This window comes from Dermacentor andersoni, chromosome 2 (genome assembly GCF_023375885.2).
Source record: "Dermacentor andersoni chromosome 2, qqDerAnde1_hic_scaffold, whole genome shotgun sequence".
Classification (NCBI taxonomy): Eukaryota; Metazoa; Arthropoda; class Arachnida; order Ixodida; family Ixodidae; genus Dermacentor; species Dermacentor andersoni.
In genome coordinates, this window is record NC_092815.1 from 242,222,029 (window position 1) to 243,375,461 (window position 1,153,433).

Below are 1,153,433 nucleotides of genomic sequence, written 5' to 3' on the forward strand. Positions count from 1 at the left end.
TTTTTTTTACAAGAAGGTTGACACAGGAGTGCCTAGAAAACTTACTTATCTTCAGTCGCAGGAATGGTTTCATCTGTGCCAATTGCGTACGACTTGAAAAATACTCTAAAAATAGTGTCGGTCTGCCAGTTCCTGAAGATTTCACATAATTCAAGCTATGAAATTGATGATAGCAGCTACTTGGTAGACTTCTTTGCTAAAGAAATCAAGGAGGTACAAAGCGAAATAGCAGACTCAGTAGCGAGCCATGACATTGGTGAAATGGAACCATTGAGTGCAGCTGAAAGCGACATCGTGACCCACTTGGCATGCTTTTTGGTTCATCATTTTGTAAAGACATCAAAGGCTTGCCGTTCGTGTGTGCAAATCCTCACAACTGATGACATTTCCGAGGAGCATGCTCTTGTTAGCATGAAAGAAAACGTGAAAGATAGCAAGAACCTTGTATACGTAAGCCATGTTGTGTTAAACTTTGTGTCTTCATGTTAAGCTGTGTTCAAAAAATTTTCTGAAGAAAAAAAACATTTGCCGTCGAACACAACCAATCAAGACACTAAGAAGCCTGCTTGAGCAAAATGTTTCATCAACATCGGTTGTATGCGCTGAACATCAATATGTCATGAAAAAGCTCCTGGAGAGTTTTGTGACGTTGCGGCTCCGCATTTATTTGCACTGGCTGAGCCAACCAAATAGCAATGAGGAGGATGGGTATGGCAGCAAGACAGTTGCAGGTGTAAACTTGAACTGAAATTATTTCATCTCTTAAGAAGCACATAAACTTACTCCTGTTGAGTCTATGCACCCAACGTTTGTATGCATGTGGCTGATGAGGCTTCAGGCAGATGAAAGCTTTGGTGAGCTGTATATAGGATGTCATTTTATATATTCTCTGGCTGTATTCCTGTGGTATTGTGCATTTATGCATTGGTAATAAACTTTTCCTTTCTTTTTGAAATATATGTCAGTGTTGCTCTTGTTCATTTTGGAGTGTCATAACAGAATTTAAGTGTGCTTTCGAGCAAAATATTCTGCACTGCTTAGCGTTCGTGCAGGAAGTAATCACAAGCCGAGCGCCTGAGTCTGTTTAAGAGACCGAAGCATTATCCTAGATGGCTGCATTGATATTAATTTGTCAGTGTGTAAGAAACTACACGACACCTTGCATTTATAGCGCGCATGCTCTTTTGCGTTGGTATATTTCGCACGCGCGATGTCTCCCTCCACAAAAAAAAAGGAGAAAAGAAATCAGTTAAGCTAACACTGCCGTGTCCTTTTTCGCCTTGTTTGCTGACTTTGCAATTCACGACTTATCTGATCTACAACGTAGTTGAAGACGTCTTGCGGTGATTACGTCCTTCTGCGCCTGTATTTTGAATGGTAGCTCCATAAACGTTTGGTTTGGGCCACAAGCGCGAACTTCATTTCGAAACATTTCGTAAAATAAGCGAAGACGCACCGAAAACAATTCGCGGTCTTCGAGGCTCGAAGCTTACTCTAGCACTTGCTTTATTACAAACGTTCAATTCACCTCTGCTTTTGAGGTGAGATGTAAATATAATGATACACACACGCGTAAAACCGCAAAAGAAACTAACTTTATTAGAATCAGCAAACCCAGATCCTAAATTTGCGGTGTCTGCCATAGCGCGCCGCTACGTGTTCTGACACAATATGGCGGTGCTGGCGGACGTGTCACCACCCTGTACGGAGTAGCGCGGATCGAGGCACCCTACGCGGCACCTACTTTGAGGCCGCCACGCGGAAAAAGCAGGCGCGCATGGGTCAATGCCCCTTGTCAAGTCCGAATCACGCGGAAAAGGACAAAGGGAAGCAGGGAGATAGGAGAGAGTGAAATGGTGATTATTTCCGGCGTCTCAAAGCTGGATAGGTGCTCAGAAGCAATTGTGGAGAGGGTGAAAGGCGATATAATAGTAGCGGTAGGGACATTTCCGGGGCGGATGCTGGGTTCTGTCATGGAGCCAACAAAAGCAAAGCTCACGACATATACCCACGTGCGCAGACTTGTCATAAGCCGCGTTTACATGAATGCGACAGTGTCACATCGCATCGCACTTATTGCGCATCGCATTCATGTAAACAGCAGTAATGCGCTAGGATGGCGCATCGCATTCATGCGCCAGACGAGGGTAGATTTAGAGGCGCGAGTCGACTCTCGCGGAGCATGTAAACGCAGGATCGTCGCATTAGGAATTATGGGAAGTAATTAGCTGCGGGAAAGCAGCGCTGGTGAAGCTGCGAGACAGCAACGCCCGGCCCGAAGCAAAAGCAAAATGTCGTCCACCGCGGCAACTTCGCTCGCCACATGTGCTCTACGCGAAACTATTTCTCGGCACTCAGCCACCAACGTGCACTCGGCCCACTACCGGAAACCAGTTACATCGGAAGTCGGCCGCACTTCCCTTATACGACACCATGTGGCGCTACATTCTCTCGAGAGTTAATGCGCTACATGTAAACGGCGTCGAACAGCCTTACCCAAATGCGCTTGGAAATGCGATGCGCCGCTGTCGCATTCATGTAAACGGGGCTATAGTAGCAGGTGGGCTAAATGACGTCCTAAACAGGAGGGGCACAGGACTAGCCCAGCGCTTGGCGAAGGGGGTGGACGACTGGCGCGAGCTGTCCCCACAGGTGCAGATCGTGGTGTGCACGGTGCCTGGACGTGACAGTCACATACAAAGAGCCGTAGTGGCTGCTAATGAGGCGATATGGAAAATGAGCCGGGAAAAAGGCTTTGAGGTTGTTGAAGTAAACAGCGAAGTGAGAAGCTGGTGGTGTTCAACGAGACGGGATCCACTTCAATTGCAGGCTTGCACGAAAAGTGGGCTGCCGACTTGCCGTTCGCGCTGTTGCTTTTTTAGGGGGCCCACGGGCGCTCAGGAGGCCAGAGTAGGCAGTAATGAACAAGGTTCCTTAAGGGAACCTCACTATAGCATCGCCGTCAATAACAGAAAAAGGAGGAAAGCAAGAGAGAGAGCTCGTCATGCAATAGGCTACATAAACATGCAGGGCGGCAGAAGAAAGGAAAAGTGGGCAGAGATTGAGGAGCATTTAAATAGAGAACAAATAGGGGTGTATGCGGTTACAGAAATGCACCTTAGAAACTCGGAAAAGCCGCCGTGATTGAGAATTATGCTTGGGAAGGGTGCAACAGAACTAAGTCGGAAGGAAAGGGAGGGGGTGTCTGAATGCCCATCCATGAGGGAGCCAAATGTAAAAGAGTAAATTCAATATGTCAGGACCATCTTTGGTTATCAGGTATAATGAGTGGGAGAAAAACTTGGCTGGGCATAACGTATTTGTGGACCAGAAATAATTGCACAGAGAAGAATAAAGAGTTAGTGGAATGTATAGGCGTTGATATTAAGGGCTTCGGGAATGGTGCTGAAATTATCCTATTAGGCGACATGAATGCCCACATGCAGGATTTAGATGGCTATACCGACAGCAACGGGAAGTCAATGCTAGACCTTTGTGAGCAACATAACCTCGTTAACGTGAGTACAATGCCTAAGTGTGAAGGGCAGATCACGTGGGAAGTGGGAAACCGGCAATCAACAATTGATTTCTGTCTGATGACAGAAGGAATCCTTGATAAGTTGAGAGAAATGGTAATTGAGGAGGAACGGTATAGCAGCATTGGGAGTGACCATAAACGCATCGTTTTGAAAATGGGACATGTAGTTGGGAAAGAGGGCAAGGAGTGCAAAATGGCTTGTAAAAATTTGAAATTTCAACAAATAGCAAATATGTTCACTAGAGTCGAGGATGTAGATAGCAAATGGCCAAATAAAGAGTAAGAATATAGTCAGCTTCTAAGTGTTATAACGAAAGAAATACGGAAACAGAAACAACATGTTCGTTGGGAAGGAAGAAAGAAATCGCTAAGTTGGTGGAAAAGGGAGATACGAGAAGCGATCGCCGAACGACAGAAAGCATCCCGAGAGCACAGGCAGGAAAAGAAGGCGCAGTTGCCGCAGGATGAAGCAGCTAGTAAATGGGTAATATACCCGGATAAAAAGTCTATGGTTCAAATACTGGTGCAAACAAAATAAAAGGTGAATGTGAACGTTGGTTGTCAGAAATACGTGAGAAAAAGAAGGCCGCACCTAGAATATTTTGGAACCACATAAAATAGTTAGGCAGGAAGTCAACAACAATACAACAACATATCCTAGACGAAGATGGAAACAGACAGGAAGGAGAAACGGCAATAAATTACATCAGAAAAATAACAGCCGAATCTTTCCAAGGCAATGAGGAGGTTTTATTTGAAGAAATAAAGAGCATGAAAGAGATCCAGGTGGAAAAGGCGCTGGTGCTGACAAATTTCAACAGGAAGAAAGCCGAAGAGAAAATTCCTCAGCGCACAGCCACAGGGCTAGATGAGGTACCCGTTAGGTTGATAAATGAACTATGACATAAAGTAAGGAAGCTCTGGTGAAAGCAGTAGAAAAAGGTTTAAAAGATAGACGAATACCAGACATTTGGCGAAAAAGTAGAATGAATTCAATTTATAAAGGCAAGGGGGAGAAAGATAAAATTCACTCGTATAGATCCTTGATAGACCCTCGGTAATATAGAGGCTAGCAATGCAGGCAATCAAATTAAAGCTTGAAGCATGGGCAGAGAATAATGGCATATTGGGAGAGCTTCAGAATGGCTTCAGAACAGGTAATGAGCAAAACGTGAACAAGGTGAATGCAGGAGCCAACGTTTCGACAAGTGGACTTGTCTTCTTCAAGGCGACGTATGCTTTCCTCGCCCCAGTATATATAGGTGGGGTTCTTCTAAAGGGGAGAGGGTGTGAGGCGGGAGGATGCGTTCAAGGCGACGTATGCTTTCCTCGCCACAGTATATATAAGTGGGGTTCTTCTAAAGGGGAGAGGGTGTGAGGCGGGAGGACAGGTAGGCATTTGGATGATAACTTGTTTGTTCTTACTCAATGCATGGAAATATCAAAAGCAGAAAGCAGACCGTTGTATGTGCCCTTTTTAGACATTACAGGAGCCTACGATAACGTAGACCGCAACATTTTGTGGAATATTCTCGAAGGGTAAGGCTTAGGTAACGATTGTCTACAGCTTTTGAGAGAGATTTACCTAGAAAATACCGTTTGCGTTGAATGGGAAGGAATGAGGAGCGAGGAGAAAGTTCATATCAACAAGGGACTGAGGCAGGGGTGCCCTTTATCCCCATTGCTGTTTTTGATGTTCGTGGTGAGGATGGAGAGGGCGCTAGAAGGAAGTAATATCGGGTTTAATATCTCATACAAACAGGCGGGAACAGTAGTAGAGTAGCAACTCCCAGATTTATTTTATGCGGACGACATTGAGTTGCTAGCTAACAAGCAAAGTGATTTACAACGTCTGGCCAATATCTCTGGACAAGAAGGCACCAATTTTGGTTTGACATTTAGTATTAGAAAATCAGGTGTTATGGTATTCCATGAAAACAGTGAACAGACAGTGGAGATACAGGGCCAGGAAATAGCTCGGGTAACAGAATATAAATACCTTGTTATATGGATAAACGAGCGCAATAGATATATTGAAACACAGGAAAAAACAATAACAGTGAAGGGGAAGGGAAATGCAGCCATAATGAAGCATAGAGCGCTATGGGGATACAATAGGTACGAGGTGCTCCGAGGTATTTTGAAAGGTGTAATGGTTCCAGGACTTACTTTTGGAAATGCTGTTGTTTAGTTTAAATCGGGGGTACAATCAGGACTCGATGGGAAGCAAAGGTCAGTGGAACGCCTCGCATGAGGCGCTCACGGGAAGACTACAATTGAAGCTGTGCAGGGTGATATGGGCTGGATTAGTTTTGAAGTGAGGGAAGTTCGCAGTAAAATTGAGTATGAAGAACGACTGAGGAATACGGAAGAAAGTAAATGGGCTGGGAGAGCGTTGAAGTATCTGTACAGGAAAAACATTGATTCACAGTGGAGGCAAAGAACTGGAAGCTTACCAGCAAGTACGCGGCCTGTAGGATGGGTAACACAGCAACAAAGAACGTCAAGCGGCAAGTTAGAGATGCTGAAATAATCTCATGGGTGGCGACAATGGAAAAGAAACGTACCATGAGTAACTACTTAAGATGAAAAAACGAAATCAGGAAAGAAACATTTTATGATAACTCAAAGGGAAGCTCATTACTTTTTAAAGCGAGATCGGGAAGCCTTAGAACACGCACTTATACACCGTTTTTTCGTAAGTGCCGCCATATTGTGAACGCAGTGGCGCCGCCTATGAGCAGTGCCATACTGGATTGGGTGAAAGAGGTGTTATGCATGGCAGGTATACGCTCGGCGGTAGGTTCTGGCGTTTGTTTTCGCGGTCATGCGGTCTATTTAGTATGACGTCCGTCTCCTACGTGGTAAACGGTTCTGTGAGACATACTGAAGTGGTTTAAGGCGTCATGGCCGGAGTTTCTGCTGGCGTTGAGGTGGACGGAACACGTAGCGTGATGGGTGTGCGCCCATATTAGCGCCTACAATCAGCCTCGGAGATCAGTTGTGCATTTCTGAATGTTCCATTCACTAATGTGACCTTATTGCAGTATTATCCTCTATTTCTAAGGTTTGGTTTAGAAGCCATGAAACATACGCGACGATAGTAACAGCGTGGGTACCGTTCTGCTATGAAAGGAGCGATGCTGTTATACTTTGACAAGCGTTCAAACTGTTCGCGACAGGTTACATTGCGTGACTACTTGGTTCGATGGATGAGGTTTCGGCCCCTGAATAAAATAGTTTTGGCAAGGAATAGCAGCATACCTTTCAGTCTGAATTAAGCCTGTCTAGCAAAGGGACTGTTTACGAACTGCGCGGGCGTCCGAAGCAGTGGTAGGTGCTGGATTACAGATATTTTTGTTCTATATACCGCATGCTCCAAACATACGGCATCAGCGGTTATATATCTAAACACGTTTTGCGGCATCACTATGCGAGGTCGTATTGCGGCGTTAGCCCGTTTTCTCTTGCTTTTTCGAGAAAGAGGATGACAACCGAATTTTTTTTTTCGGTTGTGTTCGTTCCGTTCTCTACGACGCACTCACACGTATTACGGATATTTTGTCCTCAAAATTACCCATCGCATTCTTTTTATGCGATCCCTCTCATATATTATGGCTGTATGCAGGCCACAAAGGCAATACCGAAGCGCACCGCTTACATATGTATCGTGCTGGTTCACCAACCGCAGTGATCGCTGTGTTGAGCAGCGCCATCGGCCTCATCAAGGAAGGTAGAGTAGGCATAGTAATTTCAAGCCCACTAGACTTGAAATGCGCGATAACGATGCCACTTCATCACAAATATTTGATAGTGCCTGGCGCTTAGATGTTTCGTGGTTGCCTTAGGTTGGCCGTGCACGAGCATGCGCTCTTATGGTTTGCTCCCTACGCCAAGCGATCAGACAGTGAGCTGACTTATCATTTAATGCTGGTAATACAGAGAGACCGGTTTTCTTTGTTGAATTAAAACCTATATAAGCAAAATAGTTCACAACACATACACACACCGTGACAGATAATGTGCGTACACCGCGGCTGATAAAGAGCGTCAAATTTTTACGCCCCCAAGACACATTTCCGCCTACTGTAGTCACTGATGCACCGAAAGGCTTCTCTGACGACCTTATATGAACGGACATGGCGTAAATTTCACAAAGTACGATCTGAAGCGTCTCGAAATCGTTCCGCAGCACGCGACAACAATACTTTCAAGCATCGCCGCGCCGGATCGCCCAAGCCAGTGAGGAGGAAAGGCTAGCCGCGCGCCCTTTCCTCCTCGCCCGATGAAACGGTCTGTAAAGCGAGATATAAGGAAGAAGAAGCATGTGCTTGCTGCGGTAAAGCTAGGGAAAATATGGAGCATCTTTTATTAGAATGCGAACACGTCTGCCCAGCGGTCGATTTAGGCACCACTGGCCTCCTTGAAGCCCTTGGGTTCAGCGAGAGCAGTGGAAAAGTAAACATGTCCGCAGTAGCGATTAGCAAGAGACGATTGGTAGATTGGTGGAAGAAAATTAGGGAAACGATAAAAAACGGAGACGTACAAAAGCACAGTTAGCGGATAAGAAAACTTGGTTGTGGGAGTTCACAGTGTTTTTTTTTCTTTTTTATTGTTTAATCTAGGTAGGACATTAGGCAGTATAATAACAAGAGCTTGGTGGCGCCACCCACCACCCCGTTCCAAAGGGGACGCCTATAACATCCATCCATCCATCCATCAATGGAAGTGCGAGAGAGGAGCACGGTTGCCGCATGACGGGTTTTTCAGCTTTCCCAGCACTGGCACGCAATATGTGCAGGCTTCAGGCGGTGGCGCCAGATGGATCCGAGTATTCTTAGGGAAATGCAAAAGAAGGGTTCTGCTGCAGTACGCGCTTCATACATAACTCGTTTCGACGGTGGCAATACGTTGTGTAGCTGTAGTGATTCAATGCTACCGCATTACCGTCGACAGTCACCGTGACATGGACCTGCTACAATTTGTGGTAGATTGGCGTCTCCTAGTACGTTCAGAAAGGCCACAGCGGCCGCCGCCATGGCTCAGACAGCCTATGTTTCTGTAACCACGGTGAGCAGTGAGTGCATATTTAACACAAGACTTTGGGCAAAGCTACAAAGGCGGTGTAAGTATACCTTTATTTTTTTTTTCTCCACGGCAATCTTAACAGTGCAGAAGCTTACCGGCGCAAGGCGACGAATGTAGCAGCCTGATGCTTGCTTTTACCTTTTATATTATAGTTTTTACAGCAGTAGATATTTTTGGAGGTTACGATCGCGCTCCTGCTGTCAATACCTGCATGTGCAACAGTTTGCTTTGGGAACAGAGATGTGGGCGCGTAAAGAAAATGCGGTTGCAACTTGCTCGGACCCCGTTGGTTGGTTCTGGCCGCGTCACACTTGTCGACAGCGATGATCAGATAACTTGAGAATGATACTGTGAATACTTACAGCGCAGATTAAAAGTACGCAGGGACAAAAAATGTTGCAAGAAGCTCAGAGATCGCTCGCCTGCTGTTTGGCGCAGAGAAAATTTACGGCCGGTGCCCGCCTAATATTTGCAGTTTGACATCACTCCAATGGAAAATTGCTCCAGTATGGAGGATGGAGCCGTGAATTTTGTGCTTAACGAAGTTCGACATTCCGTGATCTTTTATGCCAGTGGTGGCGGTATTGTTGCTGCATGGCGGTGTTAGCCTGGGAGCCATTACCGGCAATCGGATGCCGATTGTTGCTGGGAATTCGCTGTCCAGCGCTGGCGGTTCAGGTTGTGCTTGCACCCGTCACAAACCTTTGTGGCGCTGGCTAACACTCCTACTGTGGGTGTGGATTTGAAAACGGCACCGCGGTAGCTCATTTGGTAAGAGCATCGCACGCGTAATTCAAAGACGCGGTTTCGTGTTCCACCGGCGGTCAGTTGCTTTTCAGCCAGTTTTATTTCTTTTAATTTATCATTTATTTAACTCAGTGAGAAAGCGCAATTAAATTCCCCTATGTTGGCATTGGTGCCCTTGTTTGTCGGCTTCGTATGGAATGATAAAAAATATCGGGCCCCTCCAGCCCGATGTTTATTAATGTTTATGGATTTTTGGTCATTTTCATTGACACACACGCACACGCACACACACACACACACACACACACACACACACACACACACACACACACACGCACTCCCGCGCACACACACACATATATATACACGGGCTAAGTTTCAGAATTGGTTTAAATATATCCCGGAGCATCTTGGAGGATGCGACCGAATGCATGTTGTTGGCGGTTTTGAGCAGCAAGTATAAAAGATCAAATAATTCTATTTCCTTGTTTTACTACCCACAACTACGATCTGATCTTGAGGCACTCCTTTCCAATCAGGGTACGCGAACGCATTTTGCATTTCACCTTCTTCTAAATGTAGCCACTGCAGCAGGGATTGAGTCCGCGACCTCGAACTCAGAACTGTAACGCCACAGTCACTGTGCTGGCGCTGCGGTTCGCAAGTCGTACTATACTGGTAATCTGCTTAATTACATATATTTATGGAAGAATACTTACCCAATTTCGCAAGTATTAGCTTGACAGGGCAAGTCCTTCAACGAGAGAACTGTAGAGAGTTGTAGCAAACGTCTAATGGAGTACCTTCTAACTACCTGTTACCTAATATTTTACCGCCCTAATTAAAGAAGGGGAAATATGAAAAAAGAAGTGACTTGCCCGCTTGCGTGCCATCATTTCCTTGATTTCTAACTTTCTAATGTTTCGCGCATTAACCAACACCGCTTTAACCTCGTTTGTTTATCGCTATCATGAACCGTTCCGAAGGAAGCACACCACTGGCATAAACTGCGCAGCCAACGCTGGCGTCGCTGCCTTGATATTAGACCACGTTGGTTTAACGTTAGCGTAAAAGGAAAAATTGAAGGGAAATTAAGGGACAAATCATGGAATGTGTAAGCGTGACTCAACGAGGACGTTGAAAGAAACAGACACACAGAGACAGCGCAGCCATTGCTTGTCTGCTTCTTTCTGCGCCCTTGTCCTGTCGCGCTTACACATTATATCGTGGATTCAAACCAACTATAGCCCGTCAACGTGTTTCAACTAAATTAACCACGGTGTCACGCGCGCAGAGGTAATCATGAACACATCTCGCTCGATGACAGCGGGAACTCTCTGTGCAAACGTTGGAGTTAGGAATCGTGGCAGCAGCCGCGAGCCAATTGACCACCGTGCATCTGTCGTTAAAACTTCTTTCTGGGCGAGTTGGTGCCTACTTCACATAAAAATTGTTACAGCGCAATCACATGCAACCACAAGTATGAAGGACGGGACACAAGCGCTTGTGTCCCGTCCTTCATACTTGTGGTTGCATGTGATTGCGCTGTAACAATTTTATGTCAAGTGCATCTGTCGCTTCAACGCAAACGAAACGTCGATAGCACAGCGCATACGAAGCTACCGGCATTACGCCCATTCTGCAAACATCGTAGATCGCTTTGAAGAAGAGGCCCGCGCGGGCACGCACTTCGGCTACGTCGGAGATCGCTGTCAATGAAGGGGCTTTAGCTGTCAAGACACACAAGCGCCACCAACGCGTCCCTCCGGCGTCTGCCCAAGGCGTCCACCACGGCGTCCGTGATTCGCGTGGTCAACGCTGTAGTAGACGCCGCGGTTGTCTCACTCTGTACGGAGCGGCGGGCGAGGAGGACATCGAGGCACCCTAGCAGCCATAGAGTTTCATACAATGAATTATTGTACGAAACTTTATGCTAGCAGCCGCCGGAGAAGAACGGCTTCTTCCCTTGCCCATTGTCTCGCGCGTCACAGGAGAGGGCACGCAACTGGGCGGCGTTGCTCGCTCACGCACGCGAGATTGAATCGCGTTCGCCGGCTCACCCTCGCATGCTTTCACTAACACAGAACCTCACGGCGACGGCAGAAATGCACCTGGAGTGCCCACATAAGTGCAGTCACAACAATAACGTTACTGTTACACAAACGAAATCTGCAGAAAGCGAGCTGTAGAATAGAATAATGGCGTTTGTTTAGGTGCAGAACGCTATTCTGTAGCGTTCGTATACATAGTGCAGCTGAGTGATTGCAAGTCTATTCGCCAAGCTTTGTATGCCCGTCCGGAAAGCGCGAGAGGCAGCGCAGTGGAAGCCTGAAGCACGTTGCATTTTTGCTTTCCATGTTCGACCGATCTGCGGCGAAATCAGTACACGCAATAAAAGTGATCTACCATAGCTTTCGATTTCTTCCGATCTCAAAGGCCATATGCCACCGGCGCGCCCATCTTCAGACTTTATTGATAGGTGGCACTGGCGTCTCAAATGTTTCTGGCACCGTCCCGCGCATCGCGGGACGGTGCCAGAAAGTTCCTAGATTTTCTGCTCTTCTAAAAAGCGAACAATATTCAGGCGCTTTGCCCGACATGACTCTACAAAGAACAGACTCCTGCACCGAACGAAAATGACGGAACTTTAATAAAAGAAACTAAACAAAATCAAAACATATGAAATCTTACTAGACAATGCGTCGAAGTTACAATAATACAAAAGAAAGTTGTCTTATGCGTTAATTAATGTACAGCGTTCAATTCAAGATATCATCGCAAAATGTTTTCAACTATACTGGCATGCGTTCGGTATAATAGTTACCATTCAATATTACACGACAACAAAATATTGTATTATCTTTCTCTTGGGCGCCGCGTCCCCTGCGCGGCATCCTAGAGCCCGCGGGAATGCGGTGTTGCTGCACGTACAGGCACGCTGGTCCCCCGATTCGTCTCTGGGCGCCGTCACATGCCGAGCGTGCGTACAGCAGACGACAGCAAGCTCTGCAAGACGTACAGGACATTCACTGAACGCCGCAATATGTACTTATATCAAGTGTGACGGATCCATGAAATTGCGGTTTCCGCACTGTCACTCGAATGCTTCCCCAACGGGTCGGGTCCATATGAGTTATTTGCTAGCTGTCTACCTGAGGAACGTCTGTCACCGCGAATCGTTTGCTAGGTTGAAGCACCCAGTGAACCAGTCTTGACAACGCGTTTGCTGCAGCGCCGTGCGTCTTATTGCCACCATAGCAGCGCAAACATTCCTGACTCGGATTGCGGAGAAACCGGTGCGACTGCCCCCGTTACGCACGTACAACTGTAAACAGCAGCTTTATTTTCCTACGTCTCCAGGATTAGCCGCATCTTCGTGCGTATCGTCGAGTAAAATGAGCAGCTCCTTGATAGAGTAATTGTTAATGCTAGATTCACACGAAGAACTGATTGCCGCGGACGAGCATTACCTTGCTCAGTGTAAGCACCACGCCGCATACAAGGACGAAGAGGAAGCTTTAGCTCGAGTGCTCCTACCTAAATACATTAAAAGGACAATTCGTTTTTCTCGGCAACCACTGCAACAAATTTGACAAGGTTTGTTGCATTTAAAAGAAAAACTTAAAATCTAGTGACTGTTGGTTCCGAATTTTTTAGTTAGGTTGTGAATTTTTTATTAAAAATCGGCAAAAAGCCAAAATATTCAAAAAACGGAACTATCAAGTATGCAACTCTGTAACTCAACAACAAAAAAGGATAATACAATTTTGTCAATTGCATCTCATAGTAAATCTAAAGCGGACAAAGTTTATATGTTACACATGAGTATAAAAAAAATTAGTAATATGGAAATACAGCTTTTGCAGAACCCTTGTAACCAACGTAACAATTTCACGTAAGATGTACAATGACATATCAAATTTGTCTGCTTTGAATGGTCTAATGGATGCCGTTAACAGAACCGCGATGTCGGTTCTTGATGCAGAGCTATGAGTATGTAAACTTCGTGCTTCTATTTTTTTCAAACGGTCGAATATTTGAAAATTTGTTAAACAAAATTCAGGCCCTAAACCGAAATTCCGCTTCCAACAGTCACTAGAACTTAACTTTCTCTCTCAAATTAAAAAAAAATTCATTAAAATTGGTCCAGGGGTTATCTCAGAAAAAGGTTTTTCCGTTTTACATGTATTTTAATAGGCCGCGTCGGAGTTGGGCCGGAGCTTAAGCTTCCTCTTAAGCTACTGGCGGTTCAATTGGTTGTGGTTAAAGGGACACTAAAGGTTAATATTAAGTCAACGTGGGCTATTGAAATACTATAACATAAACCTCGAAACGCTTGTTTCATACGAAGAAGAGACTTATTTTAAGAGAAAATGCTTTCTGAAGCGTCCACGTACCTCTAGCGCAGTTCAAATCGCCCGCCCTCCGATTGAGCAGTGGTGACGTCATGGTCTCATAGTGACATTGCGCCGTCGGTGAGTACAACGGCGCCCGCAGACGCCGCTACAGTTTTTCTGCGCGAAACGCAAATGCGCGGCCAGAAACAGAGCCAAGACAGAGCCGACAGCAGCGCGAAATCGGAACTATGGTGGGTAGCGGAAGCGAAAGCGCGCGACGATCAGCTGGTTCTTTATTTTATGACGCCAACTTTTACGCTCGTTGCAATGGACGACCCTGACAACAACACATTGGCTCGCGATGCTGGGCTCGACTTCAGCGATTTAAGCACTGATGAACGTGACCTGCTGCTGAGGGCTAGCGCTGCCGGCGTCGTTGCGTACTACTACGACAGCAACTATATGTCATGACTGTACATATTTGCACATTTGTAGCTTTTACTTCGTGAAAACCAAATGCCGCACTCCCCGCTCCATCTTCCACCTGCAGTTGTTCTTGCGCTTCGGAGAATGCAGGCAAGACCGAAGTAACAGCACTACGGGAAAGCATTGCTTTGAAAGGCACTCCACACGACTTCAGTAAGTCGGTGTTGAACTCGTAATCCTCTGGACGAAAGTGCAGCGAGCACACTATGCGATTGTTAGGCTCTTTGCCAACGCGCTGTGGCAGAGGTACGGCACTTAACCACTTCGAACGGAGAGGTTCACTCGTTGGCACACAGTGATAAGTAACGTTGGATTCGCCGCTGCAACTGCCCTTGGCCAAGTTCCGCGGACCGTTCGCACATCCCACGACATCACATGGACGTGGCATTCTCGCTGCTTGTTCCGAATGCAAGTTTCGCGAGCCAGCAGGACCAGCGCAGCACTACGCGATAACGAAACAACTGAAACTCCAAAGCGCGCGCAGCGCAGAGTCGAGCGCGCACAGTCGAGCGAAAAGGAGACCTTTCGACCACCCATACTACTCAAGGGTAACATCAAGATGTTATTTTTTATTCTTAGAATCGAATAGAAGTGGTCAAGTAGCATTTTCTTCCGTCTTATAATCTAATGAAATCATCTTTTTAATACGAGTAGTTGAGTACCAGTGACATAAATTATGATGAGGAGTGCCGTCGTCATCGGGCTAGTACCGGAATGTCGCTGGGGGGTCTCAAATCGTGTCATGCATTTACCTCAATTTCTGGGTTACTAAACCTCTGTTCGCGATTATATTGACGCCTTAGACGTTCTAGAGCATTGCTTTACCAATTTAACTTGACTTCATAGTAACCTTTAGTGTCCCCTTAAGCCACACCATGATGGTCCGTGGATTCTGAACCGACATGGGAATCCAGCCTAAACGGGGCCGATCATGGAGGTCTTTTAAAAAAAGTTGACTCGGAGGTGGGCCTTGCTTGGCGGGCTTGGATAGGCAAAAACGAAAGCAAACCCATGCTTTGCCAATGGCTGATTATCAATTAAGGCAACAGATTACGTGGTCAGGCGAAAGATATACCTGGAAGGTGTGAGTGGGACGGGGGGGGGGGGGGATTAGCTACACATTTCGAACATGTTTTCCAGTGATGCACATTATTCAGTCTTTCATATGAAATGAGTGAAAAAGCAACTGGAAATACGCTCCAGATTAGCCGTTATCATGCCAAGCTTAAAGCCGCATTAAATGTTTGTAATAAGTCTGCCCCAGGCACTTATCGAACTTAATATATATATATATATATATATATATATATATATATATATATATATATATATATATATCCAATACTTCCACCATATATACTTCCAATACTTCCACCATGAAACACAAATGTTCCTTTAATTTATAAGAAAATAAAATAGTGCCATTGTGATGCCTCTTGTCAAGGAAGCAATGAATCCATTTTTGGAACCTAGTCACAGGCCTCTATAGTGCTTACTATAGCTGTCTATGCAAAGTCTTAAAGAAAACGATAAACGATCATGTTCTACACTTTCTAGAATCCTGCCTCATCCCTATCAATGCGACTTTATGGAGGGCACGTTGACGATCAACCATAATTGCTATACATCGAGTCCATCAGATTATTTCTTTCTCTATTGATAAATATCAAAAAAGCAGGTGTTTTGACACAACATGGCGCTATGGAATCTTGTGATACTGACCAGAAATGTGCATCCGTGGCACTCTATGCGTAACAGAAAACTATGTAAGCCCCTCTCACTCCGCAATTAGATTTTCCTTCAAGTACAAGGTAGGAACTCCCAACACATTACCACTTTAATTGCAAGCTTAACACATTGCTATCGAGTCCATCAGTACAACAACCAACATCACAATATTGCAAAAAACTGTGGATCACTTACGATCAAAGTCTTTATCACTTACTGCAGTCAAGCAGCTGAAACAAATTACAAGAATGGTACAAATTTGTAAATAAATCGACCGACTCTACAAGTCATCACATCTCAGTATTGAGGTAAACTGAGTACAAGGGAAGAGATACAATTGCTTCAACCACTTGGACAGACCAATTGGCTCAATCACCTGCTTCATCTCTGACATCTAGCTGTATTCCTTCCATCTCATCCCCATTTTATCCACCGCACACTGAAATCTAACCTCTGATGGTGCACATATAATGTGCCTTAATTCCTCTGTAGGTCTGCTTCCTAACCCGCGACCTTACCTCGGCACAGGAAGTATCTCATCGGAGATTTTCGGCTAGAGTGGCGCTTACACCATCCATCACTAGGATTCAGGGATCGCCTAAAGTTGACTAAGAGATGGGCCCCCAGATCTCGGTTCCTGTGGCAACGTCAGTGGCGTAGCCAGGGGGGGGGAGGCACGCCGAACACGTAGCCCTTCCCCAAAATGTCTGTGCCAGTATGCGGCTGGTCAGGCCCCCCTTTCCCTCCGTTCCTCAGCCCCTCCATATCCCGCCAAGTACGCCACTTAGTAGCTTTACGCTCTTTCCTAAGGTTTACTCCAATTCTGAACACAGCTGCCACACTGTAGTAGATGACGTATCAAATACTCTGATAGAATTACACGACCAACATGCACACTGCCATTCACAATGCATGTTAGGATCACTGCCGCGAGATCTTCAACATATGAATCCTTGAAAATCCTTTAATGCCCCCTTGAGAGTGGCAGTGCATAAAGGGCGACACCTAATATTCTTAAAATTCCAAGCATCTTCTTGGTGTGGATATATAGAACTGCACTATTTAGAACTGAAATATAATTATGCGAGCTCGGAGTACTTCACTGATGCCTGAAAATCAAAGCCAAGGGTATTGTTTGCAGCGCAGCCTCCTTTAGTGCATGTGAGGCTGTTAATATGCAAACAAGCATTCTTACAACCAATGCACTAACAATTAGTTTCGTCATCTGATATAGGCAGAATAAATCATAAATTTGTATTACTACACATTCATTGCCTTAGCATCGTGAAAGTAATGGAAACACATAAAACTAATAGGAAACGTGGTACTAAGCTAGTTACGCAAGTATCTGTGCATGGATTAATAGTGTTGGGTGCCTGCTCACCGAGGCTTGGAAGGAAATGAGCTTGCTGCACTGACGGCCTCAGAGGAGAGCCCTATGGGTCCGGGTCTCCCCTGTGAATGCCAGCATTTTAGCGCTAGTACTAAACATGCATGTTAAGCAAGATTCTCTTAGCTGCAGCTTGTAGCCTTTTTGGATGATCCTGTCGTCACGCCAACGCCGCATTTTCCGCCTCATGAGCCATGTAGTACTTTCGCATCAACATACAGACCTGTTGCAACCAACAAAGGAACTTGTGGAATCCGTTCGCACATATGTAGGCTCAGTATAGTCATACGTCAATTTCTATATGATTCATACGCAGCCTTAACAGCTGCACAAAGCTTTATATCCGTTCAGTAGAAACTGCTATTGATACAGTACAAAACTTAGTTGTTAGCTTACTCATATGGTTTCCTTACAAAGATACACTAGCCTCATAAGTTACAAGCACCCAAAAAACATTATTTATGTCCGATATAAAAGTGTATTGGTTCTTTGATAGCGTGGCGATGCCAGATTTCCAGTATGGTTTCGAGAATCCGGGGTGTCACGCACCCAATAAACCACGGATATTATGTCAACAACCACGCTCAGCCGAGTGCTCAGAGAGATCTTTGGAAGAAAGAAGACGCTTGGTATCATCGACATCCAGGTAAACGTCAACGCTGCAGGTGAAACCATGATCATTCGTAAAGTACCAGATTGTAAACCGAGAATTCCAGCCAATGAGTGTTTGGCAATCAGCCAGTCCGTGAATAACATGGGTGGCGATGACACCCACGAGATATGCGTTTTCAAATGCGTCGACCGCCTTGCCAGTTCACCAAAGTATCATCCTGCATGCCTACAACATGCAGCTGTAAGTTAATCGCATCTTTTTGCAAGTCGTCAACCTTGACCTCGTTCGAGTACACGATGCTGGAGGCTTTTTGATATTCCTAGTACGGATGAACATGATAAGAATGCAACAGGTGTGGTCATTAGGACAGCAACTTTTGTGAAAGCTAAGTCCTCAAGAGTAAAACGTAGAATAATTTCCTAATGAAACTCACCATGTTTGCGAAAGGTGGACTAACAAGCGAAAAATTGCAAATGGAGCTCTGATAGTGAATTTCTTTAAATTATGGGGTTTGATGAGCGACAACAACGATGTCATTATGAAGCACGCCGCACTGGGGGACACCGTAAATTTGGACCACCTGGGGTCCTTTAACGTGTCCCTGAATATAAGCTTACGGTTATTTTCTCATTGCGCCTCCATCGAAAGGTGGCCGCCATGGCCAGGATCCGATCCCGCTACTTCGTGCTCAGCAGCCCAACGCCATTGCCACTAAGCTAACCACGGCGGGTCATAATAACTTTCTCGCTGCAAGCACAAATTAATTTCGCCCTCTGTTTAGTGTCCCAATTTGTGTTGCGCCACATGAGCTAAGAAAAGACCCAGCATGCCCAATCTCGTTACGAGAAAGAAATGAGTGTACATTCATATTTGTTTTTATAATCGTACTCGTAAAGAAAGTAGATTCTAAATCTATCGGAGATTAAAACAAAGGATGCTTTGCCTTAAATTTTATCGCATCTTTAGATGGTTGATTTGACCCTGCAAATCTGGGAGATCCGATTCTGGTGGCATTCTGTGTCTCAGCAGGTGTTTTACGCCAACCACACATGCTTTCGAAGCAGAGACAGGGAACCAAGCAAAATTTGAAGGGGTCTTCAGGCAACGCCACCCGTGGCGGCGAGGGAGGTGAACGTAGATTACAATTATTCTCGCCGTGAACGAAACGAGAGCGCAACCAATTGCCAGGGCAAGCACTGAAACGGGTGGCATCACGTGAGCTGAATTTGCTCAGATTTCTCAGCTGCCCACACGGCGATACTGGGCGCGCGTCTCGTCGCTGTGTTCTGGAACAAGGTGATCGGAGAGGACCACCCGAAAAGTCGTCGAAACGCCCATTTTGGACCATCCGAACAACATCGGCTTTCGGGGAGCGCATTAGAGCAGTCGAAAAGGCTCATCCGAAAATTCCACTGATCACATGTATATCGATAATCCGCAACGTGAAATAAATAAAATGAAGGAATGAAAACCTAATAGAAAAAGGAATATGGTAACTATGGTAGCAGTTGCTTTTAGATATAGAGGCAGAATAGGGCTCAAAGGCAGCTAATATGAAAGTCCTGCCTTCTACCTTTTGTGGCATTTACGCAGGTAAGCGGCTTGTCCGAATTGTCTTGTCGAGATTTATCGTGACCGTTGAATGACTGTAGGGGCGCTGTAACGTAAAACTATTGCGAACTTTTCTATTACAATTCTGCAATCAGCCCACCGCGATTGGTCAAAAACATTTTTGGACCACCCCACTTCGCCTGTCTGTCACGCGACGTCACGAAAACCGCTATAGCTCCCCATCTGATATGAAGTGTACACACTAATTATGCATAATATGACCGAACAAAACAAAAATAGTTATTTCTGATTCGACGCCTTTTCGTCATTAGCCCTCGGTTATTGGTGAAAAGCTGTCGGGTTGCACCCACTTCACCTGCCTCCCGCGCGACGTCTCAAAACCGCAAAAACTTACCGCGTCGAAGTGACGCGTACGCGTTAAAGATGCATTAATATGCTGAACAAAACTGCATTTTCTTCTGAATAGGCGCAGGCTGCCCCGTTCCGAAAGGAATAAAAGATGGCTGCCGCCTATCGCTCCCGCACTGGCTACTCGCCCCTGCCGGAGAGAATGGGTTTATTTGCGTGTAATAAAACTTTTTGCGTGGCCGTGGAACGTTTTCGAGAACTTTCGGCACGTTTACGGCCTCGTTCTGCCAACTCTTCTTTGCTGAGGATCCGTTTTAGCGTCATTGTTAAGCTTCGGTTGCATGCCGCCACAATTGTCGACGAGCCACCGCAAGCGAAGTAAGAGAAAGCGGACCGATCGCAGACGCCGACACCACCCTCTTCACCCGGTTATCGATATTCAGTGCAGTGGCCCGGCCCCATCAAATCCATCTGCACTTGAGCGTGCTCCTCGCCTCTTGTGAGCCATTTAGATAAGACAAGCCGCTCAGCGCAGGCAATGTTATTCGTTTTTCAAGGAAACAAAAGTGACCTCCTATGTACGATGAGAGGATTTGATTGGTGTGTGCAGACAACCCTGCGGGTGACCGCCCGATGCTTGAGTCAGCGGTTGCGCAAATTTGAGGTCAGGAGATTGGAATAAAAACATATTGGAATAGTTTTACGTTATACGGCCCTAGGTATCGTCACATATGGCTCTAATATTTTTTTCGTAATCGCTATCGCTTTAGTCCTTCATAAAGAAAGCAACAAAATCCCAATAAAGAAAGGTGTCATGCAGGGAGATACGATCTTTCCATGCTATTCAGAGCGTGTTTACAGGACGTATTACGAGACCTGGATTGGGAAGAATTGGGGATAAGAGTTAGTGGAGAATACCTTAGTAACTTGAGATTCGCTGATGATATTGCCTTGCTTAGTAACTCAGGGATCCAATTGGAAGGCATGCTCACTGACCTGGAGAGGCAAAGCAGAAGGGTGGGTCTAAAAATTAATCTGCAGAAAGCTAAAGTAATGTTTAACAGTCTCGGAAGAGAACAGCAGCTTACGATAGGTAGCGAGGCACTAGAAGTGGTAAGGGAATGCATCTACTTAGGTCATGTAGTGACCGCGGATCCGGATCATGAGACTGAAATAATCAGAAGAACAAGAATGGGCTGGGGTGCGTTTGGCAGGCATTCTCAGATCACGAACAGCAGGTTGCCATTATCCCCCAAGAGAAAAGTGTATAACAGCTGTGTCTTACCAGTACTCACGTACGGGGCAGAAACCTGGAGGCTTAAGAAAAGGGTTCTACATAAATTGAGGACGAAGCAACGAGCTATGGAAAGAAGAATGATGGGTGTAACGTTGAGGGTAAAGAAAAGAGCAGATTGGGTGAGGGAAGAAACGCGAGGTAATCACATCTTAGTTGAAATCAAGAGAAAGAAATGGGGCATGGACAGGACATGTAATGCGGGGGAAAGATAACGGATGGTTATTAAGGGTTACGGCCTGGATTCCAAGGGAACGGAAGCGTAGCAGGAGGCGGCAGAAAGTTAGGTGGGCGGATGAGACTAAGAAGCTTGCAGGAACGACATGGCCACAATTTTTACATGACCGGGGTATTTGGAGAAGTATGGGAGAAGCCTTTGCCCTGCAGTGCGCTTAACCGGGCTGGTGATGATGATGACGACGATCGCCAAATAATGGAGGGTAAACATTTAGCTCGACGCATGACGCGCTTGCGGTACCAGATAATTTGTGAACGCTGTAACCAATTATAGTACCAATGATACATATATAAGCTAGTCTAGGACAAATATTGGCGTGGAAGGTATGGTGACGCATGCATAGGTAATGACAAGAAAAGCCGAACACTGAAAAGTGAGACTTGTTGAAGCTCATTGACAAAGCGCGGAGTGTCAATGTGGTGAAAGTGTGGCGAAGACAATTCGCTTACCTTTCCCTCTTAGCACCAGTCGTGTCTATCCATCAGGTTCTAAAGCAAAGAGCATACAAATGGCTTGGCAATGCGAAGATGCAAGGACGCGCAACTAAACGCTCTAGGATCATCGACTGCAACCCAAAGATTTGTTTTGCCGTCCCTGTCAACAGTACCTTCTCCTAAAGTTGCCTTGCGAACCAGATCTCGTATAAAGAATAATACTTGAAAACGCGCTACCTTAAAGGTATCCGTGATTGTTAGTCGATAATGTATGCTCCTGTGGGTCGCTGGTTAAACTATCGACCTCTCTGGGAGCCGCATACTTCTTAACACGTCACCAGGACATCTAACTCTTGCAAACTGCGCAGATGGTGCCAAAACCTGTGTTACTCAGTTTCGTTTTTTTTTCTTTTGTTGTGATATTTTTGTGCGTGTGGTGTCTGGGGTGCGCAAGTGAAAGTGCTCCGTGGTTCTGAAAAACAAGTAAAATGGAATCATATTAGCTTATTGATTGAGATGCGAAACAGCGTTATTCTTTCCGTGCAATTTTTTGCTGCGAAAAATGCGGGGCAATTATTTTTTATGTCAAGCCAAGCTGAATGTGATGCTGCGCATTATTATAGAGACAAGTCACTTTTACAGCGGGATGGTGAATATTGTATTTCAAAACGTTCGCACGGCTGTACTTGTTTCTTTGTTAGAGGTAACAAATATACACGAATGACTGTAACAAAAATATTTCTACCCTCTGTGAATGCGGCGCAATGTCAGGCGCTTAGCATTAGCGCAAATGGCGGCATGCTTCACTCAAATAAACACAATCACGTTGAATTCTCCTAATTAATGCAGCTTTTGAGCTAACATTTCTAATATTTACTAACCGACCAATGAGAGTGTAACACTTGTCGCTTTTCTGCTAAGGAAGTAAAAAATTTTCGTTTTCGTCACAATAAGTACCACTGACCGCGATAGGCAGCGCAATAGGGCGTGCGCTAAGGTTCATACTATTTCTTAAAGACACTCGTAGCTGATTCAGGGAACGCGACAAAACAACGACCAGAAAGAATGATGCCAACAGGACATGTGCTGATTTCATCAATGAATTTACTGATCAAGCCAGGTGCTTATGCAACGACCGCTTGAAAATGAAATACTATCAAAAGAAGGGAGGTCGATAAAAGAAAGAAACTTGCACCAGAAAAGCGAATGCTCCATAGAGCCATATTAGACAAATGCTGACATATGGTATCGATCTAACGCATGGGGGAACTGGTAACTGTTTACCTGGATGACAAATATGGGCTCGAATCTAAACGAGCACCTAATCTCGAGCCCACCAGTCGTAAGGACTGCTTGGCCTTTTTGGCAAAAAGTGGACAATGTATGAATACTTCAGCCGAGGTGGCTGATTGCGCGAACGCAGGATCACTACGTATGGTTCAGCTCACCGTGCACGCGGAGGCCACATACGACGTAATGAACATGGTGGAGGAACGGCTGCCTGCTTCATTAAAATATATATCCAGTTTGACTTTGAGTTCAAAATTTTCTAATACGAGAAGGCAGCGGTGCTCCAGGCATAAGTCATGTCGTCGAAAACCCACCGGATGTCACTGGATTTAGAGTAATGCGCACGCCGAGGCTTGATTTACTGGGGCGGCTGGCGTGACTACCTCTCCACGCTTCGATGTATCTTGCCCCCATGCCAAGCCTCAGTTGCCTTGGTTAGGTTTGTTTTACTAATGCTGCGATTTGGACCTTACTGCATTGAACATTGCACTTCGGAATAGTATCTAGCCGGGCTTGTGGGTACGAACACATGCATAAAGAGCGCAAAACAGAAAAAAAAAGACTGGACACAGAAAAAGGCGCTGACTTCCAACGAGAATGTTTATTGGGCGAGTGCCGAATACGTAGGCGATGTCGCTGCGTGACGTACAAGCAAGAGCCATAGAAGCAGGCGACATGACCACCGTTCTACTAGCACGCAGAAAACTCAAACTGGAAAATTCACTTTGATTCAGCCTCATGCTTCTGAGTTAAGGATTATCAACGCAGAAAAAAATGCACGTATGCCGAGGTACTTAGTGCGCACATCGGAAACTAAGCGCAATTTCCTTCTTTGTAAATATCTACGTAGTTTCTCGAAAAAAAAAATATCTTCTTGTGCGTCTGTCTTCTTCTAACACTACGCTGGTGGATAGAGAATGAAAAACGGGATTAGTTTTTATTCAGAGACTTGTCACACCACGATCAATACATCGCTCACTTGCAGACAACTGGCGCCACGCAATAGCAAGTTACGTGGCAAGATTTCGAACACCAAGAAGAAAAAAAAAAAGGCGTTGCTGGCGTCCTCTATCCAAAGAGAGCAGGGGAAGTGACAGTCCATTTTCATCGCGAGCTTCCGCTCGCCGTTTGGTTCAAGTTTCTCCCATCGGTCTTGATTTTGCTCACAGAGACGCCAATCCACAAAGAAAACTTCAGTACTAGGCGTTTCCATTGTGAAACCGGGAAACCGAGAATTATGGACTTGTTTCGGGGGAATGTCTTGACATCTATAATCTGTCTTGACCTGTTTTCTTTTTCTGTCAATGAACGTGAACCAGGAGAGAGTGGGCTTTGCGAGAAGGCGACTAGACCTTAGATAATTGTAATAATGTCCATTGGCAGCAGGTATCGACGGTGTCAGTGACCGTGGCATGATAGGCAGAGGTAACTGCGTCACCTGAACTGTCTACTGCATACATAGCTATTTCCTCTCAAGGCATTCAGAATTCACTCTGTCCGCTTGCTTTTCAATATCCCATTCATTGGCCGTTTCATGTCGACACTTCAGTGGTCAGACTCGCCGATGACGCTGCCGTACTTGCCGAGGCTGGAGCATCGATACTCCTTATACGTTTATCGATAGTAGAGGCTGCAAGACAGCTTTGCAATCACGCTCGCACCGTAAAGTCGAGTTACTGGCATACACCGCAGAATTCTAACTATCGATTATACAGCCTCGGCATATCACTGAAACTGAAATTACCAGCAAACCTTTCGCGACGTGACGCAACACTGCTATGTCTGCTATGGGTAGGAGTCATCATCATCATCATCACTGTCATCAGCCTGGCTACGCCCACTGCAGGGCAAAGGCCTCTCCCATACTTGTCCAACTACTCCGGTCCTGAGCTAATTGTGGTCATGTTCTCCCTGCAAACTTCTTAATCTCATCCGCCCACCTAACTTTCTGCCGCCCCTTGCTATGCTTCCCTGCTCAAGGAATCCAGTCCGTAACCCTTAATGACCATCGTTTATCTTCCTCCTCATTACATCCCTTGCCCATGCCCATTTATTTTTCTTGATTTCGACTAAAATGTCATTAGCACGCGTTTGTTCCTTCACCCAATCTGCTCTCTTCTTATCCCTTGACGTTATTCCTGATCCCTAAACGTTGGGTAGGAGTAGCATTCACTAACTCCTACAACTATCGTATTGGAATGGCGGACTTACCGATGTGGGCTAAGTGCAAGTGTGAAAAGACCATCAGCCATCTTCTGTGCCATTGTTCTCGCTTCCATAACCAACGTCAGACTCTCCAGCGTGCCTTGAACAGACTGGACGATAAGCCATGCACGGAAACCTGATCTCACAGTTCCTCAGCCTAGAAAGTCATTCGAGCGCTTCTTCAGTACCTGTAGGCAACATACTTGAGTGCCCGACTGTAGACATGATGCACCTAGCTTAGTGCACGTGAAAGCGCGATATAGGCTCATGTCATCCCTCTCTTTCACTTCCTCATCCGCCTCCCCGCCTGTAGGGTAGCAAACTGGACTCCATCTGATTAACCTCCCTGCCATTCCTCCCTCCCTTCTCTCTCGCTCTTCCTGGAATTACTTGATGGCAATACTGCGGAATATATTGCTTTGAGTACACTTTTACTTTTCTTGCTTCAGTTTTGTGCATTGTTGTATGTATACCCTGTTAGGAGAATTTGTCAATCACGTGGCACACACCTTATTGATAACCTATTTTCGCCACTGTTTGTTTCTTTCGGATAGGAATGCGTAAAGAAATATTACCGTTCACTACAATCGCTTCGCTAATATTTTTATGCCTATATGAAGTATGTGGTCAGCAATAAGATTCAAGAGATCATTGTCGATTTCGTTACCTTAACTGAGAATCCGTCATTACAAAGGGAATGAGCAACATTGGATCATATAAATAAAGTGGAAACATTAAAATGTGAATAAGCTGCTTGGCACCAATGTAACATCTATGGAAAGGCAACTTCTTCAGTATCAACAAAGATAACATTTACACCCAAGGTTTCGATGCAGACGGTATATATTTTTTAAATTGCTTAGATAATATTTGATCCTGCTGACAGCTGCACTTAGAATTTTTTCAACTCCAGGTATAATAGAAAAAGCTCGCAATATTCACACCACGATTTCATGCGTTCAAATACAGAGACAAAATCAAACAAGAAGCATGGAGGGTATGATTCAAATCAATTGCGAAAAAGTCCCATTATTCACAAATGCTGTTCGTGAATTTGCATGTCATGACAATTATGACCGTTTATTTTCCAATTCATATGCCGGTAACACTGTAACGAGGTCGTCACGCAGCTTATATTTTTGCCTTGCTTTTAAAATCTGGATTGCGCTGCGCAGTTATATCCTCTGCTCTTAAGACGAAGCCTTAGCTCAGGGGCTCCGATCTAGATGCACGTGAAAGGAGAAATCGTGCTTTCTCGGCAATCACTGCATAAAATTTCATAACGTTGTTGCATTGAAAAAAAAACATCAAATTTAGTGACTGTTGGTTCCGAAATTTCGAGGTAGGCTATCAATGTTATAAGAATATCTGTTGAAAATTCCTATTTTGCAGAAAAAGAAACTATCAGGTTTACAACTCTGTAACTCAGCAATGAAAAAAGAAAGAGGATTTCATAATTCTGCAAGTTCTATTTAATAATACGCAAAAGGTGGACAAAATGTATGTATTATACCTGGCTATCAAATATGCCACCAATATGTAAGTAGGGCCTTTGCAAAACGCTTGTAAACAATGCATCAAAATCACGTCATATGTAAATTAATGTATCAAATTTGAGCGCTTACGGTTATCTCTGGCGGATGCAATTTACAGAACTGCTATATCTGTTCTTTGTGCAGCGCTCCGAATTTGTAAACATATTGCTGCAATTCGTTCTTGAAATACCCGCCGCGGTTGCTCAGTGGCTATGGTGTTGAGCTGCGGAGCACGAGGTCGCGGGATCGAATCCCGGCCACGGCGGCCGCACTTCGATGGGGGCGAAATACGAAAACACCCGTGTGCTTAGAGTTAGGTGTACGTTAAAGAACCCCAGGTGGCCCAACTTTGTGGAGTCCTCCACTACGGCGTGCCTCATAATCAGAAAGTGGTTTTGGCACGCAAAACGTCATTTTTATTTTTTTTTCTTTCTTGAAATTACCAATTTTTTAAATTCTTTAAGTACATCTAAGCCTTAAATCAAAATGCCATTCCCAACAGTCACAAGAATTCATCTTTCTTTTTGAAATGCATCAAATCTCATTAAAATCGGCCGAGTCGCTATATCAGGAAAGCGTTTCTGCGTTTTACATGTATTTGAATAGGTGGCATCGGAGTTTGCCCCAGCTAAAGCTTCCCCTCAAGTTATTTACTCCTCCTGTCAGGAGAACTCAAAGCGAGTTTATCTGGAAGACGGCGTTCGAATGTTTCCACATAACCATAACGACTTAAGCATGCGTGAGACCTGTGTTTGCATAACGTAGCAGTTTATTAAAATGCAAATCTTTGTGCGTGACTGTGGAAAACTGATTCAGCCGGCGATGGAGTGCTGATCATCACCTCGCTATTACCTACTGACGGTATATATATATATATATATATATATATATATATATATATATATATATATATATATATATATATGGGGGGAGAGCAGCTCTCGAGATACACAAGGACCAGAGGTGGCTGAGGTTTAGCCGGCTGCAGAAACCAGCCGAGCTCTGACACCTGTTGAAATATGCACATACATATAATTTCGTCTGGCGTGCACTCCCTTCTTATGTTCATAGTTCCCATATAAATGTACATTTATATGTAAATATGTGATTAAAGGAAGGCGTACTTATCAATAAATTACGTATATAGTGCTTTTGTCAAAACTCACATACATGAAAAATTATTTGTCATTCAGTGGTCTGCCAGAGTCGGCATGGTGACTGCCAGTCGTTTGATAGGGGCTATGTGAGCATATTCATTACGCGGCTGATCGCTTGTATCTCACTTGACTCTAAGGAAGCCGTGCTACCACTGAAGCAATATAAAATTGTCTATTTCTGAGAAAATATTCAGTCAACGTTGTAAACTCTGGCGCTGATCCAATTTCTATTGTCACCGAAGCGCCACTCGCGTCAGTACTGTGGATCAAACGCATTGCCATTAGCGTCGGAGTCATGCGAGTGCTGCAGGGCAGCGGTGTCGGCCCTCACACGGAGCATCTAATAAGAACACACCCCTTCATACGGGGCACCGAAGTCAGAAGCGAGACTCAGAAAATAACGAAGCATTTCATACTGTTTCTTGTAGTTCCCTAACGCCTATAGGACAAGGTGCCCTCTCATGAAAGGTAAGACAAACATCAAGAAAAGCTTTCCGCATACTGTTGAATCCAAATTTCATAATACGACCAGTGTGATTTCAAAATATCTAAGCGTGACTTTCTTGATATGCCTGGCTTTTATTCGCCCTTAAGAGATTGACATTGAATATTATCCAGGCCTTTGTCTGCTGACTGTTCAAAAGAGCTGGATAACAGTTTTCATTCGCTCGATCTTAAGAAATTTTCTCGCCACGACATTGCGCGCCGATGAGCGGGGTTAAAGAATCACGATTCGCGTTATTTTCCGCGCAGAATATTACCTCGTCTGGTTTCGAAATGTCCGCCAAGCTTGCGCAAGACCTGAGAAAATAGCTTTCGCGCGCAGCCGGCTGTTACTGCAACAGCTGCACCCGATAGTCCATCGCCGCTGAGCTCACGAAAGACGCAATGCGCCAAACACTCAGCGACGTCGCCTGAATGGTGCTGTTCTATATCCTTATTCTATTGAGCACTCTCGCGCGATGCTCTCAGACTCGCAGTATTGGCAGGTCTATTGCAAACCCTCGACAGAGAGTTCATCGCACTCATATGGCGACCTTTTCCGCTTCATTTTTCTTAGCAGGGCAGTATCTCCCTACTGGATGGCTCTTCGCAGCGCTTGACCGTTGCTTATGAGCACCTATTAGGAACAACGGCGGTGTCATTAGCAGCAATTTCTTTTCTACGGAAACGGCATGGGAGAGCCATAAAAATACTGAATACTATTGTCCTACAGATATTAGCCGGCTGCTCCTCAATTTTACGGCAGTTACGAATGTGCTCCACCATCTCCCATCCTAATAAAAACGTAGCATTTAGTACCTTTTACCTTGGCCGTTCTTCTCTAGAGCTTTGCTGTATTTTCTTCCGTTTACTGAGTTTTACAATTACCAGTGTTTCTGTGAATAAAACACCTAGGAACTGATATTTTTCTACTGGTCGTATACACAGCACGTTGTAGCAGCTGAAAGTGAGGAAAAGTATTAAAGTAATTCACTCAAGATGTTACGCTTATGCATGATGTTTCAAACGCAAGCATAGAAATCTCAGGATCTCACGCGATATGGAAATCGGCTTAAGCGAAGCTTTTCTTGGTGTTTTTCAAGAACGCTTTTCTTTCCTTTAAGAAACCACTGTTTTATGTGTTGAAGCACAGAAGTAACTGGAACACCAATGCATTTCGGCGGACACTGAAAATTAATATATTGGAACTGGTGCTGTACAGATAATTCGTTCCAAGTGAATATGCCGTGAGAACTCAGCGGCTCTAATTCGCATATTGTAATATTTGGCGAAAAGCAAGAAACTAAAAAGTTAATTACCGTAATTAAGTTAATTAATCAATTGTACATATTGCTTTCTCGTATAAGAAATGGCCGCCTCATCGAGTAATTTATACTAAAGGTTAGAATTGTGCTGTCTGCTATAGGCAACCTTTACAAAATCTGGGGCAGGTAAACAACACCCAGTATATGGACCAGTAAGAAAACTTGTGGTAAAGACTATTGCATCACTCGTTGTCGCTTATTGTCGACTGTCAGAATGGCCTTGTGGTCGCTGTGATATACACTTATGGGCATACACTGATATACACTGATGGGCATACTCCTAAGTACAAACACATTCTTTGACAATGTAAAATTGATGCAGGTAGGCCACTGGGTGGTCGGTTGCGCCTGATCGGGATGGCATCGCAAGTGATAGGTATCGAACACGGAACGCATAAACCATCCCTTGTCAGTCTCGACACGCTGAAATCACCGACAGCAATCGCAGGAGTAGTGTGATTACAACTAGCCCACGTAAAGTGAATATCCTTAAACTTTACGGGGCTATGAGCCATTGCATTCTTTGCTTGCTTACGAGGGTATGAGAAATTGCTTAGGGCGGTATCAGCCATTGATGACGTCAGTTTTCGACACACTGTTTTGTGTGTTGCATGTGTCAGAAAGAGTATAAGCACAGTTCCCAACACTTGGCTGAGTGCTTGTAGCCTCCGCCTTATGGTGATATGAGCCATTGCATTTTTTGCTTGCTAACGGGTGCATGAATGCTTACGGTGTTATGAGCATTGATGACGATAGCTTTTGTTTACGAAGAACAAAAGGTCATGGAACCCTAGCTATATACACCTTGGCTGTAATAGAATACAAATCAAACTTCCAATAAAGAAAGCACACGGGTGACGAGAAGAAAGAAGAGAGCTGCGGCGAGAGTTGGTACTGGTGATGCGTGGCTTGGTGAGCAAAGGTGCACACCCGCACACAATTAGCATTTTAACACCCTTATGGGTGTTAAAAGGGGTGCTTTCTGCATCAGCACCCATGCATATGCATACAGCCTTTCAGCACCCCTTTCGGCCAAAACACCCTATCCTAATGGTATATAACACACATAAGGTGGGACTTTGCTCGAAGAAGGGTGCTAAATCGAAGTCTGAAGGGTGTTGGACGCATTGATGCATAAATCTGGGTAATGTCTAGATGTCTGCGCATTGAGCAATGTGTTTATGCATTGCATTTTATATGCGAAAGCATTTTATGTCCATTCAGGTAGAAAAGCTGGCGTTCTCCGCAACAACAATGCATATGGGACCCTGCTTATGCCAATGTTGCCATTTCCCTTGAAAGCATTCAGAACCGCGCCGCCTCTTTTATTCTCTCATATTATTCACGTCATTCTAGCGTCTCGTCCATGAAAAGAACACTAGGTCTACCTGACCTTTGGTTGCGTCGCAAGTACTTTAGTCTTTGTCTTTTTTAATAGAATATGGTACTTTAACACTTCTCAAAGAAAATCTATTCACCACACGAAATTATCGTCTCGCATCGACCATCAGCACAAAATTGATGTGACATTCTTCCTTTTTACCAAGAACAGCTCCTGAATGGAACCGCCTTCCCGCCTCCCCCGTCTCAATTTGTGACACCACTAATTCAAGATCGCCGCTCAAAGTGTCTTACAGTTTGATTTTCTATTCTTGCTGTGCACTGCAACTATAGTATATTTTACCACTTCTTTCTGTTGGGCCTACTCGGTCTTGAACTTATGGATAATATATAAATAAATAAATAAATAAATAAATAAATAAATAAAATGTGACCTCATCACCGTCTTGTATGACGTCAGTAGTGATACAGAAGGTAGCATATAGAACAACGTTCTATATACAACAGCTACCTTGAACAACAGCTGCCTTGAAGTATAGAGGTCTAGGACGCTCAGAGCACAGCCACAGAATTTTCAAAGCATCACTTGCGCTTTCCGCCACATTTAGTGCCGACGCCAGCGCTTTTCCTTTAAACGGCGTGCAGAACGCCCGGTTTTCTTCAACTTTTTGGAGAACTCCTTTTCGGAACACAAGTTAAGCGGGTCGAAAAACTCGCAATAATAGCCGCTTCAATGTGAAATCATTACATGCCCCGTTTACGTGAAAATTGGCAGTGGCATAGCTCGGCTATGCCTGGATATACATAGCGAAAGCTAAGGCATAGCATGGTTAGCCTTCGTTAATCTTGATTGCAAGTCCAGGCTAGTCTGGTTGTGTAGCCATGTTGCGGCGTTTAGCCAGTCGTTTGGCGCGCTGTTCGTCTGTTTCCTGGGCGATTGGTTTCCTGTTCATTTCGTTCCGATGTCGATTCCAGGCCTCCTCCTGCTTATCAGAATTGTCGCCGTCCATACTGCCGCCTCAACTGTGGTTGAGACGCGCGCGAACTCTCCTTTTCAACCCTTCGACACGTTATCAGGCATGCGACGCAGCTGGCGAAGCGAGCGGAGGCGAGCGCAACGACGAGGAACGCGCTGTGACGTCATGCCAAACGGCGGCTGCGGAAAGGCGCGGCGCTGCGCAGCGGCGGAACACTTGTGGCTCGGTGCTACTAGTGCCGCATGCGCAGTAGTTACTAGGGAGCGAGAGAGAGAAAAATAACCGCGGCAGGGCGCGCGTTGTGACGTCATGTGCCTCCTGGGTGCACCGCCACCGCGAAATCCTAAGTTTGTGGCCAGTAAAGCTTTCGCTTTAATATCTGCGGCGAGGCGCACGTTGTGACACCTTGTGCCACCTCGGAGCACCGCCACGGCGAAATCGCAAGTTCGCGGCCAAAAAAATTCTTCGTAGTCGGCACCGGGACTGAATGGTGCAGAAAATGGCCGACAGCGCAACGAGTAAGAACACGATAAGAAAATTTCTGGGATTAACGTCACATTTCTTGTGGAGGTTCCTGTATACACAGTACACACCATTGCTTCGGAAATAAAATTAGGTACATTTCGGCCTTTGCAGAAATCAAACTCGGGCCTCTGGGGTACAAGACGAACACGTTTCGCCGACGCCACGGTGGCTCTGTAAGTTCTGGTTGACTAAAGGTGTGGCCTAGTGCGTGTGTCATCGGGCACGTGACGGAGCAGCTAATCTGGAGGAGGTGCAGCACACGTCATGGGTGTATAAAGCATTTTCTGGCCTTGCCCCCATTGATCTTTTGAGGATCCTCCACCGGATCACAAATATTCAATGTGATCATAGGCAACAAGCTACTTGGAAACATAATCCTTAAACCGTTCCGGAGGTTGTCTATGGCGTGTAGACCTACGGAGGACTGGTTCAAGTTGTAGAGGAGGACCAGCAGAAGTGTTACTGTCGACCCCACAAGTAAACATGCCAGTGTTCACACGCAAACAGACATGCCAATGCTTCCCGTTCGCCTACTGAGTACCGTCGTTCTGCGGAAGATAACGTACTAGAAGCAAAATCTACTGTAAAGAGCTCATTTCCGCATTTTTGCTGTAGGACAGCTCCTATGCCAACGTCAGAAGCATCAACCGTCACAACAATAGGCAGATGCGGTTGAAACATGCGTACCACTGGGCGTGATGCAAGTACGTCTTTAATAGCCTGAAAGCTGCATTCAGTATCCCGATCCCAGACAAAGGCTTGTCCTTGCCTTAGGAGTTTCCTTAGCGGTTCCACTACGTCGGCATACTGCGGGATAAATCTAGCATAATATTCCGTGAGGCCCAGAAATGAATGTAGAGCCTTTTTGTCCTTAGGCTGTGGTGCCTCCACGATTGCCTGAATTTTACTATCCATCGGCAAAATGCCGTTTGCGGAAATTTTATGTCCTAGGAAAGTTAATTCTGGGACACTGAATACGCACTTGTGGTTAAGCTGCATGCCTGCATTACTTATCCTAGACAGGACTGTTTGCAAATTTTTGTCGTGGTCACGTTGAGTGTGACCCCATACAAGCACATCATCAAGGTAGCACAAGGTGCCTGGACATTCTTTCAGAACAGATGACATCATCTGCTGGAAAGCAGGTGGCGCAGATGCCAAACCGAAACACACACGCTTGAAGCGGAAAAGACCGTCATGAGTTATAAAAGTAGTAAGCTCACGGCTTTTCTCGGATAATAAAACCTGATGATAAGCGGACTGCAAGTCCAACTTACTAAAGATAGTAGCACCAGTGAGTCGATGCAACAGTTCGTCATTTCTAGGTAGTGGAAAGGCGTCGATGGTGATAGCCTTGTTGGGGTCTCGAAGATCGATGCAAAGTCGAATGGAATTGTCCTTCTTTCGAACGACGACGAGCGGAGAAATCCACTCGGACGCAGTGACTCGTTCGATGACATCAGGTGATTCCATGCGTTGCAGCTCGGCGGAGACTTGCCTCCCGAAAAGCAGAGGTAGAGGACGCAGTGTCGCTGAGACTGCATGGTTGCACTGAAGGTCTGAGACGAAGGTCGTGGACGAAGCCCTTTACAAGTCCCAAATGCCCTGAGAACAGATGGGCGAACTCTGTTGGAGCGTTGTGCAGAAGAGACGGAGGCTGAACGCTTGGGTCAGCTGGAAGTCCTGATACTTGACATGTGAGCGCAGACCCTTGAATGTCAATGCCCAAAGCTTGAATGGCATCTAAGCCCAGAAGAGAAGTGCCTTGGTTCGTGACGTGAAATGTCACTACTGTAGCGTCGTTGCGATACTTGACGAGCACGGAGAAACGTCCTGAATGCAGAGTTTCTTGCTGCGAATAATTCTTGAGTCGAAGACTCGAAGGAGATAATGGAAAAACCTTGAAATGTTCTTCGTATAGGGAGCTGTTCATCAGCGACACTGTAGCTCCTGTGTCCACGAGCAACTTGAGTGTAGTATTCGCAATGAGGGCTTCGGCGCGAATTGTTGCCGGACGGAAATTCGGTGCTTGAATTGTAAGCACAAACGGGACTGTAGAGGCTGATTCTGTATCAGCGGTAACGGAAACAAGCTGCGTTCGAGCAGGAGGCTGTCGCTGCGTTCGGTTCCTCGAGCGGCAAACCGAAGCGTAATGTCCCACTTTTCCGCACGCACGGCAGGTAACGTGCTTTGCCGGACAGGCTGGATCGGATGCGATGTGGTAAGGTTGATGAACTACATCGGTAGCAATGTGGTGCGAATTCTCGACTGGCTTCGCAGAGTTCAGGCCCGGCGTCACGTTGGCCGGCCGCTCGAGGATGCGACTGTCCGCCACGCCGTTGATCGCGATCTTGAAGGCGCCGGGTCGAGGGAGAAGGGGGGCGGGTACCGCCATCTTGCGCGTCCGGGCGAGGAAGGAGATGGCTGGCGCCGCCATCTTGGCGTTGCGTCGAGACGCGCTGAATAGACGAGCTGCTGAAGACTTAAAGTTCCTTGTCAACTTGCTCTACGCTTCGTCCGATTTCCTCGGCTTTCTTGAGCGTGAGGGACGATCCTTCGTATAGTAGCCGTTCTCGTACTCTTTTTGATGCGACGCCTTGGAGGATTTGGTCGCGAAGAGACTCGTCGTGCCAAGCGCCGAACGCACAAGCAGGCGCTAGCCTTTGTAGCGCGGTGACGAAGTCCTGAAGGCTGGAAGGTTTCCCCAGGTAGTTGGTTCCTGTCCCGGGAAGATAATGCGGTGCACCAGGCGATTGGAGCTTTCTTAGTAGTGCTGGTCGAAGATGCGAAGAATGTCTTCGAACGTAGCGGCGGTCTGGTCCGTTTGCGACGCGAGGTCATAGTAGAGACGCTGCCCCTCAAAGCCTAAATTACTCAGTAAAATGGCTTTCTTCCTCTCGTCTTGTAATGCTTCGCATGCGGTCGCCCGAAGAAACATGCAAAAAGAACGTTTCCATGTGAGCCACGGTACCGGAGGAGTACCGGGTTATGCAAGGAAAGGCGGCATGGGTGGTGCGAACGCCATGCTGGGCACGGAGAACAAAGACGGGGGAGTTGCGGTGGACGACGTCGAAGTGGACGTAGCGTCTTGCATGCCGGAAGCAGGGGAGCAACAGAAGTAGAAAGGCAAGGGGACGTAAAAAGTAAAGTGAGCGGTTTACCTCATCGCCAGTTTGTTGTAGCTTCGACGGGGTGGCCGGACGAAAGGGTTACGGCATGAGGCCTAAACGGCCGGGGCGCGCAGCGCCGCAAGAAAGAGCCGGACTGCTTCAGTCGGGGACCACACAAAGAATGAATGTTTATTTCTGAGGAGGCAACTTACAGGAGGCAACTTACAGCGTTTGGCGCTGAGTGGCACCCTGATGTATACACACATCAGGGCGCCACTATGATTCAATGGACAAACATGCATGATGCAAGTGAGTTAATATATGTAATAATTTTCAAACAAATGAAAGGAGTTATTTCAATGACGGAACATCCTTTGACGATGGTTTTCCACCTTTTCTTCCAGTTCCTACTGGTACTCAGTTTCCTGCTGCGACCCCTTCTTTGCAACCACCTTTCTCACCACCACCACCTCCGGGTTCACCCCGTGCAGAACAGTCTCGTGAACGTCCGTGCGACACTCCTCCCCAAGACACTGCACCTGAAGGCACTCAGGTCTCTGACACACCTTCTAGCCCCAGTACGAGTAACACTTCTGCTGTTCCTCCTCTACAACTTGAACCAGTCCTCCGTAGGTCTACACGCCATAGACAACCTCCGAAACGGTTTAAGGATTATGTTTCCAAGTAGCTTGTTGCCTTAGGTTACTGTCTACAGAGGTTTCAACCCTCCCATGCGAATTCGGCTCTTAACGCCAAAAGTATTTCCTTTCATGTTTCTTAGCTGAATAAGACATAAGCAGTATCCTTCAAATGGGGGGATTTCTGGCAGCATACACGGTACTATACGCACGCTGTACTTACTGCTATACTGCAGATTTATCAGTGGATCCTACTTGTAGGAATACTTATCTTCATTTCTTAGCATCCCCGCAGAAGGGATACCATACATTTCTTGCAGCATAAACATGTATGCATTTTCACTACGGTAGTAGCCGCCATACTAATTTGTCTTTCATGCCAAAAAGTTTTACATTAAAAGTCGTTAGCATTCTTAACGGGGGGGGGGGGGGGGGGGACTATGGAGTGCAAAGAGCTTTTACGCACAATGCCCAAACCACGACAGCCACAAAGACTGTCTCGAGTCAGGCTCAGGGCGAATGAGCCACCCATCTGTGCTGTCCCAGGGGGAACACAGATGTTTGTTACTGTATACTTCTGTACTTTGTGAATTTTCTATGTGTTATCTGTGTGTGCAAGGCTGCATCTCATCGTCCTCCCAAGACGGGTACTGGAACTGCAGAACTGGAGTGCAATAACTCATATTCAGTGTTCATGTGCGTTTTTTTTTAATGGGGAAGCCAGAGATATCATTTTCTATTGTGTAAAGATGTATCACTAATCATGTGTGTTACAATGCTAACATGTGTTCTTTGACTCGTGACTTACTTTTGTTGCAAGGAGAGCGAGTAGAGCATTTTTTCCTTTCAAGGGAGAGGTGATGTGGTATCCGTAACTTCTGGTTTCGGTTTTGGGTCTTTACATCAGGGCGCCACTCAGCGCCAAACGCTGTAAATTGCCACCTGTAAGTTGCCTTCTCAAAAATAAACATTTATTCTTTGTCTGGTCCCCGACTGAAGCAGTCCGGCTCTTTCTTGCGGCGCTGCTCGCCCCGGCCGTTTAGGCCTCATGCCGTAACCCTTTCGTCCGGCCGCCCCGTCGAAGCTACAACAGATTCCAAAAGCATTCTCGACACACCTTCTGCATGATTCACAAAAAGAATGTTCGCGGTAAATAACGAGCCTTCAATTCTTACAAAGCAGCGTGGTAAGCATTTCAGCTCACCTTGCTCTGCTGAGGCGGTAGTTGAATACTCTTTCGCTGGCCAACAATCCTCGACCTGGGTATGGCCTTAAAGAATCAGTTCTCAGGCCTCAATCCCGATAAAGACACAAGGAGCTGGCAGGGCTGTGTTCGGTAGTGGCTGGTCCCGGGAAAGCTGCAGCTTTCCTTTGTCCAGTAACTGCCCGAATATGGACTGCTCGAGCACTCACCCAATCGCTTGCCGTATGCACCCACATCAACAACAACAAACTCGTAGTTGCTGTCAACCACAGCAAGAAGCACAATGGAATGAGTGCCCTGCAATAAACCAGTAATCACAATAGTGTACCAGAATGTTGTGGAGAGCTTGCACAAGAATATATTTACAAAGCAAGTAGCAGCATAACACACCAACATGTGTACAACCAGCTCATGCATAGTCAGAAACTGCTCCCTGTATTGTCACCATCCAAGCACTGAGCTAAGCACCAACACATTACAAATCAGAGCCACTGTCGGCAGAAGCCCAGACAGCACGAGAAAAAAAACGAGGAATGAAGCATGCCAAATCAAATAGCTGTGTGTCGTCTGTAACTGTTCGTTTGCGTAGTGAGGAGTTACGGGTCTCTGGTATTGTGCGTGTGGAATGTGCTAAAGGATGTAGAAACTTCCACAAGAAAAATATTAGCACGGAGATTAGTGGAAGTCTATCTGCGAGCAGCGAAAAACCTGAGGCATGACCAACTAGATTACTTTTCCGTCAAAGATGATGAACAACCATATGTATTCCTTCGCTTCAAAATGTAAATCAGCGTTTAGGACTTAAGGAGGTTCCTAAAGTCGCATCGTGTTTTTGGCACCAGAACTCCCTGAACTTTTCCAGAAATGTAAATTGGCCCGGCCTTCAGAGAGCTGACAAATAAAGCAGCAGACATCACTTGTGACGAACTTGAGAACTACTAGTACTTATGCCCTTTGTGGAAGAAAGGTTTGAGTTTTTTCCGACACTTCTTTCCGATTTCTACATTCACACCTTATCAAAGCTTTATTTAAAGCATTCCTTACACATTGTAAGCTGGTTCCTTCCCTGTTGTGTTCCTGGTGTTGTTATTCTAGGCAGAAGATAAGCAGTTGCAGACTAGTTAATCCCACGAGCTTTTTTTTTCGTCGCATACCAACTGGCATGATCCATTGCTTCAGGTTACCTGTTGTATATTACAAAATTGTTCTCATTTTGTAGTTGAAGTACATGCTTCCTGATTTGGCAGGGCACTTGATGTGCACATGATTGCCGTCGACAGCTCCAAGGCAGTTTGGAAACTGTCAGGTGTGCTCAAATCGTCCCGCAACCTGCAGCCAGGTGGCAGTCTCGGGTTTCTGTATGCGGCAAAAAAAAAAAAAAAATGGAACACGAAGCAGTTTTCACAGTGAAGGGTAGTACTTTGTCAGTGTACTGCAAGCTGAGAAATGCCATTTTCAGATTCACCAGGCATGTCAGGTGACCCATAACACAATACCGAATGTTCCTATGGGCATGTTGCAAAAGCTAACAATGCAATACCTTAAAGCTACAGCTGCTGGTGAGCATACTATGTGGCCAAATTTACAGCACTCTTAACAATCAGCATCACGATTGCTTCACCTAAAACAGTGACTGCAGGGAACGAAGCTATGTTTTTAGTGCCTAATACTTGTGTGACAGAGGCTCCCTTAAGGTAATAGAGCGTGAGACTTCCCAAGAAAGTTGTGTCCCAAGTCAATAACGAGTTAACCGTTTCTTTACCACGCCTACAGAAATTGATCGATTTGATCAGCAGTTTTCTACGCATTGTTAAACATTTCCACTGAAATTCTTCTACTAGAGACATCATGCACCGTCTGAAATGACGACCTAACTTTTACTATTCCTCCCATTTGATAATCTTTCTGACAGATTAGGGAGTGTAGAAAAAAATACTTCGATTATGCCTCGGACAGCGCTTTTTGCAGTGCCTGGGGATAACCAGCTCCGGGCAGACGTTGCAGTTGTGATCGAAAGCCTGTCATAACAGTGTGTGAGCAACTTCTACCTAATGAGCTTTGAAAATAATTTAACAATTCCTCTCTTGAATAGCTTTGAATGATTAGAGTGAAAAGGCAAAAACGCATTTGGGAAACATGAGGAACGTAGTCAGAAAATCATCGGCGTACCTAAATATTCTAAGCATGTGCAATTTTTGTTTAAGCTTGCTGCCAAAGATTGCTGCAAGGATATTACAAAGCGGTGGTGATATACATGACCCAATGGAAACTCCTTTTTTGTTGACATAAAACTTATTATCAATGATTGCTCAAGACAAATACTTGCCTAGCGACTTTAATAGGCTCCTACACTTACGCTACAGGCCGTCCGGAAGGGCAGTTCACCAGATTACTCAATAAGTCTCTAACTGCGACATGTCATTTTCAGAATTGAGTGTAACCAAGTCCTGTATGTTAACGGAATAGGCTACCGTGATTCTGACAATTCTTGCCACAGTTTGTCTACCAGGGTGACGAAATTGCTGATGTTAAAAGGGTCATCCGGAAAAAAAGTGTTCACCTTGCACTGTAGGTGTCTTCAAACAGTTCTTTGCCACGTCCCCTCTTCAGCCTTTTCAATGACTCACGTTGCAACCGTACAGTCCGGTTTGTGTTTCCAGAAATAAATGCCTAAAGTTTGTCTCCGTCGCATTTCTTTACTGCCTTCCTCAGCTTGTCTAGGTTTGTTACGACCACAAGGTCGAATTGCCTTTTTCGTGAATGCAACTAGGGCTTGAACATTGCAAGTGATGGCCTGCAACAGATTTAACAGAGAATACCAACCGGCGTGTAGAGCGGCTGAAGTCTGCTCCAAAGTGCCCGGCATTTGACCCGGACAGCCATGCATGCCGTTGATATCTCAAGTCAGAACGAAAGGGCGATATGTTGCATGACATCACCACACGATAGGTACAGGCGCCGACAAAAGTGGTATACTCCACGCAGCGGGAGCCGGAGCAACGGCAAACTGCATCGCAACGCCATCTACAGGCAGCATCTGGGATCGAGACAGCCAATGGGTGCCCTTTATTATCTGCAGGCAGGTTGCTTGACTCGTGTCAATGTAGATGGTGTCGCGATGCAGTGTGCCACTGCTCCGGCTTCCGCTGCGTGGAGTATACCACTTTTGTCGGCGCCTGTACCTGCAACACGAGTGAGAATGACAACTTTAAACGCTTGTAGCAGACAATTTCAAAATTGTTATTGCTTAAGAACAAGATTTAAAAGAAGCCTCTTAAATATGTTTCTGACAATTCTCAGGCAGTGGTGTCTTGGCTCCTTTTAAATATCACGGCCTCTTTGAAAACAGCTTGACAGGTGCACATATTGCCGTCTTTTCCTAATTACAAGCCAGTTTCTGTTGGTAGAGGCCACTCGTGCACTCAGTTATACATACAGTTGCCACTCTGGCCCATGGACGCCTCGTCATATGTAAAGTGAATTTTATAAAGTGTACCGACAGTACATTTTACAAACTTGGAATGTTTCTTTTCGGAAACTGATTTCTTAACTCTTTGTGAAACATAGCTGCACAAACTTGATACCTAACGTCTAGGATCAGCTCTAATGACACCATGCGCACATTGTGCAAATGATGGCTTTAATTGTGTCTGTTTGTGTCTCCATTTGTCCCCGTTAGTGTGGGCTGCTCATAGCGCAATAACAATGAACGTGCACCAACCAGCCCAATTCATCGCTGTGTTGCTTCATACAATTGTGTCACACAACCAAAGGGATGACATGGATGTGTGCCTGTCCTTGTTGCTTCTGTCACGCTCCACACTACACAGTTTTTTTGAATAATTTCTATGATTTCATCTCTTAACCTGCCCATCATGATGGTTCCTCTGTGCTTGCTCCTTAGGTTTCTTTTATAAACAAGGGCCTGACATAATAAGTTAGTTGACGGTAGTTCCTTGCCCTGTATCCTGTCATTGTTGCCCTGCTTGCACTAAAATTTAATACTCATAACCGCCATCCAGCCTGTCAATGCATAATTTTTATTTTTGTTTCCTTTTATTACTTTCAAATAGACGTTCCGATAATTTAACTGAATCAAGATTGCAGTGGCACAGTGACATAAAACTTTTACTGCAAATGCAACACCTTACACAAGTCTGGTATACATTACCTTAGTGTCATGGCCACTCGTTCGGCAGGGAGTATTGGCTCTCTGACGACGTGCTTTCTCTGGAGGTCTTCTCTCAAGAGGCTCAGCAGAAAATCGAACTGATATGGCATCATTCGGTAATACTTCTTGAAGTATTCAATGTCGCCATTACGCGTCCTTTGTATCTGAGGAAGAGATGCGCATTCCGTGTCTCTTTAGTGATCACAGCAAGTTGTGCTAACGAAACAGTATTTCAAGATATACCTTTAGCTCAGGGGCAATTGTAGTAACATGAAAATGGAGAAAACGTTTTTTTAGACATAGAGTGCACAGAACCTTGAGGTCTGTTGTATTGAAATGAGAAATTCACTAATTTACTAAGTTTTTTTTACTTCGGTCAACAATCTCTTCACAAATTGTCTTTAAAATTCCCAAATTGGACAAACAGACTACCGTCCTAAGTTTTAATTTGTAATTTAGTAGAATATAAAGCTATGACAATGTATTAAATACATGTGAACATATAAAATGGACAAAAGGAACGTATTATATATGCACCGCCATCAAATAATACTACTAATTTGTAAGGCTTCGCGAAACACCCGTAAGCATCGTAAGAATTTTGCGTAAGCTGTACCGATACAGGTTAGAGCGTTCTGACATCTGTTTTCGCTGCAGCGCTGCCGATTTGTAAACATTGTGTCTAAATCTGTTATACGTGCCAATTTTTCCAAGTATGATGTCCTACATCAAAATTGTGCTTCCTCTGTCGTCTAGTATTTCACGTTGCCTTTCCAACGGAACTTTAGTCGAATCGGTCCAGCGGTTGTTTCCCGAGAGCATTTCTGCATTTACAGGTATCCTGCTAGGGAAATCCCAATTGGTCCAGTGCTAAAGCTTCCTTAATGTCAAGGTCACATCCTCAATAATCAAGTAACATTTCCAAGGCACTCAGCAGTGGCGGCATTCAGCTATTCCATCACCATCGCGTTGTACAACTTATTCATTAAAAGTGTAATGCCGAAAATAGTTTTCCTTCAGAACGCTACTTATCATCATAAAATATAGGCTTTCCGTGTGCTATTCTCTCCATGACGGCCGCACCCACCACTTTTATTTCTCTTTCCGGTTGTTCTGATTCAGAAGAACCTTCTTTTTAAAAAAAGCAGACTTTTGCGGCGGTCGAGATGTAGCATTGCGAGAATAGCACTTTCAACACGAAACCAACACATTGACACTACTCGCCAAACATCGGGCTCACACGTGCTGCGACTAGACCGCATTTGCCAGCACCTTTATGTGAATTCGTCCAACTTTAGAGCATAGTTATGTTGCATTCAGAAACTATTATTTATTCTGGCGCACTATGACATAGTAGACTATAATTCACAAGAAGAATCCACCCGTTGTGCGTTCAGCATAAAAATACACGAGTTTATTAGTGTTGTTTCTGACGTCAACACGGCGAACACCGAAACGAGCTTGCGGCCAGTAGATGAAGGTAGCCTCAGGAACAGATCCTAGTGTCGATGAATATTACCTGCAGAACGCGAGATGCGCTGCTGGGTCATCATCCGGGATAATACCTGGAAAAGCGTACCATTTCTTGGTGCAGGTGAGACATTCCAGAGTTGCATAAACGTTTAGTGCCGTCTGAGAAGGAGGCAGGCACAGCATGAGGAAGGATGACAGGAAAACCTGCGAAGCGCAAACGGGCTAAGCGGGAGCGATGCTGCCTACGTTGCTCTCTTGTCCGGTGAAGTGACGAGCTTGTGGCCAGTAGATGAAGGTAGCCTCAGGAACTGATGCTAATGTCGACGAATATTGACTACAGACAGCGAGCTGCGGTGCTGGATCATCATCCGGGATAATACCTGGAAAAGCCTACCGTTTTTTGGTGCAGTCGAAGCATTCCAGAGTTGTATAAACGTTTAGTGCCGTCTGAGCAGCAGGCATAGAAAGCATCAGGAAGGATGACAGAAAAACCTGCGAAGCGCGAACGGGCCAAGCGGGAGCCATGCACGAAAACGGCGTACGAAAACGTGTGTTGAAGTGGCCAGGTTGGGGGTGCACAAAGATTGTATTGTGGCCAGAAGGACGGGGAGGAATGGGTCGGAGGTCTTAACACATTCCAGGAGGCATCGTGGAAATACTTCTGGCTGCGCTGGTAGCTGAATTGATGTAAAAAAGTCACCGGGCAGACACAGAGAACTACAATAACCAGGTCTGCTTCCGAGCACTGTAGGACGGATCACTGTTTGCCCGGAGAACGGTCTGTCAACCAGGTGGCGCAATTGAAGCGGGCAGCCAGGGCGGCCTTCAGTTGTGGGTGAAGGCGTTCCACTATATGCCGTTTGCACACGCGCGACATGCAGCGATACGACAATGTCCCGCGCCGAGAATGCTATAAAGGCAAGGAAACTGGGAGGACTCAAATTGGCGTCCCCGGTCTGTTGTCACGGGGCAAGGACAACCAAAGCAAGATACCCACGCAGAAATGAAAGCGTGGGAAACAGACTCAGCGGTGCTGTCATGCATGGGAACAGCCTCCGGATTGCGTGTGAAAGAGTCGACCGTGGTGGGTATATAACGATAACCTTCAGACACGGGTAGAGGGCCCACAATGTGGAGATGAACATGGTCGAAACGACGCTTGGGTGGAAGGAAGGCTCAGGGAGGCCTCTTGGTTGACGGGAGAGCTTTGTCGTCTGGCAGGGCAGACATGTGCGTGCCCAAGCGCGCACATCGCCGTTCAATATTCAATCATGCGATACACTCTAGCTTATACCCCGATACTTTAAAAGTTGCAAAAGTTGTTCCGATATTTAAAACTGGTGACCCTAACAACCCGCCTAGTTACAGGCCAATGTCTGTACTGAGTGTCGTCAATACCATTTTTGAAAAATTAATTGCTTTCCAACTGAAAACCTTTCTTGATGTTAATCATATTATTTGTCCTCAGCAACACGGATTTGTTTCTAGCAGGTCCACGTCCACGGCTGTAGTTACTCTATCACAGCTTATCCTATCTGCTCTTCATAACCATAATGTTGCTGTAAGCGTATTTATAGACATCAAAAAAGCTTTCGACACAGTTTCACACTCCATTCTTTTAATGAAACTGGAAGCATATGGTGTGCGTAGCGGGGCCCTTGAATTCTTTAAAAGTTATCTTTCTTCACGACAGCAGCAAGTTGTCCTCAAACAGTTCAAGTCTGCATACCAAACTGTTACGTGTGGTGTACCCCAGGGGTCAGTTCTGGGACCGCTTTTATTTTCGCTCTTTATTAATGACCTCCCCAATGCAATACAGTGTTCTCAAATTTTGATGTATGCGGATGACACTGCACTTATCTTTACTGGCAACTCACTTGAGTCAATAGAAAATCCTATTAACAATGAACTCCAACGTATCTCGACCTGGTTTCGTAATAATCATCTAACTTTAAACACTGAAAAAACTAAATATGTTATTTTTCGTTCAAAACAAAAGTGTATTGAATTAAGTGATTTTTCTATATGTGTTGACAACAATGTTATTGATAGTGTGTCTTCTTTTAAATATTTAGGGGTCATGTTCGACTGCCACTTGTCTTGGAAGGAACAGGTGCACAGTGTGTGTAAAAAGGTTGCGTACGGTTGTTTTACCTTGTCTAAGGCACGGCGGCACTTTCCACCTGCTATTCTTAGATCACTGTATTTTTCATTATGTCACAGTCATCTCAGTTATTGCAGTGAATCATGGGGAATCACATACAAAACGTATTTAACACCATTGCTAAGACTACAAAAACGTGCCTTGAAAACCATGGGATTACCTTCTTCGAATAGTTCTAACAATAACATTTTTGACGCAATGCAAATCATGTCATTCACAACCTTACGCGATTACAAAATAGCTCTTATGGTTAATAATATTATAAATACCAACTACCCCTTACCTCTTGGTGCATTCAGTATTCCCGTCCGCAACACTAGACAAGCCAGCAATGGCAATTTTAACCTTCCTATTTGCCATAATGCGTACGGAGAAAGACGAATAGAATTTACAGGAGCGAAAATTTGGAACTCGTTGCCAATTGAAGTAAAGCAAGCTAGGAATTTCAAACTGACATGCAAGAAACATTTTTTGGGAATGGAAGCAAGGCTACAAAGTTAGTTTTTCTTCAATGTGTTTGTGATTGCTGTCCTATATGTTATTTTGTATTGGACCGCTTACTAGCCTCATTGGCTATCGGTCCAAATATCTGTGTATACATTTTGTTTGTGTTACTCAATAAAGACTTCTTGATTCTTCTTGATTCTTAATTCCGGGCCAAACATAGTGCTGGGTGAGAAGGCGCTGAGTAGCCCTGGGTGACATACCTGGGTGACATGCGTCGTGTAGAGAGTGGAAAATGGTGCGACGTAGTGCAGCCGGAACAAAAGGGTGGGGAAGGTCTGCTGAGACATTGCATCTCAAGGGTCAGGCGAGCATGATTGGCGCAAAAGCCGTATTCTAGAGCAAGGGGGTTCTCCCGATAAGCGGCGACCTCTCTGTCCCTCTGCTGTGCGGAAGAGAATGCGGCCCAGTCGACGGTTGGAAGTGGAGATTCAACCGCAACTATACGAGAAAGCACATCAACGGCGGTGTTGTCGGCACCTTTCACGTGGCGGATGTCGGCTGTAAATTCCAAAATATAAGCGAGATGGAGGAGTTCGCGCAACATGTATATTGATGTGTTAGTGCGGAAAACGTACGCCAGTGGCTTTTGATTGGTCAGCACGTAAAACTAGCATCCTTCCAGAAAACGCCGAAACTGCTATATCGCAGTGTAGATGGCTAGTAGCTCTCGGCTGAAGACACTGTAGCGGGATGTCAGCAGGAAGTAGCTTCCGAGGGTGAAATGACAAAGGCCTCCATTCGAAGTTAATGCACAGCTGTAAGACGGAACCGACGTAACGCTGGAGGCATCCACCATCAACCGATTCGGGGCGTTGCTACCCGGATGGATAAGATGCACGGCGTTCGCGGCTGCTTGCTTGACAGCAGTAAAGGCGGCTTGGGCTTCTTATGACCAGAAAGTCGCAGAAGACGGGCCAGCGGTTGATCGAAGGAGATCGGTGAGCGGGCAAAGCAGTGCGGTAAAAAGCGCCTGGAAAAATTCACAAGCCCCAGGAATTGGCGTAACTGGCACAGTGTTGCAGGTTAGGGATAATCCTGGATGGTCCTGAAGTGGGAGCGTATACCCTCGGATAAGATGTGATGGCCCAAAAACTCGAGCCCAGATGCGCCAAAAACACACTTGGAGGCGTCCACAACCATGCCGTACTGTTGTAGACGTTGGTACAAAGCACGTAGATCATCGTCTCCAGGCGTAGGACTGGCGATGAGGACATCAAGGTACGCGAACACAGTAGGAAGGACCCGCGTGACCTTGGTGATGAACCACTGGAAGGTTTTAGCCGATATGAGGAGTACAAGAGACGCCCGCATGTAATCAAGCTAACCAATGGACTTCGTGATGGTGGTCTTAGGTGTGAATGCGGTCGCTGGGAATTTGATACCTCAGGAGCTAAGGACAAAGGCAGCTGACCCGAATCCACACCGGAAAAGAACCACAAGCCGTGGCTTCGCGTGCCACGACCAGGCGCCGTCTTAATTTTCTTCTCATGCGGGCGTGCGCTACTCTAAAAACAGAGAGTTCCGGGCACTCTCTTTGAGGGAGTATCTGCTTGTCCCATATTTCACTCTTTTCGAGCGCAGAACGACCCTCTTTGAGAGAGAGTAGGTCAACTCCTCCTGACAGAGTTTTGTTATTCACCGCAAGGGAGTGCTCCACACTGGGGTAATACTACTCCCCCACACCGAGTGCTTCTACTCCTCCAAACCGAATAGTTCTACTCCTCCAAGCCGTGTTTCTACTCCCCCAGACAGAGTGCTTGTACTCCTTCAGAACAGACTGCTAGTACTCATCCCAATAGTGTGAAGGCACGATGTAGATCCGTGGTCACGTTAGAAGGGATTCGCAATACTTACATGTGGGGAATATTTGATTCCTTGGTGAGCAGCTCCTGCACTTATGCTTGGTGAATGGGATGTAATCTGTAGCCGCCGAGTTACTCAAGTGAAACATTTTCTCTCTTAAAAGGTAAAAATTTTTATTGATTACTGACAAGACAATCTGAATAATAATTTGAGAAACATACTGACAAGCACATAAAATCAGATTACAATGAAGCCCATGAACTTCAGAACACATCTAGTAATAAAACATAAGTATATTCTCTAATGTTTTATCAGTATTACAGTGTAGAAATATCATTTAATTTCAATTGGCTCCTTCTTCTCAAAAATAAAGTATAGAAGGGAAATTAAACATAGAACAAATTTGTGCAAACTCACAAAGTATTGACACTAAGATTGAAGAGAAATATGTGCCACATTACTGGCCAACTAACGCATTTCTGGCGCAGAACGCGTGCACTTATCTGGCAGAGGTTACCAGATGAGCTGTTAAGCATAGGGTGGTAATGTAGATAAATTGTGCAAGAAACTTCTTTTGCGTGCCACATTCTAAGACAGTAGCTCATTTGATAACGTCCTGTACAGCGTATGGATGTTCCTGACTGAGAGTACAGTGCATTTAGAAATGTGTTGTATATTCTCATTTAAGGCTGTAGCACTAGGTAGCTTTGCTTATATTTCACATAAAGTTATTGATGTATGGGCTGCACCCCATTGTTTCTAAGTGTGTCTTGTCGTGGTTCTGCAGCAATGTCCTGCCCGGTCTCAAACCGGTACAGATGCGTAATATATTTCCTATTTGGTTGGCGTCCTCACGAAAGTTGCATCCTGGTGCTGTAGGTATTCATCCGTTACACTCTTACAAAAAATTAAATTGAATTTACAATATTATCTAGTGTGTAGCAAATGAGTATAAAACTGCAAGGAGCACTGGCATTAAAATCTTGTGCATCAAATTTCTTTTCATATATGGTAGCATTTCATGGCCATTACCGTAAGAATGCTCTGCTTCTGAGCAGCTTGCATAATTACATGATCAACTATTGTGACTCGTTGAATATGGAATCTAACTAAAGTATAGCGTAGCTTGAGATGTCAACGAAAAATCAGATGTACTGAATATTATGCATCAAAGGCGACCTAAGCATAAGTACAGGCAGGGAAGTGCACGAAAAGGACAACGAAGCAAACATAAATGAGAATGGCACCATCCTGTTTCACATATCCCTTCCATGCACGTCGATATTGCATGCAACTATGCATATACTTGCACAATGAACCAACTACCTGAAACCAAAGCTTTTTCCTACTGAAGTGGTTAAGGTGCGCTAAAGAAAACTTATCGCATTTCACAGAATCTTCGTATAAAAACAAGCACACGTGTCTAGGAAGATTAATACATCACCTGACTGTGCACTCTATCTTAAGTCCAGAAGAATTATGTCTACAGTAGCCATGAAACTAAGGGGCTATAGCTTAACACTGTGCGTTCGCATCCGCCAATTGATGAACAAGCGTTCTACTCAGATGCTCTAAGTTCTTTGCATTGAACACATCTCTACCTCCACTAGCATACTTCTTTAGCAAGTAGATTGGAGAAGCCGCAATTTACCATTCTTAAAATAATTTTCAATTCCATGTGACTCTCCGGCTTCTAAGACGTAAGGTGTGCACCGCGGTGTACACAGTTAAACGCCTTAATTGCTCCTTGGTTTTGCTTCGGGAGGCACGAGCAGATCTAATGAACTGGTTTCGTGAGCGTGCACGTAAACGATGTCTTCTTAAGCATGGGATTCTCTTTCCCCAATTCTTCCCCTTTTTGGAACCTAAAAGGAAGCCATAATTATAAAATTAAGTGTTAAATAGAGATAAAAAGGAAGACATGAAAATCTGCCTGCTTCATGTCAGCATTTAAAATACCGAAGCACAGTGGTTTCTATTTTCACCCTTGCATTCACGTGCTGTTAAATGTAAGCTCCTAAAGCTGTTAAATGTAAGCACCTTAACAAGCATGAGTTGCTCTCTATAGTGAACAGAGGCACAGTAGGTGTCATGTCACTAAGCAAATATGCAATTTCATTGTACCACTATTTTTTATAGCGTGGATATATCTGTTGAGAGACAACACAAAAAGCAGTCACTTCTCACAACTAAGGAGCTTTTTTAAAACATATTTCTAAGTTTTCAATGACACTTGCTCCTATGTGTTTGTCTCCAGAGACCATACTTGATTTTGACTTTCCCATCAGAGACATTACATAAATATACCGTGTTAGGATGACTGCCTAGAGATATTGACAATTTTCATCTTGGTGTGATATACTGTATTTTGATTTTGTTGACATTTAGTCAAATGGTACACCCAATATACCCGCGTTCTAGTTTTTGCGTCCAAATTGCATGGCAATGTATTTTGATTCTTTGGCGTGCGCTCCTCTGCATTACGTGAAGTCGCACTGGGCTGGCTCTTTGACATCCTTGTGTTCTTGCAGCTGCCTTCTTGCGTTATGTAAAGCGGGTGCCTGAAAATATCGGGTGCGAAATTCAACACGAGGACATGGTGCAAACATCATCATGTCAGTCAAGAAGTAAGGTCATGGCACTAAAAGAAAGTCTTAGCTCTTACTTCTGAATGAAATGCATGCGAAACATCTAAATGACTGCAACAGTACACTGCTAAACTAACTTCAATTTTTAGATTTAAACGAAAAAGAAATAACCGACAGTTCATCCTCATTCGGCGCCCATGTTAAAATACTTCTGCTAATAAATAGAATGTTGGTCATTGTCAGATGTCATAGGTCTGTCATTAGTCTGGTGTGTAGCAAACACCACTGGTGACACATCCTAAGCACGTGCCCAGTGTGCCCCCCGCACCATCTCTGGTTGTGCCACTGCTCAAGCCATAATTTGAGGATCAGATCTTCAAACATGGTGCTCAGTAGGGATGAAAATACGGTCCTCCAGTTCAATGAATATGTCTGGATGTGCCTATAAGAAAGAGCAACAAGGCTTGTTATGGTAAGCTTACCCACATTTCAATATTAACAAGAAAGTTCACTGCGGCCTGCATCTAAGCTTAGTAAAAGGCATGAACCTATTTTCATTTATGAGGTGCGCAGTGGAGTTCATTTTTGACAGACTCGACTACTGCTGCAGTTTGAAATCTAGCATTTTACCTTCTTGAAGGACAGTAAAAGTTGCACTTAGACCGCACTTATTAGTTGATTTGACCAACTCTTCTTTTTGTGTACGACAGACGACAGGTAACGCGGAATAAAAGCAAGGTTTTACTTTTATACTTTATTTCTCTACTAAAAATATTAAAGCGATAAACACATTTTGATCTGCCATGCAGTATCAAGATGCACGCATTACGCTTGTAACCCCCACAGGAAGGGTGATTTAGATGTTCATATGGCATAACTCTGAAACGCCAACTTATATTAGCAAATGCACAGGCATTTCCAAAACAATAAGCGTATGCAAAGCGCCCCTACAATTGTAATTCCACACAGCAGCCGTTATATTCGATGCCGATGCATAACTCGCTGCTTGACAATTCACCGAGTTCGTAGACATAAGCACCCTTTCAGATTCGCACCACCGTGCTCGAAAACCACAAAAGGAGACATAAAATCAGACATACAATCACACCATTTGAATACATGAGCAAAAACAGTTTAGTCTTAGGGCTAAATACCATGAGAGCGATTCAATGCGAGACGGCGACGAGCGATAGTTTCGAGCGACAAAACTGGCCCTCGCTTGAACAGTTCGCTCGGTTCTGGAAATCTAGAAATCGTCGCTCGTCTTCTGGAAGTGCTATGAACGACTAATCAATAGCGCGAAGCCGGAACTGGATGTACATCGCTCAAATACTACCGATTGTCGCGAGGAGCGAGCAAACGATCGAATTTTTATACGTGCAAGCAAGGATAAGAACCTATTAAAAGACCTTTGGAAATATTTTATGCTACATTTTACAGTAAAACACATCAAATTAAATTGCTCAAGCACGCGTCACGCTAGTTTCGACGCGTGTTTGCAGCCCTCATACCGGCAACACCGGGAGGCGTCGCTCAAAATTGTCGCTCGCACGGAGTACGACTTGTAGGCGACGAGCGAACGCGACAGCCATCTCCATCGCATCGCTTGTAGCTGCCGCGCGCAAGATCGCTTATATGGGGTTTATACTTTATTCAGTATAAAACATGGATTACTCATGCGTTTTCAGTCAGATCAAGATAACGCGCCCAATTGACCTCTTGCAGCATGCAGCTGAATGCCTGCGGCGAAGTTTCTAACTAGCACTGGTGCTGCACGTAACTTCAGTGGTCGCAGATTACCGATGGGCGAGACACCGTCAAGCGCGCGGCTTATTTAAAACGAAAACATGCCGCCAGCGAAATGACGGCTTCTGTTATGTGACTCCTTATTTCAACCGCGTTCCGTACACAGTAGACTGCCAAACTGAATAAATTCAAGCCCACAAAACGCGCGCTAAGCATGCTCCGCATAGGCTCGGAATCAAGGTCTTGTGAACAAACCATTTTAAGCGTCCTCTCGCCCCACGTCTTATTCAACATACCATGATTCTGGCAGCATTTGCGATTTTCAAAGCTCTTAGGGATAGCGGCAAATGATAAAATCACATGCATTTATCGCGACTACTGACTTTTTCGATTGACGTCCGAGAGACACAGCGCGCTTGCTTAGTCTATTGTCAATTGCGTCGGCTAAGCGCCGCGACGACTTCCTGGCGATAGCATGTCATACGCAGAATGTGCACCTAAGTTAGAATTCACTTACCGTGGAGGATTTCTTGTCATATCCAACGAATGACGAACGACTGTCGTGTTTTCACGGTGACGCGAGATGGCTGACACATGATCTCCCTTGGATGGCCTTCGTTGCTGCTCGCTGGACCATAGAGTAACATAGTAAACGTAAAGAGTGGACACTCCCAAGTAAAATCCCTAAATCATTTAAAAGTACCGACAGGCTTTCATCCAGCCGACAACGCCTGCGATAGGCTGATCGGTGACATGTGACCTTGCTCCGCCCCTTTGCCGCCATGAAAGTTCCTGCGCGCCGGGCGAAGTGCGCGCGTTTCGCCTGTTGTGCCATGCACATCGCTGCGATAATTTCGTTCCGGGAGGGCCGAAATGCCTTGTTGCTGTGCGGTTGGGTGCCGAAACCGGACGAAGGATGGCAAGAAGTTATTTTGCATCGCGCGCGGCAACCAGAACCTAACGAGACGAAAAGTACGGTTACACAGAATTGGACGGACGGACTTTGAACCGTCGGTAACAGCACGATTATGCGAGGCAAGTAACATACAACGATACAAAGGTGCGATAGAAATTATTCACGTGCGTGTGTCGAGCGGTGATAGTATTTCACTCGCGTGCATGAATGCTGAGGGCCGAAGTTTGTGAAGATTATTTATTTTAGTTCGCTGTGAGCCCGCTGAATAGATCGGTATGACCTAGGATGCGAAGGACCGAAATGCCTTGTTGCTGTGCGGATGGGTGCCGAGATCAGATGGAGGACGACAAGAAGTTATTTTACATCCCGCGCAGCAAACAAAACCTAACCAGAAGGTAATTGTGGTTGCATAGAAATGGACGGAAAGACTGAACCGTCGGTAACTGCACGACTATGCGAGGAAAGTAACGTAGAGCGATACGAAGGTGCGAGAGAAAGTATACACTTGTGTGTGCAGAGCTGCCGTATTATTTCATTCGCGCGCATGAATGTTGACGGCCGAAGTTTGTGGAGATTACTGATTTTAGTGCATTACGAGCCCCTTGACTTAGCAAGTGCAGTATGACCTAGCATGCAAGTAAATAGTGGGGCAGAAACGCATTAACGCGCTGACAAGTATCCGCATTGCGTTACGTGCGATAAAAAATAAAATTCAGCAGCGAATTCTACTTTCACAATTTCCTGTGTTTGTGCGCGCGTCGTTAACTGCGCTTTACAACATGTCCAAAAATAATTTACAATATCCTAATCATATTTTGTGCATTGCATATGTGAATAAATATATTGCTAAGTGCCTGCATTACTCTGCTTTTAAAAACGAATACTGCATAGCCACAGCTACTGGCCGTCAAATAATAAAGCGTTATACAGTATATGAAAGTACATTACATACAGCTGCGAGCTCGTTCCTTCCAAGTTTCCCTTACACCCGAAGATGTTTCAGTAATCGGCAATGTCATTTTAGTGATGAAAAATACACAACTGCAAATGAACATAAGAAAAACGCCACAAGCGATACACGGATTGCCAGCAAAACACAGTGCACTAATAGCTGGGCCAATCCGCGTGCGTTTCGTATAAGGGCCCTCTAATTCTTACGGGGCTTTAGTGGTGCACGGAGGCGAAAAGGGATAAACAAAACAATGCGCGTCATGATCCGAGCTTACGCGGCGATGTCGCACGTTTCACGAGAACAGTCAACCGCATTCACACACGCACACACACTACGCTTGATATTGGTGTACCGCGAGATCAGATCGCGCTGGCAGCCCGAACACGATCGAGCACACACGCTGACACCATCCATACCGCTTCTTCATCATGTCACGACAGTTGCACTGGCTTGTAGCATTGAGCCACAAGACACAGCAGTCGTCGCGTAATCGCTACACGACAGACACACTCAGCGGCAAGAGGATTGTTGGCGTACTCGTTTCCATACACACACAGGATGTTTCCATACACACACTCGTTTCCATACACACACAAGGGTCGCGCGCTTTGAGAGTTGCACGTTTGAGCGACGTTATGTCGAAAGTTTTTCGGTCCAAGCGACTGTCAGCCTTCATTTTTACACGGCTTCTTCGTTCAATGCAACCGCTATGTGTACGCAACACACTTACATGCAAAAGATTTCACAGAGCATACGGGATTAAGCGCAAGCAATCACCAAGGCTCGCGCGGTGATTGAGCGCAAACGAACGAAATGTAAACATGCGGAATCGAGGCGAGCAAGCCCTCATTACGCTCTCTTGAGCTATTTTCTTGGAGCGCTCATTTGAAATTAAAGGACTAAATTTAGTAGTTCGGGTCCATCTTTCGTTTTTCGTCAAAGTCAGGCACCAGAAGGTTTTATTTCCGCGCGTATGCAGATATTTTTTCACCTCACGAATGCCGCGACGCCGCGGTTTAGCGTGGGCGCCGTCTGCTACAGGAACTTCCTAGGTGGCGCGCGCGGCAGATCTCGCTACCTTGGAAATTATAGAGGGACCTTACTCCCAAGGCGCCTGCAGAGCCCCTAGCGGAATCGGCGAAACGCACCAGCCTCCTAGATGGTCGCGCACGCCGCCAAATCTCAGAGGCCCTAATTTCAGTTTCGTTTCTTGGATTTTTTTTTTGTGACCCATACCGTTGCTTAAATCTAGTGATTTTATGCAGGCGCTTGTGCCGCTGTTTATATGTTGTGACGACAAGCGCGCAAAGGTGTTTTACTCATGTTAGTTTCATTTAAATTCATATTTGCTGTTTCAAACTGTAGCTTAGCTAAACAATAATGCCAACTGTTGAGGAAGTAGAACTTTATCGCTTATGATCTTGTACGTCTAGTAACTCACGATAAAAGGTGTGTCGTAAATAAATGTGCCGTGTTCCTTAAATATAAATCAGCTTGCTGCACAGTCAACAACACGAAAATAGCAGACAACAATTTATCGCAACAACATTGTAAGAGGCAGACAGGTGAAAACGGGTAGAAACAGCGAAATGCAAATAATACGGGTGTCACACGGCGCACATTTAAACGCGATCAAGCCCAATCCAATTTGAATTTCTTGGTCGCAATTGGTTCCCTCGCGCAAGCTGCGCGATGGAGCGAAAGCAGTCGAGAATTTCAATCCGGATCGGACTTGATCGCGATCGAAAGTGGTCGTGTGACACCGGTATAATGGAGAATAGTCGGATATTAATGGCCTGATGGCAATAACTTTGCACAAGCAAGACACATAGAAGACCTGTTGCAACTATCCAGATAACGAAAAAAATAAACTGCACATACACGACAGCAATTAATTTGCTCAAAATGGGATTGTTTTAGAAGCAAAAAAAAATATATTACGATTTTTCTTGTACTTCTGCGAAGAAGGGTGAATCAGGGAAGCAAAATTCTGTGAATGGTAGCGTGCCGAAATAAAATGGCTGCAAAAATAATTGAGCACGCACCATCATCCTCATCTGGAATGTGTAAGCCAGTGTGTCCGTCATGAAACAGCTGCAATTAAGCACTTTGTGTTGGGTGTCTTCACCTGCTCTCTTCGAAGCCTTGCAGTCGTCACTTCATACTTGGAATTTTGCCCTTGAGTATGCATGATGTCCTTTGGCTGTACAGTGCATTTTGAGGAAATGGTGGAGATTCCTGCAATACGTGGAATAACAGTTAGAAGGTAAGCAATACTGGAGGCTTCAAGGCTAGTGTATGTAGACGCTACGTTCCTTCAAATAAGCAACACAGGAGCCTGCAAAGCTTTATAATGGAGATGCTGCCTTCTTTCATGTAATGCGTATTTTTGGTTACGGAAGCACTGTTATAAATGCTAAGAAACAAGGGACTTACTACCGCAACGACTCCATACACAATTAAAACATGAAAACACATATCTTCAGTCCAATGCAGAACAGCTAACAACGCTCGAGCGCACATAGCCTGCTAACAGATTGAAAGAGAGCGCATTATTGCAATACTGCAAATATTGCACGTATACCGCTTTAGAAAGAGCTTCACTTCTTTTCCAAAAGTGGAGCACTATACGTTTTCAGCAGTCACTGCGTGTAACAAAGCTCTCTGCCCCGAACGGCATGTGTTCATTGACCGCATTTCTTAAGAACCATTTTATTTTCTAACTTCGTCATTGTATCGAACGTGCCTCGCAACTCGGACGCTGCCGCATCGCTGTTATCCCTAGCATCACCGCTCATTGCTGTGCATAAAAAAAAGAATACGAAATGAAAGTCAGCGTAGCAAATGGGCAGCAGCTGTTCATGGCTGCAAGGCCACCGTCACTCGTTCATGCGGCTAACAGTGACATAACGAAATGCGAAGAGAATAAGTGGTTAACAACGCGCAAAAGAAGTTGCTGTGGCCTTACCATGAAAAGGCGAGGAAACAGACGCTGGCAGAAGAACCCAACAACGATGCTCAGGTGCATTTTACAGAAAGAGCCTGACCGCATGTTAGGTCGTGCCCAGTGGTCGTGCCACTTGTCAAGCTGGTAGCCGCAGCCGCATTTCTCTTGACGTGCTCTGCCACTTAGCGGAATCGGCGAAGCTCCATAGCTCGGCCACGAAACGGCTCGAGTGCCCGCTCTTGTCGTTTACTATGTTACTCTGTGGCTGGAAGGATGGAATGCCCGCTCGAGTGCCCGCTCTTGTCGTTTACTATGTTACTCTGTGGCTGGAAGGATGGAATGGAATGGAAAACTTTATTGACTCTTTTATGGTTTTAGCGGGTCGAGGCCGAAGTCTTCATTCTTGAAGCTTGGGTCCTCTTCAGCCATGGATGGGCCCTTAGTCCAGGGCTCCACTGAGCCGGGCCGCCTCGCACGCTGGACGGATAACCTTTCTCTGTTGTTGTGCTGTTACGCGATGTTGAGCGCGCGCACGGTGGAGCAACTCCGAGCGAACAAGTAGAACGCTCGCTACCCGTTCCTTTGAACTGTGGCTGCCTGTTGTCTTAGAAGCAAAACGGCGTGTTCTTTGCTCAGCGTGCGTGAGTGATACATCGCCATGTTCGGGGCGGGCCTCCTACAGTTGCAGCAGAAGATTACGCTAAGTGTGGTTCTCTATTGTGGCAAGAGTAGAACGGGCATTCTACTCTCTCTCTGAAGGGCAGAGTGAAAAAGCGCATTTCACTCTCTCCTTGATGGAGTGAACAATGCATTTCATTCCACTCAACATTTTGCGAGAGTAAAACAACGCCTTAAAGAGTAAATCGGCCGCTTCACTCATGCGATACCCTCCCTAGTTTTTAGAGTGTAATTGAATTCTAGGCGCCGCCCAAGGTAGGGCGACGCCTCTTGCTTGTCCTGGCCACTGACCAGTCAACGCTCCTTGCGCACAAGTGTTCCTAGGAGGCTGACCTTCCCTACAGGCCTGGCTGCGTGAATTTCTTGGCATTCTGACGCACGGCTTTAGGATGCCATAACGTTGTGAACTCGTATAGGGGAGTGTTGGGAGGTTTTGGACAGCTGGAAGAACGGGGCAGCTCGTGTATCTCTCCTGCAGTTAGTTCAGACACGTTCACCGACTACTTACGAGACGGCGCTTGCATACCGAGGGCCTGGCTGTAATGGCGGAAGTCTACCACGGAAGGAGCTTTCTGTGACTAGAAATCGCTTCTTTCCCGTGTCAAAAGTATCTGCTGTCTCAATTACACCTCTCTAAGATTTAAACCCCATCGCGGAGGCTCTTACCAATTTGTCTCTGAAAACACACATTAGCGTCGTACTTCAAGCAATTACAAGTTTAGTTTTTGAATAACCGACGTAGCTTGGCTAATAATGTTCGCTGAAGACGTTGGGACCAATGCGTTAGAGATGTCCCATTCCTCCCAAGTTATGTCCCACTCCATTGTAAGGGAGGGGTGGAATGGGACACATTTTACCTCTTAGAACTATATTTGTAGAACTGTGTCAGGAGTGGTAGCAACCAGTGCTCCTCAGAATTCGTGCAGCGTGTTACAACGTGAACTATAATCCATCAAACACTTTTTGCGTTCAAAACAAACAAAACCAAAAATACATTTTTGAAAAGTGTCCCATTCCTTCCGGCTGTCCCCGAGAGGCACCTTCTCCTCTTTTCATCATGATTCATCAGCCCTTTTCCTCCCCGTCAATTTCCCCCGGTGTAGAGTAGCAAGCCAGAGCGAGCTATAGCTCAGGCCGGTCTCCCTGCCTTTCTTTAAATAAATTTGCCTCTCTCTCTTTCTCTCTCTCTCTCTCTCTCTCTCCCGATACAATTTTCTGGGTCGTCTCCAGGCATGTGCTGTAGCAGATATATGCGTCACCCTGTTACACGCTATGATGCGAGTGTCCCGCCACCATTGACGCAAACGGCACTGCGTCTCTTCTTGAAGATGGTATCACGGTCAAATTGCATGGGCCGTTGCACGCAGTTCCAGCCGCACAGTCGGCTTTGACATGTCCTGCTATGCAGAATTTTACGTAATGAATTACGCGTGTTAATATTAAAATAAATTAAATTATGGGGTTTTACGTCCCAAAACCACTTTCTGATTATGAGGCACGCCGTAGAGGAGGACTCCGGAAATTTCGACCGCCTGGGGTTCTTTAACGTGCACCTAAATACAAGTACACGGGTGTTTTCGCATTTCGCCCCCATCGAAATGCCACCATAGCCACTGAGCAACCACGGCGGGTGCGTGTTAATATTGCCGCCACGAACTTGGTGACATTCAAGTTGCGCGCCCTTTGTATACGACACTGTGCACGCCGTACCGTGAGGTTGTTCAGCAACAACATCTTCATGGCACGGGCAGCCAGTTGGACCCGGCTCGCATGCGCTACGTGCCCGAGGTGTCACGCGCGGAGAAAGAGGAAGATGGTTCGAGGCCAGTTTTGAGAACGCGACTGCCGGGGATTTCTTCACGACCGCAGTGACTTTTACTTATGGACACAAGTTCGCCCTTAAAAAATATCGTTGTTTTATTAATAATACATCGTTACATTTCTGGTGGAGGTGCGGGGTATGAGTCGAAGCACCACGAATGAAAGTCAGCGTAGCCCCGACAACCAGCGAGTCCATCTCGGGGAACTGACACCTGCACACCAGCGGACCAGCCGCCGTCTTCGAGGTGACTCGCCCGAATTTGGCCCTCTTCTCTTCATACCAAGAGAAACTCGGAGAACGGACGCCGCCACAATGACTACCCAGGTAACACCGGCACAGCTTGTCGTAAGCCAACCTCGCAAGCCGCCAACATTCCATAGTGACTCGTTCGAAGATGTGGAAGATTGGTTGGAACTGTTCGAGAGAGTGGCGAGCTTTAATGAATGGAATGAGAGACAGAAGCTCCGTAACGTATATCTCGCTTTGGAGGACTTCGCAAAAACGTGGTATGAAAACCACGAACCCTCTTTGTCCTCTTGGGAGGAATTTCGACGACAACTGCTAGCAACGTACGCCAGCGCGGATCGTAAAGAAAAGGCGGAAATTGCACTTCAAGCCAGAAACCAGCTCACAAACGAGCACGTGGCGGTGTACATCGAGGACATGTGCCGCCTGTTCAAGCGTGCTGATTCAACCATGAGTGATGATAAAAAAGCTGCGTCATCTCATGCGTGGAGTAAAGCAGGAACTCTTCGCAGTTCTCGTCTGCAACCCACCGCGCGCGGTCGCCGACTTCAGATGTGAAGCAACGACCATCGAAAAGACGCTGGAACAGCGGGCTTGGCAATACAACCGTGAGGCAAGCTGCGCACCTGCCCATGTCTTCCCTGGAGGCCTGCCAAACGACCTGGAAGCCCTGCGGGAGCTCGTCCGGTCAGTGATCAGGAAAGAGCTCCACAAGTTGCAGGCACCTGAGGCTCCAACTGCACTATATATCGTCGACGTTGTCCGGGATGAACTGAGGAACGTCATACGGGATCCAGAGCGTGAGCCACAGCCGACGCGGCGCACCCCAACGTACGCCGACGTACTCAGGCAACCCGAGGTAAACAGTAGTGGAGCAGTGTCGACGACCGTTCCCTACCCGCCGACAGTACGCAGTGCTCCTCGTATACTAGAACCACCAGCTGCCTATCAGCCTTCAGCACGTAGCGTACCTCGTTTTTTGGAACAAAGGCCCCGGAAAAGTGACGTCTGGCGTGACCACGAGTGCAGCTAGGCCTCTGTGTTTTCATGCCGGAGAAGCGGGTCACCTGTATAGGTTCTGCCCGTACCATCAAGCTCGATTAACGAGTTTTCCCTTAAGTGCACCATGCCCCCGAAACGGTGAACGGCCAGCAGAGAACGAAGAATACTTGTCCACGCGCCAAAGCCCCACTGCTCCTCGCCAACACCAACCACGGTCACCGTCGCCCATGCGCTACCGATCGCCTAGCCCACGCGCGTCTTCACGATTGCCTAGGAGTCGTTGACCAAGCCCACACCACGAAAACTGAAGCAAGCGAGCTTTGAAGGTGAGGCCGCTGGTAACCAGAGTTACGAAGATCCTCCAACGCGGTTCCAGTGCGATGACGAGATAATTCCAGTAAGCAGGTGCAGGAACGAAACGATTACATCAGACTTGCGGTTGATAATAGGTGGATGCGAGCTGAATGCCTTAGTCGACACCGGCACTGATTATTCGGTAATAAGCTTCAAAATGGTGAAACACCTGAAAAAAGTTGTGACACAGTGGACTGGAGCGCAGATACGCACGGCAGGCGGTCATCTTATTACGCCCCTTGGCCGATGCACCGCAAGACTTGTGATAAAAGGCTTCACTTACGTTTATGACTTTATTCTACTGCCAGAATGTTCACGGGAACTTATATTGCGAATTGATTTTCCACAAGCCAACGGCGCCATAATTAACCTACGTAGGTCCAGTGTGTCTTTCTCGACAGAACAAGCTATACCTGTAGAAGCATCGGGGGAGCGACGTCTTGCTGCGCTGCGCGTCGTTGATGATGATGTAACTCTGCCGCCACGCTGCAGTGTAATGGCTCTTGTTTAGAATGAAACATTTTACGACCGTGAAGGCATAGCGGATGGAAACATAGAGCTCCTCTTCAACAAAGGTATTCGCGTGGCTCGGGGGCTTGTTCACTTAAGCGATGGCAGTGCAAATGTCGCACTTACGATTTTCGGAAGTGAATTCGAACACATCGCAAAAGGAACAGCTATTGCCTATTTACACGTGTTCTGTGTAGCAAGCGAATTATTCAACCTAACGACAACGTCAACTGCCCTGCCAGGGCCCTGCAGTGTCGACAGATCACTTACCGTCAACCCGAGACTCGCGGAAGCCTAAAAGAAACAGATATATGCCCATATGCCCTGATCAAGGATTTTTCCGACTGCTTCTCCACTTCCTCGAACGTATGGCGCACGTCTGTTGCAAAGGACAGAATTATAACAGAGGACACCACCAGACCGGTATGCCAGCACCCGTATCGAGTTTCACCAAAAGAAAGGGAGATCATCAAGAAGCAAGTAGCGGAGATGCTTTCTGATGACGTTATTCAGCCTTCCAGCAGTCCATGGGCGTCTCTCATAGTGCTCGTTAAGAAAAAAAGATAACACACTTCAATTCTGCGTCGACTACCGTTAACTGAACAGTGTAACTAAGCGGGATGTGTACCCCCTTCCGCGTATCGAAGATACGTTAGATCGGCTCCGATGTGCAAGATTGTTCTCCTCCCGGGATCTCAAGAGTGGATATTGGAAAATAGAGGTGGATGAACGGGAGCGTGAAAACACAGCATTCGTAACCCCTGATGGCCTCTACGAATTTAAAGCACTTCCATTCGGCCTCTGTTCCGCACCCGCAACGTTCCAGCAAATGATGGACTCTGTGCTCGCAGGATTCAAATGGCAGTCATGCTTAGTGTATTTGGATCATGTGGTCGTATTTTCCACCACATTTGTCCAACATCTAGAGTGCCTGCATCATCATCATCATCATCAGCCTGATTACGCCCACTGCAGGGCAAAGGCCTCTCCCATACTTCTCCAACTACCCCGGTCATGTACTAATTGTGGCCATGTTGACCCTCCAAACTTCCTAATCTCATCTGCCCACCTAACTTTCTGTCGCCCCCTGCTACGCTTCCCTTCCCTCGGAATCCAGTCCGTAACCCTTAATGACCATCGGTTATCTTCCCTCCTCATTACATGTCCTGCCCATGCCCATTTCTTTTTCTTGATTTCAACTAAGATGTCATTAACGCGCGTTTGTTTCCTCACCCAATCTGCTCTTTTCTTATCCCTTAACGTTACACCTATCATTCTTCTTTCCATAGCTCGTTGCGTCGTCCTCAATTTAAGTAGAACCCTTTTCGTAAGCCTCCAGGTTTCTGCCCCGTACGTGAGTACTGGTAAGACACAGCTGTTATACACTTTTCTCTTGAGGGATAATGGCAACCTGCTGTTCATGATCTGCGAATGCCTGCCAAACGCACCCCAGCCCATTCTTATTCTTCTGATTATTTCACTCTCATGATCTGGATCAGCAGTCACTACCTGTCCTAAGTAGATGTATTCTCTTACCACTTCCAGTGCCTCGCTACCTATCGTAAACTGCTGTTCCCTTCCGAGACTGTTAAACATTACTTTAGTTTTCTGCAGATTCATTTTTAGTCCCACCCTTCTGCTCTGCCTCTCCAGATCAGTGAGCATGCATTGCAGTTGGTCCCCTGAGTTACTAAGCAAGGCAATATCATCAGCGAAGCGCAAGTTACTAAGGTATTCTCCATTTACTCTTATCCCCAATTCTTCCCAATCCAGGTCTCTGAATACCTCCTGTAAACACGCTGTGAATAGGATTGGAGAGATCGTATCTCCCTGCCTGACGCCTTTCTTTATTGGGATTTTGTTGCTTTCTTTATGGAGGAGTACAGTGGCTGTGGAGCCGCTATAGATATCTTTCAGTATTTTTACATACGGCTCGTCTACACCCTGATTCCGCAATGCCTCCATGACTGCTGAGGTTTCGACTGAATCAAACGCTTTCTCGTAATCAATGAAAGCTATATATAATGGTTGGTTATATTCCCCACATTTCTCTATCACCTGATTGATAGTGTGAATATGATCTATTGTTGAGTAGCCTTTACGGAATCCTGCCTGGTCCTTTGGTTGACGGAAGTCTAAGGTGTTCCGGATTCTATTTGCAATTACCTTAGTAAATACTTTGTAGGCAACGGACAGTAAGCTGATTGGTCTATAATTTTTCAAGTCTTTGGCGTCGCCTTTCTTATGGATTAGGATTATGTTAGCGTTCTTCCAAGATTCCGGTACGCTCGAGGTCTTGAGGCATTGTGTATACAGGGTGGCCAGTTTTTCTAGAACAATCTGCCCACCATCCTTCAGCAAATCTGCTGTTACCTGATCCTCCCCAGCTGCCTTCCCCCTTTGCATAGCTCCCAAGGCTTTCTTTACTTCTTCCGGCGTTACTTCTGGGATATCGAATTCCTCTAGATTATTCTCTCTTCCATTATCATCGTGGGTACCACTCGTACTGTATAAATCTCTATAGAACTCCTCAGCGACTTGAACTATCTCATCCATATTAGTAATGATATTGCCGGCTTTGTCTCTTAACGCATACATCTGATTCTTGCCAATTCCTAGTTTCTTCTTCACTGCTTTTAGGCTTCCTCCGTTCCTGAGAGCTTGTTCAATTCTATCCATGTTATACTTCCTTATGTCCGCTGTCTTACGCTTGTTGATTAACTTCGAAAGTTCTGCCAGTTCTATTCTAGCTGTAGGGTTAGAGGCTTTCATACATTGGCGTTTCTTGATCAGATCTTTCGTCTCCTGCGATAGCTTACTGGTATCCTGTCTAACGGAGTTACCACCGACTTCTATTGCACACTCCTTAATGATGCCCACAAGATTGTCGTTCATTGCTTCAACACTAAGGTCCTCTTCGTGACTTAAAGCCGAATACCTGTTCTGTAGCTTGATCTGGAATTCCTCTATTTTCCCTCTTAGCGCTAACTCATTGATCGGCTTCTTATGTACCAGTTTCCTCCGTTCCCTCCTCAGGTCTAGGCTAATTCGAGTTCTTACCATCCTGTGGTCACTGCAGCGCACCTTACCAAGCACGTCCACATCTTGTATGATGCCAGGGTTAGCGCAGAGTATGAAATCTATTTCATTTCTAGTATCGCCGTTCGGGCTCCTCCATGTCCACTTTCGGTTATTCCGCTTGCGGAAGAAGGTATTCATTATCCTCATATTATTCTGTTCTGCAAACTCTACTAATAACTCCCCCCTGCTATTCCTAGTGCCTATGCCATATTCCCCCACTGCCTTGTCTCCAGCATGCTTCTTGCCTACCTTGGCATTGAAATCGCCCATCAGTATAGTGTATTTTGTTTTCACTCTACCCATCGCCGATTCCATGTCTTCATAGAAGCTTTCGACTTCCTGGTCATCATGACTGGATGTAGGGGCGTAGACCTGTAGAACCTTCATTTTGTACCTCTTATTAGGTTTCACAACAAGACATGCCACCCTCTCGTTAATGCTATAGAGTTCCTGTATGTTACCAGCTATATTCTTATTAATCAGGAATCCGACTCCTAGTTCTCGTCTTTCCGCTAAGCCCCGGTAGCACAGGACGTGCCCGCTCCTTAACACTGTATATGCTTCTTTTGGCCTCCTAACTTCACTGAGCCCTATTATATCCCATTTACTGCCCTCTAATTCTTCCAATAGCACTGCTAGACTCGCCTCACTAGATAATGTTCTTGCGTTAAACGTTGCCAGGTTCATATTCCAATGGCGGCCTGTCCGGAGCCAGGGATTCTTAGCACCCTCTGCAGCGTCGCAGGTCTGACCGCCGCCGTGGTCAGTTGCTTCGCAGCTGCTGGGGACTGAGGGCCGGGGTTTGATTGTTGTGTTCATATAGGAGGTTGTGGCCAAGTACTGCACCAGGGTGGCCAATCCTGCTCTGGTGAGGGAGTGCGTTACCGGTTCTGGTCACCGGCATCAGGCCACACTCCAGGCCTGTTTATGCAATTTTATGAACACGCGGATTTTTTTTTTTTTTAATCCGGTGGAAAATTGCGCGGCACCGGGATTCGAACCACGGACCTCTTGCACGCGAGGCGGGTGTTCTACCTCTACGCCACCGCTGCACCTGCGAGTGCCTGCGACTAGTAATAAAAGCTATTCGAGCAGCAGACTGGACAATTAAGCCAGAAAAATGTCAATTCGGCTTCGATGAACTTCGGTTTCTCGGAAACTTCATCAGTGCTGAAGGCGTGCTGCCAGATCCCGAAAAGACAGCAGCTGTTGCGAGGTTCCCGACACCCACAGACAAAAAGTCAGTGCGATGTTTCTTGGGTTTATGCGCATACTACAGAAGATTTGTGGAAAACTTTTCAAAGATTGCTGAGCCCCTTACAATACTGACAAGAGAAGATCAACCTTTCATGTGGAAAAGCGAGCAACAAGACGCCTTTGACGAGTTAAGGGAACGCCTGCAAGGTTCTCCAATCCTTGCCCATTTTGATGAGACAGCCGACACTGAAGTTCATACCGATGCGAGTAACGTCGGCTTCGGTGCGATACTAGTGCAGTGGAATAACGGCCAGGAGAAAGTAATTGCTTATGGCAGTCGTAAGCTCTCGAAAGCAGAGGCAAACTACTCCGCAACCGAGAAAGAGTGTTTTGCAGTCATTTGGGCAATATGTAAATTTCGGCCCTACCTATATGGTAGACCATTCAGAGCTGTCAGTGATCACCATTCGCTTTGCTGGCTGGCGAATCTCAAGGATCCATCCGGCCGACAAGCAAGATGGAGCCTTAGACTTCAAGAGTGTGATATTACTGTCGTATACCCATCCGGGAGGAAACACAGCTATGCCGACTGCTTGTCACGCGCACCAGTCGAGACAACTGTCAGAAGAAGAGGATTTCCCGTTCCTCGGTATTGTTGTCGCGTCACAAGTTGCTCAACAACAGCGAGATGACTCGGAATTGCTTCCACTTATACAGCGCCTGGAGGGACTCGACGTTGAACTCTCGCGTAATTTCTCTAGAGGGCTATTCTCGTTCTGTCTGCGAGGAAGTGTCCTCTACAAGAGAAACTTCGAGAACAGCGAGACAAAGTTTTTACTTGTCGTACCCACATCTATGCGAGAAGAAATTTTGCATGCATGTCACGATGAACCGACGTCTGGACACATGGGCGTGAGCCGTACAGTCGCCAGGATTCGTCTGAAATACTACTGGCCCAAGTTATTAGCATCAGTGCAGCACTATGTCAAGTCTTGTCGCGAGTGTCAAAGGCGCAAGACTCTATCCGTAAAACCGGCAGGCCTTGTCCAGCCAATAGAGCCACCAAAAGCCCCATTCCAACAAGTCGGTATGGACCTCCTTGGACCCTTCCCAACATCATCTTTCGGCAAAAAGAGGATAGCTGTGGCCACGGACTAACTGAGCCGTTACGCAGAAATTGGTTCCCTGTACAGTGCAACGGCTGTCGAAGTTGCAAAATTCTTTGTCCACAATATCGAGCTCAGGCATGGCGCTCCCGGAGTTGTTATTACCGATCGTGGAATGGCGTTTACTGCGGACCTAATGAAAGGCTTAATGCAAATGACACATACCGATCATAGGGGAACTACGGCGTACCGCGCTCATACAGATGGTTTAACTGAACGCCTCAACAGAACACTGAATGACATGCTTTCGATGTATGTCGACGTTGAACATAGGTTGCGAGACAAAATTTTGCCGTACACCACCTTCGCATATAATACGGCCGTTCAAGAAAAAACACGAGTCGCCCCGTTTGAACTTGTATTCGGCCGAGCTTTGGATGCTATGTTGCCGTTAGATGAAGAAAACAATAACTCATCTGACCTAGACGATTTCTTGCAACGAGCCGAGAGGGCACGACAGATGGCAAGGTACCGGATACGCCGCCAACAACGCATCGACTCCAGCCGGTACAACCAGCGCCGTAGTGAAGCTCAATATCAGCCCGATGACAAGGTGTGGGTATGGACCTCAGTGCGACGCCGTGGACTGTCTGAAAAGCTTCTGTGCTGATACTTCGGCCCTTACGAAATACTTCTTCGTATAAGCGACGTCACTTACGAAGTGAAATCCGCTGGACACGAGAGCCCAAGACGGCGCAACTCCACGGAAGTTGTGCATGCTGTCCGCATGAAACCCTACCAGGATAGGTCACGAACACAAAAAAAAAAGTGAGAGCCCACAGGAACCCATACTTCCTCTCACGCATCGGACCGATGCGGTAAGGAGGGGGATATTGCCTCGACAAACTTAGTGACATTCAAGTTGCTCGCCCTTTGTATTGGACACTGTGCCCGCCGTACCGTGGTGTTGCTCAGCAACAAGAGGCAGCGATCTTCGTGGCACGGGCAGCAAGTTGGACCCGGCTCGCATGGAGAAAGAGAAAGACGGTTCGAGGCCAGTTTTGAGAACGCGACTGCCGGGGATTTCTTCACGACCGCAGTGACTTTTAATTGTGGGCACAAGTTCGCCCTTAATAAATATCGTTGTTTTATTAACATCGTTACAATATTTATTTATGTAATTATATTAACAACTTGTGATCATTTAGTAATGCAATGAAGGTGGCTACGTACGTCCACGTCGTGTCCTTCACTTAATATCATCAGTGTAAAACTAAGCGCAATATAACCATGCACTTCTGATGAGTTACATTTCAGGTAATAATGTACTCGATCGATTACCTTTTACGCAGTAAGGTCCTGTGTAGTTCAATTACTTCTCTAAAAAATTAATTGCATACAGTCAGCTACATTATTCACGACAGAAGCTCTAACAGGCGTCGCAGCTTTTTTTTACTTGAATTTGGCGGCAACTACATTAGAATTCCCGCAGTGAAGCCGTGTTTCGATATTAGCGGTTTCCGTGTTCACAGAGGCTAACCCGGCGTGCTGTTGCCTCTTCTTAATGCGGGTGTAGCTCCTTGTTTTGCTGGAAGTACAATCCACGTCTCAAGATGGTTTCACCTTTGTGTTCAGCACGAGCGCCACACCGTCAAAACGCTCGTGTTCAGCGGGTTTACATTCTGCGTCCTTCATTTTCATTCCATAGTTGTTAAGTTCTGTTTGCAGGTTTCCCCTTCGGGTGGTAGCACATTGCGACAACGGCCTTCCTTCTAGTATCCACGCTGAGCGAGCTGTCACAGGGGCTGACTCCCGCCTCAACTGCCCCCCCCCCCCGCCCCACACACAGTCTTCACACGAAACAGCGAGCAGATGACTGTTGAAAATTTCGAAAGGTAATTGTTAAAGAGGATAAACGACGTGTGCAGGGCTGCAAGAGGCGCAGTAAGATAGCCGGGCCAGCTCGTTTTATTTAACGTTTATCTGTAATGGTAATCACAGTTGGCACGAATGAAATGTAAAAGTAGACGAATAGATTTTTCTAATTGCTCGACTACTATCGTGGGATAGGTTTTATCTTTGTAATCAGTTATACTTTTAATTAAGTTATTGTATATATGAACAGTTCCTCTTATTCTGTAGCGTGTAGAAGTTTGCTGCTATGTCACAGTAGGCGGTCAACCAATGAAAATTCTAGCTTAACCTGTTGTCCAGTGTGGATAATCAGTCAGTGTCACTGACTTGGTAGTCTTCCATACATGGGCACGTCAGGCTTTGTAGAGCCGCCGGAGAATCGCTGTATAGCATCCATCGCAGTTTGGCCGACACAAGATATAAGAGGAGGCTCCTCACAATGAAGCTAGCACAAGCTGTGGTAGGGGCACCATGACTGAGCTTTGCTTTGATTGTGGTCATCATTACCGGGATACGATACAGGCATGACCGATTTATCAGCGTAATTGCAACAGCGAGCGCGGTATACGCTATAGACTAACCGTGGTGCAAAGTATGTGGAAGCTGGCCCAAACATGTCAGCATTGGACATGCCCACTGCTGACAAACATGTCAGCAGTGGGCATGTCAGCGGGCCACCGGTCAACACCATGTCAAACCCGTTCCTGCTTTTTGCGCAGATTGTACTCAGCTTGACTGGTCCGGCACGCATACCCGATGGATCAACACGTGTCACCACTGCCAGACTTTACGGAGTCTGCGCGCAAGACTGCTGCATTACGTCGACGCTTGGATGGCACCGCCCCCAAGTTCCACGGCCACCATCTATATAAGAAGCTCGTTGTACGCTGATCACTTCAGTGGGCATGTCAGCGGGCCACCGGTCAACACCATGTCAAACCCGTTCCTGCTTTTTGCGCAGATTGTACTCAGCTTGACTGGTCCGGCACGCATACCCGATGGATCAACACGTGTCACCACTGCCAGACTTTACGGAGTCTGCGCGCAAGACTGCTGCATTACGTCGACGCTTGGATGGCACCGCCCCCAAGTTCCACGGCCACCATCTATATAAGAAGCTCGTTGTACGCTGATCACTTCAGTGGGCATGTCAGCGGGCCACCGGTCAACACCATGTCAAACCCGTTCCTGCTTTTTGCGCAGATTGTACTCAGCTTGACTGGTCCGGCACGCATACCCGATGGATCAACACGTGTCACCACTGCCAGACTTTACGGAGTCTGCGCGCCAAGACTGCTGCATTACGTCGACGCTTGGACAGCACCGCCCCCAAGTTCCACGGCCACCACCTATATAAGAAGCTCGTCGTACGCTGATCACTTCAGTGGGCATGCCAGCGGGCCACCGGTCAACACCATGTCAAACCCGTTCCTGCTTTTTGCGCAGGTCAGTAATAATTCTTCCACAGTAAAAACTAGCAACCGTTGCCTGGTCCTGCTGGCGTGCCCCAAAAGTGCCTGTGCGGTGTACCTGTATGTACAGGATATTTTGGTTTCATTACTGATGCTATGTGGTGATGTTGAGGTTAATCCCGGGCCGAACACTGAGGAGCTGCTACTGCAACTTCTGGGTGGTCAGAAGAGTATGCAGGAAAGACTGGACGCAATCGAGGCAAAGCTTAAGCAGGTGGAGGAATCAGCAGCAATAGTAAAGGAGGTAGGCACGAGGATCACTGATATGGAAAGAAGAATTAAAACTCTGGGAAGAAAATTAGTCGACATTGACGACAGGAGTAGGAGAAACAACCTAATTGTGTTTGGCATTCCTGAGCGCCGCGACGAAACGTCTGCGTCACTTATGGAAGATGTGGTTGATGGCTTGTTTAAAACTACACTAGGCGTACAGGTACCTTCCGTAGAAAGGATACATAGAATTGGCAGGAAGAAAGCAGATAAACCAAGACCAGTCATTCTTAAGCTTATTGATCACCGTGAAAAAGTGAACGTTCTTCAAAACTGTTTCAAGCTAAAAAAAGAAAAGAACATATCTGTTGGTGAAGATTTCTCGGCAGCCACGAGGCAAGTAAGAAAATACTTCTGGGACAATATGGCTGATATTAGAAGGCAGGGAGGAAAGGTCAAGTTGATATACGACAAAGTTCGTATTGATAATGAAATGTTTCAATGGGACAGTACCCAAATGAAAATAGTGCCCATCGCTGCACGTTCACTCGCGCCTCAGATGACATGACCCGACTCTCCTGTTAAAAGCACATTTTGTTGTCTCAACGTGAACGCGCGTAGTGTAATTAACAAAACAGCAGATCTGGAAAGTACTGTTATGGTCCATAGCCCACAGATCATAATTGTTACTGAAACTTGGTTACATCGAGGTATCGACGATGTCGAAATCACTCCAGCAGGGTATGGAATTTACCGTAACGACAGAGATTCCCGAGGTGGTGGCGTAGCCGTACTTTTTAAGGAGTGCTTGAATGTGTCCAGACTACCTGACCCTTTTGGAATGGAAAGCATTGTTGTAAAGGTTGTTCTTGAAGATTTCCATCTTCTAATTGCGGGATTTTATCGCCCTCCAAATTGCAGCCCAGCATTTTTTGAAAACCTGAATGAATTTCTATGTGAATATAGGAACCAATCTTGTAGCATTTTGTTGGCAGGTGATTTTAACGTTTCAGATGTCGATTGGGACAATGAGTTCCCAAATGCGCGTTCTCCTACTGCGGAGCCCTTTGTTGACATAGTTCTGCTACACAATTTAACGCAGTTAGTGAAACTGCCTACTCGTGTTCACGGTGGAAGTGCGTCAACGTTAGATTTATTCCTCGTAAATGACAAAATTATTCGCATGAATCCGAGTGTGCACATTTTTGAAGGGATTTCAGACCACAAAATAGTGTTCTTTGTCATGGAATTGAAGAAAGTTTCAAAACTGCAACAGACGGAGACCTTTGTACTCGATTTTTCTCGCGCCAGTGATGTGGATGTACTCGATGCATTGGACAATTCATTCTCTTCCTTTGTTTCGCAATATGAATGCAATGGCATATCCGTTGATATGTTATGGCTACAATTCAAAGATTTAGTGATGCACTGCACAAAATGTTTCATTCCACACAAAAAGGTTGTAAAACGTACTTGCAAGCCATGGATGACTAAAGAAATAGCCAGTGCAGGCCGTAAAGTAAAAAAAAGCAAGGAAACGGCTTCTACAACGACCTTCACCTGAGGGCGCACACCAGTTATCTGAACTGCAACTGCTTCTCAAGAATGCTATGAAAAAAAGTAAAGACCATTATCGGAGTGTACGTTTAAAAGAGTTTCTTGCTGCGTGGCCGGCAAAATTTTGGCGTCACTTGTCGCCAAAGAAGCAATCAGTTTCAAACCTTTTCATAAATGGCACTGCTGTAACGGATCGAAGGGACGTAGCGAATGCACTAAACGTTTACTTCTGTTCCGTGTTCACCAGGGATGATGACGTAATTCCACAATTCAATGCTTTTGACGGAATTCCAGCAATAAATAATCTATCTATTAGTGAAGAGGGTGTACTGACACTTCTGCTCAATCTAGATATCAGAAAGTCGCCGGGAATTGACGGCATTCCTGCTACTTTTCTCGTCCGTTACGCTGAATGGTGCGCAAAGTACTTATCCTTGATATTTGATAAATCATTGTCCTGTGCTGAACTTCCGAACGATTGGAAACATGCTAAAATCACACCGATACACAAAACCAGCGACCTATCTCTTGTCTCTTCCTACAGGCCTATTTCCTAATTATGTACATGTGCGAAGGTACTCGAGCACATTATCTTCGCGCATATTTCCACTTTTGCTGAGGAAAACTGCATTATTGATAGCCGATAGCATGGTTTCCGTCGCAAACATTCCACGGTAACGCAGTTACTAGAGATTGTCCATGACCTCGCAGCAGCGTTAGATAGGGGCAGTCAAATAGACATGATATTTCTGGATTTTGAGAAAGCTTTTGATAGAGTGTGCCACCAAAAACTGCTTTTGAAACTTAAACCTATTATGAAAAATGATACATTGCTCGCATGGATAGCGGCATACTTATCATTCAGGTATCAAACAGTATATATTGATGGAATCGGTTCGGACCCTGCCCCTGTAGAGTCCGGTGTTCCTCAGGGCTCCATCCTGGGACCATTACTTTTCTTGGTATTTATAAATGATATTGCAGCCAATATATCAATTAAAATACGTCTGTTTGCCGATGATTGTATACTTTACCATGAGATTTTGTGCAACGACGATCAGGAATTATTAAATATGTCTCTACGTAAAATTCAAGCCTGGTGCTCAACTTGGCAAATGTGCATTAATTATAAAAGAACAGTACCTATGACTGTGACACGTAAAGTTAATCCTTTGAAGTTCCGCTACACAATCAATAACAACGCCTTGTCTCAGGTTACAAAATACGAATACTTAGGAGTCATAATTACATCACGTTTGAAATGGAATGACCACATAACGTACACCGTAAATAAGGCAATGAAACAACTTGGATATTTAAGAAGAACCCTTAGTAAATCCTCCACAGAAATTAGACTGCTCGCGTACAAAACTTTCATTAGATCAATTCTGGAATATGCAGCAATTGTTTGGGATCCACACACAAAGTGCAATATTACCAAACTTGAAAATGTCCAACGCAAATGCGTCAGGTTCATATATAATTGTTATAGTTGGAAAAAATCTCCATCAGCCCTTTTGCAAAGAGCCAAATTAGAGACCCTACAGGTAAGACGACACCAGGAAAAACTAAAAATGTTCTACTTAATTTACCATAACCAACTTGGAATAAATAAAAATGCATATTTTCATTCAATTACCCAGCGACACACCCGTTCTTTCCATTCAAAGAAGGTGAGCGAGTTCTTGTGCAGAACAAATATGTTCAATGCCTCATTTTTCCCGAGCGCAATTCGCACATGGAATAACCTACCTGCCAATGTGGTTGAGTGTTCGACGGTGTCTTCTTTCTTAAGTGCATTCCACAATAGCTAACGATAGTTCACATTGTCGTGGCATATTGTTTGTACTCCGCTTTGTATAGCTTATGTGGTTTCTTCTCATGCCGTACTTGCTCGACCAAATGTACATTGTATTCCTACATGCTGTATTGTTATGTACCCCACTCCTGCTTAAAGCCTGACATCCAGGCTGGCAGTATGAAATAAATAAAATAAATTTCTCTTGATCCAGGTATAGTGGTGGAAATGTACCACGGAGACAATTTTGAGGGCGAAACGGGAGCGGCACAATTTCACTGATTTTGCAGAGAAAACAAACTCTGCCACTCTGAAGCCCAAAAAGCAGAAGGTGGATAGTCACGTTGTCTTGCTAGTACAAAATAGGATGTGCGAAATATGACTATAGTACAGGCCTTTCTATTTGTCCACGTAAATTGTCCTTTGGATAACGCCCGGCTTTCTAAATACAAAAAAGCTTTTCAGCAGGTGCCCGCATACCTAATCAGAGAACTTCGCATTTAATTCCTTCTCCGAAACGCACTATGAGAATATAGGTCTCCTTATTGTACTTCTCTTATGGCGAACACACCTTGATGTCGCACCGCGTGTAATAGCCATGCTTTTCAGTCCCTCTTTCCTTAGGCAGCGCAGCGTGGTGTGCGATTTTCGTCCTGCAATTATTGAGATGTAAACACCTTATATTCTTTCTTGTAGTCCGCACCATCTTAGCTTTGACTGGCGTGGGCTGATCGCCTTTGCCGGCGCTGTAGGGCACTCACTGCAAAAGAAGACGTCAAAGAAGGGAGAGTACTGATTTTCTGTCTTATCTATCTATCCGTCGTTATATTTTCGTCCTCACTTCATAATTTTCATGCCATTCTATTTATGACCTTGTCGTCATACCACCTTCATCATCCTAGAGACGTCAATCCTTATGCGCCATTCCATTGTTGTCACTGCGTCATTGTTATACAGTCGTCGTCATGCCTTCACACTCATACCTGACCTTGGCAAGCGAGTGACATAACAAAGTAAACCGATGCCAGAGAACGTGTATGGCGGATATAGACGAAGCAGTGTTTAGCGGAGAATTATCACTCCATATTCATATTCTAAGTGAAGCTGTCGTCAGCAATACGCTGTGCCCTACATCGTCTGAATGCTAGTCCCATTAGCGTTGAGTGTCATCAAGAGATAGGTTCTGTCGGAATTTTTCGCTGCCGTTCGGTCTCGCGTTTGTGCGGTATGCTAAATGCTGTAGGCTACGTTCAACTCCACTTAAATTCTTATATCAGCATAAGATTGATTTCCACTTAAGTTCTTATCTCAGCATAAGAACTTTCGGGGTTAAATCACTAGTACAAATAGTTAATCGTAGCGATTATGGAACCTGATTTGTATCAATAAATATTATTTTTCAGTGTCATTGTTAGATTTGTGTTTTCAAAATAGAAGTGACATTAATGGCGTTACATACCGTACTTGTTTATTCATTACAGATGAATAGAAACAGAGCATACAGTGATTGTGTACACTTCCTTTTATGATTTGTGATGGGATCAACAGTATAAATGCTCAAATAAATAAATAAATAAATAAATAAATAAGTAAGTAAAAGCACCAAAGAACGTTTTTTTTTTTTTTTACAAAGCGAATTCTGCCTACCATGTTTCGCCGAAAGTGAAATACTGATATTCAATATATAGATAAGTAAAAGCTTTCCCGATATTCCTTTATTTGTTTAATACATTCGTTCTTACACTTCGCGGTCATAGTGACGACCTAACTCTTGATTTCCACAGCAGAAAGCACTCTAGCTGCTGCAAACATAAAACGAACGCGTACAGAAGAAAAATTCCGCAAGAAAGCAGTTGCCCAGCGACACTAAAATACACAAAGCAGCGCCATGGGCGGCGTCTCCGCGTTTTCAGAATTATTTCTTGCTTACGACACATCAGTTTAAGAAGAGGCACGTCTCTCGTTTCGTTCGGTTCCTTGGCTTTGTAGCTCGCAGTGACCACGCCAGTACTCTGTCGTTCCTAAGAAAGCTGTCAGACAAGCCGCACCGATCCCGTGTTTAAGTGTCTTTTTTTCTCTTCATCTTCTATATACGGTGTGTCTGTGCCGCTACGACCATTGAATTTGCTCTTGCGCTTGCTTCTTGTTGTTTACGATTTGGATTGGGCGTCAGAACCAGGCACGGATCTATGCAATCGGGGTGCCGCCACTTTCCAGTTTACACAGGGTGCTTTCGCAAAGATGGGCTTTGCTGGAATTGTACCATTGTGATTTCACTTTCCTTGGAACGGTTGCGTCAAGCTGCACATCACAGAATACGAGTTTTCGTTTTTGATAGCTCTCGTTTTCCTTCGGAGACGCTCGTGTGTCTCGATGGCGCTGTGTCTCCACTCAAGGGCTTGCTGTTGGACTAGCGTTCCTTACGTTTAAAGCCAACAAGAGTGCAAAGAAACTAGAAAACAGGAGAAAAAGAGATGAAGCGCATTGTTTGATAGTGCGAAACCATATACCGATCAAGTTTGGTTTACCTAGCTGTCGGACAGAAGGCTTATTGGACGAAAGGACATTTCGGCGTGATATGTTTTCTTTCCAGCTACCAACAACAGATGTTTTTCTTTCATTGTCTGCTCTCGTCTGCTTGTAAAGCGAGGGCACTTTCTGACGCCTACCTCTACAATTGTTTGCGGTTCAATCTATGGAAGCAGGCCGTTTACTCCACGAAGCCAGTATAACGTATGATTTTCACGGAGACTGTCATCGGAACTTCCAAGAACGTGGTCGGAATTCCAAGAACACAATCTTTCCTTATCGCTAGGAAAAATAACGTTTCCTTTAACATTACTTCTAGACGAACATTTCATTTGAATGCAAACATCAAACGATCGACAAATTTTTCACAACAACGTAGCTTACACAGCAAAACCAAATCAATGCGCGTATTCTGCGAGGGATTGTAATTCACCGGCACCCTACCTGGTAGTAAGCACGCAAAAATCTTGTAGAAGGAGACAAAATCCTTACATGAGAGTTACGCGAATTCCACGCACGTGCTTGATACTATGTGAAGTGAGCCTTAGTCAAGAGGATGTATAGATGCTCTACGACTAACATATGTGCACCTCATTGTGTATACATTCATTCTATGCAGCGTGTAACCTTGTGCAGCATTGGTGCTTATCTGCAACCGAGGTAAAAAGCTTAATAATCAATTCTGAAATTATGCATTGCAGCAATCGCAACGTATGCCGAAGTGCATGTAGCAAATCGCACGGATGCACTCTTTTCGACGAATACACAGCAGCGATTTCAGGAGGAGAAAGGCGCGAGTTCGTCGTAAGCAGAATGGTAAAGACAGGCATGTGAACATATAAGTATGAAGTATACCTATCCACACTAAGGGATTCTGCACCTCTTGTGTAAGAGGGGCATACACCTATTGTGAAGTAATGATACAGTAATCGATGCAAACGAAGTACATCGATGGAACCCCAGAATAAAATTAGATGTTTCATAAAGAGGTTGGTGTGCTTTGTGCCTACCTATCAGCTGGCATTAAAGAAAGCTACAGCAGAACTCATCGCACGGGGGCTGTTGATGGTGTTGCCATTAGTGTTCGAGCAATCTATCAATAAGGATATAGCTGATAACACACAGGAATTCTATAGCATTAACGAGAGGGTGGCAGGCCTTGTTGTGAAACTTAATAAGAGGTACAAATTGAAGGTCGTACAGGTCTACGCCCCTACATCCAGTCATGATGACCAGGAAGTCGAAAGCTTCTATGAAGATGTGGAATCGGCGATGGCTAAAGTCAAAACAAAACGCACTATACTGATGAGCGACTTCAATGCCAGGGTAGGCAAGAAGCAGGCTGGAGACAAGTCAGTGGGGAAATATGGCATAGGCTCTAGGAATAACAGGGGACAGTTATTAGTAGAGTTTGAACAACAGAATAATATGCGCATAATGAATACCTACTTCCGTAAGCACGATAGCCGAAAGTGGACGTGCAGGAGCCCGAATGGCGAGACTAGAAATGAAATAGACTTTATACTCTGCGCTAACCCTGGCATCATACAAGATGTGGACGTGCTCGGCAAGGTGCGCTGCTGTGACCATAGGATGGTAAGAACTCGAATTAGCCTAGGCTTGCGGAGGAAACGGCAGAAACTAGTACATACGAAGCCGATCAATGAGTTAGCGGTAAGAGGAAAAATAGAGGAATTCCGGATCAAGCTACAGAACAGGTATTCGGCCTTAACTCAGGAACATGACCTTAGTGATAAAGCAATGAACAACAATCTTATGGGCAACATTAAGGAGTGTGCGATAGAAGTCGGTGGTTACTCCGTTAGAGACGATACCAGTAAGCTATCGCAGGAGACGAAGGATCTGATCAAGAAACGCCAATATATGACAGCCTCTAACCCTACAGCTAGAATAGAACTGGCCGAACTTTCCAAGTTAATCAACAAGTGTAAGACAGCTGACATAAGGAAGTATAATATGGATAGGATTGAATATGCTCTCAGGAACCGAGGAAGCCTAAAAGCAGTGAAGAAGTAGGTATAGGCAAGAATCAGATGTACGCGCTAAGACACAAAGCCAGCAATATCGTTACTAATATGGATGAGATAGTTGAAGTGGCTGAGGAGATCTATAGAGATTTTTACAGTACAAGTGGCACCCACGGCGATAATGGAAAAAAGAATAGTCTAGAGGAATTTGGCATCCCACAAGTAACGCCGGAAGATGTAAAGAAAGCCTTGGGAGTTATGAAAAGGGGGAAGGTAGCTGGGGAGGATCAGGTGACAGTAGATTTGTTGAAGCATGGTGGGCAGTTCGTTAAAACAGACGTTTGGGCGAGCTGGTAAGACATATTTGAAACAGGACAGCGCGGTGTTCACGGGGACAAGCAACGACACGGACAGCGCTCGTCCGTGTCGTTTCTCCCTCCTTGTCCCCGTGAACACCGCGCTGTTCTGTTTCAAAAAAATAGTGGGCAGATTGTTCTAGAAAAACTGGCCACCCTGTATACGCAATGCCTCAAGACCTCGAGCGTACCGGAATCTTGAAAGAACGCTAGCATAATCCTGATCCATAAGAAAGGGGACGCCAAAGACTTGAACAATTATAGACCGATAAGCGTACTGTCTGTTGCCGACAAAGTATTTACTAAGATAGTTGCAAATTGAATTAGCAACACGTTAGACTTCTGTCAACCAAAACACCAGGCAGGATTCCGTAAAGGCTACTCAACAATAGACCATATTCACACTATCAATCACGTGATAGAGAAATGTGCGGAATATAACCAACCTGTATATATAGCGTTCATTGATTACGAGAAAGCGTTTGATTCAGTCGAAACCTCGGCAGTCATGGAGGCATTACGGAATCAGAGTGTAGACGAGCCGTATGTAAAAATACTGAAAGATATCTATACCGGCTCCACTGCCACTGTAGTGCTCCATAAAGAAAGCAACAAAATCCCTATAAAGAAAGGCGTCAGGCAGGGAGATACGATCTCTGCAATGCTATTCACAGCGTGTTTACAGGAGGTATTCAGAGACCTGGATTGGGAAGAATTGGGGATGAGAGTTAAGGCGAGTACCTTAGTAACTTGTGATTCGCTGATATTGCCTTGCTTAATAACTCAAGGGACCAATTGCAATGTATGCTTACTGGCCTGGAGAGGCAAAATAGAAGGGTGGGTCTAAAAATTAGTCTGCGTAAAACTAAAGTAATGTTTAACAGTCTAGGAAGAGAACAGTAGGTTACGATAGGTAGCGAGGCACTGGAAGTGGTAAGGGAATACATCTACTTAGGGCAGGTAGTGACCGCGGATTCGGATCGTCAGACTGAAACAACCAGAAGAATAAGAATGGGCTGGGGTGCGTTTGGCAGGAATTCTCAAATCATGAACAGCAGGTTGCCATCATCGCTCAAGAAAAAAGTGTATAACAGCTGTGTCTTACCGGTACTCACGTCAGGTGCAGAAACCTGAAGGCTTACGAAAAGGGTTCTACTTAAATTGAGGACGACGCAACGGGCTATGGAAAGAAGAATGATGGGTGTAACGTTAAGAGATAATAAAAGAGCAGATTCGGTGAGGGAACAAACGCGAGGCAATGACATCTTATTTGAAGTCAAGAAAAAGAAATGGGCATGGGCCGGACATATAATGAGGAGGGAAGGTAACCGATGGCCATTAAAGGTTACGGACTGGATTCCAAGGGAAGGGAAGCGTAGCAGGGGGCTGCAGAAAGTTAGGTGGGCAGATGAGTTTAAAAAGTTTACAGGGACGACATGGCCACAATCAGTACATGACCGGGGTAGTTGGAGAAGTATGGGAGAGGCCTTTGCCCTGCAGAGGGCTTAACGAGGCTGATGATGATGACGAATCTGTCGACGCGCTGTATTTCCAAAGTGAAGTTGATTTAATAGCTGTAGTTGTCATTATGTGAGTTCTGTTGCTTCGGCTGTATGTGGCATACGCCTGTGCCCCTTCCCTTGTTATCATTGCATTAGCTTGCGCACGTCACCCGTGGGCTTGGTTGCATGATGACGCCTGTGTGACGCCGTCGAAGTGACTATGATGAAATGACGAAAAGGAATTGAGAAGGCCACGAGTGTATGAAAACAATGTCATGACGACTGTGTCACAGACTTGCATGACAAGGATGGCGTGCCCACGACGGCATGACGAGAGCCGAATAATGAAGCTGGAGATACGACGATTGCACGAACGCGACGGCACGATGAAGGCAGTATGAGAGCGAAGACATTATAGCGAGTGCCTGAAGGCGATGGAATGACAACGACGGCATAACCGCGGCTGCAAGATTGAATGACACCAGCATAAATAAGACAGAATGATAAAGGATTGACGTGGACGAAAGACAAGCCGTATGACGACGACGGCATGACGGGAATAGGATGACGAAGTTGGAATGTCAATAATAGAACGAACGCGACGGCATCGCCATGACGCTTCGACATAGAATGGATAACGACGACCGTACGACTATGGCATGACGACGATATGATGACAATCGGATGAAGATGAATAAAAAAATGACGACAATGGTGTTGCGAATGATTCACCAAGCCTGTATGACGGCGATGGCGTCACGACGATGAGGTGACGATGACGGCATGATGAGTGGTCACCGACGAAGCTGCAATTGTGAGGATCCATGGATCACAGCGGCATCACGATCACGCACCTAGGGGCCTGAGCTATTAGACGAGTTGATCGACTGGTCGTGTCGGCCTAGAAGGCATGACGACGATGGCATAACGAGAGTGACATGAGAAAGTAGGAATGATGAAGATGACACTACCATGACGCATCAGGACCAGGAGCACATACTTAGTTGCGCAAGTGGTAGACAACTTGGGTCACTTCGTGGGCGTAAGAGGACAGACAGACAGACAGACAGACAGACAGACAGACAGACAGACAGACAGACAGACAGACAGACAGACAGACGGACAGACGGACAGACGGACAGACGGACAGACGGACAGACAGACAGACAGGTAGACAGACAGACAGACAGGTAGACAGACGAATAGATAGATAGATAGATAGATAGATAGATAGATAGATAGATAGATAGATAGATAGATAGATAGATAGATAGATAGATAGATAGATAGATAGATAGATAGATAGATAGATAGATAGATAGATATGCTCGAAATTCCTAATGCAGGCAAATGGTGCTAACCGCAATAGTATAAAGTTTCAGCAGGAGCACCGCATGTTCTATAGTTTATTCAAAATCATTCACCATTCAGACCACTTCATCCTCCACCTCTGCATCCTTATGTACGTCAGCTGCGTCACTGGAATCACGGCATTATATTTTGAGAAGGATTCCATATCATGTGTGGTGCACATTTCTTAATCTGCTTCACTGACCAGGCGGTGACATGATACTGGGTCAGGTATGGCAGGATTCAAGAATGCCACGGGTACCGTAGTGGACTTCACTAGGCTGTTATGTACCTGAACGTTTCATAAAAAAATAGAAAAACGTGCTCAGCTTGCACTAGTGGCCCAAGGCTGGAGTCAACAGCGGAGCTTTTGGTCACCTAGCTTTTACGTGGCTTGCGTAAGTTGTTTGAGGGTTTTGCGAGGTTATGCTAGGTTTTTATTAGCTGTTGGCGGGCTCGGCTAAGTCTTTTCTAGGTTTGGCGCGGTTATGGTAGGCTTGGCTAAGTTGTTTCTAGGTTTTGCGAGGTTATGCTAGGTTTTGCTAAGTTGTTGTCTCGGCGGGCTTGACGCCTGGAGTTTTCGAGCAGTCGCAGGCAGCGATCGCTTTCCCGGTGACGTCCAGCATACAGGCGCCGACTATCGTGTTCTCTGGACTGAAATTCGGGATCCTCAGCTTCGGAGTCACTTCTTCTCAGCCACAGCTTCGGCATGGTGTTCTGGATCAGCTCGGCGCCTACGCATCGCTTCTCGCTTAGCATTACGGCGCTCTTTCTGGTAAGCCGCTTATTCTTCGGGCGTCTGGACTTCCTTCGGCCTTCCCATGGCAGCAGCACGTGTGCACGGAGTAGAGGAGGCGAGAGATGCGGCACCGCGCCGACGGTTGCCGAGCTTTTACTCGCCTCTGACGTCACGACTCCGCCCTGCGCACGTGAGGTGCGAGGAGGTGACGTGGTTCGGTGCTCTCTCAAGTGGTTGCTAGGCAGCGCGAGGCGGAGCAAAGCTGGCCTGAGTTTTCTGGTAACAATCCATGGCGAAACTAAAAGGTTAAACAGCCCCGCAGTTAAAAAAAGAATTTCATAATGCTATACAGCGCACATAATAGTGTCCACAAAAGTGTCCACTTTAAAGCATTTCGTGGAGCGCAGTAATATTATAAAGCATTCATCTTTTTCATTTGGTTGTGGGAGAATACGAGAAGGAGGAGGTGTTTTGATTGCTCCGATGGCACTTCAGTACTTTTGAAGCCGAATTTCAACCACGAAGGAATCTATTTTGCGTCATATTTTGCGACCCGTTAAAGGGCCCATCACTAGCTATGGCCATTTTGAGTTGACAAGCGCAGTGCACACAATGCGCGCTAACAATCACGCCTGCTAAGAATTACATCGCTACGCACCCCTGAAAGATGAATTTTCAAAACAAACGCCATTTGCCCTTCTTGCGGCCGCCACGCTTCAAGCCGGAGAAGTGACGCATATGCGCAAGTGCGCACGCAAACGTGTATATGCTGGGACGTTGCCTATGGTGATACGTGATTTCGAGAAATATCGAAGGCGACATCGGTTATTTGTGTAACCTATTGGTTCAATAAAGGAACTGAACTTTGGAGAAATCATAAATAATAAAAATTTGTACCGTAGCAAGAGAAATGTACTTCCATTTCATCTGCTTGTTCCGAGATCGTGCAGTCGCGTGCGCAGAGAACGAAACGAATGATTGTTATTTTCTACCGTACTCCGGCGCGCGATCATGCTCTGTGATCCGCTTGTCTGCCTCAGTGTTCGTGTAGCACTGGCTTATACCGCTAGTCCGGTGTTCTCAAGCACCGGACTAGCGGTATTAGCGCAGCTAACTTCTCAAGTTAGCTGCGCGAAACCATACTAACGCAACAGCTCGCGCGCGACACCGACAGCGGAAGTGTGCCACGCAGCAGCAAAAAAAAAAAAAAAAAATAGAGAAAGAAGGAAGTAAAAAAAAGAAAGAAGGACCCTGTGACGTATGCGTCACGCGATTCTTGAGCGCCGGTATGGGAGAACGCAGTGAAGGATTTTCGCTTCTGAAGTAATAGGTTCGCGGCACTGAAATATTTCTACCTCGGCTAATAATGAACTAAAAAAAATCTCACGGTATAACGCTCTCTAGAGGGCACAGCAAGCAACAACTTCCAGCGTATAAACGAAATTTTTATGTGGCCTGGTGAGAGGCCCTTTAAAACAAGTTTGTGAACTTGGAGTAAAAGCTCACAATGCACTTTTCTTCACTATAAGTACAATGCACTTATAAAATTGCGGTAGAGAACTCACTTCAGGGACATAGATGCCTTAGTTCAAACTCATGTGAATGTGTGGACTTCTGCATTTCTGTGGTTTGCGAAGCTACAAGAGTGATTTTACAACGAGCCATGATGTTATAATACGGCCGTCGTTTTATAAGGAGCAGTGATGTTAAATGAATAAAGCGAGACCTAGCGATAAGTGCTTAAAGCAGTACAAACACCCTACATGGTAGTCGACATGAGGACGCCGATAGGGAAGCTGGGAAAAATCAGGAAGATGACAGAGATACAGCACTACTGTATGGCAGAAGTGACTCTTTAAAAGGCGGTGGTCACGCATCGGCATATCCCCCCGATGAGCTGACACATCTGTGAAAAGAATAAAGAAGGCACTGCAGTGCCTAAGCACCCATATTGCCATATAAGTACGCCAAAAATTTCAAAATAGGTCACAGTTGGCGGTAAGCTTGTGGTTTCCCTCAATTACTAATAAGCTAATTATGGAGCACTTTCGCAATTTACCGCCGCAATGTTCAAATGACTTGGTGTGGCGCACAAGTTTGCCCTAAGTCCTAAGCTGTGCAAGTTTACCTATTGCCCTATTGCGAAGTTATGGCAAATGACGATATTTATTAATTTTTTAAAAAATTTATTTGGTTATTTATTCAAATACCCTAAAGGCCCGGCGGGCATCACATAGGGGGGGAACAACAGTAAGTACAAAGCAACGTAGTACTACCATGTGTACAGAAGTCGCTGACCGTTAACAGCATGTTGAAAAGAAAAACCTAAAATATAAAGACACATAGCAACAATCATCAACAAACATTCAATTGTTACAGAAAGTAGCGTTATATATACACACATGTATGAAATGGGGAGAGGGGAAGGATGAAGGTTACAGCTCGAGGTGACGTTTCAGGCTGGTTACACACGCTTCGTAATCAATGACAGATGCAATGGTGCCAGACAGAAGATTCCATTGACGGATGGCTAAGACGAGCGGCGAATGAAAGAAGAGGTTAGTGCTAGCAAAACGCATTGTCCTGTCGTCTTTCTTGTGTCTGTTGTTTTGCGCTAAACAAAGTATTGATGGGTTCGACTTTGAGTTGGTATTGAATACGTGGGAATATGCGATGCGCTGGCGCGAGACGAGACATAGCAAAAGAAGAGTGGCTGTGATATATTTGTGGAAAATAGACAGAATGGAAAGCGTTCTACGTTTTTCAAGAAGAGGTAAGTATTGTTTCTCGGATATCGTTTCTTTGGTGACTACAACAACGTTGGAACTGCATAGCATTCTCAAGTGCACTGGCTTTGCAAGAAGAAGGGTCCGCTAATTGACCCGCCAATACCGGTTAAACTTCATAAAAGCAGCGACATTGAGCCACGTGACCCAAGGGTTGCGCAAAAGTGACCTTATGAATGGCGCATATAAACAAATTACACACGGTGTATGTAAAAAAAAAAGGCCCATGGACAATCATTAACCAGCGCAACAGTGTGATACGTTAGGAGCAAGCGATATTATATATGCTTGTGAAATGAAAGTACACATGTTATGAAAATGCGCGTCAAATATCATATCTTCAGGCCATGCGTGTCAAGCTGTGATCAGCTTGGAGCACTGCCCAATAAATTTGTCGCACGGCCTCGCAGAGCAATCGTCAAAATGAAGTCGGTGTGCGCTGTATTATGGAATCGGAACAACATACAGTGACTACTCACTGCCTCCATCGCCTTCACAATTTCCCCATCTCCAATCAGTACCGCGGTGTTCGCTCTTGCCGATGCTACTCAAGCATGAAGTGTCGTTTAGAAGTATTACATGAAAGCTGCTGGTCCTATAATATTGCTTTACTCAAGTGGTCATTCAGGTATGAACGTAAACATTAGTACGTGTCTCGCAAATCACAGCCACTGGAAGACGAAACCACGTTGTTTTTTCGTTTTTTGGGGGAGTGGGTGGGGGCGAGGGGGGTCCATTGAACAGCTTCACATTCAAAGAGCCATCACGCACATTTTGTACACCATGGATCCCATCCTCATATGCGGTGGCCTTCATTCACCGCCCAAGTGCTCCGTACAGATGGTTAACCAACGAAGCTGAAACGTGCGGTCCCGGTGTTTATCATTCGTTGAATCCCGACGGTTGATTAAACGATGGCTCGGTAGGCTGCCGTACCCTCGGTCCGCCTTTGCTGCTTGCGCTCGGCTGCACGAGCCTGTTGTGCCCGGGATGCAGCTTCGGCACAGCGTATAGGAGCTCATTCCCAGTTCTGCTCGCGGCGTTGCTGAACGGAAGTTGCCTGCTCCTCAGGGGTGCGCATGACGCGTAGCCTACCCATTTCGGAGCCGGAGAGAAACTGCTACGCGCGCGCTCGGCTGCGACGGCGAGCAACGCCGTCCCTACTGGCACTGCCAATCGCGCGCCTCCCTCCCACCCCCTCTCTCTCTCCCTCTTTCCTTTTTTTTTTCTGGTATGCGCATGGGGTTTCTGGCGTCCAGGTGACAGTTGGACGGACGGACGAATCGGCTAAGCGTATACAGCTTCGCTGTAAAAACACGCAAATGTGTCCAGCAAACAAGTGATGCAAGGCGGGCAGTCGCAAAGCCGCTACACTACGCAAGCGACTGTACAGCAAATTAACACTTCGGTGCCCAGCTTGACAGTTCAGTGGCTATTGCGCTGCTCGAGATCACGGGTTTTATTCCTACTGCGGATCGTATACGAGCGCTAACGCTCATGTACTTTGATTTAGGTGTACGTTAAGGAAACCGAGATGGTCAAAATTAATCCGGACTCGCCCAGTACGGCGCACCTCAATATCATATCGTGGTTTTGGTGCGCAAAGCTCGTCATTTTATACTTATGACCTGATGCAATGCATTGTATGACGCAAATACGAGTAAAGAACTAACCTGCGTGCAGGCTATCAACAACGGCAAGGTTTACCATCTCCTAACCACTCTCGTAATGCAACAAGCGCCCAATAGCTTCAACTTTACTCATTAGTTTGTCCGCCAATTACCGTCAGGTATTAACGGGAGAAAAAGTTTATTTGCGGTTCCTTATGCAAAGTCACCGCGACCGGGAACGTCGAAATCTAACCCACCGCGGCACGGACAGTGACAGCCCAACACTCCGCAACCCCCGGGGAAGGGGGAAAGACTGCGGCGGAGGCGATGGAGAACACGGAGGAGGCGACGACGACGAAGAAGTGATAAAAGACGGCAGGGACAGACTAGTCACGTACCACTACATACTGACACACCACACTAAACAAAGAGAAGTATACCCACAACCCCACAAACAACTCGACAGGTGTCAAGAAACACATTGGAGAAGGTTGCAAACCAGAACGTTCCGAAACCCAGTACACTTAAACAGAGTAAATTCATTTTTTTAAACGATTTGTACACAAACAAACAGGGACGAAGAAGAGGAGCAAAACAAGGACGAGCGCTCTAGCAACTCTTTTTGTGGGCAAACAAACAAGGACGAAGGAGAGGAGCAACGCAAGGACGAGTGCTCTAACAACATTAAAAAAAGAATGAATCTGTTCCAACAAGGCCGACTCGCCGTTATGCTTCAGAGTAAATTCAACACAATACGCAGACGCGAGCTACAAGCCCTGCAAGCACGAACACGCAGACATCGCACACATCTTATGGAAATGCACAGAGATCAGATGAATATATGTAGAGGACAACATAGAACCGGACCTTCTCGAGGAGTGATGGCTAAGCGCTCTGACTAGCTCGGAACTACACGACCAACTATGGGCTATCCAGCGGGCCCGGGCAGCGGTGGAAAGGCTATGCCTCACCGCACATAATGTCCGGGTGGCCTGAGCCCGGCCTGGTAACCTCACAGGTCCTTTTCCCATGAAAGTTTTTTTCCGTCCGTTCGTCGAGGCAGCCCGAAGCACCGTCCAAAAAGACGCCAGCAATCAGCAGCGCGAGCCAAGCCGAGCCGCGCATTGGCAATGCGGCTGTACCGCGAGACGCGCTTCTTCTTCACAGTCTCCCCTCGGACAAAAAGAGCCATCCAGGCGACTTAAGAATTGGGAGGCAGAAGGTCGTGGTAGGGCTTTAGACGCGAAATGCGAACAATGTCACATCCACTCCAGCGCAAGTGGTGACAGTGGTGACAACGCGCATGTGGTGACAGTGGCTCAATGAGAAAATTCACCGGGGATGTTCGCTCCAAGACTCGGTAAGGCCCTTCGAATATCGGGACGAGTTTCGAGGAAAGCCTCGGCGTTTGAAGAGGGACCGACAGCCACACAAGAGAGTCTGTACCGTAGGTGTTGTTTCGAAGCGGGTCGGTGCGGTTTTCTTTCTGGCGCTGCTGTTGGCGGTGCCGTAAAGGTGCGCGCGAGCTGGAGGTATTCTTCTGCTTGTCGGGCGACGTCGGACAGAGGGAGACATGCGGAGGCTATAGTGGCCTGAATCGCGGTGTTGTACGTGAACATTATCAACGGAAAGATGCGGTCCCATTTACCATGATCATATGCCGCGTGCATCGAGAGCATATCACGAATTGTGTGGTTAAATCAATCTGTGAGCCCGTTAGTCTGGGGATGGTATGCAGTGCTTGTCCGATGAATAATGTGGCATCCGAAAGCAAACCTTCGACGACTTTGGAGAGGAAGGTGCGATATCTATCGCTGAGGAGTTCTCGACAGGCTACATCCCGCCCTGTAGAACTTCGAAAATAGCAGTTTCGGCGCAGCGTATCAAATGACCAACAGCAACTACGATCGACCGATTGCCGTCTGGTGTCATAGGAAACGGGACGTATAACTCGATGCCGAGGCGATTGAAGGGTTCGGCAGGGCACGGGAGCGGCTGCAAGGTACTAGATGGGCGTAAGGGGGGGGGGGGGGGGGGGAATGTTTGGCGTTGACAGTCAAGACAGCACCGCACAAATTTTGTTTACAAAATTGTACATGCCGCGCCAGTAGTAGCGGCGGTGAATTCATTCGTACGTTTTGAAAACTCCGACGAGGCCACACTGCGGATCGTTGTGGAAAGAGGCACAGATTTGTGACCTTAAGCTGCGAGAAATCACCACAAGCCACCCACGGCCTCCAGGAGCGTAATTGCGTCGGTGGAGCAACTGGTCCCGAACTGCTTGGCGTCGGAGGGTTCGGGATACAGGGATAGTCGATGATCCAGATAGATAATCGAAAACAGAAGCGATCCACCGGTCACGACGTTGCGCTGTGGCAAAGGAGTCCATGTCGCGAGATGACACGGAGTGTGCGGAAGTTGTTCCGCAGGCCAAGTCTGGAGCTAAAGGTGAACGGGACAGGTTGTCTGCGTCTGGGTGTGTGCACCCGCTGCGGTATACGAGGCGAAGATTGTACTCCTGGATCCGTAGCGCCCAGTGGGCTAGGCGGCCAGTGGGATCTTTCAAGTTGGCGAGCCCACAAAGCGCGTGGTGATCTGTGAATAAGTCGAATGGGCGCCCATACAGGTATTTATTTATTTGTTTATTCCTCAAATGCCCCTGGAGAGGGGTTTTACATGAGGGGTGGGCTGCTTCAAAGGAAAATGAGTTCGATGGCAGTCCTGAATGCAGTCACACTGGAGTGGTCCGCTGCTTCTTCAGGCAGATCATTCCAGTCTCTCGCTGTACGTGGAAAAAACGAATGAAGATGGGATGATGTGCGCGCATGCGGGGGGTACACTGACTTTGAATGATTAGTCCGGGATGAATGGCGGTGAGCTGGCGATATGACGCTGTTACCAATCGGGGCATGATAAAACTTGTGATATAGAATGAGTCTGGACACTTGACGTCTCGCTATGGTCGGAACTTGCAAAGTGTCCATACTAAAGCCAAGTACTCGTTTTCATTGACGCTGTAATTAGTGTGAGGCTTCGTCAGCGTGCGACTCGCATAGGCGACTACGTATTCGGTGTAGCGGGGCTTTCCTTGGGCGAGGATGGCGCCGAGACCGATCATTCTGGTGCCTGTATGTATCACAGTTGCAGCTGACGGGTCGAATTGGCGAAGTGTAGGTGGGGAGGTGAGAAGACGATGCAGCGTAGCAAACGCGGAGTCACCGCGTAGAAGCTGAGTCAATGGCGCCATGATCGGTGCGAAATTCCGAACAAAGCGCCGGAAATATGAGCATAGCCCCACAAAGCTTCGAAATTCCGTGATGATCTTAGGCTTCGGAAACTCAGCGACTGCTCAAAATTTTGCAGGATCGAGTAGAAGGCCATGCTTGGACAAAACGTGGCCTAAGATGGTGAGCTATCGCGCGGCGAAGCGGCACTTTGTGAGGGTGAGTTGAAAGCCAACGTTCGTTATACAGGTCAAAACATGTCTCAGGCGGAGCAGGTGAGTCGAAAAATCAGGGTAGAAAAGCGCACGCCATCGCCGAGCTAACACAGACACTTAGACCGCATGAGGCCATGCAGCGTGTTGTCCATGCTTCGTTCAAACGTGGCAGGGGCATTACAAATTCCGAAAGGCATCAAGTTAAATTCATGTAAGCCGTCAGGCGTAATGTATGCGGTTTTCTGGCGAATGGCCGTAGCCACCGGGATCTGCTAATACCTTGAACGCAACTCGAGGGATGAGAAGAAATCTGCTCCCTGAAGAGTGTCGAGGGCATCGTCGATGTGCGGCAAAGGTTAGACGTCTTTGTGCGTTACCCTAATTAATCAACGGCAGTCGACGCAAAACGAATAGACCCGTCCGTCTTGCGAACGAGAACGACAGGAGATGCCCAGGGGCTGTGCGAAGGTTGAATTACGTCACGGCGCAGCATGTCTTTGACTTCGGCGGTAAGAACACGTGGCTCTTCGGCAGAGACGCGGTATAGTCGTTGACGTAACGGCTGATGGTAAACCATTGTCAATTTAGGGCTGCACTTCCGACGTGAGGCCCAGTTAAGGTTGTGAAGCGTCGAATGAACTTCTAAAGTGGTGCAGGAGATCAAGAAGGTCGGCGCGTTCGGCAGGTGGGAGGGTATCGGCGATGCCACTCGAGAACGTATCCCTGGACGTCTCCTCAAGCGCGGAAATCGCAGATGGTTCGCCGGAGTCAACATCAAAAGAGTCTCCGGGGGCGTCAACCAAAGACCAATAGTCGAGGTGTTCCACGAAGCGAAGGAATTCACCAACGAGCCACGTAATAGGCGCACAAAGGGGATTGTAGAAGTATATGCTGCTGCTGCTGTCGGCGATGTCTAGCGTTGCGAAGGGTAGTGGGAGAGCCTTACGGCTCATAAAGACGTCGGATAGTGTGAAGAGGACCGTTTCATCATTGACGACATCGCAGGATACGGGTACGAGAGCGAAGAAGCCAGGAATACTTGTGTCCTCGCGCACAGTTTAGAAGGGTGATCATGATTTTCGTGCAATGGTGCATCACACAGAGGGAAAACTCAACTTTCGCACGTGCGCAGTCGATTACGGCTTTATGACGGGATAAGAAGCCCCATCCGAGGATGACATCATACGAGCAGGCAGGAAGAACAATACATTCGACAATATAAACAAAGCCGTGAATAAGTACACGTACAGTACAGGCTGCGTGCGGATTGACGTGCTGCGCGCTTGCCATACGAAGCGACAGTCCAGAAAGCGTCGACGCCACCTTGCGCAGTGAACGACACACTTGGGTGGCTATCACAGAAACGGCTGCGCCGGTATCGACAAGAGTGAATGCAGGAACACCTTCTACAGAAATTTCGACCACGTTAGCAGAACAGGCGCGAAGAATTAGACAGTTCGAACGGGGCGCAGTTCCTGCCTCTTGAACTGCGACGTTGAGTTTTTCTGGTCGAATCGTACTGGTCGCCGGTGCATTGGAGCGAGCGAGCGTCGGCGAGAGGATGGCGAGCGATGCGAGGGAAATTTTGGGAGGTCAGCACGAGGATACGGTTGGGGGGAACGAGCGGCGTGTTGGTGGAAGGGCTGGCTGCCATACTGGAACGGCCGAGAGGTGTAGCCGAACGCTTGAGGGCGACGGCGGCAACATGGGCCACCATGTCCGGGAGTGCAGCAGGAATAACAGATGGGACCATTGTCAGGGGTCCCCAAAGGATTAGCTTGCGGTGCCGTCCATGATGCAGCATGGGCTTCCGGTGGCACCGGTTGGGACTGGGTCGAGGAAGGCGCTGGCTTAGGCCTGCGTATTGCCTGCGCATACGTAAGACGCGTGGCCAGAGGCAGGACTGGCTGCTCAAAAGTGAGGGACCTGGTGACAGGCTGCACTGCCAGCGCAGAGCTGAGATTCGCGGCGGCACGTGGCTGGTGGGGCGCAGAAGGGGCAACTTGAGCCACCTCTTCGGAAATGGGGGTGCGGAGTGTGTTTGGAAGACGGGAGGTGGGCTGCTGAGTGAAGGGGACTAAAGAAAGTTGGCGGGCGACTTCCTCACGCACGAAGTACTTCACGGGCTGAAAGAATAAGGATTGGTCGTACATGCTGTCAAGGCTCGCCAACGAGTCGTCGCTTCGTGGAGGACGCCGAGTCGGTGGTGGTGGTGAAAAGCATTTATTGGGCTATATATATACAGAGAGATGCTCCGGGAGAGACCTCTAGTTGGTCGCACCCCTTGCAATACTGGATGGAGTCTCCCATTCCGGGACCCCGTTGGTCTTGACCGCTACGCAGGTCCGCCGAACTAGGGCTTGTTGGGCTGATAGTTCCTGGCAGCCGATAGGGCCGCCTCCCAATCCTCTCGGGAATGGGTGATGGGGGGGAGAGAAGGATTTTGCCTGCATGCCCAAAGCATGTGGAAGGTGTCGGCCACCTCTCCACAGAAAGAGCAGCGGCCGTCAAAAGAAGGTCAAAGTGCTTGAGAACCGCCGGACACAGCAGGGTGTTTGTAAAGAGCCTAAGGAGAGTTCGTTCGCCAGCTTTACCCAGTCCCTTCATAGGAACCGGGTAACGGCGGTGTTCGGCACGATAGTGCTCAGTAATGTCTTTAAAAGAAAGAAGAGGGCTGTGATCTGGGTCAAGGTCCTCCCAAGTGATGCCTGGTGCCCGGTAAGTGAGTGCGTGAGCTGCCTCATGGGCGGCTTCGTTACCTGGCATGCCTTGGTGGCCGGGGACCCATATTATTGATCGATGAGTTGGATCGGAGTCGCGAATACAGCGGCGAAGAATTTTGTCGGCGAGAGGAGTGATCCATCCCAATCGAAAGTTGCGACAGGCTACACGGGAATCTGTGAGGATGAATTCAGAGTCGGGATGGGAGGTTGCGAGGGCGATCGCCACCTCCTCCGCATGCGTTGAGCTGGGTGCTTTGAACGAGAGGCCGTCCACTTGTCTTTCCTCGTGTATGATTGCAGCCGTGTACCATCCCCCCCGGGAGTGGTTGGGGCCTGCAATATCGACGTAGAAGACGTGTTTCTTAGCGCCATAGTGGCGGTGCAGGGCTTCCGCCCGCGCCTGGCGCCGGCCATTATGGTCCTCCTTGTTCATCTTAGTTGGAAGGGGTCAAACGTAGAGGGCGCTTCTCCACAGTTCGGGCACTCGAACCCTTTGCATCATATGATGGTCATGTTTAAAATGTAACCGGTCTCAGAGGCGGCGACCGGACACGGTCTGGGCGAGACGCGTGTATTGGTTAACGAGATGCGCCTCGCGAAGTTCCCAATAGGTGTTTACCATCCCCAACGCGAGGAGACGCGCGTTCGAAGTGGAGATCGGGAGGTCGAGGGCTCTCTTGAACATTTTGCGGAGTACTACCTCCAAGCAATCTTCGTCATGTTTCCGTAAGCGTAGGTATGGGGTCGAGTACAGTACTCTACTAGTTACGAAGGTATGTGCGAGCCGCAACGCATCCTTACTTCGCAACCCTCCTCGCTTGTTGGAAACGCGGTGAACCATCCGGCCCACCTGGTCGCCGACCTTGCGGAGTTTGGCAAGAGTTGTGCCAGCCTTGCGGTGTTGAGTAATGAAGAGACCGAGTATTCGAATCTCCTCCACTTCTCGGATGGGGACACTGGCGAGAGAAAGCTGAACTGAGATTTCGCATTTCGGGGAAGTTCGACTATGTACAAATTGAGACTTGGACGGGGAGCATTGGAGGCCGCAGTACGTGGCATAGTGGTCTACTATGCTCGCCGCTGCTTGCAGGCATTCCTCCATCTCTCCTATGTTTCCCCTAGTTGCCCAGATGGTGATGTCGTCGGCGTACAGTGCATGCTGAACACCATCGACATCCGCCAGCTGTGCCGGGCGGTGTGCCATGGCAATGTTAAGAAGAAGCGGGGACAACACAGCGCCTTGTGGTGTGCCCCGTGTTCCCATCACAAATGGGCCGTACTCGGTCTCTTGTAGGCGTATATAGGCCAAGCGGTCCGTTAAGAAATGTTTGATATAATTGAATGTACTGCAACGGAGGTGTTCACCTAGCAAAAGGGTCACTAGTTATAGGTTGTAGCGCTAGGCTTAAAACAGGTCGGCGCTATATCGTAACAGGGAAGCAAGCACTTCTCGTCGTCTTCTTCTTTTGCACAAGCACACCAGCACCATGCCCACTGTCCAGTGCCTTCAGTACAATCACTCCCCACCGAAAGAGTAGCCATCCTGGCGACCTAAGGACAGGGGAACACAGGGGGGTCATGGCACTGCTTGAGCCGGGAGACGTGGACAATTTCCTGGCCCCGACGACGCTGGTCGGAAGGCGTATCAATTGGCTCGATGAGGTAGTTGACCGCGGATGTTTGTTTCAGTACCCGATAAGGACCGTGGTACTTGGAGAGCAGCTTGGAGGAAAGGCCTGGAGGAGTAGAGGGCACCCACAACCAGACCAGCGAGCCAGGCGCAAAGCACGTAGCCGTAGTGGATGAATCGTGGCGAAGCTTTTGGCGCCACTGGTCCTGGGATGTGAACGAACGAGCGAGCTGGCGACATTCTTCGGCGTAAGCAGCCGCTCTAGAAACAGTCGTCCACTCCGAGGCATCTGGCCGATAAGGTAGAATCGTGTCCATAGTGCATGAAGGTTCGTGTCCGTAAAGGAGAAAGAAAGGGGAGAACCCAGTGGTGCTTTGCGTGGCGGTATTGTAAGCGTAGGTGACGACAGGTAGAATGCGGTCCCAATTCGAGTGGTCAGATGAAGCATACATGGCCATCATGTCACCAAGGGTGCGGTTGAAACGTTCTGTCATCCCATTAGTTTGAGGATGATATGCCGTGGTAGTGCGGTGAATGATGCGACACTCCTTGAGCAATGCTGCAATGACGTCTGAGAGGAAAACGCGACCGCGGTCGCTCAGTAATTCGCGAGGTGCTCCATGGCGTAAAATCAGGTTTTGCAGGATAAAACTGGCGACGTCTTTTGCTGTGGCAGATGCTAGGGCTGAAGTTTCAGCGTACCGCGTGAGGTGGTCGATAGCAACAATAACCCAGCGGTTGCCGCTTGGAGTGTTGGGAAGCGGACCGTATAAGTCAATGCCGACGCGGTCGAACGCGCGCGCGAGGCATGGTAAAGGTTGCAAGGGGCCGGTGGCATGTTGAGGTGGCGTCTTGCGTCGTTGGCATAGGTGGCATGACCGGACATACTGGCGAACGAAACGGTACATACCGCGCCAGTAGTACCGAAGCTGGAGGCGAGAGTATGTCTTTAATACACCAGCGTGGCCACATTGTGGGTCGTCGTGGAACGTGGCGCAGATGTCGGAGCGTAGGTGTCGCGGTATAACAAGCAACCACTTACGGCCGCTGGAATTGTAGTTGCGGCGGTACAGCAGGTTATCTCGAATGATGAAGTGCGTGGCTTGGCGACGAAGCGTCCGAGAGGTCGGTGCTGGCGACTGGCTGGACAGGAAGTCAATAAGCGAAGAGATCCATGGGTCTTTGCGCTGCTCTGACGGCATGTCGGAAATGTTGAGGGCGAAGGCACCGCAGGTAGAGATAGACGAGTGGACAGCACCAGAGGGCAGGGGTGACCGGGATAGAGCGTCTGCGTCTGAATGCTTGCGGCCTGAGCGATAAACAACGCGGATGTCGTACTCTTGTAGGCGCAATGCCCAACGGGCAAGCCGACCAGTTGGATCTTTGAGTGAAGATAACCAGCATAGGGCATGATGGTCGGTCACGATGTCAAATGGACGCCCGTACACATAAGGACAGAATTTGCCGATAGCCCAAATGATGGCCAGACATTCCTTCTCAGTAACCGAGTAGTTCGCCTCGGCTTTGGTAAGGGTGCGGCTGGCATACGCGACGACGTACTCTTCGAAGCCATCCTTGCGTTGTGCAAGAACAGCGCCGAGCCCGACACCACTAGCGTCCGTATGGATCTCAGTTGGAGCAGAGGGATCGAAGTGTCGCAGCACTGGAGGCGAGGTGAGAACGCGTCGCAGTTCTTGGAATGCGTCGTCGCACGCCGAGGACCAGGCTGATAGGTCAGAACTGCCGGTGAGAAGCTGCGTCAAGGGGGCAACGATAGAGGCAAAGTTACGGATGAAGCGTCGGAAATATGAGCACAGGCCGATGAAGCTGCGAAGCTCTTTCATGGTGGTTGGTTTAGGGAACGCGGATACGGCGCTAAGTTTTGTGCGGTCCGGAAGGATACCGTCTTTTGACACTACATGGCCGAGAATAGTAAGCGTACGAGCACCGAAGGGGCATTTCTTCAAATTTAGTTGCAGTCCTGCAGTGGTGAGGCACGCAAGTACTTGCTCGAGGCGGTTGAGGTGCGACGCAAAGTCGGTGGAAAAAACCACAATGTCATCCAAATAGCAGAGGCACGTTTTCCACTTCAGCCCTCGAAGAATGGCGTCCATCATTCGCTCGAAAGTGGCAGGCGCGTTGCAGAGGCCGAACGGCATGACAGTAAATTCATATAGCCCATCAGGCGTTACGAAGGCTGTCTTTTGACGATCGGCCTCTGCCATTGGCACTTGCCAGTAGCCGGAGCGTAAATCCAGCGAGGAAAAGAATTCCGCTCCCTGCAGACAGTCCAAGGCATCATCGATGCGCGGCAGAGGATAGACATCCTTGCGCGTTATTCGGTTAAGGCGGCGATAGTCGACGCAGAACCGAATGGAGCCATCTTTTTTTTTAACGAGGACAACCGGAGATGCCCAGGGACTGTTAGAGGGCTGGATGATGCCACGCTCCAGCATGTCGTCAACGTGCTGGTCGATGATACGGCGTTCAGCAGCCGACACACGATACGGACGCTGGCGCAATGGTGTTTGTGGACCGGTGTCGATACGGTGAACGACTGCGGACGCTCGGCCCAAGGATGGTTGGTCAATGTCAAATGAGGAACGAAAGCGTTGGAGGAGCTTGATAATTTCTCTGTGCTGTGCAGGTGTGAGTTCTGCGTCGACGGCACGAGCGAAGACGTCTACAGGGGCATCAGTCGCGGCGGGAGGAGTGACGGAACAAATCGGAAGTGATGCCGTATCACCAAACGTGGTGGCCGGGAGAACGCTATCGAAAGCTTCAGCGGTACCCAGGCACTCGCCGCGGAGTAGGGATGATGGGCAGGCGGACGGATTGCACACGTAAAGGGCAGCAGAACCGTCGCAAAAAGTGACGACAGCAAACGGAAGCAGAAAGTTCCGGCGGCGCGCACAAGTGGCCGACGGTGTAAACAGAACAGATGAGTTTGCAGCAGAGTTACATGACACAGGAACCAGAGCGGCAGAGAAAGGTGCGATATCGATGTCAGAGGCGGCAACAACTTTAGGAGAAGAATGGTCGTCAGGGTCGAAGCACGGCACTGATAATGTAAGTTCGGCACGAGCGCAGTCGATAAGTGCTTGGTTGACAGATAGGAAATTCCATCCAAGAATAACGTCGTGTGACGAACGAGATAGGACGACAAATTCTATAACATACATAACGTTTTGAATGACAATCCGGGCTGTGCACGACGCTGAAGGCTGAATGCGATGCGAGGTTGCCGTACGCAGAGAAAGAGAGGTAAGGGGAATGGTCACTTTGTTCAAATTGCGACAAAGCTTCTCACTAATAATAGAAACGGCGGCTCCGGTGTCGATAAGTGCGTGTACGGTGACGCCATCTACGGAGAGTTCAATTTCGTTCGCCGGGCTAGAATGAGGCCTTGAAATGTTCGACGTAAACGCAGTTCTTGCCTCTGGAACTGCGACTGTTAGTTTTCCTCTCGGGCTGGGCTGGGTCGGCGAACCATCGGGGAAATGGATCGGCGACGTGGGGAAGGTGACCGACGGGCATCGAAAGGGAGGCGACTGTAAGATGAGTCCGGAGGAAGGCTAGATGGGTCCTGACGCGGAAGTCGAGCAGGCCTGTAGCTTGAGGCGCCCCCACTGTCAGGTAAACGGGGGCTGCGACGGCGGCAGAATCGTGCTACGTGGCCCGGAAGATGGCAGAAATAGCATATTGGCCGGTTGTCAGATGTACGCCACGGGTTGACGACAGGGGCTCCAGCGGCCGAGTAAGGGACGACCATCGGGCGTGAAGGTGGCGGCGGCACATGGAAGGTGCCAGTGGCCCGGTAGGCATCAGCAGCCGGAGGAGCGTAAGGCCGGGCGACAACGTCAGCGTACGTTAGCGGTCCAGCTGCAGGCTGCGGAGGAGGGGCAGATGGCAGCGCCGCGGCAACTTGGGTCTGAATGACGTGGCGAAGCGAAGGAGCCAAGGTTGTCGACGGCTCGGGTGTGCTGTTCGCCAGAGAGAGTTGGCGGGCAACTTCCTGACGGATAAACTGCTGTATCTCCGGCATTAAAGCAGAGATGTCGGCAGCGTCGCGGCCGAAATCCAACGGAGATAGATCCGTGGTGTCCTGCTGAGCAGCGCGTGTTGATGCACGCTGCTTGCGCAGCTCGTCGTACTGCTGACATAGCTGTATGACTTCGGCAATCGTCCGCGGACTCTTCGCGACGAGCATCTGGAAGGCATGGTCATCGATGCCTTTCATGACGTGCTTGATCTTGTCAGCTTCGTCCATAGATGAGTTCACGCGCTTGCATAGCGAGAGGACGTCTTCAATATAACTGGTGAAGGTCTCGTCCTGGCGTTGAGCTCGACCACGCAAGCGTTGCTCAGTGCGAAGCCGGCGAACGGCGGGACGGCCGAAGACCTCTGCCAAAGTCGCCGTGAAAGCCGACCAGGTGGTAAAATCGGCTTCATGATTGCGGAACCATAGGTTTGCCACGTCAGTAGAGTAAAAGATGACATTTGTGAGCTTGGCGCGGTCGTCCCACTTATTATAGGCGCTTACACGGTCATATTCGGTGAGCCAGTCTTCCACGTCGTGGTCGTCTGTGCCGCTAAATATAGCCGGATCGCGCTGGCGGATCACGCCAGAACAGACGATGGTGGGGGGCACGGGAGCAGCAGCCTGGGACGGTCCTGGTTCATCCATTGGAACAGCTGGTGGTAGCGTTCGGCTGCGGAGTTCCAGGATGTAGAAGAGAAACCCAGCAGCTCCACCAAATGCAACGGAGGTGTTCACCTAGCAAAAGGGTCACTAGTTATAGGTTGTAGCGCTAGGCTTAAAACAGGTCGGCGCTATATCGTAACAGGGAAGCAAGCACTTCTCGTCGTCTTCTTCTTTTGCACAAGCACACCAGCACCATGCCCACTGTCCAGCGCCTTCAGTACAGTACGAGCACCGCAGTTGGTCTCGCTAAGGTGCTTTAGTATGACGGCGTGCTTAACATTATCAAAGGCACCCTTGAGATCGAGTGCCAGGACTATCTTGTCGTTATGTGAGTGTTCTGTGGGTTCGAGGATCTCGTGATGAAGCTGTAAAAGGATGTCTTGTGCCGACTTATGAGGTCGGAAGCCGAACATGGTGTCGGCAAAGGTGTCTTTGCTCTCGAGATATTCCGAGAGGCGGTCACGGACCATCGTTTCCACGAGTTTCCCTACACATGAAGTGAGGGAGATGGGCCGGAGGCTGTCTATGTTTACCGATTTCCCCGCCTTCGGGATAAAGGTTACCAACGATGTCTTCCAATCGGCTGGCAACGGCTGGCAGTGTCCCCCGTCCAAATGGCGTTGATGTATTCTAGTAGGGTTTTGTACGCCCGATCTGGAAGGTTTGCCAATAGTTTGACTGTTACCTTATACCTCCCGGACGCCGTCCCCCTGCGCATTCGTGCAAGAGCCGCGCGAAGGTCGTGAAGCTGGAAAGGCTGATCCATTTCCTGATTATCGCAGCCTGCATACGAACAATCCATCCCTCGTGGGTCTCGATCCTGATTGAGGTATTGTGAGCGCAAAGCGTTCGCTAGCTGCTCCGTGTTTCCTTGAAAGTTGTGTAGTGCGCGAGTGAGGTGTTTCTTGGTTTCCGATCGTGTTTGTGTAGGGTCTATGAGACTTCTGAAGAGCCGCGAAGTGTTGCGGCTCGACATCTGTTTTGCTGCGCTGTTACATCTATCTACCCAGTTAGTGTCGGCGAGCTGGTCAGTGTACTCGGCTGCTTGCTGAGTAAGGTCAGAGATACGAGCGCGGAGTTTACGATTGTGTTTCTGCCGCCGCCATCGTTTGGTTAAGCTGCGGCGAGCTTCCCAGAGGTGCATCAGGTGGTTAACCACGTCCGGTGCACGTTCCGTAAGCTGTATCTGCTTTTCGTGTGAACGGAGTGTTTGCATGAGTCCGTGCGCCCAAGTGGAGTGGCCTTGTTCCAAGAGAGAAGTTACTGGCAGGGCCTGGCGGAAAGCATTCCAGGCGGGGAGTTTGGCTTGTGCAAGGGGGCGATGTAAGGGTCGAGTGTAAACCATAGTGTTTAGTATGCAGTGGTCGCTACCGAGGGTCTCCTCGGTGTTGATCCAGTCTGCGTGTCGGATGTGTTTCGTGAGGGTAAGGTCGTGGCAGGTGTCCCGAGTGACAGAATTCCCTACACGTGTTGAGTGGACCGGGTCGGTTAGAAGAGCGATGTCCAGCGTAGATATAAGTCCCGCCAACTTACGACCACGCGGCTCTTCCTTGCGATAGCCCCACATGGGACAGGGGGCGTTAAAATCGCCCACTATCATCAGGGGATCGCGACCCGCGATGCTTAGCGCTGCGCTAGAGATGTTAGAAAAGTAACGTTTTTTTAGTTTCGGGGGCAGTATATATTAAGTATGTGTACGGGGCTATCTGTTCGCCGCAGGGGGAGGACAGAAACCATCACGTACGAATATTCCAGATTTAGGTCGAGATCAACCTCCTGCGCTGTGTAGCCTTTATGGACTAGGAGACAGGTGGACGGGTATGGCTGAAAAGCGTTATAGCCCGAGAGCTTAACTGCAGCCGCGGTTTTTTGCAGTGCAAGTACTGCGGCGGGGTATTCGAGATTTTCAATGTACGCCCTTAAGTGGGCGCGTTTCGCCGAGTCGAAGCGCCTTGCTTCCTTAACTCATCATAAATTTGACATAGGCTGACGACTTCGGAACCGGTGCGTTGATTCCTGGCGAGGAGACTCTGGAATGCGCCGTCATCAATGCTTTTCAGTATGCGGTGAATTCACTCAGCTACGGGCATGGCGGCGTTGACTCGCTCATAAAGGTCCACGGCGTCTTCAATGTAGCAGGCGAACGTTTCTGCCGTCTGCTGTGTTCGTGTGGGCAAGCGTTGTTCAACGCGCAGCTTGCGAACAGCGGATTGGCCGAACCCTTCCGTAAAGGTCGTCTTGAAGACGGACCAGGTGGGTAGGTCACTTTTGTGGTTGTGAAACCAGAGTTGGGCAACGCCAGCCTGATAAAAGATGACGTGGGTTAACTTGGCTGGGTTATCCCACTTGTGCGCGCTGTTGCGACACGGGGTTCGAAGATCTGGGTCGACATTTCTCGTGGAGGAGTTATATGAACGTGACGCTGGGTCCGATATTCAGGACGTTTGACAAACGCGTATTTATTTACATAAGTGCTGAGAAATGCAAGGAAATAGAAAAAGTTGATGATAAAGTTGTAGTCGCCGATCACTCCCGTCGTCCGTAGCTCCTTTTGTGCCGTGTGTGATTTTTGTTTAGTCACTTCCTGCAATCCGGTGCCAGGGGGTTGATGACATCAGGTCCCACCAATCAGGAGGTAGGTCGACCTTTTCGCCGACGCTGACGGTTCAATGAGAGGGTCATACTTAGCGGGTTATGCCAAGTGGGTTATAACAAGGAGGTTATACTAAGCGCACCTATGGCTTGGACACGCCAGCTTGTGCTGCTGACAGGTGACAGCCGTGTCATTGCTAATCGCTGAAACCTTCCATGAACGAGGAACTCCCGCGCTGGCCATAACTCATCCGTGTCGAAAACCATGCCGACGAGGCCGTCGGTCCTTTCACCAAAATCGTGCCGAGGAGTGTCGTCGGTCCTTTCACCATAATAACCGAGGGGTGTCGCGGGGTGAACGGCCGATCACAACAGCGCACACCCGTTTGTATGACGTTCACGAGTCTTCCACGTCTTCGTCGTCTGCACCACTGAAGATCTTGGGGCCGCGTTGTCGTGGAACGCCGGTGCAGGCGACGGACTGTGGCGTCGCCGCCGTTTGTGATGAGCTGTCGGTCATAGCAGGCAGCAGCGTTCTATATCTCAGCTCCAGGGTTTCAAGCGACGGGGTTTGAAGCCCAGCTCCTCCATCAATTGAGAAGAGTTTTATGTGCGGCTCCTTAAGCAAAGGCACAACGACCGGGAACGGCGAGGCCGCCCGAATCACCGCCAAAAAATACGCCAACAATCAGCAGCGCGAGCCGAGCCGTGCATTGGCGATGCAGCTGTACCGCGAGAAGCGTCTTCTTCACAAACGCGATAGCGTTACGGTCCCCATGTCACAGAAAATCCGTCGTTGGCGTCCCGCGTCGGTGTCCGGCGTCGCACGTCGCTGTGGCAAAAAGAATTTTGAACCCCTTATACCCAGACCCCCATGCTGCCCGAGGAAGTTACTAAACTGTATTTGTCAAGCTAAGGTACGTAGAAAAGTCGTAAAGGATGACATACACACAACCTACAGACATGATAGCGTCGGTCTGTGATTTGATTATACAAGAAAACATAATTCTGTCAAGCAAAAGCTCAAACAAACCCATTTTCTAGCGTTTCTACCATGCATAGACCTGCCGCGATGTCCGCCATTTGCACGCGCCGACGCAGGCATATCTTCTAAGCCACGGAGCGGCGCGCCTGGTTCCCTGCAACACCTCGAGATGGCGCTCACCTGTGCCGCATCGCGGCCCACGTAAGAAGCCGCGTTTATACCAGAAAGCCCACCTTCGTGCTGTGCGTCCGCCGCTAGCGTTTCCCGGTAAGCATTGGCGTTACATACGCTGCAGTTACCTGGAAGCATGAGAAGCAGTGAGGGATCTTTGAGTGCTGTCTCGTTCCACTCTTAAAGAAGAAGTTTTGGCGTCGTCCAAATTTTCTAAACAGTAAACAAAGCTTCGCTCCCACCTATTACCAAAGTACGTGAGATCTCAATATTTTTTTTTTTCTGAAAGACACCCTAAGTCATCGCTGACAGAGTTCACTTGCGCCCTTAGTTGTGCGTCTGGCTCCGCATGTATGGATTTGTGACATGTCTCATGTGGACCACCGGCGGTAGCCACAGTGTAGAGCGCAGCTCTCGCTCTAGTGTGGGCCATCTATCTCAGGAGTAGAGAAGAGAAGCAGACATTTTTTTGGACGAGTTAAAAAGTGAGGAAAACAGAATTTCATCCATCCTAGTAAATAAAGATGGCGTTGGAGTAACTGCTATGTACTATGCATGCCGGTGTGCGCAGTCTGCTCTCAGTGCTGTGATGTAAGTCTTCATTCGGTCGGGCCTGACGGTTTAGCATAGCGTCCACTCCTGCATTTGTGGTGATAAGAAGATCCTGTCGTTCTGGGTTCAAGGCCTACTACGGAGTTGTTTTTGATGTTTGGCACTGACGCCGCTAGGTAAATATGCATCTGGCCATTTTATTAGGCAGAAGACGTCGACACAGAACGCAAGGCCCGCATAGCAGACAACAATCTTGTAGAGACGTCATCAGTCTGACGTCATACACATCCGTATGATTGTGCTCGGTAATTGTGACCCCGTATTCTAGGATTCCATGCGTTTGTGCAAAATAGGTATATGAAATCTCGCTTCTGCACTAACTTTCCGTCGGCCCTATGCCTCTGAAAACATCTTTACGAGTTTGTTGAGCTCATTTAACGACTAACGCTAACACGTGGCCGTCTACAGCACCTCAGTATCTTACAACTGCGTATGAAAGTCATTCGAGCTGCACTGCTAGGTGTCTGCCAGTGACGGCAGGCAAAAAACATTCAGCACTTTTTCGCTCGCCGTCCCTGACGCCACAATCAATTCGCGCGAGAAGACGTTCTCACAGGAACATTTTCCAGCTATCACAGCCCATTTGTAACTCCTGCAATCGCGCTAGGAAAACAGGATTCATCGTGCAAAGTGCCTCTATCTTTTTCATAGCTTCGACTATGGATTCGGAAACACAAAGGTGCCCTCATGCCAGCCTTCATTTAGGACAGGCCCTATTTTGTGTTCTCTGTCTGCGTGAGAGGAAAATAAAGATAATTCACTAATATAATATTGTGTCTCTGCTTCAGCAACCATAAGTTTTTTATAGCATTGAAAAATACCACAGTATACCTTAGCAAGAAACCTTTCATTCGTCGGAATGTGTTACTGCTCTTGGTATGTATTTCAATATTTTTAGCGCATTTTAATGTAGTAATAGACAGATACAGACGTTTAGCCTGGGTTGACCCATTTAGTCTAGCCAATGTTGACTCCATTGTATCATGAAGGGATGAATGTTTCATATCCCCTAACGCGGCTCTGTGCACATTCGTGTCGATTACCCCCAATCAGACTGTCACTGTTCGCAGTTACATAACTCTGTTCAGTATTGTACATTTTCCTCTAAAACAGGAACATGAGCTTCTTCCTCATCATCATCATCATCATCATCAGCCTGGTTACGCCCACTGCAGGGCAAAAGCCTCTCCCATACTTCTCCAACTGCCCCGGTCATGTACGAATTGTGGCCATGTTGACCCTCCAAACTTGCTAATCTCATCTGCCCACCTAACTTTCTGTCGCCCCCTGCTATACTTCCCTTCCCTCGCAATCCAGTCCGTAACCCTTAATGACCATCGGTTATCTTCCCTCCTCATTACATGTCCTGCCCATGCCCATTTTTCTTTCTTGATTTCAACTAAGATGTCATTAACGCGCGTTTGTTCCCTCACCCAATTTGCTCTTTTCTTATCCCTTAATCTTACACCTATCATTCTTCTTTCCATAGCTCGTTGCGTCTTCCTCGTTCTTTCCCAATCTTGAAACGACTTCCCCTTACAAGTTCCATTAATACGAAAGGAAAGCGTTTAAGTTACACTTCGAACATTGGAACGTGTCGTAACATAAAAGTTACATTCATTTTTTTAAATGAAAAGACTGGTTTCGATATTCACGAGGCGAAATAAAATAACCAACTTAAAGATCTTATCGAACAACGTATATTATAGGAATCTAAACATCGCTGGCAGCAGATTATCTGGAGATAGAAGAATCCAAAGAAACATTCCTAGACGATTATTTTTTCAAAGAGCACCTGACATACCCTAGACATGTTTCATTGCAACTTTGGTGCTTGTCTATTACAAGTGCAACACATATGACACTTTCCACCTCGGTCTTCAAACGCGCTGTCGGGATACTGCGTTTCATATGTGCAAATAGAAAGTGACTCACATGCATCAAGATAATTAAATTTCTTGCACATGAAACAACATCGAAGGGAACAATACATAGGCGCTCAATAAATGCTGATTCAATATTGCAATATGGGTAGGAAAAAAATGTCCAGAATACGTATTCTCAACTTGGTAAAGTTCTTTGTTTGAACTCAGCAAAATTTGCCTCTCGATGCTGGTGTCCGCCCTGCATTATGTACTGCGTACGTGGGCGCGTCTGTTCAGTGCCGTGGAATGTTTATAGAAAGAATGCTGTTCCCTCTGTCGCTCCTTCGTAAACCTAACGTGGTACCGTCACAGTCCCGCAGACCCTTAACGGAACGGTCACGTTTCTCCCTTCCTCTCAAAGGGAACTATTTCCAGGAATGCCGTTCCGCCCAACACTGCCGTGTTCCTATCAATCACGACATATCGTAGAAATGCCTGAGAGTCCCCGTAAGAATGTCGCTATTATGGCCAACAAACATTTAAACTGCATTCTCGTGTGGTTCACGCACTTTAAAATTGCCTCTCCTGAAGTAAAAGAGCTTGCATAGTTAGCATTCGTAAGTCGATACCTAGAACACGTATATTCTGCCCTGTGCCCCTTGCCGATACTACTTCGCCTTTGGCATAGAAATAATAATAGTAAACTGCGCTGCCTAGTTTGTAACCTCTTAATATTTTAGGGAGATCACTTTAACCATGACAAAAGCGCCTCTTAATTTCAGAAGCAATGTTCCTCCTCACGTCTCTTTGTCTCACACACACGAGCCCCTATTATAACCACCACACAGAATACTTCTCACATTGCAAGTGTTATTATCGGACATGCCCAATTAATAAACCAATCATCACGAATGCCGTAATTTGTTGTAATCGCCTTCCAGAAATCATTCTCTTGCCATGACCACAAAATATTCTGCAGCGCATCGTATTGCCCAAACTTCCTTAAATGCCCTTCCCTTGTCCCTACGCTGTGGTATAAAGTTTGTAAACAGGGATAAAGTGCCTCAGAAAGGCTGGCCAACGTTTCGATAGGAGGACCTATCTTCGTCCAAGGTGGCCTCGTCATCCTCGGCATGTTAGTTTTAAAGGGTTAGTGCAGTGACGTCACGCGCAGGTGTTGTCGCTGGCGGCTGGTTTTAAAGAGAGAGGCTATCAGAGGAAACAAGCGCTGTCGTCCGACGTCTGTGAGCTTCATTCCCAAGACGAGGGGACAAGAGCGTGACAGTGGGCACACGGAGAGAAAAGAAAAGAAACTAAAGCAGAAAAAAAGGGAGAAAGAAAAAGAAAAAGAGAAAAAAGGGGGGTGGGGGAAGCCAGGGCGGCACCAAGACAGAAAAAAAAGTGGGGGAGAGTGAAAGAAAAAGAAAGAGAAAAACTAATTTTTTTAAGAAAGACCCCCCTTGGGACCGTGTTGGGGATGCGAGAGGTTAGAAGCATTCAGGGGGAGTCGTTGGCGGCATGTTTTTGTGGTATTAGAAGGGCTGGTCAGGCGGTCAGTGCGCGAGTAACACAAAAGACAAAAAAAAGGAAACACGCACACACACAAAAAAAAAGGAACATGAGTTGAGAGTGACTTGAGTAGCACAGCAGCAATACGTCGAGTAATTTTGAAATAGTTAAGATGGCGACGAGGATTCTGCGGTGCAATGTATGGGTTGACTGAAAGGCAGCGGCATGGTCTTTCAAGGGGCATTGCCCCAGGCATTCAACGTAGGTGTCGTTACGGCGGCATTCAGAAATGGCGATATTGTGGGTTGAGGCACTGAAAAAGGCATATTGACTTCGGAATGTGTTGATCAGGAGGTTTCAAAAAAATATAGATTAAAAAAAGAAAGGAAGGGAAAAGAGAGGGGGAGGGGGACCGAAACCGGAATAACAAACAGGAGGGTGACGTGCGCAGAAGGGGGCGAGGGCAAGTGTACATGGAAGAAAGGGGTCGTACAGTTAGTATAGACGTAAAAATCTGAAAGAGTACATTAAATTGAATAGTAGGCAGGAAAAAAGTTTTTGAAATGGAAGAGTAGGTGAGGTTAAGAATTAAGGTTAGCTGGTGGCCTAATGTGTTTTGTGTCTTGGTTGATGATATGAGAATTTCAGATTTAAGTTACCGCTTTTAAACATTCTATGTTGCCGCGGGCCAAATTAATTCCTGTCGGGTGCAGGCAATTAAACTTGTGTATGAGGTATGATTCCGTACACTTCCTTTCGCGAGGGGAACGGAGATTTGTTTGTAGTATATAGAGCCTTGCTTTGTCAAATATATGACCATGTTCATTAAAGTCGCTGGCTACTGCTTTGGGTAAATTGTGTTTTGTGTCCGCGCGGTGAACGTTGAATCTTGTATTAATTTGTTGTTCAGTCTCACCTATGTATTGTTTGCTGCAAGCGGCGCATTCTAGACAGTAGACTACGTTGCTTGATGGGCAGGTGAAAGCCGAAATTAGCTTGTGTGCGTAATTCGACGCTGTACTTTTTACTGTAGTAGTAGATTGAATGTGTTTGCATGTACAGCACCTGGGGCGGCCACAGGGATTGGTTCCCAACTTCCTCTTTGTCTTTAGTTTGGCGTGCACAAGAACATCTTTAAAATTAGTGTTGCGTCTGTAGGATACTCTGGGAGGTCGGGAAAAATCTTATGTTTCTGGTTGCTGGTGAGAATTGGGTAGTATTTACTAAGGATGTTATTCACATTTGGGAGTGCGTTGGAGAATTTAGTAGTAAGAAGAGGCGTTGTTGTTCTTGTGATCCTCGGGCGGGGCTTGATGACCTCGGCTCGATTAAGTTTGGTTGCAGTGATGTAGGCTGTTTGAAGGTCACTGTTTCCGTGGTTCCTGTTTGATAGGGTTTGTTTAAGGTTAAGCGCTTGTTTCCTCTGATAGCCTCTCTCTTTAAAACCAGCCGCCAGCGACAACACCTGCACGTGACGTCACTGGACTAACCCTTTAATACTAACACGCCGAGGATGACGAGGCCGCCTTGGACGAAGATAGGTCCTCCTATCGAAACGTTGGCCAGCCTTTCTGAGGCACTTAATCCCTGTTTACAAACTTTATACAACAGTGTGCTATTCCATCTGTCAGCCCCTTCTTGTTTTTGGACTTGTCCCTACGCGTTATTTATTTTATTTTGCTTCCGATGCGCTCGCCGAGACGCCGCCTTGCAATTATTTTCGCTTGGTCTTCAATCAACACGCATGGTAACTATTAATATTTCGTTCGGTTCCTTGTATTTCTGTGTTCTATTTTGCTTTTTATGTGGTCATACGTAATCACCTCGCATGTAATGGTGCCTTCGAGCTTAAAGCAGATAATAAATAAATAAAGTAAAACAAAGCTGTGTCGCTTTACTCGAACTCTACGGAGGGCGACTGACAGCCACGCGCGGGTGTACAAATTTCTATGTAGTCTTGTCCAGTGAATGCTGTCAAAAGTATTTTATTATGACTAGAATTTGTCACTTCTATCTGCGGCCCCCATCAATAATGGGCGTTGGTAAGTATTCAGCCCCATAAATTCAAGGATAACTACGCTGCACGGCGTCTAGCTATAATTTTCTCTCTTAGGGTTGACATACGTGTCCCTAACGCTTCTATTTGGTGATTGCATTCCAGACTGGCCGAGCCAGCGCTATGCAGAACGGTTGGCTGAAAGCCCTCGAATTCGCATGTTTATATGGCTTATTCCATATGGTAAAGAACGCTCTGGTACGATGTAATTTTCACATTTCGAAGCGCCAGAATATGGAAGCCATTCTAGGTTCTAGGCATTCATATAAAAGGAGTCGATTTAAGAATTGAACTAGTATACTCGTATCTGCGAGAAATCTTTCTGGCCACACCATATTTCTCGAAGGGACGTCTGGTATTATGGTGTATCTCTGTATCTCACCGTTTTCGTCGGTCAGCGAGTAGACAAGAACCGCAACCTGCAGTGAAAAAGCTTCAAAAATTATGAGAAGTGTCTTCTATTGGGTGCCATTCCTTGGCTCAGCTGTTACTCAGCTTTTGCTTATCTTCCTCAAATTTCACTTGGCCCACCAAAAAATTTCGAGTTGGCGCAACCCGAAATTTCAAGTTAGCCCACCCCAAATTGAGGCTGGCCCACTCCCATAGCACGCCCAAATTCAGGATGGCCTACCCTCATATCACCACCAAATATAGGCTGACCCACACCTTATCACCAGGTTCGCCCATTCCCAAATTATAGCTGGCCCACCACAACCCTATGTATTTTCTATGGAGCACTATGTATTCCTATGGGGAAGGTGTCACGCTTTTTTGGATTACAGACACGATTTTGCTACCGAAATTGCTGGAGTACTCGCCGAAGAATGTTATGCATTGAAATGGAAAGTAACGAAGGTTGCAGTTGGTGGCCACGTACGAGGGAAATAACGGAGGAGAAATGGCGAAGCGCACTGAGTGAGCAAAATACTGCAAAAAAGAAAGGAAGAAACAATGATGCAAAGTAAGACAAAGCAGCTACTAAACTCTGTCATTGACTTTCTGCTGCAAGTTCAAGGCCAATGAATGATATGTCAACCCACACATGGTTTGTTTAGAAAAATAAACTTCAAAAAGAAGTACAATATACATGAATAAGAATACAGAAAAGTAATGGCAAAATAAAGGGCACTTGTGAATTAGAAGCTTGAGACCTCAAAATGTTCGAGGCAGAGGTGAAACACTGTCTGGGATATATCCTCTGAAAATCTTCCGCAACACGTGAAAATACCGCCAATGAGCACGTTGAATTCTCGCGCGGTCTTCCTTCGGCCGCCACAGTGTATGCCGGAACACTGGAGATCTCGGTGAACTGCGCCGTCCAAACGCAGCCGGTCGCGCGCTTCCCATTACAGTTTATTTTTGGGGGAGCGTGCCGAATGGGACTACTACCTCCATACTACTACCGCCGTAGCGTGCAGCTAATGGAGGGGTTTTAGCCAAAGCGAAACCTGCGAGCGCTCGCAATCTCGGAGGCCATGGTTGCTCACTGACGCTTCCCCTGGTGGCCGGTAGGAGACGGTGCAGGCGGACCAATCAAGCCCTCACAGCCCTCACCGCGAAGGTAGGGGGATTGCGCAAAATGGACGGAACACAGGACGAAGAAGGGACGAACACGTCGTCTTGTATTCCGTCAGTTTTCCGCTGTACCCCTACTTTCGCACCATGAACCAACTAGCCCATGCCACAACCCTAGCAACCTCATCGCGCACGTGCGATACGACGACTCTTCCCTCGTCCGTCTGCCCAGCGCGCGCGTCCACGGCCGCTTGAGCTCCACCAGTTCGACGCGTGTCGGTGACGCGTCGGCGTCTCGTGCTGAAAAGTTCAGTCATTCCTTCGGAATACGTACATATCAACTAAAGTTGAGTATGCCAATTTTCTAACTGATAGAGAAGGACGATTGATGTTAATGCAGCGCTTGGAGCTGGTCATCCGAAGAGTTTATAAGCTTTTCCAGACATGCAAAAATTTGACTCTGCTAATTTCTTCACTGTAATGAATTGCGGCCAATTTCACTCATAATATCAAAACAAACCGCCGAACAGCGCCACTCTCACGTCCTTAGCAACGACTCATGAGTAGTTTGACTGCTCACGCCTCAACGTCAGGCGAGCAGCGACCTCGATCGCTTCATGCCCACCCGAACCTGAGGCTCACAAAGCCAGGTTTCTTCTGGGCGCCTACTCACAGAGGAGCAGTGGCCGCTCTTCGACCTTTCTTTTTCTGTTCTCTGCGTGTGGTTGACGGAAATTTATGACAGAGGAGAAATTTGAAGAGCAACATTTTGGCATGTCTGGCAAACGTTACGAATTCATCGGACCTCCAAGAGTATCAGCCCTGCAGCAGTATCAACCATCGGGCTCTATTGGTTGAAAAGTTAATAAGTTTAATTTGCATATTCACTTGCCTAATTATCAAGGCGAAAGATTTAAGTCGCCTATGGGTCGAAAAATCTGTTGTCCGGCGTTATCAAAAAATGGACCGTCCGGCGTTATGCCATGATAATTTAATGGCACCAAAATTTATGATAACACCATTGGTGGGAGTCGAACCCACGACCTTTGGTAATAATTGTAAAGAAGTTAATTATGATATAGTTACTTAAAGCACTCGAACCCACAACCATTGGTGGGAGCCGAACCCATGGCCTTTGGTGGTTATTAGGCCGAAGTTAATTTTGACACCGTTAATTAAGGCATAGTTAATTATGGTATTCGAACCCACGACCTTCGGTAGCAGAAAACAATAGGAAGTAACAACGCATTACAATGAGAATGTCAATTAATTTAATTAATGTGTCGTGAGAGCGCAGGCTTTCGCCTTCACCCGCTTTAGCGAATGCTGATGTGACTGTAAACTTTTTACCTAGATTTCTTTCTTCTAATATGTGCGCCTGTTGCAAACGAACAATCCTGAGCTAACGTGTATTATCGCGTTTCGTTTATTTCAAAGCAATTTTGAACGAGTTTTCTGAAACACCCAGTATCCAGTCAGCGTTGTGGAGCACATCTATCGAACAAATTAACAAGTTTATATAGTTTTCCTTCTTGAAAGATGCTTTTTAAGGAGGAAATGGATTCCACACTGCAGTAATTCCGTACATGCACAATACCTCACACCACATAACAAATTTAGGAAATCGTATCAATGTCAGAGTAGGGCTTTCCGCCCCTGAGAAGCAAGGAAACATTTGCCAAATGACTAATCCTTTCCAGGAGAAGAAAGAGCCGTGCATTGTCAAACATCGCGATCTTTTCGTAACATATGTGTCTGGCGTGGTATATGAAGTTTCCTTATCGTGTGGTTCCAGCTATATTGGTCAGACTGGAAGTTGTCTGAATGAAAGACTTCTAGAACACAGGAGCAAGGTGGGGAATTACCGCAACGGGAATCTTTTTGTGCATTTTCATGAGTGTGGAGTAAAGAACAAGGAACCGTGCAAACCCTTGTTCAACATGTGTAAGATAGTAGCCAAAAATAGGAACCCAGATGTTAGGGAGATGATTGAAGCAGGTTGCATAATAAAGGTGGACGTGTCGTGTGTCAGCGCGCCTTCTGTTTTTCTGTCGTCCAAAGAAACTAAGTTTCTGAGCATGGCCGCGTGATGTCGGCATTTTGGTCTTGTGACGTAATTAAGTAAAGTGTTCATATGATGCAATTTTTTAAAGAAACGATCAGTTGGAAGTAAGCGCTTGTGTTGTCTACTCCTTAATCTGTCCTTGTTTGTGCGCGCTTGGCCGTGATCTACTAAGTTTATGTGGTCAGCTTAAGGGACACCCCTGTTAGGAGGTTGCTTTCTAGGCTTCGCAGTGGAATTAGGTGCTAGCAGTGTGTCAGAACGAAACGAAAACAAGAAAGAAAAAAGAAATTGACCATATTTTTGACCGGAACCTAGAACGTAACAGGAAGGTTATGTATTATTTTGCTTCGGTTTACAACAGAAATATATTCTATCGGTTTTAGATCCAAAGTGAAAGCTGGCAATCCGAACGAAACAAGCGACGTACAGGGTCCGCATAGGCGCGCATCTCAGACAAGGATAGTGCGAGCGATAGCCGGTCGAGCGCTCTGCTATTCAAGGCCTGGCGTTCCTTTCACTAGCAGATCTGCATCGTAGCGAAACCCAGAGCTCGCGCGCTGAAGAAATTTTCGTTCCGTTTTCTACCGGTACTACGCTTTGTTACCGAAGTTTTATCATTCATTTTAAGTTAGATTTATCTGCACAGCGGCTTGGCACTTCGCCGAATACACTTGATGACGTGCTGCTTCTGAAACCATGCTCGGCGCCTTGATTCAACGCACTAAGCATGACCTCAGAGTTCATAATTCACTTATTGAGAAAAATAGATAGTATGTTTTTATCGTTACATTGCTTCCAAAATGTTTGCCTGAGAAGCAAAACCGTTATGAATCGTAGCGGATAATTTTTTTTCATTACTGAGCAGAACGGGAACGGAACGTTATCAGTGAAATGAAACTAAAACCAGGAGAAAAAACATTTCGTTCTGTCACCCTGGGTGCTAGTGCCAAAGAGCCTTAGTGATAAATCAACGAGGAGGAGGAAAGAAAGACACAAGGCACGGATGTTAACCACAAATGCGTCTGGTTGGATGCCCTATACTGAGGGACAGAAAAGGGGGAATAGAAAGACGAGCTTGTGGGCAAGGGGGTGGTGAAGAAATACGCAGTGAGTGCACGCACACGGCGCAGGGTCCCACCAAGTCAAAGGCGTCCCGGTCGACTTCAACGAAGACAAAAGTGCCTCCACCGCTGAGTGGGCTGACGAGCAATGAGAACGGTCTTCAAGTAGCGCCTGCACGGACTACGTCAAATCGTCTAGTCGTCTCAATGCAATAGATATTGTTTGTCTTTCCGACTGATATTGACGACAGTGGCATAATAAATGTTCGATGTGCTCTTCGCTGCGCAGATGTTTCACGCAGCAGTGCCGGTCATTCCAATCAATGTATTCTAAGCCTTCGTGAATGCCACTGCCAACCACAGCTGGTGTAGGAATGGTGCCTCACTTCAGTGAAGCAAGGGGAGAGATCAGAGTTGGAGCAAAATGTTCAGTTAGTGTAACCTGGTGCGCCGTATATTTCGGTTGTTCCACTCTGTTAAAGAAAGTTTGCGTGCTAGGTGACGAAGCTGCCTTGCAGCGTCTGTCCTGTAAAGAGGAAGGGGAACTCCCTGTTGTTCTTGATGTGACTCTCGGGCAGCGTTGTCTGCATGATTATTTCTACTGATCCCACAATGGCTAGGTAGCTAGTGTAAAATAATTTCGTGGCCTTTAAGTTTGACGTCGGGTGAATTTTTCTAATTTCGTACGTTAGCTGTTAATGAGCTCCGCGTCGGAGAACTGACCACATACAGTGTAAAGCCGGTGTCGAGTTTGAAAACACGGCCCAGGTACCAGGAAGCACTGCGTTAGTAAATTGAAGTGCACTGCGCAGAGCCGTGAGATCTGCAGCCGTAGACATCGTCACATGTGATATCTTGAATAGCAGTGCTCCTCCACTTGTCGGTATAAACACAGCGCCATCAGAACGCGTCGATGTAATCAATCAGTCAGTATAGATGTGTAAAATTCGTACAAGAGTAAGCTCAGTTGTTTTAGTGCAGACGGTGGAAGATATAACTTTTTCGAAAGTCCTGGAATTCTGAGGTTTACGTCAGGACGGCACAAGTACCATGGAAGTGACACTGGCCTGGCCACAGGTGTGTACCCCGAAGTAAGCGAGGCCCGATATGCACTGAGAGTTATGCTATATCACATTCGAGGTATTTTTACGGTGAGTCTGGCAAGGTGGTGGGAAGGAGTCCGAGCAATGTGCCTGACATGTGTACGCATTTTCTCGACTACGATGTGCGTTGTGGTTGAATAACCTTTAGCAATGGTAATAGTGTCAGCCGCTGACGTACTGCGTGGTATTCCAAGGCGTATCCCAAGGACTTCAGCCTCAATGCTCTGAATTGCACTCAATTTACTTTTGCGGGTGTTGGATTTAACAGGTAGGCTGTACCGGAGGAATCCAACAAACAACACTCTGTAACGCTGCAACATGTATTATGTGGACACCTCTCAGTTCTAACTTTCAAGGAACTTCAACAGCTGACAAACAGCAATCAGTCGCTTTTTCAGGTGGTTCATGCGAAGAGTACCAGGACAAGCCTCTTTCAATCGCAACCCCCAAGAACCTGTTACTTCTGCTGGACGATATCACTTGTTTATTGATTGATATGCCGTATGCACACATTGGCTTCTGGGTAAATGCCACGACTGCGCACTTTCCCTCATTACCTCGATACCATGTTTACGAAGATACCGTGATGTGGATGAGGCCCCCTTTTGAAGTCCACTGCGAAGCTGAAGCTGTGTCACCCCCGATATCCAGATACAGATGGTGTCGACGTAGATAGAGAATCAAACGGTGCCTGACAGGTCCTCGAGTAGTTCAATAAAGTGTAGATTAAAAACCGTTGGACTTGGTGCTCCACCCTGAGGGACTCCACGGCTACTGCAATACTGGACTGTAGGGCCATACCCAGTGAGCCCGTAGAAAGATCGCATCGTTAGGCAGCTACGAACCTGGATATATATCTTGCCACCAAGTCTAGAAACAAGGCAGCAGACAAGCATTTACAGGCCTTTTAGAATTCAATGTGCGTTACCAAATTGAAGAAAGTAGTCTATAGATGAACGTGTGCACTTCCATCCTGTCATCGTGTCTGGGTAAATTTCATAGTGCTCTAGGTACCACTATAGGCGCGTTAGAGCAACGCATTTCATTACTTTTCCTACACAACTAGGAAGCTCGATCTGACGCTATGAGACAATATCCAAAGATACCTTGCCAGGTTTCAGAAGCGGAATCAGGCGATTTGACTTGCATTCTGGGGGAACCGTGCCAGTTTGCCACGAGTCGCTGTACAGATGCGGGAGTGCCTTTCGAGCTCGTTCACCAAGGTTACACAGAGCGCGATATGTAATGACATCTGGTCGTAGCGCTGAGGAACGCCTGTATAAAGCAAACGCAGGTTGTTGTTCTTCGAGAGAAAAAGGAAACTCTATACGAAGATCGCGTGAGAACGGTGACTGGTCGGCAGTCCCCATTCCAGTGGAACTTGCTTTACCGACACTCCTCCTGCAGAAGGACTTTGCAACTGTACTCCGTTTGTATTCTAGATAGAGAGCGAGGGAATTAAAAGGTTTGTGCTGTCCAGGGGTAGCACGGAGGCCACGAACAGTTCTCCATGTAAGAGACATAGGCTTTCTGGATCCACAGACTTGCCGAAAGACACCCATCGTTCTGAAGCTAGCTTATTTCTACGAAGCCATATTTTCTGCTATGTGTGACTGGATCATGTGAAATCATGAATCCACTTTGCGCGTCTTTATCTCTTTCCGCATGGCGCAGTTTCTCTTGCTCGGTGTCGAAGTCGCTGCATGCGGAGTTCTTGTGAATAGAATGTTTGGCAACCTGTAACGCACCTTTTATTGCGTGCCCTAGGCTGGATGGTAAGTCGCTTCGACAGCAGCCTTCCAGGATTGACTTGTATTTAAACCAGGAGATACAATAGACGGCTTCGAAGAACTTGGAACTAGTCAGCACCTCAATCGTCAGATAAGTTGTGATGTGGTCACTTTCCCGCGTTTCCGAGTCCGAGTACCATTGAACGCTTCTGTTAAACGAGCGCGAAATAAAGGCAACGCCGAGGCAGCTACTGTACGTTGTTCCTCGCAGATAGATCGAGCTTCCATCATTTAACAAATTTCTCGATCAGAGGCAATGACTACCAGTCTTTTGCCCCTCGAGTTAATCTTGGAGCTTCCCCAGGCATAATGGTGGGCATTGCAGTGATAACCGACGGATATAGAGTCGTTAGAATTTCCCATTAGCACTCTCAAATTAGACCACTTGTTGATAAGTAGGCTCCCAGAATTGTGAAAATGACCTTGCGCTTCTTCACGGTTAAACACGTGTATTGTTTTCCTTGTCAGGTGACACTGGGTGATGAACACATGTCCATTGACGGCATTTGAAAACAACAATCTTGTTGCATTGAACGTGAGTAGAGGACCTAATGCGTTCATACCCAGACAGTTTGATGGGGGATGACAGGTTTGGCTCACAAATGATAATAATGAGAAACTGATTCACGAACACAAACTGTCGAATGGCGGACACGCGTGACTTAAGTCATCTGGCATTCCATTTAAGGAAAGATGAATTTAACCACAGATGCAGATCTGCCCCTGGGCCCGACGGGGTCACCAACAAAATGCTGAAGCATCTCGATGACGACTCAATGGAGTTTCTTATAGACAAGGTGAACGAAATCCGGTGCAGCGGCTTCATTCCCAAAACCTAGAAAGCAGCTCTCGAAACGATGACATCTGGCGGGCCATTGCTTTACCCTAGAGGCGCAAGCGCTAGACTCAGGCTGTCCAGCAACTTCAGTGCACTCTGCGCCGACGGGGTTTTCATGTTACTGGGAAGAAACCGCATAGCATCCATCAGCGACCCCAACATGATTATGACCTGGCAATCATCAGTCAGTGCATCAGCGGTTGGTGAGGTAGTCGATGGCGGTAGTATTCGAGGTCTCTACCTGGTAGGATGTGCGCTCGGTAGTGTGGGCCACTCTGCAGGATCATCGAGGCTTGAAACTTTTTGGCTAAATCTAGAGATAAATGTAGGCTTTCTACTGCGCAGCCAACCTAGATGCAGCTAAATCAGGGATGAGAAAAATGGCAAGAGTAAAGTAAAACAGTGCCTCCTAGGACTGGGCGTGTAAATAGTGGAGAGTTTGGAGTCAGTGCAGTGCATGACAAGATGAAAGGAGGAGCAGGGAAAGAAAAAAAATATAGGCCATAACGGCCAGGACATACCACTGCTAACTCCCGAAGTACCGTATAGGCACGTGGAAGGGCCGCACTTTTTTTCGCAGTTTTGACGAAGTGCGGCGCTTAAATGGTACTGAACCGTTTGGATCGCTCCCGTCTAAGGGTCGCTACTAGAAGCCGATGCTTGGTGGCTCTCGCCATGTAGCAGTGGCACGGGGAAGTACGCAGCATGTGAAAATTTACCCATGTGAGTGCGCGGCATCAGGGCACTGAACGCGATTGCTTCTTGGCTGAAAATTTTTTCCTAAAATTTTGGGCTGCCAGCTTGGAAGTGCAGCCGTCACACGAGTTCACAGGTTGCGTGCTAGGGTGCTTAGACGGTGGTCGTTGGGATGTCTCCACACCGGCGTGCGCGTACTCCACGGGCGAGCCTGTATGTTCTCAATTATATAAAGGATATTTGTATACCTTGCACCTCTTACAAATTTACTAGTTCGTGCACACTGTGACGCGATCACGTATGCTCATAACCTCTGGAGTTTTCTGTTCGTAATGCTGAAAATGAAATAACTGCGCCTACAATGATATAAAGAAAGGCGGCAGTGGTCACACGGTCGAAGCTCGGTCTTAAAGCGCAGCAGAACAGTGCTTTGACAAATACTCCCCCATCGCACGCACGATGCTCTGTTTCCAAATTAGCAGATGGTGAGTGCGCAACGTGCCAGTTTCTCGCATTCTTTCCTCGTGGCTGCTTTGAGGCGCTGTAGGAGTGCACTGCCTTCGGGATTGTCCACTATTTCGTGTCAAAGGAACGAGAATACCTGCAAGGTTCGTGAACACGATCTATCATGTTATCACAAGAAAATGACCGGATATTCCTCTCATATACAGACAAAGGTTGCTTTAGTCAAACAGCGCATTTACTTTCTACCCAGAATCAAGCTCTTCATATAAACGCTTAGCTGCTACAAGTGTTTCTGTCTGTTTGTTCGACAGCTGCTTTATAGGAGCTGCTGCAGAACATATTCACAGGTCGATAGCTTCCGTAGAGAAGAGCATTTTGAGTCGATGAGTTGCTGAGATGTCTTTTTTTATGTCTAGTCAGTTTTACGAAAGCCCACCAGCTCCTCTCTGTCCCTCTCCACCCCCACACGTGGGATAATATAAACTACAATAAAAGATTTCGACTCTGCATCGTGCGAGAAATGCAGCAATGTCTCGGCCAAGTCACTTTCCGTCATTATAAGAGTATAGTCTTTAGGTATATCCAGCTTCATTCCAGCCTTTCTCTAAATTCTAAATATAATTGTCCACGTTCTTTGGTAAAGAGGTGCTCACTTAGTGTTCCTACTTTGGAAGTTCGACACCTGGGGCGCGATAACGTAACTCTATTCCAAACAAAAAGTGTTCCAAACTCCGGACGTCAAACTGACGCGACAGTTTCTGCGTATGGGGGCCGGAACCAGCGATGTTTTTCAATCTGCCCAATCAGCAGCCTCCATCGTTGCCGGAAGCATGTTTTGCTTGTTTTTTATTTGCAAAGGGACCGTATAGCAAGTGACATTTAGATATAAACGTATGATAAAAGAACAATTGTATGTCACTGAGAGTAAAAGTGTTTTGTAATCTTTTAACTCAAGAGAAGTTGAAGTGCGCTTGAATGTAAACACAAATATTTTAATTTTTCGAGTCATAGCCACACACGTGCCAATTCCGCATCCAATCCATTTTGCTACGCCCACTTAAGATGGCGGCTGCGTGAAAACAGCTGATCGGTTCTGTGGGCCGCTCTTGGTGTATTTTTGTCCGTAACGTGATTAGATGAAATCTCGCCGTACGAGGTACTTTCGCCCGAGAAGAATTCTGGAAGCTGTGAACATCATGAAGACTGTGAAAGCGTAGTGCTCGGTGAGTAAACACATCATTCTTTCTTGTGCTTAGTGACTGAGCAGTAGCATCTGAACCTGGGTGATCGCATGGTGTTCACTTTTGCTTTTATTCGCATAGGATACGGAAGAATCGATGAAGGTTGGAAGGCATCTCAACAGATAGCTGGTAAGAAAAAGTTTTCTATAAACGATCGCAGCTATCTCCGAATGTAGGTCATGATTTAAATCGAGGGTGGTCTGTAACAGAGGCTCATTTTTTTTTCTTTGCCACACACTGCTGCGCAGTGATCCATTCCCCCGTGCGGGCGGTACAGATACTTCTGCTGGATATAACTTGCACGTGAAAAGTTTTTTTGTTGTTGTTATTCACTTGTGTTGAATCTAACGTGACATTTATGGCGTGATAAAATAACAACACATTAAATGAATGTAACCGTTATGTTTTAACGACGTAGTGATATCTGAAACGGTACGATTTGTTGGTATTAATTCGCTGCGGTCCGGCGAAAATTGAGCGCGAAAAAGAAATGGCGGATGCAAGAAAAAGCGCGCGCGTTTCGGCCGCGCAGGCCGCTATGTTAGTTCAGTTTATGGAGCAGCATCCATACTTGGCGAGAGGCTCCACAAGCCTCTCGCCAAGTATGAGTGCTGCTCAAAAAAGAAAATTGTGGGAGGAAATTGCCGCCGCCCTAAACGCCGTCGGACCGGCAGCAAAGGCAGCCGGGCGCTGGCGCCTCTATTGGGCCCGGCTTTGTTATGACTGTAAAAAGGTCGCGGCGCAGGTCGGCGCCGAGAAGAGGTGAGCCCGCGACTAGCAACATCTTCGGAACGTATAAGCTGACGGTGTTCATGCATTTGCAGGAAGACGGGAGGCGGAAAGTTGGGCGGCCTGGAGGGTCGCGTGCTCGCCGTGCTCGGCCTTACCGGCCCAGCTTCCGCCCTTGTGGATTTTTTCCCTGGCGATTCCGAGGTGAGTAGCAATGTTCGTTGCTATGTGTACCGATGTCGGGCAGTTACACCGTGGTGAATATTTTGCCGTTGTGTGCTTGTGTGTGTTTTCATACAATTCAACACACATGCCAGCACATGATATCCGTACTTTGGAAGAACGGAAATGCTGCCCCACTGCGTTTAAGAAACACCTTGTGGTGGATTTCATGGCTCGTTAATCCGAAAAGCATTAGCAACGAGTTGTCAAAGCTCCAAGTCACTAGTATGTCGCATGCTGGATTAAGAATTTTCTGATTTAAAAACTATAAGTGAAATAGACATTGCAACCAGTTGATGGAACTTAATCACATTATGTCCTGTACTTTATTGTTCCAGGAGGACCCCTCCAGTGAGGAGGAGCCGCATGCTGATGTGCCCCCTGCCCCACCAGCAGCTGCCCGCGTTTCTGTAGGCACGGAGCCGGGGACTAGTGGCACTGCACGTAAGGCACTTCAGCAGCTGTTGCAATACGAACACATCATTCCAAGCAGTATCTATTAAGACCTTTGAAACAGAAATTGTGTATTTATATTATTTACATGGCAAAGAAAAAGTGCCTGCCTAAAGGTCGCTGCAAAATGGAACAATAATCTGACTGTTAACACCATTTGTAATGCAGCTTGTGCAGCGTACAAGCTGAAAGTACTATCAGTGTAGTATTTTATGATGGTGTAGTGCCTTTTTGTTTATGCAAATTTACTGTTCATTTTGTGAACGGTGTGTTGCTGGAATTATTTTTCTGGGCTTCCACCTGATAATGAACCAGTAAAATGTCTACGCAGGATGGAGCGAAATTAGTTCTTTTTAACCTGTTTACTGATTTTATTTTTACGGACCATCAGCTCGGCAGCAGCCCCGCAGGCCGCCACCCCGCCAACAGGTCCTCGAGGACGCGGTGTGCAGGACGGCCGCCGACTATGCCCGGCAAAGCCAGCAAGCTGAGGCGGCAAAATGCGGAGGCCGCAAGCTTCCACCAGCTGTTGCTGCAGCAATATAGGCAGGTGCGTACAACTTGGCCGGGTCATTTTTTGAAGAGGTGATTAGTGCACATGGTAATAATGTACATTACAACCATGTTACACATGAGAGGCATCTGTAGTCATTTGGCTCATTGGCTCATGCATGTTTATACATCTCCTTTGTTCTTTAACACATAGCAACTTACAAAACATTTCCATGGTTGCATGTATCGCCACAGCATGATCATCATTTGTTTAACAATTCAACTAGTCACCAATACTGCCTTCTGACAGGCAGAGGCAGCTTGGTAGGATTTGCTACGTTTCACACGTTTTTAACATAACAGACCATGTACGTTTGCACGGCCAATTGTCATGTCATATGTAAATGATCTCGCTGCCCTCAAGAGTAACCTTGCTGAAACTGCAACACTGGCAAACAGTGCAAATCGAGCATTTACATTGCATAACCTGTAGCTAACTAAGTGAATTTGTTTCGCAGCTGGTGGAAGAACAGAGGGCAACGCGGCAGGTCCTGCAGCAGCTGGTAGCCGAGATGCGTGGTTCGCGAGAGGCGACTACTCTCATCGCAACCACGCTGCGCCAGCTGCTGGCTGCCCTCGCTCACCTGCGCGAGCCGCCTCAGCCATAAGGGACAGCTTTTTTTTTTTCCCATATCGTCCTTTAGTGCTGTGTAGGTACAAGTGTTGCCTATCTTTCCGTTCAAATGTGTGAAGTGATTTTTTAAAGAGAAATGGAAGAGATAAGTGCAGTGCCGTAACTGTCTCTCACAGGAGGACACCTCAACAGCACTGCACGGGGAAGGGGTATGGGGAGAAAACCGTTCAAATCACCGCTGCAGCATTTGGTGGTGGTGCCCATACATCCTCACAAGCCGTTGTGCTGCCAAGTTGTAGCCAGTCTTGTGAACTGATGTGCAGGTCATGCGTGACCATGGCAGCGAAGACTGACAGTGCTGTGATGTCACTTGAAACACGAATGCATGGGTTTTTTTTGTATGTAGCACTAAAGGATGATATGGCTGTTTTTCGTACATTTCTGTCCCTAATCATATTTTTTTTTGCAAGGTAATTTATGTTTATTTTCATTTGTAGTGCAAGTTTGCCCAAGTGAGGCATTATATAACTTATATGTAGAACTTTTGCGTTTCTGTTCCTAACCGTATTTTTTCCCCAAGTTCATTCCTTTTCGTGTGTATTATTATTTGTCCAAGTGAGACGGTATAACTTATATGTACAATTTTTGCCATATTTCTGCGTTTCTGTTCCTAACTATTTTTTTCCGCAAGTTCATTCCTTTTCGTGTGTATTATTATTTGTCCAAGTGAGACGGTATAACTTATATGTACAATTTTTGCCATATTTTTGCGTTTCTGTTCCTAACTATTTTTTCCCCAAGTTCATTTCTTTTCGTGTGTATTTTTATTTGACCAAGTGAGACGGTATAACTTATGTGTACACTTTTTGCCATATGTTCATTAGGTGTTGTTCACTTTTGTTTTGCTGTTACTGATATGTTTCAATATGCACCGTTCTTCCACGGAACATACACTATGCAATCACTTTTACGGCAACTACGACATTGTCTCGCACACCATACAGGTGCACTTAATAACTACAATGCTGTGATAACTGGAAATCAATTTTCATGCCATATGTATGTCATGTTTGCAATGTCAAACCATTCGTGCCTACGCAAAGTGGCCGAATTGGTATTTTTGTTAACACCAAGCACCTGGTACTTGTGATGGTTATTGTAATATTTCAGGTGTCCTTACCTATGATAGCAATACAATCTAGTCCCCATTGTAGTATAGCACAGTTTGCGACATACGTAACGGAGCCATCGATGTGGCCGCTATTTTGACATTCACTGCCAGGCTGCTCTTGCAGCCGTTATATGAAATACCGTTGAACTGCCAAGCATTTTCTCACTTGTTCCTTAAAAGCATGTCATGGCTGCTTTATACTCTGATCTTATTACGGCACTAGTCATTGAAAAGAAACTGTTTTGTACTACAAACATGCCAACTACATAATAGACAAGACATCTTTCTTGCTGTTAAGTTGCTGGATGAAGATAAATGGTTGTCTGCGAGTTCAAAAAAATATCATTATGCTCGTGTCATATTTATGCAATTGAACATCTGCCACTGGTAGTGTACTGGGTCCCATGTAGTGAACATCACACGGCTACTTTGGCGCCATGAAGCCATGCTCTGTGTACTTGTCTGTCATTTGCTTTGATGAAAGATGGCATTGAAGATGGATCACATGGTTTTATTTACAATGCAGATATAAATAAACGATTTTAAACAATACAAGTGGCACTTGAAATGACTATTTACAGTTTGTGTTCCTTCAATCTCAGAACTCTATTTACATATGTACACTCTCCCAAGGGAGGAACGCGCTCGACATGCCAGGCGATTGTTTTCGGCATAACTTGGCCTTCTGTCAAGGAACTGTGCGGTGGCTGTGTGGCAAAACAGCGCAGGGCCTACAAGGTGCGTGAGAACAGTACACATGGTGGAGCGAGAAATTTTTTGCTTGGCAGTAGCCCAAATAGGAAGCGAAAAGACGAAGACCATCCTCCCATGCACAGTGCAGATGGCGGTGACAGTGTCGGTGATGACAGAAGCAACAGCAGCAGCAGCAAATCATTTGGCAAACCCTAGCTGCCCAGAGAAGTGGCTACAACATTCTGCTGATGAACACAAAGTGTTCTATCCACAGGTACTAAATGAAAGGCTCTCATGTAGTGTCACAGTGGAATGATGCAATCATCTCCGGTAGTGACAGCTCACTGGCAGAGGACACGTGAAAACGCTGGTTATGATTGAGCGGATTCTATAAAAAAAACAGCACGCTATCCACTAATTGCACACATTTCTTCACATTGGTTATTAGGTGTGTAGACAGCAGTAATAAACATCTGCCCGCAGTGTCGGGCACGTGTTTATTGCTGCTGTCGGTGCTGCTGTCGACGCAGCCGCCTTCGCACCCTAAGCAGGTAGTGCTGGTGCTGCTGCCGTGTCGTGCCAAATGAGCGAATAACATTGTCCCGGGTAGCACAGCCTCTCAGGTACATCATGCGTGCTGCCCTCACTCGGGGAACTCTCTGTGGGGAGGGGTTGCCACTTTCATCATCACTGCTGCTGTTGCTGCTGTCATCACTAACATCATCTAAGAACACGTCACCTTCGTCGAGACACAAGTTGTGCAACACTGCACATGCTGCAACGATGTTGGCAGCGCGTTCTGGCTCGTAGTGGAGGGCGCGGTACCGCTCAAGGCAGCGAAAGCAGCTCTTCAGGAGCCCAATGCACCGCTCCACTACGGACCGCATGGCAGCATGTGCAGTGTTGTACCTGCCTTCTGCAGTGTGTATGGGAGGGTGGCCTGTGACTGGGGTCAGGAGCCATGGTTCCAGGGGGTAGCCGCTGTCACCTGCAGGATCATAAAACATGGTATGAACTCTGCACAAAGTTTAGTAGGCGAAGCATGGGTCATGTAAAATGCACCTATTACAGAAAGGCTGCAATAAAGAAATATACAGGCTGAGCACCTGACGCAGCTGTGATCACAGATAACAATAGCTGGGACATAGCATCCCTATTTGCAGCAAGGGAGCTCTTTGTGTAGTCTCCATTCACAAATGACTGTCAGTGTAAAAAAGAATGTGACAACGCGTGCACTGTACACTCACATTAAGAATTAGTTTAAAGTGCAACGCAGGTGTGTTGTCACTTTGTTTCGTGCAGATATCATTGGAAAATTTCTACATCTCGCCTATACCTAATAACGTGACTATGACATTAGGGGTTCGGGCTACAATATTCTCCTACGGCGCGAGCACGCTTTGCTGCATGCTGCCAGAATTGCAACTGTACAAAATTTTCCCGCAGCTCACCGAGGAGGTGTTCGCCGGCCTTGGCAATATGCCCCTCCAGGAACCGACGACGCAACCACGTAGTTCTCCAGACGTGGGCGTCGTGGTCTGACCCCGGTCGCAGAGGGTCGACGGCGAGGATCCGCATGCCTGCGTCGCAGATCTGACGAGAGCGCGCACAGCAGCATAAGCCACGCGTTGCTATGACGGGCAAATTAGACAAAAATTAAGATACTTACGAACATTGTGTTGAGGGCGTAGTAGCCTTTGCGGCACATGAATGCCGCCTTCTGCTCGCCCTTCAGTGCGATGATGGCTATAAGGCTGCCGTCCACGCATCCGATGACGCCGGGAATGGGGCCGCGTCGAAGGAACCCTTCCTTCACGGCCGCCTTCTCCTCCGACGTCCTCGGGAAATGGACCCACTTGTTGCGGGCCCCGGCGTGGACGATTGCCTCCGCCACGCGTCGCACACACTTGCTGACCGCAGGCTGGGTCGCGCCGATCGTCTCCTCGCTCCCTACCGAGGCTTGAAAGCTGCCCGTTGCGAAGAATCGCAACGCGCACAACACTTGCCGCTCCACCGACAGCGCTGAAGTTCTCACGCCTCCGAGTTCCTCCGCCACTTCGTCGCACAGCCACCGCACAGTTTCTTTCTTCAGGCGAAAGTGCCGCCGAAACTGATCGTCTGGCATGTCAAACGCATCCTCGGGCTCCCTCCTCCCGCGCCCGGACTGACGAGCCGCCGCCGCCACCACCAAGGCAATCACGAAGGCCGCCATTTTTTTCTATTCCAAACGGAACGGGGCACTCACCGGTTATTCCACGAATTTGCCGGGTTTGTTCGGCATAATTTAGCATAATGAGTGCGTAAACGTCACTTTAACGTGGCAGTTTTTGTGCATTCCTGACGTCGCTTGACAGGCAGGAAAAATGGGCGCGGCCTCAGAAAATTCGACCAATGAGCGAGCGGTGTCGGCCATGTTGGAATAGAAACAGAACGGAATAGTTTTACGTTATACCGACCCTGCTTTGGCTGTGCCCAAGGATGCGAACGATCATACAAGACTTTAAGACAGATATCACAAATTTTAGTAACAAAGATGGAATATTCTAAGCAGTGGTGAGGGTAAATAGTGGGGATGATAAAATAAATAAACAAAGAACTATAATAACCTGAACATGATCTTAATCTTCCGTTAAAGCCGGCCTCGCGGATGAACTGCCAAAGAAAGTTTACAGTTCATAAGACATCGGTCGGAGGTGGCGGCATGGCCCTTGCCTCCAGGTATTGGAGGTAACTCAACGTTTATTGTGCTCCCTTGTTAATGTCGCGAGACCGGCACAGTCCCACAATAGGTACCTGACTATCGAACGAGCATCGGCGTTCTGACTTATGGCGTGCGATGACGTCGCGGTCGGTTCTGTCTCTTTCTCGATGATGATGCGATGCCTATGACGGTGGCTCCGCGCCTTTCTTGAACCCAAATATGCGCGTCACCTAGCCATTACGTGGCCAGGCCTGCGCCTGCCTTTGCCTTGCGCAGCAAGACTTACTCCCCTAGAGGAAAGCCCTAGAGCCACTGGTGGGCGCTTTGCGGCACGTTCGCCTTCACTTCTCGTTACACTTGCAATTTGAGTCGCTAGCGCCCCTGATCCGTGTTCAGGCGCGTAGGACCAAGTGGGTCCGGGGCGTGGGGGCTGAATGGGAAAATAAGGTCGCGCTCGCTGTGCTATTGGCTGCTATGTTACCGCTCCTGCCCGAATTCGGTGAGACCTGGCCCACTAGCCCTACCATGCCGCAATTCTGACAAAGGCATGCGAACGTGAGTTCAATATCATACGCCCACCTTTCAACTTTTGGCGCCTCTGTTCAACAAACTTGGGCCACCTAAAGATTCCGTTAATGTTGAAAATTGCGTACGTCTTTTACCTCCCGTGCTTTTTTTTTCGCCTCTTCGGTCAGCTTCTCTATGGGAAAGAGGATGGTGCGTAGTTCAAGCGCCTTCATAGTCAGTTCTCGCTGCTGCAGGAAAAGCCAGACATATCGCTGCTCCCAATTAACGACTTCCAGTACCGCTAGGAACGTTTCTGGATCCCAGGCTGCGCCTGTGAATATGGCATTTGCCTGGAAGTCAGCCCGTATTGGAGATTGACTCTGCAGGCATCACAGCCACACTTCTTCAATCGGTGCATGGCAGTGGCCAGACCTGCACGTCGTGTCAAGGAGCGACAAGAAGGGCTGGACTCTGGTTCGCAAAACCAGCTGAGAAGATAGCGGTTGTTTCAATAAGGGCCCATGCTGTACGTTACGTCTCGCAAAAGGGATATTATTCCAAGCAGTCGTTGACCAATAATACTCCTGTGGGGCGTTCAACCGACCCTTTAGCCAACATGGTATTCACATCTTCTATGCGTGAGTGGTAGCTCCGCTTTGTGACCACCATTTGGTTAAAATAAGAGTGAGAAACAGGTAAAAAGAGTCTAAGTATCATGACTCCCTTTGAAACCGTTTTTAGTTGAGGTGAGAAAATACTCGCAGCTACTGCATTCGAGGTTGAACGATTTATTTTATCAAGGATGATGCGCCGGTCAGCTTAAAACAATAGACAGAAGAGCGGTATGAAAGATTTTACATTGAAGATAAGTTCTATTGTGCGCAAGAAGTGATTGTTATGAAGCCTCATTATCGCATTTCAGTACCTTTTAAAGCTGAAAAACAGGTCATTTCTTGTTGTTCGAGTTTTTTTATAGCTCAATGATGGGAAGATAGTGTATATGCTAAGGCTTCGCAAGCTCACAAGAACATGTGAACCTCTAGAGTAAATGTCATATTAGAATCGCTCAATGACGCTGCCAAAACTTTTTTGAGACACTATGAGAGACTTTGTAGAGCTATGGCTTAGGTTGGGTGAGGGCACAGATAAGACATGAATGCTTAAAACGCATCTTGTTCATATCTTTGCAAACTCTCTACTTGATCCAAGCTAAACATGGCTGCACAGACCCGGAGAAGGGCTACGGAAGTGACGGTTCAGGTGCCGGACAGGTTATTTCCTTAGCTCTTGTCCGTGCTCGTGTTGTGTTGCTTACCCAAGAGCTGCCTTAACCAACTCACCCAAATATAGCTCAGCTGAGCTCTTTGCTGGCTTTGACATTAACTGTGTATACTGCGCCCAATGTAACATCGCATTTCTCGTTAGGACTATCTGGGCACAAGAAGGGTTTCGTAGAACCAAAATCGTGATTTTTTTCTTCTTGGTGCGCATACTAATGCAATAAGCCATTATTAGGAACAGCAGTCAAGCAATTCGATATGCGCCTTGTGCGATGGGCCACATTTTTTTATCAAAATTAACTTTAAGTCTATGAAGGCTGTGAATATAATTTACTGGGCGTTAGTTTTATCTTCACTCCATCATTGCTGATTCCTGATTCTGAATTACTGCGCACGAAGTCTCAACTGCCAACACAGTGCTACAGCATCGTTTCGTCACCGCACCTGAAATATGTGATTTTATTTTCAAGCTTAGTCCTTGCGATAGTTTCGCGAACGGTAAATCTCTGGGACAAGCGCAAACATGGGAAAGAACAAGATCGAGTCCTTTTAATATCTCCGGTAACTTTATTAAAAGGTGAGTGGTGGCGAGAAGCAATGATTTGAGAACGCTAAGATAAGAATAAGCGAATCTTTCGCAAGTGCTCACATCATACGTTAAACTTACCCGCCAAGAAAGCTCCAACCAGGAGTAAAAAAAATGCTTACATAGGGTGCAAGAAGGAATGCTTTCAAGAAGACAGGAAGGCTAAAAAACTGAAATTTAATATCGGCTCATATGATTGCGCTGGTTCAGCTCGTTTTGCAGAAGCCAAGCCCACCTCCCCTTCCACCCCGAGCATTTCTTGGTGGCAGTGTTCTTTAGTTTTTTGCCTTACGAGGGCCACCTCTCCGCTCGAATCAAAACTCGCGTGACACTTCGTGACACGCTCGCCTAAGCAGGTTTGCGTGTGACCCAGGCTGTTGCTCTGAAGGGGATTGGGTAGAGAAACCACAGCGCAAAAGGTTGATGCCGCTACGAAAGCAGATCAGCGATGACGGAGTGAAATGGGAAATAGCTCGAAAAAATGCAAGAGACAAATCTATGTACACGCCCGCGCCAAACTTCAGCGCCGCGGGCATTCGCGACACCTTCCACCGCTATGATATATCGTTTTTCATGGTAGGTGCAATTTGTGTGGCAAGAATTTCGCGCCAGGCATATACAAACAAACAAAAAAACTGTAAAATAAACTTGCCCTTCTAACTGCTTCATAGTAAAAAAAGAACGCTTGCTCCGTTGCAGAATGCATGCCTCACCAAATCATACTGCGGAAAAGCGAAGCAACGTTGTGTGCGGTGCAGAAATTTAGAGCAAGTTCTACGCTTTGAGAGTGGGTCGGCAGAATACTTGGGCACCTTAAAGACTGGCCATGGTGACAGAAGTCATTGAAGACAGTGTCAATAATAAAGTGCATATTATGCGACATAACACAGGCTGCTATACTTCTTGTCCCACGTAACCGGTGCCAAAACCTAAAATTATGCAAATGCCACGTAGGTGGACCGAACCAAGGTAATGTTGTTTACCGTCGCTTGCAGATATGCATATTTTTTGCATGCCACCTAATTACACAATTGATCCTAATTAGTTATGAACTTCTCAAACATTATAGTTAGATGAAAAGTGCGAATGAGAAAATTGCAGAGCTTCATAAAAAACTCCCGATACAGTTTTGTGTTGCTTAGTACGTGCTACAAAAAAAAAAGATTAATTATGGGGCTTTACGTGCCCAAACCACTTTTTAATTATGAGGCACGCCGTTGTGGGGGACTCCGGACATTTCGATCACCAGGGGTTCTTCAACGTGCACCTAAATCTAAGTGCACGGGTGTTTAATCGATCCCACGACCTCGTGCTAGCAGCTCAACACCATATCCATTAAGCAACCACGGTGGGTTACGTGCAACATAAAAATGTTTTTTCAAAACGTGAAACAATCCCGCGAATATACGCGAAATTGCCGTTTGACTGGCCGCTTGAGGCATTTTGGGTGTATTGGCAGGCTTCTCTGGTCTTCGGAAAAACACTTTTATGTAACCTCACATCGTCAACGCACCCTCCCTCGCCCTCACCTCAAATGTGTGCCCTGCTTCACCTCACACTCACAAAACTCCCTTCATCTCACTCTCGTCAGGGTGCCCATGTCTGGTGAGGGTTATTGATGTTAAGACGAATGATCACACTCAACCGGGTTTCAATCTAACGAAGCATGCGGTGGCCTATCTGTCGCTTATCCAATTCAAATTTTCTGCGGATAGTCACTGTCGAGGAGCCTGCGGTTCTTCGAGAATGGTCAGGCAACATCCAAGCATCATCCTCGTCAGGTATCATACCTGCTGACCCGGTCCCGCGCACAAATCGACACTCATGTGATAAAGAGCAAGAAATTGTCGAAGTTACATACATCAGCAGGAACATATACGTTTTAATGACGTATTATTATAATAAAATGAAAAAGAAGTTTCCTCGTGTATTCTAATACACAGGCAAAGGTTGTTGTAACAAGTGTAAAAATAATAACTAAGAGCCATATTTATATACACCAGCGGCGACGTACATAGCATTGACGTACCTATAGAAGGGAACGACATGTTGTTTGCTAAGAGACACGAAAATACAGGAGAAAATATACATAAATGGGAGCCTAAGTGTAAGTATGGAACACCAAAGGAAAAAAAACATCCCTAAGCCCCTTGCACACATAACCGTAAGTAACTTTTAATTATTTTGAAAAGACCTGAGCAGTCACAACGTTATGGGCTATAGGCGAAAAATAAATGGTACCTTGTTCAGAAACAATGGCATGCCTTGTCTGCTGTTAACCATGCTGCGATCTTGTACGAGAGGTAGCGAAATCACTAGTTCTGAAGTTGTAATCGTCTTGAGTTACAAAAAGAGAGCTAAATGCTACTGCGTGCGAGCAAAATCGTTTATTGAAACCTTCAAAGTTGTTTATTTCTAATCTCCTTTAATGATATTGCTGGCTTTATTACTCCGCACCTTTTCTTTATGCAGATGACACGACAATAATAGCATAGATTCATCAATTCCTTCCCTGACTACATAGCTTAGTAATGACCTCAAGAACTTGACATAATTGTGCGAACTCAACCCTCTCCAAATTAATCTATATCAAGCTACATTTATGATTTCCAGCTCTACCTCTAAAACTTCACCTTACTCTCCAGCAATTATGTTTCAATCACTTAAACTATATGCTGTTAAGAAATTTTCCTTGCAAGGCATTATTTTGGTCTCAAATTTAAAATATTCTCGAGATATTTTGCACTTAGAACAAAAAATGGACTATGGGATAAGAATCCTAATAAATGCGCGACGATACCTCAGTGGTTCTGCTTTACTATCTCTACACTAAGCCTTCACTCGCAGCCATATTACTTACTGTACATCATCCTGGGTTAATACCTATACCATTACAGCATTTACAGCACCATTTATTTATTACAGCATTTATTCCATTACAGCATTTACAGAACCAAGCCATCCGGTTAATCACCTTCAGTACTTTCCGCACCAACGCCCTTGCACTCCTACGGGAATATGAAATCCTTCCGTTGCCACCTATGGTTAAAGAAACCTAAGCATCACACTGTTCAAGACGATAAACAACCTGACTCCAACTAATGTATTTGACAAAATGTGCCTTTACAATTCGAATAACGCCAGGTTTGCTTTGAATAAGGACTTTCTGCTGTCAAAAGTACGCAGTAACTATACAAAGCACACGGCCCAATTTGCAGCTGTAGCATTGTGGAATAACCTGCCTAATGATTTAAAACAATGCGTATCATTTGTTATCTTTAACAAGAAAAAAACTAATGATATTTCTAATAGAAGGTTGAGTTCACGATTATCATGTTTGTTCCATGTGAATTATGTTTATTAGTTGTGCGTAGTAGCCGTTGCTAAGGTATAATCAATGTTGCTTACTCACTTCTCTTCATGCAGCTCAAACAGGAGGTCCCATGCGGCCTGGAGCTATGGGACCTCCTTTTGTATATTCAACCCAACGTATACCACCTCTGTAAATAATAAAAGTTATTTTATTTATTTATTTATTTATTTATTTATTTATTTATTGAAAAGGCAATGTGTGTTTAAATTGTGCAAGCTCACTTAAGGCTCATTCACGCTAGGCCAACACGACATCGATTTCGGGCTGCCGACTGTCGGCGACATCCTTTTTCCCTTTGTGTCGGCGCCTCTGCCGCACTGTACCGACGCCGAGCTCCCCGCCGACCGTCGACAGGTTGTCGGCGTCGGTACAGTGTGACGGAGGCGCCGACACGACGAAAAAAAAACGCTGTCGCCGATAGTCGGGAGACCGAAATCGGTGTCGTGTTGGCCTAGCGTGAATGAGCCTTTAGGCGTAGTACATAAATGAAGGAAGATCAAGCGTAGCCCATTCTTTGTAGCCCCAAGTGCTTCGAATTCCACGTTGCTGCAGCCTAAGTAATACGTGAAGGCCATGCCATGAAGTAGAATACCAACACCGGAGACGGTAGCGCGTCAATTCCACCCATCGCCGTGTACGGCGCTCTGTCAAGCTGATGCTGGGAGCCTCCGGCCGCTCACGTGGCCCCACTCCGCGAGGGTTCTCTCGTAACACTGCCGAGAGCACTGCGATACAAAAGCGCAACAGCGCCGTCGCGTGTTTGTTCCTCCTTTCTTTTTTTTATTGAAGTGAATATTAGGAGAGGTTGGCGCCTTTATGGTGGCACCGGCTACTCCTTGTCACTTGGCAAAGGAAACAAATTTGCGTAAAAAGGGAGAATAGCGACACGAAATATGGCGCTCAGTAGAACACTGGATGAATAAAAAAATATGCAGTCCAACAGTACATCAGTCGCAAAGTTCTGTGCATTAGTTCAGTCCACGTACGCTTATATAAATTCAGATATATTGTACAGCCAAAGCACGCAACACATGTAATGCACTGCAAGTACAGAACAGAATTATACATATTGCGTAAAAGTTGCGATCACCACATAAACCAGTTATGAACCACGCGGACAACGCTTGTGTTACTCATTTAGCGTATTCGAATCATCTGATACCTAATATTTTCCCAAAATGCTGGTGTCCTCTAAAAACTTTTTCAGAGCAAGAAACGCTCTTTTTTGAAGGCTCGCAGTCGGCCATGGGCAAAGTATCTTTCTTAAGGTTAATGGTTTTCTGCCTCCGTTCTTCATTTTTTTTTCATATTTAGCGGGCTTTCCTTAAATGCCGCAAAAAGACACCACGCACGCCGTATGTTATCACATGAAACTGGATGGTTAATTTCTCAACCCACTCTACAACGTAACGAAGCGCACGCGGCCATAAAACGAACATAACATGTTTTCATAATTCATCTAAGCAATTAACTAACTTGGCACAACAATAAAAATACATGCTCCGAGCAGCGCCTCATGCGGGCAAACAATATGTGGTTGGTTCCACCTGGCTGCAGTAAACCGTCTCTTCTTTTCGACTAGAGTTACCTAAGACTCCCAGTAGATTCACAAATATATCCACCGAAATGCCGATCGACGTAGCCGTAGCAGCGAGGCCAAACCTAAGAGGGTAGACAAAAGCACCTTCGCTTTTGTCTACAGTATATACCGGCTGTTTCAGCTAACATTTCCAATTTTTTTAAATTCCCTATGGCTGATAGCAGAATTCTAGTCGATGAGCTTGACTGCATAAAGAGGCGGACATTACTTGGACGAAAAATTGAAATGCTTAATTGACTGATTGATAAAAAATTACTAAACTAATTTACCTTATGGCAGATATTGCGATTTACAAATTCTAGCCGAGGAGTTTACAAGGTGTAACCACATGGAACGAATTCTCACGATGACACCGGTTTCGGGATAATATTTCTCGAAGTTTGCGAAAAAATTCACAGGCGTTCCAGTCAATTTGATGCTTCAATGCAGAAAAGAGCATTTTGTTATGAAAGTAAGCGGAACGACAGTGCCTTTTTACCGCAAGCACGGCGGTGGACACCTCGTAAATGGTGTCATCCGCACAATTCTTTTCAAGTGGTTATGCCTCCTAGTCTGGACCACTAGAATGTGCAAATTGTAGTGTCTGCCAGAACAAACCCAATTAGTGAATTTCGGTTAATTAGTCGATTATGCATTTCAAATATTTGTGCATGTAATCTCCGCCTCTTCGACTAGACACAAGCTCATGAACTACACTTGCGCTGTCTGCCACAGGAAACTGAAAAATCAATTTTGAAAGTGCTCGCTCTCACACCTTGTACAGTGCTAAATGTTCGCAGCGTCTTTGCATTCCTCGATAGAGCCGGAAGGAGGAAGAGAAAGAAGTGCCCAGAGCTCCCTAGTGCTCTGGGCCTCTCGCTGTTATGCATTTTTTTACGTTCTTGCCTTTTTCATGAGAGTCATTTCATCAAGGATGAGCACGAAGATGTTCCCACGACCTCCTGAACAAGGTCAGTCGTCTACTTCATCGCTCATGTTCGGACGACGTGCCTTTGGAAGCTCGCACCAGCTCGATTCCTGGGAGAGCTCAACGCCAGAAGCCATGAACTCTGACAGTGAGTACACCGTAGTCATGGGCCGCCGTATGAAGAAGATGCGCCGTATGTCGACTGAGGCGACTTCATCGAAACAGAGTGAGCAGGAACCCTTCATGGTTTCTTACGTGCCGCTCTCGATGTGACACAGCATGAACTTCCTCAGCAGGCAGTTTCTAACCGAATATTTTGAAAGTGTGGCCCCTGGGCAAATCGACGAGATCAGGATCAACGCTCGCAAGAACATCCTGACAATAGATGTGAAAAATTCCGCAATAATTGAGAAGTTAAAGACCATTCCACAGTTAAGCGCAATCCCCGTCCGCTCCTTTATTACTTACGGGAAGGAGACAACAAGTGGTGTAATTTCCGACGTGGAGCTCGAAATCAAGCATACGGACTTCAAGAGTCTTTTGAGGTCATCGGGGCTCATTCTTGAGATTCACCGCTTGGGGCACTCCCGATCTATCAAGGTAATATTTGCTTCTTCGACATTACCAGCGTCTGTCAAAGTGGGCTACGTGATACACCGCGTACGACAATTCGTTCCGAGGCCTATTCAGTGACGGAAATGTCACCAGATAGGACACGTGAGCACTGTTTGTAGAAGCAAAGCCACCTGCTCGCGTTGCGGCGGAGAGCATGATACCCCCGACTGTGAGGCGTCCTCATTTAAGTGCCCCAACAAAAACAAGAGAAACAAGAAACAACATGAAACAAGAGGTTCGTATTCTTCGAAAAAAGGCAAGAGACCAATCTTCACGTAAAGAGGCTGCTCAATCTGTTCGCCAGAGTGACCAACGCTCGCGACAGAAGCATCACAAAACCATTTCAGAAAAACTACCTAGCGTGGTACAGGTACCACGACCACCTCTGCCTGTGTGTCCATCGAGGACGGTAACGGCGTCTACTGATAATTCAACGTCGACGAGAGCACGCGGCAAACATTCACCTCCACCGGCTGACACAGACACGGAACGGCCCTTGCTGCCCTCTAGGCCCACGGCCATGACAGCGGGAACTAGTGGTCATCTGCACCATGAAGCCAAGAATTATAGGGCCAATGAACCCGTTGACACTACGGGCAAGCAAGGAGATGAACACAATTAGAAGGAGAGTGTACAAAGAATGATGAAGCACCTAGCAGAGTCAATACGCGTGATTCTCGGTGGTCTTGAGACTCCGGCCGCTAAACGTGCCCTACAAGTGCTCGCCGTGCTATAGCCGCTTATCAGAGGTCTTTATATGCTATAAAGACTTTGTTTGGCGCTTGTGCTGTTCACGCAGCGGAGGCCCACACACCAGCTTCGTCCTAGCGCCTCTGTTTTTAAGTTCACTTGAATTGGTTACTACAGACTTGATACGAAACCTGACAGTGGCTTCTAGGTTGACATTTGTGAATGTTTATCATCAGAGTGTTGAACTTGCTTTCACCTTTGCGCATCCCTCTTGCTATGTCATTATCATCCCTCATCACACCTTTATGTCCCCGTTCCCCCTCCCCCTGTGCAGAGCAGCAGGCTAGAGCGTCTTAGCTCAGGCCGACCTCTCTGCCTTCTTTCAATTATATTATCTCTCTCGACGGAGCAGCCCGCCTAAGCCGCTACATTGAGCGGGCCCACTTCTCGGCAGCAGAGTTCTCGACATGCGCTCTATTGTTAAGTTCGACTGGCGGCTTTTGAGCGCTCTAGAGGGCTCTCGAGTTGACTTTTACAATCAGGGGGTCGAAATCGAGCCCTCGGAACAAATGATGGGAGGTTATGCTCCAGCACCGCCATTTGCTCGGTGAGAATGTAAGTTGAGTGGGCGACGTGGCTAGGTCCCCCTCTGCCCCACGGTGTCCGAAACCGAGGGCTTTCTTATGCGTCGGGGAGGATTTCGGGTGTTACGGTAGAGTTGCTGTGCCTTGCGTGAGGCGGAAGAAACATATTTTGCATTCCTCATTATGATAATTTACTGATTTGGAAATGACAGCTTAAGGGTGGCCAGAGGCAAAGCGCATGCTAGTGCCTATTTATTCTGAAATGCTTCTGTTTGCACACATACTCCAAGTACAATCACGTGTGCATGTAGAAACGGATAATAGGTGAAAATCTTCGTAATGTACCACAAACGCACTCTACTTCAAATTTTGCAGCTTGTATGTCTTTCATTTTGTGACCTGATTGCAAATGGTCGAACGAGTCGATTGCCAGCAACTTTGCGCATTATGTGCAGTTCGCCATCATCATAGTGCGTCAATTAATCAAGATGGAGCACACTCCCCGCTATTATTATTATTCACACAACGCAATCATTATTCCTGCAACATACATATCGTCAATAAAAAAAACAATTTGAATGAAAACTGAAACAGAAAGAAGTAAACTCGGGAGGATACAAAAATTGTGGCATCCCATGGTGAACAAACGGGAAAACAGTTTTGTCGCTGCAGCGCAGACCAATAAAATAGTTTTAAAAAGAGGCAGGCAGCAACTAAGCTCTACCGCCTACGATAAGCTACAAGTTCACCAAGAATGACTGGTGTGCGAGGCCGCACATGATTTGTTTATGAAAAATATGGTAAGCATAATATACATACTATATATAATTAAAGATGTCTAGGTGAGGACTTCTGCTAGGCTACATGTCAATCCAGAAAAAAAGACTTGAATATGGCAATGCTAGCGGCCTCATACTATTCCCTTTGTGCTAACAGGTTCGTAATTACTAAAAGAATGTATGCGCTACAGACCGCCTTTGCGAATTTCACTTGCTCCGAAATGCACGACCACCGGAGACGACCCATGCCGATGCAACTGCGCATGATAGCAGCCCATAGCTCTCGTCCACAGTCTTCGTAGCTATCTCTCGATCAACCGAATGGAAATGACGCGTCCATTTTCTTCACAAATGCGGGTAGTATGTTCAACAAACGTGTGACACTATCGTCCTTGATTGATTCTTGCTCAACCGACGTTGTTATCTTTACTGAAACTTAGCTTTCGGTGACGCTAAGACCCGGAAAAATTCGATTGCGAAATGGCTTACAACACCTACAGGTATAATAATGATATTCACTTAGTTATGGGAGTTTTGATCGCTATTAATAATTCACTTGTTTCTCATGCCTTTCCAGTTTATTCACCCTTGCGGATTGTTTGTGTCCGGGTAACTATTTCCAGTCGTGAAATGCTGTTGTGCACTTTTTATAGAGCCCTGTGTGTTTCTTCTTTTTGTGGTGAATTTCATGATGTAATTAGCTGGACACGTATGAGGTACCTAACCTGCCGTTAATTGTTCTAGGTGATTTTTGGCAATTATATGTGGGCCAGTGGTTCAATAAATGTTGAGCGCAACTCAGCAGAGCTTACTGAATTTTTTTTTATATTTGTCGCGATTTTAACTTCACTCATCTTCTTCATATGACCTACAAGTGTTACCCCTAGATTTGCAAAATTGTCTACCTCGTTCTTACGACTGCGTCTGACCTGGCCTCCCCACTGACACCTTTGCAAGGCGTAAACAATCACGCGATACTTCATCTCACTCTGCGCGGGCTTGTTTCAGTTAGGAAAGGTAACTGCCCCAAAGCTGACTTTACCTCCATCACAAATTACCTCGACGCATTTTTGCCTAACACATCACAAACTTTTCTGAAAGACCTGTTAATGCTAACTAGAATAGCTTTGAGCATTACATAGTATAGTTAATCGATGTTTAAGCACCAAAAAAAAAAACGATTCCTCCAAATAGTCGCTGACTTGAATTGGTTCAGTACGTCTCTAAAGCGCATGCGCAACCACAGGAAGTGGCTGTTTCGACGCGAAAAGCTGGCAAATCATGCGCTTCGGTGGTCTCAATATCGCCTAAGTAATATAGACGTCTTTTCATGTTGACCACAGACAAAAAGTACCTATTCCATCTCGTGGTATGAAGCGCGTATACGCACTATTTTGTTACAAGAACCTGCATCGACTGGAACCACGTTCCCAGCACCTTTGCTGCGATTCAAGGCGCTCCCAACTTCAAGGCACCTTTAGAGAATTTTGATTTGTTTGTGAATATTGGGAGCGTGCTGTGATTATTCCGTGTTTTTCTTTCGTGCACACCAGTGTACCATGGCACACGAATGTAATCATTTCTAGTGCTAATAAAATGTATAATGTTGCAACCTTTTCTAGAAAATTGTGTTTGATGTTTCCTGTACTTCGAAAAAAAGACCTAGCAGCCCTGTCTGTAATTCTCGCATGGGCCCTGAAGCTATCTAAGAATAAATACATAATGAAAAATCAATGGGCAAGAATATAGAAAGGTACATAATAAAATCAATTTACAAAGGGCTGGACGGTTGAGGTAGAGCACGACGCAGAGCTGTAGAATTGCCTGTGATATACACTGTGCAATTTCTCCGCAAAACTTGGAAAGAGACACTATGCGAATCTTGAGACTTGGCGATACCTGTCTTCTACAGTCGCCTCCACGGCTGCCAGATGGATGTATGGATGGATGCTATGAGCGTCGCTTTTTTGAAACAGGGCGCTGGGTTACGCCACCGGGCCCTGGTTGGTATTTTCACCAGTGTCCTAGCTATGTGTAAAAAAAATGAAAAGCAGAATCCGCAACATCCAGCTTTCTTAACCACTATACGGGACTTTATTTTTGTCCGCCTCTGTTGTCTGTGACCTTCCCTACTTTTCTGCCGCCAAACATTCAATCGCTGCTTACTAATTTCTACAGCGGACTTGTTTTCTTTCCCTCTGCTATCGCTGAACCCGACGCCTTCCAGGAGGCCAGATCGGCCTAAACCAACCGCTGGGTAGACATCCTCAGATTATCACAACACATGTTCCATCGTTTTCGTAGCTTGATGATGATGATGATGAACCTCTGTCATGGCTCGCACCCACCAAGGAGGATAGGCGAAGAATCGGGCAGTAGGAGGTAGCTAACGAAAATTCCTATTTGAACACGAAAAACGCAAAGTAAAAGCAATACAATAAAAGAAAATGGTGCAATAACTAGACTAGTATACGAGCAAGCAGTCAACTAACCTAAAGGAAAATGTTAAAAGAGGGTACAATAAAGGAGAAATTAATTTTATTAGATCATTTGGAGAAACCCATTTAGGTGATATGAATGCAGATTTAATATGCAGAATGAACATGCAATAATTAGCAGGGCAGTGGTTTTGTTTCAGTTAAATAATCAAACACTGCGGAACGAACGTTTCTGTGACTATATCCTAGTGTCGAGGCCCCAAATGATAATAACGCTGGTGGACTTAACCCTAATCCAATCTTGCAGGGTGGAGCTTTGAGTTATGTCTTTCTCTGGTGTGAATATCGTGTACATGATAAAAAGTAGTGGTCTATTTATTCAATTTCCTTACATTTGTGGCATAGAGGAGACAACATCAGACCAGCTTTATGTAAATAAAAATTCCATTGCGGGATGCGGCAGCGTAGTATCGTGTATCTAACTTCCAATTGCCGAAAAGGACACCACTGTTTGTTCAAGTAAAATCGATATGCTGAAAGTCTGGAGATCGTATGAGCGATAATTTAGTTATATCATTTTGCAAACAAAATTTTCTGTATTTCGATGCACTGATGTAAGCTGTATCCAATAAAACACGAATCAAATGTCCATTTAAAGACGCTCTGGCTAATACATCTGCCTTTTCATTTAAGTATAAACCGCGGTGTCCAGGAAACCACAGCAAATTTATTTTTTGTAACATTGTAGGCACTAAATTTTGAAACATACTTAAGATAGCTGTATTCTTTGCTCTGGAAAGCGACACACATACCGATAGGGAATGTGTTCCCGCGATTGATTAGCGGGAACTTTGCGCAGCGCTAGAACAATAGCCAATAATTCTGCTATCAAAATAGGCGTGTAATCTGGAAGGCGCATAGAAAAGACCAACAGAGAAAAGGAGAGAAAATGCCTTCGACAGCTTTCTCTTCAGAGAGTGAAGCATCAATGGCTATTATATTGCTTGTTTCCAGGCGGGAAAAGTAATCTAGTAATTGGTCACTTAAGTATTGGTATGACATTAGTTTAGCCATTTGAGAGGAAAATATCGTCAAATTCTATCTGAAGACTTATCTTGGATTGACCTGTTGGTTCAATGCGTTGAATTTGTACACTGAATAGTTTTAGCTGTGCCTGTAGAAATACTATCTGAGGTGTACGTAGTCGCCGCCAATGATCATAAAAAATGAACCTAGTTCATTAATGAACACATACATTGATTTTCTTTGAGGAGAATCATAAATTTCTGAGTACGTTTGGACTGTGAGTATCCTGAGCTTACTTTTTAGACACGTTATTCGCGCTTCCATATACCGAACGGTGTTCGCAACAAACCTAGAGAGTCCAAGGCAAAATCGCAGAGCTTCCCTTTCTAACAAAACCAGAGACTGAAATTTATAAGCTGGGCTGCCTGAAAACAAAACACACCCAAATTGCATGATGGGTCGGACATACATTTTACATATCAAAATTAATGTATGTCTTCGCTACCAATATCATTGGTTACCGTTCTTACGCAACCATCACATTGCACGAGCTGCCTTAGACGCGACTTTTTCAATTTGGCTTTTACAGTTTAGTGTCCCATCATACGTGATTCCCAGCTATTTAAGAGAATGCACCTCGGGAATTAACTCTTCACGATACATGAGTGACATGTGAACGGGAACATCCAAAGGAGAGAGAAGAAGTGCACTTTTATTGACGTTCAGAGACATATGTATGCTCTCTATCCAAGTTTCAAGAGTGCATAAATAAGTGATTTCGTAACGATTCATAAAGTAAATGTAAATCATCATTCGATGGAGAAAAGCGATGTCATCGGAAAAAACTTATATTTGAATGTCGTGGAGCAAACGGATGAAGTTTAAAGAAATATCGAATAAAACAGGAGATAACACTGACCTTTGTCTCAGGGCTGTCCAGAGGGCCCGTGTGATGGCAGAGGGGCTCGGCCTCTCTGTACCGACGTGGGAGCGGCCCGCATCAGTCCCAGACTGATCCCTCAGGACCTAAATAAAGTTCTTCATACCATTCCATACCATACTGACCTTTGTGGTAACCCGCGTTTCTGCTTATACCTAGACGATGAACATCCGCATTGAAAACAGTAGAATTATATTGCCCTTATAAATTCTGGAACGCATGCCGTCATGGCTTTCAGAGACCTGTAACTCTCTAACTGCTTTATCAGTATGCCATGCTCCACACAACCATAAGCTTTAGCTAGATGTAGGGTCAGTAATGCTAAATATCCTTTTCGGCGACGATCAAGCTGCATGCGACTCTCTAAGTCTACGTGCGAGCACCATATTGAGCACCCAGACCTAAAGCATACTTGACTGGGGCTAAGTATTGAGTTTTCAGTAATGTAGGTTGTAATTCGGACATTCAAAATTCTTCCTATTAGTTTAAACAAATTGGATGTGAGAGAAAATGATCTAATATTATTGAAATTATATTCACCTCCTTGTTTTCTAAGTATGGGAATTAGCTTAGCGATTTTCCATTCTGAAGGCATCTAGGCATTTTTCTGAGAGTAATTTACCACCTTCAAATTTTCTTGCGGGGATAATTCATGCATAGTTTTATCATGGCTGTGGTAACTCCATGTGAACCTGGCGCTGAAGAAAGCAGAGAGCGAAGAACATCCGCAAGTTCTTGTAATGTGACGTCCATAAATTCCTGTAGCGGTAATGGTTTCAACAACCACGGTGGAACTATTGAAGTGACTCTATTTTCTAATCCCTTTCCAATATTTTCCAGCAATTCGGACAATTCACGTGGCGAAAAGACAAAAAGTTAATATTTGCTGGAATAGGAATCATCTTTCGAGAGCATAAATTCCGAAGTGGGCGTTTTTGCTTTTAGATTAGACAGATAAGTGAATTTATTCATATCATATTCATCTTTGCCTTTAGCTATTGTACACTTCAAAGATGCAGCAATAAATTGGTAATCTCTCCAAATGTTTGGACGTTGATTACAAAGAAGTTCCTTCCAGGCAGATTTTCGTTTTCGGTGAGCGCGCGTGCATTCTGAACTCCAACATGGACTGAAAGATTCACCTGTGTCGGAGGTTAAACTAAAAGCTGCATTACTCAAGGAACGTTTTGAAACTTCACAGAGGTTCATAGCCCTAATATTCTCTCGCATATCTGTACGGGAAAGCGTCGTACACTTCAAGTCCTTTTGTAATTTGTAATAGTTTGCAAATGTGGTATGTTTCCTCCTGAAAGAAATCACAGGGAAATCAATCTCAGAAATAATAGGGCGGTGATCGGTCTTTGTAGCGCAGTCCATAGTATTCCACGAAGATACAGTTAGAGACGTGCTGCAAAAAGTAAGATCTTTGGCCGATTGAGACTGGCCTCGAACAAACGTAGCAACCTTTGAGTTTCAACAGGATATATTATAATCAAGAGTATAGTCTCACAGCCGTTTTCCACTTAAATGACTTTGACTTTATTGAATTTTAGACAATATACAGTTGTCCAGGAGAAGAGGGCTAAAGGTGACACACGTGGTGCGAACTAAAGTCACCAGCGAGTACTCTGGCTTTTCTGCAGGAAGCTAATGCGCTGTCTAGAGATCGGGTATCATGTACTCCTGCTGGGAAATATAAATTAACTAAGGTAAAAGGGTAGCAGGCTGGTAGTGTTATGTCTAATGATAAAATTTCACATTCAGCAAACATACACTGATACGAAATTGTGGCCCTGTGATTATGTTTAGTTGAATGTCAAGCAAGCTACGCCACCTCCTCTGGAAGGTTGATTCAAACGAAATAATCGGTAATGTTTTAGGAAAAGCTTCTGACCACTACACAGCAAGGTTTCTTGTAAGACTATTATGTTTGGAGAAAATTGAGAAGAAATATATGATAAATCTGTAGTAGCTGAAACAATCGAACGGCAATTACACTGTAATATCTTTAGAGAGTCTATGTTGAAGATAGAACGTCAGCAGAAGGTGCCTGATCCAAAATACTCTTTTTCAAAAAGTACTTCTTGGAGAGGATCTGTTTTGGACATTTGTTAGCTTTTAACTTAGGGAAAATTTTGAAGGAATGAGATCTGGTGCGTTTCAGACTATTAATTTCCATTTGTACATCCTGGAACTGTTCATAATCGTCCGTTAGTGGTTCTGGTTCCGTCTGATCTACATGAGTAGAAGGTCCTGCACAAGGAGAATCACCTAACGGATTCGGCGACGATGGTTGCTTTTTTGCTAGATTTAGAACATCACAAACTTGGGAAACATGACCCTGGTTAGAGGTAGCACCAATGAACTGTACCAGCTGACTAGACAGCATTTGTGCAAAAGACTAAAAAATTTTTGTAGCAAAACGTTTGATAGTCTTTTCCGTAGCTTTCTCTACTGCGTTTTATAAGGCCTCGCATACAAAAACATCTACGCCAGCACTGTGACGAGCTGTCACGCATGCCTAGCCCTGGGCTCTTCTTTGAGCCTGTCACTCCTTCCCTGCGTGAGCATCGCCTGCGTTCCACTACTTCCCGTATTCTTAATTTTCGTTCCTTTGCAGAACAAATCGAATAGTCTGCATCGTGAGCTTCACTAAACAGACAACATATCTCTTCCTGAGATTTACAGTCTGCGCTGTCATGATTTTTACCGCAAAGTTGGCATTGACTAACTGATCTGGAGCCTTTGATGCTGTGCCCGTAACGCCAACATTTAACGCACTGTAGTGGTCATGGAGAAGGTGGCTATACTCTATATGTCAAGGGTCATGCCTTAATTTCTTATGGACGGACTGTTCCCGCGAATGTAACAATCACCAGTCCCGCAGGTGACTTCTTGTTCTCAATAATTCGGCTACATCGGTATACAGAAATGGCACCCGCGACTGAAAAAAAAGTCTAATACTTCAGAGGGCTCCAGGTTCACGTCTACCCCGCGAACTAAGCCTTTCGAGCATGCAAGGTGTGCTGGAATAAACGGGCTCACCCGATTCGATGCAAACTCGGAACATTTGAGGAGGTCTCGAACGCAATCCTGGTCTGACGAACAGCACATCATACCACCGCGACAACCACAGAAAGCTCATGCTTCTTCGTCCTTGTTGTATCTCGCTTTATAAGTACGCGTTCTAAGGCATCCTGATCTCTCTTCGAAAAGTAGAGAGCTTCCTTTTGAGTTGTCATAAATTGTTTCTTTCCTGATTTCGTATTTTCCTCTTAGCTAGTTACTCAAAGCAGGTTTCTCTTTTTGATTGCCGCCATCCATGAGGTTCTTGTAGCGTCTCTAACATTGCATTTGACATTCTTTGTTGCCATGTTACTTAATATACCGGTCGAAGATTTTCTGGTAAGCTTGCCAGTTATTTTTCTCCAGTGTAAATCAATGTTTTTCTTGTACAAATATCTGAACACTCTAGTATTCCATTTATTATCTTCCATATTCCTACGTCAATGTTCAGAATGACTTTTACCCTGAGCTTCGATCACTTCAAAACTTGTCCCGCCCGTATCGCTCTGCGCAGTGTCATTTTTAGTGCTCACGCGAGCTTCCAATTGAGAGGCGTCCCACTGACCTTTGGTTGCCATCAAGTCCTTATTGAACCCGTGACGTCAAGCAAACAATCGCATTTCGGAATGTATATCCTGGCACCATTATACCTTTCCATATACTCCGGAGCCCCTCGTACTTATTGTATCCCCATAACGTTCTGTGTTCCATTATGGCCACCCCCCCCCCCCATTTCTATTTCCTTTCGCTATTGTTTTTCCGATGTTTCTGGATATCTATCGCCTTTGGTTGTTCGTACACAAGGTATTTACAAGTATATCCGAGATACTTCCAGGCCTGGCGTTAAAACTGTCTGTTCACAGTTTCCATTACATAGCATAAAAGCTTAATTTTAACGCTCAATCTCAATCCTAAATTATCGCCTTCTTCTCTAGACCCTCCGGCAAACAGCGCCACCTCGTGGCAGCCAGGTGCGTGCAACGTATTGCATTTTTTTCTCGGAGGCGCCCCGAATGGGACGGCCGGAGCAAAACCTGTCAGCGCGCTCAATTTCGGAGTCCATGAACAAATTCGCCTATTTCATTCAAATTGCTGTTCCCCACCTAACAGCGCTCGGACGCGCTCTCATCCTCTACCTAGGACCACGGACAAATTCTGTCAGAATCTCGATCGCGAGGTTCGCCCGATGGCTTTGACAGCAGCTGCATGTTCGGCGTTGGCGAGCTTTCTCTGGTTTTAATGTCGAGAGGACTCCGCATTCGGTTCTAGCTTATTTGAAGCGCGGTAGGCAGCAGTCGAAGGTGCCGTATTTTTGAGAGAGGCTCGCTTCGCTGCTAGGAATTGAGGGAAACGCACAGTTTGGCAGATGATTAGCTGCTTCACTCCTAAACTGCAGTGCCAAAGTTTTTGCTATATATCTGATACGATTGAATATGCCACGTCCCTTTAATTCCAGAGGTACATGAGCCATTCACTTGCAGCGATATCGTTTATCAGCTGTGATTCTCACTGTCTTGAGATCCTACTGAAATATGGTGCCTTAATGTTATTCTTGTACGCAAACTATCGCCGCCACCGGAAGTACACATTAAGAAGCATCTCCTAAAGTTCTCGCAAGGGCATCGACTGCACCTTGGTACGTACAAGCTTGTCAGAAATAGTAGTTTTTCATTTTTGTGTAGACATGCTCGGCAGTTTCAACGCCCCCAAGTTTTAAGGGTGGCTTAATTGTCCATCAAACATTCCGAGGCTTTCCCTTTTCGCAATGCATAGTAGCTCTGGTCTGTGTATTTTCAACCCTCCTACCTTTCCTGTCGCCTCTCTCTGACAAAAAATGTCTCGTAAAGTAGGAGTTCAAAACACTTAGAAGATAAGACCAGAAGTCGTGCCAAAGAACTGCCAGTATTCATTGGCGGATCAAATAATGCTAACATCTTCATTTACTCAGCAGCTATAGCGTTTAGGACCTGCACTGCGAGCCAGCTTTAACCAGAACCAAAGCCTTCTTTTGCCCCTCTAAACAGCAATGTTTGCTGAAGTAGACACGCTGTCTTTGGATTTGCAGCTTCAGTACAGCACTTGACAATATTTTAGCGATGAAAAGAAGAGCTATTGCGGGCTATACTCTCCGACGCTTTCTAGTGGATCAGTCTCTCCAGCGCTTTTGCTCCGGGAACATGGCTCTCGCTGAGAGTCCATGCGCTGCGCTGACGTTCGGCCCAAACACTGGTGACTAATATTAAACACCTTTACAATATTCCCTTCAGACACAGCGTCAACATTTGTGGACGTGAACTATTTTTGCCCTTCATGCGCAGTGATAGGGAGAAATAGAACACAAACATTAAGCTTAGGGTAACTTGAACATTCTGCTAACCTAAATTACTTCCATTTTACTGCTGAGTGATATGTATTGTTACAGAGTCCCGCTTTGGTGAAGACACTACCGTGTTTTACGTGACGTTTGACACGAGGTATGTCAGTAGCAACCTCGAAATATATTTTTTTCTTTCTTGAAATGCTTGCGGCCAATAAATAACTTGTTCATAAAGTTCGAGCGGGTGATTCAATCACTTTTTCCAGAGAAACATAGCAACAGTGATCTTGCAATATTCGAATATTTAGTTACTCGATAATAATGATGACTTAGCATAAAATACACAAAGAGTCATTCTGCCACATTGATTTGTTTTCAGTGCAGACTCCAGCCCACTGGCATAAAGTTATCTATGCTTCACGTATGTATAGACAGTCGATCATAATTCGTCACTGAAGGGGATACAAAGCTTGTGCTTTCTTTTTAAGAATTTCAGTAAGAAGACAAGACAATATGGAAACCGTATACTGGCTTAGGCTCAATTGATTTCCCCTCACATCCTGTTAACAATACAGTGGACGAGAATGTTCAACTGTGCGCGCATGATATTACCTTTTACATTATTTTCCCCGCCGAGTGCTTAATGTATTTGTACATGCATTGCTAATTTTCATTATCTTTTACACTGTTTCACGGCTGTCTGTAAAGTGTGATGGCCAGTAAACGTTTTAAAGCGCTTTTCAAGTATTTTCTTTGCTGCCCACAACATCATTGTCTTTCAATGCTGATGTCAAACATAAAATTGAATTCAAATGAGATTGACGCAGCCTTAGGTCAAACCTCGAAGGGCTCTGTGAGCAGTTTAGCAGTTGGTAGGAAGTATTTACAGCATATACAACACCTCTACTGGAGAACCTGGAGTAACCCCTAGCAGTTACCGTTGCTCCGCTTCCCTCATGAACTCAATTAAAGCCTAAGGCATGCTCAAAGCTTCTTGGGCTTGTCTACACTGCACAGCTGAAATGCGTCGATATATTGTCGCAGTTTCGCAGGATTGTAGCTGGTTTGCAGAGCAGAGATAGACACCGATGGCGAGCCGCAATTAGTTTATAATATCAGTGCAAGGCGCCTTCGATTTTATGTGTGCTGAGGGCCTCGAGCTTTATAGGCTGGTTGTAGGACGTTCTCTTGACGTCCCTGTCATAATACATAACCTGTTTATATCGACTGCGTTCAGAAGACTTCTCCAGTCAGACTCCTATTACATGTGTTTTGCTTTGGCCAACTCCAACATATGCTTGCAAATTTTCTGGTGATATCACGCCCCTTAGTTGTCTTTCGCCATCGGTTGTGCTGACGTTCTCCTAATCCTGATTTGCCCAATCTAATAAAGCCGTTTATACCTGCTATGCGTAATGCATGACCTATCCAAATTCATTTCCTTCTTTTAAACTTGACTGCAATATCAGCTATGCAAGTTTGCATTCATATCCATGGCGGTATCTGGCCTATCTTCTAGCACAACACCTACAATTGTCTGTTTGAGCTATCGCTTGCTGGTCCATTGCAAACTCTCGAGTGATCTGTCTAAGGCCGGCACTTTGTGTGGGATTATTTAGCTCAATCTTGTTCTATGAGATATACGCCGAGAACTTATGATGCCGTAAAATAAAAGGATTTTGAATAAAATAGTGAGTTATCCTGCCTATCTTACAAAGTTTCAGCGCCAAGCGTTTGCACTGTCATAGCGCAACGATTGTGTACTTGGATTTAATGTATCAGGACAGGCTGCTGGTTATGACTTGGGAGATGTTGTGAAATACGCACAAGTTAACTTTTGTTCATCTGTAATTAACCTTCTGATGGCTCGCATCCCATTTCACTAAGTGTAAGTAAACGTGTACCCCATGTGCTTCAAGGCGGTGACTACCAATCAGGAAGGATAATGCTCCTTCGTCAATCCGTCGAGCCTTACTTTATTTGAGTGAATGGTAATTTCTACTTGCCCTTAGGTTTTGCTAGTTCTTGTGTTCCACGTTTTGATATGTAATTTCCAGCGTTGGTATGGAGTGCTTCCGGATATTGCAAATAGCTTGTTTCTGAGAGCTCTATGCTATCACTCCCATGATTTCTGCGGTATTGCGCTCTCAACGCAGGTCAGAAATATTTTATTCATTATTATTCAGTAATTTATTTATTTAGTATTACTTATTTCGTGATTTGTGTGATTTTCTGCTGGGCACCACCACATAATATGGAAAAAAGCGCATCTGCTTCATATTATGCGGTCGTGCCCAGCAGAAAATCACACAAATCACGAAATAAGTAATACTGAGCAGTGGCAGGCCGTGTTGATCAGCTCCGACCCTGACCCCCTGACCTGCAGGGCAAGGTCATCAAGAGAGCTGAAGAAGCCACCCGGGCCAAGGGGCTCGTGGCTGCCTAACAACTAGGTCATCCGTGAATACCTTGTTTTCAAATAGAGTCCTCACTCACTCACTCGCTCGCTCGCTCGCTCACTCACTCACTCACTCACTCACTCACTCACTCACTCACTCACTCACTCACTCACTCACTCACTCACTCACTCACTCACTCACTCACTCACTCACTCGCTCACTCGCTCACTCGCTCACTCACTCACTCACTCACTCACTCACTCACTCACTCACTCACTCACTCACTCATTTATGTAATTAAAAATAAGCACTGGTGCAGAGGTGCAGCGGTGGCGTGAAGTGGAAGAAGAAGAAGCCGTGTGGAACGGCTGTGCTCCAAAATGCTCTCTGCTGGAAACAGCGTATCGGCCCCAGGCCGAGGATCGTCGACCCCGTTTTTGAACGAAGATGCAAGCTACAAAGTTGTCCTCCCACGTCTACCAACCGGTAACGATGTTTTGAATTCTATTTTCCTTCATGCGGACTTGAGTGGCAGACCATACCGTGCTCCCGACTTCCGAGACGCTCTGCTTGAGGTAGTGAATACTTCAGATATTGTAGCTGTCGGACAGTATCAAATGAGCCATGTATGGATGGTTACTTGCGCTAGTAGTGCGGCAAAACAGACTCTCGTTGCCTGTGTTGAGCTCCGTGTCAAAGGGCTGAAGCGCATGGTGATAGATCCGGAGACTAAAAACATCAAGCTTAAATTACTATGGCTTCCACCTCACCTTGAACCACGACGCGTTGAAGAGGCGTTGCAGGCCTATGGTCAGGTGAAGTCGGTGGAGAGAGAAGTATGGAGATGCACTGGCATGGAACAGTGGGTGACAACAAACCGGGAGGTTTCCTTGGTGCTCAAGGACACTATCACCGTAACCTCAATAACGCACATTATGTCCATTTATGGACACCAGTGCCTTGTACTTATCCCCGGTAGGCCTCCGCTGTGCCTTCGTTGTAAGCGCGTGGGACACGTTCGACGACAATGCAGAACACCGAGATGCTTACAGTGCCACCGATTTGGTCACTCAGCGGACGCCTGCGTGTCCACCTACGCCACTAAGCTTCGTTCTGGGCAATATAGCGCAGACGAGTCACAACTGGACCATCTCATGGATTCTACAGAGGTAGTAGATGCCACCGGAGAGACTACAGGTGACATTAAGGACGAGGAACAGGAGTCCTTGAAGCCAATGCCAGCCAGTCACAACAGCTCAAGCAATACTAGCGAAGCTACCGGCGAGGATGACTCAGTTTGCCCACCTGGCCTAGCAAGCTTTAAAGAAAAGCCCCCTGATGACAAGGAAGAAGAGGAAGAGGCGATGGACATAAGTCAGGCAAGGAAACGTCCGGCACCATGCAACGACGAAGCAACAGAAAGTGCACTAGAGGCGCGCGAGAAAGTGTCTCCTAGTGCTCAGCGAACTCCCTCTCCTGGTGATAATGTGCCGCGCCGGTTTTATCAGCGTAGTCAGGAGAGTGCCAAAAAGAAGTCCAAAGGGAGCAAGACCACAGATTTACCTGTGGCCAAGGGCGATGAAACACAAAAGCTTTAGGTGAGCAAAATGGCTACCGCCTTCACCCTCCCCTTATGTGTAGCGACACTCAACGTACGTGGGCTGAGGAATATAAGGCGTCAGCAGCAGTTACTACACGTGCTTAGGCAGCATGAAGTTGATGTTGGTGCAGTGCAAGAGACAAAGATATCGTCTGCTGGTGATGTCAACCTTGCGCTGCAAACTTTTCAACCTGATTACGAGGTGTATATTAGCCAAGCATGTGGTGCTTCCGCTGGATGCTTTTTGTTAGTCAGAAAGCAGTTAAATCATTCTTCATTGTCGCTGCGTGCTGATGGGGAAGGTCGCCTTATATGCTGTGACCTCTCTTTTCATTCCCGTAATTGGCGATTTATTTGCGTTTATGCTCCCTGAAAAGGCAGTGACAGGAAGGCTTTCTTCCGCTCACTTGCCCCGCTCCTAGATACTGACAGAGATTTGGTACTGTTGGGAGACTTCAACTGTGTTTTTCATTCCAGAGACCACTCATACCTAACTAATCGTTATGATGCAAGTGCTACTTTCCTGCATCAGTTAACCGAAGATCACAATCTAATAGACGTGGGCGCCTACACACCATCTTCGGTGCGGTTCACGCACTTTCAAGGCGTCTCCCATTGATCGTGTGTATGTTTCGACGAATCTCTGGTCTAACATTCACAACTACGCCGTGAAGCCTGTATTTTTCACAGACCACTGTTTAGTAGCTGTTTCATAGGGTCCCCGAAAATTTCGCAGGTTTGCTCCAAGCTGGGAACTGTGGAAACTTAATACACAACTTTTGCGAGAGGAAAGTTTTGTAAACAAAGTGAAAGAATTATGGCTAGAAATAACACAATGTCAACAGCTTCCTTTGTTTGCTCAATGGGAAATGTTCAAAAACAGAGTAAAAAATGAGGCGATTGCCATTTCATGTGAGCTGCCTCAAAGAAAAAAAGCTGAAAAGAATTACCTTCATGATCTACTTCACAAGCTGCACGCTTTCGAAAGCCAGGAACCAGGGTTGTAGAGCGATGAAATAAACACAGTTCGCGCACAAATACAGAAATATGAGACGGAAGTGTACAAAGGAGCAATGGTGCGTTCACGCACAACTCGCTTCACAAAGGAACAGCCCCCAAAAAGGGCTCTCGGTGATGAGAAGCGATACGCGCTTTCCAAGCAAATATTAGAAATCGAGTCTGGTGGGTCTATATACACAGACACGTCCTAAATAATAAGCCTATTTGAAGCTCACTATAAAGATCTTTTCGCTGCAGTTGAGCCTCTCAATGGATACGAAGAAAACACTGATCAGTTTATTTCGCTTATGCCACACTTAGAATAAGATGATCGACTCAGCGTTGATGGGCCAATAACTCGAGAAGAAATTAATTTTGCCGTTGAAACGCTGCAGAAGAACAAGACGCCTGGACCTGATGGCCTTAGTGCTGAATTTTATATAAAATTTCAGGAATTCCTGTGTCCTTTTCTGGAGCAGCTTTTCGAGGAAGCCTATCAATATGGTGAGCTTCCTCCATCTTTCTATCATGGCCACACAACCTTAATACCAAAAAGCACTGATAATGAAACAATAAAGAGAGTAAACGGATATTGGCCGATATCGTTATGTAACGTGGATTACAAGATATTTGCAAAAATACTGACGAATAGATTGCAGACAGTCATTACTAAATTGGTAGGTGATCATCAAACATGCGGGATTCGAGGCCGCTCTATACAGACAAATGTTCATATCGCACGTTCAGTCCTTGAGTGCATAGAGGGTAGTACGGACCAAGTAGCTCTACTCCAGATTGACCTCGCCAAAGCCTTTGATAAGGTTCAACACGAATTTCGGTTCCAACTACTGCGACATCTTCAGTTAGGGGACGTATTATACAATGGTATAACACTTTGTTTTAAACATTGCACAACAAAGTTAATTGTGAACCGTACACTCTCAGATATAATACAAGTACAGTCATCCGTTCGTCAAGGTTGTCCGCTCTCGCCTTTACTCTTCGCCACATACTTAGAACCGCTTAGCTTAAGCGTGCTTTGCGACTCGAACATTGAAGGATACATGTATGCCGATGAGGAAATTAAAGTGCTAGCTTATGCAGATGACATTGCCTTCTTTTGCGTCGATAAGCCAAGCATTACGAAGGCAATAAGCGCTACCCTGAGTTTCTGTGAGACTGCAGGAGCTACTGTAAATTTTGACAGAAGTAGAGGCTTTTGGCTAGGCATGTGGGCGCTCACTCCCTCTGTATTCGCGAATATTCATTGGGATCAGTCTCCGTTGCGATATCTTGGAGTACCTCTCGATAACTTCCGTAATAGTGGACCTCATTGGACGTCCACGATAACCACTATCCGTAGAAAGGTGACAACCTGGCAAGGACGTGATCTCTCCATTTTTGCGAGAGCTAAGGCATGCAATACATTTCTCACTTCTAAGCTTCTTTATGTTCTGCAGGTCTTGCACTGCTCATGTCTCCATGTCCAGGCATTTCATAGAATATTTGCATGTTTTATTTGGCATTCATCATGGGAAGCCATGAGAAGGGACAACCTTTTTCTCCCGCTTGAAAAAGGAGGCCTGGGTCTTGTGCATTTGTGTGTGCGACAATTGGTCATGCGCTTATTTTACCTTAAAGATGTCCGTCATCCATTCCTTCTCGCAGTTAATCGAGCACGTCTTGCGTCACACCTCCCTTTTCCTTTTGTCACGACAAACTTTGCTCAGGAACTACCGTTATGGGGCTTCTTAAAGGAACTTGTAGACACTATTTCATTCTTAAAAGCCAGATTCAACCTTGAGTATTTGTTTACCGTTAATCGCACGTCACTAAATGTAGCACTTATAGATAACCTTTTCCCTGAACCTCCGTACCGAAATCCGCATCTGTCTCTATTTGGTCAAGATGTTCTTTGCCGTGTCCGTAGAATGTGCATAGCGCCAGCAGCGAAAACGTTTTTCTTTAAGCTGCACACCTCCACACTGCCATTTAAAACGTGGCTTCCGGAAAAAGAACTGTATGTACCTTGGAATACAAATTCTAGGCTTTGCAATCAACCCGAGACAAAAGAACATTGCTTTATACTTTGCCGTGACGCATTTCTTTTTTGGGACATTTTACAAAGAACTATCAAAAAAGACTTTCCTCTCACATGTCATGGTATCCGGTTCCTTCCGTTCAAAAAGACAGCCAGTAATACACCATATGAGTTGTTTATGTTATTAGGACTTTATTCATTATGGAGAAGTCGAATGATCGACAGACATGCCGAGCCAGCTCGCTCGACAAGGTCTATCTTCCGAGAAGAGACTGCTCAAGTCCGTAGTGTGGTGGCTACATATGATCCCGTCCCCGAATGGATTTCGCGTCTGGACGCTTGTGTTTGTTTGCCAGAATTTTGAACTGTCATTGGACTGTATACTATCTGTGAATTTGTTTCTCTTGTATGTTCATATGTAATGTAACTGCATTGGTTTGACAGTACCAATAATTCCATGCAATAAAGAAAAAAGCAGTGGTGGCGTAGCGGTAGAACACCCGCCTTGCGTGCAAGAGGTCCATGGTTCGAATCCCGGTGCCGTCCAATTTCCCACCGGATTAAAAAAAATCCACGTGTTGATAAAATTGCATAAACAGGCCTGGAGTGTAGCCTGATCCCGGTGACCAGAACCGGTAACGCACTCCCTCACCAGAGCAGGATTGGCCACCCTGGTGCAGTACTTGGCCACAACTTCCTATATGAACACAACAATCAAATCCCGGCCCTCAGTCTCCAGCAGCTGCGAAGCAACTGACCACGGCGGTGGTCAGACCAGCGACGCAGCAGAAGGTGCTAAGAATCCCTGGCTCCGGACAGGCCGCCATTGGAATATGAACCTGGCAACGTTTAACGCTAAAACTTTATCTAGTGAGGTGAGTCTAGCAGTGCTGTTGAAGGAATTAGAGGGCAGTAAATGGGATATAATAGGGCTCATTGAAGTTGGGAGGTCAAAATAAGCATATAAAGTGCTAAAGTTCGGGCACGTCCTGTGCTACCGCGGCTTACGAGAACTAGGAGTCGGATTCCTGATTAATAAAAATATAGCTGGTAAAATACAGGAATTCTATAGCATTAACGAGAGGGTGGCAGGTCTTGCTGTGAAACTTAATAACAGGTACAAAATGAAGGCTGTACAGGTCTACGCCCCTGCATCCAGTCATGATGACCAGGAAGTCGAAAGCTTCTATGAAGACGTGGAATCGGCGATGGGTAGAGTGAAAAGAAAATACACTATACTGATGGGCGACTTAAATGCCAAGGTAGGCAAGAAGCAGGCTGGAGACAAGGCAGTGGGGGAAAATGGCATAGGCACTAGCTGGCAATAACTAGCAGGCAATAAGCTGCAAGTACAGTGCAAATCAATCGGCCGCATTCACAGGCTAGGCCGACAAGGCAGCAAACGACCGGTCATCATCTATCTGCAGGATTTTAACGAAAAGAAACTTATATTTGAAAACTGCAGCAAGCTCAAGAATTCAGGCATGTCTGTACAAAATGATTACTCACAAGCAACGCTAAAAAAGCGGAAGCTTCTGTGGGAAAGCGCGAAAGATGAAAAACTGCAGGGTAAAAAAGTACGCCCACTTCATGATAAACTTAGGGTCAATAAAGATTTGTTCTTTTGGGATGAGGCAAAAAACATGCGCGTCAAGATAAACAATCAACGCTCTCAGCAGCCCGAGCATTGACGCCTTTCCAAAGAATGTGACAAGCACTTGCGCATAATCACCCTAAATGCTCGTAGTGTAGTAAACAAAACAGAACCCCTTGAGGTTTCTTTACTAGAACATGACCCACATATTGCCGTCATAACCGAGACGTGGCTGCGGACTGAAATAGCCGACGAGGATGTCTTCCCTAATTGTTACCAAGTTTTTCGTAGGGATCGGCCTTTCAGGGGAGGTGGCGTTGCAGTTCTAATTAAAGACCACATACAGTCTATTCTCTTGGAGGAAATTCCCGACCTTGAATGTTTGTGCATAAAGATCTCATGCTGGGGCCATACCTTGATTCTGTTTGCCATTTACAGACCTCCTGATGCATCAGCTGATTATCTGTTAAAACTTGAAGAGCACATGTCTCGGTTCCAGAGAAACAAATTGGTACTTATTGGTGACCTAAACCTGGCAGGCGTTAATTGGGATCGTTTTGAATCCCTTCCTCAAAACAGCAAAAATTTAAACAGTGTGCTTAACATAATGTTAACACATGACCTCATTCAAATAGTTCAGGAACCGACACGTGTACAAGGAACTAGCAAATCTGTACTGGATTTGGTATTTTTGCCGAGAGGATTACCTGATTACACTGTTGAAATTGTGGAAGGCATCTCTGACCACCTGCTTGTCAGTGTTCACTTACTCATTGTCGCTTGTACTCTACCTAATAACACTGTGAAACGTTGTTCCTTCAAAGATTATTCACGTGCAGATGATGCATCCACTATAGAACATTTGGAAACATGCCTTATCGATTTTAATGATACTGATTTGAACACACTTTGGCGCCGTTTTAAAGATATGTGCCACTTCTGTATCGATAAATTTGTGCCGAGCAAACGTAAATTTGTTCGTAGACAAACGCCGTGGATGACGCGTGAAATAATCCACTTAAAGCGAAAAATAAAAAGGTTAAAGAAACAGCGCTCGCATTTAGGTCATTTAAAGTATTTAAAAGAAGGTCTTGCACGTGCAGTACACTCTTCGAAGGAACATTATTTTAATACAGTGCTGCCAACTTTCATTGTAGAGGAACCAAAAAAATTTTGGAATTATATAAGTGAAAAAAAGAAACCAGTGTCGCAAATTTTGGTTGATGGTTCTGTGGTTACCGATCACGGGGATATTGCTCACCAATTCAATGGTTACTTTCACAGTGTGTTTTCTAAATCCGGTGCTTGTCCATCCAATGACGCAGTGTTTCACCCCTGTGATGTAAATTTTATTTCATACCCTGGCGTAGTTTCTATGTTACTAAATTTAAAAACTAAATCATCATGTGGTCCCGACAACCTTCCTAACGTGTTTCTGAAGAGATATGCGGAATCTATTGCAAAGTTTCTAGTTATTTTATTTCGTATTTCATTACTTCATGGGAAATTACCGAGCGACTGGAAGATAGCCAGGGTTGTGCCAATACACAAGAAAGGTGACCGCACATTATTACAAAATTATCGTCCAATATCACTTACATCATCATGTTGTAAACTAATCGAACATATTATTGCCAACCAGATTAATGAATTTTTAGATGCACACGCAGTCCTCTCTAATTTCCAGCACGGGTTTAGAAAAGGATACTCAACAATTACACAATTAGTTACAGTAATACATTCGCTCGCTTCATGTCTCGATAGGAACGAGCAGATTGATGCAATATTTCTTGACTTCAGTAAAGCTTTCGATAGAGTTCCTCATGACAAACTAATTTTAAAACTCAGACGCATTGGACTCCCAGAAATTTTAATCATATGGATATCAAACTATTTAACCAATCGCTACCAATTTGTAACAGTTAATGAGCAGCAATCAGGTTGCCTTCCGGTCGGCTCTGGCGTACCCCAAGGAAGTGTGCTGGGGCCATTATTGTTCTTATTATATATTAATGACATTGCTGCTGAACTTGATCCGAATGTCCAAATCAGGTTGTTTGCGGATGATTGCGTGCTTTTTCAAGAAATAACTTCAATTAACGACCAAATCCATCTTAACTCCTCTCTTGCTAAGATTTTTGAATGGTGTGAAACGTGGGACATGAAACTTAACACAGATAAGACCGTCTTTCTTCGCTTCTCTCGCAAAAAAGCTCCGCTTTCTTTTAACTACAGGCTTGGTTCGTCACCTTTGCTGGAAGAGACTAAATATAAGTATTTGGGTGTCACACTAACTAATACTTTATCATGGAATTTACATATAGATAACATCTGTTCTTCCGCATTCCGTAAACTGTACTTTTTAAGACATAAGCTAAGAAGTTCTCCCCCTAGCGTAAAATTACTTGCTTACAATTCACTAATTAGACCTAAACTTGAATATGCATGCGTTGTCTGGGACCCATTTAATAAACACAATATCACCCGCCTAGAAAAGGTACAGAGAGAAGCTGTAAGGTTTATTTACTCTAAATTTTCCCCGTATGACTCACCCTCTGAATTAATGCACATTAACGGTATACAATGTCTTGAACAACGAAGAAAAAATTTACGTTTGCAATTTCTCTTCTTGCTTTGGAATCAAGATCTAGCTATTAACCCTTCTCCATACCTGTCGCTTTCAACGTCAAGGCATACACGCCACCATCATCCTAATTCCCTGACACCATATTTTGCGCGAACAGATTTATTCAAGTTTTCATTTTTCCCTCGCACGATAACCGACTGGAATGATTCCTTATTGCCTTTCGCCACACTTTGATGTTTTTTTTTTTTTTAGCTTTGTTATTATTGTTTATTGTTTTGTTGTCATTTGACCCACCCTGCTTGGACCTGTACAAGGTTTGCAGTATTGAATAAAGAAAAGAATAAAGAAGAATAGCAGGAGAGAGTTATTAGTAGAGTTTGCGGAGCAAAATAATATGCGGATAACAAATACTTTCTTCCGCAAGCGGGATAGCCGAAAGTGGACGTGGAGGAGCCCGAATGGCGAGACTAGAAATGAAATAGACCTCATACTCTGCGCTAACCCTGGCATCATACAAGATGTGGACATGCTCAGTAAGGTGCGCTGCAGTGACCATAGGACGGTAAGAACTCGAATTGGCTTAGACCTGAGGAGGGAACGGAATAAACTGGTACATAAGAAGCCGATCAATGAGTTAGCGGTAAGAGGGAAAATAGAGGAATTCCAGATCAAGCTACAGAAGAGGTATTCGGCTTTAACTGAGGAAGAGGACCTTAGTGTTGAAGCAATGAACGACAATCTTTTTGGCATCATTGCGGAGTGTGCAATAGAAGTCGGTGGTAACTCTGTTAGACAGGATACCAGTAAGCTATCGCAGGAGACGAAAGATCTGATCAAGAAACGCCAATATATGAAAGCCTCTAACCCTACAGCTAGAATAGAACTGGCAGAACTTTCGAAGTTAATCAACAAGCGTTAGACAGCTGGCATAAGGAAGTATAATATGGATAGAATTGAACATGCTCCCAGGAACGGAGGAAACATAAAAGCAGTGAAGAAGAAACTAGGAATTGGCAAGAATCATATGTATGCGTTAAGAGACAAAGACGGCAATATCATTACTAATATGGATGAGATAGTTCAAGGGGCTGAGGAGTTCTATAGAGATTTATTCAGTACCAGTGGCACCCACGACGATAATGGAAGAGGGAATAGTCTAGAGGAATTCGAAATCCCACAGGTAACGCCGGAAGAAGTAAAGGAAGCCGTGGGAGCTATGCAAAGGGGGAAGGCAGCTGGGAAGGATCAAGTAACAGCAGATTTGTTGAAGGATGGTGGGCAGATTGTTCTAGAGAAACTGGCCACCCTGTATACGCAATGCCTCATGACCTCGAGAGTACCGGAATTTTGGAAGAACGCTAACGTAATCCTAATCCATAAGAAAGGGGACGGCAAAGACTTGAAAAATTATGGACCGATCAGCTTACTGTCAGTTGCCTACAAACTATTTACTAAGGTAATCGCAAATAGAATCAGGAACACCTTAGACTTCTGTAAAGCAAAGGACCAGGCAGGATTCCGTAAAGGCTACTCAACAATAGACCATATTCACACTATCAATCAGGCGATAGAGAAATGCGCGGAATATAACCAAGCCTTATATATATAGCTATCATTGATTCTGTTGATTCTGTATGAAGCGTTTGATTCTGTCGAAACCTCAGTAGTCATGGAGTCATTACGGAATCAGGGGGTAGACGAGCAGTATGTAAATATACTGAAAGATATCTATTGCGGCTCCACAGCCACCGTAGTCCTCCATAAAGAAAGCAACAAAATCCTAATAAAGAAAGGCGTCAGGCAGGGAGATACGATCTCTCCAATGCTATTCACAGCGTGTTTACAGGAGGTATTCAGAGACCTGGATTGGGAAGAATTGGGGATAAAAGTTAGTGGAGAATACCTCAGTAACTTGCGATTTGCTGATGATATTGCCTTGCTTAGTAACTCAGGGGACCAATTCCAATGCATGCTCACTGACTTGGAGAGGCAAAGCAGAAGAGTGGGGTCTAAAAATTAATCTGCAGAAAAATAAAGTAATGTTTAACAGCCTCGGAAGAGAACAGCAATTTACAATAGGTACCGAGGCACTGGAAGTGGTAAAGGAATACATCTACTTAGGGCAGGCAGTGACGGGGGATCCGGATCATGAGATGGAAATAATCAGAAGAATAAGAATGGGCTGGGGTGCGTTTGGCAGGCATTCTCAGATCATGAACAGCAGGTTGCCATTATCCCTCAAGAGCAAAGTGTATGACAGCTGTGTCTTACCAGTACTCGCCTACGGGGCAGAAACCTGGAGGCTTACGAAAAGGGTTCTACTTAAATTCAGGACGACGCAACGAGCTATGGAAAGAAGAATGATGAGTGTAATGTTAAGGGATAAGAAAAGAGCAGATTGGGTGAGGGAACAAACGCGAGTTAACGACATCTTAGTTGAAATCAAGAGCAAGAAGTGGGCATGGACAGGACATGTAATCAGGAGGGAAGGTAACCGATGGTCATTAAGGATTACGGACTGGTTTCCAAGGGAAGGGAAGCGTAGCAGGGGGCGGCAGAAAGTTAGGTGGGCGGATGAGATTAAGAAATTTGCAGGGACGACATGGGCACAATTAGTACATGACCGGGGTTTTGGAGTAGTATGGGAGAGGCATTTGCCCTGCAGAGGGCGTAATCAGGCTGATGATGATGATGATGAAATAAGCACTACTGATCTCATGCGAGACCATAGACGGAATGACATGCACTCTAGTAAAGAATATACAAAGTCATCAACTACTAGCTCAGTTTACACAAGCAATTCATGAGCTGTAACACTAACAATAAAGTGACTGTTGATACTAAACACGCCATCGACGTCCTTTAATTCAAAGCTGTCTTTCTTAGTACATCCAATATTATATGTGTTACACTGGTATAAATAAGTTCTGCTCTTTAGCCGCACAATATTTTAGATTGCCTGTTGCAGATAGTATAATTGTAACGCTCGAGCTAAAATATTCGATGTAGTGGCTATTACTTGTACGACAAATCAAAATCCCGAACAGAACTGTTAAGCTAATTGCACTAATTAACGCTATTGTTAATTTCCTTACGGCACATATATAAACCTGAAGATTATCTGCAAATAGCTAATCAGCTGGCAAGGCATATCGACTTTGAACCAATTCTAAGGATGGCACCGCTTTGAAGATATGAGCAGTCAAACCTGCAGTAATGAGAAAAACGACGTACAGCTCGAAGAACAAGGACTGCGAGAGACGACATACACTGCGCTCTAAGTCGTTGATGATTCACGAATTTTCATGAACTACCGTCTAGCGCAAGTAACCACTCTAGTTCACTGCGGTAATGATTCATTGTAGTTCCACTTGCTTTTTAAAAAGGACGCTGTCTGATGCAGTGGAGTACAAAAATAATTAGAACGCTGATACATTTCGTACGACACCATGAAAGTCGATATCTCGAAACTGGCGTACTTCTGAGAATTCGTTTTAAGTGGGTACGACTTGCGAGATCACCTGCTCTAGTTCGTAGACTAACATATGCGCTGTAATGCACTCAATTAAAAGTCATTTACCGTTATTAACTTAAATACTCAATGGTGCATTCTGATTTCTGGCGGAATAATGAGTCGCCTCAATGGGTAATTAAGCTCAAGGGTTGGAGCTGTGCTATCTACCATAGGCAACTTTAAAATTTGGTGCAGCTAAGAAAACATATAGTAGAAAACAATCTGAATAATGGATAACCTGCAACTTTTATATGCATGTCGGGTGTGAAAGACAAACTGCTACAGCTGTGACTCGTAAAAGGCAATGTGCCGCAGGTGTGGTGCGTGAAGCACAGCGACTTGAAAGACGTCGAATTCGCTGAGGAGTTGCATGCTAATTGGGCCGCGTGCTTGTTTGACGTGGACCAGTGAGCGGATGTCAAGTGGTGCTCAGAACCGCTGATTTGCCTTGATAGACATGCGTTTTTATACTTGTAAATACATTTATGTGCTCTGTCATGACGCTTGTGTGTCTTCTGTCCATTCTTCAACTCACCGCACGTGCACAAGCATGGTGAGCGTCCCCTAAACAACAATACGACAATGTTTAAGAGTTTAATTCAGTAGAAATGTAATTCATGAATGATATTCCTGAATAGATGTTCGGAAAATATTGTTGCTCCATTTAGCGAAGGTAAACTACATAGCTACTGGAAGGCAACATATCACCTCTAAAGCTCGGGCAAAGAAAAAAGAACCTAAATGCATGTTGTCACCTATATGAAATTCGCAGTGTCACCCAAAAGATTAACCATCGATTGCGTGGACAGCTACCTACACGAAATAAAAATATCAACTTTATTGGCCGTATAAATTTGTAAACATAGGTACACTAATCAAATTAGCAAGCATAATACCACGTTTGAGCACGCCAGCATGAACATATCTCACCCGATGACTGCGGAAACTCGCGGTCAAAACGCTGCTGTGGGGAAACGCGGCAGCAGCAGCGAGCGAGTCGACCTTCGTGCAGCCGCGCGCATCAACGGTAACTAAGCCGCGAAAACACAGCGCAGCGCGGACTCTGAAGCTGTCGCAGATCGCTTTCAAGACAGAGCTGCGTGGCAGCCCGGGCAGCCCATAGTAGAACGCTTCCACCCCCTTCCTTACCTCCCCCGAAGCCTTGCGGCGACAGAAGGCGGCGTGCTTCCTCCCCGCTTACTTCTGTTGCGTGTGCGAGATTGAACGGCGATCGCCTGCTCCCCCTCGCACGCTTCGACTCGCTCATACAGTATACGGCACGCTGCGACGATTTTATCACCCCTGTACTTTTTACATAACCTTACGGCGACGGCGATGGCGACGGTGACGCTGGCGGCAGAAATGTGCCTGGAGTGTCCATAAAGCTGCTCTCGCAATAAAAATACGGGATAACAGAGTACTTATAACGGCCGTGCATACAACTCCTTTTCTTAGACAAAGCGTACTGGTGATGGCTTAGACAAAACGTACTAGTGATTGCATTGCCTAATTGGTTGTATTCTCTAATGAAAATAAAAAAAATGATGTCTGGGGTAGGTAGGACTGAAAAAGAGCTTTAGTATTGCATTTTTTATGCCAGCCTTGTGCCGATGATCAATGCGATGGGAGATGTATTACCGGTGGTGAAATAAAATCTTCGTGTAGCGTGACGTGATGATATACCTTGTGGAATAGAGTGAGGCGACTGATTTTCCGGCGAGTTTTTAAAGGTCGGAGAGAAAGATTAGTTTTCATGGCTGTGATACTTGCGGTACGATTGTAATTAGAAAAGACGAAGCGAACGGAGTTATTTTGTATACGTTCGAGAGAAGATACAAGATTTTCATGCCCAGGGTCCCATATAGATGACGCGTATTCAAGTTTAGGTCGTATTAGTGATTTGTAAAGTAGGAGTTTTAAGGACAATGGAGCATCAGAGAAGTTGCGGCGTAAATACCCTACAGGCGATTAGCGTTATTTGTAACGTATTCAGTATAGGCATTCCATGTTAAGTTTCGTGATATATGTACGCCTAGATATCTATGTGACGCGACAGAACCAAGAGGAATGCCATTAAGACAATAAGAAGGGGAAGTCTTAAAGCAACGAGAAACGCGCATGAACTTACATTTGTTAATATTTATTTCCATTTTCCAGGTCGTGCACCAGTTAGAGACCAAATTAACATCGGTCTCGAGAGTATTAATGTCGTTACGCTTACGTATTTCTCGGAAAATTACACAGTCGTCAGCAGAAAGGTGGATGATAGAGGATAGGGTGGACGGAAGGTCGTTAATATAAATTAAAAATAGAAGTGGACCGATGACAGATCCTTGTGGTACACCAGATAGCACGTTAGTAAGCGGTGAGGCTGTGTCATTAGTTAAAACAAATTGCCAGCGGTTGAGAAGGAAAGATTGAATCCATCTAAAGACATGTGTATCAAGATTAGGAGGACTTAATTTTTAAAGCAACAATTGATGACACACTTCATGAAAAGATTTCGAGAAGTCTAAAAAAGGTGGAATCGGAGTACGATGACTGGTCAAGAATGCAATGTAATTTATCAAAGAATGACAGTAACTGCGTTTCGCAGGAATATGTTTGACGGAAACCATGTTGCGCAGAAGAAAAAAAAAAGAGTTATCATCCAGAAAGGTGGCGATGTTTTTAAAATTTATAAGTTCTAGTAATTTGCAGCATGTGCTAGTGAGTGAAATGGGACGATAATTTTGAGACAAGTGCTTATTACCGGATTTGTGAAGTGGGACCACCTTCCCGATTTTCCAGTCGTTAGGGAGGCTTGGTGAATCGAGCGACTGCTGGAACAGTTTTGTTAGTATAATTGAACTATAAGCGCAAGTACTTTTTAGGAGTTTAGAACTAATTTCATCACACCACGGGTATTAATCGTGTTTTAGAGACTCGATTAATTAAGCAACGCCAGGAGCATCAATAGTTATTGGTAACATAATGGAAAATAAAAATTCGTGGTGCGGCCTACATGGAAGATCAACTGTCGCGCTCGTGGAAAAGCTTTCTATAAATGTTCTATTCAGTGCGGTAGCACAAAGATTATTTGGGATTATGTTGACGGAGGTATCTTGCAATGTAATTAAAGGGTCGTGCGCAGGGAGTATGATGCGCCACAACTTTTTAACATTTGTTTTCAATATAGATGGTAAAGTAGAAGACAAAAAGTTGTTTGCGAATTTCGGAGTTTTCACGTATGTATCGGAAGCAGTCCTGTATGTCGACCATCGCTGAATAGAAGGTGAAAGTTTGGCAATACGGAACAAACGTTTCTTTTTGTTAGATAGTCGCCTGATGTATGAATTGTACCAGAGAGTTTGAGGGGTGGAGTTGACGACGCGCTTAGGAATATATTTGTCTGGTAGTTGGTGCACCTTCGTTTTGAACAGTAGCCAATTTTCTTCGACAGAGCGATATCGAAATTAACAAGAAAATGGCCAATAAATGCAGGTACTTCATTATTAATAGCGGCAAAGTTAGCCCGTTTGTAATCTAGGACGTTTTCTTATTTTGTTCATTTTAGGACGTGGCGTATTAATGACGCACTTGAGCAGTAGATAATCACTGATACCTGGCAGATATCTTAGATCTGTAGCTGGCTTTCGATTTGTGGTTAGTATTAAATCTAGAGTATTTGCAGCACTTGTTACAGACCTAGTGGCTTGCGTTACTAACTGAGTTAGCGAAAGTAATGTACATAGATCTGAGAAATCTTTAGTTTGGGACAAAGACGGCGATAAATAAGGTGGTTGAGCAGTCCTCAAGATGTTTGGAAAGTGAAAGTCTCAGAGTAAAAAGGCGGTGATGTAGGATAGCGTGTGCGAACCAAGTTTATAGCATCATAGAGTTCGTTAGTAAATGCCAACGAATAGGATGGAGGGCGGTAGCATACACCAATAATTAAATTCAGATGATCGATCACTACCAAAGCGAAAACTAGCTTCAACTTGCTGCAGTTCTGGATGCATGTAGAAGGAATATCTTTTGAAATGGCAAGCAGAACGCCACCGCCACGTCTTGCCGTCCTATCGCAACGCTACATCGAGTAACGATGAGTGTCGTGATTTCAAAATCAGACACGTGCGTTGGGAGCCAGGTTTCTGTTAGTGCAACAATGTGAGGTGTACGTGTATCAGTGACGGAATTTAAGTTAGTATGTTTATTAAGAACGCTTCTGACGTTGGAATAAATGACAAACAAAGGATGTAACTTCCCACTGCCCCTCGCGATTCCCTACGATACAACTTCCTATGCAGAATCGGTATCTAATCCACTGGCTTCGCCATGTGTGATAATCCCATTGGCAGTGTGAGTGGTCACTCTCCCCTGCCTACCATGTTTGCCACGTGTCACGACCTCGTTGTCAGTGCCGGTGATTGCGTTGTACATAAAGCATCGTTTATTGAAGCATAGATAGTTGTATCGTAGTTTAAAAGGGCGAGGGCCAGCGTGGGTGCTACCTAATTCAAACAGTTCTTTTTCGAGCCAAGCGTTTTCCAGGCGAGAAATCTTCACCCATAGTGATGCATTTCGACTTGAATTCGTTACGCAAGGAGAGTATCTTTTCATTCATTTTTTAAGTCGGTAAATTTGACGATGACAGGACGACACTTATAACGTGAAAAAATGCCCAGGCGGTGTGCACGCTGTATTAAGCACCAGAGCATGAGTCGACGACCTCAGGCAATGCTTCCAATAGTTTAGATTCCCTATCTGCCCAAGATTCTTTAGCATCTGATATGGCCCGAAATATTAAGTTCTTCCGCTGTGATCTATCTTCAGCTTCTTCAAGACGAGACTGCAGAGAATCCATCGATTTCTTTACGTATGAATGAAAGTTCTTGACTAATGTTGTCAAATTTCTTGGTCTTTTCCTCGAGTTCATCAAACCTCTTGTGCATGCGAGGTAACTTGGATTCAATGGTCTTTTGACTATTTTTAATGGCTTTGATGTCCCCAGTTATTTAAGGCTGAGCTTTGGAGCTTTGCAGCGTACGAGAGTGTACTTCTTTCAGGAGCTGAAACATAACCTTCATTTGATCAGATGGATGGTCTGGTAGGCTATAAACATCTAGGAGGACCTTGGAGCGAGTTGTGGGACTCGGGTTCGATTGAATGTCACCTGAGCGCAATAGCAAGAGAACAAGCGACAAACAATCACAGGCAATATCTCAGCAAACCCGTGGGCACAGGAACAGTAACAAACAGCGATCGTCGCTCCTTTTTGCGTGCAAAGAATACTGCGTACACACCTGCATGGTGAAAAAACGAAGCATTGGAGCCAGGCTGTTGTCACTGCTCCCATGCCCACTGAAGGAAAAGCAGGTGCGTCGGCTTCTTAAATCCGGTGCGAGTGGTAATGGCATTGTCGATGACGCTGGACGGCCGTGGGCGAGACACTCCGTGAGCGGAAAACCACGGCCTGACGTGAAGAAGCTGTCGGTGTAGGAAATTCCTGGAAGTTCAGCCGCCGGGTCAAGATCAATCGGCGAGCCACAGGATGCAGCCGAGGATGTCGTCATGATGAGCGACAGCACAGTCTGCACGATGAAAAAAACGAAGCATTCGAGCCCTGCCGTTGTCACTGCTCCCCATGTCCACATAACTGAACAGAACCATAGTAATGTTGTGTGCCGTCGCTTGGAAATAATCTGATTATTCTTTTACATTGCGTCAAATTACATAATTAGTCCTCATTTATAACCAATATCTAAAATATTATCTTTACATGCAAAGGGTGAATGAGAAAATTGTGGAGCGTCATGGAATACTCCGATAAGGTATTGCGTTGCTGAGTCGCACTACATAAAACTCTTTTTTCCAAGCGTGAAAAAAGCCCGCCAATGCTTGCAAAATGGCTGCACGCGACAATTTTGCGTGTAAAGCAAATGCTAGTTTTGTGCGTATCTCATCAGTATGAGGAATCCAATTTAAAGGTGTGGCTAGTTTCTTGCCGAGATATTTGTATGCCTTCACCTGCTCGATAGCTTTCCCGCCATATGCAGTTTAAATTATTTAACTTCTTGTTTTCTCTTAGAAGTGAACACGATAAAGTTGTCCAAGTTGAAGTACTGACCAAGTCAAATAACTTTGCAGCTGCCTATTGGCCCCTGCTTCTGCTTCTCCAAGGGTTTACCGAGTAATCAAAACGTCTCAGATTCGCCCGAAAGGCGTAGCATCGATTGCGATAGCGAATTAGTAGAGAGTTATAGGAATTGAGGATATTGGTGTTTTCAGCCGTATAGCATTGTTAATGTTCGCTTACTAACTAAATAAACAAGCATGCTGGCACACGCGCACATGCAAACTTGAACACATCTCACGCGATGACTGCGAAAACTCGCCGCCCGAACGCCGGAGCGTGGAAGCGTGGCAGCAGCAGCAAGCGAATTGACTTTCGTGTTGCCTCTCGCTTCAACGCGGACTAAGCGTCAAAAACAGAGCGCACATGAAGGTATGAGCCCTCGGCGCAGCTAGATTTTGCGCTCGCCCGAGATTGCTTTCAAGACAGGGATCACGCGGCCGCACCGTACGCAGTAGCTGCCGGAGTAGAGCACGCCGCTCTCCTCCACCCGATGCCCTATGCGTGCGCACCGCTGCGCACGCGAGATTGAGCCTCCATTATCGGCCTTCGGAGCTTCAAACGATGAGACATTCAAACGAGAGCTTTAGCCTCGCTCATAATTTCGCTATATTTTCAATTGTAGATTGCCGCCTAAGCCACGGGTCTAATTATTTTTAATCGTGCTCGAGAATAGTTGACTGCGAGTAGTATATCTTGTTATTTATTGCAGTTAATTACATCTACCGCAGTCAATTTCTCTGTTTGACACACTCCTATCCCACTATTTTCCAAATCTGTGGTGGTGAAACCTCCGGGCCACTCTGAATTGCAGATGTTGCTAAGTTTTACTAACCTAACCTAACCTAACCTAACCTAACCTAACCTAACCTAACCTAACCTAACCTAACCTAACCTAACCTAACCTAGCCTAGCCTAACCTAACCTAAATTTCAAAGTACATGTTTAAAGAAACCAAACTTTGAAGAACCTGTAGGGTATAATCAGAATCCTGAGGTAATTTGGGTGCAAATATAGTTTTTTTTTGTGCGCAATTGAGACAGTATCAAGAAAAGAAAAGAACTATCAGGCAATCAATCTTGCTCATATAGCACGTACACAAAATATTTTTGCATAACATGCGAACAACACATCGATCATTAAGTTGTTTTTAGAGAATCACACACGCATAGACTATTCTGCCAGATAATTGCAAATGGTGTATATGTATATACATAAGAGTCACTGTGGCAATCGCAACATTATGTAATGTGAACTATGCTGCACCCTAAATAACACTTGTCCGCTTATGCAAGGACCAACGTTATAACGAGCTGAGCAAATGATAGAAAGAGCGTTAGTTGTTCGCCCTAAAGGCCTCCTAACGACACGTTATATTGTCACCGAGCTATTACAAGTAAAACAGTTTACCACCGACAGATTGGCAAAAAAACGTCTGCCTTTAGCGATGGCTGGACCTCGGAGAGCGCGCGTGCACCCACGAACTTTATCGTTCTTGCCTTAAGGGTCCCGTGTCAACACGTGCAAACTTATTTTGCCTAATTGCTCCCCTCTCAAAAACGACCGGTCCGGTCGCTTCAAGGGCAGCGGGCGCGCACTATAGGAAAGAGTGCCAACATGAAAAGACAAAAAAAAACATACAGGAATGTATACAATGCTGAAGCGGTTTGTGAGGGTTGCTTATCCCTCGCGTGCGTAGTACGGCTTCATCCGTACTACGTGGACGACTTCAGCACGGGGACGGCGTCGGTTCGAAGCAGGATCAGAGCTTTGAGGCACCACCTCGTAGTTCACATCACTGAGGCGGCGTACAACTTCATAGGGACCGAAATAGCGGCGCAACAATTTCTCTGAGAGCCCACGGTGTCGGATAGGTGTCCACACCCACACGCGGTCGCCTGGTAAGTACTGGACATTCCGTCGGGTCCGGTTGTAATGGTACGCGTCGGTATTCTGCTGGGTGCGGATGCGATTTCGAGCAAGCTGGCGAGCTTCCCCGGCTTTCTCGACGAAATCTTCAGTGGTGTCATTCCTTGTGGCTCCGTGGTCTAAGGGGGTTGTAACGCGGCGTCCGTAAACAAGCTCGAATGGTGTAAATTCGGTGGTCTCCTGCACAGCGATGTTGTAAGCAAACGTGACGTATGGGAAAATTTCATCCCATGTTTTGTGTTCCACATCAACGTACATGGAGAGCATGTCGGCTAATGTTCTGTTTAGGCGCTCTGTTAAGCCGTTAGTTTGGGGATGATAGGTTGTCGTCTTTCGGTGGTCAGTGTGCGTCAGTGTGACGACTTGTTGCAATAACTCCGCTGTAAACGCCGCACCGCGGTCAGTAATGAGTACAGCGGGTGCACCGTGACGAAGCACGATGTTGTGGACGAAGAAGCTGGCGACTTCAGCAGCAGTTCCCCGTGGCACAGCTTTCGTCTCCGCATAGCGAGTTAAATAGTCAGTTGCCACGATTATCCATTTATTTTGCAAGGATGACGTGGGGAACGGCCCAAGAAGGTCCATTCCCACTTGCTGGAACGGCGCCGGAGGGGGATCCAAAGGCTGAAGGAGGCCGGCAGGCTTGACGGGTGGAACATTACGCCCCTGACAGTCACGGCACGTTCGCACAGTGCTGCACTGACGAAAATAGGTGTGGCCAATAGTATTTTTGCCGTATGCGCGCTAACGTCCTCGCGAAGCCTAAGTGGCCGGCACAGGGATCGTCGTGACACGCCTGTAAAACTTCCGCGCGCAGTGCCGTCGGGACGACGAGAAGGAACGTTTCCTGGCTGTTCTCGAATTTTTTCTTGTGCAGGACATCGTTTCGCAGGCAGTACGACGTCAATCCTCGTGAAAGTGGGCGTGGGACAACAACGTCAGCTCCCTCGAGATATCGGATTACTGGAAGCATCTCAGAGTCTGCACGTTGATAGTCAGCCATGCGCACCACGTCGACGACGCCAAGAAACGGCAAATCTAGCTCCATGTCGGAGGATGTGAAGGGAATAAGAGAACGTGACAAGCAGTCAGCGTCCCTATCCTTATGGCGGGACCTTTATACAACAGTTATGTCGTATTCCTGGAGGCGGAGGCTCCAACGAGCGAGGCGACCTGACGGGTCTCATAGATTGGCAAGCCAGCAGAGCGAGTGGTGATCACTGATCACTCGAAATGGACGGCCGTATAAGTAGGGTCGGAACTTGCTGAAGGCCCACGCGACTGCTAAGCATTCTTTTTCGGTCGTTGAATAATTTGCTTCGCCTTTTGTCAGACTAGGACTCGCATACGCAATTACACGTTCTGCTCCATCTTGCCATTGAACCAGAATGGCCCCGAGTCCTACGTTGCTGGCGCCGGTGTGTATTTCATTTGCCGCGGTGTCATCAAAATGCGCCAGCACTGGAGCGGATTGAAGCCGTTTACGCAATTCGGTGAAGGCCTGCTCTTGGTCTTCCGTCCACGCAAAGGGCACATCTTGTCGCGTCAGTCTCGTGAGCGGTTCAGCAATCCTTGAGAAGCCTTCAACGAAACGACGGTAGTAAGCGCAGAGGCCCAGGAACCGCTGAACAGCCTTTTTGTTTTTAGGACGAGGAAACTCGGCAACGGCAGCGAGTTTTTCTGGGTCTGGTCGTACTCCTTGGGAGCTGACCACGTGGCCTAGAAACTTGAGTTCCTGGAAGCCAAAGTAACATTTTTTCAGGCTTGATGGTCAGGTTGGCCTTGCGTATTGCGGTAAGGACACTTCGTAGCCGGGCGAGATGTTCATCGAACGTGCTGGAAAACACAACAACGTCACGTCAAGACATGTCTGCCACTTTAGTCCAACGAGTACAGTCTCCATCATTCGTTGAAACGTAGCAGGAGCGGAACAGAGACCGAAAGGCAGCACTTTAAGTTCGTACAGGCCATTGGGAGCCACGAAGGCGGTTTTTTCACGGTCACGCTCGTCCACTTCGATTTGCCTGTAACCTGACTTTAGGTCTAACGAAGTAAAGAACTGAACATGACGCAGACGGCCCAAAGCGTCATCGATACGTGGCAGGGGATAAACGTCGCGTTTGGTGTCTCGGTTAAGCCGTCTGTAGTCAACGCAGAGGCGGAGTGTGTTGTCTTTCTTTTTTGCTAGTACGACAGGCGATGCCCACGGAGTTGTCGACGGCTGGATGACGTCATCATTTAGCCTTTCTTGAACTTGACGCTTAATCGCCTCCCGCTCCATAGGTGACACGCGATACGGATGCTGACGAACAGGCCGCGCCGACTCCTCTGTAACGATCCGGTGTTGCGTAACGGAAGTGCGCTGAAGTTTGGATTCCGTGGAAAAACAGCCGGAGAATTCTGTCAGTAGGCCCAGCAGCTGATCCTTCTGTACATCTGCTAAGTCAGCATTAATGTGGACGCGGGTATTATGGCTGGCGTGAGTTGTTGCATCCAGTGAAGTCACTTGTATTGTGCCGATGTCTGAGAAGTCAGCAAGGCCGAATGCTGAAAGGAACTAATTATAGTGTAGGTGAAGATTTCTCTCGCCAAACTCAGAAAGCACGGAAGGCCCTTTTGCATTTCGCCAAATCTAAATCACTTGCATACTCTCTACGCTATAAAACTTTGTACATTGGTCCTAAACGATATGTTTTTGATGAATCATCTAACTCTGTAAAAGAAATTGTGTAGCAATCATCTCGTCCTCTAAAAAAAAGAATCAACCAGAACTTGCACCTAGAAAAGATCTTTCGTTTTCCGCAGTCTTTACTAACGCACGTAGTTATCTTCCAAAGCGCGAGCTTATATCTAACATCATATCATCAACCGGCAGCAACTTGCTCATTCTAACAGATACCTGGCTACACAATGACATCACTGATACCGAAGTTTTGGCCGAGCTACCCGACTTCCATGTTTATCGAACTGACCGCGTAGGCACAAGGGGCAGTGACGTTCTTGTAGCAGTTCACTGGCAACTTTCGTGTTCATTTATTAACATCGCATCAAAACTCGAAATACTATGGCTACTATATCGCACATCACCACTTACAGTGCTGCTGGGGGTTTGCTACAGGCCTCCACATGCCACTCCTGAATTCTGTGGGGAGCTCAATAACAATTTAATACAACTAACGACCATCTACCCTAATACCTCCATCTTACTTTTCGGGGACTTTAATTTCCCAAACATAGACTGGAGCAACTTAACATATTCTTCAATAGTAGGTCCCCCAGAGATAAGGAATTTCATTGACATTTGTTTGAACTTTAATCTAACACAATTAGTTTCGGAGCCAACGCGTGTCACACCAGAATCCGCAACCATTCTGGACCTCATCCTGACTAATGATCCCAGCACCCTCTCATCAATTACACACCTTCGAGGAATTAGTGACGATAAAGTCATTCATGCTACTTTCTCTTTTCCTGTAACACCAAATAATACACATAAGAAAACTATAAGGCTTTACGAAAAGGGTGACTATGACGCAATTAACCGCGAACTTGAGACCTTCTTCCCCACGTTTGAAGCCGCGTATCGCAATCGGTCAATATTGAATAACTGGTCGATGTTTAAGGATAAGTTAACAGATTTGGCAAACAAATATATTCCTAAAGTTCACATTCGCCCCAATAATCAAAAACCTTGGTTTACTAACGCCTTAAAAAAGCTAGAAAATAAAAAGAAACGTCTTTACCGAGTGGCTACAAATAACGGGAACTCGCATCGATGGGCAATCTATTACAAAGCTGATAACGAATATCTGATTGCAATCCGCAGTGCAAAGCATTCCTTTTATGGCACTACACTCCCAAATTTGCTGTGCACTAACCCAAGATAATTTTGGCAAGTAATAAATCCTCATCGTGTTCACACTATTACGCTCACCAATGACTCACACGAGACAATTACCGATACTGAATGCGCTGACACTTTTAATTCCGCATTTGCAACAGTATTTACGAAAGAAATCGAAACAAACATTTCTTTACCTTTGTACAACATTGAAGGTCACATGCCATGCATCACATCTTGTGCTGACGGAATTTCATCCATAATCCAGAAGACTAAGCTATCATCGTCATTTAGCATTGATGAAATTAACTCTAAACTTCTAAGAAACACAAGACACATGGCTGCATCATACTTGTCCTTACTGTTCTCACAGTCACTCTCTTCAAGAAACATGCCGAGTGATTGGAAAGTGGGAAGGGTCATTCGCGTCTACAAAACCGGTAACAGGAATTCTCCATTAAATTATCGACCCATCTCACTAACAAGCGTGCCGTGCAAAATCATGGAACATGTCATCTACTCTCACATCATTGCCTTCTTGGACAGTAATAACTTTTTTCACCCTTCACAACATGGTTTTCGCAAAGGTTTTTCTTGCGAAACTCAATTAGCTATTTTCGTTCATGAGTTGCATACTAACCTTGACATCAATGTACAAACTGACGCAATCTTTTTAGATTTTGCAAAGGCATTTGATAAAGTATCCCACCAACGTTTGCTTCTAAAACTTCAACTGTTGAACTTGGACCCTAACGTGCTAATCTGGATAAATGAATTTTTGTCTAATCGCACACAAATGGTTTTTTTAACGGTAACCTATCAAGTCCCCTCCCAGTAACCTCTGGCGTGCCCCAAGAATCTGTTCTTGGTCCCTTGCTATTTTTAATATATATTAATGATTTACCTCAGTGCGGCTCCTGTAATATACGCATGTTTGCAGACGACTGCGTCATCTACCGCTCTATCAATAACTCGTCTGACCATACTGCACTCCAAAATGATCTTAACAGTGTTTAGAATGGTGCAGCAATTCGCTGATGACCCTTAACGCCAAGAAATGTAAATTCGTGTCCTTCTCCCGCCATCGCAACCCTTCCTTCTTCCCATATGAAATTAATACCACACCATTAGAATCACTACAATCCTATAAATATCTAGGTGTAACCCTGTCTCACGATTTGTCTTGGCGCGCACATGTCACTAGCATTATCTCTGCAGCTAACAAAACCTTAGGTTTTCTAAAACGGAACCTACGGCAGGTCCCATCAGATTTAAAATTACTAGCATATAAGTCACTTGTCAGGCCGAAACTGGAATACGCGTCAGCTATCTGGAACCCGCATCAAGCATATCTCACCGACGCATTAGAATCAGTTCAAAATCGTGCTGTTAGATTCATTCATACCTCATATTCATACGACGTCAGCGTTTCATCACTGAAATCAGGATCCGGCTTGTCAATACTTTCATGTCGACGTCGCATTTCCAGTCTTTCCCTGTGTCACAAGTTCTTCTTTTCCTCCCTTAATGAAGAGCCTTACATCACAGCAGCAGCACGCATATCTCATCGCACCAGCCATCCACTTCAAGTGGCACGCCCACGTGCACGGACAACCACCTTCACAGCCTCCTTTTTCTTCCGTACCGCCACAGACTGGAATGGCCTTCCCGCCAAAATCGCTAATACAACTTGTCCATCTTCGTTCACCGAACTTGTAACCGACCATTTTTTTTAAATAATTATTTCTGATGATGTTTTGCTATCTTATAAAACCCACCCCTTATGTAATGCCCCTACGGGGGACCTTTAAGGTAATAAACTGAAACTGAAACTGAAACAATGTCGTTCAGCAATGCCACAGCTGTACCTTGAGGGACGTGCTGATACTCATGGCTGAAGTTTTTCAACAAAACTTGCGAGCACTTATGCTGTATTCGAACAAGGCCCCGGGCGATGCAGATGTGTCTTTCGAGCAGCAGCGGGATATTTGCCTCGGCAATACCCTCATAGCCGTCGAATGCGTCGCAGGTGACGAGGGTCAATACGCTGCTCCTTGGCGGCACCGTGATGTTCTCGTCAACAATCCTCAAGGCGTTAACATACGTGTCGTCACTGCTGCTCCCTGCTAAGGCCTGCGCCGTCGAAAACGTTACCCGCGACTTTTGTAAGTTAATCACAGCTCTATTAGCCTGCAGGAAGTCCATTCCCAGAATGAGGTCCCTCGAACAGCTTGGGAGGATAACGAAATCTCCGAGGTACGTAAACCCACGAATGCTCACTCGCGCTGCGCATCTTCCTACCGGGGTTAGCAGATGGCCTCCTGCAGTGCGAATTTGCGACCCAGTCCACTCGGTAGAAACTTTCTTCAGCTTGCAGGCAAGGTCCATGTTCATAACAGAGGTGTCCGCTCCAGTGTCGATTAACGCCGTTATTTCTTCGTCGTCTATGGTGACGGGAATGTTCGACGTCACTACCTCTCGTAAGGTGTTTGACTTCGTCTTTACGTCTGCGTCGTTCTGTTTTCATCGTTGTCGTTGTAGTGGAGGATCTTGCGTACGGTCGTCGTCAGCGGTTTCACCTCCGGTGGTCGCTGAACTCAGTTTTTTCGACCCGCCGGGCTAGGCGAGCGGCGTCTCAGAGCGCAGTGAGTAAAGGCTTGGCTTGGTGATGGTGACCTGTAACGAGCAGGAGACGACGAACGGGGCTCCTGCCATCGCTGATCAACATTGCGACGATTCGCGACGAAAGTCTCAATTTCCGGTGGCCGCTCAGCAGGTCGTGGACGAGGAGCATTCGGCGAGAATCCACGGAGCCCCACGTGACGCTAAGGACACATTCTGTAGATGTGTCCGGCTTCGCCACAATCAAAACAAAGGGGCTTGTTGTCTGTGGTGCGCCAGACGTCGCTCTTCCTAGTCCTTGCTTCGGCGATGTGCGGTGGGCTGCGAGGCCGCCTGAAGCTTACGTCCATTTGTTGAGTGGGGTGTACCACGCTGCACGCACTTGAGGGTGGCGGACGGCGTACTGCTTCAGCGTAACTCATTTCGGCGTGCGGTCCTTGCTGTGGTGCCTCGTACTGTCCAGGAATATGGACGGCCTGTCGGACCTCGGCGCGCACCATTTCCGCAATGGAAAGTTGTCCCACAGGGGCAGTGGTCGTCTGCATCTTCTGCAGTTCCTCCTTGACGACAGCCCTGATGAGTTCTCGCAAGGCGCCAACGTCGTTACCGAGGGTAACGGCAGAGAGCTCCCTTGAAATCATGGCGTCGCGGTTATTTTGCCTGGCCCGCTGTTGAAGGGCCTTTCCATAGTAGTGGCTTCGTCATGGAACTCTGCAAGTGTCGTCGGCGGGTTTCGAATGAGGCCAGCAAAGATTTCCTCTTTGACGCCGCGCATGAGATGACGCACCTTCTTTGTTTCAGTCATGTCTTCTACGCACGCCGTCACTCGCTCATTCGGGCCTTGAATTCTTGCCTCCGACACTAACTCCGCCCTCTGCTTCCTGTCCGCCTTGGCGAAGGCATTGAGGAACTGCCTACGAAATTCTTCACATGACGTCAGTGTCGCCTCGTGATTCTCAAACCATGTTTTCGCGGAATCCTCAAGAGCGAAGTACACGTAGCGTAGCTTACGCTCGTGGTTCCAGTCGTTGAGGTTGGCAACCCGATCAAAATGGTCAAGCCAGTCGTCGGCGTCCTCTGAAGCACTTCCGTGGACCAGATTCGGCATCCGGATGTGATTGACGACAACGTGCGATGCTGCAGGAGTGGCAGGAGGTGGTTGGTTCGTCATTCTAGTTCGTTCGGGTAGCAGACCGTGCTGTGGCTGGAGTCCCTGGAGACGCCGGCTGGCACGTACGTGCACAGGGGTAAACTCGGCTGAACTACTCGCCGGGCTTAGGTCTGGGGTATGCTCCGGAGATCTTAACATCGACCGTACCTCGCGCCTCCACCAGAAATGTCACCCAGCTATTACAACTAAAACAGTTTACCACCGACAGATTGGCAAAAAAACGTCTGCCTTTAGCGATGGCTGGTCCTCGGAGAGCGCGCGCGCAACCACGAAATTCGTCGTTCTCGCCTTAACGGTCCCGTGTCAACACGTGCAAACTCATTTTGCGTAAATATTATCGAGAAAATCCAAGGCTTCTTAAATTTTCAACGTGTTCTCAAGCCAAACTATTATTTAGGCTTGGTACTGCCACACAGAAGTATTACCGTAGCATCATATTACTAAAAGAAATTTGCGTACCCTTTAGGCCGTCAGCACATCGTACATGAAGATGAAACGGGAGTCAGGAAACTTGTACCCGGCTGCTCGTAGTAAATATTTTCTTTGTATGAGTGCAATAAAATATTGACATCTGAACATCTTTATAGGACATTACCAAAGCGGTTTACAAAACAATGCAATTCGCAGCCTTTATTATATAGATCACCAGAAAGTCACTGATAAATATTGGGGCTTTAGAAAGGGCGCGAAATAGACACGAAAAATAAAGCGGCAAAGTAGCCCGTGAAACTAGAAGATGATTACACGAAGCCATTAACCTTCTAAACGAGAAAGCATAAAGTACTGCTTTAGTTTATCAATACAGTAAACTGATTGCTGATGCTATGTTAACATACGAAAAAGAAATATTCATCAGTTTCGCAGATTGCTCTCTCTGTTATAGCGTGTACAATAGGACATTTTAATTGGCAACTTCACTAGACAACATGCAGAGAGGCAGGCATTGCAAGTACAAAAACGGGTTATTTACTTGCGCCTTAGGTAATATCTCTTGGTCAATATTCATTAGAATTCGTTCCACCAGAAGGCCTGTAATAGTTGAAACTTAGCTTGGATTCCTAAGCTTGCTTGAATCTTCACTTTCCTGAACATTGTGTAATTTTGACATGTAATTCTGGGTTTGAAATGGCTTCACGTATAGAATACTGCACCAGCTTTTCGCACATACCGTGGAGCTGAAGAGTGTGTTCACACCATGTTATGTTACAGGTACTTGGCTCTATAGAACAACAAACTTTGCTAATGGTCCGCATTTCATTTTGATTGATTGAACCAACCAAGAGAAATGTCCCTCCGCTGAAAAGTCATTAACAACCTGAATTTCACGCACTGCGCACAGTTTGCACAATTCCGCGTTTGCGGCTATTAGTTTCCGTAAGTTTGACGTAAGACATACTACGCTTTTATCTTATCTTAAATCTATCCAGTTTTACCTTTGAGCATAGCGAATTTTTTGTGTGCTTCTTTCCTTGTCATAAACGTTTTCTTCCTTTCTCGTTTTCCATTAGCATAAGTGCATCTGTCAGAATAATGTGAACTAAGAACTACGTGTAGATACCGTACGCCTTTTAATTCACTCATTAGCAATGCGAAGAAAGCACAGAGTTGGCTTTGTCGTTATCATGTTAGGAACCCGCATCATGCACTAAATTATAATGAAAGAGTGGGTACTCAGGGCAGATTACCCAGCCTAATAAGTTTGCAAAAACAGAGTAACCGCAAGCAGCAATGTATAGACTCGCATGCAGCCTGGTTCTGCGATTGTCGTTGATTCAACATTCCTGTTTTTGCTTTCCTGTAAGAAACAAGGAAAGCTTACCTAGTGTGTATGATTATTTTTAGCTGGCGTGTATTTTGTTAAATCTAGGGCTAATCTATGTGATGATGGGTTATGTGGTGGAGCGATAGTCAGTGTGTCAGTTAATTACGGTCATTTTAAAGAAATTGCGTATTTCGAGCGTCGAAAGCCCTATATAGTGCCGTCATACGCGATCCAGTATCCTGTGAGAACTGAATGTCCGACCGAGTTTATACTTGAATTGAATAGGATGCATGTATCGGACGATATGTGGGCCACTGTTTAATGTATTTTATTGTTAATAAAGGGCTTTGTGTGCAAAGGGTTTTGTGTGGTTGCAAATACAAAGTAATAGTTGATAACATTTTTAGAAACGTTGTACGAAGATCATAGAATTCGTGTCTGGAATGTTCGCAGAAATGGGCCGCATGGTGCGGGAAATCACCGTGCCAATTATAAAGCGTGCGCGGTAGTTAAGGCCCTTGCAGAAAAATTACATTTGGATTCGCCACAAAGTGGCATGCGCTTGGTGTACAATATTAGCGCAGGTTCTCGCGCAGTCTCGAAAGAAATGAATGTTGTACCGACCTATAGTTTGGCAGAAAGCGCTCGTGCGTGTGCAAAGTTTAGTGAGTGCGGCTTTGTTAGGGCCTTTTCAGAATACTAATTATGGCAGCGCTCTAAACCGACGTTAGTCATTATGTACAATTTTTGTAGTTGTCCTGGGGAAACTAATTGGCTGTGTAGGAAGTTTTTCCTCCAGCAACGTGGAGGAAATGCGGACCGCGCTATCAGCCACGTGCAACAAAACTTGAAAGGTCACTTTAAAAAGGTCTTCAAATCCGTCCGCTCAAAGCAACACATTCGTTAGCGTTGGGCTGCGATTCCGCAAACCAAGCAAGCCTACTGTGCAGTTTATCGCGGAACTATAAACCTATACGTATACTAGTCATGTAGGAATGAAAAGCTTAGCTCCGCTCTTCGCTGCTCCTTTGAAGTTGCTGTATATTAATTTGTCTCGTTTCATCCCCAAGGGCCATCCCGCATTTGCGGACGAAAATTCCTGAAGCGCATTCATGTAATGAAAAGGGGTAAGGACAATAACAGCACGCCAGGCGGGCCAGACGCCTGTCGAGAAGGAGCGCAGAACGCCGTCGCGAGAGCAACAGAAACGTTAGAAGGAAAAAAAGAAGAGAGAACAGATTCCCGGGAACTGAAGGGCGCGCTTTTTTTTACACCGATCCCTTGGCGATGACGTCACTGGTCCACGCATGCGCTCTAGGATCGAAGAAGGAGAGAAAAGGGGAGGAGTGTGCCGCGAAGGTGCGCGCCAGCGAAGTCGTCCGCGGTGGAAGCGCTCCGGCACCGCAGGAGCTCGGGTCTCGGTCGGCCACCGAGGTTCAGAGCCTGCGCCGAGCGTGCGTGCGCGACACTCGGGTTGAGGCCCGACGCCGCATGGGGAGCGACTCTTCCCGCTGCTCCCGCGGGCCGCTGACGACGCTGTCCAGGCGCTTCTCTTGTGGTGCGCTTTTCGCGAGCGACATTTGTGCTCCGCTGTTTTCACCGGCTGCGAGCGACAAAGCGCTGATACTTTTTTGTGCGACGCCGCCGCCGCTCAGTTGTGCTGCAGTGTGCTGAGGGAGAAATCCCTTTTGGCGGGCTCTCTGCCGAATTTGAATTTGCGCTTCGACTTGGATACCGGAAGACTGGTGTTACGGACGAATTTTCCCGCCAAAACGCGGATACCTCCTTTGAGTGGCCGGTTATCGCCGTTCGCACCTCTGCTTCGTGGTTCGTGAAAAGGAAAACACATGTGATTGCGAAGCTGCGCAACATACGCGTATTAATACCTTTAAACATCGTTACTGAGGACGTCTGGTTTTGATGAATATATTTTGCGTGGTGAGGTGAACCTTGCGAAGCCGAAGCCGGAAGGTCGACCCCGTTTCTGCAAGCGCCTGCAAGAGTAGAAGAGGTACTGTCAGTGCTGAGGCAAACGGTGAAAAGCAGTTTGGGGCCACGTGGTGTTGACGTAGGAATGCTCTAGGATAAGCTACGGTGGATACACCGGGTGAGTTGACTTATCATGCAACAGAAAACTCTCACCTGTCTCCCTCCTCGCAACTCTGCAATGAGTAAAGTCCCTGCATGCGCATGCATAAGGAATTCAGTGCTTTTGCATGACTGATTGTAAAAGACGATATGCCCGTGAGCGAAGAACCAACGCCTACTTGACCAATAAAAAAAAGGGGGGGGGGGGGCGGGGTATATGTATTGAATAATGGTCGTGGTTAAGCATTCGCACTAGTAATTTGACTCATGTGTGTAACAAACGAACTCCTAATTATCCAGACAATGCGCACCAAGTGCATAATAAGAATATCATATTGTCACCTGGCGAAAAGAAAACTACCGTTTAACGATTGCTCACGCGGAAATAAACAAATAAGTTTTTGTGTGCATTGCCACGTAAGCACGAGAAGAAGTTTCTATAACGGCATTGTACATTATTGTGACATTGATCAGTGTCATATCTCGTAATCGCGCTTGCCAACATAATACAAAAATGAAATTGGTCACGACAGTACGTACGAAATGTGTTCCGTAGTGCGCTTGCCGAAAATCAAAGCAGCATATTACTGCAGATTTTGAAGCATTTTTATAGTGTAGGGTACATTATACGGGATCGCGCTTCTGCCATTATGTCCTATTTGTAAATTTAGACTACTGTAAACAATCCCGTTTCGACGCACTCATGGCATGTGTTGAATAGACAGTATCAGAATCAGTTTATTCCTGTCAGTAGTGAAGTTGAAGTGTACGTGTATTCTACTACTCACGCTGGAAACCCCACTACTTGTGAACCACAGTGCCGCGATTGGATTGCCTGATGTAAACGTTCACGATTGACTGCGAGTGATGCACGCTGAGGAAGATTTCTATAGTAGCGCTTGCAGCGACACATTTTTGAATGACTAGGCTATAAAAAAGTATAATGGCAGCGTCTTGATAATCCATCGCCTTAAAAGAGTGAATGTGGCAAGCAGATACAAGGCCTGCGCTAACCTGTATGAAAATTCCCTTTTTTTTTGTAAAAAGTATAGCCGAGTTGTGTCGACTGTCTGTTGTGCAAGTGTGCAACATATATGAGGGTGATTTTTTTTAAGCATTTAGCTCCCCTGCTGCAACGTGTTCTGGCAAAGCGGTGAAATTACCGAATTAAGAATGGAATTGTGGAGCTTGATGATTTGACGTCGTCATTATAGTCCGTCACTTGTCAGCTGCGGCGACATGACGCCCCGTTGCCGGTCTGCCGAGGTGCGCACATTAACATTTGGTAACAAAAGCGCCTATTATCCGAACGATGGACGGCAAAGAATGAAGAGGGCGGTTGTTTTGCATTATATTCATCGGCTGCCACATAATCTGAAAAGGGTCGGCCGACGAGCTGGGATATAAGTGATGTTTTCGGCTCCCATGAAACTTTCACGCTTGTGCAAGATGACAGATTCCTGCGAAGAGAAGTTCTCGGGATGTATTGGACACTGGCTTTAATCTAACAGATTCCACTTTCCTTTGCGAAACGTTAGGTTGGTCAAACGGGGCGGTACCTTAAAGAACGTTTGAAAAAGCCCAACAATAATGTTCAGAGAAAAAAACGACAATCATCTTGTAATTCACGGCAGGGATTGCCTGTACAAACCGAATCTATACGCAAGTCCGGAAGTACGCCAGAGCGAGGACAAATGCATTACGGAAATCACCGAAGCCATGGTGATTAGGCAGTTGAGTGACAATTGTGTAAGCGCGCCTTTCCTCTCGCTTTGGAACATGAAAATTGCTTGCTTGCCCATGGTTTGTTTCAAAATAAACGAGTTGCAATTAGCGCTTCATGTGTCCTGTGCCCCCCCCCCTTCTAATTACGCGTCTTCTAGCGCAAGAACCATTTTCGCATAGGAATTTTAAGAGTGTTAATGTTTTTATGCTGCTATATAAATGGCTGAGTATTGTTTGCCTCACCACTAAACTTGTAACGTGTAAGAGTTGCGGAAAAGGGCTCTATGCTAGTGTAAATATTGTAGAGAAGCAAACAGCGCAGATAGACACTAGAAGCAAAATAAAATGTGCGTTGCGTGCTTTGTTTTCTTCTTCTTTTTTTACCTGTGTCTCATCCTGTTTAACGCATTAGCATGTCCTGACCAGCAACGCAGACAGCTTCAATTTATTTCGTCTAGTTATGCTTACCCTCAGTTTACTGCCACACGACGTCGTGGTCGCCGGTAGGAGTCGCGTGGCACTTTGCCGCAAGAAGCGCAGAGACAAATATAGGAAAAGATGTTCTCATCTAGTTACTGAGAAATATATTCGGGACTCAATAACCCAAGGGTGGTCTGAAGTTATACGCAAGAGTTGTTATCTTATCTCCTGAAAGGAAAAAAAAGATATAAGTGTTTTTCTCTCAAAGAAACGAAGCGTTTCTCTCGCTTCTGCCTAAAATAATGCAATCGTGACAGGGGAATCTGTTTTAAAGATTGAACAAAGGGAAGCGTAGAATAAAGAGTTGATTAGGAAAACACTTGATAGGAAATGGTTACGGCAAAATTATAATAGGCTCTGACGAATCAGTTCTTAGTTTTTTCTTTTTTTTCACGAGATGAAATAAAGTGCGTTTCATCTGCCGAGTGTCGCAATTAGTCTAACGTTATTTTTAGTGGTAGTTACTCGCGGCTTTAAATAAGAAGAGGTTAAGTTTGGCCTTTCTGGCTGGGACACATTGCATAAACTACAGAATATGCAGTAACCGTGCACTTTAAAAATGAAAGCTCTAAAGAGTGCATCATTGACCAGGTAACTTGTAAGAAGAACAAATTCATTCCAGAATTATCTTTGGCTGCAATTTGCCTAAAATATTGTACGGATATGAAGCTTCCATATTCATACTTGAACGAGGCAATTTGTCCCATTGGTTCACGAAACCATAGTTACAAATCGTAACAAACATCTGTCACTGGCGAAAGTCAATGTACTCAGCCAGGTTTTACTTCGCTTCCAAGTAACTTGCCCTCTTTTATTGTGAGTAGCTGAAAGAAATGATGGCCTCTGCCGTAGTCCACCGTTGACAAAAGTTGGTTGGGAAATGACAGAATAAGCGACTGCGACATTAAGCTCAGATGACTGCGGGGTTTCCTTCAACTAGGTTCCAGCCTCGAGTGGAAGCGGATAAATTTGTTCCTCGAGTACTTTTGGGACCGACGCTACATAACCAGGAATAATGCAATTAGTTAAGCCCAAAATAACGAATATAAATTCTGCCCATGTATACGTAACTTTTCCACAATGCGGCATTAGGAACCTATAATGCTGTTGAGTTTGAGTGAAGTTAATCGAGAGGTAACGCGGAAACATTTAATTAGAAAAAGATAGGTACAGCTTCCTGTATTGCGGTTTGTTTATCCTCCACCTTGGACACTTTGTAACACAGTTACTGCACCCCTCTAGCAAAACTCAGTGCAGGTCATAAATTATTAGGTGAGCTTTTGCATTTGCTAGTTGTACAAAATATGGTAAAAGTATGGCAAAACCTTAGATATTTGTAGCGATGAAAAGACGGGGCTATTAAGTTCGCCATAAACAAAAGTGCCCCTAAAGTGACAGCTGTGCACTACCGAATTTTTTATGGAGACAATGAATGACGAATGTGACACATTTGCAGCAAATATTGTCTTGCGAGGCTTGGCTTGAAAATCAGTTCTTAATAACACAACAGATTTCACTCTATTAGGTACTCACCGCTGCATCAACAAATTCAGTAAAATTCGCTGAAGCACAATTATGAAAACAAGAAAAATACCCCATAATACAGGGCCTTCTTTTAGGCGACGTGAAAACAAATCCCACAAAGAAAACACGATATGGCCAAGCACCTCTACCGATTTTAAATAAAAGGAAGACATTATTAAAGGGAATATCTTTCGTCCGTGTTCTATCCATAGACAGCCTAAGCTTTTCGCATCGCTTGGAGAACGATGCATTTTGCTTTTTAACACAAAAGTGTTTGATGCCGGGGTCCCCCATCAACCTCCCGTAACGGATGTGACGTCAGCGCGAACGGGTAAATTATCTCCTTCTTGAGAGGGGCGGCGCCACCATCCGGTGAAGCGACACCAACGAGCGCCGACAGTGAGCGCTTGGGTCGCCTCAGCGCAGCGGAAGCTCCAACGCGGAGTAGCTTGTTGTAGGCCACAGAGATGCATGCCTACGCAAAGAACGGCCACTCGAGCCGTTTCGCAGCCGAGCAAACAAAGATGTGACCACCCGACAGGCGGCATGACGACGTCCGCTTCCACTTCACCGCAAATGTAGACAGCTTATTATGCATACACTGGGTTGTGTCCACGCGTCCCGTTTCCATAGGGACGACCACGCTGCGTTGGTCGTGGGCTGCTGGTTAAGCCGACCCCACCACGCTTTTCAACGCGTGGCCTCGCTTTTGTTGTAAGGTGCCTCCTTTTGTACGCAGGAATAATTTTATTGTTTCTTGCATGAATAACATTGTTAGCAAGACGCTTTTTATGCTGGGTGAGCGCATTTTGCAAGTGTACCATAGGATATGAGCCGTGGCGCCCGTTATCCATGCAGCTACCCGTTTGTTTATGCAGCCGACTATTCAGGAAGACCATGCGCAATGCTTACAACGCGTAAATTTCCAGACGTCCCTCGGAGCACCTTCGGTTTAAAGCGCAGTCTTTGTTATCTGTGGTTCACCCGTATCATCACACAAATGTTTTATTTGGCGTGGCTCGAACAATGTAATGCGCATTTGGGACGGTTTTGTGAAGGTTGTTTGCCTCACTATATATCAACGATGCATGCACCTGGGCAGGTTCGCAATTACCTCCTTTACTTGACGCGTTGTTTGTCATGGCCAAAACATTCTTGTTGTGGTAGGTGTCCTTCGTCTCTATTTGTGTCTATATGAAGTGCGTGATCGAGTATTTTTTCTTGGCGATTCCCCATGTACATACAAAAAAAAAAAACATATTTTCTTGTGTTGTACCAGTGCTTCCTATTCTGTGCAGCTAATAAAAGCGGCTCAAAAAAGTCAATAAATTGCAATGAAAACAGCTCGGATCGCATTATATTTCCAATATGCATGAGATAATTCAGCCTTGCTTGGTTTCTTCTAGAAGCTTGATGGTTATTCCCCTCAAAAGTTTGCGATCTGCGAGTTTTTTTACGTCTGTATGTAGTGCGTGCTTAAATATGAATGAAATATCTTAAGCTCCACTACAGGTGACATAGTTCAGCATTTTAACAGCCAAAGGTAAACCAGGATCGAGAGCATCGCTATCGAAACCCAAACAAAATTAAACCACGGGTCCGAAATCACGGAAGCCAAACTTAGCGGTCTGACCAGCCGCTCGGTGCGCTGGAGGCAGTGGAGTAGCTCGGCCGCAGGGCCCAACTGTAGTGTTCGCTCTTTACCTCTATGGTGCAAGCGGTGTAGGCGTTCTACTGAGGTGACGATGCAGTTTCCGCACATGGTTTGTCTTTCGCGTCCGATTAGCCTGTGACGCCTCGTCGCCTACGTTGTGCAGCTTCAACATGTATCAGCAGTGCTTACACGCCGCTGACTGCTTTGCTTGCAATGACACCAACTAAGAAAACTGATCCGCTAGGTGGCGCATAAAGGCAACGACGTCGATGGGTGAATCGCGCTTTCTTCCGGTAAGAGACACGCTAGCGTGAAGGAGAACGCCTTCGCACGTTCGCTTCGCACAGGAGCCCGACCAAAATGGTCTTGCCTTCGTCGAGGCGACTCGGCGGCAGGACTCCGCTTTCCAAGAGCACGCCGCGCGCCAAGCGAACCTGCAAGGCGGTCTCCGACCCGCAAATCATGCGCCTTTCGCTGCAGCGGACTGTAAGTTCAGAAGCGATTTACTAATAACCCGGCCGGTATCGCTTCTACGGTTTGCGAACACCCGTGGTTTATGGCACATTCGCGCAGTGCTCCAGCGCGTGCAATGAACAGCTTCTTTCGTGTTCTACCGCTTCCTTTGAAAGATGAATCAACAATAATTTTTGTACAAAAAATCACCGGCCAACCACTCCGTACAGATGGTTAACAGCGAATTTCAAACGTACGGCCTCGTGTTTGTCACTGGGCTAATCCAGACGGTTCATTAAACAACGGCTTGCTAGGCAGCCGGATCCTCGGTACGCAGCTGCTGCTTGCGCTCGGATGCACGAGCCTGTTCTTGTGCCCGCGCTGCAACATCGGTACGGCGTAGACGAGCTCGTTCGCGGTTCTGCTCGCGGCGTTGCTGATTGAAAGCTGCCTGCTCCTAAGGTGTACGCAAGACGCGTGGCCTACCCGTTTCGCCGCCGTAAAGAAACTGCTGCGCGTGCGCTCGGCTGCATCGGAGAGCAACGACGTCACTACTGGTGCAGCTAATACAACACCACCTAGATAGTACAATGCCTTTTCACTTCGATCCATGGCGTCATGTTACCTGGCCCGGCAGCCATAGAATCTAATGGGGATATTCTCTAGTAGGAAACAATGATTTTGACGTCACCGCTTTATCACGCCAGCCTTGTCAACGGAAACTTCGAGCCAGGTAGCGCGACCTCATGTATTGGAGTAAACAGGCCTTGTGCTATCTAGGTTGTGTTGGCTAATCACGCGCCACCCCTTCTCTGCTTTTCTTTTTCGCGCATGCGCGTGGGGTTACGCCGGAAAAGTTTTCAGCGTACAGGCGAGCGACAGACGGATAGATGGACGGACAAATCGGCTAGCCATATACAGCTTCGCTGTAAAAAACTTGTAATAGTTCCAGCGCTGTTTGCTTCCCGCTTTTGCCCAGAAATTTGGCACACGAACAGCAAGGCACACAAGTGCTGGTTTTGCGAAATACCCGCCGCAATATGCCCATCATTACATTAGCTCTAATTGTTCGAGTGTTCCATCAAGTAGCCGTCCATATGTATTGCGCATCCGCGAAAATCATTCAGTCTCACGTCTTCCTTTGAATAAACAGTTGGTGGTGGCACTTGCGTGTGTCGTGTTCCTTCGCTGGTGTCTGTTTCTTTTACCGTTAAAAAGAATGTATACTAAACCATACCGACGTATCGAGAAACTATTTGTTTTTACAACCATAATACGGGTAGCCTGATGTTGTGACAACATGATCTCTTTCATGCTGCACTAGCTGGACTAGCGAATATCTTTCATACGCATCTAGAGGTCTGATACAATGCAAGGGAGACGCAATGTTTGAACCTCCAATGTCCATATTACATTGTCGTACTGGGAGTCGTTAAGACTTCAAGCAGTCTTCTTGAGGGACTTTTTTTCTATCGATTTATTTCGCTGTTGTCATTTTTGTTGTGCCGTTTTGCAATGAAACTGCAGCCACGTGAGGCTGATACTGCCACAAGCACTCGCAATACACGAGATATTCATGACGTGCGAGACGTCAACAGTACGTGACAGGGTTTTTGCGCGTCCTCCACTCAAGTGGCCGTGGGGAGGATCGGCTGTGTTTCTAGCAGAGATACTGAGGAAGTACCACTTAATTAAACAGACGGCCATAGGAACGACAGCATGCGCACTGTCATGAAGTGTGTTTCTTCAGTGGGAAAAATGATGCGTGCTTTTGTGTCTTTAGGCATTTGCCTGCTCCCAGAGACAGACGCAAACCCAATCAAAGTAGGAATCGCCGCGCCACCAATAGTAACGTGGTTCCCTATTGAGCCTGAAACGATGACACTAAACGCGAAAGACTGATGCAGGAACAGAACACAACAAAAACAAAATGGAAGTAAGAATAAAGGCCCGTTTTGTGCGTGGGCGTGCGCCTGCTTGTTCGCCCTAAAACACGGAATAATTTCGACGACCAGGGGTTCTTTGACGTGCAGTTAAATCTAAGTACTCGCGTTATTTCGCATTTCGCACCCATGGTAATGCGGCCGCCGTGGCCGGGATTCGATCTCGCGATCTCGTGCATATATGCCGGTTTTATTGCGATAGCAAGTTATACAGACACTGAATGCGCGTTGGCACATTCGGCGCCGCAACCGTCATGCTAATGACAGGGGATACGCGACCCGTCCATGGGGTTACAAGACCTCCACATACGTGGGCAAAAGTGGGCGTGCCATCATGGTCCGTTGAATAGGCTCTGGCGGAGCTTGGGCGGCGTTCTGGCTTCTGTTGCCGGCAGGCGCGTTGCCCGGATACACTGCGCTCCTGGTGAGGAGCAGTGTGTATGCCACACCACGGTGCATACATTAATTGTATGATGTATCATCGGAATTCGTAACAAGCTGTCAAGCGAAATCTCTCGAATTAAAAGCATCCTGGGATTTGACGTGCCTAGACTGATTGCGAGGCACGATCGGGGTGGGGGACTACGGTATAATTTTTGACCACCTGGGGTACTTATAATGAGCACCATAGGCACGGTACGCAGGCGTTCATGCATTTCGCCCCCATGGTAATACGGCCGCCGCGGCCGGGATTTGATCACGCGAATTCGTGCTTACCAGCATGACGCCAAAGCCACTAAGTAACCCCGGAGTTTCAATCTATTGGATCCTTGCGATTGGCGCTGTCAAACGCGGATGATTTTCCCTCGGTCTCATTTCGTGCACGATCGAAACGCGACGCCTGTAACACCGCTGTTCCTCATCGCACACGCTTTGTGACACACCTGCTGTACAGCAGCAGCTCCCTCGCGTGCGGCGTCGCGCGGTGTCACCTCCGTGTGTTGTTACGAACGCCGTTCGATAAGCTCTCATCGCTTTCGATGCCTGGCCTGTGAGTGGAACTGCCAACTAATGCGATAGCATTACAGGCAGCCTTCATCCGCTTTAGAGGTATCCCCGTCTGGCTTGTAAATATTGGCCGATCCCGGAGGCACTGCAATCTGAAAATGACGGCCGACCCCGGAGGTAGTACAGTATAGAGCACTGCATGAGCCAGGGCTGGAGCAAAAGTGCCGAACCAGCCAGGCTGTGCGGTGTAAAACAATTTTTGAGGGGCCCAGGCCTTACGCCTTCAGGCCTGGGCTGGGCTCGGGCTTGGAGTTGCGGGACCGGGCGAGGGTCGGGCCCGTTCAGTAATGAGCCTATGTCGGGCTTTCGAGCACACGCTGGCGCTCTTCGCTAGTCTGAGGCATTCTGCGCAAAGCACACGTGAAGAGTTGCAAAATCTGGCTCTTAATTACTTCGACAAACAGAATAAAAAAGTTACAATGTCATTGCTGGATTTTTTTTGCAAATATTGTTCCAATTGTTTTATTGTCACAAAAACAAGGTTTGCTGTCGCGAATAAAAATATGCTATAAGATGCTTTTTACACAGTCATATGGTTACCGCTTTTTGTGATTGCAGTATTTTGCCCTTCACGATAGCATTATTTTATGGCAATTGTCTCGCATTACCGCTTTTCTTTTGGTTGCACTCCATTGACGATTGCTTTGTGGTCGATGTAGTGCACTTGCATGGCTTCCGCCTTTTTGGCGAGAAAACTTTTTCATGGGAATTTACTCGTCCTGCGCTCAGAAGGGTTGATATGGTAGTGCACTTACAATCTGCAAATTCTTTCGGGCAGCAAGCAGAATATGCGATTTTGAACTTTCAGCTGCCTTTACACCTATATATATTTTAAAGTATTTCTTGCTATAGGTGAAATTTTAAGGCCATATCGATTGGGACAGTGAAGGGACGCTGGCGCCGCCATGGCTGTGCTGCGACAGTATGGACTCGCATGCATCACCCAGGCGTGGAGGGTTCCATCTTTCTCCATTACGTGGAACAAGATGGAACATGCCTTCCGCTTCTAGAGGGAGCGTTGTGCGCGTATAGACCTTAGCGTTGTTGCTGATTAACTGTGGTCGTCCTACACCACGGTGCACACATACGTGTTGGCAGAAAGGGCAATACGCTTCAACGTAAATCTAGTGCTGCCTAACGCCAGAATGTTTTTATTCCTTCGTCTGTCCTGTCGCGTGCACCTTGCAGGTGCGACGCTAGTTATGCCGCTGCCTAAACCGCACCTGTTTACCAAGGCCCTTCTCTATTGCTGCGCAACCGTAGTATCGTGTGCTGCGTCCCGCCATGTCACCTCGGAGTATTTTTAGAGCACAGTACGAGGAACTAGACTCCAACGCTAAGCCTCCTTATTGCGGCCAATGCTTCGCTTGAGGGCGTAACTGTTGCTAATTTTACAAGTGTGCATAATTATTCCAGTATAAAACATTAAAGTATACTCAGCAGTGTTTAAAGAATGCCTTGCCAGAAATGCTTAAACCAGGCTTTACTTCTGTCAATATTTTCACGTTAGTTCTACGAGTATTGCTCTGGAGAAAATCTTCCGCAATGCTTTATTGTCACTGCATGCTGTTTTTTTTTTGTAATGTTTTGGAATAGATAAATTAAGCGATGACAGTTTTAAGGCAGCCATAGACTAAGTTTCTGCGGCGAGCCCGTTCTGGGCCCATTCTGGTTGCGGGCCTGGGCCGGGTGGTAAAATTCGGAACGCCCAGTTCTCTAGGGTGGTACAACACGACGTCTTTAATTGCTAGCCGTAAGGAAGGAAGAATGCTAGAATCTGGCATGAGGCGCACGCGCCAGACAATTTGAATATGAGAGAGGAATGCGGTTTAATCTTGGCCTAGCAGAGTTGGGCCGCTCTGCAGGAAGACAGGCTCAGTCCAACCTTGGGTCGCGCATTTCTTGATAGCATCATAGGCGTACTTTACCCAGTTTGGAGGTATTTAACAGATCACCTAACGATGTGCACAAAATCGCAAGTTCGTAAGAGAAGCCATATATAGAAACGTCACTTTGATGGAGAGTTTGCAACAGGCCGTGACACATGCAGCGGCAGAGGCGTCACAATGCAACTATGTTATCACATGCTTAGAGAAATTTATTAGTTACGTGCCTGCTATGAAATCACGTGTTACGTTACGGCATCGGGCAAAAAGAAAGTTCTACATCCGCCTAACATGCCTCTGAGTGGCGATGGCGAACGCTCCTTGGGGTAGATGTAGTAAGGACAAATACCCAAGTTAGTGGGTGGTTTAGTTGGTAGCCGTCACCGTAGCAGTAGTGGTAGTGCAACGGACGCATAATGGGGAGGTTGTGGGTTCGGCTCCGACTGGTGACACGTTATCTTTTCATCCGCTGTCGTTTCGCTTTCTTTATTATTTTTTACAATTTACTTTCAAGCACAGCTAATTTCCCAGATGCTTTCCATGGTTTCATTGTCTGTTCGCTTTATACAGGGATGGATATGGTCACTTTCATTTGTGATTATTTTCTTCTCGAGTGGCTAATACTGTGCCTCATGGGCTTTTGCGGTCTGTAAAGGAAAATTTATCCTTTTTTGGCTTTGCATTCTGTATTGAAACCTAACATGAAATTGAGCTAAGCTTTGCTCATTACTTATTGCTTATGCTAATTATTACTTAATTAGTTATTACTTATTGCTTATTGCTAATGCTGATTATTGTGCTTGTTACGTATATACGGCGGGTTGATTGTGTGGCCATTCCAGCATATGAATGAATTGGAACGGTATTACAGTGACAGCGGACTGGTTTTTCGCCAACTGCACAGTACTTAAGCCGAAGCCTTGCCGGCTGAGCGCCGGCCACCCCTTGTCATTTGAAGTATGGACCCTCCTGCAGTGTGATCGGCGAGTTTACACGGCTGACGACGTGCATCTCGCTCTATTAGATGGGAAATCATCCGGATTTGAGGGAGAATGGCTAATGGCGTTTTGCGCAGGGCATTTGTGCATGTTTGGCGCTTCCAGTTCTGCGATGTGACGTCATTTCTCCTCTTTGCCCGCACTGCTGACTGACGTTCAGGTATCACCGCGCGCTAGACTTCAAGTGGATGACTGCGTCGCTTTGGCACAGAAAGCCCGACCATAGAATTACGCCTCGTGAGCATTGTTGAGAGGATAATGAAGGAAGTAGGGTAAGTCCAGTCACGAACTGTCAGTCTGGCCTTGCAGATTCCACTCGGCGTTATTAGGTGACCTCTAGCTGTACGGATTTAGGGGCCGTCCTACGCAGTCCCGATTTTCTTCAACTTGGAGGTGAAGGATCCACGGATCACGAAGTAGTCGGCTCCTGTGCCCACTAGAGCGGCGACATTATGCACGCCGAAAAGCACGTGGAGGTCGGTAGTTTTATGTTTTGCATTGCAGTTAGGTAGTGGCATAGGGTCACGGCTGCATAGAAGAGTTGACTGTTGGGCTAGTTGGTCGTCCATATTTGATGTAGTAACTTAGTGCGATAAACACACGTAAACAAGAAAGGCGGACAAGGACAAGCGCTTGTCCTTGTCCGCCTTTCTTGTTTCCGTGTTTTTATCGCGTTAAGTTGCTACTTTAAACACGGCTGCAGAGCGTGGTCCCGCTGCTGTTTCGTGGCGTCGTCATACCTTTTTCAGGCGTTGTCTGGATGGCATTGTTTCGTTGCGAAATTCTGGAGGTATATCTTGAGACGTCGTTAGCGGTGGAGGACCTTCGGTATTTCGACGAATAGCAACCGCACCTCCATCAGTTGCTGCTGGCAGTTTTCCGGATAATAGCTAAGATACGGACCTAAGAATGAGCCAGTGTACGGTCGGTGCTGTGGCACGATATAGCGGCCTGGGGACGGCGCACGCGAAGATTGTCGAGTCTTTATTAAGTGGTGGCGATGCAGTCGGCGATCTCACGAGGTCGTTTGCCGAACTGCGGACATGGCAAACCCTCGTAGTGCGTTCTCGCTGTGTGGTACCACGAGGGTTTAATGAAATATATTTGGCAGTTTGTGCCGTGTGTGTTTTAGTCAAAATCGTCATTTTTATGCCGTTTATTCTACTTGTTAGGTGCTTGTACATGTTAACATAGAATCAAGTATCAAGGTCCGTATTCCTCAAAGTATTGTAGGCTAAACAGTTCTTAGACCCATTTCTGCACGCTGATATTCTTGTATGTGCTTCTACCAGCATCAGTCCATGTCAGTGCGGGAGTTGCATGCATTTTCTACATTAAATGAGAAGAAATGGGGTAGCACTATGAAAGTTTAAATGTATTTAAATGTATTTCATTGGTTGCTTTTAAGCAATCTCAAAGCAATCTTAACCAAGACACAATCTACTTTCAGTGATGTGTAAATGGCAACTGTTGTAAATGGTGACTTCACTTGTCAAAATAAGTGCCTGCTCACTTCCCGAAAGTGTTAGTCAAAAGGCTGAGCCTAATACCATCGTTGAAGTACCTCAATTCAGTTCATAATACATTATTCAATATTTAGTAGACTTAGTTTTCGAGATCACACACGGTGTTTGGTTAACTCTATCAAACGCATTCACCAAGTCTAAAATTATCGAATGAGTCCATAAGTCACAATATTGTCCTGAGGATCAGTAGTAAAGCTAGAAAGGTCGGCGTAACAAAAACGTTATGACAAAATAGAGGTTGAGATGGCCCGAAAATTTGACACTCTGCGAACTTTCTATATTTAAAGGTTAATAATTATTGCCGCTTCTGCGCTAAATATTTGTTTTCCGCCTGACGCGGAAATGTGTAAACATAGAATCTTCTCTAGCGGCCGAGACATGTCTTTTTATTGGCATTGATCTCTACCATATGAGAAGTTCTGGAAGTGGAACATGTAGATGCATGATCAACGTATGCCGTGTTTCAGTTAATGTAAGTTTAAACCGGATTTAACGAAGTGATACCACGCTCGAATTATATCGTTAAACCTGGAAGTTTGTAAAATCGAGCCAGGAATTTTTGGTCCATTCAAATCTAAAATTGTAACGTTGCGGCGCGAAAAAGCTACTGCGGCATCCTATTTGCCGCTAATCCAGCCATGTGTTGCATGAATCATGAAATAACGAAAGCAACCACCGGCGCCCCACCGAGGCGGTGTTTACCCCGCAGGTCCATGCATGGGTGCGGCGTGCAGCCTCGTCAAAATAAAGTTGTAGCCGCGACTAGGGCACCTAGATGTTTTAACGCGTTAGCTTTAGAGTGCACGCTCGAAAAAAAATCCGTCTGTGTCAAAATTTGAAATCACCGCTCTTACTCGTTTATTTCAGGAAAAAATATTCGTTAAATCGACTTCGGCCAAGTTAGTTTCGTTAATTCTGGTTGATGCCAACATTAAAGCCTATGGGTACCTGCCGGGCAATGGGAATTTATTTGTCAGATCGGGAACTTCGTATAATCGGGTTTCGTTAGATCGAGTTTTAACTGTGACAAGCGATGCTTATTATCATACGCTAATATGAGGAAAACGCACGTTTTCGCACTGCTATCTCATTTATTAACTTTAACCGGGTTATTCACCCTTGCTTGAGCAAGAATTGCTTCCTTTCCTCCTCGCCTTCGTCGCCTCTATTTATTCCGGTGTATCTTATTGATTCTCTGCGCAGAAGAATTATGCAGTTGTCAGAACAAAGACGTTGCCATGTTGACTTATGTCGCCCTTTTCACCGTCATTTTGAATGCGCAAGCGCATAAAATATAAAAAAAAGTCAAATTCAAGGCTGGATATGCTGTCATAGTGGTTGGAAACAATACGCTATAGTAAGGCTAAAGAAAGCGCGAAAATTTTTGCAAAAGAGGCAGTACGACACAGCGCTCTCGCACGGGCCGCATTTCGGCATCCAACGGAAGAGGACCAAGAAGCTCTAGAAAATGAAGATATGGGCCAAAAACAGCCTATCACAGCCCCCGTAAGCAGCGAGGCACCCGGGCGCTCGAATAGCGTACCGGAAGTCCGTGTGCACGCCAGAACACTAGAACCGGAAATTTCGTGAAGGGAATGGTCCGAGCGGCGGGATTTTGTTCCGGATATTTCTGCCCCGCGGCTCACCGGGGTGCGCGTTAAAACGGCGCCCGTTGTCACGCATCGGCGGAGAAACTGCATTGTAGGAAATGAATGGACGGGGGAGGAGGGGGACGAGAAGCGAGGGGCGCTTCGACATTTGCTTTGCTTTAACTGACGACACTCGTTAAGGGGTTCAAAGCAAATGAAAACGTCTGAAACCAACGGTGGGCGTTCCGCTTTTTCCTAGCGGAAGAGATCATTTTGCGCTCATCGGCACTCTTTTAATGCACCCAGACACGGTCTTAAAGTGAACGGCAGCGAAAGCACACGACTTGTGTCGTATCTTAGGGACAATCCACTTCTTGTTAGGAAAATGCGGCGTGGGGTCCTGCAATAAACAAGTCGTTAGGTTATTCTTTTTTAACTGTGTTGACACTGCGCTTGCGTGAAGATCTGCCGAGGAATGTGGCACAATGAGGTGTAACAGTATCAGTCTTGTAGCAGTGTGAAATCTACACAAACATGACAATTATACGATGTGGGTATCTGTTCTGGTGTAGAGGGGTTCTTGCAAGATCGAGGCAATCGCTTAGAATTCGTCGATAAATATTGTATGAAGCTCTTTATATTGCCACACATTTTGTGCCTAAGTCCAGTAACATCTCAGTAGATTGCTACGTAGATACTCCCTGTCTCACCACCCTTCCGACCTCGTAATAAACATTGTGCAGAGCCCATGCACGTCTCATCAATCTCATGTGACGCACGTAGCATACACCTGGCTGGTTAGCATTGTTTATTGTTACGTAAAGCATGTCAACTAACGTTTCCTTTTGTGTAAAATGTGTAGTTGTACGTGTGGGTCGTAAGCGTACGTGTCTGTAACAACAGCAGCACGACGACGACTCCGCTGAAGACGATCCTATGAGACTGTGACGAGTGGGGTGTTTGGCGGAACGAGAGGACGAGGAAGAAAAGGAACAGTGCGCACTGGTGCGCGGCGGCCGGCACGCGAGAAGAGCGCGAGCTGTGGTTTGGAATTGGCCGGCTCGGCAAAAGGATCACGGGACGGCGACGACCTGGTGGGACCTGCTCCAGAAGCGATTGAGTCGGACAGCTGGAGCAGCCCAAGCGGGAGCGGCTAACGGTTCGCTCGGGTAACCGTCCGAGGCTCCTGGGGACCGGGGAATGACTCCGGCGGGTCACGGTCCGCACTGGTGGCCGTGCCTGGGAACCACCGCCGAAACCGAGCGGTGCTGCAGTTCGCGTGGCCGCCAGCAGTGCTTGCGGTCCTGTCACGCTAGCAGGAAGCAGTAGAGCTCGCCGCCAACGGGCCTGTCACGCTCCTCGACCTTAGACCTCTTTCCCTGTGCCGTGGTTCAGCGCGTGAGTTAGTCGCGCGTCGGCTGAGCGCGGACACTTCACGACAGCGAACTTTGCCGCGTAGGCACGTATGACTAGAATAGAACCCCGAAGCGTGCTCTAGACTTCTTTAGGTGCTGTAAGTATTCTTGTGTTTTGTGTGCATGTAAATGCTCTGCGCAACCTTGCAAAAGCGGATATAATAATTATCATCATCACCATCATCATGCTCATCATTCGTATCAGCCTGGTTACACCCACTGCAGGGTGAAGGCCTCTCCTATACTTCTCCAACTACCCCGGTCACGTACTAATTGTGGCCATGTTGTTCCTGCAAACTTCTTAATAGCATCCGCCCACCTAACTTTCTGCCGCCCCCATGCTACGCTTCCCTTCCCTTGGAATCCAGTCCGTAATCCTTAATGACCATCCGTTATCTTCCCTCCTGATTACATGTCCTGCCCATGCCCATTTCTTGCTCTTGATTTCAATTAAGATATCATTAACTCGTGTTCGTTCCCTCACCCAATCTGCTCTTTTCTTATCCCTTAACGTTACACTCATCATTCTTCGTTCCATAGCTCGTTACGTCGTCGTCAATTTAAGTAGAACCCCTTTCGTAAGCCTCCAGGTTTCTGCCCCGTAGGTGAGTACTGGTAAGACACAGCTCTTATACACTTTTCTTTTGAGGGATAATGGCAACCTGGTGTTCATGATCTCAGAATGCCTGCCAACCGCACTCCATCCTATTCTTATTCTGATTATTTCAATCTCATGATCCGGAGCCGCGATCACTATCTGCCCTAGGTGAATGTATTCTCTTACCACTTCCAGTGCCTGGCTACCTATCGTAAACTGCTGTTTTCTTCCGAGACTGTTAAACATTACTGTAGTTTTCTGCAGAATAATTTTTAGACCCAGCCTTCTGCATTGTCTCTCCAGGTCAGTGAGCGTACATTGCAATTGGTCCCCTGCGTTACTAAGCAAGGCAATATCATCAGCGAATCACAAGTTACTACGGTATTCTCCATTAACTCTTATCCCCAATTCTTCCCAATCCAGGTCTCTGAATACCTCCTGTACACACGCTGTGAATAGCATTGGAGAGATCGTGACTCTCGGCCGGACGCCTTTCTTTATTGGGATTTTGTTGCTTTCTTTAAGGAGGACTACGGTGGCTGTGGAGCCGCTATAGATATCTTTCAGTATTTTTTACACACGCCTCGTCTACGCCCTGATTCCCTAATGCCTCCATGACTGCTGAGGTTTCGACTGAATCAAACGCTTTCTCGTAATCAATGAAAGGTATATATAACGGCTGGTTATATGTCGCACATTTCTCTATCACCTTATTGAGAGTGTGAATATGGTCTATTGTTGAGTAGCGTTTACGAAATCCTGCCTGGTCCTTTGATTGACGTAAGTCTAAGGTGTTCCTGATTCTATTTGCGATTACCTTACTTATACATTACATTACTTTGTAGGCAACGGACAGTAAGCTGATCGATCTGTAATATTCCTAGTCTTTGGCGTCCCCTTTCTTATGGATTAGGATTATGTTAGCGTTCTTCCAAGATTCCGGTACGCTCGAGGCCATGAGGCATTGCTTATACAGGGTGGCCAGTTTTTCTAGAACAATCTGCCCACCATCCTTCAACAAATCTGCAGTTACCCGATCCTCCCCAGCTGCCTTCCCCCTTTACATTGCTCCCAAGGTTTCCTTTACTTCTTCGGGCGTTACTGGTGGGATTTCTAATTCCTCTAGACTACTCTCTCTGCCATTATTGTTGTGGGTGCCATTGGTACTGTATAAATCTCTATAGAACTCCTCAGCCACTTCAACTATCTCATCCATATTAGTAATGATATTGCCGGATTTGTCTGTTAACGCATACATCTGATTCTTGCCTATTCCTAGTTTCTTCTTTATTTTTGATTTCTTCCTTTAGGCTTCATCCGTTCCGGAGCGCATGTTCAATTCTATACATAATATACCTCCTTATGTCAGCTGTCTAGCGCTTGCTCATTAACTTACAAAATTATGCCAGTTCTATTCTAGCTGTACGGTTAGAGGCTTTCATACATTGGCGTTTCTTGATCAGATGTTCGTTTCTTGCGATCGCTTACTGGTATCCTATCTAACGGAGTTACCACCGACTTCTATTGCGCACTCCTTAATGATGCCCATAAGATTGTCGTTCATTGCTTCAACACTAAGGTCTTCTTCCCGAGTTAAAGCCGAATACTGGTTCTGTAGCTTGATCTGGAATTCCTCTATTTTCCATTTTACTGCTAACTGATTGATCGGATTCTTAGGCACCAGTTTCTTCCGTTCCCTCCTCAGGTCTAGGCTAATTCGAGTTCTTACCATCCTATGGTCACTGCAGCGCACCTTGCCGAGCACGCCCACATATTGTATGATGCCAGAGTCAGCGCAGAGTATAAGGTCTATTTCATTTCTAATCTCGCCCTTCGGGCTCCACCACGCCCGCTTTAGGCTATCCGGCTTGCGGAAGAAGGTATTCATTATCCACATATTATTCTGTTCTGCAAGCTCTACTAATAACTCTCCCCTGCTATCCCTAGAGCCTATGCCATATTCCCCCACTGACTTGTCTCCAGCCTGCTTCTTGCCTACCCTGGCATTGAAGTCGCCCATCAGTATAGTGTATTTTGTTTTGACTTTACCCCTCGCAGATCCCATGTGTTCATATGAGCTTTCGACTTCCTGGTTATTATGATTGGATGTACGGGCGTAGATATGTACGACCTTCAATTTGTACGTCTTATTAAGTTTCATAGCAAGAACTGCCACTCTATCATTAATGCTATAGAATTCCTGTATGTTACCAGCTATATCCTATTAATGAGGAATCCGACTCCTAGTTCTCGTCTCTCCGCTAAGCCCCGGTAGCACAGGACGTACCCGCCTGTTTAGCACTGTATATGCTTCATTCGTCTTTGTAACCTCACTGAGCTCTATTATATCCAATTTAATGCCCGTTAATTCCTCCAATAGCACTGCTAGATTCGCCTCACTAGGTAACGTTCTAACGTTAAGCGTTACAAGGTTCAGATTACAATGCTGGCCGGTCCGGACCCAGGAATTGTTAGCACCCTGTGCTGCAGCACAGGTCTGACCGCCGCCGTGGTCAGTAGCTTCGCAGCCACTGGGGACTGAGGGCCGGGGTTTGATTGTTGTATTCATATAGGAGGTTGTGGCCACGTACCGCACCAGGGTGGCCAATCCTGCTCTGGTGAGAGAGTGCGTAACCGGTTCTTGTCACCGGGACCAGGCCACACTCCAAGCCTGTTTATGCAATTTTATCAACCACGCGGACTTTTTTTTCTTTTTTTAATCCGGTGGAAAATTGGCCGGCACCGGGATTCAAACCATGGTCCTCGTGCATGCGAGGCGGATGCTCTACCTCTACGCCACCGCTGCACCTCAAAAGGGGATATAGACAATGTCAGTTCTCCATGCCTTTCTCTCTGTGTGTTGAGCCCTAGGCCCACGAACCCCCTTGTGTACCACAGGCACCAACATTATAATTTCTACGCAGGTGCTTGTACGCGAGCTTACAATATACGTTGTTTGTTTCTACATAGGTAGTGGATGAGCCTATGTGCCAGAAACGCGGATTGTCACGTCATCAGCGAATACGTCATATGCAAGCTTACGTAGTTGTGGATATGTCAAGTGGTGTATGCTAAGAAGTTGATCGTATTTGTACTTAGCGGAGAAATAATAAAGCATGATTAATCGGGGCGACATCATGTCGGTACTTAAGGAGGGTATATAATTGAGCTTATTGCTAAAACAGGCTTATCGTTTTCATAATCTGCACAACACAGCGAGCAGCAGAAGGAACATTGCGCTCGCTTCTCCGTTCTGTCCTCTCTGTCGTCGTTGCGCTGGTTATCGAAACTGTCAGTAGGTCGTTGTAAGTAAGAAAGCCCTAATGTAGACACAAGAAACGAAATGGACTTTTGCTCTCTGCCGATCCGAGCCTATGTAGGACGTAGAACCGCAAGGTAGGGCAAAATGCAATTGCTATAGGTTGGTGGGGTCAACGATTTCTCTCAGTTTCTAAAGAGAAAGAGTAAAGTTAATCAATAAGAAAGTGGAAAATGTACACGCAGTAACAGTAAAACAAGAAGAATTCAGGCTGGTGCTCGCAATCAAATATTCAGCTTTAGAACAGGGAGATGAACATAACATAGAAATAATGAATGAAACCTTAACCAGGCTGACTTCGGAAGTAGTCAATAAAGTTGTAGGTAAAGCACCAAGACAACCACTTGACATGAAAGAGAGGAAAAAGGGAAACAAATACAGGAAGGTTGGTCAGTGTAAGTACGGACTGGCTACCCTGTGCCGGGGAAAACGTCAAGCGGAACAAAAGGCGACAGAATAACTAAATAAAAATAATATGAGAAAATTTTACACGATCATGCAATGCTGCTCTCTAAAACTTTCAAAGTCGGTCGCGGAATTCACAAGCCCTTAAGGGCTTGAGCAGAGCACCTAATGTTTTGGGTGCCGAAATCCGTCTGGACCAATGTGCTTAAACTTCTTACTCTGCCAAGGGCGATCGTCGTTTTTCTAGCGTGGCCACGAGCATTTTTTTTTGCCACGTTGTGACCAGGACAGCCCCAGAGGAGACGCTTGATTGTCTCCTCGCAGCCACAGTTTTCGCAAGCAGGGCTGTAGGCTATTGCAATGGGGTCTGAATAGGCGGTCGTGACTGCCACGCGAAGCCACGGACGGCACAGAAGTTTTGTTTGCGCTCGTGCTATACCTGGTGGAAGACGAAGTTGATGACGTGAATACAATCTGTGGAGCCGTGCGTTGGTGTATTCACTAGTGTTCCACAGAGTCTGTGTAAGCTCTCGCGCGAGGGATTGGAGCCCTGTGGCTGCATGTGTTTTCGACAGGGATATTGGTACAATATGGGCACCATCGTGGGCGTACCGATTTTTCCAGAAATTCCAGTCACCCGCTATACACTGGTAGATGATGACGTTCTCGTTGTCTATTGCGTGATGGTGAAGCAGTCTGATGTCTGTGGCACATTACACGTTAAATCGGCGTTGAAAGGGGACAGCAGACACTGGAGAGCTGCCTTCGAATCCCAAAAGATGGAGGATGATTGTGATGATTCGTGATCAAGAAAGCCCAGAGCAGCACGGATCGCTGCGAGTTCTGCATCCATCGATAATCCAATGTGAGACGTCTTGATTTGGATGATGATAGATTTCGTAGGAATTACGAGTGCTACAGCTGACCTTATAGAGGAGTCAGAACCGTCCGTGTAAACGTGGATGCTTTCTCTGTGCTTCTCATGCAGGAACGAAAGTACGGTTTGTTTGATGGCCAAAATGACATCTTGGTTTCCTTTCTGATGGTGGTAATAACAACAAGTGCTAGGAGTGGGTCAGGCACCATTGCGGTATAGATGGCCGTGCAGCAAGCGGGAAGTTCGGCGGTAAAGTTCCACGGTTGGCGGCGATAATCCTGCTAAACGCTGAACGAGGTCGAGTGGCAGGAATGGAGGCGAAATGATGCAGTGGAAATTAGGCGAAGTGCTAGATGTGTATTTTTAAATCGTCGATTTGAATATACGTATTGATGGGGTTGTCATGCGAGGTGGCTTAAGGCGTTTAGGATATCTCGATGAGTTACGTTGTCAAAAGTGACTTTAACGTCCAGGAAAATCACCGGTCACAGTCTCCTTGTACTTTTTTCGAGCTGAACAGACCGCATAGGATCTATGACGTTGTCTATAGAAGAGCGTCCGCATCGGATGTCCTCCATAGCGGCAGGGTATATCTCGTGTAATATTGTATATATCACTTTAGACGTGTTAGCGCCATCGTCTCCATCACATTTGCTCATGATCACCTGGCCAAAGCAACGGGACGATAAGACGCCACGCCTATGGGTTATTGTCCTGGTCTGAGCAAAAGTCACAAGATGGCGGGATTTGAATGCAGCAGGAACCATTCGTTCGCATCGTAAGTTGTTGTACACATATAGCAGACCATGCCGTGCGGTTCGACTGAGGTGGACAACAGCTTCGTATGTCATGCCGTCAGGCCCATTCGATGAGGAACGTCCACACGTTGTGAGCGCTGCTTGCAGCACTACGGTCGACAACAAATTGTCCATACAACTATTCCGCGAGGGTGTTGGGCTGCTGAGCACGAGGTCGTGGGATCGAATCCCGGCCACGGCAGCCGCATTTCGATGGGGGCGAAATGCGAAAACACCCGTGTACTTAGATTTAGGTGCGTGTTAAAGAACCCCAGTTGGTCAAAATTTCCGGAGTCCTCCACTACGGCTTGCCTCATAATCAGAAAGTGGTTTTAGCACGTAAAACCTCATAATTTCAATTTCATCCCGCGAGCTTGGCACTCCACGGGGATCATGTGCGGTGAACGAGGACTGTTGACCAGCAACCTTCGAACAGAAGTCTTACGCTACTTCGATCTCTCGGCAACTTTAGCAGATATTTAGGTATCTGATGGGATTGCGCTGTTGCAGGGATGTACGAAGCCCGCGACACCGGGCACGACATCGCACCTAAGATGCCGAACTCACGCTGACTGTTAGTACAGGCTACGATAACGCTGATGATATCGTCCGTGCGTCTTCGCCCGGATCGACAAACGCCTCCCGAAGTGCTGCTGCCACCTGCCAACCAGCATCAACGATTGCATACTCCAGCTCATCACCTGCCCGTTCCAGATGAACACAACAGGTCCACCTGGTAACCTGGAATTGCATGACGAGCGTTCACGGTGGCCGATACAGGTTATAAAGGACACCTGGCTGGCTCCGACATCGGGCGCGACATCGCACATAAGATGTAGAGCCAACGCTGGCTGTTATTACAGCTTAGTTACCTGAAAGGTGCGCAAGGTCTTGGTAGTAGTAATTACTCGTTATTGTCGGTGTCGTGTCCACCACAGTATATTGAAAAGTTGAAGTTTTTGAGGACTGTGCTCACTTGAAAATCTCGCACCTGATCTGCTTTTTTACTATTGCTTTCGGGACATATAGTATTCAATCCTGGCCCCATCACAAAAAGTGAACCATATTCATTTGCCCAAGAAGTTCAAACTTCCCTGATAGCTGATTTGAGCTCTGCCAGGCAGAAACAAGTGGAAGCTGTGAACAAAATTAGATTTATTAATGACAATATTGTAGTTGTGGAAAAGACAATGGGGTTAAATCGCACATGTAAGTACGGGACAGATTCTGACGCCGTATGCGTTTTGTCTGAGCAGGTGGTTGTTGTTATGCAACGCTGTAACGACTCTGAGAATAGGCTGCGGCTTTCCAATCTGCTTTTTTTCGGTTTAGAAGATAACGCTAGAGAATACTGGGCAAAGTAGGAGGAGAAAATTGTCGGCTTCCGTGCAGATGAGATTGTCATCAAAGTAAATGAGCAGCAATTTCAGCAGGTGCATCGGTTGGGAAAATATAGGGAACAAAAGCGGAGACCAATTATAGCCGATTTCTCAGACCTTAAGGACCAACGTTCGTACTCTCTTCCACACACAAACTAAAGATAACGTCATATTCCCTTAGCGAAGATATTTCACATCAAACTCGACGTGCTAGACAAAAGCTAAATGAATTTGCGAAAACCCAGAATAAAGCTTTTAAGCTCTCAGTGGACAAGCTTCGTATTAATCATCTACGGTGGTTCAGTAAGTGCAGTTGTCCCACTGAATAGATAGCTACGGTTGGGAGCATGCGCACGGAGTCATGAATGCAGCTTCTTGCGCACAGGACGATGACGAAGAAGAGGCTGAGACACACGAGCGCAGACACACGGTCGGCACTCGTGTGTCTCCGCCTCTTCGTCCTACTTCGTTCTTCCTCTTCGCCAACATATGAAGCATATTATGAAAGCGCGATCTCATCTCTTCCTTCATGGAAGACTGTAAATCCGAAATTATCACTTTCACGGAGACTTGGCTGCATTCTGCAATAAAGAATGATGAAATCTTTTCGTCTTCGAACATCTATGACATATATAGGTGTGACCACTCTCTTAAAAGATGGCGCGGTGTCTTGATTGGTGTAAAAAAAGCCCATATGTCATCTTTGGTCAACGTTAATTCTTATATCGAGATTATTTGGGTGGCTTGCATGATCTCATCTTCTAGGATACTAATAGTATCGGGAGAAACCAACAAACAAGGACACCAAGGACAACATAGGGGAAAATGCTTGTACTTACTGATCGAATATTTAAAAAATGATAAATTAATGGCAATGAAAGTGGATGAAAAAACAACTTGCTGCAGGTGGGGAACGATCCCACGTCATCGCATTACGCTTGCGATGGTCTAACCAATTGAGCTACCGTGGTGCCATTTCCCCATCCACTTTCTTGGGTATTTATGTGTTACTACTAGGAATAACCTTGGGAGTGTTAGCCAGCGCCATCACTCACATACCTTGGCGGCGGATGTGGAACATCCTTTCTGCCGCAGGCGTCACGAGTACGTAATCTTTCTGGGTGAAGGCAACTGGTCAATAAACCCGCACGGGCTAGCTGAAGGCATCAATGTTGTCGGATTCGAGACCCTCGTTATGTAAGAACGAGAAGAAAGGGGGTTAACCGAGGGGCTCGATTTTTATTAATAGCGATATGATGCGATTAATGATTCTCATGATACGATAAATAAACATCGGGCCTCTCGGTTAACCCCCTTTCTGCAGAATACTTATATGTAATTGCTGCCGTGCACCGGACCCCTAACAGTTCTTTCAGCAATGCTCTGCGCGACACAATCAACAGGGCCGTGTGACTCTTCCCGGCCGATGTAGTCCACCTGTAGCCGTCCAGAGCAGGCTTCATCACTAACCTCTTCAAGGCCTTCTAAAAAGGCATTGCGCCACCGGTATACTTGCCGTTCAGACAAGGAATCACAACAAAAGGCCGGCTTTATCAAAGGGAAAGTTTCCACTGCGGACTCGCCAAGTTTCACACGAAAATTCCTTTGTTCCTACGAGCGCTGCATTACGGTTCGCGTGTGAAATAGATAAGAGTTTCGCTGAAAAGCGTGTCCTTATTCTCCAGATGCTCGCAGACGACTGAGAGACCACACGTCCGTAAGCTAAGTGGCCCCTCCACCAATCCCAACCAGTCGTAGCGCGCTGCGACGTATAGTCGCTTCACAATATAAAACATTAGTTTTCGGACAAACTCTGTAGTTGTTGAAGGTCCGGAAAATGCATATGATACCCAAGAATTAAGAGCAGAAATAAATGACTGGGCATGACAAGTACAGTAGTTTCTACAACTGGCGCTGACTCAGAAGCGAGCAGTGCTCCTACGCACGCGCTTAACAAGTTGCATCACTCGTTATACACGAACACGACCGCGAACCTCGCGGAGGACGACACGTGGTACTGCATCATCGGAAAGCATGCAGGTGCTTCTGAAAGATCGTATTGTGCCTTTCATTTAATTTGAGAAAAAGCATCATCCTTGCAACGGCGTTAGCGGAACACACATAAGGACTCGTTTTGTTTATGTTGTTGTCCAGGTCTTGTGTTAACAATGATGTCTAATAGGCTGGGAACAATCCGCAACATTAATCAGGTGATGCTTTCAGAAAACATCATGACTGCGTTGTCGAATTGAGTGGCGTATAATGCATAGGGGTGGTAAAAAGCCATAGGTGGTGTTACAAGACCTCTAACCAGTGCGGCGATTGCTGTGAAATGCTTCTGCAACGTCCGTTTTGTTGACAAAATAGTACTGAACAAATTGCAAAATATACCTCAAAACACAAGTGGGGAGTGAATCTGGACCCTGTATTAAGAATAAAGTCTTCCTTCAAAGCAAAATTTAAAGAAGTTTCATGCTGGACCTATCATTAGCGGAGCAGGCCACAAAATGACAACGACCACTTACGACTAAAAAAAATTTCTGAATTAGGCTCCAGGAAACCAACAACCGAGGAAACATCGTGTGACCTCGTGCTTAGCAGCCCAACACCGTAGCCACTAAGCAACCAAGGCGGGTGGCAAATAAATGTACGAAGGAGAATTTTGTGCGCATGTTTGAAAGGATGATAATACTGGTTAATAATAAAGAAAGCTAAGCAGTGATGTAACGCATGGCGCGGCATTTCATTGCGGTACCTTTTTAGTGAATGTGTAACATGCCAAGTTTCTCTTTGACGTGTAATGCGACTTGTTCCATTTATTGTTAGTTTTGAGAGGTACTCTAGAAAGCTAACGTTGTTTGTTCTTCCCATTTAAAAAAAAGTATTAGTAAGATTGTATTATAGAACGATTTTTTCGGCATTATATTGTATCTGCAAAAAAAATATTAGTGGGCGCGTATAATGAAGAGTTACAAATAGCGCAATCGGTTTCTTTTGCACACAAAAAAAGAAAGGCGACGTTATAGCTGATGGTATTGTCACGTACGAGATGACATTAATTTATATGAGATTACACAAATAGAAACAGGGGTTTCAGCGAACTAAAACAGCCATATAAATGGGCGAACTTCTAGAATTAAACAGTTTCCACCCATGGTTGTTTCACCGATATGTTAAAATGAAATTTCATTTTTAGTGGAATAACTTTTACTCTATGACGCCTTAGTTTTTCGGTTGTCCGCTGAAGTAATACCGAAATCTTTTCCGGGATGTTTATGAAATCACGAAGCGAAGAAAAAAGAAAGGCGCATCGCTTCGCTGGGACTTGAACTGTTGACACATGGACTGTCAATCGGAACTGTTACCTTTCGGCCACTCCGCTTTTCTCTTTTTTTCTTTTTGCCAATCGTTCCACCGATGCTCCTACAGCGAATCATGCAGCGCCTAAGGATAGCGCTGGTTCCTTTAGCTGCTATTATAGGCCGAGACCACCGCTCTCAGTTTATCTCTAAACCAGCGCCAAGATGAAACTGTTTACGCAAAGCCAGTGGTCAATTCGCAAAGGGAGAAAGCGGAAGAAAATACTCGCGTCTCCCGCTGTACAGCACGAGCGCGCCGCAGCAAATGCTGCCTCTTCTCGTCGGTCGCAGAGTTCTCCGCCATGTGCCGGCCACAGTTCATTCCAACCGGTACAGCTTGGAGCAGCCTAAAGCTGGAACCGCGTGGCGCGATTCTTCGCTCTCGAACGGCCGCGCCAGCCGGCCCACGAGCACGGCGGGTGCGCGCCGTGTTTCCCCCCTTGCTCCATCCGCTGAGCTGCTCCGCCAAGCGTGGATGTATGGGTGTTATGGAACATCACCCCCTTGGAACGGGCCGGGGGGTTGCGCCACCAAGCTCTTGGTATTGCATTGCCCAATGTCCTGCGTATGTTGAAAAACACAGACAAAAAGAAAAGGGTCATTCCACGCGAAACCTCCTAGACCCGAACAGCGACCATCGCTGATTTTCCCGAAAGGAGATTGGCCGAGATGGCTTTTGTGTGAATGTTCCCCCAAATTATTTTCGTAAAATAAAAGAAAATAATCACGGGAGCGCTCTATGAATTTTACGGGAAGAAGCAAAAGTTGGTTAGAGAAAAACTTTTCTTTTTCGAGTCCGAAAGTAGGTGCAATAACAAATTTTATTTTACAGCATTATAATGGCATTATTATTTCGTGTTACGTTATAATTCGGTGCATTTTAGAATTTGCCGCATATATAAGGCTCAGTAAAAAAGCAAAGAAAAAAGTTACGTTTTCTGAACTTTCTTGCATAAACTGCGCTAACTTTTCCGCTGCAATAATTTTTCTACCTTTTTGCTTGTTCCTATAGCGTATACAAAAAACAATTCCAGATAATTAAGAAATATATTTTTGAGAAAACGTTTTTGTCGCTTCAAACAAAAGTTACTCGAATAAAAATGTCTATATAACAGTTAGCAAAAGGGTAGCTCCGTATATTGAGTTATCTGATATATATTTATCTGGAGGGCCCTAATGCCTATATCTGGCCGAAATCTCGCAAAGGAGTCATTTTTTGCCAATTTTGCAGATATTTTTCTCCAAAAAACGTATTTCTTAATATTTTGTAATTATTTTTAGCATACACTGTAGCAACAGGCAAAAAGGCACAAAAATTTTGCAGGTGAAAAGTTACCACAGTTTATGCAAAAAATTTCTTAACATGCAACTTTTTTTATACTTTTTTACTGAGCCAAATAAATGTGGAAAATTCTAAAATTTATTTAATTGTAACCTCCAACCTCCAACCAACTTTTGCTTCCTCCCGGAAATTTCAGAGAGTGGTCACGTGATTAAATTTTTTTTCTACGCAGACCACTTTGTCGAAACCTTATTCCCACAAAAGCAATGTAGCCCAAATTTTCTCAGGAAAGTCAACGGCGGTCGCTTTTGGGGCCCGGCACGTCTCGCGTGCAATAAATCAATAGGACTAAAAAACCACGATGAATTCCTATAATCAACGTTACTGAACCCCTGTTGTGAACTTTTTTGATGTACGCCTCAGTTGTTTGCCGTGTCCCTACTTCCACCAATCTATCTTCCAATCGCCTCTTAGTAATCTCTAGTGCGGATATGTTTACATTGCCCCTGTTCTCACTGAACCGAAGGGCTTCACGGAGGCCAGTGATTCCTAAATCAACCGCTGGGCAGATAGATATCTTCACATTCTAATAAAACATGCTCCATCGTTTCCCTAGCTTTAACGCAGTCAGCACATGCTTCTTCTTCGCTCTTATATCTCGCTTTATAGGTGCGTGTTCTAAAGGATCTTGATCTCTCTTCGAAAAGGAATGAGCTTCCCTTTGAGTTATCACAAATTATCTCTTTCCTGATTTCGTTTTTTTCCTCTCAGCTCTTTCCGTACCGCGCCCATTGGGCATCGTTAGCCCGCTAACGATGGTTTGAAACGCCGGTTTGGAGACTTTCCGCACCAGCCACACAGACAGCGCGCTATACTATATGAAGGAGGAGAACTATTCTTTCGTTTTCAAAGCAGTTCCCTTTCTGCCCCCAGGCGGTGATTTATGAACGCACTCCGAAGTTTCCAACATCGTCCAAGTAGAAAGCGAAAATGGCCGCCTCGCGGAGTGGCGCGCGCGCTTCGAATGATCGCAGATCTCGTGATTTCGCTGCGTTTGCGGCTCATTTTATGGATCGAGCAGCAGTGAGTCTGCTACCTTTATGTCGGACATTTACTCTGAGAGTGACGACGACGCAAGCCAGCGCGGAATATCGACGGCCGCAGCCTGGCACGCCAAACTGTAGTGCTTGCACTTAAATTTTTCTAGTGGAAAACATGTTGAATGAAAAATGTAGATTTCTTGGCATATAGCGCCTATTAGACGGCAATACATCTTTTATATCTCATAATTTTGTTACATTTATTCTTAGTAGATACAGGCATGTCTTTATAAACTTTGTTCTATTTCATCTGACAATCTTTATTTTGGCAATTTATATTTTTTATGACATATGACATATATCTGGTTAATAAAGCTTTTAGGCGTGAAAAGTGCATTCAGTCAGATATTTGTGTATTTATTACATAAAATATTGAGTGCGGTAGCCACTTGAGAAAAAAAGTACCTGGCGCAACCTGCAGAAAACCTAATTTCCGCATGGTACAGAAAGAGGTAAGTAGTTACTCATGGCAGGTTTATTTTCCATTGCCGCCACTCATGCGATCATCTCAACCTCTCTGACTTTCCGCTTGACGTTCTTTCTTACTGTGTTACGTACCATATAGGCCGCATACTTGCTGGTAAACTTCCTAGTTCTTTTCCTCCACTGTGGGTCAATGTTATTCCTGTACAAATACCAGGATGCACGGAGGGCACCACCATCTAGTGGTGTTAAGGGAACTAAAACATGACGGATGGCGTGACGTAGACAGGCGCTGCACAGTCATTAGACAGTTTTAATACTGCGCGATAACGATACGTACGCAGCACGCAAGCGCTTTGCGGAACATAGGAGCGCGCGTCACGTCAGGGCTTTTAGTACTGCGAAATGCCTACGTACGTAAGCGAGCGAGCGGTGTTACGCCGGGCGCGTTCGACCGCGTTGGTCGCGTCCGCCAGTGCATGGAACCATCGGTCGAACTATAGACGCTTGTTGATCTTGCCAACGTGATGTAACGTGTGGACGCGTTCCTGCTCCGTCGAACGATGTTTAGGCCTTTAGACCGTGAGACACTACTTTTAATACGGATGCAATACACGAATCATATCGAGGAAAATAAAAACCGCGTACTCGCTTACTGATGCTGGTACCATCATTTGCGACGAACTGCGCCAACAGGAGGTCGAGCCTTTCGCGCAAACAGTGCACACTGAACACTGTCTAAAAAAAAAAAAAAAAACGGCCGTGGCTTAGCTTGGTTAAGCCTGGTGATTGCGAAGCAATAATGTCCGTAGCGCCCCTGGTGAGAGGAGCGGGAGTTAGGCCGCCGTTGGTGGCTACCGCCTCGCCTCGCGACGGCGTGAGATGGGGCCCCGTTTTTACACAGCTTGTGTGACGTCACTCTAGGTCACGTGGTGTGACGTCACGCAGCGAGGTCACGCTAAAGGTCAATGGTGCCTACCACCGCCTCGCCACGGAACGGGCTGAAGTGCGACCTAAAGTAGTATTGCTTCGCAATAAAAAAAAAAAAAACATTTTTGCTATGCTTTCCCACCGTGCAGGATCCGGGAATGGCTTCTGCGCGTTCACTTCACGCAGCAAAGCCAAATCGTAGGCCATTGAAAAGTACAGCCTTCCGCTGGTCGCCTTTGAGGCCACCATTTTGCGAAACTCCTTTGTCTCGCGCTCTCCCGAACAAACGAGAACCACGAGAGCAGCACGCACGACTCCCTACGTACGCACGCAAGAATCGGATGCGTGCGTACGCAGCGGCCGCGTACGCATCCCGTGCCGTTCGTGTTGCGTTGTGCACATGCGCACTTTGCATAACGTAGCGATCTTACGTACGCAACGGCGAGACGCGTTCTTTTACGCTCCGAACAGCATCACGCTGCTACGCAATTTTTCTTGCCGCGTTCGCCTAAACGACGCCCGGGCTCCTCCGTCGCGCGTCGATCGCGCCAGAAAGCACGCCATGCGGTTTGAGCTTTACACTTACTGCCGATAATATTGCAACGGCGACGATGAATTACAAAAAAAGAAAAAAAAACATGTCCCTGACGATCTACGATTGCGTGGAGCGCTATGATTCGCTTTCGCTTGCCAACTGATCTATAAACGAGCACCAAGCTTAATCAACTTAAACGAAGCGAGTGGTAGATATCGAAAGGCAGGTTAGGAAATAAAAGAAATAGCTTCGCTGCTTTATTTAACCACCGGGTAGTGCATAGGGAATGCATAAAGTAGCAGGACGACATCTGTATCTTACTGTGCGAATTTTGTGTGCTCTAAAAACCACTATGGTTGCTTAATACGTTGAACTGTCCGAGTACCCTTAAATTGCGTAAGGTGCGTGTTTCGCAGAAAACACCCTTCCAGCAGCCTGAAACTATTGAATTGATATTGTAAGGGGGGCCGTGGCCATCACATCCATATTTAAAGTTTTCAATAAAAGTAAGGGTGGCAACAGAGACTTTAGACACCAATCCACCCTTGAGGGTGGTAGTTTCTTCAATGAGTGGAAGATTTGGCCAGTTGCATGCTCCTTAGTTCACGAAGTGCACGACGCCTGCTGTTTAAAGCATGCTCTAAATAGTCGCCACAGCCATGCGTGGCGCTGGTTAATACTCCAGAGGCTTGATTTACTGCACATACACGGATACCCAGTTCGATAAAAGGCGATAGTTGCTTTCCCTACGCTTTTATTGGCTTCATTGCCTGCTGGCCCCGCGTGAATGGTGCACAGGCCAGCCTGGCGTAAACGTGGGCCAGGATTCACAAAGAGTTGCTACGCTAAAAGCGTTCGCGCCGACCAATAGTGATCTAGGACATATTATTAGCGAAGGCGATCAGCCAATGAAAAACAACACTTAAGAACGAAGAGCTTTGCGAATTCGGCGCCTGATGTCCTCCCCGAAGGCGGCTGTGCGTGCGCAGCATGACCCAACCAGCAACTACCGATTACTCTTAGGTAACATCACGGATTGAACGCGTGGGGCACTTCTGCGCTCCCGAATGCCTATAGCCGGCTGTAGGATAGCACGACGTAGACGTCAGCTGTCGCGATGGTGGCGCCATCTTGTTGCTTTTAGTTTGATTAGACTACGCAGAACGATAAATACACCGGCCATATATGATCTACTTTCTTCAATGCGCAAAGCATTCGCTGAAGCAGCAAACATTGAGTGGCTTCTTTTATTAACTTTAATGACAGTAATAATTGTTAAATGTTTCTACAGGCTCGATGATTCTTACATTACACACTTCATGCGTTCGATTGTTTAGCAAAGACTAACGTGGCCAACCGCCTTGTTGGTGTAGTGGCTTTGATTTCGCACCCGTCTGTCTGTTTTTGTCTATACATTCGCGCTGCTTTGACTTCATTTGGCGCTGCGGTAAACAAAGACCGAGGGCGTGGGATCAATTGTCGGTCGCTGCGGCCGCATTTTTTTAACGACGAAATGCAAAAAAAAGCGCCCGTGTGCCGTACATCGGCCACACAGTGAACAAACCGACGCGGTCAGAAATAATCAGCACTCCCCTCGTACGGCGTGGCTCAATATGATGTCGTGAATTTGGCACGTAGAATACCCAAATTCAATCTGCCTAATTATTCACGGGCATATCGGCACAAAAGTCAAATGTTCAATGCAGTGTCTTCCGTGAAACACCGAGCTTCCGCTTAGCTAATTCAAGCAGACAGAACGATAGGCGCTCCAGAACGGCTTCACACTCGTATGCTCGCATCTGTGCTTTAGTAGCTTGCAGTTTTGCAGTGCGGCAACTGCGGGCGCGTCAGCTTCGAAACGGAGCTGTAGAACAGCCGATGCCTGGCTACCTTACGTTCATGTGATAAACATAATGCAAATGCCACCACCTTCTCAACCTTCTTTAATGTCACGCTGGACAAACGACACTCGAAAGGAAAAGCCTGAATTATACCATAAAAGAGCTTTCTTAGTAGTTTTTTTAGTTTTCTCCTGTTTAGTTAACCGCATTTATGTTTTTGGATTCTTGCAATATGCTATATGGCTAGGCACCAGATTACCAGGATTTCATGCAAAAACAGAAGACATGTAACTTTTTAGGTCGATATCCCTTCAGTGCTAGCGTGCGCTCCGTGGAACTTGTTACGGAAGGATGAAAGAAGAGAGAGAGGAAGGAGAAGATCGCGAGACGCTGGCTGCTGCGTGTTATTACTAGTCAGGCATTTTAACCCCATTGACCTTGCTTGTATATACATTATAAATGCAGTTTGATACTCCCAACATCACCGCAAGATATTGGTTGGAGGCGCGGGGTACCACGGCTGGAAACGGAGCTCCGCAGTAGACGTCGCATCACCGTCCTCACCACGAATGACGGTGGACACTCGGGATCAACGTCGTGGCCGCCTCCAACGTCAGCATCGCCCGCTACGTCGCTGTCCCCTTCAGTTGAGGTTGTGCAACCCAAGAATCCCGGAACTTTCTGCGGGACTGATACCGCCGACGTTAAAGAGTGGGTGGCTATGTACGAACGCGTGAGTGGAATCAGCAAATCGGACCATACGCGTATGCTAGCAACCCTTTTGTTCTACCTAAGAGGCACGGCAAAGGTGTGCTTCCAAAACCATGAAGAGGAGCTGACCAGCTGGGACCAATGCAAAGAGAAGTTAACAGAGTTGTTTGGCCAACCAGCCGGCCGTAAAATTGCCGCAAAGCAGAAACTGGCCTCTCGTGCCCAATCCCCCACAGAGTCCTATGTTTCGTATATCCAGGACGTGCTGGCGCTTTGTCGTAAAGCCGATCACGACATGACACAAGCTGAGAAGGTAGGGCATGTGCTCAAGGCAATTGCTGGCGACGAATTTAATCTGCTTATGTGCAAAAGCTGCTCTACAGTTGATGCTATCATCAAAGAGTGCCGACAATTCCAGCAGGCGAAAAGCCGACGCGTCCTGCACCCATTCACCAGACTTCCCAATACTGCCGCAGCGTCCACGTGGGAAGATCAGCCCGCACAGCGCATGCGTCCCCATCAGAAGACGTGGTGCGAATCGTTCGACCTGAACTGGACGCAATGGCGCCAGCAGCTTTCGGTTCGTGAAGCCCTGATGCTACCCCTTTTTCAGTTCCCCTCGTGCAAGCCATCGTTCGATAGGAACATGAAAACTTTGGCCTACATTATGTCTGTGCTATCACCAATCCCAGAGCTAACGAACGCCCTTCTACTATTTTCGCCGCAGCCCGACGCTTCTCTACGCGTTATCTCAACCCGACTGAGTGGAGAACTGCGCAGGACCAGCCGATATGTTTCACCTGTCGCCGTATTGGTCCTGTCGCCAGATACTGTCGCAACTCGTGGCCCTCAACACCTCGCATGCCGACCAACCTGAGCCGTTTTAATGGAAATGCCCGCAATGTTTCGCCCACCGCCGAGCCTAAAAGCGCCGACAACTCTGCTAGGAACACGTGGTCAGCCGCTCACTATCGCCGCGCGGACACCCGTCTCGTTCACCGCAAACACGTCACCTATCTTCCAGTTCGCCGCAGCCACGTCGCCTTTCGTTCACTGTGGCTTTTGGCCGCGCCCTTTCGGAAAACAAAGAAATGCAGCCCTGGGAGGCGGTGATGCATTGCCCACTACTGCAGCAAATCCTCTGTCCGTGCCTACAAACAGAACTGTAATAGACGTTAAAATAGACGGCTTACCTTTCCAAGCACACGTTGACACTGGAACCCAAGTATCTGTGATGAGTGCTAGCCTTCAAAGAAGGTTCTCACCCCAGCATCTACCCGAGTACGTCGCGTGGGCGACGTGCTCGTTGTACTTGGAATGTCTATTGCGTGTATAAGTTTAGCCGACCGCCCTACTTCTGGTCTCTTTGCTGTGATCGGCAACTGCCCTCACTACATTATCCTTGGATTGGACTTTTTATCCCATCATTCCGCTCTCATCGACTGCGCAACCAGCGTTCTTCAGTTGAAACTGCCTCAAGTCTCCCATGCTCCGAGCACCGCTCCACCGCACTTGTGTTCGCTTCAAAATGTGCGTCTGTCACCTGAGGCAGTCACTTACATCGCTTTGACCGCACAACCACAGATTCCCGACGGTGAATATGTGCTTCGCCCCATCATTGACGTGCTTTTGAACCGGAACGCTGCTCTTCCGCATACGCTGGTGACGATTACTAATAACAACGTCGTTCTTCCGCTTGTGAATTTCAGCCTGTGCCCTCAAGTGCTTCCAGCCGGCATGTTCTTGGCCAGCGTTTATAATACTTCCGAATTTGACATTGAACGTCTGAATGCCCAGAGCGGTTTCTTAGCACCAATTGCAGCTCACAGCTTGGTTGCTTAACGGATGACTTGGTGGAAATGATTGCACCTGACCTAACCTCTGCACAGGCCACGATCAAATGTCTCCTCCTCGAGTCGTACCTTGACATCTTTAATTTCGGCGACAAGCCTTTAAGACAAACATCTGTTGTTCACCACTGTATCAACACTGGAGACACGAATCCTATTCGTCGGCGTCTCTATCGTGTATTGCGTGCTGAACGTCGAGTCATTCAATCAGAAGTGGACAAAATGCTTCGCAAAGGGGTCATCGAACCATCATCCAGCCCTTGGGCTTCGCCTGTCGTCCTTGTGAAAAAAAAAGTGTTGGTACCTGGCGTTTTTGCGTCGACTATCGCCATTTAAACAAGATCACCCGGAAAGACGTCTACTCAATACCACGCATCGATGACGCCTTGGACTGCTTGCAAGGAGCTAAATACTATTCGTCCATCGATTTTCGATCCGGCTACTGGAAGATTTCAGTTGATGAAATAGATCGCGAGAAGACGGCCTTCATCACTGCGGATTGCTTATAGCAGTTCAAAGTCATGCCATTTCGCCTATGCAATGCTCCTGCGACATTTGAACGTATGGTGGATTCTCTTCTGCGACGCTACAAATGGACCACATGTGTCTGTTACCTTGACAATGTTATTGTTTTTTCTCCCACTTCCGGCAGCCACTTTATTCGTCTCGCTGCCATTCTTGCGGTCTTCCGAAAAGCCGGCCTCCAACTGAGCTCCACGAAGTGTCGATTCGGACGCCGTCAGATTACAGTAATGGGACACCTCGTTGACGCATCCGGTGTCCAACCAGAACCGGAAAAAGTTCGCGCCGTACGCAGATTCCCTTCGCCGCGTTCTGCTTGTGACGTGCGCTGCATCGTCGGCCTGTCTTCTTACGCCGTTTCGTCAAAACCCTTCGGCGACGTTGCTCGGCCTTTGACAGATCATCTAAAGAAGAACACGTCATTCACATGGGGCCCGGAGCAGGCTCACGCGTTCGCCGCTCTCACCTTGTTTCTGACAACCCCTCCCATGCTTGGCCACTTTGATCCATCTGCACGGACCGAAATCCACACTGATGGAAGCGGCCATGGCATCGGCGCTGTTCTCGCCCAACACCAGAATGGCACGGAGTGGGTGATAGCTTATGCCAGCCGCCTGCTGTCACCTGCTGAGAGAAATTACTCCATCACCAAGCGGGAGTGCTTGGCTTTGGTTTGGGCTGTCGTGAAGTTCCGGCCATATTTGTACGGGCGCACGTTTTCGGTCGTTACAGACCACCACGCCCTCTGCTGGCTGTCTTCCCTCTCGCACCCCACAGGACGGCTTGGTCGCTGTGCTTTGCGGCTTCAGGAATTTTCATTTGTGGTCAATTATAAGTATGGACGTCTGCACGAGGACACTGACTGCCTCTGGCGTCACCCCGTGGATCCTCCCGATCCTGTTTCGCATGATCCGTGACCTTCGTGATGGCTTTGACCACGGAGGAAGACATTTAGGAGGTGAAACTGCCGTCAGCGCGAGCGGGCGCTGGCGACCAGATAAGGCCACAATTGTATGCGCCGACGGGGCCGTATGCAGTGGCGGGTCCATGCGGCGCGTCGTAGACGCCACAGAGAAAAAGAAAATTGGAGGACGCTTAAGCTTCGCCTTCAAGAGTGAAACGCGATAGCGTTATCGCACCCCGTTCGCACCGCCCACTCATTCGCTCGGCATGCTCTTGAGTCACACAATGACGAAACCTGCGCCTGAGCAAACGGAACGAACCAAAGAACTCTCTGTCTCGGAGGGAGAAATGATCTACGGGAGCGAAACGTCGTAATCGGCACGGACAGCCGGGCCGCGACGCGCCATGAAGGCAGACGCGATCATGGGGCTGACGCCTCGATGGGATCGTCCTCTATCTCGCTTGGGAGCACCACGCAGACGCATGGCTCCTCGCCAGCAGCACGGCACATATCGCAGGGGACGCTTCCCCACCAGACGCGCTACGGCGCAGCGATTACGTCAGAGGCGTCCCGCATCGGACGCTGCACCTAAGAATCGCGCTGTGAGTGGAAAGAGGAGCCGCGTCGCGCGGGCGAGTGGCGCGCCACCTGTCGGGGCAGCGCCGTACATTGCGAGGAGGGGGTTTTCTGTGTTTGCCGCAAGATGGCTCTGCGCGTGCGCAGAGCGCAGAAATGTAGCGCAAACGTACTTCGCTACTCGTGTAACTGTCACTTCTGTAATTTACATGCTCATAATTACCGATATACACCGCAGTATAGCTTTCTACACCGCATTCACTAGAGGCGCTTTTGTCCTATTTTGAATCATCGAACTCGTGGCTGAGTGGTAGCGTATCCGTCTCACACTCCGGAGACCCTGGTTTGATTCCCACCCACGTTGTTTTTTATTTATGAAGTGTCTTCTGGGATTTATCGCTCACGACCAACGCCGCTGACACCGACGACACCGGCTTTTCTGCGACACGAGCTCCTTAACACAAATGCGTTAAAATGCAGCGCCCGGGCAGGCGTCTCCAGCGACCTCTCCGGCCACTTCCTCCGTGAATTCAGGCGCGCGCGGCCGAACGGGAGCAACACGCTCGACTAGTTGCCCTGGCAACCGAAACGGCGGTAATTTCTTTCCAGACCGCCAGCATGATAACGGCTCCGGGGCTTGTGACCTTTTCTGGTCGCCGCACACAGCGGAGTTTGCATTCCTAAATGTTTCTTGCTCCGTGGCTTTGACTGACATGACCGACGTGCGCGGTGAAGAACAACGCGACGCATCCTTAGAGTCCATCATCGCCGGAGTGCAATCTGGCGGCACCGACGGCAAGTGCCGCATCTTCGCGCTGCATGACGGCATCCTCTACCACCGCAATATCAACCCTGACGGCCCTGAGTTGCTCCTTGTCCTTCCTCGTCATCTGCGATCCGTCATTCTCGAACAACTTCACGATGCACCAACGGCGGGACTCCTTGTAGCTTTGTGTAGATACGACCGCGTACGACGGCGGTTCTTCCGGCCGCGTCTCCACCGCTCTGTGCCTCGCTATGTCGCAACTTGCGAAGTTTGTCAGCGCCGGAAGAAACCTCTCCTGCCACCTGTAGGCCGGCTTCATCCAATTGAAGTTTCCTCTTAACGATTCTTTAGCTTGGGTCTTGACCTGCTTGACCCTTTTCCGACGACGGCTACAGGGAATAAGTGGATCACTGCCGCTACTGATCACGGGACACGCTACGTGATAACAAAGGCGTTGCCGTCTAGTTGGGCAACTGACCTCGCCGATTTTCTCCTACACGACGTCATTCTCCAGCACAGTGCACCTCGACGGTTACTTACAGACCACGACCGCTCGTTCTTGTCTCGAGTTGTGGACGACCTCCACCGCTCTTGTGCCACTGAGCACAAGCAGTCCACCGCCTACCACCCACAAATGAACGGTCTTCCGGAACGTCTCAACCGAACAATCACAGAGATGCTGTCGATGTGCGTTTCCGACGAACACCGCAACTAGGACGCCACGCTGGCCTAAGTGTCATTCGCGCAGAGCTCGTCCGGACATGACACCGCAGGATTTTCAACCTTTTATATTTTGTATGGTCGCGATTCCACTTTGCCCTTTGACACCATCCTACCTTCTGTGCCCCGCGTAGCCACTGAGTACGCTCGTGAAATCATCGATCGCGCTCACATGGCGCGTCAAGTGACCTGATCTCGCTTATTAGCCTCGCAGAATCTGCCAAAAGAACGTTACGACTGGTGCCATCGCGATGTTCGGTTCGCCCCAGGTGCTTGGGTGCTGCTTTGGTCGCCATTTCGTTCGTTCGGCCTCTCCCAGAAGCTTCTCTCTCGCTACACAGGACCTTATGAAGTCCTACGTCAAGTTAACGACGTCAATTACGAGATCGCGCCATTACAGTTTCATCCATCCTCCAGTCCGCCGCCTGTTGACGTCGTGCGGGTTTCGCGGCTGAAGCCATACTTCGCTCGCAGTTCTTCGCCTGCCATGCGCTGAGACGGCGCTTCACCATCCAGTGGTCCTGTTACGGAAGGATGAAAGAAGAGAGAGAGGTAGAAGAAGATCGCGAGACGCTGGCTGCTGCGTGTTATTACTAGTGAGCTATTTTAACCCCATTTACTCTGTTTGTATATACATTGTAAATACAGTCTTATACCCTCAACATCGCCGTAACAATATGGCGCCAGCACTGCTCTCATCGGCGCGAAACCTTCTTGCTAAGCTTCCAAAACTTCGCCGCCTCAAAAGCCAACAGAAGCTGCAAAGCTAGCAGCAGGCGTTCCGCAAAGCCGGGCGCTAATGCTTTGTTAAGGCAGAGCACGGAGCCCAATGTTTGTTGGTCTCTCAGAAGCAGCCGCCGTCTCTCCAAAGCGTAGCTACTTCCGATGCGATCCATTAGCTGGCCTCCCGCGAGGCCACAAAGCGCCGGCTTAGTCTCTCTATCCCAAACATGGATAACGCTTCTGTTCGCGATCTCGATCGCACAAGCAACGAAGAGGGTGCAAGTTACGTTTAATATCCACTCGACAGACAGCTGCGCCATCTTTTCAAGCACTTTTCGCGTAGTAGTTTCGGCAACAGTTCGGAAGGGAAAGCGCCCAACTGTGTAACATGGCGTGCCGGGTTGCTGCTTTTCTTTTCGTTTTCTTCATCTCGTGGCTCTGTAATGCTTATTACTGTTTTCTAGAATGCCGTAGTACGAAGCTTAAAAATTGACAAACGACAAGCAGCACGCAAGGAATGCACTTGAACAGAAATTTGTGGGCAGTTTTTCGCATCTTTCGGTAGTCACACATCAAAGAAAGGCAACAGCGGTTATGGCCTAGCTTCGGTAATGAGGCTTAGGCGATCATGCATTGGTGCGTACGCGGTGGTTTAATTAAAATTATCTGCTGAAGGCCTCCTCGCAACCAAAGAAACTCGGTTAAGTTGTCATATTGATGGATTGATTATATTTTGAATCACGGCACGGCTTGAACCGCGTTGAAGTTAGAGAGAAATCCACTACAACCTCATACTATTCTTAAGGGCTCCACCCTACGTGGTAGTCACCCACTCTCATTACGAATAAATGTTTTCTCTCTGTCTCTCTCTCTGCGATTTTGATGTGAATGGGTGGTTCCATCTGGTAACGTGCTTTAAAGCAGCGTGTCTTTTAACACTTAGCATTGCTCACGTTGAACAGAAGTACAAGTGGCGAAGATTGTTTTCTGAGATGGACGGTGAACGCGATGAGCACGCTTGGCGCCGGGTGTTAACGCATTTTCGCTTCGAAATCTCTGGCATTTACGTATAAAGTTTTAAGCGCCTTCACCAGAGATGTCCGCTAGCCATAAAAGTGATTTGATAATGATTAATACATAGGGTGCACCAGAGTCAGTTTAGTAACTCTAAAGGAGACTACATACAAAAACAGGGATAACAAGGAGATTACATCATACAGTGGCTAGGTAACGTAACATACCATTGGAATACTAAAAGCAACGAACATCAGTGGAGAACACAACAAAATATAAAGTAAGAAATTCCAATGCGACATATTGCATATTATTAAACGAACACTACCTGATAACAATACAATATATAGAAACAGAATTCTAACAAGTAGCAATATTACAATCACTGTTGGAATGAAGGGACTTGTTGGATGAAGTGAGTTTTAACGCGGTTCGTATGTGAAGGCTCGGTACGAGATGATTAATTGTAATGTGGAACACATTTCAACAGTTTCATTCCGGCAAATGGGGTGAACTTTTCGTCAATTCCGTGCACTTTAGACAAAATATGGTTGCCAAATTCAGACAACCTAGTATTATATAAACGAAAATGAGACATCCATCCTAACGTAGCAATTGCTACAAAGGACTCTCCATCTTGCGGGTTTCTGTAGAACTATTACGCCAAACTCTTACTTCGAGTTGATGAATTGGACTTCACCCTGCCCTTTGCTAGCCGCCTGGTTAGCTCAGCGGACTCCGCGTTCGGCTTTCGAGGAGGAAGCACGCGTGATGGCTCGCTCCGTGCGAGGTTCTTTGGCGGCCGCCGTTGGCCGCGGTGACCGGTTTTCTTCTGCACCCTCGGATTATAGGATGTTGCTGCCAACATTTCCTTCAGGCGAGAGCATGCAGCAGTGCGTTTTTTTGCACGGGGACCTGGCAAGAAGACCATATCGGCTGGAAGATTTTCGCGAGCCATTGGAGGAAGCTGGAATCATCAAGAACATCACGGGTATTGGAGCCTACCAGATGAATCACGTCTGGCTAGTCAAGTTGCGCAGCAAGGTGGACAAGGACGCTCTCGTGAAAACGGGTGGACTTCAAGTCAAGGGCGGCTTCTGCGCTGTCATTGACCCCGTCCAACAAGACGTCACCGTGAAAGTGCACTTGGTCGACTTTGCTGTCCAAAGTGAGCGCTTTCGGCAAGCGTTGAGTAGCTTTGGTGTCGTTCTTGACGTGTCGAATGACAACTGGTCCGTCCCCGGTTTTGAACATGCGACGTCCACGACGAGAGTCGTGTGAATGAGACTTAAGGAAGGTGTTGAGCTTGATGACCTGCCTCATCTTTTCAAGTTAGGAAGTGGCACTGTACTTCTTGTGGCTCCGGGCTGGTCCCCGCTATGTTTGAGGTGCAGCAGGCAAGGACACATTCGACGGGACTGCCAGACGCCACGTTGTGGTGTGTGCCGGGCGTTCGGACACGAAACCAATGATTGTGCAAGGAGCTACGCTAGAGTAACCAAAACGGTTCTCCCTACAGAAGAAGACCAAGAGAACATAATGGACGCGGAGGAGGCCGGAAAGTCTGCCCCGAACAGCAACACCAAGGAACGCGAAGACAAGGCCCGGGAGGGGACGACACCTGACAGCTGGAGGGACGACACCTGACAGCCGCGATTTGAGGAAGGCAACTGAGGAACGTGCCGAAATAGGCGACACGCAAGAGCCACTGCTCTTAAGTCAAGCAAGTGAAGAAGGAAGACATGAGCGACAGCACCGAGATCACTACGGCCGAAGATCAAGCAGACGCTACGGGGGCGACCGCGGCACGCGGGAAGCCTCCCAGAACAGGCATTCCGAAGTTGACGCAGGACAGCACCGAACGCAAGGTCAAACGCCTGGAGCGTCAGTGGCATCGCGTTGCTGGCGCCAAGGGCAAAAAATATGTCCCTGAAGTCTGGTCGGCGTCTTCGTCGCCGGTACGGGGTCAGGGACGCGACAAGTAATACCCCGGTATTCCCACTGCGGGGTAGAGCCACGGTAAGCGTTGTACTGGTGGTTCGCGCTTACAATCATCATGATTAGTATACCTGCACCATTACGCGTCGGTACGCTCAATGTACGGGTTCTAGGGGCTAGTCGCAAGCAATATCAGGTCAAACGCATAATGCAAGAAAGAGACCTAGATTTGCTTGCGGTCCAGGAGACGAAGGTTAGCAGAGAGGAAGCGACTGAAGGCTTGGTAGCAAAATTTTCTTTAAGGTACAATGTATGCGTGAGCCATGCGGTGGGAACATCAGCCGAGTGTGTATTGTTTGTTAAAAATTCAATTGGCATTGTCGTTGAAACGGTTACAAGTTGCTTGCAAGGACATTTCGTATTGTGCGATCTTGCTTACGGGGAAGCGAAATTTAGATTTATTTGTGTCTATGCACCTACAAAGCCGCATGAAAGATGTCTGTTCTTTCGCGAATTGAGTATGTATTTTGGTTGTGAGAGGTGCTTGATTGTGTTGGGTGACTACAATTGTGTCCTTAATCAGGAAGACTGTTCAACCACTGCTAGTGTAAATGATGAAAGTGCTGTGTATCTTAAAGAATGTGTGAGCAAATTTTCCTTAAATGATGTGGCACAGTTTGCAAGAGGTGGAAGTTGCCAGCACTTCACACACTTTCAAGGCACCAGCCATGCACGACTAGATCGAGTGTATGTGTGTTCGGAGATTGCGCCTCTTTGTCAGAACTACGATGTTGATGCCGTTTCTTTCAGTGATCATTGTTTAGTGACCTTCCAGATCGGCCAAAAGCAAAAAAGGAAACTTGAATGGGAAAGGTGGAAATTGAACGCCAAGCTTATCAAGGATGACGTGTTCATAGATAAAACAAAAACATAAATAGAGCAGTTTTTTTAATGACACACTACGCAGTGCCGCAGAGAAATGGGAGTTATTTAAACAAAGGGTAAAATTGAACGCTATAGAAAGAGGTGGGTATATAAAATATCCAGCTCAAAAACATGAACAAGGTCTGCGGCAGGAGCTCGAAGACTTGGTGCGAATCGAAACAGCTAATCCGGGTTTGGTGACGCAAGAACCGCAGGTCATTAGAAGAAAACTAGAAAGCTTGGAGCAGGATAAATACAGAGGCGCAAATATACGTGCACGTGCAGAAAAATATCTCGCGGGGGAGGTACCAACAAAGCGAGCTTTATCAGATGAAAAGGCGTACGCTCGAGGAAATGAAATATTGGAAATAGAATATAATGGTAAGATATCCAAAGAACAGAAAGTTATCATGACGGTATTTGAAAGTTACTATAGAGAATTGTTTGCTTGTCGTGAGCCAAAGGTGCCGGGCTACGAGGATGACTTTTTGGCAGAAATGCCGAGGCTAGGCAAAGAGGAAACGAATTTATTAGAAATGAATATTAGTATCGAAGAGATTGAGAGGGCTATTGAGGAACTAGGCTCGGGCAAATCTCCTGGTCCGGATGGGATTACCGCGACATTTTACAAAGCGTTCAAGACGGATATGGCAATAGCATTGCTTGAAGTATTTTCAGAGGCACTCGAGCGGGGGTCTTTACCTCCATCGTTCAATCGTGCGCACACAGTACTAATCCCAAAAGGCAAAGATAGAAGTACGTTACTTAAAGTAACAGGATACAGGCCAATCACGTTGACAAATGTAGACTACAAGGTTTTCATGAAAGTTCTTGCAGCAAGGCTGCAGGGAGTTATACGGAAGTTAGTTGGGCCGCATCAGACACGCGGCATCAGGGGTAGGAAAATATTTACAAATATTCATACAGCTTGAAGCATTTTAGAATATTGCGATAGCGCTCTCCTCAAGGTAGCGATGCTGCAAATAGATCTAGCTAAGGCTTTTGACATGGTACCCCATAGTGTTCTCTTTTTATTAAATAATTATGTAGGACTTGGTTCCATCATCTGTAAAGGCATCAAAATGGCATATCAAAGCTCAGGTACCAATTTAATTGTTAATGGTGAACTCTCACAACGCATACAAGTACTCTCTTCCGTTCGACAGGGTTGTCCGTTAGGTCCTTTACTTTTTGCTTTATTTTTGGAGCCGCTCTGTAGAAAAATAGTTAATAGTACAGAAATCAGGGGTTTTAAGATACAGTCTTGTGAAGTACGTGTTCTTCCTTATGCCGATGACGTTGCCCTATTTGCTGAAGATAGGGAGAGTGTTAGCGCACTATTAAGAATTACTGAAAGGTTTTGCGAGAAAAGCGGTAGTGAAATCAATAAGCAAAAGTGCATTGGTCTCTGGCAGGGCCACTGGAGTGCCACGCCCGGTGTTTTTGAAAATATCCGGTGGCTCACGACACCTAGCACTTACCTGAGGGTGCCTCTGGATGGGTATCGTGAGAACGAGTCACTCTGGCTCGGAAAAACGGATGAAATGCGTGCGATGGTCGAAGCATGGGGTGGCCGCGAATTGTCGATTTTTGCACGTGCCACTATTTGTAACGTTTTTCTCGCTGCGAAAATTATGTATCTTCTGCAGGCACTGTATTGTACACGTAAGCACATTCGAAAATTTCACCGAATCTTTGCCACGTTTATCTGGTATTCTACGTGGGAGCCAACATCAAGGACAAATTTGTTTCGTCGAGTAAAGAAAGGTGGTCGGTCGGTGTGCCACTTGTTTCTTCAGCAAGTTGTATCACGTTTCATATTGGTAAGGGACGAAAGAGACCCGTTTTTCAGCAGTTTTTTTCAAACCATGTTAGCAGTTTCTGTGCCAAATTTTTTTTGTTTCTTCAGCCATTGGCCCTCATTACACAATTTCAAGGTTCTTGCGTGAAGTTGTAACGTCCTATCGTTTCCTTAGGGCGTGATTCTCTCTTGAGTACCTCTCCAATGTAAAAAGAAAGCGTCTTATGAAGGATCTCATTGAAAGTGTGTTCCCTGTTCCATTGTATCGGTTAATGTTTCAAGGGCCTGGGCAAGACGTACTTAAAAGGGTTAAAAATATGTGGATACCGGCAAACGTTAAAACATTCTTCTTCAAGCTTCACACGGGAACGTTGCCTGTTAAAACTTGGTTGGAGGAAAGAGGAATTTATGTGCCACGGGGAAGCAGATGCTTTCTGTGCAACAAAGCTGAAACGATCGAAAATGTTTTCATTGATTGTAATAATGTCATATTCTTTTGGGATATATTACAGAGAACGTTAAAGATAGACCTAGCCCTCAATCCACATGGCATTCGTTTTTTACCACCTGAACACGATTTTGAACAGATATATGTCGTCTTTTTACTTGGAATGCACGCAGTCTGGCGTAGTCTGTTGGCATATAGACATTGTGATGTTAAAGACCGCACTGTGTATGAATATTTTGTCGAAATGGTTGTGAAGGTACGTGACGTGTACAAGACCAAAGACTGTGATGAAGCTGTGGTGTCAATGCTTGGCACTTTGACACATATAAAACGAGTGTGATCTATGATTACAAACTCTTTTGAAGCTTGTAGCCAAGCTGGAAATAAAGAAAAAAAAAAGCCTGGTTAGCTCAGATGGTAAAACGGCTGCCGCGGGAAGGCGGTGGTCCCGGGTTCGAGTCCCGGACTAGGACAAAATTTTCTTCAACTTTGAGGCTTTTTTTTTTAGGAACCCGTATGGGTTTCCTTTGTAACAATTGCTACGGTTGGGTGGATGTCTCATTTTCGTTTAATTAAATATTTATCTCCATCTTGCGGGTTTCTGTAGAACCATTACGCCAGAGCGTAGTATTATTAGTGATTACGAAATGTCAACGGTAACGCCATCTACATATGTGCAATGTTGCGAAATCATTTATGTGCTTCAACAACTAGCTTAAGCTGAAAGATCTAGTTAGTATGGGGAATGTTCAAGATGCAATGAAGCGCCGTTATACCGCACCCTTAACTTGTGAAGTCATCACGCAGGCGCACTGTTTATACCGTAATGGCTGTTATAACCATTTGATTGTGGTCGTAATTATGGTGTTTTTTGGCCGAAGGCTGGAGATGATAAAGGACACGTATTCGTCCTAATGGATACATTATCGCTTGCAACCACACCGTAATTGGTCGAAACAGCCACGAGTGTCTGCACGGGTCCTGTATCAGAAACGGAGTGTACTGAGTGATACGGAGTGTATTGCACATGTGTTTTACTCTGCGTTCGCTTGAGCACCTTGCGAATATTTTGCTGCACATATTTACAGCCTTTCACGTCAAAATGCCTTGTCTGTCACTCCTTCAAGTACCCCAGTCAGAGCAAAAAGGAGGCGCGTGTCAGTCTCACTGCCTGAATATTGTTACACGAAGGACGAGTCAGTAAGACGAGCAACTATTTACAGGTTATGTTGACAACAACAGTTGCAGCGCTGACCGGTTAGATTCACAGCGCGAGCAAGGTTAATTCTTCCTTCTCTCTTCTCGAGTGATGGCGCCCACGCGCCTCGTTCAAACAAGCAAATACCACACGCCTGTAGCATATTGATTGATCGATTGAAAACTTTATTATTCCACCGAGCTAGGGTGCCCGCCTCTTAACCTATACGTAGGTATAGGGGAGGGGAGAACGAAGCAGTCCCCGCGCGTTGAGGACGGTGAGTCCTCACGGCCTCAACGGCCAGGCGGATTGCTCGACGCTTGTCGTCTTCAGCCTCGCTCTGGAGCAAGGCCTCTCAGGCTTCTCTACTGTCAAGGTGTTCCTTGGCCCCTGGGGAGCCAGCGCACTCCCATATTATGTGGTCTAACGTATCTTTTTGCTTACAAATTTTGCAGAGGGCGTCGTTATAGTCCCTCCTGTGCGTTAAGTAGATCCAATGTGGTGATGTATAATTGTTTCCCTGGAGGTGTCGCCAAATGCGAGCGTCCTCCAGAGAGAGAGACCGATGCGGAGGCGGAAGGATTCTTCTTTCACCTTTGCAATGATCGACAGTGCTCGCGCGAGCTCGTGAGCGGCTTCGTTGCCTGGGACTACTTCATGAGCCGGTACCCGAATAAAAGTTATGTATTTGAGTAGAATGTGGAGGGCTTCTTCCTAAATTCTCCCTTTGTTAAAATTTCGGATAGCTAATTTGTTATCGCACAATATTGTTACGTAAGAAGACGCAGATGAAAAGCTATATACAAGTACATTTACAACGGAATACGCCGCACTTGGCCAAGAGGCAACAGCCCGCGCTAGCCTCCAATCGTCGTCGTCGTCTTCTTACTGCTCGCCTCTTCGTCATCGGTAATACCATTCCGTAGCACTGCCCCCGGAGGCAAAAGCGCCGTCCCGGAGCGACTAAAGGCCGGACTCGGAAGCAGTGTAGTAGGCCTTGAGCCTACTGACGTGCACGACATCACTAGATGCCACAGTAGATGACGAGGTTGAGCTCACAGGGACAATTTCGTACGTCACAGGCGTCACCTGGCGCAGCACGCGGTAGGGCCCTGTGTATCGCGAAAGGAGCTTTTCTGAAAGTCCGACGTGACGAGAGGGCGACCACAAGAGCACGAGCGCACCAGGCGAAAACTGTACGTCACGGTGGCGGGCGTTGTACTGTCGCTGCTGAGTGGTTTGCGAGTCCGTCAGTCGAGCACGGGCAAGCTGGCGTGCATGGTCGGCGAGGGCGATGGCGTCGCGCGCATACTCGCTTGTTGAGATCGAAGCAGGAGGAAGTGCCGTGTAAAGGGGAAAGGTCGGTTCGCGAACGTAGAGTTGATAAAAGGAACAAAATCCGGTGGTGTCGTGCCGGGAAGAATTATAAGCAAATGTGACGTAAGGAAGGGCAATGTCCCAGTCGTGGTGGTCCTTGGAAACGTACTTGGACAGCATATCGGTAAGAGTACGGTTTAACCGCTCTGTCAGGCCATTGGTTTGAGGATGGTATGAGGTAGTCAGCTTGTGTCAGCAGGAACGTACAATGTCGGCGATAACTTTCGAGAGCAAGTTACGACCACGGTCAGTGAGCAGCTGTCGCGGGGCGCCATGAAGTAAGATAATGTCACGCAAGAGAAAGTCCGCGACGTCAGTGGCGCAACTGGTAGGGAGAGCCCGCGTGATAGCGTATCGGCTGGCGGGATCAGTTGCGACGGCTACCCATTTGTTCCCAGAGGATGACATGGGAAAGGGACCGAGGAGGTCTAATCCAACACGAAAGAACGGTTCCACAGGGACAGTGATCGCCTGGAGATGACCGGCAGGTAGCACCTGAGGTGTTTTCCGACGCTGGCAGGTATCACAGGCAGCAACATAGCGTCGGACGGAGCGAGCGAGACCAGGCCAATAGAAGCGACGGCGGACGCGGTCGTACGTGCGGGTAACCCCAAGATGTCCTGCAGTGGGTGCGTCATGCATCTCAAAGAGCACAGTCTGTCGTAGATGTTTTGGCACGAGAAGAAGAAGATCAGATCCGTCAGGGAGGAAGTTCCTTCGGTACAGAATGCCGCCCTGGAGAACATAGCGGCGAACGGACGCGTCGGTAGGTGTAGAGCGCAGACGCTCGATGAGTGCTCGCAGCGGTAGGTCTCGGTATTGCTCATCGGCGATGTTAGCGAAGGCAGACACAGAGAAAATGCCGTTGGCGCTACTACTGTCGGCGTCGTCAGGCTCGTCTACCGGGTAACGAGACAGGCAATCAGCGTCCTTGTGTAGTCGGCCAGATTTGTAGGTGACACTATATGAATATTCTTGGAGGCGTAATGCCCAGCGACCAAGTCTTCCTGTAGGATCTTTCAGTGAGCATAACCAGCAAAGCGCGTGATGGTCCGTGACAACGGAAAAGGGTCGGCCATATAAGTATGGGCGGCACTTCGCAACGGCCCAAACTAGGGCCAGACACTCACGCTCAGTGATGGAATAGTTGCGCTCCGCGGGTGAGAGGAGCCTGCTGGCGTAAGCGATAACACGGTCGTTGCCGCGCTGGCGTTGTGCCAGTACTGCGCCAATTCCGTGACCGCTGGCATCAGTACGGACTTCGGTAGGCGCAGAAGGATCGAAATGGGCCAGAACGGGAGGCGTTGTGAGAACGTCGATTAGATGCGAGAATGCAGAGGCCTCGTTATCGCCCCACTGGAAAGGGGCGTCTTTATTCAAAAGCTCGGTTAGTGGTCGTGCTATGGCCGCGAAATTTTTCACGAAACGGCGGAAGTAGGAACAAAGGCAGATGAAGCTGCGCACATCCTTGACACACTTCGGAACAGGGAAGTGCGTAACAGCATGGATCTTGCCTGGGTCCGGTTGCACTCCTTCGCGTCAACGAGATGCCCAAGGACGGTAATCTGGCGGCGGCCGAATTGGCACTTCGATGCGTTCAGTTGCAGACCGGCGCGACGAAAAATGTCCAGGACTGCCGAGAGGCGCTCGAGGTGCGTAGCGAACGTTGGGGAGAATACTATGACGTCGTCCAAGTAGCACAGGCATGTGGACCATTTAAAACCGTGAAGAAGGGAGTCCATCATGCGTTCAAAAGTGGTAGGAGCGTTACATAGACCGAACGGCATCACTTTGAATTGATAAAGACCATCCGGAGTTACAAAAGCAGTCTTCTCGGGGTCGAGATGGTCCACGGCAATCTGCCAGTAGCCGGAGCGGAGGTCAATAGAGGAGAAGTAGCGAGCACCATGGAGGCAGTCAAGGCGTCATCGATCCGAGGTAGGGGATACACGTCCTTTTTAGTAACCCTGTTAAGGTGCCGATAATCCACGCAAAAGCGCCATGAGCCATCCTTCTTTTATACCAGTACAACAGGTGACGCCCATGGACTACATGACGTTTCTATGATGTTCTCGGCAAGCATTTTGCGAACTTCTGCGTGAATAACTTGACGCTCAGCCGGTGACACTCGATACGGGCGGCGATGAATAGGAGGGGCATCGCCGGTATTAATGCGATGTTTAACAGTTGTAGTTAGGGCCAAAGGACGATCGTTAAAGTCAAAAATATCGTTGTAGGAAAACACAACGCGGTAGAGCTCACGAGCGTGCTCGGACGGCATGTCGGGCGCAATCATTTTCTGCAAGTCGGCGATGGTGCAAGTTGTCGACTGAGATGGTAGAGTAGGATCGGCTGAATTGCCGTCTACCTCAATAGATGCTATTGAGTGATCCTCGAATGAGCAAAGCTGGGCCAGAGACATCCCGCGTGGCAGCACTTGTGTCGTCAAGCCAAAATTGACCACTGGCAGGCAGACGCAATTGGCCGTAATAGATAAAACGGTATGAGGTACCGTGATCCCGTGTGTAAGGAGGACGTCTTGTATAGGAGCTGCGATATAGTGACCGTCAGGCACTGGTGGGGATGACACTAGGTCAACGTAAGTCAGTGCCGTAGGTGGCAAGCGAACGAAGTCGACGGAACTGAGGCGACTGGGGTGTGGTTCAGCGGGATCCAGAACAGGCAGGTCAAGGCGGAGAGTACTGGCGGAACAATCAATGAGAGCAGAATGTGCGGAGAGGAAGTCTAAGCCGAGATGATGTCGTGGGGACAGTGAGCGATGACTGTGAACAGCACAATTGTGGAGCGGTCGGCGAAGGAGACACGGGCGGCACACATACCAATTACGGGGGCTGTTCCGCCATCGGCGACACGGACAACATGCGTTGTGGCGGGCGTGATTATTTTTTTCAGGCGGGTACGAAAGTCCGCGCTCATTACCGACAAATGCGCCCCAGTGTCTATAAGAGCAGATACAGGAACACCGTCGACTTGCACGTCAAGAAGGTTCAGGTGAGTGGGCGACGTCAGTGGAGGATTTGGGGGCGTAGGGAGCAATGCAGCGTCACCTCTAGGCGCTGCATCATCTAGTTTTCCGGGTGGGAGCGGCGTCCGAAGGGAGTCGGCGAAAAGGAGCGACGGGGCTGGGGAGAGCGATATTGTCGTCGTTGGGGCGAAGGTGAACGAGAATAGGGGCGGTTCGGCGCAGGAGAGTCAGTGGCGGCATTATCAGACCGTGCGGCATAGGGACGAGAAGGGTCACCTGAGGGGCGAGAGTAGGCAGTATAAGCAGACCGGGTCGGAGAAGTCCAGCGACTTCGACAGTGCCGAGAAATGTGCCCGATGCGACGGCAGTGAAAACAAATGGGCTTGTCGTCAGCAGTGCGCCATTCAGCTGGGTTGCGGAAACGTGGTGGGTAAGAAGATGCGGGACGGGGCGGAATCGAAGAAGCCGGATGGGTATCAGTACGATGGCCCGAGCAGATGGTGTGAAGGCCCATGTTTTCGAACTCCTGGCCGACAACTGCCTGGATCAGGGAAACCGTGACTGCAGGTGCGTTGGTGGGGCTGGAGTCGAAGGCAGCCGGATAGGCGGCCTCAATCTCACGCTGGACGATCTTGGTAATATCGCCAGTGTTGTTGGGACGAGAAGCGTCGGCACAGGAAGATGTCGCTGGGGTGTTGGGCAAACGGGCAAACTGCTGATCGATACGTCGGCTTTTAGCCAGTTCCAGGCGGCGGCACTCTTTTATAACAGCATCCACCGTCGCGACGTTGTTGAATACGAGCAAGTTGAAGGCGTCATCGGCAATGCCTTTGAGGATGTGGGATACCTTGTCTGACTCAGTCATGTGTGCATCAACTTTGCGGCACAGAGCCAAGACGTCCTGAATGTACGTGACATAGGGCTCTGTTGACGTCTGCACACGGCCGGAAAGCGCCTTCTGCGCGGCAAGTTTGTGACCGTAGGGGTTGCCGAACAAGTCTCGGAGCTTTTGCTTGAGCGAATCCCAACTGGTGAGCTCCTCTTCGTGCGTTCGAAACCAAACTCGAGGTGTGCCACCGAGGTAAAAGACTACGTTGGCGAGCATGCTAGTAGGGTCCCACGGGTTATTGCGGCTGACGTGCGGCATCTTAGCCCGAGAATACGCCATGATCACGAGGAGCAGGGAGAGTGATGTAGGTCGTCGAAGTGGCAGCAGGTGTCGGAGGCGGCTGAGTCGAGTTGTCATCGCCGGGAGCCATGAAGCTAGGCTCGACGTACCGTCCACAGCGAAGCTCCGTGACGAGGTGCAGGGAACGTCCACCTCCACCAGATATGTTGCGTAAGAAGAGGCAGATGAAACGCTATATACAAGTATATTTACAACGGAATACGCCGCACTTGGCCAAGAGGCAACAGCCCGCGCTAGCCTCCAATCGTCGTCGTCGTCTTCTTACTGCTCGCCTCTTCGTCATCGGTAATACTATTCCGTAGCAATATTACTCCCGCTTTTGTACCCGCACAACCGAGCGCTACTGCAACCTCGTCGGCTGTGCAGGCGTCCCTCGTACACGTGGAGCACGCTATCTTAACGCACCCGTCGCCATCAACCACCGTCGATATCGCAGCCCCGTCTCTGCAGCAAGCGGCGTCCACGTAAACTGCTTTATGCGAAGGTGTGTGCTTAAGTTTATTTACTAGAGCCTTAGCCCTGTGAGCTCTCCTCTCTTTGTTGTAGATAGGATGTATTTTTTTGTGTAGGGGGACGATTCGGAAGAGTTTATGCACGTCCAACGGAATGTCTTTCTTGTCTGTCGGGGCACCCCTGTCGCATTGGATTCCTACCCATTCCATGATTTTTCTCCTTGTTTTAGACTGGCCTAATCTTTCCAACTGAGACACTCGTACTGCATCAGTGAGCTCAACTAGAGTGTTGCGAACCCCCATATTGAGGAGGACGTCTGTCGAAGTCGAGTCTGGGAGCCCTAGGTCTCTCTTAACGCTCTTCCTAATGATCGCATCTATTTTCTCCTTTTCGTCTCGTTTAAACACAAGATACGGTATGGCATACGCTATACGGCTGGTAATGAAGGCTTGCATGAGTCTGAGGAGGCTGTTCTCTTTGAGGCCGCTGCCTTTGAGTGAAATTCTCCTAAAAATCCCCGTGACCTGCGCCGCATATCCTTCTAGTTTTTTGATTGCCGTGAGGTTGCATCCATTTCTCTGGATATACATGCCCAGAATTCGGATTTCCTCCACCTTGGGAACCTCATTTCCGTTTACGAAAACATTGATTGGTCTGCTGCTCCCAGCGTGTCCCCTTTGCTGTTTTGGCTCAATGATTAACAGCTACGATTTCTGTGGCGAGCACGCCAAGCCTCTGCTGGTCGCATACTCTTCCACCATATTCGCCGCTATCAGTAGCTTAAGTTCAATGGCTGCGCCACTCCCACTATTCACCCAGATGTTAATATCATCCACGTACATGCTAAATTTAATCGATTTAATCTTATTGAGTTCCGATGGGAGACCGCTCATCGCTGTGCTGAATAGGAAGGGTGATAGCACCGACCCTTGCGAGGTCCCCTTGCTCCTAAGTGTGATGGGAGGGGATTTTACATCCAGAAATTTTATATTCGCCTCCTTCTGTGACAGAAAGTCTTTGACGTATGCATATACCCTGTGTCCCACACCTACCTCTTCGAGGCCTAATAGATAGCCTTATGGCTAACGTTGTCAAATGCCTTGGTGAGGTCGAGGCCTAGGATCGCCCTGGTGTCCGTTGAGTCGTATCGGTCTAGGATATCATGCTCAAGTCTGAGCATGACATCTTGTGTACTGAGCCCTGGCCTGAATCCAACCATTTTATGCGGCCAGCGATCATTCTCCCCCATGTACCTGGTCAGTCTCGTGTGAACAACATTCTCCATCAATTTCCCTACACCCGAGGTGAGGGAGATTGGTCGCATGTTGTCCACCTGTTTCCATGTTTTGGGGAGTTCTCCTTTCTCCCACACCTGGTTTATGAATTTGGTTAATGCAATGATGGACTCATCGTCTATATTCCTGGGAGCGGTGTTTGTTATCCCGTCCGGGCCGGGGGCCGATCTCTTTCTGAGATTATTAATCTCTGCTCTAACCTCTGTCGTGGTGATGGGGGCATCGAGATCTGGATTGGGAGGTCCCTCGTAGTCCTTAAACACCTCGCTCTCTGCTTTTCCAAGATATCTCTCTTGGAGATCGCTAATGAGCTCGTCATCTGTGCCAACAAAGCCATGCCTCGCTCTCACCTGGTTTGTACTCGCTTTCATTTTTTATTTACTAGGGTCGATTAGATGTCTGAGAAGGCTCCAGGTTTTGGAGAGACTCATATTGGCTTCCATCTCATCGCACTTGCTGTACCAGTTCTGCTCGTTGAGCCTTACCGCATATGTTTCTATGTCTTTGTTGAGTCTGGCTAGTTCGCGCCGGATATTCCTGTTCCATGTTTGTGCCTTGACTCTTTTTTCGAGGTTACTCTTTCTGCTCCACATGTTCAGCAGTTTGCTGTCTAGTGCTGGGGGTGCGTCCTCATCCTCTACAGTTGTAGTGGCTTCCCCTATGTGCGTTTTAAGGAGGTGTGTCCACTCGTCGATATTGTAGATATCGTCCTGCAGTGAGGCCTCCTTTCTTATCTCTCTGAATTTATCCCACTCCGTTAATTTCGGTTGTTTGATGAGGCGAGTTTTGACGCCTTTTCCTAGCGTGAGTGAAATAATAAAGTGGTCGCTGCCTAGATTTTGTCCTGTGCTTTTCCATGTTACTGTTCCCGCCATATGGCTTATCGTGAGGTCAGGCGCTGTGTCCCTGGTTATACTGTTGCCTGTGCGCGTAGGGACGCATGGGTCAGTATGTAGAGTAAGCCCTAGCGTTCGTATATCTTCCCATATTCGTCTACCTTAGGGGTCCCTGTATGTATATCCCCATTCCTCGTGAGCCGCGTTGAAGTCTCCCATAATGATGAGAGGTCTGCCATCTGCGGCTTTGAGTGCTTTGCGGAATAAAGTAATGAATCTAATTTTTTTTTGCTTGGGTGTGCTGTACACATTCAGCAGGAATATGCTATCTCTATTTTTCTTCCCTGTGATAATCTCAACGAGAATAGCCTGTGCCTCGCTGGGGGAGACATCATGGACAATGGTTGCAATGTTTTGCTTTACGAAGGTGGCGACTCGGCATTTACTCCCTTGCCGCTGTCAAAGCTTTGGTAACCCGATAATCTAACAGGGGCCTTTGCCGTTTCCTGCACGACTATGGTTACGGGTGCTTCCTGTTGCAGCTTGCGGTATTGTTGCAGCAGCGCTCTTTTCCTCTAGTACCCCCTACAGTTCCACTGCCAGAATGTGGAGGCATTTTTCTTACCCGAATTTTTATCCATTTCTACTAAGAATCGCTTCTATTGCGCCTATTTTCTCGCACAGCCTAGCTATTGTCGTGCCTAAGGTATCCATCGATGTGCTTAGGGCGTCTACCTTGCAAGGTTGTTGGTTCACTTGCGCCTGTAATAGCGCAATTGCTCCTCTATTCTATAGCTGTCCTGCTTTCATGGTTTCGTTCTCCTTGTCCATTTTCATCAGCCACGTTTCAATTTTCTTTTGCCAGCTCGCCAGCGGGTCGGTCTCCCCCGCCTTACGTTTGGAAGGGGGTTGTCATAATCCCCCGGCGGCACACGTGACGACATGGAGCGCATAAATGTAATCACTGGGAGGGTGATACTGCTTCAGTCGTGCAACGTGCACGACATCATTTGACTGGGAAGCAGCTGGGGCGTCAGGGGCGATATCGTAGGTGACGGGAGTCACGGCGCGAAGCATTCGGTATGGGCCTGTGTAACGAGGCAGCAGTTTTTCTGACAGGCCCACCTGACGCGACGGAGACCATAGGAGCACCAAAGAACCAGGCGGGATGTATGCGTCTTGGTGTCGCCGGTCGTACAAACGCCTTTGACTCTCTTGGGATTTCAGAAGGTGATCACGGGCAATTTCCTTTGCGTAGGCATAGCTGGCGATGGCGTCAAGTTCATATTCGCTGGTCGGTGCCGCGTGAACAGGGAGGGTTGTGTCAAGTGGCAGTGCTGGTTCTGGGCCGAATAGAAGGGAAAATGGCGAATTACCGGCGGTGTCGTGGCGCGAGGAATTATACGCAAATGTGACAAACGGTAGAGCGAGGTCCCACTCAGTGTGGTCTGAAGAGACATTTCGCGAGCATGTCTGTGAGAGTGAAATTGAGACGCTCCGTGAGGCCATTTGCTTGCTGATGGTATGAGGTGGATAACTTTGCCTCGTGGCACAAGACTGCAGGATGTCGGCGATAACTTTTGATAAGAATGTCCGGCCATGGTCTATGAGAAGTTGTCGCGGAGCTCCGTGTAATAAAATTATGTTGCGTAGAAGAACATCGGTGACATCTGTGGCGCAGCTTGTAGGAAGCGCTCAGATGATGGCATAGCGCGTGGCATAATCCGTAGTAACAGCAATCCACCTGTTCCCAGAGGTAAGAAGAGGACAATAGCCAAGTAAGTCCAAACCAACCCGAAAGAATGCTTCCGCGGGAATGTCGAGTGGTTGAAGGTACCCAGCAGGGAGTATCGATGGTGTCTTGCGTCGCCGGCATTTCTCACACGCAGCTACGTATCTTCGAACGGAGCGAGCAAGCCCTGGCCAAAAGAAGCGTCGGCGGATCCGGTCGTACGTACGTGACACACCCAGGAGACCGGCAGTCGGGAGGTGTTCTGCTGACGGCATTAATTGATACTGGAGCCCAAGTACTCATAATGAGCGCTAACCTATGTCATCGCCTCAAAAAAGTTCTTACGCCTGCCATCACTCGAGCCGTCCGCGTCGCCAAAGGCGCCACTGTTGCAGGCAGGGGTATGTGTACTGCTCGCATAGGAGTTGCTGGCCGTGAAGTTCCAGTCCTGTTCACCGTGCTGACCAGTCGCCCCCATGACCTAATCTTCGGGCTCGACTTTCTGACGACGCATTCGACATCAAACCTATCGTCTTTTGGCGCGTGTCAGTTGGGTATTATTCATTCGGATAGGTTAACTTATGTGAATTTTAAATAACGCCAGGTGGTCAGGAAGTGTCCAGGAAGGTTACGCAACGGAGGATGCCAACATTTTAATATTTAATATCTTTAAGTGTGTGTGCGGGTGTCTGTGAAATATGCGCTATGCAAATTTTGTTATCATTACGTTAGTCAATTTCTTTATGTAATGATTGTTAACTTTTTGTTTGTGTGCACTTTTAATTAGCTCCAGCGTGGTTAATTGATATCGTGGGTATGGGCCATGTTTTGAGGGACCAAGTAGTCGATCTGGAGAAGAAATCCCAGTCTGTTGCGAATGCCTGATGTCATCGCAGTAAATGGTTTCACAGCTGGTAGACCTAAATTTACCTTGCTTTTCTGCCTTTTCAAAACCCGTCCGGTTTACTTCCGTGTAGTTACCGGTTACACAACATAGAATTCACAATGAATGAACGGGGCTTACTTGATGTGCTTGCAAGGGCGTCTCCCAGAAAACAAAGTCTCAACCAATTTACTGTGCCACACGCTTGTGACCTATGCATTTCGGCATCCCTGTAACGTTGCGGCTTCTTGTGCCATCCCCCTACAAGCCTCGGAAGCAAAAATTATGCTAGAAAAGTTAAATTTCCGTGGGTTCCAAGCAAAACCACATCCTCCCTGAAGCGTGTGCTTTACCCAGTGGCGTAGCTAGGTCGTGTGGCAGCCGGGGCCCATAGGTTTTCCGTCACCCCCCCCCCCCCCGGGTGTAGCCGGCGAAAGAGAGGTGCCTTCAGGCGTATAAGACACCCCCCCTCCACTGGCCCCTTGCACCCGGGGCCCACGGCCCCCCCCCCCCCCCCCCCTGTTGCTACGCCACTGGCTTTACCACTGCTCTACACCCGCGTTTTGGTGTGAAACGTATTTTGTTTCGGTCAGCATAAGGGATTGCTCGCTAAAACCGCATGTAATTTACATATATGTGACGAAAGGGAATGAAAAGGTGCAATACTAATATTGCTGATATCTCCGGAACATATGTCACCTTATATCCATGCTAAAAGTCTCGTGAATATCTTGGCAAAACCGCTTTTTCTGCATTTACAGATCGTGCTGTCCTTCTTCGCCGTGTTACAGAGAGGAACGCACAAGGATCGACTGCATTTATGCTGTCTTATCCAAATAGTGAAACAACGTTGTGCCTATTGGAGGGCACGAAACATACCACCGCGACGTCGTCGTCTGCAAATCGACACGCAAAAGAACCAATTCAACGACAGCGACTTCAGACGGTACCGCACATGTCTCGTGAAAAGGATGGCTAAACCGATGTACGGCCTCTCCCAAAAGTGGCAGTGACCCGCCGTCGTTGCTTATTGGCTTTCGTGCGGCGTTGCTAAGCACGAGGTCGCAGGATCGAACCCACGCTACGGCGGCCGCATTTCGATGGGGGGGACGTGCAAGAACACACGTGTACTTACATTTATGTGCGCGTTAAATAACGCGAGGTGATCAAAATTATCCGGAGTTCCACACTACGGCATGCCTCATACTAAGATAGTAGTTTTTGTACCTAAAACATCATAATTTCATTTTATAGTGGCAATGAAATTTCGTTAGTCGTGCAGTGCCCTACTATAGGTGTTGGTTAATTTTAATTGATTCTTGGTCTGTGCTATTACTGCTCTTGAGGGCAGGGTATGTTGAAGAGATCCTTCGCCCAAAGAAACTCGGATCGGTTAGTGCTACGCTCCAGCATACCGTTATGGACCGCACCATACCCTAAGTAATCTGCAGAGCACCTCAGGCAGAAAGCGCGCGCCTTTTTAATTGCAAATGGAGAGCGAGAGAGAGAGAATGAAGAAGTTCACCGACGATTACGGTACTCCCTAATACGAAATTTGAGAGCATCTCTAGGCGTGTTTTCATTTCGCGATATATTGGCTGGTGAAGGCAGCCTGTCTCGTGCGGCACGTTCCAAACGAAGCGAAGTGTGGCCTGCCTGCCTCCTCGCTAACCAGCAGATCGCGAGAGGCAGCGCGTGGGCGACGCGTGCGTGGATGCGATTCACAGCAGCCTCCATAGCCAGACCTCCGCTCGTGCAGCGCTTTGTTTTCATACAGACGACGAGCGTTACTCTGGCCATCGCCAACGTCGCCGCACAGCCCGTCTTGCGCAGCACTACGTTTTGCTTATCACGCTTTTGTTCCACCAACAACTAGAGCGGCTCTTCGTCGTGGGGAAGTCGTGCAGCCAGTGTCAGCGGCGACAGCACCCAAGGGAACGTCGCATCGAGCATTGATTGTAGTCGCTCGCCATCGCCCCTTGCAGGAAGAGTGATCCCTGTCACACACGCTAGTACCGCGACTGACCTAAGCTGCAGACGCCGCAGACGAGCGTAGCCCTCCGCACTCCACGTCACCATGCACCCCCCCTATTCCTGAAGCGCGGATGAGACCGCCCACGCGGCTGCGGATGCCGTAACCTCTGGAAACTCGGCACATGCGCAGGCCGTCCCCCCTCCTGTGCTCCTCCGCGTTCCGCCCCACGGTTAAGCCTGCACCCTCCTCCTGCGGTTTCATCGTGCTCTCTTCCTATGGCTTTCTTTCATCCTTTCTTTCACCTACTTCGCGCCCCCTCCGAGCGAGGACGTGCCTGGCACCACCCCCGAAGCGCCGTCTGCTCCCAATGGCGGCACGTCCCCCGCAGCCGCAGCGTCGTCTGCCAGCAGTCCGGCTGCACACAAGAACGCTACCGACGCAATAGAACTGGCAAAGAAGACAAGCACCGTTTTGTCACCGCAGGGCCCCGTGCACCCCGCGGCGCGGTTCCTGAAGGACCCGCCACGCCAGACTGCTACGCGGCTCTAGCCAAAAGGGAAGAAGTAGAAGCGGAAGTAGAGAAAGGAGCTTGCCGATGTCTCACATTCCTCTACCGAGGCAACGGACGACTCGCGGCGCAACCTGCTACCCCGGTCACCCCTAGCGCGCCTGCAGTGGCAGTACAGAGGAGGACACCACCTGCTGCTCATCATGGAAGCAGTCAGCACCATGCTGCCAGCTGACCACCCGCTCCGACCCATCTGCCTGCAGGTAGTGGGTTGCCATCAGCCAGCCAACCACTATGGCTGATCAGCCAACAGCAAGGAAACGTCGCCGCCGCCCGAGTGTTCTCCAGTGGAACACTAACTCTCTGCGGCGGTGACACGCAGACCTTTCCCTGCATCTCCTGCGGAGCGACTACGACGTGCTTTCTCTGCAGGAGGTGTACGCGATGGCCGAGGACCTGCGACTCTCGGGATACACCGGTTACTCAGGCACCACCACCTGCACGACACGCGGCTGCACGGAGACGCCGTTCCTGGACGACGCCCACCAGCCCGGCAAGCCACGGACAGCCATCTACGTTCGGTGCAACCTGGCCAACGCTGTGGTTCCAGTGGCCGACGTCGTAGGAGGCCCTCTGGAATGTTGTGCTGTCACGGTGCGTCACGGCAGCCAAGACACGACCGTGGCGAGCATATACATACGACCAGGAAAGCCATGGGACTCCTCCATCCTTGACCAGCTGGCTTTACGCCTAGGGAGGCAGGCAGTCCTGTGTGACGATTTCAACGCTCGCTACACAGACTGGAGAAGTCGCCGCTGCTCCAGCCTAGCCCGAAGCCTCCGCGACGTCATCAGCAGAGCCGGACTGGTCATCTTCAACAGCGGAGAGCCCACCTATGTACCCCGAGGGGTGAACTCAGCCATCGATCTCTCCTTCACCACAGAACAGTGCTCCTACTCCTGGGACACAACTCCGGACACTTAGGGTTCGGACCTCTTCCCCATTGTGATCCCCTCTGTACAAGGAAGGAAGCCAAAGACCAGAACTTTCCACGGCATAGACTGGTCTCTGTTTAGGAAGCTCTGTAGAGAGGCAGCCGATCGCTGTGACTTTCTAGATGACATCGCGGAGTGCGCCCAGGCGTTCAAGGGGCCCCCTAGCCTGGCGACCACTCAAGTCACTCACCGTCAAGAGGACCAGCCGTCAACATGTCCTCGCTGTGGCCATCTCGCTAGGAATCAGCGAAGAGGCCCTCGCGGAACTTCTGGCGGACCGGTTCGCCCCTCCCGTGCCACAGTGTGCAGCCATCCTACCGGTCGGACACCTCCCTGCCCAGCTGCGCACTGTCTACACAGCATTCACCCTGCTTGGACGTCCAGCCAGGTCGCTGCTCTCTGCCAAGAGCCCCTTGCCCTTCACGAGCTCCAGGCAGCTCTGAGGCGAGGAAAACGCCGCAGCGCACCAGGAGCAGACGGTGTAACGCCACAGATGCTCCGTAACCTGGCCACCAGCGAGCAACAGCGCCTGCTCGAGTGCTTCAATCAGATCTGGCAGTCAGGGCAGGTGCCAGAGGCATGGCGCACAGCCCTTGTGTCACCCATCCTCAAGGCCAGAAAACCGGCTAGGTAACTGTCATCCTATCGACCGGTCTCCTATCGAACGGTGAGGGAGACCTTCACGGTCTCCCTCACCTCCGCTGCTTCCAAGGTGATGGAGGCCATGGTTCTGGCACGACTGGACTGGGTGACCCGTGCTCGCGGCTTCCTGGCAGAGCAACAGACGGGCTGCCGGCGGCGGAGGAGCCCTGCGGACTCCATCGCTGACATGGTGTCCACCCTGGAGGACGCCAAGGCCGGCGGGGACCTCGTGATGCTCTTGCTGATCGACGTGCAGGGTGCCTTCGACAGCCTCCCTGCCGCAGTTGTCCAGCAGGGCCTGGACCTCCTCGGCATCTGCGGCAACCTGCGGGAGTTTCTCTCGTCGTTCCTGCACAACCGCACCCTCAGGGTACGTGTGGGTCAATCGAAGAGCACCCCCCGTGCAGTCGCTGCAGGCGTGCCACAGGGGTCAATGCTGAGCGCCTTCCTTTTCAACCTGGCCATGGCACGGTTGCCTGCTGCCCTGCCGATCGACCCTCACTTCCGCGTGCAGCCCTCAATCTACGCGGACGACATCGCCCTATGGGTACGGGGACAACCGCAACACATCCGCAAGGCACGTGCGGGCCTGCAGAGAGCCCTGGACACTGCGGCTGCCTACTTGTGCACCATCGGCCTTACCATCTCGGCCAGGAATACCGAGGCCTTGCTACTGCAGCCCAGAGCATCAGCCCATCGCTCAACTGGCCGGCTCCGCTTGGAGGGTTTCCAGATCCCATGGAACAAGGCAGTCACCTACCTGGGGCGGCGCATTGACCATCGGCTGACCTGGCTGCCGGCTACCAAGGCCCTGTGCTCCCAGGCGCTTCGGGTCCGCAAGGCGATCTCACAGCTCCGTGCCCGTGGAAAGGGCTGTACCACCAGGTGGGCCCTGCAGCTATTTGAAGCTGCAGTCACTTCACGGCTACTGTATGCCCTCCCTCTTGTGGCGCTGCCCCCACCACGCCTTCGGAAACTGGAGCTGCAGCATCGGTCAGCAATACGGCTCTGTCTTGGCGTTCACCGAACCTCACAAGTGAACGCTACTTTGGCTGAGGCAGGTGCCTTGCCCCTATCATTACTCTTCCTACAACAGGGTGTTAAGACACATTGATCGGCTACACCAAGCCGCAGATGGTCAAGCATTCCTGACCCGCCTACGCTCCCGGCCAGCATCACACATGGGACGGCCGTGTGGCCTCTATGAGGAAGTATAGGAGACACGCCTGCAAACGCTTTGCAGCCTCGCCCACCACATCGACCACCAATGCCTATCTCGACGGAACTGCCAGGTGTCTCGAAGAACCGTTCCCCAACATGTGCCCTACAGCAGACGGCAGCCTCTCTCCTCCAAGAGAGACTTGGGGACCACCTTCACATCTTCGTCGATGGATCCGTGATACCGGAAACGGGCTTATCCGCAGCAACCTGCGTTGCACCGGCCCTACGAACGAGCAAGCTGTGCCGTCTCTTGGGGCATGCGAGCTCTACCGCAGCAGAGCTAGCAGGACTCCACCTTGCTGTGGACCTACTTGCAGAGTAGCTGCCACCGACCCCGGCAGCCATCTTCTGCGACTGCAAGGCGGCGATGCTCTGCCTGCAGAACCCTGACAGGGCAAGCCTTGGGGTAGCGCTGCTCTCTTCAAGACTGACGGCCCTTCAGGACGCAGGATGCTCACTATCTCAGCATTGGCTACCGGCACACGTGGGGATCCCGGGCAATGAAGAGACGGACACTCTTGCAAAAAGTGCCCACCACTCAAGCGTCCCCTGCTCACCTGCAGCACCGCAGCCGACTTCTGCAAGAGTTCCACTCCCTGGGGCTCCCATGTTCACGACAGGAAGATATCCTCTTCCCCTGTCGTAATCAGCTACCAGCCTTCCTAAGTGTCGTCGAGTCGTCAACGAAATTCCGAACTGATAATCCTATGAATGGTTGGGAAAGTTTGAGCAAATTTGTTTTAATTGTATATTCGCCAGTAGTTCACGCCCCCAGTTCTCACGTTCATAGAGCTTGCGGACCATTAAACAATGTATTGCATTATAAGATTATATCCAACGCATTACGAGGCTACCTACGGCTGGCCCAAATTCGGAATCTGCGCTGTCACCTATAATGCTGTAGCTATGATTTATATCGCGTAGATCGATGTCTCCGCTAGAAAATAATGCACAGCTTCCGCAGTAAGAACAGGGAGCTAATGGTTCGCACAAAACGTATCAGATGCACATATTAGGTGTGCTCCACAGGCTGTTCTGCAATTCTACTAGATTTTGTCGATATGACTTAGCACGATTCTGAAGCTCCACCTATGCAAATAAAAGAGATTAGGTTCCACCTAAGTGAAATTATAGCTTTGTGTAAGAATAAAATGGGTTCAGGCGGCTTCCTCCGAAATTCCGTTTGAAGTCATGCATTACATGAGTGACGTGTGAGTACGTAAGTTACACAAAATTCATTTTGCTGGTTGAATTGTATTTGTGTGGCCATACGGCTGAATATTCAATATAAAAAGTACTTTAGCTTCTGTTTTTTAACTGCTAGTTGCTATAGAGGAGCATCGTTTTCATTTAGAAAACCTGCGCTCATGTGAAGCAATGTGAAAGGTTTTACTTTTCATGCCTTCGGTTGCGCACATCCTGGAGCCTTCATTGTTTTCTCGAAAGAAGCTTTCGTGACAGCTATAAAAATACATTTCCAGTATTTCAGTGAAGTACTAATGAATAAACTGGCGTGTCCGTATTAACTCGTGTATTGCTTTATGTCCTTGGTCACTGCACAGCGCCGTGCAGCCCTGTACGCTGATAGTCCACAGATACCCGGTATCCCACAAATATCATTCTTACGTCTGCTATCACTCTGTAGCTGCGGCGTTCTTTGGCGTGTATTTTTTCCATTGGGTGTTCCGTGGTTAAATTGAAATTGAGCGAGAATAATGAGAGAGAAGTACTTCTTGAAAGGAAAAGCGCAGAAGACAAGTACCCAGAAAGTGCGTGCATTTTCTGGGTTCTCTTCTACTTCGTCAGACGATAAATTAAGCCGGACGGGCGCGCAGAATCCCTGTCTGGCAGCCGTCTTTCTCTTCCGCTTAATGAAGAGTGATCGGAGCAAGTGTGGTGTGATAGCAATCTGGAAGGCCTGCACGAAAATGGACGAGGATTCCTCGGGGATCAGTGCAGCTATGCTAAAGCAGGAGAGTCTTAGCCGCGCTAGAAGCTCTTCTACCCGGTACTGCACATTCCGGAAACGCAGTAGGATCTCTTTTTTGGTAAGCACCAAGTAACATACGCTTACGGGCTTTCTAGCTACTACACGTAGTGAGCTCGAAACGAATAAGCTGTTTTGGAAAATTGTTGGTCACAGAGACCAGGGTCACATTCTTTGAATTGCTTCAATGAGGTCTTTTTTTTTCTTTTTGACATTAGAACCGCGAAATATGAGATCTCCAACGACGCAAAACGCTCAATAGCGCACTGGGATAAACGTGTATCTGGGCTAGGTCAGGAAGTAAAACCAGTGTCCATTAGGTTTATCGCACTGGCTTATACATCTTTTGATTACTCGCTAAAATAACCCGTTACTTTATTGCATGTCATTGATGTCTTGAAAATGTTTCTTGGGGCGAGAAATCTCGTGTTGTTCATCCGTAATATTTACTAGGAATCCCAGCTGCCTTTCCAGTTCACTAATTTATTTAGGCAGAAACTTAATCTCGTTCATTCAGCAGCTGACGACCTCTCGTTAGTTTTACCTGCTATATGCATGCTTCGCAACATTACAGAAATATTGGCTAAGGATTGCCTATCATGTTTGCTTCGTTCTCTTCACAATAACAACCAGGCAAGAGCTGCCGTTTGAAAAGAAAAGGCGAAAACATGATCACTTGTTGACGCTTCATTTCGAACAACAATTCGCTGAAAATAGGCAACTATGAGCAATAGTGCTAGAGTATAAGGCAAAAAGTCGGTTTTGTTCGAGGGGCAGTGCTGCGAAATAGAAGCACACGCTTTTTCACACGCGCGTGCGCGCGCGCACACACACACACACACACACACACACACACACACACACACACACACACACACACACACACACACACACGCACACACACGCACACACACGCACACACACACACACACACACACGCACACACACGCACACACACACACACACACGCATACACACACGCACACACACGCACACACACGCACACACACACACACACGCACACACACACGCACACACACACGCATACACACACGCACACACACACACACACACACACACACACACACACACACACACACACACGCACACACACACGCACACACACACACACACACACACACACACGCACGCACGCACGCACACACACGCACACACACGCACACACGAGAAAATACGTAATGAACAGTAAAAAAAACCCAGTATATCTGTGTACCCTATGGTGACCAAGATGGCTGCTTCAAATACAAGTTCCTTGTATGCTCAATAAACGATGAGACGGGATCAGCTACCTAATGCTTATCTGGTAAGCGCATTGTAGTTGTGCCTTTTTGGCTTGAAAGCGTTAAGCAATCACAGTGCTCATTTATGGCGTACTAATTGACAATATTTGCTCTCGGCTGACACCTGTCTGCCCTGTTTTTTAATCAGCACACTGGAATTGCGTCACGAAGACTAATGTTGATTACTTTTACGCCATGTTCGCTCCGACTGTGTGAAGCATTCATCTTGTTCATTCATCTACATTTTGGTAGAGTAGTGGCTGGAATTTTTTTTCCACTGCCGTAACTTTCCAAGCGCCATATAGGATGAACGAACAAGACTGTGCAATGCAACAAGAAGTCAAATTGATTTGGTTGGATTTGGACACGATGGCAGGAGGAGGAGCAGGAAAAGGAAGGAAGGAAAGATAGGGAGGTCTACCAGACGCACGTCCGGTTTCTACCCTGCACAGGGGAAGGAGTTTAAGGGAAGAAAAAAAACGACAGGGAGGGAAGAAGGTACTTTCGGTGTGAAGGCGTGCGGATGTGCATAACTTCATGCCTATAATCGGTCACTGAGGCCAGTCGGTTTCATGAAACGTACCCGCGTGTGCCCGCGTCGATTTGTAAGCGTGTGATGTGTGGGGCCATGGTCCGGGAATCTTAGTCCCTGAAAATGGTCTATCCAAACGGTTAACACCTATCAGCGACACTGCTCTTCATGCACCCGCCAAGAACATTACATTATGCAAAAATTCGGAGCTAAGGAGCGTCTTGAAGCCAAAAGTGACTGCTATGAGAAGCACAACATTTACCCAGGAACCTGTGCGTGCTTGAATATATCAGTGTGGTTGCTGCTACTCTTATCCTGAAGATCTTGAGGCCGCGCCGGCGCCGACCTTATTGTCTCTGGGCCAGTGACTCGGGTACGACGTCCTTGTTTCGACGCTTTTTATTAACCACCCAAAGACGGCAGGCGCGCTGCCAGTGCCACTTGTGCCTTGTAAATACCAGTTTTGCTGTTGTCACATTTTACGCGCATCACGTAGCCTTCCATTAAGCGTCGCTCAGATACCGCGCCCCAATGAAAGTCACGCTTCTTTACTCGAGCTCGAACTCAGCTATTGCAAGCAGGGGGGTTGACATTGTATTAACTTTCTTGGTGTGCGTTTGATATCCTGCTCTATTGCTCTGCAATATATATTTATTTTGTTGCATGCTGAGGGGTAATTTAAGCACGCTTCCACTCGCTTTCAATATTTCTTCGGATTGCTGCATTGCCTTCATGGGATTACGTAATCGAAGTTCGCAAGTTTTGCGCCTTCACTTGACGCGTCGTCACTCCATGTCGTATCATCAGTTCTCACCTGAGTTGAAATTCGTGCTAGTTGGCTCTTCGTGGTTGTCAAATAACAACACGCAATAACACGGGATGAACCTAGAAGTGCTTATGTATGTTCTACATATGTTCTTGTTTTACGCGCGGTCATATGACTATCGGTTACGAATTAGTTTTTTAAATCCTATCGTTCTCTTTTAAGTGAATATGTTTCTTTGGCTATATCGCCTGCTGTCGTGTTGGTTTGTGATAGCTGGTGGTCGAAATTTCACCCCCGATGTAGAGGTGCCACGCAAAGGGCGCGTGTTCTGGCTCGACTTTGCGCGTTCGTCGTCTCGGCGCAAGTATAATAGCTCTCTGAGACGCCTTGGGCTCGCTGAAGCTCTGCACAGCCCGCGTCCGCCGCCCTATCTTACTACAGCAGCTGTGGGAGCGGGCTCCGATAGGGGATAATGGATGATAATAGGGGATAATAGAAGTCGCGTTCCACGCTCCAGACAAAGTAATGGTTGCCGGTTTGTTTGTATGATCACCTACGCTACTGCATCACATCTGCTGCATGGTTGACAGCTTCCTTCTCTATAAAATAAACCAACACAACAAGAACTGCTACCTGAATATCCTTATTGCAAGAAATGTACGCCTTCAAGAGCATCGTCCATTTAACAGCGCGAATTGATTTCTAAACGTGTTCGGTTATTAGCTGACATTGACTATCATCGTTCATGGTTCCTGCGCAGCGTTTTTTGGTTCATTCATACCCGCTGCAAACGCGTAATCCTATCGGCAAATTGTGCCTAAAAACGTTCTGTTGCAAGCACCACGGCCAACTTTGGGGAACGTGAACACTAAAATGAACATATGCATTCTGATAGAAGTTAGCTTGTAGCTAGGAGACCTGCTTACCAAAACCACAAGATATTGGAGTGAAGTATGCAGTGTCGTTCTATTTGCCTAATTCATATGATCTTTACAGCTCTACCAACCTAACGAGAGCGTAGACTACAAGTCTGATTTCACATCGCTTGCGCATAAAGGAGGCGATATCACTTTGGATTATACCGGATGAAGAAAAAAAGAACATCTTTTGAAGCATAGCTCTGTTATTATTTACAAAGTTAATGTTTTGGCAGCGGTGAAACTTTCTGGGCATTAGAAGAATTTTGCTGCAAGCCACGACGTAAAACAGTGACAAAATCCACTTCGTCTAAACGCCTGAAAGAGTAAGTGCACTGCCGGGTATGCGTTATTTTGTTTATTTTTAGATTTACATTTAAAGAAACAACCAATGATTTCGTATTGAACGCATCATCAACTGCCTACTGACGTCAGCACTCCTAAATTTAAGGGTGTGCAAATACACCAAACTTTGAGTATGTAGTGAATAGCTTCTGCTATTTAATTGCTATTCAATTCGGAAATTTACTATTAGGATTTGTCGAATATTCTTTTCGTTCTATTACTAAAAGTGACAACCATTGTTGGAGTCTAGAGAGAGAAATGGTCATGCATTTAGACTCGTCTCAATTATTATGGTGCCGCAGAACGCCTGTTGTTGTGCGCACAATCCAGTTCCTGAAGAAACATATGGAGAGTCCCTTATGTGCAATATATTTACTAGCCGTTCCGTAAAAACAACACTATGAACTGGCTGTTCCTATTTAGACAAAGCACTCAATGCTTTGGCTAATCTCCACATACTTACACTGCTTAAAAACGATGCGCGGTATAGCAGTATTGCTTTTAGCCTCTTCAACGAGCAGTACACTCTGAAGCGTGCATCTGGTAAAACGCTGTTCCGTTTACTTTTGATTACTTTTATTGTAATGTCGAACCAGATTTCATTTTTTATTCCTTTGTTTCTGATTTAAAAGTTTCTTGCTTGACCTGATGTACAATTGTTAACGGTATACGTGTACAAAATAACGTAAAGAAGTATTTTGTTGCAAAGCGGTCTCCAGGAAAATTGCCTTTTTAGTTTTTTTTTGGAAGCTGGTGATGTTCGATATTAGAGGGTCGCTTTTCGTTAATACTTATATTCGAGTGAATTCCAAGATTTCCATATCAGAACTCTCCAACCTAGAATATATTACGAGAAGGTTCGAACGCGATGCTATTGATACGCAAACATGCATTAACACCTCACTGCATACGAGCAGATATATTTGAAAACGTGACGTTGCCAGGAGATGCCTCCGCGGTCGGCTCATGCTTCCATGCCGACTTTTACAGCACAAAAGAACAGGTGATCAAACACATTTTTGCAACAAGGTCTTTTTTTCAAAAAGAAAACAGGAAGGAGGAGAGTGCCATTCTTGTACACACGCGAAGTATCCATTTCACCGACTGCTGTGAGACCGAGTGTGACCCATTCTAAAACTCCGATAACCGAATGTGCGCCCGCGCAGTTCCCGCATTTGATTTCCTGCATGATGTCTGCAAGTTTGGTTTTGGTTGAGAAATTCCGAAAGGTCAGTTACTTTAGCCTAAAGACATATATATGCACACAAGTCCAAATGCATTGAAAAAAAGATCGCCAACTTAAGCACTATTCCTTAAAGCGCTGTAGCATATTTATTACCAAAGTTCGCACTACACGTTTCTCATTATAAAATATGAAGACGCCAAATAAACAGACACACACAAGAGAAGAGAACGGGACAGGGCGCCACGTTTCTGCTGCAGATGATGCTCCTGATGCCGATTACCTGAGAAGTCGTGCTGTGTCAGTTGTTGCATCCAGCCTGCATTCAGAATGTAATTGAGAGAAAACTTGAAAATATTTCGTAAGGAATATTAGCATGAAGCTGTGAATGAAATGACCCCCGATAGTAAGTTTGTCTCCCTTGCTCACATTGCCGCTGAGATGCATTCTCTTTTTTTAATTGTCGTTTCAGGTGGAAGCGTAATAATTTCCATTTGTAAGATGCGTGTATACTCCTAGCATTAGTGAAGTCTTTGCGTTTACCACGGCCTGTTATTGCGGTGCCATCTATAACATATACTCGGCGAATGAGAGCTATTGCTTTCAAAACGTCGGACACAGGAAGAAGTCTTCTTTCTTCTTTTTTTTTCGTTTTTCTTTGCGTCCAACTACACACGACGCACAAGCGTCTTCAGATATAGTCACGTATATCGATGCAGAAGGCCACTTACAACTTGCTGTCACAAGAATATGATCCATGGAGTGACTGCCTTCCGAAGCAGCTTTTATTGTCCGCCACATTCCTCTCATGCGTGAGGCATTCGCGAAGACCTGATTCAGGTTCTACACTGCATTTTCTTCAACCGCCTAAGAGAAGGTTTAAAAAAAAGTTAAAAGTGGGAATCTCCATCGTAAAAACGAAAATGGTTGCGCATCGATTCTGTGGAGGTGATTGGCGACGTTAATGCGATGAGCAATATTTCCTACGATGCGTGTGTAACTGGTGATGACATGTTATATATGGTGTTATGATTATTGGGACGATTATTTTGATTACAATAATAACAGTAACGACATAGCGACAGAGTTCTGTTATGGAAAACTTCAGACTGCCTCTTAAAGATCTTGATGAGCTATTTTAGTCGTATTATGTGCATTTTGTTTCTATCGACTTTTCCTTATATAGATTTCCTCTTTGTACATATATGTACAGACACACTTTAAGGGGAAGCTTTTATTCTTAAATCGTCAGCGTAGCTCGTAGAAGGCCAGCTATCGACAGACGCAGCAGCAGCGTATCGTCCATCGATGTTGGCGCCAAAATATAGGCACTGCAATTTCGTTACGCCGAATTAAATGGCCGCGCTTGGCGAGTATGGACCTCTATCGTTTTAATATATTTTGGGCCACATAGCCATTGTGTCACATTCGGGCACCTCGCCATTGACACATACCTTATTCATGCGAAAGCATTATATGGCTCATGAGGTGGAATATACGGCGTAGTTGTCGACGTTGCCGTCACCATACGATGGTCCAAAAAGGCTACAGGATAAAAGATTAACAGGATAAAAAAGATTTTTATCTCCGGTGCTGCTAATTTCAAGTTGCGGCGATGGGCTTCTGCGCAGATGGATTGAATATGGGTTGACCATGATAGCGACGGCGACATATGCACTCCGAGATATTTGTATGATGATGTACGGCTAACCAGAAATGACTTGATCCTATAGGTGTAATGTGCTGTGCTGATTTTGGGGGTGAAAGACAATTTTACATTCAGTAAGGTTTAAGGGCATGAGGGATTTATCACACCAAGTTGCAATTATTCCAAGGTCATGTTGAAGTGTAGTGCTGTCGCCTGGATTACGGATGGGAGAGTATAAAACGCAATCATCGACAAAAAGTATTGGTTGGTTAAGTTTACCTTTAGTGGCATTCGAACCCTCCGCCTTCGGTGGTGAATGATGAGAAAGTAATTGAGTCATAGTTTGTTAAGGTAAAGTTAATCAGCGTACTCGAACCCAGGATTTTTGGTGGAAGTCCAACCAAGAACTAGGTCTCCGAAGTAGTAGTTACGAAACAACTAAAAGAGCTTTTGGTGGTCGAAATGATTTCTCATTCACCCACGTAGGGACAACTAAGTGCACCTTGAATATTTATTTATTTATTTATTTATTTATTTATTTATTTATTTATTTATTTATTCAATACTGTGAACTTCGAGGGTCCAAGTGACCATCGAAAGAGCATTGAGTCCAATCAGTCCATATTCCTTAAGTAGCAGTGCACATTGTATCACGAATTCGGGACGCTGCAATATAAGACAAGTTCAAGTGTCGAACAGGAGCCACATAACGTACACGACGGACTGTCCACACGTCCTTGACGATACAAGCGTTCGCGCACCAACAGAGATCCAACTCTTAATTTCACTAACAATGCTGTAGCAGTACGAGGCAAGCCACAACCACGAACGCGGGGAGGGAACGAGCCGTTTGCAACACAGTGGTCTGGGTGCTGCTTTAGGAGGTATCGGGTGATCAACACATGGGCGTTGCCAGTCATACATAAAATTTATGGGCAGTCACTCGAGTTCTGAGCACAAGTTGAAACTAGGCGATCAGCCACCTCATTTCCCGCAATACCCAAGTGGGAACGTATTCACTGGGCAATGAGGCAATGGACATGTTTAGAAATGCGAAAACATACACTAAGTACATAACAATAAAAATTGACAAGAACTATTGACATGAATCTAAAGAGTGAAAAGGAAAAAATGAACGAAAGGTACTAATTATTATGCACACACACGCAGCTAAATACAGGACAAGTTTACATACAACATGAGTAAAGAATTAAATGCGGATTTACATTGGTGTAGTAGAAAACAAACGAAATGCGAGTGAATAAAATTCAATATGGAAGCACACGTTGAAAACGTGTTAGCACTTTAATAAATATGTTTGCTTTGTGAAGTTTCGTAATAAAATATAGTGAAATGGCTAGGACGGGAGCGGTTTATTTGCGGTATGGATGGCGAACTTCATAATTATTTGTTGTTATTCAGTGTGAACCTTGTTCTTTTAGTACTCGCTAATGAAGATATAGACATAAATACAGTGAAAGCTGATCGTTTAGTAGTTTGAGAAAGAAAACACTGAGTATTTATTTTAAAAGGTCTGTGACTGTCAGCAGAGTAATGCTTTGTAGGAATTTTCGCTCATTCATATTTTTATTTGTTTTGCTTACCTCTACTGTTAGCCCGTGAGGGCCGATACAGGGTGTAAAAAAATTATAAACAACGCTATGATAGGTAGCTGACAAGTAAAATAAGTAACACTTCAGAACAGATTCTTCGTAAACACTTATACATTTTCAAAAAGAAGCACACATTGATACATCGTTCTTAATGTGGGAAACACTGTTCACCGATACTCATAATAATTTCATATATAGTCGCTCCCGTTACGCGGAGACGCATTGCCACCAACATGCGAGACAAACAAAGAAAGCCCCAGGTGCTCATCAATAGCCACACGTTTAGAAGTGGACATTCACAGTATCCGTAAGCGCAGCGCTTACATAATTTTGAAAGGTTCACAGACAAGTTCAAAAACAACTTGACGCTCTCACTCACACAAACTAGGAAAGTACGATGCTATTCTTTCCATTTTAGGGGAGCGGACGGCTGGAAGATGTACACAATGGGAGGAACTTTGAAACTGGTCAGCAGTTTCAATTGACAAATGGTTTAATAAACATTTTATGAATTGATTTAGGCTTCCGGCAATAACGATTTCTCGGGTCAAAACGTTCCGTTCTCCTATTGTTCTGGGAAGGAAAGTTTATCTTAAAGTGTTTATACGTGTCATTATCGGCATGAATTGACCTTCGCGACTACTTCTTAGTGTTCGCGAGAACCGCTGCTTTAAGTACAGCTCAGAGTTGAAATTAAAGTACTTATGGTGCATAAAGTAAAGAAACTTTAATCGCGCCACTCTACGTCGCTCTGAAAGCAGAGGGAGTTTGAGCTGATGTAGCATTTCTGTAACAGATTCTGATGATCGATAGTCGGACATTATGAACCTTCCGCTTCTTTGGATTCTTTCCAGCTGATCAATTTGGTATTCTTGAGACGGGCCCCATACTATGCTGCCGTACTCTAACACAGGACGCACAAGGGATATATATGCCGTTACCTTACCTTTCATGGAAGCCAGTTTAAGTTTCCTTCTTACGAACGACAATTTCCTTTCTTTGGAAGAGCATACATTACTTATGTGTAATTTTCAATTTAAACGTTCAGCAATTGTAGCACCTAGATATTTGAAGTGGGCAACTCACATTAATCGTTTTCCATTAAGCTCATAATCAAATGAAAGGGTCTTCTTAGTTTTACTTATTATTCTTGCGAAAACTGTTTTATCGAGGTTAATTTTCATTTTCGATTTCGTGCACCATTCGTGAATTCCTTCCAACGCTGTAGTTCAAGCGGCTTGGTCATTCTGGCTCGATATTTTAGAATGAATTAAACAGTCATCCGCGATAAAGCGAACCGTGAGCGAGCTGTCGACGCCTTCTGCAATACCATTACCATAACACACAAATAGAACGGGATCGTGCACCGACCCCTGGGGAACCCGGGACGTAACCTTTAAAATTGCAGATTTCGCCCCTTTAATCTCAACATACTGCGATCTTCTCGAAAGATAGGATTTAACCAAATTAATAAGTTCTTCATTCACTCCTAAAACAATAAGTCTAACTAGAAGCTCAGCATGCGTCACAAGATCGAAAGCTTTTGATAAGTCTAGACAAACGGCGTCCACATGAAGTTATTCATTTAGAACTTTGGCAAAATCGTGAGCAGTCTGAAGAAGATGAGTGCTAGAGTATAATTTATGTCAAAAGCCATATTGATTGGAAAAAAAATATATTTGACCTTTCCAGGTAAGTGAAGAGTTGTTTGGATAGGATATGTTCGAATAACTTACAAGTAGTGCAAGTAACTGAAATGGGCCTGTAATTTTCGATATTGAACCTACCACCGCTTTTGTGTAACGGTACAACTCTAGCTATAAGCCAGTCGGAGGCAACTTCTGTTGTTTCAGTGATGCATCGAACATAACTAGCTAATTTTTTGAAATCCAGTTTGCATTACGTTTCAAAAATTCATTTAAATTTCGAAACGTCTCCGCTTCAGGAGACTTCTTTGTGTCGCTGCCCAATATTAGCGACAACATTCTTTGCTCGGACAGAACACTGCACGTGTTGGACTGTAGAAAACCACTAAGCTCGGAGCCTATTCTCCCGGACGATTCCGCAAGACAATCCAAGACAGAGTGGAAGTATTTATTAAATTTTTGGGCTAATTCTTTTTCATCGGTGATGAGGCGTTAATCAACGGTAACATGCTGCACATCTCCTGTGAGGGGGAAATTTGGCTCAAAAGCGCTGAGGGGAGTCGCTCATGAATTGTGTGTTTCTGAAAAATATCTTTCCTACGCCGTTTTTAATTTATGCTTAAGCGTAAGCGAAATAACTTTAACTTCTGATTCATTCCTCTTCTTTTTCCTTCTGTTACGCTTTATTTTCCGCTTTAAATGAATAATTTATAGATTTTTCTCGGGGTTATGTTTCCTAACAGTTTTTACACGTAAAGGAACAGAATTTTCCAAGCAATAATTCACTATTTCTTTAAAGCGGCCCCACAGCATATCAACGTCAATCTCCCGATTGAATAAATACGATGACATGCCTAAGTGATCAAGGATACTGACATCATCAGCCTTTGAGAAGTTTCGGCAGATAAAAGTTGGTCTCTTACCAACCTTAGCTGACGTCTTTTTTATACAAACCAAAACAAGTTTGTGATCGCAAAGACCATAATTAATTTCAACATCGCATTCAGACAATGGACTATCCAACTTGAACATGACTTGAATATTCTGATCTGATTTTTAATAGTGCGTAGATGTTTTAATGACACCTGTATCATCATCATCATCATCATCATCATCATCATCATCATCATCCTGGTTACGCCCACTGCAGGGCAAAGGCCTCTCCCATACTTCTCCAACTACCCCGGTCATGTACTAATTGTGGCCATATCGTCCCTCCAAACTTCTTAATCTCATCCGCCCACCTAACTTTCCGTCCTTCCCTTGGAATCCAGTCCGTAACCTTTAATAACCATCGGTTATTTTCACTCCTCATTAAATGTCCTGCCCAAGCCCATTTCTTTTTCTTGATTTCAACTAAGATGTCATTAACTCGCGTTTGTTCCCTCACCCAATCTGCTGTTTTCTTATCCTTTAACGTTACACCCTTCATTCTTCTTTCCATACCTCTTTGCGTCGCCTTCAATTTAATTAGAGCCCTTTTCGTAAGCCTCCAGGTTTCTGCCCCATACGTGAGTGCTGGTAAGACACAGCTGTTATACATTTTTTCTCTTGAGGGATAATGGCAACCTGCTGTTTTAGATCTGAGAATACCCACCAAACGCACCCCATCCCGTTCTTATTATTATTATTATTATTTTTTCTTGTTATTCTTATTTTAATTCTTATTATTTCAGTCTCATGATCCAGATCCGCCGTCACTACCTGTCCTAAGTAGATGGATTCCCTTACCACTTCCAGTGCCTAGCTACCTATTGTAAATTGCTGTACTCTTCCGAGACTGTAAAACATTACTTTAGGTTTCTGCAGATCAATTTTTAGACCCACTCTTCTGCTTTACCTCTCCAGGTCAGTGAGCATGCATTGCAAATGGTCCCCCGAGTTACCAATCAAGGCAATATGGTCAGCGAATCGCAAGTTACTAAGGTATTCTCCATTAACTTTTATCCCCAATTGTTCACAATCCAGGTCTCTGAATACCTCCTGTAAACACGCTGTGAATAGCATTAGAGAGATCGTATCTCCCTGCCTGACGCCTTTCTTTATATGGATTTTGTTGCTTTCTTTATGGAGGACTACGGTGGCTGTGGAGCCGCTATATATATCTTTCAGTATTGTTACATACGGCTCGTCTACACCCTGATTCCATAATGCCTCCAGGACTGCTGAGGTTTCGACAGAATCAAACGCCTTCTCGTAATCAATGAAAGCATATATATGTATATAAATATATATATATATATATATATATATATATATATATATATATATATATATGTATTATATATAAGGGTTGGTTATATTCCGCACATTTCTCTATCATCTGATTGATAGTGTGAATACGGTCTAGTGTTGAGTAGCCTTTACGGAATCCTGCCTGGTCCCTTGCTTGACAGAAGTCTAAGGTGTTCCTGATTCTATTTGCGATTACCTTAGTAAATAGTTTCGAGGCAACTGACAGTAAGCTGATCGGTCTATAATTTTTCAAGTCTTTGGCGTCCCCTTTCTTATGGATTAGGGTTATGTTAGCGTTCTTCCAAGATTCCGGTACGCTCGAGGTCATGAGGCATTGCGTATACAGGGTGGCCTGTTTCTCTAACACAATCTGCCCACCATCCTTCAACAAATCTGCTGTTACCTGATCCTCCCCAGCTGAGTTCCTCCTTTGCATAGCTGCCAAGGCTTTCTTTAGTTTTTCCGGCGTTACCTGTGGGATTTCGAATTTCTCTAGGCTATTCTCTCTTCCATTTTTATCGTCGTGGGTGCCACTGGCACTGTATAAATCTCTATAGGACTCCTCAGCCACTTGAGCTATCTCATCCATATTATTAATGATATTGCCGGCTTTGTCTCTTAACGCATACATCTGATACTTGCCAATTCCTAGTTTCTTCTTCACTGCTTTTAGGCTTCCTCCGTTCCTGAGAGCATGTTCAATTCTATCCATATTATACTTCCTTATGTCAGCTGTCTTACGCTTGTTGATTAACTTCGAAAGTTCTGCCAGTTCTATTCTAGCTGTAGGGCTAGAGGCTTTCATACATTGGCATTTCTTGATCAGATCTTTCGTCTCCTGCGATAGCTTACTGGTATCCTCTCTAACGGAGTTACCACCGACTTCTATTGCACACTCTTTAACGACGCCCATAAGATTGTCGTTCATTGCTTCAACACTAGGGTCTTCTTCCTGGGTTAAAGCCGAATACCTGTTCTGTAGCTTGATCCGGAATTCCTCTATTTTCCCTCTTACCGCTAGCTAATTGATCGGCTTCTTTTGTACGAGCTTCTTCCGTTCCCTCTTCAGGTCTAGGCTAATTCGAGTTCTTACCATCGTATGGTCACTGCAGTGCACCTTGCCGAGCACGTCCCCATCTATTATGATGCCAGGGTTAGCGCAGAGTATAAGGTCTAATTCATTTATGGTCTCGTCATTCGGGCTTCTCCACGTCTACTTTCGGCTATCCCGCTTGCGGTAGAAGGTATTCATTTTCCCCATATTATTCTGTTCTGCAAAGTCTAATAATAACTCTCGCCTGCTATTCCTAGTGACCATGTCATAGTTCCCAACTGAATTGTCTCCAGCCTGCTTCTTGCCTACATCACATCACATCACATCACTTTATTACCTTAAAGACCCCGGTTAGGGGGTATTACATAAGGGGTGGGTTAACAAATCAAGGTTACAGAGAGTGATCTTCATGAGAAACAAATGTAGTTAAGTTGTCCGCAAAAGTTGATGAACACGTGATGGCTGCAATGTTCCGGGGAAGGCCATTCCAATCCACTGCTGTGCGAAGAAAAAATGAGGCTGCAAAAGTAGTGGTGCGAGCACGTGCGCGTGCGATTGAGTAAGGATGGGACGTACGGGGGGATATGCGCGCCGGTGGGATGATATACGGTGCTTGATTGAGCGGACTGTGAAATAATTTGTGGAACAAACAAAGACTGGCGATGCGGCGACGCACAGAAAGATTAGCAAGATCAGTTTTACGTTTTAGGGATGATATGCTTATGTCGTATGAATATGAAGAATGGATGAACCTAGTGGCACGATTTTGTACAGATTCTAGTTCGTTTCTTAAGTATGCTTGATGCGGGCTCCAGATGGGTGCTGCATATTCTAGTTTCGATCTGATGAGTGATTTGTACGCGAGAAGTTTTATGTCTGATGGTGCGTGACGCAAATGACGCTTTAAAAAACCGAGGGATCTGTTCGCGGATGATATGATATTGCTGATGTGTGCGTTCCATGAAAGGTCAGAGGATAAGGTGATGCCTAGATATTTGTATGTTTGGACTTGTTCGACAGTGGAGTGGGAGATCAGGTATGAAAATGATAGGGGATTAAGTTTGCGATGAAAGGAAACGAGCTTGCATTTAGTAGGATTAAGCTTCATTAACCAAAGATCGCACCACTGTTGTACAAGGTTAAGGTCATGCTGGAGTGTAGTTTGATCAGAAATCTTTGTAATTGTGCGATAGATGACACAGTCGTCGGCAAATAAACGGATATGGGAGGATACATGTACAGGCAGGTCGTTAATATATATGAGGAACAGGAGGGGTGCGAGTACAGATCCTTGGGGGACGCCGGATGCTACAGGGAGGGAGCTGGAGCGGCTACTTTTAATTGAAACAAACTGGGAGCGTTTGTTGAGAAATGCTACGATCCATGCGAAAACGTTAGGGTGCAAATTCAGCTGGGAGAGTTTTAGTATAAGGCGTTTGTGTGATACTGTATCGAATGCTTTAGCGAAGTCGAGAAAGATTGCATCGGTCTGAAGGTTGAAGTCGAGATTAGAGTGTAGATCATGAAGAAATATGGCAAGTTGGGTTTCACAAGATAAAGATTTACGGAATCTGTGCTGGGAAGGATGAAAAAAATTGTTAGTGTCAAGGAAGTGCATAATGTGAGAGTATATGACGTGTTCCATAATTTTGCATGGGACGCTTGTTAGAGAAATGGGGCGGTAATTTAGCGGGGATTGTTTGTTACCTGATTTGTGGACTGGAATGACCTTGCCCTCTTTCCAGTCATCTGGTAAGATTCCTGTTTCAAGTGAAAGTGAAAAGAGCATCGAAAAATACACTGCAATAATTTCTTTAGTATTTTTTAACAGTTTTGAGTTAATGCCGTCGACACCAGCCGATGATGAAAGCTTTAATTTGTCAATGAGTGATGAAATGCCAGCGACAAAAATTTCAACAGGGGCCATCATTGGCAGTGTCGCAGTAGGTGGCGTAGGAAGAGGCAAGTCGGCTTCTTCAGTGAACACGGATGAAAACGCGATGTTAAAAGTGTCAGCACAAACAGCGTCGCTCATAATTTCGTCTTTATCACTTGTAAGTGTGATGTCATGTGTTTGTTGCGGGTTTATGACTTCCCAAAATTTTCTAGGGTTAGTTTTTAGAATTTTAGCTAAGTCGTTAAGATAAAATGTTTCTCGCGCTTTCCGAATTGCAGTGTAATAAGCGTCTTCCGCAGAATAGTACCTGTCCCATGCGCTCGGACTTCCATCACATTTCGCAGTACGAAAAAGGCGCTTTTTCTTATTTTCGAGTCTTTTTAAATTTTTACAGAACCATGGTTTATTTTTATTGGCAAGAAAGCTCGCCGTGGGGATGAATTTATTAGTCAGGTCAGTAATTTTGTCTTTAATCACTAGCCAGTTGTCATTGAGGGAACGGGAACCGAAATTGGATTGGAAAACAGGCAGAAAATCTCGTAATTCATTATTAATTGCTTCATAGTTAGCCTTATCGTACAAGTGAATTGTTTTGCGGAAGACGGAACGTGTTTTGGGTACGAAGTTAAAAGTGGTATGAATGACTTTGTGATCACTTATTTCTCGTAAATATGCGATGGATTTTAAGCTTTCGGGATTATTCGTTAGTAGAAGGTCTAGAATGTTTGAGGATTCACAAGTGACGCGCGTCGGTTCTGTTACTTGTTGGATGAGGCCAAAGTTGAGACAAACATTAATAAATTCGCTTGCTTCGGTATTTCCTGAAGTTGGTGAAGCCTGGTTGAGCCAATTAATGCTAGGGAAGTTGAAGTCTCCATAAAGGAGGATGTGTGCATTGGGGTGTTTTTTAGTAAGCTGGGATAATATTTCATTAAGTTTACCTTGGCATTACCTTTACCTCAGATTACCTTGGCATTGAAGTCGCCATTCAGTAAAGTGTATTTTGTTTTGACTTTACCCATCGCCGATTCCACGTCTTCATCGAAGCTTTCGACCTGCTGGTCATTATGACTGGATCTAGGGGCGTAGAGCTGTACGACCTTCAATTCTTACCTCTTATTAAGTTTCACAACGACTTGGCACCCTCTCGTTTATGCTATATAGTTCCTGTATGTTACCAGCTATATTCTTATTATTCAGGAATCCGACTCGTAGTTCTCGTTTCCCCGCTAACCCCCGGTAGCACCAGGACATGCCCGCTTTTTAAAACTGTATATGCTTCATTTGTCCTCCTAACTTCACTGAGCCCTATTATATCCCATTTACTGCCCTCTAATTCCTCCAATAGCACTGCTAGACTCGCCTCACTAGATGACGTTCTAGCGTTAAACGTTGCCAGGTTCCAATGGCGGCCTGTCCAGATCCAGGGATTCTTAGCACCCTCTGCTGCGTCACAGGTCTGACCGCCGCCGTGGTCAGTTGCTTCGCAGCTGCTGGGGACTGAGGGCCGGGGTTTGATCGTTGTATTCGTATAGGAGGTTCTGGCCACGTACTGCTCCAGGGTGGCCAATTCTGCTCTGGTGAGGCAGTGAGTGACCGGTTATGGTCACCGGGATAATGCCGCACTCCAGGCCTGTTTATGCAATTTTATCAACTCGCTGATTTTATTTTTAATCCGGTGGAAAATTGCGCGGCACCGTGATTCGAACCACGGTCCTTTTGCACGCGAGGCGGATGCTCTACCTCTACGCCACCGCTGTACGGTTTCTGCATTCACGCCATCTTAACTTAGCCTTTTTATTTATGTTCTTCTCACTCAGATTACACTTATTTATTTAAACGCAAGCTTTCTGCTTTTTACCACCACCCATACAACATAAATGCCTGCCGCTTCTTTTCTACTCAACAATTCTGACCAAAATCAATTCGGTTTGTTCTTTTGTGTTCACTCCTTTTTGAAATATTTTCTGTACAGCCAAATTGCATTTTACAGCGTTTTTTTCTGAAGCTTTTATATATTGCAATTGCTTGCATGTCGGATCATGCAAAGTCATGTACTTTGCAGAACCAACACCCGCTGCGTTTCTGGGCAGTCGTGGTTGAAACACGCCATTTTTCATTCGCTATTGCTGATGCGACGGCGAACATATCCTATTTCGTTTTCAATATGAATAAACACAACAGTGGTGTATAACCATGTAGTTGGTGATTTGTCTTTTATTAAAACTTATAGAATATATACGATTCATGCAAAGTCATGTACTTTGCAGAACCAACACCCGCTGCGTTTCTGGGCAGTCGTGGTTGAAAGACGCCATTTTTCATTCGCTATTGCTGATGTGACGGCGAACATATCCTATTTCGTTTTCAATATGAATAAACACAACAGTGGTGTATAACCATGTAGTTGGTGATTTGTCTTTTAATAAAACTTATAGAATATATACGATTGAAATTCACGAGAAAATATGGTCGTGTATATTTATTCATATATATAACAAATACAGTCGTCCATTCATGTAGGATTAATAATAATGTAACGGCTGGCATAAGTAAGTCCAGCATAAAAAAGGAAAGTGTCAACCAAAAGTCGACGCTCAAGGAGACAAGATCGACGTACGTGATTGCTCAAATGATTCGATTGTTGAGTGTTCGTGATATGTCTTTTTTTTCTCTCTTTTTTCACGTGTAATATTTCCCTAATTTGTATCCTAGTCGTACTTACTTCACACGGAATTACTATTCATCCTGAAACGTAGGAGAAGCTCGTATAGTATTCTTTACAAGTCTTGGCGGCCACGCATCTGTTTTGAGCGACTGCCTTCTGCTGGGGCCCCGATACTGTGCTCGACGTCTTGTGGCTCTTGGTAGGCACGATAAAACTGTCGCGTTTGTGCGAGATGGGCCTGGAGAGCTTCGTTCGTCTTTTTTGACGTGCATGACGTGTGTCGGCACGCTTATTGGCCAGTCGAACGCGCACAGCCTCCGCGCGCTCGCGTTTTCTCTCTGCGGTATCGAGAGCTATATTTTGATGCGGCGGCATGTTGCCTTTGCGAATCTCTCTGGGGCATAAATAGCTCTGCCAGCCCACCTCACGGTGAGTCGGTCACGTGATGTTTTCGTGCACATGAGACGGTTTGGATGACTAAAAAGCAGCCCACACGCGCGTTGGCACACGCTGAAAGCGTCATGTATGACGGGTGTTCTTTCTCTGATTGCGTTTGCTATTTATGCACGTCCGCCGAGCCATTTGATCGTGCTGGCGAGTTTGTTGCGTGGTTGTATGCGTAAATCGGAGAAGTAAAGCATTGAGATTTTTTTTTCATTTTTAGTAAATGGAGAGACGAGAAGCGGCGATAACCGTTTGTGCTGGCGATGGCCCTCGACATATAGCAGCTGCCAGACGCTTGCAGAATCTGTGGAGTTCATTTGCGTTCTTTCTCAAAAACTTGAACTAAGTGGCTGCAGTTATGGCACTCTACTGCTGCTTTAGAGCTGGATCATTATTTTGAGTGCGAACACACGAGGCAAGCCGGCAAGCGCCGAGACAAACGTAGTCGCCTTCCCGTTTGCCTGATGCAAATAGCGTCTGAAATGTAGATAGCTCCCTACTGGACTCTACTTCATTGCTCTCTTAGATTAGTGCCAACTACGTGAACATTGGATTGCTGCTGTGCGAAAAAGCGTTTAAATTTCCTGCCGTATTCTTTAATGTCCTTGTCACACGTACGCTTTCTGTCACGGCAGAGATAGATCCGGATAGAATGCTGCTACCGGACACTTCAGATCGCGAAAATACTCGATCCGGATCTATTCAATCGTAATCGAGCTTTTTTTTTGTTTAATTGCGAATGTAGATGCCACTTGTCTGCAGCCTCAATTCTGAGTTAACTGAGCGAAATATCCGCACATGTCCCTCTTTGGCAAAGCGTTATGTCTAAAGTGAGGGGTAGGCTTTCATCGTATACATAGTTCAGACGTTCACTTAAGGCAACTTAAGTATTCGGACAAATCTGTCGCAGCGGATTAGCATGATAGCCATGACGCGAGGTAAAGTACTGCCTACCAACTCTTTGAAAACGTCTCGGATTTCACTTTGCATGCGGCCCACGACCACAGCCTGTTTACAAAAACGCAGAGGTCCATTGATAGTCTTGTGTCTTCAGCGTGCTAGGCTTCAGCCGGTGAAGTCCAATACGCTCCTCCTGGCGTAACCTGATTCGCCGAACATTTCCCTATGTATATATAGTTCAGCGCGTTGAACACGGCCCGTAGCAGCGCGGCGATCAGCTGTTATCGCTGCGCATGCGCACAATTGCACGGTGAGCGAGCGCGTGCCGCACAGCAACCTACTGATGATAATGATGATCATGGCTTATCGATCAGCAGTGACTAATAGTCACCTAGCGTGCTTGGGAACTCGATGGATGGATTAAAGAGGCGGTGGATTGCGGCGATGGGTTGCGCCACCGATCCTATGTCCTGCTTATCTTTTTGAAAAAAGAGAGCACAGACAACATTTACAGCATCAAAGTTTCGGAATGACTGTTGGGAACATTCTTCATTCCGCCTCCGTTGTTTGTGGTCTCCTTACTTTTCTGCCGCCAAACCTCCAATCACCTCTTATTAATCTCTATAGCGGACATGTTTACGTCTCCCCTACTATCCCTGAACCCAAATGGTTAAACGAATCCAGAGGAGCCTAAGCCAACAGCTGGGTAGATATCTTCACATTCCAATAGAACCTGTTCCACCGTTTCCCCAGCTTTACCGCAACAAGCACTTGATGTACCTCGCTCTATAAGTACGCGTACAATGGCATCTTCATCTCGGTTCGACAAAATAAGAGCTTCTCTTTGGGCTATGATAAATTGTTTCTTTCCTAATTTCATTTTTCTGCTGTTAGGTAGTTACTCGTAAAAGGTTTGTTTCCCATCGCCGCCACCCATGAGATTGTCCCAGCCTCCCTGACTTTGCGTTTGAAGTTCATCGTTACCATGTTGCTTACTATACCGGTCGCATAGTTCCTCGTAAGCTTCATAGTTCTTTTTCTCCACTGGGAGTCAATATTTTCCATGTACAAATATCTTAACACTCTCGCAACCCATTTATTTATTTTGATATTCCTCAGAGGTTCTTCTAAATCAAATTTACTGTCTTCTCTCATTTCAAAACTTTTTCAGCCCATGGGTATTCCCCGTACAGCTTCATCTGTAGTCTTCCCTTGAGCGCCCAATGTGAGGCGTCCCACTGATCTACGTTTGCCATCTACACCTGACTGTATCCTTGACTTCACGCCAACAAACCCATTTCCAAATATAAGTCCAAATATAAGTAGATATGACAACTTTCCACATACCCCGGTGCCCCTCGCACCTTTTGTAACTCCATAGCGCTCTGTGCCTCAATATGGCCGCGTTTCTCTTCCCCTTTGCTATTATTGTTTTTCCTGTTCTTACATATTTCTATTGCCTTTGTTTATTCATACACCAAGGTATTTGCATACTTTTACCCAAGGTACTTTCTCAATCTCTATTGACACTGTCGGTTCACTGTTTTCTTTGAATACCTTAAAACCAGATTTTGTAACGCTAAATTTGAATCATTTATTCTCTCCTTCCTCTCCACATATATTAGCCAGAGATTGCATATCACTCTGCTTGTTAGCAAGCAATACAATGTCGTCCGCGTAAGAAAAACCTGGAAGCTGCTTCTCTACTATTGTGCCCGCCTGTTTGTAAGAGACATTAAACACGACATCGATTCCTTCTAGCGTGATTTTCATTCTTACCATGTATATTATAAACAGCAGTGGTGGAAGAGGGCACCCCAGTCTGAGTGTCTTGGTAGTATCAGCTTTTTTCTTCCTCCTCGTGTCTTTCCACTCAACGAAATCACCATCACCAGTTCCCAACTTCCTCGCCCCCCTACGAACGCACACTGGACACCATTGTTTTCCCCGAGGGTCGGCTGCCAAAGGCGGACCGAGCTAAGCTATATTAAACTTTAACCTTCCGACGCTCTTTAATTTACACGACCGTAGTGAAAGGCTATCTGCCTCTGCTTCGTCGCCAAGCATAGTACTCGCATTCTCGGGCCCCAAAACCCTTATCTCAGCTTGGATAATGAAGGCGGGGCGCCCCGCGAGCAGGGCTCATTCGCGTCACGGCCCAGTGCCCGCGCAAGGGCTCACCTGGCCGCTTAGGAAGAGAACCGCGCTTCCCGTATCGATCTGCCGTCGTGAATGGGTCGACCGGAGGTGGACACTGCTGCTTACGAGTACGACGTCGGGCCTGAGCCGGGTAGTTTGCGCACCTGATTAAGTCTCGCTCTTTTTTTTTCTTTTTACTTGGAGGTGCAGGGCACCGTTGCTTAAGCGCCTTACGTTTTCTTTAGTTGTTTGGAGTGCAGTAGGGAGGGGCGCAGGGGCAGGTTGAACTGGCACGGAAAGGTGAAAAGGTCGCCGGTCCCGTGCGCCAATTACCGATAAGAAATGCCGACGGAAGGGATTGCTTAGAAACCGCAGCTCGGATCGAACCGCAAGTTGGGGCGCAGGAGCAGGCTGCAGCAAAATTTCCAAATCATTGACGCTGCTAATTAGGCAAGTACTCTAAGGTGCGTGTCGGTGTTCCTCGGTCTTCTCGTCTGAATGCGCCGCCGAAATATCTGCCGAGCCATTGGAGTAGGCACACAAAGGCGCGTGTGAAAGCTAAACGAAGCTTTCTTTTTTTTTTTTCGATAGGTCGTGCCGCGATATTGCACACGAAGAAAAACTTTGGCGCAAAACGTGCCGTGGAATGGCGAAATACTCTTTTAAGAAAATTTTATGCGGCGTAGCCGTTTGTTTGTGTTCACTTTTGAGATCTTTCACTCAATGACACGTGCTCATCTCTCGTTCAAATATATTATAGACAACGGACAAACATACCTGATACGTCTCCACTACGCATATCACTACAGAAGCGTCCTAAAAAAAGGTGTACATGATTCCAGCAGTCAAGATAAGCACAAATAATGAAAGCCAGGTTGATGTTCTTTTAAGTATTCAGTGAAGCAAACGAGTGACTTTTTCTCCAACCTGTGGCTGGTAACGTTCTTACTATTGCAATAGTTGTCGCTATGTTGTAGGCAAACTATATGCAGAGAAAAGTTACAGCAATGTGGTGCAAAAATACATAGAGTGAAATACAATTTTAAGCGACAGACATGCAGAAGTACACGTTACATCTTCTATATCCTCGTTTTGTACGTAACATGATGAATTCAAAAATTGCGATCCTTCACCGATTCAGAAAACAAATTCTAAATGAATACGTTTGTACGAGCAAGAAAAATAAGTACAAATGCTCTGTGAAGTATGCCTGCTTTTTTTTTCCAAACTGAAAGCCGTTGAATCACTTATATGATTTTTCAGCAGCGCTAAGGTTTCCGCCAAATGTTTATGGATTTCGAAAAAAATATTGTAACATAATTACCCACAGCGATATAGAAGACTCGTATGCTGCTAACACGTAAACTTTGAAATGCGTAAATGTCCCTCTGTGATATTTTCTTGTAGTATGTGCTTCTGCCCTGCGTATGTATGGTGTTAGTGTATTTGTGGGTATTTTGTGTCTAGAGATGGCTTTAAAGCAAAATAGGTTGCACCACATTCTGATGTACGTAGTTGTATTGTTTTGACATTTAAATCGTAACATTCTTGAACAGCACGTCTGCAAAATAAAAGCTCATTGCATATTAAACTTTGAGTACTGAGACAAAATAAGTTGAAGTGTTTTAGGTTGGCCAGGATACGTTTGCCCTGATATAACGGTTATTCTATCAGTACTGCTGAGGACATACTGACCGTGACGGAATATTGCGCGGATTTTGCCACACCACAATTACAATCATTACTTCCACAAGTATGTGCATGCGTGTGTTTGGGGGGGAAGGGCCTGCTGAAAGTGCCTTCTGCTACTGCTAGAAAGGTGCTTCGGCGTGGTAAAGCGCAAGAAGTATGCGCAGCATGGCTGCGCAACACATTGCATGAAATCCAGGTTTTCACTGACTTCAGCGGGCTCAAATTGAAGCCATTAAATCTTCATCGAGTGAACCGACCAAAGTGAAAGTCGCAGAACGAGAGGAAGGAAGTGTTTAATGAACGCGGTCTCGGGGCTTACGTACCTTGAAAATTTTAAATTCAGGGAAATGTGGCCGTACCGTCTCATTGCAAATCTCTCATCAGAATTTTAACGCACTGAAAAACTTATTCAAGTGGGAATCATGTCGAATAGATGGCATTTGCAAGAAGGATCATATTACGCAGCGCTTTGTTTAGGAGAGCTCGCGTTCCCAATCCGGCGCTGCTTTAAGCTTGAGGTTCTTAGCGATTAAGTGAACCGTCTAGCACATCGCCATGTTTGTATAGCCGGATTGAAAGTTAATCGCGTCTCAACACAGCCTTAACACAGCCGTATAAGCCGTTTCAGAAAGACTGGTATTGCGGCGGCTCACCTTGTGTTCTATGAGTCCGCTATGTCGCCTGAAGTCTCTGCGATGTTTCACGAACAAGAGTTATCTGGGATCGTATGTAGGGGGTAACGGTTGTACTTGCGTTCAAATTATATGCGCAAACTTTTGGAACGTTAAAGAAGCGTAAGCATTCAGTTTACGGTGATGATCCTGCATTCCGCAAAAAAGAAAGCAGTGTTAAGCAGACCCGTGAAAGACGCATCAGTGCTTAACTAGAAACAACACATCGGAATCAATTTAATCACATTAAAATCCCTGGCGCTCAATAAGATATACACCACTACGCATGCAGAAACAAACCAAATAATTATTTTGATCAAGAGTACTGAATATATGCTAGCATAGCTTTAGAGTTGTTGTCAAGAAAACATTAGTGTCACTGGAGATTTTACTTTATGCGCATTTCTTCGCTTCCACAAGTGTCTCTAGCCGTTTAATTGTTTAATAAACTAATGCTTTGTTGTCGTCGTGCGTCCCATAGTTCATACGTTGTGACGTTTCTTAAGGTAACATCACAGACCTCTCACGGGCACATTTCATCAAAATACCTTGGTCTCTACAAATTAGGTGTAAACTTGACTATATCTCCATACATATCTACACATGTACCTCATTAGTAAACAAAATTCAACTAGGACGGCATCAGAGTAGACAAGAAACAGGGAAAGGTGTGTCGTGAATGCTGGAAATTCTACTCGTCAGAGAAGCGCCGCTTCACAGAGCCTTTCATGGGTAACTTGCACAATGATAGGTGTCCCTTTCTTAGTACTCTTTTCTTATGGCGAAAACGGTGACCGCTAGTGGAAGCACTGCACGGATATGTTATTGCCCATAATTTTTTTTTTACTAGTTCCCTTAGCAGCTTTTCAACTGCCGGGCATTCACATTGAAAGAAACGCTGCAAGATGAAAACATTTTGGTTCAAAAGGAAAGTACAGCCTAGCGCGGAAAGGTAAAAGACCGCCGCCCATTGCCTTCAACGGCGGATGGCCCTGACATTATTTAGATGGGCGCTAAATAACTACATAATTCTATTGGCTTTTTTGTCAGAGAGCAATGATTGGTACCAATAAATAAATATACTAACGACAGGCAAAGAGGATGTCTGTAAAGATATTGCCCTGTTTTTTTTTATTTTCTTTAGTTTTTTTTATTTTGTCGTGAATTTTGTCAATATAGCTTCGAACTGCCCGTTTATATACCTAATCTATGCCAAGTCGCCTAACGTATTACCTACACTGTTTCTGCTGGCGCACCGTATTCACAAACATTATATATATATATATATATATATATATATATATATATATATATATATATATATATATATATATATATATATATGTATATACATACATACATACATACATACATATATACATACATACATACATACATACATACATAGACACATACATACATACATACATACATACACACCAGAAAAAACGTTTCTGGATCCGGGCAAGTATATATAATGAAGTAGACCGCGCGTATGCAGCGCTTTATTGACGTCTCGGCCTGGGTCCGGCCTTCATGAGAATACAACGCATAGCGTAAGTACAAGTTATATACCTGCGCATATCAACCCGGTGAAGTTATGCTTACATAAAAAGCGAAGAAAATGCGCGAACAGAATGCGTGTCAATCGTTCTGACTAACAGTTGATGCATGTCTAAACAGATGGCGTTTGCAAGCACATCATTTCAAGATAGGCACAAAATATTAAATTCGAAAGAATTATGAGGTGACAGCAAAAAAAAAAAAAAAAAACGTCACCGAATAGGTGCTATGTAACCAATGAAGAACAACAAATAAAAACAAAAGCGAGAAATAGTGAAGTGCTAGTAAAAGGGCAAAGCAGTGCCGTACGGGTAAAAAAGAAAGGAAACGAGGGAAAATGTGACGGGCTATGTGGCCAGGCAACTCAATTTTCCCCCACTTTCATTCAAACCAGACGCAATGGTATGAAACTTATAGATAAGAAAGCATTCATCGGCTTCGCTGTCATAACTTGAACGAAATCCTGATTCAAGCAACATGACATTCATCTTATCAAATAAGTGGTCAGGGTACGTGTATTGCGATGGGTAGGTTGGGCAACGTGTTAGCGTATAGCGAACACAACCTGGAAGATTTAATGACAATAAATGGAAGCGAATAAAAATGTAACGTTGATTTCTAGGTAAGCGCTGCTGCAAAGAAGAATCAAGATACGCAAATAACATTGCCTGCCGAAGCTGCTTTCAGGTTGTGACGAGAGCCGGCCTAACGACCACCCCGTCCTAAAAAAAAATGCAATCAAAAGCTACTCCGGGATGCAAATATCGACCTCCTGATATCAGGACATTGGCGAAGAAACGTCGTTTCTCTGAACAGTCTTCCAGAAAAGGCATCATAAATACTCTTGTCTAGAGCAAATATTGGTCTGAACTTAGTTAATTTAAACAAATAGTGGTAAGAAATGTCAGTACAGACATATTTAATGTAACTTTATAGCGTATTAGATGCTTCCAGTTTACATTTAACTCGGACTCTGCACTTTCACAGTGCTCATAAGAAATGTATAATAGACAAAACGAAAGTTGCTATGCGCTTCATCAATGCACTGCTCGACTGGGCTACGTCCTTCTCGGCGCCGATATAACCGTCGGAAGTCGAGACGATTGCTGCTAATTGTGTTTTTCACATGTCCTCCGCCACAGCAGTCTTTACGCTCGTCCGGCGTTAATCATGCAAATTGGATGGAGCTCCGGCAGCAGCTCTTTGCGATCACGCTGTTACGCACAGCTAGAATCGGCTTTTGTGCCTCTCAACGGCCGCACCTTTTACACTATCTGCATAATGGACGAATCTGCACAGCTCGAAGTTCCTAGTGCCATTCAGCCGCAAGATAATGACTGCCGCTTCACTGTACTCATCACGTGGTGCAAGTGAGAGAGAGGTGAGCGTTGTTAAACTGTCCACGAGAAGGTCAAATCTGAGCGCACGTTGTTTCCGTTTGCTTCCTAGAGCGAGAGACAAAGAAATGCTAAATGAAGACGCCACCAGGAAAGTGTTTCATGCATAAGGCCATGGGCATATTTAGTTATTTAATGCGCGTTGTTCTGGCAGGCTTGCGCACTTCAGCCATTATTGCGAAGCCTTTCGAAAAGACATGCAAGGGTCAAACAGCTTAACAATTAATATTCAAAGAAGGAAGTGAGAGAAGCGCTTCATGAAGGAATGAAGAGTGAAATAAAGTTGCGACGGTGCAAATTGCACTGCCTTTTGCGCTTCTTTGCGTGTCTGCAGAAGACAAGCATTATAGAGCATGTTTCTGACAGTCGGGAAAATGTGGGAGACTTTTAAAGAAACTAGGAATATTGACTACATCAGCTAGCAGCTTTTAGGACTGACCTTAGTTCATTCTACCGGCTTCCCTCGCACAACGGTAGGCCCAACTAGGTGAAGAGAATTTTATTTGTAATGCTGCTTACCGGCTGAGTGAGGGCTGACAAAATCCAGACTGATTTGTTGAACTCTTCGTTATTTTCAAGGTATGTATATCGGAACGCGGCAATGCCATTACAGAAAGATGCAGGGCAGCGATTGGGGCCAGTTTGTTAAAAATGTTTGGATGAACGCTCCGTTATTCACAGGGACTAAACCGTAAAAAACACAAACGATCTTCGTGTGGTGTGCGCTGCGTGTGATTTTGTTCGTGTCCATAACAGCACGTTTATCTAAACATAGAACAATAGTCCCTTCAATTGATCCACAGTGGGCGAACAAGGAAAGCCTCAGGCTCAATCTCCAAGCAGGTTCTGACGTGACACTACCATTGTTCACTTAGTAATGGCCATTGCCTGTGTATGTGTTCAATGGCCAATATTCACGGACCCAATATAATGGACTGATGTGATTATATTATTTGATCATCCGAAATGTCTCTGCCCAATTGTCTGTTTACATTCAATGATGTCGAAGATTTCTTGAATCGACATTCCCTCGGGTAATATGCATTTAGACGATCACAAAGGCGCGGCCCTCCACCCCTTCCGCAGCAACGGGATGTTCCTTAGAAAGGCACTTCAAGAATACACACTTTTCAGGTGCTATCACTCTCCTTATCACCCTCGCAACGTTTAACATTCGAACTCTCTTGAGCGAAGCTAGCTTATCAGGACTCCTTGAGTAACTATCAGGCATTGTTTGGGATATCATTGGCCTCAGGGAGCTTAGAACTGGTGGGGCTTATACAGTGGGGACTAATGGGCACATCCTCTGCTATAGAGGACTTCCAGATAAGAAACAGTACGAATTCCTAATCCATAAGGACAAAGCGGGAAACATTGACGAATTATACAGCATTAACGAAAGGGTAGTGGTAGTTGTAATAAAACTTAATACAGATATAGAATAAAGGTAGTACAAGCCTAAGCTGCAAACTCCAGTCATGATGATTATGAAATAGATCAGTTTTATGAAGATGTTGAATTAGCGATGAGAAGAGTGCGAACTAAATATACTGTAGTAATGGGCGTCATCAGCAAAAGTAGTGAAAAAACCAGGCCCGTGAACAAGCAATGGGCAACTATGACGGCGTTTGTAGGCACACTAGAGGAAAGAGGTTGCTAGAATTCGCGGAAAAGAAATAAGCTGCGAATAATGGGCACCTTCATCACGAAGCGTAGCAATAGAAAGTGGACTTGGAAAAGCCCTTATGGTGAAACAAGAAACGAAACTGAAACTTCATGCTTTCTGGCGATTCCAGCGTAGTGCAGGATGTAGAAGTGCTAGGTAGGGTAAAGAGCAATAAACATAGGTTAGTGAAGTCTAGGATTGGCCTGAATTTGAAGAGAGAAGGGGAAAAATTGGTCAAGAAAAAACATGTCAGCTTAGAGGCAGTAAGGGTAAAAGCCGACAAATTTAAGCTGCTACTTGCAAAAAAATATGCAGCCTTAGAACAGAGAGATAAAGATGACATAGACGTAATGAATGAAACCGTGACTAAGCTGGCTTCAGAAACTGCAAAAGTGGAAGTTAATGCACCAAGACAACCAATAGGTGAGCTCTCCCAAGGAACGAAGGACTTAATGAAGAAACGACAAAGAATGAAAATATCTAACTTAGCAGATCAGATAGAACTAACGGAAGTGTAAAAACTGATCAACAAGGAGAAAATAAAGGATATTCGAAATTATAACGTAAGTAAGACTGAGGAAGCAGTAATGGACGCTGCATAAAATTAGTGAGAAGAAAACATGGCATACGTCAAGCCAAGATGTGGGCGATGAAAGATAAGCAGGGTAATTCCATCAGCAATTTCGAAGATATAGTAAAAGACGAATAAGAATTTTATACTGACCTGTGCAATACTCAGAGCAGCCAGGGTACCTTCATTTAAAGCAGTAATGAACAGGTTACAGAGGCGCCTTCTATAACTTGAGATAAAGTTAGAAGGGTCTTAGAAAACATGAACCGTGGAAAATTGGCCGTAGAATATAGAATAACATACAGCCAATTTATTCAAAGATGTAGGAGACATAATGCTTGAAAAGCTTGCGGTCCTCCAAGATAATTTCAAAAATATACTCCAAGATAACTTCCAATGAAATAAATGCAATACTGGAATTCAGTCAACCTAGTGAACAGGCTGTCTTCAGGAAGGGATACTCTGCAATGGATCACATATATCAGCCTCTGTATATGGCTTTCATCGATTACGAAAATATATTTGAATCAGTAGAGATACCAGCAGTCATAGCGGCCTTACGTAATCAAGGAATTCAGGAGGCTTACGTAACTATTTTGGAAAATATCGACAGAAATTCCATTCCTACCTTAATTCTCTACAAGAAAAGTAGAAAGATACATATAAGAACGGGGTCAGACAAGGAGACACAATCTTTCGAATGGTATTCACTGCATGCTTGGTAGAACTATTCAAGCTATTAAACTGGGAAGGCTTAGGAGTAAGGATCGATGGTGAATATCTCAGCAACCTTCGGTTTGCCGATGACATTGTTCTATTCAGCAACACTACAGACGAGTTCCTACAACAAATGTTTGAGGACCTTAGCATAGACAGTGTAAGAGTGGGGTTGAAGATTAACATGCAGAAGACAGACAATGATGAATAGCCGGACAATGGACAAGATTTCAGGATCGCCAGTCAGCCTCTATAGTCTGCCGAGTACGTTTACCTAGGGCAATTACTCAGAGGGGACCCTGATCATGAGAAGGAAATATACATAAGAATAAAAATGGGTTGGCGCGCATACGGTAGACATCCTCAGATGCTGACTGAAAGCTTACCGTTATCATTAAAGAAGAAAGGTGTACGATCAGTGAATTCTACCGGTGCTGAAATGCTAGGCAGAATCTTGCAGACTCACAAAGAAGCTCGAAAACAAGTTAAGGAGCGCGCTAAGAGCACTGAAGAGAGCGGTTTGGATCAGACAGCAAACGGGTATAGTCGATAGACTAATTTACATTAAGATAAAAAGGGAAGGGAAACGCAGTCGAGAACGGCAGAAGACTAGGTGGGGTGATGAAATCAAGAAATTCGCAGGTGCTAGTTGGAATCGGTTGGCGCAGGACAGTGGTAATTGGACATCACAGGGAAAGGCCATCGTCCTGCAGTGGACATGAAATAGGATGACGATCATGATGACTCTCTGTTTAAACACAAGTGTCCATTTTCCAATCCGTAACAAAACAATGACGCATTTTTGTACGTTACACGCTAAGAAAGAATAAATTAGTTGATATTACCTGCAATGTACAAATGAATGTTTTGCAACATGCATTGATTTACAGGAGCGTTGCCGTTGGAATCGCACCCAGCGCGGTGCTGTTTGACATTGGCGTATCTGATATTTAGTTAGGTGCAAACGCTCTTTAAGTTATAACCAAAGGTAAACAGTGTTTCTCAATTTCATCGGCAGGCATTACTACCATTTCGGGAGCCTTGTAAAAGCTTAAAATCGCCGGCAATAAAAAGTAAGGCCAACCTTTCAGTCTTGCACGGCAAACGTTAACTGGAAAGTGCATATCTGCACCCTTTTGTTCTTGTTGAAATAAAAATGATGTGATACCGTAATTCAGCGAAAGATAGTCGATACGCAACAGCATGTAAAACCGGATGGAATGCAGCGCCGCTTTTGCTCTTTGCCCTGCGCTGCTAAGAACAGTACACTTTCATCCCACCGCCACACAGCCCTTCATTTCGGTCTCCAAATGCGAGGCTGGTTCCGAAGGGCTGTCCACGCAGGACGAGCGCCGGGCAGCGGCGGCCACCGGCTGCAGCAATCGCGGATGCCCAGCGGCCGGCCGCCAAACTGAAAAACGAAAAAGTACATTCGTCGAGGAACACTGGGTATCGTCCGAATATGTGGTTACCTCGGACGAAAACGCTCATACGCGGAATGCTTTAACAGGAACCTTACATCTTACGTTTTTTGAAAACAAAAGCGTGTTCAGATGTAACTAGCTGATCCGAGCTCCGATTCACTAGTGCGGAACGCCACATAATTCCGCCGCGACAAATTTCCAGAGTACTGTTCTTACTGGAACGTTTTCTTTCGGTCACGCTAAAACGAGCGACCGTGTCTACACATTATGCCTCGGGGCAGAAAGTGGAACTCAATACGGTCCGGTGCGGACATATAGATGGATGAAAACGGTCTCACGCGTACACGTTGCACGGTTATGCTAGTTTATTCTAGAGGATGCATACGCACACTGGTTCGGCAACACGGTTACTGCTGCAGGTGAGCGGTCGTATTTGGTGACAGAGCATAATAAACACAATCTGAAGGCCATTTCCGTAATTGAGTGGGCGATAGCAATTTCTGCTGCCACGAAGGATGATAAACTGATGAAACATCGAGCAGTTGTGCTCTTGGAAACAGTGAGTCTCTTACCGGCAGTCAAACTTGCTCAATGACAGCTTTGTACTGCAGTAGTAAGACGACGCCGAAGAAAATTACTGGCGAATTGCAGCAGGGACTTGCTGGTTTGAGCTTGGCCTGGTAGAAACGTCAATGCGCATAAAGAACGCAGCAGAGACACCGCCGATCCTCAGCATGATGTGCGGCCTGGGGAATGCAGCGAAGCATGCACCGAAGCATGCCTGCATATGTGACGCAGTGTAGCGCGTGATTATTTTTTGTGGCGATTGGATTACAATCCGACCTCACAAACTATCTGGGCATTCGTCCGGTGGAAAACGGGGTCCCATCCCCAAGGGAGTACGATCTAACACAGCGTCTGGCTAGTGCGGTCTAACGCACGCGCCAGATATTTTGAAGAAAACGTTTGCCTTGGAGAAGCATGCGTGAGATCGTGACCTAATATGTAGAGTATTTTGGTGCTTTGCTGGGAGGCAGACATTCAATTCTGCCATCGATCAGACATTTCTTCATAGCAGTTAGCATTACAGGCGGATTTCGAACTACTTTTTTAGGCATCTAACAGAAAAGTCGAGGTGTGTTGAGCGTACACATTATCACGTCACAGTGTATAAAAAATTGCAAAAGACATAGAAGGTATACAAATGTTGCTGATAAATGAGAGGCTGCGAGTTCGCCCTTGACGCACGCGCGTGCAACTTTCAATGCGTCGCAATCTAAGTATTGCATATTTAGCGACTTAGCGGTGTGAACTTCTCGCCTAGATTATTTCGTCATCATTGTCGCCTCCTAGTTGTTTTCCACCATTCCTCGGTTCCTATATTTTCCCTTTCACTGCCTTCAATATAGAGTAGCACAGCACGTTCCTTCAGTAAAATATGTCTCTCTTTGGACATTTATATTTGGAGTTATCGGCAGCCGGAAGCTCTGCAATCAGTTTGTATTTTTCTAGTTAGCATTGCTTGGCGCATTCTTTAGTGTTTATATATGCAATATCTATGCAAAATAATAGACAACACCACTTATCTGAAGAATAAGGCACACCACGCCGCACTGCAGCGCACTCACTCAGTTGAGCTGGAAGCCACAGCGTTCACAAAGGCTTATGCAGCTTTAGAACGTTCGCCGGTTATCAACAAAATTGGCGCCTTATCCACCCTTTTGAGATTACTAGCGATGCTAATATGATTAGCAATCTAACTTACGATGGGTATGTAATTTGTGACAATATGTTTAATAATGTGATGATTATCATGAAAAGTGCCAGTTACCCAGTGACACATACCCAGTGACCCAAATCGACGTCAAAGAGATTTATGGAGGAGTGTCTGATGCACATTTGCACGTTTCCAGCGACCTAAGTTCGCGTCATGGAGAATCATTGAAGAGCAGCACATACCCGGCGACCGAAGTTGGGAGAGAGAGAGAGAGAGTGAACTTTAATGAGCACCAGCAGTTCAGTCGGCTGGGCCTAGGGCTCCCACGATGGGACGTCGAGGTCTTGCCTCTTCGCCGCTTCGTAGGACCGCTGGGTCGCCCAGAGTTGGTCGTCGAGATGGGAGCTGCGCAGGGCGGCGTGCCATCTCGACGAGAGGGTCACGGGATTAAGTTCTGGGTATTGGTGTTTGTACTCCCATAGCATGTGGGGGAGTGTTGCTGATTGAGTTTTACAGACCTTGCACGCCTCGCTCGGGTAGATGTCGGGGTATATGGTGTGATAGCGTGTGAGGGAGGGGTATGTATTCGTCTGTAACAGGCGAAGGGTGGTTGCCTGTGCTCTGTTTAACTTGCGGTGAGGGGTGGGGAAGGCTCTTCTTGCGAGGCAAAATGACTTCACAAGGTCGTTGCATCTAGTAAGGCGGTCGCGTCCTGCGGGTGCACCTGCACCGTCTCCGGCACGGTTGACTAGTCCTCGTGCTACGGAATGTGTAACCTCGTTGAGGTTGGTGAGGTGCGGGTGGACAACGCCGGCGTGTGCTGGGATCCAAACGAGGGTGATTTCATTTTCAGACGAATGCGAGGCTTGTTGTAAGATACGGAGTGATTGCTGAGAAATACGACCCTTGATATAGTTGTTGATTGCTGTGCGAGAATCGCTCAGTATGGTGTGACAGGCTGGGTCTAGAGTGGCCAGGTCGATGGCCACTTCCTCGGCCGTCTCGGCATTCTGGGTAACGATGCTGGCAGCATGTCGGAGCAAGTTGCCTGCTGTGGTAACCGCCGCAAAGCGCCGTCCATCTTGGTACTCAGTTGCGTCGACGAAGGTGACGCCCGTGGTGTTGGTATAAGCTTTGATGAGGGAGGTAGCTCGTGCCTTCCTGCGTTCTTTGTTGTGGTCAGGGTGCATGTTTTTTCGGAATAGGGTCGGCGTGTATCCATTGCTGAATGTCGCGTGGTATTGGGTGTTTGTCTCCATGTTGAAGGTGTAGGTGAAATTAAGCTTGGTTAGAATGCTGCGGCCAGTTTCCGTGAGGGTAAGCCGCTCTAGTTGAGGTCGACGTTCGGCTTCGATTAACTCGTCTAGCGTGTTGTGGATACTTAACTGTAGTAGAATTTCCGTGCTGGTGTGGTTGGGTAGTCCTAAGGCCTGCTTATAGGCTCCTCTGATGTTGATGATGTCCAGTTTAGATTAATTTCTTGTTTTTTGTTTTCAGAGCAAGTGCCGTATAATGTAATGTCATACATAAGTAAAGATTCAGCTAGCGCCTTAAATACAGTAAGCTTTACTTTAAATGGAGCTCTGCCTCGAAGGTGATACATCATGGCAGCAATTGATCTTAGCTTTTTACATATGTGTTTAACGTGACTATTCCAATTAAGACATTGATCGAAATGTACACCTAAATACTTTACAGTTGATTCGAGTGGCAAAGGTAGGCAATGCCGTGAATTACAGTCTGATGAATGCAAACAAATCTTCCTATTAATTGTGATAGCATTGTGGGGATTCTTAAAACAAATTAGCTTTGTTTTTCCTTTATTTATGAAAATATAACTTTCCTGAAACCAATCACAAAATTTAACGATATCACTCTGTAGTTATTGGAACGCTGTATCAATGTTGGCAACTAGATATTTTAGATATTTAGGATGGTGGAGGTATTCGCCGTATAGGAAGAACGAACATATTTTAAAGCGCCCTGCTATGTGCTGGCGTGTGCCTTGGGTAAAATATTAATTTTACACTATATGGTATTAAACCGGCTTAAGCTGAGGCATTTCACTCTGCAGTGGATGTCCTCATAACATTTCACGCAAGAAACCTGCATAAAAGTATTCATCTTCGAACTGAGCAAATCACAGAACACGAGGAACAGACAGATGAAGAAACACCGTCTCGTGTGGCTGCGCAAGAAAAAGGTGAACTTTTACCAATTGGTCAAAATTTCGGCTCGGCTAAGCCGGACTACGTTTACATTGGTTTCTACGGAACCGCTGTGCATGCTAAACTGTGAAGTGAAAGAAAAGAAAAGGAAACGTCAGCCTGCGCTTAGAAATACTGCACATCTCTTCCACTCTATAAATGAGCTCACATATTGGTGAGCAGCACACTTTATTCTTTTTGAATCTCCTTGTTTTGCAGGCCTACAGCAGATTGTTTTGTACACTTGGTGGCGGAGCTTACCTCTGCAAACAGGGCAGTGCACAGACATTGCTTCCAATTTGGTCTAGTCCCACCACTGCTTCGCTGTGGCGGCGTAAGCGCAGCTTTGGTAGGCAAACAAATGGCAGTCACTTAAGTATGAATTGAATTGGAAAACATTCTTTTTTACTTTTCCTATTAATTTGTTACGTCCGTGATGCGTGACGTCAGTCGTTGTCATGCGTCCTTCACAAATCTACCTTAATCCACCTTACTCTAACGTGCGCCAACCTTAATGTACCTTGCTCTAGTTCATACCAAGCTTAATGCACCTTTATCCATTTCAATCAACCTTGACCCACTTTATTTACCTTCCGGTCACTTTACTTCAGGGTAATTCACTTGACTCCACCTTAAGTCACTTTAAGTCACCTTAATCTAACGTCGCCGCCACATGGCTGCGACGTGACGTGTGCAATGACGCACGTACTAGGCACACCTTTAGTCAGCCAGAGCCGTGGAGCCGTCATCACAACATCGATCAGCTTTATTTCATCTTCGTTGGCATTATTTAACCTTAATTCACTTTACTCAACATCGAGTCACTTTAACCTGAGCCACCTCGCTCTAACGCAGGAAGGCTGAGACTTGACGTGTGCAGCGACTCATGCATTAGTCGTAGCTTTTAGTGAGCCAGCATATTGCACCCGCCGCGGCGGACCATGCTCGTCTCGCACTCAGGAGGCCCGGGTTAGATTCTCCCCCAGAGCCAAATTTTCTTTTGAAAGCCGTTAATTTACTTCGTTTAAAGCCTCCTCCCTGAGAAATTTGACATGAACCCAAACATTTCATCTCGTGCTCTTACTCTTTCCGCTGTCAGCCACTCTTACTGCCATCCCTTGTTCACGCCGGATTTCCTGCCTCTTGGGACACATAATGTTTTCACGTTAACATACTGTTTGACTTATGCTTGGGCGAACTTCAGTCTCTTGACGTAGGGAAGTTTTCTGAGCCACGAACATTGATACCTTATAAGAAGACATATTGTTGGTCGCTTTGTTTAGGCATTACTAATAAATTAAAAGAGCGCCAATACAGGCACGCACGAAATGAACAGCAGAGGCGACTTATGTTGTCACTACATCTCCTGTTTAGTGTCTTGTCAGTGTGTCTTCGTGGCACTCTTCTATGTTGTTGTGGCCTAAATTAATACGTTCACTGTATAGATTCCCATAAAGCAAGCCGGAACAACAGTGCGACTTGTTTTGGCTCTGAATTTGTGTTCACCCTCGTAAACACATTGCAACTTCAAGCAAAGTGTAAAGTGCGAAGTTTTGAGGATCTAGCAGTGCTTGGGGACAGTCTTGAACAAAGCGAATCCAGGAACATCCACGGGACATCCTACAACCCACGTGAGTCCCTATCTTTTTTTTCTTTAAGTGCTCTGCCTTTGCTACACTAAAGCCTAAGTAAATAATAAACTTTCCGTTATTACTAGCTGTATAAAACCTCCCGTCGAAATATAAATGGATAATAAGCGCAAATTGAAATGGATACTGGAACACATTTTGTGGACAGCTCTTCAGCAAATTAAATTGCAGGATTGCGGGAGTGCGACATCAAATTGCTTTATAACTCCTAATTTCAAAGCATCATCTGGTACGAAACGCTTGTTCTGTGTCAGAATTTAGTCATTGTTGTAAATGCGGGCGAACATGGCCACGCAAAGGCTCTTTAGCCACTTACGTCTGCTCGTATATGAATTTGAGCAGATACTACGTTCTGTTTCTGCCACAGAAATCTTTAAAAAGCCTTCCTTCCAAGGGTCATTACAAAAAACCACATTTTAATTCTTAGCATTCGATTCTACCGCAGACACTCATATGGCACCATATTGATAATAAATTTCACTTACTGTTTCGTAGATCTCGGTTATTGTAAACATCAATTTTCCAGTAAGTTTTCAAATGGCGAACGCTCAATTGCATTTATAGCCAGAACCTAATCTTTTGAGCAGTGTACTCCATCCGGAGGGACACCTCGTAACAGCCGCAACCTCTTCGGTGTCGTTGTGGGTATCACGCTCTTATGACGAACGGGTGACAGGCTCTGTGTCCGGCCAAATTTCGAAGCGGCAAAAATGGAGAAACGTTCATGTACTTTGATTTAGATGAACGTTGGAGGACCCCCAGTGGTAAAATTTAGTCTGGAGGCATCCACTACGACGTTTTAAGCATGAAATGCTTTTACATGCCGTTGTCGGCGACCTTCAAGCGACCTTCAGCCGAAAGCCAGAACCGTTATACGGGCAAATTGCGAGAACAAAACGAGATCATTCGGTTGAGCAGTAAAACCTGAAGAATATGTGGTCCTTGGCCTCAACGCTTTGTACATGGCCACATTACACACGCTAGTTACTGTCCAAACAAGTTACAAAAGATATTGCTTCCGAGTTCTTCATAATGTTTCTTCACAATATCACTCAAGCTGTAACTTCTAATACACTGAAGCTTTATCTGTAATTTCCAATAGCGACATTCAAAAGGCAGATACTGGGCACCATGCACTTCATTGTCATCTTTTGGAACTGAGACAGGGTTGCCTGTGTTCTTTTTAACGTCAGTGGTCCGCGAGTTCTGCGGCGTGAGTTCTGCGTCGCCTCGAGAGATGGCGCCACGCTTTTCTGGCAATTTTCTGCTTATATCTGGGTAGTGCGCTCCGTCTCCCTGGCGTATTCTGCGGCCTGTAGTGTCGCCTCCAGCGGGTTTTCTTGTGCTAGCTCATTCATATGGATCCGTCCACAGTTTGGCGTAGTGCGGTGTGGTGCGGTGTGGTGGGGTGTGCCGTTGCGAACATGCACTACACCCATGTTGATATTGTGGCTAGTATCGTCTCCAACTAATTTGCTTTGCCGGTTGCGATTTAATGCTTACATCTACTCTCGATTACGAGAGAGCCAGCAATTATTTTATAAACCCAGAGTAGCCTTGGGTCTTCGAATCACATGTATCAATCGCAAGTACTACATATTTGACCCCACAGGCCAACGAAGAACACTGTAACAGTAGATCGGGTGTTATGTGGAATGTTTTATTTTGTCGTTAACAGAAATTTTCTAAATGACCTCTGATCTGCAGCACGACTCTGATGCTTGAGATATATTACACTCTGATGCACACATCACTTGCTCAATAACTGAAAGTAGGTATTTAAATAATTAAATAAATTTTGCTTATTACCTTTCAAACTAAATATGTTACGCTACGTATTGTAACTTACGAACTGTAGCCGGTTACTTTTAAAGTCATATTTCATTAAAAAAAACTTGTAAAAGGATGCTTTGTTACAGAGGTATGTGGAACGACGTTGCATTTTTACGGCAAATTTGCCTGTCCTTAATTCAAAACTGATGCTAGTTTCAAAATTCTTTCCAAGTGGATCTGCCTTGTGAAATTGCTGGCTTTATTACGTGTATTGCAATATGTGCGCTAAACTAATAAGTTGAAAAGTAGATTTTTTAAACTTTCATATTTGTTCAGATATGAGTAGTGATTTCAATTGTAGCTCCTCGATTGTTCTAGCTCTATAAGTAAATGTATGCTAAATGCCACGGGCGAACTTCAAAACTTCTGTTAACCTTTAAAAAAACATCCTGTATATATTGAGTTCGATAGTTATGTCGTGAGTTCCAATTGCCATCTTCGAATGAAATAACAATATAGAAATACGTGTGGAGTTGAATTTCTGCAGAAGTTCAGGAAATCGAAAGGCGACCTTGTACTTTCCTTACCAACACGTATCTAGCCCTAATTCATAAATAAAGTCAGATCGATCACGGGTCTCTCGAATTTCCCATGCCGTTCGGCGTTATTTATTTGTACAAAGATAGCTTCAAGGCAGGGGCATGGGAATTCCACATGCCAAAGGAAACAGTGTCGATTGTTTTGCGCTCCTGGAAGTGACGTACGTTTCTCAGCAAGAAGCTTTTCTTTGTAGAAACAAAAATTTCAAAAAATAACGCGCGGCCAAACATTTGCAGGTGTATACGCTGCAAGAGATTTCCTTCAACTTTTTCTTTCTTTTTCGGCGCACCATGTTTACGGAACAGTGATCCCTCAAATATAGCGAACGCCCGAAAAAAAGGAGGTAGCGTGAACACGTCCGCCTGTTTTTGAAAGACAACTGGAACTATCAAATTCAAGAAAAAATATCTTTTCCAATGCCATTACAAGAACAAAAAAGCATATGCGTTGATGTGTGGCTAGCATTGAGATATCAAATTCGTAGAGAATTTTTTTCTATATTGCAGTGCTTTACCCGCATCCATTTCTTCGTTCTCTTCTTATTCCATTCGAAAAACAGTTTCCTGGCTGGGCGACGCCATACACAATGGCTACGCCAGGCACTCAGAACATCCGCAAATGCTAAAAGAAAATATTCTCCATGCACACATATTGCACTTTAAAGTTACGTTTGTGCCCCGCAGAATAAAAGCACTCTAAAACGAAAAACAAACAAACAAATGCTGGAGTTTCGTCCAAACGACGGTTCAATAACTGCGATGGTGAATTTTTAGACAGCTATCCAAATGAGGGATATTAGTTTTATTGGCCGTATAAAGTTGTAAACATTCGTTTACGAAGTAAATAAATGAGCACAGTGTCACGCTCGCACAGGCAAACATCAACTCATCTCACTGGATGACCGCGAACATCCGCGTCGAAACGCTGACGTGAGGAAGAGCAGCAGCAGCGGCGAGCGAATTGCCCTCCTTGCTGCCTCTGGCTTCAACGCGCACTAAGCGACGGGAACATAGCGCACACGAAGCCATCAGCCCTCAGTGCGCCTAGAATCTGTACCCACCGCGGATGGCTTCCAAGATAGGGCCTGCGCGGTCGCGCTCCGGCGCCCTTTACGCAGGCACCGCAGGAGAAAAAGAGCCCCTCCCCTCTGCTTTCTTGGGCAAGATGGAAGATGGCTCGCTTCCTCCCCTTCCCCCCCCCCCCCCCCCTTGCGCAATCAAGATCAAGCCACCTTCCTTCTCAGCTCACCACCCGCCGTGGTTGCTCAGTGGCTATGGTGTTGGGCTGCTGAGCACGAGGTCGCGGGATCGAATCCCGGCCACGGCGGCCGCATATCGATGGGGGCGAAATGCGAAAACACCCGTGTACTTAGATTTAGGTGCACGTTAAAGAACCCCAGGTGGTCGAAATTTCCGGAGTCCTCCACTACGGCGTGCCTCATAATCAGAAAGTGGTTTTGGCACGTAAAACCCCATAATCTAATCTTCTCAGCTCACCCTCGCACACCTTCACTCGCAACCAGAGCATAAGCCCCGCAGCCGCGATGTTATCGCAGTTGGACTTCATACGAAACATGACGGCAACGCCAACGACGACATTAAAAATTAGCCTAGATTGTTCACATCACTATCAGAATAAAATATCCCATGTATAATCATATACTTAAATATATTGCTACGGAACAGCCGCCACAGTGTGGCTGCACTGAGGAGAAGGAAGACGACGTGGCCACCGCTTGATATAGCGTCGCCATCATTGCCACCGTTTGTTTACGTGTAAATATATTGTAAATAGACTCGTACGTCAGCTACACGTAACATTAATTTGGTGGAGGTGGACGTTCGCCGTACCCGTCATGGAGCTTCGCAGCGGTCGCAACGGCGAGAGTGCAACTTCGACTCCTGCTGGCGGCACTTCATCTACGCAACCGTCTCCGCCTGCAGCCCCGACCTACGTCGCCATTTCCCCACCTCGGGATCCTGGCGTTTTCAACGGAGTCGGCAGTCCTGATGTTGACGACTGGCTCCGCTTATACGAACGTGCCAGCACCAGTCACAGGTGGGATTCGACCATTATGCTCGCGAACGTTTTCTACCTCGACGGAGCTCCACTTGCATGGTTCCAGACTCACGAAGAGGAGATCTCGAGCTGGGATCTCTTCAAAGAGAAGCTCCGCGACCTTTTTGGCAATCCCTTCGGTCGTCAAGTCAATGCCAAGAAAGCCCTAGCTCCACGTGTACAGACGTCGACCGAGTCCTACGTGTCCTACATTCTCGACGTCTTGGCCCTTTGTGCCAAGGCTGACCCGACCATGTCTGAGGACGATAAGGTAAATCACGTCCTGAAAGGGATTGCTGACGACGCCTTCAATTTACTGGTGTTTACCAACGTCACCAGCATCGATACGATCCTCAAGGAGTGCCGCCGTCTTGAGCATGCTAAAAGCCGCCGGGTATGCCAGCACATCACGCGACTTCCCAACACAGCTGCTACGTCATCCTGTGACGACCTCTTCCACCAGCCGTCGCGATGTGACAACTTGACCCGCATCATTCGTCGTGAGGTCGAAGCGGCACAACCGGTGGCCCCTTCATTTCCGTCACCTGATCATTCTCCGGTGACAATCTGCTGGATCCAGGCCATCGTCCGTCAAGACTTATCCAACGTCGGCCTGCACTCCATTCGTTCCGCATGCTCGGAACCTCTCTCTCCACGCAGGGCCCCACCGCGCCCTTCTTACTCTTATGGACAGCGCAACCCCTCCGAATGGCGAACCGTGGACGACAAGCCGATCTGTTTTAACTGCCGACGCATTGGACATGTCGCTCACCACCGCCGCAGCCGCAGGACTTCCCCGACACGCTATTTTCCTAATTACCACCCTCGCCCCTCTAGTGCGTCCTTTTCCTTCGTCCCTTCTATGCCCACCCCATCATCTGACCCTGCGACGCCTTTGACACGACCCCGCTACTTCCGCTCGCCTTCTCCCTCCCGTCGTCAATCTCGCTCGCCCCCATCTCGCCGTGCGCCTTCTCCGACCTACTCGTCGCACCCTCGACCGGAAAACTAGACAGCGCAGCTTCTGGAGGTGAAGCTGCAAAGACGACATTGGCTCAAAATCCTCGCTTCACCTTACCGACGAACAAGAATCTTTTGGACGTTCTCGCCGACAATGTTCCTGTGTGCGCGTTGATTGACACCGGGGCGCATGTATCCATTATGAGTGCTGCTCTTCGCCGTCGGCTCAAGAAAGTTCTGACGCCTGCCCCGAACCGATTTGTACAAGTCGCTGACGGAGGGACTGTCGCTATTGTTGGCATGTGCTCTACCCGACTCACCATTGCTGAGAGACACACCGTCATCGAGCATTGCCCTCACGAGCTCATTCTCGGTCTGGATTTTCTTGCCCATCATTCTGCCCTCATTGACTGTTCGGCCGGCTCACTTCGCCTTGACTTGCCTCTTCTTGCCGACCCTGTGGACCGGCCTCCCAGCCATCTGAGCTGCATAGATTTTATTCGCCTACCACCTCACTCTATGACACACGTAGACTTGTTGTCCTCACCAGCTGTACCTGACGGCAATTACGTGGCCGCACCAATTTCGGCCGTTATGCTTACACATGGTGTTATCGTGCCGCACACTGTGCTGAAAATTACTGGCAACCGCACCTGCCTTCCACTCGTCAATTTCGCGCTAACCGCGCAAGTTCTGCCTCAGGGGATCTCCTTGGCTATAATTCGCGCTTTGCATGAGGTCGAGCCATTCACAGTGGAAGATCGTTATAGCTCAGCCCATACCGTGACGTCATCGCACAGTCCTGACGTCGACATTAAGAAGATGGTCTCCTCTGACCCTACACCTGCTCAAGCTGCAGCCCTTTGCCGCGTTCTTGAAGGCTATCGCGACATTTTTGACTTTGACAATCGACCCTTAGGTCAAACGTCCGTCGTGACCCATCGCATAAACACTGGCGATATGAACCCTATTCACCGACGTCCATATCGTGTTTCTGCGTCAGAACGAGCTGTTATCCAACAGGAAGTCACAAAGATGCTTACAAAGGACATTATCGAACCTTCCTGTAGTCCCTGGGCTTCGCCCGTCGTACTTGTCAAAAAGAAGGATGGAACGTAGCGTTTTTGTGTAGATTATCGCCACCTGAACAAAATCACAAAAAAGGACGTGTACCCTTTGCCACGTATTGATGACGCTCTAGACTGCCTGTACGGTGCCACCTATTTTTCTTCTATCGACTTACGGTGCGGATACTGGCACATATTCGTCGACGACATGGACAGAGAGAAGACTGCATTTGTTACCCCTGACGGCCTCTATCAGTTCAAGGTGATGCCTTTCGGTCTCTGTAACGCGCCCGCCACCTTCGAACGAATGATGGACTCTTTGCTTCAGGGGTTCAAGTGATCCACCTGTTTGTGCTATGTGGACGACGTCATCGTTTATTCACCCACATTTGACACGCATCTAGACCGCCTTTCAGCGATTCTTGACGTGTTCCGCCGCGCCGGTCTCCAGTTGAGCTCGTCAAAATGTCACTTCGCTCGCCGCCAAATCACCGTCCTTGGACACCTCGTGGAAGCCAGAGGCGTGCGACCTGACCCGGACAAAATTCGCGCTGTTACGAACTTTCCTGTTCCGAAGTCTACCAAGGACGTTCGTAGTTTCGTAGGGTTGTGCTCATATTTCCGACGCTTTGTGAAGGATTTTGCGACCATCGCCCGTCCCCTTACCTACCTCTTGAAGAAAGACGCCCTATTTTCTTGGGGACCTGACCATGCCGCATCTTTTTCGCAGCTCACTACTCTCCTTACCACGCCTCCAATTCTGGCCCATTTTGACCCCTCTGCTTCAATGGAAGTTCGAACTGATGCCAGTGGTCACGGCATAGGAGCAGTATTAGCACAACACCAGCGTGGACATGATCGCGTTATAGCCTATGCCAGCCGACTTCTATCACCCGCCGAGCGCAATTATTCAATCACAGAGCGCGAGTGCCTCGCTCTTGTGTGGGCTCTTTCCAAGTTTCGTCCATACTTGTACGGACGCCCCTTCTGTGTCATCACTGATCAGCACGCGCTCTGCTGGCTATCCTCGCTCAAGGACACCACGGGATGACTCGCTCGCTGGGCGTTACGCCTGCAAGAATATACCTTCTCCGTGGTATACAAGACGGGACGCTTTCACCAGGATGCCGATTGTTTGTCCCGCTACCCCGTCGACGACCCGGCTGATGCGGACACCATCACTTGCGTTTTCTCTGTGTCCCAGTTGCTCGAAATCGGCGATGAGCAACGCCGCGATCCTTCATTACGAGCCCTCATCGACCATCTGGAGTCAACGCCTGGCGACGCCTCTCTCCGGATGTTTCTCCGTAAGGAAGGGACACTATACCGCCGCAATCTCGATCCACACGGCCATGACCTTCTGCTCGTAATTCCATCACACCTGCGTTCGACTGTCCTCCAACAACTTCACGACGCTCCCGTGGCTGGACACTTGGGCGTCTCGCGCACATACGACCGTGTCCGCCGTCGATTCTTTTGGCCGAGTCTCGCCCGCTCCGTGCGGCGCTACGTTGCCGCTTGTGAGCCCTGTCAGCGCCGGAAGAAGCCCTCCACACCTCCAGCTGGATGGCTTCAGCCGATCAACATCCCACCGGAACCCTTTTTCCGTGTAGGTCTAGACCTTCTTGGACCGTTTCCTCTCTCGGGCTCCGGAAATAAATGGGTCGCCGTCGCTACTGATTATGCTACGCGGTACGCAATCACCAGAGCCCTCCCGACAAGTTGTGCTACTGACGTTGCTGACTTTCTGCTCTATGACATCATTTTAGTGCACGGTGCCCCGCGCCAATTACTCACTGACCGTGGCCGCAGCTTTCTGTTGGCAGTCGTCGAGGACATCCTCCGCTCCTGCTCGACTAAGCACAAGTTCAGCACGACCTACCACCCACAGACCAACGGCCTCACGGAGCGCCTCAACCGGACCATCACCGACATGCTATCCAAGTACGTCGCAACCGACCACCACGACTGGGACCTTCACTTACCATATGTAACGTTCGCGTATAATTCATCGCGTCACGACACCGCCGGCTATTCACCATTCTATCTCCTATATGGCCGAGAGCCCGCGTTGCCCTTGGACAATTTGTTGCCCTCGGCCACACGTTCAACCACTGAATACGCCCGCGACGCGATCGTGAAGGATTTCACGATCGTGGTCGGCGATCGCACACGCCGACCACGCGCGCCAGCTCGCCCGCACCCGTCTCGAGGCCTCGCAGGAGCATCAGAGACGCCTCTATGATTGCCACCATCGCGACATACAATTTACTCCGGGTTCTCTGGTGCTTCTCTGGTCCCCCATTCGACGTGTGGGCCTTTCCGAAAAGCAGCTGTCGCGCTACACTGGCCCATACCGTGTGGTGCGACAAGTGACCGATGTCACGTATGAAGTCATCCCCGCCAGCCTCTCAGCGTCATCGTCGGCTGCAAGTGACATCGTTCACGTGGCGAGACTAAAGCCATATCGCACACCTTTCGTCGCGGATGTGTAGATTAAGCACCGGGAAGGCGCTTCTACTGCCGGGGGTGATGCTACGGAACAGCCGCCACAGTGTGGCTGCACTGAGGAGAAGGAAGACGACGTGGCCACCGCTTGATATAGCGTCGCCATCATTGCCACCGTTTGTCTACGTGTAAATATATTGTAAATAGACTCGTACGTCAGCTACACGTAACAATATTGTCAGTAGCCAGCTTGAAAAAGTTATACATGGCTCTGCTATCTCAAACACCAGATACTAGTGGCGCTGGGGGAAGGCCAGCAGAGCAGCGCCAAACAGCACACAAGAGACGAGCGCCGGCAACGCGTCCCTACGGCGTCCGCCAAAGGCGTCTTCTGCGGCTTCCGCAATTTGCGTGCCCAGCGCTGTAGAAAACGCCGCCGTTTCCTCCACTCTGTACGGACCGGCGGGCGAGGACGACATGTACGCACCCTATCAGCCGCCGGAATAGAGCGACCCTCCTCTCTCGCCTGACCCACCCGCCTCGCGTGCCACAGGACAGGGCACGCATCCGGGCCGCGTTTCTCGCTCGCTTGCGCACCTCTCCTCCTCTCCCGCTTGGGTCCACCCACCCTCGCCGCGTCACTATGCTGCGCAATGCTATTTTATGCGAAGCATATTACTAGAGCTCAACCCAGGTCCTCCGGCGCGGCGGTGTCGCCTTCAATGACCTTTGACCCCATGCCATACCACGTGACACCGTGACGTCACGACAGAGGAGAAACGGGCTCCAACTCGCGCCGTCGCTCGCGGCGTCGCCTTCAAGGCTGACCACGTGACACCGTGACGTCACGACAGAGGAGAAACGGGGCTCCAACTCGCGCCGTCGCTCGCGGCGTCGCGGCGGTATATAAGCAGCTGCGCTTGTTTCTAGGTGGCTTTGGCTCAACTCTTGCAAGATGGGCTGGGTGGGAATCGAACCAGGGTCTCCGGAGTGTGAGACGGAGACGCTACCACTGAGCCACGAGTATTTTTTTTTTCTTTATTACCGGCTCGGCAAGTACATACAAATATTGTCAAATAAAACCGAATGTTAAAACGTCTAGTCGATACTGAGCCACGAGTACGATGCTTCAAAGCGGTACAAAAGCGCCTCTAGTGAATGCGGTGTTGCCTTAGAAACGAGCTGTTTCTAAGGCTCAGGCGTGCGTCGCTTGCTCAGGCGCACATTTCGTTGCCGCGCCGAACGCTGCGTTGCTCGACGCTCACCGCATCCAATGCGGGGCGCGTAGTCGCTGCGCCGTAGCCCATTGTCTTACACCCCTTGGCGGGTCGACGGGAACGCTGTCGCGTTCCACTCTTGAAGGCGAAGCAGAGTAACGCATGAGTTGTTTCTTCGTCTAGCCGAACCAAATATTGCCAAGCAACAGCAGTTCACCAGGCTAAACAGTGGTTCAACAACTAAAACAAAGGCTAGTATGCTTCGCATCCTGGGCTTAACCTTAGCTAAGCCAGAGCCATTTTTTTATACTCAGCTTTCACTATCTTTCAGCTCTGTCTCGGCGAAGCTGCGCACGTCAAGAGAAACCCAGCGTGATTCTTATAACTCCACTGTAGCTTAAGAGGAAGCTTTAGCTCGGGCCCAACTCCGACGCGGCCTATTCAAATACATGTAAAAACGCGAAAACGTTTTTCTGAGATACCCCTGGACCGATTTTAATGAAATTTGTTGCATTTGAAAGAGAAAGTTAAATTCTAGTGACTGTTGGAAGCGGAATATTGATTTAGGGCTTGAATTTTGTTAAAAGGATTTTCAAAAATTCAGACGTTTGAAAAAAATAGAATCATGAAGTTTACAAGCTAATAGCTCTGCATCAAGAATAGATATCGCGATTCTGTAAACGGCATCCATTAGACCATTCAAAGCGGACAAATTTGATATGTCAATTTACATCTTACGTGAATTTGTTACGTTGTTTACGAAGGTTCTGCAAAAGTTGTAATTACACAATACTCCATTTTTTAAAGTTCATGTGTAACACATCAATTTTGTCCGCTTTAGATGTGCTATCAGGTACAATTCACAGAATTGCGATATCATTTTTTCTTGCAGAGTTACGGAGTTGTAAACTTGATAGTTTCGTTTTCTGAAAATTTTTGATTTTTGCCAAATTTTTATAAAAATTTGACGACCTAAATCGAAAATTCGAAACCAACAGTCACTAGATTTTAAGCTTTTCTTTTAAATGCAGCAAACCCCGTCAAATTTGGTGCAGTGGTTGCCGAGAAAAACGAATTCTTCTTTTACATGTATTTAGATAGGAGCACCCGAGCTAAAGCTTCCTCTTAATACTGCGAGAAAGCAACTATTAGGCTTTATATGCGTTCAAAATCATTAGTTGTAAGGGTAGAATTCCTATAAACAAATGTAGGACACCGTCAATCTCACAACGAGGAATGCTCTCGTTGCGCACCTATCTTTTTGCAGTACATAATGCAGATGAATGCGGCGACTGATTGCCTTAAATGTGACCTGAAATGTTAGCTTTTATCATTTCAAATCAAATCAAATCAAGTTTATTCATTACAATTACATTTCTCATTAGAACTACATTACATTAAATTTCTCGCTTTAGTTTGGCGCTTGCATTTTTGATTCTCATAAAGTGCGAAACTTTTTTCTTATTACTATTTAACCAGACGTTGATGCCTGTAGGGGTCACTGGGTACAGCTATTTTCTAACACAACTGTTGTATTGAAAATCATGATGATGCTAGGAACAATAATGATTAAAAGTACAGTGACAATATTTATAAAGTTCAGATGCAAAAGAAAAGTTCCTGGAACTTCACAAAATGTAGAAGTATCTGGCCAGGCGCTAATAAGCTCTCTCTTGGATGGCGCATTCGAAGCGCAACGTTCGCAATAACGGACCCAAAAAAATCAAGGGCGCTTAAGTACCCCTACGTGAATGAATTCGAAAGTATTGTTACATCTTCGATGACGCTTCAGCCTTCTTGGCGTACTTGCGTGGACGTCCAACGGAGCCGGGTGCAGCTACTGACCAAGAAGTCGAAGGTTTGTACATGGGTGCGCACGACACAACTCACAGAAAATCACCGCACCGACTGGCAGCGCCGTGACGCGCGGAACAATATATATATATATATATATATATATATATATATATATATATATATATATATATATATATATATATATATATATATATATATATATATATATACATATATATACATTCACACACATATATATATATATATATATATATATATATATATATATATATATATATATATATATGTGTATGTATGTATGTATGTATGTATAGACCGGCCACCCAGTTGCCACTTCCCAACAACTGTAGCTTATGAAACCGCAATCTTTACAAGGAAACGCTTCCAGCAAACGCTGTATGCGAGGGCGAGCTTTCCGGTCCTTTGTTTGCTCTCCCCCGCAAGTCGGGTGCCGCCGTTGCCGCGGATGGATTGATGGATGGATGGATGGATGGATGTTATGAGCGTCCCCTTTGTAACGGGGTGGTGGGTTGCGCCTCCAAGCTCTTGCTATTATACTGCCTAATATCCTACCTAGATTAAATAATGACAACAGAAAAAAAAAACACTATGAACTACCCCGCCCAAATTCTCCGATCCCCTATTGCGAACTGCGCTTTTGTACGTCTCCGTCTTTTGTCGTTTCCCTACTTTTCTTCCACCAATCCTCGAATCGCCTCTTACTAATGCCTATTGCGGACATGTTTGCTTTACCACTGCTCCCGCTGAACCCAAGGGCTTCAAGGAGGCCAGTGGTGCCTGGGTAGACGTCTTCACATTCTAATAAAACATGCTCCGTCGTTTTCCTAGCTTTACCGCAGGAAGCGCATGCTTCTTTTTCCTTCTTATATCTCGCTCTATAGGTGCGTGCTCTAAGGCATCCCAATCTCGCTTCGAAAAGTAATGAGCTTCCCTTTGAGTTATCATAAATGGTTTCTTTCCTGATTTTGTTACACTCATGCCGGGTTTATTTTCCATTGCCGCCACCCATGAGATTAATTCAGCCTCTCTGACTTTGCGCTTGACCTTCTTTGTTGCTGTGTTGCCCACCCTACAGGCCGCATACTTGGTGGTAAGCTTCCTAGTTCTCCTCCTCCACTGTGAACCAATGTTTTTCCAGTACAGATACCTGAACGCTCTCCCACCCCATTTACTTTCTTCTATATTCCTCAGCCGTTCTTCATACTCAATGTTACTGCGAGCTTCCCTCACTTCAAAACTAGTCCAGCCCACATCACCCTGCACAGCTTCATTTGTAGTCTTCCCATGAGCGCCCAGTGCGAGGCGGCCCACTGACGTCGAGTCCTGTTCCCGTCGTTACCGTCGATTCCTGATTGTACCTCTGATTTAAAGCCAACAACCGCATTTCCAAAAGTAAGTCCTGGAACCATTACACCTTTCCACATACCTCGGAGGACCTCGTACCTATTGTATCCCCATAGCGCTCTCTGCTTCATTATGGCTGAATTTCTCTTCCCCTTTACTGTTATGGTTTGTTCCTGTGTTTCCATATATCTATTGCCTTCGTTTATTCATATACCAAGGTATTTATATTCTGTTACCCGAGGTATTTCTTGGCCCTGTATCTCCACTGTCTGTTCACTGTTTTCATGGAATACCATTACACTTGATTTTCTAATAGTAAATTTCAAACCTAAATTGTTGCCTTCCTGTCCACAGATATTAGCCAGACGTTGCAAATCCCTTTGCTTGTTAGCTAGCAACACAATGTCGTCCGCATAATATAAATCTAGGAGCTGCTGCTCTACTACTGTACCCGCCTGATTGTATGAGAGATTAAACCCGATATTCCTTCTAGCCCCCTCTCCATCCCCACCATGTACATCAAAAACAGCAACGGGGATAAAGGGCACCCCTACCCTTGTTGATATGAACTTTCCCCTCGCTCTTCATTCCTTCCCATTCAACGCTAACGGTATCTTCTAGGTAAATCTCTCTCAAAAGCTGTAGACAATCGTTACCTAAGCGTTACCCTTCCAGAATATCCCACAAAATGTTGCGGTCTACGTTGACGTAGGCTCCTGTAATGTCTAAAAAGGGCACGTACAACGGTCTGCTTTCTGCTTTTGATATTTCAATACACTGAGTAAGAACAAACAAGTTATCATCCAAACGCTTACCTGTTCTGAAGCCATTTTGAAGCTCTCCCAATATGCCATTATTCTCTGCCCATGCTTGAAGCTTTAATTTGATTCTCTGCATTGCTAGCCTGTATATTAGCGATGTAATGGTCAACGGTCTATACGAGTGAATTCTGTCTTTTTCCCCCTTACGTTTATAAATTTAATCCATTCTACTTTGTCGCCAACTGTCTGGTATTCGTCTATCTTTTAAAGTTTTTTCCACTGCTTTCACCAGAGCTTCCTTACTTCTTGGTCCCAGTTCATTTATCAGCCTAACGGGAACCTCGTCTAGCCCTGTGGCTGTGCGCTTAGGAATTTTCTCTTCCGCTTTCTTCCAGTTTATATTTGTCAGCACCAGCTCCTTTTCCACTTGGGTCTCTTTCATGCTCTTTTTGTCTTCAAATACAAGCTCGTCATTGCCTTGGAAAGATTCAGCTGTTACTTTCCGGATGTAATTTATTGCCGCTTCTCCTTCCAGTCTGTTATCGTCTTCGTCTAGGATATGTTGTTGTATTTTTGTTGACTTCCTGCCTAATAATTTTATGTGATGCCAAAATACTCTAGGTGCGGCCTTCTTTTTCTCACGTATTTCTGACAACTAACGTCCACTTTCACTTTTTAATTTTGCTTGCACCGGTATTTGAACCATGGATTTTTCTCCCGGTATAATTCCCATTTTCTGGTTACTTCATCCTGCGGCAACTGCGCCTTCTTTGCCTGCCTGAGCTCTCGAGGTGCTTTCTGTCGTTCAGCGATCGCTTCGTGTACCTCCTTGTTCCACCAGCTTTTCGGTTTCTTTTTCCCTTCCAACGAACATGTTCTTTCTCTTTCCGTATTTCTGTCGTTATTGCACTTAGAAGCTCACCATATTCCCACTCTTTACTTGGCCATTTGCCAAATTCTTCCTAAGCTCTAGTGACTATATTTGCTATTTGCTCAGCGTTCAAATTTGGACTGCCCATTTGCGCTCCTTGCTCTGTTTCCCAACTACATATCGCATTTTCAAAATGATGCGTTTATGGCCACTCCCTATGCTACTATGCCCTTCCTCATCAATGACCATTTCTCTCAACTTACCATGAATTCCTTCTGTCATCAGACCGTAATCAATGGTCGATTGCCGGTTTCCCACTTCCCACGTGATCTGCCCTGCACACTTAGGCCCTGTGTTCACGATAACGAGTTTATGTTGCTCACAAAGGTCTAGCATTGACTTCCCGTTATTGTCGGTATAGCCATCTAAATCCTGTATGTGGGCATTCATGTCACCTAATAGGACAATTTCAGCACCATTCCCGAAACCCTAAATATAAGCGCTTATGCATTCCACTAACTCTTTATTCTTCTCTGTGCAATTTTGTCCGGTCCACAAATACGTAACGCCCAGCCAAGTTTCTTTCCCACTCATTGTACCTGATAACAAAAGATGCTCTTGACATTGTGAATTTACTCTTTCCCATTTGGATGAGTATTCTTTCCTGATGGATGAGCATTCCGACTCCCCCTCCCTTTCTTTCCTACTTAGTTCTGTTGCACCCTTCTGAAACATAATTCTCAATAACTGGCAGCTCTTCTGAGTCTCTAAGGTGCGTTTCTGTAACCGCATGCACCCCTATTTGTTCTCTATGCAATTGCTCCTGAATCTCTGCCCACTTTTCCTTTCTTCTGCCGCCCTGCATGTTTATGTAGCCTATTGCATGGCGGGCTGTTTTTTTTTTGCTTTCCTCCTTTTTCTGTTATCGACGGCGATGCTCTTCGGATGTTCCCCTAGGGGACCTACTTAAATACCAACTACTCTGACCTCCTGAGCGCCCACGGGCCCCCTAAAAAGCAACAGTGTGACCACCAAGTCATCAGCCTACTTCTCGTGCCAGCCTGTAATTGAAATGGATCCCGTCTCCTTTAAAACCACCACAAGTTCTCACTTCACTGTTTACTTCGACAACCTCAAAGCCTTTCTCTCGGCTCATTTTCCATACTGCCTCATTAGCAGCCACTACGGCTCTTTGTACGTGGCTGTCACGTACAGGCACCTCCGGCACCGTGCACACTACGGTCTGCACCTGAGGGGATTGCTCGCGCAAGTAGTCCACCCCCTTCGCCAGGCGCTGAGCTAGACCTGGCCCTTTCCTGTTTAGGACGTCATTTAGCCCACCTGCTACTATGACAACACCTGCTACTATGCACTCTTTTGTCGCATTTCACCCTCTCCACAATTGCTTTTGAGCACCCAGCCAGGTTTGAGTCGCCAGCGATAATCACCCTTTCACTCCCTCCTACCTCACCCTGCTTCCCTTTGTCCTTTTCCGCGTGATGCGGATTCGACAAGGTGCATTGTCATCTGGGCTCCTGTTTTTTCCGCGTGGCGGCCTCAAGGTAGGTGCTGCTCTTTCCAGCTAACCCTTCATCACACTGCATGCATTCCACGTATTTCGCTGACACTCCCTCGTCTGTAGCGTCGGGAGTCTCCATTCGATTGTCACGCACATTCTCCTTCACAATGGCGGCCCTGTTCAGCTTTTCCTCAGCTGCATCAAGTCTCTTTTCAACTACCTTCCGTGCATCACGCTCCCTGTTTAGCTCATTTTTGAGCTCTTGTATCTGTTTGAGAAGCTCTTCCTGGAAAGCCTTCATTTTCTGCAGCCTAGTATCGACATCACATTGTGTGCCGGTTGATTCGATGCCCTCTCTATTCCATTCCGTCTCCTCATCTGCCTTGAGGGACCCCCCGCGCACTGCTTGCTTTCCCGTCTTTCTCGTCATGTATTGCACGGCTTTTTGCGAATACTACAGTACTATAATAATGCTACTACTGATGTAAATACTATTACACAATATCAATGTAGAGCGCGTGCCTTTTAGCAAAGACCGATACGCACAGGATCCAAATCCTCAATTTGTCGCAAATCAACTCTCGCCACTGTTTCAACAACAATCAATGCAGCAGAGACCGAAGGTATGACACGCTCTCGCACGCGCTCAACCACGCGGCCACGCTCTCGCTTTCCTACCAAAACACGCACAGTAAAACCACTAATATCTATTTGTCTTGCCACTTCCAAGCTACCATTTAAAGAATACAAACACTCAACGTCCCATCCGGCTGCACGTCTTGGAGCACGCGGCACGAAAAGACGCTATATCCATCCTGCAAAACAAATGTACACGAAGCACACCCGCACACCCAAAATACGAGAGACAAAAAAAGGAAAGAAAAAGAAAACCACCCAATTACTATTTAAAGGCAAGCAATCAGCAAATAAAAAACGGAAGCAAGCTCAAAGCATGCACAAAAACTTATGATTTCGTCGCCGCCACGGAGCCACAAGAGCACCACGGCCGCGGATGCGTGGAAGTGAGCGCCATCTGGTGGTGCTTCAACGAACCTAGCGCCCACACAGCGTGTGCCTCTCGTTGATCGGCTGTGACAACGTCACCTATTGTACCATCTCCGGGGACGCGGGCGGCTTTTCCACATTATGAGCTATGTAAGCTTTCGCACTAAATACCGTTTATCTGCCCTTCGCAAACATCGCCTGCCAAATCCATAAGTTCAGAAAAACTAGAATATTCGAAGCACTGCTTGCTCTCTACGCTGTCTTCTGTTCTCTTAATGTTATGTTTGTATTTCTTATCATCCATCCCTCGAGGCGCAATGTTGTCGCATTTCTTCGTTAACATCCAAGTTTCTATCCCACATGATAGTATCGGTAAAAAGCAATATTTTTGCACTTTTCAAGAATAACGGTAATATTCTAGTTATGATTAGGTAATGCCAACCGTATAAGCTCCAACCCATGATTTGTTCTTCTGAAACTTTCCTTGCCATGATAAGGATCTCTTTTGAGTAATTGACCACGACAAACAAGATTGTAGAGATCGAATGTCAATAAAAATTATCTTTCTCTTGACAGGCCATTGACCATAATAGTGCTTGCCAGAATGCCGCGGGAAAATCCCATAAAAACGCTTCTTAGCGCACGAGGAGACAAGCGATGTGACTTGCGCGCCGCGTAGCGTCGGTACTTGCACATTCTGCATTGCAGTTGCACATTATTACACTATGTAGAACACCATGTAGCAGATGCACGGGTAGCGGTACAAGGCAGTTAACGAAGGTTTCACGAAGAAAAGGAAGTTTAATGATATGTATACAGAAGAATGCGAGAAGAAATATGTATTGTGTATCTGATTAAATCAAGCTGGCTAGGTGACTATGTGACCGACGCTTTTCAAAGGGGATGCAAACAAATCATCATCATCATCATCGTATCGTGCCACTTCCCTTGCGATGTGACATGCGCGCTGCGTAGCATCTATGCATTCACCTTTTGCTTGTGGTAGCATATTATTACACCAGGTGGCACATCATGCAGTGGTTGCATAGGTCGCGGTAAAAGGCAGATGTATGAATATTGATGCAATGAGAAACATGCATGGTATACCTGATTAATTCAGACTGACAAAGTAACTGTTCCCGTCATGTTTAAAATATAATACCATTAAGTCGGCATCATCATCCTCGTTGGCAGCGTATTGTACCAATTGACACCATCGATAGGCACAAACTGTGTACTTGTATTGTACTTCCGTTATATTCTACAAGGGGTCCCAACATGTAGCAGTTGCATATAGTAGCTTCATGCTGCCTGTCGCGGGACCTTGTTAGCTCAAGGAGGACATGTGCCTATTTGTCACGACCCCGTTTCGCAGGCGATTCCAATTAACCATCATTATCATTATCATCAACAACAGCAACGTGCCATGCCATGCGCCAAGGAATGTGACTTGTGCACCGCGTACTCTGGATACCCGTGTTTAGTCTCTGGTACACGTTATGCCGTCTCCTCGTAAGGTACGAACTGCTTTAACATCGTGCTAAGCAGGCCGCTGTGCAGAGAGCAGTACAAGCTGCAGCCCAAGCCGCAGCTCGCCGCCGACGCCAGACGGACAGTTCAGATTGTTCTCGCGAAAACAACGCGAAGAGACTTGGCCGTGAATAACCTGTAATGCGTGGTGCCGAAAAGGCGCTCCTATGGAGTCGCTCTTCCAGCTTTGACTTTGACTTTGATTCCAGCTTTGACGCTTTGACTGTGCTGCGTGTACCACGCAGGTACGTGAGTCTTCACATGGAAGTTGTCTATGGCTAGCTGATGAAAAGAGAAAAAGAGGCGCGCGATTGGCTACGCCAGTCTTTGCTCATCTTTGCTCTTCGTCACAGATGAGCGCGCGCGCAGCAGTTTCTCTTCTGCTCCGAAGTGGGTCGGCAACGCGTCATATGCACTCCTGAGGAGAAAACAGCTTTCGATCAGCAATTCCGCGAGCAGAACCGCGAACGATCTCGCCTACAACAGTGCCGATGCTGCAGCCCGGGTACAAAAGCAGGCTCGTGCAGCCGACCGCAAGCAGCAACTGTGTACCGAGGATCCGGCAGCCTACCAAGCCGTCGCTTCATGAACCGTCGGGATTAGGCCAGTGATAAACACTGGGACCGCATGTTTCAGCTTCGCTGGTTAACCATCGGTACGGCGTGCTTCGCTGGTGATTCTTTTATTGCGATAGCAATTATGGGGACAGTCCTGGCGCATTTCTGCCGTCGCCGTCGCCGTGAGGTTCCGTATGAGCGAAACCATTTGAGAGTGAGCCGGCGAACGCGGTTCAATGTCGCGTGCGCGGGCGAGGAATGCGGCCCGGATGCGTGCCCTCTCCTGTGGCGCGTGAGGGGGGGTGAGGCGAGTAAGGAGGCGTTTTTCTTCAGTGGCCGCTACGGTGCTTGATGTCCTTCTCACCCGCCGCTCTGTACAGAGCCAAAATGAAGGGAGGCACTGCACGCGGTCGGGACAAGGTCACAGTGAAACTGCTGGCCAACCTCCCGGATCGCGGGTATGAAGCCCTTGTTGACTACAATAACGCCATATGGAAAGGGAGGACTCCCATCCCCCTCGATTGGAAAACATGCCTTGTCACTTTCCTTCCTAAAGCAGGAAAGGAAATTAATACGGACAACCTGAGACATATCTCGCTCACATTGTGTGTGGGCAAACTAATGGGGACGATGGTGAGAGATAGGCTCTCAGAATATTTGGAAAAGCGTTACACTTTTGCAGACACCATGTTCTGCTTTCGCCCACACAAGTCGGCACAGGACATATTATTACAACTCAATCACGACATACTACAGCCAACGGAGCACCCTCACAACGACAAAGTTGTGCTGGCCTTAGATCTAAAAGTAGCTTTCGACAACGTTAAACACTGCACTATCTTAGCACACCTCAGCTAGACCGTCTGTGGCACAAACTCATTCAAGTATATTAAGGAATTCTTTACGGATCGAGCCGAACTCGTCAGAATCCAAAACACTGAATATGGACCTTACGAAATGGGTACTAGGGGGACTCCAGAAGGCGTTATGCTTTTCCCGCTGCTATTTAACCTTGCGATGGTGCATCTCCCGGCCCAGTTAACGGTATTGAAGGCGTGCAGTACGCACTGTACGCCGATGATATCACTATCTGGGTCACAGAGGGAGACACAGGGCATATGGAGGAAAACCTTCAAGCAGCCGCCCACGTAGTGGATCGCTACGCAGAGCTCTGCGCACTCTAGTGTGCACCAAACAAATCAGAATTTGTGCACCTTAGACCAACACCTAAGGACACTGCACAAATACGTCTCTCTTTAGCTAGTGGTCCCATACATGAGGCCAAGGAGCTCCGAATTCTCGAACTCTTTATCCACGATCAAAGAAGAGTCAACACAACACTGGAGAAGCTCCGCAATGTTGGGGACCAAGTGGGCCGAATGGTCCGGCGTGTCTCCGACAAGAGAGGGGGATTACGAAGCCGGGACGCTGTGCGGCTAGCTCATGCTTTCGTAACCAGCCGAATTCTATATTCAGTCCCCTATCTCCATCTGCAGAAACATGACGAAGCCAAACTCGTGGTCATCCTTCGCAAAGTGATGAAGAGGGCCCTTGACCTCCCTGTCGTAATTTCGAACTTGACACTTCTCGCTTTGATGTAGTGAACACCTTTCAGGAGCTCAAGGAAGCCCACCTTACCAGCCAATACACACGTCTAGCTCAGACAAAGTCGGAAAGGCATTTGCTGGACCCGCTCCACTTGAAACAAAGCTTTCACATTCAGGAGCGGGTCCGAGTGCCCGAACTCTGGAGACGCGCCATCTGAGTTCGTCTTTCCCCACAATGATGGCTAAGGTAGAGCACAGTGGTCGTCGCCAGGCGAGGGCGGACGCCTTGCAACGCCACTATGGCAACAAACGCGGAGTCTTCTATGTGGATGTGGCCGGTCCATGCGCGGGGGGTGGTATACGGCAGCGGTCATCCACGAGGAAAAGCAAGTAGATGAGCTTACTTTCAAATTCTTGTCCTCAACACATGCAGAAGAAGTAGCTATTGCCCTAGCTGCCTTGACCCCCGGTCTCAATATATCATAACCGACTCATGTGGGGCTTGTCGAAATTATGAAGCCGGTTGGGTCACCCCGCTAGCGGAACGAATATTGTAGAACTATATCAACGGGGGAATTGATCCTACCCCACATTGCCTGGTCTGGACTATGAGCCACCAGGGCCTAGCAGGGAATGAAGCCGCGAACACGGCGGCCCGAGCACTCATCTACCGGGCGTCCCAGTTTGACCATGAGTACCTGGAATCCGATGGCAGCTATCTTGTTACATTGAAAGATATCGCGACCTTTTACAAAGATAGGCATCGCCAATACCCAACTCCTGCAAAAGGGTTTGGCAAAGCTAATGAACGCATCTTGATCCGACTTTTCACTAATACTTTATTGTGCGCGGCAATCTTGAAACATTTCGATTGTCCTTCACTAGCAAGTGCCAATACTGTGGGGAGGTGGCTGACACCTACCACATGGTTTGGGCTTGTCAGCTCAATCCAGCTCTTTCCCTCAACCCTAACCCAACCCAAGAGGAGTGGGAGGCGATGCTGCTGGGTTGCTCGCACCTTCACGCCCGAAAGACCTTGGTCTGGAGGGCTAAGCTGACGGCGCCTACCAATGTGGTCCCGGAATAGGGACTCCACCGATTGCAGAGCCCCTTAAGGGCTCCACCTCTCTTTTTGTCTTCAATAAAGGCTTTCAAGCAAAAGCTCCGTACAGAGTGGATGCAACCGCGGCGTCTTCTACGCCGTTGGCCACGCCAATCGCGGCCGACCTAGTAGATGCCATTGGCGGACGCCGCAGAGACGCGTTGCAGGCGCTCGTGTGTCTTCAAAGCGGTCTGCGACGTGACTAAAGTGCGCGCCCGCGCGGGCCTCATCTCCAAATTGATCTGCGATGCTTGCACAGTGGGCGCCGTTCAGGTAGCCTCGTATGCGCTGTGCTTTCGTCGTTTCCTACGCGTTAAAGAGACAGATGCACGGAGGTCAATTGGCTCGCGGCTGCTGCCGCGATTCCTAACTCCAGCGCTTCACAGACAGTTTCCATTGTCATTGAGCAATGCGTGTTCATGTTTACCTGTGCGAGCGTGACACCATGCTGGTTAATTTAGTTAAAACACGTTGACAGGCTAGTTGGTTTGAATCCGTGAGAGAATGTGTAAGCGCGACTGAACAAGGACGTAGAAAGAAACAGGCACACAAAGACAGCATTGTCTCCGTGTACCTGCTTCTTTCTGCGTGCACGTTGAGTCACGTTTACACATTCTATCATTGTTAATTTAGTTAGTAAGCGAATGTTTACAAGTTCATACAGCTGATACTGCAGATACTATGCTTACTTCGTACAGCTATCTACTAATTTGCTATCGCCATCGGCGCTTCGCCTTTCCGACAGAACTGCGACTTTTTTCAACCTGCGAAGGCTCGGCTAATTCAGGATATGTATTATCGAACTTAAGGTGTAAATCAGGCAGTATTGAAACCGAGCATGGCGGCATCGCGAAAAAGGCTGCCCCGCAATCATATAAGACGGAAACGCTCAGTTACTCAAAGCGCGAAGAAGTCTGAAACAGCTGCTCGGCCAGTCGAGGCAGTCACGGCGTGCTTTGCCTGACAAGCCTGCGTGGTTGTGCGCCGGGCATACTTATACGTAACTAATTACATTGAAATATTTATTTGTAATCCGTTATGCTTTTTATTGTTTTAGCTTAATGAATAATTTGTTTGCTTAAGAACGCTCATTGTAATTAAAAAGCTCTTTTCAGTAAGCAATTACATAGAACCAGATACACTTTTTGATTACAAGCTAACAAGCTACAACAGGGTCACCGAGCATTTAAACTAGGTGAGAACTAGTGTCAAAAGCTATAAAAAACATGTACATGGGTTAACTCCTTCCCATAATAAGCGTCCTGGAGCATCGCCTCGATCACACGAACATGACAAGCTCTTAGATTTGTTCAGCTCTTTTTATTGACATTTTCCGCTTGTGCATAACTGAGGAAGCCGTGGAATGTTTACAGATATTCGGTTAGATATTCACGTACGCCTCCAGCACCCTCTGGCGTGAAAATGTCTTCATGACTAATGGTATTTATGCTGAATCTTAATCTCATATTAATCTATGAAATCCATTTATATAGACAACTAGGTCTTCACAGATTTACGAATTATTTTATTGGTGACATGAACACGATCATTTATAGAATGTCCCCTCCTAAAGGGCGTCTTTTTCCTTATTGAAATGGAGAAAGGTGTTGCTCTGATTCTGTAGGAAATTACTTTGCAGAATACACTGTACCGTACTGAGGCAAGTTAATGCGCTTATAATTTGTCCGTTGCTTAGCGACGTCCTTACTATGGAATAATGACGGGGCGTTGTCATTGTTCCTCGTCTTTTTAGTACACTTCCAATCGTTAGGCATAGTGAATAATGTTTCGCAATCTATTTTTGTATAACACCGTTTGTAACTTCAATTAAGCGTGTATAATACAGTAGTAAAGTCTAAGTGTAGATGATACAACTCTCTACGTTATTCCATGGATGGAGCCAGTGAGGTTAAGCGAAACTAGGCAGCTTATTCTAGCGTTGCACAGCGTGAAAAAGCCTTCTGAGAAACTGCACGGCAAAAAAAGGCATGTGGGGAGGCGCAAGAGTGGAACGTTCCATTATACGGCGGTCGTCATACGCAGAACCAAATGTATGCGACTACATCATGAAAGAGCGTCTGAAAAGCGACGCTCACAGAATGGACGTAACCGGAGCATTTCCATCGAATGCCTATACCCTGGGATCAAAAATTGTATTTTTGGGGTTTTTACGTGACAAAACCAAGATTTCATTACAAGGCACACTGCCCAGTAAGGTTGATGGTCATTACAAGTGGCGCTCGGCACCTATCGTTTGCAGTCTGTGCGATGCGTTTGGCGACAACCCTCCGCATCCTATTTATGGCGAGAGGGCATACGTGACACCGAATGAATCACCGGGATCAAGTCTTGTGATTGCGGAAATTCAGGCGAAATTCAGGATTACGCCACGTGCTTGAAGTACTTCCAAAACGCGTCCATAACTCACCTCATAAATTTTAATATATATATCCACGCAGTGTAATCAGTCTCAAGAGGCTACTCCCCAAGGCAATTAAATCAGGAATTGCTTGAAGACTACTTTCCACTATACCGACGGAAGGCTTTTGGCTCGTGCGGCCCCCTGCCGCCGCTTACTGAGGAAGCGAGAGTGCGCCGCGAAAGCGCTAGCATAGCGATCAAGTTGAACACGCGCGTGCGTGTTCTTGCATGTGATGAATGGAGGCGTTATTTTTGGGCAGGCGAACGGGTCCTTTTGAGATGCAGGGTGGCTGACGCGGCACGCTCAGCCGGGATTTGCGCGTCTCCCAGTGGACACGCTCGGTGCATCGCGTGCGTCGTTGGCTTCTCTGTAAGCAGTGCTGGGATCTCGCGGACAGGCGAGACGTACGCTGCTTGGCCACGCATCAGACGACGAATGAAGGGGCCGTCGCAAAGCAGACTGCATTGCAGCAGAATTGTGCAGCGTCTTGGCTGCTTGAGTCCGTGCCAGCTGCCTGGGTTTTTCGCTCAATACAGGTTGGACATTCGCAGGAGGGTTTATATGCAAAATGGCCTCCTCCCGCTCCTACGTTCCCTCTGACACATCATGAGGTAAGCGCTACTGGTGAAATTCTGAAGTAAATCAGTGTCTGCAATTAGAGAGAATGGTGTAGTGAATGTAATGCTATACTGAGAAGGCAGCGTGAACAAGGATAGCGTGGCCCCTTGCAGGAAAGTGGGAAATGCAGGTTAGCCAGGGTAAATGCCCGCTTGCTAGCCTGTGCCCAACAAATAGGTTAACTGGAATTTAAGGTGAGAGAAGCAGACATGGGTGGCGCGTTCGACTGTCGCGCTGGCGTCTATGAATGTTCGTTGTGCAGCGATGAGAAGCGGTTATTGACAAGTGCCTCCTGACGCCATAAACATTTCCTACGTTCAAATCCACTCGTTCAACCAGCCGGTGACGCAGCCTTCAAACATCTGCCATCGCTGCGTCGTTCCGGCCAGCAATCGCACAGCGGAGACGGGCCGGCTTTCAGAGGCGCCGCTGATTCCGAGGCCGAAAGGTTGGCGCCTTCACGTCACCCTGACGTGAATGTGGCATTTTCGGCCTGTCTTTCAATGGAAGCAGGCGAAATGCGCCGATCGAACGGCAACAGGGCGCCCTTTTGACGCCCAACCGCTAGCTGCAAATATGGCGTTAGAAGCAGTTCGTGTGAGCTTTTTTGTGTTCTTCCTGCAGGAAACACTGTAACCGAAGCAGTACAAAAGGACACAGCACCTTTCCCGACACTTTTGATATTGTGGCGTGCACGACGTGGCACCGTAGTGTGCATAATATATCTTGCGCATGGCGTTGTTACCGCAGGGGAGACAGGCTCGCTGGATAAAAGCATATTTTGCATTTCCAAATTCAGATTGTGCCACGTTTCTGAGCTCTCCTCTGTATTACGCGTTTTTCTGATGTTCAGCTGATAATAACATGCTTAATACATGGCGCCTTTCACTAGCATGGATAGCGAAACGCGCAAATATTCAATCGTACTTTTTAATGTCACTCTTACATTAGCTATGACATTTAATCTTGGGGACCTACATATATAAGATATTTATCGCTCTTAGTGCGGCTCCAAAAATGGGCCTTAAGTGTTATTAGCTCCAATCGATTGTGACTATGAAGTACAAACTTCTTTCACGAACTTGGTATTTTATCCTAACTCATCGCAAAATTATAAAATATGCATCACGATAAAGAACATTGTCCTAACTAATTTTTCATTACCATTGAGTATTTTCTTTTTCCCGAACCGTTTCACTAGGCAAGTTTCCAATAGTAAATAGCAGTTTGACTCTACCATAATGTACCACCTTGTACGGATGAACGGTTATATCGGTTTGCTGGTCCAAACGTGTCGAATGAGCTATAAGTAAAAATAAAAGTAACTATACATCTTATACTGAGTTTCACACTGCATTTCTTAGCTAACGAAACAGAATGTTGATATTTCTTGTTACTGCTGGATGATTTTATGCGAATAGTATTCTTTGCCTACTTCGGCCTTTCGAGCCTACTTGCTTGCATGCCGGTCTGTCTGTCTGTCTGTCTGTCTGTCTGTCTGTCTGTCTGTCTGTCTGTCTGTCTGTCTGTCTGTCCGTCCGTCCGTCCGTCCGTCCGTCCGTCCGTCCGTCCGTCCGTCCGTCTGTCTGTCTGTCTGTCTGTCTGTCTGTCTGTCTGTCTGTCTGTCTGTCTGTCTGTCTCTCTGTCTCTCTGTCTGTCTGTCTGTCTGTCTGTCTGTCCGTCCGTCCGTCCGTCCGTCCGTCCGTCCGTCTGTCTGTCTGTCTGTCTGTCTGTCTGTCTGTCTGTCTGTCTGTCTGTCTGTCTGTCTGTCTGTCTGTCTGTCTGTCTGTCTGTCTGTCTGTCTGTCTGTCTGTCTGTCTGTCTGTCTGTCTGTCTGTCTGTCTGTCTGTCTGTCTGTCTGTCTGTCTGTCTGTCTGTCTGTCTGTCTGTCTGTCTGTCTGTCTGTCTGTCTGTCTGTCTGTCTGTCTGTCTGTCTGTCTGTCTGTCTGTCTGTCTGTCTGTCTGTCTGTCTGTCTGTCTGTCTGTCTGTCTGTCTGTCTGTCTGTCTGTCTGTCTGTCTGTCTGTCTGTCTGTCTGTCTGTCTGTCTGTCTGTCTGTCTGTCTGTCTGTCTGTCTGTCTGTCTGTCTGTCTGTCTGTCTGTCTGTCTGTCTGTCTGTCTGTCTGTCTGTCTGTCTGTCTGTCTGTCTGTCTGTCTGTCTGTCTGTCTGTCTGTCTGTCTGTCTGTCTGTCTGTCTGTCTGTCTGTCTGTCTGTCTGTCTGTCTGTCTGTCTGTCTGTCTGTCTGTCTGTCTGTCTGTCTGTCTGTCTGTCTGTCTGTCTGTCTGTCTGTCTGTCTGTCTGTCTGTCTGTCTGTCTGTCTGTCTGTCTGTCTGTCTGTCTGTCTGTCTGTCTGTCTGTCTGTCTGTCTGTCTGTCTGTCTGTCTGTCTGTCTGTCTGTCTGTCTGTCTGTCTGTCTGTCTGTCTGTCTGTCCTTTTACGCTGACCTTGAGGGCCAAGTTGTCTGCCTGCTTCGTCCACTAATTATGTGCTCGTGGTCGTGATGCCATCGTGGTCGTTCTATTTTAGCAGTTCCAACTTTGTTGTCTCGCTGTCGTCGTGCCGTCATCGTCAAGGAGGCATGCAGGTCCTACACCGACCACCACTCGTTAACGGCTGCCTAATCATTTTCGGCGCCTGCAGCCAGCAAAAGCATAGCCGTCGAGGTCTGTTTTGTTACCCTGTAGGCAACCATCACTGGGTTTGAATTTGGCCAGCAGCTATTTGGCGCAGGGAAATGTAATTGAGAGCGGCACAGAATCACAACGTGTGATTAGTTACCTAAACTCCAGGCATGTGATTGTGTCAGCTTAGAGAATGAGATAAAAACAGGTTGTTTCCAAAACATGGCGTCTATGGCGTGTTCCCGCCTCCGCATCTGGTACCTACGAAGGTAGTTAACAAAAGCATAACATTCAATATCTATTGTTGCTATTCGGAGGCAACCACAGCTGGTGTAGGGACCTGGACATCACCTATTGAGGATAACAGTAGTGAAGGATCTCCGTAGCGGGAATAAGAGAGAGAGAGAGAGAATAAACTTTTTTATTCGGTGAATGAAGCTTTGGAGAGGCGTCCTCATTCCAGGATGCCTTGAGCTCGGGCCGCGTCCTGGGCCCTCGCAATCAGCCGTTGCTGATCCTCGAGGTCGGAGCTGGCCAAGGCTCTCTCCCAAAGCTCGTTAGTGGGGTAAGGGTCCGGAGGATTTAATGGAGCCGCTCTGCAACCCCCTACTATGTGCCTGAGGGACCCGGGCTCTGCGCAGAAGCGGCATTGCGGAGAAGAAGGAAGGAAAAAGTGGAGAAGGAAGGCAGGGAGGTTAACCAGTTTTGCCTAACCGGTTTGCTACCCTACACATGGGAGGGGGATGGGGGGGATGAAAGATGGGGAGAAGAGATAGAGGGCACATAACACGGCACACACATCGTTGGTTACAGTCTGTCACTCTTGTGTGGTACGTGACATCACTGTCACAGTCGCTTGTCCAAGCCCGTATCCTTCATAAACCGAAGTAGTCCCTTCGTCGCCTTCAGCTGCGATGTCTTCAGTCGGCGATATGTGAAAATGGTTGCAACTGACAATGGTCTACTGTCAAGGTGCGCTAGAACGGACGCCATGGACTGTCTCTGAATATTATATTCAGGACAGTCGCACAGAATGTGTTCCAGCGTCTCCTCGCAAAGACAGGCATTGCAGAGAGCGTTGTCGGCCATTCCAATGCGAAACGAGTAAGATTTCGTGAAGGCCACCCCTAGCCATAAGCGATAAAGCAGGGTGGCCTCACTTCGGCGGAGTCCGGTTGGCATACAGAGATGCATCAAGGAGGGCAGGTCGTGTTGATGATCGCTGCGGTTGGTCTGGCTGCTTGGTGTGCACCATAGAGAGAGCGTGATCTCCTGTGCAAGCACTTGAAGTCTGCTGGCTGCGTCGGAACGTGAAAGTGGTATGGCCTCTTCCTGTGTGTCTTCAAGAGCTGTCCGAGCGGCTTTATCGGCGTCTTCATTTCCGATGACGCCGCAGTGACTTGGCAGCCACTGAAACGTCACGTGATGTCCTTTCTCATGTGATGTATGAAGTAGGTATCTAATATCGAATACGAGCTGTTCAGATGGCCCGCGACGCAGAGCTGATAGTACAGATTGTAGGGCTGCCTTTGAGTCGCTGAAAATTGACCATTGTCGAGGTGGTTCCCGATTGACAAAACAAAGTGCAGCTCGAAGAGCAGCTAGTTCCGCAGATGTAGATGTCGTTGGGTGGTCAGTCCTAAAGCTGATGGTAATACCTCTTTCTGGGACGACTGCAGCACCGGACGAACACTGGATGTTTGTGGAACCGTCAGTATAAATATGTGCACTGTCTGCGTACCTCTCGTGCAGAAGAAGCAGAGACAGTTGTTTCAGCACAGGCGACGACAGCTCAGACTTTTTCCCGATTCCTGGCACGTTGAGATGGACTGTGGGGCTGACAAGGCACCAAGGGGGCATCGATGGTTTACATGCAGCGGTGAAGCCCGAGGGAAGTTTGTCGTTGTACTTGACAATAGTTTTTGAGAATGATGCTTGGTGCCTGTCTGAAGGTAGTGTTGCAAGGTGGTGATAGGGGGCCCGTGCCAAATGTCTGATATGCGTTCTCAGGGTTTCCACCGTGATGTGAGTCTGCATTGGATGGTCCCGAGCAATCGCAATAGTTGCCTCAGTTGACGTGCATCTCGGCAAACCAAGACAAACTCTGAGTGCTTGAGCTTGCGCTGCTTGCAGAACACGAATATTTGTCTTGCAGGTGTTGTTCAGTACAGGTAGACTGTATCTTAAAAAACCGAGAAAGAGAGCTCTGTAGAGTCTCAGCATTGCGTCTACTGACATCCCCCACGTCTTTCCTGTCAGGTATTTAAACAACTGGGAGGTTGCTGTTAGGCGTCGTTTCATGTAAGCCACGTGCGGGCTCCAACAGAGGTCTCGGTCGATAATTACGCCTAGAAATCTGTAGGTTCTGACATAGGAAATGGTCCGCCCGTTGATTGAGATGACATAAGGCGTCATTGGTTTGCGAGTAAACGCCACTAGGGCGCATTTTTCTGGCGATATGCTGAGACCTTGTTCACACAAGTAGCTCGCTGTCAAAGTAGCCGCTCTCTGAAGCCGTGCACGTATCTGAGGACGTGTGACTGCCGAAGTCCAGAGACAGATGTCGTCTGCGTATACTGAAATTTTGGTGGTAGTTGGCAAGTGTTCAGCAAGCCCAATAAGAGCGAGGTTGAATAGCGTCGGGCTGAGAGCACCGCCTTGAGGAACGCCCTTGCTGGTATAGCGTCGCGTAGTTGGGCCATCGTCAGTTAATACATAGAATGATCTTGCAGATAGGTAACTTGCAATCCATAAAAATACTCGGCCACCTAGGCCAACCGTCACAAGAGCGTCGAGAATAGCCTCATGCAATACGTTATCGTATGCCCCTTTCACATCTAAGAATAGAGCTGCAGATAAACGTTTACGGGACCTTTCGTGCTGGACATATGAAACGAGATCAACTACATTGTCGATGGAAGAGCGGTCACGTCGGAAACCAGCCATGGAACTCGGATAAATCTTGTAGTGTTCAAGGTACCATTCCAGGCGGCCAAGGATCATCCGTTCCATTATCTTTCCTACACAGCTGGCCAACGCTATCGGGCGGTAAGAGCTGAGCTCTAGTGGGGATTTGCCCTGCTTCAATATTGGCACCAGGCGGCTCACTTTCCATTCGTCAGGAACATTTCCCTCCTGCCATGAGGTGTTGTAGAGACTCAATAGTGCTGTCCGTGCGGATTCTCCGAGATAGCACAAGGCTCGGTATGATATACCATCTGGACCCGGAGATGATGAGCGCCTGCAGAGAGCTAGTGCCGCATCGAGCTCCTCCATTGTAAAAGGAAGGTCCATGCGGCAATCTCGGGAATGGGGGACATCATCTCGGGCTGGAGGATCTGGGCGTGTCGCTTGGTCTGCCATTCGCACACAAAAGTCTTCTGCGACATCGATGTCTTGCCGCCCTTGGAAAAGCGCGAGTGCCTTGAATGGAAAACGCTGTTCCGGAAGGCAACGCAGACCTTGCACCGTTTTCCAAATGTGAGACAGCGGCTTGCGGGGGTCGAGTGTTTGGCAAAACGTTGCCCAACGTTCCGACGCTAATCTATTCATTCGACGCTGAATCTTCTTTTGTATCCTCCTGGCTGCCCTAAGGTCATGGATTGATCTTGTACGCCGATATCGACGTTCCGCCCGGCGACGAAGTGCGCGAAGTCGCTCTAATTCTATGTCGAAGTCGTTTCGCGTGTGAGAGATCGTCAGTATGCGAGTGGCGTTCCGCATCGTATTTTTAATTGTTTGTTCTAACCCAGAGGGCAGGCCCTCGCTGCAGGCATCTTCCATATCAGATTTGAAGTTGGCCCATTGAATCGTCCGAATGGTATTCCGTGGGCCAGATCTAGACATAAAGCCTTTGATGTTCAGATAGGTGGGAATGTGATCACTCCCATGGGTCTCAATATCTGGAAACCACTTCACATATCTGGCGAGAGAGTTGGAGACAAAAGCAAGGTCGAGGCAGCTGCCGTATGTCACGCCTCGAAGAAAGGTGGGGCTACCATCGTTCAAGAGAGTAAGGCCATAGTTGTAGGCGATGCTTGATAATCTTCGTCCTCTTGCATTTGTCTTTGTGCTTCCCCATGCTGGATGGTGTGCATTGAAATCTCCTATGATGACCCATGGAGCGGGGCAAACACTCAAGATATCCGCTAATCTTTTAGTGTCGAAATTGTTGGAAGGCGATATATACACGCCTATGAGAGTAAACAAGAGTTTGTTCTTTTTAACTGTGACGCATATATACTGATTGTCGTCGTGGGGCGCAATCGGTTGCAAAACATAGGTGAGTTCCCGACGAACAAAAATGATGATTTTGCTGCATGCACTATTTGTTGATGACATGAAACATTCGTACCCTGACAGTCTGATTGGTTTCGACAAGTTGGGCTCACAAATGACGATGAGTGGAAACACATTGGTGTACACATACTGACGGAAATCTGAAATTCGTGATTTTAGCCCTCTGGCGTTCCACTGCATGACGGACGCTGCCTTGACTTCTTTTCGGAAGGATGGGGTATGGGTAGCCATCTTTCTAGTTGAGGGATTCAAGCACTGGGCTTAAGGCGTCCAGCACTTTAAGTGCGCTTCGAGCAGACGGTGTCCCCATCTCAACTAAAATCGTTCGGATGGCCTCCATGAGGGAACGTAGCACCGAGATGACTTGATCTGTTTTAGGTGAATCATCAATGGCCGGAGAAGGCTCCGGTGGCGCCGTGACCTTCTGAGGTTCCTTAGCAAGGGAGCGGCTCGGTAGCGTAGGCCATTCCTCTAAAGAAAGAGTCTTATCTGATGCCCTCGTGGAAGTGGTGGGCCCTATCGCGTCGCGACTAAGTGGTACCGTAGTGGAGCGGGTACTATCGCTTCGCTCATGCGCCTTCTTTGAAGACTTACGACGGTGCCGACGTCGACGCCGACGCCGGACTACTTCGGCTGCCTCCCTGTGGGCCGAATTGTCTCTGGCCATTTGCTTCAGAACCGCGCGCTCCCTCTTGATGCGGGGGCAGTCTTTCGACGAGGCTGCGTGAGGGCCGCTACAGTTGGCGCACTTCAGAACTGTGGCACCGCAGGTCACTTCTGCATGAGGTTCAGCGCAACGGGGACACAGAAGCGAGTTCGGACACACGCCCTTTACGTGTCCTAGCCTGAAGCACTGATGGCATTGAAGCGGCTTCTGGATGAATGGTCGAACTGGATGTCGAAAATGTCCGACTTTAACGTGGGAGGGTATGCAATCCCCCTTGAAGATTACTTTTACGCAGCGCGTATTCCCAAGACGGCGCACTTGCGTAATGATCGTGCCCTCGTTTGCCGGCTTGATGAGGCTAGGTAAATCTTCATTGGGAATGGCAATGTCAATGTCGTAAATTACACCGGCTATCGATGTGTCGTCGATCGGGATGAAGGGGCGCATTTTGATTCCGCCAAGCTCCGTGATTTCTTGAAGTGTTCCAAGCGCACTCGCGTTGTACACGTCTATGGCGAGTATATTCTTGCGTGGGTTTATTCTGATGTCTTTAATTTGATCCGGCACCGCACGTTCCAGAAAAATGGATAGGGCTTGCCTGTTCAGCAACCGTAGGTTGCTTGACGGTTCTTCCGGCATAAAGATGATGACGTGTGGCCAGCGCGCAGGCCTTGACTTCATAGTCGTAGTGCTCGCAGGAGGTGACGGCGCTGTGTTGGCGATCTTTCTCTTCGCCCTCTTACTCCGGACGGGTATGAAGCCGTCGTCGGATGAGTCGTCTTCCGACATAGAGTACAGCTCGGTGTCCTCGGTGTCGCTGGGGGAGCCAACTCGCTTCCTTGCGGTTGGCAGCCGTGATGACTTCTGGCCAGGAGGGCCTGTGGCATGCTCCGCGTCCATGGTCGCAAGACGGGGAGGTAAGGCACCCCGAAAGGCAAAGAGTTCACCAAAAATGCAGAGAGCACAGAAACAAGCGTTCTGTCAAGAAGACACTTCGTCGTCTTCCGGCATTGCGGAGAGAATTTTGTAGGGTCTATGAGGTGATTTCTGGTTGGGTGGGGGAATGTATTAACCTGTAGAGCTCGGAGGCATCGCTCCTGCTCTCTAGGTAGTGACTTGTGTGGGGGTGCGTATGTTCTGCGGGTGAGCTTGTAGTGTTGTGTGATGTCTTGGTAAGAGACTAGAGGGTGCATGCGCTCGGGTTCAGATTCCTCGGCGTCGGCTCGGTGGGTCAGATCTCGAGCCACGTGGTTGGCGACCTCGTTGCCAGGAATGCCTTGATGAGCTGGCGCCCAGATGATCATGACTGATCTCGTTGGCGGCTTTTGATTGATGATCCGGAGCGCAGTGGTATGAATTCTGCCGCTAGCAAAGTTGCGGCACGCCTGTTGGGAGTCGGTCACTATGACTTCAACCTCTGTTTGGGAGAGCGGGAATAAAACAATGTGATGATTATTTCAGTTTTCGCAATGAATAACACTGACTGCATACTATGGAGCCCAGACTTGTGTTGCGTAGACACGTCATATCTGTTCTTCAAAAAAATTCTACTGCCGGGCTGGCAGGGCTTTCTGTCCTTTGCTTAGCAAGGTACTGATATAGCCTAGAAGATTAGGTGCAGTGACGTTGGTAGCGTTCGAATTGCGGCATGCACGAAATCAACGCCCCAAAGCAATGCTGCATACTTATAGCTGGCTGCCCATTTAGAATTTAAGCACTTACAGCAGCATAAAGTTGAAGTTATGAGAGACAGATTATTCTTTCTCATGTACCTGACTGGGGTTGATGTAACGTAAAGCTATTCCAATTCCGGTATTAGCCCTCCGTGATTCTCAGAATTTTTTCGGCCTGCCCACTTCGCCTGTTTCCTGCGCGACGTCACAAACCTGCAAAAACGCACCATGTCAAATTGAAGTGTACGCATATGGACGCAATATTATGCCGAAAAAATTCATTTCATTAATAGCAGAAGACCGCCCAGTTCCGAAAGGAATAAAAGATGGCTGTTTGCAGGCTGCTCCGGCGGTGGCTACTAGGTGCTGCCGATGAGAATGGATTTCCTTGTGCATAATGAAAACTTTGGCATGTAATGTAACGTCGTCGAGCCCTTTAGGAAACGTGCAGAACTTCGCGAGCTATTAACTGAGACTCCGTTTAAGCGGCCCGTTTAATGCTCCGCTGCCCGCCGCCGCGATTTCCGACCAGCCACGGCAAGCTCGTAGACTCATCGTAGACTCTGGCAGCTCTTTCGTCAGCTGCTTACCTACTTTCACCGCGCTAGGTGCCAGACTGAATCTCAGCCTACTCCTATGGGCTCCTCGCCTGTGGTCAGCCAATTAGATAAAGAAAAGTAGTCGAGGCCGGCAATGCTATTCGTTTTCGAAGCAAACACTAGTCAACTCCTAAAACGAGAAGAGCGTTTGATTAGACTATTCGAACCATGTTGTGGGTCACCGTCGCACTCGCGTCAGCGGTTACGTAAATTTGACATCGGGAGGTTGGAATAAATTAGGATAGTAGTAGTTTTACATTATAGGACTGTTGGGTTAGGAAGAAAAAAGACGAATATATAATAGTACGAGGGAGAAAAAACGTTGACCGTGTGTTGAATATTGAGTATGGTAAATACCACTAGGGGCTTTTCTTTAGGATTTATGGATCTGGGGTGGAATTCACTAAGCGGCGCTGTTCGTGGGCATTTTTTTATTCGAAAAAGTGGGGACAGTTCCCACTAGTGGCGCAAGGCTGGGTCACAGCTGAACTAGTTCTGGGTTTCGCTAAGTGTTGCTAGGTTTTGCTAAGCTTTGCGAGGTTATGCATGGCTTGGATAGGTTCACACTAAGTGTTGCTAGGTTTTGCTAAGTTTTGCGATGTTTTGCATGGCTTGGCTAGGCTCATACGAAGCGTTGCTAGGTTTTGCCGAGTCTTACAAGGTTATCCATGGCTTAGCTTTGCTCACATTAAGTGTCGCCAAGATTTTATAAGTTTCGCCAAGTTCTTGTGAGGTCATACATGGCCAGGCTGGTAAGCCACGCTAGACCCAGCAAGTCACACGCATACAAGCCACAGTACGTGCATCACGATTTATTATGTACAATGCTTAAAGGGAAGCTGAAGAGTTTGTCGAATTCAATAAGACGCTCATATACGGATGCGGGAACCTTATAAACCATGAAGGTAAATTTTGGGGGGGGGGGATTTTTCACTTAGGAGCGACGCAATCGTCGATTAAAATTGCGCTGTAGCTCCGCCCCCCGTCAAGCGCCGCGCGCTGCTGCTGACGCTGACGATGCCAGCGGAGACCGGAAACGGCGGCGTAGCGACGTCAACACTGGTGTTCCGCTCCTTCGCAGCCTCCGCGACCGTGCCTGACCGGGCTTATTTCTGCGTGCGTGCCGTCTTAATCTGCTTCGCTCGACCCTACATTCCTTTATTTGTGTGTATATAGGAGTGGTAGTTGATGTGCGCAGCATCAATTGAACTTGTAGGCCGATCATGCCGGCGTTCTGTGCAGCCTACGCTTGCACGAACACCAGCGGCCACGACGATGTTCCGATGTTCCATTAATTCCTGCAAGACAAGAAGCTTTCAGCTAAGTGGGAGGCTGCTGTGAAGCGAAACAACTTCAAGCGCTCAAGAACAAGTGTTGTGCTCTAACCACTTCCGTGACGATTACTACCGGAGTTTATCAATAATGCGTGCTTTGGGTTCTCCTAAAGAAAAATAGTTAGCACGCTGAACGGAAGGTGCATGTTTATCGTCCACCCTTGACGCAGGTTTCATCGCCAAGCGCCGCGAATTTTCTATTCGCAAGTGTGTTGTGAAACAGCCTGCATGCAGCTACCATAGCGCAGTGCAAGCGTAAAGTTTGTATGTGCTGGAAAGCCTGCTCACGCCAAGACGCTGCCCTCCCCCTTCTGTCGCACACATAAGAAACCGACCATCTCACGTAGCCGACGGAATTCGCCGGTTACGAGTAGCGTGCGGTTGGCGCGCTGATGAAGGTTCTATTACTACACGTGCTACAACAGCCGGTAAACTTTTCCCGCGTTTAAACCGTCTGTGTAGATTGCCGACAGCTTTGGGGCAGCGCACAAATGCTGAAGATGGCATCACCGCTTACGTTCTACGAGGAGGCATGCAGGAACATAACACTACAGTTGTTTGCCCGGAAACGTATTCACTGGAACGCTGAATGCAGCTTAGCAAAAAACATACTCGCCAAAGAACATTTCCAACACAAGGAGATGCTAACACTTCGCCTTCGTTCGCGTGCAAAGCAGTGCTTGTACCAGCATTTTTTGCTTCTTGGAGAGGCCGGCTCTTCGCAATTGGCTCCTACATGTAGTATGTACAAGTATGTACGTACGTGTAGTATGTACAAGTATAAACGCCTTACAAGTGATCTTGCACGCGACAGCGACAGCGTTACAAGCGAGGCGATGGCTGTCGCGTTCACTCGTCATCTGCAAGCCGAACTCCACGCGAGCGACGGCTTTGAGCGACGACTTCCCGGAATAAGGGCAGCAATATACGCGCCGAAACTAGCGTGACGCATGCCTTATCAATTTAAGTTGATGTATTTTACTGAAGAAGGAGCATAAAATATTTCTGAAGGTCTTGCACTAGGTTCTTATTCTTGCACCTGTAAAATTCAATAGTTTGCTGGTTCCGTGCGACAAACAACAGTATTTGAGTTATGTACATCCAGTTTCGGCTTCGCACAATTAGCTAGTCGCTCATAGCATTTCCGGGCGACGAGCGACGAGTTCTAGATTTCTAGAAACGAGCGATCGAGCGACAACACCGAGCGATTTGTTCAAGCGACGGCCCGTTTTGTCGCTCGAAGCCGTCGCCCGTCACCGTCGCGCGCAAAATCGGTCTCGTAGAGTTTGGACTTAACGCCGAACTCCTCAGGGAAACGCAAGCTCTCGAAAATTTCCATGACCGTCTCAGCAAAACACCGCCAAACTACTTTGCACCGTGCTTCGTGTGTAGCGGCAGCAGTCGGTCCGGACGAACATCATTGTTGACGTCACGAGGCGCCCGACCAATCACAGGCGGAAACGAGGCGCGCGAGCTGGGCGTGTCTGCTGCTGCACTTTTCGTCGAAATCAAATATGTTTGCGCTTTCTTTCACTCAATTTCGATGCGATATTCGAATTCAGAGGGTTGAAAACCACGGCGTACTGCTCTTCACTCATTTTTTCTAGAAAGCCTTTCAGCTTCCCTCTAAGTAGCAGTCGTAATCATTGTCAATGCTGTCCTTGCAGCAGCGAGTCTCGGCACGTCCGGCAGACCTTCATCTAGTCGTGGTCAGTGGCTTCGGGGAAGGCTTCGCGAAGCACTTGCAAGGCAGAGTTCTTCTGTTCAAAGTTCGGCACCGAGCTCACCGTGGAGAGATTCAGGTCGACCCAGAGCCGGTCACAGACGCGCCAGCGGCGCCCAAACTACATGGCGAGGAATTCGCGCTGGAAGCGGCCGTTCGCACCTCCCACGAGTTTGCAGGCTTGGCGTTGGAAGTTATCGGTGACGCTCCGGCCCGGAACCGATTCCCGGGGGCACCGAGCATTCATTCGGCAGCGCCCGTTGGCTCTGGCCCAAAACTCTGGATCCTCGGCTGGGCGTTTGTCGGCGGCGGCCTCGGTGCGATGGGCAGGATCGGCGCTCCTTCGTCGATCGTAGTCCAGCTGAGCCGCGCGCCGAGCTTCCTTGTAGGCGGCTTCTTCCTTGTGAGTCTCGACTTTCTTCGGTCGGCCCATGGTCGCTGTACACGCGTGTTCACTATGCGAGAGAGGCAACGCGTCTGCAGGCGCACCGCTTGCTCAGAGCTTTCTAGCATATCAGTGACGTCACGGCTAAGAGAACACTTCCTTCTCCTCGGTTAAGGAGAGGGAAGCGCGCGCATGCCGCGGGGAGACGGTGCGCTATACGGACGCGTGTGATGCGAGGAAGTTGCGTCGCTTGACGACGCACAGCTGGGCCGAGTTTTCTGTCGCCACGAAACCAAGTCACGAAAAGCTTAACAGCTCTGCTGTAAAAATCTTACACTGAGAAAGGTTGCAACCGAAGTTGCAGCGCATTTCACTTACGGCGTCGCATGCGAGCGAGGAGGAAGCAAAGCTCGAATTAAACGACGAGAATTGAAAGAAGTGCGCTTAACCGATAGCATGATTGCACATCATGCATATGTAGTTGTGGCTACATTCTTACGCCACATCACTGCACACCCATATTCTACCGCTTCCTTTTCCGGGCGTCTGCTACAGCGCCGACAAGCACAACCGCACTCGCCCATTCGCCGCACGGCTGTCCGAAGAATTGCAGCGAAACTTTTTCAAACTTTTCTCACATTTCTGCGAGAGACAGGACTGATGGACACATGGTGACATATTTGGCGCAGAATGAGACGCACAGTTGGAGTAAATGCCGGCCAAGTCTACCAGGCTAACCCAGCGTGTATAAATCATCATCACCACCAACACCACCGTATTACAAAACTACTAAACGTCTTTATTTTCATACTAAAAACGGAAATGAACGAAATGAGCTCCTACTGTATGGTTCATATGGCCTCAAGGCTATAGGCCCATCACCCGTACGTATACCGGTGTGGTGACTGAATGCGCTCCATACGGTAGCAGTTGCGGTTCTAATGCCGCACATTGGCCAAATGCGCGGCAAGGTCGACGATGGCGTCGACCTCCAGCCGACGACAAAACGCGCGCTCTCTTTGCACTTGATCACTCTGGAGTGCACGGTAAGCTACTAAAGCAGCCGTAAAGAAGAAATGCAAAAAGAAGCCATGGCTACTCACAGCGCCAATTCAGTGCCACGACAGAAAAATTCACTTCGTAACATCAACACCTTAACTTTCGCTTCCTATCACACATTGACATCGTATCAGCGTTCATTGCTTCTTCTCAGCTTCTCCTCAGCTGATCAAACACGTTGAGGCCTCGCAGCAGGTCAAGAGTTTGTATTTGCAGGTTCAGGCGACGGTATTCAGACAGAGACGAAAAGCTAAAGGCGCGCACATACCAATTTTCGGGGCCGGCAATAAATCATCGGCTGGTGATGTCACGGCCTGGAGACCATATCTACGCTGCCTGTTATCGTACAAGTGGCATATCATAGAAGTCGAGGCTAATCAGTCAGCATCGCCACGATGCTCAGCGCCAACGTTGCCATCAATTTATCAGCCTCTTAAAAACGCACGCTCAACCGCACGTCACAACACTGCACAGCACCATACGCGTAGCACACAATATTCTACATTCTAGCTGTTTTCGGATCAAATTGATTCAAGTCGTCGATCTTGCGACACTGACGCGCTTTGTTCAGAGAAGTCACTGCACATGTAGTACTATGGCAAGGTGGGGCTGGTCATGTCCAAGCGGCACCCAACGAGGTCCCGCAAACACGCGAATGCAGCCTCGCAGTACGGAGAAAACTGCGAATCAAGAGTCCGTTAAAATTCCGCAGAATTCTGGATGTTGTAAAACGTCAACAGCGTACTGTTATGTTCACTGCAGGACGGCGCCCTCTCCGCGTGCTCTATAATTATACCCGGACCTCCGCTAGCTCATTAAAAGTTATGCCTGAAAATTGCCGTATTTCATTACCTCAACAAATTTTACATCGTCCTCTACCGCGCTTCCTTTCCCCTAGCCTCGCCCACTCTTTATTTCTAAGGGACTACCGATTATCTGCCTTATGAATTACGCCTGCCTGCACAGCTCTTCTTTTCCTCTAAATTTCAAGTACCATACTCCCATTTGCCCTCTGACCCCAGACCGCTCTCTTCCTCTTTCTTAGCGCTATAGTTAGCATTTTTCGTTCGATCGGTTGTTTGAGTGCTCCTTAACTTATTCTGAAGCTTGATTATTAACCTCCATGTTTCTGCCCCATATAATTTCACTTGAAGAATGTGATGATCGTACGTTTTTCGTTTCAACGACAGCGCTGACCTCCCGGTCACGATTTGGTAATGCTGGCCGTATCTACTCCGATCGATTTTCGTTCTTATGTAAATTTCAATCTCAAGATTAGGGTTTCCTTTGAGTAATTGACCTAGATAATCTTACTCCTCTACAAACTCTAGAGGATGACTGCCGATCATGAATTTTTGTCCGCTTGACAATTTACAGAACATTACCTTTTTCTTCTGCACAAAGTTCTGTATATTTTCTTGAACCTACTGTTACACTTTTCCGGTTCAAGTCCTGAATCAACTGTTGCAATGTGTCTCTAGCGTTCGTGAACAGGACAGTGTCATTATCAAGCTAAGGGTTTTTGAAATATTCGCCGTCGATCAACACCCTTGTTCCTTTCTAGTGTTGAATACTTATTGCAAAGGGCGGCATGGTAATTCAAATTTAACGGAAAAATAGGAGCTGTGCAGGCCACGCGATTCATGGGGCAGATAATCGGTTGTCTTTTGGAAATACAGAGTGGGTGGGGCTAGGGAAAGGAGGTGCTGGAGAGGACGATGTAAAATTTGGTGAGGTAATGAAATCAGGTAATTTGCAGGCATAACTTTGTATGAGCTAGCGGAGATCCGTGGTAATAAGACATCGCGTGGAGAGGCCGCCGTCCTGTAGTGAACATAAAAGTACGCTGTTGTCGTTTTACAGCACCCAAATTCGTGCGGAATTTTAACGGACTCTTGATCCGCAGTTTTCTTCGTACTGCGAGGCTGCATTCGCGTGTTTACGGAACTTCGTCGGGCGCATCTTGCAAACCGCAACCCCCAGCTTGGCGTAGTACTACAGGGGCAGTGACTTCTCTGAACAAAGTGCGTCAGTGTCGCAAGATCGACGACTTGAATCAATTTGATCCGAAACCAGCTATAATGTAGAACCACTGCGTGCTACGCCTACGGTGCTGTGCAATATTGTGACGTGCACTTCAGCGTGCGTTTGACAGCGTGAGCTGTTATAGGCTAATTCTAACAGCCGTTTCGGGTGCCAATGGTGCTCGGCGCCAGCGCCGCCGCCGGTGTCCGTAACAGCTATCAGTTGGAATGAGAAGAAGAAGACCCAGTTCCCGCCGGGAGCGAACCCCGGGACCGCTGCGTGGTAGTCAACTACCGCTGAACCAAGTCAGCGCCTGCTAGCATGCAACGGAAAAATGCCCTGTACAGGGTCCTGAAAGGTTTCGCGCTGTTCTTTCTCAAATTATGCATAACGATGCCATTTTGGCGTCCACTTCGTTTAGAATAACCATTGGCACAGTTATTTGCCTGGTTTTGAGAAAAAAGCGCTAATTTGCCTGCGCTGGTGAAGATGCTACCTGCTGCACGACGACGCAAGCATAAACTTGTGTCGCCACCTGCCATCACATGTTTCAGTGAAAGCAACGCTTCAGGGAGCGCTGCCGCGTGTTGCCCGCTCCTAGAACAGGCGATTGGAACGCGTCCTTGAGAGTCGTCGCTGGCCCGTCCGATTCTGAACCGCAGCGCGTGCTGTCTTCTCGTGACACGCCTCCGCGGTCCGTTGCGCACTCTTACTTCGTGGTGCTGCTGCCGCACATTGTAATTTTTCCACTCCACCTGTCACAGCAAAGGGTTCCCGGCCCTGACATCACCAACCTATGATTTATTACCGGTCTCCGAAATTGGTGTTTTCGCACCTTTCTGCATTTCCCCTCTGTTTGAATGTGGCCGCCTGAACCTGCAAATACAAAATCTTTACCTGCTGCGAGCTATCATCGTGTTTTATCAGCTGTGGAGAAGCCAAGAAGCAGCGATGAACGCTAATACAATTCCAAAGTGCGATATAGAGTGAAGCTTGTAGGTGTGGATTTCAGGTAGTGAATTTCCCTGTCATAATTTGGGAGTGTGGGTCGCCATGGCTACATTATGCATTTCTTGAGACGTGCTTTCATAGGTCTCCACGCCGTCGACAGGGTTCCTGTGTGAAGAGAGCACACGTTTAGCCGTCGACCAGCACCTTAGACGGTACCGGCTAACGAAGGAGCTGATATTGGGCGAATGCCCGGTATTAGAACCGCTCCTGCAACCCTGTGCCACACGATCACACAGAATAGCGATGAATGTGCCGGTGCTGGGCCCTTTTACCTTGAGGCCTCACGACTACGCATTATGAGCTCAGTTCGTTCGTTTTCGTAATTAGTATCGAAATAAAGGCATTTAGTCGGTTTGTAATACGGTGGTGTTGGTGCTCATGATGTATACGTGCGGGATTAGCCTAACATACCTTACCCGCATATTGATCCAACTCAGCGTCTCTTCCTGCGCCAAATGTGTCACCATGTGACCATCAGTCTGGCCTCTCGAAGAAATGTGAGAACAATGCGTAACATTCTCACTGCAATTCTTTTGACAGGGGTGCCGTGAAGGGGCGAGCGCGATAGCACTTGTCGGTGCATTAGCAGACGCCCGGAAAAGAAGTGGTCGAATATGGGTGTGCAGTCTTTTGCTGTAAGAATATAAATAGTCTCAACTACATATCTATGATGTGCGATCATGCTATCAGTTGATCGCATTTCTTTAATTTGTTGTCGTTTAATCCTGGCTTCGATTCGCCCTCGCTCTATAAGAAGCCGTAAGTTAAATGCGCTGCCACTTCGTTTGCACCCTTATCTCAGCGCAAGAACGTTTTGGCTAAGAAATTGCGTACGAACAGCGCATCTTAGCGAATTAGGCCCATGATGTTTTTTCACTAATGGAGATTGACCTATCCCGGTATGAACTGAAGATGGCTGCCCGCCAATCGCTCTGGCACTGACTACTCGAAGCTCCCGTGAAGAATAAACTTAATAAAACAGGCTTTAATAAGAAACATTTCGTGGTAGTGTAACATTGTTCGGTCATTTCGGCCTGCGACATCACTTGCCAACTTTGCTTAGCTCAGGATCCGTTTCAGTTTCATTTTTGTCCTTCTGTTGCGCGTCGTCACGATCTTATACCAAATACCGAAAGGTAAGGAAGGAGAAGAGTGCCAATCGCCGTCGCCGGCATTGCCCTCCTCATCGGGTTATCTACTTGCACTGTGCTAGCCCGGCCCATTGAACCAATGTACACTTTTTAATAGTCCTCGCCTCTGTTGAGCCAATTAGGTTTAAAAAGAAAATGCAGTCAAGGTAAGAAATGCTATTTGCTTTGAAAGCAAACAAAAGTGACCTCCTAGAGACAAGGAGAATGTTCCACCTGTCTGTTCAAACAACGCTGCGCGTCACCGCCCGATGCTTGCCTCGGCGATCAGCTAAAATTGACGTCAGGAGATTGCCAGAAAAACAGATTGGAATAGGTTTACATGATAGGGTCCATGGTATACTGCAGTCTATGTACTATACCAAAACACTGAAATGCAAACACTGTGCACAAACAGTTTACACAAAAAGTTTTTACCCAGCTCAGCACAAAGATTTCAATAGGTGGAGCACCAAAAGGGACAACACACAAAAAGGAATACAGACAGGACAAGGCGCCTCCTGTCTGTACTCAGACAGGAAGCGCCTTGTTCTGTCTGTATTCCTTCTTGTGTGTTGTCACTATTGGCGCTTCACCTATTGAAAGCTATGCACCAACTAGCCCCACAACGTGTTTTACTGCAGCACAAAGCAAATGCTGCAGAGATTTACCACAATGATATATCCCAAGAGGTGTTAGTAATAGATCATAGTCAGTCGAACAGTAGCTTGCGGAAGTCCGGAGACCACACACGGTGAGTATATACTTTTCCTTTCCAGCCACAGGCTTGCAGACTGACGTCAAGTTGTACAGCCTACGTGTGCATGTTCGACTATTGTAATGCACTGAGACATGTTGGATGGCTTTGCTAGAAAAAAAAAAAAAAAAACGTGACACTTTTATCCTGGTGCAAAGGTTTCTGGATTTTTTCTGCCGACTGTACATATTCGCACTCTTTCCTGTCTGCTAGTCTTTGCAAAAAGCTTGCAATATTTGTTTCAACAGTTTGCATACTGCACACCTGTTGCTTAAAGTGGGGAGGAATGTTTCCAGCAACATATTTAAATTGGTTTAATTATGTATCGCTTTTCTACTGATGTGGCAAAAATGACAGCTCTCGAACTCGGGCGTAACGTAAGTTTTAAAGATACATATTAATTTGGGTTTCTGTCTTACCAGTACTCACCTACGGGGCAGAAACCTGGAGGCTTACGAAAAGGGTTCTACTTAAATTCAGGACGACGCAACGAGGTATGGAAAGAAGAATGATGGGTGTAACGTTAAGGGATAAGAAAAGAGCAGATTGGGTGAGGGAAAAAACGCGAGTTAACGACATCTTAGTTGAAATCAAGAAAAAAAATGGGCATGGGCAGGACAGGTAATGAGGAGGGAAGATAACCGATTGTCATTAAGGGTTACAAACTGGATTTCAAGGGAAGGGAAGCGAAGCAGGGGACGGCAGAAAATTAAGTGGGCGGATGAGATTAAGAAGTTTGCACGCACAACGTGGCCACAATTAGTACATGACCGGGGTAGTTGGAGAAGTATGGGAGAGGCCTTTGCCCTGCAGTGGGCGCAACCAGGCTGAGGATGGTGATGATGAATAATTAGTCATTCAAGACTGCACAAAAAATAGCATCTTAGCAACTTTAGGGCGTGGTTACAAACAAGGTTTTTTATGACCGAATGACTCCTTTATGTTTTAATAAAGGCTTCTTCCTTCGAAGCTGGGAGGTGGTGGGTTCAAACACCTTGTGGTGTACATAATGAACTGACTAACGGTGAAACCATGATTACGTGCAGCTATACTTCGCGTCTGTGGGCGGAGTGGACATTTAGCCGCACGGTGAACTAGGCCTGGAACTTCTGAATCCTTTATGATTTGCTTTGTAGAAACGCCAAATGAATGGTTGCGGAAAGAAAAGAATACGCGTTGTAGGAAAAAATGAAGATGGTAAATACATGTGTGTCGTAGGCACATTTAAAGGAGCGTTTTACAAGCAAAGCCTCATGGCTTGTGGCGTGAAAGATAACACTACTACATGACTGGCGTGTCGAAACCACAATCTGAGATACTGCAAGAAAAAGTCACACGTTGTCATGTAGGCTTCAGCCGTGAAACAGCAAATCTTGCATTTATAATTTTGTTTTGCAGTGCTCAGAAAACTGTTGTCATCTTTCATTCGTGGTTTTGTTGCGATACTTTGTTTTGCAGACGGAAAAGAGTAACCAGACTTTACCAGTCAGTTGCTGCAAAACATTTGGATAGTTTGCAATACTAAAGAATACAGATTAGTTAATTATCGGGTATTAATAGTAGTGTCTGTACATAGTATACGATTCATCCTCAAACAATTCAATATGTTTAGCCACCCTTGGTATTTAAGTGAGCTGGTGCCAGTACTCATATTTTAGTGCTTTTTTGTACATACACTCCTAAATGTTTCGCTTTAAGGCATGTGCATATTAATGTGTTTACCGGCGGTGTTGCTGCAAAACCTGCATGCGAAGTACGCACGAATTGTGTGTGCAACCAGTCGTGGGATTACGTTTGCTTCGGTCTTTGCGTTCGGCATAAGTGCCGCAGAAGCTCCGTTTTCAATGCAAGAAACATGAATGTTGAAATAGATGACAGGGCACATCAGCTGACTCGCTGACTGGATACGCAGGTAAAAGGAACGGCTGGGCATGTCGCATGAATCCACCGGTGGAAAAAAAAAGAAAGAAAAGAGGGAATGTGGCGCCACAGCTCGTGCGCGTTTCTGCGTGAAACTATGCCAGAGGGCGAGCGACATCAACGCCACGGTAACCGCCGCATTCCGTCGTGGGCTTCAGGTGAAACACGCTGGGTTTTAGTGTCGTCGAAATCAGGCCGACAAGCGCGAATGCTCGCGGGCCAGAGCAGGCGGATCCGACGCGGCACTGCCCTCGTAAGTCATATTCGCTGCCACAGCTATTCCGGCTAATTAAACATTGTGGTTTGGATGACTATTTGTACACATGGCTTATTTGTTACCAGCCATTCCAGCCCTTTCTAACCGCAATGAATCGCGAACGGCACAGGGTGCACGGGAATGTTTTCGCGCGTTAGAGTCAAGGACTGAAAGCATTACATAAACTCCTTTTATGACTGTTGTGGACCCGAATGAGATATTCTAATGAAACCTATCACGAGATGACACTAAGATCAACAAGTGGTGACTTCAAGAATGTTACATGTGTTGTATATATGATTAGTCTTCTTTCTGAAGTCTGTCTAAATATTATTTGAATGATCGGGGTGAGCTCAATATCGACTAGAGTATGAGTTTTCATTTCATAACACACTGTATGCAAGGTACCTAGTCAACTAAAAGTCAACTAAAATAGTGTGTTACGCCAGGAAACTGAACCGTTACCTATTTGTAAGGTCAAATAATTCTTTAGAAAAACATTGCCGCAAACATATGCCCAATACTAGTTTTCTAAAGTTTGTCTCAATACAACACGTTATAAACTGTAACGCGGCACGTTTATTAAGTGAAAAGAAGAGACTGAATCAGTAAATGCGATCAGGACGCTGCTGCCAACTCAGCCAAGTTTGCCGCAAATAAATAACTGGCAATTCGATGAACAGCTAAAGAGTTAGTGATTCGCTGCGCTGATAATTAGGTTTGTGTTAAGGCAACAGCGTCATCATTGCAGTTATTGACGTTCGTGCACAGGTAATCCTGTTTCACACAATGCTATGCATACTACTATTTAATATTACCACATTGAATGCACATTAGGGAACTGCATGCATTTTATGAATTCTCGTGCTGTTTGGTCACGGACAATGCGTCACTAGTGCGCAGGGGGCATGCACACAAACTGACTGCTAAGACGGCAAGTTGCCGGTGACAGATTCAGTGAAGTCGCGACAAACCCTACTTCATATTGCCTCTGTATCGCAGTGGTACGCATAGCACTTCCGGCTCGTAACTACTTTCCAATGATGGAAATTTCAAGGGAGGCTCTGAGCTTTGAGCTATTCTTTTCAATGATGTCTGGCTCCACGTGCACCAAGAGAAAAGTACTCACGTAGGAATTTATTTACAAGCCGTTACTAGCCTTTGATTATACGGCAAAATACATTTTGCATATTTGTACGACGTAATGTACAAGCGAAAAAATAAACTTGAAATTCGAAACTTGATTACTTCGTTTGGGTGTAGTAGATTTAGTAAGCACTAGTGCTAGAGTTTAGTGAGCGGTAAACTTAATGTTGGGTTGAGTCATGTGTGTAGAAAAATGGTTATTCTATGCTCCCAAACTACTTAATCTTAGGACAACGTTAGTTGGAACGAGTTGTAAGATTAGAATTTATTGTTCTGGTAGATAAGGAAGAGAACTACATGCTCAATCCAGGTGACCCGTTGAGCGCACCACAGGGGTGGCTACTTTATTATTATTATTTTTGAATAAAACTTTGTGCATCTCTCTGTTGTTCTGACAGTATTGTCTTTAGTGAAATCCAAAATTGTGGAAGTGAACGTCCAAAACTAGGACACAAGCTAGGAAGGGCACCGTAGTTTACAGCTCCCGATAAAGGCGCGCTCTAAATTGAAGCGCTTCTTTTTCTGTACTCTTTTAATTGATTCGCACTTGTTACCATGATTCTTCACCGATTAATTAAGGAGATATGCCCGGTTATTCCGAGTATCCAGACGTTACTTGTTTATTTATAGCGACTAATGCCACTCGTAAGAGCCCGTTATGATAGTGACTTTAAAAGCCACTTACATCTATTGCCATAACTTGCTGACCGGGTTTAAAGTACATCTTCAACAACTCGCACATTTGCATTACCGACTCACAGGGGGACACATCACTCGAGCAAAACTTCCCCGAGTGAGAGCACCACAAGAAAGCGATTTTGTCATCAAGAATATGTACGAGAAAGTTGGCCGATGTTTAATAAATCTGCGCAAGAAAAAAAAAAGAACGTTCTCGAGAGCATATTGTCGGGCTAACCTTAGCACACCCATTACATCATTAGCGTCACTCGATGCTGATGGTAAACCTTAGACGAGCGATAACATGAAATGAACTTTCTTCACACCTGCATTATGAAATCATATGCGCGCCTAACTATAATAGGGAACTTCTAGTTGATACCTCCGGCGGAGAGACATGGGTTTTTTAAGTACATTTTGAATTGATAAGTTAGAATGTGATCCAAATACACATTGGCGTACTATCCCCCCATTTTTACACGCAATGGCACTATATAAAAGAGGCATTCGGTGCGACCTTCCAATCGTTGCCGTGCTGTGGGCGTCTTGCTTTTATGGCTTGTTAAAAATTATGTGCAGTATTGACAGGCTTCACCAAACAAAATCTTGTTGATCACAAAAGCTTGTTGATGACGTTTGACGGCGATGACGTCGCGGACAATGGTTCCTCAAATTGCCCCGGAAATACACGCGCAACCAAAGAAAAAAGAGCAAAACAAAAATATAGCCTCTAAATTGATGCTTTAACCAAATACGTACTTTGTGCTCAGTTGGCGCCACTTAACTCTGTGCAGCCACTGTCTGCCACCAGGGAGGACAGGTTGCGGTAATTTCGGCTGTGGCGTTGACGGTAGCAGCCAGAAGGAAGCTTAACTCTGCTTGATGTGGGAGTCAATTTAAATAAAGGCGCACAAGCAAACTCACTATATAGAGGACTCGGCTGCCACGTGACTCAGGCAAAAGGGCGATTTCGCTTTCGCCAGCCGCGCATCACGCTGGAACGACCGCGGCATGCGTAGAATTCCCTCGGCGACCTTCGGCTTATTTATACGACGCAGGTGGTCAGAGTCCCAAGAGAGCAGCAACCAACCTCCGAATCGCTGCACAACACCTCTTCGCTGGCTGATGCTCTCGAGATGCTGCTATTTGCCGCGCTGCTTTTCCTTGTTTTTCCTTCTTTCAATGGTAAAGCACTCGCTGAGCATTTTCTGGAGTTGACTGTGTTGTGTGTATGTGTTTTTGTTTTTAGACCGCTACCCGATGCCACATACTTTTGCTCTTTCTTTGTATTATTGTGATGTGACTTGCATATTTTACGCATGAACACCTTTTTCTAGCTCGCATTTAGTCGCTCGTCTGGAGTTACATAGTTCGGAAAAAGATTTTATGCTTCGCTACAATGTTGCCAAAACTAAGCCTTAAAGATGCGACCACATTTCTCGGCGGGAAAAAAGGGCAACTTCATTTTGTGAGAAGATTTGTTGCTTCGGTAGGTAAATTTCATTTTATTCAAATTTCGTTCCAATATAGCTAATGTGGAGCCTCAGCAATTTGTTGCCTCGTAAAAGTTCGGCTCTTCGACGTGTTCCTGTGCCTAGTAATAAGTGTTTTTGGTGCGATAACAGCTTTCAGGCATTTGGACAGGAATATTAAGTGTTTCAAATAGTTGCAAGGATTTAAACTGTGTAGTTTTCTTTTCATCTAGTATGTTTTACGCAATTGGTCGAGGTTTCTACATCTTTATTCCAACCTGCTGGTGATTCTCTATGCAAAGACGACCGCTTTAATTTCAAGGCACTTAATAAATTAGCAAAATTATGTGGTTTTAAGTGCCAGAAGTGTGATCTAATAATGAGACATGGCGTAGTTAGGGGCTCCGGTATATTACTGGCCGCTTGGAGTTCTTTAGCGCGCAGCGAGTGCCCGGTAAATGAAGCGTTTCTTGCACTTCGCTCCCAATGTAATGCGGCTGCCGAGGCCAGAATTGAACCGACGACCCGAGCTCAGAAGGGTAACACCAGAGCCACTAGGCCGCAGCGACCGTTAATTACAGTGCAGAATTGTACTAATATATAGGAGGATAGCTTGCACTGTTCAAAGTTCGGCTGTGTATTCAACGTTAAAAAAAACAAAAACAAGACCCACGCAAACCAACGAGAGTCCACCAGCTCCAGAAGTGGTGCGCGCAAAAAAAAAAAAAAAGTTTTGTACCAGAGTGAGAGTGGTGTTATAAGCATGGATTGAATTTTTTTTTTCAGCTAAGCTGTCTCAGTGGTTCACGAAAACGTGTCTCTTTATTTAGTCAGTACTGTCTCTTCACGCCAAAGACAGGAGTAGGAGTAACGAGAGCAACAAGACCAATGAATGGAAATGAGTATAGGCAAGTACACCTCATTATGGCGACGGGAAGGAACTCGTCGTTTGGACAGGAGAGCGTCGTAGGAGAACGTGTGGTCTGACAGGAATAGGGAAAAGAACTCGGAGGACGCAAAAGCAATCAATAAAGAAAATGAAAACAATGACATCACTCCCAAGTGTTTTTCAGGAGGAGATAGTGATAAATACAAATATCAATCAATCAATCAATCAATCAATCAATCAATCAATCAATCAATTGATCTGACTTTTATTGTCCCTCAAAGAGAGGAGGCTGGTTGAAAAGCTCGCAAGCGTTATAGAGGTCCTGCCTCTTTTTAACTTGGCATGCAATACAGCAGAGGAACAACAAAAGAAATTTTTTTCACTCAGGAAGCATTGGCAGGACAAGAGAAAGCCCTAGGTAAAAAACAGCGCAATTTATTGCAGCACAATATAAAATAGCAATACGCAACGGTAAAAAAGACAAAATATAATTATAAGATGCGTACGGTATCATCACATAAGTTTATTCAGAAAAACAATTGTTTAATAACAATTTTAGAATGCTCCAGGGGGTCAAACATTTCTTGGTTTAACTTATTTAATAACCCGGGCAGAGTGTAAGAGATGGACTGTTCGTTGTAATATGCTCTAGGGGTCGGAACTAAGCACATTTCTTCATGTCTAGTCAACGTCGACGGGCGATTCTGGCTTTGGTCCGACGGTAGCCGTGAAGCACGGCGCCTTCGCCCGTTCGCGGCGCGCGCTGCGAGCTCTGCCACTCGCATTCGTGAAGCTGAGCGCGTCGCATCGCAACTGGCCGCCCAAGACACTGCGGGGCCGGACCTGAATGCAGCACGCCGCTCGCCAACGGGACGGCGCTCGTCGGGAACTCGTGCAACGCGGTCGTGCCCCTTTCGTTGCAGCGGACCGTGAGGTCAGGACGCAGGCACGCGACAGCTTCTGTGAACGTGCGTTGCACTTTCGTGTTTTGCCAGTTCCTATAAAGCGCCATGAACCGCATATGTTTTAACAATTAACCCATTAGGGACCAGTTTCCTTTTTTTCTTGCTATCTTGAAATAAATCTAATATATTAACTTACCTTTATACTAATCATTCACATGCAAAAAATTATAACTCTTGCCTAATTAGTTTTTGAAATATAGCCCGTGGCCATATGGTCACACTGGGCCTTTACGCTACAGCAAAATACGCGAAGTGAAAAACATTTATTTCAAGCCATGAAACATCACAAAATACATACATAGCGAATAGTCGAGCACTTATTTAGTGTGACATGGTTTAAATTATGGAATACACATGCCGTCGTCATACTTTGTGCTTTGTGTGTGCACAGCGCTGTTGCAATTATCTCATGCACACCACCGCCTCTTGCCATTAGGTATTGGTGCAACAAAGTGGTCCACTTGGTCATACCGTGTACCAGTCAGGACACACCAGTCTTTGGGATTCTGTGTTGACCAGGTCCTCTATGCTTATTGTCCCATGGCATCAGGTAGCTTTGTGCACTTTGCCTGCGGAATTCCACCTGCGTGACGTTGAACCCTGTACTACGAATTAGCGGCCAAGCGTTGCTGATAGATACACCACAAAGTCAAGTGAAAATCGGCCACCACCACTTTTTGCCACAGATTACAATCCTGTGGGCGCGTACATTTGCATCCATCTGGTCCGTACCTCCCATGAAACTTTTACTGAGCAACAGTGTTTCTTGCGGGCCACCTTGATTTGCTTGTTCTGAACACGAGAGTAGCTGTCTGCAGATGACCTTGGCTCTACGCCGTGAATGGTGCTTACGATCGTTACTGCAGAATTGTCCATCCAGCGGACAACAATTATCCCATTGTCGCTCAGCACGGACTCTTCGTGCCCGCTAGGTTGGCGCTTGACGAATTGTGGTCGAGCGATAGGGCACTCTTTGGGAACACGGTTCTGCTTCACTGTGCCCGTGCCTTTGTAGCCCTGTGCCTTGAAATGCCTGAGTAGCGGCATGCCTGTGTATAAATTATAAAAATAGAAAAAGAAAGGAAGGTCGTGCGTCTCTGCTGCGAGTTCATCCACCATTTGAAGAAGTAGCACCGTTGATTTTTCGAAGTCCTTTTCATATTTTTTATATGTTCCGCGATCCCCTGCTTGCCTTGGTACACTATGAAGTTTACAAGGTATCCGTTCTTGGCATTTAGGCACCATAGTTATACCCGAAGCGGACAGGCTTTCCGCGTATAAACTGTTTACAGCCATGACGACCATAATACTCAGTCATACTTTCGTCATAGCTCAGGTGACGCACAGATTGAAAGTGCTCCAGAAACCTTGCTTTCAATAGTGCCATCAATGGACGCAACTTTGCCAACTTGTCACTAAGCGTTAGGCTTGCATTTCGCACAGTGCAGGAATCGCGTTACCTGTACGAAGCGATTTCTTCGCATAGCATTGTAGGCCATCGTGTTGCGCATATCCAAGCCGCTGTCCCAATAGCACTTTTTCTATGGCAAGCGGTTATAGCCGCACAAAACGAGCACTCCAAGAAAACCTAATTCTTCTTTGGTAACCTCCGGATCGGGCGTATTGAAAAATAACGCATACTTTCTTGTTTCTTTGACTAGCAGCTCCACGACGGCTTCGTCAAAAAAAAAGATTTTGAACAACTCAACAGGTGAAAAGTTCCTGTAAGCAGCAAAGCTTGGGTAGGGAAATATGTCAAGGCTTCTCTGGAGATCACCGTTCGTACACTTAGAAGCAGTGGATAATTTCGCAGGAATGGCCGCATCAACTACAGCAGAAGAAACCTCTCATGTTCCGCCACCTTGCCTGCCGGGGTCGTCATCATCCTAGTCGGATCCACCAATGCGGCGTCCGTCAAAGAAAACAGTTTCAGCGCAGGCTAGCCCGATTAGATTGTCAATGAGCCCGCCTGAGTCTTCATCGACCGACTCTTCATCCGAATAGGTGCTAGCCTCTTGCGGGTCGATATAAATCACTGACACGTTGTCATCGTCTTCTTCGAGTATCTTCGCTATTTATTCCAACATCAACCTATTCAGACAATAAAATAAGAAATAACCACTGTGGGAACGCGCCAGCAGCCGTGCAAGAGATGAGAATGCACTTTAAAAAAAAAATTTAGGTAGCCTAAAGGCCCAGCGTGACAATATGGCAACGCGCAAGATAACACGCTCGCTCATAGATAAATCAAACATTAATCTTTCACAATAGCTCATCGAAGGTCACATATTCAAAGAGCAATATGGAGATAAGAATATCCGACTATTGCTTAAACATGTAGTGAAAAAAAAAAACGCATTACCCCTTGGAGTGATCCACTGTGCAGACTAACGTGACCATATAGTCACGCTGGTCTTTAATGGGTTAACTCCACACCTACACGCTACCCAATCTGGAGGCTCGTACTCGTAAACAGAACGCCACTGCGATTTATATTGTACTAAGAAAAAAACGAGTACATCTTGGAGAAAACTTCGTACACGCCTTCACTGCCGATAAAGTGTCGTCTGCACTTTCTCTCGTTTGGAACTTAATTCTATCCAACCACTGTCTGTGAAAAAAATAGGAAGTGATAAGCGCATGTTCTTGTTTCTGGCATTGTGATAATTTTACCGCATTTCTTCAAGTTTATTGAGATTTATTAAATTGTATACAGCTGTCACCGCTGAATTTTCTTGTACTGCTCGTAACATAATAAACACGGCGTAGTCTAAGACAATTAAACAGCTCATGCTCGAAGGCCACTGTAAGAGGACCGCCTGCGTTAGGTCGTATGAAGAAATCGAATAGCTTTTCGCTCACTTTGAATGCCGTTTATGTTTGTCGTTGCCTATTGGTTCCAGCTGAAATCAGCCTAGTGTGCTTAGAAGTTTGCAGTGTCTACTCTTATAGAATGCGATTGACGTTTCTCATTACATAAAGGTATCACCTGTTCTTGGAAGAGGCTTTAAAGCATGGTAGTGGTTACGAACAGCTCCATACTTCCATGAATAAGCAAGTACTAGAGAACACAGCAAATAATTTTTGCGGTAGCAAGTTAAACATATTGGGCAATAAGCATAAATTATGAGGAAAATTAGCACGCGTTATGCTTGGGATGAATCCGAAAGATAATCTATAATCGTAGTCTTATTTAGTGTAGCAGTGTGTCTCCAAGAACGAAAAGTTGCGCATAATTATTTGGTTTTTCCTAGTCGCAGCTCGACTTAAGCATCCATAATATTTCGGGCGCTTATTGTCGAAAGCCACATAGACAGAAAAATGATATGGGGACATGAATTTAGCAAAAAACTCGCTAGCGTTGCGACAATCTCTCTGCAATTTTAAGGAAAACGTATTTTTTATTTTGTTTTATTTTTCGTTTTTTTTTTGTAATAAGAAAGGTATCATGCCTGTTATGTGTCAATGTTACGCTATCACTTTTTGGATGATACTCGTCAGGTGCCTATACTTGAGCAGCGAGAAAATCGAAAGCAAGGCCACCTATTTGCGTTTATAAAGGCGGGTCAGGTTGATTACGCAAGGCAGCAGTGGCGAGCATGCGCAGTGGTGCAAAATGGTTCGCCTCAGCCGCGGGCGCTTATCGAACGCAAAGGAACTTTTTATGTCCTTGGGGCGACTGCACGAGGGCTATTCGGGAGAAGCTTCTACCTGGTTTCTCTGTTACCTTTAAGCCGACGACAAATTAACGTAAAAATTGAGCTAATTTCGCACTTGGGTATTGCAATGTGCTTCTGACAGGGGACCTATAAGGCTACGTTAGGAGTAAGGACAAATGTGTCGCTGATGTCAAAAGCCTCTTTTATTTATTTATTTATTTATTTATTTATTTATTTACCTACTCTCAAGGCCCGGGAGTGTTACAGAGTGGAGTGGTGAGTACATAAGAAGTCGTTGACAATCTTCTTGAAATTAATGGCGTGGCAGATGGTAGCGATGGAGACGGGTAGTTGATTCCAGTCGTCGGCTGTGCGTGGTATAAATGAAAGTAAGAGTTGGAGTTGCATGGTGATACCCCCACCTTAATCTGGTGATCGACACGAGGTGAAATGTAGGATGGATGAAGGAGCAACTCATGTTTAAGAAGGGGATTAGCGTAATAAATCTTATGAAAAAGGCGTAAACGTATAAACGTACGATGTATTGCAAGGCCTGGCAAATAGAGCGTCAGTTTCACTGGTAATACGCTAGAGTGACGTGAATTATTTGATAAAATGAAACTGGTGAAAAGGGTTCGAGATTTGTTGGAGTAACTTGACCAGGGTCCCAAATGGAGCAGGCGCATTCAAGGTTGGGAAGTACCAAGCGTTTATAAAATGGTGACTTAACGTGAGCAGTCGCATTTAAAAAATTGCGACGTATGAAACCGAGCTTGCGGCTAGCGTTATGAAATATGTATTGGAGTTGTACGTTCCACAAGAGATTACATGCGATATGTGTGCTATGATATTTGAAGATGCTACAGAGGCTAATGGGGTGTGTCTTATTGATGGTATAGTCGAAAGAAACAGGGCAAGGGGAAGTCCTTGAGACACGCATGCTTTTACATTTATTAATATTGAGGGTCATTAGAGAGTTATAGTAGGGGGCGCAAACGTTTTGGAGCCCCAATGACATAGCATCGGAGCCACTGCGTATGCGCGAAACGCTAACTGCGGTTGGGCTTTGCGTCGGGCACGCTATTTGACTGACTTAGCGGGAGCCATAAGAGCTGCCCCAAAAGCTTTGGGTCGAGAAACGTGGCGGCACCCATCGAAGCGACGACTCTAAGCTAGCACCAAAATGGGCCCCATTTGTGGTAACGCGTGAAGTGCGTAAGATAGGAGAAGTGACTGCGGTCATCGCTTTCTCTCAGCTAATGTCTGTAATGAAGATTGATTCATTAGACGCCGCTGATTCCGAATTCGACTGTCGATTTCATGGCTCGTAGGCCCAACACTGCTTAACTTGTCTGTTGAAGGCACGTAAAGTTGGTTACGCAGAACTAAGAGCAACAAATTGCTTTCTGCTAATAGAACATCTTCTACATTGTAATAAAGTGCGAAAAAAGGAAAGTCAAAATTACTATTCTTGTCATAAAGTAGTATATTTTGTTTCAATATTTATAATAGCTTTTATTTGACGCCGTAGTGGCGCTGCAACCGCAAGACGCTTTCCGCAAACCCAAAGCCCTGTTGTAGAACACTTCAGTCCTGGGTGCCGTAACGCTAATGCCCGCAAAGCCCTTTGGGGCCCAAAACGGTTTGGAAACGCATTATAAATCTCTCTATTGAATTTAACAATATGCGTCGTGGTCGTTTGGCGTTGTATTGGATAATACAAAGGCCCCTGATACAATTAAGACAGAATGCCGTATTGTTGGCAGTACTTCTTAAGGTGGTAGTTTGGACTATCATGAATAGATCCAGGCGTGAAGCGATCATAAACGAAAATTATATTCACGTGCCTATTGTTTCCACCTAGCAATCATGTGGCGCCGTCATAGTGGGCAGTAATTCTTCTTGCAAGACAACGCCGGGGCCTCGCATCCCTACGTAGCTGTTGTTTCAGTCCCTGTATACCTGGTCCAATACCATATTCCTTCTCTATCGAATATGCTACACTCACTTGACATGACGCTGTGTAATTATTTCCTGTTTCTCCGTGTGACATTGCTAGTGAATGGAAAAGTCATTGCAATGTGGCAGCTATGCGAACTGCTGTGACTGATGTGTTGGTGGACATCTCAGGTGAACCTTTTCCGCATTACTGGCATGCCCTCCAAAGACGGTGGAGCCAGTGCGTAGATAGCCCATGTGACTACTTTGACAAGAGAGGGTCATTAGTGCGTAAGTTGAATACATGATGGTTTAAGACCTTAGTTCTCAAACATTTCTGATGCACAGCGTTGCAGCGCATTGCAAGGCAAGGTAGTTTTCCTTCGCTACTGTCGTAAGCTGCTTCTTTTGTTAACTTTCATTTGCCTTTACTTGAAAATTTGTACATTTCAAATAAAAAGAAAGCACTGCTAGCTAAATATGATTTTGAGACAAATGTTATTTATAGCACAATTATAGGGCACATTATAAAGCGCATTATTGTTGAGGTATCAGGTGAGATGAGAACAGACCTTTGCTTTTGAGCCACGGCCAACGTATAGACTTTATAAGCAGGTCGTGCTTTGCGGTTTCCAAGTCAAGCATGCAGCGATTTTCCATAAGCTTATTTATTGAAGTATGAGCTTTTGACTTTTACAGGTGGCGGTAAATTTTCCTGGCCCGATAAATTGTACGCTTATATTTTCCTGGATCCCATTTAGGCTTACCTTCCCGGCGAGTGCCTAGGCGATTCTGTAACGTAGTCACACTGGATTCTCGCGTTTTAACGTTGGCTTTACTGGACGTGCAAAAGGCAATAGGCTGGTTTCCTACTTTGGCGGGTTTCCTACTTCAGTTCTTTTTTCTTATTAAATGCAAGCGAATGCGTGAATGCGCATCCATGCACGCGAACCTGATGACATCTCTCCAGGCTCAGGAAACTAATAGCACCCATTACGGCGTTCATACATATTAGGGCATAGTGCCTAGAAAACTGCAACGATAGAGCGCTGCTCGCATGAGATGTCAGCATCGGAGTTCCCTTTTCGCACGCTGTCCTGATGACTGGCTAGTTCAGCAACCAGAAATATATTTTCGTGTTCTGATTACTGAAGCAGTGCCCGCTAATTTTGCCGGTTTGTGTTCGTGGGTTGCGAATTCCGCGACACGCTGCATGCCTGTCGCTCTAACGACTTACGCCATGGTTACGCGACCAGCATTCAGGAGCTTGATGGAAAAAATAAAAAGAACGCACTTGTTAGACACGCCTCTATTACGCAGCCTTTTTCTTTATGCTTGAGCGAGCAAGTAGGAGAGCACAGAAACTCGAGAAAAATAAACAATACTGCATGCCCAATACGAGTATTATAAAACGGCTGTAGGTCACGTCAGAAACGTTGTTCATTGTTGTGGTGGTGGTTCGCAAAATTGGACAAATATTATATCGGCCTCCTGGAGGCAAATTACGTGGTAAAGCTATAGAAGAAGCGACATGTTGGTATCTTCCATTTACACATCATTGGTTTGCAAGATCAATCCCGACATTTCTGCGGGGTTCCTCTTGGGCATTTTCTAAGAAATTTAAGGAACCGCTGTGACTTCGTCGGCTATATGGTGCCTAAGCCACTCACGTTGCTTTCCCTGGAACACCAGAATGCGGTGTTATGACGCCTGAAGCGCAGTGTTCCGACTTTTGTTCATCCCAAATTATGCAACAGAAAACTGCCAGCTCCATTATTTTCCTAACCTGGGTATTGCAGTAGAGAAATTTCAATTTCTAGCAATTTCTTAGAAGTCCCTTGCAACGCAGTTGTACTGTTTCCATTGTGGATTGTGCTCTCCGTGATATCATAAACAATGACCGAGTCCACAAATTTAGAGAAATCCATGCGTTCTTTCCGTTTCCGCACTTTCATCAATCGCGCTTTCAACGTCATTTTCCTTAGCATCGCTTTCTACTTAATGCCCGCGGTATTCCGGCGTGTGAGACATACTAGGTGGCTTCGTTAATTGCTGAGAAATTCCCGACAGACGCGTTGTACCACGAACGATCCGGCGGACTACTCGGGCCGCCTCGGGAAAATAATCGATACCCGGCGCCGCCGTCTGCACAGCGGTCCTTCCTCTTCTCGAACGCGAGCCGACGCCCCGAATGGCGCACGGTACACCTCACCTATGCCGCCCCTCTTTCTTTTTTCTTCAGTGCCTGGTGTAAAGAGGGGCGCCGCGGATTAGGAAAGGGTGGAGGATTGCGCCTGACGCCGCCTTCCATGATTTCGGAGAAACGATGCTCACGCCAGGGCGATGCCCATTTAGACCGTCCGATGGGGCAAGAAAAATTGCAAAAAAGATGCTGATAGTGAAGTAAGCCTAAAGATCGGCCGGTTATGCCATTCTAGGTCATCCCCTGCTTAACAGTGCGTTAATATCCTGCGAAATAAATACGCATGTGATGAAAAACAATAGTGCATGTTTGTCTTCAAGGACAAATAATTATGGTAAACGAAAAGCTTATTGAACACACGCAGCATAACGGCCAGAAGCACAAGTACTTGTACTTGTTTGTTTTTTATGTTTGTTGTATATGCACAACGGGGTGCTTCCATTGGCTGTCTATATAATAAATTAAGATAAGATTCCTGAAATTAGCTTCTCATCGCTGCAAAGTAGCGCCGCACGCTTGTGCTGTAGTAATTTCGTTCACGTGGGAATCTTTAAGGGCACTTAAAGTATGCTGCAAGAACATTTCTGCATTTTTACTCCATCAAAATGTGCCCGTGGCGGCTGGGAATTGAACTCGCGACTATGCAAGCACTCTGTGGGACAGCTCCCTAACCACTGCACAACCTAGTGCCTCTCTGCATTTCGGCCTGTCTTAAAGGAATAATTTAAGCAGCAACCTCGAAAGCCTTGCCGTGGTAAGTATGACAACATCTTTTTGCCGTTATAGTGACTGTCATTGGCTGTGGTCAAATGATGCTCTTCATTGGGACGTGAGTTCGGTTTTCTCGCTTTCGTTTGCTCGTTTGTTTTGTTCGTTCTTATTCCTTACTGCGGTGACAGTGCTGGTGGGGTGGAGTGGACACACGTTTGTGGGCGGAACAGTAGTTTAAAGATGAAGTAATAAGAAGCAGGCTGGACAACAAACAAATGTGAATTATGATATTGGTTCGAGAAATAAGAGAGTACATGTGTTGGTAGCCCTAGTGAGGAGCAAGGAATTGCCAATAATGAATGCTTTCTTTCGGAAATATAATGAAAGTTGGAAAAGTGCGAAACTGAAAACAAACAAATAGAATAGGTGAACTAATATGCACCTGTCGTAGGTCTTAACTTTTCGACTTCTCGCACGATCTCGATCACGACTTCTCGCGAGCTCTCAAATTGGCCTGAGTTTGTGAGACGCATGTTCTCCAGAAACACATCTATGGTCAAGACGTCTGTTCTACCTTAGACCGCTGGGCAACGTAAAGAAACCAGTTTGGCCTGCAGTTGCTAGGGTTCGATGTCGCCGAGAATGTCTCAATTGTCGGCGGTATCAACCACTTTCACAATAGATGAGACTGATGTCTGCCGTTCACGCTGTGCAGCCTCTTCTCTGCCTTTTATTTCTTCATTCGGCAGCGGTTCATTCCGATTTTACAGATCTGGTATGTCGTCCGCGTGTGTATACCTGTCTTCATGCATCATGATTGACGTCAAGTTTTCAACGAAGATGTCCAAGAATTTGTTGAAATCTAGAATGTCCACTTCTCTCTGAAATGGATTGAATAGCAGTACATGTTCCGGTTTGAAATTCACAACATCTGTTTCTGGGTAAGCATGATTGCAAAGAATGGCTAATTGTTGTCCTAAAGTATCGTTTAGTGGGCGACACTTGATCATGTACTCGGCAAAGCACACTGATTTAAAATCTTCAAGTCTGTCTTCATATCGCTCTGTGGCGGATTTTTTCCCAACGTTAGTACTGTGTCGTCCAGTCCTTCTTCCTTCATTTCTTCAGCTGACTTTCGGACACAAATTATGTGTTCTGTGCAAGTCGTATTGCCACTGACCACATTCTGAAACTTGGCTGACATTTCCAATTTGAGGAGAAGCCGTGCTGTGGCTTGAAGTGACATCTATATAGCATTGAGGATCTTGAGAATAATCTGCCGCAACGCTTGAATGAAAGTGACTCCAACCTCTGAATTTTCTTCAATGCTCTTTTGGATCTCGTCGTGATGATTACACATTCCCCATTTAGCATTGTTCGCGAAGCCGACAACGTACGCAGCTAAAGCTCAGACGTCAAGGACGACTGGAATGTCCGTGCTAGAATCCAAGGCTGAAGCGATCCGCCGATTTAAGTAGTTCACTTTAGTCTGTGTGGTATCTCTTTTCAGCATAATCGTAGGCCTTGATATCCCAGAACGTATGATCTCAATGTACTCATGATTGTCTTTGATTTTGTAATGCCTCCACATTGGTTCGACACTCTCATACACGTATTCCAACGCTTCATGAATTGCATTGTATTTTTGCTTTAGATCAACACGTGCAACGAGCTCTTCTCCACCATTTGGAGGTGGTAATTGAGTTACCACAGTAGTTTACTGCATGGACCAGAAAGTTACATTGAATTGTCACTTGGTTCTGCCATTCTTGAATCACGTATGTGTATGTGCGTGCGTTTGCCAACGTGGTTTTGGCACCTAACCAATGTCGCAGGATAGCGACTGTCCAGCCATTGCGATGGTTTGTGGCATATCTGGACCCAAACGTTTGTTTGGGGCATCATTCAACCACAGTAGCAGATGAGCATTTGCACTTCCGCGATGTTGGAACTCTATGCGTTTGAAGGATGTCTTCACATAGTGCCTTCCAAACGGTGAGATCTGCTTCTTAACGACTACCGACATGATGACTCTTACTTGGTGGTCAAAGTAGAGCGCACAGGTTATGGGCCCCCCGACTAGTCGGATCGTGCCGTTATCGCAATATCCAGCGTGTCATCGAAGCGTTTTGCTGCTCCAAAATAAGCGCGATAGGCCCATTGCAGCGGCCAGAGCTTCAAGAATTATTTGTGTGGCGTGAGAGCACAGGCGCTGCAGTGCGTGGACTCGAGAGAACACCTGACTTCTATTAAGAGATGCAAGGAGGTTGTCTTATGAAGGGATATTTGAGGATGAATCACCTCCATTTCACAATGCAAGCTACTCGGAAGTGTTGCCGGATATGACATTTTTATACATCCTTCATAGATTATGAAATAACGTTCGATTATGTACAACTACCAGCGGGTGGGGAGGCACTCGATGCACAGAAAGCACTGGAACCATATGCGAACATCTGATGAAATGTCTACGGAGATTATGCAGCAACTACGACTCTTTACAGAAAAAAGAGGGAAATCTTTGACTTATAAGGGTGACATGGAGGGGAAAGCGGTCTCTCCAGTGCTATTCACTGTAATAAATAGCATGCCTTGAAGTAGTAGATTGGAATGAAGTAATACTATGCTCTGAAATGCTAGCGTCCATTGCAGAATAGCGTGTTTTGAGATTAAAGTAACTGCGTTGAATAGCAAGCTCATAAGTACCGATATTATTAGATTAGAAAGGTTTCGGGTTTCTGGATCAAGGGCAAAGCTTTCGGCTCATGCCGTTTGCTAGTGTGCTTGTCGTGCTTAGCAACGCTGCCACTGGCACAAATAAATGAAGACTTGAATCGATAGATACTAGTGCATTCGTCAGTAACCTGACAGGGGAATAAGATATCGCGTTGGGTTGTGAGCCTGCTGGTGATAGCCCTGGCGTGCCCCGTGGCTTTGCTGACAGCCTCCCACGTGCTTCGCTTCTGGCTGATGTCATCGTCGTTCGACCAATCGCCGCTAACTTGCGGTCAGTGACGTCTACAGCGGATGATATAAAGGTCTTCGCAACGGCACCTTCCTTCAGCGGGCAGAACGGCAGCGACGCCGGAATGTTGTTACAAAGCTGCCTTTTTTCACGCATGTATGTTATATTCAAGGTGCCTATAGCTATTGTTCAGATGACCGCTTTTTGCTGCTGCCGTTCTTTCGTAGTTTGCACTGTTACGATAGTCTTCTCTCGAGTGGGGACGTTAAACTTAACCCTGGGCCTAGAGGGGTGCCTTCAGCAAGTAGATCAAAGTCAAGCGAGGCTAATAAGACTACTACAAGTAGCAGTCAGTGCTCCACTAGTTCCCCTCCAGAGACGGCTAATCTTCTCGCGCAGTTGTTGGCTGGTCAGAAACAAATTGCACGTGACATTGCCGATATCACGGAATCTTTCAATTCGCACTTCGAAGTCCTTGAAACACATGTATCTTCGCTCGACCCTTCTACAGCAGCTGTTGAATGTATTGCAGTGTTTGACAAGCTAAACTCCGAAATTGCCTCACTTAGAGAATCTATCACTAAACTCACTTCAAAATTCGATGAGCTAGAAAACCGGTCACGCCGGAACAATATTCTTTTGCATGGTTTACCGGAAACACGGGATGAAAATACTGCTTTTTTTACGGCAAACTGCAGCACAGGTGCTAAAGAAACATGTTCAGATAAAATGTCCAGAAATCGAGCGCTGTCACCGTGTGGGCAGATCAAAAGCAGGGCGATCACGTCCTGTCATAATGAAGATTTTTGACTTTAGGGGAAAAATACAAGTTAGAAAAATGCTTTTTTTTAATTATGGGGTTTTACATGCCAAAACCACTTCCTGATTATGAGGCACGCCGTAGTGGAGGACTCCGGAAATTTCGACCACCTGGGGTGCATTAACGTGCACCTAAATCTAAGCACACGGGTATTTTCGCATTTCGCCCCAATCGAAATACGGCCGCCGCGGCCGGGATTCGATCCCGCGACCTCGTGCTCAGCAGCCCAACACCATAGCCACTGAGCAACCACGGCGGGTTTATGAAAAAGGTGACGAAACTGAAAGGGTCTGGCTTGTACATCACTGAAGACTTATCAGCGAATTTGCTAGCCTTACGAAAGAAACTGCAGGACGGAACTGCAAGTTTTCGTGATAATGGATCCAGAGTAAAACTGCACTACGATCATGCCTACATCGATGACAGGCGCTACATATGGGACACTGGTACAGACAGCTTAAAGCATGATTCTGGTCATGTTCCTAGCACACATATTGTTTCTAAAGCCGGAGCAACTTCTCGTTGACTTCCGTCAAGTACTGATAAGCTAAGTATTCTGTATTTCAATGCTAGAAGTATCGTTAACAAGGTCGTGCCTTTATTGACTCTTGTTACGTCGTGCTCTCCCCATGTAGTGGCCATAACAGAGGCCTGGCTGCATGATGGCGTGTTTGACTGAATTTAGCCGACCCGGCTATGTAGCAATACGGAATGACTGATCAAGTGGTAAAGGTGGTGGTGTTGCACTGCTTATTCGCTCAGGCCTAAAATTTTACGTGCCGCTCAACACACTTGAGGTTGAAGTTGCTTGGAGCAAGCTAGATTTAAACAAACTTTCTTTAATTCTTGGTGTATGCTATCGCGCGCCAGGTTCCTCATTAAAAGATTTACAGAGGCTTAGCATATTTATGCACGAACACGACTTTGGCACTTCGAACCTTATGTTCATGGGATGTTTTAATGCTCCGGGCATTGACTGGCGAACCCTCAGTTGCACAGGTCATGACCTTTCCATTTCTAAGGAACTTCTTTCTCTTTCATTATCCCTTGGTCTTACTCAAATGGTACAAGCTCCAACCCGCCATAATTATCTCTTAGACTTAGTTTTTCTCAGTTCTCAGCTCATTCAAACTGGTTTTCAGTGCGATGTGATCAGTGGCATCTCTGAACACAAAGCTGTACACGTATGCCTTCCCTATTCATTGATTAAGTTCCAGCCTAATATTACACAGTTTTTCGACTTCATTCATGCTGATGACACAGCTATAACAGACACTTTAGCTTCTAATTTTGATTCCTTCCAACCACTTGGTCAACATGATAACGTTGACACATTAGTTGATGCATTTGAGCGCATCATAAAACTTTAAGTTGATAATTTTGTTCCCCTGCAGACTAAAAACAGAAATCATAGAATTTCATGTATGAATCGCAGCATACTGCAAATATCACGTCGTGTTCGTCGTCCGCGCCGGCTGAAAAGGGCATGTAATCCTGACAGTATAATTCCAACCAACCAACTGCTAAGGAAAAACTACGTGTCAAAATGAAAACAGCTAAGAACTTTTATTTTCAAGTTGAACTACCAGGATTATTACACTCTAACCCACGCACACTCTGGACGTCTATCATACCAACTAAAACTGCTGCAGTTTCCTTTATATTAGATGACACGGCTATTTCAGTCCCCTCCGATATAGCTAATGCGTTTGATGTCTACTTCCAATCAGTGTTCACGCATGACAAGAACTCTCTCCCACCGTTCACAAATACTAATCTTGAGCTTTCTATCAGCGATGTGGTAATCAATGAAAACGGCATCCTAAACTTGATTCTCAATTTAGACACAAAAAATTACGCTGCTCCTGGCAACATTCCAAGCAACTTTCTAGTAAGATACTCTCTCTGGTGTTGCAGTTATCTGGCGGTTATCTTTCAAAAATCCTTGACTTCAGGCCTAGTCCCACAGTATTGGAAGCTAGCCAAGGTCCTGTACCTGCGTAAATCTGGTAAAAAGCGATTTTTTCTAACTATAGCCCTATATTGCTTACCTCCAATTCCGGAAAGCTACTAGAACATATAATACACAAGCATATAACAGAATACCTTGAATCGAATGAAATTCTCTCTAACATACAACATGGATTTCGTCATGGTTTCAGCACAACAACGCAAGTGGTGGTATTTTAACATGAAGTTACTAGAAATCATGATATTGGCAATCAAACTGATGCGTCATTTGTAGACTTTTCCAAAGCGTTTGACACCGTTGTACACAATAAGCTACTAAGTAAACTAAACCTAATTTTAAATAATCCTCGACTGATCGACTGGAATGTTAGCTTTCTTAACTCTCGTTCTCAATTCGTTTCATTTAATTCCACTTCGTCCTCAACTGTATATGTAACATTAAGTGTTGCACAAGGCTCTGTTCTGGCCTTGTTATTTTTAATATTTATAAATGACCTTCCCAACAATATTACGTCAAACGTCTGTCTTTATGCCGACAACTGCGTCGTATACCAGGTAATTTCTTCGCCTAGCGATCACACCTTACTTCAAGATTCCTTCAACAGGTTTTGCACCTGGTGTACGGACTGGCAGATGCGCATTAACTTTCAAAAAACCGTAGTAGCGTCATTTACAAACAGCCATTTTCCTTCACAGCATGTGTACGCTTTCAATAACACAATAGTTCCCCGGGCACTGGTATACAAGTACCTTGGAGTTATCTTCACGCGCAACATGCAGTGGTCCCAGCAAATTGATCAGATCACATCTATAGCACTAAGAAAATTAGGTTACTTGAGAGGACCATTATCTAAATCGCCAAAACACACCAAATTACTAATGTATAAAACACTCATTCATACTATATTAGAGTACGCTTCATGCGTCTGTAATCCGTATAAAGTGTGCGACATCAACAATGTCGAATCGGTACAAAGGAAGGCTGTTCGCTTCATTTGTCATCGCTACAATCGAAATGTCTCGCCCTCATATGCAATGAATTCCTTGAATTTATCTCTTCTACGCACAAGGCGACTTATAGATTCCATGAAGCTGTTACATTAAATTATTCACTCATGCTGTCGACTATCTTCTGATGATTACATCGCATATGCCAGTGCTCTTCCAACCAGACTTTGCGACACCCCCAACATAAAGCCTTTCTTTGCGCGTACTAACATGTTCAAACACCATTATTTCCTGATATTTGTCGACTGCTGGAACGAGTTACCCGGTTTTGTTCGTGAATTGACACTGCCTGATTTTGTAGTAGCACTAGTGTGATAAAATTACTTCCCCTTGTTTTTTTATCTATTGTGTTCAACTTTGTTTGTTTCTGTTTTTTATGTTTGCTGTACTCCTCTCCCGCAATAGCACTGAATAAGGCTGCAGTACTTGAAAAAAATTAATAATAAAGGCTGTTCAAGAATATTCATTCCACCTAGGCTAGGCATTAACAGGAGACCTGTATCATAACAAGGAAAGTTCCAAACGAATTACTCTGGGTTGCGGCGTGTAGTCATCACCATAAAATTACAAATATATTTAAAAACGTGTTGAAAAACTGTATTGGTAGTACTAATTACTAGTACTAAGGTGTCGGGCTGATACTTGGAAAAGCGCTAGATACCATGCAATGGGCAATGGAGTGGCATATAACTGTTGAAACATTGAGAATCTGGAGTGCAGCTGCATGCAACAGAGGAAATTGGTGAAGCTGATACGTTAGTTGAAATTATGAAAAGATGTGCCGTTTACCAGGTCATGTAATGAATAGAACAGATAACCATTCGTCTCGGTTCAAGTAACGTCAAAACCAAGAGAATAAAAGGACAGTGGGAGCTTAAAGACGATAAGATAGTGTGTGATGTCAAATCCCGAAACATAGGATAGAAATGGATAACGTTATAAAAGGGCAAGCGTATTTTATGCAGCGGAGGAAGTTGGGAAAAAAACTGGGGTTTTACGTACAAAATCACAGTATGATTATAAGGAAGGCCGCAGTGCCTTCGGATTGACTTACACCACCTGGGCTTGTTTAACGTGCACCCCTTGCACCGGTACACGGCCGTTCTTGCATTTTGCCGCCACCGAAATGCGGCTGCCGCAGCTGGAATTTGATCCCGCGACCTCGTGCTTAGCAGCGTAACGACAAAGCCACTAAGCAACCACGGGGGTTCATACCACGTTGGTTATTATTAATAATGATATTATTATTATTATTATTATTATTATTATTATTAATATTAATATTATTATTATCTTACGCTTAAGTGATCAATATTAATCGGAGTATTTCATTGCTGCAGCTTTCATGCAGCCCCTGTTGTGTTTCCGGCCGTTAAGTCAATGAACGTAACTAAACAAACAAAAAACACTCAATGACTGCGTTGCTCAGTAGTATATGAGTGAGTGCAGCAGTTGCGTTAAGGGAGAGTCAAACCTGGCAATATGCGCACACGTCAAGAACCATAAAGCAGATACAGCGCTTATTCCGCAATGTACGCTCCAACGCGAAGGGAAACGCTCGTTGCTCGAACGTATATTTTAATAAGGTACTCTGTAGTTTCAAGACACATGAAGTTGTAACAGTTCGCCACCAATACAAGGATGAGGGCATGGAAATGTCATCACGACAAATAGAATAATTGAAAGAAAGGCACAATACTATAGTTACTGCAATCTTCGCGCACGTCACGGTTGACGTCGATGCTGCAGAGTGCAATATCAAAATTATTATGTCGGCGGAAGCAGACAATGTTGCAGAAGGTGATACAGGAGAGTATCCAATGTGGAGAAAATAATATGGAACGATAACTGAAGCAAATAGGGCGATTAAAGAAAATATTTTGCGATGAAGCAGTGTCATTGAGCAGTGGTTATATTGTACCGCATTCTTGGAAACTGTGAACGTCATTAAGGCAAAAAAAATGGAATGAAGCTTAGAAATTTAGATAGTAATGAGGCTACATATTTTACAGAGTTCTGGACAGCAGCTGGTTATCTGAATGGCACAGCTCGGTGGAATAATAAAGTTTTCAATCAATCAATCAATCAATCAATCAATCAATCAATCAATCAATCAATCAATCAATCAATCAATCAATCAATCAATCAATCTGAACGGCGCACAATTCACAGAAAGCCATTCTATATAAACTTCTCTAACCTAGCACTCATGCCAAACAAACGAAGTGCTAGACACAACCGAATAAAGAACAGAAGCGTGTTATCTAGTTATGTGCTTAAAAATTGCACAATACGGCCAAGCCAAACTTCCTCTCTGAAACAAAAACCTTAATTCTTTAAAGCACCCTAAACTTATCGACCCACCTTCCCAAAAGTGATGTCGTATAGGACAGTGAACGTCTTTCGCGTCACCGCCATAGCGAGCTGCGCCATGAATGCACTGGGCGTGTGCCGCTCTTCAACAAACCTCTCGCCAACATGGGTGATTGCGTATGTGGCCCTGGGTGTACCGTAAGCCAGGAAATGATTCTCAACGTTTGTACGCACGGGTGCACCACCTTTCTCATCTGGGATGCCACGCGCGGACTCCTCGGCAGCGCCACCAGATGGCGCAGCCTGCCCAGAAAGAAGTGCGAAAGACACCCCCGTGTTTGAGGGCGTTCGCACGCATCGGCGTACCATGCATTTCGGAGGTCACGCGTAAGCTCCTGGCGGCAGCGCTAGATGGAGCCTTATATGCTAAGGGAAGCGGGAAGTAGGCGTAGCACTGCAATACAAGCCTCATAAATAACTAGCTTCGACGGTGGCATGGCGTAGCGTCGCTATATTCATTTTATAATAATGCGTTACCATCGTCAGTCATCGGAGAACGGCAGGTCGTGCGATTTTTTCGTGTCTGGTATTGACTTAAACATACCCTCTACACTTTATTTTAATGGTTCGTGAAAGTGTTTGACCAAGTTGCTCTTATACACCTGCTTATAAAACTCTCGTACCTTAGTGCTGACACTCTTGTTCTTGAATGTATTAATCTGTTCGGTACATAGACAGTTTAACCGATTTGTCTACACCCATACTAACCATTTCTCTTGCTATATTGGGCGTGTAACTTAGCCCAATCGCAATCTCGATTTATATTAAAAGCTTGCCAGGCAACATTTCTTTAAGCAGGAGACTCTTCACAAAATGACTCGTCATTTCTTGGTGAAATCGTAGCATAGCTGCTCTTCGCTCCGTTCTGTCTGACTTTCATCCAGTCAAAGCCTAGGGCGCTGTAACCTGAAGCTATTCTAAACTTTTCTACTCTAATTCTGGAATCAGCCCTCTACAATTAGTCAAAAAGTTTCCGGCCCACCCACACCTCACTTGTTTGTCCCGCGGGGACATGGAAATAGCGATAGCTCGCCATCTGCTATGACGTGTGCACACTTATCACGCATGATTAGACCGAACAAAACAAAAATATTTATTTCTGATTTGGCGCCTTTTTGCAGTTAGCCTTCTGTTATTAGTCAACTGTTTTCGGGCTTCGCCCACTTCACCTGTCGGTCACCCCAGGTCACAATACCGCGAAAACTCACCGCGTCAAAGTGACGTGAACGTGTTAAAGATGCAATAATATGCCGAACAAAACCAATTTATCTTTTTCTGAATAGCCGGTGACTGCCCCGTTCCGAAAGGAATAGAAGACGGCTGCCCACTGATCGCTCAGGCACTGGCTACTGTGAGCTGCCGGAGAACATAGACTTATTTGCGGATAATACATATCTTGCCTGTCAGTATAACGTTATCGAGCCCTTTCGGCGCGTACGTCACATCGCTCTGCCAACTATTCTTTGCTGAGAATCCGTTTCAGCGGCATTTTTAACCTTCCGTTGCACGCTGCCGCGATTCTGGGCCAGCCACCGCAAGCTAAGTAACGGGAAGCGCAGGCGCCGGCAGCACCCTCCTCATCGGGTTATTAATTTTCACTGAGCTAGCTCGGCACCATTGAAACCCTCTCCACTTGAGCGTGCTCCACGCCTCCTGTCAACCAATTATACAAGAAAAACCACTCAATGTACACATTGATGTTCGCTTTGAAAGGGAACAGAAGTGACCTCCTATAAACCTGGAGAACGTTTGATTGGGCTTTTCAAACAACACTGCGGGTGACCACCCAATGCTTGCGTCGGTGGTTACGCAAATTTGACATCACGAGATTGCAATAAAAACTGGTTTGAATAGTATTACGCTGTAGGGCTCCAGGTGCAGCTGTCAACTCATGTGCTTGTAACATGAATAAAACATCGCAACTTTTTTTTATTGCCAGAAACGCTAGCTATTTACTTGATATATCAACTAGAACAACAAAATTTAATCAGTAAGCACATCTAAGTACGTAGAAGCTCTTATGTCGTCAAGCCTAATCAAATTTGGCGCCGCGACCCACGTTACTAACGAAGCTAAGCGTGTTCTCGTTTGTGCGCGTCATTACCTTCATCTAGCCATCCCCTTCTGTCCGGCTGCTTGCCCATCAAATCTAAATGAGACCTAAACGTGAATATGCATGCGCTCTTTTGAGCTCTCGATCGTGTAACATTAGAAAAACGAAAAAAAAAAACCCTTACAATTTGTCTAAAAGCGTACAGCGCTATTGACTCTCACAGTTTACTAATATCAGTCATGAGCCACCAAAATAGACTCGTGCTAAGCTCTTAAGGATTTATTCACGCCGCAGTGGAGCACGCCACTGACAGTTACGCATTCTAGTGCGGATCTTTCTTTTGCGTAATATTTTGTTCGTTCGCTTCATTTCCGAAGGGCCGAAGGGAGTGTAGGGACGATGTAAAAAGAGCGTAGCCTCCGTATTATAAAAACCCTTGTGCTTAAATAGGAGCACGGTCGATGCAAACAAAAGCCAGAACATCAAGAGAACCTCAGGCTTTTCTAATAATGTCATTAGCTGTGTCTTTTGGCTGAAAGGGTAATGTTAAGTACATCGCAAACTTGACCTAATAAGCATTAATAATTAGGAAAGAATATTGACGTCCCGCTGAAGGAAACGCCCAGTCAATGATGAATCGCTCGGAAAGGAGGTGCAACATTAAATCGAGGAGTATCAAAACAATCGCAAGACACAATAACTGTCAGTACTTGCTCCAGTTCATATGCAGCATGGGCGCCCACCCACCTCAACCTTAAAGGAAAGCTTTTGATGATATAAAAGAGATACTTTCCCGTTTTGGCGAAAATATTCAATACCTGCCACAAACCCTTGTCCCTCAATGGGAACACATCATAAGATATTTTCGGGGCTCCAAGGTCTATGGGAATAGCCTTTGTCTGTGTACACTTGCAAATAGAAAGAATATTGCGACAACAGCTACGCAAGGCCAGTGGCATCGCAGCTGAGCCAGACATTTTATTGCCCTGTGCGCTTATTGCTTTGGTGACCAGCGTTTGAGCTGGAGTATAGTACGTTTATTCGGCCGTCGCACAGAGGACCAGTAATGTTCGTCCTTAACCTAACTTATTCTACAAAAACGACCGCATTCCAGAACCTTTGAGCGTGTTTGTTTATTACGAACAACACGTTAAAAAGGTGCTTACGTCAACGTCTCAAAAAGTAGCAGTACCAGGGCAAAAAAATTTTCGAATAAGAATACATCGAGCTCATCATGTCCTGAGACGTTTGCATTCGTTGGTTTTATGTCGTAAAAGAGCACCGTATGTTTGAGCGAAGGGAGCAGAAATCCTAATGACGTTTACATGTGAAAATGTTTTCATGACGAGTTCTGAAAAACGAATTTGTATGCGGCCTTTCCGTTAGTTACATGGCAAAGATATTGACAGGTATACTTGTTTATCGGGTGACCACGTTTGGCCCTGTAACAGGTGGTATCGCTCAGAGCAGGACGCGCCTGCATGTATCAGCAGTTTCTCGAATGTTATCGATGGCTGTCGTCGCCGAATCTTCTGTAATTTTATTGCAAGTCTGCGCGGCGCGAATTGTTTGGAACTTTCTTGAAGATCTGCGGGAACCAGTGACTATTCTGGAACCTTCGATCACTCATGGATAAAAGCCAACGCGCTTGACCCACAGATCCGATTTCGACGATCGCCGACCGTGTTCGCCGCTATCGATGCGCTTTGGGTGTAGTTTGCTTTTCCGGGAACAAGTTCGCTCAATAAATAGTTTCGTCGTTCACAGTTTATTCGCTGTATTAGTTATCGCCACTACCACGTGACGTACCATGTGAGCTAGCCGCAGGCTGCAAGGGACGCCCCCGTAGCACGAAATTTTGCCTGAGAATACCAGGAAGCGCACTTCGACGACAGCCGCTACAATGAAAACACCAGTGTCGCTACTACCGGTCATGCTGGAGCTATCCAGGGACCCACCTACTGCCGCGGTTCAACATTTGAGAACCCAGAAAGCTGGCTGGAGACGCATAAGGGGGTCGTTACATGTAACAGCTGGAACAGCGCCGTAAGCTACGCAATGGTTTTTATTTTTTGCATGGGAAGATGCCCCCAAGACGTGGTTCGAGAAACGCCAAGCCATTTTAACAACATGGGAACTGTTCCGAAACGGCTTCCTGCAGACATTCACAAGCGTCGAGCGCGAACAGTGAGCCCAAGCTCTACTAGAAACCCCAGTACAGCTGCCCAATGGGACCATCGCGATCTTCATGGACAACCCTCTTTTTCGTCTCGCCGAAAATGTCGGAGGAGAAACATGGCCGCTTTCTGATGCGGGGCGTCAAGCAACAACTTTTCGCCGGACTTATCCGCAACCCGCCGAAGGCTGCGCCGGAGATTTTGACAGAGGCAACGACGGTTAAAAAAACTGAAAATCCGCAGTGGGCTATATAATCGCCAGGTGCTCACGTTGCAGTGCGCAATCCAAGCACTGGGCTCCAACTACCTCCAAGCGACCATCTGGGCCATTGGCGTGAAGAACTGCGCAAGGTGTTACCTTCGTCAACACCTCAGGTGTCCTCTCTCGCTGACATGGTCGAAGACGAACTTCGACGGCCACTGGGAGTTTCCGAAGCGCAGCCCAAATCGCAGCCTCTAGTGCCGGAAGCGATGACCATCACATGACCATGCTAGATGGCGGACGATGGCGGCCATCGTCCGCCATCAAGGTTTCCTCCTCGACCGCCCCAGAGCCCTGTAACGCCGCAATTCCGTGGTCCGCTGCCTCCCCCACCTTTCGCCCAGTGCCACCATCCACGAACGATCGATGTATTGTGCACCCCCGACCACCGCCCGGTTTGCTATCACTGCGGAGAAGCGGGCCACATCTACCGTTGGTGCCCATAGCGGGAAATGGAACTCCAAGGGTTCGCCATCAACGCGTCACGTCCGCAGCTTGGCGAGCGGCCACGTGACATTGCAGACTACATCGTAGGAACGCTGCGGCGACCCCGAAGTTCTTCGCATTCACTGTCCCCAGGACGCTACCTATCACCGCCGCACCGACCACACACTGGTCCAGCCCGGTGTCGGTCATTAAACCCTTATTCGGGAAACTAAAAGCAGCAACCGATGGAGCTGCGGTTGCTGTACGTCGAAATGACGAAGATCCTTCGCCGCCAAAACTGATGCTGCAAGATCTATTTCGACGACTCAGCAACGACACACCTCCATCACGACGAAGCCTGCAGGCCAAGAATGCGCCGACGGAAGACGACCTGACGTCGCACGTACCAACCGCAGGTCAACGCGAAGCAGCTGTGATCCAACGGCAAGACCTAACTGCAGTGGAAGGCAAAGAACCAGCAACCTCGACGTGCTTGTGGACGACCACAAAGTCACTGCGTTTGTAGATAGTGGAGCTGAAACCCCGTCATGAGTGGATTATTCGCCGCCAAGTTGAAGGAAGTCAAGACCGCATGGGACAGCCCTTGAATTCGGACAACTGGAGGACACCACATAACTCCGACTGGAATCTACACGGCAAGAATTACAGCTCATGACCCGGCCTACCCTACGACGTTCGTCGTCGTCCAACGGTGGTCACGAGACGTAATTCTGGGCATGGACTTCCTGAACCAACGCGACGCAATCATCGGCCTGAGGACGAAGTCGATAACGCTGTCCGCAGACCAAGCGGTACCGACGGAGAGGCCTTCCATGCAACGTGTCACGAGTGTACTTGAGGACCAAGTCAATATCCCTCCTCACTCCAGCATTGTCATTCCCGTCGGCAGCGAAGCACCTGCAGATGTAGAGGGCGTCATCAAGGGCGACCAAGGTCTCCTGCTCGAGCGCGTAATTTTGGTAGCGAGAGGGCTCACTCGACTGCACAGAGAGAAAGCGAAAGTGATGCTGACAAACTTCAGCAAGGAGTTCAAGCACATCAACAAGCAACAAGAGCATGACTGTCACATACACCGAGAAAATTGTGGAAACCGGCGATGTTTTTGTCATTTCTGCTTCTGCCCCATCTACTTCGATGACCACAGTTCCCGAACCAGACTTCGACATAAATGCAAGTCTCCCCATGAGTAAGCAGCAACACCTCAGAAATCTTATCCGAAGATACAAAGACTGCTTTTTGACATCATCGAGGATTCGGCAAGCACCAGTTGCAAAGCACCACACATTAAATGAAGAATGCGCTCGACCACTCAGCCAGGGCCCTCACCGAGCTTTGACGCGGGAATTTGAAGTCATAACGCAACAAGATGCTGCGCAGCGACATCATCCGACCGTCGAAAAGTCTATGGGCATCTCCTGTAGTCTTATTGAAGAAAAAGGACGGAACCCTACTTTTCCGCGTCGATTCCAAGGACGAGCGCTCATCCTGTCTGCTTCTAGTCTCAGTCCGTGTCACTTCGCGCTACAATCCAAGATCATGTTAGCGTACCAACTCGCCCCACTTTCTATCTTTTTGCATTAGATTGAATCGGCTCTGCAACGCTAAATACTTCTCCTCGATGGATCTGAAGAATGACTACTGACAAATTGAAGTCAACGAGAGGGATCGCAAAACGACCGCCTTCATCGCCCAGACGGCCTCTATGAGTTTAAGGTGATGCCATGTGGACTGTGTTCAATGCCTGCAACATTCCAGTGCATGACGGACGCGGTGTCATCAGGATTGAAGTGACAGGCCGGTCTCGTTTACTTGGATGACGTCGTGGTCTTCGCTGGCCATTTCGACGATCACCTTAGGCGGCTTGCGACAGTACTAGAGGCCATCAAGTCATCGGGTTCTCGGTGTTATCGATGGTTCTATCCGCTGTGTGTTGTCACCGAACCTTGTGTAATGTGATTGCACGGAAACGTGATGCGAATTGTGTATTAGTTTCTGGAAGACACGCGGGCACCAGCGATTGCTCTGGAAACTTCGATGGCTCATGTATAAAAGCTGACGCGCGTGACGCGCTGATCAAATTACGACGATCGCCCACCATGTTCGGCTCTATCGCTGCGATTTGAGTGTAAATTGACTTTGGGGGCACAAGTTCGCCCAATAAAATGTTAGTTTCGCCATTCAGTTTTCCGCTGTATTATTCACCATCACTACCACGTGATTATATCTTATTTATAGAAATAAGATTTGTTTTGGCATCTTAAATGAAAGTGCTGCTAAATATAAGTAATCCTATATAATTCTTGTCATCTGTGAAATGCCAACCAAACTATAATGCAAAGCGGCCGATATAGCAGCGTACAATGGGATAATGTTACCGTGCCACGCCACGCCTCACTCGTTTTACTGTTTATAAATTAAAATATCCTCAGGACTGGTACAATGAGCGTAACGGTGTCGTTTAAACTTATGTTCTCTGTGACAATATTCGAAATATGCAATACACAATATTCAGGATTATATTTGACTATGGTATATAATAAACAGATTTTAAGTGTGCACATTAACCTGTGGTATACCTGGGACTTTCGTCTATGAAAATTTGGACACCTAAGCAACCGCGCCACACAAGCATAAAAAAAAATTATGGGGTTTTACGTGCCAAAACCACTTTCTGATAATGAGGCACGCCGTAGTGGGGGACTCCGGAAATTTGGACCACCTGGGGATCTTTAACGTGCACCTTAATCTAAGTACACGGTTGTTTTCGCATTTCGCCCGCATGGAAAGGCGGCCGCCATGGCCGGGATTCGATCCCGCGACCTCGTACTCAGAAGCCCAACACCATAGCCACTGAGCAACCACGGCGGGTACGAGCATCGACGAAAATATTCTTGAAGTAGAAGGCTTACAAAAATATCGTTCATCGACGAAAAGGGCGTCATGAGGATTAGAATTCGCCTTTAGGACGCCGATGTCCCGTACAACGAAAATACGCCCGTGCTACTGCTCTGCAGCCACCAGGACACGCGGTCGTCGTTTGGCAAGCGTATAGAACTGTGCTCCACGGAAGTGTCGATGAGACCCTAACTGAACTTCGCGCCCACTTACGGGCGCCCATAGTGCGATAAGCAATGGAGCAAGTACTACGAAACTGTGTAATTTGTGCTCAGTTTCGTCTCAAGGCTGGTAGTACACCGGCAGCCCCTCTTCCCAATGATCGTGTGTGCAATACACGCCCTTTCATGTTTACGAGAGTTGACTTTGCGGGCCCAGTTATTGTGAAAGACTGCATTGGCTTTAAGATGCACATAGTGCTTTTCACGTGTGCATCAGATTGAGCAATTCATCTTGCGCACGTTGTTGGATTTATTGCAAACGCTTTCCTCGTGGCCTTCAAAAGGTGATGAGCAAAACAGAGAGAGAGGGAGAAAAACATCTTTAATGAGCATAAGGATGGTTTGATTTGCAGGACTGATTTCCTCTTCACGGGAATTCACGCGTTATCTTGGCTGCGACCGCCCTTTCGACCAACATGATCTCGTACGAAAGGCGGGAGCTGGACAGCAGCGTTTCCTACTCCTCTTGATGGTGGGGGGTAGGGGGTATAGGAGGCAAGTGTGGATTTTGTTTGCAATCTGTTGCAATGTGCCGGAGTGTCCTTGGCTGACTCAGTATTTACATTGTTCGTCATACTGAGTAGGGAACTTGAGCTGAAGCCTTCTTGGGGGCGGGACGTGTTGGTTTGTAGCAATCTGAGTGTTGTCTCTTGCGATTTCGAGAGCTGTGGATGCGGTGGTGGGAGGGTTGTGTGGTTGAGTCGGTGCTGAGTGAATTATTCGTATGTTATCAGCCTAATGAGCTCTTCCGTGTGCTCCGCGGCTTGGTCGAGAAGTTCTCGGGCCTTGGAGTGGGCAAGTTTGTTCTCCTCGATGGAGGCGTGACCGCGTATCCACACAATGCCAACATTTCTTTCTGCCAGCTTCGCCGTTAGTATGCGTTGAGTGGTTGGTGCAACTCAGTGTGACGTAATGCTCCTGCACACTTCTTGAGAATCAGTTATAATGACTGTTGCCGTTGTCTTTGCGAGGGTTAATGCCACGGCTAGTCCCCCTGCTTCCTGCATTGTTGCATCGGGCATGGTGCTGACGAGGAGATCCACCTTTGTCGTCACCCCGATGGATTCGGCTTATCTGTAACGGTATGTGGCTGCATCTGTATAGACCACCTCCTCGAGGGACCTGTGAAACTTGCCCAATGCCTTGGCCCTTGCTTTGCGCTGCCCTTGGCAGTGGGCCAGCGCCATATTTTTCGGTAAGCGACGCATCATGACGTGACGTCGCCAATCTCCTGGAAGTAATCTGGGTGGTTTAGCATCTGTAGGGGACTTCCACTTGATTTCTCTGCGAACTTTCTGTCGTGTTTGGGTCATAGCCAGACACTTTCTGACAGGAGAAGTCGCCCTCTATTAGTTCTTTAACCGTGTTATGGAGACGTATACGGAGAAGGCTGCTCGTGGACGTGCTCATAGAGAGACCAAGTTCTTGCTTTGTAGCTTTTCAAATGAGTTTGTTTAGTTTGTAGATTTTCGTCAGTACCACGTACGGCACTGCATACGTCACCCTAGAGAGGATTAAGGCTCGAACGAGGTGGATGGTGTCGTTCTCTTTCATGCCTCGATGCTTGTTTTTTATGCTACGAATCATGTGCGAAACCTGCTGCGTCGTCCTACAGAAACATTGGAGCATCTGGTCGAATTTTGCGTCAGGTTAAAGTAGTCCAAGGATTCTGAGGGTTTTGCAGGGCTTTATAACCTGTAAGGAGTCCAAGGATTCTGAGGGTTTTCCAGGGCTTTATAACCTCTACCTCTAGGATGATTCGCATGCTATCTTCATCATTCTTAGTGTGATGCCGCCGGACCACAAGAAGCTCTGACACCCTAGGCGAGAAGACTAGTCCGTTCTCCTCTGCATATTTGTTTACCATGTCCGCTGCCCATTGCAGGGTGTCTAGAACACCCCCGAGCGAGTCCATATCCGTTTATAGGGTCACATCACCTACCTATAGTGCATGCCGTAGGTTGGGTATGTTCCCCCCAGCCTGGCCGGGAGACCCAAGAACACGATGTTAAAGCGAAGCCGTGAGAGGGCCGAGTCTTTGGGAGTGCCTCTGCACCCGAGTGTGATGGGGTCCGAGGTTATATCCCTGATCTTGAGTATGACTGCGGGGTGAAATAGAAAATCAAGAACGTAAATGTGTATTCTCTCCCCGCATTCTGTGTTCCTTAGATTACGAAGCATCGCCTCGTGTGCCACGTTGTCAAATGCCCCTTCAGGTTTAACGCGAGAATGGCCTGTAATGCGTGGTGTGTGGCATGGACGACTATATTCGTCTTTGATTGAATGATCACGTCCTGTGTCCCGAGATGTTGCATGAAGCCAAACATGATGTCCGGCATTTGTCGAGTTTCGTCTAGGTGCTGCTGGAGGCATTTCAGTACTATCCTTTCTGTGACCTTGCCTATGCAAGACGTAAAATACCACAAATAGTACATTCGTACAAGGCTAAAACATTTAAAAAAGCTGCACACGAGCTAGCTTCCACGCACGAATTGTTGAGGAAAGAAGCAACTAGCAGTATTGCCCTACCCACGGCCTAACTTGGAAATTTATTTCAGAGAGAGCTCCTCGGTGAAGTGACTTTTGGGAACGGTTAGTTAGGATTGTGAAGATATGCCGTCGCAAATTATTTGGAAAGGCGTCTGTTGACTTTCAACATCTGAGTAGTTTCCTGACTGAAACTGAAGCTGTTGTCAACTGCAGACCCATAACTTTCTTGTAAAGAGCCAGACAGCTCTTTTTCTAAAGAAGCAGACATTCTAACCCCGTCTAATTTTTTGTTAGACAGCTATCTCCTGTTCAATGCTAAAACTTCAGATCAAAGGGAAGAAAACGATACATAGCTGCTTATTTTGAGGGTCGACGGTCAGCCAATAATGGAACGACTGTGGAAGCAATGGCTTCGTGAATATCTCTTGACACTTCCAAGCATTCACTTGAGGAAACATCAAGAACTTGTAGCATAAATAAAGGTGACATGGTTATTGACGAGGACCACGCTCCCCAAATGTTCTGGAGAGAGGGTGTAGTAAGCAACTGCACACAGTCTAAAGACAGCATCGCTTGTTCCAGTAAAGTTAAAATACCCAGTGGCTCACCGCTGATCCGACCCTTGCAGAAAATGTACCCTTTAGTATGCGCCATATCCGGCCTCGGAGTATTTTAAATATTACGAGACGTCGACGACGACGAGGACAAGTGCGTTTAGCGCAAGCGGCGCGCTCATGTTGACGCGTGCTATTTGACTGATTCCAACGGCATTTACACGCATTGCTGCGGTTCTACGGAAATATATGTCAGCATATATCCTGACATTTACCCGAATTTTTCTTGCGTGGCCTGTGGTGAAGCTGCTACTTTGTCTTACATGCTCGGGGAGTGCGGGTCGTTGGGCCCGAAGTTCAGCAAGGAAGAGTGAGACGCGCTCCTGCGAAGTCCCGTCTTCGAAGACCAAATTCTGGCCGTCCAGCGCGCCCGCGATCAGGCCGGCAGACTAGACCTGTCCGTCCCGTCGTGGGATTAGCCGGGTGCGCGTTTTATCGCGTATTGCTTGACCCAATCAAAGTTTGTTCACTCATACTACGGGCAAAAAAATCCTCTTTTACTGCTCTTCTACGGTGAAGTCTTCTTTGTTTCACGTTATTGCATGTTGGCCTCATTGAAAGGGAGCCGACGCAGCCATGACAATACCTGCCGCCTCCAGCTCAGCAAAGCAACGCAATTTGCCACCCGCGGGTGAAGGTAAATTAAAGCATTTGTCTGGGCGCGGTCAGAGAGTTCATCAACTCGCTGCATGTCGTACGCACTGTCAGCGTCACAGACGCATTCAACTTCGCACAATGCCGAGTTTCCGACAGTTACAATTTACTTCGAAATCCAATCTTTCTTACAAAACACGGCAGCCCGTTATGGACACTTTCGATGACATGCGTGTAAGCAAGGATGCAAGAATTTATATTCCATTGAGCAGGCCACCATCCGAATGGTCTAATGTGGATTTAAGCAATGCCCCACCATTTGCTGGTAAACAAGAGTGCCATCACACAGAAAGCGCGCGGTTCTTTCACTGCACCCGCAAAAGTTGCAGTGTGGGCTGTTGGCAATTCCAATGACGAAAAACTTCCTATTTGAATATGTTACTCCAATCCATACACGGGACAGAAGGGCGCTGCAAAGGGAACGCTCAACAGTATCGTGACATTCGAGTCTCCTTGCGAAAGCGTGTTCTGAATTTCGCAACCTCTTTCACAACACGTGGTGCTAATTGGACAGTCAGGAAAACGTGGAAGAGCGTTACGGTGTAAAGCTTTCAAACACTTCTTTGACGGCCAGTCGAACAACCGGGAAAATTTGCCTGCTACCATCTTATGCGAAATCTTTTTCAACATCGCACGAGCGAACACAAATGCAGACGCAAATAATATTTATAAAATTACCATGAGCGCTGGCTATGGAGTGTTAGCGAACGAAAAGACTGAGCCCAACGCGAGAGAGGGAGGGTGAGATAAAAGCCGGGCAAAGTAACGTGTGGCAGGAAATCGATTCCTGCGTCTGGCGACTGCAGAGGGCGCTTGCTTCACCTGGTGTATTTCGGTCGTTGCTTTTTCAGGGCTCCGCGAGTTGGAAAGTCTGTCACTTCTTAAACGCAGCCGCTCAATCATTTTTAAAGGTATTACGTCCCTAGTACCCGGCCGTTGCGCGTTTCTACCTTTTCCTTCTTTATAGGCTTCGTGGACTGCCGCGGGACATGCATTATCTAAGACAGGCTATTTCGGAAATCCTTATTATCGCGGAAAAGCGCTTCTAGTTCATTTATATTTTCAAAACAGATTCTCCAAAATTTAGGAGCGGATGCTCAAATCTTCCTTCTCGCTTTGAAACCCTCATTCGGAAGCTATATTGCAGCTTAAGGCGCATCAGCGAACTATACCTCGGTACATTTACAATAATGCTACGTGCGTGAGTTTCGCACATCTTTCGTGTTACACACGTGTCCAATTTAGTTCATCTGCCTTTAATATCCTGGAGGAGTAAATTTATTAACGAGAAATCATTATATGGGTCATGAAGCTGAAAATCTGTCGTTGGCGCCTCTGGCGTGACCACGCCATGGTCCAAATATGCTACGAACCCTGGACCTTCGATGAGAGTTGAACCCATGACCTTTAGCGTTAATTAAGGCGAACTTAATTAATGCCAGCTTATTGAGGTGGACTTAATTAAGGCACTAGAGCCCATGACCTTGCGTTGTGTGCTACCGTGCGTCGCCTCGCTTCTTCTGACATGGCTGCAATACATTCGTATTCATCTGCGTATTCATCTGCGTAGTGCCCTGTGTATTTTTTTAGCGCTGGCTATAGGCCATATAATTCTTGTCCGCCACTACCAGTTTCCAAGGTTACGCCACTGCGTGCGCCACATCGTCCGGGCTCGCGTGCATACTGCGCGAGTACCATTTATAGATAAGACGCGCCAATTTTATAGGGTTCGCATTCTTGGAGCACTTCGCGCACTTTAAAAGGGGCCATGTATGTATGTATGTATGTATGTATGTATGTATGTATGTATGTATGTATGTATGTATGTATGTATGTATGTATGTATGTATGTATGTATGTATGTAACCGCTTTCCCGCCAACCAGGGTCCCTAGGTATGCAGTGGTCGAATGGGTAGCTGTGCTGAGGTAACAGAGAGAGAGAGAAAGCAAGAGGGAAATGTAGGCAGGTTAACCAAGGGCGTGCCCGGTTCAGTAGCCTGCACTTGGGGAGGGAGGAAAGGGAAGAATAAATAAGGAAAGAAAAGAAAAAGAAAATCGAGGTGCACCTATCCTTATGTGGATGAATGCGAAAGCATTCTGGCTACGTCAGCAGATGCACTGCGACGTCTGGCGAGTTCGCCTGCCATAATTAACTATAAATAATTAACTATTCCTAAATTAACTATCAGACATTGCTTGGGATATCAGCAGCCTTAGTGAGATTTCAAGAACAGCCACTTCCTCTGCTATAGGTCTCGCTGATAAGAAGCAATACGGAGTAGGATTCTTAATCACTAAGGACATAGCGGGCAACATTCACAAAAAGAGCCTACGCTCCAACTTCCAGTCACGACGATGAGGAAGTAGATCGGTTTGATGAACATATTGAAGTAGCGATGAGAAAAGTGCAAGCTCGGTATACAGTAGTAATGGGTGACTTCAATGCAAACGTAGGGAAAAAGCAGACGGGAGAACAGGCACTTGGCAGCTACGGCGTCGATTATAGAATTGCTGGAGGACAGGTGCCGGTAGAATTCGCAGAAAGGAAAGATGAGAATAAAGAACACCTTTTTCAGGAAGCGTAGCAACAGAAAGCGGAAAAGTCCTAAGGGTAAAACAAGGAATGAAATAATTTCATACTTTCGGCCGATCCCAGCATAGTGCAGGATGTAGAAGTGATAGGTAGTGTAAAGTGCAGTCATCATAGGTTAGTGAGGGCTAGGATTCACCCCAATTTGAAGAGAGAAAGAGTAAAATTGGTCAAGAAGAAACAGGTCAACTTAGAGGCAGTAAGGGTAAAAGCAGACAAATCTAGGCTGGTACTTGCTAACAAATTTGCAGTCTGAGAACCGAGAGATGATGATGATGACGTAGACGTAATCAATGCAACCGTAACGAGGCTGGCTTCAGAGGCAGCAACTGAAGTGGGAGGCAAGGCACCAAGGCAACCAGTAGGCAAGCTCTCCCAAATAACAAAGGACCTAATAAAGAAATGACAAAGAATGAAACTTTCCAACTGAGGAGATAAGATAGAATTCTCGTAACTGTCAAAACTGATCAACAAGGCGAAAATAAGTGATATTCGAAATTATAACGTGAGAAATACTGAGGAAGCCGTAAAAATTAGACGCAGCCTGAAATCAGTGAAACGGAAACTTGGAATAGGACAAACCAAGATGTATGCACTGAAACTTCATTCGAAACCATAATGAACAGGATACAGAAATTCCTCCTGTAACTAGACATGAGGTCAGGAGGGCCTTGCAAGACATGAAATCGGGAAATGCGGTAGAAGATGGAATAACAGTCGATTTAATCAAAGATGAAGGAGGCATATTACTTGAAAAACTGGCGGCTCTCTGTATGAAATGTCTATCAACTGCAAGAGTCCCAGAAAACTGGTAAAATGCAAACATTATACTAATCCACAAAAAGGGAGAGATTAAATAACTGAAAAATTATAGGCCATTAGCTTACCCCCAGTATGATATAAAATATTCACCAAAATATTCTCCGACAGGATAAGAGCAACACTGGATTTTAGGAACAGGCGGGCTTCAGGAAGGCATTCTCTATAATGGATCACATCCATTATAGGTTATCGAGAAATCTGCAAAGTATACTAATCCCCTCTATATGGCTTTCATGGATTACGAAAAAGCATTTGATGAAGTAGAGATACCAGTAGTCCTAGCGGCACTGCGTAATCAATGAGTACAGACCGCTTACGTAAATACCTTGGAAAATAGCTATAGAGATTCCGCAGCCACCTTAATTCTACACAAGAAAAGTAGGAAGATACCTATAGTGAAAGCAGTCATACAAGGAGACACAATCTCTCCAATGCTATTCACTGCGTGCTTGGAAAAATTATTCAAGCTATTAAACTGGGAAGGTTTAGGAGTAAGGATCGACGGCGAATACCTCAACAACCTTCGGTTTGCCGACGACATTGTTCCGTTCAGCAACACTGCAGACGAGTTACAAGTGATTGAGGACCTTAACAGAGAGAGTGTAAGAGTGGGGCAAGAGGCAAAGATAATGATGAATAACCTGGCAAGGGAACAAGAATTTAGGATCGCGAGCGAGCCTCTAGAGTCTGTGAACCAGTACGTTTACCTAGGTCAACTAATCACAGGGAACCCTGACCATAAGAAGGAAATTCACAGAAGAATAAAAATGGTTTGGATCGCATACGGCAGACATCTTGAGCTCCTTAGTGGAAGCTTACCGTTATGATTGAAAAGGAAATTTAAACAATTAATGCATTTTACCGGCGCTGAAAAATCGAGCAGAGACTTGGAGTCTGACAAAGATGCTTGAGAACAAGTTATGGACTGTGCAAAGAGCGATGGAACGAAGAATGCTAGGCATAATTTTAGGAGACACAAAGAGACAGGTTTGGATCAGAGAGCAAACGGGTATAGATGACATTCTAATGTCATCAAGAGAAGAAGATGGCGCTGGGCAGGTAACGAATGCGTAGAGTAGATAACCGTTCGACCATTAGGGTGACAGAATGGGTACCAAGAAAAGGGAAGCGCAGCAGAGGACGACAGAATATTAGGTGGTGCGACGAAATTAGAAAATTTGCGGGTGCTAGTTGGAATCGGTTGACGCAGGACAGGGTAATTGGAGATCACAGGGAGTGGCCTTAGTCCTGCAGTGGACATAATATAGGCTGCTGCTGCTGCTGCTAATGATGAGGATAAATTAATTTCGCCAGAATTAGCACCAAAGGTAGTGGATTGGACTCCCATCAAAGATCATGGTTTTGACTCCCACCTCAAATCGTGGTTTCGAGTGCCATAATTAACTTTATAATTACCTGTATCTTCATTAATTTCGTCTTAACACCAGCGGTCTTGGGTTCAACTCCAACCAAACGTCGTGGGCTCGAGTGCCTTAATTAGATTCGTCTCAATTATCAGTATCTTAATTACCTCATCCCTAATTGACACCAAAGGTAGTTGGTTCGACGGCCACCAAAGTTCGAAGGTTCGTATCAGTTTTGTGCCATCGTGTAGTCACGCCGTCAACGCCGGAATTGGCACCTCATGAGCACCTAATGCTTTCGCTATAATAATAGAGTCTGTGACCCACAGAGTCAGTCACAGAGGAATCTCCGCTGTCACGAGCATTCGTACATTCCAGCATCCTTCACGAAGTGCAGAAGGGCTTTTGCGGCTTTTTTCATTCAATAATGCAGAGGCCATGGCTGGGGTAAAAGGCATCGAAACCAAACATTTGACCAACTTGGGTCACTGAGCACGTGACAATGTGTACATACCAAACTTGAACGAACGTCTTTCATGCCTAGATTGGTCGCTGCAGATGCGGCACTAGTTAAGTGCCGCTGTTTCAAGAAAGTCTTTGACGTCGACTTGAAGTACTAGCTATGTACCACTCGATGTGTGCAGGTCTCTCAAGAACCTCTTTTATGCGGACTTGGGTCATCGCTGCTTATGTGACAGTAGGTCTGTGCCACTCTTCAATGAACGCCGTTCACGCCAGCGCTTTATTTAGCTATGCCATGGCTGCACTAGATATGTGCCACTTTTCTATGAATATCTTGCCTACTTTGGTCACTGAGCATGTTCCACTGGGTGTGCGACTCTCGAGGGAACAACTCTCGGTATTCGCAAGTGCCACTGCGCAACGATTCTCGTCTCGAAAGCCACGCGCAGACTTCTCGGCAGTGCCACTAGATGGCGCAAGTTGTCGAAAAAGAAGCGCGAGAGAGGAGCCCGTTGGCCGCACGATGCGTTCCTCGCGTTCGCGCGCACTGGCACGCCATGCATTTCGGATGCATTTCGGATGCATTTTGCCATGCAGGCTTCGAGGCGACTGCGTTAAATGGCGCCGACTGTGCTTAGGGAAGCGTGAAAGAGAACTCCTGCTGTAGCACATGCCTGCCTCGTACATAGGTCGTTTCGACGGTGGCGATATGCTGGGCCGCAATATTTATTCAACGGTAATTCACTACTGTCAATAACCATTCTTAGATGGGTTCTGCCGCAATTTCTCAAGCATTGATACAGGAATGTCTTCGCAGTTGCAAATAGGTTTCGCATTCCCGTTGTTATCAATACTGAAATTGCTTTTGTTGCGTTAGCATTCTTCGGGTACTTCACGCACTTTGAGGGTGCCAACGATTCGTCTATATATGTATGTATGTATGTATGTATGTATGTATGTATGTATGTATGTATGTATGTATGTATGTATGTATGTATGTATGTATGTATGTATGTATGTATGTATGTATGTATGTATGTATGTATGTATGTATGTAGCCGTTTTCAAGTCGTCATGATTCATTGTAGATGCGGGACAGGGTAGGTACTGCTTCGAAAAAACGGTGACGCTGACTTGAATCACTGTGTATGTGCCGCTCGTTCAGGCTTGGTCTTCAGTGAAACTTGCTGACGCCAACTTGTGCCGCTGGGTATGTCCTAGTAAGTAAGTGCCCTTCTTCAATAAACGTCTTTGACGCCAGCTTGAGTAACTAGACATGTGCTATTGGTAATAGCTTATATCTAGCTAAATTATACAAAATTCGACTATATGCTTATAGTCGATGATGGCGGGGTTTGAGCACCAGCGACCCTTCCATTCCGGACTATAAGCAGATGTCAGCACACTCCTCAGATGTTGGCTGGCCTGCTTGGTGTGACATTGCAGACTGTCTGGAAAACTACGGTCGAGTAGCTCCTGAAATGACTGGACGATGCTTCTAAATCATTTAAGGTCACCTTTACGCGGCGGAGGTCACCAAGGCGTGGCTCAAGAATCACAAACGTAACTTCTTTGAATCGTCCTCTTTCGAAGAGCATCTTCGGTAGAGTTTTGCAACACCCACGCTCCCTTTGGAAGCTGCCAACAAGCTCTTTCAACGCGTGCAGCATTATGGCGGCTAACACACGTCGTATATTCAGGATATTTCCGGGCTTTGCAGATCGCGTCGGCAACGTCGTGCGAGAAACTGCCCATGTGCACCACCTTCTCAAGGACATCGTCTACCGATTTTATCGGTCTCGTGGCGTGAAATCGGACGAGTGCACATGACGCCATCTATGTGTGTTTGTAACCCGACTCGTCCGACACCCCCCTAACATGCAGTGTTGAGCTCCGACGTCTCTTTCGAGCTCTCATTCGTGAGCAACGGTGATCAGACGATTCGTCACCTTCGTCTAGCGTTCCCTTTCATCCTGCTGCTACCTGCATACGCGGCATCATTAAAGCGGAGTTGGCCCCCTCGAATTTCACTTGGCAATTTTACTTTAGCCGGACAGATATCCTCGCATCTCATCGAATCCACACCAAGGGGTTACATTGTGCGCTCTGGCTCCTACCACGTCTTCTTAGCCGAGCTTCAAGGACCTGCTCAAAAAGAACACAATCAGCCAATCAGGAAATAATTGTTCATCACCCATTGTTTTACTACAGAAGAGAGATGGATCGGTATATTTCTGTCGATAACGTCTCTCTAAATAAGATCACCCGGAAGGATGTGTAAGGGATGCCGCATACGGTGTAGCTTTTGATTCTTTGCAAGGGGCGCAATAGTTATCAAGCCTAGATCGTCTGGCTAACGGCACATTTCAATGCAGGATGCTGGCAAACAAAGATCAGCCTAGTGCCTTTCGCCTGATACGTTGCTCTCGCCACAATTCAAATAATGATTGAAAATGCCCTTCGTAGCCAGAACTTATGCCTGCCTCTGCTATCTCGTAGAGATCACCGTCTCTTCTCCGACTTTCCCTGAGAATCTGCAGAACCTCGAAGTGCTCAGGTGTATTGCAAATCCTGGTCTTAAATTAAAACACGAATTGCAGCTTCGCTAGTACTAATATCAAAATAATTGGCAATCTTGTTAACAAAGGCTGCACACAGAGTTATCCGCGTAAGATACTTGTAGTGCTGAACTTTCCACGTCCACTACGTACAAAAGAGCGACGTACGTTCCTCGGTCACGACAAACAGTTCTGACGCCTTACCACGAACTTTGTGTTTACACACACACACACACACACACACACACACACACACACACACATATATATATATATATATATATATATATATATATATATATATATATATATATATATATATATATATATATATGTGTGTGTGTGTGTGTGTGTGTGTGTTAGGAATGTGAGGAGGTTTAGTGCACTCGCGAAGCGTCATCCCGAAACACAGTGGTCGCAACGATCGCTCAGCTAGATAGGCGAACTGGCCGCGCGACACGTGATGGCCACAGGACTATCCAGTGTAATCCTTGTGACTTACAATATATGTATATATATTATTTATTAATTCATTGACCATATTTACAAGAGAGCCAACGATGCATAAGTAAAATGGCTGTCGAGACCGGTTGCACCTCTACACGTGAAATCGTCTTCTTCGAAATGGTGCCACTCTTGGTTGCGCCGAAGCCCGCCTGTAAAGGCGACGTCTCCGCGCTAACTATAAGAGGAGGTGAACTTGCGGCAAAGTAAGGCTTCAGCTGGGACACATGCAGAACGTCCGTGGGGACACACGAGTCCAGCGGAGCGATCTCGTAGTTCACATCGCCAACCTGACGCAATATCACCATACCCAGGAATGAGGAATATCTTGCGTGATGACGTAGGCTAAGACGCACAACTAAAAAACACAATAAAAAGACACACACACACACACACATCCTGAGACTGCCACTTTCCCTCGGCACGTGGAAACGAGTGCGCTTATGTATCAGCGTTATCTCGAAGATGGCCAACTACTTGCTTTATTAGCAGTGAACCGATGATTTTGCTAGACACCTGGCCAGACAGCTGGTCGTCGTTCCTGAGAGATGTCTGGCCGTTATAACGGTTCCCGCAATGCTTGCATTGAATTTGTTTTCCTTAAGCGTTCTTTTTCGGCACCACGTTTGCCACAAGTTTGCCGATACATCAGGCTTCTGTTTCTTGGGTTTCCTATACAACCGGCGTGACCAATTGTTTAAGAAGAAGCCTTAGCTCCAGCTTATCTACGATGCCGGCTAGTCAAATACATATAAAACGCAGGAATGCTTTTATGAGGAAACCGCCGAACCGATTAGAAAGAAATTAGTTCCATTTAGGGAGGAAGTTAAATAACGGTGCCAGCAAATAGGATATTGATTTATACAATCGAATTTTTCAAAACTACTGCAGGAAATCAGCAGCCCGGTACAACCACGCTGCTGAGTGACAAACGTTATGTCTGTAGTTCCTGTTAGAGCTCTGGATCTTCTAAAGTACATAAATATCCCTGAAATTTGACGAACGCGTTTGCATATTACGGTGAACTTATATATTTACCGATGATTTGAGCTGCATATTTCATTTCTCTAAACTTGCTGGTCCTATTTCAGCGTAAATACACACACATTCACAATGAAGCACCCCCTCCCCCCGTTTATTACTCCACTTGCATACTGCAAAAGATTTCAATAACTGAAGATGAATATAACGAAAGAAATATGCACTCCTGCGCAGGTTGGCAAGACCACGGAGGGTTCAAGGTTGTGAGGAAGCTTGGGGATCCACGGCACAACAGTAAGTACTGGTGCACAATATTTATTCTGAATATCTGAATATTGACACGTGTACTTATATTGATCGGGCGACCACGTTTCGCCGCCTAACAAATCTGATCGCACAGCGCGGGACGCGTCTGCATGTATCCGAAGTTTCTAGAAAGTTATCGATGCTTCTATCCGCTGTCTGTTGTCGCCGAGCCTTGTCTTATCTGATTCCATCGCGTGACTCGAATGTTGTAGAACTTTGTGGAAGGCATGCGGGTCCCAACGATTAGTCTGGAACATTCGATGACTGCTGTATAAAAGCCGACGCACTTGACCCGCTGATCAGATTCTCGACGATCGCCGACAGTGTTCGCCGCTATCGTTGTGCTATAAGTGTAGCCTGTTTTTGTGGGCACAGGTTCGCCCAATAAAATCTAGTTTTGTTCTTCACAGTATTGCTACTGTGTTCTGGAACGTCACCACCACGTGACATCTGGTGGAGGTGCTTTTCGTTCATGTACCGGACGCCCCCGACAAGCCGTGATCCAAGCCCGGACCGCAAAGAGAACACCAACGTAGTCCCGGAGCATCGAGCAAGCCGCCGTCTTCAACAGCTGCCCCCGGAGCACGGACTTCTACCTGAGAAGACCAAGAAGATTGCGGACAAGGCAACCCCAATGGCAGCCCCAGCGTCCCCCATCGTGCTGCAGCAGCCCAGGGAACCTCCGACGTTCCGCGGATCAACATTTGAGGACCCGGAAAGCTGGCTCGAGACGTATGAGAGGGTCGCTAGGTTTAACAGTTGGGACAGCGACGACAAGCTGCGGCATGTCTATTTCGCACTGGAAGACGCCGCGAGGACCTGGTTCGAGAATCGAGAAGCCACCTTAACGACGTGGGACCTGTTCCGAAGCGGCTTCTTGCAAACGTTTACAAGCGTCGTGCGAAAAGAGCGAGCCCAAGCACTACTAGAAACCAGAGTGCAGCTGCCAAACGAGACGATCGCGATCTTCACGGAAGAGATGGCCCGTCTTTTCCGGCACGCCGACCCGGAAATGTCAGAAGAGAAAAAAGTCCGCTTCCTGATGCGGGGCGTCAAGCAAGAACTTTTCGCAGGACTTATTCGTAACCCGCCGAAGACCGTAGCTGAGTTTTCGGCAGAGGCATCGACGATCGAGAAAACTCTGGAGATGCGCACCCGGCAATATAACCGCCAGGGGCTCACGCCGCAGTACGCCATCCAAGGACTGGATTCCGGCGACCTTCAGGAGACCATCAGGGCCATTGTGCGCGAAGAACTGCGCAAGGTCCTGCCTTCGTCGCAGCCCCAAGTGGCTTCGATCGCCGACATCGTCAAAGAGGAGGTGCACCGATCGCTCGGAGTTCCCGAGTTACAACCACAATCATCGCAGCCCCAGCCAGAAGCGATGACCTACGCCGCCGTCGCCCGCCGTCAAGGTCCCCCTCCACGACCGCGGCAGGGCCCTGCAACGACGCAATTCCGTCGACCACCGCCGCCACCAGCACGCCCACCCGTCGCCCAGCGCAGCTACCCGAGGAAGACAGACATTTGGCGAGCCCCCGACCACCGCCCGCTCTGCTATCACTGCGGAGAAGCCGGCCATGTGTACCGCCGATGCCCATACCGCGACATGGGATTGCGAGGGTTCGCCGTCGACGCACCGCGCCCTCGGGAAGGTGAACGCCCTCGTGACATCGCCGACTACCTCGCCGCTACTCAGTGGAGCCCTCGACGACCGTCCCGTTCGCCGTCACCAGGCCGCTACCTGTCGCCACAGCGCCGACCATACACTGGCCCAGCCCGGGGTCGGTCCGTCAGCCCATATCCGGAAAACTAAAAGCAGCAACCGATGGAGGTGCGGTTGCTGTTCGTCGAACTGACGAAGATCCTCCGCCGCCGACGAAGACGCCGAAAAGACTACCTCGACGACATAACAACGACGTCACACCGCCGTTCCGACGAAGTCTGGCAGGAAAGAACACGCCGACGAAAGACCACCTGACGACGCCACGTACCAACTACAGGTCAACTCGACGCAGCCGCGATCCGACGCCGAGGCCTAACTGTAACGCAAGACAAAGAACCACCGACCTCGACGTGCTTCTCGACGGCCACGCAGTTACCGCCTTAGTAGACACAGGAGCCGATTACTCCGTCATGAGTGGACCCATCGCAGCCCAATTGAAGAAAGTTAAGACTGCATGGGAAGGCCCGTTAATTCGGACCGCTGGAGGACACCTCATCACACCGAGTGGAATCTGCACAGCAAGAATTACCATTCATGACCTGACTTACCCTGCCACCTTCGTTATCCTGCAACAGTGTTCACGAGACGTCATTCTCGGCATGGACTTCCTGAACCAACACGGCGCAATCATCGACCTGAAGTCGAAGTCAATAACGCTGTCGGAAGATCAAGCGATACCGCCGGAGAGCCCTCGTAGTCACCACGCCTTGAGTGTGCTCGAAGATCAAGTGAGCATCCCGCCTCGCTCCAGCATTTTTATTTCGGTCGGCACCGAAACACCCGCTGACGTAGAAGGCGTCATCGAAGGCGACCAACGTTTACTGCTCGACCGTGAAATTTGCGTCGCAAGAGGGATCGCTCGACTGCACGGAGGAAACACGAAAGTGTTGCTGACAAACTTCAGCCAGGAGTTCAAGCACATCAACAAGGGCACGACGATCGCATACATCGAGGAAATTCAGGAAACCAGCGATGCCTTTGTCCTCTCGGATTCTGTTGCATCTACCCCGACGACCGCAGTTCCCGAGCCAGACTTCGACATAAATCCAAGTCTCCCCCTGATTAAGCAGCAACAGCTCAGAAGTCTGCTTCGACGGTACAAAGACTGCTTTTCGACGTCATCGAGGATTCGACAAACACCAGTCGCAAAGCATCGCATAATAACCGAAGAGTGCACTCGACCACTACGCCAGAGCCCTTACCGAGTTTCGACGCGAGAACGCGAAGCTATAAGACAACAAGTCGACGAAATGCTGCGCGACGACATCATCCAGCCGTCGAAAAGCCCGTGGGCGTCTCCAGTTGTTTTAGTGAAGAAAAAGGACGGAACCCTACGTTTCTGCGTCGATTATCGTCGACTGAACAAAATCACGAAGAAAGACGTATACCCCCTCCCACGGATAGACGACGCATTGGATCGGCTCTGCAATGCTAAATACTTCTCATCGATGGACCTCAAGTCTGGCTACTGGCAAATAGAAGTCGACGAAAGGGATCGCGAAAAGACCGCCTTCATCACGCCAGACGGCCTCTATGAATTCAAGGTTATGCCATTTGGACTGTGCTCGGCGCCTGCAACGTTCCAGCGCGTGATGGACACAGTTTTAGCAGGATTGAAGTGGCAGACTTGTCTTGTTTACTTGGATGACGTCGTCGTCTTCGCCGGAAATTTCGACGATCACCTCAAGCGGCTTGCGACAGTATTAGAGGCCATCAAGTCATCAGGGCTCACTCTGAAGCCGGAAAAGTGTCGCTTCGCTTACGATGAGCTTCTATTCCTAGGCCACGTCATCAGCAAATCTGGAGTACGCCCCGACCCGCAGAAGACAGCTGCCATCGCAAAGTTCCCGCAGCCAATCGACAAGAAGGCAGTACGCAGATTCCTTGGCATGTGTGCCTACTATAGGCGCTTTGTCAAGGACTTTTCACGCATCGCGGAGCCGCTAACCCATCTAACGAAATGTGATGTCGAGTTCAAGTGGGAAACGCCGCAGGCCGACGCATTTCAAGAACTCAAACGACGCATGCAGTCGCCGCCGGTGCTTGCACACTTCGACGAGGACGCCGATACTGAAATCCACACTGACGCCAGTAGCCTAGGCCTCGGTGCCGTCCTAGTCCAGAGGAAAGACGGACTTGAACGGGTGATATCTTATGCTAGTCGGTCGCTGTCAAAAGCGGAAGGCAATTATTCTACGACTGAAAAGGAATGCCTCGCCATCATTTGGGCTACAGCAAAATTCCGCCCTTACCTCTATGGCAGGCCATTCAAAGTCGTCAGCGACCATCACGCGTTGTGTTGGCTAGCTAACTTAAAGGACCCTTCAGGACGGCTGGCCCGGTGGAGCCTCAGACTACAAGAATATGACGTCACGGTAATATACAAGTCCGGAAGAAAACACTCCGACGCAGACTGCTTATCACGTGCCCCCATCGATCCCCCGCCACAAGACGACGAGGACGAGGACGCCTTCCTTGGAATAATAAGCGCGGAAGACTTCACTAAACAGCAGCGAGCAGATCCGGAGTTAAAAGGCCTCGTCGAGTACTTGGAAGGGAACACCGACGTTGTCCCTAGGGCATTTAAGCGCGGGTTGTCTTCGTTCACGCTACAAAACAACCTGCTCGTGAAGAAGAACTTCTCACCAGTCCGCGCCAGCTACCTACTTGTTGTACCGTCAGCGCTGCGTCCAGAAGTACTGCACGCCTTACACGACGACCCAACCGCTGGGCACCTCGGATTCTCGCGGACGCTGTCGAGAATACAGGAAAGGTATTACTGGCCGCGCCTCACCGCCGACGTCGCCCGTTACGTCAAGACATGCCGAGACTGTCAGCGGCGCAAGACACCACCGACAAGGCCAGCAGGATTACTACAGCCGATCGAACCTCCTCGTCGACCATTCCAGCAGATTGGGATGGATTTGTTGGGGCCGTTTCCGACGTCAACATCTGGGAATAAGTGGATCGTCGTGGCAACGGACTATCTCACCCGCTTTGCTGAAACTAAAGCTCTACCAAAAGGCAGCGCAGCCGAAGTGGCGAAATTTTTCGTCGAGAACATCCTGCTGCGACATGGTGCCCCAGAAATCCTCATCACCGACAGAGGAACGGCTTTTACAGCAGAGCTCACCCAAGCCATTCTGCTGTACAGCCAGACAAGTCACAGGAGGACGACTGCCTACCATCCGCAGACGAATGGTCTCACGGAGCGCCTGAACAAGGCCCTCGCCGACATGCTAGCAATGTACGTCGACGTCGAACACAAGACCTGGGATGCCATCCTGCCGTACGTAACATTCGCTTACAACACGGCGGTGCAAGAAACAACACAGATCACGCCGTTTAAGCTGGTTTACGGCAGGAATCCGACGACGACGCTCGACGCCATGCTGCCGCACGTCACTGACGAGGAAAATCTTGACGTCGCTAGCTATCTCCAGCGCGCCGAAGAAGCCCGACAGCTCGCCCGCCTGCGGATCAAGAACCAACAGAGGACCGACAGCCGACATTACAACCTCCGACGACGCTTTGTCGAGTACCAGCCCGGTGACCGTGTTTGGGTTTGGACCCCTATACGCCGACGAGGACTGAGCGAGAAGCTCTTGCGTCGCTATTTCGGACCGTACAAGATCATCCGACGTATTGGCGCACTGGACTATGAGGTCGTGCCAGACGGCATTTCGCTGTCACAGCGGCGCCGCTCACGGCCTGAAATTGTCCACGTTGTGCGACTCAAGCCGTACCACCAGCGTTGACGAACTTTGGGACCTCGCGTAACTGACCTTCGGACTTGATTGCTTTTCGTTGTTTAATAAGCGTCCTTTTGTGTTTCGCTCTCTTATATTTGTAGCATCGGGACGATGCTTTTTAAGAGGGGGGTATTGACACGTGTACTTATATTGATCGGGCGACCACGTTTCGCCGCCTAACAAATCTGATCGCACAGCGCGGGACGCGTCTGCATGTATCCGAAGTTTCTAGAAAGTTATCGATGCTTCTATCCGCTGTCTGTTGTCGCCGAGCCTTGTCTTATCTGATTCCATCGCGTGACTCGAATGTTGTAGAACTTTGTGGAAGGCATGCGGGTCCCAACGATTAGTCTGGAACATTCGATGACTGCTGTATAAAAGCCGACGCACTTGACCCGCTGATCAGATTCTCGACGATCGCCGACAGTGTTCGCCGCTATCGTTGTGCTATAAGTGTAGCCTGTTTTTGTGGGCACAGGTTCGCCCAATAAAATCTAGTTTTGTTCTTCACAGTATTGCTACTGTGTTCTGGAACGTCACCACCACGTGACAATATCTTATTTCTGTATTCATGGCTGTAAGCTGTACAAGGCTGTTCTAACGAATAACGAGTAACATCGACGCTCTTTGTATACGCTAGCTTCATGCACCGCTGGCGGTGAAGTGTAAACGGTCATGTTACGGGTATCTGCTGAGGTGGTTAGGGTTGCGCTCTTAGGCAGTTGAGATTAAGCTTTATGAATAAAATTGCCCCCCCCCCCAGAAAAAGAAAGAAATAGTAGCGCCCGATTTTTGTGTACTTGGAACTGGTTATGAACTCTTAAGAGTTCACACCAGTGATTCACAAGACGAAGTGATGCGGTTAAAATGGTATTGAGCGTAACATGCTTAATCATATGTCTCTTTGCTACACAGACTAATTTTTAAATGGCCTCCACAGTAAACACAAACCCGAGAACATTACATGTCACAACTTCTCCATATAAAAGAAATTTCGATGGTGTTATATTAAACGTCCTGTTTACAACCCCGGTGTCCTTTGTAGTGTAATTACAGCTCATCTGATGTCAAAGATATCAAATATGGGGTGCATGGCTGGAACGTCTATTTAGTACATTTCTTCAAGGCACAGGCTTCAATCACAGATGTCGCCAATAGAAAGGACAGTGATGAGAAGGCGTACTTCATAGTATTTGTGTTGCTTCTTAGACAACGGACCGAATGATTGTAACGGGTGATTTTTCAATTCACTGATTCTTGTAATAACGTAGTTTCAAAGAGATCGAAGGAACACGCCGAAGACAACCTACAAAAGCACGGAGCGTTGACTTTCCACTAAGGTTTCATAGAAAAAGAAAACTAAGGCAGAACTGAGCCCCGCCATCTCGCGAAGTATGCGACAGCATACGGAGACTTTGACGATGGTGTCGTCCAGACAGCCACGTGCGGGTGCGCATCGCGCGACCACGCACACTCTCGTTCTTTAAGAGGCGTCCCATTTGGTAGCGTCGTGTCTCTTACACGCTTGCTATTTTGGTGCGCGCTGTGACGCGCTCGCGTACACTCCACACACCTCATGTTTCATTTTTGCAAACCTCGAAAGTGCTGAAGTGCGCCGATAATGCTATAAAGAAATGCGTCGAATCCAAACTCTCTCTTCCAGCACAGCAGCTCACATGCATGCTCTTTTCGTGCCAAGATCACTCTTTGAAACGTCCAGCGTATGTGTCGTGTGCGATTTCTCGTAATTCTTGCCTCGCGTAGCTATACGCCTCGTACACCGCCTATAGAGGCGCCACTGAAAGCCACCTAGCGGACGCTTCCAACAGTACACGCGGAAGCAGTAGCAGACGACAACCCTTTGCAGCAGGGATGGCTGAAGTTCGCGGCTGCGATTTATCCTTTGTTCGGGTGCCAGGCTACTGCTTCTGCGGTGGCAGCTGCAGGAGAGATGCTGACATCTGTGCGAGTGGGTATGAACACGATGTTACCGGTGTTTGGGACAACATGGTCCACATACGTGCGAGGTGTGTCCCGCAGACAAACGCCAAGAACCCCATTTACATGACGTGGAGCTCATGTTCACTAGCCGATAAATTTTGTTTAGTGATGCGATCTCTCGATGGCCTTTTTTTTTTATTCTACCCTTGCCGCAATGCTCCTTCTGTACCTGAATAATAAGCACCCGTCGATAGTGCAGACTTATATCAAACAAATCCACACGGTGCAATCTCTGCATATGCCGTTGTGATTTTTCTGTCGATGAATACATGTGACATCGCCGAATAAGGGCAGTCGAATTCGCCTCAAGAGTAATTGCCAATTTATTGATAGAAACGCGTACATTAGCCAACGAAGTCACCAAACACACGGGTTAATAAAAGCGCGTGTTAGTGCTGTACCGCTGATGCAATTCTGCTGCATACGCCGATGAACTACCGTTCCCGCTGCAGTTCGTGCAATTTTAAATTCCCCGTGGGAGCTGCTTGGAAACATACAAAGCTAAAGACTGACTAACTTTTCAGTACTTTTTTATATTACTAGAGAGAGGTGCCACATGATATACTTAAAGGCAGAGCAGCGCCAGTCAAAGTAGATGAGCGCTGACGGCAAGGCCAGGTTTAGTCGTCCGCAGCGTAAGTATAAGGAAGAATTCAGTTGAGTACAAAACGCACATACAAAAAGGCACTACGTTGTGAAACAAATCATTCGGCGTGTTAAGTTTGCTCAGGCAGCATCGAGGTGGGATGACTTCCCAAACGGGACGCGAACTTTTCAGCGAGAAATGGAACAAAAATACCGTACGCAGCAGCTATTAGCAATTCTCCTACCTATTTTCTAAACACCTTTCCAAAAACTCAAACAGTATCTAAGATGCCCTCGGGTGAAAAGAATAAAGCTGTTAATGAAGCACTTCCTTGGTATCATTCCGATAAGACACAGCGTGATTTATACCCTTTACAAACAAGGCAGGGTGAAAACTTCGCAGCTCAAAAGAATCGACAAGATTTATACATGGAGCAACTAGCAACAGTTAAACATGTGCGAAGCCACGCATAAAATAGACGTAAGAACATGAAGTGCGCGACAGCTGGTGCGGGTATTTACCGCGCCACATTAAACCAACAATTTCAGTTCTTGCAAACTTCAGTAGCTTTAACATACAACACAATGCGCTCGCTCAGTCGTGCTGCCTAGCTAGCGCAACGCGGTAAAGAAGCGGAAAACAATATCAACGGCAAACAGCAATCCGAACTTTAGCGAAATGCCTTTAAACATCATGCTGCACTGCAGACGAACTTCGTTGCTCACGCGTGTAACTATGATCGAGTGGAAAAAAACATCGACGAGACAAAGGAAAGAATGAGAACAAGAAATTTGCCTTCAAAGCGACGATCTATTTTTGCTACCGTTGCTCCCTCTGATGAGGCTTTGCCAGGAATGATTAGAACCGTATCGCCGGCACGCTTTCACCGGTATTTCAGCCCCCCACCCTGCAACAATTCTTCTTAGACATTCCCTGAAGCTTTGGCCACCTCACACGTGCGAATGCTGTTGCTCTGAAAACGTAAATAAGACAGAGAAGCACGATCAACGACACAACAAACTACGGCACGCGCCAGGCTCCTCCCCCACGTGTTCTGCGCAAGGCCGCCACCAGTGGCGCGTCCATCGGCGTGCACGGCGCGTATAGCGCTTTGAGACGCAGTGCTAGAATGCATTGAGTTCGGGATCGGTCCACAGCTTTGGCCAAGGAGAAGGAATGCCTGGCTGTAGAATAAGCAGTCAGTAAGTTTCGCCCGTACTTATACCGCCGCTCCTTCCAAGTAGTGAGCGAGTATTATTCGCTTTGCTGGTTGACAAACATGAAAGACCCCTTTGGACGTTTGGCACGCTGGAGCCCACTACTTCAAGAGTGCGACATGACAGGAGACCATAAATTGGGGAAGCAGCACTTCGATGCAGACTGCCTCCAAAGGTCACCAATTTAATAACCAAGCACTGGTGATCATGAATGCGTAGCCCTTTTAGCAGTTGCTGATGGTGCCATCTTGTCTCGTCAACAAGACGATCAAGAACACCATCACTCATTGATATTATAGAGCAGCGCTTAGAACTTCGCTGGGTTTCTCTTGATGTTCGCAGCTTCGCCGAGCTGGGGTAGAGAGAGCTGACAGAGTGAAAGCAGAGTATAAAAATAGCATCGCGCAGCATAACGATGCCGCGAGAGTGGGTGGAGCCTAGCGGGGTAGAAGGAGCGGCGCGGCGGGGAAACAGGTGGCGTGACGTCATTGCTTTGCGACAGGAAACCGCGCTCTCGCTTCGGTAGTCCTCTTTCTCGCAGTGGAAAAAAAAGTGACGTGGCGATTGCTTAGCAATGGCGAAGACTACCGTCAAGCGGATCACATAGAAGAGATGAATGCAGATCGTGAAAGTAGCATGATGAGTGAATGTGAAGAAGAAAGTGTGAGTGACAGGGAAGATTAGTTCAGGAGTCCAATTGGAATAACCCGCCGTGGTTGCTCAGTGGCTGTGGTGTTGGGCTGCTGAGCACGAGGTCGTGGGATCGAATCCCAGCCATGGCAGCCGCATTTCGATGGGGGCGAAAACACCCGTGTACTTAGATTTCTGTGCACGTTAAGGAACCCCGGGTGGTCGAAATTCCCGAAGTCCTCCGCTACGGCGTGCCTCATAATCAGAAAGAGGTTTTCGCACGTAAAACCCCATAACTTAATTTTTGAATTTGACTATAACATACTTGGTCTACCATACTGGATTCCTGAATTACTGTGGCTTTGCTAGAACACAGATTGCTAATCTTTGCATTCTCAATCTTCTGTGGCATGTCAAAAAAATTATGCGTGGCTCTGCTATCTCAAACACCCGAGACCAGTGCAGCGGGGGGAATCCCAGCAAAAGTTAGACAAAGTGTTTGGTTTGGCACTACTTTACTGGCCTTCCCTCAGCTCCGCTGGTCTCTGGTGGTTGCGATAGCAGAGCCACGCAAAATATTTTGGAAGGCCGACCTACAAATGTGCCGACAGTATATTGAAAGGGACTATCATCGATCAGCTTGCGCAGCGGCATCCTCTATAAGAACTATTCTTCAACAGGGCGCAGTTACCTGTTAGTCGTCTCATATACTCTCCGCAAAGAAATCCTGCAGGCATGCCACGATGACGCCGCCTCGGGACACCTCGGCTATACACGTACGTTGGCACGATTCAGAAGAAAATATTGTTGGCCAAAGCTTGCACCAGAAGCGATGCATTACGACAGGACACCCCTTGACTGTCAGGGATGCGAAATATCACCCAATAAACCCGCCGGGCTCCTGCACCCTGCTGCAGTGACGGAGTCGCCGTTTGTCCAAATTGGAATGGACCTTCTCGGCGCGTTTCCGACATCTGCTAGCGGACATAAATGGGTCATAGTCGTGACAGGCTACCTCACCAGGTACACAGAAACCAAGGCACTTCCGGGTGGCACGGCAGTTGAAGCGCCACAATTTTTCATTGAGAACATCGTCCTCAGACACGGTGCTCCAGCTGTCGTCATAACATACAGGGTAATCGCTTGAACAGCGGAGCTTCTAAGAAGTGTGCTCAAGCCCAACGGCACGGCCTATAGCAGGACGACAGCATACCATGCTCAAACGAATGGGCTTGCCGAACGACTCCACCAGACCCTCGCTGACATGCTCTATATGTATTTCGACATGGAGCACAAGAATTGGAACAAAACTCTGTCGTATGTCAGCACTTTAAATATAATACGGAACGCCAGGAAACTACAATAATGGCGCCGTTCGGTCTTCTCCACAGTCGAGACGTAACCACGATGCCTGACGCCATGCTGCCCCATGATTGTAGCGATACGGAGACTGACGCCGTCGAGGAAGCCCGACAGCTTACGCGTGTTCGAATAACCATCCAGCAAGACCGTGAGGCCCGTCGATATAACCTCAACCACAGATCTGTTGTTTTGAACCCAGCGCAGAGTTTGGGTATGGGCACCTATTAGACGCCGTGGCCTCTCTGAGAAACTTCTACGGGGTAACTTCGGACCGTATAAATTTCTGCGCCGGCTTAGCGACGTCACCTACGAAGTCGTTGCTGACTTGCTCGAAGTGCTGCCAGCATGTACGTCAAGCTGTTCACGAGGTGCTCATGAAGCCTTATCTTTCCGAGTGACATGTACAGGCTGCGTTTGTGCACGCTCTAGTATTCGCCGCGCATCGGGACGATGCTCGCCCTCGAGGCAGGCCAGTGCCGCGCCGCTGTCTGCATTGAGTCACGATGGCGACGACAAAGACGATCTGGTCAGAGTGCGCGCTGGCTCAATAGAAGAAGAGCGCGTTCCCTATTGTCGGGCGTGCCAATAGAGTGCGAAAGGACGACCTCTCGCGATTCCCATTTTCTGTGAACCGCGACAATACGTATATATTATTAGAAAAAGAGAAAGAGAGGGCAACTGAAAGTTGATCTGCTCTCCGTACCACCATCAGTTGCACTTCGCTCCTCGAAGAGCCAGGACGTGTGTCGAATGCTCTTCTGAGCACCGCTTCTGCACTCTGGTAAACGCGGCTTAAATCACGCATCCGGGACCTCAAAGAGGAGCGACGCAATGCTAGCTAACAAGCGTCGCTTGCATTATGTATATATATATATATATATATATATATATATATATATATATATATATATATATATATATATATATATATATATATATATATACACTGTGTCATTTTCTTCCCACACATCACAAACAAAGACTTTTTTTAAGCATTGGACACTCCTAATTCTTACACATTAAAATGTTTGCGCGCTGACTTATACTGCCAGTAAGCACGGATGCTGTAATGATGATTGTAATAACAAATAAAGGCGTAATGCTTAGCTCGCGTAGTGACGCCGGAATGCCTAAAGCTGACCATAACGCGGCTCAATTCTTCGAACGTGTACTCCCTTCCATACGTAGCAGTCAACGCTGTAGAAGTTACGCAAGAAGTTCGCTTATCAGTGCGCGCCTTGCGTCTATGCTTCGCTGGGCGCCAACAGCGTTCGCTCGCGCAAGGAAGCACGTGCGGCTATTCGCGACAGGTTTCCAATAAAAAACGAGAAAAGAACAAGAAATTGGCTGAAGGCTTAGCTTGGTTAAGCCTAGAAAATTGCGAAAGCAATACCCTTGGCTGCGCCTTGGTTCGGCTGATGGTGTGGACATGGTTGCCCTTTGTTAAACTTATGGCTATACATCATCCGACATAGCGCAAGGCAGCGCGCCGACCACTGCGAGGAGCCGAGCTGTAGCCCCATTTATCCTCCTAGCGTGACGTCAAGCCAGCGAGCGCCCTCTCTAGGTAGCGCCGCAGCAGCGGCGCACAAGGTTTCGCCTCCACCATCGATGCGGCGAGCTGGGGCAACGCCACCTATATAGCACCGGTGCTATCAGGTGCTATCAAGTTGGCGTTGGCTGGGGCCCCGTCTCTCGGTCTGGCGTGACGTCACACCAGCGAGCGCCCTATCTCGGTAGCGCCGCAGCAGCGGCGCGCAAGGCTTCGCCTCCACCATCAATGTCGCGAGCTGGGGCCCCGTCTCACGGTCTGACGTGACGTCTCACGGTCACGTGACGCGCAGCTGTGTAAGGAGGCGCCACGACCACCGGTGGGCCGAAAGTGCCAGTAGTATTGCTTTCGCAATAAAAATAAAAATGATCTAGAACAACACGTTTGCAGCCGCATACCACAGTGTGTTTCCAATGATTAAAACTTGTTTCATTCAATACTGAGCCTATATAAACAACACTAGCGCACAACTGTGGTCGAAAAACGTCGAACTATCTCCAACTGTGAACGAAGCCACTGCAAGAAGTCTATCTAGCCTCCACAGCGTTGACTGCTATCTATGAAGCGGGCCATAGGGCTCAGTAAACCGAGGTTTAGGTTTCGGCGCGCTGCATGTAAACAGGGAGTGCGGACATTTCAACAGTGCGGCGCGCATCTCGTCAGCGGTCTTCGCAGTAATCGCGTCGCGTTTATTGCACAATAATCGCCGAAGTAGCCTGTTGGAATTTCGCGTCGTGGCGTTTTTCCTCCGACGAGCGAAAGTGAGGTTGCGTCAAGCCAGCAGCTTTGCCGCCTCTAGCGCGATCGATTCGCGAGACGCGGCCGTTTCGCACGACAGCGCGTTCGCCTTCTTCGCCGCCGCTTGACTGCGAGAGAACGCGCCGGCCGTGACGCGCTGCTGCGCCGACTCGGCGGTCTAAGGTGCGTCTAATGCAATTAGGGCAGCCGCCACGGGCGCCAGCACTTGGACGGTGGTGAAATCGCGGGAACCGCCCCCGTGGCTGCTGTTTCCGGCACCCAAAGCGGTGCTCAACTATACGTCGTGAGGCGCGTTCTTGTTTTCACAGCGAAGCTGTTTCCGGCTACGCTTCCCTGCATTTTCGTTCTGCTGCGTCAACGAAAACTATGATCGTCAGCAATGGCCCATCCCTCTCGTAATGCACACACACACACACACACACACACACGTAGTAGTTGTCCTAGTTGTTGTCCACATAGTAGTGCTAAACAGCTTCGCTCGTCATCCACCTTGACATGGACGCGAACAAGCTTAAGCTCAGGTTACTGGCCGAACACGGTGGTTCGGGTGATCTGGGAGAGCCACGACTTTACACGCCCGTCCGGAAAACGTGCTCTACTCGAGGTGAGCAGACGCCGCAGCTTCGTCGGCGCCACAAGTGCGTCATTACCAACTGGCGCCCATCCCTTCTCGAAAGATTACCAGAATATATGCGTGCAGCTTTCATAGAACGGGCACCTTCCCTGTCTGAAAATAAAGCACGATTCTTGTTGTTGACAACTTAGTGCGAATTTGTGCATCTTCCTATGAACTTGTACCATTGTTCTATTTTTTTTTCGGTTTGAGTGTAGCATACCCTGCTTACATGCACTGGTCAGCAGTCACTGAAGAAGGGCACAGATTGGAGCCAGCGACTTCCTCAGTTGTTCTTCTATCTTTATCTTCTCAACCAAAAGCTGGCTCGAGCTTGAGGTCTGCTTTGTTTCACCACTGCTGATCGCTTCATCACCCGCTTACTGCGAACCTCCTACACGTGTAAATTATATACCTGCAGTGTCAGTGTACATGTGCTTTCCTATCACGCGATCTGGAGCCTGTTCTTTTTTCAATTTCAGTATATTATTTTTTTAATTACAGTGAATGTGTTAGAGATAATACAAAGTGTTTTACAAAATAACATGCAATATCTTATTACATATTTTTTGTGTTCTCCCATATGCCGACGCCTGCTTACTGGCCAATGTGTTTCTCGTAATCGCTGCGTTGCAGAAACGTAGAGATGCATGTGCAGCCGACATATTCGGATTCGTTAGGTGTGAGTATCGCATGAGATGCTTGATTTTGGCAGTGTTTAATTATTTTGATCACTTCAGCTTTCTCATTTCGTTACTTCACCATTACATTTATGAGGTGTCCCCTTGATCTCCCTCGGATAACGGGCATTTCGCTGGCCTGTTTAGCCACGCCGCATTAATTAGGAACGACAAAACTTCCTTATTGTCATAATGCCTTCGAAATGCAGACGTCTCAACGAAATCAGTTACATCTTCTACTATATAATTAGTTACCACGTGTTACCATGTTTTAAAAACGCAACACGCACGTAGAATGTTTCTGAAAATATTGTGTTACATCTTCTAGTTTTATTAATTTTATTGTTTCGATCCTGAGATTGTTTACATGTTATAACCAGCTTCATTTCGCTCGGTGGTTCTCTTCGTTGCTTGTGCTCAACGTGCTGCATTTCGTTTGTATGTGGGCTTTTACACGGTTGATCTCATTATAAATATGAAAGAAGTCTTTATGTTGAATTAGTATGCCTAGTTTATCGACTTCTGCATGGGCAGTTGCAGAAACTGGAGGAGCCATGTGGGTTTGTTGTTGTGTTTTCTATATTTTCGCCAATATTTAATTTACTGTCGTCGCATGACTCCAGTACAACTTATAACGCCCTCGCATTACCTAAAGATGAGCGAAGTGAGTGAAAAGACACCTTTAAGTTAAAAGTCGATCATATTAATTAACTCAAGACTGTAAAAGGCCTGAGTTCGCGGTTTTTGTTCTTACTATGCATGTTCTCCGCAAAGTAAGGTGAAATATTTTTGAAGGAATGAAATTTCTTAATAAGTTTACGCAACATATTGATCCCGTAATTTATTTGTCTAGGTATTCACCATAAGCCTTTAAGTGACAGCTTGACGGTATTGTGGTTACAGTGGCAGGAAAACATGAACATGAGAAATAAAGAGCTCGATCGTTGTAATTAGTGCCGCAGACAAGTCGTGTGCATTATCTTATGTGCAGCGGACTTTGGCGACTTACTTCGCAATACGCTAATTTTTATGTAATTCTGAGTATCTTATACTTCAACGCCCTCTCGAATGCACCGACAACATCGATTTATTTAGTCTTTTTTGGCTAACCACCCAAAGTAGCAGAATATTTGACCTTCAACATTGCCATATTCAGCTTTTGAATCTTTTCTCAAAACCTTTGTCGTTTACGTGAGAAAAATGCAGCAAAAAATAATGAAATGAATAGCAATGTATCCGTGCAGGAATACTTATTCTATTGTTTATTGAGTTAAGAGGAAGCTTTAGCGTGGGCCCAACTCCGACGTGGCCAATTTAAAGACAGGTAAAACGCAGAAACGCTTTCCTGAGGTAACCACTAGGGCGATTTCAATGAAATTTGCTCTATTTGAGAGAGAAAGCTAAATTTTAGTAGCCCCTGGTAGCGCAATTTCGATTTAGGGCTTTGACGTTGTTACAAGAAATTTCAAAATAAGGAAGTTCAAAGAAAATATAGAAGCACCAAGTTTACAAATTAATAGCTCTGAATCAAGAGCAGACATCGTGGTTCTGTAAACGGCATCTGTTAGATCCCGCAAGAGGGACAAATTAGATATATCTATTTAAATCTTACGTGAATTCGTTACGTTGTGCGCAAGGGTTCTGCAAAAGTGGTATTTCCATATTACTAAATTTTTTATGACTCATGTGTAACGTATCCTTTTGTCTGCTATAAATGTACTATTAGATGCAATTCACAGCATTGTTATGTCATTCCTTATTGCTGAGTTACAGAGTTGAAAATCTGATAGTTTCTTTTCTCAAAATTTGCGATTTTCGCCATTTTTTAAATATAAAATTGATGAACCAAATCGAGAATTCGAAACCAACATTTACTAGATTTTAGGCTTTTCTTTTAAATGCAACAAACCTCCTCAAATTTGGTGCAGTAGTTACCGAGACAAACGAATTCTCCTTTTACACCTATATAGATAGGAACACCCGAGCTAAAGCTTCCTTTTAATGCTCTTGCGTAGCTACCTAAAGTAACTGGCATTCTTCTTTTGGAATATTATTGCCATGACGTTGCCATGAACAGGTGAAACACATTTAAAAGCACCTGTGTCAAAGGTTTTCATGGAATGTACCATTGTTCAATGAATGGTGCATTATACAACATTATAGGACAATTTCGTGAACGAACCAGGAACTCTGGCCTTTTGCGCAATTTTATAGCATAGTTATAGTTAACTGCCGAATCCGTAAGTCAAAGCGATTCAAACAAGGGCATCGCTAATACTCTTATTTTATTGTGCGTATACACTTTGTTCGATACATCATTCACATATGTTCATTTTTCTACCTTGAAGCCTTCGAATATAAAGGGCATCGTGCAGTTAGATTAAAGTGTAGCTTATCCGTGCCTTCTTGTGTATGTACCCTCTGTTTTATGCGGTTATTGTGGTGCCGTCACTTGCGCAAGAGCTCTGCCTAAATTTAGCAACCTAACTAAGCGCTAAATGACATTTCGGTGGTCTATCGTTCCCATGCAAGAAAGTGTGTAACATTGCCACGGGGAAGAGAATAGCCAAAAGGGATAGGAAATTGTATTTACAAAATATATACAGAGAGAGACGGCTGCAGTCGAGATGGCGCTACTCTGATCGTCGTCTTAATCGTCTGTCTGGCGCATTCTTCCATGCTCGGCAGGATGCGTGCATCAGTGCGCGGAAATAGCACGTAACAATATGTTGCATAATCTTAAACATCTATTACACCAAGTACCGCAAGCAACGAAAAACACAATCCTAACAATAAAAGCTCTAATAAGAAAAGTTGCGCTGCATCTACTTGCCAAGAACCACCGCCCAAGCGCTGGCGATTCATCTTTCAAAGCCTGCACCGGTGCTCACGCAACCGATCAGCCACCGATGGGAAGAAAATGGCAGCCTCTGTTATGCGTTTCTGCATAATTACGGATGGCACGGACGCTCCCCGTTAATCGAAATATAGGAATTCGAGGAATGCGAAATGAGCACGCCGCGGTTCGCCGCGAGCGCGCTGACAGCTACTCTCAATTCTTGCGCAGATGTTGCACCATCGCGATGGCGCTGAGCCTCGTCAGTTCTGAGGGCGCTGCCGACGTGCCGGGATGGCGGTTTGTTTTCGCGAGCCTGCTTTCACAAGTTTATAACGAAGTTTCTGGAAAGCTCCTAAAATGCAGTGCGCTTCCGCGTTTTTCGAAATGGAATAACAACAAATACGGAGAAATGGTATAGAATTTATGATGTCGGAAGAAACTTAGAACGTTCTAAGTACCGGTTGTTGCACATTGCCATGTGCGCCAGCACAAGTCCTGTGGATGAAATAGGGCCCTCCCCGTAATTAAACACTTAACGCTACACCACTCAATTCCTTTGTCGCCGTTCTTGGTATGATCCAGTCACCTTCCTGTCAGCTTTTTTTTTCTTTTGCTTCGGTGCCGTGTTTCCGCAGGGAAAAATAATAGAAAGACTAAGTGGTTTTCCTGGTGAAACAGCCAAGAATTCTGTTGGTGTCCTCCAGACAAACAATTTTATAGGAAACCTACATATTTAAATTTTTTGCTTCGCTGCAAATGCATCAATGCTAGGTTTGAGACTCAATTTGAAAGCATATATATTTATTTCTTAGGCCCTGTTATAATAATTTTAGAAGATCTGGTATTCCAGTAACTTGCATGCAACTGCCGCTCAGTGATTGGTTAGCGCCACGTCAAAATGTTGTTATTACGATGACTGCATTTTTGAGTGACATGCACTCGAGCGCCGGCTGATGAAGACACGCTCATCTGCATTCGATGTTTTCTGAATGCGGATCGATATCTTAAGGCGAATGCCTTTCTAGGCTCATGGTGAACTATGTGTCATCAGACCTGACTGCCGGAGTGTCCGCCGAAGTACCATCACGCCATGTAAAGACAGATTAAAGACAGATTAAATAATGAAAAATGATTGATATTGAGAGCTAGTGAATGATAACGTTATACTAAAGATTGGTATGGGTTAATAATGACTACTAATGACTACTAATGATTACTAATGACTTGTAATGACTCCGATATGGCCAATATGTCTAACGACGGCTTGTAATGACTACAATTGACTAAAAATGACTAAAGTTGTCTAGTAATGAGTAGTAATGACTAAAATGACTATTAATGGCTTTTAATGACCAATAATGACTACGAAATTACCAGTATGTCTAACGACCACTTCTAGTGACCAAAAGTGATTAAAAGATGACTAGAAATGCTTACTAGAGAGTAGTAATAACTAATAATAACTGAAATGACTTGTAATGAATAGTAATGACAATGAAATGACGAATATGTTTAAGGACAAGTTTTAACGACTACAATTGATTATAAATGAAGAAAATGCTTAGTAATGACCAGTAATGAATACTAATGACTGCGAAATGACCAGTATGGCTGACACCAAATTGTAACGAGTACAACTGATTAGAAAGTACTAACAATGCTTAATCATGAACAGTAATTACTAGTAATGACTACTGATGACCTTGATATGACCAACATGTCTAACGACGGCTTGTAATGACCACAATTGATTACATATGACTAAAACGCTTAGTAGTGCGCAGTAATGACTATAAGAAAGAAGAGAAACAGAAGATGCAAGAAGAAAGAAGCGAATGATAAGAGAAGGAAGAGTAGGCTTTCGCCTTTCACCCCTTAAGAGCGACCTTAAGAGACCCTGTAATAGTTCTTTTCTTATCATTTGTAATAGAAATCACATGTTGGTATGGAGAGGTTTCGCGTGGTGGAGATCGCGATGGCGCTCACGATGGAGGTGCCGATAAGGCCACACCAGACACATAGTGTGCCTACCAATGTTTCGTACAGGTGTTTTATACAGCTACTTGCGGTTCGACTTCGACAGGTGTCACGTGTGACAAAGCTTTCGCATGCACGTTATCTAATATGCATTCATTCTGGCAACTCTGGCCATCACGTACGTAATTATTGCATACAGACGGTTAGATTCTTCGATGCCGGCTTGCAGCCGAGCCATATTTTTTATTTATTTATTTATTTTATTTATTTCAATACTGCCAGACCCATTAGGGACCATAGCAGGTGGACATACAAAAATGAAATACATGGTAGTGAACTTGCACATACAAATTGCGTGTCGATAAGCCAGGCAAGGAACGCAAAGGAGCAAGGTGAGAAAACATAAAAAAGCAAATATACGTATCACATGCCTAGCAATACAGAGAATACATCATGAAGAGGACAGCAAATGGGAAAAAATAACAGTAACACTTTCACCAGAATCAGCACGGCTTACAAGAGTTGCAAAGCATATTATGTGAATAAGACTGCGTTACTGATTGCTTAATATGGATTCTAACCGTGATGTGAACTGAGATAATGAGTCTGCGGAAATGACTGAAGGATCGAGCCGATTCCATTCCCTTATCACGAGGGCGAAATAAGAGTACATGAATGTGTCATTATGGCATGAATATTCTGTTAAAGCATGTACATGTTTATGTCTCGATGATAGTGACTGCAAAAACCATACGTATTTTGTTAGGTCTAACTTATAATAGTTGTGAATCAAGTTAAATAAAAATTTGAGAAGTGCTTGTTTCGCTCTTGATGATAGCATCGGTAAACCGGATATAGCCGCAAGGTTCGTGGGTGAATCTGTGCGCTTGTACTTGTTGTGCATAAACCGCAGTGCTTTTCGCTGTGCTTTTTCCAGTTTCGTTATATTAGTTACTGAGTGGGGAAACCAAACTGTGTTAGCGTACTCCAAAACCGGTCTAACGAAAGTAGTATACGCGAGAACTTTAGTCGACGTGTGTGCGAGGCGGAGACATCTTCGGAAATAAAATAGCTTGCGTAATTTGCGTAATGCCTTCGTGGTCACGTTGGCAATGTGCGCGTCCCGTTTCAGGTAAGAAGTTAGAGTGATGCCTGAATATTTATGCTGGTGAACTTTTGTTAGCATTGTGCCGATAATAAAGTACGGAAAGTCGTAAGGTCGTTTTCATCTTGTTACCGTCATGCAATCTGATTTAGTTTTGTTTATCGTCATTTGCCAATTCTTGCACCATTCATTTAGCTGGTCTAGTGAATTGCTATGCGAAATATGATCTTCGTAGGTGTTAAGTGTTTCGTAGATAATGCAGTCATAAGCAAACAGTTTGATGTTACAGTGAATATTTCTGGTTATGGTCGTTAATGAAAATTAAAAATAACAGTGGCCCCAACACGGATCCTTGGGGGACGCCTGATGTGACAGGCACTGTCGCAGATTCCACATGCTGAAATAATACGAATTGAGTCCGGTTTGTTAAGAAATCTGTTACCCAGTCTAAAATTTCCCCATTCCCAATAAAACCTTGCAATTTTGTTGATAATTTACTGTGGCATACGCGATCAAATGCTTTGGAAAGTCTGCTAATAATATATCAGTCTGGCTACAGTTATTAATGTTAAATGCGAGGTCATGCACAACTTCCGTAAGCTGCGTCACGCAGCTTACGGAAGTTGTGCATGGCGTCGCAATCGGTTGACAATCCACGGCGGAATCCGTGCTGCTGTGGCATTAAAAAGTTGTGATTGTCAAGAAAGTTTGTTAGGTGTTTAAGGATGATATGCACGAGCATCTTGCAAGCGGTGCTAGTGAGAGATATCGGTCGATAATTACAGGGCAATGAAGTATCTCCTGTTTTGTGTATTGGGATGATTTTCGCATTTTTCCAGTCTTCGGGTAAGGATGATTCTGATAAGGATTTCCGAAATATAAGGCCCAAGTATCGGCTGCACCACTCTGCGTATCTCTTCAGAAAATGATTTGGAATGTCATCTGGTCCGCATGATTTTTTAGGGTCAATCTTGAGCAACATGTTAAGCATACCCGCGTCAGATATGATTAAAGAATCGATGCGCGATGTTGAACTGCTACTAATGTCTGAAAGGTTGCCGTCATATTTTGTGAAGTTCGAGTGAAAATAGTTATTGTAGGCATTAGCGTTGTGAGTTTTTTCCTCAGGAGATAGGTCTGATAACGTGTCCTTAGTTGGGCGGAAATGGTTCCAGAATCGCTGAGGGCTGTTCGTCAGAAAGTTAGACAGAGTTACATGAAAAAATGTGCCTTGGCTTCTTTGGCTGTCTGTGGAAAATGTGCTACTGCGCATGCGAGTTTGTTAGTTTTGGATGGGCATGCGCCGAATAGTCTGCGTACGTTGCCGTCGCTAGGTGACTTGACCGATGAAGGTCTGATGATGTCAGCGTATCCCACACGTGGACATGCGTTTCGTTCACCGGTGGGGTGACAAAGGCCATCCCGGAATGGTCGATGCTGCTCCTGGCGCCATGAAAACACAGACCAAGGGCGTGCTGCACAAGGAAGACGAATGGATTAGTGCACCGTATAGCAGTAGTGCCACCGTGCCCACTCCGGTGGGCACGGCGGCATATTTCGAATGGCACTTGGAACATATTCTAATGTAGTCGAAAAGTGTTAGGAAAAGCTACTACTGTTGATTTCCGTCGAATAGCTGGTTGAATAAGCCAAATACAGTAATGGTTCCTTGATAAATACGATTATACGAACACGCCCTTTAAACTGTGCTTCTATGAAATCAAAATCTTACACGAAGAACAGATGATAGTGTGAGGGCACTAAATCAGAAGGTATACTAGGTGAGCTACACAGCTTATGGACTGATTTACTTAATTATGGTATACCGTTCAGTAAATTTATGCAGGCAAATCAACAACTGGGCTACTGATTAGAACCATGGTTACTGGTAGCTCAGCGGCGCTAAGACAGGACAGCCAACTCAATTTTTGGCCCGAATCTCTCGAAATTGTTAAAAACAACGATCTGCTGAGTGAGTTACCCCACTTCTCCGTTCAAGGCATGCGGGTTCGCAGCCGGTTTCGTGGACCAATCTCGAAAATTGTGTAGTGTGAAAATATAGGCCGATCCTGAAGCTTGTGCAGAGTATGGTACGACGATCTTCATATTCTTCTCACGTTAGGGGTGACGCGATAGGTTGCTGTGCGTGGGGGCACCACCTCTGAGACTTGTAGGAACGGTTCATAATTAAACTTCCTAATTTTATACCTTTCGCACAATGGAACTTATCCTTCCTTGCACCCTTTATGTTAACCTTTATGCTACCCTTCTTAAACTTGCCTCTTGCACCAGTTGTGGTGCAACGGTGTGGTCATCACTTTAAATTTTCGCCCGGTAACACATCATGTTGAAGTTGGGCCTTTACACTTAGTTAAAATTGTCGCATCGTGTGTGATTTTAACACCGGTAAACCTTGTGTGGTTGGTTTACACCAATCACACTTTTGGCGGGAGGACCTTCTCGGAGCAGACGGGATGCCCAAAGCTACGAAGGCAAAGCGCACACACGTAAGAGCGCTTCTGAAAAAAACATCCGAATTTTCATTCGCGGTACGTTAAAATTAAGAAGAGAAAACGTAAACACTTTAGTTACAGCAACTAAGTAAGACAAAACACAACAACGAGTGTTCAAGTTGGCTTATTTTGCGTCTTTTACCTTCTGCGTCTGGGCAAACACAAAACCGTCACACGCGGAAGATGCGTCGCTTCAATGTGTGTTCTGCGAAACCGAAAGCGCTGCCAAACACTGCCAGACTACAAGCTCAGCCTCTGTACCTGTCCTTTCATTGCCAGAGAAAGTTGTAAGCAAGTATAACGACGTAGTTCAGAGGCATTGTATAATGCTATAGCAAGTATTCGCAGAAACCGTACAAGAGACCGACGAAGTTCCATTCGTTTCCTTCAAATGATTCTGGTGCTGCCTAGACATTTACATCTCTTCCATCAACGCGAATTCTCATGTGTGTGGGATAGTTTAACCCAAACATAATCACATCTTGCGAGGTAGCGGTAGCAGGTAATAGTGCCGACACCTATTTAATTTCTTTATTTCTTTTGCGCCATAAAGCTCAGTGATCAAAAGGGAACAAAAACGTACTAGTCATTTCTTGAGAACACGGCAACATTGAGTTCTTGTTGTGGTAAAATAATCGTTGCCTTGAAGATACCGCAACTCTAAACCCAGTGAAAAACAGAAGACATCGCACCATTCATTCCAAAGCGTCTACTTTTAGGCCTTCCGCGAACAGTCGCCGCTTAAGCAACAGAAGTTTGTGTTTGTTTACACTTAAACGCGGAAGCCCCAGCAAATCGCGCCACACGAAGGCGGACTCTGTGCTGCAGGATAATCTGAACTTGCTGTGGGGGCGTCGCTGGCCTAAGTGGCCCTCTTTGACCACCGCCATTACTTAAGAAGCCGGGGGGGTAGCATGGGCGCCTGCGCAGCTTCCTAATGCATGCCACACGGCCGGCGATGACTGCAGGCCATTAGAGAACCATGAAGGTCGTTGCATTACTGCACCAGCCTCTTAGATTGAACGTCGTTTACAGCACGCCATGCGCTACGCATCACTGGCAAAGAAGAACGCTTCCGAGGAGCAGACCAGCCGCCTCTATGACTCTTCTCTAGTGTGTGTCACTTTCTAGGACGCACTTAGAATTGAGGCGCATGCCGATTTGTTAATGACGCCTTTCAATGCAGATGCCTAAGTGTCGGCCCGCAGAGGACGCCAGCAAATGGCGAGGAAGCGGAGAAGTGTGATTCGAGCAAGGCTCCATATTCGATAACATGCTAGCTGCGGGCGCCTGCCTCCATATTTTTATTTTTTTCGGTATGCAACCACTGAACTTGTTAGATTTATTTTATTTGAGAATGTCAATATGCAGCCACAAAATGTAGATATTTGATCGCTAGTCTTTTTAATAGAAAAGTTACTATTTTGCTTCCCATTTGACGCCCTCTGAAAGTAGTAATATAAGGGTTAAAAAACGTGCAGGTGTTGTTCTTTAATAAACGTGCAACACGCGCAGCACATATGCCACAACAAGAACAACTTGCATAGCAGATTCAGCTTTGTGAACATAGCCGTATATTTAGTTTTTCTGTGCCGAATAGGAATAGCTAACACTTCCCTATGGATCACTTGTGGTGTACGTTCGCAGCAATGCTGGTGGCACTATCTTGTAAAGCACATGGAAGCTCTCTTGTATTTCTTTTTCTAGGGAAAAAATTCAGAGCCAACCAAGTAATATTCAAAAAAGTATTCTGCCTGAACGAAACGTCATAAGATGGCGCTCCCAGCACGGCAGTTGCCTATTACGCCTTCGGTGTTCCTGTATTCCATAACGAGTGCTAGTACACGAACTGGTTAAACATCCAATTGAGGTATTTTGAGAATAGCATGCCAAAGCAAATTGATGAGTTTTATATCAACCGTGAAACTGTGCTTTCTTCAGTGCGTATGTTGGGCTAGTCAGCAGGCTTTTGAGGCTTGCGAATGCTATGTTTGCATCAGTTAGTTACTTGGTGAGTTCGCTAGTAGGTTAATAGCGATATGCAAAATATGGCGATGTCAGTGGCGCCGTGAAAAACATGAGATGTTGTGATGTGTACCGCTCGCTCTATCGTGGACCCAAGCAAATATAAAGGATGCCTTTTGGTCTCCTTAATGAGAAGTAGTGAGCAGCTAGCCAGCCCAATTTCAGAGGTTATACGAAGATACTGGCCTCCGTAAGCCTAACGAGAGGCGTCGGCATAACAACGCCCCGCACGTTATTAAAGGATCGTCTTGAATATGACATCTTAGGCCCCAGGAGCAAGACAGCGCCACTTCTGCAAACCTTTTATTTGCGTTTTGTGTTCCCGCACGTCACACAATATACTTACAGTCACGTTCACCACAAGGCGCGGTAGTGCACATGGGGTAGTTGTTTACGTAAAGCCCTTATGCTTTTCTAGAACTTTATGTTAGCGAGCATACAGCGATAGCGATAGCTTTCTAACAAAGCAAAAAGAACGGTCGCAGTTTCGCCCGGAAGGCGAAGCACCGATTTCAATGTGAAATTAGTATACAGCTCTACGAATTAAGGAGAGTAGATTTATCGTCCGTATAAACATGTCAACATTCACTTACGAGCTAAATTAACAAACACGGTGTCACGCGCAGAGGTAAAAATCAACACATTTCGCTCGATGAGCGCGGAAACATGCGGTCAAAACGCTGGAGTGAGCACGTGCGGTAGCAGCAGCGAGCGAATTGAACTCCATGCTGCCTTTCGCTTCAACGCGATCTAACCTTCGAAAATAAAGCGCGTACAAAGTTACCAGCGCTTGGCACACTTTGTTCACGTTGCAGATCGCTTTGAAGATGTCGCCCTCACGAGAGCGCATTTTGTCAACATCACAGGTCGCTTTCAATATAAGGTGCCTGCGTGGTCGCACCGTACATAGCAGCAACGCGGTAGAGCACTCTCCCCCTAAAGTGCCTTGACAATTTGAAAGTACTGTCACTCTTCGAACTGTGCCGCCGCTGCGCAACCTTCTCGCCTTCACCTCGCCTCTTACATGCCCCGCCCCTCGGGAAGCGGTCTTGCGCCTGTTTTTCAGCACGGCGATTGGTCTTCCTTCCGTTGCCCTTGGAAACGCGCGGATTTTGCGTTATTCTTGTGTTTTTGTTTCTTTTTCGTCTGCGCCATTTTTCGCCTCAGCTCGGCTGGCTCGCGCTATAGCTCGGCGTAGTGAACGTTGTACGCTGTGTTTCCTGCTGTCTGTGCTAGCGCTATGCCATGCTGTTGCGCGTATAACTGCAGCAAGAAGCCTGAAGATGGTTGTGGAACATCTGTGATACCACAAGGAAAGCGTGACGGCTTGCGCAGGAAGCAGTGGCTGCATAACATTGGCCGAGAGAACTTTGTTCAGACAAGGAACAATGTTGTTTGCGAGATGAGGCGTGTTTTTTATTGATCGTATCAAAGCATCCCCTAATGCTGCATTTTCTTTAATTCTTCCGGCCTGCTCACCAGCGTTTTTGCTGCGGCAATTGGTATGTTGAATAAAAATAGGGTCGTACTCAGTATGCTTAATATTCTGGTGGGACTGCATCACCTCGCACGTCGCCAACTGTCGTTAGTCATCTAAAATGCAGCCCTGTTGGTGGTTTTCCGCTGTGAAGAATTCTGAGCGAAAATGCAGCCTTTGTATCGCACTTTTCGTTATTGTTAGGGTACGTTGCCTGTTTCACTGAAAATCAACATAGCGACTTGTAGAGGAGCTATTATTTTCAGCTTACGTCGATATGTGCGTCAGTCATACAATGAATGCAGGCCCCATAAGATTTAGCGGCAGGTATACCTGTGGTATTGTATGTGATAACCGCTAGCTAGTACTCATAGCGTTTTTTTTTTTAAGTTTTAAGGCGGAAGTCTTTAGATCTCTGTTTCAAGGTCGCGTTGTGAACAGAAAATATCACGCGACCAAGGAAGGCCAGAAACGACCCAAAGCATGTCGAGCCGTGTTTAAGAGAATAATGATTAGTCGAGTTAATTAATCACTCATTACGGATTGAATTAAGGTGGTATAATGGAGGATTAAGTTTGATTCGGATGTATTAAGGTGGATTAAGGTGCATGAACAGTGATAAAGGTGTATTAAGGAGGATCAAGGTGGATGAAGGAAGGTTAAGGTGCATTACGGTGGATTCAGGGGATTAAGTAGGATTAGGGTATATAAAGAAGGATTAAGATGCATGGACAATGATTATGGCGTACTGAAGAGAATTAGGGTGCATTAAGGTGGATGAAAGAAGATTAAGGCCGATTACGGTGGATTAAGGTGAATTAGGTTTGATGAAGGAGGAATATTCCTATTTCTCCTTCATCAACCCCAATTCCCCTTAATCCCACTTATCCACCCGGTGTTATATAAGACCCATAAGAGTGGATTAAGGAGAATTAAGGTGGAATAAGCTCGATGAAGGTTGATGGAGGTGGAATAAGGTGAATTATAGTAGGCTTTACAAGGCTTTCGCATTCGCTTCTCTTAGGCGATACTTAAGGACACCTTGGACTTTTGTAATTTGCTTTGAACTGTACTTCCACACACGCATGAGTGAGCCACGATTATTATTTGAATTTCTCACCGATACAGACATTGTGCAGGGGGTGTTCACATGATCTCGCACTCTTGCTGTTGATATGGACGTCTAGGCGAAGGCCGTGAATCTTCACTTTAATAGCGAATGTTTTAAAACTACCTTTCTGCGGTTTCGTTGTGTAGGGAAACTTTTTCATTGATTTAACACGAGCCGAAATCATTGCATCAACGCGCTTTGATTACGGAGGTGGAGCAAACAGTCATAATTGTGTTCATGATGTAGTAATGCAAGAAATATTCTGCAGGCAACAATGTTTAGTACTGCAACGTATTTCATCCTAATACAACTTCATCCTCCTTCATTGACCTTAATCCTCCTTAACCCACCCTAATACTCCTTAGTGCACCTTAATTCACCTCCATAAACCCTAATCCACCTTCATCGACCTTAATTCTCCTTAACACACCTCATTCTTCCTTAATACACCTTATTACATTTTAATACTATCCCTAATAAATAATCAATTAACTTTGCTAATACGTAATCATCTCTTATACACGGCTAGACATGCTATGGCTCGCTTCAGGTGTTCCTTGGGTTTCGTGATATTTTCTATACCTCACAAGGCGCCCTGAAAACTGAGATCTGAGGATTTCGCTTAATAAGCCACACGCAGAGGGATGTACCACAAGCAATACTTGTTCAGACGCATAAAGTAAAGCATCTCATCATGTGGCAGAAAAATTGTCTGCAGTAGCGAACTCGCCTCAAAGCTCACTTTACATCAGTATAACCCATTCATGCGGCTTTCGGAAAAGACCAACCTACTCATAAACGTTGCCATCAGCGTTATCGATGCAGTTATCAGCATTTGTCAAAGTTTTCAACACCACTGGGCCGTGCTACTGGCCCAAAATAACGCGCCTCCATTGAACGCCGCGCCCCGTCCGCGGAAGCTGAGGAGAAAAGGCGAGCCGAATCGAGTAGGAAAGCGTCGCGGGGAGGAGAGTGTCGCTACTTTCAAATTAGCGAGGGGTTTTACTCCCCAGTTCCGCGCTGTCCCCCGGTAGCTCGCGCACGGCGGAAGACGTGTGAGATTGAGCCGAGATCGTCGGGTGACCCTCGCAAGTACACTTGCACACACAGCGCACAGCGCGCAGGGACAGCGTTGTCGCGTTTGGACTTTATAGGGAACATCACGACGACGGCTGCAATGCGCCTGGAGTGTCCATATAATTGCTATCGCAACAGAACTAGAAACCTCCCAGCTGGGGAGTGATCAAACGGGGGCCTCATCTGATTAAAGGGGGCTGGGCGGACGGGGGGGGGGGGGGCAGGCTACTTCTCGTCCATTGACTTTGTCTTACCAACACATGAGGTCAGCGTCAGCCCTTCAAGACAGTGTGTTCTAGACTGGTGCAAGAAACGCTCAGGAACACAATTTGTTTCTGCTACGACTTCGATTTTTCGGCTGCATGTCTGACTTGAACATTTCCCAAAGTGCGTCCCTTTTGGCGGGATTATGCAATAGTGAAAGTTGCAGTGTAGCTACGCATACTGAAGTAGAAATGCTGCATGACCCAGTGACACTAAAATTTGTAGGGACAAGTGATGTGCCAGAATTATGCCCTTTTCTCGGTGGAACACAAGTTGCATTGTGCAAGATTTCTACTGCGCGTCGGTGCCGTTAAATAGTGCCTCTTCTCGATGGCGCAAGCGACAGTCGCACCCGTTCCTTCTTTGTTAAATGGTAGAGTGCGGCATTGGTTGGCCTAGGGATCTGTAGACCCGTGTGCATTTTAAACCGCTTTCGATTGTCTATCTTTGAAAGCAATACGTCTCTCGTATACTTTAGCAAATATTCTAGATGTAAGGATGGACGACGACGAAGTGTGTTGTGTGGAACGCTGCTTTTCTGTCTCTGTGAATTTCAAGCTACTTTGTGGGAGACGCCGCTCCCTTAACTACGGCAATGGACGTGGAATCACCTGGAGGGGTGCCGGGTCCTTCCACGTCAACAGCGGCCCGACCGAGAAAGCGGTCTAGTCGCCCCAGTGACACCACACCGACAGCGAGGACACTGTGATCTATTCAACGACCAATTATGAAACCTCGGATGACAGTGACTTCGTGCTCGTAGCAAAGCGCAAAGCGAAGAGAAGACACGTTAGGACGTCTCCTTCCACAAGTAAGACAACTGTGGTCCCGAGGCGAAAGTCATCGGACCGCACAATTTTATTCGTGCCTGTGGTTGCCAGCGACAATCTAAACCGGCTCAACCGCCAAGCTATATCTGTATCGCCCGAGGCGCTTTTTCCGGGTCAGATCAAAGATGTAAGGATCAACGCTCGAAAGAACATTCTCGCTATAGATGTCGCAAACCGCAGCGCACTAGACGTTCTGAGTAACGTTAAGGTGCTGGATAGCGTCAACGTACGCTGCTACAAGCAAGACGATCGTGACTCTACGGCTGGGGTGGTGTATGGCGTCGACAATTCCATAAGCGATGCTGGCCTGCATATACTCATTAAGCCAGCGACAGAGGGAATTGCCATATTGCAAGCCCGTCGCCTGGGGAATTCGCACTGTGTGAAGCTATCATTTAAAGGAGACAGCCTACCGTCACATGTTAAGGTCGGCCACTTCCGACGCGTAGTACGGCCTTTTGTTCCAAGGCCGCTTTAGTGCCGGAAGTGTCAAAAGATAGGGCACGTTAGTGCGGTTTGCACAAATGGTGCCATGTGCTCAAGATGTTCTGGGTCGCACAGCTCCGATGCATGTCGTGCAGAAAACCAAAAGTGCGCCACTTGTCAAGGCTCTCACGATGCATTTTCAAAGAATTGTCCACGTGTGAAAAATGAGCTTAAAGTCTTGAGGCAAATGGTCAGAGATGATTCGTCGCACAGAGAGGCTGCCGCTAAAGTGCGACGTCGACGTTCACATCGCCGGATATCTAAGAAAGCCACTGCTGTTGCTAAGGATGCACCACGTCCACTGACAGTCCACAAACTTGCAGACAACTAGTAATACTAGCAACGAGATTCCTAAGCAGAAAGTCCCCAATAACATTGCCTCATGCGAGGAGTGGCCGCCGTTGCCAAGGCTAGACCAACCAGCGGATCAGCAAGATGTAGCACGCTTGCCCAATTATGCTTCACCTTCTGGCAGCTTCCCAGACGACGACAAACAAGTCGTCCAGCTGGGTTCCAGGTGCGCGGAAGTCCAGCCACCTTGTGCCTCTACTCAAACCAGGTAAATCACCCCTAGATGTGGCGTCTTTTCGTCCCATTGCTCTGGCCAGTTATCTAGGAAAAGTGATGGAGAGGATGTTGCTGACATGTCTGGAGTGGTATCTAGAACATTACAAGATATTCTCCGACGCTATGGCAGGCTTCCGACGTGGACGCTCTTCAGTAGACACCGTCATAGATCTTGTCGCGTCTGTTCAACACGAAAAAAAGCCGAAGGAGACTGTCAGCGGCGATGTTCCTGGACGTTAAAGGCGCTTATGACAACGTAACCCATCGAGCCATCCTGGACGCCTTGGGCAATGTCGGCCTAGGTGGACTTGTGTTTCGATGTATATTCAGCTACTTGACGGACAGGTCATTCTTTGTGCAAACAGAGGATGGTGCATCATCACAACACATCACGTACCGTGGAGTACCACAAGGCGGAGTCTTGAGTCCCACTCTATTTAACCTCGTGCTCATTGACCTGGTTCAAATCCTTCCACAATCCGTCCATGTGTCGATATATGCAAACGATATATGCATTTGGTCATCAGGAGCGACGTGTCCACAGGTGCGCGGCCACACTAACATCCAGCTATCTTTGAGCACGAGGTTTGGAGGTGTCCTCCCAGAAGGGCTGTATGGTCGCTTTCACGCGCAAAGCAATAAGACAATACGTTGTTAGAGTTAATGGACAGCCTATTGCCTACGAGAATACGCACCGTTTTCTAGGATTGATAATTGATCGAGACCTCTCCTGGAGTCCTCACGTCTCTTACCTAAAAAGGAAACTAGTGGTGATAACAGACGTGCTCAGATTTCTTGCAGGAAAGTCATGGGGTGCGCCTGTGAGCGCAATGCTCCAACTCTATAATGCACTGTTCCTGAGTCTCCTACGCTACAGCTTACCTGTACTAGGCGGGACCGGTAAGACCAACATCCGAGCCCTCCAGTCTGTACAAGCACAAGCTCTGCGAATTTGTCTTGGCCTTCCCAGGTGTGCATCAACGGCAGCAACAATAGCCATAGCTCATGACCACCCTATCAATACGTATATTCATGTCGACTCCTTAAGGATGCATATCAGGCACTTCGCCCGACTTCCATCGCATCATCTCGCCTCCCTTCCTGCCGCTCGACCTCGTTCAGCGTTTAGCAGAATTATTGCCGCCAACCACGGAAGTTTACCGTCAAACTTCACACCTGCAGCATGACCATCTCTACCGCTGTGGTGCCTGCATCCACTCCAGGCACTTCTTGTTATTCCCGGCATCAAAAAGAAAACGGAGATGTCATCTTTCGCCCTCAAACAAACCATTCTTTCATTTCTACATGAAAAACACAACGAACGCACCCACGTTTGCACGGGCGGTTCTGTCTCCTCTAAAAGTTCAGCAGGAGCAGTGGTACTTCCCGCTCAATCTGCCACTATCAAATTCAAGATGCCTCACGTTACATCATCGACGGCTGCAGAACTCGCAGCTATCCGTGCTGTCTGGAGTTTATTGGTCCCAAATCACCACATTCATGGTCCATCTTTTGTGACTCAAAGGCTGCTCTCCAGTGTCTGCTGTCCCCTTTCAACCACGGACTAAATGTGCAATTCGTCGCAGACATGCGACTACTCCACCATCACGCAATCGACATGGGACACAACATCATCTACCAGTGGATACCGGGTCACTGCGGAATTTTGGGAAATGACAGTGCGGATGACGCTGCCCGGTCGGCCAATGATGGTGCCCAGATTATACCGATACCGCTGTCAAGAACAGATGCAGCCACAAGTCTCCGCTCCGTGGGGGCGCACGCCGATGTGCGCGGACCCCCACGCGCATGTCCACGCTCTCCCACGCGCCCACTCGCACAGCGCTACTGGCATGGCGCCTCCTCTCATTTCTCCCTTCGCCGGTGATCACCGCTTTGCTGCGTCCACCGTGGACTGCGCCCGGACAATAATAAGCCACTAAAGGCTTAAAAGAAAAAGAAATAGCATGGCAGTGTAACGTTTTCGTGGTTTCTTGGCCTGTATACGCCATCTCTCTGGCAACTCTTCATCACCCATTATCCATTTCCGCGGAATTTTAGCCTCCCCTTGCATGCCCGAGCGGTTTTAGACCAGCCACCATAAGCGAAGCAAGGGGATGCGGTCCAATCGCAGACATTGGCAGACCCCCTCCCATTCGATTATCTGCTTTCACTGCACTAACTCCGGATCCACCAAAGCCCTCTACAATTCGGTGCGTTCCTCGCCTTTTTCAGCGAATTAGATAACAAAAATCCGTCAATGTACGTCATGCTGTTTCCTTTCAAAGCACACAAAAGTGATCTCGTATAAACGAGAAGAGGCTATCATTGGACATTTAAAACATAGATGCGGGTCACCACCTGATATTTGCGTCGGCGGTTACTGTAGTTTCGCGTCAGATTGAAATAAAATCAGTGTGGAATAGTTTTACCTTATCAGGGCCCACGCTTACTAAAATAGGGGAAATATAAAGAGAGGACAGGATTGTACCTTCGCAATATACTTATAGGAGACAGGAGATATACATCTTTTATTCGTTATTACTGTTTATTTTAACGGCCAAAGGAGTTATAATAGTTGATGTCTGTGAATTCCCTTTGTCGCGAAGAACTTTTAAAGGTGCATCATTCTCCAAAAGGCAGTGAAATTCCTTGCTTCAGAACGCAGTAATCTTGCGATGGAAGATGTGTGATATTTCTTTTAAACAATCATTAAGATAACTTAGTTCGATCATTGATCGACATGTTGTTCATCGCAGCCAAAAGTTGAAGAATCCGGCTTCACGCAACCTGAGATTTTATTATGATCAAGGAATGTGGCGAATAGTAAGAGCAATAGTCGAGTACGAAATTAGTGTAAGGGTGAAGAAGTCAGCTTTACAACATTAAATAGACGGAAAAGAGACGAAATCAGCAACAGCTAAATTTATGACAGCACATTGTTTTCACAGTGAGTCGTACAGTTGAAGCGCATGATCGAAAGTGCAGTAGCAGTTCTTGAAAGAGTCATTAATAAGATGAATAATCTTAAATTATTGTGACACAACCACTGTATCGTTTTTCTACACCACCGCCTCCCTCCCGCTCACAAACACACAAGTGGACCCCCTCCCCCCTCCCCCGCGGAAGCTGCCACGCGGGAGGTTTCTCGTGCCGCGGGCGGGATCGGTTCTGGACACATTTTTCGCTGCTTGACAAGGACAGTGACGTGCGTGCGAGAAACATGTGTCATCCGGACACGCCCAACCGTTCGATTCGCACTCTCGTCTGGTGTCAGCCGGACGACTCGTTTCGCACTGTCCTCTGCTCGCGTCACGTGTCATTTGCGCTTGTTTTATTTGGCTCGGAAGTCGATTGTGTTTACAATGATAAGCCTGAACCTAGACGTCTCTATGGAAAGGTTTTGCGAAACACTGCGCCACATCCGATTCTGTACGGCAAGGCAGACCCAGAATGCAAGGACGGGGAAGTGACACCCAGTTATTCATTCTCCATGTCGTTTGAACGCGACGGCGCCTGAACCAAAAATAGCAGGCCAACACGATTATCATCGCTGCTGCGAACGTCGTCCTCATTATCGGGCATAAGCCACGCTAAAAACGAAGACCAGCCAACGTGCACACAACGCATACCTGTCAGCTGACTGAGAAAATAGCTCGCGACAAATCTCACCTACACGCTAAAACAGAGGACGCGAGATTTTCGTGCTGTCACGTGTGTGCCGCAACGGCGCGCCGCGTGTCGGTGTTGCCGCACCGCCGCAGCTGCGTGTCACCGCCGGCGGCGCGCTGCGTCCGCTTTTGCTCCTGTGTGGCCGGGCCTTAAAGGCAGTCGGATTCCACATTGCGATGGCTTACGGATTTCCCACTTCGTAAAAGAAATGTTTGTCAGACACGACCGCGCTATAAGGCTGTATGCCCTCGCGTTTATTTTCAGTGTCGCCAGAAAGACCTTTGAATGTTAGCCAAAACACGCGAAACTCGTACTTATGGTGACCCAAGTTCCCTTGCTTTCTTTTTCCGCCGCCTGCTGCGTGTCCTACTAAAAAAACCTCACCTCGCGTGAAATCATGCCCATGACATTTCTGACCCTAAAGTGGTCTGAGAATTTTCAAGATGCAGGAACTCCTCTGCCATATGAATTTGGCGTGGGTGATAAGGCTGCCAGAGTTTGCTGCAAGTTCTACTGTTAGTTAATATCGCACGCTTTCTTCCATTAGATTGGTTGCCTTTCCTACTCTAACGGATGATCGCGTTTATTGTGGTCCTTTCTAAATTACCGTGCTTCTGTTCTTGCGTAACCAACATGGCAGTACGCGACGGCTTTGGTATGGGTCCAGTACAGTGCACATCCGGGGAGGGCTCAGGATGGGAAGCTATTAGATTATTTCATGAGGTCTCGTGTTCGGCGTTTCGCGCCCTTATTCCAGTGTGCGCTGTACTTCACAGTAACGTGGAAGACTGCCATGATGTGAGCGGAGTGGACATAGGTGTTTACATGCGTCATGATTGGTGAGAGAACAAACCGACGACGTGTTTACAAGAGCGGCCACAGCGCATCCACGCCATCGGCACTTGTGCAGCGCAGCAAAAAAAACGAAGCATGTGCAAGGCGCAGGAAAGTATTCCGATGCAGACGGCGAGCGTGGCAGACGTAGCGGGTTGAAGAAGACGGTGTCTAGGGTTCGGCAGTAGCAGCCTGCTGACGTCCTGTACAAAGCTCGCTGCAGGCGCTCTCTTTGTGTCCACGCACATTATCAAGCTATGCGCCATTACCCGCGGGTGGCGGACGTCGCTAAGGCGAGCAAGCCGGGCCAAGCAATCGTCTCCATCATCGTGCCTTAGCTACGGCGGGCGCACGCCGAAAGTGCGCCCAGGCGGTTGCATGAGTTTATCCAGCCCGACGCGCCACGCATTCTAAGAAAAGTTTACACCCTTTGGGCTTATCTTGTCCCCGAACCACAACCGTCATCTGCCCTGCTTGCGTTTCCTCTCTTGAAAAGTCGACAGTCGCTACTTTCCTGTCGATAATGCTGTGTCAAGCTAATAACGCGCAAGCCGTTTCGTGACTAGGAAATACCGGGCTCGCAGCGTTAACGACAGGAAATAATGGCAAAATAGATGACGATTATTGTTCCGGGATAAGATAAGCCCCGAAGGGTGCAAGTGTTTTTTTACGAACGCCCACCAGCTCGATTGTCACTGACTGCTCAGGGCTACAGCGTCGAACCTCACGGCCGGCATTTCCCTAAGCTCCATAATTTCTCCACCTTGTCTGCTACGACCTGGTGACACACTTGTTTAGTGTCAGTTACAGTGGTCTTCTACCGTGCCATGAACGCTTAGTCTGTTTGGTTTGGATTGTTGTTTATTTTCTTTGTACAAATATATTTTCGCTTGCTGTGTGTTCGGTAAACGCCTTCATCTTTAATATTGATTTTTCATTGCCTTCATTAAGAAGTATTCAAGTACGATCCGCATAATTGCGTGAAAAACACCATCCAGCCCGGTCGCAAACCTGATTAGATTGTACTCGCGTATTGCCGGCGAAATGCATTGCGTACTTGCACTTCTGCTATTTCACAGCTATTAGTGTTGTTCGGAAAACCTATGAAAACAAAAAATATATTTGGCAGTGCTGGATATCGTGCACCATTACGATCAATGCCCTTATGATTGTTAATGGTGCCCTCTAATTTCAATAATCAAACAGAACTGCGCATATGTTGGTGCACAGTCACCACAGCAAATATCTATTTTTCGCATGTGCAACTTTCCTGGAAACCTACTCAATGCAGTGCAATCACGTGGGTAGCCCAAAGGGTCCCGGCTAGAGAATTATCAAGTATAGACCGCCATTGGCGCCGTATACCTCGCAGCGTGCCTCGGTGAAAATGTTTTTCAAAACTTATGAAAAGCCTAAAGTGCAGGTTCGCAAGGAATTTCACTGGGACTACGCGTGCGTAATGTTGTACATTACCATCCTGAGCAGTCCCGGGATATGCACTCTACTAGATTCATAAAAAAGAAGGTTCATTCTACCATATCGCTTACGCTAGCGCAGAAGCGGTGTAAGTTAGAAATGTTATAAAAAGCCCAGAACAACCACTCCACTATGAGTATACGAACTCCTGTGCGATTCATTTGTGCTAGTATACATGAAAATCTCTACAATGGGCTGTTCTTTATTAATATGTAGTCGCGCCTGGACATACATTTTGGCAAATATTCATTTATTTCAATAATTGCTTGAAATGGCGGGGGGGGCTTCAAAGTCCAAATGACGTTACAGAAGGGAGTTGGACAAAATGTACATATAAGAAGAGAAGCGGCAATGAGGACAATGTAGAAGAAAGAACTCTTCTAAAGATCTAAGTTCAGAGCAAAATGTAAGTTATATAATAAAGCATCTGATAATCATGTGCTATTTCAGATGTACGAAGCTGGTTCATTGTAGGGAAGGAGGTGGGCAAAGCGTTCCAATTTCGACTTCTCTGGTTATACTGTGCTTAAAAAAATAATCAGTGCGATGCAGCTGTAGATGTGCGAGAAATACGTTAACATTACGTCGCATCTCATAGACAGCCCGGAGCAGGCATTTAAACCGCGTACACCACATTGCAAAGTGCTGCTAAGTGCTTAGTCGACACACGCCCTGCCTTTGAAGCAGTGAAGTGCAAATGACGGCAGTCCTGAACCATCTGCTGCACTATACAGAGTGATCATCTTCAAATTTTATTGAATTTTAAACGTAGCCTGTTGCGGATAACATTAATGTAGTCCTTGAGCTGGATTATTCAGAGAGGTGGACATTACTTCTACTATATATGCGAAAACATCTTCCTCTAATTAACAAAAAGTTCGGCTTCCAGCAAAGGTTGATGGTTTTACTCCCACCATAGGTCGCGGGTTCGAGTGCCTTAATAACTCTATCTTAATTAACTGTCTTAATTAACTCCGTCTGAACTAACACCAACGGTCTTGGGTTCGATTATCAAAGGTGGTACAATCATTCTTGCTACCATTGAATTTTCGTCCCACCAATGGTCGAGGGTTTGACTCCCACCAATGCACGTGGTTGGCACCATCAATTTGGTGCCTGTGAATCTTGGTGGCATAACGACGGACGGCCACTTTTTCGATAGCACCGTTTGCCCCGTGAGCCACTTAAGGCTTTCGTCTTCAAACCCACCAATGATCTCTTCAATTATTTATTTTGCTACGCTTACTGTAATCTACGAACTGTATACGGCGAGCTTGGAAAGAATTTTCAGAATCACGCCAGTTTAGAGATAAGCGTCATCAAACTTGCCTTAAAATTGCATTGTTGTTCCACTTACTTCTTTAACAAAGGTTCTTTTATGCATTGAAGCACAGAAGTAACTGGAATGCCCGTGTATTTCGTTCAACACTTTGGGAACTAAAAAGAAAAGGTGACAGTCACTTTAGCATACACTGAAGAGGATGAAGGCGAAAGCCTGTGCGCTTCATTATTCAGACATTCATTAATTTACTTGACATTCTCTTGGAATGCGTTGCTACTTCTTATTACTTTTTTCTCCCAAGCAGATGAACTATCTCCTAATTAACTGTGCCTTAATCATTTTGCCTTAATAAACACCAAAGATCGTGCGTTCGACTTCAACCAATGATTGTGGGTTCGACTCCCATCAATGGTCGTGGGTTGCACGATCTATTGTGGTGCCATAAAGTCGGACGGTCAATTTTTCGGTAATGCCGGGCAAGGGATTTTGGACCAATGAGGCACTTAAGGCTTTCGCCTTAGTATCTCGATACTGGTGTCATCCTGAAAATTCACCTCAAGCGGATACGCCTTGCAAGCTCACCGGCTACCATTCCTAAATTGCAATATCTACAGTAATTAGGGTAATTAATGAATATTGTTCATTAGTTGATTATGTGTTTCAATTTCTTCTGCTAGTAATGTCCGCCTCTTCGAATAATCCAGCTCAAGGACAAGGATTGTATGATCTTCCACAGGCGATCTTTCAATATTCCAGAAGACATAAAAATGACCACGCTGGGTAGTATACACATGTCGCACTAATACCTTGAGAAAGGTCGGTCTGCCGACTGATACTATTGGGTAAATAGACCAAAGATACCCGAAAGTTGTGCTGCTCATCTTTATGCGTATAAACTGCAAAAGAAGGAAAACTGAGGGGCTTGATTTTGTTAATTACGACCATATAAAGCTAGCAGATAACTAAGTCAAGGAAAGCATAGGGAAAATTAGCTGTGGTTGAAATTGAAGTGTTGAAAATTAGAAAGAAAAGGGAAATGAAAGTGAAGGAAAAGATGACATGCCGCTGGTGGGAGCAAAACCCACAACCTCCTCACTACGCGTACGGTGCACCACCTGTCGCGCCGCCTAACATTCCCAGGGCTAGATCCTATAGGGTGATACGCAACATGCGCTGACTTTCCGCTCGAACGAGAGAGAGAGAGAGAGAGAGAGAAAACATTCATTCGGACCATCGAGGTGCTTGCTCTTGAGGTCGAGTGGGCGGCGTCCTCATTCCAGGACTCCACTGGCCATGGCTGCTCGACGTACTTGCTGGATGAGAGCTTCTTGTCCCGCCAGGGTATCGCCGGTCAGCTGTACCTCCCACCACTCAAATGACGTGCTAGGCGTCTTTAAGTGTTTAGGTTTGGCCCCGCACCCTCACGAGATGTGAAAGAGTGTAGGGCGTGTGTCGCCGCACCAGGGGCAGATGCCGCGATATGTATGTGGGAGCATTTTACTGTATCTGTGTAGGTTTGTAAATGTGTTTGTCTGAATAAGTCGAAGAGCTACTGCATCTTCAGTGCTGCGCTTTCTGGGAGGCGGAGGATAAATCCTGCAGTTGAGTCGCTGGATCTCGAGTCGGTTGCAGTAATTGGACGGCAGGGGTATGAAGGTAAACGGTGGGGATTGATGAGACGATTGGTCTTGCCCCGCTCTGTTGATTAGCGCTCGAGCTAGGGCGTTTGCCGTTTCGTTTCTTTCCAGACCCGCGTTGCACGGCGTCCACGTGATTTGATGGTATTCTTGCAGCCTAGGGCCTAGAATCTGAGCCGCCAGCAGCGGTGTTCGTCAGTTCGTAAAATTACGGCAGGCCTGTTGCGAGTCGGTAACGACATGAACTTCCGTGCCTACGCTGTCTTCTTGCTTTGTTACCAGTGCCGCGGCTATGGTCTCAGCCGCAGCTGGGGTCTCTGCCCTTACGGAGGCCGCGAGGGTCAAGGAGTTGTCTCTCCCGTTCCCGACGGCTACAGGGTACGCCGTCACGTCAATGTACGTTACGTACGGGTCGCCCTTGAATTGTCGGCGCTGTCTGTCGACGCGAGCCTTGCGTAGTCCTTCACGGAGTTCATGACTCATGTGCTTCAGTATCGGGTTCGCCTTGATCTTGCCTCTGACCTCAGGCGGGAGTGGTCGTTGCCCATCGAGGGCACGGAGCTCCGTTGCCCTTCCGGTCCGGTGGAGAATGGCTCTGCCGGCCGCCGTGCTCTGTAGTCTGGCCTTTTGCGAAGCCAAAACCGCGTCCGACAGCTCAGCGAAGGCCCTCGGGATCCGCTTGAACGACTTTTACCCGAGTTGGTTCGACGGTACTCAGTGAACGGAGATAGCATAGAACGCGTACACACAGCAGGCGAAAAAACAAAGCAAGTGTCGCGGAAAAGTCGCGTAAGAGACAACATGAACACACCCTGCGCGGTGCACTGTTTCCGCGTTTCAAGCCCAGCAGGCTGCGCAACGTAACGCGCCAGCGCCGCGTATTGTTATCAACGCGCTATAGCAATCTAACAATACCGTGACTGTCCGGCTGTCTGTCGGCACACTTGCCGTGAGACGCTTGCCACGGCTTTCTCGGGCACGTCAAGGGCGTGCCTGCTCTTTCGAGCATTATCGTTCTATCCTCCGTCGAATGCGAACAGGACACATGTGGTGCACTCTTGCACCTACATATTCCCTCAATCGAATACCTTAAAATACAAAAATAAAATAATAAACAACATTTTAGCCATAGAGACGGGAGCAACGGCTGTCGCTGCAAAATGGCTGTAGGGTACGTGTTCTAGAGTCTGTAGTGGCACAGCACAGTGAAATTGTTGCAGTTTATCTGTGTTCGCGAAGCCTCAGCGATCCATTGCAAATAAGATCATGCTGCCCGATGACACCATTCATCACTTGCCATCACTTGCCCAGTAAAGGTGCCTCTGTGCGCATCTACAGATGCGGTCAAAAGTTCCCAGGCCACAGTATTTTCGACGTGTTCACTCTCAAGTAAGTTGCGGAGCTCTTGGAATAATTTTGGCACTCGTAAGCTATGGCTGGCGAGAAGCAGTGTCCCTTGCCGCCTGACAAAAACCTTGGGGCTCTTGTAATTCAATACGTGACACGCCACATGGGCACAAAGTCAACGTGTTCGCGCAAGCTGTGGCCTGGAAAATTTTGACCACCCCATTACGTACGCAGTATTTGAGTTTATTAAAGGGAAAATGAGACATCCACTCAAATGTAGCTTAGCGCCAGAAAGCAAATTTTCCTTTTAATAATTACTTCTCTCCATCTTGCGGGTTTCCGCAGAACTATTACGTCAAACTCTTGCCTTTGCTTTCGAGTTTTTGATAAATTCGACTTCGCCTACCATCTGCTAGCCACCTGGTTAGCTCAGATGGTACAGCGGCTGCCCCGGAAAAGTGGTGGTCCCGGGTTCGAGTCCCGGACCAGCACGAATTTACCCTCAACTGCGAGGCTTTTCTTTCGAGGAACCCGTATGGGTTTCCTTTCTAACACTTAGCTGCATTTGGGTGGGTGTCTCATTTTCCCTTTATTAATTACTTCTCTCCACCTTGCGGGCTTCCGCAGAACTATTCCGTCAGTATTTGAGTTTGTTGTGCGCCCCGCGGTGCTTGGGGATTCCCTCTGCTGGAGCTAACAGCCATGGCAGATTGATATCGTTGCGACACCGCAGCAGTCGCATTTTGGAAGGTGAGGGCTCTTGTGTGCAGTTATGAAAGGAGACTTCTAATGGACGAACGTGTTCCAACTGTTCAGTGCGCAGTGCTTGTGACGATGAAATTCCATAGCACTGGCTCTACAAAAGCGAGCGATTCTGGACGCTGACCATGTTTGCGATACTGCGGCTCCGATACATCACCGATGGCAGAGCAGTCATCTCACACTACAGCTGCAATGCGTTGTCGTTGGAGAACACTACGCACTCCATAGCGCCGTCGTCCACCACGGCGCATAGGCGCCTTGCAAGCATCTACAGTGAAGTGCCGATAATCACTTGCTGTGCGCGACATCGGCACAGTGCAGGCAATGGAACCCTGTTGCGGGGCCATCACAGCCAAGGAAGGTATATGGATAAGCTAGCGACAATCGACGCTTTGTTTTTGGTAGTGGTGCTCAGTATCGCACCAAAGACAGTGCGTTACACGTGTTTTATTTCGGCGGTCAAGATATGCCTCTCAGCTCAGCACCGCGTCGCTGTTGCCGAAAAAATAGGTTGAGCGTGAGCCAACCATGATGGGTGCGCGCACAAGAGTTACATGCATCACGCGGGGCGTGAACTATGGTTCTTAGTGACCGGCGAACTCTTGCCAAACTCGTATACCGCCGCCAAAATTACGGAGGTGTCGCAGATCGTGTGCCATGGGTCCTCGGCACGGTCTGCGCGACCACAGGGGAGTGGCGACTTTTCAAGGTCGACTGGCGAGACGCGGCGACGCCTAGGCCTCCTTATTACGGCCAACGTGCAATCGGGGACCATTATTCACAGTGACCAATGGGCCGCATACAACTGTATCCAAGATGTAGTGGATGCTAATGGGGCGATCTTCAGTCTGCATTGGGAAACAGTCAACCACAGCGAGAACTTTGTGGAACCCATCACGAGTGCTCACAAGCAAAAAAACAGAAAGTCATTGTCAAAAAGTGAAGCGGCACCTCATCAGGGGCCGGTCAAGGTAACTGCACCGCTACTGGGGTCAAACCTGGCACGGATCTGGTGACAATCAATTACCGGCCACGTGCGCTGCAAAGACTCTCGCGTTTGTTAGAAGCCATCGCTCGGCGCTACCGGGTATGATGGCGCATCACAAAAAAAAAAATGAAGTGTAGTTTTCAGACCCTTTGTATGAGTGTTTTTAGGCCAGCCACTTGCACGGAAAGCCCGCGGCAAACCACTTCTGTACTGGCCAAAGCTCACTTACCCTCGCAGCCTTACTTTAGTGCGAGAAATTGCAGCGATCTGTGGAAAGCCCAGTGCGAAAGCGAGGCGCACACCAATCTGTGCTCGGAAATGCGAGCGGAAAGATGAAAGAGGAGGGCGGGTGGGGCGTTCCCTCGTGCTATATTTATTTACATATTTATTTACGTGCCCTAAAGGTCCTGAAGGGTATTCGTTACATAGGGAGGGGGTGCAATACAACATCATTGCGTCCTATACAGGAACACCTGACCAAACAAGCAGAAAAAGAAATATATCAGTTGGGTAGAAAGAAAACACCGTGGTATAAAGTTTAACGACATTTCAGGATGCTATTCATAAATAAATCGCGAAATATTTAAGTAAAGTACATCTAAATCGCATATTTAAATAATGTGAAACGAAATAAATTACAAATTAGTCTAATACACAATCAGTGTACATCTTGTGAACCTTAAGATGCTTATAAACCACATTAAAGTGACTAGTAAAATTGTACTAAATGCTTGCGCATGTAATACACTCGGTGGAACGACGAATAAGTGAAAGAAGGCACCAACCATGCACCAACGGAGTAATCACGTGAGCTCCAGTTTAACAGCCCAACGGATGATAGCCGCCCACAGTGTATGTAGACTAACCAATGAAACTGGATGCGTGCCGACGGACAAACTTTGTCTTGGTACCATTCGCTCTTTCACCTTGTGGTATCGCCAGAGCTCGCGAAGATCCCGAGTTTCGCCAAAGTCGGCGCATCCTGCATAGCCCCCCTATAATGCGCAAGTCTGTGGTCGTGTTGGCAGCCGCAACGGCTGTCAATCCGACCGACCGCAGAGTTGCTCATTTTAAGGGTGTTGTGCAGGATGCGCCGTAGCATAACTGGTAGCGCAACCCACGCGTAATGTGGAGGCTGTTGGTTCGGCTCCCACCAGCGACACGTCATCCCTTTATTCTCTTTCATTTCCCTGTTCTTTACAATTTTGTATAATTCCATCTCAACCACAGCTGATTTTCCCGATGGTTTCCTTGGCTTCCTTTGGTCAGGATTGTATATTATATATATATATATATATATATATATATATATATATATATATATATATATACGAGAAGAGAGGGGATGTTGGCTTCTCATGATATATATATATATATATATATATATACGTAAAACCCCATTATTTAATTTTTTTAATATATATATATATATGATGTCTAAACTGTCACGCAGCAAGATTTCAAATATGGAAATGTCACGTGACTGAACAGAACCAAGGTAATGTTTGTCGTTGCTTCGAGATACGCAATGCATTTTTTGTATTCCGCCTCATTACTTAATTAGTCCTGAATAATTATTAGATTTCTGAAATATTATATTGAAATGGAAAGTTTCAGAGTGCAAAAATCTAAAACAACTTGAAGAATTCCCGATACAGCCTTCCGTTGCTCAATACGTGCTACATAAAAGTGTTTTTCTGAGCGTGAAAGGAGGCCGTGAACATACGCACAGTGTCTCGAGCGCTGTCGCTATTTGCCGCTGTGCGTATTCTCCTGGACATTGTTGTCCTTCCGAAGAAACAGAATTTGTAAGTAATTACTTCCTGACAGGCTCCTCTTAAATTACCTAAAAGACGTAAATACATCCACAGGAAAAGGAAGAGAAAAAGGGGCGAACGCTCATTTACTTATCTCATGCGTAGAACAGAAAATATACATTTTATTAATGACACTGTCAGGGCCAGCCTTGTTAACGCAGCTTCCCCTCTCAACTTTTTATGAGCGCGTCATCCATGTTTTGTGGCACAGAGCAGTAGTTTCTTTGAAAGACAATGTTTTCCAGCTTGAATCACTCTAAACACAGCTCATACTAAAATGAAGTTATTTCTGCCGCGTCTCACTTTGCGCGCTTTTGTCGCTACCTCGTATTCACTTGGAAAGGCGTAAGAATTGACGGCGGTAACTTCTCAATTTTCGTTCAAAATCACGTGGTGAGGATTACACATTACTCGACATGGCGCAATGATTGACAGAAAAGCCCTCGAGCACTTTTTGCTCGTTTTAAACGGGTAATAATGTCTTTTTCATCGCTCCGCGACACGGCAGACGCTTTGATCGAAATGCTGCATTGGTTACTCCCGACATTTTTGCGGTGGAGCAATTGTCGCAGTGTCTGCCTTCCGCCCTCTTTCCAGTAATTGCTACCACCGGTGGCCGAATGGCCCGGCCGTGTGAATGCCTCCCATTGCATTCCCACGCCTTGGAATCCACGAGACCTGAAGAAGAAGCCAAAAATTGTGTTAAGCCAGGTACAAGCGCCGGCAAAGTGCCATTGCGTGTCACTTCTGGAGAAGCGTCTATATGTGGTCTGCGTTGTTCGATGCAGTTCAATCACGTCTTAAGGCGAGGAAGACGTGTCGTGCTTGAGCACCTGATGAAAAGTATGAGTAGAGTGAGAGATGAATCCTGTGTGTTACATTGAACACGCATTACTGGCTATACCAGGTCATTGTTGTTTAAATGAACCACTTTTTAAAAAAAAAATGCGTGTTCCAGGTAGCACAATTGCAAGCTTTGCAGATAATTACTCGGTAAATCGGATATCAGAATGTTTGAATGAAGAATTACTATAATAGAACTAATTACCCTTTAATGTATATTTGTTTACTTCACATGTTCAAATTTACTAGTTTTATGCGCAGAGTTCCACGACGTATCCAGTTCAAAGGAACTCATTAGAGAGCGCGAGTATAGAGATAATAATTTGCAAAATCTGGTGCAAACGCACTTTGCAAACGCAATTTGCAAACGCACTGGTGCACTGGTTGTTAATTCTGTGATTGAATGCGCAAAACGTTGTCTTGTTAAAATCCAAGGACACCTAAGCACTACTCATGAGTTGTGGATCCGAAAGGCAGTCTTCCAAGAACGAGGGTGACGTGCGTAGCGGTGACACCCTCTCCCAGCAGGTGTTCCCTTTCGCCGGCTCTGCTCCATCGAGGTGCGCTTGTGACGTGACATTGCGGCCAGTGAGAATTTAGATGCGTTTCGCTGCTCCAGACGATAGACGCCGACCTTTTCGTTCAATGGGCCATTTGACCTTTCCACATCACAAATGTAAGTGGAACAAGGTAGCATTTTTACGACATGTTTGACGGTGCATATTTCAAAGCTGGGGCCATCCTCCAAATTCGTTTCAAATATATATGCCTTGCAAACTCACTAATCACAATTCGCAGATTACAATATGCACAGTAAATTAAAAGAGCTTAATCAGCTAAACTTTGTTGATGTATGAGTCCGTCTAGAGGGCTTCGTCTTTGAACGAGTTTCGCATAGCGGGAGGAGCAAGTTCTATGCAGCTTCATTTGGGCAGACAACCTCATCGCGACCGCCCCAGGACAGGTTTCACTGCTCCAGTGCACGGAGGGCACTGTTGTCACTGCCGAAATTTGACATTGCTCTATCTTGTAGAAATGTTTTATGCTGGAACGCTCGTAAGAAGTGAAATTGCTGGCAACGAAAATTGCTAAAAGCCATTGGTGTATTTGATCTCTAAAAGCAACGAAGACTTTATAAATTGAATACAAAAATCTTTAAGGTAAATGAACCATGTGCACTTGAAAATGCAAGTGCCCGAATAAGCCTAACTAAGTTTACAGATTTACTAGGGTTCCTGGGGTCACTAAGCCAGACATGTTTTTTTTTTTCAAAAAAAGAACGCGCGTGGCGGTACCAGAGAAAAGGAAAATGTGATCTGCGAAGATACGACCTGAACGGGGTCAAAGTGAGGTAGTCAAAATCAATTAAACGCCTCATTCCAGATGAAAGTAATGTTGTAAGTACAATTGAATGAGCTCATTGCAGAAAAACAATATACCTTTTGAACGCCTTTCGCAAGTGGACCTCGAACGTGCTGTGCTCGGTGATGAATAAGCTGTCAAATATATTGGAATAATACAAAAAGAAGAAAGGACATCAAATTATTAGGACGACTTTAGTGAACTAAGAAATATTCTAAACGAATGACACTAAGATTGCTGGCTGATTCTCCTGCTCGTGTTTTTTCCTATAGTGTGTGCATTTAACATTCCAATACATCAAACAGTTCTATTTCTTTATCTCTTTCACAATATACACTCTCAAGCAGGCCTAATATGACCCAGATTATGAGCGAAGCGAATATGATGGGGCTGCACTTATTGGCGAATAAGAGGACCATACGACACGATCTGCTGCAATCACAGGAAAGGATTTAATCAAAGCGAGAGCAGTTTTTGAATGAAGAATGGAAGTTGTGACACGTCGTGCCTTCCTTTATGACAGTATATGGGTTTACTTTGTGAAGGCCCTGATGATTATCCACGACACAGTGAGAGGTTATATCTGCCATTCAGGAGAGAAATAATGTACGTACGTCCACAATCGCTACTTCTGACTCAACATATTAATGTTTAAGTTCCGCAAAAGCGTAGAGTATCGATATAAGACAGTCACGTACTGTGCTATCGAGCGACGTTAGTCAATAAAATGTGTGGCAATCTAGAACGTGACTGGAACTAACTACAGAGAAAGCAAAGCTTTGTCGGCGCTTCACTGTGCAGCTCACTTTTACAGATGCCAGAACAATTACCCTTTCAGAGATGGCCTAGAACAGACTCGAGGTATACAGCACCGAGTATACAGTCTACGTGAAAGCTGCAACATCAAAGAAGTAGCAGCTCCTAGTGACAAAGCACGTCTGCGCCAGTCATAAAAGTTACACCCGCGTTCGGGGCAATAAATCAGCAAAGCAGCGGAATGTTTGCGCAAATAGCTCAACAGGGCAAACTGATGAATTTTTTCTCGAGAGGCACATTTCAATAGACACTACATTTTTAATGCAGGTAATCTATTATTGCAATGACGCTGGCAAGAGCTAGAAAAGATACGAAAGTTTCCAATCCCCTCGCATTAGGCAGCGTGGTGAGGAAACACGCCTTCGAATAGCCGACGCCTCGTCAGCATGATCTCACTAGCGAAATAAAGGATATATAAATACCCTTGCCACCGCCTTCGCTTTAATATATTCTTTATCACGATCTATGAAATTCAACAGACATTACGCACGATGCGCCATATTTAAAAAGATTAGCAAGTAACATTGCAAGAAGACTTGTGTAGGTAGGTCGATACTGTTAGATAAGACGACTTGTTGAGGAGAATAGAGGCTTGAGGTCTTTTCAGGCAGCCGCGAGTTCACGCTGCCTTGCGCCTCTCTCCTAAGTATAGTCTCGCTGCCTCATGTTGTTGAGCGAGAAGTTTGGGACACTCATTTGGGAAACCTAGCGTTGAATTCCACCGTAAAGCATAGACTACAAGCCGAGAAGATGCACAAAGAAATCAAGCGACAATTAGCAGGCGATTTAAAGTAGTGCATTTTCTATCGACATGGTACAACTTTTTTTCTCTCTCTCTTTGCTGACGCTTTCCCCCATGTGACTATTTCCTCTCTCTCGCGGTGTCACAAGCATTCCCCAGCTCTCAGTCTAGTACGCCTGCACATATTTTCTCAAAAGTCGCCTGTCTTACTGACACCATCGTGATCAACATCATGAGCATTATCTGATCTCTTGTCCATAGCAAGACGAAGGCCTTTCCCAGCGATGGCCAGTTACCTCTGTCTTGCGCCCACTGATTTCACAAAATGGCTGCAAGCTTCGTAATTTCATCACACCACCTGCTTATCTCCTCATCTCTGCAAATGCTCTATCTATCGAACGTACAACTGCTTATTCATCTATAGGTGCCTAAAAGACGCAGAGAGAGCGCGACGTGATTTTGACGTGAAATTAGCTTAAATTCGGCGAGAAAATGCTTGCTAAAATTGTACGCTAAAAGCGCATGTAACGAAACCATGTTATGTCATTGCCGCTCACATCTTTCCAACCCTGCCAGACATGCGCCTTACTTTTATATCGCTGCGGAGAAAAAACTCGCTTACTTCATCATGCATGTATCGCGAGCAAAGATGGTGCAGTTGTTGCACCAGGTATGACGCAATCGGAGCGAAATCTAGTCTAACGCGAGACTTACAGGCAGGCGTTGCTGGGCAGTACATTAGTCGATCCGACTACCACTGGAAGTATTTGGAAAAACTAAAATGCCGTAGTTTGCAATAAATTAACAAGTTTGAACTGGTGCTCATTAGGAATTGCGATGCCTAGAAGTGCACAATTGGTTACAACAATTTCACACTTTCTCGACTATGGCACCGGTGCCTTCAACATAGTACGGTGCAGAAATAGCGCGGAAAGACTCGGGCAGCAAGGCGCAGGGATGCACAACCCTTTGACCACGGCAGAGCCTGCCCGTCTCCATAGCGAGCATACCGGCCGGCAATTGAGGCGTGGGCAAGAGTCCGAACCGTCTGCGAGTGGGCTGGGCTCAAGCGGTGCAGGGAGGTGTCGGATGCCATCACTCGGGGGGGGGGGGGGAGGGGGGGGGGGGAGTGCGATTTATTTACCTAAGGCCCACACACCCTCTGCAAAAGAAACGAACCCAACACAAACAAGAAGTGAACATGATCGCAAAATTAGGTCGTAAGTTCTCCACTTTTTTGTAACACAAGCTATGCATGGAAAACAGGGGAAAGGCGGGAGATGGAAATTCAAGACGATCAGCAAAACGAGAGCAAGGTCAAAGCGGGAGCCAACCTTTCGCCAAGTGCATTTGTCTTATTCAAGGCGACATATGTCGTCATATCTCAACATATGTCGCCTTTAAAAAGACAAGTCCACTTGTCGAAACGTTGGCTCCCGCTTTCACCTGGTTCTTGTTTTGCTCATAAGCTAGGCACGTAATATTTCTAATGCATTTCTGAACATTACTGCACACAAACCGTCTGCAGTAGGCACAAAACGTTTCACGTACCCTACTGTGGCGGCGTCTCAGATACACCCTACATCCCCCGAGGTATTTGTAAGAAACGCCATTGTTGTCCCCGGACTACCACACAAGTCAAAACAGTTGTACCACAGGTGCACACACAATGACCGCGTATAGCGGGGACCACGAATACCATTCTGGCAACGCGCACAAGCCAAGTTCCTCTCATAGAGGCAAAGTCGCATAAGGCCACACGCACAAACACCTCGTCGGCTTTGTTGCTTTTGTCACTTCCGGCAGCTCTCGGATTTGTCAATATTAAAATGTACCAATCCTAGGGATTTCTCCAGAGAACCTCAAAGGCGATAGGTGCACTCCCTTATTAGCGATATCTCGAGCGTAATCATGACGGGGATATCAAATTCGTGCGTTTCATTGTTTTTCAACGCTGCAGTATTTTCTAAGCTATACCGACCTATAAGCAATGACATCTTGTGTCTTCCATGGTAATCACCTGGAGCTCGAAGCAGCGGCAGCCGTCAAACGAAATCAGCTCGCATTGCGCCGTCGCAAGATTTGTCGCGATTTATAAACCTTCTGCAGCCCTTTAAGCTTTGGCGCGCCAACTACTAGTCGGGGGTAGTGTGTTTAGGGAGGGCCCGTGGCTAAGGCTCTTTTTGTAGACGTCACCAGGTGGAGTCACTTCAGCATGAACTGTATGGAAGCTACCGTCTTTCCCTCGACACGCTCTGCAACGACCGCCAGTTGAACCGGTTGCGCTTGTGAATGTTGGTCGCTTAACTTTTTTTTGTAATTCAAGGTCCCCACATGCTGCGAGCATTGGGGGGTCTAAGAAAAGCTGAACACATTGAAAAGGAGAGCGAGCCAACTCGTTACATATGATCTGGCAGTATGAAATCGTGTGTTATACAATGGTTAGCCGAAGAATTCACAGCTGTTTCTTATACACGGTTAGGCTGCAGGAAATCAACAATTCTAGAAATGCACATGTGAATCGTACAATTACATGTCACCCATGAAAAAAAAATTTAATGAAAACCTACTCCTTCGTATGCAGCTATCGCTCAAACAATACGTCGATATTCTGTAAAGAGACTGACTACCTACTTTCTAGAACTCCCAGGATCAAGGCTCTATTGGCGATAGCAAAAGTAATTATTAACAAAGTGATTATTTACCTAATTACTTAATTTACCTAAGGTATAGTGCGCACCTGTCAACGGTCATGACAGGAAGGCGCGCACGATGCCTTCACTTATGCTCGGGACACGCGCTCCATTATTCACATTTCATTTGACACTATTAGTAGACGCTAGCCACTCAAAACCAGCACAATTGACAACAACAGAAATGAGCGACGGCAAACCTTATGCGACGAATGTTGGCGGTGATGCTGCTATCGCACGGGCTCGCATCCAAGTGCCGGAACTTTCGACACTTTCAGCCTGACGGCAATGCATGGCGCTTGCCGCTACTGAACGCACTACTCCCTCTAGTACACTGTAGCCAAAGGAATCCGCGCCTAGCACCCTTCAAGGCTCGTTCAGGTTGCGAAAGCAAAACAATTATCTGACTTACGCCACACAGGGAAGAAACAAAGAAAACCGAAAAAAAAATTATAACGAGAAGCATTTCTTAGCGTGCTTCCATCCACTTACTCTGGCTCACTGGAGTCATTGTACAGAAAGAACAGAGGCCCCGAGCTCTTTTAACGTAAAACGAGAAAATGTTGCAGTCATTACTCAGGTTTAAACTGTATGAGAGCCCCAGGTTCGTTATATGGATGCTCTGCCGCTGCAATAGAAACTGACCGATTTTACCGCAAAAAGAAAACAAAATATCCCGACAGAAGCAATCTTGGGCTGACGTCTTTGCGCATTACAAGAGACGCGCCTCAGACTTCAGTAATGAACGTACCTCTCAGCCACCATGACGTACCACACGTAAGGATGCGGCACTTTTAGTCGTCATTAAAGCGTGTCCTCGTCGTAGAAACGTGCCACAGTGCGACAGTACGGTGAGAGCGGCGCCGCTAATTTAGGAGACGAAAGCATCCCGTAAATAAAATACGCGTTAGCATTCTGTGGGCACTTCACGCACTTTCCAGGGGCTATTTTTCTATGTATCTATGTGTGTACGTCTATATCTAACCGTCTTTCCCACCTACTTGGATTACTGGGTAGTCGGTGGAAGAATGGGTGTTCATGTTTTCCGGGTTGTTCGTAGAGCATCAGGCTGCTCTACGGAATAAACAAGGTTCGAAACCAACCAACGGACCAACTTGAGTCGCAGACTATATGGCAATGCGTACTATCGGCGTCAAATGAAAGTTGGACAGCGGAGCGCGTGGCCCAAGCATAAGTGAAGGTATAGTGCGCGCCGTCCAGTCATCACCATTGACAAGCGCGCACATCCGATTTGGCCGCACTGCGCGATCCCCCTCTAGTGAGATAATTTCGCTTCTGTCCTGGTTCTTACATTTAAAATGGAGGAAATAAAAAATAAGAACGAAGCTATAATATTGCAGTTTACGGCGAGTCTTGTCGCACAGATCGCCGAAGCCACAAGTGCTGTCAGCGCGAATAGCGGTGCGCGTGGTGCAGTTTGCACCGTCATCGCCCGCACCGCACGCGCGAATCTACCTCGCGATGACGGTGCATGGTGCAGGCGATGACGGTGCAAACTGCACCACGCGCACCGCTATTCGCGCTGACAGCACTTGTGGCTTCGGCGATCTGTGCGACAAGACTCGCCGTAAACTGCAATATTATAGCTTCGTTCTTATTTTTTATTTCCTCCCTTTCAAATGTAAGAACCAGGACAGAAGCGAAATTATCTCACTAGAGGGGGATCGCGCAGTGCGGCCAAATCGGATGTGCGCGCTTGTCAATGGTGATGACTGGACGGCGCGCACTATATCTTCACTTATGCTTGGGCCACGCGCTCCGCTGTCCAACTTTCATTTGACGCCGATAGTACATACGTGCCGCCCTTCAAACGGCACTAGACCTTGGCGCAACACCACATTCTCAGCCCATGGCAAAGCACCACCTGTGCGTTACACCACGAGGCCGCTGCTGACCTTCTTGCGGGCAGCGAGCCTTAAAGGGCCCCTGAAACGGTTCAGAAAAATTTTGTAGACGCGTAGGGTAGAGCTTAAGTAGAATGTTCGCACCACAATTTAAGTGAAGCGTTCCGTATTAATGGAGCTACAAGCGATTACAACTTACCCTCTTCCCTAGCCATGCTTTTCCTCCTCAACTCGTTCGCCGAGCAGTCGGCGCTAAGCTCCGCCTTCACTGGTTCTGCGTCACGATGCAACGTCACATCGTCCACTTCCGTTTGTTTTGAAGCCCGCTCCGGCCCGCGCGAAACCTCTCCGCTAGCCGCTTGGCCGTCAACCCCAAGCGAGAGCTATCGAAGCAACGTGCGTTGCGAGCATTCTGTCGCAGCGCCGACGTGTCTAGTATTCTGGTAACCACACACTGGCTGAATGTCTCGACGCAACGGTGGAGGCATAAACTCAAGCTGATGAAGGAACTTTAGGGTAGACGCACGTGAGCTGCCTGATCGGTCTCCACGGTCCAGCCACCCGTGGCGTAGAGCTTAACCAGCCAAAGAAAGAGCTAATTCACAAGCTAAAACATTCACAAAAAGCAGCGTGTTCACGATTGCACTACCGCGAAAAATTTACACCAGCAGCAAAGAAGAACACATTTTGTTACTGCTACTGTGTCTGGTTGCGCTCTATGCCACCAGGTGGCTGCACCGTGCAGACCATTCACATTTGCGCTTCTGTGCATCCCATGAAACCACACGCAGGGGGATAAGGCCAGGCCCTGTCCCCTTGCGCTTGCGTTTACCCTAAATACCGGACTCGCGAAACGCTAATGCGTTAGTAATCTTCCGATGTAAAGTGGCGGCCGCAACGCGCAAATCCTGGCGTCGATGGGATAGCGGCTGTCCGATACGCTCAGCCAGTCCGCTCGTCTACTGGCTTGCAGAGGGACACGATGTCGCAGCTTGACATATTGCCAGTCGTTACGTTTGCAGTCCATAACGCAACAAAGTCGAATCATAGCGCTCGCGAAAAGACAGACCGACACTGACGGCGGACCTCTCGTCAAAGACGGAGCACGTTGTAACACAAGCAGACGACACCGTGCTGTGTTCCGGAAGTGCTTAAGTGTACTGAAAAATTGTTCTTGTGCATTCCCTTTATGTTACTTTCTCTTTAGAAAAACAGATGAACTAGCATTCCAACGATTACGAACATCATTTATTTACCATAAAGTTGGAAAGACTGTCAATCACGCGCCCTGGTCAGCCAATCGGACAGCTCGCCCCACTGACGTCATATGGGTGATTTGCGTCATATGGGTAGGGGCGGCTTAAAATTCCGCGGCGCAGTGTGCTGCGATCGGCAGCGACGCGCGTTTCTAAAACTTTATAATAAATTACACGCTTTACGCGGAGCCCTTAGATGCGTCAATTAATGATCAGAAGGACCTACTCTAACGACTCAGTACGTTTGTAGAAAATCGTCAAAATCGTTTCAGGGTCCCTTTAAGAGGAAGCTTTATCTCCGGTGCTCCTATCTAAACACGTGTACAAGGAGAATTCGTTTTTCTCGGCAACCACTGCACCAAATTTGACCAGGTTGGTTGCATTTAAAAGAAAAATTTAAGATCTAGTGACTTCTGGTTTCAAATTTTTGATTTAGGTTATTAATTTTTATTAAAAATTGGTAACTTTCGAAAATTTTCACAAAACGAAACTATCAAATTTACAACTCTCCATCTCAGCAAGGAAAAATTATATCGCAATTCTGTAAATTGCTTCTAATAGCACCTCTAACGCCCACAAAATTTATACGTTACACATCAATCTAACGACATTCACTAATATGGAAATACAGTTTTGCAGAAACCTTCTACGCAACGTAACAAATTCACCAATGATAAAAGTTCACATCTCAAACTGTCCGATTTCAATGATCTCATGGATACTGTTTACAGAACCAGGATATCGGTTTTTCCTGCAGAGATATTATTTATAAATTTGGCGTGTCTACCTTTTTCAAACTTTCGAAGTTTTGAGAATTCTTTTCACAAAATTCAGGCCCTAAATCGAAATTGCGCTTGCAAAAGTCACTAGAAAGTAATTTTATCTCTCAGTTGCAACAAACCTCATTAAAATAAATCCAGGGGTTCTCTCAGAAAAGTGTTTTTGCTTTTGACATGTATTTGAATAGGCCGCGTCGGAGTTGGGCCCGAGCTAAAGCTTCCTCTTATTGAAACTATGTAAATATCTCTATAGTAAGAGCATGCGCGCGCGGGCGCTTGTGCTTGCGTGTGTGCGTGTGTGTGTGTGTGTGTGTGTGTGTGTGTGCGTGTGTGTGTGCGTGCGCGTGCGCGTGCGTGTGCGTGTGCGTGTGTGTGTGTGTGTGTGTGTTACTGTAAGTGGTGTAGAGAGTTTATCCCTGTATATATCATAAACATCATCCAGCTACCTATAGTAGCATGTCAGGCGAACAGCCAGGCTAACATCTGTTGCCATATCATTAAAGCTGGTTTCTCTCCTCAAAGAAAACATTTCGCGCCGGCTTGAGACTATATAGACGCGACATTGGGTAGGCAACCCTGTTCAAAGAAACTCTTTGACGTCGACTTTGAGTCCTGGGTGTGTGCCACTCGGTCTGTCCAAGTCTCCAATGAACCTCTTAGGTGCCAGCTTGGGTCTGTGGATCTGCGTCAGTAGGTGGGTGGCGCTCTTCAGTGAATGTCCTTGACGCTAACTTGGGTAACTAGGTGTGTGCCACTGGGATTGTGCCACTCTCTAACACTAGAAATGTTACACATGCACTTCAGTCTCCTTACGTGCATTGAATGCGAAAGCAGCATGACTTTTCCGCGCAAGACTTGGTCATGTGCTCGAATTGGACAAAGTCTATTTTGAGGGTGGCCCGCTTTAATTATGGGGATGAGCCAAGTAAATATTTGCCATGAGACAAGTCGGTTTTGATCGGGGGTGAAATAAATTTTGGAATTGGGCGAAGTCAGTTTTGTGGGTGGGCCAATTCAATTTTGGAAGCAGGTCAGGTCGGTTTTCAATTTCTGTCAACTCATTTCGTGAATTGGGGAAAATCAATACCGTGGTATGTCCAACTCAGATTTGGGAGGGGGCCAAAGTTTTGAATGTGGGTTGACCCAATTTTCGAATTGAGAAGTCAGTATGGGGTTGGGCCACTGAAATTCCGGGTGTAGGCCAAGACAAGATTGGGCACGGGCGCGGTCTGTTTTAAACCTGGGCCAAAACAATTTTTTAATTGGGCAAGGTATTTTGGGATGTGGGATACGGCGTCCGTACGACGCCGTGGTTGTCCGCCGTGGTATATCCAAATGCAAGCCGTCGCAGGTTCAGCGCTGGGAACGTGACTCACCACTTGGTCACGTGGGTTTTGGTACTATCTGATCCTAACACCGGACGGACGCCGGATTATCCGCCTCACCTGGCATACGATGCTTGGGCAATAAATAAAGATCCCTTCAATTTATCCTATACTGAGCCGTATCGCGCCTACGTCACAAGCGTTCCTCAGGGACATCGATCCGACGCATCAGGAGGCTGCACCCCAAATAAACGGGGCATGTGCCGCTATTCAATGAACGCCTTCCACGCCAACGCCTCAGCGAGCTGCGACATGATCTCACTGGGCATACGCAGCAGTTCAATGAACTTCTCGCCAACTTGTGGCACATAGCATGTGCCACTGAGCATGCGGCAAGCAATGGAACAATTCTGAGCGTACACAGGCCCCTGCGCGCGGCGCTTCTCGTCTGGGAGGCCACGCCTGGATTTCCCGGCAGTGCCGCTCGATGACGATCATCATCATCAGCCTGGTTACTCCCACTGCAGGGCAAAGGCATCTCCCATACTTCTTGAAATACCGTGGTCATGTACTAATTGTGGCCATGTTGTCCCTGCAAACTTGTTAATCTCATCCGCCCACCTAACTTTCTGCCGCCCCCTGCTACGCTTCCCTTCCCTTGGAATCCAGTCCGTAACCCTTCATGGCCATCGGTTATCTTCCCTCCTCATTACATGTCCTGCCCATGCCCATTTCTTTTTCTTGATTTCAACTAAGATGTCAGTAACTCGCGTTTGTTCCCTGACCCAATCTGCTATGTTCTTATCCCTTAACGTTACACCCATCATTCTTCTTTCCATAGCTCGTTGCGTCGTCCTCAATTTAAGTAGAACCCTTTTCGTAAGCCTCCAGGTTTCTGCCCCGTACGTGAGTACTGGTAAGACACAGCTGTTATACACTTTTTTCTTGAGGGATAATGGCAACCTGCTGTTCATGATCTGAGAATGCCTGCCAAATGCACTCCAGCCCATTCTTATTCTTCTAATTATTTCAGTCTCATGATCCAGATCCGTGGTTACTACCTATCCTAAGTACATGTATTCCCTTACCACTTCCAGTGCCTCGCTACCTATCGTAAACTGCTGTTCTCTTCTGAGACTGTTAACCATTACTTTAGTTTTCTGCAGAATAATTTTTAGACCCACCTTTATGCTTTGCCTCTCCAGGTCAGTGAGCATGCATTGCAATTGGTCCCCTGAGTTACTAAGCAAGGCAATATCATTAGCGAATCGCAAGTTGCGAAGGCATTCTCCATTAACTCTTATCCCTAGTTCTTCCCAATCCCGGTCTCTGAATATCTCCTCTAAACACGCTGTGGATTGCATTGGAGGGATCGTATCTCCCTGCCTGACGCCTATCTTAATGGTATTTTGTTGCTTTCTTTATGGAGGACTACGGTGGCTGTGGAGCCGCTATAGATATCTTTCAGTATTTTTACACGCTGCTCGTCTACACCCTGATTCCGTAGTGCCTCCATGTCTGCTGAGGTTTTGACTGAATTAAACGTTTTCTCGTAATCAATGAAAGCTATACATAAGCGTTGGTTATATTACGCACATTTCTCTATTACCTTATTGATAGTGTGAATATGGTCTATTGTTGTGTAGCCTTTACGGAATCCTGCCTGGTCCTTTGGTTTACAGAAGTCTAAGGCGTTCCTGATTCTATTTGCGATTACCTTAGTAAATACTTTGTAGGCAACGGAGAGTAAGCTCATATCTCGATGGTAAATTGAAATAAAAAGGGATTGGAAAAGTTGTTTGTTATGGGGCCCCGGTTCTTATTCCAATCTCTTGACGTCAAATTCATGCAAGCACCGACGCAAGCATCGGGCGGTAACCTGCAGCCTTGTTTCAAAAGACCAATCAAATGCGCGTCTCCTTTATAGGATGTAACTTTCTTTTGCTTTCGAGGTGAATGGCATTGCCTACATTAAGAAACTTTTCTTATCTAATTACTTAGAAGAGGCGAGAAGAACGCTCAAGTGGAGACAGCTTCGATCGGGCCGAGCCAGCGCAGTGGAAGTAGACAACCGAATCACGAGGGTAGTGCCGGCGTCTGGGATTGTTGCGCTTTAGCTTACTTAGCTTGCGCTGGCTGGTCGAAAATCGCGGCGGCGTGCAACGGAATGTTAGAACTGCCGCTAAAACGGATCCTCGGCAAAGAAGAGTTGCCAGAGCGATGTTGTATACGTGCCGAAAGGTCTTTATAGCGTTATACCGCCACGCAATTTTTTTATCATATATATACGCAAATAAAGCCATGCTCCCCGGCAGCTCCGAGCAGTTAGTGCCACAATGAACGGCGGACAGTCACCTTCTATTCCTTTCAGAATGGGCAGACTCAGGCTATTCAGAAAACATTTTAGTTTTGTAGTGCATAATAATGAGCGTTTAACGCATACACGTCACTTTAACGCGGATAGTTTTCGCGGTTTATTGAGGTCGCGCGACAGACAGGCGAAGTGGATGCAGCCCGGAAACGTTTGATCAATAGCAGTTGGTCAAACGATGCCTCTTTCGCTAATGGCGAAAAACGCGTCGAATCAGAAGTTATAACTTTTCTTTCGTTTGGTCTAATCATGCATAATCAGTCTTTACATATCGTATACCATACCTTACCGCGGTTTTCGTGGCATCGCGCGACGGACAGGCGCAGGAGCGATGGGTCGAAAATTTTTTGACCAGTAGTGGAGAGCTGATTGCAGAATTGGATTAGAAAAGTATGAAATAGCTTTACGTTATAGCGCCCCAGTACAGCAAGAACCTCCATTGCTTAATGCTCATTTTACCTCTCGTTTACGCTAATGTCACTTTCTTTGGGCTACCGGCACTCAGAGACCGCTGAAGCGCATTGTATTACTACAAGAAGTGTGTTTGCGCACCGTCGCAAGCATGCCATACCACGCACATATATGTGAATCGTTTCCGATATTTAACGTTTTCAATATTGCTACTTTTTATTAAAACCAGCGGCTAAAGCCTCTATACATGTATTAATCCTTAACGTCACTCACGTACGCAGTTTAGCCAATCTAGAACGTAATTCCGGCCTTCGTGTAATAAAACTACGATCACTGGTGTTTCTGTGGCTGCCTACAAATTGCGGCTAACAACACCTGCACCTATTCGATTCCAAACATAGTAAACAGGTGTAATTCAATAGATGAAGATCTACTTCGTTTCACGAAAGAGAGAACATTCGAAATGCTTTGCTGAATGTCATGTATATTTATTCCAAATGGAGCACTTGTTTTCCTTTTCTTTCCTTTTTTGTGTTTCGTAGTTTTAGCTTGTGTGTATTGTATATGCGTCTTGTGAAGAATGTTTTAAGCTATGGGAACTATGGTAACGTTGCTTTGTTATTGCCTTCTGCTGCTCTTGTTCTGCTTCGCTTTGTTTTATGGGGAGCGGGGTTTGTCAAGCTGCTGAAACGCAGCTTTAGCCCACAATTCTTTACCACTAAGGCACATTATGGTGTGTACCCGATGTGGTGAAAATAATTGCACTCACCTCGACATAAAGTTAAGAAGAAAACAGTAGTTTACCTTGGGCAGTTCATTCCGTCAACATAATCGATGCGAGTTGTGGAGGAATTTTCAACAATCATTTACTATGACGAAGACTATGTTAGAAAGGCGTCTAGCGTCACCTACATACCGCTAGGCAGCTTAGCTGCGCTATACTCACAGCGTTCTCCTCCTAATATAAACCATCTACATGTATAATGATAATACAAGATATTGACAAGAAAAAGAAAAAAATTCCCCAACAATTACGATACTCCTTCATGCGAAACTTGAGCGCAGTTCTATAGGTGTTTTCTTTTCGCGTGTCAAAATTTTGTATTGTCATTATATAGATGCACTGTTTATATTAGGAATAGAACGCTGCGAGTAGCGTGGCTGTCGCGGACAATCTTTCTCGTGCGGCACATTGCAAGCGGAGTGAAGGGGGGCGCGATTGCCTCGCTAATGGGGAAATAGCGAGAGGCAGCGCGTGGGTCACGGCTGGGCGTGATTCGCAGCGGCTGCCATGCAGCTCATGTAGCGCTTTCTTTCCATACAGACGATGCGCGCTACTCTGGCGCCGTGTCGTATCCATCGTCGCCGCCGGCCCATCTTGCACGGCACTGCGCTTTTCTACGCACGCTTTGTGCGAGAGTGGCGTTCGTCGCGGCGATATCGTGCCACCAGTGTCAGCGGCGACAACATCCAAGGGAGCGTCACGTCGAGCCTCACTCGATAGCCTCTCGCCATCGCGCCTTGCAGGAGCAGTGATTCCTGTAACACACGCGGGTACCGTGGACTGACCTCGGAAGCAGACGCCGCGCACGAGCGTAGCCCTTCCCAACTCACGCCCCCCCTGGGAGGTGCAGATTAGGTCGCCCATGCGGCTGCGGATGCCGCTGGCCACTCGGCGCGTGCGCAGGCCGTGTCCACTCAGCTCCGTGTCGGCTTTTCGCCTCACGCTTTCAGTGTAGTCTCCTCCTGCACTTTCCTCCTCGCGTTATGTTATTTCATCTCCCGCTGCGCTCCGCGTTCGCTTTCATTTTTTGCTGTGCTCGTTCGCTCGGGTACGAGGTATAACAACGCCGAGGCACGCCGAAGCTCAACGTAGGAAAAGGCGCCTAAGAGCTGCGCTGTAAAAGTACAATATCAGGTAGTTTTTATCGGGAACGGAAGTGCAGTGGGGCCAGTGTAGCGTCTTGTGCGTGGTGCTGAGGGTGTGTGGGCACCAGGGTACTGAATCGACGTAACAAAGTACACAAGTGGCACTTATTTACGCATAACAAAGCGTACATGCTCAACGTATGATGCAGTAGAGAGGATTCTACGCTCTAAGTTTAAAATCACGCTCGCTCAGTACTTGTACTGGGTGTGCCGTGGACAAAGGTGGTGGGCGCACATTGGCATGCCTCCGTCTTCCTTCCCAAGTCTCCTCACGGCACTTTTTGACTGAGGAGGCGAATGGGACGTGTTGAAGACACGGATGGAGACGAGAGTCAGCGCTCGTCCTTCTCTCGTCTCCACCCGTGTCTTTCGGTGCTGCCGCCTTTCAGTTATTTGACCCTACGGCTCGAGCGTGGTAGCACATTAGGCGAGCAGCCATATCGTTCCTGCAACGACTTGCCACACCTGTAAGCCCTATAACTACCACTGAGCAAAGGTAGGAGTTTGATGGATTGCACCTATTACAACTGAGTGAGGCCTCTCAAGCGCGATCTCTTCCACTCGTATCGTCAACGTGCTCCGGCGCTATCCTTCGCTGAATGCCGAGCGAGAGGCAAAATTTTGCTCCGACTGCGTCGTGCTTGTCACGCAAATGGCACCCTTTGTGGGCGCGGCCAACGCAGGACCGGGTAAGGGATCCCTTCCTCTACACAACGACACCAAAGCAAGCTGCGGGGCTGGTACGGTTGCAAAGATGTAGGCAATATTAGTATTTCATGTTTTCGTTACAAGCGGTTTTCCCAAGCGACTCCCTGTGCTCACCAAACTTAAAAAAATATTTCATGTAAAAAAAAAGAAAATCATAATACGGCATTGGCGCTGTTTTAACGATGCTTTGTTGTTCGTCTATTTTCCATGGGAGCAGCACCCACTTATTATCAACTAAGCAAATATGTATTACGTTTTAGTCATTATCATAGAATAGAATTAGTATAGCGGCAGCAAGACAGAGAAGCCGTATAGATTTATTTCTCTTGATAATGTGCATCTTTTTTGTCACCTCCCTATTACGATCGAAATTTAAAACTAAGTGGGACGTATATGGGCACATAAGATATGCACACGAACAAAGCTATACGTTAGTGGACCGGATGTGTTATTCAGAAGAAGTCAGTGAATATGTAGCACAACTTTTTTTTTCTTCTTGAACGCATCAAATACTTGCCTATCTCGACGGTCCTGGCACTGATCGCGTTTCCCGGAAATTAAGGCTAGCCTTTTCGCCAGTACGGGCAGATGGTTTTCAGGGAAGCCATTAGCCGGCATCCTTAAGCCGCTTTTAATTAGGGCACTCTCGTCGACGTTGTGTAATAGGTACGCAGGAAGCGATGGGGTTCGAGCGTATCTCGCCCATATTATAGATAAACTTGAAGAAAGGGGGTTAACCGAGGGGCCCGATTTTTATTAGTCATATCATAAGAAGCCAACAAACACTGACACCAAAAACAACATAGGGGAAATTACTTGTGCTTAATAAAATAAATAAAGAAACGATAAACTAATGGAAATGAAAGCGGATGAAAAACAACTCGCCGCAGGTGGGGAACGATCCCACAACCTTCGTATTTCGAGTGCGATGCTCTACCAATTAAACTACCGCGACGCCGTTTCCCCATCCACTTTCTTGGGTATTTATGTTCCCTGGTATAACTCTGGGAGTGTTAGCCAGCGCCACCACTCAGAGACCATGGCGGCGGAAGTGGAACACCCTTTCTGCCGCAGGCGTCACGAGAACGTGATCTTTTTGGGTGAAGGCAACCAATCAATAAACCCACACATGCTACCTGAAGGCATCAATGTTGCCGGATTCGAGACCCTCATTATGTAATAAACGAGAAGAAAGGGGCTTAACGTAGGGGCCTGATATTTATTAGTGGTATCATAAGAAGCCAACAAACACTGACACCAAGGACAACATAGGGGAAATTACTGGTGCTTAATAAATGAAACAAAAGTCGTTTTGCTGCTCATAACACATTAGCCACGATAACTTGAAGTTGGGAGACAGACAAATGTGGTGCCAGAAATCCGCTGGACATACCTTCTCTTTCCCGCTGGCTTTCAAACCTCTTAATGTGTCAAAACGTGCTTTAGTGCCAGATGACTTCGCTTACGAAATCAGTGGGACCTTGATGTGGGCGAGATCAGGGGGGCTCTTGGGTCATTGCTAATAGCTACACAAAGCAACCGCGAAGCTTAGGAGAACACCATTCAAATCTTCGCTTTGTACGTGGAGTACGTCTGACTGAAATCTAGGTATTCCTGTTCTCCGTGTCCTCATGCTTTAACAGTGTTATATTGAATAATGTCGGCTAAAAGATGCTTAACCACCCATTCGAAGTCGGTGAAGCTGTTAAATGACATTGTAAAATAGATTTTCGTTACTTTGTGCCAGACAATCAAGTTATATGGGGATGCTACCCACTGTAGGTATGACTATCATAGGAGGCGAAGGTCGTTTCATGTAAATGTTTGTGATAATGGTAAATGCGTCGAGGCTTGGGGCGGTACATTATTGTAGATACTATGCTACGATATGTAGGTGCAATTTTGGCGCTACGTAAATGGTACTTTGATCTAATGACCTTTTATTAAATGCTACTTTGTTGTAATGGTATCTAATGAAATTTCTTGTGTTGAAACAAAACACCTGAATAACTTAGGGTGACCTCTTCATTCTTTGCAAGAAGTCAGCGATCAGCACTCCAACACGCTGGATTATCTGTCGAACCTCCCAATCTAGACACTGGCAAATGTCTTTCGCGTCGTAGCCGACTGTGGGAGCTGTGTGTGTGTGTGTGTGGGGGGGGGGGGTATATTCAAAATTTCCAATACGAATTGAATATGGAGCACTGTTTATTCGTATTCGTGTTCGAATGGAATTTTACGGTATTCACGAGTATCTGATACTAGCCAAATATTTCCGAACAGCCGAATAATAACTGGATGTTAGTCTGGTTACTGCTCTCCGTCAGCTAAACAAAGCATCCAAAATTGTTAGACGCGAAGAATATTGCTATGCTCCGTCTGCCAATCAAAACATCGCAAGACAACTGCATGAAGTAAGGCTTGTAGTTTTATCAGTCGCATATATTGCAGTAAAGATTCACTTACTGATTAAATTAACAAGCACGGTGTAACGCGCCCACAGGTAAACATGAACATATGTCACCCAATGACCGCGAACACTCGCTGTCACAGCGCTGGCGTGTTCAATAGCGCCGACCTGGAGGAGAGAACGCATCGGGCTGTTTGTCACTTCAATGCGTGTATGACACTTCAGATTACGCGTACCTGCCGTGGTTGCTCAGTGGCTATGGTGTTGGGCTGCTAAGCACGAAGTCGCGGGATTGAATCCCCGCCACGGCGGCCGCATCTCGATCGGGGCGAAACGCGAAAACACCCGTGGTGCTTAGGTTTAGGTGCACGTTAAAGAGCCCCAGGTGATCGAAATTTTCGGAGTCCTCCACTATGGCGTGCCTCATAGTCAGAAAGTGGTTTTGGCATGTAAAACCCTATAAAAGAAAGATTACGCAATGTCCAGCACTAGGCGCGTGGGTAGGCAGTGCACGTAACGCGACCAGCGCTCTCAGCTCGCCCAACGTTTGCACCAGCCTCAGATTACCTCAATACGGCCGTGGCCAGCCATGCGCCCAGCCGCGCGGACAGTCATGCTCGGCCAGAGCCGACGTAGAGGATGAGATGCGCGCTCACCTCCATCCGCCACCTTAGTGCGCGTTTGCTCACGTGACCTCAACAATGCACACGCGGTTGGCCGACGTATAGTGAAGTGGCTTCAGGAGGACGCCGGCCGAGGGGGCAGGCTTACGGAGCGGGTATAATGGCCGGGGCGCGGAATGCCGCAGAAGAAAGAAGACTTCCTCTCACAAGGACGGACGTTTATTTCAAAAGAGGAGAAAGGGAAGACGATGCAGTGTACACTTACAAAGTTGGGAGCTGCGTGGCTCTAGCGCTGAAGACGATCTGAAACTCAGACTGAGGATACAGCATCAACTCTCCCTTAAAAGAAAAGTAGACGATGTTAGCCGCTTATAAAAGACATACAACCTAATTGCTCTTAAATGTCTTGCAAGGGACAATGCATAAATGTATACAGTTATACAACGAATAACATTCTTGAGAAGAATTCGTATTATTCACAGTATAAGTTATGTGGCCGAATGTTAAATACATGCTAATAAAGGGAAAATCAGACATCCACCCGTTCGTAGCAATTGCTACAAAGGAAACCCATACGGGTTCCTGGAAAGAAGAACTGTGAGTCTTTTCTTTCGAGGAACCCGTATGGGTTTCCTTTGTAGCAATTGCTACGAACGGGTGGATGTCTGATTTTCCCTTTATTAATTACTTCTCTCCCCCTTGAGGGTTTCCGCCTAACTACTACGTTAAATACATGCTGTGGAAATGACACACTCTGCATATATTTATATACACACTGAAAATACAACTTACAATTCCCCGAAGGAGCTGTGTACATTGAACATAATCATACAATAGCAAACGGAAAGCAGCACGTTGTTGATCTATTTCTTAAATAGGAAAAGACCTGGAATATAACACGGGAAATGAACACACATAAATATTGCACTTTACACTAAAATCCCACCCATGTCGGCGGTTGTTGCATTTCCAGGTTGTAGTGCTGCCTCGTCGGGGAGGCCGGATCGCGGGGCCTGTGAAGCAAGACCAACGGCCGGGGGCGCGGAGCGCCGCACAAATACAGAGGACTTCCTTGTACGGGGACCAAACGAAGATTGCCGTTTATTTAAAAAGATGTGAAAGGGATCGCGGCGCAGTACATTTACAAGGTTGGGCGCTGCGTGGCACTAGTGGTCAAACCAATCCGAGATTGAAATTAAGGATATAACGCATCGCTCCTAAAGCTACCGTCCGTCTCGGCTAACCCTCACACGGTTTGCACAGCGCCCACACCAAACGGCGCGTGGGGTGCGATTTCCTACAACTGAACTATAGTACGGAACTTCACAGCGACGACGACGAAAATTCGCCTTCAGTGTCCATAATGGCTACCGCACAAGACGTGCGTATAAGCCCAGTTCTTGTAAGAACGCCATTTGTATCTAAAAACCCGTACCACTACGCAAGTGCTTCCTCTCGTAAATCCTATACGCTAGGGGCAGCTGTTCCATGCTTTCTTTCTCCATGCCACAGCTGGCATAATACGCTAAAGAGCACAACAATGTAGGAGACAGTACAAACTGGCTACACTAGCGACGGTTGTCGTTCTTGGTTTTCACGCTTTTATGTTTCTTGCATTTCTTACCGTATTATGTTGCCATGCCATTCAGCCCGGCTAATCACTATTTTGCAGTGTCATATGCAAGTGTAGGGAAGCGCCTTTTCCTAGACGTGCATCTCAATAACGTTACATACTGCAGGGTGTTAAGAATGGCGAGCTGCAATGCCGGATTGCCACCCAATTACGACTGGGGAACAAGACGCGCATCCCCCACTCTCTGTCGCTTCAGCTAGGATGGGTTCGATAAAGCGGGCTTTGTGCTGAAAACCGCCGCCATCCCCTAGCCCCATCGCCGTTGTGACGGAATGAGTTCGGCGAACGAACTATTGTGTCCAAACTCCCCAGCGCGGACCTGATCTGCTACGCGTGAGCGAGCTGCCGCGGGAAAGCCGTTTTTTGGTGCTTCTCACGCACCGAAGAGGACGCAGGACAACGAGCTACCCAGAATGACTCCGAGGTACTCGGAACGGCTCCCCTCTGACGTCGGCTCCGCACATCGGAATGTGTGTGCCTTTGTGTGCGTAAACTGTTCTGCGGGGCGGCGGCGAATTTACAATGAGTAAACGAACACTCGCGTCACCTTGTATCGCCAGCGGACCGAGTGTTTAAAAACGGCTGTTGTGCGGATGCTCGACACACCTTCTCTTGAGCAGTTATGTTGGACTGACACACTTTTTCTTATGCAGTCATGTTAGACTGATGCACTTTTCTCAAGCAGTCATGTTAGACTGATTTAAATACTGCAAATGAACCCATATTCCTCGTTCTCGATGAGAAGCAGTTCTTCCCTTCATCAACGTCCTCAGCGTGGATAAGTTGGACGACGGCATGGGCCAGCTACCTTCGAATTCATGCCGGACTCCAAACTTGACAACGGATCACGAGCGACGGGATTGAGCCCCCAATCCTGACAAGGGATTACGACCGCCCGAACGCATGGTTCGGGGACTTGGACTCGAGCGGAAGCATACAATGTGTTTGTGGGCGCGGCCCCTCAGGCGACCTAGAGTGTAACATCGTGAATCGCGGCAGCCCCCGAATCAACTAATGTTGTTCCGCAGGCGCCGCATGAACGCACTCAATATACCAAAGATGTAGCAATATATGTCCATCTAACAGTACATCCCGGGAATAACTTCGAGCAGGTAAAGCGAAACAGTGGCACATAGAACTCTCTTATGCTCTCTTCAATGGGACCCTTCGCGGTTGTTGCGATTCAAAGCACAGTAGACTACGGGGTTACAAATTTCAGAGGCGATAGAATTGGCTAGTAATGTTTTGCACACTCTACTTCATGGCACTTGAAACTTGCAAACATAGCACGCTTCGTTCACTTTCCGGAAATTTTCGGAGTTATTTTAACCCTCTAATAATGTCCAGGAACATTGCCACGGCAAAAAAATTTTCAACAACTTGTTCTTCTATATTTCTGGCCATGGAGAGTCTACATCATCATGATCATCATCAGCCTGGTTACGCCTACTGCAGGGCAAAGGCCCCTGCCATACTTCTCCAATTACTCTGGTCATGTACTAATTGTGGCCATGTTGTCCCTGCAAACTTCTTAATCTCATCCGCCCACCTAACTTTCTGCCTCCCCCTGCTACGCTTTCCTTCCCTTGGAATCCAGTCCGTAACCGTTAATGATCATCGGTTATCTTCCCTCCTCATTACATGTCCTGCCCATGCCCATTTCTCTTTCTTATTTGAACTAAGATGTCATTACTTCGCGTTTGTTCCCGCACCCAATCTGCTCTTTTCTTATCCCTTAACATTACACCCATCGTTCTTCTTTCCATCGCTCGTTGTGTCGTCCTCAATTTAAGTAGAACCTTTTTCGTAAGCCTCCAGGTTTCTGCCCCGTACGTGAGTACTGGTAAGACACAGCTGTTATACACTTTTCTCTTGAGGGATAATGGCAACCTGCTGTTTATGATCTGAGAATGTCTGCCAAACGCACCCCAGCCCATTCTTATTCTTGTGATTATTTCAGTCTTATGATCCGGATCCGCGGTCACTACCTGTCCTAAGTAGATGTATTCCCGTGTCAGTTCCAGTGCCTCGCTCCCTATCGTAAGCTGCTGTTCTCTTCTGAGACTGTTAAACATTGCTTTAGTTTTCTGCAGATTAATTTATAGACCCACCCTTCTGCTTTGCCTCTCCAGGTCAGCGAACATGCATGTGCAGCTCCTCAGGTGCATCTCGGCGTTCACGTACGCGCATGCATAGTATGGTTTCATGCGCACTACATGAACAACTTCAGCGCGAGGACGACGACGGAGCGAACCGGGGTCAGACCTGCAGGGGACGACTTCGTAGGTCACGTCACTGAGACGGCGTGTAACCTTGTATGGACCAAAATACCGGCGGATCCACTTTTCCGATAGTCCACGGCGACGAACGGGCATCCAGACCGACACGCAGGCGCCGGTATTGTAATGGACGTCGCGTCGACCCTGGTTGTATCGAAGGGTGTCGGTATGCTGTTGGCTCCTGATACCATGCCGAGCAAGCTGGCGTACCTCTTCGGCTCTTTGTACAAATTCTTCCGCGTGTTCGCTTGTCGGGCTATTATCAGCCAGAAGTAGCATGGCGTCAAATGTTGACGTGACATAGCGCCCGTATACAAGTTCGAACGGCGTTAACTGTGTAGTCTCCTGTACAGCAGTGTTATACGCGAAAGTCACATAGGGTAAAATCTAGTACCACGTCTTGTGCTCTACGTCGACATACATGGATAGCATATCAGCCAGCGTTCTGTTCAGACATTCCGTTAATCCATTGGTTTGAGGGTGATACGCTGTGCTCTTGCGGTGAGAGCTATGCGTCAGCTGCAGAACGTCCTGCATAAGTTCCGCTGTAAATGCTGTACCGCGGTCGGCGATGACAACAGATGGTGCACCATGTCGTAGGACGATGTGGCGTACAAAGAACTTGGTCACTTCATACGAGTTTGTTTGAGGGATAGCTTCGGTTTCGGCGTACCGGGTTAAGTAGTCGGTAGCGACGACTATCCAATTGTTGCGCGAAGAGGTCCGTGGGAATGGCCAAAGTAGATCCATTCCTATTTGTTGGAACGGTGCTTGAGGAGGGTCTACAGGATGGAGAAAGCCGGCCGGTTTGACTGCTGGTTTCTTGCGGCGCTGACAATCGTGGCAGGTCTTCACTCACCGTTGTACAGAACAATAATGCCGGGGCAGTAATACTTCTGTCGTATCCTTGCTAATCTCTTAGCGAATACCAGGTGTCCAGCGCATGGCTCATCATGGCAGGCCTGCAAAATGTCTTGGCGCAGCGCCGACGGCACGACAAGGAGGTACGTATTGGGACCGCTTCCGCAGTATTTCCTGTAAATGACGTTGTTGTGCAAGTAGTATGACGATAAGCCGCGCACGAGCGAGCGGGGTAAAACACCTTCAACTCCTTGAAAGTGCTCGATCAGCGGCAGCAGCTCAGGGTCAGCGCGCTGGTGCTCAGCCATTTTTACGGCGTCGATAACGCCCACAAATGGCAAGTCATGGTCAGGGTCCGATGACGTCGTTGGGAGTGGTGCGCGTGACAGTCAGCGTCACTGTGCTTCCTTCCAGATCGGTACACAACTGTAATTTCGTACTCTTGCAGGCGCAGGCTCCAACGTGCTAGTCTGCCTGAAGGATCCTTGAGGTTGGCAAGCCTGCACAACGCGTGGTTTGGTCACTGACTACCTTAAAGGGTCTACCGTACAAGTAGGGTCGGAGTTTAGTAATTGCCCACACAACCGCTAAGCATTCTTTTTCAGTGGTTGAGTAGTTTTTCTCAGCCTTGCTGAGACTGCGGCTTGCATAAGCAATGGTGCGTTACGCACCAGCTTGCCACTGCAGAAGAACTGCGCCGAGACTAGAATTGCTGGCGTCACTATGAATTTCAGTGTCAGCGTCTTCGTCGAAATGAGCAAGTATTGGGGCCTCTTGCAAACGCTTGCGCAATTCATTGAACAACTGCTGCTGCTCGTCCGCCCAAATGAAAAGCACATCGTCGCGTGTAAGCCGTGTCTCCTGAATTCCTCGACGAAGCGCCGCTAATATGCGCACATACCAAGGAAGCGTGGGACAGCCTTCTTGTCTGTGGGTGGTGAAAACTCGGCGAGGGCAGCTAACTTGTTGGGATCTGGTTGCACGCCTTGAAGACCAACAACACGGCCAAGAAATTTGAGCTCTTCGAACCCCAAGCAGCATTTTTCAGGCTTGATGGTGAGGCCAGCAGTATGGATCGCCGCGAGGACACTCTCGAGTCGTGCGAGATGTTCGTCAGACGTGTTCGAGAACACGACGACGTCGTCCAAGTATACGAGACAGGTTTGCCATTTGAGTTCAGCAAGCACGGTATCCATCGTCCGCGTAAAGGTGGCATGGGACCCTATAACGTAAAACTATTCCAATATGTTTCTATTCCAATCACCTGACGTCAAATTTGCGTAACCACCGACGCAAGCACCGGGCGGTCACCCGCAGGGTTGTCTGAACAGACCAATCAAACGCTCTCCTCGTTCATAGGAGGTCACTTTTGTTTGCTTGAAAAACGAATCACATTGCCTACACTGAGCGGCTTGTCGTATCTAATTGGCTGACAAGAGACGAGGAGAACCCTCAAGTGGAGAGGGATTCACTGGGGCAGAGCCTGTGCACTGAAAATCGATAACCGCATGAAGAGGATGGTGCCGGCGTATGCGATTGGTCGGCTTTTCCCTACTTAGCTTGTGGTGGCTGGTCGAAAATCACGACGGCATGCAACAGAAGCTTAAGAATGACGCTGAAACTGACCCTCACCAAAGAAGAGTTGGCATAATGAGGTGGTAAACGTGATGAAAGGGCTCGAAAACGTTACACGACCACGCAAGAGGTTTTATTATACGCAAATACACCCATGCTCTCGGGCAGGTGCGAGTAGCCAGCGTCTCAGCCATCGGCGGCAGCCATCTTTTATTCCTTTCGAAACGGGGCAGCCTGCGGCTATTCCAAAGAAAATTCAGTTTTGTTCGGCATATTAATGCATCTTTATTGCGTACACGTCACTTTGACGCGGTGAGTTTGTGCGGTTTTGTGACGTCGCGTGACAGGCAGGTGAAGTGGGTGCAGCCCGAAAGCTTTTTACCAATAGCCGAGGGCTAATGGAGAAAAAAGGTCGAATCAGAAATAACAGTTTTTCTTTTTTTCTGTCAAATCATGCATAATCAGTGTGTACACATCATATCAGATGGGGAGGTATCGCGGTTTTTGTGACGTCGTGTGAAAGACAGGTGAAGTGGGCGTGGTCGAAAAAAAGTTTTTGACCAATCGTGGAGGGCTGATAGCAGAATTGGAATAGAAAAGTTAGGAATAGTTTTACGTTATAGCGCCCCAGGTGCTGAACAGAGACAGAAGGGGAGAACTTTGAACTCATAAAGCCCGTCAGGTGTCACAAATGCTGTTTTTTCACGATCCTGTTCAACTTCGATTTGCCAATACCCTGATTTACGATTCAACGAATAAAAATACTTGGCATGTTGTAGATGATCCAGTGCGTCGTCGATGCGTGGCAATGGGTAAACATCGCGCTTGGTGACACGGTTCAACTTTCTGTAATCTACACAGCAGCGTACTGTGTTGTCTTTCTTTCTGAATAACACTACAGGGGAGGCCCACGAGCTGGTGGACGGCTGGATCACGTCGTCTTGGAGCATCTCTTTCACCTGATGCTTGATCGCTTGCCTTTCCACTGGAGACACTCGCTAGGAATGCTGACGAACAGGACGTGCGGACTCGTCCGCACGTCCTTTTCTGGTACTGTTTTACATCATGTGATGCTTCACCTAATGCCGCATGTTATAACAATATTAGGAACTATGATAGTTAGGCAATAACGCGTCGTTTATTGTGTTTTTTTTTTTGTGGATCACGCACTTTTGTGGTTGCATTCGTAAAAGTGTAACTTCAAAACATTGTAAATTGTTTCAGGACACGCTCAACTCAACAATAGACCATATTCACACTATCAATCAGGTGATAGAGAAATGTGCGGAATATAACCAACCCTTATATATAGCCGTCATTGATTACGAAAAAGCATTTGATTCAGTCGAAACCTCAGCAGTCATGAAGGCACTACGGAATCAGGGTGTAGACGAGCCGTATGTAAAAATACTGAAAGATATATATAGCGGCTCCACAGCCACCGTAGCCTTCCATAAAGAAAGCAACAAGACCCCAATAAAGAAAGGCGTCAGGCAGGGAGATACGATCTCTCCAATGCTATTCACAACGTGCTTACAGGAGGTATTCAGAGACCTGGATTGGGAAGAATTGGGGATAAGAGTTAATGGAGAATACCTTGGTAACTTGCGATTCGCTGATGATATTGCCTTGCTTAGTAACTCAGGGGACCAACTGCAATGCATGCTCACTGACCTGGAGAGGCAAAGCCGAAGGGTGGGTCTAAAAATTAATGTGCACAAAACTAAACTAATGTTTAATAGTCTCGGAAGAGAACAGCAGTTTACGATAGCTAGCGAGGCACTGGAAGTGGTAAGGGAATACATCTACTTAGGGCAGGTAGTGGCCACGGATCCGGATCATGAGACTGAAATAACCAGAAGAATAAGAATGGGCTGGGGTGCGTTTGGCAGGCATTCTCAAATCATGAACAGCAGGTTGCCACTATCCCTCAAGAGGAAAGTGTATAATAGCTGTGTCTTACCAGTACTCACCTACGGGGCAGAAACCTGGAGGCTTACGAAAAGGGTTCTGCTGAAATTGAGGACGACGCAACGAGCTATGGAAAGAAGAATGATAGGTGTACCGTTAAGGGATAAGAAAAGAGTAGATTGGGTGAGGGAACAAACGCGGGTAAATGACATCTTAGTTGAAATCAAGAAAAAGAAATGGGCATGGGCCGGACATGTAATGAGGAGGGAAGATAACCGATCGTCATTAAGGGTTACGGAATGGATTCCAAGGGAACGGAAGCGTAGTAGGGGGCGGCAGAAAGTTAGGTGGGCGGATGACATTAAGACGTTTGCAGGGACAACATGGCCAAAATTAGTACATGACCGGGGTAGTTGGAGAAGAATGGGAGAGGCCTTTGCCCTGCAGTGGGCGCAACTAGGCTGATGATGATGATGATGACGATGATGATGACGCTGGAAAAAATCCGCGAGGTTCGATTGAGTCAGATATGGGTAAAATGCTCCGAAATAATGTTTACCTTGTTTGACGGCGTAGGTTATAAACTCACACGTTGGAGCAGAACCATGAGCCAATTGTTTTTTGGAAAACACAGTTTAGTTATACGATCGTTAACATAAAAGACAGGTCTAATCGAAAGGAGCTTAAACTGGAATTTTCATTTTCTCTTCGTACGGTCTCTGCTGTTGCCTCCCTAATAGGTGCAGATATCGGTGTTCGCGCGCTCGTGTGTGTGTGTGTGTGTCCGTTGCTATACTTACGTGCATCCTGCTTTCTGGGCCCTCATAAAGCCACTGAAGGGTGCTGCTTTGGCTAATGCCGGCATAATGATCTAATACAATATTAGACTTGCTGCAATAAACACCTTCTAATACAAAAATACCATTATAAACAGCGTCCATGTCACAGCCATGTCAACCTTGGTTCAAATACAGTTTGATACGAGAACTTTCTGTAGCATTTCCGAATTATTCGATCGTAATGTTGCGTGAGACATCTCCTTATTTGGAGCTCGTAAAAGCTAAATGCAGTAAGGTTTAGTAATGTGCAATTATTACTCGCATAGCGGATAAGGAAGCGATTCCGTTGCGAATATAACGTAAACGCATCGGCAAAGTCGCGAAGTCAGGGCTACGCGAGGCCTGAAATTACATTTTTTTGCACGCTATCTTCTTGAAGAAATTCGTAATTTCGAGCTCATTACCACGTTACTTTAGAGAGCGTTGCTTCACCCTATTTTATTCAAGAAATCACAACACCCTAAGCTTTGCGCTCGGTAAAATTGTGTAACTATTGGATTTCTTTGTCAGCAGAAATTTACTAAGACAAACTAAAATGAGCGCCCTCCACTGGATAGTTAGCAGGCAGTTTAGAACCAGGCTTAAGAAGTCTTAGAAAGTCTGCTGCCCCTTTGTGTACGTATTTATTGATGAAGTAGTTAAGTTTAAAATATTTTATATCGAGGCCTTTGGCCGCGGGCATACCATCGCCGGGATTAGAACGAAGCTCACGCTTTGGCAAGACCGTTGGTACGACGGCAGAGAAGATGTTTTCAGAGTTCGAGTGCAAAGTGAAAGAAAATTGTTCAGATCAGTGCCTGGCCAAGGAACAAAGCTTTCCCCAGCGAGATTATTGCAGCGCAAAACTCTGCTGCACTGCCAGTGATCACGGCAGTACAGACTTAGAGGGAAGATCAGGAGTGCTGCACTTGAGCAGCCGTCCTCCTTAGATCTAGGAAGGCATCCGGGCGGAAGCGAGGAGCTTAGCAGGGCTCTCAACGAGAAGGGATGCCGCGCAGTCACTGGGAAACGTCGGCAACAGGCGTCGTCGAGCAGTGCTGGTTTTGTTGCCTTTTTTTTTTCTTCGATTGCCGGGTCCATGCTAGTGCCTACTGTTTCGCCTTATACGGGACAACTTCGTAAACTTGATTCATTTTGAAGTCTTCTAAGCCAGTACGTGCACTAGGCGAATTCCACATTCACGAAGAAATGTTGCCTGAATTTAGATACGTGTTTGCGAATTGGCAATGACACGTACGTGACGACACACCACGGGAGTGTAAAAAAAAAAAAAGTCAAATTTCTTCTGGAAGGCGAAGCATTGATTGCGATAGCAAACTGTTAGGTATCTATGCGAACTGAGTTTACTACTTTTATCACCTGCATAAACTGCTGCAAACATTTGCTCGCTAACTAAATTAACGAGCCCGTTGACACGCGTGCACAGGCAAGCACGAAAAGGCCTCTCACTCGAGCATCGCGGGCACTCATGATCCGAATGCTGGCGAAGAGCAGCGGCGAGCGAAATCCGGTCCGTGCGGCTTCTCGCTCCTACGCGAACTAGGCGCGCAAGAACACAGCGCACACAAAGCCATCAGCCATCTCAGTTCGGCCAGCCTTCGAAACCACCGCGTATTGCCTCCAAGACAGGGGGGGGGGGGCGCACGGCTGCCGCAGCTGGAGTATAGGAAAGGAGGTGCGTACTGACCTGCCAATCAGCAGCCCAGCCCCCCCCCCCCCACCCCCCCTTCTAGCACGCGCACACCTCCCCACTCCCCTCCGCTTGCGCGGGTGAGAAGACGGCATGCGCGCTCCCCAGCGTGCTCTCTTGCGAGTGAGAGGTCACATCGAGCCAGCATCCGTGTCACAACCCTCGCAAGGCTTCGGTCGCACGTGCAGCGTAGAGAGCGCGGTCGCGAAATCATCGCACTTCGACTGTATACGGGAAAGCATGGCGACGATGACGGTGGAAGTTCGCCTGGAGTGTCCATATAAATGCTATTGTAAAAAAAAAGTATGGATTACCGACGCTGGTTTATACCGTCGAAAAACCCATTATTGGTTCCTATTCAGAGCGTATAACATTCTTGTGCATTTCTTTTTTTTTTATCGCGCAGTTTCGAATTCTCAGTATTTGTTTGATGCACAAATCGGAATGCTTCGTTCTTGAAATTCCTATTTGATTGGGTGTTATCTTTGTGTAACTTTTATGTATCAATTTCGGGAACTTGGAACACAACCAGAATCCCTCCCTGATCTTCTGTCACTTGTTTTTGCGATATATGCCAGTACGACAAAAATGTCGTGTTCTGTGCGTAACTTTTTTTTTATTGTGATAAAGACTTGCCCTTAAGGCATAATTCTTGGAGCGTATATGTGTATTATATGTGTGCTGTGAGGCCGGTGTTGTGTACAAATTGAAGCAGTGTTTTGTGGAATTGGTTGTCATGTATCCAGCGGTCATAGCTGGCTGTCACACTGTAGCGGAGGCCGGCTTGCAGTAGGAGACGCGAGCGTTCCGATTGTAAACCCGTACATGGCCATATTAGGTGGTATGCATCTGTATAACTAAGAAAGACCGTGGGGGCTGCCGCACCAGTATTGTGCAGTTTTTTTTTTTTTTTTTGTACGAGAAGACAGGCACCCCCTACCGGGTGTTTATGGAAAACATCGACTGACAGAAAGCTGATCAAGTTCGCATGAATTTATGCTAAGGATAGTTATGCAAAACACGGAATAAAATCTATATAACTTATGCATATGCTAGCAGTGTTATTAATATATCTTCGTTGGACCTAAATACATATCTCTTCGTCGTAATGTCTCATGAAAATATTGTTCTATGAAAATATAGGAGCACCCCTACACTCTCTAGAGTGTGTCGATAAGCCTTGCATCGGGCAATATTTGTTTATTATCAATTAAGCTATGATTGATGCAATGGTAAAACTGCCCCACATGTAAGCGACAACGACTGAAACGAAGTTCATAAACTATGAATATGTGTAAATTCTGCTATATATCCTACAAATTTCTTTCAGGTCTTTCATTTGCCGTTCAACTGCGGTCCTTTTCTCTACGGTATGGCTTTCGTCCACATAGTATAGGCACGTTTGTTATACCTATCTATTGCCGCGACGCCATCTGTGCCCAACAACGTTGACGATGAAGACGACGACCTCGTGTGTGCAAGCGAGGGCGCTAGAGAAGAAGAAGCCTAAACTGAACGCTTGTTCTAATTGTCTACATTAAATACTGCTCTCCGCCCTTGGCTCAAGTGAGCCGTGACACTGGTGGACGTGCTGGGTATCGCATCATCGCCTAATGATAGGGACGACTCCTGCGAGTAGCCCTGCATCCAGCCCTTCAAGACACCATCCACTCGTCGAGACACCTGTGCACCGCGCAAGCCGCCGCCTGCAAGGTCTGTGCCCGGAATTCGGTCTCTTGCAACGAACTTCGTCAGCGACCTCACCGACTCAGAAAATGGCGCTTGCAAGTCCAACACAGGTGACTGTCCAAAACAATCTGGTCTCCACAAGCTTACACGGTGACGCGTGTGAAGACGCCGAAGACTGGCTGGACCAGTACGAACGCGTAGCTAAGGTCAATCAGTGGCGTCCGGACCAGAAGCTTTCCAATGTGTACTTCACTCTTGAAGGTAGCGCAAGAACGTGGTTCCAAAACCACGAGGCACATTTCACAACGTGGGACGAATTTTGCCGTCGGCTACTTGACACTTTCGGAAGCACTGATCGCCGAGATAATGCACAACGCCTTCTCGAGTTGCGCATTCAGAAGCCCAACGAAAGTGTCTCCATGTTTGCCGAGGACATGTCTCGTTTGTTTCGCCGTGGGGATCCCAACATGCCGGATTCGAAGAAACTGAGCCATCTCATGCACGGCGTCAAAGAACAGCTATTCGCTGGTCCCGTGCGTAACCCGCCTACAACAGTGGAAGAGTTCATTAAGGAAGCCACAGCAATCGAGCGGGCGCTCTAGCAGCGTTGTCGGCAATACGAACGCCTGACGAAAGATGCGCCTGCAGGAGCGGCAGTACTCACAGTGACAGACGAGACCTCGCTTCGTCAACTGATAAGAGACATTGTGCGTGAGGAGATTGCGAAGCAAGCTGTGACACCGAAGGAGTTTACTGTTGCTTCGGTCGCTGAAGTAGTTCGCCAAGAAATTGGGCAACCATTAGCATCTCCTGAGCCACTCCCTGGACCGTGTCCCGAGCCGCGCTTCGAGGCACGCGCATATAGCTAAGCATGTGCTGTCCGTCGCCCGCTCTCTACCGTGCCGGTACAGCAGTACCACCAGCGGCCACCTATTGCTGCCTGGATACAAAGGGAGCATTTCAGGCGACCCCAGCTTCGCAGGACCGACGTATGGCGCACTGCTGATCGCCGACCATTGTGTTTTCAATGTGGCGATCCAGGGCACATTTATCGTTTTTGCCCTCGTTGCCAGGGTGGCATCCAGGAAATGTCACCTGCCACTACGCGACAGTTTCCAGAGAGACATCGACGCTTCGACGACAGCGTCACTCGAGAACAAGGCAGCCCAGCTAACCTCCGGTCGCACTCGCCGTCTCCGTTGCGTTATTCTTCGCCGAACCTTCGTAGTTTCGCCGACGTGGTGAGAGGCCGCTCTCCAAGCCCACGGCAGGGAAACTGAAATTGGCGACCTCCGGGGGGAAGGTTGCAAGTCGTCGAACCGCCGAAAGTCCCCCAACATTACAGAGAAACGAGCAGAGCAACCCGCACAAACGGAACGCCGACGAAATTATGAGTGCCGACCTACTCTTAACGATTGATGGGCACGATGTGACAGCTTTAGTTGATACTGGCGCAGACTTTTCGATAATGAGTGAGCAGTTGGCAGACCGGCTTAAGAAAGTCAAAATGCAATGGACGGGCCCTTATATTCGAAATACCGGGGGCCAGATAATGACACCTACAGGAAAATGTACTGCACGACTCCAGATAGGAAATACAGCATTTGTCGCCACATTTATGATATTAAAAGAGTGCTGCAGATCCCTCATCCTTGCAATGGACTTCTTGCGGGAGTACAGTGCCGTGGTTAACGTACGGAACGGCGAGATAACCTTGTCCACTAGTACAGAGACGAGCCACGACGAAGAGAGCCAACGTACATCATTACGTGTCGCCGACGACGACGTCTGCATACCACCACTATCATGCAGTCTTGTCTCCGTCAGTTGCGGAGAACAGTTTAACAAGGATGGTGTAGCCGAACAACTAACTTCACTTCTGTTCCATCAAGGTGTTGCCATCGCTCACGGTATCTTCAGCCTAATCGGTGGTCGCACAGAAGTACTTCTGACAAATTTTACCAATGAACGCCGGCAGATCAGTAAAGGCACCGCTGTGGCATACTTTGATGAAATTGACCACTTTCAACACTGCTTTGCTGTAAATGAGGAATCGACCACCGATACGATGCCACATGCACCCGTCGTCGACGTTGACCCAGGTTTAGCGCCGCAAAAGAAACAAAGTCTCAGGGAACTGCTTGACGATTTTAAGGACTGCTTCTCTACAACGTCCCGAGTGCGTCAAACACCACTGACCAAACACCGCATCATTACGGAGGAAACAGCAATACCCATCCGACAGCATCCGTATCGTGTGGCTGAGAAAGAGCGTGAAGCAATACAGCAGCAAGTCAAGAAAATGCTAGAAGATGGTGTCATCCAGCCGTCAAAAAGCCCTTGGGCATCACCCGTGGTACTCGTTAAGAAGAAGGATGGTAGCCTGCGGTTTTGTATCGATTATCGCAAGCTCAATCGGGTTACAAAAAAGGATGTGTATCCCTTACCACGTATCGACGATTCCCTCGACAGGTTACGACATGCACGGTAGTTCTCATCGACGGACTTAAAAAGCAGGTACTGACTAATAGAGGTCGATGAGCGGGATCGCGAAAAGACTGCTTTTATGACGCCTGATGGGCTCTATGAATTCAAAGTTCTCCCTTTTGGTTTGTGTTCCGCCCCAGCCAAGTTCCAAAGACTAATGGATACTGTTCTCTCAGACCTTAAGTGGAAGACTCGCTTAGTCTACCTAGACGATGTCATTGTTTATTCTGCCACATTTGATGAACCTCTCAGACGGCTACGGTCGGTTCAAGCCATACGGTCCGCTGGGCTTACCTTAAAACCTGAAAAGTGCCACTTTGGCTATGAAGAACTACAGTTTTTGGGAGACGTAGTAAGTCCCACAGGCGTCAAACCTGATCCTGAGAAAATCGCAGCCGTCGCAAAGTTTTCAAGGCCTACAGACAAAAAGGCAGTCAGACGCTTCCTGGGCCTATGCGCAAATTACCGGCGATTTATAGCGGTTTTTGCACGCATCGCCTCACCGCTCACCTGCTCAACCAGAGAAGATGTCCCGTTTGTCAGGGGCGAGGAGCAGGAGGCGGTATTTAACGAGTTGCAGAACCGTCTACAAACTCCGCCTGTTCTTGCCCACTTTGACGTGGATTAGCCAAGAATGATCCACACCGACGCCAGCCACTTAGGTCTTGGCGCGGTCATTCTTCAGCGGCAAGACGGCGCTGAGCGAGTCATCGCTTACGCGAGTAGAACATTGTCACCTGCCGAGTCGAACTACTCCACCACAGAGAAGGAATGTTTGGCTGTAGTATGGGCAGTTACCAAGTTCCGCCCAAACATATACGGCCGCCCATTTCAAGTTATAAGTGACCACCATTCTATCTGTTGGTTGACCAACATGAAAGATCCATGTGCACGTTTGGCACGCTGGAGCCTGCACCTTCAAGAGTACGACATGACAGTGGTCTATAAATCGGGAAGGCAGCACTTAGACGCTGACTGCCTTTCCAGATCGCCGATCGAGTCGTCAGGCGAAGATGATGACGAATCAGCAGACTTTTTAGGAGTTGTTGATGCGGCCACCATCTCTCAACAACAGCAAGAGGACCAGGAGCTCGCGTCAGTAATTGATTTCTTAGAAGGTCGCACCACAAACAAGCCCAGATTGCTATCAAAGCACCTGTCATCATTCTGCCTACGCAACATTGTTCTTTTTAGGAGGAACTTCTCTTCAACAGGGAAGAGATACCTAATAGTCGTCCCTAAAACTCTCCGCAACAAACTTTTGCAGGCCTGTCACGATGAAGCTGCCTCAGGTCACTTAGGCTATAAAAGAACATTCATCATCATCATCGTCATCATCATCATCATCATCATCAGCCTAGTTGCGCCCACTGCAGGGCAAAGGCCTCTCCCATTCTTCTCCAACTACCCCGGTCATGTACTAATTTTGGCCATGTTGTCCCTGCAAACGTCTTAATGTCATCCGCCCACCTAACTTTCTGCCGCCCCCTACTACGCTTCCCTTCCCTTGGAATCCAGTCCGTAACCCTTAATGACCATCGGTTATCTTCCCTCCTCATTACATGTCCGGCCCATGCCCATTTCTTTTTCTTGATTTCAACTAAGATGTCATTTACCCGCGTTTCTTCCCTCACCCAATCTGCTCTTTTCTTATCCCTTAACGGTACACCTATCATTCTTCTTTCTATATCTCGTTGCGTCGTCCTCAATTTCAGCAGAACCCTTTTCGTAAGCCTCCAGGTTTCTGCCCCGTAGGTGAGTACTGGTAAGACACAGCTGTTATACACTTTCCTCTTGAGGGATAGTGGCAACCTGCTGTTCATGATTTGAGAATGCCTGCCAAACGCACCCCAGCCCATTCTTATTCTTCTGGTTATTTCAGTCTCATGATCCGGATCCGTGGTCACTACCTGCCCTAAGTAGATGTATTCCCTTACCACTTCCAGTGCCTCGCTAGCTATCGTAAACTGCTGTTCTCTTCCGAGACTGTTAAACATTACTTTATTTTTCTGTAGATTAATTTTCAGACCCATCCTTCTGCTTTGCCTTTCCAGGTCAGTGAGCATGCATTGCAATTGGTCTCCTGAGTTACTAAGCAAGGCAATATCATCAGCGAATCGCAAGTTGCTAAGATATTCTCCATCAACTTTTATCCCCAATTCTTCCCACTCCAGGTCTCTGAATACCTCCTGTAAACATGCTGTGAATAGCATTGGAGATATCGTATCTCCCTGTCTGACGCCTTTCTTTATTGGGATTTTGTTACTTTCTTTGCGGAGGATTACGGTGGCTGTGGAACCGCTATAGATATCTTCCAGTATCTTTACATATGGCTCATCTACACCCAGATTCCGTAGTGCCTTCATGACTGCTGAGGTTTCGACTGAATCAAATGCTTTTTGGTAATCAATGAAGGCTATATATAAGGGTTGGTTATATTCCACACATTTCTCTATCACCTGATTGATAGTGTGAATATGGTCTATTGTTGAGTAGCCTTTACGGAATCCTGCCTGGTCCTTTGGTTGACAGAAATCTAAGGTATTCCTGATTGTATTTGCGATTACCTTAGTAAATATTTGTAGGCAACGGACAATAAGCTGATCGGTCTCTAATTTTTCAAGTCTTTGGCGTGCCCTTTCTTATGGATTAGGATTATGTTAGCGTTCTTCCAAGATTCCGGTACGTTCGAGGTCATGAGGCATTGTGTATATAGGGCGGCCAATCTTTCTAGGACAGTGTTCCCACCATCCTTCAACAAATCTGCTGTTACCTGATCCTCCCCAGCTGCCTTCCCCCTTTGCATAGCTCCCAAGGCGTTCTTTACCTCTTCCGGTGTTACTTGTGGGATTTCAAGTTCCTCTAGCCAATTCTCTCTCACCGTATCGTCGTGGGTGTTACTGGTACTGTTTAAATCTCTATAAAACTCTTCAGCCACTTGAACTATCTCATTCATATTAGTAACAATATTGCCGGCTTTGTCTCTTAACGCACACATCTGATTCTTGCCTATTCCTAGTTTCATTTTCACTGCTTTTAGGCTTCTTCCGTTCCTGAGAGCCTGTTCAATTCTATCCATATTATAGTTCCTTATGTCCGCTGTCTTACGCTTGATTAACTTAGAAATTTCTGCCAGTTCTATTCTAGCTGTAGGGTTAGAGGCTTTCATACATTGGCGTTTCTTGATCAGATCTTTCGTCTCCTGCGATAGCTTACTGGTTTCCTGTTTAATGGCTTTACCATCGACTTCTATTGCGCACTCCTTAATGATGCCCATAAGATTGTCGTTCATTGCTTCAACACTATGGTCCTCTTCCTGGGTTAAAGCCGAACACCTGTTCTGTAGCTTGATCCAGAATTCCTCTAGTTTGCCTCTTACCGCTAACTCATTGATTGGCTTCTTATGTACCAGTTTCCTCCGTTCCCTCCTCAAGTCAAGGCTAATTCGAGTTCTTACCATCCTATGGTCACTGCAGCGCACCTTGCCGAGCACGTCTACATCTTGTATGATGCCAGGGTTCGCGCAGAGTATGAAGTCGATTTAATTTCTAGTCCCACCATTCGGGCTCCTCCACGTCCACTTTCGGCTAACCCGCTTGCGGAAAAAGGTATTCATTATCCGCATATTATTCTGTTCTGCAAACTCTACTAATAACTCTCCTCTGCTATTCCTAGAGCCTATGCCATATTCCCCCACTGACTTGTCTCCGGCCTGCTTCTTGCCTACCCTGGCATTGAAATCGCCCATCAGTATACTGTATTTTGTTTGGACTTTACCCATCGCCGATTCCACGTCTTCATAGAAGCTTTCGACTTGCTGGTCATCATGACTAGATGTAGGGGCGTAGACCTGTACAACCTTCATTTTGTACCTCTTATTAAGTTTTACAACAAGACATGCCACCCTCTCGTTAATGCTATAGAATTCCTGTATGTTACCAGCAATGTTCTTATTAATCAGGAATCCGACTCCTAGTTCTCGTCTCTCTGCTAAGCCCCGGTAGCACAGGACGTGCCTGCTTTTTAGCACTGTATATGCTTCTTTTGGCCTCCTAACTTCACTGAGCCCTATTATATCCCATTTACTGCCGTCTAATTCCTCCAATAGCACTGCTAGACTCGCCTCACTAGATAACGTTCTAGCGTTAAATGTTGCCAGGTTCATATTCCAAATGCGGCCAGAACCATATTCCAATGGCGGACAGAACATTAGCACGGATCAAAGAAAAGTATTACTGGCCACGGCTCGCAGCACAGGTAAAGCACTACGTTCGAACGTGCCTTGACTCTCAGCGACAAAAGGTGCCACCTACGAAACCTGCCGGACTATTACATCCCGTTCTAGTGCCGGAAACACCGTTTGCGCAAATTGGGATGGACCTTTTGGGCCCATTCACAACATCTGCTGCCGGAAAAAAGTGGATCATAGTCGCGACAGATTACCTCACGCGATATGCTGAAACCAAGGCACTTCCTAGCAGCACAGCAGCCGAGGCCGCACAGTTCTTCATCGAAAATGTCGTCCTGAGGCACGGTGCTCCAGCGGTCATCGTAACCGGCAGGGGAACCGCATTCACGGCTGAACTTTTGCGAACTGTACTCACCCTCAGTGGCACGGCACACAGAAGGACGACAGCCTATCACCCGCAAAGCAATGGACTTACGGAGCGCCTCAACAAGACTCTCGCAGACATGCTGTGCATGTATGTCTATGTGGAACACAAGAACTGGGACCAAATATTACCCTACGTAACGTCAGCTTATAATACGGCTCGGCAAGAAACAACAAGAATGACGCCATTCAGTCTCCTACATGGTCGAGAAGTGACTACAATGCTAGATGCTATGCTTCATCATGATTCCAGTGATTCCGAGACTGACGCTGCAGATATTACAGAGCGCGCCGAAGAACCAAGACAGCTCGCGCGCGTTCGCATAGCTAGCCAGCAAGAACGTGATGCCCGAAGTTACAATCAACACCATCGATGCGTCGTCTACCAGCCCGGCCAAATAGTCTGGGTTTGGGCTCCAGTACGCCGCCGAGGCCTCGTGGAGAAACTTCTGCGCCGATATTTCGGACCGTACAAGGTTCTACTACGCCTTAGCGACGTCAACTAAGGAGTCGTTACTGACAGCCCATCCTGCTCAAGGCGCCGTCAGGACCTGCCCGAGACTGTGCACGTGGTGCGCATAAAACCTTATTTTTCTGAATGACATGGACACTCTCTGGTTTGCTGGACATCGGATGCTACCCGCCGAGCATCGGGACGATGCTCCTTCTGGAGGGGGGCAAATGCCGCGACGCCATCTGCGCCCAACAACGTTGACGATGAAGACGACGACCTCGTGTGTGCAAGCGAGGGTGCTAGAGAAGAAGAAGCCTAAACTGAACGCTCGTTCTAATTGTCTAGATTAAATACTGCTCTCCGCCTTTGTCTCAAGTGAGCCGTGACAGTATATATATATATATATATATATATATATATATATATATATATATATATTCAGAATTCTAAAGTATTAGAATAACTCTTTGCTTCTGTTTAAAAGGCGCCTTTCCTGCGTCTGGTGTTCTATTGGGGCGTTTCATTCAAATTATGCATCTCACAAGCCTCAACTTTACCTTATGCTAAAGGTAATGTAACCTGTTTTAGTTTTGTACAGTTATTTGCCATAGGTAAATCAGCGGTCAAAGTCGGCAAATACTTTCAACGCGATAGCGTTTAGGAGCTCGTGTCGCAGAAAAACCGGTGTCGTACGCTTCGGCGGCGTTGGCTGTGAGCGATTAATCTGGGAAGGCACTTCATAAATAAAAAAACAAATTGCAAGATGGGCTGGGTGGGAATCGAACCAGGGTCTCCGGAGTGCGAGACGGATACGCTACCACTGAGCCAAGAATTTTTTTTTTATTTATTGCCTGTTTTGTACTTCTATATCAAACAACAAATGACATTTGAGAAAACAAGACAAATTTGCAAGTTTTCAGCGCCAAGTGTCAGCCTTATAGGGCTGACTATTTTAGAATTCTTTGAGCGCGGTCAAGCGTTCCACCCTTGACAGCCACGCAGGTACACAATCTTGTGCTTTCTGAATTTCCACAAATCTCGACATGCATTCTCGGAAAAGCATTCGTGCAGACCGAGCATCCGGATCGCAGTGATACCCCGCCATACGGGCGCGCCATAGACAGTGAAGGCCAACTAGCATAATAAGGTCGAATGGCAGTCCATCATCGTTTTCTATAGATAAATATCTAATACCCTGTGGATCTAAAGGAAAGTCCTTTTTGATCGTCCTCTGAAGTACATCCCAAAAGAAGACACCCGCCCAACAATCTAGAAATACATGATCTATAGTTTCTGGTTTCTTACAGATCAAGCAATGCGAGCCCCAGGGTAAGAAAAACCCACGATCTTCTAAAAAGGTTTTGACATTCAACGTACCCGTGTGAAGCTTAAAAAAGAAAGAGTTGGTCTCTGGCGTTACTTGCATTCTTTTCACCCGCTTAAGCACGTCTTGCCCTTGACCTCCACTGTATATGGCCCTGTACATTGGCACAGGGAGAACTACATCGCATACATCTTTGTACAATGTTTTACGTTTCACTGAAAAAAGGTACTCATTTGAAAATCTAACGGACAAAAACCGTACACTTAAAATAACTTCTTTAAGAAATCCACAAACAGGACCGCTCATATTGTCTGTGCAGACTACATAGCTAGGTAACGCGCTCCTTAGCCTCAGTTGGCACACCGTGCGCAAGAAAGGATCGCTTAAGTCGCGGAAAAATAAAAACCGGTTTACGACCTGTCGTATAAAAAGGTGCGTCATTCCGAAACCTCCGTCTTTAACTCGCCTGAACAAATTCGTTCGACTGCATCGTTCCCAATTTGAAGCCCACACAAATACTGCGAATACTCGGTGCAACTTCTGTATATGTACCCTTGAACAATGCAATACCTGCATGACATACCATAATTTTGCGACAAAAAATAGATTGCAGACTGTAGCTCTTGCAAACATTGACAGATGTCCACCTTTCCACTTGTTCGCTTTTATCTGCGTTTCTCTTGTTTGATCTTGCCAATACTCATCGTTATTTTTGTAATATTCCAGCGGGACGCCTAGATATTTAACGGGTGTCGTCAGCCACTTGACATTGGCGAAAGTGACCGGTGTGGAAGGCCATTCTCCGTGCCAGAAGCCAAGACACTTTCCCCAGTTTACCATGCTTCCAGTTACCTTGCCGAAACCCTTCACTACAGCGATAGCTGCAGCTACACTCTCTTTATCTGTACAACAAACTGCGACGTCATCCACATACGCCAGAATTTTAACTTCCGATGTATTTAATCTGAAGCCGTGAATGTTACTGCTTTCAATGATCGCTAGGCACATTGTTTCTATGTATATACTGAACAAAATGGGACTCAGTGGGCAGCCCTGGCGAACAGAACGCTTTAGGTTAATGGGGGCCCCCATTGATTTGTTAACAATGAATCGCGTAGTGCAGTTCCGGTACGCCAAAGCTACCCCATCTCTAATGATGGATCCGACATTAATGTGGTCTAGGATGTCAAGCAAAATACCATCAGGTACACAATCAAACGCTTTCTCGAGATCGAGCTGTAGAATTGCTACCCCTGCTTGCATAATGTCGCAGCACTCCATCACGCACCGCATCTTATGTATATTAGTCACAATCGAACGCCCCATAATTCCACATGTTTGGTGAGGACCAACCAATTCCTTAATTACTTTCTGTAGCCGCCTTCCTAGCACTTTCATCAAGATTTTATAATCACAATTAGTTAATGATATAGGCCTGTATGAGGAAACCAATTTTAACTTCTCTGTCACTTCTGTCTTTGGTATTAATACAGTATGTGCTTCCCCAAAAGACCGGGGCAGGACATCTAGTTCGTAAGCCTCATTAAAAAGAACTGTAAGCAGATGATACAATTCTTTTTTAAACGTCTTGTAAAACGAAGCACTCAGACCGTCAGGCCCTGGGGACTTGCCAAGATTCCGGTTATCTATAGCCTTTTCTACTTCCGTTTGTGATATGGCTGATTCCAACTCTGTTCTGGTGTCATCTTGCAGTCGTGGCATTCTCTCAAGAAATTCTTCTTTAAACCTCTCTGCATTCACAGGTCTAGAAGCAAAAAGCGCTTCGTAATGTCGAGCAAAAGCACGTCCTATGCTGTCATTGTCTGTCATTACTATCCCGTTATCTTCAATGACATCTATATGGTTCCGCCGGGCGCGACTTTTTTCGAGTCCAAGTGCGCGTTTTGTTGGACATTAATCTATAGCCATCGCGTCTACCCTTGCTCTAACTTGTGCTCCGCGATAACGGTTCTCATCATAAAGCTCCAGTTTCTGTTTGATACTACGCAGGTCTTCGGCATACACACCTGGCGTTTCGCATTCAAGCGCTGTTAGCTTTGCAAAAATCATCTTAAGCTCTTTCTCTTTCTTTTTGGCTTCAAACAATAAAATGCTGGATCTTTCTATCGCTTTAATTTTTATCTGTTGTTTAAAAATTTCCCACTGCTCTCCTATTCTTTTCCCACTATCTTCATGGATATTCTTAATTGCACGAATCACAGCTGCATTGAAAGATTCATCCCTTAATAAATTGGAATTCAATTTCCATTGCTCCCATGAAAAACTCTTGCTCTCTTTCCTCGATCCTATTTGACATTTTACAAGGCAGTGATCGGTAAAAGAAATTGGCGAAACACCATAACTACGGCACTTTGGGATCGTATCCACTGACAGGTACAGTCGGTCCAAGCGGGCATGGCTGTTGCCCTGAATATGAGTGTACTTCACAGCTCGGGAGCCCTCCAGGCACTCTGCAATATCCTCTAGCTCATGATCTGCAATCATTTGTGACAACACATCACTGCTTTTGTCTCTAACCATTCTTCCAGTTGACCTATCACTTGAGTTCAAAACGCAATTAAAATCGCCAACCAAAACAAGCTGCTTATCAATGCGCAAATACTGTCTTAGGTTAGAAAGGAAATTAGCGCGTTCCTGCGCCACACTTGGTGCATAAACACACATAACACGCCATGCAATATCACTATATGTGAAATCGCACAGCACAAATCTACCAGAAGAACACGAAGAAACGTTTTGCACTGACAGTCCTGGATTCCTTCGAACAAGGAGGACGCGCCCACCGGACCTGCCGATAGCGTGGCTCACGACGGCGTGGTACCGTGCAGCGAACCCCCGCAGCATGTTCGCAGTCTCCTCTTCTCCTTCCACTTTCGTCTCCTGCACAGCCAAAACGTCCAGATCTTCTTCCATTAACAACCGGTACAGTTGACTTTGTTTTTTCCTAGAGGCGAGACCTCGAACGTTTAAAGTGGCGAGTGTAAGTGACGTTTGAGAAGCCATCGTTGATTTCTGGAAACGGTAGGCCCGGAGCGTGGCGCTTACATTGCGCGTCTAGCTCAATGCTAGACGCCTCCGGGACCGCCCGATGAGGCGGTCTCACCACTTTGCGAAAGTGGCTTGTCGTCAACTTTCCTATCCGCCGTGCCCCCAGGCCTTGCCCTGAGGTTCGTGCGTCTACCCGTTGGTGCCTTTGCAGGCGGTCCCTCGATGCTTCGCGCGCCGACCTTGTCTCCTTGGCTTGTGGCGTCTTCCAGGGGTCTTTTAACTGCCGAGCTGACGCCAGTACTCCCCGCGACGCCGCTGGCGTGCGGTGACTCGCCGAAAGCGTCCATGCCCACACTTGAACTACGAGGGACGCTTTTCACGACCCCCCTTTTAGTCACTTCGTGTGTGGGAATTTCGGCCACTTGAGTACTTACTTCTTTTGCAGAGTCGTCTGTTCCCTCAGCCGTTCTTGCCGCAGAGTCCGGCGGGCTGTGTACTGCCTCTGATCGATCTTCACTTCCTGGAGTTGAGGCGTCGCAATGTGGCCCAGTTGTGCTCACATCCCCGCTACCTTTCGCTGCGTCCTCCGCCTCGGTCACGTCCATAATGTGCACCGTTGAATCCTCATCACCGGCTGTTGCGGTCACTGCGGCGTAGGAACGAACGCACTCGGCGTCGACGTGACCGAAACGCCGGCAGTGTGAGCAACGTGGCACATTGCACTCGCGACGTACATGTCCCGAACCATGGCAGCGCAAACACTGCATGGGCCGACCTGGTGCAACCAACAGCGCTAGTTCACCGGCAACACGAATCTGGTGTGGCAGGTCGTCGACCTTGAGACCACTCTTGAGCTTCAGGAGCACAGTCCGAGTAGTGGAACCTTTCTCGTTCACTCCTTCCACACGCCAGCGTTCCCGAGTAACCTCGGTCACTTTGCCAAACGCCGCCAACGCAGTACGCACGTCGTCGTCCGCCACGCCGTGCAGCAACCTATGAAGCCGAAGCCTCACCTGCTGCTCCTGCGGGTCGATGACGAGACAGCGTCGCCCTTTGACCTGAAGTTCTTTCAATCCAGCCAACTGCTTCATCGCCTCTGCGCTGTTTAATGTCACGGCCCACACATGGTTGATCTGGTAGGCACCCAAAGCCACAACGTCAGGGAGCAGCCGTTCCTTGTGCAAAGCGTCCCGGAAATCTTCGACCCTGAATGGCCGCGCTCGTACATCTCCGTGCAAGAACAATGTGTTCAAAACGACGCGTCCTGTTGGCAAATGCGGCAAAATAACCTCAAAATCCTTGTCGTCGTCTGCTACCATTATGTTACCGCGTCCCAGGTGGGCCACTGAGACCGCTCGTGAAGAGCCCGACATTCCGCGTCCGCTCACCTCGGTGGCTGAAGAGGAAGTGACTGAGCCAAGAATTCGATGATTGAAAGTGGGATAAAAGCGCCTCTAGTGAATGCGGTGTTGCCTTAGAAACTTATACTACGGTGTATATCGGTAATTATGAGCATGTAAATTACAGAAGTCGCAGTTACACGAGTAACAAAGTACGTTTCCGCTACATTTCTTCTGCGCTCTGCGCACACGTAGAGCCATCTTGCGGCAAACACAGAAGACTCCCTCCTCGCAATGTGCGGCGCTGTCCCGACACGTGGCGCGCCACTCGCCCGCTTCTCTCCTTCGGGCCGTGCAGGGACCGGTGCGAGAATGCCGCAATACACTTGCGTTTAAGAAGTTTTCTCGTTCTCTCCCCCTTCCAACTTCCAGCGTGCGTCACTCGAACCCTCGTGTTTAGGCGACGCGGCTCCTCTTTCCGCTCACAGCGCGATTGCTAGGTGCGGCGTCCGATGCGGGAGGCCTCTGACGTGATCGCTGCGCCGTAGCGCGTCTGATAGGAAAGCGTCCCCTGCGATGTGTGCCGAGCTGCTTCCGAGGAGTCATGCGTCTGCGTGGTGCTCCCAAGCGAGATAGAGGACGATCCCATCGAGGCGTCAGCCCCATTATCGCGTCCGCCTTCATGGCGCGCCCGGCCCGGCTGTCCGTGCCGATCACGACGTTTGGCTCGCGTAGATCGTTTCTCCCTCCGAGACACCGAGTTCTTTGGTTCGTTCCGCTTGCTCCGGCGCACGTTTCGCTGCCGCGCAGAACGCTGCGTGTGACTCAAGAGCATGCCGAGCGAATGAGTGGGCGATGCGAACGGGGTGCGATAACGCTATCGCGTTCCACTCTTGAAGGCGAAGCTTAAGCGTCCCCGAAGTTTTTTTTTTTTTTTTACTACGCCTCACCAAGCACCTGCAACAGAAGAATAGCAAGAAGCTCTGCTAGAGACCATACCGAAAGTTACGCCAAATCCAAGGAAAATTCTGCCTGGCACCACTCCCGTTAAAGAAAGGTTCACCCGCTTCACCCGCTTCTTCAATACGCTTCAGCAGTATGAGACCCATCGATAGTATCACACTAGCTAACCAACGAGATGCAACAGGAAATGGCTGTACGTGTCATGTCATCCGAATGCAACCGCATGTCTAGCGTACCGTGCATGCAGTCGAAGCTCAGTGCACCCTGATTCAGGAAACGCCGGCTGCTATCTCGCCTCTGTTTGTTCCACTAAGCATCCTACCATAATCCTGCCTTCAATTGCTTTTGATAAGAACACCGTCGCGCATCTCCCCACGCATGGACCATGTGCATGAGGTTGATGAAGCTGAGGCCGAAAACGAAAATATATCATAAATAATTTCTGCCGAAAACATGTATGGATTGGAATCGCCTCCCCCCAATGAGTGTTCTTATAACTGATCCCTGCTGTTTTTGAAATGCGCTAGATGAGTGAGTCATTTTCTTTAGACGCGAGTTACGGATGCTCTTTTTTTATTGTGCTAATTGTGCGAATATGTTCATCTATTTCTGTACTTTCTTTATTTGTGTCTGGTCTTACAATAGTGGTCATTTATCTTATTTTTGCATTTGAACTGTCCCCTCGGTAATGCTGTTAAGGCTTGAGGGTAATATTACATGAGATCAAATGAAGAAAGAGATTGTTAAAACAAATTTTAAAATACCTCGTCCGAGTGCTCCGCTAAGCAGACGCAGTCATCAAGATGTCACGAAGCATTCCACTCTCAGACGAATGAAGACTTCAATTGCAAGATGCCTATACCTCTTTTTTGTTGCTGCTACGGGTGTGTGACTCTAAGGCGCACGTCTTCCTCTACAAACGCAGGAATAATTCAGAACGCGGTAACACAAAAAAAGGTTAAGCAATTTTTTTTTATTTTTTATTTTTTAGGTTAAGCAATCACACGCTGTTATTTCAGGGTTAGAGAAGTTAAGCCTGCGAAGAAATAGGCGGAATATTATTGGTTACTTATCTGTGACCCAGCCAGAAGCCGTCTGCCACCGCATAATTTGATTTCCTCGCGTACAGTGATCAATATTCTATGACTGGGATATAGCAACGCTGTAGAGGGCATTGCCTTGGCCTTCATACTTAATGAAAACGCTGGTATCAAACTTGCTTCCAAGCTGTCAAAGACCGTGGCACTTACCTTTTTCGTTCCTTGCCTTCTATATTCGCGCGCGTGTGCTTCCGAAGCCGAAACCTCGTGGGAATTAAAGACTTTGCTGTCGAGAATCACGAAACATGACGGTGGCCGAACTTGTTACGCATTCCAGGTGAGGCGACTGCACGGGATGCGAGGGAGCCATTATCGTTGAACGGATGAGCTATAAGGCGAGAACACTGGAGCGCGCACAACGCTGCCAGTTGCGCGTAATGGATGACAATGCATTAGGCAGCTCGCAGAAGCTCGCGACAAAAAGGACCAAAACACCGCGCTAGCGTAGTCCGCGCGAGTTCTTCTATACCGCAGCTGCCCGCCCTTCCGCGAGTTCTCTCGCTTTCACCAATGCTGACGCACGTTTTGGGAGGACGCGTGGCGCCGCCTTCGAAATGGAGAGCTTCCATCCGCAAGTTGGCTGACTGACGTAGAACCTCCGCTTCGCTAAGGGCAATGCGGGTCTTCTCCGTGGCCAGCCTCGAGTGCAACGCCTGTCAAAAGAAAGAGAAAGAAAAGAGTGGACTGTATTAGAGGCATTTGACTAAGGAAATTTATGAATCTAATCGAATACGAAAAAAAAAACGACTGCAAGGATGTCAGATAAAATTATTATGTTTTCTCATTTGTAAAGCGACATGAGACATGAGGCTCGCGTGGCGAGCGTCTGGTAAACAAAAAATGGCACATATACAATACCTATACAAGTGCACGCAATACCTTTCGAAATTAGAGACTCGGAAAACAGGGGAACTTGTCAATTGCAAAGAGCTTCTTTGAGGTTCTCGAAACAACTAAGTCATTTTGTAAACTAATCAATGGAGCTAGGCCGGGTGCCCTAGCTAACGTTTATTTATTTATTTATTTGAATACTATCAAGGCCACAGAGCGTTACAGAGGGGGTGGGTTACATTGCTAGGAAACAGTATAAGAAATAAAACAGAACAAAAAATATACATCCTGCTATACATACAAATATGCATCCTAATATGCGCCATATTATACACGAATTAGTAGAACAAATAGTGAGATAGTAGAATAGACAAAACAAAACAATAAAAGTCAGAAGAGCTAATTACATCTATACATAACACAGAAGTCGTGCGAAAAAACGTTAAGTACACACAGTTAGAAAGGAGAAGCGTGATTGCAGTCTTGAAACACTTGGTATCCTCTCTGGAAGCAGCGAAGGCGGGAAGATGATTCAAATGTATGATGGTCTTTAGTAAGAATAAATGTTGGGAAAACTCAGTGCGACAAAAAGGAAGGGCTACTTTGTTAGAATGGTCCACATGCGGTGACAAGTAGGATGGTGCTGATACGAGCTCAGTTGGAAGAATTGTATTGTGAAAATAAATCGCATGAAAGAGAGAAACGCTAAAAACTTTTTGTCATACTATCAGCTTAGGAAGGCCAAGTGTAGATTTCATTGTGGTTATGAGGCGATAAGATAAATCTTGCCGCTCTGTTTTATATCGATTATACTGAGTCAACGAGAGTGTTTTGATGAGGAGCCCATATCACTGCTGCATTTTCTAGCTTTGGTCGAAATATTGTTTGGTATAACAGCAGTTTAAGATCGGCTAGGGCTTAGTTAAAGTTTGTACGAAGGTATCCCAGTAATGTAATGTAGGTTGCGTGATCAGACCACAAAAGAATACTGGTTATTTGTTCTTCTACGTACATATAAGATCACACCCCATCTAATTTAGTTTCGTTAATAAGGTATTCGAGAGAACTGAAAGGAACGGAGAAGTGAGAAATAGTCATTATCTTACATTTAGTTGCGTTGAGTGGCATTAGCCATTTGTACACCACTTAGAAACGTCAACATCAGATTGAAGAACAGAAAAATCATTTTTATTTTTTTATCGGGCGATAGATGACATAGTCATCAGCGAACAATTTTGTAGAGGAGTTGAGGCTGTTGGGAAGGTTGGCAATGTAAATTAAGAACAGCAGAGGACCGAGCCCAGAAATTTGAGGAACTCTCGTCACATATTGAGTGCGATTAGTCAGAAAACACTCAATCTATTATATGTTAGGGTCAATAATTAGTACGCGCATTTTAATGAGTGGTAACTAAGGAGACACCTTATGGAACGCTTTGGCGAAATTGAGAAGTATTAACTAAACCTCCAAACCATGATCAAGAGATGAAATTACTTTATGGGTGAAAGAAGGCTGCGTTTGACACCAGTAGTCCTTGCGAAAGCTTTGCTTAAAGTCCCTAAAAATAAGTTAGATTCAAAATTTCATTAGATCATTGAAAATTACATGCTCGAGCGATTTGCAGAGAATACACGGTATAGGTATCACAACGAAGCTGTATATAGCTAGCCCATTCGTCCGTCCGTCCGTCTGTCTGTCGGTCGCCTGTATACCGAAAACACCTCTGGCGCAACCACATGCGCATGCGCGAAAAGAAAATAGAGAAAAAGAGGCGCGCGATTAGCCACCACCACCTAGAGAGCACAAGGCCTGTTTACTGCGATCCATGACGTCAGGCTACTTGGCCTGAAATTTCCATAGCGGTGACATCAAAATCACTGTTGCCTACTAGAGAGCATCCCCATTAGATTCTATGGTAGTCGGGCCAGGAAACATGACGTCATGGATCGAAGTGAAAAGGCCTTGTGTATGGCGTTGGATTAGGTGCGCCAGTAGTGACGCCGTTGCTCTTCGTCGCAGCCGAGTGCGCGCGCAGCAGTTTCTCTCCGGCTCTGAAATGGGCAGGTCATGCGTCATACATACTACTGAGGAGCAGGCAGCGTTCAATCAGGAACGCCTCAAGCATAACCACGATCCTGAATTCTTGTTCCCTTGCCCGGTTGTTCATCATTATCTTTGTCTTCTGCATATTAATCTCCAGCCCCGCTTTTACACTCCCTCTCTTAAGGTCCTCAATCATTTGTTGTAACTCGTCTGCAGTGTTGCTGAATAGAACAATGTAATCGGCAAACCGAAGGTTGCTGAGGTATTCGCCGTCGATCCTTACTCCCAAACATTTCTAGTTTAAAAGCTTGAATACTTCTTCCAAGCACGCAGTGAATAGGGTCGAAGAGATTGTGTTTCGTTATCTGACTCCTTTCTTTATAGGTATCTTCCCACTTTTCTTGTGTAGAATTAAGGTGGCTGTGAATGTCTATAGATATTTTCCAAGGTATTTACGTACGCGGTCTGTACTCCTTGATTACGCAATGCCTCTATAACTGCTGATATCTCTACTGAATCAAATGCTTTGTCGTAATCTATGATAGCCATATAAACAGGCTTATATAAGAGGCTTATATAGGCTTATATAAAGAGGCTCTGCGGATTTCTCGACAACCTGATTAATGACATGGATGTGGTCCATTTTAGAGAATCCTTTCCTGAAGCCCGCCTGTTCCCTTGGTTGATTAAAATCCAGTGTTGCCCTTATGCTATTGGATATTATTTTGGTAAATATTTTATATAATACTGGGAGTAACCTAATCGGTCTATAAATTTTGAGTTCTTTAATGTCTTCCTTTTTGTGCATTAGTACAATGTTCCCATTCTTCCAGTTTTCTGGGACAGTTGATAGACATTTCGTATATAGAGCCGCCAGTTTTTCAAGCATTATGTCTCCTCCGTCTTTGAATAAATCGAGTGTTATTCCATCTTGTCCTGCCACTTTTCCCTGTTTCATGTCTTGCAAGGCCCTTCTCACCTCATCCCTAGGTTCAAGAGGAGTTTCTGTATCCTGTTCATTATCATTATTATTCTTCCGTTTGTTCAAAATGACCCTGTCAACTGAACAACAACTGTATAGTGGAATTATTCATTCAAAGCTCTGCTACGGAATCTTGGTGTGGTATACAACCAACAGAACAAATTACACAAAATTAATAGCCATACAAAACAGGGTTATTCGCCTATATGCAAATTTCTATGGCTGTTTTCACAACTGCCATTATTGGCATTTCACAAGTGCCATTATTTCAAAAATATGGCATGCACCGTGCGCACAGGATAGACTATACGCGAGTTCTTCTAGAAGTCCGAAAGAAAAACCCTGGCGCGCGATGTAGTGAACATAAGCTTTCTGGAAACTTCTTGCGACACAGCCCACAACATGCACTAAAAACAAGGACCAATTACAAATACAGGTACAGACAACAGATACACTAAATCTGTACCCTGAAATACTTCTTGAGGGACATTTAAGAATAAATGAGATAATTTTTAAGTAGGAAGGGTATATACTTTAAAATTTAATAAATGAGTTTGTTTAATGAACCACGTTTCTGCCATGAATTACACATAAATATTTTTCAAGATTCACATAATATCGTTTCATGTAATGTTCTTATTTTGGCGTGTTTCTTGTTTCAATACATTTATATTTGACTACATCTATGTCCGGTTTTCCAAATTGCTTTCTTTTTTATTTTATTTTGTAGTATTTTAGCATCCAATTTGGTTCTGTGATTTTTTCGTGAGCATGGTGTTGCGTTATTATGATCTATAGATTCCAAAACGTTTGTTTTTATGAAAATATTTATTGGCATAATTTTACAAAATTGTTATAACTCGAAATGTTTTTTCTACTTAGCCGTGCTGTACATTGCTTTTAAATTTGAAGGTATATGAATACAATGAGAAAAGACAGTGTTCCTATGATTTTTTAGCCGTAATGAAGTCAGTGCGTTGTAACTTGTCAAACTGTGCATGTGTGTGTAATCTGCTGTCAAACTTGTCGCTTACGGGGGCTGATACCTTTATGGCACGTTATGCCTTCAATCGGAGCCTACCCTCGTTTGAATGAACTAGAAATAAAATTCAATTCAAAATGCACCAGCGAACAAGCGGTCTATAAGATGGATTTCCTTTGTGAGTGCACTGCCACGAAGTACATTCAAAAAAGGCACTTTCCTCGAGAGCTAGTGTCCCCTACTGACCCGGGTGGCCTCCATGTGTGCGTTCACAGGCTCCATTTTTACTCACTTCCCTTCTACATTACTGATTTCTGCCTGGATTTCCGGAAATAGTAGGTGCGAAACCCGCCCAGGGCCGAAGACCAGTATGTCATTTGTATAATAACAACGTTTCAGCACCAACACTAGCTATCAAAAGCGCTTTTCCTTTATTCGAAAATAAAAAAGTGCTAGCAAAGAGCTTCTTTCTGAGAACATATGATCTCGACGTGGCTTATAACTGCCTATTTATTCTTGATTGACAGCTTATTAACTGGAGTTATATTGCATGATCACTAAATTAATGACAAATAGGTAACTGCATTTCACAAACCGAATATTTCTGGGCACACTCAGCTTGCCGACAAAGAATACCTTTATATAGTCGGTTTTTGCTCGTACATTGGTGCATCTTCCTCTGAAGGAGGATTCCTTTTGATTGGGTGGTTCAAACAACACTGTGGCTCACCATCGGATGCCTTCGTCAGCGTTTACATAAGTTTGACCCCAGTAGTTCATGGTAAAAAATACAGTGGAATAGTTTTACATTTTAGCGCGCTATTTCAGCGCTAGTCTTTTTTTTTGCACAATAGATTTTCCCCTTGTTTTAAGCTTACTTTCAACTAATAGCAAAGGGAGAGACACGTCCTTTATTGCTAATAAACAGTTAAAAAAATTACTGTAATGAAGTGGTATCTAAGCACCAATAATTTTTTCACAATGCCTATAATTGACCAGCCATAAGAGGTGTAAGAAAACATACAGAACGTATAGAGAACGACGCCTCTCAAAATCCATGTGCGTCACACATGCTGGATAAATATTACTTGCTAAGGCACGAAATCCGCAGCTCTCCTATCCCCGTTTCTCTCGATAACTAGGGCCGTCATTTACAGTTCAATCTGTGAAGTTTCCTGAACTAATGGGGATCGCTTGCTTCAGCTGTGTCTATGATTACAGCGGTGTCGATGAGGTTCAACTAAAGCCCCGCGTAATAACTTCCCTAACGGCGAACCTTCTATAAGCATTCCTTCAATCTCGACACACACTCAGCAATAGGCCCCTACTCGGAATGCTTGCCTCTGGCAAACAGAGGACCTGTTTGGCGGGGAATGTTTCAGCGCTCGTCACAATGCTTTAGACCCTGAAGAAAACAGATCAATGCTTGCACGCGAGCCTTGCAAAAACGAAATAAAAATAAAACGAATGACGAAAATACCAGCTGGCTATACACGGCCTCTGCCGCGGGGTTCAAACAGCCTTTGTGCGGAGGGAACAGAGATAAGAAAAAGTGGTGGCCCCTCTAGCAAACTGCAAAGCGCGCTGACCTTTGCAGACGGGATAGCTGGAGGCTATATTTTGAGGCCAAGTTTGCTTCTCCCTTTTCACAGAAGTTTCTTGGGGCACATGAGCCATGGACACCAGCGGTTCACGTACATATAGTGGGAGATGAACTGAGGAGACGAACCTATCGAAACACCTCGTCACAATAGAAGCAACAACTCGCCGCTTGAATGCATTGCAATAAAGCAGTATATTCCTTCAATATCCCGATAGATTGGTCAACGAGTGAGGTTGACCACTCGAAAACTACGCCAAGCTCCAGTGACTCATCTTTCTTTTTATTTTTTTGCGATAAAGCTCGGCACTGTGTATAGGTAGAAAATAACCACATTTAGTCGCAACTTTAGGACTAACAATGTTCATGAATGTGCCTTCGTTATAGAATATAAATTATGAGAAAAAAACGTGAAAAGATAAAGAAAGTCTTGATGATCGCGCATTACCCTGGCAAGGGGGTTTGCGAAGCGAAAGCATGAAGTGCGGCAATGGCTGGTGTGACCGCATCCCCTAAGGAATTTTTCACAAATTCTGGCCTAACTGCCTCAAAACGACTATAATTAATCGGCTCATTTAGAGGTATCCCTGTGGCTACACAGCTGATGGTGCTATTCCAACGAATGAGAACGCACAGTTGGTGTGAAGTCTATACGAAATTGATGTATAATAGCGGAATACTTTTACAGGATCAGCAAGGCATGCATTTTTAGACATCGTAGCGTAATATGGCGGTTATTGTTTAGTAGATTATGTGAAACTTACATATTGCGATTATGTGGTTATGTCATATTATGTGACACCTACATCACGGCAGGTAACACTGCGAGATAACAGAGAATTTACCAGTTCTGCATGCGCCGTTTTTCCTCATTGGAGTGACATAATAGGCGTCATAGACGCAAAGTGTAACAAAAACATTGGAGAGACCGGTCGCAAGAAATATTTACAGGCTCTTTCAGCTTACAGAATCTTCGACGCAGGCTTAGCGAATTAATCGAAATTACTTCGGATCCTTGAAGACAGTAATGCACCATTACTGCCTTGTAATAGGTGCCGACGGAAAGGAAATGTAATGAATCGCGGAAACAAATTAGGTGGCGCGATATGAGATTACGAAGTGTTCAGGCAACGTATATAAATAGAGATTACTCAAGACACTTTTATAATCGAAGATTGTTGCGGTCACTGCTTTCCAGTGGCGCGCTATCTTCTAGATAAACTTTTCGGTGGACCTATTCAGATATGCTGATGTCAGCTCTGTAGCAACCAATTCATAATTCGAATGTTCTAAGTGTGGAAAGCTCAAATTGCGCATGTACCTGCGAAGAGCAAAAAAAAGTGGCGAAAGCAAAGTAGGTAGTGTGCAAACAATGGAGTACAGACATAACCTAGTGAAAACGTTGCCAAACACGAGCACTGCCATGATACGACCTTGTTTTATGCAAATGTTTACGCGCTCCATAAAAAACAGCTGGTACTTACGTCATAGCCTAGCTTTACACGTGAACGCATGGGCGCTGTTTCCAAAGGATTTGCAGATCTGGAGTGGTCTCGCCATAGTATGTCGCGCGGCTCTAGGGCAGCGAATGGACAGCGTCGCGTCTATTTTATTGAATCAGACGCTCACAACACCAGTGCTGTTAGAACCCATACGAATGTGTCCCCATGCCCCTATTACGAGCTCCTTACAATCTTTCTACGATCCATTTTATTTTTTTCTCCGAATAATAATAGATTTTGTTATCATAACGCGATACTGCTCTAATGTCCTGGAGGTGCTGGGCAAATATGTTTCGTGCGTTTTAATTTTGGCTTCACCTACTAGACCATTGGCAACTGAGACTACAGCTTTAACCGTATGCTGCATACATGAAGAGGCTTCCTTATAACTACCTTGTCAGGGTATAAACACCACTTGTCGCTGGTACATGAAACACTATACAATATTGTGCGGCCTACGAAACACGCAGAGACGGACGTTCGTCTGATTTAACACACCTACTACGATCATTCTGTTCGTACTGCATGAAGCTTGATGCAATCAGGTAACTTTGCATCGCGAGAAAAGCACTGTGGTCATTTTTGTCATACTCTCATAATCTTACAATGCAACTGTGCTACTGCTGGTACACTATTACTATTACTACAACTACTACTACTACTACTACTACTACTAGTGCTGCTACTACTACTACTACTACTAATACTACTACTACTACTACTACTACTACTACTAATAATAATAATAATAACACTTTTAAAATAATAATAAAATTATTATCAATAATAATAATATTTAGGAAACAAAAAGTGGCGCACATCCCTCATGGAGGGAGAACTGTTTTGTGAGATGACTTCTTTTCTGCCGCTCTGTTTAAATCGGGTTGAGCAAAAACAGAATGATTCTAAGCGTCTTTGTTGAGCATGCTTAGAGATGGAACGGAATTGAAGCCACCATGCACCCACATAATATACTTTGCATCAAAGCTTTCTTTACATCCCAAGGAATATTATTAATTGCTCATTCTGCAATCTGCTGGACTACACAGCAGTATACCGACTTAGCGAAGAACATTTAGAGAAAATATATTTAAGAAGTAGGACCGAGTTTCTACAAGTTTGAAATAGTTACATCGAGAGGGCACCTCATTCGGATAACACACGCAGCTGGGGCAGTTTGTCGGCAATTACTGCTGCCTTTAGCAGCGTGTTGGTCAGGATAAAAAAAAATCGCACTTTCCCCCGAAAGCAAAGGCATTTATTGCGGCAGCAAATTATTAGATAGCTATGCGAAGTAAGAATGGTAGTTTTATCGGTCGTATGAACATATAAATGTTCCCTTACTAACAAGATTAACAAGCCCGGTGTCCCGCTCACACAAGCATACATGAACACATCTCACTCGATGACCACGCACACTCGCTGTCAAAGCACAGCCGTGGGAGAGCGTGGCAGGGGCATCGAGTGAAGGGACCTTGTAGCCAACGCGAACTAAGTGGCGAGAAGACAGCGCACAAGCAGCTATCAGCACTCTGCGCACCCTCTCTATACGCGGCGTGCACGCCGATGGCCGCGCCACTGGTGGCGGCCTTGCGCAGAACGCATGGGAGAGGAGCGAGCCGCGCGCCGTAGCACGCCGTAGTTTGTTGCGTCGCTGATAGTGCTTCTCCGTCTTATTTGTGTTTTCAGAGCAAAATAAGCAACACCCTTCGCATGTGTGGGATGGCCAAAGCTTCCGAAGAATGTCGAAGAAGAATTGTTGCAGGGTGGGGGGGCTCAAATACCGGCGAAAACGTGCCGGTGATACGGTTCTAATTATTCCCCGCAAAGCCTCATCAGCAGGAGCAACGGTGGCAATGGATCGTAGCTTCGGCGCGAAATTTCTTGTTCTCATCCTTTCCTTTGTCGCTTCGGTGTTTTTTCTTTTTTATTATTATTTTTTTACTCAATTGTAGTTAGACGGGTAAGCGACGAAGTTCGTCTGCAGTGCAACCTGCGGTTGAAAGGCATTTCGCTAAAGTTCGGAATGCCGTTTGCCGCTTATATTGTTTTCCGCTTCTTTACCGCGTTGGGCTAGCTAGGCAGCACGACTGCATGAGCGCATTGTTTTGCATGTTAAAGCTACAGAAGTTTGCAAGAACTGAAATTGTTAGTTTTATGTGGCCCGGTAAATCCTCGCACCAGCTGTCGCGCACTTCATGTTTTTACATTTATTTTATGCGTGGCTTCGCCCATGTTTAACTGTTGCTAGTTGCTTCATGCATAACTCTTGATTCTTTTGAGCTGCGAGGTTTTCACCCTGCCTCGTTTGTAAAGGGTATAAATCACGCTGTGTCTTATCGGAATGACACCAAGCAAGTGCTTCTTTAACAGCTTTATTCATTTCGCCCGAGGGCACCTTAGATATTGTCGTTTTTTGGGAAATGTGTTTAGAAAATAGGTAGCTCAGGGCGAGAATTGCTAATAGTTACTGCATATGTTATTTTTGTTCTATTTTTCGCTGATCCATTTTTCGCTGAGTAGTTCGCGTCACGTCATCATACCTTGATGCTGTCTGAGCAGACTTAACACGCCGAGTGATTTGTTTGTTTCACAACGTAGTCGCTTCTTGCAAGTGAATTTTGCACTCAGCTGAATTATTTCTTATTATGCTTACGCCGCATAGGACTAAACCCGGCCTTGCCGCCAGCGCTGTATCTAATTTGACTGGCGCTGCTCTGCCTTTAAATATACCATGTGGCCATTCTCTCTAGTAACATTTAAAAAAAGTACTGCAATGTTAGTCACACTATAGCTTTGTACGTTTCCAAGCAGCTCCCCTAGGGAATTTAATATTGCAAAAACTGCAGCACGAACGGCAGTTCATCGGCGGTACAGCGCTAACACGCGCTTTTATTAACCCGTGCGTTTGGTGGCTTCGTTGACTATAGTGTACGCGTTTCTATCAATAAATTCGCAATTATTCTACTTCAGGCGACTTTCACTACACTTATTCGGCGGCGTCACATGTATTCATCGGCAGAAAAATCACAACGGTATATGCAGACATCGCACCGTGCGGATTTGTTATCTAAGTCTGCACTAACGACGGGTGCTTATTATTGAGGTACAGAAGCAGCATTACGGCAAGGGTAGAATTAAAGAAAAAAAAACGGTCGAGACATCGCATTAGTCAACAAAATTTGTCGGCTAGTTTACATGAGCTCCACTTCATGTAAATGGTCTTCATGGCGTTTGTCTGCGGGACGCACCTGGCGCGTATGTGGACCATGTTGCCCCAAACACCGGTAACATCTTGTTTATACCCGCTCCCACAGAGGTCTGCGTCTTCCCTACAGCTGTCACCGCAGAAGAAGCAGTCTGGCGCCCGAACCAAGGACGAATCGCAGCCGTGAACTTCAGTCACCCTTGCTGCAAAGCGTTGTCGTCTGCTACTACTCCCACGCGTATTGTTGGAAGCGCCCGCTAGGTGGCTATCAGTGGCGCCTCTATAGGCGGTGCACGCGGCCTATATCGCAGGTCGTTTTCAAGATACACTTTTATCTAAGCATGCGTTTGCAGTTTTTTTTTTTACGTGCTTAACCTAAGTGTCGTATTACTCCACGCTTAACGATCACGCCTACTAGGAGTGATCAGCAACCCCTCTTCACGCTTATCAGGCATGATTGGGACCCCTGTTCCCACGCTTATTTATGGTGTGACCGTTGTATACGCTTACAGACGGCGGCGGAGGGGAAAGGGGGATTGGGGGTGGATAGTTCCCCCCCTCCTCGCATCTTCTCTGCATGCGCGCGGGGACAACGAAGAAGCACTGGCTCTTTCCAGCTCGGGCAGCTTCAACGCTTTGCTCAGCAAGCTCACCGCAGTTCTCTTTTAATTTCTGCTTCGCCGGCGCAGACTATGATGGACCATGACGCTAAGGCAGTGACCGCAGGCCGGCGAAGTAGAAGCTGAGTATGCTGTAGACAGACGGCGCACGATACCCCCACCGGTGAAACTGAAACCATTCCACTAAGAAGGGGCTTTAAGGCCTGGCACATTTCAACAACGCCAAAGAATGTAAGACGTAAACAAGTCAATCTGTAATATCAATAAAAGGACGAATACATTCTCGACCGCGCTCTGCGGCGTCAGGCGTTGGAAGATAGCGAGCCGCGCACGGGATATGGATGTCAGGATAGCATTCCTCCCATTAATATCTTCATGTTAGTGCACTATTTTTCCGATTGCGGGCCCAAAATACTTGAGCAAAGTATTTTTCACGGGCCTGTTTCTCTAAGAAAGGCGAATAGTCTGAGCAGCCAAAAAAAAGAATATGACACCCATATTTGTTCCTGTTGCAAACCTTTCATGCATGGTACTCTTTCCCAAACAATAGCTTACAATGAAACGCTGATGTCTAAAATTAAAACTTACACGGTCAATTTTATTCAGATCGCGGAGAAAGCCTATACCCGTATATGGAAGTGATTAAAATGCAAAAAGCACTGAAAAAAAGTTTGTCTTTCTTGCACCTATCACATTTGTTTTCCTGTTCCTGGCTGTCTAATTGCTTGCAGAAAAATTGGCCCTATTCTTCTGAATATGTTACGTATCACATTTCACAGAATGAAGGCATAGGTACATCACTAGTGCATTTTCTAAAGAGGTGTCATCACTGACCTCAATGTTTTCCTGCTCCCAACAGCACCGCAAACGAGGAGCCTTGTTTCTTCCCAGTCATATGAAAAAAAAAAAAAAAAAAGTCCTTAAAAACAGTCTAATGCTTTACAGGTGAAAACACGAGTCGTTTAGGCTAAACGCGGTAACTAATTACCGCTTCATTTTTCACTGCTTTAACACTCAGTGCAGTTATTCTGACAGTTCCGCTACTGACTGCTCTTGAAATATTGCAGTTTTGAAAGTTTTTAGAAGTAGGTGATGTGGGAAAGACGGTCAACTCACCGCAGTAGTGAGAGCACGCTGTGCAAGCCTGGGTCGCGAGCGCGCTCCTTAAGCATCGTATGATGGCTCAGGAAATTTCAGTATTTTTGATGCGATGAGAAATAACTTTACAATTTTCGTTTATTTTAATCAATGCTGCTTGCAAACCACGTTTCGCTTTTAAATGCGACCGGAATAACAAAATAACAAAGGAACAGCGTGCAAAACGCGTTTACATGAGTCACATATAGCTCAAACTGATTTTAGTTCCTGATGCTCGCCATAAAAACAAAGTTTAAAGTTTCCAACAGAGAGGGCAACGTATTCGATCGAAAATTTTAAAGTCTAAAGCCGCAGATCTAGTCCGACGTAATGCGCACGCGCGCGCGCCTTGAGCTCCGTGGCGTCACGTTGGCGAATAACCGGCGTCTATACTCCAACGACGAAACCGGCGTTCCAAGGTTGGTGGCGCTCCCATCCTATTTTTCGCCTGCCGGCAGAAATTTTCGCGCGGAGCGGGCAGGATGACGCAATGGCCGCCTGAAGCGAAGGCCGCGTCCGCGCTACCGGAGAGTTCGCAGAAGATTCGCAGTGCGCGAGCAGGCACGTACCCAGGATTCTTTTGCGGAGGGGGGGGGGGGGGGGCAACCCAAACTAACTTTTCGGTCCAAATAAGGGGGGGGGGGGGTGTTACTTTTACTAGTGTAAATGGGAATAATGCCCACCGTTCGCCATAAAAACACGTAATCCCGCAAAAGACAAATAGACTAAAGTGTACCTCACACGCATACGCCTGTGAGATACACCTGTCCTTTGCTTGACAAACAATGAACCACATCAAATGGACTCGCGCAGGAAAGAAGCGCAGTAAGAACAGTGCCAAGAACAAGTAAACAAGCGAAAGTGTGAAATAAAGACTTCTAATAGCGTTTTTCATAATTTGCTCTGGAACAAATACAGAGAAATATATATTTGCGGATCAATGACAGTTCTTTTGATCCCTCATTTACTGCTTACCAAGTGCCAAAACAGATTCGTATTGTTATTTTAGAAGTTGCATAACGATGCGTGGCTGCCAGTCCCGTACAGCCGCACAGAGCGCAGAACGCTGCGGTTCTTGACGTACACCGCCCAATACAGAACGTTAAAAAAACACCCACATAAGCACAGCAGAGAGGTGCCTACGTCAGGTGGTTAGAATGATAACGGTACAACCGCCATTCAAAACACACGGAATCCTTCTCCATTTCCGGCGGCGTTTTCACTACTTGCTTTTTAAATAAAAAGATGTTGATCCACAAGTAGTTTATCAAGCAACGGTTAAATTTGTTAATTTTCGTTTTTCCTTCCTCTTTGGATGTGTCCTCGGCTCTCTTCTTTAGCAGATCGCTTAATTTGTCAACTCCTTGTGACTCTTGTTTCCAGTTGACAATTGTTGCATGAAAAGACGCAGGCTAATTGGGAGACGCAGCAGCGGCGGCGGCTAGATAAAAACATTTCGCTACCTTTTAGGTTTATTCAGGGAACTTAGGTTGCGGCGGAGGTGAGCGCTATGTGGAGGTATTGCAAGAAGCACGCGCCGGCGCGCGCGAAAGGCGGACGCCGCAGCCGGTCTATGAATGGTGGAAACGCTCGAAAAGGGAAACTCTCCAAACCAATGCTATCATTTCTTTAGGTTGTGTGTGAGCAGTATTTTATGGTTTTTTTTACGTATTTTAGCTTGAGAAATTCAATTAGTCCAGTATCTTCCTCGCACCGCACGGAGGGCCTGGGTATGCCTGGTGCGATATTTATTTGCCGTAACATCCGACGCCAGACGCTGACGCCACATTTTCTGCGACCCGGAGACCTTAACGATATCGCGCTAGAGCGGAATCCACACATACCAGTGCGAGGAGGAGAGCGGAGTGGCGTGCTGGTTCGAGGTTAGTTTCCACCTCGCCGATAAAACAGTCTCTAGAGTGTTCAGCTTTTGCTCAGCGCACCGTCGGTGATGCGATGTAGGTAGCTTCAGGCGACTGGCGCTGCGGACTGAAAACGCTTGAATATATCGGACGCTTAAGCAAAAATGAGCTAGAAGAACGAACTTATGCATAATTTCCAACCGAATGAAGATGGACAATTTAACAGGAATGGCATTCCACGTGCACTAGTCGCACGTAAACTCTAGCTGCGTGCATATATGGGTTCGCAGCCGGAAATCAAGACCTGCAGGGGTATATTTACCACACGCAGGGCATATTAATGTTCACTGAACACAGCGAAACGTCCTCTCTTTAAAGCGCGAAGTGTAAAATATGCGCGGCAACGCATAGATATCGTAATTCAGATTCCAAATCCGGGTGTAAATTAAGCAGCACGTGGGCTTGCAACATTGCATGCAGCGCTCCCGAGATGCATGTTACTGTAAATTGACAAACGTCTGACAAAATTATGAACTTTCAGATTATCGGTAGCGGTATAATAACCGTTCGTGGTTGCTCAGTGGCTCTCGTACTCGGCTGCTGAGCTCGAGGTCGCTGGATCGAATGGGGGCGAAATGCGAAAACACTCGTGCACTTAGATTTAGGTGCACGTTAATGAACCTCAGGTGATCGAAATTTCCGGAGTCCTTCACTGCGGCGTGCCTCCTATTCAAAAAGAGGTTTTGGCACGTAAAACCTTATAACTTATTTGTTTAGCGGTATACTATTAGCCGCATACGCTACAACTAGGCCGATCATCGTTCTCGCCGGCAGCAGAGACACGTCAGCGACGTGCAAGAGAGAACCACCTCACGCTAGCAATTTACAGAAAATCCACCGCCGGCGGGCGTGCGATTGGCTGGGAAGCTTGCGGTATTGGTCGCGCCTTAATTTCCGTTAGCCCGTTATAACGCAGCTATCGGTATGCTTCTGAAAATGAAGTTGAAAGATTTATGGTCCCTGTTTGCGGCGTTTCGTATAAGGGTTTTATTTAATTTTATTTCTCTTTACCCTTCGTGGAGAACAACACGTGAGATGAGTTGTATCAGATGTCGCTTCTTGTAGCATCCCTGCTCGAAACCGCTTTCACCAGAGCAAATACGAGACAGCGTAGGCTGGAAGAGTGAAATTATTTACTTCGATGAGTAACTTCTGTCACCAGCAATATGTCTGTCGAGCATATACGTACACAATGCGGAGCACGCGCAATGGGAAGCATCTGCATTAGGCGTGAAATGCTACCGTCAGTCACAGCAGTACAATATACAAGACTTCGATTCTCTAGCTGGCCAGCGCAAATGGTAATTAAAAATGTACGGAGAGAACGTCGGCGTTAAAAGCGTTTCTGACGGAGTTGTGAAATAGTCTTTATCGCTATCACTGGCTGGAAAACCACGGGAAAGTTATTTTTTCTAGATAGATGTGTATGCCGTATTTGCACGTAGATAACGCAAGCACAAATATAATGCGATGGGGGACTCTTGGACTATCAGAAAAAGGGCAAAATATTATGGGGTGTGCGTATGACGCGAACTTATGCCACGCGCGCAGGGCTTTATTCGTCGTTGCCCGGAACTGCTGTCGCAGAATGAAGTGAAAGGACGACAGCTGAGGGCCTTTGTCACTGTCAGCGAGAATGCCGTCGTCCTCCGTGACACCGTCCAAGGTTATCGGATAAACGTCACTCGGAAGCGCCCGCGGTACGATGGAACACGGCAAAGCCCTTCACGGATTGCGTGGTGGTGCGCCGCGTGACCCCGACGACCGCTCGCTTGCCGCACCTGCACAACAGCGCCCATGATCTTGCTCAAGGTGGCGTATAGTGCGTCGTAACCACATTGATGCACCGATAACAGCGTTCAAAGTCATGAGAAGAAAGAGGGTGCAAAATGCGCAGGGCAATTCACAGATCGCCACCCTTGCCCGAGGCGAAGTGCTAACGGGAACGGGGAGAATCGCGAGTTGGAGGATATATATATATATGTATATATATAAACATAGTCCTGTCATGAACCCGCATATAACGCGAGGCGCATTTCGACTACACAAATAACTCTAATGACTTCACCTTTGATTTGGTCCTAAAGCACAATAAACAGAACAATGCAGAGGAATTCCAGATTCTGGCGTGAAAACTTGTTAAAAAAATTTAATGACCGATTCCGCTGAGTCAAGGTGGATGACTAGCGAAGCTGTTTAGCACACGACACAGAGGTGACCAAGAAAATGTAACAAAGGTACGAACATATTTATTGTTCTAATCTCTGGTAATCGTGGCGACATGGGTATGCACACAGATTCGCGTATCACCGATGTTATAGAATGTGTCCGTCACGTGAGACAATGAATGGCTCATACCCCTTTAAGCAATGGCTCATACCAGCGTAAACGCAGCCTTCCCGTTACGACGACACAAGAGAAGTCAAATTCTATGCTGGAATGGTGAGCGGCAGCGGAGCCAGCTGTGGAAGACAACCATGCTCGAGCGTTTGCTGATGATCATACTTTTTTGCACAACGGAGCCAGCTGTGGAACAAGAGGACGACGAGGAACGCGCAAGCAATGGCACTAGCGCGGTTTCGCGGTTGGCGCCGGGAATTTTTCAACAGAGCTTTTCGCAAAACTTGTACAAAATATTTTTGCAAAAATAAATGTTCTTCCCGTTGTGTCTGAGATATCTTTACGTCCCACGTGTGACAAGGGTAGTTTAAGGGCGCGTTACAGGTCCCTGAGCCCACAGAGGTATGTGTCATTAAGCTTGGACCCTTTCTGCGCTATCACCAAGATCGGCCCACATGACGATTTATTTTTGTCAACATCTCGAACAGACTTTCCTTTTTTTTCAGATCCTAGCCATAGACAGCTTCGCTGTAAAAAGTGACAGGCTCGCAAAGTCAGCACAGACACACCGTAAGCTGGAGGGGCGGCTCCATGGCAGATACATTACAGGCTATTCGCGGCGAAGGCTGTTCGCGTCGATTTCGCGATAAGGATCTGAACTGTCCGGCCGGCGTCGGCGCCAAGCTTAGGCTTGTCCTGCTCTCTGCACAACGGTCTGCTAAGCCCGTTGTTGCCTGGTTGAAGCCGCGTGCGTATCTCTACGATTCGCGTCTTATGTAGCGATTCGTGCCTTGTGAGGAGGCGGCATAACGTGTACCAAAGAGTAAACACAGGTATCCAGATTACGTGGCATAGATGTCCCATCTCTTGACCCGTGCCACGGTACGTTGCTGTTGATTACGATGGTAATGATGGTTCATTGTTATCCTCATCAAGACAGGGTGGTCACAAATAGCTACCTGGCTTGCTTGAGTTAACCAGGTCCACCTACTCGCATCATGCAATTGCTCTATGCTACTGCTACATGTCGGGACACTTGGTGGAATATAACGGAAATGCAATGGAAAGTTTGTACGTATCGACGTTACGCAGCGCGCATGTCACATCACGTGTCAAATGGCACAATACGATGCTAATGAGGAAGATGACCATCATTTGATGGCATTCCCTTATAAACGGGATGGTGAAGAACAGTCACCTATAGCCTGCTTGAATTATTCAGGCATGCCATACATGTTTTTCATTACATCAATATTTATACATCTCCATAATCGTCCTTTCTCTACGTCAATACTTCCCTATCTAATACCTGTGTCACACGGGCCCATTTGGAAGGCCTTCCAGTCGACGCCCTTTGAAACGCCACAACTCTATCGACTCAAAGGAGTTGTCGCGCTGCTACACGGCACCTCTGAAAGGCCGTTGAGTGGTTCAGGCGTTCCTTTCAAAATTGTGTGGCGCTGCCGATCTTTATTTTCCCTTTCATGTCGCGAAAAGTTAAACAACACTAAAACGACTTAAAAGCACTAATTTATTTTATGTTTGTTTATAGATTAAAAAAAATGTTTATACATTGTCATACATATGTTTAGCTTTTAAGTTGTTGAGTAGCGAAAATGCGGCAATGTTTGCGGCGCTCAATGCGGCTGCCATTTTGGTGTGTGTTTACATGTTCCAAACTTGAAAGTGCGCTGTGGCTGCACTCTTGCTCTGCCGCTATGGGTGACAGAGAGACAGAGGCTCAAGATGACAAGGCTGCTATGATAATATATATAGTATTTTTAGAGCATTTTGTATTGATTTGTTCTTTCTAACCGTGAGTACGTGCGCACTGTGAACGAGAGGGCATGTTCGCGCCGTTTCCGCTTCGGTTGCTGAGAGGCCATCGATATTTCGATAGAGTTGTAGGGTGCTCCGTTGACTCGATAGACTATTGACTCGGTGGCCTTCGAAACCGTCCATGTAGCAGCTCGAACTTGACCTTTGAGTCAAGTGACTATCGGTTGGAAGGCCTTCCAAACACCCGTGTGACGCGGGTATAACTTGCACCGCTAGCTATGCAACTGCTGTATGAGGTGCCTCCTGGTGTAATAATACGCAACTGCAATGCAAAAGGCGCGCGTATAGACGCTACGCGGCGCGCATCTCACATCGCAAGGCAAACGGCGCGGTGCTATGATGATCCTTTATTGGCATCCCCTTTGAAACGCGGCGGTCACATAATCACATAGCCAGCTTAATTTAATCAGGGGAATAATCCATTTTATAGCATTCTTGTATACATCTCGTTAAACTTCTCTTCCTTCCCTAAATGTTCTAAACTACCTTGCACCGCTACCTGTGCGTGTGCTAAATGGCGTTCTAGCTGGTGTAATGATATGCAAATGGAATGCAAAATGGGCATGCATCACCACTACGCGGCGCACATGTGCCATCGCTTGTCTCCTCGCGCGCTAGGACACGCTAGGACGCGCTGCATGCTAGCAAGCGCTGGCGTGGCTCAGTGGCAGAGCAGTTCACTCCCACGCAGCATGCCCATGGTAAATCCCGGCGGGGATTCGGTATTTGCGTTGCTCACTCCCGGCGGTAGCTGCTGCGGGCACCGGAGACCGGCGGCGGACACCATCGCCAATCGAAACGGCCATTGGAATGATCCCGTAAGAGCTCACGCTGTACAAAGCACGAGGCTGACTACTCTTTATTTCTATCAAAGCAACGTCGAGAGGATACTTCCTTCTAATAACATGCCAATTTACGGCACCTAGTTGGCAATAGGTGTTGCCTTATAGGGCTACTGCTTTACGGCGGTAGCACAAATAGACACTACATGCGCATCTCTGCGCATGTAGCGCAGAATGTATGCCAAGAATGTCTGTAGAAGTGAACACGGCGATCGACAGCAACTCTGACAGTTAGACTGAACGCTCTATGCTGCAATGAACAAACGTCGTGATAGTCCACTTGAGAACCCACGCCAACAATGGTGGAGAGTATTCCAAACACCACGGTCTTCATTCGCCTCCCCAACAACACCCTGGAAGAACTGCGGGAGGCACACTTGGTGATGCAACTCAGTAGGCTTTCTAAAACGAGAGTAGGGAGGGATATATTGGAGAGGATCGGCATTGGAGTTGATCCTCCAGCCGGGGACATGAAAATTGAGGTGAAGCGAGAAATACACAAGGGCTTGTACATAAAACCTTTGCCCGAAAATATGCATCCGATACATCACGAGAACCGCAGGTAGGCAAGAGCCAGAGCTTTACATGCTAAGTACGGGAAATACAACGGGGCAGTCAACGTAGATGTCGCCGAGTATAAGAACAAGGACCCATTTGCAGTTGCGGTGGTGGACGGGCGTGGACGCTTGGTCGCCTCTGGATCAGTCAAAACCCGCTCCTCAGAAACTGCAGAGGAGGCGGCGATAGCGATAGCTATAGGTAATACTAAAGCTGACCTGATTTTCAGCGACTCTAAAATAGCCATCCGAAATTTGGCGAGGGGCAGAATCTCTGTCACAGTGGCAGGATTGCTAAATCGGGCCACGGGGCGAGGGACTACGGAGGTGGAAATTGTCTGGGTACCAGCACACTCTGGGAACCCTGGGAATGAGGCGGCTCACATGAATGCCCGAGGTTTCGTCAGCCGGGCAGGTGAGCCGCAAGTTCCGGGGAGGTCCAAGAGAGATGGGCTGGTGTCCTCTCACGACATTACTAACCATTACAAACTTGAGCGGAGAATTTACCCGCCCCGGACAAGCAAGTGGTGAAGGCGCAGGACAGCGTCTGGCGAAGATTGCAGACGAGATCTTTCTATAACCCATACGTGTTAAACAAAATCTACCCGGACGTTTAGCCGGAATTCAAATGGTGCCAGGAACTGGCCACCTATGACCACATATTATGGAGCTGTAGCATACCGCCGCCACCGGCGGATATTATGCGTGATCCTTCTCTCGAGCAGTGGGAGGCCGTGTTGGCCAGCTTAGACCCAGTCGTCCAGACTAGGGCCGTGGAGTGGGCCACCCAGGTCGCCGTCAGCCATGAGTTGATGGCCATCTAGCACGGAATCGTCTGCACATGCGTTCTGACGAAAATAATGTTTTTCCATCCATCCATCCCCAAGGAAAGTTTAGTATTCCCCGCAAGATGTTAAAAAGGCGCCGAGCATTGTTCTCTGTTGCCCATGCTCCGCGCAGATCACGTGATATATCCGGCACCCCAGGCGCGTACCCACGGGGGAGGGCTTATGGGGCTTCAGCTTCGCCCCCCCCCCCCCCCCCGCCCCACTGCGAAATTTGTTTCGTGCTGTCGTACATCGCCGAGCAAAACGACCCCCGGCGCTGGAAATCATTCTGGATTTTGTCTAGAATGTCTTTTTCACGCTCGAAAATACATTGCTGCGCGAACGTTGCGTAATCGGGTTGGATTTCGCGGCAAGACCCATGCATCTGGATCTCATAACGCAAGGAGCGCCATCCGAGCACAAAGTTTCAAGCGCGTTTTAATGGCGAGCGGGCTCGTCGCTGCGTCTCGCGGAGGCCGCGGAATCTACGGAGCACATGGATTTCAGTTCTGAAACTTTATGGTTATAAAGTTCTCAAAAACGTTTGATGCGAAAGGTGCATTGACATTTCTAAAGTCGTGCTTTAGATTTTCAATGCCGAAACTTTGTGGGTTTAATGTTCTCATAAACATTTGACACCAAATGTGCATTGACTTCTCTAAAGTCGTACATCGAATCATGCAACCAGACAAGCCAATTCAAAACGCTATCAGACAAGCTGACAAAGCACGCAGCGAGGTTCGATGAGACGATGCCATACAAAATGTTGTGGTGGTTCATTTGTGCCGTCATGTCACAGAAAAGAATATCAACATTTTTTTTTTTTTTTTGCGCCTGCGCCAAAGCATCCATATCAAGACACTAAATCCAGCAAAAGTAGCTACGTTCTTATTTATTCTTCTAGTTTGACTTTTATTCGGAGAACATTGAGCCTCTTCAATTTTTTTTTTCTTAACGCTACCCTCAGGCTGCCGGAGCCAGCTAGAGTGCATGCGGTTTTCTCGTGTTGCCCCGACCACCGCGCGGCTCACTTTGGTGCGCGTTCGTTTTTCTCTGGCCAAGTGGATTTTCGCCTGGCAGAGTTTTGCCCGCTTTCTGGATAGTAAACGAGAAAAAGAAACAATGCATGGTCGCTCGCCGCCATCACTGCGGGGACTCCACGGATTGCAACGCGTTCGCTTGAGCGCAACTTCCCCGGAAAATTTTGACGAGCCGGTGTTGGGTACCGAGCACTATGCATATGGTTCTCTGTAGACCAAGCGTCTCACGTTTTCTTCGATAGTGCTTCGGTAGCCACATTAGGTGCCCAATGTAGGCATTCGACTGTGGCCAACGGGCTTTCCTTTGCGTTTTTTCATTTCCGTGCCGCCGCCCCATAAAAGAAAAAAAAAAGACTGTTACAGCGCAGCAAATTGTGGCATGGTGAAAGTTCGATTTTCTTACTTCTCTTGCGGAAAGTAATGGGCCACTGGATGCTTCACTTCCCAGGTGCTCTTATTATATTATTGCGATAGCAATTATATGGACACCCCAGGGACATTCCCGCCGTCGCTGTCGCCCCCATGTTCCGTATAAAGTCAAAAGCCGATAACGTCGTGACAGCGCGCCGCATGCTGTATGGGCGAGTGAAAGCGTAGGGGAGGGGGTAGCATGCGCGTAGCACAGATGCTTCTGTCATTTATAAAAGTAACACGCAGGTGTGTGGATACATGTTTTTAGTGCTCTCATACACTGTGTTGAACACGGTTGCATGACATAATGGGCATTCCAAAAGTTGAACGGCGTGGTATCGTGAAGTTTTTATCAGCTGAAGGTCCCAAATTCCCCAAAATAAATTACTCGCTGTATGGCTGCCGAGTACGTTGAACATTTCATTTCATTGGCCACCGTAAGGCGTTGGAGCAAACGGTTCAAAGAAAGGACTTGAAAGTTGCAAAGACGATACAACCGGGCCAAAGTCACCATGCAGTCACCTCCAACACAACTGCAAAGGCTGATGAGCGGATTAGACAAGAACGGAGGATAAGCATCGATGAACTGGCAGAGCGTGTGAACATCAGACACGGTACGGTTTACACCATAATTCATGAACATCTCGGTTATTGGCTCATGTGTGCGCAACGGATGCCCAAGATTTTGAACCACCACTAGAAGACAGAGAAGTTCGGCGCTGCCTTGACTGATCTGATCCGGTGTCACATTGAGGGTGACGACTTCTCGTCTGCAATTGTGACCGGGAACGAATCATGGTGCGACTACTACGAGCCTTAAAGACGACGCCAAAGCTTACAGTGGAAACATTTGAATTCACGACCCCCAAAGAAAGCACAGACAGTCATTTATGCCGGAAAGGTGTTGTCGGCTTCTTTTTTTTTCGATTGTCAGGGGCCATTAGTGATGAAATTTGTTAAACGTGGGAACACTATCAATTGTTTACGGTATTTTGAAACGCCGGGTCGGCTGCATGTCGCAATCAAGAACAAATGACGTGGAAAATTGACCAATGGAGTCATCTTGCACCACGACAATGCCCGTCCCCACGTCGTTGATGTGGTTAATACAAAGCTGGCAAAGTTCAAGTGGGAAAAGCTGCGACAACCGCGATACACTCCAGACCTGTTGTCTTGTGACTTCTACATTTTGGGTCATTTGAAACAAACAGCACAACGTAACCAAATTAGTGTCGGACGATGACGTGAAAGAGTCAGTTATAGATTTTTTCAAACAGCAACGCAAGGTGCTTGATTAAGCGACTCGTTAGTCAGTGGCATAAGTGTCTAAATGCTCATGGGGAGTACTTTCAGATTAAGTAGCCCGTTTGTTGTATATATTGTAGAACTCCGTCTTTTTATATGTGCTCTGTCTTGCGACTATAATTTCGATGCAATTATTCGCAATACATGACTGGTGACAGATGCTCCTGCGCAATTAATTGCAACAAGGGACAACGTCATTGAGATTTTTCTCTGGCCGTTACATATGCACGAAAATGTAAACAAGGCTTGAATGACAAAGTTTCGTTAAAGTATTCGTATTCAACTTGTTCATTTCGTGGCCTTTACATTTTTCATATCAGCGGCATGCACTGTTTTGCTGGTTTCGAACTGATATAGTTCTAAAGTTCGTGCGATATTTTCTTTACTTATTTAATAGACAGAAAATATGTAACCATTGATTTTATTTGTTTCGGGCGAAAGTTTTGAGAAACACGAGTGAATTCTGTTATTAAAGAATGCATATTTTACTTGTATTGACCGTGCGTAGCGTTCAAGAAGTCGTTTGCAGCACCTTTGGCAATGGCAATGTAGTTATTGTTCACGCATTTGATCCCTCGACAAATTCTATAAGGAGGAGGCCGAGCTGCAACGTGAGCCCCTCCGAACGAAATTGTCGCTACGCCACTGCGGCTCCCCTATTCGCATATGCGTCGTGGAGAGTTCCCGCGCGAGCGCTCTCCGGTATGTTAAGCGTGTGGTTTGCGTTTGTCTCGCGTACGCGGCCTGTTCGCGCTTGCCCAAGAACTAACCATGGCACGCAGTCCTGTCGTCACGCTTACATGAAGGAATATCACGAATAAATTCGGTCAAGTTGTGCTTGAAATGTCATCCACGCCTCATTTACACCGTCGCGGACATTTACAGCCTCATTTACAGCGTCACGGTAAAACTTCCAGTGTAGCGTGATATTAAGCGTGGGATCTTTGGCTACTCCGGCCCGCCGCCGCACCGCTCCCTCCCCTCCCCCGGTCGCCGGCGCGAGACCGGAGGCGGCGCGTTTCCTGCCCGCTTTCTTCCTTTCCGTGCGCGAAATTGAGCCACGATCGTCGGCAAACCCGCGCACGCTTTCTGTCGCGCATACGTTAAAATGTGCGCGGCGACAATGTTATCGCCCTCATACTGAGTACGAAACATCACGGCGACGGCGCTGGTGACGCCGACGGCAGAGATGCGCATGTAGTGTCTATTTAATTGCTATCGCAATAAAACCGCAGCCCTATAACGCAACACTTATTGCCAAATAAGTGCCCTAAATTTGTACGTTATTAGACAGAAGTATCCTCTCGACGTTGCTATTACATCTTTGTAGACTTATTTTTTCAACTGTAGTTTTCCTAAAATGTTGCCCACTGAGTTGAGCTGGTGCAATGCCGTGAAGGTCCACGAATTACCGAAGGGGGATGTCCTGAATGCCTGGGCATTAATTTTAACGACAAATTTAATGGCAATGCTAGCTTCCTCCGACGATTGCAGTGCAGATGTTTAGAGCAACGTTAGCATTGTGTATGCGATATCATATGAACATCGTGTGAGAAGACGACAAGAGAATCTGGTCTTAGCACATATATCTAAGCCAAATTTTTGATATATTTTTATTTCACTCCAAAAGCGTTTTTTGACGTTTGCCGCAGGCTTGTAGATGCAGCTGAGATTACTTCGTCAACTGGCACTTGTTGCCCACTTCAAGCCGGACGGGTAACCTTTTCTAGCCTGTTTGGCCCCTTATTGAGTGGCGTATAGTGTTGTACATTTTTCCTATGGATTATCTCATCTTAGCAGAAACGTTTGTTTGTTATCTCGAACGTAGTCTTTAGACTGGTTCTTGATATCGAAGGATTAAGTCCTAGCCCGTGCTTACACACAAGCAGCTCGCGGTATCATTCAACGTGGTGGCGCCATCTGTCTTGGCTATGGCATGAAAAAGAAGGAAAAAGCACAGCAAAACATTCCGCGCATTGATAGGTTGCGCCGCCGTTCCGTTGCAGCGAAATCGGTATTTTTTTAGCCTTGCTATGGCCTTCAAATGACTGTGCTTCAGGAACCACGCGCGAGCTTCAGCTCCCTTAGCTTGTGCTTCAATGGTCGGACATGTCAAATTCAAATGATTTATATTTACTTTATGAATACTTAACGCACCCCACACATCGAGTGGTTAAAATAATGACGTTTTTGACAACCCTGCATTCCTCCGTAAAAAAAAAATGGCTGCATTTACGGCGAAAAAATCAGCGAGGTGCTCAAAGTTGCACCGGCAGCAAAAGCGTACGGCCGGCACACCAACAGAACCGTTCAAAACGAAGTGCTGCTCGGATAGGACTAATAGCTGAAACCATGCAGCTTGGAGACCAAGTGCTCATAAAAATTTTGATGTTATATGGTTGGAAACCTCTTTTTCTTTTCCTAGGCGTTGACTGTCGCTATGGGCAGTCAATGGCCGCAGCTTTCGCGGTAACCTACCTTATTTCAGAAATGAAATAGTCCGCAATTGTTTTTGATTTTCCTGAAACAATTGTTTTCTTTTATGAAGGAGTGTTTCTTCATTTCCTGTTGTTCTTGTTCTTCACAGTAACAAATATGGAAGCGTTCAAACGTACCGATAGGTGAGAGAAAAAGCCGTCCAAATGCACTTTGCCCTAATTATCAAGTGTGGGTGAAGACCTTGTCGTAGTGGAGTTGAGAATTAGGGATACGAGGCACGCGGCAAAGTTCTCTTTTGCGACAGCGACGAAAGCAGAATTGGCGCAAAATGGATGGGCACGCCAACCTGCCGAGCGGGCCGAAATGACAGTCATCCTCCGGACGGATCAATGCGGTGACAGAGATGGCGACAAGGACGACGTCGCTCCCTCCGAATCCCCGGTATTGCGTTTTATGTGGGAAAATGACAGCGCACTGTGGAAGGGGAACGCGCCTGCGCAGCCGCCACCCCTGAATGCTCCTTCTACGCCGCTTTTACGCACGTGGCGTGCCCCGAGCGCGCAGGCTGAAACATGAAATGGGGCATCGTCGCTTTGCTGAAGACGTAGCGAAGGAACGCAGACGTGGGGAAATGCCTTCCATCTCAGTCAGGGGATTGCGTCTCTTTGATTGCTTTCCCGTGCGCACTGTTCCGTGTTGTGCAGTACGTCCCGAGCGAAGGCTGTCTTTCATCACCTCTGTCGACATGTGGCAGTTTTATTGAGTCGGTCTATTCTTACTTGCGTTGGTGAAGTGAGAAAGTCGCTTTCTTTCTTGTTATTTTGTCGCGCTGAGAATAAGTCATCTATGCCTGCTTCCGATAAGTCGAGGAAGGAGCGTGCAGTAAGCATCAGATACGTACATTTATTTTTCATAGTACCAGAGTTTGCCAAAGTATCAGTCGCAGTATGAGCAAAGCTATATACTAGGGCAAGTAAAGGGCAATATTTTCAATGCGCGCACACTAGTCACGAGGGCATTAATTCTTACTTACAAGCGTACATATAACGATATACATGCTTCCTATAGACTCTTTCTAGAAACATCGCCACTCACTCAAGAACAACTTCTTTGTTATGTACATATTATCGTCCGCAATAGTAAATAGCATCATCATCCTTGGCCTCTTTATGTCCTCTGCAGTAGGAAGGCCTGTCCCAGCCATCTCTAATTACACCTGTCTTGTGCTAGCGGACCCTTTATATTTGCTGTAAACTCTCTCACTTCATCACAACCCCGAGTGCGCTTCTCTTCTCTTGGCAACGACTCCATAAATTTCGCAAATTCCGTAAATCGACCACCGCTTATTGATATGCTGGACATAAGGACACTAGCAGCATTCTGGCTGTGAGCGACGTTGTGGCGGAGGTCTCCGTGTTAACATTCACCGTCTCGCGTTCATTACGGCGCAGCTAAATCTGGGCTCACGGCTTCCAGCCCCCATTGCCGGAAATCAAACCATCGACCACGTGCTCAGCAGCAGGACCCAATCTCCGCTGCCCTCCAAAGGCGGGCATAGACCGCCGGATATCCGCCATGCGGTGCACATTGCCAGCCCACTCGTTTTCTTCCTCGCCACAGTCGGTAACACAAGCTGTAACGGCTTGCGGCAAGTCATTGCACATTGTAATTGTCTGTATCATGGCCCGTAAACCTCAAATGGAAACCGAAAGCATCACGATAGAAATATGGACACCGGGCGGAACATTACCCGAGGAATGGACTACAGCTCACATAGTCCTTATACCCGTCCCACTTTCCCGCTTGGGACATGTCCCGCTTGGTGGACATGTCCCGTCCACCAGGGACGTCCCGGACATGTCCCTGGTGTAGCAACCACACAGCGACACTCGTGCACATAACACACGATTGTACCGACCGTCCGGGCGACGCAATTTCACCACGAGTCACAACACACACATTCACTACGTGGTCTTGGGAGGCGAGACTCTCCGAACTGGACCTGAGAAGCCAACTGGCGACCCTCGACCAGGCCCAGCGAGCGGCGATCGCCAGTGGAGCCCTGTCAGAGCGAATCCCCCAGGAATAAACCGCGCAACAGTTTCTGCAATAATAAAGTTCCTCCTCCTCCTCGTCCTGTGGAAAACAATTACTTTTAATAACCTTGGTGCGGCTGAAGTACTCGCCAACCTCCATGGCATGCTAAACGTGAACAGCTTAGGAGAAAGCTTTAGCTCGGGCACGAACTCCGACGCGGCATATTCAAATACATGTAAAACACAAAAACGTTTTTCTGAGATAACGCCTGGACCGATTTTAATGAAATTTGGTAAATTTGAGAGAGAAAGATAAGTTATAGTGTCTACTGGAAGCGGAATTTCTATTTAGGGCCTCAATTGTGTCAAAATAATTTTCAAAAATCCGGAAGCTCGAAAAATAGAAGCACAATGTTTGCAAAAGTGCAGCTCTGCATCAAGAACGGATATCGCGGTTCTGTAAGCGGCATCCATTAGATCATTCAAAACGGACAAATTCAATATGTCAACTTATATCTTAAGTGAATTTGTTACGTTGTGTACGAGGGTTCTAAAAAAGCTCTACTTCCATATTACTACATTGTTTAGATTCATGCGTAACATATATCTTTTGTCCGCTTTTGGTGTACTATTGGATGCAATCAAGATAGTTGTGATATCATATTTTATTGCATAGTTACAGAGTTGTAAACTCCATAGTTTAGTTTTTTGAAAATTTGCGATTTCGCGAGTTTTTAATGAAAAACTTACTGCATAAGTCAAAATATTTTAGGAAAACAGTCACTAGATCCTAAGTTTTCCTTATAAATGCAACAAACCGCGTCCAATTTGGTGCAGTGGTTGCCGAGAAACACGAATTATCCTTTTACATGTATTTAGATGGGAGCACCCGAGCTAAAGCTTCCTCTTAAGAGTAGCACGGTGACGAAAACTGCTGCTATTGCGGCGTACACGTTTTGCATGGATTGACAACTGTAGCCTAATCAGCAACCTTACCAACTTCACAGCATGTTGTCGACGGGTAGATGCAGAATTCCGTGGCAGCAACTACAAATTTTTATCTATTCACGCTTTACCGGAGCAGACCTGAACGAAGAACTTAGGCTTCATAAAAGCTTGTCAGATTCATTTGTGGCATCACTTTTTGTTAGCACGGGCTAATATCTATGTACTTCGATAAAGAATTATGACTTATGAACAGTGAACATAGGAAGTTAGCGACAAGAATAAACAAGGAAAAAAACTATGCACACTTGGCGCTAACAGACAAGAGGTAATTTCGAAGCTGGTCACCACCTTTGTAACAGGCTATAGAATACGGGTTCACTGCGCATGTCAGGCAATGACAACAGCAACAACAAAAACAATGGACAAGATGCAACACAAATACAAATTCTTATGCACCCATTCACATGTTAACAAAGTATATTGTGGAGCTTATTCCACACGTGTGTCATTGCTAAGAAAAATCCTAATTCCTGAGCAGACGAGGAGATGGATGGTGTCCTCAAGAACCTACCTCTTAGTTTAACGTACCATGTGCTTCGAATTTCTTCCAACTTCTTGCAATTTCCGTGCAGTCAAAGAATATTGACTCACAGTGGCAATCGAGGAAGTGTATAACAAGTCATAGTCCGACTTCATTCCAAGTTACGTGCAGACTCGCGGCGCCTATAGTTTCGACACCGGTGGTCTGGCTAACTTAAAACCGACCTCACGATATTGGTTAGGGATAAAGTATATATCAAACGAAGTCAAAATAGTTTGTTCGCTATTGTATGGTTTACTGGCGCTGGCTCTTGAATAAGTAATATTTCGCGTCTTTCCAAGCTTTTGTGGTGTCGAAAAAGTGAATCTTAGAACTGCCAGTTAGGGAATATTCTTTTAAAGACGCGATGCCCAGTAAATGGAAGGGTTCATTACCGCTTATTTTTATTGTTTCTTTTATCGCCAATGTGGCTCGCGGCCCACCCGCGCTCAGTCAATGATGACTACGAGCGAAGCGGTGAAGTCGGGTCACTTGATGCAAGGTCCATGGTAAAAAAATCATTCCTCAACTAAAACAGTGGTGAGTGGAAAATTTACTAGCGTAAATACGGAATACCTCGGGAAAGCGAAGAGCTTTAAAACAAGCTGCAGGTAGCTCGTAATCTTTCCTGTAAATGAAAAAATGGTAAGACCATAGTGACGGCTTTAGTTACAAATATATTCATTGTATAGTTGCTAAACAATAATAAAGTTTTTTTTTTTTTTCAGAGCATAAGGTTAAGCCGATAACACTTGCATAAACTCCGCCTTCCATAGCTGTGTTTTATTGGGCAAGTCTTCACTAAATTGTTACTGAAAGGGCCTTCGTTGCTCTCTGCATAGCATTTATTTGGCAAACAAATGCGCATTTAAGCATTCTGTATGCGATAGTCTTACATCGCGAACGTGTGTATGAGCCAAAACCACGACGAAAACATTTATATGGTTGTTCAAAGAAAATCCTTATTAAACTTTTTTGTTTCAACTTTCATGCTATATATTCGAACAATGGCGCTCAACTCGCTGTGTCACTTTGTATGCGTGGCGTCTGCATAATACTTTTGTAGCAAGCGCCTTATTTCCGCATGGTGTACACTGCGGCACCGAGAGACCTTCGTTCGCAGCAATGATGCTGGTAATAATGATACGTCTTTTGCTAATGATTAATAATTATTATTCTATTATTAATAATGGTACTTCTATGCATACAGTTCGCTTTGATATGACGTGCGTATAAGTCTTGAAGGTCTGTTAGAGATACTAAAAAAAAATGTTGAAAGTGCTAGTAAACGGCGCAAAGGAGAAGTGCGTGCGTACGAGGGACGACGGTGGAAGAGGTGGAAGAGCGCGAGACAAGACTGCCGCCTGTTGAGTGGGCCTGGTTGTTTCAGACTGAGAGGAAGGAGAGACTGACTTTGCCGGCGTAGCAGAGGGAAGAGATGCGAGGAGTTACGAGCCAACGAGGCAGATTGAAAACACGCGCCCAATTACAGTACATATCGTACCTGCACCGAGTGGAGTCCGCCCTACGAGAAGTGCTGGCTCCGAGCTAAATCGCGGAATGTCTATGGAAGCACATATTCAAAGTGGATGTAGATTATAGGGTTTATGCGCCACCCGCTGTAAATGTGAAGGAAGTGTTGCCGGCAATGAAATGAGAGCGGCTCCATAAGGTGCTCTACGCAGCCATTTATTTGTGCTTAGTGAAAGAACTTAAACATGAGCGGAAGCTGAGTTAGTTGGTTCTTCCCTGTCTTTCCGTCTATTTCTCCTCCTGGGTTAGTTGGTTCATGATTTTACGAGCACGGCTAGCCAAAAAAAAAAAAAAAAGAAAAGGAGAAAGCAGCGGCAATGAAGCACTTAGTGGACGAGGCAATACCAGTGTAGTTTATGTCCACGTTGCGCTTTTTGGTTTCTTGTTAGAGTCTGCTGGTAGTCGTTGTGGAATATCGAGGAAGAAGTGCTCCGCCGACAAGGGTAACGATTTTTTGCAGCCACTTTATTACCCTTGATAAGGTTGTTTCCTCCATGTAGCCACGTGCACTCAAGAGGAGTGTACAGACCGGTTTGCTACTATGTAGAGGGCACCAGAAGTGTCCATGCATGCACTAGGCTCGCCGTCTCGAACACAGCAAGTGTTCCAGGCAGTGAGCCTAGAAGCATGCATGCGCACATAAACAGAAAAATTGCCTGCAACTTGCCGCAAATGGAGATTACTCCTTTAAGCGCCTGCGCTATGCCGGCGAAAGAGGGAAGATTATTCAACGGGTCTGTACCATATGATACTCCACGTGAGTTGCGATTAGAAGCAATTAATTGAAAATTTTGTCGTCTTTCTCTTACAGAGGCCACCTGTGAAGGATTTCTATAAGGAGGTCTCCCCATGCAGGTAAGCACGAATACCAAAGGACCTTATTTAGTGTCAACCTTTCATTTTTATTTGGCAGTGATAACGAGTTTCTTTTAAATTAGGCAGTGGTCACTAATAGCTAAAAGGTATCACTGCTCTTATTCCGCTTTCCTTTCTACGCATGCAACAAGAACCGTTTTCAATATAGCTACCATAACTAAAAACTGTTCACGGTTATGAAAAAAAAAACGATGATCGCTATGCTAAACCATCTTATTCGTACTTCTGGGCTGGTCGCTGACATTCCTCTGCACACCAATGTAATCCCATTGCATTTATTCCTACAACTTTCCTAAAACCACTATCTGGTGCGCCTGCTGTGTTGCAACTATGAAGCCGAGATGCATTCAGTGAAGGAATGAAATTCCTTCTCCAAGTTATTGTCGGCATTATTACAGCCATCACACCTGGCTGCTAGAAATTCACTGGTTCAGTAATTCAACAAATATTCTTATTACTAAGAACAGAAAATTAAATCATGAGCCATTTCACTCTGTAAAGGTGAATGACTAGCGAAGCTCTTTAGCACACGACACAGAGGAGCTACAGAATTTTGAACAAAGGTAGAAACATCTATTGTCCTGATTGGCGGTCAGCGTGATGATAAATAAGCGCACACATTCTCGTATCGCCTCTGGTATTATTCGTGTAAGTATTTCTGTGCCTACACAATGAGAAACATGTACGTCATGGAAGACGGTGAATGACTCATGCCCCCTTAAGCAATGGCTCATACCCTCGTAAGCAATAAAAAAATGTCTACCTGAGAGTGCACTTGAATATGGTGCCTGTTGATAACTAATGTACTGAAAATGCATATCCAAGTGATGAAATAGGCTTTTGCAAAGAATGAAGAGATTTTGTATCAAATTCGGGAGCTCAGTTTTTTGAACACGCAGATTTGTTGACGGACACGAAAAATGCACGGAACCCTAACCATAAACACATTCTCTGTAAAAAAGCGCATGCAGCACCAAGTCCTTCACTTGAGACTCAAACTGGCAAGTTCATTTCACAAATGTTTTCATAAGCGTGCATCAAACAGAAAACTAGAACTGTGTTGGTTGTCTTTCCATGAAGAGTTCCCGCGTACGTTACCCTTGAAGAAAATAAGCGTATTTTATATTTTTCTGGCATCGAGTTTGTAGCAGTCCCGAGTTCGGTAGTCTTTGACACCGAACACGTTACGCTTGAATTATTAGGAGATAATTACACCTCGACTAGCGCAAGAACCGTCATCTTAGCAATAAACGCACTAGAGTGGAAGGCAATACTTTATACCATATGTGAATAAAAAAATTCTTATCAAGCACGATGGCTCAAGACGTTTTCAGAAAAAGAGAACGAGAAGAAATGAGAGGAGCCTGGTCTACAGACCTGCCTATCCGGTAACTTTCACAATTTCACGACAAAGGGTGCCCCATGAAGTGGTCATGAACAAGTGGATACAGAAAATGCACAACTGACGCACACCCTCCGTTGCACTTAAGGGGCAATATCGTATTATCGATGAAGACAAGGAAAGTGGTCTTCTATAGCCACCTTTTGCAGCAAGCGGGCATGAAAGTGCGATAACTCCGTGAGGTTTCGTAGCTACCACTGTCCAACTCTCGTGCCAGCTATTTCTGTGCATATCGGATGGTCAGGATGAGTACACGGGCTTCAGCTTCAGTTTCTATCATAGCCGCGACTATGAGGGGGGGGGGGGGGGGGGGGGGCTCCGGGCCTCGAGCCCTCTTCGAAGTTTTCCGGAGGGGGGGGAGCAAAGCTCCTCCACCTCTCCGACGATACCGAGCCCTGTCCCCTGCCCTCTAAGGTGTCATTACGAGAGTTCTATTACCTTCATCATTTGATGTTTCTTTTGACTTGCCTCTACTTTTCACTTTGAATTTTATTGTGGCTAAAAGCGCACTACATCATTGTTAGCGCGTATGTGCACGGCTTTTAATTCATACTTTTGCTTTGTTTCTACAAATCCTGGCAATAGAAGCACAAACGCTTCAGAAGCACTCGCGGTGGCTGGTTCATCCGTATTTAAATTCGAAAGCATTATATGCCCCATTTCGCTAAATCCCGGCGTTATCGGCATCGCGCCATCGCACCAAAAATGGCCGACCGCGCCGAGATTAAAAACACGTTCCACAAGCTCAAATTTACATGAACTTCCTCAGCGAGGTTGGTGTAAACAAATTAAATCAATGGCCTTGACAATAATTGTTCAACTTTGGTCTTGGTGGGAGTCGAACCCGAGCCGCCAGGGTGCGACACGAGCCAACGGCTCCTAGATTCGACGAGCATGCTTCCCCGACGCCACGGGTAGGCATGGTTGACTGTGCGTCATTGCGCACGTCACGTCGACAGGTGTGAATTGGGCACGTGACGGCTGAGCAGATAAGGACGAGGCGGCGCCGCTGAGCGTCTGAGTGGTCCTTCGAGTTATGAACGCCTTACGGGCAAGTGAGCGCGTTGAGGCACTTAGCACGTTTTGATTTGGGCTTACCGAGGCGCAGTTAGAACGTAGGTGAGAGCTTGCGCGGGCAGGGAACGAGCGGAAAAAAAGACATTTCACAAAAGTGACTATAATGTTTTCACATTCCTACCCGGAAGCAGTCTTACGTGTCTCTGCCGAATATTTTGCGCCTCAACATCTTCTTTTTAATTTTCGCTGTGAGCACCATTTACAGACTCCAAATATTTAAATATATACGCAGGAGGAGGAGGAATGAACGTTTATTGTGAGAAAGAGCGAGAAAGTGTTCTTTGTTCGCCCTAGGCGGGCGGCTGTCTTGGTCCAGGAAGCCATTGGCTAATGCAGCAGCCAGGGCCCGGTCCACTATACTTCGCTGGTCTTCCAGGCTCTGTGCCCTTAATATTGCTTCCCACGTTTTTTTGATGGTTTGTAGCTGTTCTGAGGCATCATCTTGACTGTTTTTCTCGCCGTGTGGGCACACCAACACCGTGTGTTGTAGGGCGTCTGGTAAATCACAATAGCAGCATAGGTATGAGAATTTGGTAGGGTGCAAGCGGTGCATAATAATTTCATTGACATACGTATTCGTTTGTAGTCTGCGGAAGGCGGTGACTTCTTCCTTGCTTAATTTTGGGTGTCGTAGAGGATATTGTGTTCTTTCAAGCCGGTAATGTTGCAATATTAGGGCGTAGTTGATAGGAATGTCGTCCACCCACGTCGCTTTCCGGAGACCGTGCGGCAAGGAATCCCGGCTGGTGTGCTCTCGGGCGACAACATGTACTGCTTCGTTTCGTGCCAAGTGTTAGTGGCCTGGGGTCCATGCGACGTAGGCTTCGAGTAGTCCTTGGTGTCTTATTATTTCTTTTAGAATCTTCACTGCTGCGGCTGAAATTCGGCCTTTTTGTAGGTTTCTACATGCTGTTTGCGAGTCGCTCGATATGATTGCTGTGTCCTTGCATGCGTCTTTCCCACTTCCTCCGCCGTTTTTGGATTTCTGGCCGGTATGGTGGCAGCGACTAGCCCTTGGTTTTTTGTCACGGTAATTGCGTATGCTCTTCTACCTGACTATATTGCTGCATCTGTATATCTGGTGTTCGGGTTCTTTGAGTATTTCTTGCTGAGTGCTCTAACTCTTACTTGTCGTCTGGGTTTCTCGTGTGTTGCATGCATGTTGCGAAGTATTGGAGCGACTGAGATGGAGTCGTGAAGAAGTGGCGGAAATTGGGCTTTCGCGTCTGAGTCTGCTATGAAGTTTTCGCCATATGTGAGTTTGTGAAGTACTGCTCTGCCTGTTTGAGTCAGCGTGGAAGAGATAGTTCAAGTGCCTGAGGAGTTCTATAGAGATTTATACAGTACCAGTGGCACCCACGACGATAATGGAAGAGAGAATAGTATAGAGGAATTCGAAATCCCACAGGTAACGCCGGAAGAAGTAAAGAAAGCATTGGGAGCTATGCAAAGGGGGAAGGCAGCTGGAGAGGATCAGGTAACAGCAGATTTGTTGAAGGATGGTGCGCAGATTGTTCTAGCGAAACTGGCCACCCTGTATACGCAATGCCTCATGACTTCGAGCGTACCGGAATCTTGGAAAAACGCTAACATAATTCTAATCCATAAGAAAGAGGACGCCAAAGACTTGAAAAATTATAGACCGATCAGCTTACTGTCCGTTGCCTACAAAGTATTTACTAAGGTAATTACAAATAGAATCAGGAACACCTTAGACTTCCGTCAACCAAAGGACCAGGCAGTATTCCGTAAAGGCTACTCAACAATAGACCATATTCACACTATCAATCAGGTGATAGAAAAATGTGCAGAATATAACCAACCTTTATATATAGCTTTCATTGATTACGAGAAAGCGTTTGATTCAGTCGAAACCTCAGCAGTCATGGAGGCATTGCGGAATCAGGGTGTAGATGAGCCGTATGTAAAAATACTGAAACATATCTATAGCGGCTCCACAGCCACCGTAGTCCTCCACAAAGAAAGCAACAAAATCCCAATAAAGAAAGGCGTCAGACAGGGAGATACGATCTCTCCAATGCTATTCACAGCATGTTTACAGGAGGTATTCAGAGACCTGGATTGGGAAGAATTGGGGATAAGAGTTAATGGAGAATACCTTAGCAATTTGCGATTCGCTGATGATATTGCCTTGCTTAGTAACTCAGGGGACCAGCTGCAATGCATGCTCACTGACCTGGAGAGGTAAAGCCGAAGGGTGGGTCCAAAAACTAATTTGCAGAAAACTAAAGTAATGTTTAACAGTCTCGGAAGAGAACAGCAGTTTACGATAGGTAGCGAGGCACTGGAAGTGGTAAGGGAATACATCTACTTAGGACAGGTAGTGACTGCGGATCCGGATCATGAGACTGAAATAATCAGAATTAGAATGGGCTGGGGCGCGTTTGGCAGGCATTCTCAGATCATGAACAGCAGGTTGCCATTATCCCTTAAGAGAAAAGTTTATAACAGCTGTATCTTACCAGTAATCACGTACGGGGCAGAAACCTGGAGGCTTACGAAAAGGGTTCTGCTGAAATTGAGGACGACGCAACGAGCTATGGAAAGAAGAATGATAGGTGTAACGTTAAGGGGTAAGAAAAGAGCAGATTGGGTGAGGGAACAAACGCGGGTAAATGACATCTTAGTTGAAATCAAGAAAAAGAAATGGGCATGGGCTGGACATGTAATGAGGAGGGAAGATAACCGATGGTCGTTAAGGGTTACGGACTGGATTCCAAGGGAAGGGAAGCGTAGCAGAGGGTGGCAGAAAGTTAGGTGGGCGGATGAGATCAAGAAGTTTGCAGGGACAACATGGCCAAAATTAGTACATGACCGGGGTAGTTGGAGAAGTATAGGAAAGGCCTTTGCCCTGCAGTGGGCGTAACTAGGCTGATGATGATGATGAATCCCACCTTATGTCTGTAGATGATCTTCGTGTCATCCACTGGCAAAGACGGAAGTCTCGGTTTTCTGTAATGTGCCATGTTTCCCGAAAAAGGTATCGTTGCTCCGGATTGCTGCGTTTGTAGTTGGTGTGGAAAATTGCCGTAAAATGCAGGAGCTCATGCGAAGTGCGTAAGCACTGCTTAGCCCCTAGTGGACAGTCTATATACACAGGACAAAGTTTATTATATTTGTTGAAGAGAAGGAGGTAACCAACAAACAATCATTTTTAATGGTACGGATATCCTATGCGTAGTATGTTGTTGTATCTTGAGCTGGCTTCAGATTACTTTGAATGATTTTTGACCATGAAAAAAAAAAAACTTCCCGACTTAACTGACCCCTTCGGCAGAGTCTAGCATCAGTGGAGTGTGAGATCCATGTGAATGATATGGGTCTCAGCATTTCTTCTTTTTGCACTAGATAATGCTAACGGCTCAAGAAGGGAAAAAAATGTTCTTATAATTTACAACATTTATTCGGGATGGAAGCATCGCCACTTGCATACAGAGGTCATAAATATATATAATTCACTCAGTAACCGAAATGAGGTCAAGTAATACTCACTCGAAATGGGAATCAATAGCAGTCATGCGCAGCAGCGCTTATACCCGGAGTCACAGTAAAAAAATGAAATAACAAAAGAGGCTGCAGTTTCACCGGAAAGGTGGTGTAGTATTACTAATAGCAGAGTCCTTCCATTTTTTTTTATGGTCACGAAACTGCCGCCTCAGTTTCATAAAGAGCAAGCGCCCGCCGCTAGAGGCGCAACCGTCCATGAGAAGGCATGCGAACGCCGCTACCGCTGTGGTCGTGTGTGGGGCAGCCTCAGTATTCTAGCTTTCTGAACTTCCTCAACCATCGCTTTAGTTTCACGTAACTATTTTTAACATTGAATAAGCTTAAATTATTGCCTGAGCGCGTCTTCTGCCATGATATGAGCGCCGGGGACGAAAAAAAAAGCCGCTCATAACATGGAGCTTCAGACAAAAAAAAAGAAAAAAAAACGGGGATATTGAGAGCCAGAACCGCGATACGATTATGAAGCACGCCGTAGTGGGGGACTCAGGATTAATTTTGACCACCTGGGTCCATTAAAACGCACCTAAATTTAAATAAAGGGGTCTTTTGCATTTCGCCTCCGTCGAAACGCGTCCGTTGTACACGGTCAGGCGGTCTCGGTCCAGATTTAATCATCATCGCCGTTCGCCTCAACGCTTCGGTGGGCTCCGCTTTTTTAATATTTGCCTAAAATTAAACACTGCGCATTCGCAACAAAGCGCCAGAGGTCCTACTTTTCACCGGATGCAAACATATGGGCTGTTGTACTCCCGCTTACCCGTAAGCGCCAACTCTCCGTTGCGCATAGCGCCAGATTGTTCGCCGAGCACAGCTGTTCACTTTCTGTTAAACTGTGGCAGAGAAGGTCTCTGACTGTGGGCAGTACCTTATAACGAGATCAAAAGAATGAAATTGTTATTGCAAAGGGCTGGTACCGTAGAATACTTAATGACAAAGAAAAGGAAATTGAGCTGGTCTGTGCGCTTACGATTTCGCTGCAAAGCAATGCCATTTCTGAATGGGATTTAGGTAGGATTAATGCAAGACAAACTTTGCTACTAAATGTCTTCGGTGCGGATTTTAGCGACGGATTAAGGCGACCGTGAAGTGTTAGGACCTGCGCAGTTGAAACTAGCTGTATTGTAATTAGGCAATTGCCTTAGCAAGCAGTCGTTTAGAAGCGTCTGTAAGCCCTGCACTTATTCACGCTGCTCGTGGTTCCGACGCAGAAACTACGAGACTAGGTATTTGGTTCTTAATGCACAACTATTTACAATATGTTAGAATGCTGCAATCACCGGTCCTGATATTCTTATCGTGGTAAAAAAATAAAAGAAAAGCTTTATAATTCGATTAAGAAAAGAAATAAAACGCGTTGGTGCAAGAACAACATACAAGCACAATAATTTATTTATCATGTAAAATAAGGGGGGCGAAATACAGACAACACAGAGGCGTTCGGTCACGCATGGTCCACCATTCACAATGTAAATTTGTTAAAAGCATGACACTGATATAATAAGCATAAAGAAATATCAAACGTGAGAGATATGCATTGGGGGGCAGGAAACAAACACCAGCAAACGAATGGCAATAAATACCGAATGCATAATCGATTGTTTCTATAAACAAGAAAGTGTAAACCATAAGCATTTCATAACACATGGCAAAACAACTCTCAAGCGAACACAAGAACACATTTTTTTTTTAATGGCTTGTTAGAGATACCACCATTCTACTCCTTCAGCTGTTACTTGCAACGCGTGTTCGGCATCGTTGTCCCACCCCGCCACTTCAGCTAAACAGTCCAGCACTCGAAAAATAGCGCGGCACATGCGCAGAACGCACCCGATCACTCGGCTCGCCTCACACTGCGCACGCATTTCGGTACGCGAAAAAATTTAGAGTTTTTGCGTGCCAAAACCACTTTCTGATTATGAGGCACGCCGTAGTGGAGGACTCCGGAAATTTCGACCACCTGGAATTCTTTAACGTGCGCCTAAATCTAAGCACACGGGTGTTTTCGCATTTCGCCCCCATCGAAATGCGGCCGCCGTGGCCGGGATTCGATCCCGCGACCTCGTGCTTAGCAGCCCATCGGGAGTGGACACCGCAAGCTCTATATTTCCTGTATTATTTAGGCATAATATTAAATTTGTTTGATGTAGTATACATTCAGCGAAAGGTGCCGCCCACATTGCAGCATGTTCTCAGCTTTCGAGGACTGTGTTGCATCTATATTTGCGATTGCTTCTTACTAAAATTAGAAAACACGACCGAAGTGCTTATTTCTTCTCCTTTATCTGACCGCGACAGATTATGCTTATCTGTTACTGACAAGTTTTCAATGTAAGCGAGCTCGAATGTTTAATAACACGGAAATTCGCTTACACAGTGTATTTTAGCATGGAGGCAGTGTGCATATGGTACAAAATTCTTTATTCTCTTTGTGAGTGTAGCGTAAGAAACATTTTTGCAGATTAAAAACGCTATTTGGCAAGGTCTAGGTGAAGTTAAAGGTTATTCGTCAGAAAGAGAGATAATGCAACTACAAAACTAAAAGAAAAATACAGCGTTTAGTAGACTCTTGTTCATAGTTGAAAGCAAATTTCAAACCGCACATGTCGCAGCTCTACTTGATAACGCTTGTTGCAAAACCCTAAGACACAGAATATCGTACCAAACGTTTTTCACCCCGGTTTTCGTTTCGGTTCGGTGAAAACGGTTTAGTTCCGGTTAAGCTCCGGAGGAAAAAAATAACGTTTCAAACCGGTTCAAGTTAATTTGCATAATTTTACAACCTTTACAGGTAAACAGCACAAATTTATCTTGTAGAAGAGCTCGACGCTATGTTAACCGAAGCTTTATTGAGGGACAGAGAGAAGGAGAATGTATTTAGGAAATGCAGAGAGTAATACAGCGGGCTACTCTGCTTAGAGAAAAAGAAAATGAGAAATTAAGACACTGAGTAATAATGGCGAGGATAGAAAGTAGGATGCGACTACAGACAAGTTCGCGCTCGAAGCTTTTCACAAATTTTAATGTAGGCCTGTGGTAAGTAAGTATTCTACGAGAGCCTTAGTTTGATGGGTGAATTCATTGATTTCTCTGGTGGACGGCCCTCTACATTTTTAATCTGAACAGCCTGGTGTTATTTGGTACATACGAGGTGATCAGTGTCGGCCGTTCAATATTATAACAAGGAACGCGTACATGTGTGCTCCACTCTCTAAGGTAATTTGTTGTCTGTAATGTTGTCGCGCTAAGCCAACACCTAGCCTGGCACCTAACACAATACGCTAAAAGCCGTACTAATGGTGCTGCTACCTGTTGAATCACGTGAAGATGGTGCTTATTTAGAAGTGCGCCAGCATGTTTGACTCACAAGTGCAGGCAATTGATGGATGAAAAGCTCCAGAAAAGGAGGCCAGCGTGAGGCGAATCCGACCATAACGTTCTTGCGAAGCTGCCCTTGCCTCTCTCTCGGCACATTGCGGTAGGTGGGTTCCGGTCTCACCTCTCCGTGAGAAATATATTGTGTGGCCGATGTGGGAATCGAGCCCCCGGCTTCGAGCACAGCAGCAGGGTGCTTAACCATTAAGCCGCGATGGCACGCACGCTTCTCTCGTTCCACAGCCAGCCAGTTTTTTTGACGAACTTGGAGCGTGCACCCCGTACCACTTTGCCTTCGTTGAAGTTAAGCTCTGAGATTGTACATGTTAAACCACGGCACGATTATGAGGCAAGGCGTACTGGGATACTGAGGATTAATTGACTGCCTGGAGTCCTTGGGCGTCCACCGAATGCACAGCTAGCACCACGAGTGTCGTTGCATTTAACCCCCGTGGAAGTGCGGCCACCGCGAACGTAGCATAAAGAAAGGAATACAACAAGAGCGGACACCCTCATGGAGCCCAGCGGCCGAATTGACTGCAGCGCACCAAGCCGTGGATGTTAAAACCTGAAGCACACTTCCGGTTTCGGTTTTGTGCGTGCGCGTTTTGAATACAAGCTGGTGCGCGCCACGCCGGCTCCGTTTTTTGGTTTTTTTGCGCTTTTGCAGCAAATATTTACATATTTATTTTTTTATTATATATTTATTTGCAAATCATTTTATTAAGTAAATCTGATTGCGAACGATCTTCACAAGCCTCCATTGAATATGTGCCACGTGCAATTTCATAAAGACGCAAGACACCTTGTGAAATGAGGAAAAATTAATGTTTATTTTATTCTTTGTAAATGCTCGTCGCGGGCTTTTTGTGCATTCATCCAACGTTGTGGCACCAGGTAAGCAGCAGTAGTTTCCGCAGGAAGCTCCTCCAGACGATGTGAGCTGAAAATATTACAAGCGTTATTTTGGTATTAACATGTAAGAATAATGCCTGTAGAGGCGAAGCGTGCGTAAGTGGTGAGTGGGCGGCATTACAAACAAGAGCAGTTCGTATTTACACACACGGCGTAGAAAATACACGACTCATCCCAAGCAATACCGTACATACCACAAACACATTCTAATTCCAAGCATTCCCCTCTTCCCAAAACTTATTTCCTGCACTTTAATAGCACGAATGCGCGGGCAACGGCGCGTTTCGCGAACTTGGCTACAACCGACGCTATAGTACGCTACCAATACACAGAGGTGGCCACAGCGCAGGCTCTCAACCAGAGCATGCTGGACGCTCGCAAAATTCCTTCTACTCGCAATCAAGACAAATGCGTGGGTGCCATTCAGAAGACAGAATTTTTCGAGTTACTAGTTCCTGGCGTTTGAGCTCCTTGGCTTATCTTTTGTGCGTTCTGCAGGCGCAAGCAACGCACTCCCATGTTATCACTCTTGACAATTGCTCCTCGCGTTTTCGACAAGCGTGGGTACCGAAAGAAGGCTTAAATTGTTGCGGGGACATAAAAATCGCCACAAACTTGTCGCCGTAAGATTCAGTACGCGCCAAACTAACTTTGTCACCACGGCCGAGCTGCTTTTCGCTGCGTCACAACAGGCGCGGCGAGCGGGCCTCATAACATAAAAGTAACGAAAATAATTTTCAACAATGTTGGGCGTCAGAGAAAGAAAAGCGCCATGAACTTGTCCGTGCATTAAAGCGCGAAACCGCGCACCACGGCCGAGCTGATTTTCGCTAACCGAGTCACAGCGCCGGGCGCGCCCACTGCGCTCGAAAGGTAGCCCAAAAAGTAATGAAATTAGTTTCGATAATGTTGGCAGTCAGAGAAAGCGCCAAAACTTGTCGCAGTAAAATTCAGTACACGCGAAACTGCGTCACAGCACCCTGTGCGACTAGCGTGCCCAAAAACTACCGAAATTAGTTAAAATAATATTGGGGCTTATAGGAAGCGTCGCAAACATCTCCCAGTACGATTCATTAACTACTCCACGACGGCCACGCTGTTTTTCGTTAACTGCGTCACAAGTCTAGCCTAGGTGCCGGGCAGTATGCCTAATTGCTTGAAGTGCGTCGCAGACTGTCGAACAAAGTTTCTCACCTTGCCGTAGTCCAATAGTGCACTCATAGAGAAAGGGAAAGAACAAGAGCGGACACTCGGCGAAAATTGGAAACAGGAAACACGTCACGCTATAGTATTAACACCGACGAATTGGGGCCGCGAGCATCGAAAAAAAGAAGAATGTGAAGTGAGATTAACAGAAATTGCTTTATTTTTTTTATTCTTTCCGGGAAAAATTAAAAATATCTGCGTATAAATTAAATTAAGTTTTGCGGCTTACTTTCGTTGCCTAGCGACAGGCGAACCGGCGAATGACGAGCCAGATGTTTGCGTCATTCGTCAGACACACCGCCGAAGCGAGAGAGGCCGGCCATGGACCGGCCGCGCATCTGAGCGTTGGACTGTTCGGGCACCCGTCTGCCTGTTTTTCTATATTGGGATTTAGCCTGGTTTGGTGGCCTCCCGGCGAATTATTGCGTTCATTCGGCATGTACCAGTTTAAAATTCTGTGCGTCTTTACTTCTCGTAATGTCAATGTAATACATGTATTGTACTCTACCATCTTTCTGTAAGCCACAAAATGTGTCGCCGTCATAACATGCCTGATAGTCACGTTCCGTGTGACCAATCCGTGATGGGGAATTTTCGCATTGGTTTGGATCTTCTGGAACCAATGTTCGCTCATTATGTACAAATTTCAGTTGCGAATGAGAATTGCTTCTGCGGATAGATACTTTCGCACTTCGTGGAGGTCAGTCTTTTTTCAGTACGGAATGTGTGAATAGAAAGGAGAACGTTCAGCTTTTACTTGTGTTGAGCTTTGGCTGACTGAGAAATCGGCCAGCTTTTACTCGATCCACTTCACGACACACGAACAAAATTAACGATTGATGGTGCCAGGAACTTTTCTTTATACTACCCCGCCCCCCTATTTCTGACGACTAGTTCAACTGTAGCCCTAAATTTAACCACAAGTAAAGGAATTTCAAAGCGACTATTTTCACAAAATGACCAAATGTAATATATCACCTGCGAATATTGGTAGTTAACAACGGTTTGCTACATAAATATTTTTCATTATACCGTATTTTTGCGATTCTAAGCACCCCCCTCTATTTTCGCGAAAAAAATGGGAAAAAAAGTTTGCACGCGAATCTAAGCAGCCCCCTATTTGTTAGGAAGAGCGCGTAGCCAAGACCGCCAAGCGCGCTTGCTCGCTCTGTCATCGAGCCGGAGCCGTCTGAGTCCCGAGGTAGAACGGCGTCCGCGGCGCGATCTTGCCGCACAGCCGGACTGCAGAGCCGCGCGGACTCGTGAATGGCAGTGATAGTGACTAAGCATCCGACACAAGCGGAGGGCTCACTGTCTGCACAGATTTTTCTTTTGGATGTTTGCAAAATTAAATGTTAATTCTCGCACCCGTTTCGTCATGATGTCGCAGCGAAAAGGGAGAGGGGGGTCATTCTACATTTTCGAATCTAAGCAGCCCCCCCCCCCCCCCCTCTCTTTGGGCATCGCGATCGTGAAATAAAGGAGGTGCTTCGAATCGAGTAAATACGGTAATTGCTTGGCACTGGCGTGTACTAGCACTGTTCCGGTGCTTTAAAAAATGAATTGAAGCTTCCCCAAGATAAACACTGCAGAGAAAAAGTGCATCGTAAACGCGGCACACTTCGGCGGGTTCTGCTCCGCGATTGGTCGTATGTCGCCGCGAGGCCAGCGGACCTGCAAGAGAGCACGAACACAGACTACTTGCATTCGAAAACAGGGTTTCGCGGCAAGCCTCCTCCTCCCGGAGGCGCGCCCTCTCCCTCTGACCTCATCAGTGGCGTTGTGGAGGCATTGTTTGGTTTGTGAAATATTGAAAAATTGGATACCCGGCAATCGCCAGTGGTGGAAGTGGTGCGGCCGCCGCATATCGGCTTGGCACCGAGTGTCCTAAGGGACACAAAGGTAGTTTCCGCACCCTGGCGCAACAAAAAGCCACTACGCCACAACGGCGGGTCCACTTTGTCTTTTTTGTTTTTGCAACAGATTGCAATTGGGGGTGCCGTTGTAGACTGCACATCTCTGGGACAGGCTCACTTTGCCTAGCACTTTCCTCGTAACAGGTTACGCTACGCAGAAACTGAGCAACGTTGTACAAACGTCAGGATCACCCAGGTTAATCAAGATTTAAAATTTTTTAGCCAAATTACAAATGCTGTTGTCATTTTATTATACAGCATATGAAATAGCCACCTATGGTTACGATTTTTTTCCCATGTAGTCGCTGATGACATCGCAATGCGCGTTTATCTCGCTTGCGCTTGTCCACTGCTTGTGCAGAAACTAGCAAGCAATCGCCATGTCATAGGCTCGTCTCGGACAGCCTGCGTAGAAATCATGCCATTGCGGTCATAGGATTGTCTGCAGCGTGGTTGTCCTGGTACTGATGTCGCATACGGATACGCTCGCAACCACCGCACACATCTACTCAACTCACAAGAAGACGCTGGTGCACCTGGTGTCGTTTTGCGGTACCGCGAACAATGATGGATAGCCACGTACCTGCAAGATGCTTCGCATAACGCAGATGACCATACTACGTGGGATCTGCAAAAATCTTTTTCTTCTTTCGGCTTCGCTGCAGACTGAAAAAAATTCTGACGTTCCGGGTCAGTTCCTGTTCGAGCAAAAACAACGTGTCTTTCCGGTTTTCGTTTCAGTTTTGGTTTTATACCCTAATAAGACCGGTATTCGGGGCAGTAGTTCAAATCGGTTGTGCTGTAGAGTCTGGCGGACTTTGCTCATGAGATAACTAAAAGAAAAAAGCTGCGGATATTTTACTTGCCACAAACACAATCTGATTACGAGGCCCTCGCACTGTTGAACTCCGGAATAATTCTTACCACCTTAATTTCTTTAACGTGCATCTAAATCAAGGCTCACGAGCGATTTGAATTTCAGCTCCATCGAAATACCGCCGCTGCAACCACAGATCAAAGCTGCGACCTTGCGCTTGGCACCGCAACGCGATAGTCACAACGTCGCCACGGCAGGAACAGTGACAGTGTGGTCAGCAACAATTTGATTTCGTTCATGCATGTCATAATTATAGAACTTATTCTACTTCTGTCACTACTGGGACTACTACTTCTGTTATGAATAAAACCCACTACGGTGCATCCTCCTCTCTAATTCCCGCGCCCACCATTCACTCCATATCTAAGAGGGCCGGACAGGGACGAAACGGTTCCACGTGATGCCTCCTGCTCTGCCATGATTCCTCCTTCTGCAGCTGCGCAGCAGAACATTCCCGCCACGGTATGTTGCGGGACGGATGGCCACCTTCGAAGGTAATGCCAGGAACGTTGGACGGATAGTTCCAAATATAGTTTACATGAAGAATCCTATGCATATACGTGCGTCAGCTTATCAAAACATGGGGTTCGAAGACATCTCAAAGAAACCAAAAGTATTAATAGCGTGGATCACCTCCTTAAAAGTAAGAAAGGGGAAATAAGGTTCGAACGTTTGTTTCGTGGAACGCACATGAATTTCGCTGTTTTGGGAATGGTGTGTAACTTATGCTGTTTAACTTTTGCTAACGGTATAAAACTGTGAAAGTAAGCATGGCACCAAAAAAATATATCTCCTAATTCGCAGATATCTCGAGATGATAGCCATTCTTGTTTGTTTACACATATGCTGTAAATTTTAGATGCCATATTTTTTTCTGGAGAACCACGACTATTTTAGCTTTTTGTTATCCACCTCGTAATTCTGTAAAAGCATAAAATGTGGCGCCTAATCTAAATGCCTACCTCTACAGAACGGAAACACGGTCGGTGGATGTGACTGTTCGTGCTTTCAAAGCGGGTTCTGCACAGTGATGCAGACAAAACAGATAAATCTTCTTTGCACGCTCTTCTTACCGGTTGTTTTTCACTCGGAAATCAGCATTGGCAAATAATGTCCTACATAGCGTTTCCAGTGCATCGTCATCAGCGTGAATGTCATTTCTCTTATTTCGAAGCCAGTCAAAGAAAAATATTGATTACTCTCGCCCTGCACATCATATAAATGAAGCACACGCTTTTGTCATTGTTCTTCACACCAAATCTTTCTCGTCAGGGTGGCTACAAACGAGGTCATTAGAGGATAAGCAAAATTATTCGGCGGAGGCGTAGATGTGTCGGCACTATAAGCACAATTGCAAAATCCATAAACGCAGATACTTGCTTCTTCTTGGAACGCTGCTATCGCGCGACGGCGCCAGCCCACAATCTGTACAGCTACCCTCGGGCTTTCGCCGTTCATTTAGGCGCCATCAAGAATATGGCGCTGGCATATGCGGCACTGAGAAAATAGTTCCGGCGCAGCGGGAGCGATGTCATTGTGAAATGATACTCGCTACGTCGTGGTGAAACGCGTGTTACCTCATTTGCACGAATCCCTATACAAGCATATGAGATTACTGTGCACTCGTTACAAGGCTAAGTCGGTAGGTTTTTGTTGCTGCTAAAGAAACTTACATCCGAAAAAGATCCAATGCAGTGCTATAAAAGCTTCATTAAAAGGCAACGCTTCCCTCGATGCGTAAAAATATGATGGCTGAAGATTACTGTTATCTCCTAATCTTTTTTTTTTGCATTTTTGTGCATGGTAATACTGTAGGCGTTTAGTACAACGAGTTGGGGGAAGTGGTTTGACATGACGACGGTGTAAATGCGCTTGAAAGACGTGCACGATATGTAAGGACGAGGCAGAGAAAGCGCAACTTTCAACTTCTCTGTTCGAAAATCCTCTCGCCACTTACATGCCATTATCGGCATGAAATTTCGCAAGCACGCGGCGCTCCTTGCACATCCAAAAACCGATGTTCCTTTTCTGTCAACGTCCACGACGCTGCACTCACACATCTTTCTAAGCAATTGCATCTATACATGATCATGACTCATTTGTAAGTAATTTAAAGCGCAGTTTTACGCATGTTGAGTAAAAACAGAATTTTGTGCCTTTGACGCATTGTAAGTGCATCTACATGCTTTGTACCGAGTGTTTTATTTTTTTTTATCATGTATGCATTTCTTTCTTTCCTTATTTTTTCTTTTTTATATTTTCTTGGTTGTATTCGATGATCTTTTACCACGGTGCTCTGTAATGCCTTTCTCCCCTAATTGTGTTTGAAATATCTTGTTGTTACCCCCCCTCCCCCAGGTAATGCCCGTACGGGCCTTTAGGGTATCTGAACAAAAAAAAAATTTCGTCACACATCGCCTTCGCCTCGGTAATAGGCCTCGTCCATTGATTATGATTCCGGGCTATGACGGTGCAGCTATGAAATCTGGGATTGCAGGTACACTTTTTACGTCATCGTACTGTAGGTGCAATATGGGACTTTTATCTTGATCATCTTTACAGTTCGTCATCAGCACGCGTGGCGTCTTTTCTTCCGTCGTAGCTCAAGCTCGACGAGAACAACGCCGCGATGGCACGTCAACCGGGGCGCGTGCTAACGCGTTCCAACTCGCACGTCCGGTTGGGGCTTTGCGGTGCTGCGTCGTTGCTGCACAGTAGTCGAGTCAACACGACGGCCTGAAGATGCCTGCAACGGCGACAACCTGGCATCGCGAAGTTGAAATCACATTTTTAGTGTACTTTCACGACGTGAATCGGGTACGACTATTAGCGTTGTCACAAGGCCCCGCATCAGCAAGCTCTATGTCGTTGCGCCGCAAGAATCTCGCTGTCTTCTGTGCTCTCCTGGCGGGACGGACGCTCCAAGCGTCTAAGAGCAGTGAGTACCAGATCGCATCACGCTCCGTTTTTAAAATGTTATCGTGCGGAAATCTTGCTGAACACTACCAATATCTTATATCATCGTGTTCGTAAAGTCACAAGGTTTCCGAGGATACCGAATTCTTGGACCTACGACGACTTCACGAAGAACTATCGTCACCAGAAGACTCGACGCACATGTGGAAGTACTAGCGCTAACGTCGACACTGGCCGGCGTCGCGGCGCGGTAAGGCTCTCACCCGTGCCGGATGCGGTGTTTGTGTGTGCTCGTAGGACTGCAATAAACTTTTTACGGGCTCTACGGACTTTTCCGAACGCCAAGAAAGTCGAAGGTGAGCCGTTCCCCCCTCTTCTCAGACTTTTGAGTGGAAAAGACTCACATTTGACGGCAAAGCCCAAGCCTAGGATAAGGTTTACTGCTGCGGACGGCCACGGTCGATCCTTTTCGTTTGGTCACCGAGCATGCCGGACGGGGCTTAACAATCCTCAAGGCCATATGGACGTAGATGAGCCGATTCCGGCCCCTCTCGGGCGTCTGACCTTCAACCAAATGAAGCGGGGGGCATCCTGCAACATGTAACATCAAATAATGAGGCGCGGGGAAATAGCGACGCGTCTCTCGAGAACGCCGAGGATATCTCAGCGTCTCAAACATGGACGGAGGATGGGTGGCACACAGTTCTATCACGTCGCAAGAAAAAGAACTGCAAGAAAAGCGAAAAGGAACCCGAAGAGGGAACCGAAAGGAATACCAAGAAATTCGAGGGTGACTCGACAAAACACAGAGAGAGCCAGGCTAACAGCGACTTCCGACGTAGGAAACGCCGTGGAACTCCGCCTCTCCCGAAAGATGACATCAAGGTCATTTTGAGGCCACGCAAGGGCCTGTTGGCTAAAGATCTGCTTGGATCGGTGCTCGCTATGGCAGTGATAGAGGCCTGCCAGAATACTTTCGGAGGCAGCAGTTTTTTGCTGCGGATTCATCCCGGATCCAATATTGTCATATTATCCACACCACACGAACAAGTGGCGGGAAGGCTGCGCGAAATCAGACAAAAATCAGGGGGCAGCTTCACTCCTTCAATGCATATGTGGCAGACCCAGAAGATGTTCTGCGAGGCATTGTTCACGGCTTACCACCCGGAACACCTCAGGCGGAACTAATGGAGAACCTGCGGATCCGCACTCAAGGTGTGAAGATTGAAAGAGCCCGCATGCTGGGCTCGTCCAAATCGGCGATAGTGACTTTCACCGGAAAGGTGCTTCCAAGGTGTGTGTACTTTATGGGAGCGGAAACGATCTGCTGCCCATACAAACCCACAATACAGGTTTCCAAAATATGCCGTTCAACGGGTCATCGTACCGATGTGTGCCCAACACCCCATATCAGCATGTGTTCCAAATGTGGGGCAACTGAACCTAATCACGGGCACGAGTGCTCATCAAAGTGTGCCATCTGTGGCGACGAACACGCGACAGGCAACAGTTCATGCCGAAAGAAGCTAAAGAACATCGCCCCCCGAACGTCTAGAATCAAGCAGCCTCGACGGAAATCGGAGTGGATTAATTCGAAAAAGGACTTCCCCGAACTCGAGCAACAAAGGCACCCCCGATGGTTCAGCTCGGAAAGGGAGGAATCAATGAGTAGAAGGAAGTCCCGATCAAGATCACGATCAGGATCAAGACCAACATCGAGGGCACGCCAAACCAAAGCCAACAATCCCGAGGACACCCCTTGGAAAACAAACCTCAAGAATACCTCGACCAACAAAAACGACAGGAAGACATCCCCCAGACCGGAACCGGAGCAGAAGAAGCAGCTGCAAACCGACCAAACAATCAGGTGAGCTTGGCGGAGGTCGTGTCTCCCAGTGCTCCAATAACAGACAATCAGCAATGCAGAAAAATTATTGATGAAAACAAAAACCTAACGCAAGAAATTAAACAGCTTAAGATCCAAATGGAGGCAGAGCGCCAAGAATTCCAATTGGCAATCTCCTCATTGCAAAAGAAGTTCGAAAACACAGTTAAAACGCTGCAGGCCTCTGGCTCGGCGGTCAACCCTAACGGGCACGAGTCACAAATACATCCCACCCAAGAAAAGGAAATGGAAGTAGGCGGGGGAAGAGGTGACGAGCTTTTTGGCATCCCCACGCACACGAACAACCTTATAAAACAAATCCAGAACCAAGTCCAAGAATATAGGAGTAGCATTGCGAATCTCCACGACCTTTTAACAAATTTCATGTCAGACATAAAATCACTCATAGGCGAGGAATTAAGAATCCAGAAACAATATGTAAACGAGACTGTGGGGGGCTTGCAGAGGGCAATTAATAAGCGTCCTCTTGCTACCCCAATCACCCATAAACCATCAAAGGCGGGTCGGGACGACGCGGAGGCTCTCGTACATCATGGCTCAAACTAAATTGAAAAGTGCGGAACAATTAGAGATTTGGCAATGGAATTGCCGCACTTTTCACAAGCACGCAGCCGCACTCCGAAATTATATAAACGGTGCACCAATCCGACCAGATGTAATATGTCTGCAGGAAATTGGCCCCAAAGTGGTCAAGCTGCAAGGATATTACACCCTGCAAAATTCAAGTTATCCCCGCGTTGCCACCCTGGTGAGCAGGACTATCGCGGCCAAAGCAGAGCAGATAGAAAATCTTCAGATGAATGATCAGATAATAAGCTTATTCCCTCTAAAAAGAGGCAAGGCAAGAACTAATACTAAATTTGTACAGTCGCCCCAAAAACAGGAATGAAGATTTTAGCAAACTCCTTGCGCAGGTTCTTAAAATCTCAGGTACCAAGGACCACCTCGTGGTGCTGGGCGATTTCAACGCTCCCAACACCGCATGGGGCTACCTAAAAGACACACCCAAGGGAACGCGTCTCGAACACGCTGCATCCAGGCTGGGGCTGAGCCTGATCACACTCCCCACCATGCCCACCAGGATCGGCAACAGCGTGAGTAGAGACACGTTCCCGGACCTCACTTTCACACGCAACATCAGGGACGCTACCTGGACCAACCTAGATGAAAATCTAGGAAGTGATCACTTCCTCATCAGCATTTCCCCATCGACTACCAAACTACGACGGGTGGCGGAGGAAATTACTCTGACAAACTGGACAAAATTCAGACTACACAAACCTCCACCCAATGCTGAACCGGATTCCATGGGGGAATGGTCCGATTTCATTAAAGCAGCACACGGGCGGGCATCTAAAAAGATTACACGGACGGTGGAAATACCGGCGGTGGAGAGCCACCTCCTAAGCTTGTGGAAAAGCAGGCGTAAGCTGCTAAAAAGGTGGCGAAAACAACCCTTGAACAGAAACCTTCTGCGCAGGATCGCAGCTCTGGCAGAGGAAGCAAATCAATATGCCAGTAAATTGGCAACTGAGGGCTGGATCCAGTTTTGCAGTTCGCTACAGGACAGACTGAGCACCGCAAAAACTTGGGCCATCCTGAGGAATATCCTAGAGCCGGAAAAGTCCAAAACCGCCACCAGCAGAAAATTGCAAAGGATCGCGGAGGAATTTCCAGGCACGAATGAAGCATTAATAGAGGCTCTCAAGGAAAGATATGTCGGAGGGAGTGCGATACAGTCAACAGGCCAAATTAATTATACGGGCGTCCAAAATGCGAAGCTAGACGCCCCAAAATCCACGGAAGAAGTTTTTGCGGCAGCCCAGGCGGCCAAGAAGAATACAGCCTCTGGCGCCGGTCAGATTACCAATGCTATGATTAGAAACCTTAACGATAAAGTCATAGAAGCTATCACTAGGCAATTTAATGAAAACTATTGGCTTAAGGCAGAGATCCCCGAAGAGTGGAAAACTGCAACAATTATTACAATACCAAAACCCGGAAAGAAGCCATCCTTGCAGGCGCTCAGACCCATTTCACTGACGTCTTGCATGGGAAAGCTCTTCGAACGGGTCATACACACTAGGCTTCAAAATTTCATTGAAGACATGGGTTTGTTCCCGGCCACCATGTTGGGCTTCCGCAACGGCCTCTCGACACAAGACGCGTTTCTCTTGTTACAGGAAGAGGTACTTAAAGGCGTACCCAAGGGTGGGGAGCACCTATTGTTAGCTCTTGACCTGAAGGGCGCCTTTGACAATTTATCACATGAATCTATACTTTCCGAGCTTAATATAATTGGCTGCGGAGGAAATGTCTTCAATTAGATTAGAGCATTCCTCACGGGAAGGAAGGCTACGATAGGAATATCGCATGTCAAATCTGATCCGTTTCAAATGCCCAACAAAGGTACGCCTCAAGGAGCGATCATTTCTCCTCTACTTTTTAACGTCGCCTTGTGTAGACTTGCGCGGACCCGGAGGGTGTCCCGCTACTGGGTTATACTATTTACGCGGACATCACTCTTTGGGCTACGCGCGGGTCTCTAGCAGAGAAGGAGCAGACCCTCCAAGAGGCGGCCACTGCAGTTGAAAACTTTGCCAGGGCCAGCGGTCTCAGCTGTGCTCCGGAAAAATCGGAGATAATACGCATCACGGGAAACGATATAAAAGTAATGGGAACATAGAAATTGAAATCGAAAATCAGCAAATCAAAGAGGTCACTGTTGCTCGGATCTTGGGATTTTGGGTTCAGAGCAATGGCAGGGCCAGCCACACCATCAATTTACTGAAGTCGGCAACAAAACAAGTGGCAAGGATGATTCAGGGAATCACCTTCCACAAACAAGGCATGAGGGAAAGCGACACTGTCCGTTTAGTACAGGCGCTCGTTATCAGCAAACTAACATACAGCCTCCCTTTTCACACACTCAACAAGAGTGAGGAGGAGCTGGTTGACACAATTAGCAGAGGCGCCTACAAGGTGCACTTGCGCTTACCGGTAGGCACCCCGACATACAAGCTCCTTGGCCTTGGTGTGTACAACACATACTCCGAGCTCAAGGCAGCAACTTTAATTTCACAAAGAAGCCGACTTAGCCAGACGAGATTGGGCAGAGAGATCCTGATGAGGGCGGGTATTCCACCACACCCCCAAAACTTGGACGAGGTACTGGTGGATATTCCCGGTCCCGTCCGAAGCAGGATCTCGGTCGCTCCTGTAGCGAGAAATATGCACAAAGACAGAAACAAAAAGCGAAGAGAAGAGAGGGTGAAATGGCTAGGCAAACTAGTCAGAAATAATGAGAACACCGTTTATGTTGACGCCTCTAAGTACAACTGGAAGCGTGCAGTAGTCACTGTCATAGGCAATGACAAGACTAGCCTAATCTCAAGCGCCTCCCTGATCACGTCCTCTATTTCCAAGGCAGAATGTTTCGCCATCGCCTTGGCAATCAAGGACCGGGAACAGACGGGGCCGTCGTACAACACCCTCATCTCGGACTCTCAGGAGGCGTGCCGCTTCTTTATGAACGGCCGTCTCCCTTTTAAGGTTAGCCACCGCCTGGGAAAGGAACTCAAGAATACATACAGACTGATCTGGTGTCCCGGACATGCAGGCCTGGAGGGGAATGAGAGGGCTGACGCTCTAGCTCGAGAGCTCACGAACCGAGCGGAGCAACCATCGCCCTCCCATTCAAAACCCGCCACTTCACAGGAAAGCCGTCGCGAGGAGGAGGATAACGATCCGGCACGTATGGCACCACGCGATATTATTGCTCACCAGCGCGGCATGCGGCAAAAATACGGCGCCCCCCACACATCTTTGCAAGGGGAAGACGCAAACGATCTCCGCAGGATTCAAACGGGGGTCTACCCAAATTTATTAAGATTGAGCAAAATTTTTTAACGATGTACGGGCGTGCCTGTGCGTGGTGTAGCGACTCACCACTGTCTTTGTACCACATCTCATGGGAATGCCAAAATAGACCGCCAAATTTAAATGCCTACTTAGTTAGGTTTAATCTAACCAACACAGTGGAGCAATGGGAGGCACAACTCGCCAGCTCAGACCCTAAGGTGCAGAAGGCTCTTCTTGGTCACGTTCGGCTAGCGGCAGAAGCCAGTGGAGCCCTGGACTTCGGGCACCACCCATCAAGCTCCTAATCCCCTATCCCCATTTCCCCAATTGAATAAAGTTATTCTCTCTCTCTCTCCTGGTGGTGCACCGTTGCATAACTTCGTTCAGTGTGCTTGGACGAAGCTACAGCATTTGTGTAATTAGCAGTGTAAGTGCATATTGTGTGGCTTCTACTGAAAGACAGAATTAACTTCGCATAGAGGGGCGGGGAGGGGGGTTTGCAGCGTTCGGCTTACAAAAACCAAATTGTTTCATTACTGCGCTTAGGTTAACGCACGTCTCATTTTCTAGTGCGTCCGTGGCTACTCATAGCGCGGCGGAAATCGGCCCCGCATGCCCAATTTTTTAGGTAGTCTACGGTGCGTGCTGAGGCTAGGTTAGCCTAGATGGCGGATGGCTTCGTATCCGCGGTGTTCTCGCGCGCAAAGTTGTAACGAAACGCGGCAAGAAGGGAAATTCGCTCGCCGTTGCTGCCGCTCTTCATCGCGCTAACGTGGTGACAGCGATTGTACAGAGTCATCGCGGGAAATGTGTTCATGTTTGCCCGTGCGCACTTGACAGCACGCTTGGTAATTTAGTTATTAACCGAAGGGAAGCTGCAATTTATGCGTCTGATGAATTTACGAACCTTGCTTCGTGGAGTCGTCTAACACTTTGCTATCGCTACCAATGCCTTGCCTTCGGGGCAAAACTGTGGCTTATTCTGCTATGTCCTTTGATGAAGCTCACGAATCTATGGAAAGGTTTGCAACAATCGCTGTGGTGACCCGCCGTGGAGACCTAGCGGCTATTGCATTGCGCTGCTCAGCACGAGGTCACAGGCTCGATTCCTAGCCGCATCGGCTGCATTTCGATGCGGGCGAAATGCAGCTACGCCCGTGTACCATGCGTTAGGTGCATACTCAGAACCCTAGGCATTCAAAATTATTCGCGAGTTTCCCATTACGGTTTGGTTCATAACGTGATAGCGGTTAGGGTACGTGAAGCCCCACAATTTGTTCTAAAACTGGTACAGCGCAACGTGTAAAGGAAGGAACAAGCCGAGCCGTCCAGATCAAGTAACATAGCGCTGACTTCCGACTGGTTTTACGGGCACACTGCACGAAATATACAGCCATAAGAAAGCGTCCGGCTATGTCGCCATTACACGTCACAAAACGCCACATCGTGAAAAGACCTCAGCATCATAAATCACAGAACGCGCAGCTCTGTCATGCCCGTTAAAACTGGTTAAGAAATCTAACTTGCTGTGAATATGGGCACGGAGATGGCGCGCCAACAAACGTGCTGCCAGCCCTTGCGATGAGTTTGGCTTAAATATTACCCCGCGTAAGTTGTGACTGGTGCTTTTTCAGCACTTCACACCAATAAAATTTTGGCGTACATCTACAGTCACGACAGCGAATTCCTAAGTGTCCATATATATATATATATATATATATATATATATATATATATATATATATATATATATATATATATACATATATATATATATCTTCCCGCATGATAGTGGAATTGAATAAACAACTTCAACAACGCACGACCGAAAACACTTCTTGGGCATGGTAAAACAGACAATGGTGCGCGGATGGAGCGGATTTACCGCCTTACAGAGCCTGCGTAGCTTATTCGGGGCGGAAAACAGTAGTTCCACGCTAACCTATTCCTTGCAAAAATTTTTATAGAAGGGCCATAGACAGTCTATAGACGTTTCTTTAGACTAGTCTATAGGCAGTCTATAGACTTATGGCCATACTTTTTATAGACTAGCTTATAAAAAGTCTGAACCTATAGACTGTCTATAGACTTATGGCCATACACTTCTTAGAGAATAGTCTATAAGAAGTCCGAGTCTATAGACTGCATATAGACTGTCTATAGACTTATGGCCATACACTTTTTATAGATTAGTCTACAAAAGGTCTGAGTCTATAGACTGTCTATAGAGTGTCTACGGATCAATTAAAATTCGTGTTTGTAGACAGCTCGCTGCAGAATGTCTATGGACAAGTGTATAAGCTGACAGGTCTACTTTTGTAGATTGAAGTCTATAGAATGTCTATAGACTATCCATAGAAATTCTATAGACTTCAGTCTACAAAACTGAACTTTATAATCCGATACACTTTTTTCTATGACATTCTGCAGGCATTTGCCAACAAACATTAATTTCCATTAATCTATAGACAGTCTATAGACATAGACATTTTATAGACAAGTCTACAAAGAGTGTATAAGGCCAAAACTCCATAGCTATCGTCTAACTACAAATTAGTTTACATTTTTGTTTACATGTGGTAGCAAAAAATTTTGAACGTATTTATGCATGTGCACCTGTCGCTTTTCATCTGCACTTGTGCGTTAACGTTAGTAGAGTAACAATGCTCCTGAACCAGCTGTACTTTCATATAAGTTGCATAAACAGAAAGAATTTAGTGCTGAATCATGCAGTGCAAAAAATAAAACAAATGCACCGGCAATGGATTAACTGTTTTTAGTGCAAGATATAAAAGATGAATACCTTAAAATGCACGTCTTATGCTATTATGGAAACATACTAAATATTTACCCTACTTCCCCTTGGCAAGCATGGTGGACAGGCTGGCCTTGACCTTTGTGTCATTAGTCCCAAAGGTGCTGCAGGTGTAAGCTGCAAATAAGTAGATGCAGCAATCTAAGTCAATACTTAATGCGGTTTAACTATGACTAAGGGCTGCTTGTCAATACAAATCAGTACCTTTATACAATGTTTTATTTTTTGGTATGGTAAACAATTAAAGTCACAACTGCTGCTCGTGCCAGCAACAGTATGTTCCCTTTTATGACAAGTTCATATATGATGCATTAATGTACTTATCCCAAATGATCTCTATATTTATTGCTGAAACGTTACCCAGTTGGACTGTCTGTACATTTTTTTTGGCTGGCAGTTAAGTATGCCCGTGCAGAGGTACATGCTTAAAAGACGTGACTGGAGTATTCAGAGTATCATGCCAAATATTGTAATTTATTTTGCTTAATACACATTTAAATGTCTTCTGATACTCTTATATGAATGGGTCATTGGCCAAAAATTGAACAGACGGCATATGGATTGATTGTATTGATATGGTCACTTAGTTTCTTACAGGTAATTAGGCCTCTTGGGCATGCTAACAGGCTTCCAAGTTAGGTATATCACATGAGCACCCGAAATACCACACGAGCACTTTGTGTCATGGCACGACAGATATGCACCTCATAGGAAACAGAACTGATAGTATAGTTCGAATGAATTCTATCACAGTAAATTATTTAAGGTGCTTTCAAAGATGAAAATTTTTTCTAGGGTTTTGAGGCTCAGGACTTTTAGTTAACACACACACACAAAAAAAACAAATTGAGTAAGAAATGCCTTGTCAGTATGCTTGACATTCTTTTTTTTTTCAATAAATGGAACCACTTTCCCTCAACTTTTTCTGAGGTGAAACGTTTAAAATATATTTAACAGAGAGATTCTCTGGAAACTTTGTATGACATACATCAAGACAAGTTACCTATGTCGCCATTTTAAGATTTCCCGATCTTTTTGCAAGCCTTCCCTCGCTGTTTTCATAAACATTTTCTGGCAACCTATGACGCCCGCAGCTTAAGCGCAATAAAACATATTGTGGTTTATAGCTTCCCAAGTACTGCCAGTCCATAATATTTAGATCAAACGAATAACACGTCAGTCACTTGACATGCAGTATTAGATTCAACTGACTTGAATCCCTTGTTTAATAAAGCTGTGAAGGGCTTGGGCAAGTTCATAATTGATGGCCACACGAGTACAGCACGGAAGACAAGGACACAGACACACACGCGTAAAGAAAATGCAACAATGTGAGGGAAAACTATTCAATAAGTTATATTTACGGTTCAATAGTAGTTTTCTATATCATTTGCTCTCATCACTTATGCCTCTAGTTAACTTTGTTTACCTGTGACTAAAGACTACATGGCAATATGAATCAGTACCATTATGCTGTTTCGTTATATTACAGTATGATAAGCAGTTAGACAACCCTAATGGTCGCCGGTGCCAGCAACGGTACGTTTCGTTTCAAGACAGGTTCATCTGACACAGAGTGTACTTATAAAAATAAAAGAAATGCGAGAATCCCAAACTATTCCTATAATAGTAATTGTTGAAACAAAGATACCCGGCTGGATCGACTGTGCACATTTTTCAGGTGTTATTGCAATATGCCCGTGCCGAACGAACATGCTCAGCATAGTGACTGCAGTTTTGAACAATCAAGTTAAGAATTGCAATTTATTTCCGCTTCGGACAGTCTGCAATGTCTCTTTTCTCATACTTCGAGATGAATACATTTGCCACACTTTCAGTAGAATACACATGAACGGGGGCGTATTGATAACGTTACTTATCAGCTAAAACATGTTACGATCTCTTAGGTGTGTTGATAAGGGTGGGCCAAATGCAATGTCCACTAAATTATTTGAATAATATGTGCTTTATCTACTAAGAAAGGACCACCAAATGGATAATCTGGCTCTTTTTTCTTTTGTACAGCGCAATATAGTATACAGTCTGCCCAAGACGACGGCACTACATGCAACAGTAATGAAAACCGGAACACTTATTACGCACGACAAAGGCTTCATACGAAGCACAAATGGCACAATGCGAATCTGCGCCAGCAGCTGCCTGGTGATTAACACCACGTAAACTGTATAACGACAAAGCATCGAAAGGCGCTTAACGCTTTTCATATAGCCCGAAAGATAACTTCTGCTGCAAACTGTTTATAAAAGAGACAAAAAACAAATCTTCCAACTACCGTCAAACGCAATGCCTTCTGTTTGAAACGTGTAAAGGTGCTTCCCGGAGCTACTAATTTATTGTTCTCTAATTTTTTCGGCTAAGCTGCGAAGCTGCGAGTGACTGAGCTTATCGCAGGTTTCATGCTCCAAAAGCGTTTGTGGTTGCATATAAATAGATTGGGTGAATCTAGATATTTCTGCTAGATATTTCTTCAAGTCTCATGTTTTGCTTGCGGTAACTTCCCAAAATTATTTAGATTGGTTGCCAGGAACTTTAGAATACTGCTACTTTTAAACTATACGAAAACGGCAGCGCACAGACTGCTGATGCATGCCCCGCAAACACGGCCTTTCATCCGAGTACGCTAGCAGTAATTCAACTGCACGTGTCTGTTTGAAAATTCTTCATGCTAACACAATTTCGAGATATATACGTAAAGCGTGTCACGAGAATTTCACTACACATGCGGTGCAGCAATCATCGCAGTCGGATCGAGCACCACGAAATGAGATCTACCACACTGGCTGCCCAACGCACACATTCTGCTTAGTGGCAGCTCAGTATCAAAACATGGTGTACTTCCTTTTTTACGCCCCTAAACTATGACGCCAAAATCAACAAGCCCGAGCGATCGCTCCCCGTAAAACATTTCGTATAGCACAAGCGAGAACAAGAGCGCTTTATCAAATCATGTCAACGACAAACCGACACTATACCTGAGTCGCCTGCGCTACATGCAGCCGGTTCGCGCTACGAAATGCGCTCACATAATCATGAGCTATTGCCGCAAGACATCTTTGCTAAAGCTTACCGTTCAGAGTAGTTGACGTGTAATGCCACAAAGAAGACACGCATACACAGACAAAATCGTTCAGGCAGACACCGCACACCGCTACAAGCGTTTACATGCCTGGCGCACTCGTTGAGAATTCAAATTGACGCGGACAGACGGCGCACCGCCGCGCATGCGCAAAAGCTCCGCGCGGGGCGTGCGCGCTCCGAGGAGTGTGAGCGCCTTTTCCTTCCGTCTTTTTTTTTTGTTGGCTTCTCTCTCTGCGCGCCATGCGCGCCGGAACGGGTTACTTTTCTTTTCCATCTTTCATCTTTTTTCATGGACGAATGAAATGCGCTGGCAGGTTGTGTTACAAACGCTATGGGCTATCGTGTGGTGGATGAATGCGCTGTTTGTAAAAACCGTTACAGGGCCCTTCAGACGCTTCAGACGCATTATCGCCAGCGACGATGAGTTATACAGCGCATTTGTGGCATATCTTCCAGCGTACCACCAAATGTGATGCCCGCACGTATGTTAGTGCTGATTTTCCGTTCCGATGATAGGCAAAGCAATCAGTACAGTATTGAGGTACGCATATGCGTGACTGCGCAGGATACCGCCAGCGAAATACTGGGTGGGCTCAGAGAATTTGGCACATATTTTAAGTGAATGAGAAACTTTGATGAGTTTATAGTGCAGGATATCAGTCAACAAAAAACCGCCCGATGTTAGTGATGCAGCCGAGATAAGAAGACAACGTGAAAAGTACCTGAAAATAGGACGACACACAACGCGCACATCACATGCACGACATCGGTTCATCGCACACTCACAAAGTCCGTGTTGTCAGTTACAAACATTACGACTCCCTGCGCTGTTAGCTTGATGCCTGTTTGGCGTCCACTCGTAGCTGAAGTTGGCGTTCATAACATCTATTATCATAACTGGATCGGCGTTTTGCTTTCTTTATTCTACTGCCGCAAAAGTGATGCTATGGCAACTGTGAAGACTGTCCTGGGATTGCCGAGAGCGACTACGTAGATCATATCATGTGGTCAACAAATGCAGAAGTATACACTATGTGCATACTAAAGTCTACAAGTAGGCCCTACAGCAATCTCAGCTGTATACAATTTCAGTGGCTTATATCATACGCAGCCCCGTATTATCCACCGGTACCTGCAGGCGCTTGATTACAGCGTACACGGGTTGGGTTTGTCTATTGTCAATGATGATGTCAAGATGTTTGTCTATTGTCAATCTATAGACACCTTCTAAACCTGAAGCAACAAGAATTATAGAGTATCGGCTGTTTTATACTTCATCTTACGCCTTACCACAATCGGTATACGGGCTGTTCGCGCAAGTTAACATGACCTTTGGTGACGTCCCACCCTATGGCATTCACCGGCTGATACAGGAAACCGTGGAAAATAATTGCAAAGAAGTATACGGGGTGTTTCACTTAATTAGAGCCAGGTTTTAAGATATGCAAATGCTACGTAGCTGGAGAGAACCAAAGTAATGTTGTTTGCCATCGCTTGGAGACACTCAGATTACTTTTTTGCATTCCCCTGATTAGGTAATTAGTGTTAATTAATTTTTCAATTATTTTAATTAGGTGAAAGTTCTCAATGGTAAAATTGGAAAGCAACATAAGAAACTCCCGATACAGTTGACTGTTCAACGCGTGCTCCATAGAGTTGTTGTGAACGCGAAGAAGCCCGCGATTACACGCAACGTGACTCGAGCGGCCGGTCGCGCAGCAATATATATATATATATATATATATATATATATATATATATATATATATATATATATATATATATATATATATATGTGTGTGTATATATATTTGTAAGGGTTCGGTCAATCTTTTTTTAATTTGTGGGCGACGTTTTATATATATATATATATATATATATATATATATATATATATATATAAATAAGTGGGTGTGTGCGTGAATGTATGTATGTGCGGGTTTGAAGAACTACGTAGAGTGGGAATAGACAAGAAGAAATATACACCTTATCGACTTTCGTCTATAGAAAGTCTATCGACAAATAACAGAGAAAAATAAATAGAGGCTGTATCGACTTTCGTCTATAGGTAGTCCATTGAGAGGAAGTAGATAAAAAAGAAACAAACACCGTATCAACTTTTTTCTATAGACTATCTATAGACTGATTAGACAAAACGAAATAGAAATCTTACCGACTTTTGTCTATAAAAAGTCTATAGACAAATGGTAGAGAAAAATAAATAGAGCAGTACCAACTTTTTTCTATAGACTGTCTATAGACTGCGTATAGACAAAAAGAAATAGAATTCTTATCGACTTTCGTCTATAGAAAGTCTATAGACAAACACCAGAGAAAAATAGAGGCTGTATAGACTTTCGTCTATATGTAGTGTATAGAGAGGAAGTAGACAAAAAAGAAACAAACACCGTATCAACTTTTTTCTATAGACTGTCTATAGACTGCGAATAGACAAAAAGAAATAGAAATCTTATCGACTTTTGTCTATAGACACTCTATAGACTTTGCATCAACAAAAGTCCAAATCTACAGAAAGGCAAGGTCATCTATAAAACGTCTATAGACTTTCTATAGACAGTCTAAAATCATTTTTGTAAGGGTTCGGTCACTCTTTCTTATTTTGTGGGCGACGTTATGCAAAAATGGTACGACTACCGGTCTCTTTCGTTCGTTATTCCGTTGTTGGGCATCTGAGTTACTGTCCTTCTTTATCTCCTTGAATAGCTTTTCTGCTTTAGCTGACAGCAGTGTAGCAGGGTACCTGGCGCACAAAAGCCGATCAACTTGAGCTGCAAAACTGCGCTGCATGGCACGAAGAAAGATTTCTTGAGGGCATTGCTGAGACAAAGTTTAGTCCTGCTTCGCTTGACCAGCTGAGAATGGGCTGAGTCTAATGATAAAAGGGGTTTCCCACTTGTTGTTTTGCACATCCTAGACACATGGTCACGAGAAAGAAGTATATTCAGCTCTAAAATTTGTAAGCTGTTGTCAGTTGGCATCACATGGGTTAACACAAGCGGATGAGAGAAATCGGTAAACGTTTTCACCATTTCGTCCGATGTGTGCTGGAAAGCGGTGCTGCTGCAATCTACAAGGATGAAAAAACCATCTACAAAACGGCATACTTTCACAACGCTTCGATTATCTTGCATACTCAATAGCAGCCGGTCATGATGAGCAAGGTACATGCATGTCACTTAGGACGGTGGCCAGGCATGACCCAGAGTACACACCACTGTTTTAATGTATTTCCGGTCATTAAAAGACAGAAAAGTGGATTTTAGGTAAAACGACAGAAGTTGTTCAATAAGGCTGATGTTATGAACATAGTGCGGTTCTGCAAAGCGTTCGCACCAAATGAATCAATGGCGCCATAAGCACACTGCAACAACTTGTAGCCGTATTTGTAAAAGAGCACAGCAATTTTGGCGTTAAAAAAATTTGGGCTCCGCGATTAAGAATTGTTTTTTCGCAGGTTTGTCATAGACAGGGGTCTAAGGCAAGTGGCGTCTTTGACAATTTAGCTCTTAAAGCAGTAATGGCGACAGCAAAATTATTTCCATTCATCACCACTCATACATATGCAAGGAACTCCTGATGCCTGAAGTGCAAGAAGAAAACTAAACGTCATAATGAAATTTTGATGCGCCAACTTGCTTGTTGGTCGACGCAGTACACGGCAATGCACGCGGTGTTGACTATGGCGCGCACTTACAGGATAAACTAGGTTCCGTATAATGGTTTCTATCGACAGTATACATTGGGAATGCACGAAGATTATTCTGTTAATTTGAAGCTGCAGAAACATAGAAGGTATGTGCCTACGTATTCTCGATGAAACGTTTTCAGGCATGGCCCGGGCAGGCAGCGTGCACAGCTAATGTGCCCCGTTTTGCATCCAATGCATTTTGCCGCTAGTTCGAGAGTGGAATACGGCGGCCGCCCACCTTAGGCCATTACCAGCTTGGTCTCAGTGATAAAGTTTATTCACTCACTCCAGATTGAAAATTAAACTCTTAATGAACTAAACTTTATCGCAGCAGTCGCATCAAACGGAGCTTTAGTTTTGCACGTAATGTTGATACCAAAGCTTTTCGCGATGCGATTGTGCCGAAACCGCTGAGTTTGATCACAATGCTCAGTGTGGAACTAGTCGTAAAAAGGTTTGGATGAAGACTAAAGAGGGCAGATAAGAACTGCACGCTGTGTTCCCAGGTCTACTCCCAAAAAAGGATTACTCGTGAGACTCACGTACCTTAAAATTTTTTCAGCACATATGAAAATTAGTTCGGCGGTTTCTTTAAAATTGTCGTTAATGTGTTCCATACTGTACCTTGAGCACTACGTATTAGCGTAAGGATAAGAATGCACGCATAAGGAGCGTGCCATCTTCTCGGAACAAGCTCGCTCGCTCATATGGAAAACCAGGCAAACAAATAAGTTCAGCCGAAAAAGCACCACTGGGACGCATGACCTGTAATATTTGCTGGCGCGCTTTTCTGGCGTGGCACTATGTAGCAGTCGTCATCTCTTTTTTCTTCTTTCTTTAGTAAGAAGCTGCCAAATCTATTTCAAGCTGCATAATAAATATTTTTTCTACAATCATTAGATTTTTGATGCTTCAATCTCCTGTGTAGGAATGCGTTTAAGGAATAAGTATTTGTCCTTGCGGACTATTTCTTGTGCTGTTTTCTCTCTTTCGTTTGCTTTTCCTTCGGTAGTATCGAAATAAAGAATTTTAGCCACCTTATACCATAAGCACTACAACTGTTTTGACATTGCGGTGAGCGGGCGAGCGTGATCGTTCTTCTCGCGGCGCTCAGAAAACAAAGCTGTAGGAGAGATGTGTGCAGTGTTTTGCCACGATAACATAGCCTCAACAAGAGACGCATTATGCGCATTCGTGACATCAATTGACCACGTTTCTTTCTTTTTTTGTGGCTCATCCATCATTTCTTTGTCCTTTCTCTCTCCTACGATGCCCTAGGGTAAGTGCCACTTCAGTGGCACTCTTGTTATAACTTAAGATTGATTTCGCCAAAGAATCTGCCGTGACATTAGTTCTGTGTGTTGGGCTCATTGCCAGCGTACATCGCGAAACATGTTCCCGCACAATAAAAAAACAAAGAACTGCCAATAAAATGAACATTTGCCCGGAAACTAATCTAATATAAACAGCCGCGTTGGAAATTTCGCGGTACCGCAAGATCGTGGCTAAACAAGTCAGCATCTTTCACACACCTCTCCTGAAACAGAATACGTAATTTCCAGTACTCGCTCTGAGGTCTAGAACCAGCAAAATTACACTTTTCCGTATTAGTCAGGGCCTGCGCGTTTCTGAAAGAACACGTTTAGCTGCAGCTCGAGACTCGACGTCAAGTTTTGTTTGTTCCTCGGCGCAAGGTTCGAGTTCCCTGAGGCACGTACGACCTGCAGAACTAAACTCGAAGCGTCATTGCTAAAGTCGAGAAACGAAAAGAGCAACCGGAAAATAAAGAAATAAATGCCTCGGAAGAATGTGCTGAACGAAGGCCCTGAGACTAACACCCAGGCTTGCCGCAAATTATATACGACGCATGAGCCCGCCGGACATGAAGAACAACGAGCGTTATGACGGCGGCGAGCTGCGAGAGCTTTTTGCGCGGCGTTGGTTTGAACGAGCGCTCCTCGGTGGCCTCGCCAATAGCGTGCACTGAAGAAATCCAAGAGTCGTCAGTTTGACTTCGTCGGAATCGAGACTTTGGCTGGTACAATGTAAGGGTTCCTTTCGCTCGATTCTATTCCTTTGTTATCCCCCACTGTTCACGAACGGCGATCTCGTTGGGTGGAGCGTCACTCAAATCAGTGACGAACTGCCAGAAGGAGCAACGTTGGAATAGAGTATTTACCTTTACGCTTCTATTTTCGATTCTTTCTTTCTCCTTCTTCATTGTCTGGCATACCACTTCGGCTTACTTATCGCCGGTATCGGCAACTCGCTGCGACGGGTGACGAGAAATGTATATAATTGAACTAAAAGCTCCAAGAAACTACGGCCTCTCAAGTTAAATTTTACAGCGTAGCGGTGCACAAGGGCAGTCACGAATTGACTGCCAGCTGCAGGCGTTGTTTAAATTAAAGCAATTCTGGAATGCAGGAGAGGCATATGCGCGAGCACCCGCACAACGAGGCTTGTCGAAGTCTTTCTAGAACCACCTAATGCACATTTCATTGAACACAAGGTAACAATATAACGCGTAAGGAAAAGAAATGCCACAAAAGTTCTGATGATTGTCTGCTAATGCGAAAGCATTCTTTGGCTACACTCTAAGGAAAGTTTACACCTTTTGGAGTGCATATTTTCCACACAACAATAATCGTCATCTGTCTTGCCTGCATTTCCTTTTATTGAAAACGCGGCGCTCGTTACTTTCCTGTCGAGAATGCTTTATCATCATGATAACGCAAATACCGTTCGTGACTTGGAAGTACCGGACTCGCAACTTAAAAAAAAAAGAAATGCGGTCAAGACAGATCACGTTTATTGTTGTGTGGCAAATATGAACTCCAAAGGGTGTTTTTAGAGTGTAGGCTGCTGCTTCGTATTTGCTTACTTATTATCTAGCTTATGTATGTCTAGCCGTCACCACCGGTCATATACTATTGCACTTTTCTAACGATTACATTGTTAAATACACCAATTATGCACTTATTTTGCAGACATATTGTGTCAAGTCGAAATGCTGTAACAACGGGTGTTTTTCTTTCTGTGGCACCGCAGTTTCTTTAATTCTCCGTTTTTTTTTTTTTGTGCCGGCCTTGACATAGCGACGCAGATGTCACTAAGCCTTTTTCAAAGCTACCAATCATCTACTATTAAACTATCATCACGTCTACCAAGCAGCTACTCTATCAATTTTCACCGAAGCTGTATACCTATTACCCCAATGCATTTATCGTGTGCGTCGGCAAGAAACTCAACCAATCAAAGCAGGAGGCGTGCTCCGCGGGCGCAGCTTGATTCCTTGCAGCACCACCAGATGGTGCTCACCTCAACGCATGCGTGTTGTTTCTTTTTCGCGGGTGGCGGCAATGGAAAAGAAACTTGCCATGACTAAAAACTTAAGAGCAAAAAACGATTTCACGAAAGAAGCAATTTACGATAACTCAAATAGAAGCTCATTACTTTCGAAGCAAGATCAGCGTGCCTTAGAACACGAACCTATACATCGAAATATATGAAGGAAGAAGAAGCATGTGCTTGCTGCGGTAAATCTAGGGAAACGATAGAGCATGTTTTTATTAGAATGTGAAGATATCTGCCCAGTAGTCGATTTAGGCACCACTGGACTCCTTGAAGCCCTCGGGTTCAGCGAGAGCAGGGGGAAAGTAAACATATCCGCAATAGAGATGAGTAAGAGGCGATTTGAAGATTGGTGGAAGAAAAATAGGGAAACGACAATAAGCGGAGACGTACAAAAACACAGTTCACAATAGGGGTTCAGAAAATTTTGTTATGGGAATTCATCGTGCGTTTCCTTTTATTTTTATTTTTTGACCTAGGTAGTACATTAGGTAGCATATCAGCAAGAACTTGGCTGTGCAACCACCACCCCGTTCCAAAGGGGAAGGTCATAACATCCATCCATCAATCCGTGGCAGTAGCTGCACCGGGCGTTCGGGGGAAATAAAACAAAAAACCAGAAAGGTCGGCTTCGCGTGTAGCGTATGCCGCAAGGGTTTCCCCTTAAAGATTATCCACCTAGCAAGATTTGACTGGTCTTTTCATAGCGCTATGGTGAGTCCATAGCGCTATGGTGAGACGCCTGAAGAGCAGCACCAATACGATGCGGGATGAAATCAAAAGCAATGTCGATGTGCACAATGGCGTCATGCTGAGACTCGGCAGGACTCATTTCAAGGCTAAGTCTCATTGGTTTATCGGATCAGGTGATAGCACAGCTTCGCTAGCCAACCACCTTCGCAGCGTGCATTCGAGCCCATTTTTTAATACTCCGAGAATCCCAAAGCATACTTCTATGCACGCGCATCAGTAGTGCGGAAAATGAAGCTTTCAAGGAGGTATGACAGGAACAGTTATCTATTTTATTTTCATTGTCCATTCCTACCTTATAAATTCTAAAGCTGCCAATCATCTACATTTAATCTACAAACGATTAAATGTCTTAATCTGTCAATTATCCATTGAGTTTGTAGATGAAGGGTGCGACACTTTTCGCGTTACGGACAGGTTTTGCTGGGGAACTCGCCGAAGAATGGTTACGCATTAGAAACTGATCGCGTCCGCAATGACTTCAGCACCCCGTGCAGCGTATGGCTCTTCGAAAGTCGACATCCATCACTCACTGAGTGAGTGGCCAGGTGTGCAGGTCTTTCCACTCATAATGCAGTGCTAAATCCTGGCACGCGCCGGTAGGTTCTCTCAGCTTACCCTACGGCATGCTGCACGTAACAACGGGTCCGCTCTCCCTTGGATGTCTGCGCTGTGTGCTGGCTCAGCGCGCTGCACCGGGCTTTCATCGGAGACGAGCAGCGTCTTTCTCGGAGATGAAAGTACGCGTCCTAGACGCCTTCTTTCCGCATCTCTAACCGACTCAATTTAAGATCGGGCCCTCGTCTTGAGCCCCTGCCGGATCTTTTTATATGTATGTATATATATGTATATGTATATATATATATATATATATATATATATATATATATATATATATATATATATATATATATATATGCAGATACATTGAGCAAACCGTGGGCAGGCAACATCGCGAAATCGCAGGTCCAGATGTGATGACGCCTGCGAATGCCAGAGATGGAAGCTTCGTTTTCGAAACCCCGATGCTTAGAGCATTATGGACGGGATCCTAACCCGAAGGAGAGCCACTCGAAAATGTCTGGCTGGGAAGCAGTCGAATGGTCGGGACACGCTTGCGCAAAGATGAGACCTGGCTTTCGGAGCCACGTGCGCCTACACGCAAAGGGCACTTCGCCGTCTCAATATTCTTTCTGAATGTCGGCCCAATATTTTATCTTGAATTTCACTGTCCCCGAAGAACTAGCCGCTCTCCAACTTTTCATTGACAAAAATAGTAGCTTTGCGTTTGTTTCGGAAGAATATTGCAGGCACGTGCTCCATCGGTCTTTGAGAATTATTTGTATGGCTATGTGTCACCTTCTTGATTTGGGAATTCTTCTGGGATCATTATTTAGTGGGTTGGTTTGTTAGTTCATGTCATTTATTTAGGTAGCCATTTCGATAGTTTAGTTAGTTACTTAAGTAGATAGTTTTTTAGTTAGTTAATCAGTTGGTTCTCAATAACAGAAGCGCGCTAAAAAAAGATCTGACATTACAAAATATAACAGAGATCTGATTTCAAGATGATAAGACAGTATTGCTTGCAGATAAGGCATAGAGGCGATCCCAGCTAGACGCTGCTGTTCTTGGCATGGAAGACTTTGAATCGCGATTGGTGCGGCAGCTTGAGATGTTGGCCTTTACTTTGCAGTTGATGCGATATGAGAATTTGAGATCGATGTTCTGAGGACTACTATTTTCTGTTGTCATAATTCAAATAATAGATCTTGTGCAAGAGAGAGATAGAGGAAAGGGGAAAGGCAGGGAGGTTAACCAGAGGGGAAGATCCGGTTTGCTACCTTACGCTGGCAAAAGAGGGGAGGGGGAGGTAAAGGGGTAACAAAGTAGAGATAAAGAAACGAGCACAAACATACAATCACAGTGGGCAATGTCGCCGCACACTGTCACCGCACAGCACAGTAGCACTTGCAGCACTGTGAACATCTGTTTATGCTACAGCCGCTTATCCAATTCTGTAGCCCTTAAAAACTGCAACAGTGCCCTCGTCGCCCTCTGCTGCGATGGCCCTTGTGATGGCGGCATTTTAATATAAGTTCCTGTGTTAGAGGTCTTCGGTCAAAGCGCCCTATCGCGTTTGCGAGTGATCGTTTCTGTAAATTATAGCGAGGACAGTCACAGAGAAGGTGCTGAAGAGTCTCCTCGTTACCACAGTTATCACACGAGGCGTCGTCGACCCATCCGATTCGGAAAGCAAAAGACTTGGTGAACGCCACCCGTAGCCATATTCGACAAAGCAGGGTAGTTTTGTGACGGCAGAGTCCAGCTGGAATGCAAAGGCCTAGAGAAGAGTTTAGGTTGTGTAGCCGGTTATTTTGAAAACTTCCTGCATTCCACAAGGAGAACGTGACATCACGGCTGCGCATTCGAATTTTCTTGCGGCATCTGTCATTGATAATGGTATCGGCTCCTCTTCGTCGCCTTGAAGAGCCGACCCAGCAGTGTTATCGGCATGTTCGTTACCTATTAGGCCGCAATGACTTGGAAGCCACTGAAATGTCACGTGGTTTCCTTTCTCAGTCAAGGTATGAAGTAGTTATTTAATCTCGTATACGAGTTTGTGTGGTCCACTCCGCAGGGCTAATAGCAAAGACTGCAGTGCTGCCTTCGAGTCACTGAATATTGACCATCTTCGAGGTTGTTCTTGGCTAACGAGACGAAGTGCAGCGCGAAGAGCTGCAAGTTCTGCAGCCATCGGTGCGTTGGGTGACATGTCTTGAAACTAATGGTGGTGGCTTTCGCTGGGAGAACTACGGCTCCAGAGGAACACTGGAGAGTTGCCGATCCATCAGTATAAATATGTACGTGGTCGGCGTACCTCTCGTGCAAAAGTAGCCGAGTTAATTGCTTAAGAGCAGGTGATGACAGCTCAGATTTTTTCCTGATTCCTGGTATGGTGACGTGCACTGCAGGTCAAGTCAAACACCATGAAGGAATCGATGGCTTAGTTACACCTGATGGAAGGCAGGTGTAATAATCCGAAATCGTGGTACAAAATGATGCCTGCGGCCTTTCTGACGGTAGTGTTGCCAGATGGTGGAACGGGCACGGGCAAAGCGCCTAATGTGCACTCTCAACACTTCCGCCTCAATGTGTGTTTGTATGGGTTGGTCCTGCGCGATCGCCATAGTCGCTACCTTCGATGTGCATTTTGGCAAACCAAGACAAACCCTGAGAGCCTGAGCTTGAATAGCCTGTAGAGCACGGATATTTGTCTGGCAAGTGTTGGTCAGTACGGGCAAACTGTATCTGAGGAAGCCCAGAAAAAGAGCGCTGTACAATTCCAACATTGCATGCACTGACATTCCCCAAGTCTTTCCCCCCAGAAACTTGAAAAGCTCTGAGATTGCTGTCAGACGTGGTTTCAAGTATGTCACATGTGGGCTCCATCAGAGATCTATATCAATAATTAATCCAAGAAATCTGTAAGTCTTCTCGTAAGAAATTATCTGACCATTTTTTGAGATGGCGTAGGGTGCCATTGATTTGCGAGTGAATGGCATCAGTGCACATTTGTCTCACGAAATTTAAAGACCTTGGTTGCGGAGGTATATAGCTGTCAGAGCAGCAGCTTCTTGAAGTCTTGCTGAGGACGTGTCACACGTGAAATCCATATACATATGTCGTCTGCGTACATTGATATCTTGATCGCTGCTGGCAGATGATCGAGACCAGTGAGTGCGAGGTTAAATAGGGTAGGGCTCAGTACAGCGCCTTGAGGAACACCTCGGTAGGTGTAGTGTCGTGGGTTCTGACCATCTCCGGTACACACAAAGAAAGATCTCTAAAAAGGTAATGAGAAATCCATTGGAAAACTCGACCACCTAGGCCAACCATCTCAAGAGCATCGAAAATAGCCTCGTGATATACATTATCGTATGCCCCCTTGACAACCAAGAACAAAGCTGCAGATAATCTTTTGCGTGACTTTTGAGGCTGGACATACGTAGCGATATCAACAACACTGTCTACTGATGAGCGATCTCGGTGAAAACGAGCCATGCAATTTGGTAACAGGTTGTAGTGTTCCAGGTACCACTCCAAGCGGGCAAGGATCGTCTTTTCCATTATCTTTCCCACACAGCTACTCAGCGCTATTGGGCGGTATGAGGTGAGTTCAAGTGAGGACTTGCCTTGCTTCAGGAGATGGACCAAGCGGCTTGTCTTCTATTCTTCGGGTACCATGCCATCTTGCCAAGATACGTTGTATAGATGTAACAGTTCTCTCCGTGCGCCATCACTCAGGTTGTTCAAGGCGCGGTAGGATATTCCATCAGGTCCCGCGGATGAAGAACGCCTGCATAGAGCAAGAGCTGCTTCTAGTTCCTCTATTATGAAAGGAAGATCCATACGGCAGTCACGTGAAACAGGGATGTGACTGGGGGCTGGAAAACCTGGACCGGTTGCATGGCCAGCAATCCTTGCACAAAAGTCAGCATCCAGTCGCCTCTGGAAGAGCGCCAGCGCTTTGAATGGGAAGCGTTCTTGAGGGAGGGGACGCAGACCACGTATGGTTCTCCAGATGTGGGAAAGTGGCTTTCGGGGGTCGCGTGACTGGCAAAACATTGTCCAACGTCGGGATGCCAATCTAACGTTGGATTTTCCTTTGTAGTCTTCTGGCTATCCTAAGGTCTTCGACGGATTTTGTACGCCGGTAACGCCGCTACGCACGACGACGGAGCGCACGAAGTCGCTCCAACTCTATATCCAGTTCCCTGTGCTTCGACGAAACCGTGACCTTGCGCGTGGCGTCTCGTATTGCAGACATGATTGTTTCCTCTAATCCAGAGGACAAGCCCTCCCGACAAGCATCTTCCATGGTGGATGTAAATTAGTCGAGTCAATTAATCGAATGGTGTTCCGTGGGAAGGACCTGGACATCCCTTTGATGACAAGGCACGTGGGAATGTGATTACTTTCGTGTGTCTCGATATCCGAAAACCATTTAACACATCTTGGGAAAGATCTGGAGACGAAAGATAGGTCAATACAGCTGCCATAATTCACGCCTCGTATAAACGTTGGGCTGCCGTCATTCAGGAATGAAAGGCTGTTGTTGCAGCCGAACCTTGCAAGTCTTTGACCTCTTGCATTTGTCCTTGTGCTTCCCCATGCCATATGGTGCGCATTGAAATCTTCGGTAATGAGATATGGAGCAGGGCACGCCGACAAGATGTTCGTTAATCTTTTTGGATCAAAATTACTTGAAGGTGATATATAAACGCCTACAAGTGTAAACATGAGATTGCCCTTTTAAATTGTTAGGCAAACATATTGATTGTTATCATGAGGTGGAATCGGCTGGCCAACATAGGTCAGTTCTCGACGAATAAAAACGATGACTTTGCTGCATGCCTCAGTTGTTGCGGATGTAACAGCTTCGTATCCCGATAATTTGACTGGTTTTGACATGTTGGCTCACATATGGCAATGATAGGGAACAAATTAGTATTATATGCTGAAGAAAGTATGAAAGGCATAACCTTAGTCCTCTTGCGTTTCACTGGATGATTGACGCTGCCTTGACTTCTCGAAAGGATGGGCGATGGTTGGCCATGTCTCTACTCGAGAGACTCAATCACTGGGCTTAAGGCGTCCAGTACTTTCAGTGCACTTCGAGCAGACGTTGTTCCAAGGTTCGACAGAATCGCTCGAATGGCATAGATGAGGGGACGCAGCATTTAACTGACTTGTCGATCTGCTTTGGGCGTGTCATCAGCGGCAAGAGTAGGCTACCGAGCGGCCTGGACAATCTGTGGTTCTGTGGGAAGTTGCTGGCTCGGAAGCGCAGGCCATTCTTCCTGAGATAGATTGTTTTCAGCTGACTTTCTTGTGCTGTTCAGCCTCTTTCTGGCCTGATTGGAGAATGTCGGCGCTACACTGGAAGGACCCCTCTCCTTTCGTGTCTCTGCTTTTTGAGAACGTTTGGTGTCGCCGACGCCGGATCGTTTCAGCAGCCTCCCTGTGAGTCGTATTGTCCTAAACCATTTGCTCGAGAACAACGACCTCTGTCTTGATGCAGGGCAGTGCCTAGACGAGGCCTCATGGCAACCATTACAGTAGCCGCACTTTAGGACAGTAGCTCGGAACGTGTACTCCGCGTGAGGTTCAGCACACCGGGGACACAGTAACTAGTTTGGACAGACCCCCTTGGCAGCGCGAAGTTCCAAGGCGGCTCACGGGCGTGATGACATCTTCACTCGCTGGTTTGACGCGGATAGGCAAGTCCGCGTTGGGAATGGCGACATCAATGTCATAAATTACACCTGCTTTGGATGCATCATCCATCGGGATATAGGAACGCACTTTGATGCGTCCTAGCTCCGAGATTTGCTTCAAAATTTTCGAGCGCACTCCCATTGGAAAAATTGATTGCGAGGACAATTTTTCGTGTATTTATCCGAATGTCTTTAATTTCATTCGGCACGACCCATTCCAAGGAAAACGGATAGTTCTTGCGTGTTTAGCAGTCGGAGGTTGCTTGAGGGTTCCTCGGGTACGAACACGATGGCGTGAGGCCAGCGTTCAGGCCTTGACTTCAGAGTCGCCGTGCTCGCTTGCGTTGATGCATTCGCGTTGACAGTCCTCCTTTTGGCCCTCTTTCTGCGGACAGTGGTGAAGCTATCATCCGACGAGTCATCATCCGACACGGAACACAGCTCAGTGTCCTTGGTGTGACTGAGCACGGTTCCTCTCTTCCTCGTGAAGGACGGCCTTGATGACCTCTGGCCAGGAGGGTCTCTGGAAGGCTCCGCGTCCATGGCCACAAGACCGGGAGCCGAGGCACTAGGAAATACTGAAGATTTCGCCAGAAACCAGAGAACACAGATAGAAGCGTTCTACCAAGAAGACACTTCGTCGTCGTCCGACACTCACTCGATCTTGTGCAAAAGAAGTAGTACGATCTATTCGTTTACCTTAGATTGGGGAAGTCGAGCTGTATTTCTAGGGAGGCTAAATTTCCAGTGCGGGCATAATATAAGATCACGGAACAAGTGGTGCGGGTATGGGTGGCTTGAAGCGAGTAGAAGTGCAAAGTAGCAATTCCAAATACATGCAGCATGTCCACTCTGGCTGCGACGAGGTGCTTCTCCGGCAGCTGTTTTACTGAGACAGCTGCTTGCGAGAAGTTGTGACGAAAGGAAAGTAGCATGCGATTGTATTGTATTGTATTGTATTGTATTGTATTGTATTGTATTGAAGATTCTATTGCCAGGCATGATTGCATAATGAGTTTGCATTGAAGATTGTTAGTGGTCTCATAACCGAGGTATTTCTAAAGATTAAAAACTCTACAGGATGGATAACTGCATACAGAATAGGGACAGCGCGATTATAGCACTAGATATGCACGTTACTTTTAATTTATTGACATTTAGTTGCACGGGTAAAATGAAACACCCTGCTTGGATAAGCTCAGTTTGAAGAGGGGGAGGGAGCAAAGGTGTGTCGTGTGGGTTATCTCCCGGTAAAGCACAAAATAATCAGCAAAACACTTATGTTGTCAGGAGACAGAGTTAGGAAACTCTAAAATGTTGTCACTCCGGACTTGCACGAAAATGTTACGCGGAAGTATGTAGACGGAACGATATATACAAATATATTTACAAGCAGATACGACGCACTGGCTTAAAGACAGCAACAGGCGCTAGCTCAGAGATGATTGTTGTCTTCATGCGTCCGCTACTGAAAAACATGGACACTCTGGCTGCTCGTAGTGCACTGCAAGTACTAGGCACGTTGACTCCAGTGCTTGAAAGCTTCGTATAGCACCGCGGCCCACCTCTCGCTACCGTTTCACAAGGAAGTCAAAAAAGCGTCTCTATTGCAGTGGAATGCTCGGGGCTCAAATCGAGAATTTCAGATTTTAGACACTTTGTCGTAGAAAACCGTTTTCCCATCCTCGTAATTTGCGAACCGAACGTGCAGAATATCATAAGCATTTTTGACTATGAGGCATTCATGTCCTCTACCTGTGGTGATGTCAGCAAGGTTGTTGTATGTATTAGATGTGATCTGACATACGTGTTGCACCCAGTCCCGCCTCACGGCGAGAACCATTACGTTTGTCTAATCGTAAAAGCGAAGGAGCTTACATTCACTATTGCCGCTGTTTACATTGCTCCTTCAAGTCGCTTCGACTCCAAACGACTGTACGACGTGTTATCAGTGACCCCCAGCCCTACGATTCTTATCGGAAATTTTAATGCTCACCATCCGCTTTGGGGGAGCTTAAAGATAGACTCAAGGGGAAGGAGACCAGCATGCTTCGCCACGCAGCACAATCTTTAAAGTCTCAACGATGATAGTCCGACATACTTGCGAAGGCTTACATACACGAGCTGCCTCGATTTGACTCTGGCCTCACGGCGGCCTGAAAAAGAAAAACGTGCAGTGGTTTCCAAACATCGAATCACATGGAAGCGACCATGTTACCTCATATCCGAAGATCAAGGGACTATTTAACTACTCCTTCACGACTTTCCAACGAATCGACTGGTCATCGGTTCGGTCACACATGGAGACAGTATGGCAGCAAGGGAACTTTGTTTTTGTACGTCTCCGTTCGTTGTCGGTTCCCTACTTTTCTTCCACCAATCTTCCAATTGCCTCTTACTATTCTCTATTACGGACAAGTTTACTTTTCCCCTGCCCTCGCTGAACCCAAGGGCATCAAGGAGGCCAGTGGTGCGTGAATCGACCGCTGGGCAGGTGTCTTCACATTCTAATAAACATGCTCTATTGTTTCCCTAGCTATATATATATATATATATATATATATATATATATTGCTCCGGAACAGCCGCAACTGTGTGGATGCGCTGAGGAGGACGAAGACGACGTGTTCGCCGGTTTGATATAGCGTCGCCATTCTGGTTTCCGTGAGCTTACCTGTAAATAAATTGCAAATAGTATTCGGCTTCAGCTTCACGTAACATTAATTTGGTGGAGGTGGACGTTCCCCGTACCCGTCATGGAGCTTCGCAGCGGTCGCAACGGCGACAATGCAACTTCGGCTCCTGCTGGCGGCACTTCATCTGCGCAAGCGTCTCCGCCTGCAGCCCCGACGTACGTCGCCGTTTCCCCACCTCGGGATCCTGGTGTTTTCAACGGAGTCGGCAGTCCTGATGTTGACGACTGGCTCCGCTTATACGAACGTGTCAGCACCAGTCACAGGTTGGATCCGACTGTTATGCTTGCCAACGTACTTTTCTACCTCGACGGAGCTCCATTGGCGGGGTTCCAGACTCACGAAGAGGAGATCTCGAGCTGGGATCTCTTCAAAGACAAGCTACGCGACCTTTTTGGCAATCCGTTTGGTCGACAAGTCAACGCCAAGAAAGCCCTTGCCACACGTGTGCAGACGTCGACCGAGTCCTACGTGTCGTACATTCTCGACGTGTTGGCCCTTTGTGCCAAGGCTGACCCGAACATGACTGAGGAGGATAAGGTTAATCACGTCCTCAAAGGCTTTGCTGACGACGCCTTCAATTTACTGGTGTTTACGAGCGTCACCAGCATCGATACCATCCTCAAGGAGTGCCGCCGTCTCGAGCATGCTAAAAGCCGCCGGGTATCCCAGCACATCACGCGACTTCCAAACACAGCTGCTACGTCATCCTGTGACGACCTCTTCCACCAGCCGTCGCGATGTGACAACTTGACCCGTATCATTCGTCGTGAGGTCGAAGTGGCACAACCGGCGGCCCCTTCATTCCCGTTGCCTGAACATTCTCCGGTGACAATCTCCTTGATCCAGGCCATCGTCCGTCAAGAGTTGTCCAACGTCGGCGTGCAATCCATTCGTCCCGTACGCTCGGAACCCTTGTCTCCACGCACGTCCCCACCGCGCTCTTCTTACTCCTCTTATGGACAGCGCAACCCCTCGGAATGGCGAACCGTGGACGACAAGCCGATTTGTTTTAACTGCCGATACATTGGACATGTCGCTCGCCATTGCCGCAGCCGCTGGACTTCTCCGGCGCGCTATTATCCTGATTACCCCCCTCGCCCCTATACCGCATCTTTTTCCTTCGCCCCTTCTATGCCCGCTCCATCATCTGACCCTGCGACACCTTTGCCACGACCCCGCTACTCCCGCTCGCCTTCTCCCTCCCGCCGCCAATCTCGCTCGCCCCCGTCACGCCGTGCTCCTTCTCCGACCTACTCGCCGCACCCCCGACCGGAAAACTAGACAGTGCAGCTTCTGGAGGTGAAGCTGCATTGACGACATTGGCACAAAATCCTCGCTGCACCTTACCCACGCACAAGAATCTTTTGGACGTTCTCGTCGACAATGTTCCTGTGTGCGCGTTGATTGACACCGGGGCGCATGTGTCCATTATGAGTGCTGCTCTTCGCCGTCGGCTCAAGAAAGTTCTGACGCCTGCCCCGAACCGAGTTGTACAAGTCGCCGACGGAGGGACTGCCGCTATTGTTGGCATGTGTTCTGCCCGACTCACCATTGCTGAGAGACACACCGTCGTTCTCTTCACCGTCATCGAGCATTGCCGTCACGAACTCATTCTCGGTCTGGATTTTCTTGCCCATCATTCTGCCCTCATTGACTGTTCCGCCGGCTCACTTCGCCTTGACTTGCCTCTCCTTGCCGACCCTGTGGACCCGCCTGCAAGCCATTTGAGCTGCATAAATTTTATTCGCCTACCACCTCACTCTGGGACCCACGTCGACTTGTTGTCCTCTCCAGCTGTACCTGACGGCAATTACGTGGCCGCACCAATTCCGGCCGTTATGCTTACACATGGTATTACCGTGCCGCACACTGTGCTGAAAATTACTGGCAACTGCACCTGCCTTCCACTTGTCAATTTCGCGCTAACCACGCAAGTTCTGCCTCAGGGGATCTCCTTGGCTATAATTCGCGCTTTGCAGGATGATGAGGTCGAGCCATTCACAGTGGAAGATCGTTACAGCTCAGCCCATACCGTGACGTCATCGCACGGTACTGATGTCGACATTAAGAAGATGGTCTCCTCTGACCGTACACCTGCTCAAGCTGAAGCTCTTTGCCGCGTTCTTGAAGGCTCTCGCGACATTTTTGACTTTGACAACAGACCCTTAGGTCAAACGTCCGTCGTGACTTATCGCATAAATACTGGCGATGCGAACCCTATTCACCGACGTCCATACCGTGTTTCTGCGTCAGAACGAGCTGTTATCCAACAGGAAGTCACAAAGATGCTTGCAAAGAACCTTATCGAGCCTTCCTTGTAGTCCCTGGGCATCTCCCGTCGTACTTGTCAAAAAGAAGGATGGAACGTGGCGCTTTTGTGTAGATTATCGCCACCTGAACAAAATCACAAAAAAGGACGTGTACCCTTTGCCACGTATTGATGACGCTCTAGACTGCCTGTACGGTGCCACCTATTTTTCTTCTATCGACTTACGGTCCGGCTACTGGCAGATATCCGTCGATGACGTGGACCGAGAGAAGACTGCATTTGTTACCCCTGACGGCCTTTATCAGTTCAAAATGATGCCTTTCGGTCTCTTTAACGCGCCCGCCACCTTCGAACGAATGATGGACTCTTTGTTTCAGGGGTTCAAGTGGTCCACCTGTTTGTGGTATCTGGACGACGTCATAGTTTATTCGCCCACATTCGACACGCATCTAGACCGTCTTTCAGCGATTCTTGACGTGTTCCGGCGAGCCGGCCTCCAGTTGAACTCGTCAAAATGTCATTTCGCTCGCCGCCAAATCGCCGTCCTTGGACACCTCGTAGACGCCAGAGGCGTGCGACCCGATCCGGAAAAAATTCGCGCCGTTACGAATTTTCCTGTTCCGAAGTCTACCAAGGACGTTCGTAGTTTCGTAGGGCTGTGCTCATATTTCCGACGCTTTGTGAAGGATTTTGCGACCATCGCCCGTCCCCTTACCGACCTCTTGAAGAAAGACGCCCTATTTTCTTTGGGACCTGACCATGCCGCATCTTTTTCGCAGCTCACTACTCTCCTTACCACGCCTCCAATTCTGGCCCATTTTGACCCGTCTGCTTCAACGGAAGTTCGAACTGATGCCAGTGGTCACGGCATAGGAGCAGTATTAGCACAACACCAGCGTGGACATGACCGCGTTATAGCCTATGCCAGCCGACTTCTATCCCCCGCCAAGCGCAATTATTCAATCACAGAGCGCGAGTGCCTCGCTCTTGTGTGGGCTGTTGCCAAGTTTCGTCCATACTTGTACGGACGTCCCTTCTGTGTCATCACTGATCACCACGCTCTCTGCTGACTATCCTCGCTCAAGGACCCCACGGGACGACTCGCTCGCTGGGCGTTACGCCTGCAAGAATATACCTTCTCCGTGGTATATAAGACGGGACGCTTGCACCAGGATGCCGATTGTTTGTCCCGCTACCCCGTCGACAAACCGGCTGATGCGGACGCCATCGCTTGCGTTTTCTCTGTGTCCCAGTTGCTTCAAATCGGCAACGAGCAACGGCGCGATCCTTCATTACGCGCCCTCATCGACCGTCTGGAGTTAACTCCTGGCGACGCCTCTCGGGATGTTTCTCCTTAAGGATGGGACATTATACCGCCGTAATCTTGATCAACACGGCCTTGACCTTCTGATCGTCATTCCATCGCACCTGCGTTCGACTGTCCTCCAGCAACTTCACGATGCTCCCTTAGCTGGACACTTGGGCGTCTCACGCACATACGACCGTGTACGCCGTCGATTCTTTTAACCGGGTCTCGCCCGCTCCGTGCGGCGCTACGTTGCCGCTTGTGAGCAATGTCAGCGCCGGAAGAAGCCCTCCACACCTCCAGCTGGATATCTCCAGCCGATCGACATCCCACCGGAACCCTTTTTCCGTGTTGGGCTAGACCTGCTTAGACCGTTTCCTCTCTCGGGCTCCGGAAATAAATGGATCGCCGTCGCTACCGATTATGCTACGCGGTACGCAATCACCAGAGCCCTCCCGACAAGTTGCGCTACTGACGTTGCTGACTTTCTGCTCTATGACATCATTTTAGTGCACTGTGCTCCGCGCCACTGACCGTGGCGGCAGCTTTCTGTCAGCAGTCGTCGAGGACATACTCCGCTCCTGCTCGACAAAGCACAAGTTCAGCACGTCCTACCACCCCCAGACCAACGGCCTCACGGAGCGCCTCAATCGAACCATCACCGACATGCTTTCCAAGTACGTTGCGACCGACCACCACGACTGGGATCTTCACTTACCATATGTGACGTTCGCGTATAATTCATCGTGCACGACACCGCCGGCTATTCACCGTTCTATCTCCTATATGGCCGAGAACCCGTGTTGCCCTTGGACACTTTGCTGCCCTCGGCCACACATTCCGCCACTGAATACGCCCTCGACGCGATCGCACACGCCGACCACGCGCGCCAGCTCGCCCGCACCCGTCTCGAGGCCTCACAGGAGCATCAGAGATGCCTCTATGATTGCCACCATCGTGACGTGCACTTTTCTCCGGGTTCTCTGGTGCTTCTCTGGTCACCCGTTCGCCGTGTGGGCCTTTCCGAAAAGCTGCTGTCGCGCTACACAGGCCCTTACCGTGTGGTACGCCAAGTGACCAATGTCACGTATGAAATCATCCCCGCCGATCTCTCAGCGTCATCATCAGCTGCAAGTGACATCGTTCACGTGGCAAGACTAAAACCCTACCACACACCTTTCACCGCGGATGTGTAGATTAAGCACCGGGACGGTGCTCCTACAGCCGGGGGTGATGCTACGGAACAGCCGCCACAGTGTGGATGCACTGAGGAGGACGAAGGCGACGTGTTTGCCGTTTGATATAGCGTCGCCATGTTGGCCTCCGTGAGCTTACCTGTAAATAAATTGTAAATAGTACTCGGCTTCAGCTTCACGTAACAATGTATATATATATATATATATATAAACAATGTTTGTTCACGTACCACTCCTCTCTGTAACGCAGCCTTAAGAGTAACTCAATAAATAAATAAATAAATAAATAACATTCGTATGCCATGAATCGGTGCTAGTGAAGTTTTGTTTCACATGGTCCAAGCTAGTGGATATTGCGCGCCGCCAGTCAGCTGGTTTTCCCTGCTCGATATTGATAGCCGTGTCCGAGACCGTCCTTCAGAACATCAAGGGAAAAAGAAGTCTCAGCTTGCTCTAAAAGCAAATAGGCTGGAAGTGGCGCCTATTGCGCGTGAAGTGTCGCACAATCTGAGAAACGCGACAATAACTGAGGTATAAAAGCGCCTATTGTTTGTCTGCGCAACGTAAGTTGGCTGGGCTATGGCCACGAATTTCTGGGCCACCAAAGAAATTCAGTTGTAAGAAGAAACATTCGAGTCCGTACGTCGCGTGCGCTATTGCAGTTGTGTGCGAAATTCTACTCACAGGTGGAAAGGTGTACACGGTACAAAATGATCGTTGTATCAATGACTGAGCAAGGGAACGTTAGTGATCTGTTAAGAATGTTTTATTGAATTTATCGGCGCATTGTCGGTCCTGTTTCTGTGAGCAGTTGCGAACCGTGAGCACAAGCACTCAAATTCCTGGCAAGAGCCGGAATACCCTTGCAATAGAGATAATGTAAGCGTAATATATTAGAAAGAATGAGAAAACCTGCGTAAGTCAGACATATATCCTGCTGCACAGCAAAGGAAAAATATGTTTTAGAGAAACTGTCGTAATCGCTGCATGCTGGCCGAGATAATGCGATTGTGCCTGTTATGCGCAATGCTGCTGCGCACCTGCCTTGGTTTTATATACGTACGTAAGCCGTTCCTAACAAAATTCAGTTGCGAAATCGCCGTGTTTCCTGTGTTCTTGCTTAAACTGCTTACAAAGACTAAACTCATAAGTGCGGGCTACTGGCACGATATTGTAGTCCAGAAATAACTTGTCAGAGTGATAGGTGCAAGGTACACGTGCGACGGCTTTCAATAACCGTTTTTGGCATCACGTCTACCTTTTTTTTATGTTTCCTTGCGTGACAGCGGCCCAGACTTAGTAGCAGTAACTAAGTCTGGAAAGAATAATCTAATTAATATTAGCATCAACACACGGTTATGATATCACACAGCTTAGTTACTGGTTGGTCAATGTGCGCGGCCAAACACATCGACTCCTGAAAAAGAACGCCTTGCGTTTTAACAGTAAATACAATTTCAACTGTGGTGGATTGAAATGTTATGAATTGTTGCATGCTTACATTTTGATTTCTCGCGTGAAATAACGTAGCTTCTGCCTTTGAGCAGTTTATATTTATAGTGTTCAGCTCTGCTAGTTTTTCTATCCAATGCAGGGTCGCATTCGTGCCCTTGATAATGTTATCTCTCTTTCTCCTCGATAATATTATACTGGTATCATCAGCCTAACTTATATATCTTAGTTCCGGAGAAGTAGTAGTAATACCAATAATGTAGATGTTGAATAAGATCAGCCCACAAAACACTCTTTTGTGGTACACCGTACCTGAGTAAAAGCAACTATGAATAGTAGCCACCTAGGCTGACTACTTGTATTCACCCCCTTAAATATGTACTAATAAGAGTTGCGGCTACACCACGAATGCCATATTTCTATAGTTTTGTTAAAAGAAGTTCATGACTGATGCAATCAAAAGCTTTGTTGAAACCTATATTGTAATGACGTGAGATCGACGAGGATGTGGAGCAGCATCACCAACAAACACACTTCAGCAGGCGTCAAAAAAAAAAGGAAAACCAACAACGTCTTCGTTTTCACGCTTAACCTAAAGACTTGTGCTACTTCAGCCTTTCCCCAAGTGGCACATACCCGCGGCAATATAGTTGGGCTAAATATAGTTGTGCCATTTGCTCCCTTTCTAGAAAAGATCATCTTCCCGATGACAGAATGTTGGAAAACAGCGATACAAAAACTGCGCACTCTTGATTGTCTTCATAGTACGGCTTCATACGAAGCACGTGAGAGACATCGGGTAAGCGCTGTCGGCGCTTTGAACAGTGATAGCCGTGTGTAACGACTTCGTAGTTGACGTCACTGATGCGTCGGAGAACTACGTAGGGCCCGAAGTATTTGCGCAGGAACTTCTCAGAGGACTCACGATGACGAATAAGTGTCCAGACCCCCACTCTGTCGCCGATGTTGTATGTTACGGGTCTGGGCCGAAGATTGGAGTGTCTGGCGTCACAGTACTGTTGTTCGTGGATTCGCAGATGCGCAAGCTGCCTAGCTGCCTCTGCTCGTTGTGCGATTTCTTCAGCAGTTCTCTCGTTGTCATCAAATTCACGAAGGAACATTGCGTCTAATGTTGTCCTAATCTCACAGCCGTATACGAGAGTGAAGGTTGTCTTGCGAGTGGTATCTCGACGAGCCCTATTGCACTCGAAGAGGACATTAGGTAAAGCCTCGTCCCAGTTCTTGTGCTCTACATTTATGTACATCTTTATCATATCAGCCAGTGTAATATTCAGTTGCTTGGTCAGTCCGTTTGTTGGGGAGTGATAATCCGTTGTCTTTCGGTGGGCGGTACCACTCAGACGTAGAACGATATCCAAAAACTTCGCCATGAACGCAGTACCTCTGTCCGTGACGACTACTGCGGGAGCGCCATGCCCTAAAACGATGGATTCGAGAAAAAATCGCGCCGTTTCATCTGCTGTTGCCCGTTGCAGAGCACCTGGGTCGGCATATCTGGTGAGATAATCTGTGGCGACGATTATCCACCTATTGGCCGTAGTAGACGTCGGGAAGGGGCCCAGAAAATCCATGACTACTTGTGCAAATGGTATGCCCGGTACTTGAACAGGGTACAGTAGGTCGGCTGGCTTGACGGATGGTGGTTCGCGACGTTATCAATCTACACAAATCTGAATGTAACGCTTAAAGACCACAGTAAGTCTCGGCCAGTAGTAATATTGTCGAATCGGTGCCCATGTGCAAGTGTAGCCAAAGTGCCCAGCGGTCGGCTCGTTGTGGCAGGCGTGTAATTTTTTACGTCGAAGCGATGAGGGAACAACTAGCAAGTAGTTGCTAACGCTAGGTGAGAAGTTCTTGTGGAGGACGTCGCGGCGCAGGCAGCACGATGCCAGCCTTCTTGCAAGTAACCTCGGCACGCTGTTTCCTTCCAAATAATCATTAAGCGGCAGCCGCTCAGTCTCAGTCCGTTGCTGGCGTGAAAGATGGCGTGTCCACGAGTCCCAGAAACACTGTGTCGTCATCGTTTTGTGCTTCCGGCTCAACAGGCGGCCGAGAAAGGCAGTCGGCGTCTGCGTGCCATTTCCGTGCCGTGCCGTGTGTGCGACAACAAAGTCGAACTCTTGGAGTCGAAGACTCCAGTGTGCGAGCCGACCGGAAGGATCTTTCAAATTAATGAGCCAGCAGAGCAAATGGTGATGGCTAACGACGCTGAAAGATTGACCGTACAAATACGGACGAAATTTCGCAACTGCCCATACCATTGTCAGGCATTCTTTTTTAGTGGTGGAGTAGTTAGCCTCGGCTCGGGATAGCGTCCTACTGGCGTAAGCGCTCACCATTTCGCTGTCATGCTGTCATTGTAAGAGCACCGCCCCTAGATCGACATTACCAACGTCTGTATGTAATATCGTCGGGGCGTCTTCATCGAAGTGTGCTAATACGGGAGGCAATTGCATGCGTTGCAGGAGCTCGTTAAATGCCCGCTGCTTGGTTTTCGCCCCAAGTAAAAGGGATATATTCTCTTGTGAGCTGTGTTAACGGCCATGCGATGCGCGAGAAATTTGCGATAAATCGCCGGTAATATGCACAGAGTACCAGAAAAACTTTGGATGGCCTTTTTGTCGGATGGGGTCGGGAAATTAGCAACGGCAGGAATTTTATCCGGATCAGGTCGGTCTCCTTGGCTACTGACGACGTGACCGAGGAACTGGAGCTCGTGAAAACCAAAATATCACTTCTCTGGCTTCAAAGTCAGACGAGAAAGCCCGAATGTAAAGGAACCTTCTTTCAATTTATGCAAAATGTAGTCTTTTTTCACTAATAATGCCGACTCTGTACTTACGACTTTACGGAAACCGTTCTGTGAATCCACTATTAGGTGACGTTTCTCTTCAAAGTTGTTGGTTGCGTTGAGTAAGTTTTTCGAGGGATTTGGAAAAAATCAGCCATATTGACACTATTCCGCCGTTGCCAGTATGTTCAGAATGTCTGTGACGCGTGCAATTTGAATTTGTGATGGAAATACTCCCTAAGATACAGTAAATATATACGTTAATAATGGTTTTAATGAAAACATTCAGGAATCGATCCTTTACGAAGTGGACCCTCAACTCAAGCACCAGCTGGATGTACAACTTTCTAAATGTACCGAGACATTAATTCCCCGACTGCGCCTTGGGACAGCGTACGCCAAAAATTTCCTATATCGCATCAAACGGGCTCCTTACCCGGCTTGCTCCCGTGGCCACGACGATGAGGATGTTTGCCATCTACTCCTCGAATGCCCTATATACGAGATGCAAAGACGGCAGCTAGAACAAGAGCTACACTCCATTGATCCTCAGCGGCCTTTCTCACTCGCAACATTGCTGGGCCCATGGCCATCGGAAATACCACAGTGAAAAGCATTGAACGCACCCGAACATTTTTATGAAGAAATGGGCATCCTTAACAAATACTAGGTATTGCACTGAATAATCACACGATCTTGCTATAACGTTCTTCTATTATTTGTAAATATTAGTGCTTCTATATTACGTGCTATACATTTGTTTGTGCGTGAATTATTTTAACAATGTGTAATTTCTCATCTAATTATGTGCTCATCAAAGTCTACATCGCGGCCGTTTGTGTTGTTTGTGACCTTGTTTACGAACTCATTGTGGTGCAACTTGAATTTGACTTTTATACTGTTATGTTCACGGCAGTATATGACTGTGCTGTGCATTTCTGACCGTATTAAGTGATTTGTTTTCATTTTCTTACATATTTTTATATGGTTGTTTCCGCTATGAGAAAAAGAGTAGCCGTCACCATGATAAGAAGACTACGTCTCTTTCTGTTATTTTCATTTCAATAAAAATGGTTTTAAAAAGGAGATGGCATATTTCAAATTTTATGTATGCAATTCATCAAAGCCTCTTGCGCTGCAATTTCTTAAGCTCTTTGCTTCAGGTACCCCAGCGTCAGTAACAGGATCAAGAAAAATAGTGTTGGTGTTATACAAAATGTGCTCCAGGTCATTAGCTATAAGGCCAGCTCTCCGAAAGCCATTAAAAAATACTCATTAAATGCGTCCGCCAATCATTTACCTTTTCACTGTATGCTATTGTGTGTTATTCTCTGAATGCTATCATTACCAGGGTTAAACTTTAATACTGCGTTTAACCTATTCAAGATAGTTCCTGTAGAACACAAGACGGCTGTGAACATATAAGAAAGATAATCACGCCTTGCCCTTTTATTTTCTTTTTCCAAACTGTTCCGATACGTTTGGTACTCTGTACATGTTTCAGTATATTTAGCTTTGCTAAACTGGGTAAATAGCTAGTTTTCCTGATTTATTTGTGTATTCTTGCTGCTTAAATTGAGACTACCCCATTGCTTACGAGTATTCATATCTGACTTCACGCGTACATATAGTAAACAGACCGGGTAAACTGGTTACGATGTATGCATGAATTTCTCGTTAACTGTACCGTGCCTTGTTTAATTTATAATGATTTCTCAAGATGTTTCTGCTAGTCTGTCACAAAATAAACGAATGGTTTGCTGTACTTTTTCGTGCGGAACTTTACATGGCTGCGCCAGGCATGCTCGAAATTGTCAGCTTGCGCCTAATTTCGTGCCTCAAACAGTAGCTTTTAGTTGTATATTTAGTTCTTGTTTCTTTTGTAGTGTGACCATCGCCACGGGCAGTTCTATGTATATATATATATATATATATATATATATATATATATATATATATATATATATATATATATATATATCAAACTGTGCGTTATTCAATAAAGAGCAGTTCGTTTCTTGCCTTGACTTTCTCGTTTTTCTTCATTCAAGGGCGGTTCACGCTGTCACAGCACTTAGTTCTTTCCTTCAGTTTTTCCAGCAGAAATGGAATGTCATCTTAAGGAACAGCTTCTTCTGGTTTTACCGCAAAATGTCTAGCAAGGATTGCTTTTCAAAGCAAAATATGAGACCTGGGGTTTTCTTTTCCAGCTGGGTGACGGTGAACCGCGAGAACGTTAGAAGGCGGATGGAAGCTGAGGAAGCTTGCTTCGTTCAGCTACCCTGTTTATTTTTTCGAGCAGCTTCTTCTTCTGAGTTTGAAGGATATCACGAAATTGCATGTTTAACTTTTAATGTCCTGCATTCGGAATTCTCAATTTTAGCGCTGTGCCCTTCTTTACCCCTCGTTGCAGTTGGTTCAACTCTGTACTTTTCGCTCGCTATTTCAGTCCTCGTTCAGTCAAAAAAGCTATTGCATCCTCAGTGTTCACGGCCATCTCTCTTTGTGGTAGTATTTGGTGCAGTTTACCTATATTTTTTGTTGCGAGATACGCGTATGTCTTGCTTAAGGCTCCTGGCAGGCCTTTTGAAGTTGTGATGGCGTCTTGTGACTACGGCATGCCGTGCAGCGTCATGCGTTACGCTACGTTTCACATTTTGTCAGAATTGTATTCCGCGGCGCATCCCAGCATTTTCCGGTGTCATACAAACACTTGCATCGACAGCATGTCCGTGATTACTTTGACGCTTGAAGATATTGTCTGCACACATTGCACAGCGCTGCAGAAGACATTATGACGCATTTGCAGACGTACCAGCATTAGATGCTGTGTAGTCACCCAGTGGGCGTAACAGTGGGTATCGGGTAGATACAGTGGACATCGACAAATTTCGGCAAAGCCATGGTCGGGAACCTCGCTACCAAGCCGTTAGCTCCAGTTTGCGCTGTTGAAATTCTTTGCAGTCGAGAAGGGCCTGTAGGTAAAAACCGTAATTATTGCCTCCACAGTTTCAGAGTATTTACAGAGCTGCAAACTGCTCGCCTGGAGACATGGCCTGCAAGAAACACGAAGATTTGGAAGGCGCCGCGATTCCAACGGCCAGAAAAGTTCTAAGGCGTCGTTACTCTCGAAGATAATATTTTACAGTTTTCGCAATCGTGGGTACTTGCTCTATCAGAGCAGCAAAGTAAGCTTTCACAAGCTGGCATACTAAATCTTCATCGTGTCTTCATTCCATTTTTTTTCTGCTTTTGTAATCCACCCAATATGCGTCTATCCATGCTTTACGTGCATCTCGTTTCCACCCAGCTTAGCAAGGATTGAAAATAACGGCCGCACCTTACGACTCCTGCGGGAATTCCCTGGTTCCGAACCTCGTTAAGAATTCGGAGCACGCATTGATGGCACCGGCGGTGGCGATACGCTATTCGCCGAGTTGAGGAATTACTGCTGCTTGGCCTTTCTTTTTATTGGAAAAGTTTCAAAAGCCCCACTACCAAAAAAAGAGACTAACGCGCCCTTTTACGGAACTAGTTAGGCAGGCGGCCCCATCTATGGGCTGGAGTGCGGCATTTCCGGCTTCCAGCCGCACTCCTCCGTACCTTTCTGTCGAAGTACGTGGCACTCAGTTTCCATCCGTATCGCCCGCGACTTGAATCGAGATAAGCGTCGAATCGAACGTGACCCTGACGCTGCAGACGTTGCTCCATTCGCACGTACTCGCTTTGATGCGAGCTGTGTCTGCTTAGAGGCATGGCATGCACATCTCGTTCGGGCTGGCAAGTCAGTGGATTAGTGCAAGAAAAAGGCACTAGACTTCTCCCATCTGTCGTTCTACTCATCAGATCATCTCGTCACACTAGACACGCATCAAAAGACAATCTTCATTTGCCTACATGCTACAATTTATGCCGACAAAGACTAATTAAATTCTATGGAAAAAAATTTGCACATCGAGACTGGATCAGTAGATAGATAGATAGATAGATAGATAGATAGATAGATAGATAGATAGATAGATAGATAGATAGATAGATAGATAGATAGATAGATAGATAGATAGATAGATAGATAGATAGATAGATAGATAGATAGATAGATAGATAAAGTCGGAAGCACGTGACTGCTGCTATTCTATTTCATTTTCACATGAACCAGGAATGTTTACGAGGCGAGGGCTTCACAAAGAAATCGGAATTCCTGTGATACTTGCCCACGCCAACCTCGAAATATTATGTGAAGTTTGTACTAGTATGTAGTGTATACGAAAACGCGTGCTATAGCGCAGGTCACTCCCCCAAGCTGGGTGCACTGAAATGTAGCTTTATTTTTCGCGGAGCCCTCATCCCGTGAAATTTGAGAGCCTTTTACACGCATCATCAGGCTGATTACGCCCACAGCAGGGCAAAGGCCTCTCCCATACTTCTCCAACTACTCTGGTGATGTATCTACACACATACATACTGTAATTATGTGTGTACACACATCATTACAGTATAATTCTATACACCAGAACTACTTGTTGGCATAGTTGATGCTTGCTAAAAGAGACGTTTTTTTCCTGCAGGTTAAAACACACACAAAAGGGAAGCACATAGAGCAGGTGTTGTCCTCTATGTGTCTTCCTCATGTGTGTCTTCTATCTTGCGGCAGGAAATAATTATATATACGATGCCGCAAAAGATGCGGACCTGCAAGATCGGACACGCTTTGGATAGCCATAACATGCAACGCTCCGGACGTATACAGCGTTACTGTATGTTGCCAGAGCTAGAGCGGCACATGCGTCTGGCCACTCGCTGCTCGCGCCCCTATTCGTAACGAGGACTCGTGCGGTTCCAAAGGCAACCACGCACCTCGGATAATCTGCCTCGAAGGCGCAGATAAGTGGTTGCCGACAGCTCCAACGCGTCACCACAGTTAGGTGCTTTCTTTGATAACTAAGGTCCAGACGACTGCTTAATATTTTGATCATTTAGATTTTGCTTTTCGGTCTAAGAATACTACGATAAACAGATATTCTTTTGCGTCTTGAACTAATTAGGGATTCTTGAATGGCATGTGTTCTGGAAGATGGCGCCGCTACGCTGAGCACGACAAACTACCTGGCGCTAGGCGATGTCTCAGCACCTGCAATGGTACTTTTCTATTCGTTCAAAAACTATCGATCAACTGCCACAGGTCGTATCTGTAAGTTTGTAGCAAAGTGACCTCGAGTGTGCCAAATAAAGTGAGTAAACAACGCAGGCAGCGCAGGTCCACCGCGATCGTTCTTATCGTGACGAGCTTGGCTCCGGCAAACGTGACGTGTGGCTTTCCCTTAACAGCGTGACAAGTTTTGCCAGAGGGATGGAGGACCTTTCAGACAACTTTATTTAATGCGGGAGCGTATCAAGTGACCCTGTCAAAAAGCAGATAACTTTTTAGCGCGCGTTGACATTGTGAAGCACACTGAGTGAAGGAACATTTTTTTAGTGCAATTCCGTACGTGGTACGTACAGGAAAAAAAATGCAGCCCGAAAATACGGAGGACGTAAACTCTTCTTTGTCAATGTTGTGGAGATAGCCGACGGATAGTTCTGAGACATGCGGAAAACTACAGCAGCAAGAAATTCTTGCAGAAGCCATCTAAGATGATTGTCGCAGCAAAATCAAAGAGCGACAGCAGCACTACTTCCGAAGCGTACTGTTGACGTCGATAACGGCGATGGTTCAGGCTGCACGAATTATGTTCGGCAGGTCGTTGTAGACACCATGACACCGTGACGACGACGGCGGCATGACTAAATGGTAAGACGACTGCGCGACGAGCACGACATGAGAAGGGCTGCGCATCTGCGCTTTCTGCAGCCCTGTTTACTCTTTGAAAGTCAGACACTCCTCCGAGCATTTATTTCAATATCAGGCCAATCGGACACACTGCGGGAATCTGCCGACGCGAAGCTGTGGCCAGCCGGGAAGATGAAATGACGCACCTCGACAAGAGATGCGCAGCAGGCTTCGGCAATGATCGCGCACCGCGACTTACAGCGCAGGTGACGGTGACGATAATCATGATTTATTAGAATCCGCTTTTAAAAGGCGCAATACCATATGGTAACCTACCCTGCTGGAATTAATCAGGTATTCTATACAGGGTTTTCAGTCTAGCATTTTGTACATATCTCTTTTATTTCTTTCTCGATATGCCATGTACCTCTGCGTATGTCTGCACCCTATCTGGTCGTATTACTGTTTTTTTCCTGATCTTCTTTATTTCAGCAATACTCTACATGTATCTTGCTTATCTCGACTGCAGACCGGGTGGTGCTTCTTTCTGTACACTTCAAATTCAAGCGCTTCTGCAAGGTGGGCGTTACCTACGGGTCTCACCGGGTGAATACGTTTGCATTTTGTGTTTGTCCTTAGGCAACCAGCTCGAGCCTCAAATGGCAAGGCACTGCCCTTTGTGTTATCGTACAGATTTTTCCTTCTAATTTCTTTCTTCCCATTCTTGTAAATCGCCATGGTCTTTCTTGTTACTGTTCATTGCATTAACTCTGCTGTCTTTCTTCCTCTCAATTTCGTTTTCATGAACTCTGGTTTTCTATTTACGCTTCGAATTATCCTGTACTTGGTTACCGACTGTCTTGCTTACCGACTGGAGAAGGGTTACTAGCTAGATCTTGATTCGAAAGCAAGAAAAGAAATTGCAAACGTAAATTTTTTCTTCGTTGTTCAAGACACTGGATAGCGTTAATCTGCATTAATTCATTCATCGCTGCATTCCACTTCCCATTTATTTTCAGGTTATCTTTGTGTGCGCATCAGTAAGTCTTTCCTTCGTTAACATATCCGTCGATGTACATATACTGGTTGACTGTGGGTGTGACTTGCTGTGCAAACGTACCACAGGGCCACCGGCGACCGCAGCATGCAACCTTTACACGCCGCAAAGCCTTCGCGCGATAGCACGTGTCTGAAGAGCAAACTGGGGTTGGCCAACGAACGCGCCTCGCAGCTCTGTTGCACGAAAGCACGAGCACCTTTGCCTCGGCGGATAATGTCCGGTTGCCGACCAGAGAAATGGGCAAAGTTGTTCGCTTTATGGCCAGGGGATTCAAACTGACCACTTATTACACAGTGAACAGTGGGAAATCGAATGCGGCTTCAGCATCGAGTGGCTCGAGTATTGAAACCATAACAACCAATGCGTTGAGCAAACTTACCGACTACATAAAATTGGTTTCAACAATTATCTTTTAAATGTATACATTCATACTGCTCCTGTCTCGTAGCCTATGTCATGAGAAATTCACCGTTTATGAAATTTTTATCGCGAAAAAAGTACTTTGGTTTATTGGTAAGAAGCAGGTACTTTGTTTCAAGTTTGTTCTGTCCTGTACTTCACCCTTTTTTTAAGAAAGTATAAACCTGCATTGTCCACAGTTAGACCTGTTATGGAGGCTTGCGGCTGTGGTGCTGCGCTATTAGGCATGAGGTCGCGGGACCAAATCGCGGCCGCGGCGGCTGCCTTTCGATGGGCGCAAAATGAAAAAAACGCCCATGTCCCGTGCATTGGGAGCACGGTAAAGATCCCTTCGGGTCAAAATTATTCTTCAAGGACCCAGTACGGCATGCCTCATAATCAAAATGTGCGTTTGCCACGTAAAATCCCCGAATTCAATTCAATACAACACAGTGCGCGAAACAAGAGGCAAGAAAATTAGCTAGAAAACCTCATCCGCACTGTAAAAACACACAAGTTTCATTAGGCGACAACTCCAGTCTGAGTTGTCTTTTACCACTGTAGAAAGACGAGAACAATGGAAGCTCTACTTATTTGATAAGCTGTGACGTTTGACCGATGCCCACAGAGGCGCAAGTGGATTAGGTATACATCAAGAAAGCCTTATGGCGCAACCGCATCGAGCTCAATGGGAAGCGACACAATGGAGAGAACCCACACGCTGGGAGGCTGGGACTCTTTTCCAAACGGAATAGTTATAGAGGTCTGAAGATCTCTATACTAGATATCGCTGTTTAGGGCGCAATAACGGAAAGCAAGCCCACGTTTTTCGCCTAATGTGGGATTAAACCACCTCTACTTGGCGTCTAAGAAAGAACAACAGCATCCGTAGGGTACCCGCAGCTATCCCTTCCGGAAGTTGCGAGGGGAGCCACAGCACAGAAGTGAAACTCTAGACTCTTTTTTTTTTTTTTTGGAGCACCTGCAAGAAAACTGTTTTGTGGGTGCAAGTATATCTTGCACTTACCTGGTTGTCGTACCTTCGCACTTAGTCACAACAGATCCTGAGGGGAGGTCGTACTCGTACCCGTTTAGTATAAATAAACATTTAACCGGCAGTGTGGTATGATAAGAATAGCAAGCTTCACTTTAGAAATCACGTTGCGAAGCAATACATCAATTCTATCTCATGCACATAAAATTACCTACGGAATGAAAAGCGACCAGCCCGCGAAGAAGCGCCATTTTCGCGCAGTAGATTACACAGTCATTAATTTTAAACATTCACGAATTTATCATGCACGTACCTGCGTGCCGGCGCGGCACGCTAGAAAACGTGCTAGTGGCGCTGTCACTTCTGCAATCAAGAGGAGTTCGCGTGCACTTATAGATGAGGCAGCGCGCAGTATACTCGAGTCCAAAGTGCAGGCAATGCATGAATGCAAAGGGGAAGGGAATGTGGCCCGCATGGACCAAAAACTTATTTTTGCTGTTCGGTTTCGCTCCAGAGTGAACAAAAGATCGTAACACTCAGGTATAGCTCGGATTCGCCCAAAATAACGTTTTTTACCGGTTTTTCTTTTTTGCTCTTGTTCCGGTTCGATATCTTAGTCAGCGACCATCCTTTACTGCGCTGACTGGCCAAACTCAAAAACCCATCATTAAGACTAGCTAAATGGGGAATGTCGCTACAAAAACGATGCAACAGTCGCAACAGTCGCGTACAAGTCTTGTTGGAAGGACCATGTGATGTGTGATTGTTTGTCGTGTACACCAATCTGTTCTACACCAGCTGGAGCATGGGTTAGATTTGTTGTTTATGGGAGCCCCTAGCAATGTCAGAAATGGCTCATCTTCACAGTAAGCAGTCGGAAATACACCTCCTCAGCCAGTAGTGCTTGGGGAGTCGACAAATGAGAACTTCGCAGGTTTTCGTTTGGAGATGATGGCCGTACGTCCTCTGCAACAACGTCTTCCACGAGAGAAAGACCGAACACAGTGGAGAGACTTTCCTCTTTGATATCCCGTCAGCAATGCATGCTCAAGGTTTCGAATTATATTGCAACCACCGGCCCAGCACGCACGCAACTTGAGGAACTTAGGGAAAACGCGCCAAAACTGTTAGAAGCCAATGAAGATACATTCACTGCAGCGCTGTGCCAGATCTTGTTGTGAATACGAAAAGCGGAGTAGAACGTCACTCTGGCGTGCCCGTTTTCACTGACTAATATGTCGAGCCTCCCACGATGACATTGCAGCAGATGGGAATTTATTTAATATGATTATATCATTTCGCCCTTGATTGTAAAGAAAATGATGCATTGAAGTGGTAACCGGTGGCCTGACGCGGTGTGCTCAGACGTCCGTCACGAAAGGAATGGATGGATGAATCGACGGATACAACTTTCTCGTACGTCCAAAAGGAATCAGTTCAAAAGTATCCAGTTTTTGGGCTACTACATAGCACAGGGCACATATGCCTCAAGTTGTCATAATAGAGAAATTGAAAACCTTGTTTCTAAACTATAGAAAAATGAACCTTATCACCTGCAAGAGAAAGGCCTGACCAAAAGGCTCAATTGCTGTGGACGTAGAATATCGGACCATTGCAAAACTTCAACTATATGCTACCTTTCCCCGTCAAGGAAACGAGTCGCTCCAACTTGCATATGGGAAGACAGTAATGGCAGCGCTGGATGTGATATGCAATCCGTCAGCAGATGTGGGCATATGCCCTCAATTCCGGTTTTCATCCCTCGCACTCACGACTCAATCAGGTCCTCACCTGATCCTATCCATCTCCCCCAAAAAATTGACCCGTCCCCTCTAGCATTTACCCTCACGTTGAGGAGGCTGTCATCCTTCTCTTTACTTCTGTTTGCTACAGTTTGAATTAAACCACTTACTGATCCCGTGAGCTTAATTTACAAATATGATTGCTTGCTATTCCATTCTATTTATCACAGTGTACCACCTTGCTTTGCCTGTAGGCGCATTGAATAAGCCTTAACATTAGGCCATCCGCAATACTCGCGAAGAGAACACCGCAGCTGTTGCTTTCTTTTTTTTCTTTTGCTAACAGAAAGTGCACTTTCTAATTTGAAAGTCAAATGGATAAAACAGGCCATTTTTCCACCATTTGGAAAGAAATATTGTCGCAGTCGCTAGGGTCAGTTGCATATTTTAATTAGCAGTTACATGCATGCGCAAGCTACAAAGCCCTCGTGACACCATTGGACAGTCAGGTTTCATCGCTGGGCGCACTGGAGAGCAAACGTCGTGTACTACCCCCACGCTAGAATTGTACTACATACAACACGGTTTGTTCAGTTACTGAAGAAAGAGAAAAGCAGCAATCATAACATGGTGCACAAGGTGCAAACGACACACAGAGAGAAAACTTTATTGAAAGTCTCTGCTAGGCTCAAGGGAATGGAAACGAGAACATCTAACGGAACTCAAAAATGACAGTACAAGAACCGCGAGGAGACGTGCTTTTAATCAGCGAAGCACATAAAAGAACGCATTGGAAACTTTGCAAGGTCGAAAAAATTTCCCAGAGAAGAATGACTTAGTAACGGCATGTTTGTTTCCTATACCTGAAGGAAAATTGGTCAAAAGACCAATTCAGTTCTTGTACTCGTTAGAGGGCTGCTTGAGTTGAAAATGGCCGGTGGGAAGATGTAGAAAACATACGGAAAAGAAAGAGAAGAGGGAAGTAAAGAGGTTGCCTGGGACACACTGTGTTTTTTTTTTGTTGTTGTTCTAGGAATCATTAATTACTTATCATTCAGAGATTGGTGGCAACTTTTATTATAGTAGCACTCTACCTTATTGTTCTTAGGTAATTGTTTGTTACATGTTTTGCGTAATAATTTATTGAAAAATGGCACATATGTAGTGACCGAATTTGTCACCAACGATTTATTGAAGAGCAGCACGTGCCCATAGTTACGTACCAAGCGACCCAAGTTATTCCGAAAGTTGGTCTTGAACCCCGTTCCCCCAGCACAGCTGCCCGGTGATCTAATGATTTGACCATGGACTACGTGGTGACCCAAATGGACGGGAAAGAGCTTAGGCGCGGACATGGATATATAGAGACATGCCGCAAACACAGGTAAGTACCCAAAGTATAGTAATAGCATTAATAAACATAGAACGTATTGGTCTACGGTCTCTATGGACCTTCCGGAACAGCATGTGGTGCGGTCGCTCTTCACTCTTGAGTTCTCCTGTGGACACGCTGCGCCATCTAACGGCACCCCTGCAAAATCTGCGCTTTGCGCGTCTTTCAATGTAGCGTGTGTTTTGTTTATTTTAACGCTAAAAAAATTCAAAAAAAATTATATTATGGGGTTTTACGTGCCAAAACCACTTTCTGATTATGAGGCACGCCGTAGTGGGGGACTCCGGAAATTTCGACCAACTGGGGGTTGTTACGTTTCGCCTAAGACGCGCGGTATAGCCGGCGCGGATGCAACGGACGCCGGGGCTTCGTTCAAAGCGGCGGACATTTTGGGCCGTTCAGCGCCGCCGATACGCCTCCCCGCCAAGCGCGTCCAGGCGTGTTTCAGTGCCACGTGTCTTCGTGTGTGCGTGTGTGTGTGTGTGCCCACGCTTGTCAAAGCGCGGCAGCCGGGGAGAGGAGCTCCCCAAGAGTGAAGCGAGGAGGTCTGACCACGGCGCCGGCCTGGCGATGCGTCACTACACTCGTCTCAACCTGTCTCTCAGCGTGTCCGTGGCGCCGTCACGTGCGCCAGTGACGAGGCGTTCCTTCTCGCCCTCAACTCCGAGACTATAAGAGCAGCTGCCCCCGGACGCCGAGAGAGAGGCTCCGATTTCTTCTGTCGAGTTACGTGCTCTCCCGTCTCTCACTTCGGTCGACCTGACCGCCCGCTCTTTTGCGATGTTAGAATAAACCAGTTGTTCTGTTACCAGTCGACTCATGCTTTGCCGGGACCTTCGGATGCTTCCAGTGCCCCAGGCTGCCAGGCCAACGCTACCCTTGGGGCTTGCGACCCATTTGCAACAACGGGCGTCAGCACTGAGATTTCCAACAACTCGTGCCAGCGGTGCGATTCCAACAGCTGGTTGCCAGCGGTGAGATCGCGACAACGGAGGCCAGCAGCGAAGATATGCAGTTGACTGTATGCTGAGCAGCACAACGACCATCCGGGAGCAGTGCAACGAGCCCTGTGTGATGACTGCTTGCCTGCAGCGGAACGACTGCGCTGAATTCTTGGCTGCGAGGTTTGGTGAGTGCGGGACTTTCTTCTTCTGAGTTTTGCCAGGCTTTTGTTAGTGTCAGAAACAGAGCTGGTAATTGTGGTTGTCGTTGCTGCCGGGTTAGTTTGCGGCAAGACAATAGTAGGCAGTAGAGAAAGCAGCATTCAGAGCAGCCATGGATTTGAAGTCGTTGCGCAAACCGAAATTGCTGGAGCTTGCAAGAGAGTTGGGTCTGGATGTCTCAGACAAACTCAGAAAACCGGAACTGCTAAGGGCTATTCTTGAGTTAGAAGCTGAGGATGACGAGCTGTCGGAATGCCTTGAGACCATTGAGGAGCGGGCAAAAAGACAGGAGCGCGAACTTAAAGAGCAAAAAGAAAGACATGAGCTCGAACTTCAAGAGCAAAAAGAGAAACAGGAGCGCGAACTTAAAGAACAGAAACAGGAGCGCGAACGAAAAGAACAAAAAGAAAAAGAAGAGCGCGACCGTCAACACGCTTTGGAAATGAAGCGTCTCGAGGTAGAGATGGAACGCGCTCGTAATGGAAGTGAGCCACACGGTGCAGGAGAACGAGTATCGTTCAAAATGACTGATTTGATGCGGCCGTTTAAGCTTGGAGAGGACATTGGTATGTTCCTGGTTAACTTTGAGCGAACGTGCGAGAAGCAGGGGTTCTCTCGGGAAACGTGGCCACAGCGCTTGCTCACTTTGTTACCCGGCAAGGCGGCCGACGTAGTCGCTCGTTTGAAGAGAGAGGAGGCAGAGGATTTCGTCAAAGTGAAATCGAGTCTGCTAAAAAAGTACAGGCTGTCAGCGGAGGCTTTCCGTCGGAAGTTTCGGGAAAACGAGAAAGGCAGAAGTGAGTCATATACAGAGTTTGCGTACAGGCTTATGTCAAACATGCAGGAGTGGCTCAAAGAAGAGAAAGCGTTTGGTGACCACGAGAAAGTTCTGCAGTGTTTCGGGCTGGAACAGTTTTATAGTCGGTTACCTGAGAACGTGCGGTACTGGGTCTTGGATAGGCCAGACGTTAGTACGGTGGCTAGAGCCGCTGAGCTAGCCGAAGAGTTTGTGACGCGTCGGGCTCGTGGAGCTAAGGACGGTCAAAAGGGTGAATTTGGCTCCAAGTTTGAGAGGCCAAAGTTCACGCCCATGAGAGCAAAGGGGGACACACGTAGTGCGGATGCGAGTGAAAGCAGTCCGACCGAACGTAAGGAGACGGCGGCAACCGAAGCCGAACGCAGAAAGCGGTTCGAGACGAGGCAAGCGCGCGTTTGTTATACGTGCCAGAAGCCGGGTCACTTTTCGGCGCAGTGTCCAGAAACTAAAACAAAAGTCGTGTTTTTGTCTTTATGCAGCACTGACGAGAACATGAAGCTTCTCGAGCCTTACATGCGAGACCTCCTCGTGAACGGGAAAGAGTGCCGAGTGCTTCGCGATTCCGCAGCTACAATGGATGTAGTTCACCCCTCTTACGTAGAACCCGATATGTTCACGGGCGAGTGTGCATGGATCAAGCAAGCCGTGGAAGCTCATAGCGTGTGTCTGCCCGTAGCAAAAGTGCTTATTGAAGGACCTTTCGGAGCGCTTGAGACGGAGGCCGCAGTGTCATCTATGCTGCCCCCCCAGTACCCGTACCTATTTTCGAACAGGTCCGATCACCTCCTGCGCGAGAAGGGGCTTTGGTTTGGTGAGGCTAGCGTTCAGGCCTTAACCAGATCGAAGGTTCGGGAGCTCGCTGCAAAGGCAGTAGTTGCGGGGCCGACGTTGTCGAACAATGAGAAAGAGTCAGAAGCGCAGCAAGCTGGTATTCAGAGCACGCCCGAACTGAATAAAATTGTGCCTGTAGCGTTAAAGGCACCAGATACTGGAGAGGAAAATCCCGATGCGGGAAAGTTAGAAGAGCTATCTGCAGATTTGCTCATCGCGCCTAGGTCAGATGGACTTAATAGGTTGCTAAAAGTCAGCCGGTCGGCTTTGATAGCCGAGCAAAAGAAGGATGGCAGCCTAGAAAACATAGGCTGCATTGTCAAGGAAGGTGTCGCCAAGAAAAATGCTCGCTTTGTGGAAAGAGGTGGGGTCCTGTACCGAAAGTATCTAGACCGCAGAGGAGTGGAGTTCGATCAGCTGATCGTGCCTCAGTGCTACCGTCAGGATCTGTTGCGCTTGTCGCATGGGGGTTCGTGGTCCGGACACCTAGGAGTTAAGAAAACTAAGGACCGTCTCTTGCAAGAGTACTATTGGCCAGGGTGTTTTCGGGACGCAGACCACTTTGTGAGGACATGTGACACCTGTCAGCGGGTAGGCAAACCAGGGGACAAATCGAGGGCGCCGTTGAAGTTGGTGCCTATCATTACGGAGCCTTTTAGACGGCTCGTTATTGATACAGTGGGACCTCTGCCGGTAACAACCACGGGGTACAGACACATTTTGACTGTGATCTGCCCAGCGACAAAGTTCCCTGAAGCAGTGCCGCTTAAAGAACTCAGCTCAGTTGAGATAGTCAATGCACTACTGTCCATATTTGCGCGAGTTGGTTTTCCTGCGGAAATCCAATCAGATCAGGGCACAGTGTTTACTAGCGCTTTGACGACAGCCTTTCTCGAAAGGTGCGGGGTAAAGCTGTTACACAGCTCAGTGCACCACCCCCAGTCGAATTCCGTTGAGAAGCTCCACTCCGTCATGAAGCGCGTGTTGAGAGCATTGTGTTTTGAACATCAAACTGACTGGGAGCTGTGTCTGCCTGGGGTGATGTTTGCATTACGGACCGCGCCGCATGCGGCTACGGGGTTTTCGCCAGCTGAGCTGGTGTACGGTCGCTCGCTGCGGTCTCCGCTTCGCATGCTTCGAGAATCGTGGGAAGGCAGGGGCGACGACCCAGTCGTGGTGGAGTACGTGCTTAAGCTCCTCGAACGCTTAAGAAAGGCACAGGAGTTGTCAGGTGAAGCAATGGCAAAGGCCCAGCAGAGGGCCAAGGTTTATTATGATCGGACCGCCAGGGTCCGTCGTTTTGAGGTGGGCGATGAGGTCATGCTATTGCGCACATCGCTAAAGAACAAACTCGACGTGCAGTGGGAGGGCCCAGCACGGATTGTTCAAAAACTGTCGGACGTTAACTACGTGGTGAGTCTGCCAGGAAAGCGGAAAGCACAGCAAGTTTACCACTGTAATCTGCTCAAACCCTATAAGCAACGGGAAGCAGTGGTGTGCATGATGGTAAACGTTCCCGAAGAGCTACCGGTCGAGCTTCCGGGACTAGGCTCAGTAACGAACAGGAAAGACACCGATCAAGTCATTAGTGACTTAATCAGTAAAGCATCGCTGTCGCCTGAGCAGAAAACCGAACTACACCAGCTCTTACAAGAGTTTCAAGGTCTGTTCTCTGAGAGGCCTGGTAGGACTTCTGTCCTTACTCATGACATAGAACTTACCTCCCCAGAGCCAGTACGATCCAAGGCGTACCGGGTGTCACCCCGCCAGAGCGATATTATGGAGGCTGAGGTAAAGAAAATGCTACAGCTCGGTGTTATTGAGGCGGGTGAGAGTGATTATACCTCCCCTTTGATATTAGTTGAGGTACCGGGCAAGGAACCTCGTCCTTGCGTCGACTACCGCAGGCTTAATTCCATCACTAAGGATCAAATTTATCCCATCCCTAACATCGAGGAGCGCCTTGAGAGAGTGAGTAGCGCTCAGTTTATTTCCACCCTAGATCTTGTCAGGGGTTATTGGCAGGTTCCACTTACAGAAGAGGCTAGTAGGTATGCGGCGTTCATTTCACCAATGGGAACATTCCGTCCTAAAGTGTTGAGCTTTGGTTTGAAGAACGCGCCATACTGCTTTTCAAGCCTCATGGATAAAGTGTTGCGGGGACAGCAAGGATTCGCTTTACCGTATCTAGACGACGTAGCGATATTCTCCGCATCCTGGCCTGAGCATATGGCCCACTTGCGGGCAGTGCTAACCCGCCTGCGCGATGCGGGCTTGACAGTCAAGGCTCCCAAGTGCCAGTTAGCACAGGCCGAGGTTGTCTACCTCGGACACGTGATTGGTCGGGGTCGTCGCCGCCCCTCTGAAATAAAGGTGGCCGCGGTGCGAGACTTCCCGCAACCGCGCACGAAGACCGATATTCGGTCGTTCTTAGGTGTCGCCGGCTACTATCAGAGGTACATCCCCAGGTACTCTGATATCGCGGCTCCCTTGACGGATGCTCTAAGAAAGACAGAGCCGCAAACAGTCGTCTGGGATGAGACAAAGGAAAGAGCTTTTAGCGCCCTAAAGAGCGCCCTAACAAGCCAGCCTGTGCTACGATCGCCCGACTACACAAAAGGGTTCGTTGTTCAGTGTGATGCTAGTGAGCGAGGCATGGGCGTTGTACTGTGCCAACGGGAAAATGGAGAAGTAGAACACCCCGTCCTGTATGCTAGTCGTAAGCTGACCAGTCGTGAGCAGGCGTACAGCGCCACCGAGAAAGAGTGTGCGTGTATCGTGTGGGCCGTTCAGAAATTGTCATGCTACCTAGCCGGCTCGAGGTTTATCATTGAGACGGATCACTGCCCTCTCCAATGGCTGCAGACCATATCTCCCAAAAATGGCCGCCTCCTGCGCTGGAGCCTCGCTTTGCAACAATATTCCTTTGAGGTGCGTTACAAAAAGGGGAGTCTCAACGGTAACGCCGATGGCTTAAGTCGAAGCCCCTAACGTGGGAATCAGCCTCAAAATTGTTTGTTACTGATGTTTTTCTTCCTGAGGCAGGATTTTTAACATATTGCTTTTGTGTAGTGTTTCAAAGTGATGATGTGCTTTCTAGTGCCATTTTCCGATTTGTGGACGCGTTCTGAGTGCTGCTAAACTACTGTAAGGAACTAGGCAGTAGTATAAAAAGGGAAAGAGCCTGGCAGGGCTTAGTGAGGGTTGTGCCGTGCTTGCTGACTGAGCGGTTGACTTTCGGCGTAGTTCTAACGCTTGCCGGGAACGAGAACAAAAATGTCAACTCTCCCGAAGTCACATTGCAGTGTCCTGTGTGAACCTGAACGAGAGAACGAGGCCTTCTCCGTGCGCTGCGCTCAAGAAACGCCGACGGACGCCCGACTTCGGTTATGTGCATCATCGAGCGACATCCCTCCGGACAGCGGATGCAGTCCCCTGACCATCGGGATCTCCTTCCCCCGGCGGGGCGGTCTGTTACGTTTCGCCTACGACGCGCGGTATAGCCGGCGCGGATGCAACGGACGCCGGGGCTTCGTTCAAAGCGGCGGACATTTTGGCCCGTTCAGCGCCGCCGATACGCCTCCCCGCCAAGCGCGTCCAGGCGTGTTTCAGTGCCACGTGTCTTCGTGTGTGCGTGTGTGTGTGTGTGCCCACGCTTGTCAAAGCGCGGCAGCCGGGGAGAGGAGCTCCCCAAGAGTGAAGCGAGGAGGTCTGACCACGGCGCCGGCCTGGCGATGCGTCACTACACTCGTCTCAACCTGTCTCTCAGCGTGTCCGTGGCGCCGTCACGTGCGCCAGTGACGAGGCGTTCCTTCTCGCCCTCAACTCCGAGACTATAAGAGCAGCTGCCCCCGGACGCCGAGAGAGAGGCTCCGATTTCTTCTGTCGAGTTACGTGCTCTCCCGTCTCTCACTTCGGTCGACCTGACCGCCCGCTCTTTTGCGATGTTAGAATAAACCAGTTGTTCTGTTACCAGTCGACTCATGCTTTGCCGGGACCTTCGGATGCTTCCAGTGCCCCAGGCCGCCAGGCCAACGCTACCCTTGGGGCTTGCGACCCATTTGCAACAACGGGCGTCAGCACTGAGATTTCCAACAACTCGTGCCAGCGGTGCGATTCCAACAGGGTCCTTAACGTGGACCTAAATCTAAGTACACGGGTGTTTTCGCATTTCGCCCCCATCGAAATGTGGCCGCCATGGCCGGGATTCGATCCCGCGACCTCGTGCTCAGCAGCCTAACACCATAGCCACTGAGCAACCACGGCGGGTAACGCTAAAAAAATCATAAACCACCTGTGTTATTTAGCGCTGCTCTAATTACTCAGCTTCAGTACTCATCCTAGCAGACAATAGTTACGCGGGAAATCAAACTGTGAAATCAACGAATTAACAAACCATTAGTAACCAACATTTTAAGTAAATAGTTATCATATATACTACAATATGCTACTAGAAGTCAGTGATCTCAGAGGGCAAGTAGATTTTGAAAGAGTTTTGAAATTACCGCCAGATTTGAGATACCCGCAGACAAAACATGATACGGAATACACTGCTGGTCAAATTATACTTCTTTCGCAAACGCTATTTCTAAACATTGAAGCTGAAATTCTGTAGGAACACCAGTACATTTCGTCGCAAACTTTTTGAACTCCTATCTCGAAACTGTTTTAATCCAGAGTTCATTCCAATGGACATGACTTTCAATGTCACCGTCAACATTTCTCAAACTGCAACGCGTACTGCAAAATAAATAATTTGAATGTTCATAACTGAAACTGTGATAGTTAGTCAACTATTAATTTTAGTTTCTCGTGCTAATAATGTCCGCTTCTGGGAGTAATCCAGCTGAAGTGGTAGAATTGGGCTAAATGTCACTGGCGACATTAAAAGTTATGCGAACGATAAAAGAAAAACATCCTGTATATACAGGCATTTTCTGAACATATATGACGCGGTTTTATACCGCCCAGCGCTGATGAAATCTTCAAGGTTTTCATTTCTGTCATTGAAGTGTGGCACATGCCCAGCAACGCATGCTCACTGAACAACGCACATACACTGTCGTGCATACCGAGTGGAGCAATTTGGCATGCAGGAGGTTCCCTGAACAGCGGCACATACGCACTGGCACATACCCAGAGAGCGAGTTTGCGTGAAATGTCTTAGATACAGCCAACGTACATACCGCAAACTGGGTGTAGCTCCGAAAGAATGATAATCGCATTAATACATGTGTGATGGTTCGTTTCGAAACCTGTTCGCTCAGCACACCAGCCCGATTACCTGTCCAATAGACCATGCACTACCGAAAGCCACAAGTTGGAGTGGAAGAGATAGATTCGGGCAGACGCACCGGAAACTGGGTGAAGTTCTCATGAAATATTAATTGCATAAAACAACCAACAGTTGCCGAAAAGAAAGGCCTTCACCTTCACAAAATTTGGACAACAGGACTTGTCACAAAATTTGGACAACAGGACTTGTCTTGACGAGAACAAGACCTCTTTTAGTGCGTAGCGTTTATAATTTTATGGAGAAGTATTGCCTGTCGCAGAAGAGGCAGCCGTCTGTCGACGAAAAAGAATCATTGCTGAACTTCAGCGTGCACAAAAGGCGCTGAACACAAGCAGAATCAACAAACAAGCTACGAGCGTGTTCAAACTCTGCCTGTGTTCTGCAACTTTTGTGCACGCTGCACTTTAACAATGAGTCATTACCGATTCGCCCAAATTTCAGTTCCCTAACAAACGAGACGATTTTGCTGAAAGAGCGCGCAACTTGCTCGAGCAGACAGCTTGTTTATGTAACGTTGCCGCAGTATATAAATTATACGTAAATACACCACTTGAACGGGAAGCAGTCCTGTCGAATTTGCACCGAGTTTTCTTACTGGGTGTGTGACTGTTTTAATTGGCGGATCGCTAATTCAATACAGTGTAACTCAGCTTCTCAAACAGTGTTGCAGGACTGTACTCAGAGCACACAGCTGTTATCAAAAGCGCAGATAGCGCTCGATGGGACCATCAAATCTGGTAGAGCGCCAATGAAACAATGTCCAACCACTTCTCTCTTAGCACATCCGGTTTGGGACTCTTGGCATAGCACACCTGTGTACTTCTATAAGTTTGTATTAGCGTCAGTAATGACGCACATTGGGCGTGCTTTGCTCTGTACGGCGTATTCACCAGCCAAGACACGGTCAGAAGCCCATTCAGTAAGCCAATGCAGATTAAGTATCAAGTGATGTAAATATATCTATTGTATACTCTGGGAATGCAAAATTCTGACACACGTTAAGGGCTCCGCGTTGCAGAAAACCTTGCGTCGAACGCCGTTTCGGCAAAAAAGATTTTTGAACCACCTATACCTAAGCCACTGTGTGGCGCAAGGAAGCTACTGAACCAATTGAATTTCTCAAGCTAAAATATGTAGAAAAATCGTAAAGTGGGACTTACACACAACCTACAGACATAATAGCATCTGACTGTAATTTGACTATACGAGAAAAGATAATTATGTTACTCGAGAACTCAAAGAAACCCCTTTTCCAGCGTTTTTACTAATCATAGACTGGCCACGGCGTCCACCATTTGCGCGCGCCCCAGCGTGAGCATCTCGGGGCCCACGAAGTAGCTCGCCCGGTTCCTCGCAATACTTCCAGATGGCGCTCGCCTCCGCCGCATTGCGGCCCACGCAAGAAGCCGTGTTTCTACCACAAAGCCCGCCTTCGTGCATAGCGTTCGCGGCCACCGTTTCCCTGTATGCGAGTACATTACGGTTACATACGCTCGAGTTGCTGGAAGTGTGAGAAGCAGTCAGGGATCTTTGAATGCTACCGAGTTACACTCTTAAAGCCGAAGCTTATGCGCCCTTCGTCCTTTTACAAATGTACATAATGATCATCTCTAGGAATGTAATGGCACATAAACCTTTCATCTTCAGAATCGGAGGTGTATCTTTAGCTGCAGAAAATTACCACGGTTAGTGAGTGCCATTGCGCAGTCGAACACTCATGCCTCCCGTTTCATAGGACTCAACTGGAGTTCTGTCTGTGAGATTTTACGTGATCACTTCATTAATCTGGCGGTGTGGCAATATCTGCTTGGAGTAAAATGTTATAGCGGCGTGAGTACGAAATTATAGGGTGCCGTTAAAGGGTTATGAAACAAAGAGCCGGAAGAAAGAGTACTAAGCCAATCTTTCAAAAAGCTATAACCATAAGGCCGTCGTAAGAATTAAGCATTCTGAAGCTAGATACTACACAAACGTTATTCAAGATAGCCTGCATTGCACTTGAGATATTGACGTTCCGTAGAAAGAATGCAGCTTCGGTATTGAGCTGCTTCTGCCGAACGCTTTCTGACAAAGACTGAAGAGCGCGGCTTACGTTGCGCGCATCTGTTTTATTTGCCTATAAAGCGAGAAATGAGGACGCCACGATGCAGCAACACCCAAAGAGGAAAGACGCCAGAGCAGAGGAACCCTTTAAGCATAACCAAAAAAAAGCAGTAACTGACAAATACCACTCGAAATGGCAGAAAGCGCAGGACGCTTTCCTTGGCGTGCTATCGCAAATTGTCTTGCTGACTCGACATCTTCCATCGGCGCGAACAACGATTTGTCTTGTAGTTGTAAAGTTCGGCGTATTTGGAATAAAGCACACACACGCGACTCATGACGCTTCATTTTGGATTCGTACCCAGTTTTCCTGTTCCTTCTCCCAGACTCCACATTTTTCTACTTTGTCCTGCATTCCTTTGAAGAAATTGACTTTTCTGTTTCCGTTTTCTATTCCTTCCTCACGTCGCTATTTCACACAAGGAGCGCCTTTGCATTTTTCTCGGTATTTAAACATTCTGCAGCTGAAGTATTGTTCAAGCCGGGGGTACGGCTGTGATCACACATCAAAGAGAGAGCATGACAGCCATGATAAAATTATCCTGTGTGTCATTTATTTGGTCGCACAAGAAGAAGAAGATATATTTCGCGTGAGAATTGAACCAGCAATGGTCTTGCACCAGTTTTTTTTTTGCTTAGTTATTGCATAGTGTATGAATACTTAATAACCAATAAACAGGGCGATTTTCTAAGCTGCACCAATTTTTTTTTATTGCCAGTGGCAGATAGCACAATTCTAATCACTCATCTAAATTACTCGATCAGGCGTTTATTACTTCTACGAGAAAGGAAAATACCTAATTAAATAATCAACAATAATTAGAGCATATACCATTTCATTTAGTAACATTACAGCGGATATTTCTATCTACGGAGAACAGCCGGTGAGAAACTGCTGTTGTATGAATTGAAACACAATAGTAACTGGAACAATAATCAATTTCGACGGATAGTTTGAAAATTAATATCTTTGGACTGGTGCTGTCCAGAGAATTCGTTCTAAGTGGATGTGCCGTATGAACCCAGCGTGTATAATTCGTAAATTGAAATATGTGGCGTAAAGTATTTGATTTAAGAACTTAATCAGCGTAAATACGTTAATTATTCAATTCAAATTTTGGTTGCTCGTCGAAGTAATGGCCGCCTCTTCGAGTATTTTAGACAAAGGGTTAGAATTGTGCTATCTGCCATAGGCAATCTTTGAGAAAGTTTGCCGCAGCTAAATAAAAAAAAAACACCATGTATACAGGCCAATAGCACTGTACGCCAGCAGGACATAAATACGCACATGATGACAAACCAGGCACGCTTTGTCAGTATTTTGTGCCATTATTTTGAATTTCTTGCTCGTCGCAAACGAGCACGCTCTAACGAAAGCGGTCGTCCAAAGCAAAAAGCAAATGCAGCACAGGTATAGAGCGGCTTTACCGGGCGTCCGCCGAAAGTTCGCAGCGCAGTGTTGCAGGTAGTCGCGAATATGCGGATATTTGCTCCTGTGCACTTGTGCAGCTGCCGCATTTCTTCTGCACTTGCATGAAGTTTCGGCTGAATTCCCTTAAGAAAATAGCATTCCCATTCTCGGGGGTGATGTTTATAAAAGCACATGTTCTAACTGTTCTTAAGCCTCTGAGTTTTCTGTAAGCAGTCCGTCAGGAGTCATATATATGTAGCTATCAATAAAGAAAAATACTATTCCGCTACTATTAAAATGAGATCATAGAGTCAATGCTAGGGTTTGCGTCTATGCAGGGCTCTATAACCTAAAACTATTCGAATATGTCCTTATGCCAATATCCTGACGTCAAATTTGCGTAACCGCCGACGCAAGCAACAGGCGGTAACTAGCTGGGTTGCCTGAACAGACCAATCAAGAGCTCTCCTCGTTTATATATGAGGTCACTTTTGTTTGCGTTATAAACATTGCCTACAGATAGCTGCTTGTCTTATAAAATTGGCTGACAAGAGGCGAGGAGCACGTTCAAGTGGAGAGGGAGTCGATGGGACCGAGCAACTGTATTGAAAATCGATAACCGGATGAAGAGGGTGGTGACGGCGTCTGCGATTGGTCCGCTTGCCATTGCATAGCTTGCGGTGGCTGGTCGAAAATTGCGGCGGCATGCAACGGAAGGTTAAGACTGCCGCTATAACGGACCCTTAGCAAAGAAAAGTAGGCAGAGCGAGGTCGTAAACATGCCGAAGGTGCTGGAAAACGTTACACTGACACGCAAAAAGCTTCATTGTACGCAAATAAACCCAAGCTCTCCGGCAGGTGCGACTAGGCAGTGCTTCAGTGATCGGTGGCAGCCATCTTTTATCCCTTTTGGAACGGGGCAGCCTGTGGCCATTCAGAAGAAAATTCAGTTTTGTTGGGCATATTAATGCATCTTTAACGCGTACGTGTCACTTTGACGCAGTGAGTCTGCGATTTTGTGACGTCGCGTGACAGGCAGGTGCAGTGGGTGCAGCCCGAAAATTTTTGACCAATAACAGACGGTTATTAGCGAAAAGGCGTAGAATCATAGATAACTATATTTATCTTATTCGGTCCAATCATGCATATTCATTGTGTACACGTCATATCAGATAGGGAGCTATCGTGGTTCTCGTGACGTCGCGTGACAGATAGGCGAAGTGGGGGTGTTCCAAAAAAGTTTTTGAGCAATCGCGGAGGGCTGATTGCAGAATTGGAATAGAAAAGTTTAGAACAGCTTTACGTTATAGTGCCGGCAGTTCGCTTACCCCAACCAAACTTTTCCTTGCCTACCATATTTCTCATCACGTGACGTTAACAGCACTGTGGAAACTAGAGAACTCATCAGCCAATAGGATGGCCCAATGCCCTTCGAGATATGTTCATCCAAACCGTATCGCCTGCTAAGCGTCTGCCTTGCGATACTGTGGATGCGTGTTCCATGGTTAGTTGACGGGCGCAGCACATGTTTTGGCGTTGAGAACGTAAGCTGGGGCCGTATAACGTAAAACTATTCCAATATGTTTCTATTCCAATCTCCTTACGTCAAATTTGCGTAACCACCGACGCAAGCACCGGGCGGTCACCCACAGGGTTGTCTGAACAGACCAATCAAACGCTCTCCTCGTTCATAGGAGGTCACTTTTGTTTGCTTGAAAAACGAATAACATTGCCTACACTGAGCGGCTTGTATCTAATTGGCTGACAAGAGGCGAGGAGAACGCTCAAGTGGAGAGGGATTCACTGGGGCAGAGCCAGTGCACTGAAAATCGATAACCGGATGAAGAGGGTGGTGCCGGCGTCTGCGATTGGTCGGCTTTCCCTTACTTAGCTTGTGGTGGCTGGTCGAAAATCACGGCGGCATGCAACGGAAGCTTAAGAATGACGCTAAAACTGACCTTCAGCAAAGAAGAGTTGGCAGAATGAGGTGGTAAACGTGTCGAAAGGGCTCGAAAACGTTACACGGCCACGCAAGAAGCTTTATTATACGTAAATACACCCATGCTCTCCGGCAGGTGCGAGTAGCCAGCGTCTCAGCGATCGGCGGCAGCCATCTTTTATTACTTTCGGAACGGGGCAGCCTGCGGCTATTCCGAAGAATATTCAGTTTTGTTCGGCATATTAATGCATCTTTATCGCGTACACGTCACTTTGACGCGGTGAGTTTGTGCGGTTTTGTGACGTTGCGTGACAGGCAGGGGAAGTGGGTGCAGCCCGAAAACTTTTTACCAATAGCCGAGGGCTAATGGCGAAAAGAGGTCGAATCAGAAATAACTGTTTTTTTTTTCTGTCAAATCATGCATAATCAGTGTGTACACATCATATCAGACGGGGAGGTATCGCGGTTTTCGTGACGACGCGTGACAGACAGGTGAAGTGGGGGTGGTCGAAAAAAGTTTTTGACCAATCGTGGAGGGCTGATAGCAGAATTGGAATAGAAAAGTTTGGAATAGTTTTACGTTATAGCGCCCCTGCTTTTACACGAATTCGACAGTGGGGCTCTGCTTCATCTATACGCTTTCAAAGCACTTCCTTGCTGCTTCCTCAGCCAGCAACAATGCCGAAGGCCCTTTAAACAGCGCCCTGTGCTTCCGGTGCTGCATCTTCTGATCGGAGTCTGTATGGCGTTTGCTTGCCACCGTCATCACATGCTGTGCTATAGCGGAGTAATAAATGAATTATGCAGCGAACATTCAAGCATTTATAGCGTTCTGCATTGTCCACGCATCAGCAGTGAGAATGTTGTAGCTCCATCTAAGAGCTGGAAAGCAAACTACATTTACGGCTGGGCAATGCCTCTGTAGTGTTAGAAGCTTCAAAAGAAACAGCTGATCTGAATAATTATGACAAAACACGCCGAATGCTGTGGCCTCAAGCGTCACATGAGAGTAGGCGATGACAGAATGTACCTCTGATTTCTTGTTGTCAGGGCGAAGAGCCAGTAACAAGGCCGAAATTGAGTCGCATCGGGCGATCTGGCCATTATGTGTTCTACCATGCTGCTACGTAGTCAAGGTTAGGGTGGGGATTACGGTGACCAGCTGCAACTGACACACTATTTCAAGGTATACGACGTGCACACGCAACTGTCAGAACGTATCGCCTATCTGAATAACATTCTGTACCAAGGAAAGATAACTCGAATCCCGTCAATATTTCAATGCGCAGGGATATTAACAATGGGCGCCTCGTAGTATAATTTTCACGCAATAGCATTCAGAGCCCCGAGAAGCTGAACATCTGGTGTCGGCGCCTTGCGTCAGCGTCCCCCTGAGCGAAAACTCCCGTATATGTTTTGGCATACGTATATGCCACGCCTTGCTATATGACATGCGGTATATGCGGGTTAAATTGTTACACCATTCTATACACTAAAGTTGCTCATACCTTGTCTTACATTCTTGACAAAGTTATTCCTCGGAATTTCGGGAATGGCAGCCGACAAACAAATGTCATGAAAGACCGACGGTGCATGCCTTTTCTGTTAAATCTTCTGAGGCTTAAATATGAAAACAGCGATACAGAAACCGAACCCTGAAAACAAAGTTTGGCGTGGATGGCACTACCTCCGGGGTCGGCCGACGCCGGAGGCTTCGTTTCTACCAGAAACATTGCCTTCGTGCATAACATTCGCCGCCAGGGTTTCCCGGTAAACATTATGGTTACGTAAGCTGCGGTTGCCGGGAAGCATGAGAAGCAGTGAGGGATCTTTGAATGCGAACGTGTTCGACTCCTAAAGGCAAAGCTTAGGCGTTCTCCCAGTTTTTTCAGTGCACGTGCCAACTACCTACCTAAGTCAAACCTGTCTAATTCGAACATAATGAGATTCGCATATCAATACAAACCACTGTATACTAATTAGAAATTTCACATAACATGGAATGCAAACACTTCTTTTCTCAGATTTTTCTCTTAGAAACGGAGGACGCATTTCTATAATATCGTTCCTCTATGTTTTTTCCTTCCGTAGTGCTCCTCATTTTTTTTACTTACTGAACTACAACAGCGCTTTTCACTTCTGCTACTGTTCTTTAAAAGAGTAAACATCACAGCTCAGTAGTTATTCTTATGTTTATTGTTTATTTCTGCTTATTCAGCGTTGTTTATTCATTCCTTGTTGTGTCATACTTCTTAAATACACGGTCGCAATTATACTGACTCAGTATTCTATGTTGTTTCAGGTGTACCTACATAGTTCGCTAAATATGAATCGTACTTGAGCACTTTATGTTAGGAAGTTCTCCTGACGGTTTTCCATTGGCACCTGCTTCCGTAGAAGTTCATATCAATATACTGTACTGCATTGATTGTTTCAAAATAAGTCTTTGAAATATCCAGGTGAAAATTCGTGATTTTCCCCAGCCCTTCACTGGGCTGGGGGAAATCGAGGTTAACAACAGCAGCCAGAAACAAAAAAGAAACAAAAAATGTTGCAGGCCTGCGCACCACACGCAGCACATTCACAGCGAAAGCTGCAGGACCGGTTCCACAGGAGCTCGGTTTTCGACAGCACGCACTGCAGGGTCCTCGCGGCGCTATCTGTTCGCGTCGTTTTCAGGAGAACGATCCCAACTGTCGGCCCGGCATCGACGGCGAGCTGCGGCTTGTGCTGCTCTCTGCACAGTGGTCTGCTGAGCCTGACATTGCCAGCTTGCTGCCGCGCGCGTAGCTCTACGATTCGCTTCCTCAGCAGCGGTTCGTACCTTGCGAGGAGGCGCCATAACGTGTACCCGAGAATGAACACAGGTAGTGTGACTACGCGGCGCACATGCTACGTCCCTTAACCCGTGGCACGATGCAATGCCGTTGGCGACCATGAATTCGTGGCAGCCAAATTGTAACGGGGCGGTCACATACAGTATGCTATAGACGTTCTTCATTATAGCATTTTTCTATACATCTTCTTAATCTTTTTCTTTGACGAGAGAATACAGGAACAGAGAGATGTATGTATGTATGTATATATATATATATATATATATATATATATATATATATATATATAATGAGAAGCCAATAAAAGATGACACCAAGTAAAACACTGGGGAAATTACTTGCACATACCCATTGATTTAAGGACATGATAAATTAATGGCAATGAAATTGGAGAAAAAAACAACTTGCCGCAGGATGGGAACAATCCCGCGCTTTCGCATGACGGGTGCGATGCGTAATCGATACCCTCAGTTAACCACCTTCCTTCTGGTTTATGTATATATATATATATATATATATATATATATATATATATATATATATATATATATATATATATATATATATATATATATATAAACGAGGTCTGTTAGAAAAGCACCCGATCTTTGGCCGAAGAAAAGAAAGCGGCATAACTGGAGCGTTGGCAACCTAATCACCCTCAAAGCAATCTCCTTGGGACTCCACCCACTTCTCCCAGTGGTGTTGCCATTGTTCGAAGCATTTCGAGAAGGCATCTTTTGGAATGGAGTTTAGCTCAGCTGTCGTTGCAGCCATAATGTCCTCTCTTGTCTGAAATCGCGCTCCTTTCAATGGCCTCTTGATCTTGGGAAACAGCTAGAAGTCGCAGGGGGCCATATGAGGAGAGTAAGGAGCCTGTTGAACTACAGGAGTCCGGTTTTTCGCCAAAAAAGTCTGAATCAAGTGCGAGGAATGTGTACGACCATTGTCGTGGTGGATGCGCCAATTAGCTGTTGACCACAACTCCGGTCTCTTGCGTCGCACATTATCACGTAGGCGATGGAGGTCATCGCTGTAGTACTCTCTGGTGATTGTTTGACCCTGTGGTGTGTACTCGTGGTGTACCACACCACGTCAGTCAAAGAAAGTAGTCAGCATCACTTTGACGTTGCTGCGTACTTGGTGGGCCTTCTTTTGTCTTGGTGACGCGAAATGTTTCCACTGTGACGACTGGGATTTGGTTTCCGGGGCGTACCCGTACACCCACGACTCGTCACCAGTGATTATGGTGTTCATGAAGTCGGGGTCACTGTTTGTGGAATTCAGCATGTCCTGTGAGACTTCAACACGAATTTGCTTTTGCTCCACCGTGAGCAGCTTCGGCACGAATTTCGCCGCAACTCTCTTCATGGCCAAATCTCCGGTCATAATGGAACGTGCAGAAAAAGTGCTGATGTCCACCTCTTCCGCAATTTCTCGGATAGTCACACGACGGTCCCGCATCACCACGTTCACTTCGGCAATGACCTGGTCATTTCGGTATGTTCATGGCCGACCGGAGCGTGGCTCGCTCTCCACCGATGTGCGGCCATCTTTAAACCGGTTGTACCACTCCTTAATCTGTGTGATGCTCATAGCATTGTCACCGAAAGCCGTCTGAATCTTCCGAACGGTTTCCACTTGGCTGTCGCCCAGGTTCTGGCAAAATTTAATGCAGTTGCGCTGCTCCAGTTGCTCGCCATTTTTCTTGCAATAAAAAACCGACGATAGCACTGCGCGCCACCTCACTCAAACGCCGCGTCCAAACGAATGACGCTATCGGCAGGCGGGAAAAAATTCGCACATGCGCAGAAAGGTTCAAGGTCAGCTGATGCAAGCGCGCTTGTTTCATGTCCATCAGGTGTTCGCAAAAGAAAGAAAAATAGGTTGGATACATTGCAGCTGACCTTGTATATATATATATATATATATATATATATATATATATATATATATATATATATATATATATATATATATATATATATATATATATATACGGGGTCAGCTGCAAGGTATCCATGTTCAGATAACAACGGTAATCGAGGTCCCATGATAATTTTTTGTTTTCAATGAAATTTTTATATCTGATGGGCAAATGTGTCCACACAAAGGAATGAACCTTAGTTTTGCAAGGAACTTCGTAGTTTTCTCGGGAAAAAATTGTATGTCACAAACGGTGGAGAATGTCGTTCTTGCCGCTTCGCAAAGTTGCAAGTTTGGAGCCTCACTGCATGCACAATAATTTTTTTCCGCACATAAGTACTTTCTCGTTACCTCTTTGTAACGTGTACTATACGAACGAATAAAGAAACTTTTTCTTGCTGTGTCAATCTTCTAAATAAAAGATCGCAAACTTCGCTTCCGGAGCTATGCGGTGCAAAAAAGTCACTTTTCAGGGCAGCCTCAGGGCAAGATGCATAAAGATCTCCACACTGAACCTTTTTCTCAGTATTTTCCAGCTACTTTTACTCACTTTAGGCAAGTTTTGTAGTTCTACACTTTACAGATATTTTTCAATATGGCCTCGAATTTGGCCAAAGTTCAAAAACGTCAAAAAAGTGACAATTTTGCCTTGGATTAAAAAAAAATCATCATCATCAAATTTCATTAAAATTTCCCTGAATAATCCACAATACCCGATAATATTAGGGTACCAAAAAGTGTTGCATTATATTGTTTTAAAGTATGAAAACTAATACAAAACTGAGTTCATGATTTCAATCCCTACGATTGTTCAGTATTTTCTCTTAGGATGCGCTATCGTGAGAAGCTGGATTTAGTATTGTCTTCTTGTGGGTAAATATTAAACGCTACAGTTGCTGAGTTCATAAGTGTAATTTTAAAGTGTTTCTTTTCTCTTACAATCAAAGGTCTAAAGCTCCTATTTGCTTTCGTACTCTTCTAACAGTGGGACTTAAATTACTGTAAGCATATTTGAGAACGTTATCCTGGAGTGACGTGTGGTTAGTGGTCGTTTATGCAAACACTTATTGCACCCGTCGCTACTCTCAAGATGCCTTTAACGAGCTGCCGCCGCTCCATGGATGAACCGCGCTTGGCAGACGCTCCTATAGCTATATAACGCCCGGCGCGACCCCGAATTTCATAGCACCATGTGTGCCGCCACCGCACCGAGGCTTTAGCCGCCGCTATCATCTTTCCATCGCAATGCACCGAACGCCTGGCAGTTATACCTCAGCCTTGGACCTTCGACCGAGACAGGCCCGATGAGCGGATGTTGTCCGGATCTCGAGTTTCGCGTGTCGTTTTGCAGGCCTGGTGGACAGTGGGGTCGTTTTCTGTACTCACGTGTATTCTCTGCGCTCGAAGGCTCCCACGACAAGCATACTTGGTATCTCAGTCTCAGCTCGTACGCCAGACCGAACCAGCGTCAGTGTCGACGGCGGGCAGCCTGTGTTAAAAATCCATCCATCTGTCCATCTCCTTCATTTTGGAAAAGCAGCCCTGGGCCCTGCATCCGTCACCTGCTCTTTTGTCCCACGATAATCTTCGGAAGCCGCGAGCTTTTGCAATCATAAAGAGATTTCCGCGGCGAACGTTTTGTGCCGACTACTCAAAAAGGCACAAACAGAGAATTGAAAAAGGACGTAATTTTCGCAGTGTAAAGACCCTCAATGTCACTGCTCTCAAAAAAGTCCTACTGCCCGAAGAAGCTCTCCGAGTACGAGAAAGTGACTTCATCTGTCAGAATTGTTACCGTCGGTTCAAGGAAGACATAGATAATAGGCAGGCAGAGTCAACCGAAACATTCGAAGAATTCCGCCCTGGAGAAGAAATCGTAGAAAATTTAAACTCCAGTGTCAGCCTTACCTCCGAAATCTCGCCTCTAGAGCCACCGAGCGCTCTAAAGAAACGCCTCAGATTTTCCTATGCAAAGCGAAAGCAGGAAGAGGTGGCAAGAGCGATGGTGACGAAAATACGATCAGGGATACAGGCAGCATATAATATCCCAGAGACTTCGCGTGCGTCACAAGAAAAGTGTGCGCAATGCAGCAGCTGGGAAGACAACCTACATGCTGCCTACAATAGGTGTACGTCCTTTCAAGAGCGTTGCCAGCTGCTGACACTGCTACCACGCAACCTAACCGTGATATATGTGCAGGAAGTTATTCCAGAGGCAACGAGGTGCATTATTCAAAAATCGAAGAAGATGGTGGATGAAGAAGGCGTATGGTCAACAAAGGAGCGATATACAAGATGTAAGCTACAACACGAAGACATTACCACCGTTTTAGAATATTAGACCATGGATGAACTCGATTGCTCTAGACAGGCACCGAACAAAAAGGATGTTGTGAGAATCGAAAAGGAGGGAGAGAAGGAATGGGTACTTAAACTGTTCATGACGCGGTCCTTGCGAGAAGCATTCCGCCTCTACAAGCAAGCTCACCCTGCCTCCCAGGTTGGCCTCACAAAATTCATATCCTTGCGCCCTAAGTGGGTGAAATGCTCGCCACAGTGGCAAGTGTGTGTTTGCTTGTGCTGTGCAAACTTTCAGTTGTGCCTCGTGGGACTGCAGAACGCCTCCGGAAGGTCGCTTTCTCCTGATGATATGCAGAGTCTCTGCGTATGCCAGGAACCTACTGCGTCATGTTTCCTCAGGAATTGTGAGCACTGTCCACAAGATGACATTTTCACTTTGGAAAATTTTGATATGAGAAGCGCGGAAGAGGTGTTGATTGCTTCATGGGAATGCGGTGAGCTAGTTAAAAAAACTCTGACCGCTTCATCATTTATGAGAGAATTTCTAAGAATGACCATGAAATGGGTTCCCCACAACTATATCAGATCTGTGCAAGCAAAAGCAATACATGAAGAAAAACAGAGCTGCGAGAGAGGTGCAATTGTTTTGCATTTTGATTTCGCCGAAAACAGGACAGTTGTGCTTCCAGACGCAGTATAAGCGTACCATTGGCAGAAGAAGCAGGTCACCGTGTTTACCTGCGTTGTCACGTCAAGAAAATCGTCTCGGAACTACGCCGTTATTTCCGACGATATGTCTCATGATTCAGCTCATGCATGTTTGGCTCTGTCGAAAATCAAAGCACGCCTCGAAGACAACGCGCCAATCTACACTAAGGTAACACATGTGAGCGACGGGGCTCCCGCTCACTTTTAGAATAAATATCAGTTTCATGAGCTACAACGCAGTGAATGTCAAGGAACGAAATGGATGTTTTCGGCCACTGGACACGGAAAAAATGCTTGCGACGGCGTTGGTGGGCTTGTGAAACATCGAGCATCACACCACAACTTGCGGAAGCCTGCAAGTGAGGCCATACAAACAGCCAGCGGCTTCGTGGACGCAATTCAAGGAACGCTAAAGAACATCACCATTCTGGAGCTCCCACAGAGGGAGCTTGCAGACTTTCGCGAAATGAAGAAAGAAGAATGTAAAATGGCAAAGAAAGTGCCTGGAGTTCAGACGCTCCACATGTGGAAGTACGTTCAATCAAGTGAAGGCAGTGCATCCTACGTGGCCTCCACCGCTGCTTCGGAATGGCAGATGATCGGATGGAAGATGAGATGAATGGTGATCTGGTTCGTGCTTCGGGCTGGACAATATAATGTGCGCATACCGAAGTCAACTGCTGCCGTTTATTTCTTCTACGATTGTCTGAATTGCAATCTGCAGATAAAGCGGCATACAATTTGTAAACTGTGTCCCGATTAAAACTCCTGCTGATTAAAAACCTTGCAGATAAATTGTCCCCCTCAGAAGACGACGTTTTGTCTCCTGACAGTGCCCTGTAGAACCATTGAACACAGAGGTAAACAGATGCAGGTGCGGACACGTCGGCTTCAGAAACACATTAATATTCATTTTTTATATAAAAACTTTTCTAAGCACCGATAAATGATCTAATATCTTTAAAGAATCGATTACATACCAATGTAACTTAAGATGATATATTAGGCAATACAAAAAACGTTTGACCGCCGCCAACCAGTTCTTGAGAAATCAGGTGAAATCGCGGAATTTATTCCCATTTTGACGCATCAGGAACGCCGCTAACAAGCGAGTAGAAGCTCTACAAACATTGAGGATCGTTCGGATATTGTGGTAAATAAGATTTAACCAAGTTCAGTGAGTGCTAAAACAAATTTCTGAGAGTTACTATTTCTAAGAGGCAGTAAAAAGCAATTCTAGATAACAAAAACATGAACTCAGTTTTGCATTCATTTTTATACTTTAAAACAACATAATGCAACACTTTTTGGTACCCTAATATTATCGAGTATTGAGGATTATTCAGGCAAATTTTAATGAAATTCGATGATGATGATTTTTTTTAAATCCAAGGCAAAATTGTCACTTTTCTGACGTTTTTGAACTTTGGCCAAATTTGAGGCCATATTGAAAAATATCTGTAAAGTGTAGAACTACAAAACTTGCCTAAAGTGAGTAAAAGTAGCTGGAAAATACTGAGAGAAAGGTTCAGTGTGGAGATCTTTATGCATCTTGCCCTGAGGCTGCCCTGAAACGTGCCTTTTTTGCACCGCATAGCTCCGGAAGCGATGTTTGCGATTTTTTATTTAGAAGATTGCCACAGCAAGAAAAAGTTTCTTTATTCGTTCGTATAGTACACGTTACAAAGAGGTAACGAAAAAGTACTTATGTGCGGAAAAAAATTATTGTGCATGCAGTGAGGCTCCAAACTTGCAACTTTGCGAAGCAGCAAAAACGACATTCTCCCCCGTTTGTGACATACAATTTTTTCCCGAGAAAACTACGAAGTTCCTTGCAAAACTAAGGTTCATTCCTTTGTGTGGACACATTTGCCCATCAGATATAAAAATTTCATTGAAAACAAAAAATTATCATGGGACCTCGATTACCGTTGTTATCTGAACATGCCCATATATAACACCGCGTGCGTACCTAGGATTTCTTTCCCCAAGCGGTGTATTCTAAATATCGGCTCTAAACTGTTATTTGAAGTTTGGGTTAACAAATCTTGAATAAAGCATGTTCCTTAATACTATTTATGATTTCTGCCTCAGACTTGTGACTACCATTAAGAAGCAGATTTTTCGTCGAGAATAATTTTTAAGGTATAGGCCGCCTTTTTTCTTGCGGAAACAATCTCTTTATTTAAATATGTAAGCGACGGCTTGCATGTTTCCATCCTTTGAGATGTGTGCGAGAGCACTTCCTGCTTATCTTCAATGGAAGTCGATCTGTCGTTTGGGAAATGTGCCAGTCTAGCTTAACTCCGACAGATTTTGTTCACATGAAGCCTCTTGATTTGCGAGAATTTCTCCGAGTTTCTCTGCTATCCGTGGGCCCGTTTTAAGCTCAACGTCTCCGCCTAACAAGAGTGCAAGAAGGCAAAATGAGTCAAAACACTCAGTAAAGCATTCAGTCAAGACGCCTGGGCATGCAACGCAACCGAACGAAGGGAATCACTTTTAAATACACAGGAATTGTGATGTCTACCAATCTGCATGAAAAAGACGAACAGGTTGAGCCGCGACAGCATCCCACGGGTGCTGCCTGGCCCACTGGTGAAGAAATCTTGAGGGCTGCATTCCGAAGGATTTCTTGATATGGATGTTACTTGGTATAGGTAGCGCGAACGCCGGAAAAGTTCAGAGCAAGAACCATCGGTGTTATTAGAATTCCGACGTCAGCATGAAAGAGGATGACGCCGGTGCCGTTTCGGCACCGGCGTCATCCTTCCGTTTCGGCAGATATCATAAACGGTGACTGGGTGGAGGACGCGTGAAGCTTTGGATACAGCTTCAGATGTTATGCAGGCACTTTCGGAGCTCATTACACGCTTTGCCGCCGCGAGCAGCGTATACGGTGCTCGTACCCACCGCGGGAATAAAAATCTATTCCAAGTTATCCTAACTTTCCCATTATGGGATTGAATTGTTATCGGTGTGTTTAGCTCTTCGTTCTCTATTTAACAAGTACTTTTAGGCAGCGGCTTGTCACGTTTCTCACCGAGTAACGTTTCCGGGTGGTCACTATGTGATCGTGTATTGTCTGCCTGATCCCTCGCGATGTGTTCTTGCTGGGCGCAAAGCATGTAACGTAGATGTTCAGCACGTTGCGTTGTAGTAGTTTGTAGCAAATACGTATTATCGCTAGTCGCTAACTTACTGTGTGATCCGTTGCGAAACGTTGGAACTGAACAAAAGTGTGCTCTTTGTGTTGCCTCCGTCACCCTTGCTTCGCATTGATTCAAGTGTGCACCCGTTCACTTATTCTTGAGACGTTTGCGATAGAGTGGGCGTCAGTTTGCCTGTAAGGTGGGGTGCATGTGCGTAGACAACGTTTTAGAAACTCACTATTGGCCAAGAAGTGGCGCTACTCTATTTGTCACCGCTTAACGAGCGGCACTTACTCGTGCAGACGTTCCGGGGTTCAAGTCCTTTCCTTGGAGGTTAGCGCTACAACGCTAGCAGGTGAGGGATTTTCTTTTTTTTTGTGCTCGAGGAAAGCCGTAAATCGTGAAGAGCGGGCAACACAGGCAGTCCCCGTGCATCAGCGGTGCGTGAACTTGGACAGATGCATTCTATTCCCTAATAGGTCATTACCAATTTTTGCAGCCAACAACTGAACATATCTTCCCTCGACCACTTCATATTTTGCAGCATGAATGGAGCATAATGGGGTAGTGAAAACACAGTGGAATTTCTGACCGCTGATCGCACAGAAGCAGAGTGGAGGAAATAATGATTTGTTATTCGTGCGCTTTTGGTGAGGCAACGTGCGGTGCGCCGCCGAAAGCGCCATCTCGTTTCCGTAGAGCAACCTGCTTCGCTAAAAGAGTCAACAGCACCCTGAAAGCTATACAGGGGAGGTGGCAAGGGGGTAACGCTCCGCCCAAAAAATGAGCGTCTCACCGGCGATACAGCTCGGCGCCCCGTGGCCGCCACGGCATCTACGGTAGCCCGGCAGTGCAAAGATGAAATGCTTTATCTATATTTTTGATATTGTAGATATATATATATATATATATATATATATATATGTGTGTGTGTGCTTTTCATCTATTTACCTCCAATTGAACAATAATACCGCTACTGGCAATGTTCTCGCGACTACCAAATGAGTCAATAGCTGCTGTGTGGCGGCGCTTCTTGCGACGAGGACATTGCGAAGGCTAGAGCAAGCGATTTTTTACTGTTTGAGACTGACAAAAACTTTAAATTACCTGCTGCCTGCAGAGCAATACTATAAGGCTCAATTCTTCATAAGGCCTGTTCTACAGATTGGCAGCATTTTCTTGCAATGCTTTAGGACTCTGTTTACTCCGACAGAGGTCGGTCGTCGTATTGGTGGAGCACAACGGAGAGCGATTACGGCCGTACACTGTGCTGCGGGCAACGACACAGAACATGAAGTCTTGTTTCCTCGTCAACGCAGTGGCCACAGGCTGCAGTGCCGGCCATCTCATTCCGGAGCACGTAGGCGTTGCTAGCCACAATTCCCAATCATAAGCAACACAAAAGGGTCGCGCATATCTCTTCGGTGAACTCACGATCGAAACTCAATGCCTGAGGTAGGATCCAGTGAATATAATCGGGCATGTTTATTGCGAAAAACACATTTTACTTGCGACCGGGAGTTTATTGAAACAAAGTGATTATTGAAAAATTTGTTCAAGACGCAATAAAATTGATCACTTCTTTACATCACTTCAAGAGGTCCGTTAAAGATAGTTTGAAACCCTGATGCGAAATTGGCATGTGTTCTATATGTCTGATAACCAATTTCCAAATATTCGGAACCACGTCTCTGTTTCTTTTAATCTTCTACCAGAGAACTTTCTGTCTTATTTGAACACCTATGAACGTACGGACACGTAAAGGGTTCCCTTATTCTAAGGTAATAACAAAAATTCCGGCCATTCGATTTGTAGCATAGAAGCTCCTGGCGCAGGCATGCAGACACGGTGGCATTAAAAGATAAAGGCGAGACTCGTTTTCCTCGTTTCAAACGGCGTCCTAAGCGACTGCGAAATAGCCATCTCCAATGCAAATGAAGTCTTCGTTGTAGCCGCTGAGCTTGGCTATGTGGGCTTAGGCATCTTGTATGAAAGTTCGATCTCTAAGCCTTCCATTATGTCCCATTATTTTGAATTCGGTTCCTCCGCCAACTAGATGCAAGGATGTTTTTCCACCCGAACACTAATCCTCCCACCGAATACGCGAAACTACTGGCATGGCGCCAGTTATATCGCGAACTCTATCCCTGCACAAAACACGGCCTGCTTTTAATCCAATGCCGGGGATTAGGGGCTTTGTGCTAGCGAATCTGTCCCTACAGCGGCCCGTGGTGACCGTCTTTGCTGACTTTATTTTCTAGCAGTCGCGTTAAGGACCGACGCCTGTTTACGAATCTGGCGCTCGTCAGGCCCACAGAATCTCCACCTCGGAGGCAGGAACCACTGCAAAGCCACGACATGCATAGAAAAGAAGTCGGGTATTTAATAAACGTGAGTGCAACGCACGCAGCGTCGCGCTCAGCGCGGCGGCCAGGGGCACTTTCAAGGTAGAACCGCTTCCGAGAAACGTCCACCCGCAATTCAACGAGGGGCGCCGAAAGGCGAGGGCCCGAGCACTGCTGAAATCGACCGCCAGCAGTCCGGGACTGGCGGCATTTGTAGACGCGGCCCAGTACGGGCGCAGCGACCGGTACGCGGCCGTCTCGATACGCTGGGATGGTACGATCATCAACGCAGCATCGGTCAAGGGGGTTACGTCCAAGGTGGCCGAACAGGTGGCAATAGCCATGGCAATGAGGGACCCCGAACGTCCATACGTATACACAGATTCGCGATCGGCGGCCAGAGCATTCGCCTCGGGCTCGATATCGCGGAAAGCAGCGGCCGTCCTCGGCAGTGAGGGAGCCGCGGGTCATCACATCCTCAAATGGTTTCCAGCCCACATGGGGGCCGACGTGCACCCCGACTTTCCCAACGCCAACGAGCTGGCACACGGACGCGCGCGAGGACTCACGCACCGCGGCGATCGTGGCGAGCGAAGTGGCGGGGAGGGAGGGGAGCACCGAGACCCGCTGCTCACCTTCAACGAACTAACAACACATTATCAGCTGTCGAGGAGGACCTTCCCGCTCCCCCACGCTAAACTTACTAGACCACAGTCATCTATATTCAGAATGCTGCAAACAAGGTCGTTCCCCTCGAGAGGCAGAATGAGCCTTTATTCACCGGACGTAGAGCCGCAATGTCCGGATTGCGGCGAATCGTACTGCTCGCTATCGCACATGCTTTGGCAATGCTCCGCGTTAAGCGGCACCGTGTTCAGCAAAGAAGAAGACTGGATGGACGCCCTGCGAAGCGACGACCACCAGACCCAGCTTCGGGCCGTCCAGAGGGCTCACGAAAGGGCGGAGGCTCACGGGCTTCCCGTCCCAACGTGGGTGCGGCCCGCGACCCCTGCCGACCACTAAACCAAGAGTGGGTGGGAAGGGGTTCCTCAGGACCCAATAAAGTTCTTTCCTCCTCCTCCTCCTTAATAAACGTGATTTCACTTCACGGTATAAATGTAAATCCTACCACCTGTCTCAGAGAATGACATGTAGATTAATTGCGTGATAAAGTTTAACGCAAACACCATTACTGCTGTCAAGTGAACAAATTAGCTTGAACTCATGGCAAATGCCAAGTGTGCGTTGCTTCTTTTCGTAAAAAAGCGAAGCGCAGTGTCGGAGTGCACATTTTCAGGCTAGTTGGTTCGTTGTACCTAATGAAGTCATAGCGCTGGATTGACACAGACAATAGCGACGACAGGACGTGCGCGGTCCTGTCGTCTTTCTTGTCTGTGTCACTCCAGAGCTGCGAGTTCAATTGATGCAGTGTCGGAGGCTACGTACCATGCTCGTTAGCTTCAGATAACGTATACTCAGTAGTGACCATGGGGTTTCCTGAGGTTCTTGGTCCTTTTTGTGTTCCTGTTTGCGCTCCACGTAGTTGTGTATACTTTCGGCTTTTTCCATTGCACGTCCCAACAAAGAAATCGACATAAAAACACTTTCCCCAGAAGAATAAGCATGTCCTCACTGTTTGCGTTTCCAGCTATCTTTCATAATGAACGCGGCAATTTCCGTGGCTTACAACACGTCAACTTCGCCAAGAAGGGTGAACGTTCTGCGCAGGGCTGCTAGACCTCATTACGGGCAACTTTCTAGGCACAAATGGGGAACATTTATGGTGCCCGAAGCTGATAACAACGGCAACGCACTACTCGTATTACATGCCCGTGAGGACTTGCATCCGCGAACAACGACCTTTTTTTGTATGGTGTGAGACCGGACTAGTTGGTATTTATTTGCTAACGCGGTTGTTCACGATGGGTTCTTTTCGCTCCTCTTGACGCCTCCATAAATTATCCCGCTGGGGTAATATATGAATGCAACGGAGCTTGCTTACGGCAGTATTACGCGAGATGGCCACTTGTTTCGCGGCGAGCATACGGACGGATAAGGTATTGCGAAAAAGCTGTTCCTATCAAAGTCAATAGCCATTACGTGGAAGCACATGGTCTGTCCAACCTATACTATACATTCACGAGGTCGTGGGTTCGAGATCTGGCTTCGGCAAGTGCGTTGTAAAAAAAAAAATGGCTCCAATACACGTGGTGAAGGCGTTGCTATACTGTCAATGGTGACTGGTGGAGCAACATGAAAAACTCGCGAAACAGCTTTCTATTACTAAGTACGTGCTACATAAAAATGTTTTTCCGAGCGTGAGAGAATCCCGTGAATCCTCGCAAAATTGCCGCGCGACTGGCCGCTCGAGGCACTCTGCGTGTATTCGCGAGCTTCTTTCACGCTCGGAATACTTTTATGTCGCACGTCTTGAGAAACAGAAACCTTTTTCGGGAGTTTTTCATGTCGCCCTGCAAGCTTCTCATTCACACTTCTAATCTAATTAAAGTATTTGAGAAGTTGATTCATTAATTAAGACTAATATATAATTAGACGCAATGGATAAATAATCTCAGTATCTCCAGGCGACAGCAAACATTACCTTGGTTCAGTCGAACTCCGTGACATTTGCATATTTTTAACTTTAGGTGCATGATAGTTGGAACACCATGTGTATATGTTCATGTTAACTATTTTATAAGTTGCAAGGTAGCAATGGTCCAGTCAATATTTACGCTGTTTTGTTTAAAATATTATAATTATGGTCGGTCAAGCGACCTAATTTTGCGTTGTTCTTACATCTTTCTCCTTGTACTCACATTAGCTCACTGCAATCAATGCCAAATCGTGCACAGTATACAGTAGGTAGAAACGCCTCCGTCTACTTCGGTGCCCGCGTTCGGTTCTCCTGTACCTGTTTTAGAGAGGAAATCAAGATATCGACTGACACCTTTCTTTACTTGTTTACATATTTTTTATAAAAAATATTATACACTGGTGTATATATGGGCAATCTAGAAAGCAATTATTGCAGAAAGAGCAAAATAAAAAATATTAACGAAATACAAATACAGATTACAACAAGCTTCAGTTTCCTGTAGTTCAATATACATATTTTATAACGGGATGGCGGCAATAACAGGCCGTTGTAGCATGCGTAGTAATATGGCTGTAGAAAGCACGTAAACCATTCCCGTGTGTGTAATTCCCTTCCTCGAAGCGCCATGTGGGGTTGCGCTCAAAGCTAGACAGCGAATAACCCATGACTAAGACACAAAACGACAACATGTTCACCTAGGGGAAAACGCAAGAAGACAAAAATTTCGCGATTGTCACGCCGCAAAACAACACAAAAAAGAGAACAATTCTCGAGGCGCAACACAAATGGAAAAGTTTCAGAACAGCCCTTGCGACGAGAGTATTCATAAATAGGTGAAAAGAGTGCACAAACGATGAAAAGCACAGAGAAGAAGAACCACACACCAACTTAGAGTGTCCAGTTCTAAAAAAACATTCCTCTGCTGTCCGGACGGTTCTTCATTGAGCCACTAGGCCCGAGGGGCCTAACGATAAGGGTACGTTGGCAGCCTCCCTGCTGACTGGCTGCAAAGGATCAACCTCGCCGGGTCTTGCGGTCCATCGAAGCCAGCGATGCGGTTCATTCTCTTCTATAATGCATGCCACCAGCACTGCGCCATGCACTGTAGCTTTATTTTATCCAATTAATTATAGTCAAGTTCACCAGCTTCCACGTCCTGCCTCGCGATTTCCACCTAGCACTCCTATCCTTCGCATCAATCCCTCCCTAAATAAATGCATTTTAATCGAATATTTCCTTTTATAGTAAAAAAATATTTTGTTTATCTGTAATGTCGTTGGTGCCTAGGTGTGTTTTGTTGTTTAATGCGACCTGCTTCTGTGCTTTTGCTTTTTCCTGCTCGCGCAACTTGGTTAGCCGTGTTTGTGCTTAAGTGCTTGGCTGAGCAAGTTTTCTTTTTTTTTTTTATTGCTTCCAGGTGATCAGGGTGGTCAAGCTGCTCATTCTTCAATCTTCAGCTTTTACCTCGCGCTAATCATCACAAACTGTACGCAGTAAATCTGTGAAAAGTAAAGTGGCAGGGACTAATTACCCTGTCGTGGTTTAAAGCTCTCGAGAACGGCGCAACTTTGTCTATGGTCCAGTAATGTGGAAAGTTGGGCTAGTTGGTGAATAATCATCATACCTTGCTTGTGAAGCAGCGCACTGAAAAAAACACGGCGAAGACACACAAGAATTCTTGTGAGTCTTCGCCGTGTCCGTGTCAGTGCGCTGCTTCACCAGCAAGGTATGATGGTTTGTCTATGGCGCTGCTATTTGACGCACATTGTTAGCGTACGATTTACGGCATCAGTAAATATTAGAGTTGCCCTATACAACCCATCCATATCTGCGCAAGAAAACGAGGGCCCTTAAAGACAGCAGCATTGGATTTGCTAATATTTACTCATTCGACTAATTTTTCGAAGCGCACAAGCACGCGGTATAGGCAGTCCTACTGTCTACTACACGCTTGCATGCAAGCGAAAAAGGGCTGCGAATCATCATTAGAGCGAAGTCATTGTTAGGAAATGTACAGTGATTCTGTATAAGTACTTATTACATCGCGATGTTTCGCGATCGCTTTTTTACATTTAGACTTCTCCAAAAACTCAAATTAGGTAAACATGTAGGAAAGGCGGTCTGGCTATGTCTCGGTACAAAGTAGTGTTTCCGTGTTAGCATTATTATCATTTCGAGCAATAAATGTACCTAAAACACACTTTTAACATCTTCAGGCCCTGTGTGCATAACCATAAAGCCAAAAATATTTCCCCCGAAGCAAGAGTACTAATGAAAACAATGTTATTTAAAACGTATCTCACACATCATCAAGCGATTTTGATAGGACCTGGGCCACCAGTCTAAATAACATGCTTTAAATAATTAACTTAACAAGCTACTGGGGCTGGGTGATTGCTCTCGGTGTCATTATTTTATTATTTTGTTTATAAACATTGCGGACCAGCATTTTGGTCTAAGCAAGACGGGGTGAAAGACAACGACAACAGTAACAATAACAACAAGAGTACATTGCGTTACGACAATAATCACTAATTAAGTCATTCTCAAGCATTCCACAAAGGCTCCACACGCGAAAAGGTCACGTGGTAGTAAATTCCAGTTTGTCACTGTTCTGGGGAAATAACTATATTTGTAAGCATTAGTTCGTAAAAATGCGTGTGATAAAGATTGATAGTGTTTACCACGGGTTTTCCTATCTGCGACTGGTTTGATGCAATGTGAACATTTAGTGTGAATTTTCGCGAGAGAATTTCGTATAGAAATGTTAAGCTGCTGCATATTTATAACGAAGGAAGGTTACGCAATTGCATTAATGAACTAGGTGAGTGACACTTCGATACTTCTGAAACATAATTCTTACGGCTTCCCGTTGTACCTTTTCAAGGAGCATAATATTTTGTAAAAGGGTCCTATATGACTGCCGCATATTCTAATTTCGATAGAATGACATTTTTATACGTCGAAAGCTCTGTGTTAGAGGGTAAATACTTTCACTTCTTTTTTAAACACCATAGTGTACGAAGCGCTTCAGTACAAACATCTGATGTGTGCGCTCTCAAATTTAAGATTGTCGCTAAAAATGATACCCTAATATTTATATTGATCCACTTGTACCACTAAACAATCATGAATGATGTAGGGAAAAAAGACGCGATTTTTCTTCCGAGTAATGCGTAACAGAACAGTGCTTCGTAGACGCGCTATCGCACTTTCTACACCATTCATGATTGGCCACAGGAGCTGTCTGTAGGCCTTTCTGATCGGATGCGGACATTTCTATGAACAAAGCACAATGATCTACAAATAGTCTAATGCTTATATCCTGGGGTACAACATCCATTAAGTCATTGGTGTAGATGAGAAATTGCAGCTGTCATTGGACGATTCCCTGGGGAACACCAATGTTGACACGAAGCATGCTACACTCTTGAGCGAAATTACACCCTTCCTGTCGTATTTTGCCACACAACCATAATCGCCATCTATCCTGTCTGCATTTCCTTTCTTTAACGCGGCGAGTCCGGTACTTCCAAGTCACGAACGACATGCGTGTCGTCAGCACGACAGAGCATTCTCGACAGGAAAGTAGCGAGCGCAGCGTTTTCAAGAAAAGAAACGCAAGCAAGACAGATGACGATTATCTTTGTGTGGAAGGATACGAACCAAAGGGTGTACATTGTTTAAGAGTCTAGACTCGAAGTATTTTATCGCAAAAATTTTTTCTCTATTACAACGATTACAAAGGTAAGAACTTTCAAGTTAAGTGCCTTTCAGGCAGAACGCCAAGTCTTCCAGCTCTATTTATTTTGTGGATTTCTTAGACTTTGCCAGTGAACTGCTGTTTCCTCCTTAACTGCGATGAAGATGGAGTCTCACGCGCGTCCGCCGGACTTGGCAGTGCCCGCGGCGGCTGCCTCCAGGAAGCGCAACGGCACCGAGAGCGACACTGACAGCGACGACACCATGCAGTACAATGTCAGCAGTGAAGATTCTTGTGACGACACCTTCGAGCAGGTGCGGAGTCGTAAAGCAAAGCGAAGGTTTCTCAGCGCATCCTCGAATTCGAGTGATTCCACCGTGAGACCTTCGCGGAATACCGAGGAGCTCACCATCCTGTTCGCGCCAGTTCTCGCTACTGACAACCTGAGACGCCTCAACAGGCAAGCCGTGTCTTCACATCTAGAGGCACTGGTTCTGAATGAAATCAGACATCAGAGTGAACACCCGTAAGAACGTCCTAGGGATTGACGTAGAACACGTCGCTGCGTTGGATTCTCTGCGCAATGTCACGAAACATGACGGGATGAAAGTCCGCCCTCATATTCCGCTGGGCAAACAAGTCAGTATTGGCGTGATTTACGATGTTGACGAGACCATTGTCGACTCCGATCTGTCAATCTTAATCAAGCCAGCTACAGAAAACACTGTCATCACAAACGCATTTCGTCTCGGCACGTCACGGTGTGTCAAAATCATATTTAAAGGTGAATTGCTACCATCGCATGTAAAAGTGGGCCACTTCCGACACTCAGTTCGCCCCTTCATACCAAAACCACTGCAGTGTTGGAAGTGCATGAAGTTTGGGAATGTGAGTAGTGTGTGCAAGAACACTACCATCTGTTCTCGCTGCACTGGGCCCCACTAACACGTGCGAGGCCAGTTTGCTGAAGTGCACAAACTGCAGTGGCCCTCACGATGCATCCTCGAAGGAATGCCCTTTAATTCGTAAGGAAATGGCAATATTGAACAAAATGGTTACAGACCACTCGTCTCACCGAGAAGCAGCAGCATCTATCAGGCGGCGACGATCGCGCCTCCGACGTCGATCACGAACCTCCAAAGCCTCTGCAGAGCGCCAGCCACGTACATTACCACCCACTCTTCCGCCCATGGGAAACGCAGCCAACTCAAAGGACGAAGGTGCAACGAACAGCCCGGCTCCTGACGCTTGGCCTGCACTCCCAAGGCTACATGCTCCTGCTGAGCGAAATCAGACTTCTACAGCAAGGGACACTTCGACTGTTCCTGATAAACTGACGGACCAAGATCAACAAATTGTTGTCATGATCAGCTCTCTGGTGAGGGCTATTCGTGTTCCTTCTGGACAAGCTACACACACCGACAGCTCCGTTGCAAGTGCTGGATGCCATCAATCCAGTTCTAGCGAGCCTTCAGAAGTCCAGTGCTTGAGACCTTCTACAGCAGAACCATGGCTCATCGACAGCAACAGCGATCGTACCGGGATGATGTCAGAAGTTCCTCCATATTCCAATGGGATGCGAGAGGCCTGAGGTCACGTATTTCCGATTTTCGACATTTGGTGTTTCACTACCACTTTCCTATAGTGGTGATCTGTGAACCGAACTTATCAGCCTCCATAAGACTATTAGGATACGAACCTTTTGTTTCAACCACGTGTGTCCGTAGTAGTAAGGTTCTGGTTGACATTCGCAATGACCTAACGTATTTTTCGCAACCCGTAGCGCCACACAACGGTAACCAATACGTCTGTGTTAGTGCGAAAAAAAAAAGAGGCTGTTTTTTACTATTATTGGCGTCTACCTATCCCCAACAAGACAGTTTGACAGCAAAAGACTAGACGATATTATGGCTGCTATTCCCGGTCCTTGCATAATAACAGGGGAATTCAACACTCACCACCACATATGGGGAAGCTCCAGGATAAATTCGAGGGGTAGGTCACTAATATTCTTTGCATCAGGCCACAACCTGTGTCTTCTAAATGACGGAAGTCCAACATTTCTGCAAGGAACAACGTACAGCAGCTGCCTTCACTTGACTTTCGTGTCACGTTGCCTGACTTCGAGCGTGCAGCGGTTCACTGATATTGAAAGTCATGGAAGTGATCATATTCCAACTTAAGTGAGAATCGATGGACTAGACACCGCATTACCGGGTGCATCTCGCCAAATCGACTGGTCAGCTTTTCAAGATCGAGTAGAAGACACCTGCAAGAAACATATCGCACGCAGACTAGAAGACATAATTGCAGACGCAATGCAAGCTAGCACGCGTTGCTTCACACATACGTCAAAGCGTACAGAGAATTACATTGAATTGGAAAGGCTTCGTACAATACGTAGCCGTGCTGAAAGGAGGTACAGGCACACAAAGTCAATTCTTGATTTCAGAGAAGCTTGGCGCATGCAAAAGACGCTAGCGGATCAAAGATTGAAATGCTTTTGCGAGTCACTAGACCACCGCAAGCCATTGTCCCGTGTGTGGCGTACCCTACGGGGTCTTTGCTCACGACCCCAGCAACGACACCCTTTTAACGCCCTTGCTCTCTATCAAAACCGTCGTGAGATAGACGTTGCAGAGAAATTTTGCGCGAAAATCGCCGGCGCCATAGTTTGAGTCCCTGACATGGCTTTAAGCGACATCCCCGGTCCACGAGATACAAGTATGGAGGCTCCATTCCCTATGGAAGAGTTAGGAGCTGCTATGGCCCTCTGTAGGTGTTCGTCTTCACCAGGGCCCGATGGCATAACATATACTGCTTTGTGCCACCTAGGCCGAGAAGCACGAAGAGAACTCCTCAGCCTTTTTATTAGTTCATGGCAAGATGGTGTCGTCCCACAGGAATGGAAACGCAGCCGCCTGGAACCGCTACTTAAAGCAGGAAAGTCACCGCTCGAGCTGGCATCGTATCGGCCTATAGCACTTGCCAGCTGCGTCGGGAAGCTCATGGAACGCATGATCCTCATGCGTCTCGAATGGTACCTAGAATCCCACAAAATTTACCCTGATTCTATGGCGGGATTTCGACGAGGCCGTTCATCGATTGACAGTGTCATCGATTTCGTGTCATCTGTTGAACAGCAAAAATCTTGGAAACGTTTATCAGTAGCGCTGTTTCTGGACGTGAAAGGCGCTTACGACAATGTTTCCCATGAACCCATTCTAGACGCACTTTTGACAATTGAACTAGGAGGGCGAGCATATCGATGAATCAGAAACTACTTGACACAAAGGTCCTTGTTCGTACGTACTGAAGATGGTCCGACTACCGACCACTACATATGCCGAGGAGTTGCCCAAGGTGGTGTTCTAAGCCCTATTTTCAACCTCGCGCTTCTTGGGCTGGCCGAATCCCTACCGGAAACATTGAGTGTCTCAATCTACGCCGACGACATCTGCATCTGGTCATCAGCGGTCACTCGCCTGCAGGTTCGGGCAAGGCTACAGAAAGCAGCAACACGGGCATCTCACTATCTTCACACACAATGCCTTACCATCTCAACAGAAAAATATGCGTTAGCCGCTTTTACGCGAAAAGCGATGTCTCGTTATCCAGTATGCATCATTGGCCAGCCTATCTCCTACAAAAAAAATCATCGGTTTTTGGGTGTCATTGTGGACCGGGATCTCTCTTGGAGCCCTCACGTTGCCCACTTGAAGAAGCAGCTCACATCTATTATTCATGTCTTCAAGTTTATCGCCGGAAACACATGGGGATCGTGAGTGGGCTCCATGCTACAGTTATATCGAGCACTTTTTATCGGATTGCTACGTTATAGTTCTCCCGTGCTTGCTAAAACATGCAAGTGAAACATTCGAGAACTTCAGGGCATGCAAGCACAGGCACTACGTGTTTGCCTTGGCCCTCCGCGGAGCACCGCAACAGCAGGAAGCATTATAACGGCTCGAGACCATCCGATCACAACTTACATTAGCATCGACACGCTTAGGGCACACGTTCGTCATGTTTCACGCATGCAATCAAGCTCTCTTGCCTGCCTGCCAGAACGACGATCACAGGCGTCCTTCTCAAACGAGGTCAGCATCCATCGTGCCTGTCTACCATCGGGCTTCACACCCTGAGCACGTTTAACCTCAGCTTTGTGGTGTTTAAAACAACCTGAAGTGCGTTTTACGGTTCCAGGGATAAGAAAGAAGACCGACCTGTCTACCCTGGCCCTGAAGCAAGCAGCTCTGGATTGTTTGAACACTTTCTACTTTGACCGAGTCCACATATATACGGATGGCTCTTCCACTCAGACCAGCTCCAGCGGCGCAGTGGTTATACCATACCATCACGAGCTTGTTGCCCTCCGAGGTGCCGTTGATTACATTAACAAGCAACCCGCTAATCGGTGGGCAATATTCTGCGATTCGAAGGCGGCCTTACAATGCCTTCTGTCATCTCTTCGTCGCGGGTCCTGTGAACAACTAGTGTCGGAGATACGAGAAATGCACCATCGTATTATAGCGAAAGGACACGACGTCGTATTTCAGTGGTTGCCTGGCCATTGCGGTATCTCCGGCAACGGCCTCGCTGATGAACCTGCTAGGAAAGCACACGAAGTAGCAACCCTTGTTTCTGTACCTTTATCGCGGACCGACGTAGCCCAACACCTAAGCAAGCTAGCACACCGTACGACATTAGAGAAGTGGCACACACCTGAATTCGCCCAAGATCGATTGCATTCCCTCGACTCCTCTATGCAACTGCGGCTGTTACCAGGGCTTCCGCGAAATGAGGAAACAATGCTGTGCCGCTTACGCTTGCGCGTCGCATTCACCAATGCATATACGTTTTTTATTGGAATGGATGATAGCGCCGACTGCAATGCCCTCGGTGTCGAGGAAACTATAGAACATCTACTGTACTACTGCCCATCTTTTGAAAACGAAAAACATGACCTATGCACAGCTCTCGATCAGCTAGATAGAACACCGTTCACCTTGAACACGATCTTGGGACCATGGCCTCGCATATCGCAGCTACTAGAGGCCACAAAAGCGCTGCTGCGATATTTGAAAGCTACTGGATTGAATCAGCGTCTGTGATCCGCACTGAGTGACCGAACGATATCCCTAGTAGGCTTTTTCTTCTTTTAGTATTTCCGTCCCATTTTCCCTTTCCCCAGTGTAGGGTAGCCAACCGGGCTCAGTCCTGGTTAACCGCCCTTCCTTTCCTTTATCATTTGCTCTCTCTCTGTCTTCATTGAACAATGAACCTGGTAAGTGCGTTGCGCTGAAAGTAATACCATATATTTCCATGGGCACATTGTCAAATGCCTTACAGAAGTCTAAAAACAGAGAGTCTTCACCCGACACATCTAGAACAAGTGAAAAATCATGCACAGTAGTGACAAGCTGTGTGGTTGCGGACACGCCTTTAGGAAAACCATGTCGGTGGCATGACAGTGCTAACTTCTGTAATAAAAAAATGTTGCTACAATTATCGACCACGCGTTTAAGCAATTTCCAGCAGGAGATAGTAATGAATATAGGCGTGTAGTTCGAAATAACTGAACCATCTCCTTTTTTATGCATAGGAATAACTCAAGATTTAAGCTAATGCCTGAACCTCACGAGAGGAAATAGACTGGGTAAACATGCTGGTTAAGGGCTGTGATAACTGTCGAGCGTAACGCGTTAGAAAGGCTTTCGGAATTTAATGTGGCCCTACAGACTTTGAGTAGCTCAGATTAAACAGCATAGCCATGAAACCCTCCCGCATTATCGATAGATTTATTTATTTATTTTATTTATTTACACATACCGCAGCCCCTGCTGGGCCTATAGCAGGAGTGGTTAATACACTATAATACAAGAAAGAAATACAATAGGCAACAAAGAAAGTTTAGGCGCAGTGTGGAGGGAGTGCAGACAAGAATTCATTTAATGGGAGGGAATGGTTGGTTCCTGGTAGCGAATTCCATGTTTCAATTGTTTTAGGGGAAAAGCTATACTTAAAAGTGTTAGTGCGTGCAAAAAATGATGTAATGTTAAGCGCGTGGTGTCTCGTACTAGAAGAGATTTTTGCAAACGTGATATATTCATTACTGGAGAGGCGACAGGATGAGTGAATAATGCCATGAAAAATTTTTAAAGAATTAACGTGTCGTTGTGATTCATTGAGCAACGAGAGATACCCCACGTGATGTAAGTTTGCTCGCAGAGTCAGTAATGCTGCGCATAAGTGGACAATCAAGCTCACTGCGTTGTAACCTGCTAAGGGCAGCACGGCAGTCCGTAAAGATGACAACCTTCGATGTAATTAACTCCTCTTGCACGTATTTCAGTGCAACATTAATCGCTGCTAGTTCCGCAGTTGTTGACGAAGTTAGATGAGGTAATTGAAAGATACGTCGTACTTGAGTTGAAGGGCAGTAAAAAGCTGCAGAGGCGCCTTGACCGTCGTTGTGTACAGATGCATCTGTGAAAACTTGAAGATCATCTGGAAACATTTCGAACAAGTGAGACTGTGCCAATTGGAATATTGCCGAAACAGCCATATCAGACTTTTTGTGCATGCCAGGGATTGTGAGGTAAATGGGGAATACGTGTTTCATGATACCTTTTGGAGGCGGAGAGGTATCTGAAGCAGCATGTTCAGAAATGGTAGTGATATCCATAAATAATGCCGCCATTTTTCCCATGCGAGATAACGGGCGGTGAATCAGACCATCAAGGAGCGATTGACCATTCGATGCGTGGTGCAGACACTCCATATAATACAGAGCTCTCTGATCTGCTTGCAGCCTCAGCGCGCACAATTGACAAGGACACAGTGAAGGGGGACACACGAGCGCTTACTCACAACTACTTTATTTTCGGAAAGATACAGAACATATATATACCCCAGCTATCAGCGCTGAGCATGTGCAACAAGAGTGGTCAGTAAAACAGAAACACATTAAAAACAGATTAAGAAGGTTCATCCAGTATTTAAAAAAGCAAATTCATTTTCAGTGATTACAACCGATGCCTCGCTTATGCATTTTTTCGAGCACTTTTTGATATGAAATGCTTCTGTGATTTCACGTGTTAGTTTATTTTTATCTGAAAACAAAATGTCAGTGTTAAAAAATACCGGATCACAATGACATAGATTACAGTGTTTCGACAAGTGCGAACGGTTTTCTTTACCGAGAGAACATTCATGTTCTTTTAAACGGGTGTTTGTGCACCGACCGGTTTGTCCAATGTACATGTTGCCACAGGTCAACGGAAGCCGGTACACAACACCTGTTCTGCATTTTGTGAATTTTTCACATTTTGTAAAATTTGCAATTGCTACGACTAACAAGTCCCCACAAATGGCTTGGCAGTGACAAACAGCTCTTTCGAGGGCGTAGTCCTCTTTGCTACATTATTTGTGAGTGATATGAGTCCTGAAGGGTGGCAATACATTTCATGTACGCGGGACACGCGACTATAGCTATGAAAAGAAAAAAAGTTCGCGTATTTTCATCAGCTAAATTCGTCTGGAAAGTGATGACTGGAATAGAATGCGTATTATTATATTCATGCGAAGGAAACTGCATAATTATAAGTTCCGCAGATTCTGTTTCGCGCGTATGGGTGCACCGCACGCACCTGCAGGAGAAATAATGTAAGATGCCTTCGTAAAATGTAAATACACCTTATAAAACATTCAACCAGGTCTATGTCTCTATTACCCATATTGTACAAAGAAAGTTTAAAAGGACCCTGATTGAAATACAATAAAACGATCCTAGTGTTTGCTGTATTACGCTAATGCCCATTGCCTTACATTGGTTTACACAATACGCAAGTTTTTTATTGCTAGGTTGTGGTTGATGACAGCAAAATAGCTAGTGACAGAAAACTAGAGCCATTGTATTTCCTTACGGCTAAGTTCTGGCTGGTGTCTGTAACCCGATAAAAATGTGCTGTAGAAACTGATTCCTTAAAAAATGCGCTTTTGTCGCGAACACTCATAACAAATAACACATAGCTGATGAAACAATTCGTTGACGAATAGGATCACTAAGCTCCTTAGGTGAATTGAGCTGTCGAAGAACAGGTTGCAAGAGCAGAAATAACAAACGTTTGACAGATGAACATTGCCAGAATCCCATGGACGCATGAAATCACATGGAAGCGCAAAGAGAGAGGAAAAAAATTCACGCAGAAACTCCTCCCGGAGTTGTCGAAGTAAGCGTAAGCATTGTGCCGCTTGCTCATCTCCACGCAGCCCGGTCTCATTGCCAATGATTTGAAACTTGATCCGACCAGTATAAACAACGGCGCGGCGGCGAAGCGAACTGGTATGGATGGCAGCGCAAGGTGAATTGTTTACGCGAGCGAACTACTGCAGGTTGCGGTGCCAGGTGCGCTGATAACGTTCCGATCTTTACAAGCCGTTATTGTTTTGGCGCTCTTTGCCCATATCTGGCCCTTGTGCCAATAAAATCTATTCATCATCATCATCATCATCATGAAGTCGTTATCGGTCTGTAGCGCCTTACTCATCTGCGTTAAACCATCATCAACCGCGATGAATCGTACTCCGACGGAGGCCGCGAGTGGCGCGGCCGCACAAGGGAGGAAGACGGGGAGGTGGCGCGCCGTCTTCCTCCATCGCGTGCAAGGTTATGGGTGGGGGAAGCGAGGGGGCGTTCTAATCTTTTGACGGCTGCGTATGACGCAGCCGCGCGGGCTCTATCTTGAAATCGTCCTGCGATGGGGGCAGAGTGCGGCAAATGCTGATAACTTCGTGAGTGCTCTGTTCTCACCGCTTAGTTCGCGTTGGAGCGAGAGGCAGCAGCGCTAAGGTGAATCGGATCGCTGCTGCGGACCCTATCTTGAAAGCGATCGTCTTATGTGACAGACGGACGGACAGACGGACGGATGGACGGTTTTCCTCGTTCCTCGTTAAGCGTAGAAATGCTTATGCATTTAAAAACTCTTGGCAACGACACGCTTTTAAACAGATCTATGAAAACGCTGAGTGTAATGCACGAAGCTGGGGTGCTGGCCCTCCGGCGACATCCATCGGTTGAGCCTATGTCTCTTCGTAAATGGGGAACGCTTGCACCGCGTTCTGGGCGAGGCAGTGCGACCGTCGTCGGTTGCAGCGCTGCCGCTGGCAGCCTGCCATCCTTTGCTGGCTGGCGCAGCTGATCGGACGACGGCAGTCACGTACGCACGCCGAGCGCCTCCCAATTACTTACAACCACGCCGTGGCGTAGCGAGCACGCGCGTCGCGTGGCCAGCCCTCGCACCGGTGTCTGCCGAGCTGCGGAGGTTCGCAGCGGGTGGCTCGCTCGTCGGCTGGCCAGGCGGCCTCCCTGCGCCTGTGTCGAAGAAGCCATCGGTGCGCTGGCTATGCGTTCTCGGCGTAACGTTTCTATCACACGGTGCGCCAGTCTCGGATAAGCGACGTCATCTGCGCAGTCCTGAGGAGCGTTTGGGCTGGTTTGGTTCTCCTGTCTTGCATCAGGTAGTGTTGCTTAGACCTTCTTCGGTGTCTCTATTCAGGTTTCGTCTTTTAAAACGCGGGTCAAGGATATGGAAATGCGAACGGTGTTGGAACTAATTTCTTGACTCGTGCTTTTCGGAATTTTCTTCTCGGTGTTCAGTAGCAGCCCGCTGAGAAATAATTTTTGCACACGGAGTACGCCAGACTAAATTTAATGTCAAGGGTCGCCTACGCCCTAGTCTAGGTTCGACGTTAGATTGAGAGGAAGTCATATGCGGCGTTCGCTTTTACCCTTTCAGGATGAGACATAAAGATACCTCTAAAAAATATTTCTTGTTCATTGAAATGTTGTGCAGTACACCTTCAGTAACGAATTCAATGAAAACGAAAAAGTTGCAAGATGATTCGACCTCCAGTTGAATTAGGTGAACGAAAGTCTTCCTGAGCAAGTTTTGAGTGAGATTGGATTGGAGTCTTCGCGCAGCACACTTTACCATGTCAGTCTACGGGTGAATTTGTTAGGAAGAACGTCACACACTAAAATATTTTCACTGCGATATTTTAGGGAATGGCCCACAATTGCACACGGTATTATCTTTGGGATCGGGTTACATTTTTGCTCCACACTATTTCTAGGATCGACGCACATTTTAAATATAATGATGCGTTAACTAATGTAAAATTATTTACTGGGTTTATCATGACAAAAATATGACGTGCTTATGAGGCACGATGTTGTTGCCGAAAAGCCTCAATTTGCAATTGCTGCAGCATCTGGCGTCTATATCAAGAGGTTCCCTGTTGGAATACGGCCGCTGGGCTATTTTAGTGATATATTTATTTCAATAATCACAATTTCGCAGTGACGGCCAAGCAATGAATGTGATAGAGACATGTCAAAATATTACACGAAGTGTGAAGTTGGTAGCTGTAGTGGTACTATGAATTGCAGTAAACCTAAGTTGACTAAGTAAACACGGGTGGTTTGGCGCGTGTAGAAAGATGAACAGAGAGAGAGAGAGAGAGAGTATAAACTTTTATTTGGCAAACAAGTAGGAAATTTTGCTCGATGAGTGGGGCCCTCAGCTCAGGGCTCCATTGCCATGCGCTACTTCGCGAGCTCGCTGGATCAGCCCTTGCTGTTCCAGCCGGCTTGTGATGAGCAGCGCAGACTCCAAAGAAGAAAGGGTAGGGTTGGTATAGGAGGAAGGGTTAGGGCATTCCCATGGGGAATGGTTCACCCTGGGTTTGGCCCCACAATAGGGACAGTAGGAATAGGTGGGATGAAAGATATGTAGCATCTCGAGACAAGCAAAGGAATGGGTCCGCAGTTGCCGCCAGGCAGCCGCGTCTGCCCTATTAAACGAAGGATATGGAGGGGGATAGTTGTCGGTAGCACTCGAGCATCGCGGGGTACTTTAGGGGTCCTAGCGGTGCGTAGTTTTAGGTTGGGCAGCTCTTCCGGCTGTGCCGGCCGGTCAGACCTCGGGCTACCGCATTAACGCAATCATCACCATGGAGAGAGGCGTGTCCAGGAGTCCAGGCGGTTCGCACCCCCCGTAACGCGGGAGGGGGGACAGAGAATTGGATTCGATGTATGTGTGCGCAGTCACAAATCCTTGCGCGAAGGCCCGGCACGCAGCCTGCGAGAGAGATATGCAAATGAGAGAAAGGCAGGGAGGTTAACCAGACTTAAAACCTCCGGTTTGCTACCCTGCACTAGGGGAAGGGAAAGGGGAAGTAAAGACGGAAAGAAGAGCGTGACAAAAATAAAAGCGTGAGAAAAAAAATATGAAAAGAAATGAAATGGGGTCATTATAGTCTTTCTAATAGGCCACTGTCACGTAGAAAAGTCAACAAAGCCTTGACCGACTTTTGCTGCGACGACAGTTCACGTCGGCATTCCAAAACTGACTGTTCTGAAAGTAGCCTGTCGTCAAGGCGTGCCAACGTGGTCGCTAGTGACAGCCGGTGCGCGCTGTACTGAGGACAGTGGCAGAGCACGTGTTCGATGGTCTCCTCGCCGCCGCAGTGTCTGCAAGCCGCGCTGTCGTCCATACCGACTCGGAAGGCGAAGGATCTCGTGTAGGCGACACCAAGCCACAGTCGGCAAAGTACTGCTGTTTCTATTCGAGAGAGTCCAGATGGGGGTCGAAGTCGAAGGGATGGGTCCAGTCGGTGTAGACGTGTATGTTTTAAGCTTGGTGTGTTCCATAAAGTTTTGATGGCTTCATTTGCAAGCACACGAATTTTCGTTGCAGCGTCTGTTCTTGAGAATGGAATGGAGTCTTGCAAGCCCTCCTCATGTGCAGATCGTGCTGCTGCGTCGGCAAGTTCATTGCCCATTATGCCACAGTGGCTTGGAATCCACTGCAATGTGATGTCGTGTCCTTGCTCGACGAGGTGGTGAAGCAGCAGTCTGATTTCCAGAACTAGTTGTTCGTGGGGTCCTCGGCGTAAGGCAGAAACCAAACAATGAAGTGCAGCCTTGGAGTCAGTGAACACGCTCCATTTCTTGGGTATTTCTTCAGAAATTACACGAAGTGCACAACGAATAGCAGCAAGCTCCGCGGCAGTCGATGTAGTCTGGTGAGAGAGTCGAATCTTTATGGTGGAAGGTTTTGCAGGAAAGATCACCGATCCTGCAGACCCATTCACCGTGGTTGAAGCGTCAGTATACAGATGATGATGATCGTTGTACGTCTCGTACAGCAAGAGCAGTGAAAGCTGCTTGAGTGCTGGAGACGAGAGTTGGGCTTTTGTTCGTATGCCTGGTACGATAAGTCGAACCTTTGCTTGAGCAAGGCACCATGGTGGAAACGGAACTTTCGCTGGAGCTGTATAACCTGATGGAAGGTATGCACGATAGGGCAGGACAGTTTCACAAAAGGAAGCACGTGGTCGATCCTCCGGCAGTGTGGCTAGATGATGGGCAGGGGCTCGAGCAAGGTGTCTTACGTGTGCTCTGAGTGCTTCCATGACTATATGGGTCTTGGCTGGGAAATCGTGTGCAATCGCAATGGTTTCAGCCGTTGACGAACACCGCGGCAATCCAAGACACACTCTAAGCGCCTGGGCCTGGACGCTTTCGAGTGTACGGATATTACTTCTGCTGGTGTTGGTCAGCACAGGCAAGCTGTATCGCAAATGCCCAAGAAAGAGCGTCCTGTACAGTTGCATCATTGCATGTACTGAAGTACCCCAGACATTTCCTCCAAGAAACTTAAACACATTAGAAATATCCGTCAGGCGCTTCTTTAGGTAGGCCACATGAGGACTCCAGCAGAGGTCGCGATCAATGATTACTCCTAAGAATCGGTGCGTCCTGACATAAGGAATGTTTTGACCGTCGATAGAGACATCGTATGATCTCATTGGCTTCCGGCTAAACGCGACCAATGCGCATTTTTCTGGCGAGATCTTGAGGCCTTGTTCATTTAAGTAGGCCGATGTTGACGTGGCAGCTTTTTGAAGCCTGGCGCGTACTTGCGGCCGTGTCACACCAGATGCCCACACGCAGATGTCATCGGCATACATTGAAATTTTAACTGTGTTCGGAAGTCGTTCCACGAGACCAATGAGTACAAGGTTGAAAAGCGTGGGACTCAAGACACCACCTTGTGGAACTCCGTGGTGCGTATAATATTGCGAGGTTGGGCCAGCTTCAGTGTTAAGAAATAGAGACCGCCTATGTAAATAACTGCGAGTCCAACGATATAACGGACCGCCTAGGCCCACCGATTCCAATGCTTCAAGTATGGCGTCATGAAGAACGTTGTCGTAGGCTCCCTTTATATCTAAGAGCATTGCGACAGATAACCTCTTACACGTCTTTTGGTGTTGAACATAGGTTACCAGATCGATAACGTTGTCGATAGAACATCGGTGACGTCGAAAACCAGCCATGGCGCCCGGGTAGATTTCGTAATGTTCAAGATACCACTCAAGTCTGGTGAGGATCATTCGCTCCATTACCTTCCCAACGCAACTTGCCAGCGCAATTGGTCGGTATGAAGTAATCTCTAAGGGAGACTTGCCAGGCTTAAGAAGCGGTACCAGGCGGCTGAGCTTCCAATCTTGAGGAACTTTGCCCTCTTGCCAGGACTCGTTATAGATATGAAGGAGTGCACTTCGTGCCCGTTCACCAAGGTGACATAGCATGCGGTAAGATATGTCATTCGGACCAGGCGACGACGACCGATTACATAGGGCGAGCGCCGCGTCAAGCTCTTGCGTCGGGAAAGGCAGATCCATGCGTGAATCGCGTGAATCTGGAATACGGTTCAATGTAAGCGAACCTGCGCGAGTTGGCTGGCCCGCAATCATAGCACAGAAGTCTTCCGCCACATCAATGTCTTGTCGGCGCTGGAATAGTGCTAGGGCCTTAAACGGGAAACGCTGTTCCGGAACAGAACCTAGACCTCGCACAGTTCTCCATATTTGAGATAGCGGTTTGCGTGGATCTAGCGACGCACAAAATTTCGACCAACGCTGAGCCTCAAGTTTATCCATTCGGCGTTGTATCTTCTTTTGCATTCGCCTGGCTGTTCTGAGATCCTGAATTGACTTAGTGCGTCGATATCTCCTTTCGGCACGACGGCGAATCGCACGAAGCCGCTCCAATTCCAGGTCGAATTCAGAATACCTTGGAGAACACGTAAGTGTGCGCGTGGCCGTCTGTGCCGTTTTCTTAATAGCTTGTTGAAGTCCACAAGAGAGGCCTTTGTGACAAGCGTCCTCAATCTGGGATTTAAAGACAGACCAATCTATTCTTCGTATCGTGGTGAACGTAGACGTGTTGGACATTCCCTTGATCTTGAGGTAAGTGGGGATGTGGTCACTTCCGTGCGTTTCAATGTCCAAAAACCACTTAACATGTGTGGCGAGGCGGTGGGAGACGAAAGTCAAATCGAGGCAGCTGCTGTACGTTATTCCCCGCAGAAATGTTGGACTCGCGTCATTCAGCAGGTAGAGACCATTGTTGGAAGCTAATGAAGCTAGTCGTCTTCCCGTCGCGTTAACCTTTGAGCTTCCCCAAATGGTATGGTGAGCGTTGAAATCCCCGGTGATAATCCATGGACCAGGTTGTGTTTTCAAGATGTCTTCTAGTCTTTTGGTGTCAAATCGACTTGATGGAGACAGATACACCCCCAAGAGTGCAAAGGTGACTTTCCCATTTTTAACAGTCATGCACACATACTGATTGTCGTCATGATGTTGCACCGGTTGGACGACGTAAGTGAGTTCACGGCGAATAAACACGACCACCTTGCTACTTTTGATGTCGCTTGATGAGAATATTGTCTCGTAGCCGGATAGTCTCATTGGATGGGATAATCTTGGTTCACAGATGACAATGATTGGAAAGCGGTTAGTGAGAACAAATTGACGAAAATCGGCGATGCGAGATCTTAGACCTCTCGCGTTCCACTGAAGGATCGACGCTTCTCTGACCTCCTTACGAAATGACTTGTGATTGTCAGTCATGGCTTCACTCAAGGCTTGCTAGGACGGGGCTCAGCGCGTCGAGCACTTGTAGTCCACTACGAGCAGATGGAGTGTCAATGCTTGTCAGCACGGCCCTGATGACATTCACAATGGATCGCAGCACCGGGATCATTTGGCAGTCGACTGTTGAAGCCTCACCGACAGAAGCGGGCTTCGATGGGAGCATCAAGCGTGGAGGCTCCTTAGAAGACTGAGAGCTTGTAAGCGCCGGCCACTCTTCCACGGGGGCAGCATTTCCCGTCGGAGGCCTCCTTGTGCTCTCGGGCGTTCTATTTGAAGATGATGGCGTTGGCGCAAGCGGCGCACGAGCTCCACCCTGTCTTGAGCGTTTCCGTCGATGACGACGTCGACGCCGGATCTTTTCTGAGGCTTCTCTATGTGTTGAGTTATCCCTCACCATTTGCTTCAGAACTTCGAACTCTTTTTTGATTCTTGGGCATTCTTTAGACGTCGCTTCATGGGTGCCTTCACAGTTGCCACACCTAAAGTTTGTGGCATGGCAGACATCTACCGTGTGTGACTCCGCGCACCGGGGGTATATTGGGGAGTTTGCGCAGGCGCCCTTAACATGTCCGATCTTAAAGCACTTGTGGCATTGAATATCATGAGAAGCCAACAATTGAAGCGGCTTTGGGATAAACCATCGTACGACATGTCGGAAGTGACCGACCTTTACGTGCGAAGGGATGGAATCCCCCTTGAACACAATCTTCACACAACGGCTGTTGCCAAGTCGGCATACGTGCGTGATGACCATTCCTTCGTATGCCGGTTTGATCAGAATTGGCAGGTCCGAGTTCGAAATAGCCAAGTCAACATCGTAGATCACACCTGCAGTGCAGGCCCCATCCATAGGTATGACCGATCGTACTTTTATGTTGCCCAAATCTGTTATCTGTCGTAGCGTCTCCAGCGTGGTTCCACGGGTTGTGTCGACAGCTAGAACATTCTTTCGTGTGTTCAGCCGGACTTCCTTGATTTCGTTTGGCGCCTTTCCCTCAAGAAAAACAGAGAGAGCTTGCCTGTTCAATACTCGAAGGTTGACAGAAGAATCCACTGGCATGAAGAGGATGGTGTGCGGCCAGCGTTCACTACCTGCCTGCATGGTTGACGTACTCGCTGGTGACGACGCCTTGATAAGCCTCCTTTTAGCCCTTCGGCTCCTCACCGACACGAAGCTGTCATCAGATGAGTCGTCACCTGTGATGGAGTAGACCTCTGTGTCTTCGCTGGTGCTGGACCAGGTGCCTCGTTTCCTTGAGGAACTTGTTAATGTAGTGATCTTGCCAGACGGGCCGGCAATAGGCTCTGCATCCATGGCCACAGGAGTAGGAGTCTCTCTTGAGCGGTCACTGGTGGTTGACCAGGTGCCTTGACTCATAGAAGAGATTGCCGTTGCAGACTTCTGGCAGCACGGGCCTGCGGAACGTTCCGCGTCCATCGCCTCAAGCCAGGACGCGGAAACTGCCCCAGAGACTGATGAAAATTTGACGAAAACTGGCTAGCTGGGACAGATGCGTTCTAGCACTGAGTAACTTCGTCTTCGTCACTATGGTATGGGGGGTGTCATGTGCGGGTAGGTTCGAGCAGAGGAGGGCGAGAGCCCCCTCCTCTGCCTCCTCCCTCCTCTTTAAGAACTGTGGCACTCAACCTCAGCGCGACTGTATTGTCAATTACAGCCAAACACATGGCACACCTCCCTGGGGAGCGGGCCGCGTCAATGCGTAAAACCGGTGTCATCGTGGTGCCATCTCCAAAAATGCGTGCCAGGGCCTGAGGTCCGGCCCATCTACGGCCGGCCAGTCGCTTGAGATGCGCATTGCGGGGAATCGGAGCCACTTGAATGCTAGCGCGTACAGCAGGCGCGGCGATATTGTGGAACGTGTGTGGGTGCCTCGGGGTAGCCAATACGAGAGAATACAGAGTAGCCTCGACTGCTGCGTCTGTGATGTTGACCGTTGCGATGAGCAACGGTCAGGCTGCAACAAGAGCTCGATGACCACGAGCCGCATCGGTTAGAACTGCAGGGAGTTTAAGGGATCTACAGAGTGTTGTCGACGTTATCGCCTTGTGTCGGCCTCGTCTTCCCGTACTACGGCATGCTCATTGGGTGGGCACGTTGTGTGCATCCGCTCGGGCTATTGACTTGAAGAATTTTATCGACGTTGTCGCTCACGCTCGGCCTCCTGTTTCCATAGCAGCAGCCTGCTCCGCACGAGCAGCAGCACATTGTTCTGACTTTGCACCAACGAAGGCGCGTATGCGGCGCCTTGCTTCAGTGCAATTACAGCTTTGCTGGAGCTCCACAGCAGGGCCTATCATAACACGCGGTGCATGTTTGCGCGATGTCAGGGATGCAGTGCTTCAGCGCAGCATCCCCCCCCCAGCAACAGCTACAATTATAGACACCCTAACATGGCTACTACGTGTAGAAAAATGATTGCACAAGCTGGCCCAGTCTGCGTAACTGTGTTGCAGTTCGTTCTAGCAAAGCACCAGATGTGTCAACTGAGCGCTTAGTACATAGTTTTTTCGGGGCACCAGTGTCTGTGAGTTGAAATTCTGAGGGAAAGGTAAATAGTGCAGTTAATATATGTACGAAAAGTTTTCTGAGAATGTAATAAAACTAAAGAAGTCAGTATTTAGATGATTATTAACGTCGGCGAAAAACTGCGTGCAGTGTTCAAATACTTGCTACTTCATTAAAACGCACGAAGCGCCTCAACGCCGTGGCTTGCTTGCACGCGAGAAATTCTTCCATGCGACAATTTTGTCATGGTTACTACGCGCGTGTGTGTGTGTGTGTGTGTGTGTGTGTGTGTGTGTGTGTGTGTGTGTGTGTGTGTGTGTGTGTGTGTGCGTGTGTGTGTGTTGTGTGTGTGTGTGTGTGTGTGTGTGTGTGTGTGTGTGTGTGTGTGTGTGTGTGTGTTCACTATATTACCTGTTAGGAGGTCTCAGGCCACTGTCTTTCGGAGTTTTGTAACGGGCGCTTTGCCGTCAGGGGAATGACGGCTTATGGGTGTGCGAGGCTAGTGTGATCCCGTGCTGTAGGAACCTTCGTCTGAAACGCGGATATCGCTGCACGGATAATGCGTTCTCAAATAAAATCTCTATAAGAAGTCTTTATTCCACCATATTACATTTCTAATGAAGTTTGCTAACCTACAGTGCATAATCAAGAGAGTAAAACAAAGAACAACTGTTCTTTCTGTTCCAAAGCAAGCGCGAATCCTGTCGTTAGTTTCTAGAGTACCGCTGATAGATTTTACGTTTCATATAATCGCACATCCAATTACAAGTCCTCATGATTACGCATATTATGTTTCTGTGTTAAAACAGCTGTTTACGTGCTGCTTTAGCAGGAAATGAATCATTGTGATAGGCTGATCGGTGCCAGCTACGTGCATCCTCAAGGTATTCTGGCTCTGCGAAGACGATGTCAATCCGAAGTCACAATGTACCGGCGTTGCAATGCATACAACAGCGCAGCAGAGCCACATTTCCTTCTAGGTAATATAGTTAGAAACTCTCTGTGTGTAACCGATGACATATGGTTTACCGTCACGTGGCGCTCCTCAAGATATATTTACATTCCGCTTAATTAGTGAATGAATTGAGATCAATTATTTAAAATGTTTAATATTCACTAAAGGCCACGTGCGTTTCATTACTTGCTATGGACGTTCAAGAACGACCGATCCAATTTTCTGTGGCAATGTATACATGCTGCGATGTGATCTTTTTCGGCGTTCAAAGAACGGCCACGAATTATGAAATAAATCATTTTGAGCACTGCAATACGATATCAGCGCTCAGAATTATCGCCACGCAGCATGTATTCCATCGCCACGCAGCATGTATGCAATACGATAGCGCTCATGCGCTATCGTATTGCAGCGCTCTCAACCGCGCTTCGTGCCTATCGCTTTACTGACTCGCCGCGGTGGCTTGGCGCGCTTAGCGGCTGTGGTGCTGCGCTGCTAAGCGCGAGTTCGCCGGAAGCAGTCATGACGGACGATGAAATGCCGGCATTTCGATGGGGGCGAAATGCGAAAACGCCCGTATCCTGTGCATTGGGGACACGTTAAAACCCTCCGGTGTTCAAAATTAATCTGGAATGCCCCAGTACGGTGAGCCTCGTAATGAAATTGCGGTATTGGCATGTAAAAACCTAGAATTCAATTCAATTCAATTCAGTATCGCTTCTCAGGAACGGCGGAACATCCCTTCCGTGTAACCCCATGCCTCCCTCGACAATTATCACCAGACACTTTGGAGGCGGCTCCAAACACGCACCTTACCCTCCCCTTATATACGCTCGCGCTATCACCACGTCCACACCGACCCCTCCTGTACCCTCTGCCACCACCCCAAAGCCACTCTCGATCACATCCTCTTCGTCTGCCCGGCGTATCCTCCCCCGCGGGGCCTGGAGCACCTTACTACTTGGGACGCTTGGGAGACCCTACTGCGCTCCGAGGACCCGGCCAAGCAAGCCATCGCCACAGGCCGGGCTGCCAGCGTCATGAGCCTCCGGGACATGAACGTTTGAGTGCAGTGGGGCTGTGCGGGGGCCCAAGTACCTGCGTGTCCTCAACTCCCCTGTGTGCAATAATGTTATCACCACCACCTTCCCTGTGCCACCGTCAAAGAAGCTGACGCACTGTGAAGCCGATGCCTAGAGCCACGGCCGCTTACAGCGGCACAATCCGCACGCGCATTTTTTTCGCTCAAAGCGCGGTTCAGAGCCTTGCATTAGGATAGTGCATGAGCGCAGCCACGTGTTTTTTTTTTCATATTACGTGGGCTCTCTTTAAACGCCGCAAAAGATCGCCACGCAGCATGTATGTTGCCACCAAAAATTGGATCGGTCATTTCCGAGTCCCCTATACAACGTAACGAAACGCTTATATATATAAGTTGGAAGAAGTGCAGGAGCACGCAAACAAGCGAAGTCAAAGATTTAATTGAGACGTTGCGGCCAGGTCCCGCATTCATCAAGGGTGCGATTGCAACTATCCAGAGCTCAAGTTATACACTTTCTCGCTAAGAGCGAATCAAATAAAGAAAACTACCGTGCCACAAACACGAAGAAGCGTACATTCGGTAGCGTTCATAAGGGGAGAATGTGAGAAATACAAGTTGGAAAGACGCAGCTAGTGGAATGCAGGCGGGAGGGTTCACGGGCCGCAGCATAGAACATGCGAGCGGTCGCAGACGCCAGAAGAGTGTTTCTTTTGTTCTTTGTTTGGAGTTACCGCAACTTTTCTGACTCCGCGAAGACACTCAATACTTGGTTATATCACATCCGTACTGCTACCTCCACTAAGCTCTGAATTCCGCAAACTGCATTCCATTGCTTTCTTTGCACAGCTGGTTTCTTTTGTGACTGCGGGCAAACTGATTTTTACAGGAAATCTATGCGTGTATGAAAAATAACATAAAAAAGTTGATAAAGCGTTATATGAAGTAATAAATATGAATATAAGAGAAGGCCGAAATATATCTCTGATAAATTATCTGAAAATATACCCACAGCTTCATAAACATGCTATATATTATATGCTATGTATAACCGTTAGTAGATAAGCAATATGTATATATTTATGTTATCCGGAACATCTGGGCGACCAGTGGTCCCTGGGGCACATACCGATTAGTACATACCGGCCTACTTTTTTTCGGTAGCACTGTTCAGAGGATCCACCCACAAAAGAGGCTAGAAACATACGCGGTACGGAAGAGCAGTGGCAACTTGCTAAGACTTTGCCTTCATCAAGGATAATGTGTTCAAACTTTTCGAGTAGTAGGTTTGTTGGCGGTGGGCAACAAGAGGCATAAAGCGAGCTTCTTTTCAAGCCACCTATCGCTTCTTGGGGAAATTGTAACGACAGTTCTCGTCGAATGGCAAACAAAGGCGTACAATGTATCTCCTACACATCATCCCCGTGATGTCACTGCAGACGGAAATCTCGCATTAGTCTCTTCTGAGCGTAATTTGAAGAGAAAAGCAGTCGCTCGCCAAAGTTGTACATTGTTTTGTTTTTGCTCTAGTCCAAAAAATTACACTACTGTCCATCATTAGTTGCTATCCGAAGACATTTAGGCAAAAAAAATACTGACTCAAAATCGAAACACGGCAGGAAAAAAGTTATGCCGATTCCCCGCATTTGTGGGGATCGATGCTAGCGAAATTTTCTGTGCTGTTTCCGTTCATTGATGATATTTGGCGGTGATGTTGATGGCCTAGGACGGTTGTGATGTTAAACGCTACCTCGCGTGCACCATTTGTTTTACTCTACGCAGTACACAGACATATTGACACAGACACGTACATATCGTATCGTGGCTGAAGTGCTGATTTGCTGGACAGCAACTTGTCTGTTCTCGTATTGACGCGGCGGTGCCTAAGTGCGGCTTTGCACCTGCCCGCCCTGTGCCACTTTTCCCCATGTATAAATTTGCACGGTGTATATTTATTCAATTACATGGACACTCCAGGCGCATTTCTGCCGTAGCAGTCGCTGTGAAGTTCAGCATATTATTTGAAGGCAATAATATCTTTCTCGCGCACCGTGTGCTTTATGTGCGAGTGAAAGTGGGCGAGGTTTAGCCGTCGATCGCGGCAGAATCTCGTGCGCGAAGGCGAGGAAAACGGGGAGGAAGCCGTTTCGGGGAGTTGTATGCTCAAAGCCATCTGCGACGGGGACAGAGTCCGGCCACGCGCTTTCGCGTCATAGTTTTCGATGATGCGAGATGCAGCACGAAGCTCAATTCGCTGCTGCTGCCGCGCTTCCTTGCTCCAGTGTTTTGATGGCGAGTTTCCGCGGTCCTCGAGTGAGATGTGATGGGCACTATGACGTAAAGCTATTTGAAACTTTTCGATTCCAATTCTGCAATCATATCTCCGCCATTGGCCAACAACGTATTTATCCACCCCTACTTCGCCTGTCTGTCACGCGACGTCACGAAAACCGCAGTAACTTGCAATCTAATATGATGTGAATACACTGATTATGCATGACTGCTAAAAACAAAAGAAAAATAGTTATTTCTGATTCGACGCCTTTTCACCATTAGACTTCGGCTATTGGTCAAAAGCTTTCGGGCTGCACCCACTTCACCTGCCTGTTACGCGACGTCACAAAACCGCGAAAACTCACCGCGTCAAAGTGACATATACGCGTTGAAGATGTATTAATATGCCGAACAAAACTGAATTTTGCTCTGCCGGAAAGCATTGGTTTATTTGCGTACAATAATACTTTTTTGCGCGGCTGTGTAACGTTTTCGAGCACTTTCGGCACGTTTACGACCTCGCTCAGTCAACTTTTCTTTGCTGAGGATCCGTTTCAGCGTCATTCTTATGCTTCCGTTGCATACCGCCGCGATTTTCGACCAGCCACCACAAGCTATAAGTAAGGGAAAGCGGACCAATCACAGACGCCGGCACCACCCTCTTGATACGTTTATCAATTTTGAGTGCAGTTGCTCGGCCCCATCCAATTCCTCCCCACTTGAGCATGCTCCTCGCATCTTGTCAGCCAATTAGATAAGTGAAGCCGCTCAATGTAGGCAATGTTATTCGTTTTTGAAGCAAACAAAGTGACCTCCTATAAACGAGGAAAGCATTTGATTGGTCTCTTTAAACAACCCTGCGTGTCACCGCCCGATGCTTGCGGTGGCGGTTACGCAAATTTGGCGTCAGGAGATTAGAATAAAAACATATTGAAATAGTTTTACGTTATAGGGCCCCATGTTTGCTTGGATGCTCGTGACACCATTTCTGTTAATTTAGTTAGTGCGCCTGTGTTTACAAGTTTGCTGATAAAACTACTATCCTTACTTCGTATAGCAAGCTGCCCATTAATTTGCTATCGCAATCAACACTTCGCCTCCCCGGCAAACCTGCGAATTTATTCAAAAATTACAGAAACGTGCCGCATCATACCTCGAAATGTATACAATTTTTTTCATATTTTGCCCGCAACGGTTGCCATGCCTAGTAGTACACCTTCTTTTATTAAAGAGATACCAAAGAAACCATGCTTTGTGACGGAGCATTTCACTTCTATCGCGAGCATCCCATGTATGCAAGCTGCATTGAGGGAAGATTGACTTTTGTTCGCCCGTTCCGTCAGGGCGTTGGCTTTACGCATTGTTTGTCCTCTCTTCCTACTATACTATCTCCACTTCGGGCTGTTGTATGTGAGTACAAATGTTAGTGCTGCAGCTACTGCAATGCTTTTGAGGGGGGGGGGGGGGGGGGCAAACGCATACATGCAGCTATCCAGATGGCATTGTGTCGATGGCCAGGGGGTTACAGAATTCATTGTGATAACCATCCGATAGCTCCAGAGTTCGTTGTGCCAGCGCCCACGAAGTTCTCGCAGGAAAAGACTCACAGTCGCCTCGCTCGCGTCCCTGCTATGTGCATTATGCGCGTCCTCAACCGCCCCCAGACGCGGCTGGAAACGAAGCGTGAGCAGCAGCAGCAGCAGCAGTGGAAAAGGCGAGGAAAGAGGCAAAGGAAGCTGCGCTTTAAAGTATTTGTAGGCCTGGTCGTCAAAAAATCAATCTATAGTCACAAACTACGGCGTGCCTGATTATAGTCTTATAATCTCGGAATTCACTTCAAAATATCCTAAGAAGTGTTTTCTGGTTGGAAACTTGCGTGCATAGTTCTGAAGTAAATCAAACGGAAATGAAGAAATATTTGTTTAGGATATTTTAGTGCATTTCTCTAATCGTAATGAACTGTGGGATTAAACACACGTTACGCAAGGAGAAATGGGCTGCACAAGTGCCAACAATCACTTAATTTGCTTCCTGTTTCGTGCCTCAGAATCAATAATGCAGTGAAATGAGCAGTGCGCTGCAGCATATGGAAAGCACATATAAAATGCAACCTCGAAATACTACAAGAATACACAGCGACAATACGCCGGTGGGAAAGTCCGTATAATTTGAGAGCGCTTGCTGCCGTTTCATTTGTGGGGCAAGAAGGCTATTCTTCGTCTCTTACTGGGACATGCGAGTATTAGTTATCTTAATAAAGGGAAAATGGGTTCCTCGAAAGAAAAGCGTCCCAGTTGAAAAATTCGTCGTGGTCTGGGACTCAAACTCGGGACCACCGCCTTTCCGGGGCAGCCGCTCTACCATCTGAGCTAACCAGGCGACTAGCAGATGGTAGGGTGAAGTTGAATTTGTCAACAACTCGAAGCAAAGACAAGAATTTGACGTAACAGTTCTGCGGAAACCCGCAAGGAGGAGAGCAGTAATTAATAAAGGGAAAATCAGACATCCATCCGTTCGTAGCAGTTGCTGCAAAGTTCTCTTGTGTCATTGTCTTTACTTTTGCTAGCCACATAACATCAAAGTGTATTCTAACGCGGAGCAATAAACGCAGTTGTTTGCTTCCGTCCTGTCCATGTCTCCTATAGGGCTTTGTGCATTCGCACAGTCAATGATGTTAACGAATGCGATGCACCGCTCGGCTTTGGCGCAGTTTTAATTTTCTGCTCCCATTGACGGCGGTGTAAGATGAGAAAAATGTCGCCGGCTCGCCGAGTTTACCACCACCGCCATCGTCAATAAGACAGCTCGGCCGCGAGGGGTGTGTAGCGTTACTAGCCTCGAGTATTGAATTAAAGACGTCGGCAGGCGAAATCGCCGGCTCTTTCCTCGGGAAATCCGCTAATCCCTGACGAACGCGTTCCTAGCTATCGAACTTGGTCAGTATACTTTTTTGATTTAGCCAGTTTTGCCGCTTCCTTTTGCGCTTCCGATATATACAGTGTTATATTACAGCTCCGGCTCACTGCTCATGGGCTCCAGAACTCACTAATACCGTGCAGCACAACACAGGCAAAGAATGAGAATTTGAAAACTAAATGACTCTAATGTTTTAGCTTCTACGACGTTGTGCTGGCGCGGATTTGGTACCCAGCCGCGGATGTCGTATTCCTGCAGAAGCGCACTGGATAAAAGTGCGTGTACATATATTTAAGCTTAAGGGGATTCACTCCATGTGGTCGAATTTAACCCGAAGTTCTCATGATAAGTCAATGTTCAGTTAAATCTATTAATTAGTATTTTTGAAGAAGGGTTTTTAGCTTGGCTTGTTTGTGCATATTAACTTTTGGCTTAACTGCGCGAGGATGGGGCCAAAAAGAAAATCGAGCGCAAACAACCAGAGTCGTGTCTCTTTCCTTTCTTGTCCCGTGCTCGCGCAGTTCACTCAAAAGTTTGTGTTTTTGAACTAACAGGCATTAACCGAACTCTGTACTCCTAAACGCTATCTGTAATCCTGCTAATAATAAAAATAGACAACACAGTACCCAATGCGATAGAGTAGGCATTATCACGCGTTTTTTAACGCATGCTTCTTTTATAAGCGTGTTGTTTATTTTTACAGTCGGTGTGTATATATTATATTAATCAGGTTTGGAACGTGGCTTTGTGTTTCTTTCTAATGACCATGTGTTAAGCGTTATGTATCGTTCGTGTTGTATTCGTTTGAGCCTTTCTTGCTACTATCGCAGTGTTATTTTCATATTTTGTGATAACGTAATTATATGTAATACCATCTGTACTAGGGCACCCTATTTCTGCTCGAACATGTTCTAATATGTTAAATAGGAAAAAAAAAAACGGAAAGAATTTCTTGAGAAATACAGAGTGAACAAAAATTGCTAAAACCTGGGCTGTTTGATACAGCAGTGTTACTAAGTAAAATATGAACGTATGGGTCAGGTTAAACAAAATTCACTAACTAAGCGCAATACGCTTCATTGGTTCTTTCAATTTATACTGGTCTGTGCACTGTTGCTCTAGTTAGCAACGTGAGGAAACAGATTGTGTTGCAGAAACACCACAGTTGCAGAAGAAAGAGCAACGGCATTTCCCACGCATAGAATGCAAAAAACAAACAAACAAAAACACGTTCCAGTGTATAGCACGTGTGACGAGCCCGAATCATATGCTTGTATCTGCAAATGACTTCAGATGCTAGAATGCTTCGTAACAGAAGACACCGTTCAATCGACAGAGCGAAATTATTGCTAGCGAAGTTGGTCAAGCGATCGCAAACGGTTCTTACCAGCGAAAAAAAAATGGACAATTCCACTAAATATGCATGCGCGGCGGGCATTGTGTCCGCTATTTTGTGTGCCGCTTTTACTTTAGTTGCGTCCGCAGTGGATTGTTTGCGCGGTGTTCATTTCATTAGAAAGCGAGAGACGTATTTGTGTAGTTGTGCGTGATTTGTTTTGCAGGATTACGATCAATACTGTGACCTCTTTTTGCTGATGCTCTGCCACATTGGTCACTGAAACATGTCCTTGCGGCATTAACATTTCGATGCTACAAAGACGTCCGCCACACGTAATCAAACATCTCATTGCTCATTCGTTTCTTTTTTTTTTGGGGGGGGGGGGGAGGGGAGCGGGTGATGGGGAGGGGGCCTGTGAAAACTTCCTGTCTGTTTGCAACATGGTTGCATCTGAAAATGTCATTAGCACGTTAAAGCATGAGTTCATTCAGCTGCGGCGTTAAACTAGCGGATTTAGCCCGAATGATTATAGCCTGCCCTCGCTGATTAAAGGTCAGGCTAACAAACACCTTTCAAAAGGTTGCTAACCATGTTTAACACTTTGAACACATTAAACAAACATGTACATCGTATGCAGAATTCCGTGACGATAATTTGTTGCCAATTTAGGCTTTAGCCTGTTCCAATTTTTTCTGTACTTCGGATATGTGCACTAATAGTGTCAAAGAGTTGAGTGATCGATTAAGTGGAACAACGTAACACTATGCTCCTCAAGAAGCCACACATTCAAGAAACAATGGCGTCTACCTTCTCTGGGGTTTCTGGGGCCCTTTTTCCCGTATCGTTACTTCAGTAGGTTCATGCAAGTGATGTCATCGTGGGTAAAAGGTGGCCATTTGTTCAACTACAGAAGGCATCAATTCCGATTTGCCTGCTAGCGTGCCTTCCCATGCAATCGCATGCGCGTCCTTCATCCGGTCGCTTGTACGTGCTGTACGTTGTGCACAACGAAATAATTGCAGCTCGTGTAGCCGAGCTACTGCTAATTCAGCAACTTGCGCTGCGGAGTGCGTAGCAGCAAAACACACAGCTCCGGTAACCTGATGCCCATAGCTTCACAAACGGGAGACGTGGCGTTCAGTACACTGACGCATTGGCGGCGTTTCCTTTATGTAAAAATTAAAAAAGAGAAGGATACGCAGTGAGTAGGAGAGCGCGCTCGTAGGGATGGAAGCGAAGGTCAGAGAAACGACTTCGCTGGACTTCGAGTTCTGAGTACTAGGGGCCGTTTAAGGCGCAAGGGTACAACTAATAGCTAGGTCGCCATTATAGTCACATCATGCAACACATAAAACAGAGGACATATATAATGTAATAATTTTGATGTAAGACATCGGCGTATGGCGCGCAGGAAAGAGGTAGCAAACAGATATTGAAAAAGATGTGTTGCTTTTTTTTCTACATTCTTATTAGCAAATCAGCAGTTATTATACACCACTTTTTTGCTTGCGAAGAACGATCTCCGTGAACAGAAAAAAATTAAAATTAAGTTATAAGGTTTACGTGCCAAAACCACTTTCTGATTATTAGGCACGCCCTAGTGGAGGACTCCTGAAATTTCGACCACCTTTGGTTCTTTAACGTGCACCTAAATCTAAGTACACGGGTGTTTTCGCATTTCGCCCCCATTGAAATGCGGCCACCGTGGCCCGGATTGGAATCCGCGACCTTGTGCTCAGCAGCCGAACACCATAGCCACTGAGCAACTACAGCGGGTTCTGTGAAAAGAAACGATTATGATGAAAACACATTTTACTGGCGTTCAGACAGTAGGAGACGGTCACCTTACTTTATTCTGGCGCACTTAGTGACCATTAGAAACCTTTTTACCAATGTATGCTAGGGTTCTCAAGGACGTTGCGGCAACGTGAACAAGTAAGAATGGAAGCGGCGCCGTGTTAATGAGCTGTGGTGTCCCCATTCCTAAAGGCAATGGTGGTGACATAATTCATTACCGGTGGGTTATCCTTCAGTGTTACGTTAGAAGGCTGTTTTGCATGGCTCAACTTTCACTCAACAACGGGGTGAATAACTTTTGTCGCTTCGCGACGGACGCGAGCGGCGCGCGCTTCCCACGACTGTGTTACGGCAAGCTCTTGGCGACGTCACACTTTCGTAGCCATCGCCGCGACCGCAGGCGCGACGGCAGCAAGCGCTGTCACAATGTGTGGATTTTCCTCCTTGTGGGCTGTCGTACCGACGCTCTTTCGCGCCAGTGCTCCGGAGTGGGAAATCCTTAAAGATAAACGCGTTTAGAGACAGCAGTGCATATGGTAAATATGTTACTTCTATATGAAAAAATGCAGCTGTTCCAACGAGTTCGAATATATATATATACAGCGATGCTTAGTGTGTGGCCATGAACAGTCGAAACACGAGTACACGTACACACGCACGCTCGCACGGACCCCCCCTCCCCTCCACACACGCACAAACGCGCACGCACCAGCACACACACACACACACATGGGTGGCGCACAAAAATTATACCACGCCTTTTGTTAAGCGGAGTTGCGGACTACTAGCGAATGTAACGGACGTCTTGAATGCATCATGGTTGCGGAGGAAATATGTCCATACGTACGTAGCGCAATTCGAATCCATTCTATCTGCAAGAAGCGTTTGCTTCCACGTTACCGTGTAGCCGAGGCGTGAAATGGAGCTTTCTGGTTATTTCTTTTCTCATCCGCACGGCCCGTGCCAGCACTGCCGCGGTGGTGACGACTATGATGATTTATTTGCATCCCATTTGAAACGGAGCGGTGACAAATAGTCAGCTAGCCTGGTTGAGTTACTCAGGTATGCTATACATGCTTCTTATTCTGGCGTTTTTGGGTACACTCCTTTAACGTTTTTATTTTCTGTTAATCAAAACCTTTCTATCTGTCTGGTACTGCTACGTGTGCTTGTAACGGTGCGGTCGTATCAATTTCTTACCTGTTTCTTTCCACCGCTACTCTAAATGCCTCTTGGTTATCTCGACTGGTGACCGGTGTTGCGTTCTCCACGGTAGCGTACCCCACCACTGCCTAGTTGTTGAGACGCCTGTTTCTCGCAGCTCGACCGGCGTTCCTATTGGGTAGCGTGACGCTGACGGCGGGCTGCAGGCATCTGGTAGACCATGGCGACCAGGCAAGGACGTGACGATTTCAAGTGCGAAACTTGCACGGTTTATTCAATGGTCGCTGAAAGATGAGAAGAGAATGAAGTAAAAAAGTACAGTGTGGGGCCGCTTAAATAGGCCTTATAGAACCGTAGGCGGAATCTTGCTTACGTCAGCGTCACGTGACATGCACTGAGTTCCACGGTGCTTGGCGGCGGCAATACCTTCTCTCCGGTGAGCTTTCACGGGCTCCGCAGGTGGCAATCTGCAGGTAGGGGATAGTACATGTTTATCCTTTCTTCTAGGCGCCGTTGGTTCGCGGAAAGGGCGTCTAGTTGCGGAAGTCCAACCGATCCATTCTCCCATTGAAGTCTTCACCAGCACGCCTCCGCTGGAGGCCATCCGCGGTCGTGGGAATAGTAGACAGCTGATCACTTCTACTTCGCGCGTTGCTGGGGCGCTATAACGTAAAACTATTCCAAACTTTTCTATTCCAATTCTGCAATCAGCCCTCCACGATTGGCCAAAAACTTTTTACGACCACCCCCACTTCACCTGTCTGTCACGCGACGTCACGAAAACCGCGATACCTCCCCATCTGATATGATGTGTACACACTGATTATGCATGATTTGACAGAAAAAAAGAAAAACAGTTATTTCTGATTCGACCCCTTTTCGCCATTAGCCCTCGGCTATTGGTAAAAAGTTTTCGGGCTGCACCCACTTCACCTGCCTGTCACGCGACCTCACAAAACCGCAAGAACTCACCGCGTCAAAGTGACGTGTACGCGATAAAGATGCATTATTATGCCGAACAAAACTGAATTTTCTTCGGAATAGCCGCAGGCTGCCCCGTTCCGAAAGGAATAGAAGATGGCTGCCGCCGATCGCTCAGACGCTGGCTACTCGCACCTGCCGGAGAGCATGGGTGTATTTGCGGATAATAAAACTTTTTGCGTGGCCGTGTAACGTTTTCGAGCACCTTCGGCACGTTTACCCCCTCATTCTGCCAACTCTTCTTTGATGAGGGTCCGTTTTAGCGTCATTCTTGAGCTTCCGTTGCATGCCGCCGCGATTTTCGACCAGCCACCGCAAGCTAAGTAAGGGAAAGCCGACCAATCGTAGACGCCGGCACCACCCTCTTCGCCCGGTTATCGACTTTCAGTGCAGTGGCTCGGCCCCATCGAATCCCTCTCCACTTGAGCGTTCTCCTCGCCTCTCGTCAGCCAATTAGATACGACATGCCGCTCAGTGTAGGCAATGTTATTCGTTTTTCAAGCAAACAGAAGTTACCTCCTATGAACGAGGAGAGCGTTTGATTGGTCTGTTCAGACAACCCTGCGGGTGACCGCCTGGTGCTTGCGTTGGCGGTTACGCAAATTTGACGTCAGGAGATTGGAATAGTTTTACGTTATAGGGCCCCTGGTTCGCGGAAAGGGCGTCTGGTTGTAGATAGGCGGCTGATCCATGGTCCGAGGTGACCTTGTAAGTCCTCGTCGTGGCTTGATTTTTTCTTCTAGGTGACGTTGGTTCGCGAAAGTTTGCCTGTAGCGCTTGACAGTTCGACGAAAGGTCGCACACACACAAAGGGGCCTGAAAACACTGCAGGGTGCCAGCCAGACCGGCAACCCCTCGAGACAACCAAAACAAAATGGGAATTCACCCTTCGTTTCGATGAGGGATAGTGGTCGAGCATCCTTTTTGCACAGGGTTGCTACACGCCAACCGTAATAGCGGTTGACGCTTCCCTCCACTTTAAACCCAAGCAGTTCTGGAAGGTGTACGTTACCTACGGGTTTCACTGGCTGAGTTCCTTCAGATTCGATTAGGATGTTCTGAATGGTCTCGCGATTTTTTCTGCAGCATGCACTTGACTCGTCTAGTTGCGAATATTTACTCCACTATGTTTTTGTCCTTGGGCAACCAACTTTTCCCTTCTAATTTTTTTCTTCTCATTCTTATAAATCTTCATGTTCATTTTTTGTTTCCATTGTTTGCATCCAATTTACTCTCCCTGTTTTTCTGACTGTCTCTGTGATGACTCCAGGTTTTCTAGTTACCGCTTCAGTTACTCTGTACTTGGTCGCATATATTTTGGACCTTTTCCTCCATTCTGTCGCCACGCTTGTAAAGTGCAGATACTTGTGCACTTCAGCTGCCCATTTATTTACATCCATGTTCCTGAGTCTTTCTTCAAAACTATTTTTCCTCTGTGCTTCTCTGAGTTCAAAGGATGGCCCAACCCGTGTCAATCTGCATCATGCGTGGTTTTACCGTGGGCTCCCAAAGCAACCGACGTATTGATATTTGGGTAAATTTTAACCCCAACAAGATGTTGATTTTAAGCATAGAATGTCATTTGCGAGGGTCAGCGCTGGCACAAATAATTTGATGGGAGCACGGTTTAGCAGAGCCAAGGAATACACGTCTTGACAGATTGAGAACAGAGATACGCCTGGCTTATTTCAAAAGTAAAAGCAGGTTTGCCGAGTGGTAGGGGTGGCGCCCCAGTCGGGCAGCCACCCCAGTTCCAAGAAAAAGCAGGCGCAATGACCACCACGCCGACGCAAGGCGAGGTAAACTGCATTTTCGGAGGAAGGGGCAATGACCTCCGCAGCGAGGCAAGGCGAAGTGACGGAAGGTCGCTACAACAACAGTGCCGCAGGCTTAGGTGTGAATGGCGGAAGGAAATAAGAGTTAATGCTCAAGATTGGCTGGTTTCACGCAATCGCACGACACTGTCTCTTCTTCGTCGCAAAGGTACATTTCAAGGTATTTTTTCTCAATGCGAAACCACACTAAAGGTGTCTCAAAGGAAGGAGTCAATGCTGGCTTGACACGGTCGCGCCGCAGAAAGACTTGCGTGGTTGTGTCCATAGTTGGGTGACTAAACACAGGCTGCTCGCGGGCGATACGTGGGAGTGTAGGTCGAAGCTGGTCGAGCCAGAAATGTAGGCTTTCGAAGAGCTGCGCGGCCGCTGGCAGAATGCTTTGCTGTGTGCAAAAAGAGTGGCCTGAAAAGCGGATTGCTGACCAATAGAGCATCTCGACTGAGCTTACTCCTAGACAATCCTTGATGTTCACAGCCCCAGTAGTATAAGGCCTAGCCTTTCAACCCAGTCCTGAATGTAATGCGTGGCAGCCAATGACGTCTTAAGTTGGTGGAGACGCTAGACCATGCCATTACTCTGTGGATGGTAAACCGTGGTGTTATGAAGGCGCATGCTAGCAGTCACGCTGGGGCAAAAAAAAGCTAGCATTGAAATTGTCGGCCTCGGTCAGTAGTTACGCGCAAAGGGAAGCCGTACCGTGACACTCACGTAGCAACAAATGCTTCCGCCACTGTTTCGGCCATGATGTCTTGTAGAGGCGTCGCCTAATGCCACCTTGAGTACCCTTCGACCAATGTGAGCTACCTGAAACCTTGGCATGGTGGAAGAGACCCCCCCAAGTCTAAATGCACGTGATCGAAACGGCTCTCTTGTGGTCGAAATGGCTGCACCGCAGATCGCGCGTGCCGGATCATTTTCACGGCATGGCAAGCTTGGCGGCTTGTCGCCCAGCTTCGAACATTATTGTTGATTCCTAGTCAGACGAAGCGGTCTGTGATAAGCCTCTGTATCACTTTGATGCAGGAATGGCTTAGCTCCTGCAGAGAATGGAATATGGGTTGGTAAAATCGATGGGGCAGGAAGGTGGAACGGGCTGCCTGCGATGTGTTGCACGTAAACAATGTTCTTTTGCTGTGAAGCGGCACTTCTGTAAGCTGGAGCGACGAGCCTTTTTCGCGCAATTGGCGTAAACACTTGTTGCAAGTTCGGTTTGGCTGAGGCAAGGAATACGTGTTTTGACAACGTGCGAACAGAGAGTAAACTGTATTTATTCAAAATTAAAAGCAGCTTTGCCGAGGGGCTGTGGTGGCATCCCATTCAGGCAGCCACCTCGGTTCCAAGAAAGAGCAGGGGGCAACGACCCCACGGCGAGGCAAGGCGAAGTAACGAACGGTCGCTACAAATCCTTTCCGGATTCCGCGTACCATCTCATACTTATTGTGACCCCATAATGATCTGCGTTACATAATTGCAGCATTCCGCTTCCCCTTTATTTTGAGATTCCTTTGCGGTGTGTTTGAAAAAGTCTTTCTTTCATTTGTGTATACGCTGAGGTATTTATATTGCTTGACTACGGACATGACTTGCTGTCAAATTGACGCCGCGTAACTACTCGTCTCTTCATTAAAGGTCATAATTCCCGATTTTTCTCTGCTAGACTTGAGCCGTAGATTTGTTGCTGCGTTGCCACAGATATTCGCAAGTGTCTGTACACCTGTTTTTTTCAATCAATTAGTCATTTAATACTGTTTGACATTAATAGAACTACAAAGTAAGTGTAATACAGAAGGAGGTCCCAAAGGAAACACTGCCAGGAGGACCTCCTCTTAGTACATGTATAAAAATCTAGAAATACGATTAGCAACTAAGGTAAAAATAGCGGGAAAATAGATTTTATCGTGTGCTAGTAGCGCTATGTCGTCCGCATACATCAGCCCAGGGTGCTTCTGTGGCACTATCTGTCCATTATGCACGTAGGATAAATCGAACCCTACTTCACTCTTTTGCAGTTCATTTGCTATGTCCTTAACATAAAGCGTGAATAACAATGGCGACAAATGACATCTCTGTTTCACTTCTAGGTGAATTCCCATCACTTGATTATCTTTTTGGCGTTCCCATAAAACTTGCACTTGGTTATCTCTACACATGTTCCTCAGGAGATTCACGAAATCGTCCTCTATGCCTTCATGCTTAATATCCCGTACCAGTCCTGTCTACGTTGTCATAGCCTCCTTTATCTAGCAGTGCTCTCAATAAAGGCCTATCCTGAGCTACTAAAGTCTCTATGCACCGAGCTAGTACAAACATATTCTCTAAGCGTCTGCCATGCCTCAACCCCTATTCTTCAGTTCCCCCACTGCAGCATTGTACTTCACCCCCTTCAACAGTTGCAATTTTACTGCTTGCATTACCATTCTATTTGTCACCGACGTTACCGTGACTGGTCTGTGCGAGGAAGTCTTATCCTTATCATGTTCGCCTTTAAAAATGAGGCTTATCTTGCTTTCACGCCGTCCAACCGGAATTTGCTTCGTTCTAATCACTTGCTCTGTGGCATTAGTCAGCAGTGCCTCGCTCTTTGGACAGAGGTTTTTGATTAGCTGTATTGGGATTTCATCGGGTCCCGATGCCATTTTATTAGGTATATTTTCTTCAAATTTTTTACCAATAACAGATTTCGATGTTAAATTTTGATCTCTCAGACTCCTCTGTGGCTAGAACTATTTGAGACTGAATTACGCTTCCTTTCGTGCCGAAGTTATCCCTAATAACGTCTGTGATGTACCGCAGTACATCGTCTCCTTCGTAGGTGTTACCAACTTCATCCCTTAAAGCCGTTTGTGAATTTTTAGTTGGAGCTCCGAGTGCTCTTATGTGGTTCCAGATTCCTTCTAAGGTGCCGCTGCCTCTTTTGCGAATGCTACGCACCCAACGTTCACATGAGCATTTAGTTTTCTCTTGCACGAGCTCACTCGCCACCCTGTCCTTTTCCCGGCATTTGTTTCATCTAAGGTTCATCGTGTAAGCCTAACATTTTGCTTCCCGATGGTCCCTAGACACCGGCTTAGGCACTTCTATAGATTACTTCATTTCGTTGTTCGACCACCTACGTGGTTCGCTCTTTCTATTGCAGCAGTATTATGCCATGTCTGTTTAATTTCCTGCCGCATAACGTCTACCAGTTCCTCATATTCCCAAAGTGCTGTAGGAAAAGCGTCCATTTTGTTCTCTATGTTTTTTGCGACCTCTGTTACTTGCTATTTATTCATTTTTAGCGTTAGTATCAAACTTAAATGTTTAACGCCTATGATCGCTACGCAGAGAATTTTTTTTCCATGTTCATCTATTATCATTTCGTCTAGTTGTTCGTAGACCATTTCGGAGACTAAAGCGTAACCTATACATGACTGCCTCTTTCCACACTGCCACGTTACCTGTCCATGGCACTTATTCTCTCTGTTAGCTGCTATGCGGTTCTGCTCACCGCAGAGATACAGCACAAGAGAACCGCCGTAATCAATATATCTATCTAAATCACCCATGAGCGCGTTTATAACTCCCACTAATACCACATGGCCGGATTTCTTGAACTCATCAATTCCGCTTTTAATGCACTCAATCAATCCCTTACTGTTGTCTCGACTTTCACTGGCTGTGCATAGGTAAGCTGCTCCCAGCCACGTCTTTTTGACTTACCGTGTGCTGCTAATCCATAAATGCTCCTTACACGCTTCTTTTTCCATTTTTCCATTAAGACTTCGCCTAATTAATATGCCTACGCCTCCGCCCTTCCTTGACCCAGTAATTGCGTTGTACCTTTCCCATACAAAATTGTCAATAACAGGCGGCTGCTCCAAATCTTGTAGATGCGTTTCGGTCAAGCCATACACTTCATCATTCAACTGAACTTGAGTTTCCAGCGACTGTTCATTTTTCCAGCGACCACCCTGTAAATTTATGTAACAGATTTTACCTTCTCTATTTTTATTATTTTAGCGTCTTTTGCTATGTCCTAGTGGTATAATTCGGCCCTTTACTGGTGTGTCACTACGGTCAATACTTAATCTTCTGTCCTGATTGCCTGGTGCCTGCCTCAAAAAAAAAAAAAAAAAAACACAGACCGCAACGCGAATCGACGTCCAAACGGCGTTGCTACTCTTTCGCTTTAATACATCCCGTCACTCACAAACTCTCCTTCACGGCCTGCTCGGTGCACTTCGTTGATGTCAATGACCGTAAAATTAATTGCTTTTGATAGCGTCCAGATTTCTCTGTCTAGTGAAAGCACTGCTCTTTCAATTGCATATCCCTGCCTTTCAAGCTCTAGCACCATGCACACTGCGATTTGTATTTCCTTTGAAACATTCCGCAGGTTGGTGACCCCCACGGCAATATGCTTCGTGATCCCTGCCCCTCGTCCTTGTAGTACGTCACTCAATCTGCCCATTATCAGCGCTAGGTGCCTCTCATCTATTGTGCCTCACATTGGTTCCTTAGCTTTCATTATACCCTCCATAATCGGTTTTTCATTAAGCACGCTAATCTGGACTTGTACGCCTGCGCCTACCCTATCTGTTATTACCGGTTATACTTAACGCATGTTGGCATCCCCAAAAATGATAACTCGACGCTTTTCCTACTCGCCGCCGAAAGCTACAGCCGAGGCCTGATGCCCTCCCCTCCTGTTCTTATCCTTGCCCTTTGCTTTGTTTTCTTTTTCCGCGGCAGTAACATCAGTGCTAGCCGCTTCGTGACCACCGCTGACGTTTCCGTCACCGCTTTCTGGCGTGGTGATTTCGGCTCGCTTAGCGGTTCTCGCTTCGGAGCCAGCGCCGTTCGCTGTGCTCGCATCGAAACGTTCACCACTCTTTTACGGAATGGTGGCCCTCAGCTTCATTTCCACGTTGGCTAGCTTATCTTCTACCACCTTCCTCTGCTTCTGTTCGCTCTTGAGTTCCTTTTCTAGTTTTACGGCCTGCTTAGCTAGCTTATCCTTTTCCTGCTATAGACAGTCCCGCCGCGACCACAGCGCGTAGTACATCCTACATAAAAAAAGCTGCATCGTTCCATTCGCGTACTGACTCAAACAGCGTCTTCTTTTCTTTTCCGACAGATAAGAGCGCTCGCACTCAGAACAACGTACCGCGTGGGTTCCCCCTGTTGCCAAACATTATCTCGCACTAATAAGGTGAAGTACAAAGTAACTTTTGGACAGGAAATGCAATTATTCGTTAGCTACATATATCCAAGCAATAAGCCTGGGAAACTGAAAGGCATGCAAAATAATTTATAAAGATTACTCGGCTAACAGAGCAATTCACGGAGAATGAATGGATGGATGGATGGGCCATGAGCGTACCCTTTGAAACGGGGCGGTGGGTTGCGCCACCAAGCTCTTGCTATTATACTGCTTAATGTCCTACCTAGGCGGAGGCTGGATGGATAGATGGATGTTATGAGCGTCCCCGTTGGAACGCGGCGGTGGGTTGCGCCACCAAGCTCTTGCTATTATACTGCTTAATGTCCTACCTAGGCGGAGGCTGGATGGATAGATGGATGTTATGAGCGTCCCCGTTGGAACGGGGCGGTGGGTTGCGCCACCAAGCTCTTGCTATTATACAGCCTAAGGGCCTACCTAGGTAAACAATGAAAAAAGAAAAAAGACACTATGAACTACCACGCCCAAATTTTCTGATCCCCTATTGCGAACTGTGCTTTTGTACGTCTCCGTCTTTTGTTGTTTCCCTACTTTTCTTCCACCAATCCTCCAATCACCTCTTACTAATGCCTATTACGGACATGTTTGCTTTACCACTGCTCCCGCTAAACCCAAGGGCTTCAAGGAGGCCAGTGGTGCCTAAATCGACCGCTGGGTAGACGTCTTCACATTCTAATAAAACATGCTCCGTCGTTTCCCTAGCTTTACCGCAGCAAGCACATGCTTCTTCTTCCTTCTTATATCTCGCTTTATAGGTGCGTGTTCCAAGGCATCCCGATCTCGCTTCAAAAAGTAATGAGCTTCCCTTTGAGTTACCATAAATGGTTTCTTTCCTGATTTCATTTTTTTTCCTCTTAAGTAGTTACCTACTCATGGCAGGTTTCTTTTCTATGGTTTCTTCCATGGGCAGGGCTCTTGGCCGAGGCGAGCGCCATCGGGTGGTGCTGCAGGGAACCTAGCGGCGCGTGCGGCGCGAGGGCTCCGTTGTGATTGGTTGGTCTATTCGGCAAGGGAACAGCCACGCTGCAGCTCGCGCGGTCAACTGGGCGAGCTTCGCACAGAAAGGCCTCGCTTTTGAAAACAGTTGCAATGGTTTCGCAGGTATCCGTGTTGTTCTTTTCATAACAGTAGATGCGCAAATATTTTGTTAGCAGGCGGCAAACTTGGCCGTCACCATGAATGAAATTGCACGGCCGGCGGCACACGCCACAATGCGTTAACGAAAGTCGCGGTGTGGCAGGCGCTGAAGCAACGATTTGTATATATATATATATATATTTGACCCAGTCGCTGCACGTAAAACAGTCAATATAGCGCAACGTTCCCGCATTCAGCAACAATGCCAAACGGCCGCTGAAATTTCTCTCGGCTTCGACATCAGAACGTGAAAGGCTCTTCGCGTGAGTAGTAGTGCTCAAACGTGAGACGGCTGCATTGATCACGCTGCTAATGTTGTAAAAACACGAAGAGCGAAGCTTCCTTCGGCCGGGCGCCTAAATAGAAGCCAAAAGAGACTAAAATATTATTTTTATTTATCGACATGTGGACTTCTTGGTTGTTATGCAGTCGTGGCCTGCACCGGTAGATTCAAACGGAGGGCTTCTTTTTTTGTGTGTGTGTGTCGTCATAAGTTGTGCCGCAAAAAGAAATTCATATAGTGGGTACACTTGTTTAATAAATCAGTAACTCGCCTCACTAGGGCGTTTAAAAAAATTAGGCTTACTGTAGCTGAAGAACTGAACAGACGCTTTCAAGTTTTAGTAGCTTTTTATAAATACCTTAGAATGATGGCATAACTAGCAGTCACTAAGTATACGGTACACGATGTCTTCAATAGTGATTTAAATAAATGAGGGAGTTCTAATAAGTAGCTTTGATTCATGGAGTGCTCAACAAAATATGAACGGTACTTCCCTGAGGAATTGTGCTCCACGGCTGATCTGACGCTGTGAACTACTCGCTGGCGAGACCTTGGGATGCTCACGAACGTTCATTGCACCGGTACTTATAGATGCTTACTAAGCATTCAGAAGCGCTCTTTCTTTTTTTCGAAGAGGCTCGCCTCGATGCTATGGCCTCGCCGTCCAGCTACGCTTGATCAGCATTTCTTCATTCAGGTAATTAGCCGGCTGATAGGTCATTCTCGCCAACTATGCCTCTAGTGCGGTACCGACGTTGAATGCCTCATAGGTTCCTAGGTGAGGTGACATGCGCTCGCTCGTAATTAGGCACAAAGAAAGCGATCCTCAGCGACCGGTAAGTTGCGGCATAACCGAGCTAAGACAATCGCAGAGTGAAAGCACCTTGCAAAACGGCTATGTTCAAGTCTCGGATTTATCATCGCAACGCAATCTTGTAACATAAAGTATTCCGTGACACAAGCTTCTTAGTCCGCTGGTTGTGGAAACTTTTTTTTTGCACGATATAGCCTTTTTTTGTGCTTCAAACGCACAATTCAGTCAAGTGGTGGGGGCATTATCAAGGTAAATATGGCAGCTTAACTATTCCCTCAAACTTAACATGAATACGGAAAGCGCACAATTAACACCGTAAAAAACGAAGTGCGTGTGCAATTTTGCTCGAAATCAGGCCTGATGGCCTTCCGCAATATATCGGCTCAGCGTATAAATTTGGATATTGTAGTGAAACAGATAACGGACCGTCTGCCAAACGCCTGTTTATTTTTCAGTTCATTTTCCTCCGCTTCTCTTCCTCGGCTTCGCCGCACTTGGCCGCACTGTGTTCGCTCAGGCGAAGCGAAGCACCTTGATGTCAGTTCTGACGGGGAACGCCTTTCTTCTTTTTTCAGGTGGGACACGTGCACCGCAACTTTTTTTCTGCGTCTCTCTGGGCCATTTGCACACGTTGTACAACTTAAAGGCCAAGTATTTGAGCCGCACCATATTGTGATCACCGAAGGTCTCTCATATTTCGCACATAGCTTCTGACTACGTGTCTGCGCTGGCCGCTTTGCGCACACACCTCGCTCCTCACTTCGTACATTGACGCTGGACGATGAGGCCTGTCGTAATAGCGCTTCTGCGCCTGTTGCGCGTCGGCAGCTTTGCGGCGTGCCTCGGCTCGTATATTGCGCAACAACGGCTCTCTTGCCCCTGAGCGTCCAGCATTTACTGGCGTGCGTACGTTGAGTGATCTTCTTCGTTTCGGTAGTTGTCCGAATACCCAATTGTGAATGGCGTCGTCTCAGAAGAACTCTGACATTAAGCTTTCATTTCTTTATGTTACCCTCAGGCTACAGAGTACATTTCAGAGGGGAAGAGCAATCGGGGAATATCTCTGGGCGTATAATAACAATTTTCGACTGCGTCATTGTCATAAAACAGACAATCGACCATCCGCCAGAACGCCTGTTTACGTTTAACTTGCTCCGCTTCACTTCAGCTACCCCACAATATAAACGGTTTACGACGCTCATGCGCGCGTTTCGTGGGCTTTCATTGACTTTATACCAAAGATGGTGACGGACGTTGTTACTTATACTTGATAACTATTGCTCGCACTTTACTTGAGTATGCTGCTATCGGGCTCATTTCATGTGCTTCCATCTCTCGTTTTTTTTTATCTTTATCTCATCAGCGTTCAGAGCTTTGCAGGCAGATGCACAAAGGTATATGTAGCATGGGCTACAATATACTCCTATTTAGCGCCAACACTAAGAGTGAACTTTTTTGTACATTAAAAGGCCTGGTTTGACCCATGGTTGTCCATTGCCCCTTGTACTTAAGGGGTACGAAATAACTGGGGTCAATTGAAGATTTTTTCCCTTTTTTTTTGAAGCAAGTAAACAACGTGATAACTGTAACAGTCGACAGAAAAGATGCATGAAATAAAATCATTACGGAAATAAACCCACCTGTCTCATTGGTCGGCGTGCATCAGCTGGCTATAATTAATAGACAGAGTTCTACTACTGCTTCTGTCATTGCAGGTGTCATCGCAGCCCTCTGCTATTGCTCAAAAGCTTTTGGGCTGCACATACATCACGTCCCTGCAACGCGACGTCACAAAACTGCGAAAAGTCGCGGCGTCAAGGTAACGTGTACACGTTAAAGATGCATTAATATGCCGAACACAACTGAATTTTTTTTTCTGTATAGCCGCAGGCTGCCCCGTTCCAAAAAGAATAAATCATGGCTGCCGCCAATCACTCAGGCACTGGCCATTGGCATCTGCCGGAGAGCACGGGTTTATTTGCGTATAATAAAACTTTTTGCGTGGCCGTGTAACGTTTTCGAGCACTTTCGGCACGTTTAGGACATCGCTCTGACAACTTTTCTTTGCTGAGGATCCGTTTTAGCGGCATTCTTAACCTTCCGTTGCACGCCACCGCTATTTTCGACCAGCCACCGCAGCTAAGTAAGGGAAAGCGGACTAATCGCAGACGTCGTCGCTACCCTTTTCATCCGGTTATCTATTTTTCAGCGCTCTGGCTCGGCCCCATCGAAACCCTCTCTACTTGAGCTTGCTCCTCGCGTCCTGGTAGCCAATTATAAATGAAAAACCGCTGAATGTAATCAATGTTATCCATTTTAAAAGCAAAGTAACCTCCTATAAAATAGGAGAGCGTATCATTGCGCTTGTCAGGCAACGCTGCGAGTCACAGCCCGATGCTTGCGTCGGCGTTTACGCAAATTTGACGTCAGGAGATTGGAATAAAAACACATTGGAATAGTTTTACGCTCTTGGGCCCCAGGTGTTGAAGTTATCTTTCCTGTAAGTTTTGTATGGTCTGCTTCTATTGACCCTTTTCACGGCGATCCCGTGGGCACTGCCATGTTTAGCCAGGTGGTGACGCGTCCATTCCTTGCCTCAGCTGCCTCACCTGCCTCCATGTTGACAATGGATGTACATGACGCCAGTGGGGCTCGCCAAAGCTCTGTGTCAGCGGATATCGTAAACGATGACTGGGTGGAGGACACGCGAATCTTTGGCCACAGCTTCAAAGGACATGGAAGCGCTTTCGGAGCTCATTGCGCTCTGTCCAAAGGGGGCGAGCAGCGTATACAGTGCTTATAATAAAAGCGGGACGAAAAATGTATTCTAAGCCATCCTAACTTTCCGCTTATAGATTGAATGAGTATCAATGTATTTCGCTCTTCGTTCTTTATTTGGCAAACGCTTTTGGGAGCGGCTGGTCACGTTTCTGACTCAGTAAAGTTCTCAAGGCGGTCACTACCTGATTGTTTATCTTATGCTTGATCGCTAGTGAGTGTGCTCAGTTCCGATAGATTTGTTCTTGCTAGGCACAAGGCTTGGAATGTGGACATTCTGTCCTTTTTATTAGCTTGTAGCAACGACATATTATTGCTAGCGACTCGCTTACTCTGTAGTCACTGTCACTCAGACTTTGACGCATTGACTCAAGTGTGCACCCATCCACTTATTTTTGATACGCTGGCGACAGGGCGTGCACTAGTTCGCGCGTGAATTAATGCGGATGCGTTTACATAGCATGCGAGAAACTTACTATATGCCAAGAAGCAGCACTACTGCGTTTGCGACCACATAACGAGCGGTACTCAATTGTGCCGACGTTCTGGGGTGGAAGTCCTTTCCTTGGAAGTTAGAGCTACGGCAAATAATTAGGCGAAATGAGGCTGGCGAATAGTTGATTTTTCTTTAATCCTCGAGGGAAGACGTGCATTGCCAAGAGCCGGCTACACAGGCAGGCTTTCTGTAGCAGCGGTCCGTGTACTTGGACGCAGAGATTCATTCCATTCTTTGTTATACCAGTCACATTTACGCATCCAGCTACTGCACACGTTTTCACTCAACCACTCCATTGTTTGCAGCATGAATGGAGCACAGTGCGTTAGCGAAATGCAGTCATAAAATTCGCAATGCCATTAATCTAAGAAGGCGGCTCCTTAAGAAAATATATATTATAGTTTCTGATGGACAGCGATAAAATATTTTTATCTTTCGTAAACGTGTTTAACAGTCTCAGCGAATGTAGCGGAAATTCATTTATATGTGTTTTTAACTTATTGGTCAAATAATATGATTGCATTCGGAAAGGCCTTCGCTCGGCTTCTTTGTGCTTTGTCAATTTCCCTTGCATGCCTTAATGGACCGCATATTTTAAAAGATTTTGATTGTCAGAATGCAGTTTCCCTGATATTTTGCAAGAGGTCATTGTCGATTTGACTTGTTTTCATACTGCCATCATAACTTTCTCTGTGATTTATGCCGTGTCCTCCTGGTACCGTACATTTTATAGTTTCATTCGTCTGCCTAGAGCTTCTCTAGTATCGTTTATTGCTCACATTACATACCTTGAAAGTCTGGTTCCAACCTGGCCTTGATATTTCTGACAGAAATTCTTTCAGATATTTTTCTAGGTGTAACGTTCAATAAAAAAACATTTCGACATCTTTTTGTGACTTCAACGGCTAGAAACAGTCTTTGTAATTTTCATGCAATCATCCCGCGTTCTTGTATTGCTGAAGCATTTTATTCCGATCCGACGTTCTGTTTTTTTTTTTTTTCAATGAGACCTCACTCTTTTTCCGGAAGATTTCAGGAAGCGGGGACAGTGAGTGTAGTCGAATTAATTAGTTAGCTTCAAATGTACTTCATGATCTCATGATGTATGTGTTAAGCGGATTGGCTGGCTTTTTAGCATGTCTTTTCGCTTACCTGCATGGTGACGGACTCTCCAATGACAACGAAAGTAGGATATGTGTGCCGAGGCTTATGATAAGCGTGTGGCAATTCCCATTGCCACTTTCACGATGCATGACTGCGCATCAGTCTCAGACCAACAGAAGAAGCTAAGCACAGAGAATTGGCCGAACATATGCAGACAAGCAGTACAGAAGCGGCACGTAAAGTGGCGGTATTCTTGTTTCATTTCGGATGCACGACATATCACGTTTTTGCGGCAACAGTAACTAGCATGTACTTAATGCAGTGAAGCAGCAAAGTTGGCCCTTCCGGTAACGTATCGAGTGATCACAAGACGACGAAAGCCAGACCAAGCTAGTGAGAAGGCGCGCGTACCAATGCACTACGCCAGTCCTTGTTTGGGACGGTACAACCAAAAACATGAGCGCGAAAGCACGGGCAAACACTCTTTCAGAAACCGAATGCCGTCGCGGGGGCCGTGTGGAAACACTTCTCTTCAAGCTGAAGGAATCTACTCTCAGTTAATTGATTGCCGAGCAGCAGTACAACGACAGGCTCCGTTGACCGAGCGAATTTTTTCCGTCGGAGTGCGTTGCTAGAGCAGTGAGTTACTGTACAGAAAGCGTATCTAGCCTGCTGTAATCCATTGCAAGCAGTACTTGTTTTACGATGCATCCGGACTCCACATACCTGGTAGTACTCGTATTAGGGCGCATTCGCACTTGCGAGTCGCAGAGGTCGTCCGACCGTCAGTCGCCTGCAAACAGGCAACGGCTCGAGAACAGAGACGTTCAAACACGAAAGGCAACCTCAGCGACCTGCGAATCGCTTTCTCGTTCGAAACGTGAAGTCTCGGGAAGGACGCCATTCGCGCGCTTGCGGGCGTTTCGTCTGGTGTGACCGCGTCTCCCGCATTCGAGCTCGGTTTGCTCTAGTCCCTCGCTGTTCGCGATGTACCACGACGACCTAAGTGAAGAGGACGATGTAGGGGCGGTTTCGATGTGCACCGCGGCCGTACAGGCACTTCAAGCGCGTAGGCAGAGGAGAAGGCCGCGGTGGTGGGTCCGCCCGTGCCTCCGTCCGCGGGAAGTGGCAACCCGATGCACAAAGTCTCGTACGCTACCAATGGGGCGTCGCTGAGAGGTTTAGCGTTTTGCGACTCGCAGTCGCAAGGCTAGAAAATCGAGGAGCGTGCGACTGGCCTGCGACCGTCACATTTTGAGCAATGCGATCATTTGCAACCAGAACGGTCGCACGACCTCTGCGACTTGCAAGTGCGAATGGGCCCTTAAACCACCATTACACAGTGGAAGAAATTTGTGCAGCATTGTGCGAAGAGTACCAAGCTCAGCAACGTAGCTGCCATAAAATGTAAATATAGGGATGTGCAAGTTGCATGTGTAACTGTGGATGAGATCGAATGGGCTAGAATATATGGCCAGTACTAAAGTGACAGTAGTAGATGATTTAGCCAAGGCTTCGACGGAAACACGGCGTGGATTATTTTAGCAAAAACCTTCTGACAATTTGTCCGGGATGCTTCGTGGCCCTAAGTGTACCAAAAACCTGGATGAAGGGAAACATAATTTTACTCGACCGGACAGGTAACGCTAAAGCGTCGAGCACTTCTAGACCCTCCAGTATCAGTTTCTGTGCTGAAAATGTATCAAATATTTTTTTTTAATGGAGAAATGTGACGCTTTACTGAAGGTTCGTGCAATATATACTTGATTTATCTCGCTAAAGGTAGGAATGTTGGTAAGTATATTTTGTGGCTGTTTAACAAAAAATAAATTGCTGAATCAGTAGAGGACGATAACATGAAGAGGTACAAGAGCATTCCAGCCACATAACAGTTTTGGCAAACGCACACGAAGTTTGAATCCAAAATGATAAACGTACACATGCGCACACACCAACAAAAGCGCAACTTCTGCAGCTTTCGCAACTGTTACCAATGGGACAAATTGCGGAAAATCGCCATCAATATACCAATATATTAATGGCAGTGAGCTAAAATTCTGTCCTTCGCGGTGGCTTTGGAGAAACTGTGGCCAGCTTAGGTTATATGTTGATATTACCACGCACAGTGGGACATTATAGCATGTGCATTTCCTTTCGTAAATAAATATAGGACGATTCACCTGCAGCCTCCATATTCTTATAATTATTGCTGGTCGGAAAAAATAGGGCTGCTATCTCGTGACGAATAACTTCTCCGGACGAGGAACGATCCTTCTATGTGGTACGCAACATAGTGGAAAATATTGCTAGTGGACAACAAAGAAATTTTAAGATTTTATCTCGATGAAAATATAATATTCGACAGTTCTAACCATGTCGGTTGCATTTGATTTCTCAAACACATTATCCTGCGCTACAAATGAGCCCTTCGTCAATCTAACGATGTTTTACACAGCAAAGGAATGTCATTATTTGACTGACAATTTAAAGTGGAGATGTTCAGGTGGGGATATCAAAAGCGTACAGCGAATAGAGAACACATGCTACGGCTATACTCGTCGAAATTTCAATCGACCCACAAGGATTTTCCGAAGTAATCAATTAACTGCACTTCTGTCCCCTCGCCCTCCCCCAGTGTAGCAGCGCGAGGTTTTGACAATTTAGCCACAATCTCAGTGAAACACGTCTCGTACCGACACCAAATAGCTCATTCAGATGGTCGGCACATGCTGGTTATGATTATGCCTTACATAATATGTCACATACTCTACATTAATTGGAATGGCTGACAGTGCAGCTTGCGAGGTCTGTGGCACCGAAGAAAACACCGACCACCTGCTGTGCCACTGTCCAAGATATGCCTCAGAGAGACAAGAACTCGCCAAAGCTTTCCAAAAACTGGACAATCGGCCGCTTTCTGTGCAGGTGCTGCTAGAACACCGCCCCCATCGCCCGTCGGCACATAAAGCGGTGAAGGCGCTTTTGTGTTTCTTAAGGACGACGGGTTTGTGCGACCATCTGTGACTATTAACGCGATTTCTGTAAGACCACTCGCGTCAGCGAACTCGCCGTAATTTCCTTCTTTCCTTCCCTCCTCTCTCTCCCTGTGATCTTTGTTTCCCCCTTTCCCATTCCCCCGGTGTAGGGTAGCCAACCGGACGTTATTCTGGTTAACCTCCCTGCCTTCTACTTTTCTCTTTCCTCCCTACCCACAAAGGGGAAATAGGTCAAGGAAGTGTTGGTACATTTAACATAAACCAGAGATAATGAAAAAACGTCTTTCTCGTGCTAACATCAGTTACCTTTTTCATATGGTCGCCGCGTGTTGATGATGATTATGACTTACATAATATGTCACATACCCACAACAGCGGATTGGCCATGTAACGGGCTTTACAGCTCCTGCCAAAACCAAGTAGCTGTTGGCGATGATCACCGCGTGTTGTCGATGATCTTACTTTCCATTCGATGGTACATTGGCACAACCGGGCATCGGGCAAGAAATAACAGAAAGAAGAAGAAAAGAAGAAATACTTCTGCCATGCCAAGATCAACGAGTTCTTTCATATGGTCACCACGTGTTGATCATGATCGATTTCCATATTATGGCACATTATATTATCGCACACGAGACGAGCATTATAGTTTGGTTTGTTCGACGAGAAAAAAGGAACACGTTCTTTTCTAAGGCAAGGAAACAGAAACTTAATAACAGTATGCTTGGTTCCTCGGATGGAGGGGCTGTCTATGTTAATGAGCATCTATCTCAGTTTAATGAGCAGCTGTTAGGTGCTGCCATTGCGCGTAAAAAATTAGTGTCATGGAAATATGTCTCGACTATAGGGGGTAAGGTGTTCGCACGTCAAAGTGAACTGACTGACGCTCTGAGGATCACTGATCATGGTGATCTGGAAAAAATGACTAGGTAAGGTCCGTTTCCTATGATGGACTGTCGCACCGCCATGAACTGCGAGCCAGCTTGTGCTGCCTATAACGTTGAAGGTTTCAGAACGAAGCTCGGCTCTCTAGAGAAAGGGCTCAGTGCTATTCATTTTAATGCTCGTAGTATCAAACACAAGGGTGACCATCTGAAATTGTTTTTTGCGTCCATAAATCACAAATTAGATTTTTTGGTGTTTACAGAAACATGGCTAACAACCCATGAGGATCATCCTCACTTCGACAATTATACTTAAAATGGATTATTAAGACTTCACTGCAAGGGTGGTGGTCCCGCTGTGTATGTAAATAAATTGTACAAACATTCTGTAATAGATGAATTTTGCGTAATAGATTCTAATGTGGAATGCTTTAATATATCTGCTAGAAATGTAGTGGTCGTTGCGATATGCAGACCTCCCACCGGTAACAAACGGCACTTCTTCGACTTCCTTGAAAATTTACTGGTTTATCTGACTTCTACTGGGTGCGTATTTATTATGGGTGACATAAATATTAACTTGTTGTCGAACGATTCATGTGCAACGCAATTCAATAATATCGTTGCATCCTTTGCCTGCTGGAATAGCATATCTTTACCCACAAGGGCAACTGTTGAAACAATCAGTCTACTAGACGCATGTACTACAAATCTGGTGCCGAATAACATTCTCTCTGGTGTCCTCTCCCATGACATCAGCGATCATTTGCCAATTTATTGCTTCGTGCCTGTCATGCATCACACAGATGTTAAGGTCCTACAGTTATACAGAGTAATTAATGTTAACACGATGAGCATGTTCAAAACATTAGTCGAAAGTTCACATTGGGATATTGTGTACGATACAATTGACGTAAACAAAGCATATAATGCATTTATTAAACAGTTTCTTTGGTGGTACAACAATGACTTTCCACTAAAGGAAACTATAACTTGCAAAAAGTTTAAGAAGCCTTGGATGACACAGGAACTATACAAAAGAATTAAAATGAAAAGCCATTTGTATCACAAGTTTATCAAGAGCCGTGATGCCAACACCCTCATTGAGCTTAAAAAATACAGAAATAAACATAACCAGGATGTTAAAATAGCTAAATCTACTTACTATATTCCTCGGTTTACCAAAGTACATTCTGGCAGTAGAAAAGCTTGGCCTGAAATTACCTCTTTAACTAATATATGTAATCCAGACTCGCCCCTTACTATTATGACAGTCAATGGTGAACTCACAGGCTCCGATCTCGCAACCACTTTCAATGATTTTTTCATTAATGTAGCAGATTCTATATGTACGTCGGGGACCACATCAGTGCCAGACGCACTTTCTAATCTAATCACTCCCTTAGAAAATTCTATTGCGCTTATGCCAACTACTACTCATGAAATAGCTGCATTAATACATAAGGTAAAAAATCATGTTTCACCAGGGCATGATGGTATACTAGCAGTACCTTTGAAGCATGTATCTTCTTTAATATGTGACGTCCTGTGTTACATCACAAATCGTATGTTAGAAATCGGAGTGTACCAAGATCAGCTGAAGATAGCACGTGTATGTCCAGTGTACAAAAGTTGGGGAAAGAATGACATATCTAATTATACACCCATTTTTGTTCCACCTGTTTTATCAAAAGTCTTTGAAGGTGTCATTCAAACTCGTCTCGAAAATTTTTTCCATAAGTTCAATGTTATTCCTTCCTCGCAGTATGGATTTCTGAAAAACAAATCAACAGAGCAAGCGCTTTTAACAGTACAAGAAAAAATTATTAAGAATATCGAAATGAAACAGTACGCTCTTGGTCTTTTCTTCGATTTCCGAAAGGCATTCGATTCCGTTCATCACGACACCCTGCTACGCAAGCTTAACAGTTGTGGCATACGTGGTATTGCATCTCACTTGCTAAAGAACTATTTAAATAGCAGATTGCAGTATGTTCAAGTTAATGGCATACCCTCAGAGAAATTGGCAATTCAGCATGGTATTCCTCAAGGATCAATAATAGGACCGTTATTGTTTTTAGTATACATAAATGATATTGCTAGCATATCCTAATCGCCTAATCTGGTCATGTACGCTGACGATACGAATATATTTTATTTCATCCCACTGCTTGTCCCATATGGAGGCCACGGCAAATGCATATTTAAGAAGGCTACATAACTAGTTATTGACCAATAGGCTAAGCCTTAATATATCAAAGACAGGCTACATTATTTTTCATCCTATTACTACAGTAGAAAGTATGACTCTAAAAATTGTCTACGAGCTTACTGAATTAAAGCGTGTCTCAAACCAGAAATTTTTGGTGTGCAGTTCAATGAGAATCTTCCTTGGAATTTCAGACCACTAAATTAATGTCTGATCTAAGTAAACCAGTCGGCTGTTTGTATAAGATATCTCATTTGTTGTTCCCCTGGTTAAAAACATCCATGTGTTACGCACTTCTGTACTCAAGGTTATCTTACTGTATCCTTCTTTGGGGAACTACGACGTCCAGCAATTACCTTAAACTAATTTCAATTCAGAAACGCGCTATGCGTGCTATTGAAGGGTTTCATGGCAGAACTTCAGATTTACCTACGTCACCGCTATTTCAGAAACATGGCATCCTTAAAGTAAAAGAAGTATATTATTTCTGTCTATTAAGTACATCCATCATCATAAGTTGCTCTTTTCTTGTCCAGATAATTCCAGCAGCCGTTATGCTTTTCGGACGAAACGTAGGCTTCTTCTAATCACGCGCACCAATTGTGGCAAGCAAACACTAAGCTACTAAATTCCCACGTTAATAAATAAATTTCTCTTTGAAACTGAGTATTACCTTCCACAAAAACGTTTTAAATCTACAATTAAAAAAATACCCATTGGAGCTAATGGAATAAAATATTTATTTAGTCGACAGACTTTGTATTTATTTGTATTTATTTTATTACCTTTCAAATGTTTCTTTTATAACGCACCTGTTGTAAGCTTTGTGATATTTTTCTGTGTTTTAGGACTGACATTTTTATGTTTGTAAGAAAATTATGTATCTTTATACCGCTCATACGATAAGTTTTCTATTCGATTTATTCTTATCTAATAGAAATGTAATGCATGCTAACTTACTCCGTCATGCTTTATACAACGCTTGAGAAATTCAATGTGAATTTGTTGTGAAGTGCTCGTGCACAATGCTAGTTGTTCTACGGTTGACCAGGACCTTGTCAGGATCTTGCCTTTTGTCCTGGCGCCCTTTTTCCGATGAAAAAAAAAAAAACTTTCACTTTCACTTTCACCCACACCACCTTATTGAAAAAATGTGGGTGATACTCTCTTTTCAGTCAACCTACTCTGACCAATCCCCCCTGTGGGTACGAGCCATGTTTTCAGGCAACGACAACATTATCCACAGGCACGGAGATAGAAAGAGTACAGCGAATAGAGAACTAGGTGCTACGGCTAAAGTCTTCGACATCTCGATAGACCGACAAGAATTTTGCAAGGCACTCAATTAATTCATACTTATCAACACACCAGCGAGTCTGACTGACGTTACATGCCCTTCTCGAGCTTTTATGTTGTGAGAAAATGCCATTTCGTTGCAAATTCTCAGCACCTATAAGCTGCTATGTTTAATAGGCGGATTCTACTATTGCTGTGCCCCAAGTTGTGACGTATACTCTAACAAGCAGTTTCTTGGACCAGTCAATCCGGCAAATCATTAAATGTCACTGCCATTGATGCCGTTTTCGAATTGAAAGGTGCTTCTTAAACTTCTTTAAAAGTGCCCCCTATCCAACTCCCCCAGTCACACCGATGTCGAACTCTGTGGCGATTTCCGAGCTCCGATGACTCTTGCGCTATGCTGCATGGCACTGTGCTCAAGAACGGAAGCGCGGATGGTCAAACTAGCTGTTCGTGCTGGAGGCTTCGGTCGAAGAAAGCGCAGGACATTTCAGTTTGTACAAAATAAGAAAGTGATGACCACTAGAAGTTTTCTTTGTCGCTCGTCTGTGTGGTCTTCTTTGTGTACTTGAGAGTCGTACCGTAAGGCTTCTCGTTTTGCGGCTTAGTAATTTCGTATCATGTAGCAAGCCATTTGACAAAATACCTGGTTAGCCCTACTGGATAAATTGCGCCTTTACATCGCTTGTACTGCTGCATCGATGAAGGCGCACACTTTTTCGAAAGGCGCTGGAAACACGCTGCTGTTCATTCTTCAGCGTTGGTGGAAAGGCGCTGCGTTTCCTCTCAAAAAAGCAAAAAAAAAAAAACCAACAGGCGCGAATTTTGTTCCCGTTTTGAGTGTGACAGCCAATTATTGATTCAGAGCCGACGTAACATGGTAATTTTCTTTCTGGCTTCGGCGCTCCTAAAGACTGGCACGTCAACACCTGGCGCGATCACTTCTCTGCAGGGGCCTCTTTAATTTTTTTTTTTTTTTTTGCATTTTGGCGTGTTTCTTGGTATCGTATTAAAGTGCCTATAGAAAGGAACGATGTCGCAACTAAAATGCTTTCATTTTTCTGACGGCACCTGCTATAGGAAAATTTCGCCCAAGTTTTCTTTCAGCGTGAATAAAACAATGATCTGAAGCTAAACATTTGTCAGACTTGTTGGTCACTTTGGGTTAAATAATTGTGACTTCCAATTCGCCCCAACCAAAGAAATAAGCTTATTTTGCCGACGTTTCGCAACCAACTTGGTTCTTTCTTCAGGAGGAGCGACGACAAAACGTCGAGGCAAAACTTTTGAACTTTCATGGTTGTGGAGAGTATAGGAGGGAGAGGGGACCTAGGGTAAGAGGGGTTGCTGAATTCTTGACTGCATAAGTGTGGTAGGCAGTGCGCGGTCTGACATGGTTCTGTGCTTGCACCGTGAATTAACCTGACGGCAGGTTTCTTTTGGTGTGGTTTAAGCTGTTGTCTTTGTTGGTTTGACTCGGAAGTAAGAATTTCAGTTTCTTCGACGGAATTTTATGGTCCGTGTCTTATTGTTTTTTAGGGGGGTTTCGCTGTCTGGAGAACGCTCTTACATCATTCTTGTGTTTCAGGGCAGGTTTAAATCCTTCTTAGGAATTTTATAAAGTTCTTAGCAAGTGGAGCTGGCTCTAGTCTGAAATATGCGCGTATAAACTAGACGCTAAACACTTTCACAGACTTGCCTATCTTGTCGGGTTAATTAATAATGACTTTAAAATGGCTCCCAGTGCAAGCCTACCACCCTTACCTAGACAAGGACAATCCAACACCCTTCCCCTCTGCAACTCCCACGCCCCTACCCCACCTCAGCAAGACAAGAACTATGTCAGAACGTTCTCCAGAGGGGGAAACCCTCCATTTACGCCCCCCTCCCTCCGTACCTAACAATGAGAACACACGGACCAAAAAATTTCTTAAAAGAAACGAAAATTCTTACAACTGAATACAAGATAGACGACAGCTTAAACTGTTCGAAAGGTAACCTGTCTTCACTTTATTTTCACGGCGTAAGCACAGAACCATGTCAGAGCGTGTCCTTAAGTAACCAAAAAGAATTCAACGAGCCCTCTTCCTCCACATCCCCTCCACCCACTCCCCCGCCTCGACCATGCAAGCTTAAAGGTTGCGCCTCGACATCCCCTCCATCACTCCCCCTAAAGAAGGAACCGAGTTGGTAGCGAAGCGTCGGGAAAATAAACTTATTTTTTGCTTGGATCCCCTAGAGAGAAGAGCGAACAAACCTTTATTATTGCGAATCAGTGAGAAAGAGTTCTTTCTTCAAGGCGGGTGGTTTCCTCAGTCTAGTAGCCACTTGAAAGTCATATTAAACAAAGCAATGACGTTTCCACTACAACTCCTACACCGCAGTTTTTCTTTGGCATAGGCTTTAGCTTAACACGTTAGAGCACTCAAGATACACGAGAAGACGCATACTCTTTTTGCTTAAGTTGGTAGAAAGAATAGTAAAATTTTCACCAGATTTTCAGGAAGGGCAGATATAGCATCCGCGTGCGCGGTGCATGTCATGTATGAGAGTGAGGGAATAAGTTTTATTTATGTGTTTATTAAGATAAATTGGAAAGGACAATTTGTAAAGGACAAGTATGCGTGGCAAGGACACTCAAAAAGCTGATACTCACTTTAGCGTACTCTAAAGATGACGAAGGTGAAAGCCTGCCCTCTGACGAAGCGTACATTACGTTACTTGACATCTTCATGCTAATTCGTTGTTGCTTCCTATTACTTCTTTTCTTTCACCGAAGGTGTTGGGTTTAAGCGCCTCGACTAACATCGCCCCAAATTACACCAAATGTCGCCGATTTGACTCCCACCAAAGCTCGTGAGGTCGAGTGCCTTAATGAACTATTTCTTAATTAACCGTACCCTAATTAACTTCGCCTTCCTTAACACCAAAGGTAGTGCGTTCATCTCTCGTCTTTCACGATGTCAATTGGAATCCAACTCGATATGTGGCCGGTTTTCCCATATGTTCAAGTGGGTTTGACTCGCACTAAAGGTCGTGGGCTGGAGTGCCTTTATTAACTACCGGGTGTTCAAAATTAAGCTTTATGGATTTCTCAAAATTAGAGACTGGGTGACGCGCGAAGGCCACCTGTGCAAATAAGTTACGTGGACAGGGGGACACGGAGTGAGATGACAATTATCGGTGTCAGCAGCCCAATTAACTCAAAGTGAATAATTCACTTTTTGTTGACTGAAGTGATTGGGCATGTTTCTATTGAAAAGTTAGAGGCAGTTGCGTTTTTACACAGCATCAGTTGAAAGAATTCTACTAGCGCATCTGCGCTCCGAGATATCCGACTCCAATTTTTAATCGTCGTTCACATGATTACGCATGCAAGAAAGTTAGGATCGGCGCAAAGCTCCTCCCCGATGTGACGCGTCTGTTACGTGCTGCGTTTACTCTGACAACAGGGTGGAGGCATAGGCAAAGATGATATCTGTTTCTCTTCCCCTCTCGGCTGGCGAAATCAAGATATGACAGCGCGGTGTCCCGTGCAGTAGTCGCTTTTGATTTCGATGAAACATACGTTACTTGGTAATCAGTAGTCACTTTATACGTGTAGTCCATGCAAGGACCATGCCCGCTCGTCCAGTCACCATCACGCACGCGCACTGCCTTCCGGCTTCTCCGCTAGCACCATTATCTCGGCATGGCAGCTGTCGCCATCGTTACAGGCTGCGCGGTCGCGTGTTGCGACAGCGGTTCCGGGTTCTTCGACTTTTTATTTCACCAGACCAGAGGGGAAGGGTGCTGTTATCATCTTTGCCAATGCCTCCGCCCAGTTGTCAGGCTAAACCTCACACGCAACAGCCGTGTCACATCAGGGAGGAGCTTTGCGCCGATCCTAACTCTCTTGCATGCGTAATCATGCGACCAACAATTAAAATTTGGAGTCGGATATCACGGAGCACAGATACGCTAGAGGAATTCCTCCAACTGATACTGCGTAGTATCGGTGTAGTACATAAAAACACGGAGACAAATACTGTGTAGAAACACGACTGCCTCTAACTTTTCAATACAAACATACCCACTCATTTCATCAACAAAAAGTTAATTGTTCAATTTTCGGTAATTCGGCTGCTGACAGCGATAATTATCATCTCACAATGTGTCCCCATGGGCACATAACTTATTTGCACAGGTGATCTTCGCGTGCCTCCCAGTGCCTAATTAAGAAAACCACAAAGTTTAATTTCAAACACCCCGCAAATCTTAACTGTCTTAATCAACATTGCCTTAGTTGACCCGCCGTGGTTGCGCTAGTGGCTACGGTGTTGGGCTGCTGAGCACGAGGTCTCGGGATCGAATCCCGGCCACGGCCGCCGCATTTCGATGGGGGCGAAATGCGAAAACACCCGTGTACTTAGATTTAGGTGCACGTTAAAGAACCCCAGGTGGTCGAAATTTCCCGAGTCCCCCGCTACGGCGTGCCTCATAATCAGAACATGTTTTGGCACGTAAAACCCCATAATTAGTTAATTGCCTTAGTTAACATCATGGCGCGTGCTGACGCTTCTTCGCTTTCGCTTCACGCTTTATTCTAAAGGGATTGACGACCTAATCGCCCTAATTAACACTAAAGGTCGTGGGTTGGGATCCCAACAAAGTTCGAGAATTTGACTCCCACCAAAGGTCGAGGGTTCGACCTGTGGATTTTAGTGCCATAACGCCGGACGGCGCAACGCTAGACATCGGATTTTTCCTCACATGAGCCGTCTAAGGCTTTCGCCATAAAAAGTGGAGTTCTATCTTGTATTTTAGAATTTCAAATAAATTCTCTCTGTCCGTGTTGTTGACTAAATATGTTGAAGCGATAGAGGCACTACACCTTCTGTTGGACATTCTCTCCATGCTTATCAGGTGGCAGAGATGAACACGATTGTCCAACCCAATAGATACTTATATAATCGGAATGACGGCCCGCTGCAGTCATAGAGCTTTCATATTCATAGACGGCAATTTTTATGTAAGTCAGTGATAAATTTTTACATCAGTATTGAACGAAAGTGTATGCATATGCCTATCCCTCCATTTGAAAGAATCCTTTGAGAACAGCGAAATTCCTCAGATTGCAACCGTAGGTTAGTTCAGAAAATGTGAAATTGTGCTTCAGTCCCGCCAGTAAATAAGTTTACAGGTAAAGAAACGTCACACCGAGACGCTGGTAATAAGTATGTTTACTGCGGGTTTCTTTCTTTTTCTTATTTTTTGGCTTGCCGGGCACAGTCACCTTGGACAACACTACTGAGTACTAGAAAATTTAGGAACGCGCGTTTTTGAACTTGCACAGGCCGCTGCACTGTTTGCGGCAACACGTGCACACTCTCTGTGCTTTCGTCATGTTTGCATAGCAGGTTTCCTCCTTTGGTCTTTTTTTTTTTTTTTTGCAAATTCATCAGGTTGGGGGTGTAAGTGAACTGTTCAAGACTCGAATTGCAGAAATTGATTCAACAGCTCATACAATTTGTTTACATTTTACTATCAAAATATGTTGTCATAAGATTGTAATATCTCTCACAGCAACCGCACATCCTCTGCCGTATTCTGAAAAATACTGTCAGTCGGACATGAATAAATTTGCTTAACGCCATATTTTTGCAGCGCTCGCGATGCACCTGTTGATCATCATTCTTTTACTGGGCGCTGAAGATTTGTAGTTGTATTTGTTATTGGCAAGTGAAAATAAGGTTTCTTTAATATCGGTTTTGCTACTCTAGCCGAAAGTGACAAAAGCTCGAATTGCATTCCGTAGTGTTAAATTTTGCTTGCCCAACATGTCATGGAGTAGTTACTCCCTCTTCAGCTGGCGACTCGTATTTCATTGCGCGGTGCAGCAGCGTGAGCGTAAGCTTTTAATGTCAGCTTCATTTTAGAGGCCTGCTTAATTAAGTGAACTTGACCACTAATTGACATGTAATGCTGAATTATAGCTGTCCCGCGTGGGAGGCACCTGCCACGTCCGTTTTGTCCAAGAGCACGAAGTCAAAGAAAGAGCTGTGGTGCCAAGCTTGGGCCAAATTATACATCACTCAGTGCAGTTGCTCATTGGATTTCGTATTGCTTTGCTGACTATAGCCCTGAAAGGCTATATGATGTTTCTGCTCGCTCTGTTCCATTAGGATTAGGTCACATTCTGAATTCATGAATTCAATTCTCTATAGCCTTTGCGAAACCATCCGGCTCACATTGGGTTTCGTGCGAGTACCGATTCGCAGATCCCGCATGCGACTGTAGTTACTACGTGTGTCTCAATGGCATACGACACCGAATATGGGACTTTTATCGAGCGCATCTAAAGTGACGACATCAGTGTACAGGGGACGAATAATAGGAGATGAATGGCAGAAAGACTAACCAGAGCAACTATTGGCTTGGCTGCTGTACCCTGAGTTAGCGAGGAAATGTCAGAAAGGGGCGGAAAGAAAAACAGAGAATATGAGAATCTGTTCGACCAAACACAATAAAGGCAGCTCCCGTCAATTACCACCTTTCATATAGTTACGAAGCTTTTAAAGCTGCAGCAGTACCTTTTGAATAACCAGGCTGACGTTGGCTGGTCAGAAAGTCCAAGGATTCTAGTTTCCATAATAGAGGTTTTCCATGTTTGGCGAGCGTGGAGCAGAGCACTCGCTCAAAATATAACCGCCTTTGCTAATATTTACCTCATATTGGAACGCTCCATTGCTCAAAGATTCCGTTTAAATGATGCGCCATCTTGAGCTGTCTAACCTTAAACGTATGTGCCACGGACAGTGTGACAAGGAGTGAGTGTACGAGCGTTGGCAGTAGTTTTTTATTACAGCTCAGCTGTAGCAACCAGACATGGCGTTCAGTGGAAACTCAAGCAACGTAGACTAAACATTAGAAACGGTTTAAATGGCCACATAGCTTCATATTGCAAATAGTAGTTGCATTGTAGTCGCAATGTAGTTGCAATGCAGTTGCAAATTGCAATGAAGTTGATGTACATTGTTTCCGGAAAAAGAAAATATATGGAGAAGATAGAGCGAAAGGTCACCGGAGCACATCCTATTAGGCAAAAGTAAAGGTACGTCAGCATGGCTTCGTTGTTCGCCATGAAAAGGAATGGTTTTTATCAGGCTATTTTCATTTCCGTTAATCTCGTCATTTCTAGGGCCGCAAGGCAGAAACCACATATGTCTTTCTTTGTTGACAGGTTCTTTACTAGTGTTCGTATTGATTTAAGTTTCCTTATAATCTGCGTTTAGAGGCGATAGCGTTTAGAGGCGATAGTTTTCGTGAATTCACTTGTTGGCATAGAGTATGTGCTGTCAGTCTTTTCTCCTATTATCATTGTTTTGTGGCTCTTGTCTCCTTTGGACAGCGTGGACAAGCTACTTAATTATTGCAGCAGTGCTGCAGAATCTGCGTTTAATAATTTTCATTGGCGTCCTTCACAGAGTACGTCGCGAAATGAATATTGTACGTGATTTTTAATGTCAGTCTACCAAAATATTCCTCGCAAGCAGGAGCAAGAGATTGACGATGCCAACAACACCATGAGCAATCCACTCCACAAATTTTGCAGACTCACTTCAATGGATAACTTATTTTTAATTTCCGCTGCGACGTGCGCTGGTGCGTCGAGATAGCAGGCTTAACAGAGCTGGACAGGCTTCTGAGTCTCACAGCTGTCGGCAAAGCAGTGGAGCGCGTAAAATAAGTTAAAGCATTGCAAGTCTAACAAGCGGTGCGATGTTTACGAAAATCCTCGCACCACAGAGTCGACGTGGGTTGCGTACAACGAAGAAATTATTCGGTGTTCCTTCAACTTTTGTAATTGGCTCGATCGTCTCTGTTGTCACCATCACCAGTTTCCTTTGCTTCATAATGCTCAATATCTGCAACAAGCATGTATTTATTTCGGTGCATGTGTGTTCTCTTCTACATCTCCCTAAAGAAGCACAGTAAACATGTTTAGAGGCAATTAATATTTGCCTGCCGTAAAATCATTCAGCACATGGACCTGGCATGTGCAATCGCAGACGACCACGACACGCGTTCGAAGTGTCAGCCTCAGGTACGAGTGACCAATATACCATTATTATTTTCGCTGCTTCCTTCGGCGTCTGCAGTGAGGTTCGCGATTATATGAATAGCCAGATTTACACCTTTTCTAGTGGAAAACAGCGTCCGTTAGTTCAAAGGCACTAAGTTATCACATAGGCGTACATTGCTGCTGTCCTTGCTTGATCCGCAGTAATTTTTTTGCTTATATATTATATATTTGCTTCTATGTTATTATCTTATTCCTGCGCTCTGTTAATATGTGAAAACGTCCGTTCATTTCTACACCGCACCTGGTACGACGCTGCAACTAACGGCGTCAGCATTTCGGATGCAGCGCATCGATGCCTAAGCATACGCCTACATTGCTCATGCGCAGAACCTCTTTCGGTGAAGCATCGCGGCACACGCGCTCGCATCCTCAGTATGGCTTTCCCACTGCCCCGACTCGCATCACTCCGCGCTTGCATTAATGCAGTATTCTGTCGTCATTACGCTTACGCCACGTGAACTCGCGCGACTGTTAACGTCGAATTTCCTGTCCGGTTATTTCATCAAGACAATCAGCATTATGTTACGGGTGTGAAGTCGAAATATTTGGTTCGGCTACGGTGGTGCGAAGAAGACTGGTCGTGTGTTTTTGTTCATGCACTAGCAGTTTTGTCATTTCTTCTAGAAATTAAGAGGAGTCTTAAACTAGAATCGAAGAGACACTGGAATAAGTCTCAAAACCCTTGAGTATACTATGCGCAACCGCTTGAGATATGCGAATTCCGAATCGCACGACAAACTGAATACGTTCTGTTGATGAAATTGGTGCAAGATTTTCATAAAAGAAAAGCGTGGTCTCCAATCCACGCTGTGACGGTGGTTGGGCAGTGAAGCTGTAAACTACAATTAGAACGAATACCCATTGCGACGAAGGATGATACTATTCACGTGGCAACATTCACATATACTTTACCCAATTAGTAGCCTAAGACGTGTCGACGGGCTCTGAGTTGACTTGCGCCGCTACTTTGTGGACTTACAAAGAGTGGACCAGAGAGGAGAGAAATTCGCGGCGCTTCGTATGGACGCTGCTCTTCAGGAGTCCACACTATATGTGGTGTTAACATAGCACTGTCACAACATGAACCATTTTCTAGGCGGGTTCTTCTTTTCCTCACGAAAATGTAGTTATGTGATTCCCTGCTTCGTATGCTACAGTCAAGCTGCCGTCGCCGCGGCATCTTGCGCAGCAGTAGTCTTTACCGGGAAACGAATGCAGGGAGCGCTACGTGCTTCGCATTGCCTATAGGCGCAGGAGCGCCTTATCATCAATTTTATGGGTCAGATGCTTGTTTTGACCTTAGTTATTGATTGAAACGTATGCTGTTCTTTGTGTTGTACGCATAGGCGGAGAGTTTTCATTTTGCCGGGGCGAGGGAAGGTGGAGGGGTTAGAGCCCGACCAGCTTTCCCAATCCCATATATATATTATATATATATATATATATATATATATATATATATATATATATATATACACAGGGGGCCGCAGCTAACTTGGACCAAGATTTTGAAAACACCTATGCGTTCTTCAGAACAGAAATCGCGTGGTTGTTGACAGCGTTTATTTAAACTTACAGTACTATTTCTTGCTCGTCTTTGTTTACGTAATGAGCCCAGATAAATTAATTCACTTTTTAAATATAGCTTGAAACGTTCAGGCTTCAATAGGAAAGTTTTGGAGCATCTCAAATATTGCCCAACCCAGGTATACTTACAACGAGATAGACATAGCGTGGCCGTTTTTATTCGCGAAAAACGATAGCCAGTGGAGTTTCAAAAAACCACGTGACAGTGCCCTCTGTGCGGCCGAATACGGTTTGAGGGTTTGAGGCCACAAATGCTAGAACATCCGTGCGTAGGCTATGACTGAAAGATGGAGTCCTCCGCCGCTCTTTCTTGAAACTGCCGGTTCATGTAAGGTTTTAATAATTTCTGATGTTAGGCGATGCGTTTGGTCTACTGCCACACTTCCATGACTGGTGTTTAGGTTTGCGGCCTTCGTCTTGTTGCCATCTGCAGATCCCAAGGCAAGGATCGCGTTTACCTTCTGCTCATTAGAGAAACACGTGGCGCCTGGGACGAAACACCTTTAAACCTTTGCACTGACGCTGACAATTTCCTTTTGAGATGATAGGTTTAAAAAAAAAAAACATCCATGCACTTTATCGACGCTAACACAACAGCTATCACAGCTTGTTACCAACTAACACCAAACTCGACGTGTTACTTCGGCCGGGGTGTGGCAGAAAAGCAATAGCTCGATCATGATGTTTTTCTTTATTTCCTTTATTTCGTCCTGGATAACTCAGAGGGAGCCCGTTCCAGGGCGCTGCATTAGATAAGGTTGGGAGCGCTGTCACGTGATACTTTTCATATTTCGCGTTGTGTATTTCTCAGTCGGAAAAAAAATTGTACGCAACTAGTACGTCGCTCAATATACCGCAGCTAGATGTCCCTTGGCTGTGCCTTCAAATGCCTCATTGACACTTTGATAATTAGGATAGTACGTATCGAGTTAGATAATTAATTACAATTAACTAATGAAATCTGAGTAACGAACAAATATTGGCAGCTTCTCCACGTACTGCACTGTAAATAATATGCACTACGTTTTCTTCGAATAACACATTGCTCTTTTTTTAATCTTCGTGCATGATAGTTAATTGAACACCCTCTATATATTTATGCTCTTTCCATGCAACTGGCGATGTTTGCATCCCTAATAAATGTTGTAATTTATTAGAAATGCTTTTTTTTTCTTCAGTCGTTAGCATTGCTTACTGTAAAGAGAATCAATACTGAGACAAACAACAATCAGGTGCATTTCACACAACATAGATAAAAGACTGGTGAAGGGGTCACTGATGTGTATAGGTTTTTTTCATGGTCGAACAATCACGCAAAGAAATTGGAAGCGTGGTGAACATACAGCAACGTATTCATTCTCTAGGCATAGGCTATCCATACCTTTAGAAATAATTTTAATGGTTACCTCCATCTCTTTCAAAAATATATTAAACTTTGTCCTGCGTGTTTATTTAAATATATTGTGTGTGTGCATGCTGTTTACCGTGGAAATTTAAAACAATGTTGAAGTGAGAAAATGCGGATGAGGCAGCCGCCGCTAGTGCTTCTAATGCGCGTGTTCTCCTATTGCCAGGATTTGCAGAAATAAAAAAAGCGAAAGTATGATTTAAAACCCCTGCACGTCGGCGCCCAAAATGACGCCGTAAGCTATTAGCCCAAGTAAAATTTCAAATGAAAAAGTGGAGGAAATTCAAAAGAAATTTCAAACGATGGGGGTGACAAAGCTTTGGTAATGACATTTTATGTATGTGGGGGGCGGGGGGGCGGAGGCTCCGGCATCACCCGAGGCTCAGCTCCCCCCCCCCCCCCCCCGAAAACTCCGGAGGGGGCTCGGGCCCCGGAGCGCCCCCCCCCCTCCCCCCCGTTGTCGGCCATTATATTTGCATGCGTGATTCCAAGGAATATACGCAGCGTCCGCTTCGCTTTGCTGAGTGCTTCGAGCCTCTACCATACGGCGGTAGGAGCCATGGATGAAATGGTTCTCTCTCGACATTACACCGCGCAGGAGTCCCGGGATACTAGCCAAACTCAGCCTTGATGTAAATAGAAACTGACACTAACCAATCGACAACCGTGGACCACCCTTCCTGCCTACTTGCCAATTACTGTTCTTTGCTAACTTCAATACATATTATACAGCATTTTCGTTTTCAATTTCTTTTTCAAATTGAAAATGCAAGTGCTGTACGCGAGCCCTGGCAAAGAACAAAGTACGAAACCAGCTTATGTACAACACATAATTTAGAACCAATATACGCAGCGTTGTGAGCTGGTCTACTCTATCCGTTCAGTCGAACACAAAAGAGAAGGGGGCAACGGAATCTCCTACTTTGCTAGCAGTGCCGATTTTTGACGACAGCCAGACACATCGCCGTGTGCTTTTGCACCATGGTTCCTTTCCTCGAGGAGCTTGCAACCTTTATGTGGTATGGTTGTCCGGAACATAATTTTGCGGTTTTTACTGCATTGATATTTCCTGTTATTTGGGAAGCCTTCAAGCAGTGCTCTCGCCACCGTTATTGTTAAAATCAACGCACACAAACGACAGAATCTGCGAACCATATCAGGAAGTGGTGCATGATTATGGAGAAATATATGCACGGCATATGCAGAGGAAGACACAGGAATCAGAAAACAAATGCTGCACGCACAAATGTAATTTTTTCTTTTATTAAATAAGTGACGCCCCATCCTCAGTGCATTATGCTGCATATGTGAATCAGAGCAAGAAATGCTTGCTGTACAAACCTAATAAATGAATATTTTGACCACGTTATAATATCAAGTATATTTTCAGTTCCAAGGATATCTACAAGATCTTAATTGCTACTGAGGGCAGATATTCCTAATTTTTCCTTATTGTCTGCAAAACAAGTTATTTATATTATTTCAGAAAAGAGAGCGATTATTCTTGCATGCGTGTCTTGAGATAGAAAAATATTTGTTTACCACACGCACGGAAAATAAATACGTATTGCAATATTAACCCAATATTGATTTAGCGTTACCAGCAAGCATTTCTCAACAACTGTTGCGGAGACGGAAGTTGTTAAAACATTGAGTGTTCGTCTGGTGTGGTGCTGGAGCGGGGAACGTGGCGGTGGTGCAACACATTGCTTGGCCACACAGCATCGTCGGGTTCACTGCTGAATTCCAAGCTGGATGTTTACGCAGCGACCGAAGGTAAATTTTAACATAGCAGACATGGTCACCACTATTTTCTGCAGTACTTTTTTGTCTTTCTCGCATCGCTGTCCAGGAAGCTTGCTTAGATTCGCCACCCAGATTCATGAAAACGCGTCTCATTCTTCTCCTTTGTCTGCTTTGTCTATCCGATGCGAAGTGTACGTGTACCCGTTTGCCGCAATCTCGGTGATATCTAGAAAGCATTACAGATACGGAACGGATGATTTTGTATTCTATCGTGGGGCTTGGAGTGCGCATACTCGCTGCAATTTGCGGTTCGCCGGAAACCCGACGACAAGCTCTTTCGACCCAATCTGCTCCCCGCCGCCTCGCCAATTTGCGCGAGGTTCGCGCTGTCGAGCAAGGATCCCTTGCAGCACGAGCGCCGGTGCGAGTGCGCGAGCAATCTCGCGCTACTTTCTCGAGCGCAAATCCGAGTACAAAGGCAGTTGCCACCGGGGGCGCCACACGTCGGCGCGCACGCGGATTTCATTTTCCGAGGAAAGGAATCCGGTGCGGATCCCGTCCTCGAGCGAACGCGCATTTTTCTTGCGTTATGAAGAGGATAGCTTTAGCGAAAAAAAAAAAAGGAATGTTATAATAAAAAGACAAAAGGACAAACATCGTTTTCACACAACTCGGAGGATACGTGTGGCGAAGCATTCGGAAAAGACACGTCTTTTGTCGACAGGAAACGTGGCCGCGCATTTCAACGAACGCTCCTTTCCTGTTTACGGTGAGGAGAATCCGCGTGTCCCTCTCAACCTTCCCGCTACCCTCCTCTCCCTCCCTTGCTTTCATGTTTTTTTTTATTTTTGCCTACGCCGACGCGGTAAGCAGACTGTGAGCTCCACTGACGCCTCTCTTAACACGAAGGAGAGCCTTCGCCTGAACAAAAAAAAGAAAAAAAAGAAAGAAAAAGATATGCCTGTGGCATGGAAAAGAGGACTTAAATGGAGTGAATAGCCACTTGGCCCACCGAAAAGTTCGTTCCTGTCGATTAAAAAAAAAAAAAAAGAAGAAGCAACGCGTTGCATAAGCTGCCTCTGGACAACGAGCCCGGTTCTTACTATGACGATGGGGAGCGCTGGCCGCTCCACTACTGAAGTGAAAAACATGCCGCATTTTTTCTCTGTTATCAGCGCTTATATTCGGAAAACTTTTTGTACAGCTATTTTCTTGGTCCAGCGAAAACGGATATCGTGGTCTTGGCTTGTAGCACGAAATGAACACGGACACAGAAAGGAGCATACCCCCATGACGAGCGCTAACTCTCAACTAAATTTTTATTAAAAACGAAGAACATATATATAGGTGATTGCAAAAACCGCAGCATAAGAACATGACAAGGTAAAAAAATAAGGAAAAAGACATCAGTTACACATATCAGGAGGTATGGAAGTCAAAGAAGGAAACAAAAAAAGATTACTTCAGATTAGTACACGTATTGCGAAGGTACTGAAATTCGCAATCTAACAGAGACAACGATGCATGACTAACGCAAGTATCTTGTGGAATGCCTCGATAATTTCCCGTGTAGTTTGGCATTTGTTTCTGGAAAGAATTTTTGTGTCTTCAAAGAAAGGTTTACAACCACAACTGAAACAGTGTGACGCTAAATGTGATGCATTAGGATTGTTTAGTGAATGTTTGTGTTCCTTTAGTCTAAAGTTGATGCACCTGCCGCTCTGTCCAATGTAAGCTTTCCCGCACTCAAGTGGAATCTGATAAACTATACCGGTGTTGCAAGGCGCTAAAGGGAACACATGTTTAACGCCGCAGTCATCTTTTATTTTTTTGCCACCCTGTTCAAGTTTCCTATTTATCATAGGACACATGTTAGACAACTTGCGAGGGGCCGAGAAAACTGTATTGACGTCATACCTATTGGCCACGTTCCGTAAACCATGGGATAATCTATGTATATAGGGTACCGCAGCAAACTTTGTTTCTCTTTTCTGTTTTGCTTGTTTCTTACCGGGGCGTTTTACCCATTTTAAAAGTTTTTCGCTGGTTAGTGGTAATAAATGCACGCGATAGCTAGCCTTTGCAAGCCTTTCTATCTGTTGTGAAAAACTTTGTTGCATATTGTGCGGACATGGCTTATTAATGGCAGACCTAAGAGTTGAATAAGTTATCCCCTGTTTAACAAGTTTAGAATGACAAGAAGAAAATTCAAGCAGTCGCTTCTTAGCCCTAGGCGAATAATGCCAACAGACATGCTCATCCTGGAACGTTAAGCACAGATCTAAAAACTGTAATTTGTTGCCCTGGATCAGCTCGAGCGTGGAACCTAGGCCCCCACCACATTCCCAAAAACTTTCAAAATATCCGTAGCTTTCTCGGTGTAGTTATCGCGAGAACAAAACACCAGGTAGCCATCTACGTATCTAAACGCATGCACAGCCAATTCCTTAAGATTGTTTTGTAGTTTTCTATTGGCGCGACTTAGATAAATATCACTCAAAACTGGCGCAACTTTTGAACCAATGGAAACTCCCGCTTATTGTACATACATAGAACTACCCCATTTTACAACGGTATTCTATACCTTCTATACGAGATGTATCAAATAAAAAAAAAATCATGGGGTTTTACGTGCCAAAACCACTTTCTGATATTGAGGCACACCACAGTGGGGGACTCCGGAAACTTGGACCACCTGGGATTCTTTAACGTGGACCCTAAATCTAAGCACACGGATGTTTCCGCATTTCACCCCTGTCGAAATGTGGCCGCCGTGGCCGGTATTCAATCTCGCAACCTCGTGCTTAGCAGCCCAACGCCAGTGGGGGCGAGGACTTACGGAGTCGCCATCTGTCGGAAGCGCCTCCCTTGCGAGGATCACGAGGTTTCGCTTACGGCGCTCAATAAAAACACCACGCGGCAGCCCTCCTGGACATTTCTGTAATTACTCTCAAAACGAGGGCAGTTTTTTACTGTCGAAATAATAACCTTGGGAAAACTAAAAGCACAGAATTGTTCACAGACGCTATCTCTTTACCGAATGCGTACAGTGAACGCCACTGCGCGCGGTCGCCCCGTTGGAGTCTCCCAAACCGGCTTTTTCCATGAAAGGTAGGCAAATGCTGAGAGCAAACGATGTGAAATATGTACTTATAGTGGACTGTCTGTATAACCAACTGGAGCATAACAAGATGAAGCCTCAATGCAGCGAACGCACGGGTTCGTAGCAACCGACTGCGCGTCTGCATGCATGTCCGCGCACAATGTTTTGCTTTCGCTGTGAGCGCGTTTTCGCACCGTGCCGTGAGCTTTAGGCCGCAGCATGTGAGCATTTGACAGCACACTAGCAACCGTTGTTGCGTGAACACTATCAGAACTGTTAAAAATAATTTCTTTATATAGACTTCGATGCCTACGGCGACTGTGATGTGCCGTCGCGACGATTCAATCTTTTTTCCCTTCTATATTGTTGGACGGACGTTGCAATATTATTCCCGCTGCTTTTTTTTCTTAATCCAGTGCGTTAAGTCATAACACAAACGTGACCATATGCCATGCCTTTTTTATTTTTGTAGTGTTTTCCTTACCACTCCCTTTCCATTCCAGTGAACTTGCCAGTATCTAGCATCAACAAGTTCATAGGTCAAACCGTGATGACGTTAGCCGGGCAGTGGGCGCGGGCGAGCGTCTCAGTGCGCGTTTTCTGCTTTCCACCGAACATCCCCGTCCCGGAGCCGTAACAGAAATCTTCCTCGCGTCTGTGCATATTACATACACGAGTTGTAGCCGATGGCTGTCTGCCGGTTCTAAGTTTCGCGAACCAAGCTTCACGCAGCTTCTTGTCCTGCGGCAGCGTGGGCATAAGGCTGACACCGGACTCCGTTGTGTACGTCCGGCACTGCGGACGGCACTACGGCACTGCGGCACCGAGCAGCAGCCTACCATGCTACACGCCTCCAAAGGCAGCCACTACCTATTTTAATGAGTGCAGTCCTTTCAAATGTTGTCAAGGGGACACCCAAAGCGGGAAAGCCTCAACCACTTAATTAAAACCGCAGCGCAGGGGGGACTTCCAACTTTCGTTTTTCGAAGCAGCCGACGCGGCCGCTTTGTTCACGTGATCCCTCGTGCTACGTCATGCCGACGGTGGCGCCAGCTTTTACAGTGGTGGAGCTCACCCCCCATAGCCACAAACATAAGCTATAATCGATTAAACCTTAATGTTGGTAATATGTAATAAAATGCAGATACAGGAGTTAGTAAACTTCCGCCGGCAGTGTTTTGTGATGTGCCTAACGCTAAGTTTATTCTGCTACATTGTGCAATATGTAAACATATAAAGAAAAAAGTCCTAACTACTGAAATCACGCAGAAACTCCACTGGGAGCTGCGCAGACATTGATCAACTTGCGTCATCTCCACGCAGCGCGGCGTCATTACCAATGTTATGAAGCTTAATCCGAGGACTACGAGCCAGAGTGCTGTGGCAACACCAACTGCTGCGGATGGTGGCGCAAGGTGAATTGATGGGGCAAGCAAACTACTGCAGGTGGCGGCGAGAGGTGCGCTGATCACGTTTCGATTGGTATAAGCCGGTATGGCTATTTAGCACCTTATCCATCCGCGTCGAACCATCATGAGCCACGCGGGCCCGTATCCTGAAAGCAATCTGCGAAAGAGGCAGGGCGCGGCGCGTGCAGAGAACTGCGTGTTCTCCTAGCTTCGTTCGCGTTGAAGCGACAGGCAGCACAAAGGTAAAGTAGCTCGCTGCTTCAGGCTCTGTTTTCAAAGGGATCGTCACACGTGACCGACGGACAGATGGCAGGACGGACGTTTTCTGTTTTATTTGGTGAACATACAAATGCGCACGTATTGAAAAAAAAAAAGCACAGAACGTTTTAGTTTTACTACGGAAGATTTTTCGAATAGAAACAACAATATTGTTTGATTTCAACAATAACTTTTGCTTTTTAAGCTTCAAGATGTATATAAAATATTCTTACCAGTAGGCTCATGTGAAAATTCCATGTGAGAAATAAGACTGAATAGAAATCTAGAGAAATTAATTTTCTTCATATTGGTATTATCATAAATTACCATTTGCGCGCAGCTTCACCAAACATGTAAGTGTACGCAGGCACATCTCACACATGTGAGCCACCTAATCTTAATTTCTGCAGGAGATGCTACTGCTCAATCAAGCAATCACGCTATTTAGAACATAATGTTTACCTTTATTGATAGAGTTCATCCTTGTACGTGTCGTGTAGTAGCGGGTGTCTTGTCACTTCTACTGTGCCCAGGGCATAGTGTGGCTACCTGGACTTGGCATCGTAGTGATTTGATACTTTTTTTTACTGATCATATAGCTCCCCCCAAAAATGTTAGTTAGGGACAGAAGTTATCGCTATGGGCTAGACTACCGGTCGACAAACTGGCAGTCAGAGGCGAGTAGAGGTGTGGTGTAAGAAAAGTAGGGAGATGAGAAACAACGAAAGCGTACAAAAACAAAGTTTCGAATAGGGGTGCGGGAAGTTAGGTGACGAGAATTCTTCGCGTTCTTTGAATTTTTTCGATTATAGGTAGGGCATTGGGCTAAGTAATAACAAGAGCTTGGTGGCGCAACCCTCCGCCCCGTTTGAAAAGGGACCATCATAGCATCTGTCCATCCATCCAGACCATGAAAGTGGTGGAAGAAGGAGATAACGCGAGCTATAGAAGAGCGTAACAAGCGTCAAGGGATCATCGAAAAGCCGAAGAGGTGTGATTAAAGGAAGAAAAGGTGCTCCTTAGATGGAACGAGAGGGGGTGAGCGACTCACGCAAGAGAAAAATAACTGTGCAAGGGACGGTTGGGGCATAGCATTAGAGAGAAAGGCGCACCAAAAAAATTTCTGGAACAATGTAAAAGCGCTCGGAGCTCCAACTAAAAATTCGAAAATGGCTATAGAGGGTGAAGACTGCAACCTTTCTTAAGGAGACCCCGCGCTGCGACATATGTAGGATAACTTCGGCCAAAAACAAAATGCAGTCCTGACTCGAAAGTGATCCAGCAAGAACAAAGGAGCCCGAGAGATGATAATGTACGGTAGAAATCATTTACAGGATAAATTACTAATGAAATGTTCCTAATCAGATTTCCTAAATATTTTACTACATGTTTAGTGCAATTGTGTAACTGATCAATATGCTTGGTATCGTAAGAAGCCAATAAACAAAGACACGAAGGACAGCATAGAGGAAATTACATGATCTTATAAATTGAATTAAAGAAATGCTAAATTAATGCACTGAACGTGGATGAAAAAACAACTGACTGCTAGTGTGGGACGAGCCCACCTCTTCGCATTACGCGTGCGATGCTCTTACGTGTACGTGTCGTAGGCGTCACGTACACGCGACGCCTACGACAAAGAGGACGTTCCATATCCGGCTTCAAGGCCATGAGTTGTCGCACTGGCTAACCCTCCCAGGTTTACTTCTGATAGATAAACATAAATACCACTGAAAGTGGATCGATAAACGGCGCCGCGGTAGCTCGACTGCTAAGAGCATCGCAAGCATAATGCGAAGGCGTGGGTTCGAGCCCCGTCTGTGGCCAAAGTTTTCTCATCCACTTGCACTTCCGTTAATTGATGATTTGTTTAATTCAATTAATATATACATTTAATTTCCTTTGTGATGTCGTTAGTGTCTTTTTGTTGCATTATTATTATATAACTAATAAAAATCGCGGCCCCGATTTTCTTTCTTTTCGGTCTGATAAATATGCTGTGTTATGTGTTCTCATTCACATATGCATTTCTTTATGCATTGTATCTTTAAGTGTAATTGTGTGATTTATGACTCTGTTGTATAATATATTGTAATCGGCATCTGTTCATTTTACTTTTGTCAATGTGCATCTATAATCCAAAACTATGCACCTTGCTGCCCTATAACTGTCATCTGGGCCGCGTCAAGACGTTCTCATGGCTTCTACCCCAACGGAACTTCCAGCGTATTGTCTGGTAAAAGATTTGAATTCCATTTCAATTTAATAATACGGCCGCAAGACCCGATGACATTCCAATGCGCCTAATTACATAGCTGGGCCCAAAGTGCAAGGCACTGCTGACTGATGCAATTAAGAAAGTGATTAAAACGGAGAAAATTCTGGTTAGATGGCGAGAAATCAAGTTTAACCTCACCTACAAGGCGAAGGTAATAAAGACAGGACGAGTTCATACAGGCCAGTGGCAGTAGCGTCGGTGATTGGCAATGCAAATAATAAAATTAGAACTGTTTAAGTGGGTGGAAGAAAATAAAATGATAAAATGGTATTATGGGAAAATGATAGAGTGGGCTCTGACTAGGCAGATTTTTAGAGGACAAATCATCATCATCAGCCTATTTTTATCTCCACTGCAGGACGAAGGCCTTTCACTGCGATCTCCAATTACCCCTGTCCGACGCCAACAGATTCGAAATACCGCCCACGAAATTCCTAATTTCATCGCTCCACCTAGTTTTCTGTCCTCCTTGACTGCGTTTTCCTTCTCTTGGTACCCATTCTGTAAGCCTAATGGTCTAATGGTTATCTAACCTGCGCATTACATGACCTGCCAAGCTCCATTTTTTTTCTCTTAATGTCAATATGAATATCGGCTATACCCGTTTGCTCTCTGATCCAAACCGCTCTTTTTCTGTCTCTTAACGTTATGCCTAGCATTATTCGTTCCATCGCTGTTTGCGCGGTCCTTAACTTGTTCGCAAGCTTCTTCGTCAGTCTCCAAGTCTCCGCTGCATATGTCAGCACTGGTGAAATATCACGGATTGTACACATTCCTTTTCAATGATAATGATGAGCTTCCACTCAGGAGCTGATAATGTCTGGCGTATGCAATCCAACCCCCTTTTGTTCTTCTATGAATTTTCTTCTCACAATCAGGGTTTTCTTTGATTAGCTGACCTAGGGAAACGTACTCCTTCACAGAGTCTAGAGGTTGACCGGCGATCCTGAACTCATGTTTCCTTGCCAATCTATTCATCATTATCTTTGTCTTCTGCGTATTAATCTACAACCCCACTCTTACAGTCTCTCTGTTCAGTTCCTCAATCATTTTTTATATCTTGTCTGCAGAGTTTATGAATAGAACAATGTCATCAGCAAACCGAAGGTTGCTGAGATATTCGCCGTCGATCCTTACTCCTATAAAACGTGTGTACTAACTCAGTTCATAGAGATTTCAATAGCCTAGAATAGACCTCATGGATAGCATTTCCAGATAAGAGAGGAACCTACTACAATGCAGGCAGGTAATTGTTATGGGATATTCTGAATCACGAAGCCATATATGACGGTTCCTTGGAGCTGCTGGGTGAGACTGATAGTTGAGTGCAAATTGTATTCGAACGCCGGAGATGCGATGAAGTGGTGGAAACTCATCGATGACTGTAGAAACTCACAGATCACTGTGACGTCTGGCTCCACTGTTGTTCGCGCTTTATGTTAAGGACATAGAAAGACGGCTCGGAAACTATGACGCAGGGTGTGATAATTATACATTCGTAATGGACAAAGGGTGCAACAGGAGGCCGCTGACTTAATGTATGGGGACGGCACAGTGCTAATGGCGGACAATGCAAGGAGCTTAAGCTATTAGCGAATACGTGGGGCTACGCAGCGTCAAAACACAGTGAAATAGTGAATTAGGATCTTTAATAAATAGACGAGTAAACACGTGATATCATTTCAACAGCAAGTCATATCCACAGTCAAGCAATGTAAGTACCTCGGCGTTTCAAACGAAGGGAAGACCTTATGAAGCACCCATTAAGATAATCTGAAAAGTAAGCGGAAGTGGAATGCAGCAATAATGAAACATAGAGCAATTTGTGGCTACCTTAAATGTCAGGTGGTGCGCCGAATCAAGAAAGGGAGTAATGACGTCCGCGCTAAGGTTCGCAAGTGCCTGTCTATGCTTAAAATCAGATGTCTTGTCGGGGTTGGAAGTCAACAACGGATCGGTAGTACGGTTGGCTTTGGGAGCCCACGGCAAAACCGCAAATGAGTCAGTGCAGGGTGACATGGGTTATGCTTGTTTTGAAGTCAGAGAAGCGCAGAGCAAATTTAGCTCTGAAGAAATACTCAGGAGCACGGATAACAATAAACGGGTGGCTAAAGTGCACAATTATCTGTACCCGAAAAGCGTGGACACAAAATGAAGGAACAGGTCAAGAAAGTTGTCAACGAATGCAAGGTAATTAAAAGCACAATTACAGAACCAGGAGTCCTAAAGAAAGTGAGAGAAACAGAGATAGTGAATTGGATGCGAAAAATGCAAACAAGAAACACCATGGAGATTTACAAGATTAAGAATAAGGAAATTGGAAGGTAAATCCTTACGATAACACAAGTATTAGTGCAGGCTCCAGCCGGTTGCGTAAGGATAAAACCATACCGGAGCAAATATTCGCAACAAGATGAGGCATGTGCATACTACGGAAAAAAATCCGAAGACCAGTCAGCACATTCCAATGAACTGCGAAGGCTTTCACCCAGTGAGACCCGTAGTAAACTTGCGCCCTCAAGATTCACTTGGACTGAAAGTTGACATAACCGTAAACTTGTTAACAGTCCACATAAGCAAGAGACGTTTAGAATATTGGTGGAGAAAAAGGGAGGGAATAACTTGATACTACCGGATCCGTTGCAGGCATAGGTAGCTAGACAAAGTACCTGAGAAGTTCTGAGGAAGAGAAAAAAACAGATTAAAGTTATATTCAGAAAAATTATAAAGTTAAAAGAATTTATATAGCACACTCGATTAACTCAAGGATGTCAAGTGGCAATGTTTTACCCCCACGTTTCAAAGGGAATGCCAGTAACTCATCATCAAGCGGCAGCTGTGCAGCAGGCGTCTAAAGCTGCAGCAGTACTGAACTGCGCGCGCGTTATTGAAGCGACAATGAATGGCAAGACTGCAGGTATAAGGCAGCCGCAACGCGCTTCGGCAGCTCAGTCGCTGTGACTGGCGAGCTCAAATTAGCCTGTTCGATCCCGGGCGCGGCATCCGCATTTCAATGTGGGTGATTCGCTAAAGAGATCGCTTAGATTTAGCTGCAGGTTACACAACCGTAGGTGGTCAAAATTAGCATGGAGACCACGGTACGGGGATCTGCATAATAAAATCTGGTTATTGGCACGTGAAACCCTTGTAATGAGGCGTCGGCATCTCGTATCGACTGTCTTTTCGCAAAAGATTATTCCGAACGACGCATAGCCAACCTCGCAGGCCCTCCATGTAGCTTAGATACGTTACTGAACTCATTGAGTTTTCAAAGTAAAATGCATAAAGAAATGGTAAAGCACGACTTACGAACAACCTACAGGCATGATAGCGTCGGAGTGTAATTTGAATATATGAAAAAACATAATTCTGTTACGCGGAAACTATAAGACAAACCGCATTTCCAGCGTTTCTATCATTCCTAGAGCGGCGAGAGCTGTTTCTTGTGGGCCGATCCAGATGGCGCTGCGCTTCGCGCATCCGCGGCCCACGCAAGGGGCCGCATTTGTTCTAGAAAGCCCGCCTGCGTGCATAGCGTTAGCCGACAGCGCTTCGCGGTAAACATTAAGGTTGCATAAGTTGCCGTTGCCGGGAATTGTGAGAAGCGGTCAGGGATCTTTGAATGCTGTCGCGTTCCACTCTTAAAGGCGAAACTTAGGCGCCCTCCATTTTTTCAAATATTTCTAACGTCTCTCATTTTACAAATGTGATATCATAATTTCCACTCTGAGTGTTCACTATTGGCCGCATTTATACGGCTCGCAAGCTTATATACAGGCAATGTTTGGCGTATAGGTAGAAAATCAGCTCCACGCGTAGACAGTAAGCTAGTACTCGTAGCATGCAGTTTGCGCGCTATTAGTTGAGTTGTTTAACGTACGGGAACTACGTACTTTGGCAGTTGTACTGCTTGACGGAGAACGTGAGAAAAAAGAATACCGCACCTTTATTGCAATTACCTGCACGATTACGTGCCGCGGCCGAAGTGTTGCGGCGTTCGCTATGTAAGTGGTTTGATGTTCAGGCTTGTATATTTAGATGTGTGGAGCGGGCCACAGCCAGAAACACTGATATTTTAGTCTAAAAATTGATTCTGCGTGAGAAGAGCTGTCTCGCATATCCGGCCGGTCTGCAACGTGAAAAGGGGAAAATTGTCACGCACTCCGTGGTAGTGTGATGGGCTATAGCCAATGAATACAAGATTGCTAGACTTAGAATACAACATGACGTAGTTTGCAGTTTAAATATTACGATAACAGTGCTCTACAAATACGACACGCGGCGGTTGTTAGGCACCGTTCAGAAGTATTTGACCCGTACTGATAACACGGGTTGTCGGCCACTACTGATACGGGCCCTGCACGAGCTCCTCCAGTTCACCACTGATATGGTACGCTCTGTATTGCATCTGGCAAGCTGCGCCTGAATGACCGTGCTGCTGCACACCTCCATTATCTTCTCTTACTGCCTTCCCCCTTCGTAATTCAAGTTTGATTAGCTTTATTTTTGCGTTCCTTCTTCTTTTCTATAGTTTATTTCTATATTTGGGATAGCCGGCCCTTCGATGGCTTTTTTCCCACAATAACAAAATTTATTAAAAAAACTGCTACGTGTGTTCAGAAGGCATATAATTAAACTTTGAGCAGATCAAGACATTTTTCCTGGGTGCGGACCAGTTTCTTGCAACCTTATAATAGGTGATTAACTACATGCCATAGAGACAGAGACTGAGATAAGGTACATTGTTAACAACAGTGCGAGAAAATGCATGTCACAAAGTCGGAGATCCCCCCGGTTTCAGCGCTGACTCGCAATTAAGACTTATTTGTACGCAACGAAGTATTTGTAGGCACGAGACAAAATATAAAATCAAGATTCTTTTCATGTTCACAAGCAATTGCACGAGCCCCCACCTAATGCCCCTATAGTAAACGAGGTATAAAGGAATATGTGTTTGCGCTACGTGGAAATAAAAGCTTGTGCACGGAGGGAGGCGGGGTGCTAAAAACATTTTCGTTTCTTTTTAGTCCCTCTTTCCTAAATCTCTGTTTCCTTTCAGCGCTAATATATATTTCTTAGTAATCAGCCAATTCTCCTAGCTATAAAGTTTACTGAGCTATCAAGGTTTGCCAGTTCTTCTTGCGAGAGTAATATCGAAGCTTGCCAATGCAGTAAGCATCTTTGAATGCGATGTGAGCTGCTTTGGCTATCACTCCCGTGTTCTGACCTTTCTGCTTACACAGTATGCACGTTTCGGTGACTTTTTGCCTAACAAGTACAGTTGTGCCATCTTGCCCGACTTTCGATCCAACCGAGATAGAAATTGAGAAGGCAATTTTTTCTTTGACAGGTACCCAGGAAGCCCCTCAAATGTTCTTCGAACAGCTTGAGCAGCGAGTTGTCGGAGTTGGCGTTGCAGAGATAAAATATTTCCGTTTACAACGTGCGCATAAAGACGATCAGTGTCTGCGTTGTCGAAGTTATTTGCGCACACACGGACCAGTGGTTAGTTGAATGAGAAGCACCAGTTTCTTTACGATGTATAGCTCCCTTTCTTATTTTGCGTTGTTTGGAATCTGAACAGAAAACGTAACAGCGATACCTCGTTGTTGTCACTGTAACGAGACGAAGCCGGTTCCTTCTTAGTGCTTCTTAGTGGCCTGTCTTGCGCTAATTAAACCATTTCGACGACTGCGACAGCTCACAAGCACAATGAAGCTCAAGTGACGACTGACCCTGGTCTCGCGGCAGCTGCCCGACTAGGAGGCCCTCGTGAGCGCAAGGGCAATGGTGCAACGGCTTCAGACAGCAAGCCAAACTATCCCATAGTGTTACGTCTAACCTTCATGGCCACTAAAGTGCTTAAGGGTTCTGCTAGTACGTTCTGTTTGAGCCTTAGCGCCGTGCTTGAAGCGACTATTTCGCACTCGCTGCAGTCAGGAGAGTGACATTTATTGACTATAGGCATCGACTATGTAACACCTTCTTCTTTCTGTCTACGGGAAAAGCTGTCAACAGAACATAGCAGTAAAATTGCGGAAGAAGAAAGAATCAGAAGATTTCTTTTTTCCAGTTTTCTTTTCAAGATACTGTTTTTAGAGTATTGCTGAAACACAAAGCATGGACTTATCTGACTCAGACATCTGCCCACGCTCAACTCTGCTCTTGTTCTTCCTTTGCAGTTCATGAAGTCTCCGGTCTAGACTCGCAGAACGATGCGCCTTCATTTTCTGAGGTAAGATGCTCCAATTATAAAACAGTTGTTACTGTGTGTTCTTTTTTTCATGTTCATTGTGTATATTGTTACGCTGTAGTGACGATGAAGAAAACAGTCGCCCAACTCTGAATGACTAAAGTAACATTGGATTGGGCGAACTTGCAAAAACATACAAATACAAGTTACACTCAAAACACAACGATAGCGGTGAACACAGTTGGCGAATGTGGAAATCTTATCAGCGGGTGAAGCGCGTAGGCTTTTGTACCCGAGTCATCGAAGGTTCCACAATAATCGCTGCTGCCTATGTGTCTCCGGAAAGTTCAGCAAAATTCGGGTCCCGCATACCTGTAATAAGATTACACAAGGTTCGGTGACAACAAGCAGCGGATAGAACCATCGATAAAATTCGAGAAATGCCCGATACGTGCAGGCGCGATCTGCGCTGAGCGATAACATTTGTTAAGGTCGTCCTCACTTGCGTAAATAAGCACGAGCAAGGCGGCGCGCGCGCGCCGCCTTCCGCAGGCTACATCACTACGCGTTCGCGGTCGCGGAGAGCGGCGGGCAGGCGAGCGTTCTCGCCCTCTCTCGAGATACATCGGGAGCCCGCGAGAATTCCCGCGCGTTTCAGTCGTTGTTCCTCCCCGGCTGTTAGGATACGGCGCGCGCCTGTCGGGCTCGCCGACCAGAGCACTGACCTTACCGCCCATGTGACGACTTCGGCGCCTGTGAGTGGCTCGTTCGGGTTTGCGGAAACGCGGCGCCGCGAAAAAAAATGGGTTCGGGATCCATCTTCGCGCGGCAAAGAATGCCGCGAAAGCGCCTTTCGCGGCGCGCGTTTTACAGCGAAGCTGCCTCTACCGTCCCAGGAACTTTTCGTGTCGTGGTAAGCAAAAAACTCCAGATACGTGGGCCGATCCCGGAGGTACTGCAATGCCGGGCTGACCCGCGCATATTACACATATTACACATACACATATTCGTTGGTCATCCTTCTGCACACGGTGGAAGGGCGCATATTTTTTTTTTTTTTCAGCGCGTCGTCTTGTGCGCACTTATTTGCGCAGGGGACGACGTATCTTTAGGCGGTGAGACGCGGTCACTTGTGAAAGGTAAACAAGTGCATGCGTCAATATCAGTGGTACTTTTTGTATTGATTGCTGGTTGTGGTATGTTGTGTGTAAGAAAAACGAGAATATCGTATTATTTGCATTTTATTGATTATTTAAGAATACAGCTCATCTCATAAGGGAACACAGAAGGAAAGGGGTAAAGCGAGACTGCGAGTCGGCCTAGTTGGAACAAATTCATCTTAAAACTTATTGTGCGCAAAAAACAGGGACGAAGAATAAGCGCTCGTCCTTGTGTTTCTTCTATTCTTCGTCCCTGTTTTTTTGCGCACAATAAGTTTTAAGGGTAAAGCAAAGTACACCTAAAGAAATTTAGAATCACATTGCAGCACCGAATATTGGCATAGAAATTTCATACATATTCCGTCAAAACAGGCTTAAAAATACGGGTTAAACAATGACTTACTAGTGTGAAGTTAATGTTTTTATCATCCCGGCAGATTATTCGTAAAACTGAGATATGGCGTTCTTTTTTTTTACATTCCAAAATCGCAAAAAAGGTTCTTTTTAGATATGAGAGGAGTTTAAATTCCGGTGGATAGGAAGGCAAAAGGTGAATTAGTAGTTCAATGTGGAGACACATTTTAAATATCAGAGTCGCACTGGAGCATAACTGAAATACGTGCTTGTATCAAAAATATTTTTCTTAGGTATTTCTGCTGTAAAATTTGTCTGATCTGGTACGCGTTTGAGTCAACAAATGCACTTTAATCTTCAACATCTACAGTCGGGTCCGTAGTCCCTATTTCAAATGACAGAAGGTGACAACTGTAATGCACGAAGAACTGGAGAAAGCTTAAAACACCTGATATGTGAGTGTCATCAAAACCTAACAAACAACGACATCGAGGACAGAACAAGGGAAATAACGTGTACAGATTGATTGAATTAATGAAATGAAAAGGTAATGGAAATAAAAGTGCATGAACAAAGAGCGTGCCGCAAGTGGGGTACAGATCCGCGTCTTCGCATTACACGTGCGACACTCTTACCGATTGAGCTACTGCGGCGCCATTTTCCCGTCCATTTTCTGGGGTACCTATGTTTATTTACTAGAACTAAACGGGGTAGTGTTAGCCAGCGCTGAAGCTCCCGGCCTTGACGGTGGATGTAGAACATCCTTCGTTTCGTCGCAGGCATCACGTGTATGTGATAATTTGTGAGTGCAATTCATACGGCTTCTCATACGCTTGGTCTTCCTCCCCGCTTCGAGATAATTATACGGCAGACGTTTCAGAGAACGAAATAATATGAGACAACTGCCTCGTGAATTTTAGATGTGCAAAGGCACGAAAGCACTGATGTACGCTTTAAGAGCCACCAAGTGGTGAGTTTCACAAGCGTTGGAACGTGTGCGCGTGCGTGGTCCGAACTTCTTTCCTCTTACTCTTACTTCTTTACCTCTTCTCCTCTTACAAGATGAAAACAACAAACCGGGCAGCGCCTCGTCAAGTTATTTACATTTTTTAAATATTTTCTATCTGTCACTACGGGCAGGGCTCAGGGGCAGTGCCTCGAAACGCTGCTTTTGATGGCCTCGTCAATAATCAGCGCAGGAAATAAAAGTAGGTGACCGGAAACTGCGCCCGGTGCCAGGTAACAAAAATGAACAAGCTGGCGATGAAGCGTGCCCTAAGGAAGTTCCGAATGTGATGGCATATATATATATATATGAGATGCTTCGGATTCTTAATCGGGGTAGCAAAGTTCGTAATTGAAAGAAAAGTACTATATACCGTGACTTCTGACGCAACTAAGCCACATTAACCGGAAACTAAGTATGGTGTATTGTTATGAGCACAAAAAGACATCTGCGGCGCTGTCATTTTAAGTCATCCATCGGCGTACGTGCATCTGCACGGTACGCAAAAACCAATGCTAGGTCACTTTTACGGCCTGGAGAAAAAGCGGGCAGAAAGCTGTCACTACTAACAAATATTAGATAAATACACACGTTAAATCTGACGAAAGGCTCTGGTTTTTATATAAAGAGCTTTCTCTCTCTTTCTCAGATGTGAGCTCAATCTAGCACAACTTCACATCGGAAATGGACGGTTTATTTTTTTATTTTTTTATGGGCGAATGTCAAGACAGAAGCGCTCGTGATCTCAGGCGTTGTCATAACGTGGAGAATGCAGGGGCGGTCACTGCTTACGCAGGACCCTTGCGGACAAGATGTTTATAAATATATGTTTCCTGTGTTGGTTAGGAAAATGTTAATATAAAGCTCACATTTGTTGCATTAATAATTACCTTGCAAGTCTCATCGGAAGCATTGAGAGAGGTAGCATATAATGGTTCTCTAACATGCGTGCTCATAGCTAGATTTTAATGCATTCTTCCGAATCACCAGCAACCGAAGTACAGATATGCAGATACATATCTAAGCTATGCTTGATGGCAATTCATCTCATAGTGATGATGAATAATTATTAAAGTTTGGTACCACGAAGCAGCAGGAGGCAACAAATTCATTATCTATGCTTTGTTAATGTACTCAACAGCGCAGTTAGAGACCGACAATTCTGAAAGAGTCAGACAGAATACATCCCAGATGTCTATCCATATAAGCGAAGCTCTCTTGGGTTTGGTGAATGGCGCGCTGCAAAAACAAAGCAAGGTGTGCACAATGTGCAGAGAGTACAACGTAATGAACAATGCAATGTACAATGTCCAATGTTTGAGGTGGTTCCTTTTCTTGTTCTGCTGAACCGTGTATATTCAGAGGGCGCATTTTCCACAACTTTGAGAAAGGTTCTTCTGTCGTCCTTTTTATATACGCCTGATGACGTCACTTGACTTATCTTTATTAATTAGTAGCTCAGAGTGCTACCTTTTTTCCAGTTATGAGATGCGCAGCTGCTCTTGTTGAAACGCGCAAACTATTCGATGACCGTCTGATGCCAGCTTTCGTCACTGGCTATGTGCCCGTGGGTATTTGTCGTTGTTCAGTGAAGGTCTTTGACGCCAACTTGCTTAAGTATGTTCCACTAGGTGCTGCAATTCGCTGTTTAATGTAATAAAGAGATATTAAAATTTATCTTCGGCTCGGACGGTATCGAACCTGCGTCATACGTATCTGAATGTTTGTTCACACAAGCGCTACGCACACACTTCGCAGCGGTGCCACTGAATGACGCAGCATATGAGTGCGACGCGAGGCACTGCGTCGCACCGAGTCATACAGGGCGCATACATAACCCGTCTCTACGGCGTAAGTTTGATGTGTAGTTAAATTGCGGCAATGAGGTGTCGGATGGTGTGTGTTGTGGCGCCGCTCTTAAAGCTAATGTGTGGTGAGTGTTGACACTTGCTTGACAGACGGCCGGGTCACTGGTCTTGTGCACAGTGCTTCTTTCTTCTCAATTCGACACGCTGGCACACCTTCGCTCGTTGCCGCACCCACCCGCCTTACACCCTCTCTCCTTTAGGAGAACCCCACCTATATATACTGTGGCGAGGAAAGCATATGTCGCCTTGAAGAAGACAAGTCCACTTGTCGAAACGTTGGCTCCTGCTTTCACCTTGTTCTCGTTTTGCTCATCGTCTTGAATTTCCATCTCCCCCCTTCCCCGTGTTTTTCACCATCAAACACACCATCCGAGACATCATTGCCGCAGCACCACAGCACATCATACAATTCGTCATTCACTGCGATACCATTGACCTTAACCACGGCACCGGTGACAACACAGTTGAGGCCATGAAAACGCTCATAAACGATTTGCACACCAACAGACCAAACGCAGAAATCACCCTGACCACAGTACTTCGCAGGCTCGCAAACAAACACAGGCCACTTATTCAACAATCAGCGACACTCCTAGCTCGTGCACTAGGGACACGTAAGCTCAATGATTTGCTTCTGTACATTGGAAACCAACACGAAAACGTCGATGTCATCCACCATGCTGAGGTACACCAGGACCCCGACATTCTGCTCGCCCGAGACGGACTACACCCAAATTTTTGGCGTCAAGGTAATGGCTAACAGCATCAAGTACAAGTTCAGGAACTCTTTTAAATCGACGCACTCAACAACACCAATAAATCCTGCGTCCCAGTTAGCTTCAACACAGAAACACATGCCTGAAATTTTCAACACCAGCGCGCACGCACGTTACGCCAAAGCTACACCACAAGAAACATCTACACAGACGGTGGACGCGGAACCAGCACCACCCTTACAACACCCACTCATACGGAAGACTTCACGCGAACAGCTACATACACTAATACACAGACAGACATCGGTGCAGGCCTCGACAAGAAAGTCAAGCGTAAAAAGACGTCACGTGAAGATGTTTCGCCTCGAAGGTCTGCCCGAACCAAACAGAAATGAGTACCACCAACAAGGGATATCACACGCAACAATAAATCTCGCCCTTTCCTCCAGTCCCGCAAACTCGCCGGCAAACAAAAAAATTACATATTTCACTTAAAACTTACACTAGCTGCAATAAACAGAAGGAAATTCCAAAAGGTCCCAGAATTAAGGCTAGATGCGCCCTCGGTTCTTTACCCTCCAGGCTGTTATTGAAGTGGAATGCTGTCCTAGAAAATGCATCGCTCTCTCTTATTGATATTCTCGAAGAACACTGCAAGGAACAACTTATGATAATTGCTGATCAACTCAACTGCATAAATTTATCTGAACCGGAAAGAAGAGAACTTAAACAATTCGTCCAAACTAGGGAGGAAGAATTACTAGGTAAATACCAGCACAAAGATATTAGAGCTGCAGATCGCCCCGAAGAAACAAATGTAACCCCTGCAGCACGTAGCTCTACCGATAGTCCTACAAGCGAGCATCCAGAGCACTGCACCATGTAGTAGGATGTAGTAGATATCCCAGAGTCTATGCCCCGAGGAAGCTGATCTCCTGAAACGTGATCTAACGTTCTGTCCGACGAACAACGCAGTAAACGAATACGAACTCCACAAATATATAACAGAGTTTTCAAGACGCATGCGCATCAAGGAGTTCTTTTTCGATAGACCAGATCTAGGAAGACAAGATAGAGACTCCTTAGACCACCTAGCACGTGGACACCGGAAACCGAAGGGTGCCCAGACCTGGATTTATACACAAAGCTGATATCAAAGGAAATTTTAGAGTCAGCGCGGCATTGCCGGAAATGCGAAAATTTGTCCCCCGGTCAACACCAAATCCTTAAAGAACTTGCGAACAGGAATGATATTGTAATAAAACCAGCAGACAAAGGCAGTAGTATCGTAATCTGGCCTATCGAAAAGTAGAAGAATGAGGGCTCCAAACAACTCAGCAACCCCACCCATTACAGAAAACTCAACTCTATCCCAACTTCAGCTTACAGCAATACTGTGAAAAACACAATCGCGGAGTTCCTGTCCAGGGAACTAATCACGTAATCTCAATATCGCTTCATGATGCCCAAGAACAAAAAGGCAGGCCGCTCTTATCTTCTTCGTAAAATACATGAGAAGAGGTTTATTGGCGGCTCCTAAGGCAAAAGCGCAGCGACCGGGAGCGGCGAGACAGCCCGAAGCACTGTCCAAAAAAGGCGACAGTAATCAACAGCGCAAGCGGAGCCGAGCCGTGCGTTGGCGATGTGTCTGTGCCGCGAGGCGCGTCTTCTTCTTCACAAACTCCCCCCGGACAAAAAGAGCCATCCTGGCGCCTTAAGAATCAGGAGGCAGAGGGTCGTGGTAGGGCTTGAGACGCGAGACGTGGACAATGTCACGTCCACGCCGGCGCAAGTCTTCAGGTGGTGACAGTGGCTCAATTAGAAAATTCACCGGAGATGTTTGCTCCAAGACTCGGTAAGGCCCTTCGAATTTTGGGACGAGTTTCGAGGAAAGCCCCGGAGTCTGGAAAGGCACAGACAACCACACAAGAACGCCTGGGTGGTGTTCGGAAGCGTGTCGGTGCGGTTTTCTTTCTGGCGCTGCTGTTGCTCGGCCGTAAAGGAGCGCGCTAGCTGGCTGCATTCCTCGGCCTGTCGGGCGACGTCGGACACAGGTAGACACTCGGAGGCGTCAGAACGGTATGGAAGGAGCGTGTCGATGGTATGCGTAGGCTGGCGGCCATACAGGAGGAAGAAAGGTGAAAATCCCGTAGTGGCCTGGATCGCGGTGTTGTACGCGAACGTGATGAATGGAAGGATGCGGTCCCAGTTACCATGATCAGATGCCACGTACATCGACAGCATGTCACCAAGTGTGCGGTTAAATCGCTCTGTGAGTCCGTTAGTCTGGGGATGGTATGCCGTGCTTGTCCGATGAATAATACGGCATTCCGAGAGCAAACTTTTGACGACGTCAGAGAGGAAGGCGCGACCTCGATCGCTGAGGAGTTCTCGAGGTGCGCCGTGTCGAAGCACGAAGCGATGTAGAACGAAAAAGGCTACATCCCGTGCCGTAGCACTTGGTAAAGCAGTAGTTTCGGCGTAGCGTGTCAAGTGGTCAACAGCAACTACGATCCACCGATTGCCGTCTGGCGTCATAGGAAGCGGGCCGTATAGGTCGATGCCGACGCGATCAAAGGGTGTGGCAGGGCACGGGAGCGGCTGCAAGGCACCAGACGGGCGTAAAGGCGGCGATTTGCGGCGTTGACAGTCAAGACAGCACCGAACAAACTTTTGTACAAAATTGTACATGCCGCGCCAGTAGTAGCAGTGGCGAATTCGTTCGTACGTCTTGAAGACTCCGGTGTGGCCACACTGTGGATCGTTGTGGAAAGCGGCACATATTTGTGACCTTAAGCTGCGGGGAATCACCAGAAGCCACCGACGGCCTTCAGGAGAGTAATTGCGTCGGTGGAGCAGCTGGTCACGAATGGCAAAATGAACTGCTTGGCGTCGGAGGGTTCGGGATACAGGGATGGTCGATGATCCAGAAAGATAGTCGAAAAGAGAAGCGATCCACGGGTGACGACGTTGTGCGGTGGCAAAGGAGTCCATGTCGAGAGATGAGATGGAGTTTGCGGAAGTTGTTCCGCAGGCCGAGTCTGGAGGTAAAGGTGAACGAGACAGGGCGTCGGCGTCGGAGTGTGTTCGCCCACTGCGGTATACGACGCGAATATCGTACTCCTGGATGCGTAATGCCCAACGGGCTAGGCGGCCAGTGGGATCTTTCAAGTTGGCAAAGCCAACAAAGCGCGTGGTGATCTTTGACCAAGTCGAATGGGCGCCCGTACAGGTATGGTCGGAACTTGCCAAGTGCCCATACTAAGGCCAAGCACTCTTTTTCGGTCACGCTGTAATTGGCCTCAGGCTTCGTCAGCGTGCGACTCGCATAGGCGACTACGTATTCGGGGTAGCCCGGCTTTCGTTGGGCGAGGACGGCGCCGAGACCGACCCCGCTGGCATCTGTGTGTACCTCAGTTGCAGCTGACGGGTCGAAATGGCGAAGAATAATTGGGGAGGTGAGAAGACGATGCAGCGTAGGGAAGGCGGAGTCACATGCAGGGTACCAGGAGGAGAGGGTGGTGGCACCGCGCAGAAGCTGAGTCAATGGTGCCATGATCGATGCAAAATTCCGAACAAAGCGCCGGAAATATGAGCATAGGCCCACAAAGCTTCGAAGTTCTTTGATGGTCTGAGGCTTCGGAAACTCAGCGACTGCTCGAAGTTTTGCAGGATCGGGTAGAACGCCGTGCTTGGACACAACGTGGCCTAAAATGGTGAGTTCTCGCGCAGCGAAGCGGCACTTCTTGAGGTTGAGTTGGAGGCCAGCGTTCGTTAGACAGGTCAAAACAAGTCTGAGGCGGAGCAGGTGAGTCAGAAAATCAGGCGAGAAAACCACGACATCGTCGAGGTAACACAGACATATGGACCACTTGAGGCCAGGCAGCGTGTTGTCCATGAGTCGTTCAAAGGTGACAGGGGCGTTACAAAGCCCGAACGGCATTACGTTAAATTCATATAAGCCGTCAGCCGTAATGAATGCGGTTTTCTGGCGATCGGGTGCAGCCATCGGTACCTGCCAGTACCCCGAACGCAAGTCAAGGGACGAGAAGAATTCTGCTCCCTGAAGACTGTCGAGGGCGTCGTCGATGCGCGGCAAAGGATAGACGTCTTTGCGCGTTACCTTATTTAGCCGACGGTAGTCGACGCAAAAGCGAATAGACCCGTCCTTCTTGCGAACGAGAACGACAGGCGATGCCTAGGGACTGTGCGAAGGTTGAATAACGTCACGGCGCAGCATATCTTCGACTTGGGTGGTAATGACATGACGCTCTTCGGCCGAGACGCGGTAGGGTCGTTGACGTAACGGCTGATGTGAACCGGTGTCAATGTGGTGCTGTACTTCCGACGTGCGGCCCAGGCGAGGTTGTGAAACGTCGAATGAACTTCTAAATTTGTGCAGGAGATCAAGAAGGTCGGCGCGTTCGGCAGGTGTGAGGGTATCGGCGATGGCACTCGAGAATGCATCCTTGGACGTCTCTTCAAGCGCGGAAATCGAAGACGACTGGCCGGAGTCGACATCAAAAGAGTCTCCGCGGACGTCAACCACAGACGAAGAGTCGAGGAGTTCCACGATGCCAAGGCATTCATCAACGAGCAATGTAATAGGCGCACAGAGGGGATTGCAAAAGTATATATTGCTACAGCCGCCAGCCATGTCAAGTGTTGCGAAGGGTAGTCGGAGAGATTTACGGCTCATGAAGACGTCGGAAGGTGTGAAGAGGACCGTTGCATCAGTGATGGCATCGCAAGAGACTGGTACGAGAGCGAAGGAGCCAGGTGGAATATCTGTGTCCTCGCGCACGGTAAGTTTAGAAGGGCGGTCACAATCTTCGTGCAAGGGTGCGTCACAAGGGGAAAATTCAACTTCGGCGCGTGCGCAGTCGATCACGGCTTTATGACGGGATAAGAAGTCCCATCCGAGGATGACGTCATGCGAGCATGTGGGAAGAACAATGCACTCGACTATATAAACAATGCCGTGAATAAGCACACGTACAGTACAGGCTGCGTGCGGAGTGACGTGCTGAGCGCTTGCCGTACGAAGCGACAGTACAGAAAGCGGCGTGGTCACCTTGCGCAGCGAACGGCACAGTTTGGCGGCTATCACAGAAACGGCTGCGCCGGTATCCACAAGAGCGAATGCAGGAACACCTTCTATACTAATTTCGACCACGTTAGCAGGACAGGCGCGAGGACTTAGACAGTTCGAATGGGGCGCAGTTCTTGCCTCGTGAACTGCGACGTTCAGTTTTCCTGGTCAGGTGGTGCGGGTCGCCGACGCATTGGGGAGAGCGAGCGTCGGCGAGGGGATGGCGAGAGACGCGAAGGAAATTCTGGAAGGTCAGCACGAGCATACGGTTGGGGGGAAGGAGTGGCGTATTGGCGAAAGGGCTGGCTGCCGTACTGGAAAGGCCGAGAGGCGTCGCCGAACGCTTCAGGCCGACGTCGGCAATATCGGGCGACGTGTCCAGGAGTGCAGCAAGAATAGCAGATGGGACGATTATCAGGCGTCCTCCAAGGATTAGCTCTCGGTGCGGTCCAAGATGCAGCATGGGCTTCCGGTGGCACCGGTTGGGAATGGGTCGCGAAAGACGCAGGCGGAGGCCTGCGTACTGCCTGCGCGTACGTAAGAGGCGCGGCCACAGGCAGGACTGGCTGCGCATAGGTGGAAGGAGTCGCGACAGGCTGCACTGCCAGAGCAGAGTTGAGATTCGTGGCTGCAGGCGGCTGATGGTGTGCGGAATGGACAACTTGAGCGACCTCTTCGGAGATGAGAGTGCGGAGCGTGTTTGGAAGACGGGAGGTGGGCTCCTGAGTGAAGGGGACTAAAGAAAGTTGGCGGGCAACTTCCTCACGCACGAAGTCGTTGACCCGTTGAAGTAATGAGCATGGGTCGTACATGCTGTCAAGGCTTGCCACCAAGTCGTCGCTGCCCAGAGCACGCCGAGTCGAAGCGCGTTCCTTCCGTAACTCATCATAACTTTGGCATAGGCTGACGACTTCGGACACAGTGCGCGGATTCCTGGCTAGAAGCATCTGGAAAGCGCCATCATCGATGCCCTTCAGTATATGGTGAATTCGCTCAGCTTCGGGCATTGCCGCGTTGACTCGTTTACACAGGTCCACGACGTCTTCAATGTAGCTCCTGAATGTTTCTGCCGTCTGCTGTGCTCGGGCGCGCAAGCGTTGTTCAGCGCGCAGTTTGCGAACAGCGGGTCGGCCGAACACTTCTCTAAAGGTTGTCTTGAAGATTGACCATGTGGGTAAGTCACTTTCGTGGTTGTGAAACCAGAGTTGGGCAACACCAGCCAGATAAAAGATGACGTGGGTTAACTTCGCTGGATCATCCCACTTGTTGTGCGCGCTCACCCGTTCATATAACGCCAACCGGTCTTCTACGTCTTCGTCGTCTGCACCGCTGAAGATCTTGGGGTCGCGTTGTCGTGCAACGCCGGTGCAAGTGACGGACTGTGGCGTCGGCGCCGTTTGGGATGAGCTGTCGGTCATGGCGGGCGATAGCGTTCTTGATCGGAGCTCCAGGGATACAAGCGACGGGGTTGGAGTACCCAGCACCTCCACCAATTGAGAAGAGGTTTATTGGCGGCTCCTAAGGCAAAAGCGCAGCGACCGGGAACGGCGAGACAGCCCGAAGCACTGTCCAAAAAAGGCGACAGTAATCAACAGCGCGAGCGGAGCCGAGCCGCGCGTTGGCGATGTGTCTGTGCCGCGAGGCGCGTCTTCTTCTTCACAGACATAATGTTCCGGTCGAAGAAATATTTACAGCAGAAATCCCAGGTCGGCCTATTGTGTCTAATAACAACACATCTACTGAGTCACTATCTAAATTCTTAAATCACCACCTGTCAAACATCCCCACCACCCTCCCATCTTTTGTTCAAGACACCCCGCACTACCTTCGAATTATCGACGGCATCAACGCCAACCAAATCCTTTCCGACCGCACTATTCTAGTCACTTTGCATGTTTCTGCCCTTTACACCGACATACCCTTGAATGAAGGAATTGATGTCTTTTCTAAATCCCTCCCAATCAATCCCCAAGCGCACGCTCCTGAGGTTTACCTGTCGCTCCTTAGGTTAGTTCTCACGTTCAACTATTTCGAATTCGATTCTATTCACTACCTGCAAACTTTCGGCACTAGCACGGGTGCACCATTCGCTCCCACGTATGTGAACATTTTCGTGGGACAGCTTGAAGCAGACCTGTTGAAATCCTACCCTTTAAAACCCCACACCTATCTTCGTTACATTGACGGCATATTTATAATATGGGAACACGACAAAAGCGCCTTAACTGAATTAATTAGCTATTTCAATCGCTTTCACCCGATTATCAAATTTATTGCTCACCATTCTCCATTCAGATCAACTTCCTGGACATGACGGTCTACATAGAAAACGGAAAACTGAGAACGACACTTTACCGGAAGCCTACGAATAGCCAGCAATGTTTAGACTACAACAGTCATCACCCGCGACACTGCAAGCAAGGAATTTTTGTCGAACAAGCGAAACCAATAAGAAGAATCTGCAGCGAAGGCCACGATTATATCCATCACCTAAATGACCTTAAAACAACGCTAGCAGAAAGAAACTATCCCCAAGTTGCTCCCGATAGAGCTTATGATGCAGCGTCAAGATTCGGGAGACAGTGGGAATTGGCGAAGAAACAGCCCACACCAGAATGTGACAGACAGCAGGCCTTTATAACAAAATATTCTAATGGACTCCCAAACTTAAACAACATCCTACGGAAATACCACCCAATATTAATTCGAGTTCTTACCAGCCTATGGTCACTGCAGCGCACCTTACTGAGCACGTCCACATCTTGGATGATACCAGGGTTAGCGCAGAGTATGAGGTCTATTTCATTTCTAGTCTCGCCGTTCGGGCTCCTCCACGTCCACTTTCGGCTATCCCTCTTGCGGAAGAAGGTATTCATTATCGGCATGTTATTCTGTTCTGCAAACTCTACTAGTAACTCTCCCCTGCTATTCCTAGTGCCTAAGGCATATTCCCCCACTGCCTTGTCTCCAGCCTGCTTCTTGCCTACCTTGGCATTACAGTCGCCCATTAGTATTGCGTATTTTGTTTTCACTCAACCCATCGCCGATTCCACGTCTTCATAGAAGCTTTCGAGTTCCTGGTCATCATGACTGGATGTAGGGGCGTAGACCTGTACAGCCTTCATTTTGTACCTCTTATTAAGTTTCACATCAGGACCTGCCTCCCTCTCGTTAATGCTATGGAATTCCTGTATGTTACCAGCTATATTCTTATTAATCAGGAATCCGACTCCTAGTTCCCGTCTCTCCGCTAAGCCCCGGTAGCACAGGACGTGCCCACTTTTTAGCACTAGTATATGCTTCTTTTGGCCTCCTAACTTCACTGAGCCCTATTATATCCCATTTACTGCCCTCTAATTCCTCCAATATCACTGCTAGACTCGCCTCACTAAATAACGTTCTAGCGTTAAACGTTGCCAGGTTCATATTCCAATGGCGGCCGGTCCGGAGCCAGGGATTCTTAGCACCCTCTGCTGCATCGCAGGTCTGACCGCCGCCGTGTTCAGTTGCTTCGCAGCTGCTGGGGACTGAGGGCCGGGGTTTGATTGTTGTGTTCATGTAGGAGGTTGTGGCCAAGTACTACGCCAGGGTGGCCAATCCTGCTCTGGTGAGGGAGTGCGTTACCGGTTCTGGTCACCGGGATCAGGCCACACTCCAGGCCTGCTTGTGCAATTTTATCAACACGCGGATTTTTTTTTTTAATCCGGTGGAAAATTGCCGGCAGCGGGATTCGAACCACGGACCTCATGCACGCGAAGCGGGTGTTCTACCTCTACGCCACCACTGCGTCCTCAAAATATTTATACACACGAAGTCAAATCTAGCTTCACTTGTACAAGTTCGGATGTAATTTATATGCTTGAATGTTCCTTCTATAAGAAACAATATATCGGTGAAACAGGACAATCAATGAACGTCAGATTAAACGGACATCGCGTGGACACAGCTAAAAAGCTTCCCAAAGCAGTCGCCCAGCATTTCAACCAACTTACATTTTACATTTTACAGTCAAATTTCCGCTCAGAACGAGAAAGAAAATACAGAGAATCATACCTTATCGAAAATTTCAAGACCTTGCAACCAATAGGCTTAAACGTTCCAAAGGGAGCTTTAGAATCTATTCGCTATGCTAAATTTCAAGCTATAGACAACAACACCTAGTTTCGTTTCTTGCCTTTTCTTATTGTTATTTTTCCCCCTTTTTTATTTATTTTTGATTTCTTTCTTTCCAGCCAGCGTGTCAGACGCCATTGACACGCCGGCTAACACGCGGGCATTGACACGTGCTTAACAGAAGGCCGGGTCACTAGCCTTGTGCACAGCACTCCTTTATTCTCAATTCGAGACGCTGACACACCTTCGCTCCTTGCCGCACCCACCCGCCTTACACCCTCTCCCCTTTAGAAGAACTCCACCTATATATACTGTGGCGAGGAAAGCATATGTCGCCTTGAAGAAGACAAGTCCACTTGTTGAAACGTTGGCTCCTGCTTCCACCTTGTTCTCGTTTTGCTCATAATGTAGCTAGGGTAGCACTCAAGCACACGGGCGTGGAAGGGAGACATCGAATGTACGGACACAGAGTTTCAACTATCCACATAGTTGGCAGTCTGCGCACGTACATGAATGATGAAGCAAGTAGCCCAGTGCGAATCTTTATTGCGATATAGGCTTCTCAAGAACTAACCAAGATAGATCATTAGGGAGTGTATTTATTTGTTTATTTATTCTTCCGTTTATGTCATTCGTTTATGTATGGATTTATATATGTTTAGTTTATTTATGTGCTTATTTTCATACACTCAAATGCAAAGGAATTCTTGAGAAGAGAGGGAAAGTATGTAACGCGCGCCATCTAGCTAAAGCAAGCTGCTTTGATAATGAGAAGGTAGGAAAATTTGAAGTGGAGATTGGTAATACATGATTAGCAATGGTCAACTGCTGATTTGCCCGTGTGGTCGAGGAAAATAACTTTTCTGACATCGGCAGCAGGCCCTCTTTAATTGAAGGGAGAAAGCAAGCTTGCTTCTTCGCTCAAGAAGCTAACTCTTGGCAAAAAAAGTACATATTGGCCATGACCCATAAGAAAAGAAAAAAAAAATCATTTTGAATGGTTACTGTTTGTATTATAATATTTTCCGAATACCCTTAAGTTTATAATATATAAAGAATGGTTGCGATCTTTTTCATAAAGGGTTGACGTACAATTAAAAGGCAGGTATTTTATGAACTACTCTGATAAATACAAAAACAAAACATAGCTGCATGCCATTGGCGCTTCATACATGCTTTACAAATGACTCGTTAATTCCCTTGTCATGTAGGTGCACCACTCGAATATCAAAACCAAACATTTGAGGCATACGAATACTTCGGATAACTACAAAAAACACGCGTTCCGTTTCCCTAAAAGCTGCTCCAAGGGGGCCTGTGTCAGTGAAATCACTTCGCGTTACCACTTATGCTTTAATCGCTATACTTCTCAATTGTGAAAAAAATGAAAATACCGAGCACAGGATGTGCTTACAAGAACAAAGAAAATTCTACAATTCGAAACAAGAGAGTATTATTTATAATACGCACAGATAATAACACAAAAAAATTGCGTGGTTTTGTCAGAATGAAAATGTGAAACGAAAGTTTGGAAAAAATCCACGCATTCTTCTATTATCGCCATTTGACAAGAAAAATATCCCCTCAATCGATATATGAAAAAACGAATGAGTATACAATTGCGTGGAATTGGCAAACAGGAAATCCTACTTCATGATGCTCATTAACTCAGCAAGAGTTGATTACAAGGTGTTAGAGGAGCTCACTGCAAATATTCTTATAACTGTAATCTTGGATCTCCATATGATCCTGGACCTTGAATCTCCTAATAATCTTGGTCTTACGTCCCGTCTGAAGTCACGGTTCTTTTCCTCTTTAAACATGTCGCACCAACTGGCCCGAGGCGTGCGCGTTATTCTCATTGCTTTGCACTTACCAATATTTAGTTTCATAGACCAGGTGCGACACCAAGTGGAGATGTAATCCAGATCAGATTGAAGAATGGCTGCATCAGAAGGTTTAGATATTTGTCTATATATTACGCAATCATCAGCATAGAGTCTAATTTGTGAGTCAATGGAATCATGAAGGTCGTTAATATAAATTAGAAAATAATACTTAGCACATTCCGGAATGCTTACAGTTATATTATTAAACGTCACGGAGAAGGAGGAAGGTGTTGCAGGCTGTAAGCATATCTGCCCTTGATAGACATGCCGACAAGGCGTCGCTCAGCTCGAGCACCTTTCATATCCCTCTGTGGATTGTGGTCTCATGGTTAGAGCGTCCGGCTGCTGCGCTGGGGGACCGAGTGTCGGGCACGTATTTCGTCTCTCTTAATACGCAATTCATTCCCCCCTCTACGAGCGCCCAACAACCATGGTCAGGACGCTCCGCGGGGTTCATCCGAGAGTCTGAGAGCATCGCTTTAATAAATGTAGATGAGTGGCAGCGGCAGCCTTCGAAGTCTCTCAATGAGTGTGTGTGCCTGAGAATATGCGAATCTCTGAGCGGGCTGATGGTCATTTGGTAACCCCGGACTAAAACAGGCGGCAGCCGACAGAGTGACTGGACGTGGTGCTGACAGGCAATTTTATGCCGCGGTAATCAGTGTTTATATATGGGCAGAAATGTCGCCGTCGCTAGTGTTTCCTTTTTCTATAATTTTTCGCACAATTCAAACAGCTACACTGTCCGGTCAAGATATTTACTTGAATCTGATATGCCACATAAATACACACCACTTAATTCGACATGTAAGCATAAGTAAGCCCTGACAGTGGCGCTATTTACATTGTTAGGAAAAAGTGACTGTTACGGTTGACAAGGCGCACATTTTTTCATCTGTGTTTGTATTTGTCGAGAACTGAGTTGTGTTAAACCATTTTAGACGCTGGCAGAGGTTCTTGCGCCGAACTTTGTATAGTGTCCTAGATAGACAGTATGGTCAGCTCCTTTTCACCGAACCTATATAGAGGAAAGGAAGAAGCTATCAGACTGAGATAGCCCAAGATGCAGGAGTATAGAGTACTGCAGGAGTATAGTATGTACTGCAATTAGACAGGAAATTTTTCTTTGGCTAATGCGTTCAAACGAAGCTTGTTCTCCTATTGAGGCAACTTCCCATATCCATACGCTTGCACGAAAATCCTAAGCTATCGCCAAAGGACATCGGTGCCGAAACAAACTATGACATCATTGGGGCATCAGTATCATACAGAACACACCGTTTAATGTACACACTTTGTTTTAGACCGAGTTCGGTATATGGTTATTATGAGGTGGCGTAGATGTGTTCTAGTTATTGTTTTTTTTTTGTTGTTGTTGTTGACCAAGAAGAGTACTAATTCTTGACCAGAGTTTGGTGACGGTATGGCAATGTCACCAGCCAGTCAGGAACAATGAAGTGTGAGTATGGATCGCACTCAGAATTCAAGAACCAAACTGACAACCGGCACTAAAACCTCGCATATGCATTGCCGTGATGCAGAGCCTTTATCAAGCAGAGAAAGCGGTTTTCGGTAACGCTTGGCGTGCTTTCAGCCTGCAAATTTAGTGCCAGTATTTCAGGCCCAATTGTCCAGCTTCTGACCGCACTAGGCACAGACACGCTAGGACATGAGGGAGCATGCGCTGATTCATCAAAAGTGGTCTTAGACTAAGCTTGGTTAGATGAATTCGGCTTAAAACAATCGTTGATAAAGGCTCACACCTCCGGTGACCTCAATATTGTGTGAGTTTTGAGAAACGCCGATCGTTGGTGGACGGCATCGGAATTTAATCGCGCACCCAAAAGTCGGTAGTGCCACCTGCCCCTCTCTTGTTCTCCTTATAGGAGGCACGGCCTCAACGACATAGTTGCATTATCTTTATCTTTTTTTAATACAGAAACTGTGAGCGATGCGTCTCAAAGAGTCTTCCGATATGGTGATGAAACCAACGTGACATCACGGCCGCACACGGCAGCGTCCAGCCCGCGGTCTTAATGCCTAACGCCTACTAATTTCTGAGCTCTTCGCCCTACTGTCACAAAATTATAGGTGTTGTGCAGACATTTGCACCCCCTCAGAACACATCGGCATCAAAGTTGGTTCGTTACGACGGCGATACTCTGAAGATTCCTTCTCTATATCAATTAGTGAAGACCTAGACACCATCGCTGACTCGTCGATATTGCAACAGGTAACACAGAGATAATTGGCCATCACAGTGGCTTAGCTTGGTGCGGCTTCAGACAGCATGGTGGTATCTGGCACGTTGAAATGATTGAAAGGTTCATTAGCTGCATTAGTGCGAAATCCGACGCTGGCACATCGCCTTTCCTATGGAATCGTCGTTATGCGATGCGCCAGCGTTTGGATGCAGCTTAGTAACCGTTACGTAACAACGTTACGTAACAAGAAGGAGGGGAAAGCCAAGCGTGTTGCTTTCGCACTCTGCCCTTTATTGCGCTGCCTAAATTGTTTTACAAAAATTTGCTGGAGGCGTATTTTACAACGTAAACGATGGATAAATAAATAAATAACGAATTATTGATTGATTGACTCTCACGAACGCCCGACGTTGTCAAATGCATGTTGCTGACTATTGTATGTAGTGAGTCACACTATTTTTTCTACTCTGCTTAATAGCATAATTAGTCAACACTAATTAACCAACTTCAGAGGCAGCGAAGTTAGGCAAAAAATTCAAATTTGAAAGTTGTAGAGCGCTTCGGAAGAACGTCCGATTAAACAGTTTCTAACTTTCTATCTATTTGGTATTAGTGTTTTTTCGTTTATTGCAGATTCCTGCGAAATAAAAAAATATATATACCACGTGACATGCCGTGTGGGCTTCATGATTGCAGCGCTCAAACATTTTTCGCACAAACGAACATAGCATCCAGCAGGGCCTGTTACCGCTTAAAAGGCGACAGGGCATTGACGCAAGCGTTGGCTGTGCGATTTACGCCACCCATGTGCTTCCCTCGCGGCCGTTCATGATAGCGATAAACACGCACGAAAGCAGCACATCCGGCTAAATGCGATGTTGGTCTGTACACGGAGCTGCAATCACGTTGCGCAAGCGAATATGTCGCGTGGTATATTTTTCTATTTCGCTGACATCTGCAGTAAGCGGAAAAACACTAGTGCTTAATAGATAGAAAGTTAAAAACTGTCTAATGAGACATTTTGCTAAGCGCTGTACAGCTTCCCGACCGGAAGTTTTTTTGCCTAACTTCGTTGCTGCCGAAGTTGGTTAATTAATTTTGACTACTTATGCAATTAAGATGAAAATTTAATGGAGAATAAAATGGGTTTGAGTGCTTACGGCAGGCAATCAAATACTGATTAGGAGCTTACTACCATCGTTGAAAAGAAATGTGTACAATCAATCATTGCTTTCTAACGGCACAAAATTAAGGGCCAGGAAGTTTGAGCTTAACAACATCATGACCTAAACTTGATACCCTACTACGCACGTACTAACATGTTCAAATTCAGCTTCTTTCCCCGCTCAATCGAAGACTGGAATTCATTACCTGGATCCATTCGCTCATGCTCATCCCAAATTTTTGCAACCGCCATCCCAGATGCATAATCATAGGTATAGGTATGGGCATAATCAGGCATGGGTATGCCTGGCAGCATTTGTATTTGTATAACTTGTGTATTCTTTCACCAGTGCTCTTTTGCAAAGTGTTTACTTGTATTTCTGTGTATTTTCTTTTCTTTTTTTATCTGTGCTCTTTAAAAGTGTTCACTTGTGTATACCGCTGTATACTCCAATGCTTTTTTTGTACATTTTCTTAACCCACTCCTGCTATAGCGCAAATTGCGCTGCAGTATGTATAAATAAATAAATAAATACAATAAAGAAGTTCGAGAAAAATTTAAGGACCGCGCAAAGATCGATGGATCGAAAAATCTTAAGGGTAATCTGAAGAGACAAGAAGAAAGCGCTCTCAATCAGAGAGCAAACGAGGATAGCCGACATTATAGTTAACCTTAAGGGGGGGCAATGGAGCTGGGCAAGCCATGTCATGCGTTGGGTAGGTAACCGGTGGGCCATTAGAGTTACAGAATCGGCACCAAGGGAAAGAAGCACAGTCGAGGACGGCAGTAAAATAGGTGGAGTGACGAAATTAGGAAATTTGCAGGCGCAAGCTCCAACCAGCTAGCGCAAGACAGAGGTAAATGGAGATGGCGGGCAGAGGCCGTCGTCCTGCAGTGCACTTGATGAAGGTCGCCAAAGCTATTGGCAGAGTATTTGCTCCGGAAAGACCTTTTGAATTTATTATTTCAGAGAAGTATTGCACACTGAATGGCTGCATATCTTACCGCATTTCCCTGTTACGACTTGTCCGTTTTTCCTGTTCTTCTGTTTTCAAATACGCACGTGTTGGCGGCGACTAGTAAATAGCATGTTTAACAGGGCGAGGCTGAAGGCTTCTAGTAACAATCCTTACTCCAAAAAATTTAGAGACCCATAAAATGAAAGTCGCGCGCAATATTTCCGTTCATGTCCAGAACATGACCCGCAGCCCCCTCTGTCCGTAGCGAGTCCTGAACAGTCACGTGACTCAATGAGGAAACTGAAAAATTCAAGGTGCACGCGATGCTTAGACCTTTTGCAACAACAAAAGACCGTCGGTTCGACTCCTAACAAAGGTTGTTGGTTCGAGTGCCTTTAATTAACTCTACCTTAACTCACTCTACCTTAATTAACGTCGTCTTAATACCAGTGATTGTGGGCTAGAGTACCTTAATTAATTGATTATAAGTGAACTCTCTTAATTAACATAAATTTAATTGCCACCAAAGCCGTGTGTTCGACTGCTATAATTAGGTATACGTTAATTAGCTGCAGCCTAATAAACTTTATGTTAACACTAAACGTAGTAGGTTTGACTCCCACCAAAGGTCGAGGGTTCGTAGCCTTCTTGGACCATCATTTGGTCACTCCTACAGCGCGGGATTTTCGCGCCTCATGAACCATTTAAAGCTTTCGCATTAAAACGCACTTGGGTTTTTCGAGTCAAAAACCACGATCTGATTATGAGGCACGCCGTAGTTGGGTCTCCGAATCATTTTCGACCATCTGGGGTTCTTTAACGTACACCCTATACGCGGTACACTGGCACTTTTGTATTTCTCCCTGAACGAAATGCGGCCGCCGCGGTACGGATATAATACCGCGACATCGTGTTTAGCAGCCCAGCGCCAAAGCCACTAAACAACCACAGCGCATGGTGGCGGAATAAAAAAAATGGGGGAAATTATTTAAAAAAGAATGTCAACATCGGAACTCTGCTGCGCTGCAGCTGTCTGACAAATCGCTTCGCTGAAGTAACCTATGAAACGTTCTCTCCACAAGCGCCATACTTGGCTTTACTCTGGAAGCTGTTCTGAGCTGCCCGGCCACCTTTCATGTGCCCACTCAATCTCTGTAACGGTGTTTCTTTACAAAGTTGTAATCCCTTTAAAGAGCATTGATCCACTCAGCTAATCCGTCTGACGTAACCACTGTGACACTCTTGGCACATGTCAAGAAAAGTTTCATTCTGGAAACTCGCCAAAGTTAAAAATGCACATTTGGAGAAAACATTTCTGGTACTGCACTATGACATGGACATGGGACATTTATGCGATCACTGGCCACCCTGGAAAGAACGAACGCGTCTTTTGAAAGGAAACAAACAGCAGGTGGCCTGTGCTCCAAAATAATCCTTAGGAAACATTGTATTTAAATGGAGGTTTAACATCGAAGCGGCTTCCTGACATCCTCTGTCTGTACAAAAAATGATGCAGAAACTCCACTGGAGTCGTCTAAGTATTCATAAGCATACCCAGAAATTTCTAGTTTTCCTACCCTGAAAGTTCAAGTAGGCCCACCTCCAAGTTTCAAGCCGGCCTACCCCTAAATTTAGGTTGGCCCGCTAGGAAATTTCAATTTCGCCCCTCAAATGTATAGTTGGCCCACGTGCATATTTGAGTTCGTCCTCTTGAAAATTTCAAGTTGGCCCATCCCCAAATTTACCTTGGCCAACCCCAAATTTGAAGTTCGCCGACTTGCAAATTCAAGTGGACCCGCATGCAAACTTCAAGTTGGCCCAACCCTACTCTTAAATTTCAAGTAGTCCCCTCTCTAAATTTAATTTGGCCCACCCTCGGGATTCAAGTAGCCTACCCCCAAACTTGAAGTTGGCCGAACCCTCCTTGAAACTTCCTATGCATTTTCTATGGATGCCTGTGTATCCATATGGGCTTTCCCTTTTCATTCTTTGTTTTGTTTGAAGTTGATCCTTGTTGTTTACAAAGCTACTAAATATCTACATTAACACTGCTGCAACGATTGAATATCTTCACAAATTAAGCATTGCATATACGAGACATTATACTTCTCGCGTGACGGGGCTGGGGTACTTGGCAAAGAATGCTTATCCCTTAAGGGTTTCTGAATTTTTGTGTCTAATATGACTAAAGCATGTATCATACTGCTTTGAATAAACAAAAAAATATTGCTTCGTGGTTGTAACAGAGCTTACTTTGTCTAAACACAAAAAATAGATAACTCCCATAGCAGACAGTGAAGTAGCGCAATTGCTTTTGTAGATCATCGTAGGGCTCAAGAGCACTAGTAAGTACCATTACAAAATGGGTTGTTTGTAATTGTCTTTATGCACAAATGATAGAAACGTAGGTAATGAACAGCCCTCGTCTTCTTGTGGAATGTAATAATTAAGGCTATGCAAATACCCGGAACATGCGAATAACTACTCGAATAGCGGCTTTTCATAAGTGCGAAGATTCGTCAAGTACTTTTCGAATATTTCAAAACCTCAGTTGCACCAAAATGGACATAACATTTGTGAAAAAGTACGGTAAACTGCCCAAGGCGTAAGGCGCCCGGAGCCTTGCGAATGATGGACACGGCGCGTTTCCTCTGTTTCGTGCGCGAGCTTGGGCCGCGATTGCCGGCTAACCGTCGCACGCGAATAACGAATAACTCGAATAACGAATAACTCGCACATACGGAATACCGCGCATGGCGACGACTTTATTGTCCTTGGACTTTATACGAAACCTCACGGCGACGGTGATGGCAGAAAATCGCTTGGAGTGCGCATTTCGCAATAACATCGCAATAAATTTACCTCAAACTGTCAAAATTCCACAGCCTTATCCCCGAAGCGCACGATATTTGTGCACTTGTGCGATTCCGTCAAAGTATCGGGCATAGAAGCGGGCCCCGAACTTTCGATGTGATGCTTGTTTCTAACGTAAAAGAGAGAAAATGATGATAGCTGTATCACGCAAACATAGCAAGGCCACACGCGATGTCCCAATTTACGTCATTTGGTGTCACAGCAACAAATAATACACTGGATAATTTGAAAGCCCTCTTAATTGATTATAAACTCTCTAACCTGACGCCTCTTGCGTACCATGGCTTGTAAGATGTCCTGTGAGCGGGTATGTTATTGGCGAGAGCATGTTGGATGTAGTACTCGCACAGGTGCATGCAACCTTGTCTGGAGCTCCTTGTGTGCCATATCTTTATTCATGCTATAAAAAGAAAGAGCGGGAAAGAACACGCAGATGTACACTAACATTTCGAAAAGTACAGCTGTCTTTCACCAAATACGAGCAAGATAACAGCGCTATATCATGCAGCGTAAAAAAAAAAAAAACGTTTTCAAAAGGACGCCTGCAATCTTCACCTTGGCATGCAACTTGATAGGCGATTGATGTCAGTGGTGTCAGTATGTATGTCAGTGGCGCTGTCTAAGGAAGACCTGAATATGGAAACGTCCTTACAGACGCAGTTTTATGGGAATTGCATTTGCGTTTAGCAATAATGAGAACAACGATAATGTGGCCGCGGACGAACGCTGCAGCAATCTGCGTTGCTCCTGTTGGAGCATGACAATAAACTTTTAATATTGTTAATAATACTATTCGGTGCTGTGGAATGGCACGAACGATTCAAACAGCATGCTGTTTGCGATGAATGACATGCGATTCAGCCAGAAGACAGGACAGGAAGCGCCTTGTCCTGTCTGCATTCCTTCTTGTGTGCCGTCACTATCGGCGCTCCAGCTATTGAAAACTATGAACCAACTAGCCCCACAACGCGTTTTACTGCTAATACAGCGTAAATAGAAAACGTTCATGAGTTTCCCGACTTTCTTTTAATGTGCCTGGACTTCAATAGAAGCCGTCGCTGGTACTTGTATTCTCTTTCGAAGATAAGGGCGCCATCGGGACTAATCTGGTTTTTAAAAAAAGCTACAGTGTTCTCCTAGAGCCCTGCAATCTTCCTTTAGGCGGCGAAGGTCATACTTTTGTTGACGAATTCTTCCAGCTAAGCTTTGGTCTCCCCAGTCTGCGACGCGGCGGAATCGGTTCAAGTAATGTAGTATGTAAATCCTTGCGCTTTTAAAGAGCGTGGTTTTTTAGATGATGGCAATGAGGCTTCCGACAGTGGGGAAAGTCTTCTCAGCGTCTACCACCCCTGTCCTTCCCCGCACACAAGCTAGTGTATTACTGATCCTTCGAACGTAAGGTTTCGAGACATGGCACCGCTATCGAGGAGGGTCAAAACAAGACCCTACCAGGCGGCGAGGTGAAGGCACTGCAAGAACTGAAGCACAGAAACATTTTCGCCCTTCCAATTGACAAAGGCAACAGCGCTGTCGTGATGGGTCGAGGTGACTACAAGAAGAAAGCAGAGGACCTTAATGGAGAATCACACTCCATGATCAAGAAAGATTCAACATTGCAATTGCAAACCCAGATGAACAAAATTATCTCCGAAGTTTTCAGGCAACTTTCATAATTCAAACCCCTCTACTAACCCCTTATTTCTTGCTCTCTTTTGACCTTTTATAAACCATGCTTAACCAAGTAGCCCAGCTTTGTACAATCCTGCGATTCATTACCTCTACTTCAGTTTGATATGCAAGATGGCTCCGCCTCAAGCTTCTGTGGTCCCCCAAATATTCGTAAAACAGTTCTTCTACGGCCCGTAGTAGATTTTAGCAGAGTCCTTCCATTTTTTTTTCTGGTCACGAAACTGCCGCCTCAGTTTCATATAGAGCCAGCGCCCGCCGCTAGAGGCGCAACCGTGCATGAGAGGGCATGCGAACGCCGCTACCGCTGTGGTTGTGTGTGTGGCAGCCTCGGTATTCTAGCTTTCTCAACTTCCTCAACCGTCGCTTTAGTTTCACGTAACTATTTTTAACATTGAATATGCTTAAATTACTGCCTGAGTGCGTCTTCTGCCATGATATGAGCGCCAGGGACGAAAACAAAAGCCGCTCATAACATGGAGCTTGAGGCAGTCTCGGACCAAGAAAAATAAAAAAGGTGGGATTTTAAGAGCCAGAACCGCGATACAATTATGAGGCACGCCGTAGTGGGGGACTCAGGATTAATTTTGACCACCTGGGATCCTTTAAAAAGCACTCAAATTTAAATAACCGTAAATAAATGTCTGAATGAGATTTAGGTAGGATTAATGCAAGACAAACTTCGCTACTATGTCTTTAAATGCACCTAAAGGTCTAGCTGCTCTTCGCGCTGCACTTTGTTTCGTCAATCGGGAACCACCTCCACAATGGTCAATTTTCAGTGACTCAAAGGCAGCCCTACAATCTGTGCTATCAGTTCTGCGTCGCGGGCCATTCGAACAGCTCGTGCTCGATATTAGATGCCTACTTCATACATCACATGAGAAAGGACATCATGTGACGTTTCAGTGGCTGCCAAGCCACTGCGGCGTCATAGGAAATGAGGACGCCGATAAAGCCGCTCGGACAGCTCTTGAAGACGCACAGGAAGAGGCCATACCACTTTCACGGTCCGACGCAGCCAGCAGGCTTCAAGTGCTTGCACGGGAGATCACGCTCTCTCTATGGTGCACACCAAGCAGCCAGACCAACCGCAGCAATCATCAACACGACCTGCCCTCATTGATACATCTCTGTATGCCAACTGGACTCCGCCGAAGTGAGGCCACCCTGCTTTATCGCTTATGGCTAGGGGTGGCCTTCACGAAATCCTACTCGTTTCGCATTGGAATGGCCGACAACGCTCTCTGCAATGCCTGTCTTGGCGAGGAGACGATGGAACACATTCTGTGCGACTGTCCTGAATATAATGTTCAGAGACAGTCCATGGCGTCCGTTCTAGCGCACCTGGACAATAGACCATTGTCAGTTGCAACCATTTTCACATATCGCCGACAGAAGACATCGCAGCTGAAGGCGACGAAGGGACTACTTCGGTTTATGAAGGATACGGACTTGGACAAGCGGCTGTGACAGTGATGTCGCGTACCGCGCAAGAGTAACGGACTGTAACTGACGATGTGTTTGCTGTGTTATGTGCTCTCTCTCTCTCCTCCCATATTTCATCCCCCCCATCCCGCTCCCATGTGTAGGGTAGCAAACCGGTTAGGCTAAACTGGTTAACCTCCCTGCCTTCCTTCTCCACCTTTTCCTTCCTTTTAAAGGTCTGCAAAGCGATGCCATTTCTGAATGAGATTTAGGTAGGATTAATGCAAGACAAACTTCGCTACTAGATGTCTTTAAAATGCACCTAAGTTTAAATAAACGGGTGTATTGCATTTCACCCCCGTCGTAATGCGTCCGCTGTACACGTCCGGGCGGTCTCGGTCCAGATTTCTTCATCATCGCCGCTCGCCTCAACACTTCGGTGGGCTCCGCTTTTTAATATTTACCTGAAATTAAACACCGCGCATTCGCAACAAAGCGCCAGTGGTCCCACTTATCACCAGATGCAAACATATGGGCTGTTGCACCCCCGCTTACCCGTAAGTAAGCGCCAACTCTCCGTTCCACATAGCGCCAGATTGTTCGCCGAGCACAGCTGTTCACTTTCTGTTAAACTGTGGCAGAGAAGGACTCTGACTGTGGGCGGTATCTTATAAGGAGATCAAAAGAATGAAACTGTTATTGCAAAGGGCTGCTACCGTAGAATACTTAATGACAAAGAAAACGAAATTGAGCTGCTCCGTGCGCTTAAGATTTCTTTGCAAAGCGATGCCATTTCTGAATGAGATTTAGGTAGGATTAATGCAAGACAAACTTCGCTACTAAATGTCTTCGGTGCGGCTTTTAGCAACGGATTAAGGCGAACGTGAAGTGTTAGGACCTGCACAGTTGAAACTAGCTGTATTGTACTTAGGCAATTGCCTTAGCAAGCAGTCGTTTAGAAGCATCAATATGCCCAGCACTTATTCACGCTGCTCGTGGTTTCGACGCAGAAACGACGAGACTAGGTATTTTGGTTCTTAATGCGCAACTATTTACAATATGTTAAAAACCTTATAATTTGATCAAGAAAACAAATAGAACGTGTTGGTGCAAAAACAACATACAAGCACGATCATTTATTTATCATGTAAAATAAGCGGAGCGAAATACAGACAGCACAGAGGCGTCCGGTCACGAATGGTCCACCATTCACAATGCAAGAAGTTTGTTAAAGCATGACACTGATATAACAAGCATAAAGAAATAACATCAAACGTGAGAGCTATGCATTGGGGGGTAGGAAACAAACACCAGCAAACGAATGGCAATAAATACAGAATGCATAGTCGATGGTTTCTATAAAGAAGAAAGTGTAAAGCATAAGCATTTCATAACACATGGTAAAACAACTCCCAAACGAACACAAGTAGCCACATCACAAATACAGCAATTTTTTTTTAAATGGCTTGTTAGAGATACCACCATTCTACTTCTTGAGCTGTTACTTGTGACACGTGTTCGGCATCGTTGTCACACCCTGCCACTTAAACTTAACAGCCCACACTTGAAAAATAGCCCAGCACGTGCACAGAACGCACCCGATCACTCAGCTCGCTTCGCACTGCGCACGCGTTTCGGTACGCGAACGATGCCCTCTGTGGCACAGTGGCGCCGCGTCGCGGCACCTTTGGGCAGCATATGAACCTCTCCCATAGCGTGACGGCGGAGTTTCGTGACCAGAAAAACATGGAAGGACTCTGATTTTACCTATTCCCACTTACGAGAACTGGCAACCAACCTTCGCAAGATACTCGCTCCTTTTACAAGAAAAACGGAAACCTACATTAGCCACTCAGGACACCTCGTGAAAGGGGCGTCTAATGTGAGTCCTGACGACAACGGCTGCATGCTATCTTTCTATGTGGTTTCCTGCTCACCGGGGTGCCTGTGCTCTGGCGGTCTCTGTGACACGCGGTGCGCTTGAACTTGAGCTCGCACTGAAAGACTGCGCTCGTCTATCCGATAATCATCTGCCAGTTAATAGAAGTACGGCTTTGGAACACTCATTTCTCACTGAATAACCAGTTCTACAGTCTAGTGCAACTGCTATGGGTGCTGCTATCTCCGTCACTGTAGCCACACTCGCCATGAAGGTCACCGAAATGCAGGCGCTCAGCGCTTTCACCCATAGCCAAAAAATGCGCGTGCGCTACGTGGACGATTGTTTTTGCGGGGTGAAGGCATGCGAGATGGACAATTTGTTGGCGCATTGGAACTCCATAAAGCCGGCTGTGCAGTTTACAGTCGAACGCGAAGATTCTCGTTATTCCTCTTTCTTGTATGTCGTCCTCAAAAGAGAGCGATGAAACTTGTCATGTTCCGAATTGAGAACGCGGCACCACATGACGTCATTCTACTAGCATGTTAAAACTAACACACTAATAATGACAAGGCCGCCTTTGACAAAGCTAGGTCCACCTATCGAAATGTCATCGAGCCTGTGTAAGGCACTCTATCCCTTTTTATAGGCCTCATATCCCACGGTGTCTTTCCATACGTGGGTCCCTATCTTGACTTGGGGTTTTCTGCGTTGGGGTAACGGAACACGAATACGTATTTTGAACTTAATCATTTGAACGCTAGAATACGCTTCGTGTAAGTAGGCTTTCGCTAGAAACCATGTGAGTCTCTTCGTGAGTGTCTGGTCTCTCGTTAACATAGTTTTTGTTGTAAAAGGTTTGGAAAACTCGGTGGTTACATTCTATAAAACTACCCATCCGAATAATGCTTGGTGTACGTTTTCCAGATAGCAGAGCACAACGCAGCTGGTATCACTGCTTATAAGTGTATGTGAAGAGATAAATGTGTTCTTCTGCAATTTCGCGCTACATTTGCCCTGCAATAAAGAAACGACGCAGTGTTTACTGATATAATTCAATCACTGCTAGCACATGCCCCTGAACCCATTCAAAAAATGGAAACCCTACGAGTTCTAGGGCTACACATACACAAAAACGGGTCCGGGGCGGCCACCCTCCCGCGACTACAGCGAACGCAGCGAACGCTATCACAGCTCACGCATCTCGTCAGGAGAGTTGCAAGCCATAGAAGCGGACTTAAAGAACAAGACACGCTACGCGTGATGCAAGCACTCCTCACCAGTCGAATAGCATACGGCACGCCCTACCTCGCGCTGAAGAATGTAGAGGTAGAAAAAATTAACATTCAAATACGGAAAGCCATCAAAATCGCCCTGGGCCTACCATCTACGGCTTCGACTACAAGACTGCTCAAGATGGGCGTACACAACACCTGGTAAGAACTAGCTGAAGCTCACAAAGCCAGTTAATTACAACGACTGAAGCTCACGGCCACCGGAAGATCAGTGCTGCAACGGCTGAGCTACGGTGAAACCTTTATAGCCACCACAGACCGAAAAGAAAGAATTCCTTCAAACCTCCGCGAATCCCTGTCCATAGCCCCAATTCCACGCAACATGCACCCCACGTACCACAAGGAAAGAAGACAAGCCCGAGTGGATGCTCTACGGCGAAGACACAGGCAAGATCCGGACGCCAGATACACCGACGCAGCCAAATACCCGCAAAAAAACGCTTACGCCCTGAGCGTCGTAGATTCTCAGGGCAGAGAGCTCGCGTCTGCCACAGTCCGTGCACAAAACCCCGAGACTGCAGAAGAGACGGCGATCGCCCTAGCAACTACCACGTGCATGGACGCAGCTGTCATCTTCTCCGATTCTCAAGCAGCCGTCAGGAACTACGCTAAGGGTCGCGTGTCTACAGAAGCACTGAAGATCTTGAAGCACCGCAGTGCGCGCCGATCCCCTACACCTGCGTGACATGGGTTCCTGGGCACGAGGGGCTGGAAGGGAACGAAGCGGCACATGCCGCGGCCCGAGGCCACACCTGCCGGGCCAACCCTTCCTACTCTCGAGACGCCCGGTCTGCGTCAGCGGAGGCAGAGACCGTACCCATCACGTACTCAGGGATCCTTCAACATCACAGGCTGGAACGCAGGGTGTACCCACCACCTCACCCAAAGCTCAACAAAGAAGAAAGCACTACACTCAGAAGACTGCAAAGTAATACTTACATCCACGGAATCATCATGCATAGGCTGTACCCAACGCTGCAAGGATACCACTGTCCAATGTGCGGCGTACCGGACACCTTAGCGCACCTGATCATCGAATGTCCATGGCATCTAGACAAAGACGCATTGCCTTCACCGAGAGACTGTTACAACGCCAGACAAAGCGAAGACCTCATAGAAACGTGGGAGGCCAAGCTCGTCTCCGAGGACCTGGAACAACAACGACGCCTCGTCGCCAGGGCCAAGGAGGCAGCGAAGGCCAGAGGGTTCCTGGAATGAGGAGACCTCCCACCGAGAGTAGAACCGGGGCTTACTCCGGAATACTGTTTCCAAAATAAAAGTTTATTCCTCCTCCTCCTTCCGCTCTCTTAAGCTAAACCTGTTTATCTTGCACAGCATTAGAAGGGAAACGACCACCTCTAAGATTATAATAATGGCCATACTCCTATGTTGACATCATCAGGAAACTTTATTACCTTATGGTAAAACGCACCTTGCAAAATATTATTTCTTTTAAAAAAATTTGTTACGATAAATGACAGGCGTGAAGTTAAGAGGAAAATGAATCAGAGGATAAGTGACTGAGTGGTGTACAACGTTCGTGGTGTGATTCCTGATATGACTGACGAAGAACCGGAGCTAGGTATTATGTAATTCGCAAAGAATAATCGATGCTCTCTTACTGAATTGAATAGGTGGCAAGAGGAGAACAGTTTAGCGCGTCACAGCATTTCGCGGCGTTATTCAACCGACTTTATAAGCATGCAGTCGTGCTTGCTGGCACAAAGCCTAGATAGAGATATATCAGAGTAAGGACATCTATCTCCTTTTAGTACACATGAAGCAGAGTGATAATGGTGATTGGGATCGCTCCTGTTCTTTGATAATGGCTCATAAGTGGCATCTCCTTTGGAGTACTATAGCCTGCTATGTGGGCGCATATTTTTGTAGGCAAAAAGTAGTTGTTGGTTGTTGTCGATGTGCCTGCGTGGCTTTCTGTATTTCAATTAAGCAGAGAGTGCATGAAATGCGTTGGCGAAAACAGTTCGGACTTGGCGCAGTCGTGCGCAAGCGAGTTGATTTGGCTGTGCGCCATTACCACGCTTTCGTCACCGCAGGAACACGACCTATATGGTTTCACGGCTCGACTGTGCACTCCCGAACGCATTTACCGAGTGATTACCATACGGTGTGAAACGAAGGTGACGCCAGTCAAGCAGTTCTTGGGCAAGGCATGTCATTTTCTGGCCGTTTTAGTGAAACTTGCTGTCGTGCTTAATGCACTGGGGGGATATTAGTTCTGCGTCATATCCAACCTTTGCGCTGCGCTGAACTTGAAAAATGTGTTAGAATTTTGCAAACACTTGCGTACACATAAGGAAACGAATAAACAAACCATGTCTTACTGCACAAACTATCAGTGCATTAGAAAATCGAGCTGGAGTGTTTATAATATCTCATCGTAGGTGAACGAGCCCTCTATCAATTCCACCTCCCAATATTATTGTCTTCTTTTGTAGGACAGACGCTGCGTGTTATTAAGTACCAGGTAAGGAGAGGGAGGCTCATAAAAGCCACCACTGCGTAGTTTCCATGGCACATTGCTACCCCTTGTTTGTGAAGCTAAGATTATGTCAGCAGCGTGACTGCCTCATGAAACCGAGAACGATGTGGACATGATGCCAAGCCCAGCGTTCCAAATGATATGCCTCAATTGTCGATGAAGATCTAAACGTACCTTACACGAATGTTGACGAGCCAGATTATGTATAACTTGAAGACTATAGGGTTCAGTGCTCCATCCCGAAGAATTCATTAACTGTTGTAATTCTGGGTGCTCTGATCATCCTCGGTGAGCAGTAATAATTATCTCATGTTCAGGTGGCTACACATTTAGAGAAACATCATTTAAGTGAGCCCTACTGCTTCTAATGCATTCAAGATAATGCATTGGAATGAAAAAAGATACGTGAAAAAGATGTTTCCAAAGCAATATTCATGTCTAGAAATAGACTTTGCATCCTAGAATCATCACTTTGACGGTGAAAGAGGAGCGCTATCTTGAAGCAATGCAGCGAGTATTGCCTGTAATTTACGCTATATGCTTCCAGCTCAGCGAAATATTGCTGGTTCAGATAGACACACTCGCACATTCGCATCTGAAGAAATAAAGCAGGTGGCTCTCTTGCGACTTCAGCATGCAACAGTGACATTACTGACGATATCAACTTTGCTTGCGCCTTTTGGAGAGGAGATAGTGCCTTCATTGTTCTGTGATTTCTTTACGGACTATCACGCTGCCCTCAGCAGACTACAGAGAAGTGGCGCTGATTGCCCAGTTGTGTGTAGCACCATTTTTTTTCTGCCATTAGAATTACATCTCGCGGAGTATCCCTCGTTGGGCATTGGAAAGCTTCGCAAGTAGGTATCAACGGAAACGAAGAGGCCGATCGACTGGCTTCACGTTGTGCTCGCAACAAATGTGTCTGTTTAGAAATTTTATGAAGGATCGCGTTCCTGGTCTATTTATTCGTTGATGTCTCCAAAAGAAGCACCCAGACCAGCGCGTTACAAAAGGATGCGTTCCTACCGGTGTTCCTCGTGGAGGGTTGCCCCGTGGTGCTAGAGTGCTATTGCTCATGTTGAGCGTTAGTTGTGTCCTGGTAACTGAAAGGTTATAGCGGCACGAACGTATAGACAGTCGATCTTGTGCTTCTCGCGGCTCCTGGAAGACGCTTGAGCATCTTACATAAAAATGTTTTGCTTTCCTTTCGTAGCGCATGTCGCTACTGAGGGACTATAGCCTAGTTGGTCCGCAGTGTAGAATGCTTGAACGTTGCCTGCATCCGAGTGGCTGTGCTTCTCAACGTGGCCAGGTTCATCGCAGCCTGCTTACTTTTCTACAAGAAACTGACTTGACTTCACGTTCCTGCGAGACTTTGCCAAAGAGGAAATCTTTTTGTGCTAACTTCGTTTTAGTATTTTACATTGTTCTGTAACTAGTGCTGTCTGCATGTTTTTCTTTTCTGTTCCTGCGGGTATGTTTTGTAACCACTTGTTCGCTCTATGCTTTGTTTACTTTCGTCTCTGGTCCGTCAATTTGCTGTATCTTTTTTATTTACTTCCCTTTTTTTATCTCCAACTTTCTTTCCTGTGCCATTTCTCTAAAAAGTAGGCAGGCTGCGTGCCCCTCGGTCGGAGTTCGTGCGTGCCCCTCGGTCGGAGCTATGTTCTTGTTCTTGTTCGTTTTTTTAGACGTTTTATCGCTTCGGCAACGCTCGGCCAACAGCATGCATTTGCACCGTCATGCAATAAGAGCCACAATACCAGGCATAAAGCGTTGTCGCTGGCCAGTCTCGCCGCAGCCGACGTTGTTCAGCCATTGCTCGCTAGAGAGCAGCACAATATCAGTGCACAAGCGTCCCGTCACGTGGTATTTCTTCATATTTCGCGGGCTTTCTTTGGAACGAGGAAAAAAGACCACGTGAGATATGCCTTGTTGGAAACAATTTATTTAGAGGTTTCTCAAGGCGCTCTACAACTTTGGGTATCACTCTTGGGGTCTGCAGCCAATACTTAAAAAGTTGAACAATTAAACATAACTAATGTTAGTTAAGGGGAAAATAAAATATAGCATGAGTAACTCTAGGCCAGTGCCAACATTATGCATTCGCTTCAACTAGTGTCCGAAGTGCGTTTTATTTTGAAAATTGTGGCTCATGGTATATATGAAGAAAAAGAGTACGGTGAATGAGCACAGTATACTTGACTGACGTTTCGGCTGGTGGACACAGTGACGTGATTTCCTCAGCCATAACTATATATATATATATATATATATATATATATATATATATATATATATATATATATATATATTGTGGGCAATGTACATATCATCAACTCAGCCGCGGCTTCTTTGTGGTCAAAACTCCGAATCTTCGAGAATAAAGAACTTTCTCAGCAGATCATCATCACAATATACAGATATCTGACGGAACGCCTGAATCGGCAAGGAAATGATCTGTGCCCTTGTGGATGCTGCAGGCAAGTGTTTGGGCGCATGCTTTTATAATGCCTGGCCTTCAAAAGACGTATCTTCGTCTCACTAAGTAATTCGCAACAGATTTGCCTTTCGCGTCCGTTGCGCACAGATATATGATTCGCAGATGGTCGAACTTCACGTTCACTCGAGGCTAAAAGAAGTTGTTTCAGAGTTATTTGGAGATTCGCCACTGAACATTCCTTTGTAGTGCTCTTCCTTTATGTGTGACTGCTGTGATCGTGTGTACTCAGTCTTCATCTTTTGTATTTTACTTCTTTTTTTATGCTCTACAGGCAGGAGAGCGTGATATATCTCACAGGAGACAACGGACAACTGCCACAGTTTTTCTGTGTTGAGCGATGTTTGTATGTTTTCATGAAAAAGGCATAGTACACATAACAATAATGAAAAGAAGAAAAATTAGAAAAGCACAGCAACGTGGTTGCACGTTGCTCTATAAGAGAAGTCCCATTAGATGGCTTCTCATTAGGCTCGAGCGCCTGGGGTCCAATTCTCAATATCATTACTGTGTAACAACTTTATTGAAGGGGTGCATTTGGTATTATTATTGTGGCCAATATTGACCACGCTTCCCATAAATGTTATTGCGTGTGAGCTTTTCGGTGGATATGGCAGACGGATTACTTGAAAATGCACCGAAATCGCAGAAAATGCGTTTTCCACGCGCGCTTTAGAAAAGTGCGGATCCTTCGCTCCAGATCCAACTACTCATTACACTTTCTAATGCTAAAGTGTTGGGCACAGCAGGAAAGCAGATAAGACGAACGGGGCCTAGCCTTCCAGCCGAAAGTGTTCTTAGACTGGGTTTAGTTCCCACTACGGACTGGAGATTTATCCGACACAAACAGCACTTTTTCAGTGCTGATTTTGCATAGCACAGTTCAATTTCACAAATTTTATGGCGATACCTGATCATCCTTTATATAAACTCGAAGCGCCGATGGAGCAGATAAGCCGCGCGTATTCTCATTATCAGAAAACCGCCCACGGCTCAAGAGCCATAAAGAGGTTGTTTTCAGAACTTTTGAAAGAAATACTTTATCCACCTTTATCTTTACGAGCTTTCCATTGTAGGCAAATTGTTTCAAAGTAAACCAATAAAACTTTATCTGATATTATGTAGAAGTTACACAATTCCTGGCGCAATATTCCACGCCGTAAGTCTTGCACTGTTGCATCTGATATCAGTTAGAGTAAACATTCGCAGATGCGTTTGAGGTGTTCGCTTATGAGCCTTCTTCAACGTCGACCCTAGTCCACAATATTGTTTTCAGGCACAACTCGTCAGCTCTGACCCGGAGGTGCAAGTGGCACTTCTAGGTTACGTCAGGCGGTGGCTAAAGCCAGTGAGGTCTTCGAGTTGGCACACAAACCATAACGTTCCCAGTTCCCCTTTCCCTCTTTACGATAAAGTTTTCATCCTCTTCCTGCTTTTTTGTAGAGGTGGCGCTGTCTTGTTGCATAGAAGAGGAAGGACACTGCTGCTTTTGCTTTCCTATGCCGCCTCTCCATTTTCTGCAAACTTTGTTTTAATTTTTTTACACTGCGTGCTGATTTATACATCAGCTGCAGACATGGCGTAAGCCAACAATCGCTTTTCAGCTGCATTACATTTTTTTCTGTACTAGCATCGGCAGAAGCTCTCCTGGAGCAGTCACGTCCACTGTTCAATATTCCCAGTTTCATAATGTTTTAAACACAAATGTATTGCAATGTAACTAACCAACTATGTAATTATATTTGTTATCGGTCAATTGCTTGAATTTTTGTTGCTTCCCGCAATTATCTCATCGTTTTAGCTAACATTGTATTAGCAGAAGAAAAACCTGTATAGTGTCTTTTTCCGTATGTTCCACTCCCCTCTGTAATGCCTCTGGCCCTGAGGTTAATACTAATAAATAAATAAATAAATAAATAATAAGCAGCAAGTATTGCACACTTTCCTGTGGTATCACTCACGCCTGTAGATATTCGCAGTACGCGCGGATAAATCACGTCGTGAGGGGAAAAGATGAAAGCTTGATTCATTGCGGAGTAATGAATTGCAGAGACATGGCTATATTTTTCCGGCTTTTTCGCATTCTTCCTGTCGCATATCGCCTCCGGTTTCGTCCAGGCTACATCACCTCGGTGGTGGTTTGTAAATAAGCCCCAGTGTCAGCTCGTTAAAGCAGCTCTTCACGAGACAGCGCTCTCCAGGCGCAGCACGCTTCTCTATTTCAGTATCGGAGGAATGACTGAGATGTAAAACATTGGGCCATCTACTTAGTGGGACCCTACCTCAAGTCCACTGAAAAACTTCGTAGTTTATTTCTTTACACTCCTTGAAAAACACCTTCGGTTTCTTTCGACAAACACCGGCGCTAACAGTGGACGTCAACACGAGTAGTGTAGTGAGCCCATAACAGCTATCACCGTTAAAGAACTGCATTGTTTCACTGTGGTTATCAAGGTAACAGAACGACATAACTACTGCAGTGTTCCGGTGCCTATATTTAGCACAATTTCATAGTAGCCGTGGGCGCGCTTACCGAAGCATCTACTAGTTTTGCGCACTAGTAAAGAAGGAAAGGTTGCACTCTACGCGGCGGTCGTAATAGAGCACCGCCGCACAGCGCACAGCACCGCCAGCTCTCGGGCGTTTCCCCTTGTACGCTCCCCGAATGCTCACGCACGCTCGATAAGCGACGAGCGCCAGCGGCCAGCATCCTCGGAGAGGAGGCTGGCGCCCGCACTTTCGCCAGCGGCCACTCTTCGCTTGGCGCATTCTTCCGCACGTTTCGCACTATCACACACACGGCCACCATGCCTCGGACTTTGTCTTCCCCGCCCTTGCGCCCTGTGGGCACTTACCGCTCCGACCAGATCGAACACGGCTCTCTCCTCGCACTCCCCCCCTGCATTGTTCCGTAGAGAAGGATCGGCGAGGACTCGGATAACGCGGATTGAGTTGAATCGGAGAGGAACGCGTTCCTCAACACGAAAGCGTGCCTGGGGAACTCTTTTGAGCTTCCGGTTGCACTCGTATTGTGTGCAGAAAGGTATTAGAAAGTCGCAGTTTCGCAAGAAAGACGATGAATCGATTGCGATAGCAAATTAGTAGACAGCCATAGGAAGCATAGAAGTCTTGTTGGCCCTGTAAACTTGTAAACATTCCCTAACTAACTAAATTAACAAGCCTCATGTCAGCGAGCACAGGCAAGCATGAACACATCGCACTCGATGACCGCAGACTTTCGCTGTCAGAACTCTGGTGTGAGGAAGCGTGGCAGCAGCACTAAGCGAAATGACCGTTGCGCTGTCTGTCGCTTCAACGCAAACTGAGCGGGGAGAACACAGCACCTGCAAAGCTACGAGCCGTGGGCCTGCCTAGACTGTATCCCCCAAAGCAGATCGCTTTAAAGATGGTGCCCACGTGACCGCACGCCACACGCAGCTGCTGCCGAAGTACAATGCTCCCCTACCTCGCCTCCCACCACTTCTCTACCCTAGACGGAAGACGGCGCGCTTCCTCTTCGATTTCCTCCCTTGCGCGCGCGAGATTGAGCGGCGACCCTCGGATCATCCCCGCACGCTTTCACTCGCACATACAGCATACGGCACGCGGCGACGGTGTTATCCCCCTTGAGCCTTTATACGCAACATCACGAAGACGGCGGCAACGACAACTGCAAAAATGCACCTGGTGTGTTCATAGAATTCCTGTCGCCATAAAAATGTTGCACTACTACGTTCTATGATATGTCACATATTTTACTACATTATAGCGTATCGACGAGAAAGGGAATAATATGTCCTCCAGCACAGCGCTGTTTATGTATACTACTTTTTTGGTGATAAGAGTTCTCGCAGTAAAGTACAACATTAGGCTCGTATGAAATGTGAACAAACCTCCGTGATGCACCATACGATATGCGGTAAATTCAGTGTCGATGTCAGAATGATAGTTACTACATGTCCAGAATGATCCCGGCAGTAAAAGAAAACTTGAAATTATTTTGGACTATTCCATTAAGGTTTTATTCCAATAGCCTTACCTTCAAATTTTCGTAATCGCTGACGGAACGATAGAGCGATGACGTGCAGCGTTGCTTGAGCAACTCAATCAAACACTCTCGTCGTTTATAGGCGCTTAATTTGCGTGTTTGGAAAACCTATAACGTTACCTACATTAAGAATTTAAGGTACGTAATTGGCTAACAAGAGGTGAGGAGCGCACTGAAGTGTGGAGGGTGTCGCGGGGTCGAAGTTAGCGCAGTGAAAGAAATATTAAAATCACAGAAGTTCGTGCGAGCTTTTAAGACGTGATGCAATAACTGTACAGCGCCGAAGAACGAGAAACGGCGGAAACAACAGGTAGAACAGCGCTCGTCCTGCCTGTCTTTCTTTTTTTTTTTTGTCTGTGCTCGTTCTTCGGCGTTGTAGTTATTTCAAAAATGAATATAGATTGTAGAATATGGAGGGCGGTGCCTGCGTTTATCTTTGGTGCGCTTTGCTTTGCTGCTCTTGTAGTGGATGGTCGAAAATCGCAGCGTCGGCTACAGGAATTTTCAAAATGGCACTCGCGAACAAGAGCTGGCAGAGCGATGTTTTATATTGCTGAAAGGGTTCGAAAACGTTGTACTGTTACACATTTTTCATTGCGATGCTGATTATATGGACACGTCAATCGTATTTCTGGCTTCACGTCGCCGTGATGTTCCGTATAAAGTCCAAGGGCGATAACACAGACGCCGTGCGTCGACTATGTTATCTGCTGTATGTGGGAGTGAAAGCGTGGAAACGTGAGCCCCGAAAGCGTGGAAACGTTAGGGAGCAAAACGGAGAGGAAGCGTACCGTCTTCCCTCGTGAGCGAGGCACCAGGAGTAGGAAGGAGGTGGGACGTTGTACTTCGGCAGCTGCTGCGTCTGGCGCGGCCAAGTGAGCCCTATCTTGAAAGTGATTTGCGATGAAGACAGAGGGCGCTGACTGCAGATAGCTTCGTGCACGCTATGTTATTGCCGCTTAGTTCACGTTGAAGCGACAGGGAGCACGAAGGTGAATTCGCTCGCTGCTGCTGCGGCACTTTCTCACTCAAGGAGTTAAGTTTTTGTTTGTTCTTTTCTCTCCTTGAAGGCGACCAAAGTCTCTTCAAGGTGATTATCGGCGTTGATGAAGCAGGAGGCAGGTTGGAGGTAACAAAACTTGAAGATATATTGCAACGGAAATATTTACACAGTCAAATACAGAGTTAGCAAAAGAACACTGATACAAAACACACAAGTAAACAGCGCCTTACTCTTCTACTTTTTCTTAAGTTAGAGCCTAGGACAACTGTCACTACATACGACCAACCGAGTCTCACTGTTCTACCACTAAGTGGTTACGGCCCAGACTAGCGTTGCATCGTACGGAGTCTTACTGTTCTATCAGGTTTAGTGATTACAGCCTAGACTGAGGAACAAGCACCTCGTCTCGATTGTTATAGTCAGAAGAGACAAAGAAAAAGGGCGGTAGGGTCGTTAGCCCATCCCACGGAAGCAGTTGCCAATGAGAGTTGACAGTTTCTTAAGCCACAACCCAAAGGGATGGGCTTACTCTCAAAAGTAAATGTATTGGAAAACCACCCTGTTTTCCCTCTTCCCACAGCTTCGTTTCCCTCTCCACGTGGTCAGTGACGGCCTCGGCACACACGTCAGGCACGCACGATTTATTGAGGCCATCTCGCACCTCAGCGGCGTTTCTAGCCAGCAAGGGGGCTCGGGCGCTGGTGTCCCAACACCGCGTACCGCAGTCCCCCCCTCAAGGTCTTTCCTCGAAGAAAAATAATGACCGCTGGCGGCATCCGGACTCGGTGTTCTTAAACGAAGTTCTCCGAACGCGGCCTCCGCATGCGCCCCGCGCCCCTCTCTATGGCGCGCACTGCAAGTTGTAAAACGACACCAAGCGGGCTCTCCTCAGCGCTCAAAACAAGATGCACGTGGCTGCCGCCCGAATGCGTAGGGGCATGAACCCCCCCGCTCCGTACGCGCAGCGCGTGGTCAACATTGCTAGCAGCTGCGTCTCTAACCAGCAGGGCACTCAGGAGCCGGCGCCACAATGTCGCGTATACCACGTCCCACTCGAGGTTTGTCCGCGTGGCCCTATTATGACCATCGGCGGAATGTCAACAAAGCGCGCGTAAGAGCATGTTCTCCGAATCCGTTTTCCGCCTTCGCACCGCGCCCCCCCCCCCCCCCCCCCGGCGCGCGCCTCGGCTCGTCACCCGACACCACGCGGGCCGTCCGACCCCTCACGAACAGAAACGGTTGCTGCCCGACGCGCTGGGGGGTGGGCGCCTCCCCATTCACAAAAGACAGGGGCAACTCGCGGCACTGCAAAAGTATATACAAAACAATCATGCAGCCCTGCACCCTCCATTCTGCATGCTCGAGAGATGAGCGGCCTAACACGTTCCCCCTAAAGAGTATACTGGGCTGATTTTCGCTCAGTGATACGATAAATCACTGCCGCGATTACGTAAGGAACTTTCTAACCACACCCTGGCCTAATTACATCAAAACAACAAACACTTTCAAATAATAAAGCAAGAAGAGAGTAAAAAGAAATACACAATACATGTCACCAAACAATTAAGCACACGATTGCAGTTCCAAACTATACGAGCACTCTAGTGTCTCTGTGTCTTGAATCGGCACTCACAAAGTCCGCAATATACAGCGCCAAGTGAGCAGGAACATTCACGCCCATCCAGTTGGCATGGCACTATAGTATTACGCTGGCTTCCATGAGCTGTTGTGAAGCCTGGACAAAGCATCCGCGTTACCATTGCTGGCACCCTTCCGATGTCGTACTGACACGTGATATCGCTGTAAAGCCAGCGCCCATCTTGTCAATTTTGCCCCGTGTGGAGTCGAAGTTGTAAGGTACGACAATGGATTGTGGTCGGAAACAACGTTTATCATGGCACCAAAAAGCCAGTAGTCAAACTCCTTTAAGGCCCATATAATAGCAAACGCTTCCCTCTCAATTGTCGACCATCGCATCTGAGTCGGCATGAAGCGGTGGCTGGCAAAGGCAATAGGCCTCTCCTTTCCCTCGGCTGTCATTTGCGCCAAACAAGCGCCCGCCGCCGTAGCTGATGCGTCTGTGAAAAGCCAGTAGGGCTCAGATGGGTCCGGAGTGCTGAGCGCCACGGCCTCGCACAGGGACTGTTTCAGTGTCTCAAATGCCGTCTGCGCTTCCTCCGGCCAGGGTATGCTATTGGGTACCGCTTTCTTCGTTAACCGCGCGAGCGGGCTCGCCACCTCTGCACGTTCTCTGACGCACTCGCGATAGTAGCCGCACAGTCCTTGCAGGCTGCGTAGCTCCTTTTTAGTGCGTGGTGGCGCCACATTATTAATTGCAGCTATTTTCTCTTGGTGTTCTAGGGTTGAGAATCTTGGTGCGCAACCTAATTTCTCGAGCATCGACTGTGTGAGCGGTGATCTGAAATTAGTGCCCTGGTCGGAACAGATCATTTCCGGAACGCCAGTGCGACTGAAAATTTCAATCAACGCGTCGCAAGTCGCCTTAGCTGTCAAAGAGCGCAGTGGGACAACCTCCAGCCACCCTGTGCAAACGTTCACCAAGCATAGCGCGTACCTATGACTTTTAGCTGACGGTATGCCTAAGGGTCCAATGATGTCTGCATTGACAATTTGAAAAGGGTGAGTTGGCCTAGTGGGAGGAGTCATAGGTACTCTGTCCGTGCGACGCCTGTCAGAGCGAATTTGACAATCATGGCATGAACGACAATGCTCTAATACCTCCTTCTCCATTCCAGGCCAAAAAAGATTATACCTAATGCGCGCTTTAGTTTTCTTTGGGCCTAGGTGCCCTCCGCATAGTGACTCGTGAGCTAAACGCATCACCTCGCTGTGCTTGTCTTTGGGAACAACTAGTTGTCTCACTCGGGTGCCTACTATTGAGTCCCAGTGGTATAAGAGTCCATCAGAGACGAACATGCCGGATTTCCCACTCCGAGCATCTTCCCAACCTTTCTTTAAGGTAGCGTCAGCTAGCTGCACTCTGCGGAAATCTCCCCTCTGGATTAATGACTCATCGCTCTCTTCATCAATTTGCTCAACTTCCCCAGAAACACCTTCCTCCTCCAAAGTAACGTTGCAGGCCACTACCCCGGCTTTCTCATTTGGTCGCTCTATCCTCTGAGTAGGCTCGGCCTGTGCTACAATGGATTCCAGAGAGCTGCTGGCCCTGAACAAGTGTTCCCAATCTTGCTTGGTCAACAAACAATCTGTGCCCTCGACGAGCTCATTAGTCAACGCGCAGAGTAGGTCAATGTTCTGAGGCTCCTCCGCCATTTGCGGGTTATTTAACTTTACCGGCAACGTTGCTAGCTTTGCCTCGATAGTTTTACCAAATGCGGACACCAATCTTATTGTGCCTGACGGCTGCACGATACTTTGCGGAAGCAGACTCTCACGTATGACCGTTATTTCACTCCCCGTATCTAAAATTGCATCTGTGGATACGTTTCCGCATGAGATAGGGATTAACTGCAAGTTAGTCATGCCTTCACCTTTGTGTTTCAAGGCCTCTACCTTTGCAGTCAAGACTCCATCAGGTATCTCACTTCCTGTCTCGTGGGCTATCGCCACCCTTTGTGCCCTCTGCCTTGGCTCAGTAGCCTTCATTGGCTGATTTTCCTTGTCACTAGACTTCGGGCAATCCTTAGCGAAATGACCTGAGCTGTGACATACGTGGCACTTGAGAGCGCTTTTCGCTGCTCGCGTCGGCTTTTGCCCCATCTCTGCCGCTGGTGATCTTGAGGCGTATCCCTTGCCTTTAGCTTGTTCCAAAGTTTGTAGTACTTTGGCAATCTCAGGTGGCTTAAGCCATCCCTCGCCTTCTCGTAGCCTCACGTATTCAAGACCCTCTATACTAAGGCCCGCTTTTATACGATCCGCTACCATGAGTTCTGCCATGACTTCTACGCTGTCGGCCCCTCTTACTTGAAGGTAGTAGGAGAAATACGTTTTCACTCGCGACGCGAACTGTGACCACGTCTCCTCCTTCCGCTTCACTGCTCTCTCAAACCTCTGGAGATACTCCGCGGGAGAAAGCTTCAGTTCCATCAACACTGCCTGTTTAACTGACTCGTAATCTGTACTCTCTTCCTGGTTGAGGTTACGCAGTAGGTAGCGAACGCGCTCAGTTAGAGCTGGCATTACTAAATGCACGCGACTCTCATACGGTACCCCGTAAGTAGCAAAAAGTCTTTCTACCTCCTCAAACCATAAGGGTACATCCGCGTCACACGGCAGGCGGAACCCTTTCAGCACTTTTGCGCATTGCTCGACGGCGTCGAAGCCCATTCGCCTCCGATCACCCCGCTCCGACCCAGTGCTGGACGACGCGCCATTGAGACGTTCAGCATTCGTCCTTGCTTGCAACAGCCTTTCGTACTCAATCTGAAGCTGTATACAAGTAGTCTGAGCATTGAGCCTTTGAATTTCAAGTTCAAGCGTTCTTGTATCATTCGGAATTTGCAAAGGCTGAGATGCCTGCTGCGACAATTCCTGGCTCTGACTGGGTACTCTAATTTCATTTGACTTATCGGAATTTAGCATATCATCATTTGATAACTCCTGATTCCGATCCATTTCCGCCACAATCGCACCCTCAACTCCGTTAGACTCCATTGTCTCTGCGCCCCTGCGTGTCCTCACCATCTGCTCTACACATCAACTGCCGTGCCAACTTGAGAAAGACGCAAGAAATCCTGCTCACCCGTTGCTGAATGCACTGTCGTTTCCGGATCTCCTCCACGGTGCCGGGCTTGGCTGCTGTGGGATCTTCTCGAAGGTGCAGGAGGTGGTCGTTGGATGACTTGATCTTCTCACCACTGGTTCAGCATTCGATGTTGTAGAGCTCGCCGATCCTGCCGGCTGCGCCAGTTAAGTTTTTGTTTGTTCTTTTCTCTCCTTGAAGGCGACCAAAGTCTCTTCAAGGTGATTATCGGCGTTGATGAAGCAGGAGGCAGGTTGGAGGTAACAAAACTTGAAGATATATTGCAACGGAAATATTTACACAGTCAAATACAGAGTTAGCAAAAGAACACTGATACAAAACACACAAGTAAACAGCGCCTTACTCATCTACTTTTTCTTAAGTTAGAGCCTAGGACAACTGTCACTACATACGACCAACCGAGTCTCACTGTTCTACCACTAAGTGGTTACGGCCCAGACTAGCGTTGCATCGTACGGAGTCTTACTGTTCTATCAGGTTTAGTGATTACAGCCTAGACTGAGGAACAAGCACCTCGTCTCGATTGTTATAGTCAGAAGAGACAAAGAAAAAGGGCGGTAGGGTCGTTAGCCCATCCCACGGAAGCAGTTGCCAATGAGAGTTGACAGTTTCTTAAGCCACAACCCAAAGGGATGGGCTTACTCTCAAAAGTAAATGTATTGGAAAACCACCCTGTTTTCCCTCTTCCCACAGCTTCGTTTCCCTCTCCACGTGGTCAGTGACGGCCTCGGCACACACGTCAGGCACGCACGATTTATTGAGGCCATCTCGCACCTCAGCGGCGTTTCTAGCCAGCAAGGGGGCTCGGGCGCTGGTGTCCCAACACCGCGTACCGCAGTCCCCCCCTCAAGGTCTTTCCTCGAAGAAAAATAATGACCGCTGGCGGCATCCGGACTCGGTGTTCTTAAACGAAGTTCTCCGAACGCGGCCTCCGCATGCGCCCCGCGCCCCTCTCTATGGCGCGCACTGCAAGTTGTAAAACGACACCAAGCGGGCTCTCCTCAGCGCTCAAAACAAGATGCACGTGGCTGCCGCCCGAATGCGTAGGGGCATGAACCCCCCCGCTCCGTACGCGCAGCGCGTGGTCAACATTGCTAGCAGCTGCGTCTCTAACCAGCAGGGCACTCAGGAGCCGGCGCCACAATGTCGCGTATACCACGTCCCACTCGAGGTTTGTCCGCGTGGCCCTATTATGACCATCGGCGGAATGTCAACAAAGCGCGCGTAAGAGCATGTTCTCCGAATCCGTTTTCCGCCTTCGCACCGCGCCCCCCCCCCCCCCCCCCCCCGGCGCGCGCCTCGGCTCGTCACCCGACACCACGCGGGCCGTCCGACCCCTCACGAACAGAAACGGTTGCTGCCCGACGCGCTGGGGGGTGGGCGCCTCCCCATTCACAAAACACAGGGGCAACTCGCGGCACTGCAAAAGTATATACAAAACAATCATGCAGCCCTGCACCCTCCATTCTGCATGCTCGAGAGATGAGCGGCCTAACACAAGGGTTCTGACAGCGAGTATTCCCGGTCATCGAGTGAGATGTGTTCATGTTTGCTTGTGCGTACGAGACACCCTTGTTATCAATTTAGTTAGTAAAGAATGTTTACAAGTTAACACGGTAGCTAAAGCTACTATCCTTACTACATATAGCTGTCTACTAATTTCATATCGCAATCGATGCCTCACGTTTCGTGCGAAACTGCGACTTTTTTACCATGCGCCCAGAAGCATATTCTCCCCAGCGGATCCTACTAGTCAGTGCCAGAGAAATCAGTTGGAAGCATTCTTTTGTCACTTTCGGAGCAAGGCCGTCTCCGGTTCTTGAAAAAAAATCAGTCTTGTTTGGTTTAATAATGCATCTATAGTGCATAAGTGTCACTTTGAAATGGTGGGTTTTTGTAGTTTTATGACATCGCGTGAGAGACAAGGAAAGTTGGCGCCGGCCTAAGAAATTTTGAACAATGAGGGAGGATTAGTGACGAAAAAGGCGTGAAATTATCAATAGTACTTGCGATTGGTTAGCCCATTCATGCAGAATTCGTGCGTGCACGTCATATCAGATGAGATGAATATTGGTGGTTTTTGGAACGTCATGTGAAGACAGGCAAAGTATGGAGGGACCCGTAATATTTTTACTGATCGTGAAAAGCGGGTCGTAGAAATGGAATAAAAACAGGCTGGAATAGTTTTACATTTGAGTTGTTCAGGTTTCCAACTTTAGTTGTGTGAAGAGGAATTCTAGAACTGGCCACGAAGCCAGACCGCCCGGTAGATTTAAGTGAATGCGTTTGACAAATGAATATTTTATCACCTTTTAGCTTACATTTAATTTCCTACCGTGAGCAAAAGCTTCAGCTTACGACGAAACCGAAAGCACACCTTTTCGCGGTTGTATTTGAGCGTTCGTATTGTCACGTGGTGGTGACGTTAAGAACACAGTAGCAATACTGTGAAAGGCAAAACTAGATTTTATTGGGCGAACCTGCGCCCACAAAACAGGCTACACTTAAGGCGCAACGATAGCGGCGAACACAGTCGGCGATCGTCGAAAATCTGATCAGCGGGTCAAGCGCGTCGGCTTTTATACAGAATCGTCGAATGTTCCAGACTAATCGTTGGGACCCGCGTGCCTTCCACAAAGTTCTACACCATTCGCGTCAGGCGAATAAATCAGATAAGACAAGGTTCGGCGACAACAGACTGCGGATAGAAGCATCGATAACTTTCCAGAAACTTCGGATACATGCAAGCGCGTCCCGCGCTGTGCAATAAGATTTGTTAGGCGGTGAAACGTGGTCGCCCGATAAATATAAGTACACGTGTCAGTATCTAAAAAGCAAGTGACGCTAGGTGATCGAAATTAAATTAAAATTAAATTGTGGGGTTTTACGTGCCAAAACCACTTTCTGATTATGAGGCACGCCGTAGTGGAGGACTCCGGAAATTTCGACCACCTGGGGATCGTTAACGTGCACCTAAATCTAAGTACACGGGTGTTTTCGCATTTCGCCTCCATCGAAATGCGGCCGCCATGGCCGGGATTCGATCCCGCGACCTCGTGCTCAGCAGCCCAACACCATAGCCACTGAGCAACCACGGCGGGTGCTAGGTGATTGATTATTGCACGAATGAAAAGCAGTGCGCACGGCGAACGCAGACGGCAAAAACACAATGTTCCCTAATACATTTAGCGTGTACCGTAATGCACGGGCTTCCACGTTGCAGACGTGAAGATTTAGGGCGCGGTGGTCGTGCCATCTAATAATTTGCAATGATGTTCCACTTGCGTGCACCGTCGTGTCTTGGCGTTGCCAGGCGCTCAAAGGGATCAGAGCTCCTCAAGGCGTTTACTTTCAAAGATGAGTGCCGAACGTTTTCTTGGGACTCCTTGGAAATGGGAAGTTGCACTGACAACATTTCATGAAAATAATTACAATAGGCGCAATCATTCCCCATACAGGTTTTATTAGATACAAGGTTGCCTAGTTTCGCTGAATTCGCGAACAAATGCAAAGAATTCTTTGTAGGTATGCAAACCGTTCGAAATTCTCGCAGTTCATTCCCCAGATTTAAAAGACTAAATTATGCGGTTTTAGGTGCCAAAACCACTTTCTGATTATAAGGCACGCCGTAGTGGAGGACTCCGGAAATTTCGACCACCTGGGGTTCTTTAACGTGCACCTAAATCTAAGCATACGGGTGTTTTCACATTTTGCCCACATCGAAATGCGGCCGTCGTGGCCGAGATTCGATCCCGCGACCTCGTGCTCAGCAGCCCAACACCACAGCCACTGAGCAACCATGGCGGGTCTTTTTTCTTTCCCCAGATTTAGCACGTATCGTTTTGTGTGCTTTTATTACTGTGATTGCCCCGTTAAGCCTTCAAAGGATCTCGGTGCGAGCAGCATCACAAGCGAGCGTCGTCCGTGTAACGCGTTGGCAGCTCTGCGAGAAAAAAGTAAAAGATACGGACAACACGATGAAAGAACTGCGCGATAAAGCACGGAGCCCGCAAAGCTCCATTGGTTGTTCGAACAAAGGATGACATGACGGGGACTATAAAACAAGCAGGGCTCCTTTCTTGCGCTATATATCATGCTACAAGAGCCTCAGTGGCACCGGGGCGATAAGGGACACGGCGAGCGCCATGCGCACGCAGCTAACAGCCGCTGGGACTCGCAGTGACGAAAAGTGTGTCGAGCTAATGCTCGCATCGGTTATCCTGAAATACTGCCAAGCGTAGACTCGTCTACGATAAGCGAAAAACACAAAGTGCATCTACCCGTTGAAAGGGCAGCCATTCTGAGCCAGTTAGGGGTCTCTGCATGCTTGAACGTAACGGGATCCTCTCTGAACCCAACTCCTTTTCCAACCATCTCGCCATCTACGCTCACTATCTCAGGACAGCCCAGTAAGAACACAATAATGGACTAGCGCCTTTTATGTACGTTTATGGTTCATCCACCATGCAATAGCGAGGGTGTGAAAGTGATGACTATATTTAGGGTGGCTACACAAAATAATCACGGAGTGTTCAGTCCAGCTTTAGTCGCTAGCGCACGGGAGCAGAATCTGCAGCACAATTCGCGCACGCATCTTTCTTAAGGTGCATTACCGGTAATCAACAATGAAACGTCACCTTTCTATAAGAAACCCGAAGGCCACCAATCTGCCCCGTTCTCCATATACGGCCAATAACATTGCGAAAGCGTGCTCTTGCTTTGCGAACGAATCTGAAACTGTCTTGTCGACGTTGCAAATCTGCAGGTAGGAAATAGCTCAAACAAGGACGTTACGACAAGGCTCTCTTGTTTATGCCTCCTACTAATGTATTCGTTCGCTGCAGAACATACAGGCGAAAAATTGCAGTACGAATGAATGGATTTCGTTTACACAATAAAACCATCTGCGCGCCACTAGCCTGATGGGTATATAGAAGGTATTGATAATGGACTATTTGCGCGAAAGTATCACTTGAGTATTCCCATCTTTCTGTTGCCAGGGGATGCTTGTAGTAGCTAGTTTTCTCTCACTTCTGCGTCGTGCAGATCAACTCGCAACGATGAGAGTTCAGGGCACATTAAGGTAAATCCCTTCATGTCACCGGAAAGCATCAAATATTTTGCCGCTGCTGTACATACCTATAGTGCACTATAATATCACATTTCGAAATGTAATCTATTGCATATTATTATGAATAAAGGTAAGCGTCAGGATTAAAAAAGATAAAGTTTTCTGAAGTGATAAGTCGGTGAAGCATGAGGTGCGAGGTTTGTTTCTCAGTCAGCCTTCCTAAGAGGGTGCGACAAGGAAGTTGGTATCTTCTACAGCATTTTATGAACATTTTGAAACAGTCACAAAACATTCGCATTTATAACCTTATCCGAAAGTGTAGTATAGTGTCTGATGCAGAGTACATGGTTTTTGTTAACAAATACCATAATTCGGCCCATATGTTTGAATTACGCCACTGATGACATTCTTGGTACCACTCCCCTCCGTCGAGCCTTGTGTGGAATAGAAGGGCTAGATACATTTACTGCTTTGGTCTGTTGAATTGCGCGGTGGTACAAGTGACAGCGCTGTTATGCAGCTGCTGGGAGGAAATATTCGAAAAGAGGATGTTCACAAAAAGTCGCCTTCCCTTACAAAATTTTTATAGAAAGTCTATGGACAGTCTATAGACTATATATAGACATTTCGTTAGAACAGTCTTAGAATAGACTTATGGCCATACACTTTTTATAGACTAGTCTATAAAAAGTCTGGGTCTATAGACTATCTATAGAAAGTCTATAGACAGTCTATTGACTTATGGTCATAAACTTTTTTATAGTCTAGTCTATAAAAGTCTGGGTCTATAGAGTGTCTATATACTTTCTATCCATTAATGGAAACACGTTTGCAGACAAATGTCTGCAGAGTGTCTATAAACAAAAGTGTATAGGCTTATACAGTTCTACTTTTGTAGAGTGAAGTCTATAGAATGTCTATAGATAAATATGTATAGACTGTCTATGGAGAAATGTATACAGACTGTCTATATACATTTTTAGCCTATTTATAGACATTCTATAGAGTGTGGCCGTACACTTTTTATAGACTTGTCTATAAAATGTCTCAGTCTACGGGCACTCTATAGACTCTGTACAGGCAATTGAAAATTCACGTTTGTAGACAAATGTCGGCAGGATGTCTATAGACAAAAGTGTATAGGGCTATACAGTTCTACTTTTGTAGACTGAAGTCTATGGAATGTCTAAAGACATTTGCTTATAGAGATTTTATAGACTTCAGTCTACAAAAATAGAACTCCATACATCACTTATACTTTTGTAGACTGAAGTCTAAAAAAATGTCTATAAAAAAATGTCTATATACTATTTATAGACATCCCATAGACTTCAGTTTACAAGAATCGAGCTATATAAAGTTTTACTTTTGTAGAGTGAGGTCTAGAAAATGTCTATAAGCAATTGTCTAAAGCCTGTCTCTAGACATTTGTCTATAGACATTCTGCAGACTTCAGTCTACAAAAGTAGAACTGTATATTCCTATACAGTTTTCTCTATAGACATTCTGCAGACATTTGTCTACAAATGGGAATTTTCATTAATATATAGACAATTTATAGACTGTCTATATACTCATACAATTTTTGACTAGTCCACAAAAAGTGTAAGGTCATAAGTCCATAGACTGTCTGTAGACCATTCCTGCAGATCAGGCTATTAATAGACTTTAGTAATCCATACACTTTAGCCTTACACTATTCGTCGATTATTTTCCATACAGGGTGTCCAAGCTAACATAAATTCAGGGAAGCTGTTCAACGAAGAATAATGTAAGAAAGACGGTGCAGTAAGATCCGAATTTAAGGCTTATGGTGTTCAACCGTCAGAAATCTGACCTGCAGGTCTTTCTATAATAGTATATCTTGCACAGTGTTCTTTTTAAATATTGTATTTTAATTGCCCAAATTGGCTAAAATAGCCGTGATCGACACCCTATATACTAGGTATATAAACCATACATCTTGCCAAATACGTTTCGATTATATTAAGCACTCGCTGCTGGGGTGGTTATTGAGCAGTTTATTGGAAATGTCTATAAATATGTACTGTATCCAGCATACAAAGGGAAACATACCCAGGGAATTGTACATAGGAAATGATGCATGCGGATGGAAGCAATGAAAAAATCTTAAATGCATGTAGCTGTGAATGTTTATGCAAGACTGCATGAGTATTTGTGCATGAGCACATTTAAGAAATATTATAGTTGCATGCAATGCATCCATTTGAATGAAATCTGCTAACTATCTGATATCTACAAGTTAGTTTATATTTCTGTTTACATATGGCGACAAAAAAATTTTGAATGTATATTATGTATGTCACGTGCTGCTTGTCATCTGCACTTATGCATCAATGTCGATGGCTTAATAATGATCCGGAACCAGCTGCACTCTCATATCTCTCATATGTTCCATAGGCAGAAAAAAAATTGAAGCAATTCCACTAGTGCTGAATCATGCAATGCAAAAAAGAAAGGAAGTGCACCAGCATATTGAAATAACTCTTTTTATTGCGCGATATATTAATTCTCTTAAAATGCAGGTCCTAAGGTATGATCGAAAGAGACTATTTAAAAATTTACAGACTACTTGTTACAAACTCATATGTTTCAAAGATGTTGCAAATGTATGCTGCAAATGAGTAGGTGCAACAATGTGAGGCAAAAATAACAATTGCGTATTCTTTGTATGTTCATTAGGCAGCGTCATATAGTTACTCAAATCATTTAGGTCAATACTCAATGCGGGTTAAGTATGAGTAATGGCTGCTTGGGAATACAAATTAGTACTATTCTGTAATGTTTCATTTTATGGCATGATGAACAATTAAACAGTCCCAACTGCTGCTGGTGCTACAGCAACAGTACTTTGCTTTTAGGACAAGTTCATATATCACACATCATCGTAATTATCCCAAATGATCTCTAATCAATTGCTGAAACAAAGTTAGCGAGTTCGACTGTCTGAATTTTTGGCTGGTAAATAAATCTGCCCGCGCAGAGGGACATGTTCAGAAGAGTTACTGGAGTATTCACAGTATCATGACAAATATTGTTATTTATTTTCCTCGATACGCATTTAAATGTCTTTTTCATACTCTTAAATGAATGGGTCATTGGCCATAACTTCAACAGAAGGCAGATCGATTGATTGTACTGTTATGTTCACTTAGATTCCTACAGGTAATAATGCCTCTTGGGCATGCTAACACGTTTGCAAGTTAGGTATACCACATGAACACACGAAATACCACGCGAACACTGTGTCATGGCACGACAGATATGCACCTCCTAGAAAACAAAACTGAAACTATAGTTCGAATGAATCCTATCACTGTAAATTATTTAAGGTGCTCTCAAAGATAGAAAATTTTTGTAAGGTTTCGAGGTTCAGGACTTTAAGTTAACGCAAAAAAAAAACAAATTGAGTAAGAAATGCCACGTCAGTATACTTGACTTTCATTCTTTTTCAATAAATGGGACCAATTTGCATTAACTTTTATCAGGTGAAACGTTTTAAAAATATATTTAGCAGAAATTCTCTGGAAACATTGTGGGACATATAACAAGACATCACACCTATGTGGTCATTTTAAAATTCACCGATCTTTTTCTAAGCCTTCCCTCGCTGTTTTCATGAATATTCCCTGACAATCTATGACACCCGAAGCTTAAGTGCAATAAAAAATATTGTGGTTTAATGCTTGCCAAGTACTGCCAGTCCATAATATTTAAAAACCGCGAATAACACGTCAGTCACTTGACCGGCAGTATTAGATTCAACTGAATTGAATCTCTTGTTTAATAAAGCTGACAAGGGCTTAGGCAAGTTCGTAACTGATGACCACACGAGCACAGCACGGAAAACAAGGACACAGAGACAAACATGTAAAGCAAATGCAAGAATGTGAGGGAGAACTATTCAAAGAGTTCTTTTTACGATTCAATAGTAGTTTTATATAAAATTTGCTCTCATCAGTTATGTCTCTAGTTAACTTGGTTTATTTCTGACTAAAGACTACATGGCAATATGAATCAGTACCATAATGATGTTTCGTTGCGTTTGAGAATGGTGATCAGTTAGACAACCGTAATGGTCGCCGGTGCCAGCAATGGTACGTTTCGTTTCAAAACAGGTTCTATTGACACACAGTGTACTTATAAAAATAAAAGAAATGCGAGAATCCCAAACGATTCCTATAATATTAATTGCTGAAACAAAGATACCCGGCTGGACTGTTCACATTTTTCCGGTGTTAATGCAATATGCCCGTGCCGAACAAACATGCTCAGCATAGTGACTGCAGTTTTGAACAATCACGTTAAGAACTGAAATTTATTTCCACTTAGAACAGTCTGCAATGTCTCTTTTCTCATGCTTCTAGACGAATAAACTTGCCACACTTTTTAGTACAATGCACATGAATGGGGGCGTATTCATAAGGTTACTTATCAGCTAAGACATGTTATGATCTTCTTTAGGTGTGTTGATAAGGGTAGAAGAAGTGCAATATTTACTAATTTATTTGAATTATCTGTGCGTTATCTACTCAGAAAAGGCCACCAAATGGATAATCTGGCTTTTTCTTTCGTACAGCACATGCAGTATACAGTCTGTCCAGGACTACGGCACTAAATGCAACAGTAATGGAAACCGGAACACTTATTACGCACGACAAGTGCTTCATACCATGCACAACTGGCACAATGCGAATCTGCGCCAGCAGCTGCCTAGTGGTTAACAGTACTTAAACTGCATAACGCCGGAACATCGAAAGGCGCTTAACGCTTTTCAAATACGCCGAAAGATAACTTCTGCTGTTAAGCTGTATATAAAAAAGCCCCCCCCCCCCCCCAAAAAAAAAAAGAAAGAAATCTTCCAACTACCGTCAAACTACAGTCGAACGCAATGCCTTCAGTTTGAAACGTGTGAAGGTGCTTCCCCGAAGCTGAGAGTGACTGAGCTTTTCGCAGGTTTCATGCTCCAAAAGCTCTTGTGGTTGCATGTATTTGCATTGGGTGAATCTAGATATTTCTTTGAGTCTCGTGTTTTGCTTGCGGTAACTTCCCAAAATCATTTAGATTGGTTGCCAGGAACCTTAAAGATACTGCTACTTTTAAACTATACGAAAATGGCAGCGCACACATGCTGATGCATGTCCCGCGCACACGGCCTTTCATCCGAGTGCGCTAGCATTTATTCAAGTATACTGCTCTGTATGAAAATTCTTCATGCTAACACAATTAAAAAAAAAATATGGGGTTTTACGCGCCAAAACCACTTTCTGATTATGAGGCACGCCGTAGTGGAGGACTCCGCAAATTTCGACCACCCTGGGGTTCTTTAACGTGCACCCAAATCTAAGCACACGGGTGTTTTCGCATTTCGTCCCCATCGAAATGCGGCCGCCGTGGCCGGGATTCCGTCCCGCGACCTCGTACTCAGCAGCCCATTACCATAGCCACTGAGCAACCACGGCGGGTTAACACAATTTAGAGATATATACGTAAAGCCTGTCAGGAGAATTCCACTACACATGCGGCGCAGCACTCATCGCGGCCGGATCGAGCGCGACGAAACGACATCTGCCACACTGGCTGCTCAACACACACAATCCGCTTAGTGGCAGCTCAGTATCGAGGTAAAACATGGTGTACTTTCTTTTTTACACACATCAACTATGACGCTAAAATAAACAAGTGTGAGCGATCGCTTGCAGTAAAACATTCCGTATAGTAGAAGCGAGAACAACAGCGCGTTATCAAATCATGAAAACGACAAATCGACACTATGCCTGAGTCGCCTGTGCTACATGAAGCGGGTTCGCGCTACGAAATGCACTCACCTGTCATGAGTTATTGACGGAAAACACCTTTGCTAAAGCTTACCCTTCAGTGTAGTTGACGTGGGATGCCACAAAGAAGATACGCATACACAGACACCAAGGTTCAGGCAGACACCGCAAAAAGCGTTTACGTGCCTGGCGCACTCGTTGAGAGTTCAAATTAACGGGGACAGATGACGCACCGCCATCGCGCATGCGCAGGAGCTCTGCGCGCCGATGCGCCGAGGGCGTGCGCGCTCCGAGGAGTCTGAGCGACTTTTTCTTTTTCTTTTTTGTCTCCTTCTCTCTCTCTCATCGCTCCACGCGCGCGGCACGGGTTGCTTTTCTTATGCATTTTTCTTTTTTTTTCATAAAGGAAGGAAATGCGCTGACGAGTTGTATTACAAACGCTGTGGGCTTTCGTATGAAACTGGGACGCGCACATGGATGAATGCGCTGTTTGTAAAATCCGTTACAGGGCCGTTCAGGCGCTTGCATTATGGCCAGCGACGATGAGTAATAGAATGCATTTGTAGCATATCTTCCAGCGCACAGCCAAATGTGATACCCACGCATATGTTAGTGCAAATTTTTTGTTCCGATGATAGGTCAAAGCAATCAGTACAGCAGTGACGTACTCATATGCGTTGGCGGCGCAGGCATACCGCCTGAGACATACAGCGGGGGCGCAGAGAATTTGGCACATATTTTAAGTGAATGAGAAACTTTGATGAGCTTATAGTGCAGGATACCAGTGAACAAAAAGCCACCCGCTGTTAGTGATGCAGCCGAGATATGAGAACAATGTGAAATGTATCTGAGGATCGGACGACACACAACGCGCACACCACATGCGCTACATCGGTTCATCGCACACTCACAAAGGCCGCATTGTCAGCTACAAACGTTACGATTCTCTGTGCTGTTAGCTTGATGCCTGTTTGGAATCCACTTGTAGTTGAAGTTGGCGTTCATAACGTCTATCATCACGATTGGATCGGCGTCTTGCTTTCTTTATTCTACTGCCGCGAAAGTTATGCTATGACAACTGTGAAGACTGTCTTGGGATTGCCGAGAGCGACTAAGTAGATCATATCATATGGTCAACAAAAGCGGAGGTATACACTATGTCGGCTCTACAGCAATCTCAGCAGTATACAACTTGAGCGGCTTATATCAAACGCAGCTTCGTATTATCCACCGGTACCTGCGCTTGGTTACAGCGTACACGGGTTGGGCCGAGATTAACGACTTTTGTATATTGTAAATCTATAGACAGCATGTAAACTTGAAGCAATAAAAATTTTACAGTACCGGCTGTTTTCTACTTAATCTCGCGCCTTACCACAATCGGTATACGGGCTGTTCGTGCAAGTTAACATGACCTTTGGTGACGTCCCACCCTATGGCGTTCACCGGCGGTGATAGAGGAAAGCGTGGAAAATAATTCCAGTTGCAAACACGTATACGGGGTGTTCCACTTAATTTCAGCCAGACTTTAAAATATTGAAATGCTACGTAGCTGGAGAGAACCAAGGTAATGTTGTTTGCCGTGGCTTAGAGATACTCAGATTTTTTTGCACTCCCCTGATTAGGTGATTAGTGTTCATTTCTCAATTATTTTAATTAGATGAAAATTGTCAGTGATAAAATTGCAGAGCAACATGAGATACTTCCGATACCGCTTTCTGTTGCTCAACACGTGCTCCATAGAAGTGTTTTTCCGAGCGTGAACAAGCCCGCGATTACACGCAATGTGGCTCGAGCGGCCGGTGGCGCAGCAATATATATATATATATATATATATATATATGTGTGTGTGTGTGTGTGTGTGTGTGTGTGTGTGTGTGTGTGTGTGTGTGTGTGTACGTGAATGTGTGCATGTGCGTGTTTGTGAAGAATTACGTAGACTGGGAATAGACAAGAACAAATATACACGTTATCGACTGTCGTGTATTGGCAGTTTAAAGATCAAGAATGAACAAACTAAATAGGACTATATCGGCTTTTGTTTATAGGTAGTCTATAGAGGGGAAGTAGACAAAAAAGAACCAAACACCTTTTCGACTTTTTCCTAGAGACAGTCTATAGACTTCGAGTAGACAAAAAGGAATAGAAACCTTATTGACTTTCGTTTATAGGAATTTTATAGAGAAATAATAGACAAAAATAAATAGAGGCTTTATCAACTTTCGTGTATAGGTAGTCTATAGAGGGTAAGTAGACAAAAAAGAAACAAACATCATATAGATTTTTCTATAGATTGTCTATAGACTGCGAATAGACAAAAAGAAATAGAAACCTTATTGACTTACGTCTATAGAAAGTTTATAGGCAATAAACTGAACAGAACTGAATAATAACAATATATGGGGTTTTACGTGCCAAAACCACTTTCTCATTATGAGGCACGCCGTAGTGGGGGACTCCGGAAATTTTGACCACCTGGGGTTCTTTAACGTGCACCTAAATCTAAGTACACGGGTGTTTTCGCATTTCGCCCCCATCGAAACGCGGCCGCCGTGGCCGGGATTCGATCCCGCGACCTCGTGGTCAGCAGCCTAACACCATAGCCACTGAGCAACCATGGCGGGTAACTGAACTGAATACACAGAAATAAATAGAGGCTGTATCGACTTTTGTCTATGCGTAGTACATCGAGGGAAGTAGACAAAAGAGAAACAAACACCTTATCGACTTTTTTCTACAGACCGTCTATAGACTGCGAATAAAGAAAAAGAAATAGAAACGTTATCGACTTTCGTCTATAGACAGTCTATAGACTTCGTATCAACAAAAGTCCAAATCTATAGAAAGCAAGGTCGTCTATAAAAAGTCTATAGAATTTCTATAGGCAGTCTAAAGTAATTTTGGAAGGGTTCTTTCAAGTTCAGGCGTAATGAAAATTTATTTGAATATAAAAAAAACTTGTAAAAGAATAGAACCAACGAAGCTTGGTACCATTAACTGAGAAACACATTGAAATGACAGGTTTTGTTTCTTTTCCCCGCACAACTTCAAACAACGAAAATGAGTTCTGGGCGAAGCAATTTTCCATATAGTTTCTGACGTGATGTCCACATGCACCTGGCACTATTTCTAGTTTTACCCTATATAGCGGTAGAAATAATGGCGCAGAACCCTATATCCTATATTGCCAGAGGCATCTTGTCAGCCAAGCCACGAAGGATAAAAATGAAACTTCTGGCAAAAAAAGAGATTAAGTTCTCTGGCCCAAAGAAATTCACAGTTCAAACTAGAGAAGCAGCTTGTAAGTGGATTCGGGAGTGCAGCGGAAAGTAGCTACGGCAGCAACCAGCTTTTCGTGGGACGCGTCACGGGATCGGCTTATGGCGCTTTGCCATTTCTTTCGTCGTTTCCATTCATTGTTTGCGCACAGGCGTATGAAGTGCACACTTACCGGTGACGCCCTCCGGCCAGTCGAATAGCTCTGTGCAGTGGTGCGGAGGCTATGAATGTCTTCGGGGTTTCAGCGGTACAGCACAAAAGCGTCCCCACGGCGACGAAATTTTCTTGCCAACTTTGGCAGCAGAACGTGAACGTATGGTATTTCAGAACCTTGAATAAATGATACACCAGAGCAAATACAAAAACATGAGCATAGTGAAAGTTGCACGGCTCGCCACAATTTACGCTGCTGTCCGTCCTGAACAAACGACTTCGGTTCTTGCGCTTGCACTGGCCTGAAAAACACCACCCAACAGCGCGTGATTTGAACGAGACTTCGTGCCACAAATAGCTGTTTCACTGTTATTATTTTTTTCCCCTAAGCCCCTGCGCTGAAATCAGGCCGAGTGAAGCTGGCGGGAAATGCGCCAAAAAAAGGCTTAAGCGTTTTTCGCGCGGAAAGCGTACTCTCTTCTGAAAGCGGCGCACCAAAATTGTATTTATTGTACCAACGTCGGGAACCTGCATGGAGGCTCGTGCCCACCAAAGCACCTTGGGGCAAAAAGAAAAGAAAAACGTGACTAACTGTAAGCTTTCTGTAATTGAGAATACAACACCCTGCGCGCTTTTGCTGGCTTCTGAACGTGGCCTATTGTGGCTATACAAGGGGAAAAATGCTGGGAGGGGATTGGGAATTCCTGGGCTTGATGCTCCATCTTTGAGTTTTCGTTCTTTCTGTTCTATGGAAGTACGGAACTAACCAGTATAAAGTTTCTTAAGTTCTCAAAACCTGGACCGGCACGTTCCCAGAGCCCAATGCGATTCGTCGCGAGGGCTGTGCACCATTTGCAAAGACACTTCACAGCTTAAGTTACCCGTTTTTATGCTTCAGTATTCTGCTCATTCTTCTCCTTTTGAGCAGGCTTTACTAAAACTAGTCCTTCGATGGGGGCGAAATGCGAAAACACCCGTGTACGTAGATTTAGGTGCACGTTAAAGAACCCCAGGTGGTCGAAATTTCCGGAGCCCTCCACTACGGCGTGCCTCATAATCAGAAAGTGGTTTTGGCACGTAAAAGCCCATAATTTAATTTTAATTTTTTAAAACTGGTCCGCCCCTAGAATACTTCGAACGGACCCGTCTCTCTTCTTGGTACCTTTTTCACTTAATATATTTTTGGGCGTGGAGTCGGTATGATGCGTTACCTAATGTGGCGGTAAGATTCGTCGCAGTCTTTTGCATAAATTTTATGAAATTCTATCAGAGAACAATAGAAACAAATGAATGAGTGAATCAAGAAAATAACGGAATGATGAAAGAAGGAAAGAATGAACACAGGGGTGAGCAGGAGAATTGGTAATTTAAGGAAAGGCAAGGATAAAGTATGAAGATGGCGAGTACAGACGTCTGTTGAAACGTCGTGCGTATGTTTATGAAGTCGGTAACGCTAAAAAAAAAAAAAAAACATTGGGTCCTCGCTTAACCGTCGATAAACAAGCAATTGCACACGTGCTGCCTAGAAAATATATTTTGTAGTGTGCTGCCGATCTATTATGAGGTACTAGTCTTTTCTGTGATAATTTCATAGCGAGTCACCCGCTGGACCAAGCGTGAGACACTGCTCAACCCTAACTTGTGAGAAAGAAACAAGGAACATCCATAAGTCACATTTCAGTGGTGTAGTGATTAATCATTTCATAACTTTCGGTGCCATAGACAGACCTCAGGGAAGGTCTAGCGCTATCATTATAGAAGTAGCTGCTATTCCTCTGAGCGATCTTGGTATTAGTCTCCAGACACTCAGGCTTGATATTTCTTATTTGCACTGTGGCTTGCGTGCCATTTTCAGGCTTGCATATTCGTAACCTTTCAATGGGCATCTACAATCCTTTCGTGTTACGTGAACTATAGATAGAACGTAAGATCAAACCAAGTGTTCTATGCTTCCGCATGCCGGTTAGGGGGGTGGGGGGGGGGGGGGGGTTCGTTGAGATGATTACGGCGTGCATACGTGGCTGTTTTCCATCTCGTGGCGTTCGTCTTGTTTAAAGTACCGACCAATTTACATGCGGTTAGAGTGGATGAGGAGGAACAAACTTTTTCCAATTTGCAGAAGGGTTGGGTTGGGTCTAGGTTGGGACCTCCCTCTTGCAGGAGAGGGGGGACCTCACCTAGACGTCGGCCATGATACCGTGTACCCTGGCTGCGTCTTCGGCCGGCCGGATAAATAGTGCCTTTGTTTGTTGGTCGGAGCTGAGGAGCGTGGTCCGCCTCCACCGCCCATCCAGTAATTCGACCCTCTGGGGGCCTCCGGACAGGCCCAGAGCACGTGGCTCAGGTCCGCGCTGTTATTACGGAATTTACATTTGTGTGAATAAATTTCCGGTGCGTAGTGATTCATTTTTATCGGACATGGGAACGTTGGTGTCTAAAGAAGGCACCACGCCACCGCCTGTATCTTGTTTAAGGGCCCGTGAACTGGAGGGTAAGTTCAATCGCATAGTAGGAGGGTAAAGTGAATCGGAGAGCTTGCCTCACTGACATCATGTGCGCCGGCTACTTAGGTGACTACTTAGAGGAGCAGCGCCGCTGGTATTGACAGCGATCGGCAAATTGAAAACCTTAGAACGAATTCTTCGCATTACGTGGAGTTCTTATATGCGTCACTTAATGATCAGAAGGACCTACCCTAACGACTCAGTACGTTCGTATGAAACGTCAAATTTTTTTGGGTCCCTTTAAGTTACTGCCTCCTATAATAACCCGTATCGAACTGCGTATTTTTTGTAAGCAAACTTGCCCACAGCAAATTCCGCCTAAGGGATCTTGACTTCAGGCCAGTTCAGTACTCGTGCTACTGCAGGACCTTCCAATCGACAAATGCGCAAATTAGATGTTTCGCCATGGAACACTAGTCATGACAAAACATGTTGTAGCGGGTTAAAATCAAGGCAAATGTTTCAGAGGTTATATGTAGCAATCATTTGTTACAGGCTGTTGCCTCAGCAATTATTCCTCTCGTCTCCTAGTCAATCGTTCTAAACTGTTTTTCACGTTTGTATTTTCATTAAACTGAACTGCCGCTCCAGTGTTTACAGTCCAGGATGGCAAGTTGGCAACGTGCTGGAAAGAGCTTTGGTGGCAGGCACTGAAAACGCTGCCTTTGAGAAATAAATTGTGGGCGCCTTTATGCTAAATTTTTGATTACCCGAAAAAAGCTATTCGCAAAGGACTGTCGGAAGTGTTCGAGCATAGAGAACTAGAGCGAACAAACAGAAGCACCGTGCGAGGCACGCGCATATACGATGCCAGGATCGTAACGGACTGAATACGTAACTATACTAGCCCTAATATCACGCCACTTGTGCTCGCAGTGGCCCCTGTAGGACGTGCTCGAGGCTAATACTGTGCTACACGTGGGAGTAAGTAAGTGTCGCTATTAAGGATAGATGATTTTGGAATAACCGATACGAGTGCAGCAGCCTTTAATCTCACTGCAGTATTTTGCGGCATATCAGCAAAGAGCCAAGACTGCTCATGCAGAAAAAGAAAAAGTCCACATTGCATGAATTGCACAATTAGATGATGTCCTGTATGAAATTGTCAGCGGGCTATTAAACAAGGTGCTTCTGCACCTTGGGGAAGACGAGGTTGAACAAATATGGCCAACAGAAGAAGCTGTAGACAGGACATCGGTGGGTGTTGGAATGGCTTTCCCAGGTATAAACGAACTTGCCGCATGCACAAAACGCTCACTTGTGCTTGTGGATCTCTAAGCTCAGACCGACGGCAGTCCATCCAAAGCCAAGCGGGATGAGATATCCATACTTCCCAGAAAGGAAGGTAGCTTGCTTTCAGGGCCACGCTCCCAAACAACGTCAGCTTGCGGCAGCTGTGTTATATTTTTGCCGTTTCTCTGACTACGCTCACCAACTGATCGAGCAGAGCAATCTGCACCAATGCATTACCACTGGGGAGCACTGGTGGCATTTGACGCGGGGGTGTGTAGTTGTAACGTAGGGGTAAACTTAGCGAATATCCCTTATTTCCCTATATATTTAGTGGAAGGTTCCGGAAAACAACCAAAAAAGCACGGAAAGTCGGTGTTCACGAGTTATCTATATATATACCTATGTGATAGGCGCGTCGGCATGGCATCTTTATAGATAATACAACAGTATAATCGCAGATGCGGCGGAATATTCGTAACACTTATGAATGTCAAATAGTTCCTGTAAGCACCCCAAGTATTTAACTTACTTCAAGCAAAATGAAATAATCAGGAAGGTAACGTGCACAATAAGGCGACAAAAATTATAAAAGAAACAGGAAATATTGTTAAATATTTCCAACTACACTGTGAATGTGGACTGCACTGCAGCATCCTAATTTATTAACAAAATATGCAGGGATTGTGACTTCTTGGAAATAAAGGCACTGAATGCACAGAATTTACACAAACCCAATAGGTACCGTAGAAGACTGACGCAAACTATAAATGCCTCCGACATCGCGAAAGCATGCATGGCTCATCAAATGAATCAATGCCATCTCGCTCAGCATGTTATTGTACACCAGCACAAAGGAAATAAAACACCACCCTACTATGTGAAGAATAGGATGAAGCAGTGACGGAAGAGACAGAGAAACAGCGAATCGATATCGTGTCGTTGTGTGCGCGTGGCGTGGAAAGAGGATCCTGCGCGGCGGCATCTTTTGGTGAGCGCTGGACTCCTCTGCTCGATAGCTGATGCAGGCACCAGAACAGAAGCAATCAATACCACTGGGTATTGCATCTTGTTACACGGTGTCGCGGTCAGATGGCTGCCGCGGGCCGAAGCAGGTCGCGCCTGGAGAAAGTGACTACACGCGTAGTGCGCGCCGATGGACGCGCCACTGGTGGCAGCCTTGCGCAGAACACGCGGGAGAGGAGCCAGGCGCACGCCGTAGTTTGTTGTGTCGTTGCTAGTGCTTCTCTGTCTTATTCACGTTTTCAGAGCCAAATAGGCAACACCCTTCGTATGTGTGGGGTGGCCAAAGCTTCAAGGAATGTCGAAGAATTGTTGCTGGGTGGCGGGCTCAAATACTGGCGAAAACATGCCGGCAATATGGCTCTAATCATTCCCCGCAAAGCCTCATCAGCGGGAGCAACGGTAGCAAAAATGGATCGTCGCTTCGGCAGGAAATTTCTTGTTCTCATCCTTTCCTTTGTCTCGTCGGTGTTTTTTTCCATGCGATTATAGTTAGACGCGTAAGCGACGAAGTTCGTCTACAGGGCAGCATGCGGTTTAAAAGTATTTCGCTAAAGTTCGGAATGCCGTTTGCCACTTATATTGTTTTCCGCTTCATTACCGCGTTGTGCTATCTAGGCAGCACGACTGCACGAGCACATTGTGTTGTATGTTAAAGCTACTGAAGTTTGCAAGAACTGAAATTGTAGCTTTTATGTGACCCGGTAAATCCTCGCACCAGCTGTCGCGCACTTCATGTTTTTACATCTATTTTATGCCTGGCCTCGCGCATGTTTAACTGTTGCTAGTTGCTCCATGCATAACTCTTGTTGATTATTTTGAGCTGCGAGGTTTTTTTAACCTTCCTCGTTTGTAAAGGGTATAAATCACGCTGTGTCTTATCGGAATGATACCAGGGAAGTGCTTCTTTAACAGCTTTATCCTTCTCGCCTGAAGGCGTCTTAGATATCGTGTTTTTTTTTTTTTGGGGGGGGGGGGGGAAATGTGTTTAGAAAATAGGTAGTTCAGGGCGAGAATTGCTAATAGTTGCTGGATATGGTATTTTTGCTCCATTTCTCGCTGAAATGTTCGCGTCACGTTCGGGAAGTCATCATACCTCGATGCTGCCTGAGCGGACTTAACACACCGAGTGATTTGTTTGTTTCACAACGTAGTCCCTTCTCGCATGTGAATTTTGTACTCAACTGAATTCTTTCTTATTACACTTACGCTGCAGAAGACTAAACCCGGCCTTGCCGCCAGCGCTCATCTACTTTGACTGGCGCTGCTCGGTCTTTAAATATATCATGAGGTCACCTCTCTCAAATAACATTTAAAAAAGAAAGTTTCGAAAAGTTAGTCAGACTTTAGCTTTGTACGTTTCCAAGCAGCTCCCATGGGGAATTCAAAATTACAAAAACTGCAGCGGGAACGGCAGTTCATCGGCGTATGCAGCAGAATTGCGTCGGTGGTACAGCACTAACACGTGCTTTTATTAACTTGTGCATTTGGTGATTTCGTTGGCTAGTGTACGCGTTTCCATCAATAAATTCGCAATTACTCTTCTTGAGGCGACTTTGACAGCACTTATTTGGCGATGTCACATGTATTCATCGGCAGAAGAATCACAATGGAATATATAGAAATCGCACCATGCGGATTTCTTTTATATAAGTATGCGCTAAAGACGGATGCTTACTATTGAGGTACAGAAACAGCATTACCGCAAGGGTAGAATAAAAAAAGCGATCGAGAGATCGCGTCACTCAACAGTATTTATCGGCTAGTTAACATGAGCTCCACTTCATGTAAATGGAGTTCATGGCGTTTGTCTGCGGGACACACCTGGCACGTATGTGGACCATGTTGTCCCAAACACCGGTAACATCTTGTTCATACCCGCTCCCACAGAGGCTAGTGTCTTCCCTACAGCTGTCACCGCAGAAGCAGCAGCCTGGCACCCGAACAAAGGAGAAATCGCAGCCGCGAACTTCCGCCATGCTTGCTGCAAGGGGTTGTCGTCTGCTACTGCTCCCGGCGTACTGTTGGTAGGGCCCGCTAGGTGGCTATCAATGGCGCCTCTATAGGCGGTGCACGAGGCGTATACTGGCTCCGTGCGTACTACCCGTAGTACACTTACTGTGTATTACCCTGACCAACATCTTGCGTGGTAGGAGAACCTATAGGGGTGTTGAGAATTGGTAGCGACCGTCGCGCGTTTCCTGCAACCGTGGTTGGGGACCCGGCGACGCACCAAGAGGGAGCCGCACCAAGAGGGAGCCGGCGAACGGACGAGGGGGCGCCCCGCTGGGCTGGTGTCCCGACCGGCGCCTCGACCCGCAACCTGATCCGTGCCCCGTGTTTTCGGCGGACCGCCTGCTGGGCGCGAATGGCCGGCGCTTCCGAGAAGGACGAAGGCGTCAGTGCGGCCAACGGACAACTCGTATTTTGTATTTTCTTTTCTCTTCCCTTTCTAGTCACTGCGATGTCTTTTGTAAAATAAACGTTCAGCCTTGAAGCGAACCCCGACGAGTGAGAATCGTTCCTTCGAGGCTTCTGCGTGCGCGGCCGCTGTATACGCCGCCGCCCGAAAGAGTCTCACGCAGCAGCAGTTTTTTTGTAGTCGCACTCGCGAAGTGACCTCCACAGAGCGTTGGTCGTAGCCCTTTAGTTATTCTACATTTTCTGGTGTCGAAACCCGGGAGTGCTACATCTGGAATAACTTCGCCTGCTGCATCATGGAGCGACTACAAAGGAAGCAAGCGGCCCTGCGACAAGCCATCGACACCACCATCGCAGCAGCCAGCACCTTACTTCAAGCGACAGAAGCACCAACCGGTGAGCTCGAAGAACATTTGGACATCCTTCTTGAGCAAGCTGAAGAGCTTAAAGCAGTCAACGACGCTATAGAAAAGAAAGTGGACCTACAGGAGCTCGACACCGTATTAACAGAGTGCGCTGCGTACAGCTTGAGAATTTGCACCTTGAAAACAAGGATAAAAAGGGCCCTGAGAGGTGGAGCCGCGAGCGAAACGAGGTCAAGTACGCCATCAGAAACAGGAAATAACTATGGCCACGTCGCACAGTCAGGTTCCGTCCAGCATGCAGTTACGACGACTCTTCAGCTACCGTCGACAACGACAAGACTTCCGAAGCTAGAGATCGCCAAATTCGACGGAAACCTGCGCTCATGGCACAGATTCTGGAATCAGTTCGAGTCTACCATCCACAAGAATCCAGCTCTACATCCAATTGACAAGTTTCAGTACTTGACGAGCTACCTTACCGGCAAAGCAGCAGCCGCTATCGACGGGCTACCACTCAGTGACCGAAATTATGAAATTGCAGTGAAGACATTAGTCGAAAGATTCGGAAAGGACGACGTTATCATTGAAGAACATATGTCGAGGTTGCTCAACATCCGACCTGTCCATAACATCCTCGACACTGAGAGGCTGCGGACCCTTTATGATGAGGTACAGACGGGGGTTCGGAGTCTCGAGGCATTGGGTGTGGCGTCGAGCACTTATGGAGTGCTTTTATTGACAGTCCTACGGAAGAACATCCCGAATGAGCTTTGCCTCGGTTACTTCAGACAAAAGACAACATCTGCAGTCGCGCCAGGAGATGATCTTCAAAATTTCCTCAGTTTCCTCAAGACCGAAGTAGAAAGTCGAGAGAGGGCCGAATGTGGAACCCGTCAACAGCTGAGCACCGACAGGCTGAGTCGCCCGATCCGCAAGGATATTCTGGAAAAGAAGGCGTCCGCGTCGGTTTTAACTGCCGTCATGAAAGCTGAAACACTGTGCAAATTTTGCGAAGCGAGCAGCCACTTAACCGCCGACTGTGATGTTGATTTGACTGCGGATCAGAAGAGGACAATTGTGCAGCGGGAAAGACTCTGCTTTAGGTGCGCCAAGGCAGGTCATCGAGCATACGAATGCCGCACCTCAAGATGGCTTAAATGTAAGAGATGTTCCGGCCGGCACGTTGCAGCCCTGTGTAACCTGAATCGACGACCAGCAACAGGAAAGTCGGAAGAGAAGACTGTACTCACTGAGACAATCGTACAGTCTTCGCTGCAAGTCGAAGGCACCAAGAAGAGAACCCGTGTCCTTCTGCAGACGGCTCAAGCGTGGGTTCAGGCAGAGTCCTTCCATGTTTTTTCTGGTCACGAAACTGCCGCCTCAGTTTCATATAGCGCCAGCGCCCGCCGCTAGAGGCGCAACCGTGCATGAGAGGGCATGCGAACGCCGCTACCGCTGTGGTTGTGTGTGGGGCAGCCTCGGTATTCTAGCTTTCTCAACTTCCTCAACGATCGCTTTAGTTTCACGTAACTATTTTTAACATTGAATATAATTAAATTACTGCCTGAGCGTGTCTTCTGCGATGATATGAGCGCACGGGACGAAAAACAAAGCCGCTCATAACATGGAGCTTGCGGCGGTCTCAGACCAAAAAGAAGAAAGATCTGGAATTTGAAGAGCCAGAACCGCGATACGATTATGAGGCACGCCGTAGTGGGGGACTCGGGATTAGTTTTGACCACCTGGGATCCTTTAAAATGCACCTAAATTTAAATAAACGGCTGTTTTGCATTTCGCCCCCGTCGAAGTGCGTCCGCTGTACACGGCCGGGCGGTCCCGGTCCGGATTTCTTCGTCATCGCCGTTCGCCTCAACACTTCGGTGGGCTCCGCTTTTTAATATTTGCCTGAGATTAAACACCGCGCATTCGCAACAAAACGCCAGTGGTCCCACTTATCACCAGAGGAGTAAGCGCCAATTCTCCGTTGCGCATAGCGCCAGATTGTTCGCCAAGCACAGCTGTTCAGTTTCTGTTAAACTGTGGCATAGAAGGACTCTGGGGGCAGTATTTTATAACGAGATCAAAAGAATGAAATTGCTATTGCAAAGGGCTGCTACCGTAGAATACTTAATGACAAAGAAAAGGGAACTGAGCTGCTCCATGCGCTTAAGATTTCTTGCAGAGCGATGTCATTTCTGAATAAGATTTAGGTAGAATTAATGCAAGACGAACTTCGCTACTAAATGTCTTCCTAGACAATCACATGCAAGAAGACAGGACAGACAGACAGACCTGTCCTGTCTTCTTACATGTGATTGTCTAGAAAGCGCAACCAATGTTTCCTATTACAATGAACCAACTTGCCCAACAACGCATCCTGCTAAATGCCTTCGGTGCGGCTTTTAACAACGGATTAAGGCGAACCTGAAGTGTTAGGACCTGCACAGTTGAAACTAGCTGTAATTAGGCAATTGCCTTAGCAAGCAGTCGTTTAGAAGCGTCAGTAAGCCCAGCACTTCACTGCTCGTGGTTTCGACGCAGAAACGACGAGACTAGGTATTTTGGTTCTTAATTCGCAACTATTTGCAATATGTTAAAATGTTGCAATCACCGGTCCTGATATTCTTATCATGGTCGAAAAATGAAAAAAAAAACTTTATAATTCGATTAAGAAAATAAATAAAACGTGTTGGTGCAAAAACAAAATACAAGCACGATCATTTATTTATCATGTAAAATAAGCGGAGCGAAATACAGATAGCACGGAGGCGTCCGGTCACAAATGGTCCACCATTCACAATGCAAGAAGTTTGTTAAAAGCATGACACTGATATAATACGCATAAAGAAATAAGATCAAACGTGAGAGATATGCATTGGGAGGCAGGAAACAAACACCAGCAAACGAATGGCAATAAGTACAGAATGCATAGTCGATTGTTTCTATAAACAAGAAAGTGTAAAGCGTAAGCATTTCATAACACACGGCTAAAGAACTCTCAAACGAACACAAGTAGCCACATCACAAATACAGCAATTTTTTTTAAATGGCTTGTTAGAGATACCACCTTTCTACTTCTTCAGCTGTTACTTAAACATGCAGACAAAACTTGCTCAGCAAATCACAATACAAATGTAGCTAACAGTGTGCTAATAACCTTCTTACTCATAGCAGCTTATAGACTTAAAAGTACGTGCAATTGAAGAATTGTAGCCCATCATTAGCCAAGACTAAAGGACAATGGAAAATAAAACAATGCATATTATTCTGTTTTAACACTTGCATTTAAAGGAATTGTAATGCTATACCTTTCATAGATGGTCGGGGTAGGGGCGCTATTGCTGTGAACTACTCTATCATGGTATAACACAAATTGAGGTTGCAACAAAGCATAAAGCAAATGTGTTCAGCGTCGGCTTCTCACGCTCCAGGGACACGTCGTCGCCGTTGATGTTGAAATTGTACGCAGTGACGATGTCCGAGGCGTCAAAGTGTTTCGCGCACACACGTGTATACTTCGATTCGAAATTAAAACCGCCACTTTCCTGCCGCGGTATGGCCCGCTTCCATTTCTCGCGCTGCTCCTTGTTATTAGGTAAACAGAACAACGACACCTTTTCGGTCGTGCCCTTGTAGCCGGAACGGCACCCAGGCACGTAACACGTGTTCGGCATCATTGTCCCACCCCACCACTTCAACCAAACAGCCCAACACTCGAAAAATAGCACAGCACATGCACAGAACGTACCCGAAAAGTCAGCTCGCCTCGCACTGCGCACGCATTTCGGTACGCGAACGATGCCCTCTGTGGCACAGTGGCGCCGCATCGCGGCACCTTTGGGCAGCATATGAACCTCTCCCATAGCGTGACGGCGGAGTTTCGTGACCAGAAAAACATGGAAGGACTCTGGTTCAGGGTAGGGAGAAGCGAGCGATGCTCAGGCTGATGATTGACGGCGGAAGTCAGCGTACCTTTGTCAAGAAAGAGGTTTCACAGAAGATGGGACTGCGTGTGATGGGAGAGGAGACCCTGAAAATAATGACATTTGGAAACGACAAGCCGTCTTCAGGAATGAAGTGCCGCCGAGTGGAGTTATGGCTGTGCAGTCGACACAACGAAAGAAAGATCCGCGTTGAAGCGCTCGAGATCCCACAAATCTGCTGCGACACCGTGCCAGCACCTGAAGCTTCCACCGTCAACTACCTCGAAGAGCAAGGCCTCGAACTCGCCGACAGTACGCAAGATGGAGCAGAGATAGGGCTGCTGCTGGGATCCGATTTCTACTGGGAGGTCACAACCGGTAGTGTCAGGCGCCTGGACAGCGGTCTCGTAGCCGTGGAGACCATTTTTGGCTGGACCCTGCAGGGGACAACGCACACCACAGAATCAACCGCAACGTACGTGTCCACTGTGGGAGTGTTGCACGTGGCTGTCATCGGCGAGGAAGATCAAGACGACACTGCTGCTCAACTGAAATCGTTTTGGCAGCTCGAGCACATTGGCATTGTCGACGAAGGAGAGGCGGACGTGGAAGACAACCAAGTTTTGCGGGAATTTCGGGAGAACGTCTCCAGGAACAACTGCCGATATCAAGTTTCCCTTCCCTGGAAAGAGAATGCTGCCGATTTGGCAGACAACAAAGCCACGGCTTTCAGTAGACTCAGGTCGTTGACGACAAAATTGATGGGCAACAATGACCTTATGCGCGATTATGACCAGGCGGTTCGGAACTATGTGCTTGCTGGACACGCAGAAGAGGTCATCGGACTGGGTGAGTCCCCAAGAGGGCCCGTTTATTACATGCCTCACCGCGGCGTGGCCCGTCCATGCAGTCAGACCACAAGATTAAGGGTCGTCTTCGATGCATCATCTAAAGCGCCGGGGAAACTGTCTCTAAATGACGTCCTGTTCGCCGGACCTAATCTGAACCCAAATCTGTCGGATATTTTAACTCGATTTCGAGTACACAATGTGGCGATCATGTCCGACATCGAGAAGGCATTCTTGCAGATTGAGCTTAAAAGGGATGACCGGGACGCCCTTCGTTTCCTCTGGTACGAAAGTACTCCAAAACAGGGACGAGCGCTCCCTCCAATCAGAGAGTACCGGATGACGAAGGTCCCGTTCGGCGCAACATCCAGTCCGTTCCTTCTCGCCGCGACACTAAAGCACCATCTAGAGTACACAAAGGATAGTTTTCCGGAGACAACAAGCATGCTAAACAACGACGTGTATGTGGATGACTTGGTCACAGGTGCCGATACTCTAGAGGACGCTATGCGCATATGCAAAGAAGCGGAACATATTCTTCAGATGGCAGGCATGAATTTGAGAAAATGGAAGTCCAATGACCCAAACCTTGCAGCAAAATGGTCAGAAGAGTCAGGAGACGAACACGGAATTTCAGCACATATCGTAACTAAGATCCTTGGCGTTGAGTGGAGACCGACTACTGATGAATTCACGTTTGAAATGAGTTCCCTGATTGACTTTCTAAAACAGCGTCAGGACACAAAAAGATTCCTTCTACAAGCGACGGCTCGCATATTTGACCCATTTGGATTCCTTGCACCCATCACTATCACGACTAAGATTATGTTTCAGAGCCTATGGGAACGAGGGGCTCAATGGGATGACCCACTTCCGTCAGACATTCTCGAAACGTGGAACAAGTGGTGTCAACAGCTCCCTGACTTAAGAAATGTTTCCGTTCCTAGAAAATTCGGGCAGGACATAAAAAACGACAGCGCAGAGCCGGAATTACATGTGTTCTGCGACGCGAGTCCAAAGGCATACGGTGCCGTTGCCTATATTAAATCGAGGACGAATCAGGGAGTGCACATTGTTTTGCTGATGGCTAAATCAAGAGTGGCCCCACTCAAACGTTTGTCACTACCACGGCTGGAGCTCATGAGTGCTTTGATCGGCGCACGCCTGGCCCACTACTTGATTGAACGGCTAGGCATACCAACAATTCAGGTACACTGCTGGTCTGACTCTAGTGTCGCTCTGAGCTGGATTAAGAGCTCCGCGCTGAAGTGGAAACCATTTGTGAGCAACAGAGTACAGGAGATACAAGCACTAACTGATCCCGATGTTTGGAAACATTGCCCGGGGAAAGAAAATCCAGCAGATCTGTTGACACGGGGCATGCTGCCCTCCGCTTTGGTTATCAGCGAGAGCTGGTGGACGGGACCGAAATGGCTAAAAGGTGTTCAAACGTACGACGCGATGCCTTCACACGTCCCTGAAGCTGAATGTAGCACCGAAGAGCTCCGTAAAGTTCACGTGCTGAACACCGTGACGCTGGTAGACAAAATGCCTCTCATGGATCTTGAGCACAAGAGCTCAATGACACGGGTACTCCGTGTCACCGCATGGGTTATGCGCTTTCTTCATAACGCACGGAACGCGTCAGAGAAGCGAAGGGGAAGCCTGTCAGCGGAAGAGTTAGCACAGGCCGAGAGTTACTGGCTGAAAGTATCACAAAGAGAAACCTTTGGGAAGGACATCCATTCTCTAATGTCTACCGGGACACTTAATCGTAAATCCACCATCGCGGGTCTGACTCCATTCATTGACAGCGACGGCCTATTGAGAGTTGGAGGCAGGCTACAGAATAGCGCGCATAAAGAAGAGACGCGGCACCCAGTTATTTTGTCCGCTGTGCATCCGTTTACACGTTTATTGGTGGCCTGGGAGCATAGGCGGCTTTTACACGCTGGAGTTAGGGACACTCTGACTCAACTTCGGGAAAGATATTGGATCCTGCGAGCAAGACAGGCCGTGAAGAAAATCATTCGTCATTGTGTTCCGTGTCAAAGACAAAGCAGCCGCCCCGCGGATGAGCCGTTTGCACCGCTCCCATACGACCGTATCCGTGAATCAGAGCCATTTGAAATTACTGGAGTGGACTTCGCAGGGCCGATATTTTATACCGAGCTTGGAAATTCCTACAAGGCCTATATAGCCCTCTTCACATGTGCCACCACGCGAGCTGTGCATTTGGAACTCGTCAGGGACTTGACAACACAATCTTTCCTTATGTCTTTCAAGAGGTTCGTGGCCCGGCGGGGAATGCCCAGGAAAATTTATTCAGACAACGCTCTAATGTGCAAGCGAGCGTCGAGAGACTTGGAAAAGCTCTTCTACGCTATAAAGGGAGGCGAGATGCAGGCTTACTTGGGCGACAACCGCATCGCCTGGAAGTTCATCGTAGAAAGAGCACCGTGGTGGGGCGGTTTTTGGGAACGCATGGTGCGAACTGTTAAGACAGGGCTGCGAATGGTCCTCGGAAGAAGTGCCTTACATTATGAGAGCTTGACCACCGTCCTCACTCAGATCGAGGCGGTTGTGAACTCCCGCCCGCTCACGTACTTTCACTCGGACGCGGGGGAGCTTCTGCCCCTGACGCCATCGCATTTCTTAATAGGGCGCCGAATGACAAGTTTGCCTAGCACTGGAGAAACGGTCTCCAGCGAATCTACGAAGTCTGCGCTCACAAGACGCTGGCAACACCGCATCACACTTGTCGATTCATTCTGGAAACGATGGAGGCAGGAATACCTACTAGAACTTCGCTCTGCTCATGTTACCGCTCAGCGAAAAGAGAGAAGCATAAGGGAAGGGGACATTGTCCTACTCGGGGAGGAGAAGGTCCCGCGACAGATGTGGAAGCTGTGCCGGGTTGTCGAAACGTTTCCTGGAAGGGATGGCCGAGTTCGAGCATGCAAGATTTCTCTGCCGGACCGAAAGCTGCTGAGACGACCGGTCCAAGCCCTCTACCCGCTTGAACTAGGGGAGGAATGAGCCGACGTTCATTGCGGGGGAGGTTGTTGAGAATTGGTAGCGACCGTCGCGCGTTTCCTGCAACCGTGGTTGGGGACCCGGCGACGCACCAAGAGGGAGCCGCACCAAGAGGGAGCCGGCGAACGGACGAGGGGGCGCCCCGCTGGGCTGGTGTCCCGACCGGCGCCTCGACCCGCAACCTGATCCGTGCCCCGTGTTTTCGGCGGACCGCCTGCTGGGCGCGAATGGCCGGCGCTTCCGAGAAGGACGAAGGCGTCAGTGCGGCCAACGGACAACTCGTATTTTGTATTTTCTTTTCTCTTCCCTTTCTAGTCACTGCGATGTCTTTTGTAAAATAAACGTTCAGTCTTGAAGCGAACCCCGACGAGTGAGAATCGTTCCTTCGAGGCTCCTGCGTGCGGGGCCGCTGTATACGCCGCCGCCCGAGAGAGTCTCACGCAGCAGCAGTTTTTTTGTAGTCGCACTCGCGAAGTGACCTCCACAGAGCGTTGGTCGTAGCCTTTAGTTATTCTACAAGGGGCACGGCGGACGCTGTGAAGTATCGGCGTCGCTGGGCACGCTAAGTACAAGCACGCTTCCCCAACCTGATGGCACTTGGCACATGGAGAGCTGAACGGTTGGGAAGGATACATGCCTTCGGGAGATGTATGCATTGTTTGAAAGCACAGAGGTGACCTTCTGATAGAGCAAAAATTTCAACTGTGATAGATTGGGGGTTTGGCTCTTAGCTGCGTTGGCAAGGAAACCCCTTTTTCTAATCCGGGAGTTATTCTCGGGCCTGCTGCTTGGCTGCTTGTGAGTGTTCCAATCTGGAAAGGGTGCGATGCCATTATTTTGACATGCATCGGCTACCTTTGTCCAACCGGAGGCATATAGAGCATCAGCCGCTGCTGCGGGAGGCAGATGAGACCTGATGTCATGTACGTACTGCTAAAATGGGCACCAACACACTGTCACATCTATGCTCTATATGTTAAAAAAAACATAAATTTCTTCAAAAAAATGGTAAAATTTACCCGAACCTCACTGCACGCCACCTATTAAAGGAGTTGGGACGCTACATAGGAAGTGGCCACAACGGCTGCGGTTCAGTAATTCTTGTACAAAGTACCGACGAGATCTTGCAATGCGCCAGATCTCTATTCAATGTTTCTCATGTGAGGAGAAAGCCTAGTGCCAGGCAAGGTGACATCTATGCGCAGTTTGATGGAACCAGCCGGCCGTGAAGTCTGTGCGTGACAGCGGCACATTTTTAAGCTTGTGTAGATGTTACCTTGTATTGCAATAGCAGATATATAGACACTCCAAGCGCATGTCTGCCGTCGGCGTCTCTGTAAGGTTCCGTATAAAGTCCAAGGGCGGTAAAATCGTCGCCGCGCGCCGTATGCTGTATGCGCGAGTGAAAGCGTGCGAGAGTGAGCCAGCCATCGCAGCTCAATCTCGCGCACGAAAGGGGGGAAGAAAGTGGGGAGGAAGCGCGCCGTCTTCCGTTGCGGAATGGGCAAAAATCCTTTATTTTATGTTGCCTTATAAAACATATCTCTACAGAAGCCATGAATCTAAGGGGCTTTTGCTTAACGCTATATCTTAGCATCGGCCAATTGATGAACAAGTGTTCTACTCACTCTCAGTGCTTTGCATTGAACGCATCTCTACCTCCACTAGCATAGTTGGTTGGTAAGTAGATTGAGTGACTCTAATCAAAATATCAAGCACCTGCCAGAAGATATCATATGACTTGCTCACAGAAGGAGAAACCACAATCTTACATTTTTAACAGATGTATGAATGCAAAAAAAAAATATTTTTAATTCTAACTGACCTTCCAGCTTCTAAGACATAAGGTGTGCACCATGGTGTACACAGGTAAAGGCCTTAATTGCTCCTTGCTTTCGCTTCGGGAGGCTAGCGCGATTCTAATGAACTAGTTTCGTGAGCATGCACATAAACAACAATGACTTCTTAAAAATGAGATTGTCTTCCCCCAATGCTTCCCCTTTCTGGAACCTAAAAGGAATCCATACTGCTAAAATTAGGTGTAAAAATAGATAAAAGGGAAAACAGCCTTTCTGAGGCACCTTATCCCTGTTTACAAACTTTATAAGACAAAAAGCAGTCACTTCTCACAAAAGTGATTAGCTTTTTTAGACACATTTCTAACTTTTCAATGACACTTGCTCCTATGTGTTTGTCTCCAGAGAGCATACTTGATTTTGACTCTCCTATCAGAGACATCACATAAGTATACCATGTTAAGATGACTGCCTAGAGCACGTGAGAATTTTCGTCTTGGTGTGACATACTGTATTTTGAAAGTTTTGTTGACATTTAGTCAAATGGTACACCCAATACACCCACATTCTAGTTTTCTTGTCCAAATTGCATGGAAATGTTTTTTGATTCTTTGGCGTGCGCTCCTCTGCACTATGTGGAGTCGCGCTGCGCTGGCTCTTTGACATCCTTGTGTCCTTGCAGCTGCCCTCTTGCGTTATATAACGCAGTTGCCTAAAAATATCGTGTGCAAAAGTCAACAGGAGCACACGGTGTAAAACAACATCAAGACACTCAAGAAGTAATGTCACGGCACCAAAAGGAGGTCTTAGCTGTTAGACTTCCTATTTAAATGCATGCGAAACCTCTAAATGACTGCAAGAGTCAACTGCTAAACAAACTTCAATTTTTAGACTTAAACAAAAAAGAAATAACCGACCGTTCATCCTCGTTCAGAACCGATGTTAAAATACTCCTACTAATAAACAGAATATTGGTCATTGTCAGAGGTCATAAGTGTGCCATTAGTCTGGTGTGTCACAAACGCCACATGTGACAGATCCTATGCACGTGCCCAGTGTGGCCCCCGCACAATCTCTGGTTGTGCCACTTCTCAAGCCATAATTTGAGTATCATATCTGCAAACATGATGTTCAGTAGGGATGAAAATATGATCCTCCAGTTCAATGGGTATGACTGGATGTGCCTATAAGAAAGGGCAACAAGGCTTGTAATGGCAAGCTTACCCACATTTCAATAATAACAAGAAAGTTCACTGCGGCCTGGATCTAAGCTTACTAAAAGGCATGAACCTATTTTCCTTTATGAGGTACGCAGTGGAGTTCATTTTTGACCCACTCTACTACTGCTGCAGTTGGAAATCTAGCATTTTAAATTCTTGAAGGCATGTAAAAGTTGTAGTTAGACAGCAGTCATTAGTTTATTAGACAAACTCTTTGTTTTATGTACGACAGAAGACTGGAAACACGGAATGAGAGCAACGTTTCATTTTTATACTTTATTTCTCAACTGAAAATATTACAGCGATAAACACATTTTCATCTGCCATGCAGTATCAAGATGCACACATTACGCTTGTAACCCCCAGAGGAAGGGTGATTTAGCTGTTCATTTGACACAACTCTGAAACGCCAACTCATATTAGCAAATGCAGAGGCATGTCGAAAACAATAAACGTATGCAAAGCGCCCCTGCAATTGTGATTCCACACAGCAGCCGTTATATTCGATGCCGATTCACAACTCGCTGCTTGATAATTCACCGAGTTTGTAGACCTAAGCACCCTTTCAGATTCGCACCGTGCTCGAAGACCGCAACAGGCGACCAAATCATACATGTAATCACACCATTTCAATACATGAGCAAAAGCAGTTCAGTAATAAGGCTGAACCCTATGAGAGCGACTTAGTGCGCGACGGTGACGAGCGACGGCCTCGTGCGAGAAAATGGGGCGTCGCCTAAACAGATCGCTTGGTTCTAGAAATCTAGAATTCGTCGCTCGTCGCCCGAAAGTGCTATGAGCGACTAGCCAATAGCGCGAAGCCGGAACTACATGTACGTTGCTCAAATACTACCGATTGTCGTGCGGAACGAGCAAACGATTGATTGAACGACGAGTACTTCCTGCCCTCATGCCGGCAACACAGGGTAGACGTCGCTCAATGTCGTCGCTCACACGGAGTGCGACTTGTAGGCGACGAGCGAACGCGACAGCCATCTCCATCGCATCGCTTGTAGCTGTCGCGCGCAAGATCGCTTATACTTTATTCAGCATAAAACATGACTTCTTCATGCGTTTTCAGTAAGTTCAAGATAACGCGCCCAACTGACCTCTTACCGCATGCAGCTGAATGCTTGCGGCAAAGTTTCTAACTAGCACTGGCGCTGCACGTAACTTCAGTGGTCGCAGAATACCCATGGGCGACACACTGTCAAGCGCGCTGCTTATATATAACGAAAGCATGCCTCCAGCAAAATGACGCGTTCTGTTATGTGACTCCTTATTTCAACAGCGTTCCGTGCACAGTAGACTGCCAAACTGAATAAATTCACACAAAACACAGGCTGAGCACGCTCCGCATAGGTTCGGAATCATGGGTTGGTGAACAAACCATTTTAAGCGTCCTCTCGCCTCGCGTATACCGTCGCTCTGGCAGCGTTTGCGATTTTCAAAGCTCTTACGGATAGCGCCAAGTGATAAAATCACACGCAGTTATCGCGACGACTAACTTTTCCGATTGAGATCGAGATACACAGGGCGCTTGCCTAGCCCGTTGTCAATCGCGTCGACTAAGCGCCGCGACAACTTCCTGGCGAAAGCATGTCATATACGCAGAATGTGCACCTGAGTTACAATACACTTACCGTGGACGATTTGTTGTTATATACAACGAATGACGAACGACTGTCGTGTTTTCGCGGCGACGCGAGATCGCTGGCACACGATCTTCCTTGGACGGCTTTCGTTGCTGCTCGCTGGACGGATCACCTTTCGGCGGTGCTGTGCTGTTCCGCGATGTTGACCGCGCACGCGGTGGAGCAACTCCGAGTGAAAAAGTAAAGAGCTCGCACCGCGTTCCTTTGAACTCGGGCTGCCTTTTCTCTTAGAAGCAAAACGGTGTGTCCTTTACTCAGCGTGCGTGAGTGATATATCGCCATGTTCTGGGCTAGCCTCTTACCGTTGAAGCAGAAGCTTACGCTACGTTTAGTTCTCTATTGCCGCAAGAGTAGACCGGGCATTCTACTCTCTCTTAGAAGGACAGAGTGAAAAGCAGATTTCTCTCTCTCCTTGCTGACAGAGTCAACAATGCATTTCACTCAACTCGACCTTTCGCGAGAGTAAAACAAGGCTTTGAAAAGTACATCGGCCTCTGCACTCCTGCAATACCTTCCCCAGTTTTTAGAGTGTACATAATAATACATGCATGAATTCATACACAACTATAGTATACATACATACATACATACATACATACATACATACATATATACATACATACATACATACATACATACGTACGTACGTACGTACGTACGTACATCATCATCATTCTCATCACCATCATCATCATCAGCCTGGTTACGGCCACTGCAGGCCAAAGGCCTCTCTCATACTTCTCCAACAAACCCGGTCAGGTACTAATTTTGGCCATGTCGTCCCTGCAAACTTCTTAATCTCATCCGCCCACCTAACTTTCTGCTGCCCCCTGCTACGCTTCCCTTCCCTTGGAATCCAGTCCGTAACCCTTAATGACCATCGCTTATCTTCCCTCCTCGTTACATGTCCTGCCCATGCCCATTTCTTTTTCTTGGTTTCAACTAAGATGTCATTAACTCGCGTTTGTTCCCTCACCCAATCTGCTCTTTTCTTATCCCTTAACGTTACACCCGTCATCTTCTTTCCATAGCTCGTTGCGTCGTCCTCAATTTAAGTAGAACCCTTTTCGTAAGCCTCCAGGTTTCTGCCACGTACGTGAGTACTGGTAAGACACAGCTGTTATACACTTTCCTCTTGAGGGATAGTGGCAACCTGCTGTTCATGATTTGAGAATGCCTGCCAAACGCTTCCCAGCCCATTCTTATTCTTCTGATTATTTCAGTCTCATGATCCGGATCCACGGTCACTACCTGTCCTAAGTAGATGTATTCCTTTACCACTTCCAGTGCCTCGCTACCTATCGTAAACTGCTGTTCTCTTCCGAGACGGTTAAACATTACTTTAGTCTTCTGCAGATTATGTTTAGACCAACCCTTCTGCTTTGCCTTTCCAGGTCAGTGAGCATGCATTGCAGTTGGTCCCCTGAGTTACTAAGCAAGGCAATATCATCAACGAATCGCAAGTTACTAAGGTATTCTCCATTAAGTCTTATCCCCAATTCTTCCCAATCCAGGTCTCTGAATACCTCCTGTAAACACGCTGTGAATAGCACTGGAGAGATTGTATCGCCCTCCCTGACGCCTTTCTTTATTGTGATTTTGTTACTTTCTTTATGGAGGACTACGGTGGCTGTGGAGCCGCTATAGATATTGACACATGTACTTATCTTTATCGGGCGACCACGTTTGGCCGCCTAACAAATATTATCGCGCAGCGCAGGACGCGCCTGCGCGTAAAAGAAGTTTCTAGAATGTTATCGATGGATCCGTCCACTGTCTTTCACCGCAACTTGTGTAATCTGATTGCATGTATGCGCGACGCGAATAGTGTAGAACTTTGTGGAAGACACGCGGGTCCAATCGGTTAATCTGGAACATTCGACGACTGATCTATAAAAGCCGACGCGCTTGACCCGCTGATCAGATTTTCGACGATCGCCGAGCGTGTTCGCCGCTATCGTTGTGCTATAAGTGTAGCCTGTTTTGTGGACACAGGTTCGCCCAATAAAAGTTTTGTCGTCCACAGTATTCCTACTGTGTTATTCAACGTCACCACCACGTGACATCTGGTGGAGGTGCTTTACATTCATGTACCGGACGCCCCCGACAAGCCGTAATCCAAGCCCGGACCGCAAAGACAACACCAGCGCCGTCCCGGAACATCGAGCAAGCCGCCGGCTACAGCAGCTGCCCCCGGAACACGGAATTCTACCAGAGACGACCAAGAAGATCGACAGAGAAGTTCGTCCAGAGACGACCAAGACGACAGCCCCAATGGCAGCTGGAGCAGCCCCAATAGTTCTGCAGCAGCCCAGGGAGCCAGCGACGTTCCGCGGTTCCACATTTGAGGACCCGGAAAGCTGGCTGGAGACGTATGAGAGGGTCGCTACGTTTAACAGTTGGGACAGCGACGACAAGCTGCGGCATGTATATTTCGCATTGGAAGACGCCGCCAGGACCTGGTTCGAGAATCGAGAAGCCACCATAACGACGTGGGACCTGTTCCGAAGCGGCTTCTTGCAAACGTTTACAAGCGTCGTGCGAAAAGAGCGAGCCCAAGCACTACTAGAAACCAGAGTGCAGCTGCCAAACGAGACGATCGAGATCTTCACGGAGGAGATGGCCCGTCTTTTCCGGCACGCCGACCCGAAAATGTCGGAGGAGAAAAAAGTTCGCTTCCTGATGCGGGGCGTCAAGCAAGAACTTTTCGCCGGACTTATTCGTAACCCGCCAAAGACCGTAGCTGAGTTTTCTGCAGAGGCATCGACGATCGAGAAAACTCTGGAGATGCGCACTCGGCAATATAACCGCCAGGGGCTCACGCCGCAGTACGCCATTCAAGGACTGGGTTCTGACGAGCTTCAAGAGACCATCAGGGCCATTGTGCGCGAAGAACTGCGCAAGGTCCTGCCTTCGTCGCAGCCTCAGGTGGCCTCGATCGCCGACATCGTAAAAGATGAGGTTCAGCGATCGCTTAGAGTTCCTGAGGTACAACCTCAATTACCGCAGCCCCAGCCAGAAGCGATGACCTACGCCGCCGTCGCACGCCGTCAAGGCCCCCCTCCGCTACCGCGCCAGGGCCCTGTAACTCCGCAATTCCGTCGTCCGCCGCCACCAGCACGTCCACCCGTCGCCCAGCGCACCTACGCGAGAAAGACGGACATTAGGCGAGCCCCCGACTATCGCCCGCTGTGCTATCACTGCGGAGAAGCCGGCCATGTGTATCGCTGATGCCCATACCGCAACTTGGGCCTGAGAGGGTTCGCCGTCAACGCACCGCGTCCACAGCTTGGAGAGCGCCCACGTGACATCGCCGACTACCTCGCCGCTACTCAATAGAGCCCTCGACGACCGTCCCGTTCGCCGTCACCAGGCCGCTACCTGTCGCCGCAGCGCCTACCATACACCAGCCCAGCCCGGGGCCGCTCTGCGAGCCCATATCCGGAAAACTAAAAGCAGCAACCGATGGAAGTGCGGTTGCTGTTCGTCGAACTGACGAAGATCCTCCGCCGCCGACGAGGACGACAAAGAATCCATCTCGACGACCTAATGACGACACGCTGCCGTCCCGACGAAGTCAGGAAGCCAAGACTACACCGACGAAAGACGACTTGACGACGCGACGTTCATGCTTCAGTTCAACACGACGCAGCCATGATCCGACGCCAAGACCCAACTGCAACGCCAGACAAAGAACCACCGACCTCGACGTGCTTCTCGACAGCCACGCAGTTACCGCCTTAGTGGACACAGGGGGCAATTACTCAGTAATGAGTGGACACATCGCCGCCCAGTTGAAGAAAGTTAAAACTGCATGGGAAGGCCCTCAATTTCGAACCGCTGGAGGACACCTCATCACGCCGACTGGAATCTGCACGGCAAGAATAACCATTCATGACAGGACTTACCCTGCCACCTTCGTTATCCTCCAACAGTGTTCGCGAGACGTCATTCTCGGTATGGACTTCCTGAACCAACACGGCGCAATCATCGACCTGAAGTCGAAGTCAATAACGCTGTCGGAAGATAAAGCGATACTGCCGGAGAGCCCTAGTAGTCACCACGCCTTGAGTGTGCTCGAAGATCAAGTGAGCATCCCGCCTCGCTCCAGCATTGTTATTTCGGTCGGCACCGAAACACCCACTGACGTAGAAGGCGTCATCGAAGGCGACCAACGTCTACTGCTAGACCGTGAAATTTGCGTCGCAAGAGGGATCGCTCGACTGCATGGAGGGAAAACTGAAGTGTTGCTGACAAACTTCAGTTACGAGTTCAAGCATATCAACAAGGGCACGATGATTGCCTACATCGAGGAAATTCTGGAAACCAGTAATGCGTTTGTCATCTCGGATTCCGCCGCATCTACCCCGACGACGATGGTTCCCGAACCAGACTACGACATTAATCCAAGTCTCCCCATGATTAAGCAACAGCAGCTCAGAAGTCTGCTCCGACGATACAAAGGCTGCTTTTCGACGTCATCGAGGATTCGACAAACACCAGTCGCCAAGCATCGCATAATCACCGAGGAGTGCGCTCGACCACTCCACCAGAGCCCTTACCGAGTTTCACCGCGAGAACGTGCAGCTATAAGAGAACAAGTCGACAAAATGCTGCGCAACGACATCATCCAGCCGTCGAAAAGCCCGTGGGCATCCCCTGTTGTCCTGGCAAAGAAAAAGGACGGAACCTTACGTTTCTGCGTCGATTATCGTCGTCTGAACAAGATCACGAAGAAGGACGTATACCCCCTCCCACGAATAGACGACGCATTGGATCGGCTCTGCAACGCTAAATACTTCTCGTCGATGGACCTCAAGTCTGTCTATTGGCAAATAGAAGTCGACGAAAGAGATCGCGAAAAGACGGCCTTCATCACCCCATACGGCCTCTACGAGTTCAAGGTTATGCCATTCGGACTGGGCTCTACGCCTGCAGCGTTCCAGTGCGTCATGGACACGGTGTTAGCAGGATTGAAGTGGTAGACCTGTCTAGTTTACTTGGATGACGTCGTCGTCTTCGCCGGAAATTTCGACGATCACCTCAAGCGTCTTGCGACAGTACTAGAGGCCATCAAGTCGTCAGGGCTTACTCTGAAGCAGGAAAAATGCCGCTTCGCTTACAATGAGCTTCTGTTCCTAGGCCACGTAATCAGCAAATCTGGTGTCCGTCCAGACCAGCAAAAGACAGCTGCAATCGCGCAGTTCCCGCAACCCATCAACAAGAAAGCAGTGCGTAGATTCCTTGGCATGTGTGCCTACTACAGGCGCTTTGTCAAGGACTTTGACGCATCGCCGAGCCGTTGACACGTCTAAGTAAATGTGATGTTGAGTTCAAGTGGGAAACGCCACCGGCCGACGCATTTGAAGAACTCAAACGACGCATGCAGTCGCCGCCGGTACTTGCGCATTTTGACGAGTACGCCGATACAGAAATCCATACTGACGCCAGCAGCCTAGGCCTCGGTGCCGTTCTAGTCCAGAGGAGAAACGGAGTCGAACAGGTGATAGCTTACGCTAGCCGGTCGCTGTCAAAAGCGGAAGGCAACTATTCTACGACCGAAAAGGAATGCCTCGCCATCGTTTGGGCTACAGCTAAATTTCGCCCTTATCTTTATGGCAGGCCATTCAAAGTCGTCAGTGACCATCACGCCTTGTGTTGGCTAGCGAATATAAAGGATCCTTCAGGACGACTGGGGCGGTGAAGCCTCAGACTACAAGAATACGGCATCACTGTAACCTAGAAGTCCGGACGAAAACACTCCGATGCCGATTGCCTATCACGCGCCCCCAATGACCCGCCGCCGCAGGACGACGGGAATGACGACGCCTTCCTTGGAATGATAAGCGCGGTAGACTTCGCTGAACAGCAGCGGGCAGACCCGGAGCTATAAGGCTTCGTCGAATATTTGGAAGGGCACACCGACGTTGTACCCAGGGCATTTAAGCGCGGATTATCTTCCTTCCCGCTTCAAAACAATCTACTCGTGAAGAAGAACTTCTCACCAGTCCGCGCCAACTACCTTCTTGTGGTCCCGTCATGACTTCGTCCAGAAGTATTGCATGCTCTACATGACGATCCGACCGCTGGACACCTCGAATTTTCCCGGACACTATGGAGGATACAAGAAAAGTATTATTGGCCGCGCCTGACCGCCGACGTCCCCCGTTATGTCAGAACATGCCGAGCGTGTCAGCGACGCAAGACACCGCCGACAAGGCCAGCCGGATTACTACAGCCAATCGAGCCTCCTTGCCGACCATTCCAGCAGATCGGGATGGACTTGCTGGGACCCTTTCCGACGTCAACAACCGGAAATAAGTGGATCGTCGTGGCGACGGACTACCTCACCCGCTTCGCTGAAACTAAAGCACTGCCGAAAGGTAGCGCAGCCGAAGTGGCGAAATTCTTTGTCGAAAACATCCTGCTGCGACATGGCGCCCCAGAAGTCCTCATCACCGATAGAGGAACGGCCTTTACAGCGGAGCTCACCCAAGCCATGCTGAAATACAGTCAGCCAAGGCACAAGAGGACAACGGCCTACCATCCGCAGACGAATGGTCTTACGAAGCTGCTGAATAAGACCCTCGCCGACATGCTAGCGATGTACGTTGACGTCGAACACAAGACCTGGGATGCGATCCTGCCGTACGTAACATTCGCTTACAACACGGCGGTGCAAGAAACAACACAGATAACGCCATTTAAGCTGGTCTACGGCAGGAACCCGACGACGACGCTCGACGCCATGCTGCCGCACGTCACTGACGAGGACAATCTTGACGTCGCTATCTATCTCCAGCGCGCCGAAGAAGCCCGCCAGCTCGCCCGCCTGCGGATCAAGAACCAGCAGAGGACCGACAGCCGACACTACAGCCTCCGACGACGCTTCGTCGAGTACCAGCCCGGCGACCGTGTTTGGGTATGGACCCCGATACGCCGACGAGGACTCAGTGAGAAACTACTCCGACGCTATTTCGGACCCTACAAGCTTATCCGACGTATTGGCGTTCTGGACTATGAGGTCGTGCCAGACGGCATTTCGCATTCACAGCGGCGCCGCGCACGACCTGAAGTGGTCCACGTGGTGCGCCTTAAACCCTTTTACGGACGCTGACGAACTTCCTTATTTTTTTTTCTGTGCTACAAGTGCTTTTGTTTATTAGTTTCGTTTGTTTGCAGCATCGGGTCGATGCTTTTTAAGAGGGGGGTAATGACACATGTACTTATCTTTATCGGGCGACCACGTTTGGCCGCCTAACAAATATTATCGCGTAGCGCAGGACGCGTCTGCACGTAAAAGAAGTTTCTGGAATGTTATCGATGGTTCCGTCCACTGTCTTTCACCGCAACTTGTGTAATCTGATTGCATGTATGCGCGACGCGAATAGTGTAGAACTTTGTGGAAGACACGCGGGTGCCATCGGTTAATCTGGAACATTCGACGACTGATCTATAAAAGCCGACGCGCTTGACCCGCTGATCAGATTTTCGACGATCGCCGAGCGTGTTCGCCGCTATCGCTGTGCTATAAGTGTAGCCTGTTTTGTGGGCACAGGTTCGCCCATTAAAAGTTAGTTTTGTCGTTCACAGTATTCCTACTGTGTTATTCAACGTCACCACCACGTGACAATATCTTTCAGTATTTTTACATACGACTCGTCTACACCCTGATTTCGTAATGCCTCCATGACTGCTGAGGTGTCGACTGAATCAAACACTTTCTCGTAATCAATGAAAGCTATATATAAAGGTTGGTTATATTCCGCACATTTCTCTATCACCTGATTCATAGTGTGAATATGGTCAATTGTTGAGTAGCCTTTACGGAATCCTGCCTGGTCCTTTGGTTGACAGAAGTCTAAGGTATTCCTTATTCTGTTTGCGATTACCTTAGTAAATACTTTGTAGGCAACGTACAGTAAGCTGATCGGTCTATAATTTTCAAGTCTTTGGCGTCCCCTTTCTTATGGATTAAGATTATGTTAGAATTCTTCCAAGATTCCGGTACGCTCGAAGTCATGAGGCATTGCGTATACAGGGTGGCCAGTTTTTCTACAACAATCTGCCCACCATCCTTCAACAAATCTGCTGTTACCTGATCGTCCCCAGCTGCCTTCCCCCTTTGCATAGCTCCCAAGGCGTTCTTTACCTCTTCCGGCGTTACTTGTGGGATTTCAAATTCCTCTAGACTATTCTCTCTTCCATTAGCGTCGTAGGTGTCACCGGTACTGTATAAATATCTATAGAAATCCTCGGCCTCTTGAACTATCTGATCCATATTAGTAGTGATAATGCCGGCTTTGTCTCTTAACGCATACATTTGTTTAATGACTACTTCGTGAATGTTGCAGATGACGTGATCCCTAGGGATTTCACTCAATTTCTCTCGAATTCAAATTTCTCTTCCACGTTTTTTGAGCCTGTAGTGGAACAAGTTGTCTATTCCGTTTTTCACAATTTAAGAACAGTTCGTCTCGTGATGTGGAGCATGCAGATTAGTGCCATTATATATTCGCTGCATATCTTCTCCCTTATATTAATTATATAATTTTTTTTGTTTTTCGAGTGCAATTTTTCCTGAAAGCTTGCAAGTAGCAAAATCAGTGTTTTGTTCAAGAAGGGTGCTAAAAATGATGTTAGAACCTATTGACCCATACCTATATCGCCAGTTTTTTTGATAGGGATAGAAAAATTTAAGCACCGTCACTCGTACCAATTTCTCGAAAAACAATGTGATTTTAACTGCTCAGTTTGGCTTCAGAAAACCCCGACCTAGAGATGACATTGATGGAGGAAAAAGAGTTTACTCTATCCCAATTTGAAAACAAACATGTCGTGCTAGGTATTTATGTAGACTCTTGCAAAGATCTTGATAAAGTTCAGCATTTTACGTTGTTTCAAAAATTACAATGTTATGAAATTCGTGGTCATGTGCTAGACTTAATATGAACTGATTTAAAACATCGCAAACAGGTAGTCAAGATCGAGAGGAACTGCTCGGGGCTGAATTATATGTCTGAGGGTGTAGCGCAGGGAAGCATCCTGGGGCTTCTTCTTTTTATAGCTTACATAAATGACTTAATTCGCATTTGTCCCGACCCTACATACTTTCTGTATGCCGACGACGTCAGCATATTTGTTTCTGCTCAACACAGGAAAGAATGAACCGGATTATTAATTTAAGCACGAACACAAGTAAAACTGAGGCGGTATTAATTAGACAAATAAATAACCCAATAAACGATAATTTGTAAAATTGAGCTGGTAAATCATATAAAAATTCTGCGAGTTGCGTTTTCAATCAATATATTTTGGAACAAACTTATGGACAGTGTGCTGAACCAGTTATCGCACATTGTGGGTATGACATATAGTGGTAAAACAATGTTGCCATTTAAAGTAAAGCTTTTACTTTATGAATCACTTTTTTTTTATTCACTCCTCACATATTATCTTTTTTTTTTGCGTGAGGCTCCGCAACTTCTACCAACTTGCAAAAACTATACCTGATGCAAAAAATTGTGCAGCATAATAATTTTTAATTTACCGTATGATGCCCACACGGGTGAATTGTTTCAGCAGGCTGGAAGTTTACCTGCCCACAGCCTCTACACTTTAAGTTAACCGTAGCGCTTACGCGCGAAGTGAAAGAAAATCGGCATTTTCGAGATGAACTTTCACATCTACAGCAAAACATTGCATCGCTTAATACAAGATATAAATAAATTTGGAAGGTTATAAGAACGAAAAGAAATTATTACAAAGATAAGTCATCCTACATAATGCCTACACTACTTAATAAATATGTGAAAGCTAGTATAGATTTTCTGCAGTATACACTCTTTGAAAAAGGTACACCCTTCTCGGTGTATATCTGCCACACAATAATAGTCATCTGCCTTGCTTGCGCTTGCTTTCTTGAAAACGCCGGGCGCACTACTTTCCAGTCGGCAATACTATGTCATGCTGATAACGCGCATGCCGTTCGTTAGTGCGAAGTACCGAGCTCGCCGCTTTAAAAAAGGAAAATGCCGACGAGACAGATGACGATTATTGTTGTGTGGCAAAAGGGTGTAATTTTGCTTAAGAGTGTACACCAATCGAATTGCGATAACTGCATTTGCTAGGTTCTTAAATTGTGTTGATTTTCTGGCAACCCTTATACTTGTTCCTGTGCTTTGTCTGCTGATGAAATTAAGATATCCTGTGTATTTATTTTTTTCCTTTTTGTTTTGGCTTGTGTTGCATGTTATTGTAATTGCCGCTGCTGATTGTTTTGTAGAAAGTTAGCTGCAGGCCTTTGTCAAGCTGCCTCTACGGAGAGTAGTTTTTACCTACTGCTTCGTTCATCAGTGTGATGATGAAAACTAATTATTATTATTATTATTATTATTATTATTATTATAGTTACCGCAGATTTGACGCCGCATATCTGAAAACCTGTGCCATCCTCAGAATTCGTTACAAGGCGATATGCCTTCCCAACTCAGTAGCTACAACACGTAGAATGAAATACGCGCCGTTAACTAATTCTTTAAAAAGTTAATTAGTGTAACTAAGTTTATTATTCAATAAAGCATTGCCGTTTCTCGTGGAAGTAGAGGCCACCTCAACAAGTAATTTAGCTCAGGGGTTAGAACTGTGCTGTCTACCACATACAATTTTCAAAATTTGGTGCTGTTAAATAAAACGCCCTGTGTATTTATTCATTTCTAAGCGCATCAACGTCGGCATTTATGCGATTGGTTCTGCTCATTATTTTACCTTGATTGCTTCACCTAATTCCCTGTTATTCTCGACTGAATTTCCGTTTCATTCTTATCCCTTTGCTTATTCTGAGGCATCACCGATTATTTGTTCTGTACAATACATTACCCGCTCCACACACCTTTTTTGTCTGAATCGCATCTAGAATACTAGAAGTCGTACAGACGCCTTCCCGTTTGTTCACATAACGTCCATAACCTTCAGTTGTATTACACGTTGTGGCCTCCAGCTATCCTTCAAATTTCATGGGTTTGTATTATCAGTACCATTTGACGAGAAGCTCACTTCTACAACCGTGTCATGCTGAAGATATGTGCTACCTGCGTAAGAGTTATTTGTGCATTGTAATGATAAACTGTTCGTTTATTTTAATTCGCTCCTTATATTTGCAGGTCGAAGCAAACGGATGCTGTGCAATCAAGATGCCTCCAGTGCAGCTTTGGATTTGGCTACGACAACAGCGACTTGCGTAACCTTCGCTAGAACGGCAACAATGCAAGAGAGCATCGCATCAATCTGCGTGCTGCGTGCTGCTCAGCTTATTTCGCACCGAGGCTGGTGACGCAGGTGGCGCCACCTCTAGTGCCCTTTCTCGAGATAATTTTGCTGTACTGTCAAGCAATTTTTTTTTATCTCGTAGACCTTTTCCGACAGTGCAGTTTACTGCCGTCTGACGCTTTAGCCTAAATTCCGCCACTAACGTCCGGAGGCGCACCTTCAACGACCTGTGCATTGTCGACGCTCTAAGCAGGAACACTAAAAGGGATTTCACTCAAATGAGATTAGAATTTCGGAAAGAGCAAAATTCCACTTTGCGTGCTTTGCTATATAAATTGTAGGCTCCCACAGGAAAACGCTAAGCGAGACACTGAAGCCAAGCTAAGTTCGAGCACTTACGAGAACTTTCGTGCTTGGCTAAGAGTTTGACTGCTGCCACATCGTGTTTTCTAGAAGTGCTTTCCTTTCTAGCCTAAAAGCAAATATTTTCAACTCCAACCATAGCGGTGGAGATTTATTTGTACGTAGGTCCAACGGAACAAAGTGGATTAGTCGTTGAGATATAAGACAAGGCCCTCTCTTGAAAGCGCTGTGTCAGAGCTCCACCGTTCAGCTGGTCGTTTGGTCACAGTATAACGTGTTTGTCCGAATGTAGGTGTCACTTAACGCAGTGTCTAAGACCGTAGGTTGAACGGCTACGTTAATTTGGAATCCTGACAAAGAAGCAACTCCCTAATTATCTTGCGCGTAAGCATGTTTGATTTAGTTGAGCTTGGTGATGTGGCTCTTGCGCTGTCACTTCTCGCGGCCCCGAAACCAAGGACAGCGTCAGTTGCCAAGCTCTGAATTCGGCGAAGACGTTTTCTGGGAACTTCAGCGCAGCTGCAAGAAGCGCAAGCCATCACTGCCGGTCCCTACGCGACACGTGGTCGTTCGGCGGTGATTGTGTTGCGGCGGTGCGTTTGCCTCCATCGCCCAGCGCTGAACCTGTGTACTATTTTGTGCGGAGAACACAAAGGCTCTTGCGAGTTTGCGAACAGGCGAATGCATCGCTTCGGCCGTAATGCGAGGCGCAGGCGAGTGCGCCGCCCGCCCGGTGAGCCGTCGCCGCTGAGGCCGTGATGGAGGCATGGCGGTCCGCATAGGCGCCCCGTGTTGGCCATGCGAGCCGCTCGCAACCGGACTGTCAACGACATTGGCGGTGGGCTCGATACGACCGCGACCAGCTCCGTCACCACCACCGTGATGGCCAGCACCGAGTGGCAGTCGAGTACGATGCCCACTCCTCCGTTACTGGGGCACGACCTGCGCATCCCGAGGCCCACAGGTGGGTGCACTTGTTTATTTATTCAAAAGAACCTTACAGGCCCTATGGTAGGGCATAAAGTAAGGGGGCATTTCAAACAGTAAATATACAAAGAGAACAAATTTCGAACAAGACAAAGCAAACTGCGAATCTCCCGTTTGGTTATTGTATATAATGACAATGGCGACCAGCGAGAACAATCAGTGCATATATAAGTCATTATCCTACTCCGTTTGCTGTCACCGATCCTAAGTAATCAGGCATGGACCATTTCTGTAATAGCAGTGCATAACGGCATCGCCAAAAAAGAAGAGAGGTCAAGAAGGACTGAAAGTTGGGCTTGTTGGAATGGGTTGATTCAAGTGCAGCGATGTCGCAGGGCAGCGCTTGGGTCCTGTATGTTTTTATCCATCTTTATTTACTCTCGGGCGCTCCATTACACCGGAATGAGAAATTGAGGCTTTCGGTCTTGCGCGTTATGTTAGTACTGCGACACGTCGTTAGCTAGACACCCCTACAAGGCCAGTAACTTTTCATTAAAAGTGCTTCTGTCACGCCCTCAAGGTATTTGCTAACATGTAAGCATGCAGCACTGAAAAAGTAATGTTCGCATCAGTCAAGGCTGATGCGAACATGAATTGCGCTTTTAGCTATCGTGCTTTTAATATGCGACAAGTAGTTGTGCAAATATTTAAATGCTGCCCCAGTTCACAGCCTTTCACGATGATAGTTTGTCACCTACGGCGATTTGATTTTTCTAATATACCCGATGGTGGTACTCGAACGAGGGCCCTGCCTAGGGTATTTGTTAAATTTTACTTGTATTGGCTATGTGTTTTATACATGCTGCCACAATACCGTATAGAAACACTGGAAATATCCTGATGTGAGTATAGAAGCATGCTTGTAAAGGGATTCGTTTGCGGCATCTCCTGTCTAAGCTACCCTAGCCTTATATATGCAAATACGCGAGCCTGCTTCACTAATGCTTAAATCCACAGATACAAGTCTCTCTTCGGCTTGAAGTCGAAGCAGACAACGGGTAGTGAAATATGATTGCTTGCATTATTCACAAATCCTTGTTTCTTTCGCCTCATTGCACTGAAAAAAAAAAAGAATCTAGAAGGAAGAACTAGTTGATTCAAGCACTGTGCCAAGGAGGATATCTGCAATGAGCAAATTCAGGTCCTGTAAGTGGTTAGCAGTACAGATAAGTGCTTTCTTTGTCCTATCAGGAGGCGCTAAATTATGAATAAAGTAAGTACGACTCGAGTAAAGCACCTGTAATTAATGAAAATTGCTGCTTTCTTGTAAATTGCTGTGCTCTAATAAATGTGCCGGGGTAATTAAGAGCAACTGCAAACTTCTCCAACAAAGTACGTTTTATTCCCACAAGGGACTAACTGCAGCAGTGGGCGTGCCGCTGTCCCCGATCCTCACCGTGTCTGTGCCTATACACCTGTCGGCCACGCTTCTATGGCTTCACTAACACTACCAGTACTTGCGGAGCCGTATTGCTGCACTTGGCATCCCCCCCAGCCCTACTTATTAATACTGTGGCTATCGAGCTCACATCTTCCGGTTCTGTCGACAGTGCCAGCAGTGAACGTCGCGGCTACGCCCCTGAGGAACGAACTAACATCCGCCTACCCGTAAGCCACCGGCGGACGCCCTCCCACTGTTGCAACAATCTCTTCCCGATACTGCCGATATGCCTAAAACAGCGAATCTCCGCCCACGTCACCTTCTCCCCATCGTCACTTAGTTTAGCCTCTTCGGTCCGCGTTTAACTTCCTTGACGTCTGCTCCAAAAACTCGAAGCTGCAGTTTTGGAAGGGAAAAGTGCATGAGTCAGGCAGCCTACAACTCCGACAGAGCGACTGTCGAACCATTTATTATAGATTGTAGAATGTTTTCGCTGCGAAGCATATATTGATACATGGTGCCGCAATTTTTAGCACTCGTGCTGATTTGTGCGTGCAAATTTTCAATGCTCGCTAGTCGGGAAGGGAGCAACGGGAGGATGAACGGCAATAATTACTCTCCAAGCCCTTGACTGCTTTTCCCCATGTCCTCGATTAAAGAGACGGTAACAGTAGTGTCTCCCAATCCAGAAAATAAAGCTTCATTTTTTGAAGTTTATTGCCAGTGTTTTCAACTACATGCAGGGTAGTACTTTGTCTTTATGTGAGAAAACCTTGTGGAATTCCAAAGGGGGCATATGACGAGCCATGCCCTTCATGTCCACAATATAAGGGAAATTTACCCACCAAACGTGCAAGGCATTGATGGACTGGCAGACGTTAATGGTCAATGGTACTTAAGTTGCCTCCGTTCGAAAGAGATTACAAAACTAATTGATGCGATGCCTAGGGGAAACGTGGCCCTCTAAACGACCTTGCTTGCCCCGTTGGCGCTACACCTACATCGCGGAACGCGTTCTAGGTTTTATCACCCTAACGACACATGGACAACTACCGTTTTGCAAACGCACGTGGTCGCATGTACATGCGACACCAGACTGCACGCATAGCATAAACAAAATGCTGAGTCTCTTTTGTATTGATCCACAGGTGTAGAACTGCATACGTCAATGTTGGCTACATTGTTTACAATTGAATTGGGTTGGATTGGAGCCAACATTATTTGTGCTGCGCCTTCCGACGAGGGCCTACGTCTTCTACGAGGTCGCCGTTACTCGGCGCCGGTCTCTGCTCGCCGTTGCCGGCTCGCTGGGCTCCTGCCTTTAGAGCGCCCCGTGGACCTGCTGGACGGCCCAGAGCTGTTCGTCTTGGTCGTAGCTCTTCGCGGCTGCATCGAGCCGCAGTGGGATCGTTCTTTATCTTGCTTCTTCTGGATTTTTAACGCAGTCCCACAAGATGTGCGTGCAATCTGCCATCTCCCTCTGGTAGACTCTGCACTTATCGGTCAGGTATGTCTCGGGCTACATGCGATGCATCAGTCCCGGGCTCGAAAGCGATCTGGTCTGGAGCTGTCTCAGTAGTACCGCCTCCGCTCGACTCAGCCTCGGGTGCGGGGGTGGGAGAGCCCTGCCAGTCAGGTGGTAGGTGTTCGCGATTTCGTTGTAGTCCGTCATGCGGTCCTTGGTTCCGAACCACGTCGGACGGTCTGTCGCCCGGGTGCGGTTGGTTAGCGCTCGCACCGCTGCGTGTGTCGTGTCATTGGAATTCTCATTGCGTTCCGTCGCGTCGCCCGCGTGCGCCGGGAACCACTTGAGTCTTACTTTTCTGTTTTCTAGTTTGGCCGCTCGCAGTACGCGCTCAGCCTCCTTGCAGGTTCGGCCTCTGGCGAAGTTTCGCACCGCCTGTCTCGAGTTACTCAGCACCATGTGGCAGTCTGCATCGGTGATGGCCAGGGCGATGGCTAGATCCTCCGCTTGTTCCGCTCCAGCGCTTCTCACGCTCGCTGCCGTCCTCGTGGCGCCGGTTGACGCCTCCATGACGACCGCTTCGAAGGTGTTCCGTTGCTATTCGGCCGCGTCCACGCACCGCGCGTGCTCGTCGCTGGCGTGCTGATCGATGAGAGCCTTGGCCCTCGCCGCTCTTGTTCCCTTGTTGAACTCGGGATTCATGCTCTTCGGTATGGGGTCGATTCTGGTCTGGCGTCGGACCTCTTCTGGGACGGGGAGCTTCTTCTTCACCTCGTTCGAGCGTCTTATTCCCAGGTTGTCCAGTATCTTCCTCCCGGCTTTGGTAATGGACCGTCGCTCAAGATGAGAGGTCCGTTGCGCTTCGGCTATTTCTTCGAGCGTGTGGTGTATCCCGAGTTTTAAAAAGCCGGTCGTGCTCGTGGACTCGAACAGGCCTAGCGCCATCATGTACGCTCTTCTGATGATCACATTGATTTTGTTACGTTCGTGTTGCAGTCATCTGTGGTAGGCTGCAACGTACTCGACGTGGCTGATAATGAAGGATTGAACGAGCCTAATTAGGCTCTTCTCTCTCATGCCAGCCTTCCGGGCAGTCACTCGTTTGAGGAGTCGAATCGCGTTGGCCGCTGTTGCCGTGAGACGGGTGATAGCTTAACCGTTTCTTCCGTGCTTTTCGATGACCATGTGTAGGATCCTAATTTTGCCTATCTCGGGGATCACGTTGTCGGATTTGGTTACGATCCTGGTTTTCTTCGTATTCGCGTTGTCATGTCTTGCCATTGCCGTTTTTGGTAGGTGGAAGAATCAGAAGCTCCGATTCGCTCGGCGAACATCTCAGTCCGGTGCCTTCCAGATAGTCTTCTATTGTGGCGACGGCGGCTTGCAGCGCGCCTTCGATGTGGGCGTCGCTGCCACCGGTCACCCACAGCGTGACATCGTCCGCGCAGAAGGTGGGCCTGACGTCTTCGATGTCCGCGAGCTTTTCGGCTACTCCGATCATTACCAAGTTGAACAGCATCGGCGAAATGACCGATCCGTGCGGTGTGCCGGTTCTCCTGAGCTTTTTGTCTTGCGTCTGTAGGTCGCCTGCTCGTAGCTGGGCAGTCCTGTCCGTGAGGAAGTCCTTCATGTCCTTCAGGATCTTTCGCCCATGTTGAGCTTGGAGACTTGGGAGAGAATCACAGAGTGCTTCAACTCATCGAAGGCGTTCTCCAGGTCGAACCCTACGATCGCTTAGTTGTCACGGGCGCTGCCGCCATCATCGATGATTTGAAATTTGAGCTGCAGCATCGCGTCCTGCGTGCTTCATCATCATCATCACCATCATCATCAGCCTGGTTACGCCCACTGCAGGGCAAAGGCCTCTCCCATACTTCTCCAACAACCCCGGTCATGTACTAATTGTGGTCATGTCGTCCCTGCAAACTTCTTAATCTCATCCAGCCACATAACTTTCTGCCGCCCCCTGCTACGCTTCCCTTCCCTTGGAATCCAGTCCGTAACCCTTAATGACCATCGGTTATCTCCCCTCCTCATTACATGTCCTGCCCATGCCCATTTCTTTTTCTTGATTTCAACTAAGATGTCATTAACTCGCGTTTGTTCCCTCACCCAATCTGCTCTTTTCTTATCCCTTAACGTTACACCCATCATTCTTCTTTCCATAGCTCGTTGCGTCGTCCTCAATTTAAGTAGAACCCTTTTCGTAAGCCTACAGGTTTCTGCCCCGTAGGTGAGTATTGGTAAGACACAGCTATTATACACTTTTCTCTTGAGCGATAATGGCAACCTGCTGTTCATGATCTGAGAATGCCTGCCAAACGCACCCCATCCCAATCTTATTCTTCTGATTATTTCCGTCTCATGATCCGGATCCGCCGTCACTACCTGCCCTAAGTAGATGTATTCCCTTACCACTTCCAGTGCCTCGCTACCTATTGTAAATTGCTGTTTTCTTCCGAGACTAAAAATTAAATTAAATTATGGGGCTTTACGTGCCAAAACCACTTTCTGATTATGAGGCACGCCGTAGTGGAGGACTCCGGAAATTTCGACCACCTGGGGTTCTTTAACGTGCACCTAAATCTAAATACACCGGTGTTTTCGCATTTCGCCCCCATCGAAATGCGGCCGCCGTGGCCGGGATTCGATCCCGCGACCTCGTGCTCTTCTTCCGAGACTGTTAAACATTACTTTAGTTTTCTGCAGATTAATTTTTAGACCCACTCTTCTGCTTTGCTTCTCCAGGTCAGTGAGCATGCGTTGCAATTTGTCCCCTGAGTTACTAAGCAAGGCAATATCATCAGCGAATCGCAAGTTACTAAGGTATTCCCCATTAACTTTTATCCCCAATTCTTCCCAATCTAGGTCTCTGAATACCTCCTGTAAACACGCTGTGAATAGCATTGGAGAGATCGTATCTCCCTGCCTGACGCCTTCCTTTATTGGGATTTAGTTGCTTTCTTTATGGAGGAATACGGTGGCTGTGGAGCCGCTATAGATATCTTTCAGTATTTTTAAATATGGCTCGTCTACACCTTGATTCCGTAATGCCTCCATGACTGCTGAGGTTTCGACAAAATCAAACGCTTTCTCTTAATCAATGAAAGCTATATATAAGGGTTGGTTATATTCCGCACCTGATTGATAGCGTGAATATGGTCTATTGTTGAGTAGCTTTTACGGAATCCTGCCTGGTCCTTTGCTTGACGGAAGTCTAAGGTCTTCCTGATTCTATTTGCGATCACCTTAGTAAATAGTTTGTAGGCAACTGACAGTAAGCTGATCGGTCTATAATTTTTCAAGTCTTTGGCGTCCCCTTTCTTGTGGATTAGGATTATGTTAGCGTTCTTCCAAGATTCCGGTAGCTCGAGGTCATGAGGCATTGCGTATACAGGGTGGACAGTTTTTCTAGAACAATCTGCCCACCATCCTTCAACAAATCTGCTGTAACCTGATCCTCCCCAGCTGCCTTCCCCCTTTGCATAGCTCCTAAGGCTTTCTTTACTTCTTCCGGCGTTACCTGTGGGATTTCGAATTCCTCTAGACCAGCCTCCCTTCCATTATCGTCGTGGGTGCCACTGGTACTGTATAAATCTCCATAGAACTCCTCAGCCACTTGAACTATCTCATCCATATTAGTAATGATATTGCCGGATTTGTCTCTTAACGCATACATCTGATTCTTGCCAATTCCTAGTTTCTTCTTCACTGCTTTTAGGCTTCCTCTGTTCCTAAGAGCATGTTCAATTCTATCCATATTATACTTCCTTATGTCAGCTGTCTTACGCTTGTTGATTAACTTCGAAAGTTCTGCCAGTTCTATTCTAGCTGTTGTGTTAGAGGCTTTCATACATTGGCGTTTCTTGACCAGATATTTCGTCTCCTGCGATAGCTTACTGGAATCCTGCCTAACGGAGTTACCACCGGCTTCTATTGCACACTCGTTAATGATGCTTACAAGATTGTCGTTCATAGCTTCAACACTAATATCCTCTTCCTGAGTTAAAGCCGACTACCTGTTCTGTAGCTTAATCTGGAATTCCACTATTTTCCCTTTCACCGCTAACTCATTGATCGGCTTCTTATGTACCAGTTATGGTCACTTCAGCGCACCTTGCTGAGCACGTCCACATCTTGTATGATGCCAGGGTTAGCGCAAAGTATGAAGTCTGTTTCATTTCTAGTCTCGCCGTTCGGGCTCCTCCACGTCCACTTTCGGCTATCCCGCTTGCGGAAGAAGGTATTCATTATCCGCATATTATTCTCTTCCGCAAACTCTACTAATAACTCTCCCCTGCTATTCCTAGTGGCTATGCAATATTCCCCCACTGCCTTGTCTCCAGCCTGATTCTTGCCTACCTTGGCATTGAAGTCGCCCATCAGTATAGTGTATTTTCTGTTCACTCTACCCATCGCCGATTCCACGTCTTCATAGAAGCTTTCGACTTCCTGGTCATCATGACTGGATGTAGGAGCGTACACCTGTACAACCTTCATTTTGTACCTCTTATTAGGTTTCACAACAAGACCTGCCACTCTTTCGTTAATGCTATAGAATTCCTATAGAATTAGATGAATAATGGATAGGAAATGACGTCGTTGGAATGAGAAAAATGGTTGGACGAGAATTGCATCATGACGAAATTGTGACGATGATGGAATGACAATTGCATGGAAGAAGTGGAAAGACGAAGTTGATAATGGGGATGATGAAATTACCCCGACGTCATCACAACGACGGTATGACAAAGGACGAATGACGATGACACAATGACGAAGATAGCATGACAACGGAATGAGTATAATAGAATGACAACGAGTGCATGACGACGATGGCGTTACAACGAGTTATCAAGAAGACTATAACGGCGATCGTGTGACCACGACAGCATGACGAAAGTACGTTGATGAAGCTGGAGTGACAACGACGGGACGAGCACCACAACATCCCGACGACGGTATGTCAAGGAATGCATGACGACTGTATGACGACGATGACGTGATGACAGTCGGATGACAAACCTGGAACGACGACGACGCAACGGCATTGACTGCATCACGACCACGAGCTCATACATAGTGGCCCAGCCTATTAGAGAAATTGGGCCACGGGGTTGGCGTAGAGGACGTCAGGATGGCGGCATGACCAGAGTGAGATAGCGAATCTGGAGTGACGAGGATGAAACGACCACGGCCGCATTGCGGCCTTCTATCTTACCTGAAGGTCCAAAGTCATCTTAGGGCACTAAGTTTACGTAATAGGATATATATATATATATATATATATATATATATAGCGACTGCAAACGCCTGAAGTAGGTCAAGAATGTTCATCGCGGTAAAAAGGCATTTTTGTATCTCCGGTGAATTGTGTGAAGTGAGGAAAGAGGAAGTGAGGAGGAGAGATGGCCTGCACGTGCGCTGAGTTACCGGCAGCCGCGGCATCCGCAGCGTCTCCTGCTTAGGTCAGTCCGCGGAACCAGCGTGTGTGATGGAGATCACTGCTCCTGCAAGAGGCAACGGCAAGCGGCTACGACTAAGGCTCGACGTGACACTTCCTTCGGTGTTGTCGCCGCTGACACTGGTGACGCGACTTCCCCGCGACGAAGAGCCACTCTCGTCAGTGGTGGGACGCATGCGTGCAAAGAAAAGCGTAGTGCCATGCAAGACGGACTGTGCGGCGACGATGGCTACGATATGGCGCCATGGTAGCGCACGTCGTCTGCATGGAAACTAAATGCTGATGAGCGTAGCTCTGTCTGCGGCGGCTGCTGTGAGTCGCACTCACGCGTCACCCACGAGCTGCCTCTGGCGATCCCCCGGTTAGCGAGGCAGACGCGCCACACTTGGCTTCGTTTGGAACGTGCCGCAGGAAACAGATAGTTCGCACCGGCCAATATATCGCCTAATAAAAGCACGCATACAGCTACGCTCAAATTTTGCATTAGGGAGTATCGTATTCGTTGTCAAATTCCTTTTCAGTCCAATAATTATTATGATACTATGTCGGTAAGATGGTTCACTGCTCCTTTTTTTTGAGGAGCATTTCTCGCTTGAGGAACATGGGAGAGCACTGTTAATTCTTAAACGAATAATTATATGTGGAGTAAGATTTGCTTCCATCGCAGTTCGCGGCTTGAAGGGCGAATGCCTGTGGCAGGCTACTTACTCCCCGAAAGGACTCACCTCGATACCCTATTCCCCCATTTTTTCTTAGAGTGCAGATGGAAGTGTAACCACTGAAGCCACATGCTAAGTGAACTGCAGTCATGGCCACTGTGACACCCATAGCATTGGTAACTACGTTCTCAATTCGGGACGAGAGTCGTTTAGTACAAAAAAAAAAGGAAATCTAGCAGGTATGCGGATACAACGTACATTTGGGAATCTATGAAAAGCGTTGAACGTGAATTCTTGGAGTTGTTAATGAAATGCTTTAAAGTAGTCCACTTTATTCCTGCGTCTTTGGCGTAAAGGAAACAAGCGTGCGCATGTGCTCTCGCGCATCCGTATTCCACAATGCGACAACCTGTATATTGTCTTGTATTCATTTATTTCTTCTTATTGATTCTAAATGTATCACCCTCCTTTTGGCGAATATCCTAATTTTAGTATCTGCCATAACGTGGAAATCTTCACTATATTCTACAGGCAGCGATCATCTCTGAGAGCTAGTGGCCGTTGGCACGGTACGTGTACTTGCGATTTCTGCATAATGGTTAGAACGTCGGGATGCTGTGCTGGGGGGCGGAGGTTGGATCTCAACGTAAGGCACGAAATAATTTGTTAGGACTGCTGCAGCCGCCTGAGGAGGAAGACGGAGCGATTTTCTCTTATCCCCTTCTCTCTAACCCCATTTGGATACAATAAAAGTTTCATCTCTTTCTCTCTCTCCTAGGTTTGAGCTATTCAGCAAGACAAACGGATGGATGGGTGGGCTAGTTGGTAACGCATGTTAATAAAAACTTAATGCGCTAAAAAACACGAAAGACGTAGAAAAAGAAGCACGCACCGCACGCGCTCACTCACAAGGGACGTTTAATGCACGTATGGAAAAATACGTATATAGAAAGTGGGCGCTTCGCGCATGTCAAGATGAGCTATAAAAACAGCATGAACCTAACGTACGTGTGTATATCGATTAATAAAATTGAATTCTTTATCATGTAGTAATATGGATGGCTGTCTTCGATTCCCATCTTCGAAAACACAGTCATTTTGTTCTGTCACCCTAACCAAACCACACCAGAAATCTCGGAAGCCTATCATATCACCAAAAATGCCGCGCTGTGTGCAAGCCAACGATCCGTATTACTACATAATGAAGAATTGACATTTTTTAATCGATATTCACACGCGCCTTAGATGCATGCTGTTTTTATACCTCATGTTGACATGCGCAAAGCGTCCGCTTTCTATGTATGTATTTTTGAATACGTGCATTAAACATCAGTGTGAGTGAGTGCGTGTGGCCTGAGTTTCTTTTTCTACGTCTTTAGTGTTTTTACCGCTCTAAGTTTCTATTAATCAGCAAGAAAGTAGCAGCACCAGCACCAGCACTGACCCATTGACCTGCCATGGCCAGTAAAGGTTGGGAGAGTTCGCAAAGAAAGTTACGCTTTAGAACATCAACCGATTTTGAAATACTCAGCATGCACTTTATGTAACGAAAGCCACTCTTTACTGTTAAAGCTGTCCATATTTTGAACTCTATATGGTTTCCCTCCTGGGGAATAACATTATCAAACACGTCAAATATTCCCCCCACCCCCCCAATCATACTTTACATTTCTATATTCTGCGTTGAAATCCTAGATGCGCAACCTGTCCATAATAATAATAATAATAATAATAATAATAATAATAATAATAATAATAATAATAATAATAATAATAATAATAATAATAATAATAATAATAATAATAATAATCAACATCATCAGCAGCAACATCAGCATCATCGTCAACCTGTTTTATGTCCACAGCACGAGGAAGGCCTCTCCCTGCGCTCTGCAATTACCCTTGTCCTCCGCCAACCGATTCCAACTAGCGCCCGCGAATTTCTTAATTTCATCGCTCCACCTAGTCTTCTGCCGTCCTCGACTGCGTTTCCCTTCTCTTAATACCCAATGTGTAGCCCTAATGGTCAAACCGTTATCTAACCGGCGCATTACGTGGCCTGCCCAGCTCCATTTATTTGTCTTGATGTCAATTAGAATATCGTCTATACCGGTTTGGTCTCTGACCCAAGCCGCTCTCTTTCTGCCTCTCAATGTTATGGCTAGCAATCTTCGTTCCATCGATCTTCGCGGGGTCCTTAACTTGTTCTCAAGTTTCTTTGTAAGCCTCCAAGTCTCTGCCCCTTATGTCAGGACTGGTAAAATGCACTGATTGTACACCTTCCTTTTCAATGATAATGGTAAGCTTCCAGTCAGGAGCTGACAATGTCTGCTGTATGCAATCCAACCAATTTTTATTCTAAGAATTTCCCTCTCATGATTAGGGTTCCCTGTGGTTAGTTGACCTAGGTAAACGTACTCCTTCACAGACTCTAGAGGCTGACTGCTGATCCTGAACTCTTGTTCCCTTGCCTGGCTATTCATCATCAACCTGTGCATACTAGAGCGCAATTATCGGAAGCGTAAATGCGTTTGCGAATGCTGTGTCCTGTCTTCTACTTCGATGTCTCGTCCTTAGCACAGCTTAAGTTCCCAAAAATATGTCTTACCAACTAGCCTCCGATCACGCTCTCCTTGAGTAAAACTTTAAACACCTCGGTTCAATAAATAAATAAATAAATAAATAAATAAATAAATAAATAAATAAATAAATAAATAAATAAATAATCTAATAATTAATGAGTTCGCGTGCTGTCCCGCAAAGCTCAGGCCTGTACTACTGTTGCAAAAATTCCAAAGCAAATTTTCCACATTGATTCTGCGGGAGGCGGGTCAAAAAAGGGGTATCCATGGTCTGGTTCAGTCGGCCAGCCATCGTTGCGATGGTTCCCTCGAGGGGCACATAGACGCAGGCGCGAAGCCTGCGCACCCGTGCATGTTATCTCGCGCTACTTGCACGCGAGCCGCGTTGTTCTTCACCGGCTCTGGAGGCGATACACGCGTCGCTACTGAGCTCTCCTCCTTGCGCGTAGAACAATTGAAATATTTACAAAAGGTGCAAGAAGAGAAAGCACAGGAGCTGCAAGCCTATATACATGAACAGCCATTCATACCTTCTGTTAAAGCTTCAGGTAAAATCTATATAGTACCAAGAGAGATAGAGAGCTTTCTGGTGGCCGTGACTGAAAGTGTCACAGGGGGACGAGTGTTGCACAAGAAAGCGACGTAAGAAGAAGAGGAGGGAGGGAGATGGCCGCCTTTCTGACAGGTTAGATGTCAAACAGTCCACGACAAAGACCAGCGCCGGGATGTCGCCGGTGGAAGCACCAAGATGCGTCTGTGAGCTGCGCGCCTGCGTGGAAACGGGGTGGCAGGAAGACCTATCTGGAGACAAGGCACATTGGGGGTCTCGTGCGCTGAAGGCGTTGTCTTCCGTCATCGACGTCTGCACGCCCAGTGTGCTGCAACTCGGCACGCAGAGCTGAGCCATATTGGCCGGTTCACGGCGCGCGTCAAGGAAAAAAGCCGTTGAGGGGAACGGTGCTGACAACAATGTAGATTGTGCCGTTGGACGGCGTTTGATGGCGGCAGTGGCGCAGAACTGCGAGTGTCACTGTGCGTTAGTGCCCTTGCATATTAACGGTGCGTCGCTGTTTGAGGTGCAGGTACGATTGTGCAAGGTGGCGAATTCTGGTGACCGGCAAGACTTTCGTCTCGGAATAGCGTGCTCCACCCAGCCACTGTTCGAATGTTGCGCAATTTGCCAGTACTTTCGTCAGAGGGCTGCGGAAAGCGGATGCTGCCGTCGTTGGCAGCGTCGGGTTCAGGCAATCCCAGAGAGATGTACCACACAGTATTCCTTGCGTATATTGCGATCAAAGCGCAACCATAGCGATGCTGTAGTGCGAAATTAAGGCCTCCCGCAGCTTATCGTAGATGTCCGAGCCTAGTGGAAGTCATAGTCCCAAAAGAAGACAGTCTGGCAGCTCGCGAATTGCACGGAGATAGCACGGAATTGCACGTTGTTGATGTAAAAGTGGTTCTCGAGCTGATGACATCAGATGGCAGAGCTGCACCTGAGAAACTTCGGTAGGGAAGGCATCCGCGGCAGATACGAGTACAACGAATCGGAAAGCTCACCTGTTTTGTATTGGCTGCAAAATATCGGGTGGCGCAGACGTTAGGATTGTGACGATCGCTGAAGACATCGCGAAGATTGCGCTTGTGGTGGCACCTTGCCAGCGTGCGCAAAATTTGCGTATGGCGGAGCCGGTGAGATAGCCTTTTAGTCGGTGATGTGTGAGATGTCCCAGAATGGAAGGCGGATAGCTTGCGGGAACGTACAAGAAAAGAAAGCGGGACGGGGTTGAGACGAGAGCGCGTGCGTGCGACCGAGCGAATAGCGTGGGAAGAGCTGCCGCGCAGCTACCGTTGAAATGTAGGCAAGACTCGCGGACCGAGTTTAGGCTTGATGCTGGAGCCAGACTCATGTGCACGATTGGCACGGTAGCGCGCAGTCCATGTGCGACAAGTAGCGGCGTGAGGTAATTGTTCCCACGGCAAAAACAAATGTGTCGGAGCTCTGGCTGGATGACACTGAGGGCTCGAAGTGGCGCAGTGATCAAGGACGGCTGCCCGCTATTCCTAATAGAAGTCGGGATCAGGGAGCAACTGCCGGAGCCTGCCACGCAGTTCTTCTGGCGGCATCTACTGCGCGCGGTAGTATTGCGTGAGCAGTTTGGTCACTTGTTCGTGCGGAAGTGGCAGCCCAGCTAGATGAACCATATCTCCCCATGTCTATGTAGAATACGCGGACACTGCACATCCACGGGACGTCTGCCGGAACGTGTGGGGAGACGTCACTCTCGCGTTGGTAGAGTGGCTTCATTACGCTTACATAGCTGGGCTCAGTCGTCTGGTATCACCAATTTAAGGAAGTGGGCTCGAAGAGCTAGCCGGCGTGGCCAGAGTTTTGTTCAAGCGGTCAGGAATGGTGCCGATGCTTTGCAGGAGCGTGCGGAAGACGCGGCCGCTCAGGCCGAGTGCGCAAGTGCCTTCTTTTCCAGCGCTACTTGCACGTGAGCCGTCGTCTTCTTCACCGGCTATGGAGGTGAGAGCCGCAACACTAAAGTTGAAAAAGTAAGATTTATCACTGTTTGCGACGGAACGCCAAAAATAGTCCCAGTAGTCGTGGAACGTGAGAGTCTTCTGCAAGGATAGGAACGCCGAATTTATGTTCACATGCTCAAGCACTTACACACGCAAGTGCAAAACCAAATGATCACCGCACGAACAAAGGTTGGTTGGCAGATATCTATGTTTCATTTATTTATGTGGTTGGGAGTTTAATCGGAACATGGGCGTTCTCATGGACATGACTCCGTGTCATTGTTTGTAATCACAGATTTTCGGTAGTGGTAATTAATGCATCCGAGCCCAAGCTACTATCCTAATAATGTTTGTGAAAGGGCCGGAGTTATTATTATTGACACAATATTGGCACGAAGGGACGTCGAAAATTCAAAAAGGTTTCTCAGAAACTTCCTCAGCTGAAAAAAAAAAATCGTCCTCTTCCGGAGGTTGAACCCTACGCAGTCGCCTCGCCTTTTCTGTGGGGTCGCTTTACCATCTGAACAAACAAAGAGTCTAGCAGATCGCAATGTTGGGATTGTATAACCCACACCGGGAAGCATGGCGTCATCCATATGGATGTATTGCGTAGCATCCTGCTATTCTAGGCTGGGTGACGAGTTTTATTTTTCAACAAACTCTTTATCTTTTAGGTATTCGAAGTACTGATCTTCGATTTTCACTCGGCCTGCGAATCCCGTTGTTCATTTAGACGCCATCGCTTTAGCACCTGCTACTTTCTGCTTAGCGCAGATATTAGAACGACTGCCTAGGAAATCCGTAGGTGCCTGGTTCGGTCTCGGGGCTAAAACAAGTGTTTACTCCGCTGCGACGTTTTCTTTGTAACCATTATGTGTTTCGTTGGTACTTTTGTGCTGCTCTTGGTTGAGTGACAAATTTTCCCTTTGATGAGCATTCCTCCACATTGCAGCATACTGAAGCACTCGCTTGTTAATGGCGTATGAATCGCATTAGGTACTTCTAATTTTAGCCTTCAGGCGTAGCAGAGAGGCCTTTACCAAACAAACCTTCGACAACAACCGTGCCTCATGACGTCTTAATCGTAGTATTATGCCAAATGCGCCTGTTCTGTGTCTCACTAATTATAGAAACTGAAAGAAGGCTTCATTTCTTTTCATCATATGCATGCCACGAGACAAGTTTTCGGTTTCCTCTTATTTTTCTCAGTCATGACACCGTTTAGTGCGAAATCCTTTTGAATTTGTACTCACATGGACCCGAAGTGTACCGACAATCCTCATCCCACCTACCTATCTGAACGTGATCAACCTGCCAGTGGGGACATACCGCAGTGTACGAGTATATACTTCGTAGCTAAGCTTGAACATAGACGCATACGTAAGACGGCAAGATTCACTAATTTCTGCGCGTTCTTAGTTTTAACAATATCTCATAAAATGATTGAATTCTAGGGTGTTACGTACGAAAACCACAATATGATTAGCAGGCACGCCGTAGTTCAGGATACCGCAATAATTTTCATCACCTGGAGCATTTTAACATGCAGGTAAATGTAATTACACGAGCATTTTGCATTTCGCCGCCATCAAAATGCGGCCGCCGGGGCCGGGATCAAACTCGAGACCTCGAAATCATGAGCGCAACTCCATGGCTTGTTAGCTTCGTGCGTTCTTCGTGCCAGCAGGACACACCCTGAGCAGAAAGAAAAGAAAAGAAAAAACATAAAAAAAATCGCATGGTAACGTGATGTCTTGAATAAATATAAATGAGGCACCGAAGTTTCGTCTTATGTACACTATAAGTAAATCCGATGGAGCCAGCTTACATGTGCATACAGCGCCCAGACAGCCGCCTGCTCGTATAAGTTAACGTGCGCCAGTAAGTAAACACACGTGTCGTGTAGTTTCAAAGTACTCTGTCTGGTGGCTGATATCCAACTGCAAACCTCCCGGTCCTCCGACAAACAGCGAACGGATTAGTGCGCAGGCTTGTTGATTTTGTTTCTCTTGACGTTGACTATTTGCAACGTTTGCTTGTTTGGCGCCGCGCTCACTGCCGCTAGTGGATGAAATGCAAACCTTTTTTTTTGTTGACGAAACAGTGATCATCATCAGCTTACCTATGTCTACTGCAATACGAAGCTTCTCCCGGCGTTCTGCAATAACCCCTCTATAGCGCCAGCCGGACACATCTTGTGACTGCAAATTTTCTAATTTAATCACACCACCTTGTTCTCTGCCGTAATGGATGGTACTTCCGTTCTCTCGGCACCCATTCTGCCTTTCTCATAGACCGGCGGTGATCTGTCCTATGCATTGTAAGGCCTGCCCAAGCCTATTTCTTCTTCCTAATGTAGACTACAATATCGGCTACCCCCCTTTGCCACCACTATCTTTTTATTTCTCAACCATAATGAGAAAACGGCGTACTAACGCCATGGGTTTCACATTCCGAATCCTGCGAGTCGCTCCTCTTTGTCGTATGAACGAGTTTGCGCGCAGTGCTCATTGCGCGCGGTGAAGTCTGTGAGCACAAAACACCTGCTGCTGGCGCCTAAATATGGAGTTCATTTTGTGACGTCGAGCCGAAAAAGAAATCTGTAAATAAGACAAACAAGCTTATTATCCTCGCAATTCCAGTAACAAGCAAAATGAACCAGATAAGTCTTGGTGTCTTTACATCAGGGAGATTTATACTAAAAAGAACCTGCCACTACTGTCTCCGTACGCCGCCAGTATGGCTGGTCAGCTAGATGCGTAGTGTACTGGTTTCCCTTATCGTTCTCCTCTTCCTTTGACCAGGGTGCCATATAGGAAAGTTCGGCTTGTTCCCTGAATTATGGTATTGTACTCAGCATACCGAGAGAGCGCAGAACACTTTCAAGCCGTAGTTATTACAGCGTAGGGCCACTCGCACGCTTGCTAGTCCAAACAAACTCTGCAGGCGGCTGTTGTAGCTTGTAAAAAGGTACACCAGTAGGCTGATTGATCATAATGTTGAAGATATTTAATGGCACGTCCTTTGAAACATAGTGGTGCTAACTATTCGGATTTTACTTGGTAACTTGCTATATTTATTTATGTACACATACTGTTGTCATTTCTTAATACACAGCAGGAGGAGCTACAGACGAAAAAATACGTTTGAAAACTGAAGAAGTAAAACACAAAATGGCAGTAACAACAAGACTTAGGCAAAGCTAGGCCTAGGTGGGGACAAATAAATCAAAGCAATGTTTATAAAATATTAGTGACAAGTACAACATCAAAGCAGCAACGTACGATTGCGCACACATAAATGTGGCTGGGTAGCTCTTTAACAAGTGCTTCGTTTGGCAATTTGCGAAGAGCGCCGTTGGGGCTGTTGCATAGCTCGGTTGTTGGATGTAAAAAAAAATTATTCATAACAATTCGGTTGGCATCTAAACGGTACTATGTTTGAGGTATTATTTGGTTGAGTTGGACGGGTTGAGTAACCGATCAGAATGATAGGCGCTTTAATCTGCAAAGATGCAGGAACAATCTTGTGCGGTGCGATAAGCCACTCACAGGCGCGGCCTCTGCTGCGATGAATCAGGCTACAAATGGGGAGCGCACGACGGCTGCGCGAAGTTGCTCTCATTGCGACTATAGATGAATGCTATGGTCTTTTTATGGATGGGTTCAAGCTTACCAATATCGTATGCGTGCCGAGGAGAGTATGCCGTGTGCAATTACTAAAGTACATTCTTAGAGCCTTCTACGCCGTTAACGTCCATTCATTAGCTGAATCTGTCTAGGCGTGCTTTAAATAACCCATTGTTTGTAGTGCTTTCTCGGCTGTTACATCGATAGGTTTCGGCCATGTTAAGTTGGATACGAAAGTGAAACCTAAACATTTGAACCCATTAACATATTTTATTTGCATGCATTACCATAAGCGAATTCCATAGGCACATTTTTCTTTGTAAAGGTCATTGCTACTGTCTTTCTTTTATCTACATAAATTGTCGCCTGCCACTCATGGCTTCATTTCGAGTAAAGAAAACACGCTGTTGAGGACCTGCAGGCCATGTGTGTTGGTGACATTAGAGTACAGGACGCAGTTATTGGTACAAAAGTTGATTTTAAAAGAAGTATTAGCATCAACTTCGACAGTGTTATTAATGAAACAATGAACAAGAGCTAAACCTTGCCGGACACAACAAATGTCACCTTCACACTAGTTTAGTTTTCATGCTTATAGGTTACTAAGGGGGAGCTCAGGTCAAAGTAATCGGCGAGCCAGTCGAGTTGTTTAATTTCATAAAGGAACGCACGGAGCTTTGTTAGCATTTACTCGTTAAAACAAGAAAGAGCTGCTTAGTGACTGCACCGTACGTATACACAGCAGCAGGACTCATTCACTACTTATTTTAAGCCTCGCCCGAATCAATTTGTCAGGCGCTTAAGGGCGTACCTCTTCTCTTCTGAATGTCTGTCATTCTGTGCTACATTGTGCGCGTGTGTCTGGATAAAAAAATAGAGTATAAGACAGGGAGCGGCACATTTGGTGTTCTTTCACGCAAACCACTTCCCTTCCTTGGAAGTCGTTACAACTTTACTGTTTCAAACTTTCGCAAACCTCTTGAATAACATGCGTAGCTTTTATTAAAACGTACAGACACTTTTCTGAACAGTGGAACCTTCGAGCCAATGGTCAGGCCTTTGGCAATTTCAACCTCATGCCACGCCAGTAAGCGTTGTAATCAGTGAACTGCTATGTAGAACGTGCACAGATAATAGACAGAAAGTAAGCACATACGCACGCAGTACCACTCTTAATATAGTGCTTCGTCTCATTTCGGACTTTGCGTAGGCGATTATGACTTACAAACTCGTCCATGCTTACACCCAAGAGAGTCATAATTAGTGTTTCCGCTTGTTCGTGGAGCTAGTTGGCTAAAGCACTTTGTGTCTCATAGCTGCCTCTAGATGAGCACCTATATGTCGTTTTACTTCTAATTAGTGTTTGCGATAGTTGGTGTGGTTTTATCTGAAGCCTCCTGTGTAGAATGTGACAAGTCGCGCACAAACGAGAGTAGGTATGACTTGTAAAGGCGAGAAATGGCCCACAAAATGTTGACTGATAACTTCCCGGCAGAAATAATGACGGCATCACAGAAAACGCAGATGTGGAAAGGTGTATTGGTTCCAGACTTACATAGGGAAATGCGGTTCTTTGCACGAAATAAGGGCGCAATCAAGACTCAATGACAACCAAATGTCAGTTCGACGCCTAGCATCGGGCGCTCGCCCGAACACTACAAATGAAGCTGTACAGGGTGATATGGGCTGGACTGGATACGGGCTGGATTTTCTGTCCCTGTGCTGCGAGTTGATTAATTCGCCCTCGAGTTGCAATCCGCTAGCCTCCTGGTTATCTCAAATGGTAGAGCGACCACCTCAGAAAGGCGTTGGTTCCGGGTTCGGGCCCCGGACCAGGACGCATTTTTCCTGAACTACAAGGCGTTTTTTCTTTGAAACCCGTTTGGGCTTTCTCGGTGGCTTCGTGCTCCACTTGGGCGGATGACAATTTGGCCCTTTCATGGGCTGGACAAGTTTTGAAGGGGGGGAGGGACGCTCACGGTAAAATTGATTTTTCACAACGACTCAGGAATAGGGAAGATAGTAAATTGGTTGCGAGAGTGTTCAGATATTTGTACGGAAGAAACGTTGACTCACACTAGCGAAAAAGGGCTAGGAAGCTTAGCAGCAAGTATGCGAGCAGCATAGTAAGCAACATGGCAACAAAGCGCGTCAAACGCTAAGTCAGAGAGACTGAGACCGTTTTATGGATGGCGCCAATGGAAAATAAACCTGTTTGAATAACTACCTAAGAGGAAAAAACGAAATCAGGAAAGAAATATTTTATGATAACTCAAAGGGACGCTATTTAGTTCTTGAAGGGAGATCATGACGCCTTAGAACGCATACTTATGAAGCGAGGTACAACGAAGAAGGAACACGTATATGCTGCTGTAAATCTATGGAAACGATGCAACATGTTTTATCATAATGCAAAGATGTCCACTCAGCGGTCTTTTCGGTCTCCTATGGCCTGCTTGAAGCCCTTGGGTTCAGCGACAGCAAGGGGAAAGTAAACATGTCCACTGTAAAAATTAGCAAGAGGCGATTGGAAGTTCGGTGGCACAAAAGTAGGAAGATCACACACGGGGACATTCAAAAACAAAGTTCCCAATAATGGTTAAGAAAGCTTGATACTGGGAATTCAGTTTTTTTATCATTTTTTTCCTTCTTAAATGTAAGTAGGACATTGAACAAACTAATGACAAGAGCCTGGAGGCGCAACCGACCGCCACGTTTCGAAAAGGGCGCTCATAGCATCCATCAATCCAGCTTTTAATAATGTGCGTAGTAGCTGCACACTGCAACTACAAGTTTATCAACACGGCATATGAATTTTGTCAACATGCAATAGATGAGGAAGTGCACGTACCACAATGGCAGCGCCTGCAAGAGAGATATGCGCTAGCTATCGTAAGCCGTTCAGTCGCTGTCATCCACAACACTGAAGAAATGAATAAGAACGAATATACTGCATTGTTACTTTCTAAACAAACCCACCCGAAAGCACCAAAAACTTTGCGTACTACGCATTGGTCCTGCAGTACCAGAAAGATTATCGCGCAACTCTTTTTCTAACAATCTTACTTAAAAAGCAACATTTTTGTATTTCACCCACACCACAAAACAGGGGTTAATATAAAACCGACAGTCAGGGCGATTGTGCTTTACCAGAGCTACAAAATACTAGTGTTACATCGATTAATTTATGTCTTATCTTGTGTATCCTGGAACGCTACCCCATTTACGCTTGACAACAATTTTCGTGATGGCTGCCTGCTTCATGTTTTCTGTTATGAAAGCTTCATTTAAAACTAACTATTTATGTCACTCACAAGTGGTGCCAGAATATGCATATGCTGTGCGAGCAATGCAAACCGAGGTTGAACAAAAGATTGCTATACACTTGGAGTCTTACCAAAATATGCGGTGTTATTTACCCAGACCGGATTGACATGAAGAAATGTAAAGACCAAACCCTAATGCCGCATAACTGCACTTTACTTAAAAAAAAACAGACATTCCAAACAATCACGCTGTTTTTGAGTTTACTCAAAAGGGCCTGGGGGTATAAAGAATAGCCAACATTACTGATGCACGATGCGTCGCATAACCTGCATGAGGCATTCTATCACATAGATTCCCACAGATCGTGCGATCTGCACAATTGTTTAAATGTCAGCTTCAGCCTATTGCAAAAAAAAAAAAACGCCAATTCATGTGAATGACCAATCACTGCGTTGTTGCGACTTGCTTTATAATCTTTGTCTTTATCTTAAACAACACGTGTAGTGATTGCTGCTCAACATTCATATGCAGGTGCAACAGTCAATGTTCGCATGTCACGATGTTTTCTCGTTAATTTCGAGGCCTAAATTGTTTCCATGTTACCTTCGTACCGGATATGGCATTTATACGATGTGGTAGTTTTCTAGGCAATGGAAAACTGAACTAGGCATGATTTGAGTAATAAAATTACCAAATGAAACTGTTGCGATAAAATCACCGTAATACTAGCTTTGCAGAACAATCTATCGCATTACTGTGAGGTGAAACAAAAGTTGAGCAATGTTGCACGTTGGGCGTTTTGGTGTACCATGATTGAAGCAAGAGGCGTAGCGCACCAGAAAAAGAACAAGAGAAGGACACAGTCCCGACACAGATTTGGCGCTAATTTTGAACATCGAGTTTTTATTGCAGGATCACAGCATACATGTACTTTTCACTCGGCATCAAGAGAACGCGTGCTCAGATTCTCTGAAAAAGCGTTAACGAGATGACCAGGCTCATCACTGAAGCACATCACATCGCCATTTTTGTGGCGTTTGCATCAGCAAATCATTATCTCATTGTGGAAATTTATGCACATGGCGTATTTTTTTATCACAGTGCGTCTCATACATATCGCCAATGGCATTGTCAGGATGCCAGGAGCACGTGTTCTATTTCGCTGAATGAAACGTATATATTTGCTGTAATCCCGCGATTAGACATCGTTGTTGACGGTTAGCGCCAAATGCCTGTGTAGTCTGTGCCCTTCGTTTGTCCTCCTTCGTGTAGGCTACGCCTTTTGTTTCAGTCGTAAAACAAAAACTGCGAGGTTTGGGAGAACCCTAATGAAAAAGCTGTTGATGGAGACCGCAACAACGCCTCTCCTCGCTTATCAGCCTCAAGCTCTCGTTTGTGAGCTCTCCTATGTAACGGACAAGTGTTGTCCATGCCAGGGAACACCCGTCACATCCTTTCTGCTTTCCTAGTGTCGAGGAGTGCGGACTAAAATGCAAAGATTGTTCATCTGGGCTATGCGAATCTTTCCTACAACCTTATCGAACTTATTCGCTCTGGAAAAGACACGTGGCCCATTAAATTTCATGTGCTTTCAGAACAGATTTTAAAATGTGTTCACCAACTAGCAGTAGATATAGTAAGTACAGCCGGGCCAGCCATTGTCTTTTTCACAGAGGTGACACCTGTGCAACGAAACTGACCGCGGGCTGCCGGTGCGACTAGCCGCAGTGAAAGAAAGCCACTAATTGCAGGCGTGCCGACAAGCACTCTTCCTAATTAGCACCGTCGCCTGTTCCTTCTTGTACCGAATCGTCAAGGCAGCATCGAGCGACAGCCAATGTGGTCGCAAGGGGCCCTCTTTTCCTCCTTCGAAGGTTCGAACAAAGAATCCTCTAAGACAGAAGACTGATTAATCAGCCTCGACCTTTGGCGTCTGGTGTTTTGTGTGAAAGGGTAACAAGGGATACGTGTCCCGAGCTCAATGACGCAGGACACAGCTTCCGTCACCATTCGAGTCTACGGTTTCCGGTGCCACCCTTTTCTCATCCAAGCGCTTTAGAACAGTTTGCTTCGCTTCCTTTGCATGACCCCTGTCGAAGTTATCTCCACTTCGGCGCACGCAAATGATTTAAAGCAGATAGCTTTCTTCGGCTCTTGCATGCGTTTTCGTGTTGGTCAGTAGTTGGTGGTCGGAGGTCAGAAGTGGGCGGTGGATGGACGTGAGACTTATACCGCCACGTTCGTCACCTTGCACCGAGTGTGTTAGCTCTTTGAGATGCACGAACAGTAACGCGAGAGCTTTCGGACGTCCGTAGGTTGAGATACATGGTGAAGCACTAACGAAAAATTCCCTCCTATTCTCGCACCGCCTGTCCCTCTGTGGTGGCTCCGATGGAGGGAGGGGGGCTGGTAGTCACCAGCTTCGTCAGTGCTTGCGTCGCTGGAGACAACACACATATGACGAACTGGCTCACATGCATCATTATTTACACTACTGCTGCAACTGTGCTCGTTAACGGCTCTCATTACAGCGAAATCACGAAATAAAACAAGAAATGCTACCTAAACATTCTCAATGGAACAAATATAGGCCTTGACGGACATCTTAAGTGAATAGTTTTCTAGAAGCGTTCGGCTATTCGTTTCCGCCGACAATAATTGTTGACGGTCATAACCTATTTCCTAATGGTACGAAAGGTTTACATAGCTTCTACGCTTGTCAAAGGGAGAAGCGATGTCGGCTATTCATGGTGTTCATCTATTTTTATGGGTCGGAACGACCGTATAAATCAGCTACCTCGAATACGGGCTCAAATTTATCATATTTATTCCTTAATTGAACAACTCCAAACGTTTTATACACATCTTCGAAAAATTATTTTCTAAATCATACGTGCTGCGTACGTGCGCACGAATATTATAGTCATATTTTATATTTATATGACATCTTGACTCTGTAAAGTTCGCTTAAATTATAACGCTTCTATTCCTTTGTTTATGAATATTAAATTATAGGGTTTTACGGGTGCCAAAACCACTTTTTCATTATGAAGCACCTCGTAGTGGGGGACTCCGGAAATTTTGACCACCTGGGGTTCTTTAACGTGCACATAAATCTAAGTACATGGGTGTTTTCGCATTTCGCCCTCATCAAAATGCGGCCGCCGTGGCCGGAATTTATTACCGCGACCTCGTGCTTAGCAGCCCAACACCATTGCCACTAAGCAACCACTGCGGGTCTTTGTTTATGAGTAGCTAGTGTAACTTCGAGCAGGTTACTTAACTAATCCTTATTATTGCCATAGTTATAAACCTCACTGGCATCTCATTTCTCCGAGCAATCATGGATACCTGCACTGTCCATTTCCCTGCGGCCCACGGATTCCAACGACAGTGTGCGTATGGCGCAATCCCCTTCTGCTGCGGGCTCGAGTGTCGCAATATTGTCACGTTTCCTGCTTTCCACTTGATCCGATAGTCTGGCAGAGAAACGACACGAAGTTCTTCATTAAGGCGAATGGCCCCTGCGGGTGTTGGTTCACCAGGGCTAACATTTTCTTAGTCTGTCTTACCTAACCTGGTCACGTAGGCCTGGCCAACGTGACTAAGGATATTTCTAGGGATATTTAGGTGATGGCTTCGAATTTCTGCCACACTGAATGCTTGCCATTTGAAGGTATACCCGAAGTCGAGGTGACTCTGAAACATTAGGAATGAAGCTGGAAACGTCACAGTTCGGCAGTTACGGTATCGACCGTATTGCTTCCCCATTTTACTCACAGTGAGTTTGTGAGAGGCGTCTCCCAAGAAACTAGATGCTTCAAACCACGCTGAAGGTACACAGCGACGGATTGGCCCGAGTTTAAATACTTTCTTCATTAGGTAGCCTGATAATGCGTACTGTGCTATACCGGATCCTGTTTCTGATAGCGAGTCACCACCAGTGCGTCCGTCGGTTGAAACCATGGCGATAATCAATGGCACCACAATATATAAAGCTATGTATTTCACTGAATAAACTATTCTTGCAGGAAGAGCAGATTCGCCAGCATCAGACAAAATAGGAAGAATATTGTATTCCTGGATATTTAGTGCGGTACAAATGATTTTATTATTCCCTACAATATATTACTTGGGGAACAAGAGAGCAGGATAACAATTCCTGGTGAACTCACTTTTCAACCGCTGAAAAAACTATGCCCCCACCTCCCTAAAAAAGAAGAAGCAGGAATCTCCCTTCTCCGCGGTATTACTTCTAGGCTGCCACTGCTGTCGTGAGACCACAGACAGTTTCGTTGCGCCTCAGCATCGTTTACTACTTTGGCGATAGCGACCTGAATATGCAACGGTACATTTGTATATTCGACTTTCTCTGAGTACGCAAAATGTATGCTTATTGCTACACATACGTCCATCTTGGTGCATGTAGACTAATCACAGCGTTGTTGAGGGGTGACGCTAACACACAGTAACCCTCGCCATAGCGACATTACGCAAACAGCAACGACCGCAGGCACAAGCACCAAATTGAACTGCGTCAGGCTTGCCTATAGCACATATCCCTGTTTTTCTTAAATGTGTGGGTGGTGTGCGTTGGAAGGGAGACTCTCACCTATTAAGAGCATTGCCCTACTGCAGAGTTGTTTTATTTTATGCGTCTTTGTCATTGGGCACTGGGGTATGTGACGGTAGGCTGACCGCCAGCACTTTAGCCTTTGACTTAGCCCTGAAGCCAGCAGCGTATATTGCATTTAATGTTGCATTTACGCTGCGTGAAAGAGCGCCACGCAGGGTTCGCAGAGCATGCTCCCCGTACTGGATTCATCCTGTATGTTTTGTCGCGTAGCGCCCTCTCGCAGCTGCCTTTTCTGTCGTCTGCCAGAAGTATTCCTGTCAGCAATTGCAACTGCCCGAGATGAGTTCTTTACCTGCACATTCTCAAACGACCCTCGACTCCAACCACTTTCTCCACTCCACCGAATTTAGCACAGCGCCTCTCTTCGACTTATAAGGACGCCGCATTTATCATGAATTGCCTTGAATGGTCGTGAAGCGCCGCGACCATTTTGTTCGAGGAGCGGCGTCTACTATCCACTTTCTGGAGTGGAGGCGGTGTGTTGAGTGCAGGAGCGTTCTAGAATATGGGGGTTAGCTACGGAGTAGTTAAGCTGATGGTCTTTCCCAAATAAAAACTAAATAGATAAATATTTTATAAAAATTATTAAGCACGTGCATAAGAGGCCACGCCATTTGTTTAACAAAAGAACATTTTGCTAACTTCTGTTTGCCTTCATCACCCTGTCTAATCACGTGTGTAGGTCGTCACCGTGATGCTGCAGCCTTCATAGATGAGCAGTGTTTGTCTTGCATAGATTTTCACTTGGAATTTCATGGTTTCATGCGTCCGCCTATATCTACTGTGCGAAAAGAAAGACTTCCTAATTGTAGCTGACGCTGACCTGGTTCAGTATGTATGTCCATAATTTTACGGCAGGACATGTCAAACGGTTCGTTAAGTTATCCTTCTGAAAGTGCCGACTCTGCTGAGCTTCTTGCAGTTTAATTTTCATCGTGGACATCTCAACATTTACACGTTATTGGTAAGACCAATGTCATCGGGAGTCTGCGGCATAGGCTGAGGTTCGCTATTCGTGATCCACTAGAGCATGCTAAAGCACACACACTCAATTTAAGTAGAACCCTTTTCGTAAGCCTCCAGGTTCCTGCCCCGTACGTGAGTACTGGTAAGACACAGCTGTTATAAACTTTTCTCTTGAGGGATAATGGCAATCTGCTGTTCATGATCTGAGAATGCCTGCCAAACGCACCCCAGCCCAGTCTTATTCTTCTGATTATTTCAGTCTCATGATCCGGATCCGCAGTCACTACTTGTCCTAAGTAGATGTATTCCCTTACCACTTCCATGGCCCCACTACCTATCGTAAACTGCTGTTCTCTTCCGAGACTGTTAAACATTACTTTAGTTTTCTGCAGATTAATTTTTAGACCCACCCTTCGGCTTTGCCTCTCCAGGTCAGTGAGCATGCATCGTAGTTGCTCCCCTGAGTTACTAAGCAAGGCAATATCATCAGCGAATCGCAAGTTACTAAGGTATTCTCCATTAACTCTTACCCCAATTCTTCCCAATCCAGGTCTCTGAATACCTCCTGTAAACACGCTGTAAATAGCATTGGAGAGATCGTATCTCCCTGCCTGACGCCTTTCTTTATTGGGATTTTGTTGCTTTCTTTATGGATGACTACGGTGGATGTGGAGCCGCTATAGATATCTTTCAATATTTTTACATACGGCTCGTCTACACCCTGATTCCACAATGCCTCCATGACTGCTGAGGTTTCGACTGAATCAAACGCTTTTTCGTAATCAATGAAAGCCATATATAAAGGTTGGTTATATTTCGCACAATATTTCTATCACCTGATTGATAGTGTGAATATGGTCCATTGTTGAGTAGCCTTTACGGAATCCTGCCTGGTCCATTGGTTGACGGCAAGGTGTTCCTGATTCTATTTGCAATTACCTTAGTAAATACTTTGTAGGCAACGGACAGTAAGCTCATCAGTCTATAATTTTTCAAGGTCTTTGGCGTCCCCTTTCTTATGGATTATGATTATGTTAGCGTTTTTCCAAGATTCCGGTACGCTCGAAGTCATGAGGCATTGCGTATACAGAGTGGCCAGTTTGTCTAGAACAATCTGCCCACCATCCTTCAACAAATCTGCTGTTACCTGATCATTCCCCTTTTGCATAGCTCCCAAAGCTTTCTTTACTTCTTCGGGCATTACCGTGGAATTAAATTATGGGGTTTGAAATGCTAGAACTATGGTCTGATTATGAGGCACGCTGTAGTGGGGGACTCCGGCAAGCTGGGCCACCTGGAGTTGTTTAACGTGCACCTAAATATAGGTACACGGGTGTTTTCGCGTTTCGCCCCCATCGAAATGCGGCCGCCGCGGCTGGGCCTCAAACCCGCGACGTCGTGCTTAGCAAACCAACACTATGACTACTGTTAATGGAACTTACACAGCTGCTTTTAGTCGATAACTTGCACAAGCCGTTATGAATGCCTCCTGATAGGCTAACCTGTTTCACCTCAATGATAGTGTAGCCCGAGTAGGTAGTATTTAAAGTTCGCCCTTAGCTGTCACCTAACTTTACCCAAGTTTCAGTGAGCTTGAGTATTTGTGAGAAGCCAGATCGCCATCAAATCTGCGTTCCACCGGTGTTATGAAAGGCCAGAGCAGCCTTGCTTAAAAGTAATCGTTCTCACTTTTTTTTTGGTATAAAGCAGCAATTCGTATAACTTCCTTACCAACCTTTTGTATTTTTGTAATTTGGTAACAAAGCAAGCTAAAAAGACCGGTTGCCTTCTGTTTTGCACAGTCGTAGTTTTTTGCTTGATGGATGGATCGCGGTTGTCAAAGTGTGCGGTTCTGCCGTGATTGCCAGGCAGATGGTTGCAAAATAAGATAAGCAAGTGTGGCCTCCTCTCTCAACGGGTAGATTTTAATTTCCCATCGGCTTCAAAGGCAAGAGAGCAAAACACGGAATTTCACACTTTGTGGTTCTTTTTCTGTAGCCATCAGGCATTGCTTTTATAGTCGTAGCTCTTGCTGCGTTCTTGTAGCTGTTGATGGGGTCACTCGCAACGTGCCATAACACATTGTCAGAGCAGCAGAAGTCACCAGAAAAAAATTACATCGTTGTTTTCCCACTATGATTTCATTCTGGGTCCGCAACTTGTGAATTGCCATACCAACGTCGGCCGTATGTATCGGAGTCTTTGTTGTTGTGGCGTCGTAATAGGCGGTGTCGAAAACCTGACGTCCATGACGTGGTTCCCGTTCCCGCAATCGCATCAACCGGATGTATTCAGCCAAAGCATGGTTTTCGAGATCCATATTAATTGTATTATTTGGAGTTTCAACTTTAAGTGTGGATGAAATTTCTCTACGAACATAGACACGTCTGCACAGACTTGGACGCTTCTTTGCTGCTAGCGAGATTGATACTTTCCAGCGTCACCTTGATATAGTATTTTCTATGTTAAGCAGACTAAAAAAGCCCATAGTGCATAGACATAAAAGCGAGAAACGCGTGGACCTCTTTCTGTTCTTATTTGGCGCCATTCATTGTGCTGCTATTCCTGACATTTTTTCTACATTAATATATATATATATATTTGCGAGAGTGTACCCGTGACAAAATTTTGTGTCTATTCTGCATTCTTGGCTTTACATACGCCGACTGCCCCGTTAGAAGCAATTTTTTTCATCATGCGACAACCACCACTAATGAACGCTACCACGCCCCAGTGAAACATGAATAGGAGCCAAATAAGCAGAATTGCAGTTAGGCTTAACTACCTGATACTGCTTTGTGCTACCACGGCGTAACCAGGCGCCTAATGCGCTCCGGCCCAAAACGTAAGCATGTGTTTCTAATGTAATCACTTAAGCGTAACACATGCTGGCTGACCTCGAAACGGAGGTGCTCATTCTAGGGCGTCTTTCCTTGTGCACAATTTCTCGCGTTCCTTTCTGGCGTATTTGTCCATTCTGCCATAAGATCTGCACAGTGCCCTATTCCAAAGTGCGACATTGTCGCGCGTCGTGCCAGCTCAAGCGTTTCTTCATCACGCCCATTACCCCGTTTATGCCGCGTAAGCTCTATATATTTGTCACCTAAGCTCATACTTCCCGCCCAGAAATATATGTCGCAAGCTCCGGCCATTTTCAAGCAACCTGAAGATCGCGCATAGGACCTGCAGCTCGTGACATCGGAAATAGTTCGAGGCATGTCGTAGGTACCATCTCACTGGTGTTTGACGGTGGCAAAATGGAAACGCCAGCTCGATGCCTAACCTTACGAAACATATCCTTGTTTATGCTGTTCTTGTCGGCAAACAAAGCAGTCATTTCCACTCACCCAAGAGTTGGCTTTAATGTTGCTTCACAAATTTCTGTGGCACTCGAACGTTCACGATCTGGACGGTTTCGGCACCCCAACGAGCGTGGAGTGCGGAAAGTGTTTGATCTGAAGTATTTTCATGAGGATCTTCAGATCGACTAGATATTGCAACTATATATTTTTGTAAGTTAAAGACCATTACACAGTTAAACGCAATCCCCATCCGCTCATTTATTACTAACGAGAAGGAGACAACGGCTGGTGTGATTTCCGACGTGGAGCTTGAAGTCAAGCGTGCGGACCGCAAGAGTCTTTTGAGGTCATCGGAGCGCATTCTTGAGATTCGCCGTTTGGGGCACTCCCGATGTATCAAGATAATATTTTCTTCTTCGACATAACCAGCGTCTGTCAAAGTGGGCTACTTGATACACCGTGTATGACCATTCCTGCCGAGGCCTGTTCAGTTCCGGAAGTGTCTCAAAATAGGACACGTGAGCGCTGTTTGTAGAAGTGAAGAAACCTGCTCGCATTGCGGCGGATAGCATAATGCCAATGACTGTGATGCGTCTTCATTTAAATCTTCCAACTGTACTGGCTCTCACGAAGCGGCTTCGATCGAAGGCCTGAATTTGAAGCAAGACGTTCGTATTCTTCGAAAGATGGCAAGAGACTTTTCACATAAGGAGGCTGTTCAGTCTGTTCGCCAAAGTGACCAACGCTAACGAAAGAAGCATCACAAAGCCATTTCAGAAGAACTACTTAGCGGTGCGCAGGCGCCACGACCATCTCTGCCTGTGCGTGCATCGAGGACGGCAACGACGCCTTCTGCTAATTCAAGGTCGATAACAGCACGCGGCGAATGTTCACCTCCACCGGCTGATACAGACACGGAATGGCCTTTGCTGCCCTCTAGGCCCATGGCCATGCCAGCAGGCCCTAGTGGTCCTCTGCGCCATGAAACCAAGAATGATTGGGCCAATGAAACCGTTGACACTACGGGCGAGCAAGGAGGTGGACACATTCAGAAGGAAAGCGTTCAGAAAATGCTGAAGCACCTGGAAGAGTCAACACGCATGGTTCTCGGTGGTCACCCGCCGTGGTTGCTCAGTGGCTATGGTGTTGGGCTGCTGAGCACGAGGTCGCGGGATCGAATCCCGGCCATGGCGGCCGCATTTCGATGGGGGCGAAATGCGAAAACACCCGTGTACTTAGATTTAGGTGCACGTTAAAGAACCCAAGGGGGTCAAAATTTACGGAGTCCTCCACTACGGCGTGCCTCATAATCATAAAGTGGTTTTGGCACGTAAAACCCCATAATTTTTTTTTCTCGGTGGTCGCAGCAATACGGCCGCTAAAAGTGCCCTGCAGGTGCTCGCCGTGCTGGAGCCGCTGATCGCAGCTCTTTACACGCTGTAAAGCTTTTGTTTGGCGCATGTGCTGCTCACGCAGAGGAGGCCCACACACCATCTTCGTCTTAGCACCTTTATCTTTAGGTTCACTTGAACTAGTGACTACAGACTAGATACGGAACCCGATAGTGGCTTCATGGATGAGATGTCTTAATATTTATCGCCAGAATGTTGAACTTGCTTTCACCGTTGCGCATCTCTCTTTCTGTGTAATCATCCTCCCTCATCACACCTTTATGTCCCCGTTCCCCCTCCCCCTGTGCAGAGTAGCAGGCTAGAGCGCGTTAGCTCAGGCCGAGCTCTCTGTCTTCTTTCAAATAGATTATCTATCTATCTTTGTCAGTAATGTGCTTGAGTTGTGCAAAGCTATCAGCGATGCTCTGTGCTGGTATAGCAGCTTGTGAGAACACTGTCATGGCAGGCGCTAGAATAGATGAGTTGTCTTCAATATGTTCTCTGTGTTTTAGACATATTACACGCTAGCGATTCAGGGAATAAAGTGGTAGGCGCAATCTTGAAATAAGGCAGCCACTTCAAAATTTGCTCAGAACGAACTGGTGGGATAGTTGCTTATAGATATCTATTGGATCACCGTGCACGATAAATGAATAGGAATGGACAGGGCAAAAATTCTGGAAAGCGCTCACTGCAACTGGTTTATTGCCACGCGAAGCGATTGTAAATATACAATTCAACGCATGCGGGCACGAAAAAACAGCAACAAAGCCAAGAGGATACGTCAAGCCACTCCTCGATAGCGGTGAAAATCTCGTGCGAATCAAAGCCAGCTGTTAAGTGATAAGGAGCGCTCTCTTTTTAGGTATAGTGTCCCAATTACGGTTGTTTCAAGGCTGCCGGTTCACATGGTGACTCGGTCAGTAGAGTATATTCATAGTGCAGTCTTGCTTTTGTTTTTGTTTTGCATGTGACGTGGCTTTGATTCGCCCGATATTTTTCGCCCGATATTTTTCGCCGCTATCGAGGAGTGGCTTCACGTATCGTCTTGGCTTTGTTGTTGTTTCTGCGCGCACGTATGCGTCGAATTGTATATTTACAATCGCTTCGCGTGGCAATAAACCAGTTGCAGTGAGCGCTTTGTAGTGTCTTTACCCTCTCAGTACCTGTCGATTTATTGTGCGCTGTCATCCAATATATATAATTTGGTTGAAGGAAAATATTTCTGATATACTTACTTTGAAGAATTAGGCCAGCTCAAACTAACCGTATTGGCCAAGTTACTTCGGTCTATAACACGTCAGTATTTAAAAAATCTCGCAGAACCGAACTCGCAATGAATGTCAGCCTTCATGCGATTAGAATAAGGTAAGGCACTGAAACACCGTATTGCAACCACAAAAACGCGTCATGTGTCAGGCGTGTATGAGAGCTATGTCACTTGTGGCTCCTTCCGTGTGCTTCCCTTTTTAAGCAATGCGCCATGCACCGCCGCCTCAGCGAAGTATATATACGCGGACAATTCTTTCTGAATACATATGACGCCGGTTTGACTTCAGAACAAGAGAAGAAATGTAAATGATTTTTTTCGTCACTGAATACAGACGAATACCCAGTGGATCATACAGAGCGACCCATATTGTCCTCATAGAGGTTCACTGCAGAGCGGCACCTAACGAGTTGTTCTAATTTAGTCACTCAAGTTAGCCTAAACAATGTTCATTGAAGAGAAGCGCAAGCCCAGTGACACATACCCAGTGTTTGAAATTCGCGTGAAACACTTTTATTGAAAAGTAACGCATACCTTGTACATATCCATTGAACAAACCCAGTAATTCAAGTTGTCGTAAAGACGTTCAGTGAAGAGCAACACAGGCCCAGTAGCCCATTCTCAGTGACCCAAATTGACAACAAAGGCTCATTGAAGTGCAGAACATACCTACTTTCCATACCGAGTGATCCAAATTAGGGTGAAAGAAAGGTACTTGAAACCTAGACCATAAGCAGTTTCATGCCAAGTAAAGCAAGTGGCGTGACGAAGTGAATCCAAATTGTCCCAACGATTATTTGCAAGCCCGGTTCCCTCATATCACGGCTCGATACTATTATGATTAGACCCCGGACAACCAAGCGAGCCAAGTTCCAGGGAAAGCGGTTAGGGACAGACAGACAGACAGACAGACAGACAGACAGACAGACAGACAGACGGACGGACGGACGGACGGACGGACGGACGGACGGACGGACGGACGGACGGACGGACGGACAGACAGACAGACAGACAGACAGACGGACAGACGGACAGACAGACAGACAGACAGACAGACAGACGGACAGACAGACAGACAGACAGACAGACGGACAGACGGACAGACGGACAGACGGACGGACGGACGGGCGGACGGACGGGCGGACGGGCGGACGGACGGGCGGACGGACGGGCGGACGGGCGGACGGGCGGGCGGGCGGACGGGCGGACGGGCGGGCGGACGGGCGGGCGGACGGGCGGGCGGACGGGCGGGCGGGCGGGCGGGCGGACGGGCGGGCGGGCGGGCGGGCGGGCGGGCGAGCAGGCGGGCGGGCGGGCGGGCGGGCAGGCGGGCGGGCGTGCAGGCGGGCAGGCATGCAGACGGGCAGGCATGCAGACGGGCAGACGGGCGGGCGGGCAGACGGGCGGGCGGGCAGGCATGCAGACGGGCGGGCAGGCAGACAGACAGACACGGGAAAGTGCCTGGGGTACCCCGGCAATGCTAATCGCATCAAGATATCGGTCTCACCCGAAGGGCGAGGCTTTCGCTATGATGGCTAGGTTTAGCGTTCCGCTTTAACACGTAGGGGCCATCTTTCACCATATGCAATGGCGCGACATGTGGGTGCACCACGCAAGGGCACTCCTGCTGTGCAGAAGGAACGGTGCCCTGGGAATAGCCAGGAATCTCACAAGGCTGGCATGATGATCACCGCCGGCGGTGTTGGAGACGCCGATCTGAGATGGTGCACGAGACCAGAATAGTGTTGCCAACCGTCCCGAATATAATGGGACTATCCCGAATTTTGATTGAATGTCCCGTGATTTGTTTGAACCCAGTCGGGATGGCCAACCAAATTCTTCTTTCTTTTTTTCGACTGGATTACAATAAATAGACAAGATTAGATTTTTATAATGCCTCACAGCTTTTTTGCACATCTTTGTTTCGTTTGTTGCGTTATTGTAAACATTAAGGCAGCTTGGATTTTTTTTCGTAGTTCTATCTCTGTAGTGGGACTACATGCCTAGTGAGCTAATTCAGTCAAACGGTTGCTTTCAAGCTGGATCTATAGCTTCATAGATTTGTAATAAGGCATGACGGCGGCCCAAGAGCCGTGCCGTCGCCTCTACACTAATTTTCGGTAGAAGGACGAAGGCGGCGAGCCGAGCGGCGGCTTCCGCCAACAGCGTGGCAGGCTTTTAGAACTGCACTGTGTGTGCCGATCTTGCGCCTTCGGCCCCCATGCGCCGCCCAACTTTATTTCCTTCCGAGTGTCAATCAAAGCACTCCGCGTTGCGGCGTCGGTGGGCGCTGCAGATTGATATATAGGAAGCCCGCGGAAATTACGAGAAGTGCTCTAAGAATGGTAATCATAGTAAACTCACGAAACTACTTAATATAAATGCGTTAGCATTCCTAGGATACTTCACGGATTTTTCTGGGGCTTACTATCTCCCAGTCTATCTATGTATGTTCATATGTTCGTGTGTGTGTGTGTGAAAACTTTTATTGTAATGAGGTCCGGAGGCTCGGCTTCTTAAGCCAAGGCGGGCCGCTCCCACGTTGGCACTGTCAGGCCACGCCTTTCAGCGACATCATGGGCCCTCTGGGCGGCCTTTAGTTGATTCTGAAACAATGGGCTTTGAATCCTTTTCTCCCACTGTGTCCATTCTTCAACGAGGTTGGGGAGAGTCGCGGGACACCCCGCCAGCATATGTCTGGTTACAATGATGCCATTACAATCGTTGCAGTCCATCTTAATCTCCCTCTCTGGATATATTTTATTAATGGTGTACGATGTGGGATATGTGCCTGTTTGCAATAAGCGCAGTGAGACTGCCTGAGCCCTGTTCAGTTTTGAATGTGGCAATGGGAATCGCCTGCGTCCTAAATAGTAGTGTTTGGTAATGTCATTGTATGTTATTAAATTATCTCCAGATTCCCTGGCTTGTTGGCGAACGGCTCGGTTGTGACTCACGGTTAGCAAGGCCTCGTGCCAAGTCATGAGCAACCTCATTGAAGTTTACCCGAGTCTCGTCCACTTTCCCCATATGCGCAGGAAACCATCGGATCTCTGTTCTCATAATCCCAATGTTTTCAAAAAGTTTAGCTGCAACTCCAGCTACGTAGCCTTTATCAAAACACTTTATAGCGGATTTCGAATCACTGTAAATGCAGGCCCACATATTACTCCTGATGGCTAGAGCAATTGCCGCTTGTTCCGCCGCGATGGCTTCCATGGTAAAAATAGTGAGAGCGTCTTGCACCTTCCCTTGATAATTTGAGACAATGGCCGTATATGCTTCTTGACCTTTCACCCAGGCAGCATCAACTATAGCTGCCAGTTGGTTCTGCTGCTCTATTTCCTGCAAGAGTGCTTTAGCTCTTGCCTTTCTCCTTTCGACTTTATATTCTGGATGCATGTTTCTGGGGAGAGGGTTGGTTCTTATCTTGTTTCTAACGTCAGTCTTTAATTCTACTTCAGCCTCTATTGGGCTCCTTGATGTATTCAGTTCTGCACCTATTGCCTGTAATATGTTCCTGCCAGCTCGTGATTTTGTCAATCTTTCGTGTTGCGCTAGCTGTTGGGCCTCCGCGATTTCTTCCATTGTGTTGCGCACCCCTAGACTCACGAGTTTGTCGGTTGCAGCGTTACTGTGTATCCCTAGGGCTACTTTAACGAGCTTCCTGAGCATCACATTAAGTTTTTTAAGTTCTGCCTGCTTCCATTTGAATAATCCAGCCACATAAGTGAAGTGACAGAGAGCAAAGGCGTGTATTAGCCTCAAAGCGCTCTCTTCTCCTAAACCTCTGTGTCTATTGATAATTCTCCTTAGTAACCTAATGACTTCATCTGTTTTATTCGAGATATGTTGTATTGTTGTATAGTTAGCATTGTTTCCGTCTATGTGATACCCAAGAACCTTGATTTTTCAACTAGCCTGATTGCGGATCCTTCATGAGTGTATAAGCACACTCTTGGCTCATCTTCCGGAATGTACCTCTTGGTTTACGACCTTTTCTGCGATGTTTAATGACCAAGAGTTCTGACTTGGCTGCCGTGCATTTCAACCCCATGTCTTTCAGTGTGTCCTCTACAACATATAAACTTTCCTGTAATCTGTAATCCTCATCCACAGCCTTTGTGCTAGCTCGTGATCTTCGGCCAGCCACTTCTTGCCAGCCGAAGTCGTTCTGAGCATTGTTGCCTTCATTTCCAGCAAAATCTTCATCTTCCATGTTTGTATCAGCCATGGCCGCGGTCAGGTGGGCTTACTAGGCCCAACAAAGGCCCTACTCCTCAGTAAGGAGCAGAAAACCTTCCGTAAAATTTTGAAAATACAAGCTCCACCTCGAATCTTGGTGTCAGTAGATTCGCCGTCGCTTCGCGGATCCAGTCGTATGCTTCTTTTCGTTGTACTCTCAAAATTGGCGAGCGGAGCGTGAAAAAAGAAACGGAGCCAATGTTTCCACGTCTGCACTGCTCGGCGCTTCTTCTTCTTCCTCCTCATATGTTCGTGTCATCATAATTATTGTCACCATCATTCTAAGCCTGTAGTTACTTCCACTGAAGGTCGAAGGCATCTCCCAGCCATCTCCAATGAGCCCTGTCTTGCGCTAGCTTATTCCAACTTTCACCTGGAAATTTCATAATTTCATCATACCACTCCATTTCTTTGCCTTCCTCGACTACGCTTCCATTGCCTTGGCACCCAATGAGCAACTATAATGATCAACCGGTTATCTGCCTTACGTATTACGTTCAAGTAAAACTCTTGCTTGGGCTAGTTGGTTCATGCTTGAATGAGCAAAGGGAAGGCGCTAAAGACAAGGACTGAAGAAGGTCACAAGCGCTTTTGCAAACACAATTGCTTGTCACATGTTTCATTTTTCGCGCGGTCACACGTTTTATCAGTTTTTTAGGTGAGTGATTAGTAGAGTTTTTAGTTTTGGCGCAGACGCTGTACTAAGGCGCCGGTCCTGTCGTTTGTGTCCTTCATCAATCCTTGTCTTTTGCGCCGTGCCTTTACTCCTTTACGCATTACATGGCCTGCCCAGCGCAATTGTTTTCTCTTATTATCAACTGTAATATCATCTATCCCCGTTTTCTCCCTGATCCACACCACTCTGTTCCTGTCTCTAAACGTTACGCCTAACATATTAAGAACGAAATGCTTTTAGCTCCCGTTGTCGGCGTCCTTCAAGTGGCCTTGAGCCAAAAGCCGGAGCCATTATCCGGGCACTCGAAGAAGGACATCCGGGAAAGTTGTGCTAAACCGCGATCATCCGGGCAACCAATCAAGACCGCATTACATACGCTAGTTACTTCCCAAACGAATTGCAAAAAATAATGCTTCCAAGTTCTTCCTAATGGTATAAAGTTTGTAAACAGGGATGAAGTGCCTCAGACAGGCTGGCCAACGTTTCGATAGGAGGACCTATCTTCGTCAAAGGCGGCCTCGTCATCCTCGGCGTGTTAGTTTTAAAGGGTTAGTGCAGTGACGTCACGTGCGGGTGTTGTCGCTGGCGGCTGGTTTTAAAGAGAGAGATTACAAGAGGAAACAAGCGCTGTCGTCCGCCGTCTGTGAGCTTCATTCTCAACACGAGGAGACAAGAGCGTGAGAGTGGGCACGCGGGAGAAAAGAAAAGAAATAGAAGCAGAAAAAAAGGAAAAAAAAGGAAAAAATAAAAAAGGGGGGTGGGGAAAACCAGGGCGGCACCAAGACAGACAAAAAAGGGGGAGTGAAAGAAAGAGAAGAGGGAAATCTTTAAGAAATACGGGGGCTTGGGAGCGTGTTGGGGATGCGAAAGGTTAGGAGGTATTCAGGGGGAGTCGTTGGCGGCATGTTTTTGAGGCATTAACACGGCCGGTCAAGCGGTACGCGCGCGAGTAACACAAAAGACAAAAAAAAAAAAAAAAAAAAAAACCGGAGAAAGGAGAAAACCCAGACAAAAAAAAAAGAAAAAAAACATGAGTTGAAAGTGACTTGAGTAGCATAGTAATAATACGTCGAGTAATTTTGAAATAGTTAAGGTGGCGACGAGGAGTCTGCGGTGCAATGTATGGGGTGACTGAAAGGCAGCGGCATGGTCCTTCAAGGGGCACTGCCCCACGCGCTTAACGTAGGTGTCGTTACGGCGGCATCCAGAGATGCCGATACTCTGGGTTGAGGCGCCGAAACAGGCATATTGACTTCGGAATGTGTTGTCGAGGGGATCTCAAGAGAAAAAAAAAAAGGGATAAAAAAAAAGGGGGGGGAGGGGAGGGTAGGGAAGGGAGAGGGGGAGGGGGGTCGAAACCGGTATAACAAACAGGAGGGTGACGCGCGCAGAAGGGGGCAAGTGTACATGGAAGAAGGGGATCGTACAGTTGGTATAGACGTAAAAACCTGAAAGAGTACAATAAAATAAGTAGTAGGCAGGAAAAGATTTTTTCCCCCACTTCTCCCCCTCCCCCTCCCTTTCTCCGAAATGGAAGAGTACGTGAGGTTAAGAATTAAAGTTGGCTGGTGGCCTAATGTGTTTTGTGTATTGGTTGATGATATGAGAGTTTCAGATTTAAGTTACAGCTTTTAAAGATTCTAAGTTGCCGCGTGCCAAATTAATGCCTGTCGGATGTAGGCAATTAAACTTGTGTATGAGGTATGATTCCGTATACTTCCTTTCGCGAGGGGAACGGAAATTTGTTTGTAGTATATAGAGCCTTGCTTTGTCAAACATATGTCCATGTTCATTAAAGTGGCTGGCTACTGCTTTGGGTAAATTGTGTTTTGTGTCCGCGCGGTGACCATTGAGTCTTGTATTAATTTGTTGTCCAGTCTCACCTATGTATTGTTTGTTACAAGCGGCGCATTCTAGACAGTAGACTACGTTGCTTGATGTGCAGGTGAAAGCCGAAGTTACCTTGTGTGTGTAATTCGACGCTGTACTTTTTACTGTAGTAGTAGATTGAATGTGTTTGCATGTAGAGCACCTGGGGCGGCCACAGGGATTGGTTCCCAACTTCTTCTTTTTCTGTAGTTTGGCGTGCACAAGAACATCTTTAAAATTAGTGTTACGTCTGTAGGCCACTCTGGGAGGGTCGGGAAAAATCTTCTTAAGTTTCTGGTTGCTGGTGAGAACCCCCCTTTTTTATTTTTTCCTTTTTTTTTCCTTTTTTTCTGCTTCTATTTCTTTTCTTTTCTCCCGCGTGCCCACTCTCACGCTCTTGTCTCCTCGTCTTGAGAATGAAGCTCACAGACGGCGGACGACAGCGCTTGTTTCCTCTTGTAATCACTCTCTTTAAAACCAGCCGCCAGCGACAACACCCGCACGTGACGTCACTGCACTAACCCTTTAAAACTAACACGCCGAGGATGACGAGGCCGCCTTTGACGAAGATAGGTCCTCCTATCGAAACGTTGGCCAGCCTGTCTGAGGCACTTCATCCCTGTTTATAAACATTATACCACAGTGTGCTCTTCCATCTGTCAGCCCCTTTCAAGTTCTTCCTAATGTTTGTTCACAATATCACTCAAGCTGTAAGTTGTAGTAGGCTGAAGTTTTATTTGTCATTTCCAATAGGCGACGTCCAAAAGGCAGATACAGGGCACTATACACTTGATTATCATGTTTTGTCGATGAGACAGAGTTGTTCGTGCTCTTTTCAACGCCAGCGGTCCGCGCAGACGCGCCGCGGCGCGCCTGCAGTGTCCAAGCCGGTAGTGCCGGTGCACCACGGACGGCTGTTTGACCGAGACGAGACTTGCATTGAAATTCTCTCTGTGACAGGAAACTTTTGCGTCCATATGGTCCAGTGCACAGCATGGTCTGGTGCGTTGTGGTGTGTGGGGTGTGCCGTCGCGAACATGCACAGCACCCATTTTAAGATTGTTGTTAGAACGATCTCCAATCTGCTTTGCCGGTAGCCATTTCACGCTTACATCTACTCTCGAATACGGGAGAGCCAGTATTTTATTTGTTCCATCACCCTTTGGCTGTCCTAAACGGGTTCTCTAGCACATTTTTTTTGTTAGCTTCCAAGTTTCTGCCTCACATTTTAGCACTGGTAGAATGCAATATTTGCGCATTTTTCTTTTCGACAACCGTAGTAAGCTCAATGTCAGGGTTTCAGCAATTCCTGTGGTATGCATTCCTACCCGTTTAAAGCGTTCGCATTATTAGGGGGCTCGGCGCAGATTTCGGTGGCTATGTATGTATGTATGTATGTATGTATGTATGTATGTATGTATGTATGTATGTATGTATGTATGTATGTATGTATGTATGTATGTATGTATGCATGCATGCATGCATGCATGCATGTATTTATGTATGTATGTATGTATGTATGTATGTATGTATGTATGTATGTATGTATGTATGTATGTATGTATGTATGTATGTATGTATGTATGTATGTATGTATGTATGTATGTATGTATGTATGTAGATACGTAAATACGTATGTAGCTTCCTATCTATGCTTGTATCCTAACATTTTCCCGCGTACTTCAGTCACTGGGTTGTCCGGAGTCCAATGGATCACGCTGCTGTGCTGAGGATACAGGGTTCGCAACCAACTGTCGGCCAACTTGTGTCACTAAGTGTATGGCGATGTGTACACATGAGCCCGTCTTCAACAAACCTCTTTCATGCCTAAGTGGGTTGCGGTAGCTGCGGTACAAGGCAGCTACCGCTGAAGAAACTGACACCGACTTGCAGCACTGGGTAGGTGCCACCCGGCCTGTACTGGCCTTCAATGAATCTTTGTGATGCCAACGTGGGTAACTAGGCCTGTAAGTGCGTGGCACCCTTCAGTGAACGCCTCTGGCGCCAACTTGAGAGGCCTAAATATAGTTTACGCTAGTGGCTTTTGAATGCACAAACAAAACGTGCTCCAAGATGGTACTTGTTGCCGACATAAATAAGGTGGAAAACACTAGTGAATCTATAGTGAACAAGAAATAAGAAATCATTATCATTAATCCCACTTGCATGTGCAAGTGGGAATGGTCCACTCTATAATGAGAAAACAAAAGCATCGCTTAAATTTGTGCGATGTAGAGCGGAATCGAACCAACGTCACAAGGACCACTCAAGGAGAGCAGCCAGACGCTGCAGCAGGCTGCAAAACAAATGCACTGGGTATGTGCCCTTTTTGGTGAATCTCTTTTAACACCAACGCTGTGGCGCGCTGCGCCATGAATGCACTGGGTATGTACCGTTCTTCAGTGAACCCCTCACCAAATTGGGTCACTGAATATGTGCGACTGAAAGAGCAGCAAGCGAGGTAACAATCCACAGCATTCGCAAGCACCGGGGCGCCACGCTTCTTGCCTCGGACGTCTCGCACAGACTTCTAGGCAGCTCCATTATATGGCGTGGCGTGTCCAGAATGAAGTGCGAGAAAGGACCCCGCTGCTGCATCACGCGTTCCTCGGCGTCCTCGCGCACCGGCACGCCGCGCATTTCGCAACCATTCGCACGCTTTGCGGCAGCGCGGCTGGACGGCACCGAGTGTTCTTAGGGAAGGTGACTTGGCGACCACTTGGCACGCCCTAATGGAACGCGAAACGATCCGCCGTATGTCACGTGGACCTTCCCGAAGCGCTTGGATTTAAAGTCGACGGCAGAATCAGCCGATCGGCAGTTGATATCGGCAATAGAGGTTTAGGGTATTGGTGAAAAAACAAGCAGGCAAAGATTGATACGACCGCATCGGTTACAGGCATCGGTAGCTGTAAACATTAGATAACTTTTGGGAAAGATAAAAAAGAATGAAGAGATGCATACGAAAAATGCTAGAATTGCATATCAAAGTAGCTCAAGCAGGCTAGGTGTCTATTTGTCACCGCCCCGTTACGAAGGGGATCTGAATAAATAAAAAAAAAAAATAATAATAATAATAATAATCGAAGCAAGAAAGAGCAGTCCCGCTGCAGTACACGCTTCATATATAACTTCCAAGGTGGCGATTTGTTGTGTCGGTAGGTTGATCCAATGCTAAACGCATTACCATCAACAGTCGTCGTGAGATAGGTTCTGCCGAATTTTGTCAACAACCCCTTTTGTTATAATGTTAAAAAATAAATCGAGCTTCACCCATCGACTCCTGTGTACCTCGATACGCTATTAAGGTTGAATTAAATCCCATTAGCTTCATTACTTTCTTGCACTTGTTACCAGCGGAAATTAGGGTTGCTAGTATCGATTAATGATTAATCAATTATTCTATCTAGTGCATCCCGCAAAATAATTATTCTTTATGAATGCCCGCCTTTCATTTTTTTTAACTTAATCACTTAGATGTGTTCGATTTGTATAGTTTTCTATAGTTTGACAGGAGTGGCGCGAAAAATTTCAAATCATATTGGAATGACGATTCACGAACAGGGACGGTGCGCCTGTGCCAGAGCGGCTGTCGACTGTTTTTCTGAGTCCCGAGTGATGCCGAGCCGAGCGCTTCCCCTCTCGTGCCCCATTCCGCACACGCCTCCACGCCACCCGATGACCGAGGCTCGATATGCCCTTGCAATTCAAGGCATACTGTCGCAACCCAGTCGTTAACCGTCGGGCCACTCTCAGTCCACTAAAGACGCGGCACAGCATGCGTGCCGGTTTGGAGCATCTATTTGACGTCGCGATGGAGTCCCTATCGATTACAGCAAATCTGTAGCGTCCGAGCATCTATTCTCCATGCTGGCTGTGTGCCCATTCAAAGAAGGTATCGGTTTAACCCGAACATCCCAGCCAATTGAGATTCCTTCGCTCTGTAGAAAAGAGCCAGTGACTGAGAATCCTAAACCAGTAATTTCCTTTCCCCGTGTGCATATTGCGATTTCTTGCATGTGTAAGTTGAACTTCACGTTTCACTTTTGCCGTTTCTTTTATTTCTTGTTCACTATAGATTCACTAGTGTTTTCCACTTTATTTATGTCCGCAATAAGTACCATCTTGGAGCACGTTTTGTTTGTGTATTCAACGCCACTAGCGTCAACTATATTTAGGCTGCCACGAATTGAAGGTTATGCCTTATAAAACGTCCTACACTGGTGCTTCAAACATGGTTCCATCTCTCAAACATTTAAATAGGGTCCTACAAAAGCAGGCAACTCTGTTCTAGCCTTTATAAGTGCCCGACATAAATTGAACTTAATCAATTAGATGAAAAACCCTGCATCGAATTCAATAAATAGATTAAAGGCTTCTTAAAATGATGAATGATTAGTCGTTAATTAAAAAAAATAAACGACCACCCCTAGCGCAAATATTCAAAATCTTTATTTTCTGACACTATTGACACGTGCACTTGTGCATCTTCCTTCAGTGACCGCTTTACACAGGCTAACAAATGTTAAACCTTATCTCTCAGCGCAGGGCGCACTTGCATGTATCGGAAGTTTCTCGACTGGCTCTATCCGTTCTCTGTTATCACCGAACCTCGTGTAGTCTGATTATATGCGCGACGCGACTTACGTAGTACTTTCTGGAAGACACGGAGGCACCAGAGATTACTCTGGAACCTGCGAGGACTCAAGCATGCATAAAATATGATGCCCTTGACCTGCAGGCCAGATTTTCGACCATCGCCGACTGTGCTCCCTGCTTCCTTTGTGGTTTGATGGTGACTTGCTTCTGTGGGCACACGTTTGTTCAATAAAAGTTAGCTTCGTCATTAACAGTTGTGCTACTGCGTTCTTGGCCGTCACTACAACGCGACATCATTCATGACAAGCCTTCACCCCCTCCCCCACCGGCGAGCTCTTATATAAATCAAGATCACACATACATTTCTCGGATAAGGTTTGTTGCTGGCTGCATAAAATAATTGACAACAACAGCTGACTCGTTAAGCCGCATTCACTGCAAATAATATTCCTAATGATATCACATTGGTAAATTTATGGACTAGCACTGACAGCGCAGCATCTCCTGCGTGGAACTCAGCACTGCCGTCTAGCGTGGAACACAGTTTTCTAGAGCTACCAATGGCGCAGTAGCGTGTGACCACTGAATTCTCGGCACGTTCCGAGCAGACATCAGAAGGATCTAAGCGCTGCACCATTTTCTTGCGTGGCGTACTTTCATTGCAACACTTTCGATCCCGCTGAGCGGAAACACTTTCGCAAGGTGCTGCATTGTTCTGACTACTCTGTTTTGTTGCAATTTTCTTGCAGGTGTGGCTTGTCGGAGCTCGCGCTCGTTCACTCCCTAGTCTAGACGACTGCGAGCCCATCACTTAAGTGCGCGCGAACGGACGCCCCAAGGGAAAGCACTGCTGGAAAGTTGCACTTGACGCAAACTTCGCACTCGAACGAATTGCAGAGTGGTCGTGGGGAGGCGCGATGCGCAAGTCGGCGGATCGTTGTTTATGCTGTTGCACTCGGCTGAGGCAATATATATGCGGTGGCGTTGCCGTGCGTAAGTCTTCAAAAGAAAGCTGCTTCGCCCTTCCTCTTACTGGCTGGATTAAAATGACCTCACTTCGCGTGGACGCTGTAATTCCTTCATTATTTACAGCTTGCTTTTCTTCGTATAGCACGACCATGTGGTTGTAGAACTTTGTTTATAAATTCAGGAACACGGAGTACCAAGGCTAGATACCTTTAACAAAATCTGGATGCCTGTCGTGTCTGCGTGAACTTTTGAGGTGGTCTTCGCCAGTTTGCTGCCCGCCGGCTTTCGCGTTTCATGATCGCGCACGTCACCATAACAGCGAGCTTTCTGTTCACCCAAGACAAATGCGCCCTCAACATTCGCTTTTGATTCACATCAGACGCTCCCAAACAGTTGCTAGTAGTTTGACTTTGTCATCTGTCGTCGCTAGAAATCTGCTCGGCTGCCGTTGCTGTCTCGAGCATACCTGGTACATTGTAAAAATATTCCATTCTGAATTTATTGCAATTTCCTGGCGTCAAATTTCCGCAACCCTTTACTCAAGCATCAAGCCGTGACCCACACTGTTGTTCCAACAGCCCTATCCAACGCGCTCCTATTTCATTAGATAACATATTTCGTTTTGTTTGAAAGCAAGTAGCACTGGCCATGCAGACACGTTTTACATACTTACGGGACTTCGAGCAATTTACTCGGCTATCTATGTTTGTAGGTACCTTTTTATTAATATATGTTTCTACCTTGCCGTTTTCCCATACAGTTTCTCACTATAACACCTAGAGGGAAATCTGGCGGCACCGTCTATGAGAGTTTCTTAACGGGGCACCGTGTCGTCATGGGAATGACGGTATATGTGTCTGCGAGGCTCGTGTTGGCTGGTGTTGTAAGAGGCTTCGTCTAAAACGTGGATATGGCTACAGAAATAACGCGTTCTCAAAGTAAAATCTTCATAAAATGTTTCATTCACGCATATTACATCTTTACTCACCTACAATGCATGACCAAGCGAAGAAAAGCAAGAACTGACGACCAACTGTTTCAAAGCGAGCGCGAACCTTGTCGTCTGTCCTCCAACTTTAGCGGGCCGTGGATCCTTTTTACGTAACATATAGTCGTACACGCAATGACAAGTTCGCATAGTTAAACAAAACATGTTTTCGCGTAATAATAAAGCTAAAACAGCTTTTTGCGTGCTGTTTTAGTAGAAAATCAATCATTGTGACAGACAAAACGGTACTTGCCAAGCGCGTCTTCAAGGTGTCTTGTCTCTCCGAGAACGACGCCAATCCGAAGTCACAATATACCGGCATTCCCATGCATACCACAGCGCAGAAGCGCCATATTTCCGTCTAGGTAATGTAGTGAGAAACTCAATGCGTTTTCCCACATATATGTACCTGTGTCACTGGGTAGTTCGTGGACGAATAAGTAGCGCATCGGGTGGCTGTATTGAGGGAACAGGGTTCAAAACCAACACTTGGACTGAGCTGGATCACCTTGTATGTCGCAATGTGTGCTGCTCTTTAACGAACATCTTTAACGCTGGCTTGGTGCACTGGGTATATAACACGCCGTCTGTGCTGTTAAATGAACATTTTTGATGCCAACTTCGGACACTAGGTATGTGTCAATAGGCGCATGCCACTATTCAATGACCGTTTTGTATGCCAACTTGAGTAACCAGGTATGTCTCACAGGCACTGTGGCAGACTGCAATAACGAAAAATATAATTTATACTTCTTTGATTTTGAGCGTAATCGAACCCACGTCACAAACTCCCCTCAAGGACAACAGCGCAACGCTTTAGCAGGCTGTACCGCAAATTTGTTGGGCATGTGCCTCTGTTCAACGAACGTCTTTCAGCCCAACACTTTAGTCAGCTGCGCCATGAATGCACTGGGTAAGTGGCGCTCTTGAATGAACCTCTCGTCAACTTGAGTCACTACTTACCCCCGTATTCAGAAATGCATCTTAACTTGAAGCCCATGCCTGACTTGATCTAAATTATGCGTGGCGTAAATGTGTCCAAGATGCTCATTGCGTTTCCTTCGGCGCCTTTCATAGGCGTCGTTTGTTACAAGTCAAGCATGGGCTTCAAGTTAAGACGCATTTATGCATACGGGGGTTAGTGTGTGACAAGCCAGTGAGCAATTCTCAGCGTCCGCAGGCACCGGCACACCGCGATTCTCGTCTCGGAGGCAACGCACAGGCTTCTCGACAGTGGCACTAGATGGCGCAGCGCGAGAGAAGAGCCCGCTCGTTGCACGAAGCGTTTCTCAGCGCCCGCATGCTCCGGCGCGCCATGCATTCCGGACGCCAGGCGCAGGCTTCACAGTTGTTCCGGTATATTGCGCCGAGTGGTTCTTAGGGAAGCGCGAAAGAGGAATCGTGCTGCAATACACGCATCGTACATTACTCGTTTCTACGGTGGGAATACATTGTGTTGCTATCTTGATTCAGTGCTAAACGCATTACCATTGGAGGTCATCGTGAGAGGACTCCTGTTGAAGTTTTTCTGATATTTAATGTGTTACAATATTCATTTAAAGCGTATGCAGTGTTTTCATAATTTTGGAAACTAGCAAAAGCATGCTCTCTTTTTTCTGATACCATGATGATACATTATACCACCAGGGGCGACATCTGTTTGTTGCGTGGGCGGCATTATTATGCGTGCAGAAATGCATAGTTCTCTTTTCTTCGTGTTGTTTTTATTCTGATTTTGTAATAATGGCAAGAAGTTGCGCAGACAAAACAGTGATGCACAAGTAAAGGCGACTGGAGAGGAAAAAAGACGACACCTCTTCTGACCAGACTGGGACAAGCTGGCTGGGGCTTTTGGGCAGTGGTTTTCATGAAAGTTGCACAAAATAATGCAGCCTGAATAGGAATGGCAAACAAGAGGAGAGCGGTTATGTTTTTTTATAAGAAATTTCTTCACAGTGCGGAAAGAAAGAATAAAATAATGCAGTTGGAAAATTAGCCGTGGTGTGTGAAATGCATCAAAAAGCATTCAGTCATGTTTGCACTAACAAAAAAGTTCACATCGTTAATATTGTACTGCAGAAGAACAAGCACTACGCACTGTTCCGAGAACGAGGACGATGACTGCTTTGTCTGCATTGTCTTGGCCGTGTTACCTCTCACTGGGGTGGTCTGCTCTCTTAGGGTTTCATTAATTAACCCAGAACATCTTTCGACAAAAGTGGTGGAGCTGCTGCGCCCTTTGCAGACCTCGAACTCACCAGCCGAATGCTCCCTCTCGCTTCTGCCCTGGGCCAGAGCCATGGCGAGCTCTGCAAACCGTGCCTTACAGTGCGCCGAACTGCCGCGCCGGACGATTCCGGCCCTAACTGACAGTTCCAGTGCTGCTGCAGACGACTCCTAATTCTTCGACCAAATCAAACAATTCATTCAAGAGTAAGGCGCGCGCCAATTATCACTTGTGCCTGCCGCCGAGGTGTCTCAGTCCTGTTTATCCCCGAAACTCATACGTGACTTAGACGAATAAGTTAGCGATGCACTAGCACTCGCTAAACAGTCACGTCCGGCGCCAGTTCCGCTCATGTATGCTGCCGTCGCCGCCAGGCCAACACCTCCGTCTGCAGTTGCACACTGCACGCCCGCAAGCGGCTTCTACGCGTTGTCTTTTCCAGCTGCGAACTACACTCCGAGAAGCGGCTTCTGCGCGCCTCTGCAGCCCTTACGCCCTGCTGAGTAATATGTAGCCAAAGCTGGCTACCCTGTCTTGATTCCGTGGTGTACCCTGGGCAACTGGTCATTCTGCTTGGCGTGTGGCTTCGCTGGCCACGGCACACTGTTTTGCCGACGGCGGGGTTGGTACCTTCCCGATTCTGCGAGATATCAAGGGAACGCTCCCGACTTCCCATCCAGCTTTGCTCCACAAGGTCTGCACTTTGATCCCTCGTCTCCTCTTCCCGAAAGCTTCAACACTCGTCGGTCTCAATTTCTATGTCGACGTTCACTGTCCCCATTAGCCGTCGCCCTCTAGCTGTGCAAGAGGAAACCTAAAAGGCGCAGTTCCGGAGCAACAAAGTGCGGTCTGATCGAACTGCTCAAACCTCCTTTATTTCCTGCCAACCTAATTAGAATTTATGCCAAAGCAATCGACTTTCACGTGCTTGTCGACGCGGGTCCGGCAGTGTGAGTAATTGCCAACAAGCTTCACCTTACGCTTCAAAAAGTAGCAACGCCATTTTCTGCCATCTTGATACGTACAGCAAGCGCTGAGCCAATTAGGCCTTTAGGAAGATGAGCCGCTCGGGTCGTTATACGAAACAGTTTATACGACATTGAGTTGGTTGTTCTTCCCCAGTGCTCTCGTGTCATCATTATAAGCTAGGATTTCCAGTCGTTTCATCACGCACTCATCAGTTGTCCCCGTGCAAAACGTGCGCTGTCTCCATTTTGCGGCAGTCTTTCTGAAGCTGGGCCTCTATCTTCTGCTCGAGTGTTGGTTGCCACTGATACTGATATCCCTTCTTTATCTTGAATCCTTGTGCCCGTTTCTTGTGCCGCTTTCTACGCTTCCACATTTCTCTTCACACTGTCTCAGCTTACTGCACGCCGTCATCACTCCTTGCTTCCTTTTAAATGGGTGCTGCTTTAAAAGGTGGGCTAGTTTTGTTGGCATTCTTAGCCAACGCAAGTGCGACCAGTGAGCCGTGATGGCATCTTTGTTTTTCCAACGGAGCTGTTCTACGCTAGGTTCCGGTGGTTTGTGTGCGTAGGCAAACATTGTAGCGGCCACGCCAGAGCTACAAGAGCTAAAGCATAAAACAAAAGCGCATCACCAGGGTATGCCACAGCTGCGTTTAATTGTGAGAACTGTCAAAACATGTTGTTATAAAAATACCGTAATAAAAAAAAACCCAGAAAAGACACTGTTTAGCAGGGGTTGCAGTTTGACGCCACGGGCTCTACAGGCAAACCACGCAACCTTATGTCAGTTCCAAATAATAAATGCAAAAAGCGAACAAACTAACTTTAAAAATAACAAAAAATACATTGAGTATGCAATGTCATAAAACAACAAGAAATCATGAATAAAAAGGAAATTCGTTGTGGTAGTTGCTTTTTATCTACAATCCTCATGGTTGAATTGTGGGGTTTTACGTGCCAAAACCACTTTCTGATTATGAGGCACGCCGTAGTGGAGGGCTCCAGAAATTTCGACCACCTGGCGTTCTTTAACGTGCACCTAAATTTAAGTACACGGGTGTTTTCGCATTACGCCCCCATCGAAATGCGGCCGCCGTGGCCGGGATTCGATCCCGCGACCTCGTGCTCAGCAGCCCAACACCATAGCCACTGAGCAACCACGGCGGGTTATCCTCATAGTTATCACCGCATAAATAAATAAATAAATAAATAAATAAATAAATAAATAAATAAATAAATAAATATAAAGGGCTCCGCCAGTCATCCGCCTTCACAGAGTGGAATGGCTGTGATTTTTTTAGGTTTCTTCTCCTATGTCAATATACCGCATTGTATGAGACAATAAGATTTCAGTCTGAGGTAAGCGCTTGTCCTCATTTTTCTGTGTCCCTTGACCTGCTTCGCACTGCACCACACAGCTTCCCTTTAAGGTAACGATAATCGTAGAATAACAGAAATTTCGCCGACGATAGGGTGGCTAGCCAACAACGTGCAGAGTGCGCATGCAGTGTCTTGACAATCGAGCTCGTCGACTTTGCCGCTTCCAAACTCAAGGCTGAAACAGCAGGACGTTCGCAGAGCTTTCGCGGCCGTGCCTGCGGAGCGTCAGCCTCTCAACAACGGCAAGCACCGTTGGGGAGCAGCGAAACACATTGAAAATGGATATCAAAAGCGAGAGACTTATTCAGGGATTGAATCACGGCCACTGCACCCGCACGCTGGGTCAACGTAAGAACTCTTGATGCTGGGTCAAGAGTTGTTAATTACTCACGCTCTATTACCTCAGCCCAAAAGCGCGCCAGTGAGCGAAGGCGCCGACGCACAGGTGTTCGCAGAGCAAGCGTACTTCTGAAAAACACAGTAGCGCATAGAAAACGGACGGTGACCATTTTTGCCATATTCGACCAGAAAATGAACCTAATCAGTCACGACGAAGAGAAATTAAAATCTTAATGATGGTGGGATTGAAAACACGCAACTCACGTTTGTCTTATCGCAGATCTTTCGATAAACAGTATTACACTTATGGAATTTAACAGTGGTAATCTTGCAGCGCCCTGGCATCGCTACGTGCTCCTAACGACGACTTGACAACTAACAAAATGGAGAAAGAGAGGCACAAAAACAATAGTGTGACTCTCACATTGCCAAAAATAACGGCAGAACTCGTCTCACAATGGTTGTACGAGTTAGTGCGTTTGGCAATCGAGAAATGTTGCGACACACCGTATTTCTGATGTCAGGTATAGTTAAGATACAAAGCACTCATTCCGAGACCATCGTTACTTCTGGCATATGCCACATACCGCGATGTCACCCCACTTTGCTATGGAACTCGCTTGCCCAGGTTGTCCGTGAGCATGACGTTATGACGACGACTTTATGACGCCGACGCTGTGACCACAATGGAATGACGTCGATCGAAGCAAAACAATTCTGTGTCCTTCCACTCTGTGAAGAAGGATGACCAGCGAAGCTGTGCTGTATGATAAGTATATTGATTGAATAAAGACGTATACAAATAACTTCGTTGTTCTCGTCTTTCATTTCTCTTCGTCTCCATGGTGAGCATGGCTTTGTGGTTACTGTGATCTGCTTCAATCGGCTGCGCTTGCACACTAGCCACGTTTTTGTTGCCGAATGTCAGATCGATGAACGATCGGTGACGCATGGTCGGCACATTCACTCGAGTGTGACAGCTGACTCAAAACCTTTCCAGTATGAAGTAGATTAACCACTTTCCATTGCGTCTGGTTAGGTCTACGTTGAAATCTCCTAGAATGACGATGGATGTAGCGTCATTGAAAGACCCCCAGCCAGACATCTGCGTCAGGAACATTTCGGTGTCGCTCTTGGACGTCACCAGAGGGATGAAGACGGTCGATACCACGGTGCCGTCCTCCGTCCTGACGGCACAAACGTCGGCACAATCGGAGGCGGTGGCTTCGTTCGCGACCTGCAGCTTGTACGGTGGACGCCCACGTAGTCATTCTTCGCGTGGATCGTGACGCCGCTGGCTCGAGATTCGACGCTCTTGGCTTCGGTTCTCGTTGCCGCTCCTCGAGGGCACGTTCTTCTTCGGGGCAAACGATACGTGTCCTACACAGATTAGTCGAAGAAAAATTTGTTGATCGAAACTTGATTTATTTGTAATCTCCCCGTATTGGTAGGCACTATCAAAGATGGGAGTGTATTAACGCGTGATACAAACCGTGTTTCAACCACACGGGCGCAAGGTGTTTAATTCTAAACATAATTATACCTACCCATTTTCGAATGAATCTTTGTCACATGAAAGATGAGCTCGGGTTTCATCAAAAAGAAAACCTTGAAAAGTAAAGGCTGAAGTCCGCTAAATGAGGTGAATATCACAATCATCAGGCTTATTTCTCGGCTTGAAAAAGATATTTGGTTTTACTGAAGTTTAGCTCGATTCGTTCACCACTAACCAAAGTAAAAGCTGATCTAACCAACCATTGACTGCTAGTTTAAACACAGAGACAATAACCCGAGAAAAAAAAAAAGACGTGATGTCGGCATACAAGTGTATACATGGAGTAAGCAAGATGTAATTACGAATTTGGTTAATCTGCACTTCAGGAGTCATTCCAGCACTTTCGAAAGCAGAGGAAGCACGAATATTGGCCTGTAGTTACTTGTCACTAAAGGAGCTTTCCTGATGCAATACAAGCTCCTTTAGCGACTTTAACAGTATCGGAAATGACATCACTGGCTAAATTACTTCTGCAGATATGGCGCAATTGCACCAACGCAATTCTAGCTACACCTGTCATTGGTTCAGCCTTTATGTCGTCAACCCGCGCTTCAGTATCCTTTTTCAGGGCCTCAAAGGGTCTCTCACCAGGCCCCATAGATTATTTTAGTTATACGGTGGGCGTTGTTACGTGTCCTCTAGAGAGCGTGTTACCGCAAAAATTTTTCAAATCGGCTCATTAATAGCCGAGATAGAAATATTTCAATGCCGCGAACCCATGATTTCAGGAGGCGAGCTCCACTGCCAAGCGAGACTCTCTCCACTAGCCCCGTCTAGCCTCCGCAAGCGAAATTCCTTCCCTACGTTCTCCCATACCGGACCTCAAGGATCCTGTGACGCATAGGTCACGGGCCCCGCCTTTTTATTGCGATACCAATTATATGGACACCTCAGGCGCATTTATGGCGTCGGCATTGCCGTGAGGTTCGGTATAAGTGAAAGCGTGCGAGGGTGAGCCGGCGAACACGGTTCAATCTCGCGTGTGCGAAAGAGGACGGGATGCGTTCCCTCTCCTGTCGCACGCGAGGCAGCTGGGTCATCAAGCGAGGGAGGGGGGCTGCACCTGGCTGCCGACCTCTTTGCTGAGCATCCTCCACAGCAGCCGGTGGCGGTGGTGTGCGTCTCTAAGCCAGCGCTTCGGGCCCTCATCAACCCACTGCAGGCAGGGCTTACAGGGGTGCTGCTGCTTGACAAATTAACGGCTCTAGCCACGGCCAGAAACCCAATATCATTTCATTGGCTGCCCTCTCATGTCGGGGTAGCCGGAAACGTGGAGGCGGATACCTACGCCAAAGCTGCCCACCATGATGTAGTCCTGGTTACCAGAGCGGTAGCGGCTTCGGACAACACGAGATATTGGCTACGGTGCCTGCTCACCTCCATTCACCCGGACCCCTGAGTGGATAGTGGCAGAGCCCCAAGCCGCTTCGAGAAAACGGCCTCCTAGACCGTTCTACGCTCCTACGCTTTAAGACTGGCTGCACTTGGACTACGGCCCGGCTGTACGCCAAGGACCGCGCCACGTCACCTGCCTGTAAGAGGTGCAGGGACCTCAAGACTCGGGAGCACATTCTATGTGCCTGCCCATCCTTGGCGCAGGAACGCTCCGTAGTGATCAACATTTACAGACGCCACGGCCTTCCAGCGGCCACAGAGACTGACCTGCTGTTCCCGGTGTGCCCCGGTTCCCTGCGTTGCGAAGCCTGCTGGAGTTAATAAATTCCACTGGCATAGACACCTTGTAAGCACCCGCTACGCCGCTGGCCAATTTACTGAGGACTGCCACCTGTCGCGCATGGTGGAGTCTATTAGGCCACATCCTCCCTCTTCCTCTATCATGTTTCACTTCCCACTCCCTCTCCCCTGAAGACGCTTCGCCGCGCTCCCTCAGGCGTTGCATAATTAAGCGTCTCTCCTTTCTTTAGATCCCCATCATCAGCATCATCATCATCATCGAGGGACGAGGGGCGTTCTCCGGCGGCTGCTAGGGTATCTCGATGTACTTCTCGCCCGTCGCTCCGTACAGAGTGGAGCCAACCGCGTCGTCTTCTACGGCGTTGGCCACGCGAATCGTGGACGCCGTAGTAGACGCCTTTTGGCCGACGCCGTAGGAACGCGTTGCCGGCGCTCGTATGTCTTGAAAGCGATCTGCGACGTGGCCAAAGTGCGCACCAGCGCGGGCCTGATCTTCAAAGTGATCTGCGATGTTTGCAGTGCGCGCGTAGTACCGACAGGTTCGTATGCGCTGTGCTTTGGACGCTTAGTTCGCGTTAAAGCGAGAGATGCATAAAGGTCTATTCGCTTGCTGCTGCCGCAATTCCTCACTCCTGAATTTTGACAGCGAGTTTCCGCGCTCATCGAGCGAGGGGTGCTCATGCTTACCTGCGCGTGTGTGACACTGTTGTGGTAAATTTAGTTAAAACATGTTGGTGGGCTCGTTGGTTTGAATCCATGAAAAATGTGTAAGTGCTACTGAATAACGACGTAGAAAAAGCACGCTCACAAAGACAGCGCTCTCTGTTTCTTTCTAGATCCTCGTTTAGTAAGGCTTACATATTCTCTCATTTTAAATTTAAATATTAAGCGGATGTTTACAAGCTTATACGGCCAATAAAATTACTATCCTTACTTCACACAGCTATCTGCTAATTTTCGATTGCAATGGGTGCTTCCCCTTTCGGGTATGGTATGGTATGGTATGGTATGATGAACTTTAATTATGTCCTGAAGATCAACCCTTACGTTGACGGAGGCGGCTCCCACATCAGGACAGTAAGGTTTAAGCTTACCGCCGTATCGTGGGCCTTCTGGACGGCCTGTACTTGATCTGAAAGAACTCCACTCTGTTGGTCTCGCCGCCACCAGTCTCTCTCCTCGTCACAGTCTGTGAAAGACACAGGACACTGCCAAAGCATGTGATCCAGAGTAATGATGCCATTACATTTCTCGCAATTGATTGGTACCTATCTTTCTGGATATAGCTTGTTAATAAAGTTTGGACTTGAATAAGTTCTTGTCTGCAACAATCTCAGAGTCGCCGCTTGAGCTCTATTGAGCTTAGCGTGTGGCACTAGGAATTCCCTTTTCTTCATGTGGAACTGCGATTTTTTTTTTCTCCTCGCTTTCTTGCGGCGCGGCGCGCTTTCGCAGATGGCGTCGCGCGCGAGCTGTTGTGTCTCGTTTCGCGCAGCGCACGATTTTGCGCGCTGTACACGAGGGAACCTGACTAGCGGTATAAGTCAGTGCTACACAAACACAGAGGCATACTCAACGGATCACAGAGCATCATCCCGTGCTGGAACGCGGTAGAAGAATACATAGTTTCGGTGTCTACGCGCGCGAGTGTACGACGTAGAAACAAGCAGATGAAAAGGACGTACACCTCTCTGGCTGCGGTGCGAAGTGAAACAAGAACATGCAGACATTCAGTTTTTGTGTTTCATTATTTCTCTAAAAATTAGTTTACCTATTCAAGCGGCACATCACAGAAGTAAGAGATGTTACATTGAATAATTCTTGAGGTCAGGTGTCATTATGAGCGACGTCACAGCGTTAACTCATGTACGTAGGCGCACTAGAACGTGTGCGTCATCCTCTGGCTTGGAGCGCGGCGGCCACGAACCGAAGGGAGAACGACATTGGGTTTGAAATGTTAGACCTTTCCGCGGTGCGTAGCAATGTAATAATTTGCAGACACGATTGTTATCGTACAATATATGCTCTGCGCTTGTCAGCTCAAAATGGCCAGACCTGGTGAGGGGCCTTTCAAGAATAAAATCATGGTAACTACGAAATGAGGACAATGGCAAGTCGACAAGCGTATCACGACAACCGGATGACAAAGCTGGGTTGACAACGATGGAGTCATCACGACTGCATGATGATTATGGTATCACAACGGATGCATGATAGCGACTATCTGAAGACGACTCAGTGATAACGATGGCATGAAAACAGTGTGGGGTTAATGTGATGACAAGTGTATGCGACTATGGTGTGACAAACCTGTATGTCAACGAAGCTATGAGCTGGCAGTGAGATGACAAAACTGGAGAGACGTAGTTGGCACGACCACGACGAATAACAACAGATGCATGATTGCGACTATGTGACAACGATGCAATGAGCATGGTGACATAAAATTGTCGGCATAATCACGATTGAATGACTACAGGATAATTACAATGGAATGATGAAGAAAGATTGATGTCGATGGAACGACGAAGGCGGTATGACGATGATGGCACGACCACAATGGGATGACGTTGCTAAAGTGGCGACTATGGTTTGACGACGACGGAGTGATGACGATGGCGTGACGAGAGACGCGTCGTGATTTATAATGACGACGACTGAACAGCCGCGAGAGTTCCAGGACGATGATGTGGCAAGAAATGCATGATGACAGTACGAGAACGACACAATGACAACGACTAAATGATAATGACATGAGGAAAATGGGATGACAGTGGCTGTATGACAACAACGGCGTAAAGACTACTCTATCAGGAAGCCCGCAACACGACGATGGCGCAAAGACGACGTCCAAGCTGGAGCGATGCCGATAGAACGACCACAATGGCATCATCACCACAAGCACACACAAAGTGGTTCAAGCTATTAGACAACGCTGGTTCAACTTATTTAGCAACGGCTGGCGTATAAGGAGGGCGATTATGGCATAACGAGAGTGCAGTCACGAAGCTGGAATGACGACGATAGAACGACCACGACATCACCACGACCACACACCTAATGGCCCAAGCTGGCACACGACTTGGTGCACTGGGACGGCGTAAGAGGCCAGGCAGATTGATACATAGATAGGCTAACAACGACTGAAGTAGGCAGACATGGCTAATCGCATTAAACGCCTCCTTATGACATGTTCGAGAGAGCTCTAAAACGACCAGCTGACTATTAATGTTAAAATAAATATACAAGAGCATATTCCACACAGATGCACTGCTTGAAACACATCAACGGGAAAACCTTACACTATGCGATCGTTTTTCGGAATTCTGTGAATACGAGATTATGGGCGCTATAACGTAAAACTATACCAAACTTTTCTATTCCAATTCTGCAATCAGCCCTTCACGATTGGTCAAATCTTTTTTGGACCTCCCCCACTTAACCTGTCAGTCGAGCGACGTCACGAAACCGTGATAGCTACCGATCTGATATGACATGTACACAAACTAAAGATAGTTATTTCTGATTCGACCCCTTTTCACCATTCGCCCTCGGCTATTGGTCAAAAGTTTTCGGGCTGCACCCACTTCACCTGCCTGTCATGCGACGTCACGAAACCGCAAGAACTCACGCGTCAAAGTGACGTGTACGCGATAAAGATGCATTAATACGCCGAACAAAACTGAATTTTCTTCTGAATAGCCGCAGGCTGCCCCGTTCCGAAAGGAATAGAAATGGCTGCCACCGATCGCTCAGGCACTGGCGACTCACACCTGCCGGAGAGCATGAATTTAATTGCATTTAATAAAACTTTTTGCGTGGCCGTGTAACGTTTTCGAGCCCTTCCGGCACGGTTACAACCTCGTTCTGCCAAATCTTTTTTGCTGATGATCCGTTTCAGCGTCATTCTTAAGCTTCCGTTGCATGCTGCCGCGATTTTCGACCAGCCACCACAAGCTAAGTAAGGCAAAGCGGACCAACCGCAGACACAGGCACCACCCTCTTGATCCGGTTATCAATTTTTCAGAGCAGTGGTTCGGCCCCATGGAATCACTCTCCACTTAAGCGTGCTCCTCACTTCTTGCCAGCCAATTAGATAAGACAAGGCGTTCATTGTAGGCAAGATTATTTGTTTTTAAAGCAAGCAGAAGGGACCTCTTATGAAAGAAGAGAGCGTTTGATTGGGCTGTTCAGAAAACCCTGCGGGTGACCGCCCGATCCTTACGTCGGCGGTTACGCAACTTTGACGTCAGGAGATTGGAATAAAAACATATTGGAATAGTATAACGTTATAGGGCCCTATGTGTTCTTTAATCGGGTTGTCTGCTCGCAACTGGACGCTATACAGAATTTGCATTGTAAATATTCTAAAGCAATAGCAACAAATAGAGGCACATGGTAAAGTGCAGTGTCATAGGCCAAAATAGGTCATTGTATATAACATTGAATTCACACGCAACACCTCCGCTTCATAAAGTGTGTCACAGCATGTTCACGAAAAGCTGCTTCGGCAGCTCCTCCGTGTTCACCTATTAGCATCGCGGCTAACAGCCGCTGCTGGTTAACCCTAGTTAACAATAGTGAAACTTGTGTTTTTTTTTTACACGAAGTAGAACACACGCCATATTTTAACCGAAAGCCTCACTCGGATGAGGCCTGTTGCTAGACGCTAGCCTGGTACACCAGGGAGAAAGCAGGAGCGAGAGAAAAACGGGTGACACAGGGGAACACAGGGGTGGCGGTCACAAGTTCTCGCACACGACGTTTAATTCCCCCAAATGCATTAAGCAGTGTCGCCGTGCTGCGAGCGTGTAAGCAACGGGGCGATTTGGCAACCACGGCAGCGGTAGACAGTGTCATCGCGGTTAATTGAAAACGTGCTTGTGTAAGGCTCAGTAAATTGACCATCTGCGTTTTGCTTTTGTGTTTATAATGCGGCAAAGCGATTAGTGGATATAGAGGTTATAGACCAGTGCGGTGCAAAACAAGCACGTACTCTTGCCACACAAACCAGTCAGTGGAACGAACCTTGCCCAACGAAAAAGTGGAGGGGCGTGTTTGTCTGCGACCCGCTTTTCGTATGCGTTATCATATGAGTGTACCTCACCTGCAGCGAGAGATGCAGATTTGCAATACACCGGTAGAACATGTTTTTATGGGACAATGCGTGAGTCACTTCGCATAATATAAAGATTCGAAATAAAAGCATCGCTTTTACTAACGTTGCGTTTCACTGTTTTTGTGCTTATTTATTTTAAGTGCAACTTTCGCTAGTAAAATGTGCAGTGGCACTAACTAACCTGTTCATGAAATAGCGTAATTACTGTTTCCTGTAAACTAAGTTTTAAAAGGAGTCTGCACGTTGTTTATTGGCACTAAAATTGAGCTTTTTGATAAACGTTGTCTTAGATTTTCGGTATTTAATGTAAGTCCGGCATTCCAATTGTAGCTCATAAGCGCCGTGGCGCTTACTGTTCTTGGCGTTCTAGCACTGAGCACGATTCCAGAGGTTTTGTTCCTGCCCGCAGTGACCACATTATGATGTTAGCGCAATGCCACACAGCTCGTCTACCGTGACTTGAATTCATGTAAAGCGACCCTTGATTACTAATATAATTTGACAATTGCCAAAACGGTTGAGGTAAGCAGAAATGCAGGACACGGAGAAGGGCCACGTAAAGCTAAATAGTTCACTCAGAACCCTCAGACTATTCAGTTTCCGTGGAAAAAAGAAGCTAAACTCGCGAGACTTGTTGGGTGAATGAATAAATTTACAGCGCTTCATTAAGCCATCGTTGTGTTCCAAGCAGTCACGTGTACGCCGACATATAAAATTAAATGTTTGTTCTGTCACCCAAATAGAACTCTGCGCTTGCACACGTTTAAGGATGTGTGCCCCCAGATTGTGAAAAAAGAAACGTTGGCGATCTATTTACGTGTATATTGCGCTACTTACATTTCTTTGAACGTAGGTGGAAGAATCGCACTTTGCTGCAAGTTTGAAGGCTATCTATATCAAAACTGTGACAACATTGAAAACTTGGTAAAAGGGAGTGTGTCATGAGAACATGCTGGCTTACGTTTACCTATCGTGATATGTGCCCTAAACTGAATCATTAGATAGTTTGTAAATTTCTGCTAATTGTTTCATTGCGCGTTTTAGTTTTCCCCTACGCATGATATAAGCATTATTTAGCGATACAGTTAAAAGAGTTGCCCAGTTACCAGTACAGGAAGGGTTCAGTTGAAGGAATGGAATCATGTCACCTGCCTCTGGCGGGTGCTAGAATTTCCTTACAAGGGAAAAAAAATCCCTATGAGAGCACACCATCGAAGATGTTTCCGTCTGGTTCCCTGCTAGCGCTAGGCGCACACTTGTATATCTGTGTGTCTTCATTTCGAATTCACTTGTTTTTCCCGGTAGCTTCTGAAGGTGGCACACACACTGGCAGCATGACGAACCTAGAATTCAGAGCGAGCACTTCTGCGTCAACAGTGCCCTGTACGTTGCTTTTATTCTTGCATCCGCAGAACTGCATGCCATGGAGAGCAGTCGCTTCTTTTGATAGAGTGCTTGGGTCGGTTGCAAAACTCGCCCAAATATCTGCTCTTGTGATCTCGTTCACATTTCTCTCAGCAGCGCCATAAAACGCACATTTATAATGCTTCGGATTGATTGAATACATAATTTACTGCATAGTCCTTAAGCGGACGGCACACTTTGAGTATCCCGTACACAACCACCATAACGGGCCCCTAATTTCACCAACTATAAACAAAGTGTCTTGTTTAGTTAACCGAGCATATCAGAGAAAGGATTTATGAACATCGTATGACCCATACAAATGTGTGAGAAAAAAAAAAGCGCGTTCAGTATTTATTTGCAACGCTTTCGCTTAGTCATGTCACAACTCAAATTTACAATGACCGTGAAATAGAAAACCTGGTGTAACATGCATTTATGTCGGGATATTGTGAAGCATAGCTAATGGACGACCTCGTGACATTTTCTAGCGCTTGATTAAGAATTTTTAAGAATTCAGGATCAGAAGCAAGTGACTGAGCCATTTTTCATAGCTCTCCACCCAAATGTTGGTTATGTAAAAAAGTAATTTTTGAAGAATCAGACTTATGTGTGTCTTCAGAATTTTAGTAAAACTAGGGGTCATTTTGATTACCATAGCGGTGTTGTTTGTTTTTATACAGCGGCAGTCGTCCGATTAAAAATGGCACTGTTCGAATTCCACGTTAATGGCAGCTTAAATAAGCGTTTTTTTAAACGGGTTGCTAGCTTCCCTTAACAGGTAGCGTTCACACGGAGGCTCCCATCAAGTACATGGGAATGGAGAAATCGTTTGCCTTAGAAACTACTGCACTTATTTGGGCGAGCTTTGATTTAAAAGAGAAAGTTGAAATGTAGTGATTGTTGGAAGAATATTTTCAGGTTAAGCATCGAAGTTTTCGTAAGAATTTACAAATATCGCAAGTTGTCAGGAAACTAAACTGCAAAGTTTGCAACGTCATAACTCAGCGTTAGAGACAATTCTGTAAATTACACCTAATAGTACATCTAAAGCGGACAAAACTGCTGCAACTTACACCGCTGTTCAATATAGATTTCTAAAGTTAGTATGACATTTGCAAATTGCTTGTAAACATCGTAACAAATTCTTGTAAGCTGTGCAATTATACATCAAATTTGTCCACTTGAGATGCTTTAATGGATGCACCTTACAGAGGGGCGATGTCTATTTTCCATGCAGAGAGACAAATTTGTAAATTTCAGGCTTCCATATTTTTACACTTACAGTGTTTAAAAGTCGCTGTAAGAAAATTCATGTCTAGATTAATATTTTGCATCCTGCAGTCACTAGGATTTAGGATTTTCTATAAAATATAGATTTAACTAAACTTACTAAATTTAACTACTAACTAAATTCTCCATAAATTCACCAAATTTCATTGAGATCGGCCACAGGGTTATCTCGGAACAACGTTTCTGTGTTTTCCACGTATTTGAATAGGCGGCATTGGAGCTAGGCCCGAACTAAAAGTTTCTCTTAAGGACTAGATTTGTTAAGGGTACAATGATGTCTTTGCCCTTAGTTTGTTGTATATTAGCCAGTTATTACAAGTGGTATATTAGCTGGGGAGCTAGTTACTTCCTCTTTCGACTGTAAGGACGAGTAACGGCCGATGAAAGTGGAATTTGTGTTTATTTTCTGAAATGAACTAGCATTGAATGGGCTTATTATCGGACACCACGGAGCTGACTATTTTCTCAGCAGCCGTTCAGGTGCAGTCGATGACAGGCCCACCAAGATGATTGTTTTATGAACTTTTTGTACTAATTATCACAGGAGAGGGCTAAAGTTTTCGTATAATATCATTTTAAATATGGCATTAAAAATCCTCATTTTTACCAGTGCAAAGGCAAGCTAGGACTTCCTTTCTCGACAATTATTGCGGCATTTTTCGTTTTACGCAATCTGTATCCGTGCACGTTGCGGACATGCCATGCAGCAATAATACCAGTCTGTTAAAGAACTGAATTTAGTCAATACAGATATTTGAAAACATGGGATTATTGAAGTTTTGATTTCTCAAGCGTATTCTGCGGTTCGCTATAAGCTGGCGCCCTTCTTAATACATCATGCTAAAATTCTCCATAGATACGATAAATATTTTTGCAATCATACAAATTGTAATTATTCGTTCGAAATACACTACCTTTTACAAATAATGCCACCTCCCCAGTTGCTGCCGTGTAGGTGTGGTAAAAAAGTCGCAGTTTCACCCTAAAGACGAAGCACCGATTGTGATAGCAAAATATTAGGCAACTATACGAAGTAAGGATAGAGGTTTTACAGCCAGTATCAACTTGTAAACATTCGCCTACTAACAAAATTAGCAAGCATGGTGTCACATGAGCAGAAGCTAACATGGACACATGTCACTCAATGGCCGTGGAAACTTGCTGTCAAAAAGCGGTCGCGCGAGGAAGCGCTGCAGCAGCAGCGACCAAATTGACTTTCGTGCTGCCTGTCACTTCAACGCGAACTAAGTGGCGAGAAGCCAGCCCGCACTAAGCTATCGGTACTCGAAGCACTCTTTCCCCATAGCAGATCCTTTCAAGGTAGGGACCGCACGGCTGCGCCATGCGCAGCCACCGCCGCATGTGCTACTCGATCGCATGCGGGGAGGTTACACACAGCCAACAATATTGCTAGAATTGGGATTTGTCCGGTATACATCGTACGTCACCTATTCCATGGGTTAACAGAACATCTTTGACCATATAGAGGGAGCAAGGGACATCGCTTTGTGGCTTTGCACATAGATATATCCTTCATCGAATCTACAACATATCGTTTCCTTCAAATGCTAGTGAAATTTTTGTACGAGACTATAATGAAGTCATTAATTCTTAACATTATTCATATCTAAGAAATTGTGTAAGGCAGCTTACGGACCGTATACAAATTTCGCATATTGCTCGATATTCCATGCCTTCTTTATGCTACCCAATAGGCATTATTCAATGCTTAAACAAGGAGCACGGCTATGAATAAATGTGCTGGAACCACTGACGATAGCAATCAATGTAAGTGAATTGCAAATGTAGTAGCGAATAATGCGCTAGAAGTCTTACATTCGTAGCGCTAATGTTATTAGGCAGTTTGATTTTCCATTACCTGATTCTGTATAGAACAAAGCTGTTTAAGCTAGCATATCTGTGGCGCAAGCATATGTGGACAGCACATGCGTCTCTGAAATCTATAGCACATGGAAAATTTGGATGGCGCTTAAGCTTCGCATTTAAAACTGGAACACGATAGCATTCAAAGATCCGTGACTGCTTCTCATGCTTCCTGCCAAGTGCAGCTTATATAGCCGTAATGTTTACCGGGTAACGCTGGCGGCGACCGCTATGCAAGAGGGCGGGCTTTCTGGTAGAAACATGGCCTCTGGCGTGGGCCGCGATGTGGGCGAGGCCAGTGCCATGTGGAGGTGTTGCGAGGAACCGGGCGTGCCGCTCCGTGGCCTCGAAGGCGGTCGCAAACCGGCGCGGGCAAATGGCGGACGCCGTGGCTGGTCTATCTATCGTAGAAACGCTGGAAAAGGGGTTTGTTTGAATTTTCACGTAATAGAATTATGTTTTTTCGTATATTGAAGTTACAATTCGACGCTCTCGTGTCTGCAGGTTTTGGGAAATTCGTACATTACAATTTTTCTACGTATTTTAGCTTGAGAAAATCAGTTAGTTCAGGAACTTCTATGCGCTACATGGAGCATGAGTAGTTCGAAATTATTTTTGCCTACATGACGTCCGACGCCGGATTTTGTGTGGCACGGGGGCCCTTAACGCTGTCGCGTTAAAATGGGCGCCAAACGCACTCCAAAACTCGATTGTGTGAGTGCAGTCGCCTTCTGCACTGGGGTCTCCATATGAGCGATGAAACTTTCACCGCCAACCTTCGACTACCAACCACTGACTACCATTCAGCGCCCAACAATACGGCTCAGAAAGCCATAGACAACTGTTCCCTTTCATGTTACACTAATACAAAGATAAACGAGAAGGAAGGGGATTAACCGAGGGGCCCAATTTTTTTATTAGTCATATCATAAGAAGCCAACAAACACTGACACCAAGGGCATGCGAATGTTGTGGGTTTGGTCCCCACCTGCGGCAAGTTGTTTTTTCATTCACTTTCACTTCCATTAATTTATCGTTTCTTTATTTCATTTATTAAGCACAAGTAATTTCCCCTATTTCGCCCTTGGTGTCAGATTTTGTTGGCTTCGTATTATATGACTAATACGCAGATGAAAGATGACACGGATAGGGTGCGTGTTACGCTTTTTGCAGAGTTGCGCATCCTGTCATCGATGAACGCATAGTAGCTCCCTAGACTTGGTAAAGCGGAAAGAACCAACAATCTCATGAGGCTACCCCACTCTTTAGCAATAACATTTCTTGACAAGAGGCAGTTGTGTCTTGCAGTAACTTTATATGCACTCTTCGTCGAACAGATTCAACAGAACTGAAGAAGCAAAAGCGAGGTTCCATAGCTTGTTGTTCCGCCATATGTAACAGCTGTCTGATCCTTTGAAAAGTAGAATAAGCGAAGGTGGCTGCAGCGAGAATTCACAGCTTGCCTTTTTCATATTTAGGTTACCCTTGGTTTGAAAAAGACGTGCTCTTTGCTCGCAACTCAACGAGTCGAACGCATTCAGGCATCCTTCACCGTGAAGAACAGGAAAGCGTCAATAAATGGGCCCTTGAGAATAGGCGTGTGCAGTTCCCTGAAAGGCAATGTCACGTTCTGTTCTTGACAAATGCTGTCAAGTAGCAACATCAAACGAGGCCATTTCAGCAGTCTGCGGGATAAAAGGCGCGGGACTCCGCGTGCTTCAGCGATTGCGGAAAACGATACTGGAACATCGAGAGCATCTCGCTGCTCAGCGTGCGTTGGCAGTCCTCTTCGTGCATCACTTTGTCAATGTTCAAAGCAGTTGCGTGCATCGGTTTCGCATTCTGACTCTGAAATGACGCTGGAACGATTCGTCGGAGAATGTAACTAGCGCTTTTACTTTCAGTGTTTTAACAGTTTTTTTTATGAGCATCTTTTTCCGGCAGGGTAAATATCTGTGTTCTCGTCCTTTGCTGTAACGGTACGTATTCCTAAACACATAACTACAAAGCAGTTGGCCTTCGAAAATGTCATGGACATATTGGTTGATGTTTCGAAAACGCCCTAATGCTGCCTGATCTTGTGAGGGCATGTCTTTCGGAAGCGCTAGAAGCTGGTGTAGTTTTACGTTCATTGCACGCAATAACTAACACGATAGGACGCCCTGCCGATGCTACGTCCGGACGGCTGCTCCATTGTGTACGCCCACTGAAGCTATACAGATTTGAATGCGCGTTTGGCATGCCCGAATTCACTACACATCTCTTGCGAGCATGACGGTCCGTGCCACCAGGATGTTATAGAAGGTACTTCAAATGCAGCGGCATTGCTGTGTTTTCCTTTTACAAGCAGCACATGTACTGGTTCAAAACTAAATCAGTCGGGAGCGCATCAGCTAAACATCGTATATGTTGCTTCTGCGTCAAAAAAGTGAGCACTCAAGGCTGTCAGAAGGCATGCATGAGCAAGGAAGGGTAATTTACGCTGGGAACATTTCTTTTATGTCCTTGTTTGTAGCACATACCTATTTTGGAGGCAAATGGTTGGACGCAACTTATCAAAAATGTAGTCATCTTCGTTTGTCACGCGCATCGTGTGAAAATATCATGTCGGAACTGACTACAGGTATATGCTTTTGTATGTGCACGCAACTCCAGAAGAAATTTCGGAGTTGCAGATAACCCTGTGATACTGGCTCCCGCTTTTACCTTGTTCTCGTTTGGTCATCGCTGTCATGTTGAGTAGCATCGCCGGCGATAAAAGGAAAGCAGCGATGTTTTCTTCGTTTTAAGAATGTCAGCCATTTTTCACACAATGTCTCGATTTCATAAGTTCATTATCAAAGGAGTGAAAATACGGTACTGTGCTTCTTAAACGACAAGCGATGCAGTTGGTTCTGAAAAGTCTAACTGTGAAACCAATGTTGTGTGGCAATTCTATGATAACATTTATGAATACCCAAGCACCAAGAAACGGGCCCTGAAGCACGCCTAAAATATTAGGACATAATGCTGAAAGCTGAGTATTAGCATAGACGAATTTGTCGCGATTACGAAGTGAATAATCGATCCTCGAACAAGAGGTTCATTGAAGAAAGTCACAGGCGTGATCTGCAAATGCAGCACAGTTACAGCGTAAGCTGTAGGAGCGGCTCCATAGGAGCGTCATTTGCAGCACCAGGCACTACAAGGTTTCGTGGCGAAGTCTGTTGGCCTCGTTTTCACGAGAACGATCTGAACTGTCTGCCCAGTGTCGATGGCGAGCTGCCGCCTTTGCTGCGGCTTGTCCTGCTCTTTGCACAGCGGCCTGCTCAGTCCGGTATTGCCTGGTTGCAGCCGCGTGCGTAGCTGCACAATTCGCTTCTTCAGCAGCTGGTCGTATCGTACCAGGAGGCTCCATAACGTGGACCGAATCGTAAACTTAGCTATCCATACTACGTGGTGCACATGCCACATCCCTTGACTTGTGCTGTTGTTGGTGTTGCCTCAAAACATGGGTCGTACCCACAGGAGGTACGGTACATTGCTGTTGTTGTTGATGATGATGATAGTAACGGTTTACTGGCATCCCCTTCTAAACGAGGTGGTGACAAATAGTCACCTGCTTGTGGTAAGCAGGTTGACATATCTGGAGCATTCAAATGGTATATGCAACTGCTACCTGTCGGCGACCTGGTGGAATATAACAGAACTGCAATGAAAAGTTAGTGCGTATCGACGCTACGCGGCGCGCATGTGACATCGCGTGTCCAATGCCACTATACGATGCTAACGATTATGATTATAATTTAATGGCATCATCGTGGTCATCAGCCTATTTTATGTCCATTGTGGGACGAAGGCATCTCCCTGCGATCTCTAGTTACCCCTGTCCTGCACCAACCGATTCCAACCAGCGCCTGCGAATTTCTTAATTTAATCACCCCACCTAGTCTTCTGTTGTCCTCGACTCAGCTTCCCTTCTCTTGGCACCCATTCTGTAACCTTAATGGCCCACCAGTTATCTAACCTAGGCATTACATGACCTGTCCAGCTCCATTTCTTTCTCATAATGTCAATCAAAATATATCCCGTTTGCTCGCTGATCCACACCACTCTCTTCCTGCCTTGTAACGTTACGCCTAACATCCGTCGTTCAATCGCTCTTTGCGCGGTCCTTATCTTGTTTTCGAGCGCCTTTGTCAGTCTCCAATTTTCTGCCCAATATGTTAGCATCGGTAGAATGGGCTGATTGTATGCCTTTCTTTTCAATGATAACAGTAAGCTTCCAGTCAAGACATGACAATTTTTGCCGTGTGCGCTTCAACCCATTTTGATTCTTCTGTAAATCTCCTTCTCATGATCAGGGTCCCTTGCGGGTAATTGACCTAGGTAAACGTACTGTTTCACAGACCCTAGAGGCTGACTGGCGGTCCTGAACTCTTGTTTCCTTGCCCGTCTATTAACAATTATCTTTCTCTTCTGCATATTAATCTTCAACCCAACAGAGTGGGATTTATTGGCATTGGCTTTCAAATGGAACTGTGAAAAATAGTCGTTTAGCCTGCTTGAATTAATCAGCTATACCATACATGTTTTTCATTAAATCAATATTTGTACATCTTGATAACCATGTTTTTCTTCCTAAAAGCCTCTCTATCTACCATGTACCGCTACACAGGCAAATGCTACATGGCGTGACACCTGTTCTAATAATATGCAACTGCAATGCAAAGGGCGCACGTATAGACGCTACGCATAGCTCATCTCACAACGCAAGGCAAGCAGCCCGATACGATACTAATCGTGGTATTGATTTATTGGCATCCCCTTTGAAAAGCGGCGGGGACATAGCCACCTAGCCAGCTTGATTTAATCAGTTACAGAATACATGTTTCTTTACAGCATTCTTGTATACATCTGCTTAAATTAGTTTTTCTTCCTCAAACCTTCCTTAACGACCTCGTAGCGCTACATGTGCATCTGCTGCGTGGTGTTCTACATAGTGTAATAATGTGCAACTGCGATGCAAAATGTGCAGTTATCTTCGCTACGCGGCCCCCATGTACCATCGCGTGTCTCCTCGCGCGCTAGGGCGCGTTTATAGGCCCTTTTCCCGCAGCATGCTAGCAAGCGCTGGCGTGGCTCAGTTGTAGAGTAGGTGACTCCGACGCAGCGGTCCCGGTTCGTTCCCGGCGGGCTCACCGGACATAGTTGGTGGAGGAGGCGGCAACGATGGGCATCACCGCCAACCGAAATGAAAATCGGAATGAGCCCATAACAGCTTACGCTGTAAAAAGCTGGCGTTAAACGAATCAGAGATTCAATATGTCAACAATAAGTGCGCTTGATATTTACTTTCCGCTTTGCAGTTATCTGTGCCTCTGCAGTGAACCAATTTTTTTTTGCGAATGCATCACATGCACAATAAAATGTGCACACCACACTGCTTCCACATTGGGATTTAACAATTATACACCCTCTGACTTGTGTGTCACGCTAAGTGACACATACGCTTTGCTCTGATTCAGAGCAGTCATCAATATTTAACATTGTGCTGAATACGCGTACCTTTCATCCTGCAACCCTGCTTTTCCAGCTATTAGGGAAACGGCTTGGAACGGAGTTCGAGAGCACATATTTTCTTTAATGTCGTTCTCAAACAAAACAAAATAAGCCAGACAATGTCATCTTACCAGGTATCAACCCGCCGTGGTGGTGTACTAGCTTTGTGCGGCGCTGCTCAGGCGGAGGTATCAATCCCCGGCCACGGCGGCCGCATTTCTATGGGGCCGAAATGCAACACCCGTGCACCGCGCATTTGGTGCGCGGTAAACAACCCTATGTGCTCAGTCCCCCACTAACGAGTAGCTCATAATGAGAGCGTGATTTTGACACGTAAAATTCCAGAATTATTTTGCAAGTGTCACTACATAAAGCCATCACGTGCCCAGGTTCGTCAAATGCATTCAAATGCTGCCGGCTGTTCTGCCGTACGAGATTCATTGCGGTGCGGACTATGAGCCTCATCTCGGTTGATATACTTACGAGCAATGTTTTCTCTTTCTCAAGGCACACTTTCAGAAAAAATGACATATTTATTGCGTAACCGACAGAAAAAAGAAAGACAGTAGTTCATGTGACTTGGCTTTTCAACACCATCACTGGGCTATTTGGTATCCTCCGCCTAGCTTGAGTACCTTATGGCAGATAAGGAACCTTTGGAACGAGTCTCTTTGAGATAAGTGTAATTGACGATACGCGGCAAACGGTGACAAAATACTCCGGGAGCTATCGAGGTTATGGGGAAACGGTACTTGCACAATGTCTATATACGCCAACAACAGAGCTGGGCAGTATCGAAGATACATGCATATTGCCAATTATCTTATACACTTTTTGGGTGTCTTGAACCTGTATCGCGACGCGATCGTCAAGCTCGATGTAGGTATCCGCATTTTTGATTCATCGGTTGATGTATCGCGCAGCATAGGTCAAAAGGCAAAGATGTCGCTAAATCCACGAACATGCCCACAATCAGCAAAGGATGGCGAATAATTGCAACTTAAACTTATTCGAAGAGACGCGATTTCATGTTAGCTCATACTGCTCACGGCAATACATGTGACCAATGCAGTGTGGTCTATAAACACCGCCATTTGCAACTTTAATGACTGTGGAGCGCCGGCCCTCCTGTATTGAGAGAATAAGGTCCGGTGCGGTGATAGTATGCAGAATGCAAGAAAGGGGGTGCGCAAAAAATATATGTGATCAGCACTCGCTAATAAGTAACACGAACGTAAAATCATTCAACGTATGTTTGACAGCATTATTGGGCAAGCTAATGCTGCTTTGCACATCGCATGTTTCTTTAACGTTGCTTTCTGAATAACAAAAGTAGTAGTTCGAGAGAAAACACCTATTTTAGCTTACCAAGGATTTCATTAGGGACTGGGCGTAATAATTTCCGCAATAATTGCAAATATAATATTTAACTACAAGTGCTTACTAATTAAGCTGTAAACATTTGCCTTAGTGGCACGTCGTAATTGCGAAATGCAGCATGCCCGTGTGCCAGAAATACTATGTGTTGCACCACGTTCGTAAAACAGGGAGGCAAATAATGTTGTGAAATGCATCGATGTTTTAGATACTACATTTATGTTGTTTTTCGTCATTGCTCAGCAACAGCAATGCATGTCGCTGAGGATTTCTATACTGCATACTTTACGAATGCAGCTACATGCGCGGGAAAGTACTAGCACAGGCGCATGTAATGAAACTCCAAGCTACAAAAGCATGCGCTAAACCAGAGAGACTATTAGGCTTGTTCACTGGACGTGAATATGCGATTGCAGCTTGGCGGATATAGAGATTTTTTTTTTGTAGCTGCACCAAATTTTTAAAATTATAAAAAATAAATCACGGTAACGTTATGTTTACCATTCGAGTGTACGGATCGACAGCCTCTAGATAAAGAGCAATTTCCGCAATTACGTGCATGATTACTGAAGCTACGGTAAATAACTTCATAATTATCAACAATAGGTGGCTACAGCAAATGAGTACTTTGGGGGTCGTCCTCTACGCTACCTACCCCAACGGTCAAATATTGAATAGCGGTGTTCATGTGAGAGCTACGCGAACAATTAGTTACGCTTGGCAGGCTCCTTGAAACCAAAGCTGGCTGGCAAAAGAGCGCCTGCCTCGTTGATGTCGCCGGCCCCCCGGCTTTCGTCACGTCTCCGAGGTCGCCGCCGGTCCGGCCCCGCGACCAGCTTGCGTTATCGCCTTGCTGTCTGCGGCGTTAGCCTAGCGCTTCAATGCTGGCGCGCCGCCAAATTTACTTCGTCATTCCGTTGGGTGTCACGTGTCCACTTCGACCGACGAAATGCCGTTTGACGCTTTTGGATGAGAACGACGTTTAATAAAAATTCCCTTTCTCCGGGAAAGCTATCTCAAACGAGCGCGTGCGAGTTGTGTAAATAAAAACGCGTAAACTAAAACAGACGGGAACATAACACACGGAGTGAAGGGAAAAAAGAAAGAAAGGAATACCATATGGTCGACGCTACAGACTGATATGACGCAGTGCCTGCAGTATCTTAAAGCGCAAAGAGCGGGTTTGACGCTGCAGCGCCAACGGAATGACTGAAGCAAATTTGGCGGCGCGCCGGCATTGAAGCGCTAGGCTGACGCCGCAGACAGCAAGGCGATAACGCAAGCTGGTCGCGGGGCCGGGCCGGCGGTGACCTCGCAGATGTGACGAAAGGCGGGGGGGAGGGGGGGAGGGGGCGGTGACATCGACGACACAGGCGCTCTTTTTGCCAGCCAGCTTCGGTTTCAAGGAGCCTGCCAAGCGGAACTAATTGTTCGCGTAGCTCCCACATGAACACCGCTATTCAATATTTGACCGTAGGGGTAGGTAGTGTCGAGGACGGGCCCCAAAGTACTCATTTGCTGTAGCCACCTATTGCTGATAATTATGAAGTTATTTACCGTAACTTCGCTAATTATGCACGTAATTGCGGAAATTGTTCCTTATCTATAGGCTGTCGATCCGTACACTCGAATGGTAAACATAACATTACCGTGATTTATATTTTTATAATTTTAAAAATTTGGTTCAGCTAAAAGAACCCTGAATATCGTACCGTATTCTAGTACAGCCAACACAGATATAAAGAGCCGCCAAGCTGTTCGAACTGACGTCATTTCAAATGGCACTTGTTGCCAAATTATTCCTTGGCAGCTGCAATTATTTTGTTGTGCACTTCACTATTTATTATGATGTGCATACCCTGAGTCAGAACATTATGTCTGCGTCACAATTAGCCAGTAGTGTGAGAGGTTCTGAAGCGGAACGTGCAGCCCGCTTTCGCCCTAGAGTCGTACTGTACTTAGATCTATGGCATCAACCGGCTTTTACCGGCCCGAACAACAGGTTCATTCATTGTTACTCGAAATCCATGGACGTGATAACTGCATCTTCCTTTATTTCTAGATGTATATACTTCAATGCACTGCGGATAGATGAACAGTCGTCATCGGTGAATTCTCTCCACGTTGTGTGATTTGGTTTCCTCTCATGAAACTATAAAGTAGCACTACAGTAACGCATCGACGTTGTCTAAGGCGGGAAATTGGAGGTCAACTGTACCTTTCGCAAGCAAATGTTTAAAGTTCATTATCCAAGAACTCAGCACGGTGGTCATAGTCAACATGCTATCTTCGATTGAATAACCCCTGATGTTTCTTTGTCTGGCGGAAACAAATTTAGTAAGACGTGCCTTTTACAAGACCATTATCAGAAGCATACACAGATCTGCTTCCAACTTCCATTTTCACCCTGATTTACAAAGACTGTGAATATTCGTGCAAATCACGTACGTTTATTGTTATTCAGGCGCGTTTACTGCCGTCTAAAAATAAAACAGCGGCGCATTCACCATTTAGAGTTGAATGGTGATTTTAATGCTACTAGCAATAAAATGGTACGTAGCGCCAATGGTCGGTGGGTAATTATTGATGCTCTGTTTTCCATAAAAATTATCATAAAAGGTGGCACATACTAAGTCAAACATAACCGGTCATGGAGATAAAATCGAAAAGGTTTATTCAAGTGCGGCACACACAGAGTGGCACGTTACTGTCATCCATGTTTTCGTGAAAGGGTGTCATTGAAGAGTACCACATACCCTGAGCAACATACCCAGTGACTCTAGTTGGCCGGATGGTTACTTATGATCACTTCTCTCAGCACAGTGGCCCTCCTTTACGCATTTGACATTGGTCCACCCGGCGACTCTAACTGATGAGAAATGGGTTATCTGCAGAAATACATACATACATGTATATATACGGTAAACTGGGTGACGTTCCCAGAGAAAATGCTACTAGTATTAGAAAGACTGAGGCACGATGCATTGTATAAGTCCCTCTTTTTTTTTTTTTTGCTTCCTTCCCCAACCCCTTTGCGGCTACTGTCTTGCCGAGTAGACAAATTGCGTCACTGGGTATATGACATTCGGCAAGCGCCCAAATAGAGAAGGAGAACGAGAAGTAAGAAGTGAATATGTCGGCGACCTAACTAGCTGAGTGTGGAGCAAATAATGAGCAAAGTGGGACCAAAGCGGGCATAGAGTGAGCGTTGCATTACACAGAATGGATGACCATGTCGGCAGCAGAACTAAGATACCGGCTATAAGAAAGCATGTAAGCTTACAGCTCATTTGTGCCGTATTGGACAGATATTTGCGTCATAAACCTTACGTTTCCTGAACGTTTGCTATAACATTTGCGCTGACACCAAAGAAGCACTCGCATAACACAGATACTAATAACATAAGCGAAGGATACACAGATAAACGCGACCAACATGACATGCATATTACGTATAGAACCGAGATTATTCAGCAAACACCTGAGCAAAAATTCCTAGGTGTTTGGTTCCAAGAGTCTTTGGTATGGTCATGTCACGTCGACCATTTGGTAGTCGATATAGCTCGATCAATAGGATGTATTAGAAAGATTTCTACATTAATACCTCTTCGGCTAAAAAAAACTCTTTATTACACTCTAGTATATTCTAAGATTGCCTACTGTTCGCTAGTATGGGGCACCACCACTCAGCGTAATTATAATAGATTAACGGTACTACAAAAGCGCGTGCTACGTATATTTGAAAATTATGCAGGAGATATGCGTGACTTACCTACCAGGGAGTTATTTCTGAAACACAACATGCTTATGGCCAATCAAATTTATCTCTATAAATTAGTGCAACATATGCACACAACAAACATATACAAAGACAGTGATATGGTAGTGGAACATAAGTACGGGTTTAGGCAGCATAGGAGGACGCTTCCGAAGATTAGAACAAATTACGGGAAACAATCGGTAACGTATCAAGCTATACAGATTCTAAATAAACAGAAAGAAATAATAAATTGGGCAGACAGCCGTGGTAAACTTAAAAGAATGTACAAAACGTTCCTTGTCAGAACAGGATGTGTATTGTAGACTGTTTTACATTACTTTCTACTATGACCATGACATTCCTGATTTTCTTTTTCTTTCTGTTTTGTAAGCACAATGTACTGGTATATAGTCGTTATCTGCATATCTGTAACAGGATAAAGGGTCTACTAGCTATATAACACATGAATCCTGTGTGACCTTTTCTATATGTATATCTATCTGCGTGATCTATGTACACATGTATGCATTTCATACTTCTTATCTGATGTATTAGAAGTCACTTTCTTTCCTTCATCGGCTGTACTGAGTGCAACTGTAATTTTAATATAATGTGCACGTTACTGTATATGTTATTGTACGCGTAAATGCTGTATGAACTGAACGGGGGCAGGGGCCCAGTCAGGCTATTTCAGCCTTTAGTCTCTGTCTCCGCAGGAAATACCCTGAAATAAAGCGATTTTGATTTGATTTTGATTTGAAGGATCTGCGCAAGTTTATAGCTTAGCATTATAGGGCCAGTGGGTCCAAAAATTGTGTCGCCTCGTCCATCACCAAAAAATATAGCGCAGATCCCGGAGATGGTGCAACACCGGGCCGCTCTTTGACTCGGTAATTAACACTTTTCCAATACATGGGGATACTGCGCAGTTTAAAGCTATTGTGTGCGCGCTTGACGGTAGGTCGCAGGCACGCCGTGATAACGACTCACTGTTGGCGCAAACATTCAGTGTAGCGTTGCAAAACAGTCTATGCGCCAGTGTAGCACCCTCCACAGACAGCTACGTACCTACCACAAGACAAGGAGAAGCCAGTCATCACGTAGCAGTACGTGGTGTTCACGACTTGAAATCACTTAATTACGTCTCTTACTTCTGTACCCGCAGATCTGTGCTCATTATACTTGGGCCAAACAGGTACAAGAGCAAACCCGACGAAGTACGCCACGCACGCAAGATGGAAAGAAGACTGTACACATATGGAATATAGACTACGTGAGCGTATACGTTGTGCTTAATTCTATGCACATGCGCAAACATTACTCTTCACACAACACGCGTACACAGCAAGCGCCACAGCAGCAGGAGCAAGCCGAAGCCAAATATAACACTACGCATATCCTGCTTAATTGCCGCTGAGGAAAGTTCCGCAATATGCCTTTATAAACTTTTCGAAATTTGCTTGTAAATATGTAGGTGTATCCAAGCGAAACAGACCAACACATTGAGTGCATATTCAGAATCGTGATATGTAATTATTATGAAACGAGGTAAACAGGTTGAAAAATCACACGCCCACCCACTTCTGGAATGGCCTGCTGCGCAGTGCCTCGTGCTGATCACATAGGCCACGTATAAAAAACACTGAAGGTACACCGCGCTGATGTAGATGCTGCCGGCCTCATCTAACGCTGCGGAATTATGACGTATTAGCGTGTTCGAATGCGAAAAACATGCTTAAGTGCAGCTATTATGGGAAATTCGAAAGCAACAACGTCTGTCGTTAAGACTAAGGAAATTTGCAATGTGAACTGTCAGAAACATGCACAAGCCCCAAGAGGGGAGCTTATTAGGTTTGCCCGGAACTCCAGGCATGTCTTTAAGTGATAATTCTGCGCGCAATAGAAAATGTGTTGGTAATGAGTTTTATATATTTCTATAGACAATTATGTGCCCTCCAAAACAGTGCATTTAATTTTTGAATACTGCTATTCTTTTTGTTCTTTTCAAGTTACAAAAAAGGCGGGTTAAGTCGACAAAGAAAGAGTATTTTCGACGCCTTCTTGCGTTTAATCGAGTTGCCAAAGCCACCGACGCCACCGAATAGACTTGTGAAATGTATGGCGAAGGAGCGACGCCTCTTAGGACGGCTCAAAGTTGGTGTAAACGCTTCAAGGACGGCCATTTCGTTCCATAGCGTCATGAAATTGCGGGCTTGGCTGGACAATTGCTTCGAGTGGAAGCCAGATGATCTCTATCGTCTAGGCATTGACCAGCTTGCTTAACGTTGTAAACAACAATGTAAACAACGTTGTAAACAACAACGGACAATGCATTATTGATTGAGTTCTTCTTCATTTATTGTTTAATATTGTGGAAACCTCAACTTAAAAAAGAACTCCACAACGTCTGGGCCACCCCAATATATGATTATAAATTTAGGAGTTCATCGATGCATCGTCAGCTCGTTTTTACAAATAAACTTTATCCCTCCTGCTCCTCATCGAAGTATCTCAAGATTTAAATCGCGAGTATCGATCTTACAAAATTATTCCTCTGGTATATTATACTGGAATCTCAAATACTTATGGCCTTGGTATCTTGTGTTTGTACGATATAAAATTTGCAAGTTATGTTTTCCCAGCTGTGCAGCTCGCACCAGCCGTTCAATAATTAGTTTAAACGCAGCACGAGTCCGACACAAATAGAAAACCGAAGCTCAGTACAAGCGCTATCACACAACTCAGTTAAAGGCAATGTTTAATTTTTATACAGCGCTTGTCCTCTGTTGTGGTGCCCTCCTATCTACGTCCCAGTCGTGCTGCGTTTCTACTAATTGAAAACAGACGCAGCAAAGTCAGGTTTTTAGCGCTTTTCGGAGTGCTATTGATGGATGCTGGTAACTGTTTAGCTCCAAAAATCACAGTATCTGAAAAAAAAAAAAATAGAATTGTGGCGGAAATGCGTATTGCAAACACGCTATAGAGTTTACTTTTCGTGGTGATTCTTCTTCACATCGGGAGTGTATGAACTTAATCTACTGTTGTTAACAACTTACTCCGTGTCATAACCGAAAGTCCATTCTAAAGCTTGACAAGAAAATAAAACTTGAGTGAGCGTTCCTTTTCAATTCTCCTTTCACCATTTGTCTTGATTGTGCAGCTTCCCAAAGAAAATTAGCGAGAGAAGGCGGCTGACTTCTTTTTTTGTTGTTTAGAACAAATACTCCTTTTTGATACGTGAACTCCATTTTTCAAGCGTTAAATCCTGCAAGTAAGTTTAATTTGCTTCGGAATAGGGTTGTTTATACGCTAAATGACTCGGCAGAATATGGGTATATGCCGCTTGTAAGAAAGTTGCATTGGGGAACGGTAAGTTTCTGAATACCCCCAAGCTAGACTGACTTCTATCTTCTCTGTGCAGTGTCCCTGGATGCCCGGCCCGTGCTGATCCCCATTCTGTCGTCGGTGATCTGCTTCCCGATCGTGGCTCTGGCTGTGATCTGTGCGCTGCGCTATCGGGCGCTGAGGCTGCGACGTAAGGAGCACATGAGAAGGCTTCGTGGAGGAGGGTACGTGCATGATGGGCAATAGCAGCTGCAATTTTGTGCATTTTATGAAAACAAATGTGTGTTCGTCATATGACGATGGCGCTTACCTTTCTATATTAGATGAGCAGTGGAGCTTTCTAGGGAAATCAGGGTCGTTATTAAAACCAATAGCACTAATTTAGCGGAAAGACATGCGGCACAAGAAACGTCAATATGAGTGTAAATTTTGACGACTAAGAATTGCTGAAAACGTCAGAACCACCTCAAGCAGTTTTGTGCCTACAGAAGTGAGGAGTCTGCCCCGCGAGGTGGCAGTTCCTGCAGAAGCGTACGACACCGCGCTTCGACTGATGTCATCGAGTAATGAATATTAGTGATATATTCAACAGAAGCTCCGCTACGTAAATAAGCACTAATGGTTACCCTGTAAGTTGTGACACTCTGGCCCCTGCTGTGTAGGCACAGACTTGTTTCACTTGTACTGCCATCCTGCAGCTTTCGTTTAGAGCATTGAGGCGTTATTCCTTTTCCGCTTTGAGTGCGGACGAGAGTTACGCTTGAGCAGGTCGTAGCATTGAAGTTCAGGAGCCCCTCGGAAGAGCTACTTCAAAGTGCTGCAATGTTTTTTCCTGAAGCTGAAAACTACTATTTGCCAGATGAACTTGTGCATTAGGGAAAAACGTGCTTGAGAATTAAAACACGTTCTATGATCGCGGTTGCTTCTCATCCCATTAAAGACAAAAAGAAAGAGTAATTTCTGCTTTCGTTATAACCAGGCTTATAACGAAGCTTAAAGCTTCGTGTGCGCTGTGTTCTCGCCGCCTAGTTGGCACTCAACCGAGAGGCAGCGCGAAGGTCAATTCGCTCGCTGCTGCGGGCCGTACCTTGAACGCGATCGTCTTACGTGACGGGTGCGTTTTCTATTTGGGTGTGTCTAAATAAAGGCTTACACATTTTAATAAACGTTCCCATTATTGTTTATTCTTTTTCAGAGTGCCGCCACGCCATTGTCTTTATTGCTGTGGGCGACTTGGGCCCTATACCGTGCAACTAGTCCAAATTGTTTTTATTCCAGTGTTTTGATGTCACATACAAGTAACCGGCGACGTAAGCATCGGACAATGACAAGTAGAGCTCCAACCACACAATGAAATGCTCTCCTCGTTTCAGGAGGTCACTTTTGTTTGATTTGAAAGTGAATACGGCTAGCTACTTTGGCAAGCTTTTTCAAATCCTGTTGGCTGACAAGAGGTGAGGAGCACGCAGAAATAGAGAGGATTTCAGTGGGGCCGAGCTGACGCAATGAAAGTAGATAAAAGGATGCGGAGGGTATTGATAGCGTCTGGGATTGGCCTTCGTTCTCTTGCTTAACTTGCCGTTGGTGATCGAAAAATGCGGCGGCGTGCAAGGCAAGGTTAGAAATGGCGAACAAATGGGTCGTCAGCGAAGAACAATTGGCAGAGCGCTATCGCAGAAACAAAAAGGGCTCGACAACGTTAATTTGCCACGTAACACGTAAAAAACCTTTACTATAAGGAAATAAACCCCTTCTCCACGGCATCTCCGAGTAGCCAGTGCCAGAGCGATCGGTAGGAGACGTCTTCTATTCCTTTCATAACGGGGCAGTGTCTGGCTTTACGGAAAAACTTTCAGTTTTGTTTGGCATACTAATGCACCTTTAATGCGTATGCATCATTTTGACGTGGTAAGTTCTCGCGGGTCTTGTGACGTCGTGTAAGAGGTTGGTAAAGCGGGAGTATTCGGAACATTTCTTTTCCAATCGTGGAAGGCTGAGAGCAGAAAATGGACAAGAAAGGGTTTGGAATAGCTTTACAATTTGAGCCTTACTTATAACAGAAGTAAACATTCTTTAATCCATCAGTACTGGTAATAATGTAATTTTGTCTGCAATTGGGATGAAAAACTACCAGATTGCCAGGGAGTGATTCGACCAACATAAACATAATTTACGGGTTTAGGATACAGATTCTTGAACAAGTTGACACTGCATTGTTGTAGATTGAACAGAAGAATATAAGGCGCAAATTCTCACAACGTTGTTGTAAAAAAAAAAAAAAATCCTGTCAACTACTTCTTTTGTTTTCATTATGAGGCTTCACAGAGGCCGGCCGATTCGAATAAGCGCAGTAACGCTTGCATGGCCGTCTGATGTGAAGGGGACACTCGTCTACGGCTCTATAAATGTCAAAAAGCCAGCTTCACTCATGCTTTGTATTTAAATGTATGTGCAGGTTATCCTAACTATTAAGGCAAAATGCAAGATCCTCCACAATATTGAAGTGGAGTTTTGTTACTATCTTGGAAACTACACTAGTATTTTACTTTTACTGCGCGTTGTGGCACAAACGCCTGGGTGTGTATGTGCTTTCATTGCGATAGCAATTATAAGGCTACTCCAGGCCCATTTATGCCGTCGTAGTCACCATTTCTGTGGTGTTCCGCATAAAGTAAAATGGCAATAACGCTGTCGCCGCGCGCAGTATACCGTATATGCGAGGGAAACCGTGCGAGAGAGCCGTCGATCAAGGCGCGCGCAATGGAGGAAAGCGGGGAGGAAGCGAGCCGTCTTCCGTCTCGCGCAGGGAACCAGGTGAGGGGCGTTGTGCTTTGGCAGCAAGTGCATATGATGCGGCCGCGCGAGCTCGCATGGGCTTTATCTTGAAAGCGATCTGCTTGGCGGCAGAGTCTAGGTGGGCTGATGGCTCGTAGCTTTGCGTCGGCTGTGTTCTCGCCGATCAGCTTGCGCTTAAGCGATAGACAGTACCTTTTCCTTTTTTCTGGAAGGCTTTTTTTTAGTTTTCGTGGCACTAACTTCTTACTGTACGTCACAAATTTTTTCTCTTTCTGTCATTTTCGCCTTTTATTGATCGTTATTCTTTCAGAATTCTGAGGTTATGTAAATTTTGCGGGTAAGAGCAAATGGCAAACTGTTTTCGTTACCTCTTTTCGTTTTAGATTTCACATGCTCGATACGACACTGATTTTTCTACCTCTTATAGTGGGACGTGTTTTTTTTTTTTATTACCGACTTTTGCTGCGACGATAGTTCATGTCGGCATTCCAAAACTGACTGTTCTGAAAGTGGCCTGTCGTGAAGGCGTGCCAACGCGGTCGCTAGTGACAGCCGGTGCGCGCTGTATGGAGGACAGTGGCAAAGCACCTGTTCGATAGTCTCCTCGCCGCCGCAGTGTCTGCAAGCCGCGCTGTCGTCCATACCGACTCGGAAGACAAAGGATCTTGTGTAGGCGACACCAAGCCACAGTCAGCAAAGTGCTGCTGTTTCGAGACGAGAGAGTCCAGATGGGGGTCGAAGTCGAAGGGATGTGTCCAGTCGGTGTAGACGTGTATGCTTTAAGCTTGGTGTGTTCCATAAAGTTTTGATGGCTTCATTTGCAAGCACACGAATTTTCATTGCAGCTTCTGTTCTTGAGAATGGAATGGAGTCTTGCAAGCCCTCCTCGCGAGCAGATCGTGCTGCTGCGTCGGCATGTTCATTGCCCATTATGCCACAGTGGCTTGGAATCCACTGCAACGTGATGTCGTGTCCTTGCTCGACGAGGTGGTGAAGCAGCAGTCTGATTTCTAGAACTAGTTGTTCGTGGGGTCCTCGGCGTTAGGCAGAAACCAAACAATGAAGAGCAGCCTTGGAGTCAGTGAACACGCTCCATTTCTTGGGTAGACCTTCAGAAATTACACGAAGTGCACAACGAATAGCAGCAAGCTCCACGGCAGTCGATGTAGTCTGGTGAGATAGTCGAATCTTCATGGTGGAAGGTTTTGCAGGAAAGATCACCGATCCTGCAGACCCATTCACCGTGGTTGAAGCGTCAGTATAAATATGATGATGCTTGTTGTACGTCTCGTACAGCAAGAGCAGTGAAAGCTGCTTCAGTGCTGGAGACGAGAGTTGGGCTTTTGTTCGCATTCCTGGTACCATTAGTCGAACCTTTGCTTGAGCCAAGCACCATGGTGGAAACGGAACTTTCGCTGGAGCTGTATAACCTGATGGAAGGTATGCACGATAAAGCAGGACTGTTTCACAAAAGGAAGCACGTGGTCGATCCTCTGGCAGTGAGGCTAGATGATGGGCAGTGGCTCGAGCAAGGTGTCTTACGTGTGATCTGAGTGCTTCCATGACTATATGGGCCTTGGCTGGGAAATCGTTTGCAATGGCAATTGTTTTAGCCGTTGACCAACACCGCGGCAATCCAAGACACACTCTAAGTGCCTGGGCCTGGACGCTTTCGAGTGTACGGATATTACATGTGCAGGTGTTGGTCAGCACAAGGCAAGCTGTATTGCAAATACCGAAGAAAGAGCGTCCTGCACAGTTGCATCATTGCATGTACTGAAGTACCCCAGACATTTCCGCCAAGAAACTTAAACACATTAGAGATATCAGTCAGGCGCTTCTTTAGGTAGGCCACATGAGGACTCCAGCAGAGGTCACGATCAATGATTACGCCTAAGAATCGGTGCGTCCTGACATAAGGTATGCTTTGACCGTCGATAGAGACATCGTATGATCTCATTGGCTTTCGGGTAAACGCGACCAATGCGCATTTTTCTGGCGAGATCTTGAGGCCTTGTTCATTTAAGTACGCCGACGTTGACGTGGCAGCTTTTTGACGCCTGGCGCGGACTTGCGGCCGTGTCACACCGGATGCCCAGACGCAGGTGTCATCGGTATACATTGATATTTTAACTGTGTTCGGAAGTCGTTCCACGAGACCAATGAGTACAAGGTTGAAAAGCGTGGGAATCAAGACACCGCCTTGTGGAATTCCATGGTGCGTATAATACTGCGAGGTTGGGCCAGCTTCAGTGTTAAGAAATAGAGACCGCCTATGTAAATAACTGCTTTTCCAACGATATAATGAAGCGCCTAGGCCCACCGATTACAATGATTCAAGTATGGCCTCATGAAGAATGTTGTCGTAGGCTCCCTTTATATCTAAGAACATTGCGACAGATAACCTCTTACACGTCTTTTGGTGTTCAATATAGGTTACCAGATCGATACCGTTGTCGATAGAACATCGGTGAGGTCGAAAACCAGCCATGGCGTCCGGGTAGATTTCTAATGTTCAAGGTACCACTCAAGTCTGGCGAGGATCATTCGCTCCATTACCTTCCCAACGCAACTTGCCAGCGCAATTTGGTCGGTATGAAGCAATCTCTGAGGGAGACTTGCCAGGCTTAAGAAGCGGTACCAGGCGGCTAATCTTCCGATCTTGGGGAACTTTGCCCTCCTGCCGGTACTCGTTACAGATATAAAGGAGCGCACTTCGTGCCCGTTGACCAAGGTGCCATAGCATGCGGTAAGATATGTCATCCGGAACAGGCGACGACGACCGATTACATAGGGCGAGCGTCGCGTCAAGCTCTTCATGAATAAATGATGAATATAACTTATAGGCGCAAAGCAGGCGTGATTTCTTATGTGCCGTTCGCAGTAGTACATCTTTATCTGCGTTTAGTGTCATTCTCCAACACCTGCGCCATGTAAGATTATTGCGTAAACTATAACATAAACTAGTTTGATCATGGGTGGAAAGAATATCTTTCAAGAGCACACAATCATTGACATATAATCGAATCTGCACACCATCTTCACCACTGTTACTAGTATAATTATTATATAGAACAATAGAAGAGGGCCGAAGACATGGCCCTGAGCAACATTGGATGCGACCGGAAGGCTGACCGATTTTTCGCCATTCATCTAAACGAATTGCTTCTGGATTGACAAATAAGCAGAAACCCAAGAGAGAAACATCTGATGGATTCCTGCATTTTGAAGCTTTACAATTATTTTGCACGCGGGACCGTGTCGAATGCTTGACGGAAGGAAAGTTATGTTTATTTGTCTTTTCCTGTCAGGGGTTGATGCAAAGGAATAAACTAGAGTGACTAGCTGTGTGACGGTTGAGTTCCTTCTTCTGAACCAGATCTGAAAGTTAGTTAAAATGTAATGCTTTTCTAGAAATTTGGTTGTGCTTTATGCTATGATTTGTTCAACGAGTTTGTAGCGCGATGATGTTAAAGAAATAGGACGGTAATTTGCTGCATTTTAGATGGCCTTCCTTCTTATGAAATGGTGCAGCTCGGCCTGTCCTCCAAACACTAGGTAACTCAGACGACAATAGTGAAGTATAGAATATTGTAACAAGCAGCATTGATAAGGTTAGATCATATCTATGGAGAAACAAGTTAGACATACTGTCTGGCCCACTTGAACATTCCGGTTTTAGGTTCAACACCATAGAGAGTACGCCAGCATATGAAACAAAATTCACATCACATGGTTGGCTCACTGTGCAGTCACGTGAAGTATCACTGGGATTTGAGAAGACACGGCGGAAAAACATATAAAGTGATGAACAAGTTCTACATTCTCCGTAATCATCTGTCCTTTTATTGTCGTTTGGGATATTCGTTTCATCTTCTCGGCAATGTAACTCCAAATTTCACTTGCATTGATAGTAATGAAATTAGGGAGTGTTCACTCAAAATAATAATCTTTTCAAGTACTTACGGCAAGCGAGAGCTTGCCTTGCACTTCAGATATCGGGTTCCCAAGTTGTCGAAGTAATCAAGCATGCATGCGTCGTTAGCGCGAGAATAATGCTTGACAAAATGGACATATGATTTTTTAGTTTCAGCACAGGAAACAAGTAGATGGAAACACGAACAAGACAGTAATCAGGCAGCCCCTGCTCAATCACCACCGTGAATTCAGCGAATTTGCGAGCAATGTAAGCAAGCTCCAAAACTAAAGATGAAGAACCTTGTACACGTGCCGACTCAAGAAAAACTTGTTTGAGATCACGTGTTAAAGTGATCTGAAATAGAAAATTAATATTCTGATTTCAATCTGGCCCAGGCTATTATCAAAATCACGTGCAGGAATAGTCTTACTGTATAAATATTTATTCATACGAGACTGTAATTCGTGCAGAAATTCAGGAGGTCTGTAAGTTGCGAATAGAACGAGGGTATAAATTCAAAGGGAGACCCTAATGCACATGCATTCCAACGTAATTACTATATCTAGAACGACAGTTTCTAACTTACTTCTAATTAGAACAGCCACACCTGCTTCCAAAGAAGACCTATCGACGCGACGAACACTACAGGAGGAAGGAAATGTCTTGGCCTTATTTATCCTCGCGAAGGCAAGTTTCGGTAATAAAAGCAAAGTGAGAGTCGTGTTGAAGCAACAGTATTCCTAGGGAATCTGTTTTATTTACGATACTTCTACCACTAACATTAATTAATCGTAGCGGCTTTTTTCGGGCAGGTTCTTTGGATGATGATTGTGTTTGCTAAGGGCGACTATCTGCAATCTGTACCCGTTTGTTTAGCGGCTTCTCCAAAAGGAAAACATCATTGTCTAGTTTAAGCTTGTCATGTACAAGTGACACCTTATTTCCTTCAAGTTTATTTTTTCTTGAACTTCCCCACAGAAGCTTGCGCTTCTTTACTGTAGATTGCGAGTAGTCATTCGGGATGGAAATACCAGTTCCCTTCAGTTTCTTTTTGTATTATGCAGTACTTTGTTATTTATTTATTTATTTATTTATTTATTTATTTATTTATTTATTTATTTATTTATTTATTAGATACTGCCAACTGCCTCTTGGCAGTCCAGGCAGGAGTGAGTGTATACAAAGTCGGCACTGCAAGTCAAAATAACAAAAACATGGGTTACAAGGAACCATAAAAAAATGCTTAAATATACAGACTATTGCGTCGGGAAAGGCAGCATGTACAAAATTTACATAAATAGGAAAATGGTGATTCTAAAACGAACACGCTTCATTGCAAAGATTGTACGGCAGACACAAATGATTCAACCGAGGGCATACAAGCGACTTCTTGCGGTAGAGCATTCCACTCTGCTATAGTTCGAGGAAAAAACGAGAAGCGATAAGCAGTAGTTTTAGTCGGTGGCATCACAATCGTTTTGCTGTGCTTGCGTCTGGTTTCTCTTGTTTTATTAAAATTGATGTATATGTCGGGATCCATTTTTGTTTGTTTATTAACGATATTAAACAAAGTTTGTAGGCGATGCAGTCTACGCCGAAATTCTAGCGATGGGAGGCCAGACCGTGTTCTGAGATCAGTGATCGAGACTCGTCTATTATAAATATTATAAATAAATCTAAGGGCTTTCTTTTGCACGGTTTCAATGTTGTTGACACCGGTCTTTGTGTGGGGATCCCAGACAGCATCGGCATATTCATGCAGTGGTCTAATGAGTGTCGTGTAGGCAGCGAGTTTAGTCCTACTAGTGCAATGTTTGAGCCGGTGTTTAATAAGCCATAGCTTCCTTAGCGACGCCGAAACGACGTATTGGACATGAGCGTTCCAGGTTAACTTCGAGTCAATAACTACACCCAGATACTTAAATTTGTCAACCGTCCTAATTGCTACATTATTAATTTTATATGTACAAATTGATGGTGCTTTCTTTCTTGTAATCATCATTTGAGTACATTTTGAGGCATTTAAGTTCATACGCCAGGATTGACAGCAATTATCTGAGTCTGATCATGGGGTGATTGAATGTTGTGGTACACAATACAATCATCAGCGAAGAACCGGCATCGTACCGGGGAATCAAAGGACAAGTCATTCAGATAAATCAAAAAGAGAAGAGGTCCAAGTACTGAACCTTGCGGTACACCGGAAAGTACGGGAGCAGGTGAAGAAGATGAGTTTCCTATACGGACATATTGTGTTCGATTAGCTAAATAAGAGTCAAGCCAGCGAAGAATTTGTTCATTTTTCAGCGCACATTGTAGCTTGAGCTTTATTTAGCCTTTGGTGACAAACACGGTCAAATGCTTTCTGAAAATCAAGGAAAAGCACATCTATTTGCCCGCCGCAGTCCAGCGCTGCCATGACTTCATTGGTAATATGTAGAAGCTGAGTAACTGTAGATAGGCCACGCCGAAATCCATGCTGTTTTTCCGAAAAGAAATTATTGTTTTCCAGAAAGCTGCTCAGGTGCTTAAAAACATAGTGCTCCATCACCTTACTAGCGGTGCAGAGAAGCGAGACGGGTCTGTAATTAGTAATACTGAGTTTATCTCCGGACTTATGGATGGGAATTATCTTTGCTGCTTTCCAATCGTTAGGAAGGACACCTTGCTTTAGACTTTCGTTAAATATTATGTACAGATACTTTGCGCACCACTCCGCATATCTAAAAAGAAAATTATTTGGTATGTCATAAGGACCAGCAGATTTCTTTATATCTATGTTTAATAGGGACGAAAGAATACCTTCTTCGGAAACAAAAAGGTCTGGAAGTTCGCAGCCAGAACCTGAAAATTCTAGGCTATCGTCTTCAGTACCGCGTAGAAATACCGAAGCAATGTACTCGTTGAACGCTTCCGCAATATTCTGGTTGTCACTGGTCTCGGTATCATTCAATCTAATTTTGGTGACCGGGTTCTTTTTCTCGGTTATGTGCATCCAAAACTGTCTTGGGGCGTTAGATAAAAAATAGTGTAGTTTAACATTGAAAAAATGGTATTTTGAGTCTTTTATTTTTTTCCTAAGTTCGGTACGCATTGACGGTAGCACAGAACGATCGACACAACTATTGGGGCGTGACAAGCGTTTTAAGCGGCGTTTTAGCTGCAGTATGTCCCGAGTGATCCAAGGGTTATTGCGGGCCATTCTCTTGCGTTTTGTTGGAATGTACCTGCACATACATTCCCGTACTGCGTCCTTAAAATGCATCCATAAATCATTGACACAGGTTACACCTTGATTTGATTTTTTAAGAAAAATGTCGAAATCTTGCTCTAAGTAGTCGATTAGACTTTCATCAGCAGCTCTCCCAAAATCCAAGACTTCTTTGTCTGGACAACGGATAATATTTTGCTGTAGATTGCTTTTAAGCAGAATCGCTTCATGATCTGATATGCCTGGTAAAATTTCTACAGTAAATCCTCTTTCACTGACTGCTTCAGAGATAAGAACAAGGTCGAGGATAGTTTTTGAGCTTGAAGTAACACGTGTAGGTGTTCCTACTACTTGTTTTAGATTAAAAGAAAACGCCAAATCGAGCAGAATTTCAGCATGTTGACAAGAATGCCGAACACAGAGATCGTCCCAGTTTATCATCGGTAGATTAAAGTCCCCGCATAAGATGATATGAGTGTAGTGTTTACTGTGGACGTAAAGAAAATCATGCAGCGATTCCAAAATTGAGATATCTGCATTCGGAGGCCTGTATACTACACCAATAAGAACCTTACATTTGAAAGACGGCACTACAATCCAAACCATTTCAGCAGAAGTATTGTGTGGAATGGATGTGAATGGGATGCCATTTTTTATTATGGTCGCGACACCACCCCCTCTCGAGCCACGGTCGTGGCGAATTATGTTGTACGAGCTGGGTATTATGTCAGAATCAGGGATAGCATCATGAAGCCATGTTTCTGTTAGAAGCGTGATGTCAGGATTGTAACTAAGAAGTAGGCTCTCAAGGTCATCAGACTTGTTCACAACGCTCCGGGCGTTAACATTTAAAACAGTTAGCGGACTGAAGACGTGGGGTAACTCTAACAAATGTGCTTTAGTCTTACTTTCGTGCTGTTTTTGACTGGAATTAGACCGGCTATGTCAATTTGCTGCTGAGGGAACTGCCCTGTCCAGTGCCTCGTCCCATCTGAATGTATTGCCATTGATTCTAACCTTTCATTCATTCAAATTCTCAAGATAGAGAATTAGCGGTCACTATTCACCTTGTTTTTCTAATCTGTGAATAAGAGTGACGGAATCATACTGTACATTTAATTTTTCATTAAATATATTGATACATGCGTATCACGTGTTTTTCGTGGAAGACGCACGCGGACACCCCCACGAAGACGACCAACGCTCTCTGGCTCTCGAGCTGTCGGCTGAACTGGCCAGCGCTGCAGTTATCCTTCGTATATATACCCTGTAAATCCTTCGTTCGCGCAACATTTTGGTTGAGGGTTCCATCCTCGTCACGGAGCTCCGCAGCAGCCGCACTATCGTGCTTTCTGCCATGGCTCCCGGTGACGACCCCTCGTCGGCTTCTACTCCTGCCAACCCGACAACAACGTACGTTACGGTTACTAATCCCCGCAATCCTGGCATATTCTGGCCATGGCCGCAGAATGAAAATTTCTGTGATGCTTCATTCATATGGGAGCCCACCAATAACGTTACAGCGCTGCGCTCGAAAGGGGTTGCTAGGAGCAGGCTTGCGTCTGGAGATGACCATGAGCTAGGAAGCGCCATATCACCGCCGAAGGTGCATATGATTGATTGAATAAAAAAAGGAAGGCAGTTCCCTGCTATCGCTGAATCCAATGGCTTTAAGGAGGCCAGAGGTGCCTAAATCGACCACTGCGCAGACGTGTTCACATTCTAATGAAACATGCTTTATCCTTTCCCGTTTCCGTAGCTTTGCCGCAGCAAGAACTTGCTTCTTCCTTTTTGTATCTCTCTTTATAAGTTCTTGTCCGAAGACATCCTGATCTCGCTTCTAAATGTATTGAATTTCCCTTTGAGTTAGCATAAATTGTTTTTTTTCCTGATTTCCTTTTTTTGCTCTTAACTATAGTGACTCATAGCAGCTTTTTTTTTATTGCCGCCATCCATGTCATTATTTCAGCCTCTCTGAATTTAACTTGACGTTGTTTGTTGCCATATTGCTCACCATAACGGTCGTATACTTGCAGGTAAGCTTCCTAGTTCTTTTCTTTCCCTCTGAATCATGTACATGTGGTGTATCTGAAAACCCTCCGAGCCCATTTTCTTTCTTCCTTATTCCTTAGTCATTCTTCATACACAATTTTACTCTGAGCTTCCATCACTACAAAAGTTGTCCAGCCCGTATCACTCTGCACATCTTCATTTGTAGTCTTCCAGTAAGCGCCCAAATCGAGGCGTCCCACTGACCTTTCGTTCGCATCGTGCCCTGGTTGTACTCCTAATTTCAAGTAAACAACCGCCTTTCCAAAAGCAAGTCCTGGAACCATTACACCTCTCCGCATACCCCGGAGGACCTCGTACCTATTGTATCCCCATAGCGCTCTGTGCTTCATTATGGCTGCATTTCTCTTCCCCTTTACTGTTATTTTTCCCATTGCTCCATATATCTATTGCCTTCGTTTATCCATATACCAATGTATATATATTGTTTTACCCAAAGTCTCGCCTGGCCCTTTGTTTACACTGTCTGCTCAATGTTTTCACTGAATACCATAACACCTTACTATCTAACGGTAAATTTCCGACCTAAATCCTCGCCTTCCTGTCCACAGATATCAGCCGGACGTTGCATATCCCTTTGCTTCTTAGCTAGCAGGCAAATCTTGTACACATAAAACAAACCTGGAATCTGCTGTTCTTCCATTGTAGGCGCCTGTTTATATGAGACATGAAACCCAATATTGCTTCCGTCTAGCGCCCTTTCCATCCTTACAAAATACATCATAAACAGCAGTGGGGATAGACGGCAGCCCTGCCTCAGTCCCTTGTTGACATCAACTTTCTCCTCGCTCCTCATCCCTTCCCATTCAAAGCAAACTCTATTTTCTCCGTGTATATAGCTCAAAAGTTCTATACAGCCGTCGCCTATACCTTTCCCTTCCAGGATATCACACAAGATGCTGCGGTTTATGTTGTCATAGGGTCCGGTAATATCTAAAAAAGCCACATATAGTGGTCTCGTTTCTTCTCTTCACCTTTCAATACACCTAGTAAGGACAAATACGTTATTTTCCAGACGCCTACCTATTCTCAACCCATTCGCAAATTCTCCCAATATGACATTATTTCCTGCCCAAGCTTTCAGCTTTAATTCCCTGCATTGATAACCTGTATGTTGCCGACGTAATGGCGAACGGTCTATATGAGTAAATTTTAACTCCCCCCCCTTATCTTTGTAAATTAGGTTCATTCTGGTTTGTCACTAAAAGTCTGGTATTCGCCTATCTGTTCAGGTTTTTTTCTGGTGCTGTCAACAGTTTCCTTACTTTTGGTCCTAGTTCCTCAATCAGCCTAACGGGAACTTCGTCTGGCCCTGTGGCTGTGCGCTTCAAAATTTTCTCTTTTTGCACTCTTCCAGTTGAAATATGTAAGCACCAACTTCTTCTCCGTCTAGTTCTCTTTGATACTCTATTTTTTTTTCTCAAATACAACTTCGACATTGCCTTGGAAAGATCCGGCTGTTATTTTTCGGATGCAATTTATAGCTGCGTCGCCTTTACGCTTTGTTTCCATCTTCGTCTAAGATATCTTGTTGTATTGTTATGCAGTTGCAAAATATTCTAAGTGCGGCCTTTCTCTAATGTATTTCTGACAAGCAAAGTTCAGTTTCACCTTTTATCTTTGCTTGAACTAGTATTTGAACCATATATGTTTTCTCCCGGTATATTTACCATTTTCTGGCTACTTCATCCTACAGCAACTCTTTCTTTTTATGCCTGCATGTACTATCGTGATGTTTTACGTTGTTAGGCGATCCCTTCACGCATCTCCCTGTTTCACCAGCTTTTCGGTTTCTTTTTTCTTTTCCATCGAGCGTATTGCTTATCTTTTCATATTTCTGCCGTAATTACACTTAGAAGCTCACTCTTCTTACTCTTGGCCAGTTGCAAACTTCTTCCTTGACTCTTTGGCATAAAGGTTATAAACAGGGATAAGGTGCCTCAGAAAGGTTGGCCAACGTTTCGACAGGAGGATCTATCTTCGTCAAAGGCGGCCTCGTCATCGTCGGCATGTTAGGTTTAAAGGGTTAGTACAGTGACGTCACGTGCGGTTGTTGTCGGTGGCTACAAATACGTTACGCCTAGCCAAGTATGTTTTCGACTCATTGTGCATCTTAACCAAACATGCTCTTGACATCTTTAATTTACTCTTTTCCATTAGGCTCCCTGATGTATGAGCATTCCGATTCGCCAGCCCTCTCTTTCTGATTTAGTTCTGTTGCACCCTCCCAAACATAATTCCCAATCACAGGAAGCTCTTCCGTGTCTCCAAGCTGCATTTCTGTAGCCGTGTACGCCCATATTTGTTCTCTACTTACTGCTCCTCAATCTCTATCCAGTTTTTTTTTTCTTGGGCCGCCCTGCACGTGTGTGTATACTATTGGCAAAATCTGGCAAAATCTATTGGCATGGCAAAATCTCTTTCTTGCTTTCTCCCTTTTTCTGTTATTGACGACGATGCTATTGGGAGGTTACCCTAGGGTACTTTCTTCATCACTACCTACCTTGACCTCCTGAGCACCCGTGCGTCCCCAAGAAAGCAACGGCGCGATCAGCGAGTAGCCAGCCTACTTCTTGCCTAAACCTGTGATTCAAGTGGTTATTGTCTCGTTGAAAACCACCACACCTTCTTCCCCCCCTTTTTACTTCTACAAGCCCAAAACCTTTCTCTCGGCTGAATCTCCACATGTCCTCATTTGGAGCCACAACAGGTCTTCGTACGTTACTGCAGCGTAAAGGCACCTTCGGCACCGTGCGCACCACAATCTGCACCTAAGAGGACACCTTGCGCAAGTCGTCTACCCCATTCGCCAGGGGCTGTGCTAGACCGGCCCCTTTTCTGTTTAACGCGTCACTTAGCCCACCTGATACAACTCAATTGTTGTGTCCGCGGGCATTTTCGACGAGCTTTTCTTTTGCTCGCGCCACGACAGTGTCCAATGTCGGCTCTGGAAATGTCCCTACTGCCCCTATTATGTTGCCTTTCACCCTCTCCACTATTGTCTCTGAGTACCTACTCAGATTTTAGTCGCAGGTGATAATAACACTTTCACTCTCTCCTTGTGCCGAGGCATTTCTCTGCTTGCTTTCGTCAATATTTTCCGCGTGATATGGACTTAACAAGGCGCATTGATCTCCGAGTTCCTGCTTTTCCTTTGTAGCCGCTTCAAGGCAAGTGAAGCTCTTTCCACCTACTTACATCCCACGTTGCACGCATTCCATGTTTGTTGGCACTCCCTGTACTGTCGCGTCCGAATATGGCGTTGCCTCTTCACGACCATTCTCGTTCACGATGGCCGCCCTGTTCAGCTTTTTCTCAGCTACCTCAAGTCTTTTTTCCACCGCCTCCCGTGCATCACGCTCCATATTTAGCTCAATGTTTAACTCATCGACCTGTTTCGCAAGCGTATCCTGGATATCCCCCGTTTTCTTTAATCTAGCATCGACAGCGCAGTTCCTGCCGATTGACTCGATTACCTCACAATTCTCATCCTTCCTAATGTCTTTCTTTCGTACACTGCGTGCTTTACCGTCTTTTTTCCCATGTGTTGCACTTAGCTTTTTCTAATGCAATGCCGAAGTTTTTAGAGCACCTGCCTCCCAGCAAAGGCGGATGCGCACAGAACCCAAATCCTCAAGATGCCGCAAAGTAGTTATCACCAATCTTTTGGAAGCACTAAATGTCGCACAGAGTTGCGGTATGACACGTGTTCGCAAGTGTTCAAACACGCGGCCAAGCACTCACTGTCCTACCGAAGCAATATTCCTGGTACCAATACACACACTAAAACCACTAATAGCTAATAGTCTTGCCACTTCCAAAGTACTATTTAAAGGCTATAAAGACTTAACGTCCCACATAGATGCACGTGTGGAAACAGGGGGCACGAAAGAATGCTCTGACTGTCGTGCAAAAACGAATATACGCGAACACGGTCACGCAAACGAGAAAAAAGAAAGAAAGCTAGCAAATTAGTATTTAAAGGCTGAAATATCAGCAAATAAAGAGAACAGAAGCACCCTCTAAGCATGTACAAAAAATATGTTTTCCCGCAATGGAGTCCTGGAAAAACATCGCCGAATAGAGTGCCTCTGGGTGCAGTTCCGGAAAACAAGCGCATTTCCTATGGTAATGCGCTGTTTTTCTCGAATAGAATCATAGAAGCCATCTTTCCAAAGATTCCCGTGGAAGTACGCTCTGCGCGCATAGCGCGACATCACACGCAAGCGGTACCATTACTTACGGCTGAAAACCAACTCTAAATGGCGAGAAATGTTTGAATTATGTGAGTCTAAGGGTCTGTTCAAATTTTGGAGGCTTTATCGATGGGTGCAGAGTTGGAGGAAGTTTATGGTTCGCCTTTAAGAGTGGAATGCGGTAGGTTTCAAAGATGCCCGGCTGCTTGCCACGCTTTCCGGCAACCGCAGCTTTCTTGTGGATGCGCGGAGGCGAGCGCGATGGTGTTGTTGCAAGGAACGGAGTGGGCCGCGCCGCTCGGATAAAAAGGTTTTTCTGTGAGTTTCCGCGCAACAGAAATATGTTTTAGAAGAAGTATTAACATGAACTCCGACACCATCGTATCTGTAGGTTGTGTTTACGTCGTACTTTACCATTTTTTGGACGTATTTCACTTGGCGAATTCAATTAGTTCAATAACGCCACTTCGCCACGTGGAGGGGCTGCGTGGTTGTTCGGAATGGGCTTTTCGCCAAGCGGCCTCCGACACCAACATCGGATTTTTATGACACGGAGCCCTTTACGTTATGGTGTTAAAAAGCAAGTTGCGATGAAACTATTGCTCTGATTGGTATATTCCCGAGGATTCATCAACTTCAATGAGTCAGCGTCCAGCCGCTTGCAGCAGCTGCTCTTGAGATGGCAACAAAGGTGTTCAAAAATATCAGTTTTCATAACAATGTCACGCAATTTATTGTGGTAGATACATAAACTTGGATTGAGCCTTCAGTAGAGCATAGAAGCGATAGCGGATAAAAAAAACAAACGAAGCAATAGCCGAGTGCGCTGACCCACGACCGATCTAAGTCGCCGTTACTGCGAGCGCAATTTCGCAGTTTCGAAGCAATCTGCGCTTTGCTCAGCTTTCATCACTTTGTTACTGCTTAGTGTGGCAGTTTTCCGCAAGGTAGTGTATTACAAGATGCAGGTCATTTAGTGATTTGCTTTTTTTTCTATCTGCAACAACTTTTTAGTAGAAAGAGTAACTGGCCGGTTTCGTGAACAAGCGAACGTACTTCCAAACTTCTTTTTCATTTTAGGTATATTGTATTGCAGGCAATAAACCCGGATAACGTATATTGAAAGTTCATTTATTTTTCAGGCGAATCTTGAGGACGATACTACTACAGAAATATTTTTGCCCGTGCAGTTTGTCTGTGAAAATTAACGTCCAGTATGCGAATTAAAAGACACGAAAGTAGAAAAATATCCATCAGCCGCAGACGTGGCATTCGTACAAAGAAACATAGGTAAAGCTATTTGATGGAGTACATTTTCATTGTATCAAAACAGGAATTTTGCGTGCCTGATCTCGGGTGCAAATGGAGGCTGTCCGAATTATCGCGGAACTTTGCTTACTCCGCGGAACTACGAAAGAAGTCTGAAGGAGTTAAGACCCAAGCCCTCCTGTATACAACCGCTCGTATACAACTGGCCTGGAATGCACTCCTCTATTCGCTGCAACTGGGAGACCACCTTATCTGCCTGCGGATATAAGCCTCGGCATGGACAAGAGCATAAAGCTCACAGATGCAGCAAGAACTAAAGATAGTAGATCAAAGTATCGTGAAAGAATGATGAGAAATTTCGACAAGAGGTCAAATTCAACGTTACCAACACTCGTCGTCGACGACTTCGTACTGGTAAAAAGTTGGCCAAGCCAGAACGCGGCCTATAACGGACCATTTAGTGTGATCAAGACGGCAAGTCAACAAGGACACCTGAAGGCCGTATAGTACATTGGTCCCAATTACACCATAGAACTCACTGCTATTGGGAATATATTCACGTATCATCCCAGGAGGGATGCAGACAATGCTGGGGGAATGAAGCAATCCCATGACGGCCTGCAAATAGAAGAAGTTGAAGCAAGACAAGGGGCCGGGGGCGAAAATAGAATGAAGAAGTGCGATAGAATAAAATGGAGTCTGTGTTGTGAGGCTACTATGTACTTGTTCCTATGGGTGGGCAGCGCAACCCGCACGAAGGACGAGAGGAAGTACACAATACGGAGCGCAGCAATACGAGCACAGCTGCGCTGGTATTGTGTACTTCGTCTCGTCCTTCTTTCGGGTTGCGCTGCCCACCCATAGGAACATGTTAAATCACCAACTCGCCCAGCTTGCCGTGTTAATTCTGTTATGTACAGTTTTATTACATTTATTGTCCACTCATTTCGGCTAACAATGATGTAATACATGAGAGTTTACTTGTTATACATAATGCATCATGTCTGCAAAGGCTGTCCTGAATATTACCCGGTTGTGAGGACTGCATTACCTTGGCCTGAAAGGCCATTCACAAAACAAAATTTTGGGCAGAATAAAGAAAATACAGGTGCTCAGTGGCGCATTCGCTGTGAAAAGTTTACGTGGTTGTGGTTCTGCTTATAAGTTTAATTTCAATGCAGCTAGGCCAGCAACCAGTAAAACTGTGCATAACTGTTGTTTACTCTAGACCAGTAGGGGCTGGAAATCCGATTACCACGCTGGGTGCCAAGGGCGCAGAAATGTAGACCTTTTTTGCAGATTCCGCTCTTCGTAAGCTTTTGACACTGATTGTAGGTTCTGAAGGCGAGGCTACTTTATGATTTATTTATGCGTGATGACACGCGCCAAGCTCTAGATTATGGAATATTGGAGTGTACCACGGTAGAACATATAGAAGGTTAGGTGACTTCGCGGCGCAAATGTTGCGATAGAAGTCAAGCATGTTTTTTTTATTTATTCTATTTATCACTGAATAGTCACAGAAAATGAATGTTACCGTCTGATTCTACACAGACTCGAGTGTAGTGCGCAGGTTCTATATCGCTGAAAATTCCATACCGATTCCGTACTGCACATTGCTATTCGAACTTTGGCCTGTCTCACGCTTACCGAGTCTTTAGCAATTGCAAGGCCTAGGCAGTTGCTTCTGGGAATGTGGCCGATGCTATGGTAGATGTGATCAGTAATACTATGTCAGTATGCTGACTGGGATTATTACATGAAGTACGCCAGGTTGCCTACGTTAGGTCGCGGTGGAAATTACAGAGCCCCTTATTGTATATATTAAACTCATTTCAGAGTGTCTCCAATAAAAAAGTTATAGGTTTCCCAATAGTTTAGCAAACTATTGGTAAAAACGCTGTGTTCGGTTGTATGTTAAACTGCAACGTTGTGATCGCTTCTAAAAGAAAATGACTGTGTAACTCTGTTCCTCATGGGCATAGTTCACTTCGCATAGGTACCACCGCCTGACTCATGACCTTTATATTCTTAAATCTGCCCGCATGACGGAAGTTGGTGTCTCGGACCAAATATAAATAACGAATCAAATATCACACCTTCACGACAAAGCCCTGTAAATTGGCGCGAGTCGTCATCTGTTATAACAGCGGCAGCCCCTCGTACAAAAATTACTTGTCACTCTAGTTTTCTTCCCAAGCAGGCGAATAAACCGTACAAGGGTAATCCCGTCCTCAACCTGATGCTTGCGTCTTTGAAGGTGCCGGATGAGCGCGTTCTTTGTGTGTATATTTTGCCGCATGGCATGCAAATACATTAACGAAAATACATGAGCAATTTATTTTCAGGGATAACCCGCAGTTGCGGCATAAGATTCAAGAGCTCGTTGGTTAGGTTGTTCTTTCAGTAATGAAGTCCAGATACTTTCATGCACGGACAAATTATGCGGCCAAGAGTAACAACTGATTTATTTCAGAAGGAAAAACTGAGTCTAGTTATGTAGTGTCTGTCTATCTATGTAGTGTAGTGTCTAGCTATGTAACAGCTGTGTCTTCCCAGTACTCACGTACGGGGCAGAAACCTGGAGGCTTACGAAAAGGGTTCTACTTAAATTCAGAACGACGCAACGAGGTATGGAAAGAAGAATGATATGTGTAACGTTAAGGGATAAGAAAAGAGCAGATTGGGTGAGGGAACAAACGCGAGTTAATGACATCTTAGTTGAAATCCAGAAAAAGAAATGGGCATGGGCAGGACATGTAATGAGCAGGGAAGATAACCGACGGTCATTAAGGGTTACGGAGTGGATTCCGAGGGAAGAGAAGCGTAGCAGGGGGCGACAGAAAGTTAGGTGGGCGGATGAGATTAAGAAGTTTCCAGGGACAACATGGCCGCAACTTGTACTTGACCGGGGTAGCTGGAGAAGTATGGGAGAGGCCTTTGCCCTGCAGTGGGCGTAACCAGGCTGATGATGATGATGATGTAGTGTTTAACTATGTAGCTTTAAGTAAAGCACATATCGTATACATCGCCGAACAGGTGTAATTGGAGGTCACTGGGAGATGCCTTCGTCCTACAGTGGACATAAAAATAGATTGCTGCTGCAAATTATTATTATTATTATTATTATTATTATTATTATTGCTAGGGCGAGGCTATTGCTCAAGTCTTAGAAAAATTGTTTTTCCACATTATGTCATTTTTTGTCAACAAATTTTCTATCCTGACTGATCGACAGTTCGGCTTTGTTTCAGGGCGTGGTACCGTGGCACTGCTTGAGGAATTTTCAGATGAACTGTTCTCAGCATTCGATTAGCATTTTTTCACGCGTGCTCTGTTCTTAGATGTAGCTTAAGCGTTTGACACCGTGACTCATGAAATCTTATTAAGTATACTATTCTTGGGGATTTCGTGCGCCTTTTTAAAGCATTCGAAAATTAGTTGAGCAACAGACGTCAGGTGGTCACTACTGATGATAAGGACATCTTTAGTTCTACGTTGTCACGGAAAGCTGGAGTTCCACAGGGGTCCATTTTATCGCCATTGTTGTTTATTACCTTCGTTAACGACTTTCCATTGGCAATTTTGAAATGTTCCGTGTTCTAATATGCTGACGACACAGTGTTACTGGCGAAGCTTCTTTCTTACAAAACGTCCACTGAAATGTTCCAAAATGACGTGTACAAGGCAATTCTTTGGTTCAATAATAATAGAATTGTTCTTAATGTCCAAAAAAGCACAACTTGTTTGTTCCTGCTCTCCACTCAAGACTATCCTAATTAACATGTCTCGCTGCTTACATGAGTTGGACTGTGTTTCTTGTAAATGTGCGCCTATCCCTTACGAGGACTGTGTGAAATATCTCGGAATCTATTTCGATAGTAAGTTATCGTGGCAACATCACTTATCACTTATTTGTTGTAAACTGTGGTCAGTAGCTTGGCTGTTGTTTATATGAAAAGTATTGCACCCTTGTCAGTAAAAAAATATTATAGTACATGCACTGGGTTAGAGTGTGTTGAGATACGGCATTACAGACTGCGGCTTCTGTTCGGATCGTTGGAGATGCAGGGTAGACAGGATTATAAAAAAGGATATTCTTAATAATGTTGCCTGCAATTCGCCAATAGTAACAGCTGCAAACATGTTCCGTGAAATCGGCCTACCGAATTTTCGCTCTTTGCTTGTAGAAACAGTTGTCGTTAAAGATTCTTTGGAATTCTGCTTTCAAACAAAAAAGTGCCGCCACAAGAGAACTTAGAAAACACGTCCGTTACGTAGTTCTTCGTTCAGCCACAAGCTATGGTGCTGCCAGAAGCTGTGCATATGTGCCGTACATCGCTGACTAATTGCCTGACGAAATTTTTAACGCGACATCAAAAAGCACGCTGAAAGAATTAATAAAGCAGTTATCTTGAAATTAACCTCCAGAACATTTTTGCATCACAATACTTAGTTCTTCAACCTCTTTTGTTTTAAGTAGATAAACCAAATATTATCTTGTTCCATTCAATTTCTTTGTGATTTGTTTTATTTCCTTATTCCATATGTCTCATCAATTTATGCATTCTTTTGGTGCCATGTCTATCATATTTCTAGGCGCGGTCCTACAAACCAAAAGAAGCTTAGAGCGGCCTGTTTCTGCTGTCCTGTATGTTTTTGTGGCATTATTATTATTATTATTATTATTATTACTCTTATTATTATTATTATTAATATTATTATTATTATTATTATTATTATTATTATTATTATTCATAGCCGCATATGGCAGCCCTCAACCAAGAAATACTTTTTAGAGCCTAACAATTTATTTATTTTGCGCGTACGCTCGAATACATTACAGAAGGGATTTGTTTTAGGAGGATAAAAAATAATGGAATGATTAAAAAGTAGCATTCTGCTGATACACTTCTAGCTGATGGTGAATGAAAGAAAAGTTAGTGCACACTAGGAAGGCAGCCTTGAAATTATACAACTTTACCTTATATTGCAAAGAATTAAAAAGGTGCATAGCCAATAATTAACAAATACAGATTACTTAACGTTTCCTAGTTAATGTTGCATGAAACTTGCCTTTATTGATGCTCTTTAGGATTTTCTTAGGGAGGCGATTCCATTCAAGGGATGCGCGAGGCGATAAAGAACTTAAGGAAGTTAACGTAACTAGATTTTCTCCCTACGCAGCTGAACAATACAATTCGATATATGTTGCGATGGAGATATCACTTAAGAGGTGGAAATTCGAGGTTAGGTTTATCTGCGGTTACAGTAGCAATTGCATCATACTTTGGACATGCAAAACAAGCGGAGTAATTTTGAGAAGTTCGAATGGGGTGGAAAGTTTAATGACATTTCACACGGCCTATGCATACTCTAAATGTTTTCGCGTTAGTGTTTCCTATAGTAGTGTATGTATGAGTAGTAGTGTACAGCATGATTGAAATGGAATGACGTCGATGAAACTACAGAGGCGGTATGGCGATTGGAGCATGATAATTTGATTACATTTCTGAAATGATGACGGTTGTACGACAGCGTTACGAGAATGGCATGACTAGAACTGGATGAACATGACTATGGAACTAATGTGACACCGAGGACATATTTAGTGGCTTAGGTTAGTAGACAACATTTGTGTCATATGGCGTAAGATGGATAGATAGATAGATAGATAGATAGATAGATAGATAGATAGATAGATAGATAGATAGATAGGCAGTGATAGATAGGCAGTGATAGATAGGCAGTGATAGATAGATAGATAGATAGATAGATAGATAGATAGATAGATAGATAGATAGATAGATAGATAGATAGATAGATAGATAGATAGATAGATAGATAGATAGATAGATAGATAGATAGATAGATAGATAGATAGATAGATAGATAAAAAGTGTCTGAAGTAGGCAAAGAACGCTGATCTCACTAAAATGCAGGGTGTGCAGTGGACATGGTTGATCACTGGCACCGTTTTTTCGTGACAGAAGAGTGCCGCTAATGAACACTTCTCTTTCGAGGGTATATCTGCTGCGTCGTGGCCTGCCTGCCTGGACTTTCCCATAGACCGACAGACACCATTGACCTAAAATTTGCATAGGGCTACAGGTTTTTATAATCTTCAGTCTTGTGCAGTTGAAAAAAGTATGTCCGAACCTTATCCGGGCCCAACAAAGGCCCGGACCCGACCCAAGCCCAAAGCTCCTAGGTCCGAGCGCGACCCGGGCCTAAGTCAGCAATTGCTTACCCAGCCCGAGCCTGGCCCATGGACCGGCCAGGCGCGGGTTTTCATACCAGTGAGGACTCGTGCAGTGCTCTAAATGCCGAAGCCCCACATTTGTTTTCTCGAGTAAAGAGCATTAACTTAAGAGGAAGCTTTAGCTCGGGCCCAACTCCGACGCGGCCTATTCAAATACCTGTAAAACGCAAAAGGTTTTTCTGAGATAACCGCTCGACCAATTTTAATGAAATTTCTTGCATTTGAGAGAGAAAGTTAAATTCTGGTGACTGTTGGAAACGGAATTTCGATTTAGGTCCTGAATTTTGTTACAAAAATTTACTAAAATTTGAAAGTTTAAAAAAAATAGAAGCACGAAGTTTACAAATTCATAGCTTGCATCAAGAACAGATATCGCTGTTGTCTAAACGGCATCCATTAGAACATTGTAAGCGGACAAATTCGAAATGTCCTTTTACATCTTGCGTGAGTTTGTTACATTGTTTACAAGGGTTCTGCAAAAGCTGTATTTCCATATTACATATTTCATTAAGATCATATGCAACATATCAATTTTGTCCGCTTTAGATGCACTCTTAGATGCAGTTCACAGAATTTTATTGTCATTTTTCGCTGCTGAGTTACAGAGTGGCAAATTTGATAGTGTTTTCTGAAAATTTTCAATGTTTGCCGATTTCTAGTAAAAATTGACAAGCGACATCAAAAATTCGAAACCAACAGTCACTAGATTTGAAGTATTTCTTTTAAATGCAACAAACCTCGTCATATTTGGTACAGTGGTTGCCGAGAAAAATGAATTCTCCGTTTACATGTATTTCGATAGGAGCACCCGAGCTAAAGCTTCGTCTTAAGCTTGGGAGGCATCTTTGCAGGACTGATCCTTTAATGCGATTACCATTCTTTCACATACTTCAGGCGTTTTGAGCCTATCAATCGCATCCATTTGTCTAGAGTTTTTCACCGGCACCATGGCCCAAATCGTCTTCCAGTTTGGATGGTGATGCCGTCATGGTCGGTCACTCATCTTCAATCAAGCTTTGTTATCTGGCTCTCGTCATGCCGTCGTCGCCATGCCTTTTACGCCGAACCACTGGGCAAAGTTGTCTAATAGCTTGGGCCACTGACTATGGGCTCGTGGTGGTGATGCCGTCATGGTCGTGGAAACGTCGTCATTCTAGCTTCGTCAGCCATCTCTGGTCATGCCGTCGTCGTCACCTCACCGTCGTCAGCGCATCGCAGTCATACAGGCTTCGTGATACAGTCGCCGTTGCGTCATTGTTGCCATACACTCGTTGTCATCCCATGGTCCTCGTACATTTTAATGCCATCACCGTCGTTGTGTTGTCGTTAAACAGTCGTCATCATGCATTCGTCCTCATACCGTTATCGTGATGCCACCGCGGTCGTTCTATTGTCGTCACTCTAACATTGTCATCCAACTCTCGTCATGCCGCATTGTCACAGAGTCGTCATCATACCGCGTTGTCATCATACCGCCTTTGTCATTCCATCGCCGCCATTCCTTCTCTCATTCCATAGTCGTTCATGCGTTGGTGTCAAATAGATGTCACCATTCCGCCATAGTCACACTTTAATATGGCAAGTGAATGCCATAGCAACAGTGGAGTACCTGGTTAGGCCACATATATAACCAAACCAACGGAGATCTCAGAATGACAACTGCCGATCTTAAACAAGCTAGACAACAGAAATATGGTGTGTCGCTACACACTCGAATGTTAATTGCATTACTATCGACAGTCATCATGTGATGAATTCTGCTATTACTTTGCTAAATATACTTTTTTATTACAAAAAGCATAGTCTTGATGCCATAATGCAACAATCTAGATATATTTTACTGCTCCATGCAATGCTGCATCAATGGCGCTGCAGATCATGTATGAATTCAAAATGAAGAATAATGTTATGGTAATGCGTGATACGCACATAAATTTACATTGGTTTCCTGAGCCATTTTCCTGAGCCATTGGATAAACCAATTAATTACGGGGTCAAGGTCAGAGAGGACTGTATTCATGTCCTTAATTTTCTGTTTTATTTCTCTCTACATAGAGAGGGAAAGAAATAAAAGGCAGGGGGCTAACCAGACTTAGTCCAGTTTTCTACCCTACAGGTTGCAAGAGTTAGGGAGAGTGAAATAAAAAGAGAGAAGACAGGAGTCTTGAAAGCATTTTCTCATGCACTAAGCTAGGTGCAGCATGTCTACAGCCGGGAACTCAAGTCTGTCGCCTTCGCGTGCTGAATAAGCACTCGAATAACTGTTTGGGCTGATGAACAGCGAGGCCAGGGTACAGAGAACTCAATGACCAGTAAATAGGTGAACGTTGAAGAAATTTACTTAATCGCACTATGACGTCGAGCTTACAAAATCGAGCCTAAGTTGCTTGAGCCGCGTGTACTCAAGCGAATTTGACGCACTCGTTATAATTCAAAAAACTTCGGAATTAAAGGAAGGAAAAAGTAAAGAAGGAAAGGTAGGGAGGTTAACCAGTTTAGCGTAACCGGCTTGCTACCCTACACATGGGAGAGGGATGGGGGCGATGAAAGATGGGGAAGGGGAAGAGAGAGAGAGAGCACATAGCACAGCACACAAACATCATCCGGTAGAGTCCATCAATCTGGCATTGTACGTGATAACACTGTCAGAGCCGCTTGTCCAATCCCGTCTCTTTCAAAAACTGAAGTAGTCCCTTCGTCGCCTTCACCTGCGATGTCTTCTGTCGGCGGCATGTGAAAATCGTGTCGAGGGACAATGGTCTAGTGTCAAGGTGCGCGAGAACGGATGCCAGGGACTGTCGCTGGACATTATATTCAGGACAGTCGCACAGAATGTGTTGCAGCGTCTCCTCGCAAAGACAGGCATTGCAGAGAGCGTTGTCGGCCATTCCAATGCGGAATGAGTAAGATTTCGTGAAAGCCACCCCTAACCATAAGCGATAAAGCAGAGTCGCCTCGCTTCGGCGGAGTCCAGTTGGCATATAGAGATGCATCAAAGAGGGCAGGTGGTATTGACGGTTGCTCTGGTTGGTCTGGCTGTTTGGTGTGCACCATGAAGAGAGCGTCATCTCCTGTGCAAGCACTCGAAGTCTGCTAGCTGCGTCGGATCGTGAAAGCGGTATCGCCTCTTCTTGTGCGTCTTCAAGAGCTGCCCGAGCGGCATTATCGGCGTCTTCGTTTCCAGTGACGCCGCAGTGACTTGGCAGCCACTGAAACGTCACGTGGTGTCCTTTCTCCTGTGATGTATGGAGTAGGCATCTAATATCGAATACGAGCTGTTCGAATGGCCCGCGACGCAGAGCTGATAGTACAGATTGTAGGGCTGCCTTTGAGTCGCTGAAGATGGACCATTGTCGAGGTGGCTGCCGACTGACGAAACGGAGTGCAGCGCGAAGAGCAGCTAGTTCAGCAGATGTCGACGTTGTCGGGTGGTCAGTCCTGAAGCTGATGGTAATAGCTTTTGCTGGGACAACCACAGCACCGGACGAACACTGGGTGTTTGTGGAACCATCAGTATAAATGTGTTCACTGTCCGCGTACCTCTCGTGCAGAAGAAGCAGAGACAGTTGTTTGAGGACAGGCGACGACAGTTCAGACTTTTTTCCGATTCCTGGTACACTGAGATGTACTGTGGGGCTGATAAGACACCAAGGGGGTATCGATGGTTTAGATGCAGCGGTGAAGCCCGAGGGAAGTTTGTCGTTGTACTTGTTGATAGTTTTAGAGAATGATGATTGGTGCCTGTCTGAAGGTAGTGCTGCAAGGTGGTGATAGGGGGCACGTGCAAAATGTCTGATGTGCGTTCTCAGGGCTTCCACCGTAATTTGAGTTCGCATTGGATGGTCCCGAGCAATCGCAAGAGTCGCCTCTGTTGACGTACATCTGGGCAAACCAAGGCAGACTCTGAGTGCTTGAGCTTGTACTGCCTGCAGAACACGAATATTTGTCTTGCAGGTGTTGTTCAGTACAGGTAGACTGTATCTTAAAAAACCGAGAAAGAGAGCTCTGTAGAGTTTAAGCATTGCGTCTACTGACATCCCCCACGTCTTCCCTGTCAAGTATTTGAACAACTGGGAAGTAGCTGTCAGGCGCCGTTTCATGTAGGCCACGTGTGGGCTCCAACAGAGGTCTCGGTCAATAATGACGCCAAGGAATCTGTGGTTTCGGACATAGGAAATGGTCCGCCCATTGATTGAGATGACATAAGGCGTCATCGGTTTCCGAGTAAATGCGACTAGTGCGCATTTTTCAGGTGAAATGCTGAGACCCTGTTTACACAAGTAGTTCGCTGTCAAAGTGGCCGCTCTTTGAAGTCGCGCACGTATCTGAGGACGTGTGACTGCCGAAGTCCAGACACAGATGTCATCAGCGTATGTTGAAATCTTGATGGTAGTTGGCAAGCATTCAGCAAGTCCAACAAGAGCGAGGTTGAATAGCGTCGGGCTGAGAGCACCGCCTTGAGGAACGCCCCTGCTGGTATAACGTCGCGTAGTTGGGCCATCGTCAGTTAACACATAGAATGATCTTGCAGACAGGTAACTTGCAATCCACAAGAAAACTCGACCACCTAGGCCAACCGTCGCAAGAGCGTCGAGAATGGCCTCATGTAATACGTTATCATATGCCCCTTTCACATCTAAGAATAAAGCTGCAGATAAACGCTTACGGGACCTTTCGTGCTGGACATATGAAACGAGATCAACTACACTGTCGATGGAAGAGCGGTCACGTCGGAAACCAGCCATGGAAAGCGGATAAATCTTGTAAAATTCAAGGTACCATTCCAGGCGGCCAAGGATCATCCGTTCCATTATCTTTCCTACACAGCTGGCCAGTGCTATTGGGCGGTAAGAGGTGAGTTCTAATGGGGATTTGCCCTGCTTTAAGAGTGGCACCAGGCGGCTTACTTTCCATTCGTCAGGAACATTTCCCTCCTGCCATGAGGAGTTGTAAAGGCTCAACAATTCTATCCGTGCGGACTCTCCGAGATGGCACAAGGCCCGGTATGATATACCATCTGGACCCGGAGATGATGAGCGCCTGCAGAGAGCTAGTGCCGCTTCGAGCTCCTCCATTGTAAAAGGAAGGTCCATGCGGCAATCACGGGAATGGGGGACGTCAGCTCGGGCTGGAGGATCTGGACGAGTCGCTTGGTCTGCGATCCGCGCACAAAAGTCTTCTGCGACATCGATGTCTTGCCGCCCTTGGAAAAGCGCTAGCGCCTTGAATGGAAAACGCCGTTCCGGAAGGCAACGCAGACCTTGCACCGTTTTCCAAATGTGAGACAGTGGCTTGCGAGGGTCGAGTGTCTGGCAAAACGTTGCCCACCGTTCCGACGCTAATCTATCCATACGACGCTGAATCTTCTTTTGCATCCTCCTGGCTGCCCTAAGGTCATGGATTGATTTTGTACGTCGATATCGACGTTCCGCCCGGCGACGAAGCGCTCGAAGTCGCTCTAATTCTATATCGAAGTCATTTCGCGTGGAAGAAATCGTCATCATGCGAGTGGCGTTTTGCATCGTCATTTTAATCGTTTGCTCTAACCCAGAGGGTAGGCCCTCGCGGCAGGCATCTTCCATCTCAGATTTGAAGTTGGCCCATTGAATCGTCCGAATGGTATTCCGTGAGCCTGATGTAGACGACAAGCCTTTGATGTTCAGATAGGTGGGAATGTGGTCACTCCCATGTGTCTCAATGTCTGGAAACCACTTCACACATCTGGCGAGAGAGTTGGAGACGAAAGCAAGGTCGAGGCAGCTGCCGTATGTCACGCCTCGAAGAAAGGTGGGGCTACCATCGTTCAGGAGAGTAAGGCCATAGTTGTGGGCGATACTTGCTAATCTTCGTCCTCTTGCATTTGTCCTTGTACTTCCCCATGCTGGATGGTGCGCATTGAAATCTCCTATGATGACCCATGGGGCGGGACAAACACTTAAGATATCCTCAAGTCTTTTGGTATCGAAATTGCTGGAAGGCGATATATACACGCCTATGAGAGTAAACAAGAGTTTGTTCTTTTTAACTGTGATGCATATATATTGATTGTCGTCGTGGGGCGCAATTGGTTGCAAAACATAGGTGAGTTCACGACGAACAAAAACGACGATTTTGCTGCATGCACCGTTTGTTGATGACATGATAAACTCGTATCCTGACAGTCTTATTGGTTTCGACAAGTTGGGCTCACAAATGACGATGAGTGGAAACCCATTGGTGTAGACAAACTGACGAAAATCTGAAATTCGTGATTTTAGCCCTCTGGCGTTCCACTGGATGACGGACGCTGCTTTGACTTCTTTCCGGAAGGATGGGGTATGAGTAGCCATCTTTCTAGTTGAGGGATGCAAGCACTGGGCTTAAGGCGTCCAACACTTTAAGTGCGCTTCGAGCAGATGGTGTCCTCATATCCACTAAAAGCGCTCGAATGGCCTCCATGAGAGAACGTAGCACCGAGAAGACTTGACGGTCTGTTTTGGGTGAATCATCCATGGCCGGAGAAGGATCAGGTGGGGCCCCGACCTTCTGAGGTTCTTTCGCAAGGGAGCGGCTCGGTAGCGTAGGCCATTCCTCTAAAGATAGAGTCTTTTCTGCTTCCTTCGTGGAAGTGGTGGGCCCTTTCGCGGCGCGGCTAACTGGCACCGCAGAGGAGTGGGTACTGTCACTTCGCGCATGCGTCTTCTTCGAAGACGTACGATGGTGCCGACGTCGACGCCGACGCCGGACTACTTTGGCTGCCTCCCTGTGGGCCGAATTGTCCCTGGCCATTTGCTTGAGAACCGCGCGTTCCCTCTTGATGCGGGGACAGTCTTTCGACGAGGCCGCGTGAGGGCCGCTACAGTTGGCACACTTCAGGACCGTGGCACCGCAGGTCTGTTCTGCATGAGGTTCAGCGCAACGGGGACACAGTAACGAGTTGGGACACACGCCCTTGACGTGTCCTAGCCTGAAACACTGATGGCATTGAAGCGGCTTCTGGATGAATGGTCGAACCGGATGTCGAAAATGTCCGACTTTAACGTGGGATGGGATACAATCCCCCTTGAATATTACTTTTACGCAGCGCGTATTCCCAAGGCGGCGCACTTGCGTAATGATCGTGCCTTCGTATGCCGGCTTGATGAGGCTAGGTAAGTCATCATTAGGAATGGCTATGTCGATGTCGTAAATCACACCGGCTATGGATGTGTCGTCGATCGGGATAAAGGGGCGCATTTTGATTCCGCCTAGCTCCGTGATCGCTTGAAGTTTTCCAAGCGCAGTCGCGTTGTACACATCTATGGCGAGTATATTCTTGCGTGGATTTATTCTTATATCTTTAATTTGATCCGGCACCGCACGTTCCAGAAAAATGGATAGGGCTTGCCTGTTCAGCAATCGTAGGTTGCTTGATGGCTCTTCCGGCATATAGATGATGACGTGTGGCCAGCGCGCAGGCCTTGACTTCATAGTCGTTGTGCTCGCAGGAGTTGACGGCGCTGTGTTGACGATTTTTCTTCTCGCCCTCTTACTCCGGACGGGTATGAAGCCGTCGTCGGATGAGTCGTCCGACATGGAGTACAGCTCGGTGTCTTCGGTGTCACTGGGGGAGCCAACTCGCTTCCTTGCGGTTGACGGCTGTGATGACGTCTGGCCAGGCGGGCCTCTAGCATGCTCCGCGTCCATGGCTGCAAGACGGGGAGGCGAGGCACCTCGAAAGCCGAAGATTTTACCAAAAATTCACAGAGCACAGAAACAAGTGTTCTGCCAAGAAGACACTTCGTCGTCTTCCCTCTCGGAATTAAAAGTTGCAGTTGCCCCTACCGCGTTTCCCCTTTCGTCGTCTTATGGCCGTGTTTCTTTGTTTTCCAAACATGACATTGTTGACAGATGCTTTAAATACTATATAATGTTCAGTTTAAATATCCACTGAATCAATAGCCGTACAATTACTGGATGCTGATGACACCAGTACTGCGAAATAAATTAGCAATTCCTTCCCCGCAGCACCAGCTCAGCATTCTCTGTGGCAATTTTAGGCTTTGCAGAAATTAGTGAATACTGTTTCTCCCCCTTATTTCATACGTAATACAAGGCACGTAGTAGGCATCTCCATTCTCCTCGCTCAGCTGAACTAGGCAAAGACTCCATACTTGTAGACACGGCACCCCTTAGGTTAGTTAGGCTTGCGTGCGAACAGTAATTCGTATCGGTTAATTACAGAGTTATACAAGCGTTACACTCATGTTCTTGGGCGTCTCGGAAGAACGAGAATTGAAATGAATTCTCGGGTTTTACGTGCGATTTGGTTATAAGGCATGCCGTAGTTGGGGCTCCAAATTCATTTTTGACCACCAGGGGATCTTTAACGCGCCCCCAGTGCACAGGACGCGGAGGGTTTTTGAATTTCGCCTTAATCGAAATGCGGTCGTCGGGGCCGGGATATTGTCCGCCGACCTCGTGCTTAGCGGCGCCACACGATAGCAGCTAAGCTAGCGCAGCGCTTACGGAGAACGTGACGGGTCACTGGCTTTCGATGGGAAAGAAATGTGGTTCAAGCATGCGTACTTTACAAAATCGTATGCAGGCAAAGCTTGAAGCTGTGCATTAACCTTACTGGTATTAAAATTCCTACTGCAACTACTCTAGAGAAGTAGGTTCGATGGAAATTTTTCTGCATTTTGTAAGCTCGCCCACAGGCTGTGCGTTTCTTAGGTTGTCGGGGTGTGCCTTGATAACATTACATCCGTATGTTAAGAATAGTTAGAGCAGAAATGAAGTTCTGCAATGCATCTTGCAAAGTAGCGCTTTGCAATTTTCCGGTGCACACTGAGATGCCATGTTGTAAACTATTTAGTAAAACAGTTATAGAATTCTAGAAATCGGCATTTAGCAATTTTAGCCAGCCAGACACTCTTCTCATTAGCATCCCTGCCTTCCTTTCTTTCCTCTTCTTCCTTACCGAGCAGTTTTACAAACACATCCTACCAACAAATATGTTATTGTAACTCTAACTTCTGGAGAAGTTTTAGCTCTGCGGCTCCTATCTACATACATGAGAAATCGGCCATTGTTTTTCAGAGCATCCACTGCCTCAAGCCTGATGAGTTATGTTGAATTTAGAAGAAAAAGCTAAGATGTGGTCATTTCTAACAGCGATATTTTAACTACGCTGTATACCTTCTTACCTAAATGTTTAAAAAATTGCAAAATTTCAAAAAAAGAATAATTGCAGTATAGAACTCTACCTCAGCAAGTAAAACGAGATCAAAATTCTGTAAACTGCGCCTAATAATACATCTAAAGCGAACAGCAATGATAAGTCATACGTCACCCTGAAATATGCGACTAATTTGTAAACGTGGCATTTGAAAAACCCTTCCAGATATTGTAACAAATTCACATAGGTCGTAAATGCATCCAAAAATTTGCTCGCTTATTCTGCCAGAACTGATGAAGTCTACAGAAATTCGAGATTTGTTCTTGGTGGCTGAGTTGCAGATTTGTAAACTTCATGCTTCTTTTTGTTGTGTTTTTTCCAAGTTTACGAATTTCCTGTAATTCTTCTAAAAATCATTGTATTGTCTAAATAAAAATTTTACTTCCTGCAGCCACTGTAATTTAGTTTTGTCTCTTTAAATCAAGATATTTTATTGAAATCAGTTCAACGGTTTTCTCATAAAAGCATTCCTGCGTCTTACATCAATTTTAGTAGGTGGCATCGAAGATACGCCCGAACTAAAGCTACCGCTTAATGGTTTACGCCGGTTCTATAAGAAACCCATGAAGCAGCCCTCTTACGTATACGCAAGCCTGTGGCTACTGTGGTGCATAAATAATTAAACAAAATGTTCAAGAGAGAGATTCAACGGAAGCTTTCCGGGCGCCGTTATCTCGGCCAGACATTTCTCAGGAATGCCGACCAGCTCTACGGCCAGATGTCTAGCAAAATTTTCGATTCACTGACACTAGATCAACAAACTTGTCGTCTTCGAGATAACGCTGATGCATAAGCACACTAGTTTTCAAGTACCAAGGTGAAGCAAAAGTCTCAGTGCGTGCTTCTTCTTATTGTGTTTTCTTTAGTTCTGCGTCATGGCATACGTCATGGCTGCAATTTCGAATTGTTTAGGTCTATACGCCACGTGTCGGAGAAAAAATGATGCTGAAGGAAATTTTCCTAATTCCCGTATATGAGGGTGTGTGTCCGTAATATCTAGGGAGTAATAGTCAAAGGGTAGTGAAAGTGGCAATCAGGTGGTTGAAATTAATTCTGAGTTCACAATTACAGAGGGAAATTATTGGTGCTTTGACGCATAGAGCGCAATATACAATTTATTGAGCCTGTTGTACGAGTTCAGTGAGCCTAGTGAGAAAAATATATAGCCTAATAGAAACTTGCAGGAAACTTGAACGACACTGCCAAGATAGAGCCACCTGTGTCTGTTCGTTCTAATTTTCTGCCCCCTTTTTAGGCGCGAGATACGTCTAATTGAAATAGGAGTGGAAGTTCAATTATTATTACACCAACAATTGCATGATTAATACTGTAAGGATTCACTCCACCAATAAGGCGCGCTTATATACCCAAATTTCCTCATCGTTTTCTCCCAGAAGTTTGCGTAATACCTGTACGAAATCAACCACCCTTTTTTTCAATATGTTTTCGCTGCTTTTATATTTTCTCTAGTTTGCTGATTTGCTTTGTTTATCGTTATGCCTATTTTTGTTTTTTCCCCTCCTTTTTAGAAGAATCAAGCGGAGGCAGGAGGCCGAAGATTTGATGGACTGATGGATCTGCCGTCACTTGTGCTTGCGAGAGCTGCACACTGCACGTGGGTTTGCGATTCCACCTGAATGACATAGTTGCACTCGTTCACAGCAGGTTATGATTTCACACCTTGGCTTGAGATTACACTCCTGCTTGTCAGCATAATGTACCAGAATGGCTGTCTAAAGCTTACCTAGCGTGACATGCGTGCCAATAGAAACAGGTGCACCCGATTATTGAAAGATCTCACGACAGTGGATTTAGGTGTTACTTTTTCAATGCGCACGGTATAATGAATGTCTCAGTGTCCGTGAGAGCTGCCAATGCATTGATGTGCCGGTTGAGAATGCAAACTTATTTGTGGGTGCCTAATGGAATGGAAAATGTGGTTTGCTTTAGGCATGGTTGCTACCGTATTGTTTTCGTTTCATATTTTTCTTGGTGTCGTTTAAAAGAATGTTTTGTTACCCGAAAGGAAAACACAGGATTCGTCAAGAAATTCTCAGTAAGTCAACTATGGATTTACAGCGACTGGCAGGAGTTCCCAATATCAGAAGTACACCTAGCCGCGAGAAGTAACGGGAGCCGACGCTATGCTTGGATTTCGGGACACGTGAAATATCGTACAAAGCTATCAGCTCTTGTAGAAAATAAACATTATTCACACTCAAATAAAAAATGGAAAGGAGAGTATACTCCGTGGTAAACGGATGCTTCTTTGTGTATACGGACATCGGTGATGCAAGAACACAGAATAGAATTTTATTACCTAACGTCTTTCTAGAATTTCAAAGGGTGCTTTCAGCTTACCCGTCATGACCTCTCATATACTGATTATCAATGAATCTTCAGGAATACTGGCGTCCACCCTTAAGGTAACGGAGTATCATGGCAGAGTGCTTTAGAACATGTGATGTTAAAAAAATTTATAAACACTTTGAAATAACCTTGTCAAAGCGTGCACAACATGCTGTCAAAGTCACAATTAACCCAGACATTCACAAAGTAAGCGCTATTTACACGAAATACTAAGAGATCCAACATGTTCGCGTATAATCGACCACAATCATCATCATCAGTCTACCTTTATGACCACTGCAGGGCATAGCCCCCCCCCCCCCCCCCTAGCGACATCCAATTACCCCTACTTTTCGCAAACTGATTCCAACTTCCTAATTTCATCACACCACCAAACATCTTCCCGTCGTAGACTGTGCTTCCCCTCCATTGATAAAATTTTGTAACTGTTGTGATGCACTGGTTATTTGCCCTACGCATTACGTCACCTGCCTAGCTCCATTTTTTTCTCGTAATATCAACGAGAATATCACTATCCCCTTAGGCTCTCTCATACACACCACTCTGTTACTGGCTCTTAACGTTACTCCTAACAATTTTTGGTTCGTAGCTTTTGCGCGGTCTTTCATTGTTCTAGAGCTCCTTTGTTGACGTCAAAGTTTATGCCCCATATTTTAGCACTGGTAGAATGCAAGTATTGTACACTTTTCTTTTCCATGACTGTGGTAAACCTGCAGTCCGGACTTGCGAATGTCTGCCGTATTCAATCGACCCAATCTTTATTCCTCTGTAAACTTTCTCTCACGAGAGAAAGTTTACAGGGTTCTCAGGGACCCCTGATAGTGTGTGACCTAGAAAAACGTGCTCCTGCACATACTCTAGAGACTGACTGACGATCACGAATTCGTGTTCTCTTGCCAGGCTGTTAAACATTGCCTTTGTTTTCTTCGTATTAATCTACAAAGCTGCTGTTGCACTTCCTTCGTTAAGGTCGTCAATTGATTGTTTCAAGTTATCCCCAGTGTTGCCCAATAGGACAATGTGATCTGAAAACCAAAGGTTCTTGAGATATTCGTCGTTTGTCCTGACTCCTAAGCTTTCCACTTATCTGCCATAATATAAACCGCCAAATTCCATTTGTTCCCATGTGTGATATCCTTCAATACCCTAACAGATATACTCGGGAGAATGTTCCTGGAAGGCCATTGTGTATTTGTGTATTTAGTTGAAAATACCTTGCAGAACGCGTTCCCGCATTGACTAAGCGGCAGATAAGCAAACTATGAAATAACAACAAGACCACTGAAGAGAACAAAAGAAAAAAAGAGTAGTTGAACAAGTGTGGAACAATTAAAACAAAATATAACTGAAGTCTAAAAACTAGCGGCACCACTAGCAAACAAGGCACGGATAACCATTTTAAGGGAACAGGGGTACATATATATAAGGATGTGTGTAGAGAAACTATCGCAAATTGTAATTGTTCAAACATTTTCGACGCAATTAGCAAACAAGTGATATAAATAAAACGTTTGAGTATACGTACGGTAGCAACGTCAAGAATTTCTAAGCCAGGCAAGATAGAACCCGAACAGCTAATAATTGAATTCGACATATGATAACTGCCTAGAGAAGGTATATCATCGAAGATGAAGTACAGGCTACTTCTAAAGTAGTGCTAGACACAGAAGTCATAACAAACTGCGCTGATTTCTATGCTGGCTGCCTTCACTTCCAAAATAAGGACGTCTGAAGCAGACTTCTTATTTGAATTTTTCGTTATTGCAGCTGCAAATTTCAAAGGAATATGAGTCAAAGCTGAGTACTCAGCACTCAAATAATAGCGTTCGTCGGTATTGTAAACTGTCATCAGTGATTGGCAGTGGTGAGATCATTCTTCATGCGATATGCATAGAAAACTGTTTTCACTCCAAACACTCCCTTCTGTGCAGAGAAGTACGGTAAACTTAGGCGACAGGCGCGCTGTCGTTTCCTTCGCTTACAAAATCATGTTTTTTAAATTTATTCTTCTATATTCTTCTATAGTAAGATATATATATTCTTCAATATTCTTCTATAGTAAGAGTAAGGTGCCTGGTGGTGGTCTCGTGCCGACGATGCCCTCTCGGTGAGCGCATATCCCCCCCCTCTTCTTTTAAGAGGTTCAATACTTACAAGCATTGGTCTCGCAAACCATATTTATTTTAAGGAAATTTTCCACGTCTCAATAATTTCTCTCGTCGTATTCGAGTGCTGACTGCCGTGCTATCGTTTGATAACGAAGCTTTCCCTCAAGTCTAAATATTTTAAGGCAGTTTGTCGTGTGCGTATCATGGCCACGCACGCTTATATCGCCTTCCGTTTCTCTACCACGGTGGCGCTTTAAAACCACGGCGCTGCAATTTTGCTTCAGAGTCCTTCCTTTCCTTCCTTCTTCTCCGCCCTTAAACTGGCTCTCTTAACTACTACACGCAGAAACACAGCAACAGCGCGCGCATTAGATCCCATAAATGAGATGAATATTTACAATTATTATTAGGGTTATAATTATATTCGAGTGCTGATTGCTGTGCTATCATTTGTAAACGAAGCTTTCCCTCAAGTCTAAATGTTTTAAGGCAGTTTGTCGTGTGCGTATCATGGCCATGCACGCTTATATCGCCTTCCGTTTCTCTACCACGGGTGCGCTTTAAAACCACGGCGCTGCATTTTGCTTACCTTTCCTTCCTTCTTCTCCGCCCTTAAACTGGCTCTCTTAACTACTACACGCAGAGACAAAGCAACAGCGCGCATGCGATCCCATAGATGAGATGAGCATATTTATATATGTATATATATATATATATATATACATATAGGAAATTATCAGTCATAGCTCTCGTAGTATAGCCCTCTGGGCCGTTTCCTTTCTTCTTTCGAAAGTAGTCCGATTAGGGTTATTATAATTACACGAAGGTATTTCGCCCTCATCAGCAGCAGTCCTTGAGATAGTTATTCTGGCGGCTAGCTTCCCACGCTATGCATGCCGCCCCCACACCTGGTTAAGCTGTTCCTAGACGCTAGAGTTATACTATGTCCGCGTAACCTTGAGCGATCGGAAAGCGCGTTTTCCCCTCTTGGCTGGCGGAGAAGGGAGGCTTTGTTTCCGGCCGCAGAGCCCTCCACGTCTCAGTAACGTGCCTGGTGGTGGTCTCGTGCCGACGATGCCCTCTCGGTGAGCGCATATCCCCCCCCCCCTCATCTTTTAAGAGGTTCAATACTTACAAGCATTGGTCTCGCAAACCATATTTATTTCAAGGGAATTTTCCACGTCTCAATAATTTCTCTCGTCGTATTCGAGTGCTGACTGCCGTGCTATCGTTTGATAACGAAGCTTTCCCTCAAGTCTAAATATTTTAGGGCAGTTTGTCGTGTGCGTATCATGGCCACGCACGCTTATATCGCCTTCCGTTTCTCTACCACGGTTGCGCTTTAAAACCACGGCGCTGCAGTTTTACTTCAGAGTCTTTCCTTTCCTTTCTTCTTCTCCGCCCTTAAACTGGCTCTCTTAACTACTACACGCAGAGACAAAGCAACAGCGCGCGCATTAGATCCCATAGATGAGATGAATATTTACAATTATTATTAGGGTTATAATTATATTCGAGTGCTGATTGCTGTGCTATCGTTTGTTAACGAAGCTTTCCCTCAAGTCTAAATGTTTTAAGGCAGTTTGTCGTGTGCGTATCATGGCCACGCACGCTAATATCGCCTTCCGTTTCTCTACCACGGGTGCGCTTTAAAACCACGGCGCTGCAATTTTGCTTTCCTTTCCTTCCTTCTTCTCCGCCCTTAAACTGACTCTCTTAACTACTACACGCAGAGACATAGCAACAGCGCGCGCATGCGATCCCATAGATGAGTTGAATATATATATATATATATATATATATATATATATATATATAGAAGATTATCAGTCATAGCTCTCGTAGTATAGCCCTCTGGGCCGTTTCCTTTTTTCTTTCGAAAGTAGTCCTATTAGGGTGATTATAATTACACGAAGGTATTTCGCCCTCGTAAGCAGCAGTCCTTGGGATAGTTATTCTGGCGGCTAGCTTCCCACGTTATGCGTGCCGCCCCCGCACCTGGTTAAGCTGTTCCTAGACGCTAGAGTTATACTATGTCCTCGTAACCTTGAGCGATAGGAAAGCGCGTTTTCTCCTCTTGGTCGGCGAAAAAGGGAGGCTTTGTTTCCGGCCGCAGAGCCCTCCACGTCTCAGTAAGGTGCCTGGTGGTGGTCTCGTGCCGACGATGCCCTCTCGGTGAGCGCATATTCCCCCCCTCATCTTTTAAGAGGCTCAATACTTACAAGCATTGGTCTCGCAAACCAGATTTTTTTTCAAGGGAATTTTCCACGTCTCAGTAATTTCTCTCGTCGTATTCGAGTGCTGACTGCCGTGCTTTCGTTTGATAAGGAAGCTTTCCCTCAAGTCTAAATATTTTAGGGCAGTTTTCCTAGTCTCTAAAGCCGCTCGAGTTTGCTCTTCCCCTCGGGCGGCCATTTTTCCATGAAAGTATGCCTTCCAACCTCTCGAAACCGACGATCGCGGACAACATCAGTCCCTTTACACGTAAGTATGAGGCTCGGAGCAGGAGCTATGGCGCTTGAAAGTAACCTGGGGCCTGACAAACCAACCGACTGAGCTATCTTTCTGGGCAACATCCAACGGTCACGAGTTCAAATCACCTGTTATGTTCCTTTTTTCCCCTTTATCTTTCTCTTTTTTTCTTTTTAATGTCTTTTCCTTTATTTTGTAACTGTACGGGAACCCTCGTAAAATAAAAAAAGTAAGATATATATCTTCAATTATGTATGGCCACACATGTGCAGGTCATAAATACCAGGTTCTCTAGCCGAGTGCCATCCGTGCGGTATAACCGAGCGCAGATTGGTCCACCTTGACTGATCAAATAGGGCACCACTGTAGGTTAAATGAGGCATACAACTCCTGCGGGACCCGCCATGGTTACTCAGTAGCTATGGTGTTAGACTGCTGAGCACGAGGTTGCGGGATCGGATCCCGGCCACGGCGGCCGCATTTCGATGGGTGCGAAATGCGAGAACACCCGTGTACTTAGATTTAGGTGCACGTTAAAGTACCCCAAGTGGTCGAAATTCCCGTAGTCCTCCACTACGGCGTGCCTCATAATCAGAAAGTGGTTTTGTCACGTAAAACCCCATAATTCAGTTTTTAATTTAACTCCTGCGGGGACGGTAGAGTATCCGCCTCCCGTGCAAGAGGACCGTGATTCAAATCCCGGTGCCTCACAATTCTCCACCGGAAAATAAAAAAAAACCGTGTGCTGAGAAAATTGCACAAACAGGCCGGGAGTGCGGCCTGATCCCGGTGACCAGAACCGGTAACGCACTCTCTCACCAGAGCAGGATTGGCCACGCTGGTGCAGTACTTGGCCACAACCTCCTATATGAACACAACAATCAAACCCCGGCCCTCTGTCCCCAGCAGCTGCGAAGCAACTGACCACGGCGGCGGTCAGACCTGCGATGCTGCAGAGGGTGCTAAGAATCCCTGGCTACGGACAGGCCGCCATTGGAATATGAACCTGGCAACGTTTAACGCTAGAACGTTATCTAGTGAGGCGAGTGTAGCAGTGCTATTGGAGGAATTAGAGGGCAGTAAATGGGTTATAATAGGGCTCAGTGAAGTTAGGAGGCCAAAAGAAGCATATACAGTGCTAAAAAGCGGGCACGTCCTGTGCTACCGGGGCTTAGCAGAGAGACGAGAACTAGGAGTCGGATTCCTGATTAATAAGAACATAGCTGGTAACATACAGGAATTCTATAGCATTAACGAGAGGGTGGCATGTCTTGTTGTGAAACTTAATAAGAGGTACAAAATGAAGGTTGTACAGGTCTACGCTGCTACATCTAGTCATGATGACCAGGAAGTCGAAAGCTTCTATGAAGACGTGGAATCGGCGATGGGTAAAGTCAAAACAAAATTCAGTATACTGATGGGCGATTTCAATGCCGAGGTAGGCAAGAAGCAGGCCGGAGACAAGTCAGTGGGGGAATATGGCATAGGCTCTAGGAATAGCAGAGGAGAGTTATTAGTAGAGTTTGCAGAGCAGAATAATATGCGGATAATGAATACCTTTTTCCGCAAGCTGGTTGGCCGTAGGTGGACGAGGAGGAGCCCAAATGGTGAGACTAGAAATGAAATCGACTTCATACTCTGCGCGAACCCTGGCATCATACAAGATGTAGACGTGCTCGGCAAGGTGCGCTGCAGTGACCATAGGATGGTAAGAACTCGAATTAGCCTTGACTTGAGGAGGGAACGGAAGAAACTGGTACATAAGAAGCCAATCAATGAGTTAGCGGTAAGAGGGAAACTAGAGGAATTCCGGATCAAGCTACAGAACAGGTATTCGGCTTTAACCCAGGAAGAGGACCATAGTGTTGAAGCAATGAACGACAATTTTGTGGGCATCATTAAGGAGAGCGCAATAGAAGTCGGTGGTAACGCCGTAAAACAGGAAACCAGTAAGCTATCGCAGGAGACGAAAGATCTGATCAAGAAACGCCAATGTATGAAAGCCTCTAACCCTACAGCTAGAATAGAACTTGCAGAACTTCCTAAGTTAATCAACAAGCGTAAGACAGCGGACATAAAGAACTACAATATGGATAGAATTGAACAGGCTCTCAGGAACGGAGGAAGCCTAAAAGCAGTGAAGAAGAGACTAGGAATAGGCAAGAATCAGATGTGTGCGTTAAGAGACAAAGCCGGCAATATCGTTACTAATATGGATGAGATAGTTCAAGTGGCTGAAGAGTTTTACAGAGATTTATACAGTACCAGTAACACCCACGACGATAAGGTGAGAGAGAATAGGCTAGAGGAACTTGAAATCCCACAAGTAACACCGGAAGAGGTAAAGAACGCCTTGGGAGCTATGCAAAGCGAGAAGGCAGCTGGGGAGGATCAGCTAACAGCAGATTTGTTGAAGGATGGTGGGAACACTGTCCTAGAAAGATTGGCCGCCCTATATACACAATGCCTCATGACCTCGAACGTACCGGAATCTTGGAACAACGCTAACCTAATCCTAATTCATAAGAAAGGGGACGCCAAAGACTTGAAAAATTATAGACCGATCAGCTTACTGTCCGTTGCCTACAAAGTATTTACTAAGGTAATCGCAAATAGAATCAGGAGTACCTTAGATTTCTGTCAACCAAAGGACCAGGCAGGATTCCGTAACGGCTACTCAACAATAGACCATATTCACACTATCAATCAGGTGATAGAGAAATGTGCGGAATATAACCAACCCTTATATATAGCCTTCATTGATTACGAAAAAGCATTTGATTCAGTCGAAACCTCAGCAGTCATGAAGGCACTACGGAATCAGCGTGTAGATGAGCCATATGTAAAGATACTGGAAGATTTCTATAGCGGTTCCACAGCCACCGTAATCCTCCACAAAGACAGCAACAAAATCCCAATAAAGAAAGGCGTCAGACAGGGAGATACGATATCTCCAATGTTATTCACAGCATGTTTACAGGAGGTATTCAGAGACCTGGAGTCGGAAGAATTGGCGATAAAAGTTGATGGAGAATACCTTAGCAACTTGCGATTCGCTGATGATATTGGCTTGCTTAGTAACTCAGGAGACCAATTGCAATGCATGCTGACTGACCTGGAGAGGCAAAGCAGAAGGGTTGGTCTGAAAATAATCTACAGAAAACTAAGGTAATGTTTAACAGTCTCGGAAGAGAACAGCAGTTTACGATAGGTAGCGAGGCACTGGAAGTGGTAAGGGAATACATCTACTTAGGGCAGGTAGTGACCACGGATCCGGATCATGAGACTGAAATAACCAGAAGAATAAGAATGGGCTGGCATTTTCAAATCATGAACAGTATGTTGCCACTATCCCTCAAGAGGAAAGTGTATAACAGCTGTGTCTTACCAGTACTCACCTACGGGGCAGAAACCTGGAGGCTTACGAAAAGGGTTCTTCTGAAATTGAGGACGACGCAACGAGCTATGGAAAGAAGAATGATAGGTGTAGCGTTAAGGGATAAGAAAAGAGCAGATTGGGTGAGGGAACAAACGCGGGTAAATGACATCTTCGTTGAAATCAAGAAAAAGAAATGGGCATGGGCCGGACATGTAATGAGGAGGGAAGATAACCGATGGTCATTAAGGAATACGGACTGGATTCCAAGGGATGGGAAGCGTAGTAGGGGGCGGCAGAAAGTTAGGTGGGCGGATGACATTAAGACGTTTGCAGGGACAACATGGCCACAATTAGTACATGACCGGGGTAGTTGGAGAAGTATGGGAGAGGCCTTTGCCCTGCAGTGGGCGTAACTAGGCTGATGATGATGATATAGCGACGTTCAAGTTGAACCGGGCCCGCAATGCAGGAGACTCAGCAGCTGCTGTTTGACGATCAGGGAGATATTGGGTCGTACTAGCCTCTAATAAAGTAACACAGGTGGAGAACAGGCATGTCATAGATAACGTGAGCGGACGCATTGCATAAGTTCAATCAGTTTTCAAGATTCAATAAACTGTGCGCGACATTCAACGAGTGCAAGAATTAATGTGATGAACAGTGTCGATTCATCGAGTCATTGAAGTCGGCGCAAGAATTTTCAATAGCGTTATATAAACATAATTTTGAAGCGGATGCAGATTCTGATTGCAAACTTTTGAATTGTATGGATCGAAGTTGAGCTTACAAAATCAAGCCATTGAACGTTACCACTGCCTTCGCAAGTTTCGAAGTAATAAAAATGACTTTTTTTTATAAAAACATTTTTACAAAGAAAACAGTTAACATTAGGCAAGAATATGAAGTTATATGGTAGTCTGAAGGCTGTATCTGAAGATTTTTAAGACGTAGGGCACACGGAAAGTGAACAGCTGCAGAATAACGCAAAGTCGCTGAAAAGGATGGCGATAAGCTGATATCTCAGTACCATATATTACTGTTTGTTGGCACAAAGTATGTTTATAATGGTAAGCTAAATCAGGTTGTTCGCCAGAAGAGACTGCGCCAGCGTAATAATGGTAATATTTCATTTTACAGCGTAAGCTGTCATTGGCTCATGCCAATAACCGTTTCGGTTGGTGATGTTGTCCGCAGCAGTCACTGGTGTCCGGCGCAGCTATTGCCAGAAATGAAAAAAAAAAACTTCCGGCCGGTATTGAACACGGAATCATCTACGCTACCACTGAGCCGCGCCATTGCTTGTAATGTAAGCATGCCCTTTAAACGCTTCGTAGCCCGCGAGAAGTGGAAGCGCGCCGCGTAGCATAGGTAAGGGCACTGTTCGGGAAAAATGAATTCTGTGGTTTTACGTGCCTTAACAACTATCCGACTATGAGGCACGCCGTGGTGGGAGAGCGCGGCATAATTTGGATAACATGGTGTTCTTTTTGTCGCCTAAATGTAAGTAAACGGGTGTTTTCACATACCACCTTATGGAGATACGGCCACCATGGCCTGGATGTGATCCCGCGACCTCGTGCTTAGCAGTCCAACACCGTAACCCTTGAGCAACCACGACGAGTACACACTTTGCATTGCAGCTGCATATTATCACACAAGGTGGGGCGCCATGCAGCAGCTGCATAGGTACAATGTAGACACGGAACGTTTCTGGGAGAAAATATTAGGATGTATACAAAAATACAGGAATAAAAGAAACCATGCATTTCTGCGATAGCGATAAGGACACCGTGTCGCACAAAATCAGGCGTCGGCGTCCGCCACCGACTGCGTGGTCCATCATAAAGAGATCATCCCGAAAAACAACCACGCAGGTCCTCTGCGTGACGCAGAGGCGCTAATGAACTAATTGAATTTCTCAGAGTAATATGCGCTAGAAAATTTGTAAGTCAAACACGCAACCTACAGACATGATAGCGTCGGATTGCAATTTGAATTTACAAGAAAATGATTTGAATACACGAGAAAACATAATTTTCTCACGCGGAAACTCAAACAGAGCCACCTTTTCTTTCCTGATTACGCGGGTTTGAGCTATTGACTACTCACTGCTTGTAGCCTCCACCTTACAGGGGTATGAGCCATTGCTCTGCCGTGCACTGCCACCGGGATTGGTCCACTATTGTCTTCTACCGAGCCCCGTGCCCCAGAATATCTGGTGTCGGTGACGGCGTCAACGGGGCACAAAAACGCAATCGCGTTCCACTCTTAAGAGGAAGCTTTAGCTCGGGTGCTCCTATCTGAATACATGTAAAAGGAGAATTCGTTTTTCTCGGCAACCACTGCATCAAATTTGACGACGTTTGTCGCATTTAAAAGAAAAACTTTAAATCTAGTGACTGCTCGTTGTAAATTTTCTATTTGGACCGTCAATTTTTTTATTCAGAATTGGTAGATATCGAAAATTTCCAGGAAACGTAACTATCAAGTTTACCTCTAACTCAGCAAGCAAAACGATATGACAATTCAGTGAATCGCATCTGATAGTACATCTAAAGCGGACAAAATTCGTATGTTACACATGAATCTAAAGAAATTGAGTAATATGGAAATACAGCTTTTGCAGAACCCTCGTACACAACGTAACAAATTCACGTAAGATATAAATTGGCGTATCGAATTCGTCCGCTTTGAATGACCTAATGGATGCCATTTGCAGAACCGCCATATCTGTTTTTGATGCAGAGCTATTAATTTATTAACTTCGTGCGTCTATTCTTTTTCAAACTTTCATATTTTTGAAAATCCTTTTCATAAAACTACGGCCCTAAATCGAAATTCGACTACAATCATTCACTAGAATTTCACTTTGTCTCACAACTTTCATTAAAATCGGTTCAGGCGTTATTTCAGACAAGCGTTTTTGAGTTTTGAGTTTTTGAGGTCGCGTCGGAGTTGGGCCCGAGCTAAAGCTTCTTCTTAAACGCGAAGTTTACGCGTCCTCGAACTCGTTGTATACCTGAATAAATCAAGCTGGCTATGTGACTATGTCACACCCATCATCACCATCATCATTAGCATCAAATAAGGCTACCTGTCTTGTGATTTGAGATGCGTGCCGCGTAGAGTCAATATGGGCGCCCTTTGCATTGCAATTGCATATAATTCCACCAGGTGGCACGTCATGTAGCAGTTGCATATGTAGAGGCACAAGGTACATAAGTGTTGGGTAATAAAAAAAGTAGATTATGGAGATGTATAAAAATTGCTGTAATGAAGAACGTGTATGGCATACCTGATTAAATCAACCAGGCTAGGTGACTGTCACCGCGCCGTTTCAAAGGGGATGCCAATAAATCCTCCTCATCATCCTCGTTGCTATCATCTTCTTTATCATCGTATCGTGACACTTGTCAACGGATGTGAGATACGCGCCACGTTGCTTCGATACATGCACACTTTGCATTGCAGTTGCATATTATTATACCAGGTGACACGGCATGTAGCAGTTGCATAACTAGTGGAACAAGGTAGATAGAGAAGGTTTGAGGAAGAAGGTGGATGGTATGGTGTAAAACATTATTGAGATCCATCTAAACGTGCCTGGAGCGGGCAGCTCCCACATCGGGACAGAAAGATCTGGCCTCTCCGTAACGTCGCGGGCCCGTTGGAGTGCCCATAGTTGGGACTGATAGTCGCGACTGCATAGGGCATCCTCCCACTTGGACGACGACACATCTTTGTCACCCCGTAACGCGGGGCACCGCCAGAGTATGTGACCTAAGTCGGCAAAGTCTGAGCAAAGGGTGCAAGTGTTTGACGTTTGAATTTTAGGATAGATCTGGTGTAAGAGGACAGGGCTAGGGTATGCCCCGACTTGCAAGAGTATGAGTGTCAATGCCTGAGGTCTGTTCAATTTACTGCGCCGCGGCGGATACTTCCGCCTCCCCAGATAAAAGTACTTTGTGAGTTCGTCGCACGAGACATGGGGATCCCTATTGTCCGGAACCTCAGCGCCGCGCCATGTGAGAGCTACGCGGCCGACGACTGTTCGCGCAGATCTGTGGGCCAAATGGTTGAGTTTGGACGCGGTGCCCTTGATCTGTCCCATGTGAGCAGGGGACCAGACGATCGTCTGTTGCTTGATTTCCTTGTCCCGTAGGATCCGCAAGACCGGTGTCGAGACGGTGCCCTTGGCGAATGCTCGGACCGCCGATCTTGAGTCGCTGTATATCGTCGTTCTGTATACCATCAGGGCCAACGCTATTGCCGCCTGTTCCGTAGCCTCGACTGCCGTCATCCGGACCGTCGAGGGGTTCGTGGTTTTCCCTTCTTGATCGACGCTGACTAGCGAACGCCTTTCCCTTAGGGTACCATGCTACATGGACGAAACAGCTACTCAGGGTGCGTGCGCTGGCCTCTTCCAGGAGGGCTTTAGGCCTAGCCCTTCGTCTGCCCACGTTGCACTCAGGGTGGACATTCCGAAGAATAGGGGCAACAGTAATGCGCTATGTCTGTTCTCGAGGTATGCTGCAGAAACTGGTCACAATCTCCGTTGGGGGAACTCCAAGCCCTCTCAGGATGTTTCTCCAGGTACTGCTGGTACCGAGTCTGGTAAACTGCGCCCTCTCCTGTGACTCTGCTATCTCTTCTTGCGTGTTGGGTGCGCCGAAGTGGAGTGGTCACTCCGAACTCGTTTACATGCGCAGCCCGAGGGCTCTCTTGACCGCCTTTCTGATCAACTCGTACATCTTGTCCTGTTCCAACCTCTGCGAGTTGTGCATGGCCGCGACGTAGGTAAAGTGACACATCACGAAAGCATGAAACAAGCGGATGAGGCTATCCTCGCTCAGTCCATGCTGCCGATAGGTAACTCTTCTTATCAACCTGATGGCATGGTCCGTTTTCTTGGTGAGCTTACGTACCGTCTGGTTATTGGAGCCGTTCGATGCGATCGTCATAGCCAGAATCCGGAGAGAGTCCACCCTGGGGATGAGACAGCCCTCTCTTGTCCGTAGGCTGATGCAGATGTTCTCCACAGGCCTCCAACCTATTGGTTTGGGTCCCCTGCGCTTGGGCCTGTATAGTAGTAGCTCTGATTTTCGCGGCGAGCATCGGAGGCCGGTTTGTCTCAGGTAGTCTCCTGTGACCTCGGTGGCTTCTTGAAGCGCAGCCTCTAAGCGTCCGTCGCTGCCACCGCTGTACAATATGGTGACGTCGTCTGCATATATCGTGTGGTTAATGCCGTCGACCTCAGAGTGTTGTCTCGATACACCGATCACGGCAAGTATAAAGAGGGTCGGGGGATCCGACTGACCCCTGTGGCGCCCCTCTAGAACCAAGCCTAACCGAGTCTGACGCGAAGTCTCCCACTTGAAGGATGGCTTCTCTGTCCGTCAGGAAAGATATCGTCAAGTCGTGAAAGTGCTTGCCGAAAGCAAGGCTCCAGATTGTTCCCAAGACAAAGGAATGGAGGACGTTGTCGAATGCCTTTTCCAAGTCCAGGCCAAGTATGGCTTGGGTGTCTCTCATGTTGCGATCGATGACCTGATCCTTGTCCAGCCTCATAGCGTCTTGCGTTGAAAAGCCCACACTGAAGAATATGTTGTGGGGATAGACGTCCTTGTCTTCCAAGTACCGGGAGACCCTGTTGGGGATAGCGTGCTCGGCCACCTTGCCCACACACAAAGTAAGCCAGGTGGGCCTGAGATTGTCGAGACAGGGTGGCTTGCCGGGCATGGGAATGAGGATGGCAGTGGCCCTCTTGCACATTCTCGGAACTTTGCCGCTGCTCCACGCCTGGTTGACGATCTCGGTGAGGTACTCTATTGATTTGTCGTCCTGGTTCCCCAGGGCCTTGTTCGTGATCTTGTACGGACCGGGGGTTGATCGGCCGTTTAAGTCGTGTAGGGTCCATCTGACTTCTTCAACCCGAAACTCTGCGTCCAGCTACGGGCTGTCGGAGCCCCCGTAAACCTTGAGCGAGGTAGTCGCTGGGCCGGCAACCACCGGTAGGTACTTGTTCACCAGCTTCCCTTGGACTTTGTTGTCCGAGGATTTTTCCCTTGCTGCGTGCAAAATGCGTGCCATCGTGCTTCGTTGGCTCGACTTAGTAATCGTCTCGTCCAGCAAGTGCTTGAGGACGTTCCAAGACGCCCCTTTGCGCATCTGGCCGTCTATCGAATCGCAGACATAGTCCCACTGCTGTCTGGAGAGGACCTTGCAATGGGGCTCTAATTTCTTGTCGACTTCGACAATCTTCTTTCGGAGCTTTCTGATGAGACGCTACCCCTTCTACCGGGACAGCAGGGGCTGCTGGCATCGAGCAGATGGGCGAGCCTGCTATCCATCTTCTCCATCGGCATATCCGTGCTAGCTTCCTTGGTGGTGGCCTCGATATCTCTTTCAATCTGTTCAGTCCAGTTGAACATCTGAATCTGTTCAGTCCAGCTCAATCTGTTCGAGATCGACTTTAACTAAACGTCTTCCGCATATTCCTCCCTTATCTTGCGAAACTTGTCCCCAGTCGGTGACTCTGAATTTACGCACTCTTCTCTGCTCTACCCGCAGGGCTATGGCCAGGATGTAGTAGTCACTGCCCAGGTCTATCTTGAGGTTGGCCCACTTAGCTTCCGCCACTCCTTCGACAAAGGTGTGGTCTGGAGCTTTACCCTTGCTGGCCGGCGTACTGCATCTAGTAGGAAATGATGGGTCAGTGACAAGCAACAGGTCCCGGTTGAGCGCCTCTCCCCAAAGGTCCTCCCCTTTGTGGCTATCTGTCGTGGCTTGTCACCCGTTCGCCGTCGACACGAAGTCGTCGACGGGGTATACAAGCCGATTGGTCGTTCTGTACTCAAGCGAACACAGCGAACGAGTCAGAGTCAGGAGAAAGAAAGAAAAAAAATTCGTTTATCGACTGACAACGACCCACAGCTCAAACGAAGCACAAAAAACTCAAAAACACTAACACACATGCACTTAATCTAGATCAATGTTCAAGAGAAAAGAAATACAACGAACAGTTAACAGTCAATATAGAAATTAACACTACACAAAACGCACTTAATGGTGGTCAACTAAAGAAAGTTCAAAAGAAAACAAATTATGGCATACACATGGCGGGGCACCAGCAGCAAGTCCATAAAGTATGGAGTCAACGGCAGAGCTTTCCGGAGAACGCTGACAAGCTGATCTCATTGCGGTGGACGCGATTGCTGGGCTGGGTCTGCCGAAAGTCTAGGTCTGACGTTTCCCTCGAGCAGGTTGAGCTAACTTGAGGGGAATTATCGAGAGCTTCATTACACACGTTTGTTTGTCGTCTCTTAGGTCAACTAGTAACAGTTCTGACGCGGCTAGGTGGTCCAAGCGATACTGGAGGTCACTAGCCCCTTGAAGCTTTTCAGCAGATTGTAGGCTCAGAGTCTAGACTGCTTAGCTCGATCTAAAACCTGCGTTTGAATAACTTCTCGTTTCCCTAATTCCCTGTGTTGGGGAACGGCAGATATTGATCACGATCCAATCAAGTTCACCAAGTTTTATCCCGGCTCCTCCCAAAGTCTTGGACGCGCCACTTTTAATTAGAGGCAAGGGAGCGGGTGATTCCCCCGTGCTGTTAGAGGTCGCGCACTTGTATTGCACCACACACGCACACCCTTGAGCCCGTGGCGGTCCTCTATTGTTCGTTCACAAACACAGGAGAAACGACGGCAGCCGGCCATACGGCTCCCTCGGCACGCATACGCTCCCAGCAATTCGTTGACCCTCACAGAGACAGCACATATTTCGGAGTATTCGCACCCCCGCGTTCTTTGCAAGCTTCTCAATGCACGCCAGGGGCAGAGAATACATAGGGATTCCTGCAAAAAGCGCTCGGGACGTCACGGTCGCGACAACAACCAAAAATAATCTCTAAACCTACCTTCGACTTCTTTCGGCCGCTTGCCCGAGTGGCTGGCTATAACCGTCTTGCTCGTCGGTTCATATTCCTACGACCTTTCATATTCCTACGCCCCGGCTTTGGACACCTCTAATCCTCTCCTCAGCCTAATTATTATTTTGGCGTCTTTGGGGAGCGGAGGCATGTGTCTTGCCTTGCATATATGATTACTACAAATATGCTGAGTGTCTGTTTGTCACCGTCCCGTTTCAAAGGGACTGCCAATTATTCATAATTATTGTCGTTGCCGTCATATTATGCCATTTGTCACGCGATGCGACATGCAGCGCCATGTAGCATAGATACGTACAAAATGTGCATTACAGTTCTGTTATATTCCACTAGGTTTCCCGACATGTAGCAACTGCATAAAGCAGTTTCATGCTGCATGTAGCTGCACCTCGTTAACTTCAGCAGGCTAGGGGACTATTTGCCACCACCCCGCTTCGAAGGGGACACCAATAAACCATCATTAGGATCATCATAATCAACAGCAACATAACGTGCCACGAGTCAACGGATGTGACATGGGCGCCACGAAGTATGGGTACCTGTGTTTACCCTTCGGTACACATTATGGCGCCTCCTCGCAAGGTAGGAACCACTGCTGAAGAAGAGGCTCGTAGAGCTAAGCGCCTGGCTGCAACCAGGCAATCGGGTTCAGCAGACCGCTGTGCACAGAGCAGGACAAGCTGTAGCACAAGCCGCTACTCGCCATCGACGCCAGGTGGACAGTTCAGATCGTTCTCGTGAAAATGGTGGGAAGCGATTTCGCCGCGACTACCTTCTAGTGCGTGCTGCTGAAAATGTAGCTTCTATAGAGACAGACGCTCTTCAGCTTATGTTGTGACTGTGATGCGCGTTCCACCCAGGCCTGTGACTTCTTGTGCTAAGCTGTTGTAATGCTAGGAACAAAGATGACGTACTTACTTTCGCTTCTTGAGTTCATCAAGCCGTCTATAATTAATTTAAAACAGTCATGGTTAGTCGAAGGTATAGCTCATAATTATGTATTTTCTCGTGGTCGTACGTGTTCTGGATCTGCTGTTATGGATTATGTTCTGGATCTGCTGCTAACAAATCAACCTAAGTTTGTGGCTTCTATGATAGTTATTTCTGTAGTTAGTTTATACAGTGCTGTTTATGTTAAATACAAATTTCACATGTAAGCTAAGGGCACAGTGTGGTGAGACGTTTCTGTAACTATTAAAAAGCACTGGTTGGTAGGATAAATGAGGATTTAGATCGCTATAATGACGTTTTTGCAAGAGAAACTCATCGTAAAAAGAAAAATGAAGTATGGACTTGTCTAAAAAAAGAATTGCTACAACATCGACAGCAGACTAAAACACGCGTGCGCAGTCCGAGATTCTCAGCTATCTATCCTTCATAGCTCACTCAAATGTATCTAAACTGTGCACCAAGGTTTATTTATAATGATTAATCGTACTACAGCAGTGCCTCTAAGGTAAAATTTCGACGTGACCTTCTCGACTTACAGCAATGATGCAGAATTACAAGGCTGTGTCTGTAAGACAAGCTTGATCACTAATCGGCTAGTAAACCTGTATCTTGTCCGTACACCGGTAGTCTTCATGCATCAGTCTCCAGGGGGCAGTATATACTCCACACGCCCGCATTCCTCCCCATTTTTGGTTCTTTCTGCGCAAACAGCAAATGAACGAAAGAGCAATAACTGGGAGAACCTAAAGAAAGCTACGTCAGAAATAAAGAAGACCATTCGCTCACCTGAATGCGCCTTTAGGGAGCATTGCTGGCGGTTATAAAAGACGACCGCGAGAAGTTTCAGAAGCATGTGAAACGAAATGGAAAAACGGCAATGGCTATTCCGCCTATTGTTTCACGAGACGGCTCTGTTTATGACGATGAAACTAAAGACGAATGCCTTAATCAGTATTTTGCTTCCGTGTTTTCCCCTGTAGTACGGAGCAGCGATAAGCACAGAAGTATCCCACGAAAGCTGATAGGTGACATAAAGGTGAAATTCCAGAGTTACATGTGCCATAACAATGCTCTCATATAAGGCACGCCGTAGTGGGGGACTCCGGATTACTTATTACGCATGCGCCCAATGCGCGGCAGACGGGCTTTTTTACATTTCGCCCCCATGGAAGTGTTGCCGGCTCGGTCAGATTTTATCCCGTGACCTCGTGCTCAGCCGCGCAATGCCATATCTATACAGCCACCATGGCGTGTGACAGCTGATGAGGATAGTGTTGTTCTCAGCACGCACTTAATTTATTGTTAAAATTAAATCTCGCTAAAGGCGGAGAAATCCTGATGGTTTCACAAATCACGTCTTCCAATGAAGAATGGCACCTGCGCGCCACCCTTCTTTTGCCCGGTTTCGTGGTCGGACTTTCATCACCGCTCCAAATGCACCGACACACAGGGCGCACCCTCTGGCTTAACAAAATTTTGGGGCGCATTTATCACTGAGTGCCAACTGTGGTGGACTCGCGTGCTGTCAACCCATATTACAGGCGCTGATGTACAAGTTAAGGACTCTCTTTTCTACGGAATTAAGTAATCAAACCGCAAACGCTACCCAAATATCCTGTACACAACAAGTATACACCGGCAAGCGCATCGTTCCATTGATAAAGCTTACCTTCGCCGTCGTTTTTGATGGATCCTGCGTTTTCTTTTCAATTTGCGCATTGTGATTAGCAGCGCTCTCACGTTCGCCAAAGATTGCAGCCATAAGATTCATTACAGGATGCGCCTGTTTATGATTCTTCTCTGTATTTACCAAACATAGTTGCATTTCAAGAAAAAATAGAACTTGCTCAACATGATTTGTAGCTGTGTATAGCAGATTTGTGCAAATATAAAAAAAAAATTGATGAGGGAATACCTAGTTAGCATATTAATTATTTAGAAGCTGCTTGCTTAACTATGTACAACTGAAAACTACACCGTACGATGACTGCTACTAAACTCTAAGCGTTCGTATTCGCATGCTTGAAACATTAGATTGGGGTATCAAAGATTGCGCATGACGTACGATGCTTTGGCCATTAGCAAGGTAAAAGGTTTTAGAAGTGTCATCAAGGCTACTGGAGAGCATTGGGATGCAGTCCCAAGAGGCGGTTTAGGTACCCTTTAATCTTTCCATTTTCACGACACAGGACAATTGCGGGCTAAAAAGAAACTATCATATACATCAATGGACAAGCGAAACACTATGGGGAGAGGGGGGAGGCTCCACGGAATACCTGGATGAAGTTGCTACGTATGACTTTTTAGGGCCGTTAAAGACGCCTGGAAGAAGGGGGAAAACCTTCGGCAAAATTGAAAAAAAGGAAATATCCAGTGAATGTGTTTTTCACAGAAGAGCAGTGGTTCTCGTTAGACGAATCTCCCACGCACACTAAATTATCCCTCGGTTGTGTGTCTGCGCTTTTCAGGTATACATATTTGTGCACTTTAGCCATCCCTTTATGTGGATCCTTGTTCCCGAGTCTTTCATGAAAACTAATTTTGCTCCGTGCTTTTCTGACTTCAAAAGGGGCACAATTCATGCCTCTCTGCACTGCCTAATTTCCCGTCCGACCGACCACTGTACTTCCGACCCCGACTAGATGCCTATATTTAAGGGCACAATGGCATTGTCGAACGGTAGCGCAGGTACAATTGCTCCTTTGCAGATTACTCACACCACCTTCTATATTTTTGTAGCACCCCAAAGTGCTCCATGAATTTTCATTGCTGCATTCCGCTTCCATTTCATTCTTAGATTACCATGGTGGATGCTTTAGTATAAATAGTTTCTTGATTTATGTATGCACCAAGCTACTTATATTGCTTCAATATGGGTATGACTTGCCGTTCAATTGATACCACGTCATTGCTCGTCTCTTCAGTCAAGTTCGTAGTTATCAATTTATCTGTACTAAATTAAACATTGATTTGTAGCTATTGCCAGGCATATTCACAAGTCTCTGTAGGTCTTTTGTATTGTCCTGTAGTAGCACAGTGTTGCCCGCATGCGTACTTTTGAGGACCTTATGATGCACGTTTTGCCCATTACGTATGTAAGTTAAGCCAAAACCCAATTCACAGTTTTGCAATCGTATTTCTATGCACTTTACTTGAAGCATGAACAATAAAAAAGACAGAAGGAATCCTTACTTCAGTGCTCGACGAATTTTGTCCAGTTCGTTGCAGATAACACCGTTGAAGGTGGCTCAGATGCTTGCAGAATAACAAGTGCAACAAACTCGCATTCGAGCACGCAATAGTTCCCACACTATTTTATCTACAAGGAATCTGCCATAATTCGAGCCAACGTCAGACGAACGATGGCGGTGAAGCACATTTAGAATGTTTTGCTGCACTTTTGAGCTCTATCACTGCATCTGTTCCAGTGGTGAAAAAAAAAAAAACATTTTTGGGCCTCACGTGACAATTTTTGCGTGATATAAGATTATGGGTGACGAAGTAGTGGGGCACTCCGGAATAATTTTTACTTCCTGGGATACTAATGTGCACTTACTTCAAAGTACACGCGCATTTTTTTCCATTTCATCTCCATCGAAATGGGCCCTGCGCAGCAGGGATCGAACCAGCTACCTCGAGCTTATTAGTAGGGTGGCGCCATAGTCCCTTGAATACATCCGTAGGCAATTTATGAAACCATTGTAAAATTGATATCACTGACAGAAATATTCTCTTACAGCCAACGTTTCTCAGAAAGGAGAGATAGATGTGGTGAATAGTTTAAGAATTACACAATTGCATTCCAGTTAAATCAAGAGATGGCGGACACTCAGCCACCGTAAAATAATATTTTTCTGTGTCACTAGTGCGCTCTTGGGAAGACGTTTTAGCGAAAGCAGTGCTTGGTGCCTTCTACTGTGTTGTTTGTTGACTATAACCAAAATGCGTTATAGTGTCGATTAAACGAATGGCGAATGCCCTACCGCAGGATGAGGGCGGCACGCCTGGAGATCCCGGGCCGTGGGAGCGAGAGGCCTTCCTTCTTCTCGCGTGACTCTTCGTCCGGCGACACCAGCTCCCGGCCCCCCAACAACATCGAGGAAGACCCGCGAACCACGGGACCCGCTGCCTCGTCTTCGTCATCTTCATCGGGAGAGAACTACGAGGACGAGCTGGACTTCGCCAAAGAACTGGCCTCTAGCAAGCGAAAGTCCCTCGCCGGGGGCAGTTCCCGTCGAAGCAGCCGCGTCACTTTTGGCGCCACGGCCGCCATCTTGCAAGTGCCCGGCATTCCCAGCCCTCGGTCGGGCTCGCCGCGCTCCGGTTCACCGCGCTCCACGTCTCCTCGCTCGTGTTCACCGCGCTCTGGCTCGGTCAGCTTCTTCGCCGAGCCCAGCTTCATCCAGGATGTGGTGAACGACTACGACGACGACGCGGACGACGAGGACGACCTGGAGGCCACCGACTGCGGAGTGCACGCTAGGTAGCCGCGGCGAGGCGGCGGCGACTCGACCGCCGCCTGTTTGGTGGTGCTGCCGCGTTCCGGGTCGTCACGTATTGGAGTTGCTCTGGCGTCCGGCACCGCGATGCTAGAGACGCTGCTTTGAGCATTCCTCTCAGGATGAGGGCGCCGACTCGCACCGCAAAGAAATTGATGTGCGACCACCACTGCACTTAATGTGCAACGCCATAAAGACATTCAGAAACAATAACCCTGGGGCGAGCGCCAAATCATATAAAAAGTATGGAATACAATCATAATCATTTTAATCCGCTAGGCAAGACTTCGAGTGCAGTTGAGGTGCCACCCAAGCGGCTCATTTTACAGGTAATGATGTGTTTATAGCAGTGATACGCTTGCCTCGTCTGTCTGTTGAAGGAACAGAAGAAAATGCAAAAAGGTGCCAACCTAAAATTTAGAGATATAAACAGAATTTCGTCTTTCAAACAGAAGAACCGCAGTAATTCTTTAATAAACAAAATTGCATTTCAATGTTTGGAAACATCTGTGTAACTGGCAGTGGACTCACAAGTAGTTTAGGGTGCAATTTTCGGTTGCTAAATGTTAAGTACGACTTAAGGATACGGGAAAAAATAGGATGGCATCGCTGTGAGATGGTATAGCCATTTGCACGCGACCGTCAAATGACGCTTCCTTGGAAGACATGAGCAGTAAACGAAACAATCGATGCTCCACCCCCTCCGGTGTACGAAAAATTAAAATCTCAAATTAACCACATTGAAAAAGTCACTCAACCTCTCAAAGAAGAACGTTGTAGTCTAGGCAGAATTCTTTTGTTTTACCTGTGGTGTTGCAAGTACTGCTGTTGGCGTGCAATAAGGTTGAAAGAACTCTCCTTATCTGCGTAAGATTGAAAATTGAAGAGTACAGAATCAATGAATGCACCTGGCTTCAAGTATGTACTTGACTACTCTGATGAAACTGTAAGGCGATCCACCTAAAGTCAGTCGCATTTTAATTCTTGTGTTTTACTGCTAATGCTGCAGTACGATTAACTGAATTTGTTACAAAACATAGGTTGTTTAAGAAGACGCAAAGCGTGTGCGAGACGGTGCCCTATTTCCTACAAAAAAGGCACAGGTAAAATAAATTGCACTATCATAGCAGCATCACCCGTCGCACGCGATATCGTAGGTAAGCAGGGCGAGGTAACGCAGAACTGAAGTCATAAAGTAGAACTGCAATTATACTGATGAAGGTATCTAATGCAAAGGCCTATGCCTACTGATCGATGAGTGTTCCTATTTACAGCCTACGACAAGCTGGCGCTAAAATTGCTAGCGTGAAGAAAATTCTTTTTGGATAAAAACTTTGGTTACTATGTGCTCTGTATGTGAATTTGCACCTCGTTCTTTAGTGACAGTTATCCACGCAAACCAAATTTTCGTCGCATAAATCATACATCACACACTTAAAAATAAATTACAACGTTAATTGTAGGATTGACTGTATTTACAGCGGCTACTAGCATTAAATCATAGGTATTGGGAGGTGGCAGTTCCGAACTTGCTTTCAGAAAGCACAACAATATTCGAATGCCTCATATGCAGTATTTTTCTTTATCGGATTTTTTATTCTTCTCGATGCAGCTTAGGAACCTTTCTCACTACGGTGTTTAGGTATACTGTCCTGCTTATGCCGGACTCATAGCATTCGATGAAAATATTTCGTTTAATAAAACACATAATACGAATAAGATTTCAGCATCGTTTTTTGTGCTACTCATAGGTTCTGATGACACAGTAATACCTGTCGTTTTTCATTTCGAAATAACTGAAATGATATGCGCCATCTCTTCATTGGGAAAGCGAAATTCAATAAGCCCTATGTAGTCACAGTGCCTTCCAAAATCGGCTGTAGATATAAAACAGCTGCGCTATATTTGATCAGGAGCACATCACATACAAGCCCTGATTTATTAAAGCTGTGCGACGATCTATCCTTGAAATCGATAGGAAGTAGGTAAACACGATTGTTGGCACCTTTGCCACCGGAAAGTACACAAATGCGAACGCAGATGACAAAATAATGGTCTTGACCAGTTAGTTCATCGTTGCGATACTAAGTAATAGCTCATGCTTAGAGAGTTGATAATATAAGGCTTTCATGAAGCAAGCAGTAATAGTTTCCTTTAGCAAGATTTAATACTATAGGTCTTGTGCGGGACTAGTATTCCTTTTGCTTCCGAATAATAACCAGTTTTAATGATCTAAATTTGGTTTGTTGCATTATGCACCTGCCTAGGTACCGTATGGCAGAGGTGAATTACACGTCGCAGTTGAAAGCCACCGTGGTTTTTGTGATGTTTGCATTCTCTCGGTATGGTTTGTACTGTGCAGTAAATATTATGCATTAGTGTGGTTACTCGGGTCAGTTTTTTCATTATGCTGTTTGTTCCGTCGTGTCGTGAAGATGTTGGCGTTTTTTCCAGTGTTCTGTCGGTGCTTGTTATTACATCGCCTGTCCAGTGTTCTATCATTAAGTTTTCTTTTAAGCTTTGCTTAATTGCTGTTCGCGAAACACGCTATACGAAGCTTTTATATGATTATGTGTTTCTTAAGCACGATTGTTACTCATGTAGTGTTTATGCATGAAACAGTCTAATGCGGAGCATCATTTGTGGGTTCTTACATGTGAATTGCTAGCTTGTGTAACATTAGTATTCACTGCTTTATTACGACCCACTTATGCCAGACCTCGCTTTATTTTTGTGTAATCAGTTAATGTGATCGAAAATTTGTACTGTCCAAGGAGACAATACGTACTGTTTTAACCCAATGACCTGTGCATTACGTGTTTTGTGAGAGCCGTTTTCCGTAAATGTTTTGCCGTGATGCTCACCTTCACCAACGTTGAGGCACTGACGCTTGGCTCATGGTAAGATAAGTGTAGCTGTGTAAGAGTGTTTCACCTGCATTCATGACCCTGTTTGTGCTAGAGTTGTCTGAGGGCGATTGTTTAGCCATGGACCGGCGCCCGAACACTGCTCGTGCCTTCCCACTAAGATTTCCGTCGCTTCAGAATACAACCCTCGTACTTTAGAGTGGCAGGTCCGGTCCACCACCGCAGAGCCGAAGGCTTTGTGATAACGCTCCTGTTCCTTGTTGGGATCACTCACTGTCACGTTATACGCAATTACTCATTGTAGTTCGTGGTGAGACAAGAACAAAGAAATGCTGTGCTTTGAAAACGCCACGGGAGGACCAATCCTTGAGAACGTGCTGGCGCGTAGACCTGGTTATATTGGCAGATAGGCCAAGGAACGACGTGTCTACCTTATTGAAAGGATAATGCTACATGACAGAATTTTCGAAATGTATTAAATGTTGCCTTGGCTGATAAAGGAAGCAATGACTTCACCATTAAACTCGGCACAATGCATTCCCAGCAAGCAGAGCGGTGCGCCTTGAGCTTCAGCATATTATGAATGATTTTGTGGAAAGACCACATAATTTTTTTCAAAACTATACAGATTTACAGTGACATCACTAAAAGTGGATGAAATATTTGCTGTTTCCAAGGGTGCTTGCGCTGCAAAACTTGAAACTATAGCAGAGAGAGCAGCTACCCATTGTCTTGTCAGAGCACAATAATTTAAGAAAATTCATTTTATCAAGCAATATTTGAGGTAGTGTCAGCTACTTTAGGTAATCTCAGTTCAGTACACCAAATATATAGATGAATAACGACGTGTGTACATATGCATACAACATAAATGCATGCATCCAATCGTCGTTACCTGCGTAGGGGAAATACTTGCGGACCGATAACACACAGCATACAGCATGGATCTCTGAGGCTGTTGGCGGTCCACTTAAAATGGATATACCAGTGTATGCATTATCACATGGTTAAATACCTAGAAAAAAACAAACTTTTGAAAGCGCAATTTATTTTACCCATGAGTTTGTTTCCTACACAACACCGGCAGAGTTTTAAATCCGAGTAGCAGGTAGTCTGCGGCAAAAAAGAAAGACTGTTAAAAGGAATTATTTCAGAGATGTATACAGAGCAAGCCAGTTGAGAGGGGGCTGGTACTATCACGTGAACTGTGTATAACAAAGCTGCATTATTTCGAAGCCCTGCTGCCAACGGCAGCTGCGAGACCGCAATTATGCCGGTGGTACTGATATCAAGAACATTGTCGTAAAACAACAATAACAATGGAATTTCTAAATGGTGACCTCCACGCGAAAAGGTTTTCGTGCGCAAACTCACATTAGGGTAGAGCTTTAGGTAAAAAAATATTCGTGTATATTTCATTAAAAATACTTTGAAAGGCCAAGCCATTTGACTAATTTCCCAGCAGAGCAGCCATTTCGTATACGGTCGTTAATCTGAGGATTAGAGCAAATGATTATAGGCTTATATTAGCTACGTGGACATAATTAGAACTTGAGGCATTCAATGTCATCTTTTTGTGAACTGACGACGCAAAAGTTTAAAGTAGCTTACTGCTGATTAGTGTATGTAGCGCTAGGATTATTTCTCACATTGACGCGGCAAGGCATAACGACACGGTGATCAAGGTCCACAAGCAGAGTATTGCTCTTTCTCATCAATGCTTCATGAATTTACAACTGGCAGGAAGCGTTTGTATGTCATTGTTAAATCAAAGCTATGCAATCACTTGTCATAAATATACTGACGCTTGAAGGGATTAGGGCATTCCCAAAGGTAATGGTAGTTCAATTGTTGTTATTCTTGAACATCCTTGATTTTAAGCAATTTTATATGTCTGCCCTGTTAAAACCTGTCACACAGGCTGGGTGGGTTGTCTATGAAGGTATGCTGCTCTATGAATAAACATCAAACTTTGGGCTTCAAACAGTCGACCATGCTCCATTAGATTACACGCAATGAAGGCACACTTAACATGCTGCTGAACTCCAACAAAGATGGAAATTAAAAAAAAAAAATTGTACAACACGTATTTTTACGGAACAGCTGTTTTCAGCACTTGCCGACATTTCGTGTGCGTAGGCATGGTCACAATACTGCCCATCGGAAACGTAGCAAGCGGTAGCGTTGATACTGAAAGAAAAAGCGTTGTATAGAGATACCAACCCAGTAGTTTACGTAAAGGTTTGTGAACTTGTTATCAATAAAATGGCTCAAGTTCTACTTACCACTTAGAGCGCTAACGACGAACGTTGCCAGGAGCCACAACCAACTTCAAGAGCTTTTTCATTGCTAAAAGGTCTCCTAACTTTACAGTGCGACTTTGTTATTCCCATTAGAGTACCCCTTTACAAGTATGGGTAGAAGTACCTAAAATACGAAACTTCTAGTGAATAAATGTTTCAGCGCGTACGAACTTCAACGGATCTTTAAAGAAAAGTTCCAGATAACATAAAAATCTATATTTTTTAGATTATATCAAGTCTAAGGAACCTAACTATGCCTTTCATAAGACAAGATCGTGTGGTATAAATCTAAAACCCACAAATTGCTGCTGCTTAACTCATAGATGTAAATATAGTTGTCGTAGTTGCTCCTCTTGTAAGCAATTAAAATTGGCGGGCCTACCGTTACCAGTATTCAGTGCTGTAATGGTACTAGACGACGATTAGATCTCACGACTTAAACATATCGCCATAAATATTTGAAAATTTCTCAATGCGACGTTGTTCAGAGGTTTCCTTTATTTCTGCACTAAGCAACGATAGACTAGGTGGCACCAAAATTTACGACTTTTTTGAGCGTCACAAGGATGCATATAAAATAAGTGCACGAGAAAAGTAAGGTTGCGCCTGTTTCTACGCAGAAAGGTATAGAAAACGAATGCAAAAGTAAAGGCGCCTGGTTTTTGGTGGGAGTTTTATGCATGGCTTCCAAGTATATCTGTTCGAGAGTGTTTTAGTGTTTGTTATAGCTTGAAGTGTACTGGTTGCAGGTAGGACGACATCTTAAACGGTAGTCGCTGGAAATGGCATTTTACTCCCATCTTACTCGTTTGTGCGGACGTAATTCAACCTGTAAAGTGGTTTTATTATGCACGTTGTTTTCACATCAACAGACATTTGTACCGACCATGGAGTGTTGCCTTACATATTCATCCACTTACGACTGCGAATATTCTTCAAATAAAAGTGTTTGCGTATTTTCTTGTGTCCTGTGCTTCTACTGTCTCTGTGAAAACTAAGCCAATATAATTCACGCACATGACTTTTCTAGCATATGCCTAATTGCAGTCAACAAAATAATGACTTTTACATGCACTGACAAGTGAGATTTGATACTGACGTACTGTTTAATGAGCTACTACGAATGACCGCGTTGGTGACAGTGTTTCTGGCACAATATATTGGTAGATTGTAGGTAGAAAGAACACGAATTTAGATACTGTCTTACTACTCCATATCATGGGCTTTGCAACAGCGCAAATACATGATCCGTGCATTGCCACGCTGACTGATTTTCTGACTAGTCCTTTTGCGACTCCAGGAACTGGTGCGATTTGCCGGCACAGCAGCACTGCGGCATCGGCGATGTGCATTTGCAGTCTCAACTACCCGATGATCGCGCCACATGGATGGTAGCAGTGTTGCGCCGTGCCCGCAGAGATTTGTGACCCACGGTTCATTCCGATTCTCGGTGTGGTCATGGCGGTGTGTCGAGAACGTGCACGCACCTTCGCCTGCGGTACTAATGGAGAGGGATGCGTAACTTCATCCTCAAATATACGCGCTGCTGCTTTGCCTACCAATGTCATAAATGTGTGTCTTATCTCCCTGCCGCCTTACTCCAGCTGCTATTTGGCCCAGTCAGGCCACTTGACCGGGTTGGGATTGATTGATATGGGACCCTCCCGTGTAGTGACGCTCGCGCCCACTGGATAGTCGCTGCCGTAGATTATTATACACAGCATGCTCGCACCACCACTTCAACATCATAAGAAGCACTTGATGTCACCTTCTTTATCTTCCATCATTCGCCTGCTTCCCGTGATGCTCCTCGCAAACTGCTGTGCGATCGAGGCCGCGTGTTCCAGACTTTCTGCAGTTCCTAAAGTCAAAGTTACCGTATTTCTTTTGATGCAACATCTAGCCCAAAAAGTAAAATCATGCTGGATGATGTAGGCGAAAAACCACAGTACACTTCACAGAGGCCTGCATCCCGTAAAACACACAAGGGCTGCAGCAGCTTCCCGCTACAGTTTCCCGCTACAGCTTCCCGCTACAGTGTACTGTGAATTTGAGAACGAAAGTAAAGCACTCCAGATCTAGACGAAAGAGGGCAGCCAAATAATAAGTCTCCGCTCTCTTCCCGTCCTGACTGCGTTCTGATCAGCCGAATAAAGGAAATGCTCGAGCGGCCTAGGTTGAACACTTGTGGCTGTTGAAGGGAGATGTGCAAGCTATGGATGGGGGCGATAGCATGGGGAATTCGATCTCGCCATGCAAAGTTCTCCTTGGCATTGGTTTTGACAGCGGTACTCACAGGAAAGCTTACTCAGCCCTTCTACCGGCCCGAGACTTGTCCCTGGTCTTTACTGTGCTCTGTTACTTGCAATACAACGCGGTAATTGCGAGAACATCTTCGTCGACAGTGTTGGCAACAGATATCTAGGCCATTCCAATTAATGTTTCTCTTGCAACATAACTCTGAAAGCTTCAAGCCGGTGGCAATGAACCACAGCGCCCAATTCCTTCCTCTGTGTATAATGCACACTGGTACGCTTGTACCCTAGTCTCCTCCAGTTCGTAGCGTAGCCTGTAGAAGGTCTGCTTGGAAAGGCGACAGTGGTGGTGCAAATAATCTTCCGCCGTCTATTCGAACGCGTATCGCACTTCTGCCGTCGTCGACAACAAACGAGCAACGCCAAGCAAACGACTGGAGTAAGTGACAGTCTCCCATGGAACCAACGCACGCCCGCTCGGCGCCCGCGTCTCTACGCAGTGCGACTTTACAAGTTCTAGTAAGTACGAGCAGGGCGTGGCATTTCTGGAGGCGCCAGACGTTTGTGCGCATGGGCGAGATATAGCGGCTTAGAGGGAGGAAGTGTGGGAGATTTTATTCCTTCAATATCTGAGTGCCTCGGCACTATGCAGGAGAAGCTTCGTTGCTCGTGTTGTATTCGTCTGTCGCTAGGCGTGCCGGCATTGCGGAGTGGCGTAGAGTTTGTTTACGCTCGGACGCTCGCTGCCACTGTAGTGAAACAGGTGATGCAGTGGGCGCTGTCGCCCCATTTGGTGACAGCTGGGTCAGACAGATCCTTTCGAGCCTGCGGCAATCGTGCTGAATCAGTCATGCCGGATTATACCTTTCTCGCGCTCTACGGCAAGCTACCTTCAAACTAACGTCACTGATTTTCCCGAAGGAGCAGTAGGGACCTTATTAGAGGCCCGGCCGCATATAGTAAAGATCTAGAAGGCGTAGCGCCTTAGCAACCATGGTTGAAAGCGACTGGCTGAAAGGTCGCCGGAGCCGCTCGACACCCTTGCAGCCACTGTGAGAGTACGCCGCTCCAACCTAACGCATTTTACGCTAAACTAATGTAGGCGATACTCAAAGGCAATTATCCTCATGGCGTCAGCAATGTGAGAAAACGCCGCGCCACTCTAACACCCTTTTAACTTCACCTAATCTTACCTAACGTGGGCGAGCGCAAAGCCAGTAAACCTCACGGCGTGACGTCAAGGCGTCGCCTGCGGCGTTTCAGCCAATCGCGTTCGACCACGGTTGCTAAGGCACTGTCCGTTTATATCACTCAAAGAGGACCACTCAAGATGTTCCTGAAATGTCACGGACAGCAGCATACGAAAAGCCTGCCATGAGCGCAGATACTACTCCAGTAGAGCAGGCCCGGCCTCTACTACGGCTCCTACTGTATCCCCGAGAAAATCAGTGATATTTTTAAGGTAGAGAGCCGTAAGGCGCGAGAAAGGTTTATTGCAGTATGACTGACTCATCACTAGAGCCACAGGCGCGAGAAAGTCTGTCCGACATACCTTTAGCTTAGGTGCGAGAAAGGTTTATTCCAGTATAACTGACTCATCCCTAGAGCAACAGGCGCGAGAAAGTCTGTCCGACATACCTTTAGCTTCTGACAGGGGCGTACGTCCGACGTACCCTTGGACACAGCGATGGCCAAATGGGGTGGTCCGTTCCCTCTGTTTCACCTGCTTCACCGCGCCGTCAGCCAGCGTCAGAGAGTAAACTCTATCCCGCTCCGCAATATCGGCATGCCTAGGCGCAAACGCATACAATATGAAAATAGAAACCTCTCCTCCCTACTTCCTAGGCAAAGTCAGACATTCAAGGAGCAAAAGCCCCCAAATTTTCTCTCTCGCACCCGCTCTTACTCCACCTGCGCTCAAACCTCAGGCGCCTCGGGAAAAGCCACGCGCCGCTGTAGCTGCTCGCTGTTGCAAAGGCGCCTCCGGAGTAGCGCGGCCGGCGCATGCGACCAGGGCCGCAAGCCAACAGCCAAGCCGCAGCAACTGAACCCAAAACGAACTACCTCTTCGCCGGTACCGCTCCTAGCCAACTTCGGGTTCGTTTTGAAAATGGTTGGCAGATGCGTGACGTGCTCATAATTTACTCTGCCACCCCACAGGCTCTGACAACCGGTGACGTATACGCACTTCTGACCAATGGCATGATGCAAACTGAACCATTCGCCTTCCGAACCGTTATAAGAGTCCGCCCCTGATTAAGCTTTAAAGTTCAGATATATGTTTCAGTGCGCGACCACCTCGGGTTGCCTGCCGCAAAAGCCAAAGTGTAGATAATACTGCTCGACACAGATTGAGCTTGACAGCCGAACCACAGAACACTAAGCTTACAAGTAGACGCTCCCACGGAGCTTAAAGGACACAGAACAATATTCTTGTCCTCATCTGGCCACTGGTGTCAGCGTGAACAGTGCATGCATACGCAGCAGTGGTAATGTTGCATTCACGAAAGTCATGGTGGGACCCGGGCCACCTTGCGGCTTTACTTCCGGTTTCAGTTTCCGGTTGCACTGACGCGTGTTGTATGAGGAAGCACTTTCACGCATATCCAATTTTAATCTTTCTTTGGGACGAACACTTTATCATGATGGGACTCTTTAGTACGCAAAATTTTTATTTGATAAGCACATATTCCTGTATCACATTTCTGTATATTGTAGCTGTGGTTAACGCACTTAGGAAGTTTCAGCTGTGCGAGAACTACTCTGGAATAAATAAAACTTATATCTTTTGTAAGCAACATATGCTGTTAAGAAATCTATTAAGCAGACAGCCTAATTAATGTAAATGCCAGAAGTATCGGCGAAGATATGTTTTCAAACATTCATTTACATGATTTGTCTTTATACAGGAACAATACGAGGTTACTTGTCCTTTGTATGACCGTTTATACATTTATTCACAAGACTCTGAGCGTACGAAACAGGAAATAATTGTTGTTTCGTTTCATGCAGCATTTGGAGCACATATAACTCTGCAAAAGCAAGGCATGATGTCGTGTGTAATTTATGACTGATGACACGTAACAGCCACGGGAAACACAGGCCGCATTTGGCAGCAGCCGCAAGTGAATTACTATAATGCAATATAACACTCAGCAGGTATCGGCGCGCATTCCATCTGACATCAGTGCTTTCTGCATGTCGACTCCTGTGTTGCTATGGGATCACTTACGATCTTGCCTTGCGATTGCTCTATTGAGAATAATTTGTACCATTCCTTGCACTTTAAAACCATAAATTTTTTTTCAATAAATACACGTTCAAAAAGACATAAGCGTATGGAAACAGCGTGTTAAAGCTAAGCACAAATTATTTAAAATGCCGCATCGGTGGTGATACTGAAGCAATACATACGGTACACTGCAGCCTGGGCGAAGTGAAACTGAAGCTTCAAACGAGCAACGTTTTAATGATCTTCCCTGCATATGTTCTGGGTATTTGAGTCGCTTCTACAATGCGCTCATAATTTTCGGTTAGTATGCGTTTTCAGAAAGCACTGAAACCGGGAGCAAACATCGCATGCCGCACTTCTCATTCAAACGATGATGAACAACGCGGGCATGAAGCCCCACCAGGCAAGAACGCAGCCACAATTGGCTCGACTATGGACACGGATTGTTTCAGCTTGCAATCGCAAAGATACAAAAGCAAACTCTTGGTTATTTTTATTACACCCTTGATTAAATATTGCGCGAACGAAAATTTGTGAGGCTGGCATCCGCAGTAGAGCACATTTTAATACAAAAGTTGTGGTTCCTATGAAGCGTAGTTTACGACTGCGGTGCCATCACTTGAAAGGACAAGAAACTCACCGCTGTGTGGGGCCTGCTCGAACAGGTGACGCTCATGGGGACGAATGGTAGAGCGCTGGGGTGCTGCCTTCCAGCGACGACACGGATCGTCACAGCAGTGAGAATTCTGATCGCAGTAGAGGAAGCGGATGCAGTGATGTGAAATCTTGCACAGCAGAAACAGATCCTGTCGCACCCGGTGTTAGGTGGACCCAGGTGTGTTCGCGTAGATCTGACAGGAATCACACCACACTTTGACAGCAGGATCAATCATAGGGAAACAATTTTAGTGCCTGGACGGATCAGATATATGTTTCAGTGCGTGGCCACCCAAGACTGTTGCTGCTGCCAAGGTGTAGCGGACGGTGCTGGACAGAGGTCGGAAATGAGTTGGACAGGTAGCGCTGGTGTCGGCATCTGATAAAACCACAAATGAGGCAGTGCAGCAAGATCTCGCTGAGGCTTCGTTTGAAGTCACTCTTGAAGTAAATTTTGAACAAATACTCAGGCACATAGGTGAAAATATATGGGCGGTTAGAGTGCGTAGCATGGATGCAGAATGGTGGGAATGAGTCAAGTGTATGCCATTCATTTACAAAGTAATTGAAAATGTACACAGACTACCAGGAGTCATAAAAATGACAGAAACAGCTACAATAGATTGGATGCAAAGGATAGAAACAAAGAAGGTCATGGGGACGTACAAGAAAGACGTGAAAAAAATTAGGGATAGCAATCTTTACTATAAGACACCCGTCTGTGCCTTGCTATTTGAGGCCCAAGCTGGTTGTCCACTGACAAAAAAAATACCGGAGAAACTATTCGCAGCACGAATAGCCATGTGCGTGGTGCAGCTAAAAGCGAGAGAAAACTCTGCGATCCTCATGGAATACAAAAGTATTCAGCCAGTGAGATCCGTAGAAAACGTCCACCCTCCAGAAGCACTGGTATTTAAAGCGTATAGAAGGATTACCTGGCCAGCAGTTATGATGAGCAAGACACGCTTAGAATATGGGCGGAACAAAGAAAGAGGGAAGAGATACATAGGGCCGGCCACGTTACAGGCGCAGGTAACTATAGAAAGTGGATATACTGGTTTTAAGGAGATATGAACAGAATGTTAGGCATATAAATATCCATATCTTACCTGATTAGTGCAAGCAGCCTAAGTGACCCATTGCGCGCTCTAATCCCTTCCCAGTCTCGAAGGGAATGCCGATAAATAATAAAAATCAGCGTGAGCGAGGGCTCACCGGGCGGCTGTCCTGCAGCGATGGCATGGGTTGTGAGATTGGAGCATGCAGTAGAAGAAGCGAAAGCAGCCATGTGATTTCTTGTAGAGCAGGGTTCTGTCGCACCGACTATCGGGAAGGCGTAGCTGAAGTGAAGAATTTGACCAGCACTTTTGTATGGTTGGAACGGAACTTATTTTTGGGATGCAAAGTATGTTAGAGTCATCTTTGCCTGCTTGGAATTCATGTTCCTTTGGCAATTATATGAATATTTCAATTCGGGAAGTAATAGCAACTATAATTTTATTAGACAGACGAACGGCACCTGGTTTCGATGCTTTTGAAGTGTCCATAGTGAAAAATAATATAAACATCTTGGCACCAAGTTTCGTGACATTGCATTTTACACGGTCACATACCAGGAAGTATTTAATGTCGCAAGACATGACGCCTATTTATAAAAGTGGGGACCCAAATGATTTAAGTTATTATCGAGTCATATTGGTATTGAATTGCATACGCATAATTTTTGAGAAACTACTGGCTAGTAGAATAGGAAATTACTACATAAATATAACATCCTGTCCCCGCCTCAACACGGCTTTCAGAAGTTTCGATCGGCAACTACGGCTATTATGCCTTTAACTGATGTGATCAATGAAGCCTTGAACAACAACAAAATACCAATAAGAGCATTTTTAGATATGAGAAAGGCATTTGATACTATCGACTGCCACATTTTAATGATGAAATGGGAAAGACTTCGATTTCGAGGCATTTTCTTAGGCTTTTTAAAGAGCTATCTCGATAGGCGTAAACAATCTGTGGTCATCGATGAGCCCACCTCAAGTCTCTCTGACAATACTATGATCCCCTATGTTTTCCTTGGTGTCTTTGTTGGCTTCTCATGACATGACATTACTATGGGCGTACCACAAGAATCGGTACTTGGGCAAATATTATTTGCAGTATCCAGGATGTCCCCGCTAACTTGGACCAAGATTTTGAAAAGGCGTATGCGCCCTTCAGAACAGAAATCGCGTGGATGTTGTTAACGTTTATCTAAACGCACCTACCATTTTTTGCTCGTATTTTTTTAGTAATCATCATCAGCCTGGTTACGCCCACTGCAGGGCAAAGGCCTCTCCCATACTTCTCCAACTACCCCGGTCATGTTATAATTGTGGCCATGTTGTCCCTGCAAACTTCTTAATCTCATCCGCCCACCTAACTTTCTGCCGCCATCTGCTACGCTTCCCTTCCCTTGGAATCCATTCTGTAACTCTTAATGACCATCGGTTATCTTCCCTCCTCATTAGGTGTCCTGCCCATGCACATTTCTTTTTGATTTCAACTAAGATATCATTAACTCGCGCTTGTTCCCTCACCCAATCTGCTGTTTTCTTATCTCTTAACGTTACACCTACCATTCTTCTTTCCATAGCTCGTTGCGTCGTCCTCCATTTAGGTAGAACCCTTTTCGTAAGTCTCCAGGTTTCTGCCCCGTACGTGAGTACTGGTAAGACACAGCTGTTTTAAACTTTTCTCTTGAGGGATAATGGCAACCTGCTGTTCATGATCTGAGAATGCCTGCCAAACGCACCCCAGCCCATTCTTATTCTTCTGATTATTTCAGTCACATTATCCGGATCCGCAGTCACTACCTGTCCAAAGTAGATGTATTCCCTTACCAATTCCAGTGCCTCACTACCTATCGTAAACTGTTGTTCTCTTCCGAGGTTGTTAAGCATTACTTTAGTTTGATACTATCCCTTAGTAACTAGCCGGGATAAATTATTTATTTTTCAATATAGCTTGAAACGTTCAGGCGTCAATAGGAAAGTTGTGGAGCTCCGCAAATATTGCTCAACCCAAGCAATTCCAACGAGATAAACTTAGAGTGGCCGTTTTTATTGGGGAAAAACCAAAGCCCGCGGAGTTTAAAAAATAATACGCGACAGCGCGCTCTGTGCGCCCGAATGCGCCATGGTTACAGCGCTCTCATGAGCGATTTGTAAAAATATCGCTCGCCTCGCGCCTTTCGTGCTGCCCACGCCAGAGCTTCGCGTTGTGCTTGGTTCCGAGATAAACGCCAGTGGGTTCAGGCGGCAGTTGAAATACAGCGCGGCTTCCGTTTCTGCGGCGATAATTGCACTCTCACGCTAGCCGAATGCATGCTGAGGAAAAATGAAAAGCTCATGAGTTGGAATTTGGGAGCAAGACCCCAACAAGCAAACACGAACTATAACAAGCTTGATAACGTTGTGTGAATTAAGCTGGTTGTCACAAAAGTAAGAATTGTAAACTGACACAGGTGTTTCACAGAGATGGCTCTTTTCATGGATAACTTTGTATAGATGTATTCGCTGTAATGTCTGTCTAAAAAATGTGTTCAAACAAGTAGCCCTCTGCCATAATTCAGTGTTGACACCTTTTCAGCATGTCCGATGTAGCTTTTTTGATGATGCGAAACGGTATCTCGCTGCCGGGCTCAGCAACCTCTGCCTTTCGCGCTTCTGGTGTAGTTGTAGGTTTACAGTGTACTCCGTCTTTCACATGTCCCCACAAGAAGAACTCAAGATGTACCACTGGTCCATGCCGCCCGAATCACTGGTTTTTGAAGGCTCCGTCAAGTCAGAATCGGGCAAGACTGATGCTGTGAGCTGGTGTGCCGTCATGCTGATACCAAGCTCACTTTAAAAATGCAAGAGGAAGATCACAGCTAAAATCTTCGACTGGGCCTTCCAAGATGTCGTTCATGTACCGCTGAGCAGTGAGCATGTGGTGAAAAAATATGGGGCCAATTATTCTTCCGTCAAAGATACCGCACCACACACTGAATTATCATTGGTTCTAGTGTATGGTCTGCGGCACCCAATGCGGGTTCGTACCGCACCAGTAATGCGCCTTATGGATGTTGACTTGACAATTTCTGGAGAAGTTTGCTTATCTGTCCAGAGCACTTTGTCAAAAAATCCAGTATTTCGTCACTCTTCACAAGGATACAATTTGAGAAATCAAGCCGCCATTGAAAGTCTCTTTCTTACAGCTTTTGATGTAGTTGGAGGTGACACGAATGCATTTCAGCCTTCCTAAGAACTCTTGAGACTGATGACTGAAATGCCGGCCTCACCATTTATATCACGCACTCTGGAATGAGGGTTTACAGTCATGAAAGCCAAAATGTTACCTTCAGTCCCTTCACTGATAGTCCGCTTTCTGTGCCACGTCTTCTCTAAGCTACCTGTTTGTTTAAGCGTCAAGTAATCCCCGTAATTGTTTTCGCGCTAGGTCTTCCCCCACATTACCAATTTCGGTATACTTTGGCAGCTTTCCTCTTGTCGCCCCGTGCCGCTCCCAAAGTTAAGACCATGCTCGCCCTCTGCTCGCTTGAGTACGGCATGCTTTGGGCACTGCAAACAAATTCTTCGAAACTGTTGCACGGCACGACAGTAATAGACAGTCGAGCTCACATGCATCTAGCCGCTGGCACAGCTTGGAAGTGAAGTGGCATTGTAACAAATGATGTTCTTTCTCGCACAGGTTCCAGATGTATGATGCATGTTTTGTGTGTATTTTTTCTATTCCACATCGACTTGAACGCTGGAAAAAAAATTGGAGGACGCTTAAGCTTCGCCTTCAAGAGTGGAACGCGACAGCGTTCCCGTCGACCCGCCAAGGGGTGTAAGACGCGCTACGGCGCAGCGACTACGCGCCCCGCATCGGACGCGGTGAGCGTCGAGCAACGCAGCGTTCGGCGCGACAACGAAATGTGCGCCTGAGCAAGCGACGCACGCCTGAGCCTAAGAAACAGCTCGTTTCTAAGGCAACACCGCGTTCACTAGAGGCGCTTTTGTACCGCTTTGAAGCATCGAACTCGTGGCTCAGTGGGGGAGTCGACTTCCGGCCACCGAGCGTGACGGACGTGTGCTTCATGGGCTCTCAAGGAGCGGCTTTAGCGACCCAGCCGGGTCGCGGTATCAGGAGCACTGAAATGCTTGCCCAGGATTATGAAATGGTTGTCCCGCATCTGCCATCAGGTTCGAGTGTTTTGAACACAGTATTTTTGCATGGTGATGTCACCGCCAGGCCATATCGCGTCGAGCATTTTCGCGACGCTTTAGCGCGTCTGTCATTGCTGCCGGATGTGGTTGCCCTTGGGGCATATCAGATGAACCACCTGTGGGCCGTTACTTTCAACAGCGAAGGAGCGAAGGCAAAGATTCTGCAGGCCGAAGCTTTCAATGTGAAAGACCACCGCTGCGTGGTTATTGACCCGACCAACCGAGGCGTCAGGCTGAAGCTGTTTTGGCTGCTCCACGGTGTGCAAGACGACGACGTGTGCGTGGCATTAGCAGCGTTCGGAAAAGTGACCGAAATAACCCGCGATAAATGGAAGGTTAAAGGCTGTGTCGACAAGGCTTCAACAACACGGTCGGTTACACTGAAACTGAAGGTGGGTGTTACCATCGAGGACTTGCCCCATCAGTTGCGCGTTGGTGAGGACGTTGCTCTCGTCCATGTTCCTGGTAGGGCTCCGCTCTGCCTTCGGTGCCGTGGAAAAGGACATATACGCCGTGAGTGTCGGGTGCCACGCTGCGGGCTATGCCGGCGTTTCGGCCACGATGAGAGCCAGTGCGTGCGCAGCTACGCTAATGTTGCGGGCCAGACACGAAGTGATGAAGCGGCCGAACACATCATGGATGAAGCAGACGCGGTCGAAGCAACCCGCGGAAGTGGGGGAGATGATGCTATCAAGGAGTCAACATCCAAGGAAACCGCACCCGCACCCCTTGCCAGCCAAGCCGGTAAGGACCAAACCCAGCCGGCCGTCGCATCAAAGCCAGCGTTCCTTCCGGAAAAAGCGGATAGCGTGACTGCTGTAAGCCTGGTTACGACTGGGCAGCAGGGCGACAAACAGGAAGACGCCGATACCGAGATGCCCGCAGCGTCAAGTGTACCAGTGAAGCGGGCTCACGAGGATTCGGATAATCAGGAACCGAGATTGGTCGGTGAACGCGGCGAGGAGCCTCCGCCGAAGGCACCTTCAACGCGCCGTGGACCTTTCAAGCCCAAACCGAAATTGCCACCGGAACGCAGTACTGCGTCTGCTCTCCCTCCGCCTTAGCGGAGGCTTCTTTTGCCACAACGGTTGAAGCCCGGTCTTTGATCGGGTCAGTACTAAGCTCAAATGCCTTAATGGATGTGGATTCACCCTGTTTGATGTGTGAGTAGACTGATCGGCGTCACCATTTTGCTTAGATGGCTACCAACCTCACGTCCAGCCTACGTGTTGCTACGCTTAATGTAAGGGGCCTGTCGGCGCGTAGAAGGCAACTGCAACTGAGCCGCCTTCTGCTAGAAAATGAAATAGATTTGCTCGCGGTTCAGGAAACTAAAATTGAAGACGAGGAACAAACAGACAGAATGGTAGCGGTCTATCGTAGCAGATACAGCGTTTGCGTATGTCATGCTGTTGGAAGAGCGGGTGGTTGCGTTATTTTTTTAAGAAATGGTATTGGGGCTGTCGATACTGTGTTCTCGTGTGAAAGTGGGCGTCTAGTAATGTGTGATTTTAAATCGAATGGAGTGGCTTGGAGAGCTGTGTGTGTATACGCTCCGAATGCAATTGCTGAAAGGGAGAGTTTCTTCCGACAGGTGAAGCCTGTCCTGCTTACTGAAAGGCGGGTGATCTTGCTTGGTGATTTCAATTGCGTCTGTAGACCAGAGGATAGGACAACAAACCGTTCCTTTCGAGATCGGAGCGCCGAGTTACTTTCCGAAATTGTAGGTGAGCACGACCTTGAAGATGTAGGCTTGATATCGACGCATGAAGGCCAGGCAATGTACACTCACTTTCAGGCAGGCAGTCATGCTAGATTGGACCGTATATATGTTCCTGTCGAATGTTCGCTGTTATGTTCTGACTACCAGACGATCTATGTCTCTTTTAGTGATCACTGCCTAGTCATGGTTACAATCGGTACGAAGAGAATAGCTGTGAAATTTAATTGGGACTTGTGGAAGTTTAATGATAAATTACTGGAAGATGAAGAGTACGTGACTAAAGTCAAGGATTATATAGCGAACATGCTGCGAAGTAACTCCGGAAGTTTTATGCAAGTATGGGAGCAGTTCAAATGTGATATTAAAATAGCCGCTATTAATAGATCATGTGTGCTCCGGCGAAAAGAAAAACAACGTGTTAAAGAGCTGCAGAGTGCCCTAGATTTTATGCTAAGTACGGAGTGCTACGAGCCGGGATTGTTCACAAAAGAAATTAAAGAGACTAAAACTAAGCTCGAGGCAATAGACGAAGAAATGTACCGTGGCGCAGTGATAAGGGCGCGTAACGAGAATCTGTGGTCCGGAGAGACGCCTACCAAACGCGCGCTCAGTGATGAAAAAAGGCACGCTTTGTCGAAAGAGATAACTGAAATATGCTATCAAAACGAAATCACAAATCGAAGAGAAATAATCAAGGAGGCATTCGTCGAACATTACACAGATATTTTCAGCCTTAATACTCCGGACACTGACTACTTCAGAACAGAATTCCTATCGCTGATGCCGAGATTAGAGGATGACCTTGTGCACGCTCTAGAAGCCATTATTACGGCTGAGGAAATTGAATCGGCGATTCTGGAGCTTAGTTCAAACAAGTCGCCTGGGCCAGACGGTCTCGGTGCATCTCTATATAAAGCCTTTAGAACAGAAATGGCAGTCGCACTTGAAAGGCTGATTAGCGAATTCTATGAAATGAAAGCAAGTCCTCCATCCTTCCGAGAGTCCCACGTAGTACTAATTCCTAAAACGAATGATCCGATTAAGTTACAGTCTGTTGAATCATACCGTCCCATCAGTCTAACAAACGTGGACTATAAGATATTCATGAAGATTTTAGCTCGACGCCTTCAAAGTGTTATTAAGTCACTTGTAGGGCCACATCAGACATGCGGCATAAAAGGCAGGTCAATCTTTACCAATGTTCACAGAGCTAGAACTGTCCTTGAATGCTGTGACGGAATGTATGGGCACGTGGCCATGTTGCAATTAGATCTACACAAGGCGTTCGATAAAGTCGTACACGAAGTTCTGTTCTTGATCCTAGACCATATCAATGTTGGAACTGTTATTACAGAAGGTGTTAAAATGATGTACAATGGTTGTATAGCGAAGCTGATAATTAATAGGCAGTTAAGTGATGGTATTCCTGTGCTGTCGTCTGTGAGACAAGGCTGTCCTTTATCCCCCCTGCTTTTCGCTCTCTACCTCGAGCCCTTTTGTTTGCGGCTGCTGAAGAGCCCAAACATTCGGGGTTACACTTTTCATAAAACTGAAGTTCGAGTTTTAGCATATGCTGATGATGTAGCAGTGTTTTGTACGGACTATGACAGTGTTAAAGCAGTTGTACAAGAGGCTGTAGAATTTTGTACTGCAAGTGGAAGTGCTATTAACTGGAAGAAGTGTCTTGGTTTTTGGCATGGGAATTGGCAATACAAGCCTGAGACTTTTTGTAACATGCAATGGACGGTAACTCCAGGCACCTACTTAGGTGTCCCCCTCGAACATTATCGAGATAGCAAAGAATATTGGGACAATGAAGTAGTGCGAATGAAAACCCACACCGGCAAATGGGGAGGGCATAAATTTTCAATGTTTGCAAGAGCCACAGTGTGTAACTTGTTTTTAGTAGCGAAAATCTTTTATGTGATGCAAGCGTTGTGTCTGACGAGGATGTCTGTGCAAAAGCTACATAGAGTATTTGCGATGTTCATTTGGGCCTCAACATGGGAACGTACAAGCCGTAGTAATCTGTTCCATAGAGTGTTGAATGGGGGGCTGGGGTTGTCACATTTGTTCCTCAAACAGATTGTAAGCAGGTTTATTTTTTTGCGTGATCAAAAGGATGCTTTTCTGAGAACAATGATTCAAGCTAGACTGCGTGATTCATTGCCTGATTATGTAGTGTCGTCCATGTATGCGGGGCCAATGCCTTTGAGTGCTTTTTTGCGTGAAGTGGTCGCGTCTTTTCGAATACTAAAAGCAAGATTTTCTAGTGAATACCTGGCCGTTGTTACTAGTAAGAAGTTGTACAAAGATCTTGTTGATGTATTCTTGCCTGTACCGTTGTAACGTACAGTATTTATTTTAGGTTCAGAACGAGATGTTCTTAAGAGAGTTAAACGAATGCCGGTAAGAGCTTCTGTTAAATCTTTGTTTTTTCAACTACATACAGGCACTCTCCCAGTGAAACCGTGGCTGCAAAGCAAAGGCATTTTTGTACCTTGGTCTGTGAATTGCTTTATATGCAAAAAACCGGAGACGATTGAGCATATCTTTTTGGACTGTCATGACGCAGTGTTTTTGTGGGATATTCTAAAACGTAGCCTTAAAAAGGAATTGCCCTTAAGTGCTTTCGGAATACGCTTCCTGCCATGCGCGGAACCAGAGGGAGTGCCTGTTGATCTGTTAATGCTTCTGTGCATGCACAGTGTGTGGCGAACGCGTATGGATATTAGACACGAGCGCATTGTTCAGGCCCCAGCACATGAATATTTCATTGAAAGTGTGTTATATATACGCGAATTTTTCTGTGCACTGAGTGATCGTCCTGATTGGCTAAGTGCTTTGGACAAAGTGACTAGCCTACATCGTTCTTATCACACCACACTGATCCGGCATTGACTAGTTGTTTTTTATGGCCATGTAATACTCACATTGTATTTTCTTTTGCCAAGCCGGTAATAAAAAAAAAAAAAAAAAAAACTCGTGGCTCAGTGGTAACGTCTCCGTCTCACACTCCGGAGACCCTGGTTCGATTCCCACCCAGCCCATCTTGCATGTTGTTTTTCATTCATGAAGTGCCTGCTGGGATTTATCGCTCACGGCCAACGCCGCCGACGCCGACGACACCGGCTTTTCTGCGACACGAGCTCCTTAACGCTGTCGCGTTAAAATGCTCTTCTCGTCATATTGGGGAGGGGAAGGAAGAAGAAGTCGACTAGTGCGGACGCCTTGACATCGGCTCCAGCTTTCATCAATGTTCTCGAGTGGGTCTCCCTGCGAAACCGGGCGAGTTATGCCTTAACCGACGTGGCACGTCAAGAGGACTCTGCCGATACCGGATTTTCGTCGGTGGGAGGACATTTTGCCGTTCTGCGAGTGTTTGAAACACGGCGAGGGTAGGCTTAGGCCTACTCCCGCGCATGTGGGACTTTGAATCCAGGATGGACGTTGTGGAAGGAGAAACGATTACTCAAGAAGAGGCATGCGACACGGGATGGAAGGTGGCGTACGGCCGCCGGCGCGGCAGGCGCAGGGAAGAATATTCTTCGGGCTAAGACGGTGGAAATACAAGTGGAGAAAGGGACGGCGGCGGCACCGCCCCACCACGTGACGCGATACGACGCGTCACTTCTGTTTCGAAGCTGCCTCGACTGCCGAGGGACACTTTTCGCATCATTGTCAGACCACGCGACAGCCTGAATGTCAACGAAGTCAGTAAAATACGCTTTGAGCAAGCCTTGGCCATTGCGGCATCCTTGGCTCCGGCCGCAATCGAAGAGGACACGATGTGTCCCAATGGAGTTCAGAACATTTTTGTCGTGTATACTCCTCACGAGAAAAACGCGGACGCGTACGCCCGAGTGCAGCAAATCAGGCTCGGTGAAGGCACGTTTGGGGTGGCGGCGTACCCGGCCTCTCCCGAGAATACGTGTAGAGGAGTCATAAGAGGAGTCGACGTGGAAGTCAGCGAGGCTCAACTCAGAGCGAGAACTGTAAATAATCGTAATCCGGGCGTTTGGAGGCCAGGCGGATGAAGAACACTACAGCGGTGGTGGTACTTTTCGAGGGAATGAGGGTGGCATGCGGCGCGAGCATGTTTCGCTGCACGCTCTACCGACGCCACACGGAAGTCTGCTATGGTTGCGGAGGACTGGGACACCGGGCTGACGTGTGTCCCAACCCGGGAACTAAGTGCTGTCGCACCTGCGGCAATCGATCGCCGGCGGAAGATCACCAGTGCGATCCGCAATGCACGTTGTGCGGTGGCCCGCACCCCACAGCGGCCAAAGAGTGTAGGGACAAATTTCAAGTTCCATATACCGTCAGAAGAAGACGGCGGCAGCGGCGTCGACGCGCCGAGCAGCTGAAGCTGGGAACCGACGTCATCACGGCGGGCGGTAGGAGCCGCTCGCGTACGCCAGCTGTGCAGGAGCGCAGCACCGAAAGAAGTCGCTCTCGCACGCCAGCTGCGCAGAAGCGCGGTGCAATCAGGCAGCGCTCCAAATCAAGAGGGCGCTCGGTCGTCCAGCGTGCGGATCCAGGAGGAGCCTACCTGGGCGGATCGTGTCAAAGGGAAGAAGAAGGAGCTACAGAGACCCACGGAGGTAACGCGGTCGGCTTCGCCAGAGCATGGTAGTAGGTCGCACGTGGACGCATTACTTAAGGAAGTTAAGGAGCTTAGAGAGGAGGTACGCCGACTCAAAGCCGCCAAGGCAAACCCAAAGTCCATTGAAATAGAGGCGAGTGACCAGACGCCACAGGTAGTCGAACATATACCCCGCGTAGGACTCACTAAAGCAAAGCGTAAGGCCCCCCTTCCTGACGACGAGAGCGACTCGGAAACGTCTGAGCGAGAGGTCCAGCAAAGAAAGATGTTGAAGGAACTACTTAGGATAAGTAGAGAAAATCAGGAAAGCGTAAAGCTTTTGGTCCAAAGAGTGACCGTACTAGAAAAAAAGGCGGCGATTAAGGCCAAAGCCAAGGTCCGAGCGCAAAGCAAGGCAGTGAATCACTCCGAGGTTGCTCCGTCTGTGGAGCAAGGTGTGTTGTAGCATCATGGCGGGCAATCACAAAGAGCTGGTAAAATGGCAGGGGAACTGCGCTAGTTTTCACAGGCGCAAGGCTCCGCTGCGGCAACTTTTGGCGAATTAGGTGGAAAAACCGCAGATTTTGTTATTAGAGGAGACACTATGTGACGACCCTACCCTCTCTGACTTCAACACTGTGTCGGTCAGGAACGAGGGAGGCGGAGGACTAGCTACGATGATCAAAAAAAAAAAACCTAGCCTTTATTGAACATCGAATCCAATCTGGACGGGGTAAGATGGAGGCCCTTTTCGTGGAGGTTATATCGCACGGGCGTTTCAAGCAGAGCGTCTTTGTGCTTAAAGTCTATAGCCCGCCGTCGGACCAGAGACAGACGTTTAACTCCCTGCTTAGGAAGGCGACGTCGATAGCCAAACACTCTCCTCTGATAGTTGCTGGGGACTTTACCGCCCCTCATAATGCATAGGGCTACGACAGACGGACTGTAAAAGGAGAGAACCTGGCGAGGATCCTGGATGATCTTGAGTTTTCGGTAATCACGGACCCAGGGTTCCCCACTAGGCTGGGCACGTCAATTGCGCGAGACACAACGCCTGGTTTGGCCTCTTTAAGAAACGTAGGTAACGTAACGTGGGCCAATAAGCAGGAGAAACTGGGCAGTGACCACTTCATAGTAGCGGTAACATTAACGGTGGACGCTTGACCGGCCAGGGTATTTCGAGTCACGGACTGGGAGGAGTTCAGGAAACTTAGGAAGGAGCGAACAAGCACATTTTCCTCGTTTGACTTGGCTATCGAATTGCTAACGGAGGACGTCGAGAGGGATACTAAGGTAGTACAAACAGAAGCGGAGGTCCTAAGAATGTATCCGCACCTAGCACATCTGTTGGAGGCGAAAGCGTCAATTCTGATCAGGTGGAAAACACAAAGGTTAAATCGTAGGCCGAGGAAAAAGGTTTCGGAGCTTAAAAGAGAGATCGAGAGATATTGCGTGGAGCTCAATAGGCTACAATGGGACGAGGTCTGCGCGGCAGTAGACGGGTCCATGCGCTCAGGAGGGAAGTGGAACCTCCTCAAGCACCTCCTGGGTGACGCGCAGACAAAGCATAATCAAAGGCAAACACTTCGTAAAGTCATACACCAGCACAAACAGGAGGGAGGTAGTGAAGAGTCACTTTTGAATGTGATCGCGGATAGATACCTTCCTAGAGGGCCGACGCAGGAAGAGGATTATCCGCAGATCGAGTGCGCGACGGTAGAGGAACTGGATGCGCCATTCACAGAATCGGAGATGAGGGCGGTGATCTACAATTTAAACAGCAGATTGGCTCCGGTTCCGGATAAAGTTCTTAACAGGCTATTACGAAACCAGGACGATAAGGCAGTGGAACTACTAACTAAGGAGGTCAACAGGATAAGGGAGGCAGGACAGGTGCCTGACGGATGGAGGTCGGCTATAGTGACACTCATCCCTAAACCAGGAAAACCCCTTAATTTGGACAACATGAGGCGAATATCACTAACCTCGTGCATAGGCAAGGTAGCAGAGCACGCGATCTTGAACAGGGTTTCCGGGTACATAGAGCGCAGAAAGCTCTTCCCACATAATTTGGTGGTTTTCGGCCCGGCCTATCGACGCAGGAGGTTATGCTAATGCTAAGGAAGCAAATCTTTGATAGCGGCACCCGGGACGTGAGAGGGATTCTCGCCCTGGATCTCACTAAGGCGTTCAACACAGTGTTACATAGATACATTCTGCGAGCCACGGCCGGGATAGGCCTAGGAGTCACATTCCAGGCCTTTGTCAGGTCCTTTCTCATGAATAGAACTGCTACTATTCAGGTGGGGCCGATTCGGTCGAGCGTGTACGAATTAGGAGCTCGGGGTACCCCTCAGGGATCAGTCATCTCGCCACTGCTCTTCAATATAGTCATGAAGGGTCTATCAGATAGGCTGGGCGGCCTCCAGGGCATAGGCCACGCACTTTACGCAGATGACATCACGATCTGGTGCCCAGGGGGCTCCCTAGCTGAAATGGAGCAAGCTCTACAAGCGGCCTTGGACGAGACGGAGGCTTACCTCGCGGACACGGGTCTCAAGCTGTCTACGAGTAAATCGGAGCTGTTGCTTTACAGACCCGCAAGGCAAGGGGTTCGTGGTCTGACACCCCTCAACCAGCTACCCGTGGTATTATACGCGAATAATGGGCAGAAAATTCCTAGAGTTGACTCAGTTAAGGTCCTAGGCCTGCTCATAGACGCGAGGGGTTGTAATGCCAGAACAATTGCCCACCTTACAGCCAAAACGGAGAATATGTTGCGGCTAATTGCTAGGGTGTCCAACCGAAAGAAGGGGTTAGGTGACGACAACCTCATTCGGATGTACAACGCGTTCCTCATGAGCCATATTAACTATGTGGCGTCAGCTCTAGTGTGGACAAAAACGAAAAAGACCAAATTAAGTACACTCATGCGCAAGAGCATCAAGGAAGTGCTCGGCTTGCCTATTGCCACGAGCTCCGACAGGCTAGATCAACTCGGTATGCACAATAGCATAGGCGAGATCATAGAGGCACAGGTCACTGCCCAGGTGGTTAGGCTATCGTCGACCAAAGCTGGCAGGCGAATTCTCGACGAGGTTGGCATGGCTCCTAGGATAATGGAGGACCGGCGTATAATATTGACACGAGAAACGAGGGCGACCTACCTGGTGACGCCCTTCCCGCGGAACGTACATCCGCAGCATAACGAGGTAGACGTAAAGCCCAGGCACGAGCCATATTGAAGAAAGTTAGAGATGACAGAGACTCCGCGGTCTTTGTCGATGCGGCGCAGTACGGGAACAGGAGAGTGTTCGCGTCTTCGGTCGTAGACGGGCGGGAGGTGCTTCGCTCCTCGGCCTCGGTCAGAGCGGCCACCGCGAGTATAGCAGAAAAAATTGCGATTGCACTGGCCTTGTGTGACCCAGAGCGTTCCTACATTTACACCGACTCGAGAGGCGCAATGAGAGCTTTCGAGTAGGGTAACCTCGCGCGGGAAGCGGCCTCTATTTTAGAGAAAAGAGCTTGCCCCGGTTTTCATTATATCACGTGGTTCCCCGCACCCATGGGGACGAACGTTCTCGAGGGCTTCCCAAACCTCAACGAGCTTGCCCACGACCGTGCGCGAGAACTCACGCGCCGCGATGGTCTGGAGGCTCCAGAGGGGCAGGATATGACAGTGCAGGGACTGAGCAGAACGATCCACTCCTCACATTTAATGAAATTACTAAACATTACCAAGTTGGTCGGAGAATTTATCCTCTGTCTCACCCGAAGCTCAGTAGTGGTCAGTTAGCTACACTTAGAATGCTGCAGACGGGATCTTTCCTGTCGCGGGGATTCCTCAGTAGGATGTACTCGGATGTGGACCCTAGTTGTCCCGACTGCACTGAAACCTTTTTCTCAATGGCTCACATGCTCTGGCGATGTCCCGCGTTACCTAACAGCTACCTCTCCAGCGAAGGAGGCCATCAGAAGTACGGTACTCCGAAAGCAAGCCCAGGCTATCCAGAGACCCCAGCAAAAGAGCGGAGCGTCACGGCGTTCTGTCCTTTACGTGGGCGCGGCCAGCGGCTACAATGGCCTCCCGTTAGGAGGTCCTGACCGTAGCTCCTCAGGATTAAATAAAGTTCGTTGTCTGTCTGTCTGTCTCTTTGGTCATATTGGAATAAACGGCTGATGACGGCGCGTTCTTCGGCGACAGGCGCGAGCGGCTACTGACGAAGCGCTTTTTCGGAGCGCCCGTCGCCAGCCGCTACCGGTAATGTCAGAGCCGAGCAAAGGTTGACGCCCTTTCTCGTAAGTGAAGGGAAGGCGCGGCGCTGGCGATGTTTCTACAAATCAATCATGAGAGCGCTGTATCGTGGCGCATTCGGGCATACATAGCGCGCTGCCACGTGGTATTTTTCAAACTCCGCGAGCTTTCGCCTTTCCCGAATAAAAACGGCCACACTAAATCTATCTCGTTGGAAGTACCTGGGTTGGGCAATATTTGTGAACCTCCACAACTTTCCCATTCGCGCCTGAACGTTTCAAGCTATATTTAAAAAGTGAATTAATTCATCTCGGCTAATTACTCAAAGACGAGACAAAAATGGTACTGTAAGATAACACTCTAACAACATACACGCGATTTATATTCTGAAGAACGCATAGGGTGTTTTCAATATTTTCGTCCATATCAGCAGGGACACGCTGTATATCAACGACCTTACAGACTGCCTAAATGAAACGCGTGCCTTCATGAATGCTGATGAGACAGCTCTTGTGGTCAGTAGCAAATATTTCAAGAGCGCAGTTAAAACAATCAACAATGAGCTTCAATAGCAAATGGTTTGAAAGTAATCACCTTTTCTTAAATACAAATAAAATTAAATTTGTTATGTTTAGGTCCTCATTTAGGCAAAAGTCCTTTGAGGAGCCATGCCATATTTCGATTGGCAGCGACGAAATAGAAAAAGTCGACTCAGGGCTCTACTTAACGTTAACCCTTGATTCCACCTTGAACTGGAAGCCTCATATCGACAGGCAATGCGGTAAGCTCTCTTTCGCATGATTCGTACTGACAAAGGCGCGGAGTAATTTCAATTTTGAAACGTTGAGAACCCTATATTTTTTTTTCTCGTTCACTTTCACGTAGCCTATTGTATTGAAGCCTGGGTACCTACCCACAAAACATACTTGGAGCTTGTAGCACGGCTTCAGAGGAGAGCTTTGCGGATAATCAACTGCACTACCTTTACCGCAACGTCAAGAAGTCATTTTCTTGCGAACAAAGTCATGTCACTATCGCACCTGGGAGATCACCGCCTGGCCTTATTAGTGTGCTCGATAACGAGATGCGACACGCCTTTTCCTGCCGCTATCTTCAATGAATCGACATTTAACAGTCGCTCAGCTTTTCTCGAGAAACTTCTGTTCAAGATATTATTACGATATGATCGGTAAATACCCGAGAGACGAGCCGCCGTGAGAACGACGACGAAGTGGGTCTGTGCCCTTGGCGCGAGTGAATGTCGGCCTGGCGCTCTGGCTCCATTCTAGTGTAAATAGTCTGTAAATAGCCTCTTTTGTCTGTGTCTTTCTACACGTAACATTCTGGTGGAGGTCAGCGATCCCCGTCCTCGCCACGGAACTCCGGAGTGGTCGGTACGTTGAGCTTGTCACCATGCCTCCCGGTGACGAGCCCGCCTCTGCAACGGCTTCGGCTGGTCCGACTGCTCCCGTCGTCACGGTTGCCCAACATCGCGACCCTGGTGTGTTCTCTGGCCTGGAGGGACAGGACGTTGACGAATGGCTCAAGCTATATCAACATGCCAGCGCTAATAACAGGTGGGACCCAATCATTATGCTCGCCAATGTCATCTTTTATCTTGGCGGCACGCCACGCGTGTGGTACCAGACGCATGACGAAGAGATCAGCAGTTGGGACTCTTTCAAAGAAAAACTACGGGAACTGTTCGGCGACCCCATTGGCCGCAAGGTTGCCGCGAGAAAGGCTCTTGCGTCTCGCGTTCAGATATCTACAGAGCCGTACGTTTCCTACATCTTCGACGTCTTGGCTCTATGCCGCAAAGCTGACGATGCTATGTCTGAACCAGATAAAGTGTCACATGTCCTAAAAGGCATCGCCGACGACGCTTTCAATTTGCTTGTTTTCGGCAATGTCTCGACAATCGACGACATCATTAAAGAATGCCGTCGCCTTGAACAAGCCAAGAGCCGTCGTATCACACACCACATCACGCGGCTACCCAACACTGCTGCTACGTCGACATGTGAGGGTCGATCGCGTCAGGCCACCACCTGTGACGACGTCACCCGTATTGTTCGCCGCGAGCTTGAGGCCGCCTGTTCGCCAGCTTTCTCCACGACGCCTGCCGATCCGCCAGCAACCACGGTTGCCATGATTCAGGCCGTAGTCCGACAAGAATTTGAGAACATGGGTCTGAACTCCGTGTGTTCAACATCTCAACCCAGCGTTCCCCAGTTCTCCACCGGCCCTCCGCGTCCCCGACAGTCCTTTTCCGCCACATCTCGCCGCAACCCGTCCGATTGGCGTACCCCTGATGACAGACCAATCTGCTTTCACTGCTGTCGCATCGGCCACGTCGCTCGTCACTGCCGCAACCGATGGCCTCCGCCTCCTCGGACATACGCCGCCACTTACTCCCGCACCTTTGGACCTTCTGTTCCCTATGCCACCCGCCGTGAACCCACTGCCGCTGATGCTCCTCTTCCGAACCTTCGCTACAGCCGCTCGCCCTCACCTCGACGCCGTCAGTCCCCTTCGCCCCAACCCCGCCGCTTCTCTTCGCCGCCTATCACCTCCCGGGCCCAGCCGGAAAACTACGCACTGCAGCTTCTGGAGGTGAAGCTGCGTTGTCGACACTGCCCTCAAATCCTCTGCTCACGTTAAACACGAACCAAAACCTCCTTGACGTTGACGTTGATGGATATCCTGTCACGGCACTCATCGACACAGGGGCACATCTTTCTATTATGAGTGCTGCCTTCCGACGACGACTGCACAAGCTCCTCACCCCAGCGTCGGCACGCGTCGTCCGCGTTGCGGATGGTGGTACTGTGCCTATCATCGGCATGTGTACGGCACGTGTTAGCATTGCCGGCCCCCACACTCCTGTCCTCTTCACCGTGATTGCTGATTGCCCCCACGACCTCATTCTCGGCCTCGATTTTCTCTCCGCGCATTCTGCTCTTATTGACTGCTCTGCCAGTACCCTTCGCCTTGAGTTACCGATTCTCGCAGAACCTTCTGACGCACCCAAGTGCCGCCTACGCCCCACTGGCTTTATTTGCCTGCCGCCAAAATCAATAGCCTATATTGAACTCTTGTCTTCCCCACCAGTCCCTGATGGCGAGTACCTCGTCACTCCTCGGCGCGACATTCCACTACAGTATGACGTTACCGTGCCTCACAGTATACTTACTGTTACTGCGAACCTCACTTTCATGCCTATCTTTAACTTTGGATTGGCGAAGCACATTCTACCACAAGGTATTGCCAACGTTGATTGCCTTGCAAACGTTGATTGTCTCGGCGACCATCACGTGGCAAATTTATCAACCGATCCTTCTTGCGAGCTTAGCAGGCCTCTCGTGCCAGCCTCGGACGCCGATCCCAAGATACAGAAAATGGTTGCGACGGACCTGTCTTCTGCGCAGGCTGAAGACCTTTATCGAGTGTTATCGGCCTACAGAAATATTTTCGACTTCGACGATCGCCCTTTAGGCCAGACGCTCGCGGTCAAGCATCGGATTCTTACTGGCGATGCTACTCCTATTCACCGACGACCGTACCGAGTTTCTGCGTCGGAACGCCAAGTTATTCAAAGCGAAGTGAACAAAATGCTAGACAAAAACATCATTGAACCTTCTTCGAGTCCCTGGGCGTCACCTGTAGTGTTGGTTAAGAAGAAGGATGGCACCTGACGCTTCTGTGTAGACTTCCGTCATCTGAACAACATTACTAAGAAAGACGTCTGCCCGCTCCCACGTATAGACGACGCCCTTGACTGCCTCCACGGTTCCAGCTATTTCTCTTCTATTGATCTTCGTTCTGGATACTGGCAGATTGCTGTTGACGATATGGACAGAGAAAAAACCGCGTTCATCACACCTGATGGCCTATACCAATTTAAAGTAATGCCGTTTGGATTATGCAACGCCCCTGCCACCTTTGAGCGTATGATGGACTCCTTGCTCCGCGGTTTCAAATGGTCCACATGTCTCTGCTACCTCGACGACGTCATCGTCTTCTCACCCACGTTCGACACTCACCTTGAGCGTCTCACAGCTATACTTGATGTATTTCGAAAGGCGAAGCTGCAACTTAACTCGTCCAAATGTCGTTTCGGCCGCCGCCAAATTACTGTTCTGGGCCACCTCGTTGACGCTTCCGGAGTACAGCCTGATCCTGACAAAACTCGCGCTGTCCGAGACTATCCGGTTCCGAAGACAGCCGCCGACGTTCGAAGTTTTGTAGGGCTATGCTCGTACTTTCGTCGTTTTATTCAAGATTTTGCGGCAGTTGCTAGACCCCTCACTAATCTTTTGAAGAAAGGCGTACAGTTCTCCTGGGGTACTGCAGAAGCCGCCGCCTTCTCTCGTCTCGTTACTCTTCTCTCCTCACCACCCATCCTCGCCCCTTTCGACCCTGATGCCCCTACAGAATTGCGTACAGATGCCAGCAGTCATGGCGTAGGTGCCGTCTTAGCCCAGCGTCAGCGTGGCCAGGATCGCGTTATTGCTTATGCGAGCCGCCTCCTCACACCACCGGAGCGCAACTATTCCATTACGGAACGAGAATGCCTTGCTGTAGTCTGGGCGGTAGCGATGTTCCGTCCTTACCTTTACGGTCGCCCCTTTTCCGTAGTCACTGACCATCATGCTCTCTGCTGGCTCTCATCGCTAAGAGATCCTACAAGCCGGCTTGGTCGATGGGCTTTGAGGCTACAAGAATTTTCATATTCCGTGGTGTACAAGTCTGGCCGCCTGCACCAAGACGCTGACAGCTTGTCGCGTTACCCTGTTGACGACCCTGACTCCTCCAATATTACCAGTGCTGCTTGCATATTCTCTGTGTCGCAGCTGCTTCATTTCGCCGACGAGCAACGTCGTGACGCCTACATCAGAGCACTCATCGACCGTTTTGAACACCCTCCGGCCGACGCCACACTACGCCTCTTCGTCCTCAGCGATGGTACTCTGTACCGTCGTAACCTTCATCCGGACGGCTCTGAGTTCCTCCTTGTCGTGCCTAAATACCTCCACTCAACCGTTTTAGAAGACCTTCACGACGCACCAATGGCAGGACACCTCGGCGTATCTCGCACCTGTGACCGTGTACGTCGCCGTTTTTTATGGCCGGGCCTTGCCCGTTCCGTGCGACGTTACGTCGCCGCCTGTGAACTTTGCCAACGACGCAAGAAGCCTTCCCAGCTCCCCGCTGGTTACCTGCAGCCGCTCGACATCCCTGCCGAGCCCTTCCATCGTGTCGGCTTAGACCTTCTCGGCCCATTTCCGGAATCTACATCAGGAAACAAGTGGGTTGCAGTCGCGGCGGACTACGCGACCCGCTATGCCGTAACCCGCGCTCTTCCGACCAGTTGCGCAACTGATGTTGCGGACTTCCTCCTGCATGATATCATTTTGATTCATGGTGCTCCGCGTCAATTGCTAACAGACCGTGGCCGTACGTTCTTAGCCAAAGTCATTGACGACATCCTGCGTGCCTGCGCAATACACCATAAGTTTACCACCTCCTACCACCCTCAAACGAACGGCCTCACTGAGCGTTTGAACCGCACCCTTACAGACATGCTATCCAAATACGTTTCAGACGACCACCGTGACTGGGACCAGGCTCTACCTTACATCACCTTTGCGTATAACTCTTCCCGTCTCGACACTGCTGGCTTTTCTCCTTTTTACCTATTGTATGGCCCTGAACCGACGCTACGACTGGACACTGTGTTTCCGTCCAACACAGCATCAACTAGCGCTTATGCCCGTGATGCCATCGCCCATGCTGACCATGCTCGCCAACTTGCGCGCGCTCGTCTACAAGTCTCTCAAGACAAACAAAAGCAGCGCTACGACCTCCGTCACCGTGATGTCACTTTTGTCCCCGGCACCCTCGTGTTGCTTTGGTCACCATCGCGTAAAGTTGGCCTTTGTGAAAAACTGCTTTCCTGCTACACGGGCTCATATCGCGTGCTTCGCCAAGTGACAGATGTCACCTACGAAATCGTTCTCGCCACGCCCACTACGTCCTCTGCTGTGACAACCAGTGACATTGTCCACGTCGCCCGACTCAAGCCCTACAACTCTCCACGTGCCTTGGATATTTAACTGCACCGTGACGGCGCTTTTGCCGCCGGGGGGTAGTATTACGATATGATCGGTAAATACCCGAGAGACGAGCCGCCGTGAGAACGACGACGAAGTGGGTCTGTGCCCTTGGCGCGAGTGAATGTCGGCCTGGCGCTCTGGCTCCATTCTAGTGTAAATAGTCTGTAAATAGCCTCTTTTGTCTGTGTCTTTCTAAACGTAACAATATGTCGCAACCAGGGGCCCTACAACGTAAAACTATTGCAATATGTTTTTATTCCAATATCCTGACGTCAGATTTGCGTAACCGCCGACGCAAGCGTCGCGCGGTGGCCCGCAGGGTTGTCTCCACAAACCAATCAAGCGCCCTCCACTCATAATTGGAGGTCAATTTTGTTGGCTTTCAAAACGAATAACATTGTCCATACTGAGCGGCTTGTCTTGTCTAATCGGCTGGCAAGAGGCAAGGAGTAAGCTCAAGTGGAGAGGGATTCGATGAGGCCGAGCGAGTGCACCGACAATCTATAACCGGAAGAAGAGGGTGGTGCCGCCATCTGCGATTGTTCCGCTTTCCGTTAGTTAGCTTGCGGTGGCTGGTCGAAAATCGCGCGGCATGCAACGGAACGTTAAGAATGCCGCTAAAACGGATCTTCAGCAAAGAAGAGTTGGCAGAGCGAGGTCGTAAACGTGATGAAAGTGGTTGAAAACTTTACAATGCCACGCAAAAAGCTTTATTGTATGCAAATAAACCCAAGCTCTCAGGCGGGTGCGAGTAGCCATTGCCTGAGCGATCGGTGACAGCCATCTTTTATTCCTTTCGGAACGAGCCACCCTGCGGCTATTCAGAAGAAAATTCAGTTTTTTTTTCGGCATATTAATGCATCCTTAACGCGTACACGTCTCTTTGACGCGGTGATCTTTCGCGGTTTTATGAAGTCGCGTAACAGGCTGGTGAAGTGGCAGCAGCCAGAAAAGGTTTTGACGAATAACCGAGGGCTAATAGCGAAAAATTGTAGAATCATAAAAAAATATTTTTCTTTTGTTTCGTCCAGTCGTGCATAATCAGTTTTTACACGTGATATGAGACGGGGAGCTATCGCAGTTATCGTGACGTCGCGTGACAGACAGGCGAAGTGGGGGTGGTCCAGAAAAGCTTTTGACCAATCGCGCAGGGCTGATTGCAGAATTGGAATAGAAAAGTTCAAATAGCTTTACGTTATAGAGTCCCTGACCCGTACCCGACCCATGCCCGAAAGATTTGCGCCCGGCCTGACCCAGCGCGGCCCAATTCAGCCCGTTAGCCCTTGAGTGTAAGCGAAGCATGGTCCAATTCTCGGTAATTGTGAAGATACCGTGTGCTGCTCACGACATTTTCTAGAGATAGTTTTTACTACGTCCACGCTGCTGAGCGCACTTTGTAGGTTCTGTAGGGAACTAGCAACACTGAATCACGCAATATGGGACTGCGAGGAGGACAAGTCGCCTTGTAACTTGATCGCCTCTGCCTCACCTGAAACATCGGAGGCGGTGCTGCACTGTTATAGCCTGGACACCCAACTACAGGCCATAGAATGGGCTGAAGAGGTCACCATCAAACATCGATTGACGGCCATCTGGCCGGCCTGAAAAACAAAACGCCTAATCAACCTGCCTAACGCTGACGAAATAAAGTTTTCCTGCCTATTGTAGATTGTTTTCAAAAGTCACCAATAGCATACCCGGCCTATTACGCGCCTGACAGAGACCCGGGCCGATTACGGGATTGACCGAGGCCCGGGCCCGACCCGAGCGTGCTTGACCCGAGCTTGGTTGGCCCGAGCCCGCAATAGAGATAGCTAACCGAACCCAAGCCCGGCCCGGGCTTTAGAGCTGGCCCGGGCCAATGCGGTGCTCTGCAGTAGGGTTTGCGGTCGTAAGTTAGAACAAAAAACTAAAATGCACTAGTGGCTTACCACAACGTGTAGGCGTATATGGCAAGCAGGAGAACAATGTTGCAGTTTGCATAATTTGAAGCAACATATATGAAAGCATGTGGCTAAGAGTACCCTTGAGCCGTTCTGTTAAGCCATTGGTCTCTGCATGCTAAGCTGTAGTATCGTGAACTATTCGGCGTTGAGATTGGAGGCAGATAGAAGGCACTCACTTTGGGAGCAATGATCCTTCTTAGGTGGTCATACACTTAAACGTAAATCCAAACTTATCAGGTACTTGTACTGCTTCCCTATGGTCAACTCATAATAATAATAATAATAATAATAATAATAATAATAATAATAATAATAATAATAATAATAATAATAATAATAATAATAGCAATAATAATAACTTTATTCAGATCAATATAGAAGTCTGGTATGCGACAACGTATGGATCTTTAGCTATAGTCTAGTTATGGATCCATGCAGTTATACAAGAGAAAAGAAACGATTCAGACAGGGGCCCAATCATTTTGTTCTGTTTTGGATCAAACAAACAAACAAAAAAGGAAGAAAGAAATGCAGCCAAACAAAAACCAATAAACTATGGTGCAGACCACCCCAGGAGCGAAAAAATCCACGGCACCTCGGGTCCCGGGCACGCGCCATTCCCCGCATGCCGACGGCACAACCATCGGCAGCCAAAAGCGGGAAGGCTTAGTTGTTGTAAAAAATTGCTAAGTGTCGCCCACGACGGGATCCCCCCACCACCAGTGAGGCAGCACGCATCCAAGACACCCCGCAGGGGCGTCTGCGTCAGCAGCCGTTTGGTGTGTTGCGACACCACGTACCCGAACACACGAGGGTTGGATCCTCCCGCGTCAAACCATGCGCGGCTTATGTCCGGGGAAAAGGGTATCCTGGAGGTTGAGCCAATGCTGGGTGTTTGGACCACAACGGTCCCCCGGTGGCGGCAACGCACCTCTTTGGCCCCCGCTGCACGTAGACGGCACCCCCGGACTGACAATCCCGGGGAAAATCGGTAGTCAGCTTTTCCTGTCTTCTTCCTCCACACGCTTTTTCTTTACCCTTTTCTTTCACACTTGTTCTGTCTTCTTGTACTTCTATTCACTTCAATTTTTCGTAGGTGGCAAGGGTTAACCTTGTGTGACTAACCTACCCTGGTTATGTCGTATTAGGTTATAGTCTCGATGTACAGCTGACGTGGGCAGGACTTGTTCGCATGTTCCTGTCGCACCCCCTCGTTGGGCTCCATGGTGGGCCGCTGGCACCGTGGCTGAACAATACAATTTTTTCTATGGCTCCTCCTTTCCCCAAAATTATCGCCCCTCTTATAAAAGAGGGTGGTCCGAAGCAATTGAATTTTTCCAGAAAAGAAAAGTAGCCTTCCCAAAATACCATGTAATACATAGTGAAGTAGAAGGAAAGTCAGCAAGAATCTTGTCTACATTGAAAGTATCCAAGTCCTTGACAGAAGCCCTCGGCTCTGGCTACAAGCTGTCAAAAATGTCTAATAGCGATTTGCTGCTCGAACTTTGAGACAATGTGCAATACACCAAACTGTCAAACCTTGCGTCCATAGGGGACATCCCTGTCTCCATTACATACCACCGACCCCTAAACACTGTACGCGGTGTAATATCAGAAATCGACTTCGTACATTTAACAGAACAAGAAATGCTTGAAGGGGTCACCCACCAAAATGTCATGACGTTCACCGGATCAAAATCTGGAAGGACAACAAAGAAATCGACACGAAACACATGATCCTCACGTTCAACAGCAACACACTCCCTGAACAAATAAAAGTCGGCTACTTGAAAATAGATCTAAGGCCCTACATTCCCCACCCCCGCAGATGCTTCAATTGTCAGAGGTTCGGCCATGGCTCACAGAGTTGCCAGGGCCGCAAAACTTGCGCAAAATGTGCTTCTAATGAACATGCTTCTGAAAACTGTGACGGTGCAGTGCATTGCGTAAACTGTGAAGATGAACATGCCGCGTACTCCAGGGCGTGTCCGTCTTGGAAAAAAGAAAAAGAAATCATCATGTTGAAAACCAAAGAGAACATTTCATTCGAAGAAGGAAGAAGGCGTATCACGCTAACAAACACATTCTCCTTCAATCGAAGAAGCAACTTCGCCGATGTGGTGCGACGGGGCGTAGCGCCCCACCAACCTTCGGCGTCTGCTGAGCTCACGGTTACCGGGCCTCCGGCAGAGCCACCCACGCCCCAGGCAGAGTCAGCACAACCTGCCCTGCCACCTACTAATCAGGGCCCGCCGGCCCTCAAGTCGGCCGCCCGCAAGGTTTCTCCCCAACGGGAGAGGCCTGAAACATACACATCCGCGGTGTCGCGGAGCTCGAGCGCCTCAGGAGAGGCCATGAAGACAACTTCAAGTCCTCCTCCGCAACCGCGGAGGCACAACTCACTTGACAAAAGAAAAAAGAAAAAGAAACCCAATAACGGGTACTCAAAAACGAGGAACCAAATTATTTAGAACCACATCCCAACAAAATAATTAAACAAAGCGTTCCTGGTGCATTGGAATTGTCGCGGACTTATTAAAAACTACAGCGACATAAAAGATATGTTAAACTCATTTTCTCCTGTGGCTTTATGTTTACAAGAGACTAACTTAGGACCACTACATGCTGTTTATATGCGAGCCCCAGTTAAGATCACAGGAAATTAAGACGCCTAGGTACTTGAATGATTTTACTGTTTCAATCCGATTGTTGGCTCTTGTGTAAGAAGGCAAGAAAGGCGTACGACTACGAGTAAATGACATATGTTTACATTTTTTTGGATCACGAAAGTAAAGATAACTCCTAACGACTGCATGAAGTTAATTCATTACAAATTAAGGAAAAAATGGCAGTCTGCTTGGAACAATGATGTAAACAACAAATTACACTTGTTAAAACCCGTGTTAGGCGAATGGAAATCCTGCACACGCCAGGAACGTTTCAAAGAAGTGATTCTATGCCGCCTTCGTATAGGACATGGACACCTAACACACTACTTCATTCTAACAAAGCAAGAAAAACCCCAATGTGAATCATGTGGGTATGAGCTAACAGTAAACCACATCTTATTTTCATGCAGAAAACTTGAACGACTCATGAAGAAGTTTTTTACCACATTTTACAATGAACACATTCCTTTTCACCCTGCTTTGATTTTAGGAGAAGATGCGCTTGTTGATGTATCATGTGTTTTTAGCCTTTTAAAAGAAGCAGGTGTCCTCATAACACTTTAAAAACTCACAGAGTGCTTAACTACATATTACAGAACATCTCATGCACCTTCTTTTTTCTGAGAAGGCCGAGGTGTTTGGTTAATTTGTTGTGACTCTCCGGGCTCTTGCCCAGACAAGGAATCACTGAGGTGTCCCAACTTTTTAACGTAGTGTTTGGCGCATACCTAGTGTTTGGCGCATGATAGCCTTAGCTGCTTATGTGCTATTAAACTCAACTCAACTCAACTCACCGCATCCAAGTCAAGACCCACGTACTCCCCTCCACGGCAGCCCAAACACATGCATGGTAGCAATAAAAATGCATGAAACGGTGAGAAATAAAAGAATTGATTAAACATTGTACCGCTTTAGCTGTTTTCAGAGCTGTAAAACGTAGTTATTATTCAATCAGCGCAGTAAGAATGTACACTGATACGCTATGGAGACATTTAATGCACCGTATGTCGAGTAAGAACAAGGGTGCCACGGAAATTTACACTCGCATTGTATAGATCCATACAAACATACATAGAAGCAGTAGGAAAGCATAACCAGAAGCGCTGTATCCAGTTGTTGTCACCATAATTTTCGTTCAAGCCTAATCAGTTTAGATCAGAAAGAAAGAACTATTTTACCATGGTATTAAAATTAACAGAGGGCTTAATGTTTGCAGGAGGCGATTTCCATATTTTTACGCCTATATAATGTATGCGTCGCTGGCCGTACAGGGTGCTATAACACAAAGCTATTCCAAAATTTTCTATTACAATTCTGTAATCAGCCCTCCGCGATTGGTCAAAAATATTTTGGACCAGCCCCACTTCACGTGTCTGTCACGCGATGTCACGAAAACCTCGATATCTCTCCACCCGATATGACGTGCACATACTGATTATGCATCATTTGACCAAACAAAAGAAAAATAGTTATTTCTCATTAGATGCCTTTTCGCCATTAGCCCTCGGCTATAGGCAAAATGTTTCCGGTCTGCAACCACTTCACCTGCCTGTCACGCGACGTCACGAAACTGCAAAAAACCTCCACGTCCAAGTGACGAGTACGCGTTAAAGATGCATTAATATGCCGAAGAAAATTAAATTTTCTTGTGAATAGCCGCAGGCTGCCACGTTCCGAAAGGAATAGAAGATGGCTGCCACCGATCGCTGGCTACTCGCACCTGACGGAGAGCGTGGGTTTATTGGCGTATAAGAAACCTTTTTGCATGGCTGTGTAGCGTTTTCGAGCACTTTCGGCACGTTTACGACCTCGTTCTACCAACTCTTGTTTGCTGAGGATCAATTTTGTGTCATTCTTAAGCTTCCGTTGCATGCCGCCGTGATTTTCGACCAGCCACCTCAAGTTAAATAAGGGAAAGCGCACCAATCGCAGAAGCCTGCACCAACCTCTTCATCCGATTGTCAGTTTTCAGTGGAGTGACTCGGCCCCGTCGAATCCCTCTCCACTTGAGCGTGCTCCTCGCCTCTTGTCAGCCAATTAGATAAGACAAGCCGTTCGGTGTAGGCAATGTTGTTTGTTTTTCAAGAAAACGAAAGTGACCTCCTATGAACGAGGAGAGCGTTTGATTGGTCTGTTCAGACCACCCTGTGGATCACCGTCCGATGCTTACATCGGCCCAGTTCTCGTGCAAGCTTGTCACATCTAGCCTCAGTTGACCGAATTTTCCGGAGAATGATGAGGGAGGTTGGCAGCCGGCGGCATCTTTGGGCAGGAGTGTGCTTATGACGGTGGTCGAAGCGTCGGTAATGATATGAGACGGAGGCGATCCCAGAGCAGAAAATGATAAAGGTCGGCAACGTCCCCGAGTCCCTTCTCTGCTCTTGCAAGTGCAGAAGTGGCGGGCTCATGCAACTAGAGTGGGGCAGAGGTAGCTTTAAAGCAACTAGCCTTTTTAGAGTGTTTAACGCACTTTTCGGTTGGTGATTATCTATCTATCTATCTATCTATCTATCTATCTATCTATCTATCTATCTATCTATCTATCTATCTATCTATCTATCTATCTATCTATCTATCTATCTATCTATCTATCTATCTATCTGCTTGGGCCCATTGGGTACGTTCCGCTCTACAATGACAAAACGAACCGACCAAACCTGACACGCTAGGTAGTGAGTATACGCGGTGGTAAGTGGCGGCAGATGCGCTTCCACGTAGGATAATGCGTCTGTCGCTAATTGTTTCGATGCTAATCGCTTCAACTTTGTCATTCATCACGAAGAAATTACTGTCACAAGTTTTTATTGCGAGCAACATTCTTGTGATACTTGAGGAATGTTCGATGGTCTATAAGGGTTTATGAGTCGGTCTACTCGAAGCGGCGGACACTACTTGCGCAAAATATTGAAATGCAAAATCGGCTAATTAACAGGAATTCACTAATTAGTTTTCTAGCTAATTATCGTATGACCTATATTGCAGTTTACAAATTCTAGCCGTGGTGTTCGCAAGGCGGATGCACTTGGAACGAATTATCAGGAAGACACCAGTTACGAGATATAAATTCCCTAACTTTGCGGAGAAATGCATTGGCGTTCCCGTTGCTTGCGTGCTCCAGTGCATGAAACGCCGTTTTCCTAACAAATTAACTGGAACGCCAATGCATTTCTCCGCAAAGTAAGGAAATTTATCTCACGAAACTGGCGTCATTTTGAAAATACGTTCCAAGTGGATCTGCCTTGCAAACTCCACGGCTAGAATTTGTAAATTGCAATATAGGCCGTAAAGTAATTAGCTAACAACTTTATTAGTGACTTATTATTAATTAATTGGCTTTGCATCTCAATTTTCGTGCAGGTATTGTCCGCCTTTTAGAGTGGACCGGCTCATGAACTAAGATTGTAATTTCTCCCACAGGCCACTTTTAAAGATTTTTGAAAGTGTTCGCTGGAACACCCTGTATATCTTTGTCTCTGCCCATTTTTCCACCCAACTTGGGCAACTGGGTAGAACGTGGTCTGAACGTCGGGCTACTTCGCTGAGGGAACCGAGTTCGAGTGGATGAGGTCGCGGGATCGAACACCGGCGTACTTAGATTTAGGTACACGTTAAATATCCCCAGGTGGTCGAAATTTCCGGAATCCTCCCCTAGGCCGTGCCTCATAATCAGAAAGTGGTTTTGACATGTAATACTGTATAATTCAACTTTTAACCGAGCTCGAAACCAATCCTCGGACTAAGTAGGGTCGCTGTGTACGTGAAACTAGGCATGTATTTCTCTTATCTCAATAACAAAATTGATCCTTTGAACTTCTCTAGTGCTGCGCAAAATTGAACTGGCCTCATGTGTATTTGAATATTTATTCACACACGTGCCACGCGCGGACTTCACAGCGGCGTCACTAGATGACATTACTCGTTCGAATGGTTCGTACTTACATTGCTTCTATGCGAATTGCATTATTGCCATCATTCGTGGTCAGATCTGTTCTGCCGTAAGGTTAGGATTCTCCTGGTGGGTTTTGTCGTAACTACACGAGGTACTGATACGCCACGGCGGGAACTTGTCTCATTACTTTTTTCATTTGTCATATGAACCAGTGTCTCAAAAATGTTGGCGCCTTTGCGGCATTACGTTTCTTCATTTCAGCGCATCGAGGGCAGATTATATCCACTCTCCATTGTCTCTGCTCGAATGCTTTATCCTCCAACGTATTTAACGGGTTTAGCCACATCTAAACGCATCTTTCATTAAAACAGCGAGGCCTCCACCACGCTAGCGCAGACTGCCTTCGAATAGCACTACGGTATGTACATTTGCCTCGTATTCTCTCAATCCTGCAAATTTGATGACGGAAAGGTATACGTGTATGATAACCTACTCTGTACGTATTGAAACCACTGTATTCTGAAGGTAGCGTGAGGTTTCCCAGAATGTCGTTGCGGAAGAGCTTTCTCCTTGTGGTACCCCATCTCTTTATTACGAGAAACTGAATTCTGAGCGAGTCCGTCCGACGTAACTTTGACATGTCATATCAAAAAACGTGTTAGGCGGTTTCTCCATCGTTTCTCGCGTCATTATTAGATCGCCAAGATAGCACGACACTCTGTTTACATACTCTAACGTGTAAACTATCGCCGCGGCTAGGTTAGATGGGGCGCTTTCCATCACATACCGGAAGCCGTCGTAGAATAGACCTAAAAGATGCTACAGTGACCAATTGTTGCGAATAAGGATGTGCCTGAAATGCCGGTACGTCGTAAAAACATTAAAAAACACAATAATATATTTAGATCCTTGCAGCGCTACAAAAGTATATTCCATAGTGTGCAAAAATGAATTATTGGTTTTCAGGAAACCACGTAGCTTTGATTTGTAGTCTATGCACATTCCAACTTTTTGTTGGATTGGGGAAAACTACAACTTGCATAGCCCGCTCATTTTATTTCACTAGCGCTAATGCTCAAGTTTTCAATAAAGAATCGAATTGCTGAGCTATGGCGTCTCTGAACGCAAAGCAAACAGAAAACAGGTGTGTTGTTGTCCTGTAGAACTATTTGCGCCGATGTGTCACCTATCAGTCAGAATGATGTATCAGACCCCTCTAATTTGTTTTTTATGGTTGCACCTGATTTATCAAGGCCAATATTGAGCAGGCTTGTCCAATTCAGCTTCAGAAGTTCTAGCCAGTGAGGACCCAGCGCCAAAGTGTCATATTTTTATGGTGTGTGCACAACAACTAGAGGCAGGATCGACTTCAGGCCATTTTTACTAGGAGTACGTTCAACTTGACTACATCTGACTGTGGGGCACCACCCCATGTTTTAGCGGTAGCCCTACATTTCTACAACTAGATCCTACCAACTTTTCACCAACAGATTTTCTGGTACAATGGGCCCATTTCTTCGTTTATCACTTGTGTTGCAAGACTCCTGCAGGCCACTCTTTCACAATTTAGTTATATTCACAAAAAAATATGACTGAGCAAAACGTCTTCCTTACCATTTATACCGTATGACTCAGAACAGCCTTCAAAGTAAGTCGTCTCTTATGGAGCACCTACCAAACGCGACACCATTTTGCTGAGCCTTGTGATATGTTCCACCATTTCCGCGTCCTCGCCATCGATTCTTATTAAACCGAAAGGACGCACTGGTCTTGGGCGATCCGCAGTAGAAAAACTATCTTAACCTGTCTGAAAGGCCAGTGTTTTAGGTCGTAGCCTTTCTTGACCATGAGTTGCTAGCCGAAGTTTATTATTTTGACTTTCCTAGGATAAAACTTCTTGGTTAATAGGCGTTTTAGAAGGCCATGGTGCTCTTGTTGAACAACTTGACTTGGGACGTCTCGTCATTAAGTTGGGTAACGAAATGATCTGACAAAATTTCATCCAAGCATTGCCGAAATTCAAAGACCAGGATATGCCTTTATTATGTCTCCTAGTCTTTTGATGTCAAACGGGTGTGGTGGAGATAGGCGAGCACCTACGAGTGTAATAGCGAGCTTTCTATTTTTCGCTGTGAGTCACACATGCTAATTGTCGTAATGAGGCTGGACGACGTAAGTAAGCTGACTGAGAATAAAGATGATGACCTTGCTACTTTTGTTCTTGCTTGAGGACGTAATTGACTCGTAGACGTTAATCTAATCAGATGGGTTAATTTTGGTTCGCAGATAACGATGATTGGAAATCGGTTAATATGCACTAATTGTTCAAAAACACCAAAGCGAGATCTTAGACCTCAGGCATTCCATTGAATAATCGATGTATCTCTGACCTCCTTACGAAATAACTGGTGATTGTTAGCCATGGTTCACTCGAGAGTTGCTAGGTCTGGGCTCAGCGACTCCAGCACTTGTAGTCCCCTTAGAGTGAACGGAGTTTCGATGGTGGCCAACATTGATTTGATGACCACCGTTCAGCATGCTGCTCTTCGTGGCGCACTACATAATTCGAGAAGAACCACCTCAAAAGTGGATCATTCTCACTTACTCTAAGGCCGCTCTACATAGCTTCTTTTCCGCCCTACGCCGTGGACTTTGCGAACAACTAGTGCTATAAATCAGAAAGCTCCTTCATCGCCTCGTCAAGCAAGGACTCGACGTCACATTTCAGTGGGTTCCTAGCCACTGTGGCATAATGGGTAATGAACACGCAGATGAAGGTGCTCGATCTGGTCATGAAAACGACGTGCAGGAGCCAATCCCCCTGTCAAGAACACATGCAGCAGCGCCAAATCGAGCGCTTGCATATGATACCTTACAATCGTTGTGGAACACACCTAGTTTCCAGCACCCACGTCTACATCGATTAGACCCCGGCCTGCAACTTCATCTTCCACCTGGACTACCCCAACCAGCGACAAAGGTACTTCACCGATTGTGGCTTGGCGTTGCATTTAAGAAGTTGCTTGCTTTCTGCATCGGATGATAAAATAGTGCTGCGTGTGACTACTGTGATGGCGAGGAAGCTATCCAACACGTTCTTTGCCATTCTCCCCGACATAGCGCACCCAGGAACACACTCGTGACCGCGCTAGCACGTCTTGACAATCGGCCGTTTTCGAAGTAGGCAGTCCTGGAACGCCGACTTATACAGTCGTCTTATCACAAAACAGTGAAGGCATGCTCGAAATTTTTACGTTCGAGCGGCTTATTGGAGAGACTGTAATTTTCATGGACGTTAACGACCTTCCCTACCTTTTTTGTTTCGTTACTTTTTGTTTCCGCGGTTCTTTCCGTGTTTCATTTCCCCTTGCCTCTCTCCCAGTGAAGGGTAGCAAACCGGAATCTTGTCCGGTTAACCTCCCTGCCTTTTCCATCCCGTTTAGCTGTATCTCTTGCCGACATCACGCAGCATGAGGCCTACATTTTTATTTCTGATGCAAATAAATAAACAGGTAGAGTGTTTTCCCAGCGACCAGCTGTTGAATAGAAATTTTTCCGCAATAATCTTTGGGATTCGGTTAATCGTGCTCGTTCAGAACTGAGACAAGGTAATTTTAGCTAGCTTGAAGCTTCATTTGGGCCAACATATTGTTTAACTTGTGATAGGCCTGTTTTCCAACTTATGTCACAATAGGAGATATGTTCTACTCATCGCTTACCTGTTGGCCAAAAAATATAGTATTTAAAGTGTTCCACTTGAGCAACTTCAGAACTTGAGGAAGAAGAGTCATTTGGTTAGTGCTAAAGGACTAGCGACAGTAAAGAAAGATCAACGCAGAGAACCTGGTAATATGAGAGACAACCTCAAGCTTCCGCCTGCACCAGCGCTGGTTCCTTCCCTAGCGTACTGATTCCTGCACCGTCGATCGCTTCCTTTCCCGTCAGAGCCATCGTGACCCATTCCCGTTGGAGTGCGCGATACCGGTGTTTCTGCGTACACTTCGACAGGCATGGCGTCGTTATGCCGGAAGCATGTTACCAGTATTGTGTCGCTCAGTGTCTCAACAGCCTCCAAACTACAGAACACGAAGGCCATCTCGTGAAACAGCTTATTTCAGAAAAATTCACAGATGAGACAAGCACTGTGCCTTAGACACAGTCAAATCACGTATTTTTCACTTGGGTGCCTTCTTTTGACAAACGTCGTGTGATAAATTGAGTGCCACTTACGTGCATAATGATAAAGCTTCGTACATTCGGCGTGTTCACTCAATGCTAGCGTTCTCTGGAAGAAGCGTCCTGCAGGACCAGCTGATCACAATCATCGCTGTGGTCAAGTGGGCAGTGCAGAACTGCACTAAGAGCAATAGCATGTTCTTCCGGCAATTTGAAGGCCAAATGTGATGGTTAGTTTCCTGAAATTGCACCCGTGGTGTAGCGAGCCAGTGAGGCAGCCGCGTGGCAGAACGAAAACTGCAGCAGTTTACACAATTAGCAATGGCGCACTGTTTACCAAAACGCAGTTAGGTTTCAAGCCCTTCGAAATCTTTTGCGCGTCATTGCATTATTAACTGCTGGTAGCCGTCGCCAAAAAACAAAGATCATTACAAATTATTTTATATATGCCGTTCACCCACTAAGTGACGATGGAGAGAAAGCACACGCAGTGCGAGTGCCACGAGCACGAACGAGAGAGCAGGCACAGCTCGAAGGCCACGAGCTACGAGGCAGAGAGCATGCTCGACGCAACTGAACCTCGAGGACAAGAGAGAAGCAAACTCAGCGTGAGCACTGCAAGCAGTGTGAGAGACAGATCATGCACAGTGCGAGTGCCATGCACAGCGAGAGAGTGCACGGCCAGAGCGAGCGCCACGAGCGACGAACAAGAGAGCGCACGCACATCGCGAGGGCCACGAGCAGCTAGACAGAGAGAGCACGCGCAGTGCGAATGCCACGAACAAAGAGAGCCCGAAAACCACGTGCACGACAAGAGGAGCAAACGCAATGCGAGCACCACGAGCAATGGGACAGAGAGCACGCGCAGTGCCAGATCCTCGAGCACAGTCTGACTTAGCTTTGCGTACAAGACAGGGACTAACTGAGCCTGAGCGCTGGGAGCAACGAGAGAGACAGCTTGCGCAGGGCCAATATCACTAGCAAGGCGAGCACTAGCATCGCGATTGAGCACTGCGTTTGGTAGAGCAGCAGGCGCAATGCGAGCGTCACTAGAAACGGCAGGAAGAGAACGTACAATATCAGCGTCAAGAGCAAGGAGAGCTCATGCAACGTGACTAAGCGTAGTGTACAAGAAGAGAGGAGCAAACTCAGCTTAAGCGCTGCGAACAAACAGAGAGACGGAGAAAGATAAAGAGCACGCACAGAGTGAGCACCACTAATTACCAGGGAGTGCATAGGTAGCGCGAGCATCATAAACCACAAACGAGAGACAACGCACAGCGTGCACATTGCGAGCGCCGCGAGCAAAGTGAGCAGGCGCAGCGTGAGTAAGCGTCGCGTATAGCAAAATAGGAGAACGACAGCGTGAGCGACGCAAGGAAATACAGACAGAGAGTCCACGCGCAGTGCTAGAGCCGGGAGGAACGAGAATGTACACGGACAATGCGAGGGCCACGATCAACGAGAGAGAGATCGCGCAGTGCGACTGCCGCTCGCAAGGAGAGCATGAGCAGCGCGAGTGAGCACTATGTATCCAAAGAGCAAACTCAACACGAACAATGGGACAGAGAGCACGCGCAGTGCGAGCGCCACGAGCAAAGAGAGCACGCGCCGCGAGACCGAGCGTGGCATACAACAACAGAGGAGCGAGCCCAGCCTGAGTGCTGCGATCAGTGAGATTGAGAGAGCACGAGGAACCAGAGAGTGCACGGGCAGCGCGAGCGCCACGAGCACTGAACTAGAGTGCCCGCCCAGCGTGAGGACCTCGAAACGCGAAAGAAAACTCGCGCAGTGCAAGTGCCACTGTCAAAAGCAGCACGCCCAGCGTGACTGAACGTAGCGTACGAAACGGGAGGAGGAATCTCAGCGTGAGCGCGGCGAGCAATGACAAAGAGAGATCTCGCACAGTGGGAAGGTCACGAGCAACGAGCGAGACAGATCACGCGCAGTGCGAGCGCCACGGGGAAACACAGCACGCACAGCGTGACTAAACGTTGCATATAAGCAGGGAGGAGCAAATTCAGCGTGAGTGCCAGGAGCAACGTTAGAGAAACGAGCAGTGCGAACGTCACTGTCGAAGAGAGCACGCACAATGCCATCGAACATTGCACACACGGGAGCAGCAAACTTAGCGTAAGCGCTGCGAACAATACGAGAGAGAGAGCACGCACAGCGCGAGAGCCACGACTAGAGTGCCGAGGAAACCAAGAGGCGTAGCTCGACTTGGCACCGCATGTGCAACGAGAGGAGCAAACGCAGCGCGAGCGTCAAACGCAACGAGGAAGCAGAGCACGCGCAGTGCGGAGAGAGGAGCCAACCCAGCGTGGGCACTGCGAGCAACGAGAGAAACGCACGCGCAGCACAGTTGAGCACGTTGCGGCCAACGAGAGAAGAGGACGTGCGCTGCCGTAGAGATGGCAGGCAGTGGCACCGTGACGCGACCGCAAAAAGACACTTTTGAACATTGAATCGTCTGCTGTAGGTAACATCAAAGGGCGAAGCACCTCTGCCTTGCCGATGTTGTGAGGTCGATGGCTTTCCAGGACGTGTAGGTGTATATGACAAGGACGAAGTGGCACTCCGGATGCCTTTGGCCACGTACATGGAAGGCATGTCCCCAAGAGTTCAGTTAAATCGTTCTGTTAAGCCCTTCGCCGGAGGATGATAAATCGGCCGTAGGGGCATGGTGAACAATTTGTCATTAATAGAAGTACTGCACAACATCTACAAATCACGGAACCACTGAAGAAAACGGTTGGCGATTCGCAGTTTTTTTTTCTCTGCAGCCGTGTCCTAGATAGCGAGTGGTAACGTGCAATATGTATCCTATCGCTAGTTTCTAACTAGATTATGCCAGAATTATTGGCCAGAACCACTGTCACCTACACTGCAAGGAGTGCGCGTTTTTTCACGCTTTTTTTTTCTTAAACATTGTGGCAACATCCCTGCACTTAGAGAAAACGATGAGATCTAGTTGATCAAACCACGGACATGCACACTGTCTGAAGAGAAAACCAGTGAGTGGACATTGCGCATGCGCACTGTCTGAAATCACCGATCAAAATATGTGAACGTGCAATGTCTCAAATAACAATCGTGGTGGGCTCGCATAACGCGTATGCTCAGTTGTTGCGCCGCCTGCCCTGAAATGCCTGAGCTCCACTGACCGCTCTAGCAGATACGACAGACACGGAAAGAAGTGCTCGGCAGTGTCGGCTCTTGCATTAAAAAAGTGAGCGGCCGATCGTGCAAGCGGTGGCGACAAGAGATTCTTATCGTATTCTACTACTTGAGGATGATTGGAGTCCTTACAGTGTGTCTTTTTCGTAACAGATGGGTGAGTGCGTTCTGTGTTCGATAGGGATTTGAGAGTTGCGCATCCTTGAAAAAATAATGCGGGAGCTTCAGTGAAGGTGTCTAAGTATACGTAAGCATACCCGAAAATTTCAGTTGTCCTACCTCCATATTTCAGGGTAGTCCACCCCAAGATTCAAGTTGGTCAATCCCTCCCCCCCAAGTTCATTCCGGCCAGCCGCCAAATTTGGAGTTGGCCCGCCCCAACATTTAACTTGGCCCACTCCCAGATTTCTATTTGGCTGATCTTCAAATTTCAAGTTAGCCCACCTGGCAAATTTAAGTTGGACCACTTCCAAATTTCTTGTTGGCTCACCTATAAATTTGAGTTGGCCCACCTCCCAATATCAAGTAGGTCCACCTCCAATTTTATTTTGGCCCATCCCCAAATTTGTGTTGTCCCACCTCCCAATTTCAAGTTGAGCAATCCCATTTTTCAAGTTGACCCAACCCCAAATTTCAGTTGACCAAGCGCTATTTATTTCTCTACGCATATTCTAAGTACCCCTATGTATTACTATTCGTATTCTATTACCACCTTTTTATTAAATCGTTCCTTATTGGTTAATAATCTACCAGTTAACCTTCATTTGTACTACTATAACGACTAAATGTCCGTGCAAATTACGCATGTTTGTGCAGATACAAGGCATTACACTTTTCCCGTAGCAGGGATTGGCTACTCGATAAAGAATGCTGACGCACTAAAAAACCTAGGTGCTACGTTCTAGGATAAAATTGCACCCTTTGGCTCGTATCTTGCCCCACTGCATTAATGGTCATCTGTGTTGTCTGCACTTCCTTTAACGCTGCAAGCGCGGCACTTCTGAGTCACGAACTATTCTATGTAGCGCGTTACCAGTGCGACATAGCATCCTCCACCTGAAAGTAGCGAGCGCAGCGTTTTCAAGAAAGGAAACGCGAGCAAGACACGTCATGATTATTCTTGTGTGGCAAGATACGACCCAAAGGGTTTGTTTCAGATTTGTTTAAGAGTGCAGATGACTATTATTCTTACGTGGGAAGATACGACCCAAAGGGTGTAGTTTTGCTTAAGAGTGTAAACTCTTAAAACGGTTGCACCATTTGGGGTGTATATTTGCGCTACAATAATAATCGGCATCCTCCTTGCTTGCATTTCCTTTTTTGAAACGCGGCGCTCTTTACTTTCCTGTCAAGAATGCTGTGTCACGCTGACAACGCGCAAGTCGTTCGTGACTTGGAAGTACCGGGCTCGCAACGTTGAAAAAGGAAATGCGGACAATACAGATGGTGATTATTGTTGTGGGGCAAGATACACTCGTACAAAAATTTTACGCCCTTTGGGACTTATCTTGTCCCCCACCATTAATCGTCATCTGTCTTGCCCGCATTTCCTTTCTTCAACGCTTCGAGCTGGCTACTTCCAAATCACGAAGGGCATGCGCGTTATCAGCGAGACACATAATTCTCGACAGGAAATTAGCGAGCGCAGCGCTTCCAAGAAGGGAATGCAAGCGAGGCAGATGACGATTATTGTTCTGGGACAATACACCCCAAAGGGTGCAACGGTTTTATGAGTGTAAGCCCCAAGTGGTGTAATTTTTTTTGAGGATTGTAGTGAAGCTAAAAGCAATACTGTGTATTCGTAGTGCAACACGCGTGCTCGCTGAGCTGGGCGTTGGTGATGCGTGCCTCGAGGACGTTGTTGATGTGTAGGGAGGATTTCACTAACTGCCGTGCTCTGTTATCGATTTTTCGTCTAGAGTAGCGCAGGTGTTATATTTATTTACTGGTGTTGTGTTAACGTTTGCCAGCATGTGTGCTCCCTCCCGTCTCTTCACTTTATGTAGCGCTGTGCGCAGCTAGGATCACGTATCCATGATTTCTAGGATTTTTTTCTTTATGTCGCGTAGAGGAACAGCATGGGGGCTTGCCACTTTCAGGCTGCCTTGTGGTATATGCTCGTCAGTTTCGTGTCGAAAGCAGCTCTGCGAAAACAACTTGTCCATCTTCTTCCTTCTCACGTGAAGTTGTGGCTCATGAAGCGTTACCGTGCCATAATTTTCCCATTCACAGAAACGACGTTCACCAATGCGGCTCTTCGGAATTAACCATGTATGATCGGGTTTGTGGGAGTAATGGCAAAGCGCCTATGCTATTGAAATGTTTGCACCCAACGAGGAGGTGCACACGGCTGCACAAGGTTTTACTGACCGTGCGCAGGTTAACGCGTCATCTCCCGGGCGACCCGAGCCTCTCTGCTCGTACAACGAGATCTGCAAGGAGAATTATCTACCAAGAAGACTCCTGCCTTTGCCGCACTCCTCGCTGTGCAGGGTGCAGGCAGTCACTCTCAGACTTCTACAAGCAAGCACTTACCCGATCCCCACGGCACTGCACACAATGTACCCCGAACGCTTCCCAAGCCCGGACTGCCCCCTGTCTGGTGGTTATGCGGACTTCGAGCATGTCCTGTGAGGCTGCGCCTCTGCCGGTCCCCCTTTTACCCAAGTCTAAATGGTGAAGCTTATTAAGGCCCAGGACGAGACCTCTCAAATCCTGGCAGTCCAGAGAGCCTGCGAGAGGGCCGTCAGATTTCACCTGATGATCCCTGACTGGGCCTAGACAGGTGACGTTGAGTATACTCACGTCTATTGTGGACCGAATAAAGTTGTTTTACTCACTAACTCACCTGGAGGGGGCTTCAAACTACGCATTTATAATTTTGTATGTAGCGGAGTGATCCCAATTTCCCTGTATCAATGCGACATAAAGTGGGATCCTCACGGTAGCTTAACCATGAGTTCAGCGTAAGTGTATTCAATGTATACACTTAACCCTGAATACAATAATGTATTCAGGGTTAAGTGCCGAGGTCAGCGCATTTCTCGCAGAATCAGTTTTCTACCATTTACCGATGAAACGTAGTGCCTTCATCCACATTCACGCTATTACGTTTGTTTTCCAGTTGGCTTAAATATTTACAGAGCACTTCTCCGAATCAATCCAGGTCGTGGCACTATATAAACGGCAATACCACTGGGTCACAAAAACCTCGTAAACATTGACGGTCGGATCACACAAGCCAACCATGTATTTGCGGTGGGACATGTATTATGAGCGAAGCTTTTCTTCGGCAAACTCGCCGGGCTTTCGGGGCCGTGGGCGCTTGGGGGATGTTCTCTATCCGAATGGGTCAACCGCTCACAGCGGACGACGGGCGCGACGCCACCACCGCTGGTTTTCTGCTCGCTCGCTTCCCGACATTCACCGCCGCTGTTATGCTCGGCAGGGACGACGGCGGTCGTGCGGGGAAAGGAAAGAAACAAAAAAGCACAAACTCATGTTTCGACTCTTCATGCACTCCCACAAAGCTTCGCTGCATTCGGATTCCAACTCAGTTTATCTTCTAAATTTTTTACCCAAACCATATTTCTTCGAGTGTCAAAATTAAAGTGAAACGTGTTGCACTGCGAGCGGGCACTACGCAAATTATTTTCATGCTCCAGAACTTGTACTCCGTCTTTGTATTCTACACCACAGCTCAGCTAGGCATCCTGCAATGATCGAGTGTGGACTTCACCAATATTGAAACTATAACCTCAAGTGCACCTTTTTTTTAATGATGCCAACAAACTTTGGTGCTGTAAACCAGTCCCTTTCTACCTTCTTACCTAGTAAGCATAGTGCTTACTAAGTCGGGATTGTTTCTGATGATGCCAATGTAACTTGTCAGTATTGCAGAATAAGTTGCTTGTTCATGCTTTTGTAGGAGTTAGTATTGACGCGTGCACTTGTGTATCGGGTGACCGTGTTTCACCGTCTAACAAACGTTATCGCTCAGCGCAGTGCACGCATGCATGTATCAGAAGTTTCTCGAATGTTATCGATGCTTCCATTCACCGTTTGTTGTCACCGAGGCTTGTGTAATCTGATTGCACGTACGCGTGACGCGAGTACTTTCTGGAAGACACGCGGGCACCAGCGATTACACTGGAACCTTCGATGGCTCATGTATAAAAACCGATGCGCTTGCCCCGCAGATCAGATTTCGACGACCGCCGACTGTGTTCGCCGCAGGGGTTGTCCTTTGAGTGGAGCCTGTGTTTGCGGGCACAGGGTCGCCCAATAAAACTTACTTTTGTCATTCACTTTTCCTACTGTGTTCACTGTCGTCACTACTACGTGACCGTATGTAGGTCGTACGTACCAAGCTCGATCTCCCCATTTCTCCTTGTGTATGGTGTAGGATCCCAACAATGTGGAATTACTGCCAAGAAAGTGCTGTACACTTAAGGCCCGTTTATAGTCCGACGTTATCGGCGCGCGGGCGAGCGTCGTTCGCGGTCAGTCACGCTACGTCGGTTGCGCTGCGCCAGCCGAGATGCCATCCCCTCTATACTTCAACGCGCGCGCCGTAGGCTGCTATCTTCGGAGCATGCGCAGAAGGTTCGCCAAGTCGCGCGCCGTCCGCAAAAGCCGTCTGCGGAGTTGTGTTGGCGCCTTTTTCTTCGCGCGCAATGCATTGTGGTGCCAGAGTTCCGCCGACTTCAACGCGCGAATGGCTCCGGAGCCATATCGGCGCCGGGCCCGTCGGGGCGCGTCGGAAGCCGCCGGTTACGTTGGCTGCGCCGGTGCGCCCGACTATAGAGGGGTCGTTTTCGCCGACGTAACGTAGCGTGCGCGCGCGCGCGCGCGCGCGGACGTTACGTCGGACTATAAACGCCCCTTAAGGCATTCTTGTGCTACCTGGTTCCTGCGTATTGCTAAGTACAGTACACATTGTTCCAAATGCAAACTCGAACGTAGCTGTAGTACCAGATAGTAGTAGTATAGCGCATATTAGTAGAAGTGCAAATCAGACATTGGTATTTATGGTGCACAGTAGCCTATCACACGGCAATTAAACTTGCTAATATATTTTTCTATCTATCTGTCTTGCTCATTACTTTAGAATGCTTGCTGTGATCATTATTGAGCTACGGTGACTCCTAATATACTTCAAATACGGGTTAATATACGCACGTTTTGGCATCCGGCATTTCTTTCGTTTTAATGGCAGTCACCTTTTTCAGTGTGTTTTATGTTTTTCTTCTTGAGATTATATAGATAACTAGTGACCGTAAAGTATTTGGTAAAACCGGAAGACTCTGCAGCTAGGGTACTAAAGGCAACTTTCGAGTAAACAGCAGGCTCGTTTTTATCGTACTGGCAGAGTACTAGAATTCACAGAAACACTACTAAAATTTTAGATATGACAGGATGTCATTGTAGAGCTATGCCATCGAATAATTGAAGCCTATAATTCTTGCTGGCTCTAAATGCGGTGGCCTGCTATTATGGTGGCGAGGAATAAATGTAGGCATTCGTGTATTATTTAAGAAAGGCTTCTCTAAATATGAGGGGGTGCTACCAAGGTGCCATTGAATAAATAAAGACGTCTGTGTTTTTACAGAACAACTGCAAATCTGATGGCATGTTATTTTCGTGCAGTGGAATTAAATTACGGACATCAGAGCATTTTGCAGGAAGCAGTTGGCAGCTGATCCTGCCGTGATAGTCCAGTAATAAAAGAGCGTATTCATTGCAATGTATATGAATTCACCGTAATTCATTAAGTACGTAGCTCGTCACCATAGGCTCTCAATGTCAGTTTATGCAAACATCGCTATATTGTCGGCTGCTCTTCGGTATATACCAGAAATAATATGTGCCAAAATTATAATTGCCTACTGTGCCTAAAGGTTGCAGAAGTACATGACACAAGAAGGTGCGCAAACAACGATTTTATTTGAAGGCGATTGGCATTAACAAGTGGATCAATATGTAAGGCAACATTCCATGGTGGGTAGAAATGCATGTACATGTTGTGACAGTCAGTACCATAATGCGACCACTTCACAGGTTAACTCACGTCCGCGCAAACGAGTAGGAATGAATTAAAATATCAGTGTCAGCGACTACCCTTTCGGAAGTCGCCATACTGGCACACAGTGCACTTCATCTTTTCGAAGAAACAAAACAAACACTAATACACAGGCAAAGATATACAACTGGAAGCCACGCGTAGACAGTGCCAAGTAACACCAACCGAAATGCAGGTGGCTTAATAGCTGAAATATCTTACTCTTCCCAAGCATTCATTGCACGTACAATGCTCTGCGATTCAGACGCAATATTGGCCCACATTGCACTGGCACTTTCTGCCTCATCAGTAGGCGATGGGGACTGCTGGTATCTGCACCTTAAAAGCGCGGGCACAGAACGCGGGAAGAATTCAGGCAAGCTGACAACCAAGTACAGGGTAATTGAAAGTGTAAATCGCCAAGCAGGAGTCTTCAGAAAGAAAGTGAGAGAAACAGAGGAAGTGAATTGGATGCAAAGAATTGAAACAAAATTAAAGAATGCGGATATTTACAAGAATTATAAGAAATAAATTAGTAGAGAAAGTCTGTACGATGACACGAAGGTAAGTGCCCTGCTACTTCAGGCACCCGCTGGCTGCCTAAGGAGAAAAACATACCGGAGCAAATATTCGCAACTAGATCAGGCCTGCGTATGCTGCAGGAAAAATCCAGTCCACTTAGCACGTCCTGATGGAATGCGAAGGGATTCACCCAGGGAGACCCGTAAGTGGTGTACACGTTCCAAAAGCGCTTGGTTTTAAAGTGGAGTGAAGCATCAACCGGTCAGCAGCCGAGATTAGCAAACTACGCTCAGAGCATTGGTGTAAAAAACGGAAGAGGTTTTGCAACCGTGTCCGTTATATGCATAGGTAGCGCTACAGGAGAGAAGTTTTGATGAAGAGGAAAAACATTAGAGAGATGTATACAAAAATTCTAGAATAAAAAGCATGTATAGCAACTCAAAAAGGCTAGGTGACTATGTGTCACCGCCACGTTTCAAAGGGGAGGCCAATAAATCATCATAATCATCATCATAATAATAATAATCATCATATTGCATTGCAGAATACGATGAAAACGAGGACATCTGTGACCAATTGTGACTGCATTTTGTCCCCCAGTGATCATTCAGAAATCTCCGGTGGCTCAAAAGAACAAGGCCACTTAATGCGGGTCTATTGCGCTTGAATCACTCAGATCTCTACTTGTTTATCCCGTGCAAATAAAAAAAAACTTAAAATTTTGGTGGCACCCTAGACTTTCAATGCTCAATCCAGAAATAAAGGAAACTCTTGAAAAACATTTTATTGAGAAATGTTTATTTGCACTATAATAACTTCTCATTTATGACGATATGTACAGTTCATTAGCCGTAATCCTCGCCTTGTGCTATTACACAAATGAACCAGATTTCATGATTCAGTTGGAAGCTACGCCATTTTACAGCGCCAACAATAACAGCGCTGCAAATGTACACAAAAAAGACTCACTCTTATAATTGGTGTTTGTGTATCTCAAAGTTTTTTTAGATATGTTCACATTTAAGAAGAAGACAGCAACGATTCGTGACTTTGAAGCTTTATGCCGCAGAATTTTGCGTTATGATAGGCACAATCGGGGTACCTAGAGTTTGCAAATTTTATTTTAAAAAACATGTGTTATTTACAGCCATTGTTGAATGATCTGTTTGCTCTCCTTGTACTGCTTTCTACCCGTGTATATACGGGGACGAACCAGAAAGCCTTTGGCCCTATTTTTTAGTTAAAATAAGGCTGTAAATTGGAAGTCAACTTATCACTTCCCAGCGGTGGACCTTTGTTGGACCGGCCTTGCCTTATCTGCTGATAGCTCCGTGGCACGGCGCTGCTGTCAGTTGTTGAACATAATGGTTGTGTTCCCCACATCCATGGTGTATGAGCAACCAAGTGTGATTCGTTTTTTATGGACAAGGGACGACCACTCATTGAAATCCACAGGGAAATGCAGCCCACGTATGGGGAAAGGTATCTCGCTTTGAAAAGTGTGACGCGGTGGTGTTGCGAGTTCGGAAAGACCGTAAAGGCTTGCATTACAAAAATCTTCGTCTGAGAGTGTTTACGACATTGTTCGTGGGTCCTTAGGGTACCGGGAAGTTTCATGTTGGCGTGTGCCTAAGCAGTTGGATGACATGATCTAACGCAAGCGAATGATTGCTTTACTGAATCATCTGCAATGGTATGCCGAGGAGGGTGAAATTTTCCTGGACCGCGTTGTTACTGGCGATAAAACGTGCAGACTGCATTTCACGCCGCAGTCGAAGCAGCAGAACATGGTATGGAAACATCCGAGTTTGCCTGTGACGAAAAAATTCCGTTCAGTACCATATGTTGCGAAGGTAACGTTAACGGCCTTCTTAGATCACCCAGGAAACTCCTGCTGAATTTAACGCCACAAGTGGCAAGCATCAATGCCGACAGTTATTGTTTCACCCCGTCACGCCTGATGGCTGCAATCAGGGCTAAACGACGAAGGATTGTCGATGTGGAGAACGCTGCTATCCTGCACGACGATGTGATACTACATGTGGCAATCAGAACTGCCGACAAGCTCCGGTCAATGCACTGGGAGAGTCTGGACCACCCACTATACAGTCTGGACCTCGTCTCTAGTGATTTCCACGTTTTCGGTCCGCTGAAGAATTTCTTGGCAGAGAAGAGATTCACTTGCAACGATGAAGTCAGGACAGCACTCCGACGGTGTTTCCACAGTCAGCCGGACGATTTGTACCACCGGCACATCTCACATTTAGTGCTGTGATAGGACAAATGTCTCAACAGGGAAGGACTATAATGACAAATAGTGTAAGGTACGTAGAACAGTACATGCATTTGCAATTCGCAGTATGTATCTTATTTTGGCTAATAAGAAACAGGGGCAAATACTTTCTGATTCACCCTCTTACAAAGAGGCACCCCACAGAGACGAATAATGACCCCTATCCACTGTAAACTTGGGTGGTGATTCTGCAATGAAGCACTTCATAGGTATGATTGGTTGCGACTCCTCCCACCCTTGGCCGTAAACGCTGTCGCAGTGATTAAGCACTAAATAAAGGAAGGGACAGCCTGAATTTTTTATAGATCACAAGTTCACAAACGTCTACGTCAGTTTAAGCGATGATTATCTTACGAATGTTTTTTTTTTATTTTGTATCAACGCCACCGCTACTAAGAATATTTTCATAGGTAATACGTCGGCCAGGTCTACGCGCTGGCAAACGTCTGAAACTGTCGAATATCCCTGCTTGTCATATGAACATGTAGCTCTTAAACTCTGAATTTCAACGTGGCTATAGCAAACAAACATTTTTGGAGTTGCCTCACTGTTTTTAGGTTATCGAAGTGCTGTCTAATGTTTAAAACACGTAGTTTTATGTCTGTTCATAGAGCAGCGGGTCTTGATACAGGACTTAAGTGCAAAATAGTCTACGAGGGTAGAAATAAAGATTTACGTAAGATAGGAGAAAAAGCTTGTTTTATATCAGACGCCCTGATTGAAATAACTCTTTTTCCTGAATATGCATTTATTATTTACTTTACCAAACTATTTAAGGTTCAAAAAAGCTTTTCATTTTTTTCGCTGGTATTTGTCATCAGACATGTTAAAAGTGTTAATCACGGCAGCAATGATAAGCAATTAATGAATTGCTGAATTGAGTAATGCTTTGGCATCGATGTAGCTAAATGTGAGATCTATGCAATGAACTGGAATAAATGTGCTGTGATGAGTATTAAGGATGTAATCGTTGAATAACTAAGCAAAGAGATAAAAACTGCCCATGTGGGCCAAATTTGTTTCCAGAATGTGCTGTAAATTTGAAAAAGACTGATCAATTTCTTTTTTCATAGTTCGGTGCACAGATCTCTATGTGAGAAATGAGTATGCAATATTTTATTTGAATAAATTCCTTCAGTAAATGTCAAATTGTGGGACATGAGGCAGTGCAAAATATTGTTTTGAGAAAGTTGTGAAACGAAGCCTGACCATGCTAAACACCAAACATTTTTCGAGCGTCTAGCGTGGCCCTTGTGGCCGTATTTAGAAATTTTTAAAGAATGCCCAGAGTATAACTAAGTACAAAAATACTCGTTTATGTTAGGGACAACACATAATAAGAAAGGTATTTTGATTATTTCTATTATAGAAAAGTGATGATTTTCGGAACCAATGCAAGGTGGTTTAGGTTTCGCATTATGGTTATGGGTCGGAATACTCGCTTTCACTCTCAAACGAATGACGATAGCGAGGTCATTTCTTTTGCAATATATTTCGGAATGTATGGACATATAAAAGATGGAAAAGATAAAAAAAACATCAATGCTTTGCAACAAAATTGACTTTTGAATGCGCCCTCTCAGTTTGAAATGGAGTCTGCGACAAACACACCGATTGAATTATACCTTTAGTTTTGGGGGATAGCCTAAGTTTCTCAGGCGTAAGTATGTCTATGACACTCTTATTATGTGGCTTTCGTATAAAAATGTATTACAAACGCTTCTTCTACTTTCCAAGTCCATTTCAGAACAAACGCCACAACAGAGTATTTTTTTTTATCAAGTAGTAACGATGAGAAAGAACAATAGTCTACTACTGAAGTTTGGTTACCCTTTCTTTATGCCATGCTCTTAGAAGCAAGGAAATCATCCAAGCGCAATAGGCATTGACGAGCAGTAAGATGCTTTTCAACGTTTTACTCGACAGTTCGCAGAAATACCCACCATGGTGGCTGACCAAGATGGGTATGCGTACACTTTCCTAATTGTGACCTAATAAAAGCTCCTAAATTAAATAGTTATCGCTTTATCATTATTTTAGGTAAAGCTACTGTTGCTTCTGCTACCATTTTCAGTTTCATAGAGCAAGCATGCTTGATTACAGTTTCTTTTGATCAAATTTCGCTAATGCAGCTTCGTTCCGCCTTCTGACTTTATGCTCAACCAAGAGAAAAGCTGCAGGAGAAGGTGCACATTTTCAAGACATTATGCCCTCTTATGTTGGCGCAGGGCAGAGGTAATTTGAGATCGCAGGGAGAGGCCTTCGTCCTGCAGTGGAGATAAAACAGGCTAATGATGATGATAATGATGAGGATGATAACAATATAATGCATAGTCTACTGATGTTCCCAGCACCCCACTCTGTTTGCGAGGAGCCTAGTTTCCTGAATTTAATGCAGGGATCGGTGCTTGATAGCAGCGTCTAATATGACACAAATATTGTTCCATAGACACTGATTCCTTTGAGTTAAGGTTACCCGTCTTTGCTTGGACTGTTCAGCGACACTCGATTGATCTGCGCCAGTTCCTTCTCAAAGATTGGTCCCCCCCTGGCACTTTCAAAGCACGGTACTGGTCTGTTCTTGTCTCACCCCAAACTACAATGTCTTTCTGGTTGGGTATAGGAGGGCAGTGACTGAGCCTAACCAAGAAAAATTATGCAGATCCCATGCGCTGTGGGAATCGATGTAAGTGAAGCTTTCCGTACTGGATGCTTTGATTGACGATAATTAGCGGTGACGTTGACGCTAAACCCTAATTTCTTCAACCTTTAGGCTAACACGAGAATGGTGAGTTGATGTTCAGCGTTACCTTGGTGCACCACTGCCGTTTGTCTGCGTCGTAGATAGAACACAGAGGTGTTTGCTTTAGGCGTTGTGTTGCGCCATATTTTATAGCCTCTCAGAGGGTTCAGCTTTGTCATTGCCTCACATGGCGCATCGCATGTGGCAGAAGTATTAAACTTCGATTATGGGGCTGCACGTGCCAAAATCACAATCGGTTTATGACGCATGCCGTAGTGGCTAGCGCCGGATTAATTTTGACACCGTGCTGTTCTTTAACGTGACCCAAAGTGTAAATGCACATGCGTTTTCTTTTTCGCCCCCGTCGAAATGCGGTTGCCGCGATTGGGATCAAATCCGTGACCTCTAGCAATGCAACAGCCGCAATTTACCGCGGTGGGCACAGAAGTGTTGATATGAATGTCGACCGCTTCCGTAATGTCTCCTGGACCCTGCAGGGCGCTTTAATTAATGCCGTTCTGCTTCTCCACGGCCTGCGTTAGTTGCTCGCTTGACATATTTGCATGGTGTTTATTTTTCAGAAATAGCAGCAACGTACTGTAAGCTTATCTAGCTTCCCCGCAACCGTTGCCGTATAGTAGCAGGATTTCCTTGCCTCCTCACGTCACCTCCCCCCTTTCCCTGGTATGGGAACTGCCTCTTCTGCTCCCTATTTTCTACAGTTCTACCTGAGTACGCTTTGGCCTGGCATGTCAGTATAAAGGGAAGCGCTGCAGTTTCTGCAGTGTTTCTGAGGGTACTCACGGATAATTACAGCTGTCAAGCGGCTAAAACGGTGACAGCCAGGGAACTCGAGAGGGCATTGTGCACATTTGACGCGGTGGGGTGAAACGAGTTCCTCCGGTCACCTTTCCTGTCTGACTCGCGCCTGTTATCTATATACCGGCTCTGAACTGCCCCCCACTCCGCGGTGTGCGAGATAGCAGCATCTACAGCAGCCACGGCAGCAGCAGCAGTGGGAAAGTCGAAGGAACAGGCAAAGCAAACTTCGCTTTAATAAGAGCGTGTTTATGAAGCGCTTTTGTTTGATGTGGCTGACAGAGCCTGCGATTCTAAAATACGAGGGATGCAATCTGATTTGACGGAAATCTCAACGGGAAGGCACGAGCCGTGTTGGGCACTGGTCCATGGTTACGCCTATATATTCACCCTCAGGCACCTCTACTACATTAAGGTGCTAGATATATAGGGCATTCTTCTACCGTGGGCCAAGCGTCACTCACCCCAACGAGTTAGAAGGCGGGCTTCATGATAGAACCTTTCCGGAAAACAGCCTTCAGGAACGACGTAGTGTGCAGTTTCATAGGTAAAAGCGATTTGTATATCATTTTTCGGCAGTTCCACTTTTTGACAAATATCGATTTATTTCGCAATAATGAAGCGTCACGTGTAACAAAAGGGTCATCATAATACCCTGAATGCTAGTGTTATAAAAGCTAGCGATTCTCCATGTACTAACGCACAAAGCATACTCAACCTTGGATTGTTTCATACATTTGCGTCAGCCGACACGGTATAATTGCAGCTGGGAGACACATAACCGCGGAAAAGCTTCCTATAACACGTTTGACAAACTGCAATGAAGAGCGGCTATAAAAACATGATGATAGAACACAGCACACGTGATACAATACGGTGGACTGACAGAACGCTGCAGGCATGCACAGAAAGCCCTCCAGGACACTACGAAACCAGAAGAGCAGAATCACAATAAGGACCTCAGTAATAGAACTAATGTACAATGTTTATTATGAACTACAAATCACACCAAGGGCATGGAAACGGTTCGGTAAGACCCCATGCCTTTACGCCTTTTAACTGCGACACGCTGTTGGCCTTAGCGCGAGGCGCTCAGACATGTGCCTAAAGTAAACACCAAAATTCGGAGCACTTAACGAGTCATTATTATTATGCAATGAAAGAACTAAAAGCGCCGTAGACTATTTACAATACCATATCTTGCCAAACGAATCAATAACCGTTCGTTTCCTGAAACATATTCCAATACATATGGTTCTTAGGCAGGTTGGTGTTTAGGCTTACTATACAGGTTGTGGTAAATGCAAATTACAGAGCATCAAGCAAAGAATCAAGCAAACATGAAAAAGGACACACAGAGAAATGCCTGCTTCTCGGTGTCTCCTCTTTCATGTTCGCTTGTTTCATGCTCCGTACTTTGCTACAGAAACTGCTATAGAAAGCGTCTAGAGAGCTTCTCAGTTATGTGTTGGTAAGCGTACGGGACACGCTGCATAAGCACATGCACTCAAGTATCCGGTATCGCAGCCGTGGTGAAACCGTGATTATGAAAGCTATGCTCTAAGCAGCTAAGCTTTTCTATGGAGAAGTTCCCGCCGTTTGCATTACGCGGTTTCCTGTCATTCACATGGATTGATTGTTCCGCAGCATTCTGATGCCAAAGTGAGCTCACAGCACAGTGAGCTTTCACATGATGTTGTTTTGATTGAAGTTAGTATAGCTGCCTTATTCTGACAGCCAATTATTGTAGGCACTGTGACTAAAGTGTAATGAATTCACAAGTCCTAAAGAAACTGATGAGCCTGCTATTTTATTATTTGGTAATTTAGTGCCATATGGCTCACCGTGTCGTCAGAACGTGTCAGTTGTATGAAAAAACAGTGCAGAAATCCGATTGATCGCACCTACATGCTTTTTACTAAGCAATTTATGTGCATTCGCTTCTTCTAACTTATTATAAGGACATAACTGCACAATAACACTGTAACAACAATGGTTCCTGAACTGCTAGTGCATGTCGTTATGTAGAATAAACTCAAGGACGATATAGAACAGGCGGTGTAGCACTCGAATATTGCTACGCACTCTGAAAGCAAGTTGGATCTGGCATCTTTCAAGACCTATGTTTTGAAGAGGTAATCGCAGTAAATAGATTTCACTCTATGATTGAATTTGTACTTGATTTATAAGAGTTTCACATATGGTAAATCATAAGCAAAATTTTATTGCCTGCGTCGAACGCTGCCATAAATGAAGGGGGTAAGAAATTATCATTCAGTGCGCATAGTTATCAAAGTTTCCACCAAAAAGAACATCCTTCGCACTACCAATTGTAGGACAAGTTCGTCGCAGGCTGTAAACAAGCAGGCTCGTCAATCAGTAGCCGAAAACCTTTTCCCTAAAACTATCATCAGTATAACTGCGGTTCAGCTTTACTTCTGCTGCTTACCTGTAATAGCGTGCGAAGGGTGATGCCGCTGCTACAATGCAATTATTCGTTTTACCCGCGTGCTTCGTGTAGGAGATAGAGCACCGTCTCGCACTCTTCTTGCGTCTTCTGAAACAACCTATGGAGAGTTAGGTACGTGTATCTTCTTTCCCAGATTTCAGAGGAACTGCAACACCAGTGCTAAAACAAACAACAAAAACAAAAAAAAGGTTACTTGCGACAGACTTTAGGTGGATTGCAAGTAGTTTCTATGCATAGCATTCTATAAGCGTAGTGCATTGATTCAGTTAAAAATATTTAATGATCTTATTAGGATAATGACCGTAACTTTTATACTTTTTGCATACCATTCAACGATGCTTGCAAAGCCATATGTAAAACAGAGGTAATGAAGTCTACTTAAACTTCAAGCTCCTGTTTGAGGGGTTAAGCGATTTCTTCGGTTTGTTAAATTTAGAAGTTTAGCTATTCGAATAGCGAAAGAAGCATTGTATTGATTGTTTTTATTTTTCATATTATGCCCATTACTTTCGCGGAAGTCCTGCTAAATAACTGAGCCGAAATTTGTATTTGCGTGACGCAGCTTTGCCTTCCGCTTTTTTTCATGTACTCGGGCGGTACTGACGCTCAGCGTCCACAAGCAAAATCGTCCCAAGCTACTTGTGAGGGCATAGCCAAGTGCGCAAATGTTCAAATCTCTTTGGTTTATCAAATCATTTCACTCCCTCTCTTTGATACAATAAATTAAGCTTCTACCTGTACCATTCATATATGCTTTCTTTCCTACTTCTTAGTTTTCTCTTTAACGAAAAGAACAAGCAGAGTCCTACAAATGCATCATTGTCATTATTACTTCTTTAATGGACCACTTGGCTGGCACCTCATGTCACTGGAAATCTTTCCAAGCGCAATAAATAGAATATAATGGTGATCAACCTTTCTTACACTGATTTCGAGCAGCAAGACCATCCTTTTGAGAATGGGCAAGCTGCAACAATAAGGGTGTTGTCTTGATTACCACAACAACCTCTCCTTTTCCATACGGACGTACTGTTCGTCTAAAACACTCTCTTGCTGCTGAGGACGTTTTGAGCGGTAAGATAATCTGTTCTTGTTGCGAACCACTGTGCTGTTAATTAGAAGTCGCTAGCCGAATGCTATTCAATATACTGCAACTTTATATAACAGGTATGTGTGGTTTTGAGTTGTCTTTTACCTGACTTAGGCGAAACAACCATTCTGTGAAAATGTTTTTTTCTATTTGTGTAGAATAGAGTTTATCCCACTAGCCCTACATTTCAGGTTGAAACACCATGGCTATATAAGCCTGTCAGAAGGTACAGCAGCTTAGGCAGCTCGAACAGCTCTTCTATGAGAATATTACCTGCGTAGGTGTACTCTGCGTTGGGGTTGTTCTGATGTGTATAGAGTGCGCTTTAATGTCATAATTCTGTCGGTTTTGTGGCCGTCGCAGTACCGTAATGTAAGTATGAGTTACAAAGTAGAGTAAAACTCAGCCGTTCTTTTTTCTAGTGAGTTTTAGTGACCTATATTACGCGCTCCATGCGGTAACTATGCTACGTTTCAGTGCTTCTATTTCCAGGAGGCGCGGCCTAATGATCATTCACTGGAATCGCATGCTGCAACAATGAAAAGCGCGTGGATGCATGGCTTCTAAGCGTTAAGGGCATGCTTTGCACCCTTTAGAGAAAACGGTCTCATGGCAACTTAACGCGTCCTTTGAATGGGGTTTTTTATTTGTGCCAATGCTTTTTTGCTAGGATGTAAAATTGTTGGTTATAGACACAGTAAAACACCCGTGACGGGGTAAACTGGTTTACAGTGTATGTGTTTGCGCTAGCCCCATGATCATTGTGTTTCTGAATGTGTTCGTGGTTTTACGCAGTCAGCGCATTGGTGGTCGCACATCAGTTTCCTTCTTGTACGAGTCGGCGCTCTCATCGTGAGAGGAATACTCAAAGCTGCGTCTCCAGCATCCCTGTACCAGACGCTGGAGCGGCTCCAATACGGGTTGGCCCGGCACGCGGCAGCACCACCAAGCAGGCGGCGGTCGAGTCGCCGCCGCCTCGCCGCGGCTACCTAGCGTCCACTCCGCAGTCGGTGGCCTCCAGGTCGCCCTCGTCGTCTGCGTCGTCGTCGTAGTCGTTCACCACGTCCTGGATGAAGCTTGGCTCGGCGAAGAAGCTGACCGAGCCAGAGCGAGGGTACAGACTCGAGAGCGATGAACTCGAGCGAGGCGAAGTTGAGCGCGGTGAACCGGAACGCGGCGAGCCCGACCGAGGACTGGGAATGCCGGGAACTTGCAAGATGGCGGCTGTGGCGGAAAAAGTGACGCGGCTGCTACGACGGGAACTGCCCCCGGCGAGGGACTTTCGCTTGCTAGACGCCAGTTCTTTGGCGAAGTCCAGCACGTCGTCATAGTTCTCTTCCGATGAAGATGACGAAGACGAGGCTGGGGGTCCCGTGGTTCGTTGGTCTTCCTCGATGTTGTTGGGAGGCCGGGAGCTGGTGTCGCCGGACGAAGAGTCACGCGAGAAGAAGGAAGGCCTCTCGCCCCCACGGCCCGGGACCTCCAGGCGTGCCGCCCGCATCCTGCAGTAAACATTCGATATTCATTAAATCGACGCTGGAACGCAGTTTCATCACAGCAAATAGAGAGCACAGTGCAAGGCGCGAAACGGTGCTTTCGCTACAACGTGTTCCACATGTTGCAAAAGTGCGCGCTAGCGATAACTTAAAATATTGTATCAAAGGTTCCCCAAGCTTTACGGTGTCTTTATGCCCGTAATCATCTGATCGTGACCTCATCTTTTGTATAGTGACTTGGATTGACTATTGGCCAGTTATAGTCAGTTCTGAAAAACTGTGCTTCTGCCCGCAGCAGAAAGAAAATTGCTGTGATGCTATTCTTGATAAAAGTTTTATCACTAATATACCGTGTGTTCAAGCGAAAATTAGCAAAGCTAAGTTTGGGCAAGTTTGCATCTTTCACCGCGTTGTTGAAATCTATATTTTTGTTCAATATCTTGGCTAATGTTAGCTGGTGCACTCTACAATCAAGCCACATTGCATTCAGAAGTGCGACAAAAAATTCGGAATCTGCGCTTCCGCCCTTTGTCATCTGATGTCTGAACTAGGTTTGGCGGCTGCTTAATGGATGAATCGGTGTTGGCACTATATTGCGTTCACAGCTTGTGGTCGCAATGTTTTACGTGCTCAGAGGTGCATTTGTTTCTTCGAGTAATATAGGAGCATCTGCGAATCGAACATCGAGTAATATGCGAACACCGCGTAATATGCGAGCAGTTGAAATCAAGACACAGTAATTATGCTTCTCTCTTTTTTAATTTTAAGACACATCTCGAAGGTGCAATAGTATTCTTGACAGTGTTGATAATGTTACCTACTCTCTTTCTCACTGTCGTGTAGTTTGCGGTGTTTTGCACAACATATACGAATGCAAGGACATTTCGCTTCTATAGTAAACAATATTATGTGCTACCTCCCTTGTCACTGTTCGACGGTCTGCTCCATTGCCTGCATCGTGAAAGATTTGGGAAGCGCTACGTGTCACGCTTTTTTCGTGCATAGTTGTTTTTGTTTTTTTGTTACCTTGTTGGAAAAACACGCATGGCCATGAGTAGCGTTACCCAGCGCACAACCCTGGGCTCGTCGGACAATGTAGTGTGGCCGCCCTTTCGCGGCTCTGGATGACGTCATGCAGCATTCTCTCAATAAGAGTCCCTCCTCGCCTGCATCTCCTACGCTTGCCTTGGTAAGTAATTAACCCCGGGTAATTTTTCTTCAACACACTTGCTTTCCGCAGTCCTTCTCTGACATTATATATGGCTGCATTTTAAAGCGAAGCTGCCTTTGCAAACCCGCCTGCACCACCCTTGCTGACCGTGCCTATGTACTGGCGCTCCTCTGGACAGTGTGTTTGGCCCCGCATTATTCAACGCCTACGTAAACGATACGGTACGAGTTAGTCAGAGTGCGCAATGTTCAGTTTGCGCCACCGATCGAAGCTTTTTTTTTTTTTTTTTTTCAATCTGATGATATATCTCGTTTCCCAGTATTTGCTCGAGACACGCTGGAAAAGTAAGTGCATTGGACTAGGGCGAATTCTCCGGCTTTCAATGCTGCAACAACCAATGCTGTCCTTGACAAACGAACTCGTGAAAAAATTTGTCATAGCTTAGGGCTATGTCTCGGTGATAAAAAGATTGAGCTAGTAAGATATGTTAAAATATTGGGGGTTACTTTCAGTGAAGATTTAAAGTAAGATTCAAATGCGCATGATGTTGCCGAGAATGTTACCCAGGCATGTTGTGCACTTTAAAATTACTCATTTACATTGCCCTTTTCCAATCACATATACATTATTGTAGAATTGCGTGGGGAAATACCACAAGAAAGAACAAAATTGCTCACGCTACTAAAAAAAAGGCAATCCTATACATTTCAGATCCCATATGATGCTCATACATCTAACTTATTCAAAACATTTATCGTGCTTCACATAGGATACACGAACAATTTTAACCTTTTCGTAAAACACACGCATGGTCTGAAAAATAAAACAATTATTCCTCTGATTAGGTCAACTAAGATAATAACCCGAAAGACCTTATAACCTCACGCAGAAAGCCACATGGTATATGCCTTTTTCGCAAACGTCTTACGGCTTAAATAGTCCACAGTCCTTTATACCAAATTTCTCAAATTTCTCAAACAGCAAGGATATATATTTCCGCTGACACAATGACAAAGAAACAGTGGAAATAATATTTAATTAGAAATGCCCCATAGCACCGCTTAATGCCTTCATTCATTGCAGCGAAGTTTTCTATGTGCTTATTTTTCTTTATTATGTGATATATTTTCGATATCTGCTAGTATTTTTCTTTCAGTGTTTGCTGATTACTGTGTATGTATGTTATTTCACTGTTTTCTGATGTTACTTTATTTCTCTTTTTTATATATAAACATCTATTTTCATCTCACTATTTGCTGAAAAATTGCTCTAAAATATCACTATCAGGAATGTCGTCGAGGTGCTATTTCTGGAGCTTTTAATTCCTGTCCTTGCGTCTTTATCACTGTTTCATTTTATTTCTGTTTTTTATAACCACTGTAATTGTACAGTTAAACAAACCTCTATATAACGGACTTCAAGATAACGAAATTCTCGACATAACGAAGTATTTAACTTTTCATAACCTCAACATGACGGAGTGTGTTTGTATGCGATTTCAATAACGAAATTTCACTGCCGCCGCAAAGAAACGTCGAGACGATAAATGGAATCTGCCGCGGACGCAGATGGCCAAATGATTGAATTCAAAGCGGCTGTTTGCAAAGCAACCTCTCAATTCGCGCGCCGGGCTACAAGATCGAGAGCCGAATTGGAGCCGCATCAGGTTTCGTATAAAATCGAAGTGCGATAAGACCCTATCGCGCCCTGGACACTGTGTGTTTTAGGTGCTTGTGAAAGTGTGCGAGGGAGCGAGAAAAAAGGTGGTGGTTTCACGAGTGCCGCCTTCCTCAACACCCTCTAGAGAACTTAATGCCTTCCAGCTGTACCCTCTCCCCTTGAGCTACGTCATGCAAAAGCGGTCCTCATAGAAGTTAAGTGCAGCGTGCTACGAAGCTACGAACGGCGCACCTGTGTGGAAAATGAGACGTGGAAGACCGAGTGGGCGAAGACGGCGGTAACAATTCGACTAGTTCCAGGAACCCTGCCGCTTCTTGGATAGCTTCGCGGTAAGAAAGTCCTGGCATGCTGCGACATTTCTCCGAGCGCACTTTTTTTTCTAGGCGCGAACTGTGCATGTAGTTAGGCTCTGCGCTTGTGCTGCGATTGCGGTTGTGTGTCCGGCAAGCCTTCATTGCCGCAGAATGCGGATTGCGTTCATGCCAGCAGATGCCTAATAAGTGCTGCGTGCCCTATTGCTGGAGCAATCACAAATCGGGGCCGAAAAATCATACGTTCATGTTTCTGCAAGATCAATGACCGAGTATTGGGTGGCAATGCTAAGGAAAAGAAGAGAAAAGCTGGAATTCTGTGGAATAAGGCAGCTGTTTCTTTGTAAATAGTTGGACAAATGTTTTGTATCTCCATTGCTAAACTAATTTGAGGCGTTGTAAATATGTGGACTGCGGTACTGTATGTAATAATGACTTGAAAGCGAACTTATTCGTTTAGAGCCTAATCTAGACTGAAATAAATACATGTGCACCGAATGTGAAGAAGGGCACACCAACGAAGTTCTCATGAGATATGTGTTATGGTGCACTGCTAACATTTTGTTGAAGAACTTTTGTGGTCGCATGAACGGCAAATCCTTTGACGCCCACGATAAATCAAGGCAAAGAAGCTACTCTGAAGAAGACGGCAGCACTGTGACTTTTCAATATAAGCCATGCTCTCTGTCATCATTTCCCCGAAATTTGTTCTCAATTCTGAGGTTGAACCATTTCATTTTTTTATGTACGGGATTTTTAATAATGCAGCACGTAAATAGATTTGCAGAAATAAAATAATCTTGGAACACCCTCTGTTCTCTGCGGGCCATCTGCTCAATTACGCCTAAAAAACAATAACTGCGCTCTGGTTAACGTTGCCCATAAGGGCTCGATCCCTTCATTAAACCCGCATCCCCGAACACGTGGCCAGCCTCTTCTCCGCGACGTCACTCGCCGAGCGCTCAGGCCTTCTCTTGTAGAGGTGGTGTTGCGTTCCTGCGTGAGCAAAGGGAAAGAAGGGAAGGGGAGCTCGCTCGCGTTAACGCGATCAAGCGCGTGCGAGGGGACGAGCGGAGGGGGGTAAGCTGCCGCGCGTCTCCATTGCTAGCGCGCATAGCTAGCTGTAAGTGCGACTGAGCGCATACACAACCGCGCACCTTGCTTTAGAGGTAATCTGCCGCGTGTGCAAAGAATGGGCGTGCCGAGACGGCGTGAAATCATGCAAGATGCCTTCCTGCGCGTTTAGTATTGGAGGCAGCGTAATCTCGAATTTCGCTGACCCGTAGGAGCGAGAAGCAGACGAAATATTCACTCCCTGCTTCCGGCGCATTTCCTAATAGCGTCTACCCAGTGCGGGCGAAGCGGTCAGCCGCGTGGTGGGAGTGCACGCGAAAACATGGCTAGCTTCACTTAAAGGCTGTTTCACATGCAGCGACTGGAAGGACGAAAAGCGGGGCAGTCGTACGCGTCACACTGCGATTTTTAGAGGGCCCATTTCACATGATTGCGATTTGAAGAATGCGACTGGTGCAACGCCCAGGGTTGCTTACTGCCAGGTTTCGTGGCACACGCTGCATAATTAGTTTTATTGTAATGAAAAAAGGAACCTTTATATTATAATATTATTGACTTTTCTTGATTAGGTGCAAATAATATGCACGTTTAGTCATTTGAAAACGTGTTCAGATGTGTTTTGAAGTGCGCAACGGCGGCTTCTGAAGTTCAGTGCGACATGGCGCACATAAACAGCTGTTCGCAGGTGGTTCAGCGCAGTGTGTTGTCTTATCTGCCTTCTATGACCATTTCGTTCCGCCTGCGCTACAACAATCTACAAGATGACTTATCGACAAGTTCATATAGCTACCCTCACCATGAAGTCGTCGTGTCAGCCCAACAAGATCCTCGGGCTAGCCGTGCTCGACATCAGCTTCCTGGAGAAATGATGTGTGTATATTGCTCGTGATTGCGCATATGCGGTGCCTGCTCCTAGCCATATTATTGCGCCAAACGCAACAACAAGCACCAATGCGAAACATAAGCAGCAGGCGGTGTTCGTTGACGCTGCTTGGGTCAAAAATAAGGATGCGTGTACCTCTGTTGTTGTAGACACTCAAGGTAACATACGGCATGCCATCACCGTCTATACAAAGGACCCAACAGTAGCAGAACAAGTAGCAATCGCCTTAGCCATCCGGGCTAAGAGCAGGACACATATCTACAGTGATTCTAGAACAGCCATACGCAACTTTACCAACGGATATGTGATACGGATAGCAACAAAATTACTAGAGAAGGTCAACATTGAGAGGATTGAAATCCGTTGGTTTCCTGCACATGTGGGGGTGGTGGACGGAGCTCGGAGAAACCTCAATGAGGTGGCAAATGAAGCAGCACGAGGACTTTCTAGCCGTGCTCTTCAAGACCGAGCAACTTACACTTCACCCGGGGAACACAGGGATCGATTAATAACATATAAGGAAATCACGAAGCATTATTATTTAAGCAGAAGGGAATACCCATTGCCACACGGTAAGCTTTGCAGAGCCCAAGCGGTCACATTACGTTTGCTACAGACAAGAACATACCCAAGTGCAGATTTTATTAACAGGATCTATCCGGAGAGGGAAACTCAGACCAACTGTAATAAGTGCAATGGCATCATTACTCTTGACCACATGCTTTGGCAGTGCCCCGCGGTCTTCACAGACTGTGACAAGGAACAATAATGGTGGCGGCAAATGCTACACAGTGAATCACTCTCTGACCAATAACGGGCAGTCCAGAAGGCCCGCGATGTGGCTGAAGGGCTCGGCCTGACAGTCCCAACGTGGGAGCGGCCCGCGTCAACGTAGATTTGACCTTCAGGACCCAAAAAAGTTCTCCATACTATACCATACCAATCCGAAAGCCCGCGTGTGCCCCTGAACGAAGCCACAAATGATCTCTGTGATTACTGAACGTGGAACGGAAATTGTGTTGTGAAATTTTACCTTAGCGCTAGCCTGGTTCGCCCATCGCCGTGCATGTGCTGTGAATATAAATATGGGAGTCCTCTCTAAATATTTCTAAAGGCGCAAAAGCCGACGCATCAAATATTTTGAGCAGTTACCGTCACATTTGTTTAAAGCTGTACGCTGTAATATAGCATTCGAAAAGACGCGCTTCTCGTCCACTTTGTTGTCCTGTGTCTCGCGCTGCTAGTATACTCTGAACTTCTGACAAGAAGACCATATCAATACGCGCTATCCATAATGCAGGATCGTAGGCCCAGGGCAGGCGCACTTGCCGTAGGGTTTTTCAGCTCTCTGCTCAGCATCGACGCCGCTCACGGCTAGCCTATTTTGCGGAAATAAATGTTATTATTATATTATTAATGTTATTAGATATTACAGTTTCTTCACTGTAATTTATAGCAATCATCCAGATTTCTTAAGCTAGTCATGCATTTACTCTGTATTAGATCAACATCGTAAAGACATCGTTATGGGGTCATTTCAAGCTCGATTGCTCAGCCAGAGAAAGTACAAATGAAAGTCTCAATGTTCGTTCCAATTTGGTATTCCTAAATAGATTATATTGGCAGATTTTTATGCCTGCTTGCATTTTCTACAATCCTGTGTTCAGAGCTGGACAAACTAATTCCTTTTCTTGATGTCGAAAGGCTGCTTCGATGTCGATAGCAAGCTATAATTATTCATTTCAAAAGTGTCAAACAATGACTATATCTCTAAGCTTCTCAATGCGTTTTTGTTCCACGAACACAATTAAGCTTTTTCTCCCTCTCATTGACAAGCACCGAATGATACTGTTCACTTGCATAAGTATCAGGATACAAACATTCTGGTGTTTGTCCTGAGCATTTCTCTGCAGCCTATAGTCTGCATGTTTGTATCAAGTTCTGGTGTTGCAATCGCAGTGATCTACGCATATATCTACAATGTGGCCATGCAGCAACAACCACATTGATAAGCGAAAAAAAAAAGAACAGCAGATCCAGTGCACGCGTTGGAATCTATGCGAAGTGAAGTTTTTGTGAAGTGGTCAATTAAGTGCTGTTGAAATAACTCCGATATAGACAATTTGTCTTATTTTCAACAATACCACATGTCATCTTTTGCAAGGTTTGCTTATGCATCGCATAGGTCACAACCTTAAAGTCATGTAATCTTTATTCAGTACATGGTTCACAAACTATACCGAAATGCAAGCGGCAGTTAATGTAGATGCACACTGCGAGACATCAGCACAGTGACGTTTGTTGAGCAATGAATGGTGCGAGGCGAATGCAGGTGAACGAATCGCATGTGCTAATGTACTTACTTATTTATATAGGTCTTAGGCTGCAAGGTTGGAATATTAGGTGAGGGGGATAAAAAAGTAGTTACAAAACGAAGACAGGCACAACATTAAGAAAAAACCAGGCAATCAAGCAGCGCCAATACAATGCACTAACTAGCCCAGCGTGTTTTACTGGCACAACATAATACAATACTTAACAAAAGATAGCAGAAAAAATTACTGCCCATGCACCCTGTACAGATGGTAAACCAGCGAAGCTGAAATGTGCGGCCCCGGTGTTTATCACTGGGCTAATTCCGACAGTTTATTCAAGTCTTTCTATATCACGGGTTATGTTTGTGTTTCTTAATGAGGTTAAGCGCACATTTGGCTTGGGTTTATCATATTGTTTATTTGGAATGCCACACACTGCGCTTCGCAAGATCACCATCATGGAAAGTGCAATGAGTGGTTCATTGTCCTAATCCAGCTGGTCCATCAAAGTCTTCCTGAATTATGTTACGCATTTGTGTTTTGTAATGCGTTAATCATGGCATTTGTGACTCGGTTATACACTGTAGTTACCAAGTGACACACAGGGGCTGCACATTTCATTTAATTAAATACAGGGACACATTTTGAACCTACTGCGAAGTCGGAGAGAGACTGCTGCAGCCGCGCTCTGCTGCGAAAGAGACATCACTATCGGTATAGCCAATGGCCCACCACACTTTTGCTGTGAGATAGTAGCGACATCATGATCTTGTCTTAACCCCGTCCCCCTCTGTGTCCCTTCCCTGCAATAATACGTAGATAAATGTATATGTTTTAAATGAATTAGCATTTCTATGTCTACCCAGCAACAAATTTCTCCGCCCATTATGTAATACGAATGCAATGGCTCACACTTCCCTAAACTTTAATGGCTCATACACTAGGGTTTTTGTGATCGGACCACGAGTGTTTCGCCTAGGCATATACAGCTTCACTGTAAAAAGAATGAACACCTTTCTGCTAGAGACCAAGACGATCATGTGGCGTACCAACAGATGAAAGTTTATTGAACATGCCGAGTAAATGCTGGTTGACAAGCAATAAATCGCAGTTACACAAAAAGCAGAAGCAAAAAGGGATGTTGTCCATACAGATCCCAACAGGAAACGCATCTCTAAGGTCGTTGTGAATGTTCGGCTTGGTGAAGCTAATGTGTGCATTCTTTTTCTTTGCTTAAGTGCGTGCTTCCCCGACTTTTCTGGGGCCGACTCTGTTTTTGTGTATGTGTTGTATGGCAATGTTGTGCTGTTGGCTCGCACCCTGGCCGCTTCCAGAAAGCGCCTGCTTTGGGAAGGCGGTGGCCGGACGCTGTTCGGCGAAAAAGGGAGCGGCAGGAGTTCTCGCGCACTGGGTCTGGCGTGCGCCATACATCGCGCAGTGAGCCGCTGTAGCGGCATCTGGTGAAGGGTGTCTTTGGGGAGTGTTTGCGTCGGGCCGAGGCGCCGCGGGGGGCGCGAGCGGGGGCCACCGCCGGTGTGAGTTACGCAGCCCGGGGACATGGTCCCGCGGCTGGGGGGGGGGGGGGGGGGGATGATAATGTGCGCAGGTGAGCGGGCAGTGTGAGCTGAGGCCTGAGAGACGACGGACCGATCTCGTCAGGTGCGCGATAGGAGCGACGGACTGCTCCGAGGCCTTGCTCAGCCGCGTTCGTAAATGTGAACCCGTTTTCCTTATTTGCTATATACTCATTGTAACCGTTACTATCTGCCTGTAAATAAATCAGTTCGAATTATTGACATCCAGCATCGTTAGTCCCGGGATACCGAAGCAGAGAGCAGGGCATCAGCTCAGGAAGAGCCGAGAGCGAACTAAAACACGAAGAAGGAAGAACCCGGCGGAGGAAGGAAAGAAACACGTTACTGCATCCATCCCTAAAAGTGTAACAGAGGCCATGCGGACAAAAGATTCCCCGAGTGTCTTTGCATCTACAGCTTCCATAATTTCTCTAGGCATCCGCTCTCGGCAGAATGCTAGCTTCTACCTCTACAATGCACTCTGGACAGCTGAGCGTGCATTGTAGAGGAAGAAGCTAGCATTCTGTGCAGGTCGGCTGCCTAGAGAAATTATGGAAGCTGTAGGTCTAAAAATGCTGGGCGAATCTTGTCAGCATGGCCTCCGTTAGAAATGGATGCATTTCCTCTCAGGAAACACACATTGATTTTTGCTTTTCCTTTTTGTGTATGTACGGTTTATTGCTTGTCAGCCAGCATTTACTCGGTGTGTACATTAAACTTCTGGTTGTTAGGTCATCTCGGTTTTCTAGTTCGTCCTGTGCGTACTCTGGTGCCTTTTGCACCCAGGCTATTTTTTATTTTTTTGGACTTGTGATAGTTAATTAATGTCATGCAATTATCTATTGCTTTGTCGTTTAATGTATTTTTTATATATTTCAGAGTTTGATTCCGCTCTTTGCTGTGACGGGCCACATGTGTGTTCCTTTTGTACTGTCGCTCTCCGCTGCCTGTAATCTTGTAATGAAACGTTGTTTTCCGGGTGATGGGGCCAGTAAAGCTGTTAAATGCAGCTTTTTTCCCATCACACCTAACCACGTCCATGTGCACTTTTATGTACCTGCCAAGTTGTTGAATGAATTCAAACTCAAAACTCAACGTCAAACTGCGACAAGTCACTTTATGGCCCTTATGATGCTTTTGTCTACCTTATAAAATATTTTATTTGGCCAACGTAGCAAGAATGTACTCTTATAGTGTGAAACAGTGAGAACAGGGTACGCTAAATTTTAATTAAAAGGGTTATTGTGAAAATGCAGTGATATATAAAGGTTACCGGAATGTAGTACGGCAATAAAACCTGATAAAAACTAGTGCTTGATGGAACCGAACATAAAAATGGAAAAGGGAGAAAATACATATAAATATACAAGTCTAGGGGAAAAAAAAGAACGTTGTGATCACCAAGTGCGCATGTAGCTACCTTCCAAGAAACTCGTGTTTTTTTTCTAATGGCATGAAAATGGAAGAGTGTGCTTGCATAAGCAAGCTGTCAGTGTTTCTATTGGAATAAGAGCAGTATTTTATGAAAGGTGCTGGCATGCAGGATTGGCAATTGTAATTATTTTTTTCCTGCACTTGGAATTTTTCTGTATTTTCTTTCTGTAGCATTTTTATTCATGTCTGGCACCATCAAGCACAAATTTTTATCTAGCCTTCAAAGATCCCTTTTTTTTCTGGTAATTTGCATAACTCACCGCATTTTTACAATGAACTTTACTTGAATGTTAGTCCTCATCCATCTGTAGTGTCATCCTCTTGATACTGCTTAATGCTGTGCACCCTTGCAAGATTCGTGTGTGCACACGCATCGATTTGGATGTGAAAGCGGGCTCTTGGGCAGACGTATCATTCTTCTCCTCTGCAGCCTCATGATGATGATGATGTGTTGTGTTTAGTGGCGCAAGGGCCAGGTTTGGCCAAAGAGCGCCATGACAAGTGTTAATGTTGATGTATTATGGAAGATGTGACTTGGCTGTAAAGTGGCCTAAAAATAGTCGCTGTAAAGTGCGTAAAATCTACGTGCTATAAAATTATGGCGATGATTAATGAAGAAAACTATGACCATTAAAATCCATCGTAGGAGAATGATGCAAAATGGAAAATGTATAAGATAGTAAAATTACTTGGAGCACTGCTGCCTCGCCAGAGACCTTGAAACACAAGGGCCTAGAGGCGCGTGCTATACGAAAGAGCTATCACAGCGGTATCCTCTGAAGAGAGGACCCGCTACGAACATGTGGGGCTAAGAACATGCAAGACAACATCTTTCAGGAAGCCCAGGACTGCGCTGGAGTCAAACTGCGGTTCTGGGCCGAGTAACATTACTGGATGAAGGGGGATGTGCTGCCGGTATGCCAGAGAAAAATGTTTCCTTCTCTCAGATTCGGCTGCCTAACACTCCAGAAGGACGTGAAGGACGGTCAGCCTCTCCCCGCATCTACCACAGGTTGGAGGCTCGTTTCCGGTGAGTAAAAAGTTATGTGTGCCGAACGTGTGTCCTATTCTTAGACGACAGAATAGGACATCTGTCCGGCGTGATTTTGTTACCTAATTGTGGCTTTATTACATGCAGCTTATTATTTGTTTCCAGGTCCCACGAGCGTTGCCAGTAGTTCCGCAGTTTTCTGCGCAAGTAGGGCCTCAGATCTGTGACAGGGACTGCTGCGGTAGGATTTACAGAATACGATGCAATTGATGTGGCCATTTGGTCCGCGAGAACGTTACCCTGGATGCCCCTGTGGCCAGGCACCCAGCATATAATCACATGCTGATTAGATATATACGTTTTACATAGGACGGAATAGAGTTCATTGATTACTGGATTTTTGTGCTTAGAAAATGACATTAAGGCCTTCACAGCACTTAGGGAGTCCGTATATATGACTGATTTCTCGAGTTTTGATTTCTTTATATACTTTACAGCCGACAACAGTGCGTAGGCCTCAGCCGTAAAGATGCTTGTTTCCGGATGCAGTACATCGGATTCCGAGAAGGATGGGCCGACGGCTGCACAGGACACCCCGTCGCGTGACTTTGATGCGTCTGTGTAGAACTCCGTGCAGGAGTATTTGTGCTGGAGTTCCCGGAAATGCATCTGGATTTCAATCTCTGGAGCATGCTTTGTGACTTCCACGAAAGATATATCACATTGTATGAGCTGCCACTCCCAAGGAGGTAGCAGCTTGGCTGGATGCATTAGGCGAAGCTCGAGGAGTGGGACGTGCATTTCTTCACTAAGCTCCCTCACACGCAGCGAGAAAGGCTGTCTTACGGAGGGACGACTGCGAAAGAGTGTAGCATATGTCATGTCATTAATGGTATTAAAACAGGGAGGTTGAGGATTTGAGTGGACATTCAGAAAATATGTTTGGCTGATGTATGTTCTCTGCAGATGAAGTGACCACTCATTTGATTCTACATATAAGCTTTGTATGGGACTCGTTCTGAAAGCGCCAGTGGCCAGTCGAATTCCTAGATGGTGGACTGGGTCTAGCATCTTTAGTGCGCTCGGGGCGGCAGAGTGATAAATCACGGCACCATAGTCAAGTCGTGATCGGATGAGGCTTTTATAGAGATTCATTAAGCACTTCCTGTCACTACCCCATGTAGTCTGGGATAGAAGTTTGATTATGTTCATCGTTTTTAGACATTTTTCTTTAATATATTTAATGCGGGGGACGAAAGTGAGTCTGTAGTCAAGTATGACACCTAGAAATTTGTGTTCTTTGTTTACAGGTATCTGTTGTCCCCGCAGTTCTATGCAAGGATCGGGGATAAGTCCTCTCTTTCTTGTAAAAAGAACACAAGAGCTTTTGTTAGGATTGGTCTTAAATCCATTCCTGTCTGCCCACGTTGACACTTTGTTCAGGCCAAGCTGTACCTGTCTCTCGCAAACTGCGAGGTTACAAGATTTGAAAGCTATTTGAATGTCGTCTACGTAGACAGAGTAAAAGATGGAGGGTGGTAATGAAGCACGAAGCGTGTTCATCTTCACGATAATGAGCGTGCAGCTGAGCACGCCTCCTTGGGGTACACCCGTTTCTTGTGCAAAAGGACGTGAGAGTGCATTGCCGACTTTTACCCGGAAGGTACGATTTGACAGATAGCTTTCTATTATATTGGGCATATTACCGGGGATGCCCATTTCTGACAGGTCTCTTAAGATTCCGTAACGCCACGTTGTGTCATACGCCTTTTCCATATCGAGGAATATCGATAGGAAGAACTGTTTGTGTATAAACGCGTCCCGGATATTCCCTTCAACACGTACGAGATGATCGGTTGTAGAGCGCCCTTCTCCGAAGCCGCACTGATAAGGATCAAGCATTTTGCTCTGTTCAAGGAAATGAATGAGTCGCCGATTTATCATTTTTTCGAACACCTTACAAAGGCAACTTGTGAGGGCTATCGGGCGGTAACTTGCCACTGAGGAAGGGTCTTTGCCTTGTTTCAAAACAGGGACCACAATGGCTTCCTTCCACGCGGTTGGAAGGTACCCTGCATCCCAGATGGTGTTGAAAAGTGTGAGTAGTGTAAGTTGCGTGTCATTGTGTAAGTTTTTGAGCATTTCATACATGATTCCATCAGATCCTGGTGCGGAACTCTTGCATGCGCTCAAGGCAGCTTTCAACTCGGCAGCACTAAAAGGGCAATTGTACGGTTCAATCTGTCGGCATTTATTGCTGAGTGGCTTGCATTCTTCTATTTGTTTATATTTCAGGAAAGATTGCGAATAATGATTTGAGCTTGATACACTCTCAAAGTGCTCCCCAAGTGAGTCGGCCTGATCTTTCAGTGTATCGCCCTGTGTATTCACTAGAGGGAGTGAATAGGTTTGCCGCCCTCTAATCCTATTAACCCTGTTCCAGGCTTTGGCCTCATCTCTAAACGAGTTAATACTCGATAAAAACTTGTGCCAACTTTCTCTTCTGGCCTGTAGGCGGGTTCTCCTACCTTGGGATTTTATTTTTTTAAAGTTGACAAGATTCTCAGCGGTGGGAGAAGCTCGCAGCAACCCCCACGCCTTGTTCTGATTCTTACGGGCAGTCCGACATTCGCTGTTCCACCACGGTACACGTGGTTTGCATGCCAAACCACTTACTTCGGATATGCATTTTGATGCGGCATCTATTATGAATGCTGTAAGATAATCCACAGCAGCATCAATTTCTAAAGAAGACAGGTCAACCCATGAGATGCTAGAGAGAGTTGGAAATTTCTGCCAGTCGGCTGTGTCTATCTTCCACCTAGGAGCTTGTGGAGGATATTCGTTTTCTTTAGATGTTCTTATCAGTATGGCGAAGTGGTCGCTCCCGTAAGGATTGTTCATAACTTCCCATTCCAGTTCAGGCAGTATACACGGGGAAACTAGGCTGAGGTCAATTGATGAAAAGGTTCTGTTTGCTAGCGAGTAATACGTGGGTTCCTTCTTATTCAGCAAGCACGCACCTGAAGAAAAAAGGAACTGTTCAACAAGACGATCTCGTGCGTCTGTACGAGAGTCCCCCCACAGGGAACTGTGTGCATTGAAATCGCCAAGGACAAGATAAGGTTCTGGCAATTCGTCTATAAATGACTGAAATTCATGTTTGTTTAAATTGAAGTGTGGGGGTACATAAAGCGAGCAAATGGTGACGAGTTTGTTTAAAAGAACAGCTCGAACCGCCACTGCTTCAAGGGGCGTTTGTAGCTGTAAACGCTGACAGGAGATACTTTTATGAACCAAAATGGCAACACCGCCTGATGATACGACAGCATCATCGCGACCTTTGCGAAACGTGACATACGGTCGGAGAAAGTTTGTATGTTGTGGTTTTAAGTGTGTTTCCTGTAGACACAGCACTTTTGGTTTGTGTTTTTGGATAAGCTCTTGCACGTCATCAAGGTTCCTGAGAAGTCCTCTGACGTTCCATTGAATTATTGGTGTATCCATATTGGTAGTAAATAAGTGCTGTGTATACGGAAACAGAAGTATTAATTACAGAGATTTCAGAGCTTAGGTTCCAGAGCTCTTTCGAGGCCCTGTAACCGGGGTTTTACTCTTTTCGAAGCGTTCGAGCGAACCTCGCCGCTCCTTAGGCGCTTGGTGCGCCTTGAGGATAGGTGTTGTGTCCATTGCCTCTTGTGAGGCGCCGGACACGTGCTCTTGCGAGCGAGAAGGTTCCCGGGAAAGTCTCGCCTTGGAGGGCAAGACCCCTGCGCCCTCCAGCTCGGAGGTCGATGGGGCTCCCTGAGGGATTTGGCTGCGCCGGCTGTTGCCAGCGCTGGAAGGGGCCGGGGAGGTTGGGGCAGTCTCGGCTGCGCCCACCTTCGGCGTCTGCTGTGTTGACGGAGCAGCGCTAGCTGCAACCGCCGCCGGGGCAGATGGCGTAACTGCCGACTCACCGTCTGTGGGTCGGACAGCCGCCGCAGGCCGTTGTGGCGCTACCCCCCCACGCGCCACATCGGCAAAGCTGCTCTTAGACAGGTATGACACCCGCCTCCGTGCCTCTTTGAAAGTGATATTTTCTTTTACTTTTATGGTCACAATTTCTTTTTCTTTTTTCGAGGACGGGCAGGACTGCGAGTATGCGGCATGCTCGCCATCACAGTTGACACAATGTGGAGTGTTCTGGCATGTCTCGGAGGAATGTTCTTTGTCACTGCACTTGGCACAAGTCAGCCGGCCTCGACAGTTCTGTGAACTGTGACCGAACCTTTGGCACTTGAAGCATCTAAGGGGATTGGGCACGTATGGCCTAACTCGAAGTTTGATATAACCGGCCTCGATGGACTCGGGAAGGACACTTGAGCCGAAGGTGAGTATCAGGTGTTTCGTTTTGATCTCTTTTCCATCTCGCCTCATCTTAATTCGCTTAACATTGATAACATTCTGGTCACTGAAGCCCTCCAGGAGTTCAGCCTCAGTGAGCTCCATCAAGTCATCGTCAGAGACAACACCACGGGTGGTGTTCATTGTGCGGTGCGGGGTTATAATTATTTGGGTTTCCCCAAATGAATCTAGTGTTGACAATTTTTCATATTGTGTTTGATCGCGGAGCTCCAAGAGGAGATCACCGCTTGCCATCGTCGACGCCTTATATCCAGGACCAAAGACTTCAGTCAATGACTTCGAAACAAGGAAGGGTGAGATAGTTCTTACTGGTTTATCTGGTTTTTCAGAGTGGATCACGTGAAAACGAGGGAAAGATTCTTTTTGCCGTCCAAAAAACTGGAATACTTCATCGGTGCGCCCTCTTTTCTGAGGGCGATCAGGAAGCGGAGGGAAGGATGTTGCCATAAAGGAATTAAATTTTCGGCAATAACGCCAGCCACCCACCATGGAGTCCTACAAGGGGACGCTACAGAGACTGTAAGAACAGGTCCTGTAAACGCCAGCTGTACGTCATCACTATAACCAAATATGAAATAACCTAGGTTGGCTAATCACACAAGGTTAACCCTTGCTGCCTGGAAAATTTGGAAGTAAATGGAAGCTAGGAGAAGACAGGAAAGATGAAAAAGTAAGAGAAAGACGAAGGCTGGAGGGAGAGAGACACAGGAAAAGGCAACTACCGATTTCCCCCGGGTGGGTCAGTCCGGGGGTGCCGTCTATGTGAAGCAGAGGCCAAAGGGGTGTGTTGCCTCCGCCGGGGGGCCTTAAAGGTCCAGACACCCATCATCGGCTCAACCCCCAGGATCCCCCTTTCCCCAGACACGGCTAAGCCGCGCACGGCTACACGCGGGAGGGGCCAACCCTCGTGTGCTCGGGTACGTGGTGCCGCAACACACCAAACGCCTGCTCACGCAGACGCCCCTGCGGGGGCAGCCTCATGAATTCATTAACTATAGTGCAACAGAAATGAGATGGACAAGACCAAAGTCAACTTGTCCGAAGTCAACACACCAACTTGTCCAGTTTTCAATTCTGTCGGGCTTATAAGCCCGCTTGTGTCCTGGAATATCTGCATGGCTATGTATCCTGCAATTGAATTCTTGGCCATGTGCTTGCAAGTCGCGCGTTAATCTTCTCCTTTTCCTGACAATCTCATGTGATGTGCAGGCCCAGACAGCTTCTGGTGAATCCATGCAGGTGCGCAGGATGTTCTACAGGGTGTAATTTGCACTGCAAGTGCTGCTTGGATTGCTTTCAGTTCAGCTTTTCTGGATGTAGGATGACCTAGAATGGTACTTACTTATATGGGGTTTAATTTTATGTAGTGTTATACGGCTGTTACACTGCTATTGCCACATCATGTGCCTGATGTTTGCTTGCATCTTCATTATTAGCAACCTCCTCTGTGTGTTTGGCAGTTGCATATAGTCTCTTCGCCTAATTGCTTGCCCCTATATTGCTTGGTATGGGCCTGCAAGATGCAGGAAAGTGCATCATGCACGCGCTATAAGCGTCACGATGTTATACCAACACGCCCAAATAACTGCATCACCACGTCAAAGTGACGTGTGCGCGGTAAGGATGAATTAGTATGCCAAGCAAAACAGATTTCTTTTTCTGAATAGCCGAAGGGTGCGCCGTTCCGAAAGGAATAAAAGATGGCTGCCGCCGCTCGCTCCGGCAATGGCTACTCGCACATCCCCGAGAGCTTGGGTTTATTTGCATACAATAAAACTTTTGCGTGGCCGTATAACTTTTCGAGCACTTTCGTCACGTTTATGACCACGCTTTGTCAACTCTTCTTTGCTGAGAATCCGTTTTAGGGGAAATCTTAAGCTTACGTTGCATGCCACCGCGATTTTTGACCAGCCACCGCAAGCTAAAGGAAAGCGGACCAATCGCAGACGCCGGCACTACCCTCTTGATCCGCTTATCGATTTTCAGTGCAATGGCTCGGCCCCATCGAATCCCTCTCAACTTGCGCGTGTTCATCGCCTCTTGTCAACCAATTAGATAAGACAAGCCGCTCACTGTAAGTAATAGTATTCATTTTTAAATCAAACAAACGTGAACTCCTATAAATAAGGAGAGCGTTTGATTGGTCTGTGCAGAGAACCCTGCGAGTCACCGCCCAATGCTTGCGTCAGTGGTTACGCAAATTTGACGTCAGGAGATTGGGATAAAAACACATTGGAATAGTTTGACGTTATATGGCCCCTAATTTATGAACGCCAAATTATGGCGCTGTCTAATTTCCTGGTATTACGCATGGCACCATATAGCACTAAAACGAAAGCACACCGACTTTAGCATGAAGCCCTCCATCGGCGTGCTGCATAAGAAGAATGCGCATGGTGCGGTGACTTCCTTGTTCATCCGTGCTTTGGAAGCCTCGAAGATATAAATATGGCCTACGATGATGTTCTTGAAATTTGATATCAACCAGATTGTGTCGAACTTCGCTTTTCTCGTGGAAAATTCGAACATATTGACAAACCATTTGCGCTGGCTCGTGGCTTCCAAAAGTCGAAGGGAGCGCCGATGATATCGGTTGCATATTCTAGATGACCTACTGCTGTAGACCTCAGCAGATTTGTGCTTAGGACCATGACCAACATGGCTGATTGAAAGCAACGTAAATGTACGTTGGAACGACGCCTGGTTAAAAAAAAATGTGGTCGCTTGATGAAATACACGGCGGAAAATATCTCAACAAATCATTTTTGCATATTGGATGTTTTATAGAACCTTATATTGCCCAAGCATAAACCCTAGAATGGCAGCAGTGGCATATCACACATGACTTGTAATGCGACCGCGGATGAATACAGTGTTCTCTCGCGTCTCAGCAAGGTAGACGATGGCGCAGTGCACTGAACAACAGTATAAGCAGAAGCTAAAAAAGACACTCTGTAGTTTAGGGCCTATAAGGTCAACTCAGCGACGCTTGCGGGCATGCGTACGTAGCCTATGCAGTTTGGAATAGAATAAGACATGCAGCACTGCCCACTTTAAGATCGGACGTTTCATACCCTACCGGACCGTCCATGCTTCCTTATTGCGAAAGCCCAAGCTGCAGTTGTTGCTTCCTCCCACAGGGGCTAAAGCAGACCGCATCAAAGACGTCATTTCTTTGTTAAGCACAGCTTTCAGTAATACCCCAGATGCTTTACCAACAGTTTAATGTCTCAAAAGAAGATCTGAGTACGTTTAAGTAGCTCTTCCGAAGGGTTGCTCAACTAAAGAACGCCTTGCCCTGTTCGAGCGTCGTTTCCACTGAGAGTGGACGAAGTAGATGCTTCAACTTTGTAAACAAAAGCAGCGCATGGTCATTACAGGTAGAACCAGGCTAGGCGTACTAAGGGCGGGTCGTACCGTAACAAATTATACGGTAAGCATTAGGGCTCATTTGCATAGCGGAGCTTCGGTGTAATGAAGATATCGGGAACCTTCACTACGGACAGTAATAAGAAAGTGCCACTTAAGACTTCCGCAACGGGCTTACGAGTTCTGCACAAATTTCCACCACGCTGGGCGTGTTGCAAACTCCTGCGAGTACAAAATTTCTGTTCCCGCGCTGTGTTTTTCAGAAATGTTTAGTCAGTAAAGAATACGGTCTTAATCACGTTTGTTATGTCGCGTGTTGTGCTCCTAAGGTGTTACGACTGGCATCAGCAATGCCGAGATTTCAGAGCATCAACCGAATCTAAAGAGAAATATAACATGCACCTCCATAATTTTTGCAGGGGACATTTTTTTTTATTTTTACAGATGCAAAAAAATTAAAAAATGCAGCAGCTGTCTCCCAGCATGCACGTACCCTCCTCCACGATGCCTGCTCATGTGCTCCTTACGGCGTAACCTCAGCGCCCTGTAGCGCAGCGCACAGATCAGAGCCAGTGCCACGATCGGGAAGCAGATAACCGACGACAGAAGAGGGATGAGCACAGGCCGGGCGTCCAGGGACACTGCACAGAGAAGACAGAAGTCAGCTATCCGAGTGTCTTCGGCAACTCAGGTTTCCCAAAGCGCTTTTCTTCTGCCCTTCTTTTTTTTTTCAGACGCTTGATTCCTATAGCATCACACATTTAGCGCATAACAGACACGCATTGTAGCAACTGCGTTTCACTTTGTGGCTGTTACGTTTAGAAATTGAAAGTCATCTCTAAAAAAACGTGTTTGCTACAGATAATGATAGTTATCAGCTGTCTTCTCGTGCTACAGATATTGCGGAGCTGGATAGTTAAGCAACACAGTAAACGTCAATTTCAGAAGAAAGTTTGACTAATGATTATTTTTCTCCAAAAGTTTTAAAATATAAACAAACATTAAAACGGGGTATAAGGCATTATGAAATGTAGATTCAATCCTCACACTGTGAATTCGTAGAAAAATTATAAACAAAGATAACACATAATAGAGCTTTTTCGGTACGGATTAGCACGACATCTTTTTTTTTTCATCTACTCTGATTTTTGGAGTTAAATGGCTATAAACATATATGGACAGGGTTCTAAATAGCGGGAGAAAACTTCGGTCAGACGAGTCGGTTTACACTTTGTAGGAACGCAGTGCGCCTTGGAACAAGACAGGAGAGGTCAATTACATGGTGCACCCGTTGTGTGACAGACTTACTACTAGGTTGTTCGATAGCGCTTTTCCGGTGTTTTCATTTCCTATTTCTGGTCCAGTCATGCCGCATTCAAAGAAATTAATGAACCGCTCATGCGCTTTGCGTTAACTCACACAGTGCAAGTATCGTTTTCATAAACCTCGACTGCTGCCGGAAGATTTCCTCACGATTTGCCGAGCGCCACCAATCACTTGAACCTCGATGCCACTGACCACGTACTGTTACTCATCTGCCCTAAAATATCGAAGCCAGGCGAAACAAAACAAGGATCATAGTGACGGTTATGAGCACCCAAGCCTCGTACGAACACGGTGACTTTTTTTTCGTACCGGTTGTACACCAACTTACATCAACTGTGTACAACCTGCGGCATGAGAAAGTGCAACACATTGTTGTAGGTCATTTAGGTAAAGTGAGGCTCATGTGCTGCTCCAAAAAATCCTGGACAGAAGAAGTGCCCGGAACGTTCGAATGCATTTGGTGAACTTGAGCACATGACAGCTTTAAGAAGTGGCACATAGTGACTGGACGACACTGTTTGGCTTGGTTAGTTTCGGTTCGGCTACGGCGAAGTGGCTGTCGGTATTTGAGCTCACTAGAGAAAAAGTCGGCTCTGCAACTCGGCCCCCAACTGCTTCCCTTGTACCTGAAGACGCGGCACGGCAGAATGTAAGGTATTAGCCCCGAGCCCGACTGGCAGGGGCACTGCGAACCCCGCTGACTTGACATCTAGGCCCGAACTCGGTTCCATCGAGTGCTACAGTCCAGGCGGCGAACGCATGCCTTCCACAGTGCTAGTGCACTTTTGACGGTCCTCTCGAATGCCTCGGTCGACTGTTCTTGTGTCTCAGAATTTATTAAACGAGTTAGCAATCTATTTCTCAAAGACGGCGTTTGCAGTGCCGGCCGGTGGTGGTCAGCTATAGGGCATTTCAAGCTATTCATGGGCGGTTCTAAGCACTGGAGCGGCACTTCATATGGATAATGAACGCTGAAGTGTGCAAAATAGGATAGCAAATCTACCTAAGACTAGAAGAATATTTGCTAAAGTACAACTAGCACGTAATAAATAATTGCTTTACGCGACTTCTGCAGCATCTTTTTTGATTTTAAGCCGTTGATACGTTTTTGTCAAAACTCGTAGTTTATGGTTAAACGCCCAATCATCGCAAAAGTCGTCGGAAGCGTGGGGTAGCAGAACGATTACGGAACTTACGCTAAAATCGAGATTCTGCCGACACTATATGCTATGGGGGCTGCTTCAGAAAATTAAGTTGTTCGATGCCGGCTATAAAAAAGCAGTAGCTGAAAATATATCTAGTTAGACTGTCAGTTTTTTTCATACGGAAAGGCAGTGGCGAGTGGCAATTGGTTTTTAATGCGGCACGTTCAACTCAGGTCAGTGATTTACGAGTGCATAATGCTAACATATGGGACAGAAACTTGGAAGTCGACCAAGAATCTCAGGCGCAAGTTAAGGAAAGCGCAAAAAGTGACGCAATGAAAAATATTAGGCGTAACGTTAAAAGACAGGAAGGAGCGGTGTGGATCGGGAACAAACGGGGATAGCCGATATTCTAATTGATATTAAGAGAAAAGAGTAGAGGTGGGCAGGCCACGTAATGCGTAGGATGGATAAAAGGTGGACCATTGGGCTACGTCGGCACTTCAGAAGCGGCATGCGGGTGGAAAGGCGAAAGCGGGCAGAAAATTTTTTCCGCGCATGTCCTAGAAGTTCACATTTGTTTCGCCACTGCAGCGGCATCTACGGCCACTTTCGCCCACATCCATCTAGTCTACTTACATTTGTCCGCGTGGTGGCGCTGTTCATCACACCATTTCAAGTGGTATGTTAATTGGTATGTTAAGTGGTATGAATTTCGGCGTAGACTGCATCGCCTACAAACTTTGTTTAATATCGTTAATAAACAAACAAAAATATATACATCAATATACATCATATATAAACATATACATCAATTTTAATAAAACAAGAGAAACCAGACGCAAGCACAGCAAAACGATTGTGATGCCACCGACTAAAACTACTGCTTATCGCTTCTCGTTTTTTCCTCGAACTATAGCAGAGTGGAATGCTCTACCGCAAGAAGTCGCTTGCATGCCCTCGGTTGAATCATTTGTGTCTGCCGTACAATCTTTGCAATGAAGCGTGTTCATTTTAGAATCGCCATTTTCCTATCTATGTAAATTTTGTACATGCTGCATTTCCCGACGCAATAGTCTGTATATTTAAGCATTTTTTTATGGTTCCTTGTAACCCATGTTTTTGTTATTTTGACTTGCAGTGCCGACTTTGTATACACTCACTCCTGCCTGGACTGCCAAGAGGCAGTTGGCAGTATCTAATAAATAAATAAATAAAATAAATTCATTGACCCATCAGTTATAAAAAGCCATCATTTCGCGCAACTACGCGTGTTATCCTTAACTTTCGTCTACCATGGAAGAGGAAGAAGACACGCCCACGGGCATTCCACGGCAGGATGATGTCGTCGCGCAGCATTTCGTCGACTTGTTGCCTTATAGCGTAACGTTAACGCGTCGACACTCTGTAAGGGCTCTGGCAGAGTGGTCGATTGCACTTTTCGGTTATTCATAGTTAATAATTCAGCGCGAGAACAACGGAAGACACCGAGTCAGAAGGATACAGCACGAGCGCTGCCTAAAAACTGAAATTTACTGAAGAAAACGCTTGCTGGTCTTTCGTCTCACGTTCCAAGAAGGCACTTAGTCATTCGTGCGCTCATTCAAAGTACGCTTACATGTCAGTGCAGCTTCCAGTGAAGGGGAACGGCGTTAGGCTTCGCCGTGGCGAAAAATCGGTCGGAGGCCGATCGCGCTCGCCGCCTGGTTTTCCGCCCGTTTCGCCGCCTAGGCGGGCGTAATTTGTCAAGTTTTGTGCCGCTTCCGCGTGCTTCGAGACCAAGTGTGAACGTAGCCTTAGAGTTACAGAATGGGTGCCAAGTGAAGGGAAGCGCAGTCGAGGAAGGCAGAAAGCTAGTTTTGGTATGGTATAAAAACCTTTATTCAGATCCTTCAGGTAGCGTTAGTTTCATAGACCGAAGCGGACCGCTACCTCGTCGGAAATGAAAGGCCTAGCCTCTTGGGTGCATCGCGGGCCGGATTGACTGCCCACGTCTGTTCTATTCGGTGCTACAGAGAGCTGCGTCCGAAAGCTCTTTCGTGTTCTCCTTGTCGCTGCGTAACGTGCAACACCGCCAGAACATATGCTCTAAGTCTGCTGGCTACCGGATCGCGGGCATGTGTATGAAGCCAACGCTTCGGGAAATGTTTTGCTTATTATTAGGGGATTGGGATAGGTCCGCGTGTGTGAGAGCCCCGGGGTGAGAGTTTGGGGTCTGTTTAGCTTTATGTGCGGGGGCGGATATGATCTGCGCGCCAAGTGTTTCGTGAGGTAATTGTATGAAAGAAGGTGGTCCGTGCAGTACGTTACGTCCAAGCCTGGCTGCCGTAGCACCACGCGGTCTGTAAGCCCTCGCGTAGCCTCGTGAGCGGACTCATTGAGATTAGTCGGGGCTCCGTCAATTTCTCCCATGTCCGCGGGAAACCAAATGATCGTGTGCGGGTTAACGTCCTTGCCGCGGAGGATCGCTAGGGGCTGTCTGGAAACGGTGCCCTTGGCAAAGGCTCTTACTGCCGCCCTCGGGCCACTGTGTATTCTGGTTCTCTTGCCATTCAGGAGTTTCAGGGCTACCTGTTCGGCCGTTTCTGGATCTGTTGTATATAGAGACGCGGAATTCGTGACGCTTCCTCTACGATCCAGGCAGACCGCGGTGAACGCTCACCTGCTTTGTTCGAACGCCGCATCCACGAAAGCTAGCTGGAGTGATGAAATTAGGAACTTAGCAAGCACAAGTTGAAATCAGTTGACACAGGACAGGGGTGACGGGAGATCCGTGGGAGAGGTATTCGTCTTGCAGTGGACATCAATACACAGCTGCTGCTGCTGATGATGAGTGCTGAACGAACACTTACGACCGCTTTGTTTCGCAAGCATGACACAGCTGTGCGGCCCATATTATAGGTTAGACGTGCCTCTGTGACTGTGTGGTTGCAGCCAACACGACGTTGAAATGATGTGTGGCGATTAATGGAGCAAGCGCAGGCTATGGCCAAGCAACGCCATTGCATATGGTAATGAATTGCCTATGTATTATGCAAGAAATTATAAAATGAGTTACAAATGGAAGATGTGATATGGTCGTAATGAGGCCGAAAAACGGGTCACTGTAAACACGGTAAAATATACAAGCGTCAACATAATGGCAATGGCTCACGACGTGAGCTTCTAGCGGAAATGCTTCACTAGGAAGAAGTAATATAATAAGATATGTAGAAGCACTACGGCCTCCACAGGGCCCTTGAAGTAATGGGCTGAGGGGCGCGTGCTGTAAAATATTATGTCACTGCGGCTACAGCCTCGACGATGACGCTGTGCTGCACATGACCCGGCCGAATTACTTCGAAGATTTTAACTTTATCTAAAACGCTAAAAACTGTTTCCAGGTTAAAAAGTAATTCGTCTCTAAGAAAAAAAAATTCTGTAAGAAGTGGAATACACCGACGATACGCACAATGACAGTTCTTTTTACGCTCAATTTCTATTTCGCTTCACATTGTCATGGAGAAGGAGAAGTGTAAGGCTGTCGCCACACCATCGGCATGATGGAGGATCACTTCTGGTCAGTAGGTACGAGTGGGTGCCGAAGGTATGACCTTTTCTTATCGACAAAGGGACACTTACTTGTATCCTGTTATTTTCTCCAATATCCACAGTTCCTATTTAGGTTTGATCAAGTATAGTGTATTGGATAACTGAGTATGCTACTGTTTCTGCCAGTGCTTTTTCAGCTTATGCAGTAAGTATGGTCAAAGTCAATGGCTAGAATGGCTATGTGTCGGTGTCGCTAGAAGCTACTGAGGTAGCGTTCTCTTCAGCAGCTTCATTGTCTTTAATGGATTCCACTGTGTCCAGTTATCCAGCGTAGGACGATGATCAGTTTACCCATATGAGCTCCACATAGCAATGCATATAGTTCGTTAAAGACAATGTTGTTATGTTTTAGTAGACTGACCAAGGCTCGGACCACACTCAATCAGTCCACGAGCACAATAGCCCTAGTTGTGTTTGTTGGCTTTATTGTTTAACTGCATTGAGTATGGCGTATCCCTCGGGCGTAAAAGTCCTTGTATGCAGATTCAATGTACTGGATACTAAAAAACGATGGTCGTAGAGCGGCGAAAGCAACACAAGCAGGAGCCTTCGAAGCATCTGGTTAACATTCAGCGCAGGAATAGTTCTCCTGAAGGTAAAGAAAAAGTAAGTTTAGTTGCGCCTTAGGTGCTCGTTTTAACATTTCTTCGTAAGAGATGTAACACTGGATAGCCTATCACTCCTTAGGCGGTGAAAGCCGAGTAGGAGCCATTAGGAAATTCTCTAGAAGAGGGACGCCTGTTTCTCCTTAAAGTGCTTCCAACCGAAAGGTCAGAGGAGGCCTAGTGACTGGGCAGTTACGGGAAAGCCTGGCCGTGGATAATTCGCAAATTATTGAATGGCATGGTTGGTCTACGAAAAACACAGGGAAGGCGGGAGATTGAAATTCAAGACGATGAGCAAAACGATAACAAGGTCAAACCAGGAGCCAACGTTTCGATAAGCGGACTTGTCTTCTTCAAGGCGACATATGGTTTCCTCGCCACATTATATATACACGTTTCGACAAGTGGGCTTCTCTTTTTCAAGGCGACATATGCTTTCCTGTGGCGGGGAAAGCATATGTCGCCTTGGAGAAGACAAGTCCACTTGTCGGAACGTTGGCTCCTGATTTCACCTTGTTCTCGTTTTGCTCATCAGCGTTGGTCTACGTGTGATTTTACCTTCAAGGCGTAGGAGATTAAATATGTCCTTTGGAACTGTAGAGGTCATTTGTTATATTCAACGTACAGGCTTTGTACAGGACTGGTCCTAAAGGCGCCTGTAGCAAGGCGAATACCCAAGTGGTGGATATGATCTAATATTTTCAAAGCACTAGGCATAGCACAATTGTAGACCATGGCTCTGTAATCAAGGCATGACCATGTGATACTTTTGGAAAAGCTCAAAAGGCATCTTCTGTCACTTCTTCACGATTTGCGGGACAAGAGCTTCAGCAGATTCATTGTCTTCATGCACTTCACTTTATAATGTTGCAAGTGTGCGATGAAAATTAATTTTAAGTCTAAAATGCGGCGTAAAGGCTTATGTTTATGGCTCACAAATAGCCACTCTTCATTAAGATCAATAACGGGATTCCGTAGCATACCTCTTCTATATGGGAAAAAGACACGCATTTTTCCAGGGATTTGGTTTGAATACATTCTCGTTGGTCCGCTTAGACAATTTATTAAGTAAAAGTTCTACCAGTCGAACGCAGATCGCAAGAGTACAAGATCTTTAACCGATTTGCACATCATCCACATACGCAGAATAAAATATTGTACGCTGTTTACCTGTATGCAGAGAGTTCATTTTTACAACGAAATGCTTACAGCTCAGCGCACAACCCTGTGGTACACTTCTTCAGTACAAATGGACGAGATAAGAGAATACCAACTCTAACACGGAACGTGCAGTTAGATAGGTGACCTTGGATGCCATTCAGAAAACTGCCTCGCATTAATTCCCATTCTTGCAAAGCCACGGAAAATTCCCAAACACCACGCTGTGTCGAATGCTTTCTCCAAATCAATAAATACTGAAAGTGCTGTTCATGTACAAAGACATAGAGTATGTTCGTCTCGATGCGGCGAAGGTGATCATCTTTAGATCTACCTTCTCTGAATCCACACTGTAGGGGGTCCAATTCTGCTACATTAAAAAAATTGAAGGATGCGCCAGGTTAACCATTCTTTCGAACACTCTACACAGGAAACCTGTCAAGGCTATAGCCCTTTAGCTGCTGGCTGAAGGCGGGTCCTTGCCGTCTTTTAGCATTCGAATGATTGCTGCTTCTTTTCAAGTGGACCGCAAGTAGCGAGCACAGAACATGTGGTTAGAAACGGTAATGTTTCGTGGGTTTGGAGGCGTAAGGGTTTCTTCCTGTGGTGAGCTCTTCTTTCTTTGCCTAGCACTGGCTTGTCACAACTAGTGAAGCCTGAATGTCCGCCAGGCTAAATGGGCGCTTTTATGCTTCATTATTTGCTACTTTCGGATGCAGAGGCAATCGCTTTGCTTTTCACTGGGATCCTGGGTACGTAACTGTGTAATGGACAGAACTGCAAATGTACTCAAAGCCGGCACCTAGAAAATCGGCCTGGTCTTGAAGAGTACTCGCTGGGTGTTTACAAATGGTAGAAGATGAGTTTGCCGACCTCTATTTTTGTTCATCCTGTTCCTGAATATTCGTTCATGAGTGTAAGAATTAATGCTGGGTATGTAACTTTCCTAGCTTTGCCTATAGCAAGGCGGCGCGTTCTTTTACCCTTAAACCTAATTTTCTTGAAGATTATCGTGTTCTCTGTAGTTGGAGAGACGAGACAGTGGCTCCAAGCCTTATTTTCATTTCTGCGCGCTTCCTTATAATCGTCGTTCTACCAGGGATCACGTCATATCGAAGTAGATAAATTTGTTTGGGTATACATATTGACATGTATGCTTGTTTATTTTTCTCGGATTATTCCTTTTTTACAGCTAACAAATGTTAACGTCATCGCTCAGCGCAAGGCACGCGTTTCTGATTTAGAACTTACCCGAATGTTATCGTCGACCCTCTCTGTTGTGCATGTCCTCGCCAAAACTTCTGTAACAGATTGCACGTGGGCCATGGATTGTGAAGTAATTCCTGGACACCACACGGGGACCAGCAAGTTCACTGAAACCTTCTACCAGTGATGTATAAATTTGATGCGCTTGACCCGCTGATGAGATTTGGACAATATGCCAACTGTGTGCGCGTTATCGTTGTTCTTTTTGTATAACTTGTTTTCTGTGGGCACAAATTCACGCTACAAAAAGCTGCTTTCATCATTAACAGCCTTGCTAGTTTTCTGCGCCTACACAACTACGGGACATCTGCTGAAGGTGCTTGTGCGTTCACGTATCGAAAGCCCCCACAAAGCCGTGAGCAAAGCCTGAAACCTGCTAAACGTAGTCCCTGTCTATCGAGAAAGCCGCAGCTTCAAAACCTGCCCCCGGAGCACGGATTTCTACCAGAAAAGACAAGGAAATGCACGGTCAGGACAAGAGCTAGAATGACAGTCCCATTGTTGCCAACACCGATAGTGCTGCGGCAGCCCAGAAAGCCACTGACGTTCTGCGCATCAACATTCGAGGACCCGGAAAGCTTGCTCGAGACGTATGAGAGGGTCGCTACATTTAACTAGACCAGTGATGACAAGTTCTGCCACGTCTTTTTCGCATTGCAAAACGCCGCCAGTACGCGCTTAGAGAATCGAGAAAACACCTTAACAACGTAGTACCTGTTCCGCGGCGGCTTCTTACGGACCTTCAAGAGGGTCAAGCTCGAGCGAGCCCGACCTCTACTAGAAACCCGAGTGCAACTGCCAAATGAGACTGTAGCAGCACCGACATCGAGGAAGATGAGGGGAACGGCGGCTGGTTAGGTACAAGCCATTGTCTAGTAAGCAAGCGGGCGCGTGGTTCATATCACGCGCAGCCGGCGCGAAGGCCAAGTGATTTGTCTGCCGAGGAATGACAGTGAGTTAGGGCCTTCTGCTCAGTAAAAATATGCTTCTCTTTAATGCGGCTCATCGTTATCAATGATCTACCACGCCACAAGACCATCGCCATCTTCATGGAAGAGATTACCGGCCTTTTTCGCCACGCCGACCTGGAAAGTTCGGAGGAGGGAAAGTCCGCTTCCTGATGTGAGGCTTAAAACGACAACTTTCTGCCGCGCTGATCCACAACCCACCGAAGGCTATAGTTGAGTTTTTGATAGAGGCAAGGGGGATCGAGATAACTCTCGAATTGCGCTCTAGGCAACATAACCACCAAGTGCTCACGTCGAAGCGCGAAATCCAAGCAATGGACTCCGACGTCCCCTGAAAGGCTATCAGGGCCATTGTGCGCAAAGAACTCCGCAAGATCTCGCTTTCATCTTAACCTCAGGTGGTCTCTGTCACTGACATGGAAAATGGTGAAATGCAATGGTTACTGGGAGTTTTCGAATTGCAGCCGGAATCGCCGCCTCCCGTGCTCAAAGTGATGGCTTATGCCTCCGTCGCGCACCGTCAGGGTCACCCTCTGCGCCAGAGCCCCATAAGGCCGCCATTCCATCGTCCGCTGCCGCCACCACCAGATCGCCCATTCGCAGTGATGGCAGAGCACGCTCTGCCATCACTGCGAAGAAGGCGGCCACATCTATCGCCAACAAACGAAGACCTGGCGACATAACGTACCAGCCACAAGTGTACGCGAATCAGCTGCGATGCGACGCCTAAACCTAACTGGAACGCAAGGCAAAGGATCGAAGACCTCGACGTGTTACTCCACGGCCACTCTGTCAACGATTTAGTGGACACAGGAGCCTACTACTCCGTCATGAGTGGGTCCTTCGCCTCCCCGTTGAGAAAAGTTAAGACTATATGGAAAGGCCTTCAAATAAGTACCGCTAGAGGACACCTGATAATTGCGACTAGTATCTGCAGGGAAAAAAATTACCGTTCATGACATGACTTTCCCTGCCACCTTCATTATCCTCCAACAGAGCTCGCGAGAAGTCATCCACGGCACAGACTTCCTGCCCCAACACGTCGCAATCGTCGACCTGAAGTCTGAATTCATAAGGTTGTGCGAAGACCAAGCGATACTGCCGGGAGCTCTGGCATTCACAATGCCTTGAGTGCGCTCGGAGAAGTCAGGATTCCACATCGGTACAGCATTGTCATTTCTGTCGGTACTGAAACGCCCACCGACGTAGAAGGCGTGGTGGAGGGTGACCAACGTCTGCTGGGGCGCTATAACGTAAAACTATGCCAAACTCCTCCATTCCAATTCTGCAATCAGCCCACCGCAATAGGTAAAAAATTTTTTGGACCACCTCCACTTCACCTGTCTACCACGCGGCGTCACGAAAACCGCGATAGCTCCTCATCTGGTATGACTTGCACGTACTGTTTATGCATAATTTGACCGAACAAAACAAAGATAGTTATTTCTCATTCCACGCCTTTTTGCATTAGCCCTCGGCTATTGGTCAAAAGTTTTCGGGCTGCGCCTACTTCACCTGCCTTACCGCGTCAAAGTGACGCGTAAGCGTTAAAGATGCATTAATATGCCGAACAAAACTGAATTTTCTTCTGAATAGCCGCGGGCTGCCCCGTTCCGAAAGGAATAAAATATGGCAGCCGCCGATCTCTCCGGCACTGGCTACTCGCCCCTTCCGGAGAGCATGGGTCTATTTGCGTGTAAGGAGACCTTTTGCGTGGCCGTGTACCGTTTTCGAGAAATTTCGGCACGTTTACGACCTCGTTCTGCCAACTCTTCTTTGCTGAGGATCCATTTTAGCGTCATTCTTAAGCTTCCGTTGCATGCCGCCGCGATTTTCGACGAGCCACCGCAAGCTAAGTAAGAGAAAGCGGACCAATCGCAGACGCCAGCACCACCCTCTTTATCTGGTTATCGATATTCAGTGCAGTCGCTCAGCCCCATCGAATCCTTCTCCACTTGAGCATGCTCCTCGCCTCGTGTGAGCGAATTAGATAAGACCAACCGCTCAGTGCAGGCAATGTTATTCGTTTTTCAACGAAACAAAAGTTACCTCCTATGAACGAGGGGAACATTTGATTGGTTTGTTCGGACAACCCTGCGAGTGACCGCGCGATGGTTGCGTCAGCGGTTACGCAAATTTGACGTCAGGAGATTGGAACAAAAATATATTGGAATAGATTTACGTTATACGGACCCTACTCGACCATGAAACTTCTGTCACAAGAGGAACCACTTGACTGCAGGAAGGAAACGCTAAAGTGAAGCTGACAAACCTCAGCAAGGAGGTCAAGCCGATCATCAAGGGCACCACGATCGCACACATCAAGAAGATTGCGGAAACGAGCAATGCGTTTGCCTTCACATATTCTGCCACATCTACCTCGACGACCATAGTTCCCGAACCATAGCTTGACATAAATGCGTCTCCCCAAGAGTGAGCAGCAACCCTCAAGGGTCTTGGAGGATCTAACAAACACCTGCTGCAAAGCATCGCATAATAACCGAAGAGTGCACTAGGTCACTCCTCTGGAGTCTTTACCGAGTTTCGAATCAAGAACGTGAATCTATAAAGCAATAAGTCTACGAAATGCTACGCGACATCATCCAGCCATTGAAAAGCCTCTGCGCATGATGAAGGAAAAGGGCGGAAAACTACGTTACTGCGTCGATTATCGTCGATGAAGAAGATCACAGAGAAGGACGTATTCCCCCTCCCACGGATATACTGCGCATCCGATCGGCTCTGCAACGCTAAATATTTATAGGCGATGGATTTCAAGACAGGCTGCTGGTAAGCAGAAGTGGTTAAGAGGGATTGCGAGAAGTACTCCTTCATCACATCGGACGGCCCTTGAGTTCAAGGTCATGCCATTCGGACTATGCTCGGCGCCTGCAGCGTTTCAGTGCTTGATAGACACGGTGTTAGCAGGGTTGAGTGTCAGACCTGATTGTCTACTTGGATGACGTCGTCGCCTCAACCGAGAGTTTTGACGGTCACCGTGGCCGCGTGGGGACAGTATTACAGGCGATCAGGTCATCTAGGCTCACTGTGAAGCCGGAAAAGTGTCGTATCGCTTACAAAGAACTTCTGTTCCTAGGCCACGTAATCAGCAATTGTGGAGTCCATCCCAACCCACAGAAGAAAGCTGCATTGCTAAGTTTCCACGGCCCGTCGACGTGAAAGCAGTACGTAAATTGCGTGGCCTGTGAGCCTGTTAAAACCATTTTGTAAGATACTTTTCAGGAATTGCGGAGCCATTAACCCTTCTCACAAATTTCGACGTCGACTTTAAATGGGAAACGCATTTCAGGAGCTGAAACGACGGCTGCAGTCACCACCGGTGCTTTCACACTGCGACAATGACGCCGAGACGGAAATTCACACCGATGATAGTAGCTTAGGCCTCAGTGCCGGGCTTTTTCAAAGGAAGGATGGAATTAAAAGCGTAATAGCTTATGCTAGCCGGTTAAAGTCGAAGGTGGAAGGGGATTATTCTTTGACGGAGAAATAGTGCCTTGCGATGATTTGGGCTAAGGCGAAATTTCGACCTTATATATCTGGCAGGTACTTCAATGTGGTAAGCGACCAACGGGCATTGTATTGGCTGGCAACCTAAAGGATCCTTCTGGTCGCCTAACATAATGAAATCTAAGACTCCACTAGTTCGACATCCCCGTAGTCTATAGGTCCGGAAGGAAGCATTCTGATGCCCACTGCCTCTCGCGCGCCCCTACAGACCCGAGACCGCAAGGCGAAGTGGAGGACTACGCCTTCCTAGGAACAATAAGCGGCGACAACGTTGCCGTATGGAAGCAAGCGGTCCCAGAGCTAAGAAGGATTGTTGAATATCCGGAAAGCAAGGCTGACTTTTCTCTAGGCTATTTAGGCACGGATTGCCGTTTTCTTTTTTTTTTGCGAAACTATGTCCTGGCGAAGAACTTTTCCCCTGCCCGCGCAAACTACCTACTCGTTGTGCCCGCAGCATTTCGGTCAGAAGTCCTGCATGCCCTGCACGACGATCAGAAAAGTGCGAACGTCGACTTTTCCCAAACACTCGCGATATTATAAGAGAAGTATTATTGGCAGCGCATGATCGCCGACGTCATCCGTTACGTTAAGACGTGCCGTGACTGCCAGCGCCGCAAAACACACCACTGACAAATCCAACGGGATTGCAACAGCCGATCGAGCCTCCTTGCAGCCCGTTTCAGCAGGTGGGGATGCATTTGTTGGGACCTTTTCCGAAGTCAAATTCGCGAAACAAATGGATGGTCGTTGCAACGGACTACCTCAACCCGCTTCGCTGAAAGGAAACTTAAGCTCTACCGAAAAGTAGCGCAGCATGAAGTGGCGAAATTCGTCGTCGAGTACATTCTGCTGCGACATGGTGCCCCAGAAGGCCTCATCGCCGACAAAGGAACGGCCGTTACAGCGGAGCTCACCCAAGCCATTCTGCCATACAGCCACACAAGCCACAGGTGGACACCTGCCTACCATCTGCAGACGAATGTTCTTACGGAGCGGCTGTAGAGACCCTTGTCGACACGCTAGCAATGTACTTCTGCGTCAGGAACAAGACAAGAATCTCGACGTCGCCGATTATCTCCAGCGTGCCGAAGAATCCCGACAGCTCACCCCGTATACTCATCAAGAACCAGTGGAGGACCGACAGCTGTGGCTACGATATTCGACGAAGATACCTGGAATACTAGCCAGGTGACCGTGTTTGGGTTTGTACCCGATACGCCGAGGAGGATTTGGCGAGAAACTGTTATGACGTTATTTCGGACCCTACAAGATTATCCGACGTATTGGCGCCTTGGGCTATAAAGTCGTGCCAGACGGCATTTTTAAACCACAGTAGCCCCGAGCATGACCTGAAGTAGTCCACGTGGAGCGTCTTAAGCCTTTCTACGTCCGCTGGCTAACTTGGAGACTGTTTCTTTCTTGCTGTTCTTTTTTAAGCTTGGTTTTCTTTCCGCTTTCGTGTTTGCAGCATCGGGACGCTGTTATTTAGGAGGGTGGCATTGACAGGTGTGTTTGTTTATCTTTCTGTGGTGACCTCATTTTCACCGGCTAAGAAATTTTACTTGCTATCGCACAGCGCAAGACGCCCAAGCATAATATAGAACGTACGCGAATGTTATCGCTGATTCTATCTGTTCTGTATGTCCTCATACAACTTTGCGTAATCACTGCATGTGCGACGCGAATTTTGCAGTAGTGTGTGTGTCGAACCTTTGAAGAGATATGTATAAAATCAGACGCGCTTGACTCATTGATGAGATATCGACGATCGCCGACTGTGTTTCTGAAATACACAAGCCTTTTTCATCCTCGGGCGCACGTCTTGCAATGTTCTTGACAATAGATCGGAGCTCGACCAGGCACCCTTGGGGTTGAATACAGAACTTAGGTCCTTTAGATAAGACCGAATCAACACTTTTTGGCACATCACCAGCAGCGAGATGTAAAGCGAACTGTCGAGTACCTCAAGCAGAATGATCTGGCTTTAATGATTTCTGATAAAGAAGGTAGTTTGACCATTCTACCTAATTCGTTATTTCGTCAGAAAGCGAGGGAAGCTGTCGCAAAAATTTTTTCCATCAAGACGTGCACTGCCGCTAAGGTAAAAAAGCTAGCGTTGGGTGTGTGGATAGGTGTAACCTGACAAATCTTGGTTTGGCTATCGAGGGTGCGAAGAGCGGAGCGCTCAGCATTTTCTTCTCCGCGAAAACCCATAAAGAAGGCATTCCATTCCGAGCCATCGTATAGGAGCCTGACACGTGTCAGGGGACGGTCTCTAAGTTTCTGCAGAAATACTTGCGCTTGCTCAGATTTCAGGACCAGTTCATGATAAGGAATTCTGAAGAGCGTATCGCATGTCTTCGTGATCATGAAGGCTCGAGGAAATCCTTGTTTTCGTTTTCCATTGATGTCATTGACCTATTTTATTCTATTCCACAAGATAAATTGCTATGCGCCATTAGAGATTCCTTGATCACTCCGGCCCAGTGGCCTTTCAGAACGCATGTGGCGCAATTGTGGACGACTTCTTAGAAATTCTTCATTTTTATCTGGCATGGACCATCGTTAATTTCGAAGGAAAGAACTTCGTGCAAAAGCGCGGAGTGTGCATTGGTTCCTGTATTGCCCCTTTATTAAGTGACATATTTTTATCATATTGTGACAAGCGAATTGCTGAACGCCTTGACACAGCCTACTCGGCTAAGATTTTTCATATGTTGACGATTAGGCCATTTTTTTGAAAGGGCTAGGCTAGGGAGGCGGTTCAACTACAGTAAACCGTGTTCTTGAAATTTTCCGAGAGAGCGCCTTTGGGTTGAGTTTCACTTTTGAGTTGCCTTCACATGGATGCCTGCAGTTCCTGGACATTTGCATTAATATTGCCGGATCCCGTGCGTGCTGGAGGTATCAGCCTCGATCAAAAAGGGGTATTTTAAGCTACCAGTCTACTCATTCGAAGCTTGTAAAAAGGGGAATTGCGAAAAACTGCCTGCGTGCTGCTCTTGATAAGTCCTGCCAGCATGAAATGCAACATAGCTTGTTCTTACAGTTGCAAAGACTGCGCAGCGCAGGATTTCAGTATGAGATGGTCACCTCGGTGCTAGAAACTTTTTGACAAGGAAGCGCGGGGCCCATCAGAGCGCCGCCAAAGCGTAGAGCCGCAACGCAGTAGACCTGTTGCCATCCCGTACTACCACCAAATCTCTCACCGCCTCAAAAAGGTGGCTGAAAAATGTGAAGTACCGGTGGTTTTCACGGCGCCCAAGAAACTGGCGGGCATGTGCAACATGGTGCAGGGAAAGAAAAAAAAGAAATGAATGTGGTATCAAGCACGTTGACAGGTTCGTCCCATGCAGAATAGGGGTAGTGTACCAGATACCCCTCTCTTGTGACAACAGCTGCATAGGGCAGGCGGGATGGTGTCTAAACGTCAGACAGCAGGAGCACCGCGCAGGAGTAGAAGGATTGGCGGGAGGTGGCAAATTGGCTGACTATTGCCGCCACTGTCGTAATTGCACGCCTAGGTTTCGCTACACTAAAGTCTTGAAGATGTATGCGTCACAACTGAGCCGAGAAATCTATGAAGCTTACTGTATAAAAATGCAATCTGGCCGCTGCGTAAGCAGCTCTTCAGTGTCATTGAGTGATAAAGAATTCAAATATTTCAAGTGCCAACGTCGAGTGATGGTTGTCTAATGATTAGCAAGTGTGATTATGATACATGTATAACTGTGGGATTTTCTGGAGTAAATCTCAGTTGAAGTTCCGCGCCGGTCCTGTGTGTTTCCTTCTTTGTCCTTTGTTTTTGGCGCAGTTACATGATGCATTCCAATATCTTCTTCTTTTACCCTTTCCTTCCCTTTTTTCCTACCCCACGTGAGCGGAAGCCAACTGGACTCAGCCGTGGTTGACTTCCCCGCCTTTCATTTGTACTTTTCTCTCTCTCATTCTCTCTTAAAGTTAGTGCGGATAATCTCTAGACTAGTTTTACGGTGGCCGCGAAAGAAGAACTCCGTTACCTCGCTACTTCAGCTCATTTGTTCACGAATATAGGTCGGTATCTCATTGTGAATTTGAAAAGAATAATAGCTTAACGTATACTCAGATAACTAGGCTGCATAAGTTTTCCTCTTGAAGCTAACTTTACAGCCCAGAGCATAGCCTAGGCAATTCAACTGGGACTAAAATTGTGGTTCGTGGTTACAATTACAAGTTAAAATGAAGAGAGGGGTCTTCACAGCAGTAGGTGCCTTGCCATAATTACGACCTGCTGGTGCTTCTGCAAGAGGGGAGCGTCTTATCGTCAAATAGACACTGGTAGAATATATGAGCCATTTCTTCGCCTTTAATGGCTTGGTTCTTATTCTTAGGAGAAAATTTCTCCTGCGAAGTTCCTATCAAAATGCATGGAGACCAACGAATTTTTTAGGCAACTAATACACCGATTTTGGTGAAATTTGTTACATTTAGAAAAACTGAAATGTATAGTTAATCTACGAACTGCGCATTTCAAATGTCGCGAAATGTACGAGATAAAAAATACCCTACTATCAATCTTGCGACTCTGTATACTGTAATTGTGATGAGGAACAATATCTCAATTCATTGAGTTCCACCTAACATTGCATATGAAACATGGAAAAGTTATGTTTTAGGCACCACTCTGAATTATACCCCTAATTTGCTACTAGGAGTGAATTAACAAAAAAATGTCTCTGCTTGAGCTGTTCTAAAAGAAGCAATTTATAAAACAGAAATATCTCTTTTGGTTCCAACGCTCTATGGGTTTAAAACACTGTGCTTCCTTTTTCAAAAAATTTACTGATTTTACGCAATGTTTCTAAAATATTCGAGGGAGCTAATCAAGACCGGTGCCCTTAAGTTGCTATAGCTTACACTGTCACTAAATGCAACAAAGTTCATTCGCATCTGTCCAAGGGTTCTCTCATAGCAGTATTTCTGTGCTTTACATGTAATTAAACAGGAGTGTGTTCCGAGAAAAAGATCCCCCTTGAGCACAAATATTTTATTTTAGGCTACTGCTGTGCAGCTTTTCGTGAATTGTGTGGTATACATGACACGCCGTGGTACTAAGGGTTGTGAATAGCGCTTTCTGTGAGTGGCTGTTGTGGAGAACGGAGGCAGTAGTAGCGAGGTATTTATTAAACATCCAAGCGTAACTCTTATTTTAGCATTATCATGGTGCCTGAATTGACTACAACTCACTAGATCAATAGCAGTTCGATGAAAGGATCGCAAGCACTAACCGTCTTATATGCGCATTACATTCTCCTCGCCAAGTAGCAAGGCTGCTGTACCGTATTAAACGCAGTGTCTGCCGTAAGTAAGTAATAAAGGTAGCCTTCATGCTTTCAACCAAATATATTAGAAATGTTCACACGCTGAACTTGTGGGCATTCTTTTTCGGGAAAATTTATCAACATAGACGGGGCAGTTTTGCATTGCAAGAACAGTATTAGGCCCCTTGACCTCTACATAGCTTGCAATATCTAAGCTTCAAATTTTCACGAGTCGCGTGGTTTTGATAAAAAGTGTAACTGCACTTGAAGCTTGACTCCATCAAGCCGCCGAAACAGTCTTCAGAAAGCATAGCCCGTAGGCATACTTAGTTCCTAGGAAGCATGAGGCGAACAAGCTTCTCAGCCAGCAGAGCAGAGCCACAGCGAGCGGTGTCCTGGCCGCGACGCCACCGACGCAATGGCACTACTTGAACTTCTCGCCCCTACTAGATATTCAGTGAAACTTTGCGTACGTACGAGTAATCTGAGGCAGAGTAAAACCACTGTGCGACTTGCAAGATTTTCCAGTCTAGGGCTCTGTCTTTATTAAAGCCAGGAGTAGACCAAGTGCGTTGAGCTCATTTTACCCGTCGTGTGGTGTACTTGCGCAGAGATTCCTTCACTACAGAGGCACATATTATGGCAAGAGACAGAGAGAGAGACAAAATGGAAGGAAAGAAAGGCAGGCTAGCCAGTGTAAGTACCGGCTGGCTACCCTGTACTGGAATAAATGGTGAAAGAAGAAAGAATTAAAAGGATAAAGTGAGAAACATTCACAAAATAGCACGATACTACGCGCTACAGCGTTCAATTTCCGTTGCACTGTTCCCAAGCACTTAAGAACTAGAGCAGAGCCCTTAAGGTTTTTAGTGCTGAAACTCATCTGAACCAGTGTCCTGGAGCTCTTCCTCTGTGAAAAGCCGATCTTTGAGTTTTTCTAGGGCGGTCGCGAGCCCTTATCTTGACACATTGTAACGGAGAAAGTCAGAGCGGGGGTGCTTGATAGTCTGCTCGCAGCCGCAGTTGTCACAAGCAAGGCTGTCGGCCATTACAGTGCGGAAGGAAAAGGTGTTCGTGAATGGCACGCCGAGCCACAGGCGGCACAAAAGGGTTGTTTCCGCTCATAGTAACCCTGGTGCAAGACAGAGTTGCAGACGTGGATCCACTCTGTGGAGCTGGCGCTGGTGAATTCACTGATGTTCCACAGAGTCCGTGTAACCTCGCATACGAGGGAGCAAAGCCCTGTATCTCCATCTGTTCTTCACAGTGATATTTGTATAATACGGGCCCCATGGTGGGCCGATCGGGCAGCGTTACCCACACTGCGATTTTCCGAAATTCCGTAGTGACCCGGTAACCACTGGTGGATGATGATGTGCCCCTCGTCGACTGCGTGATTGTGAATTATTCGGATGTCTGCGACTGATTCCACGGCAAAGCAGTTCTGTAAGTTAAATATAATTCTCAGTGACTACTTATGTGTTGAATCTTTGACCTCGTGTCAGGAATTTGCCCTTTAAGAACAGGATAAATTCTGCTCTTCTTATTTTAATATCTTGCAATATACTTAAAGGGAAAGTTGGCGACTGCACTGGGACACGAAGTGCTCCTCGTAACAGGGTAAGCTTAAAAAGCTGCAGAAACAGTGCTGAAACATTTAGGGCCGTGTTAAAGAACGAACACAAGCCAAGGACCGCGAGCGACTAAGAGAAAGTCAGAGAACTCCCACAAACGCACAATGCTCTATAAATAAGGGAATATATCGAATAGTTTACGAGGAAAGGCACAGGAATTCAACACTGTAGAACGTCCACAGAGTTCACTATTAACATAGGTAGGCACCACTAAATGTAGTAATGCAGCAGTATGAGTGGCTGCGGAAGACAGCTGAAATATTTGCCTCATTAAGGTTCGCATCACGAAGTGATAAAGATGGCGATACTGAGAAAATATGAAACACTGGAAGAATGAAAATGTCAAAAATTGCCTTTCTCGCGTATACTTAACACTTACTTTTACTTGTCAATGTGTCGAAACATTCAATGGTAGTCAAAGCCATTGCGAACCGAAAGAAATGGGCCAGATCATCGGGCATACATTGTTGTCCAATCTTCATCACAAACGTCTACTGAAAAGAAATGGAATAGGTAGTCAACTCTAGCGTAAGAAAAATAAATAAATGTAGACTTTCTTGACCCATTCCCACGTGGTCGTGCGTGTAAAAATGGGTCAAGACTGGGCCAAGACATGGTCTTGACATATTCTCATAGACTCAACTTGAGCAGTTAAATAGCTACATGAACTCCCGTCGTAACACAAACAAGGTGGTAGACGTTGTTTAAAGAAACTAAGAAGATCCTTTAGGCAGTGTTACTCATATTTTTACCTACCAGCCCTTAGCTATGACACTCTTATATGAGAGTGGTTTCTCACTTCCTTACCGCGATCAATACGTTTACGACAATACTAGTATTTTGCCTAACGTCCTGTAAATTTAGGCATGCATCAGAGCACGTTTCTTGGCCTTTGAATATTCGTAAATTTTCATAATGACTAGAAATGTAATATTCCATTATAAAACGTCGCGCACATGACTGCGTCATTTGTTCTATAGTAAACAGCATACCGTATGTTCACTACTTTCAAAATGTACTTCCTCAAATCGAAACGTTGTGTGATAAATGACTGACATTTCATAACACAAAGAGGACATCGCTGCTTTCCTTTCATATCCTGTAATGCTATTCAGTGGCACGATGCTATTGGTACCGCGGGCATTTTTTCCGCAAGTATGTACAATAAGTTTCCTTATATGTTGCAACCTATGCCTCTAAATCGAACAAGCCCTAAAAGCAAGGATGTAGCTGACAGTAACATGTGAGGTGGAAAGTTGGAGGTTAACAAAGAAACTCGATAACACACGTAAAGGGCCGCTCGAAAAACGATGGATGGATAGATGGACGCAACACTTTAATGAAGGTCCTGAGGTACGTCGGGACAGTCACGTCGGGACACTTCCACGTCGGGACAGTCAGGTCAAGCCCGACCGCCGCATCGTGGGCCCTCTGGACAGCTCATAGTTGCGCCCCGGCATTGGGGCTCTTGATAGCGGAGAGCCACTTGTCCTCATTTATTTGTCCTCTGCCTTGTAATGAGGGGCAATGCCAGAGCATATGGTCTAGGCTAGCGAATACGGAGCAATAATTTGGCGTGGTTTCTTTTGAGACTCTTGGGCTCTGCTCGTACGCCTGCGTGGATGTATAAGACTGGCCTGGCGTTGTCTCCAGTATGTTCAACGTGTGGTGTGTGCGGTGATATAGAACATTACCTTATGTGCTGTACTCCGTATAACGCGGAAAGGAGTGTGTTATTCGGGTCCCTCAAGAAGACAGGAGTTCCCCACAGTTCTCTTCAGGACATTGTTTTCCCGCGCGGGAACCAGTTAGATAGGAAGGAGGTTTCTCGCCTTCTTTTAAATTACCTGCAGGACATGGATTTGACCTCCACATGGTGACCTTAGGAGTGACTATGTGTAGTTGTGAGGTCTGTGTCTGATTTATATGATTTATGTATTTTAAGTGTCGCTACGGTGGAGCAATTGCCGGCAGCTACTGCAAGGCTAATCCCACCAGTAGCCTACAACCAGTAAACTCAGCTCAACTCAACTAGGCTAGCTATGTCATTGCAGTGCCTGCAAGGACTAGTGGCATAGGTGTCGGGATAAAGCTTGTGGAATAAAGCCGGGCTGGGATACGAGTCTCTTTGCAATAATCTGAGGGTCAATGCCTGCGCTCTATTTAACTTCTTGTGTGGAAGGGGAAAGTCTCTCCTGCCGAGATAACAGTGCTGCGCAATTTCATTGTATGTGGTCGGTTGGTCCCTGTTCTTCACCACTGCGGGCCAGCGTTGGAGTTCTCCATGGTCGCGGAAAGCGAGACCTCGCGCCTTGGAGTGGGCCAGCTCGTTGAGGTTTGTGGGGCCTCCAATGATGGATCCCATGTGAGCGCGGAGCCACGTGAGAGTGTGCGTGGCGATGCTTTTGCTGTCGAGGATGCGACAGGCTTTCTTACACACGGCGCCAACGCTGAAGGCATGGAAGGCTGCCCTGGAGTCGCTGAAGATATTGACATGTTTGTCGTCCAGGAGCGCCAAGTCAATGACCTTTTGCTCGGCCGCACGCGACGATGTGCTTCGTACCGAAGCGGCGTCAACGGTCGAACCCCTGTGGTTGATTGACACTACCGTGAAACTGTTGCTGTTGCCATACTGGGCCGCGTCAACGAAGCAGCTGCTGCCAGGGAGTTCTGTCGCGCGGCGTAGGAGCGCCACCGCTCTGGCCTTCCTTGTTTCTACGTTGCGCTAGGGATGCATATTGCGCGAGGTGGGCGATATGATGATGTTATCTTTCTGCTCTTTCAGAAGGCCCTGGTAGGCGTCTTCGACAGTGCCGGGGGGACGCCCATCTCTGTTAGGAGTCGTCTGCCCGCCCTGGTGCCGGACAGCCTGAGAATATGTGCCCTTTCTTGTGCTTCTGCAATTTCTTCCAGGGTATTATGAATACCCAACTGCAGGAGTCGGTCGGTGCGTGTGTACTTTGGTAGTCCGAGCACGCTCTTGATCCCCCTCCTTATCATGGCATTTAGCTTGTATCGCTAGGCCCTCTTCCAGACGTGCATGACCGTTACGTACGTGAAATGGCATAACAAGAAAGCGTGGACTAGCGTTATCAGATTCTCTTCGCTTAGGCCTCTCCTTCTGTTAGCTACACGCCTGATTAGACCGATGACGCTATCCGTCTTATTTGCTAGTTTGTGAATGATGATGCTATTCCTGCCCGTCCCTTCGAGTGTTATTCCCAAGATTCGAATGGATGCGACTTTGGGAATGGGATCTCCGCACTTGGTGTAGAGAATAATGTCAATTTCAGTGGGGGGTTTCCAGATCTGTGGCTTGCGGCTCTTTCTAGTTGGGCTGTAGAGAAGGAGCTCCGATTTCTTTGGGGAGCACCGGAGTCCCGTGTCGGTTAGAAAGCGCTCTGTAGTGTCGACAGCTTCCTGGAGAGCGGCTTTGACTTCTCCGTCACTGCCACCCGCGCACCAGACAGTGAGGTTGTCCGCGTAGATCGTGTGACCGATGCCCTGGGCCTTGCCTAGGTATCTTGAGAGGTCGACCACTGCGATGTTGAAGAGGAGCGGTGAGATACTGACCCTTAGGGGGTGCCTCTTCTTCTCAGCTCCATTTTCTCTGATTCCAAATCTCCAGCCTTGAGGATGGCGCATCGTTCGCTCAAGAAAGACCTGACGAACGCATGGAAAACTACAGACTAAAACATTTTAGACGTAACGTTAAAAGACAGGAAGAAAGCGGTGTGGATCAGACATCAAACGGGGATGGACGATATTCTGATTTACACTTAAAAAGGGTGCTGGGCAAGCCATGTAATGCGCAGGGCAGATAACCAGTTGACAATAAGACCTACAGAATCCGTTCCAAGAGGGCGAAGCACACAGCAGCAAATTAGGTCCACTAATCAAATTAGGGAATCTACCAGCGCAAGTTGGAATCAGCTAGCACAAGACAAGGGTACCGTCCTGAAGTAGGTATAAAAAATACGGAAAAGGTTGGCTGCTGCTGCTGCTGCCAATGCTCCCACCGCTGCAGCCGCCGCCACGGCTGCTGCTGCTGCTGACTGAGAAGAGATCTTATTTTGAACTGCCCCAGGCGCGTGTCTTGTGTCTGCCTTGCGTTCTCACTTTTCTGGCACGCGAGAAACATACATCCTTTTTAAATCATGTGCTTTTGATTGATTGCTATTTGAGTAAGAAATTTTAAACAGAATAGCGCGTATTTAGACAGGGACAGGAAGGGACACATGACAGCGCTTGCCCGTGTCATGTCTCCCTCCCTGTCCCTGTCAGTATACGCGCTGTTCGGTTATAAATGGCTTACCAACTCGCCCAAACGTCCGTTCTAACAAGTTTCATTTCTAGTACATCGGGCCCTATTAATTGTCTGTCCATCCATCCATGTAATCTCGTCACCTACATTGTTACAGCGCTTGCCCGTGTCATGTCTCCCTCCCTGTCCCTGTCAAAATATGCGCTGTTCTGTTTAAAATTGCTTACGAGCTTGCCCAAACGTCCATTTTCTTGATTAAGAACACCCGTACTTTTTAAAAGAATAAGTATTAGAAGTTCTACAAAAAGCTGTCACCTTGTCCTAAAACATTCCGGTGGCACAGACGGTCGTTTTCAAAACAGCTATGAAGGGAGTTTGGGCGTAACAAGAGCGCCTACTAATATGTATAGATTCAATCGGTGCACACAGTCGAGCAGCAACTCTGACGTACCATCGGTAGAGCAACGCACCGCCGGGGCTTTTGCGTGCAATGAAGAAAGTGATCCAGCAGCTGTGAGTGCCTAAGCAGATGCAGTCTCAAGATCAGGTAGGAGTAGTGCGTTTTCGGGATGCTAACCAGATGCTCATGCTATTTTTTGGCTGAAAAGGGCTCTGTCGTAATAACGTGGTAAAGACTAAGTAGCTTTACAACAGCGGACGTCAGTACGGGTGTTTACGCTGCAGAAAAAAGGTGCTCATACGAAAGACACTACAAAACTCCCCATGTCGCCTATTTCCTGTAGCCTGTGAAGCACGTGCTAGCGTCTCTTCAGTGTCCGGCGTCAAGCTTGTTGCACGCAACTGATCTGCAGGAATACGTATTGGTGCATGGCGATAAGTGTGAATGCACTCTGAGCAGCGAGATACTCGCTATGTTCAAGCAGACGAAGTCACACGCCTTTTACCCCGGGGAGAACGTTTGACGGCCTCGTTTGATGTCATTGTCAGTATGGCAAGAAAAGAACGTCGATTTGCCCGTCTGGGGAACTGCGCACATCGCTTCTCAAGGGCCCACCGATTGACTGCTTCTGTGTGAGTCACGAAAGGAGAACGTCGGCGTGCATATAAGGAATAAGCATGCCGTTTGATACAAAAGGGTAACCTAAATGTGATAAAGGCAAGCTGCGAATTGTCGCGACAGCCGCCTTCGTTTATTTTACTCTACACAGAATCCGATGGCTGGTATATACAGAAACAAAACAGCTGAACCTGAGCGTGCTGTCACTGTCTCTTAAACTTTCTCCTAAACTAAGAGTATATATAAAGGTATTGCATGCGTAATGGGGTTTAATTACACAAACGATAATCAGTCTAGCAGCAGCCTAGCAGCAGCGAACAGCGCAAGACCTCTTGTAATCACCGCACAGGTCTTCATGCAGCCACCGCGAACACCAGGCGCGTCTGCTTCATTACATTGGCCCCGGGTCTGAAACGGAGCCATCCTAGCGAGTAGTGACGGGCCTGAGGTCGTATAGGGAACGGATGGAGAAGCCACATGAGGTGTTATCGGTGATCTGGTGACCGCGTCGGCATCGGATTGCTTTCTAGCTGTGGCATACGACACGAATGTCATATTCCAGCAGGTGAAGTGCCCAACGGTCAAGGCGTCCTGACGCGTCTTTCAAGGGGGAGAGCCAACAAAGGGCGCAATGGTCAGTGATGATGCTGAAGGACGTCTGCAGAAATAAGCACGAAACATTCCCAATGCCCAAATGATGTCTGACTCCTTCTCTGTGATGGCGCAATTAAACTCAGTTTTTAAGGCTCGGATAAGCCACGGTGTATTTTTCATTGATGGCTTTCCGTTGGGACAAGACCGCGTCAAAGCCGACGCCACTAGTGTCGATGTGAACCTCTGTCAGGGTAACTGGGTCGTAATGGCGAAGAATCGGTGGTGAATTCAGCTACCCGTGTAATATTTAAAGGCTTCATCGCATGCTCATGACCACCCGGAAATGCCATTGCTAAGCAGCTTTGTCAAGGGTGCAATGGTGGAGGCGAAGTTCCAGGTGAAGTGACGAAAATAAGAGCACAGGTATACGACACTTCGCAGGGCCTTTATGAATGTGGGTTTTGAAAACTCGGTGACTGGGTGAAGCTTGTCGTGATCGGGAAGGATGTTGTCTTTCGAGACAAAGTGACGTTAGGTAATTTTTGGGCAGCAAAACGGTACTTAGTCAGGCTGAGCTGTAGGCCAGGTGAATTGAGACGGTTTAGGATGTCATCCAGTCGGACGAAATATGTCCGTAAATCTTTGGAGAAAACAACAAATGTAATTCAGGTAAAATAAACAAACCTTCCACTTGTGGCCGCGAAGCATGGTATTGATCATGCGCTCGAAGATAGGGGGCGCATTGTAAAGCCCGAACAGCACAACCTTAAACTCGTACAGGTTATTGGGAGTCGAGAAAGTTGACTTTGGATGACCTGCCAACAGCCAGAGCGGAGATCTCCAGTTGAGATGCATTCGGCGCCTTGCAGACAATCAAGAGCGTCGTCGATCCGATGCAGTGGGTAAACGTCGTTTCTACTAATCCTGTTTAGGCGGCGATAATTGATACAAAATCGAATGGAGCCATATTTTCTGTGCACTAGAACGACAGGTGGCGACCAAGGGATTTGAGAATGCTGAATGACGCAGCGATGCGGCATGTCGTCCACTGGTGTAGTGATAACGCGGTGCTCTTATGCGGAAGCACCATACGCGCGCTGTCGAAATGGGTATATGAAACGGTGTCAGTAGTATGAGGGACACTTGTCTTGCAACCCAAGAACGGTTGATTGCAGTCGAACGAAGAAATGAACTTGTTTAGGAGAGCAAGAAGGGTGCGATGAGATGGAGAAAGGTCTGTGGCGATGACATCGTCTAAAACGGCTGGAGGTGGTCTTGATGAGACAGAAGTTACGGCGTCAAGTGGTAAACGGGTGATGCTATCGTGAACGTCAAGGTCCTCAATACAAGCAACAGCCTGCACAAATCCAAAGGTCTTACCGTGCAGTATGACCACTGTATACCGCTGTGCATTACATATGAGTATTAAAGCGGACTCGGACCTAACAGTGAGGATGGCGACGCGAGAAATAAGTCTTTGCGGTGAGGAGCCATGTCAGATGGCGTAAAGGCACTGTGGACTTTGTCACATAACGGTGAAAGGGCCACTTGCGCGCAAGACCAATCTACTACGGCACTATGACATGAGAGCAAGTTCACTCCGAGGATGAGATCATGAGAAGAGGATAGCAGCACAAAAAAACTCGATGATGTACAAAATGTCTTGTATGACTACACGGGCGGTGCATACAGGTATACGATGAATCCGCTGCACGCTAGTAGTGTAGAGTGCCACGCCAGGGAAAGAGGTAGTGACCCATTTTAATTGGTTAAAACACGTTGGCGGGCTAGTTGGTTAGAATCCACGATAGAGTGTATAAGCGCGACTGAACTAGGACGTAGAAAGAAACAGATACAGAGAGACAGCGCTGTCTCTGTGTATCTGTTTCTTTCTACGTCCTCGTTCAGTTGCGCTTATACACTCTATAATGGACCCTTTTTAGCCTACGACAAATAATTTCATGATTAACGGAAAGGCGTCCCTGGTATCGACAAGGGCTTGTGCGGCTGCTCCCTCTACATGGACGTGAATGACATTCTGCGGTTAAAGCTGAGGTGGTAGAGAGTTCTATGTGCTTGCAGGTCTTGTCTCCGAGACTGCGCCAATCAATTTCCCTCGACAGGAGGTTGTCGACGACGCAGAGGTGACAGCGACCATCGACGTGGTGAATTGGGACTGTCTGAACCGCGGATTGAGAGCGAAGGGTCTTGACGGTGAGTCAGCGGCATCTCGGCAAGGAATATCGTCAGCATGTTGCGGTGCGTAGAGAAACTGGTCGAAGGCGCCATGGTTAGCGGACATGTTACAACGTGGAAGCGCGCAACGTGACCAGCAAATCCGCAGGCGAAGCAAATAGGCTTGTCAGGCGTGCGCCAAATGTCGGCTCGATGAAGAAGCTGGGGTGACTGCTGCGTAACGGGAGCAATGGGAATCCGGTGCGCTGGTGGAGGGGCGGAATAAGACGGCGGGGGTGGCCTTACGATCGCGGCAATATAGTTGAGCGGCGGAGGTGCGACCCGAGACGGGTAGTCGGCATAAGAGAGCGGTGACGCCGGAGATGTGAATAGAGGCAGGTAGCTGGCATAGGAGAGCTGTCCCATCACGGGAACTAGTGAGCGAACGGGGGCGAAGTGCGTCAGATGTATTGGCGTGGATGGCTCGTTGCACTCCTTGGGCAGGCTTCAGGCTATGAGGGAGTAGTGACAGCTGAAGGGTTACTTCCACTCGAATGAAATGCTTCAGCTGAAGTAGATGAATAGGATGGACATGGCCAGTGAGAACGGCAATTGCTGATACAGAGTCAGCCTGTGGGACGTTTTGGAGGAGTGGCTTTACGCTGGCGGTGCAATTGACCGTATCTCTGACATAGCTTGAAGGGAACGGCGACACTGATGAGATCTTGTCAAGCAGCATTGAAACCGCGTCGTCCTCAGTAACCTTCGGAGTATGTTTCATCTTCTACTCCTCCGTCATGCTTGAATTAACACAGCTGCAGAGATCTAATACATCCTTAATATAGCTGGCAAAAGTCCCACCAAGCTGTCGTGCTCGCTGGTGTAGTCGCTGTTCGGCGTGCAGCTTGCCGACAGTGCGGCGACCAAGGACACCGGTGAAATGCGTCTCGAACACGGGCCAACTTGGACATGTCAGATATTCGCGATTCTTAAACCGCAGCTTTGCGACGTCACCTAGGTAAAATATTGCGCTGTTCAGTTTTGTATGATCGTTGCACCTAATTTTAGCGCTTACACGTTCATAGGAGGACAGCCAGTCTTCGACGTCGTGTTCTCCGGTCCCGCCGAAGCTGGCGGGGTCGCGCTGACGTAGCACGCCGACGCAAGTGACGGGGGCAGCCATAGGTACAGTCGGTGTGGTGGCCACGTGAGTCGTCCTGGTGGACAACATATGAATGCAGAGCTACAGGGTGACTCGAAGGATTCCAGCATTCTCCACCAAGTGTAATGAAGTTTAACTGCAGAAGTGATAATGCCTAGCAGCAGCAAATAGCAAGAGCCCTCTTGCAATCATCGCACGAGTCATCGTCGTTGTCTTCAAGCTGCCGACAAAAAGACTAGGGGCATCAGCTTCCTTACACATGACATGTAATTAGACAGGAAACGTGCGCGAAACTTCTTTGCATACAAGCTCGACACAGCTACCTTTCAATAAAATACAAATGCTAAAGATTAAGGTAGTTCGGTAAAATTATCGCTGCGTTCATGGATGACAACCTGCGTGACTACACAAAAAGAGTAACACGCACCGCATTTCGCACTTTGCTCTTCCACTTCAGGATTATTGTTTTTTTTTAAAGCAAATAGTGCTCCATGGCTATTTCTCCCGTTTTCGCGGTCGGTATCTGGTGGCTGGCGCTCTACCGCCGTTAGAAAGGCAGACTGTGCTGGGGTGCGCTTTGACCACAAGGACAGGGTTTAGGCACGCAGATAATCCAACGGGAGCGCCCTAGCAAGTGATGCTTATTAAACCTTCCCGTCTTGATGCACCACGTGTCCCTCGAAACTTGTGGAAAACTTAAAGAACATGCACGGGTGTCAGGTAGCTGGACCGATACAAGGTAATCTTGTTTGCCGTCGCTCGGGGCAAGTCGGACTGATTTTAATATTTTGCCTAATTACATCATTAGGCAAACTTGCGGATTCCACTGCTGAAATATTGTATTAAGAGAAAAGGTGGCAAAGAGAAAGTTCTAGAGCAGAGTGAGAAATTCCCCATCCAGTTTACTGTTGTTCGATACCTTCTACGGAAATTCTGTCAAGCCTAAAGAAAGCCCGCAAAACACGAAAAAAGCACAGTACCACTAGGCGCGTGGTCTGAAGTTGCCCGCTGCTATCTTCAAACTACCGCCATAGTCATCTACCACAATGATAAATGCACACGTGAAAATATACCAAATATATATAGCCACATTCAGCGAAGACGCCAAATGCGTCAGTACACCGTCCTTTTAGCTGTGACAAAAGAGAAACTTATTCTATACTCGACAGTAAGAGGTACAATACGCATCACGTAGCTGTACAATGATCTATATATATAAACAAGGGAAGTCTTCATAAAGATTAGTTGCTCTAGCTAGAACACACCCGTATGCTTGAGTGCTTCGCTCTGTCCTTGTCTTCAAAGCGCACCTCGGCACACTATACATTTCCAACGACAGAAAGGCGTCGATGCAGAGGGCACGCGTTCTCACGCAAACGAGTTGCGAGGCATTTTGTCCATCGTATATCAACTATTCTCCGAGATGCAGGTGCTGTTCACTTCTACTGCCTTTACAGGCTCTTCCCTACTAAATTACCTAATTACCCAATAAGCGGTACCTAAATATTCTCAATGCGACAAATGTACGCCGTTGATGGTGTATGATTTCTTTAATAAAGCGAACAGCGTTCTACAAGCGTTCTACTGGGCTTTTGACTTCCATTACCATTCATCATGGCTGGTTCCTGCGCAAATATTTTTCTCACTCTTGTTCTGGCCTAGCACTGAATAACGGCTAATATGAACTATGCGTTGAATATCTAGCGATCAGCAATGTTCTCCATACTGTGAACAGAATGCTTTACATAATTTCTTATATCTAAATACTGGTAAAAGGTAATCAAATCAATATGAATTCATACACAAACCTTGACATGCAGTGGAAGGATATGACACTTTGCAGCAATATTATGTAATAAAATAGGGAGTAAAGCTTAAAAGAAAACTCAAATGTTCGCTCTAGTTTGTCAAGGATATGCTTCTAAAGCTATAGAACTGGTGACGCCTGTTGCATACACCACGCATGGGGATACCTGGAACGTTTGTGGTTGCATGTGTTCTCTCTGCGTGCAGTAAAATAGCCCCTCCCTACAAAAATTGCTGCTACCACCATTTGTCGTCGCGTGTACGCTGGTGCCGCAGTGAAGCGACAGTCAGTTCTTCGTGCACTACAGAGCGGCAAGCGCCTAGTGGGCTCCAAGAGTGCCGCCAAATCCGCAGCCCGTTCGATGAAGGTGACCCGCGCTCACGAAACCCCGTGTCCTGCTCTGGGTTTTACGACCCGCCGGGCAGATAAAATTTGCAGGAGTCTATGCATGGCAGGAAGGTTCCCTGCCCAACAAGCGTACCAGGAGCTCTGTGTCGGTTGTGTGCAGGCCGTAAAATCGACTGCGAATCGTAAACGGGCCGATATCTTAGTTTCTTTGCTCTCTGTTGCAATACCTCAAGATTTGGGGCTCGTTATCCTAATATACGCTTGTCGTTTCTTTTACCTGTTCCCACTGACCTGCAGAATACTAATTTCATAAAGACTGGATTGCAATATTCAATTTCTAGCACATTCAGGTAAATGAAGCAGTGGACGTCTATGTTGGGTAGTTTATTTCCAGCGAATAATTGCGCTTTCTAGTAAAACAAATTATTTTTGGCATATATTCAAAATCTTAGCAGGGGAAAATGAACGCTATTTGATTGTGAATACCTAAGTGTACAGAAGAATTCTCAACTGATATCTAACCTGATCCCAGAAATTTGAAATTAATTTCCATCGACGAAGTTCACTATTTTGACCGGGTGGTGGTAACTCTACAAAGGGTTCGAGCATGACATCTAAGGATACAAGTCCCGACAATGCGCAAAATTGTTTTAAATGGAGACCTTACCTTACCTTTCAACTCACGAAATGAACTTTAACTAATTACACGCTCAAAATGAAGTTATCAAGGAACTGGGGCATTTTTATTATTGATTACTACAAAAAATACACGAAAGAGCAAACTTGACAAGCCTGCCATTTGTAACAGTGGAACCACTGCTGAAAAAATATGAAGCTTCAGGGACTCAATGTTTAAACATATCTCGCCAATGTTTCCTTTTGTATACAAACGCAAGATTAACTTTCTTAAAGAGCTCGCTGACAAGAGAGAGTTGAAATAAGGGAGCAAGGAGGATAAATAAGCAACATTGTTCTACCTGCTGCCGATATTTAAAGTGATCATGGTGATAAAGTTCGAGCAGATTATATGATGGCTACTGGCCTTAAGCAGAAAAATAATTGGCGCTGAAATTATATTATGTATTAGAAATTTTTTTTCACTTAGCTCGTCGTGTGTCGAGCTAAGTGAAAAATATATACATTGCGCGGATCGCATACGCTGCTGTGCCCATCTGAGCCAAAATTCGCATACCTGTCAGGTGTGTGAAGCTCACAAGCGCAGCACTAAGTAACTTTGTTTTACAGCGAAGCTGTACATGGCTCATATCCGAGCTTTCGTGGCGTCTATGAGCAGAACTTATCATACGCAGCAATGTATTGCACGTAGTCTTCTTCCTTGGTGCCCCTCGGCTCAGCGGAGCTAACGCGCTCGGGTCACTTCTCGCGCCGAGGTCGTCCTCTTCTTGCCTAGCTTGCTCCGTTGCAGCTGATCATTCCAGCGTAGAATTTCACTTCTGTCGTCGTAATCGGGAGGCCGCGTTTACGTGGGTATGAGCCGTTGCTTAAGGGTGTATAAGCCATTTATTGTCTTACGTGACCTACAGATTTAAATTTCACTTCTCTCGTCGAATTAGGGAGGCCAAGTTTATGGGGGTGTATGCCACGCCTTAAGCGGGTGTGAGCCATTCACTGTCTCACGTGGTTACGACCCCGGATAAAGCCAAAAACGCCCTGCTCCGCTGATGGAAGGGTCAAAGGCTCCATCGCAGACTCCGAAAAAAGATCTCGGAGCTCAACAAGGTCATCGATGGCCACTGCAAGGCGGTATGCCAGCAGCAGTGGGACGAGCTCTGCGAATCCATCGACGAACAGATGCGCAACGGCAAATCCTGGAATATGCTGAAGCACGTTCTCGACGAAAGCGGCTCGAAGTCAAATCAGAGGCATACGTTGGTCCGGGCCCTTCACAAAGCCACCAGCTCTCACACGGTCGATGAGCTCGTCTCAAAGCTCGTACAGAAGTACTTGCCCGTCCGTCGTGACGGAGATCCAGTGACCCTACTCCCGGACTACCGAGGCCCTCCACGCCCCGAGCTCGACGAAGGCTTCTCCGTTGCCGAGGTCACACAGGCCATCTTCGCGCTCAACCGCAAGTCTGCGCCGGGTCCAGACGGAGTCACCAACAGAATGTTGAGCAACCTCGAGGACACATCGATCGTCTTTCTGACCGACAAAGTCAACGAGTCGTGGAATAGCGGCGTTGTTCCTGCAGAATGGAAAATGGCCTGCACGGTGCTCATTCCCAAGCCCGGCACGGCCCCTAACATCGAGAACCTCAGGCCGATTTCTCTAACCTCCTGCGTTGGCAATGTCATGGAGCACGTCGTCCTCAACAGAGTCAACGGGTACCTCGAATACAACGAGGTTTACACGTACAACATGATCGGCTTCCGCACCGGACTCTCGACGCAGGACGCAATGAAGCTAATAAAGCATCAGATTGTGGATGGCCGTTCCAGAGACGTCAAGGCTTTGCTCGGTCTGGACCTCGAGAAAGCTTTCGACAACGTGCTCCACAGCTTCATCGTAAAGACCATTTCAGACCTGGGTCTCGGTTTCAGATTCCATAGCTACGTTAGGTCTTTCCTAACGGACAGGAAGGCGAAGCTTCGCATTGGGGACTTCCGCTCCAACGATGTGCCCCTCGGTTGGGGGGGCACTCCTCAGGGCGCCGTCATCTCACCCACACTGTTTAACATCTGTATGATTGGCCTTTCCGAGAGGTTGGCACGCGTAGAGGGTGTCAAGCACACCATCTACGCCGACGACATCACCTTATGGTGCTCCGGCGGCTGCGAGCGCAGAGTCGAAAAATCCATGCAGGAGGCGATCGACGTGATCGAGGAGTAGCTCCCCCCACCGGACTTCGATGCTCCCCCGCCAAGTCGGAGTTTCTGCTTTACAGAAAAGAGAAGGGAGGCAGACCCAAAGATTGGAAGCCAGTATCCGAAGGCAGCATCAGTCTTCGCATTTATGACGGGGGGGGGGGGGGGGGGTGATACCCAGGCTCGACGTTATTCCGGTCGTGGGCATGTTTGCCGAATTCAACGGTGGGAACGGAACGGCTCTCCGCAAGATCATCGCAAAGACGGACAACGCTTTCCGCCTCGTTCGCAGAATAGCGAACCGGCACCGAGGAATGAAGGCAAACAATCTCCTCATGCTTATCAATGCCTTCGTGCTATGTTACTTTACGTGCACAAAATCTATGCACAACTGGCTCAGAGCGGAGCGAGGCAAGCTCAACGCTCTCATCCGCAATGTGGTCAAGAGGGCTCTCGGGCTACCCATCAGGACCAATACCGAGGATCTCCTCAAGATGGGGGTGCATAACACTGCCGAGGAGATTGCCGAAGCCCAAGAACGCGCGCAACTCACTCGCCTGAGCACCACAGCGGCAGGTAAACATATCCTGGAAGAGCTCGGTTACCACCCTGCGGGATTCCCGATCCTCAGTACCCCGTTCTCTAGGTGCATTCGAGACAAGTTCGAAGAGGCCCCTGTGCCCCGAAACGTCCATCCCGTCCATAATGAGGGCAGATGCAAGGCCAGAGCAGCAGCCATACTCAAACAGATCAAGCAACGAGACATTAGGGCAAGCTTCGTCGACGCCGCGGAGTACAGCGATGGGAAGACCTTTGCCATCGTTGTAGTCGACTCCAGCGGCAAGATTTCCAATAGCGCCTCCATTCGCACTTCAGACCCCGGAGTCGCCGAGCAAGCCGCCATCGCCCTCGCCCTGCTAGACGGTCGTGGGCCCGAGATATACAGCGATTCCAAAACGGCAGTTGGGGTTTTCAGAAGGGTTGCATCGTCAAGCAAACTGCTCGTCTTCTTACCAGCTCGAGTCGATATGCTCTCACGCATCATTCAATCCACTGGTTTCCCGCTCACATAGGGTTGGTCGAGGGTGCTCCCTCGAACATCAATGAGTCTGCTCACAAGGCTGCGCGTGACCTCATCGACCGCGCTTCTTGTGCAAGAAGCCCCGCCTCGCCTTCCCCCTACGGCCACAGGGACGCTCCCGTTACTCACAACGAGATTGTTAAATTCTTCTATATGTCTAGAATGGCCTTTCCACCCCCTCACCCCAAGTTGGATAGGGCGCAAGCCGTTTCGCTTAGGCTTCTGCAGATCAGCACGTATCCGCGTCTGTCCGTTCTCCACGAGGCTTACCCGGACGTGTATCGTGACGACGCCTGCCCCTCCTGCGGGCAGACCTCCGCTCTCGCGCAGATCCTCTGGGAGTGCGGATCGACATACCCCAAGTTCATCAAGGAGGAGTGGGACTCGCTTCTGCGTAGCCCCGCTCTAGAAAAGCAAATCCTGGCTGTCCGGCGTGCCCGCGACCGCGCCGGTGGGCTAGACCTGTCGGTCCCGACGTGGGACTAGCCGGGTGCGCGACGAGTTAGCGTCCTCGCCGGACCAGCAATAGTTTCTTCACTCACTCACTCACTCACTCACTCACTCAACCACTCACTCACTCACTCACTCACTCACTCACTCACTCACTCACTCACTCACTCACTCACTCACTCACTCACTCACTCACTCACTCACTCACTCACTCACTCACTCACTCACTCACTCACTCACTCACTCACTCAACCACTCACTCACTCACTCACTCACTCACTCACTGTCTCACGTCGTGGAGAGATTTATTAAGAGAGGTGACACGCGAGTATGTGTGCATACCTATGGTCACGATGACCACCGATCAGGACAATAAACACGTTCGTACATTTCTTTAAAATTCTGTGTCCTCTCTGTGTCATGCGCTAAACAGGTTCGCATGGCCACACACCTTTACAGCGTGGAATGGCCTGGTGCATTTTTTTTCAAACACTCTCTTTTCAACAGTAGCCTTCTCTTTAGCCTTTTTGGGGCTGCCGGTGGCTGCCATATTTCGCCATATGGCAAATTCCCACAAACTGCTTAAATTGGCCAAAAGCTCACATTAATCAGGAAGCGTGAGCAGGCTATATTCTGTTCACGGTCGGCCGCGCCCGCCCATGTTGCTATGGAACTTTGACTACGTAGCATTATCCGGGGTCGTAACCTTCGGCTGTCGCTAATTTCGATTAGTCTGGAATACTCAAATAACCTCGAACTGCGCGTAGCCTAAGTCCAGACCACACGTACCCATCGTATGCATGCCGTGCATCGCGATGAATGGCAGGTAATGCCTACATGAAGTGCGCGCCAATGCGCGATCTCTCCACCCGCTCGCGGCTAGACGTGCCTCGCATGGAACGCTGCAAAGTGCACAGTCTGGATTTGTCTACTACTCGTGCAGGACACAGCCGGTTCGCAGCTCGTAGCGCGGCCGGTACAACGTGCGGAGTGGCGTCTACGCTGGCCCACTGCGACCATTGGGCCTGCTCGCCTGCTGGCTCGCTGAGCTATAACTGCCTAATGCCGGGGCCGCCGAGGGGTTCCGTGACGAGCCCGCTCGCCATGACACCGCAGGCAGTGTTAAGACATTGAGGCGCTTTATCTCACCGGCTTCACTTTATCGCCACCAGCACCCCTCTGCTCCTTCGGAACGGAGGACGTTGAGAACGAGTGAGTGCGGTGAATACCATGCTCGAAATATCTGCGCTCGTTTTAAGGCACTTTCAAAACTTATTTCGGTACTATATTCTTAGGAGGTATCATACTCACTCAAAGGCGGTTTTCAGGCTTCAAAGAAATGCGGTTCAGGGTACCTTTCACAAAAAAAATATCTTTCAGAATTGAAAGATATGTTATTTTGCACAGACCCCAGGACAAAATAAGACAGTTAGAGTAACCAGGTGCGTGGGTCCGCACGGAGGCTTCGTGGGCACACTCATTACAGCTCGTGCACAGAATTCCCACACAGCCTCCACGACTTGCTTACCAAGCACTGGCAGTGCCATTGGGGGAGAACCATGTAGATGGCAGAATACTTATTTTTCACATCCTCGTGCACTCAACTGGTACAGATGCTTAGGTTTTGTTAACCTTCCTCTGATTTCTAGTTTTCAGGGTGAGGGAGTCTGCAAATTTAGTGGGAGCCTTTGCCAATGAGGCGGGCTTGGGAGATGGAGTGCGATGTGGCCTCCCTTCTGCGGTAATTTTCTTAGGCTTGTACTGTTATTGTCACTACAGAAATTTCATGGAAGCTATTAGCACTTTAGTAGGCTCAACGAGCTTTGAAAAGCGCCTCCGGGGCGTAAACAAAAAAAACTTGTCATTTTCTAAAAAGACATATCATCATCGACAAAGGTTGCACTGGATGCCTTTCGCCTATACGCCGGTACTGTGGTAGGCGAAAATTTGGGACACATTTATCCTTTGGAGATGATTGGCGGCATGAGTGCAATTAGGAATCTATCTTGCGATAGGTGTGCAATATGTGATAGTAAGTTTTGTATGTTACGATAATTTTCATGAAGAACGTCATATACTGAACGACTCATACATGCGAGGGCGTAAGCTTGCACAAGCTGTCAACAGTTCATGCCGGTGCTACGCGCAGCGAATGAATAGCTTTAGGAAAAGTACAGAGCCGAAAAAGTGCTGCTGCTCGTCTGTAGATTTCCTAAAGCCATTCATGCGCTGCTCATAACTGAGTCACCGAAGTCAAAGGGTTTCATTGAATAGCTGCACATGCACAATGACCGAAATTGGCGCGAAACGTGTTCATCGACAAGCAGTAGATAATCGCTGGCGGAAACCCAGTGGCCCTAGTCAGCGTGAAAGAAGCTTGTTGAGGAGCAGCGCTTAAACTGTTTCACGTACCCAATGACCGAAGTTAACGTCAAAGAGGATCATTGACGAGTGGCGCATACCCAGTGCCACACACCCATTGAACCATGCTGTCCGACCACTGGTTTCAAACCCAGGTCTCGTAATAGTTAAGCCGAGTGCTTATGTCATTCGACCTACTTCCCACTGCCCACTACCCACTGACGCGAATCAGCGGGAATATGGTCAGCCACGGGCAGACAGATAGAGAGCCCGAAAACTGGGTAAAGGTTACAAAGCATGCTAATCGCAATAAATGAGAAAATTGTCATAAAGAAACCACATGCAAAGTGCTCCATATAAGTGATTCTATGGCTTACGAAAGCCTTCTTGGCGCGTTCTGAAGCTTTCTGAAAGTATTATTCAAGCAATTTTAGCACATTGTATGTTAAGGCGCATTCAGCAAAAATATTGTGAAGATGTAGCTATAGTGAACGGAAGCAATAAAACAAAAACTTTCGTTCATTTTGAGCAGTACTCGGACAGCGATGTACTGAGTCGAAAAATTTGTTGATATGATTTCTGACCCTTTCGGAAGACATCAAACGCATGGGCATTCAAACCAACCTTGTTTCATCCAATATTCAGTTTAGTCCCACGGCATATAATAGTGAAAGTTGCTGGGTAAAGAAAAAATTAACGTTAGAGTAGTGAACATGCAAAGTTAGTGAAAGCGTAACTTTTATTGCGCGTCTTATAGGAAGTGAAATGAGTTTTGGCAGGTTCAACGTAAACATTCAAGCGCTTTCATACGAATTAGTATTGCTCGCAGCTTCGGTGAAACTCAAGTGCACTCATGTCAACGAAAAGCAGGCCGCGGTCAAACTACCTCAGCTACCTTTTGCCTAGGTTGGGCTAAGTTTTTTTTTTCTGCTGACTACTTTCTGCAGCCGTAGTGCGTGGTCGTTTTGAAGTACGCTGATACCTCACCTGGATATCCATTTTTCCCCCTTTTCGTATATTAAACAAAAAAGACCAAGCTGAGATCGACAATTTGGCCCGTCTCTCACGCGCACGTTTTCAATTACCGCGATAGCGTTGTCACGGCTTCCGTGCTTGTCAAAACACCCTGTTACTGACGCCCTCGCATCGTGGCGACAATGCTGGAACCGCTAGGGGAAATTAAATGTCTTTCGCGAAATGTACCGGCCGCAGCCCCATGTTCAGGTGTTTGTGCTGGTTTTCTCTCACTTCTGGTTTATGTATACCGTACCAAACCTTAGCACGGCTCATGTAATTGCGGGTCTCAGTCAAAATAAATCGTGTTTTCCTGTTTCATATAAAGAAATATTTTTTCTGCTATCGTATGGCATAAGCGTAAGCTGAACCTTAACCACAGGCTCCTGTTGGCGGCGAGGCGGCGCCAAGAGCTTGAAAGTCGTCGTTCGCGATTATCCCCCGAGATGGATGTTGGTGTTGAAGTGCTCTGTGTGAATTAAAGTTTACTGCCTATGACTCATTTGGTAAATGACATTGTACTTTTCTATCTGAGCCAATCTTGGTCTAAAAGCTTTGGCATGCTGACGCTGAAAGTTCGTTCAATCATGCGGTTTCCAGCAGGGAAACACTATTTTTGAAGGAGGAACCCCATACCCCTAAATTTCTCAGTATTCAGGCAATATATAGTTCCAGGTTATTTTTTCATTTGATTTGCCTCTGTGGAACATTCTTCTCTATTTATCTACTTTTCAGTCGCAGTTTTATCTGAGATATTCTATATTCCCTACTTGTATTCCATATGTATACTCACCATATATTACATATATTCCACTGATGAGCAAAACGAGAACAAGGTAAAAGCGGGAGCCAACGTTTCGACAAGTGGAATCTCTTCGTCAAGACGTCTCGCCTTGAAAAAGACAATTCCACTGGTCGAAACGTTGGCTCCCGCTTTTACTTTGTTCTCGTTTTGCCCAATGTCTTCAGTTTCCATCTCCTGCCTTCCCCATGTTTTCGCCACTTGTCGTTTTGAACGAGAATAAAGGAAACCGAGGGCCCGAATTTTATTAGTCGTATCATAAGAAGCCAACAAACAGACACCACGGACAGCATAAGGGAAATTACATCTATTTATACAGAGAATTAAAGAAATGATTAATTAATGGACACGAAAGTGCATGAAAAAGAATTTCTGGTTCTCCCGTAATAGAGAGTAGATGCAAGCATGAAATCGCTATCTGTTGGAGATGATACTACCTACAATCTTAAAATGGATGTAGTGCATGTTCCCAATGGCCCACCGCACTACACCGCACCGCACCACACCGCACCACCTCATACTGTGCACTGGTCCATATGAAGGCTGTCCAGCTAGAAGACGAGTGAAAGAGTGAGTCGAAATTTTATTGAGCTCTAGTGATTGTGTTCTTCTTCGGCTGGGGCGGATTCTTCGGGACAGTCTTCCTCCTTGTGTCTTCCCCGGTGGTCTTCACCCGCTGCTTCGTCCGCTCTCTATCGCAATCGTCGGCTGCCTTCAGTCCAGGGCTCCGCTGGCTTCCGCTGTTCCTAGTGTGCGCCGCACTACACCTAGCTGGTCTTCGCAGCCGTTGCTGGACAGCAGTTCCTCCCATTGCTCCGTACTTGGTGTGATATGATTGGGCCAAAGCACAACCGTGTATGTGGACGCCGTCATATACGAGGTCTGTTAGAAAAGTATCCAACCTTAATTTTTTGCGGACACCTTATATGAAACAAGCGCGCTTGCGCGCTTGCACTTTCGTGCGCATGCGCGAATTTCTTCCCGCCTGCCGATAGCGTTAGTCGCTGGGACGCAGCGTTCGAGTGAGGTAGTGCGCAGTTCTCTCGTCGGTTTTTTATTGCAAGGAAAATGGCGGAGCGACGGCAGTAGCGCTACTGCATGAAATTTTGCCATAAACTGGGCGACAGACAGGTGGAAATCATTCGGAAGATTCAGACGACTTTCGGTCACGATGCTATGAGTAGCACACAGATTAAGGAGTGGTACAATCGGTTTAAAGACGGCCGCACATCGGTGGAGAGCGAGCCACGCTCGGGTCGGTCATCAACATGTCGAAATGACAAGGTCATTGCCGAAATGAATGCCGTGGTGATGCGGGACCATCGTGTGACTATCCCAGATATTGCGGAAGGGGTGGGTATCAGCACTTTTTCTGCACATTCCATTATAACCGAAGATTTGGCCATAAAGAGAGCTGCGGCGAAATTGGTACCGAAGCTACTCACGGTGAAGCCAAAGCAACTTCGTGTTGAAGTCTCACAGGACATGCTGGATTCCACAGACAGTGATCCCGACTTCATGAACACCATAATCACTGGTGACGAGTCTTGGGTGTACGGGTACGACCCGTAAACCAAATACCAGTCGTCACAGTGGAAGCCTTCCACGTCACCGAGACAAAAGAACGCCGGCAAAGTGCGCAGCAACGTCAAAGTGATGCTGACTGCTTTCTTTGCCTCCCACGGTTTATTGGCCAACCGGAGTAGTGACCAACAGGAAATTGGCGCATCTATCACGAGAATGCTCCTGCACATTCCTCGCACTTGATTCAGACTTTTTTGGCAAAAAAAAACAGACTCCTGTTGTTCAACAGGCTCCTTGCTCTCCTGATATGGCCTCCTGCGACTTCAGGCAGCTTCCCCAAATCTAGAGGCCATTGAAAGGAGCAGGATTTCAGACAAAAGAGGACATTATGGCTGCAACGACAGCTGAGCTAAATTCCATTCCGGAGGAGGCCTTCTCGGAATGTTTCCAACAATGGCAGCACCACTGGTAGAAGTGTGTTGAGTCCCAAGGAGACTAATTTGAGGATGATTAGTTTTCCAACGCTCCAGTTATGCCAGTTTCTTTTTCTTCAGCCGAAGGTCGGATACACTTCTAACAGGCCACGTACATCAGGCAAGAGGGAACCAAGAAAGCAGTACCACCGTTAGTCGACTCAGCGCTACGAGAGAGAACCAGCGTTTCGCTACAAGACTGCATAATAGTCGAGGCTGAAGAAGTGGCCGTTGCTATCTGATCGGACACTCACTTTCAATACTATCGGAATCGCAAACACCTTGCCGCAACTACTTGCATGACAGAATCAGTAACCGAGCACTCCGCATACTCTGCTCAGTAGATTGTGACACGCAACAACAAACAGGCATCGAACCACATGAAGCGATACCACAAAAGATCGTATGCGTGCCGGTACACACGGGGGTGGCAGGGAACCAAGAGACCAACCGGATAGTTCGAGAGTACACTAATTACCGAGCGTCCAACGTCGACAGTCTTGGGGGAACCCGCGCCGGTATCCCGAGAATACTCGGTCATTTTAGACAGTTACAGAGGAAGCAGAAAGCGGTACCCTCGCCGCGCAAGTGCCTTAGCAGGGAAGAAGCTGTCGCATGGAGACACCTGCAAACAACGCCATACCCTAACCTTAACGTGCTAAGTAAAATGCACCCCACGCTATGTAAGGACAAATGTCCATAGTGCAAAGAGGAACTCACATTATACCACATAACATGGGCCCATGTCAACAAACTCACGTAGCTAGAAGAAGAAAGCCGGCTGAAGTCCGCACGGCAGTCAGAGGAAGACGCCAAGGAGACAGAGTGCACTGCCCAGCTAGAACAAGAATGAATTGAATTCGGTGGTTCTACTTGCAAAAACCGGTATTTGATTTTGAGGCACGCCGTAGTTGGGCAATCCGGAATAATTTTGACCCCCATGGTTTCTAAAACGCCTTGGTGCCTTGCCTCCCACTTCAATTCCTGCCTCTTAAGCCAGCCTTGTTACGGTTTCATTCGTTAGCTCTATGTCATCATCATCTCTCTTTTCTAAGGCTGTGCACCCGCCGTGGTTGCTCAGTGGCTATGCTGTTGGGCTGCTGAGCACGAAGTCGCGGGATCGAATCCCGGCCACGGCGGCCGCATTTCGATGGGGGCGAAATGCGAAAACACCCGTGTACTTAGATTTAGGTGCACGTTAAAGAAGCCCAGGTGGTCTAAATTTCCGGAGTCCCCCACTACGGCGTGCCTCATAATGAGAAAGTGGTTTTGGCACGTAAAGCCCCAGAATTTAGAAAATCTAAGGGTGTTTATTTGTTTGCAAGTACCAGCCTGAATTTTTCTCCTTTTACCCTTACTGCCTCAAGGTTGACTTGTTTCTTTTTGAACAATTTTGCTCTTCCTCTCTTCAAATTTGGGTGAATCCTACCCCTCACTAGCCTACGATCACTACACTTTACCCTACCTATCACTTCTACATCCTGCACTATGCTGGGATTAGCACAAAGCATGAAGTCAATTTCTTTTGTTGTTTCACTGTTAGGGCTTTTCCAGCTCCACTTTCTGCTACTACGCTTCCTGAAGAAAGTGTTCGTTATTCGAAGCTTATTCCTTTCTGCGTATTCTACCAGCATCTCTCCTCTAGCGTTTCTAGAATCGACGCCATAGTTGCAATTGCTTGTTCATCAGCCTCCTTTTCCCCACTTTTGCATTGAAATCGCCCATTACTACAGTATACCCACTTTGCACTCTTCTCATCGCTAGTTCAACATCTCCATAAAACTGATCTACTTCCTCATCATCGTGACTGAATGTGGGAGCGTAGGCTTGTACTACCTTTAATCTATACCTCTTACTAAGTTTGATTACGACTACACCTACCCTCTCATTAATGCTGTATAATTCGTAAATGTTGCCCGCTATGTCCTTATGGATCAGGAATCCTACCGCGTATTGCTTCCTATGTAGGAGACCTCTATAGCAGAGGACATGTCCGTTATTCAGCTATGTATGAGCCTCACCCATTCGTCTAATGTCACTAAGGCCGATGATATCCCAAACAATGTCTGATATTTCCTCAAAGAGTCATGCTCAGCTAGCCTCACTCGAGAGGGTTTGGTTATTAAAGTTGCAAGGGTCACTTTCCATTGCCGGCCTGTCGGGACCCATAGATTCTCGGCACCTTCTGCTGCATTACAGGTCTGACCACCGCCTTGGTCATGTGCTCCGCAGCCGCTGGGGACTGAGCGCCATTGGCTAATTGAGTGAGTCATATGGGAGGGAATCGGCGAATACTGCACGAGAGAGGCCAATTCCTGTTCTGGTGAGGGATTATCTTGTTAATGATTAGTGGGGCCTTCCTAGTTTCGTTGTACCTGGATTAGTATAGCCCCACTCGCTCTTGGCATCTTTTGCCGGTGACAGGCGTCACTGCAGGAGTGCAGAGGTGTACGTCATCCTTTTGGGTGATGGTAACTGGTTAACACCCCCCCCCCCCCCCCCCCATGCTACCCGAAGGCATCAATGTTGCAGAATTGGGTAATGTAGCGCTGGTTAACACTCCCTGGTTTAGTTCTAGTAGATGGAACATAAATACTCCGGAAAGTAGATGAGAAAATGGCGCCGCAGTAGCTCCATGGGTAAGAGCATCACACGCGTGATGCGAAGAGGCGGGTTCATGCCCTACGTGCTGCCAGTTGATTTTTCATCCAGTTTCCTTTTCAATATGATTTATTGCATTCGTAAAGTAATATCCCCGATGCAGTCCTTGGTGTCCTTCTTCGTTTGCTTCTGATGCTATGACTGGTCGTCTTGTAGCTCTTTCGACAACGCTGCAGAGGCCGTGCAAGACCGAGCAACAATATCTGCGAGAACCAGTGGACTGTTTTGACAATGCACCATATGCGCCAATGCACCAATGCGCCATACGAGCCCTGCAAAAGTCCCGCTGTTTGAACATGATTTGTGAAGCGTGAAACATTGGTTTCACATACGTACTGTACTGGAACAACACAGCCTGTGTGTTGTGGGCGTTTCCTGTTCTGCCTTCCACAAGCGGCAATGTTCGCTCTTATTGTGCTCTCAACTTTATTTTATGTTATTATGAATGTGGATTTTTGCACTATTCTAACCATTGTTGAAACTTTGGCATACAGTTCATAGCACAATGGAATTTCCCTCTGCATTTCTTGGCTATTCTATTGTTCCATTGCGATTTCTAGTAAAAATGGGACTAATGAGTTCCCCTTATATTCATTTATGGTTCATGTCATATACTACGTAGGCAATTTGATGGGAAGTCGCCAACCGCAATCCCCGGCAGGCATATTCCAACCGTGGGAGTATTCTGTAAGCGTCCGCCTAGTCGACATATGCCATTCATCTGCTGCTGAAGGGCTCATTGGCTGGGGACGCTTTTCTATTTTTGACGTGAACCCCAGCCCAGCCAATGAGAACTTCAGCCGCAGAAGAAATGAACATATCCAGTAGGTGGACACTTAAAGAATACCAACCCTGGTATGAGCCCACCCTGCGTTTTATTGTCCCTAGACATAATCTCGCAGTGACTGTGGTCGAGGCACCCCACGATTACAGTTGAAAAGTGCCGTACGTGTATTCAGGAATGCATAGTATATGTCTGAGCGTACACCTCCCGTCAACATTATTCTCTCGACAAGTATCATACGTCGTGTGCCTGCTGGTGATACAGACAACTTATAGTTGCACGAGATGAGACCGTCTTCACAGCATCTGCCACCGCTGCTATCTCGATAACCGAAACAGGGTTCGCGGTACTTAGATTCCGATATCGTGCTGAATCTCAATTGTCATTTTTTTTCTATTTTTAATTATTTATGCGCTATATGTCGGCACTAAACTGGGGCCCTATAACGTAAAACTATTCCAATATGTTTTTATTCCAATCTCCTGACGTCGAATTTGCGTAACCGCCGACGCAAGCATCCGGTTGACCCGCAGGGTTGTCTGAACAGACCAATCAAACGCTCTCCTCGTTCATAGAAGGTCACTATAGTTTGCTTGGAAAACGAATAACATTGCCTACTCTGAGCAGCTTGTCTTATGTAATTGGCTGACACGAGGCGAGGAGCACGCTCAAATGCAGAGGGATTCAATAGGGCCTAGTCACTGCACTGAAAATCGATAATCGAATGAAGAGGGTGGTGCCCGCGTCTACGATTGGTGCGCTTTCTTTTACTTAGCTTGAGGTGGTTGGTAGAAAATAGCGGCGGCATGCAACGGAAGCTTAATAACTACGCTAAAACGGATCCTCAGCAAAGAAGAATTGGCAGAACGAGGTCGTAAACGCGCCAAAAGTGCTCGAAAACGTTACACGGCCATGCAAAAAGTTTTATTATACGCAAATAAAGCCATGCTTTCCGGCAGGTGCGAGTAGCCAGTGCATGAGCGATGGGCGGCAGCCATCTTTTGTTCCTTTCGGAACGGGGCAGCTTGAGGCTATTTAGAGGAAAATTCACTTTTGTTGGGCATATTAATGTATATTTACGCCTACACGTCACTCTGACGCGTGAGTTCTTGCGGTTTTGTGACGTCGCGTGACAGACAGGTCAAGTGGGTGCAGCCTGAAAACTTTTGACCAATATCCGAGGACTAATGGCAAAAAGGCATCGAATCAGAAATAACTATTTTTCTTTTCCTCGGTCAAATCACGTATAATCAATGTGTACCCGTCATATCAGATGGGGAGCTGTCGCGGTTTTAATGACGTCGCGTGACAGACAGGTGAGTGGAGGTGGTTAAGAAAAGTTTTTGACCAATTGCTGAGGGCTGATTGCAGAATTGGAATAGAAAAGTTTGGAATAGCTTTACGTTATAGCGCCCCTGGCGGTGGTTTGTGGCGCAATTCAGCGGTATATGCAAGCTATACTAGCTTGCAAAGAGGTATGCGTGGATTGTGTGCGGGCATTATTTGTTTCGTAGAGATGGTCTTAAATTATGGGGTTTTACGTTCCAAAACTACTTTCTGATTATGAGGCACGCCGTATTGAAGGACTCCGGACATTTTGACCACCTGGGGTTCTTTGGCGTGCACCAAAATCCAAGTACACGGGTAGAGATGGTCTTCTTGGGCGACTTGGGACGGTTTTAACGTTTCTGCGAACTGGCTATCCTATGACCACTTCTGGAAAGAGGCGTTTGGTCAGGTGACTTGTAGATGTCGTATGAGCACAACAATAGTACTAAATGACACCTAGCCGTGTCTGTCACTTTCACCAAAGACCTTTAAGAGAGGAAACAATTTAAGATGCCGACATCGCAAGCCATCGCAGCGGAAGGCGATGAGAGCCATGTTGCATTACTTAAGGATAACAAATTTGGACAAGTGACTGTAGCCTGAACAGATGTTTACGGTGCTCGATATTGCTACGGTGCTATGCGGTGATAGTACGCGGTGACAGCGACCGACTGTAATTTTGTATCTGTGAGCTCTCTTTCATTCTCTATCTCTGCTTTCATGTCAATTTATCTCCCCCTTCTTTCTCTCCTCAGAGTGGGGTAGCAAACCAGATCTTCCTCTCTGGATAACCTCCCTACCTTCCCCCTTTCATCTCTCTCTCTTTCTCTCTAGCCATGCTTATAATGCCTAGAAGTTGTGAGAAACATGGGATATAGTAAAAGAAAAACGTATGTAAATAGCCGTTCATAAGGTGGAATGTGAGTCTGTATCCTTGAAACCGTCTATTCTGCCGCCCCCGAGGGCCTCATAACTTTACTGCGCATGCACCACCAGATGGCGTAGAATGCCCTAACTCGATTGGGTGCCTGGACACCCGCGCCGCCACGCTCGGCGGGAGAGAATGCGCGCTAGTCGAGGTACCCTATAGTTAATAAGCTTGGTCGGAGAAGCGCGCTGAAGTGCGCGTGCACCCTGTCATCCACGAGCGCGCGCGGAGGAAAAAATTGGAAGTGCCTTAGCTCGGCTACGCCAGGATATACGTAGCGAAAGCTAAGGCATAGCATGGTTAGCCTTGGTTAATCTTGATTGCAATTCCAGGTTAGTGTGGTTGTCTAGCTATGTTGCGGCGTTTAGCCAGCCGTTCGGCGCGCTGTTCGTCTGTTTCCTGGGCGATTCGTTTCCTCTTCATCTCGTTCCGATGTCGATTCCAGGCCTCCTCCTGCTTATCAGAATTGTCGCCGTTCATACTGCCTCCTCAACTGTGGTTGCGGCGCACGCGAGCTCTCCTTTTCAATCCTGCGACATGTTGTCAGGCATGCGACGCAGCTGGCGGAGCGAACGGAGGCCATCGCGACGACAAGGAACGCGGTGTGACGTCATACCAAACGGCGGCGGTTGAAAGGCGCGGCGCTGCGCAGCGGTGGAACACCTGTGGCTCGCTGCTACTAGTGGCGCATGCGCAGTAGTGACTATGGAGCGAAAGAGAGAGAGAGAGAAATGTCCGCGGCGAGGCGCACGTTGTGACGTCATGTGCCTCCTCGGAGCACCGCCACGGCGAAATCGCGAGTTCGAGGCCAGTAAAGCATCCGAACCTGATAAGGTTGCACATGTCATTAGGGGCATAGCAGATGATGCCTTCCATCTCCTTGTCTTCAAGAATTCTGCCACTGTGCAAGCCATCATTACCGAATGCCGGGGGTTTGAAGAAGCCAAGAGTCGCCGCATTGCATAGCCATTTCCCCGCCTTCCCAACACGGCTGCTACGTCCACCAGCGAAGACCTCCGCAGTCCGCCCACACCCAATCGCTCTGATGACATCCACCATGTCATCCGACGTGAAATAGAAGCCGCATCTGCTGTCACGACCCCAACCCATGGCCCCGACAATTGCCAGGCGACCGTCTCAATGATACAGTCCGTCGTGCGCCAAGAATTGGCCAACGTTGGCTTGCCCAACGTCTGCTCAGTTAATCGGTCTGACTACACTCCGTCCAGCTGTGTCATACGCACCCGCAACCTGAATGCCCCAACGCGGTATCGCTACCCGGCCGAATGGCGTACTCCAGACGGCACGCCTATATGCTTCACTTGTGGCCGTATCGGCCATATTTCACGTCACTGCCGGTCTTCGTGGAATTCGACCTCCTGGTCTTACCACCCATCCCACGGCCCTCATGCTGCCCCTCGGTTCGCCCCGCAAACGCAGCCAGCAAGTTCTGGCGACACTTCTCTTCCTACCCGCTCCAGCCGCTCTCCTTCGCCACGTCGCCGCTTCTCCCGATCGCCCAAATCTCGCCGAACACCACCCCCTAGCTCCTTCCGGCGCACCCTTCCGGAAAACTAACGGGTGCAGCACCTGGAGGTGATGCTGCAAAATCGACCCGATGCAAAAATCCTCTTCTCACCTTGCCCAGACATCGGAACCTCCTAATGTGAACGTGGATGGTGTACCTGGTACTGCTCCGATTGGAACTGATGCGCACGTATCTGTGATGAATGCTCAGCTTCGGAATCGTCTCAAGAGAGTCCTTACTCCTGCTCCATCGCCTGTGATCCAAGTCGCCGACGGTGGAACACTAGCCGTTATTGGCATCTGTTCGGCTCGCGTGAGTGTCGCCGGACATCATACTTCTGTTTTATTTTATGTTCTAGAGCAATGCCCTCACGACCTCATCCTGGACCTTGACTTTCTGTCTACATATTTCGCTTTGATAGACTGTTCTGCTGGTGTTGTGCAACTCGCCCTACCTGCTGCTTTTGACCCTCCCGATAGTGCTCCGATACGGCTATGTTCCACAGAGCATATTCGCCTCCCTCCCCGTGTCGTTACCTACATAGGTGTCTCCCCCGTTCCACCTGTAGCAGACGGTGACCACATCGTATCCAGTAATCCGGATGTCCTGCTCTCGCATAAAGTCGCGTTTCCTCACACCACCATTACCATCTCGGACAACACGTCCTGCCTTCCGCTTGTGAACTTGCGACTTTCTACACAAGTACTCCCGCGCGGAATATCCCTGGCGCAAATAACGCCAGCCAGAGACTACCACATTTCAGCTTTAACTTGTGACAGCTCCTCACGTTCAACTCTTGCTTCGCCCCCTGTTCCTTCAGACTTGAATGCCCTAACAATAATGATTGCTCCCGATCTTCCGCCCCAGCGTGCTCAAGAACTACGTTGCCTCCTTGCCTCATACTGGGACATATTCGACCATGGAGAGCGCCCTCTAGGACAAATATCTCTCGTAAAACATCGAATAAACACCGGTGATGCGAGCCCGATCCATCGGCCACCCTACCGCGTCTCGCCTACTGAGCGACATATCATCCAACATGAAGTTGACAAGATGCTTTCTCGAGACATCATTGAACCTTCTTGCAGCCCATGGGCATCGCCTGTTGTACTAGTTAAAAGAAATACAACAGTTGGTGATTTTGCGTCGATTATCAAGACCTCAACAAGGTAACAAAGAAAGACGTCTATCCGCTACCACGCATTGACGATGCCCTGGATTGCCTACATGGAGCACAATATTTTTCGTCCATCGACCTTCGCTCCGGCTACCGGCAAATTTCCGTCTATGACATGGACCGCGAGAAGACAGCTTTTATTACTCCCGAAGGCCTGTATCAGTTCAAAGTGATGCCTTTCGGTTTATGCAATGCCCCGGCCACATTTGAACGAATGACGGACGCCCTCCTACACGGTTTCAAGTGGTCCGTCTGCCTCTTACCTGGACGACGTGATCGTTTTTTCGCCGACATTTGCGACACACCTCGACCGCCTATCGACGATCCTATTTGTTTTCCGTGAGGCGGGGCTACAACTAAATTCGTCCAAGTGTCACTTCGGTCGTCGCGACATTTCTGTGCTCGGGCATCTTGTCGATTCTTCTGGTGTACGCTCTGATCACGATAAAATACGGGCAGTGAAAGACTTTCCCGTGCCAACATGTGCCAACATGTGCCAAGGATGTTCGCAGCTTCTGGGGCCTTTGCTCTTACTTCTGTCGGTTTGTCCGAAATTTTGCAAACGTTGCGCGCCCTCTCAGTCAACTCCTCAAGAAAGACGCTGCATTCATTTGGGGCCCTGAGCAAGCTGGTGCTTTCACCGAGCTGATTGGGCTGCTTACGTCTCCGCCTATCCTTGCTCACTTTGATGCGTCAGCCCCAACAGAAGTCCGTATACCGATGCCAGTGGCCACGGTATTGGCGCTATCTTGGCACAGAAACAACAAGGGCGAGAACGTGTTATTGCCTACGCCAGCCGCCTTCTTTCCTCCGCTGAGCGCAATTACTCCATCCATGAACGCGAGTGTCTGGCTCTCGCTTGGGCAGTGATTAAATTCCGCCCCTATTTGTACGGCCGCCAATTCACAGTCATCACTGATCACCACGCTCTGTGTTGGCTTTTGTCCCTCAAAGATCCTTCAGGGTGCCTTGGCAGCTGGGCTCTGCGCCTTCAAGAATACAACTAATCAGATGTATGCAAGACCGGCCGCTTACATCAAGATGAGGACTGCTTGTCGCGCCATCCTGCCGACCCTCCTGACGTTTCTGTGGCCGGCATACCTGTCACCGTTCTCTCTCTGGCTGCTTTTCGCGATATTGGAGCCGAACAACGTCGGGACGCCTCCTTACAAGACTTTATTCAACGGCTCACTTCAACGACGCCCGATCCTTGCCTTCGCATGTTCGAACTCCAAGATGGTATATTGTACCGCTCTAACATGCGCCCGGACGCCCTGCCCGACTCTTCGTTGTGCCTGGGCATCTGCGTCATGGAGCAGAAACCTCAGCATGGAACCTCAGCAGTCATGGAGGCATTACGGAATCAGGGTGTAGACGAGCCGTATGTAAAAATACTGAAAGATATCTATAGCTGCTCCACAGCCACCGTAGTCCTCCATAAAGAAAGCTACAAAATCCCAATAAAGAAAGGCGTCAGGCAGGGAGATACGATCTCTCCAATGCTATTCACAGCGAGTTTACAGGAGGTATTCAGAAACCTGGATTGGGAAGAATTGGGGATACAAGTTAATGGAGAATACCTTAGTAACTTGCGATTCGCTGATGATATTGCCTTGCTTAGTAACTCAGGCGACCGATTGCAATGCATGCTCACTGACCTGGAGATGCAAAGCAGAAGTGTGGGCCTAAAAATTAATCTGCAGAAATCTAAAGTAATGTTTAACAGTGTCGGAAGAGAACAGCAATTTACAATAGGTAGCGAGGCACTGGAATTGGTAACGGAATACATCTACTTAGGGCAGGTATTGACGGCGGATCCGGATCATGAGACGGAAATAATCAGAAGAATAAGAATGGGCTGGGGTGCGTTTGGCAGGCATTCTCAGATCATGAACAGCAGGCTCCGATTATCCCTCAAGAGAAAAGTGTATAATAGCTGTGCCTTACCAGTACTCACCTACGGGGAAGAAACCTGGAGGCTTACGGAAAGGGTTCTACTTAAATTGAGGACGATGCAACGAGCTAGGGAAAGAAGAATGATGGGTGTAACGTTAAGGGATAAGAAAATAGCACATTGGGTGAGGGAACAAACGCGAGTTAATGACATCTTAGTTGAAATCAAGAAAAAGGAATGGTCATGGGCAGGACATGTCATGATGAGGGAAGATAACCGATGGTCATTAAGGGTTACGGACTGGATTCCAAGTGAAGGGAAGCGTAGCAGGGGGCGGCAGAAAGTTAGGTGGGCGGATGAGATTAAGAAGTTTGCAGGAACGACGTGGCCACAATTAGTACATGACCGGGGTTGTTGGAAAAGTATGGGAGAGCCCTTTGCCCTGCAGTGGGCACAACCAGGCTGATGATGATGATGATTATGATGAGGATGGTGATAATGATGATGATCTGCGTCAGACTGTTTTCGCCCAGCTTCATGATGTACCGACTGCAGGTCACCTTAGCGGGTCACGGACTTATGACCGCGTTCGTCAGCGCTTCTTTTGGCCTGGTCTATAGCGTGATGTCTGCCGTTATGTCGCTGCGTGTGGCCTTTGTCAACGACGCAAAAAGCCGACCACACTCACTGCTGGTCGCCTTCAACCACTTGACGTACCATCAGAACCATTCTTCCGTGTTGGTGTTGATCTTTTAGGCCCCTTTCCTACGTCTACTTCGGGAAACAAGTAGATTGCTGTAGCAACAGACTACGCCACCCGATATGCAATCCCACGGGCTCTTCCGAGAAGCTCTGCAACCGATGTCGCCGACTTCATCCTAGAGAACGTCATCCTTCACCACGGCGCCCCTCAGCAGCTCCTCACCGACCGAGGCTGTTACTTTCTTTCTAAAGTTGTCAATGACATTCTACACTCGTGCGCGACTAAACACAAACTTGCTACTGCTTACCATCCACAAACGAACGGTCTAACTGAGCGTCTTAACCGCACACTTACTGACATGCTGTCCATATATGTCTCCGCTGACCAAGGCGACTGGGACGTTGCGCTGCCGTTCGTTACTTTCGCCTATAATTCGTTTCGCCATGACATCGCAGGCTTCTCTCCACTCTTCCTCTTGTTTGGCCGCGACCCTAGGCTAGCTTTCGACACCGCTCTGCCTGCTAGTCTGAATTCCACATCCGAGTACCCCCGTGAAGCCATACTCAAAGCACAAGAAGCACGCCATATTGCCCGATGTCGACTAGTGGAGTCGCAGGACAATCAGCGGCGCTTATATGACGCCCGCTATCGTGACGTCCATTACACACCGGGCGCCCTGGTTCTCCTTTGGTCGCCGTCGCGACACCTTGGACTCTCGGAGAAGTTACTTTCACGCTACTCTGGCCCTTACCGTGTCTTGCGTCAAGTAACTGACGTCACGTACGAAATCGCCCCTCTTGAGCCAACCGTGGCTCAGCAACGCTCCGACGGAGTCCACGTCGCACGTCTTAAGTTGTATCATTCGACCTCCTCCTAACCAGCACCGAGCCGGTGCTTCAGCCACCGGGGGTCTGGTCACACGCTGACGAAGTAGTTTTAATCCTGGTCGGAAGAAGACGACGCTCTGAACTCCGCGCGCCGTCGACCATGTTGTCAGCTGCTTCAATTATTGTAAATAACTTGTAAATATACGTCTGGCTGTTTTTAACCCCGTAACAATATATACAGGGTGTCCCAATGAACTATCATGCACCAGATTTTAAAAAAGGAGCAATTGCGTTACTGGATAACAGCCTTGTACATATTTTGTTCCGGTACAGTGGAGTAGCTGCCAGTAATATTTTGATTGCTCATATTTATTTAGGTAATTGTAATTAATTAGCTAACTGGAGACGTAACATCCTAATTATCAAACTGTCAATGAGGCAAGTGTAAGCACAGCCGAGGGACATCGAATTTCGGTATCTACAGCGACGTACTGATTGCGTAGTAATTTTCGCGACTGATAAATAAACCTAGCGAAATATGAAAAATACCACGTGACTGCGCTCGCACCCGCATGATAAAGCAACGCCTCGTATAGGCACCCTTCTGAGCAACTCCTCTAAGTAAGCCAGAATTAAGTAAATGAAGTAATAAAAAAAAAATCTCCATCGAGCTAGTTCCTTATTGCGGCCCCCCGGCTGAAGTAACACGACGTGTTTGGTGCTAGTTGGAAGGACGCTGTCATAGCTGTTGTCTTAGCGTTGATAAAGTGCACGGATGGTTTTTGTGTTCTTTTTTTTTGCTACAAAACCTATCACCACAAAAGCGAATTGCCAACGTGAGTGGAAAGGTACAAAGGGGCGTTTTGTTTCGTCACCGTGGCCATGTCTTTCTCTAATTAGCAGAAGGAAAACATAATCTTTGACTTGGGACCGGCAAATGGCAACAAGAGGAAGGCCACAAATATATATCAGTCATTGAAGTGTGGCAGTAGACGAAATGCACCGACTATCATTACAAATTATGAAAACCTGAGACAAACGGAGAGTTTCGAGAAAGAGTGGCGGAGCATGCGAGTCCTAGCCTGCGCACGGACGTTTAGCACATTTATGGCCTCAAACCCTCACGCTAGCGTGCGCTACCTCGCCGCCCAGGTAACGATTTCCAAGCCGTCAGTTTGGAGGGTTCTAAATCAATTAGCCTTTCACCCGTACCTTCTTAACCTGCACCAATGCATGGAAGATAGGGACCTGCAGATTCGTCTACATTTCTCGAACTAGATGATCACAAAGCCGATCAGCCACCGGAATTTGTGAGAAACATCATGTGCGCAGCTAAAACTACATTCTGCAGAAACGGCCAGGTAAATTTGCATAAAGCGCACTATTGGAAGGACTCCAATCCACATTTGCTAAAGCGCACTCGGCACCAGTACCAGTGTTCGTTCACTGTGCAGTTCGCAATTTAGGCCGGTGCTAATGGGTCCCATCCGGATAAAATCCTTGTAGGAGTGGTGGATGAGTTTCTCAGCGAAGTCCCTCTGACACGCCTTCCACTTCTGTGGTATCAGCAAGATGAGGCGCCAGCACGCAGCAGCATCCAAGTACGAAAATGTCTGGAGGCGACTTTTCATGCGCAATAGATTGGAAAGCACGGTTCCGTAAATTGGCCTGCATGGTCACCTGGCATCTATCCACTCAATTTCTTTCTTTGGGGTTACGTGAAAGATCGTGCTTACATGATCGAGACAGACGTCAGATGAGCTCATGACAACGATAACGGATGTCTGCCGTAGAATTCCAGCGTCGTACATCAAGAAAGCTAGAGATGTGATACCGCGGAGTCAGTAATGCGTAGCTGCACAAGGGCTATTCACACACAAGGGTTGCACAAGGGTTGGTGCTATTCGAGTACATCACCTAGGCAGCAGCTGGTGTTCAACGGCGTCTACGAATTCATAGGTAATAACGACACACTGGAATCGGATAGGTTTAAACGCGCAAGCATTTCTACCCTTACCCAACGGAAAAACCCTCCGTCCCGTAAGAGGATCGCTTTCAACATAGCGCCCGCAGCAGCGACCAAATTCACTGGCGTGCTGCCTCTCGTTTCAAAACCAACGATGCAGCGAGGACACAGCAAGTGCCGCACTCTGCTGCTTTCGTAAAACGCTTTCAAAATACGGGCCGTGCCGCCGCGCCAGACGTAGCTGCTCCCGGAACACAGTTCATCACAGTTCATAATGCATTAGTGCACCTAAAAAATGTTGCATATATTTCCTTCAATTGTGCCATCTCCCTAGTCATTACAACCCACGTCCGCATCCGGTGCCGGCTATCTATAACACCAGTGTACTACATTGATCGTACTCGTCTTTTCTACGTCGTCTCGTGCAAGTCTCACTTAACAATTCGGTGTTGCAACCGCGCTTCACTGTTTGATGGTTCTAACGCAGTTGTCCTAATTATACGAAACACACCAGCATACTACCACGAAACGCCACGTCAGTACTACTAAATTCTTACGCATCATTCAGATAATTCCAAGAAAAGATTCTGCCTGTGTTTTTCTTTTCTTTTTTTTTTTTTGCTGACGTCCTGGTTGCCATTTCGGCTCACTTAGCAGTGGTAGATTTACTTTCTTGAACGCATCGGTATTGCTTTTTCTCTAGACGTGCGTCGCTTCTAAGTCTGTTTATATCACTTTTATTTTTTTGCCACGAACTTGTTTTTGCAGTACGTATACACTCTAATCAAAAATAAAACCGTCATTTTAATTTGGCTATGGTGCGAAGCAAGTTTCTGGCGCGACATATAGCTACGCGCGCACTCTTTCGATGCGGTGCGAGCAGAGCGGGGATTTGGAAAGATGCTATGCCTATTCCATTGCTTTTCACGTTTCGTGCGTGGTCAGAGCGGCACTTCGGTCGCGTTATCAAGGGGCTCTTGCTATCAATGGGATCAGTCGTCCTTTAGAGACGCATAATAAGTGTGGCGTAGAAATGAGAGGAAGGAATAGCTGCAAAGCCACGAAGCCTGCTGTTGGTGTTTTTTCCATATCATTATCAAAGTGATGCCCGGTCTTTTTCTTCGGGTTCGGGTTTTTCTTCGAGCGCAGTCACGTGGTATTCTTCATATTTCCTGAGGTTTGTTTCCCAGTCGGAAAATGTTGTACGCAATTAGTACTTCGCTGAAAACACCGCAGTTAGGTGTCATTTGCGTGTGCCTATAAATGCTTCACTGACATTTTAATAAATACGACAGTACTTCTCGAGATAGATAATTATTTGAAATTTCTTAATAAAATATTAGTAACAAGAATTACTGGCAGAATATGCACTAGGCTTTTCGAGTAACTCAATTGCTCTCTTTTTTTAGTCTTGGCGCATGTTAGTTGGGACACTGTATAATTCGCTCTGTAACCAAAATGAAGCCAAGACGCATTCACTCGAGAACAGAATCAGCAGCAGTCATGCGCAGCAGCGCTTGCACTCGGACTCACATAAAGGAGAAAGAAAGAGAGATGCTGCAGTTTCTTTGGAAAGACGAAGCGGCATTAGTGATAGTGAAGTATAATATAATTTCACCAAAGAAGATGGTGGAAGGAGAGGACTCATGCTGTGAAATTGAACTGTCTGCTACTATGAGGTCTTGTAGATGTTCATATAAGGCCGTCACTTCAATGAACGATTCTTCGAGGTCATACGAAGTGTCTCCAGATGCAGCTCTTATTGAAGCTAATATTTTAACACACACACACACAGACACATACACACACAGACACACACACACACACACACACATATATATATATATATATATATATATATATACCGAGACCGATCAAGTTGTCCAGCGCTGTTTATTCCCAAAAATGCAATGCCCCAGCTTATGCGCGAAGAAGTCGATGAACAGGGAAGATGATGACGGCTATGTACAAATGAAAACGACGAAGTACGTTCATAGTGCTTACACTAACTTCCCCCCGTCATGAAGCGGTTAGAGGTTATCTAAACGGGGAGGGAAGGGCTTCATACGTGAGACGTGGACAATTTCGGCAATCCGGCGGCGCCGGTCAGTGACGGAGTGTACTGGGCGGACGAGATATTTCACTGCAGATGTTTGCTGCACAACGGTGTATGGGCCAATGTAGCGTTGAAGGAACTTCTCACAGAGGCCTGGAGTGCAGACTGGAGTCCAAAGCAGGACTTGGTCTCCAGAGCGAAAACGTACGTCACAGCGTTTGTTGTCGCAGTGACGTTTGCGCTCAGCTTGGGTAGCTTCGGTGCTTTCCCGGGCGATTTGACGGCAATGTGCAATTCGGGCAGCAAAATCTTCTGGAAGCGGCACATTAGGCGAAGAAGATGCTAAAAAGAATTTTCTGTCGAATATGGTGGAAGGAGATCGTCCATATACAAGGAAGAAAGTGCTGTAGCCGGTAGTCCGTTGAATAGCAGTATTATATGCGAATGTCACAAAAGGAAGAATTTTATGCCAGTCAGTGTGGTCAGGACGGATGTACATGAAAATCATGTCAGACAGCCTACGGTGGAAGCGGTCAGTAAGGCCGTTGGTTTGTGGATGACAGGTAGAAGTAGCTTTGTGGACGGTATTAGCGGCCCGAAGAGCTTCCTCGATAAGTTGGGAAATGAACGCCTTGCCATGGTCACTGAGGAGAACGCGAGGAGCCCCGCGGCGCAAGACGATGGAGCGCAAGAAAAAATCGACGACCTCAGCAGCGGTACCGGATCGCAGAGGGGCAGCCTCGGCATATATTGTTAAATGGTCAACCGAGGTCTCAATCCAACGGTGACTGGAGGGTGTCAACGGCAAGAGACCATACAAATCAATACCAACAAATTCAAAAGGTGCGTCCGGGCAAGGGAGAGGTTGTAATAAACCGGCAGGAGGGGATGTCGAGCGTTTGCGGTGCTGACATGACGCACAAGAGGCAATGTATTTGGCCACCGTTGTGGATAGGCCAGGCCAGAAGCAGCGAGTCTTGATGCGGTCGTAAGTCTTGTGGAAGCCTAAGTGGCCAGCCGATACGTCGTGGTGAAGTGCCTCTAATACTCGCAGGCGAAGGCAGCGAGGCAGAACTGGGACCCACCGATGACCTGTTGGGTGGTAAACGTAGCGGTGAAGCATGCCCCCTTTTGTTGGCGTCGCAAGGGGCTGTTGGGTGGTTCGGCGAACTCACTAAGGCGATCCATGAGAGCTCGACAGTAGGAGTCGGCCCGCTGAAGCGACGCGAAATCAGACCGTGATGAAAGCGTAACTTGATCCAGGGGCGTTATCGACAGCTGGTGTTAGGCAGGCGTAGCATCGGAACGACGTGGAGCGGAAGACGACGGCGCGTTACCGGGAGAGAGCGAGAGTGGGCAGCGAGACAATGCGTCTGCATCATGATGACTTTTTCCAGACTGTTACGTTATTGTAAAGTCATATTCCTGCAAGCGGAGTATCCAGCGTCCTAAGCGTCCTGACATGTTTTTCATTGACGACAGCCAACAATGAGCATGATGGTCGATAACGATGGTGAAGTGGCGGCCGTAAAGGTGTGGGCGAAATTTCTGAATCGACCAAACGATAGCAAGGCACTCGTGCTCGGTAATGGTGTAGTTCCGCTCATCTGGAGAAAGTGTTCGGCTGGCATATGCTATGACTTGCTCTTTAGAGGCTGCATTACGTTGCAGAAGTACTGCGCCAATACCTTGTGCGCTTGCGTCAGTATGGAGTATAGTGGAGGCTCGATTATCGAAGTGGCGAAGCACTGGCCCGGAAGTAAGATGTCAGTTAAGAGCTTGAAAAGCCGACTCGCAGTCACTAGTCCATGTGAAAGAGGCACCGGTAACCAGTAGCTTGTGTAGAGGAGCTGCTATTGCAGCGAAGTTGCGTATAAATCGACGAAAATATGACGCCAAGCCGAAGAAACTGCGTAAATCTTTCTATTGCTGGGGGCGGGGGAACTGAAGAACAGCACTAATATTTTCGGGGTCTGGCTGGGCGCCATGTTTTGAGACGACATGGCCCAATACTTTTATGCTCTTACTTGCAGATTTACATTTTTTATATTGATCTGGAGACCAGCATTTGCAAGGCACTTGAGAACTTCGTCTAATCGATGAAGATGTTGGCTGAAGTCAGACGAAAAGATGACAATATCGTCCAGATAACAAAGGCAGGTCTTCCACTTTAGACCACGAAGTACGTTGTCTATCATGCGCTCAAATGTGGCAGGAGCGTTACAAAGGCCAAAAGGCATCACGGTAAATTCATGAAGTCCGTCTGGTCTAGCGAATGCGATCTTTTCTTTGTCAGTCTAGTTCATCGGAATTTGCCAATATCCTGATCGAAGATCAATGCTGGAGAAATACTCCGCCCCTTGTAGTGTGTCCAAAGTGTCGTCAATTCGAGGTATTGGATATACGTCCTTGCATGTGATCTTATTGAGCGCTCGATAATCGATGCGAAAGCGAACGGAGCCATCTTTTTTCTTTACCAGAACCACGGGAGAAGCCCATGGGCTAGATGAAGGTCGTATTCCGCGCAAGCATGTCAGCAACGTGTCGTTCAATTATCTTGCGTTCGGACGGCGATACACAATAGGGGCGTCGTCGTATTATAGCGGAATCATCTGTTTCGATGCGGTGTGTAGCCGCAGAAGTTTGGCTCAACACAGGGGAACAGCTATCGAAACAGGTTTTGTGCTTTGCCAAGACCACCAGTAAGGCTTCGGTCTGCGCGGCTGTTAGGTCAGAACCAAGAACGGCTGGAGGAGGGAAAGAAGAATCCAAACCTGAGGTTGGTGCTGGCGATGAGGAAGGGCAAAGCGTAACGCTAGAGATAGGTTGAGTGTCAGCGAGGGTTTCCACAGTCATCCCTTTGGGCAGCATCACTGGATCTGGGGTCGTGTTGCAAGCAGACAGAAGGGCGCGGCCACGTGAAAACCGGACGAGACAGGTGGCAATGAGAATTCCGCGAGAAGTACAGCGGGAAGGGGCGACTAGTGCGTCTCCGTCGGCGATCTGATTGGATGTTACGGCAACAACGTATTCGTGACCAGGACGCAGGACGTAGTCTCCAGCGATGGCCAAGTTCACACATGAAAGTGAAGAGTCCGTAACAGGTGCAAGCGCTGTATCCGTGATATGGACAACTTCCTCTCTACATGAAGTGACGGCTGAAGCAGAATGTAGGAAGTCCCAACCCAGTATAAGTTCATGGATACATATTGGAAGGATGAGATACTCAATATGGTGGCGTATGCCGTCGATGAGAACACGAGCAGTACACTGTCCGTCGCGGTTAATGAATGCATTATTAGCACCACGAAAAATAGGTCCAAGATAATGTGTTTTGACTTTCCGGAGCCAGCAGCACAGATCACTACGAAGAAGAGAAACGGCGGCACCGGTATCAATGAGAGCTGACGCGGGAACACCTTCGACAGTTACAGGAAGTGTGTTAGCCGGGCGAACAGGAGGAATTTTTGAAGACCGATAAGAAGCAGTTTCCCCTCCAAAAACTGCAACAGTTAGTTTTCCGAGTGCTGGTCGACAAGATGGGAAGTGGGGCCAAGCGGTACGTAGAGCGCCGTTAAGGCGATGAAGAACGACGTCTGGCCGAACGGGAACTATGAGGCAGATTGGGAGCAGCTGGAGGAGACGAAGAACGGTGTTGAAGGAACGAGTACGATGCGTGATAGTAGGCGTCTCGTCGGCGAGTGCGGTCTCTCTCGTGCTCTGCATAGCCTCGTCTTTCATCCTGCTGGGGACGGCGGCAGAATCAAGATATATGGCCGCGTATACCACAGTAAACACAAACAGGACGAGGTAGACGCCACTGAGGGTAGGATGGCGCTGCAAATGCTCTGGTTCCCATCGAAGCCAAATGGTCATAGGAAACGTCAGTAGGCACGGAGGTCGCGGTAGGTGTGGGTAGCGAAGCAACATCCGCGTAGGTAGGTGTAGGGCGCGCTACCGGAGCAAGATGTGCCGTAGGTGTAGTCATTGCTGTCAACTCTTGCTTTACGACCTCGCGCAAGCCGAAGGTGGGGGTTGGGGCGCAGGCAGCAGGTGGGCGCCTAAGGTCTTCTAGTTGAAGCTCATCGCGGATGATGGTGCGGATAAGAGCACGTAGATCCGGAGAATGGAGAACCTGAGGACGGCTGCTATATATATATATATATATATATATATATATATATATATATATATATATATATATATACACGGGGTTTGTTAAGCAGATCGAGCCGCAGCCGTCCTCGCCCCCCCCCTAGAAAAAATTAAAAATTTCCCCCTATGTAGAGCAGTGCTTGGGGGCCCTAGCTGAAGGGAGTCGCCCGACACAGATGTCTGGCTGTCGAGACTTCTGCAATATAAAACGAGCGTATCCTATATTGCAGGATCACCAAGGTGACCATATGAAGGTAATCGCAATCGCGCGTGAAATGCGATACAAATAAACTAAGAATTATATGAATGATAAACATGAAAATGAGATAGAATAGCGACGTATTATTAGTATTAGTATTATTAGTATTAGTATTAGCAGTATTAGTATTAGTATTATTATTATGATTTGAAAACTCCAACACGTCGATCTTGTCTTTAGTGCAAACACTTGGTTGACGTCCTTTTCTATATATAAAAGTGATAGTAAATTCAGAATGTTTAAGGGAAAGAGAAAGGCGCTCTACCGAGGACAGTTTTGCCATTTCTTTCTGATCTTCTCGTGCGAATGAAGAACGAATGTTGACGACGGATTGCTTTACTCCAAGCCGCGCGCTCGCAGCTATGCTGACGTGTACGGCCATACACCGCGAAAGCCTGCGGGCAGCAAGTTAAGGAAGTTCATATGAAAAGAGCGCGCAGACATAATATGTGCACTCATTTTGCAGAATATATTTAGCTTTCATTCTTCGAGGTCCTGCATTTACGCAACAAAGTTCTAACACCATCTCGTTGTAACGCAAGAAAAGCAAGATATATAGAATGAATGAGTTACAGCGCCCAGGTAAAAGTCAGGTCATTTTCTACAGCAGCCAATAAAAGGCGGAGTCAATTGAGTTTCCTTAGTTGATTTGCACACGACACGGGCCGCCGCCACGCCGTAAATATTGCATCAGCTTCGCGCAACAGCACAAACAACGATACGATGACTAGCGCCTCGCGTCTCCCTGCGACCGCTCTGCAATTCGCTCAAGTGCGAAGTTTGCTTCACGTGCAAGTTTCAAGTACGCCTTTTTTCATGGTGCTCCCGTCCCCGCGCACTCTACTGTGTGGACTCACAGTCGTCAAGCCTAAAGAAAGGATAAGGATCCGTGGCTGCAAACCATGTCCGAAAAATATCACACACACACACACACAAAAACCACTGAAAACGATGCAGGGCCTTGCGAAAGTGCTCCTACACAGAGGGATGGAAAGTGTTGCGACGAAAACGCCCCATGCAAGCAAATGGTGCCGCGCTTAGCTCAGTCTGATGTCTGCTCGAAACGTGCAGAGAATTTAGTCCGCACGGGCCAGCACAACATTGGGTGCTTTAGGAATCCATGATCCAGGGTAGACGACAGCCTTCAGTGTCTGCGAATCGATGTTACATTTCCAGTGCTAGATCTTATACGTAACATCCGGATGATATCATGAAGCATACTGCTTGCAGTGAATACCTTTCGACCGGTCATGTGGTGCTGTCAGTTCACCTATAAAGCCAACAATAAAGTCTCTCAGAGAGCTGTGTATGTATATATGAGGTCGCGATTGTCATGACCAGTGGGGCCAGGAAAAGTAAGACTTTTGAATATTTTGCAGTGTTAACAAGTCTGAAAAAAGAATAACCACTATTGAATCCAACTGAACCTGAATACTGTATCCCGATACGTACATGTGTCGATGAGTACAGCTGCATTTGTTTTTGTTTTTGTTTCTTTTGGTTTTTATTCCTTTTTTAAGATTTCAACACTAGCGCCTGCAAAAAACTTTGCCGCGACTTCTTGCCAGCGATATTTTATGCCCACCCGAAGACCCTCAAGAAATAAGTTTCGCTGACAAGGAGGAAAATATTACAGTGGAACATTGTCTTTATGGCACATTTCTTCCTGGGATTCAAGAGGGACACGTTAACTTGCCGTTCACAGCACGTATCGTAAACGTTTGGCTCGGACTTGTGTTGAATTCGCTCCCTGATGTCAAATATTCGAAATAATGCGTGCCTCAATTTGAATTGCTGTAAGCGTCTAGAAACACATCGTATTCTTAGAAATGTATTGCAAGGACGTCATTGCGCCAGAATGTTGGCGAACAGCTACTTTTGTTCTATTGGAGTTTTTGTACGGCTTTAAATCTATCTGCCTTGTGCGAAAGCGTTTTGCGTTATGGTAGGAAGCGCATTATTTCTGATGTACGGTGGAAGAAAACATTGGGGCATTTGCGGCATATTAGATAAGCGGAGAGGCCGCCATTGGACAGGCCGCCATTGGAATATGAACCTGGCAACGTTTAACGCTAGAACGTTATCTAGTGAGGCGAGTCTAGCAGTGCTACTGGAGGAATTAGACGGCAATAAATGGGATATAATAGGGCTCAGTGAAGTTAGGAGGCCAAAAGAAGCATATACAGTGCTAAAAAGCGGGCACGTCCTGTGCTACCGGGGCTTAGCAGAGAGACGAGAACAAGGAGTCGGATTCCTGATTAATAAGAACATAGCTGGTAACATACAGGAATTCTATAGCATTAACGAGAGGGTGGCATGTCTTGTTGTGAAACCTAATAAGAGATACAAAATGAAGGTTGTACAGTTCTACGCCCCTACATCTAGTCATGATGACCAGGAAGTCGAAAGCTTCTATGAAGGCGTGGAATCGGCGATGGGTAAAGTCAAAACAAAATACAGTATACTGATGGGCGATTTGAATGCCAGGGTAGGCAAGAAGCAGGCCGGAGACAAGTCAGTGGGGGAATATGGCATAGGCTCTAGGAATAGCAGAGGAGAGTTATTAGTAGAGTTTGCAGAACAGAATAATATGCGGATAATGAACACCTTTTTCCGCAAGCGGGTTAGCCGAAAGTGGACGTGGAGGAGCCCGAATGGCGAGACTAGAAATGAAATCGACTTCATACTCTCCGCGAACCCTGGCATCATACAAGATGTTGACGTGCTCGGCAAGGTGCGCTGCAGTGACCATAGGATGGTAAGAACTCGAATTAGCCTTGACTTGAGGCGGGAACGGAAGAAACTGGTACATAAGAAACCAATCAATGAGTTAGCGGTAAGAGGGAAACTAGAGGAATTCCGGATCAAGCTACAGAACAGGTATTCGGCTTTAACCCAGGAAGAGGACCATAGTGTTGAAGCAATGAACGACAACCTTATGGGCATCATTAAGGAGTGCGCAATAGAAGTCGGTGGTAACGCCGTTAAACAGGAAACCAGTAAGCTATCGCAGGAGACGAAAGATCTGATCAAGAAACGCCAATGTATGAAAGCCTCTAACCCTACAGCTAGAATAGAACTGGGAGAACTTTCTAAGTTAATCAACAAGCGTAAGACTGCGGACATAAGGAACTATAATATGGATAGAATTGAACAGGCTCTCAGGAACGGAGGAAGCCTAAAAGCAGTGAAAAAGAAAGTAGGAATAGGCAAGAATCAGATGTGTGCGTTAAGAGACAATGCCGGCAATATTGTTACTAATATGGATGAGATAGTTCAAGTGGCTGAATACTTTTATAGAGATTTATACAGTACCAGTAACACCCACGACGATAAGGTGAGAGAGAATAGGCTAGAGGAACTTGAAATCCCACAAGTAACACCGGAAGAGGTAAAGAACGCCTTGGGAGCTATGCAAAGGGGGAAGGCAGCTGGGGAGGATCAGGTAACAGCAGATTTGTTGAAGGATGGTGGGAACACTGTCCTAGAAAGATTGGCCGCCCTATATACACAATGCCTCATGACCTCGAACGTACCGGAATCTTGGAAGAACGCTAACATAATCCTAATCCATAAGAAAGGAGACGCCAAAAACTTGAAAAATTATAGACCGATCAGCTTACTGTCCGTTGCCTACAAAATATTTACTAAGGTAATCGCAAATAGAATCAGGAATACCTTAGATTTCTGTCAACCAAAGAACCAGGCAGGATTCCGTAAAGGCTACTCAACAATAGACCATATTCACACTATCAATCAGGTGATAGAGAAATGTGCGGAATATAACCAACCCTTATATATAGCCTTCATTGATTGCGAAAAAGCATTTGATTCAGTCGAAACCTCAGCAGTCATGAAAGCACTACGGAATCAGGGTGTAGATGAGCCATATGTAAAGATACTGGAACATATCTATAGCGGTTCCACAGCCACCGTAATCCTCCACAAAGAAAGCAACAAAATCCCAATAAAGAAAGGCGTCAGACAGGGAGATACGATATCTCCAATGCTATTCACAGCCTGTTTACAGGAGGTATTCAGAGACCTGGAGTGGGAAGAATTGGGCATAGAGGTTGATGGAGAATACCTTAGCAACTTGCGATTCGCTAATGATATTGCCTTGCTTAGTAACTCAGGAGACCAATTGCAATGCATGCTCACTGACCTGGAAAGGCAAAGCAGAAGGGTGGGTCTGAAAATTAATCTACAGAAAACTAAAGTAATGTTTAACAGTCTCTGAAGAGAACAGCAGTTTACGATAGCTAGCGAGGCACTGGAAGTGGTAAGGGAATACATCTACTTAGGGCAGGTAGTGACCACGGATCCGGATCATGAGACTGAAATAACCAGAAGAATAAGAATTGGCTGGGGTGCGTTTGGCAGGCATTCTCAAATCATGAACAGCAGGTTGCCACTATCCCTCAAGAGGAAAGTGTATAACAGCTGTGTCTTACCAGTACTCACCTACGGGGCAGAAACCTGGAGGCTTACGAAAAGAGTTCTGCTGAAATTGAGGACGACGCAACGAGCTATGGAAAGAAGAATGATAGGTGTAACGTTAAGGGATAAGAAAAGAGCAGATTGGATGAGGGAACAAACGCGGGTAAATGACATCTTAGTTGAAATCAAGAAAAAGAAATGGGCATGGGCCGGACATGTAATGAGGAGGGAAGATAACCGATGGTCATTAAGGGTTACGGACTGGATTCCAAGGGAAGGGAAGCCTAGTAGGGGGCGGCAGAAAGTTAGGTGGGCGGATGACATTAAGACGTTTGCAGGGACAACATGGCCTCATTAGTACATGACCGGAGAAGTATGGGAGAGGCCTTTGCCCTTCAGTGGGCGTAACTAGGCTGATGATGATGATGATGATGATGAGATAAGCGGATAGCACTAGCTAGCCTGGACGAGCAGTATCACCACAGTATTACGCAAAGCCAAATAAGGGCGTGTTATTCAAATGAAATTTATTGTGACAGCAATTGTACGGACGGTCGGGTCGTCTTTCAGCAGCATTCGTTGATGTCGTCGTCATGATGCCCTACCGCTACCGACGGAGGATGCGCGGCTCACGGGCATAGGCTTAGGGAGTCTCCAGAGACGTTTGGCTGCAAAAAGAAAAATCACTCGCGATTCCGACTCTGGGAAATTGGATGGCCAGCGAAACTGCTAGAAAACTATTCGAATGCCGTCGATGGGGATATGAAACGTTTTATTGTTCTACCTAGTCTTAGCACGGCAACGTTGTTGAAAGTTCCGATTTTGCGCTCTTCGACGTTAATCGTAGTCGCGCTGCTCTTCCAGAGTCTTAAGTTTGGGTGGTCTACCCATAGCTGTCTTGCAATGAACTGAATGTATCGAGCTATGACCGCTGGATGCATAACAACAGATTCCACAAAACACTGCTTCAATTCATACACAACACAGGCCTCACAGCTCACATATAATACACATATACGCACCAAGAATTATGCCTAAGGGCAAGTCTTTATCGCAATAAAAAGAAAGAAAAGTTGCTAGGCAAGTCTCCCTTTGGTATATGAAGTTTGGTAACGTAACTCACTGATTCGTACGCTGCAGTTTCCCCTTTACCACCGGTGCAGCTTATGCAACCGTAATCTTTACCGGGCAACACACGCGGGTAGAAGGAATGTGCCTCGCATTGTTCACAGGCACCTTATCATCCATCATGCGTTTTTGACGCTTGTTTTGTGCTTTTCTTATTGAAATGAATACTTAGCTGGGTGTTCTATGCCTGATTCCAAAAGAGATATGCACTTTTTTGGGTTCAATTTTCTTTTTTTGCCTACGGGCAAAACAGCCTCGCTGTAAAATATAAACTGAAGTGGAGGCCCCATCAAAGCACTGCGACATCTTCAAGACTCGTTAACGGTGTTTGTCGTTAGATTATATATACTGTTTCTAACCAGAGAATAAGGAAGTCGGGTATGCGTACCCAGGAATGCGATAACGATGCACTATATTGTGACGAAGACGGTGCAAACAAGGGCTGTACTCTAAAAACAAATGTGTATTAGAATACTTAGACAGCGCCGGAAATAAGAGCGGGACAAATGCAACTAGATACGAAAAATGAGCGCTCATTCTTGGCTGCATTTTGTCCCTGTGCAATGAGCTCTTGTCCTCGTTAGCAATAAAGAGACCAGGCTTAGGTGACGCTGCAAAATTTTTATCTCGAGAGGAACCAGGAACCAAGCCATTTTTTTTACTGTTTTATTATCCGCATAAAATTGCACTCATATTTGAAATTCAGGTCCTTAGGTGTTCACTTACCATTATGGATATCGCATGTGCAGCGTAATTTGTGAACTCCTAGTATTTATATGTAACATACAGGGGCGTTTCCATAGATACCTGATGCGCCGCTTATGATAGCCTTAGGGAGGTCAACGACAAGATTTACGACACCACGTGGAAAAAGACTACAGCCACAAAAAAATTTCTCAATTAAACTTTCTTAATTCACTGCTTCATACAAATTTGGAATCTCTCCAGACCCTTACGTCACGCACTCAGTTACACGAAAAATCCGCCACTCACCTTAGCCCCCTACTTTTCACGAACACATCAATTTAAGTATTAATATTTCCCGCGAACAATCACGGAATGGAATTCATTACCGGAAGAAGCGCTTGAAAATAAAAACTGAAAAAACAAATTATGGGGTTTTACGTGCCAAAAGCACTTTCTGATTATGATGCACGCTGTAGTGGAGGACTCCGGAAATTTCGACCACCTGGGGTTCTTTAACGGGCACGTAAATCTAAGTACACGGGTGTTTTCACATTTCGCCCCATCGAAATGCGGCCGCCGTGGCCGGGATTTGATCCCGCGACCTCGGCGACCTCGTGCTCAGCAGCCCAACACCATAGCTACTGAGCAACCACGGCGGGTAGATAAAACTTCACAAATGTCATTGCGAACATTGTATAATTGTCCCCTTCTATTCATGTTCTCCATGCTCTGTCTGTGTGCTGTTAGTGATCATCCCTGTATCTTATTGACTTGCGCTACTGTTTAGTGGCGTTCCGAATATTGTAAGGTTTAGGTTTGCCCTTCCTGATTGGACCACACGAGGTCTGGAGTATCCTGTAAGAAAATAGAAGGTGAAAGGTGGCACGAAGAATGGGAGGTCGCGGACGCGGCATCAAATGCAGCAGTGAAAGAATTTACATTTTTTCTGATCGCTTCTACGTATGTGACGGCATAATGAGGCCAGTTTTATGGTACGTCGTAAGCCATATGTGGACGTGCAGGAACGCAGAAAAGCTAAGCGTCTATAAACATATCTTCAAGTGACTACAAAGCAGAACCAGGAGCCATGTAATTTCGTGTTTTGCATTCTAAACTTTGTGCACAATTAAAAGCAACCCTGTGAGCGTAGACGTAACGCCCGCTTATCTCATTTTGCAACTCTCTGGTAATCACCGCAGGAATGCAAACTTTGTGGGCCGCCATACACCAATAAAGCATATCCATCGGCTGATCAAAGCGCAAGATATACAAACTTTTCAACTTGATTTTTGGTCGTCGAATTACCTTCCGGAAGAAACCACGCTGAAATGCTACTTCTTTTTTTTCTCTAAATTTTGCACAATTACGATAGCGTGCTTACGAAATTTTATTAACTGCTGTTTTCTACGGAGAAAACGAATGGAAGGTGTGCCTTTTACGCAGACACGGAAGCTCACGAAAACAAAGCCAATATTTCTCCTGTTTTAGACAAAATATAAGGGAGACCTCCTAAATGGCACCACTTCCGGCTACGCTATAAATACATGGAACACGCTATCTTATTGCGACGCTTGCAAAACGACGGGTGGAACGCGTCTTAGACTGAAAGCAGTCTAAGACGTAGACGTCGCAATATAAGAGATTGTGGCTTCATGAACTATATATTCATGTATGGTGCAGCCTTTTCTTGATTAATAAATTGACGGGATGAACGGATGCATAAATGGAAACTGATTTATTATTATGTTGTCGTTCTTGTGACTGAGAAAATAAGTATGAGAAGAAAAAGAAACATGGAAATTCAGTGCGTGTTGGACACCATATGAGTAAAAACTTTTGTAAATGGTTGATGAAAGGGTTCAAAGTAACGCCGATTCGGGAAATTTTCCTTCTTTCCTCCTATAGAATGTGAATTCTGATGTATTTTTTGTGTTTATACGGTGCATCGTTCGCAACCTATGTGGGAATGCAAAGTCGGTTTCACAGTGCGAGACATATACGTAGTGATGTTATAAAGACGAAAGCGATGTACGCAGTTTCTAAACCTTATTGTGGGGTTTTACGCGCCTGAACAACGATGTTAATTATTGCGCACACCTTATTGGAGGACTCCGGAATAATTTTGGCGGCTCTTTAACCTGCACATAAAACTAAGCACATTGGTGTTCTCGCATTTCATCTCCATCGAAATGCGGCCGCCTTGGCCGGCATTTGATCCCGCGACCTCGTGCTTAGCGGCTCAACATCACAGCCACTAACCAACTGCGGCGGGTTGCATGAAGCTTGTTCGGGACAGAGCAGTGTTGACAGGTGAATTCCTAAAAACTACGACACGTATCAAGCAACATTGAGGGATTCTCTGCCTTTTGTCTCGCAGTAGGACATGCCTGTTCTGGAGGATTGACCAAGGTGTTGGACCCACATCCAGTGGCACATACTGCATGGCTCAATCAAATAAGGAAAATAAAAGAAGCCGTTAAATGCATTTCGTAATTTCATTAACAGTCCGGTGTGCTTTGTTACGCAGAAAAGAGGAGCGTTCACTTGGTATGCGTACAAAGGTACACGGCTAACATAAGGCCCTAGTACTTTCTTTATACATATTCTGCTTTTCACAGAGAGGCATACAAGCTCGAGCACTGCAGAATTAAAGAGCTTGTCAACAACTGCAATGAGCGACGGGAGATTTTCTTGCAGATGGCCACGAAGATGCCATGAGAGGGCGCAATACGGCACAAAATGGTAGATGTGTACCGCACAAGGTGCAGGCCGGGCACAGCCCCAGTTGCTTTAAGGCAGCGAGAATGCAAGCTCGAATGCAAAATGCACTCACGATTATCCGGTTTAAAGCAAGCGCCATAGTGTTGGCCGTGATATTACCGTCCCATTGCACACTGGTCAACGACCAAGGCACCTAAAGGATAACCACTCCACGGGAGGACAAGGCTCCCATCGGGTGAGAGTCTCCTTTCAGCACACACTGCGCATGCGATCTGAGCGACGCAGGAATGGTCTATACGTAGAGACGACGCTGGTAAAGTTGGCGCTTATGCAAGTGGTCGTTGCTGCTTGCGACATATTGTTGCCGCGAGGGTCACAATGTGTTAAGATCACCGCGCCATGATAACGTGTTAAGTCTTCATGCGCCGAGAGGCACGCATGAACTAATATTTACACGTTTCGTGTAGTCAAATTTGCGAGATAGGGCTTATGAAGTAGGAGTCGAGTAGCAAGACACTATTCCCTAAAAGAAGTTAACTATGCTAAATTGTGGTGATATCGTTACAGCAGTGGTATGCTAAAGTTTTCTTGTGGAGGAGGGTAAGGCGGCACGGCGTCTGCGACGTAAGAAAATAATTCGTCCAGTTTTCTTTCCCTGATCTGTCATTTCCTGCATGATATATGGTGGGTAGCAAAAAGTGTACGAAAATAAATTCTCATGTTAACGAAGCGGCCCTATGGTAGGCGCTATTTCAACTTGGGTGCATTCTTGCAGTGTTTTCAACTAATTCTCTTTTTCTGTTTCACAACAGAACATATGGCCTCCATTGACATGCTTCTCGCACTTTCATTACATTTAAATAGGGGAAGTAATATGGCCAGTAGCATAACTGACGAGTAAGGACGTGTTCCCAGTTCGAATATTTCAGGATCGCCTCCACTTTGGCTTTAATTACCAACGGCATGCGTTAAGTGTGGCCTAGACTAGATGCCGTCGGGTGAATGTCCTTGACACGTAAAACTTGGGGGTGTGGCCAACGCAGCCGCGTAAGGGGAGACAGACTAGGAATGCCAGCTCTGTTCAACAAAGACCGGCAGCCGCCATCCGCCTTAATGAAGCCCCTCGCGTCCTTCCTCTGCCGTTCTGTCGGATACGGTCAAGAGCAGGGAACGTGATCTGCTTCGCAGTATTGCGACAGTCCAGGCGTCCGGGGCGCCGCAGGGAAATGTCCCGAGGATATTAGCGCAACGTTTCAGAGGAATGAGATGTGAGTGGAGTTTCTAACAAAGCGCATAAAAAAATAAAGTTCTGCAAACTGCCGGAAAGGTAACTGCATACTAATAAAAAAAAAAGAACACTGGAGTTTACGTCACCTTTACTGAATACAAAAAAAGCTGCCAGAAAAATATTTCAGGCGCCCAAGTCGGCACGTTTTGTTTTTACCGAGCCGTGGTTCAGAAATATTTTAGAAATAAGATCTCTACGAATAACTCAAAACGGAATAAAAAGCGAGCTACCAGAGCTTGTATTTCTGCTAAGGAAGCTTGCGCGGTCTAAACGGACTAGAAAGAATAAAAGAAGACAAAGAATGGCCCATATTACTTCAGGCATTGAAAGTTACGAAAAGTTTGTAAAGACGTCGTACCCTTTAGGCAATTACTTGCCTAAAGGGTAAATTACTTGAAGGCAAACATAAACGACAATAGTCAACGTAATAGAATAACGGGACGCTACTAGACAACAATTCGTTTTAATAAAGGAATCATGCGCTTCAATGTTGTATTTATTGCAGTCAGGATATTTGGTAGCATTTGCTGTATTTTGTTGAGTAATTACGCACAAGGAATGGCTGTTATCCAGCACGTCTGTAGGAATACAATAGAGCGCTGCGCGGACAAGCCAACACGTAGCACGTGCGCTGTCTCCAGCTGCGCGAGCGCCGGAGGAGAATAGCATCCTTCTATCTCGCCATAGAAGCCTTTTCTAGCGCCCACCACAGACAGAAAGGGCAACGAAAGAAGGCGCGGACTCGTTTTGCTCTAGGGCTTGAACGCAGTATCTTAACAATCTGACGCTCCTAAGCTTTCACGTCCCTACATGGGCACTACAAAAGCTATAACAGCTGGTGCTCGGCAAAGAACGCACGTCGCCACTCGGTTGCGCATAGACACGCGTTCTTTACATCCGTGCTGGAAGTCCAACCTCCAGCGGCTGCCTGCTAACGCCCATCAACCACTGTCCAACAAGGAAACGGGCGAAAGAGCCATGCAAAGGCTATTGGCTTTAGAACGTTGGTATATACCGAATTGGAGATAACGTCAAATGGCAAGTGACAAAGGAAGCGAAACAAAGTGTTCTCAAGCGCTTCAATGAGGGAAGGGTGGCACTGGACACAGCAGACTCGAGTGCTGACGGAAGCTAAGTTCTGCGTCACTGAACTTCAGACACTTGTCCCTTTGTTCCCCTTTTCATGCAAGACAGGAAATGCACCAAGTCGAGGCTGATTAATCGTGGTCCTCGTTTGGAAGATTCATTACTTCAACCTCCGTAGGAGGAAACGAGGACAGCTTCTCGCCACATTGGCCGGCACTCGACGCTGTCTGGACGATCCGCTACACGAGAGAACAAGCGACGGTGCTAATTAGGAAGAGTGCTTGTCCGCGCCCTTGCAATTAGTGGCTTGCTTTCACTGCTACTGCTCCCACAGGCAACCCGCGCGCAGTTTCTCTGCACTGGATTCTTCGATTTGACAAAGGCAACGGTTGGTACGGCTGCACTTATTGCACTACTGCCACTTCTAAAACACATCGTGCAGTTCGATTTTAATATGCACACGCAGTTTAAAGCACAACGTGACTTTCCCAAGGGGACTGAGTTTCTCATTGCTGACGCGTTGCAAAAAAAAAAAAAAAAAAAAAACAACGCTAGAGGTAAAGAGATCCTTGGTGGTTGAGCCAGCAATGCTCGGAACTAGGAAAACTGAAAAGAAGCGACAGGCACAACCTAGCATGGGGGATAGCCGTAGGCTAAAAGAGATATCTTAACGATCGGAAGAGAGGACGAGGCATCGTTGTGGTCACCACCTACTATTTCTTCATGGTCCTTCGAAGCTTCGCAGCCCTTCTCCGCACGGTTCCAATATAGCATTTTTTTTTTCAGAAAGCCGCAATTAAGATGTGTTATTAGCAACAGTTTTATTTGGCGAGTTTGGTTACTCGGGTGGGCTCTCTCTTTTTCATAGTTTGCCTAGGGAACTATTGCCCTGTACGACTGCAATGCCCGCTACAAAAGTTACGAGAGAAAGACGTCGGTGTCGAAATTGATTAGAAAACCGCGTGAAATGCGACCAGTGAAACTTGAGTCTGTACGTGAATATTCAGCATCTGTCATTACGCTTGCTATCGCAGATGAGGATGAACATAAAAAGAAAGCAAGTTATTATAATTCGGTGGTTGGCAATTCAGCTATGACGTTTCTCACCTTTCGCAAAGCTCGGACGCTGATATCACACAAAGAAAAGCAAGCGTGGAATCTTCGCACCTGCTCATTTGTGGAAGATTACGACCCATGATTTTCATTCCTAAAGCAGGATACCATGAGAAAAATCGGCACAAATGGCGTTGCAAATAGGCAATTAGAAAACTCTTGTAAAAATATATGTGAGACAGAAAATTTTTTTAATGAACTCACTATAGCGAATGATGCAGGCATTGTAATAGGGCATAGAACGAATAAATACATAGATAACTACTCAAAAAACCATTTATTTGTTATGGGATTCTTGCCATGTTAAGCTCGATATTATATTTGTAGGCCCCTCTGAGTGAACTCAAGCATTTATTTTAGTACCTGTAAACGGTAAAGCTGCTGGCAAGCAGACCTAATTTTTTGTTTCAGTTCACGGCCCATTGCAAAAATTGGCCCCACTGGAACCCAACTAGACATCCGGTTACGTCATGGCCTCTCACGGACATTTGAGCGTCAAGTTACCCACGGTGGTTTGTCACCTGCCGCTGCAACCGTTCAATGTATTTCGCTACTGAAAGAATCGCTAGGTGTTTGGAGTTGTGAGCAGGTATGCGGCTATAATTATTGGGGTCTACAATTGCCAAGACTCACTCCCATCTTTTCGGAGTAAATGCAACTACGTTGTCTGGCAACATTCAAGACGTAAATCCCTTTAGTTCAAGCTCGTGTTCACATGGGTCGCAGAGCAGGCAAAGATACGCAATCCGGCAGTAAATCTGGACGACATGAATAGTGCGTTATACATGAAGCTTCGATAGTAATAGAGAGGAAGGAGGCCCTAAATCGAAAATGAAGTCTCAAATCTTGTTGAAGTAATTTTCCATAATGGACAAATAGGACGCAATATTTAAAAAAAAGCTCGAAACACAAAGAGGACTGAGGCACACACGCAGCACACCGCTTATGTTGTGTTTGTGTCTTGGCCCTCGAATCTCGCGTGGTTTTCAGCGCAGGACGCAACCCCAGCTAGCCAACCGTCGCACCCACTCGCCCGATGTATTGAACATTCAAGGTAACCTTGCTGTTGCTTTTTGTTTGGCTCCGAGAAAGCGCAACTTCTGTCATTTTTGTTCGTTTCCCGCTCGCTTGGTTTGCGTGGGTTAAGTGAAACGCGAAATTTACTTGTTTTTTTCTTTTTTTTTTGCTAACATTGAAAAAGTACTGGCCCTTCGGGAGAGATGTATAATACACGAAGGTTTCTGTTTAGTATTGAGCAACAGCATACTCATTGTTACTTGCCGTTTAGCTTTGCAATCGACTGCGACTGCACAACTTGCGGTAGGAAGTGCACGCCTGTCTTGCGGATGCTGCCGATGTAGTAAGTTCCCTCTCTCATTCATAGCGCGCTGACAAATTTCTGTGAAGTATTGACAAACTTGTAATCGCATGATGAACGCACATGCACGCGCTGTGAGAAACCCTGTGTCTTGGCTGCGGTGCTGTATTGCGGTGCCTTCTAGATTGGTGTCAGCGAATAATAATTATTCTCTGTGAGATATTATTCGGCATTCTTGCACAAGTTTAGACTTTGTAGACATATTTCCCTTTTTTGCGTGATAATACTCATATTTCATGTATGAGGCTTCACATAAGATCACACGAATCATTGCAGTAAGTAAGAATAATTTGCTTTTGCAAATAAAATGCCAGCTTAAAGCACAAGTAGAAGCTTATATGAGACGCAGGACGCTTCAAGATAGCGGCTCCTTGAACAAGCGGAATCTCTAAATATGCATTTCTATTGCAGAGGCTAGGACGGAATTGTCACTTAATTAATTTAAGTAGAGCGCGCGCAGACGCAAGGCACTAAAACATGAGAGGCAGTGTTTCCATGGGTGTAAATCTTGTGCCTCGTATTTCTGCATGCTGTATGTAAGGATCACTAATTACAGCGCTCACTGGCGTCGCATTCGGAAAATTACCAGTATTTGGCGATTGGGAGGGAAATATTACTCTTCAGCAGCGCTTCATTACATTGCAAAAAAATATACATAATTTTGAAAAACTTGGTTTAAACTTGAAAACTTCAACGACGTCGAGTCAAGCGAAGTTGTTTGCAAATTTGATTGAAGCTTGACTTATCCTATAAAAATATTTTGTCTGGAGAAGCACACAACGACACACAGAACCCCAGTAATTCGGAAGAGAACAGATACGCTTATATTCTACAACACAGGCTCGCTCATTTGTTTAACTTTACGGAACAAAATAGTCTTTCTTATTGAGACTCTGATTTAAGGAGGTGCTGAACCAATCAAATGATGCTTGCAATGAATAGCACGCGATGGCACACGTTTATTAAGCAATTAAATTCGTACGTAAACATACACCAATTAGATTCAACTGATAATTCAGAAGAGATGGGCAAGCAATAATGAATAAAGTGTAACAACTCTCTCGCACGGTAACTGTAAGTTTTAGAATATTTCAGCGTGGGTATTTGTTTCTTAGGAACACTCTTAGGTGGGGGAGGGGGGGTAAAGCGGGGTAGAATAGCCCTCAAGTATCAAGTTTACCATACAGTGGTCACATGAGGATGAAAACTAGCCTAAAGTCTATTTACCTATGGGAATAAGGGTAGCTCGAACAAAAATTATCGCAAACGAATTGCTTCACTTGAATGCTTCAAATTTCAAAATCATGATATTTCTGAAAGATTTGTATATAATATTGTCGCAGCTTTCAAGAATCAAGCAGTACATACAAACAAAATTGCAAGAAGTACCCATGCCAGATCCCCTGTTTGAATCCCAGGAACGAGTACATTACAAAAATCGTAGGGTGGCAGTTGTCAAAAGCAATCGCTAAAAAATATTGGGAACCAGGAAAGCATTTCTTTAAAAACTTGCACCGCAACATAACCATGTTTGCCGTACGACAGCTATTATCGCTTTCTTTGTATTGTTAGTGGCCTTATTTCTGTCTCCCTCAGGACGCAACAATCATTGCTTGATCTAAGCATTGCTTTTTCAGTTCTGTTTTAGCAACTACCTTGGGGGTCTGATAGAGGCACATTTGTTCAAAAGCTTTTGTACCTGCAGAGATACCTACCTATCTGACGGTGGCATAACGACATAGTGGAAGACTGAAAACCTATGTACCTATCGATGCAGTCACTTATAGCTATTACCGAAAGATGTTGTGCCTTTTTTTGTCTCCTTGACAGGACATAGCAAAGTGGAATGCAAAAGTTCATGTAAAAGTTGGATCTTGTGATCATTCTCGATGGTGGGAATTTTTACTGAATATAATCACATAACTGCAGCTACGCCGTTTATTTTGTTTCGGACGGTGGACATGCGAGGCTGAAGTGAATTGAACTTACCGGTGGGCCTAGGAGGGAGCAGAGCGTGCCCCACCAACGGAGGAGTGGGCATCGTACGCGACGGCCACTCGGTACTGGCCATCAGAGTGGTCGTGATGGAGCTGGGTCCGGTTGTATCGAATCCATCACCGATCTCGTTGACAGTCCGGTTGCGCGCGGCTCGCATGGCGAACACGGGGAGCCTATGCGGACCGCCATGCCTCCATCACAGTCTCAGCAGCGATGGCTTACCGGGCAGGCGCACTGGCCAGCGAATCATGCCGTGGCCGAAACGATTCATTTTCTTCAGCACCACGCAGGAGCCTTTTAGTTCTCACTATAAAGTGGTAGACAGACTCAGTACAGCCACAGAACACTAAATTACCACTGTAATGTCACAACAACACTGAAAGTCAGTCCTCGGAGCACACTGCAGAGTTGAATTCCACGTTTCTCCAAAGTAACAGTAGGGGTGGCTTCCGCTTCTTGCAGACGCACGTGTTCAAAAGGTGGCTACGCTGGACTCAGAGCTTGCAAACTGTGGCTGCGCTTCGGTTTACGTTCGCGAGGAACAACAGCGAAAGAGCCGTATCACAAAGATGAACTGAATATAACGCAGTATGCGCAACAAGAACTAAGAACCGCGAAGCACATGTAAAGCCTTCGATCTTCCGTCTTTGTCTGTATTTAGAATCACCATAGCGCTTTAACCAGGCATTGTTAACAGTTTGAATATAATGATGATCTTTCCTACACCTACATTCGAGCGAACACGTTCCACTGTGACAACACGAGCAGCTGAACGGCGGAGCTCAAATGCACCGCTTCGGCAAGAGCGTCCTATCTTGTCGTCGGCCTGAGCGACGACTGTACTCGGCGCTGACAGGTCTGCATATAAATAAATATTCAGCGCTATTTTGCGGCTCAAATTATTTGCCTTTTCGTTGCAAGATAAAACACTTTAGGAAAACGTCATGTGGCAGCTGTGGAAACGCTTTGTCACAGACAGAAGCCGCTTTTGCAGGTGCTTGAATTTTTGTTTGCTTTAGTGTATCGCTTAGTTTTCTTCCGAATGAGGCTGCAATTTAATTGCGAAGGCACACGAAGCGAATTTTTCCTCTCTGCGATTTTTTAAAATCTCGTTTGAGTGTAATCTCCCTTATTCTTCCCACTTACCGCGTTGAGAATGTTTTAGGTCGTTACAAAGCTTAGCGCACGGACTTTACTGGCTGCATTTTGTCTGAAATTTCAGATCGCAATAGTCTGCACAGTCGAAACAGATTAACGAGAAAAAAGTACATTAGCGGTACACGCGAACAATCTGGCGAAACTTCGCTACACGTGGTTCCACCTCCGTGACCAGATTCGGTGCTAAACAGCTGAACAGCACGTCGCGTTAATTGGTGCGATGCTCTCGTGCATTGTTGCTCTGGTTAAGGTTACGCAAGTCGGTGGTCTCGCAGCAAAGTCCCACGTTCCATTGGTCGCAACACTGTCGCGCGGCTTCCATTTGCCTCGACCTGCAAGTATAAGCACAGAAGTGACATAAGCGACTAGTCTATTACAACAATGTAAAGGTTACTTTGTTGCAGTTAACATGCAACTTCAGTTTAACACGGCAGTTGAAGTTAGTTTCAAGTCAGAGCGTAATGCTTGTGCAAACCCATGGTGTTCTGCTCTAGCAACAACAAAATTTCAAGCATAGCAAGAGATTCCCAATTAGTGATACAACGAAAGGTGATCGCTGTAATATGAACAATCAGGCAAATGCATGAACCATTTGGAACGAAAACTGGGATCCCTGGGGCTTTGCATGCGATTCAGAGGAAGAAGCTGATTTAGGTAAGTCATGTTATGTGTACAAAAAGCCAGCGCTTGTACCTCAAAAATGAGAGACTGGGTAAGAAGGAAACGGAAATGTACTCGAGAATGGCAGGACATTAGGAGAAGATTAAAAACTTTGATGTTATGAAGTGAAATAATTTGTCAGCAATTAGGGTAACTAATTATTACTATGAAAATGTCTCCTGCATTTGCTTTGCTTACAATGGGGATATAATAATGCTTACAATGATGAACTAAGGTTTACGGCGGTGTTAACCCGCGCTAGTTGTTATCTTGACGTTATGGCGAACATGGCTATGAAACCCGGACAACAGAATACACGCACGACCAGTGTACCCTGTGTATGCCGTTGCGGTTGTTTTTTTAAGTACATCAGAATATGCTTGAAATGACCTAAATTATAGCCTGACATGAAGCACGTAATGACATGCCATTTGCCCCTCTAGATATTGACACGTTACTCGTTCATCGGGTGACCGCGTTTCACCACCTAAAAAATGCTATCGCGCAGCCCAGGACGCGCCTGCATGTATCCAAAGTTTCTCAAATGTTACCGATGCTTCTATTTGCTCTCTGTTGTCACGGAACCTTGTGTAATCTGCCTGCATGTATGCGCGACGCGATTTGTGTAGCACTTTCTGAAAGACACGCGGGCACCAGCGATTACTCTGAAAACTTCTATGACTGATGTATAAAAGCGAACGCGCTTGACCCGCTGATCAGGCTTCGGAGATCGCTGACTGTTTTCGCCGCTATCTTTGTGCTTTAAGTGTAGCCTGTTTTTGTGGGCCCAGGTACCCCCTCTACCCCCCCCCCCCCAAAAAAAAAAAAAGAGAAGGCTTAGTATTCGTCATTCACAGTTCTGATACTGTGTTCTTTGCCGTTATTACTACGTGTCGATATGCGCTCGTGGTCGTGATCCCATCGTGATTGTTCCTTTACCTGCAAATATAACAGCATATGTGTTACATCAGGGACTTAAACGACATGAGATGCAGGGCATGTTTGTGGTCGTGATGCTGTCATGGAATTTTTTTATATGGATATGCATCAATATATGCATGGCATGACATTAATCACATGACATGTGGGCCTCTAGGTCTGCGCTCCCGGTCGTGGTGCCATCGTGGTTCTTTCTTTAACCGGGTACACACGAGAATTTTAGGACAGGAAACGAATGCATAACATAAATGACATAACATTACACGAATATCACGACATGCATGCTATGGCTTTTTCCAGGGATATAATTAAACTCGCAACTCCCAGGGATATAATTAAAAGAATCCGAACAATTCAGCTAGAGATCAGCAAAAGACATGTTTCGCGGATAAATGAAACAAGTTTTTAGGCATGTAATATTTACTAACTGGGCTGCAGAAACTTCCCAAGCTCGCTGTCGATATGTGCCTACTGAGATGCTCCCCTTGATGGGATCCAAGCGACCGCATCGTGCACGTTATTCTTATTTTGAGCGCAATTAACGGTATGGGCCCTGCGTCGCAGGGAAACCGGTGGCGCAGCCCACCGATATGTTCGGGAGCGAAAGTTTTCCGCATATATCTACGCATCTGTGTATGACAATGCAGCCTGTCCACTCTCGACGACTTGGCCTTTTGACGCAGCACTGGATGGAGATACCCCGTGCGTCCTCGCCTTTCGGGTGAGTGAGGCGACCACTTCCACCATTATTATGACCGATCCTCGTTTTAAGGGCTGTCCGAGGTCGTCAGAACGCCTGTATAGTTTGCCTAGCCGAGTTCCCGGCCGCCTGCGCACGTCAGATTCCGGAACTACAAGGTCAGAACCGTTTAGAACTCGTCCTATATTGAGTTACCCATCTTTCGCGGACAAATCAAAGAAACGTTTAGGCATGTAGGGTCCCCTGGGCTGTACATGTCGGCGATAAGGTAGCCTCGCCGCCTGCGGGATTATCTGACTGAGCTATGTCGAATGCTCGGTTGCCATAGTAGGAAGTTCGAATTCATCTGTAAGGGCGCTTTCTTTCTTTTTTCTTTTTTTTTTGAGAATAGTGAGTTTGAGTTTCCCCTCCTCCAGTGCACTACATCTGCAGGCTTCGAGTGGCGCCTATCACCGCAAAAGATGCCCAGAGCGAGGGGGGCTATACTAATCCAGGTACAACCAAATTAGGAAGACCCACTAAGTTTCTACAAAGACACTCTCTCACCAGAAGAGAAATTCGCCTCCCTGGTGAAGTATTCGGCGACTACATTCCTGATAATCGCTACAATTATCCTATGGCCCTCAGTACCCAGCAGCTGCTGAGCACCTGACGAAGGCGGTGGTAAGACCTGCAACGCAGCAGAGGGTGCTAAGAATCTCTGGGTCCAGACAGGCCACCAAGGGAAACAGACCCTGTCAACCTTTAACAGCCGAACACTGTCGAGTGAGGCTAGCTTAGCAGGACTTTTTAAGGAACTATCAGACATTGTTGGGGATATCATCGGCCTAAGTGAGATTACAAGAACGGGTGAGGCTTATACATTGCTGAATAACGGACATGTCCTCTGCTATAGAGGTCTCCTAGATAAGAAGTAATGTGGGGTAGGATTACGAATCCATAGGAGATAACAGGCAACATTGACGAATTCTACAGCAATAGTGAAGGGGTAGCAGTACTTGTAATCAAACTTAATAAGACCTATAAATATAAAGGTAGTACAAGCCTACGCTCCGACATCCAATCACGATGATAATGAAGATGAGTTTTATGAAGATGTTCATAAGCGATGAGAAAAGTGCAAACTCAGTGTACTGTAGTAAAGGCGACTTCAATGAAGAAGTGGGCAACAAGCAGGCTGGGGTAAAAGCAAATGGGAACTACGGCGTCGATTCTAAGGGAACGCTGGAGAAGAGATCCTGGTCGAATTCGCAGGAAGGAATAAGCTTCGAATATTGAACACCTTTTTCAGGAAGCGTAGCAACAGGAAGTGGACCTGGAAAAGCCATAATGGTGAAACAAGAAATGAAAGTGATTTCATACTTTCTGGCGATCCCAGCAGAGTGCAGGATATAGAAGTGATAGGCAGGGTAAAGGTGCAGTGATCATAGGTTAGTGAGGGCTAGGATTCACATCAACTTGAAGAAAGAAAGAGTAAGATTGTTCAAGAAAAAACAGGTCAACCTAGGGGCAGTAAGGGTAAAAGCAGACAAATTCAGGCGGGTACTTGCAAACAAATTTGAAGCCTTAGAACACAGACATGATGATGACATAGAGCTTATGAATGAAACAGTAACTAGGCTGACTTCAGAGGCAGCAAAAGAAGTGGGAGGCAAGGCACAAAGGCAACCAGTAGGCAAGCTCTCCCAAGTAAAAAATGACCCTAATGAAGAAACGACAAAAATGAAAGTGTCCAACTCAAGGATAAGACGGAATTCGCGGAACTGTCAAAACTGATCAACAAGGCGAGAATAAGTGATATTTAAAACTATAGCGTGAGAAAGACTGAAGTAGCTGTAAAAAATGGACGCAGCCTGAAATCAATGAGAAAGAAACTTGGCATAGGACCAATCAAGATGAATGCACGGAAAGATAAGCAGGGTAATATCATAAGAAATCTCGAAGATATAGTAAAAGAAGTGGAAGAATTTTTTGCTGACCTGTACAATACCCAGATGAGTCAGGATAACTCCATTAGAAACAGTAATGAACAGGATACAAGAACTGCTCCTATAACTAGCGATGAGCTTAGAAGGGTCTTGTAAGACATGAAACGAGGAATAGCGGCAGGAGAAAATGGAATAACAGTCGATTTAATCAAAGATGGAGGAGACATATTGCTTGTAAAACTGGCGGCTCTTCATACGAGGTGTCTATCGACTGCAAGGGTCCCATAAAACTGGAAGAATGCAAGTATTATAGTAATCCATAAAAAAGGCAGACGTTAAAGAATTGAAAAAGCATAGGCCCATTAGTTTACTCCCAGTATTAAATAAAATATTCACCAAATAATCTCCAATAGAATAAGGGCAACACTGGACTTCAGTCAATCAAGGAAACAGGCTGGCTTCAGGAAGAGATACTGTACAATGGATCACATCCATGTCATTAATCAGGTAATCATAAAATTCGCAAAGTACAATGAGCCTCTCTACATGAATTTTATTGATTACGAAAAGGCATTTCATTCAGTAGAGATCGCAGCAGTCATAAAGGCACTATGCAATGAAAGAGTACAGACCGCTTATGTAAAAACCTTGGAAAATATCTACAGATATTCTACAGCTACCTTAATTCTACACAAGAAAAGTATTAAGGTACCAATAAAGAAAGGGGTCAGACAAGGACACACAATCTCTGCAATGCCATTTACTGCGTGTTTGGAAGAAGTATTCAAGCTATGAAACTGGGAACGCTTAGGAGTAAGGATCGACGGCGAATATCTCAACTTTCGGTTTGCCGATGACATTGTTCTATTCAGCAACACTGCAGACGAGTTGCAACAAATAATTAAGGACCTTAACAGAGAGAGTGTAAGAGGGGTTGAAGAATGATATGCAGAAGACGAATGAATAATGAATAATAATGAATAGCCCGGCAAGGGAACTAGACTTCAGGATCGCCAGTCAGCCTCTAGAGTCTGTGAATGGGTACGTTTATCTAGGTTAATCACCCCCACCAGGCCCTGATCATGAGAAGGAAATTCATAGAATAATAAAAATGGGTTGGATCGCATACGGCACACATTGTCAGCTCCTGAGTGGAAGCTTAACATTATAATTGAAAAGGAAGGTGTACAATCAGTGCGTTTTACCGGTGCTGACATATGGGGCATAGACTTCGAGATTGACAAAGAAGCTTGAGACCAAGTTTAGGATCTCGCAAAGAGCGATGGAACGAAGATTGCTAGCCATGACCTTGAGAGACTGAAAGAGCGGTTTCGATCAGATGGCAAACGGGTATAGCCGATATCCTAATGTACTTTAAGAGAAATAATGTAGCTGGGCAGTTCATGTAATTCGCAGGTTTGGTAACCGTTGCACCATCAGGGTTACAGAATGGGCACCAAGAGAAGGGAAACGCAGCCGAGAACGGCAGAAGACTAGGTGGAGCGATGAAATTAGGAAATTCGAAGGCGCTAGTTGAATTCGGTTGGTACAGGACAGGGGCAACTGGAGATCGCAGGGAGTGGCCTTCGTTTTGCAGTGAAAGTAAAATAGGCTGATGACGATAGTGATGATGATGATGGTGATGATCAATAATTCTGGTAAATAAAAATATTCCCATTGGGAGACATGTTTCAATTGCACTATTCAAGACAAGTCTAGGTGGACTGGTGTCTGTTTTGCAGATTCACTTTATTATTTCTGCTGAACAGACTCTGGTGAGCGGCTACTTTATGTTCACGATACGAGCAAAAATGAAGAAAGTTTAGACACACGAAGTTTTCGTGAAGCGGCCTAATAATGTTATAGAACTGATAAGATGCATCCCATTGTCTTCATTAACTTTCAATGCAAATTGTTATTCTAATTCAGCGTTTATGTTGGTGAACCGCGCATATCGCAATTTTTACGTTATGTAATGGTTGTGGTAGGGAATTACATCGCTCGAAAGATACAGGCCGACATGCTGACAGCAGTTCATGCTAACGCGCGCTGTGAGAAGTCCACGGAGCGATGTCATCAAATCAATGGCGACGTTTGGCTTTTGTCGAGGAAAAACTGGTGAGGAGAGATGTAGGAAGTAAGAAGTACTTTGCGAAAGAAATTAGTGAGCTTCAATTTTCATAGCCTGTTTCATATCAGCGTCTGTAGCGAAATAAACGCTGACGCGTGCGCATGTACTTCCTCGGGAAGGTGTACTTGCTAGAATGTGCTGATTGACGTGACGCATGCGGCTATTGTCTGAAAGACTGAGCGTTCGCGCGACAGAAGTATGCGTGCAGAGTTTTCAAGACCTACCAGGACATTTTTTTCCATGAAAGTGTAGCGTCTGTGCGTAGTGTTAATTCCGCACAAGAACAGCCACCAGACTGGATGTCCTTAAAGCGAATAGCTTTCGTTGGCTTATTTCGCTAATATTTGTTCTCGCTTAATGGTGGTTTCCGGACCTTCATCGCTGCTACGAAAGCACCTATGCAAAAAGGCGCGTGCTCACGCACAACTGAACGAACAACGGTTGCCGAATGAAAGCTGTTGTAACTCATTGAAGCAGGTGCTGTCTCGCGAAAGGCTCCGCGGTATCTGCAGGTCTACATACTGTGGCCGAGAGCTCGGTTCGCGAAGGCCAGCCCTCCTCTAATCCCGCTGCCCTCTCTCTCTGTGGAACCTGCAGTAGATCAGGATGGCAGTCACCATCCACGCCGGTGCTCCCGCCGTCTGAAGCAACACACATATGGTGAATAAGCTTATTTGTTGCTGAGAAATGTACTAACTGACGCCACTCTCCACTACCGAACTATGCATCGAAACGTCAATCGCTACCTAAATATCCCCACTCCAAGAAATATAGGCCTTCAAGCGCATCAGTATTTTGATATAGCAAATAGCTTTCTGGAAGCGTTTGCCTCTTCGCCTAATTTACAATCATCGTCGGTGAATTTTGCAGAATGTTTCATTGGATGCTTGTGTTTGTTGTTCTGAAAATTAGCTGTATATTTCTGCAGTGCATAGCTGACATGTGTGTGTTTTTCGTTTAATAGAAAATTCGGTTGTGGCTTAATGATTAGGTCATCGGGGCTTTATGCAGGACGACAAAGGTTTCATTGCTCATTCGCCCACGTATTTCTTGATTTTTTTTTCTTTGTCTGAGCTGTTTCAACAAAACAGCAGTGCTCAGTATGTTGCAGCCACGGTCAGCAGAGTTACGGACGGTCCGCTGACTTTTTCTTTTTCATTTCATATTTCAGCTGTGGCCTCGTCGCTGAATGTCTACATGGCCTGTGGTAGGGCATGTGTTTGACATCGGCTGCCATCAGTTACCTGCCAGGCAAAACTAAATACAAGTGTTCCCCTGCATTGCACTCATGTTTTTTCACGTGTGATGAACTTGAGAAAGAAGACTTCAGCGATTTATTTGTCTGTGCACTCATTTACTGTGACAGCATGAAAGCAACTTCTCTACCCCCCCCCCCCCCTTGACGAGACCTATTTAGTTTCTTGTTGCTGTTGAGGCCTCAACACGTGGCTCATAGTCACGAGGGAGCTTGACCCAGCTGGAGTGTCGTTTACGGTCGACTAGTCAGAAAGCATACGCATGGAAAATTCAGCAAGAGCTGTCAAGTAAATGCATGCAAGTGCCACAGCAATGAATTCGCACACGTTTGGTCCCTCACCCAACAAGCAATGTTCTCCGGGGCATTCGGCTTTACTTTGGCCTCTCTAAGCATATTGCGCCAAATGTCCTTAGTAACAGGACACAGCCATAAGGGATTCTGCCATAGACGCGGGTGCCGAGCACTTAAGACATGATGACCGTAGGACCGTCACATGCACACCAGGCGCAGGTGAAGACCTGTGTCAAGGGCCACCGCAGCTGGAAGAATCCGAAGACAAACCTAATCAGCTAGCTCTGGCTGCTTGCCTCCTGCCTAAATAACTTCGTTAAAACATTATCAGGAACAAGACATGAACCCAGCGGTCATAGAACTGTTTTTCAGGGATGCCACATATTTAGGCGCTCTAGAAAGTCACAGGAAACAACGTGTACGTGCTAAAAAACATTTACACTTCAAAAATGAGTAACTACAGTAAACAGCACAAAAAACTCTGTAAACACTCGCTAAGGACTAATCCGCGCAACTCGTGCTCAGCAAATCCGCATCCAAACAGTAGTGTCTCAGTTCACAATACGCTAATTAACCAGAGCCAGTATAGGTGCCCTTTCGAAACGCAACCTCCTTCGGCCCATGGTAGCCATCTTTCCGCAACACCCTGCAACAAGGTGTACTATGCAGTTGATATTGATGACTTCTGTTCTGGGGACCGCATCTGCTATTGCGCAGAGTAACCCAGCGTTCATGAAAACAAGCCGCGATGGAGACCTTCTTTTCCTCACAACACGCAGACAACCACACGATATCGATGCGCTCTTCTTATGTGCCTTTCTTCACTACTTCAACGTGTTTTTTTACACGGAAAGCTGGTGTTTCAACGCCTTTGTGTTGGTGAAGAAAATCAAGCTCAGGAGCCTCGTTTACATGAATGCGACTACTGGCGCATCGCATTGCATCACATCAACTTTCTAGCGCATCGCATCCATCCAAACGCGGATAATGCGGTAGGATAGCGCGTCACATTAATGCGCCAGGCAGCGGTGGATTCAGACGAGTAAGTTGACATTCGTAGTGCATGTATTTGCGATCAGGGAGACGGTACTCGTTTTATGTGCTGCGCATGCTTTCACGGTGTTAAAGGGACACTAAATAGAAGAATGATTTCTTCTGCATCAGTAAATTACCCTTCGGTAACACTAAATGTGCCACTCTAACCACAATCAGACGCTTACTAAGCGAGAAAAAGCCTAAATGAAAAACACAGGTGTGACGCCTCCTTGAAGTTTCCACAACAGGTCTCTTTGACGTCATGGATTTTGATTGCATCTTCTTCGGCCTACTTAATTAACTAGCGGTACAGATGGACTACATTGTGGTTTAAAGGAACGAAATATTAAACATGGCAAGTTTCGGGCAGCTTTACTGAGACAACGCGTCCCAAATAAGAAAACATACTCCGGAATTCTTGACGTCACACTGACGTACCGGCGTCGGGGTTTCGGCGCGATACTAAAATACTGACACATTGCCTTTCATTTTCTCGTCTAATAATCGAACTATAAATTTGAAATGACCGCCTGGACGCTTGTTAAACACTCAGTCTAAACTGATTCATTTTATGTTTTTATATCGGTTTGCACGCATTAATTGTGTGCGCTGCTTTTGTAGCTTAAGCGGCTTTGTGTAGGGTACGTGCCGAAAAGTGCCACACCAGGCATTTGGGCACCCTATCTAGAGTCCTTATCTGTAGCAAGTCGGAATTCTCAGGTATATTACGCATAAAGTGTTTAAGATTTCACATTACAGTTCAAATTGAATAATATTTACAGGATTTTTCCATTATAATGATTGCCACCTAACTATGCACGTTACCTTTACACTTATTGCGTCTGGCTGGAAATAAGCTACAATTTTTGGATTGATTTCATGGACTAATTTGTCATTCATCAGCATTAGCAGTATGATCCGAATCTACGAATATATTGTTGTATTTTCTGCAGCATTAACACCGATAGGCCATTGCGCAGAACATATAAGTTTAGAAAAAACCTATCAACGCTGAGTTTTCGTGCTTTTCTTGCAGCTTTCAACGGAGATGGGTAAAACGTATGCAGGAAATATAGATATTTGTTGAGTTTACCAGAAGCCTTACAACTCAGCGTCCGCGCAACACACGTCGCCAAAGAGTTTCTGCAACCATTCAGCGGCTTAGATTGTTTCCTTCAATCAGATGGTGAACGTAGTTAGAGAAGCGCCAGACGCACGACACAGCTGCTCCAACGAAACCTTATTTGGAAGCGTGACCTGAAAGGCAAGGTGCCTTCTTTCGCGGGAAGTATTTATCCGGCTTCGGATGGCTGGCCGTCGGACGGAGCTTAGAAATCCAGGAGCACAAAAGAGGTTGTTGTGCCCGGGGCAAGTTCTTTCGTATACTTGGAGAAGCCATTGTAGACCCCCTGCTAACCTATTATCTGTTTATTCTGTTTTATTAGCACTACAACGCAAATGGCATCAAAATCATCCTCATCATCATCAGCCTATTTTATGTCCACTGCAGGACCAAGGCCTCTCCCTGCGATCTCCAATTACCCTTGTCCTGCGCCAACTGATTCCGGCTAGCGCCTGCAAATTTCTTAATTTCATCCCCGCACCTAGGCTTCTGCCGTCCTGGACTGCACTTCCCTTCTCTTGACACGCATTCGTTAACGCCAACGGTCCATTGGTGCACAAACCTGCTCATTACATGACCTGCCCAGCTCCCCAACCCACCGTTTTCTTCCTGTCTCTTAACGTTACGCCTAACATTCTTCGTTTCATAGCTCTTTGCGCGGTCCTTAACACAGCGTTCGGGCTTCTTTGTCAGTGTCGAAGTTCCTGCCCCATATGTCAGCACCGGTAGAATGCATTGATTGTACACCTTTCTTTTTAATGATAATGGCAAGCTTGCAGTCAGAATCTCTCAATGTCTGCCGAATGCGCTCCAACCCATTTTTATTCTTCTGTAAATTTCCTTCTCATGACCAGGGCCTGGTTGGGGTGATTAACCTAGATAAACGTGCCCATTCACAGACTCTAGAGGCTGAGTGACGATCCTGAACTCTTGTTCCGTTGCCCGGCAATTCATCATTATCTTTGTTTTCTGCATCTTCAACCCCACTCTTACACTCTCTCTGTTAAGGTCATTATTCATTTGCTGTAACTCGTCTGCAGCGTTCCTGAATAGAACAATGTCGTCGGCAAATAGAAGTTTGCTGAGATATCCGCCGTTTATCCTTACTCCTAAGCCTACCCAGTTTAATAGCTCGAACACTTCTTCCAAGCACGCAGTAAATAGCTTTGGAGATATTCTGTCTACTTGTCTGACCCCTTTCTTTAAAGGTATCTTCCTGATATTCTTGTGGAGAATAGAGGAAGCTGTGGGATCTCTGTAGATACTTTCGAAAATATTTACGTCAGCGCCCTGTACCCCTTGTTGACGTAATGTATCTATGACTGCTGGTATCTCTACTGAATCAAATGCGTTTTCGTAATCTATGAAAGCCATACTGAGAGGCTGATTGCTCTCTGCGGATTTCTCGATTACCTAATTGATGACACGGATGTGGTCCATTGTACAGTATCCCTTCCACAAACCTGTCTGTTGCCTTGGTTGATTAAGGTCCAGTGTTGCCCTTCTTCTATTGGAGATTATCTTGGTTAATATTTTATGTAGTACTAGGAGTAAGCTATTGGCGTAAAATTTTTAAATTTTTTAACGTCTCCCTTTTTGTGGATAGTATAACACTGGCATTCTTCCAGTTCTCTGGGACCCTTGAAATCGATAGAGAGTTCGTATAAAGCGCCGCTACTTTTTCAAACATTATGTCTCTTCCATCATTGACTAAATCGACTGTTATTGCATCTTCTCCTGCTGCTTTACCCCGTTTATTGTGTTACAAGGGGCTTTTAACTTCGTCGCTAGTTATAGAAGGAACCTCTGTAACCTGTTCGTTATTACTTCGAATGGGGGTATTGTAGATGCATTGGGTACTGTACAGGTCCGTATACAATTGTTCCTCTGCTTTTACTGTGTCTTCCGGTCCAGATTGTTGATGATATTACCTGCTTATCTTTCTGTGCATACGTCTTGGTTTGTCCGACACGAAGTTTCGTTCTCACTGACTTCAGGCTGCGTCCCTTTTTTACAGCTTCGTCAGTTTTTGTCACGTTATAATTTCGAATATTCCTCATTTTCTCCTTCTTGATTAATTTGGACAGTTCCGCGAATTCTATCTTATCTCTTGAGTTGGACACCTTCATTCTTTGTCGTTTCTTTATTAGGTCATTTCTTACTTGGAAGAGTTTTCGGGCAACTTTGCACCGACTGGACTCGAGACCGTTCACCGAGTCAAAGATACTCGGACCGTGGCCACACCCGTCGCTGGGTCGAAAAGCGATTCGGGCACTAGTGCAATATTCAAAGTGCACCAGCTTAAGAGACCGTTTATAGTGTCCCTGTGTATAGTGTTCCTCCCACATGCACACAGTGCTTTCTCTTTCCCTTTTTCCCTCTTTCTATTTCCCTTTCCACCACCCCCAGGGTAGGGTAGCAAACCAGATGCTCTTCTGGTTGACCTCCCTGCCTTTCCTCTTCTTGTTTTCTATCTCTCTTACCTACTGGTTGCCTTGGTGCCTTGCCTCCCACTTCAATTGCTGCCTCTGAAGCCAGCCTAGTTACTGTTTCATTCATTGCCTCCATGCCATCTTCATCTCTCTGTTCTAAGGCTGCGCATTTGTTTGCAAGTGCCAACCTGAATCCGTTTTATTTTACCTTTACTGCGTCTAGGTTAGCCTGTTTCTTCTTGACCAATTTTACTCTTTCTCTCTTCAAATTGAGGTGGATCCTAGCCCTCACTAACCTATGATCTCTGCACTTTACCCTACCTAATACTCCTACATCCTGCACTATGCTGGGATTGACAGAGAGTATGAAATCTATTTGATTTCTTCTTTCACCATTAGGCCTTTTCCAGCTCCAATATTTGTTCCAACGCTTCTGAAGAAAGTGTTCATTATTTGCTGCTTATTCCTTTCCTCGAATTCTACCAACACCCCTCCTCGAGTGTTCCTAGAATCTACGCCGTAGATGCCAACTACTTATTCAGCAGCCTGCTTTTCCCCCACTTTTGCATTGAAATCGCCCATAACTACAGCATACTGAAGTTGCACTTTTCGCATCGCTAATTCAACATCATCATAAAACTGTTCTATTTCTTCATCATCGTGACTGGAGGTTGGAGCATAGATTTGTACTACCTTTATTCTATACTTCCTATTCAGCTTTCTTTCTACTGCTACTCTCTCTATAATGCTGTAGAATTCGCCAATGTTGCCCTCTATGTGCCTTATGAATTAGGAATCTTACTCCAAGCTGCTTCTTTTCTGGTAGTCCTCTATAGCAGAGGATGTAGCCATTTGTCAGCACTGTATAAGCCTCATCAGTTCTTCTAACCTCACTAAAGCCATTGATATCCCAAACAATGCCTGATAGTTCCTCAGAGTCCTGCTAGGCTATCTTCACTCGAGATGGTTCGGGTGCTAAATGTTGCAACGATCAGTTTCTACTGGGGTCCTGGCCGTGTCCAGAGATTCTTAGTACCCTCTGCTGTGACAGGTCTGACCACCGCCATGGCGCGGTGCTCCGAAGCTGTTGAGGACTGCGGGCCATTGGTTAATCGAATGAGTTAAGTTTGGAGGGAGTGGCCGAATACTGCACCAAGGAGGCCATTTCCTGTTTTGGTGAGGGACTGTCTTGTTGAAGCTTAGTGTGTCTTCCTAATTAACACGCAGTGCCATTTACATAACAACGAAGAAGACTACCATTCAGAAGCGACTAGGCTTCAAGCCAGTCGACGACAATTTTGCAGAGGACATCTCTGAACTGTTTTATTCCATGCAAAGCAGATTGAATCTTTAATGATTGCACACACAGTGACTACCATCAGTAGTACACTACACAACAGGGAAGCTCCATTCGTCAAAGCATAGCGGTCTTAATTCGCATACATAGCGTTGTTCCGTTCTGGGTGTGTCTTTCGTGCCACTTTTTAGGAAACCCAGATGCACCATCGAGTCTTGCATTTCTGCTTTCTGCATTTGTAGGCCCTTTCACTGTTATCACTGAGAACACCGGCGCATGTGCAGCGATACTTCTACTCAGTTATAACCCCAACGCTGCAAGAGAACTGTAGCAAAATTGTCAATTAGATATATAGATCGCAGCCTTCTGATTACTTCTCTACCAGATTCAGCGCTTGGCAGCCGCGTCATCAGCATTTGCCGAGGAGGCCGCATATATTTGAAATGCTTGTTTGCTCCTGGAACAACGGTGATTTTGGACAGAATTAGCATTCTTCTTCTTTCAACATAGTTACTCGAGTTTGAAAGTAATACGCCGGAATGTTTGAGTAACTGAGGGCTCCAGTGCGGGCATCTGCACTTTTATTCATAAGTATTCCTACCGTAACGACCGTGACGAGAACCTAGAATGTGCAGTTAGATCATGTAGTTTCTGAGGTCTGGGACTGCAAACACATTTTTAAAAAGCAACTTTGAGAAATTATTATTAGTTTTGTGCAGAGGAAGCTAAAAAGAGCCTGAACAAGTAAATAACCCCAAGTACAAATCATGCTGTAAGGTAACAGATAGCTTAGAAAATGGCTTTCAAGTGAAGGGGTGGATGGAATGGCGAAATAAGTGTATTACCAGCGCTGCGCCTATAAGAACCTATGCCGCAGACTCCTGCAGCCCACGCCAAATTATGCAAGGTTCAAGGACGCAGCTTAAGGAAATTGAAGATTCGATTTTGCTACATTTATTCTCCTACTGAAAAGAGAGAGGTTATAGGTTAGTTGATGAGTAGCTACACTGGTTTTCTAGCGAAATTATAAAATGAATATTTGCACGAGTAAGAAAAGATGCGCAAAATTAAGAAACGTGCAGAAACTATCAAAAATTACTGTCATTGCAAGCGAATAGCCCAAAGCTATATCGAGTTTAAGGTTTATTTTATTCTAATATATTTACTGTCGGCGTTTGGTGACCAACGCGCGCCGTTATTTTGTTACTCGAAAGCAGAGGTGGCGAAATGGCGCTATTCTTGTTTTCCTCCCTCATACTCACAACGCAAGTACCGTCCTAACCGCAACCTAACTTTAAAAAAATTTACCCACTTTCTTCACCTTCGACCTCACCTATCGAAGTTATCCGCCCTCCCTCATTCTCACCTTGAAAAGCCTATATCCTCCACTTACCTTCCGTTTTCTACAACATCAAATAGCTCGACACGCGATCTTGGTTTACAAAATTGGCAGTAAAGTGTCATTCCGATTGTCCAAACATGTCACACTGCTTTGCTTTGAGGCGGTTGTGCATAGGTTGGCACAATAAAGAGAGCTGGCTCAGACTCACCCACAAATTATATTTCTTGCTTGTTATTTGTTCTTTCTCTCTCTTAGAGCTCAATCGGATTCGGACTCTGATCGGATCCGATCGGAAAACATTTATTGGGCTCTAGAAAAGAGATCTTCGCGGCTTCAGACGGCCTCTTCCATCTTCTGATGGATTCTTCTGTCTGCAATCACAGGGTTGGTGCCCTAGTCCAAGGCTCCACTGAGTATGGCCAACCCGCGAGCTCGCTCTACTAGGCGCTTTTGGCCGTTCAAGCTTACGCTGGAAAGCATACTCTCCCACTGTTCCGCACTCGGGTTTTTAATTTTATAGATAGTTGGGGACTCAATATTTTGACAGGCCCATGATATGTGGTATAGATCTGGTTTCTCTCCGCACCAACTTAGCCTCATACTGTGTAGGGAAAATTTTACTCAGAAGGTTTAGATTCGGGAAAGTACCCGTCTGCAGTTGTCGCCATGCAACAGCATCCTCTATGCTGTTCGGACTCTGAAATTCTACTCAGCCGGTGTCTCTGGGACTTTGACACATAGGTACTATACACAGCAAAGCTCGTTCTTATTCGAACTCAACAGGTCTATCATCAGCGGGGTTCACTCGGACTGAGACTCACCAAAATACGACTCAGCCGGGCGCCGTCACACTCAGACTCACAAAAATACTACTCAGCCGGGCTCAGTCGGACTAAGAGTCACCAGAATTATACTTATGGGATGACTGCGACTGAGACGCTGCAAAGTTTTAGTCAGTTGGATTCACTCATACTCACTCAATGAGGCCAATAATGGTCTTCATGGCCCACATTTCTCACGAACTGAGACTTTCTTTTCAATTGAACATATAAACCACAAACCTTCATACCAGGCTAATGTCTGGGGAATGCAGAAGGATTACAAATACGAAGTATTTAGAAAAAAAGTACGCGCGAGCAGCGGCGTAGCCAGGGGGAGGGGCTTCACCCCCCGGAAAGCTTTCCGGCCGGCACCCGCCGTGGTTGCTCAGTGGCTATGGTGTTGGGCTGCTGAGCATGAGGTCGCGGGATCGAATCCCGGCCACGGCGGCCGCATTTCGATGGGGGCGAAATGCGAAAACACCCGTGTACTTAGATTTAGGTGCACGTTAAAGAACTCCAGGCGGTCGAAATTTCCGGAGTCCTCCACTACGGCGTGCCTCATAATCAGAAAGTGGTTTTGGCACGTAAAACCCCATAATTATTTAATTTCCGGCCGGCGACCTGCTCCATTTTATGTCTGGCACGTTGCCTATGAACAATGGCGCATATCCTTCGAACGTGAGACTCTTATGGGCATTGGTGTCTCAATACCTGCCCGACACCTGAGAGCTTACAAAGAACGAAGCACCGCAGTCCAGATGATTGCGGAGGGATGCAGCCCCAGAAGCTCCACAGAAAGCTTCTCTGGAGCTAAAGCCTATCTGTGTATACGTGTTTTCGTCGACCAAGTTAAGTACCGCCAACCTACCTTCCTCTCCCCCGCTCTCCTCTTTCGCTCACCCCCTCGGCTTTCGCCGTCAAGCGGAAGTTTTGTAGTCCCAGCTTGAAATATTAGGCAAATAACCGACGCCTTGCTGCAAAGCGGTGCGAGCGTTCCACAAACGAAAATTGAGGAAGCGGAAATTCGGGAAGCAGAATGAACGCAAACTAAAACTCTGGAAGCGGAAATGGCGAGAGCTTAATTGGTATGAGCGACGAATCAGGGAACAGCTGTGCTCATGAAAGGTGCACGCTACGCACCAAAAGTACCAATGGCGCCTACATGGAGAGGTTTTATGTGGACCCGGCGAGGGTGTTGTTCGTGCGTTGTTTGTACGCCCCAACGTGCGCGCACGGTCACTATTCTCGGTCACAATAACGGCAATATGTATCAAGGACAGAAGCAGCTCTCCGACTTTTGGGGCAGCTCATCCTAGAAGCGTCAACATACAAGCGAGACCTGGAATGGTAAGTCGTTTGCTTCAGCTGATTTATCCTTGCATGATACATGTTGCTATGAAGCAAGGAATCACATGGAACTCTAGCAGCATAATGCAATGCCGGCACAAGGTGCCTGTGCATGCTTCACATGCGAAGACTTGCACTATGCGGAATTGTGATTTTTGTCCAGTTTAAAACTACACCTGGTATTACATTACCATAATAGTCCACACCAAGATCATTATGCAAACCTGAACGGTTCTCGACACCCGCCGTGGTTGCTCAGTGGCTATTGTGTTGCGCTGCTGAGTACGAGGTCGCGGGATGGAATCCCGGTCATGGCGGCCGCATTTCGATGGGGGCGAAATGCGAAAGCACCCGTGGTACTAAGATTTAGGTGCGCATTAAAAAACCCAGGTGGTCGAAATTTCCGGAGTCCCCCACTACGGCATGCCTCATAATCAGAATGTGGTACAAAGGTTGTAAACAGGGATAAGGTGCCTCAGAAAGGCTGGCCAACGTTTCGATAGGAGGACCTATCTTCGTCAAAGGCGGACTTGTCATCCTCGGCATGTTAGTTTTAAACGGTTAGTGCAGTGACGTCACGTGCGAGTGTTGTCGCTCGCGGCTGGTTTTAAAGGAAGAGACTTCAGAGGAAGCGAGCGCTGTCGTCCGACGTCTGTGAGCTTCGTTCCCAAGAAGGGGGGACAAGAGCCGAAGAGTGGTAGCGCGGGGAGAAAAGAAAAGAAAGAAAGGCACAGAGAAAAAAGACAGAAAAAAAAACAAAAAAGGGGGGGGGGGAAGCCAGGACGACACCAAGACAGAAAAAATGGAGTGAGATGGTTGCATACGCCTCCACCCCCCTTTCCCCGAAAAAAAATATCCTGGCTACGCGCCTGTAGACGAGTCGTTAATGTCCAAGATATTTCCTTTCGCATGTTCAGCGCAATGTCTTGTATAAACCAAAAAAGTAGGACACTGGACCTTACCAGTGCTAGATTTATGTCGCCTAAAGGTAAAATGTGCAAGAGAGATCGTTAAAAGTTCTGCAAATCCTTATTTGTTTGTACATGCGTATGTGCGTTGCCCACACGGTTTTGTTATTGTGGTCCATGTGTATTTCTGGCCGTTCGGGATAAATCACTGTAATTTCTCGCGCTCTAGTAAATAAATGCTTGCCTCGCAAACAAAGTTTTCTCTGCTGGAATTGTGTGCAAAGAAGCTTGACTATACGTAATGCCACTCATCCACGATTTACTATCCAGCTTACTGTAACGCTTTTTCAGGTGTCGGACACAACGCTTGCGGCTGAGAATTTTTTAACTCCTTTGGGTCCACGAAATCAACTGTAGTTCTGGCTCTGACTCTATATGTGTACCATAAGTGCAGATGCGCAATTCGGGTAGTGACACTGCTGACAAGCATATTTGCTGTCACTCGCGCTGAACGCAGGCATCAAAAACTGAGGATGGGACAGTTCTAAGAGGGCGTGTCACGTGATCCTCTTGGGCGCCGGTAGTCGGTAAGCCCCCTGAACGCCGGTAAAGGTTGAGGCATGCATTCGTGAAGGGGAGGGGGAAATCGCAGTTGTGCCGCAGTTGTGCGTATTCCCGAGCTCCTTTTTTTATGTGTGCACTTGTGTGATGTATTCATTATCATATGCCATTCCCACGGTGAATCTAGCTATGTTTTTCTTTGTGTTTAGGTCGGCAAAATAAGCACGGCTCCTTGAGGCTCACTCACGAAATGTATTTTTTCCTCAGCGCTCACTGTGACTCTGACTCACCAAAGTTGCACTCAGGAGGGCTCGCTGGGAGCCAGACTCCCCAAAATGCAACTCAGCTGCGTGGTTGTGGTGTTCGTGCGCAAGCGCCGGGTAACAACATTAAGAAGTTTCGTTCGTGTTTTCATCGCTGTAGATTACCCGATGGCGTTGTTAAATTTGTAGGAAAACAAAGCGCTACTTAAGTTACGAGCACGTTATGAAAGCTGAATTTTCGTGAGTGAGTGCCAGCCGCGGCGGCTCAGACACCAGTGCTGATTTTGTCGAGCCTATGGTCACGTCTTCCTTTTATGCCACAGCGTTTGCCTATGGGGAGTCGCCAATTAAAAAAAAATATTTAGTAGGGTTTACTAAACTCTGCTGCTAGTTAACTAAGCCTACAATAACGCACTGAAATGTCGAAGCGAATAGTTTCCTAGCAATAAGTACGTTTGTTTACACCACAAAGCTGAGCATTATATTTAACAATGCATGCCTATAGATGAGAAATTAGATGGGACATGAAAGTATGTGCTGAGTGCTTTCATATTTCAGTGAAATCGCCAGTGATACCAAATGTTTTAGGTTGGTTACGGGGATTTGAAAACAAAGAAATTGTTGGAATTCGTGAATATATACTACGGAACTATCTGTTAATCTACTCAGCTATACTGATGTGCTTCTTCTTGAGAAGCAGTGCAACATTTCGACGTTGTGGAGGCTGAGCTAAAAGACCTAAGCTGAATGGTTACTTTAAGTGGCTCGACTGTCGTTGCCACGTGCGAAATTACGAATAAAACAAGAAAGTAATGGTTGTAGTATAGACAATCTCTAGCTATATTACCAACATGTTTTTTTCTTCATCTTGATATTTCCTTTAGTTTGTGGGAGGCTGCGCGAACAGGTAGCCGCTGTGGCCACGGTTTACTTAAGCCGGCCTGCCACGGTGCCGCGGGATACTGGCAGCGGCAGATACCGCGGCTGCCCAGGTCGAGCGCTCTAGCATGTTCAATTCTCGCGCTACCTGCAGGCGAGCCCTGTTCCTTTTGGCCTGCTTTGGAGGCGATAGTGGCGCTGCTACAAGTTCATATGTCAAGAAACGCTAGAAGTGCCCGAAAATTTTAAAACTCCAATTTTCGTCCATTTAATTAAAGCAAGAAAACGGAAAATGCACGGTCATTACTTGGGATAAATGAGTGGGCAGACCTGTGGTGATAACTGCAGAAGTAATGTCGGAGAGACGCCCAAACGTCGCCGTCATTCCTTCCGGTCTCGTTGCCGCTTTCAGTTGCTGCAGCTTTAAATAATTAGCGAAAACTAACATCAACAATTATTTAAGACTTTGGACAGGTAAAAGTGCTCTTCGATGTACACCTGCGCAAGAGAGACTTCCTGCCAGCGTCCTTCAAAACTTGAACCTCAAGCGCCCTTCTAGACTTGCTGCCAGCGAATTTTAAGACTGAGCCCACCACGCATTCGATATGAGGGACTTTTCGGTACTTAAACAATATGAATCGCCTTTTTACTCATTTACCTTCACATTGTCACCGCACCCTCCCTCGCCCTCGCCTCGCAACGTCTGCCCTCCCTCAGCCTCGCCTATCTTTCCGAAGGTGATCCTATGGTCACCCTCACCTCACCACGTGAGGGTGAAGGCAGATGAAGGTGAAGAAGGGCTTCGTGAGGGTACCCTTATCTGCTTAAGATGACGCTTCTTTGCCGTCGGCGTCTCTGTATTCTCACTGGTACCTACCATGAATGCGGGCGTAAGAGCCAGCTAAAGCCATGGGCTTTAGAAGTTTCGGAACATTTTGACAGCATTGAAGTGGTCAGTACTCTAACCCAGAAGACTGCCACCAAGTACAAAGAACAGTCTGCCTGCCCACCCGCCTCGCCCCTGACAGGCATGCGTAAGCATACAACGCGTGAACTATTGTCCTGTTCAACTCAGGTTCACCTTATCACTTTCACGCTACCGGTTAGGGTTACTGAGGAACGGTGAGTAGGTTAGGAATATAAAATTTAACAAATGTCACACAAGTAAGTACACTAACGAAGAAGCAATACCAAGATTGTAGGTCGTTGCTAATGGCAAAATCTTTCAGAGAAATAGAATCACTTGAGCATATGGGAGCACAGTTCTAATGCTGAAGCCCTCTAAGAATGCCATGGGAACAAAGTTGCTATTTATTACAGCACGGAGGTGTGACTAACGCACGCCCCTTGTTTCTTCCTTCTGGCTATGGTTAAGAAGCGTCTCGCGCACTGCGCTAAGGGGGACTAGATAGTAAATCGTTATGAAAGAAAACAGACTTCACAATATACCCGTCACAATATATCATTTGCATACTACGGAAAACAGTTCTTCCGCTGTACCTGCAATATATTGCATCATTCGATAGGCCTGTGAGTTGCTCATATTTTAGCGTTACTGACTGTCTAAACGCACATACGTCAGATGGATAAACATATGTCTCCTGATTTTAATGCTTTATCTATGCCTTCTCTTAAATCATCGCTTCTTCTGCTCACGTCTATCCTCCTGCAGTCCTTTCTTTTCGTCCGTCATTCTTTTGATCCAGTATTCGTTTATTTATTCCGTTCTCTGAAGGAACTACACGAATCCATTAAAATATTGACGACGAATCACAATGCCACCGTAGACGACGCATTCCTTAGACACGCCCAAAAATATTTTAGGTGAAGAAGATATGAAGGAAGCAAACAGTCTTTCAGCAAACTAGTTGGGTCTACCACTTATATTAATGCCAACTCCAAAGCAGAGGGGTAATAAAAGACCAAATTTGGGGAAACTGGGCACTGAAGTTTTGGAGCGTTTTGAAGCATCGGATCCGAAGCTCTCGCGATGAATCACATGCGTTGGGTGCTCTCGCAACGTAAGGCTCCCCGATTTCAGAGGAACACAGCAAACTTTAATCTCGTTAGTCTTGTACTTCCACAGAAAGAAAACAGGGAAAGTAACAAACAAAGCATCTAGCCCAACATTGCACGGTGGCCTCCTATCTCATTTTTGTTTTTTCTCTCTTTTCCTTTCATCCTGTACAGGCTAGCCCAGAGGCCGACAAAAATGCGCAGTGAGCTGCATGTTCAACAAAAAGCGTTCGATTTGTCCCACCGTTAACTTTTGCACCAGAATGTTTTCTCGGGCGCAAGTCTTCGCTGCCGCCCTCGGCGTTTCTACATTAAATATTACTTAAGTACACAGTCGATGCTTCCAGAAGGGCCCAAGTTTGCGCGCGAAATCCGCTTAAGGCATTTGCCAGCAGCTTCGAGCAGTTTGATTCTGCGCAGGGTCTCAGCTGAGAAAAGAATAATGGCGAAAGAGTTATACTCGGAACGAATTTTTCAACGAACCATCTACTTCCCGTTTTGTTTGAGCGCACTGGCGTTAAAGGCGCTCAAATTGCTCGTTCAATGGGGATAGCAGGGCAACTTCTATCGCACTGAACAATTTTACCCTGCACTTCGTTTAGTGTTTCTTCTGTAAATTTGGCTTGGCAGGTGCAGAAACACTATTCGTTGAACTTCTCCTGCCTTCTTACAGCTTTTCGTGTACCATTTTAACGTAGAAAGCATTCATAGCACTCAAACTACTGCACAAAACTGTTCAACCATTGAAATCGGCTTTCCTTGAAACGGCATCATGAATAAGCTTGCGCTTCTAACATCTGTGTACAAACTGTGAAGGAAAACACTAGAAAAAACGACAAAGAGCAATAAGGCGAGCCTGTTACAAGACTCTCGGGCAGCCGGTTGCTGGATTTCCCGCTTTCGGCTACAGTTCTCAATCCAATTACAAACTATTTTTGCTAGATTTCGTGGTGCAGGCCCATAAGAAGGACAGCTGTGGCCCTTTTTTTTTTGCCCCAAGTTTCGTTATTATCCTGTCTCGCTTGGCTGAGGCAATGCCTGCGGCAAAACTAGGTTCTCAAGCCGGAAGGCGTGCCTCATTTATTACACAAGGCTTACCCGCTTCCAACAAAGACTGCAGGAAAGACTCTCAGGACGTTCTGCATAGAATACACCTAGGGCTGCGATGCAATATGCATGGTGTGGACAAAGTTACAGACTTGATGCGAAAAATAAATCTACGTAACCAAGTCTGTGCAGTGCGGTCAAGCGCAATATTGCAGCGATTTGGAATAAAGTCGATCCTGCATACGCTTGAAGCAACATTGTGCTGTGCAGTAAACGAATTAATAAAGCAAACAACGTTCGTCTTTAGATTGTGGCAGAAGCCTTTATATTATGATGCTGTGTGTTGCTTGAAACTTGGTTAAAACTATAAATAGTGCGAAATGTGTGTTAGCAGCGCGTCAGAAACTCTGGAAAATTTTCTTGTTCAGCGCTCATTTCGTGTTGTTACTGCTTGGATGGGCAAAAAGAAAAAAAAGATGTTTCGAAGTGTTCTTCGTTTACTGGTGTGCAACTTTCTTTGATTATATGTTTTACAGCAAACCTGTCTATGACTAGGATCCGGGATTTTATGGCGTGCGCGCGGAAAAACTGTGCCCTAAAAACACTCTCCTAATAGGCGAAAGTGAAAGAGCCAACAACAAAAGAAAACGCATATTGCCGCTCGCGTCAAAGCTCGGTTTAACGGTAACCTGCTTCTAAAACGGCCCTCCGTCGCAGCTGTATCTGTGAATGTATGACGTAGTGCGTGACGTGTTGTGCGGCTGATAAGGCGTCATTTCACTGCACCGTTGCTATGGAAAGGCCACGCGTGATCCATACGCCTCAAGGGCAGCGTATCTCCGAGGAGCGACATCGAGAGCAGCGGCGTGAGCGAGACCGCCGATATCGAGCCAACCTGGCGGCCCGAAAAGAAGAGCGTGCCACATCGGTGGTACGTAAGCGACGAGCAATAGCTGACAACGCTTATAGCGACGCCTAGAATGCCGCAAGGTGACGTTGATGCCAGGAGTACACGCTGCCGGGACAAAACGGCGCCTATGCAAGGTTCCAAAGGGATTTCTCGATTGCAACTTCGGATTAAGCTGCCGAGTATGTGATCGCGTATGGTTCGATAACAACCTTTCGGAAATCATTGGCATACGGTCGGAAGAGCTGCGGCAGAAGGTGGTTGATGTGCTGACGGGTGCTTTCGTAGCTTGAATGTGGGGAGTTTCGAGCCTGCGGCACGTGTAAGGAAGTGCTGATAAAAGATAACGCACCTCTGTTCAGTACAACGCATGTACATCGGCTCTGCTGATGGGTGCGGTTTCACGTTTCTCGGCGATGAACGGTTACGTGTACCCGCATGTGCCGGCGCATTTTCGGAAGCTCAGCGCCGATCGTATCAGCTTCACCGGTCATCCGCTTTCACAGAGCGGAATGGCTCATAAGTATATTTATCTGTACAGAGTTGCTCCGATTGGAGCTGCCGGTAAACATTCAAACAAACTTTCATAAAGCTATAACTTGAAACATTGCACTTTTTCTGCAACATTCGCATTTCAAGTATTTATTCCCAGCCCTTGTAAAATAGCATTGTCAGTTTTGCCGCCGGGTATTTCATCATAATAGAACCCGTGGAAGGCTGTAGTCCTTGTAATTCGTACAAGGCTGAGTCAACACTCCTGTCGTGCACGATATCAACAGCCTCATTTATACATCAGGGGCCGTATTCACAAAGCTTTGGTTCGTAGTTATTGCCTGCCATTTACCAGCTATCTTTGTTCATATTGTCACGTGGTAGTGACGCCAAAGAACACAGTAGCAGTACTGTGAAAGACAAAACTAGCTTTTATTGGGCGAACCTGTGCCCACAAAACAGGCTACACTTAAAGCACAACGATAGCGGCGAACACAGTCGGCGATCGTCGAAAATCAGCTCAGCGGGTCAAGTGCGTCGGTTTTTATACAGCAGCCATCGAATGTTCCAGACTAATCGCTGGGACCCGCATGCCTTCCACAAAGTTCTACAACATTCGAGTCACGCGATGAAATCAGATAACACAAGGTTCGGCGACAACAAACAGCGGATAGAAGCATCGATAACTTTCCAGAAACTTCGGATACATGCAGACGCGTCCAGCGCTGTGCGATAACATTTGTTAGCCGGCGAATGTGGTCGCCCGTTAAATATAAGTACACGTGTCAATACCCCCCTCTTAAAAAGCATCGACCCGATGGAGTCCACTCGGAGCTACCATCGTGTGCGGACGTGAGGTTTGGAGCTCCTGCGTCAGCAGCAGACGCTACAGCGTCTCACGCGCTCTTCATCGCCCTATTCTGAGCACGACAACGGACGCTTCTTGCGACCTTCCACGGCGACGTCAAGATCACCACCGATGCAGCAGGGACGCTCGCGGCGTCTCTGAGGCGTAGTGCTCGAGCTAAGCCTCAGCGTGGTCAGGATCGGCGTCCAGGGACAACCGACCTTGTCCAACACCATGAAAACCCGTTGACCACGATAATGGATCTGGAAGCTACCAACGGCGACGATCCAGCAACAGAAGGATATCCAGAAGACCCGGCGGATGGATCATGGCTCACTGCTCGCGGCCGGCGGAGACGCCGCGCCGACGCTAAGTCTGACCCAGCAGCCCGCCGCCAAGAGACGCAGCATTCGAACCAAACTGTACAACGACGACCCCAGAGGCCCCCACCTCTGCCCATTGACGATTTTAAAGTCATCCTGCGCCCGAGAAACGGTCTCACATTCGGTGAGTGGCCTCGCCACACTCTGACTCGCGCCGTCGGCATCGAGGCGCGCCTCAAGGAACAAGAGGTCGACGAACTTCACCTACGTGTTCAACGTGCCCAAAACATCGCCCTCATCAGCACGCCCAGTGAAAGAATAGCGACCAGCCTTAACAAGATGACATCGCTTGCACTTGGCCCGCACCGCTACCCCATCTCAACATACATTGCCTCCCCCGATAATTCCTGCAAAGGAGTCATCACGGGTCCCGACACAGGGACTACATCAACCGAACTTTTAGACCACCTGTTGGCACCTGGGGTGGAAATCCTCCATGCTCGCATGATGGGGCGAACAACCACGGCCATCATAACATTTGCTGGCCTCAAGGTACCGCGCTACGTTAGGTAGTATGGGGCCGAGTACCGATGCTACATACACACCCCGAGGGCCCAGGTGTGCAGCGTATGCCTCACAGTGGGCCACCGTGCGGACGTCTGCCCCACGCCAAGCATCAAGCGCTGCACCACATGTGGGACTGAAAACCCATCCACCACCGAACCTCACCAGTGCCAGCCCCGGTGTCTGACGTGCAAAGGGATCATCCGACAACCGATCCCAGCTGTCCGGGCCGGGCACGAAAGCCACCTAACAAGCAACGAGTGCGTCAGGAACACGAGAAACAAAAACGGCAACAGCATCGTCCTCCGGCCCAATCTAGAGAGCGACGAAGCCGATCGCGGTCCCGTTCCCGATCTCGGTCCCGATCCCGGTCACGATCTCGGAGCCGAGGCCCCTGCGAGTGTTCTAAGAACCGCGAGCGGGTACCGCCACCATCTTCATCACCACCGTCGTCACCACCACCGTCGTCACCACCACCAGTGGCACCACCACCGGCCAAGAAGAAGCCGCCACCACTACCGCAACAGCTACCATTAGCAGCGCCCGAAGGGCCAGCCGGACCTAAAGGGGTAAGTTGGGCGGAGGGCCCACCACCTTCACTGCGCAAATCTCCCTCACACTCATCCGAACCTCAGTCCCTACCACAAACCCAATCCCAATCTCAGGCGCCCCGCGCGAAAATCCCTCCCCAGTCCACAACTGCATTGTGCCGCGACCTCCAGCAGGAGCTTCGACGAGAATTGCACCGAGCTATACAGGAGATGCGAGAAAGCATTCTCACGGATGTTAAGGAAATGATCCGAGCCGCCTTTGTAGACTTCCAAACCACCGTGCTGAAACCTATGCTACAGGAAATTACTAACGAACTCAAGCAGAGCGTGAGAGAGCTCACGGCACAACCCCTTCCCCCTAAATCATCATCCTCCTCATCCTTACTAGTCGCACGCGCTACACCAACCTCAGCGCCGTCACTAGCGACAAGCGAGCGCGCTCACCCGTACGTTCGCCCAGCCCAGATACAGAATGATGGCTCCTGCAATGCAAATGCAAAATAGAACGGCTGGACTGACGATGTGGCAGTGGAATTGCAGGGGGTACCGATCTAAACGGGGATCGCTGCAACAGTACATTGCCGCAACGTCAGAACCGCCGGACATCATACTTCTCCCAGAGCCGGGCGCCACCCTTGCAACTATCAGTGGCTACGAGGCCGTTAGGGGCTCAGACGAGGCGAAAGTGTGCGCGCTTGTGTCCAAGAAACTCACCTATACCCATACTACTCTCACGTCAGATATCCCTCATCAAATCATTGAGGTTGTCCCCGCGGACACGAGACAAAATAGCCTGTACATCTTAAATGTATACAGTGCACCTCGGGCTCGGTGCGACAATTTTCAGTATCTACTCTTGGAACTCATCAAGTTGGGCCCGGTGTCCGTAGTGTGCGGTGACTTCAATGCCGCACACGTGGCCTGGGGCTATCGCAGTAACACACCAAAGGGCACCCGGCTTTGGGACCTCACACATAATCACCGATTCACCCTCATAACAGATCATACCCAGCCTAGTCGCCAGGGAAATAGCGTCGAGAGAGACACTTGCCCGGATCTCACTTTCACGAGGGGGGTCCAGGGCGAGTGGCTGAACACTGGCGAGACGCTGGGTAGCGATCACCACATTCTCATCATCCGCATCAATCACACAAGTTACAAACGCCTTGAAAAGAAAATTTGCATTACAAATTGGACCAAACTTCGCGAAATTCGTAAGGATCGAGCCACAGGAGATGAAAGCCCCAAAAATTATGACAGTTGGCTCAGTGATTTACGCAATGATCTAAACAAAACGACTAGCCGCATTACCATGACGACAGAGACCCCCGAGGTTGACCCGCATCTCCTACATTTGTGGGACGTGCGCCGAGGTCTCACGAAGCGATGGAAGCGGCAAAAGTTGAATCGAAAATTGCGCTACAGAATATCCCAAATTACGAGAGCAGCCCAGGAATACGCAGACCAGCTAACCGGTGCTAACTGGCAAACGTTTTGTGGTAAGCTAAGTGGTACGCTGGGCACCGCGAGAACCTGGGCAATCTTTCGGTCGCTAATAGATCCCAGAAACACGAAATGCCATAAAAACCGGCAGCTTCAAATTTTCCTCCACCAGTACGGAGGTGACGCAGACCAGCTCCTGAAGGACCTTGAACAAAGGTATCTCTCCCGTGGCTCTAAGCCAAGCTATCCGGACTATCCGTACAGAGAAGAAAGTGACCCGCTAGGCACTGACATAACTGTCCAAGAAATCAAAGCCGCACTCGCAGACATTCATAGGAACACCGCACCCGGAGAGGACGGGATACGTTATACTCTACTGCGAAATCTCCCGGATGAGGACCTGGAAACGCTCTGTGCTATGTACAATCAGCACTGGCACGCCGGCACTCTTCCTCTAGAATGGCGACGTGCCGAGATCACTTTCATGCTCAAGCCCGGAAAACCCCTGTCGATCCAAAATTTACGGCCGATTTCCCTCACATCGTGCATCGGGAAGCTGCTTGAGTATGTAATCCTAAAACGGCTTCAACCTTTCTTGGAGATGCAAAATTTCTTCTCCCACACACAGTTTGGATTTCGCCCCCATTTGTCCGCTCACGATGTTCTTCTTCAGATAAAAGACGATCTCGTTGACCCCCCCATCAGGGCTCAGACGAGAGCTCTTTTGGCGCTTGATGTCAAAGGAGCTTTCGATAACGTTTCCCATGGTCTCATCCTTGAGAACCTGGCCCACTCCCACTGTGGCTCCCGTATGTACAATTACGTGCGAGCCTTTCTCAAGGACCGTGTAGCCACAGTGGGAATGGGCCCATATCGGTCAACAGACATTAAAGTTACCGGAGCGGGGACACCTCAGGGGTCGGTGCTCTCGCCGACGCTATTCAACATAGCTATGGCTAGACTACCCCAGCTACTGGAGAAGGTTGAGGGGCTATACTACGCGATATATGCTGACGATTTGACTCTCTGGACATGCACCGGCTCGGATGGAGACATTCAGGACCGCCTACAGACGGCGGTGGATATAGCGCAGGCGTACCTCGCGACTGGAGACCTCGAATGTGCGCCAAATAAATCAGAACTATTACTAATCCGACCCCGATGCAGCTATGAAACGCCAATTCCAGTGATTGAAGTGAAAATACAAGGCATACCAATTCCCACTCCACAAAGGGTCCGAATCCTTGGTTATCACCTACAATCCAATGCCAAAGCTCACTTCACGGTAGATCTCCTTGGTCGACAGTGCGAGCAAATCATCGGTATGATGAGACGTGTTAGTAACCGCCGCTCAGGACTCAAGGAAGCCGATATGCTGTGGTTGGTCAAGGCATGCATTATCAGCCGGCTAACCTATCACCTCCCATACCACAACCTCACGCTCTCTCAGACCAACCGTATAAACACAATTATTAGAAGAGCCGTTAAACAAGCACTCGGAATTCCTGTATATGCTTCCACGGAACGACTACTTGCTCTCGGGGTACACAATACCATCGAGGAACACATCGAACCACACAGGATGGCACAACTCGAGCGATTGAGACTGACCCCTACAGGCAGGCATTTGCTCTCACGGCTGGGCTACCCACAGCATTCACCCTCTACGCGAGAGCATGTCCCAGTCCCATCAAACATCCGAACCTTACTTACCATAGCGCCAATACCGCACAATATGCATCCAGAGCATCATAATGGTCGCCGGGATGCACGTGTTAGATACCTTCGGAAACTGCTCAACGCCCAGCCGGAGGGCACCGTCTATTATACCGACGCTGCCCACTATACTCTTGCGACCAGAAACAAAGAAAGACAAGTGTCGGTGGTGGCGGACGATCAGGGCAATATCGTCACCTCGTGTAGCGTCCAAACCGAGGCTACGCTCACAGGGGAGACGTTGGCCATAGCACTCGCCTTCAACCACATCGTCGGTCACATGAAAAGATCACCAAAACACGACCACATCATCATTACAGACTCACAAGACGCATGTCGAGCCTACCTCAGGGGTCATATACCTCAGGAAGCCAATCGCGCTCTCACCAGCACACGTATGCTCCCCGCCATTCCAAATCCCTCAATACCACGCATCAGGCTGATTTGGACACCTGCTCATGCCTCACTGTCGGGCAATGACCGCGCTCATGCGGCTGCCCGAGAGCTAACCTGCCGGGCAGCTGGCAGTGAGGCGAGCAACCCATATAGAGCCTCCCAGAATTTGCCCAACACATACCGGGACACTCTAGACTTTTACAGACTAGAGCGCTTGCAATATCACCCTCCTCCCAAATCTTTCTCCCGGAATGAAGCCGTATCCCTGAGACGGCTTCAAACCAACTCATATCCGAACCTCCTCCTTCTCAACAAGCTCTCCCCAACCTTATATCCCACCACCTGCCCAGGGTGCGGTGCACCACCGACGACGTTCCACGTCACGATTGAGTGCCAAAAACCCCCTAAGGATATCCCTCTTCTACAATCCCCCCAACCAACATATGCGCAGTGGGAGGCGATCCTCCGTCGCTCCGAGCCTCAGGTCTGGCTGGCCCTAATACGACGAGCACGAGCGGTAGCGACAGCCATTGGGGCCCTGAACTGAGGGCCCCAACCACATAAATCCTTTCACTTTATAATAAAGTTTCTTCTCTCTCTCTCGACCCGATGCCGCAAACAAACGAAAGTAATAAAAGAAAAGCACTCCTAGCAAAGAAAACAACAAAATAAGGAAGTTCGTCAGCGTCCGTAAAAGGGTTTAAGACGCACCACGTGGACCACTTCAGATCGTGCGCGGCGTCGCTGTGAATGCGAAATGCCGTCTGGCACGACCTCATAGTCCAGCGCGCCAATACGTCGGATGACCTTGTAGGTAGGGTCCGAAATATCGTCGCAGTAGTTTTTCACTGAGTCCTCGTCGGCGTATCGGGGTCCACACCCAAACACGGTCGCCGGGCTGGTACTCGACGAAGCGTCGTCGGAGGTTGTAGTGTCGGCTGTCGGTCCTCTGCTGGTTCTTGATCCGAAGGCGGGCAAGCTGTCGGGCTTCTTCGGCGCGCTGGAGATAGGTAGCGACGTCAAGATTCTCCTCGTCAGTGACGTGCGGCAGCATGGCGTCGAGCGTCGTCGTCGGGTTCCTGCCGTAAACCAGCTTAAACGGCGTGAGCTGTGTCGTTTCTTGCACCGCCGTGTTGTAAGCGAAGGTTACATACGGCAGGACCGCGTCCCACGTCTTGTGCTCGACGTCGACGCACATTGCTAGCATGTCGGCGAGGGTCTTGTTCAGGCGCTCCGTGAGACCATTCGTTTGCGGATGGTAGGCAGTTGTCCTCCTGTGGCTTGTCTGGCTGTATTGCAGAATGGCTTGTGTGAGCTCTGCTGTAAAAGCCGTTCCTCTATCAGTGATGAGGACTTCTGGGGCACCATGTCGCAGCAGGATGGTCTCGACAAAAAATTTCGCCACTTCGGCTGCGCTGCCTTTTGGTAGAGCTTTAGTTTCAGCGAAGCGGGTGAGATAGTCCGTCGCGACGACGATCCACTTATTCCCGGATGTTGACGTCGGAAACGGCCCCAACAAATCCATCCCAATCTGCTGGAATGGTCGGCGAGGACGTTCGATTGGCTGTAGTAATCCTGCTGGCTTTGTTGGTGGTGTCTTGCGTCGCTGACAGTCTCGACATGTCTTGACGTAACGGGCAACGTCGGCGGTCAGACGCGGCCAGTAATACCTTTCCTGTATCCTCGACAGCGTCCGGGAGAATCCGAGGTGCCCAGCGGTTGGATTGTCGTGTAGGGCGCGCAGTACTTCTGGACGCAGCGCTGACGGTACAACAAGAAGGTAACTGGCGCGGACTGGTGAGAAGTTCTTCACGAGCAGGTTGTTTTGTAGTGTGAACGAAGACAACCCACGCCTAAATGCTTTAGGGGCAACGTCGGTGTTCCCTTCCAAATACTCGATGAGGCCTTTTAGCTCCGGGTCTGCTCGTTGCTGTTCGGCGAAGTCTTCCGCGCTTATTATTCCAAGGAAGGCGTCGTCGTCCTCGTCGTCTTGCGGCGGGGGATCGATGGGGGCGCGTGACAGGCAGTCGGCGTCAGAGTGTTTTCTTCCGGACTTGTATATTACGGTGACGTCATATTCCTGCAGTCTGAGGCTCCACCGCGCCAGCCGTCCTGAAGGGTCCTTTAAGTTAGCTAGCCAACACAACGCGTGATGGTCGCTGACCACTTTGAATGGTCTCCCATATAGGTAAGGGCGGAACTTTCCTGTAGCCCAAATGATGGCGAGGCATTCCTTTTCAGTCGTAGAATTATTGCCTTCCGCTTTTGACAGCGACCGGCTAGCATACGATATCACCCGTTCAAGTCCGTCTTTCCTCTGGACTAGGACGGCACCGAGGCCTAGGCTACTGGCGTCAGTGTGGATTTCGGTATCGGCGTTCTCGTCGAAGTGTGCAAGTACCGGCGGCGCCTGCATGCGTCGTTTGAGTTCTTGAAATGCATCGGCCTGCGGCGTTTCCCACTTGAACTCGACATCACCTTTGGTTAGATGCGTAAGCGGCTCCGCGATGCGTGAAAAATCCTTGACAAAGCGCCTGTAGTAGGCACACATGCCAAGGAATCTACGCACTGCCTTCTTGTCGATGGGCTGCGGGAACTTTGCGATGGCAGCTGTCTTCTGTGGGTCGGGGCGTACTCCTGATTTGCTGATCACGTGGCCTAGGAACAGAAGCTCATCGTAAGCGAAGCGGCACTTTTCCGGCTTCAGATTGAGCCCTGATGACTTGATGGCTTCTAACACTGTCGCAAGCCGCCTAAGGTGATCGTCGAAATTTCCGGCGAAGACAACGACGTCATCCAGGTAAACAAGGCACGTCTGCCACTTCAGTCCGGCTAACACCGTGTCCATGACGCGCTGAAACGTTGCAGGCGCCGAGCACAGTCCGAATGGCATAACCTTGAACTCGTAGAGGCCGTCTGGGGTGATAAAGGCGGTCTTTTCGCGATCTCTTTCGTCGACTTCTATTTGCCAATAGCCAGACTTGAGGTCCATCGACGAGAAGTATTTAGCGTTACAGAGCCGATCCAATGCGTCGTCTATCCGTGGGAGGGGGTATACGTCCGTCTTCGTGATCTTGTTCAGACGACGATAATCAACGCAAAAACGTAGGGTTCCGTCCTTTTTCTTTACCAAGACTACAGGAGATGCCCACGGCTTTTTGACGGCTGGATGATGTCGTCGCTCAGCATTTCGTCGACTTGGTGCCGTATAGCTTCACGTTCTCGCGTTGAAACTCGATAAGGGCTCTGGCGAAGTGGTCGAGCACACTCTTCGGTTATAATGCGATGCTTTGCGACTGGTGTTTGTCCAATCCTTGATGACGTCGAGAAGCACAATTTGTATCGTCGAAGTAGACTTCTGAGCTGTTGCTGCTTAAGCGTGGGGAGGCTTGGATTAATGTCGAAGTCTGGTTCGGGGACTGCGGTCATCGGGGTAGATGCGGCAGAATCCGAGAGGTCAAACGCATTGCTGGTTTCCAGAATTTCCTCGATGTATGCGATCGTCGTGCCCTTGTTGATGTGCTTGAACTCCTGGCTGAAGTTTGTCAGCAACACTTCAGTTTTCCCTCCATGCAGTCGAGCGATGCCTCTTGCGACGCAAATTTCACGGTCTAGTAGTAGACGTTGGTCACCCTCGATGACGCCTTCTACGTCGGCAGTTGTTTTGGCGCCGACGGAAATGACAATGCTGGAGCGAGGCGGGATGCTGACTTGAGTTTTGAGCACGCTTAAGGCATGGTGACGACGAGAGCTCTCCGGTGGTATCGCTTGATCTTCAGACAGGGTTATCGACTTCGACTTCAGGTCGATGACTGCGCCGTGTAGGTTTAGGAAGTCCACGCCGAGAATGACGTCGCGTGAACATTGTTGGAGGATAACGAAGGTGGCAGGGTAAGTCCGGTCATGAACGGTAATTCTTGCCGTGCAGATTCCAGTCGGCGTAATCAGGTGTCCTTCAGCGGTCCGAATTTGAGGGCCTTCCCATGCAGTCTTAACCTTCTTCAACTGGGTGGTGATGTGTCCACTCATGACGGAGTAATCGGCCCCTGTGTCGACTAAGGCGGTGACTGCGTGGCCGTCGAGAAGCACGTCGAGGTCGGTGGTTCTTTGTCTTGCGTTACAGTTAGGTCGTGGCGTCGGATCACGGCTGTGTCGCGTTGACCTGTGGCTGATATGGGGCGTCGGCAGGTCGTTTTTCGTCGTCGTATTTTTTGCTTTCACACTTGGTCGGGACGGCGGCGTGTCGTTATGTCGTCGAGGTAGCTTCTTCGGCATCTTCGTCGGCGGCGGAGGATCTTCGTCAGTTCGACGAACAGCAACCGCACCTCCATCGGTTGCTGCTTTTAGTTTTCCGGATACGGGCTCGCTGACCGGCCCCGGGCTGGGCCAGTGTATGGACGGCGCTGCGGCGACAGGTAGCGGCCTGGTGACGGCGAACGGGACGGTCGTCGAGGGCTCCACTGAGTAGCGGCGAGGTAGTCGGCGATGTCACGAGGGCGTTCACCTTCCCGAGGGCGCGGTGCGTTGACGGCGAACCCTCGCAATCCCAGATCGCGGTATGGGCAACGGCGGTACACATGGCCGGCTTCCCCGCAGTGGTAGCAGAGCGGGTGGTGGTCAGGAGCGCGCCAAACGTCTGTCTTCCTCGGGTAGCTGCGCTGCGCGACGGGTGGGCGTGCTGGCGGCGGCGGCGGTGGTCGACGGAACTGCGGCGTTACAGGGCCCTGGCGCGGTCGTGGAGGGGGACCTTGACGGCGGGCGACGGCGGCGTAGGTCATTGCTTCTGGCTGAGGTTGCGGTGATCGTGGTTGCACCTCAGGCACTCCAAGCGATCACTGAACCTCTTCTTTGACGATTTCAGTGATTGGATCCACTTGGGACTGCGACCTTGGGTAGAACTTCTGCAGCTCCTCCCGTACGACCGCTCTGATAGTCTCTCGTAGATCGTCGGTAGCCAGTGATTGAACCCCGGCGTAGGTTGTAGAGTTCGTGCGGCGATCGAATTGCCGGTTTCGCATCTCGAGTGTCTTCTTGATGCTGGTGGCCTCGCGAAGAAACTCGTCGACGGTCTTCGGTGGGCTTCGTACCATTCCGGCAAAAAGTTCCTCTTTCACACCACGCATGAGTAGGCGGACTTTCTTCTCTTCGGGCATTTCGGGGTCAGCGTGACTGAATGGACGGCTCATTTCCTCCGTGAAGATCGCGGTTGTCTCATTAGGTAGCTGCACCCGGGATTCTAATAGCGCTTGGGCTCGTTCTCGGCGTACGACGTTTGCGAATGTCTGCAGGAAGCCGCTTCGGAACAGGTCCCAGGTCGTCAAGGTCGTCACGTCCTGGCAGCTTCTTCCAATGCGAAGAAGACATATCGCAGTTTGTCGTCATTGTTCCAGCTATTAAACGTAGCGACCCTCTCATGTGTTTCCACCCAGCTTTCCGGGTCCTCAAATGTGGAACCGCGGAACGTCGGTGGTTCCCTGGGCTGCTGCAGCACGATGGGGGACGCTGGGGCTGCCATTGGGGTTGCTTTGGCCACAATCTTCTTGGTCTTCTCAAGTAGAAGTCCGTGCTCCGGGGGTAGCTGTTGAAGACGGCGGCTTGCTCGATGGTCCGGGACTACGTTGGTGTCCTTTTTGCAGTCCGGGCTTGGATCACGGCTTGTCGGGGGCGTCTGGTACATGGACAAAAAGCACCTCCACCAGATGTCACGTGGTAGTGACGCCAAAGAACACAGTAGCAGTACTGTGAAAGACAAAACTAGCTTTTATTGGGCGAACCTGTGCCCACAAAACAGGCTACACTTAAAGCACAACGATAGCGGCGAACACAGTCGGCGATCGTCGAAAATCTGCTCAGTGGGTCAAGTGCGTCGGTTTTTATGCAGCAGCCATCGAATGTTCCAGACTAATCGCTGGGACCCACATGCCTTCCACAAAGTTCTACAACATTCGATTCACGCGATGAAATCAGAAAACACAAGGTTCGGCGACAACAAACAGCGGATAGAAGCATCGATAACTTTCCAGAAACTTCGGATACATGCAGACGCGTCCAGCGCTGTGCGATAACATTTGTTAGCCGGCGAATGTGGTCGCCCGTTAAATATAAGTACACGTGTCAATATTATGTCCTTCATTAATACCATGTCTCTCACATCTGCCCCAGCACACAGTTTCAGCTAAGGACATATTTGTTAATACGGGCCGTGCAAGGTCTAAATGACGCAGTCCGACATGAGAAGCAACTTCTAGACATGCTATTCGAGAAAATTGTCAATGCCAACATGCATTGACAATTTGACATTGACATTGACATGCCAGCATGCAACATGTGACTGCGAAATTTTTCATGTAACACGGCTGTCCCAAACGGTGTACAGGACAGAAACGTCTTGCTCGCACGATATTAGGTTGACTTGCCGAATTATAATGCTCATACTTCATGCCGCACCAAACTTATTATTCCGAAAATTCTATATTTCGGATAATTGAGATCATTGTATTGTAGGGTCAAGCACAGAACTAGCGAAAAACTTCGTGCTCTGCAATGATGTGCAGCCCACAACGTTATTATGTTCTAAACTATCCTTGTTCTATGTTCTGGAAACGTAGGGCCACCAATAAACAAATTTCTGGCAGCATTTACTTGCAAGACTAAAATAAAAAGTGAGAATTTGTAGAATTTGAGCCTCGGTTAGTGCACGTAGTATAGTTCACTGTATAGGCGAAATAAATTTCTTGGTACCAATATTTTTCCTATATATTCCCGGTAGTGAATGGGTACATTAAAATAAGGCATACACGAGACAAAGGAAGAAAAAATTAATCCACTCCCCGAGTGTTAGCATCCTCGCGTACTCTAGATTTGGGCTATTTACCCGCCGTGGTTGCTTAGTGGCTATGGTGTTGGGCTGCTAAGCACGAGGCCGCGGGATCGAATCCTGACCACAGCAGCTGCATTTCGGTGGGGGCGAAATGCGAAAACACCCGTGTACTTAGGTGCACGTTAAAGAACACCAGGTGGTCGAAATTTCCGGAGCCCCTCACTGCAACATGCCTCATAATCAGAAAGTGGTTTTGGCACGTAAAACCCCTTTACATTTAATTTGAGCTATATCGTTCCTGCACATGTGCAATGTCGAGCGAACGGTTTCCGGTGCGCTCTGAATATAAGCGCGCGCCTAAAGGTCATTATTGTGCGTGTCGGGGAGAACTGGGCTCTACTTTTGCCGTTCGCAGTCCTCACAGCGAGGCAATGTTTTGTTGTTCCTTTCTGGTAGTGCACATGAACGAAAATACATGCACGCACTTTGCAGCAGACTCTGCTCTTGTGCGCTAGTGACCGAAGTTAGACTGAGCACACAGCGCTTTCTTTGGTGTTGCCACCTTTGCCATCACTTTCGCGCCCTCACTTCTTGGTGGTGGCTGAACGACAAAAGGTTATAAAAGGCGGCCGTCTTTCTTTCTGTCGTTACTGGACTGTACGGAGATAGCGAGTGTAGATGGCGAGGCGGCTGGAAAAAAAGGTGGGCTAAGAGAGGATAGCACTAGTTTACGAATACCTAGACCCCTGATTGGCTCAGAACTGTTACCCTTTGACAGCGTAGATGCACTTCGTGTTTTTCGTTTATCGTAGGCAACCGCAGCGAGCACTTTACGCCTGGCACTATTTCAGGATAAGCGGTGCGGACATTAGCTCGGCACACTCTTCATCACAGCGTGGCCTACCGCCTGTTAGCTCCCGGCGGCCAGCGTATCCCTTATCGCCCCGAAGCCACTGAGGCTCTTGGAGCGTGATATATAGCTCAAGGCAGAAGGACTGCTTGCTTTGTAGTCCTCGTCCTGTCATCTTTTGTTGGCACAAAAGATGGAGCCTGGTAAAATGCGGGCTTTATCGCACAGTTCTTTGATGGCGTTGTCCGCATTTTCTCTTTTCTTTAAATATCGCAAAATTGCCAACGCGTTACACGGATAACGGTCGTTTGTGTTGCTGCTTTCTGCAAAGATTCCTTATAAGTTTAGCAGGGCAGGCACATAATAAAGACACGCAAAACGGCACGTGTTAAATTTGGTGAACGAAATGATAGAATGTGGAAGCGAATTTTTAGAATAAGAAAATTCAATTGTTTTCAATGAATGGTTGCCTGAGAGTTGGATATCCATGATTCTTTAATTGATCACGTAATTAGGTGCAATTCCGCGAAACAAATGCGTCCTCGGCATGTTAGTTTAAAGGTTTGGTAACCCGTTAAAACTAACATGCCGGTGATGAGGAGGACGCCTTTGACGAAAATAGGTCTTCCTATCGAAACGTTGGGCAGCCTTTTTGACACACCTTATGCCTGTTTATAACCTTTACACCACAAGACAACCAGGCGGTTTTAAGGCCGTGCTGGCCCCCGTGTTAGTCAGAACCGCTCGAGACACGGATGAAGGCCTCCCCACATTAAGAGTTTCGGCTGACCTTTTCTGGCGTTGCGTCTGTCGGCGTCGTCGCATGAACGCCGCCAGAAAAATAGGCGCGGTTCAGAGAAAGCGTCCAGCCACACGGGCGGCATCCTGACACGCGGTAATTGCTCTGCGCTCATCGAGCCGCTTTCGCTGGCGGTGGCGAGATCTGCTGCTTTAAGATCTGCTGCTTGAGCGCGCCACCCGCGGCGTCGACGCCGAGCGACGCCGGGTCACGAAACGCCGGGAAAACGCTGAATGTGCACGGGGCCGCATTAAGAGTCACGACCATGTACCAATGAACTCAATACCAGCTTTTATACTTTTTTTCGTCATCGCCATGTCCGGCTTCGGCAACGTTTCCTGATTCTTGCGCTGAAGAACCACCTCAACCGGTAGAGATCGTTTCAGCTGTAACAAACCTGTATTTTAGTTCATATTTTATATTGGTATTGACGTCGCACCTGCTCTTACATGTGGATGTCGTTAAAAGTAATTATGTGATTCCAGAGGTTATGGACCGCATTATAATCCACCATGCTGACACGAGACGTGTTTTATGCTTTTTTTATCGAAACGACCTATGTGGTATGCATTGTATGGGTGATTCTGAATCATATGCGCCCTTTTCGCTTGAATATCAGCCTACAACTGCACTACCTGCGCGATCGGCCAACAAAAAGGTTATTTTTGTCTTCCGGTTCCCACGTGGGAGCGGCCCGCTTCCTGGAGACTCACGATCTGCACGACTTCATTAATGTTTTGCCATACCATACCATACGGACATGACAAATGCATAAGGGGTAGAGGTATAGAGCTTCGCTGTAAAGCGCTGGTTGATTTGGCGTGGAATGACGCCATGTCGCAATCATCCTCATCAGCCTGTTTCATGTCCACTGCAGGACGAAGGCCTTTCCGTGCGATCTCCAATTACCCCTGTCATGCGCCAACCGATACCAACTAGCACCCGCGAATTTCCTAATTTCATCGCTCCAACTAGTCTTCTGCCCTCATCGACTGCGTTTCCCTTCTCATGGTACCTATTCCGTAACCCTAATGGTCTAACGGTTATCTAACCGGTGCATTACATAACCTGGCCAGCTACATTTTTTTCTCGTGATGTCAACTAGCATATCGTCTATACCCGTTTGCTCTTTGACCCAAACCGCTCTCTTTCTGTCTCTTAACGTTATGCCTAGCAGTCTTCGTTCCATCGCTCTATGCGCCGTCCTTAACTTGTTCTCAATCTTCTTTGTCAGTCTCCAATTATCTGCCCCATATATCAGAACTGGTAAGATGCACTGCTTGCACACCTTTCTTTTTAATGATAATGGTAAGCTTGCAGTGAGCAGCTGACAATGTCTGCCGTATGCGATCCAACCCATTTTTATTCTGCTATGAATTTCCTTCTCATGATCAGTGTTCCCAGTGATTAATTGACCTAGGTAAGCGTACTTCTTCACAGACTCCAGAGGCAGACTGACGATCCTGAACGCCTGTTCCTTTTCCCGGCTGTTCATCATTATCTGTGTCTTCTGCATATTAATCTTCAACTGTACGCTTACACTCTCTCTGTTAAGGTCTTCAATCATTTGTTGTAACTCGTCTGCATTGTTGCTGAATTGAACAATGTCATCGGAAAACCGATGGCTGCTGAGGTATTCGCCGTCGATCCTTCCTCGCAAGCCTTTCCAGTTTAATAGCTTGAATACTTCTTCCAAGCACGCAGTGAATAGCATTGGAGAGATTCTGTCTCCCTATATGACCCCTTTCTTTATAGGTATCTTTCACCTTTTCTTGTGTAGAATTAAGGTAGCTGAAGAACCTCTGTAGATATTTTCGAAGGTGTTAACGTAAGCGCTCTGTACTCCTTGATTACGTAATGCCTCTATGACTGATGGTATCACTACTTAACCAAATGTATTTTCATAATCTATGAAAACCATATAGAGAGATCTTGAATATAGAGATCTTGAAGAATTGAATATAGGTAAGACCTTTAATCAGCCTAGACTTGAGGAGGAAACGCAAGAAAGTGGCACATAAGAAGCCGATCAATGAGTTAGCGGTAAGCGGGAAAATAGAGGAATTCCGGATCATACTACACAACAGGTATGCGGCTTTAACTTAGGAAGAGTACCTTAGTATCGAAGCAATGAACGACACTCTTATGGGCATCATTAAGGAGTGTGCAATAGAAGTCGGTGGTAAATTACTTAGACAGAATACCGGTAAGCTAGCGCAGGAGACGAAATATTTTTTAAGAAACGCGAATGTATGAAAGCCTCTAACCCTACAGCTCGAACAGAACTGGCAGAACTTTCCAAGTTAATCAAGAAGCATAAGATAGCTGATATAAGGAAGTATATTATGGATAGAATTGAGCATGCTCTCAGGAATGGAGGAAGCCTAAAAGCAGTGAAGAAGAAACTAGGAATAGCAACAATGAAACGTATGCGTTAAGAGACAAAGCCGGTAATATCATTACTTATATGGATCAGATAGTTCAAGTGGCTGAGGAGTTCTATAGAGATTTATACAGTACCAGTGGCACCCACGACGATAATGGAAGAGGGTATAATCTAGAGGAATTTGACATCCCACGTGTAACGCCGGAAGAAGTAAAGAAAGCCTTGGGATCTATGCAAAGGGGAAGACAGCTGGGGAGGATCAGGTAACACCAGATTTGTTGAAGGATGGTCGGTAGATTGCTCTAGAAAAACTGGCCACCCTGTATACGCAATGCCTTATTACCTCAAGCGTACCGGAATCTTGGAAGAACGCTAACACAATCCTGATCCATAAGAAAGGGGACGCCAAGGACTTGAAAAATTATAGACCGCTCAGCTCAGTGTCCGTTGCCTACAAAGTATTTACTAAGTAGTTGCAAATAGAATCAGGAGCACCTTATACATCTGTCAACCGAAGGATCGGGCAGGATTTCATAATGGCTACTCAACAATAGACCCTATTCACACTATCAGCCTGGTGATAGAGAAATGTTCGGAATATAACCCCTATATATAGCTTTCATTGATTACGAGAAAGCGTTCAGTCGAAACCTCAGCAGTCATGCAGGCATTACGGAATCAGGGTGTAGACGAGCCATATGTAAAAATACTGATAGATAGCGGCTCCACAGCCAGTGTAGTCCTCTCTAATGAAAGCAGCAAAATCCCAATATATGAGGGCATCTGGCAGAGATACGAGCTCTCCATTGCTATTCACAGCGTGTTTGCAGGAGGTATTCAGAGACCTGATTTGTGAAGACTTAGGGATAACAGGTAATGGAGAATTCCTTAGTAACTTGTGATTAGCTGATGATATTGCTTTGCTTAGTAACTCAGGGGGCCATTTGCAATGCATGCTCACTGACCTGGACAGCTCATATCTTTTATTTTAGATCTTTTCAGACTGAAATAATAAAGTGCGAAACACTAACAAGAGATCATCGCATGCAAGAGGCCGCGTTTCTACCAGAAAGCCCGCCTTTGCGCGTAGTGTTCGCGCCAGCGTTTCCCGGTAAACATTAGGGTTAAATAAGATGCAGTTGGCGCGAAGCGTGAAAAATAGTCAGAAATCTTTTAATATTATCGCATTCCACTCTTAAATGCAAAACTTGAGCATCCTCCAAATCTTTATCGAAGTTACAAGAATAGAACTGCCACAGCAATGCTCTCCAGTGTTAATAAAAAAGTCTCCACTGAGGCCTAAATTTCTATAGATTAAATGCACGAAACAATATTTTTCTATTTTTTGGAAAAAAAAGGAAAGACACATATAGACATGGAATATTAAAATCACTAATTTCAATGCAGAGACCACATTGAAAGCCTAGGCATCTATCATGCTTAGTACGTCATCATCATGAAGTTAGCTGCTGCCAATTGCCAGACCGATATATTTCTTACGCATTCATTTTTGGTACATATAATGTGTGGATCCCTTTCTCTGCTGATAATTCGTCAATAGAAGAATACATAGATTCGCACTAAGCTGTAATTTCATTTTTGGGATTGCAATAATGCCACATGGCATTCTTGCACCTATTGTTTAATATATACAGATGTTACAAAACATGCTGTACTTTTCTATTCAGCAGGGCTGCTGTTTCACTTATTTTGAAACAGCAGCGAGCAGTTGCAGTTTGACTTGCAATTTCTCGAAACTGGTGCCAGACAGATTTATGGCAAATTGATATGCTTTCAGTACTGCTTGATGTAAATCTTCAATGACATGTCCCCTAAAGAAATAAAGAAAACTAATTAGCAAAATTTTGTCCCTAAATAATTGTACTGACATCGGTGCAAATTCTGATGTCGGTCGCCGCTATGAAACTTTCACAGCAATAAAATGCCATTGTGTCTCAAGACCTCAACGTTTATTTATTTTAGACAATGAGTCATGTGCAAGACTTTTGGGCCTAGTCCCTCCGGCCATATTTAGGAACCTTTATTTTTGTGATCCTTCATATTTTGGGCAGCAACACGATTACGCCACTGCCGAAAATTTACACCTGCAGCAAAGTGAAATACACTGGTTACATCAATCTTAGCTACGTCGGTCTGGTTTAGCTCTGCGCCAATATGGGGGTGTGGCCCTTACACGGATGCGGCCCTTGCACGAGTGTATCAGTAGTCACCTAGCCTACCTAGAGTGTATAGTAGTCACCTAGTAAGTTTACGTTTACTGCAATCAATCATTTTTTCCTCTCTCTTCTCTGCTTTCTTTCTCCTCATTAAAACGACTAAATCTGTATTGCGCGCCTGTATCGACCCCGGCTCTTTCGATTTGGTACAGCCCCCAAGTGGCTGTACCATGCAGGCCGCTCACGTTTACGCCTCCACCCCTCCGCCCGAGCGCCATAGGGGGCCTGCAAAAATCCAAATACTGGACAAGCGGAAACTCTCTATTGACCAAAGTGGTGCCATAACGCAGCGTTGAAATTACCACTACGGGCCTTAAATGCCTGTATCCTCAGGAGAGAGTATCCTCCTGAAGTTGGTCACTAATAGTTGTTGACATTCGGTCGATCTATTGAAATAGAGTTTTTATCAAGGGCTGCTCAGTGAGTTGCGCTAGTTCATTGCGGTGACGTTTGGTCAATGCACGAAGAGTCAATGTCCTAAACTCATGTGCATTCGCGGTAGGACGCGCGCGTGAGGACTTGCAAGACCGCGTGTACGAAAGGTTACAATACAGAAAGACTACGTCTACCTATATTAAAGCCTATTATGGACCTTTTAATTTATAGGTGCAAAAAATTTTGAGAACAAGCCCCTTTGTTAAACGCTGCTTGAGTAAAGGTAACAGTGTCATTGCTATATTATAGGTGCACAAATTTGCAAGAATATGCCCCCCTTATTAAAGGTTACTTGAATAAAACTTACTATCTAACTATTATTTATAATTGCGAAAAAATTGCCAGGATATGCCGCTTTATTCATTGTTACGTGATAAGGGTGGAGAAACATCTCGGCGAAGTAAGGCAATAGGGTAAAGTGCTTTTAGCAACATATAATGCCACACCGTAAGCAAAAATCAGCCGACATGGGCATACTGTCGGCGCCCCAAAACCTCCCATGCCTCAGTCACTTACTCCGTCGTAGTGGAGTGAAGACGGTATATGTCGTCATTATACTCCCGTGGCTAAGTAACGCAGTATAAAAACGCTTGACTTGCTTATACTTCCCACGGAGTTTCAGGTTACGTGCATAGGAACTCCCCATGGGAGCTTTAAATATCATTTTCTTTTGTAGCGATGGCCATGTGTGTGTGAGCGCGTCTGTGTGAAGCTCCAGTGCCTTTGCTGGTAATATCATATGAGCATTTACCGAGTGAGCGAATCATCAGTACACCGAGCACCTGCAACGGCCGATTAGTGTTTTGTGTGTCTGTCAAGGTTCTTCGCACCGCTCAAACGCTTCCAACATCTTTCTCGGATTGTACGCTTGAAAATCCGCCATTACGCTTTCAGTGTCCTATGTCCCATAACTCCATCTAAAACCACGGTTCACCAGGGGAGTAAAATGTTTACTCCACCTAACCGGAGTATATTAACCTGCCATCGGGGAATGCGTTAGAGGACAAGTCATTTACTTCCATCTCGGCTCATTTTCGCTTACAGTACAAAAGAATAGCGAATAAGTCCCGCAGAAAGTCCTCTGGGATTTGTCTAAGTATGCGTAAGCATTGTGCCGCTTGCTCGACTCCACGCAGCCCGCTGTCATTATGAATGTTATGAAACTTCATTCGACCAGTATAATCGACAGCGCTGCGGTGACACGAACACCTGCGGACGGCAGTGCAAGGTCAATCGATCACGCATGCAAACTACTGGAGATTGCGACGCCAGGGGCACTGATGACTTTCCGATCACTATAAACTGTTATCCCTCTTTAGTGCCTCATCCATCCAGGGCAAACCATTATTAATCGGAATCAACCGCACTCCGGCGCCGGCTGCATATGGCGCGCCCACGCGGGCCCTATATTGAAAGCGATGTGCGAGGAGACAGTCTCGCGCTGAAGCGAGACGCCAGGTCCCCTACCTTGGAAGCAATCTGTGATGAGGGTCGAGAGCAGCAAGTGATGATAGCTTCGTTAGCTCTGTGTTCCCACCGCTTAGTTCGCGTTGAAGCGAGAGACAGCACGAAGCTGAAATAGCTCGCTGCTTCGCGCCCTATATTGAATGCGACCGTCTTACGGAACGGAAAGACGGTTTTTACTGTTGGGTAAGCATATAAATGCGTACGCTTTTAAAAGGGATAGGAACACTGCTTGGCTTTCACAATTCGAGCATTTTACCTCAGAAAATGAAGGTGCCTTGTTCCGCTGGGATATATTGAAGATTGCATGAGCTGCAAAGGAAGAAGAGTGGAGTTGAACGTTGGCGTAAGTTTGAATCTGAGAAGTTCAAGCGTTTTGTTTGGGAATTGGGGAATGAAGTAGATATCAAGCAACATATCACAAGGTATTATTTCCCGCATTTGATCAACTTTGTATTCGGCTTATTGTTGCATATTTCAAGTATGAAAGTTATTCCAAGTTGCGCGAACTTTCAAATTATTTTGAAAGCGCACGCAGATTTCTAATATATGCTACTGCACAGGTCTACTTGCTCCAAATTTTATGATAATTGCATAGCACAAAGGCTTCGTTCGGTTACTGGCGAACGGTAGTGAAAAACTGAGATACAACACAAGTAGTGAAAAAGCTGTCGTGCAATGATTTGATAGCGTCAAAACAACAGTAGATCTTGTAAACGCTGTCCGTAATGACTTTAGTTAGGCTGCAAGCATCTCAGAGTTCCGTCATGTGCTAACGTGGGCAATCCATATTATGAAAGTAATTTTATTTTCGAATACCGATAAAACATTTATTGGCGTCCATTCAATATTCGAGGGTAAGTCTAAAGTGAGCAGTGGTTATGCTGTCTGAAAGCGCAGGGCCTAAAGTCAAAATTTTATTTCCTTTGTTTGAAAGCCCTGCAACAATACTAGAAGGTATACAAGCAGACCCTACGCCATCAACAGCAGGGGATGCGCTTCTCGTACTAAGGTCATATAAGTTAGACGTTCTATGCTGCATATAGACCCAACGCTAGTAGTGGGCAACGAGATATGCTATAAAACTGCAGTGATATTCGACAGCTTCGTAATGGCACAGAAAGCACAGCCCCGGCCCCAACTGCCTTCAAGCAGCACCTGATCAGAAACCCCGACTACGGACAGGCCGGTCAGTGCTTCAACGACCGGGCAAGGCATCACAATAGTTTCGTTCGAAAAGGACACGGGAGCCACCCGGCTGAACACTGCCGGAGTGTGCATGAGTACGCGTATTTGCTAACACAATGTTTGTTTCAATGGACAAATTTACGTCAACTATGCAAGCTGTGAATTGTGGTGTACTAAAAAGGCAGTATCCTCGGACCGTACCTTTTTAATATCTACAATAATGATCTGGTCACCATTGATAGTAATGCTCGTTTCATAATATATGCAGCCGACATCACTATGCTCTTTAAAGGCGATAGCATTAATAACTTGGCAGTACAGTTGAGAACCTTTCTGAACAAGCTGGAAACTTCGTAGGACACAAATGTGTTGAATACTGGTGTTAGAATATCAAAGGCAGTATGTTACCCCACAAAGAGAAATAAAAAATGGGACCTTACTGTTCACTTATCGTACAAGGGAGAAATTACAGAAATTGTAATGAATGAATGTAAAGTTTTTATTGGCGCAAGGGCCAGATATGGCCAAAGACCGCCAGGTCTGCGGTGATGAGATTGCAATGTAGGTATGAGATCTATGAAGTTGGTGTGGCGTGGCTGTAAAGGGGCCTTAAATATAGTCGCTGTATAGTGCGTAAAATCTTTCTGTAATAAGATTATGTCGATGACAAATGACGTGTTCTATGAGCATTAAAATCCATCGTAAATGAATGATGCAGAATAGAAAATATATGAGATAGTAAAATTACCTGGAGCACTGCTGCCTCACCGGGGCCTTGAAACACAAGGGCCTAGAGGCGCGTGCGATACGAAAGAGCTATCACAGCGGCATCCTCAGAAGAGAGGACCCGCTACGAACATGTGGCGCTAAAAACATGCAAGACAACATCTTTCAGAAAACTTAGGACTGCATTGGTGTCAAATAAAGGTTCTGGGCCGAGTAGCATTACGGGATGTAGGGGGATGTGCTGCCGGTATGCTAGGGAAAAATGTTTCCTTCTATCAGATTCGACTTCCCGACACTCCAGGAGGACGTGGAGGACGGTCAGCTTCTCCCCGCATCTACCGCAGGTTGGAGGATCAATTTCCGTGAGTAAATAGTTATGCGTGCCAAATGTGTGTCCTATTCTGAGGCGACAGATTAGGACATCTGTTCGCCGTGATTTTGTTACGGAGGGCCAAGAACCTAACTGTGGCTTTATCACGTGCAGTTTGTTATTTACTTCTGCGTCCCACTTACGTTGCCAGTGGTTTCGCAGTTTCCTTCTTAAAAAAGGCTTCAGGTCTGTGACAGAGACCGAAGCAGTAGGATTAACTGTATGCAGTGAAATTGATGTGGCCATCTGGTCTGCTAGAACGTTACCCTCGATGCCGCTATGTCCAGGCACCCAGCATATTATGACATGCTGGTTAGGCATATACGCTCTACAGAGAGTGGAATAGAGCTCAGTAATTACGGGGTTTCTGTGTTTACAGTGTGACTTCAAGGCTTTTACGACGCTTAAAGAGTTTGTATATAAAATTGTTTTTTGAATATTTGATTTTCTGATGTGTTTCACAGCCGACAATAGTGCATGGGCTTCAGCCGTAAATATACTTGTTTCAGGGTGCAGTACACCAGATTCCGAGAAGGATGGACCAATGGCTGCGTAGGACACCCCGGCATGCGACTTAGAAGCGTCTGTGTAAAACTCTGTGCACGAGTACTTGTACTGGAGCTCCAAGAAATGCATTTTGATATGTGTCTCTGGGGCATGTTTAGTGACCTCTAGAAAGGATGTGTCACACTCTATCTGCTGCCACTCCCAGGGCGGTACTAGCTTAGCTGGAGGCATTAGGCGTTGTTCGAGAACTGGGACATTCATTTCCGTGCTAAATTCTCTTGCACGCAGTGAGAAAGGAAGTCTCATAGAGGGTCTTTTATGAAAAAGTGTTTCACCCGTCAAGTCGTTAGCGGTTGTGAAACACGGATGTTCCTTATTAGAGCGAACCTTGAGAAAATACGTTAAGCTGATGTTGGTTCTCTGAAGATTGAGTGGCCACTCATCCAACTCTACATTGTGGGGGTTCCACTCTGCGTGCGGCTAGGGCTGAAGGCGAGCTCCGGATCTAGCCCCACGCAGTCGCTTCGTGGTACTCCCAACCCGTAGCGCGGGAATCGCGGCTACGCCGGGTTCGGACGAATAAGGCAACCAGCGGTGTCAACGGTAACAACGTTTATTGCTATTAGCAATAGCGAACACTCGCAGAGGGACGTCCTCTCCGTAATAGTAATAAATAGTCTGGCCTCGTTGCCCGGGATAGTCAGGCAACGTGGTCACTCACGGGTAGCAGCAGGTACTCCAGTCCGGCAGGTTATCGGTCCGGCCTCAGAGAGAGAGGGTCTCCCCCGGTCGCGCTGTTTTGTACCTTTTTAGCTGGGCGAGGGGAATGTCCTCCTCGCCCGTCAGCTGCCTGCCCGCGAGTCGCGGAGGAAGGGCGCGTGCGCGTCGCGAGAGCGAGGGAGAATAGGGAGAGGGCATAGTGCGCCTCTCCCCCGTCTATGCCGGCTCTCGACGCGACGGCGCGGGGGAAGATGGGCGCGTGTGCTCCCCACATCCTCCTCCCCTTAAGAAGCCCCCCGTACGTTGATGCTGGCACCTAGGTACGCCCGAAGGGTTCGGGCGCCCGTTTGCTAAAGTTCCCGCCAAGGTTGACGATCAAGGCAGCGTTGCACACGCCGGCTTTGAGCGTCGGGCTTGCGTTGCTGTAGCCCTCAGGTGGCAGATACTTGATGCCGACTCGGTGTCCAGTCAGCGGCACTGCTCGGGCTTGCGAGGCGGATCGTAGTCCCGGCTCGAAGGCGACTCTCCGTGCCGCGCCCCAGGTGTCGGCTGCACAAGCCGGGCGGTCGCTTGCTGGGCGCCGGGTAGTGGTTCATGCGGCTGCAAGGCCAGCGTAGCGCTGCCGGTGCGTCAGTTGTAGCCGCGAGTACTGCAGGCAGTTCGCACGGCCGTGTCTTGTTTCCTGCTTCAGAAAATTGGATTAGTCCACTGCACGGAACGAAATTGTGATAAGCAGCATGACTGGCCGGATCCGGGAACACCGTCAACGCCCGTTACAAAGGGAATGGTCGTCCGCATCATCGGCTCACAGCACACCGCACTGGCCCTCGCAAGTCTTTAGTCAATGCACACACCGCATGCAAACACGTTGAATCGTTCACGCCACATCCCCGTCGTAGTCTGTGTGGTTGCTTGAAGACTGGAACGACGGCTCGTCGTCAATACTCTGCGCTCTGCTGTCGCTAGACGTTCGCTTCCCGGCAGGAACTAACAAGGTGCCAGCACGGCCCGGACTTACGAATAGTCCTCGCAGTCATCGGGCTACGCAAATATAGCCGTCGGATCACTTCCGCCTGCTACGCAAGTTGTAGCGCGGCTGTGGGCTCGCCGTTCGATTCTGGCTGCTCTCACTCACCGACCGCGGTTGAGGGAGGGTCTGATCTTCATCCCACTGCTCATCACGCGGCACGTAGCGTTTCAGGTCGCATACGTGTACCGGCCCGCCGATCGGCTTCCCTTTCATGCTCTCGAGCCGGTAAACAAGCGAGGAAACCTTCTCTCGCACTTGATACGGCCCGGTCCACTTCGGCGCCAGCGAGGCAGCGAACTGTTTGCTAGAATCGCTGAGAACGTGCTGGCGTCGAAGCACCAGATCGCCCACTTCGTAGCGGACGTTCCGATGCGAGCGGTCGTACTGCGCCTTCTGTTGCGCCCTAGCAGTGCGAAGATTACGGCGTGCTTTGTGTAAAGCTTCCGTCAGCTTGTCACGTAGGTGCGTCGCGTATTCAGCTCGTGCTGCCGGCGCGACCGACATTCCGCTGCGATCCGCGAGAACTCTATCCATCGGATTCGGCAGCTCTCTCCCCAGGTTGAGAGAAGAAGGCGCGTACCCAGTCGAGCGGTTCACTGTCGATCGCAATGCAAACCCGATCTCTGGAAGGTAGGTATCCCAGTCCTTATGTCTTTCAGAGAACGCGACAAGCATGTGCTTAATGTTGCGATTGACCCGTTCAGTGGGGTTCGACTGAGCATGGTAAGTTGTCGTTTTCTTGTGCTTAATGCCAAGTGCAGCGCACGAGTCGACGAAAACCTTCGCGGTGAAGTAGGACGCATTGTCCGTTATCAACTGCTCCGGAAAGCCAAATCTAGTGAAAACCTCTATCAACTTATCCATGATCACTCGTGCCGTCAGTTTTCGCAAGGGGAAAAGTTCGACCCATTTACTGAAGTGATCTGTGACTACAAGCAAGAATTTGTTCCTGCTCGGTGTGGTGGGATACGGTCCCATGACGTCACACGCCGCGATTTGCCAGGGAGTCTGGCTGTCGATAGGCTGCATGAGGCCGGGCGGTCGTCCACCTCGGGGATTCACGCTTTGGCACATATGACATGAGCGGGCGTAGCGCATCACGTCCCGTTTCATGCCTGGCCAGGTAGCGAGGCGACACAACTTAACGTAAGTCTTGGGGCCGCTCGCGTGCCCAGCGATACACGAGTCGTGAAAGTAGCGTAGCAGTGCTCCTCGCAACGCGCGCGGTATCACCACCTTAAACGGCTCACTTGTGTCGTCCTCGGTGGGAATATACCTCAGCAGGAGGCCGTCGGAATTCAGCAGATAAGAATCCAGCGCACTCACAGCATTACCAGCTGATCCCGAGCGCTTAGCACCGACAGCAATACCAGCTGCCTCCATGTGTGCGGCGGCCGCGCCACCCTGCTCCCGGAGCTCGTCGAGCACTTTTCGACAAAACGGGTCCTTCTGCTGAGCCTCGAACAGCACCTCTCTGCTGAAGACGACTCCTGCGGAACCGACAACATCTACGTGGTTCACGCTCTCGCCCAGGATCGACGGTTGTTCCGCGTCCCTTACTTGGGCCTCTCCATCGCCTCGGACTGGCGCTCGCGAAAGTGCGTCAGCTGCGGCATTGCTTTTTCCTTTGCGGTAGCGCACGGTGAAGTCGTAACGCTGCAGCAGCAGTGCCCAACGCGCCAGGCGGCCACTCGGCTCGCTCAAGCGCCTCAACCAAGTGAGAGCCATGTGGTCAGTCTCAATCTTGAATGCCACTCCATCGACGTAATAGTCGAACTTTCGCAGAGCGAAAACTATCGCGAGGCACTCCTTCTCTGTCACCGAATAGTTCCTTTCGGCCGGCGTCAACGAACGACTCGCGAACGCAACCGGTCGGTGAGTGCCTCCGTGCTCCTGAAGCAAAATTGCCCCTAAGCCTAGGTCGCTCGCGTCCGTTTGAATCACAAACTCCCTATTCAAATCGGGCAGCTGCAATTCGGCCGTGTCAGCGAGCACCTTCGTGAGGCCACGCAGTGCCGCCTCCTGCTCTTGGCCCCAAGTCCACCGTTCGTCTTTCCTCAAGAGCTTTGTCAAAGGCGCTTGCACTGCCGCGCAGTCTGGAATGAATTGGCGATAAAAGTTCACCAATCCCAGAAAGCGCCTTAGTTCGCCGATATCTTTCGGCGACGGGTACCTCAGTATAGCCTCGAGCTTATCCTCACTCGGCAGGATGCGGCCGTTGTCCAGCGTGAATCCCAACAGCGCTATTCTACTCGCAGCTATCTGAGCTTTGTTCGGGTTCAACGTGATACCCGCGGACCTCAGCCTGTCTAGGACGTCTCTCAAGTGGCGCAAGTGCTCCTCGAATGTTTTCCAATAAACCACTATGTCGTCCAGATATGCGAGGGCATGTTGCCACTTCGCGTCTCCTAGCACTCGGTCCATCAACCTTTGATATGTAGCGGGAGCTCCGACCAAACCAAAAGACATTCTCTTAAATTGAAAGAGCCCCCGGTGACAAGTGAAAGCCGTTTTCTCTTTGTCACGCTCGTCCATTTCGACCTGAAAGTATCCACGACTAGCGTCGAGCGTCGTAAAGTACTTCGCCCCGCCTAGGTTAAACACTAATGAGGAAATGGAGGGTAGAGGGTACGCATCCTTCTTCGTAACCTCATTCAGCCTGCGGTAGTCTACACAAAGGCGATAGGTATCGTCCTTCTTCGGGACTAGAACTACCGGGAAGCCCCATGGGCTGTTCGACCTTTCCACCACGCCTGTGTCGATGAGTTCGTCTAAGGCGCTATCAAGTGCTTTCCGCTTAGTCAAGCTAATCGGCCGAGGATTACATTTCCATGGTGCCGCGTCACCCGTGTATATCCTGTGTCTGACTAGCGTAGTGCGGCCCGGACGGTCAGTGAAAATCGCGTCGTATTCGTACAACAGCGACGACAGTCGTGCCCGTTCTCTCTCCGGCATATTGACCTCTGACAAAAGCGGGTGCGTTACTCCTCGCAGAACAGTGGCGCACTGTTGTGCCACCGTGTCGCTCTCCTCGCCTGCGCCGATTACTGTTCGCTCGCTTGGCTGTGGCCGGGTGTGGCCCGCTCGCGCCGCGCCCGGAGACTGGCGTGTCTCCGCTGCCACGGGCGCTTTTGCGAAAAGCTTTAAAGCACCCGTTCCGTTCTCTCGGTAACCTCCGTTGCCGATGTCTATTACAATGCCCGACTTGACGAGAAAGTCTCGACCCAAAATAACAGGCACTGATAAACCCGGGAGATGTACGAGGCGTTGTCGCCTCACGCGTTTCTCCCAACGGATCACTAGCCTAGCTGCACCGCTAGATTGCGCTGTGCCGGAAGCAAGTCGGAAGGTGGTGCCATTATCTCTCAAGCGGATGTTGTTCTCGCGGAGATGATGCAACACCTCGTCACCAAATAATGAAGCGCTTGCTCCGGTATCCAATAATGCAGCGAATTTCTTTCGGGCTATCGTTAGCTCGATGAACGGCGCCTGCGAGTCCGCAACACCTTCTACGCGACAAGCCGAAGGCGCAAGTAATTCGATACCACCGGCTATGTTCGATATCGCCGCACGGGACCCAAGGTGGATCACCGGCGGCCTCGCCCGTTTCCCGAGCCACGTGCTCGGCCTCGGCCCGGCGTGCGGCCGCAGTCACGGGCGATGTGCCCTGGTCGGCCGCATTGGTAGCAGCGGCCGCTGAAGCCTCGGTGGCCTGGGCGGCCGTCGCTCCACTCCGGCCCGCCGTAGCTTCCTTGAACTGCGTTCGGCGTGTGCCGCTCCTCCAGTCTCGCATCGGCCTCTCGCTCCTGTCGCGGCGCGCTGAGTGCGGCATTAGTCGGTGCTGTTCTCAGCGCGTAGGCGTACGGGTCCAAAGCGCGGTCTGATAACTCCCAACTACGCTGGACCTGCTCCTCCGCGAACGATGCCGACGAGCCGACTCTAGACGAGTGGGAAGTGATCGCGCCGCCGTTCCACGCGCAGCGAGGCTCGAGTGACAGCGCCGCGGGTGGAGGCGGGCGGTATGCTCGCGCCGCGAGAATGTCTCCCTGGATGCGCTTCGCCTCGGCGGCGAGTTCGTCTAGGTCTCTAAATTTGCGCCCTCTGAAATAGGCCGCGAAAGTGGGGTGCGCTTGCCGTGTGACGCGCTCAACTTTCTCTTCATCGGTGGCGAGAGGGTTCGCGAGACGATGCAGTTCGTCCATCGCTCGAACATATTCCAGCAGGGACTCGTCCGGATGCTGGGTACGAAGCTCCAGCTCTGTCCTCAAACGCCACTCGTAATTGGCCGGAAGAAATTCTTCGCGGAAGTTCGCGCGGAACTCCTCTACTGTGCGGCATCGGTGTCCGGTCAGTCGGAACCATCGAGCCGCCTGGTCGGTCAGTGAAACCGGGATCACGCGCGCGACTAGTTCGGCGTCTGAAAGCCCGGTTGCCTGCTGGTAATACAGCAGACGGTCGAGGTACTCACTCGCACTCGTGCGATCGTGGTACCCAGTGTAGGTAGGCATGTCTACCTTAATCCGTGGTCGCTCGCTCTGCGACGAGGCCTGCATTGTGCCTTGCAGGGCGCCGGCTAAGCTCTGCATGATTTGCAACGCATTTTGCAGCATTGCCTCGCTAGACGGTAAACTCTCGCCCAAAGGGCCGGATGCCTCCGCCGTCGGGGTTGAGTTATTTAGTGGCATGTGTGCCTCTGTGTCCGCGTCGCGATGCGGCGAGGGGCCCGACGGGGTACGCCTCGTATTGGGGTTAACCTCGGCCCACGTGGCATTTGCGCCAGCCTGACTGTTCCGCGTGAAACACTCAAAACCAAAGCTGCTGGTTTGTTCAGCAGCTGCCGCCGCGTTAGCAATAGGCTGCTGACTTTGCGTCGCTACATTTGACAGCATGAACAAATCTGAGAGGTCAGACAAGCCAGCCGCCATTGTTCGCTGAAACGTGGGTAGTCCTAGCGCCAACACACACCAGAAGACTCGCCGTGTTGCCGAATTCGATCCACGTTGGTAGCGCCAAATGTGGGGGTTCCACTCTGCGTGCGGCTAGGGCTGAAGGCGAGCTCCGGATCTAGCCCCACGCAGTCGCTTCGTGGTACTCCCAACCCGTAGCGCGGGAATCGCGGCTACGCCGGGTTCGGACGAATAAGGCAACCAGCGGTGTCAACGGTAACAACGTTTATTGCTATTAGCAATAGCGAACACTCGCAGAGGGACGTCCTCTCCGTAATAGTAATAAATAGTCTGGCCTCGTTGCCCGGGATAGTCAGGCAACGTGGTCACTCACGGGTAGCAGCAGGTACTCCAGTCCGGCAGGTTATCGGTCCGGCCTCAGAGAGAGAGGGTCTCCCCCGGTCGCGCTGTTTTGTACCTTTTTAGCTGGGCGAGGGGAATGTCCTCCTCGCCCGTCAGCTGCCTGCCCGCGAGTCGCGGAGGAAGGGCGCGTGCGCGTCGCGAGAGCGAGGGAGAATAGGGAGAGGGCATAGTGCGCCTCTCCCCCGTCTATGCCGGCTCTCGACGCGACGGCGCGGGGGAAGATGGGCGCGTGTGCTCCCCACAACATATAGACTTTCAACAGGGCTTGTTCTAAATGCGCCAGTGGCCAGACGGATACCCAGATGGTGAACGGGGTCTAACATCTTAAGCGCGCTCGGTGCGGCAGAGTGGTATACTACGGCATCATAATCTAACCGTGATCGAACTAGGCTCCTGTAAATATTCAATAAACACTGTCTGTCGCTACCCCACGTTGTGTGGGATAGGATTTTAAGTAAGTTCATTGTTCTAAGACATCTTTCTTTAAGATGTTTTATGTGAGGAATGAAAGTGAGCCTGCAGTCAAGAATAACACCTAGGAATTTGTGTTCTTTGTTGACAGGAATATGTTGTCCGCCAAGTTCTACACAAGGATCTGGGACCAGGCCTCTCTTTCTTGTGAAGAGAACACAAGAACTTTTGTGGGGGTTGACCTTAAATCCGTTTTGGTCTGCCCATTTGGACACTTTGTTTGAGCCCTGCTGTACCTGTCTTTCGCATACTGTGAGGTTGCAGGATTTGAAGCCTATTTGTATATGGTCTACATATACGGAATAAAAAATGGCAGGTGGTAGTGAAGCACGTAGTGTGTTCATCTTAACGATAAAGAGAGTGCAGCTGAGCACGCCTTCCTGGGGTACACCAGTTTCCTACGTAAAGGGACGTGACAGTGCATTGCCGACTTTTACACGGAAGGTACGATTGGACAAATAGCTTTCAATTATTTCCAACATATTTCCACACATGCCCATTTCCGACAAGTCTCGCAAGATCCCATAACGCCATGTTGTATCATATGCCTTCTCCATATCGAGGAATATCGAGAGGAAATACTGTTTATGTACAAAGGCATCGCGAATATATCCTTCAATGCGCACAAGTTGATCTGTTGTTGACCGCCCTTGTCTGAAGCCACACTGATAGGGATCGAGTATATTGTTGAATTCAAGGAAGTGTATGAGTCTGTGATTAATCATTTTTTCAAAAAGCTTACACAGACAATTCGTAAGAGCTATCGGACGAGATCTTGCTGCCAAGGAGGGGTCTTTTCCCTGCTTCAGGACAGGAACCACAATCGCCTCTTTCCATGCAGATGGGAGGTATCCCGCAGCTAAAATAGTGTTGTAAAGTGTGAGTAGTGTAACTTGTGTGTCAGTATGTAAGTTTCTGATCATATCTTACATGACTCTGTCAGGTCCCGGTGCAGAGCTTTTGCATGTGTTCGAGGCAGCTCTCAACTCGGCAATACTGAAAGGCCGGTTATAGGGTTCATTCTGTCTTGATTTTCTAATTATTGGCTTACATTCTTCTATTTGTTTATACTTGAGAAAGGATTGAGAATAATGGGTTGAGCTCGACACGCTCTCAAAGTGCTCCCCAAGTGAGTCTGCCTTATCTTGCAGGGTATCGCCTTGTGTGTTTACCAGAGGGAGTGATTGTGCTGGTCGCCATCTTATCCTAATAACCCTGTTCCAGACTTGGCCTCATCTGTGTACGAGTTGATGCCTGATAAAAACCTCTGCCAGATTTTCTTCTGGCCTGTCGGCGGGTTCGCCTACCTTCGGACTTTACTTTTTTAAAGTTGATAAGATTTTCTGCAGTGCGAGAAGCGCGTAGCAAACCCCACGCTTTGTTCTGTTTTTTACGTGCGATCCTACAATCGTCGGTCCACCACGGGACACACCGTTTGCACGACAGGCCATTTACTTGTGATATGCATTTAAATGCGGCATCTATTATAAAGGCTGCAAAATACTCCACAGCACGATCAATTCCTAGCGAGGACATGTCATCCCATGAAATACTAGAAAGAGTTCGGAATTTCTCCCAGTCGGCTGTGTCAATTTCCACCTAGGAGCCTGTGGTGGATATTCCTTTTCTTTAGGTGTTCTTAGCAGTATGGGGAAGTGGTCGCTTCTCTAAGGATTGTTGTTAACTTCCCATTCGAGTTCAGACAGTATTGACGGGGAAACTAGGCTAAGATCAATTGAAGAAAAGGTTCTGTTGGCGAGACAGTAATAAGGGGGTTCCTTCTTATTCAGCAGACACGCACCGGACGAAAAAAGGAATTGTTCAACGAGACGACCTCGCGCATCGATACGAGAGTCTCCCCACAAGCAGCTGTGTGCATTGAAATCACCCAGAACAACATAAGGTTCTGGCAATTGATCTATAAAAAATTGAAATTCATGTTTAGTTAAATTGTAATGTGGGGGTATGTAAAGAGAGCTAATAGTGATGAGTTTGTTTAGGAGAACAGCTCGAACCACCACTGCTTCAAGAGGCGTTTGTAGGTGTAAATGTTGACACGCAATGGTTTTATGGATGACAATGGCAACACCGCCCGATGATGCGACACCATCATCGCGATCTTTACGAAAGGTTATATACTGTCGGAGAAAGTTTTGTGTTTTGATTTTAGGTGTGTTTCCTGTAAACACAGCACTTTTGGATTGTGTTGGTGTATAAGTTCTCGTACATCGTCAAGGTTTCTCAGAAGACCTCTGACATTCCATTGTATGATTTGTGTATCCATATTTAATGTAAATTGGTGCTGTGTATACGGAAACAGAAATGATGAATTAGATTACAGGGCTCTTGCGAAGCCCTGTAACCGGGGTTTTGCCTTTTTTTGAGCGTTCGAGGGAGCCTCGCCGCTCCTTGGGCGCTTGGTGCGCCGTGGGGATAGGTGTTGTGTCCATTGCCTCTTGTGAGGCGCCGGACACGCGCTTTGCGAGCGAGAAGTTTTCCAGGAGAGCCTCACCTCGGAAGGCAAGACCCCTGCGCCCACCAGCCCGGAGGTCGATGGGGCTCCCTGTGGAATTTGGCTGCGCCGGCTCTTGCCAGCGCTGGGAGGGGCCGGGGAGGTTGAGGCAGCCTCGGCTGCGCCTACCTTCGGGGCCACTATCGGTACTGCGGGATCGCTGCGTGTAGCGCAGGTTGCCGCAGATAACTCTTGTGGGGCCGGCAACCCAAGGGTAGCCTGGCCTGTTTGCTGGTTGGATGGAGTAGGCTTGCCTACTTCCAGCCTGGGGGCAGGAGCCAAAAGTGCCTCCTCGCTGCACGCGGGCTGGGCACTTGGCAATGGCCGCTGCGACGCCGCCCCCCGACGCGCCGCATCAGCATAAGGTGTGTTGTGGAAAGGAGAGCACCTTTTACGGGCTTCCTTAAACGAAACGTTTTCTTTGACTTTGAGGGTAATTATTTCTTTTTCTTTCTTCCAGTTCGGACAGGAGCGTGAGTAGGCTGCATGGTCACCACTGCAGTTCACACAGTGAGGTGTGCCAATGCAGTATTCTGAGGGGTGGCCCTGGACTCCACACTTTGCACAAGTTATTTGACCACGGCAGCTCTGCGAGCCATGGCCGAACCTCTGACATTTGAAACATCGTCTAGGGTTTGGGATAAATGGTCGAACATTTAACCTAATGTATCCGGTTTCGATGGTTTCTGGCAGTACACTGGATGAAAATGTTAGGATGAGCTGTTTAGTGGGGATTTCCTCGTTGTCTCGTCTATTTATAATACGTTTTACGTCAGTAACATTTTGTTCTTTCCACTCTTCCAGGAGTTCAGTTTCTGTCAAGTCTAGGAGGTCTGCCTATGACACGACTCCCCGTGACCTATTTATTGTTTGGTGTTGTGTAACAGAAATTGGTATGTTACCAAATGTCACAAGACTGCCAAGCTTCTCGTACTGATTTTTCTGAGGGATCTCAAGGAGAAGGTCCCCGCTAGCCATTTTCGTTACCTTATAACCTGACCCTAAGGCTTCGGTCAAAGATTTTGCTACTGTGAATGGCGAAATGAATCTGGCTTGCTTTTCAGGATTTTCACTATGGACAACATGGTAGTTCGGGTAGCTCTCTTTTATGCGGGTCAAACATGTGCTGAAGTCTTCGGGGCGTCCCCTCTTCTGAGTATGCGGGGAAATGCGGGTGTTCCCATGGTATTTCGGTTCATTTTCGGCAGCAATGGCGGCCACCCACCACAGAGCCCAACATGAGGACGCTGCAGGCCTTAACGCGTAAGGCAGCAAACGCCAACCGTACATTGCCACTATAACCTAATATATTATACCCAAGGGAGGGCAGATACACAAGGTTAACCCTTGCCGCCGTGGAGAAAGGAAGTAATAAGAAGTGAAGAGAAGACAGGAAAATGTAAAAGTGGGAGGGAAAGACGAAGATTAGAGAGGAGGACAGGAAAAGGCGACTGCCGATTTCCTCCAGGTGGGTCAGTCTGGAGGTGCCGTCTATGTGAAGCCGATGCCGAAGAGGTGCGTTGCCTCTGCCGGGGGGCCTTAAAGGTCCAAACACCCGGCATCGGCTCAACCCCCAGGATCCCCCTTTCCCCGGACACGGCTAAGCCGCGCACGGCTACACGCGGGAGGGTCCAACCCTCGTGTGCCCGGGTACGTGGTGTCGCAACACACGAAACGCCTGCTGACGCAGACGCCCCTGCGGGGACAGAAATTGTAGCCTTTTAAAGCATTGGAAGTGTATTTTTTTTAGAACAAATGTGGGACAGAGAGATAAATCATTGTCATGAAAGCATCTCAAGTTATAGGTCTTGTAACACGGCATAGATATGTCCTGCTGCATAAAGCTGCTTCTGCATAGTTCCATGTCCTGTTCTTGTCTAAATTAGTGTTGATTAGTGTGAGCGATCACCACCATTACAAACTTAAAATGGATGTCTGCCCTAGACAACAGAATTCTTCGTAGTGTGTATGATATACCTTACGGACATGCAAGACACTTGTGTAACGAACAGCAAATGATACGTACATTCAATTTACATGCTCAAAGGTTATTGTGGGATAAAAGGAAAGAACAGTAAAACTTCGCTAGAGAATATATCAAACTTAACGTCCTTACATCATTTCAACTCTCCGTATCCACTCCGACAGATTACAGCCTGGACAATGCCTACTGTACGGGCAAATTACGTCTACGAGGTTATCTGGTTCCATTTACCGTAGCTTTTAAATGAACTGAATAACTCGACAATTTCCATTAAGTACATTTGAAATGCGCACATACGCAGTTACATTATTGGTTTTCGCGTAACAGGAATAGCTTCATAACGTCGCCCATCGACAATGTCTCTGTAGATAAACAAACATGCTACAATTCCTAATATATGTGCATAGTTATCGCGCAATCGTCAAGTGTGAGCCTGTCAACTCAATTTGTATAACAAGTATGAGACGAAATGAAACGCCTGGAATTGTATTTCATTAATTGTTTCTGTTCGAGATTCGTTTTCTGCTAATATTAATGTAAACGTATGATGATCCCTCCTGTCGCGTGCAGTAAAAGGTGCGAGACCTTCGTGAACCGTTCTTCACCTTTAATCTCACGATTTCTATCAACCCTTGTATTGATGCGAGATTAATATGACTGCTAATATTAACGTTAAATGCGATTGTTTACGCCATTTTCTGCCACTTCAGCTGTTGTCAGCCTACCTATAAATCTATCTATCTATCTATCTATCTATCTATCTATCTATCTATCTATCTATCTATCTATCTATCTATCTATCTATCTATCTATCTATCTATCTATCTATCTATCTATCTATCTATCTATCTATCTATCTATCTATCTATCTATCTCGAAGTTGTCTACCTGCTTGGGCCACTAGGTGTGTGCTGATGGTCCCGATTCCATGGTGCTCCTTCCATCTTCATATTTCCAGCTTCGTGATTTGACTGTCGTCATGCCATAGTCGTCACGCTTTGTACCCCGACCCAGTGGCACAAGTTGTCTAAAATGTGGAGGACGCTTAGGTTCGCCTTTAGGAGTGGAATGCGATACCGTTCAAAGATCACTGACAGCTTTTAAGGCTTTCTGGCAACTGCAGCTTATATAATCGTATTGTTTACCGGGAAACGCTGGCGGTGAAAGTTACCCATGAAGGCGAGCTTTCTAGTAGAAACATGGCCTCTTGCGTGTGGCCTCCTGTTACTGTTTTGCACTTTTAATATTTTCGTTTGAGAAGATTTAACATAAAATGTATGTGTTGTGGGTGTTTTTTTCACATGAGATTTATTTTTTGGATGTCGTTCTGAAAATTACGAGGAATACCTTTAGCAATAATCGTATCGCACGCGTCATGCGTAGACGTGGGATGGTTCCCAACCTGTGGCTAGTTTTTTTTCGTCCACTTTGAGTTCCATTAATTCATCATTTCTTTATTATTGCGAAAGCAATACTGCTCGCACTTTCGGCCCATCGGTGGTCGTGGCGCCTCCTTACACAGCTGCGCGTCACGTGATCGTGCGACGTCCCGCCAGACCGAGAGGCGGGGCCCCAGCTCGCGTCATCGATGGTGGAGGCGAAGCCTTGCGCGCCGCTGCTGCGGCGCTACCGAAAGAGGGCGCTCACTGGTGTGACGTCACGCCAGACCGAGAGACGGGGCCCCAGCTCGCGGCATCGATGGTGGAGGCGAAGCCTTGCGCGCTGCTGCTGCGGTGCTACCGAGAGAGGGCGCTCGCTGGTGTGACGTCACGCTAGGAGGATAAATGGGGCTACAGCTCGGCTCCTCGCAGTGGTCGGCGCGCTGCTTTGCGCTTTGTCGGATGATGTATAGCCATAAGTTTAACAAAGGGCAACCATGTCCACACCATCAGCCGAACCAAGGCGCAGCCAAGGGTATTGCTTTCGCAATCTTCCAGGCTTAACCAAGCTAAGCCTTCAGCCAATTTTTTTCATTCATTAGGTAGAAATAATTTCCCCTATGTTATGTTCGGTGTCAATATTTGTCGGCTTCTTATGATATATTTGTGAAGAATGAAAGACAAGCTGTGAAGAACTTTGGTGATAAAAGAGTGATCGAGTGTGCGTCGCTAGAAGTAATATTTACCGAAACAATGGTCAACGCTGGACGCGGGACGCCGACGGCGAATATTCTGCTGCGACCTGCGGCCCTTAACGCTATAGCGTTAAAATAGCTTCTTGGTCGTTAAATCATGGTGGTTGTTGCGTCGTTGTCATTGCAGCTTTGTCATCTGACTCCTGTCATGCTGTTGTCGTCATGCCATCATCGTCAGTGTTTGTGCCTACGTTGGCACAACGCCGTCGTCATACCGCCAAGGGCGTTCCATTGTCGTCATTCTAACTTCGTCATCCGACTCTCGTGATGCCGTTATCGTCACGAAATGTCGTCAGTGAGTCGTCGTCACATAATCGTCTTCATGACATTGTCATGAGGCGGTCGTTTTGACATCGTAATCGCTCTGTTGGCGTTATCCCATTGTACTAAGGCCATCGTCATCTACCACCCTCGTCGTTCCCTCGGCATCAGTCTTTTTTCGTCATTCTATAGTACTCATACTGGTGCCATTCGATCGAGATGATGCCGCCATTGTCATGCCATTGCCATGAGACAGGCCCTATATTGCGCGTGTTGTCAGACCGCCGTCGTCAGGCTGTTATAATCGTGACCGCATCTCACTCCAACGTCGTGATTCGACTGTCGTTATGCTGTCGTCATCCCGCCATCATCGGCATACAGGCTTCATGGTACAGTCGTTGTTACGCGCATTACCATCATACACACGTCATCCCATTATACTCATAATGTTGTCATGCCGTCGTGCTCATTGTGTAGTCGTCATACAGTCATCATCACGCTTACGTTACCATGCCGTCGACGTCAAGCTGTCGCGCTTTTTCCATCATCGTCAATTTACTTTCGACTTCTGGCTCTCGTCATGCCGTTATCATCCCACAAGCGTCGTAATACCATTGTCACCATGCTATCTTCATCATACCACTTTCATTAATCTATCTACGTTATTCCTTGTTTGTGATTCTATCGTAATCATTTGTTTGTCCTTCACTCTCGACTATGCCGCCGTAGTAATGTCATCGCCGTCATTGCGTCGTTGTTAGGCACTCCCTATCATCCATGCGTTATCACGCCATCGTGGCCGTGTCGTGATCGTCATTCCAACTTCGTAATTTACTGTCGTCATACTATCGTTGTCACACCATCGTCGTCATCTCATTTTCTCATGTCATCGTCGTCACGCTCTCCTCGTTATACTGTCGTCACCCTATAGAATCGATACGTCATTGTCGTCACACCGCTGTCGGTATACCGCCTTTTTAGTTCCATGGATGTCATATCTTCTTCGTGTTTCCATTGTTGTCACTGCGGTAGCGTCATGCAGCCGTCGTCATGCCACCATGCTCATGGGCGACCTTGGCAAGCGAGGGCCATAGAAAAGTGCGATGATATCAGAGTATGTCTCATATAGCCGAAGCTGTGAACGTCACAGAATGACCACCGCTTGTAGTAATAAATTTGACTTCAGGCGTGCGGTGTGTCACATGATTGCTCGAATGTTAATCACTGTACGACCAACAGTCATTGTGAGATGAGTATATTTGAACAAAGGAAAAACTAAGCTGTCCATCTCTGGCGCCCAATGACAAAAGAGGCGTCATTGCTTTCGAGGTATCCGGACACGTGAATATATTGACTTGGGCAGTATCTTGTATCATGAGGCGTGCCTTATGTGCCCCATACACAGTGTGCATAAGACAGCTGATTTTGTTGAAGTAACCATAACGCTGTTTTAAGAACAACATCTGAGGAGAAACTTCCGCAGTAACAGATCCTACAACATATTCCGTTGTTATTATCAGAAAACGACAACCGAAAAAGATTTCTTGCTCCCGCCGTTATGTTGTCTTGTGAACAGACAAAAAAGAAAATTAAAATTAGGAGAGTGGCCGCAAATTAAAATAGAGTGGCCGCAAGACCTGCGTAAGAAGAACTCGCGACCACTCTGTTCGCGTTGATAGTAGCGCTTATAGCAGACACGTCTCTATTTAGTTTTGCTTTATGTTTATTTTAGACCTGCTACGTTGCCTTTTTCTTCAAAAGTGATCAGAAAAGCCGTGGCAGGATATCAATAAGGATGTTCGCTTTCACATTCAGCAGAACTACCGAAGGCATTCTCAACCAACGGCATATACTTAACTAGAGTATAGGTCAATATTAAGATGCCAATATAGCCCCCCCCCCTCCCCCCGGCACTGAATGTTGGGCATGAGTAATATACAAACGAACGAAAACAGGACGGTCAATCGCCTGCCAAGAATCACCCGAGCATATGAAATATGCCAGTAATAGTGGAGTTCATATAATTCATTTATGGGCATAAGTCTCTCTCAATGCTGAGAGCAGCGCGTCGCTTTTCACTACTTATGTTTCCTCAAAGTACCCGCGGACAAAAATAGCACACACCGCTAAATGAACTGACGCTTGCTAATTCTTACATTGTTGCCGAAATGTCTTTTGTAATAGCCTCCCTACTTCGCAAGTCGTTGTGGGCAGTTGAAACCAATAAAATAATGCAGTGAGCTGAAAGCGCAGAGAGCAATTCAAAATAAAGAAAGCAAGGATACAGGAAAAAGTTAGAATCAATCGTCGTCATTCCACGTGCACTGCAACGTCTTCATGGCCCAACTCCAAAAAACTACTGGACATGCCTTGCGGCATTTTCTTCTGGATAAATTCACTGCCACCAGTTTCCACGCATCCAAGCACAAAACTAAAATGTTGCACAGTGGGAACAGAAGAGAAAAAAACAAAATGCTTTTGTACTACAACAGTGGCGCGGACGCCACACCACGTCGTCATATTGCACAAGAACGCTCGTTGTGGAGAGTCAGTTTGCACCGGGTGCCGTTTTTTTTTCAGTTGGAAGGAACGAGTTTTTCGATAGCCCAAGTGCCTATTCACTCCATTTAAGTCCTATTCGCCGCCCCTAGGCGTGCGTCTCTTTTTTCTCAGAAGAGCATTCTCTTTCGAGCCAAGAGAGCGGTCGGTGGAGCTCAGTGTCTGCTTATCGCGACGACTTGGTGAAAGAGAGGAAGGGAAGGGGGAGGGAGCGGGAAAGGTTCTCATGCTCCTCACCGTAAACAGAAACGCAGAGATCATTGAAATGCGTGGCCACGTTTCCCTTCGACAAAGGACGTATTTTGCGACCGCTTCGCCACACGTGTCCTTCATCTTGTGTAAGAACGTTTTCTTTATTATTTCCTTTTTTATAGCATTTCTGTTTTCGCTGAAGCTATTTTTTTCCATAATAAGAGAAAATGCGCGTTCGCTCGAGGAAGTTCCAAAGGATCCGCGGCAGATTCCTTGCTCGGAAAATGAAATCCGCGTGAGCGCCGATGCGCGGTGCCCGCTATGGCTGTGACAACGAAGCGCTTCCTTTGTGCTCGAATTTGCGCTCGAGAAAGTAGCGCGAGATTGGAGGCGCGCGGAAATCTCCGCTTGCAGTGTCCTAATTGAGAAGGGATCCGTGCTCGGCAGCGGAAACCCCGCACAAGCGAGGCGGCGGTAAGGCGGGCGCAGTTCGCCGAGTCGAAGAGCTCGTCAGAGCTCGTCCGCGAAGGGGTTCCTTGCACAAATTGCAATGAGTTTAACGCGCCCGGAACCCCGCGATAGAATACGAATCATGCTTGCAGTGTCTGTAGCGCTATCTAAAAGATCACCCTATCGCCACGTGCGTGCATAAGTACAGTTTTGCTCCATGAGGATCGTATGTACTTAGACAAAGCGGTTGAAAGAGATGCATTTCTGGGCAAGCGACACATTTACGCGATTCTACTAAAAACGCTATCGGCAAAAAGACGGGAAACCACGCATAAGATACTGGAGACTACTGCTGTTATGAATAAATTTCCATTTTCTCTCTGCGGGAGTATACAACTTGAAACGGCGCGATCCACGTAGCCGTGCCCCAGCATTGTGCCGCAGGTCCCAGTACTACGCTGTGGTTTGGTAATATTTCATCGCACAGATACTTGAATATCACCTTAGTAATATCAGGCATAATATTACTTTAGTAAATGAAACCGTAACTAGACTGATTTCAGAAGCAGCAATTGGAGTGAGAAGTTACGCACCAAGGGAACCAGTAGGTAAGCCCTCGCAAACCAGTAGCAAATGACCTGATAAAAAAAAAAACGAGAAAGTATGAAAATGTCCAGCTCAAGAGATCAGGTAGAATTCACGGAACTGCCAAAACTGATCAACAAGGAGAATGTAAGGGATATTCAAAATTATAACGTAAGGAAGACTGAGGAAGCAATAAAAAGTGGATGCGTTATGAAATCAGCCAGAAGATAACTTGCCATGGGACAAGCAAACATGTATGCACTGAAAGATAAGCAGGGTAATATCATCAGCAATTTGGATGATGTAGCAAAAGCCGCGCAAGAATTCTATACCGACCTGTACAGTCCCCGGAGCAGCCACGCTACCTTTATTCGAAGTAGTAATGAACAGGTTACAGAGGCTCCTTCTATAACTTGCGATGAAATTAGGAGGGTCTTTCAAGTCCAGCCGGGGTAAAGCGGCAGGATAAGATGGACTACCAGGCGATTTAATCAAATATGGAGGAGGCATAATGTTTAAAAAAAACTAGGGGCATTTTTTGCGAACTGTCTATCGACTTCAACGTTATACTAATCCACAAAAGAAAGGGAGACGCTAAATAATTGACATATTATAGGTCCATTAGCTTGTTTTCGGTATTGTGTAAAATATTAACCAAGATAATTTCCAATAGAGTATCGGCAACACGTCAGTCAACCAAGAGAACAGGCTGGCTTCAGGAAGGGAAATTCTACAGTGGATCATATCCATGTCATCAATCTGGTAATTGAGAAATCCGCCGAGTACAATCAACCTCTAATATGGCTTCCATAGGTTATGAAAAGGTCATAGATTATGTCCATTCTACTTGACATTAGGAGAAAACAATGCAGTTGGGTAGGTAATCTAATCCCTAGGATGGATAACCGGTGGACCATTAGAGTTACAGAATTGATGCCAAGAGAAGGAAAGGGCACTCGAGGACGGAAGAAAACTAGGTAGGGTGATGAAATAGGGAAATTCGCAGGCGCAAGTGTTAATTAGTTGGCGCAGAACAGGGGTAGTTGGAGATCGCAGGGAGAGGCCTTTGTCCTGCAGTGGAAATAAAGATAGGCTGCTCCTCCTGTGTATGCTGCTGATGATGATCGCGGTTTACTTTTCTTTCTTAGTGTTAAAGAAAAATTTTTTTTATGAACGTACACGTAATGGGTATGCTCTTCCTTCATAGAAAATCTTGGTAGTGAGTGCTATGAAAGCGAAAAAAATCAGTGTTAATATCGCCACAGGTTTATTTTAACATCTTCTACATATCACTCGAAATAAGAGGAAACATGATGGCTTAAAATGCTACAAATAAATTTATGGCAACTATTTTTACAGTCTCACACATATACGCCCTCGACTATTCAGAATTTGGAATCACGTATGTAATCAAAAGTAAAACAAGCCGTCGTTTAATGAGCGGTCGAGAATAACCCAGTGATAAATACCGCGGCCGCACCTTTAAGTTTCGCTGGTAAACTATATTGTAATTTGATGCAGAGCACAGAAATGTCCTGCCATTTTTTCTACTGGACGTGTAACAAGATGACCTGGTTTCACCATTCGCTCACTTGGTTGCAAAAACAACGCCGCACAACAGACCGCAAAAATTTTTCAGTATCTTCCCGACTTTCCCACTAACCTCGGTAATTTATTTCAAGAATGGAGTGCTCTTAGAGGAGCATCCACGGCGCCTTCATATACGGAGGCGGTACCATTTACCCCGACAAATTTTATTTTTCTCGGATTTCTAGCTCCAAGGTACGCGACACGGTAAATATTGTAACTCGGGAAACTGCAACAGTGCAATCAAATTACGAAAGAAAATCACTGCGAATTATTCCAAGAGGTTAGCAAGGAAAGACGGTATTTTCTCACAAAAAAAAAAAGAGGAATGCTCAGCAAGGATGAGTGCCTTCAAAAAGGCTCGCTCATGTTTGGATAAATGCAACTACAATGTTGGTTTTGGGGACGGTTTGCTGGCCTGCCAAAATGTGAGCGAGATTATCCGTGGCATGTTGTCCACGATACGCTTTGCCTCTCCCGATCTGAAGGTCTCGACTTCGCACTATTAGGCTAGGAATGCCTTTCATCTTCGCTCGAAATTATAGCTAGATAGATGATGGCCTAATTTGGGGCAAAGGACAGTAAATATCCGAAATTAAATGGTACTGGCAAGGTTGAAAAAGTCCAATATGACGCTCTGATAAAAAAAAAAAAAACGTGCTTATTTTCTGGCCCGCTATATAAGTATTGCAGCCTTCCACTGAATACAGAGGGATTGTTCATCATCTGGCAAAGTTATTCGCAACGGATAAATATAAGGTTTTCACCAGCCTGCTCCATTTTTATCACGGATATGGAGGTGGTGATTGCAGCGACAAGTATATATGGTGTCCAAGCTAGCATTAGGCAGAGTTGAAAGATGTGCAAATGCCACGTAGCTGGACAGAACCAACGTAATGTTGTTTGCCATCACTTGGAGAAACTCAAATTATTTTTTGCTTTCCGCCTAATTAGATCATTAGTCTTAATTAATCAACTTCTCAAATGTACTTATTTGGATAAAAAGTGTCAATGAGAAAACTGCAGAGTGCCATGAAAAACTCCCGATGCAGTTTTCTGTTGCTCGATACGTGCTATATAAAAGTGTTTTCCGAGAGTGAAAGAAGCTGTGTATACGCGGGCCACTTTCACGCTCGGAAAAACACTTCAATAAATCAAAACAGCTACCCTCACAATCCACAACTGCCTTTAGGTGGCTCGAGAATCTGACCCACGTGAGCTGCTCGATCTCCCATGGCAAAATCAGCCCTAATCTAGTTGATCAGCAAGGTCTTGGTGTTACTGGCATTGGTGGCTGGTTACCTGCTCAGACTCGCCCCTCGCGTAATAAACCGTAGGATTACAATCAGAGTAGTTAGGGGTCCAGGCGCTGGGACCAGTAAAATCGTAAAGAAAAGTGACTCGCCATCCCGGCCCAGGGAAAGCCGATGTCTATTGAAGCTGCTGAAAACTACCACTGCAACTGCTGAGAGTGGTATGCAATGCTTCAGAGTAATAGTAGTAATGATAATTTCAAGCAATGGTAGTAATGTGTGTAATGGTAATTGTGGCCGCACGCCACCGCTGGTCGCGCTGCCGTTTCTTTTCCTTTTACCGCTGCTCGTATTCGCGCTGCTCCTCGGGAGTACTGACTATGCGTTGCCTACCAGAAGCGGTGCTGCAACAACACTGAAATCAGCTGATTCTTTTATGTAGGAAAGGCTAGTGACGTCACTTTCCACGTTCCAAGCTGCAGTCGCCGCGACAGCTTGCGCAACAGTAAAGGCGCGGATACAGCCCGGCGTAACGCGGGCACACGCCACCCACGGGGCAGTTACTCTCCCGCGGCGAAAAGTGGACGCCCTCTACCGTCTAAAAAAGCATCACCGCGCCACCGGCGTGACTGGCGTCGTTCGGCGAACGCCGGCCTGACCAGCGCGGGAATAGAGCACGTCCTATGCCACATCGCTAGACCAGAGTGCTTCGCGCGCTCGTTTGGCGGCTGGCCTACAGTTCGCGTGCAATGGAGAGTTCACCCCTACTGCGCCTTTGATAGAAAAAGCGCCCATTCTGCGCGCACTTCTGCGCATGCGCTGCGGCAACAGTTTTTCGCTGCGGTGCGGCAGGCCATGATGAACGCGCCGTGCTGCCGAGGGTGGAAATTTACGGCGATCCTGGCAAGGTCATCTAAATAGCTCGCTATGATTGTAGCGAAAAGAGTGCCAAAACCTATCGTCAAAGATATCAGTTAGTGGCGCACGATTGAAGCGTGACTAGGTGATGGGGGGACAAAAAGAAACTAGAAAGCCTATTTGAAATAAAAAATGTTCAAAACTTTTTAATCAGAATGATGTCATATGAGTAAACATTCTGTTTCAATTATTTTTCCTCTACTAAAACAACAAATGTTCATTTTCTCCTATTTCAAAATTGATTAGTTCGTTCTTGGTTACCCCTACCAACAAGCGATTCTGGCATAAGACTTGGCAAGACTGTGCAAACAAGCTGTTATGTCGTGCGGAATGGCGTTGCTCACTTGAACGCGGCGGTTTCACCAGAGCATTTTTTTTTCTGGCGTGTTAAATGGCAATGTTAAAGGCACAGAGCCTGGAAGATCAGCGAAGTCTGGTGGACCGGGCCCGGGCTGCAGCATTAGCCAACGGCTTTCTGGACTAAGAGAGCCGCCCACCTAGGGCGAAGAAAGGACACTTTCTCGCTGTTTCTTACAATAAACGTTCATTCCTCCCTGGCGTGTTTGTTCAAAGTGTGGCATGCGCTTCACTTCAAGTTTCGCGTGACTTAGCGAACGACATTCATTGGCGAAAGGTGTGAGATTTTTTGTTATCGTGCAAGTTCACACTGCTGCATCCGACGCGCTTGTCTAGTCGTGACGATAAATGTGGAACGCTCCGCGAAGAAACGTCGCGCTTTGTTCGTTTACTCTCCGTAACACAGGCTTTGAGTGTCCGACGGGCCGCAGAATTCGTAAGTCGAATGTTTTCTAAATGATAATGTGGGGCAATGTTCTTTTGTCTGATAACAGTTGCATATGAATACATGATGTCGCAAGGAATCATGAATGATTCTGTGAAAACGACCCGCATATGTTGCTATACATTACGACTCTCTGCTGGTGATTGTACATTCCATCTATTTAAACATGCTTTGCTTGGTCAATTGGTTGCATTATTCTCGGCGAATAAAAGGGAAATTGCTTTTGAAACCTCTGTGGTAGTGTCATTTATTTCCATCCTATTCCCTCAATTTCCCAAGGATCGTACTGGAGCAAATGCTGTCAGTAACAGCCTAATTATGCTCACATTAAGACATACGCCACTCCGATAGTTAAAGGACACGCTGACGTTTCTTGTGAGGCGAGTTGCACGCTCGCCTCAGCCTAAAAAGAAATATAACTGCTGCCGTAGTGGTCGAAATGCCGAACGCTAAAGAAATTCAAACATAAGCGCCAAGCAGCATAAGATCTTGACGTCACTGCCATTTCCGGTTGTGACATCACCTATTTTTAATTTTTTGCTAACTGTTTGTTGTCCCCGTGATACGTAGATGGCGACAGTTGCAACGAGCCGCCATTTTCATGATGTGTGGGATTTTATGGAAGCTTCACTAATAGTTTACATATACATTGATCCAGCGTGACAGGGCACTCACTGCCAGCCACGCTGACAACGTCGCAATATAACCGTGTATTATTCTTTATCGGGAAATTTATGAGGGGAGCGTTACGTGCTTGGCGTTGCTATCAGGAGTGCCTTGTCGCGAATTATATGGTTCGAATGCTTCTTTTGTGCTTGTTCTTTACTTAAACGAATGCTGCGGTGTATGTTTTATGCGTGATACCAAAGAATATAAGCGCATCTAGCCTTAATCGCTGATTTTTTTTTTTTTTTTTTGATCGCTGAACGGATTTTTTTCCCCGTGAGGACGACGCCATGAAAAATCCTGACCAGCTAGAGGCTAATAGTTTGGCTGAAATTTTCTCAGAGAACCACTTACGAGTTTTGCTAGCGGTATGGCAGGGGGCTGAGTCATGCTGCCCCACGTAGGGTCGTCTCACATCCCGCCCGCTTCACCAAAGGCTTTACAACAATCTGCAACTGCTCCACATACCTATTCAAATTTATCCTTCAGTCCCAGAAGAAAAAAATGTATGAGGCAAGAACATTACCCTCAAGAAAACAGACCGGTGGGCTAGTTGGTACTGCACAATAGTTTGGTGACGTTCTTGCGTCCGTTACAGTTCCGTTCGACGTAATGGGTTTATCAGAAAAAAATAATAGAAGTGATATGTAAATGAAAGCATTATAATTTACAATGTCTATTTCTAGTTTATTACGCCAACTGTCAAATGTACCCCGAAAACCCCATATATGTATATATATATATATATATATATATATATATATATATATATATATATATATATATATATATATTGGCGATTGTTGGCTGTTGTAGAGCGGCCGGCACGTTAGACCTTTTCATGTTCAACTTGCAGTCTACGAACGTTTGCCAAAACTGCGATGAGGCCAGAGTTCAATTAATGCTTTTCTCCTCCACTCATTCAGCAATTTGGTGGTAGTGGAAAAACCGACGATAAAATATCTACCAACATTTCTGCTTTCATCAAATTAATTCAAATAAATAATGAACGAGCCAGTTGCTTAGGCTGACATAAAGCATTGCCATTTTTTTCTTTACAAATACTTTAATCGACGTCTTCTGCAATACCTAAATCAAGTCTAAAAGTCTTCGTTGTTTTAGCGTAAATATCTGATCGAAATTTTACGATATTTTAGTTGGGTCTCTGTACAGATTTCTGCTTTATGTAAAGGCTTGAAACAATCACTGTAAAATATATGTAACTTGTCGCTGAAAACTGAATGCCGTTTTTTATTTGGATATGTGCTTTGTTATATCATCTTCTGCTACCGCTTTAGCACTGGCCATATATTTCACACCCCTTCTACTTCAATAATATAATTACACCTGACACTTCCACATTGTTAAAATTAGATTTATTGCGGCTTCCTTACTGCTCCTGTTATTATATTGTGATGATGTATCGTGTTTGTTTACAAGATCAAGAATGCAAAGGCCTCGCCCAACGAAAACAGTTCACAGCGCCGCAAGCGAGCCAGCCCAGCTTCGTTCTCCACTTCATCCAAACTCCGCTCGCACGTTTCAATATTGTGCCGTGTAGGACTCCTTCGGTATGTAAGTGCAGCGAAAAAAGAGTACCGCCAGGTATTTGTAGCTCGGGTGCCTCGTAGAACGAGTTCGACTTGTAACGGATGACTGCACGCTTATACACTTACTCTGTGGGCACTCGTTGTTCTGAGCAACGCATCCGGCCGGACGATATAGATCCGATCGAACGCGCCTCTTCTCGCGCCACTGCACGGCATTCCATTTACCGGCGGTAGACTGCTTCAGTGCGAAAGGACGTGGCCCGAACACCGCTGGCATTTCTGATCAACCACCGGGACGGCATTTCGTTGCTTGTTGCGCCTGTTGTTGCGCCATTTCTTCGCGCGTGCCGTTTATTGAATCTCACCGTCGTGAAATGGCGTATTGAACTGGCACGTGCGCCAACGCACAACTCAAGGCTGGTTCTCACATCCTTGAGGTCACGTGATGTGCTACTGGGGTAGCTAGTTTGCTGCACTCGCTACACGAATTACCTGCTACCTGCTCTTGCCAGGAAAAACGGGTTGCGTCGAGCAATGCGTGGGAAACGAAACGAGAAAATATCCGCGCGTACGCACTGCCTTTTATCTGCGTCTCTACTTACGCGGCTCTGGTATTGCTTAGCGCCAAGATTCCTAGACGTTCAACTAATAAGCTTGCAAGTGAAAGGAACGTCCCATAAGTATATCAGACACATGAAATCATAACAACTTGAAGCAACCTGCATGCACCTCTCGGCTTTCTGAAGAAGGAAACCGAAAAGTGTGGCACACCTGTCCTGCGCTCTGCTCCGGGCAAATTTGCTAAAATGTGCGCAAAGGTAAATATCCGGGAAAGGAAGCGCCCCTGCAAGTAAAGGCACACGACAAGGTTCATCGCTTTTCAACAGGCGTGATATATAAATTACTGTTGCCCCGTGGAAAATTGGACGCGCAGGTCTCTGCCTCAATGCTACTACGCTGAGCCAGTATTGCTTCGCTCTAAAACGGCAAATGGCGGGTGGATACTTAGACGGTCATTGCCGAAGACGCCGCTACACTGCGCAGCTCGCACGTGAACGTGTGCTACGTAATTAGACAGGAGAATCGGGAAGGTAAATGTTTGAGGTGTTCAATATTCATCAGCAAGCACATAAGTGTGTAACCATAGCCTCAATATCGCTATAACAGAAAGGAAGGTACGCTACCTCCATCAAGCCATGTCTGGTGCCCATACGCAATCGCATCTGCTTCGTTGTTCTTCTTTAACGTGTCTATAATGTGCTTATAAGATGTTCCTTTCACTTGTAAACTTACTGGTGGGAAGTCTAGCATTTGTCGCTTACATAATTACCCGGCGTTAGTTTTTAGCAGTAGTAAACAAACATTTCAACCAAAACCAAATAGGTCAACTTACAAGCATTACTATTTTAGATCAAGTCATGCGTGGTGAAAGCGCAAGCGGTGATTGTCGCACGGCTAAGAAAAGCCGCGGCAGGCGTATTCCACGTCCATTACCAATTGAGAGTCCACCACCACTCAAGTACGCGGAAGAACAACATTGAAAGCCGCGCCGCTCTAGTTAGCTGAACATAGAGAAGTGAGTCAGAAATCGCTTTGCCGCAAACTAGGTTTTGCGACTAGAGTCAATTTCTCCGGCCGCAAAAATCGCGCAGAAAGAGCGTCTGGACGTATTGTAAGGAAACAAAAACCGGATCGAAATGAAACGTCGCAGCAATACTAGGGCACTCCATAACCATGACCATTACGTGAAAATTACAAAGGATGTTTTTGTTCGTGGAATTCAAAAAAAAGGTATAGAAGTTTGCGCGTTACACGCAACACCTACCATATTATTTTAAAGGATTGCTGTCAAAAATGTAAAGGCCAGTTGGAACGAGTTTTTGAAAGTAGGGAATGCAAACACTGCATACCATAGTGGAGAAGTCATGGGCAGACCCATGAAATTATAAATGCCATGGAAACTGGAGCAGCGCAGAGATTACAAAAATAATAATAGAATGGCTGCATGAAAACAATACAATAGTCCAATTACGGGTTCATAAGCGTAAGGGAAATTGCATGCTGGCTATAGAAAACATATAAATGTACAACTCCTTGAAGGTATGCCAAATAATTTGACAAAGGCAATGAGGCATATTGAAGGCTTAAAGAACGCAATCACAATGCTTCACCAATAACCGAAATGAAACACGTTTAGTGGCTATAAACGTGTTTATAGCAACTAAACAGTGTATGCTCGCACTGGATATAACTGTCGTTATAGCCAGTGCGAGTACTGAAGGTCTCTGAAGAAACAAGCACATGTTTGGCATTAGATAAGAAGATATATCATAAATATTTTTAAGTAGCCAGCAGTTTACCTTGATGGCATAGTGAACTTCATGGCCGTGAATTTTGACTGCATCGCCCAAGTATTGCTCATCACTTAACAAGCAACATTAATGCTTGTGACCTGTCAATAAGCTGATAATATCGCCTGTCCGCACAAAACAAAAGACAATACGCGATAAGTATGACTACTGTCGTGAATTGGCTGTGCTTGTCTTGCACTCAGCAAATATTCGCTCTCGAACCCGTCGATCACAGCATTTACTCTCAAGCATCGTTAGTGAAGCGCCTCTCTAGTATCAGTGGCCACGAAGCACTCAAATCAATTAAAACATTACGGAAAAGACAGCTATAACACCTGATCAGCGAAACATGTCTAACAACACAACATACGGCCATTCAATGAGCGATTCCCGAGCTAGAAGGCAAACAAAAATATTCAAATCGAACGAGGACTTTGGAGAAAGAGCAAGAAAATCGGCCTTAACGATAGAGATATATTTTCGTGGTTATTATGGACACAAAGTTTCTTCTTTTATATGTCATATTGTCATATAATTGACACATTTTGTCGTGGTTTCCTATATCACACATTTGGAGAAGCTTCTAAATGCATTGAACGCTGCGTTGTAATTATTTTATAGTAATGAAAGATATACTAGCCTTACGACGGTGGAGATGGTTGCTTGCATAGAAAGAGCGTGAACTCGAATTCTGAATTCGAAGATATGAGCTTTTTAAAGAGTTTCTCCTGCTTTCGCAGGTAGCTGTTTAGAGATTTCCAGACGATGCGCAGCACTTCTGCTTCCGCTGTGTCATTAATGTGGCTTGTCTCTTTACGTATAAAGAGTCTTCAATGTATAGGGTGAGGCGTTGCAATTTCTAGACGCTCATTTAATTGCCTATTAGTACCTCTGGTCTCGCTAATGTAGACAGTAAAATTTATCGCGGCCCTTAAGGTTCCTAGTTTGTATTATGGCTATACGCACTTGCGCTCATGGCTGTAAAAAAATTCGTGTACACGGCTGTAAACCCGAATTACAACTGCGATCAAAGAAACTGCAGTTGAAATTTGTACAATAATACTTATCATCTGGTACTCACCAAAATATTTGACACGATGGTTTGACAGTGAGAGCGAAGATATTTTATTTGAAGCTTTTTTTTTTTTGTTTTTTGTGGCGAGTGATACAGCAGTCATGATGCTTACTTGCCACAAAAAAAAAAAAACGGTCGCAAAAAAAAGCCTAGCTTTTTCCCATCGTTAAGTTGACCTTAGTCCTCAAGTGTGAGGGTTTTATCCATGGGACAAAGCAGAACCTTGGGTGTGCAACGAAACTGGCGCGCACGCATGTTCTCTCGCGTACCCGTGCTAGGCAATGTGACAATTCTTATATTGGCTTGAACTTGCTTATTCCTTTCTATTTATTTCAAATGTACCCATCGCTTCTTTCCCAGAGCAGCCGGCATGATTTTGAACAAGATGTACATGTAATTCGCGAGTACATGACGCTTTTATGCTTTTTTTACGCTTGCATACTGTTCTGAAATGTTCTGAAAAAATGAAAAGACAGTGGTTGCATTTTCATGGGGTTAAATGCAAAAAAGAAAAAAAAAAGCGTTTCCTTAGATTTAGGTGCACGTTAAAGAACCGCAGGTGGCCCAAATTATTCCGGATTCCTCCTCTACGGTATGCCTCATAACCATATCGTGGTTTTGGCAAGTAAAAAGGCCACAATTTATTTTTTGAGCTTACATACTCTTCTAGGCAATCAATAGGGGGCGCTTTTTACCTGAATATACAACACCACACTAAACTGAATTGTGTTTCTGCAGCATGCAGTCAGCGTGTATTGCGCACTAATTGATGTCTCCCTGACAAGCGGGCTAGTAAGCTTGCGTCACATAAAGTTTTTATTACCTGCATTACCTTGCGATACTAAATGCGAGACCTGAAGGCATCCATTTTGCAAGATACTTTCGTATTGAAACTCTTTTCAGATGAGTTAAGCCAAAACTTATCGATCACCGAGCATCGCATGTCGTTTGCCTAATTACGCAGACGTCGCCTCTCCAAGGAGCCTGGTGAGGCCCAAACATCGGCACCGTATTCGAGGCCCAGTTGACGAGAAGGAACTATCAGGCAGGTAATTACCTAAAAAAAAAATGCTGAATAGGCGATGGCGGCCAGCGAGTGGAAAGCACGGAAGCGAACCATGTCAGCAACATTGAATGCCTTTGAATGCTGGATAGATAGTTTAAAACGCACATCTAGGGGTCGAATAATACGCGTCGCATTCCCACCGCAACGTTAAGATACGGAGACAATTGAGAGCATTCGGCCAGCCGCACAACGCGATTCCCTTCGAGAATACACGGCTTACATTTTACCCTCTACTCATTGAATAAAAGCTATTTATTTGAACTTTTGCCTTTTTCTATATGTAACTGCTGGAGGAATTATGTGACGTAGACGTTAGTAGGTGCTTTTACCGCGTAATTATCAAACACAGAGTGATTGCCTCCGAAATAGGAGTTCATAGAGAGACAGGCTGCCCATATGCGGAAACTACAATTTTCTGAAGGTTTGCGTGCCCAACCATGACCTGATTTTATGGCAAGCAGTAGCACTAGGCTCCAGATTAATTTTCGCCACCTGGATTTCTTTACCATGCCCACAATTGTGCAAACGGTACAATGACGTTCTTCCACTCCACCGAAATCGGAATGTGGTTGCCGCGGCCGAGATCGAACCCGCGACCTCAAGCTTAGCATCGGCAACCCGACACCGTAACCACTGGACTACCACGGCGGCTGCAAAAACGCAAATGTATTGTTTGAGCTTGTAAGTTGTGTATAACAAGTATGACAATTTGTGAGATGCCGTTGTATGGAAAGAGTTGCTTACCTCTGAAAGCAAATGGCACCGGTGATTTCAATTTTCTTTTCTATCGCACAAGTTAATACATCAAAGAAGAAAAAATGAAGTCTTTATGTGTCTGTAGAGTTGCAGGTAAAGCCTGCGTACACTAAAACCAATAAGCCGACATGTCGATCATTTAATAGTTAATATTCTCTGTAGCCTTCCAAGTGTGGCGCCAAGCCATATGAATTTTAGCTCTTCATATTGTTTATCACCATAGCAGCGCGATGGCAGCAGGGTTTCTAATTTTAAGCATTACAGCCTCGCAAAAACAGCCTTTCACATCAGACCAAATAAAGATTTCAGTGTTCGTTTACTCGTCTTTCTGAATGCTGGAACGTGCCATTCTACTCACTGTTTGGCATTCAGCAGCCAGATAATAAAGAATTGCTGATTCCACGCGTGTCACATAGCAAGTCTTGTTTCGGTCATTCACGTGTGTCGGCGACGGTGCCATGTCCGTCAGATCGACGTCCAAGGTTGCTCATGGCTAACAAAATATTTATGCCTGTAGTGTTATGATAACAACAAAACCGAAACTCGTGAAACTCTGGCGGTGGCTACGTGTGGCGTGGCTGAGTGCGGCCGCATGGTCCCCATCTTGAAAGTCTATTCGCACCGAGCGCTGCTAGCTTCGTGTGCGCTGTCGTTCTCGCCGCTTATTTCGCGTTGAAGCGAGAGGCAGCACGAAGGTCCGTTTGCTCGCTGCTGCTGCCTCGCTTCCTCACGCCAGCGTCTCGACAGTGACTGCTTGCGGTCATACAGTGAGAAGTGTTCATGCATGTATGCCGGTGCCTGCGGGCTACCAAGCTTGCTAATTTAGTTAGTGAACCAATGTTCACAAGTTTATACGGCCGTTGAAACTACTATGCTTACTCCGTGTAGTTGTTTAATTGCTATCCCAATAGATGCTTCGTCTTTTCGACGATACTACATTTTCTTTGATATAAAAATGGAATAATTACCACATGATCTGCGAACTCTAAACGCGTTGATAATTCATGGTAGCTTAATTCGAAGCTTCGGTGCAAGATAGCTTCAGTACGGCAATACATTGGGAGGAAAAACCATACATTTGAGCGGCGGTAGCTGCCGTCCCGACCGCAATCGCGCCGATGATTACGGCAGCGTGACGTCGCGAGCAGCTTGCTGTAAAACAATCGCGGTAACCACGCGTGGTTCGCGTCGACAAAAATTCCCCACCGAGTTGCTCTGCGCAAATTGCGCCATGCGAAGCAGGCTCTCCTGACGTAACACTGAAGAATAAGTCGCCAAATACGAAGTAAGTTATCAGCACTGGCTTTAGGACTGGGGCCACCACAGCCCTTAAACACGGCGCCGTCTCCATTCTTACTCTATGATGCCGAAGCGTTCATGAGTAGCCTAGCACACATTGGTGCATATGCCTTTAAGGACGGCTAAGCGCTCCAGAATATAAGTACATATGCTACTGCCGGAAAGCCAGAAAAATTTGTTTTCAGACCATCAACGTTTAATTCCGACTAGTTTGTTTTTCGCACCCAGTAACATACTGTAGAACAGCTGAACTTTTCCTAATAAAAACATTGAAAATGGAAAGTACACATTTCACCGAAATAATATTGCCATACATTGTCCCCTTGCAATATAATTATACAGTATATCGCGCTCTGGTTTACATGTGGCCTCATGTGAATGGTGATGATGTAGCCACAAGTAGTACCCTTTGTGTTTTAAACAACCCATAAAAAACTATCAACTCGTTGACCAGCGAACGCTTTCTCTCGCCTTCAATTCTTTCGTCCTTACCAATCTCTCCTCCTCACCGTGTACGTTTATACATTGGGGACGTCACGACAATATGTCAGTGTACATATTTAAATCGGGAAAAGAACAAAGAGCGCGCTGCAAGCCTTTTCTCCTCTCTGGCTTGTGCGAGTCGTCATGGCATTGCTAGAATGTGTTGCAATCGCGTGCTGGGGAACGATTATGAGTGGTTTTATCTTGTTCTTCGTGAAATTTAAGTTACGTCAGTTATTATGATGTCGTCGGAGAACCACTGCGTAGCCTTTGGGGGCAGCCATAACTACATACGGAAATTTTTCTATGCTGCGCAAACGTGCCACGCGCATACGAGCTGCTGTGAGCTGCGAGGAGGAAGAAGAGAAAACATGGATAGGAAAGGCAGGGAGGTCAACCAGAACAGCCTCCGGTTTGCTACCCTACACTGGGGTGGGGTAAAGGGGAATAGAAAGAGGAAGAAAGGGAGAGAGTAAGCACTGATTACGTGTAGGAGGGACACCACATACAAGGACACTATAAACAGTCTCTTTCGAGCCAGTGACAGGTGTGGCCACGGTCCGAGTATCTTTGACTCGGTGAACGGTGTCGAGTCCAGTCGGTGTGAAGTTGCCCGCCGAGAGAGGTGTTGGACATCGTAGCGAGGGCAGGTACGCAATAGGTGCTCGATGGCGAATCAGAAAGCCTTTGCACTCATTTTTTTTCATTAAAATTACGGCTGTAAATGCGTAATTAACGTATGCATTTCCAGCGGTCGACCTTTCTTGGATCGGCCCGGCCTTATCTGCCGGCAGCTCCGTGGCGCGGCGCTGCTGTTGTTGAAGATGGCTGCTGTGCTTCGCACGTCCACCGCGTACGAACAACGGAGCGTAATACGTTTTCCATGGAGCAAGGGACGAACGCCCATCGAAATCCACAGGGAAACGCAGCCCACGCATGGGGAAAGGTGCCTCACTTCGAGATGTGTGAGGTGGTGGTAGGGCGATTTAGCCAAAGACTGTGAAGGCTTGCATGGCATTGAGCGTTCGGCAAGGCTGCGTGCATCGCTGACTGACTAAAGGGCCATCTCAAGTTTAGTGTTGCGATTAAAAAAAAAAAAAATGTTTGAACCAGTGTTAAAACTACGTGAATAGACAGTGCAAGGCACGTCGATTAGTACGTATATATATACATTCACCTTTATGTACCGTATTTGGGCTAATAAAAAGTAGGGGCATAAACTTTCTCATTTGCCTTCGCATTTTAGCACTATCACTTTATATTCAACGAAGCGCAGCAGGGTCTCTGAATTTCCTTGTGAATTAGAAAGTTTTCTCAGTATTTTATCGCTTGGTGTAAGAACTAAAAGGACTACGGTCAACGTAAGTTAACACTGAAACATCTAAGCACCAATTGTTACAAAATATTTCTGTCAGCCACCGGCAACACACTCGAGCACTTGAAGTCCAGCAGACCTCAGATCACTGTGCTATGTCAACGCTAGCCTCCTGTATGACGCCCATGACATTGCTCAATAGAGCAATCACTCTGGTTGGCAAACCAGCATGATACACAGAAGCAGTGAGCTCAGGCACTGCCTTTTGGCCCCGTAACGAAGTAATATCCTACGGGGACTGCATAAAAATATCAGTCGGCTATGTGTGAGGGCACAATTTCTTTAAAATGGGTGAGTGCATCGCGTAGAAGACTGGATGAATGACACTGATTAATAGAAGGCGGTGTCTGTGACCAAATACGGCACCGGCTACTGTTCACCTCTTCAGTAGTCGGTACAACATTCAGTTACGTTATCACATGCAAGTCGAATAGGATCACGACATTGCAAGGAACATTTCAAAGCAATAAAATCCGAGCAATAATATCGCAGTATACAGTTCCATTCGATAAGTATACTCGAGCAAAGAGTGGAAACACAATAATTACACATATAAACAGCGACAGTAAAATATGAAGAACACCTTTATTCCTGAAGCATGCAACAAAGGCGCCCAACAATGCTTTATCACATTGCGCGCTGCGTCGCTCTTTATTATGATTAGACGGAGCACAGATACCAGCTAAGGACAGCTAGTCTTAGTGTATAAAAGAGTTCAGGTAATTTCAGTTGGTTTCAAAGACCCAAATTAAAAGCTTTAATCACAGAAAACTGTACTATGAGATATGATGACTTCGGATTGAATTCGACCACCTAGGGCTCATTAACGTGCGCCTAAATCAACCTACGCGAATTTTTTTTCAATGCACTTCCATCGAAATGCGACCTCCACGGGCCGTTATGAAACCCGCGACTGCGTTCTTTTGAGCCTAACGTTGTAGCCCCAGAACATTACACTCAATTAGTTTTGGAAATTGCCAATCCTAGCCTCTGTTGTGCTGCCTGGTATTAGTAGCCCTGCAGCCTTTAAGCAGTGAGCCAGAGCTGTAATGGAGCACCACTGTGTAGATCGGTAGCGCATCAAGAATCGGGAAAACAGACCAAATCGAAAAAAGTCTACAAACCAAGATCGATCGCCAGGAACTGGTTTGTCGGGGATTAGCGGACTCTCTCACGAGAGAGCCGGCGAATTCGTCTGCCCACTTCTGTAATTCGATATTCGGGGCTGGTGACACCTTCCACACTGCCTGGCAGAGCTGTTTTATTGAGGATGGCTGCTGGGGTGAACAAAGCGGCTCGACAAACTGGCAAGCTTTCTGCGATCTCAGAGTAGTGACCAGGACAAGAGGGGGAAAAAAGGCGCCGAAGAGGACCAGTTCAATGCGTATTTTAGCATGGTCGACTGTGCAAATACAAATAATACTAATAAAGAGATCTACAGGAAGAGTGCCAACTAACAATCGCGCTCTTTGGTTGGTGTCAGAATACATGATGCAGAGCGCACTGCCGTGTATTGGGTGGTGCGGCCAGGAAAAGTTGAGGCAAAGATACAATAGAACTGTAGGAAGCGTATCACAGTGAGAAAATAAGGATTCCCTTCATGAGCGACAATTGGATGTTGCTTTGTAGTATTCCAGTAAGGCTAGGTTCGATATCTGTATGGGCTTCCTCTCTGCGGAAGCCCACTGCAAAGTGCCCTGCATTATGATTTCTGAAAAGATGCGGATAACAAACTAAGTAGGTGATTTGCGTTTGTGCAGCCCATCTCTCCTGGCCTGTTGTGTTAATTCGCACAGTTTAATATGATTTTCTGAAATGCACCAAGTTGCCCACTGAGATATTTGAACCGAGTATTTATTGATCTCTGTTTCGTATACTTCAGTATTACGGAAGCTATCCCTACGAAGAAAGAAGTTCTCTAGAATAAATTGAAATAAGTTCTGGGAGTTTACGTACCGACTCTAAGATCATATGATCCGTTCGCTGTGGAGAGGACTCTTGATACACTTTTTGACGACCTGGACTCCCTTAACGGCACCCACATTTTGATTTTGTGAGCAAACAAGCTCTACCCTGAGTGCGAAAATGCGAATAAGCTTGAGTGCATGACATGAATAGCGAGTGGTAGACCCGAAAAGGCTATTCAAGACTGTTCTTCTATATGAAAGAAGTCCACGAATACACTGAAATGGCCGCGTGAGTGGCTCCTCGGGGAACTTTGCATATTTGCGAGCTTCTTTCAAGCTCAGAAAATTTTTGTGTAGGATGTAGCGAGAAACAGGGAGCTGTATCGAGAGTTTTTCGTGTTGCTCTACATTTTCTCATTGACACTTTTCATCTAATCATATTATTTGAGTTGTTCATTAATTAATAAAGACTAATGATGTAAATAGGCGGAATACAAAAAGGTAATCTGAGGATTTCCCAGCGACGGCAAACAACATTACCTTGGTTCTCTCCAGCTAAGTGGTATTTGCACATCTTTGTATCTTCGTGCATGATAGTTGCCATACCCTCTACACACATGTACAGGGCTTTTCACGTAATTTAAACCACGAACTTTAAAAAAGTGGTTAGCCGCAGCTGAATGAAAACAAGGGCATATGGTTTACGATAATATGGCACTCCTTATAGTATATTTAATTCCTTATAACTAGTTTATCAACTGAAATGAATTATGCAAACATTTCAGTATTCACTTTAAAGAGCCCAGTGCGTTTCGTTTTGTTGCGTTGTAGAGGGGATTCAGAAATGACCCACACAATGTTCTTGTGGCAACATACCCGTTCCGTGGTGATTTACTTTCGGCCTTTAAAGAAAGCCCGCGAAATATGAAATATATTACCATGCGACTGCGCTCATGTGCCATTGTATGCGCCAGTGGCAGAAAAGCGAGGCGCGCTGGCTGAAGCGGGGGAGAGTGCCAGGAAGCGACGCCAGGAGAAGGTCGGCCACCAGACCGGGAGTTGAAGACAGGCCGTCGGGTTCTATCCCCGAGCTACCAGGACTTCACCCGACCGGGGCCTCCTGCCAACCCGTTCCTGTTCGTCGCCACTCTACCCGATCGTGAACTGCTGCCCGAGGCCGGCGAGCTTCCCTTTTTTGCCGCTCTGGCCGATTCGTCGTTTGCTCATTGGCTGCTTGAACCTCAATGGTTTCTTCTGATTGGATTGGCTTTTTTTCTTTTAGTATCTGTTCTTGCGCCGCGTGTTCACATGCGGGACGCTCTTCGAAGATGTCGTTTTCCATGCAGCACGTAATTTGCCTCGGCTCGTGCACTACTTGTCGTCTGCTTCTTGTCCTTTCCGACCACCGCGCCGTGTCGCACACTACACACATCACAGTACTACCTTATAAAACTCCTAATGGCACGTAACGAGAGCCGGTTGACGAAGCTGGCGGGACCGTGATAGAACGAGCTCGACAGCATCCCGATGGTGGTGCAACGTCGAATGTACGACGACTGTACGGCGGCAATAAGGCCACGACGACGGCAAGGCGAGTGTCGAATGAGAAAGCTGTAATTCAAACGATGCAACAACGATCTCAGCAACACCACATGCCTCCTCTCCTAAGCTATCGGAAAATTTGGACCACTTGGTCGGCGCAGATGGCGTGCCGATGACAGCTTGACGATAGTTAGATCATGAAGCTGGAAGGACGACATTGTACGACCATGACGGCATCGCGATAGCGGTGTGGCAACGAATGCGCAACTACTTTTTGACGACAATGGCGTGACGACGATGGCATGACGAGAATCACATGCTAAAACTGGAATCATGACGATGGAATGACCACGACGGTATCACGACACCGAGTCCCGACCTTGTGGCCCAAGCCAAACCACAACTTGGGCCACTGAGTCCGGGTAGAAGGTGTGACGGTGACGATATGACGAGAGGGATATCACAAAGCTAGAATGACGACGATGGATCGACCACGACATCATCACGACCGTGAGCACATACCTAGTGACCCAAATAAGTACGCAACTTGGACCACTGTGTCAGCGCAGGCCAGACCGACACACAGAGAGACACACGGACGTACGGACGCACAGACAGACAGACAGACGGATGGACGGACGGACGCACGGACAGACGGACGGACAGACAGACAGACGCTCAAACGGCGGAAATAGGCAAAGAATGCTATTTGCATCAAAAAATATTGCCTAGCTGTATAACGCTGACGAGCGCTTTCGGTGCGTGCACGACATCGCTGCGCTAACTGGGCCCCGCCGAAAGCCTCCCGACTTCTGCGCACACTTCGCTTCTTGCCAGCTAATTATATAAGAAAAACTGTCAGGTCAGACAATAGTATTTGCTTTGAAAGCAAACGAAAGTGACCTCCTATAAAGGAGGAAAGCGTTTTATTCGGCTGTTCAAACGCTGCAGATTACCGCCCGATGCTTGCGTCGGTCGGTACGTATCTTTGACGTCAGAAGATTGCAATATAAACAAATTGGAATAGTTTTACGCTATAAGACCCATGATATTGTGATATGTGCTGATGAAAGCGCGAATGGGCAGGCATGCTTATGTGCGTCATACAGTCAATGAATTTCTATATGAAGCCGGAG

General features: G+C 46.5%; 7 protein-coding genes and 2 pseudogenes across 9 annotated transcripts; 6 read left to right on the plus strand and 3 right to left on the minus strand.

Annotated features, from left to right (window-relative positions):
• Nucleotides 1-124,629: 124,629 nt before the first annotated feature.
• Nucleotides 124,630-126,308, minus strand: LOC126539726 (putative nuclease HARBI1). Its single transcript, XM_050186572.3, has 3 exons — nt 125,802-126,308; nt 125,584-125,725; nt 124,630-125,120 (listed from the first exon to the last, which is right to left on the minus strand). Exons 1-3 carry the CDS (start codon nt 126,255-126,257, stop codon nt 124,630-124,632), a joined length of 1,089 nt encoding a protein of 362 aa, XP_050042529.3. The 5' UTR covers nt 126,258-126,308.
• Nucleotides 126,309-150,320: 24,012 nt separating this feature from the next.
• Nucleotides 150,321-151,538, plus strand: LOC126539725 (uncharacterized). The gene has a single exon (XM_050186571.2). It carries the CDS (start codon nt 150,321-150,323, stop codon nt 151,536-151,538), a length of 1,218 nt encoding a protein of 405 aa, XP_050042528.1.
• Nucleotides 151,539-153,768: 2,230 nt separating this feature from the next.
• Nucleotides 153,769-155,030, plus strand: LOC126539784 (uncharacterized). The gene has a single exon (XM_050186619.2). The coding sequence runs from the start codon at nt 153,769-153,771 to the stop codon at nt 154,942-154,944; it is 1,176 nt and encodes a 391-aa protein (XP_050042576.1). The 3' UTR covers nt 154,945-155,030.
• Nucleotides 155,031-181,091: 26,061 nt separating this feature from the next.
• Nucleotides 181,092-908,094, plus strand: LOC126539882 (uncharacterized). Of its 3 annotated transcripts, XM_055075676.2 has the most exons (7): nt 181,092-181,822; nt 374,407-374,466; nt 499,677-499,720; nt 676,102-676,154; nt 766,083-767,515; nt 845,386-845,533; nt 901,448-908,094. In XM_055075676.2, the coding sequence occupies exons 5-7, from the start codon at nt 767,350-767,352 to the stop codon at nt 901,944-901,946; spliced, it is 813 nt and encodes a 270-aa protein (XP_054931651.1). In that variant the 5' UTR covers nt 181,092-181,822; nt 374,407-374,466; nt 499,677-499,720; nt 676,102-676,154; nt 766,083-767,349; the 3' UTR covers nt 901,947-908,094. The 3 variants fall into 3 exon arrangements, with proteins under 3 accessions (XP_054931651.1, XP_054931652.1, XP_050042652.1); XM_055075677.2 differs by lacking the exon at nt 499,677-499,720; XM_050186695.3 differs by lacking the exons at nt 181,092-181,822; nt 374,407-374,466; nt 499,677-499,720 and adding an exon at nt 608,220-608,464.
• Nucleotides 586,671-587,762, plus strand: LOC126539722 (uncharacterized; annotated as a pseudogene).
• On the plus strand, nt 746,377-752,494 carry LOC126539721 (uncharacterized). The gene is made up of 2 exons (XM_050186570.1): nt 746,377-747,214; nt 752,451-752,494. The coding sequence occupies exons 1-2, from the start codon at nt 746,377-746,379 to the stop codon at nt 752,492-752,494; spliced, it is 882 nt and encodes a 293-aa protein (XP_050042527.1).
• LOC140216242 (uncharacterized) lies at nt 770,175-772,456 on the minus strand (annotated as a pseudogene).
• Nucleotides 908,095-918,079: 9,985 nt separating the features above from the next.
• LOC126538344 (uncharacterized) lies at nt 918,080-921,064 on the plus strand. Its single transcript, XM_072286309.1, has one exon. The coding sequence runs from the start codon at nt 918,401-918,403 to the stop codon at nt 919,592-919,594; it is 1,194 nt and encodes a 397-aa protein (XP_072142410.1). The 5' UTR covers nt 918,080-918,400; the 3' UTR covers nt 919,595-921,064.
• A 45,852-nt stretch (nt 921,065-966,916) lies between these two features.
• LOC126539720 (uncharacterized) lies at nt 966,917-1,067,774 on the minus strand. The gene is made up of 3 exons (XM_055075675.2): nt 1,066,295-1,067,774; nt 988,272-988,419; nt 966,917-968,575 (listed from the first exon to the last, which is right to left on the minus strand). Exons 1-3 carry the CDS (start codon nt 1,066,458-1,066,460, stop codon nt 968,059-968,061), a joined length of 831 nt encoding a protein of 276 aa, XP_054931650.1. The 5' UTR covers nt 1,066,461-1,067,774; the 3' UTR covers nt 966,917-968,058.
• Between the last annotated feature and the right edge of the window lie 85,659 nt (nt 1,067,775-1,153,433).

Excerpts from the sequence above, each read along its gene's own strand:
- LOC126539882 (XM_055075676.2), top strand. The coding sequence starts at position 767,350 with ATGCGAGCCGCTCGCAACCGGACTGTCAACGACATTGGCGGTGGGCTC. Across the intron at positions 767,516-845,385 it reads GCGCATCCCGAGGCCCACAG|TGTCCCTGGATGCCCGGCCC; the intron begins GTGGGTGCACTT and ends TTCTCTGTGCAG. Across the intron at positions 845,534-901,447 it reads AGAAGGCTTCGTGGAGGAGG|GATGAGGGCGGCACGCCTGG; the intron begins GTACGTGCATGA and ends GCCCTACCGCAG.
- LOC126539721 (XM_050186570.1), top strand. The coding sequence starts at position 746,377 with ATGCTCAGGCTGATGATTGACGGCGGAAGTCAGCGTACCTTTGTCAAG. Across the intron at positions 747,215-752,450 it reads AGAAGAGGTCATCGGACTGG|AGAGCATACTTGATTTTGAC; the intron begins GTGAGTCCCCAA and ends GTTTGTCTCCAG.
- LOC126539784 (XM_050186619.2), top strand. The coding sequence starts at position 153,769 with ATGTGGGCGCTCACTCCCTCTGTATTCGCGAATATTCATTGGGATCAG.
- LOC126539720 (XM_055075675.2), bottom strand. The coding sequence starts at position 1,066,460 with ATGCGAGCCGCGCGCAACCGGACTGTCAACGAGATCGGTGATGGATTC. Across the intron at positions 988,420-1,066,294 it reads GCTCCCTCCTAGGCCCACCG|TGTCCCTGGACGCCCGGCCT; the intron begins GTAAGTTCAATT and ends TTCTCTGTGCAG. Across the intron at positions 968,576-988,271 it reads AGCAGGCATCGTGGAGGAGG|GATGCGGGCGGCACGCCTGG; the intron begins GTACGTGCATGC and ends TGTTTACTGCAG.
- LOC126539725 (XM_050186571.2), top strand. The coding sequence starts at position 150,321 with ATGCTCTCTGCTGGAAACAGCGTATCGGCCCCAGGCCGAGGATCGTCG.
- LOC126538344 (XM_072286309.1), top strand. The coding sequence starts at position 918,401 with ATGGGCTCTCAAGGAGCGGCTTTAGCGACCCAGCCGGGTCGCGGTATC.
- LOC126539726 (XM_050186572.3), bottom strand. The coding sequence starts at position 126,257 with ATGCCAGACGATCAGTTTCGGCGGCACTTTCGCCTGAAGAAAGAAACT. Across the intron at positions 125,726-125,801 it reads ACGCCCTCAACACAATGTTC|ATCTGCGACGCAGGCATGCG; the intron begins GTAAGTATCTTA and ends CGCTCTCGTCAG. Across the intron at positions 125,121-125,583 it reads GGCCGGCGAACACCTCCTCG|GTGACAGCGGCTACCCCCTG; the intron begins GTGAGCTGCGGG and ends ATGATCCTGCAG.